Here is a 1,153,433-nt window from a genome sequence, read left to right on the forward strand (position 1 = left end):
AATGACTGCCACACTGGTGGTAGTGATGGTTTTTGATGCACATGGCCATGATGTGGTTACCAGACTGAATCACTCGCGTGGTTTTTTAATGGTTTTATAGCCTAGCAGAGAGCTCTGAGAAATGGTATTGGTTGCAAAATATGGAATAGCTTTTAACTTTCAGGTAGATTTTTTCACAAGAGGGATAATACATACAACGTAACTTATAGAACTTCTTTCCTTGTGTGTATCCACCATCTTGAAAACCCCACCGTAAGAGGCGACTAAAAGGAGTCCCACCCCCTCAAGGGGGTCGTTAGCGCCTGCGTCTGGAGACGGACGGTTCCACGACCTCTATTTGCGGTCATTTTGCATTTTCACTTCTCGTTCCTTCCTTCCTTTGGTTGGTTCCTTTCTTTGCTCTTCTCCACCTCACTGTCTTCCTTACTCTTTCCCTTGTCTTCTTCTCCTTGCCTTCTTCTCATTGCCTTCTCATTGCCTTCTTCTCCTTGCCTTCTCTGGTCTCCTCCTCGGCGTTTGAGACAGTCTGTCCTCTCTCTCCCTCTCCCCCTCTCTCTCTCTCTTCTTCTTCTTCTTCTTCTTCTTCTTCCTTCCTCCCTGTGCGTGCCTGAAGGCCAACCCACGCGTTCGCACGCGTAGCCGGTGACGGGGTAACGCGTAATTCCCCGCCCTGGGTACACATGTAAGGCACGCACGTACCCCCTGGTAAAGGCCAGGCCCAGGGAGGGGTGATTGCCTGAGCTGATACCTTCTGACCATGCCGATTGGTCCCTCCGTCTGTTTCTTGGGAGGTGTGACCTGAGGTGTAAAAATTCACCTAAGGCGGGAGTGCCGTCTGAGAGGGTCCCCATAAGGAAGGAGCGCGCCATCGGAGACGCTGGCAATCATGGGGGATTCCTCCGCAATGGATTTCACTCCATCTGTCTCGACTTCTGCCCAAAAACGGAAACGTGACCAGCCATCAGTGACGAAAGTACTACCGCCTGCCCCACAGTTCCTCGTCGTTTATCGATCTGAGGACGGAAAGGATTTTTCCTATGCAAACCCTTTCGTTATCCAGAAGGGTGTAGATGCCATAGCCGGATCTGTCATATCTTGTACCAGGTTGCGTAACGGTACCATATTACTATAAACTGAGAGCGCCTTTCAGGCACAAAAACTGCTTCGGGCCACACTCCTGTACACATTCCCTGTGCGGGTGGAGGCTCACCGAACTTTAAATTCGTCTCGTGGTGTGGTCTATACTAGCTCCCTCGACGGATTGACTGACGAGGAGATTCAATCTTTCCTCGCTGAGCAGGGCGTGACGGCTGTCCATAGGGTCATGAAAAAGGTCAACAATGACCTTGTACCGACCCGGACACTTTTCTTGACCTTCGATAGTGTTAAGCTGCCATCGCGCATCAAGGCGGGCTACGAGGTTATTTCTGTTCGCCCCTATGTCCCGACACCTACGCGCTGTTACCAGTGTCAGCGTTTCAATCACACTCAACAGTCTTGTTCCAATGCGGCTAAATGTGTCACTTGTGGCAGGGATGCCCATGAGGGTGACTGTCCACCTCCGTCTCCTCGTTGTGTGAACTGTCAGGGTGACCATGCCGCATCCTCCCGCGACTGTCCTGTCTACAAGGACGAACGATGTATCCAAGAAATTCGGGTCAAAGAGAAAGTGTCTACCTCGGCTGCTCGCAAGCTATTGGCTAGTAGGAAGCCCACGCTGCTCCCAGCGAGGAAATACAGTACTGTCCTCGCCTCTCCTCGGACTACCAGGGAGGTGGCAACCCAGACGTGCTATCTGACCTTCAGCACCACGGTCGTCCGTTCGGCCAGTGCTAAGATCGCGCGGTCGACGTCTCCTCTTCCTCCCATCACCCCACAGACACCAGCCCCTTCATCAGCTTCTGCTAAGACGAAGACCCAGAAGTCAGATGCACGCCAATAATGCGCTCTCTTTCAAACTCACCGATTTGACAGTACGGTTTGTGCATACGTCAGAGAGGCATTCTACACGTTTAGTCAAGTGACAGTGATCCATTACCTTCAGTTTACAGCGACAACGAGAGCCGTAGACATATTCTACTAGTAGGTGGTGTTGCGCCGCGATATCGATGTTGTCCTCGAACCCGCGGGCCGACGTGGGTCAAATGCCAATCAGTTCTGCACAACATACTAATGTACATGTCCGGTGAATATGAACATCCCGTCCATAGTTGTTGAAGGCGTTCCGTTTTTTCTGAACACGAGTGTCTTTTATATAATATTTGTACATAATTACGTACGAGCTTAGTTTTATGCATTAATCTATCTTACGAGGCCTATTTCCTGCAGTGATTTGATGATAGCGTAGTAACCCACGCTCCATTACCCCATTCATTACCAAGGGGAGGGTCGTACTTCGTGCCCAACTTTTGTAAATATTGTAATTTAAATTGGTATTTCGTATTTTAAAATTCTGATAAAATATTTATGGTTTTTTATTATTTTCTCTGCCAGATTTCATAAATATATAAAATTTTTCAGCTAAACTTAATCCGTTAATTTAAGTGTAATGGCGACTGTCATAAGGTCTACCTCCTTAGTGGTAGCTGTGACTTGACAACGTATGTCTTTTCCCATAAATTGTAACATTTCGGGAGTGTAGACCCTCAGAGCATTGGGTTTCTCAGTGTGGGTAACAACAATGATCTCAACAATGAATCTCTTCTCTTAGGTTTCTGACCGTTTCTTGTTCCTTCTCATTCAGTACAGATTTGTCCAGTGTTAGAGACAACTGTGACTGAAAATATACCGTCGCTGTCTTGTTACTGAGAGAAATATTTCACGTTTTAGAAGAATGTAGAGATTCTGAAATTGATTTTGGTGTTAGTGATGAAGAATGGGTGAAGTAGAAGAAGAATGGGTAGCTTAGAGAAGTGAAATAGTGAAGGCAGCAAAGGATCAACTAGGTAAAAAGAAGAGGGATAGTAGAAATCCTTGGGTGACAGAGGAGATATTGAATGTAATTGATGAAAGGAGAAAATATAAAAATGCATTAAATAAAGCAGGCAAAAAGGAATACAAATGTCTCAAAAATGAGGTCCACAGGAAGTGCAAAATGGCTAAGCAGGTTTGGCTAGAGGACAAAGGTTAGGATGTACGGGAATATATCACTAGGCATAAGATATGCACGGCCTACAGAAAATTAGACACCTTTGCAGAAAAGAGAACCACTTGCATGAATATCAAGAGATCATATGCAAAACCAGTTCTAAGCAAAGAAGAGAAGGCAGAAAAGCGGAAGGACAATATGGAGGGTCTATACAAGGGCGATGTACTAGAGGGCAGTATTATAGAAATGGAAGAGGACGTAGATCAAGATGAAATGGGAGATATGATACTAAGTGTAGTGTTTGACAGAGAACAGAAAGACCTAAGTCGAAACAAAGACCCGGCAGTAGACAACATTCCATTAGAATTGCTGATACCCATGGGAAAGCCAGCCCTGACAAAACTTAAGCATCTAGTGAGTAAGATGTATGAGACAGGCGAGATACGCTCAGGCTTAAAGAAGAATACACTATTGGCTATTAAAATTGCTACACCAAGAATAAATGCAGATGATAAACGGGTATTCATTGGACAATTATATTACACCAGAACTGATATATCATTACATTTTCACGCAATTTGGGTGCATTGATCCTGAGAAATCAGTACCCAGAACAACCACCTCTGACCGTAATAACGGCCTTGATACGCCTGGGCATTGAGTCAAACAGAGCTTAGATGGCGTGTAAAAGTACAGCTGCCCATGCAGCTTCAACACGATACCACAGTTCATCAAGAGTAGTGACTGGCGTATTGTGACGAGCCAGTTGCTCGGCCACCATTGACCAGACGTTTTAAATTAGTGAGAGATGTGGATAATGTGCTGGCCAGGGCAGCAGTCGAACATTTTCTGTCTCCAGAAAGGCCCGTACAGGACCTGCAAAATGCGGTCGTGCATTATCCTACTGAAATGTAGGGTTCCGCAGGGATCGAATGAAGGGTAGAGCCACGGGTCGTTACACATCTGAAATGTAACGTCCACTGTTCAAAGTGCCGTCAATGCGAACAAGAGGTGACCGAGACGTGTAACCAATGGCACCCTATACCAGCACGCCGGGTGATACGCCAGTATGACGATGACGAATACACCCTTCCAATGTGCGTTCACCGCGATGTCGCCAAACACGGATGCGACCATCATGATGCTGTAAACAGATCCTGGATTCATCCGAAAAACTAACGTTTTGCCATTCGTGCACTCAGGTTCGTCGCTGAGTACACCATCGTAGGAGCCCCTGTCTGTGATGCAGCGTCAAGGGTAACCGCAGCCATGGTCTCCGAGCTGATAGTCCATGCTACTGCAATCGTCGTCGAACTATTCGTGCAGATGGTTGTTGTCTGGCAAACGTCCCCATCTGTTGAAGCAGGGATCGAGACGTGGCTGCACGATCCGTTACAGCCATGCGGATAAGATGCCTGTCATCTCGACTGCTAGTGATAGGAGGCTGTTGGGATCCAGCACGGCGTTCCGTATTACACTCCTGACACCACCGATTCCATATTCTGATAACAGTTATTGGATCTCGACCAAAGCGAGCAGCAATGTCGCGATACGATAAACCGCAATCGCGATAGGCTACAATCCGACCTTTATCAAAGTTGGAAACGCGATGGTACGCATTTCTGCTCCTTACACGAGGCATCACAACGTTTCACCAGGCAACACCGGTCAACTTCTGTTTGTGTATGAGAAATCGGTTGGAAACTTTCCGCATGTCAGTAGGTTGTAGGTATCGCCACCGGCGCCAACCTTGTGTGAATGCTCTGAAAAGCTAATCATTTGCATATCACAGCATCTTCTTCCTGTTGGTTAAATTTCCAGTCTGTAGCACGTCATCTTCGTGGTGTAGCAATTTTAATGGCCAGTAGTCTATAATAATTCCAATACCAAAGAAAACAGGCGCTGAAAGCTGTGAAAATTACCGGACTATCAGTTTAATAAGTGACTGCTGCAGCTCCGTGCTGCGGCGCAGCTGGACCCCAGTAGCGCTTATCGCACCACAACTTCCGGTCGCCACGCGCTAGCACAGCGCCAGCGCGCCTTATCAGTCCCGACTGCCGCGACCGGAAGTTAATTATTCTGCAACAGGGGGCTAGTAATACTAGAGCCCGTGTTGACCGGCAGCCACAGCAATGCCTCTGCGACGTGCATGGGTAGATAAGGTAACTAATGAGGAGGTACTGAATAGAATTGGGAGAAGAGGAATTTGTGGCACAGCCTGACTAGAAGAAGGGATAGGCTGGTAGGACACGTTCTGAGGCATCAAAGGATCTTCAGTTTAGTATTGGAGGGAGCACAGAGGGTAAAAATCGTAGAGTGAGAACAAGTCTTGAATAAACTAAACGGATTCAGAAGGCTGGAGGTTGCAGTTACTCGGAGATGAAGACGTTTGTGCAGGATAGAGTTGCATGGTGAGCTGCATCAAACCAGTCTCTGGACTGAAGACCACAACATCAGCAAGTGGTCCCAGAAACTATGTAATGAAAACGGCTGTATTTACGTTTATTTAGTCTTATTTTATTCAGCAGTATTTCTTTGCCTTGGTAGTTCATCAAGTTGTTGGATCCGTTAGGTTTTTTTTTTTTTTTTTTTTTTTTTTTTTTTTTTTTTTTTTTTTTTTTTTTAACCTTCGACCCAAACAGGAATTAACGCCTGTACCTGTGTTTCTGTCTGCGCCATCCTAGCTCCCAAACTGAAGGAGCAATTTGAATACAGTTTTTTTCTTAACTATGTTGGGTGAAAGTCTCTTCAGCCGTTTAAACTTCATCAGCTAAATTAAGTAAAAATGTTTTCAGCCAGGGCGCTTTCTTGATATACCATACGTAATACACACGAGGTACATCGAGTTACATAGTATTATTTTGTAGAGCTCAAAAAGATCTAACTGAAAGTTCGGGAGAATCTGTCTTTATCTTTAACGGTTGACTAAAAAAGATGATTTTTGTCCTCTGAAGTCGCCCGTTTGAGCACCTGCAAAACAGAAAAACAAGGAACCGAGCGAGGTGGCTCAGTGGTCAGCACACTGGACTCGCATTCGGGAGGACGACGGTTCAATCCCACGTCCGGCCATCAAATGGTTCAAATGGCTCTGAGCACTATGGGACTTAACATCTTAGGTCATCAGTCCCCTAGAACTTAGAACTACTTAAACCTAACTAACCTAAGGACATCACACAACACCCAGCCATCACGAGGCAGAGAAAATCCCTGACCCCGCCGGGAATCGAACCTGGGAACCCGGGCGTGGGAAGCGAGAACGCTACCGCACGACCACGAGATGCGGGCTCCGGCCATCCTGATTTAGGTTTTCCGTGATTTCCTTAAATCGCTTCAAGTTAGTGCCGGGATGGTTCCTTTGAAAGGGCACTACCAGCTTCCTTTCCCGTCCTTCCCTAATCCGATGAGACCGATGACCTCGCTGTCTGGTCTCCTCCCCCAAACAACTCAACCCAGAAACAGAATGATCGTGACTCACAAGTAAGAGATAGAGATGTGCTCTTGCAGACATTTCTATGGTTCTTTCTGAGGTCTATAATTCAGTACTAATCAAATTATTTTGCCCTAAAAGTGTAGACAGTCTATTGCAAGAGAGCGCATGGCAACCCACTTTTCACCGACTTGATTCAGAATTATCGCCATTGCTTATTGCTTACGTTACCTAAATTAGCTAAGTATATTCCGAAACATATTCAATGGATATATGAGTTAATTACAAAAGAAGAACATAAATCGCACAAGTGAAAAAGATCTCATGTCGCAGTTTCGTGTTTCGCCCCGTAAAGAATTTGTGTCTGTGTGATGGCAGAGTGTCAATCATACCGTGTCTACTAGAAAAATGCTAATTTTAAAAAGCATGACCTAAAACTTAAATTTAAAATTTAAAAAGACCCAAAAAGCCTCTAAAAAGTGATAAATAATATTTATTGCCCTTTTTAGTTTAATATAAGGAGTACTATTTTGGTCGAACGGTCATCGCGCTGGGGGACTGCTAAGTAAATACATTAAAATCAAAATACATCTAAAAATGACAAAATATGAAATTTAAATACAAGTATGTTACTTAGACAACGTAGGTAAATATCAAAACAACATTATCAAGTAGTTGAGATAAGTCTTAATTAAATCGCAATATTTTCCAACGACGCCCGCCCTCACGGAACTGCCCGTTTGGGTCGCCGCATCTTTGCCCACCTCACGCCGCGCGTGACGCGAAGCGCCCACCGCGCGACTCGCGGTCGCGGCTGAACCCTTACCATACCGACGTAATTTTCATAACGGGCAGTACCAAGAGGTGGGAGGGTTTATAATTAAAATTCCTTTAATTTTTATTGATCTTTATTTTCAAGATATTGTGTAAAGAGCTATGCATGTCTAATGAGGGTCCAGAAACTATAAACTTCCTCTAGCACACTTCACGGAAAATACATTACATTTTACGAAATCCACAAACATTGACTAACATTGTACGGACTTGTGGTATTCACCACCATTAAATCTCCGCACCGAGCAACGCCGCGCTTCGTTACGCGCGGTCTAGAAACTCATCGTTGGTCGAACTTATCCGTGCGCTTCCCGCTATTAGCATGCCTTTCAAACCACAGCGATTCGCCACCCGAACGCCGCCGCCGACGTCTACAAGCCAGTTCCCATCGTGCTACGCTGCAGTGGAGAGCTTCACCTCTTGGAGTGGTGGACCTGCTGCTCGATGTTGACTTGCCTGCGCTCTGAACTTAGTATCTGGCTGCCGTATTGCAACTTGGGGTTCAACGTTCTTTACTAGCCTTAGTATGTCAACGGACTTGTGATTTTCGCTGGAATTCCGTGCTCTGCTTGTACTTCTTGGACATTAGTATAACACAATCAGTTTCTATTATTTTCTTGAAGAGTTTGCCTACCACTTAGCGCTTGGTGGCATAGTTGTTAGTATCGGTGTTAATAAACTATAGAACTGTGATATATTTATTGTATTATTCCTACTTATAACAGCAGTGTGGCAGACTTTTTTAATACGTTGACTTGTCTGCAAATGCGTTATTATGTGCATAGTGCCTCCTGCATTTAACTACGTTCCATATCCATGCAGCTGCACCGCATTCTCGACACTGAACTCAACCCCATTTCTAATTTTGTTTGAAATTGCCTCCCTTCCTCAAAATTACTTTTCAGTAAGCCACACTTAACCTTGGAGCTGCAGGGTACTTTTCCCCCTCGTAATACTCACAAACAGACACGTTTAGATTATTCCACTTTGCGTTTGACTTCCTGCTTTACGACTAATGTGACATCCATTCCATCTTCAATCTACACTTACGTTCAGAAAGAAAAGAAAACACGTCCAACGACGAAACGTAGGACGTTCATATTCACAGAACATGTACACTAAGATGTTCGGCAGAAATGATTAGCACTTCAGTCATCTCGGTTCAGCATATGTTTTGTTGCCTAGTAGGCACAGGGTCCGCCATGGGCCCTGATAACTTGTTCCATGCGTGATGACATAGACGCTTATAAGGCGCTAACGGCGTCCTGTGGTATAGTCATCCATGCTGCATTCACCTCGTTCCAAGGTTGCCTGTGGTTGTTAACATTAAGTCGCAGTACTGCACCTGACGTCCTACCGTATCCCACACATATTCGATTGGCGACAAGCCTCGAGATCTGGCAAGCAGGGGCAAAAATCTGACATACTTTTACACCAACAACGCACGTCTTCCAACAGCAACATGTGGTCATGCACTGCCTTGGTGAAGAGTGGCGTCTGGAGTGTTCTGCAGAAAGGGTGTGGCTGTGTGTCGCAGGACGTCAGTGACGTAGGCCACACTTGTCAAGTGACCTGGATACCTACCAACTGCGATTTGTGGCTGTACCCAATAGAAGCCCACACCATAAGGTCTTGAGCTGGTGCTGTATGTCTTGTGCTAAAGTAGTCACTTCGATGCTGCTGCCCATGGCTGCGACGAACCAAAATGCGGCCACCATTCTCAAACAAATAGAATTTGGATTCGTCGCGCATCACTATCTGATGCCATTCCTGTCCCCAGACATGTCGTTCCGTACACTATTGCCGTCTAGCATGTTTACGCACTTGCGTAAAAGGTAGAGATTTGGGTGCAAGTCGTCGGTCACTTAAGTTCTTATGCTTATTGCGTCGCTCTGTCCAGAGGAGCTTCTTAATTTTTCGTTCCTCGTTAAATTTGCACCTGCCTTCCTTCCCCTCCCGGAATCAAGCCTCAATATCGCGAAAATAGGAAGGTTTCAACTATAAAACATTTACTACATTTTACCAATTTAAACTCTATTGCAAGTTTAGTTCACCCCAGACATATTACAGCGCAGTTTGAAGGTACGCCCTTTGAGATTGTCGGGGTTAGTTTCCATAAGATGAAAGGCTTCAATGTTTGGGAAATTGGCAACAACTCCAAATATATAATATCATGAAAGGAACGCCTCCACTGCTCTAAAAAGGCCATGATGCGAAGCACGGTAGGACGTAGGTGGGAGGACAGTTTGCTGCGAAAGACACAATACCGAAAACTTCGAGTACTCTCCTCTGAACCAGTGTCAAGTGTAGAACAGGGAGCATCACGCCCTGCACGACGCCAAAAGAGGAATTTTGTGTGAACACTGCGTTCACTTTGTCTGACATTCCACTAGAAATTAGCCGAGGAGTCATTGAGCTCCTACAGCGGAGAAACGAAACAGCCACGTGTTTAATTGTCCTTGCGAGAACTGAGAGGGCGTTGAAGTATACACGCTGCTCCATCTATACACGTGTATATCGCCATATTTTCCAGACTTGGGATGAGTGCATGTTTTCTCGCGTAACGAGAAAGATAGGGCAGATTTTAATTAGCTCTTTATATGATTTTCACAGAGCGAGAGCAGCCATGCAGCCGACAACACGTCGCTACTAAAGGTAAATGCCGCTGGAAGAGGCGTAAAGTTATTTGAACGCCATCTCGCACCCACTGTGAACACGAGCAACCTCGAGTAATCTTTTGCGTATCTTGTCACAAAAACTAACCATCCTCTGTAGACTTGGTTATCATCCTAAATGTACCGAACTTAGAACCAGAATCGGATGATTTGACGTAAGACTGGCCAACCCAGACAGTGCTTCACTGCCTAGATGTAAGAAAAAGTTTGTAGATAACGTTCTATTTAAAATTGATGTTGTTGTGTTCAGTGCTATTTCTGCTAATCAGGACGTATTATGTTATCTTGACAATTGTCCTTAAATTGTCATTTCACCGTCTATGTAAACCAGTGTTCTTCATTGACAACAATACAGAAATTGAACCAGTTTTTTATAGCTACACAGCTATGTGCTCTGTCATAGAATAAGGGTCCACTCCTATCCCCAGTAATTTATTCTAGTGATGATAATGCACTCACAGGGTGTTTTTCCTGATGTCTGATGAAGATGAAAAGGAGTGGAGTGTCAGAAAATGGTGAACCTGCCAGGATGCCAATTAGTCAAACTGGAGGGAGTAATTAAAATTGGTATTAAGAACTCAAAAAAAATATGTTTTGGAAAATAATGTATGTGTCTGCATAGTGGTCAGATTACCGTAAATGTATGATCCACAGAGGAGAAAACGTTGTATTAACGAACAAAGAAAAAATTTTTGTGTTTTTGATTAAAAGTAGCTTATGCATGAGCTTTCTGGCAGGCGCGAAGTTATTTACGGCGTTGTTGAGTTGGTTTGATTTCCCACAAACTGTGAACGTCGTTGATAATTATGTGCTAATGTCACAAGAGACATTCTATGATATTTTGGAAACGTGTCAGGTCGTATAACTTCATGCTGCACACGCAAATCGTGAACGACAGATGTCAGTTACACGGTCTGAGATGGCAGACGGACGTAGATCATCGCGTTAGGGCAAACTCAATATCTTGAAAGGATAGAAAATGACATATAACAAAATGTATCGAACGCGGGTCTCGAAACCGAACGAAGTAACAATGCAGAGGGAATGGAGACAGTTTCGCAATCGGCATCTCAGGCTGAGACCGTACAAAACCGGGCAGATAACAGATCTAGTGGTTCAGATGCAGAATCAGAGGACGTACAACTTCGATACGTTGAACCAAATGTTGTAATTCTGTATCGAACAGGACAGTTTCCTACGGAAGTAATGAGTGTATGTGCGTCAGCACTGTGCACAGAAGTCTGTGAAACGTCACGTGAGAGACTCGAGCGGCAAAATGTACACCAAATGGTGTCAGGTGACGATGGCGAAGCGTCTGATAGTTTGTTCGCAGTGGAGAACCAACTCACTATTGTTGTCCAGCAAACAAGTGAGGCAATGACCGCAGGGTTAGTAGACTTAAAAACAGGAACAAATGCGGGTTTAGCGGCCACAAATGCTGCTTCAAATGGTCTCAAAACTAAAACCAGTGCTGGGTTCGATAAAGCTCGCGAAGATCAGCAAAAGATGCCAACGGAAGTTAATGAACAGTTTATTGGAGTCCGGAAAGAGGCGAGAGACTCGCGCTAAATAATTGAATCGCTTATGGCCGATCAGTAAAAGATCCGTACTGACATTGACCAGGTGCAGGATGCAGTGTCTAACGTCAACCAAAGAGCTGATGATTTAGCACGTAAGGCAACTGGTAAGAAGCAACAAATCGTGGAAGAATTTAATGTCAGGAAACGTGACACGTGATCCGCCTTAAGAAGATGCGATACACGCACTGTAAATATCACCTCGGAAAGTAAGCAGCAGCATGAAGAGTTTCGTACAGAACTGAAGCAGTGAATTGAGTACCTCACAGAAAGTAGTGGAGCGACGGAATCGGAAGTATCATCTGACGTAGTGGTGGAAAAAAGTCCATAAGTAACCAAACCCGCTGTGCAACATCCGTGTCAGTTGCGGAAACGCAAAGAAGTCATGAGATTCCATTTATATGTCCACAAGATGTCAGTATTTTCCGATCCGAAAAAGAAACAAATGGCAAAAGTACCCATGAGACAGGCGAGCGAAGCAGATAATGTGCGTTCACAGCAGACAATGGTGTGAGAAGCGGTAACTGCGCGCATTCTAACAGAGCGGCAGCCGACCCTCCGAACGTACTCGAATGACACGATAACATAGCAATTTAGGACGACACATGCACCAAATTCTCAATTTGTGTGTTACAGTACAACAGGCCAGATACCGCAGGTCAGAATGAAACAAGTACAAAGACAAAACACTGATCCAGTAACGGTAAATTTGAACGTATCTTTCAGTCCGATACACGAGGAACGGTACGGTGTAGATAACTTCAGACCATTGCGTAGATGCGGTGCTAGATGGGGCTCAAATACGAGGGAAAGTCAATTATTATCCGCAATTTAGTTACATATTTGTTTGTTTTGGTAGTATTGTCGTTTTACGTTGATGACGCATGCTTTGTTTATTTGTTGTTATACCTTTGCAATTTTCAGGCTGCTAGATTAGTTTCGTTATCGCTGGCATGCTTTTAATCATGGCTGCTCCGCTGTCTATTTGCACCAAAGAAGAGCAACGTTCAGTGATCCGTTTTTTGTGGTCGGAAGGCTTATCAGGGGCCGAAATTCATCGAAGACTTTCGGTACAGTACGGGAACAGTGTTGTGCCACAACGGAGTGTCTACGAATGGATTGAAAAACTCCGAAATGGTCACACATGAAGGAGCTGAACGATCTTTCACCGCCACAAATGAAGAAACCATTGAGCGTCCACGTGAAATGATTCTCTTAGACACACGATTAACTATTGATTAAGTGGCACATCGTCTGCAAATTAGTCACGGATCTGCCTACGAAATCATCCACAACAGACTTGGGTTTCATAAAGTTTCTGCTATATGGGTCCCAAAACAACTCACGCAGTTGCATAAACAAATGCCTTTCGACATCTGCGAAAAACATTTGGATCGCTATGGTAACGAAGGGGACAACTTCTTAGACAGGATCATTACCGGTGACGAAACATGGATCCATCAATAGGAGCCGGAGAGTATACGGCAGAGTATGGAATGGAAACATCCAAATTCGCCGTGCAAGGAAAAGTTCAAGACCCAGGAAAACTGATGTTTACGGTTTTTTGGAACGCACAAGGTCCAGTAGTGGGACATTGTGAGGAAAAGGGCACAACAATAAACAGCGTACGTTACAGTGAGATGCCTACTGCCAGGCTAAAGCCTGCAATTCGAAGCAAGCGCTGACGATGTCACAAGGTGCATACTGCTGCCCACACTGCTGAAACGCTCCAGAAACTCTAATTTGAAGCACTGGATCATCCTCCATATAGTCCCGATCTTGCCTCTTCTATCACTTGTTTGGTCCTCTCAAACAGGCATTAAGGGGCCGTCGATTTGCCTCGGACGAACCAGCGAAGGAAGCGGTGCATTCCTAGCTCGCAGCTCAACCGAGAACCTTCTTTTATGAGGGCATCAGGAAGCTTGTACAACGATGGACCAAGTGCGTTGAAACGCAAGGAGACTATGTCGAAAAATATTGTTCTTGTAAGTTTCCTATTTGATTACAATAAAATTTTATAATTACGTTGAGGATAATAATTGACTTTCCCTCGAATGTCGTCTCAGGATCCAAATGTGGTAGTACGAATAAAGGAAAGTGTGACCCAAATTAAGGGAAAAGAAAATGTTGCGAAAACACAAATGTCATATGGTGCAACAGCAAAATTTGACAATTATCATTTTTTTACAGTCAGAAAATTCCAACATTACAAAGAACACGGAAACGGCCTACACCCCCGTACATTTATCCATCAATTCCATATCGGTTTACCAGAACATTGGCCACTTAGAATAAACTTGATTTCATTTGTTGTCATATGGAAGGCGCAGTAGCGGAAACGATGCAATGAGTCGCTGCAAACTGTCAGTTCTATGAACAATTAGTGTGTGCATTCTTGGAGCAATACTGGTTCACGGAAACCCAAAATAGGATAAAATATGTTACAAAAGTGGTCATTTAAAATTTGGAAGTAAAGAAGCCAGTTAGATTTTCTGAAGAAATGGCGAAAAACAGTGTTTAGAAAATCCATACAGTGATGGAGAACTATACGTATGAGCACAATGAAGTTACCCTTGCGTTATCAGTAGTCGTCGGTTGGCAGAACATTTAACGGGATGTTAAGAGAACTTGCATTTATCTTCAGGGAATATGACGCGAAAAAACGACGTGCAGTGAGAGAAACTAATGGTATGGGGAATAATAGCAACCGAGTGGCCTTTAATAATGCTTACAGTGGCAAGTAGTGTTGGGAAAGGTAATCATTTTGGGAACAATAGTAATCGCCCATGGAATTGGCAACTCACAGAGGTCAAAAAATAGTTATGGTTTTGGTGAGCCGCGGAATTACAATAATGGGTTTGGTTCTAGAAATTAGGGTGGTAACTATAAAACGCGATATGATCACGGTGCAAATGAAGCAGGGAGGTTTAGAAGTTCTCCAACACAAAGCCCAAATTATTCGGGTGGAACTAAAATACCTAGAATACAGAAAGGTTGGGAGAATCAGACTTCAGCAGGACAATGCACACCATATGAAAAGGTACAGTAAGTCGAGTTGAGGCCATCAAACCCTGGTAAGAAACAGAACTGACGAGATGAACGGTATGAAGACCAGTCGCAAGAGATTCAATCGCCAAATGAAGTTGATTTTTTAATTAAATGTGTTAGTAGACTTAACTTTGATCAATTAGATTATGAACTACGTTTATAAGTTGATCAGATACAAATGCCACCGTGGTGAGAAACAAATGGCTGGGGATCGTCCGATGCTGAGGAATAAGAGTTGTCAACAGTTAATGTATGCAGGTGTACAAAAACTAATGATGACCGAATTGTTGAGGATTTAGTTCATTTATACGAAACGAGAGAGAAAGGAGATGCTAAGGAGATAATGCACCATTGGCAACACCAGTATTGATACACAAATCTGATGATGTATATAGGACAGGGGATCATAGATGCTTATAATAAAAAATATGGGCATATAACCCCAACCCAGAACATTCAGATCATCAACGTCTAGTAAAATTGGCGCTGAGCAATTTGAAGGCTGCAGCTTTAAATAGAAAGAACCAGGCAGACAAACGGCAAATTCAGGAGGGTTTTCAATAGGACAAAAAGTACTTGTGAAAACCCACCATCTCTCTAGCAAGAAGAAACATCAAAGCCATAAATTCTTTTCGGCATATAAAACCCCTATGGAATTAGGTAAGGTGGTTCATAATAATGGAGTCGAATTGGTTAACTCAAAAACAGGAAAACCATTGGGTTTGCACCATGTTAGTCACTTGAAAGTTTGCAAAGGATAAAAAAGTAAATACTAACTCCCCAAGAAAAATTAGATGTATCAGATATCCAAATTCCAATGAGAGTAAAATTTACAAGTCAAAGACTATGGAAGTTAAGAAAATGCATACAAATAATAAAAATTAATTTGTACTTATCTCATTACTAGTGTATCAAAAAGATATTTGTGAAGGAAGAACAATAAAGTAAGCATGTTATGGAGAATGATGAGAAAGAAAGGAAAAAGTCAGAGATTAGCATGTGGATAATTTGATGAAGTAGTAGTATATTCTCTCTTATAATGTAGTTTAAAGTAGGAAGAAGTTGATTTTTGTTTTTTTTGGGGGGTGGGGGGAGAAGGGAAGCCAAGACTTATGTGTATAATGAATTGTGTATGATGGAATTATTTATTTGTGGTTTGTTCCATCGTGGACGATGAACATTTTCTTGAGGAGACATTTTTGGGAATATGAGAAGCTTTATGATTTTTGGAAGTTACCACAAGTTGAAACTAAAAGGAGATGACAGGGAAATGGATGTAAAAAGTTTTTAAGAGATAAGAATTAGGAGAGAGAATTGAATTATTAAGGAAAGCAAGAATCACGTTATTTCTTTGAAATATATAGATAGAGGGATATGAGTATACACAGGGATGACTTCAGTAAGGAAGAGTAAGATAGAGGGAGAAATAATATAAAAGTTTATCGTTCATAAGAAGGATATAGGGATAACTATAACTAATAAAAGTACCAACACTAGAACATTGGATTTGAACAGTGGAGAAAGTTTTTAAAAGGGAGACGAGAAGTAGAGATATAATGAAATTTGAAGTTCTGTTACAACTTATGTCGAAAATAAGAGATTGCAGAGAAAAAGACTCCGGAGTTGGAGTCAAAGTGTGGAGTTTTTATATGATGAACCTGTAGCCAGAAAAAAAAGGGACATACTACTACACTAACCTTCATCACCATCAATTTTCCTCTTACTATTCTTCGTGATGAAGATGAGGTAACTATTATTTTTATACTAATAGTGGAAATAAAAAAGGAAGTGTACATATAGAATGAGGATAAAAGATTTTGATCTGTTAAAATAGAAGCAAAGTTATGAAGAGTTTTACTAAAGACATTCTTATGTATAGTTTTTAATACAGAATTTTTGTAAAGTCTCTTAGTAATTAAGTATTTGTAAAGTTTGTAATCTATCTTATGGGAGATGGGTTTCTGATAATCATTTTTGCTTTGATAAAGATTGGCAAAGCATTCCAAAAACTACGATAGGTGGTAATAACATGTAAATCAGATAAACTTGCGGATGTAAGATGGACAAAGGTGTGCACAGTGTTGTATTATACACGAAGTCATCAAGAACAATTCAGCATCATCACGGTCAGATCGACATCACAACTGAGTATAGTGGTTAGGTATGAGAGGAAAGAATACTGACTGTGGGTGCCTGTTATGTCAGCTTTCGAGATGACGAAAGGAAATGTCTTCGTGGTTCAAGACGATAACACCTCTGTGGAAAAGTATAAGGATCTACGATGAAATCTGGGTAGAGTCGACATGTGACATGAGGCACTCTTTATTCATGTGGTAGTCACATGCAATCTTCATAACAACAGTTTTGCTAAAGTGATAGATACTTAGCACTTCTGTTGCAAGCCATTTAGAGCAGCATAAAGAGATATGATGGATGTCCACCAAAGCAGAATGGAGGTGGACTTGTTACATCAATGACGAACAAATATTTGAAGTCATTGGAAGAAGAAGAGGCGCGTTTCTGTAACCCATCAGTTGAAATTAAAGTCATACCATATGGAATCCAGCAATTGTGGAACATTACCTGAAACTCATGGGAGTAAGGAAGAGAACGATGGAAGGATGTCCCATCTACCCTGAAGAACAACCTGGTACAGTAAAGGAAATACAACGGTTTGAAAGAAAATACTATAAGAATGGACTGTATAATAACAAGGTTAAGCAGATCTTAAGTCCCAATTTCCAGTCCAGAGAAGAGTGAAGACACAAGTGAGAAGATAGCAGGATGCAACCATAAAAGAAGATTTAATGCAGAAGATTAGGAAGAAGAAAACCTGGACCAGAATAAATCAAGGGACCTTTCTAAATCCCTTCCTATACAAGACCATTACTGTATCTCCCTACCAACATAAAATCCATTTTAACTAGCCGACCAGTGTGGCCCAAGTGTTCTAGACGCTTCAGTCTGGAACCGCGTGACTGCTACGGTCGCAGGTTCGAATCCTGTCTCAGGCATGGTTGTGTGTGATGTCCTTAGGTTAGTTAGATTTAAGTAGTTCTATGTTCTAGGGGACTGATGACCTCAGATGTTAAGTCCCATAGTGACTAATGTGAATATCAGTGGAGCGCCGCCAATGCATAACTTTGAAAATGATTCCTTCAGTAACCACACAAAGTGGAACAGCAAAATACAGTACTACTTAAGCTACGACCTAATCAATGGAAGTAAACAAGGAATAATTATATTCTATTCACAATTCAGTGAACTACATCCCAACATCACATTCATAATAGTGCTTAAGGAGAACAACGAAACAAATTTTGAAGACCTATGAACAGGGAAGAAAACTAAGCACATACCTTCAGAATTTTTCAGAAAACTTACAACTAGGAATACAATGATCAACAACAACTCTTGCCATAGAAGATGCTACTCAGAAGCCTATTTCGTTCTGGAATTAGCAGAATCTACAAATATCCGCTAAGTCATTATTAACTTAGAAATTGCTACACTTATAGTGCAGAACAATGAATATAACACTACGACAAAATTCTTTCCAAAATGAACAAAAAGATCAAGATTGATCAAAAGAATTAATTTCACTTAAACGAATTCAAGACATAGAGGGCCAAATCAATAGTTTCATCACAATGGCGAGAAATAGCAGAGAAAATGCAGTACGATCTCCAGGAAACAAATCTGAAAAACTGATTCAGATCAGAGAACGAACTAAGAATATGAACATACCAGTCTCTAGGAAACCAAACAATATTTCCCAGATCTGGAGTTTATAAAAATTGAGATGTAAAGACTGTATATGTCAAACCAGGAGATATTTTAAAACGAGTTTTCAAGAATAGCAGTGAAAATAATTAATCACCATTCAGTACACATTTGAGAGAGCAAAGTCTAAAAGTGACAGACATAATAAAATGAGTGTCAGTTATAGAAACTGCTGATAAAGGTGCCGTATGGAGAAGCTGCATGGTTTGAGGCGCCATGTCACGGATTGGGCGGCCCCTCCCACCGGAGGCTCGAGTCCCCCCTCAGGCATGGGCGTGTGTGCTGTTCTTAGCATAAGTTAGTTTAAGTAGTGTGTAAGTATAGGGACCGACGACCTTAGCAGTTTGGTCCCTTAGGACTTCACACACGTTTGAACACTTTTTGCTGATAAAGTTAATTATTGAAACACTCTGGAAGAACTAGAAATTTTTTCTCTTATGAAAATAGATGGGAGAAGTATTCTTAACACACTAACAGACCTAAAAGGCAAACATTTTGCCGAAAATTATACAAATATCCTGGTAAAAAGATGAATCAAACCTTTTTAACGAAATTCAACAGATTTTAAGCTGTTAATACTTACACATCTTCCTTCTGCATTAATTATGTGTTTGCATACATTTTTAATAACGTACAAAAGAAATATACAGCTAGCTCACATTACCAAAGCTAAAAAAAATTACACGAGAAGCGATATCTTTGATTCTTTGGCATCTTTCACAGCAAAATATGTCACTGACATTGGAAAGCATGATTTGCCCCATTTATAATCATATGAAAATGTTAGAAAGTATATAAAATTAATACAATAATTGAAAAATTTCTATGAAACCATAAACGTAAAATATAAGTGCTGAATAATGCAACACATAGTACAGGTATTATAAACAAATTTAAAATTTTATAGCGCATAACCTACAGTATTTATTATGTACCGTATTACTGTTATTGTTATGTATCTCCCATAGGACTGCTGGTGATATTCGCGTGTTCGGTACTGCTCAAGTAGATTAAGAAACATAAAACCAAGCATCATTGCGATTATACATAGAAATAGAAAGTTGTGTCGTCAGTACTTAGAGCAGTCTATTTGTTCCAGTTTTAGTGCATCGATTTCATTGATGGACTTTTGTGGTATTCTTTAGTTATGTTTAGTTATGGCATATTGTTTTATGTATAAAGTATAAAACCTTCTTTTTATGTGTTTGAAACGACACGGCGCTTCTGCCTCCAATAATGAATAACATTAAATCTGTGTACCTTCGTGGTAGTTCCGTGGAAGCGTTTCACGCTTTGGAACTCGATTGAAGAAATTGGGGTCCGCGACCACTCGTTAGCATTTTTGTCATTGTATTGTTTGTTGATGTATTGCAAGCCTCACACGAATTATGCGGAGGTATACCGAGTATGATAACACACTGTGTGACAGACGGGTGTATGAGAGTTATTTACTCTCACAATGTATCAGCATATGCAAACCACATGAGATAATGTCCTGGCACTCGTCCAGTGTGATGGTTTCATAGAATGTGAAGTAGCAGCCTGTTTCATCCTTGCTGTGTACAGAAGTAGATGACGTGGTGGTGCGAGACAGGGCTAACTGGCCAAGTTCGAGAATCAGGCTGAGGAAAGGTGTCAACGTCTCGGCAAGACATCGTGTTAATTGAGAGTTGTATGGAACATCCATTTTTAAACGCCGTCCAGCTGAAGAATGGGACCAGTTTCCCTGGATGATCACAAAACGTTCACAGCTACTTACGGGATGCTTGCCTTAGAACGCACAGCGCTGCTAATAAAGAGGCCCTCTTTGATAACACAAACTTCATAGGCTTGCCATTGCTGCACTGAATATAGAACGTGATTGGCACTACCTGACCTTTCCGGAATTAGCTCAGTGAATGAGAATCTGGTGGTGACCTACAGGCCTTGGAGAGCATGCTGCAGTCCACAGTTAATGGTACAACATTTGCATATTGGCGAAATTATAGTCTCGTGTTGGTGGTGGTGGCGCTATCAATGGGTCACTGATACTTTATCGAATATGTGCTCATCTGGTCGCACATTGGTGTATCAGCAATGGTTTTCACAACATGTTGACGTCAGCCTCATCGACTGGTGTCTTCAAGCGCCGGACCTGAACACCTTTAAAAAGTTGTAATCTGAAATGAAGGGTCACGTGAACTACCACTGACTCATACAAGCCCCATGCGCACCGACGAAGTGTGGGACCTGATGTTGAATACATGGGAGTCTCTTGGATGACGAGACAAATTTCCAAAGGCTGACCCACCTCCATGTCTCACCGGATAAGACTGTTGATTGATGCCAATGGTGGGTGGACCATTGACTAGCCTCATCCCTCATGTGAATCATTTATCGTCTGACATTACTCCAGTTTATGCTACAGATTTTGATACGAATGTGTGTTTGTTGGTTGGAAATCTAAATTAAATTAATTTCCTTTAAATTTTATTGATAGAATTCGTGCTGCTCAACGCAAACTAAATGTAAATTTGAAGAGAGTACAAACAAGTCAGTGTGAATCGAATAACTGTGGCAACCTAATGTGAGACAGACAGAGAAAACACTTAATATCAACTACTATAAGAACAAGTAACCACTGAAACAGAAATATTCTTTTCTTATTGTCTGTACAAGATTTCCTGCGTTTATTGGGCAAAATAATTGCAGCCAGGCCACACAAAAGCCATTTTTGAAGCTAAAGTTATTTTGGAACCCAAGGACTGGATTGCATTCACTATGCCCTTTTCTCTATGTTAACCTTCACAGAAATGATCACTGTAGCAGAGGTATTATGTGTCTTCTTTGCAGACTGTACATCTGAAGCACTGTCCTTAATTAAATTTGTATCAGACTCCAAATGACTGTGTTTATCCCGATTTCTTTTCCAAGAATAAAACTTCCGATTCTGTCTCCTTTGTCCCACTAAAGCTCATTCCATTTGAATTGTTTCAAACTTTGTCACTATCGAGATGATGTTAGTTAATTAACAGATTCAGTACATGTTGATTTTACAGGGAATGATGGGTCTTGATATGAACGCTTATTTTGAGATCTTTTTGTTTTCGTATTGTATATTAAACGTTTTGTGAATTGCAAGCTCATTGCCTCCAAGTATATGCCTGTTACATGAGAAAAGTCCCGTTTTCCAGAGGCCTTTTAATATCTTTTCCACTGGCACTCCTTCCACGTAGGTGTTTTCTTGACCTGGGTCATATGCCCACCAAGTTCCTATTCCATGGAGATAATACGTTTTTAGCAGTTCGACGAAGTCTATACGAGAGACTGCACTTTATGAGTAGGCAAGGTTTTCACCTGCTTCGTTAATCACAGAAATGTCATAAGGTGCCCATCAACTATCAGCATAATATGATCTTCATCAGATGGATTCAAAAACTTCAAAAAATTGCCAAACCACTTACTAAATTTATGTGTCTGAAGCCAGCTACCAGGGTTGCCAGTTATTCTAATAGGGGATAGCGTGATAGAGTGTGTGATTACTTCGCCTGTTAAGATATGTATGGTATCGCTTATTAGGAATAAGAAACATTGCGCCAGAAACCTAGCCTCATAGTTATACCGAATGAATGAATGATTTTGTGAGGAACGTAATCATATGAACTCTTTTGCGGCTGCTACCTAACTTCAGATAAAATGATTTACAACTTGAAATAAAACGTTTTTAAACACAAAGACCTAGTATTTTTCTCAGTACTTTTCTTTCTTCTTTCTCTAGTTGTTCTGCCCCATATCTTCCTAGTGTCATCGTCTCAGCGGCATATAATACTGCATTCCTCACCTTTGCCTTGTAGTGACTTATCTTTGCCCCTGTGGATATATTATTTTTATTGTATATCTCTCTCGTCATACAGAAGGCTGACCTCATCTTCTTTATCCTCTCTGTTGTTCTCTACTTCTTCCTGTTCCTTCCTGTTAAAAATTCTCCCAGTTACTTAAATATGTCCACCATTTGCACAGTGCCTTCCGGTGTTTCCCAGTCTGGAGTGGTATTTAATGTCTTTGTCTTGTTATAGGCGATTCTCAGTCCCACCTTTTTGGCTGCCTTACTTAAGTTGTCGAGTTGTCTTTGCGTCTTCTTCCGTCTCACTATTGCTATGTCGTCTGCAAAGGCTAGGCAGTCCACTTGAGCTCTGTTGGTGTTCCCATTTCCTCGTTTATCACTCTCCACTGCCTGATCACTTCGTCCAGTGCTATATTAAACAACAATGGTGCAATCCATATCCCTGTTTAACACCATTGTTGATCTCAAATTACGACTGGCAGTGCACCTCTGAATCTCACCCTTGCTTTTATGTCTGTCAGAATTTCTTTTATGAGCTCTTGTATAGTTCCGTCTAGTCCTCTGTTCTTCAGGATCCAGACAAGAGTGTCTGTCGATGGAGTCATATGCCTTTGTGAAGTCCACGAAGGTTATTACTGTCTTAATGTTTTTAAGGCCCTATATTCTATCAGTTGCTTTAGGATAAATATCTGTTCTATACATCCCCTTCCCTTCCTGAATCCCGCTTGGTAGTCGCCAACTGCACTTTCTACCTGTTCTTCTACTGTCTTGAGCAAGAGTTTTGGTAGCATCTAGTATCCGACCTCTTGTAGAATATTTCTCTGTAGCTGTTTGCATCTCTGTTGTTCCCCTTCTTATATGTCGGTCCTACAATTGCATTCTTATATTCTTCTGCCAACTTCTTTGTTCTCCAAATCTGGTGGATTATGTTGGTCATGTTGTCTATTGTTTTGTTGCATCCCCACTTTTATCATCTCGGCTGCTATGCCATCTTCTCCGCCGCGCGGGATAGCCGCGCGGTCTATGGGTGTCTTGTCACTGTCCATGCGGCTGCCCCCGTCGGAGGTTCGAGTCTTCCCTCGTGCATCGGTGTGTGTGTTGTCCATAGCGTAAGTCAGTTTAAGTAAGATTAAGTATTTTGTAGGGTTAGGGACCGATGACCTCAGCAGTTTGGTCCCATAAGACCATACCACAATTTTTTTTCTATCTTCTCCAGTTGCCTTATTATTCTTTAGATCGCTTATGGGATGTGCGACTTCATCCCTGGTTGGAGGGCGTGGCTCTCTCTCTTCTGTGTCAGTCCCCAGTTCCAGCTCGTCTTCAGGTGGTTCACAGTTCAGCAGATCGTAAAACTAATCTGCAAAAATCCTACAGTTCTCCTTCACACTAACAGCCAGCTCCCCTTTCTTATCTCTTATAAACAGTTCTCTACGCTTGTATACAACCCGACTCTTTTTGAATTGCACGAAAAAGTGTCTGCTGTTGTTTTTCCTGAAGTAGGTCTCAATCTCGTCCAGTTCCTGCTTCATCTTGTCTTCTAGTCCATCTTATTGTTCGGGCCGCTTCCTTTCTCGCTCCTAAGAAAATTTCCCATTTTTCCGGGTCCTTCTTGCTGCTCCAGTCTCTCCAGGCTTTCCTGCTACTCTCTACCTCTTCCTCACATTCCTTGTTCCACCACCAATGCTTCCGTTCCTTTTCTTCCTTTCCCCATAGTTCAGCCTGTTTCGCCATATTTCACTTCATGTCATTCACTGAATGATTCAATTCCTTCCTCATATCTGGATCGATTGTGTCTTAATTTGTCTCTATCTTCATGTTTCCGGTTCTTCTATTCATCTCTCCTAAACACAACTAAATTTTTTGCGCATGGCTTTATCAACCACAAATGCTGCGATGCGTTGACGTATACCAATATCCTTTCTTCTCCGTAGCGCCTTAGACTTATCAGATAAAATCCTATCAGCAATGTGAGAGATCTTTATTTGCAGCGTATGCAATGACATGTTCCATACACGCTTCGTCGAGCAGGTTAACCTCCTTATCACCTCGTGCCAAGCGTTTCTGAAGCTTTCTTCTAGTTCCACAGTAGTTATATGCCGGAATGTGTAATTCCACTGTCAGTTTGTCTATAATACCACCACCTCCTCTAACGCGTCTCCTAGCACGCATGTTATGCTACTGCGATGGTTGTGGACTGTGTGGCCCCATTATATAGCAAATCGTTTGCATCAATCCAACTGTTTTGTGCTGCAGGAAAACCCAGACATTTGACTAGCGCTCTGTTTCCCCTACGACTCCCTCCACGAGAAACACATCCGGTACTGAGTTTTTCTGCAACTCCTCGGTGTAGAAGCAGCCTGAAATTTCTTCGCCTTTACTATCAATGGTTCAAATGGCTCTGAGCGCTATGGGACTTAACATCTGAGGTCATCAGTCCCCTAGAACGTTGAACTACTTAAACCGAACTAACCTAAGGACATCACACACACCCATGCCCGAGGCAGGATTTGAACCTGCGACCGTAGCGGTCGTGCTGTTCCAGACTGTAGCACCTAGAACCGCTAGGCCACTCCGGCCGGCGCCTTTACTATCCTTCAATATATAACTTCTAGGATTCGTACTTTGCATCTTTGAAACCGTAAATACCTCCGTTGGCCAGTTTGGTAGGTTGATTTCTCAACTGCTGTCTTGTGCTTTGAGATACGTACCAAATCACCTACATTAAATTTCTGTCTGCGTGGGTCCAGCATTTTAATGCGATAATACACGGTATCCACGAGTCCGTTAATACGAACGTCGATTGATCTCATTTTTATTGTGCTATGTTTTGTTCGATTATACTGAGCAATTATTTTTGGGAGGATATCTCTCCATTTGCATGGGTCGCGAAGGTTAAAACGCATCCTCGTTCGACCTTTTATTGTTCTGTTCAGACGCTACACGATACTTGCCTCCAGGTGAGTGAATGTTGAGTAGTGATGTATCCCGTACCGCTGCATCACGGTCTTGAAAAACCCACTGTAAAACTCTCCATCGCGATTGCACCACCATATACACTAGTGTAATTACAGTCGCTACAACACAAGTCACCTCATAGAAGTAGATAACGAAACCAACTTCCGCGAATCTACTCTATGCAAAGGACATACAAAGAGAAATCTGCTACTCTGTACAATCATCGGTAGTCTCACCCTCACCAGCAATATTTTAGTAGGAAACAAAAAGAACTAAACAAGAAATTAAGGCCAAATCCATACGACCAGTCAACACTAGTTTTAGCTGAGGTATCTGACTGCTTTACTACAACTGCCATGAACTTTGAAATCGAAGTTGAAGGAAAAATTGTCCCTAAAATGAATGCGATAAACTAGTGGAACATGAATGTCTTCGGGCACAGACAATATAAGAAAAGGTCTTGGCACAGGAGTATACCTAAACTCGTGATTGCGAAAAATGTTTTTAACTGGATGCAAAGAATCTCAAAATCCGTTTAACAAACCTCTCGAGGACACGTCTCTTATACATATACTTTTGTGCATATAGTGTGTTATAGGTCTCATTTCCTATCTGCCCCTTGGGTCGAATACCAACTGACAATGACATGACTTCTGCAGAGTAATGAAAGACTGCCATTACTGAAAAGATCTGCAGCATGAACGCACGATGCAGATTGCAGATTGGCTGCTTTGACAATAACACCTGTTTTGTGCAGTAAGGAATAGTGATTTCGCATTAAAATTACTCTAAAGCAAAAATAATCAACATGAAACGCAGAGAAGTTTGTACAACGGGTTTTGTCAAATTAGTAGTTTAAAAAGTAAATGACTGGGAACAAAGTAATGCGAAAACAACGTGCTACGTTGTGTTCATCAGTTACCCTCTTATCATCTTGTTCGATTTCACATTCTAATCGCATACAGTAAGGCATCAGCTTGACCAATAATGAATACTACTGTATTTTATACGATTTCCGGCAGTTACCGGAGGACTATACCATCCTTATGTACTGAACACTGACACACTGTCATCTGTGGTCCACTGTTTTCCTTTTTTTGGGGCCACGCTTTATACTTACAATTATTCATTTCTTTTTTTGTAATTATCTTGAATCCACAACCTCGAACTAACTCAAAACGACTACGTAAAGAAGCAGTGATAAAAACTCGCTTGTATCTGTCTCTGTCTAGCCTTGCACGAAGGGAAACCTGGACTATAAGCAGTTGAGACAAGAACAACACTGAAGCTCAGATGCGTAAATCGAATAATAAACAGGAGGTACTGAATACAATTGGGGAAAAATGAAATTCATAGCGCAACATGACTAAAAGAAGATTCGTAGGACATATTCTAGGGCATCAAGAAATTGTTAGTTAGTTAATGAAAGGAAATGTGAGGCGTAAATATTGTAGTGGGAGAGAAAGGCTTGAATATAGTAAGCAGATTCAGAAGGGTGTTGGTTGCGATAGCTATGCAAAGAGAAAGAAGTTTGCGCAATATAGGGTCAAACAGGTCTTCGGACTGGAAAAGCAATTCGAAGTGCAAAGTGCTTTTACGACCCTGTTTGTGTAAATACCTGTTATATTTACCTGTTCATCACAATACCTCACCATGATGCTGAGAATAAAAGGGCTTGCCACGCAAAAACATGACAAGCTACCTGTAATAAATAATACACAAGTCGTTCTGAAAAAGCCATGCAAACCGAGTGTAAAGATTAAATAAAACACAGACGCTTGATGATGGCACAGGGGTGCCGAACCGTGTTTGGGAACTTGAAAAAAAAACGGTGTTTTGCGTAATTGGCGGATCTCACATCCAACAATTTTAATTGCAAACACGGTAAACACAAGGAGCTGCAAATCCAAATGAAATTTAACATGCTTTCATTCTTTTTGGTCCAACTGAAGCATTGTTATGTAATGTAATATTGATGCTGATCAAAATTTAAGCCAAGAAATGTAGAAAACTTTCTTTTAAACACAAAGATACTTCCAATATCGGTGTATTCTTGTCTTTATTGCATGGTTCAAAATACAATAAGATGATACTGGATACATTTATTCTCACCAAAGAATATCAAAATATAAATAAAGAACAGCATATCTATTTCTTTTGATCGTAAAACATTGGCAAAAATGCAAGAAAGTGACAATGCGTAAGCTTGTTTTCAACGCAAACAGTGAACTAAGTGATAGTGGGTAGTTTTGAGTACAGAGAACTGTTCAGTACACACTGTGTGTGTGTGTGTGTGTGTGTGTGTGTGTGTGTGTACATGTCTTTTTTGTACATCTTGCACGTAACGGTTTTCTTCAGTGCAAATCGTTCATCAAAATACACGTAAACAACAGTGGACATACTAGTTTTGGACACAGAATTGTGATAACACATTACTTTTTACAGATTGTGCAATAATATGCAACATGACCTTTACAGACATTTTTTCTCGCATTTTGAACACACAATAGTGATGTTATTGTCACAGCTATGACTATAGTGAGCCAACCATTACCGTGACCAAAAGTATCATTAATGTCAATACTAAAATTGAGTCTACAACCACAGAAAACACAAGGTCCGTCGACAAGTGCAGTAGCAGCAACACTCTTGACTGGTATGCGCTTCTTCTTGTCTCCAGCTGTTGTGGCGAACTCGACGTTCTCGATCGTTTTATAGACTGTCTGTTTAGAACGGCGACAAAATCTCCATATGGCAGAACTTGCAAATAAAGACTTTCGTAAATCAGCTTGTAGGTCGCCTTCTGCATTGTCTTTGTATACTCGTAATAAGAGAAAAATATCTGTAAATGAGTCTGTATTCATTTGGGTTAAAGGTAAAGGAGTATGTGAATATGTGAAGTTTGTTGGTGACTGTACTTTATATTTTAGTATTGACATTAATGATACTTTTGGTCACGGTAATGGTTGGCTCACTGTAGCCATTGTACGTGGAGGTACAGCAGTACCTAGTGTTCCTGGACTTGAAAGTTTTGTTGATAGAGACATTATCGCCTATCGTACCTACCATATGGCAGAACTTGCAAATAAAGACTTTGGTAAATCAGCTTATATGTCGCCTTCTGCATTATCTTTGCATACTCGTAATAAGAGAAAAATATCTGTAAATGAGTCTGTATTCATTTGGGTAAAAGGTAAAGGAGTATGTGAATATGTGAAGTTTGTTGGTGACTGTACTTTATATTTTCATAAATAAATTCATCTGTATTAAAACTGATCTGTAGCGTCAGCCATTAATCGGACATGGGTACATCACGAACAAAAGGACAAAATTTACATAATTTACATCTGGCGCGGTTGTAGTTTTGCTTAGCATAGAGCCTGATGTAGACTGACCCGTTGTTTACGTGTTTCTCAGAATTGCAGTGGACAAAGGCTTCCTACCTTCAATCTACTGAATAACAAGAAGTTTTTCTAGTTCCTCAAAGAATATTCTTCTTTTGTGAAGAATATTTCTTTCCACTCTGGACTGATTTCTTTACACAGTACGAAAGCATTGTAGGCAGCAGTGTCAAGCATATCGCAAAATAAAATTATAGGCCAATCATTGGTTTTCCTCTTGCGCGTGTATGTAGCAATAAGCGGGTCGGGCTTGTCAACTGCACCTTTCGTGATATTGTAGCCTAATATCATTTTTAGCTCGGTACTTACTGTCTTGTTTATTTCATTATCATTACGCATTTTGCTCATTAACACAACATTTTTATTTATATTTGCATTGTAGGAATCTACTGTAGTACCTTCCATGTAACATAATTCTGAATCGTGGACGACATTGCGTGATAACTTAGGCTGCTCTGTCTTGTTTTTCCTAACTGTACCCTACATCGTTAACTTTGAGACCTAACATATAGGATACAAAAAAAGTATCGCACTTAATACTCAGTCGTCTTAGGTCATGTGTCAGATCCATGACAATAACACAAGTGGCTTTGTTGTAGAGATTTGTGTTTTCAGAGCGTACGAGCGAGTACTGTAGCAAAGTGTCCCTATCTTTATCCCATACTTGATGGGGTTCCTTGGAATACAGTGTATGAATGGACAGCGACACACCAGTTGCTCATTAACAACTACATTTGATCCAGGATTGAGTAATTTTACAAGTAATATCATCCACTGTTCGCATACGTACGTTACAGATGTCATTTGCTCTTTTCACCCGTCGATCAGACCTGTCATGAAAACATATCACTCGAGAGATATGAAAGAACATCTTTAATGACGCCATAGCACGAAAAATTGCTCGACCTGATTTTAGATCCCATAAACTGCTTGTTGACTTACAATACGATTTATAAACGCCAGTAAGCTATAATACATCAATATTTGCTTCTAATCTAATTTCATCTAAATCTTCCTAATTGTCACCATACACTTGAGTATTTCAACATTAGTCATTTGCAACACAATGTTGTAGACAGTTATGTTCATAATTTCTTGAAAATCAGAATTGATCACTCTGGACGTAGCATATCTTGTTGAACTAGGAGTTCATTTCGTTTCCACTGGATGCCCCACTATGATGTGGGAAGGATACGGAACGCCAGCTGATGCTTTTGTCTTTCGAATGAACTACTTGCACAGTCTGCAAATTCTCACTACTAACCTCATTGTCTGAAGCAGAGTCTTCCTGTTCTGATGGAGGAATATCTTCTCCATTACCATTTCCATTGCCGTTGCTTCTAATTCATTTTCAGTTTGGCGATATTTTGCCATGATAATAATACGTAACTGTTTACTGCAAGTGTTAAAAATATAACCTCTTTCTTCAACAGTTACTCGGACGTATTTGATTTCTTACTCTCCATTTAAATCTTCAACAAGATAGTTGTAACCTCCCCCCTGACTTATCGACCTCAATTAGAGTAAAAATTAAACCGCGTGTACCTAATGGAAATTTGGGAAAAGCAATCGTCACCGAAGTTAATGTGTCGGTAAAGAAGGAGGAAAGGGCTACATCTAAATGAAAGGAAAAATGCAAAAGAAACTGGTGGAAATTAATTTTGAAAAGGGGTAAAGTTAATAAAGAAAGTAAATGTGTGGTCGTTACGTTAACAATTAACTGGCGTTAATTAGATATTTGAGATTTGGAGAAAATTACGATCGCCAGTCCAATGGACAACTACTATAATAACTGAAAAAGAAAGGTTATTGCACATATAATTAGCACTAAAAGCGTGGCAACTGAAGGTTGACATGTGCTGTGTGAAAACTGAATGTTTGTCAGAAGTAATAAATTTCGCCACACTCTGACTTAATTTAGCAAAATAATTAATAAAACTGGAAAATTGAAAGTTAATTTAGTGACTGAAATTAATAGTGAACTTTGTTTCTGAAGCACTGCGAAATTCAATAAATCATCAACAATCATTTCAAAAGCCACTTGAATCTACGCAATTTAGAAATAACAGATTTAACTTTGAACTTGAATTAAATGATTCTGAACAATTAACAATAGTAAAATTTAGTACGTACCAAGCTGAGCTGCACTCACAGGTAAGCTAAAATATGGTAACAAAACTCGCACTCTTGATTTGTGCTTGTGTAATCTAAATATTGTAGCCAGCTGTGAATACTTTAACTGAACTTTGAAATTAAAGCAGTGAAATGGAATTACATTGCTTTAATGCTGGCGTTTGAATATCAATGACACACGGGTTCATTTCGGAAAAGGAAGGGACCCTGCTTGGTAATGCAATTGGGACAATGAGCAACAAAGGCTCATGCTAAGTTGCTATAATTTTGTAAGGCAAATAGAACAGTTTGAAAAACTGAGGTCTGCCATACAGTTCTAAAACTTTACGTGCTTTCAGTCTTCCTTGTTGGTTGATTGAAGGTTTGAAGTCGTCGATCGAGGAGGTGGCGACAGTCGCTCATTGTCGGCCGTCGCTGTTGCAGAAGCTGGATGTTGGCGCGCCTTCTTCTCGACACGGTCACCAGGCGAAACGGGCTCTCGATGTGCGCCAGCTAATGCTTCGCGTCTTCGACACCGTGTCAGAAACTATCATAGCAAGTCGAGTGCAATTACACGCTGCCAAACCCCGAAAGCGCGGCAACTCACGGGAGCGTCATACAACACACCCGCTCCACCGCCCTAATCCAACCAGACTCTGCTCTGCCTGCGCTCCACGCGGCAGAGTTAACACTACCATTGCAATATATAAAGACACAGAAATGTCATATCTTCAGGTAACAAAATAAGGAAAAAATTTATAGTACAATAGATGCAAATAAGAGGATATGCATTTCCGTCGTTACATAGTGTCTATTGCAAAAACATGCAGTGATCTCCGTTGTTGTGCACATTGATATGCACATGGATTTGGATCTACTGGAACGTGAAATTCAACAAAATAAGCGTAGAAATAAGTATTAAAAGCAATTGGGTCATTAGGACTCAATGAACATAAATGTAACAGTTTCAGTTATAAAAAAACAGAATAAAGTTTTTTCAATAATTCAAGGCTTTATGGTAAGTAGTCATGAATAGAAACAAATACAATCTCCAAACGTTACGTTTAAATCATTAATAGAAAGATAAAATTATTAGCGGAGTCATAATGAGCCAAACAGAAAAACATGGTAAACGTCCAAACAACAAAACCTGGCCTTCAGCACTTAATATGCTGTCGCCTTGCACTACACCGTAACTAATTCATTATGCAAAGTAACTTTGTCCCTGTCTATTGTTCGATAATCACTGAAGGAAGCGACACGCAGTTCAAGGTTGGAGACAGCTGCACGCTTTAAGTTCCGGTGTCGCAGCGCCCGCGCACGCAGAATACGTTAACGCTGTGACGTCACACACTGCGCTCATACCGCCGCATTCCAGGGTCTGCCCACACTTATTGTCTTGACACTGTAATGGTTTCTTTCTAACGGGTGATGCTACAGTCAGATTGGTTCCTTAAAACAGAAGCTCTGCCAATTTCTTTTGGTATATTTGTCAAGGAAGTGTACATGATGAATTATTTACAATACGAAATTCGCAATATCCTGCTTCTACACCGGTATCCAATAGCCTACCCGAGACCGCTACTGCTGAACATCTACACCTACATGACTACTCTGCAATTCACACGTAAGTGTTTGGCAGGATATTCATCGAATCACCTTCCTTCAGCCAGTGCAGCAGCGCGTATTGATGCGACCGCTTTCAGGAGGGGGAAAAGTTAATGGCCCTCGATCGAATCTACCTACAGGATTAACGATGAGGTTTGACGGAAAGCCTCGATGTGGCTTTTTGACGGTTTTCCATATTTCATATTCAAACATTCCGAACTCTTTCTCACACATTAACACAGAACTTACTCTGTAGACAGCAGACTGTGTTTACTGCTTCTGTCCTGAGAGGTGAATAGGAGACTGATGACTTTTGCTGTTTGGTCTCCTTCAACACCTGCTCAGCATCAGCAACGAAAAGCGCGCGGTTAAAACAAACACTTAAAAGAAGGCATGCACGAATCGCCGTCCGCCGGCTACATGTCGCCCCTATTCATCTGATGGCAGTCCACCCTTCGTTCTTACAAATACTTTTTTAAACTTATTTTTTTTTTCCTTCTCGGATAGGAGAGGAAGGTTTCTTGTAGAAATTTGTTCTCTTGAGAATACATTGTAGAGCCGACAAGTGTGAGAATTATCGCACAATCAGCTTAACAGCTCATGCATCCAAGTTGCTGAGAAGAGTGATAGATGATCAACAGTTTGGCTTTAGGAAAGAAAGACACCAGGGGAGCAATTCTGATGTTGTGGTTGATAATGGAAGCAAGGCTAAAGAAAAATCAACACACATTCATTGGATTTGTTGACTTGGAAAAGCGTTGGACAATATAATATGGTGCAAGATGTTCGAAATTCTGAGAAATATAAGGATAAGCTACATGGGAAGAAGGGTAATATTCATTACGTACAAGACCCAAGAGGAACAATACGAATGGAAGACCAAAGAACGAAGTGCTCGGATTAAAAAGAGTGAAAGACAGGGATGTATTCTGTCGCTTCTACAGTTAAATCTATACATCTTAGAAGAAATACAAGAAAGGTCGAGAGTGGAATTAAAATTCAAGGTTAAAGGATATCGATGTCAAGATTCGCTGATGACCTCACTATCCTGAGTGAAAATGTAGAAGAATTACACGATGTGCTGAATGGAATGAGCAGTGTAATGAGTACAGAATATGGTCAGAGTAAATCGAAGAAAGAGGAAAATACTGAGAAATAGCGGAAATGAGAACAGCGAGAAACTTTACATCAGGACTGGTGATTACCAAGCTGATGAAGTTAAGGATTTCTGCTACCTAGGCAGCAAACTAACTCATGACGGACGGAGCGAGGACGACATAAAAGGCAGACTACCATTGGCAAGCACTGGCCAAGAGAAGTAAACTAGTTTCAGACACAAGCTTCAATTTGAGGAAGAAATTTCTGAGAACGTACGTTTGGAGCACATCATTCTATGGTAGTGAAACATGGACTTTGGGAAAATCGGAATAAAAGAGGATCGAGGCATTTGAGATGTGGTGCTACCGTAGATTGTTCAAAATTAGGTGGACTGATAAGGTTAGGAATGAAGAGGTTCTGTGCAGAATCGGACATCTGTTAAGCGGCTGGTTCCGGCGGAGGTTCGAGTCCTCCCTCGGACATGGGTGTGTGTGTTTGTCCTTAGGATAATTTAGGTTAAGTAGTGTGTAAGCTTAGGGACTGATGGCCTTAGCAGTTAAGTCCCATAAGATTTCACACACATTTGAACATTTTTGAACATGTTAAGGGAATAACTTCCGTGGCACTAGAGGGAGCTGGAGAGGGTAAAAACTACAGAGGAAGTCAGAGATTGGAATTCATCCAGCAAATAACTATGGATGTAGGTTGCATGTGGTACTCTGCGATTGAGTGGCTGGCACAGAACAGGAATTCGCGGCGGTGCCGCTTCAGACCAGTCAAAAGATAGATTAGAAAAAAATTTAAACAAGATACTTGTGAAACAAATGATGAGAAATTATTATGTAGTTCTTTTCTTTATCCTTCTTGCGAACCTTACGTTGCCACAGTGAGGGGTTTGCGGCCCGCAATACTGCCAAGTTGGTACAATCCTGATTTAAATCATTCCTTGCGAGCTCTGATTAGGGATGGTGGGTATCGCTGAACGAACCAGTTTTCGGATATACTAATATTTCTTGTCTCTGGTGTAACCCACCTGTTAACAGCGCTCAAAATAACCGGTTTCTGAAATAACCGGCTTTCGGTTTTGTGTTGCTATTATTTTCAACTTCGTATAAGGACTGAAATTTTCTGGTGAAGACAAAGGAGTAGGGGCTTCTGGATCGATAGGGAATTGAGGCTGTGCCAGAAATCGGTGTCAGTGTCTCTGACAAAGATGGCATGGCGTGAAGGAGACAGGCGCGGCGACGGCGTGGTGGAATGGGCACAAGTTGATGTCTTCCCGTCACTTTTGGGTGGTGTCCATTTTTCACCCTCAAGTAACCGAAAACTTAAACTATCACTTGCTATCACACGTTTATAGCGTGTCAATAGAATTATAAGTGTAGCAATCAAATTTACCTTCTCTTACAAGAAATGGTGTCGATGTTTCCTCTCTATATTACTTTGCAAGTTCGTTGTACCTCCTCCCGTTTTTAATATCTTAAAGCGAATGGATTACTGTAATTCACAGCTACCGCACTTCGTAAAATACTTTCATATTAGACGGCGCCATTCTTAAAATATTGCTGGAGACGCAATATAGTAACGGCTACAGTATTTCTCAGCAATGCTGTACCAATTCTTGTGTCACATGTTTCTTCCTCGTTTCTAGCTGTCGGCGGTTTAATTAAAATAGCACTCATCGCTTTTTCCACTGGCTGTAAAAGCACAATACTTCAAAGCAACGTAAATTTCGCAAAAATAGATCACTCGTTTTTTAAACAGAAATGTTTTATTTATAAACCATAAATTTTGGGCCCTGCTGCTGTAGCAAATTGATATGTCGGTTTTTTTACCCGGTTATTAGTGAAACATGTAAAAGAAGACTGTAAGATTAGAGACCGAACAAATACCACAAAACGTTGGTTCCTCAGAACTAAAATAACGGTATCGGTTTAAACCGGCCGCTTTTTCCCATCCCTAGCTCTGATTCCCATTATTTTGTTATGATGTCATCTCTTCCTATATAGGTGGACACGAACAAAACGTTTTCGCATTAGGAGGAGAGAGTTGGTTATTGAAATTTCGTGTAAACATCTCATCATAATGAAAAGCACCTTTGTTTTAATTATTGATACGCCAATTCCATCACTCTGTCGCCCCTGTGTCACGATAAAACAATCAATTTAATTGTAATCGCCAGGCATGTTGAATTTATACCCTTCTTCGTCCTCTGTGAATACTATCCGGTAAAGACCCCATACCGCGCAGCAGTACTGCAGTGTAGACAGCCTCTTTAGCAGACGTGTTGTATCTCCTAAGTATTCAGCCAACAAAACGCTGTCCTTCGTACCAGTTTAATTATAATTGCCAGGTAAGTTGAATTTATAGCCTTTAGATTTGTGTGTCTTACCTTTGACGGAAATTCAACGGATTACCTTTAGTTGGACAGTGTCCTACCTCGGTACACGTTTCACCTTCACCTCTAGCTAATTAGTTAGCTTTGTAGCAGAAGTTAAACATATTTGCTTACTCCGTTTGTAAATGATTGCATTAACTCTTTATGTGCTGCAGTCTTTTTCTGAAATTACAATAATTACTACGGAAAACAATCTTTTTTTTAAATTGTCGCGTCCAGCTAGCGGTCTAGAAGCAGAAAGGGAATGGTGGTCCGTCCAGTTAAAAACATGGAGAAGGCTAGCAGGACATTTTGAAGGAGTTATGACACTCCGTCGGAAGTATACGAACAATTAGGCAAGACTTGGATAACTACATTCCTTAATTGCTCGTTGGAGTAAAACTAAATAAGTGACCTCTACGAATGTACACTGTTCCTGATTGTCCTAACCCATGGAGGGAGGTAATTCAGAGACGCAAACAGAGCCAGAGCAAAGTTACACAAGTCCAAGCCTCGGGACTGACCTGCACGGAGGTCCCTCCTGGACCGCTTTCTGAACTGAACTCCCCTCCGGGCATATAGAGATGGGGCCCCTCCACGCCCGCACCAACGTGGTGACCAAACCAAAAGTTCTACTGTCACCTCCGTCAACAAGTTAGTTATCTAATCAGTGGATCACAGGATGCTGGGCTGTGATGTTATCCGTGCGTCTGGGTAAGATTACGCATTAACACGGTCCATCAGGTGGCAGATTGTGGGCGAAACGCGAATGAGGGTAGCGATTTGAAGAGCAGAGGGGAAAAAAGTGCCAAGGCTCGTGCCGAGGGAAAAAAACCTCTGCGACAGTGGGATGGGTAGTAAGAGCAGTAGTGGCTTACTAGTTGCGATAGTTCATGTAGGGTTGGGTTTGTTAGTGTGGGTATCACGCATCATTACCGTGACAGGCGATGGCGATGTATCCCGGTTTGGTGCAGCCGCTGCATTCCTGGAAAAGTTAAGATCGTTATATATTAGTGTGAGATCGGCCATATATCATCTCACTGTGTGTGTGTGGGGGGGGGGGGGGGGGGAAGGGGGTGTATGACTTGTCTGCAGGTAATGTATGGTACGGCTTTCCTGTGTGGTGCCGGTTTTTCGGCAGGTGTGTTCCAACTGGCTATCCAGTAATGGTGGCTGATAAACACGGGCTCACCTGTACCGTTGTGTTTGCGTGTACTTGACCATAGATGTTACGTCCTTGCAAGTTTATTGGTCTATTATGTTTCCATCTATGGTTGTGGTCGTAGTTCCCCAGATTCAGAATGAAAAAGTTCTGCGAATGTCTGGAGTTTCTGTATAGTCTTGTGGTGAGTTTGTGGATTACATGGGACTTAACTGCTAAGCTTACACACTACTTAACCTAAATCATCCTAAGGACAAACACACACACCCATGCCCGAAAGAGGACTCGAACTTCCGCCGGGACCAGCCGTACAGTCCACGACTGACGGCTAATCCCGCGCGGCTGTGATTTTGAGTACTTCGTTTTGTATAATCTGCAGACGGCGCAGGCGTGTGGGCGCGGGGTATCCCCAGACAGGGGCTGCGTACGTCATCAGGGGTCGAATAAGTGTCATGTACATGGACCTCGACACCCGTCTGTTCAGTGTGCTATGTCTGTTGAGCATAAGGTAGAGCTGTTTGAGCCTCGCGCTTGCTCTGTTGGTCATGTGTTGTATGTGGTCCCCCCAGAGTAATTTCCGGTCCAGCCAGACACCAAGGTATCTGACTTTCTCACCGAAACGTATTGGGAGTGCATGTAGTGTTATTGGTCTGCAGTCTCGATGTTTGCGGAGTTTCTTTGGTCTTCGAGTGAAGAGAACGGCTTCGCACTTGTCGACGTTTACTCTAACACGCCATTTCTCTAACTAAGGCTCAGCCACTCTGAGTGCGGTCTGTAATCCTGACGTAATTTTAGATGGTTTCCAAACTTGTGCGAGAATGGCGGTGTCATCCGCGTAGATCGCCATCGTTGTGTTGTGTGTGGTTGGGGGATCATTTGTGTAGAGGTTAAACAGTAGGGGCTGTAGGATATTTCGTTGGCGTACTCCAGCATGTATACCGTGTCGTATTGGCACCAGCCCGTCGGGGAACCCTGCGTCGCTGAGTTTGCGAATGAGGCCGTTATGGCATAGACGGTCGAAAGCTTTTTCTATGTCCAGGAACACCGCCCCTGTTGCTTTGTTTGTGTTGAAGCCATGTGTTATATGTTTAACGACCCGTAAGAGTTGTTGTGTTGTGGAGTGGAGATTCCTGAAGCTGAATTGCTCCGGTCTCAGGATGTCATTTGTTATGCAATTCCTAGTGATGCGTTTGAGGATCATCTTCTCAACAATCTTGCTGAGCGAACTCAGAAGACTGATGGGTCTGTAATTTTGTGGGAGGGTGTGGTCTTTCTCCGGCTTCCTGAACATCAGGACCTTGGCCGTCTTTGACCAGGGGCTTTCCTAGCAGCGGGTGCCGCTTCTATTCTCCCTCCTGTTAGACGTTGCATATTTTAAATATGCGACACATTCCCCCCCCCCCCCCCCCCCCCCCTTGAGGGAAAAATTTGTAATCGCTGTCCTCAGCGACCAAAAATTTTTATACAATGTTCTTACATGTTTTATTCATTCCTTATAAGGGGAAGCATACACATTTGTTTTAATATTACTCCGACATACATAAATGTTTACAATCTTCCACAGTGGGAAATGTAAGTCAATCTTCTCCTGTAAACGACCACATTTATATTTCACATTTTACACCTTACATATACATTTCACTTTACAATAGGGGACATCGTATATCATGATTACATCTTTCTTCTCTCATACTATAAGTATACATTTTCATTTTACAACTTACTTTTCTGGTTGGATGAGTACACATTATTATTTTAATATCACATTTACACTCAACTTCATCAACAATTACACTTTACGCTTTGTTGCACACTTTGTAATATGATTACAATTTCATTTCATGACAAAGGAAACACTTAAAATTTTTTTCTAACTTCCTTCCGGTTTAACGCTATGACAGACACTATGTCAACACTTTCAGCACTTGTCCGTTTTAGCACTCTGAGAGATACTTCATCTAACATCACTTCGCACATGTCTAGCAAGCACTACAGGGCTACCAAAAATTATCTCTTCACTGTCTACATATGTTCTCCTTGTAGGGGGATACCTTCCTACATCTCTGTCCGGGCACTGATTGACGATAGAGTTTTTAACACATTTTTCCGTAACAGTCATTACCCATTATTTGGAACACAACTTTAAAACCGTCGTTGCAACATTTACAGTACTTGCATAGACAACAAATAATTACTATTATCACCACGCTAGAGGCCATGAAACTCAAGAAAGAAAACTGACTTAACGTGAAATTTGTGAGTGCCCTTCTCCCCTGATACTCAATTTCACTTTGCAACTCATGCAACTATCCTGCAGCAGTTGGTCATCTAACTGCCTAACTACAGATTGTGTCGAAAAATCTAACTTAAGCTCACTTATATTTTTTCTGTTATTTACTACGCTGCAATCCATTCGCATACTCAGGTTTGTCACATTGTCACTACTAGGTACATTTGTTCGTATCGTATGTTCAGATTGTATCACCATTTGAGATGTATTCCGCGACATTTACCTAAAAATTTCAATTTACCTGTACCTTGAAGCACGATTTCTGTGGATCTTCCTTCGTGACAGATGACATTAATGCCCTCATCCGCCGGGACAACAAACAGCCATTCATTATTACTCAGTGGTGTCCACAGACTTGCGTTCAATACTATTAACTTTTGCACGCAGTCCGTTGGAACTTCTCGCACTGCTCGCAGCATCTTCGCCTCACATCTTTCATAGTCACACGTAAACAAGAGAATGACAACATGTTCGCATATTCTCAGGCACTGATCTACTGTTTTACACTGTAATTGCTTGTTACTTAACTTCGCATACTGCCGTTTCGCGTCATCAGTTGAGAGTAGCTCTTTCTCAGGGGCAATATACATAAATAAACGCCACTTCTGACGGTTACGGTAGTATTCAATAGAGGTTGTACAAATTGTCCTCTACTAGTAGGATATTCAGCAAGTAACTTAAGATGTTTCCTTCTATGAAAACATCCAGATCAATAATTCTGATCAATTGATAACCACTGTTGCCCATAAATTGTATTAACTGTTCATTAACAGTGATCTAAATGAGTACTTTCTGCAACCGTTTGACTGTACTGTTCTGAAATTCTATGTGCCGGCTTAATTGTTTCGTTCTGTGCATGATATCTCTTCATTACTTGCTACGGAGTTGGTTAAAAGTAGTCATAGTAGCTTTAACTGTAGTCATTTGCTCCTTCGAAAGCCTGAGCAGCTGTTTCTGTTCTTCTAAGACGTCTATCTTAGTCCTGACGTACGTAGCGTCATCCTCGACTAGGACTACGAACAAAATTTTACTGACCTCGCCCACAAAATTTAAGATCCCTCGTTTCTTTATACGGGTTTCATGCCGTGCTAATTGTCCAATTAGCCCTTATACCTTTTTCCTATGTGCCAATTTAATGCAAATTCTGCTTGTTTACACTCTGCTGCACTCTTGTTCCGCTCTGCTGCCACGGTCGCAGGTTCGAATCCTGCCTCGGGCATGGATATGTGTGATAGGTTAGTTAGGTTTAAGTAGTTCTAAGTTTAGGGGACTGATGACCTCAGACGTTGTCCCATAGTGCTTAGAGCCATTTGAACCATTTGCACTCTCGCTCAGTGGCGCTAATCTATCCTTACAATAAGAAATTTGTCCGCAGCTCATGGTCGTGCGGTAGCGTTCTCGCTAACCCGCGCCCGGGTTCGATTCCCGGCGGGGTCAGGGATTTTCTCTGCCTCGTGATGACTGGATGTTGTGTGATGTCTTTAGGTTAGTTAGGTTTAAGTAGTTCTAAGTTCTAGGGGACTGATGTCCATAGATGTTAATTCCCATAGTGCTCAGAGCCATTTGAACCATTTGAGCCAATACGAAATTTCCGGCCTTGCGAGGACCTCGATATGCGCAAATGTTTCTTTCAGTTCCATCGAGTTGAAGTAATTCACAATTTTCCAACTTACACTATAAATTTTCACTTACGCCATGTTATCGTAATACAGTCCGAGTGACGTCTGGAACTTCGTTACTTGCGTATACGGTTCTTATCCGCTGTGCTCAATCCCTTTGACTACGAGGATAACGGCGGCGATGCAGTACGAAGCCGTCATCTGGAATTAGAAAAAGTCCTTCAATCTATTGGCCTCAGCCGTAAGATATTTGTTTTGTTTCAGGCAGATTACCACACTCGGCCCCTTTGCTCGTACGACTGCGTGCAGACCTCGCCATTGCGTATCTGATGTATGTGATCTGCCTCTTCGTACGCTCTCATCAAACAACAGAACCTTATCCCCACAACGAAATTTCTTGGGATTTTGCCTTCTGTCATAGTATTCCTTATTCTTTATTTTACATTGCGCATTTACGCTCTCTCGCACACCGGTGCATTTCTTGCATGCGCTCCTTTAGCTCTGTCACATATTCGTCAAAATTATACCTCATTCCAGTCGGATCTTACCGCAGTATCCCTGGAATATTACATGTTGTTACAAAGAACAACTCATACGTCGTATATCATACAGTATTATACACAAAAACTGCAAATGGAACCCAGCTATCCTATTCCGTCTGCGCTTTTTTCACATACTATCGCAACATGTCCCTAACTGTTCCTGTGCGACCTTCTAACGCTCCATTTGTTTGGGGGTGGTAGGTGGCAATCTGTATCTTTTTGATACGCAGCAAAATGGTTAAAATGGTTCTGAGCACTATGGGACTTAACATCTGAAGTCATCAGTCCCCTAGAACAATTAGAACTACTTGAACCTAACTAACCTAAGACATCACTCACATCCATGCCCGAGGCAGGATTCGAACCTGCGACCGTAGCAATCGCGCGGTTCCAGACTGTAGCACCTAGAACCGCTCGGCCAACCCCGTCGGCAATACGCAGCAGTTTACGCACTCTTTTCATTGTTTTACTCACGAAATTACTTCCCATATCACTTAACAATACTGACGTTATCCCGTACTTTACTATAAACTTCTCAACTAGCACGAGCGCTACTGTATCGGCATCTTGCTTGTCAATCAGTTCAGCTACCATAAACTTTGTCACCGCATCTTGAAACGTTATAATCTACTCGTTTCCGCTGTCCGTCTGATTTATGGACCTACGCTTTCAATAACACAGCCTTCAGGTGTTTCCGTGATTTTTAGAGGCATCTTTATGTTTTTCCGAGTGAACTTGTTCTTTGGACCACTCTCGCACTTTCATATGAATTCCTCTATATCTTTATTCATACCGTTCCACACACGGTATTATTTTTATTAACTCACAGGTTCTTCTTATGCCCTGGTGTCCTCCATAGGAGAATCGTGAAACTGTTTTAATATCGCAGATTTTTCGTCTTCACTTATTTATTCCGCCTGTATCGGCTCAGCTGTCTCTCGTTTCCTGATACACTTTTCTACATCACTGATACAGTTTTCACACTTCCAAATATAGCCTTCCACAGCCCTCGGCTCAGCTGTTTCGTGTCCTGTGTCCCTGTCGGCCGCGCCTGCTGCCTGTTCACCGCCGGCCTGGGTGGCCGAGCTGTTCTAGGCGCTACAGTCTGGAACCGCGCGACCGCTACGGTCGCAGGTTCGAATCGTGGCTCGGGCACGGATGTGTGTGATGTCCTTAGCTTAGTTAGGTTTAATTAGTTCTAAGTTCCAGGGGACTGATGACCTCAGCAGTTAAGTCCCATAGTACTCAGAGCCATTTTTGAACCAGCCTGTTCGACCCGCCGCGTTCGCCTGCCTGTGCGTGCCTGACACGCACTACGGCTTCCGCGCCTGCCGCATCCTGACCTAGGCTACTGCTCTGCTGCCTTCCGGTCACGCACCCACCGCCCTGACCTCTCCCATTCACAAGAGCGCGCCGGCGACTTGGTTCCGTTTGCCACTCTTGTACACGATTTCATAATCATAATCCTCCAGCTTCAAACTAAGCTTCATCAATCTGGATGAAGGATCTGATATACTACCTATCCATGTTAGAGGTTGACGGTCAGTACATATCAAGAACTTCCTGCTAAATACGTACTTTCTAAAATATTTCACTACACAACAAATGGACAACATCTCCCTTTCAATAGTACTGTACCCTCTCTCCGCCTTAGTTAGTGTCATCGAGGTGTTCGCAACAGGTAAATCACTTCCAATATTTCCCTGACTCAACAGTGCTCCGGTGCTTGATTGGCTAGCGCCAGGCGTAATTATGGAGTTCTTTTCATAGTCCGGATACTGCAGTATAGGCGGACTTATCAGCTTCTCCTTCAAATACTGAAAAGCATTGCCTTGCTCAACGTCTCGTGTGAGGCACATCTTTCTTTAATAATTCGTGTAGCGGATTAGCCATTTTGCTGAAACTGCTTATAAAACGTCGGTAGTATCCCACAAGGCCCAGAAACGCCTTTAATTGCTTTGTTGTTCTGAGTGAAGTCACTTCACAGTATCAATTCCACTCAGCAGAATTCAAAATAAGTAATGACTTCAGGACAAATATTTTTAAGAACAGTTTATAAGAGATGACCTGAGACGAACTTTATTGTGAACAAAATGCTAAGAAAAAACTAATCTGCTCTGTGACAGATTCATATCATAATTTGGACATCTTTAGAAACGAAAAGAGAATCGTATCTGTTAGCAAAAAGCAACGTTCTTGCAGTAACTGCACGCTACAAAAGCCACCCAAATTAACTAAGAAAATTATTAAAAAGTAAATTAGTGTATGCATTATGTCAGAAATGCTCTAGTCTATAAGATACTTAGTGAAATGAGAGACAGGAAAGGATAAGGGATCATTATTTATTTATATGGAAGATCAAAAGTAGCAGGTGTTTTTAATAATAATTTCTCAAATGACGTAGAAATTATAGGGAAACCATTTCAAGAGATAAAGCATTACATTGAAAAAACAAGTCAGACAAATTCAAATCCTATGGATGTCACCCACTTCTCCTGAAATAAAGATAATTATTTACGGTCTGGAAAACAGAAGCTCCTTGGGATTTCATGGTGTTTCCCACAGAGTACTAAAGACTTGTTTCCATATGATAAGTTCTGCCTTGTCTAAAATATTGATTTCATCACTAACTCAGTGTATTTTTCCAGAGATTTTCAGATACAACATTATAAAATTCCTCTGCAAGAAATGTTGATGAAGTGTTGCCAATAACTATTGCTGACATCATTTTCCAAAATGTTTGTGATAGTGATTTACTCTACACTAATTTGCACAAAAACAACAGTCACATCTTTCATAAATCTTGTTTTGGATATCAGTAAAGTTGCTCAGCTGAGTACACCATTCACATGTTCAGTCACAAAATTTTACAGGCATTAACTAACAAAACAGCACCAAATGGTATTTTCTGAGACTTGTCTAACACATTTTAATGTAGAAATTACCATATCATCATAGAGAAACTGAGGTCTTACGGAAATGATGCTATAGCGAACCAGTAGGTAATGTCATAAATAACCAAAAGAATGTAGAAATTTGTATTTAATAATTCAACCAACATAAGTAGGATAGATGCTTCTGAAGAAATCACTTATGGGGTTCCCCAAGTTCCATTATTGTTCCTCAGATATGTAAAACACATTCCATCTAATATACAACAAGCACAGGTACTTATTGTTGCAGATAAGACTAGTATTGTAAAGAACCCAAATATACACACAGCAAGAGAGAAAATGGCAAATGGTCTCTCTCTCTCTCACAGATACATCATCTTCAGTTCTGCAAAAATGATAAATGTAACACATGGTCAAGTAAAAATAACTATGGTGAAAAAAAACGAATTGTAGGTGACCATTTGGTGAAAATTTAAACAGTAAAGAACATACTTTTGAACCATATAACAACTTTGTTGAGCTACATCTGCACATCAAATCATTGAATTCCTAAGGAAGAAATCAGTAAGTTCACTTATTTTGCATATTTTTATTCGGTACTGTTTTAGATAACGTTCTGTCATCGCTGTTCAAGTATGTGCTTTAAGAATAGTAACTGAAGCTAACCTAGGATCAAGTTGTAAACATCTGTTTAAGGAATTAGTCATTTAGACTGCTGCTTTACGGTGTATATTTTCCTTCGTGAAGTTTAGTGATAATAATAAGTTACAATTTTCGTGATGGATTGAGAATGTTATATGAGGACTGTAAACTTTTGCTAAGATGCCTTTCCGACTAGCGAGTCCAAACATCAGAAAGTAAAACATTATTTATGTTTGAAGGTATCTGGACAAATAACAACTCTGCAGTGTGCATAAATAAAAATAGTAAATTCAACTCTGTTTAAGGAGAGGAACTGTGTTGCCTGTTATTTGGCGCAAACACTTCTGTTGACACAGTTTCGTCCTTCTCTGCTTTGCTTGTCATTTATTGTAGTCATTCTTCCGTACTGTCAGCAGATATCCAGGACGTTGTAGTTTCAGGGTAACTGCCATTCGTTGAATATCAGTAAGGAATGTTCTAATGTTGTACACTGGACTTCAGAAGCTCTCATTCTCTCCTTTTTAAGATGTGTAATCTTCCTATTGACAGTGACTCTACACGGACTCGAACTTTTCTTCCATTTACAGTTAGAATAAATTAGGTTGAAGTTAGTATCTGGTCAGCGACAAAGCTATGAAGAAGGGTAAATGAATATGGATCAACGGATATATCAAAGTAGGAACCTGGCATGTCAGAGTATTTTTCTCAAAAAGAAAGAGAACTAGGAAAATATACTAAAAGACATGAATATCGATGTTGTAGTAATCATAGAAACAAAAATGAAAGTGAGAAGCAATAAATATGAAGGCGACTACATTAAGTTCTATAGTGCAGACGACCAAAATGAAAGAGGAAGCAAAAGTGTGGTATAACACCTGCATAAGAGATGGAAAAAGAGATCAAAGATCGCACGCACATAAGCGGAAGAATAATCACAGCCAGAATGAATGTCAGAAAAGGTAACGCCACCATTACAGGTGTAAATGCGTCAGAAGAAGGAAAAAGGATGTGACTAGAACATTCTATGGAGAATTACAGAAGACTCTGAATAAATAAAGAGCTACTGATCACATTATTATGGTGGGTGATTTCCAGACCAGAATAATAAATATCCCTGTAACGAATATTATAGGGCCTTTTGGAGAACTGGTATATACTGAAAATTGAAAAATACTAAGAGATTTTGCCACCTACATTAATCTGAATATATAAAACTCACTTTCTCCAAAAAAAAAAAAAAAAAAAAAAAAAAGCACAAAAGCGTACATGCCGACCTCGTCTGTTGACTAACAGACAACGCCAACAGTTGAACAGGGTCGTAATGTGTAAGAGGAAGACATCTATCCAGATCATCAGACAGGAATTCCAAACTGCATCAGGATCCACTGCAAGAACTAATGACAATTAGGCGAGAGATGAGAAAACTTGGATTTCATGGTGGAGCGGCTGCTCATAAGACACAAATCACTCCGGAATAAACCAAACGACGCCTCGCTTGGTGTAAGGAGCGTAAACATTGGACAATTTAAGAGTGGAAAAACGTTGTGTGGAGTGACGAATCACGGCACACAATATGGCGATCCGATGGCAGGGTGAGGGTATGGCGAACGTCCAGTGAACGTCATCTGCCAGAATGTGTAGTGTCAACAGTAAAATTTGGAGGCGGTGGTGTTATGGTGTGGTGGTGTTTTTCAAGGAGGGGGCTTGCACCCCTTGTTTTGTGTGGCACTATCACAGCTCAGCCCTAGAGTGATGTTTTAATCACCTTCTTGCTTCCCACTGTTGACGAGCAGTTCGACGATGGCGATTGTATCTTTCAGCACGATGGAGCACCTGTTCATAATGCACAGCCTTTGTCGGAGTGGTTACATGACAATAACATCGCTATAATGGACTGACCTGCACAGAGTCCTGACTTGAATCCTATAGAACACCTTTGGAATGTTTTGGAACGCCGACTTCGTGCCAGGCCTCACCGACCGACATCGATACCTCTCCTCAGTGCAGCTCCCGTGAAGAACGGGCTGCCATCCCCCAAGAAACCTTCCAGCACCTCACTGAACGTATGCCTGCGAGAGTAGAAGCTGTCGTCAAAGCTAAGGATGGTCCAATACCATACTGAATTCCAGCATTAACGATGGAGTTTGCCACAAACTTGGAAGTCATTTTCAGCCAGGTGTCCGGATACTTTTGATCACATAGTGTTTACATAAGTGTACCTGGGCCAGTAGAGGTTTTTGTATTGATAACTGACTACATTTTGGTAGATGATAAGTCCGTTTCTCAAGTAAGGAATACAAGAGTTTATAGAGAACAAGGTATAGGATCAGATCGTCTTCTACTAATCTCCAGAATAGATCTATTTGCAAAATAGAAGTGACAAAATAAATAACCAAGAATATCAAAGTTTTCGTCAAGTACACTCGCTTGACGAAGATAGACTCAAACATCTTTATCAAAGCAGATTAAATAACTTACAAACTAAAGATGATCTAGAAGAAAAATTGTAAAATCTAAAGAATGTGATGTATATAATAACATGACAAGCTCTTGGTAAAACGAAAAAATAAGGAAAAGAAATAGCCGAAACACTTACAATCAGGACATAAGAAAAGCTGTTAAAGAAAAACAGAAGGCATGTATAAAATACTTCAGCAACCAGACAGCTGAAAAGTGCAATCCTATAAGGAGAGAAAAAATACTGCCAAATTTGTAGTAAGAAAGGTAAACTGAGAACGTTGGGATGCATTTATTTCTAATGTCGTGAATGTTGTTCACAGGAGACAACGAACAACCTATAAGGTTTTAAAAACTTTTAACACAACAAGGAAAGGAAGATACAAATAAACAATATTTAAGATCAGTGGATGATAGAGCACAAGAAACTGAAATTGAAACAATATATGACCATGGATTGCATGAAATACAGTCTGACGAAATAAAATCTCCCTCAACGTCACTTAAGAATAGAGAAGTGGCAAGAAGAAATGGTATTAATGCTGGATTGTTAAAATGTGGAGGAATGATGCTACATCTCTTAACTGAATGTTGGAAGATCAAGAGTATCCTCCAAAGATTGGAAGATTGCTAGAGTGATATAAATCTTTTAAAAATGAGACAAAACTCTATGCAGCAACTACAGATGAATAAACGTAGTAGACTCAGCACACATATGCTAAAACCTTAAACACAAGACTTATGTTACAACAGATAATTTAAAAAATGCAGAGACTATAATGAGGAAACACTCATTGTTTTTATCTCTTTTTAAAAACGGCCTCTGACAATGTAAATGGAGAGAAAGTTGGGAACGTAATGACGGATCGTGGATATCGAAACATCTAATAAATATGATAAAAAGTTTATATTAGAACACAACTATCACTTTAGATCTCAATGGAAAGATTTCTAATGAGATACTAATTAATAAAGAAGTATGACAAGGCTGCTGTACTCCTCAATTTTGTTAAGATTTACGTACATGAAATAATGCATATATGGAAAACAGAATTTTCGGAAAGCATTTACCAAGACAGGAAGACTCTTTTAAATAATTTACTATACTCTGGTGAAGCAATGATACCAGCAGATAAACAAACTTCAGAAAGGAATTTACTTACTGAAACGAGTAAGTGCGAAATTTGACACGGGGGTCTCAACAGAAAAAACTAAGACACACATTATATCATACTAGAACCAAAATAGTGGTAAACCAAAAGGATTTAGAGCAAATAACCCACTTCTGAAGCATCAAGGGATCACCAATTTAGTATTGGAGGGCAGCGTGGAGGGTAAAAATCATAGAGGGAGACCAAGAGATGAATACACTAAGCAGATTCAGAAGGATGTAGGTTGCAGTAGTTACTGGGAGATGAAGAAGCTTGCACAGGGTAGAGTAGCATGGAGAGCTGCATCAAACCAGTCTCAGGACTGAAGACCACAACAACAACAACCCACTTCAGTTACCTGGGATGTGAGGTGACATATGACTACGGCAAAGATATAGAAATTAAGTTTAGTAAATGTAGCCATGTTTATGGAACAGTTAACAGAAACCTTAAAAAGAAAACTAGGAAATTTAATTAAATTAAACTTTACGAGACACTTGCAGCCCCCACACTGCTGTATGGAAGCGAGACCTGGAAGAAAGAAAGCCGTATTCAGGCACAAAAAATAAAATTCGTAAGACGAGTTAAAGGTTGCACAATAGAAGACCAACTAAGGAATCAACACATTAGAGAAAAACAAAAAAAATTAGTCAAAGTAATAAAATTCTTGAATACAGCATAAAATGGAACGGACACCTAGAAAAAATGGAGAGTGACAGACTCCCCTAGAAGGCTGGAAATTATAATTCTCAAGGAAGAAGAGAGAGAGGCAACGATGGGTGCCATAACAGGTAATTTTGCCTAATACCTGAAAATAAGAAGACGACTCAGTATCTGACAGTGACTGCTGCTCTTTTGGGGTGGCATTATGTGGGGTATCACGGTATAACTATATATGTGGGGCCACTTATCACAAGATAATTATGTATTTTTCTTTTTATAAGTATATTTTTTGATTTTGGTTGGGGGGTCTTCAAATATTGTGGGATAGCATGAGACTTTTAATTAACTTATACCGCGATAATACTCGCACGGACATCGGCTGCCACGAAGTAAGCACGATATAATATTTTTTTAAACACAACGCGTGACTCAGCGCATTCTAATAAATAGTTTGCGTGAGCGCTGCTATTTAGAAATGAAAATACGCGTATTCTTACGCAAACTCTGATTATTGATATGGGTCTCAGGGGCTACTGATTATTTATGTACCAAATTTCACAAAGATTAACTGAGATATAGCGGAGCTTATTGAATGGAATGATTTTCAGTATTTCTCGTTCGTTACTTGCAAGGCAAAACTAGAGAGAATCTCATCTGCCGTTAGGTGGCCAAACTCAAAACATACTGAACTCATTCAGTATTCTAAATATTAATAAACGAAATCTATTTTTACTGTGTTAACTCTGAAACTATTGTGAGATCAAGGTACAGAAACCTCTCACATTTACATTTAATATTATGACATGAAATTTTAATTAAATAATACAGTCAGAGATGAACTCCCTGCACTAAGAATTCTGTAAAAACTTGGTTAACGAGAATTAATGGTTGTGATCATGAGAGGTGACGACTAAGTCAATAATACACACATTATAAAAACAGGTATAAGTATATCTTACTAAATTACATCCAAACTTACATTAAATACCGTCCTGCTATACAAAGACGAAACAAAAACATGAGAGAACTTTCAATAAAGCAATAGTCTCTGGTCGTGTACATTTTCATTACACAGGTAAAAAGAATGATCTTTTTCATATATCACATCGCTGTTTGTGATTTTTGGTGGTATTATTTAACTTTTTAGTCTTTATTATACATCGCGCACACGTACAGTCTTGAAATATTTTATAATTCACACGCGACACAAGCAAAAACCATTTTTCTTTTACTAAAATTTACGTGACGTATCGTCACAGGGGCCGACGTACGCCGCTGATGGTTATGGAAGGCTCCTTAACTGCTGTACGATACGTGAATGCCATCCCCCGACCGATAGTTCATCATATCGCAGCATATTGGCGAGCCATTCGTCTTCATCTTCATGGACAACAACTGCCCCCCCCCCCCCCGGTACATCTTGTGAAAAACTCTCTTCAGGATAACGACATCGCTCGACTGGAGTCGCCAGTATGTTCTCCATTTATGGACGACGTGGCCCACCGTCCACTCTGAAGGATCCACGCTGAGTCGCTGTTGAGGAATGGAACAATCTGGACCAACAGTGCCTTGAAGTTGTGGGTAGTATGCCACAACGAATACAGGCATGCATACGTGAAAGAGAACGTGCTATTGGGTATTAGAGGTACTGGCGCGTACAGCAATCTGGACCACCACCTCTGAAGGTCTCGCTCTATGGCGGTACAACATGCAATGTGTGATTTTAATGAGCAATAATAAGAGCAGAATTGATGTTTATGTTGATCTGTATTCCAATTTTCTGTACAGGTTCTGGAACTCTCGGAACCATGGTGATGAAAAACTTATTTTGGTGTATGTACATTTACTGAGGCGACCATGCAGATCATAGGCTTGAAGCTACTCAAACAAAATGATTCTGTAGGAGCAGTTCCTGTGTGGTCCCGGTTTTCTGAATAATAAAAGTAACTGGGGATTCCTTGGATTTGTTGTTCAAAATACCTCCGAAATATTGCGATTCCAAATGAAAATATGTAATAACGATACATGCCGAATAGCACAATAATTACTAAAATCTGTTTTGTCTGACCAACTATGAGAAATTCAAAATAGGACTTCAGAGAGGTCTATCTTCGAATAAAAAGGCTTTCAGCCAATTTTGCCGACGATTCTTCTGGTCTAGAAATGGGATAAAGATGTCCATTAGCTTGAGCATTAGTGGAGAACTTAAAATCACTATAAATTCTCATTTACCATGGACATTGCCCACTAGCTTGCAATACTACGGATATTATTTCCGTAGTTTGCAATGTTCTGTTTCCCCTTTATAGCGCATGGCGAAAGGCACTAGGAGTCCTCTGCAAAGCTTAGGCACTGTTGATCGCTTTAAGGGTAAGTCCACTTGTAACGCGCGCGCGTGGCACACAATACTCATTAAAGCCTGTACTATGGTAAGTGAGTGGGGTTTACCTTACGAGACAGGATTTTTGTATAGATACTGACCGCGTGTACGTGAATGGTGGCAAATCAGACTTACACCCACTCTGTAATAACAATGATACGTCAAATAAGTCCGAAATACGACTACACGTCAGGACGGACAAAAAGCAACACAGCGGATGCTACCAATTTGTTAATAATACGGTCGCCAGCCTAATTAGGCATTAACTGAGTTTCTTCTCTGTACAAGTTGATGTACATTCATGCAAAACAACACGTAGTAACACTGCATAATATAGTAAATTTTAGAACTAGGAAATCTATTGAACTGATAGTTTCACTTTCTGTACTGATATGGAAAAACCATGAATACATAACACTACACTATAATGTATACTACCAAACTTCGTACTGTCTATTGATCTGATTAAAATCGGGCATAGGTTACCCTAGAAACAGTAATTCCGAGCCACAAACAAAATGTCAATTTTAATAAAGATAAAATACTGATAAATTTTGGCTTTTATATTAACTTCAACTTTTGCTGGTCAAATCAATTTAGAACACTTCAGAATTCAAATGAATAAAAAAAAGGGGGGTGGACCTTGAAACTGTTATGATCACTGTATTAAAAAAATTAATTACTGACACCATTATGCGCTCAAGATATCCAATATATGAGATACTACTCTCTTTATCTTATTTCCTACTCATTTAAATACCTTTATATCTGTCTCGAAATAATTGAACTTCATTACTAAATCAATATTAAAGTTATCTTCCAACCTTGTCAGACCTTCGTTATTCATTTACTGGTTCATTAACAAAACAGTTCTTTAAACACCATTCTAACATAGTTAGGTCTGCAGGTAATTATTATCAACACAAACTTTAATTTTTCATCTCGGGACACTCGGATTGCACAACATTTGGAAAGGACCCTGTCTAGGTTAGTTGTGAGGATAATTAAATGATAGGAAAGTTCTGGTAAAATTTAAGTTGTTATTAAGTTGTTATTGAACAGTGTGGAACAAAAGTAATACTGGTCCATACAGTACTAACAGTTTCAACCTGTTTGTATCGATGCGGCGGTTGGCAGCCGGCGAGATGGCGAGGCACAGGGCACACATACAACCACAGCTATGACTCTTGACGTACCGGCACTTTATTTCTTCATAGCGTCGCAATACTTTTCCGTTTAGTGCCTATGGAATTTGGCCATGCTGTATGGGCGTTGGAACGGCATACCCGAGGCTCAATGAAACTACGTCTTCCAGGAGAGCCTCCTCGATCCAGAACGTGTTGCTCAGACCAATGCCAAACTCCAACTACTACTGCTGAGCCCGTTGTGCCGTGCAGCGCCCGTGCGCATTTTCCCGCGCTCGCCTGCCATCCACCTTCTACCGCTCCCTTACAGACAGGGTATTCACCCGAGGTTTTGCATTCTACATATCTTAACACATTGCCTACGTATGGACCAGACGCACATTTACAATTTTAAACATCTTACAATAGTTTCAACATTTGTTACATTTCAATTCTATTACAATATTACTTGACATTTGACATACACATTAATATTCACATTGAAACCTGTTTACAGTCTTCTTAACACAATGACATAAAACAAGAAAGAAATGAAATCAGAACATCAATTACACTAATTTATCGAAAAATCAGATGGAAAAAAATTTACTTATATGTACAATAGTACATCGTTGTTGTTGTTACACACATCGAAAACTTTTTGCACAATATAATGTGGGTTCAGACAGTTGCTTATATTGCGCATATAATGCATAAAATTCATTGAATGGAATCGCAGTTAGGACTAGATTCACTCGGCCTTGAATATGGAAACCAAGAAGCGCAAAAGCATCTACGTCCAGTATGCTAGTTGTCGGCCAAGTGTTTACTACCAACAAGATTAGTTGCCAAGCTAACTTTTTATATTAAGCTTGGACAATGATGTCGTCCCACACTGGCGTCGACTGTCCATTGTACTTAAGAACTCTGCACTGAGCGTATGATAGCTGTAGGGAGCCAATGCGCCTGTACACGTCGAAACTAATCAGAAATATAGCCGCGACTGTGTGCAAGTGAAGTTCTGGCCGTTGGTGCATTAATTTCCAGCTACAGCATGAGGCTCCGACCCAGTCCGCTGCTGCTGTTGTCAACGACAAGATAGCGTGCAGCGCTCTGGCAGATACGTTATTGATGCGTTGCACTGCAGTCTGGAGACGCTCTGGTCGCTCTAACTTCTTTGCATCTCTTTGACAATGATGCGGAAGAACTTTCGTATGAGCTTCCACTTGCTTTGAGGTTCACAGGCTGTGAACGAACCCCTTATTTTTGTGTGCGTCTATCCACGATGAGGGGGGTGGCCACTGACTACTCATGTAACCACTGTTCTCCCACTTTGCCGGACTACCGGACGATCGAGTGCGTAGTAAATCGGATGATGATGCCACCATCCGTTAACCGTAGACTACAACGATGACTACTAATAATAAGGCTGTCAACATTTGCGTTGACGCTGTCACTTCGTGACCTTTGTCACTTTTAGCACTTCGCTCTAACCTGGATCACATGCCTCTGAAGCCTTTGCATCAACTTCACTATCAGGAGCTAGACGTATAATCGATGTGTAACACTGTTTAAGGAGAAAATCAGACTTGTTCAAATGGTTCAAATGGCTCTGAGCACTATGGGACTCAACTGCTGAGGTCATTAGTCCCCTAGAACTTAGAACTAGTTAAACCTAACTAACCTAAGGACATCACAAACATCCATGCCCGAGGCAGGATTCGAACCTGCGACCGTAGTGGTCTTGCGGTTCCAGACTGCAGCGCCTTTAACCGCACGGCCACTTCGGCCGGCTTAAATCAGACTTGTATGCTAACCCTTGCACGGTAGGAGCTAATACTGCTAATTCCTGCTTACGTTGCTTTAAACATAGATCATATTCTAGTCTACGTGCAAGTCTGTGCATTTGGTTACCGTATATGCAGTCAGCGAAGCTCAAACAACTGGAGCGTGAGTGTGCGCATAGTTTTTGCATCACTGAGCACCGTTCATTACTAGAAGATAGTAAAAGTGCGCTCTGATGTACTGCGTCAGTTATTCGACTTGCTTTACATCGAAGAATAAAACAACGTAGATAAGCCCGTCAAAACTAGTTTTCCCCACCAAAGCAAAAAAATCGGTAATGGGAAGATTCTGATGTTGCACTTCCTACTGTTGTTGGTTTTGCGGTAGTTGTAACTGCAAACCCATCCGTTGCAGTTCTTTTCGTTGCAGTTACTATTCTCACAGCTTGTTTATCTGTAGATGCTGCTCTAGCTGCAACTGCCGTTGTCATAACTGTAGGAATTCACAGTGAATAGCTGCACGGTGGGCAATTACTCGTCTCCACTTTTATGTCCTGCTTGGCCGTGTGGAACACGGTTTACGATGACTCTCACTGTCTTTGATGCAGAGCAGTGGGAGCAACAGGTCGTTTCTGTCATCGATGAGGGCAGAGATCAGGACGTGAACAACTAGCCAGAGCGTAGAAAAAGTAGTTCTAAGCATGCACAAATCCGAATCGAAAAACTAAAACACAGGCAAAAGTTAAATACTATAGTATCATTGGTACTTATCGGAGGCTTCAGAGAATAAACGGAAGGTGACGGACAAGTGCAGGGCTACGACATTTACTACAACCCTCGCGTCAGGGGACGGGGCCCTTCTGCCATGCATACTGCTGCAGCAGCGCACTCTGTGGGAGCGAGCTGCAACCGACGTATGAAGTCTGTGTGTCTCAGGCCTTCCCTCCATATCGATATTCGGGGTTTGCCGATATTATGCAGCATGGAACCATCTTGCTGCACTCGCTGGACAGTGCGTCTGAGGCGTTCAGCCTGACCGGGTTGCCTCCAAAACACGTCTCCGACATTTGTCTGGTTGAAAGCATATGCGACACTCATCGGTGAAGAGAACGTGATGCCAATCCTGAGCGGTCCATTCGGCATGTTGTTGAGACATCTTTTCCGCACTGCCTGATGTCGTGGTTGCAAAGATGGTCTTTGCCATGGACGTCAGGAGTGAAGTTGCGCACCATGCAGCCTATTGGGCACAGTTTGAGTCAGAAAGCGACGTCCTGTGGCTGCACGAAAAGCATTCTTCAACATGGGGGCTTTGCTGTCGTTTCTCCGAGCCAGAATCCGTAGGTAGTGGTCATCCACTGCAGTACTAGCCCTTGTGCTGCCTGAGCGAGGCATGTCATCGACAGTTCCTGTCTGACTGTATCTCCTCCATGTCCGAACAACATTGCTTTGGTTCACTCCGAGACGCCTAGACACTTCCCTTGTTGAGAGCCATTTCTGTCACAAAGTAACAATGCGGACGCGATCGAATCGCGGTATTGACCGTCTAGGCATGGTTGAACTACAGACAACACGAGCCGTGTACCTCCTTCCTGGCGAAATTACTGGAACTGATCGACTGTCGGAGCCCCTCCTTCTAATAGGTTCTCCTCATGTATCGTCGTTTACATCCTTGGGTGGGTTTAGTGACACCTCTGAACAGATATAAGAACTGTGTCTATCATACAATATCCACGGTCAACGTCTCTCTTCAGGAGTTCTGGGAACCGGAGTGATGCAAAACTTTTTTTGACGTGTGTAGTCTCCTGGAGCCAAGTGATAAGCACCTAGGACATATCAGCTCACAGGACTAAAAGTTGGTCACCGCAATGCGCGCACACAGATGAATCGCTAAATCTTTACAGATGGCGCAGCGATCGAGTCACGTGCTCAAATACACACGCATTACCTCTTTGTGAGAATAAGACAATAGTAATCACTGAGAAATTTATGTTCACGCAGACATCATGTGTAAATGTGGGTAAATGTGACGACATGGCACAGAATGGCTAGAAAAGGGCATCGTGTTTGGCCATACCCATGGCCATACGATGAACGAAATTGTTGGATCTGTTTCGCGGCGGACTGTTCAACGAGTCTTCAAGCAGGACCCAAGAAGAACGACGTCATAACTGTCTCTGTCAGGGTCTCTTTCCTATCACAGTGAGTGGAGATCCATCCCATCCTACTACAAAGGGAAAACTGAGACGGGAACTACTTGCAATGGACGTTTGGATTCGGACCCCTCTTGCAAGGGGTCTTTGGTCACACAGGCACGTAAAGACAACGGCTAAGTCCATAGGCTGGAAGAATACGAGACTGATTTTCTGAACACTTCTTCACCCTATTACATCTCGATTGGCCCGCAAATTCACCTGATTCGAACCCCACAGAAAATCTATGGTACATGTTTGAACAGGGCGTAAAACGCTGACGTCAGCATCTCCGCAATTTGGTGGAACTGCGAGATCAGATTCTCAGCGAGTGGGTTTAACCTGGACGCGACGTACCTGCGCAACCACGCGGACTCACTTCCCAACCTAATCCAGGTGGCCCCCTTGTCCAGGGACAGAATTACGTGCTGTTAAATGGTACTTGCAATGATTTAAAATGGTTCAAATGGCTCTGAGCACTATGGGACTTAACATCTGTGGTCATCAGACCCCTAGAACTTAGAACTACTTAAACCTAACTAACCTAAGGACATCACACACATCCATGCCCGAGGCAGGATTCGAACCTGCGACCGTAGCAGTCGCGCGCAATGATTTAAGTAGGTGTGGTTAATTTCTGAGCTTGTAACACTGTAAACAAGGAGGTAAACATATTTAGGTCTGATTGGGGGATGTAGTGAAACTAACCTGACAAAACTTATGACTGGGTCACACACATGTTGGCTGAATACGTAGTATGCTAAGCAGGGAATAGCACGAACAAATAGGCAATCGGAATAACTGCCAGCTAGTAGAAGAATGTAACTTATTACATGTTTTAGGCCCACTTGTTTTATGATGCTTCTCAAATGTTACAATGTTGTCTCTACGTGTAAAATACATAAAGGGTGCTGGTACTTCAGTCTGAAGATATGTTTCTGCTGATCTACAGAACGATCTGACATAACCCAGCGTTTCTACAACTTTTTCTCGATCACCATTATGCGGTGGGAAGGGGGGGGGGCGGAAGATGATGCATTATATTCTACACTAGACAATACAAGCGATGTTGTTAACACCCTAATATTGATCTCTGTTTGCATTTAAACTATGCCTAGTAGAGATACTTTACAAAACGAAATTTCAAGAAACCCTGCAATATTTACCAAGCAGAACTGTGGTGTCAAGGTTCTCTAAAACATTTACAGACTGAGTTTTCCGTAGTCAACCACAAAATAAAGCCAAAATATAGTTATCATACATGATACAAAAAACACAGACACAACCTGGCCAAAGACAAACGAACTGACCAAACATGATTTTAGGAACGAAGAAAGAAAGTGATTTTTGAAGAATTTTTCTTTATTGGTATGTATCACTTAAAGTGTGTGTTGCCGTTACACAAGGAGAAGCTCTGCTGCGATTACGTTCAACAGAATACGATCAATGCCAGTGCTGGGTCAAGATGATGGGGCAGTAAGCCGTACATGAAAAGTCGATATCTTGAAGGTAAAAGCTTTGACACCGAAAGGAAGTTATTTATCGTAATAAGTAACGATTCGTTTCATGTGCTGTGGTTTTCCTGTCGATTCTGAGAGAGAATATCTCTTTAAAATGATGAAGCACTTATGTCAATGCTAGATGTCATTCAAGATTTTATGGCTGTCGAACTGGAATGTTGGTATTCTTCAATATTACGATTTCATCTCCAAATGACAGACTATTGATACTATAAGTTGCCCAAACTCTCGCAGATGCAATGGATGATACAATGCTCTACGTTCATATAACATATATTTTTTAAAATCACCAAATAGAACACACCACATTTTTGCTCTAGGAAATCTATGGTGTTTTTTGATAAAATCTGAAATTTGACCACAGCTTTCACCAATGGCAGTCGGATTTTTGTCATTTTTTTATATCTATCGTACTTGTAGTTCAGAACTCAGATACCAGCTTTCCAAAGCAGTTCCATGCAAATCACAGAAATGAGGAATAAAAGAGAAAATAGATTTTGAAGTTTTCAACCGTCTATAACACCCTAAAAGAGTCCATGCTTTTCCACAGGCAGTGTTGCTTTGTGGTAGAATGTTCACCTGCCATGTAAGAGTTCTGGTTTCGTTTCCCCATCAACACAAGTTTTTAAACAGAGGTGCATATTAAACTTGCGTTTCTGCGAAGCGTAAAATACATGAATATGGTTAAAATCAGTAGCACTGCAATCTGGTAATCGTTACTTCGTGTCTTGTTTCGGTTGTTACTTTCTTCTTTTTTCCGAAGAATTTCTAATCACATATTGCACTCCAAAATTGAGTTTTCAGTGCAAATTTTAATTCCTGATTATCGCTCTTTTATAAAATATTGTGATCAAAGATCGTTTAAATTTTAAAAAAAAAAAGATACATGGAATAAAAACAGCCACTAATTGCAAAACTTAGCAGTCGAAAGCTCTTGACATAGTTTTCAACCCATATAAATGGACGTATTTCGGAAGTCTTGTTACCTAGAAATAAGTACATACTGATAAATGTAACGTTAGAAAAATTAGAACGTAAGGAAGGTCCATTTTCACTTTCGGATGTTTATAAGATAAAATGTAATGAATGCCCACGTTTTTATACAGGTCAAACGGGGCGGGCTATTAAAACTAGGTGCAAGAACCATTTATCACAGTTCATGGTTCCACATATGCTGCACAGCTCGTTCAAAGTGGACGTTCCCCAAGTAATTTGGATGGCACTGTTATTTTGCGTAGAGAGGAGAAGGGATATAGGTTGCACTTATTGGAAGAACATATTTTTAATCACAGTTTCAGCAATAAGGGTTCTATATTGAAAAACCAGCTGCACCTGAAAAATAAAAATTTCTCCGATGGTTTTGGCCCGTGCTCGAATTAGCATAATTCTTAAATCTGTACTGTTTCCTGAATGCCAAATTCTTAACAATAAAATGTTGTACTTGTGTGTATAATCACGTCACTACTTATGCAATTTTCATAAGCTTACTTGTCCTATTGCAACAATTTTTGATTCTTTCTGTCACTCACTGTCTCCAGGTTTTCTGTTGCAAAAATGTGGTGTACAGTTACTTCAGCTGTTAGCTGCGGCTATAGACCGCAGAGTCCATCATAACGCCATCTAGGCGCAGTTTTCTCGATTCTTGTTCACACACGGATGTTGCTCCGTCAGCTGCATGTTTATCCACTGCTGGTTACACACGGCACATCTGATATGTCTATTATTTCCTGTACTAGCTAGGTCCAGAGCTTTTGACTATTACCTTCCGCAACCGGTGGCTCTTTTTATTCCGTCTATTACATTTACACTGTTGCTGCACATTAAAAATGACGTTTTTTTCACCCTATTGTATTTTATGCTTCGCGGAAATGCTCACGGAATTCCTCATGGAAATGTTACCACAGCGAGGAAGACAACCCAGGACACGTACCTCGGGAACGAGCTTTCGACCCTAGAGCGATGCTCCTGTCGTGAAAAATCAATATTACTTAAGAGTATTAAAGGAGATCAGAAAACTACGAGGTCGAATTCCTGGAGAGTTTTTGAGATTTGTGTCTTGTATCACGTAGCTGTGGCTGATTGATAGTTTAGTTCTGATCTTCACGTAAACAAATACAAAAAAGAGAAAAATCCCATTGCTGTGTGATCTCCTTGTTAGATCGTGACCTGGACATTAAACCTTTGTGACCTTGAACTGTGAACTCAAGGAGAATGACGTCATTGCATCTCAGTCTCACACATATTAACTAACCGAATACTGAATAGAATACGTTATAAGAGTGAAGTGTAATGAATGATGCTTGAGGTGTGATCTCAAGTTGTGAATGAAATGAGGGAGAGAAGTATTTGATCCTGAACGTTTGTGGTCACTTGAAATTCTATTCGCGTCATGTGACCAATCAACCCGTGCAAACCTTCACTTGCACTTAATCTGCTGTATGTGACAGTGTTATTCTATATTTTTTAATGCACGGCGATTATTAAGAGCATAAATGGCGTTACAGCTTAGTGGACCAGTCGGTTACCTACACACAGGTTACTTGGTCCATACATATAATGTTCGAGTACTTAGATTATAGTGGATGCAATGAAAAAACAGTGGGATATTTATTAAGGGTGATTTCCAAAAATAGCTGCAAGTGATATAATGTATATGTCGAGCGCACGGCAAGTATTTTGATGTACCGTTGACAATAACGAGAACGAAAAATTATAAGAGAAGTTTAACTTCCCTTACCTGTCGATCGGATTTTCACTATCGACAGCTCCGTATGCTGTGTACGCAGCCGGGAGCAATCCTTTTTTTCTGTGGTTACAGTTACTGAAATATCTATGAATTCCTCACAATCACTTAACACACCTCACGGCAAAAACCATAGTAACCTCATCAGTATTTGTTCTCAATCGAGTTTCTGAAGCTGTTGACTTCTAACTTATATTCTTCAGCTCATAAAGAGACTAAAATAAAACTATGCTGTATCGTCAAATGTTCAAATGTGTGTGAAATCTTATGGGACTTAACTGCTAAGGTCATCAGTCCCTAAGCTTACACACTACTTGTGGTGTCACCGCCAGACACCACACTTGCTAGGTGGTAGCCTTTAAATCGGCCGCGGTCCGTTAGTATACGTCGGACCCGCGTGTCGCCACTGTCAGTGATAGCAGACCGAGCGCCACCACACGGCAGGTCTAGAGAGACGTACTGGCACTCGCCCCAGTTGTACAGCCGACGTTCATAGCAATGGTTCACTGACAAATACGCTCTCATTTGCCGAGACGATAGTTGGCATAGCCTTCAGCTACATTTGCTACGACCTAGCAAGGCACCGTATTCAATTGATATTTATTATGTGAAGCATGTATCATCAAGAGAGATGTTCTACAATTATGGATTAAAGTTAAGTATTCCAGAAGCTACGTACTTTTCTTTATAGCATTCATTACGTATCCTGTTTCAGACCTCACGCCAGCCTGCGTGAGTTTAAGCGCGTGTCTTTCTGTTTCCTCTCATTGTGTCTAGGCTGTCTTGTCTAGACAGAACACTACTTAACCTAAATAATCCTAAGGACAAACACACACATTCATGCCCGAGGGAGGACTCGAACCTCCGCCGGGATCAGCGGCACAGTCCATGACTGCAGCGCCTGAGATCGCTCGGCTAATCCCGAGCGGCTCTGCACCGTCAGTTTACTTCCATCGAACCACGTGTTTTTCCTGATCGTAGGTCTTTTCTGACTTTTCGTACAATAATGTAATCGAAAGGGGAAATCAACGTCGGTCGTCTTTTCTTTTTTATTTTTTTTTACCAAGTTTCATACTTGTCTCCAAATAAGAATTCCCCCAATTACTAAAATCTCGAAGGCCGTAAATGATATTCCTAACAAAAGTCTAAACCACTTTACACAGTACTCAATCTCGGAATTAACCTCCGCCGGGTAAGAGTAGTTAAATTCGGCACTGCACCGGCTCCAGATCTCTCACTTGCTCTCACTGCTGACAGATTCACTGTTACAAGATGTTCTGTTATGAATGCTATAAACAAAAGCAATAACTAATCCACACCTGCCGCCATGACAGTCGCGTGCTTGATATTTATCGCTTGCAAGTGATCTTGGAAATTACCTCGTTGAGTAGCAATAAATTTTTTCTTGCGATGCTTCACGATGCATAAATCATAATTTCGCTGAAGATTTGATCGCCACCGCTTTCTTCCTGCACGCTTCTAAGTATTAAATATTAGAGTTAACTACGTTTATTTCCCTGGTGCTAACGAAACTCATGAAGGAAGTACGTGACGTGTGTCCGGCACACAGTTACAAGCAGTAACCACACCAGCGGAACCCGGGTGTTACCTTAGTTAGCGTGGTCTTCAAAGTTGAGAGCAGCTGTAGCCAGCTAACAAAGTAGTATTACAGGATTCTACTAGCATCTACACTCCTGGAAATTGAAATAAGAACACCGTGAATTCATTGTCCCAGGAAGGGGAAACTTTGACACATTCCTGGGGTCAGATACATCACATGATCACACTGACAGAACCACAGGCACATAGACACAGGCAACAGAGCATGCACAATGTCGGCACTAGTACAGTGTATATCCACCTTTCGCAGCAATGCAGGCTGCTATTCTCCCATGGAGACGATCGTAGAGATGCTGGATGTAGTCCTGTGGAACGGCTTGCCATGCCATTTCCACCTGGCGCCTCAGTTGGACCAGCGTTCGTGCTGGACGTGCAGACCGCGTGAGACGACGCTTCATCCAGTCCCAAACATGCTCAATGGGGGACAGATCCGGAGATCTTGCTGGCCAGGGTAGTTGACTTACACCTTCTAGAGCACGTTGGGTGGCACGGGATACATGCGGACGTGCATTGTCCTGTTGGAACAGCAAGTTCCCTTGCCGGTCTAGGAATGGTAGAACGATGGGTTCGATGACGGTTTGGATGTACCGTGCACTATTCAGTGTCCCCTCGACGATCACCAGTGGTGTACGGCCAGTGTAGCAGATCGCTCCCCACACCATGATGCCGGGTGTTGGCCCTGTGTGCCTCGGTCGTATGCAGTCCTGATTGTGGCGCCCACCTGCACGGCGCCAAACACGCATACGACCATCATTGGCACCAAGGCAGAAGCGACTCTCATCGCTGAAGACGACACGTCTCCATTCGTCCCTCCATTCACGCCTGTCGCGACACCACTGGAGGCGGGCTGCACGATGTTGGGGCGTGAGCGGAAGACGGCCTAACGGTGTGCGGGACCGTAGCCCAGCTTCATGGAGACGGTTGCGAATGGTCCTCGCCGATACCCCAGGAGCAACAGTGTCCCTAATTTGCTGGGAAGTGGCGGTGCGGTCCCCTACGGCACTGCGTAGGATCCTACGGTCTTGGCGTGCATCCGTGCGTCGCTGCGGTCCGGTCCCAGGTCGACGGGCACGTGCACCTTCCGCCGACCACTGGCGACAACATCGATGTACTGTGGAGACCTCACGCCCCACGTGTTGAGCAATTCGGCGGTACGTCCACCCGGCCTCCCGCATGCCCACTATACGCCCTCGCTCAAAGTCCGTCAACTGCACATACGGTTCACGTCCACGCTGTCGCGGCATGCTACCAGTGTTAAAGACAGCGATGGAGCTCCGTATGCCACGGCAAACTGGCTGACACTGACGGCGGCGGTGCACAAATGCTGCGCAGCTAGCGCCATTCGACGGCCAACACCGCGGTTCCTGGTGTGTCCGCTGTGCCGTGCGTGTGATCATTGCTTGTACAGCCCTCTCGCAGTGTCCGGAGCAAGTATGGTGGGTCTGACACACCGGTGTCAATGTGTTCTTTTTTCCATTTCCAGGAGTGTATATACGGCTGAGCTGAGTTCCGTAACACAGAGTTAACCTGCCAGACACTTCAACCTACCGTGCACTTCGTTGCACAGGGAAAGATTAGTCTAACAGTAACACGTAACTCTTTTCATCAGTTCTTTATCCACTATTTAACTAAACAGTAATTTGGATTAATCATTGATGAAAGGAGCATCTGAGCTTATCATAAATTCAAATGTGAGTAGTTTTATACCGTTTGAGTTTGTAGCTCACATTGTTGAACGCCACATAACAATTTAGACAGCACATAGGCTGTGCACCAAAGTTATTCATTAACTAAGCATATAAATGTCCCTTATCATGTAGCGGGGCCTTCTACAGTGAGCGAAGGGAAAGATAATAGCATACGCAGAGCAACGTTGACGACCGTGATAAGCAGCTATTTGACAAAATTGGACCCCAAACTAATTCCATTAGCATGGACATACAAATTATGATAAAAGTCTTGTGACGATGTAAACAGTTAACAAGTAGCCTAACCGTAATATCTTTGTGTCTCCATGAGTGACGAGTTAACAGCATTTTTGTATGTTCACCTTGCTTTTGTGAGTTCTCTTTCACCGTGTTTACAAGTGCTCCCAAAGCCGAATTTCGTAAACCAGTTAAAGGACGGCCATTTAAACACTCCAAAATCGATTCTGGAAATCCAAAATCGATTTTCGTTCCCATGTAAACACACAACAGTTTTGAAACGTCCCTGGGCTGTCAGATTATGTCTTGTGTTCAAAATAGGCGACTAATACGGACGGAGTAATTTATTGTGCAACGAAAAAGAAGTAGATATATCAGACTGAGCATGATGTATACCTTTAATATTTAAATGAAGAGGTACAGTAACTGTGATGACTAAATCAGAAACTTGAAAAGCTGTCTTCCAGACGCCGTATTTAACTGGGCTAGCAAATCCGCTTCAGACCTCAAGAAGTAAACACGACAGCGAAAAATGGTTTCCGAAATTCGGTTTTCGTCTTTCAGAAGATGTGTCGCATGTGAATGTAGTGTTTGTTTTCGCTCCAGAGTATTTTGTTCCTTGAGTTTCAGTGTTCATTAAAATAATAAAATGATAACATTCAGGACGTCGGCATTCAGTCTACGGAACACACGGGGTCAGTCTCTTGTTGCACTGAGGAAGGATGGCCTTTGGCTCGTTATGGATTCTGACCGGATATTCGACAGCGCAACCCCTCTTCAAATGCGTCACGCATTTTTCCCATGATCAGCCACTACTTGAAAAGAGAACAACTTCAGCAGTCACAAATGTGACGCATATTTTAACGTATCAGGCAACCGGTAAGGTGGCTTATACATGCATTGGGTAGGAAATTACAAAGGTAGCGAGCAGCACTGGATATTTAGTGACACTTCCAGAAGCAAATGGCAGATAATTAAAAGCGGTTGGGTGCCATCTTACGACGAGTTTACGTGGCCTTCAGAGATGCAGGGCAGTTAAAGCTGCCCAGTTAAGTTTATTACAGAAGACTAAATACATGTACCAGATGGTTATAATTAAAGTGCAGCCATGGCAGTGAAATTTGGTAAATTTCTAATACATCAGTGAGGGACGAGTTTTGGCCACCATGCGCAAATCTGGCGCTGTCTGTGCAAGAAAGACGTATCGAAATGTTTCCATACGCGATGGATCAGGAACGAGACGTGGGTAGAAAAGGTCAAACAAGCGAGAAAGGTGCAATGTTGACATTATTAACTGCCGATTACACAATTTGTTCAATATAAGCACTGGAGACATCACCGAGAAGCTGTATAACTTTTTTTTGTTTATTTATAGACACAGTCGCATGTTTATGACACTGTCATAACCATACAATGACCATCTTCAGATGCTAAAGGCGGCATACACTGACCACAGGCTCATGCGTTGGCAGCACATTAGCCTATGTTCAGCGTATGCCGCATTTAACATCTGAAGATGGTCATTGTATGGCCAAAACCGGTTACGACCGTGTCATAAACATGTGATTGTGTCTATAAATAAACAAAAAAAAACATTTTACAAAAGAATCAATCACGCACTCCATAGACAAAATGTTGTTCTTTCAAAAAGCTGTATAACGCCAGATTTGCACCTGGTGGCCAAAATTGGAAGTAATTTTTTTCAGCGTAATTACCGAGCGAGGTGGCGCAATGGTTAGCACACTGGACGCATTCAGGAGGAAGACGGTTCAGACCAGCGTCCGGCCATTGTGATTTCCATAAATCGCTTCAGGCAAATTCTGGAATGGTTCCTTTGACAGGCACGGCTGATTTCCTTCCCCATCCTACCCTAATCCGATGGGGCTAATGACCTTATTGTTTGGACCCCTGTCCTCAGTCAACTAACGAGCGAAAATCGGTTCTGTGTTAATGCATTTGAATGTCTAGCAAGTTTCGCTACCACGTGATAATTACATTCCATACAAGACCTCTGAGAGTGACACCACTTTAATTATGACCACTTGGTATATACTGCTGAGCTGTGTTCCACCACACAATTTTAATCTCTCTGCAAGTTCACAACATCGCAGTTTTCGCTACTGACAATAATACGTAATGTTTTTCATAATTACTTTCTCCGCTCAGTTACAACATGAAATAGTAAGGGGTTGAAAACTAGAAAATTTTATTAAAACTCACTCTTCTTGCTACAAGCAAAATGTAGTCACGTCAGAGGCAGAGACAGAACCAGAACCAGGAAATGAGCAGTGTGTCGCAGGTGCGCCAGGCCTCAGCATTTTGCAACACCTTGAAGAGAGAGAGAGAGAGAGAGAGAGAGAGAGAGAGAGAGAGGACGAGCTCAGCAGAAAATAGCATGGGACAGAAAACCAACAGAAATGCGACACGCAAATTCGTTACTCACATGCATATTGGTCGCTTAGGTGGCGCGACCGTAACGGACACCTGGTCGAACGATGGGTTGCTCCCCTCTCCCTCCCCGCCACAGCCCAGTTCCCGTTACTCTTGGCCCCCCCCCCCCCCTCGTTCTTGGCACTGTGAAGGTCTTATCTACAAGTCGTAGTTTGCAACAGTGGTATCTATTTTCCTATAGCAAAATGTTCTGTTATAGAGATTAGGGGTGAGAGTGAATGAAGTTTATGGACAGCTTCATCTCTAGTAACATAAAATTTCAATGTGTATAAACTGAGGTAAGTTAGATGACAAAGTGACGGTTGTTGATGCTGTGTCCACAAGCTCAATATTCTGCTATCAGCCTTAGTCAACCGGTTACCACAGACAGATACGTCAGAGGAATAAATTTAAGATATAAATATAGTCTCTGCGGTTCAATTGAATGTTCACGTTCCACGATAAAAGCTACGCTCCTCCATGTTCTGTTTCCAAAATATCTGGAGGCTATCTCCAATATTATGCCCATTCACACCCGGAAATGTCACCCTCCGTCACCAGAGCACTTCTTGATGATTACAACTCGTGAATGTTCTAGGTTTGTCACAGCAATGGACGTAGCAGTGCCTGGGCACATTCATTTTACTCTAATATCATTGAACAGCGACGGTATGTTTGCTGTGAAAAACGTAAACGTATTATTGCATGTAAGGAACACAGACCCTTTAATTACGTTTTAGGCACTTCACAGAAAGTCATAGTTCGAAAAATCTAGTTGAGAGACTGCTTACATTACGCTTCTTCGTTCTCTTCTGGAGCTTTTTTGGGCGCAATTGGACCCCTACGAGATAGGATTGACGGAGGACACCGAAAAAGTAAAAAGTTCGAGTTACGACAGCTCATTTTGTATTATCGCGAAATTATGGAGAGAGTATAAGGGAAATGATATGCTTGTTGAAGAGTCATTTAGTAAAACAGACGTTTTTCGTTGCGGCTAGACGTTTCAAGAAATTTTAATCACCAACTTTATCCTCCAAAGGTGAAAATATTTTGTTGAGTCCAACATACAGAGGTAGAAATGACGGTCGTAATAAAATAAGAGAACTCAGACCTCGCAAGTAAGCTGTTTTCTCTGTCAAGTGCTATTCTAGAGTGGAATAGTTGAAAAAAGTCTGAAAGTGATTTTATGAAGCATCTGCCAAACACTTAAACGTGTATCGCAGAGTAATCGTCTATATGTGGGTGAGCACTATGGACAGTGGGAAAGCTGGGTGAGACATACTTGAGGTACTTATACTACAGAAGTGTGTCGAAAATGACGTACATAACGAGGGGTAGGAATAAGGTTTGGTGCAGATATTGGAAATGTGCCACCAGCTCAGTTGGAGAACCAAGGGAGTGGAACATGCAATGGTAGAACCGCATCGTGTTCACCAAACGTCATTTTTGTAACCCACTCGGAAACTACGATCAGAACAGCCGGATGGTGAACTGCATCCCGTTGCTACCGGAAACAAAACCTGTTCCTGAAGCGCAGCTAAGTACAAGTGTTCGATCTAGCAGACGCACATGACGTCTGTGAAAAAGCGTCAGCTGAAATGAGACTGGTTCAGAACATCGATTCTGCGATGTACAGCTCGTTATCATAACAATGGAGCTGGCAAGTGAGAGTTAAAAACTTGCGTGTGCTGGTAGAAGCTAGATGTGCATGACCATTCAGTAGAAAGATATGCTAAAGCCGTAGTACTGTTAAGTTCACATACATAAAAAATGAGAGCTCTAGCACAATATACTCGTAAGCGATAATGATTCAGCTCTAACTGTTGGCGGTAATTAGCATACAAAGCGGCAGCACGGCCGCATTGTCTCACGGTGAGCTGCAATAAAAGTAAAATTGATTCGTTGACGTTAGAAGATTGTATACCTCCAGCTGCCAAGATGACACTGCAGAGGTCATCTGTTTCCCGCCAACTGCCGTCAACCGTATTTCTGTCAGGTAAGTCAGATGCAGTAGCCAGGTCACCCAGCTGTACAGTGTTTTGGTTCAGTTCAAGAATGCTGTTAAGATACGACTACCACAGTCCAATATAAATTTGTCTTCCTTTTTTCTTCCTCCTCATCCAAGATAAAATTGCAATAGCGTACGTGAGGTTTGTGTTTGCTATGTACGAGGGCAGTTCAGAAAGTAATATCCGATTGGTCACAGTGCGGGTTGTGGGGAGAGTAGCGACGTCATCTGTGCGTTCACGCACTCAACAGGTCAGTCGGCATCAAGCCGTGGTCGAGTGAACGTCGTACCTGCGCTAGTTTAGTTTTTGTGGCAGTTTGAAATGTGTGCTGCAATAGAAAACCCCGCCAACTGTGAAGTGCGTGCTGTCATAAGGTTTTTTACAGCCAAAGGATATTCTGGAGCAGCTATTCATCGTGAGCTTTGTGCCGTGTACGGACCAAGAGTTATGAGTGAAGGAGTTGTCCGTGAATGGGTACGTTTATTTAAAAGTGGACGAGAAAACGTTCATGATGAAGAGAGGAGTGGTACACCATCATTGGTGACTGACGAACTCGTTCAGACAGTTGATGCAAAAGTTCGTGAAAATCGACGTTTCTCAATGTCGGAGTTGTCTACTGGTTTTCCACAGATTTCTAAGACTCTCTTGTACGAGATAGTGACAGCAAGATTGGGTTACCGTAAGTTCTGTGCACGATGGGTGCCCAAAATTCTTACCGACCACCACAAAACTCAAAGAATGGCCTCTGCATTAGACTTTCTGTCACGTTATGAGGACGAAGGAGAACCATTGTTAAACAGAATCTTGACCGGTGACGAAACCTGGATTAAGTACGTGAACCCTGAGACAAAAGAACAATCAAAGATGTGGGCACATTCAAATTCGCCTGCCAAACCAAGAAAAGCCTCGCAAGATTTTTCTGCCAGAAAACTGATGGCAACGGTGTTTTGGGATGCCAAAGGGGTGTTGTTGGTTGAATTCATGGAACGTGGTACGACCATTAATCAAGACGTGTACTGTGAAACAATAAAAAAGTTACGACGGGCTATACAGAACAAACGCCGTGGTATGCTGACTGCCGGTATCGTTTTTTTGCACGATAACGCCCGTCCTCACTCTGCTCGCAGAACAACGGCCCTTCTTGAGTCCTTCAAGCGGGACGTTATCAACCATCCGCCTTACAGCCCAGACCTGGCGCCAAGTGACTATCACCTCTTCATGCATTTGAAGAAATGGCTCGGGTCACAGCGGTTTGATGACTACGAAGCGCTCAAAGATGCGGTCACAGGCTGGCTCCAGGCACAAGCGGGTGATTTTTATGCAGAAGGAATTTCAAAGCTTGTGAAGAGATACGATAAGTGCCTCAATCGCTATGGAGACTATGTAGAAAAATAGTGCAAAGATGTAGTTGTAAGATGTATATATTAAAATATTTTTATTTAAGTTGGTGTATTTTTTTTTAAATCAACCGGAGGTTACTTTCTGAACGGCCCTCGTACGTTCTGTAGTTGTCATCTAAGGAGTAACCATTTTTCATTTTGTGCTGTTGTGGGATTACAAAGTTAATAACAAGTTATTACTTTTGCGTCCATAAATTGCTGTATTCGAGAGATAAATTTGAAGGAAGTAATAATTCTCGTGAGAGACGGGCTTCGTAATACTTCCTTAACTAGCTATGAATCTACATATTCATAATTGTCTGAAATATGCGAGGCATGGCCTCTGTGTCGTAAATGTATAAATGAATGTGCTAGTTTTTGGGTGTACAACAAAGTGTGTTTACGCGTTCATTGTCATAAGTAAATCTTTCTTGAATTATTGTGTGAAATCTTTTAAAAAGCCTGTGAGACTCGATGGTCTCCGGCGATGCAAAGAAATGTGGTCTGAAAATTTACACTTTACTTGTGCTGTTATTTTAGGGCATGGGTTCCCATTCAAAATATTGTGTACTCGTTCTCCTTTACATGTCCTAGAAGTCTCAAATGGGAATTTCCGAACACCCTGTATGCATTTTGTAAGCTGTTTATTATCTGGCAATCGCTGCTTACTGACCTCATGTAGACTGCGAAATAAGACGACGTATTATGCAAACTGTTTTCCTATTTAATGTGGCACATAGAACACAAAGTAAGTGTATAACAGAACAAAGTGTCTAACAGTGAATTTAACGTTTGATGATTTTGGCATACCATTTCATCATTAGCGCCGAGCACATTAATTCCTCGTCGTAAAGAGCGATGACTCTAATCTGCGAGAAAACGACAAGAACTTTTGCCGTATCCTGATATGTTAATTTCCAGGAGTGTCGCTAAGTTTACAGTGTCGAGTATGGATTGTGATAATCAGATCGCAGACAGGAGACAACATCACGATGCCTACAACAGTAAAGTAATTTGCGTTAAATATTCCGGCTACCAAAAGGCGTTTTCGCCACAAACAGTTTAACTTGTTTGAACGTTCTCTCTCTATTTATTTAATTCGTTTGAGCACAGATTTAATTAATGAATGTATGACTGTTAGGCAGAAGTTTTGTGACTGACGATTGTTCCACTACTTTTTAAATCTCTTCTGTTAACTTTAACCAACTCTTCTGTCGTCGAAACTAATTCTGTAGGTAAATTATTTTAACTGCGATAACTGATTCGATTTGTCTACGTGCTTTATAACATCATTTAGTTCCCGAAAATTTCTTGCTAATCCGCGTAAAATTTCAGCTTCTTGCTATCCTCGTCTTTTCCTATGTTTAATTGTATATTATCCAATACTTCTTAAGTTCTACTCTTATATTTGTGCGTACATTCCCAAATGTGAGGCATTTGTGGCATTTACGTTAGGAACACGCGTGGCTGTTGAACTCGCCAATACTGCAGAACTGGTGAATCAGGTTTCGTCGTTGTTACGACGGCTTCTCATGCCATTTTACTGATTTTTGCCATATCTGAATGATCGCTTCAACAAAATTATTCCACATTCACAGCCATTTTAAGGCAAGAAATTTCATTAGATTAGTAACCCGTTTCGTCACAAGACTTAAGATAAATGAATTGGCTCCGTTACGCAATGACGCTATTACATGTCGTTCCACAGAAATTATTCTCATCTTAACAATGGGACTGCATTTTAAAAATATTGAAAAAGATGAAACCTTAGATATACTTCAGTTACAAAATAAACATATCTATCATCCTGTAAAAGAATTCATATCACGTGTGACAACTAATGATGAGAATGAGATATTTAACTACTAAAATGTCTGTACATTGTTATGTAATACCAAAATCTCGTTTTTGGTTTGCCCATTTACTACACAGTACTGTCTCGAACAGTGCACTGAGCGATCACACAGTTATATGTTCATAAAGTGCATTGAGAATGGCCTCGGAAGCTACTTCACAAAGAAATATATAATAAATATTATTGTGGATCAACAGCAGGCCTACTGCGTATATCAAATTTTAATGTCAGTGTTCCTCCACGTGTCCACAGAACATTGCATAAATGCCATTTAGCCGGCCGTAGTGGCCGTGCGGTTCTAGGCGCGTCAGTCTGGAACCGCGTGACCGCTACGGTCGCAGGTTCGAATCCTGCCTCGGGCATGGATGTGTGTGATGTCCTTAGGTTAGTTAGGTTTAAGTAGTTCTAAGTTCTAGGGGACTGATGACCTCAGAAGTTAAGTCCCATAGTGCTCAGAGCCATTTGAACCATTTGAAATGCCATTTATGAATACTTCATGAACTTGCAGTGCCGTCTACATCTACATGATTGCTCTTTAAGTGACATTTAAGGCTATTTCTCTACCGTTCAACTTTCTAACAGCGAGCAGGAAAAACGAACACTTAAATCATTCAGTGCGGCCTCTGATTTCACTTACTTTATTATGACGATAATCTCTCCAAATTGGAACCAACCAACTGTTCTTGCACCCTGAGGAGAAATTTCATGAGAAGGTACTTCCACAACGAAAAACCCCTTCGTTTTCATGATTGTCACCCAATTTGCGTATCATATCAGTGGACCTCTCTCCCCTATTTTGCGATGATATGAGACGAACTGCCCGTCTTCGAAATTTTTCGATGTCCTCCGTCAGTGCTGTGTGATGTGGATCCCACACCACACAGCAGTACGCCAGCAGAGGGCCGCCCGGCTAGCCGATCGGTCTAACGCGCTGCTTCCCGAGCGTGAATGCGTGCCGGTCCCCGGCACGGATCCGCCAGGCTGATTAGTGTCGAGGTCCGGTGTGCCCGCCAGCCAGTGGATGGTTTCTAAGGCGGTTTTCCATCTGCCTCGGCAAATGAGGGTAGGTTACACTTATTCCGCCTCAATTATACTGCGCAAACACTGTCTCCACGTATGCGTATACCATCATTACTCTACAACGCAAACATTTGGGGTTACACTCGTCCGGTATGAGACGTTCCCGGGGGAGTCCACTGGGGCCCAAACCGGACAATAACGTTGGGTGAGGTGTGGTGCTGCGGTGGGGTGAGTGGACTGCTGCAACCCGTTGTGTGGTTGTGAACCACTGATGGCAATGATGGGGACGAATCCTCTTCGTCATTTCTAGGTACCTGGTTCAATACACAAATACACATACACACACCCCAGCAGAGGGCGGACAAGTGCAGTCTCTGGTTTGCTTTCCCCACAATATTATCAATGTCATCGTTCCAATTTATGTTATTCGTAATTGCAATTCCTAAGTATTAAGCTGAATTTACAGCCTTTAGATTTGTATGATTTATCGCGTAAGCGGAATTTAGCAGATTCCTTAATTATTCATGTGGATGACTTCACACTTTTCATTATTTAGAGTCAATTGCCACTTTTCTCGTCACACAGGTATCTTGTGTAACTTATTTTGCAATTGGATGTGATAATCTGATGATTTTACAACACAGTAAATGACAGTATCACTGCAAACACTCAAAGACGGCAGCTCAGAGTATCTCCTGAATCGTTTATGAAAATCAGGAACAGCAGAGGTCCTATAACACTTACTTCGGGAACTCGTGATATTACTTCTGCTTTACTAGATAACTTTTCGTCAGTTACTACGAATTGACACATTTCTGACAGTAAATCACAAATCTAATAATACAACCGAGACGACAGTACGTAGGCACACAATCTGATTAGAAGTCACTTCTGGGGAACGGTATCGAAAGCCTTCTATCCCCTGTCGGAAGCACTCAGTACTTCGTGAGAATAAACACTGTTTCACTGGAACGATCTTTTCTGAATCCTTACTGGCTATTTGTCAATAAATCATTTTCATCAAGGTAATCCGTAACGTTCGAACACAGTACATGTTCCAGGATACTACAGTAAAACGACATTAGTGGTATAGTTCTGTAATTCAGTGAATTACTCTTATTTCCTTCCTTGGTTATTGATGCGACTTCTACAGCTTTCCAGCCTTTACCCAGGGATTTTTCGACGAGCGAGCGGCTGTATATGATTGCTAAGTATGGACCTATTGTATCAGCATGCTCTGAAAGGAATCTCACTGGCACACAATCTGGCCGGAAGCCCCTCCTTTATTAAGTGACTTATGCTGTTCCGCTACACAGTGGATATCTTCTTCTAAGTTATTCATGTCGACAGTGGTTCTTCATTCGAATTCTGGAATATTTACTTCGTCTTCCTTCGTGATGGAATTCGGAAAACCGTCTCCAGTAATTCTGCTTTTGTGGTAATGTTGTCAGTAAGACCGCCATTTTTATCGTGCAGTGAAGGTATCGATTGCGCTTTGCTGCTGCTGTACCCTACACACGACATGAATCTCTTTGGGTTTTCACCAGATTTTGAGACAGAGTTAAGTTGTGGGAACTATTATAAGCATTTCGAAGTTAAGTTCGCGCTAAATTTGAAGTTTCTGTTCAACTTTGACAGTGTAAGGGAGTCTGCACTCTATTAAATTTGGAATTTTTTTTTCCTTTTCATCTGCAACAGGTTTCTGATATATCTTGCGTACAAAAATAGTTCAAATGGCTCTGAGCACTATGGGACTCAACTGCTGAGGTCATTAGTCCCCTAGAACTTAGAACTAGTTAAACCTAACTAACCTAAGGACATCACAAACATCCATGCCCGGGGCAGGATTCGAACCTGCGACCGTAGCGGTCTTGCGGTTCCAGACTGCAGCGCCTTTAACCGCACGGCCACTTTTCTTTTTTTTTTTTTTTTTTTTTTTTTTTTTTTTTTTTTTTAAACCTCATTTTGTTCGGTTTTGATCGTTGTGTCTGCTCGGGGTGGACGCCGTAAGACATCCATTTATGTTCGTTGTTGATCGATTGACTCAGTTTTTTTATTACAGAGGGCACGTAGCCCTCCGACCGAACACGCTGAGCTACCGTGCCGGCTGTCACTTCGGACGGCTGTGTACCAAAGGGCATCAGCACCATCTGTCTTTGCGTATTTGGCTATATGCATGCATACTTTACTGGGTTTAGTTGTTCATGGAATATGACTATCTGTGGAAAATAGAATTATTATGTTCTATTGAGCTACGTGAGATGGGTTGTGTGTGGGGACGTAAATGCTTGGACGCAATATAAGAAGAACAAATTCTGTGAAAGTATGTGTTCAAGGAATGGATGAATGGATGACGCGACTCATCTACCACTGTATCATTAGGACATCTACGAGCATGTAGGATAACTGAAATTGAAGGAATTTTTCTCTTCTGTATCACTTTGCTTGGAATTATGTTTGTCTGTTTGTTCTAAACGCACACCCATCTATGCTTAGACAGGGAGAATGCTTTTTTATGATTAAGTGTGTTTTCGCACTTAATCTGTGTGACTGTTTAACGTTTGTGAGTGGTAAATTGTTAGCAGAATGAGCAATTCGGTGCGAAGCGTGAATGACATCAGGTTTGCTGGCTGGGAAAGACACAGTTTACATGCCCCGTTGGAGGTGCAGGGGAACAAAGAGACCTGGGCTATTCAGGAATCCATTTGCACAGTGTATCTAATTAGGCATTCGCTGGAGAGCAGATATAGAGAGAGTCAACATCAGCAGGCTGGTCCGGGGGATGACTGGACGGCTATTTAGATGTACAGATATCTGACTTTGACATGCCGGCGACAGCTCTCCGACGCTAGATTTGTAAGGTGTGATGGAATATGTGATAGTTGCGTTAGATGGTAGTTCGCAACCTTTTTGTTTATGCAAAGAGTGTTTATGTATTGATTTTTTTTCGCCACGAGCTGTTTAAGGGCAGTGAGCATTAGAGATTAAATATGGTTTGACGATTTAGTAGTTGTTTTGGTGGTTATTGCATTCAGAACTGTAATATTTAAGCTCATGTGCTCGGCGGGAACGCCGTGTAATTGAGTAAGAGTATTTAGGTATTGATATGTATGGCAATTGGCGATGTTTAGTTGCCGGTGCAATATAGCGATCAGTGTAAAATAGTTGTTTGCTGTTGAAAGTCACGTCTGCAGAAAGAATCAAAAGGTGGACCTTGCTTCCACACCATATGCATGAGTAATTACATAAGAGGAAATGATAATGGTTGATTGATGCTCTGTGTTCGGGTATAGGAGTCTCTAAACAGCGGCGTGAACGAATGCGTATGTTGAAAGCATGAAATGTAATGCGTGATGGAAACAGTGCCGCATTGGAACAACGAGGACGAGCCAATTGCGTTTTCCTTGTTGTTCTGTCGATTGTGATGATGATTACAGTACACAAGCGCACGTCGGTGAGGTCTTCACAAGCATTACGTCCGCTGGTCGGGTATTCATTATCACGGATAGCACTTGACCATGTGCATGATAAAACTTGACTGGCTTACGTTGTGTAACGACTAGAGAAAATGAGTGTGTGTGCAATCGTGAGGGACGTATAGATTCAGCACATAGATAATGACGCGAGATTTTTTATGTGGAAAATTATGCGCTCTATAGATACTTATATTCGACCACGAACGACAACAGTCAAGAGTAGAAATTACGTGTAAATCGACCGCTGACAGAGCGTTGCGTCAATGGTAATAATATTTAATTGTAGCTGGAAGTGGTAAATATGGTCCTGGCTTACAATATTCTTGTGAGTGTGGCATGTATTTGATGATCTGTATACAAGTTTGCGGGTTTAACTGTCGTTGAGATTTAGCGATCTGTGTAAAAATAATTTTACCGCTGAAAGTCTGAGAAAGGAAAGGTGAATGGTGTTTGGATAGAGGCGGCATTTGTAATTTAATGTGTAAATTCGATAAGAGCGAATGAGAATGCTAGCTTGATTGATTGACATTGTTTTTGGTGGGATATATGAGCGTCAAGGTAGGGTTGAGGACGTTTGCATATCTTGAGAGTAGGAAGGGCGCGGTGGGACAATAGAATTGGATCTTATTTTGGTAAAGAGGTTCTGTTAGGAGAAGAATTTCCGTTCATGAAAGTGAAAGACTAAGAAAGCGAGCGTTAACTATTTCTGGGGACTATAGAATGAGGTGGAGGTAGTGTTGTGAAGTAAGAATAATACTGAGAACGTTTTAGATGGCGAGTCGCGATGCATACGTTTCGCAACGTGGCGAGAACAAGGCTGTGTTGTTATGGATAGTTAAAGGGGTGTGAGATGTCGCGCTAAGAGCAGTTCGCGGTGTGCTATTGTGTCATAGGCGGTATAGATGTCTGCTGCTAGGAAGTTTCTCGCGTATGTGTCTGCGCATCGGAATTCTGTGACGCCGGTATAACGGTGCTCGTTCTAGCGTTTGCGATCTGTAAATATGTCTTCGCTCCCAACCGATCACCTCATCATAGGCGTCTAGGTGAACACGTATTAGGATAGTAATTTCTCAAAAATGAAGTATGTATGAGATGTCGGCGCTTGCAGGACCCGGGCGGGTGCCTGTGCGTGGTTTGGCAGCTGACGGCCGCGCCACGTCGTTGGGGTTTTCTGTGCACTCTACTGGACAGGGGTTGCTGGAGGGTGCTTGCGGGCATTGACTGCATTATGTTGCGAGCAGGTGTGTAGGTTGCGCTATGAGTTATTTGGACAGTTTACGCGTACTGAGCGTGTCTAGACATACCTGTGCTGAATTATTTAGGAGGAGTATGAACGTGTGTAATTAAATTATTTGCGTAAATTAGGAGTTGTTTGCGTGTCTGCAGATTGTGTATTGTGAGCACAAGCATAAGATGGAGAGTGTTTTGCCTCAGTGTGATAAATATATTCGATCTCTAAATAAAATGATCGAAAGTAAATAGAGTGGACTCCTTCCTTACTCTCCCCAGCAGTCGAACGCAGCCTGAGTAATTATAGCATAATTCTCGCCCCTACAGACCACCATCTGGGATTAGATAATAGTAGGGATGACAGTATGATCTGATGGCAGTAATGTGTACTATGTCAGTTGGACAGTAAACCTCGTGGTGGAGACACCGCCTACAAAATAAAGACTTGTGTTCTAACCTGTTTTCGTGTCATTTCGCCCCACCATCTTGGATGATGTAATGCGCTATGCACGTTAATACAGGTTAGTGCAGGTTAGTGTCCATTAATGCACATTATCATACGTTAGCCTCCCAACATGGGTCGGTAAGGGGGCATGGTGCTGGGGTGAGGATCGTGGTGCAGACTTTAACTATTTGATTCCAAGTCCAGGTGGGTGTGCCATTGCTGAAAATTTATTCCAAGTCCTAGATTCAATGAAGCTCAAACAAGTGACTAATGCAGCAGCCAATAGGAGTGCAGCATTCTAGGGGCGGGGGTGCTAGGTCATGAATGAACACCGCGCTGATAGTGGGAAAATGTGAAACTTCTCATTTGATCATTGAATATTGAAATTATAAATTGACTTATTGAACATGGTTAAAATTGAAATGGAATTCAGTACTTAGGTAATTGATAGGTTAGGTGAACGGTGTTGGTGTCACTTGTGTTCAGTTGAATTCGTTAGCATATTTACAGAAGACTATGTCTGGCGCAAGTATAAAGGTGCCGGCTTCAGGCTGTGATGTAAGCGGTCGCTCGCGGGCCGCTGACGCGGCGTGTGTCCGGTTATAACTCATGTGCGCGAGACAGCAGACGATCTTGTGTCATCACGCGACTTCACAGTAGTGCCCTCTGGTGGCCACAATATGAACTAAGTAATTTGGGTTCTGGAGCTCGCGGTGAACATAGTGGGTGCTGTCATCTTGAATACTGATACTTGGGTCATGATCTGACACCATGACAGAGCCCTCTCGTGGCGGCTATAGGAATTACATCAAATCCATGTGGTGGGTACATTGGGTGCAGCCATCTTGAACGACGGTACTTGTGTCATGATCTGATGTCATGGTGGATCCCTCTGCTGGCACCGATATGAACTAAGCCAGTTGCAGTCCAGACCCAGTAGCGAACACGTGTGCTAGAAATTGGTTAAATAATAAAGACAAGTACTTTTTCCCCGCCATTTTCTTAGGTGTGACGCATTATCATGTTGGAATTTGAACTTTGCACCTTTTTTATGGGCAATGGGGGCATGGCACTTTCCCATCAAAATTCAAACTTCCTGCCAAAATCCGCCATCTTGATTGACGTCATCGCCACCATCTTGGATGACGTCATCGCCTCCATCTAGGATAATGGTACTTTAGAATAGAACCAGACTAGCCCCAATGTGGATATGCTACAGTCCGCCATGTTGTGTTTTGTATATAACATCGAAGCAATTTGTGCAGTGGCAATCAGTGACAAAATATAATGTGCAATAGTGTAATGTCATTCAACAGCTCCGCCATTACACCAGTTATGCAAGTGAAGCAGCAAGATGATGTAACTGCTGTGATATACATAGTCAACAACAAAGAAGAAAACCAGCAGAAGACATCACTGACTTCGATTTCTAGATATACACTGCCCCTCTTCTTCCCCCCAAATGCCACACCAGCAGCTACAGTAAAAAACAGTGTTCTAGATTAATCTAGTTTAAGACTGTATATTATTAAGTAACATTTCTCGATGTATGTATGTACGAACAAACGCTTGAAGATGAACAAAACATGTTCGAAAAGCATTGCATTATGCTAGATTAAGCATAAAATAAAAAGTGACTGATAGCAGAAACTTCAAATAGATAATTTTTCCACACAATAACGGCTTATAAATATAGCCGTTATGGCTGAAAATAATTGAGTGTTTCTGTCACTGGTTTCGACTGGTGTATATATATACAATTTTTTTCCCAGCAGGATAAGTCTAGTTTTCAGTTTTGCAGAGTATTGTCATTCTTGTACAGTGCTATGCATATAGTTCTGTAATTAAGGCGGATCTTTGTGATTGTTTACGTAATCTGCAGTGCTTGTGGCGTCCAGATTACTGTCCACCACATTTTACTTGACTTTTATTCTCTGACAAGAGGGCGGTGGTTTCCTTGCCACCGGATTTGCCCTCTATTTTGCAAGACGACGCAACGACTGTGGTTAAGGTCTTACGGTTTTGTGTCCTGTCCAGTTTGTTGCCTCGGATTTTGGGGAGAGGATTTTAATGTGGTGCTGGGTGACTGGCTCACCCAGGTTTTAGGTAAGAGGTCCGCCAGTCACGATTACTTACTTGTTTCACTTCGATTTCTGTTCTCTTTTCCTTGTGTTTCCTTTCCTTTTTTAGTGCTTTTCTTCTCCTCTTGTTTTGCCTCTGTATGTGAGGATTTGGAACTGCGTCAGGTCTGTGTCTTTTAGCCGTTCTCCTTGTTCGCTGTCCGTCTTCGTCCCTTCACACGTATTTCTGTTCATATGCGTCTGGGCGCTGATGACCATGCTGTTTAGCGGCCGAAAACCTCAAACCACACATACACACACACGTAATTAGGATATACATCTGCGTACGTTTGGTGTGGTATTCCTAAATATTTTTTCCCAGCAGGATAACGCGAGTTGTATGGTATAGTTAGTTTTTGCGATTTTAAGCCATTCTTGTGCAGCGCTATGCATATAGTTGTGAAATTAGGACCGATCTTTGTGATTAATTACGTAATTAGGATAGATAATGATGTGTTGGCAAATGTGCCAACACCTTGTAGATAGAGGCGGCCGAAATGCACGCTATCTAACGCAGACGAGGAGCGTGAATTCTGGAACAAGATAAGTAGTGAATGCTAATACAAAAAGTATGCAGCTCCTCGAATACTTAACTTTATTCGATCCTTGTGGTACATCGCTCTTGATAATACAAATAAGACTATCTTCAGATACGGTTAATGGCGCCTTGCTAGGTCGTAGTCACGGACTTAGCTGAAGGCTATTCTAACTGTATCTCGGCAAATGAGAGAAAGGCTTCGTCAGTGTAGTCGCTAGCAAAGCCGTCGTACAACTGGGGCGAGTGCTATTCCGTATCTCGAGACCTGCCTTGTGGTGGCGCTCGGTCTGCGATCACACAGTGGCGACACGCGGGTCCGACATGTACTAAATGGACCGCGGCCGATTTAAGCTACCACCTAGCAAGTGTGGTGTCTGGCGGTGACACCACAGATAATTGCGTCAGTTTCCCGAGCAAAATAAATAAGATACACTAACTTCACCTACCTCTACCGCATGTGGACAGTTTCCATGTGTTAGTGGGCGGACTTAGGCTTTCCATTCAGTAGAATCAGGGTTCAAGTGGCTGATAAGTGCGTTTTCTTACTTGCACTGTGCGTTTGTGGACTGAATTATTTTCACGTGTTTAATCGTAGTGAGCGAGAATGAGATTTTCACTCTGCAGCGGAGTGTGCGCTGATATGAAACTTCCTGGCAGATTAAAACTGTGTGCCCGACCGAGACTCGAACTCGGGACCTTTGCCTTTCGCGGGCAAGTGCTCTACTATCTGAGCTACCGAAGCACGACTCACGCCCGGTCCTCACAGCTTTACTTCTGCCAGTATCTCGTCTCCTACCTTCCAAACTTCACGGAAGCTCTCCTGCGAACCTTGCAGAACTAGCACTCCTGAAAGAAAGGCACTTGCCCGCGAAAGGCAAAGGTCCCGAGTTCGAGTCTCGGTCGGGCACACAGTTTTAATCTGACACGAAGTTTCATATCAGCGCACACTCCGCTGCAGAGTAAAAATCTCATTCTGGAAACATCCCCCAGGCTGTGGCTAAGCCATGTCTCCGCAGTATCCTTTCTTTCAGGAGTGCTAGTTCTGCAAGGTTCGCAGGAGAGCTTCTGTAAAGTTTGGAAGGTAGGACACGAGATGCTGGCAGAAGTAAAGCTGTGAGGACCGGGCGTGAGTCGTGCTTCGGTAGCTCAGATAGTAGAGCACTTGCCCGCGAAAGGCAAAGGTCCCCAGTTCGAGTCTCCGTTGTGAGCGAGTTTGAATGCATTATTTCTGTTATCTACGAGTAGTTTGCACATCCTCATGGAGTGTACTGGATTATTTGAGCAATTTGCGAGTTGTTTGCGTTTCTGCACATCAGTTTAATGCATTATTTAGGAGTAGTTTCAGGTCTGTAAACTGTATATTGTGACTCCAAGCATGTCAGGGTGTGTGTTTTGCATCAGAATAATAAATAAAATAGGTGCAATCTGTAGGTAAATAAATTGTTCAGAAAATAAATAAAGTACACTCCTTCCTCTCTTTAACAACCCAGAACAGAATGATTCCTTTCTCACACCAATTTTCCTCCTCCAGACTGCTGGCAGGATGAGCGTTTTGTATCAGCGTAATAAATAAACTGGGTGACATCCGTCTCTTGATGTATGTAGGACATATGTTTGGGTGACCTTGAAAAGTTGTTGAAGGTATTTGAAAGTGCAGCGAACCCCTTTTCTTACCTATATGAACGCCGACAGCTCAATAAGCACTGATACCTCAGCCTCTTTTGGTAACATTGAACTAAGTCTCTATTGCTGTAGGTGGATAATAAATGTAAACGAATTTAAACAAATTATATTCGAACAGCCTATAGTGGGGGCGACACCATACTAACTCGCCTTATCTGCAGGCATAAGGTCTAAGAGCAAAATTCATGCCCATTTTCCAAGAGGATGGTGAACACACTTGATGGTGGTACTGGTTCTAATTGTTTAAATAAAGACTTATGTCTAGTTCCTGGGAAGAGGAGACTTAGATTAGTGGAAGTAGCCCAAAAGCCCTTTCTTCCCACCATTTTCTTAGGTTAGTAGAGGTAGCCCAAGTGCCCTTTCCTTTCCCACCAAAATTCAGACTTCCCGCCAGTTCCGAGGAACTGCCCGTCATCTTGGATGACGTCAATCGCGTCACCACCTGACGTCACGTGACGTCACGTACTTGCGTCACGGCCGCCATATTGGATAACAGTACTTGGGAGTAGTGGGACAACCTACGTGTCATCCCATGTACAAGAACTGTTCTGCGCCAACCAAAAAACACGCAAGTACTTCCTCAATTTCCCCACATTTCAGCGTAATTTCTCTCAATTTATATGTATTTTCCATCATTTTTCGCAATTCTATCGATGGTTTTTATGTCACTTTTACCCAAGCAATCATGACATAACCTCTCATTCTGTGTTCTAAAACTGCTTGTAAATGTAGTACAGCTGACAACACCTAGCGCAAATTCACTATTTTTATGATCGGGAGGCGTAGTATAGCACTGTACTCGATTGCATCCAGTCGCCTCCATCCTCATATTCCAATTCTGCAGTGTGTTTGCTCTGTTTTTTGTATATCTGTGTTTCTGCATGTGTCACAGATGGCTTCCAGGACCCGCAGTAGACCCGAGTTAGCGTTCGAGTGTGGATCTGCCATGCTTGCACGTAATATACTTTTTAAAATGCTCTCTGCCCAACACCAGCATCTAATCAGTTGAAAGTATTTCCCACTAAAAAGAATAAAGATAGTACCTTACACCCCAGCCTTTTTCCCCCTAGCTTGTAGATGTAGGGTAGAGTCTGAGTGTTTCTGTCGCTGATTTCGAGTGGTATTGCGAAATTTTTTCCCAGTAGGATAATAGAATTTGTATGGTATAGTTAGTTTTTTTACGCTATATTGCGATTTTATGCTGCCCTTGTGCAGCGCTGTACATGAAGTTGTGTAATTATGACTCATCTTTGTGATTAATTACGTAATTAGGATCGATTTTTGCGTCGGTTTCCCAACGAAAATAAATAAAGTACACTAACCTAACCTACCTCTCTGGCATCTGGACAGTTTCCATATGTTAGGGGGTGCACTTGGAGTTCGAGTGGTTGATACATTGCGTTTTTTATGTGTAATGAGTATTTGTGCACTGCATTAATTTATGGTGTTTAAGCACTGGGAGCATGTTTGCATTATGTTACACATGCATTATTTCGGTGATCTATAAGTAGTTTGCACGTCTGTATGCTGTGTACTGGATTATTTCGGTAATTTACGAGTTGTTTGCGTCTCTGCACATCAGTGTACTGCATTATTTACGAGACGTTTCAGGTTCATAAACTGTATATTGTGACCCCAAGCATGTCAGGGTGAATGTTTTGTATCAGCATAATAAATAAACTAATTGAAGTCCATCCCCAAATAAACTGTTGCAAAAATAAATAAAGTACACTCCTTCCTCTCTCCAGCAGCCCAGAACAGGCTGAATACCTTTCCTGCCAATTTTCCCCTCTAGACCACTACCGAGGGAGGGAGGGGGGGGGGAGGAGGCTGGGGTACATGTGCAGCTAAGAAAAATACGTGACACTTGACTGTCATAATCATGATGTTGTGCTCCCATTGAATGAACTGCATGATCATGAGACCTAACACAGTGCACTCAAACGGCGAACTCACGAACTAGCTCTGTTTTTGATATGGTGGATTGGAGGCAGTTGTCTCTTGTGGGGTGGGAGTTTATGTGTAGGTTTTAGAAATGAAAGACAGTTCCAGCAGTGACAGATGTTTCCATACATTGTGTAATGCATCTTTAATGCAAAGCATTTATTTGCGTGACGGTATTCTTCCTCTTCATATGTTCAAGCATTAATGCTCGTATCCATTCTTCATGCAGTGAGCTGTGGTAATGCATCTTTAATGAAAAGCATTTATTTGCATGATGGTATTCTTCCTCTTCATATGTTCAAACACGAGTCATGAAATGATCAAATTTTTCTTAAATACTTTGCTTCACTCTACGCACTGTTTCTGAGCTATACTGAGTAGCCTACACTTCCGAGTTCAACAAGGTTGAATAACATATGAGACATTACTAACCAGTCCAGAAATTGCGCGGGTTGAGATCCAGTGAACGAGCAGGCTACGCAACTCATCTGATCCATCGACCAGGGAAGACACGATTAAGATGCGTCCAGACGTTAACGGCAAAGCAAATTACTCGACATATCTATGGCTGCTATATGGTCCGAAGGTGTTTGTATTTGATGCCGATACCAGTTTCTTGGGCGCTTTTGTGTACAAGGAGCAACATCCACCTCGTTGTCACGCCAAAGATACGTAGACAGGTAAAATATGGCGCTGCGGTCGGCAACGCCTATATAAACAACAAGTGTCTGGTGCAGTTGTTAGATCGGTTACTGCTGCTACAGTGGTAGGTTATGAAGATTTAAGTGAGTTTGAACGTGGTGTTATAGTCCGCGCACGAGCAATGGGACACAGCGTCTTCAAGGTAGCGATGACGCGGGGATCTTCCCGTACAACCATTTCACGAGTACCTTGAATATCAGGAATCCGGTAAAACATCAAATCTCCGACATAGCTGCGGCTGGAGAAAGATCCTGCAAGAACGGAACCAACGACGACTGAACAGAATCGTTTAACGTGACAGAAGTGTAACGCTTCTGCATATTGCTGCAGATTTCAATGCTGGGCTATCAACAAGTGTCAGTATGCGAAACATTCAACGAAACATCATCGATATGGGGTTTCGGAGCCAAAGGCTCACTTGTGTAACCTTGATGGGCCCACAACATAAAGCTTTACTCCTCGCCTGAGACCGTCGACACGGACATTCGACTGTTAATGACTGGAAACTTGTTGCCTGGTCAGACGAGTCTCGTTTCAAATTGCGTCGAGCGGATGGACGTGTATGGGTATGGAGACAACGTCATGAATCCATGGGCCCTGCATGTCAGCAGGTGACACGTACGTAATCATCCTGTCTGATCATCTGCATCCATACATGTCCATTATGCATTCCGACGGACTGCAGAATTGCTACAGAGTGGTTCTAGGAACACTCTTCTGAGTTTAAACTCTTCCGCTGGCCACCAAACTAACCAGACATGAACATTATTGAGCACATCTGGGATACTTTGCAACGTGCTATTCACTTCTCGTAATCTTATGGATTTATGGACAGCCTTGCAGAATTCATAGCGTCAATTCCCTCCAGCACTTCTTCAGACTTTAATCGAGTCCATGCCACGCCATGTTGCGGAGCTTCCGCGTGCTCGCTGGGTTCCTACGCGATATAAAGCAGGTGTACCAGTTTCTTTGGCTTTTCAGCGTCTCTGCTCCAACTGTGTAATCCTGTTAAGGATACATGGTGCTCATAAATGGTGGAAAAATGGAATTTTTTGTGACTTTATTAAATTCTATAGTCTTTCCTGATTACGCTGATATATACATTATAGGGTTTCAAATGAAAAATGACCTATACAGGCCAAATTTTAAAGTTACGATCATGTATGCTGCCAATCCCCATTTATTTCGGTTAAAGAAAGCAGTATTATTTCGAAAAGAACTGTGAACTTTCAGTTTCCAGCGATTATACGTACGATACATTGTATATGTTGGTAACAGTGCAGGTTTCTAGTGTCTGTAAATGATTATCTTTGCTAGTATTTGCTTTGTTCACGTGTTACTGAATGTTGGTTGCACAAGTGATACATATATTTGTGGAAGAACATATCCTTTAGTGTGCAAGAAATACGAACTATGCCACGCATCAAGAAATTCAATAAAAGGAAATTCCGTGGTAATCAGTTCAGAAACAAAGCAAGCCACACTGCTGAAAGTAACCTATGTATCAGTTCTTGAGGGAAGAAACTCCCACATGGCACGCCTCCTGGTGATTCACATTTTTGTGGTAACAGTGACACTGTTTGTAGTGGATTTGTTGTTGTTGATGTGGGCATCTTATCTTCTTTGATAAAGGAAGTGGCGAAATGTTAACAATGTGATGGTGTAGGTTGTCTGAACAACAAAGTAGCAGAAAGGGTTTAGCGTCAAAATTTGTTGTTCTGTGTAGATCCTGCAATAAATCTACCTCGAAAATAACTTCGAACATTGTGCATAATTCATATGATATGAATTTGAAGTTAGTGGATGCAGTGCATGCAATAGCAAAAGGAAAAGAAGGCTGCTCAAACGTTTTGTGGCTTGATGGACCTTCCCCCCCCCCCCCCCCCCCTTCCAGTAGCTTCAGCAAGAAAATACTTTTACGTGCCTTGACGATTGTGTCTGTGAATGAAACGTGCAGTAGAAGAAACTGTAAATATTAGTGGAATCAGGGAATTGCTGTTGCACTTGATGGGACATGGCAACGTGGAGGACATCGTTCCTTGAATGGTGTTGTTAAGTGCTACTTCTCTGGAGAATTGAAAAGTTGTTGATATTGAGTGCTTATCTAAGTACAGCCATACCTTCCATGGTAACACTGAAGGACATACTGAATATCAGTGTTCTAAATTATGATGGTTACAGTCGAGGTATGAAGTGTGATGGAGCTCTAAAAATATTTCAGAGGTCGGTGCCGATTTATAACGTTAGATATACGAAGTATTTAGGTGATGGGGACTCTAAACCTTTCAATAAAACTAATGAGTTCAATGAAACTTCCTGGCAGATTAAAACTATGTGCCCGACCGAGACTCGAACTAGGGACCTTTGCCTTTCGCGGGCAAGTGCTCTACCATCTGAGCTACCGAAGCACGACTCACGCCCGGTACTCACAGCTTTACTTCTGCCAGTATCTCGTCTCCTACCTTCCAGACTTTACACAAGCTCTCCTGCAAACCTTGCAGGACTAGCACTCCTGAAAGGATACTGCGGAGACATGGCTTAGCCACAGCCTGGGGGAGTGCTTTCTGGAGTGCTAGTTCTGCAAGGTTCGCAGGAGAGCTTCTGTAAAGTTTGGAAGGTAGGAGACGAGATACTGCCAGAAGTAATGCTGAGAGTACCGGGCGTGAGTCGTGCTTCGGTAGCTCAGATGGTAGAGCACTTGCCCGCGAAAGGCAAAGGTTCCGAGTTCGAGTCTCGGTCGGGCACACAGTTTTAATCTGCCAGAAAGTTTCATATCAGCGCACACTCCGCTGCAGAGTGAAAATCTCATTCTGGTAATGAGTTCAATGTTTATGGTGGTGGAGTGTTGTGGACATGTGCAAAAGAGGATGGGTGCTAGATTGAGGAAGGTACAAAGAGAAATGAAAATTGCTATCTGATGGAAAATCTCTGTCTGACTGAGGCAGATTGATAGATACTGAAATAGATGCTCTTCAGAGTTCTTATCGACTGGCCATTAGACGAACTGCACCTCTGAATGATGTTACACCAATGAGAAAAGCTGTATGGGCCACCTACTTTCATCAGTTGTCCACAGATGACCACCCTGTTCACGGACTTTGCCTTAAATGAGCAGATTCTTGGTATGGTTGCCAAAAAGCAAAAGAAAATATAGCAACATAGTCTCTTCCTGAGCCTGTTATGAATGAAATAAAACCTATTTTTAGAGATCTGAGTGACCATGTTTTGCTTAGTAAATGTCTTTGTGGGGGCACTCTGAATACAACTGAAAGTTTCAACCATTCCATATGGGAAATATTACCCAAGAATGTTTTTGTAGGACTAAATACATTAAACGTTTGTGTAGTAGATGCAGTGATATGTATCAATGATGGAATGATAGGAATGTTGGAAATCCTGAGAAATTTAGGCATAAAATGTTGCTCTACTATGGAAGATCAATTGCTTGCATGTGATAGACAACGTGTGCAAGAAGCTGAAAGATTCGCTCTTCAAGTTACCAAACAAGTAAGAAGTGCTAAAAGGAATGCCAAGATAAAGAAATGCTGCAGGACGAAGACTGTGCTTCAGGAATGTTCTGAGGCACAGTTTAATTGGACTCATATCTTCATTCCCAATTTCCGGCAAGCTGTGTTTTTCAGACTTCGGGTACAAATATTACCTAAAGTTTATAAAGCATTGCTCTAATTTTGTTCTGTAACTCGCAATAGTCAATACTTATGTAGTAGACCTAAGCTTTATTGCAGAATCAACTAAATTATATAAAAGCTTACATTTTTATAACGAAAAATTTATAAAAAATTAAAATGAAAGATGTGATATTTTTATCCTTCTAATATACATAATAAGTGGAATTAAATAGGTGTAGTATCTCAACCATCATGTCATGCATATCTGGTAAACATTTGGTCTCCTTCAAATGTATAACATTGGATTAAAATGTGTACCTGAATCTGAGTAAGCATTTTGGAAAAATCCATTAATTTGTAATTTTTTTAATAACTCTAAGCAGGTTAAAAAATATTCAAAATACTTCTAATTTGTTAAGAAAGTGTGCTGCATTACCTGGCATGGACAAAAAATCTGTAAAACATATACATTGTAAACAGTGTCTGAAAGAAGTAGGTGTTGATTTTTACACAATATTGAGCCAGAAAAGTACCCTATAACCTTATGACATTGCTCGCATCACCATAAGATTGACGCCGACAGTATTTTATGTTGAGGGATAAACGTCTTATGACGTTCTGGACAAGTTCGAACAATATCCTACTTCATAGAGAACCAAAATAACTTCAACTTCCTTCACTGAATACATTGTGCAACAACGAAAAAGGCATTGGCTATTTTCATTCAATTTACAATCAATTCTAATGTGCTGATCGCGAGTATCACAAAAACAACTCAAAATTAGTTCTAGTTTTCATTTTACAATCTTTTACTGTGGTGAGATAATTATATACAGATTTTTATGTAAAGTTTCAAATAAAATATTATAATCCTTTGTCAGAGTCATAACAACTAGTAACAATGGATTATATTATTGTCCCTGGTCTTACTCGTGTGCATCTCATTACAGTAAACATGAATGGCCCACCAGAAAATCTCTTCAATCAAATATAAAGAACATTAATAGTGAACCTCTAGTAGGCCCTAAAAAATTCTGCTCCCGCCGTAGCACATCAAGTTGTGTCTCATGAAAAACTTTGTTAAGAGAATGAACAAAGATGGCGATGCGTTTATGTAGTCAAGGCAAAAATTCCATTACTTAAGTGATGCCAAAGTAAAGGAGGGACTCTTTGTAAACAGACTGTCTTAAAACATTCCCATGCATACTTCTCATCACCTTGTATGATTCCATCAAAAGTATGGTCTCCAAAAAGCCCTTGAATGTGTGGGAATTCAGTTCTTAGGGAACATACAAGCAATAAATTACAAGGAGATTGTAGGTAACATGTTGTCATATTATGAAGAACTTGGTTGCAACATGTCATTGAAAATGCATTTCTTACATAGTCATCTTCCCCAAAGACTGTTGTGCAGTAAGTGTTGAATATGGGGAGCGATTTAATCCAAATGTTGCCATATTTGAGAAGAGGTATGCCGGAAAGGGGACCCTTACTATTTTAGCAGATTGCTGCTGGACTGTCATAAGGGATGTTCATGAGAATGTGTATAAACGTCAAGCCAAGCGAAAATGGAGTTATTATTCACTTAAAATTTGTTATGCTGAATCTCGGAACACGAATGCATATTTAGTTAGTGAGTTATTTATACAAACATATATATTACGTACTTTTTCAAAAAAAACTAGAGCTAAATATTTATGAAGATGATGATTTTGTATCATTTTATACTGAAATAAACATAACTAACTCAAAATCACACAATTTACACACTTTCACTTCAGATTTGTTGTTCAGTGATATCGGAAGTCTTATCTACAACAAAAGAAAAATATAGTGCCTCCTTAATAGATTTCACAATGTTTTACTGTACATCGCTGGATAATAACGAGGCAATTTCATTCAATATATCGTGAAAAACCCATTGAATACGAAATTCGCTGCAGCCAAAATGTCAAGTCAGAAGCATCTTCTTCGCTAAGCAGCAGTAACCGACGAGAATTTGATGCTACATCGGTATGTGACCGCGAATTCCTATTCCTTGCTAAAAACTGGAGGGACGTTTAAAATCGTCTTGCGTGTCTTTTTCATATGTTCTAATTTCTGTGTTGGTATAACGGATGACACATTGGTACCTTGTTTCGTAGTTTCCAAAGCAGTCACGGACGAATGCTAAAGTGTACATTTTTCATGAACTTGGAAACGTTCAGTTGTCTTTTGTCAGTGGGAAAATCCATTTCTAACAAATGCATTTCACAAATCCCTGCCTGCAGAAATAGCAGTTGCCGACGGAAGCACTATACTGGAATCAAAAGTGTTTTTACATTCACCACAGAAAACTTTGTCCAATTCTTTGTCGTAATAAATTCAAGGAAACGTTTTTCTATCCTTGGTAGGACCTGCCTGACGGTTTCTTGATACTTCTTCCTGATGTAATACAGGAACAGGCAGAAGACACATTCTCGGGTTCCTTATTTTCTGCTGAACATGTTTTCACTATCGTCGGCGGTAGTAATATCCATCTTGGATGATGACAAACGCGCAAAGTTAGAAAGCTGCGAAAATTTTTGCCAGGCGAAATGCTTCTGCTTCATGCATCCCGTCAGTATACCCTCTTCTTTGTACTAGCTATTAATACACTCCTGGAAATTGAAAAAATAACACATTGACACCGGTGTGTCAGACCCACCATACTTGGTCCGGACACTGCGAGAGGGCTGTACAAGCAATGATCACACGCACGGCACAGCGGACGCACCAGGAACCGCGGTGTTGGCCGTCGAATGGCGCTAGCTGCGCAGCATTTGTGCACCGCCGCCGTCAGTGTCAGCCAGTTTGCCGTGGCATACGGAGCTCCATCGCTGTCTTTAACACTGGTAGCATGCCGCGACAGCGTGGACGTGAACCGTATGTGCAGTTGACGGACTTTGAGCGAGGGCGTATAGTGGGCATGCGGGAGGCCGGGTGGACGTACCGCCGAATTGCTCAACACGTGGGGCGTGAGGTCTCCACAGTACATCGATGTTGTCGCCAGCGGTCGGCGGAAGGTGCACGTGCCCGTCGACCTGGGACCGGACCGCAGCGACGCACGGATGCACGCCAAGACCGTAGGATCCTACGCAGTGCCGTAGGGGACCGCACCGCCACTTCCCAGCAAATTAGGGACACTGTTGCTCCTGGGGTATCGGCGAGGACCATTCGCAACCGTCTCCATGAAGCTGGGCTACGGTCCCGCACACCGTTAGGCCGTCTTCCGCTCACGCCCCAACATCGTGCAGCCCGCCTCCAGTGGTGTCGCGACAGGCGTGAATGGAGGGACGAATGGAGACGTGTCGTCTTCAGCGATGAGAGTCGCTACTGCCTTGGTGCCAATGATGGTCGTATGCGTGTTTGGCGCCGTGCAGGTGAGCGCCACAATCAGGACTGCATACGACCGAGGCACACAGGGCCAACACCCGGCATCATGGTGTGGGGAGCGATCTCCTACACTGGCCGTACACCACTGGTGATCGTCGAGGGGACACTGAATAGTGCACGGTACATCCAAACCGTCATCGAACCCATCGTTCTACCATTCCTAGACCGGCAAGGGAACTTGCTGTTCCAACAGGACAATGCACGTCCGCATGTATCCCGTGCCACCCAACGTGCTCTAGAAGGTGTAAGTCAACTACCCTGGCCAGCAAGATCTCCGGATCTGTCCCCCATTGAGCATGTTTGGGACTGGATGAAGCGTCATCTCACGCGGTCTGCACGTCCAGCACGAACGCTGGTCCAACTGAGGCGCCAGGTGGAAATGGCATGGCAAGCCGTTCCACAGGACTACATCCAGCATCTCTACGATCGTCTCCATGGGAGAATAGCAGCCTGCATTGCTGCGAAAGGTGGATATACACTGTACTAGTGCCGACGTTGTGAATGCTCTGTTGCCTGTGTCTATGTGCCTGTGGTTCTGTCAGTGTGATCATGTGATGTATCTGACCCCAGGAATGTGTCAATAAAGTTTCCCCTTCCTGGGACAATGAATTCACGGTGTTCTTATTTCAATTTCCAGGAGTGTATCTATATAACCTCCCGCGTCCTTCAAAGGCATTGTCTCTACAAACAAAACGGTACTAACAATTCAGATTACCTGAAAACAATTTCACTGAAATCTTAAACCACACCGCTGTTACGTTACAAAAAAACTATTGATGTAGTCTGTAACAATCGGCATCCTTGTATCTCGTGCTACTTTTACGAATGAAGTGGGCGTATTGTAGAGTGACAGGTGTAAGAAAACATGAAAGCAATCCTTAAAGATGGGATTCCCTTGATGGCATTGTGGAACTGTTATTCTGGGGAGCGCCTTTGACTTGGCCAGAGAAAGACAAGGACTGGAGGAATGTGTTGCACAAAGACATATGAAACAAACAGATGTGTCTCAGAGGTCAGAAATTATAGCTTCCATCTCAGTGTTTTAGTAGTTCATTACTTTTTGACTAAGTCAAGTGAGAAATATTTATTTTATTTTGTTTTATCAGACCAAAAACTGCAGTGCACCTGCAAGATTATGTATGTGGGTGCTCGAGATCTGGTGCACCCATCTAGTCGTACGCATGGTGTTAATCGTATCGAGCTTTTGCACAAGGGGGAAAGAGTAAACTATCCCTGGAAATGCTGTAGAGGAAGAAAACTTAGTGAAGGGCAAATATTTTATTAGAAATGAGTTGTCCTCTAGACTGAAGAAAGGTTGACGCAGCAGTAATAAGGGAATCATGAGACTTACCTGTTTAGACTTATCGATGAGACTTGCCTGTTTCTGAGGTTCACTGTGCTGGCCGTACCATGTTCTGTGGTTTGGTCCTAAAAAGGAGGCTGAAGCGCAGACACATCTGAATCCGCCGTATTTGAGTTACAAAGCAAATTTTACCCAAACAGGTTATTTTTACATGATAAATATAAATACTATTTGGAACATTACTGGTTTTGGAGTGGAGAGTTCCCTTTGGTCAATAGATTGTACTTTAATGAAAAATTGTAATTAAAAATAAAAGAAAGAAAGTGGATATGATGAATTTTCATCTTAAATAAATATGAAAACGTTAAGGAGATACAAAAAAAAAACCAAACGCGTAGTATTATTAAGGATTAGAGAAAATAATCAATAATGAATCTGTATTAGTATCTAAGACTAAAGGATCATTAATGCAACATCCTCCATATGTTGAAGTAGGGGGGGGAGTATGTGGTGTCTCATACCATTTCTGTGGGAAAGACCATGGCACACATTTGGCTATTCAAGGAATGGAGGATAACTGCATGAATGAGAAACAAAAATTATATATAGCTCAGATGGACTTTGTACAAATAGTTTACTGACGAGAGGTGTCTCTTTGTACAGAGTCAAAGGAGGTAAGGTGCTAACTGTGTGTGCTGTCTGAGTGGTGGGCAGGCAACTAGACTTGCTGATGAAGTATTCCATAATGCTATTAGTTGAAGGGGCCACCATACAATACAGAAGCAGACTACTTCAAGAATGTCAATACTAATACAGCCACGAAAGAGATTGGTTGATTATGGTTAAAGGTCCAGATTGAAAATTATTGTTAAATAGCTGTACGCTGTAATTGTGTAAGAAGTTACAGTGTTTAAAGCGAAGTCGCTGTTGAAAATAATTTACGTAGCTAAAGATAGCAAAAACCTCACTCTCTTCCAGTGAAGCACTCGTACTTCGGAAAAGATGATACCAAGCACGGTAAGAAGTAAAGTTGGAGCTGCCTAACAGCATAACTCATAACTATTATTAAAGGCTAAGCAGCTAAAGAGCAGGAGGCGCTACACCTGGTGTCAAGTACAGGGAAGCACAGGAACACCATGGAGCACAATAAATGCCACAACAGATTTAATTTAATTCACAATCCCATGCGTGAATTAAATAAATCCTCAAGGAAATGTTCAGTTGATGCAAAATATTAATAAGAATATTATTCTTCTTCCTATGATACCTAAGTGCATAAGTTCAATTTTTATTTTCACTGGCTGTCGTCTTCGAAATACACCTTCATCACATGTATCAATCAGTGCAAGGTCGAGGATGGAATAACAACAACATTATCAATAAGATAGATTGCTACTTACCATAAAGAGGAGACAGTCGCAGACAGGCATAACTAAAAAATTTCTATACATTTTAGCTTTCAGCCAAAAGGCCTCCTTCTGAAGACACACACACATTCACACAAGCACATGAACACTGTCTTTCCATGACACACATATGCTATACCTTGTCTTTAACTGGTGTTATAATTTGTGGTATCCTCACGATTACTTGTATTTCAATTCAAAGTCTAGCGTGTTTCCCACAGAATTATGTGAATAATCTGTTACAATGTGCACATATAGAGATGAAGAGTAATACAATTTTTATTTGAAATCTGTAATAAAATGGTATATATGTAGAATTTTTAAACAACATTTATGCAAAAATTTGGTCTGCTTTAAATCTATTGTTTTTCGTGATAAGTATCAGTTATATAAGACAAAAAATGTTATTCAACATGCTGTAGCAACTCAGATTAAAAATTTGCATCCACAAGTGCTGCTAGAATTTACTTTATGTCTAAAATGTTTTTAAAGTAAGAAGAAGAGAAAATGCATGTGTTTTCAGGAACTGTTTACATTAAGTGTTATTTTTAACTGATTTGTTATAAGAGTGATCATAATGGATCATGACATTCAATTTTGGAACAGCAATTGTTTACGCACAGCTTGGATTAACACCTAAAAATAATTATCTTACTCGTGTTAATTTTTAACTTTTGTAGACCATCTTTCTGCTTGAACAAAGGTTGTTAAACAACATGCTATTCTAACACTGCTTAGTGACAGTTTGTTGATGGAAAAATGACAATTTATGCCTTTCAGGTTAATAACACTCTTATTACTTTCAGCTGCCTCTGCCTACTTGTCATAACAACACTTAACAAAACACGTAAATTTTTCATATATATTTACTAAGCTATAACACTAGCACTGAAGTACCTTACGAGGATACATTAGGCAACGAAATGAAGAGCAGACAGCTATGTAAAAAAGATCAGATACTAGTTCTCTCTCTCTCTCCCTCTAGGTCGTAAACTTCTGTAGTGGTTTCGGACAGACTGTCTTGGTGCAAAATGTTTAGGTGACCATGGAGTATCGGTGTGGCCCCTACATAGATAGGCAGGAAGTGTGATATTGGATCACTGTGAAAAGTGTTAAAAATACTACAGGGTAAACTGACAGGGGACCTGACAACCCAAAGTGGAAGGACGAGTTGTATGGGTCAACTAAGGTGGGCTAAGGAGTACCAGATGTTTTGCATCCCGCCTGGAAGGCAGCGCGTGGATCTGCCCCTGCAAACTGAAGAGTAGGCCCAATGAAGAAAGCGAGTAGGAGCAGGAGGGGACAAGCACTTCGGTACTGCAATTAAAATCTTTGATGTTTACTGTAGGCAAAAACAAGTTAATAAATGGTTACGTAACTTTGCGTACATCCCGTCGTGAGTAGTACAACGTCTCAATGGCAAGTCAATACACACTGTAGTTTAAGCGATGTTCCAGACCGTCTGCTCTCGATGAAATGGACAGAATCTGCAGCGGAGCTCGTAGATCTGCACAGCGCCTGCTAGAGGGCGCTATCGTCGGTGTCGGTCTTAGTGCCAACTTGGGTACTTACACCTACGCCGTGGCTATCGATACAAGAGGAGTGTGAAACTGACGTAACTGGGAGAAAAGCCAAGGGCTAGCCAAGATTGAGGACAGTGGAATCTGTGGAAAATCGGAGAATGTTGGGAAATGAGTTCCTGCATAAGCACCTGAAAAGGCAGGTGTTTGGTGGAAGTTGGGTGGGTTCAGAGATCATTGGCTGCCAGTTAACTGTAAAGGCTGCTGTTTATTCCACAACTAACTGTAGCCACTCGATGTAATGTTTACTCAAACTAAGGCAGAATGCTGTAGAGTGGTTGCAGCTATTACTAGAAAAATGTGGTTGCATTTACCAGCACCTGTATTCCTGATGTGTTAGGAAATTTCCATGAAAGAGCTGGAATAACAGGCGATGATCAGATCTATGGCACAGGTATTCACTGGATATTTCAAAGAAATGTGACCCAAGGGACAAGGGATTTGAAGCAGGAGTGGCACGGAGGTGGTGGGCAACATAATACTTGGAAGATGTGGGGTGGATAGTGGCAAGGCTACAATACATTTCAGGACAGTGTTAGTCAAATATACCCAAAGGTTCCTTTTTCACTTCTTGTCATGGGTGACACTGTGATAAGTGGGAAATTCATGTGTCAACATATATATGTGAGGATAAATCATTGAAGGTGGGTTTCTGGGCAAACCAGGGAGGATAATGTAGACCCACGGAGGCTTTGGCAGCAGTGTCAGTATAAACCCTCAGCAAGATTGTTCTTATAGTTGAGAAGGACTCCTTATCACTGCAGATGCACCATCAAACTGCACAGAAGGAAATTTTCCATATTGAACAGTGGCAGCTGTCAACATGATGTTTTAAAGCTACCTGGAAGAAAGCCTTCGCCTGAAAGCCTAACCAATAATCTTACCGATAGATATTTGTATTCCGCCTTATATTTTCTATTGACATATTGAGAAAAAACAATTTACAGTTTTAGTAACAGAAATCCCCAATGGATTACATATAATGATTGAAGCCTCACTTCTCACAGTTACATACGCCAGTAGTAGTGATAATTAATAGCCTTTTCAATTAGAAGTACAGTAAAACTCTCCTTTTACACTTTCCAGTGGACTGATCTGCAAAAGCGTAAACTACAGGAAACCATAGGAAATATAACCAGTAAAAATGAGTTAATTACTCTCCCTTTCTCTTCATATTGTTCACAATACGAAATTAAAACAATTTAAGTTCTGCTATTTAAAAAATCTGAAATAATTAACTGCTTTTGTTTCCTTCTAACAGCAATTAGCTCTACTTGTCTCTCCACAGTATACAAAGCAGCCGTTACCACAGCCATGGATGACAGGACAGCAACTGCAGACGACACAGCCAACAGGCTGACATTCGCCCGCACATGCCCCTATGCAGAAGTACCATTAGACCAAAGCTCGGCAATGATGCGGAGCCCACGGGTGTGCAGGACCCAAAGAGAGAGCTAGCAGCTGATACCGCATGGACGCCTACACCATTCTTCTATCTCATGGACTGAGACACCAGGCAATCCAACTGCGGTGTATGCAGACAGGACAGCCGCCACTCGTTCGTTAAGTTTCTCACATCTGCGAATTAAACAGTATATGCAGGATGGGAGACAATTCACATGCTCGGTTGGTCACACACCAATTGTCCTGCTGCAGCCATGAGACTGCACTGCATGCTTGATCACTGAGGAGCGTGCACTCGAGGATCAGTGGTGAAGCCATCCTCTACAGCCCATGCGATCACCCTAGTGGGTATTTAGAGTGTGACTATTAAGAGATTTTTGGTTTGCATACATTGCTGTCAATAAATAATTTGTTGTGTTACCTGTCCCTACAGCTCGGACTTGGTGCGTGGGCGCAGCTGTAAGCCAGCTCACAGCACGACAGTTTTGAAGGCAGCAAGAAGGGAAGGGGGGATCAGATAGTGGTACAATAAGTACCCTCCGCCACACACCGTAAGGTGGCTCGCGGAGTATAGATGTAGATGTAGATGTAGATGTAGATTGCTCGCTTCAGTGGCGACCTTGACGTGATCATTGGTATGCAAAAACACCTGTGACGGACTCGATTAGCGCGAGTCACCATGAATCGCTAGTGGATTCACTTTAGAATGTTTCTATTCTCACCTGTAGCCTCGTGTAGACAACATTTGGTCTCTGAATGTTTAATTCCTTTTGTGTGTATTTTCCTTGTGTGTGTCTTTGTACTGTTAGTGTGTCCGCTTTTGCATGAGAACTTAATGCAATAGGACAATGGCGACTATTGAGGATCTCCAAAGCCATTTGTCATCACCTGTCCCTACAGCCCAGACTGGTATGTAATCAGTTCTTGGAAAGCAAGCTCCAGGCACGGCCCATGCGCACAGACTCTGCTCACCTATGGCCAACCCACAAAAATTTGAGGATGCAAAACTGCACCACACTGAAGCCCCTGGAGAGGCAACAAGCGCCGGATGTGTGTTGATTAGTCTAATCCCCTTTAGGTCCCACAACCTGTTCATAGTATCCAACCAAGTGGAGGCAGTTTTCCTGAGTGATACCACATGCAACCTAGCAAAACGTTAACATGCCATGAGCCAGCTCCACCAGAATTCCGTGGCCGAAGTTTGGGACATAATAACCACCCCAGCAACGCAATTCGCCTAAAATCTGCTTAAGAAAGAGTTGAAACACTGTATTTCGTCATCTGAGGAGCAACGACGACAGTAGCAGCTGCATCAGGAAGCATGCAGCAACAGCAGAATTTCGCAGTTCCTGTGCCACATGCAAGGCCTCGGACAGAAGCAGCACCAGATTCACTGTTGTGTGCTATCTGGGTGTACACCCTCGCCACTCTGGTGCAAGTAGTCATAGCCTCAAAGATCGACATGTTACTAGACACCACAGTGGACCTAGCAGACAGGGTGCACGATACGCTGACAATGGCACCAAACACGGCAACCACAGCTGCCTACGACCCCTTACCCACACCAGCCACCTTCACTCTGTGGTGATGCTAACATCCCGCAGCCCCAGCTATGGACACCAACCTGAAGTACTTCTTGCAGAACTTGGCCGTCTATGTGGCACCACTCAGCACACAGGTCAACCACTTGCCGCGCCCATGGCAAAAGGCAGCAGGCCATCGGAGCAGCAGTAAACCAGATGACGGGTGGCATGGCTCGTGCAGCCAGTGGCAAAGCAGCAGCCACTTTCACACTATCCCACTGATACTGGAGAACGTTTCGGAAATGAAGTGACAAAGGTCTACACCCCATGCTTGCACCCAAACCCCAACTGTGACTGGGCTTAAATGCATCAAGCTGCGGTACTATGTTGAAGCATCTGTTTGTGGCAGAACACGGTGGGAGTGTGCAGTACCTCATAGAAACTGGGTTGGATTTATCAATTTTTCCTAGAACCATGCCAAGAGATGACAGGAAAGCTGAAACACTGCCTTGCAGCGGCAAACAATTCCGACATAAAGATCTATGGCACAAATTGGAATGTGGATTTTTGACTGAACCACACATTCACATGGGGGTTCACCACAGACAATGTCAATGAGCTGATACTGGGTGCAGATTTCCTTGGACACTGCAAGTTGCTGATGGATATCTCAAACACCCAGTTGATTGACTCTACAGTAGGCCGTCTTCTCCATCATCAAACCTATGGGGTGCTCTAGACCATCCAGACATACTAAGCAAATTTCTGGAGCTAACTTACCCGTTTAGTGTGCTGCACTCTGGTAATCAATGCTCCACCGTATTATCATCTCTCCATGTCGTCGCATCTCGCGCCACCCACGTTGCCTCCCAACTAACACGCTCATGATAATGTTGTGTGTGCTGGCATAAGCTGTTGCCAGCAAACAGGCTGTGAGAAGATCGATAGTAGCCACTGAAGCAAGCGAGCCTATCAGGAGAGAGGCCAAAGACAAACTCGCAAGAAATGTGCCACCAACGCCCTCTCGACTGCCAGTATTTAGATCGTCGCTGTGGACGGGAGGGCCCAGTCAGTCATGCAGTGAGTCACCGAGTCATCAATCGCAGGCCAGTCACCTGCAGTCGCAGGCACAATTGGAGCCTCAGTCTCCGCCAACACATAGCGACCAGAGTAGTGTGCATAGCGGAAGTGTACTTCAGCAGCAGTGAGGGTAGCTTGGACTATTACGGAAGAGCTTGTACCACAACAGCTTGCTTTACGATAAGTAGCTCTCTGTTTATGTTAGTAAAGAACCCAGTTAAAACATGCATGCAGTTGTGTTATAGAAAGAGGATACTGGCCATCAGACATCATCTCTTTGCTTCCAATGGTACAAGCCTACATTGACGAGACGACACAAAACTGGCGACGAGTATAATACAGAGCAGATTTTGCTTCCTTCTCTTGTGTTTTAGCTTGCAGGAGTGCTCATTTCTCACTGCTAAATTGTTGTTGTTTTCTTGCATGTATTTCAGGAGGGGAGTCGCAGAACTAATCAAATTTGTCTTTTTAGAGGCTTTGCTTGCTTTTTTGCTATAGCATATTGGTGTAAACTTTGGCTACCCAACCCTCTCCACGGCCTACCCCGCACCTCAGCCGCAGATGGCCAATATGGTGGTTCTAAGACAATCTTTTCAGTTTCAGAAGCAATAAACTGCTGCCCTGTTAGCATCTGTACAACTACTACTGGCTGCACAAGCTGAACAGACAACCCGACCAGCCGAACAAGTGCCGCCGACCAGCGTACCACCGTTCTGGTAATATAACGACACTGAAGAGGGATGACTCGAATATCTGACACAGTTCCATGCAGATTGTGAAGTTCGGGTTCAAGGTACCGTAAAGCTACAATACTTTCTTTCGATTGTGGAATCCCCAGTGTTCAGATTAATACAAAACTATTCAGCCGGCCGTTGTGGCTGAGCCGTTCTAGGCGCTTCAGTCCGGAACCGCGCTGCTGCTACGGTCGCAGGTTCGAATCCTGCCTCGGGCATGGATGTGTGTGATGTCCTTAGGTTAGTTAGGTTTAAGTAGATCTAAGTCTAGGGGACTGATGACCTCAGATGTTAAGTCCCATAGTGCCTAGAGCCATTTGAACCATTTTTGAAAAACTATTCCCAGCTGCGTCTCCTGACGAAATGTTATGACCAAGTAATCGCTACATTAACTCAGTAGTATGACCAGAAAGTTCAAGTAGCTGCAGCCAGATATCAGTTTTTTTTTTCACTTGCAGAAAAAGCCGGAACAGATGTACCGTCACTGGTACACACATTTAACGGGAAGATTAGGAAGGGCAAATTTCAGTGTAGTCGTGGCAACTTTGACAGTGGTTTAATGATAAAGGAAGCAATAACATTCAATGTCTCAGAGAGGAGACTAAAGGAACACATCATAAAGTACTCTGATCCAGAACTTCCTAAAGTGTTGCAAATCTTTAAGCAATATGATTCGGCTTGCCTTAGCGGCCGATAAGTCTGACCAAGCTGCGATTTGTTGGGTCGAGTCGCCCCTTGTTCGCGACTGCCCCTAGCAGTCACAATACGCGTGCACACAGCCATGTGGACAGCCACGTAGACATGTAAACAGGCCTGTGACCTTAGTATAGCCTTACCCTAGATGTTTTGCTCGCCGCAAGAAGGGGTTGCCCACCACGTAACGCAACGTCTTACACGTTTGGGGAGAAAAGGCCTTGTCCAAGTAGTTTGTTTACAACGGCACGAACGCGACTATTTTGCTCGCTCCCAGAAAAAAAAAAAAAACACGCTCTTGCACATGCAGTGAACGTTGTGTTTTCCAAACCTACAACAGGGTTTGACAAAAGTAAGATTAAGGTTGCGCCTCAGTCTCGCCCTAGTGCTTGTCAACGACGTTCTAACAAACTATTTGTCATTACTAATTGCTGGCTGTCGTGTGAACATTCAATTAGATACAGGTGCCTCAGTAACTTTGTTTAATCGTGCCACTTACTAACAGTTAGGCTCACCACGCCTTTCTAAATCTAGCAACCACCTCACTGCATACAACGGACAGGAAACTCCAGTGCTTGGACAGTGTAGTTTGCCTGCCACTTACAAATCTCACACTAGGCCAGTGAATCTTACTGAGATGAAATCCATATACAGTGAGAACATTTTCGGTTTAGATGCCTTCGGTTTGTTTGGACTTAGCATCCATGAAAATTTACTTTACATATCAGCTTTTGCACCAAAAGATAATGTAGATAGCTTGCTTAAAGAATTTCCTGATCTATTTTCAGAAGGAATGGGAAAAGCTAATAACTTTGTAGAGCATGTTACGTTGAAAGACAATCCACACCCTAAGTTTTTTCGGGCTGGCCCCATTCAAAATGTTTTAAGCAAATGAATTGAAAGAACTGCAGCATAATGGTGTAACTGCTCTCATTCAAGCGAGTCAGTGGGCAAGCCCACTAGTTCTGTTGCCTAAGCCTTCTGGTCACATCCGCATTTGTGTTGGCTTGAAACCTATAGTCAACCCAGAGGCAGTAGTTGACTCCTATCCGTTACCTCGCCCTGAGGAACATATGGACAGGCTTCGTGAAGGACGTTACTTTTCTAACATAGATTTACGTGATGCCTACTTGCAAATACCATTGGATGAAGAATCACAGAAAGTGCTGGTTGTAAATACACACTTAGGACTGTTGAAATATTTGCGTCTGCCCTTCGGCAGTGCTTCCGTACCCGCCATTTTTCAACGTTAACTGACTGCGAAAGCGCCGTTATGTTCAAACTACCTTGACGAAATTGTCATCTCAGGACTTACGCCAGAGGCACACATTGCCAGTTTGGGTACTCTTTTTCGAGTGTTATCAGGAAGACTCAATTGCCACCTCGGAAAGTGTGAGTTTTTCCAAACTGAACGACAGTACTTAGGTCACGTGATAACAGTCACGGTGTGCGACCCCTCCAATCTCAAATGTGCAATCCGTGACCTGCCAGATCCTCGCAATGTGTCTGAACTGCAGTCAGTACCAGGCAAGATAAGTTACTACATTCGGTTCATACCGAATGCCGCTCAGATCGCGGCTCCATTGCATCGCTTGCGTTGCAGAAATGTGCCTTTTGCGTAGACTAAAGACTGTCAAGACACATTTCAGAAACTCCAAAATGATTTGCTTGGTGACAGATGTTTAGTGCATTTTGACCCTGCCAAGCCGACGCTTCTTCCTACGGGATCAGCGCTGTGCTTTCACACAGAATTAGTGTTCAAGACAGGCCTATTGCTTTTGCCTCAGTTTTTCTCAAACTCGGTGCAATTATTCTCAAACTGAAGAAGCTTTCGCTAATGTGTATGGTTTGACAAAATTCCATCACTATTTGTATGATCACAAGTTCTATTTAGTGACAGATCGCAAGCCTTCGCAGTCCTTCAGTCCTTGTTTCATTCCCTGTCAGAGGTTCGAATCCTCCAGCGGGCATGGGTGTGTGTGTTGTCCTTAGCGTAAGTTAGTTTACGTTAGATTAAGTAGTGTGTAAGCTTAGGGAACGATGACCTCAGCGGTTTGGTCCCATAAGATCTTACCACAAATTTACAAATTTCCTTGTTTCATCCGTCAAAGCTGGTTCCTACACGCACTGCTCAAAAATTGCAACGATGCACTTTGTTGCTTTCGAAGTATCAGTATGTAGTTGTGTACGGGCATATGGCTAAGCGTGGCAATGCAGACGCCCTATGTCGCCTTCCTATTGGCCCCGACTCTGGATGTGATGCATCTGCCGCATGTTGTTGCCAAATCGATGCACAGTACTCTGAATTGCTGTAATCTTATCCCTTGCACTACAAATAAATTGCACAGGCCACGGAAGCAGACCCAGACCTCAAGATTTTGTTGCATTACGTTCGCACGTCTTGGTCTTGTTCATTGAACAGTATCCAGAACTCAGTTGTGCGCCGATATTTTGCACGTCGGCATAGCCTTCCAGTTCTACAGGGTGTCATTCTAGTTCAGAATGACAGTGGACAATCGCGTGTACATATTCCCAAAGTGCTGCGATTGCTCCACGACCGACATTGGGGAATTGTTCACACTAAACAGTTAGCGTGACTGCACTGTACTTTGCACGACATGGACGCTCACATTTAACACATGACATCACAGTGTCGCTCATGCGCTGAAAACCAGTCCGCTCTGCCACAAACATTCTCAGCTTGGCCTAAGACTCAATCGCCATGGCAACTAGTGCACACAAACTTTGCAAGACCAAAATTTTGTACGTGGCTGCACGTTCAGAGACCGTGAATAGTTACAATTAAAAGAAAACAGCCTGCAAAAGGAGATCCGCAGGTTGCTGAAATGTTCTTTTCCTTCTAAGGTAGTCCTATGTTTTCTAATTATCAGATGTTTCTTAGCTGTATTTCACGCCAATATTGTTTTCTAAGCGTTGTCATTCAGTCCTATCTACATTTTCATAATGATACTTTCATGTTTTACCTTACTGTTAGAAGCTTTGATGTAGACAAAATGTTATGTTGTACGCTACTATCAAACAAACATTACTTTCAATTATGTACCAAATACTGTTTATTTATAATCTTTTCTGCCTACATTTCAATGTGAAGTAGCCTAATTGTATCTACGGCTACTAGATGGCGCGCTCATTGCAGTGCCATGTTCACCTGGCCGCATTTGTTACCGTGGGCACCTCAGTCCATTTACAACCTGCACCACGCAAGTAACGAGCAGCCCTTAGTGGCTCGCCATCACAGTTTTTTTCTTAAATGTCTTTGTGACTAATGCCCTTTTGGTATATTTATTATTTTATAAATGACATATAAGTACTGCCAGTCTTTCACGATAATTTCGTACTTATAATCTGTATCATACGTTTTTAGTCATAATTCTGTGACCATGTTACAGACCATTCTTTGGTGTAAATTCTGAGGAAGACACTCCTAGCAGTGTCGAAACCCGGTTAATTCGTTAAAAATTAGTGACCGAGGGTTGTTTTCTTTTAATTGTATGCAAGACCACTTTGGAACACTCGTTAGCTCATAGTGGTAGATTCTTGCCGTCCTCCACAGCTACGGCTCCTGTCTCATCTCTACATGCAGCATACCGCCTCCCTCCCCACTGTCATTCACAGCCTCACTACATGACAACGGTGCAGCATTTCAAGGCAGAGGAAGGTGCTGCCTTACGCTGTCACTGGAACTACTGTTGGCAAAGAGGCTGCGAGTAGGTAGATAGTAGGCACTGCTGCAAGAGAGCCTATCAGAAGAGAGGCCAAAAACACACTCACAAGGAATGCGCCGCCGACGCCCTCTTGACTGCCAGTATTTAGATCGCTGCCGTGGACTGGAGGGCTCAGTCAATCATCCAGTGAGCCACCAAGTCATCATTCACAGCCCAAGTCATCATTCACAGCCCAGTCAGTTGCAGTCGCAGTCGCAGTTGCAATCGAAGTATGTCTCAGGCAGCTCATCCAGACTAGAGCAGTGAGGCTAATGTGGACTATTACGGAAGAGCTTGTACCACAACAACTTTCTTTACGATAAGTGTCTCTCTGTTTATTTTAATAAAGAAGCCAGTTAATACAAACTGGCTACCAATCACTATCCTCTCCTTTCTTCCCATGGTACAAGCCTAGTGATAACGAGACGACACAAAATTGTGGCCAGGCATCCGTGCCAGATTAGCCACGTAGCAGGAGTTAACAAATGCTACGGGCCCCAGGCATGGGGGGAAGGGAGGGGGGGCACGAAAACTCTTGTCAAGTTAAGGGATTTTTTTTTCTTTTCTTCACGGTCATTTAAGTATAGCATTTATTTGTTGTAGGTAGATTAGTGAAAAAGGTGAATTACCTCACCATTTGGTTAAGTTCGCAACATTCTGCCAACTGATTACTAATGATTCTGGCGCCACAATGAAGAACAAAGTAATCGGTGCGTCGGAGCTAACCTCGGTGACCAGCAATAGCTTCTTAGTGACTTTAAGTTCATACGACCAATGCCACACAGCACAATTAGAAATGTAAAAGTGCGTGAGTGTTGACATTTGCAACAGTGATTCAAAAAGAGCAGTCGACAAAAGTCCCGAGAGGTACATACATCTAACAGTCGGTGCTTGGAGGCCAATCGTCAACTTATTTTACAGAGTAGAAGATTATTAAGTGGGTGACATCGATTTTATAGAGTGATTTCAAAGCTGCTGACTTAAAAGAGGGAACCACTGAAGCATAAGGTATGGTCCTTGTTTGTTCAAATACATCCCGAAGTTTAAACAATAAAAAAGTATGTTGGTTCTCGGTATGTAACTATTTAGGAATCAGCTATTTCTGTTTGATATCATCATAAAAAACTGTAGTTCTTATTTGGATGATTTAGAATACAGTAGACATTTATTTAGTGCTCAGAATTTGTTCACCCTTGGGACGCGTCCTATGTAAGCGACAGGTTCAAGCGACAAACACCAGTGGCGTAGCGTGGTTGTAAAGGTTGGGGAGACTCTACATTTATTATATGGAGACAAAATAGTACAATAAACAATAAATTAAACAAATGAAACAAAACGCATCAAATAAACCAACAAAACTAATATAGTGCGCATCATTTACGATGGCGGCCGACTTTAGGTTCGTTCTGCGCATCTGACGTCACAAAACACAGTCAGCCAATGAACAGAGAACGACATTGCCTGAGCTCGACTGCAGTGCAGAGCACAGTCGAGTCTCTTCAGTTTTAGAAAAGTTCAGTCATAAATAAACTAACTGAAAAAAGCAATGTCTTGATAGCAGACTTTCTTTTATAGAAAATTTGGAAAAAGCATTCTTTATCCCAGTTGCTTCATATTCTTTTAATTAATTAAACGAAACAAGCAATAAGCCTCCTAATTCAGGCGATAGCAAGGAAAGGTGTTTGTATCATTCTTATGAACCGCTTTCTCGCAGTAAAGAACAGTGGTAATTGTTTATTTCCTATTGTACTTCGACGAAACGTGAGTAATTCATAGTCATACCAACAGTGTTTGTCGGTATTTTGTATGTATTTTAGAGTCCTCCAGAAATTCTGTTGAAAGAGAAGCTGCGTTATTGGCTGTTCTGATTTCTAACCTTGTTTGATGATTAATATTTTCTTTATTTAAAAACAATATTGAAGTGTCTTACTTCATAAATTTTATTTGTTTGAATGTAATTTTTTGAAATTTCTAGTGCTTTGTCTGTTCATTATAATCATAAGTTTTCAGTTTTTCTAATTTTGTCCTCCAATATTTCGTTTCACAGCAATTAAAAACAAAGAAATGGCACATGTACAATATTCATGTTATCTGTTTTGTTTGCATATCTTCTCTTCCGCAGTCGCTGTTTTACTATTCATATTGAGATATATTCTTTTGCGACAGTATTAAAAGTACTATTTAGATCAGAATTTCGGCTCGTACGTTGCCGAGCTACTTGATTGTCTGACGCGAATCTTTGCTTCGCTGCTTTGGCAAGATCATCATATTCAATGTTTACGTCGACTGATCTATGTTTTGTCAAGTATTTGCTGTCCGTTGTGACAAACAAATTGTTTGCACACTGCGCCTCACACAATATACAGGGTGTTACAAAAAGGTACTGTTAAACTTTTAGGAAACATTCCTCACACACAAATAAAGAAAAGATGTTATGTGGGCATGTGTCCGGAAACGCTTAATTTCCATGTTAGAGCTCATTTTAGTTTCGTCAGTATGTACTGTACTTCCTCGATTCACCGCCAGTTGGCCCAATTGAAGGAAGGTAATGTTGACTTCGGTGCTTGTGTTGACATGCGACTCATTGCTCTACAGTACTAGCATCAAGCACAGCAGTACGTAGCATCAACAGGTTAGTGTTCATCACGAACGTGGTTTTGCAGTCAGTGCAATGTTTACAAATGCGGAGTTGGCAGATGCCCATTTGATGAATGGATTAGCACGGGGCAATAGCCGTGGCGCGGTACGTTTGTATCGAGACAGATTTCCAGAACGAAGGTGTCTCGACAGGAAGACGTTCGAAGCAATTGATCGGCGTCTTATGGAGCACGGAACATTCCAGCCTATGACTCGCGACTGGGGAAGACCTAGAATGACGAGGACACCTGCAATGGACGAGGCAACTCTTCGTCCAGTTGACGATAACCGTAATGTCAGCATCAGAGAAGTTGCTGCTGTACAAGGTAACGTTGACCACGTCACTGTATGGAGAGTGCTACGGGAGAACCAGTTGTTTCCGTACCATGTACAGCGTGTGCAGGTACTATCAGCAGCTGACTGGCCTCCACGGGTACACTTCTGCGAATGGTTCATTCAACAATGTGTCAATCCTCATTTGAGTGCAAATGTTCTCTTTACGGAGGAGGCTTCATTCCAACGTGATCAGATTGTAAATTTTCACAATCAACATGTGTGGGCTCACGAGAATCCGCACGCAACCGTGCAATCACGTCATCAACACAGATTTTCTGCGAACGTTTGGGCAGGCACTGTTGGTGATGTCTTGATTGGGCCCCATGTTCTTCCACCTACGCTCAATGGAGCACGATGTCAAGATTTCATACGGGATACTCTACCTGTGCTACTAGAACATGTGCCTTTACAAGTACGGCACAACATGTGGTTCATGCACGATGGAGCTCCTGCACATTTCAGTCGAAGTGTTCGTACACTTCTCAACAACAGATTCGGTGACCGATGGATTGGTAGAGACGGACCAATTCCATGGCCTCCACGCTCTCCTGACCTCAACCCTCTTGACTTTCATTTATGCGGGCATTTGAAAGCTCTTGTCTACGCAACCCCGGTACCAAATGTAGAGACTCTTCGTGCTCGTATTGTGGACGGCTGTGATACAATACGCCATTCTCAAGGGCTGCATCAGCGCATCAGGGATTCCATGCGACGGAGGGTGGATGCATGTATCCTCGCTAACGGAGGACATTTTGAATATATCCTGTAACAAAGTGTTTGAAGTCACGCTGGTACGTTTTGTTGCTGTGTGTTTCCATTCCATGATTAATGTGATTTGAAGAGAAGTAATAAAGTGAGCTCTAACATGGAAAGTAAGCGTTTCCGGACACATGTCCCCCATAACATATTTTCTTTCTTTATGTGTGAGAAATGTTTCCTGAAAGTTTGGCCGTACCTTTTTGTAACACCCTGTATTTTACATTCTGTGTTTTATTACGTCCACAATTCAGTTTTGTGTACTTCTCCAACTTTGTTTTAATCAGAACTTTTTAGAAAAAAGCGAAATGACTCGGGTATAAATAAAACTTTTATTACAGTCGCGAAAGATGGAATATTTCTCAATACTACATACGACACCTATCTGGCACTTAAATTAAATGAGATATTGTTATACAGTAAACTTTATATGAAATTTAGGTATCTTGTCCACATTCCATTCTCAGCATTGTGGCAACTAAAATCGACTATACGGAAAGTATACGCTATGGACTTTTACCTCTGCAAACTCTTCAAAATTTCGTTTAATGGTTTACTACATTTAATGCTGCAAAATAACTGCGTTGAACACCGAAACAAAATTAAGTCATTTATGGCGGGAAGGTATCAGTAAGAAGATGTGTAAAAATCAAATTTTTTAGCCAAATAGTTTTTGTGAAACCGAATAAGTGTGTCAAAGCAGCCGGAACACCATGTGTCTGTGCAGGCGTGCAGTGAAGTGATGATAAAACCGCGCACAGCGCGGAATGCGGGGAGCACGTCTCTGTAGCAGCGAAAGGTTTAATGTGGCAGTGGTGGCTTTACTTTATAAACTGCGCGCTCCTCCCTAAACATAAGTTTGCGAACTATACTATACTATGGCGCTGCTTCTCTTGGCGCGTGCGTCGTTTGCAACTGGCAACGCAGCAATCTCCCGCGTCTGGGCGGTCATGCGCGAGCCGCCAAGATAAAAGAATTGAACTATTCTACTACTACTGCTGCTACTACTACTACCACCATTACTACCACTACCACCGCCACTAGCAACTAGTTCAAGAAACGATGAAAAATTTGTAGAACTCCAGCAGCAAGAGAACAAGCACTTAAATTTTCTTGTACGCAAGTGCAATGCGCCTATCTTTTCTTTCCACAAATGAGTCTATAACTCAGTCTATAAAGATGTGATCACTGGATGGCTCTCCAAGTAGTGTCTTTTCTATTACTAACGTGCTCAAACACGACAGCCGGGTGTTGGACATTGAATTCCTTAAATAATTCTTCACTCGTTTAAGAGTACTCATGCTTTGTTCACTGCTTGTTGTAGTTGCATGTAGGGTCGAAACCAAACGCAGGAACTTCGTTGTTTCTTCATAAACAGAGTCTAAATAGTTGTTGACAATGTATTTTAAGAGGATTCTAGGAGATAAGTGTTTTCTCTCATCAGCGTATCTGTTACACAGCTCATTTTCAAGTTGTTGTTGTTTGAAAAAAGGGTATTGTTCTAATAACTGAAGCAGTTTCAACTTTGAGAATTCTTTTTGATAGTTCGGGAAACACTTTTCGTTCAAAAGTTCGACAAACTGAATTTGGGGAAAGTCTTGAAATCTTTTTTCCATCTGAACAATTTGCAAATCTAGTATCTCGTAAGTTAGTGCCCTGAGAAATGTCTTTTGACTGTCACAGAATGATAAGTTGCCATTCAAACACAAGCTGCATTTAATGTATTCGTCAACGAATGCTTCCGTTCTTAATCGTCGTACGTTTCTCAAAACAGTTCTTATTTCATCGTGGCAAGCAGTTATACTGACAGATTTTGACTGAAGAACATTAAAGAAACGAACGAAATAAACAAAGCACCCTCGGTAGGAACAAAGCAAGTAGACAAACTTAGGATCATCCATCCGTCGTTTCATTCGCACAGCACAGTTCAAAGATTCTGGGTCGCACTGAGAGTCCGTATCATGAATTATATTATTAAAAACACTATATAGCTCCGAGAAATGACTAGATATTGTTGAATTTACCCCGGATCGAAAGTTCCAGCGAGTGTTGCTTGCATATGGCAGTTTAAATCCTTTCTCAGTTAGCAATACAGTTCGCTTTGTCGATTTGCTGAAAAGCGAATGGAATGCAGTAAGATCACTTACAAACATGCGTACTTGTCGTATGATTTTGGAGGCATGTAACAGTACCAAATTCAGTTGGTGTGCGTAACAATGAATGAACAGCGCATAGGGACAGAACTGCTTCACCAGTTGTTGTAGTCCTCTTTCTCTGCCCGCTATTACTGAAGTGCCATCATACACTACTGGCCATTAAAATTGCTACACCAAGAATAAATGCAGATGATAAATGGGTATTCATTGGACAAATATATTACACTAGAACTGACAGGTGATTACATTTTTACGAAATTTGGGTGCATAGATCCTGAGAAATCAGTACCCAGAACAACCACCTCTGGCAGTAATAACGGCCTTGATACGCCTGGGCATTGAGTCAAACAGAGCTTGGATGGCGTGTACAGGTACAGCTGCCCATGCAGCTTCAACACGATACCACAGTTCATCAAGAGTAGTGACTGGCGTATTGTGACGAGCCACTTGCTCGGCCACCAATGACCAGGCCTTTTCAATTGGTGAGAGATCTGGAGAATGTGCTGGCCAGGGCAGCAGTCGAACATTTTCTGTATCCAGAAGGCCCGTACAGGGCCTGCAACATGCGGTCGTGCATTATCCTGCTGAAACGTAGGGTTTCGCAGTGATCAAATGAAGGGTAGAGCCACGGGTCGTAACACATCTGAAATGTAACGTCCACTGTTCAAAGTGCCGTCAATGCCAACAAGAGGTGACCGAGACGTGTAACCAATGGCACCCCATACCATCACGGCGGGTAACATGCCAGTACGGCGATGAGGAATACACGCTTTCAATGTGTGTTCACCGCGATGTCGCCAAACACGGATGCGACCATAATAATGCTGTAAACAGAAACTGGATTCATCCTAAGAACTGACGTTTTGCCATTCGTGCCCCCAGATTCGTTGTTAAGTGCACCACCGAAGGATCTCCTGTCTGTGATGCAGCGTCAAGGGTAACTGCAGCCATGGTCTCCGAGTTGATAGTCCACACTGCTGCAAACGTCGTCGAACTGTTCGTGCGGATGGTTATCGTCTTGCAAACGTCCCCATCTGTTGACTCAGGGATCGAGACGTGGCTCCACTATCCGTTACAGCCATGGGGATAAGATGCATGTCATCTCGACTGCTAGTGACACGAGGTCGTTTGGATCAAGCACGGCGTTCCGTATTACCCTTTTTAACCCACCGATTCCATATTCTGCTAACAGTCATTGGATCTCGAACAACGCGAGCAGCTATGTCGCGATACGATAAACCGCAATCGCGATAGGCTACAAGCCGACCTTTATCAAAATCGGAAACGTGATGGTACGCATTTCTCCTCCTTGCACGAGGCATCACAACAACGTTTCACCAGACAACCCCGGTCAACTGCTGTTTGTGTATGAGAAATCGGTTAAACTTTCCTCGTGTCAGCACGTTGTACGTGTCACCAACGGCTCCAACCTTGTGTGAATGCTCTGAAAAGCAAATCATTTGCATATCACAGCATCTTCTTCTTGTCGGTCAAATTTCGTGTCTGTAGCACGTCATCTTCGTGGTGTAGCAGTTTTAATGGCTAGTAGCGTATGTTTGACTAACCACTTTTCTTTCCACATTCCATTCTTTCAATACTGCATGAATAATGTTTGACAAATCTTCAGCACTTTTCATCACCAGAAACATCGTAAAATCCAACGAATGTTTCCTCAATTTTCTCTGCGATACAGTATCTGAATGTTATACTCATTTGACTCTTGCATGACACGTCTAATGTTTCATCAGCCTGAATCGAAATGAAATTGCAGTTCTGAATTTCAGATTTTATTTTCTCATTAACTGCCAGAGTTATCATTTCTATTACATCATTCTGTATATCTGGAGAAGTTCCTTTAAAGGTTGGAGATGATGACAGATGGTTTCGGATTAACTGCTCTCCTTGAGCTAGTAAATCCAGCAATTCCAGATAGTAGTTACCTTTGTAGCTGGAGGATTCTCGATGGCCGCGAATGGCTGATTCCTGTTTACAAAGAAATACATTTTCCTGAATAAGACGAGCCAATACTCTCCTGTTGCATGCAACTTGTTCGTTGTATTTTATTGCTGTCAGACGAGCGGCTTCAGAAAGGGTGAGCTCATTTCTACTTTTGCCCAATAACTGAAATGATTCTTGTTCTGCAGGTGACGTTTTGATGTCTGATGCTTTGGTGCTTTCCTGTCGAAGTTCTTTATTGTACAAATGCCCTCATTGCACCATTCCTTTTCACCACCAAGCAGAAGACATATATAACAATATAATCTGTTATTAACTGCATTCGCAGTCAGCCAAATATACTTTTCGTACCAGGCCGTCTGAAAAGTGCGTTTTTGTTTGGCTTCACTTAGAAGTACACTGAGTATAGGAGTAGGTCGTTTGTCCTTCAATTCGCACATTCTTCGTACGTTAATGTAGAAAAAGGCGTTTTTAATAAAAATTCTGTAAGCTGTTCAGTTGCTGGCTCTCTTATGTTGGCGACACAACGAAAATATGCACTAAAATCACACAAGAATGACTATGAACACAAACCGTGCGACTGTTCACTTCCTTGTTGAAAGCCAGCATAGAAGCGGCAGAGGCTAGTCTCGATACCTTCTAGTAAGTGCAGCGCACCAGCCTTCGTGGAAGAGCGGAAGTGGAGGGGAGCCGAGACTACCACTAATGCCCAGGCGCACACAGCCAGGTAAGGGAAGGGAGGCAAAGGCTAAGAGAAGTCGAGTCTCAAGCAGGCTAATACACCAATACTCAGGGTGCGGCGCGGGTTACAAAACTGATGTCTTTCCACATTTAGAGCTCTTACCAGAAAGTTGTTTATAATTTTGTTATGAATTACTATTGCATCTTTTTTAAACACGAATATTCGGTGAAAAAATTTCATTCTTCCTCAACTTATAGCTTGATTTCTTTGCTCGATAAAGATCTGAATTTATTTTCGTTATTTATGATAGTTACTGTGCTGCACGAAATTGAGAAAATGGCTGCACGAATTTTTTAAGAATTTGTAGAGGTAAAATCACATTGCATAGACTTTCTGTGTAGTCCATTTAAGGTCATATACGAGTATTATTGCGTATGAAATGCAACCAATATAATTATCTAAATTGTATTTAAAGCTGAGACCGGAATGACATCTCTTTTCGTTTAACAGATATTGATTGTTTTATCCGGGGACGGGTCGCTCGTGGTTCGTCCAAACCTTTCCTGCACTTCGGGAATCAAGTGGTCGTAAAAATCGTCGTATTTCATAAACGGTTCAACATATCGAAACGACGATTTTTGGAAATGACATTGTATGATTAACACTCGATACGTTTTTGTAAACGCGTGAACGGAAACAAGACTCCTTATAAATAACACCAGGTTTTGTCCGAATTTTCATAACCAAACAAAGAAAGAGAGAGAGACAGGTAAACGGGGTGTCAAATTGACCAGCGTGAGGGCTAGTTTTGCACGAAAATATTTAACTGCTTAAAGGTATTCAGGTATTTAACGAAAACTTAATTAATGAGTTGAGAAGAAATTGAAATATTTCACGGAAAGCTACTGCCAGCTACGTAAATGAAGTGTCAAAAATTTCATATATTTAAGGCCTAGCTATTTTGCACATAAAATGGTACATTGATGCAGTATTTAAATGTCAAAACGACTTCCTTCGAATCAAGTACCAAAGTTAGGATTTTCGAGTAGAGAAAACGTTAGGAAGCAAATGAGGAGTCAGTGAGAACATGCTTTCTGAATAAAACTTGAAAATAAAAAATGAATGAAATCGGTCAAATGTTTTATGAAATGATTTGTGTAAAAGAAATAAGTAGATCAGAGTAACGTTCTATGTGCCTCTGAATGATGCTCGAATTCATGAACAGAAAATGAGGCGTACCATTCGTTTCCCTAATATTATTTATGTCATACTTTTAGGCAAATCATTTCACAAAGCATTTGACTTTCTTTTCAAAAATTTTTTATGATTCACTTTTACAGACTATTTAGATTAATTGAAACCCTTGGTCTTAACATTGACTGCTGATGAATTACCTGTACGTTCGAAATATCAAATATCTGCAAAATGTCACAGTTAATTGCAACTTATTAGGAATTAAACGTCTGTGATATACTGGGATAGGTGTATATATACACATAAACAGATCTGGTTCTTTGGCAATACCTTAAAAATACACTTAGCGATACAGTGTAAACTGTATACATAAAACGTAGTATACAGAATTTTAACTGAGTCAATTAAAACATAAAAAGCACATGGGATCAAACCGAACACCTTTCCGTGGTCGTATCCACAGTCTATAACGCTACCGTTACACCACAGCTAACAGTTTTAAAATGTTGTCAACCTATGTGTTTATATCTGTACTTAAGGTAGTCAGTCATTCTTCCGCATTTATTGGCTGTTAAAAGTTCTTGATCATGTAAAAAACATACGTCCTTAATTTACTGATTAGGTAATCGAATGCTCCTCTGCTCATTCAAGTGTATTCGAAGAATTTGTCTGGTGATCTTCGTGGTTGATGATATTTATGAAATTCTCCATGGAGATTCCAACCTTTATAAATTTCATGCACAGCATTCCTTTTCGCTTTATTTTCTTAAGTAAATCTAATTTTGTAGCCTTAAACTTCAGCTACAGTATTCTACAGTTCAGTGGCACCGTTTTATAGAAACAGGTGGTTGGCTCTGAGCAGCTATCTTGTAGCGCGACGTGGTCGCTCGCACGCAGGACACCCGAGCTTTTCGCCCCTTCCTGCTGCTTCTCGCTGGAGTCTCGCGAATCCGGAAGTCGCTAGCTATCGGTCGCTTGTGTCGCTCAAGTAGAACACGGCCTTAGTACTGGTATATACTCCAGAGTTTTTAATACCACAATGAAAAGTCATCGACTTGAAGTCATATTTTAAAGAGGAAAACAGAATACTGGTGAAATAACAACCTTGCAATTGATTTTGCTTTTTGCAGATTGCAAAAAGAGCAATTGATATTGCTCTTGCCTCAGAGTTGTTAATTCAAACTCGGTGCATTTATTCTCAAACTGAAGAAGCTTCCGCTAATGTGTGTGGTGTGACAAAATTGCATCACTATTTGTATGGTCACAAGTTCTATTTAGTGACAGATCGCAAGCCTTTGTAGTCCTTCAGTCCTTGTTTCATTTCCCAAATTTGACCAATAATTTTGATAGTGCGCACCTATGACCATCTGTGATCTACATGTTAAGCATTAGCACGTTACAATACCCCACCCTACTGTATCCTCTTAATAGTAAAGCGTGAAGTACGAACACAGCTAATTGGTTAAACAACTATTTTAGTAACAGGTTAATAATTTACAAATCTGTAGCGTTGAATCCGTAGCTCTTGAATCTGTATTTTACATTAATATTGTCAGCTTTGCAATTCAGAGGAAGTGTTCCCTTAATTTTTCAAAGGATGGTGATTTGGAGTGACGTCCACACAGCAACCCAAGACATTGGCAGCGAAAACCATTCAACATTTGACATTCCGAAAGCGGCAGGCTCTTTAGTTCCATGTTCCTCATTCGCTAGCAAGGTTTTGTGACCTGAAAACTATTACAGAATGAAAACTCTCGCGACATCCGTCGGTATTCCTTGTCTATAAAATTACCTGACCGCTAAAATATGATCCCCATATAACAAACTTTGCTTATCTCGTGCCCCTAGTATGCACGTCGCTTCTTTTAAAAGTACAAACAAGCGGCAGCAAGTGTCGATCTGCAGACGCCGTTGGCATGTTGTGTAGCTTTATATAGTATTACTTATCCACAGACTTTTGTCCCTTCTTGATAGAAGGACGACCATACGTGACTTCTAAAATGGAAATACGCTTATACATATTCTGTCTATCGAAAATTCACATAGGCATAGTTGCTATGGTAGTGTTGAAAAATTCTTCACACACAATAAATATGACTTTCGTAACGATGCTCCGTTGTTTTGTTGTAGTAAGGTGGGTTACTTTTCGCACCACAATAGAGCTCTTATTGAATACGTAAACCCAGCTAACTGTTTAAAAAAATTGGGCCCACTTGTTTTATGGCTATAGCGTCCTAACGCTCAATATGTTAACGTCGCGTACCGTCACGTTATTGTAGCACACTAAAAGGGGCGTTCAAAATGAAACGAGCCGGAGGCATAATTACAGAAACCAGTAGCTGTATTTTAGAAGTATTGACACTGGCTATTGAGACACTTGTCCTACTGTGACTCAAGGCGGTGAATGACTGTCTCATAAAATTCCCAGGGCTGCGATGTTAACCAGTTCCGTAAGTACAACTGGACATCGTCGTTCGAGGTGGATCGTTTGCCTCTCAGAGTCTTTTTAAGGGAACCAAAAATGGCGTAATCACAGGGAGGGAGGTCCGGACCGTATGGAGGATGGCCGAGAACCCCCAATCTGAATTTATGCAGGAGTGCCACCACTCTGTTGGCCGTATGAGGCTTTGCACTGCCGTGGAGCAGAATGACCCTCCGGGTGAGATTGCCTGGTCTTTTTGATTTGATTGCTTGGCGAAGGGTGGTCAAGGTTTGCGAGTAACGCTGTTAATTCACTGTTGTCCCGTGCTGCAGGAAGTGAATCAAAAGAGGTCCATCTTGGTCAAAGAAGACCATCAGCTTAACCTTTCCTGCACTCGTGTGGATGGTCTTGGCTTTGTCGTTTTAATTCTGATTTGAAGTGATGACACCACGACTCGTCTCCAGCCACCACTCGTGCCCGGAACACATTCCCTTCCCGAGCATAGCACAGCAGATGAGCAAGATATGCTTCCTGGTGGGGTTGAAGACTGTGGTGCACCTACTGGGCACACACTTTGCGCATGTGGAATCGTTCCTTCATGATGGTATGAACGCTTCCGACGTTCAATCCGACCACGGCTATGGCTTTCACTGCACTCGGCGGCCCTGGGTAATGAGTGCATCCACCAGGTGGACGGTGTAATCGGTAATGCAGTGTGGTAATCCAGACCGTGCATCTTCGTCTAACGACACTTGTCCTTCTCTGAAGTGCTTTTGCCACGCCTTGACCCTTGCAAGGGACATGCAGTGTTCGCCGTAAACTTGCGACATTCGCCAGTGTCCGTTTCTTCTACTCCTTCTGCTGTCAGGAAACGAATAACACCTCTTTGCTCTTCTGTTGGCGCCTCCATGTGACTGTTTACAATGCGATTGGTAGCGTTGGACGACTGATGCATGTTGCTGCTAGAGCTCTGTATAGTCACATGACGTGCACGCGTGCTCTCTAGCGACGGGCTGTGAACGAACCACACATGGTTACACACCCCAAGGTATCCACCGGTTTGGGTATTCCAGACTCCAGCTCGTTTCTTTTTGAACGCCCCTTATATATTAAATTCATATAGATTAATTATGTTGACCTTTGAAAACATTTGCACACGCGTACATCCCTTTCTACTCTATTTACTGTAAATTAACATATCGTTTTTGTTATAACAATTAAAAAATCTTCGTAACAGCCCTGAAAGATTCTCTTCTTTTCAGTCTTCCAGAAAGTGAGAGACTGTTTCTCATACTCCTTCGCTATCATCTCGAGCAATTACTTACGATTTTAAATCTCCAGAACAGTCTTCATCATCGCTTACTTCCTCACTTTAGCGCCACTGCCCTTACCACCATTGGAGGTTGTAAAGAACCATCGAACGTCAGCTCATTATTCGCATCTTCGTTTGGAGAGTTGTCTATGATATCTGCAACGAAACTGAAACGTATAAAGCGCAAAGAAAAGCCCATACACTTCCATTTGTATGTGAAATAGCCAGAAAATAATGACATTAGTTATGTCTTTACTGGCTCTCGCTATTTTACGTTCAACCGTTTCGATTTGACCGTCTTCCCATTCAAATCCAGGAAATGCCGCAATGTAGCTCTGGGGTAGCCGGTAAGTCGAAGTTACGTATGTACTTCGCGCTGAGGCTTAAAATGGCTGCAGTACAACCAGTGCGTACGAGAATATAGTTACGTCTTAACTGCATACTTTCACTATATGGCCCACATTCTCAAGCTAAGTCGTTTGTCGGAGCCGACATTTTACCAGCGTGCTTCCCGTGTTAAATACAAAACATGAAGCCAAGTGGCTGATGTTCTGTTGAGAGCGCTAATTGCGAATAGTTTAAAGACGTTGCTGAGTTTGTGCTGATGGGTAGATAATAGCTGAGAGCTCACTCTCAACTCGTTTTTTTCTTCTTCCTGCATAATTTTAATGGGCAGAAATTCAATATATCTCGATAGGCGGGAAGCTGTAGTTTATCATATATATCAGCATTTGCGCAGTCAGCTGGCACTGGCTTCAATAGAAAATGGACGTATATTATTTATGATACTTACGCATTAAGTAATAGTGTTCCATTTTATTTTGTAATTTATTTTCCCTTCTACACAGATCGAGCCAACCACCATGAGAAGCAGACAGAGATACTGGACGCCACTACGCTTCTGTAGTGCAAAGCGTAAAGCAAGAGAAGAAAAGGAGAGAAAGACACTTGCTGTTATATCTAAAACACGTAAACTGTTTGAGTTTTTTAATGTTCAGAATGATTTTGCCGAATATACAGAAAATGAAGTACACAATACAAAAGATGTAGTTGATTGTAAGGATATTAGTTTTACTACACAAGATTCATCAGAATATGCAACTTTTTCCAATGTAGTTACGTTTTTCACTAGTGATACAGCAACAGAACAGACGGAATGTCTTCCCAAATGGTTCAGATGGCTCTGAGCACTATGAGACTTCAACATCAGACGTCATCAGTCCCCTAGAACTTAGAACTATTTAAACCTAACTAACGTAAGGACTTCATATACATCCATGCCCGAGGCAGGATTCGAACCTACGGAAAGTCTTCAGTTCGATTTGGCTTGGAGACGATATCGCTGAACTGGGAAAAGCATAGGAAGTTCTATCGGGCCAGAGACCTCGTCTTCAAAGACAATGAGGAGTCCAAAAAATGTTACAGGCTTCTGATGTTACTGCATCTTGTACAAGTGGAGCACAAAGCGAAAGCAAAATATATTCTAAAGATATTGGTGAGTGACCAGACAACTTTGACAGAGATTATTGGATTATGAAAGAAAGTAGCGAAGTTTAGCATATGAACAGTAGCTCTTTGTCTTCAGTGAAAATATATGAGAATGAAAATCAGCCAAGATTCTGTAGAAAGCCGTTTTTCACATGTAAACATGCATTAACGAATAAAACTTACATGAGAGATTGTTTGTGCTATTCAGAAAGCAAAGGGAGACTGTTCTGTTTTGTTTGCAAAGTGGCACATTCTGACGGCTCGCCACGGTTTACGAAGGATGGAGACTGGCGAACACTCTTAGAACGACTGTTGCAGTTATGGCTGAGTGAGCGCTAGCATTTCGAGGTAGTAATGAAATTGTTGGTTCACCCCATAATGGAAATGATTTAAGGTTATTAGAATTACTTGCAAAATGTGTTTCTGGCCCAACATATACGTATTCATGCAAATACAGAAATGGCGCATAATGTCCTGTAACAACGTGCAAGGAATTTATCCATGTAATTGCATCAGCCATACTGGATCATATTATTTGCGAAATTAAGAGATTCAAATACTATTCCGTCTCGTTGGATTCCACTCCTGATATATTTCACGTAGATAAACTCTCTGGTAGTGCGCTATGTCCTACCGTCTGGACCAGTGTAAAGATTTAGGAAGTTTTTGGATATGGAAGGCCATACTGCTGAACAACTCTCCCAAAGCTTACTATCTTTTTTAACAGAGAATGGCACTAATATCAAAGATTGTCGTGGGCAACGCTATGACAGTACCAGTAACATGAGTGGCAAGTACACCGGCTTAAAAGCACGAATTAAAGATACAAATAAGTAAGCTGAATATATTCCCTGTTTTTAACATTCGTTAAATTTGGTCGCCAAGTGTGCTGCAGAATGTTATGTATAGAAGCAGCCATTTTCTTTGATTTCCTTGAAAACTTCTATCCATTTTTTGCCGCTGCTACCTATCGATGGGGTCTTCTTTTAAAAACACAGAAAAATGGTAGTACTAAAATTCCAAATTTGAAAAGGTTATCGGATACTGGGTGGCCGGCCAGAGCTAATGCTACAAAAGCGCTTTTATTTGGTTTTCACACGATCAAACAAGTTTTGAATGACGTATCTACCAATATGCATTAAAAGGTAGAGTGCCGCAGTCAGGCTTACGGACTTGTTTTGAAAATGAGTTAGTGGGAACGAGAATAATGTGTGTCGCATGGAACAGAATCCTAGAACGCTTGCAAGCCACTAGCTTTTCGCTGCTGTCGTCTGATCAACATCTGCGCATCGGAAATGCACCACTTTATACGTCCATACACGAATGCATCCAAGCAATGAGGTTCACATTTTCAGAAATTGAGGCAGAAGTCAAATACCTGACTAACTGTGAAGAATATCTGTAACAAACTTCAAGATGACGCAAGCGAAATACAGAGTAAAGACCATTTTAGTGGGTCAACTACACTCGACGAAGTTGTAGAAAATCAAACACCTGAAGAACATTTTGAATTTCAGGTGTTTATTGTGTGACACTGTGCTGGCTGCATTAGCTAAACTCAATGAAAAATACAATCACCTGACTAATGTTTTTGGAATATTATGGATTTTAAATCTCTTACAGCAGAAGAGATATTGAAAAGAAGTCCTAATATAGTGAATGCTTACCCAGATGATTTAGAAGAGCCGCTAGGCGACGAACTGCTACAGTTCGCCGCGTTGCTGAAAACGGATAATCGCTGCTCCTTTTGACAGAAAAAAGAACGAAGCTTGGGAGCTACAGATTTTTATTGGAAAATTCGTTAAGATCGTGTTTTCCAAAGGTAGAAATAGCCTTACGCATTTACTTATCTTTAATGATCATCAACTGCAGTGGAGAACATTCTTTTTCAGCGTTAAAGCATATTAAAAATGAATTAAGAAATACGATGGGACAGGAATGTCTAAATGACCTCAGGATAATGAACATTGAATACGATTTGCTCAGAGAAATTGATCTAACTTTTATTATTTCTAAATTTGCCGAAGTTTAATCTAGAAAAGTTTATTTGTAACAATCTTGTTTTACAAACTTTCGTGGCCACTTATTGACAAACTGTTTTATTTGCCTCTTTCTCGGGTTCTTCGGCCGATGTTTGTCTGATGATTTTACTGACGTTTCGCCAGCACTAGTGGCTGGCATTGTCAAAGCTTCACCCACCATTGCCGGTGGTGAATCTTGTTTTATTTTATATCCAAAACCATATGACCTACACAAACCAAAGGCCTGTTGTCAGAATTTGCTACAGGCCCCACGCTTGCTTAATCTGACACTGCAAGGCGTTGTTCAACCATCAGGCATCCTGTGGTCTTCTGCTTTGTATTTGGTGCCTCAGGAAGACAATCCGTGTCGCCCATAAGGAGACCACAGTACGCTAAATTCAAGGGCAGTGCCAGGCAGGTATCTGTTGCCACATCTGCTAAACTTTATTTAGCCAGTTCTTGGCAGCTGCAACTATAATTAGCAAAACTGACTGTGCGAAGGCATACACTGTTTGTCCCGTGACTGTGCAGTCATCTTCACCCTGGTGAACTTTGAATACATTGCATAAGAACAGGAGGGCGATGGAAAACTGGACAATATCTTCCACGATACCTCCAGCGGCCTAAGTCTAGAACTGGTGCCCATCCCTGGTTGCTTCTTGAAGGTTTGTTGCTAAGAAAGGCACACATCGCCCTTTCCTCCTGGAGAAATTTGGCACAGTGCTTCTGACTATATCCGCGGGTTATCACATTCTGGTGCAAACACCATGGTGTTGCTTGTGGCTGCACATTTCACCTGGCTCTGACTCCAAAAAGACTGCCACCAGTTAGCATGCACCTTCCTGGCCTGCTAAAGTCAGGAGACACAGCCATGCACCCATCGGCACCTTCCCCAACACGACACGCCACTTCACACATCTCCACACGGACACTATAGGTCCACTTCTTTACACTGGTGGACCGCTTCTCCCACTGGCTGGAGGCGACCCTGTAGCCTATATCACCAATGTGACTGTTCCTACTGCTTTTGTTGACACCCAGATGATGCACTTCATCTGTCCGAGCCACGTAAGTACAGACTGCGGCCCCCAGTTCAAATGTGCACTGTTCAAACATGTGTACTGTCTGTGTAGAGAACAGCTGTACTGCTTAACAGGCTAACACCCACACCTAACAGCATTATTGAGTGGCTCCATTGGACGTACAAGGAATCAATGATGTGCCATGAAACTGCCTGGACAAAGACACTCCCGCTCATACTCCTCGGCCCGCGAGTGACCCTATAGGAAGAGATCAGCATTTCATCCGCAGACTTCATCTACAGCCAGTCGCTCTCCATTCCCAGAGAATTCATGGAGGAAGTGCCACTGCCTCACGATTCATAGGCGCTGCCACTAGCAGAATGCCTGCACAGTAACATAGCCGGCCTCTAACCGCATCCACCGACGTGGCATTGCACTGTCAAAGCCTTCATCCACATGGACAGTGCTGCGTGCATGCCTATGTATTGCCTCAAAACATTCCATACATGTCCAATGGTGTAAATAAAATGCAGTAGCCACCAGAAAGATCGTGGAAGGTGCACATCGGCACGACGCGTCACGGACGGTAGTTGCCACAAGTAGAGTCCCGTCCACCAGAGGGCACGCGAGAATTCGGCCGCGACCTCTGCCGGCGGAACAACAAGAACAACTCAGGCAGCATGGGCAGTGCCCAGTCAGTTCACTTCGGGCGTGCCTAGGAGACAGTTCCTGGTCTACGCTATGTGAAGTGCGGCGGAAAACGTGAACTGTGTTACTACATAAAACATGGAAGCAAAAGTCTTTCCTGAAACCACATTAAAAAAAAATAGTTGTGTTGTAATGTCAGTCTTATTATTGCTAATCATTATAAGATACAGTAAATAAAACATGTAACGCAGTATTAGTTAAAGCACTAAAATTGGTAATCTTCATAAAAAGAGAACAATGGGCACAAAATTTACAGCGTGTTGCCGACAAGGAGGTCACTCAGTTCAGGGACATCCTGGGTGAGACAGAGGGAAGATTCATGCCTTGTACGGATTAGCATATTTGCTGCACAAGTAACGATTTGTGAAAGTCTATTATAGAGAACGCTGTCTTCAAAAGTGGTGTTTATTTGTGAAATGACTGTGAAATGAAATGGAAGCTATTCTAATACAATGCAATGAGCAGAAGGAAAGTTGCTACTAGGATCACTATTATCAAATCATGATTATCATTAAGGCAGTATACTTTCCCATCCTTCCAAACACTGTGAACCTATAACACAGGCAGCCATGACCAGACATGCCAAAAACAAAAATATTGCTTACACGCTGCAGCTACATTACATGATCAGTAACTCTGCATACTGTCTGCATTTTCTGCTTTGTTCAAAGGCTAACTTTCAGCAGGTGTAAGATGCACTTTTTGCAGAAATCTGTATGAAAGTCCATGTTAAAGGTCATGATAACATCAAAGAAAACTTAAAATGGGGGAGATATTGTAATATCGAATCGTTAAGGATACGTAAGCATTGTATTGAGAGAATAGGGCTTCTGTTGGGCCTGAAAAAAATGAATGTAAAAAGCAGGAAAATGTTAAATGCGGGAACGTAAAAGTGAGGTTCTATTGTATTCAAGTGAGGTATGCACCCACCCATAATAATTCTTCATTCACATTTATGCTACCCTCTACCTATGTACCAGATGACTTGTTTCTAATTTTTCGCACTACTTGTCATTTAAGGCCTTTAAACAGGCCCGGTTTCTACTAATATATCATGTGCGTGAGAGTCCTATACACTTTCATTTGATGTACTTTCAACTGAGTAAGTTGAGATCAAGATGTTAAAATTGCAGTGAAACGATAATCACCACAGGACTCCTTTCTTTACCTTAGTAGTGTCATAGTTTATTACATTCTTATATGAGATAATTTAATTTCACCTTCTTGTCAAGCGACTGCAATGTGATTTTGGAATTTGCTATGAAGTAATATATATTATTAACAAAAAGTATGTGCAAGTTATATTCTATTAAACGTGTACTAATGTTTCATTCAGGAATTGAAACTTGTTATCTGTATTAGATTCAGTGCCCACAAGTAGCCATTTAGCACCTTTATCCGAGACATATCACAGATTTGGTAAGAGAATACACTGGTTTCCTTTGTTTACATTAAGCAGCAACCAATGTTAAAGGATAAATCAGGTTCATGACGAAAACCGTCCGCTACCTGTGCATGTTCCAGTAACCCCAGGGTTGAGATCCAGAAGGAATTTCCTTAAGACTCCTTCAAGCTACAGCAAGAAAACAACTGTGGATCTCTCAACTTGAGAATCCTCTACCTGGCTTCCAACATTGGAAACATTCACATTTGGGCCTGAAGAGAATTGGCTTGTGTGGAGGTCACTCATCTTTCTTTGTTCTGGAGTTGGAAGCTCCAGGAATAGCCTTCAGAAATAGCACTTCCCTGTGGGCACAATTATGACCTGCCCGGTAAGAGTAAGTGATTTCATCAATCAAATACTATAAGTGATGACCTGCCCGGTAAGAGTAAGTGATTTCATCAATCAAATACTATAAGTGATATCAAACAGGACCCAAAAAAGTTGGTGAGGCTATATTATCTGTAAAACTACACAAAAAAAGTTATAAAATGACCAACACTGAGTAAGGTACAAAAACTGAGTCATATCTGAAATAAAATGTTTCTGGAAGATTTTAAACAGACTTGACTGATGAAAACACTGTATACATCTCCTTCAGAATGTGAAATCACAAACATCAAAATGGTTTTGTTTGTTGACTGATTGTTGCTCTTGATATGTCAGATATTTTGTGAATTACAGTACCCTCATAGAAGTCATACAGATAACGAGTCATAACTCAATTCATTTTTTTTTTCCATGTGAATGCATTGCTTCACCACCATACTGACTGACCACTGGGTATTCATCCGCTTCATTTGGGCAGCAGCTACAATGCAATATGGTTGATTACTGATCAGCTGAGCAACGTTAAAAAGTGTGATAAAACTGACGATCCTCCAAGTGTGAGATGTACAGTGTCATCTGCTTTTTATATGCACAGTAAGTCCAACTCTTGAAATTTGTACACAGATGACTAATGTTTACAGTAAGCTGATGAATGAAGTGTCAGTTCGGAAGCAGTGTATCGTGTTTAATGGTGGACAGAAGAATGTTCATGACGAAGATTGCTTGGGCTGGCCTTTAGGACTGAAACAAAAATCCAAGAAGATGGGTGTTTCACAATTAGTGGACTGCAGTGGCCTACTTTTAAGATGCTTCAATGACTTTGCTGTGCAATTAAAAACAAGCAATGCAGAATGCTAACCAGTGGAGTCATCCTGCTTCATGATAATGTAGTCTGCATGCAGCAGGAGTGACAAAGAACTTATTTCAATGGTTTCAGTGGGAAATGTTTCAAATCAGCCATACAGACTGTACTCAGCCCCAAGTGATTATCATCCATCCCCCAAACTGAAAGATGTTTTGAGTGGGTAACACTACAGAAGTGGTGATGAACTTATAGAAGCTGTTAATCAGTGATTCAACAACTTCTCAGCTACTGAGTATGCAGACAAACTAGAAATGCTGTTAAAATTGTAAAAGTACTTAAATCAGAACAGTGACAGTGCAGGAAAGTAGCTTGGGTATCAAATTGTATGTAAAATACAGTTTCGTTTAATTACACAAAATAAAAAATTTTGTAGAAAAACTTGTTCTTTACTTTCCAAAAGACCCTTGTAAAGGGACATTGTCCTCTAGCATTACTTTTCCTCAACAGTAGTACTTGATATCAGAAATATTTTTCAAATTTTGGACAGGTCAGTATTATCTCAGCTGTTTTTCTGAAAAAATTCATGTAATTTTATACACAATATGTTATCTCACAAGTTAAAATTTATGAAAAGGAATTACTTTATTTTCCTCATTACAATCAATACTTAGTGTCTGTGAATGTACAGTTAAAATTGGTTTTCTTAGAAACATTTGAAATTACAAAATATTTGGCACACTTAAGATTTCTATTATTGATTATGCAATCCAGTACTGTTTATTATGTTTATTTCTTGATTCATTTATAAAATAATAGGAATTCATTTATCAAGATGAACTGTAATCCCTTCACAATATTTTTACCACAGAATGAAGTAGTAGTAAGCATGCCTCTGATGTGATCGGATATATTTTTGTATTTTGAACAAACAATGTAATTTTGGCTTTGTCTTGAATTTGTACATTAACAATGTGATATAGTAAACTGTGACAGAATAAATTATAGTGAAAACAAAAAGTCTGCAAAGACAATCTTCAATATTATTTAGATCAATTGAACCACAAGAACCTAAAATGTGAGAATTTGAACTTTAAGAATCAGACTCCTAGACATGAAGAACTGGAGCCAACTGTGCAAGAAAAAGTAAGTAAAAAGTTTATTGTAAATCTTACTCCTCTCGAATCTTCTGAAAAGACTTCACCTTTGTGGACATTAACAACAACAAGAAAGGGAGGGCTAGATAACACCCTCATATCGGTTTTTTTTTTTTTTTTTTTTTTTTTTTTTTTTTTTTTTTTTTTTTTTTTTTTTGCCTAGTGAATTGAAAACCAGGAAAAACACACTTGGAAAAAAACTGTACAATCTATTACAGCAGGCAAGCCCGAGTGTATGCAGACAAAAATAAATATAAGAAAATGTGATGTACATGCTTTGATCAAAGACGACAGAATGAAACCAGATGTTGATTTGAGTAATTGCAGTTTCGGCTGAGTGTCCTTTGTTTACATAATAAATAAGTAAATAAAAAAGCTAAACACGAGTAGTTACAACATACAGCATAACTAAACATTAATATCCAACTACATATATGGGACAAAACTGCTAATGTGGAGAAAAAAAAAAGAAAAAGCTTTGGGGTTGCTACAGATTTATGTTAAAAACAATATTCATCCTCTTGGAAAGCGGGCTCAATATATAGAACAGAAGGAACTTCATTGAGACAGCATGACTAACTTGATAAATACAAGAATCCAAATAAATATTTATTAATAATGTCTTAAATAACAGAGGACTGACATACTGAAGTTTTCATACTTCTGATGCTGCTGTATAAATTACACAAACAGTGACCTAGGATGATGGGGGCAAGTCAGGGGAAGTTGATGGAGGGCCACACAGAATATGGATAGAGGAGGTGGCAACATTGTAGGGAATGGGAATATATGTCACACCCCACTGTCACTTAAAATAATTTTATTTTGTCTGACATAATGCTCAACTTTGTTGTTTTTACCTAAGAAGCGAAAAAACTAAACAATTACACTGCAGATTAATTTTTCTCGCCACTCTTTTGGTTTGAACCTGATACATTTTTAAAATATGTATACAACCTGAGCTGCTTTAACACATATACTGACACCAATAGGATGTAAGTAACTACAGAGGGCACTACACAATATCCTATGAGTCATGTTCATTGTTTTATGTTGAAGACGGACACAAATATTATTGTCAGACGTAAATATTCATAATACAGTATTAGTTTCAAAAAATATTTTAATCAGTTACCTGAGGACAGGGAGAAACATCAAAAATATTTTTTTTTAACTTGTGAACAATCACTGGTTCAAAGGCACTTAAGTTGTAAAGTTCATTAAAAATGTTCTTTTAACATTGTTCTTCAACTGGTTACAATCCTGCAAATAATTTTCCAAGTAACTGTGGATTCAGCTTTGTACACATAAGCTTCTGGAAGTCAATACCTGTGAGCCTGATACAGGTTGTGTAATGGAATCCAATCACATGTTTCATTCTCATAATGAGGTTTCTTGTGTATCTTTGGATATGGTGATTCAGGACAGCTTCCAAACTGTAACATGTTTAAATAAGAGTTTAAAATCAGGACACATTTTACTAGTACTGAGTAAGCTTAACTATTTAATTATTTGCATGTATATAACTCAAAATTAACTGAAATATTTATTTTATGAGACAGTACCAATATGCACTTGGCATAAAGTGCTTTGGTGGGAAAAGATGGTGAAATTCAGTCTGTTACTGTTAGTATGGAACTTTCCTTTTCTACCGTTTTAATATGTTAGAAGATCCTAGTTGCTCACCAGTGCTGCTTGGCTTCAATGAAGCACTGACTGTCACTGCATTAACAGCCTTAAAAAAGTGCAGTATTCCTTAAACATGTGAGTTATTGGAAAATTAAGTTAGGTGAATATAGACTGTGATCTGCATTTATTTTATTATGAAACTTTATGTATTACACCAACAGTGTGGCCCCACTGGGGTGCTGATTTATCCATAGCACATCTTCAATCCAACAGGAACAAGGTAGACAATCTGTCTCATATTTAAGTATGCAAAACAACATTACAAGAAGGGGACAAGTGGACTGGAATGGGCAATGGCACTGGCTACTGGGGGCATTGACAGACCATTTGCTGGGTTGTAAAACGAACTGCACATTCAGTGGTTTATAGCCCCCTCTTTAGATGAATTTATGTGAAGTAATAAGACACACCTGGTGTTTGTACAATTTTGGGGTATCCTATGGCACTATCTAGTATCAAAAGGAAACAAAAAATGAATTTTATTCCATGGCACAAAGTTTCATGAAGCTCTTTTGTTGTAAACATGAACAAATAAATAAATGTAAAAACTTTCAGAGGTCATAGATTCCTTTTTCCACTATGGTTACAAAATGTATGTGATACAGACACTGAAGTAAGAAAAGGTGGTGTCTAGATATAACATATAAAATAACTAGTAAGCATGGAAACACTTTGCAATTTTTAAATAAGTACGGGACTTGGATCTACATCCTAATCTCTCCCCCTCACCCCTCTTTGTCTATCTCCTTCTCTCCCCTCCCTCTCTTCATCACATCCTCACCCCCATCTCTTACCACATCCTCACCCCCCCCCCCTCTCTCATCACATCCTCAACCCCCCCCCTCTCTCATCACATCCTCACCCCTCTCTCTGTCGATCTCCACTTCCCCCTCTCTATTCATTCTCCCCTCCCCTGCCCTGTCTTACCCTTTCTCTGACCCTGAGTCTCATTTTTTATTGTTGTAAAAAAAAAAAAACCTTGATTGAGAATTGAAACTGCTTCAAATGAGTTTGTATATCAGTTGGAACCATTGGTATAAGTGGTATGAGAGACCCTCCAACTGCTGGATCTATGCAGAAAGTATCTTAAATCACAGTGTTTTGCATTGTTTTCATCTGTTAATATGTAGGATTACTAAGTGTCAACTGATTCAGATTCCATAGTATTCTAGTTATAGGTTGACAAGCCATTAAATCAACTTTCATATTTTCTGTACAACTGACAGTGAGGAAGAAAATGAAACAGCTCATTGTTCTGCATATTAGTTTTGTTTGAAAATATATTTAAGAAAATAGAATTTATGTGAGTAACAAATTTGTGTAATGGTTTACATGGCCTCCCATCATAAGTGAAACAGACAGCGAGAAGGAAATAGAAACCACAAGTTTTCACAATACACCATGTCATTTTCTTTCCTGTTGTTGGTTTCAACAGAAACCTGTACATTGTTGTAAAAAAAAAAAAAAAAAAAAGGGGGGGGGGGGGGGGGGGGGGGAAATGAAGAGAAAAGAAAGGAAACCACAAGGAAACCACCACTATGTATCCTGTGTTCACCTGAATGTTTATTTGAGTATTGTGTAAAAGTGTCCAATAAACTACTGCATAAAAATTTAAAGTAAATCAATCAACGACTTTTTGAGATTTTTCTATGTAAGTGTGTATATATATATATATCCTACACCTGTATGTGTGTATATATATATATATATATATATATATATATATATATATATATATATATATATATATAATGGAAGGAAACTTCCACGTGGGAAAAATTATATATGGGAAAAATTATCTATCGACCTGCCAGCGCTTTTGTTCGGTAAGTCACCTCATCTTTGTTTTTTTATATATATATATATATATATATATATATATATATATATATATATATATATATATATTAAAAAAATCACACACACAAAGGGTGGCACATGAAAAACTGGCTCAGAGTAGCAGATTGCTCATTGTCACCTAGCAACTCTTATCTATTATTTTGAAGATATTGTATCTGTTCTGTAGTGTCAGTACAGAAACCATTGCGACTTGGTTAAGCAGATATCCCAGGGAGATGTATCCTCTTCAAGAAAGAATCAGAATAGTGAATGTGCATGTGTCTACCAGTTTCTGGTGCTTCCATACCAAGAGAGGGCAGTACACAGGATTTAGTGATGAAGTGACATAATACAGGGTCACTTGCAAATGCAAGCTCTGTGTATTTGTACACCTGCAATGATTGCAGATATTCAAGCACGAACAGCTTGTACAATGGTGCAACAAGTTAATGTTTCCCGTAGGTCTTGTCAAGGTGTTTTACACCATATAGGGATGAAGCCCTAGAAAATTACATATGTCCAAGAACTCAATGAGGAAGGTAAGCAAAATGTGTGTATTACTATATATGGCTATGACAAACAATTGAGAGTGGAATGTTGGATCTGCCGCTGTCTTTCATGAGTGAGGAAGCATAGTTCAGTCTGACAGGACACGTGAGCTCCTAGAACACCAGATACTGGTCAACAAAAAATTCCCATATGAATAATGAGGAACCTCGTCACAGAGAAAAAAACAGTTTGTGGCGTGCCGTGACAGCAAGTCAGATTGTGGGTCTCATATTTTTTGAAACAATAATGAAACCCGCTGTGTGTATGAGAATCTTTGAGGAATTCTACACGTGGTTGACTTCCTGTGAGTGTAGGTATGCTGTCTTTCAGCAGGTTGGGGAGACCTGCCACACTTAACATGAGTTGATTGCATGAATTCATGAAAGATTCATAGAAGAAAGAACTGTCAACAAAGGATTGTGGCTGCTGCATTCATCAGACAAAGCCATTTCTGCCTGTCATCTGTGGAGCAGTCTAAAGGGAAAATTGTACGCAAGTAACCCAGTAACATTAGAAAACTTGAAGGATAATATTTACAATGAAATTTTGAGAACTCATGTGCCACAGTTGTGCCAAGTGTACATTAACATGTTAGGGTTTGCACAAAAGTGCAGCAAAGCACAAGAAGGTTATTTTCAGCACCTAATGTCATTTAATGTAAAAGACGAGGTCAATCCACTTTGCATTAGCATATTTCTTTAGTATACAATTATTATACATTTATTTACTTTTTGTATCTGCTCATAGCGTACAACTAGTTTTGTGTACTTGGTGAACAGACTGTACTCGGAGCCAGTTCTTAGCATGCCAGTCTGTGTTATATACACTGGAAAAACATATAGCCTATGTCTGTCCAAATGTTCATTAGGGTATCATGTAAAAGCTTTATGTAAGAGTTATGTAACTATTCAAGATTTTTGATAAGAATGTTTACCCTTTACATGTTACGTATAGATGTTTATGTACGAAAAATATATTTCCCATATATTTCCTACTGTTCATTAGAGTATCATGCAAAAATTTGAAGCAAATTGGTCAACAACTTATTGAGATTTTTAGTAACAATGTTTCTCCTTTATATATTTTAAATAAATGTACTGTATGTCTGTCCAAATGTTCATTAAGTAAAGTGTAAAAATTTGAAATAAATCAGTCAAAAACTTTTTGAGATTTTTGGTAACAAAACTTTCCTTTATATATTATATATAAAGTTACATATTGAGTATATTTGATGACTACTTGAATGTTCATTAGAGTATCGCGTAAAAATCTGAAATACAGCTGTCGAGTAAGTTTTGAGATTTTAGATAACAATTTTAAATGACCACTTGTCTTTATACAGAGAGATTCAGAACGAATGTCACATAATTTGTGAGTTGACTCTACATGTGAAAATAAACCAAAAAAGTCACACAAACATGTGTCTGATTTTCGATTGTTACAGAACTGGAGCAGGTTGAAGACTACACACATCCATGAATGAATATAATGACAAATGTGAACATTGTTTACTGAAATCATGTGTAGGCACTATGGTTGACCAAATGATAGTGGGACAGATGATCAATCCATCCTAAAAGAGGTGTGGGGATTCTCCAACAGATGGTACCACTGTGATGTCACACAAAGGCAACAGCTGTTGTGTACCCAGTGCTGAATTGTGTTGACTTGGTGAAAAGTCCTGAAGCCATGTGCATGTTGTGCTCGGGTATTGCAAGTTCCAGTGCATGTGAATACCAACATGCCGCACACATTCACCCACGCAATATATGCAGACATGTGGTTTGTGTATGGATACTGTAATAATAGTGCCTGTGCAGCTCTGACAGGGTACCAGAGATGTTTTTCCTGATTGACAAACCCCCTGTCCCATTGTATTTCTCAGAGTTTTTCATATGTTATTTGAATCCTGAACACTGCCCAGCATACATGTAACATCAGAACATGAGGCCATCCAGTTATTTGAGGAAAAGGAAGACATTAATTTAAGTATTAGCCGTCATCTCGATATTCCACAACTGCATGTGTGGCATATATTATATTCTGAAGGCTTCCATCCATTCCATTAGCAGTCTGTACACCTGCATCCAGGTATTCCATTTGCAGTCTGTACACCTGCATCTAGGTGAGTCAGTATGCAGACAACAATTTTGTGAATGGTTGGCTGTACATAGAGATGTCGTGCAATACACTTTATTTATAGATGAGGCTATGTTTACTCATAATGCTATCATGAACACCTGCAGTTCTCATAGATGGCCGATGGAGAATCCACATGACACTAGGGAACAAGATTCTAAGTTAGGTTCTCAGTGAACGTCTGATGTGGTCTGTGTTCCTGCCAAATAGCGTAAGAGCTGCAGCATACACACATTTCCTGACAGGAGACCTACCTGCCATTTTGGAGGATGTGAAATTAGGGGACGACAGAAAATGAAGCTGATATGTGATGGATCAGTGATTCACTGTACTAGACAAATATCTCAGTATCTGAATAACACATTTCCTACATGTTGGATTGGCCATGATGGACACATTAAATGGCCTGCAAGAGCACCTAATCTAATCCCATTAGACTTCTGTTTATGTGGATGTGTACACTACACAGATGAATACATGTGAAGAACTTGTTGCTCACATCATCAATGCTGTTGCCCACATTAAAGTCTGCCAAGATGGTGTTCAATGTCTAACACAACATACCCTCCAACGCATTTGAAAGTGCACTGAGATGGGTGGGGAACTTTTTGAACACCTCTTGTAGGATGGATCAGTCATCTGTCCCACCATTATTCTGTCCACCACAACACCTACACAGCATTTCGGTAATAATATTCAGACTTGTCTTTGTAATCAATCATGGATGTGTTCAACACACTACAGTTCTGTAATGATGGAGAATTGGACACATGTTCACAAGAGTTTTCAATTTGTCACATGTAAAATCATCTCATAAATTACGTGAAGTTCCTCTTGAATCACCCAGTTTAGTAGCATAGATAATATCACAGAAATGGCACACAAAAAAATTGTTTTAGTACAAGTCACAAAGTATGTAAGCGGTTTCAAAAATGGAAAGAAATATCAATATAAATGTATTGTTTGAGGCTCTCCTGGTGGACTAGTTGTATAAATGGTTCACAGGGGTGATGTCAGATGTTGTAGTGAAATACCCACAATATTGTTTTGGGACACCTGACTGACATTTTCAGGTGCGGCAAACACTCTGCTGAACTGTGAAAATTGGAAATTTGTGGTAAGGTCTTATGAGACCAAACTGCTGAGGTCATGGGTCCCTAAGCCTACACATTATTTAATCTAACTTACTCTAAGGACAACACACATACCCATGGCTGAACTGTGACTGAAGCCTATTTATGACAGGCTATGTAGGAAACACAAAGGTGTCAAATTTGGTGGCCAACAGTGAAGGTATCCTGATTGGTAGTGGGAAGGATGGCTAAGCCACCTATCAGATGACAAAACGGAGACTTCGGTACATGAGCAGAGGCTGTTGTTCCTGCTGTGTGCTGCTGACAGCTGCCTCGGTGCTCTCTGTCATAAGCCGCATGATGGAATATGTGTCCATGCTGACACGTGACCATCATCACCATTGTCTTCTGACAATGTAAGTGTAATCCCTTATATGACCAATGCTTTCCCTTAGTGTCCAATGCTTTCCCATAGTGATCAATGTCACTTTAATACTGACAGCAATGGGTCCCATGCTGTGGTGTGCATTTCACAAGATTTGAGTGGTATGAATTTCCACCACTTCTTTATAAACACTGGACCTTCTCAAATTGAGACTGTCCTTCACTGGACCTAGATGAACTTGTGAGTTCTGTTGGTGGAGGGAAGACTCATTTAATTTTTTTTTTTGGTTAATTTTCCTTTCTCAAAGGACTAGCACTGAAGTATGACAAAATGACCACTCCTCTGTGTCTTCACTTTCTTCTAACTCTTTAGGTTGTCTAACATGTATCTGTGGAGGGTGCAGCAAATCTTCTATTCGGAATGTCCATTTTGCAGGAATACAGTACTGAGGTAGCACAGTTTATTGGATGAAGTATGCCTCTTTGTTACAACGGGTGGTGACAGCTGGTGGCCTGCCACAGTAACTCTGTGTATGTTGGTTTATGAAATGCAGTCCAGCCCAAATTGCCAATCCTCTTTTTTTCTGCACCAACATATCCATTACCAATAGTCTGCCTTCTTTATATAAATTTAATGTTTTAAAAAAGAGAAATTAGATGTTACAAAAAGTGCACCCAGTGATGTGGTGCCCTGGGGCCAGGTTTTAATCCACCAACTAGAGTGCTCTTTCTCCAATATCTTTCATAAAAACATTAGCTACAATAAGTGACAAGTGACTTTATTATCCTTCCAGCTTCTCACCATTGAACAATGGCACTTGACCACATCAAAAGCCACGAGCATATAAGATGGTGTGAGTTGCAAGTAATTCAGTCCATGAAAGAAGTCTTCCAGGTTGCAGACATAGTGCTCATATTCTCTTACTAAAAATCTCAAACAAATTGCCAGATGTTTTGCCAACTTGTATGTTGGCACCCCGGTATTACTTACAACTGATTACATTGGTATGCTGTTCTTCTGAATTTTAAGCAGTCCATATAGCCTGGGAGGGACAGGTGCTTGTGGATGTGGTCTCCTGGCCTCAACAGAAGAGATCATGCTGTTCCTGAGGTACCCTAAAGTTCTTTACTGTAGTTTGGCAGTGGGGACCTTATTCCGTAAATGTACATGAATGTATCTAATATTGTAGGCAGCTGTTACACATATTACAGAACTAATGGACCTTTTAGAATTCACACTTTCACACAACTATTGTTAAATTCTACAATAATTTATGCAAGCAAACAAATAGTCTGTCAAATGGATCAAAACCATACAGGTTGCTAGTTAAAATTTTTATAAACAATTTAGAAGAAAAGATTCTGGATTCTGAGCACCATAACATCAAAAACATTATTTTCTATTATAGATGTATAAATGATATCATTTTAATCAGTAATAGAAAAGACCGTATCAGTGAGTTAAACTAACTGCTCCACAGCTCCCTTGAAAATACAACGTTCACAGTAGAGAACCAAGTAGATGACAGCATAAATTTCTTGCACCTGGTCTTAGAATAACAAATACCAATATCCAAGTTATTGGAAACTTATCACAACAATAACTACTACCTACAATACTTTTTGTCATCTCACAGTCCACAAAATGAGAGCACTCCTGTATTGGTCTATGCATGACAGTGCACATATCACTATGTTCCAATAAGCTGCACATGAAAACGTGATTTTTCACAGAGTCATACCTTGTTTTCTATTGATTGCATAGATAAGGCGTCAAGTGTTTTGGATAGACCTTGATCTAGAGACCAATTGTATACCTGTCAGAAGAATGACAGTAGCTATCCTACAGAACAGGTTAAAAATTTAAATATTGCACACATCCTTCAGCCCAGCAAAGACCATGATTTTTGGATATGAAACATGCCAATTGCAAGGATGGAAACATCTGTAATTTCCATCCATGGCAAATTGTCAAACTTTTTACCATATCTTCTTAAGTTAATGATCTACAGAATCTTTGAAACTTTTTACAATATCATAATCCATTACTGGGATCCAAAGTGATAATACTTATGCAAATAAAACATGTAACATCCAGTCTGAGGCATAAATGCAGTTTTAATTGACATAGTGAACACATGGCAAGAGTTATATTATTAGCACAAGGGTCCTGAGACCATCAAACTATGTTTATAGCCAGCATTTTTTTACCAAAAAACTCTGACATATGTCTCTGTATAATGTGCACTTCACACTTATACATATACACCCATAGTGATACTGCAGTGAGAAAAAATTGGCCAAAAAGGTCTTTACAGGCATGAAAATGACTTAAAAGACAGCCAAAAATTATGTAAAACTGAAAAGACTGAAAATCCAATAAAATATTTCTAATAAGTGTATGTGCAAAAAATCTCTCTGCAGTGGCAAGCTCCACATGTCTCACCTAGTGGGGCACTGTAAGGTGACAGCACATTCATGTTGCTGGATTCACTGTTAGTGGCTGCATTTGTGTTGGGAGAATCATTTTGCAATTTGTTCTGATCCCCTGATGACTTTATTAGGCATTAAATGACAGTGTCATCTGCAAACAAAATGTTTACATTTATTTGCAAATACCTTTACCAATGTTTCACATGTAACTGAATGCAGATGATAATCTATCATCATTGTCCTGAGTTCACTGTCGTCCTTGTATTACTTTAATACACTTGTTTTAGCTCCACCACAAAGGAAATAGTTGGGTGGAGTCAGATCTGGTGGGTCTCCAAAGATTTCATCTGAAAGTTGGAGGAACTAATGTGCCATATGAGCAGTAATGTTGAAAAAATTGGAAAAATGAATGGCTGATCTCATTTTCCCCCCCATGAACCATGGACCTTGCCGATGGTGGGGAGGCTTGCGTGCCTCAGCGATACAGATAGCCGTACCGTAGGTGCAACCACAACGGAGGGGTATCTGTTGAGAGGCCAGACAAACGTGTGGTTCCTGAAGAGGGGCAGCAGCCTTTTCAGTAGTTGCAAGGGCAACAGTCTGGATGATTGACTGATCTGGCCTTGTAACAATAACCAAAACGGCCTTGCTGTGCTGGTACTGCGAACGGCTGAAAGCAAGGGGAAACTACAGCCGTAATTTTTCCCGAGGGCATGCAGCTTTACTGTAGAGAGCTGCATCAAACCAGTCTCAGGACTGAAGACCACAACAACAACAACGATCTCATTTTCATTCAGCAGCGCAATAAATGGATAAATGATCTGGGAACAATAGACATCGGAAGTTATGGTAGTATCAAAAGAGCTTGGCCATATAATTTGCGCTCCCATTATGGCAACCCACACTTCAATTTTCTTTGTGTGCAATTGTGTTTCTCTTAAGGCATGTAGATTTTCTAATGACCAAATTTGTAAATTTTGGGAATTAATGTAGCCATATACATGAAACCAAGCCTTGTCAGTGGAAAAGGTACAATCTAAAAACCAACTCCATGTCAGTTAACAAATCACGGAAATCATTCACAATACACTATTCATTTTCCATGGTCCTTACAATACAGTTGTAATTTTACATGGGTACATCCCCAGTTCTTTGGTTATGGCCTTATGTGCTGTCAAACAAGAGACTTTAGCCTCTTGCAATAATCTCCTCACTGATTTTGTTGAACTCTGCAACATGATGTCTGAAATGTTGTCAAGCATCCGTTCTGTTAAAATTGTTGGCCTACCAGTTCATGGTGCATCATGAACTAAAACTGTTGTCTGGAATTTGCCAATTAAATCATGTATAGATGTACAGCATCACAATGTGGACATCTCAAACCTCCATAAACTTTCCTCTGCATGGAAAATAAATTTTCCTCTGCACGGAAAATATCTTCCACTAAAAACGCTCTGCCTGCAATAGTAAGCATTCTCATTACACTAAGCTTATATAAGAACTGGACAATAACACAACAGCTACAATGTAAATACAACACTACTACGTCTACCTTCCCACTGCACGTCCACAGAACACATGGCAGAACAGCCATGAGGAAAGACTTTGCAGACACATGATATATATATGTATCGAAGTATATAAATAAACTGTCCAAACTTTACTGACCCATATAATTCATTTTATATAAGAAATATACTCTGCTGCATCAGGGAAAAGAAGGAAACCACAGGAAACATGCTCCTATTGCAGCACAAAACAGGCAAATATTTTCCTCTTTAAAAGACTCTGACAGAAAAGGGGAAAATCAGCTGCCTCAATACTCGTATCTTCCTCACCAAAAATGTTTGCTTGCAAACATATTTGCACTAGTTTGTGCTTAAAGATATTAGCAGAGAGTCAGAGACAGTAAAAGAGAGAGGAGACTGTGAAGGTGGGGGAGCGGCAGTGGCTGTGAAAGAGAAAGAGAGATGGATGAATGAAGACAATAGCAGTGGGAACAAAAGGGAGAGGAGGGAGTAAAAATGAAATGTAGAGATGAGTGGTGACAATGCAGAGACATGGGGGGAGGGGGGGGGGGGGGGGGGAGAGGGGCTTGGACCCCACACAGACAAGCGAATTTTAAAATGTCGGTACAGCGGAGGGCCCATTTTGGACCAAAACTTTGAACATGTGGATGTACAGGAAAAGATAATTGGACCTGTGAGCTGCTAAGTCATGGTGGAAACAGTAGCAGTGGGAAAGAGAGACAAAAGGAGACAGTGTATGTGAGAGAGTAAACAGTGGCAATGAGATATGCTGTAAATCAATGGGAGGAAAAGGAGATGGAGGGACAGAAACTGTGTGGCAGTAAGGAGAAGATGCTGCATTTGAAAGCTTAACTACAAAGAGAGACTGTGTAAATGGATTAGAATGTTCTGTGTTAAAAGAGCATGAATATGTTTACATGCCAAAACTTTTGATGGGGAAGGTAGAATGAGGATTGAGGCTGCTGTCTTCCCACTTTTCTGTCAGAGTCTTTTAAAGAGGAACATTTTTACCTTTTCTGCACTCCAAGAGGATCTTTTTTCCACTGGAACTCTTAATGTAATACTCCAACTATCACCCTTGGGAGTTAAATTCAAAAAGAAATGGAAATAATAAAACAAACAGCCATAGAAAATGGCTACAGCAGCTCCAAACAAGATTTACTGAGAAATGACACAAAGAAAGCATACAGAACAATATCTAACCCCTCCCCCAATCATTTTAATACTGCCTTTTCCTTCTTCCAAGGAAAAGCCATTTGTTTTATGTTAGGCATTCAGACTAAAGTTCAATATGACAGCTAAAAGGGGGATCTTACTCCCAAGGAATGTGTGCGTACCTAATTAGGCCTGACTGTTTACTTAGTGGCATATGCCTTTTCACTCCTTTCCACCTCCTGAACAAAAATCTTTAGTTTATTATCATTAATGTGAAAGGGTGGCTAAGGTAATGACTGTATACTAAAGTACCAAAAATGGCTTTGAGCACTATGCGACTTAACTTCTGAGGTCATCAATCACTGAAGCACCACCTTTTTATTATTCAAGCAAATAATATCACACTTACATTCCTACCTGCCCTAGTTCTTTCATACTAACAAGCACTTTCTATTTATCTCACAGAGGTAGCCACTGTCCCTATGACGCACATACCTGGGCTCTAGCTCCTCCGTTTCTTCTTATCACTTTCCTTGCTAACGTTAGAGTGCCTCCCTGTGCTCCACTTAACTGCTGCACTCCTAGAATAATGGGAATTCCGCGAATCAGCAGTGCTCCCTTAAAGAGGCAGAGGCATGTAAGGGTAAAGTTGACACTGAAACAGTGTTGTTGATAACCATACAAGGATCAACTATAAATAAACCCATGATACGGCAATGGGCACTTGCATGACACCATCCTAAGTAAACCTATTTGTGGACTATCTAGAGAAATCCTACCTAGCCGCACAGAATATTAACCTCTCATTAGGTGCAGATTCACTGATGACACCATCATGATTTGAATCAAATTATGCTGCCCTTCCCCATTTTTTTTCACCTGGTCCTCCTCAGATGTGCACACAACTACCTCCATCCACATAAAAACCTACCAACCATGAACAACACCTCCACGCTGACAATGCCAGAAGCCTAACCACTCACTGTCACCACATCTCTAGTGATGAATAGCCCCTCTCCAAATATGTCAAGAGTCTTACTAAGACTTTTGCAGTCTGAAGCTACACTCCCCACCTTGTCCCGAAACAGCTCTCCTCAACCTTGCATTCCCTGACACCTTTCATTCCCCACATACCCACTGAACAACTGAGTCATGTTCTTCACCAGAGTTTAACTACCCCTTGTGCCCTGAAATAAAAAATATCCTCCTCAGCCATGCCACAGTGGTGTTCTGCCAAAACAACCAATCTATGCAACATTCTCAGCTGTCTTTATGCCACTCCTGCTCCCAGTTCCTTGTCGCATGGCTCACTGCCTTGTAATAGACCTAGGCGCAAGACCTGTCTGATATACACTCCCAGTACCACTCCACTGCAGTCCAGTCATAGGCATTTCCTACCCCATCACAGGCAGGACCACCTGTGGAAACTGCCACATGGTCTACCAGCTTAGCTGCAACCACTGTGTGTCATTTTACTTACATGAGCATGACAGCTAAAAGCTGGTCAGCTGCAAAAGTGGCTACCACCAAACTGTGGTCAAATACAAATAAATGTACCACTGGCAGAAACAGTATTATTTCATATGTTCTACACAGTTTATTATCTCCAATCTACTGCCTTTTTCTTACTTCAAGTATATATTATGTAAACATGAAAGAAAAAGAATATGTGATTACTTGAGAGAATTTGTAGACAGTGATATGTATAGTACTTGGGTGTCAAAATCCAGCTGGCTGAGCATGCCAATCAAAGGTCCCCTCATATTTCATTTCCTTGCAAACTACAACAAGGCTGCCATTATGTATTATTAGAACTAAAAAGAAAATACTACCTGATTATGCTCCTACATGACGCTATTACAACATATGATCTGTATTTCTGGTGAAGACTAACATGAACTGTTTCAAAACTACTGCACAAAATGCCAATAGTTCAGCTGCAACATTTCAAAACTGGGCACTGAGAGGAGGATCATAAAATTGATTTATCTCTATTCTCACTGCTGCTTTACTCATTCATTCCATTGTAATTCATAACAATAGCATGAGATACAGTAGAACTCAATCATTTAAATACTTGTTAGGCACATCAAGAGTAATTTGTGAAATCAAATTCCCTAAAAAATGCAGACATCTTTTGAACAAATCTGACATCACTTGCTCATCCTGCCTGTCCTGTTTAATAGACTGGATATGTATCACAGCTAATTTTATAGACACCTGAGTTCTTAAAGGGGGGAATGCACTGGTTTCAGATTATGAATAAGATTATTTTTTGGACTATTGTTAGTAGAAAATGCTTGTTTTCAACTGTACTTGTTTAGGAGGAGATGCTGAATCCTAAAACTGGTGTCAACATTTTTTTCTTTCCATTAAATTTGTTATTAGAAGTGTCAAGAGTGGGGATTCTGTTATTGGTTTTATTTCTGAAAATACGTCTGCCTGCTTAGCTGGGTGGTAACGTGCTTGCCTCTTAGGCAAGTAGGTCTGGGTTCGATTCCCGGCCAGGTTGGAAATTTTCTCCGCTCGTGGACTGGGTGTTGTGCTATCCTCATCATCATTTCATCCTCATCACCAGCACGCAAGTCGCCCAATGTGGCGTCGACCGGACTAACACTTGCACTCAGTGGCCGAACTTCCACACATGGGGCCTCCCGGCCAACAATGCCATATGTTTGTTTCCATTTTTTTTTCTGAAAATATTATCCATTATGGTTGGTTTGTATCCATTATTGACTGCAATAGTTTTAATCATATTAATGTCAGCACTGAGTCTTTCATTAGATAAAGGAGTGGATGGTAGAATGGAAAAAGGCTTTTTTGTGAAAACAAGGGTGTGTTGCACAGGACGGTACTATTTGAGCAGTGCAGATTTTTTTCTTTTTCTTTTTGCAAAAGATGCTGAATGAAAATTTATTATCAACTATTATTAATGTTAGAACCAAATAATTTATCTGATGTTATTCGTTTTCAAACTCATATGTGAAAGTAATGTTTTCCTGAAGTTCATTAAAGATTTTGAAGAGATGATTAATGCTGTTACTAGGCTCTCTGTATATAATCAAAATGTCATCTACATATCTTGAATATGAAAGAATACCTAGACTGAAACATTTTTCTTCTCTGGAGTTTATGGGTATTTATGCAACAACAACCACTAATGGATTACCCATTGCAAGACCATAGGATTGCTGATACAATTGTTCATTGAACTCAAAATATATTTGTATACAGTTTGAATTAAATAAAGAAGTCAGTAATCTGCTCATCAGAAATTTCTTTCTTGCGAAGATGTAAAATTATTTTCTACTGTATCTATAGCTGTTTGCCACATAAGTTTGTGTAAAGGTTTTTAATACCAAATGACACCAGCTTGGTATTTTGATAACAATGTAAGTCTTTAACTTCACTAATGAGATTCTGAGTGTTGGAAAATGAATAATTATTTTGAAAGTCTACTCACCAAGCAGCGGCAGAACATACACAAAAAAGATGGTTGTAATTAGGCAGGCTTTTGAAGCTAGTGGCTTCTTCTTCAGGCAGAAGGATTGAAGGGGAAGGACTGGAGAGATCTACAAAATGGGGTAGATTTCGAAAAAGCCACCCAGAACGTTTAATTACAAGCTTCTTTGATGTGTGTGTCCTATCACTGCTTGGAGAGTAGATTTCTTTTATCTATCCAATTAAATTATTTTGTCAACATTTTCGTTGTAATATTATGAAAAGGATAGATTTCTACTCATCAAATTGAGGAGGTGTTGAGTTGCAGATAGGCACTCGAGAGGCTGTTATACATTTAAGTGTTCAGCCAAAAGGCCTACTTCAGAAATAAAAGAGGCACACATGCTCACAAAAGTATGACTCATGTACACATGACCACTGTCTCCTCCCACTTTGCCTCAACTGCAACTGTGTCTGAGGTGAGCAGTAACCTGGGATGGGGAGAGGGAAGTATAGGAGGATAGGGGTGGGAACTGGTGTTGTGCTGTGTGTGAGAGGGTACAGGACAGGGGCTTTTAGAGAAGCAGAAAAGGAAGAGGGGTGAAGGAAAAAAGTAGAGAAGAGGAAAAGATTAGTGGCTGCACTAGCAGAACAGAAGGCATTGTAGTGCTGGATTGGGAACAGGTAAGGAGCTGGTAGGTGGAGGGCAGGTACTAGCAAACCCCCCCCCCCCAGTGGTGGGAATGAAGGGCATGCTGTAGGGAGAGTTCCCACGTGCAGTTAGAAATATGGTGTTGGTAGAAAGAATCCAGATGGTGCAGGCAGCGAAGCAGTCATTGAAGTAAAGCACATCGTATTGGGCAGCATGTCCAGAAACTGGGTGATCCAGTTGTCTCTCGGCCACAATTTGGCGGTGGCTGTTCATGTGCACAGACAGCTTGTTCCTGTAGAAAGCAGCACAGTGGTTGCAGCTTAATTTGTAGATTATATGCCTGCTATCAAGGGAAGCCCTACCTCTGATGGGATAGGAGATGCCTGTTACAGGACTGGAGTAGGTGGTGGTGGTGGTGGTTAGCTGTATGGGACAAGTCCTGTACCTAGGTCTATTGCAAGGATATGAGCCATGAGGCAAGGGGTTTGGAGCAGGGATGGTGTAGGAACAGACAAGGATATTGGGTAGGTTGATTGGCAGTGGAATATTACTAGAGAATAAGCGGGAAATGTAGAGGGTAGGATATTCCTCATTTCAGGGCACCCTGATTTCAAGGCACCCTGGAAGAGAATGTGATACAACTGCTCCAGTCCTGGGCGGCATTGAGTCGTGAAGGGAGTGCTCCTTTGGGGCCAGATGGTGGGAATGTGGTAGCTGACTGGAGAGACAGTTCACAGGATACATGTTTCCATTGGGTGGGTAATTACAGTCTATGAAGGCCTCACTGAGACCCTTGGCATATTTATATAAGTCTCTTCATCACTACAGATGCAATGACCATAGGTGAGTGGGCTGTACAGAAAGGAATTATTGGTATGGAATGTGTGACAGCTGTCGATGTTGAGGTGTTGCTGGTGGTTGGTAGGTCTGATGTGGACAGAGGTACTGATGTAGCTATCCTTGAAGCAGAGGTCAACATCCAAGTAAGTGTATTACAAAAATCATAATTAATTTCTGAGTCAATTTTGGAACCCACATATTTCATTAAAGCTATTTCTTGTATTCCCTTACCAAGATCTTATTCAGTGATTTTACGTTCATACGCAAGGAAAATTTTTCTGACATCTTTATGGCCATGATGTTGTGTCTCTTGTTTCTTGACCATGTCACTTAGAATTATAAATAACGAACTTTCCTTTTCAGCACTGCTTAATGAGGAGGACCAGACTTAATTCTCTTTCATTTGCAACTGTATTCTTGCAATACATATGTTGCAATACTTTACAGCTGACACTTTACCATTTCCATAATACAGTCACTTTTGTTTATCATTCAAAAATGACTTTTGGTGTAGCAACTTCACTTCTGCTCACGAAAATAGCTCAAACGTTGTAATATAAAATTCATAAGGCTTCACCTAAAAATATGTCCGCTCCCGGTAGCCGAGAGGTCTGTGCAACAGAATGTCAATCCTATGGGCCCGGGTTCAATTCCTGGCTTGTTCGGAGATTTTCTCCGCTCAGGACTGGGTGTTGTGTTGTACTAATCATCATCATTTCATCCCCAATAACGCACAAGTCACCGAAGTGGCATCAAATCAAAAGACTTGCACCCAGCAAATGGTCTACCAAACGGGAGGCCCAAGTCACATGACCTTTTTTTTTTTATCTAGTAATATGTCTCCAATTTATAAGCCTCTACAATTAAACATATATTACCTCTCAATAATTATTCTTAGAGACGAATTGTTAATGCTCAAGGCACAGCAAATTTGGGATCTTCTAGCATTTGTTAGGACGAATTTCCTAATTTTAAACATCAGCATATGTCAGGTGTCACACACTTAACACAATACATTATGTTCATCACCCTGTCTGCTATAAGAAATATTAGCTCTCTAATGGACTATCACAAACAGAAGCTATGGCTGTTGTGTATGTATGCTTCACAGAGATTTTGAACAGTTACATTTATGAGATTCTTTTACATATTTTAAAATTTTACTTACATCTAAAATTTTCCTTTACCATTTGGTCCAGGGATAGGAAAATCATTACTATGGCCCATTTCTTTTAAGGTACAGGTCTGTTCAATTATTTCATGTAACCTAACTTACATACTAGAAACAAAGTGAAAGAAAAATATAGGAAATACAATAGTAAGTCCGGATGTAAGTTCCTGCTTCTAAGTTTAAATACTCGCATGATACAGTTTGCACAGTGGATAGATAAAAAAATCTACTCACCAAGCAGTGGCAGAACACACACATAAAAGAAGGGTACAGTAAGGCAAGCTTTCGGTGCCAGTGGCTTCTTCTTCACGCAGATGGGTTGAAGGTATGGAAGATGGGTGAAGGAAAAGGAGTGAAGAGGTCTAGGAAACTGAGTAGATTTCGGGAAAGTCACCCAGAACCACGAGTCAAGGGAGACTTATCAGACAGGATGAACAGGAAAGACTGATTTCTGGGGCCTGCACTGGATGAGATTTAAAAACCTGAGAGCTTAAAGGTGGAAGACAGGAAAATATGCAAGACAGAGATAACCGCTAAAACATCATGTACAAGTTAATAAGAGCGAAAAGCTAAGAGCATTGTATGTAACAGAGGTGGGAGGAGGCAAAAAATTGACAGGCAAGAAAATGAAAGATGTAGAAAACTAAAATAGAGTGAAGAAAGGAGTAGTTACTGTGAAAAATTGTTGAGATGGAAGAAATTAACGTAGATTAAGGCTAGGCAGGTGCCAAGGACAAAGGACATGTTACAGCATTAGTTCCCACCTGTGGAGTTCCGAGAACTGGTGTCTGGGGGAAGAATCCGAATGGTGGGTGTTGTGAAACGGGCACCGAGGTCACAATTGTCATGTTGTAGAGCATGCTATGCAACTAGATAATGTTTGTTACCAGTACACACCCTCTACCTATGCCCATTCATCCTAACCGATAATTTGGTGGTAGTCATGACAATGTAAAAGGCCAAACAGTGTTTACATAACAGCTGGTATGTGACGTGTCGCTTCACAGGTGATACTCCCTTTGACAGTATACATATTGTCAGTTACAGGGCTGGTGTAGGTGGTTGTAGGACAGTGTATAGGGCCAGTTTTGCAGTGGGGACTATCACAGGAGTAGGAGCGACAGAGTAGGGAGATGGATGCAGAAGGAGAGTAGAGCCTGACAAGAACATTGGAGAGATTGGGAGGGTGACAAAAAGCTATCCCAGATGCGGTGGGCAAAATCTCAGGCAGAATGGATCTCATTTTAGGGCATGATTTTAGGAAGTCATGGCCTTGTTGAAGTAGCCAACTAATACATTACAGACCAGGATAATAATGGGGACCAGGCGTGTGCTCTGAAGTTGTTTTTTTGAAGGAACAGCAGTACCACCACTGGATGTGATGGTGTGGGAAATCTGCTATTGAACTAGACTGTTGGGGTACTTATGTCCAGTGAAAGCAGATGTCAGAATCATGGTGTATTGCTGTAAAGAGTCTGCATGGGGGAGGGGGGAAATGGAAAGGATAGTAACTTTCAAAATGTAAGTACTGCATTGACATGGAAAGGATAGCGACTTTCAAAATGTAAGTACTGCATTTTAGTATGTTTAATGTAAGTGTCTAGCTGGCCTTCTGTGAGAACAAGATCAACACCAAGGAAAGTGGCATGGGATTTGGAATACAGCCATGTGAAATTTAATTGGGAGAAGGTATTCAGAGATTCCAGAGTTTTAACAGGTCAGCATTGCAATGAATCCACATGGTAAAGATGTCATCAATGTATCTAAACCAAGCCAGGAACTGAATACCTATGGATTCCAGGAAAGCCCCCTCCACGTGACCCACGAAAGCGATGGCATAGGAAGGAGCCATCTTGGTTCCCATGGCTGTATTCCTGGTGTGTTCGCATTTCTGCCCCTCAAAGGTGCAGTAGTTGTTGGTAAGTATAAAGTTGATTAAGGTAAGTATGAAGGATGTCAGAGGTTTCAAAAGAGGTAGGCACTGATTGAAGAAATGTTCAGCAGCAGACAGGCCTTGTACATGGGGGATGTTGGTACAGAGGGAGGAGGTATCAACTGAGAGAAGCATACCATTGGTCATTCAGTATTATCCTGGTCTGGAACATATTAATCAGCTACTTTGACAAAGCCATGATGTCCTAAAATCATGCCCTAAAATGAGGTCCATTCTGTCTGCGATTTTGCCCACCACACCTAGAATAGTTCTCAACAACCTCCCAATCTCTGTAATATTCTTGTCAGACCCTATGCTCCTTCTGCACCTATCTCCCTACACTATGGCTCCTACCCCTGTAAACATCCCCACTGCAAGACTTGCCCTATGCACCCTCCTACAACCAACTATAGCAGCACTGTAACTGGCAAAATATGTACTATCAAAGGGAGAGCCACCAACGAAACGACATGTCATATACCAGCTGTTATGTAGACACTGTTTGGCCTTTTACATCTGCATGACTACTACCATATTATCAATTAGAATGAATGGGCATAGGCAGAAGGTGTATACTGGCAACACACAATACCCTGTTGCAGAGCATGCTCTACAACATAACAGTCATGATCTTGGTGCCTGTTTCACCATGCACACCATCTGGATTCTTCCCCAGACAGCAGTTTCTCAGTACTTCACAGGTGGGAAATAGCGCTATGTCATGTCCTTGGTCCTTACCACCCACATGGTCTTAATCTACATTAATTTCTTCCAGCTCAACAATTCTTCAGAGTAACTACTCCTTTCTTCACTCCATTTTAGTTTTCTACATATTTCATTTTCTTACCTGTCTATTTTTTGCCATCCCCCTCCCACCTCTGTTGCATACAATGCACATAGCTTTTTACTCTTATTACCTCATACACATTGCTTTAGCAGTAATCTCTGTCTTGCATATTAACCTGTCTTCTAACTTTAAGCTCTTAGGTTTTCTAATCTTGTCCACTCAGTCCCCAACAATCATTCTTTCCTTCTCATCCTGTCCAGTATGTCTCCCCTAACCTGCACTTGTTGGTGACTTTTCCAAGATCTACCCATTTTCCTAGACCTATCCAGTCCGTTTCCTTCACACCTCTTCCTTCCCCTTCATCCCTTCAGCATGAAGAAGGAGCCAATGGCCCCGAAAGCTTGCCTAATTATAACCTTCTTTTATGTATGTTTTCTGCAGCTGCTTGGCTAGTAGATTTTTTATCCATCCAATTACATTATATTTTCAAAAATTGATCATTTTCATTGTTATAGTTACACAGTGTGTTCAATCCAGTGTTTATCTGCTACAAGTCTCTTTACCTTCATTCTCAAAAGCACTTTTCGGATTATTGTCGTTCATGGTGCTTTCTCAACTCTCATTGTTGAGTGTAGTCTCTCCATTCTTAGTGTTGGTTGCCTCATCAATCTGAATGGATATTATCTGTTGAATAGGTTGGTGCCTTGTCAGCATCAGGAGAAACTATTCCATCCTAAGACGTATGACAGCTTGTGTGGAGTTACAAAGCTGAAGAGTAACCAAGCACAGAACACCAGCTGCAGAATTCCGTCTGGTAAGTAACCAGATCGTTCTCTGTTTTTTTTATTTTTATTTTATTATTCATTATCTTCTGTGCTCAGAAAGTTCCTTAAAATGAGCATTCATGTGTCGTTTAGCGTGGACCAGCAGTTTTTTTTCTAATGACACTGAACCGTGTGCACCTTCCACACATTGAAGTACTACGTAACTTATTTGGTGCCTGTCTCAAAACTTCTGGCATAAGGTGGTGCACGTGTGTCCTGCTGAGCTGGCCTAAGGTCTCTCTAAGTTGGTTGAGAGCGATCCGGTGTTTACGTCTAGCAAATAACAGTTCCTCAAAGGACAACAGCTTGGTGGGGAGGTGTGGCTGTGAGTCACTAATACCTTCTGGGAGATTACTGATCCAGAGTGCATGTCCAGGTCTCAGAGCTTGACTGATAAAGGTGTTGGCAGCAGCAGAAGGCAGTTTTCCTTGCCCATGCAATTGATTACCTGCAGCAACAGCGGCACGGTAGAGCGGCGCAAAAATGAGGACTTATCTGGTGACAATTGCATTCAATGCTGCAGAGCTGATAGTAACCTGCAGTGCAAGTCCCCTATGATAAGACAGGTTTTTTCCCCCTTGGCTACATTTGTGAATTTGAATTCAGGCTGTGGTTGAAGATGTGTTCCCTGTGTGTTCTGCACAAATCATTATTATTAATGAGAGAGAGTATAGTGTATTCTTGGGAAAGAATTGATTCCCTTTAACTGTATTAAGTGAGCCCACTGGGGCGTTTTGTTTAGTTAAGATCACACACACAGAGTTCAGAGACTATTTTCTCTTAGGCTATTGACTGGGAAATTAAGACACAGCACAGGACTGGTTGTTGAAGCATGCACATGTGAAATTTAAAGCCTTTTAATCACTAGGAGAAGATTATTTGTTGTTAAATCATTACTGCCCATTATATGAGTAGTTTAATGAAGAGGGCATCATTGCTTGACTGCGAATCATATGTGTTGGTCTTTTGTCCACTGTTCTCATGATCTATAATTACCTGGCCTGAACTAATTGTTAAGTTTCCATCTACATTGGTTGGGTTCTTACCAATTTGTTACTTATCCTTTTCCACTTTTTTGAATTACATATTGTGTATATTGTGCTTGTATAATTCAAAGTGTAAGATGCCTTTTGAGATTGCTGTAATCTGGTATCACTGAAATTCTTGAAACTGTTCAAGGCATTGTTAATAACATAATTTGGTATCTGGGCCTTCAAAAAATAAATAAATGTCTTCTCTGGTACACAAATTAAATTCATTTTCTAGGATCTAACCTCTTCCAGCTCTTTGCAAGCTGTCCCAATTCCCTCCACATAGCACTATGGCATTTACTCATGTGCCTTTTGACATAGCCTTTGCTTATTGCTTTAGATCACTCACACTTTTCTTGATTCTTGAACATTAATTTCCCATGAGTACATTACAATACAGTACAAGAATTACAATCAAAATACTATTTTCAACATAATTACATACAGGTTTACATTTAAGAACAGACACACAAAAATAATAATACAATTCTACCTTGCAGGCAAGGGCAGGTTTCCCTATCCCAATGGCCACATCTGCGTGCCATGAGTCAGGATCCTGTACCTTCACAGACAAATTAGCAGACTCATTTGAATCCATTGTATTTCACTACAGAGTATACAACTTTTCATGAGGTTCAGTATAAGAGACTGTATAGACTGTATACTACAGAGATCAGATGGAATACAAGAGAGACAAAACTATTTCAACATGAAGTTACTTTGTACCATCAACCAGGGCTTACCTGATTGTCAACACCCATGTGGCAATTCAATAGTGCATTTTGTTATTACCTGTCCTCGTGTGTAGCACTATACTGTGTGACATAAGTACTTTCTTGTATCTTTCAAAGGTGAGCTTCTATAATGAGGCTGTTGATATTTTTTCTTTTCTTTTCTTTTTTTCTTTTCTTTTCCTTTTTTTTCAATATATCTGTCTGTTGAGTGGCAGTACTATTATTAATCCATATGGGGAAATTTCTCATACGCAAATGTATTTTCCTGGTACAACTAACTATTTCTCTTTAAGGTATCGATTCGTCTATCAACCAAATGTTCACTAATTCATGTAATCATTGATGTGTTCATTGTTTTCAGCAATTGTAGATAAGACAACTTTGTATACTCACTTCTCTTTATAGCTTCTCATCATAACATTGTATAAGAGTAATGTACATGGGGATACTTGCATTTGCACATACATGGAGGTATGAAAGTTTAGAGAACATTAGTAACTGGAATGGTATTTTGTATTTCTTCAAGACTAAGTAAAATATTCTTTCTGCCTCTAATAGCAGTCACATTTCTTTTTCTACAGAGAGGTAAATATACTGATATAGTAACGTTTCTTAATTGTTATTTTCCCATTCATAAAACAGTTTCACACAAAATACTTACAACTACACTGCAAGAGGGTCCCACAACTGATTCCTCTACCTTAATCATATACTTACTTCATAGAAAGTGGAACATGCAAAACATCATTTTCATCATCTTTATCAAACAAAATTTATTTAACTAACTAGTTAGATTCTGGTTTCCTTCAGGTGAACCAGCTGTTCATACGGTCATACTCATTCATACAAAGGGTTCCTAGGCAAAGAAAATCTGCCAATAAAATACTGTTTATATGTGTATCCATTCAGATTACAAGTATTTCAATTCAGTTTGTACTTCTTGCCTGTTGTCCATTGACCATCATCTTGTTCTCTGACATATTTCATAATTCATACCATTTTTCCTCCACACAGTACACCTTTTCCTTTGAAGTAGCTCGTTTTCAAATTATATTATATAATAGATTAAGGTTCTAAGTACAGTATGTACCTTAGGTTTAGTGTAGTTGTTAACTTAGACTTCATGTACATATTGTGTATGCTTAGATGCAGTTGCATTGTAGCTCACTGTGTTGTCCACAGCTGTATGTATTTGTAGATTGTTGTTGTATACAGCTGTATACACGCATATACTTTCATATATTTTTTAGTTAAACTTAATGCTATCCGCTGAATAATACCCTAGAAATATGCCATACAATTTATGTGCATCGACTGCCTCTCATAAAATACACTTGACTCCCATTGTGCCATAACATAGTAGTTTACTCTATGTGTATCTCTTATTCAGCACTTGCACTGCACAGTGAAAGGTCATAGTAAAGTTATAAACTACATTCACAGCTTTTAAGTATGTTCCCTGGTAGTGATGATGCAAAATGGATCTTTATCCACATGTCTTCCTCAAGACAATGCTCATAATTATTACTAACTATTTACAATTCCCTACTTTCAATCCCAGGCTTCATGTTTCCGTATGTTCACTGAACAAACTTCATTTCTTTGTGAGCATACAGTTCTTTGATCTTTCTGATTTTGCCTATGCTAGCAAATAGGTTCCTGGATGTGGAATTTCCATCATCAAGCAAGGTACTGAATATATTTCCCACTTCTTGTTAACCATTTTAACTCTTCTAGATTTTGGATGTTCTCATAACACCACCTGACCATGTATCTGGAAGGTGCAAGTCCAGTCTAAATTATTGTCATACTTGGCTTTCCTTTATTGTGCTTGTTCACTCAGAATAGTTGCAGCTTGTCTTATTTTCTCTTACAGTGAAGATTCATGCACTGGTATACCTAGCAAACGTTTTGACCACCCATTAAGTTCACTTTTCCCTGGAATAGGCATGTGTATTCAAATACAGAGATATGCAAAAAGGCAGAATATGATGCTGCGGTTGGCAATGCCTATATACAACAACAACTGTCTGGCGCAGTTATTAGATCATTACTGCTGCTACAACAGCAGGTTATCAAGAGTTAAGCGAGTTTGAATGTGGTGTTATAGTCAGCACTCGAGCGATGGGACACAGCATCTCCTAGGTAGCAATGAAGTGGGGATTTTACTGTATGACCATTTCACAAGTGGACCGTGAATATCAGGAATCATGTATAGCATCAAATTTCTGACATTGCTGTGGCTGGGAAAAGATCTTGCAAGAATGGGACCAATGATGACTGAAGAGAATCGTTCAATATGACAGAAGTGCAACCCTTCCGCAAATTGCTGCAGATTTCAATGCTGGGCCATCAACAAGTGTCAGTGTGCGAACCATTCAATGAAACATCATCAATATGGGCTTTCAGAGTCGAAGGCCCATTAGTGAACCCTCGGTGACTGCATGACACAAAGCTTTACGCCTCGTCTGGGCCTGTCAACACCGACATTGGACTGTTGATGACTGGAAACATGTTGCCTGGTCGGACGAGTCTTGTTTCAAATTGTATTGAGCGGATGGACATGTACGGGTAAGGAGACAATCTCATGAATCCATGGACCCTGAATGTAGGCAGGGGAACGTTCAAGCGACACATATGTAAGCATCCTGTCTGGTCACCTGCATTTATTCATGTCTGCTGTGCATTCCAATGGACTTGGGCGATTCCAGCAGTACAATGCAACACCCCAAATGTCCAGAATTGCTACAGAGTGGCTCCAGGAATACTCTTCTGAGTTTAAACACTTCCGCTCGCCACCAATCTCCCCAGACATGAACATTTCTGAGCATATCTGGAATGCCTTGCAATGTGTTGTTCAAAGGAGATCTCCACCCGTCGTACTCTTACAGATTTATGTACAGCCATGCAGGATTCATGCTGTCAATTCCCACCAGCACTACTTCAGACATTAGCCGAGTCCATGCCACATCGTGTTGCAACACTTCAGCGTGCTCATGGGGACCCTACACGATATTAGGCAGGTGTACCAGTTTCTTTGGCTCTTCAGTGTACTAACTATGTGTTAAAAAGGAGCAATGTGCTGTACACATTTTGTTTGCTAGTTTGGTATAAGTGCTAGTAAAGTGTTTAACCTCTTTGAATATAGGTTCAACTGGATTTGCTTCTGTATGAAAATGGGCAAATAAAATGTCTTTTACTTGTTGTCCTTTTAAGAAAAGTTTTCCATTTAGGGTTTGTAGAATGTGACGCATTGTCAGTTAAATGGCCTTAGGTATACCTATTCTTGGAAATAGACCTCTACTATCATCCTAATAACTGTAATAGTTAAAATGGTTCTCATAGCATACATACATATGCACTTCATGTAGACATTGTACATTCCAATGAAATATTTGACACCTTCCCTCCCTCGACAAAATGGTTTAGTTGTGTGAAGTGATACTAATTGTAGTAGTTTCTTTGTAATAATAGGACGTAATTCATTCAGTCAAGACTGATTCGATTGTTGTGACCTTCTGATATGTGAAACACACTTGTTTTACTCTTTGTACCTTGCAGCACAAATTTGTAGAGTAACAATATGAGATAATTTTGTCACTACATTTCATTACTCCATAATGACCACATGTGTGGTGTTTAAATCCAATAAAATTAATTACATAATCTTCAGGTATACTGACACACCAACAGTTTGGTTCTGGCGTTCACTTATGAAATAGCAAGCCTTTGTATATTGTGTCATACTCAGCTAGATTTCTGTCTTCTTTGTTATTCAGTTTCTCTTTTACCATCCTCTGATGAGGATAATTTTCTTGCAAATTGCCCATTTGTTGACAAAGTTTTAGGTAATAGGGTCTATAATCTTCATCTTGCATTAATAAGACTCTAAGATCTGACATCTGTTCATTTAGTTCTGTAAACTCATTTAATCCTTGTGGGAGTCTAGAAAGTACATCAGCTATAATATTTTGTTCCCTTTTTATATATATATTATTTCAAAACTGAATTCCTGTAAGAATAAGGACCAATGAGCAATTTGCTTGTGTAACAACTTGCAAGTCAGCAAAAGAGATGAAGCCTGGTGGTTACAACAAACTTTCATGTGCTTTCACTACCAACAGTGTTCAAACTTCTAAAAGGCCTACACTACAGAGAATGCTTTGAATTCAGTAATCAAATATGATCTTTGACACTCAGATGGAAAGAGCATGAGTTGTATAATTAGTTTTGCTAGCCAACAATCACTATCTCTCGAATTTGGAACAGACATGCACCAAATCCTTGAAACAATGCATAAGTGCTTAAGCAAAAATCTTGTGTCATTTCTGGATGGTGTAAAATATTAGCATTTATTAAAGTTTAGTTTATGATCTGGACTTCTCTTTGGAATTCTTCAGTCCATAACCAAGCTTTATTCCCTTAATATCTTCTGGATGCTATTTAATGATTGTTTAGGTATGAACTTCCTACAGAATGAAGTTTTTTCTAGAAAAGCCTTCAATTGTTTTCTGTTCGTAGTGTAGACAAGCGTTTGACAGCTGCAATATTTTTGGGCTAGGAAAAACACTTGTGGGTGAGCTTATATGGCCCAAAGACTTTATTTTTTTCTCTTCCAAATTTCGACTTTTCTAAATTAACTGTAACACCATATTCAAGAAATTTATTAAGGAGCTCCTCTAACAAATGTAAATGTTCCCTCCATGAACTCGTTACAATCAATATGCTATTGATATACAGGGTGATTCTCTTGTGCAGAGCTGCTCCTGATACATTGTCCAATGCGGCTAAAAGACACCTGGGCTAAGATCAAGTCCAAAAGGTAATACACAAAAATGGTGACTGTGACCAGAATAGGCACATGCTTGGTATTTCCTTCTTTCCAGATGCAATGATATCTGCCAGTACAAAGAGAGCACAACCAGTGATGTTAAATACTTAACACCATGAAATTTTAATAGTTGTTTGGCAATATTTTCAGGTTTGTTCTTGCAGGAACAATGATTTTGCTAATGGAACGTGCATAAAGTACTAATCGAATATTACTATTTCCCTTATTGACAACTAACAAAAGGGCTGCAATACACAGAATTCAAAGGTGCTATTACTTGACAATTTAACATTCTTTCTATTTCTTTATTTGCTGTCTCTTTCTTAGCACAAGAGATTGGGTAAGAATTATGACAATGCCCATTTTGTAACTGTAATCTTTCATAATACCTGGTTTTTTATCGAACCAAGTGTTCTTACTGTGTGAGTAATTTAAATAACCACTTTCTTCATGTATCACCTAAATAATCACACTCACCAACCTTTCCATTGACAACATGACATGGTGCCAGGATATCCAACACCACCTCACCGCATTACTCATTTATTAAAAGTATTTCAGAATACATAAGATGAAAATTTACTTTATTGCTAAATGATAAAACTGCTTTATCAACCTGCAAGCAGCATTTACCAGTAACCACATCAAGGTTTGCATTAAACTGTTTGAAAAACTCCATCCCTTGAATACAATTTACTATTAATTTCTCAATCACAATAAAATTGCATTTGATTGTAATATTTCCAAAGATAATAGAAGGCATTCTTGCAGCTTGATATGCTGTGCCTCGTTTCCAATGGCTGTTAATATTTTGCAGTTTTGTGTAGGAAAAGTGGGTACTGCTTGTCCTTTGCTATCATGTCAAACAAACTCTTGGACAAAATGTTTGCAGATGCACTTGTACCCAGATTTATTTGCACTGGTATAGTGCTTACATTTGCATGTATTATTGCTTGTACCACTTCCTCTTCATTCTTCCTTGTATTATTGGAACATAATCCCTCTCCCAAGTTGATTTCCTCATTGTACCTCAAAACAAGAACAGTTGCTGAAGGCATCCCCCTAAATCCAGGATCTGGTGGGCCAGCTATTCCAGTGCTGGCATTACAATACTCTCAAGATGATTCCTCTTGTCTAAAGTTATTACTTGACACAGGGTTTGTGTGACCATTTTAATTTCTGTGATAACCATTGCCATCATTTAGATTCCCACTAGAGGATGCAGCATTCCAGTTTTGTCTATTCCAATTATTAAAATTATCTTACATGTTGAGAAAATCAGGGTTATATCTATTACATCCCCTTTCTGTGCATTTAGATTTGCTTCACAATTACAGCTATCATGTCTGATATCTAATGTTACTGGCTGCACAAAAAAGAAAGGTCAAGTACGACAAGAATTTAGATTGGACTTGCACCTTCCAGACAGGAGGTCACATGTTGTTATGAACACATCCAAAATCTAGAAGAGTTAAAAAGGTAAACAAAAAGTGGAAAATACATTCAGTGCCTTTCTTGACCATGGAAATTGCACTTCCAGGATTTAGAAAACATTGTTCTTGTGAAACATAACTAGATCTTTATTCACACGATGTGTTGAGTGCTATCAACAAGGGATTTCAAATTGATTCTGTATTTCTAGATTTCCAGAAGGCTTTTGGCACAATACCTCAAAAGTGACTTGTAATCCAACTGTGTCCTTATGGAATGTCATCTCAGTTAAGCGACTGGATTTGTGATTTCCTGTCAGAGTGGTCACAGTTTATACTAACTGATAGAAAGTCATTGAGCAAATCAGAAGTGATTTCTGGCATTTCTGAAGATAGTATTATAGGTCCTCTGCTGTTCTTTATCTATATAAATGATTTAGAAGACAATCTGAGCAGCAGTGTAAGAGTGTTTGCAGACGACGCAGTCGTGTACCACCAGTAAAGATCAAAACAAATTGAAAATTGAGTTAGAAAAGATATCTGTATCAAATTGACTTAGAAAAGATATCTGTATGGGGCAAAATTAGCAATTTACCCTAAATAATAAAAAGTCTGAGGTCATCCACATGAGTGCTAAAAGGAATCTAATTAAACTTTGGTTACACAACAAACCATTCAAAAGTAAAGGCCATAATTTCAACCAAATACCTAGGAATTACAAAAATGAACACCTTAAAGTGGAAAGAACACACAGATCATGTTCTGGGGAAGGGGAGCCAAAGGTTGTATTTTATTGGCAGAACAATTAGAAGGTGCAATAAATCTACTAGAGAGACTGCCTACACTACACTTTTCCATTCTCTTTTGGAGTACATCAAGAAAGTCCAAAGAGGGGCAACACATTTCGTATTATCGAGAAATAGGGAAGAGAGTGTCATGGACATAATGCAGGATTTGGGGTCAACATCATTAAAATAAAGATGTTCTTCATTGAGGTGGGATCTTCCCACAAAATTTCAATCACCAACTTTCTCCATCAAATGCGGAAATATTTTTTTGACACCAACCTGCACAAAGAGAAATGATCATCATAATAAAATGAGGGAAATCAGAACTCACACAGAAGGATATAGGTGTTCATTTTTTCTGCACTGTTCGAGAGTGGAATAACAGAGTATTGTGGTGAACGTGGTTCGACAAACCCTCCGCCACACACTGAACTGTGATTTGCAGAGTATCCATGTGGATGAGGTCAATGGTATCAACTATGGATCGAAAATATTCTAAATTATTTTCTGGTATAGTGAATAGCTTCTTCTTAATATGTGCAAGTAGTCTACCCTTTAAAATTATAAGAACATCTACATGTAACATAGGTTTACTTCAAAACATGTTTATTTAGATAGTTTTCAAAATATTATCTTTGTCTGTTTTGTCTATTATTAAATGGTTTTTGGTCAAAAACTCCTCATCTGAGTCATTCTTGTACTCCTGGTGACTAAAACTTAGAAAGAAAAGCCTTTTCAAATTGATTGTAGGTTTTATAATACTCAGCATGTCCACAGCCCATAGCAAGGCGTCCATTTGTGTATATCCTACTATGTAACGAATCTTTTGCTGTATAACACAGTATAATATCTCAAAAACACCTAATGAATATTATGGAATATTCCTTCTTTGTTCCCACAGAAAATATCTGGAACAATCATGTTTTAATATCCTTCCATCAGTCAAGATCATCGACAAGGAAGATGTATTACCATGTGTATACAGTACAGTTACTTGTGCTACACATGGATAGTTTCTTTGCTGTACGTATGTTACTGATAACTGTTCACATTCCCCACATTCTCCTTCATTTGCATTGCGTATAACAATAGGCGAAAAAGTGTGGATCTGCTTGTTTACTGTTTTACCATTTGCCTTTTTGTTATTAACACCAAATGGTTCACTTGAACCCATACATATTTGTTGAATAGCATTCTTCAAATTGTAATCAAGTTTGATAATAATCGTATCCTCCCTTTCAGTAACTATCCTTTCCATTTCCTCAAGGTGAGTGTGATGTTGCTCAGTCACCTTTTCTGCAAGTGTATTATCACTGTCAAATAACCCAACATCTGCACAGTTGTTTAATTTTTGTACATAATTACTGTTACATTTCTGTTTTAATGCAAGAAATTACATATCCTCTGATAATTTCTGTACTTGATCCAGGAAATCACCATAGTATGTAAATCTAATGTGCTAGCTTGCACCACGGATATCACCTTTGCTAAGCTGTCTGTAAAATATTTTGTTTTTGAGTAAGCTCATCAATCTAGTGAGTGTTTTTCTTCTGTTCATTCACAAGCACAGAAACTTTTTCATTAAACTTGTGTTCTAACTTTTGCTCAAAACTAGAAAATTCTGTTTTAAAGTTACCTGCCATTGGTTTAAACTGCTTAAATGGTATTTGTTCCAACTGTTTATGCATCTGCTCAATGTATTATAGGAAAAAACTATCCCCCCCCCAGATATTAGTAAGACACGATTTCCTACTCTTTGCTGTTGTTTCTTTTCAGTGGGTATTTCCTGTTCCACTATTTGTGGACTAGGAGAGATATGTGATTCACATAAATCATTATGATAAAAATTATCACAACACCAGAACATGCTCGTGGGCATCAATCCACATATCATAAATTATGATTATATCATCTAATTTCAACAAACCATTGTTTGTTATTTGTACTGAGTTTAAAATCATGTTATCACGAGTCCTACTTTCAGTGCTTTCTTGTGTTGCCACAATTTCCGTTGGCGATTCATTATCAACTGGCAGTACATTCATTTTGTTCGACTGAATTATTTCATCCAGTTTTTCAATAATATTGTTCACTTAAATAGGAAAATTTTATCAGAATGCCAATATTTAGTACAAAATGCTATTATTACTGTGGATATGAGTAGGAATCTTTCTGACATCTTTTTACAGCCACGATGTTGTATCTCTTCTTTGCTGGCCATGTCACCTATAATTTGAAATAATGAACTTCCCTTCTCAGCATTGTTTATTGAGAAGAACCAAACTTAGTTTTCTTTCATTTGCAACGCTATTCTTACTGTAAGTAAAGCTGCAATATATTACAGTTGATGTCTTTATCATTTCTGTGACACAATTGCTTTTGTTTATCATTCAGAAATGACTTCTGGTGTGGCAACTTCACTTTTGCTCACAAAAGTAGCTCAAATACTGTAATATAGAATTCATAAGACTGCACCTAATGACACATATCTTTAATGTACAGGCCTCCACAATATAATACAAACATTCTCTGAATAATTATTCTTAGACATGGAACATTAACACTCAAGACAAAGCAAATTTTATATTCTATAAAAGAAAAGGTTAAAATATTCTTATTTGTTTTTGTTTATCATCTGAGATCTTTTAGCATTTGTTAGGATGAATGTCATGATTTTAAACATCAGCTTACATCAGGCATCATACACTTGAATGATACATTATAGTAGGTGGGGTCCAGAAAGACTAGGGAAGTGAATAAGGGAGGTGTTGAGGTTATGGAGGAACGTGGATAGAGCGTCTTCACCCTCAGTGGGTGAGGTGTTGAGGTCCTTAAGGCTTTGACAGAAAGTTCGATAAGTAACAGCCTCACCCTCAGTCCAGATCATGAAGATGTCATCAATAAACCTGGACCATATCAGGTGTTTGATATCCTGGGTGATTAGAAAGAATCACTCTATATGGCCCATGAATAGGTTGGAATATGATAGTGTGCTGCAGGTTCCCATCGCTGTACCATGGATTTGTTTGTAGGTGATGCCTTCAAAGGAGAACTAATTGTGGGTGAGGGTATAGTTGGCCATTTCTAACAGAGTGGATAGAGACTACAGTCATGTGTGGGTGAGATGTGCCTGCTTGTGTGAGTGTGTCATGTTTACATTTCTGAAGAAGGCTTTGACAGAAAGTTCGATAAGTAACAGCCTTTTTGTTGCGCCTGTCGGCAACTCAATGTCTCATCTTTACAGTGAGTAGCACTCTGTCCTTTGCTTTATATTACTGATACTCCAATGTGGACTTTCCATTATTTGAAATAATCTTCAGCATTCTTCTCAAGCTTCATTCTAATAAGCTTCTATTCTCTTCTTGTCTGAACTGTTCATCGTCTACGTCTCACTTCCATTAAAGGTCACACTCCAGGCTACACTCCCTCAGAGAAAATGTCGTAACAATAATCTATATTTGATGTTAATGAATTTGTCTTGTTCTTGTTATTACCAGCCTACATTTTATATCCTCTCTGGTTCCACCTTCATCAATTATTTTACTACCCAAATAGCAAAACTCGTCTGCTACTTTCAGTGCCTTGTTACTTGATCTGATTCCCTGATCACCACCTGATTTTTAATTCAACTACATTCATTCCATTACCTTTGTTTTGCTTTTGTTGATGTTCCTCTTATATCCTGGTTTCAAGACACTGTCCATTCTGTTAAGCTGCTATTTTAACTACTTTGAAGTCTATGACAGAATTATAATATCATCAGCAAACCTCAAAGTTTTTATTTCTTCTCACTGACCTTTAATTCCTTCTCCACATTTTTCTTTGGTTTCCTTTATTGCTCGTTCAATGTACAATTTGAATAATATCAGGATGAGGCTACAATTCCGTCTCACTCATTTCTCAACCACCGCTTCTCTTGTATGCCACTTGACTCTTATAACTGCTGTCTGGATTATATACAAGTTGTAAATAACTTTTGTTCCTTGTATTTTACCCCTGCTACCCTCATAATTTCAAAGAGTGTATTCCAGTTGGCAATATCAAAAGCTTTTTTCAAATTTGTGAAAGCTGTAAACAAAGGTTTGCCTTTCCTTCACCTGTCTTAATTAAAAAAGGAAAAAACTTTTTCCTTCTCATCCCATGCACTAAGTCTCCCCTGAACTGCACTTCTGGATGTCTTTCCATAGATCTAACCCATTTCCTAGACCTCTCCAGCCCTCATCCTTCACACATCTTCCTTCCCTTCAACCTTTCTGCCTGAGGAAGGAGGCACGGCTCCAATAGCTTGCCTAATTACAATCTTCTTTTATGTGTGTGTGCTGCCGCCGCTTGGTGTGCAGATTTTTGACTTGTCAAATTAAATTATTCTGTCAAAAATTGATTGTTTTCATTGTTATATCCTATTTGTATGGCCCTACATTTGTCCTCTAGCCATTCCTACTTAGCCGTTTTGATTTCCTGTCAATCTCACTTTTTAGACATTTTATTCCTTTTTGCTTCATTTCATGCATGTTTATATTTTCTCCTTTCATTAATTAAATTCTGTATCTCCTTTGGTATCCAAGGATTTCTACTAGGCCCTGCCTTTTTTACCTATTTGATCCTCTTTTGCATTCCATGTTTCATCTCTCAAAGCTACTCATTCTTCTTCTACTGTACTTCTTTCCCCTTTTTTCGTCAATTGTTGCTAAGTCTCCTCTGACAGTCTTAACAACCTCTGGATCTTTCAATTTATCCATGTCCCATGTCCTTAACTTTCTACCTTTTTGTAGTTCCTTCAGTTTTAATCTTCAGATCATAGCTAATCAATTGTGGTCAGAATCCACATCTGTCCCTGGAAACTCTTAATTAAAAAACTGGTTCTGAAATCTCTCTCTTACCATTATGTAATCAATCTGAACCTTTCCAGTGTCTCCATATCTCTTCCATACATACAACCTTCTTTCATGATTCTTAAATGAAGTGTTAGTGTTGATTAAATTATGCTCTGTGGAAAATTAAACCAGGTGGCTGTTTCTTTCACTCTTTTCTCTCAGCCGAAATTCACCTACAATTTTTCTTCTCTCTCTTCTTTTTCCTACAATCGACATCCATTCCCCTATGAAAAATAATTTTCATTTCCCTTAACTATCTGAATAACTTCTTTGGTCTCGTCATACATTTCTTCAATCCCTTTGTCAGCATAGGCAGGAACTATTAGTCCCAAAACCTCAGAAGTGTATTGCATTATATCAATGTGTGTGTGTGTGTGTGTGTGTGTGTGTGTGTGTGTGTGTTGAGAGTCCCACACATTTCACACACTTTGTCTACTGAAGGTAATTCATACCCAGCAGTTCTGTCTCACAGATTATTAGTATTCATCCAAGATTTGTCTTTCAATGTGCAGTAAAGTGTGTGTTATAAATGAATCTTTTGGCAAATTAACAGCTTGTGCTGTTCTGGGAACTATATTTTTGTCTTTCTTGGGCCTGCTTCATGGCGTACAATAATCCACAAACAAATGACTAGTATACTTATAGTAAGGAAAGTTCTGGCAGAATGAAAATAATTTAGGAGTAAGGCAGACCACTCACTGAACAGCAGAAGTGTTGAGTTGTCGACAGGTATACATAAAAGAGAATGAAAACTTCGGCTTTCAGAAGAAATAATTTTACAAGCCAGAGTACACACACACACACACACACACACACACACACACACACACACACACACACAACACATGCACACACAACTATGCACCTACACAGTGCCTGTTGGACACAGATTGCTGAGACTCCAATGCATCAGGGGGACTGGGGTGGCAGTTGTCAGATGAGGTGGGTAGGGGGAAAAAAGAGGCAGGAAGCAGGAGGAGTGGGTGGGAACGAGTAACTAGTGGCTCGGAGGGAGGCAGCAAGTATGCAGACTAAGAATGCAGGAGGGAAGGGTGGCAGGTGCAATGGCTAGGCCTGCCCCACACAGGTGCTGGAATCACTGAGGTGCTGTGCATGATGGAGGCAATGTGAAGGTATGCTTGGGAGGGGACACCAACCAGCTGACAACCTGAGTGAAAGGCCATCACTAAAAGTTTGCTGAGAACCAAGTTTAGTGCCCGGTAGCACAAAACACTACTGAGCACGACATGCTCAAATGGCTGATTCACAAACCTTGCCATCTGGATCCTCCATCACAGCAGCAGTTTTTCTGAAATACGCAGTTGGGAATTATCCTTAAAACACATCCTTTGATTCTGTAATTCTCTCAATCTTAATCCCTGCCAATCCGTCGACCCCACACCCTCTACCTGACGGTTTCCCCTTCCTCCATCATGAAACCTCTTCCCACATCATCCTCCCTGTGCGCTACATCTCACCAAATCTGGTACCTGTGTGCCATGTGAATAGCCAGTGCACTTCCCTCCCCTCCCTTCTGCATCCCTAGCCTGTGCACCTGTGATCGCCCTCTGAACCCTCCTCCTGCTTCACGCCCCTCTACATACTTCACCTGTTACGACCTCCATCCCAGTCCACCTGCCTAACAGCAATTTTGACATTGTGTGAGCAGCTGACACAGTATAGGTGCACTGGTGGGTGTGTATTTGTACTTTATCTCATCAAAGGATATCTTCCAATAGCTAGAAAAGTTCCATTCTCTTTCCCGTGTGCCCCTCTCTGACTCAACATTTCTGCTATTTGGTGAGTAGTCTCCTTTCTTCCTAAATTATTCCTGACTAGCATATTTGTTCAAACAACTTGTCTTGCCAGTTTCAAGCTGGGATAATGGAGAAGGCTTGGTTACAACCCAATAGCATAAAAAACTCTTTGTTACTGTCATGTATGGCTTAGTATATAATGGTAATGAGTGGTGGGTTACAGACTGGTGCGGTAACTGTCATCATAGGAAGCTGGACTGGAGCAGAAATGATTCGCATACAAGTAGACAAAGCAAACAGAAAATTTACTTGACTTGTATTTCTCCCAGGAAACATAGACTCATTACAAGTGAAGCATCAAGAAAGAGAATCCAGCTATCACAGCGTCAACAAGGATAAAGCTCACTGTATTAGGCACACTATGGTATCGGTGCGATGAAGCTCCGAGAATGAGTGAGATGAGTCACTGCCATCAGCCATCCTATATCATGGTGGCAGAAGACACTCTAGTCCAGAGCCACTGGAGGCATGGCTCAGTGGGTGTGCTCCATTGGGTCTGTTGGTTCCTGCATGACTGCTATCAGTGTCAGACAGTGACATGCCGGTAGGGTGGTATTGATATGTGATACCACAGTTACGAAACATAAACTTACCTAGGACCTGAATGGATACAATGGAAATCTAAAAATACAAAGGAAATATGATCTATGATTTCAAAATTTTAATTTTGGATCTTGTTATGTTCAAACCCTATACAGACAAGGAGCGATCCAGACCACGAACTCAGAAAGCGATATGAATTGTACCTGAGAGAGTAAGTTCGACTTATTTCAAACCCCAGAGAATTCATACGAGACATCTTGCTCACCAGATGGAAGAACTACGAACTGAAACATCACATATTGGTGGAACAGCATTATGACCATATATCCACGGCTGTCAGGTCTTACAGTGGAGCTCACTGCACATCACATCACTCTCTTGTTGTGTGTGGACCTAAAATGATGTTCATCCACATGCTGAAGATGAAGAAGGTGACACTAGAACCTTCTCTGAATGTTGAGGAACTGTGAGAAAGCGCAATTACAGAACATGCTATAACAATCAAAAACTGTTTTGAGGCCCCAAAAATCCTGGAAGCAAGAGAGAACATGGAGGAAATGTGGAAAGGAATAAAGACCATGGTACCAAATGCAGTAGAGGATAAATTGAGAAGAAAGAAAAGAATGAAGAACAGAAAATTGTTCAATGAGACATACCAGAAAGCTATGGAAAAGAGAAGGAAGGTGAGGGAGAAGTGGTTGGCTGACAAGGAAAATGAACACAACAGTGAACATCAGAAGAAAAACAAAGCAAATCCTGAGAACAGTTTGGTTTGATAACCAGTTTGTTAGAACAAGAAGTCAAGACAATTTTTCCAATGGATCAAAAATCCAAAATATGGATTTCAGACCCAAACTTTTTTTAGAGAAAAGAACAGTAACTTGATAAATGACATCTACATCTACATCTACATGGATACTCTGCAAATCACATTTAAGTGCCTGGCATAGGGTCCATTGAACTACCTTCACAATTCTCTATTATTCCAATCTCATATAGCGTGTGGAAAGAATTAACACATATTTCTTTCCGTACGAGCTCTGATTTCCCTTATTTTATCATGGTGGTCTTTCCTCCCTACATAGGTTGCTTCAACAAAATATTTTCACATTCGGAGGAGGAAGCTGGTGATTGGAATTTCATGAGAAGATTCCGTCGCAACAAAAAATGCCTTTTTTTAAATGGTGTCCAGCCCAAATCCTGTATTATTTCTGTGACACTCTTTCCCATATTTCGCGATAATACAAAATGTGCTGCATTTCTTTGAACTTTTTCGATGTACTCCGTCAGTCCAATCTCGTAAGGATCCCACACCACGCAGCAGTATTCTAAAAGAGGATGGACAAGCATAGTGTAGACTGTCTCCTTTAGTAGGTCTGTTACATTTTCTAAGTGTCCTGCCAATAAAACGCAGTCTTTGGTTAGCCTTCCCCACAACATTTTCTATGTGTTCCATCCAATTTAAGTTGTTCATAATTGTAATACCTACATATTTAGTTGAATTTACGACTTTTAGATTAGACTGATTTATCGTGTAACTGAAGTTTAATGAGTTCCTTTTAGCACTCATGTGGATGACCTCACACTTTTCGTTATTTAGGGTCAACTGCCACTTTTCGCACCATTCAGATATCTTTTCTAAATCATTTTGCAGTTTGTTTTGATCTTCTGATAACTTTATTAGTCGATAAACAACAGTGTCATCTGCAAACAACCGAAGACAGCTGCTCAGATTGTCTCCGAAATTGTTTATATAGATCAGGAACAGCAAAGGGCCTATAACACTACCTTGAAGAACACCAGAAATCACTTGTGCTTTATTCAATGACTTTCCATCAATTACTATGAACTGTGACTTCTAGGACAGGAAATCACAAATCTAGTCACATAACTGAGACGATATTCCATAAGCACGCAATTTCACAACGAACCTTTTGTGTGGTACATTGTCCAAAGCCTTCCGGAAATCGAGAAATATGGAATTGATCTGAAATCCCTCGTCAATAGCACTCAACACTTCATGTGAATAAAGAGCTAGTTGTGTTTCACAGGAACGATGTTTTCTAAACCCACATTGACTGAGTCAATAGACCATTTTCTTTGAGGTAATTCATAATGTTCGAACACAATATATGTTCCAAAATCCTGCTGCATATTGACATTAACAATATGGGCCTGTAATTTAGTGGATTACTCCTACTACCTTTCTTGAATATTGATGTGACCTGTGCAACTTTTCAGTCTTTGGGTATGGATCTTTCGTCGAGCGAACGGTTGTATATGGTTGTTAAGTATGGAGCAAATGCATCAGCATACTCCAAAAGGAACCTAATTGGTATATAGTCTGGACCAGAAGACTTGCTTCTGTTAAGTGATTTAAGTTGCTTCACTACTCTGAGGATATTTACTTCTATGTTACTCATGTTGACAGCTGTTCTCGATTTGAATTCTGGAATATTTAATTTGTCTTCTTTTGTTAAAGAATTTCGGAAGGCTGTGTTTAGTGACTCTGCTTTGGCAGCATTGTCTTCGATAGTATCTCCATTGCTATCACACAGAGAAGGCATTGATTGTTTCTTGCCACTAACATACTTCACATATGACCGGAATCTCTTTGGATTTTCTGCCAGGTTTTGAGACAAAGTTTTGTTGTGGAAACTGTTATAAGCACCTCGCATTGAAGTCCACACTAAATTTTGAACTTGTGTAAAAGATCGCCAATCTTGGGGGTATTGCGTCTTTTTGAATTTGGCATGTTTGTTTCATTGTTTCTGCAACAGTGTTCTAACCCATTTTGTGTATCAAGGAGGATCAGCTCCATTGTTTGTTAATTTATTTGGTATAAATCTCTCAATTTCTGCCAATACTATTTCTTTGAATTTAAGCCACATCTGATCTACACCTGTATTATTAATTTGGAATGAGTGGAGATTGTCTCTCAGGGAGGCATCAAGTGAATTTTTATCTGCTTTTTTGAATAGGTATATTTTTCGCTTATTTTTTGAGGATTTGGGGATTACTATAATCAATCTCGCTATGACAACCCTGTGTTCACTAATACCTGAATCGGTTTTGATGCTCGTTATTAACTCAGGATTATTTGTTGCTAATAGGTTAAGTGTGTTTTCACACCCATTTACTATTTGCATGGGCTCATGAAGTAACTGCTCGAAATAATTTTCAGAGAATGCATTTAGCACAATTTCAAATGATATTTTATGCGTACCTTCATAATTAAACATATATTTTTGCCAACACATCAAGGGCAAATTAAAGTCGCCACCAACTATCATTGTATGAGTAGGGTATGTGTTTGAAATCAAATTTAGGTTTTCTTTGAACCTTTCAGCAACTGTATCATCTGAATTGAGAGGTCAGTAAAAGGATCCCATTATTATTTTATTCCAGTTGCCAACAATGACCTCTGCCCATACTAACTCACAGGAAGTATCTACTTCAATTTCGCAACAAGTTAAACTACTTCTAACAACAACAAATACACCACCACCTTTCGGAACACCGTTAGGTTCTTCGCAAAAATTTTGGCTGAGCTTTAGCCAGTTTTCAGTGCCTATAATGATTTGAGCATCAGTGCTTTTTATTACTGCTTGGAGCTCTGGGACTTTCCCAACACAGCTACGACAATTTACAGCTGTTATACTGATGGTTCCTGTATCTACTATCTTCCTGTGTTCAGCCTGCACCCTTCAAGACTGAAGCCCTTCTTGTGTTTTCCTGAGACCCTCTGACCTAAGAATCCGCCCAGTCCACGCCACACAGCCCCTGCTACCCGTGTAGCTGCCTCCCATGTATAGTGGACACCTGACCTATTCAGCGGAACCTGAAACCCAACCACCCTTTGGCACAAGTCGAGGAATCTGCAGCCTACACGGTCACAGAACCATCTGAAACTTTGATTCAGACCCTCCACTCAGCTCTGTACCTGAGGTCCGCAATCAGTCCTGTCGAATATGCTGCAAATGGTCAGCTCTCCTTTCATCTTGCAAGCAGGACTAGCAGCCTTTACCACTTCTGTTAGCTCCTTGAAACCAGAGAGAATCTTATCTGATCCAAAGTGACACACATCATTAGTACCGATGTGAGCAACCACCTGCAGTTGGCTGCACCCTGTGCTCTTCATGACATCTGGGAGGACCCTTTCCACATCTGGAATGTCTCCACCCGGTATGCACACGAAGTGCACATAGGATTTCTTACCCTTCTTCTCAGCCAAGTCCCAAAGGGGCTCCATAACTTGCCTAATGTTGGAGCTCCTAACTACCAATAATCCCACCCTCTGTGATTGCCGAGATCTTGCAGGCTGAGTGGTTTCCTCCGAAACAGGACAGGCGACAGCATCAGGCTCAGTATATCAGGCTCGTATATGTCACAAAAGTGGTTACTTCCTTGTTACTGTGTCTATCTCAGTTGGCTACTACTGCCTGACTGACAAGAAAAGAATTGGAGGAAGATGGAAAGAATACTTCTCAGAAGCCTTGTTCACCCAGAACAAAGTGAGGTGTTACCTGCAGACACCATGGAGGAAAGGAAAGATGATGAAGAATGGGAAGTGGCTGAAGAAGATGCCAAAACTGGAATCCAAACACTCAAAAAAACTGAAGCCTCAGGGGAGGATAGAGTAAAACAAGAATTAATCAAAGAGGGAGATGAGAGCTTGCACTTACAGATATATAACCTGACCCAGTTGATAAGACACTGCCAGATGAAAGGAAATTGCCCATAATATGCCTGAGATACAACTAGAGAGAAAATTGGAATGTGATAATTATAGGGGTTTAAGCTTGCTGAATGTAAACTACAATGTACTGTCTATCATCATCCTCAGAAAATTATAACCATTTCTAGAGACCAACATACAGGAATGCCAAGCTACCTTTCAACCAAACCGATCAACAACAGAACACATTTTCACTCTAAGACAAATGTTTGAAGAACACTGGCAATATGATAAAAGTATGTACAGTCTGTTCATCGATTTTCAATCTCCTTATGACAGCATCCACAGGAATAAACTATACAATGCACTGCATGACTTCAGAATCCCTTAGATGCTAGTGAAAATGTTGCAAACTTGTATGGATGAGTCGAGGTCTACAGTGCATTTCAAAGGTGAGACAGCAGAGACATTGGAGACTGAGACAGATCTCATAAAAGAGGACGCTCTCTCATGTGTTCAGTTCTGTATCATCATGGAGAAAGTAATAAAGGATTGTAGGCAACAGGAATGGGCTGGAGTATAAATGAATGGTTATTTCAGTTATCTCACATATGCAGATTACATAGTCCTTTTAAGTGAATCAAACAATGAGATGAAAGAAATGTATCAGGAAATGAGCAAGAGCAGGAACAATTTCTTGAGATAGATGGTTTGAGGTTCAAGAGATGGGAGCCTATCTTAGATAAAGAAGTATGGAGGAGAAAGAGCAAGAATGAGGAAATCTACCTCTTGATGTGACAACCAAAAATTCTACAAGTGCTGAAGAGCAGAAGAATCCAATGGGTGAACCATGTAGCCCATATGCCAGAAGAAAGACAGGTCAAGAAGGCACCTGGAGTGAAACCAAACACCAGGTGCCCCATAGTAGCATGTTTCCAGGATCTACTGCAACACTGCTAACCCACAATGTAGCACTGCTACGCATGTTTTCATTCAAGCTCTGCAGGTGCATTGGTCGAAGTCAGCTAACTTCACCTGGCCGAGGCTAGTTCAGAGGGTACACACAAGAGCAGTAGAGGCCGCCACATCTACAGACCTTTTGGTGCATCCGTCATGCCATTTTCCTCAACCAGTCTGAGCCCAGTCACTACACCAATAGCTACCTGGTAGTCTACCACGACATAGATACAACTGCCCTTGCCTGGCAAGCAGCAGGTAGCTCTTTCTCTTTCAGCAGAAGCAGAAGTTTGCCAGCACCACGCTGCCACCCAAACTCGAGGTCATCCTTGCCATCCAGAGCTACTGCGCATGGTGACCTGTTGCTTTAGCTGTGGACTCTGAGGCTGGAAATCCTTGTATTGCTCATGAGATGGGACTTCAAAAAATGGTTCAAATGGCTCTGAGCACTATGGGACTCAACTGCTGTGGTCATCAGTCCCCTAGAACTTAGAACTAATTAAACCTAACTAACCTAAGGACATCACACACATCCATGCCCGAGGCAGGATTCGAACCTGCGACCGTAGCAGCAGCGCGGCTCCGGACTGGAGCGCCTAGAACCGCACAACCACCGCGGCCGGCGAGAGATGGGACTTCAATTTTCTATCTACTGTGCATGTGTAAGAAGACAGTCATTTTCATTTGCAAGAGAACTTTTCAGAAGATAGTCTCATACATTATATTGTTTTGCAAGAACTTTAAATTGTCAAAAAGTTACTCCTTCACTTTCAAAAAGGAATCATCTGATTTGTTTTGAACTGCTTTAACTGACATTCTCAATAACCTGATTTATGGAACTGATTGTGTCAATAAATTGATTTGTGAGTGTAATCACTGATTTATTGTGAAAGTGCCCCAAGCCATGACACTTCACATAGCTTGACCAAGGTAACACTGGATGGACAAACCGGACTGGATGGACAAACTGGCAAAGGAACCTGCAGCCCTGGGGACTGAAGACACTGAGGAACCGAACACAAAACCAAAAGGAATGGAGGTAGTTTGGAGAAGCAGCACATGGTCTGCAGAGCCTGTGATTGCCATGTATGTATCTATGGCAATGGCCTTGCTGCAGTGGATACACCAGTTCCCGTCAGATTACCGAAGTTAAGCGCTGTCAGGCATGGCCGGCTCTCGGATGGGTGACTGCCTGGGCCGTCATGTGCTGTTGTCATTTTTTGGGGTGCGCTCAGCCTCGTGATGCCAATCGAGGAGCTACTACACCGAAAAGTAGCGGTTCTGGTCAAAGAAAACCATAATAATGACCGGGACAGCAGTGTGCTGACCACACGCTCCTCCTATCCGCATCCTCAGATGAGGATGACATGGCAGTTGGATGGTCCCAATGGGCCACTTGTAGCCAGAAAATGGAGTGCTTTATGTATGTATATTTTCATGAGCAAATGCTCCCCCTAGCATGCATGGCTACACTCTAACTGTAAGCATAGGAAAAACTTCGGATAAAAATGTTGAAAACAAAACAGGGAGGCAACTACTGCATTCTTCACTGAGTGAACTATACAGCCTTGGCATTTAGTTTATAGAACCAAAAGAAGCAACTGGTATACAATACTAAATCTATCAATACACAGTATAAGCAGAAAGAAAAACCATGTTTGTAGACTCATGTTAAAGTTCCAATATCTGAGAAAAAGAATGATGTACTAATTGTTTTCATTGCATTAATTTAAAAAAATCATTATTTATGTTTCGTTACCTGCAGTTTACACTAAATGTGTACCTGACTCAAAATTGTACTGAAAAATCCTGAACAGAATACAATGAGAAGAGATGTAGTGTTGAGTAACAGGCCATATAAATAATAAGTGTAACATAGTACGAGGGCAGTTCAATAAGTAATGCAAGACATTTTTTTTCTCGTCCAATTTTGGTATGAAAAACCGGAAATTTCTTGTGGGATATTTTCAAACATTCCCGCTTCGTCTCATATAGTTTCATTGACTTCCGACAGTTGGCAGCGCTGTACGGAGCTGTTAAAATGGCGTCTGTAACGGATGTGCGTTGCAAACAACGGGCAGTGATCGAGTTTCTTTTGGCGGAAAACCAGGGCATCTCAGATATTCATAGGCGCTTGCAGAATGTCTACGGTGATCTGGCAGTGGACAAAAACACGGTGAGTCGTTGGGCAAAGCGTGTGTCATCATCGGCACAAGGTCAAGCAAGACTGTCTGATCTCCCGCGTGTGGGCCGGCCGTGCACAGCTGTGACTCCTGCAATGGCGGAGCGTGCGAACACACTCGTTCGAGATGATCGACGGATCACCATCAAACAACTCAGTGCTCAACTTGACATCTCTGTTGGTAGTGCTGTCACAATTGTTCACCAGTTGGGATATTCAAAGGTTTGTTCCTGCTGGGTCCCTTGTTGTCTAACCGAACACCATAAAGAGCAAAGGAGAACCATCTGTGCGGAATTGCTTGCTCGTCATGTGGCTGAGGGTGACAATTTCTTGTCAAAGATTGTTACAGGCAATGAAACATGGGTTCATCACTTCGAACCTGAAACAAAACGGCAATCAATGGAGTGGCACCACACCCACTCCCCTACCAAGAAAAAGTTTAAAGCCATACCCTCAGTCAGTAAAGTCATGGTTACAGTCTTCTGGGATGCTGAAGGGGTTATTCTGTTCGATGTCCTTCCCCATGGTCAAACGATCAACTCTGAAATGTATTGTGCTACTCTTCAGAAATTGAAGAAACGACTTCAGCGTGTTCGTAGGCACAAAAATCAGAACGAACTTCTCCTTCTTCATGACAACGCAAGACCTCACACAAGTCTTCGCACCCGAGAGGAACTCACAAAACTTCAGTGGACTGTTCTTCCTCATGCACCCTACAGCCCCGATCTCGCACCGTCGGATTTCCATATATTTGGCCCAATGAAGGACGCAATCCGTGGGACGCACTACGCGGATGATGAAGAAGTTATTGATGCAGTACGACGTTGGCTCTGACATCGACCAGTGGAATGGTACCGTGCAAGCATACAGGCCCCCATTTCAAGGTGGCGTAAGGCCGTAGCATTGAATGGAGATTACGTTGAAAAATAGTGTTGTGTAGCTAAAAGATTGGGGAATAACCTGGTGTATTTCAATGCTGAATAAAACAACCCCTGCTTCAGAAAAAAATGTGTTGCATTACTTATTGAACTGCCCTCGTAATTTAGCCTATGAACTTCTTCAGATAGTTACAGATCCATAACTGACCCTTGTACGCATGTAGAAATACTGACCCAGCTCTGTGGCCTCATGCCCAGCACCTGTTTATATGTCTGTGTACCCTGTAAGGTTTGTGTACTGGATTAATAAGTCCCAATTATTGCTTCTGTGCCTATCCTCTGTTCAGTGCTTCCAGTCCATGGTAAGTAGTTATGTTCTTGTTTCCGACAAATATCAAGAGATTCAGTGAAATTTTAGGTACTTGTAGGTATAAAATAAATACTGAGAAAACCAAAATGTGCAGTTGCATCCTAAAATCCATAATGCATAATTGACGGGTAAGGCACATTCTCCAAGTAAATGTTAGAAGTAGTTAACAGTTACTGACTAAAAAGAAAATCTTTGAGGAAACTTAATACCTGAAATAGCATTGAGGGAAGGCTAACTGACAAACTGAGTTGTGCCTGAATGACTCAAAGTTCTGTACATTTCAACCCCATGCAGCACACAGTTTTACTCTGCCACCATGTTTCATAAGAGTGCACACTCCACTGTGGAGTTTAGGACATCCTTAGGCTGTGGCTGAGACATTTCTTCACAATATATTACCTCATAGGAGTGCTGTTCCAGCAAGCTATCAATGAGAGCTTCTATGAAATTTGGAAAGCAGTTAAGAAGAACAGACAACATTGAAGCTACTTCTGTAGTCTTTAAAAGAATTACCCAGGAAGGTCAAGGTTACGAGTTGAAGTTCTGGCTGGCACACTGTTCTAATCTGTCAATCCTGATTTATATTTTATTAACAATATTCTGGGGTAACAGCAGAGATATCAGATTTAATTGATGAAAGGAGAAAATATAAAAATGCAGTAAATAAAGCAGGCAAAAAGGAATACAAAAATGAGATAGACAGGAAGTGCAAAATAGCTAAGCAGGAATGAGTAGAGGACAAATGTAAGGATGCAGAGGCATATATCACTAGGGGTAAGATAGATACTGCCTACAGGAAAATTAAAGAGACCTTTGGAAAAAAGAGAACCACCTGTATGAATATCAAGAGCTGAGATAGAAAATCAGGTCCAAGCAAAGAAGGGAAACAGAAAGGTGGAAGGAGTATACAGGGAGTCTGCACAAGGGTGATACACTTGAGGCCGATTTTACGGTAATGGAAGAGGACGTAGATGAAGATGAAATTGGAGATATGATACTGTGTGAAGAAATTGACAGAGCACTGAAAGACTTAAGCCAAGAAAAGGCCCTGGGAGTAGACAACATTCCATTAGAACTACTGATAGCCTTGGGAGAGCCAGCACTGACAAAACTCTACCATCAGATGAGCAGGATGTATGAGACAGATGAAATACCTTCAGACTTCAAGAAGAATAATAATTCCAATCCCAAAGAAAGCAGGTGTTGATAGGTGTGAAAATTACAAAACTGTCAGTTTAATAACTCATGGCTGCAAAATACTAACAAGAATTCTTTACAAATGAATGGAAAAACTGGCAGAATCTGACTTTGGGGAGGATCAGTTTGGATTCTGTAGAAATGCTGGAACACGTGAGGCAATACTGACCCAACGACTTATCTTAGAAGACAGATTCAGGAAAAACAAACCTACATTTCTAGCATGTGTAGACTTAGAGAAGGCTTTTAAAAATGTTGACTGGAATACTCTCTTTCAAATGCTGAAAGTGGCAGGGGTCAAATACAGGGAGCAAAAGGATATTTACAATTTGTACAGAAACCAGATAGCAGTTACAAGAGTCAATGAGCATAAAAGGGAAGCAGTGGTTGAGAAGGTAGTGAGACAGGGCTGTAGCTTATCCCCAAGTTATTCAATCTGTATATTGAGCAAGCAGTAAAGGAACAAAAGAAAAATTTGGAGTAGGAATTAAAACCCATGAAGAAGAAATAGAAATTTTGAGTTTTGCCGATTACACTGTAATTGTCAGAGACAGCAAAGGACCTGGAAGAGCAGTTGAACAGAATGGGCGGTGTCTTAAAGGAGGATATGAGATGAACATCAACAATAGCAAATGAGGATAATGGAGTGTAGTTGAATTAAAGCAGGTGATGCTGAGGGAATTAGATTAGAAAATGAGACACTTAAAGTAGGAGATGATTTTTTTCTATTTGGGGCAAAATAACTGATGATGGTCAAATTAGAGAGGATATAAAATGCAGACTGGCAATAGCAAGGAAAGTGTTTCTGAAGAAGAAAAATTTATTAACATTGAGTACAGATTTAAGTATTTGTATGGAGTGTAGCCATGTATGGAAGTGAAACATGGACAATAACAAGAAGAGAAGAGAAGCTTTCGACATGAGGTGTTACAGAAGAGTGTTGAAGATTAGATGGGTAGATCACATAACTAATGAGGAGGTACTGAATAGAATTGGGGAGAAGAGGAATTTGTGGCACTACTTGGCTAGAAGAAGGGATTGGTTGGTGGGACATGTTCTGAGGCATCAAAGGATCACCAATTTAGTGTTGGAGGGCAGTGTGGAGGGTAAAAATCTCTTAAAAATGAAATCAACATGAAGTGCAAAATGGCTAAGCAGAAGTGGCTAGAGGGGAAAATGTCAGCATGTAGAAGCATATATCACTACAGGTAAGACAAAAAGTCGCCTACAGGAGACCTTTGGAAAAAAGAGAACCACCTGTGTGAATATCAAGAGATCAGATGGAAAACAAGACCTAAGCAAAGAAGGGAAAGTGGAAAGGTGGAAGGAGTATATAGAGGGTCTATGCAAGGGAGATTAACTTGAGAGAAATATTATGGAAGAGCAGTTGAACAGAATGGACAGTGTCTTAAAAGGAGGATATAAAATGAACATCAACAAAAGCAAAACAATGGTAATGGAATGTGATCAAATTAAATTAGGTGATGCTGAGGGAATTAGATTAGGAAATACGACATTCAAAATAGTAGGTACTATTTGGGAGCAAAATAACTAATGGTGCTTGAAGTAAGGAGGATATATTAGTAGACTGATGATAGGGAGAAAAGCATTTCTGAATAAGAGAAATTTGTTAATGTAAAGTATAGATGTAAGTGTAAGGAAGTCATTTCTGAAAGTATTTGTATGGATTGTACTCCTCTATGGAAGTGAAGCGTGGATGATAAACAGTTTAGACAAGAAGAGAGTAGAAGCTTTTGAAATGTGGTGTTACAGAAGAATCCTGAAGATTAGATGGGGAGATCACATACCTAATGAGGAGGTACTGCATAGGATTGGAGAAGAGGAATTTGTGGCACTACTTGACTAGAAGAAGGGATTGGTTGGTAGGACATGTTCTGAGGCATCACCAATTTAGTACTGGAGGGAAACATGGAGGGTAAAAATCATAGAGGAAGACTAAGAGGTGAATACAGTAAGCAGATTCAAAAGGATGTAGGTTGCAGTAGTTATTAGGAGATGAAGAGGCTTGCACAGGATAGAGTAGCATGGAGAACTGCATCAAACCAGTCTTTGGACTGAGGCCCAAACCACCACCACCACCAGCAGCAGCAGCACCACCACCACCACCACCACCAACAACAACAACAACAACATGAGCATTTCAGAGCTGAAGTTGTGATAACTATGTCTGATTATGATGAAATAATGTGAAGGAAAGCCACTGTTGACAAATGGTGAAACAGACTTCCAAAAAATACAGTTATGACTGTATGGCTGCTTTACCAGGCAATGATGAAAATCTCCATTTAAAATCTGTGAATAATGGAGATTGGGCTTTCATCCTTGGTACAACAAGATAGATACAGACATAAAATATAACTCTTATTTATATCATACAGATACACTGTTCCCTTTCTCTCCCACTTCTCAGGTGTTAAAATTTCTCCTGTTTAGTGTCTTTATCTGATACTTCGCTCCTCGTCCTGTCTTTGACTCAAGGTTATTGGGGGTTTCTTACCAATATCTGTGTAGGAATGTGAGAATAATCAACTACTGGAATCATTGGTTCCCAAAGCTAATGTTTGTGTTGCCGTTTGTTACTATGAATTTTGACCAATTGCATTCAAGTGTAAATTTACTTTATCTTCAGTTGATGGAAGTTTTACTGTAATGCCACTGAGTGATGTGGCAACATGATTAATATTAGATCAGAATCTATAATTACTTTTAGTCATTTATGCACAACTTGATACGTGTAACTTAACAACAATTTTACACTTACTGTTGATGAATGATGCGGCTTTTCACTGTACTGGAGGCAGCTGGAAGTCCTGTGTGATTCAACATTGTCTATAGCATCCAAATGATCTGCATCTCCCAGAACAGGGACACGGAATGTTGCGTAAGGACTGATATCTTGTCTCTGTCCCAGAGAAACACGCATTGGAGTGGCAATATAGACTGCTTCTTGGAGATTTGCTGAGGCAATGCCACTTTCAATGTTGTCATATTTCATAGGAACTGCTCCCCGATCCAAATCTTCTATTTTTCCTGTTTCTGACGTTTTCTCTGCAAAATAAACAAAGAACATGTTAAGATACAATATTTGCAAAACTTTATGTGATTATATGTATACCAATAAAACAATTAAAAATTCATACTACAATAATAGAAATTTTGAGCTGGGAACAATAAACAAAAATGAGGAAGATAACATTACTGCTGTCTGATGCATGGCACGCAGACACACAGCACAGAAATTAACCCTAAACCAAGTAAGAGAACCATATGAAGGCTACAGTGTTTCAATGGTTGCAGTGGTTTACAGTATGGCGAGTACAAGAAAAGAAAGCAAAGAGTCAATACTGATTTTATAATTATTTTGTAATGGGGTTATTCACATTTCATCTAGACACTAACAAAAATGAACTGAATCTCAGTGAGTACTATACCCTCAGATTCACTTTTGATGTCAATCTTACAGCCAGATGTTATATGCTATTCTACAAGAGAGGCCCTTAGGGCCAGCACAGTACCAGTCAATGATGACGATGGCAAGGTGGTACGGAACAAGTGACTGGAAGTCAGGCAAAGTTAGTATTGCGTCACTCTCTATGGTGATGCCCCGTGTCATGCCATCTGTGTGGGTGACGGTATCATCTGGATACTCTGACCAGTGCATATGGTGTGCACTGTCCTGGTTAAAGTGAGGCCTCTTGTTTCTCACCCTGTGTGTCACGTTTTGGCACTGAGACCCGCTGTTTCTGAGGTGCACATTGGTGGGTCTGCTGCAGATGATGCTGGCTGTGGAGGTGTCAGGTAACCATTGTGTCTGAGCCAATTTTGCTGGCACCAAAGTGTGCCATCTTCTTATGTCCTTATATTGTACTTTCCTTTTTCTGACCCAGTTGTAGGATCCACTAAAAATAATGTCTTGGGATGGATAACCATTTGAACTCAGTATGGTCCTTCATACTCTTGGAAAAACTTGTTTCTCTCTTTCTTCAGGGCAGAGCTCTGAAGATGCTGTTTTACAAGGACTAGGTCATCAACCTTGTACTGCAGTTCTACAGCTTTCTCATTATGCTTACTCACTCTTTGTTGTGCCTTTTCAACTAAATTTCTAGAAACTATTTTCTGATTCAGTTCGTAGTAGAGAGTAAGATGTCCAGGTAGATCCAAAGGTGTTAATTCAGTTGATAAATGTGGTAACTCATTTAAAAAAACTTCAAAGTTTTTAATTTTTGTTGCCCATAAAGTATGTTTTTCATGGCAGTAGGTGCGGCATAATTTCCCAATTTCTTTCACAGCTCTTTCACATGGATTAGAGGCCGGGCTATAGTTGGATATTAATACTTGACGAATATCTTCCCAAGCTAGAAATTCTTTACATTCATTACTGACAAATTGTGGTCCATTGTCTGTGAGAAATTGATTTGGTTTTCCCAACTCCAAAAAGTACTGTTACAAACAGTGTATAACCATTTGTGCATTTGCTTTTTTGATAGGATTTAACTTAACATATTTTGACCAGCACTATATGATGACCAAAATGTATGACACTCCTCCCTTTCATTTAGGAATCGGTCCAAAAAAATCTGCTGCTGTAAGATCGAGTAACGATTTAGGAATAATTGGATACATTTTGTATTTAACATGAGTGTTACTCTCTTTCACCTTCAGACAGATTTTACAGGTCCTAATTAAAGATGTCCAAGCTTCTTAAAATAACAGAACTTATTCATATGAGCTATACACTTTTTTACTCCGCATATCCATATCCCTTACGAATAAACCACACAATTTTGTCTTTCATTAACTTCAAAACGTAAATGTGGCAACGTTGCAATGTTATACTGTCTAACCAAAACAAATTATGCCCTATAATTTTCCACTTTCCTGCTTGATTAGGAGGTAAGGAATTCCTGATACACACAGCAAACATTCCTGTGAAATAGGGATCATGATGGATGTTTTCTGTTATCCTTTGGGCCAGCTACAGTACCCTGGTGTGTGGATAGTATACTGTCATAAAATTAATTGCAAAAATTATGTCAGTTCCCTCCGTATGATTTAACTCTTCTGTGCCTATTGGTAACCTAGACAAAGCATTCAGTACAGTATTCTCAGAACCTTTTGCATACTGTATCCTAATGTCATATTTCTGTAGGAACAACATCCATCACATTAATCTCCTATGTAACAACCAACTACTCATTTAAAAAGATAGAGCTTGATGATCTGTACAGACATGGATTTCTGACTCCCATACTAGTGTTTGGAATTTTTGGATACTCCATGCTATTGCCAGTAGTTCTTTTTGAGTAGCTGCATAGTTTAATTCACGTTTATTAAGACTATGGTTAGCAAAAGCTATGGATCTATGATTTACATTATCTAGACCCCACTATCCTCGAAAAAGTTCTTCTGCAATACCACAATCAGATGCATTGGTTGAAATTTTAAATGGCGCACCCATACTCAGATGATGTAATATGGGTGATTCTACCAGTGCTCTTTTTACATTTTCAAATGCATCATTTGCCTCTTGATCCCAAAGCCACGGTATTCCCTTTCTTAATAAATGTAAAATTCTTGGGTCATTCACTTCTTGACCTCATATATACTGTCTATAGTATCCAGCCATTCCTATAAATCCCTTCAACTGTCTTATGTTTCTAAGGGGTGGACATTCTTTAATAGCTTTTATGCGCTCAGGATCTGGTCTAATGCCTTGCACCCCTACAATATATCCTAGAAACTTAAGCTCTTGTCGCACAAAGTGTGCTTTAGACAATTTCACTGTGATGCCTTTTTCTTTAAATTTTTTCAGGGTCTTACTCAAGGTTAGACAGTGTTCACATGATGTTCAGAGAAGCATATTGTTTCAGCTGGGTTCAAGGACTCTAATTCATCTATGCAGATAATTAATTCATTAATTTTATTTCTCAGTCCTTGAATATTTTGATGCAATAAAGATAGCTGAGTTAAAATTGGGTAGAGCTGAAATATCTGCTGATTGTTCAAAATTCTTAACCAATAGCTTTTTGTGCTCATGTAACAAGCTAGAATTATGTTTGTTGGTTCCTTTCTCAAACTGAAGGATTGTCTCAGTCCTAACCTCTCTTAAAACTTGGTTTCTTTCTGTCCTCCCTACCCTAAAAATTGGTCGTTTCTGAACCCTATAACCACTGGTATTTTATCACTCGTGACAGTGCCTCCCCCATTTAACTTTCCTGCTATTTTCCCAGCCAGTTTACCCTTCCCTTTCCTGTTGAGGTGAAGGCCATGCCTAGTATAATCCCACCTACTGAGAGACACAACAGGAACCACACCAATGTGTGATCCTGCACCCAACATAAGCAGCCGTTCCAACTCCAAATTAACTCTCTGGACAGAAGAGTTCAAATGGGGTCAGTCATGGTGCCCAAGAAGAGATACAAACTCAACACTAGTATGCTTCGATGCTGATGGAATCTTTGCCAGGTCACACTGTGTACTGTACCCAGGATCTCTGTCAGTACTATTAATTAGCCCACCCACCATAACCATGGTGTCTTACTTAGTGAAATCTTTGCACAGTGATCCTAAGTCCTCTGTCACCTGCTCCAGACCAGCTCTAGGTTTACAAAAATTGGTAAACTGGTATTCTGATCATAGTTAATAATGCAAAAGTTGGCCAACACCTCTTCCATGGGAACTACCTAACAACACCACTTTCTTTCTCTTTACTGATTTCCCTACATTCTTACTTTTCAATTTGCTGCTGAAAGTTTGTTGTGCCCTGTTTACACCTGCAACTGCTTGAGGCTCATCAGCTTCTAACTGAAGCAACAGGTCAAATCTATTTTCCACATTCACCATGAAGCTTCTTCCTCCTGTTGCCATTTCCCACCTCTCTTTACCCTTCTCCCTCCTTAACCTGTCAATGTCTCACATGGCCTTGCCTAACTCAGCCTGAAGGGCGGCAATTTTCCCCTCCTGTTCTAGTATCTTCCTATCTCTACTACACATCCTACAAAACCACTGATGAGTCTCATTTACTTCCCCTATTCCCGCACCACTACAGTCACCCACATGGAAAAAACTACAGCATCCATCACACTGAAGCCCCGACGTAATCATTCTATGGCAAGTCAAGCACATTTCACTCACAATAAATGTAACAGTTTATTAAGAATAGGTCAGTTAAATTATAGATAAACATGAAAGTATGATTCCACAAATTTGGCCTATATGCAACTGTATGTAAACAAAAGCACAAAAACAAGAGTGCACAGTTTCTGAAACAACAGCTAAAACTTTATGCTACATTCCAGAAATGTGAGTTAAAGAATGAAGAAGTATGCTGCAGTTAAATTTCTGGAGAGAGCAAACAACAATTAAACGAAATTCTAAAGATTTGCTGTGGCAAAATGTAAACAGAAAATACGACTTTAACCTGACTGTATGATCTGTACCTGCAATGTATCCACTGAGCCACTGTTCAGGTATGATCCTCACTGGTGGCTTGTAAAATTGTGTATGTAGTTTCTCAAAAATCATTTATAACCATGATAACATCAAAACAAGAAACCTCATTCTTATCAAATTTTACGCTCTGTCCAGCCAACAGACCATCATTGGGCTTTGTCATAGCTCTTTCAACATGATTCTGCTATGGCAGTTATTGAAAGCATTACACAGAGCTCCTTTGAAAGCCACATGTGTTTCATTTAGCATCTTTCTATCTATACTCACACAATTTGATTCACACTTGTGGTGCAGTGGTCACCCTTTATGTAGAAGTTTCTTTATGGATACTGAAACTGATACCGATGGAGAATCCCTCCAATGATAAATTGTATGTATGTATGTAGGTATGTATACATCTCAGGCTCGGTCAGCTAGTCTTTGAAACTTCAGCCACAGTTCTGCTACAAGCTCCTGCCCAGAGCTGAATGTTTCAAGCTACTTATCGTAACAAGACACTATTACTTCTGTAACTGGTCTACTGAACAGTTAATTTGTTGCCATTAGGTCCAATATATTTCCAACATGAGAAGGCTTCCATGTTATCTGTTCTAGATAGTTTTCAGAGAAGGTATCTGATATTACTTCACAGGATGTCTTGTCACACTCACCACTTACAAAACTGTAATCATCCCAGTTCCTTTTTGGATGATTTATGTCTCTTTCAATTATGACAGTCTGAGTGATGAACATAAGTAATAACGAGTAAGGGTTTTCTCTAAACTTTCCAGTTACATCCGTGGATGAGTCTGGTGTCAGATAGAAAGATCGAATCACAAGTTTATGCCCACCCTTGATATTGAATCTTGCCCAAACGCTATCATATGCAGCTTCAATTTCTGTCTCAGAGGAGTACAGATTCTTATATACTGTGATAAATACACCACTGCCAGTTCCTATTAACCTATCTTTTTGATAGACACTTTGATTTACTGCAAAAATCTCACTAGCGTCTATTTCATGAATTAGCCAGATTTCTACACCTTGTATTCTGTGAACTCAACTACCTTTTATGAGTGCCTCAAATTGTAGCACTTTGTTGTGAATGTTTTGCCAGCTTATCACAAGGATTTTTATAAGCTATTGTTTTAGTGCCCGAAAACCTCAAACCACACACACACTAAGCTATTGTTTAAATCTTACATTATTATTTCAAGTTCTCCTACAGCTCTACTGGGCAGAGCCGATTAACTTAAAAACCCTTTGTGCACTCCACACAGTGTCATCTCTCCAGAAGTACCATCTGGTATGTGGTACATCTCTGACCTATTTAGGGACACCCTACAATTGTCAACCCTCTGGTGCAAGTCTAGGAAATGTGACAGCTTAGCTTGTCACAAAACCTACAAAGTCACCAGTTTGAGCCTTTATTCTTTGGCTCAGAATCAGAGGACCATGATCAATTCTGGGGCATACAACAAACTGTGAATTAACTATGCTGCAATTCTGTGAGCAAGGCTTGTCCTCCTAACCTCTGGCAGTCTGGAATGATGCAAGTATGATTTCATAATCCAGGTGAAAGGCACTGACTGATTCAACGTGTGCCACAATTTGTTGTTGGTTGCACCCTGCTTCCTCTGTGACTGTTTTTAACAGCTTCATCAACGTGCTCAATTCGAAACCCTAGGTATGCGCAATTAGTCCACAGGATGATCCTTCTAATTCCCTGCTGCCATTTCTCTTATGCATACCATTTTTTGCTGTACCTTCAGACCGTCACTCCCTTTGCAGTTGCTACCTCTCAACAGGGGAAACAGCAAGCTTCCCAACAGCTGAAGTGTTCCTCACCACCTCAGTTTCAGTTCCAGTGGGAGGTAACTCTTTTCGTGATTATGTGGTTGAGTGTAGTAACCCGAGATCTCCCTGGTGATGGCCTTCCCTTTACAGGGCCTCTACACCTATATTGTGTTCATCATAACAATAAACCTGATACAAACATTACAACAAGTATTCTTCCACATTTGCTTGTGTAATAAAGTCAAGTTGAACAAATACATTTCAAGGAAGATGCAATACATGAAAGTCACAGATCAAGTAAACAGAGTAAGACGTGTGTACACTTTAACAGTCAAATCATAACTTAGTCCAAGTCTAGCGGCCGCTGGCTGACTGGCCACTTAGGTGGCGCTGCTGCTGCACGGCTGGCAGACAGCGCCGCATGTAGAGGACGCGCATGACTGCGTGGCGGCACTTTGAAAGATCGGCGAGTCACAACACTTTTCCGTCCTTTGAAGTTCTTGCACAGGTCTTGATGGAAGTGGCCTGTAGATTGCTAACGTCCGTAGATGTTGTCTGACTGGCCGTAAAGTCTCGAGGAGGAGGCTTCCCGTATGGACGAAAGTATCCCCGATGATAACGGGTCGAGATGACAGGAGACGTGGGGGTTGAATCTCCTGGGGACCCATGCACCAACCTGCCCGTTGCGGCAAGTCCAGTTGTTATAACAGGAGACATGGGCGATGTGTATGCGTCCGTAGGAGATGGAGGAGAGTAGAGTTGCTCCAACAGATGATGGCCCTTTGGTTCCTGCATGGGCATGTCTCCTGGTGGCGTCAGTTCTTGTGCTGGCACTGATATGATGGTGAGAGGACTGCATTGTGAGTAATGAGAGATTCCAGTATCCCGAGAATCAGGTAGAGCCGAAGGTGGTGTAGCGGCATCCGGAATAGGTGTTGCCACCACACGAGGGCAAAGCTGGTTTGAATGACGCACTGTAACACCCATGCCCGTCTGGATTTCATACAGGCGTTGGCCACGGTGTCGTAAGATGAGGCCAGGACTCCATTTTGGCCGCCTGCCATATCCCCGTACCCACACAAGGTCATCAGCGGTGAACTGGCCGGCCAAGCGATGGCACCCGTGGCCATGGGGGTGAAACGGTAAGAAGCCAGAAATTGGGGAAGCGCATCATCAGCAGCAGAAGAAGCCAGAAGTTTCCGCATCTGAGCCTTAAATGTGTGGATCAATCGTTCAGCCTCACTGTTTGACTGTGGATAGAACGGAGGGGCCGTGACATGCATGACGCCGTGACGGGCACAAAAATCCGCAAAATCTGAAGACGTAAATTGTGGACCATTATCAGTAACAAGACTAGAGGGAAGGCCTTCCAAAGAGAAAATGCGAGCTAGAGCATTGGTGGTTGCTGCAGTGGTAGGCGACGTGCAACGGACAATGAAAGGGAAGTTAGAGTAGGTGTCAATAACGAGAAGCCAATAAGTACCTAAAAAAGGTCCTGCGAAGTCAGCATGAACACGCTCCCAGGGCTTCTCAGGTGAAGGCCACGGTGACAAAGATGACTTCGGGGTGACGGCCTGTGACACACAAGGGCCGCAGGCAGCGACCATGTGTGCGATTTCAGAGTCGATGCCGGGCCAGTACATGACGGCGTGCCAGAGATTTTGTGCGAGCAACACCACAGTGCCCTTGGTGAAGGAGGTGCAAGATCGAAGCATACAAAGACACAGGTACCACAACAAGTGGCCAAGCGTTTTCGGTGGAAAGGAGGATAACACCATCCCTAACCGTGAGGCGGTAACGCAAAGCATAGTAGTCCCGCAACGGATCAGATGTCTTAGCGAATGGCCGATCTGGCCGACCCTTCTGAATACAGCGTAAAACAAGGGAGAGGGCAGGGTCAGAGCCCGTAGCAGCTGCCAGTCGGTCCCCAGTGATGGGGAACCCGTCCACAACCCGCTGCTCAGCAACATCCAGGTGGAAACACAAAAGTTCGTCCCTATCAAATGTCAGATCAGGACCCATGGGAAGGTGAGGTAGTACATCAGCATTCACATGTTGAAACGAGACATGTAAAGAGTCCAACACTGGAGGCGGTGTGCAGCCTTGTCAGGAAATGACGTTGATGGATGAAACAAAGAAACAAGTGGTTTGTGATCCATAACAAGATGAAATTTGGATTCATAGAGAAAAACACCAAACTTATGAAGAGCATAAATTATGGCCAAAGCTTCTTTTCAATTTGAGAATACTTTTGGTGGGCATCCGTGAGTGTTTCAGAGGCATAAGCAATGGGTTGTTCAGAACCGTCAGAAAAACAGTGTGCAAGGACTGCACCGACCCCGTATTGAGAGGCTTCTGTGGCAAGAACAAGATATTGGCCAGGTCGATAAGTAGCCAAACATGGGGCCTGTTTCAGCATAGTCTTCAATTTCTGGAAAGCCACATTGCATGATGCGGACCAGTGAAAAGGCATGTTTTTATGCAACAGGCGATGCAACAGCTGAGCCACCGAAGCAGCAGACGGTAAAAACTTGTGATAGTATGCTATTTTCCCCACGAAGGCCTGCAGTTCCTTAACAGATGTACGGCGAGGAAGGGCATCGATCACAGCGACAGTTTGCCGAAGCGGACGAATACCATCCTGAGAGAGTTGAAACCCCAAGTATGCGATGAATGCCTGAAAAAAATTTTGATTTCTGAAAATTACACTTAAGACCAGCAGTCTGTAAGACATGAAAAAGCGTGCGGAGATTTTGAACATGTTCGTCAGTGGTGGAGCCAGTGACAACAATGTCGTCCTGGTAATTTATACACCCAGGGACAGTGAGCAATAATTGTTCCAAGAATTGCTGAAAGAGAGGAGGGGTGCTGGCAACCCCGAATGGCAATCGTTGGTACTGATAGAGGCCGAAAGGCGTGTTAAGGACCAGAAACTGTCGGGAAGCAGCGTCAAGAGGAAGTTGATGATAAGCTTCTGACAGGTCAAGTTTAGAAAAATACTGGCCTCCAGCAAGTTTAGTGAACACTCTTCAAGTCGAGGTATAGGGTTAAGTGTCGATAAGGCATTGAGCATTTACAGTGGCTTTGAAGTCACCACAGAGATGAATATCACCTTTTGGCTTTGCAACAACAACGGCAGGAGAGGACCACTCACTGGAAGTGACAGGAAGCAAGACCCCTAAAGCAGTGAGACGATCCAGCTCCCATTTTACCTAATCACGAAGGGCCACAGGAATGGGCCGAGCCTGAAAAAACTTAGGCTAAGCAGTGGGTCTGAGTGTGATATGAGCTTCAAAGTTGTTTGCATGGCCTAACCCAGGAGAAAAAGGGGACGAAAATGTCACCGACAAGGAATCCAATTGAGCATAAGGAATAGCATCAGAGACAATACTGACAGAGTCATCTATGGAGAACCCAAAAACACGAAAGGCATTGAAACCAAAAAGATTCTCCGCATTACTATGGTCAACCACAAATATGGGAACAGTGTGAATGACAGATTTGTAAGATACCTCAGCATAAAATTGTCCCAAGATAGAAATCTTCTGTTTATTGTAAATCCGTAATTGCCTAGTGACAGGTGACAGGATTGGAGAACCCTACTGAAGATACGTCTGAGAGTTGATGATAGTGGCAGCAGAACCAGTATCCACCTGCACGCGAACATCGCGACCAAGTATTTGGATGGTGAGGAATAACTTCACTGAAAGGGAAGAAGTACAAATGACAGACAACACAAAATCAGAATCAGCATCATGTTCATGAACATCATGTATGCAGTCGGATTTGCAAACGGATGACACATGACTCTTTTTTTTGCATTTGTGACACACAGTCCAACGTTGTGGACAATCTTCTCGTGAATGTTTCATAAAACACCGCGGACATGAAGGAAGTTGCTGTGGGTTTTGCTGCAGTTACTTAGAGGTTTCCTTACGGTTAGGCCTAGGCTGCTGTCGGGAGCGTACTGCGGCCACGTCGGCCGGCAGGAACATGCCACACGCTTCGTCAACATCGCACAGAGGTTGTATTTCCCCGGCATCGCCCCATGGCTCTATTTGCGCTCCAGTAGCGCGAGAAATTTCAAAAGACTGAGCGATGGATAGAACTTCACCTAGAATCGGATTTGCCAACTGAAGGGCACGTTGCCTAACTTCTTTGTCGGACGCTGATAAGATAATAGCATCCCGTATCATGGAATTGGTGTAGGATTCTTTGTAAACTTCAGTAACAAATTGACACTTTCTACTGAGGCCATGAAGTTCAGCAGCCCAAGCGCGATAGAATTGATTTGGTTGTTTTTGACAACGATAAAAGGCAACACGAGAGGCTACCACATGCATTTCCTTTTGAAAATAGACGGACAGAAGTGAGCACATTTCAGCAAAGGACAAAGACGCAGGATCATTCAAAGGAGCCAATTGTGACAACAACTGATACATTTGAGGTGAAATCCAGAGACTTACATGTTTGTTCATCCGTGACATGAAATTCCAAGAAGTGCTGTCGAAGACGTTTTTTGTAATCAGACTAGTCTTCCACCGTCTCGTCTTAAGGAGGAAAAGTAGGTAGAGACAACAACGAGAGACGCCCTGCATTTGATGCCGTGACAAAATCACAAATCGCATTTGTGAGAAGTGTTTGCTGCTCTATGATACCTTGCAATAGTTGCTCTAAAGTAGCCATGAAAGAAAAATCCCATCCTCGTCGCCAATTGTAATAACGTCAAGTTGAACAAATATATTTCAAGGAGGATGCAATACATGAAAGTCACAGAGCAAGTAAACAGAGTAAGACGTGTGTACACTTTAACGGTCAAATCATAACTGAGTCCAAGTCTAGCGGCCGCTGGCTGGCTGGCTGCGGCGGCACTTTGAAAGATCAGCGAGTCATAACAGCTTGAATCTCATTGGATATTGTTTCACATGGAGCGGAAGCCAAACTGAATCCAGTACAGTCAAGTACGATCATGAGGATACATTTTATGCTGTCTTACATGCACATATACTGAACAATAATGTGAGACAACAGCTTTCCCAGTGCATTTAACTTGGACGGCACTGGCCTGCCAGCTGGTCCGACTTACCCGCAATGATGTGAGCAATTGCAGTTCGGATGTAAAAAGAGATGAGCAGAGAAACAATATAGCTTTGAACATAATTTAATTTTCAAAGAGAATGAAGTAATATTTGGAAAAACACCAGCACTAGCACACGCTACTTAGGTGACAAGACGGAAAGCATAAAATGTACTCATTCTTACCTAACATAGTATTCTAATTACAAACAAGAGTAATGAAAATTCAAGTAATGGAATATCCAGATGGAATTTAACAATATTATGAAAAGGATAGTTACTACTCACCATATAGCAGAGAGGCTGAGCCACAGATAGGCATGACAAAAAGACTGTCACGTAATAAGCTTTTGGTCAACAGGGCCATTGTCAAAATAGATGACAGACACACACACAGACGCAACTCACACACACGACTTCAGTCTCTGGCAGCTGAAGCCATGGCCTGAGACTGCAGTCGTGTGTTCATGTGTTTGTGTGTGTGTGTCACTATACAGTGAGTAGCAACTATCCTTTTCATAATATTGTTGAGAGATGAAAATTCCTAACTTAAGCACAGGGTAATTTTTCTTAGCAAGCTATGTGTGATGCAGAAGTATGCTGCAGTGATTTCACCATATTGTTGAACACTGAAGCCACTGAAGGTATTAATTACAGTCAGTCATCTGGTAATCTCTTAGCTCCTTCCTTATCCATATCTGAGAAATACATTTTAGTTTTGGAACTGTCATCAGATACGTTGACCCGGTTCTAGGTGCTTCTGTCCAGAACTGTGCTGCTGCTACGGTTGCAGGTTCGAATCCTGCCTCAGGCATGGATGTGTGTGATGTCCTTATGTTAGTTAGATTTAAGTAGTTCTGAGCCATTTGAACCATTTTATGATACGTTGATAACAAGTCAACCAACAACAGGATACATAAAGCCACCCATGTGCTACATTTTCTCCTCTTCTTGTATGACATGTTGTTCTATATCCCACCAGCATATGGCAGTGACATGTGAAAGAGCTGAATGCATTAGTACGAGTACATCTGGCAGCTTAACACTCTTGTTATTTCTCATGAGAAACCCTTTTACTTGGCCCCAGATCATTTCTGTTAGGTTCATATTGTAATGGTCGAATGGCATATGCTAAACTGCAACATTTTTATGGTGTGCTCAATGCTGTGAAAATATTGTTTTTCATATTTCTACAACATTTATCACTCTGCTTTGTGTCAGACTACATCTGTGGTGTAAAACAATGAACATAGTCGAAAAAAGTGTATTCAGTTTTTCACTTTTGCCCTAAAATTTAAATTCCTACGTATTCCTAATTTAAGCAGCCTTCATTAACAATATTTCATAAAATATCAATAATTAAGAATTTATATTTGAAATAAAAACAGGAATTGTGCATGCAATATGTAATTAGAAACAAGAAGACGTGTATTATTCATGAAAAATGATGGTGAATTTTAGTTATGTGATGTAGGAATTTCACATTGGAAAAGAAAGGATGGCCAAGACAAGACTCGAACCAGCAATCTACAAACTCCATCAGATTATCAATTTACTATGCCACTGAGTCTACTATACTTCCAGTGTGTATTCGTAGGTCCAGTACCTCAAATACAGTCCACTGGAAAACTACATAACAGATTTTTTCCTGTAAATTTATGAAAAACTTATAGAACACAACCTATTTCTCAGCCCTTTTTAACCATGTTCTGCACTCATGTTTCTGTTTCACTATGGAGCAGGAAGCAGTCTTGGCCATTTCCTTACTGCATATTAACAGTACGACAATCAGAGCACAACAGTACAGAGACTGTGACTGTACATGATTACTGAAATAAAAATTACATAGTTAAAGCACAATTTAAGAGAAACGTTCATGGCTGTTAATACATTAGGATGTCTTAAAGTTCCATTTAATGTAGCTTAGTAATAACGTATTTAACACATACATAGGACCTACTTCCAAGAGCGTAACAATACCAGTGCACATGTGCTACGCTTCTGACCAATCATCACATTTGTGTTTGCTGAAATCAGGTTTATTCTTGATGAACAAAGTGTACCACTGACATACCACACACAGCCAAGTGATGTATAGTGACAGATCCAATTACTTCCTTTAATAGAGGGGGTGTCCAGAGGAGAGGAAAGTATTTACGATACCTTCTGTATCTCTAGTAAGACTCTCACTAGCCCTTCCAATACTCCCATTCACAACAGCTTCCAATTGCTTGACAGCAGTCTGAGCTTTTCCAGCTGCTTATGAACAGGAGCTGACTAACCCAGTGCTGGAGAACAGCATTCACAGTGTGACTGCATTGTGGTTGGTGAAATATTGTACATAAGTTTAAAATAAACTTTCTGTGTCTCTTCTAGTTTATCAGGGTGTATACGCGGACAAGGATAAAACATTCCTGGAAACTGAGGAGCAAAAAAAAAAAGTTTCGGAAAGATCTTCGGTATGCAGCAAAAAGTATGCTGCATATTTTCGTATTGCGAAAGTATAAATCCAAATTTCACCAAACACCCCCTGTTTCTTTCCAAAGTATTGAAATCAAGATTGTGAAGTGCTTTTGTAGGCCAGTCGCAGTTCATGTCATGTGATCTCGCCAGCCGATGACAGCGGATATTCAGAGCATATGACATGTAATGTAGTCAGCCAATAGCAATATCACTGTTAAGTTTAAATGAATATCCATAGTGTTGCAACAAGAAAAGCAAGGCTTTCACATATAATATTGGTCTCGAACATTTGTGAGGATGTAGAACCACTGCCTCTTCCTCCCAGAAATATAGATGCCCTACCACAGCAAGATCAGTTCTCTGCAGTACGCGCTCTATGCCACGCACATTGCGTATACGCTGCGAGAATAAAAGCATTCATAATAAATGACAGGAGTGCGAGTGATTATTTATCGTCATAATTACCACGCCTGCTCTCCTCTACCTATAGATCAATAAGCAGCAAGAGAAGCTAATCTTTCACATATAATGTTAATCTTTTTTGCGCGTGTTACAATTTAAGATACTACATCACACAAATGTGCCAGTAAATTTTTTAAGAATGACATAAATGTCTGATCTTCAGGGCTTGAAATTCTTATAACTGACTCATGCTCAAAGAGCTGATTTTTAAATGAGAGTCAAATGCTCTGTAATTTAAGAAATTCATCGTACATTTTCACACGTAGTTCACTTTGTGTAAAACGAAATTTACTTCAAAAGTAACGCTTCCCAAACTATCATTCGCAATATTTTCCCACAACCTGTTAGAGATTCGTTCATTTCAGCAGTTGCCAGAGAGCACCAGATAACAGGTATCACCACGCTTGCACAGCTATATTGACGTAGGAAGCCCGTATGCTCACATGTGTAAAACATTAAAAAATCTTACATTAGGTCATAAAAGAAGCAACACATCCGAGGATACTCCATGAATGTCGGAATATCGTGAACCATACTGAAAGGCACTAAAATGCATAGTTCGGCCACACTTCTCAGTGTGTTTTTTCAGGACGTAAAGTTTCTTGGAGTACCAGTACTGTATTATCTCATGTTTGGTTCTTTATTATGCCATATAAAAGAAGATAAAAATGTGCACTTGAAATGCAAAATAAAACTTACAGTTAGTACTGGATGGGATTGTTTGTAACCAGGAGAACAAGGACTCTTCAGAATATTTACACTCTTTATTGCCTACTGCTGTTTTATGTGACATAAAATTAAATACAGGATACATAAAAACAGAAAAGACAAGAGACAAGCACGACAGTACACATTTCTTCAATCCTTAGGTCCTAGCACTGTTTTCTCTGTAATCTTGCAGCAGCTTTAGATGCCGTGCTTTTCTGTCTGTGGAAGAATCTATTACCTCATCAAAATTCATCAAACATTTTGCTACATGAAAAATCGAAATGCCGTCTAGTACTGAAAAAGTTATAATACAAATACTACCCAAGACTGGTGTGATTTCTCAATCTGATTATGTCTATTTTGTCACTGTCCACTAGATGAAACAAAATAGGCCCATCTAATACTGCGGCAATTGTAACACACACCAAATAAATGAGACTGTTTGGCACAAATGGTCATTTTTTTAGCATGATAGAATATAATTCATGAAGCACCAATATCAAATGCCTATTAGACCTACTACAAGCAACAAGTTTTATGTTATGAAATAGTTTCAAATTTTATTCATACACTCGAGCTTCTCAAGCATGAGATCAAAAAGTAGTAGTACGAAATTTTTGTATAAATTTGGGATCTTTATATTCTTCCATGATTTGTGTCATGTCCCCATTCTTCTTCTTGACATCACAAATTCTGTAACTATTTCTGCCAGTGTCAAAACTTATTCTCTGGTTAAAGTCACTCATCCTGCCAGAATCACTGGTTTCATTATCCCATGTTTATTCTCCGGTTAGGTATTATTAAGTGTTCGTACCACACGTTTTCTGCGCTACTCCCAGAATAGAACTTACGCGGCTGCTAGCTGAGGACTGTACAAATGGTCCTTACTAGCTTAGCAATGTGGCCAAAAATTTTTGGGCAAAATTTTATTTGCTTGGGTACACCGAGAAGATAATAGGTAATCTTTCTTACCTGTTATTCCTGTTTGTCGTTTATTTCTACTCTGGTAGTCAGAATATATGGATTTCGCTAGTAAATATAACAAAGCTGATCATTCACAGCTGGCCGGTGTGGCCGAGCGGTTCTAGGCGCTTCAGTCAGGAACTGTCCGCCCCGGTAGCTGAGTGGTCAGCGTGACAGACTGTCAATCCTAAGGGCCCGGGTTCGATTCCCGGCTGGGTCGGAGATTTTCTCCGCTCAGGGACTGGGTGTTGTGTTGTCCTAATCATCATCATTTCATCCCCATCGACGCGCAGGTCGCTGAAGTGGCGTCAAATCGAAAGACCTGCACCAGGCGAACGGTCTACCCGATGGGAGGCCCTAGCCACACGACATTTCCATTTTAGTCAGGAACTGCGTGACAGCTACGGTCACAGGTTCGAATCCTGCTTCAGGCATGGATGTGTGTGATGTCTTTAGGTTGGTTAGGTTTAAATAGTTCTAAGTTCTAGGGGACTGATGACCTCAGATGTTAAGTCCCATAGTGCTCAGAGCCATTTGAATCATTCACAAACACAGTCAACCATATAAACAAATAGCGATTGGCATGGACCTGGTCGGGTTTATTCTGCTCAGATCATGTAGCCCATCTCCTTTTGTCTGCAGGAAAGTTTATTATCAGATACAACCATGATTCCCCTGGCAGAGACATCATGTACACTATGAGCACATTCAAAAATAAACTTATAATTCATTCAGAAATCAACTTAGAATGTGTTCAAAAACCAACAGGTATGTGTTTCAAAATAATATGAATAATCGATAGACCATCACGCACTGATGCTAGGCGCTTTATGAAACAAGGCTTTTTTCCTCAAGAATATGAATTTGGCGTCCCCACTAAAATTGCCGCCCAGGGCGGATACCCTAGTTTGCCATCCCCCTCCCAACCCCTAGATCACGCCCTGCTGCGCATGTGTGTATCTGGCAGCTTGGGCGCACCAGTAAAATTTTTCTGCGTAGCATCTGGCTGCTTGCTGCTATTGCTTGCACAACTAACATCCACACTTATGTAGCCAAAAGTGGGAAAAGGCACTATCCATACGTGCATGCGCATGAGCCCGCTCACAACTACTCAAACGAATCTAATGTAAACTTGTGACGTCCAGCTCATCGGAGGCAATTTGTTGTTATGAAGCACTGCATTGTCTTCCTAAAGCCTTTAACACATTTTGCTGTTGGCAGAGGCTTGTATGAGCACTGTGTTTTGTTGTTGTGCATGGCATGTTTCCTTTGCAACTTAAGCTTTATTTACATTTTTTTCTCTTGTTCATGTTTTGTTGCTGCAGTATTATTCTGCAGTAGCGGTATATAGAAATATACTTTGTCAGAGTATCGGTTCTTACCAGTCAAAATTACAAAAATTTAACTGAAAACTAAAACAATGAAAAATTCCTGTAATTGTAAAAAATTCCCTGGGTTTTCCCGGTTTTTTCCCGGATGAAAAAATTCCGGGGTTTTTCTCGGCTCTCCTCGGTCATATACATCCTGTTTATAGGTTTATTATGCTACAAGGATTCAAAGATCCTTATAAGAACTCAAGCAAAGAAGTGATTTCTGTTCCAACAACAGAAAAACCTCTACGGGCTATGATCAGCATCACTCTAAAAAATAGCAGAAATTTACAGCAAATGCAAACAAGATACACTGCTGTTGAAAGGGGAATGAAATGTAACCCAATATGACAGTTACTGAAGGAGCAACACACAGTGTTATGCTGCAGCAGTCAACTTTATTGCAGTTGAATTTTGTTATTACAATTTACAACAAGAGTTGTGGGAATGATTACATTAGACACTGAAGTTTAAAATTCATAGCAAAGTCATTAGATCATTAAAATGCACTTAAATTCAAAAAAGTAAGGTCCCCCAGTAAAAAAATAAGAAAGTTTTGGAACACAGAAAAAACAAGATAAGGAAAAGTTAATCAGGAAAAATAGTAAATATATGGAACAATCTGATAAAACACAGTCCCGAAATTGTAGATACTTCTATCTTTTTTCTGTCAGTAACAGATAATTAAAGCTTGAACAATTCTTTAGCTCATAGCCTACAGTTTGTAATAAATGCTTTCCAAAAGAAGTTTGATACAATTCATCTTCATCTTACATATCCAAAAGAAGTTCCCAGAGTTACAAATTTCCTTAAAGATAAATGTTCAGATGGTTGTGACAATATCAGTAGTAAAATAATGATATGTTGTTCACCAAAACACTGTAATATACTGACTTATTCTGGCGTTGAATCTTTTGGAAGTGGCACTTTCCCAGAGAGACTTTGACACAGTTGTCACTCTACTTCCAAAAAGAAGGCAAAATATCAGTAAAGAATTACCAACCTATTTCATTACTTATAACTTCCAAGTGATAAAACAAGGATCCCAACACACTTCCCTAGGGAAAGCCTGAAGTTACATCTACTTCTGCCAATGATGATCCGTCTAAGATAACATGCTGTATCTTCCTACGAAGAAATCCTCAGTCCTGTAACAAATTTTGTTTGATACCCCATATAATTATTCTTTTGTTAATAACTGCTGTTATGGTACCAAGTAAAACGCTTTTTCAAAGTAAAAAAAAGAAAAATACTGCGACACTCTAATGATCTTTTACAGAAAAGAATTATTTGTCTTTCGCATTTCAATCAAGTCGTGGCAGGTGTCTGTGTAACTCTTGTTTGGGAGTCAAGCTGTGCAGGACAAACTTTGCACACATTTCTTTCATCTTCAAAACGTTCTTGAGAATGTCTTAATAATGGTTAGTGACATTAGTCAATTGTGATTTGTGACACAACAACATAGACACAATATCGTCACATGTCCACTCGTTAAGACTGCCTGCTGACAACTGACTGGTCGAAAGCATATCTGTTGTTTACATCTGCTAGTTCAACCTGTCACTGTAGTTATTGTGCTGATATTACTTACATGCCAGGAATGAAATCACTCTCGCAGCTTTCTGGGCAACAACGTATATGTTTGGAGGTCCAGGTGGCAAGCAGTGACACACTATGAAACTGTTATTAATACAGGGTGTTTATAAATAAATTTCGGAGCTTTAACGCTTTATGCCTTGTGACAAATGGTGCTCACATTGAACATTTATAAGGTTCTTCGTAAAACTGTTTGAGTTGCTCTTTCATTTGACATATCATTTATAACTATAAGTTTAATGTAATAAATATTATAAAGTGTAAAACCCCAACATTCATTTGTAAACACACTGTATATTCAAAGATAAATGGTGGCTCTTGTGGCTACGGAGACTTAATTTTTAAGCATAAGTATAGGCCTTCTAGCAGATTTGTAATTTATAGTGTGAGTATTCACAATGTAGTCTATGAAAGTACACATCTCAAAATTCCACAACTTCACCAACGCTTTAATTATCTCACATCGTGCCCTAAAGTGATGAACATACTACCCAAGATACTTCCTATCCCTCTTAAAGTGGTGTTCCATTGCCCACGCACATCGTTCTAGTCTATCCCTATGCCACACTCACTCCCAACCTTTTGCCACAGGGATAGGTATAAAATCCCTGCAATAAACCAAGGTGAAAGATCAGCCCAATAACCCAGCACCTCCGCTCCAGTCCTATCACAGGCTTATCCTACCCCATCAGAGACCATGTCACTGGTGAAAGCAGCCATCTCACATATCAACTTGGCTGCACCAACACTGCACAGTTTTATGTTGGGATGAGAACAACCCAGCTGTCCACTATCATAATGAATGCCCACTTCAAAACTGTTGCCACAAACAATGTTGACCACTGGGTCACACAACATGCAGCTGAGCACAACACACTCAATGTCAATGGCTGTTTCACAGCCCCGGCCATTTGGATCCAGCCCTCCACAACCAGTTTCTCTGAACTAAGCAGATGGGAGTTAGCCTTACAACAAATCTTTTGCTCCCATAATCTTCCTGGCCTCAACCTCAGGTAATCCAATGTCCCCTCACCCTCCACCCACCACCAGCTTCCCCTTCCTCCATCCTGTCACACCCTTCCAGTTCACTTCACCATGTCACCTTCAGCATGTGCCACTACCGACTAGCTCCTAGAATCATGCATGACGTGCCTGGTCTATATACCTGCCATGCCTCCCTCCCACATTTCCAGCAAGCAAACCAGTTGCCTCCCTCTGAGTTGATAGCCACCCACCGTCAACCTCTCTCCCTGCCTGCTGCTTCTCGCTCCCTTCACCCACCCAACCTGACACTACCCTCACTACAACCAGTCTACCAGCTGAAATGCACCACTGGCACTGTGGAATGTTACTGCTGGTATTTGCTGCTGGAGTACTCATCCATGGTGTCAATTCTGTGAAAGTGAGAATGTGATCTGTCAGTTGTATGTTCATAAATGCCTTCACCTTTAAACCTTCTCTTTCCATACTTGCATCACTCCTTGAAGTTGTGGTTCTGTTATGCAGTGCCACGCACAGCTATATTAAACTTCTTTATTGCCAGATGGAAAGTGCTGTGATAATGGAAGACTATGTTTGCTACCCATTAGCTACAAAATCACCTAGCCACTTCTTTTCAAAATTGTTCTGCATTTAACAGTTTCCAACATTTTCTACATGTAAATTAAATATTCACATTTAAGCCTTTAATAACCAAACTTGTCGACAGACAGATCATTAGTATCCCACAGTTAAGAAGTAATTAAGTAATTCCATACAATCTTAATTTGTTTTTCTTTCTGGAACAATAGCCATTGTTGTCCAGACCTCCTATTCTTGACATCCGTAACACACATCAAGGTGTAAATGGTTCCTTCCCACCAGTAAAACACCTGCCCTCTGTCGTGCCTTGTGGCCGTAATGTGCTCAGATTTGTGTTCCATATCTGTGCATGAATAAAAATGAACGCGCAGTATGTGGTCTTTCCTCTGCCAATAATACCATAAATTATGGTTTCTAAATGGCCATCTTTCATCGGAAGTGGGATGTGTTGCTACCTTGAGTAGCAAAATGCATCACCACCTATTCCCCAACTAGGATGAAAGATGCCATGTAGAATAATTTAAATAATTAAACACAATATTGTATAGCTTTGACTTCCCATAAATTACAATTAGTTTCACATCAAGGGTCTCTTGAGATAAAGTGTTATTCCCATTCTTTTCACAACAAACGATACACATTCAGATATTTTCAACTTAGCACTTTTTCCATTTGTGATTCCTTGGTTCATCAGATAAAAGTGTTAATCTCTTTATATCAAAGTATGATAATTATTATTTCATAATTAATGTTCATTCCTAATGAGATATGCCCTCCTTGGTACCTTTGTTCTTTCACAATATGTGACACTCTACGTGTTAGTGAACATTGTTTTAAACAGAATATTACCACAGATTAATGAACAACTTTCAAAGAAAATCCTTGAGACAGTTGATCACTTTGCTTCAAAATATGTTCATAACTGCAAAAACCAATGAGAACCATTTTCCTGTTACATATCTATTGATTATGGGCACTCATATGTAACTGCTTTGCAGCGACATAGTTCCCTTAATTTGTTTGATACACAATGTTCCAACATTTTAGTTACCATAAGGAGGTACATTTTTGCATTATCATTTACTCTACTTCTTCTACCTTCAATTCTTAGATTTGCTTTCATACATCATATACAGAAAAATGAAGATTCGAAAGAATGAACATTGACCAGGTAAATCCATATGCTTTAACTATTTTTGGAGAACACTTCTTTAAATTTCTTTACTCTTACTTTACAGTTTCCTACTTTCATAATCAATTTACTCTCATCTACTCTCATACGAGGGCTATCCACAAAGTACATTACGTTTTGGAATTAAAAATAAAGTACTGGAAATTTTTTTATTATATACAGATGAAAGCCACACTTAAATACTACTTTTCTACATAGTTGCCATTTAAATTAAGGCACTTATCGTAGCGATGGACGAGCTTGGAAATTCCTTCATCATAAAATTCGGCTGCCTGCGCCTAATAGTTAGATCTTAACATTGCCATTACTAAAATTTTTCTTACCTCCTACCTAACTAAATCACTACGTTTCTAGATTTCAGTTTCAACTCCTTAGGTAAGTTTGCTAAGGTTGTGTCAATTTGAGAAATTCTACTTACTGTAGTTTTAAGTGTTGTTTTATTATTAGATATGACTTTTATCCTATCCAGCTGTTTCAACTTGTTTACTTGAATTTTACTCTGTTTTGAGTGTTGTCACATCATTTGACATTCTTGTTATATTGTGAGACGAACCGTCTATCCGATAGAGCTTATTTAAAACCTTACCTAACATTTTTGTAACCATGCCCCTAGTTACAGGTATACTAAAGTGTGAAGGGTGTACACTCAACAACACTTAATTATTTTGAATAAATGTTTTATCCCCTTGAAACCATTATATAGTACTGCTGATAAAATTAGTCTCAATCTCAAACACTACACACAAATGCTTACAGTCCACATCACAGCTCACCCAGTTTGTTATACAGGGAGAAAAGTATTTAAACCAACGAACTCTGGGAGGTTTTAGGGGACGTCAAAACAAACATTTTTACCTAATGTCATTTTTTCCTATGAGGAGTATTTAAACCGATGGAGGCCATATTACGCTCTTCAGTTGTTAGAGGCTGTATTACAATCTTCAGTTGTTAGAGGTCGTATTATGCTCTTCGGTTGTAAGCAACTGCTGTCCACCAGTGTAGTAGTGCATTGTTTCTGTTTACTAATGGAGCGATACACCTGGAGTGAATACACTGATATGATTGGTGCGTACTACGTAGCGCACCACAATGAGCTGCACAGCGGTTTTATCAACAATATCCTAATCACCGTATCCTGCATCGTACAACCTTTGCTGCTGTGTACCAATGTCTGCGTGAGACCAGGTCATTTTAGCAGATTACCTGGACAGGGACAGCATCACACAGTAAGAACACTGCAATTTGAGGAAGCTGTCTTGCAGCATGTGGAGTGGGATCCTTCAATGATGTGGAAAGCCCACATCAGGATCTTGTTCAAAGACTTAATCCTGCCACTTTTACTATTCGAATGGTATCTGAAGTGAGTGATCGTTTGACACAAAAATTTGTCTACTTTGCTTATTTTCATTTGCTTATGTCATATGGTATTATATTGTGGAGCAACTCTTCCCATTCTAAAAGGATAATTTTGGCTCAGAAATGGGCAGTTTGGGCAATAAATGGTGTAAGTTCACAAACCTCTTGTCGACCCTTGTTCACGAGTCTGGGAATTTTGACATAGGCCTCTCAATATACCGGGTGATCAAAAACTCAGTATAAATTTGAAAACTTGTTGTTGTTGTTGTTGTTGTGGTCTTCAGTCCTGAGACTGGTTTGATGCAGCTCTCCATGTTACTCTATCCTGTGCAAGCTTCTTCATCTCCCAGTACCTACTGCAGCCTACATCCTTCTGAATCTGCTTAGTGTACTCACCTCTTGATCTCCCTCTATGATTTTTACCCTCCATGCTGAACTCCAATACTAAATTGGTGATCCCTTGATGCCTCATAACATGTCCTACCAACCGATCCCTTCTTCTAGTCAAGTTGTCCACAAACTCTTTTTCTCCCCAATTCTATTCAGTACCTCCTCATTAGTTATGTGACCTACCCATCTAATCTTCAGCATTCTTCTGTAGCACCACATTTCGAAAGCTTCTATTCTCTTCTTGTCTAAACTATTTATCGTCCACGTTTCACTTCCATACATGGCTACACTCCATACAAATACTTTCAGAAACGACTATCTAACACTTAAATCAATACTTGATGTTAACAAATTTCTCTTCTTCAGAAATGCTTTCCTTGCCATTGCCAGTCTACATTTTATATCCTCTCTACTTCGACCATCATCAGTTATTTTGCTCCCCAAATGGCAAAGCTCCTTTACTACTTTAAGTGTCTTATTTCCTAATCTAATTCCCTCAGCGTCACCCAACGTAATTCGACTACATTCAATTTTTCCTTGTTTTGCTTTTGTTGATGTTCATCTTATACCCTCCTTTCAAGACACTGTCCATTCCATTCAACTGCTCTTCCAAGTCCTTTGCTGTTTCTGACAGAATTACAATGTCATCGGCAAACCTCAAAGTTTTTATTTCCTCTCCACAGGTTTTAATACCCACTCCGAACTTTTCTTTTGTTTCCTTTACTGCTTGCTCAATATACAGATTGAATAGCATCGGGGAGAGGCTACAACCCTGTCTCACTCCCTTCCCAACCACTGCTTCCCTTTCATGTCCCTCGACTCTTATGACTGTACAAATTGTAAATAGCCTTTCACTCCCTGTATTTTACCCCTGCCACCTTCAGAATTTGAAAGAGAGTATTCTAGTCAACATTGTCAAAAGCTTTCTCTAAGTCTACAAATGCTAGAAACGTAGGTTTGCCTTTCCTTAATCTTTCTTCTAAGATAAGTCGTAGAGTCAGTATTGCCTCACGTTTTCCAACATTTCTACGGAATCCAAACTGATCTTCCCCGAAGTCAGCTTCTACCAGTTTTTCCATACATCTGTAAGGAATTCGCATTAGTATTTTGCAGCTGGAATTTATTAAACTGATAGTTTGGTAATTTTCAGATCTGTCAACACCTGCTTTCTTTGGGATTGGAATTATTATATTCTTCTTCAAGTCTGAGGGTATTTCGCCTGTCTCATACATCTTGCTCACCAGATGGTAGAGTTTTGTCACTATTGGCTCTCCCAAGGCCGTCAGTAGTTCCAATGAAATGTTGTCTACTGCCGGGGCCTTGTTTTGACTTAGATGTAGATAGAGAGGTAAAAATTGACACACATCCTTGGAATGACATGAGGTTTTATTAGAACAAAACAAAACACTCCATATTGCTAGACGCGTGAAAGATCACTTGTCCGCGTCGTTTGGTGACGATCGTGTGCTCAGATGCCACTTTCGTCATGCTTGGCCTCCCACGTCCGCAGACCTCAGTCCGTGCGATTATTGGCTTTGTCGTTACCTGAAGTCGACAGTGTATCGTGATCGACCGACATCTCTAGGGATGCTGAAAGACAACATCCAATGCCTATGCCTCACCGTAACTCCGGACAACAGTGCTGTTCACAACAATATTCCTCGACTACAGCTATTGTTGAGGAATGATGGTGGACATATTGAGCATTTCCTGTAAAGAACATCATCTTTGCTTTGTCTTACTTTGTTATGCTAATTATTGCTATTCTGATCAGATGATGCACCATCTGTCGGACATTTTTTGAACGTTTACATTTTTTTGGTTCTAATAAAACCCCATGTCATTCCAAGCATGTGTGTCAATTTGTACTTCTCTATCTACATAATTCCATGATTTATTCAGTTTTCAAATGTATACTGACTTTTTGATCACCCGGTATATATTCCTTACTGTCATTTCTTGTCAACAGTATTAGATTATTCTCAAGAATAAGCAGGTTTCACTCAGTTAATATTCAGTAGAAATCAAACCTGCATTTGCATTGGACTTCCTTAACTCTTGCGCAGAAAGGTGTGCAGTATACTGGTGCATCCATTTTCAATAAGCAACCACTCAAATTGAAAAGTCTTAGCAGTAATCCATGCGCTTTCAAATCAAAACTGAAGAATTTCCTCATGGGTCACTCCTTCTATTCTGTCAAGGAGTTCCTCGAAACATTAAGCTGATTCTTGTTGTTTTGTTGATTGACTTATTTTGGGTCCATAAATATTTTATTTTTATCTATTATTATTTTTATGTTGTAATTTCATGTACTGACACATTCCATGACCTTGGAGATTTGCTCCTCAATTTGGTCCCACAGAATTTGACGTGTAAGTAAAAAAAAAAAAAAAAAAAAAAAAAATCATATGTAAGCTCTTAATAACCAAAGTTGTTGGTTGTTGACTAAAGGATTGTTGGTATCCCAAACTCAAGAAGTAAGTATGTAAATAAGTAATTCCATTGAATCTTCTTTCGTTTTTCTTTTCACAACAACAGCCACTGTCACGCCGAACTCTTCTTCTGTGGCGCACATAGCACCCCAAAGTCACGATGTCAGGGCATAAATGCCTCCTTCCCACCAGTAACGCACTTGCCCTCTGTCATGTCTTGTGGCTGTACTGTGCTTATGTTTGCATTTCATATCTGAATATAAATAAAAAATGTGTGTGTGTGTTTTCTGTGTGCATTTTACTCTAGCTCAGAAAGGATTATCCCAAAAGCTAGCAAGTTTTCTTTCCTTTCCTTTCCTGTGTGCCTATCGACAACTCAATGCTTCTGCTTTTTGGTGAGCGATCTATGTTGTGACAGTGCCACGACATTCAAAAGTGCCGCTACGTTAGTACGCGAACACGGCGATAGAGGCGCTCCGCAGCTCGGCCGAGCGCGGGAGCGCCACCTGGTTATGAACGGCGCCGGCCGCATGTCACGGCCCGGCAGTCGAATGGCAGATACGGAGTTAGTAACATGTAACCCGCTAGTGTTTCTACTTTTGTATCTCCACGCACGTTAGTAGTGATTAAAGGTTATAACACTTTTTGGCGACGAGGTCGGATATTTTTTTTCCTGCGTTGTGGACTTGTGTGTTCGTGTCGGGGCAGACATGGAACAGCTTATGCAAGCGCTTATTGAACAACAAACACAGCTGACGGCTGCTATTCAGGCGTTGTCGACGTCGCTTACTCATCGTCTGTCTTCCTCTTCTCCGCCTCCGTTCCCTCCTTATGACGAGGCCGCTGAAGACTGGGAGGATTATGAGAAGCGTTTGCGGCAACACTTCTTGGCTTTCGGCGTTGTCGACGCTCCTATGTGTAAGTCGTTATTTCTATCTTGGATTTCCCCACGGATCTATCAGCTGCTATCTCAGTTAGCCCCTCTGCGGGAACCTGCCTCTCTGTCCTTCCAAGAAATGTGTGACTTATTGTCTAACTATTACCGAAAAAACACCCATGTCGTTGCCGCCCGCGTGGCTTTTTACCGGTGTCGTAAACAGCCCCATCAATCTTACCGGGCTTGGGCGGCGGAACTCCACGGTCTGAGTCGGAAATGTCAGTTTGTCACGGACACTCATCATAAGTCTTACGCTGATTCAATGGTTCGGGACGCTATTTTACGGCTTGCTCCTGATAAGGAAGTTCGGCAACGTGCCTTACAATTGCCAAACCCGTCGTTGTCGGAAGTTCTCAGCATCGCTCAATCCTTTGAAGTGTCTCACGCTGCTGGTGCGCAAATAGACGCGTGGTGTGATGTAGGCGCTGTCCAGACCACTTTCGACTCAGACAATGTGCCTGTTTCACAGGGAAACGACGATGTGGCGGCGGTGCACTCGCGTCAACAACGTCGCGTTGGGCCGCCACGCTCGCAGCGGAAACAGCAACCACAGAAGCAGGTTCGTTCCGCCCTTCCTTCTTGTCCACGTTGTTTCGTACAGCATGACAGAGCCGCGTGTCCAAAACGTTGGGCTACTGCGCGGGATCCGGTCCTGCGTCAGGTGATCAGTTTTGTTCAGCGTGGTTGGCCGGACAGGACCAAGGGCCGGGCGTCGGATCCCCTTCGCAACTACCATGCCTTGCGCCTTCGTCTGTCTGTCTGTTCGTGAGGGTGTTGTTCTTCTGGCCACGGATGGCGCATCTCCACGAGTTGTGGTGCCCGCCTCTCTTCGCAAAGCTGTTCTCAAATTATTGCATGGGGGCCATTGGGGGATTTCTCGGACTAAGTCCCTGGCCCGCAGGCACGTTTATTGGCCCGGTATCGATTCGGACATCCCCCACATGGTCGCTGCGTGTGATCAGTGTGTTCAACAACTGGCTGCGCCTCGTACTCTGCCCTCTCCGTGGCCTGATCCGGCGCAGCCGTGGGAACGGGTGCACGCTGATTTTGCCGGCGCCTTCCTCGGCACTTATTGGCTACTGTTGATTGACGCCTTCTCGAAGTTTCCGTTTGTTGTTCGCTGTCCGTCGCCCACCGCTGCGGCGACGACGCTGGCTTTGTCAAAAATCTTTGCGCTAGAAGGTCTTCCATCCACGATTGTCACGGACAATGGCCCTCAGTTCTCTTCGCAGGCCTTCCGTGATTTTTGTACTGGACAAGGGATTCATCATGTTACAGCACCGCCCTTCCATCCGCAATCGAATGGGGAGGTCGAGCGCCTTGTCCGCACTTTCAAAAGCCAAATGAAAAAATTCCTTAGTGATTTTTCCACAGATGACGCTCTGTTGCAATTTGAGTTCTTATCGCTTCACGCCTCTGGGTGATCGCAGCCCTGCTGAACTCTTGCATGGCCGCCAACCGCGCACCCTACTGCATCTGCTTCACCCTGTCAGGCCTTGTACTGTGTCCCCTAGTGCGGGAAAATACCGGGTGGGCGCTGACGTGTGGGCACGGGGGTATGGATCTCGCCCTAAATGGATTCCAGGGGTGGTCCAGGCTCTTCGCGGCCGCCGGCTTTGTGAAATACGTACGGACGACGGCATGGTTGTTCGCCATTACGACCAGATGCGCCCACGAGTGGTGGCCACGCCGGTACCACCGCCCTTTTTTTCGTCTCCACCAGCCCGAGAAGCCAGTCCTGTCGCTGCTGCCGACCTTCCGGGCGTGTTGCTGCCGCCGCCGTCGCTACCGCTTCCGAGTACGCCGGAACCGGCCCCAGTCGCGACGCCGCCTTCTCCGGGACCCATCTCGCTGGAGCACACCCCCAGGTCCACGACACCTATGGATGCTGCTCCGGAGTTTTCACCCATCATCTCGTCCAGGAGGCACGTTCCACGCGCCAGCTTCCGTCCCGGACATTTTCGACCATACTCTCGTGTTTCTCCGCGGGATCTTCTCGGGACCTCCCAAGAGGCCATGGATGTCTCCGCACTGTCCGTGTCTCCACGAAAGTGAGCGTTTTTTTTCAAGGGGGGAAAAGTGTTGTGACAGTGCCACGACATTCAAAAGTGCCGCTACGTTAGTACGCGAACACGGCGATAGAGGCGCTCCGCAGCTCGGCCGAGCGCGGGAGCGCCACCTGGTTATGAACGGCGCCGGCCGCATGTCACGGCCCGGCAGTCGAATGACAGATACGGAGTTAGTAACATGTAACCCGCTAGTGTTTCTACTTTTGTATCTCCACGCACGTTAGTAGTGATTAAAGGTTATAACAATCTACTTTAACTCAAAGTATTTACTTTCATATTACATTAATAAATAATGAGGAAAATTAAAATGTAAAAGCAGTTTTGAAACAATTTATGTATACCACAGTCAAGAAATTACATTCCAAAATATTTAAAATGTAGTGAACTGGAATCAGTGTGTTGGCATAGAATTATGTGACTGGTGAAATATATCATAAACTGAAGAAAGAACTAATAAAGAAAGGATGAAGGGGAAGGAGTGTGAATAAGAGGAAGAGGAGAAATGTAAAATAAACGTTGTGTTTTTGAGGATATGAGAAAGTACACTGAAGGATTACGAAGATAAGGAAAGTGCAAAATGGTGACAATAATTGTGAAGATTCTTTAGTGTCAAGAGATATGTAAATTGTGTCCTAGGGATATGACACAAAAAGTGTAATGCAGCAAGTGAAACCTAAGTCTTGTCAGTCAGTTAGTGATAAGGCAGAAAAAGTGGTACAACTGGCTAATAATATGAGAATTCTGAAACATCACATCACAAATAATTATAATAAACAAAGGTGACTTCCAGAAACAGAGAGATCAGCTAGAATGTTATTGTTTTCACTAGTTATACTTTGCATAATTAACTGAGTTTTAACTTGGAATGAAAAGCACTCTCATGGCCTTTGGACTGTGCACTTAAACTGTAATGAATGTAGTGATAAATGAAAATTTGTTCCAGACTGTAATCTGAGTCTAGTTGACCTTAAATTTGCTGAAATTGATAATTATATACGTTGAAATTACCGTCACATTTGTGTGAAGAGAAGATCTCCTGGCATTTCTTCAGATAAATCAAGAGTCCCAGAATAGCCACAACGAGTAGTGTAGTTCCAGCAACAATAAATGCTATTAGGGTCGTATCACCAAAAAACCGTTGACTTCCATAATTTGAATACACTATTAAGTCAGGAGCAATTGTAGCTGAAAATAAAATAGATATAGAGTCATTCTATTATAATTCTAAACCATATTATATGGTTAACAAAGAGTTGAGTTTTATAACACTGTACAGGTCATTATTTGCATTAGATAAGATTAGAGGAACTCCTCATTCCATGCATCCATATTGTGGAGATCCTCATGTATTTGGTACATGTCATACATTCTTACATCATGTGATATTAATAAAAAAAGTACAGGAATAATAATGATACACTTATACATACATCAGCTGAATCTGTTTTAGAAATTATTCAATGGAGTAGGAGGAGTTGGCCACAAGGACGCCTTTCAGACTCCTCTTAAACTGAACTTTATTTGTAGCTATACTTTCTATAATTGCTGGCAAGTTACTAAAAATGTGTGTCCCTGGAAAGTGGATCCTTCTTTGGACTATAGTTAAGTGCCTTCTCCTCCTATTGTCGATTTCAAAACTGAGTTCTTTTCTAGGGAAGGGATATTTTATTTACAAGAAACTTCATTGAAATAATAAACATACTGAGAAGCAATAGTTGATATACGTAGTGTCTTGAACAGGCTTCTGAAGGATGTTCATGAATTACTGATGTTAAGTTTAAGGCAGAAAGGTGAGATACAATATAGTGATGAGCTGAAAAAGTAATGGCCACCACAGAACTGTACACAGACACCTAATATTGTCTTCCTTTCTCAACACTGTACTTTTATGCACAATAGAAGAAGCAAAATTTATACTTTGCATGGGCTTCCCTATAGTTCTGTCCATCAGTTTTTTTCACCTGTGCACGTTGTTTTATGGACAGCGTTTCTGCTGCTAACACAACAGTCATTTTTGTTCTAAATGTTGCACTTTGTTTGTACCTGTTACATCTCATCTGTGTAGTATAAAATAAAACCATTTCCCTTTCTTCTTTTAAATTTTAAAGTGTAAATTTTAATTTACCTTTACACACAATATGATAATTATTGATGCTTTTCATTAAACTTTTTTTTTACTCATTCTAGATTAGTTTCTGTTGTACAGGATGGCCAGACCGTCTGGGAATATCAAGGATTTTTATGCAATTTTTTTTCCCTCAATTCTTTCAAGCACTCTCCCAGTGTATCTTCACAGAGACCTATGTACCAAGCAAGTCCATCTTTGAACAGAAACAGTTCATTCCGGTAAGGGTTGCTAGCTGTATGAACTAGCTACCCACACCACCATGTTAACCAACTGAAGGCATGAGAAAGGGGTCACATGGTTGCTGCTCACCACAGGTTGAGGAGCAGAGCAAAGCTGCCTCTCTCTCTCTCTCTCTCTCTCTCTCTCTCTCTCTGGTAATCTAGCCTTCCAACAGAGTGAACAGTTCCCTACCCTACACCTCCGGCTTTGCACTCCACATCCAGTCACCAGCAGAACTTGAACTGATCCAACCTCTCTTCCTCTTCCTTGGCCTTCATTTCATGGTCACTTAGACTGGCAATCACTCATTACTTCTGCCTCAAGGAGCCAAACTGCACCCCGAGTACTGAGAATATAGCCACAGTTTACTTTATTCAACTGTTTTATTTAACTGTGTGACTTCTGATGCCCACCCACTCTGGATTTTTCTGTGCATGCTAACAGATTCTTTACTGTCGATTATCACAATTTAAGTTTATAATCGCTGTGGAATGGAAAGGAAATGTATGAGCTGGAAGTTCTGTCAGCTACAACCAACCAACTTTAGGCCACCACTTGGATACTACAAACACACTGGTGTACCACTTAAGCTGTCATAAGGTCTGTAAGTCCCTGAAGTTGAGCTACCTTCTGATTTCATTATATCATTGCCAAGAAAAAGTGAGTGATGATCATTTTCTAGGCTTCCATATGCACTGGACAGGGGTATCAGGCTCTGTCAATCCTAATATATCAACTAAATCACTTAAGTTTTCTTTTTGTGTTCATATTATGCACCTATACAGACATTTGAGAGAAGAGGTTTGTTACTAACAGAGATACTTCAGTAATATAAAAGTATTGCTGCCTTTGAGGAAAATATTGGCTAGAAACAAAGGAAAACAATGAAACTCCCCCTTAGCAGTAATCAGCTGTTGTATATTCTAAGATCAACTGACATCAGAAAAAGTGTTTTGTTCATAAAATGCTGCCAAGATAATGATTGACTGTTGCTTTGATTATACCGGACATGCTGTGGTTATTGCTTTAGTGCAGGTTGTTCCAATGCTGATCCCTGGGGAACAGGTGACCACACAGCTCATTTGCGGACAAGTGGTAGCAGTACAGGCTGCTCGCCAGGCATTCCTATTGCACATATGCTGCGCACGTATGGTGACTTGGCCACCCTGACCACTGGTACCTGACCAGGGCAGTACGGTCATGTGGACTTGGCCCAGCTGCCTAGCTATGTTTCAGCTGCATGCCCATCCCTGCAGGACAGTAAGTCTCCCCTGACCTGGGGTTCTGGGTGACTTTTACGAACTCTACACCTTTTCCTAAACCTCATCGGTCCTTTTCCTTCACCCCTCTTCCCTCCCGTTCAACCCTTCTGCCAGAAGAAGGGGCCATTGGCTCTGAAAGTTTGCACACATAATACCTTATATATGTGAGTTCTCCTGACACCAATTGGTGAGTAGATTTTTTATCTATCTAATATATTATGTTTTCAAAAAATGATTATTTTTGTTTTAGAGATATTTTCAGCCATAATGTTAATTCCACTGTGTTGTAGTTATTGCATCTAGGTAATCAACAATTACACTTAAGTTTGTGTGATTTTCACTAATGACACTCATTTTGAAAAGAATCATCTATCTGGATCACAGTAACTAACAATTCAGGATGGTTAAACATGGGAAGAGCTGACATTGTAAGTTTGACCTTTCCTGGGTATGTAACAGGGCTGCAACAGCAAAAGCAGTGTGATCTCTTATGGATACATTCATTTTCTCCTTGCTGATGTGCAGTAGGCTACTTACTAAGTTCAACAGGATCGTAATTGCATTACTGCTTTTCCTCTGGCTTCAGAAAACTTGTTTTAGTAAATACACTATAATATAGAGTAATAAAGCGCAAAATAAATCCCCTGCTCCTGAGATTTCTGAGTGATATGGCAATGGATTACAGAAAAACTGTGTGCCCGACAGAGACTCGAACTCGGGACCTTTGCCTTTCGCGGGCAAGTGCTCTACCAACTGAGCTACCAAAGCACAACTCACGCCCGGTACTCACAGCTTTACTCCTGCCAGTACCTCGTCTCCTAACTTCCAAACTTTACAGAAGCTCTCCTGCGAACCTTGCAGTTGGTAGAGCACTTGCCCGCGAAAGGCAAAGGTCCCGAGTTCGAGTCTCGGTCGGGCACACAGTTTTAATCTGCCAGGAAGTTTCACATCAGCGCACACTCCGTTACAGAGTGAAAAGCTCATTCTGGAAACATCCCCCAGGCTGTGGCTAAGCCATGTCTCCGCAATATCCTTTCTTTCAGGAGTGCTAGTTCTGCAAGGTTCGCAGGAGAGCTTCTGTAAAGTTTGGAAGGTAGGAGATGAGGTACTGGCAGAAGTAAAGCTGTGAGTACTGGGCGTGAGTCGTGCTTTGGTAGCTCAGTTGGTAGAGCACTTGCCCGCGAAAGGCAAAGGTCCCGAGTTCGAGTCTCTGTCGGGCACACAGTTTTAATCTGCCAGGTAGTTTCATATCAGCGCACACTCCACTGCAGAGTGAAAATCTCATTCTGGAGACAACCCCCAGGCTGTGGCTAAGCCATGTCTCCGCAATATCCTTTCTTTCAGGAGTGCTAGTTCTGCAAGGTTCGCAGGAGAGCTTCTGTAAAGTTTGGAAGGTAGGAGACGAGGTACTGGCAGAAGTAAAGCTGTGAGTACTGGGCGTGAGTCGTGCTTCGGTAGCTCAGTTGGTAGAGCACTTGCCCGCGAAAGGCAAAGGTCCCGAGTTCGAATCTCAGTAGGGCACACAGTTTTAATGTGCCAGGAAGTTTCATATCAGCGCACACTCCGCTGCAGAGTGAAAATCTCATTCTGGATTACAGAAAAGGTGGTAAGACCAAGCAAATACTCAACTTGTTGCTGAAATGGTAGCTGTCCCATATTCAACTTACATAGTTATTCTGACTCAGAATTAAAAGTTAACTCTCTCTCTCTCTCTCTCTCTCTCTCTCTCTCTCTCTCTCTCTCTCTCTCTCTCTCTCTCTCTCTCTCTCTCTCTCTCTCTCTCTCTGTGTGTGTGTGTGTGTGTGTGTGTGTGTGTGTGTGTGTGTGTGTGTGTGTGTGTGTGTGTGTGTGTGTGTGTGTGTGTGTGTACAGTCAGATTAGCAGGCAAATAATAACAATAAAATAAAATTCTACACAGGAAGTTAGAACAATAAAAAAAAAAATGCATCAGTGCCTACTCATAGAAGAAGATACACAAAATTTACAGAAAATGAAAGGAAATATGCATGAATAAAAAATCTGTAATGATATTGAAATTTATGTGACTTAAAATTTTTGTGACTTACCTCCTGTGTGTGTCAGAGTGACAAAATTATAGTTGGCAATAGTAGAGCCAGCACTGTTGTGAGCAGTGACGCGCAAAGCATACCAGGTTTCTGGTTCAAGATCCAATACCATGAATTCAGTTTGTTCTATTTTAATGTTATTTGATACAAGAGTCCACGAAAATCCTTTCTTCAGCTTGTACTCCACCACAACAGATGTTATTGGACATCCACCATCATTCCATGATGTTAAGTTCAGCAAAATGGAAGTAGAATTTACTCGTATTAAGTCAGTGTTTCTAGGTGAAACAGGAGCTGCATAAAAAAAAAAAGAGGTTACGTTACTTCAACAAAAACTAATATACCGTTAAGTTACAAGGGGTATGCATATCAAAATTTAAAACATTATAAGTAATTTGACCTTAATTTTGTCTCTGAAAAACATTTACACACTGCCATATAGACTCATAGATTTGTTTATAAATAAACCAACAAGTTGGTAACTAAAATGTTGTTACACTGGGTACCTGAGTCTTACTGTTCCTCCTGAGATCTGCTTGCTAGGTGTGTGTGTGGGGGGGGGGGGGGGGGGGGGACACTGATATTCTGGAAACTAATAACATATCCCATGGTTTGAAATGAGCAAAAACCATAGCTATCTTAAAACCTGGTAAACCAAATAACAAACCACAAAGCTACCGATCCATTGCTTTACCTATAACAGCACATAAACTTTTGAGTAGAATACTGTATAACGGAATCAACCACAAAATTTTCCAAAACCTGCCTGGGGAACAAGCATTGTTTTACCTGAAATTCAGCTGCACCAGCATGATTCTCTCCTGTTAACTTTCTTTGAAACAAGATTTCAAAACAAAAAACCTGAACTGTGTTAATGCCAAATACTTCCTGGGGATGCGGGATTCAGTATATTCATCAGTTGTATGTGTGCGCCTGTGATCTCTGTGCTTTATAAATCCTGTAAATTTAATAAACTTACAATTACACAATAAGTAATGCAACCATTCACCTAGAGTGGATCGATACATGGAGCTAAGAAACACAAAACAGAAACTAGTATTTCCAATAGCTTTCAAGCCCAAAATTTTTTCTACCATTTGTACACAAAGTCAGGGGCAGATAAAGAATTTTTTTCTGGAAGGGGGGGGGGGGGGGGGGCACACAAGGATCAGAATGGTGAATGTGTCCTTATAGACTCTGTGAGACCAATTTTAAAATAAACACACACACACACACACTAATATATTAATTTTATTATAATAATTATCACATGACACACATTAAAAACGTAACTTGATTACACTCATAACTTTATCACAATCATTGCAAGTTCCCTCTTGTGTTTCCTACACAAGCTATCCAATACCTCCTCAGCATTCATTGGTGATGCAACATCTCGATGGATATGCATCGGTGCCAGTCCATTGAAATGACCTTCTGGTCAACCTACTGCGAAGATATGTCTTTTAGCAGCAGAAAGTTGAGAGAGATCTCTCCACAGTGCTGCTTCTTACAGGAAATGCCACCTGCAAGCATTTACAGATGTTCCCCATCGATTAGTAATAGTGACTAATTATTTATATATTCAACTAGCTTTTACCTGCAGCTTTGTTCAGATATCAGTAGTACTGTTATGATGAATAAGTATCAGAGAAGCACAGGTCACGATGTGCACTGTCCCCTCTGCTGCCGATCACACACAGTCAGGTGTTATCTGTTGAATATCTTTCTACGTATATGACATCACAAATCTGACCATAAATGCATCAATTTTGCATGTTTGCTGAAAGTTTGTTCAGCCATTTAAAGACAATCTGCTACATAAAGTAAACAGTTTGACAGCAGCAACAGACTGTTTAATGAATATGTGGTACATAATTTGATGTCATACTAAAACACAATCTGAAAAATATCCAGAAAAAATGTTTTCAAAAACTTACACTTATCTTTTATGGTTCATTCATGATCAACACTTTTGTCTTTTGGATTCCCTACAGGAGGCACAATCAAAAGACAAAAGTGGTTATTATGGGTGTGCTGCAAAAGATAAGCATATGCTTTCATCAACTTTTACGTAGATCTTTTTGAGATCTCCACTCCAGTACTTTCCAATTTGACATAGCATTACAAACAAACTTTTTGTTGCTGCTTTGATTCCCTATTATCACTTCTGTCTCCTGATTCAATTTTTTTAAGTAGCCTATATTCCCGTCCAGGATTCAAGCTATCTCCATGACAAATTTTATCAAATTCTGTTTGGTGGTTCAGCTGTGGAAATGTGACAGATAGACAAAATTACTTTCACATTTATAATATTAGTATATTACAGATTACTCACAGAGTCTTCCAGACAGAAATAAAGTGCTCTATGAAGTTTGAAGTATGATGGTTCCTGATAAAAATGTTAAACAAGACATGAAATAGTATTTGTTAACAAGAGGACCTGGGTGAAATGTCAAGGCACATAGCACAACAGAGACTTTAAGAAGCCTGATGATGATGAAAAATTGAAATTTTAGCTTCAAATAAAGCTGGTGGCATTACTAAGTGGGAAAAGAATACACAGAGATCACTGAAAATATCTGAATGCAAAATTTTAACGTTTTTTGCAGTGTGATTCAAACCTACACAATGGCCCATTTACCTACTGCGCTGTCACAAAAGATAAACAAAGTTATGTTTTATCATACTTTTATCATAAATTCTGAGAAACATGAAACAAGAAGCAATGAAACTAAGGCTGAAATTTTTAAACTCACAATTATAAGCTGCTTGTAAGTAAAAATTGTGATTATGCCAAGATTCACTCACTCTCTCCATGTGTCCCCCTGCCACCCTCACCCAGAATTCACCCTTGCGTGCATTCACACAGACACCCAAATGCACATTCCTGTGGCCATGGCAAGACTAATTCTTGATATTCAATTTCTGAAAGCAGTTTCCTGAGCTGATGGAGATCCAGAGGAATAGGAATTGTCACAAGGAGGGGTAGTGGGGAGTGAAAAAAGAGGGGTGGAACAGGGGGAAAAGAAAAGGAGAATTCCCACATTGGGTGGGTGGGGGGTGGGAGGTTGGAGGGACAACAAATGTTTGCAGAAGGCAGTGCATGATCTGGATGGAATAGGGTTGGTGTGAATAGGGGTGTAGGGAAAAGGCAAGGTGAGGCAGTGGGAACAGGTTAGAAGAGGTTTAGATCAGGGGATTGCGAGAGTGCAGGATGTGTTGGAGAGACAATTCCCATTTGCATAGCTCAGAGAAACTTGTATTGGAAGTAAGTATCTAAATTGCCTGTGTAGTAAGGTAGCTGTTAAAGTCATTTGTGGTTTGCCACAGTTTGACAGTGGCCATTCATATGAGAAGACAGCTGGTTACTTGTTATACCCACATAGAATGCTATACAGTAATTGAAACACAGCTGATATACAACATGGCTGCTTTTGCATGTGGCCCTGCTTTTTATTGGATGGGAAAGGCCTGTGGATCGACTGCAGTAGGAGGTGGTGGGTGGTTCTATTGGGCAGGTCTAGCAACTGGGATGACCACAAGAGAACAAACCCTATGTTGGGGACATAGGTAGGATACACCTCATGTCAGGGCATGATGAGAGGTAGTCGAAGACCTGGTGGAGGCTCCGGTAGAGCTTTTAAATGGCCAGGGTTATACTGAGTGATCAGAGGAGAGCTGGTCAGTGGCTAGTTAACTGGTTTACTGGTGTCAGAGGAGCTGCTGGCATGGGAGACTTGTTTATGGGTGAGCTGGATAGGAAATTGTCTGGTACTAAAGACTCATCCAAGAGGCCCGGAACAAATTTCTCTGAACTATGCAGACGGGAAATGTCTCTCCAACACATCCTGTGCTCTCGCAATCCCCCTGCTCTATACCTCTGCTAACCTGTTGCCACTGTATCACTTTGCCTTTCCCGTGCTCCCTTCTGTCCACACCACTACTCCTCCGTACAAATCCTGCACTACCTTCTCACAACACAATTCAGGCATTCTTCTCTTCCTCTCCTTCTTTCCCTTTTTCAACCCCTCCCCTTTTCTTCAAGTTTGCCTCTCACCCCTTTCCCCAAGTCCGTTTCCCCCTCTCCCTCTTCCTACATCACATTTTGTTGTACCCTCTGTACTCTTTTCCCGAGGACATGCAGCTTTACTGTATGATTAAATGATGATGGCGTCCTCTTGGGTAAAATATTCCAGAGGTAAAATAGTCCCCCATTCGGATCTCCGGGCGGGGACTACTCAGGAGGACGTCGTTATCAGGAGAAAGAAAACTGGCGTTCTACGGATCGGAGCGTGGAATGTCAGTTCCCTTAATCGGGTAGGTAGGTTAGAAAATTTAAAAAGGGAAATGGATAGGTTAAAGTTAGATATAGTGGGAATTAGTGAAGTTCGGTGGCAGGAGGAACAAGACTTTTGGTCAGGTGATTACAGGGTTATAAATACAAAATCAAATAGGGGTAATGCAGGAGTAGGTTTAATAATGAATAAAAAATAGGAGTGTGGGTTAGTTACTACAAACAGCATAGTGAACGCATTATTGTGGCCAAGATAGACACAAAGCCCATGCCTACTACAGTAGTACAAGTTTATATGCCAACTAGCTCTGCAGATGATGAAGAAATAGATGAAATGTATGACGAGCTGCATCAAACCAGTCTCAGGACTGAAGACCACAACAACAACAACTCTGTACTCTCTTCAGGTTGTTGTGCAGCTATGAAGTCATCTGATATCTGACTGCTGCCGATGGCTTTAAGCATACCGAGTCAGGTACCTGTGTGCCCTAGCAATGTTAACATACAGAGCTGAATCTCCTCTCAATTCTTCCAGTAGCTGCTCCAGCTACATACTTAAAGGGTACATATAAATTTGCCATTGTGGTCACTCATTGCAGATTTTGATTTCACCATGCATGTTACCATCAGATTTAACGTTATGTTCTTTTCTATGTCATGTCACCACAGTTGCATGGATACAAAGGTCTTCAAGATATCCGCAACTAGTGATGGTGAGTGTGGAAAGTTTTATGAAGGTAGCAGTGATTAGTCTTCAATGGCAGCTTGAAGCAATAGTCCTCTGCCCTATACATCAGCTGGTACACCACACCAGTATGGTGTTTCTACAAGAGATGCTATCATCAATTGTTCAGAATCTGAAGAATTAGAAACTGATAGCAAAATGCTTCAGAAAAGTGTGAGTCTTAATAACACTTCTGATTGGAAAAAACTGATTTCCAGCCATTGAAACATGTGTTTGTGATTTGGCTTCAGGACACAAACATCCACTAGTTAATACCTGTTGCAGTTTATAGAAGATAGAACAAACTGATCTTATGTATACACCAGGGTGAATACTCCAGAAGGTGTGCATTCTTGACTATCTATGTGGGAAGATAATGCTCTTGAAGAAGTTCATTATTCTGCTGCTATTTATTTTCTAATGGTACAAATTAACAAGGTGAAAGTAAGTGATTACTGGCCCTGAGATACACTTTTAAACTCATCAATTTTAAGTAACATTCTGTCCTGAGACCATTTTATTTATTTTTCACTTTAGTTATGACATTTTACAGTACATTTAATCCATATCAGAAGTTTGCACTGACGAAAGTCTCGTGTTGTGCAAAGACTGATTATCTTCTAAACAGATCCAAACAAAATACATTTAGAATGAAAACATCCATGCTGTGTGACTATCAGACTGGGTTCATTTTGGCTTTCATTTATATAAAGGCACAATAACAGAAATTAGATTTCACAGTTTACATAAAAGTTGCACTGTAGTAGTAACATTTATGGGACCATATTTGGAAAAAGGGCATACACTATATGTTAACAACTGGTATTCCAGACCAGAACTGTTCCTCTGGCTTCACAACCACAGAACAAATGCATGGAGCACTGTTTGTAAGAATAGGAACAACATGCCAAAACACAGAGGACACAAACAAGGAGAAACTGAGTTTAATTCATCTAACAAGATCCTTGCTTTCAAGTGGCATGACAAAATAAATGTGAAGATGTTGCCCATATGCAACACAACAGAAATAGTTGAAACGGGGAAGACTGACAGAAATACTGGCAAAAATCTCAAGACCCCACAGTCTAATGAAAATTACAAAGCAATTGTAGGTGCAGTTGACTGTTGTGACATGTTGCTAAGCTCAGTGTCAGACTGGGAAATGTTTTAGGGAACTAACCCCCCCACCCAAATCCGGATTCATGCATTTTAAACACTCATGCTCCCCACAGGCTGGATACAGTGTGAAAAATAGCTCTCACAGTGTTGAGCTATCTCTTGTTAGGGAAATTGTAGGAAAATATGCAACAGAATCTAGAAAAGCTGGCTGAGGAATGTGCTCCAAAGATGAGAATCCTCTATGATTTATTGAACCTTTTTCTGGATGTTCTTGTGAGTAGGTACTCAAAAGAGAAGTATGTTAGTGTGCTTATGTGTGGTCTGTATAAAACAGAAAATGCACTGGGAAACCTGATACTAATGCAATGCAAAACTTGCAATGAATCATAACATGTTGTACCACGTTCTGAGACTTATCACAGAATGTATGGTTGGAATTAATTAATACTGAATTAAAAAACAGCCACAAATAATTAAAAAAAGACAATATAATATAGATCTTTCTAACTTCGCTAATGCTGATCCCAGGCCAAGATCAAAATGAAGGATGGAAAGTACACTACTGGCCATTAAAATTGCTACACCACGAAGATGATGTGCTACAAACGTGAAATTTAACCGACAGGAAGAACATGCTGTGATATGCAAATGATTAGCTTTTCAGAGCATTCACACAAGGCTGGAGCTGCTGGCGACACCTACAACGGTGCTGACATGAGGAAAGTTTCCAACCAATTCCTCATACACAAACAGCAGTTGGCCAGCATTCCCTGGTGAAATGTTGTTGAGATGCCTCATGTAAGGAGGAGAAATGAGTACCATCACGTTTCCAATGTTGATAAAGGTCGGATTGTAGCCTATAGCGATTGTGGTTTATTGTGACATTGCTGCTCGCGTTGGTCGACATCCAATGACTGTTAGCAGAATATGGAATCGGTGGGTTCAGAAGGGCAATATGGAATGCCGTGCTGGATCCCAACAGCCTCGTATCACTAGCAGTCGAGATGACAGGCATCTTATCCTCGTGGCTGTAACAGATTGTGCAGCCATGTCTCGATCCCTGAGTCAACAGATGGGGATGTTTGCAAGACAACAACCATCTACACGAACAGTTCAATGACGTCTGCAGCAGCGGGACTATCAGCTTGGTGACCATGGTTGCGGTTACCCTTGACACTGCATCACAGACAGCAGCGCATGTGACGGTGTACTCAATGATGAGCATGGGTGCACGAATGGCAAAACGTCACTTTTTCGGATGGATACAGGTTCTGTTTACAGCATCATGATGGTTGCATCCGTGTCTGGCGACATCGCGGTGAACGCACATTGGAAGTGTGTACTCGTCATCGCCATACTGGCGTATCACCCGGTGTGATGGTATGGGGTGCCATTAGTTACATGTCTCGCTCACCTCTTGTTAGCATTGACAGAACTTTGAACAGTGGACATTACATTTCAGATGTGTTGCGACCCGTGGCTCTACCTTTCATTCGATCCCTGCGAAACCCTACATTTCAGCAGGATAATGCACAACCACATGTTGCAGGTCCTGTACGGGCCCTTCTGGACACAGAAAATGGTTGATTGCTGCCCTGGTCAGCACATTCTCCAGATCTCTCACCAACTGAAAACGTCTGGTCAATGGTGGCCGAGCAACTGGCTCGTCACAATATGCCAGTCACTACTCTTGATGAACTGTGGTATCGTGTTGAAGCTGCATGGGCAACTGTACATGTACACACCATCCAAACTCTGTTTGACTCAATGCCCAGGTGTATCAAGTCCATTGTTATGGCCAGAGGTGGTTGTTCTTGGTACTGATTTCTCACGATCTATGCGTCCAAATTTTGTGAAAATGTAATCACATGTTAGTTCTAGTATAATTTGTCCAACATGATGTAAACACACAAGGTTAATTTTGAAAGTTAAACAAAAGCTATACATATTCATCACTTTGCAATGTGATTTTTTATTCCAAAATATCAAGAGCAATTATATTCTAGTATCTTGATTTTTTTGCCGTGAAAGTTGCCTAAGGATGTAAACAAAGACTGAAAATGGATACTGAGTTTTGTAAAAGTGTTTGGAGCAACTCTTCAAATGAAGAATTATGCTGTCAAGAAAGAAATATGGTGTTTTATATGATGCTACATGTCTTTTGTACAGCAATATTCTTCTTCTTCTTCTTCTTCTTCTTCTTCTCAGATTTGTTGAAAAACATTGTAAAGTTTCCACCTTGGCTACATCTTATGTGAATTTACTTTGCTGAAACTTATACAATTAGGCAACTTTGGCCTTACGGGCTATTTTTAAGTGTTGCAGTTCCTAACATGCAATTATTATCTGATTATTTCACAACAGTCACAACACTTCTGAAAGTGACAATATAATGAACAGGCATTAAATATAAAAACAGAATGTTTACTGAGAGCAGTTACAGCCATTCTTGAAACTATTGTCATGTAATAAGTCACAGTATGTGCTCACTTGAGTTGTTATACACCAACTACATTATGTAACTATATAGCACACATAAGACCAATAAAACAGAAATTATATATATTCACCTACTTACAGTAGACTAAAATTATCCCACATAATGCAGACAATCACATTGTGTATCATAATTTTTGTTCATGAAAGTTGCCTAGGAGTTTAAAAAAAGGTTTAAAATACATATCACATATTGTAAAAATATTCAAATGCTTAAAGAATCAAAGTCTGAAGCATCTCTCCAGATGAATTAGGATGCTGGCATAAGACAGATTTGATTTTTCATCTGCAACAATATATGTTCCATGTATAACGCAAACAGACTGCACAGAAAACATCTGTTCATAAAAAATTACACAGATTCATCTCCATTAAGATGTGATAATATTATTTTGATGTAAGGGAAAGATTCTGTACTTGAAAACATTGATTTATTGCCTTGTAGTTTCCCTGAGGACAATTTATTTTATTTATTTATTCAAAACATGTCCAGGTGAATCAAAAGTGTCCTCCAGTGAGCACTTCATTTCCCTTGTACTCTGTTTGTGAATGAATTACTATTCAAACATGCACCAAGAGCAGAGACAAATTGGAGAGACTGGATGCAAGGATTGTACAGCGTGCAACTCGCAAGATCAATTGAGATATTCAGAATGGTGCCAGGAGACCTGTGCATGTAATTCAGCAGGCAGAAAGCCGTCCCCAGCAGAGTGTCCATACACAGGCTTACATGATAATGACACATCAAAGGGTACTGCATGAGGCAAACATATCTGTGACAGTGAAATGGTTTATGAGCACTGCATGACTTTTGTATATGGTTCTTAACCTCCTGTTCCACGTAACATGGAACAGTGGTTATGAAGGAATATTTAGTGCTGTCAACAGACACTTATAAAAAGTAAAACTGATGGCACCAAACTAGCTTTCAAAACTATTACTTCATTCCTCAGGAAGGAGAGATGCATGGGTTGGCGAAGGTTGCAAAGGAAGAGCATGTCACTCAGACAATTGGCAACCTGTACTGAGGATGAGGGTACAAGATAAACATTGTGTTCCTTGAAATTAAAGTTGTAATTTGTGAGTATATTACATTTCTGTGTTTATTTTACAATAGATGATCATGCAGATGAGGGCAGATACCATGGAAATAACTATGACAAGCTATACAATAATGTAAAGAACCTAACATTCTAGAAAATAAGAAAGTTTGGCACAAAGGTGCTGAAATGTGTGGTGGTTTATATGAAAAAGGACAGCTGTTTGCACAAGGGGCATGTCTTCAAATGCAGTGAGGTCCAGTATCTCCATCTGCTACCATTACACTCCTCAAATAACATTTCTTTCTTTTCTGTTAACTATTATACATGTAATGCTATTACTATGAGCATACGAAATCATTAAATTCTTATTTGTGTGGTATTTCACTAAACTTTATTATTCAATGTCTAGTTTTCTAACCACTACAAAATTGTTAAAGCTTTCGTGGCCACTTGTTGAAAACTGCCTATTGGCTTCTATCTCGAGTTCTTTTTCTGACATTTTGCCTGCACGAGTGGCTGGCATTGTCACAGTTTCACCCTCCATTGCTGGTGGTGGACTGGAGCCAAGCTTACAGCCGCAGATTACATGATCCTGGTGTGCCAATGTCCAAGGGCTTCTCCACAGTCTTTTCTTGCATGGGTAGTTGGAGAAATCAGCTGCAGCAGAGCAAGCACACTGCGAGACTGACCATGTAGTAAAATTTGATGACATGGAAGTTCTGGCTGTACCGAAGAACTATCACACCCACTTGTTCACAGAAGCTATAGAAATACACAAACACAAGAATGGCTTCAACAAGAAAGAAAAAAGCTTCAAGGTAAACAGATCCTGGCTTCCCAAGCTGCAGCGAACAACTGCTGCAGGTAGCAAGAGAACCACACCGGAAATGACCACGGAGAAGCCCTCAGACATTGGTGCATCAGGTACATACAGGCTGCTGTTGTGAGCTAGCTTCAGTCCACCACCAGCAATGGAGGGTGACACTTGGACAATGCCAGCAACTTGTTCTGGTGAAACGTCAGAAAAATCATTAGACAAATGTCGGCCGAATAACCTGAGACAAGCCAGGAGGCACTTTTTCTAACCACTGATGACAACAACAGAATTAGTTTTTGAAGAAAAATTTTCTCTGATGAAATATTCTAAATTTATGCTCCACTAAAATTGTGTGCTCTTCAAAAATTGACCTTGCTAAGAACTAACTGTTTTAAGAGTGACATATGTTAACTAAAATCCCTCATTCTCTACTTAAAAACAAACATTTTACTCTTTCCAGAAACTGTAATTAAGGAGTGCTAGTATTCAAAATTATTGTATATTTAAATGTTCAAATCTTAAAATGTAATCTTGTCAAAATTCCACTGCTACAGTTTTGTAGCTCTGATTTTTATGATTACAAAAATGTATAACTTTCCTAGAATAACATGTTAGTTTGTGAAACATTCAAATTAGAAAATTTAAGTATCCAGAAAATTCTTGGCGGTCTCTGGAATTCCAAGAGCACATTAAAACTTCTCTCTCATAAAATAGTACCTATCTCTTTCACCATTTTTTTTATTATGGAGCTTATAATTAAAACAAAATTACTTCATTGTCTAATGACAATGTAATTACTGTGCTTTTTATGTTACACACAAATTGACAGTAAGCTGATGGTGAACATTCAGTCAGCACAGACATTTGTTATTACTATGTATGTGGCGAGCATTCAGTCACTACAAAACTACGTCATCCAGTTTGTTAGTCAGTTGGGCTTGAACATGTGAAATGTTATTATCTGTGTTGCCACTTGTGAATTGTTGTTGACCACTAACACACTATGTGAGTTGCTGACCCGTGTTATAGCACCTGTCATAATGACTACTTAAAAAGCTGATACTCATGCAGAGTGCATACACGGGCAAGAAGGAAGGGGTCCTGGATTTTTCTCCAATGTCCCAGTTAAAAATACACTTTACCCATGTTAAGTGACAAAGAACTTCCTGCTTAGAGCTGTAAACTGGTCAATCCTTCAAAGGACAAAGGTTTTATGCACTGCTGTAGAACTTCCTGGCACTTTAGGAAACAAAACACAACAAAAAACAATGCATTTTGCAAAGATCTATGGTACACAGCACATTGAACACTACTTGTTTTTGTATTATGAAAGTATAAATATGAATTCCACCAAATACAGCAAGGCAGCTTCTAAAGCACTGAAATCGACATTGCACCGCATGTTTCGCTTTTGTCAGCCAGTCGTAGCTCATGTAATGTGATCTCACCAGACAATGACGGCAGATATTCAGAGCTTAGGACAAGTGATGCAGTCAGTCAATAGCAACACCAATGCTAGGTAATGTGAACACACAAACAGGAAGAGTTAATGGTTTAAATTAATATAGATACAGTACAGCTTGAAAAAAGCTACACTTCCACATATGATATTGGGCATCAAAAAATTTTTGCTGTTTGGGTGTGGTTCAGCAGGCTCCCAAGAGCACAGCTTAAATTGCAGTAGCTGAATATTTCTGACAAGCACGATTGTAAATTTCACTGCTGTGCTCAGAACATTTCAAGTGTTCCCTGGCTGAATAAATATTGTGTCGAGAACTTTGGCTTTTCCATAGAAAAGGCAGTTACACTAAAATTGCTGGAGAACCCAACTTGAACTTTTCTTTTGTTTTGATGGATGATTATGCTTCCTGCCATTGTTATTGCATAATTTGTAATCTATGAATGAACTAAAATAAACACGAAAAATTAACCTTGAACCTTGGTCTTTTTTGGCGTGTGCTACCCTTTAAGACACATCAAATGCAAATGTGCCAGTAAAATTCTAAATAATGACATAAGTGACTGGTCTTCTGGGCCTATGAAGTGGCTGAATTAAAGACAAACACATTGCGATTTAAAAAATTCATTGCACATTCTCACACATAACGTAATTCATCTTCTGTAAAAGGAAAGTTTCTTTGAAAATATCACTTTTCAAACCACCATTCACAATATTTTCCCACAACCTGTAAGATAAGTAAACTGTTATGTCACACTCATCAAAAGCAGTTTCTTGTTACAAAGCATTGCATAGTCTTTGTCCTAAAGCCTTTGAAACATGTTGCTGTCATCTCACACTTGGGTGTGCACTGTGTTTTGTTGTCTGTATGGTCAATTTTCTTTGCAATTGTAGTTTTATTTTGGTGTTATTCTCTTGTTTATGTTTTATTGTTGCTGTGTTATTTTGCAGTAGCAGGCTAAAGTAAAATTCTTTGTTAGGGTGTCACTTCTTACCAGTCAAAATTACATAACTTTAACTGAAAACTAAAACAATGAAAAATTCCCTCCTTTTTTCCCAGATTTCCCATTTCTCCTAGAGCGATACACCCTGTTATGTGTTTAACCCTTTCACAACCCTTGACTGCAACTGTGTATATTAAATTTTACTGTGCCTTAGCTGTAACAGAAGTATTTTTTGTCAATGGAAACCTAGGGTACTCATTTGCAACTTTTTAACCTTTTCATCATGCACAAGAACTGCCAACTGTTGGGTGTCACTATGAAAATATCAGCAAATCAATGTTGGAGTGTGTACCAGCTATGACCACCAGAATACACTGGTGTGGTTGGTTCACTACGTTCCACTATATAATGGAATATTGTTATTGTTATTTTGTGTGGTAATTATTCAATGACCATTTTACTATTTATTGCAATAGAGAATATTTCATAAATAGTTGTTTTAGACCATAAAACAAAGCAAACTGTACAAAGAATGTTTTGAAAAGGCGTACTTACTTTTGTATAAATCTTGCATCTAAAATTATTAAAAGATCATCTAAGAACATTACCACATACGGTAAAGGAAGATTTTCCTTCATCCAGAAAAAGTTCAGGTCTTAAACAGTTAAAGCAATAAACATAAATGAAATAGAAATTAAACATGTCAATGTTGTGATGAATCATTACTAACTGTTTAATTCATCCAATTATCATCAGAGGAAGATTCTTGAAAATTAACATCTATGAGGCTGAAACAGACAACATCAAACATGTCAGTAACTTTACAGTCTAAATCCCCCATAAACAAAAGCTAAGGTTGCAAGCCAGTATAAAACAAGGCACCTTTACTGGATGACACTTCTTAACAATTATTAAGTTCCTTACATGAATAAATCATTACAAAACAGCTCCACTCATATTCAAGATAATGAGACAGGTGAAATACCTTCAGATATCAAGAAGAATTTACAATTCCCAATGCCAAACAAGGGAGGTGCCAACAGGTATATTACTGAGCCTAACTCTAGGACTTTTTTAAATGCCTGTTTATTCATTAACTCTTATTAAGCTTTTTTTCATAGCTACCTAACCTATGCATTACCATGATGATGCAATTCCTCAGAGCAAAAAGTAATTGTATTTGCAAAAAATAGATGTAATGTGTCTCTCTAATAGTCAGAAATCAAGAAACTTGCAGGGGGAAAAACACACACACACACACACACACACACACACACACACACACACACACAGAAAGAAAGAAAAACCTGCAGCAGTCATCACAGCAACAGTTTATATGCAACCATAATAAACATAATTGGCAATTGACTGACATCTCATTTACATGACTTAGGAAGACAGAAATATACAGATACAGAGTATACAGATACAATTATTTAACATTCTAGTAATCCAAGCACGTACTTTGTCACTGAATGCCTTCCGAAGCAATACGATAAAGATAGCTTCTGCATAGGGACAGATCAGTGTTATTTTATGGCAAAAATTGGTGTTATTTCTGCAATTGTTGGTATTATTTATCAGTGATATTTTCTGGCAAGTTTTTTCTATTATCAGTTATCAATTTTAGTCATATTTAACCATTTTTCAATACTGTGTTGAAAATGGAACTATTCCTAAGACAGGGTTGATCAAACACAAGACAAACCTAGAGAAAAATTATTTTAACAAAAAATTTTGACACAAATAATTATTTAAAAACAAATACCAAAGGTAAAAATGAAAATAACAGTATGTTGCAGATATGTTATTGGTAATATGTTTTGCATTTCTTCATGTTGTTCTTGAGCTGTGGGGACCACAGAAGCTGGTCTCTGTGGCTCAAGAATGAGCTGAAGATGCGCTAGAAGTGTGAAATGTGTCATCAATAAAATATCTGCAACAGAGACTATTATTTCAACTTTTAATATTTGTATACTGTTGTTGCACTTGGCCAGAATGGCGGTGAGTGATGCACATATTTTAAATACAGCAAAACAAATTATTTATCAATGATGTATCCAGCAGATTAAAAAACTATACAGAACTCCCCCTTTTGGAGGTCCACAATCTATTTTTGACAATTGACAATTTTTCTCACCAACGTAAATATTTATGTTAAATGGTTGAAATTTCTTACGGAATAGCAATAATGAAACTTAGAAAAAAATCTTTTAATGGGAAGAAAAATCTTTGCCTTTGCAGTGCTATTGTTAGTAAATAAAATGTCTTGGCTGCATCCCCAAGAGATTTTTCTGTATGAATATCCCCAAGAAAGCTTGAAGGTTATTTTTTAAGTATTCCTAAGTAACAAAATATTTATAACATTTACAAAAACTTGGGTTAAAAGTAAGAATTTTTTATTTTTTTATTTTTTTAAATGTTCACTCACATGTTGCTTGGAAACAAAGTTTATATTATGTTTCAGTACAAGTTTTAAGTTTTAAATTCTATTTCCCATCAGTAACACAGTCTTTTAAAATAAAAATACTTTCTTTTAATTTAGTCTACTATTATTATTTTTTACTAGTCTCTTACTATTATTATTGTTATTTTTTACACATAAATACAACTGGTAGTACTGATGTACTGCATTTTCTGCTGTTTTTACCAAGATCTGCGGTAGAAACAGATAAAACAGAAACCCATCCTTAAAGAAAAGAAGCATACTTCAGAGAAGTAAAGACTACTAAACATTTGAGGAAGTGAGATAACGCAAACTTAGAATAAGGCAACAAGCTAACAAAGATAGGGCTGCAGTAGCACTAAGGGACGTACACACTCTGTAGACAGTTTTTCGAATGACAGCATTGTCATTATTTCAATGTTGTCTTCAGACACATTGTGCATTCCTATCTGTCAATACTTTGTTATAGATTGAAAACAGCCTCTTGCTGTCATCATTGGAATATGGGAACCAAACAGATTTTAATGCTGCAGCTGCAAATTCCTGATTGTCGACTGCAGTTTCAAAGAAATTTGAAAACAATCATATCGATATTAATTAAAATTTTCACAAGTTAATCATTTCACATAGAAAAATATGCACTCATCCTTGAATACCACAGTGCTATTGGTATTGTACACAATATTGTTTATTCACAGTGATTGGCAGTGAACATACGCAAAACAGTTGTCCTGCCAATGAATAGTCTCTGTAAACTTGACTAATGGCTGTGTTGTATAAAATATATATACATATAATACAATTGAATTGTGTTTTCAGAAGTTTTCTGTGCTTGTACAAATTTTTAGGCTATCTGACTACTTTTCTTACATTCCAATTGTAGATGCAGGCAGTGGACTCCAAGTACATCAGTGCGTGTCATAATTAAGAAAATCCTCCTTACTTGGTTTCACTTCATTTGAATAAAAAATACTTAATACTGGTACCAGATTTTTTTTTTCTTATTTCAAAACATGTATGATAAAAAACACTCGTAGCCCGTAATAATCTGAACAGCACTTCTTAACGTAACCTCTACATACAAAATAGTGAGAAACAAAATCATGTACAAAAAAAATGAATGCTGGTTTTTTCATTTGTCTCCACCTTACTGTGCATTCATAATTAACGTCTTTGCCAACACTTATGGTTGATCAGTGTTTCAATTTTTGTTTTTAATAAATTTTAACTTTACAATATCCTGGGGGTCTCTCATCAAGTACATACGCAACTGCCTCCACACTGTACGTTGACATGGTATGGAGATGTACAGTGTTTTTTTCTTGTACATGTTTACATTTGCTGATAGGGGTCAATGCCCTTTATTTGTCGGCTTGTCTTCTATTTAATGGAATGGGTATGTCAGCTTATCCTAAGTATGACAAAGTTCTATAAGAAATTAAAAGATTATATACATAATATAACAGTCCACTGCATATTTGAATTTAGGATGCTAACAATAATGTTCAATTTGCTTCATTCTCGCTGCCATGTTTTGCGTTTGCGCACCGGCAGATTTGGCAGCAAAGAACTAGTTGCCAATGATCAACCTGTCAGCTGCTACCGTCACTTGTGTAGGCACTTATTTTCTTAGTGTTGATTTCACATTGAGTGTCACACTCTCACCTGAGTGTCACATATTGAAAAATTGCCGTGGCATTTGTCTTCATTTTTGGTGCAGTGAGTGTGTGCTTATTGTTCAAATCCGACATTGTGGCAGAAGATCTCCATTTTTATGGTCCGGGCGTCATTATTACTCATCGTTCTTGCACTTTCAACAGAGAGAACCCTGACTAATAGCATCCGTCGATGAGTTAAGTATTGGCTCGAACAACTATAGTTCACTTATTAATGTGTCAAGTGTTGTGAGTCATGATACTCAGAAACTATTTCATTGCACATGCATGTTCATGTCACCCCACCTGACCATTACCTGTTGAAAGACACATATAGCCATCCAAAAAAAAGAAGTATAAATTGTTTGCCATTACGGTTCATCTCCTCAAATGGAGTTAGGTTTCCAATGAAAATTCATACAAATATTGAATTATGGCCATATACATAACATGACAGCTTATACCTATGGCTGACATTCCATCCATCGTTTATCCTACGAACATAAATTTCTTAACTTTTAAAATGTCATAAAATTTTCATTCACTGTTACTACAGTTTGTTTGTTACCTTCAACTTATCTTCATTCACTTCACATATACAAATTAATTACACAAAGATTATCATGATACAATACAAGCATATGATACGTTTATGCTTCGTTTTATAAATAGGCTTTTATCACTTATGGGAGGTCATTTCTTCCTTAGGTACAGGAGAGAGAAAAACGTTGGAAATAGGACTAAAACATTAGGCATTGCTGGCCTAACTACACTTAGTGCCACCTCCTTCTGTTTGGGAGGGAAGAACGGAAATACTCATCTACTGGTTCAAGGATTTATGAGGAAATGTTACTTGTACAGTCATGGACTAGTTGCCAAGGAACTTTTGTCTCATGGAAATAATGTGTACTGACTAATCATTTATGTATTATCATGTTGTTTCTTCATGTGCTAGTGCTATTTACTTCAATTCATGTCTAGCTCAGTGTGAAATAGTTCCATCATAGACTTATCTTCCTCAAATACCTGGAAATGTCATTATTCAAGCTTTCACGTGGCACGATAAAAATTAACTGGCTTTTATAAAATCTCATGCTGAGATGTTTATATGTACTCTGAAGTGAATAAGTACTGATGATTGTCACAGAGATACACTAGGACGATGCATATTTCATTTTTCATTTGCTTAATGACATTTGTGTAAATATCCTTATAACTAAATTGTTTACTCGAGGTGCTGCCCATTTCGTCATTTGGTATCTGCTACTCTCAACATAATTCTCTTCTTCTGTGCCATGACTATGCACTGGTCGCTGAAAGAAAAAAAACTTAAAACTAACTTAAAATTAATTGGATTATGTAGCTAGGTGGCCACTGATACACTTGGTCATTGCATCTGTCGGCAGATATTTCCATACTTCATTTACATTCATAGACATTCCTTTACTGTTACCCATTATGATCATTTACTCTGCAACGAAAATTATTTGAAATTCCTTATGGGATTTTGTCGTTTGTCCTTAGCTTACATGTCTCATATAATTTTTTATAAAGCTTCCTTTTGCTTGTAAATATTTTGTATGTAGCTTAGTATTTAATTAAATCTCTGTGTACATATATCAATAGGTTCCTTAATTCTTAGGCAGTAAATGTATTTGCATAGTATTTCTGTTTACTTTGTATTTAAGTTAAGTACTTGTACATATTGCATTCCTATTTGGTTGCGCTTTCTGCCAGTCTGTCGTGCATGTGCACAGGTCAATGCCTCCTCTCATTGCTGTTAATTTTATGCCTATGTGTACAAATCAAAAGAATTACTTATGGCTATACACATTACTTTATCTTAAAATACACTCCAGGAGGAAAATTGCACTCTTGGTCGAAAGAAAAATTGCTACCTAGCTTCATCATTCTATAAAAGCTTTTATATCTTTGTGAGGGTGGACACCCTTCTATCTCCCTGTTAACTCATCGACTAATCTGTACGTGCCAGGGTATGGTATTTTTGGAAATTACATATGGTGCTGAATAGAGTAATTGCCACTTCTTATTCATTTTGCCAGTTATTTTTGATTTAGGGTGTGTCTGTTAAGAGGACTCATTGCCCTTCAAAAAATTGTGTAACACATTTCAGTTTCTTATTATAAATTTTCTTTCTATATTTGACCCTGTTTTCTAGTGTAACCATAGCTTGTTTGATTTTGTCTTGTAGTGTCATTTCTGTAGAGGTACCTTTGGTATGGGTGACTCCCACTCATTCGTTTGTTTTGTCTGGAACATCAATTAGTTAGGTGTGAAACCTGTTGAAGAATGTGGAAGGATATTGACAATTTGCATGAAAGGAATTACATATGCTACCCATCGGGTGTGTTTATGAGGGGTGTATATCCTATTAAACTGGTTAAATTCTTTAAAGACTCGTTCTACTGGGCTTGCTTCTGGGTAAAAAAAGTTTACTAATACGTGCTTTATGTCCTGTGAGGTCATAAATTGTTCCCACTTTTGCCCAGTGAAATATAAAGCATTATCTGTTAGTAGTACCTTGGGTTTACCTACTCTTCTCAAATAGTTTCCCTCAATTCTTTCTCAGATATTTCTGGCTGTTGCCTTTTTGATGTCATACATTTTGATATGTTTTGAGAAAATGTCATATAGTGCTACTGTGTATCTTACTCCTCCTTTACTTCTTGGCTATGGACCAGCTATGTCCAGGAGTAGTACATCTAGGGTTTTTTTTGTGAGTATTGGGTGTAGCTCAGTATATTTGGACACATTGGACTGTTTTGATTTTCAACATATTTTCTTAACACCTGTAGGACTCACCTTCTCAAATTTGGAAAATAATAAAATGCTGCAATTTTTTCAGTACATCTGCCTACTCCAAATGACCCCACGCTCCATGTGTGTGCCTCATAAATTCGTCGATATAATCTTTGGGAATACACGCACACCATTGATCAGATTTTTCATGTTTCCTATGAAACAAAACACCCTTGTACTCCTTATACCATTTACTTACCTTTCCACCTTCATCCTGCTTAAGATTTTTGCATGACTTTCCTCCATCTGTGATCTTACTGTTGTATAATTTTCATTTGCTTATAAGACTTAGGGTAACCAGACAGTTGTGTTGTACCTTGCATTAATAATGTTCTGAGTTCTGCATCCTGCTCTGTTAATTCACCAAATTCCTCTAAACCTTGTGGTAACCTAGACAATGCATCTGCAATAACATTCTGACTTCCTTTAATATAAACTATCTTTTAATTATAGACACCATCTAACTAATCTATGGTGCAATAGTTTACATGTTAAAAGAAATGAAAGTGACTGATGGTCACAGTAAACTTTGGTATTCTTGCTCCACAAAAAAATATTCAAACTTTATAAATGCCCATATTACAGCTAAACTTTCCAATTCTCACACAGAGTAAGATTTTTCCGCTTTTGATAATGTGCAACTAGCAAAATTGATGACCTAGGGTACTTCCTTACCTCCTCCTTCTCGCATCTGGAACAAGCATGTACCTAGCACCTGAGATGAGTCATCTGTGCAAAGACCAAAATCCTTGAACGTATCAGAGTGGCTACGAAAATTTGCATTGATTGATTAATGCCTGCTTAATGTTACTGAAGTTGTCTTGACACTTATCAACCCATAACCAAGGCCTATTTTTTTCGTAACAAGTTGAGCAATGCATCACTGTTAATCAGTTGCTGTGGTACGAATTTATGGAGGAGAGGGGAAAAAAAAAAATGCTAGTCCCAAAAAAGCTTTTAGTTGGTTTTTATTCCTTCGAGCTGGACAATTGCGTATAGTATCAATTTCTTTTGGGTCAGGTAATATACCTTGTTTGCACAACATGTCCTAAAAATTTGACTTGCTCCCTATCAAAACTAGACTTTTGTTAAATTGGTTGGAACTCCATAATCTGCAAATCGTTGAAGCACCTGTTCAATGAGCCTGATATGTTCTAACAAAGTGGATGTGGCTTTTAGCAGGTCGTTTACATGAACTGTAACTCCGGTTGGTAATTGGTCAGGTGTTGTGGGTATTTTTACATTTTGCACTCTACAACTGACATTGGTACCTGTTTCAACTCGACTAATGATATCACTCAGATTTTCACTGATCTTCTCTCTCTCCTTCTTAGCCATTCTGAGTCAACTTCTAATGTCACTACTCTTAAAGTAAGCTCTTCTCCAGCTTGAGGTACACTTTCATAGTTTTTATTCAGTTTATTAACTACAGTGGTTACCTTTTTTTACTGTCGAACACAGCTGGTTTTGTGTGGCTTCTGTGGTGTCACCGCCAGACACCACACTTGCTAGGTGGTAGCCTTTAAATCGGCCGCGGTCCATTAGTATACATCAGACCCGTGTGTCGCCACTGTCAGTGATAGCAGACCGAGCGCCACCACACGGCAGGTCTAGAGAGACATACTGGCACTCGCCCCAGTTGTACAGCCGACGTTCATAGCAAAGGTTCACTGACAACTATGCTCTCATTTGCCAAGACGATAGTAGCATAGCCTTCAGCTACATTTGCTACGACCTAGCAAGGCGCCGTATTCAATTGATAATTAATATTATGAAGCATGTACCGAAACGAGAGATGTTCTACAATTGTGGATTAAAGTTAAGTATTACATCATCTATGTACTTTATTTACAATTCTCAAGATATTGTCCTGTTCCAGACCTCACGCCAGTCAGCGTGTAATTAAACGTGTGCATTTTGGCCTCCTCTAGAAACACAGTGTTGGCTCTTCTGCCAACACTACAGCTTCAATATTTATGTTTGTGTCTGCGATTTTCTTTATCTGTTGCTCTACTAGATCATGATGGTTGTTAAAATAATCTACCTTCTGTCTTAACTCTGTAATATTATCATTAATTTCAGAAAATACTTCATGCTTTACTTGTTTTTCATATCATTTAATTTTCTGCAATTTCAGTGAGAAAATTTTTGGCTAAGTCATCAAACTTCTGTGAGACCGTGTCTGGCAAATCCTTAAATACTTGCTTTTTTTCTTGTTTCATTGTATTTAGATCTCGCGTAACAGCGTTTTGTTGCTGTTTTACTATGTTCATATCTTATTTCATATGACTGAAATTTCTATTGATACTATCTAATTTCGTGCTTATGTTAGATAATAACTGCCATAGCAGTGCACCAGTTGTACTAATGTGGTTGCTATCAGCTGTACTTTCTGAATTAATGTTTGAGTTGTGACCAAGTGGTGTTTGTAAAGTGTTGTGAAAATTCATATTCGAATCGCTCTCCAATGTTTTATGCATGAGCAGTATGTCGCTCTGGGAGATGCGTGATATTGTCTCCTCAGTTGCAAACATTGTGTCATCATGGTTATTCTGCTGTGGAGCATTGCTATCATTTGTCACACCTGCGACACTCACCTCTGACCTTACTTGGTTTCACTTCCCTTGAATAAAAATACTTAATTCTGGCATAAAAATTTTTTCTTATTTCAAAACATGTACGATACAAAACTCTCATAGCCCATAATCTTCTGAGTGCCACTTCTTAACAAACTTCAACATACAAGAGAGTGAGAAACAAAATCATGTATAAAAAAAGAATGCTGTTATTTTCATTTGAGTAGGCCTTACTGCGCATTCATACTTATGGTTGTTCTGTGTTTTATTTTTTGTTTCTAATAAATTTTAACTTTACAATATCATGGGCGTCTTTCATCATGTACCTACACAAGGCTAAAAACACAAGCATGCACTATATTAACATGGTTTGTGTGCTATTATGAAGTACACCTTTTTCCTTGTTTGGATGATTTGAGAATGGGTTCTGAATAGTGAGAATGGTCTTCAATTAAAGAAAAGTAACTGAATTTTGCAACTTTGGCTGTTTTCTACACCAAACTGGTTGCTGTCCTGTTATTAATCCAGCTTGCTGGAAAACCAAGAAGATGAATTTTATAACTGCTTGTTTCCATTGCAGACATTAAAGCTGTTCTGTAAGATACTTGCCTCACCAATCATCAATCATTCGGAACTCTCATCACATATTCGGAAATAAACCTACAAATATTTATTTCATTCTTCAATCTCTAATGAGACGGAAATGTTAACATCATTTATTGCAGAACATACTTGTGTTATGCTTTCCGATTTTTTCCTTTACTTTTACTGTAAAAAGTGGTAGAGTCATAAGTTCAATGATTGATGATGGAGTTGGCAGTTTTCACACTCGCCTCCTTCCGAATACTTGCATTACATTCATAACAAAAGAGCCAGACTGTGTTGACAACACTACGATGGAGAAAAATGTATATTAGCATGCAGTGGGACACAAACCTACATCCATTCATATAGTAATCCATGAAACTATTCGTTACGTTATGGCTTACTCATTTGGCTACTGTCGCAAGTCTCAATGATCAAATTTCTTCAAGCCATATATCATTACTTCATTATTAACTGCATTTAATGGGCAGGGTGATGTGTTAGTGATAGGTTTTAATTGCACCAGTGCTTTGAAACAGCATACTGCAGCACATACATTACAATAGAAATAAATAATCGAAATTCACCCAATGGTTGTTTGTACATGCTCGTGAAAGTCGATAGTCTAAAGGCCATGAGTACCATGACGATTGCAAAAAGTAGTGCGACAGCTGAACACAGAACATTTCAACATTAAATGTCACCGACATCATTATATTTACAAAACTTCTTATGAGGACACAGAGAAATTTTGTTGAAAAATGCCAATTTTACATTACTTCCTTAAAAACTGCCAAATTCACATTACTTCCTTAAAAACTGCTGAATTCACATTGTTTCCTTAAAAACCACCAAATTCATCTTATTTGTCAAGTATTTTCCTGTCCCTAGTTATGCAAAAGTCATTCCACATTATAGCATAATTTAAAACACATGATACAAGTGATGTTTTCTATTAGAGCTGCTGTAACCCCATTTCTTAATATTATCAATTCATTTTCTTTCTGTTAATTTTCTAGTGCTGTGCTACAAACCATAACTTTACTCTTAATGTGTGTGTTGTCTACCAGTGAACTGAGCCATGCAAATATGTTTCATGGTTATTGCATATGTTGCACATAGATCTTAAATTAATATGTTGTCCACATAGATAACTTATCAAGCAGATAAGCTTTCTACATTTGTGTATACATATAATGAAGGCTTCTTTTACTATGTGCAACCAATGTGAACATCAACAGAAGGTACAATGCTCAAAGATGGATAAATAAAATAAATAGATCTTTGTACAATTAATGTTCAACCTGTTTCCTATGAACAATTTGGAAGTTTATTCCATAATAACGCAGTCAGTGATGACTGAAGCTATCTGTTTATTTTCCATACAGTGTGTTAATAATTCAGTGAATAGAGATATAAGTCGCTAATAATACAACAACAAGAAAATCATACAGATTGAGTCTACATAACTTTCTGTACAATATTCTACACAGCTAGAGGGAAACTGATTCTTAGTCATCCTGTACATGAAACACACATCTAAATATTTCTTCAATTGGTGAGGTGCGAATGTTTATACCACAATAAATGAAATTCTGGAGACAATGTGGGAATGTTGTAAACTGTACAGCAAATACACAGTGATTCTCAAGTCATGTAAACTTTAACCAAAATGTGTTACATAATGGACAACCTCTGATTTGTGACTACAAGAGAGAAGCTATTCACTCATGATGTGCAGTGTTTCTCTCTGGACTTTGCAAATAAGCTACAAATGAAATAAAGTAATTCATCATGCTGTTAATTATCTGACTAGATGGATGTGTATTGAATTCTGTATGACGCTGATGGGGAATTGATTTTTAAAAAAGTCAGCCATTTCATGTATTTTGGAAATTCTAAAAGTTTGTGAATGGAAAAAGTCAAAATAAGTTAAATACAAATGCTAATTACTGCTGCATAAGAAGAGTATGGAAAATTACATAATTATTTAATTCGAAAAGGTTTTACTTGGACTGGTAATTCTACCGAACTCCAATCTTGTGTTGTGTCATTGCATAGACAACTTCCGAATGTTCTGTTGCACAGCAAAAGAACAATTTTGCTGAGTTTCAGAGGGAAATTACTGGAAGGAAGTGCCATTTAATAAGTGCACTGATAATTACACAGACATTACCTGAATACTTAGAACATTATCTTTGATGTTGCCAGAAAATTCCAGATAACATTAAACAAATAACTTCAATTAAATTATAAAGAACAAATTAAACATAGCAATTTGTATATAAGAAGTGTTGACTTCTTTGGACAGGACTTAGCAAGACCTAATTGTGTGTGTGTGTGTGTGTGTGTGTGTGTGTGTGTGTGTGTGTGTGTGTGTGTGTTTTCACCTACTACACCCCTGTGCCAGTTCAGTCAAGCAGACGTCTAATTTTAGCTGTAGAAAGTTGAACATAGTTCAAACAATATTTAGTGTAGTGGTATTCTACGTCTTATGTTAATTCATTTTAGGAATTTTTAATGTGTCAAGTGTTAGATTAAGAGTGAATCTGTACTTGAGTGTCATTACTTGGTGGGATTAACAGTTCTAAACTTAATTTTTGATGTGTTATGGTTTAGAATTGGAGCAATGTTTAATATGCAGTATGAAAAGCAATTATGTTCCACCCATAACTGAACATTCAGAAGGAGAAGAGGCAACAGCATATACACAAGTAGACATGGATCTGCTTGCAGATATTTTGAATTAGTTAAAACTTGTAACAGATCAACAGAAGGAATTTTCTGTAAAAGTAGAGTGTGTACAACTGTAGCAAATGCCTGTTCAAAAATCCCAATTGTCTACAATAGTAGACTTTATATCTACAATTGCAGCAAATTTCTCAGCTGAACAAAATGAAATGTTTACAAAAGAAGAGAGTATGTCTACAAAGGTTTCTGAAATTCTAATTAAGCAGTCCAAGATCTCCAATGAGATACTTCAGTTCTAACAAGCTCAGGAAAATTTTCATGAGGAGTCACAGGAAGTGACAAACAAAGTTAAGGATTTAAGAGCTCAGGAAGATGTTGAAACCCATGTTGGCCAGATAACCAAGAATTAACATCATGTCTCCTGGTTATGTAGAATTCATTGTAACTAAGTCTGAAGAACATCTAACCCGTTTTAATAGTAAATTAGAAGACTGGGCTCAAGTTAAGCAAAAACAAGTGCTGGGCTGATTCTCCATGGATGAACTGCCCGCTTACGAGCTGTTCAACTGTCTCTGATGCAGAATTGTCTGCGATCTTGCGGGCACTGGAGCAGATGAGACATTCTTCCTCTCCTAAATTTCTTGTCTGTTCCGATTCACTCAGTGCCCTTCACTCATTGCAACATTTGTATCCGGCAGACAAAATGGTCCAGACCATCCAGGATGCCCTCCTCCGACTACAGCGACTGGGGAAGGTTGTAGCTTTCTGCTGGGTTCCGGGGCATATCGGCATTGCTGGGAATGAAAGGGCAGATCTCGCAGCCAAGAAGGTGTCTCGATCCACAAGTATCTCAGTGTGCTATCCCCTTGCACGCACTCACCTCGCTGTTGAGCTCACGGATCATGCGTCGGTGGGAGGGTGAGTGGCTGGAAGTGACTGACAATAAGCTCCCTATACTCAAGCCCACAACGCGTGTGTGGTGTACTTCCTTTCAGCCCCATCGACGGGATGAGGTTCTCCTCACTCGGCTTCGAATATGCCACAGCCCTATGACGCATAGCTTCCTGCTCCGGCGAGAGGACCCTCCAATGTGGTGCTTACGGCTTCCAGGTCACTGTGCGTGACGTTTTATTGGATTGCGTTTTATTTTCTGACCAGCGGGCCGTGGCTGACTTGCCAGCGGACCTGCCATCTCTTTTAGGCAACACTCGGACTAATGTGGCTAAAGTTTTAAAGTTCTGTGCCATGTCAAATGTTTTTAAACAGATTTTAGGGAGAGGATTTTAATTTGCTCACTGTGTGACAAGCTCGCCCATATTTTATGTAAGTGGCCAGCCAATCAAAATTTCCTGTGACATTCTTGTTGCTATGCTTCCCCTTTCCTTAGGTTTTACATTGTTATGTAGCATTGTCCTTCTTTTCCTGCTTTCTTTGAGTGTGTGCTTTAGTTTTATTAGGCCTGTCCACATTCGTTCCTTTTAATGTGTGTCAGGGCGCTGATGACCTCAATTATGAGCACCCATAAGCCCCAACACACACACATTCAACTTTGCTGCAGGCTACTTGTGCCAGCATTCCTGGGGAACACAAGTACCACCTCAAGGATTGTATGCTATGAGCCCCTCTTGGGGTGTCTTTCACATCACTGTCCAATCCACCACTGACACTTCATCTCAATAAATGACAACAGGGGCACGCAAATTTCTGGGGTCAAGCCTAAGCACAGCTTCATGCGGTGAGAATGCTGTGGCTCTGACACGAGTCCACAGCCATGCCAAGCTGTAGCGACATGCTGGCCAATGTACCCTCCTGCAACAGGGGAACTGCCCGCAGGTGGTGCCAGTGCCTGCACAGGCAGATTCCTCACTGAGCACTGTCATGCTACCCTGCACTTTCATGCAATATGGGCTCAACACAGCACTGGGAAGAAGACAAAGTGATTGTAAAACTTTGAAAATAAATGTCTGCTAATTGAATGCTGTTTCATTAGTGCACCAACACAGCACTTGGAATCCCCCCCCTCCTGTACAACCGCTCAACTTCGACTATCCTACACTCACATAGGAGGCCACATCTGGCGGGCTCCTGCACAACCGTGCAGTTGTTGCTGGTGAGAATCCAGACGACACGGGCTCCAAAGCAATCACTGAAGTCAAGCACTGCACTGTATGCTGAGCAGTTGGGTAACCCAGTTACGCATCAAGTGCAACTAAGCTGTGTTTGACTTCAATGACCGCTTTACAGCCTGGGCCATCTATATTCTTCCTAGTAACACTAGGTTTTCAGAACTGCATGGGTGTTGAACTCTCCCTGAAATCTGCAGCACATCATCACGTCACTGGCACATTCTCGCACAACCTCACAGACAAGACTCCAGCGTCTCCTCACAATCTTAGCCTGTTACCCATCTCCCTTTCAGCCCCATACCCCTTCTGCATCTCCATCAATCATCCCAGCCAAGATCGCTTCTCACTTCAGTCAGGCCTCAGCACCCAGATATATTGTGGTCACAGCTGTGTGTGTGTATGTGTGTGTGTGTGTGTGTGTGTGAGAGAGAGAGGGAGAGAGAGAGAGAGAGAGGTAGATAGAGAGAGAGAGAGGTGTGTGGGCGTATGGCTGTTTATGTGTTTCTGTATCTGATGGAGGACACTGTCCAACACTTTATCCAGCAGTCTACATTAAATGTGCCAGTCCTCTGCTCAGTGTTTCCACTACATGGTGAGCAGCATTTTACCCTAATTCATATTTCTTTTGATTCACTATTTTCAAACTTATAGAATTTTAATAATAATTTCCTGGTGGATTCTCACCTGAGCCTTGTGTGCGAGTTGTGACTGTTAATGTAGGTGTGCTCTGACCCAATTGATTGAAGGCCTGCATGTAAAAGTGGTACTTGGTGCCACACTGCAGATTGTTAAGAGTGTAACTTGAGCAGTTAGACAGAATCCTCACTTTCTCCCATTCACCGAATTCTCGCTTGAAATACAAGTAATAACCTGAAACAACAAAATTGTTTAGTTAAAATGATCTGCATTACACTCTTCAAGGTGAGTAGTTAACAATTTTATTTCAGAATTACTTCTGATTGTGGAATATTAAACTGTAATAATTTACTGGCTTTTAGACAGAAAGAAATCTATTTTTGTTAATCATGTGACTCTTTGAGACACGGTCTTTCATATGTTGCTCCATGTTGCATCAAGCAGAGTCATATTAGTTCAATAAGTTAAATTAACAGCAAACCATGACACCATTAAACACAAGAAATGGAAAGGAAAGAGGTAGAAGACACAAACAGAAAATATATAAAGTCTTTTTTTCAGACGCTTGTGGAGCAAAATAAAATTTTATGGTACTACGAGTTTATCTGGTAACTAGTTTTAGTGTTTTCTATTTGAAAGACTAAGTATACAAAGTGAAAGAATTCAGTGATCTTGAAAGCAAAATAACAAGTGACAGATGAAGCAAGGAGGACATAAGAAGCAGACTATCACAGGCAAAGATGGGATTTCTGACGGAATCTGTGTAATCAAAAGTCAGTTTTAGTTTAATTTTGTGTTATGCACTTTAAAAACTGGGTCTTACTGTGATTTAGCATCAATTTATTGACTACAAGTCATGACCTTATGCCCTGAATTCCATTATTTTATACGATTCCAATGTTACACTTACCATCCTTCACTCTCAAGCTAGTGTCACAAGCAAACAGAAATTTTCTAGAATCATATTAGAAGGCATATTCATTGTAAAACTATAAATGTGAAAGTAACTCTCTCTCTTATGCGTTCATGACTGACTGCTGAACCAGTTTTCATGAAATTTTTCATGCTGAAGATGGTTACTTTAGAAAGTGTGTCATATAACACAATTATTGATTTGAAGAATATAACACAAAATATGGAACAATAATTACCCTTTGAAAAAGCTATTTACTCTTTGACGTTGATACATTCTACATAATAGTATTCGACATGCTGAATACAAAGCTTGTACAATCCGCTATATGTTTAATCCATACTAATATCAGTAACAACGCTGTTGATTATAGCTGCTGAACGTCACACAACTCTTATAGCTTCTGAGATGCATACGATTCATGTTAACAGCTCACAGTCATGTGGTTAGCACTGCAACTCTGGATTACGGGATCTCGGGTTTGATTCCCAATGGGATCAGATTTTATTCCAGTTGTCACTGTGTGTGTGTGTGTGTGTGTGTGTGTGTGTGTTTGTGTTGCCCTCATCATCATTTTATCATTATCAACACACAAGTCAGCACTGTTCTGTCAAGTAAAAAGAACTTGTATCAAGTGGCCGAACATCCTGACTGGGGTCTCCTGACCAATAAAGCCATACCCGTGTTTCATTTAATTTTAGTGATATACAAGTGCTGCCTTGGATAACAGCTAAAATACAATGCTTACACAATTCTCAATGTGTTTAATTCATACTCTGATACTAATACCAATATTATCAAATGTGAATGTAACTGTTATGTTTTCATGTCTCTACCACTGAACTGATTCCTATAACATTTGCTATGGAAATAGCTTCAGCCCCAAGGAAGATCATAGGCTACTTTAGAAAGTTGTGTTATGTTTTTGAATGTTACTGACATTTTTAAATATGGTGTACATTAGTGGGAAGCAGACAATCTTGCTCGATTGTTGGCGAACTATGATGTTAACACACACAAATTCAGAAAAAACAGAGTACCTTGAACAACTAGAGATAGGGCTTTCATATCCACAGAACATGGACCTCAGTATGTTCAGCTGAAATAATTAGCATTTGAAACACATTGGCCTGCAGTTCAAGGTCAATATTGATATTGGGGGGAGCAACACCACCTACCAGAAAAGTGAGCCTGGGGCTTTAGTTTGCACTATAAACAGAAAGTGAGTGTGATTTGAGCAGACACTTAGGATGCCTTGCCAGCTTGAAAGAGGAAGCATTAATGGCGAATGGAGAATGTGATGAATCCATCTGAGAAATTGCTGCTCGTGTGGGACGTTTCAGCAGTGCAACAGGTGTGTACAGAATGGTTTATCGAAGTCCACGGAACATGACAGAATGGGTCAAGTTGCAGCACCCAGACAACCCCACAAGAAGATCAACACCTCCTACAAATGGGATTGGGGACAGACCCATGTGCTCCTCAGCTCAGGCACAATGTAACACATCATACACTATCAGTAGTGACAGTAGGACGTTGTTTATTACAGCGTGAGTTACGTATGCGTTGTCCACTTCTCTGTCTGCCTTTGACAAATGTGCAGAAACATGCTAGATGGCAATGGTGTATGGAACAACATCACTGGGGACAGGAATGGCATCAGATAGTGTTGTTGGATGAATACAGGTTCTGTTAGTTTGAAAATGATGGCTGTATTTTTGTTCACCACAAATAGGGGGAATGGCATCACAGTACATGGACTTTTATGCATATCATATGAGAAAATGATTTTAATATGATATCAACATCCAAACAATGGGCTAATCATTTTAATATTGATATATATATTAAGGTGTACAATGAACGTCTGCAATTTCATATAGTTAAATCGAGCTAAGTTGAGAGTAGAGAAATATATTCATCTTAAAGGTACTTTTGAAGGTGATGCAAATGTAAATCCTATTAATATGGCAAGATGGCAACTCTACGCTCTTCATTTGTGAACAGTCCATGACACATGCAAGATTATACTCAAGATGCATTCACCTACATGCACATGTATGGTTGTCCCAATTTATTCATAACCTTTACATGTAACCCGGTCTGACAGGAAGTAGTCAATGAACTCTTACCAGAAGACACTGCTTTTGATAGACATGATATGATTGTAAGAGTTTTTAGGTTGAAAGTAAAGATGCTAATGTCATTTATAGCTAAGGGAAAAAGATATAGAGGAATGTTATATTTTATGTATTCCACTGGATGGCAAAAGTGCATGTTTTACTATGGTTACAAGACCAATTGAGACCCAATCAAACTGATAATATCATCAGTGCATAAATGCTTGGTTTAGCCACTGATAAGACAAAATAATTCAGAGTGTGTTATAAAACATATTTGTAAATACATTAACAAAGACAGTGGTCAAGATATTTTCAACTTCAGAAACAAAGATCTCACAAGTCGCATAAGTGAAGTACACGTATACCAGTCTGACCGTTACGTCAACAGGAACAAAGCTGTGTGGCTGCTTTTAGGCTTTCCATTGCACAGAAAGACAGTCCACCATAACACACTTGTGTGTTTACATAGGAAAGGGAAAAAGGGTGTATTTTAATCAAAATAATTTTTATGGTCGCCTATCAAGCATTTCGAAAACAGCACTGACTGAATTTTTTTTTTCTTTTTGTGCAAGAAATGATTTCACAATAACTCCTCTATACATTGGTAAAACAAGATATTATACCCAGATTAAATCAAGAGAAGAATGGAAACTTTGAGTTGAAGGAATCCCTGTTCACAACTGTCAGGGTATCAAACCTGGAGATGCTTTAGGTAAAGTCAGGAAAGTGCATGCAAGCAACATGGAATGGTTTTGCTTGAGAATAATGCTACACCATGTACGAGGGTAACATTTTTCAAAGACCTTAAAAAACACAATGGTCAGGAATTATTAACATTCACACAGGTGTGTGAGACAAAAAGGTCACTAGAAAATGAATATATTGGGATCTACCCTTAGAGGAGGCTGTACATGCAGATGAACAGGCAAAGTGACACAGCTTTTGTAATATTAATAGGAACCTATGGGCTTCCAAAACCACAACAAAATGGGGGAAAAGAAAGAAAAGAAAGAAAAAAAGAAAGAGGAAAAGGCACAACAGAAGATTTAGTGCAGACACTTAAATCCTTACAATGATTTTATCTACAATTAAGCTCACATGAAGGTGGAAGACCACAAATAATGATAACTGGAAAAGATTTACCTGACTTTGGATCAGGTAGACCAACTACAACTGAGGAAGTTAGTTGTAATTTATTACGACAAATGATATATGACACTATTTCACTGTAAAAGTGGCTCAGCAAATATGTTTCCACAACTGAGACCAGAACAGACATTAGTTTTCAACAACATTATGCAACAAACTGAGTGATGAAGCACATTCATTCGTTTTAGATGCTCTGGAAGCAACTGGTAAGACTTTTCTTTCAAATTTGCTCTTAGTCCAAATCTTGAATAGCTGCTGAGCTACTCAGTAATGGCTGAGTGGTGCATTCAGTACTTATGCTGCTGCTGAAATTAGCTCATAAAGAAACAACTACTTGTAACACCAATAAAAATAGTTAATATGGACAGATGTTGCAGCAGCTTATGCTGTTGGTCTGGGAAGAACGTACAATGTCCCACAAAAAAACCACTGAAACACTAAATCATACCATGCAAGATATTAGAAGCAACCAACCTATCTTAGGAGGGGTGGTCAATTTATTGGCTGGTGGCTTTAGACAGAGTCTACCTGTAATAACTGAAGGCACACTAGCAGATGAAGTAAATCCATGTTTAAAGGCATCAACCTTATGTCAGCACATTACAAAATTTAGTTTAACACCAAAAATGCATGTACAACTGTACAATGACACAGACAATATGTGGATGCTCTTTCGAAAATTTGTGAAGATGGTATTGTTGCAAATATCAATGGCATGATTACATTAAATCATGACTTCTGTAACTCTGTTCACAGTACAGAACAGTTGGTGAACGAAGTTTATCCTGAACTCCAAGCAAATGATGTGTTGTGACTTGCCGATTTTTCAAAGTGCCGACGCGCAGTTACGCACGTCCTCTACATGCGGTGCTGTCTGCCAGCCATGCAGCAGCAACGCCACCTAAACGGCCAGCCGGCGAGTGGCCACTAGACTCGGACTCAGTTATGATTCGACTGTTAAAGTGACACACGTCTCACTCTGTTTACTTGATCTGTGACTTTCATGTATTCTGTCGTCGTTGAAATATATTTGAACAACTTGAAGTTATAAAAATTGGTGACGAGGTAGTGAATTTTTCTTTTTCATCATTGTCCCACGCGTTTCCAAGGCTACTTCACAGCAACTATTGCAAGGTCTCATAGAACAGCAAACACTTCTCACAAATGCGATTCGTGATTTCGTCACGGCATCAAATGTGGGGCATCTCTCGTTGTCGTCTCTACTCCCTTTTCCTCCTTACGACGAGACGGCGGAAGACTGGTCTGATTACGAAAAACGTCTTCGACAGCACTTCTTGGCATTTCATGTCATGGACGACCAAACAAGTAAATCTCTGTTCCTTTTACGGATTTCACTTCAAATGTAATGGTTGTTGTCGCAATTGGCTCCTTTGAAAGATCCTGCATCTTTGTCCTTTGCTGATATGTGCTCACTTCTGTCTGTTTATTTTCAAAAGCATACGCATGTGGAAGCCTCTCGTGTTGCCTTTTATCGTTGTCAAAAACAACAGAATCAATCCTATCGCGCTTGGGCTGCTGAATTTCACAGCCTCAGTAGAAAGTGTCAATTTGTTACTGAAGTTCACAAAGAATCCTACGCTGATTTCATGGTGTGGTATGCTATTATCCGGTCGGTGCCTGACAAAGAAGTTAGGCAACGTGACCTCCAGTTGGCAAATCCTACTCTAGATGAAGTCCTATCCATCGTTTAGTCTTTTGAAATTTCTCGCACTGCTGGAGCACAAATAGAGGCATGGGGTGACGTTGGGGAAATACAACATCTGTGCGATGTTGACGAAGCGTGTGGCATGTCCCCGCTGTCCGACGTGCCCGCAGTACACTCCCAAGTGCAGCCTCGGCCTAACCGTAAACAAACCTCTAAGAAACTGCAGCAAAACATACAGCAATTTCATTCATGTCTGTGGTGTTTTACAAAACATTCACAGAGAGGATTGTCCACAACGTTGGGCCGTGTGTCACAAATGCAAAAAAAGGGGTCATGTGTCATCTGTTTGCAAATCCGGCCGCATACATGATGTTCATGAACATGGGGCTGATTCTGATTCTGTGTTGTCTGTCAATTGTACTTCTTCCCTTTCAGGGAAGTTATTCCCCACTGTCCAAATACTTGGTTGAGATGTACGCATGCAGGTGGATACTGGGTCTGTTGCCACTATCATCAGTTCTCAGACATATCTTCAGTTGGGTTCTCCAATCCTGTCACCTGTCACTAGGCAATTACGGACTTACAATAAACAGAAGATTTCTCCCTTGGGACAATTCGATGCTGAGGTATCTTGCAAATCTGTCGTTCACACTGTTCACATACTTGTGGTCGACCATAGTAACGCGGACAATCTTTTTGGTTTCGATGCCTTCTACGTTTTTGGGTTCTCCATAGACGACACTGTCAATATCATCTCTGATGCTATTCCTTCTGCTCAATTGGATTCCTTCTCGATGACATTTTCGTCCCTTTTTTCTCATGGTTAGGCCATGGAAACGACTTTGAAGGTCATATCTTGCTCAAACCCACTGCTCGGCCTAAGTTTTTTCGGGCTCAGCCCATTCCTATGGCCCAGCATGATCAGGTCAAAAAGGGGCTGGATCATCTCATTGCTTCAGAGGTCTCGCTTCCTGTCACTTCCAGTGCGTGGTCCTCTCCTGTCATTGTCGTTGCTAAGCCAAATGGTGCTATTCGTCTCTGTGACAATTTCAAGTCCACTGTAAATGCTCAATGCCTTATCGACACTTACCCTATGACTCGACCTGAAGAATTGTTCACTAAACTTGCTGGAGGCCAGTATTTTTCTAAACTTGATCTGTCAGAAGCTTATCATCAACTTCCTCTTGATGCTGCTTCCCGGCAGTTTCTGGTCCTTAAAAAGCCTTTCGGCCTCTATCAATACCAACGATTGCCATTCAGGGTTGCCAGTGCCCCTGCTCTCTTTCAGCAAATTCTTGGAACAATTATTGCTCACTGTCCCTGGGTGTATACATTACACGGACGACATTGTTGTCACTGACTCCACCACTGACGAACATCTTCAGAATCCCCGCACGCTTTTTCATGTCTTACAGACTGCCGGTCTTAAGTGTAATCTTCAGAAATCAAAATTTTTTCAGGCTGCTATCACTTACTTGGGGTTTCAACTCTCTCGGGATGGTATTCGTCCGCATCAGCAAACTGTTGCTGCGATTGATGCCCTTCCTTGCCCTACATCTGTTAAGGAACTGCAGGGCTACTTGGGGAAAATAGCATACTAAAACAAGTAAGCAAGGGCGAGCAAAATGGAACAGTTGAAAAGAATGGCGGAAATAAACACAGTAAAATAAGAATGGGTAGCTTTGAGGGATGAAGTAGTGAAGGCAGCAGAGAATCAAACAGGTAAAAAGACGAGGGCTAGTAGAAACCCTAGGGTAACAGAAGAAATATTGAATTTAATTGATGAAAGGAGAAAATATAAAAATGCAGTAAATAAAACAGGCAAAAAGGAATACAAACGTCTCAAAAATGATATCGACAGGAAGTGCAAAATGGCTAAGCAGGGGTGGCTAGAGGACAAATGTAAGGATGTAGAGGCTTATCTCACTAGCGGTAAGATAGATACTGCCTACAGGAAAATTAAAGAAACCTTTGGAGAAAGGAGAACCACTTGCATGAATATCAAGAGCTTTGATGGAAACCCAGTTCTAAGCAAATAAGGGAAAGCAGATAGGTGGAAGGAGTATATAGAGGGTCTATACAAGGGCGATGTACTTGAGGACAATATTATGGAAATAGAAGAGGATGTAGATGAAGATGAAATGGGAGATATGATACTGCGTGAAGAGTTTGACAGAGCACTGAAAGACCTGAGTCGAAACAAGGCCCCCGGAGTAGACAACATTCCATTGGAACTACTGACGGCCTTGGGAGAGCCAGTCCTGACAAAACTCTACCATCTGGTGAGCAACATATATGAGACAGGCAAAATTCCGTCAGACTTCACGAAGAATATAGTAATTCCAATCCCAAAGAAAGCGGATGTTGACAGATGTGAAAATTACCAAACTATCAGTTTAATAAGTCACAGCTGCAAAATATTAATGCGAATTCTTTACAGACGAATGGAAAAACTGGTAGAAGCTGACCTCGGGGATGATCAGTTTGGATTTCGTAGAAAAGTTGGAATACGTGAGTCAATACTGACACTACAACTTATCTTAGAAGAAAGATTAAAGAAAGGCCAACCTACTTTTCTAGCACTTGTAGACTTAGAGAAAGCTTTTGACAATGTTGATTGGAATATTCTCTTTCAAATTCTGAAGGTGGCAGGGGGAAAATACAGAGAGCAAAAGGTTATTTACAATTTGTACAGAAAACAGATGGCAGTTATAAGAGTCGAGGGGTATGAAATGGATGCAGTGGTTGGGAAGGGAGTGAGCTCGGGTTGTAGCCTATCCCTGATGTTATTCAATCTGTATATTGAGCAAGCAATAAAGGAAACAAAAGAAAAATTTGGAGCAGGTATTAAAATCCATGGAGAAGAAATAAAAACTTTGAGGTTCACCGATGACATTGTAATTCTGTCAGAGACAGTAAAGGACTTGGAAGAGCAGTTGAATGGAATGGACAGTGTCTTGAAAGGAGGGTATAAGATGAACATCAACAAAAGCAAAACAAGGATAATGGAATGTAGTCAAATTAAGTCGGGTGATGCTGAGGGAATTAGATTAGGAAATGAGACTCTTAAAGTGGTAAAGGAATTTTTGCTATTTGGGAAGCAAAATAACTGATGATGGTCGAAGTAGAGAGGATATAAAATGTAGACTGGCAATGGCAAGGAAAGCGTTTCTCTAGAACAGGAATTTGTTAACATCAAGTATAGATTTAAATGTTAGGAAGTTGTTTCTGAAAGTATTTGTATGGAGTGTAGCCATGTATGGATGTGAAACGTGGATGATAAATAGCTTAGACAAGAAGAGAATAGAAGCTTTCGAAATGTGGTGCTACAGAAGAATGCTGAAGATTAGATGGGTAGATCACATAACTAATGAGGAGGTATTGAATAGAATTGGGGAGAAAAGGAGCTTGTGGCACAACTTGACTAGAAGAAGGGATTGGTTGGTAGGACATGTTCTGAGACATCAAGGGATCACCAATTTAGTATTGGAGGGCAGTGTGGAGGGTAAAAACCATAGAGGGAGACCAAGAGACGAATACACTAAGCAGATTCAGAAGGATGTAGGCTGCAGTAGGTACTGGGAAATGATGACGCTTGCACAGGATAGAGTAGCATGGAGAGTTGCATTAAACCAGTCTCAGGATTGAAGACCACAACAACAACAACATCACAGGTTTTTACCATCTGCTACATCTGTGACTCAGCCGTTGTATCGCCTGTTGCATAAAAATGTGCCTTTTCACTGGACCGCGTCATGCGATGTGGCTTTCCAAAAATTGGAGACTATGCTGAAACAGGCTGCTTGCTTGGCTACTTATCGACCTGGCCAACATCTTTTCCTTGCCACGGACGCCTCTCAACATGGGGTTGGTGCAGTCCTTGTGCACTGTTCTCACGGATGCCCAACAAAAGTATTCTCAAATTGAAAAAGAAGCTTTGGCCATTATCTATGCTCATCATAATTTTGGTGTTTTCCTCTATGGATCCAAATTTCATCTTGTTACAGATCACAGACCACTTGTGTCCTTGTTTTATCCATCAATGTCACTTCCCGACAAGGCTGCACACCGCCTCCAGCGTTGGGCTCTTTACTTGTCTCGATCCAATTATGAGATTCATTTCTGGCTGACAGCTCAACATGTGAATGCTGATGCACTGTCTCACCTTCCCATGGTTCCTCATCTGGCATTCGACAGGGACAAACTCTTGTGTTTCCAGCTGGATGTTGTCAAGCAGCGTGTTGTCGACGGGTTCCCCATCACCAGGGACCGGCTGGCGGCTGCTATGGGTTCTGATCTTACCCTCTCCCGGATTTTACGCTGTATTCAGAAGGGTTGGTCAGATTGTCAGTTCGCTAAGACTTCTGATCCGTTGCGGACCTATTACGCTTTGCATTACCGCCTCATGGCTAGGGATGGTGTTATCCTCCTTTCCACCGAAAATGCTTCACCACGTGTTGTGGTACCTGCATCTTTGCGTGCTTCGGTCTTGCGCCTCCTTCACCAAGGGCACTGGGCTATCTCTCGCACAAAATCTCTGGTGCGCCGTCATGTACTGGCCCGGCATCGACTCTGAAATCACACACATGGTCCCTGCCTGCGGCCCTTGTGCATCACAGGCCGCCGCCCTGAAGTCATCTTTGTCACCGTGGCCTTCGCCTGAGAATCACTGGGAGTTAATTCATGCTGACTACGCGGAATCTTTTTTAGGTACTTATTGGGTTCTCATTATTGACACCTACTCTAACTTTCCTTTCATTGTCCGTTGCACATCACCTACCACCGCAGCAACCACCAATGCTCTAGCTCGCATTTTCTCTTTGGAAGGCCTTCCCTCTACTCTTGTTACTGATAATGGTTCACAATTTGTCTCTTCCGATTTCGTGGATTTTTGTGCCTGTCACGGCGTCATGCATGTCATGGCCCCTCCGTTCCATCCACAGTCAAACGGTGAGGCTGAATGACTGGTCCGCACATTTAAGGCTCAGATGAGGAAACTCCTGACTTCTTCTGCGGCTGATGATGCGCTTCTCCAATTTCTGGCTTCTTACTGTTTCACCCCCATGGGCGACCACAGCCTGGCTGAGCTCTTGCATGGCCGACAGCCCTGCACGCTACTTCATCTTCTGCGGCCTTCCACCTCACGGCCGCAGGTGTCTTCGCTTGGCCGGTTCACCGCCAGCGACCTTGTATGGGTACAGGGATATGGCAGGCGGCCCAAATGGAGCCCTGGCCGCACCTTACGGCAACGTGGCTGGCACCTGTATGAAATCCAGATGGACATGGGTGTTGTAGTGTGGCATTCGGACCAGCTTCGGCCTCGTGTGCCGGCAACGGCTGTTCCGGATGCTGCTACACCACCTTCCGCTCTACCTGACGCTCGGGATCCTGGAATCTCTCATTACTCACAATGCAGTCCTCTCACCATCATATCGGTGCCAGCACAAGAACTGACGCCACCAGGAGACATGCCCATGCAGGAACCAGATGGCCATCATCTGTTGGAGCAACTCTACTAGTCTCCTTCTCCTATGGACGCGGACACATCGCCCATTTCTCCTGTTATAACAACCATACTTGCTGAAATGGGCAGATTGGTGCACAGGGCTCCAGCAGATTGGACTCTCACGTCTCCTGTCATCTTGACCCGTTATCATCAGGGACACTTCCGTCCATACGGAAAGCCTCCTCCTCAAGACTTTACGGCCAGTCAAACAACACCTATGGACGTTAGCAATCTACAGGCCACCTTCATCAAGACCTGTGCAAAAACTTCAAAAGGAGAAAAGTGTTATGACTCATCGATCTTTCAATGTGCTGCCGCACAGTTACGAGCGTTCTCTACATGTGGCGCTGTCTGCCAGCCATGCAGTAGCAGCGCCACCTAAGTGGCCAGCCAGCGAGCGCCCGCTAGACTCGGACTCAGCTATGATTTGACTGTTAAAGTGAAACATGTCTTACTCCGTTTACTTGCTCTGTGACTTTCATGTACTGTTTCGTCCTTGAAATATATTTGAACAACTTGAAGTTATAACATGGGGGAAATAAAAAATGGTTGTGTGTAAGGACAATTTTGGTGCCAGATAATGACTTTTTAGGGCAGGTAAATTAAATAATTATGTCGCAAATGGATGGAGATATTGGAGTAGCTCCTGTTAGTAACATTGTAAACACTGAACAAGTCATTTCTTATAGTGTTTCTTATCTCTTTGGAATTGTTAGGAATGTCTTCTTATAAACTGAGGTTAAGAGTTGGTGTTCCACACCTCTTAATAAGAAACATTGGTGCAACTAGATTGTGTAATAGTATGTGCTTCCAAATTACACATTTGGGCCAAAATAATGTTAGTATTACTATAGTTATTCAGCTAAAGGAGAAAGTGTTCCGATTCCATGAAATCCAATTATATCAACAGATTTGCCTTTTCAATTTAAGACATTGAATCCGCCCAAAACTTGTTTTTGGAATGAACATAAAGTTCACGCGCAAACATTCAAAGCTGCTGGTATGCACTTAGAAAAAATGTGTTTTTCCCACAGACAACTCTGTGTGGTGCGCTCACATGCATCAAACCCATAAAATCTGTTTATGTCCTTCCAAAAGAAAGCAAGGGCAAAAACATAGTTTATACAATTGTGTTAAGATCTTACGGCATATAACTGATCAGAAAGAAAAAGAATATTAGTTTTTATTTTTAAATTAAGATTTGACATACAACAAAAAATAAATAAATAAAAACACATTTATTATGCACTTATGTATGAGTCATTCTAATTACTGTGGAGAATGACCTTCTGCTGTCTGTCAAAGTATGAAAGGAACCAATCGTAACCTACTCCTTTTATTCCATAACCGTCCAACTTCTGCAGTAATAATTTACAAACACATGCTTTAGTTAAATCAAAGAAGAATCCTTGTGTTCACATCTTTTTGTTCAATCTGTCCAGTGCCTCACAGAGAAATGACAATATTGCATTTTCAGTTGTTAAGCCACATCTAAAATCAAACTTTACATTTGAAGCAAATTATATGAACTAAACAATCAATTACCTTTAGTCTTTTCAGTAACTTCAGGAACTACTGATTGCACAGAAATACTTCTAAATTGTCTACATGATCCCTCTCTCCTTTACTATAAAGTGGTTTTGCTACTAAGTATTTTAATTGTTCAGGAAACACACCCCTCCTAACTGAAAACAAAAAATTTGGCTAATTACTGGGAAAACATATGCAGCACATTGCATTAGTATTCTACACTGAAATTCATACTCTGGAAGCCACTATATGATGTATGGCAGAGGGAACCTTGTACCACTACTAGTCAGTCACCTTGTACCCTCCTACAGTCACTCAGTGATGACACCTTCCTGTACACCACAGTGTCATCAGCAACAGCTGCAGATTGCCACTCACCCTGTGCATCAGATCATTCATGTGTATACAGAATAAGAGTGGTTCTATCACACTTCGCTGAGGTACTCCTGATGATAACCTTGTCTCCGGCAGACATTTGCCAGTGAGAACTGCGTATGTCTTCCAGCATCTCAGATATCTGGGAACCTATTTCATATGCTCATACATTTGTTAACAGTCTGTAATGGGGCAGTGTGTCACAGAAATTTAGTAATATGGACTCTGTCCATTCTCTTCGTCCATAGCTTGCAGGATATCATGTGAGAAAAGAGAAAACTGAGTTTCTTTCTAAACCTGTGCTGGGTTGTGAAAAGAAGCTGTTTCCCGTCTCAAGGAAATTTATTAAATTTGAATGGAGTATATGTTCAAGAAATATGTAGCAAACCAATGTTAAGTACATTGGTCTGTAATATTGTGGTTCAGTTTGTTAACACTTCTTATATAAAGGTGTCACTTGTCTTTTTTCCAGTTGCTTGGGACTTTCCATTGGGTGGGATATTCACAATAAATGCAAACTATGTAAGACACCATTGCTGCACAGTACTCTTTGTGAAACCAAACTGGGATTCCATCCAGATCTGGTGACTTCTTTCAGGGTGTATACGTGGACAAGGAAAAAAAATTCCCGAATTTTTCCCAGATTTCCCAGTTAAAAATACATTTTCTCCCAGGTGAAACTACACTTTTTCCATGTTAAGTGTCAGTATACTCTTCTTCGGCACTAAAAAACTCATCAAGCCTTTGAATGTTTATGCTTTTATACACCAACGTAGAATTTCCCAGTACTTCAGAAAATGAAACTCAGGGGGTAAAAACACGTTTTGAAAGACCTTTGATGTGCAGCAACATGTACGCTGCACATTTTCGTATTAAGAAGGTATAAATTTGAGTTCCACCAAACACCGCATCTCACTTTCAGAAGCATTGAAATCATGATTGCGATGCTCTTTTGTAAGCCAGTCATAGCTCATGTCATGTGATCTCGCCAGGTGATGACAGCATAAGATCATTCTTAAGTAGCGTGAACACACAAATAAGGAAATTTAATGGTTTGAATTAATAGACGTAGCATTCACATATAATATTGGTCTCGAAGATTAATAAGCTGGAAGAGAAGTTAAGCTTCCACATATAATGTTAATCTTTTTTGCGTGTGCTACACTTTAAGATACATCAAACAAATGTGCCAGTAAAATTTTTAATAATGACGTAAATGTCTGATCTTCTGTGCTCGAAATTCTTCTAAATGGTCATCTTCAAAGAGTTGATTTTTAAATGAGAGTCAAACGCTTTGTGATTTAAGAAATTTATCGTTCCATTCTTGCACATAGTTCATCTTGTGTAAAAGGAAATCTGCTTTGAATGTAACGCTTTTCAAACCGCCATTCACAATTGTTATATCCTAGCCAGTAATGCCACCCGAGCCCGCTGCCAAAAGGTTGGCAGCATCAAAGTCCGGACACCGTCCGCATAAGCAGCGCCAGCGATACAGGAAATCGCCACAAGTCTGCGCGCGCCACCACTGGCTTCTGGCTTCTTAAGCGCTGGAGTCGCGAGCGCTAGGACAGTTCTGGATTCGCCGCTCAGTTGTATACTCGCCACCGAATTGTGTACTTGCTAGTCAGTTGTGTGTTCATCGCAGCAGAGTTGTTGTTTGTCGTCAGCCGACGCTGACCTAGCCGCTCCGACTCGAACTAGACAGATTTCCGTAGACACGGAGTTCACGACCTTGCTTCTGTATCTTCGTTAATAAAGATAAGTACCGACTTTTATTTAATCTAAGTGTTTGGGCTTTCATCTTTCTGTTCACTGTTCCAGCGGACCAGTCGGCCCGCTATTAAAAGTGTGGCGGTGACTTCGTAAGCCGTTTCTACGGCGAATTGCTTGTCGCTACGAACACCGCCACAAAAATGGCGACGAGGACTTCCGAACTCGTGTGCAGGGCTGGTTCAACTTGTTTCTTGTTATACTAGTTATAGAGATAAAATTTTGGGGGCTGGTTTACTTTGTGTTCACTATGTCTGCCGAATTACAACAGTTGATCTTGTTACAGAGTCAGCAAATACAAAGTCTGGTGGAAGCAATCGCCAAACAAGCGGCTAATCCACCAACACAAAAGGAACAAGCACAGGCAGCGCCACCTTTCCGTGCTTTTGATGCATCACGAGAAGAATGGCGAGAATATTTCGCGCAGTTGCAGGCGCACATGACAGACTACAAAATCACAGGTACTGAGCGGCAGCTTTATTTAATTTCCATTGCAGGCGTGGAAGTCTATCGACTACTTTGTAAGTTGTTCCCGGAATCCCAGCCAGAAGCTTTAGACTATGACGTTGTTGTTAACAAGCTTGCTGAGTATTTCGAGTCGCGAGTTCATGTAGCAGCAGCCAGATTCAAGTTCTTCAGATTGAAGAAACTGCCACATCAATCTAATAAGCAGTGGTTAACAGATTTACGGGGCCTCACCCGTCAGTGCCGATTTAATTGTGTGTGTGGAGCTTCCTACAGTAATGTCATGTTACGAGACGCTATTACTCAAAACATTACAGATTCTCGTATTCGTGCTGCTATCTTAAAGTTGCCTGACCCGTCATTAGAGACTGTGATGAACATCATTGAAGCCCAAGATACTTTTGACTATGATGAGTGTGAGTTAGATCAGCCATGTATTTCTCAAATTGCCTGTGCTAAGCAAGTTATGTCACGCCCGCGGCCCCACCGGCAGCGTCAGACTGTAAACACTAGCCGGCCACGTCATGTTAAACACATTCGTCAGCCGCGTGTGCAAAATGATAGAGTTAAGTCTTGCCCTAAGTGTGTTCTTGCTCATCCTCGTGAACGTTGCCCGTTAAGAAACGCGGTTTGTCACTTTTGTCAAAGGAAAGGACACATCCAGACTGTTTGTTTGCGTAAACGCAAGAACAATTCTAGTGCTGCCCAGGGCATGGATATTCATGTTCTTCAAAGCCAGCCCGCCCAGAAGGTCACGTTTAAAGACTCTTCCACGGTTCGTGAGGGTAATAAACTTGTTCGCAATAAGCCACCCACCCAGCCCTCTGCTATGCGACCCAAGCGTAATTCTAAGTAATGTTAAGACTGCAAGTGAAGCGGAAGTTATTGTTCCACCCGCCCAACCCACGAGTTGTCGTAAGCAGCGAACACGCGCTAAACGCGCTGATTTTGTGTCTTCCGCCTCCACTGCACCGATCCAGAGACAGTGTAATAAACTATTTGTGAAGCTACGCATCCAGGATAAGACCTTCAATTTTCAATTAGACACTGGTGCGTCTGTGACTCTCATAGATAGTGCTACGTATGCGGCTATCGGCCGCCCTAAACTTTCAGCGGTAAAACATTCTTTGGCTACTTATAGTGGAGAACAAATTCCTGTGTTAGGTGTATGTAGCGTGCCAGCCACATTCCGTGGCAATACAAAAACAGTTTCATTCACAGTGCTCCGCGCTACAGACAGTGTAAACATTTTCGGATTAGACTGTTTTGACTTGTTTGGCCTGTCCATCCAAGACAATGTGTTGCAAATTAATTCTGTTGTTGTTCCTCAAGACAGCATAACCGATTTGTGTAAACGATACAGTGACATATTTAAAGATGAACTAGGTTGTGCTGCGAACTTTGCCGCTCATATTACGTTAAAAGATAATGCTCAGCCTCGATTTTGTCGTGCTCGGCCAGTGCCTCACGCCCTCCGGGCACCTGTAGAAGATGAACTTCGTCGTTGGCAAAACAACGGTGTTATTCAACCCGTTTCAGCGAGCCAGTGGGCTTCTCCCTTAGTTATTATAAAGAAACCGTCTGGCAAGTTACGTTTGTGTGCTGATTTTAAGTTGACAGTTAATCCTCAGACTGTCATTGATTCTTTTCCTTTGCCTAGACCGGACGAGCTGATGACTAAGTTAGGGGAAGCTCGTTTCTTTTCCAAAATTGATCTCCGTGAAGCATATTTGCAATTGCCCCTCGACGAGCAATCACAACAGTATTTTGTCATAAACACGTCGTTGGCGTTCTCTGGTCCATTACGACCCTAACAAGCCTCTGGTGTTAGCTTGTGATGCCTCTTCTTTCGGCCTCGGTGCTGTGTTGTCTCACCGAGTCGGTAACACCGAACGTCCTATTGCGTTCGCATCTAAATTGCTAAACAAAGCTCAGTGAAATTATAGCCAATTGGACAAGGAAGCGTTGGCTATTGTGTTCAGTGTCACAAAATTCCATCACTACCTCTATGGTAGACCATTCTATTTAGTAACAGATCACAAGCCCCTGACGTCACTGTTTCATCTGTCTAAACCAGTTCCTCAGCGGACAGCTCAGAGACTACAACGTTGGGCTCTTTTGTTATCACAATACCAGTATGAGATACTGTATCGCCCTACAGCTCAGCATGCAAACGCTGACGCGCTTTCTAGATTGCTGATTGCTGCGGATGATGTCTTCGATTCCTCTGATGACTCTTGCCATCAGATTGACGCCAATGAGCATCAATCCCTCCGGGATTTTCCGATTGATTATCGTCAGGTGGCACGTGAGACAGCTACGGATCCTCATCTGAGTTTACTATTACGTTTTGTTCAACGTGGTTGACCGTCCAAGGCAAAGGACATATCGGATCCTGTGGTTCGTCGCTATTATCCGCAACATCATCTGTTGTCTGTTTCGCACGGAGTTTTGCTGTTACGCACCGAGAATGACCAGCTTTGTGTAGTGGTTCCCCAAGTGCTCCAATCCAAGGTCCTCGACTTGTTGCATCAAGGTCATTGGGGAGTGGTCCGCACCAAGCAGCTTGCCCGCCGTCATTGTACATGGATCGGCATTGATAAGCAGATTACGCAGCTGTCTACAGATTGTTCGACGTGTGCCAAACACCAAGCTGCTCCGCCTCAACGCTATTTTGAGTGGGCACGCCCTGCCGGTCCCTGGCAGCGAGTGCATATTGATTTCGCTGGTCCATATTGGAATTCTCGTTGGCTCATCGTGATAGATGCATTTAGTAATTTTCCGTTTGTTGTGCCCATGCAGTCTACAACGGCTGCACAAACTATACAGGCGTTGACTTCAATTTTTTGTATTGAGGGTCTTCCAGAAGTTTTAGTGTCTGACAATGGTCCACAATTTACCTCTGCTGAATTTGAAAGTTTTTGTTCTGCCAATGGCATTCGCCATGTTCTTACTCCGCCGTTCCACCCTCAATCGAATGGTGCAGCGGAACGTTTTGTACGCACATTCAAGGATCATATGGACCGCCTTCGTGCTAGGCACTCTCGTCAGCAGGCCCTCATCATGTTCCTGTCGTCGTACCGGACCACGCCACGCGACGGCCCTTCGCCTGCGGAGCTTGTCCACGGCCGTCGTCATCGCACCCTACTACGGTTGTTACACCCCCCGGATCGACCCGCCGCTTCTGAGCATCGCACACGTTTTCAGCGCAACGACGCCGTTTTTTTCAGAGTTTATCACGGTCGCCGTCCTTGGGAACGTGGTACCGTGATAAGTGTCCAGGGTCGCGGTTTTTATACTGTTCAAGGTGCTACTGGGGTGCACAGGAGGCATCAGAACTAGTTGCGCCGCGCTGGCCGCTCGGATTCTGCCGCTCGTTCTTTGTCCACAGATTTGGTCCGCGGCGGGTTCCAGCCGCGCTTTCCGACTTCACTGCCGCCCCCAGGGCAGCAGCAGCAGCCGTCGCCGCTACCACGCCGACAGCCCATCCCGTTGATGCCTCCCGCGCAGCTTCATTCGGGAGCGCCCCAGGTGGTCGCTCCGGCGCCTGCGGTCCCTCTTCAGTCGCCACCGCCTTCGGAGCTGATGGATGTCGACCCCTCAGCCGGACCGCCTTCCCAAGCGGTGGCTGTGCAGCCTGTCCTGCAGCCACTTTCCTTGGGTACCCCCAGGGAGTATGACACCGCAGCGCCTTGTCCGGCGCCCACTCAGCAGCCGTCGACGCAGCGTCCGGAGACGCTGCCTCTCTTCGTGGGTCCCGACGCCCCGTCGCGTCCAGTACCAGAAGCTGCGCCCGTGGTCACAGGCGTGCACCCTGACCTCGGTTTTCAGTCGGTGTTTCCCGAGGCACCACGCAGCCAATGCTGGGGTGCGGACCGGGGACTGCCACCGACAACAGTCTCCGCCCCGGTCTCTTCTGCTACGCCTGCGGCCAGACCCCTCCCCCGCCGTCGACGCTCGCCACGTCATTATTTAACAACGGTGCGGCGATTTGGGGGGGAGGAGTGTTATATCCTAGCCAGTAATGCCACCCGAGCCCGCTGCCAAAAGGTTGGCAGCATCAAAGTCCGGACGCCGTCCGCATAAGCAGCGCCAGCGATACAGGAAATCGCCGCTAGTCTGCGCGCGCCACCGCTGGCTTCTGGCTTCTTAAGCACTGGAGTCGCGAGCACTAGGACAGTTCTGGATTCGCCGCTCAGTTGTATACTCACCACCGAATTGTGTACTTGCTAGTCAGTTGTGTGTTCATCGCAGCAGAGTTGTTGTTTGTCGTCAGCCGACGCTGACCTAGCCGCTCCGACTCGAGCTAGACAGATTTCCGTAGACACAGAGTTCACGACCTTGCTTCTGTATCTTCGTTAATAAAGATAAGTACCGACTTTTATTTAATCTGAGTGTTTGGGCTTTCATCTTTCTGTTCACTGTTCCAGCGGACCGGTCGGCCCGCTATTAAAAGTGTGGCGGTGACTTCGTAAGCCGTTTCTACGGCGAATTGCTTGTCGCTACGAACACCGCCACAAAAACAATAATTTCCTGCTACCTGTCAGAAATAGGTTTGTTTCAGCAGTTGCAAGAGAGCGCCAGATAACAGGTGTCACCGCACTTGCGCAGCTATGATTCGCACGTGTAAAACATTAAAAGATCTTACATTATGTCATAAAAGAAACACGACAAAAGAGAATACTTCAAGAGCGTCAGAATTTAATGAACCATACTAAAATGCATAATTCGGCTTAAAATGCACATTCGTACATAAATTTTCTTGGAGTACCAGTAGGGTATTATATCATATTTGGTTCCTTATTATGGCATAATGCCATAACACACACTTGAAATGCAACGAACTGTTGAAACTAGCCAATAGTGCGAAATTAAACACTTCGTTTCAATTAAATTGAGTGCCTCAGCAGAAAAGATTAATAAAAGCCTAATCTCTTTAGCAAACCAGTAAAAATAACTTCATACTTCTGTAAGGTGATTAATACTTGACTGTCAGAAAGGTGGAAATAAAATCTCAAACTAATAACATATTTTAGCCCTCCGTAATTATGCGAATGTATTTTAATTCATTTGATAGCTACCAGCCACAATAATCCATTTTGTTATCATTTAACGTGAGAGCAATAAACAAAGAGGAAACAACAAAATCACAGAACGTAAACAGAGGTCACGTGGAGACAAACAACCTCCCCACCACAACTCTGACTGCTCTGTGCATCAGCCCCAGATTTACTATATTTCTGAACTGGGGCAATATTACGTAGTGGTGCCCAGCCACACTTCTGCAACCAGAAGCGGGAAAAGGTGCTACCCATACGCGACTCAACTACGCATGTGCAAGAGGATCCCCCCCCCCCCCCCCAAACTGCTCAAACGAATCTAATTTAAACAGTTGTCACGTCACACTTATCGGAGGCAATGCATAGTCTTCCTAAAGCCTTTGGCACTTTGCTGTTGGCAGATGCTTGCATGAGCACTGTTTTGTTGTTGTATAAGGCACATTTCCTTATGCTCCTCCCGTGTGAACGATTTCTTAAATACGAACTTCAAAGTTTGAGCTTTCCTTTCACTGCCTTCCATATCACATGAGACTGATCAATAAGTGACTGAACAGAAGCCCTCTGCCCACTTATTAATGTGACATAGTAGCTGAGTTGTTTTTGGTTTTCTGCAATACCTTTTGTTACAGTAACGATGGAGCTTATTGTATGTTACACACATTGACATTTTTACAGACACATGAATTTCTATGCATTTTTGCCTCTTACTATTTGCACATTCTTTTTTTAACTCTGCTTCTTCAGCATTTTCCATATTTAGTTATTAAACCATTGTGGGTCTTTTCTGGCCTTAATCCAATTACTTGGCGCATACTTCTCCAGAGTCCATTAGGCAGTCCATTTAAACTTTGGCGATAGTTCTTCTTTGTTCATAATACTGGAACAAAATGATGATTATCCATTGTCTAAGTGGGATGCTAACAGCTGCTTATTTATTCTTTCTAGCAAAAATACTCTTCTAACCTTCTTGGTGGATTTATTAACTTTAGTAACCATTGTTGCTATGATGACATCATGATCACTAATTTGTATCTCTATACTGACACAGATGATAAGGCCTGTTTGTAACAACAAGATCCACTTCCATTGAGCATGGGCTGTCAAACCTGCTGCTCAAGAAACATTTGGTTTCAAAAAATGTGTTCAAAAGTACCTTGCAAGACTGCCTGTCCATACCACCTACAATGAATCTGTAGACGTCCCAGGATATACTTTGTAGATTTAGATTAAAGTCCCTTCCAAATATCAGTTGGTTTGGTATTTCCATGCTACTGAGTGTAAACATTCCTTAAATGATTCTAAAACTGGCATGGTGGGATCAAATGGCTGGTAAAATCTTCCAAGAAATTTAATTTCAGTTCACCTAACCCTGTTACACATGTCCAGATAAATTCACAGTCACACTCAATTATGACCTGGTAGATATCCCATCATATCCATGCGAGTCCTCAGCCTTCAGCAATTTAATTATTGACTCAACATCCCCCTTGTCAATATCACTGAGGTAAATTTCAGGGAGCTGCCCTGGAAAGCCATTTTTCAAGAGAGTTAAATGATTCCTTGTAGAATCTAAGTTTTTATTTGATTTACCCGCTCTTCATATTCATGCAACTGTTGCTCTTTTCTCGGAAGGCCTCTTTAATTTTCCTGCAGGTGGTATTTATTTTTTCCCTGGTAAAATAGTCTTCTAATTGCTTACATCTGCTCTCAAGCCATTCCTGCTTGGCCGTATTGCACTTTGTGTCAGTCTCATTTCTTAGACATTTCTAAACCTTTTCGCCTGCTTCATTTTTATATTTTCTCCTTTCATCAGTTACATTCAATATCTTCTGCACTGTACAAGGATTTCTATTTGCTTTGTACTTTTACCAATTTGATCCTCTGCTGCCTTCACTATTTTATCCCTGAAAACATCCCACCCATTCTCTACTGTATTCCTTTTCCCAGTTCAGGTCAACATCTGCGTACTGCTTCCTCTGAAACCCTCAGCAACCTCTGGTTCTTTCAATTTATCTAGTTCCCATCTCATTAATTTGCTACCTTTTTGCAATTTCTTCAGTTTTTATCTACAGTTCATGACCAATAAATTGTGGTCAAGTGTCCACATCTGCCCCTGGACGTGTCTTATAATTTAATATCTATTTCTGAAATCTCTGTCTTAAAATTATATAATCAATCTGAAACCTTCCAGTGTATCCACGTTCTGTCCATGTATACAACCTTCTTTCGTGATTTTTAAACCAAGTGTTAGCAATGATTAAATTACGCTCTGCGCAAACTGTAGCAGGCGGCTTCCTTTCTCATACCTTTCCCCCAGTCCATATTCACCAAGAAGATTTCCTTCCACATCTACAATTTGCAAACCACCGTGAAGTGGATGGTAGAGAGTACATCCCATTGTATCAGTTAGTAGGGTTTCTTCCTGCTCCAATTACATATAGAGTGCAGGAAGAATGATTGTCCGAATCCCTCTTTATGTGCATTAATTATTCTAATCTTATCCTCATGATCTCTATGTGAGCAATATATAGGGGGTTGTAGCATATCCCTACAGTAACCATTTAAAGCAAGTTCTTGAAACTCTGTCAATAAAGTTTCTTGGGATAGTTTACATGTGTCTTCAAGGGTCTGCCAGTTCATATCCTTCAGTATCTCTGTGACGCACTCCCATAGGGTAAACAAAATTTTCACCAATCATTCTGCCCTTCTCTGCACATGTTCAGTGTCCCCCATTGCTCCTATCTGGTATGGATCCCACACACTTGAGAAATATTCTAGAATTGGTCACATGAGTCTTCCTTGTCCTATTATCGAATACTATCCAGTCCCCCTTTATAATTAAATTTGCTTCTCCCTTAACTATCTGAATAACTTCTTTTACCTCATCATACATTTCTTCAGTCTCGTCATCATCTGCAGCACTAGGTGGCGTATAAACTTGTACTACTATGGTAGGTGTGAGCTTCATACCTGTTTTGGCCATGATAATGTGTTCAGTATACTACTCGTACATTACATTTTTTGACTTTGTATTTAGAGTTCTATATTCATCTGATCAGAAGTCCTGCTCGTCCTGCCACCAAACTTCACTAATTCCCACTAGATATAACTTCAACATATCTGTTCCCATTTTTAAATTTCCTAACCAACTTGGCCAATTAAGGGATCTAAAATTCCAAACTCCCATGCAATGCCACTTTTGTTTCTCCTGGTGATGGCATCCTCCTGAATAGTCTCCACCCAGATATCTGAATGGGGGACTATTTTACCTCCCACAATATTTTACCAAAGAGTGCCCCATCGTCATTTAACAATATAGTAGAGCTGCATGCCCTCAGAAAAAATTACAGCTCTAGTTTCCCCTTGCTTTCATCTGTTTGCAGTACCAGCACAGCAAGGCCATTTTTGATGATGTTACAAGGCCAGATCAGTCAATCATCCAGACTGTTGCCCCTGTAACTACTGAAATGGCTACTGCCCCTTTTCAAGATCCACATGTTAGTCTGGCCTCTGAACAGGTACCCCTCTATTGTGACTGCACCTATGGTGCAGCTATCTGCATCACTGAGGCGTGCAAGCCACCTCACCAATGACATGGTTTATGGTTCATGTAATATAGACAAATACTGATTAAAGGACAGCACCTGTTGTGGACATTGGGGGAATTGGCAATGGTCCGTAAACACTGGAAGTTGTATTGGCCATGATTGACAGGCTTCTAGAAGGCTGTCCTGGGCTGTAGTGTCACTGGATCATCTACAATGAATGCTTTGAGAGCTGTGGAGCCTACAGCAATTTCTGGAATCACTGCGACCCCTGTGACTTCCAATTCACACATCCCACCTGGTTCACATTTACCTGACAGTGATTGGCAAACAGTGGAGTGGTTGTGAATCTCTGGGCAGGCACTGGCCACACAGCTGTCCCCGTAAGTGTCTAAAACAGGTCTAGGGTTTGTCCACTGCTGAAAGTACACCTGAGCCTACCCAGGATGCCTCCTCCATTGGAACAGTGGCTGATCTTCCTGAAAGGTCTGGACAAGTCCAGAGGGTGAGACTGTTTGCCTCTGGAAGCTCCAATGTTAGGCAGCTGGTGGAGCTCCTCAGGGAAACAGAGTGCAAATTGGGAAAGAAATCTAGTGTGGAGGAGGGTCTGTCAGTAGCCACTGAGTGCACCCAGTTACAAATTGTGCCTCGTGTCAGTACGACAGATGCCTGCCCCCATAGTTCAGGGGCCATCCTCAGCTCCTATAACTGGCTAGCTAATTTTGTGAAGACAGCTAGCCTTGTTCATGGGTTGGAAGTAGAGACATGATTTTGCTGCATCATTCCTGCAACTGATCATGGTCCTCTGGTTTGGAGTCGAGTAAAACACTTAAACTGGAGGCTAAGATGATTCTGTTGCTCTGGTGTTGGCACCTGATGCTTAACTTCCTGCTCCTAATTCCAACCATGCGCTCCCATAGGATGCATAGCTGTTGTCATGGAGAACATGTCATGGGCAACAGCTGTAACGCAGACCAGTGTGTCTCCACAGCACATGCCAGCTCCTGCCAGCAGTGGTGCTTCAGGTGAGCCATGCTTCCACACACCAGTCAACACATGCCATTATGTGCACTAGCTGATGATTGAACTGGGAGCTCTTAAAGACACTTGCAGTCTTGTGTGTATCAGCATCAAGTGAGCACTAAGACGAACATGGCAAATGTTACTTGGTTCTCTCTCTAGCTCATGGACTGAATTGTCTGTGTTCAACTGTTATATGTCTTGAACTGTCTACGGCTCATTATTTATATTTCTGTGTATGGTATAGTGTATTGGAACATACCAGGTTCACTGTGCCCTGCTCCTTAACTTCAGATGCTGGTTTAATTATTCCTCTTGAAATCTTGATTGATATATTTTACTGGCAATGAGGAAAATAGGACAATGATTTACTGCTAATCAGCAGCTATCTACCGATTCAAGGCATTTATAGTGCTACAATTTACAAGGTCTGACCAGCTTGAACAACTACTCACTTTGCAGACTCAGTTTGTGCAGCTGTTAACTTCTTAAAGACTGACTCGGTCCACCACAAGGGACCCTCTGCTGCCTCCTTTTGTCCCATTTAATTCTGATTTGGAGGACAGGGACAAATGTATATCCAGGTTACACCAGCACTCCATGGTGTATGGAGTTTGTGAGTCGCAATGCCGCACCTGCCTCTTTGTGTGGGCTGGTCCTGATACTTACAAATTAGCTTTGAAATTGTGCCCCCTTCAGAACCCTACTACATCTGGTTATGATGAATTGCTCCAGAACATTTCATGATTACTATGCACTTTCATCACACATCAGGATGGTTCAAATGGGTCTGAGCACTATGGGACATAACTTCTGAGGTCATCAGTCCCCTAGAACTTAGAACTACTTAAACCTAACCAACCCAAGGACATCACACACAGCCATGCCCGAGGCAGGATTCAAACCTGCGACCGTAGCAGTCACGCGGTTCCAGACTGTAGCACCTAGAACAGCTTGACCACCCCAGCCGGCCATCAGAATGGTGTGCTTTCAATTCTTCTGAGCTTCTGAGACCCCTGTGCAAATTTTTAAGCAGTGGTTCATGGAACTAGAAGGGTTATCACTGCAATGCAAATTTAAGTGTGTCCAGTCACAGTATCATGTTACATATGGATAAAATGAGTTGGTATATGGTTATTCAGCACTTTCCTGACCAGACGCTATGTAATCGGGTTCTGGGCATCAGTAACGCGTTTTTTAAACTTCATCATAGAGACTGCAAATTTCAGAATACTATAAGTGATTACTGGAACAAGCTCTACATCTACATCTATGTGGTTGCCCTGCAATTCACACTTAAGTGCCTGGCAGAGGGTTCATCGAACCATTTTCATACTACTTCTCTACCATTCCACTCTCGAATGATGCGTGGCAAAAAGGAACACCTAAATCTTTGCGTTCGAGCTCTTATTTCTATAATTTTATTATGATGATCATTTCTCCCTATGTAGGTGGGTGCCAACAAAATATTTTTACATTTGGAAGAGAAAGCTGGTGATTGAAGTTTCGTAAATAGATCTCGCCGAAAAGAAAACCACCTTCATTGCAGTGACTGCCACCCCAACTCGTGTATCATATCAGTGACACTCTCACCCCTATTGCACGATAACATGAAACGAGCTGCCTTTCTTAGCACTTTTTCGATGTCCTCCGTCAATCCTACCTGGTAAGGATCCCATACCGTGCAGCAATATTCCAGCAGAAGACGGAGAATTGTAATGTAAGCTGTCTCTTTAGTGGGTTTGTCACATCACCTAAGTGTTCTGCCAACAAAGCGCAGTCTTTGTTTTGCCTCCCCCACAACATTATCTATGTGGTCTTTCCAATTTAAGTTGCTTGTAATTGTAATTCCTAGGTATTTAATCGAATTGACAGCCCCTAGATTTGTGTGAATCATTGTATACCCAAGTCTGTGTGTTTGCAAGCTAAGAAGCATATATTGTTGTCTGAGGAAATTATAGATATTTATGTTTTTCTGGAGCAAGTGCTGGCAAATGACCCAATAAATTCGATTACCAAGTGAACCAGGGTCACAATGGCAAGCTCAGCAATCACTCAGGCAAAGCTCAGGCTACTTCCATGCGATGCACAAAATGTGTAGCTTGTTCCAGCAGCCGTCGAATGTTGGCATGTCACAAGGCTGTCAGTCCTGTCAATTCCATGCAGCCAAACCCATTACTGCAACAACAATCACAGAAAATCAGAAGAAATTGTTCATCATGCAAATTAATGACAAGGACATTGCCTTTCAGCTAAACATTGGAGCTGCAGCTAGCTCATAGACGCACAATTTTTGCAACCTAGGCAGGGTGATTTGGTTGAATATAACAATACAGTCATTCCCACAAAAGGATTCTGTACTGTTTCTTCTCCTTATAATTAGTTGCAGCAAGACCCAGAAGTGACAGTGCTCAATCAATTTGCCTGTTTGTTACAGGTGTGGTGCACCTTGTGTCAACGGCCATTCCAAATGATGACAGGTTTTCAAGCACACATCACGGTGAAAGGAAATGCTCAGTCTAAGTTCTGCAAAGCATGTAATGTGCCTTTCACTTTTCTGGACACTGTCAAAATTGTATTGATTATGAGCTTTAGGGTCATTGAAACAGTGACATAAAGTGAGTGGTCCCCCCTGCCCCCAGTGATTGGCCGCAAGACTTTCAAGTCACAATCAAGATGCAAGCTATTCTGGATACCTATCCGATACCAAAGCCCAAGAAATTAGCAGCCAGGCTGAGTAGGAGAAAATATTTTTTATCAATCGATCTGAAATATGAATACCTCCAATGGAGGTGGACAATGAGATAAAGCAGAAGCTGGTGATTAACACATCATAGGTTTATACAGATATAATAGTTGCCTTCGGGAATTTCCCCTGCCCCAGCAAAATTTCAACAATATCTTGAATAAGTCAGCAAAAAGGCTCATGATGTTCCAGAAACTTGGATGACAGTATTGTGTGTGGCAAGGACCAACAGAACCACATCACCAATCTTCAGAAACTGTTTCTGCTATTGCAAGACTTATGTTTTTGATCTAACTGCCTCAAGTGTCAGACTTTAACCATACATTGGATAATTGGGCCACATCATTGACATTTACAGCATGTGGGCACTCAACATGCATCTTTGAGCAATCACAGATCTACCAGTCCCAAAGAACTTACAATAACTTCAGGCTTTTTTGGGCGAAATCACTTATTATATGAGTTTATTCCTAATGCAGCACAAATTGCTACACCTATTAACAAATTACAGAGACAAAGCAAAAGAACACAGCACACTGGACTGAAGGGAGTGCTTCTGCAACAATGTTGCTCAGTTCGCTTTGATCCGACAAGTGCTAGCAACCTACACTTCCCAGTACGGCATTGGTGCCATCTAATCACACAAAGTTGACAGTCACAATAGGCTGACAACATTCATCCCTGAGATGTTGAACTAAGCCCAGATCAGATACAGTCAGGTGGATGAAAATGCCCTAGCCATCATGTGTGCCGTCCGTCATTTTACGAATATTTTAATGGCTGCAAGTTCACCGTGATTACAGACCATAAGCCATTTGTCATGTTGTTTGGCCCTGACTGAATGATATCAGAAAGAATGGCACACAGATTGCAATGATTAGGCTTGATTTTAAATGAGTATAACTGTGACAACATGTATCACCCATCGACAAAGCATGCCAATGTAGATGCTGTGTTGTGAGTGGGATGTGATGATGAGTTTGACCACACTGAACACAAATGTCTTCAAATTGATGACCATATCCATGATCAGTTGGTTGATTTTCCACTGGATACTTCCCTGGCGGCTTGGGATACATGTGCTGATGAGACACTTCTGCATGTCCATCACTATGTTTTCACAGAATGACCAGCCAGAAAAATCAATATTCCAGTTGCCACTGCCAGAAGATACTTTGCTTTTCAGCATTCTTTATTGATTCACAATTCTGCTGCACACCTCACAGGACAGGCCTTGCATACTCATCCCTGTTTGGCAGCAACACCAAGTTTCAAAAGTCCTTCACTCATGCCATAGTGGGGTGGTACACACTAAGCTACTAGCTAGAAAGCATGGGTCACAGATGCGCACGGACAGTCTGGCTAAAGCAATAACAATTAGCTGCAATGTTTATCAACAGACTCAGGCTATGCTGTAGCAGCAGTTGTCAGGTGCATCATGGCAGAGGATATATAATGATTATGCAAGACCCTTTCTACGTTCATGCTGGTTGGTACTTGTCAATGCATATACAGAATTTCCAATTGCTGTAGCAATGCAGTTGACAACATCCTCTGCTACTGCCAGAATTGTAGCTCAAGTCTTGGCCGTTGAAGGACTGCCCACCATCGTCATATCAGACAATGGTCAACAATTTATGTTGAAGGAATTTTCATATTTTTATAATGGTCAACAATTTATGTTGAAGGAATTTTCAGATTTTTGCAACCACAACAGCATTTTTCATGTGTGTACCGCACACTTCCATCCTCAGTCGAACAGCGAGGCAGAGCGATTCATTCACATGTTCAACCAGCGAAAGCTCAAGGTTAAGGAATGCCACACTAAAGAAGATGCTTTGTTGATTTGTCTAGGTTTCTAGCATTACATTCCCATCAGACAGCATTCAGCAGCTGAATTACTGCACGGATGGCAACAATGGACATTGCTAATCTCTTGCACCATTTGTCTAGCAAAGAGCACCTGGTAACCAATCTGAAGTTTACAGTTTCTCTGTCGAAAAGTGGGACCTTGGGGCTACAGTAGACATTTGATGTATGTCATATTAGGCCCTTCTAGCAGGATGCTGCGGGACCAGAATCACATTCATAGGTCTTCCTTCTGCTCCAATACTGCTGCCAAATTGACTTTGCCTATAGTATTATCTCAACAAGAACCAGCTGCTGCAGCACTGTCAGACTTTGGGTCTGTAAACCTTAGGAGCTGGGACTACCACATAACCTAGGCAGCTGCCCACTTTACTCCCATTGCGGTAACAGTTGCCATCACCAATGCAGCTGCCACACCTGCAGCTTGGGGTCACGACTGCATGATGTCGTGATGATGTCACCACCAGAGTCCTCCAACATCGCAGCTTCAGTGACAGTCACATTTTGGAGGCATCATTGCACCTCATGTTTTTGGTAGCACCATCTCTATCTCCACTAGCGGTTCACCTTCTGTCATTGCCACTGCTGTCACATGTGTTATACACTCCTGATGTCTTCATGGGTTCCCTGCCCAAGGCTAGCACACTAGTTCAACACGAGCTGCCTGAGTCACTGCAGCCTGACAGTGCAGCTGCATCTCATGCCACTGCCACTGGCATCCCTGGATATGTCAGTTTTGGCAGCTTTCCCAGTGTACTGGGGTTTGACCTGTGCTGGATGAGGACCCTCTTTCCTCCAAGTTGGCCTCATCATTCAAGCAACAGCAGCTTGCCAGCAGACAATCTATGCAACTAAGCTCTCTTCTCCACTCAGCTGCAGGGGTGGGATGTCGTGTCAGCTCCTGATGCATAATTTGCTGGCCCCTATTCTGGCTGCAGATTCACATAGCGTGCACAGCCCTTGCTGTGAATACAGCATGGGCAAAGGCTGTAATGAAGAATAGTGAGCCTCTACAGCACACGCCAGATCCCACAGGCAGTGGCATGATATCCGAGCCGTGCCTCCAGAAACCAGCCAACCACATGCCATCACATGTGCTAACCGGCATTTGAACCGGGAGCTCTTCAAGACACCTGCATTCTTCTGTGTATCAGCATCAAGTGATCTGCTCCAGTGCTCTACACATCATCAAACACTAAGATGAACTATGCAAACATTATTTGATGCTCTCTCTGGCTCACTGATTGGATTGTGTGTGTTCAAGTGTTATATGACCTGAACTGTTTATGGCTCAATATTGTTATTTATATTTCCATATGTGGTGTTGCATATTGAAATATATCTGGTTCACTGTGCCGTTTCTTGACTGTAGATGATTCCTTGTGAAGTCTGGATTAATATCCTTTGTGACAATCTAGGGCACAGGCATAGGTCTGCCTAAATAGGTCAGGCATGCACTACATGCAGGAAGTGGCTACTAGGATAGTGGAGTACATATGGTGAGGACATGTGGTTTTTTTAGACTAGAGAAATATCTCCACAGGCCCCATAAGATGCGTTATGAGCCTGACAGAGTAGTAGTCCGCAAAGCAGACTGCACAAAGAAAATGTTAATATGTTGTTGTTGTTGTGGTCTTCAGTCCTGAGACTGGTTTGATGCAGCTCTCCATGCTACTCTATCCTGTGCAAGCTTTTTCATCTCCCAGTACCTACTGCAACCTACATCCTTCTGAATCTGCTTAGTGTATTCATCTCTTGGCCTCCCTCTACGATTTTTACCCTCCACGCTGCCCTCCAATTCTAAATTGGTGATCCCTTGATGCCTCAGAACATGTTCTACCAACCAATCCCTTCTTCTGGTCAAGTTGTGCCACAAACTTCTCTTCTCCCCAATCCTATTCAATACTTCCTCATTAGTTATGTGATCTACCCATCTAATCTTCAGTATTCTTCTGTAGCACCACATTTCAAAAGCTTCTATTCTCTTCTTGTCCAAACTAGTTGTCGTCCATGTTTCACTTCCATACATGGCTACACTCCATACAAATACTTTCAGAAATGACTTCCTGACACTTAAATCTATACTCGATGTTAACAAATTTCTCTTCTTCAGAAACGATTTCCTTGCCATTGCCAGCCTACATTTTATATCCTCTCTACTTCGACCATCATCAGTTATTTTGCTCCCCAAATAGCAAAACTCCTTTACTACTTTAAGTGCCTCATTTCCTAATCTAATTCCCTCAGCATCACCCGACTTAATTAGACTACATTCCATTATCCTTGTTTTGCTTTTGTTGATGTTCATCTTATATCCTCCTTTCAAGATACTGTCCATTCCATTCAACTGCTCTTCCAAGTCCTTTGCTGTCTCTGACAGAATTACAATGTCACTGGTGAACCTCAAAGTTTTTATTTCTTCTCCATGAATTTTAATACCTACTCCGAATTTTTCTTTTGTTTCCTTTACTGCTTGCTCAATATACAGATTGAACAACATCGGGGAGAGGCTACAACCCTGTCTTACTCCCTTCCCAACCACTGCTTCCCTTACATGTCCCTCGACTCTTATAACTGCCATCTGGTTTCTGTACAAATTGTAAATAGCCTTTCGCTCCCTGAATTTTACCCCTGCCACCTTTAGAATTTGAAAGAGAGTATTTCAGTCAACATTGTCAAAAGCTTTCTCTAAGTCTACAAATGCTAGAAATGTAGGTTTGCCTTTCCTTAATCTTTCTTCTAAGGTAAGTCGTAAGGTCAGTATTGCCTCACGTGTTCCAACATTTCTACGGAATCCAAACTGATCTTCCCCGAGGTTGGCTTCTACTAGTTTTTCCATTCGTCTGTAAAGAATTTGTGTTAGTATTTTGCAGCTGTGACTTATTAAACCGATAGTTCGGTAATTTTCACATCTGTCAACACCTGCTTTCTTTGGGATTGGAATTATTATATTCTTCTTGAAGTCTGAGGGTATTTCGCCTGTTTCATACATCTTGCTCACCAGATGGTAGAGTTTTGTCAGGACTGGCTCTCCCAAGGCCGTCAGTAGTTCCAATGGAATGTTGTCTACTTCGGGGGCCTTGTTTCGACTCAGGTCTTTCAGTGCTCTGTCAAACTCTTCACGCAGTATCATATCTCCCATTTCATCTTCATCTACATCCTCTTCTATTTCCATAATATTGTCCTCAAGTACATCGCCCTTGTATAGACCCTCTATATACTCCTTCCACCTATCTGCTTTCCCTTCTTTGCTTAGAACTGGGTTTCCATCTGAGCTCTTGATATTCATACAAGTCAATGTTAATATAGTATTAGTTAACTGCAGGGATGTGGGAAGCCCCAGTAAAAGCACTCCGTCTTCAGGCCAAGTGATCCATCGGGACCATCCAACTGCTGTATCATCCTCAGCTGAGGATGTGGATAGGAGGGGCGTGTGGTCAGCACACCACTCTCCTGGTCGTTATGATGGTTTTCTTTGACTGGAGCTGCTACTATTCGGTCGAGTAGCTCCTCAATTGGCATCACGAGCTGAGTGCACCCCGAAAAATGGCAACAGCACATGGCGGGCCGGATGGTCACCCATCCAAATGCCGGCCACGACCGACAGCGCCTAACTTTGGTGATCTGACAAGAACCGGTGTATCCACTGCGGCAAGGGCATTGCCAAGACCCCAATAGTAGTTGTACTTATATATGCAAACAACACCCTTACAGTACTAGAGACAAAAAGCAGACTGAAACTATATGTAAATAGTACTGGAACTCTAAACTCTAGCTGTATTGTATATTGTTAAGATAGGTTGAATGTGAAATTGTTATGAATGCCTTGTCCAAAAATTACCTTGAGCAGCTAATCAGAGAATTAACTACAGAAAGTACCATCTTGGGCCTGCTGTGGCAAACAGACAAAAACTTTTTGACTCAGTGTCAAACAGGGAATCAGTGATGTAAGGCCATTACAGCATCACTCAATACAGTTGTAAATACAAAAACAAAGAAAGGCAAAAAGCTCTTTCTATTTTGCAAGAGCCATAAGAAAACGTTTTCAGATTACTGACAGGTCAATAAGAAGATCTCATCTAAAGCACTGACAAAGTTCAAGAGCACTACCGTATTTACTCGAATCTAAGCCGCACTCGAATCTAAGCCGCACATGAAAAATGAGGCTCGAAATCAAGGAAAAAAAATTTTCCCGAATCTAAGCCGCACCTGAAGTTTGAGACTCGAAATTCAAGAGGAGAGAAAAGTTTTAGGCCACACCTCCAAATCGAAACAAAGTTGGTCCATTGTAATATGAGACACAATTTAGGCCGAATAAATGACGGTACACTACAGTAGTTTGGTTCGAGTCATAAGCTTAGCAGTTAAGCTGTACCAGGTAGCCGTTGCTACGCGTCAGTCGCTCCGTCCGTATTTATACGGGTACCCTTCCATTTTCACGTGCTTCGTCTGGTTTGAATCGATTGCTTATTTTTCTTTGATCTGATAAGTGCCGTTCTCTTTGTTATAGGTGTTTACGGCACTCTAAGCTGAAAATGCATTACTGTACTGTCATACATTATTTATCGCATCCTGATAATGAGTTTACGGCCTGTCACCGCTCGCGGCATGGCTTGCTTTTGTGCGCGCTGCCGCCGCTTACAATTTTAAAAAGAGAGGAATCGTCTCATTATGGAAACAATGGCAAGAGACTGCTATTTGTTGTTACTACGCTGCTGCTTTCTTTGATAATGATCAACAAGAGCCAAATAATAGACTGCGTATGATAGAAGATGTTCTGAACGAGAGTTTAGCGAAAATTTTTCTCCGTTTGAAAATCTTTGCAGACGCCTCTTTAGTACATTATATTCTGCACAGAAATTACTCATCTTAGATTTAAAAATCTAGTCAACTGCCGTGCTTCAATTCTGACTGTATCACTATTAGGCATAAGAATACGAATATAAACATGACATGATATGTGTATTCTTCCGCGTTTGTTGTTGTCTCACACTAGTTTCGTAGTTTATTAGGCAGACAGGATTTAAATGAGATAGCAGCAAATACGAAAGAATGCATGGTAAAATGTTTATATTCGTATTATTCTTATGATGAAGAGAATACTGCGTGTGATTCACAATTCATAGAAGTTCCTATTAGCAACCATCTCTTCTCACAGGTAGGAAAAAATTCAGAACATAGAGATGGCCATATTGAGAAACATCCCAGTCTTGCCAGTCGGATTTTCGTAGCACATTGAAATGCTGCTACATTCAAAGATGAACAATACGGAATTTGTATTTGCTTCGTTGGATAATGTATGAAAATGAAGTGGTTGAAACTCGGGGCGGAGAAAAAAGCTTGTCTTCCACCTTTTTTTAAAATTTTTTTACTGACGCAGAGGTTTTGGCGCCAGTATTTATCTTTCTGCCTGCAAAGCATGCCTGTGCAGCGCTACACATATTCGAAGGCAGAAGTTAGTTGTGGCAGCACCTACCAACATTTTTCAGAGCTTCCGCTTGCTTTGCACTCGATTCTAAGCTGCGGGCGGTTTTTTGGATTACAAAAACCGGAAAAAAAGTGCGGCTTAGATTCGAGTAAATACAGTATACATTATGCTTCGGACTGGCATGTATCAAGCAAAGTTGTGAGGGACACAAAATATATGCTTTAAACTGGCATGTGTCTAGTTAAGTTGTGAGGGCCAGAAAAGACACACTGTGGTTTGACAACTATTTTAGAAAACTGATAATAATGCAAAGAGAGCTGGACTCCAAATTTAAATGTAACCAAAGCCACATAAACAAACAAAAATAAAATGAAGCCAAAATTGGCATAATGAGGCCCAGGCATGACACATTCAACGAATTTGCATGTAAAATTTTATCTGTCAACCTGATAGAAAATCCTAAAGAGTTTTAGTCTTATGTCAATTCAGTAAATAGATCGAAGCCATGTGTCCAGATATTCTGTGATCACAGAGCCTTTGAAATGGAAGACAATAAAGAAAAGGCCAAAATCTGAACGCCTTTTTTTTTAAAAACTATTTCATTGCAGTTTCCTCCGTAAATCATCACAGAAATAATAAAATGACAGATACCAAACTGAGTGACTAAAGGATAAAAATGCAACTGAAATCACCCAACAGACGAAAGGTCACTGGACCTGATGGAATACCAATTCAGTTCTACATAGAATATGTGAAAGAAATTTCCCCTTTTCTAGCAGTAGTGAAGGAATGCCAATTCTTGTCTGAGCTGCCAGAGGGGTTGGCGATGCGCATGCGAGGTGTGCTCACTTGTGTGTATGAATGCTGTGCCTTTCTTTTACTGATAAAGACTGAGGTCGAAAAGTAATGTGTAACTGTCTTTTAGTTGTACCTGTCTGCAACTTAAGTGTCAAGTGTCATCTGTATAGTAAGTAGTAATCTATCTTTTCCTTAGATTGTTCATATTCCAACCTGGAGTTTCCCTTGTTTAATTCCACTTTGGGCAAACCCATTGCTTAGGTGCTACTTTTCCTTACATCTCCATCTTGTTGCTCTCTGAAGAAATTCTTTTTCATTCACAGAGTTTGATTCTCTTACATTTTGACAGTTGAGAAGTTAATCTCATGAAAACTATGAAAGCACTGGTTTGGCAGAATGGATAGTTGGGCCATTGCTGCATGGACTGCATTTCCAACCAGGCTGTGTCAGTGGAAGTTATCCACCCCTGACTCACACCTACTAAACTGTGAGAGAACATCATTTGATCCATGGGCACCTTGTTGAATCGCATATAGCTTAACATTATTTATCATATTTTTGTTTTCCATGCCTAACATAGGATCGGTGTTGCAACCTCAGGGACAGCAATTCTGCCACTTTTCAATGTTTTCACCATCAGAGGCCTTCCCAAACTTTTGGGTTGAGCACCATACATACACCAACCAATCACTACCATACTTTTTGTGATGGACAACTGTCTGCAATTTATCTCAGATATTCATCGTATCTTTACGGAACAGGATGGGATCACCCAACTTTTCATGGCACTTTTACACCCCAAATCTAATTAGAGAGATTGAGAACATGGAATGCACCTGTAAAACTTATAGTATCCACCTGGAACTATGCCGCTCCACATAACAAATATTCTGCTGTTACTGCTTCACTACTGAGCACAATAGCCCCCACCTCTTTTATAATGGTAGGTCTGCATCTTATGATATCTAGTGGTCAAATGTGTGTTCAGTTTCTTTTAATAAGATAGTGTACATTCTTAACACAAAAAGGAAAATTATTTCCCATCTGTTATGATCATAGTTTTTATTAAATGGGTTAACACATTTTGAGCCCTTTGTAACACAAGGTGGGCTGCTACCTCTCCTAGAGGATGCACATAAACGGTTCTCACGAATTTAATTCACCAGACTGTTTACAAGTCTAGCCTCACACAGCTGTTTACTTCGCAGCTTCACACAGCCTCCATGCGATCTGGCCACACTGACTTCACCAATAGTCAGTGTGTCTGTCACAGCAGAGACCACTGTAGTCTAGGATCCACTTTACTACACTGTGTTGTGTGTGCAAACAGCACCACAAGGATATCCTTATGCAGGACCTATTTAGGCTGCCACTTGAGCATGTTGCAGGCAGTTCGGGCTTCACACCAACCACACCAGCAGCTCACCAAACACAGTCATCACCCTCACTGGAAGCACCTGTCACTGATGCTATGCCAGAGTATCATCCACCACTCCCTGGTGACATGTCACACCGCACATCATCCCGCTGGCAGCCAGTGTCATCGAGCCACACCTCCGGCGTGTGCCAACATCTGACATCCCAGAAGTGCTGTTGTCCCATCAGCTGCTATTATCACTGTGCCAACACCTCTGCAAATTGCTGATGTGCAAGAAGTGCTGTCATCCTCAAGGACATATTCTTAGTTCCGGGTTGGAGGCTGCCATCGACCACTCTCAACTCCTGGTTTGCTGCTTAGCACAACTTGTGGACTTCATATTGTAGGCACATTTCAGCCAATGTCTAAGAGAGACATTTCTGTTTGTATTTCAGTTGTGCGATATTCATCCAGAGACACTGCGTTTGAGTACTGTTCTTATGTCAAATGATTATTATTGTGAAATGTGTATCTCAGTCCTACCAGTCACACCATTTGGCTGAAGAGTACAGTAAAAAAATTATGCAGAAGTTTTTATGGTATTCTGTGACATTTCCTGAAGAATGGCTCACCACAACTAAGATTTTACAGAACTATGCCTTTTAGACGTGAATTTGACAGAAATGTTATATGGATGCCAAGTCTGCATAATGCTGTTCCAGCTGGTGTGTGTGTGTTCAAAAACTGCTGTTTCTGTCCTGGTGGGTTCCCACCTTCACCACAGCATCTCATGCTACTTCTTTTTCAAAGTCTTCTTTAAACTCACCTGGCCACCTCTTTCCTGGATGGTGTTTGTCCTGGCGCATTCCTCTCCAAGTAGTAATGGGGAATTCAGGCTGCGTCCATTACACAGACCAAACCACTTCGGTCTCTCTGCACTTAGCCTTTCCTCCGTGGTCACTTCCACTTGCAGATCTCTTATTATGTGCTTGATTGTGATCTTGTCTCTTTTTGTCTTTTGTAGAGCAGACCTAATGCATTTAATTTCACATACCTGTAAGTGACTTACACATGTTTGGTTATGACACTCCTCAACAGACTTTAGATTGTGATGAGCAGAAAGAAAGCCTTGAACAAGGTCTGTTTTGTTCTTAGAGGAACTGCCTATCCCAGAGATGTCTTTGTGCTAGGATGAAGAATTGGGATCCTTTGGTTAACATGTTAAGAACCTCAAGATTGGCTCTTCCATCGCTTGCCACAAAATTACAAGTACTGATATTCTTCACATTCTCTATATCTTCTCCTCTCCAAAAATAGGTTACATGGAGAGAGTGTTCTACTTATTCACATTGCCACCATTTTCTTCCACTCCCACCCCTCCACATCACCATACAGTTAATCCAAATTCAACATGCTGTCCCACAGATCCAATTTTCTCTGTACCTTCATGTTGGTTTCATCCCGAATAGCAACTTCATTTGCGAATACAAGATGATTTCTTTGATGTCCTTCACTAAGGTATCCAAGAGGGTGACGATGAGTAATGGGGAGAATCTCTCTCTTTGCTCTAAAAAACTTTGACCTTCTATCCCTCACAGTTATTACAAAGCACCTCAATTTTTGCTTAGAGCCTATGGGGCATTTAATTTTTCTAAGCCCTCCCAGCACACTGTCATATGTCTTCTGAAAATCAAGAACACTATTATCACATCCTTTCTTTTCTCCAAATATTTTTCCTTTACTGATCTGAATGCAAACATAAAATCAGTTGCTCTTCTAGGAAACAAAAATACACATTGTTCTTCTTCAAATTCAGATCCAGAATACCTCTCATCATCTTTCCCAGGGAATTTACCAAGACCTTTAGACAGTGTGATAGTAAAGTGATCCCTGCATATTTAGTACAATTAAGAAAAATTCCCTTGATAAAACTATAAAATCATGATACACAATTGCTTGCTCACCTTTGGGAGAGATCTGAGGGCAGATCTTCAACCTTGCAATGGAAGTGTTGTCTTAATCCTGGGCCAGAGTGAGCTGCTCTTCCTTTTTACCCTCCCAAATTCGTCACTCTCTCCTCCCTGAGAAAGGAATTATTTGTTCCAAAATCTAGGATGGTGTATGTCTATCGACAGTACTGACATTTCTCCTTGACAATAAGTCCTGGCAACCAATACTGTCTCATAATTTTATACAGTTGGTGTCCTGTGCATTGGAAAGTAAGGGCACAACATCAAAAGAATGTAATAACCTATTTGTTCCATTGTACCCAAAATCAGCTGGTTTTACAAAAAGCAGATGCATTGGGATAAAGTCCTGAAGAAAGAAGGCATTCAGGTGAAGAAGTGGTACTGTGTTGAGATGGAACAGGTGCCCTCAAGGTGGAAATTTTAAAGTAAGACAAGAACTGTTTCTCCACATAACTTTACTTTATGATTGCTTCTTTGCATGTTAAAGTACTTCTGACCGATAATTTAAACAATGACAGCTCATGATGAGACAGTGACTCTTGAAATGTTTGCTATGTGTTAAAATTACTTTTGTGTGTGTGTTGCATCTTAAATGAATTTGCAAGTCCACAATTGGTGCTTTTGACATGGAAAGATTCTATTACGGAACCATAATAGTGATGGTGGTCAACGTCAAAGCAAGGTACCTTGTAGAATTGGGAAGAGTCAGTTGTAGCCTATTAAGAGAGTAGGTTTTCGGGTTCTGGAGGAAAGATCACAGGTTATCTTTGGCATGGATACTCATTATGGAGATTTAATCAATGAATCTGAACAAACAAAAGATTCAAGGAGAGCAGGAAGGGTTGCTCAAGGTGGCCCATACCTCTCTGGCATAGGGAGATGGCATGGAAGTAACCTTGAAGTTCTATGGATTTGTAATTAAAAGCAGAAATAATTGTGTGTCAGGATTTAATTGGGCAAAAGATTTAGGGGGAAGGTGGTGGGGCAGGTGCCAGTAGGATACTGAGACAGGTAATGTTCCATAGCAGAAAAGGCCATGGAAATGGGAGATATTTGTGTACACGAAGGTGGCATCCACAATGGGAAGCAAGGACACCACCTGTAAGGAGACAGGAATTGTGGAATAGTAAAGGAAAAAATAATTAGAGTCTTAGCTGTGGGAAGGGGAAAAGTGAGGCAGATTAGTATTTAATTTTATCTTTATTGGTTACTGTTGGAGCAACAGCAGATGTACATTATCTGATCAAAAATATCAGAACACCTATTACTAGATGTTGATATGAGGTGTGTCCACCCTTTGCCTTTAAGATGGCTTGAACTCTGCTGGGGACACTTTCAGTGAGATGTCTCAACATCTGTGGAGGAATGGCACCCTATTTTAGCTCCAGAGCAGAAACCAGGCAAAGTAGTGATGATGTTAGACACAAGCATTTGGAGCCAAGTCAATGTTCTGACTCATCCCAAAGGTGTTCCAATTGGTTTAAGTTGAAGCATTGGGCAGGTTATTCCTTCCAGATATGAGGAGCATGTTTTGAAAACTTGATAAATGCAAAAAAGCAAATTTTTTGGAAAATGCATTTTTAAAATATCATACTGAAATATTAATTACATAAAGAAGATAATTTAAGATCTACAGAGCTTTTGCAGGCATAATTCCAACTGAGTGTTTGCCTTTTCCAAAATTTTCACTGTTTATTTCAGAACAGATTCACAAAGTTCCCAATTTTTTTTCAAAAGTTGGTAAAAAATGTAAAGACGAAAGTTTTGCTAACATACACATTTGAATTGATTTTTTCCATTTCTTTTTTATCTATTACATTTAATTAGAAAGCTACTTTGTTCTTCATTTTGCATATAAATACATTATTGTACTACAATATAGTACTTTAGTATCCAACTCTTAAGCACAAGTGCACAGTAGCAACAAACGCTATTGAAATACAACACAATATATCGGCTACAACAATACTAAACTGACAATCTATATTTTACTTTTACCAGTGTCCTTATAAAACTCTTCTGTTCATTCTGGTATTTTAAAATGCCTCATACCATAAGTTTTATGGGACACTTTTTCTTTTCCTTTCTGAGCACATTCTTCCTTTCCAGGGTGGCAGCTTTCATCACTTCCTGGCTGTATTTTTTTTTTTATTTCTGTATTTCAACCTCTCCAGGACTTCCATTTTAAGTGGCTGATACTGAATACAATACATCCTTATTAGACTTTCTACAGACCATCACTCACTGAGCAGTTACTTTGAAACGTGTCTTAGATTGGACTGCTTTTGGTGCAATGGAATTGAGATCCTGTGCATGCCAATCTTTATTTTATTGTTCTGATGATGTCATATTGATCTAAAACTTTATAATATTCAATTGGTGAAAGACTATCTTCCTTTTTCTGGCAGTCTTTATCTACTCTACCATACACTCTTTCAGGATTATAGCTGTAACCACAAATAGGGAATCAATGTACCAGCTCGTTAAACTTTCTGCTTTCTTCCGTAAAGGCCATCAGTGTGCTCTTCAATACTGTAGTTTTATTTTGAGTCAGAAATAAATTAATTTCACGTAGACAGGCTGAAAAGGAAATTATTGACCAGTTCTATGGAGATTTACAAGAATTACTACTGTCAACACCAAAAAAGGATATCGTCTTCATAGTTGGAGATTGGAATGCAAAAGTGGGAAATGAAGCTGTAGAAGGTATAACAGGGAAATATGGTCTTGGTACAACAAATGAAGCTGGACAGAGACTCCTAGAATTCTGCCAAGAAAATTCATTGATAATTACTAATACACTGTTTCAACTACCAAAACGACGCCTATATACCTGGACTTCGCCAGATGGCCAACACCGGAACCAAATTGACTACATACTTTGTAATCAGAGGTGGAAGAGCGCGGTTCAGTCAGCTACAACAAGACCTGGGGCTGACTGCGGATCAGATCATGAGCTCCTCATTGCAAAATTTCGGCTAAAACTTCAGAATGTACCAAAAAGTATCCCAACTTGCAGATACGACCTTAACTCTATACCCTCCGACTATGCTGCAGAGGTACAAAACAGATTTAATGTATTACAGCTGGAGGACAAAAGCTCGCAAGAGATGTGGACAGAAGTAGCTAATACTGTCAAGGAGGCAGCAGAGAAACACATTCCCAAGAAAAGGAACAGTAAGAAGGCTAGATGGCTATCAGTTGAGGCACTGCAAGTTGCAGAAGAACGAAGGAAAGCAAAAATCAAGGGAGATAGATCAGCTATGTTTGAATTAAATAAAGATTTTCAGAAATTAGCTAGAAGAGATAAAAATATATTCTTTAATGAACAGTGCAAGGAAGTTGAAGATAGTAACGTAATGGGGAAGACAAGAGATCTTTATAAGAAAATTAGAGAAATTAAAGGAAAATTCCAGGCAAAAATTGGAATGATAAAAGATAGAAACGGGAAAGATCTGAGTGAAGCGGAGGATGTTAAGGAAAGATGGGCAGAATATGTAGAAGACCTATACAAGAGAGAACTGCATCATGACAGGGCTCCTACTGCTGATGTTAATGTTAATTTAGAACTAGAGCCAGATATTTTGGAGAGCGAAATCCAGTGGGCCCTTGAAAATATGGCTGATAACAAAACTAGTGGACATGATGAAATACCAGCAGAATTGTTTAAAGTCACTGGAAAGGATGCAGTGAAAGTGCTGCACTCAATATGTCAAAAAATATGGATCACGCAGCAGTGGCCAGAAGACTGGAAAAGATCAGTATTCATCCCCATTCCAAAGAAGAAAAGTTCTAAAGAATGCTCAGATTATCGAACAATCGCACTTATTTCACATGCTAGCAAAGTTATGTTGAAAATCTTACAAAATAGACTTCGCCAATATCTAGATCGAGAGCTGCCAGAAGAACAAGCTGGATTTAGGAAAGGAAGAGGAACTAGAGATCAAATTGCTAACATTCGGTGGATTATGGAAAAAGCGAGAGAATTCCAGAAAGATGTGTACCTCTGCTTTATTGACTACGCCAAAGCCTTTGACTGCGTCGATCACAACAAATTATGGAACGTACTGAAAAACATGGGTGTACCAGATCACCTCATTCATCTGATACGGAGTTTATACCTTGACCAAGAAGCCACGGTGAGAACTATGTATGGAACAACGAAATGGATAAAGATTCAGAAAGGGGTCCGGCAAGGCTGCATACTGTCACCGTACTTATTCAATCTGTATGCAGAACATGTCATGAGGAATGCAAGGCTAGATGAAGGAGAAACAGGAATTAAAATAGCTGGAATAAATGTAAACAACCTCAGGTACGCGGATGATACGATCCTATTGGCAGAAAGTGAAGAAGATTTGAGAACACTCTTACTGAAGGTGAAAGACGAAAGTGAAAAGGCTGGTCTTACGCTGAATGTGAAGAAAACGAAAATTATGGCAACTACACCTACCAATTCGTGGGATATAACAGGAGAAACCATGGAAGTAGTGACCACATTCAGTTATCTCGGTTCCCAGATCTCTGCTGACGGTGACTGCAGCCATGAAATCCGGAGACGCCTGTTGCTCGGTAGACAGGCGATGTCAAACCTTGACAAGGTTATAAGGTCCAGAGATATAACACTAGCAACAAAGATCCGTATTGTGAGGGCTATGGTCTTTCCAGTTGTGATGTATGGATGTGAGACCTGGACCATTAGAAAGGCTGAACGGCGAAGAATTGACTCCTTCGAATTGTGGTGTTGGAGGAAACTTCTTAGAGTTGCATGGACTGCAAAGAGAACCAACAGATCAATATTGGAGCAAATAAAACCAGATTTCTCCCTGGAAGGTCTAATCTTAAAACAAAAGCTGACCTACTTTGGACACACAATGCGAAGGCATGCCTCGCTGGAAAAAACATTAATGCTGGGGAAGATTGAAGGAACTAGAAGAAGAGGACGTCAGAGGATGAGATGGATCGATGGCATCACAGAAGCAATGTGTTCCAATCTGGAAGGTCTACGGGAGAAAGTGCAAGACAGGAAAAAGTGGCGTGATTTGGTTCATGGGGTCACGAAGAGTCGGAACCGACTAAACGAATAGAGAGAGAGAGAGACCATTTTGTGGCTGGAACACTTCCAGGTTTCTGAAAAAATCTAACAGGGGAGACGCTATTCTGTTGCAGCCTTTCGGTCATTTTGTTTTAAGCCAAGTATAAAAAGCAATCCTTTTAATTTTTCTGTGGTCTGCAATAAAACATAATGCACACATTGTATAGCCAAACCTGCTCTGAACAGAATACTTCACCTACAGAGAGCTCTGGTACTGGCCAGTTCTGTTTTATATATAAAAAAATATTTTAATCATATTTGGATTTTCCTCTGTTACTGCAAAAAGCTTTTTTTGCATAAAATTTGTGCAACATATGGTGTGTTCTTTAACTGGCTATTTTTATCCATATCTTGTTTCTTTTGAGAGTCTGCCTTTGAACATCCTTGATGTTGCTTGAAACATTGCTGCACTGACAGGTACTGTCTGGCCACCTTTTCTCCCTACACTGTACTTAATCAAAATAATATTCTCCATTTTAATTTCTTTCTTCATGTTCCTTCTCCCTGATAAAGCCAGCTCAAACTGAGCAATAATCTGGAGTTAATGTTGTTGTGTAAACCACTAATTTATTTCTATTGTTGGTTCTGGTGGCTAGTGCTTGGCTACAGTTCATGTTCTTCTTCTTCATCCTCTTCTTCTTCTTAAACTTTTTTTTTCCTTTTTTGCTGAAAAATACTCTCACATTATCACTGATAATGCCATCCTGTATTGTTATTCTCCATTCATGTCTCTAAGCAAGAAAGCAAATTTGTGTTCATTGACTTCTGCCTAACTGGCTGAGGGCAAATATCAAGTTTTGCAAGAACTTGTAGTTTACAACACCCAGTAACAACAGCAAATATTGGCTTTTAACAAAACTGTTTCAACAGGTCATGTGTGGCAAGAAGCTTAATCTGTAACTGCAAAAATTTGAATTTTGAGCATTTATCAATTTTTCAAAAAACACTCCTCAAATGTTATTGCCCACAAATCACTGGCACACAGAATGACAAAGTGCATTGTAATATTGATATGAACAATTACTGTTTATAAACTGTTCTTCTACTACACACAGTATATAATGATGTTAGAATTCGGTCATGTCCTTCCATGTTTAGTGTTTTCTTAAGTGCAACAATGGGATAAAACCCTAACCACAAAAACAAGCCCATACTGTAACATGATCCCCTTCATCAGAACTTCACTGTTGGCACTATACATGATGGTGGGTAATGTTCTCCAGGCATTTGCCAAACTTAACCCTTACATCAGATGCCACATGATATAGCACAGTTCCCACTTCAAATCACTCATTTCCAGTCATCCACGGCCCAGTGACATCTCTCTTTATGCCACCTCAAGCATCACTTAGCACTGAGTACAGAAATATGTAGCTTACAGGGAGCTGCTCGACTGCTGTACCCCATTCTTTCTAACTTCCACACACAGTCATTGTGCCAACGAGACTATTGGTAACTAACTCAGAAGTGTTTGCTTTTGCTCATTTAATGTAATTTTTTACAACCATGTTCTGCATCTGACAGTCCCTGTTTGTCAGCACATGAAATCTACCTGATCTTGGTTTAGCTGTGGTAGTTCCTTCACATTTTCACTTCACAATCACATAAACAACAGTTGAATTGGGAAGTTTCAGAAGAGTTTGAATGTCCAATTGATGTGTTACTCAGGTGACATTCAATGACTAGCCCACTTTCAAAATTACTGAGATCTTCTGGCCAACACATTCTGCTGTTACTGTTTCAATACCACCTTTTATACTGGTGGGTCTGATTCTCGTGATATCTATTCGTAAATTCTCCATTACATAAGTGTCTCCAGATTCTTTTGATGAGATAATGTATATTCTTAACACATAAAAGGAAAGATGAAAACAATAGATTTACTGGTTCTGTTGTCAGTTGTACAACAGGTTTTCCACAACTGGTAACAGAACCAGTAAATTGATTATTTTCATCATCAAACTAAACTTTATTTGTGCAATTGAGCCAGTAGGAACTGCCATGTGCCGGTACGAGACTTAGTGGCTAGAAATTGATAATATTTATTATTAAAAGCTATGAAGGGAGGCATTTCTCGTTTATAGATTAGGATTTAATGTCTTACAGATGATGAGAGTTTTCTGGATGGATCACATGCTTGGATTATAGAGAGATAGGCAACAAAATTAACTGTGTTCTTTTCAATGGAACCATCCTACCATTTGCCTCAATGATTTTTGGGAAGCTAGGAAAAATCTAAATTTGGATTGCTGGATAAGAATCTGAACTTCACAACACAAATGCACTGTCTCATTACTGACCACTGCCATAGTCAATGTGTATGACTGGGACAAGTGGTGGGTTGAAGATATGCTGATAAACAAAGAGAGAGAATGCCTTCTCTGGACATGTGGATACAATGAAGTGGCCGGTAGGGAGAACAGTGGGGTAGGGTTTGTAGAGTTTTTGGAGTAGTCCAGGATAGCAGACACAGACAGTGGTCATGTGTGTCTGGGTCATGCTTGTGTGAATGTATGTGTGTTTTCTACTTCCGAAGAACGCCTTTCGGCCAAAACCTTAAATGTATATCGGTCTTTTCTTTGTGCCTGTCTGTAACTAAAAGTCTCATCTGAATGCTGAGTAGCAATCTATCCTTTTCACAATACTATTGTTTTCCATCCTTGACTTTCCATTGGTTCACTGATAAATATATCATTTCTGCTTCATTAACAGCTTCTGCATGACTGCCATAAATTTCTTGGCCATTACATGCAAGTGTGCTATAACCAAAATGTGGTTTATACAACATCTCAAAGAGCTAGGCAAATAAGACTTGCTGTAATACAACTTGGAAATACCAGAATGACAACTGTCAATGCAAACATTACTATCCTACATAGCACATCATTTCCCTCCTTGGTATCACTTCCAACATCAGTGAAAAACAGACACTCCCACTCTTGTTTCCGTTCATCTCTACCGCGATATATGATTTCTTTGCATATTACAACTCCATTGATATAATTTAGTCTGTTGTATGACTCGGTAATCATCAGATATCTCCAATGAAAGTAATGTTTCAGTCCTGATATTTTCTACAACTACTATCCCATTCTTAAGACCTAAGTTCAGTTTCCATCAAAACCATGAAGTATCTTTAGTATGTACAAACATGTATCTTTCCCAAGCTTTCTAAATCCTTTCTCAGACATGACATGTTGTACTGCTACAGGTTTTTGCCTTCTTAGATAGTTCATCTTCAGGCTGACAGTTCATATGAATATGTTTAATCAGTTTGGTTTTAGTACTACCCAACAGCCTTTCCAAGCCGCTGGCATGGAGATTTCCTGGTAACTCATAACAGACATTTGGTTCACATAAGACTACATACATATATCTACATGACTACTGAGCAATTCATAATTAAGTGCCTAAAATTCATAATTAAGTGCCTAGCAGTGGGTTCAGCAAACCACCTTCATCATATCGTTTCTCTATTGCTCCACTCTCAAACAGTGTGCATGAAAAACAAACACTTAAATCTTTCCGTGTAAGCTCTGATTTCTCTTATTTTATAGCGATGATCATTTCTCCCTATGTAGGTGAGGACCAAAAAAATATTTTCATTGTCTCAGGAGAAAGTTGGTGACTAATATTTCATGAAGGATACCGCCACAAAACAGCTTTGTTTTAACAACTGTCACCCCAATTCCATTATCACATCTGTTGCACACTCTCCACTAGTTTGCAATAGTACAAAGTATGCTGCCCCGATGTCCTCCATCAATCCTATATGATGTGGATTCCACACAGCACAGCTATACTCCAGAAGAGGGTGGACAAGTGTAGGATATGCAGTCTCTTTAGTTGACCTGTTGCATTTTCTACGTGTTCTGCAAATAAATCACAGCCTTCGGTTTGCTTTCTCAAAACATTATTTATGTGATCACTCCAGTTTAAGTTATTCATAATTGTAATCTTTAAGTATTTAGTTGAATTTACAGGCTTTAGATTTTTGTGATTTATTGTGTAACCAAAATTTAGCAGGTTCGTTTTATTATTCATATGGATGACTTCAAACATGTTTAGAGCCAATTGCCATTTTTTGCACCACTGAGATAACTTGTCTAAATAATTTTGCAACTGATTTTGACCATATAATGACTTTACTAGATGGTATATGACAGCACTATCTGCAAAGAATCTGAGAGGGCTGCTCAGATTGTCACCTAAATCGTTTATGTAGAGCAAAAACAGCAGAGGGCCTATGACACTTCCTTGGGGAATGCCATGTATTACTTCTGTTTTACAAGGTGACTTTCTGTCAATTAACTACAAACTGCGACCTTTTTGACAGGAAATCACTAATCTAGTCATGCAACTGAGTTAACAGTCCATATGCACACAATTTGGTTAGAAGTTCCTTGTGAGCAATGGTATCATAAACCTTCTGGAAATCCAAAAATATGGAATAAGATATGAATGCCTGCTGATAGCGCTCATTACTTAATGAGAATTAAGAGCTAGTTTTGTTTCACAGGAACAATATTTTCAAAATCCGTATTGGCTGTATGACAATACATCATTTTCTTCAAGGTAATTCATAGTGCTCAACACATTAAATCTTCCAAAATCCTACTGCAAATCAAAGTGAGTGATATGGGTCTGTAATTCAGTGAATTGCTCATATTTATTTTTGTGGTATCGATAGCAATGATGGCACGTCAAGTTCATAAGTTGGCACTATGACGACACCGATGACAGCGCCCTCTACTGCTGTGCTCTACAAGCTCGGCTGCAGATACTGCCCATTTTGATCAAGAGCAGACGGCCGGGACACTTAGCTTCAGCTTGAAACTGTGCTCATTTGTACAAGTTATGTATGCCTCCGTATATATATTCAGGCTCCAGTAAACCACTTTTACTTACGTGAAGTACCGACGTATTTTTCCTGCACCCGTTAGTACCCACGCGCCGCCTTCCACGTGGGATACAAAAGTTGGCGACGAGGTTTTCCCTACCATTTCCTTTTTTTGCTTCGCCACAGGAACATGCTTCACTATCTGATCTTGTACGTTTTCAGTCTCAGCAAAAGACGCAGCTGCCATAAATGGACTGGTCATGCTACAAACTGCAGCTGTTTCGGCGCCGCCAACAGTGCTGCCAGTTCGTGCCTTCAATCCTGACGCTGAACGCTGCCCAGAATACATAGCCCAGCTCGAGGCAAACTTCACAGCATACAACATACAAGGTACAGAGCAGCTTGCCTTTTTCATTGCCAAGGTGGGTGTTGTGTTATACCGTGTGCTCATCAAATTGTTTCCCACCACCCGCCCAGAAACTAAAACTTACGACTAAGTGATTGATGCTTTGAACACCCACTTCCGTGATAGTGTCAATGTGGTAGCTGCACGCTACAAATTCTTTCGCCTCTGGCGTGGCCCTACCCAGTTGAATAAATCTTGGTTAGCAGACCTTCAGGGACTAACATCTGATTGTGACTTTAATTGCTCATGTCGACGCTCATATGTGGATATAATGATTAGAGATGCTACTGTGCAGAATGTGGCGAATCACCGCATCTGTGAACAAATCCTCAAATTTAAAAACCCATCTTTGCAGGAAGTAGTAGACTTGCTAGACAGACAAGATACTTTAGACATGACTACTTCCACGTTCGATGTGACCCCAGGTGTGTGTACTGTTAGTGCAGCACAATACGTGCTCTTCCGCCCAGCCCAGCCAGCCACACTACACTGCTCGCACGCAAGTAAACACGTTTCATATCAGGCACCCACTAAGAAACTGAAATCTTGCCCGGACAGCTTTCGTGCCCACCCACGGGACAGTTGCCCATCCCATCAAGCAAAGTGTTATTTTTGTAATAAGAAAGGACATGCACAAGCTGTGTGCAGTAAGAGAAACAAGAATTACGAATTTGTCTCCCATTCGCGTGACTCGCATGGGTGTCACCGAAATGGCAACCGCCATGATCATGATTTACATCAGCTTATGGACATTAATGCCATTTATTGAAAGCCTTCTGCTTCATATGCTTCGACAGTTCGTTGTATGAATCAAGCATTGCCAGACACTTCCTCTTGCATTCAGCGCGATGTGAGGAAACTTTTTGTGACTTTGAACATTTCTGGACATTCTGTTGGCATGCATCTGGACACTGATGTGTCAGTTTCTTTACTGAACAAATCAACGTATGACTTGCTTGGTTCGCTCCCGCTTTGTTATTCGCATTCCATGCTGACTGTATTTACTGGACAGGAATTCTCAGTGCTCGGCATGTGTAGTTTGCAAGTCATATATGGTGTGACGACCCGCACAGTGTCTTTCCATGTGCTCCGCTCTAGTGATGCTACGAACTTACGCATTTGCAAGAGCCTGTTTCAGCTTTGCCATGGGCTTTGCCTATAGTGTGTGCCAAGAAACCAAACTGCCGTCTCCGTATTTGTGCTCACTTTAAGTCTACAGTAAATCCCCAAACAGTGGTAGCTACGTTTCCCTTACCGCATCCTGAAGACATTTTTGATACGCTTGGTGTGGCAAAATTCTTTTCCAAGAATGACTTGCAGGATGCATACTTTCAGATTCCGCTCGACGAACAGTCGCAGCACTATTCTGTGATCACCACCCACCTTGGATTTTTCAAGTTTTGCCGTGTTCCATTCGGTTCTGCTTTGGCTCATGCTATTTTTCAGTCTTATTTGCAGCAGTTGTGTGCCACTTTCCCTGGTTGTTCCAATTATCTGGACGATATAGTTGTATCAGGTCGAACCCCTGACGAACATTTGTGCAATTTGCATGCCTTATTTACTGTACTTTTGCAGGTAGGACTAAAGTGTAACAGAGACAAATGCAATTTTTTTCAAACTGAGATTCAGTATTTAGGACATATGATTAATGGACAGGATATCTACCCCTCACCGTCACATCTCAGTGCAATTAGAGAGTTGCCAGCACCCAGGAACTTGAAAGAACTTCAGTCTGTGTTGGGCAAAATTACATATTATATTCGGTTTATACCAAATACAGCGCAGATTTCAGCACCTTTGCATCACCTTCGGCATAAGAACATTCCCTTTGTTTGGTCTTCGGAATGTGATGCTGCTTTCCACAAGCTCAAATCTGCTTTGTTGAGTGATCGCTGTTTGATTCCTTTCAATCCCTCCAAACCAGTTGTTTTGGCTGTCGATGCATCTTCTCTCAGCATTGGAACCGTTCTCTCACACTGCATTAAATGCTGTCGATCGCCCGATCGCTTTTGCGTCTAAGTTGCTCAGTTCTGCCCAGCAAAACTATTCTCAAATCAAGAAAGAAGCCTTAGCTATTGTCTATGTAGTGACAAAGTTTCACAATTTTTTGTACGGTCGCAAGTTCTATTTTGTCACCGACCATAAGCCATTGACATCGTTGTTCCACCCGTCAAAGCCGGTTCCGGCCCGTACTGCACAAAAATTGCAATGTTGGTCTTTGTTTTTGTCTAACTACAATTACGAAATTTTGTTTTGGCCTATGGCTCGGCATGGCAATGCTGATGCTTTGTCTTGTCTCCTTATCAGTCCTGACGAAGTGTTTGATTCTTCCAAACTGTCCTGCATGTTTATTGATTCACAAGATAAGGAATTAGCGGATGGTTTTCCGGTGGATTTTCATTGCTTTGCTGCTGCGACAGCTGCCGATGCTTCTTTGCAGATTCTTTTGCAGTATATTCGTACTCAATTGCCTCCATCTGCTATGCAGATTCGGGATCCACTCGTTCAACATTACTTTGCACAACGTCACAACTTGTCTGAACACCACGGTGTTATCTTGTTACAAACTGACAATGATCAGTCTCGTCTGGTTGTACCTTGTTCGTTGCAGTCGGAAATTCTCTGTTTACTGCACACTGGTCAGTGGGGTATAGTGCAGATGAAGCAATTAGCCCATCGTCACTACACTTAGGTCGGCATTGATAAAAATATTGAGAATTTGCTTGCAAACTGTCGCTCTTGCACGGAGCATCAATCTGCTCCCCACCTGCGCTTCTTTGTGTGGCCGACTCCTACTGTGCCTTGGCAGCACATTCATATTGGTTTTGCGGGTCCATTCTGGGACACCCGCTGGTTATAGTTATTGATGCGTACAGCAACTTTCCTTTTGTTCTATCTATGTCTTCTACAACATCTGTCAGTACTATTCGGGCTTTGACGTCTATTTTTTGCATTGAGGGGCTTCCTGAAGTTATTGTCTCCGACAATGGCCCCAATTCGTGGCATTCGCCATCTGACCTCAACCTCATTGCACCCCCAGCCGAACAGCAAGGCTTAACACTTTGTGAATACGTTTAAATCACAAATGAGCAAGTTGCGCACCACGCACTCTTGCGAGTGTGTGCTCTGAACTTCCCTTGTTACCTATTGCTCTCAGCCACACAGCACACATTCTCCAGCAGAATTGCTACATGGCCGCGCCCATTGGTCGCTCCTGCAGCTATTGCACCCGCCGTCGCAAGCTCCCGCTGCTTTGCCTTGTTCTGGCTTGGCACCGCATGATTTGGTGTTGTTTCACATTTTCTCTGGCAGGCAGCACTGGGAGCAGGGTTGCATTCTTTGCCATATTAGCTGCAACTTATTTCTCATTTCTTGTCCCTCCAGCACTGTCAAGCAACACTGGAACCAGATACATTTGTGCCGTCCTTTTCTGCTGCTGGCTGTTTCCTGGCAGAATTGGAGGCTTCGCAGCTTCTGCCACCTCAGTCCATGACTCTACTGACGCCGCGTCCGCCACTCACATCTCAACACGCATGCCTGCCATTGTTGCCGCCACCAGTCTGGTCATCTGCACCAGACGGGTGCCTCTTGCTACCATGGCCCCACCTCTGGCAGCGGCGGCCGCCACCGCCGCTGCTGTGTTCCTCTGCGGTGCTAGAAACAATGGACGCTGAGGTTGCCGTCATGCCACCGCCATTGCCCAAGGACGTCATTGCTCCACCTCCTCATCTGAGCATAACCAGTAGCGGTGCATGGCCTGGGCATGCTTTCCACGTGGCGTTTTCCTCACCCCCTCGCGAGCAATTCGGGGTTGCGGGTGGACATCGCACGCCGGCAGTTCTGCTGTCTGCCCCCTCAGCTGCACCGCCCCTGAGTCCCCCCACCCACCCTCGGAAGCCATACTCAACGATGGTGCATCATTTCAGGGGGGAGGGATGTGGTATCAATAGCAACGATGCCATGGCAAGTTCATAAGTTGGCACTACGACGAAACCAACGACAGCGCCCTCTACCTGGCGCTGTTCTCTACAAGCTCGGCTGCAGATTCTGCCCATTTTGATCAAGAGCAGACGGCCAAGACACTTAGCTTCAGCTTGAGACTGTGCTCATCTGTACAAGTTATGTATGCCTGTGTGTGTGTCTATATATATATACACTCCTGGAAATTGAAATAAGAACACCGTGAATTCATTGTCCCAGGAAGGGGAAACATTATTGACACATTCCTGGGGTCAGATACATCACATGATCACACTGACAGAACCACAGGCACATAGACACAGGCAACAGAGCATGCACAATGTCGGCACTAGTACAGTGTATATCCACCTTTCGCAGCAATGCAGGCTGCTATTCTCCCATGGAGACGATCGTAGAGATGCTGGATGTAGTCCTGTGGAACGGCTTGCCATGCCATTTCCACCTGGCACCTCAGTTGGACCAGCGTTCGTGCTGGACGTGCAGACCGCGTGAGACGACGCTTCATCCAGTCCCAAACATGCTCAATGGGGGACAGATCCGGAGATCTTGCTGGCCAGGGTAGTTGACTTACACCTTCTAGAGCACGTTGGGTGGCACGGGATACATGCGGACGTGCATTGTCCTGTTGGAACAGCAAGTTCTCTTGCCGGTCTAGGAATGGTAGAACGATGGGTTCGATGACGGTTTGGATGTACCGTGCACTATTCAGTGTCCCCTCGACGATCACCAGTGGTGTACGGCCAGTGTAGGAGATCGCTCCCCACACCATGATGCCGGGTGTTGGCCCTGTGTGCCTCGGTCGTATGCAGTCCTGATTGTGGCGCTCACCTGCACGGCGCCAAACACGCATACGACCATCATTGGCACCAAGGCAGAAGCGACTCTCATCGCTGAAGACGACACGTCTCCATTCGTCCCTCCATTCACGCCTGTCGCGACACCACTGGAGGCGGGCTGCACGATGTTGGGGCATGAGCGGAAGACGGCCTAACGGTGTGCGGGACCGTAGCCCAGCTTCATGGAGACGGTTGCGAATGGTCCTCGCCGATACCCCAGGAGCAACAGTGCCCCTAATTTGCTGGGAAGTGGTGGTGCGGTCCCCTACGGCACTGCGTAGGATCCTACGGTCTTGGCGTGCATCCGTGCGTCGCTGCGGTCCGGTCCCAGGTTGACGGGCACATACACCTTCCGCCGACCACTGGCGACAACATCGATGTACTGTGGAGACCTCACGCCCCACGTGTTGAGCAATTCGGCGGTACGTCCACCCGGCCTCCCGCATGCCCACTATACACCCTCGCTCAAAGTCCGTCAACTGCACATACGGTTCACGTCCACGCTGTCGCGGCATGCTACCAGTGTTAAAGACTACGATGGAGCTCCGTATGCCACGGCAAACTGGCTGACACTAACGGCGGCGGTGCACAAATGCTGCGCAGCTAGCGCCATTCGACGGCCAACACCGCGGTTCCTGGTGTGTCCGCTGTGCCGTGCGTGTGATCATTGCTTGTACAGCCCTCTCGCAGTGTCCGGAGCAAGTATGGTGGGTCTGACACACCGGTGTCAATGTGTTCTTTTTTCCATTTCCAGGAGTGTATATATATGGTTATAATAGAGGGAAACATTCCACGTAGGAAATATATATCTAAAAACATAGATGATGTGACTTACCAAATGAAAGTGCTGGCAGGTCGACAGACACACAAACAAACACAAACATACACACACAATTCAAGCTTTCGCAACAAACTGTTGCCTCATCAGGAAAGAGGGAAGGAGAGGGAAAGACGAAAGGAAGTGGGTTTTAAGGGAGAGGATAAGGAGTCATTCCAATCCTGGGAGCGGGAAGACTTACCTTAGGGGGAAAAAAGGACGGGTATACACTCGCACACACACACATATCTCCATCCACACATATACAGACACAAGCAGACATATTTAAAGACAAAGAGTTTGGGCAGAGATGTCAGTCGAGGCGGAAGTGCAGAGGCAAAGATGATGTTGAATGACAGGTGAGGTATGAGTGGCGGTAACTTGAAATTAGCGGAGATTGAGGCCTGGTGGGTAATGGGAAGAGTGGATATATTGAAGAGCAAGTTCCCATCTCCTGAGTTCGGATAGGTTGGTGTTGGTGGGAAGTATCCAGATAACCCGGACGGTGTAACACTGTGCCAAGATGTGCTGGCCATGCACCAAGGCATGTTTAGCCACAGGGTGATCCTCATTACCAACAAACACTGTCTGCCTGTGTCCATTCATGCGAATGGACAGTTTGTTGCTGGTCATTCCCACATAGAATGCGTCACAGTGTAGGCAGGTCAGTTGGTAGATCACGTGGGTGCTTTCACTCGTGGCTCTGCCTTTGATCATGTACACCCTCCGGGTTACAGGACTGGAGTAGGTGGTGGTGGGAGGGTGCATGGGAGAGGTTTTACACCGGGGGCGGTTACAAGGGTAGGAGCCAGAGGGTAGGGAAGGTGGTTTGGGGATTTCATAGGGATGAACTAAGAGGTTACAAAGGTTAGGTGGATGGCGGAAAGACACTCTTGGTGGAGTGGGGAGGATTTCATGAAGGATGGATCTCATTTCAGGGCAGGATTTGAGGAAGTCGTATCCCTGCTGGAGAGCCACATTCAGAGTCTGATCCAGTCCCGGAAAGTATCCTGTCACAAGTGGGGCACTTTTGTGGTTCTTCTGTGGGAGGTTCTGGGTTTGAGAGGATGAGGAAGTGGCTCTGGTTATTTGCTTCTGTACCAGGTCGGGAGGGTAGTTACGGGATGCGAAAGCTGTTGTCAGGTTGTTGGTGTAATGCTTCAGGGATTCCAGACTGGAGCAGATTCGTTTGCCACAAAGACCTAGGCTGTAGGGAAGGGACCGTTTGATGTGGAATGGGTGGCAGCTGTCGTAGTGGAGGTACTGTTGCTTGTCAGTGGGTTTGATGTGGACGGACGTGTGAAGCTGGCCATTGGGCAGGTGGAGGTCAACATCAAGGAAAGTGGCATGGGATTTGGAGTAGGACCAGGTGAATCTGATGGAACCAAAGGAGTTGAGGTTGGAGAGGAAATTCTGGAGTTCTTCTTCACTGTGAGTCCAGATCATGAAGATGTCATCAATAAATCTGTACCAAACTTTGGGTTGGCAGGCGTGGGTAACCAAGAAGGCTTCCTCTAAGCGACCCATGAATAGGTTGGCGTACGAAGGGGCCATCCTGGTACCCATGGCTGTTCCCTTTAATTGTTGGTATGTCTGGCCTTCAAAAGTGAAGAAGTTGTGGGTCAGGATGAAGCTGGCTAAGGTAATGAGGAAAGAAAATATATATATATATATATATATAAAAACAAAGATGAGGTGACTTACCGAACGAAAGCGCTGGCAGGTATATATTTATTATTGGTGTTTTGCCCTTAAAGAGCGCATTTGGACTAAACTACATGGCCAGTTCCTTTTGCTGCCTTCCTTGCTGCCCAAACTTCCCTCATTCGCTCGCTGTGTTTCTGTTTCCGGTCCTTTGTCCATGCTTCTTGTCGGCTTCGTGTCTTCGGCTTCATCTTGATTGCCGTTTTGGTTGTCCATATTTCTTTCATCTTCTGGCTGTGATCTTGCTTGCGTTCTTCGGTCCATTTTATGCCTGTTCGTTTGTCGCATTGTATCTCATGTAGTTTACTTTTCTTAATGATGTTTCTGAACTTTATTCTGTCGTTTATTGTGTCTGCTGTTATGTTGAGCTGGTTCAGGTCGTTTTCTACCTCTGCCACCCATTTGTTGTTTCTAGTGGTTACCCAGTCAAAGATCTGTTTGGTCAGCCTGTGTGATGGCATTCTGTATAGGTGTCCATAGAATTGTAGTCTGCATTTTCTAATCTTTTCTGTGATTGTCTCCGTATGTTTGAACAGTTCCTCTGTAGGTTTCTTGATCCATATTCCATTGTTGTTAGTTGCGCCAAATATTTTCCTAAGTATTTTCCGTTCTACTTTTTCTAATTTCTAATTGTCTGATACGTGTATGCCCTCGGATTAGTGTGGTCTCTGCTGCATATAGTGCCTCGGGAAGCACCACCATGTCGTAATGGCGTAATTTGGCTTTTTGTGAGATAGACTTCTTGTTGTAATGATTCCACACCACTTTGTATGCCTTGTCCAGTTTAGTCTTTCTTTCTTCATTTGAGTCTCTGTTATGTCCACTCATTTGTAGTGTTTCACCGAGGTATTTGAAGTTTGCTGTTTTGTAAATCGTGCCATACTTTGTGTTCAGAGATGAGAGTTTCTTTGTGCTCATAAACTGTGTCTTTTCGTAAGAGATCTGTAGTCCAGTTTTGGAAGCGAATTCGTGCAGTTTTTCAATAGCGTCTTTTGTTTCCTTTATACCTTTCGTGACAATCGCCAAATCGTCTGCAAAAGCCAGGCATTTAATCTGTAGGTTTCCTAAGGTTATCCCCTGTTGTGATGTTTCCCATTCTTTTATGACCTTATCTAACACCAGATTGAAAAGGAGAGGTGAGAGGCCATCGCCTTGTCGGACACCTGTGCGAATTTCAAAGGGCTCTGATAGTTCCCCACAGAACTTTACTTTGGAGGTCGTGTTGGTTAAAGTTTGCTCTATGATAGCCCGTGTTTTGTTGTCTACTTTGTATTCTGCTAGAATTTTGAAGAGAGTTTTCCGGTCGATAGAGTCGTACGCCCTTTTGAAGTCAACAAAGGTAATGATCAGGTTCTGTTTGTGTTGTAAAATCATTTTCAGGTTCCAAATTTGTTCCGCACAAGACCGCCCTTTACGGAAGCCTGCTTGGTATTCCCCAATCAAGTGGTCGGTTTGGCATTCTACTCTGTTCAGTAAAGCTTTAGAGAGGATCTTGTATGTGACCGGTAGTAGGGATATTCCTCTGTAGTTGTTCGGGTTAGTCTTGTCACCTTTTTCGTGTAGTGGGTGTATCAGGGCAGTTTTCCAGTCGTCAGGAATTTTCATGGTCTTCCAGATGTCTTCCAAGATCCTGTGGATGTCTTTGGTGAGTTCTGGGTCTTGTAACTTCCAGATTTCCGCGATGATGCCATCTTCTCCTGGTGCTCTACGATTCTTGAGTGACTTTATTATTTCTTTAACTTCTTCTAGAGTTGGAGGTTCACTATCTGGATTGTATGTGCTCGTTTCTGTTATCATTTCTTCCATGGGGGGGTCCGTGTTGAGCAGTTTTTTAAAGTAATTTGCCAGAATGTCACAATTGTTTTTGGTATTGGTTTCTAGGGTTCCATCTGGTCTTCTGAAGCACAAGTTGGGTGGTTGATATCCAGTCATATTTTCTCTGAACGTTCTGTAGAAGTTTCTTGTATTGTTCTTCATGAAGTCCGATTCGATCTCTGTCAGTCGCCGTTTGTCATACCGTCGTTTTTCACTGCGAATGATTTTGCTTGATTGCTTCTGTGTTTTCAAGAAGTTCATCCAATTCTCTTGGGATTTATGGCAACTAAATTTTTTCCATGCACTGATTCGTTGGTCAATAGCTTGGTCACATGTGTGGTTCCACCAACGGTGTTTCCGTGTTCGTGGTGCTTGTGCTAGTTTCATGGCCTCTCGGATTCTTCGTGAAAGTTGTGTCCAGTCTGTCGTTTTCTCCATTTTAATTTTGTGTAATATTTGTGTCTGGTTTAAAGTAACGTATTCTGGGTCTGGTCTAACAATTTTGTTCTTCTGGAGCTTTTTCTTGGGCAAAAGACGAATCCTAATCTGTAGTAGGTGGTGGTCTGAGTCGAAGTAGCCTTTACGGGTGTCTATGTTCAAAATTTCTTTTTGTGAGTCTTTCTGCACTATTACGTGGTCGATTTGTAGTTCTTGCTTTCCGCTGGGGAATTTCCATGTGGTAAGTTTTCGTGTTGGTTTCTTGAATTTTGTTGACATAATGGCGAGGTCGTGGCTTTTGCAAAAGTCTGTCAGATGTTTTCCGCTTTTGTTGGTGTCCTTGTGTGGAGTATGTTTTCCTGTGATATGTCTGTATATCTTTTCTTTTCCGAGTTTGGCGTTGAAGTCTCCCAGTATTATTTTGACTCTATGTGCAGGAATTTTTCTGATAGTTTCTTCCATTGTCGTCCAGAAGTCATCAATTTCGTCCGGGTTTTTTCTGTTGTAGTCATTAGTCGGTACATGTGCGTTGATTATTGTGTAGGATTTATTGGCTGATTTCACTGTGATGGTGCTGATTCTTTCGTTTGGTGACGAAAAGTCGATTATGCTGTCCGTGATGAACCTGTGTACTGCAAATCCTGTGCCAAAAAGCCTTAGGTTTTTCAGTTGTCTCGATGGTTTTCCTTTGTATATTCTGAAATTCTCCGTGTTGAAATGGTCTTCGTCTGTGAATCGTGTTTCTTGCAGTGCACATATTTTGATTTGAAATTTTTCGAGAGTGTCTGTCAGTTGTTTCATCTTTCCTGTCTTCATCAGTGTGTTCACATTGAGTGTGCCGATGTAGTGTTTGCAGTTGGTCTTGAGGGAGTTTGAGAAGCTCCGATTCTTCTCATGATGTCCGTGAGCCCCCGGAATCCGATGCTCACGACAATCCCAGTCTATTGACTGGGGCCCGGGGTAATGAGATTTTTCTCGTTGTACCATCATGATGTTTAGTAGTTGGATGTATGGCATGCTGCCGAGTACAACCTGACTTTCCAGATCAGGAGGTTGGTTGAGGCCGCCACTGACATGTGGAGCAGACGCCTCTTGTAGCCGCCCACTGTGGGAACAGATGCTACTAGTAGTTTTGGTCCGCCCCGAGTATTTCATTTCCTCGGTACCACCTATATCTAGGAGGCATTCCCCTATCCGCCACCTGGGGAGGCGCTCGGTTGCAGGTCTCTCTCTCTCTCTCTCTCTCTCTCTCTCTCTCTATATATATATATATATATATATATATATATATATATCTAAAAACAAAGATGATGTGACTTACCAAATGAAAGTGCTGGCAGGTCGACAGACACACAAACAAACACAAACATACACACAAAATTCAAGCTTTCGCAACAAACTGTTGCCTCATCAGGAAAGAGGGAAGGAGAGGGGAAGACGAAAGGAAGTGGGTTTTAAAGGAGAGGGTAAGGAGTCATTCCAATCCCGGGAGCGGAAAGACTTACCTTAGGGGGAAAAAAGGACAGGTATACACTCGCACACACGCACATATCCATCCACACATACAGACACAAGCAGACATATAACTATATATATATATATATATATATATATATGATGTGACTTACCATACGAAAGTGCTGGCGGGTCGATAGAAACACAAACAGACACATATATACACACAAAACTCTAGCTTTCGCAACCAATGGTTGCTTCGTCAGGAAAGAGGGAAGGAGAGGGAAAGACGAAAGGTAAGTCTTTCCGCTCCCGGGATTGGAATGACTCCTTACCCTCTCCTTTAAAACTCACTTCCTTTCGTCTTCCCCTCTCCTTCCCTCTTTCCTGATGAGGCAACAGTTCGTTGCGAAAGCTTGAATTTTGTGTGTATGTTTGTGTTTGTTTGTGTGTCTATCGACCTGCCAGCGCTTTTGTTCGGTAAGTCACCTCATCTTTGTTTTTATATATAATTTTTCCCACGTGGAATGTTTACTTCCATTATATTGATATATATATATATATATATATTTTTTTTTTTTTTTTTCAGGCTCCAGTAAACCACTTTTACTTACTTGCAGTACCGAGGTATTTTTCCTGCTCCTGTTTGTACCCACGCACCACCTTCCAGGCGGGATACAAAAACTTTCTTGAGTATTGGTGTGACTTGTGCAAGTTTCCAATCTTTAGGTACAGACCTTTCCATGAGCGAGAGGTTGTATTTGATTGCTAAGTATGGCACTATTATCACAGTGTTCTCTGAAAGGACAAGTCAACACAGTCACAGCCTCACATACCTTAGCAAGCATAATACCGAGAAGATGTGACAGATATCCCTGAGGTGCCCTACTAATGACAATGTTTCAACTCAGTATCCATACAATCTGTTGTCACATAGGACATCTTGAAATTAAATCCATTATTTTAGAGGGTCAGTCCATCTTCGTAATCTGGATTATAAAGCCAAGCTCTCTACAATGTAGATGACTTGCTGATGCTGTCAATACGATAGGCAGAAAGGAAGGAAGGAAGGAATTCACCATTAGGGACATTGATTTGATTGTGCCCTCTATTGAGATATATTATGCTGGTTATCTGTTTTGTACATGATTTATCCGATTTATCACTGAGGGGCAAGACAATACTTTTCAGTTCTGCAATTGATATCAATTAAACTGAGAACTTTAAATAAAGCTGAAGAATTCAGACTTAAAAAAGAAATTCAGATCTAGTGGCCTCTCCCCAGTCAATCTGAAGATGATATACAGAGAAAGCAGTAACTGAAAGCTAGGCAGTGTTCCCCTTTTTACTTTTGTCAGCAGTACTACACATGTTGCTTCCTGTAGCTAGGTGCTTGTCAACAATTCTGACAATTTATTTGTTTTCTTAACTGAATTTTCCTTCAACACAATAAAAATTACTGACGAATGTTACTAACAATATTTTGAAAAGGCTGGATTGCTACTTGTGTTAAGGATGATTTGTCGAGTTGCAGGTAGGTATGATGGAAGGACTGTTACACATTTGAGCTTCTGGCAAAAAAAAAAAAAAAAAAAAAAAAAAAAAATACCACACACACACACACACAATTCCTACAAACAAGCACACCTCATGCATACTTCTCTTGCCAGAATGCCACTGTGTCACATCAAACGGAAACAGCAATTTAGATTGGAACAGAGAAGAAAGAGGAACAGCAGGGTTTGGGTGGGAGCAGAGAGGTCAGCTGCCTGGCAGAGCGTGCAGGGATTAGATGGTGGCAGGAAAAGGCTTCCTCATGCAACATCAGGGGGCTGTGGGAGAGGTAAGAGGGATAGGAGGAATGTAGAGCAGAGAAGCAGAGGCGCAGAGAAGCGGAAAAGTTCACTCGATTCACTGGCACACCATTCTTCCTTTTAGCGACACTGTGAGGTTCCTGGGCCTCACTTTTGATTCCAAGTTGTCGTGGTTGCCGCACCTTAAATACCTCAAGGTGTGGACCCTGAAGGCACTGAATATTTTGAAGTATCTGAGCCATCGGTCCTGGGGAGCAGATCAGGCGTATCTGCTGCAGTTTTATAGGGCTTTCGTCCAGTCGTGTCTTGACTATGGATGCACCGTGTATGGGTCAGTGAAGCCTTCATATCTGAAGATTCTTGACGCAGTACACCATGAGGGCATCAGGCTGGCCACTGGTACCTTCCATACCAGTCCCATCCCCAGCCTGTGTGCTGAGGCAAGGGAACCGCCGCTCGCCATCCGGCGGAAACTCCTCATGGTGCGACGGGTGTGTCAATTCCTTGCCTGTCCTACCTCCCCTGCGTACCCTACCGTTGCCCGACTGCCTATGGAACGTCTCTTTTCCAGTCGTCCCAGGGCAACGAGACCATTTGGGATTTGTGCCAAATATTTGCTAGAGTCCCTTGGTGTGGAGCGTGTGTCACCTCAACTCCAGGGTTTTACCCGCCTGCCTCCCTGGTTGCTCCAGAGGCCCAGCGTCCTTTTAGACTTGTCAGAGAACCAGTGGAGCTGCACTCTTGCGTTTGATTTTACCTCCTTATTTTACAATATTTTAAACCAGCATCCCGACCATGTACCAGTATTTACGGATGGCTCTAAACAGGAACACTCTGTTGGTTGTGCTGTTGTTTTCCCTGATCGAGTCATCAAGTTACGGCTTCCACGGCATTTACCATCTTTGATGCCAAATTGTTTGCGATCTTGCGGGCACTGGAGCAGATGAGATGTGTTCCCAGTCTTAAGTTTCTCATCTGTTCTGACTCCCTGAGTGCCCTTCAGACCATGCACCACTTGTACCCAGCGGATACAGTCGTCCAGAACATTCACGATGACCTACTCCACCTGTAACGGCAGGGGAAGGAGGTTTCTTTCTGCTGGGTGCTGGGGCACGTGGGTATTAGGGGAAATGAACTGGCGGATGCGGCTGCCAAAGATGCATGTTCCCTCCCTCACGTTGTTGAATGTGCCGTCCCCCTCTATGCTGTTACCTCCCTTTTGCGTTTTCGTGTTATTCGTCAATGGGAAGAGGAGTGGCTGGCAGTCGGTGAAAATAAGCTGCATCTGATCAAGGCCACCACGCGGCCGTGGCGTCGTCCTACCAGTCATGCAGGCGGGATGAGGTTCTCTTCACTTGCCTCTGCATCGAGCACAGTCCCTTAACGCTGTTTTTTTACTCTGGCGGGAGGACCCCTCAATCTGCGGTGCTTGTGGTGTCCAGATTACTGTCCGCCACATTTTACTTGACTGTCTTTTATTCTCTGACCAGAGGGCGGTGGTTTCCTTGCCACCGGATTTGCTCACTATTTTGCAAGACGACGCAACGACTGTGGTTAAGGTCTTACAGTTTTGTGTCCTGTCCAATTTGTTTCCTCGGATTTTAGGGAGAGGATTTTAATGTGCTGCTGGGTGACTGGCTCACCCAGGTTTTAGGTAAGAGGTCCGCCAGTCACGATTACTTACTTGTTTCACTTCGATTTCTGTTCTCTTTTACTTGTGTTTCCTTTCCTTTTTAGTGCATTTCTTCTCCTCTTGTTTTGCCTCTGTGTGTGAGGATTTGGAACTGTGTCAGGTCTGTGTCTTTTAGCCATTCTCCTTGTTTGCTGTCGTCTTCGTCCCTTCACCGCATGTGTTCCTGTTTCTATGCGTTTGGGCGCTGATGACTATGCTGTTTAGCACCCAAAAACCTCAAACCACACACACACACACACACACACACACACACACACACAGTAGTGCTGTCTTCTCTCCTCTCCAACCATACCCTGCCATCCCTCCACCTCCCCCACCCCACTCTAGACTGCAGATTCCGTTTGATGAAACACAGTTGCATTCAGTTGGAGGTAGCAGTAATTAGTGCATAAGGAGTGCTTGCTTGTGCATGAGTGCATGTGTGTATTTGTTTGTTTGTTTTCCCTATGAAGAAGACTTCGGCTGCAAACTCAAATATGTGACAGTCCTTTCGTCATACCTGTCCGCAACTCAGTGTGCCATCTTTACAGTAAGTTGCAATTTATCCTTCCCACAATATTGTTGATATTCCATCCTGGACATTTGACTGTTAGATGTATATTATTGTATTACCTAAGCAGAACTGTAGCTAATGGCAGTTCCCAATGCTTCATACAAAAAGAGCTCTGATATTTGTTTTACTAAGCCACAATTTTTTGGTGTGTTAATTGGAATTGCTTATGGCTTTCCTCTGTACTGGAACCTTCAGGTAAGTGTGCAAGCAACTGGATGGTACATTTGAACTCCACAGCTGATTCTTGTTCATATTGACGAGAACCATTGTAAAAGTATTAATGTATATTTATTATCTCACGACTTGTTTTGTTCAATGAACATCACCAGGCTGCTCACACTGCCAACAGTCTTCATAACAAATCCTCAGAGTCAGGCCAATATCAAGATGCAAGAAGTCTAGCTATCTGCCGAGCGTAAATTCTGGAATGTGATGAGCATACAAACACTCCACTCACAATCTGACAGAGGCACAGTACGTAGTAAGTGCATGCAAAATAGTTTTCTGTTGGACAAATTACTCTTACTTCCCTTGCTTAACTACCGGTTGGCACCTCTTTCCGCCCCACCCACATCCCCACCCATAACTAAATAAATCCTCTTTAAACAAAGCTTCATAATACTCATGTCTTTCTACAATCTTGTTGTCATTAACTCCCAAATGGGTGGGCTCTTTACAATATAACAAATAGTAAGACACAATGCCTTTCACTGCCACTTCATGTCAGTTCATATTACAGGTCAAGTTTTGACAGATGTAGGTGTCTTACTAATGTTCCTATTGCATTCAGCTTGTATAGGTTTGAATGATTCTGAACTGATATGGCTTACACACAATTCCAGCTACAACAAGATTCGTACCTTGGATGAGGTTCACATGTGCAGAAGGTGACTGCCACTGCAGTGTTATACTCGAAACAGTTGTCGATGAAACATGTAATGCCACTGGTGATGAAAGAACTGAAACAGAGATTATATGTTATCCTTCCATTGTTAATTCACAATAATACATAAAGTGCCTTGATTCGTTATAGAGGTAAACTTTATATAATAAAATCTAAAATGAATGATGAAATACACTTATTATGGACATCAATAAGGCTAAAGTACAAATCCTAAATAAACGTACATCATGCAAGGGAAAAAAATTTGCACCATATGACTTTCAGATTCAATAATAAAAAAGAGAAAAGAAAAACAGATATAGACAAGGAAAGATAGTAATCAAATAATATATTATTCAAAATCCAACACCATGAAATAAATAAATAGTGAAAAACAGCAATCTCATAAAGGATTTTATGATTGTTAGATAAAGCGAATATCCAATTGTTGATATCTAATGTACAATTTTCAAGTTATTTATAATTAATGATAACAACAAATTTCTCACAAATTGCTGTCAAATTATAATAAAATGTAATATTAAAAATGAATGGAAGGAAGAGAGCACAGACTAAATTGATATGTCTTCTAAAAATGTACAGGACATAACTGCTGGGAAGTACTTACTTTAAAGAGGTGGAACATATAGTAACGCTGACAGACGCACACAAAAGTGCACACAATATTCAACTTTTCAGATCTATTGTTTCTTCCTTTGGGAAGGAGATAGGAATAGGTTGGTGAAGGTGAAAAAGGAAGTGCAGTCACTCACGCCCACCTTTCATCCTCACAACAGATAGGATATAGTGTGTAATACATTTTTATGTATGCCATTTGATAGTATTATGCCTTTCACCTGCAGTCGGCATGTGTTGAGTCAATTTTCCTTTTAATAGCTTTTTTTGGCCAGTGACCTAGTAAACACAACCAAGGTAGCAGTGGACTCAAACATATCAATTTGGACAAATGGTTAACTAAAAAGTGCTATGCAAAGTCATATATAAACTGTTTGATTCATGTCTACACACATGGATACAAACAATGGGTACGACTAGCATGGGATGGAGTATTTCCATCTGTCAGCAAAGGCATCTCTTTTCCTCATGAAAAACACAGCTGTCTTCCAACACCAACTGCATAATCTCCAATGCTGGAAGTGCTTGGGAATCAGTATCTGATGCCAAGTGCAGTAAGAGGACAAAAAAATACACATAGAAAATATGTGCAGCCTACTATGCACAGGCTGGCACTGTAGTCTATGTGCAGTGCCAGAGCAAAGTAACTGGCTGTAACAATGTAGGTGTGCAGGTGTTTTCTGTTAGCTCCTCAGAAGGATTGTCCAAACTATCAACCACTTGGTCAGACTTATTTACATGATTGCCTCAGCTATACTCCTGTTTTTCGAATCTACATTTAAATATCACCATGAAAGTTTTAAGCTACGACAAAATCATAGCAACTGAACTTTTCAGGTCTTCACAAGTAATGGAAGGTGTTGTGACTCGCCAATCTTTCGAAGTGCCAACGTGCAGTTACGCGCGTCCTCTACATATAGCGCTGTCTGCCAACCATGCAGTAGCAGTGCCACCTAAGCGGCCAGCCAGCCAGCGGCCGCTAGACTTGGACTGAGTTATGATTTCACTGTTAAAGTGTACACACGTCTTACTCTGTTTAGTTGATCTGTGACTTTCATGTATTGTGTCATCCTTGAATTAGATTTGTTCAACTTGACGTTATTACAATTGGCGACGAGGTAGTGATTTTTCTTTTCCATCATTGACCCACATGTTTCCATGGCTACTTTAGAGCAAATATTGCAAGGTCCCATAGAACAGCAAACACTTCTCACAAATGCAATTCGTGATTTTGTTGCGGCATCAAATGCGGGGCGTCTCTCGTTGTCGTCTCTACCTATTTTTCCTCCTTACGACGAGACGGTGGAAGACTGGTCTGATTACGAAAAATGTCTTCGACAGAACTTCTTGTCATTTCATGTCATGGACAAACAAACATGTAAGTCTCTATTCCTTTCATGGATTTCACCTCAAGTGTATCGGTTGTCGTAACAATTGGCTCCTTTGAAAGATCCTGCGTCTTTGTCCTTTGCTGATATGTCCTCACGTCTGTCCGCCTATTTTCAAAAGCAAATGCATGTGGTAGTCTCTTGTGTTGCCTTTTATCATTGTCAAAAGCAACCGCATCAATCCTATCACGCTTGGGCTGCTGAACTTCACGGCCTCAGTAGAAATTGCCAATTTGTTACTGAAGTTCACAAAGAATCCTACACCGATTCCATGGTACGGGATGCTATTATCCGATCGGCGCCCGACAAAGAAGTTAGGCAATGTGCCCTTCAGTTGGCAAATCCGACTCTAGATGAAGTCCTATCCATCGCTCAGTCTTTTGAAATTTCTCGCGCCGCTGGAGTGCAAATAGAGGCATGGGGCGACGTCGGGGAAATACAACCTCTGTGTGATGTTGACAAAGCGTGTGGCATGTCCTCGCCGGCCGCTGTGGCCGCAGTACGCTCCCAAGCACAACCTTGGCCTAACCGTATGCAAACCTCTAAGAAACTGCAGCAAAACCCAAGGCAACTCCCTTCATGTCCGCGGTGTTTTACGAAACATTCAAGAGAAGATTGTCCACAATGTTGGGCCGTGTGTCACAAATGCAAACAAAGGGGTCATGTGTCATCCTTTTGCAAATCCAGCCGCATACATGATGTTCATGAACATGACGCTGATTCTGATTCTGTATTGTCTGTCAATTGTACTTCTTCCCTTTCAGGGAAGTTATTCCTCACTGTCCAAATACTTGGTAGAGATATTCGCATGCAGGTGGATACTGGGTCTATTGCCACTATCATCAATTCTCAGACGTATCTTTAGTTGGGTTCTCCAAACCTGTCACCTGTCACTAGGCAATTACAGACTTACAATAAACAGAAGATTTCTCTCTTGGCACAATTTGATGCTGAGGTATCTTACAAATCTGTCGTTCGCACTGTTACCATATTTGTGGTCGACCATAGTAACGTGGAGAATCTTTTTGGTTTTGATGCCTTCCGTGTTTTTGGGTTCTCCATAGATGACTCTGTCAATATCGTCTCTGATGCAATTCCTTCTGCTCAATTGGATTCCTTGTCGATGACATTTTCGTCCCTTTTTTCTCTTGGGTTAGGCTGTGCAACCGACTTTGAAGCTCATATCACGCTCAAACCCACAGCTCAGCCTAATTTTTTTTGGGATCGGCCCATTCCTGTGGCCCTTCATGATCACGGCAAACGAGAGCTGGATCATCTCACTGCTCTAGGGGTCTTCCTTCCTGTCACTTCCAGTGAGTGGTCCTCTCCTGTCATTGTCGTTGCTAAGCCAAATGGTGATATTCATCTCTGTGGCGATTTCAAAGTCACTGTAAATGCTCAATGCCTTCTCGACACTTACCCTATGCCTCGACCTCAAGAATTGTTCACTAAACTTGCTGGAGGCCAGTATTTTTCTAAACTTGATCTGTCAGAAGCTTATCATCAACTTCCTCTTGACACTACTGCCCACCAATTTATGGTCCTTAACATGCCTTTCGGCCTCTATCAATACCAACAATTGCCATTCGGGGTTGCCAGCGCCCCTGCTCTCTTTCAGCGATTCTTGGAACAATTATTGCTCACTTGGGTGTATAAATTACCAGGACGACATTGTTGTCACTGGCTCCACTACTGACGAACATCTTCAAAATCTCTGCACACTTTTACATGTCTTACAGACGGCCGGTCTTAAGTGTAATCTTCAGAAATCAAAATTTTTTCAGACATCTGTCACATACTTGGGGTTTCAACTCTCTCGGGATGGTATTCGTCTGCTTCACCAAACTGTCGCTGCGATCGATGCTCTTCCTCGCCCTACATCTCTTAAGGAACTACAGCCCTACTTGGGGAAAATAGCATACTATCACAAGTTTTTACCGACTGCTGCTTCGGTGGCTCAGCGGCTGCATTGCCTGTTGCATAAAAACGTGCCTTTTCACTGGTCCGCGTCATGCGATGCGGCTCTCCAGAAATTGAAGACTATGCTGAAACAGGCCCCGTGCCTGGCTACTTATCGACCTGGCCAACATCTTGTTCTTGCCACGGATGCCTCTCAATACGGGGTCAGTGCAGTCCTTGCGCACCGTTTTTCTGATGGTATTGAACAACCCAATGCTTATGCCTCCAAAACACTCACAGATGCCCAGCAAAAGTATTCTCAAATTGAAAAAGAAGCTTTGCCCATTATTTATGCTCTTCATAAGTTTGGTGTTTTTCTCTATGGATCCAAATTTCATCTTGTTACGGATCACAAACCACTTGTTTCCTTGTTTCATCCATCAACGTCACTTCCCGACAAGACTGCACACCGCCTCCAGTATTGGGCTCTTTATTTGTCTCGTTTCAATTATGAGATTCATTTCCGGCCGACGGCTAAACATGCAAATGCTGATGCACTGCCTTGCCTTCCCATCGTTCCTGATCTGGCATTCGATAGGGATGAACTTTTGTGTTTCCAACTGGGTGTTGCTGAGCAGTGGGTTGTGGATGGGTTCCCCATCACCGGGGACCGGCTGGCGGCTGCTACGGGTTCTGACCCTACCCTCTCCTGGGTTTTATACTTTATTCAGAAGGGTTGGCCAGATTGTCCGTCCGCTAAGACTTCTGATCCGTTGCGGAGCTATTACGCTTTGCGTTACCGCCTCACGGCTAGGGATGGTGTTATCCTCCTTTCCACCGAAAATGCTTCGCCATGTGTTGTGGTACCTGCGTCTTTGCATGCTTGGGCCTTGCGCCTCCTTCACCAGGGGCACTGGGGTGTCTCTCGCACAAAATCTCTGGTGTGCCGTCATGTGTACTGGCCTGGCATCGACTCTGAAATCGCATACATGGTTGCTGCCTGCGGCCCTTGTGCGTCACAGGGCGCTGCCCCGAAGTCACCTTTGGCACCGGTGCCTTCGCCTGAGAAGCCCTGGAGCGTGTTCATGCTGACTTTGCGGGACCTTTTTTAGGTACTTATTGGCTTCTCGTTATTGATGCCTACACTAACTTTCCTTTCATTGTCCGTTGCACGTTGCCTACCGCTGTGGCAACCACCAATACTCTCGCTCGCATTTTCTCTTTGGAAGGCCTTCCTCTACTCTTGTTACTGATAATGGTCCACAATTTGCCTCTTCCGATTTTGCGGATTTTTGTGCCCGTCACGGCGTCATGCATGTCATGGCCCCTCCGTTCCATCCACAGTGAAACGGTGATTGTTCCTGTAATATGATTCCGCGCAGGATTAGCCGAGCGGTCTAAGGCACTGCAGTCATGGACTGTGCGGCTGGTCCCGGCGGAGGTTCGAGTCCTCCCTCGGGCATGGGTGTGTGTGTTTGTCCTTAGGATTATTTAAGCTTAGGGACTGATGACCTTAGCAGTTAAGTCCAATAAGATTTCACACATATTTGAAAATTTTTTTGTAATATGATTTCATTCATACACCTTCTATATGTTACACCAGACTGATTATAAAAATGTGCAGTTTCCTTCCTATCCAACATGCTGCCTGTTGTGGTATCAGAAATGAGCCAATCTTCATAAAACTGTAAAGATGCCATAAGACAAAAATTAGCCAACAATTTTCTAGATTGTTTCAATCTTTCCCAGATTTTAATGAAACATATTCCGCATTCCATGTTAATGCTGTGTTTGGCTATCCTCCACAGTGTTGGTATCTTGATGAATTAGGCACAGTTTTCTGGTGAGTTTAAACCAGATGTAAAATTTTTCAGGGTGGACAGACACCCATGCATAGGCACTCTCTCTCTCTATGATTAATGAGGAATGTTTGGCTATATAATTTATCAAAATTTTGTGGAAATTTGCTGAACCGTGACAAAAAAAAAAAGGCACTGTCAATGTGAGAAAAATGACACTACCATCCAGTGCAAATGTCACAGCAACTCCAGAGAGCAGGGAAGCTTGACCAGAATCAGGCTCAGGCCCAGTGGTCTAGCGGTAAAGCACGTCCCTGAAAACCAAAAGGTCACAGGATCGAATTTTTCTTAGACCATAGATTTTTTCTCTCTTGTCTTTTTACGAGGCATTTACCTCTCCACAGTTGGACATTCATCAGAAGTGAAGTTGGCTCAGATTCCATGTTAAAAATTTTTGTCTCCTTTCTTGAAGCAGCATCTGTGGCAAGCTTGGTGGTCTAGCTGTAAGGCACGTGTCCAGTAACTGGAAGATCATGGAATCGAATCCTGGCTGGAACACGTACCTTTATCTTTATCAACTCTCAATGGTGTGGAGATTCACCCGAAATGAAACATATTCCGCATTCCATGTTAAATTGTGGATCACCTTTTACTGGTTGGATAACTGGCAAAGGAGATGCAACTCACTTAAGTGACATCCAACTGAATGGCTTGCACCTGGACACTGAGCCATGTGAAATTATTATTACCAGGACTTACATAAATATTCTTCTTATATACATATTTCAAATTTAATTTCCCCGCCGCCTTCTTCCACTTATATTTGAAGGCTGTTCTTAGGAACCACTGCATAGAATTTGATAAGGTCCTCACTAATAGACACACTGATCCACAAGGAAGGTTTCTGTACATAATTTATAAATATTTGGTCGAACTGGTTGAGCTAAGATACGTCACAGTCCCCCACATGTTTTTCTGTCTGTATGTAAAGGCTATTGTCAGGAATTGCTGCACAGGTTTTGATACTCGCAGCAGAAGACACTTAGAAACCTGGGCCAGGCACATGTCTAGTGGGCAGGACATTTGTAAGTGGTCATTTGCCTGGGAATTTGATTAAAGTATTTTAAAATGCCCAAATTCTGGGCATTTATAAAAAAAAGTACTTTTTAAAGTTTTTACTGCTAGACTGTATAATTTATGAATTGCAGTAAGGGATGGGATGATGCACCTGATATTAACAGTTAGTAAATGTTTACACTTGCTTTCCAACTTTCTGTACCAAAGAAAGGCACATGTTGCTGACAGATGTTTATGATATATAATGCCCATTTACTTTTTAACAGTTCTACTCTTCACTCTCTCTCTCTCATATCTCACAGTCCACAACCCCCCCTCCCCCCCACCCCCCACACACACCACATACACTAAATAAATATTATTGAAGATTGATTATTGATGACACAATTATCGGTGAATGCATTCAAAGGCTAGCATGCATTGTTTGATAATAAATCATTCTTAAATGTTAAACTGTTTTCAGTGGAAAATAAGTGTTTTATTGTCAGATATAGTGACATTTGAGACAGACTATAGCTTTCTACTCTGCTCCTTTCTTTACCTACTTTTGTATGACTACACTACTGTGAAGATAAAATAAGAACACTAACATAAAAAATATTTAAGAACTAAAAATAAAGTCACAAAATACCTTTTCAAACACAAAATATCAGCTTAATATATTTTTATGAGCACTGTTTATCAGTTAATCTTTAAAATGTATAAATGCCCGATAATTTATGAATTTTGGGTATTTCCCCAGGCATTTATCCTGGGCATTTTCCCCAACTTATAGATGCCCAGGAATTTCACATCACTGCAAGCACTACAGTCATTAAGTTCTCAGGAGGTACGAATGTTATCTGTTCTTTATTTAATTGGTGTTCAGAGTGACATTTCATGGCAATGATGCAAGCCGTAAGCTACCGCACCACCTGCAATGGCAGGAGGAGGCCAGGTGGTGATTGCCAGCTAATAGCTGGTGGTCATAGCCAGTGCTGACCATGAAGCAGCAGTAGTGCCATCAATGCATGGCTCACATGGTTAGCAGGTTGTAGTTGGACAGTTCAGTGATGCCTTCAGGCACAGCAGTACACTGGCAAGTGCTGTGTGCTGCTTAAATTGATTAAATTACACATAAGTGATGAGATTCAGTTACCTAAAATTGTTCTCTGATTTTTTTAACATAGTTATATGCAGTACCCATAAACAAAATAACTGCTGCATCAGACAAATCGTCCACCCATAGATTCTTAGAGCTGCCCTTGCAAAGTCAGGTTGGGTTACTAGTACTGACTATTGCTGACTACCAACAAAATAAAAATTTGGCAATTCATCTACACAAAAAGCAACAAAGCTCTGAAAACTGTATAACTATAAGAGTACTTAACTTACCATACACAAGGATCTATTTTACTTACTTCCTCTGTTTCTGTTGTCTGTTGAGCATGTAAGAAACAGAAAAGTAAGGACTGTAACGAATATCATAAATTTATAAAAATTATGATTAATAATAATAAACTTCTGAGTTAAAACTTAAACCATTACTGTCAACTTTAATGTTTTTGTTGCTCAACAACAGATCAAAGCATGATAGCTACCCTGAACTTTTACCGAGTATGTTATTTCATCCTTCCCAAACATGTTTTCGGCTGAGCATGTGTAGTTCCCAGAGTCCATTGTTTGTACTGAGCTAACAAACAGTGAGTACTCATCATTAATTTTTACGTGGGAGTCCTCTGTTACAGCTTTCCCACTGGAAAAACAAAATTGTATAAAGAACAAAATACAATAAGAGTGAACATCATTTAGTAAGTAGTACATCAAAATTGAAAAATTTGAAAGATATTAGATATCTGTTTCACATCAAATGAGATTTCTTAAAAATCATGTTTGTAGGAACAAAAATTGAAAGAAAGATGTATAGGTTGTTGAATGATAAAACAATTGTTTATCAGATGTCAATTATCAAATAGTTACTGTGAAAAAATACATGTGAAGTCACAGACAGGGGCAATGAAAAGACATTACAGATTTAGCTTTCGACAAAAGACTTCTTCTTCACAAAAGAAAACACACATGTTCACACAAGCAAGCACACCTCAAGAACACATGGCTAACATCTTCTGCAGCTTGGATTGGTCCAGTCCGAGCAGCCAAAGGTGGCGTTCACCTGTGCTTGAGGTGTGCTTGCTTATGTGAATATGTGTGTGTGTGTTTGTGTGTGTGTTTGTGTGTTTTATTTCCTGAAGAAGGCTACTCAAAATCTGTAACAATATTTTTGTTGTGCCTGTTTGCAACTTGATTTGCCATCTTTACCATGAGTAGCAGTCTATCCTTTTCATTCCATTGCTGACATTCCAACCAGGAGTTTCCACTGTTTGATTTTACTGTAAAATATCATGACCAGTTATGTTTGGTTAGTAAAGGGATGATACTGTATATAACCCCCCATGAACCATGGACCTTGCCGTTGGTGGGGAGGCTTGCGTGCCTCAGCGATACAGATGGCCGTACCGTAGGTGCAACCACAACGGAGGGGTATCTGTTGAGAGGCCAGACAAACATGTGGTTCCTGAAGAGGGGCAGCAGCCTTTTCAGTAGTTGCAGGGGCAACAGTCTGGATGATTGACTGATCTGACCTTGTAACATTAACCAAAACGGCCTTGCTGTGCTGCTACTGCAAACGGCTGAAAGCAAGGGGAAACTACAGCCGTAATTTTTCCCGAGGACATGCAGCTTTACTGTATGATTAAATGATGATGGCGTCCTCTTGGGTAAAATATTCCGGAGGTAAAATAGTCTTCCATTCGGATCTCCGGGCGGGGACTACTCAGGAGGACGTCGTTATCAAGAGAAAGAAAACTGGCATTCTACAGATCGGAGCGTGGAATGTCAGATCCCTTAATCGGGCAGGTAGGTTAGAATATTTAAAAAGGGAAATGGATAGGTTAAAGTTAGATATAGTGGGAATTAGTGAAGTTCGGCGGCAGGAGGAACAAGACTTTTGGTCTGGTGATTACAGGGTTATAAATACAAAATCAAATAGGTGTAATGCAGGAGTAAGTTTAATAATGAATAAAAAAATAGGAGTGCGGGTTAGCTACTACAAACAGCATAGTGAATGCATTATTGTGGCCAAGATGGACACAAAGCCCATGCCTACTACAGTAGTACAAGTTTATATGCCAACTAGCTCTGCAGATGATGAAGAAATAGATGAAATGTATGACGAGATAAAAGAAATTATTCAGGTAGTGAAGGGAGATGAAAACTTAATAGTCATGGGTGACTGGAATTCGTCAGTAGGAAAAGGGAGAGAAGGAAACATAGTAGGTGAATATGGATTGGGGGGGAAGAAATGAAAGAGGAAGCCGCCTTGTAGAATTTTGCACAGAGCATAACTTAATCATAACTAACACTTGGTTCAAGAATCATAAAAGAAGGTTGTATACCTGGAAGAATCCTGGAGATACTAAAAGGTATCAGATAAATTATATAATGGTAAGACAGAGATTTAGGTACCAGGTTTTAAATTGTAAGACATTTCCAGGGGCAGATGTGGATTCTGACCACAATCTATTGGTTATGAACTGCAGATTGAAACTAAAGAAACTGCAAAAATGTGGGAATTTAAGGAGATGGGACCTGGATAAACTGAAAGAACCAGAGGTTGTAGAGAGTTTCAGGGAGAGCATAAGGGAACAATTGACAGGAACGGGAGAAAGAAATACAGTAGAAGAAGAATGGGTAGCTCTGAGGGATAAAGTAGTGAAGGCAGCAGACGATCAAGTAGGTAAAATAACGAGGGCTAATGGAAATCCTTGGGTAACAGAATAAATATTGAATTTAATTGATGAAAGGAGAAAATATAAAAATGCAGTAAATGAAGCGGGCAAAAAGGAATACAAACGTCTCAAAAATGAGATCGACAGGAAGTGCAAAATGGCTAAGCAGGGATGGCTAGAGGACAAATGTAAGGATGTAGAGGCTTGTCTCACTAGGGGTAAGATAGATAGTGCCTACAGGATAATTAAAGAGACCTTTGGAGAGAAGAGAACCACTTGTATGAATATCAAGAGCTCAGATGGCAACCCAGTTCTAAGCAAAGAAGGGAAGGCAGAAAGGCGGAAGGAGTATATAGAGGGTTTATACAAGGGCGTTGTACTTGAGGACAATATTATTGAAATGGAAGAGGATGCAGATGAAGACGAAATGGGAGATAAGATACTGCGTGAAGAGTTTGACAGAGCACTGAAAGACCTGAGTCGAAACAAGGCCCCGGGAGTAGACAACATTCCATTAGAACTACTGATAGCCTTGGGAGAGCCAGTCATGATAAAACTCTACCATCTGGTGAGCAAGATGTATGAGACAGGCAAAATGCCCTCAGACTTCAAGAAGAATATGATAATTCCAATCCCAAAGAAAGCAGGTGTTGACAGATGTGAAAATTACCGAACTATCAGTTTAATAAGTCACAGCTGCACAATACTAATGTGAATTCTTTATAGACGAATGGATAAACTGGTAGAAGCGGACCTTGGGGAAGATCAGTTTGGATTTCATAGAAATGTTGGAACACGTGAGGCAATACTAACCTTACGACTTATCTTAGAAGAAAGATTAAGAAAAGGCAAACCTACGTTTCTAGCATTTGTAGACTTAGAGAAAGCTTTTGACAATGTTGACTGGAGTACTCTCTTTCAAATTCTGAAGGTGGCAGGGGTAAAATACAGGGACCAAAAGGCTATTTACAATTTGTACAGAAACCAGATGGCAGTTATAAGAGTCGAGGGGTATGAAAGGGAAGCAGTGGTTGGGAAAGGAGTGAGACAGGGTTGTAGCCTCTCCCTGATGTTATTCAATCTGTATATTGAGCAGGCAGTAAAAGAAACGAAAGATAAATTTGGAGTAGGTATTAAAATTCATGGAGAAGAAGTAAAAACTTTGAGGTTCGCCAATGACATTGTAATTCTGTCAGAGACAGCAAAGGACTTGGAAGAGCTGTTGAACAGAATGGACAATGTCTTGAAAGGAGGATATAAGATGAACATCAACAAAAGCAAAACGAGGATAATGGAATATAGTCCAATTAAATCGGGTGATGCTGAGGGAATTAGATTAGGAAATGAGACACTTAAAGTAGTAAAGGAGTTTTGCTATTTGGGGAGTAAAATAACTGATGATGGTCGAAGTAGAGAGGATATAAAATGTAGACTGGCAATGGGAAGAAAAGCGTTTCTGAAGAAGAGAAATTTGTTAACTTCAAGTATAGATTTAAGTGTCAGGAAATCGTTTCTGAAAGTATTTGTATGGAGTGTAGCCACGTATGGAAGTGAAACATGGACGATAAATAGTTTAGACAAGAAGAGAATAGAAGCTTTCGAAATGTGGTGCTACAGAAGAATGCTGAAGATTAAATGGGTAGATCACGTAACTAATGAGGAGGTATTGAATAGGATTGGGGAGAAGAGAAGTTTGTGGCACAACTTGAGTAGAAGAAGGGATCGGTTGGTAGGACATGTTTTGAGGCATCAAGGAATCACAAATTTAGCATTGGAGGGCAGCGTGGAGGGTAAAAATCGTAGAGGGAGACCAAGAGATGAATACACTAAGTAGATTCAGAAGGATGTAGGTTGCAGTAAGTACTGGGAGATGAAGAAGCTTGCACAGGATAGAGTAGCATGGAGAGCTGCATCAAACCAGTCTCAGGACTGAAGACCACAACAACAACAACTGTATATAACAATTATAATGTGATTAACAATCACTTGATGGATTGTAGTACAACTCTTGCTGCCAGTTAACATTACTTCCACTTCCCGTAATGGACTGTTGACAGTGGATGTGAAAAATTGAGGCGTGTACCATGGTTCTCAGTTCCCATTACAGTATATGTACTCTTGCGGCAAAGAAGTGCAATATATTTGTCAGCTTCTCTATTAATCCTGAGTCTTGGTAAGTATACTCTCTACTTATAATTTTCTTTTCAAAACTAATTCTTTTCTGCTGCTGACACTTTCTTGCCTGCCTACATGCTTCTCTGTTGTTATGCTCAGCTGTCCTCTCCTTACATATTTATCAACTATGGTTATATTGTTACTCACTCAGAACTTGTATTGCCTCAACCTAGGATACAAAAATCTGAGAAATATTTATGAACTTCAGAGCAAAGCTGCAAGTTAACAACCAGAATACAGCTCACAGTTGGTGAGTTCTGAGAGTGGTGATGTTATTTCCACTTTCTCCTAATTCTGAGATGTTCTCATGTTACAGACATAAAACCTCGCTCATGCCCTCACGAGATCATGCGGAACCGTACAACATAGCGATAATCAAATGTGGTTTTTTAATCTAACAAGCTGAACATAACGTCTAAGTAAATTTCTTATCAGTTAATAAGGTCTCGGTTTACAGTTAATGCCCATTGGGATTCTATCTACTTAGTGCCTTGTTCTCTCACAAATTATGGTTTAACATTATAGGTAATTTCCCAGTACATAACATAAAGACAGCCAATGCCAGGCACCCTTGACTTTCTGCACACACATCTGTGTGATCCGCCATCTTGTTTGGTACATATCCACGTGCCAAAGCCTGTTCGAACGTACCATCCGTGGCTAACCAACTGCTTTCCACAAAGTGGGGTGGCCGGGGCTATTTCTCAGCTAAATAATGTAGCTTGACATGGTACCACAGTACTTTAGCTTTTTATGTTTGACCATGCCTTATTCTGGCATGTCTTAGTTTATTTTATGCTTCTGTAGAAGGCTAGATTACTCTAGCTGAAACCTGGGTAAAGACCAGTAATGTTTCAATTTTAGTTTGTGCACAGTTCTGTGACACGTTAGTCTGAAATACCAAACAGTGCAGAGATTTTCTTGCACTTCTTTCCAAGGCCTCACCTATCTCTTCTAGTTTATTTTTGGTTAAAACACTAGGTTCTCTACTCCGTTGTTTGTGTAACGCAGACCCAGTCTCTTGAAATTTTGTCCTTAACTTAGGAACATGCATACTGGGAAATTTCCGTATGAATTCAAGCCGACATTCCGCATATGGTTCTGTTTTTGCATAGTTCAACACAAGAAAGTTCATTGATCCCTTCTGGTATACCATACCAAATGGAAACTCGACTTGAAAGTCAAAAACAAAACACCCAAACACTCGATAGCATAGTATAGAAGTAACGTGCATGGTGTTTTTGTTTGAGGCCCAGGCCCAGCGACATAGGGGCAGGGAAAGCACTGGATTTTGCAGAGCTGCAATAATGGCATCTAGCAACAATATCTGAAGTGATTAAACTTGACTAAAACTCAAAGGAAGACACCAGCACAATCAGTACAGTGTACGGGGCATGTGCAAAGTATGTCTGAGAACTACACATAGTGACAACTGGCAGACGCAGTGGCAACTGTTGGCAAATGCACTGCGTGATCCATGGACCCCTCCTGGATGTCTTTCATGAGACACCCTGTTTATCGACTTACAGGGTTACTAGATTAGAAATAAGTAGCTTAATGAATCAAAAAATACACTTTTTACTGCCAGGATGAAAATTTTTTGCCTTTCTCTTGTATGGTAGACATATTTTGACCCATTCCAAACCCCTGGGGATTTTTTCCTTCTTGGTGAGACATGAAACACTGTATGTCAGTGAATTAATTAACTAAAACTCAAATGTCTTTGGTGTCTGAGATCCTTGTTTTCTAACATTCATAAAATACCACAGGTAAAATTTTATTTTATAAAAACTTGATGTTCTACTCGGGAACACACTAATATGCCTTGATATCTGAGCTACAGAGTAAAACTTACTTCTTTGTCCATATTCTTTTTGGACTTGGCTGTCCGACAACAATGCAGTGCAACTGTAAATCTTCTTGCAATGCTACAGTGATATGGTTACCGAAGGAGGCCACACGAGCAGGTACATGGCTTGCTGGTACTTGTACGACACGTCTAGAAGCTGCTCCTTCACCAACCAATGTGGATGCTGTTACCCAAAATTCGTATCGATGATGCAGCTCCAGGTGAGATATTGTGTAATATGTTTGCTCCGCAGGAATGTCAAATTGATCCTTGTCCTGTACACAGAAATAAATAATTGTTGAAGATGGTAATACAAACCTGTGGAAGCATAAGGTGTTTTGACAAAATGCGTTACAGATACCTTTCCAAATGTAAATCAGTTCCATCATCCATAACAAGATGGCATGGGAGACAAAGTACAGAGAAAAAATCATAAAATGTATCATGTTGTATAGTGCGACTTTCACCAAATCGTAACTGCACAATGGTTTCTTTATAAATTATATACATATTTTTTTTTAATTTGAAGAACTAATAGTTATATTTAAATTTAACTGGTGTAACTTCTACCCATATTTTACATATGAACTATGGTACATCTGTCTGCTGTCTATTTAAGAAAATAGTGTGGTTCACATAGTGATCTCTCTGCTCTTGACTTTCAAGACTTCGTACTGGTAAATGTATAAATAAAAGTCACTTAATAATACTGAGGCTGAGAGAATGGTTAGCAAAATAATAATTATTATTATTTATTAATAAAACCAACATATTCTACAGTTGATACTAAAAGCCAACTACTTAACTCTGCCCGAAAGAGGCCTCAAAGGCCCAACGGTACTGACTGGGGCCCTGTGATCCTCAGCCCACAGGCATCACAGGATGTGGATATGGAGAGGCATGTGGTCAGCACACCACTCTCGCAGCCATAAGTAAGTCTTTAAATACCAAATAAGACATTACATGTGATTGATGATCATGATGTCTTACTCTGGTCTTGCAATTTCTAATTCTTCCACTGCAGTGTTTGGAGTGCCTTTATCTTCTTACAGCATAAATTTTATGTGTAATCTCCCAAACCAGCAGTTTGCTTGTTTTCTTGATAAAGAAACTTCATAAAACATTTTTCTGCACACATTCCCAGTCTATGGCCCTGTTTTAATATCTGTCAAGCCTACTTCACCTTTTCTCTTTAAGCTGTTGGCAATGAGATTGTCTTGCATTTCAAATATTACCTTCCTTCAGATTTTCTTGTTCAGAATCTGTGAACAAATTTCTTTTTCACAGATGCTAAGAACTTTTTTGAAGATTAAAACCATGGTCCTTGCCATAAGCAAATATGCCTGTGAAGACTAACTTCTGTAACAAGCTATAAGGAACAAAGGTTTCTGACAATCTGTGTGTGTCTTTCTTTAGGCTTGTTTGGCTAGTGTTTCTTGATATATTAGATCATTATTAGAACTGCTGTACACAGACCAATTGCTCAATACATTTTGTGCTACATTCATGGAGAGTAACTTAATATTACTAGTAAATGCTTGCTCATCCCTGCTGTTTCACTGCATTACTTTCTAGAGCAAATATTACATTATGTAGATGTTTATCATTGACACCCTGCAAGAGATGGTATAAAAGTTTCAGCTTATGTGTACTACTGAGAAGGAGAAGAGAAACATTTTGTGACCAGTTACTAAACATTTAAATGTAAGGGCTATTTGTAAAATAACTTCAGTTTTCATACAGCATGTATAACTATTGAGATAGTGGCACCACTCTTGCGACAGGAAGCACCTTGAACCTTTACATTGTGAGCACCGGAGAATCAAGGTCACATATTTGTTCCTGCCCAAGCCATGTGTTTTCAAAATGTGTGTTGCAATCACACAAGCCCCTTGAACTGTATGGTACATTCTGTAATACACAGATGGAAAAAAGTCTCAACACCAAGACGTAATTAATGTAGCATAATGAAATTTTGGAAATACGTTTGTCTAGGTAACATATGTAACATGTCATAAGTTAATGTAAGCATGAGAAAATCCATTGAAAATGTGGAATGTTGGTACACTAACAGGTGTATTAGCCACAATGTTGAATGCAAGCATGCAAACGAGCCTGCATTGTGTTGTACAGGTGCCAGATGTCAGTTTGTTGGATGGAGTTCCATGCCTGTTGCACTTGGTCAGTCAATACAGGGATGGATAATGCTGGTTGTGGATGATGCTGCAGTTCTTGTCCAACGACATCCCGTATATGATTGATAGCAGACAGATCTGGTGATTGAGAGGCCAAGACAACATATCGACACACTGTAGATCATATTGGGTTACAATGGTGGTATGTGGGCAAGTGTTACCCTGTTGGAAAACACCCCCTGGAATACGGTTCATGAATGTCAGCCCAAATGGCTGAATCACCAGACTACTGTACAAATTAGTGGGCATGGTGCATGGGATAACCATGAGAGTGTTCCTGCTGTCACACAAAATCAGACCCCAGACTGTAATTCCACGTGTAGGTCCAGTGTGTTTAAGCTGTAGGCAGGTTGGTTGAAAGCTGTCACTTAGTCACCTCCTAACCAAGGCACAGCCATCACTGGCACTGAGGCAAAGCTCCCTTCTGTCAGAAAACACAACAAACTTCCACTCTGCCCTTCAATAAGCTCTCGTTGTACACCACTGAAGTCACAAACAGTGACGGTTTGTGGTCAGTGGAGTGCGTGCTACAGAGAGCCTGTTTCAGAGCTGTCCTTAAATTAACCAATTTGTAACAGTTCATGATGCCCCTGCGCTGCTGCACATGCAGTAAGATGTGCCACAGCCGTATACTGAAAATTACTGTCTTTCGTCTTGGTTGTACCACAAGGCCATCAGGAGCCTGGTCTTCTTGCAACCACACCTTCCCATAATCACCACTGCCAGCAATCATGTACAGCAGGTACATTTCTGGCAAGTATTTCTGCAATGTTGCCAAAGGAGCATCCAGCTTCTGATAGCCCTATTACGCTAGATTGTTAAAAGTAAGTGATCTATTCATAACAATACCTTTGTAGTTTTAAAGGCATTCTTGACTAACATCCATTGACTACATCCAATCTCAAAGGTAACTAATGCTCATGAGCATTGCAACATGTGTTTGAAGCAAACCTGATCTGCGTCCTCATAGTGGTGCCACTAGTACCACTCTTATGCAACTGGCATAATATGTGGAAAAAATGCCTACCCATGTTCGTTTGTCTCTCACATCTCCTTCTTGGTGAATGGATTTTTTTCTGTCAGTGTAAGATCTCTTGTGGCAAAAAACTGTAAAATTAGTGACATCCATCACAATCTCCATGAAGTTTATGAAACAAAAGTGAAGGTGGTATACTACAACAGTGCCCTACGTTCAAAAATGAACAATGGCTGACCGAGTATTGTGAATGCAAATCCGATACATTTGGTTGACAAAAGGTTTAGAGAAAACTGTAGATTCACCATGTCAGAGCTTTGTATTTGTTTTCCACAGATTAGCTGTACTCCTCTGTACAAATGATTATCAAAGACTTGGGCTAACAGAAATTTAATTCACAATGGGTACCTAAATGTTTTCTGAAGGACAAAAGGCTCAGCAGCACTGTCCTTTATAGTGCATTACAAAAGGGAAGGTGAAGCTTTTCTTGACCAGAATGTGACAGGAGATGCTATGTGAGTGCAGTGCATGAATGTAGAAATGAAACTTCAATCAATGCAATGGGGCCATACTGGATCACTGAAAAAGCCACAAAGAGTTGACAAACATTTTCCTGCAGGAAACTTGTGGCAACTGCAATCTGGGACAGAATAGGATTTCTTGGAGAGAATTACCACAATTAATGCTGGAAGTTACTGCAACACATTAACAAACTTGAGAAGGGCCATTCAACAAATGTCACGGTGCGTTGAGCTCTGGCTTGATTTTCCCACACGTCAACACCCGCCAGTACTTCACACTGTGACTAAATTGTGAAAGTTCCAATGGGAAATATTGGATAACCTCCCTCTAAACCCTGACTTGGCGTCTAGGGATTAAGATAATGCACATGAAGGAGTGGCTCAGTTTAAACCGCTCTGGCGATGACACAGAATATCAAAGTGCATCAAATCCTACAACGAGTATTTCTCTGTGGCTGTAAACTGTGTGGAAAAATAAATTAAGAGTGTGTACTTTCACAGTATTGTAAAACACATTCTGTAACTTCATTCAGTCACCCCCCCCCCCCCCCTTGTAACATGACAATGTATCAGAACTTAAGTAATCCATTACATAAGAATTTTGCTAATTTCTTCTTATATGCAAATTTAAATCTATGATGTAGTGTACAGGCTAACAGGGACAAACAGTGATCTGTGTAATGTGATCTGCAACATATGGGACAGAAATATAACACAATTAGACAACTAAACCTACATCCACATGGATACTCTGCAAATCACATCAAAGTGTCTGGCAGAGGGTTCATTGGACCATCTTCACAGGAATTCTCTATTACTCCACTCTTGAAATGTGTACAAGAAAAACAAACACCTATATCTTTTTGTGTGAGCTCTATTTCCATTATTTCATTATGATGATCATTTCTCTGACGTAGGTGAGCATTAACAAAATATTCTTGCTTTCAGAGGAGAAAGTTGGCAACTGAAATTTCATGAGAAGATCTTGCTCGAACGAGAAACCCCTTTGTTTTAATGATGTCCACCCCCAAATCCTGTATCACATCTGTGATGCCCTCTTCCCTATTACTCGATAATACAAAATGTGCTGCCCTTCTTTGAACTTTCTCAATGCACTCCATTAACCGTATATGGTAAAGATCCCACACCATGAAGCAGTACTCCAAAACAGGATGGACAAGCATAGTGTAGGTAAAACTACTACACTATGCATGTCCATCTTCTTTGGAACAAGCATAGTGTAGGTAGTTTTACCTAAACTATGTTTGTCCATCCTATTTTGGAGTACTGAGGATCCTTACCAGATCTGTTGCATCCTCTCAGTGTTCTGCCAATAAAAACACAGTCTTTGATTCACCTTCCCCACATCACTTTCTACATGTTCTTTCCATTTTAAGTTGTTTGTAAATGTAACTCTCAGGTATTTAGTTGAATTTAAGGCCTTTACATTTGAAACACTAAATTAAGTTTAATTTATTAGAATCACCCAGACAGAGGAATTAGCATTTTAAGCACTTTTCCTTCTTGAGTAGCAGCATTTCTGCACGAAGGAAAAAAGCAGCATTAACATCTTATTGTGGGAATTTCATTCTCTTAATTTACTATATATTTCCGTGTTCACATATTGTGGTATTTGTGGATAGCATTTTAATCTGTGATATGAAAAATGAAATTTTCTTCCTTTTTGTTATGGTACACACTTTGAAACCAGTTTGCTCCACACAAATGTAGATTACTGAACAATGAATAAACATTTCATACATATAAACTGAAGAAATAGTTTGTTAATGGAAGACTGTTAAAAGCTATCAGACAAAATCCTTCTTCAGATGTAGAAAAGCACTCACGTCTACATCTACATCCATACTCTGCAATCCACCATACGGTGCGTGGCAGAGAGTATTTCATACCACAACTAGCATCTTCTCTTCCTGTTCCACTCCCAAACAGAACAAGGGAAAAATGACTGCCTATATGACTCTGTACGAGCCCTAATCTCTCTTATCTTATCTTTGTGGTCTTTCCGTGAAATATAAGTTGGCGACAGTAAAATTGTACTGCAGTCAGCCTCAAATGCTGGTTCTCTAAATTTCCTCAGTAGCGATTCATGAAAAGAATGCCTCCTTTCCTCCAGAGACTCCCACCCGAGTTCCTGAAGCATTTCACACTCGCGTGATGATCAAACCTACCAGTAACAAATCTAGCAGCCGGCCTCTGAATTGCTTCTATGTCCTCTCTCAATCCGACCTGATAGGGATCCCAAATGCTCAAGCAGTACCCAAGAATGGCTCTGAGCACTATGGGACTCAACTGCTGAGTACCCAAGAATACATCATAATAGTGTTTTATAAGCGGTCTCCTTTACAGATGAACCACATCTTCCCAAAATTCTACCAATGAACTGAAGACGACTATCCACCTTCCCCACAACTGCCATTACATGCTTGTCCCACTTCATATCGCTCAGCAATGTTACGCCCAAATATTTAATCGATGTTACTGTGTCAAGAGCTACACTACTAATGGAGTATTCAAACATTATGGGGTTCTTTTTCCAATTCATCTGCATTAATTTACATTTATCTATATGTAGAGTTAGCTTCCATTCTTTACAGCAATTACAAATCCTGTCCAAGTCATCTTGTATCCTCCTACAGTCACTCAACGATGACACCTTCCCATACACCACAGCATCATCAGCAAACAGCCACACATTGCTATCTACCCTATCCAAAAGATCATTTACCGTATTTACTCGAACCTAAGCCACACTTTTTTTCTGGTTTTTGTAATCCAAAAAACTGCTTGCGGCTTAGAATTGAGTGCAAAGTAAGCGGATGTTCTGAAGAAGGTTGGAAGGTGCCGCCACAACTAACTTCTGCCGTCGAATATATGTAGCGCTACACAGGCATACTTTGCAGGCACAAAGATAAATAATGGCGCCAAAAACTCTGTGTCAGTAAATAAATTAAAAGAAAATGTAGAAGAATGTGAACATTATGCCATGTATTCTTTCGTGTTTGCTGCTATCTCATTTAAATGCTGTCTGCCCAATAAACTAAGAAACTAGAGTGAGACAACAGCAAACCCGGAAGAATATAAATATCTTGTTTGTATTAGTATTATTCTTATGCTGAATAGTGATACAGTCAGGAATGAAGCAAGGCAACTGACTAGATTTTTAAATCTAAGATGACTCTAATTTCTGCGCAGAACGTAATGTACTAAAGAGGTGTCTGCAAAGATTTTAAACAGAGGAAAATTTTCACTAAACTCTTGTTCAGAACATCATACGCAGTCTATTATTTGGTTCTTGTTGATCATTATCAAAGAAAGCAGCAGTGTAAGTAACAACAAATAGCAGTCACTTGCCATTGTTTTCCTTATGAGACAATTCCTCTCTCTCTCTCTCTCTCTCTCTCTCTCTCTCTCTCTCGCGGTTGCACGCACAAAAGCAAGCCATGCCGTGAGCAGCGACAGGTCGTAAATACTCATTACCATAATGCGACAAACAATGCATGACACAGCACACTAATGCAGAGTGACGTAAACACCTATTACAAAGAGAATGGCACTTATCAGATCAAAGTAAAATAAGCAACTGATTCAAACCAGACGAAGCACATGGAAAAGGAAGGGTACCCGTACAAATACGGGCAATGGTTACTTGGTAAAGTTTAACTGTTAAGCTTACGACTCAAACTAAACTGCTGTAGCTGTATCTTCATCCATTCAACCTAAATTGTGTCTCATGTTACAACGGACCAACTTTATTTTGATTTGGATGTGCGGTCTAAAACTTTTCTCTCCCCTTGAATTTCGAATGTCAAATTTCAGGTGTGGCTTAGATTCGAGTGCGGCTTATATTCGAGTAAATATGGTATGTAGATAGAAAACAACAGCGGACCTACCACATTTCCCTGGGGCTCTCCAGATGATACCCTCACTTCCGATGAACACTCACCATTGAGAACAACGTACTGGGTTCTATTACTTAAGAGGTCTTCGAGCCACTCACATATTTGGGAACCAATCCCATATGCTTGTACCTTATCATCCATGGTTTGCAAGATATCATGTGAAAAAAGGGCAAGTTGCGTTTTGCAGGAACAATGCTTTCTAAAGCCGTACCGATGCATGGACAGCAACTTCTCTGTCTCAAGGAAATTCATTACATTCAAACTGAGAATATGTTTGAGAATCCTTCAACAAACTAATGTTAAGGATATTGGTCTGTAATTTTGAGGATCCGTCCTTCTACCCTTCTTATACACAGGCGTCACCTGCGCTTTTTTCCAGTCACTCAGGACTTTACGTTGGACAAGAGAAACACGATAAATGCAAGCTAAGTAAGGAGCCAATGCAGTAGAGTACTCTCTGTAAAACCGAATTGGAATCCCATCAGGACCTGGCGATTCATTTATTTTCAACCCATTCAGCTGCTTCACAATCCCAGGGATGTGTATCACTATGTCCTCCATATGAGAATCTGTACAAGACCCAAACGGCGGTATGTTTGTATGATCCTCCTGCATGAAAGATATCTCAAATGCTAAATTTAAAATTTCAGCTTTTGTTTTGCTGTCTTCCGTTGCCAGGCCAGACTGACCAGTGAGTGACTGGATGAAAGCCATCAACCTGCTTATCGATATTACGTAAGACCAGAATTGCCTTGGGTTTTCAGCAAGATCTTTTGTTAAGGTATGATGGTGGTAGTGGTTGTATGCTTTGCGCATCGCTCTTTTTACAGCAGCACGAATCTCTACTAACTTCTGCCTGTCCTCATTTTCCCGGTCTTTCTTGCACCGCAAGTGCAACTGTCTATGCTTCCTAAACATTCTCTAAGTTGCGCTGTTAAACCACGGTGGGTCTTTTCCATCCGTAACCCACTTTTTCTGCACATACTTCTCCAATGCGTGATTTACAATGTGTTTAAAATTCGGCATCCACCATACCTGAAGTAAATGAAGTCGATTCATTTACTAAGTGGGATGCTAACAACTGCTTATCTGCTCTTTCTAGTAAGAATACTCTCCTAGCCTTCTTGACTGCCTTTTTAACTTTCGTAACCATAGTCGTAATGGCAACATCATGATCACTAATCCCTGTCTCAACACTGACACTGTCGATGAGGTCTGGTCTGTTCATGGCTACCAGATCTAAAATACTTCCATTATGCATTGGCTGTCGATTTAGCTGCTCAAGACAGTTTTTGGATAATGTGTTCAAAAGTAATTCACACAATGGCTTGTCTGTACCACCTGTAATGAATCCATAGACATCCCAGTCTATACTAGGTAGGTTGAAGTCGCCTCCGACTAATATAGCATGATCCGGGTACTTCTGCGATACAGAGTTAGACTCCCTTTGAATGATTCTAGAACTGTCACAGTGGAACCTGGTGGCCAGTAATAACACCCAACAATTAATTTTATTTCTCCTACCCCTGTTAAACGTGTCCAGATAACTTCACAATCACACTCTACTTCAACCTCAGTTGACACAATACTTTTGTCAACTGCAATGAAGACACCACCTCCTACGGTGTCTAATCTGTCTTTCCAATACACGTTCCAACCCTCACTAAATATTTCAGAAATTCCTATCTCAGGGTTCAGCCAGGTCTCAGTCCCGAGAATAATTTGCGCACCACACGCTTCCTGGAGGGCAGTAAATTTAGGAACTTTATTCCGAACACTCTGAAAATTTACTGCTAATATCTTGATAGCTGAAGTGTCTTTATACTGAGCACGTCCTGATTTCCCTGCCTGCACGATGACTGGTGAGTGTTCATCAGGACACCTCGCACTACTGCCTAGCCTAAAAAACCCCATGTGCATGCCACAAGTACTCTGCTGCCCGAGTAGCCGCTTCCTTTGTGTAGTGCACCCCTGACCTATCTAGGGGCATCCTACAATTCCCCACCCAATAGCACAAGTCTAGAAATCTGCAGCCAAGACCATCACAAAGTCGACGAAGCTTCTGGTTGAGACCTTCCACTCGGCTCCGAACCGAAGGACCCCGATCCACTCTGGGAACGATGCTGCAAATATAGAGCTCTGCTTGCACCCCACATGTGAGGCCAGCAGTCTTCACCAAATCTGCCAGCGGCCTGTACGAACTGAGAATCGCCTCACACACATGCACACAAGCACAGTTCACACACTGATACAAGGCTGCTGTTGTGCATGGGCTCTAAGGCCAACGGTGGTTCCCAGCAGTCTCAGCTGGGGTGAATAGTGGGGGTACACAAGAGTTGTGATGAGAAGAGTGTGAGGGAGAGCAGGGTTAAATGTGAAGGATGATGCTGTAGTGCTGCCTTTGCGAGTGTGCAGGGGCATGGTGGGGACAGTATAGTGGGCTGCTAGATGCAGCACTGGAAGCCTGAGCCGGGGAGTGAGAAAGCGAGAGGAGAGGAGCAGGAGGGAGGGGGGGGATTACAAAGGTGTGCTCAGGAGACACAAGATGTATTTGACGCTCAAGAGGGGGCAGAGAAGGGGACAGAGACTGGGGGCTCTGACTAGTGATATTTGAGCACTGGGGAGTTGCTGGAAGAAATGATATGTTGTTGGGAGATTCTCACCTACACAATTCACAAAAGCCGTTGTTCCTGGGAATAATCCTGATGGCACAGGCTGTAGAGCTGTCACACATGAGATTGGATGTCATGCTTGGCAACTGGGTGGCTTAGCTGTATCTTTGCTACAGTTTGATGGTGGACATTTGTGCAGACATACAGCTTGTCAGTGGTCATGCCCATGTAAAGACTGGGGTAAGTGGCAGTGGGAGGATATATGGGACAAATCTTCCACATTTGTCAATAACAGTGGTTTAACAATGAAATTTGGAAAATTCTGAGGAAGCAAAGGCTGTTGCACTCTCTGTCCTAAAGAGAACATGCAAATGATGACAGGCATAGATTAGTAGAGATTTGTGTGTCTGTGAAAATACCTATGCACGAAGTATACGACAACTACCAGTCAGACTTTAGCAGAAGATCTGTCTGAGAACCAGAGAAAATTATAGTCCTCTGTAAAGTCACCAAGTGGATCATTTGACCATCACATACAGTCCTGTATGCATAAAATTTCAGTGACCATCCCTGGCATAGAGAAGCAACTGAAAGAGTTGACAACAAACAAATCACAAGGTCCGAATGGAATCTCAATTTGGTTTTGCAAAGAATACTCTACAGCACTGGTTCCTTACTTAGCTTGTATTTATTGTGAACCTGTCACCAGCACAATGTTCCAAGTAAGTGACTCGAAAAAAGTGCAAGTGACTCCTGCTCCTGTTTATCAGAATGGTAAAGGAACAGATCAACACAATTACAAATCAATATTCTTAACATCAGTATGCTGCGAAATTCTAGAACATGTTCAGAGCTTGAATGTAATAAATTTGCTAGAGACTTAAAAGCCTATGTCCATGAATTAGTATGGTTTTAGAAAGCATCACTCATGCAAAACCAAACTTGCGCTTATCTCACGACATCCTGCAAACTATGGATGAATGGGTAACAGGCAGATTGCATATTTCTAGATTTCCACAAAGCATTTGACACAATGCCCCACTGCAGGCTGTTAACTAAGGTCCAAACATGTGGAATAGGTTTGCAGATACACTATGCAATCAAAAGTATCCCATTCTTCACAGAGTGCTGCACTGAGGTGAGGTATCGATGTCGGTCGGTGAGGCCTGACAGCTAGTCTGCATTCCCAAACATCCCAAAGGTGTTCTATAGAATTCTTGTCAGGACTCTGTGCAGGTCAGTCCATTACAGGGATGTTATTGTTGTGTAACCACTCCATCACAGGTCATGCATTATGAACAGGTGCTTGATCATGTTGAAAGATGCAATCGCCATCCTCGAATTGCTTTTCAACAGTGGGAAGCAAGAAGGTGCTTAAAACATCAATGTACGCCTGTGCTGTGATAGTGCCATGCAAAATAACAGGGGGTGCATGCCCCCTCCCTGAAAAATACTGCCACACCATAACACCACCACCTCTGAGTTTTACTGTTGGCACTACACACACTGGCAGATGAAGTTCAATGGGCATTCGCCATACTCACATCCTGCCATTGGATTGCCACGTCGTGTACCACGATTCGTCACTCCACAAAATGTTTTTCCACTGTTCAATCATCCAATGTTTATGCTCCTTTCACCAAGCGAGGTGTTGTTTGGCAATCACCAGCATGATGTGTGGCTTATGAGCAGCCGCTCGACCATGAAATTCAAGTTTTCTTATCTTCCGCCTAACTGTCATAGCACTTACAGGGGATCCTGATGCAGTATGGAATTCCTGTTTGATGGTCTGGATAGATGTCTGCCTATTACACATAATGACCCTCTTCAACTGTCGGTAGACTCTGTCAGTCAACAGACAAAATCAGCCTGTACGCTTTTGTGCTGTGTGTGTCCCTTCATGTTTCGACTTAACTATCACACTGGAAATGGTGGACCTAGGGATGTTTAGGAGTGTGGAAATCTTGTGTACAGATATATGACTCAAGTGACACCCAATCACCTGACCACATTTGAAGTCTGTGAGTTCCGTGGAGTGCCCCATTTTGCTCTCTCACAATGTCTAATGACTACTGAGGTCACTGCTATGGAATACCTGGCAGTAGGTGGCAGCACAATGCTGCCTAATATGAAAAACATATGTTTTTAGGGGGGGGTCTGGATACTTTTGATAACATAGTGCATGTGTGGGGCTCAAATACTTCTTAAGTAATAGAATCCAGTGTATTATTGCTGGTGAGTTCTCGTCAGAGACAAGAGTATCATCAAGAATGGCCCAGAGAAGTGAGACAGGGACACTATTAACTTCTACATACATAAACAATGTGGTGGACAGGGTGAGCAGCAATCTGCAGCTGTTTGCTGATAATGCTGTGGTGTATGGGAAGGTGTCAGACTTGAGTGACTGTAGGCAGATACAAGATGACGTAAGACAAATTTTCTAGTTTGGTTTGATGAATAGAAGCTAGTTCTAAGTACAGATAAATGTAGGTGAATGTGGATGAGTATGAGAAAAAAACCATGAGGTTCATGTACAACATTATTAATATCCTGCTTGACACTGTTGAGTTGTTTAAACGTAAGAGCACAGTGTTTCAAACCATTATGAAATGGTATGAGCATGTCAGGATTGTAGCAAGGGAAGGTGAATGACTGACTTCAGTTTATTGGGAGAATTTTAGTAAAGTGTGGTCCAAGTGTAAAGAAGTCACATATAGGACACTAGTGGGACCTGTTATTGAGTACTGCTCGAGCATTTGGGAACCACACCAGGTTGGATTAAAGGAAGACGTCAAACAAATTCAGAGGCAAGTTGCTATATTTGTTACTGTTAAGTTTGAGAACACACAAGTATTATGGAGATTCTTTCGGAACTCAAATGGGAATCTCTGGAGTGAAGGTGACATTTTTTTCAAGGAGTGCTACTGGGAACATTTAGAGAAATCGCATTTGACCTTCGCTGCAGAATGATTCTACTGTCATATACGTACATTTTGCGTAAGAACTATAAGGGCACATGTATGTAGAAATACATCACATTTACGTTCAGTTAAGAGCCCCCCCCCCCCCCCCTCACCCCACACACACATAGTGCAGGGGGTTGGGAGCAGAGGTTGAAAAGAGGGCTACACAATACCTGGCTTCCTGGAAAGAAGCTCTGATGATGAGTGCAGAGTAGTTCAAAGACTCAAATGTCTGTTTATGGTAATAGATGTTTCCTCTACCACTGAGGCCTTTGGTATGGACAATTTTTTATAAATCTGTTGATGTAACAGAGTGAGGTCTTGCCTTGAAAGAAATGTTTAATCTTCTTTTTGTTTTGTCTTAAGAAGCTTGAGAAAAAAAGAAAGAGATATTAGTTGGTAGTCTCCTACATCTTTTCAGGGTCTTGAGCCATTACCCCCTTTTTGTATAACTTATTTGTATGGTAACATCTTAGAGCATCTGATAAATATCTTTTCAAATGGTTAATTAATTATTGAGGACAAAGATTTCAACATGATATTATATTAGAAGTTGCTTTCATAACTCTGTGGGGTACTCCAACACAACTCTCAGTTTATTCAATTTAGTGTTTATCCATTTGATCCATTCAATTTACACTGAAAGTTATTAAAATTTTACAAACACACACATTGGATGCGACAAATGACAAATGCGCAAACAATGTAGTACATGGTTGGGTATGCAAATGATTATAATTATAGTGCAGCTGCAGAAAGCAGGTAGGAGCAACATATGTATGTAAGGCAAGATGAAGATGATACAGCAGGCTTTTCACTTGAGCATCAGCTGTTCATGAGAACAGCCTTTTCTGTCTTGTGTAGGAAGGAGAAATATCTAATAGGAGATTGCCAGCAATAAGACCATAGCATATCGAGAACGCAGTTTACAGGTCTTCAATACTGCTGCATGTGTTGAATGGAATCCCATGATAACTACATGAATAAGGAATGGTGGGTTCCATGCTGTATCTTGGCAGCCCTGTATCACTAGCACTCTAGGGTACAGATGTACAGTACAGTTGGCCACGTCTCATACCTAGGGTCATGAAATAAAAACCTTCATATGGAAAAAGAATAATAAAAATAATGAAGAGTGTACCTACCCCCATAAACCATGGACCTTGCTGTTGGTGGGGAGAGTTGTGTGCCTCAGCGATACAGATGGCCGTACCGTAGGTGCAACCACAACGGAGGGGTATCTGTTGAGAGGCCAGACAAACATGTGGTTCCTGAAGAGGGGCAGCAGCCTTTTCAGTAGTTGCAGGGGCAACAGTCTGAATGATTGACTGATATGGCCTTGCAACACTAACCAAAACGGCCTTGCTGTGCTGGTACTGCGAACGGCTGAAAGCAAGGGGAAACTACAGCCGTAATTTTTCCCGAGGGCATGCAGCTTTACTGTATGGTTAAATGATGATGGCATCCTCTTGGGTAAAATATTCCAGAGGTAAAATAGTCCCCCATTCGGATCTCCGGGCGGGGACTACTCAAGAGGACGTCGTTATCAAGAGAAAGAAAACTGGCATTCTACAGATCGGAGCGTGGAATGTCAGATCCCTTAATCGGGCAGGTAGGTTAGAAAATTTAAAAAGGGAAATGGATAGGTTAAAGTTAGATATAGTGGGAATTAGTGAAGTTCGGTGGCAGGAGGAACAAGACTTTTGGTCAAATGAATACAGGGTTATAAATACAAAATCAAACAGGGGTAATGCAGGAGTAGGTTTAATAATGAATAAAAAAATAGGAGTGTGGGTAAGCTACTACCAACAGGATAGTGAACACATTATCGTGGCCAAGATAGACATGAAGCCCATGCCTACTACAGTAGTACAAGTTTATATGCCAACTAGCTCTGCAGATGACGAAGAAATTGATAAAATGTATGATGAGATAAAAGAAATTATTCAACTAGTGAAGGGAGACGAAAATTTAATAGTCATGGGTGACTGGAATTTGAGAGCAGAAAAAGGGAGAGAAGGAAACATAGTGGGTGAATATGGATTGGGGGAGAGAAGTGAAAGAGGAAGCCGTCTGGTAGAATTTTGCACAGAGCGTAACTTAATCGTAGCTAACATTTGGTTCAAGAATCATAAAAGAAGGTTGTATACATGGAAGAATCCTGGAGATACTAGAAGGTATCAGATAGATTATATAATGGTAAGACAGAGATTTAGGAACCAGGTTTTAAATTGTAAGACATTTCCAGGGGCAGGTATGGACTCTGACCACAATCTATTGGTTATGAACTGTAGATTTAAACTGAAGAAACTGCAAAAATGTGGGAATTTAAGGAAATGGAACCTGGATAAACTGACTAAACCAGAGGTTGTACAGAGTTTCAGGGAGAGCATAAGGGAACAAATGACAGGAACGGGGGAAAGAAATACAGTAGAAGAAGAATGGGTAGCTCTGAGGGATGAAGTAGTGAAGGCAGCAGAGGATCAAGTAGGTAAAAAGACGAGGGCTAGTAGAAATTCTTGGGTAACAGAAAAAATATTGAATTTAATTGATGAAAGGAGAAAATATAAAAACACAGTAAATGAAGCAGGCAAAAGGGAATACAAACATCTCAAAAATGAGATTGATAGGAAGTGCAAAATGGCTAAGCAGGGATGGCTAGAGGACAAATGTAAGGATGTAGAGGCTTATCTCACTAGGGGTAGGATAGATACTGCCTACAGGAAAATTAAAGAGACCTTTGGAGAAAAGGGAGCCACTTGTATGAATATCAAGAGCTCAGATGGAAACACAGTTCTTAGCAGAGAAGGGAAAGCAGAAAGGTGGAAGGAGTATATAGAGGGTCTATACAAGGGCAATGTACTTGAGGACAACATCATGGAAATGGAAGAGAATGTAGATAAAGATGAAATGGGAGATACGATACTGCGTGAAGAGTTTGACAGAGCACTGGAAGATCTGAGTCGAAACAAGGCCCCAGGAGTAGAAAACATTCCATTGAGACTACTGACGGCCTTGGGAGAGCCAGTCCTGACAAAACTCTACCATCTGGTGAGCAAGATGTATGAAACAGGCGAAATACCCTCAGACTTCAAGAAGAATATAATAATTCCAATCCCAAAGAAAGCAGGTGTTGACAGATGTGAAAATTACCGAACTATCAATTTAATAAGTCACAGCAGCAAAATACTAATGCAAATTCTTTACAGATGAATGGAAGATCAGTTTGGATTCCGCAGAAATGTTGGAACACGTGAGGCAATACTTACCCTACGACTTATCTTAGAAAATAGATTAAGGAAAGGCAAACATATGTTTCTAGCATTTGTAGACCTAGAGAAAGCTTTTGACAATGTTAACTGGAATACTCTCTTTCAAATTCTGAAGGTAGCAGGGGTAAAATACAGGTAGTGAAAGGCTATTTACAATTTGTACAGAAACCAGATGGCAGTTATAACAGTCGAGGGGCATGAAAGGGAAGCAGTGGTTGGGAAGGGAGTGAGACAAGGTTGTAGCCTGTCCCCGATGTTATTCAATCTGTATATTGAGCAAGCAGTAAAGGAAACAAAAGAAAAATTTGGAGTAGGTATTAAAGTCCACGGAGAAGAAATAAAAACGTTGAGGTTGCCGATGACATTGTAATTCTGTCAGAGACAGCAAAGGACTTGGAATTGCAGTTGAACAGAATGGACAGTGTCTTTAAAGGAGGATATAAGATGAACATCAACAAAAGCAAAATGGAATGTAGTGGAATTAAGTCGGGTGATGCTGAGGGAATTAGATTAGGAAATGAGACACTTAAAGTAGTAAAGGAGTTTTGCTATTTGGGGAGCAAAATAACTGATGATGGTTGAAGTAGAGAGCATATAAAATGTAGACTGGCAATGGCATGGAAAGTGTTTCTGAAGAAGAGAAATTTGTTAACATCGAGTATAAATTTAAGTGTCAGGAAGTCGTTTCTGAAAGTATTTGTAAGGAGTGTAGCCATGTATGGAAGTGAAACGGGGACGATAAATAGTTTGGACAAGAAGAGAATAGAAGTTTTCGAAATGTGGTGCTACAGAAGAATGCTGAATATTAGATGGGTAGATCACGTAACTAATGAGGAGGTATTGAATAGAATTGGGGAGAAGAGGAGTTTGTGGCACAACTTGACAAGAAGAACGGACCGGTTGGTAGGACATGTTCTGAGGCATCAAGGGATCACAAATTTAGCATTGGAGGGCAGCGTGGAGGGTAAAAATCATAGAGGGAGATCAAGAGATGAATACACTAAGCAGATTCAGAAGGATGTAGGTTGCAGTAAGTACTGGGAGATGAAGAAGCTTGCACAGGATAGAGTAGCATGGAGAGCTGCATCAAACCAGTCTCAGGACTGAAGACAACAACAACGACAACAACCAATATGATCTACCACCAAGCCCATTTCCAAAGAGCTTAATACATGCATCAAAAAAAGTTTTGCGTCACCTCGCATCCAAGAGTTTCGGAATCCGTACAGAAAACTGGAACAGAGATCAAGATAAACATCATTTTCACCCTCTTTTTTGCTCATGAAAACCACACACTTCATGTTGTACCACCATACACCGAGACCTTCAGAGGTGGTGTTCCAGATTGCTGAACACACCGGTACCTCTGATACCCAGCAGCACATCGTCTTGCACTGATGCATACCTGTATTTGTCATGGCATACTATCCACAAGTTCCTCAAGGCACTGTTGGTCCAGACTGTCCCACTCCTCAATGGCAGTTTGGCATAGATCTCTCAGAGTGGTTGGTGGGACACATCATCCACAAACAGCCCTTTTCAATCTATCCCAGGCATGTTCGATAGGGTTCACGTCTGGAGAAAATGCTGCCCACTCTAGTCGAGCGATGTTGTTATCCTTAAGGAAGTCATTCATAAGATGTGCACAATGGGTGTGTGAATTGTCATCCATGAAGACAAATGTCTCGCCTATATACTGCCGATATGGTTGCACTATTAGCCAGAGGATGGCATTCACGTGTAGTACAGCCATTATGGCGCTTCCTACAACCACAAGTGGCATATGTCGGCCCCACTTAATGCCACCTCAAAACAGCAGGGAACCTCTACCTTGCTGCACTTGCTGGATAGTGTGTCTACGATATCCAACAAGGGAAGTGTCCAGGCATCTTAAAGTGAACCAAAAGCGATGTTGTTCGGACATGGAGGAGATACAGAGTGACAGGAACTGTCAATGACATGCCTCGCTCAGGCCGCCCAAGGGCTACTTATAACTGCAGTGGATGGGCACTGCCTATGGATTACGGCTCGGAGGAACCCTGACAGCAATGCCACCATGTTGAATAATGTTTTTCGTGCAGCCACAGGATGTTATGTTATGACTTAAATTGTCGCAATAGGCTACATGATACGCAGCTTCACTCCAAAGATCCATCTTTGCAACCACAATACTATGCAGCACTGTACAAATGGGCTCAACAATAAGCCAAATGGACTGCTCAGCATTGGCATCATGATCTCTTCACCAATGAGTGTCGCATATACCTTCCACCAGACAATCGTTGGGGGGCAACCCGGTCAGGCTGAACGCCTTAGACACACTGTCCAGTCAGGGCAGTAAGGTGGAGGTTCCCTGCTGTTTTGGGGTGGCATTATGTGGGACCGACGTACCCAGTCAGGGTTGCCTCCAAACACGTCTATGACGATTGTCTGGTTGAAGAGACACTCATTGGTGAAGAGAACATGATGCCAATCCTGAGCGGTCCATTTGGAATGTTGTTGGACCCATCTGTACCATGCTGCACGGTGTCATGGTTGCAAAGATGGATCTCGCCATGGATGTTGGGAGTGAAGTTTCGCTACATACAGCCTATTGCGCACAGTTTGAGTCATAACACGATGACCTGTAGCTGCACCAAAAGCATTATTCAACATGGTGGCTTTGCTGTCAGGGTTTTTCTGAGCCATAATCTGTAGGTAGCGGTCATCCACTGCAGTAGTAGCCCTTGGGCGGCCTGAGCGAGGCATGTCATCGACAGTTCCTGTCTCTCTGTATCTCCTCCATGTCTGAACAACATCTCTTTGGTTCACTCAAAGATGGCTGGACACTTCCCTTGTTGAGAGCCCTTCCTGACACAATGTGGATGTGTAGCCACAGTACTGGTCGTCTAGGCATGGTTGAACTACAGACAACACAAGTCATGTACCTCCTGCCTGGTGGAATGATTGGAACTGATCAGCTGTAGGGCACCCTCCATCTAATAGGCGCTGCTCATGCAGGGTTGTTTACATCTTTGGGAGGATTTAGTGACATCTGTGAACAGTCAAAGGGACTGTGTCTGTGATACAATATCCACAGTCAATGTCTATCTTCAGGAGTTCCGGGAACTGGGATGCTGCAAAACTTTTTTTGATGTGTGTATACTGCCAATCCCCTGAATTTACATTCTAGAGACAGTTTGTTTTGTCAAAAAATATTGATTTGCTAACAACATATGGAGAAATCCACAGCCTTGACACAAGAACAGAAACAAACAAGCATCTGGTAGTACAAAGATTAAACTGAAATCACAATGGGGTGAAAAATATGGGCAGTCAACTACCCAACAAACAACCCCTACCAATTAAAAACAAAAGAATACCTTCAGGAAGAAAGTTAAGGATTTATTAATGAAACATGCTTTTTATTCTGTTGATGAGAACCTGAAGGCAAACATGCACAAACTATTTGACCTTGATCTCTCCCTCACAGTGCTCAACAGTAAAATTTCTATTTCTCACTGTTTCATAGAGTTATATAGAAATAATATGCTTCCATTTACATGTAACAAGATCTATTAAGATATTACCAAGTATTTTCTATATTTTAGTATGATAAAATGGACATTGATCGTTTGGCACTCAAGCTATTCTAACCATTATTGTGTTTTGTACAAATCTAATTTGCCTGTTCGGTTATTGCTGTTATTACTTATGATGTGCTGTTGTTTGCAAATATAATGTGTAAAAATGTACTAAACATTAGCCCCACATCTTTGTGATTATACGGTATAGGATGTCTAGGCTTGAAATAAACAAAAAATTTCTGCCATAAGAGCCTGCAATATCGGTTACTGCATGACAAAAAGGGTAGGAGAGCAACTCCAGCATACTTTTTGGGTACTGATGCTTCTCCACACAAACAGCATTCAATTCATGATCTACAGAACCCAATGATATGACCACAGGTGTCCTTGTGTAAACTAAACATGCTCCATTCTGTTGCCTTCCCTGCCAATAGTTTGCCAAATACCACACTGTATATTTATGAAGATAGTAACTGTTCTCGAAAGAACAGATACCATTGATGACTGTGCAGCTTCTCTAGAATAAATGATAATTAGTTGAAACCCTCAGCTGCCAGCAGGTATTGTTGATATACCTTGATGGGGACAGCTGAAAATGTGTGCCCCAACTGGGGCAACCCGACACGTTGCCCGAACTCTTACGGGAATTCTCACCTTAGTGTGCATGAGTTATGAGTGAATGGGTAAACACCTATTAGCTACATTACATATGTAGATTGTGGACAGTTGGGAATATGGGGCTCACGGGAAGCATGCAAGGGATAAGTCCCTGCAGTTGCACTATTCATCTATGTCCTCAGTGGCTCAGATGGATAGAGTGTCTGCCATGTAAGCAGGAGATCCCGGGTTTGAGTCCCGGTCGGGGCACACATTTTCAGGTATATCATCGATGTATATCAATAACCCCTGTCAGCAGCTTAGGGTTTCAATTAATTATCACTTGCATTCTATATTTACTGAAATGTGTCTGTGTTTCTAGAATGTATACATGACAGAAGAACATGACTGTCTCCCTTGCACTGTTGTTGTGGTCTTCAGTCTGTAGACTGCATTGATGCAGCTCTCCATGCTACTCTATCCTGTGCAAGTTTCTTCATCTCCAAGTAACTACTACACCCTACACTTTTCTGAATCTGCTTAGTGTATTCATCTCGTCGTCTCCCTCCATGATTTTTATCCTCCATGTTGCTCTCCAATACTAATTTGGTGACACCTTGATCCCTAAGCACATGTCCTACCAACCTATCCCTTCTTCTAGTCAAGTTGTGCCACAAACTTCTCTTCTCCCTCATTTTGTTCAGTATCTCCTCATTAGTTATGTGATCTACCCATCTAATCTTTAGCATCCTTCTGTAGCACCACACCTCAAAATCTTCTATTCTCTTCCTGTCTAAATTTCTATTGTCCATGATTCACATCCATACATGACTACACTCCACACAAATACTTTTGGAAAAGACTTCCTGACACTTAAATCTATACCCAATGTTAACAAATTTCTCTTCTCTAGAAACACTTTCCTTGTCATTGCCAGTCTACATTTTATATCCTCTCTACTTCAACCATCATGAGTTATTTTGCTCCCTAAATAGCAAATATCATCTACTACTTTAAGTGTCTCATTTCCTAATCTAATTCCCTCAGCATCACCTGGTTTAATTAGACTACATTTCATTATCCTCATTTTGCTTTTGTTCATTTTCATCTTATGTCTTCCTTTGAAAATGCTGTCCATTCCATTCAACTGCTCTTGCATGTCCTTTGCTGTCTCTGACAGAATTACAACGTCACTGGCAAACCTCAAAGTTTTTACTTCTTCTCCATGGATTTTAATTCCTTATCCAATTTTTTTCTTTTGTTTCCGTCACTGCTTGCTCAATATATAGATTGAGTAGCATTGGGGATAGGCTACAACCCTATCTCACACCCTTCCACTCACTGCTTCCCTTTCATACCCCTCAACTCTTGTAACTACCCTCTGTTTTCTGTACAAAATGTAAATAGCTTTTTGCTCACTAGATTTGACCCCCGCCACCATAAGAATTTGAAAGAGAGTATTCAAGTAAATGATGTCAAAAGCTTTCTCTAGGTCTACAAATGCTAGAAACATATGTTTGCCTTTCCTTAATGTATCTTCTAAGATAAGTCATAGGGTCAGTACTGCCTCACGTGTTCCAACACTTTTATGGAAACCAAACTGATCTTCCCGAAGGTCAACATCTGCCAGTTTTTCCATTCATCTGTAAAGAATTCATGTCAGTATTTTGAAACTGTGACTTACAAAACTGATAATTCGATAATTTTCACACCTGTCAATACCTGCTATCTTTGGGATTGGAATTATTATATTTTTCTTGAAGTCTGAGGGTATTTCACCGGTCTCACTCATCTTGTTCACCAGATGGTAGAGATTTCTCAGGATTGGCTCTCCCAAGTTTATCAGTAGTTCTAGTGGAATGTTGTCTACTCTCAGGGCCTTGTTTCAACTTAGGTCTTTCAATGCTCTGTCAAATTCTTCATGCAGTATCGTATCTCCGATTTCATCTTCCCCTATGTCCTCTTCCATTTCCATAATATTGCCTCGAGAACATTGCCCTTGTACAGACCCTCCACATACTCCTTCCACCTTCCTGCTTTCCCTTCTTTGCTTAGAACTGCTTTTTCATCTGAGCTTTTGATATTCATAAAGTGGCTATCTTTTCTCCAAAGGTCTCTTTAATTTTCCCGTAGGCAGCACCTATCTTACCCCTAGTGATACATGCCTCTACATCCTTACATTTGTCATCTAGCCATCTCTGCTTAGCCATTTTGCACTTCCTGTTGATCTATTTTTGAGAAGTTTGTATTCCTTTTTGCCAGCTTAATTTACTGCATTTTTATATTTTCTCCTTTCATCAATTATTTCAATATCTCCTCTGTTACCCAAGGATTTCTACTAGCCCTCATCATAATTGATCCTCTGCTGCCTTCACTATTTCATCTCTCAAAGCTACCCATTCTTCTTCTACTGTATTTCTTTCCCTTGTTTTTGTCAATCACTCCCTAATGCTCTCTCTGAAACTCTACACAACCTGCAGTTCTTTCAGTTTATCCACATCCCATCTCCTTAAATTCCCACCTTTTTGCAGTTTATTCAGTTTTAATCTATAGTTCATAACCAACAAATTGTGGTCAGAGTCCACATCTGCCCCTGGAAATGACTTACAATTTAAAACCTGGCTCCTAAATCTCTGTCTTATCATTGTATAATCTATCTGAAACCTTCCAGTGCCTCCAGGCCTCTTCCATGTACACAGCCTTTCTTCATGGTTCTTAAGCCAAGTGTTAGCTGTGATTAAAATTCTACCATGCAGCTTCCTCTTTCATTCCTTATTCCCATTCCATATTCACCTACTACTTTTCCTTCTCTTCCTTTTTCTACTAGCAAATTCCAGTCCTCCATGACTATTAAATTTTCGTCTCCTTCACTATCTGAATAATTTCTTTTATCTCGTCATACTTTTCTTCAATCTCTTCATCATCTGTGGAGTTAGTTGGCATATAAACTTGTACTACTGTGGTAGGCGTGGGCTTTGTGTCTACCTTGGCTACAGTAATGTGTTCATTATGCTGTTCATAGTAGCATATTCACATTCCTATTTTTTTATTCATTAATAAGCCTACTCCTGCATTACCCCTAATTGATTTTGTATTTGCAACCCTATATTTGCCTGACCAGAAGTCTTATTCCTCCTGCCACCAAACTTCACTAGTTCCCAATATATCTAACTTCAAACCTACCCATTTCCCTTTCTAAATTTTCTAATCTACCTGCCTGATTAAGGGATCTTACACTCCGCACCCTGATCTGTAGAGTGCCAGTTTTGTTTCTCCTCATAACGACATCCTCCTGAATATTCTCTGCCTGGAGATCCAAATGTGGGACTATTTTACCTCTGGAATATTTTACCCGAGAGGACACAATCATAATTTAACCATACACTAAAGCTGCACAGCCTCAAGAAGAATTATGGCCGTAGTTTTCCCATTACTTTCAGCTGTTTGCAATACCATCACAGCAAGATTGTTTTACTTAATGTTACAAGGCCAGATCAGTCAATTATCCAGGCTGTTGCTCCTGCAGCTAGTGAAAAGGCTGCTGCCCCTCTTCAGAAACCGCGCATTTCTCTGGCCTCTTAACATATACCCCTCCATTGTGGTTGTACCTAAAGTAGGGCTATCTGTAATGCCGAGACTCACAAGCCTTCCCATTAACAGCAAGGTCCATGGGGGGAGGGGGGGGTGCTTCCCTTTCACTATCAGGCAATATCTGTTCTAACATTGAATGCAATAAATTGAGTTCTCAGGGTGTGTATGGAACAAGGAAAAAAAATTCCAGATTTTTCGCAGATTTCTTGTTTAAAAATACACTTTTTTGTGGGTGAAGATGCACTTTTTCCTTTGTGAAAATACACTGGTTCCTGGGTGCAAATACAATTATTCCCATGTGAAAACATACTTTTTCCTTGTTAAGTGGCAGTATACTTTCCCTCAGAACTGTAAAACTAATCAAATCCTTTGAATGGTAAGTGTTTTCATACACTGGCATAGAACTTCCTGGCACTTTGAGAAACAAAACCCAGCAACAACACAATGAATTTTTGCATGTGATGTCAGCCAACAGCAACATCACTATTAAGTAGCGTGAACCCAAAAACAGGAAAAGTTAATGGTTTAAATTAATATACATATAGTATAGCTACAAGAAAACCTAAGCTTCTACATATAATACTCATCTTTTTTACCTGTGTTACTCTTTAAGATACATCAAACACAAATGACCAGTAAAATTTTAGATAATAACATAAATGTCTGGTCTTCTTGGTCAGAAAGTTTTTAGGTGACTGGTTCTCAAAGTGTTAACTTCAGAATGAGAGTAAAAAACTCTGTGCTTCAAGAAATTCATTGCATAACATAATTCATCTTCTGTAAAAGGAAATTTAATTTGAAAGTAGAACTTCTCAAACCACCATTCACCATATTTTACCATGACCTGTTAGAAATAGATTCATTTAAACTGTTTCCAGTGAGTGTCGGACAACAGGTGTTACTGAGCATATGCTCTATGTTTTATACTTGGCCAAATATCTGTTTAGAATTTCGTATGTAGTGGGGCATCACGTGACGATGAGTATAACTGCGGCATGTTGTGCGACAGGTTGTTCGGAGGGCATATACAGAGTTATTATAGTTGGGGCAATTATTTTATCATATCCTATCCAGATAAGGAATTTAATATTAGACTCAACAACTCAAAGTAGCCTAATATTTTGCTATGTGGTGATTTGATCCTTTATTCATACTCTGCAGTACTGTTATGTTGCATTTTCAGTCAAGTTTACACCCACACAGCGCTGCTAAAAGCTAGCAAGGAAGAATTTTCTTGCAAAAATAAAAAAAATAAAGAAACAGTTCTTTGTATACAGTAGAACTAAGAACAATAAATTTTGCATGACATTTTCAAACTGTATAAAAAATTAACAATGTTATTTGCGTATACTTGGCGGTTTACATTCTACTCCAGGAGTAAATGTAAGGCCCTGTGGGGAATCACAAAGATAAAACACAGTGCACTGCCAGATTATAATTTACCACAGAATGTTCTGTAAATTTAAGTTGTAAACAACACAAATTAAGAAATAACACCTTGCCTGGAAGACGTATGAGACAAGTGTTGGAAACGTGTGTTACCATTGAAAATCATTGTTTCTCATGGGAGGCATGTGTAAAAATTCTGCTAAAGCTGTCAATATATTTGAAACAAAACATTTTATTCAATATTACTGACCAAATTTGCCAGCTTATTCATCTCTAAAGAACATTAATATATGGTCGTACACATATAACATAAAGAGAACTTACATTATGTTAAAAGAAACAAGACATCAAAAATACTTCAAGAGCATCAGAATTTTGTAAACCATGCAAAGATTAATATTAGTCTTAAACTGCACATTCCTACATCCAAATTCACAATGAAGTAGGGCTCTACCTGATATTAAGTTTTCCGGTGTGGTTTTCAGTATGCTAATTTTCTTGGAGTACCAGTATTGTATTATCTTATGTTTTGTTCTTTGTTACAGCATAATGCCATACATGCCTGAAGAGGAAACTGTGCATTTGAAATTCAGTAACCAATTAAAACTAGCCAACAGTGTGAAATGAAAGACTTCATTTCATATAAATTTATTGCCTCTGTGGGAAACAATAATATAAGCCAAGTTTCTTTAGCCAACTGACAAAAATAATTCCATTGTTCTGCTCAGTAATTAATGCTTGATTACAAATAAAGTGGAAATAAAATAAAATCAGAAAACTGAAAATAATAAAATATTTTAGTCTTCCAAATTTATGTTATATCTCAAAGCCACAGAAATCCATTGGGTTTTCATTTGACGTGAGAGCTGTACGTGAAGAGAAAAGAGCAAAATCATGAAACTTATACATTTGTCATGTGGAGACTACCCTCACACCCTTCACTTTCAGCTAAGATTGCTCTGCACACGCGCGAATCTGGCATCTTGGACATGCCAGAAAAATTTTTCCTGGTAGCATCTGGCTGCTTGCAGCTAATGCTTAAACAGCTAACAGCCATGTATCAAATTCCTCGAAGCAGGAGAAGGAGCACATTGTACGTGATTTCAGCTGTGGACATACACATGAGCCCTAACTGCTCAAACAAACCTTATTTAAACAGGTATGAGATCATGTTCATTGAAAGCATTTGTTGTCACAAAGTATCGCATAACTGGTAGTGGATGGCAGGATCCAGATGGCCTGGGTTGTGAAGCAGCCACTGAAGTCAAGCACATTATGTTCTGCTGTATGTTCTGCCACAGGGTGGTCCACTTTGCTTTTGGCCACAGACTGACAATGGCCATTATTCCTGGTGGATAGCTGGTTGGTAGTCATACTGATATAAAAGGCTGAGCACTGATTGCAGAAGAGCTGGTACACAACATGGCTGCTTTCACAAGTGGACCGGCCTCTGATGGGGTAGGACAGCCTGTGACAGGACTGGAACAGGAAGAGCTGTGTTGGCGGACATCCACTCCGGGGTCTTGTATCTGGGTCTTCCACAGGAATATGATCCCTGTGACAAGAAGTTGGAATTGGGAGTAGCACATGGATGGACTAAGATGTTGTGGAGGTTGGGTGTGTGACAGCACCTCTTCAGAGGTGTCGGAAGGATCTTCGGTAGGATATCCCTCATATTAGGACACGATGATGGGTAATGAAAGCCATGAAGGAGGGTGTGATTCAGTTCTTCCAGCCCAGTGTGGTATTGGGCAATGAGCTCTTTTGCAGCTTGTTCTTGGATGTGTAGTGGAAGGATTTGGGGTGTGTGGGGATATAGCAATGAAATCAGCTTGCAGACTAGAAACAGAAACTACAAGTATTAATTTGGTGACATCTTGTCTGTTACAGCATTTACCGCACTATATCTAATATTCATTCTGTGGCCATTATTTACCTCTAAATCTCAATTACATCAGTAATAAATGCAAAACAACCACTAGGACTGCCACCACCCATGAAGACAATTACAAGAACAATCTGTAACAATATATATTTCATTTTGATCAAATTGTATGAGCAGTTGCCATGCCTTGGGTTAGCAAGAAATACAACCCCATTAAGAAATTTAAAAAAATACTTTGGCTATCACTATGTTTTTAATAATACTATAACATTCAGGAGAATATACTCACCAGACTAAAACCATCAAATGATCGGACATAAACCTTATATTTTCGTATTCTTCCATTCGGATGCAGCGGTGGCTTCCAAGAAATCAACACAGTCTTAGAATCCATTACAAGAGCTTTTATGTCAGCTGGTGCTCCTGGAACTATATTTGTATTATGAGTAAATTAGAAAATAATAATCAACAACTGGTGCATCATTTCAAAACTTCCACCAGTGACAAGCAAAAGTATCCAAGGCAGACAGAGTAGACAGAGCAGAAACTACTGAAAATGTGGTCTCAAAATGATTCATAAGTTATTAGCTGAATGCACCATTCCAGGTAGATGGTTGCATAAATGTTTCTGTGACATACACTGGGAACCAAAATACAACCAAACATAATATAGGCACCTCTTCAACAATATTAACACAAACACTACTCTTTCACATCAGAACAGCTTAAAAATTAAAGGAACATAAAAACATGAACTGTAATTGGATATTAAGACTTTTAGTACCTGTCTCAAATTCAGAAAGTAGTTTGATATTCTGACAGTAAAATCTCTAACAAGCTCCCAGCATATGTGTAGGAGAAAGTTAGAAACCTATGATCAAATGTAAATAAATTTGCTTAGTTTTCTACTCTACACATCAAGGTCTCTACAAACCATCACGGAGGCATCATTCAAGGATATGTGATGTGTCACAAAGTATGATTGTTGGAGATACAGCAATTATAATAGGCATGGCCATGGAACAGACCATTTTGAAACCTCCACCCGTGATACAAATTTATTCACAGTGATATAGAAACAAACAACATGAATTTACAATGTTTGCAATTTGAAATGCCAATCACTTGAAAATGACCTCATGTAGCTGCCCACCATTTTCCTTCAAACTCATTTCCGGTCTTTTACAGAAGTTAGACATCACATTTCAGGATTGGCACTGGAATTGAATCAGCTTCCTCCTAAATTGGATCCTTTGGTTGCTGGATGTTGTGTGATTGGTCACACTAAAAGATGTGGGATCTAAAATGACCCCAAAGAAAAAAATCACATGCTGAAAGGTCAGGGGATTGGAGGCCAGGAAATGTCCCCTCTCTTGGAGATGACATGACCAGGAAAAACGTTTTCTAGCACATTAATGGAATGCTGTGAGATATGGCACATGGCCCCCTCTTGTTGGGAGGTGTGTTTTCAGTTGCAGGAAGATCAGAAAGCTTTTGCACTACGAAACAGATCAACCTGTGAAGATAACATTCTGTATTCACAGTTACAGAACTGCTGTAATCATCTTAAAAAAGTAAGGCCCTATTATTACAAACAATATGCCATACCACACTGCCAGTGTCTGACTGAGAAGTGGTGTTTTATGAAGCATATCAGGATTTTCACATGATCGGTGCCTAAGTTTTGCTTGTTAACAAAGTCTGATGCATAAAAAATAGCCTCATCGCTCATGATCAGATTGTTGCACAGGCCTGGGTTGCCATCGACGAGTTCCAAAAATTCTCAGAAACAGAAGTAATCCCCATTCAGGTTTTGCACTACCTGAATGTTTTAAGTGTGGTACTGCAGTTCCTTGTGCAATAATTACCATTCACTGTGATCTGATATGTCAAGTTGCAGTGCATGTCTGCATGCAGAACACTTGGCACTTCGGATGAAGATTTCTTCGGGGGAAGATTTCTTCCACTATTGCAATATTATATTGTGTGCAGCCATGTTTTGTACTAGAGAACCATCTCACTTACTTGTCAAAGATCTGTTCTAACACTTTGAGAGCATGTGCCAGTAGGAATGGGGCATGATGTGCAAGACTGTAATGAGCATGAAATACAAGACTGCAGTCTGACCTCGGCAGCTAGAGACAGCGGTCATGTGTGTGAGTTGTGTTTGTGCCATTATGTGCATGTATAAGCTGTTTAATTCAGAAGAAGGCATTTTGGCTGGACACTTACTTGTTCAAAGTCTTTTTGTTGTGCCTGTCTGCAACTCAACATCTATTTGGTGAGTAGCAATCTTTCCTTTTCATAATAATGTTGTAAATATTTGACATTAAGCATGTAAGCGTTAAGCAAGGGTTGAAATTGCATGTAAGGTTGGTTGCAAGTCACAAAGTGCTCTCACTCTCAAATACTGGATGAATACAATATGGGTAGTATGTGCGTCATAAGTTATTCTATGTTCAAACGCATACACCTATAATACTTTGTACCTGCAATACTTTTACTTTTTGTAATAAACGTTTTCAAGGTGATTTTTCCTGGATTTACTGGTTAAAAATACATTTTTTTTTTCCAAGTGAAAATACACTATACCCTACGTGAATATACATTTTTTCCACGTTAAGCGACGATATATTTTCCCTCAGAGCTGTAAAACTCATCAATCCATTGAAGGTATTATACACCAGCATAGACCTTCCGGAAATTTTAGGAGATGAAACTAAACAAAAAAAAGAACATGTTTCGGAAAGATCTTTAATTTGTGGCACCATGTACGCTGCATAGTTTGATATTATGAAAGTGTAAACATGAATTTCACCACAGACAGCATAGTAGCTTCTGAACAACTGAAATAAAGATTGCGAAGTGCTTTTGGCAGCCAATCATAGCTCATGTCAAATGACAAATGCTCTCACCAGCCAATGACAGCAGATATTCAGAGCATAGGACATATGATGTAGTCAGCCAATAGCAACCTCACTGATAAGTAGTGCAAACACACAAATAGCAAAAGTTAATGGTTTAGATTAATATACATATGGTATAGTCACAACAAAAACTAAGCTTTAACAAATAATAATGGTTGTCAATATTCCCCCCCCCCCCCAAGTGTGCAGTTAGGCGGGATAGTAAGAGCACAGCTTAAATCACAGCACCTGAATATTTCTGAGAAACACAATTATAAATTTCACTGCTATGTGCTGAACATTTCATGGATTACCTGGTTGAATATATGTTACATCAAGCACTGCGTCTTTCCCATAGACAAGCCATTTACGAGTGAAATTGTTCACTTGTTTTTGGGAGGATAATTATACGTTTTGTCATTCTTACTGCATAATTTGTAATATACAAAAGAACTAAAACAAGTATGAAAACTAAGATTGAAACTTAGTCCTTTCTAGTGCAGGGTGTATATGTGGACAAGGAAAAAAAATTCCTGGATTTCCCGGTAAAAAATACACTTTCTCCCAGGTGAAAACACACTTTTTCCATGTTAAGTGACAGTTTATTTTTCCTGCAAAACTTATTAATCCTTTGAATGGTTATGGGTTTATACACAGACGTTGAATTCCACGGCTGGAAAACATCTTTCACGTGCAGCAACATGCATGCTGCGTATTTTCGTATTACGGAAGTATACATTGGAATTCCACCAAACACCAGATGTTTCTTCCTGAATCATTGAAATCGAGATTGCAATGCGGTTTTGTAAGCCAGTTATTACTCATGTCATGTGATCTCACCAGCCGATGACAGCAGATATTCAGAGCATAGGACACATGATGTAGGCAGCCAACAGCAACGTCACTGTTAAGTAGCACGAACACACAAACAGGGAAAGTTAACAGTTAAAATTAATATACATAGTGTTGCTACAAGAAAAGAAAAGCGTTCACATATAATATTGGTCTCTGAGGTTAATAGGCTACAACAGAAGCTAAGCTTTAGCATGAGTGTGTTACAGTTTAAGATACATCACACAAATGTGCCAGTAAAATTTTTAATAATGACATGAATGTCTGATCTACCTGGTTCGAAATTCTTCTAAATGGCTCTTCATCATAGAGTTGATTTTTAAATGAGACTCAAACATTCTGTGATTTAAGAAACTCATGGTACATTCCCGCACATAGTTCAACTTACGTTAAAGGATATTTATGTTGAAAGTAACGCTTTTCAAACCACCATTAGCAATATTTTCCTGCGACCTGCTAGAAATAGGTTCGTTTCAGCAGTTGCCAGAGAGTACAGATAACAGGCAACACCGCACTTGTGTAACTACCATGACATAGGAAAAGTCTGAAACATAAAACATATGTGTTCGAGGAAATGTAAGACATGTTGTTTGGCCTTAAGTGTGCCAAAGTGCAGTGCCACACCTCTTTAGACAGCATTCTTCTATCGCATCTCACTGTATTTCGTTCTGTGGAATTTAAACGTGTATATTTAGTAATGGATGCCATCAAGCTATATTCAGGACATTTGAAATTGAAATGTCCTGTGGTGCCTCTCCTGCTCCCATTCGACTGGTTTGACAGCCTGGCCCTCTTTCTTTAAAAAAAAAAAAAAAAAAAAAAAAAAAAAACACCTCACGATTAATAGTGGATGGGATTATTTGTAGTCAGGAGAGCAAGAACTCTTCAGAAATAACTGCCGTTTTTTGTGACATACAATTAAATATAGGATACATAAAACCAATAAAGACAAGAGACAAGGAATGAAGTACACATTTCTTCAATTCTTAGCTCCCAGCCTTTTTTCTCTCTAATCTTGCTACAGCTTTACATGTTGTGGTTTCCTTTCTGCAAAAGAATCTATCACCTCAGCAAAGTTCATCAAACATTTTGCTACATAATCGAAATGTCGTTATCTAATATTTAAAAAGCTGTTTACACAAATATTACCCAAGACTGGTGTGGTTTCTCGATCTGATTATGTCTATTTTGTCACTGTCTGCTAGATAAAACAAAATAGGTCTTTCTAATATTGCAGCAATTTTGTAACACACACCAAATAAACAAGAACTGTTTTGGCACAAATGGCAATTTTTATAACAAGACAGAATATAATTCACGAAGTACCAATATTAAATGCCTGTTAGGCCTACTACAAGCAAAAAGCTTCATGTTAGGAAACAGTTTCACATTTCATTCACATTCACCAGTTTCTCAAGCATGAGATTGAAAAGTAGTATTATGAAATTGTTATATAAATTTGGAATCGTCTTATTCTTCCATAATTTGTATTATGTCCCATTTCTTCTCCTTCCCCATCCTAACAAACAATCTTGTCATCACCAATTGTGTAGCTATTCCTGTCACGGTCAAAATTTGTTCGCCGATTAACTTCACTAACCCTGCTAGAATCACAAGTTTAGTTAACCCACAATTATTCTTCGGTTAGGCGCTGTTATGTATTCGTACAACACGTTTTCTGCATTACTTCCAGAATAGAACTTACGCGGCTGCTAGCCGGGGATTGTACAACTGGTCCTTACTACTGCAGCAATCTGGCCAAAAATTTTCTGTCAAAATTTCATTTTCTTGGATACACCGAGAAGACAATATGTAATCTTTCTCACCTGTTATTCCTGTTAGTCGTTTATTTCCATCCTGGTAATCTGAATCTAAGGATTTTGCTAGTAATTATAACAATGCTGATCATTCACAAACCCAATCAACCACATAATCGGATGGCAAATGGCATTCATCCGTTTGGCTTTACTACGCTCAGCTTGTATAGCCCCGCATCCTTTTGCCTGAGGAAAGTTTATTTCTAGATGCAACAACAATGTGTTCAAAGATGTTCAAAAACCAACAGGGATGCATTTCAGAATCATATCAATAGTCGATAGACCAATGTGCGGTGGATACTAAGCGCTTTGTGAAACAAGCTTTTTTTCGTCATGAATATGAATTTGGTGCCCCCTTTTCCTGGTAGCATCTAGCTGCTTGCTGCGACTGATTGCACACCCAACAACCACATTCCTGTTGCCAGAAGCGCGACAATCTACTGCTCAAACGTGACTCAACTGCGTATGTGCATGAGTCCGCTCATAAACTGCTAAAACGAATCTCATGTAAACCATTGTGATTTCATGCACATAGGAGGCAATTTGTTGTTATGAAGCATTGCATAGTCTTCGTAAGTCCTTTCACACATTTTGCTGTTGGTACATGCTTGCATGAGCCCTGTGTGTCGTTGTTGTATATGGCACATTTCCTTTGCAATTTAAGTTATTTTCGTTTTTCTCTCTCGTTTCTGTTTTATTGTTGAAGAGTTATTCTGCAGTAGCGGGATACAGTAATATCCTTTGTCAGAGTACTGGTTCTTACCAGTGAATGTTACAAAAATTTAACTGAAAACTAAAACAAGGAAAAATTCCCAGAATTCTAAAAAATTCCCGGGTTTTTCCCGGTTTTCTCCCAGATGAAAAAATTCCAGGATTTTTCCCAGATCTCCTAGTTGTCCCGGGTTGTATACACCCTGTAGTGTGCTGCCCTTTATCTATGAAACACAAATGTGCCAGAAAATTTTTAAATAATGACATAAATGGATGGTCTTCTGGGCTCAAAATTTTTCTAACTGGCTGGACCATAAAGTGTTAAATTTTGAATGAGAGTCAAATTATCAGTGAGTTAAGAAACTGATAGCACATTCTCACAGAACATAATTGATCTTCAGTAAAAGGAAAATTAATTTGAAAGTAACACTTCTTAAACCACCATTCACAATACTTGCCTATGGTCCATTAGAGATGCAAACAATTGTGACATCACCTTCATTGAAAAGATAACCTACAGTTCACAAGACTTTGTGCAAACATGACATCATTTTGACACACATGGAGTTATCGAAAACTGCAGGATATACCACTGACTTTCATTAACATTCAATGTGGGGCACTTGGAAAACACCATATTGCATTCTGTAATTCTGTATCATAATTTGTCTGTTATGAAAGTATGCTGTTTAAGGGCAATGGCACAATGATTATTTATAAAAACACATAATTCTTAGTATGATCTGTTATACTTAAACTTCATATAATGATGTATCCTCATATAATGACGTATCAGCTCTTAAAGCTTCCCGGTTATTCCAAGTCAAAACACGCAATAATTCAAGGATTGTAATGCGCTATCTTGGATTTTCACAAAACTTTGCACATTTCCTTATACTTATAACAGAGGAACTTCTTTACAATATTTTTGATCCCGGACAACAACTTCATTTTATGTCACATTTTAAATGTAGTGGTATTCTGATATCTTGGCTCTGCAAGAATGTCAATGCAAAATGATACTTATCTTCATGAATGTCCGTAACTCTTCATGAATGTCGATAACTCAGGTGTTTATGAAGGTTTTGATTTGGAAATTTTGACAGAAGTTAAGTAAGGTACACAGTTAACAGATATCCAGTTATTAAAGCATTAAAGTTACAAACAAAATTTAAAAAAAAAAATTAATATATGTCAATTTTTGACTTCAGTAAAATTGTGAGGATGTGAAAAAGTGCTTGTATCACCTTTTTACAACCTGCTGGGAACCTGATTTTGTTCTTAAATAATCCCCTAGATTGTAAGTTTTCTAGTAAAATAAAAATTTTAATGGGGCTTCTGCTAACTGACACACACAGCTGAAATCAAAATAATTTTTGATGTGATGGAAAAGTGTCTTTTTAATAAAATTCAGCCACTCACCATCTCACTGCCTCACATGCAACGGTATCAAATCACCATATTTAAGTATAACTCGTTCTAGGCAGGCAAGTTAACTTTTTGTGAGGATTTTTTTTTTTCCTTTCATATGTGTTCAGCCAGTCACCTGCTCACAGTCATAAAAAAGTGTTCTGAGATAGCAGTACTTTGTCTAAAACCTTTATAGGCATGAAAAAATGCAACAATTGCTGAAATTCACAGTTGAGAATAACTAGCATCAAACTATTAGTCTCTTTGTCATTTGATAACCTACACCTTAGTAAACGCTCTACAAAAAAATAGAAGTGCTGCGATCCAATATAAACTTTCCACAAGACCAAGAAAGTGTTACTGCATGTGGACATTACAGATACTATTATTTGAAAGTTTTTGAAAGTCATCAAAGAACTTGTTGTAATCCCCTTAAAAACACAAATTAAGTGCTAAAAGAATCTATGTAAAACAAGGCCAAAACCTGTGCACATTTGTGAACAGAAAACTGACATTAGTGATATAAATGAAAGTGACGCAAATGACCCAGACGTGACAGTTCACGAATCAGTACTAAACAGTCAAGGTATTGAGGCTGCAAATAAAACTTCACATGGTTTGAGGTGCTCTCCCTTAAAACATTGCTCCATTCCAAATTACAAAAAGACTTCATATGGCAAAAAGAAGCTAGAAAAAGTGAAGCATGTTTTGAAAAGAAAAGTGTGCCAGACATCAGATTTCAGTACTGAAGATTCTGACCACAGAGAAGAAATATTTGATGAAATTGCTAAGAGAGCCAAAGATTTTTATGCTATGATATTGTTAATGAAAGAAAAAGTGGCTAGTGTAAGAGTACCCAAAAAAATTCAAATTTTAACTTTCGGTCCATGCTCTCGGTCAAAAGAAAAGATAAATCAGAATTACATGTTAGTGAATATGTGGTTAGACGAACAAGGAAACTGAAAACAAAAATGGGTATTTTATCAATTCCTAAACCAAAAAGGGGAAGTTATTGCTGATGATGTGGTACAGACTGTCACTGGTTTCTATCAAAATGATGAATCTACTGGAATGTTACCAGGAGTAAAAGATAAAGTTAGCATTGAGAAGAATGTGTATATGCAAACAAGACTCATCCTTTGCAACTTAACAGAACTGCACTTGTATTTTAAATGGCAGAATCCAAACATTACCATTGGTCTTTCTAAATTTTGTTCATTAAGACCGAAGTGGTGTATTTTAGCTGCTGCTGCCAGCACTCATTCAGTGTGTGTGTGTGTGTGTGTGTGTGTGTGTGATACCCACCAAAATGTAAAACTGCTTTTGGATATGGAACACTTTGAAGAAACACACAAAAACTTATAAAATTTCTTGTATGTGACTCTGGAAACTACGACTGCATGCTTAATAACTGTGATAATTGTCCCAGTGATGACACTTTCAGAATTATTAAAACAGAAATTAGCTTATGAAGATGCTAATGATGAAACTGAATTCAGCCAGTGGTAGACACAGATCATCGCGCAGAATTGGTAAAGCAGTCTGCAACTAATGGCCAATACATAGACTTATTTGTAACAAAATTACAGGCACTTAAACCACACTCATTTCTGTCTCAGTATTAGTCCAAATCACTGAAAAAATTGAAAGAAAATCTAACCATGGAAAAAGCAATTCTGTTAATGGGCTTTGCTGAAAACAAAATTTTTGTAATTCGGAATGAAATTCAGAGTTACCACTGGACAAGAAGCAGCTGTACCATCCATCCTGTGTATGTTTATGTGGTACACGAAGGAAAAAAAAAAAAAATTGGTAATACTGAACCACTGCTTTACAATTGATGATATGGAACATGATGTCAGATTTGTAAATGATGTCCAGAAAGAAATGGTTAAGTGGCTGGCAGAGTATTACCCACAAGTGAAGAAAGCACTTTATTTCAATGATGGATGTGCTGCTCAACGTAAGAATAGGAAAAGCTTTAAAAACTTGTGTGAGCACAAAAACGACTTTTCTAATGATGTTGAGCAGTCTTTTACTTTGCTACTAGCCAAAGTAAATCTGTATGCAATGGTTTGGGAGAAACTATGAAACGTAGAAGAGCTGATCTTCAACTAGCAGATGATGCACAAATAACAAATGCATCTGGTGTTCACGATTTCTGCAAAGCAAATTTTGGCAAATATTTTTTTCACCTGTTAGAGAAAGTCAATGCAGATTTCCTACTAAAGAACCTTGAGAAGAGATTTTCAACATCCTACACAATACCTGGTACCAGGAATTTTCGCCATTACAAACCACTTTCTTGTGATTCTTTAGAGGTTAGAATAATAACTTCTTCTGAAATGCCTTCCTTGATTTTTTCATTCAATGAAAATGCTCCACAATGGACGTGCAATTGTCCTCAACAAAATTCTTTTGTAGCAGCTGTATATGATGACAGATGGCACTTTACCTTCATCGGAAATGTCTGCGATGAAGAGGGAGACACTGAACTAGTTTTTCTCCTCTCACCTGGACCATCAGTGTCATTCTTTTGGCCTGAGAAGGAAGACTCTTGTTTTGTGCTTTTGGAAAACATTTTATGTGCTGCTGGTGTACCTAAATCAACAGCATTAGGCAGAATGTATTACTTTAATAAAAAAGAAATTAAGTTAACAGAATATAATTTGTCACAATGGATTAAAAACAGAGATGCTCTTAAGAAGTTTCACCGACAGTTTCAGGGATCTTCACTACTGAACACGCACATTTTAAATTAATGTTAGTGTGGCTAGAATAATTGTTGTTTAAGATGCTTATTTCACACCCTAAATACGATTAACCCATGTAACTAAAATGTTTCAATTAACTTTATATCTTTTGGCTCTGCACTTTCATGAGGCAGCCTTACTATAGGTTATCAGTTTACATAACCTAATTTGAATGATCTTCTGAGCAATGATGTGATATATGTTAAATGAGCATCCTATATCTATCAAAACTCAGGGTGCTGCTTCTTTTTTTCTTTTTTAAATAATACCAGAGTTTCAATAAAAATAAATCTTATATCAGCTGTCAGAAATTGTTTTACGTATTTAAAAATCATTGTTTGGACCACAACAGCTTAAGTTGATTTTCTATATTCCCATATCTCAAGGATAGTTATCAATTTTTTTTTTCAAATGAAGATACAGCCCCTTCGTAACATCTGGGGAAATATGACAGTGATATGTTGAAAATAAGATACTTTCTGTTATTATTATTGTTATAATTATTTTTGTCTGAAGTAATGCAATCCAAATGACAAACTTCAGTTGGGGCATTTATGTTTGTAAAAAAAGTTCTATTTCTTCCCCTCAAACTACACGTAGTATGTGGAGAAATTTTGCATTGAGTATCATCATGCAAAAAGTAACAAGCAGAAAAAGTTTCATGAAAATTTGAAGCATTGGGTGTCGGGTATGGATGATCTTATTTAGATCTTATTTACATTGATCATCTAGTAAAGCAAACTATCATTTAGAACAAAAAGCTTAGAAAAGACTAACACATTTGCAACAGATTTAAAAGGTAACTTTGTCTCTGCTAGTTGTGAAGTGTATAAAAGACAGTTTATGAGCTAGTTCTTTTAGGACACTTCATTTCCAAACAAATGTCTTCAATTCAAGTATATCTTTAACCATCAATATCACACATTTCATCAGTTTATTACAACAAATTTTACCAATAGCAACGTGTTTTTGAGAGCTCATCAATGTATTGATTTTTTGAAACTGCATTTATTCAATGGACATGAGATAAATGTGTTGCAGCTGTAATTCGTCTGCTAGAATGGCTATTCACCCTTTCAATTGCAGACCAACTTTTGAAACTAGTTTTCATTCTCTTAAAACAAGCTTATTTTGCTGCCATACCTTAATGACCACTGTTTAATATATAGTATATGTTATTGGTTTCAACACTGATTGGCCTTAGGTCACCTCACTTTTAGGGTTGATGGAGGCATTTTGGGAAAAGTAGTCAATACAACTGTTCCATTAACTTTCTGAGTTATCTCTTGTCAACACTTTAATCTCTCCCTTATCCACAGCCCAGTCAAAATGAAAGCAAAACTTTACACGTTTATAAATGGTGTAACTTTGAAGTTAACATACCCTGCAGTAAAGAGAAATCATAATCTCCAGTTCTCCCTCCTTGAGATGAATTTTATCTTTTTGAATGTCATGTTTGCCTCATATGTTGTGGATCAAACAATTCCAAAAGTTAATAGACAGCTCTTTTCATCATTGATACAGCATGTGAAGTCAAAATGATGCCATGTTTGGACAAAGTCTTGTGAACTGCAAGTTACACTGATTAAAAGCAGTTTGTTGTTACAAAGTATTTTTTAGTCTTCATCCAAAAGTCTTTGACACTTTTTTTTGCAACTAAAGTTCTATTTTGGTGTTATTCTCTCATTTATGTTTTATTGCTGCATATTATTCCGCAGCCACATCTAAAGTGAAAGTCTTTCTTAGAGTATCAGCTCTTACCAGCCAAAATTATAAAAATTTAACTGTAAAGAAGAACAATGAAAAATTGCCAGAATTATGAAAAATTCCTACATTTTTCCAAGATTTCCTGGTTGTTCCGGGATGTATACACTCTGCTTTAACAAAAGATTATACTTATTAACCCCTTCTGTGCTATGGGCATGTATACACGTCATTCTACGACATTTCTAAGATGTTCTGGACATCTACACGTGTCACTTGGGTTTTCCTACAGTGCTATGGACATATGAATGCACTGTGGGCCATCAGCCTCACTGCTGCAGACGAGATACTTCCATATCTCATTGCAAAAATAGTTTCAAGTATTTATCATACAACATATGTGCCTCATTAGGTGTGATCATTTCCAAAAAAAAAAAAAAAAAAAAAGAAAAAAAAAAAAAAAAAAAAAAAAAAAAAAAAGAAAAAAATGACTTTCTTTTGTACCTTGAATCGTTTATGAGATGTGATGATTGTTATGATCACAGGATTCAGTATGCACAAGATCCGTACCAGATAGGGTTGATAGAAGAGATAGAGAAGATCCAATGGAGAGCAGCGCGCTTCGTTACAGGGTCATTTAGTAATCGCGAAAGCATTACGGAGATGATAGATAAACTCCAGTGGAAGACTCTGCAGGAGAGACGCTCAGTAGCTCGGTACAGGCTTTTGTTGAAGTTTCGAGAACATACCTTCACCGAGGAGTCAAGCAGTATATTGCTCCCTCCTACGTATATCATGCTAAGAGACCATGAGGATAAAATCAGAGAGATTAGAGCCCACACAGAGGCATACCGACAATCCTTCTTTCCACGAACAATACGAGACTGGAATAGAAGGGAGAACCGATAGAGGTACTCAAGGTACCCTCCGCCGCACACCGTCAGGTGGCTTGCGGAGTATGGATGTAGATGTAGATGTAGATGTAGGACAAGAATGGGCAAGTCACACACAACTGTTCTTTAGATACAAAACTCAATAACAAAATGAGATAACCTTCTGCTCTCAATTTTAAATACAGGGTGTATACATGGACAATGAAATAAATTCACAGTTAAAAATACACATATACCCGGGTGAAAATAAAACTTTCCCATATGAAAACACACATTTTTCTGGGTGAAAATACACTTTATCCATGTTAACTGACAGTATATATACTTTACCTTGGAACTGTCAGAAAAACGGTTTTATACATAGGCATAGAACTTCTCGGCACTTTAGGAAACAAAACGCAGCAAGAAAATAACACATTTTGGAAAGACCTTTTAAGTGCAACAACATATACAATGCATATGTTCGTATTACGAAAGTATAAATATCAATTCCACCAAACATTGCATATTAGTTTACAAAGCACTGAATTTGATATTGTGATGCCCTTTCATCAGCCAAGCATAGCTCACATCATGTTATCTCACCAGAAAATGACAGCAGATATTCAAAGCATAGGACACTTCTTGTGATGTACCCAGCCAATAGCAACCCCCCCCTCCCTCCCCCCCCCCCCCCCCACACACACACACATACATCCACATGTATCCCTTCAAGTCAGATCAAACACAAATGTGTCAGCAACATTTTGAATCATGGCAAATGTCTGGTCTTCTGGGCCCGAAATTCTTCTGAATGGCTGGTCCTCAAGATGATTTAAGAAATTCATTGCACATTCTCATTGTTAACATAACTCACCTTGCATAAACCAAAATCTACTTGGAAAGTAATGCTTCGCAAACCACCATTTGCAATATTTTCCACAATCTGTTAGAAATAGGTTCATTTGAACAATTGCTAGAGTGCCAGAAGACAGGCATTACTGTGCATGCACAGCTATGATGATGTAGCAAGCCCATGCTCGGTATTTGCTCTGCTCATACACCTTTCATCAAATTTCTGTTTGGAATTCCATCACATGACCATTGCAGCACATTGTTCGGAGGGGACATATGGAATTACTGTACTTAGGGCACGTAAGGAATGCAAAATTAGAAAGCAGTCCTTGACACAATATTTGTTTCAAAACTACACTCTAGAACACAGAGTACCCTAATATTTTGCTATGTGATGACTTAAAATAGTTTTTTTTTTTTTTTTTTTTTTTTTTTTTTTTTTTTTTTTTTTTTAAATTCATTGTAGCAATACTGTTATTTCCCATCAAGTTTACATCCATGCGGCACTGCAGAAAGATAGTATGAAGAAATACAAATTTCTTGAAAAAATAAAGGGGAACAGTTCTTTGTACACACCAGAACTAAGAACAATAAGCTTTTTGTGATTTTATCAAACTATATAAGAATTAATGAGCTTACTTTTGAAACTGTGTAACCGTCAGTTTATACTGAACTCCAGAATAAACATAAAGCCTTGTGGGGGATTACAAGGATGAAACACGATGTACTTCCAGCCTAAAATTTACTGAAGAATAGCATTCTGTAAATTTAAGACATAAACAACACAAATTAAGAAATAACATCAGGCGAAGAGGAGGAATCAGACAAGTGCCGAAACATGAATTGTGATAAAAAAAGACACGTACCACAGAAGGCAGATACGTATAATTCTGCTAAGGCTTCTCACTGTGGTTTTTAAGATGCCAGTTTTCTTGGAGTACCATTACTGTATTATCTTAGTTCCATTCTTTATTATGGCATAATGCCATATGTGCCTGAAGATGAAAATGTGCACTTCAAATTGAGCGAATAATTGAAACTAGGTAAAAGTGTGAATGAAATGCTTTCTTTCAAATAAATTGCCTGCTTGTGTAGAAAAGATTAATAAAAACCAAAGTTCCTTGGTAAACCAACAAAAATAAATTCATTGTTCTGTAAAGTGATTAATGCTACAGTGTCAATAACATGGAAATATAATTAAAATAAGAAAACTGGAACTAATAACATATTTTAGTCTTCCATAATTATGTGAATGTACTTCAATTTATTTGATAGCTCCCAGCCATGGAAATCCATTTTGTTCTTATCTGACATGAGAGCTGTAAACAAAGACAGAAAAGCAAATTTACAAAACATAACGGCAGGTCACATGGAGGCTACTCCTCACTAAAATTATGACTGCTCTGCGCATGCAAAAATCTGACACCTTGTGCGCACCAATAAAATTTTTCCAGGTAGTTCCGCGCTTGTGCATGAGCCAACAGGCATCTGCTCAAATGAATCTAATTCAAACAGTTGTGGCACCGCACTGTTCTAAAGCCTTTGACACATTTTGCTTTCAGTGGATGCTGTGTGTGCACTGTGTTTTGTTGTAGCAAATTGGACACTTTCTTTGCAGTTTTATACTGGCGTTTTCTTCATTTGTGTTTTATTGCTGCCATATTATTCTGCAGCAGTGTGCTACAGTAAAATTCTTTGTTAGAATATCAGTTCTTACCAGTCAAAATTACAAGAATTTAACTCAAAACTAAAACAGTGAAAAATTCCCAGAATTCTAAAAAGTTCCTGAGTTTTTCCCAGTTTTCTCCTGTCTGCAGAAAATCCACATTTTTCCAGGATTTTCCAGTTGTCCCAGGGTGTATACACCCTGTAAATAAAATTTCAGTATTTTATCTGTATTTTGCTCAAGGCAATGTATGTCCTACAATCAACCATACACAAAGTTTATGCAATGTGCATTTACCTCTGTAAACTCTTTAATATTTTGTGCAATTCTTTACTTAATTTGATCCAGGGCAGTAAGTATAATGGATAACAAAAAGAAATTCAGATCTTTATTGTAAGACGTGCAAAAATCAAGTTCTTGAAAAATTCATGGTTGCCAAAACACCATCTCTCAGCACAGGCACCAGCATTTGGCAAGCAGTGCAGCCACAACAAAAGCTGCATCAGCATGGAATACAAATAGTACATCTGTAACAGTGAAAACGTTAATGAGTGGAATACGACAGCATTTTAAATTTGGTCAGTAACTATAAGAAATACTGAAAACAAAATTTTGTTGCTCCAGAAGCCATTAGATGGGCAACCTTCAACTGGGATTGGTGACCATGCCCCAGGATAGCCATGTGGTAATGTAGGTGCTATGAGAGGAAATGGCCAGTGACCTTGCCACATTGATAACACCAGTTACCATCACACTGCCTAAGCTAAGCACTATCAGGGTTGGCTAGCACTCAGATGGGTGATAATTCCTGTCCACTGAGTGCTGTCAGCAAGTAGGGTGCACTCCATGCTTGTGAAGCCAATTGAGGAGTAGCGGCTCTGGTCACAAAAACTGACAATGACTGGGAGAGTGGTGTGCTCACCACGTGCCCCCTCCATATCCACATCTAATAATGTCAATAGACTGAGCATGACACAGTGGTTGGTCTGTTCCACTGGGCCTTTTACGGTTTGTTCAGATGGAGTTTAGCTTGTGGGAAGACACACTGAGGTGCAAGTAGGCACATAGACAATGATAGTAATAGCTAACATGTTGAATTTGTTGGCCGCTTCTACTAACAGGTAGTGAACTGATGATCATTGGCATGCTGACAGTTTGGGTGCAGAAGGAGAGGAGACAAATAAGAAAGCAGTGTAAAAGAGAATAGAAGACAAATATTCTAGGATAAGCCAGAAGGGTTTGTGAATTGTGTAAACAGACATATAAATGTGCCTAACTAGTTTCATAGATTTTGTGGAAGTGAACCTGTTAGCTGCTGGTGAAGTGGCATAATACATTAGCTGATATGAACTAACATGTGGCGTACCATCCTCCTGTGTTCTACAGAAGATCGGTTGGCTGGACACACCATCACCTTTGGCTGTGTATGCTCTTACTTCTATACTGTAGTTGCAGAAACTTTCCAAGTTTCTGAGTGTAAACTTCTGATCTTGTGTGACTTGTTCTGTAGGGGGTGATATTTCTGAAAAATAAATAAGACATTACAAGCTTTTTGGTACACTATACAGATAAATGCATTTGCATACATTATGTCCACATTCTGCCAAATTGTATAGAAATTAAACCTTTTGTTGCCACGGGCACACATGTACGCCCTGCAGTTCATATACCTAGATGACTATGGGAGTATATGTATGCCTGGCAAATAAAATAATGAAACCGATATGGACATTCTTTTACACCCAACAGGTAGGGAGGCCTGCCGGCTAAGGGCATTTGTGTACATCTGAGTGTGGGAGCAGGTACACGTGCACAATGGATTGGCAACTCGCTGTTGTCAATGTTTTTCTTTTTTTTTAAACATTCCTGCCAAGGTGTATTTATCAGCTTTCCTTTGTAATGTTGGAAAGCAATACAGCTTTCACCTGCTCCTTGGCCCTTTATGCTTATGAGTTGATCTAATAGATGCAATTTGATTTCCTAACTGACACACAACAAAAATGCAAACATATATAATCTGCAACGCATCAGTTATTCTAGTGAATTGACATCTCAGACGTTACAAAAGTGAAAAGCACAGCAGATGTCAACCAGAACAGAAAACCACACACTGCCAAACAAATTAAATTTGATTTCGTAATCTACACAGTACTCATGAAACAAACACATTAAAGCTGAAACGGCAATGATATATTAGATGCAAAAAATGAACAGCACAGCAAAAGCATGAACAATTTCTCAGCAACACTCACTGCTGCATGGAACAGAAAATGGTGTGTACAGCCAAGTACATGTAATTTGATTTCCTAAACTATGAAGTACACATGATACAAACATACTTGTACACAATCTGAAAGGGCATGAATTATCCTACTGAACTGATGTATCAGATGTTGCAAACGGTGAACAGTGCAGCAAAATATGTGCAGTTTGACAGCAACACTCATTGCCAAGCAGAACAGAAAATGATCTGGGTTTTGGGTGCCTTCACTAGGAACTGCTCACTTTAAAATTGTATGTCTTGAAAGGTTTTTGTCTGATGGTAATGAGATTTTAATGGTTAAAGGCACAGACAGATCTCAAGCAACACGATTTTCCAATCTCAAATAAAGAAAAATTCTTATCATTTTTCTAAAATTACCTTTACTCAGACTTAGTTAAACTTATAACAGAAAGCTTGGATCAGTTTTGAATAAGTCTTTCATGGTTATCAGAAACTGCAGCTATGAAAACTATCATTGAAGAATGACTCTACATGTATTGAAACATGTGAACAGACTAGAGTGACCATAGCCTACAGCAGTTGTGAGCTGTGCCGGCTGCCCACTGGCCAGGTGCATGGTAAGCTCGATCCAGTCAGCTGGCTGGGCACGCAGCACTCTCAGCCCTTGCATACGCGAAAGTGTTAAGGATGGATTTTAAAATAATTTAAATGTATTTCCTGTTACCCAATATCATTATAAACTTCTATCTTTGTGGGAAAAAAGAATAATCAGAAAGCAAAACTATCATTACACAAACATAGCTACCCAACACAGATGGGAATTGGTAATTCATACCCATCGCTTTTTACACGTTACAAAAATACAATTTTTTCTATAGAATAGAAGTAGTTGTTAAGGAGAGACTATTTCAGTTTGTTTTCAAATTTAACTTTGCTCATTGCCAGATGTTTTACATCCATAACTAAGGGATCAAATATTTTGGTGGCAGCATTGTGCACCCCTGTTTGTGCTAAAGACAACCTTAATGTGGGATAATGAATGCCATTTTTTCATTTTAGGCCTCTCTTTTGCTGTCACAGTTTTATTCATAAGTTGCACAGGAAGAACATATATTTACTTATTGCCAGTTTTGGACTGTTTGTCCATCATCAAATCAGTCATAAATCTAAGTCTAGCATTACACCAGTCATACTAGTAGAAAATTGGCCATGAAATCAATAAATGTGATAGTAGATAATGTGTGCTCATTGCTAACTGTCAGAGCAAGAAGAGTTGATTTCGTGGGCAATTTTCCACTCATATGACTAGCGCAATACACGGTTTACATCTGTGGCTGATTTGATAGTGGACAAACAGTCCAAATCTGGTCATCAATAAATAAATGTTCTTCCTGTGCAACTTAAGATGGTATTCATAATGGTTACTGTTATCACAAAAAAATGTTTTCGATCCATCCTAATCTAACAATGAAATAAATAATAAAGTATTATTAGTATAATTTTGTATGATGTTTTATGCTTACCGCTGTCTTCAAACAAGTATTTTCACCGACATATTGAGAGTAGATTACCACTAACTATAATTGTTTGAGTCTGGTACCTATTTTGAACAAGACTCAAATTTTCCTTGAACATTTTAGCACAATATCATTTGTCTTGAGTGTCAGTAAAGGGACTCAATTAATCGATCTGGTTATCAGGTATAACCCCTGCGTCGACCGGCTTACAGCAACTATCTGCTTCAGTTTATACTTCTCAACACTGTGGGGTCATTGGAAAAATCTTCAGCTGAATTTATCTCTGGCTTTAGCCAGCTTCCAATACCTATAATAATTTCTGCTTCAATTCCCTTTGATAAGCAGTTGGAGACCTGTTTCTTTCTCAATACCACTACAATAATTTGCAACTACCTAGGTCTACCATTATCCTGTGTTAGACTGTTACACCTGTTTGTATTTTCTCGAGATGCTCAAACCTAAAAAACCATCCAGTCCACTCTGCACAGCACCTGCAACCCATATAGCTGCCTCCTGTGTGTAGTGGACCCCTAATTTATTAAGCAGATCCTGATGGCTCTCCACCTAATGCAATTTAAGGAGTTTGCAGCTGATATGGTTGCAGAACTGTCTGAGCCTCTGATTCAGACCAGCCAATGGCCTCTGTAGCAAAGTAATGCAGCCAGTCTGCTGCAAATGGTGAGCTCTGCCTTTATGTAGCAAGTCAGGTTGGCCATCTTTACTAATTCACATAGCTGCCGGAAACCACGGAGAATCTCCTCTGATCCAAAGTGACATACAATGTTAATACCAACATGAGCCATCACCACCTGCAGTTGGCTTCACCCTGTGGTCTATATGTCATCTGAGGGTCCCATTCCACATCCTCAATGACTCCCCCCTGGTATGCACATAGAGTTTACATTGGATTTCTTCCTGTCCTTGGTAGCCATATTCCTAAGAAGCTCCATCACATGCCTAAAATTGGAGCCCCCAATGATCTGCGAGTACCTTGATCTTGCAGGTCTGTGTTAATTTAGATAAGGCATTGTATTAAGCAAAATATATAGTTGGATGTATATATGTCTGAGGATAAGTGTAACATACTTGAAATGTGCATTGTGTTAAGTAAACGGAAAAATGTGACTGGCAGCAGTATGACACACATAATTATCCCATACAAACACAGTCGATACACTGAGCCACAATTAATTACTATGGTGGTTATGGCAGAAATAACAATTAGGCCCGGAAGCGCACTATTAACGAAGTGTGTCAAGAAAACCTAAGAGGTCACAATGTACACCTAAGCAAGGAATATGGTAATATGCATACAGTGATTTCAGTTTTACACTCAACATGTTCAAGTTCGATATATTCCTCTCCCTCTCTTAAAAACACACGCACGCACACGCACACACACACACACACACACACACACACACACACACACATATATTCCTCTCCCTCTCTTAAAAACACACGCACACACACACACACACACACACACACACACACACACACACACACACACACACACAGAGAGAGAGAGAGAGAGAGAGAGAGAGAGAGAGAGAGAGAGAGCAGATATGATTTCAGTTTTGAGTTTTTAAAGTTAATTTTATTATTCTGTAAATTCTTCACATCACTTGGTAGGCGGTCAAAGATTTTTATGGCTGTATATCTCACTCCTTTCTGCACAACACTAAGGATGAGTGATGGACAGGGTAAATCATTTCTCCTTCTAGCATTGTGCTTATGCATGCTACTATTATTATCAAACTGTGATTGATGTCAACAATGAACATCATAAGGTAGCATGTGTGCTGTGAGGCTAGAGTCAGTATGTCCAACAGTTCAAAGAGGTGTCTACAGGACGCTCTAGAGTGGAGACCGAACATTATCCTTATAACATGCTTACTGCAACAAGAGCTGTTTTCTGCAATGATGAATTATCCCAGAATATGATGTCACAAGAGATTAGTGAGGGAAAATAGGAAAAGGAAGTCAACATTTCATTTTTCATCTCCAAAAGCTAACATTATACATAACACAAAAGTTTCCGAGCCTAGATGTTTAAGAAGACCTGAAAATTGACTTCCACTGCAGGTTCTTGTGAAAATAAACACAAAGAGTTTAGATTATTCTGTTTTATTTATTGATGTATTATTATGCATTATTTATAGTGCTGTGTTCATGTCTTGGACAGCACTGAATTGCTTGTGCAGTGTTTTACCTAAATTCAGGAACAGTGAAGAAACTTCATTCAATGAAAATATAATGCCATGCAGCAGTAAAAATTTGAGTTTAGAATAAACAGAAGTAAAAAGAGGAACTCAAACTGTTTTGTCAGTTGATAGCAGGTATGTTCAATAATAACATAGGTGCAACAAATAAGGGCACCTTAAAAATTAACAAGTTTTCATCGCCGAACACCTAAGACAATTAACTTGAAACACCGTGTGCCTTTAGAATAGCTCTTGAGCTACTAAGAACAAACAAACATATCTGCTCATTCAAAACAGTTCAAATATGTTCTAAACTGAAATTTCACAAACATAGTAAATAGCTTTTTCAGGGTACACGGAGCACCCAATAATGCCACCCCATGTACCCAATAAGGCCATGTCTAGCAAAGGTGGGTTGGAGATGATGAAATACTGAACAAACTCGTGGTCTTGTGGTAGCGTTCCCGCTTCCCGCGCACGAGGTCCCGGGTTCGATTCCCGGTGGGGACAAGGATTTTCTCTGCCTCGTGATGACTGGGTGTTGTGTGTCTTTCATCATCATTTAATCCCCATCGACAGGCAAGTTGCCGAAGTGGCGTCAGCTCAAAAGACTTGCACCAGGCGAACGGCCTACCCGACGGGAGGCCCTAGCCACACGGCATTTCCATTTACTGAACAAACAGTCGAAAAAATGTATTACACATTAAACGAAAAGCAATAAGAAAAATTCACATTTTCAGACTGAGATTTGAACAGTTCTATTTCACAGCAGGGGCACAAATAGTTCTCAGTAGTATCTCTTTTGATAATCCTGGCACACAACTTGTGAACACATAGCCTCAGAGAGAACAGTGAATCATTTCAGGTACCAGGTTCTCATTGGAAACAATAAAATACCAGGATGTAGATGCATCAGGTTTCGAAGTGCTGAGACCTGCTCCAGAGGTTTTCCACATTGTCTTCCGTTTTCTTCATGCTGATGTTCAAGGTTTTCCTCGGAACAAACTTTGGGTTAGTTTGTTTCCCACATAATTCAAACTTTTTCTCCTCTGAATGTGACTCTTCTTCATTTTAGGGTTTTTTAAAGTTTGGTGAAGTACCTCCTGCCATATAATGAAAGGCAGACAGAGGGGTTTGGTTCAGGAGAGGTTTCATATTTATCTTGTGAAGTTGGTTCATTGATTGTCATTCTGTCAGCAAGATTGGCTTCATCAGATTACATTGGAGGCATAGCGTGCATCTCAGAACCATAAAGACAGATTGAAAGTGTTTTCATTATCTGGGAAGTCACCATCCTCCATAACTCTTGTCATGAAGTCTTCCATGCCTACAGTTGGTGTTAGTTTATGTGCAGTGGTTTCATTCAGAGCAAGAAATTCATGAGGGATGATATTGGTGTGAAAGAGGTAAATCACTGTGCTCTGGCACTTAGTATTCACATTGCTTTGCTGACAAATCTCTTGACCACACTTTTGAGAAAAGATTCCTGAATCCTACTTTTGTTATTCTGCTGAAAGGGCTGTTTTCTCCTAATAAGGCAAACGGTGGCCTTGTTAGTCTACACAATGTTTCATCTTTCTTGTGCATGTTTCTGCCATTCTTAACAAACCCATCTTAAAATAACTGAGAAGTCTCATATTTACTATGAAAATGTTTCAAATAATCACTATTTCATTAAACAGCCACAAAAAATAATTATTCCAGATGTTAGGAAAAACTTATCTTAGTAGCTTGGCAGAAACCTCCAAAACCAAAGATTCAAATCTGCCACTGAATAACATAAAACACTGCATCTCTTCTTTTCCCTTGTCACTAGGACACTATGCTACCAAATATTTGAAAAACAACAAATCCTCAGATACAGACGGTATTTTCAGAGAAATGCTGACTGAGGAAGACATGCGTGCCTTACATTTAATTTTTAATATGGTATGGAAAACTGTAGAGTGGCCTAAAGGCATCCTCTTCACAAAAAAGGATCAGGGGCTGCCCCAATTATAGGACTATAGCACTGATATTGTATGCTAGCAAAGTCTTCCTGCACATAATGAATCAACGCATAAAGAAACTCCTGCAATCCCAAATTTCTGCAGAACAAACATGTTTTGTGACAGATAATGGTACTTGGGTGGCAATCTCAAATTTGAGGCAGATAGTTGAAAAATGTTGTGATATTTTGTTTCTGCTTTCATTTATTTCCTAGATTATAAAAAGGGCTCTGATTGTGCCATGTAACACAAGCAGTGTCATGTGCTCAACGGTTCAAAATGGTTCAAATGGTTCTGAGCACTATGGGACTTAACAGCTATGGTCATCAGTCCCCTTGGGCTCAACGGATTTGGGGTTCAAAACCAGTAGTATCATTACTATAAGGTCATATAACAGTCACACTGCAACCAAGAAGGTGGCTGGTGAATACTTGGGGAGTTTTTAAGATGCGAAAAACTGAGTCAGACTATTTCTATACTGTCACCACAGACACCACACCTCTATCACATACAAACAGAGTACGCCATCAGGGAGCATGGATGGCTGGCATAGTGAAATTTCAATTGTCGCCTGGAAATCAGCAATCTACACTTTGTAGATCTGAGATATGAGTACTGTCAGGAGTGGACCCAGGAGAAGTGTATGGGACTGTTGTTATTTTTTGTGTACATAAATGATTTGCTGGATAGGGTGAGCAGCAGTCTGTGGTCGATGATGCTGTGGTGTACAGAAAAGTGTCATCGTTAAGCGACAGTAGGAGGATGCAAGATGAATGAGACAAAATTCTAGTCGGTGCGATGAAAGACAGCTACATAGAAAAATGTAAGTTAATGCAGATCAGTAGGGAAAACAAACCCACAATGTTCAAATAAAGCATTTTTAGTGTGCCGTTTGACAGAGTCACACTGATTAAATATCTAGGCGTTATGTTACAAACCAGTATGAAATGTAACGAGCATATAAGAATTGTAGTAGGGAAGGCAAATGGTCAACTTCAGTTTATAGGTGAAATTTTAGTGAAGTGTGGTTCATTTGTAAAGGAGACCACATAAATGATATTAGCATAGCTCATCCTTGAGTACTGCTCCAGTTTTTGGGATCTGCACCAGGATGAATTAAGGAAAGACATCAAAGCAATTAGGAGGGGTGGGGGTCTGCCATTTGTTGATGGTAGGTTCAAGCAACATGCAAGTATTATGGAGATGGGACTCCCTAGAGAATAGGTGACATCCTTTTCAAGAAACACTACTGAGAAAATTTAGAGTACCAACATTTGAAGCTGGCGGAGTGATTCTACTGCTGCCAATGTGCATTTCACAGAAGAACCATGAAGATAAGATAAGAGATATTAGGCCCGTACAGAGGCATACAGACAGTCCTTTCTCTCTCACACTATTTGTGAGTGGGAAGGGAAGGGAAATGGCAAGTGGTGATACAGGGTACCCTCCACAACAAATGGTTCGGCACCTTGTAGGGTATGAATGTAAATGTAGATGTAGACGTTCTACACTCGTTGCATGAAGTGAGGGAGAACTTAGTGATTGGTCTCCAGAGTGAAAACTAACTAATGGATATTAATCATCATGGCTTAGATTGAATTCAGCAAACAAGGTGCTTAAGTGATCTGTAGGCAGTACATGGCTGTGTATATTCAGGATCTCTCATCAATGATCCAGGAAAATGTGATAAAGAAATAGTGTAAAATCAAGAATCATCCTTGGCCAAGCCGTAATGGTTCAACTAAGATCTGGCAGAATATATATAAAGAAACATCAGTGTTGCCTGTGTTCTTGTATGGCTGTGAGATATGGACCAAGAAAGCAATTGACAGGAGCCAAATTGATGCCTGAGAGATGTGGTATGAGTGTACTGTCGCAGCATGTGTGCGCTTACATCAACCACCACTTTATCAATGCGGGTCAGCAGCTAATGCCAAAGCGTGCCTATAAATGTCCACCTGCATAGCTGGCTGGTTATGTGCTTGCCTCCCGTGCAAGTGGACACAGGTTCGATTCCCAGCCGGGTTTGAGACTTCCTCCACTCATGGACTGGGCGCTCTGTTGTCCTCATCATCATTTCATCCTCATCATCGACATGCAAGTCACCCAATGTGACGTCCACTGAAATAAGACTTGCACTTGGCGACCGGACTTCTCCGAATCGGGCCTCTCGGCCAACAATGCCATATGCTCTTTTCCATTTCCATGCCTATAAATGCATGGAGCTGCACTGACTCACTCTAGGTTCTTCTAGTTTTAACCACTCACATCAGGTGTACTGTGTATTGTTTATGTTGCACGTTCTGTGCGCTTCTTTTGTCTTGTTACACAGAGTCACAAGAGGCTTATTTCTGTTACTGTCCAGAGGTTTATGAATAAAGCCATATTTATGTTACTTGGATCCGTTTCATGTACTATGTGGTTACTACATGACTGGTGACTAGTTTGGGACAGTTTCCACATGTACAGTCTTTAAGTGCAGTGTCATTAGATTTAGTCATAATGGACGCCATGCTACTGGCCCTGACTGATCAGCTTACTTCGGCAGTGACCACTTTGTCAGCTTCCATTAACAGATGAGGTACTGTTCCACCAATCTATGCACCCACTTCTCCCACATACGATATTCAGCCAAGGAAGCTTACGAAAAAAGACTCAGACAAAATTTTTTTGGCTTTTGGCATGATGGACTCAAATTTGTGAAAAGCCTTATTTCGATCACGGATTTCACCTAAGGTGTATAAAGTACTGTGTGTGCTCGCCCTTTTACAAGAACCATCAGCTCTTAGTTTTGCCACATGTGTAGTTTACTGTCCAACTACCATCGCAAATGAACGTATGTTGTAGTGGCGTGAGTTGGATTCTGACGATGCTACAAGAAACCTGGCTAGCTGAATTTCACAGCCTTAGCGGCAAGTGTCAATTTGTTACTGATGCCCGTAATGACTCTTACGCAGACTCTACTGTGCACAACGCAATTATCTGTTTGGCTCTGGACGAGGATGTGCTGCAGAAGGCTTTACTTTGTGCAAACCCCCTGTTGGCAATCTTTCGAAGTCTCTCAGGCAGCAAATGACCAAACTGAATCATGGAGTGATGTGGCAGCAGTGTCACAACATGTGGCCACTAAGATGACAGATAGCTTGCAAGAAGAAGTGGCAGTGGTGGCAGTAAACATATGAGTCCACCACTGAGCAGATTGAGGCTGGCCCAAGCACCCATGACTGCCACAGCACCAGCATTAGCATTTTCTGTGCCTCTTGTCTTTTCTGTTTTGTTCAGCATGAATGTTTAGCATGTATTAAGTGCCGGGGTACTTGTAATGCTTGACAGAAGGAAGCTACATTGTCTCCATGTGCTGTTCACCAAAGATTGCCCAGGATATGGACATGGACATAAACTGTGTGATCCCAATGCTGGTGACCTCTCTAAAGTTGTTTATCAATCTACATGTTTTTTGCCAAAGCTACAAGTCAACACAGGTGCTGCATTGAAATTATTGAATTCTCAAACCTATGTGAGTTTAGGCTCACGACCACTGACACTGGTCATGCGGAAGCTGGTCAGTTATAACAAACAGAACATTGCACTGTTGGGAGAATTTAAGCCAACTGTCTCTTACAAGTCAATGGTTTGTTCCATTACATTTTTGATGGTTGCTGATACTGGTGTTGAGAACTTGTTCAGGATGAACACATTTCAGGCATTTGGATTTTCTATCAATGGTGGAGTTCACCTTGTGTCCAATCATGTACCTTATTCTCAATTGGAATCACAGTGTGAGGGATATTCAGAAATGTTTTCAGGAAGCGCAGGGGTGCTACAGGTTTTTCCACTCATATTTCTTTGAAATCCATAGCTCGGCCTTGTTTTTGTTGTGTGCATCCTATTCCTGTTGACCTAAAATATCAAGTGAAAGCAGAATTAAACAGACTTCTTTCTCTAGGGATGGCACGACCTATTATGACTAGTGAATGGTTATCTCTGCTAGTAATTGTTCTGAAGCGATTGAGGAAACTTCACCTCTGTGGTAACTACAGTACTACTGTCAACATGCAGTTGATTTTACATACATATCCTCTACCACATACATATCCTCTGCCACACCTGGGGAACTGTTGGCAAAAATATACAGCTTCCATGTGACAAAGAGTCTCAGCGAGTTCCGGTTTTGATGCTCCTTTTCGTCTCTATCAATAATTATGTCTTCCATTTGGTGTGGCTAGCACGCATCCTATTTTCCAACGATTTTAGAGTAACTGACTATGCCTGTTCTTGGTTGCATTAATTATCTGCATGATATTGTGGACACAGGCTCCTCCATGGTCAATAACTTGAAAAACTTACGCACTTTGTTTTCTGTCTTACAGTTCACATTCTTATGGTGTAACCTCACCAAATCTCAATTTTTTCAACCTTCTCATTAATTTGTGGTTCGACATCTTGAGGGATTGTGTTCACCCTCTGCCAGACCACATCTCTGCTGTTATGTCTATGCCTCGCCCCTCGTCCATGAAGGAGTTTCAGGCCTTCCTAGAGAAGATAGCCTACTACCAGAAATCCCTGCTAGGGACAGCCACACTGGCCTATCTGTTGCATGCCTTGTGAAGGCATGCACCTTTTTGCTGGAGCCCAGATTGTGAATGTGTTTTTCAAATGTTAAAATTCAAACTACTCCCAGTCCCTTGTATATCTATGTTCTCTCTGGACCAGCACAGTTTTGGTGACTGACACCTCATGGTATGGCCTCAAAGAGGTCCTAGTGCACTGATATGCCTAGGGCTCTGAACTACCCTATTGCTTTCCCTCTAAATCTCTCACTCCAGCCCAGAAGCATTACTCGTAAGTGCAAAACAAGGCTCCTGCCATAGTCTATGCTCTCCAGAAATTTCCTGTTTTTTTGTATGGCTCCAAGTTTTAACTTATTACTGACATAAACCCTTGGTTCCCTTGTTTATCTCTCACATTTCCTTGCCTGACAAGGTAGCATGGCGCCTACAATGTTGGACGCTGTTCTTGTCTCACTACAATTACAAAATCCATTTTTGACTGACATCTAAACAAGCCAATGCAAACAACTTGTCCCACCTTCCTGTGGGTCCTGATCCTGACTTTGATCATGAACAATTGCTTTGCTTCCATCTTGATACTGAAATGCAGACTGCACTCAAGGGTTTCCCAATTCCAAACTCACACTTGGCAGTTGCCACTACTGCTTACCCATTCCTCCACTAGGTGGTTCGGTTTGTTCAACAGGACTGATAACTATATTTCCTTATGGTATCGTCTTTCTGTTTTTGACAGTGATTTGCTGTTGTCCATGGAAGACCTCTCTCCCAGAGAGGTTATTCCTTCCATGTTATGGAGTGAAGTTCTACGCCTTCTTCACCAGGGCCACTAGTTAGCTTTGTGCACGAAACTGTTACCTAGGAGATATATTTTTTGGCCAGGACTTGATGACCAAAGAGTTAATTTTGTCATGGCTCACGACCAGTGTGCCCGACGACAGCCCCTAGGGCATCTCTGCCCCTGGCCTGTACAATGCCAGTTGTGGGAATGTATTTATGTAGACTTTGTGGGGTCCCTTCTTGAATTCCTATTGGCTCTGGGTTGTGGATGCATTTTTGGTTTCCTTACATTCTCTGGTGTGCATTATCATCAGCTGAGGTCACAATTCATATGCATTTTGAGGGGTTTTCCTAATGAGGGGCTGCCTTGTACCTTAGTTTAGGATAATGGGTCCCAGTTTTTTTCTCTCACCTTTCAATGGTTTTTTTTCCCATCACAGCATTCATCATGTTATGGCTCTGCCATTTCACCCTCAACCAAATCGTGAGGCGGAATAACTAGTGTGTACATCCAAGTCCCAAATGGAAAAGTTTCTTGTGTATTCCTTCACAGATTATGCCCTTCTCTGTTTTCTGAGAATCTATTGCTTCACACATATATGGGAGCAGAGCCCAGTTGAAATTCTTCATGGCTGGCAGTCAAACACTTTCCACCATCTTCTTTGGGCTGCGCCACACCTGCTGCTGTTGGGTCCAGCCAGCATCTGCTGCAGTCAGATTTGTCCAGCTGCTTTGCATCTGGACCACCAGTGTGGGCATAAGGGTTTGGTTGCTGGCTCAAGTGGACCTGGCCACTGTTGTCTACCACCAGCGATGCTGTTCTTTGTGACGTCTGCATGACTGATGGGTTGGCTGTGTGCCACTTTCATCAGATCCACCTCTGCTCACTGTTGGAAGCTATCAGTTTGCAGGTGTGGCACCAAACGCCACAACCTGCCTTGCCAGCCTCTGTCTCAAGTTTTCCTTTGCCTGCTGCAGAGGTGCCCCCATCCCACTGGCTGCCTCCTCTGCATGTTATGCACTGCCATTCCAGCTTCCTAGTGCTGATCCATTTCAATCTCGGATCTATTGCTGCAACTTGTTGTCCCAGTTGAGCTGCATTCACCGGCCTCCTTGCCACCACCTCATAAGCCATCATCATCGATGGGTTCAACCACATCTCCTCTACACTGGGACCTGCCTGCTGATGATGCCACAGAGATGACGATGAGACCCTATTCCCTGCTGTTGTTGTAGGGTTCCGTGCAGGTTCGAGTCTCGGTCTGGCGCACAGTTTTAATCTGCCAGGAAGTTTCATATCAGCGCACACTCCGCTGCAGAGTGACAATCCCATTCAGGAACCCCCATTTATTATTACATATTCATATAGCATGTAAAGAAATATGAATGTTATAGTTGGTCCACTTTTTTCACTTTGTGATGGATGGCTCTGTAATAGTCATAAACATATGGCTCACAATTTTAGATGAACAGTTGGTAACAGGTAGATTATTTAATTTAAAATACAGAACGTAGGTACGTTTGAACATTTTATTTCAGTTGTTCAAATGTGATACATGTACCTTTGTGAACTTATCATTTCTGAGGACGCATGCTGTTACAGTGTGATTACCTGCAAATACCACATTAATGCAATAAATGCTCAAAATGACGTCCGTCAACCTCAATATATTTGGCAATACATGTAACAACATTCCTCTCAAGAGTGAGTAGTTCGCCTTCCGTAATGTTCGCAAATGCATTGACAATGCGCTGACGCATGTTGTCAGGTGTTGTCGGTGGATCACGACAGCAAATATCCTTCAACTTTCCCCACAGAAACAAGTCCGGGGACATCAGATCCAGTGAACGTGCAGGCCATGGTATGATGCTTCGATGAGCAATCCACCTGACATGAAATATGCTATTCAATACTGCTTCAACCGCATGCGAGCTATGTGCTGGACATCCATCATGTTGGAAGTACATCGTCAATCTGTCATGCAGTAAAACATCTTGTAGCAACATCGGTAGAACATTACATAGGAAATCAGCATACATTGCACCATTCAGATTGCCATCAATAAAATGGGGGCCAATTATCCTTCCTCCCATAATGCCGCACCGTACATTAACCCTCCACGGTCGATGATGTTCCACTTGTTGCAGCAATCGTGGATTTTCCATTGCCAAATAGTGCATATTATGCCGGTTTACATAACCCTGTTGGTGAATGATGCTTCGTCGCTAAATAGAACGCGTGCAAAAAAATCTGTCATCGTCCCATAATTTCTCTTGTGCCCAGTGGCAGAACTGTACACGACATTCAAAGTTGTCGCCATGTAATTACTGGTGCATAGAAATATGGTACGGGTGCAATCGATGTTGATGTAGCATTCTCAACAATGACGTTTTTGAGATTCCTGATTCTCATGCAATTTGTCTGCTGCTGATGTGCGAATTAGCCGCGACAGCAGCTAAAACACCTACTTCGGCATTATCAGTTGTTGCAGGTCATGATTGACATTTCACATGTGGCTGAACACTTCCTGTTTCCTTAAATAATGTAACTAACCGACAAACGGTCTGGACACTTGGATGGTTTCATCCAGGGTACTGAGCAGCATACACAGCACATGCCCGTTGGGCAGTTTGATCACAACAGCCATACATCAACACGATATCGACCTTTTCCGCAGTTGATAAACAGTCTATTTTAACACAGGTAGTGTATCACAAAGCAAATACTGTCTGCACTGGTGGAATGTTATGTGATACCAATTACTTATACATTTGTGACTATTACAGTGCCACATATCAAAAAGCAAAAAAAGTGGTCCAACTAAAACATTCATATTTCTTTATGTACTACACGAATATGTAATAAAAAATGGGGGTTCCTATTTTTAAAAAAACACAGTTGATATCCGTTTGAGCTATGGTAGTGCCATGTAGGGGGCCAACCATAGTGCCATCTGCTTTCCCCCTTCAAGCTAGACGAGTTTCGTTCTTTGTAGTTTTTTCGTTTGATGCTTATTTCATGAGATATTTGGCCTGGTCACTATCAATGGACCACCCTGTATATATCACGGACAACATTTGATTTATGAACATTAGACTGCATCAAAAGTTATGTTTCTGTGCCTAACATTTCATCCTCTACTGCAGGAGATGTCCTTCAAATGTAAATTTGTTCAGCTATCAAGTATAGTTGAAACTCAGAACACTCTTCATCTAAAAGAGACAGAAATGGGTTCAAGTACCAGGAACAAGAGGAGTCAGCTGGGATACAGCCTGAGAGAAGAATGGTAGACGGACAGAAACAAGTGGGGAGCAGTCACAAACCACGCCTGGGCAACTGGTGTGGGGTGGGGTGGGGTGGGGGTGCGGTGTGGGGGTGGGGGGAACCTAATGATAAAGATTAGTTGATCACAAAACAAGATATTTTCATTGCTACTAGTTAGTCTTGCCATTCATATTCAGCACCTCGCTTTTCATTGCATATTTATAAGTTACGTTTTACATGGTAATTGTACATTTCTTCTGTATAATGCTACTGCTCATTTTCATGATATTCAAATAATAATCATAAATAATTTAGTCTCAGTAATGAGTTTTTACTACAAATCATATATAATCTATATGTTTATTATTCTTAAAGAATCAAGTCTGCCAAGATCAATTCAATTCTTATCATTACTATCAGTGGTTTCCATAGATCTATGCTGTCATCATCAGACCTTGTAATATTATTAGTTACACATGCTTGTTACCATAATGAAAATTGCATAGTGATGTTGTGTCAAATAAGAAAGATCTGATGATGACAGTGTAGGTCTGTCAAAATGGTTCTAGTAATAAATAGAATTGCTAGCAATCTTGCTAAACTTGATTCTTCAAGAATAATATGAATTTCAGATCATCCCCAAACTGACACAATTTCAAGCATATATATGTTTATTGTTACTTACCATTCCAGTCTGCTAATGAACGGTAAACGACCTTATAGCCTTTCAAAATTCCATTTATTTCTGTGGCTGGTGGAGAGGACCACATAACCAAGATACTTTGTGAAGTAAGTGCTGTACATTGTACATCAAGAGGTGCTGCATCGGGAACTGGAAAAGCAATTAACAACATCTAAGAGTAGAAATGTCTGTTTATGCTACGAAATCCTGACATCACTTTAAACAACCAGTCATCCCTTAACTTCAGAAACATAGACTAACCAAACATTGATCCTAATGTCCAGCAACAGTACTCATCATTAACAAGAGGAGTCAGCTGGGATACAGCCTGAGAGAAGAAACAATGATTTCATTATCATGTGTGCAACAATACAGAAAGTGATCAGAAGCATTTACAATCACTACTTTGCTGTTTCAATGCTCAAGTTCACTAATTCTCCTCTTTAAATTTCTATATGGAACACATCACACAGATAATATGTTCCGGTGTAAAAGTCAAGTGCCAGCATGGCGGTCAGGAACAGTAGAGCAGAGAGGGCAGTGAAGAAGACGTCAGCCAATAGTATGCTGACCGACCCTCTCTAGGATGCCACCGAGACAGCAGCGGCCTCTAGGTGAAGAAGAACATAAACATCGCGCCGCCTGGCTGTGACCCAGTTGAAGATTAGTCGTTCTACGAGCTCGACAGCAACGAGTTAGGACCTGTACTGTTTCACTCATATTAGGAGTTGTGTACTGAGGAGATTCTCTTATTTTGCAACACACTATTGTAAATTCTTAAAGGTAAGTATTGTCATTTATCTTGTAATAAAAATTCATTAAAACAATTAGCATGAATTTTTGTCTAGGAAGCTGAGAAAATAGGTTTCCTAGGCTCCCCATATTTGGCGAGAAGGCAGGACACATCATAGATTTCAGTATAGCTTCATGAATCACACGTTTTGTTAATAGAATGTTGTTCTACTTTTCATTACAAGAAATATTAGCACACCACAATAATCAAATCTATGTAGGGAATTTGTCCAATCATCTGAGACCTCTTGACTTACAGAATTATGCTGTTATTACATAGATGGTATTTGTTACAACCAGTTTGAACCTTATCTTTATGGCATGCAACAGAAAGCAATCCATATTAATGAGCTTGTGGATGAAGCTGATTCCTGTTGTTACCCTTGGTAGCCCTGTTGTGCACTAGAAAGTTGGTATGGTTACAGGTGATGTGGTTGTGGAGAAATGAGTGTTGGAAGCAGTTGCCATCACATCATGGTGGTCAACATCTATCTCTTTCACATCAACGTATTTTTCAGGTTAGGGGAGATGAGATATAGAAGTTCTCTAATGTTCTTGAGCTTTTAATAATAGTCTCTAATGTTTACGAATTCTCAAATGTTCTATGAAACAACTTGGAAACAGCACATATGGCATAGATCCACACTCCAGTGAAATAGGCTTAACTGATGAATTGTGCAATACAATAAAAGGTATAGGAACAACTCAGCAAAAAAAAAAGAGTATCCTCTTACAGAGAGACACTAAGTAAACAAATAATGGTTACGTGAGTGAACAATTTTAGCAACAATGACATAGTTAAACAAAAAAATCAGAAAATATAGAATATGACACCAATGCAAGACAATATTTAAATCCATTGATGCAACTGCAAACTAAGACAAAAGTGTACCCTTCGCAACAGAACTTGTAAATTCGCTCAGTGCTCCCTGAATGCCCTTGCAAAATTTTTCTAAACCAAATCACAGAACCGTAAATATTAACTGGAAAAGAAAAGTCAAATCATTATTCATACCATGAATTCAACTCACTTGAAATAACTTAAAATTCAGCTTTAAAAGGCAACAAATTCTTGTGAGATCAGTGTACAAAATTGCTATCAATATAGGACAAGGGTAAACATTCCAATGTTGTGCAGTAAATTTAAAATAACTGCATTTCTCACATGAAAACTGTATGTCGTGTTGTGTTTCTTTAAGATTTCTAGTGGATCAAATATTTCATCATTTTTTGGGCATGCATTCGGGATATTATTAATGCTTGTTCCAATACTCTGGCTGACCACCTTTCAGCAATAGCAGTCTTCTCTTTGAAGCATGATCATTTATGTCAGTTCATTGTGTAAAGTCTTTTAAAAACCTTACAACTGACTCACCTTGTGAATGGCTGAAAGGCTGTCAGTTGAAATATTGAAATGGCAATTAATCATATCCCACATGCATGCCCAAAAGATGATGAAATATGTGTAGCGTATTTGTGTGTTGGACAACTATAAATCTTATTTATCTTTGCACCCAAATGCAGCAAATGTAGTTTACATAAATATTCTTTGAATATCTTTTATGGTACACACATGAGAGGATTCATAAGGGAAATAAGAAAATAGACGAAGCAAAGCAGATTCTTTTCAGCATAGTACACAGAATATGTTCCTTTACATAAAAATATTAGTTACTGAGTTTTCTAAGACTCCAGATTATGCCCATTCCTATTCTTAGTATTACTAAATATTGTCTCGTATCAGAAGAGACAGTGCATTTTTTTTAAGTCACATTAGCTCTTTTACTAAAGGGTATAGTGATGCTGTTTTTGAATTCTGGTCCTATGTAAAATCACTAAGCAGGGCTAAGGCTTCAATCAGTCCCTCATTGATGAGACCGGTGTGGTAGCTGAAGGTAGCAAAATGAAAGCCCAAGTTTTGAATTTCACGTTCAAGAAATCATTCACACAGGAGAATCGTGAAAACATATCCTCATTTGACCATCAGACACACACTTGCATGGAGGGCGTAGTAATAAGCAAACCCTTGCATAGAGAAACAACTGAAGGATTTAAAAGCAAATAAATCCCTAGGTCCAGATGGAATCCCAATTTGATTTCATAAAGAGTACTCTACGGCACTGACCCCTTATCTAACTTACAGCACAAAGTCCCAAGTGACTGGAAAAACACGCTGATGACTCCTGCGTATAAGAGAGGAAAAAGAACAGACCCACAAAATTAGAGACCAATATTCTCAGTTAGAAAATAATAAACTTTCTTGAGCCTAAGAAGCTTATGTCCATGAGTCAGCACGATTTTAGAAGGCTGCCACTTGTGGGAAACTCAGCTTGCCCTTTTGTCACATGATACACTGTGAACTATGGATGAAGGGTAACAGACAGAGCCTATATTTCTAGATTTCCATGAAGCTTTTGACATGGGCACCATTGCAGGCTATTTACAGAGGTATGAGCATATGGAATAGATTCACAGATATGTGATTGGCTCGAAAACTTCTTAAATAATAGAACCCAGTATGTTGTCCTGGACAGTGAATGCTCATCAGAGACTAAGGTACTGTCAGAAATGCCCCAGAAAAGTATGATAGGACAGCTATTATTCTCTATATATATAAAAGATTTGGTGGACAGGGTGGGCACCAATATGCGATTGTTTCCTAATAATGCTTTGGTACACGGTAATGTTTCGAAGTTGAGTGACTGTAGGAAGATACAAGACAATTTAAACAAAACTTCTAATTGGCGTGATGAATGGCAGCTGGCTCTAAATGTGGAAAAATGTAAGTTAAAGTGAATTAGTAAGAGGGACAAACCTGTAATGTTTGGATTCAGTATTAGTAGTGTCCAGCTTGCTACAGTCATACCAATTCAATAGCTAGGCATAATGTTGCAAAGTGATATGAAATGTAACTAGCATGTGAGAACTGTGGTAAGGAAGGTAAATGGTTGACTTTGGTTTATTGGGAGAATTTTAGGAAAGTGTAGTTCACCTGTAAAGGAGACCGCATATGCAGCACTGGTGCAACCTATCCTTTAGTACTGCTCGAGTGTTTGGGATCTATACTAGGTTGGACTGAAGGAAGACATCAAAGCAGTTCAGAGATGAACTGCTAGATTTTTTAGCAGTAGGCTTGAACAACATGTAAGTGTTACAGAGACACTTTGGGAACTTAAGTCGGAATCCTTGGAGGGAATGTGATGTTCTGTTTGAGAAACACTACTGAGAAAATTCAGAGAACCAACATTTGAAGCTGACTGACATCTGATTCTACTGCCGCCAACATATATCACATGTAAGGACCACAAAGACAATATACAAAAAATTAGAGCTCATATGGAAGCATGCAGACAGTCATTTTCTCCTCACTCTACTTGCTAGTGGAACAGGAAAGGAAATGATTAATGGTACAAGGTACCCTTCACCACACATGTCTTATGGTGGTTTGTGGAGTACCTATGCAGATGTAGATGTAGATTTTCAACAGTTCAGTGACAATGTAAAAAGCAGGAAGTTTGTTTAAGAATATATATTTGAACATAATTGAAAAGAATCAGGAAGTGTTGGGTTTAATGTCCTGTCAACAATGAGGTTATTGGAGATGCAGCACAAGCTCAAATTTGGGAAGGAAATCAGTTGAAACAGTCTGGCATTCACGACGAGCAATTTATGGAGAGCATAAAAACCTAAATCTGGATGACTGTTTGCTCTCCTGAAAATGAGTCCAACGTCTTACCACTGTATCGTCTTGCTCAGTATAAGTAAAACCTAAAAGTCATCTTCATATACATGGTACAAACATGAGAAGCAGTAAAATAAGAATTATAGCACAGATCAAACATTCTTGTAAACAACTTCCAAGGGTATTGTCTGGCTCCATAGCTGAGAAGTCAGCGAGTCTGTACAACAACTGTAGACTCATGTTCAGTTCCTGGTAGTGTCATGGACCATTCCTTGGTGGGAGCACAGAAGCAGGGTGCACTCATCTTCATTATGACAGCTGATGATATGTAATGGAAAGCTGACAGTGGCTGAGATGGCAGTGGTGCTGACACCACATGCTTCACACGGCATTCGAATGAGACATATGGCAGAGGATGACACAGCAGCCGGTCAGGATTGCATGGTTCTTAGGGCCAGAGTGCAGAATTGTTAAAATGGTTAAATGGGTCATTTGAGATGGAGAAAATATATGGGCCTTCAGAACAAAGGAATAATTATTTTTTAACACTATTTGAAAATTCTTAAGGGCTTCCCTGAAAATTCTTCAGAGCGTTCCTAATGTGTAGGCAGTAACACATATTGACAATTTTTTTAATGGCTCAACAGCAAAAATCATCATAAAAGGAAAGCAGAATGTCAGTGTTTAGCCAAAAGTGGGATTATAAGAAATTTAGATCTCTTTCAGTTGGTGAAACACAGAGAAAGGAATAAGCTGAAACCTTACTGAAGCAACTGTTTCGGCATCTGCTTTAAATTATTAAGGAGAATCACAATAAACAAGCCTGAAAGGTCAAACAGGAATATGAAATCCAGTGCTCTCAAATGTAAATCACTGTCTTAACTGCAATACACCTAATTTGGTTATTTCACCAGTCTCCTTACAAAAGTAGCCTGACTCATACTGAGTGTGCCAGGAGGAATGATCAATATTCAGGAATATGGAAGGAATGACCATTTGAAGCAAAATGGTCTAGTAAACAAAGGCTTTAAAATGCATACATTAAGAGCTATGCACTCTAGTTCATCTTTGGTACTGTGATACAAATCTCTTGTACTGCATGCTCTTTGATTTCCATGTTTTGGAAGCAGATAGTATGGACCAAATCAAGAAAATATTATCTAGTAAAAATGGACTATAAAATGCATACCTTAAGAGCTATGAGCACTTGTTCAGTAGAAGAGACGTGTTTCAGAGTAGTGAAGATGAACAACTGCCCATTGCTCTTATGGCACACACTTTAGATCCCTTGTTTTCCGGACATTTTTTTCTTGTTTGGCTCCATACTTCCAACTCTCAAATATGGAAAGCAATGACCTTGCAGTGGAAGACATTTGTTTCACAGTATCAGAGAAGAAATAGTGTTCATAGCTCTTAAGGTGTGCATTTTAAAGCTCATGTTTAGCTGACTTTTTGCTTCAAATGATCATTCCTGACATATCCATTAATATTAGGCCTTCCTACTGGGACACCCTGTATACAATTAGAAGGATTAAAATCCATACAGAAATAGGCAAGTAGCATAGCACATCTGCATATAAAAGTCTTAAATGAAATTGTACTTGGTAACAACTAACTGAATACTCAAATATCCTCTCTAATAATTTACGAAAGTAAGATGAGAAAAGGAGAAGAGGATAAAATGGTGTGTATTAAATTTTTACATTAAGTACTGTATAATGGTAAGTGCTCTCACAGGAGAAGGTGTAAGTTTTTAATATTCTCAAAATTTGTCCTCCTGCTAATACATTATCTTATGCCACAAATCTTCATGTCTGAGGCTAATGCAACACTTTATGCCACACTGTGTGAACAGCAAACAATATTAATTGTGGTAACCACAGATTCACTGCTCTAAATTTCCATCTTCCATTGCAAATGGAGTATTAAATATGTCACAGCATTTATTTTACTGCAAAGTACACTCATGATCAGAAAAAAACAGAACACCTTGAATGACTTGAGGTAGGATATTCATATTCGCAGGACATGTACATCAGTATGTTCCACAGAAATGATTAGTACTTGAACCATGTCAGCCTGCAGGTTCACATTCAACATCGATATTGCAGTGTGACATCAGCTACTGGTAAAATGTCCCTGTGGTTCTCATTTTCTCTATAAATTGAAGATAAATGGATCAGTGTCACTTGAGGAGATGTGCTGGTTGCCCCATAGAGTTTGAAAGAGGATGCATTTTGGAATGAGAGAATGTGATGTACCCATCCAGGAAATGGCTGCCCATGTAGGCGGATGTGTTTCACCAGTGCAACAGGTGCGAGCAGAATGGTTCATGGAAGGCCATAGAACATGATGACATGGGTCACGCCACACTGCCCAGACACCCTTACCTCTTCCAGAGATGAGCAACACCTCATTTGAATATCATTGCAGGACAGATCTGCATCCTCCTCAGCTCTGGAACACCAGTGGAACAGTGTAACACGTTGTACACTATCAGTGGTCACAGCCTGGCACTGTTTATTATGGTATGGGTTACATGAGTGCCATCCAGTTCTCTGACTACCTTTGATGAATGTGCAAAAACATGCTAGACAGAACAGTGTACGAAACATCATCACTGGAGACAGCAATGGCATTATATAGCATTTTTGGACGAATCCAGGTTCTGTTTGTTTGAAAATAATGGCTGCATTTTGGTTTGCCACAGACAGGGGAGTGGTATCACAGAAACTGCATTCGCATACAACTTACAGTACCAACTCAAGGCCTTATGGTGTGAGCTGCTATTGGGTACAACCATAAATCACAATTGGTGCATGTCCAGGATACTATGACCAGTGTGACCTACGTGAATGACAACCTGCGACCCGCAGCCATACCCTTTCTGCACAACTCAGACACCATTTTTCAGCAAGACAATGCACAACTACATGTTTCAGCATGAACACATGCCTTCTTGGTATCACAGGATGCTAGCCTTTTGCTCTGGCCCATCAGATCACCAGACTTGTTGTCAATCAAAGATGTGTGGGATACTGTGAGCCAATGGGTCCAGCACTGTGATCCAAAGGCAACTACCACAGATGAACTTTAGAACCAGGTAAATACAGCACGGATGGCTATACCACAGGACACCATTCATGCACTATATGTGTCGATGCCATCAACGCATGGAATAAGTTATCGGGGCCCATGGCAAAATCTATGCCTAATAGGCAACAGGACACATGTTGAACTGAGCTGACTGAAAAGCTAATCATTTCTGCAAAACATACTAATGTACATGTCTTATGAATATGAACATCCTATCTCTAGTCGTTTAAGGTGTTCTGTTTTTATTTCTGAACATGAGTGTACAATCAACACATACAGAACAATATTTGGCTGCATAGGTAAATGGATATTTCCATGCAGTATTGTAACATATATTTTCATATCAACTATAGTATGGCCATTTTATCTACCATGTGTAACAAGTTTGAAGGTGTTATTTTCAGTTTTTCTGACATGTTCTTCGTATCTTGCAATAAAAACTTTCTCTGTCCAGCAGAAAACATTAAAATTGTCACAATTGATTTTATATCAAATAATACAGAAGATTATTATTATTATGACAGTTTTTCTATTGCAACTGACTGTGAGAAAGAAATTTTATTTGTACTGTGCAAAAGGTACAGTTTCATTTATTTCCTCACTGTCAGTTTTAACTGAATAGATTTATTCAATGCCAAATCTTGAGTTTCAAGCTTTTTAATACTCACAAGTATATGGGAAAAATGAGTGTTAATACCAGCATTGTTTCTTTTAAATACTGCAACCACTAAATTATTCCTTGCACTGTCAAATTCCCAAAACCTCTGCATCTTTGAAGTCATTTACTATGCCTCTAATGACCTCACAATGTTCCCTGTAAAACAACATAGCTTCAATCCACGTACTCCAATGAGTTACCACTGGATCAGGAAGTCAAGGAACATTTAGTAGTTTTTCTTTATAGATCTTGATGCAAGCATGTACGTGAAGAAACATTTTCTTTGTGGATTAAATCAGTTTATTTACATTTCCAAATGTGGACCGTACTTCTTCGGCAAGGCGATGTACTATGTGAGCAAAGCACGTCACATGAATAAAACAGGGATAAATTATTTGGATGCCTTTTCCTGGTTTGATCATGTAGGGACCAGCATCTGTGAGAAGCACAAACAGTAGTTTTGTCAAGTGAAATCCAAATAATACTGTCCTGGAGTTCATTGCGTATTTCTTCCAGAACATTTAGGCAACCATTTGGTATGTAATTTTCATGCAATGTTGATTCATCTGGTATATTTTGATTTAAGCAATATTCGTGCAGGAAACCTCAGAGAACAGGATTTGTAAGTTTGTGAAGAGCAATATTACTTGCAGTGAATGCCTCACATAGAGCATGTTAAAACAATTCTTTGGTAATCTTTGGAAGTTAAATTTCTCTTACAGCTACTTGTCACTGTCAAAAGTTATTGTCGTGTGGCTTTCTTTTGCATTGCTGCAAATATGAAGACTTGTCTTGACATGCTGCTCTATTTGAAACTTTTTTTTGTATGAAACCTTTTCCTCACAAACATGGCAATATAAAACATTTTCTGTCATACGTAAATGATCCAGTATGGTCACCTTCCACAAAATGACATTTCATTTTTTGGACTGCATGTGCACAAGACGTTAACACACTACATGTGAACACGATAAACTATGTATAAATGAAATGAAAACTTACTTACAGTGGGCGTGTGGTTAATTAAATTGTTGCTGATGCATATGGTATGACAGGGGAGGGAAATTAGTGCACTGACTGTTCATGGTTAGTAATCAGTTCATGAGATCAAGCTGAAGCCTGTACACCTAGGTCTTTAAAATATTGCACAGATAGAGCATCATCACTAGTTTGTAGTTAAAATAAGCAATAACCAGTAAAGAAGCACCAAATATGCAATTATATATGCAACATGCAAATGCTTATAATTCAGTCTCTAGCAATAAAACACAAACGCATTTTCCACTGAAACATACAACATGAAGTTATTTGTATGGTCTGCCTTCATCCACACACTCCAAAAAGAGAAGTGAATGTACTTGAAGAGACAGCATAATAAATGTACCCAACAACCCTTAGTATAGGTACTTGGTACTTCTTAGATCATGGAGACAACTTAAATATCAACAAGATATACTGTGATGGCTTGAGTGCACATCTGATGCTTAGTGAGCATCAAGTAGCAGAATTCACTTAAGTATGTGCCCCAAAACTGTGTATATGTAATTGCTATGGCACATAACATAACTTTACGAGTTTAAAATACACTGATTTCTTTCGCTGATTTAATGACAGTATCATATAAAGGTAACTGTGACTGAAATTATTGGTAAATGCACTGACATTAACACTAACAAACTGAAGGATTTGTTCACAATTTAGTCTTGTCTGACAAAAGTGATTAAATTACGAAAATAGAGCTGAATAGGGGAAAGTTATAAAATGACAAAAATAAATATAAATAAAAATAAAAATGCAGCATTCAAAAGAAATTTTACAAAAGACAACTACAATAAATTTTGGGAAACTCAAAAATATCAATCATGGATCATAATTTTTTACAGGAGTGGTGGGTATCATTATTATTCTGAGCATATTCCTCACCAAATTTTTTTTGTTTTTTCCAAAGCAAATTTCAAAAGTCCACAAAATTATCCATATACATACATCACAGAAGGCATAAGAATTTCATTCTAGAATTCCAAACTATTACATTGGTGCATAAGTTCGTAGCATTTTTCTTTTGCATGTTGATTTGGGATTATCTATCGATTGTCATTTTTTATATGTGGTTCACTGTTGCTATTTGAGTATACATATGGTCACTTTGTCATTTTCAGATAGTGAGTGGAGCTGTAGTTGCTAAAAAGTGGAGTGCTAAGTGGAGAAATTGGTACATTTCTGACTATTCTTCTCGTTGAGTTCAATAGAGAGGTGACAGCAGTGGAGACAGCCACAAACATTTGCGACATGTATGAGGATAACGCCACTGGACAGAGCATGGCAAGATAATGGTTTTTTCATTTCAAGAAGACGCAACAGCAACAGCTATAAATAATTGATTGATCAATACATATAGTATAACAGGTATTTACATACAGGTGTTAAAGTTATTGAAATATAAAACTGAATGGAAAGTCCAACAGTCTGCTCTCGCTATATTTGCCTAAGTTAATTAGAGACCCACATAACCAGTTTTGCAACTTTTAAGTTGCATCTTCTGGTGTAAATAAATGCTATATCATGTGGTATAGAGTGTTGTAACAAAATGTCACAGAGTAACAGTTGGAGTTGCTAGATAAAGTTCTCAGCTTTACTCAACTGATAAAAAACAATCATCAATGATGAATGTCCAGTCTGCACTAAACTAACCAACTATCTTCACTTAACTGATTGAAATATGTTCCTGGGGGCCTATGTCGAACAACAGACGATGCCCCCTCATAAATTTTATCTTGAACCCAAAATTCCTTGAACAACTTTGACAAGGGGCATCATCTGTTGTTTGACGTAGATCCCCCCCAGGAACAAATTTTAATCAGTAAAGTGATGATAGTTTGTGATGTTAATGTAGACTGGAAATTCATCATTGAGAATGGTTTTTCATGAATTGAAGAAGGCTCAGAACTTAGCCTAGCCATTCCAACTATTATGCTGCGGCAATCTGTAACAATTCCCTATACCATGAGATACAGCACTTATACATGCAAGAAGAGGTAACTTACAAGTTGAGAAAACCATTGTGTGGGTCTTTAATCGACTTAAATAAGTACAGCTACAGTGAACTATCAGACTTTTGATTCAGTTTTATATTTTAATAGTTGTAACACCTGTACGTAAATACCTGTTATACTGGATGAACTGGTGAATAAATTATATATTGATGAAGATCATTAGACACATTAATCCATAGTTATCCATGTCAGAATACTCAAGAATTGGCAGATGTGAAGAACTGTGATCATTTGACCATCATACAATGTTTGCATCCAATGGGAAAGGTTTGAAAATCGGGAGTAATAGTACGCTATGCCAAAATCACAAAAATCAGCAGATGGCCATACATATATCTCTGCAGACTTGTCATTGGTCAGCTCATGAACAAAAGTAACCATTCCTGTTCTGCAGAGTTACTGGTGACAAGAAATGATGTCTTTATGCTAACACAAGAAAATGAAAGGAATCATTGAGCCAAAACAAAACAGCAACTCTCCATGGAAAGACCTGTGCTCTTCCACAAAAGATAATGTTATGCATCTGGTGGAAGAACAATGGTGTGGTGTAGTACAAATTGCTTCCCCAAGGTGTAACCATCATTGCTGACTTTATTGTCAACAACTGACATGTCTTGTAGACATTATCGAAGAACAATGACCAGGAAGACTGCGTGAAGTGATGTTACTCCACAATAATGGCTGCCCGCATTCTGCTAGATTGACAAAAAGCACAAAACAGGAGTTAAGCTGGGAAGTTATTCTGCACCTACCTTATTCATCTCAGATTATCACCTTTTCTGCTCTCCATACAACCTTCAAGGAACTTCCTTTCTAAATGAAAATGAACTCCAAACATGGCTCAAGGAGTTTTTTGCCTCAAAATCACTATTTCTACAGTCACAGACTCGAAAAGCATTGGCAGACTACCATAAATTGTGAAGGAGAATATATTATTGGTGACTGAAGACTCTGTTATGTGTATCTGTTGTTTTGAAGATAAGACCATTTCAGCTGTAAGTACTTTATTTACAAGTGTGACCAGTTTCACATAATTTTGGCTGCAACATCTGGCAAAATCTGTACAAAGCAATACACAAAAATGCATGTAAGGCAAGAAGACATACGGTAACTAAAATGAAAAGATGTATGGGACGAACTCACTCAGAAATAAAGTCATGTTTGGATTGAGAAAAGAGAATGGGGTAACCCAGCATTTATATTTAGCAATTTTTTACTAAGTAACAGACATTAATTATAAAATTATTAAACTATTTTATACGTAAAATTCTTCTAAATCCTACTCACCATAGACACTAGTATGTTGTGAGCTAATTGCTCCTCATATATCGAAAAAGTGATCAAAACATGACTGTATATGACCATCTATGGGATTGTGTAAAATTAAGCAGCATTTACCTAAAATGGATTCAAATTGATACTGCTAAAAACTTCAGTTATTCAGTCTTAAAATCTGGTTCATTCCCCAAAAAAATCCAATACAAAGCTATTTTAATGCTTAGCAAAAAACTGACTTGAAGTGAAATGAAACTGAATATAATGTCATACCTGAACAGCTCAATTGTCAGAAAGGAACACAATGCAAAGCCAGACAGCAAGAGGCTGCACTTACCACCACAAGCGTGTGAGTGTGCACAAGTACAAGTGCCATGTAGTGACAAGGAGAGAAGGTTCATATGGAGCACGCATGCAAAATCCATGGATAACTAGACATGTAGAAGGATGGCTGGGCTGACAGGAAAGCTGGGTGGTCCCTTAAAATGTGTCAAAGCTGATGTAAAGTCTTAAAAATGTTGTCCATAGGAAGGCGTATACAATGGATTTTGATCATTTCTTCTATACATGGGGACCTGTTAGCTCACCAGATACTGGTACTCATAGTGAGTAGTATTTAGTAGTATTTTACCTACCACATGTTTGATATTAAGAAGTTTTTACTTTATCTTTCATCATTTCTATGTATCACAGAAGTGCTCTATGTTGTTTTTTATTTTATAACTTTACGTTTTCTTGCCTTACATGAGTTTTTGTGTATTAATTTGTACAGTTCACACCTGGTGATGTAGCTAAAATGCTGTGAAACTGGACATGCTTATAAATAAAGTACTTACAGCTGAAACTGTCTTCTCTTCAAAATGATATATCCAGGATGCGGGTGCCCTGACTACAATGTTTTCTGCAGTTATCTGTTGAGTTTATTTAATGCTTGGAAAAATCCTATGAACTTATGCATCAACCCAAATACAGTTGGCAGAATAATTATACAAGTTTTTTCACGTGTGTCAGAGATCAGAGAAAAGTATACACAGAAATATAAGTGAAGTAAAAAATAGTGCATAATAATAAGGTGCTATAATGTACAAAGACATCATTTCTCCAATTAGCCTGAATTTATTTAGACCTCTAAGTGATGCCTGTTTTCTCCAAACCCTTAAGAATGTATATAATCTACAACACACTGCCTAATTTGGATTCAGGCCTGAAACGAGCAACTAATCGATCATAACAATACATGCAAACAACAGTAAAGGGCATTTGAAACAGTGACCTGACATATCACAAGGCATCTCCAGAGAGTAATGAAACTGTATGCATAAACAAAAATTTTAAGTATTAGAAACTTCAAAACTCTTTAAACTAGTCCTCTCCACCATCTATACACTTTTTCCAGTGACTCCGCCATGCACTACAAATATTCTGTAATGCACTAGCAAAAATCTCACTCAATCACATAGAGCTCATGTAACTGATAAGAAAGCTAAACATGAGCTTGCCTCAGGGATCTCATTAGGGACAATTCTATACCACACATAAATGACTTTTACAGTTAAGAGAATTACTACCCTATGCAGAAAATATGAATTTCATTATTGATAAGGCCAACCTAGAACTGTCTTTGAAGACAGTCAATATTGGTTCAATGTACATAGATTACTATGAATAAAACACTGTGCATGAAAACTGAAACACCAGGTGATACAGTAAAATCATGTGTGGTTTGAATATAGTTTTAAATGAACAAGGGACACTAGTACTGCACAGCAAAGATTCTTGGAAACAATGGAAATGACATGTTCCTCTATGACAGACAAAATTCCAATTGTAAGAAAAGTCTTAAATCATGCATATTTTTCCCTGATAGCTCTCAACCACCATCTGTAGTGAAAAATGTGTAACAACTGACTAGAGCACATACTCCTGTTCAGCCACAAATTGTGGAATATCTGGAGGAGATGGAAGATGAAGTGAAGACATGTTTGGACTTTGGCAAAAAAAGTGACACACTAAAACATTGCAAACTGTCTGTTAACAGTTACAAGAATACTTTTCCTTCCAAGTATTCACATCTTTGAATACACAAAGGGAATCGTTACCACTTGTATCTGATAGTATTTTAATTCATTGCCAAGCCACAGAATCCACATAGAGTCTAGCATACTGTGGCAGGCAAGTAGACACAATTTCTCATCACTCTGCAGGTGGCACACACAGAGGGCACGATGGGTGTGCTCTCCGGTGGTCTTCAATGTTTAAACATAAATGTGTGGTCATGTACCACCTCTTGCTATAATCACTTGAAGTCCTCAGGCTGAACCATTTAATAAAATGCCCTACTATTGCTTATTTTAAGGTTTTCTCTCTTTTGGTATTCACTCTGAACTGATGTGTGCTTACAATGACCCTGCTGTGGTTCCAGCTGTCCAGTCACTGTGAGAATTTAATCACTACCAACACCACAGAACTCTCATTTGTTCCAGTGGTCACCGAGTCTTCGTGTGCTGAGCAATACTGAACTTTTGCAACCTGTGCAGTAGGACAGTAAAGTGGAGACAAGGACATTATTCACTGTGCAGTCATGGCTTATGGTGCATCAGTTTTTAAAATGGTGGCAACAGCGATTGGAAGTACAGCAGCAGCAGGGGATGGAACTGAAAAACTAGCTTATACACATGATACACCAACAACAAAGACAAGAGGAATAGTTGTATTGCTTCTCCCTCAGCCATTCACTTGTTCTAATGAAACAGGTGAGAGTTGGGAGGTTTATTTTCTATCCTACTCTGTGTAGGTAGAAACACACTTTAAGATTACTTGCCGGTGGTAATGAGGAGACAGGTGGAATGAAACAGGCAGTTCCAAAGGTGACTGACAACAGAGATCAGGAGGTGAACAACCAACACATTTCCAGAGTGTAGCCGATTTGTCTAAGCATACACCACAATCCAGAAAAAAGAACATTAATCAGTCAAGATCAAAACACACTGCTATCCAATGGCACATATGTAAGACTTCAGTGATTAGCGAGATATTAGATGTGATTGCTGGGCTGCAGTATATTGGTAAACGCTAGTCAAAGGGCCATGCCACCTCATGTGCTTGCCACAGCAGCTCTGCCACTCTCGCTTGGAACCCGGATATCTCTGTTGTGTTCTCCCTATTGATACTCGGGCTCGTGGGGAGTCGAATTACCCTCACATACTAAAATTTAACTACATCGTTATGCTCTCCATTGCACGACAAGTCAGATACCTGACCCTAGCTGTCTGAGAGCTCTTTTACTGTCTTCCTGGTAGTAAACATACACCACCATATGACTGACACTTGAAGGTAAGGTTGCTGGGAAAAGATCAATAGTAAAAATATGAACACTGTAGCTACAGAATCTGAGGGAACGGTGCAGAAGCACTTCCCTAGAACTGTTTAGATCTGCAAAGTCACAAACAAGATTAGCCATAATGACAATCAACTTCCAAATCAGATGTAAAAGTAGCAAACTGTATGGATTGGTTCAGGAACTATGGCCAGTCTCTGATCCTGAGTTTGATCTTTACCGAAGTTTGTGATTTGCTGAAGGATTACTACAGTCAACAATCCCACACTGTATCAGCTACACTGAAATTTAAACAGTATATTCAGCAAAATAAGCATCTTGTGCTGCAGACATACTAATTTAGCACACAAGGGTTCAAACAGTGTGATAAATCTTACAGTGGTTCTCTACTCTGTGACACCTTTATTTATCCAGACATGTCAGCACAATGGCTGTAATATTATTTGATTGAACATTGTGTTAAGTGTTTAAAATTGCCGAAGCTCATTACGTTACTGCTTTAGAACAAGCTTTGTTTGATGTTAGTGGACAAAATTTTTCTGGTAATTGACTGTATGTTCTTTAATCAACTTATGACAATTAATTAACATTTAATCATCTGTTTCACAGACCACTTGGCCCTTTCGTAGTCTGTTTGGTGCTGAATACAATACTTAATAAGTGATTAACTCTCCTCATCATTGGCAGACACAGACATAAAAAAGTGTTTAGTTTACCATGGTTTCATCCCAAAGCTCATGCAGATATTTCCCCCACGTCATTGCCAATGATTCGAAAAGGACAACCCAAATTAATTGTGTGCAGATTACGGCATCCCAAGACACCGGCTGTTTTGGCTGTGACAAGCACTTTCCACAGTTGTAGATCAACACCAAGGGCTACTGCATTGCTGTTCTCAGCACAGAGTGATGATGTATGACAACCACTGAATCCCATTGCAGGGCCAAACAATGTTCTCAGTTCAGTATGGGAAACTTAAACTTCTTTAATGGTAAATTTCTACACAGTTACTGACATTCTTGGGCTGGATGAAATCACTCTTTTGGGATCTAGATTGAGTACCAAGTTAACCTAGTTTCTAGCAAAATCCCATTGAGGGAACAAACAGGTTTCTGAACTTTGGGTGAGTAGTGAATTTTGAGATGCAAAAATCATTAAAAGAGACAGAGGTACCAAAGCTCTGTGGGGCAGGTCTAGTGTGATTTGCTATGTGTGAACAATTTGTGGCAAAACTGGACAGGTTGCAAAGTTTAGAGGTCATCTTATCTGTATCTTCAAGTCAATAGGGAGCAAGATTGAGAGTCATTCAGAAAATAAATAGGGAAATTAGATTATGTGGTGATTTAAAAGTTATTACTGATTCTCAGTTGTGTTTAGGCCTGTATGTAATTCCAAGGCTAGAAAAATTGCTAGCCAAGTTGATTTGAAATGCTATTCCAGCCCAAGGTGCCAGAGTTGGCAGTCACATGGGCACGAGGTGTCCTTGCTCGAACTTGTGAATTGTGTGTGTTCCTCTTTTGCTGATGAAGGCTGTAGCCAAAAGTTTTATGTAAGTGTCTGTCTGGTACCACTCTTAAGAGAGTGACCCGCATCCCTCTGTAGTTCTTACCAAAGGATGATGCTAGAAGCAGAAATAGAATAAATATAATTCACAGATATTTTCAGTCTTTTTATTTTTATGTGCATGTGAAGTATTTGGAGAAGACATACATCTTAAGTGTGGGATGGAATTTGTAGCGATTTAAATAGATGAGCTGAGAAGAAATACCTGCTTGAGTGCAGCAGTAGTGTGTCTTTGGAGTATGACATGCTGCCCTGGAAGTATGCCAACAGCCCTGAAGTGTACATACGAGAATATTAAGAGGACTGATATGCTAAAAGGAGGTAAGTTTTGTCAGTTGGTCTGGAAGAAGTTCTGCTGTGACTTTGTCACAGGTTGTTTTTGTCTACTGGGTGATTAATATATGTAGCATTAAACAGATGCATCGGTCTCAGATGCTTATTTAGAAAGAAGTATGGGAGAGCATACTAAATGTAGTGTATATTGGTCAGTGTTAGTGTTTTCCTGGAGAATAAGTTCAAGTATTCATCTTGGGAAGTGATTTGGCCTCTGCATGTTATTCACTGTTATTTGTTTTTGTTTAATATCTTTTTTTCCTTATAAATATTTAACTATGACACTACTTTCATTATATATCAAACTCAAAAACTTCACATACCCCCAATAACATGTAAATAATAAAATGGGAATTTGGATGTCAACCTAATGATACTCTGCTAGTGTGTGAACAAACTTCAAAGAATATAAATAAACTTCAATTTTAAATAATGAAGAATTTGATTCACACATAACATTTTGTTTGAATGTGATATATAAAAATAGGAAACAATTGTGCAATGGCAAAATCATTATTAAGACAAAAAAGGAAGACATGCTAAGAAAGTATGTTAAATGATATGAGTATAAATAACTACACTGCTAATATTTCAATGAAAATAATCAATTTTGAAAATATAAAGGGATAGATAAAAAGTCTATTCACCAAGTGGCAGGAAGAGAAAAACGTAAAAAAAATTTTTTAATGGTTAAGTAAATGTGCAAGCTTTTGGAGCCAGTGGCTTCTCCTTCTGCAGAAGGGTTGAAGGTGAACAATAAGGGATGAAGGAAAAGGAATAGCAAGCTTTAGGCAATGAGGAGAGTTCAGAAAATTCGTCCAGAACCCTAGATCATGGGAGACTTACCAGACAAGATGAGAAGGGGATTGCACCGGATGAGATTTGAAAATCTGAGACCATAAAGGTGGAAGATAGTGTATAAACAAGACAGAGATTACTGAAAAAATACTGAGCAAGAGCTAATTAAGTCAAAAGATCACTCTAGCATATATATGCTGTATAGGCAGAGGAAGGATAAAACTTTGAATGTCAGAAAATAAAATAAATGGCACAGGAAACAAAGAGGGGGCAAAGGAAGGAATAAGGAAAAAGATAACTGCTACTTGTTGAGTTGCAGACAGGCATAATGTAAAGGCTGTTACACATTTAACTTTCGGCCAAAGCCTTCTTCAGAATAGGAAACACACTCACACATTCCTTCACAGCAAGCACACCTCGCACACACGACTGCCTTCTCCAGCGGCTTGGAGCAGAAAGGAAATGCGCGCGCGCGCGCGCACGCACGCACGCACACACACACACACACACACACACACACACACACTCACATTCATTCATTCACATAAGCAAGCACATATCCCACACACATGACTGCCATCTCTGGCAGCTCCAGTTTGAGCTGCTGGTCATATGTGTGCGAAGTGTTCTTGCTTGTGTGAATGAACAGCCTTTATGTTGTCCCTGTCTGAAACTCAATGTGCCATCTTTACTGTGAATAGCAATCTATTTTTTTCCTTATACTGTTGATATTCCAGCCTAGAGTTCTCATTGTTTGAAGAAAGGAATAGTTATTAACAGACATGAAATGAGGTCCATTTTGTGACATTTTGTCCATCACATCCACAACAGCCCAGTCTTCGCAATATACTGGTGAGACCCTATGCTCTTTCTGCACCCATCTGCCTATGCTATGGCTCCTACCTCTTTGCCAATCCCACTGTAGGACTTGTCCTATGCACCCTCTCAGCACACCTATGTAAGTCCTTTAACTAGCAAAACATATACTATCAAAGGGAGAGACACCTGTGACATTACACATATAGTGTACCACCTGTTCCATGTACACTGTCTGACCTTCTACATTAGTTGGCCCACCACCAAGTTACCAGTTAGGATGAATGGGCATCACCACAATGTGTGTAATGGTGAAACACAATATCTTGTTGCAGAGTATGCTGTACATGACAGTCGTGACCTCAGCATCTGTTTCAGCACATGTGCCATTTCGCTTCTTCTGCCTGACACCAGTTTCTCAGAACTCTGCAGATGAGGGAATTGGTGTTACAAGATGTCCTCGTTTCTGGCCACCCATCTAACTGTTTTTGTTCTCAGTAACTGTTCCTTTCTTCAATCTCTTTTAGTTTTCCATAGCTTTTATTTTATTTTCTGACCTGTGTATCCTCCGCTGCATACCTAGGGACCACTGTTGTAAGTAAATAAGATCAAACAGCAATCTGCTTTTCATGAGAAAAGGAGATTGCTTGGCACACAAACTTCCTTCAGGTTACACGTCCTGCTACATCAAAGTTGGTCAGTGGAGTTCAGCACCATACTATTATACAAGAACATAATCCAATTACTGTAGTTAAGAAATTATGAGAGGTTGTAACGTATTGAATGAAAACTATAGAGAATGCATTTCCTTTCCTGTATTTTAGGGAATTTTGTACACTTACAATTCAGTCAACTGATATTCGGTGATGACAATGAAGTTCACCTCCTTTTTCAAAAATAAGATATTTCTATTCTTCACTTCCAGAAAATTTGTATTCATAAATGTTTGGCAACTCTTACATATACTTTACTCGGTTTTATCACTAAAGTAGAAATTTTCATTAAATGCAACTGTGCTTCACTTGGTATTTACATACATTACTGAGCTTCTCAGAATAAAATTAGTTAAGAAAAGGGCAGTGAGGCTCACATAACATTACATGCCCAAATCTACATAGAAGGAAAAATTCAAGAAAAATGCAAGATTCTCTAACATATTACAGCACACTCTACTTTCTAAATACAAAACAGTCACAGAAATGTGGAAGAGAATGGCATACAGAAACAAATTAATTCCACAACTGAAATCAAGTGTGAATTTTTTGTAAGATGATTATACAGTTAATTTCTGTAAATGTGAGCATAATTTACAAAACTAACAATTAAATTTTTTTCAGGATTTTGACTTCTTTCCACATTCTGGAGTTCCCTCTCTGTGGGATCCATGTGATATGTATTGCAGTGTAACAGTAGCATAAGTAAATAGTCACCCTTCACACCATAGTAATTATCTCCTGTCTAGGCATCTGAGTGTTTGAATACACACACACATCAAAAAAAAGTTTTGCATCAGCCCACTTCCCAGAACTCCTGAAGATAGATGTTGACTGTGGATTTGTATCACAGACACAGTCTCTTTTACTGTTTAGAGATGTCACTAAACCCACCCAAAGATGCAAACAACCATGGATCAGCAGCGCCTATTAGACAGAGGGGGTCCAACAGCCCATCAGTTCCAGTCATTCCACCACAAAGGAGGTACACGGCTCGTGTTGTCTGTAGTTCAACCATGCCTAGACAGTCAATACTGCGGTTCGATTGCATCCACATTGTTACTTTGGGCCGGGAAGGGCTCTCAGCAAGGAGAAATGTCCAGGTGTCTTGGAGTGAACCAAAGCAATGTTGTTCAGACATGGAGGAGATACAGAGTGACAGCAACTGTTGATGACATGTCTCGCTCAGGCTGTCCAAGGGCTACTACTGCAGTGGAGGTCCACTGCCTACGGATTATGGATCGGAGGAACCCTGACAGCAATGCCACCATGTTGAACAATGCTTTTCGTGCAGCCAAAGGGCATCGTGTTACTACTTAAACTGTGTGCAATAGGCTGCATGATGTGCAACTTCAGTCCCAGCATCCATGGTGAGGTCCATCTTTGCAACGACGACACCATGCAGCGCAGTACAGATGGGCCCAACAACATGCCAAATGGACCGCTCAGGTTTGGCATCACGTTCTCTTCACTGACGAGTGTCGCATATGCCTTCAACCATACAATCGTCAGAGACGTGTTTGGAGGCAACCCGTTTAGGCTGAACGCCTTAGACACACTGTCCGGCGAGTGCAGCAAGGTGGAGGTTCCCTGCTGTTTTGGAGTGACATTGTGTGGGGCCAATGTACACTGATAGTGGTCATGGAAGGCATCATAACAGCTGTACAATACATGAATGCCATCCTCTGACCGATAGTGCAACCATATTGGCAGCATATTGGTGACACATTTGTCTTCATTGACAACAATTCGTGCCCCCATTGTGCTCATCTTGAGAATGACTTCCTTGAGGATAGCCAAATCGCTCAACTAGAGTGGCCACCATGTTCTCCAGTCATGAACCCTATCAAACATGCCTGAGATAGATTGAAAAGGGCTGTTTATGGATGACATGACCCACCGACCACTCTGATGGATCTATGCTGAATTGCCGCTGAGGAGTGGGACAATCTGTACCAACAGTGCATTGATGAACCTGTGGATAGTATGCCACGATGAATACAGGCATGCATCAAAGCAAGAGGACGTGCCACTGAATATTAGAGGTACCAGTGTGTACAGCAATCTGGACCACCACCTCTGAAGGTCTTGCTGTATGGTGGCACAAGATGCAATGCCTGGTTTTCATGAGCAATAAAAAGGGCAGAAATGATGTTTATGTTGACCTCTATTCCAATTTTCTGTATAGGTTCCGGAACTCTCGGAACCAAGGTGATGGAAATCTTTTTTTGATGTGTGTATAATGATTATATATTTGTTAAAATGTTGGATAAAATTGACTACCTAATTCTTACGATAATCTACTAATCAAAATGCAAATTCAGAGCAAAAAGCAATGAGAGAAAGGTCCACTAGCTGACATAATACGTCCAAATGCTGTTTAGGCAAATAGATATGAATTATGAGTAAAGTGTTAATAGACAGGACTCTCTCACATATGTAACACAGGTGAAAGTACAGAAAAACAAAATTTGTAAACTTCTGTAAGCAGCTAATGGCTGTCTCTCTCAGGATCCTTGGCCAAATATGTTAACACAATATACTATCAACAGTGGAGACATTCTATGCTTGATACGTAACAGTGAAATTTCCTCATGCACAGCATCACTTGGAAATAACTGTATACTTTTACCCCCTTTACAGAACATACATGTGTGTTATAAGGATTTTGAATGTATTGGGCTACACTTACCATCCTCATCTGTGGTTGCCACTACTTCCTTACTCCGAGGACCTGCCCCTACTCTGTTATATGCTTGCACTAGAATAGTGTACTCGGTAAACTTCTGAAGATTGGTTAGTGTATTCTGCAGCTCTATACCTGGGATCACTTCAAACGTCTTGTAATGAAATGGTTCACTTGAATTTGCTAGTCTGTATCCAATGTAATATCCCATAATTTCCCCATGCTGAAGATGCTTGTCTGGAGGCTAGAAGAAATTTATTTCACATTAATAATTGCCTACGTGTGACTTGTATGCATATTTCTTCCTAATTTGTAAACACACACACACACACACACACACACACACACACACACACACAAACAAAATCAACTTACAACAATTAAACTTTTATACATATCTCTCTGTCAGTACCATATAATTTTGCTGCATGCAATTTATCATCTTTTGAGGATGTAGGCTATTAGAACAATCACTCACAAAAGCCATCTGCAATCTGAAGAATGAAGAAAGGTAGGTAGTTAAACTAAAAGGCTGATCTATTTCTCAAAACATTAGGCATTGATGCATACAGATACTTCTTGAGTATTGCATTTCCTACATCAAGGAACTATTATGCTTTAGGTAAAAATAAAAGTGAAGAAAGAATGTTATGGTAGTATGAGGCACTGCAAAGGAGCAGTACGTGACTTTTCTGTCTCTGTATTATCTTCATAATAATAATAATAATCTTTATTTGTCCTTAATAACTTAACTGTCTTGTTCTTAGACTTCTACATTTAAAACAAATGATATCACGCCACCGTACATATAATGATCATATACAATAAGTAGCACATGACATACTATTGTATAAACATGTATCACCACTCATATCTTGCACTCTTCAAAAGTAGAACTACTGACAATGTAGCTCAGAAATCTTTGAGGGAGTACAAACATATTTTCATAAACAATATTTTCAACTTGCACCTAAAAAGATTTCTATGGAGTTGCTTTATATTATTTGGTAACCTATCAGAGAATTACCTTTCAGCTTTAAGGGGACTGTGATTGTAGTTCATTTATTAGTCAGTATTTTATGATAATCACATCTGATTCACTGATGGTAATTACAAATGTCTCTACTCATTATGCTTATTTCATCATTCTTAAAAAAATTTGCCTGAAAGGCATACAACGAATATACAGTCAGTAAATTATAATTTTTTCTAAATTAATTCCTATAGGACTAGTATTTGCTTGTATTAACAAGTGCCTTAACTGTTCTCACCTGAAGCTTGAATGTACTATCCTTGTAGACTGTTGGTGCCCCATCCCAGATTTTAGTCCCAGATTACAAATGCAAGTGGATTAATCAATAGTACACTCTTTAAAGACAAGCTATATTAATATTTGAGAGGCTTTTCGAAAATAAAGAATGCTGCTAATCTTTTTACAGATGTAGCTAATATGCTCTTTCCATTTAAGATGTTCATCAATCACAATGCCTAAACATTTATGTTTACGTGAAGTTTCAACTGCAGCCAGTGATTCAATATGAGGTTGGTTATAATTAGACAATGTAAGTTTATTCATTGTTAGACACTATTTGATCAGTTCAAAGTTATCTTTATTACTTTGGAATGCTAGCTGCGTAGTATGGCCTCAGATAATAAATGATGTATCATCAGCTGTGAGTTTTGCAGCTGTCTTATGTCATTACCACACAGAAGAAACAAAGCTGGCCCAAGAATACTTCTCCAGTTGAAAGTTTTGTATGCTGATTTGAGTATCAGTATCTTGCTTTAATTCTCATAACATAACATACACTGTCTTCTATCATGGACATAAGAACTTCAAGAAATTTAGTGTTTCTCCTCTTATAACGTAAATGTCTAATTTGGATAATAGTGCTTCATGATTTACAGAATCAAAGGCCTAAGATAAATCCAGAAAGCCCCAGTGACTTTGTTTCCTTCATCCAGTCTGTTTAGCAGTTCATTGGAAAAAAATTACTATTGCTGTGATTGTGGATCTATTTGGAATCCACACATTGTGAATTGCTTAATATGTTGTGTTTCCAGAAGAAAGATCCATTTGTACTAGAATTAATCTTTCAAGCAACTTACCCGTAATTATTTATGCCAATGGTTGCTCCATTTTTTTAAAGAACCATATCTCAGTAATTTTTACGAGTTCAGGTAAGGTCCCTGGCTAACTGAACTGTATATTAAATGTGTTTTCTGTCATAAAGATGATATGTCACTGGAGCCACTAGACGTTCTTACAGAGTGACAATTATTGAAATATATGAAATAAAATCATCATAACTTCTGAATGGTTTGCATCTGAATGTTCAATCTGCATCATTGGCCATGGGTCATGATGGGAATTAGTACGCTCATGCGATCCGGCCTTGTTGTTATTGGCTATTTGCACATGAAAATGTACGGTACAGCGTACCTGAGCATATAGCCCTTGTGAAGGCTTTCTATGTGCGTGATAACAGCCAAACTGTAGGTCAAAGGAAGTTTGTCACTGAGTTCATGCTGAAGACAATCAGTCCAAGTGTGCTAACAATCAAGAATTTTATTCACAAGTTTGAGGGAATGGGTAGTTTCACGATGACAGTTTTGGCAGTGTCAGTCATCCAAACAATGAAAGCACCTGAAAACATGGAGAAGACATGCTGTATTGAAAACCACCCTAGGAAATAGATCAGATGAGCTGCACAAGTGGGAACCAACCGGGAGACATTGCGACAAATTGTTCTTCAAGACCCGCATCTCTTCTCATACAATATTCAACCCGTCAGCTATTAAGCCCCAGGGCCATGGAACACTATTGTCATCAGAATCGATGAACAGGACTTTGATGTGAATATGGTTTTCTTTAGCAACTAAGCCCACTTTCATTTGGATGGGTTCATTAATAAGCAGAATTGGTGCATTTTTGGGACTGAGCATGCTCATTTCATGATCGAGATGTCTCTTCACCCTCAATGGATGATTGTGCGGTGTGCAGTGTCCAATCAGGGAATAATTGGTGCAATATTCCTTGACAGCATGGTAAATGCTGAATGGTACATGAAGGTTTTGGAAGATGATTTCATCCCCATTGTCCAAAGTGACCCTGATTTTGATAAAATTTGATTCATTCAAGATGGAGCTCTCCCCCATCGAAGCAGGAGAGTGTTTGATGTCCTGGAGGAGCACTCTGGGGACCACATTCTGGCTCTGGGATACCCAGAGGAAACTGGCATGGGCCCCAACTGGCCACCATATGCTATAAATCTGAACACATGTGACACCTTTGTGAACTGTATTAAAGACAAGCTGTACAGCAATAACCCTAAAACAGTAGCTGAGCCGATACCAGCCTTTCAGGAGGTTATCGACAGCATCAATGTTCTGACACTTCAGTGGGTCATGCAGACTCTTGCAATTCGTCTGTGCCACATGACCAGGGATGTCAGGGATATTGTTGAACATATCATAACCTAAATCCAAATATCTGTAGTGACGTTTACATGCTGAATGTGTGCATGCCCTAATAATTTTCATCCCCCCCCCCCCATATAACTCAATAATTGTCACCCTGTATTTTGAGTTCTAAGATTATTTTCATTATCTCACATTCTGCTGCACTCCCTAGGAAAGATGAATTACTCATTTTAACTGCGTTTTTGTAGTACTAGTTCCACAATTTCTTCTCTGCATGCCTCCCTACAATGTTTTAAGAAGGCCTCACAAACTATCTTTGGCTCACTCATCAATTTTCTACTGGTGTTCTGCTGCTATTACACTTTCTTAGGAAGTATCGAAAATTCATATCTCTTTATATTTTCAATTTGTAAATTTCTAGAGGAATTTTATGATTCTTTGTGTAATCTGATTTCCTTAGTGTCTTTACTATTGGACATTACCACTATAGTTAAGTAGTTCACGCCAATGACCCCATTTTCCATTAATATCATCTGGTGTGTATATCTTTTGCCATTCTTTGTGCAAAGGTCCTCCTTAAATTTATTATGGTCAATTTTTATTTTATAAGTGAGTAAGCCACTATTTGGAACTGCTTTGTGATTCATGTTAATCTCCATGACTTAATTAGCTCTTGCTCAATATTTTGTCCATGAGAAACTTCTTAACAGCTCTCACCATTAATTCTTCGCATTTATGTTTGCACTGATATGGTGAATTGAAGACTGTGAGTTATGAGTTATTCTGATAGTAAAAAATTTATGTGTACATGGTTACAGCAGTGTTACACACCAGAATCCCTCAGATAATTGACATTGTAGCTTAAAGAGTGTATGTTCACAAATCCAATTATTATAGCCTGTTTTTTGTTTGTTGGTAGTTTATGTGAATTTAATTCTAAATGGTGGATGACTTAATTTACATCACTATTGGGTGATCCATAAAGGCCAACAATTATCATGCTGTTTTCTGTCTAGTTTCATTTTTACTGCTGCTCATACAAAGACCATCTCCATAGCATGTTCACCAACCCAATCAATGTTTTCACACTGAACATTATTTCTAACTTGCAAGCCTATACCACCACCTTTGTGTATCTTTCTACAATGTGCACTAACAGATTTGTAATTATTTAGATTAAAACTACACATCTCGTGGATCTTACATTGAAGTTCATTAACAATGTTCAAGTGGACTTTGCTCCCTCCTAAAAATTCTGGAACTTGCTCTATTTTATTAGTGATATACTGGACGTTCTGGAGCTTTATTTTACATTTTCTGTCCCCTTTGGTTCTGTCGGCAAGTGTTTTGCCTTATCTACGAATATAATTTTATTTGCAAAGTTGTCTTTCTCTCTCAGATGTGCTGCATATTAATACAGAAAGTAGACTAAGTTCAACAAAACATGCTTACCAGAGAATATTTTGCAATTTGTAATTTATTTGCATGAAACAAAAAGGCACAGCAATTGGTATTACTATTCAACAGTATACTATCTAAATTTACTTTATAATAGGAACTTAAGAATGTAGTACAAATTATTTGACATAATAATACTTTAGATTTTAGTTTCTACAGTAGGCTATAGAAGCACTGCTCAATGAGCCATGATTTTAAATGTTTTTTGAATGTCTCTCCTGTTATTACCTTCAATTCATTTGGCAGTGCATTGAAGTATTTTTCTCCATTAATATATGGACTGTTTGCTGCTTTATTCAGTCTTCTGTTTATCATATGGAAATTTTGTACTTGTCTAGTATTGTGATCATGAACTTCTGCATTACGACATGTAAATTTCTGATCTTCTACAGTTAATACTATTGTTTCAAACATATGTATACAATAGATAGTCAGTATTTTAAAATCTATAAACAATCCCTTACAAATATAGATTTGCATATATTAAAATAAGCTGCTGAGGTGTCAGCAAGGCAAGATCATTCTATGTAAATGAATTACATTATCTTACTGTATCAAAGGAAAATTCAATCACGTAAACTACTAAACAATATTGTAATAACTTCAAGTTGAACAAATATATTTAAAGGAAGACACAATATATGAAAGTCACAGACCAAGTAAACGAACTAAGACATGTGTACACTTTAACAGTCAAATCATAACTGAGTCCAAGTCTAGCGGCCGCTGGGGGGCTGGCTGCTTAGGTGGCGCTGCTGCTGCATGGCTGGCAGACAGTGCCGCATGTAGGGGATGCACGTAACTGCGCAGCGTCACTTTGAAAGATTGGCGAGTCACACAAATTTCAGAAACAAAATTTGTAGTACTGCTGATGGACACACATAAAAGTAAAATGGGCACACTATCCTTGCTTTTGTATGAACAGTTCATTCTTCAGGGAAGAGAGAGTGATAAGGTTGAGTGAGAGATAAGGTCAAACAAGGTTAAAAAGAAAGAGCTGGTCACTTAGACCCTGTATCCACCCCATGAAGGAACTAGTATTTCCAAACGCTAGGACTAATCAACATTTTTCCTTTATATGTGCTTCCAAGATGTACTAAACATTTTGCCTCCTCAGGTTAAGTACTAGCTTGCAATTGTGTCTCATAATTTATAACCTTAGCTTATGCTATTTAACCCTTACATGGTTAAAATTTATTTTGCTTTTATTTGAAGAATAAAATGTGAAAAATTGTCTTTCTTTGTGGAAAATAATTCACTTTCACTAACAAAGCTTTTTTAAGCTGACTTTGAAAACTGGTAAGGTGGGACAGATGTGTCCCATGAACGTAGCTAGATTCATGCCTTCATGTGAACCTAGGATTCTCTGGGTGAAATTTTTGATTTTGAAATGGTTTTGAAATTTTTGATTTTGAAATGGTTTTATCAGGATGGCAATTATAGAAAAAATATAGTAAATCAGTACCAAAACAAATTTATTCTCTTAACAATGTAAAACTTGAAATACTGAACACACGTTTATGACATAACATTTGAAAATGACTTTGACATGCCAATATTTTCAACAATTGGTGACATTTTGTGGGGTATAACATCCCTCTACATTCAAATTATGCACAAACCAGTTGAATTACTGAGGTGTGTAGTAACATTTCAAAACAATGTCTATGTGTAAAAGAAAACACAATTGGTTAGTTCAGACTTTCTTGGAATGGAGAAGAAGATGATACGATCAGATTTTCATGAAACAGATGGATTGTGGCACCGAAAAACACTTACTATCCTGTCTCATCACTCACTTCCTTCTATATAACCATGCTGTAGACTGTAGTATTTTTCTCCAAGTGCCAAAAACATTTCACTACATCATCACACTAGACAGATACTAGATACAGATGTACCAATGCTTAAAACTATGTACTACTTTAGTGGGATGTACGTGTCCCATCAACCACAAGAGGGTTAAGAAACATTCAGTCAAACACTCAGGTCTAATTAACAGGAATGCATATAAAATCTCTCAGGGCATCCACTTGGGCAATTAGTCCAATATCAGATCATTGTGCCACCACAGTCCTCATTGTACCTGAGTGTTGCAAAAACTGACATCCTTTCCGGGTTTCACATGTTCTTGCACTGGATTGGAGCATCAGTTAGTATCATTTTTCCAGAAGTTTAATGAAAATAACAGCTAAATGTAACGTAGACTTCATTCATTAAGAATACAGTCTCCTTCACTATTTACAACAGCCTGCCAACGTTAGGGTAACTTTCAATTCCATGACTTGTGTCAACTCTTTTCTTAAGTCAAGAGTTTTTATGTACTTTCTATGGTTTCTTAATTATGTACACGAACCAACAGTTATTGTTCAAGTGCAGTGGTTAAGACTTTTTAATAGCAAGGAGAAACTAAATTGTAGAGACATAATGCAAACTACATCATAACACGATGTCTCCTGAGTGGATTTACTGTCTCCATCTTGTTCGATCATGGGCCATGACTGAATGGATACATATAGCCTTTGAATCACTGTGTAGTGTCGGTTCATCACTGTCTAGGTCATCCCGTGGGTCTCTTTCCCGTGACTTCCACTATGTATGCTGCCTTTGCGATGATATCGTCCCCTGCGTGCAGCACACAACCACACTGTCATAGTCGGCTTTTTCACATTTTCTTCTGGCCTGGTGTGACTAGAAAACGTTTCTTGGTAGTACCATTTGAAATTTGATTGTCCATCCATGCATAGCAATCTCTGTGACCCCAATCATTGTTCTGCCTCTTTTGTAGCTGTTGTTAGCATAAAGACACCATTTCTCATTACCAGTAATGATACAGAATAGGAATGGTCAGTGTTGTTCAAAAGCCAGTTGACAGGCAAGCACGGATTAACATATGGCCACCCATTGATTTTTGTGATTCTGGCTTGGAGTATGTGGTACCCATATACCCAATTTTTGAACCTTCCCATCACAGGTAAAAAGTGCACAATGATGGGATGACCACAGTTCATCGCATTTGCCAGTTCTTGAGAACACTGATGTCGATCACTTTACATTCAAGTGTTTAAATGATCTTCTTCAAACCCTTAACATCTTCCTGGACGTGGAGAGTACACTAAAGTCAAAACAATCCTCACTAAAGTGATAAACAACTTTCTTGCTCTGTTGCCATCATTAAGTGTGTCAGTCTGCATTTACACTGAGGATATCTATTTTTAAGTTACTCATGTTGGCAGTTGTTTTTTATCCAAATGCTGGATAATTTAGTTCATCTTCTTTGGTAAAGGAATTTTGAAAAACTGTGTTTAATAACTCTGCTTTAGTGATTCAGTCATCAGTACTGTGCAGTGAAGGTCCAATGGCAGTCCAATGGCATTATCCTCATACACAACACAAATATTTCTGGCTGCTGTTGCTGTCACCTGTCTACTGAACTCAAACAGAGGAATACATTTGAAATGTTCTGATATCTACACTTGGCATTCCATTTTCTAGCATCCACAGCTCCACTCACTATCTCAAAATGACAATATGTACATTCAAATAGCAACAGTAAACTACAAATAAAAAATTACAATCTATAAATACACCAATAGTAAAAAAGAATAACAACACGCAAAACAAAAATGCTACGCACTTATGCACCGATCTAATATCATTACACAGTAAGTCTAATCAGTAGTCACAGACTGCGTTTGTCATAATACCAAAAAGTATATTAGTGACAACCATACCCTAGCTCACGGTAATACAAAACAAGATGGCTTTCTTTGAACTTTTTAAATGTCCTTGATCCTCAGGATGGCAACAGTTAAAAAATAAGTGCTCTGACAATGAAATGTGTTTCTGTAATCATTGCAATTTAAGCTGTTTGTAACTGTAATTCCTAGATATTTAGTTGAATTGACAGCCTTTAAATGGGTGTGATTTATCATCAAACCAAAGTTTAATGGATTTTTTTTTCTTTTTTTTTTTTTCCTTATTGAGAGGCAACTGCCACTTTTCGCACCATACACATGTTATGTCTACGTCATTTTGCAATTGGTTTTGGTCTTCTGATGACTCTACTATATAGTAAATGACAGAAACAACCAAAAACAATCTAAGAGGGCTGTTCATATGGTCTCCTATATCATTTATGTAGATTAGCAAAAGCAGAGGGTCTACAATAGTTCCTTAGGGAATGCCAGATATTGCTTCTGTTTTATTCAATGATTTTCCATTGATGGCTACGTTCTATGATCCTTCTGAAAAGAAATAATGAATAGCTGCACAACTGAAGCAATACTCCAGAGGCACACAATTTGATTAGCAGTCTCTTGTGAGGAATGGTGTACAAAGACTTCTGGAAATCTAGAAATACTGAATCAATTTGAGATTCCCTGTCGATAGCACTTTTTACTTTGTGCGAATAAAGAGCTAAATGTGTTTCACAAGAACAATATTTTCTGAATCCATGCAGACTGTGTCAATATGCCATTAACATCAAGTTAACTGATAATGTTTGAAGACACTACATGATTTCTACTGCAAACTGACGTTAGTGACATGGGTCTGTAATTCAGCAAATTCCTTTCTTGAGTATGGTGTAACTTTCCAGTCTTTTGGTACAAATCTTTTGTCAAGTGAGTGGTTGTATATGATTTATAAGTATGGAGCTATTGTATTAGCATACTGTGTGGGCAACATTACTGTTATACTATCTAGACCAGGAAATTTGCCTTTATGAAGTGCTTCAAGCTACCTCATTTGGCGAGGATATCTACTACTAAGCAACCCACGTTGGCAGTTGTACTTGACCTGAATTCTGGAGTATTTACTCTGTCTTCTTTGGTGAAGTTATTATGAAAAGCTGTGATTAACAACTCCTTTTCAGTGGTGTGTCATTGGAAATATTGCCATTGGTACCGCGCAAGTGAAGGTATTGACTTTTGTCTTATTGGGGGTGTACTCTACGTAAGACAAGAATCTCTATCAATTTTCTGTCTGATTTGAGACAGAGCTTCATCACAGTAGCTAAACATCACCAATCTCGGAGATTTTTTGGTCTTTCAAATTTGGCGAGCTTTTTTTATTGCTTCTGTGACAGTGCTCTGACCTATTTTGTGCGCCATGAGTGAATAGCAACAGCTTTTATTAATTTATTTGTTATAAATCTCTTAATTACCTCATACAGAATTTCTTTGAACTGAAGCCACATTTGTTTTACACTTACATAGTTAGTTGGGAAGGAGTGGAGACTGCCTCTTACATTTTTATCTGCTTTTTTAAATAGCTGTATTGTTTGTTTGCTTTCATGGATTTTGATGTTGCAATGGTCAGTCTCACTACGATGAACCTTGTGATCACTAATCCCTGTATCCATCATGATGCTCCCTCTCTGCTCAGAATTACTTGTTGTTAAGAGGTCAAGTATGTTTTTGCAACCATTTACACTCTTCAGTGGGCTCCTGAGCAACTTGCTCAAAATAAGTTTCGGAGAATATAGTATCATAAATGCAATGCAATGTCCACGTCACGTAGGATGGCAGCCCAATTTTCAGCCATTCTGCGTACCCTCATCCACTAGCCAATGGCAGGCAATAATATTCATTCTCTATCCAAGCGACTAGCAGCGAGTCGCAGCTAGACATGCTGCATTGTTGCCATACTTCACCACAACCAAATTATTTATTCAACTGTCAGTTTTTGTTTGTTTGTTTGTTTTCTTTTGTTTTTCTTGTAGCAGTACAGCTGTTAATGTGTATCTGTAAATGTTTAAGTGTGATTAAAGAAAAATGTCAGGTGACGGCAATAAATATGAAGTGCTTCAAAATCAGGAGAGGGGGATTATTTACCGCATTTATAACTTCTTCAAACGTGAATCTGAAAGCACGTCTCCTACTGTTGACATTTGAAGACACAAGAACGGACTGCAGAATAACATGGTGTCAGCAAGAGAACTGTAAAGAGAATTGTAAACGAAAGAATCAGAGCTGTAGGAACTGTAGAAAAAGTGGTTTTGTGTTGCCTGGAAAGCATCGAAATCGCAAGGAACAAGTGGATGGTTTTAACAATGATGTTTTAAAGTGTTCCGTGTGAAGGATGAATGTCCAACATCACTAAAACGTGTTGCAGTTATGCAAGAGAAAATTGGTTTCAATGGTAAGTACTTCGTCAATATAGAGAATTTTAAAAGACATTCATTCCAGATATGTTAAGAACAAAGTTTTTAGTTCAAAGAAGTGACATAGGTGCAGCACAAACAACATACCACACAAAAAGATTCACAATACAAGAGGAGGCAGTTCAACAGTGTATTACCTTTATGGAACATGGGTCAATTAGAATCATTCCAGGAAGATCTGCTGGAAGATGGTACTGGGGGTTCCAAAGTTTTCATAGGAATAGGTTCTCGGATAATTATTCTGCATGCTGAATCTTCTTCTGGTTTTATTTCTGAGAATGAACTTGTATTTATGTGTAGGAAAAACAGAAGTGACTACCATTCAGAAACGAACATTGTCAGTTTCATGATGTGATTCACAATTCTTGTCATACCTTGTTTTGAAGTCAGTCATTGCTAGTTATAATTCAACTGTTACAGAAGAAACAACATTCACAAACACCAGGAAAGTGGATAATTTTCCCTGGTTTAAGTCCGCAGCTCGTGGTCTAGTGGCTGGCATTGCCACCTCGCGATCATGCGGTCCTGGGTTCGATTCCCGGCTAGGTTGGGGATTTTCTCTGCCCAGGGATTAGGTTTTTTATTGTCCTCATCATTTCATCATCAACATCCTCATCATCACCGGTGACAGTGGCTAAATTGGACTGTGTCAAAATTAGACTGTGTAAAAACTGGAACTTCGTACGGGCGCAGTTGAGTGCCCCACAAAACAAACATCATCATTCCTGGATTAAACATTAAAATATTAAGCACATTATAAACCAGACTCGTGCTGATCTCCTGCATCTTGTTAATTACTACCAGTCACACGACAGAACATACAAACTTGACTTCCTTGTATATGAAAGGTGTCACACAGTTTTGTGTTTAGCCACATGTCACTGTCAGTGTAGCTCCATGGAATTAATTCCAGCAAAAGGTCAAAGCTATGTGGGAGAAAAAACTAAACATTCAAGATAACATTGAATTGCTTGTGTATGAGGCAATACACAATGAGGCAACAGACAACATACCACCTGTAGCATGGGCACAGTCTGTGCGGCATGCTGAAAAGCTTAAAAAGAAGAATGTGATAGGGAAGTGATGATGGATATAAGCCCTCAAGCTATCATCGTCAATTTAGGATCAGGTTGTTCAGAAACAGACTCAGACAGAATGATGATGGTATTATGATGTAGACTTTGGAACAAAGTAATAATATTTATTAGTTGTAAAGACTCATAGTTTAAAAAATGTGTTTGTCAACATATCAGTCACATACACAACAATGAGGACTTCCTAGCCTTTTTCATTAGTACATCCTACCTTTTGAATTATGCAAGCTGTAATATTCAACATATTGCCCATGGAGAACATAAGCTTGTCTCACCATGTTGTATGCTCTAACAACACATGAGAATGCAGCTGGATAAATTCGTCAAAAGTCCGATATTTCCACATGTAAACCCAAGTAATTTTCAAGGCATGGCCTGGATAAGGCCCTAAAGTGACAGTAACTGTTACTTAATGACATACCTGTGGTTTCTGAAGTTACCGGCCAGCATTCCCTTGAATTATTCGCAAATGATGGTGAATTGTTTGCTTGTTCAATTGATTATAAATGTAGCCTCTCACTGTAATGTCTAACAAGTTAGTTTACACTCATAATATCTGTTAACAGTGAAAATTATGACAACTTACTGACGACTTTCACGACAGTACTTCACATTAGTCATTTCTACCACTAATTCTTTTTTATGGGCAATGATTACATTTAACTACAGCCAGACACACACACACACACACACACACACACACACACACACACACACACACACACACCTTATACATATTTTTAAAAATTCTATTGAGTAGAAGCAGTTGTCAAGCAAATATAATGGTTTCGTTTTGCACTTGAAGTTAATTTTGTTGTGTATTAGGTTTTTACTTATACTACAGTTCAGTGATAATTACTGCAAACAGTTTCAATGATCTTGTCATTAGACAACCACCATTTTGAGAAAAATTGTTCTTCAAATCTTCACAAAGCTGTTTCCGCTATTCTTGCCTCCCGCCTCATGCAGAGTAAATCTGTGGAACAGTGGACACAACATTGTCAGGACATGAATTAATATTTCTTTCATAATGACTGATGGAAATTGGTTACTATTCCCTTCATTCCTGGTAGATTACCTGGAGGAGTCTCTGCTACAACCTTGTGACTCTGGCTAAAAATGGGGGTGAGATGCGAATACAAGAACTCAACGAGAGAGTTCTATTAGCTGTTGTTGATAATTCTTCCGGGTTATGTGACTCAGCAGGACCAGCCATACCTCTGAGGATGTCCAACGTAGTATTGGATGAAATGTTAGGAACAGAAGAATTCCATGGACCACAGCCATATAACCCGGAAGAATTATCAACAACAGTACCATCTGGTCGTGAAAGCCTTCATTGTATAGTTCTATTAGCCTCTCTCACTTCAATTCTCCACAATCCTACCTACACGTGGTGCCCCTGTTAAGCTGAGCAACCCAGCAGGAGGTTGGGTAACCAATGCCAGTAGGAAACTGGGTCAGCGAGCCGACAGGATGTGGAGGACAGTGGAAGACAATGGGAAAGCACCACTGGAATTATTTTCCTAGATGTTCATGGGATGGAACTCTTTGTACAATATTCCAGAGGTAAAGCTTCCCCTAAATCAAATCTCTGGGAGGGGAATCCAATGGGGACTCCAGAAATTAGGGCAAATAGAAAAGAAAGGTGAGGAGTTTGTATAGAGGGTCGGAGACTAGAATGTATAAGGTATACAGACAACAAGGTCATGATGGCTGAGAGTGCAACAGAGATGGAACAAATGTTAAGTGATCTAAACACAAAATTAGGAGAATATGGAATGAGGATTAACAAGAAGAAAACGAAAAGCACGGTCATTGGAGAAAAGGGGAGAAAATGCCATATGAAAATAGGGGGAGAGAAAATAGAGCAAGTGAATAACTTCAATTACTTGGGAAGTGTAATAATTGATGATATGTATTGTTCAACAGAAATTAGGGAAAGAACTGCCACAGCAGAAGAAGGATTCAAGAAGAAAGAAGATTGGAGGCACTAGAGATGTGGATATGGAGAAGAACAGTAAAAGTGAAATGGGAAGACCGAGTAAGGAATGAAGAAGTATTAAGAAGAGTTGGAGAAGACAGAAACATGCTCAAAGTCATCAGAAAGAGAGAACAGAACTGGATTGGACGTTATTTGAGGAGGGACTGTTCATTGAAGGAAGGAATAGAACAAATGGTGGAGGGAAAAATGGGAAGGGGAAGAAGAAGATATCAAATGCTGGACAATGTCAAAGGAAGCAAAGATTCAGAAATGAATAGACTGGCTATGGACAGATAAAAGTGGAAGAGGCTTAACCCATGACAAGACGTGCCATAAGGCAGAATACCATACTACTACTATTCATACATTTGAACGTATAATACAATGTACTGTAGGAAAATGAGCCTGACTGTTGTCCATAGCAATGCGGAAGGGGAAGGAGGGAGGGGGGGGGGGGGGGGAGAGAGAGAGAGAGAGAGAGAGAGAGAGAGAGAATGTGTTTTGGAAAGATCTTTGATGTGCATTTTCATATTACAATACCTGCATATTTTTGCTCCCCAAATAGCAAAACTCCTTTACTACTTTAAGTGTCTCATTCCGTAATCTAATTCCCTCAGCATCACCCAAGTTAGCTCGACTACATTCCATTATCCTCGTTTTGCTTTTGTTGATGTTCATCATATATCCTTCTTTCAAGACACTGTCCATTCCGTTCACCCACTCTTCCAAGTCCATTGCTGTGTCTGACAGAATTACAATGTCACTGGCGAACCTCAAAGTTTTTATTTCTTCTGCATGGATTTTAATACCTATTCCAAAGTTTTCTTTTGTTTCATTTATTGCTGGCTTAATATACAGACTGAATAACATCGGGGAGAGGCTACAACCCTGTCTCACTCCCTTCCCAACCACTGCTTCCCTTTCATGTCCCTCGACTCTTGTAACTGCCACCTGGTTTCTGTAAAAATTGTAAATAACTTTTCGCTCCCTGTATTTCTCCCTTGCCACCTTCAGAATTTGAAAGAGAGTATTCCAGTCAACATTGTCAAAAGCCTTCTCTAAGTCTACAAATGCTAGAAACATAGGTTTGCCTTTTCTTAATCTAGCTTCTCAGATAAGTCGTAGGGTCAGTATTGCCTCACATGTTCCAATATTTCTACAGAATCCACACTGATCATCCCAAAGGTTGGCTTCTACCAGTTCCTCAATTTGTCTGTACAGAATTCACATTAGTATTTTGCAGCCATGACTTATTAAACTGATAGTTCGGTAACTTTCACATCTGTCAACACCTGCTTTCTTTCGGACTGGAATTATTATATTCTTCTTGAAGTCTGAGGGTATTTCGCCTGTCTCATACATTTTGATGGTAGAGTTTTGTCATGACTGGCTCTCCGAAGGCCATCAGTAGTTCCAATGGAATGTTGTCTACTCCCAGGGCCTTGTTTTGACTAAGGTCTTTCAGTGCTCTCTCAAACTCTTCACGCAGTATCATACCTCCCATTTCATTTTCATCTACACCCTCTTCCATTTCCATAATGTTGCCCTCAAGTACCTCACTCTTGTATAGACCCTCCATATACTCCTTCCACCTTTCTGCTTTACCTTCTTTGCTTAGAACTGGGTTTCCATCTGAGCTCTTGATATTCATACAAGTGGTTCTTTTTTCTCCAAAGATCTCTTTAATTTTCCTGTAGGAAGTATCCATCTTACCCCTAGTGAGATAAGCCTCTACATCCTTACATTTGTCCTCTACCCATGCCTGCTTAGCCATTTTGCACTTCCTCATTTTTGACACGTTTGTATTCCTTTTTGCCTGCTTCATTTACTGCATTTTTATATTTTCTCCTTTCATCAATTAAACTCAATATTTCTTCTGTCACCCAAGGATTTCTACTAGCCCTCGTCTTTTTACCTACTTGATCCTCTTCTGCCTTCACTACTTCATCCCTCAAAGCTACCCATTGTTCTTTTACTGTATTTATTTTCCACATTCTTCTCAACTGTTCCATTTTTCTCACCCTGAAACTCTGTACAACCTCCGGTTTAGTCAGTTTATCCAAGTCCCATCTCCTTAATTTCCCACCTTTTTGCAGTTTCTTCAGTTTAAATCTACAGTTCATAACCAATAGATTGTGGTCAGAGTCCACATCTGCCCCTGGAAATGTCTTACACTTTAAAACCTGGTTCCTAAATCTCTGTCTTACCATTATGTAATCTATCTGAAACCTGTCAGTATCTCCAGGTTTCTTCCATGTATACAACCTTCTTTTATGATTCTTTAACCAAGTGTTAGCTATGATTACGTTGCGCTTTGTGCAAAATTCTACCAGGCAGCTTCCTCTTTCATTCCTTGCACCCATTCCATATTCACCTACTACATTTCCTTCTCTTCCTTTTTGTGCTACCGAATTCCAGTCACCCATTACTATTAAATTTTCGTCTCCCTTCACTATCTGAATAATTTCTTTTATCTCATCATACATTTCTTCAATTTCTTCGTCATCTGCAGAGCTATTTGGCATATAAACTTGTACTACTGTAGTAGGTGTGGACTTCATGTCTATCTTGGCCACAATAATGCGTTCACTATGCTGTTTGTAGTAGCTTACCCACACTCCTATTTTTTTATTCATTATTAAACCTACTCCTGCATAGCCCCTATTTGATTTTGTATTTATAACCTTGTATTCACCAGACCAAAAGTCTTGTTCCTCCTGCCACTGAACTTCCTGCCCGATTAAGGGATCTGACATTCCACGCTCCGATCCATAGAACGCCAGTTTTCTTTCTCCTGATAATGACGTCCTCTTGCGTAGTCTCCGCCCGGAGATCTGAATAGGAAACTATTTTACCTCCGGAATATTTTACCCAAGAGGATGCCATCATCATTCAACCATACAGTTAGGCTGCATGCCCTCGGGAAAAATTGTGGCTGTAGTTTCCCCTTGGTTTCAGCCGTTCACTGTACCAGCACAACAAGGCCATTTTGGTTAGTGTTACAAGGCCAGATCAGTCAATCATCCAGACTGTTGCCCCTGCAACTACTGAAAATTCTGCTGCCCCTCTTCAGGAACCACACATTTGTCTGGCCTCTCAACAAATAACCCTCCGTTTTGGTTGCGCCTACGGTACGGCTGTCTGTATCGCTGAGGCACACAAGCCTTCCCACCAACGGCAAGGTCTATGGTTCATGGGGGGATTTTTGTATTATGGAAATATAAATTCGAATTCCACCGAACACAGCACATTAATTTCCGAAGCATTGAAATAAAAATTGAAATATGCTTTTGCAAGCCAATCATAGCTTATGTCACATGATCTCTCCAGCCAATGACAGCAGATATTCAGAGTATAGGACCAATAATGTAGTCAGCCAATACCAACATCACTGTTAAGTAGCATGAATACATAGGAGAAGTTAATGTCACAGCTTAAAATCAGCGCTGGCATGTCAGTTGTGAACTAAAGAGAAGGGATGGCTGTGAGAAGAAGTCAGCCAATCACATGCTGACCGACTTCCCTCCAGGATGACAATGCGACAGCAGCGACCCCTCGGTGAAGAGGACATAAACACCACACCCGACTGGTGGCAGCCCACTTTGATAGCAAATTCAATGTCTGCCACTTCTTTAGCTATCTCTATGTAGCACAGACTTGCCTTCGTCTATCCTGAAGAAGAATGATTATTTTGCATGTCGCCCTTTGCTTGTGATACATATCAAAGTTAAGTAATTGTAATTGTCTCTTGTAATAAAACTCATTAATACGAATTGTCTGATAGTGTGTCTAACTAACCGAGTATGCAGAATTTCTAGATACAACATTGGCAACGAGGTGAATGAATACCATAATGACAACCTGTTAACAGAGCCACCTGTCTCTGTTTTTTGTCATGGGCTTTTTTTGTTTTGCTGGCACCTTAATTCTACCTTGTCTTTTCTTTGCAGGGGTGTGTTTACGTACAGTGTCTCTTATAGTGTTTTTTTTTCTATTCAGTGTTTTCAGGTGGGTGTTTCAGAAATTTTCTTTCCTTGTGTGCTTTTTTTATTGCTTGCATTGTTTGTTTACTGTATTTGCCTATTCCAAAATAAGCACACCACCACTCCCACTGCCTGCTCAGGCACCTTAGCTGCAAGTAATAGATTCAATGCAGCTAACACATGTTTCAGTTACAGATGCAGCAGATTGCATCCCATCTAAACGCAGTACAGCAGTTACTGGCCAATCTAGTGACCAATGCAGCGCACCCCATGGACCAACCTGCAAAAACTCTAGCTCCGAGTGCCATGCCACCTTTTCGCCAGTTTAACGAGAAAGAAGAGGAATGACTCAAGTGGTTGCAACAGTATGAAGCCCACTTCATTGTTCACAAAGTATCAGGTACTGGCCTCTCAACAAATAACCCTCCGTTGTCAATGGTAGGAAGTGCAGTATTTTGCTTCATTCAGAAATTGTTCCCTAGCGACACTCTGAGTGAACTTTCCTATGGTCAGTATGTAGGATCTCTAAATATTATGACCAGCAAGTAAATGTGGTGGTAGTTGGGTACCAATTCTTTCATTGTAAGAAAAGGTCAGACCAAACTTATTGCAAGTGGGTAACAGATTTGCAGGGTACGACAAGGAAATTCAAATTCAAATGTGCTTGTGTTTCATTATACACTCCTGGAAATTGAAATAAGAACACCGTGAATTCATTGTCCCAGGAAGGGGAAACTTTATTGACACATTCCTGGGGTCAGATACATCACATGATCACACTGACAGAACCACAGGCACATAGACACAGGCAACAGAGCATGCACAATGTCGGCGCTAGTACAGTGTATATCCACCTTTCGCAGCAATGCAGGCTGCTATTCTCCCATGGAGACGATCGTAGAGATGCTGGATGTAGTCCTGTGGAACGGCTTGCCATGCTATTTCCACCTGGCGCCTCAGTTGGACCAGCGTTCGTGCTGGACGTGCAGACCGCGTGAGACAACGCTTCATCCAGTCCCAAACATGCTCAATGGGGGACAGATCCGGAGATCTTGCTGGCCAGGGTAGTTGACTTACACCTTCTAGAGCACGTTGGGTGGCACGGGATACATGCGGACGTGCATTGTCCTGTTGGAACAGCAAGTTCCCTTGCCGGTCTAGGAATGGTAGAACGATGGGTTCGATGACGGTTTGGATGTACCGTGCACTATTCAGTGTCCCCTCGACGATCACCAGTGGTGTACGGCCAGTGTAGGAAATCGCTCCCCACACCATGATGCCGGGTGTTGGCCCTGTGTGCCTCGGTCGTATGCAGTCCTGATTGTGGCGCTCACTTGCACGGCGCCAAACACGCGTACGACCATCATTGGCACCAAGGCAGAAGCGACTCTCATCGCTGAAGACGACACGTCTCCATTCGTCCCTCCATTCACGCCTGTCGCGACACCACTGGAGGCGGGCTGCACGATGTTGGGGCGTGAGCGGAAGACGGCCTAACGGTGTGCGGGACCGTAGCCCAGCTTCATGGAGACGGTTGTGAATGGTCCTCGCCGATACCCCAGGAGCAACAGTGTCCCTAATTTGCTGGGAAGTGGCGGTGCGGTCCCCTACGGCACTGCGTAGGATCCTACGGTCTTGGCGTGCATCTGTTCGTCGCTGCGGTCCGGTCCCAGGTCGACGGGCACGTGCACCTTCCGCCGACCACTGGCGACAACATCGTTGTACTGTGGAGACCTCACGCCCCACGTGTTGAGCAATTCGGCGGTACGTCCACCCGGCCTCCCGCATGCCCACTATACGCCCTCGCTCAAAGTCCGTCAACTGCACATACGGTTCACGTCCACGCTGTCGCGGCATGCTACCAGTGTTAAAGGCTGCGATGGAGCTCCGTATGCCACGGCAAACTGGCTGACACTGACGGCGGCGGTGCACAAATGCTGCGCAGCTAGCGCCATTCGACGGCCAACACCGCGGTTCCTGGTGCGTCCACTGTGCCGTGCGTGTGATCATTGCTTGTACAGCCCTCTCGCAGTGTCCGGAGCAAGTATGGTGGGTCTGACACACCGGTGTCAATGTGTTCTTTTTTCCATTTCCAGGAGTGTATTCACATGTTATGTTGTGTGTTGTGATCGTGTACAATGTAGCTGATGTCAAACTTAAAGAACAGATTTTGAAACAATCAGATCCATCATTTCCACATGTCATGCAAATTATAGATCAGTATGATTCAGGTGCAGTAGCGGGTGATAAATTTGAGCACCCACCAATTTGTCGGGCTGAGTTGTCCCTTGCTCATGACTGGCCCAGTAGGCAACAACAGCATGCATGTGCCAAGCCATGCAAACAGTTCTCTAAACAAGCAGCTACATCAGTGAATAAAATTAAGTCAAGCTCTCAGTGCTATTCATGGTACAAATGCCAAGATTTCCCATCCTGACAAGCACAGTTTTACGCTTGTGGTAAGAAAGGTCACATACAATCCATATGTTTGCAATGGAACAAACATAGGAATTCTACCCACTCACAAAAATCTAGTCGCAAGACCCATGTAATCATTGCGGTGTACTGAAAGCCTGCTGCAGGCTTTATCAAAACTTGCAAGCAAAGTCTGTCCAGAGCTACGCCAGTCCAACAAACTTTTTGTTCATTTGTATCTTAGTGGAAAACGTCTGAAATTTCAGTTGGACACAGGTGACTGTTACATTGCTGAATCATAACATATATGAACTATTAGGCTCCCCACACCTGTCCAAAACTAGCATGCACCTGAAAGCTTATAATGGGCAAAACATTCCCATTCTCAAAAAATGTACTTTGCCTATCATGTATCGCTTACATACATAAACTGTAACTTTCACTGTGCTACGATCATGTGATTGTGTGAACATGTTTGAGTGTAATTTGTTTAGATTTGTTTGGCTTTCAGGTTCAGGACAATGTGTTGTCAGTGGCTGTATTCAATGCCACAGACAGTGTAGCTCGCATGCTGAAAGAATTCTCTAAGTCTTTACTGAAGATTTAGGTGTATCTAACAATGTTCCTACACAGATTACTATGAATGACAATGCTCAGCTGAAATTTTGGCAGGACAGAACAGTTCCCATTGCATATGCAACAAAGTGACTGCTGAACTTAAAGAAATGCAAGATAGCAGACCTATTGCGCGCAGACAGGCTAGTCAATGGGCAAGTCCACTGGTTTTGCTCCCCATACCCTCAGGTCACATTCACCTCTCTGTTGTCTACAGTAAACCCACAAAGTGTGATTGATGCTTGTTCATTGCCATGCCCAGTGGAGCTCATGGACATATTAGACGCAGGTCACTACTTTTCAAAAACTGATGTGCGCGACACGTATCTTCAAAGACCACTAGATGAAGAATCTCAAATTGTGTGTACTGTGAACACTCATTTGGGCTTTTTTAAACATTTGCGTTTGCCTTTTGGGAGTGCTTCTGCATCAACCATTTTCCAACATTATTTGGAACAGCTGACTGCTCGAATACCAAACTGTTCAAACTATTTGGATGATATCGTTGTAGCAGGTCATACACCTGAAGAACACATTGCAAATTTGTGTGCTTTGTTTTGTGTGTTATCTGATACAGGACTCTGGACTGGACAAGTTTGATTTTTTTTAAACCTGAGTTGCATTATCTAGATTTGGTGATAAAGACAGGCCTATTGCTTTCCCAACAAAAATGTTGTCAAAAGCTCAGTGTAACTATTCACAAGTAGAGAAAGAGGCAACGGTTACTGTGTATGGTGTCACCCAATTCCACCACTATTTGCATTGCAGTTCTTCTATCATCCGATGAAGCCAGTTCCTGTACGAACTGCCCAAAAATGGCAAAGGTGGGCTTTGTTATTGTCTTAATACCAGTACTAGATTGTGTGTCATCCAACAGCTCAACCTGGTAATGCAGATGCTCTTTCACGTCTTCCAATTAGCCCTGACATAGACTTTGATGCTTCTGCTTTATCTTGTTGTCACATTGATGCTCAGGATTCTGAATTGCTTCAATCCTTTCCTCTGAGCTATAGGATAATTGCACAGGCTATGGAAGCTGATCCAGATTTGAACATTTTGATATACTACATTCGCTCATTGCATAGCATAGCACAAAGAACTCTGTAGTGCACTGATACTTTGCATGTCAGCATAGCCTCGCTGTACAGCAAGGATATGATTCTTGTTCAAAATGACAGAGGGCGCTCACATGTGTTGCTCCCCAAAGCTTTGCAAAAAGAAGTGTTGCAGTTACTTCACCAAGAAGACTGGGGGACTGCTTGTACAAAACAGTTAGCATGTTGAAACTGTACTTGTCAGGGTACAGACACCGAAATAGAAAACATATGACATTGCAGTGAACCATGGACCTTGCCGTTGGTGGGGAGGCTTGCGTGCCTCAGCGATACAGATGGCCGTACCGTAGGTGCAACCACAACGGAGGGGTATCTGTTGAGAGGCCAGACAAACTCCTGAAGAGGGGCAGCAGCCTTTTCAGTAGTTGCAGGGGCAACAGTCTGGATGATTGACTGATCTGGCCTTGTAACATTAACCAAAACGGCCTTGCTGTGCTGGTACTGCGAACGGCTGAAAGCAAGGGGAAACTACAGCCGTAATTTCTCCCGAGGACATGTAGCTTTACTGTATGATTAAATGATGATGGCGTCCTCTTGGGTAAAATATTCCGGAGGTAAAATAGTCCCCCATTCGGATCTCCGGGCGGGGACTACTCAAGAGGACGTCGTTATCAGGAGAAAGAAAACTCGCATTCTACGGATTGGAGCGTGGAATGTCAGATCCCTTAATCGGGCAGGTAGGTTAGAAAATTTAAAATGGGAAATGGATAGGTTAAAGTTAGATATAGTGGGAATTAGTGAAGTTCGGTGGCAGGAGGAACAAGACTTTTGGTCAGGTGATTACAGGGATATAAATACAAAATCAAATAGGGGTAATGCAGGAGTAGGTTTAATAATGAATAAAAAAATAGGAGTGCGGGTAAGCTACTACAAACAGCATAGTGAACGCATTATTGTGGCCAAGATAGACACAAAGCCCATGCCTATTACAGTAGTACAAGTTTATATGCCAACTAGCTCTGCAGATGATGAAGAAATTGATGAAATGTATGATGAGATAAAAGAAATTATTCAGGTAGTGAAGGGAGACAAAAATTTAATAGTCATGGGTGACTGGAATTCGTCAGTAGGAAAAGGGAGAGAAGGAAACATAGTAGGTGAATATGGATTGGGGGGAAGAAATGAAAGAGGAAGCCGCCTTGTAGAATTTTGCACAGAGCATAACTTAATCATAGCTAACACTTGCTTCAAGAATCATGAAATAAGATTGTATACCTGGAAGAATCCTGGAGATACTAAAAGGTATCAGATAGATTACATAATGGTAAGACAGAGAATTAGGAACCAGGTTTTAAATTGTAAGACATTTCCAGTGGCAGATGTGGATTCTGACCACAATCTATTGGTTATGAACTGCAGATTGAAACTGAAGAAACTGCAAAAAGGCAGGAATTTAAGGAGATGGGACCTGGATAAACTGAAAGAACCAGAGGTTGTACAGAGTTTCAGGGAGAGCATAAGGGAACAATTGACAGGAATGGGGGAAAGAAATACAGTAGAAGAAGAATGGGTAGCTCTGAGGGATGAAGTAGTGAAGGCAGCAGAGGATCAAATAGGTAAAAAGACGAGGGCTAATAGAAATCCTTGGGTAACAGAAGAAATATTGAATTTAATTTACGAAAGGAGAAAATATAAAAATGCAGTAAATGAAGCAGGCAAAAAGGAATACAAACGTCTCAAAAATGAGATCGACAGGAAGTGCAAAATGGCTAAGCAGGGATGGCTAGAGGACAAATGTAAGGATGTAGAGGCTTGTCTCACTAGGGGTAAGATAGATACTGCCTACAGGAAAATTAAAGAGACCTTTGGAGAGAAGAGAACCACTTGTATGAGTATCAAGAGCTCAGATGGCAACCCAGTTCTAAGCAAAGAAGGGAAGGCAGAAAGGTGGAAGGAGTATATAGAGGGTTTATACAAGGGCGATGTACTTGAGGACAATATTATGGAAATGGAAGAGGATGTAATGAAGATGAAATGGGAGATAAGATACTGCATGAAGAGTTTGACAGAGCACTGAAAGACCTGAGTCGAAACAAGGCCCCGGGAGTAGATAACATTCCATTAGAACTACTGATGGCCTTGGAAGAGCCAGTGATGACAAAACTCTACCATCTGGTGAGCAAGATGTATGAGATAGGCGAAATACCCACAGACTTCAAGAAGAATATAATAATTCCAGTCCCAAAGAAAGCAGGTGTTGACAGATGTGAAAATTACCGTACTATCAGTTTAATAAGTCACAGCTGCAAAATACTAACGCGAATTCTTTACAGACGAATGGAAAAACTGGTAGAAGCGGACCTCGGGGAAGATCAGTTTGGATTCTGTAGAAATGTTGGAACACGTGAGGCAATACTAACCTTACGACTTATCTTAGAAGAAAGATTAAGAAAAGGCAAACCTACATTTCTAGCATTTGTAGACTTAGAGAAAGCTTTTGACAACGTTAACTGGAATACTCTCTTTCAAATTCTGAAAGTGGCAGGGGTAAAATACAGGGAGCGAAAGGCTATTTACAATTCGTACAGAAACCAGATGGCAGTTATAAGAGTCGAGGGGCATGAAAGGGAAGCAGTGGTTGGGAAAGGAGTGAGACAGGGTTGTAGCCTCTCCCCAATGTTATTCAATCTGTATATTGAGCAAGCAGTAAAGGAAACAAAAGAAAAATTCGGAGTAGGTATTAAAATTCATGGAGAAGAAGTAAAAACTTTGAGGTTAGCCGATGACATTGTAATTCTGTCAGAGACAGCAAAGGACTTGGAAGAGCAGTTGAACGGAATGGACAGTGTCTTGAAAGGAGGATATAAGATGAACATCAACAAAAGCAAAACGAGGATAATGGAATGTAGTCAAATTAAATCGGGTGATGCTGATGGTATTAGATTAGGAAATGAGACACTTAAAGTAGTAAAGGAGTTTTGCTATTTAGGGAGTAAAATAACTTATGATGGTCGAAGTAGAGAGGATATAAAATGTAGACTGGCAATGGCAAGGAAATCGTTTCTGAAGAAGAGAAATTTGTTAACTTCGAGTATAGATTTAAGTATCAGGAAGTCGTTTCTGAAAGTATTTGTATGGAGTGTAGCCTTGTATGGAAGTGAAACATGGACGATAACCAGTTTGGACAAGAAGAGAATAGAAGCTTTCGAAATGTGGTGCTACAGAAGAATGCTGAAGATAAGGTGGGTAGATCACGTAACTAATGAGGAGGTATTGAATAGGATTGGGGAGAAGAGAAGTTTGTGGCACAACTTGACTAGCAGAAGGGATCAGTTGGTAGGACATGTTTTGAGGCATCAAGGGATCACAAATTTAATGGAGGGCAGCGTGGAGGGTAAAAATCGTAGAGGGAGACCAAGAGATCAATACACTAAGCAGATTCAGAAGGATGTAAGTTGCAGTAGGTACTGGGAGATGAAGATGCTTGCACAGGATAGAGTAGAATGGAGAGCTGCATCAAACCAGTCTCAGAACTGAAGACAACAACAACAACAACAACAACAACAACAACAACAACATGACATTGCAGTGTTGCACATGTGCAGAAAATCAGCCTGCTCCACCACAAAAATTCCCTGGTTGGCCTATTGCAAACAACATGACAACATGTGCACATAGACTTTGTGGGACCTTCTTGGAACATTCGTTGGTTGATTGTGGTAGACTCTTATTGCAAGTTTCCTTTTGCTGTGCCAATGAACTCGACAGCGTCACATAGCATGGTTCAGGCGTTGTCCTCAATGTTTTGCCTCGAAGGTTTGACTGAAATCATAGTGTTGGGGAATAGCCCTCAGTTCACATCAAATGAATCTGAAACATTCTGTGAATGCAATGGCATATAACATCCAACTAGTGCACTGTTCCGTCCACAGTCAAACAGCAAAGTGGAACGTTTTGTCAGAACCTTCAAGCAGCGGACGGACCTGCACACACCAGGGATCAAACATTGCAACTGTTTCTCGCCTCCTATTATTTGCATCAAAGAGATGGACCATCACCGGCGGAACTGCTTCATGGCTGCCACCATTGGCCACTGTTCTGCGCTCCTCAGCATTTGGTGACAAGTATCGCTTCATGCCACGTGATACTGTGTTTTTAGGGTTTTTAGTGGCAGCAGACAGTGGGTGCAAGACAAGATCCTTCGTTGAGTTGGCACATGTATGTATCTCATTTCAGGCCCAGATGGACTGCTGCGCTGAAGTCACAATTAAATTCACCACTGCCATGTGCACGGTGACCCTTCTGCATCTCTTCCCCCAGATTCATGGATCCTGAAGACAGCGCGGCCACAGCAGTCACCAGAAGGTGTTATCACGACACTGTGGGATGACACCATGGAGACGGAGCCTTCACCACCTCCGTCCTACTGATGGAGCTGGACCCGCCTACGCCTCAGCAACCGACACCTTCTACATCTTATTATGAGCCTCAGGATGTGGACGTGGTCCTAGCGATGGAGCTGGACCCACCCACACCACAGCAGCTGATCCCTTCTACATCTTGTTATGGGCCTTAGGAGGTGGATGCATACCCTTCTGAGCACCTTATGGCAGACATTTCCACCAGAGCGATGGCCGGATGGCAGGGTACAACCGGAAGTCTGACGTCCTCTACAGTCACAGCTTCCAGTCCATCACAGCGTCCATGCTGCTGCCTCACCCCCCCCCCCCCCTCCTCTCCCCCCATCCACTCGTTGTTGTGCTCCATATACAATGACTGTCCCTCACTTTGGGGGGCAGGAGGAATGTCAGGGAGTAAACTATGCGGCAGCACACCAGTTGGAAACAAAAGATAAGAGACAGCTGTGAGAAGTCAACGAATCATATGCTGACCTCCTCCCTCCAGGATGACAATGCAACAGCAGCAGCTCCTAGGTTAAGAGGACATAAGCACCGTGCCCGACTGGTGGCAGCCCTCTTTGATAGCAGTTTTAATATTAGTCACTTCGTTAGCTATCCCTATGTAGCACAGACCTGTGTTTGTCTATTCTAAAGAAGACTGACTGATTACTTTGCATGTTGCCCTTTGCTTGCAAAACATTTGAAAGTTAAAAATTGTAATTGTCTTTTGTAATGAAACTCATTAATCAGGGTGTATACATGGACAAGGAAAAAAAATTCCCGAATTTTTCCCAGATTTCCCGGTTGAAAATATACTTTTCCGTGGTAAGTGACTGTATACTTTTCCTTGGCACTGTAAAACTTATCAATCCTTAGAATGTTTATGGTTTTCTACACAGATGTAGAATTTACCGGCACTTTAGAAAACGAAACCGGGGGGGGGGGGGGGGGGGGGGCGGGGGGGGGGGGGGCACAAGTTTTGGAAATATCTTTGATGTGCAGCAGCGTGTACGCTGCATTTTTTCGTGTTACGGAGGTATAAATTCGAATTCCACCAAACACTGCATGTTACTTTCCGAAGCAATGAAATCAAGATTGCGAAGTGCTTTTGTAAGCCAGTCATAGCTCATGTCACGTGATCTCACCAGCTGATGACAGCATAGGACACGTGATGTAGTCAACCAATAGCAAGATCACTCTTAAGTAGCACGAACACACAAAAAAGAAAAGTTAATGGTGGAACTTAATAGACATTGTGTTGCTACAAGAAAAACAAAGCTTTCACAAATAATATTCATCTCGAAGATTAATAAGCTGCAAGAGATGAAAAGCTTCCACATATAATGCTGACATTTTTGCCTGTGTTACACTTTAAGAAACATCACACAAATGTGCCAGTAAAATTTTTAATAATGACATAAATGTCTGATCTTCTGGGCTCAAAATTCTTCTAGATGGTCATCCTCAAAGAGTTGATTTTTGGATGGGAGTTAAACGCTCTGTGATCTAAGAAATTCATCGTACAGTCTCGCACATAGTTCATCTTGCATAAAAGGAAATTTACTTCGAAAGTAACATTTTTCCAGCCATCATTCGCAATATTTTCCCATGACCTGCTAGAAATTGGTTCGTTTCAGCATTTGCCAGAGAGCGCCAGATAACAGGCGTCACTGCGCCTGCGCAGCTACAATGACGCAGGAAGCCCGCATGTTCGTATGTGTAAAACATTAAAAGATCTTGCATTATGTCATAAAATAAACAAGACATCAAAGAATACTTCAAGAGCATCGGAATTTCGTGAGGCATACTAAAATGCGTAATTCAGCTTAAAGTGCACAATCGTATGTCCGGATTTACAATGAAGTAGGCCCCAACCTGATATTAAGCTTTTCAGTGCACTTTCAGGATGCAAATTTTCTTGTAGTACCAGTACTGTATTGTCTCATGTTTGGTTCTTTATTATATAGTATAATGCCATATGTGTCAGAAGATAAAAATGTGCACTTGAAATTCAGCGAACAATTGACACTAACCAACAGTGTGTAATGAAGCACTTTGTACTGTTATATTGACTGTATCTGTGGAACAGATTAATAAAAGCAACATTTATTTAGCAAACTGAAAAAAATAACTTCATTGTTGTGCAAGGCGATTAATGCTTGACTGTCAAAAATGTGGAAATAAAATAAAATCAGAAGAAATCCCTTAATGTCTTAGAATATATTCTGTCAACCAATCCCTTCTTTTAGTAAATTTATGCCACAAATTTCTTTTCTTCCCAATTTAGTATCTAAGAGAATTTTCAAAAATGAAATGTGATATGTGCCATTTAATGTAAAACAGACTCCAGTTGCTTAAGGTTTCATGGTCTTCTTCTTCTTCTTCTATTTCTTCACTACACTTAGCAGGTTTGCGGCCTGTTTTGTCTTCATTGAGGTGATCTGTTGCTTAGTTGTCCTACATCTCTCTTTTCAATTTGTCTATAATTGATTCCAGTTCTTCTCCTATAGTATTGTTCATGTTTCATTTCTAAGGATACATCCTATAACTTTCCTCAAGAATTTCATTTCAGTCAATCGTATTCTTCTTGTGTCTTTAATGACTAAGTTTCACTTTCATATGTTAAGAGTAAGAGTTGCCATATTTTGTAAAATAGCTATGTATCCTTTCTTGTCTCATCACTCAGTGGTCTGTGTACTGCTCCATTATATCATTTGAAATGTATTTAATTTATTAGTAATGCCATTTTTGTATTCAGTTAATATGACAGCTTAACAGCTGAAACTGTGGCTCCTGTGTTGAAGGCCATTATTGTAATTTTTGCTGACTTTTTAGGTGGTGAGTCTTAATTTTTAATTTAGGTAATATACTGCAAACAGAAGGTCATTTCCTGTCTTCTGACTAATTAGTTGGTCATTGACAAAGAGCATAGTGTTTGTTTGTTTGTGTGTGTGTGTGTGTGTGTGTGTGTGTGTGTGTGTGTGTGTGTGTGTGTGTAGGATTGCGCACACGCCCTGATATTAATCTAAGAGTTCCACGAGGTTTTAGGCTTGCAGCCAGATGATGTCAATATCTTGCCACAATATCTTGGTTGACAAGTGTTGTGCCATCATCAGGCATCACTGAATGCCTGTCAACCGAAATATTGTGCCGAGATGTCGACATCATCCAGCTGCAAGGACAAAACCTCGTTGAACACTCATTAGCTGGATCAACTTCAAGGATAACATTAATTGGATAACTTGATTAACTTCCAACATTTAGAAGATATATTCCCTTACAATAGCCACAGATTTTTCTGTGTCCTTTTTTGAGAAGCTGTGTCACCTGCACCATCTTCCTCGGTTCAGGTACCATCCATCTCCCAACATTCATTTAAGGAAAATAAGTGTGTCAGTTGTAGCTTTACTCCTATGCATTGAAGTAGTTCTATGCTCACTCCTGTAGGTCCTACAGCTTTATAAATGCATATGTTTTGGTGGTGACAGCCCATAAAATGTTCTCAGATATCCTACCATATTGGATAATATCCTACCATATTCGATAATTAAACTCACAAGACACAGATGGTACACTGCTCTGAACATTTTTTCTCCCACAGAGCTCTTGTTATTTTTCTATGAGTTTCATATTAAAATTTGAAATCTGTGAATACACCTCTTCTCACAAAATGAATGAAAGATAGCTTTTCAAACAGAAATAAAGTGATGAGTGCTTACTTTTAGCGAGTGTACTTCAGGGGCTGACAGTGACTTGATAATAACCAGCGAACAGGATGCGGTGAGAAGAAACAAAACTCATCATGTGAGTCAATCTACATGAAGTGGGAAGTCCAAAACCATAAAGACATGCCTGGAAATAAATTCTGTAAATTCTGCATGCAGCTGGTGCAGGAGGTTAATAACTTAGCACTTGGCAACAACAACTGGCATGAAGTGCAAGGTGACATCCACAGCAGTTAACCTCAGTGTAAGCATCAGCCTGCTCAGCTTACTGCCACTCACAGGTAAGCATTTCTGTCAGTGGGTTTGCCCATCCTGTGTAGTATCCACAGCAGGTTTTCACACTAAGCCACTGCACTATCTACACCAGCTTATATGGGTCCATCGCAATGTCTGCTGGCACGGACACTAAAGGAATTTCATTGATACTTCACTTAATATAATGTTATTAATGCCTACTCATCACAGCTCAGAGCTTGACAAAAAATACACCTTCCTTTCACAGCTCAGAGCTTGACAAAAAATCTACTTCAGGAGTTACAGAAAAATATCCAAACCTACTTTTGAAAAGTTTGAGCTTAGTTTAACATAATGGATATTGTAAATACAAATCTATTCATTAGAGAAAATAGTGACACACTTCGCTAAATACAAGTTGCACAGTTCTGCAATGGGTTTACTACCATACATAAATACAAGTGATTTGTATGTTTATCAGGGTGTATACACGGACAAGAAAAAAAGTTCTCTGATTTCCCAGTTAAAAATGCGCTTTTTCAGGATGAAAATACACTTTTCAGGTGTTAAGTAAAAATATACTTTACCTCAGAGCTGTAAAATTTATCAATCCTATGGTAAAGGTTTTCAAGGGTGTATACACAGACAAGGAAAAAAATTCCCGGATTTTTCCCCGGATAAAAATACAGTTTCTCCCAGGTGAAAATACATTTTGCCATGTTAAATGACATTAGATTTTCCATTGGAATTGTAAATCTTATCAATCCCTTGATTGGTTGTGTTTTTATACACCAGTGTATAATTTCCTGGCATTTTAGAAAACAAAACTCAGGGGAAAAAACATGTTTTGGAAAGATCTTTGATGGGCAGCAATGTACACTGCATATTTTATTATGAAAGTATAAATTCGAATTCCACCAAACACCGCATGCTATTTTCCGAACCATTGAAATCGAGATCGCGATGCGCAGCCAGTCATAGATCATGTCACGTGATCTCGCCAGTCGATGACAGGGGATATTCAGACCACAGGGCACGTGATGTACTCAGCCAATAGCAACATCATTGTTAAGTAGTGTGAATACATAAACTGCTACTAGAAAAGCAAAGCTTTTAAATACTACAAGGAAAGCTAAGCTTTCAAATATAATGTTGATCTTTTTGTGCGTGTTACACTTTAGGATATATCACACAAATGTGCCAGCAAAATTTTGAGCCGAGTCCAGTGACTTGTCCTTGAAGTTTTCCACGAATAAATTAGTTACCAGAGAGGAGAGAGGGCTTCCCATAGTACTACATCAATTTGCTCACAATAGCGACATAGACGTCTGATCTTCTGGGCTCGAAATTCTTCTAAATGGCTTGTCACCAAAGAGTTGATTTAAAATGAGAGTCAAATGCTCTGTGATTTAAGAAATTCATACTTTCTTGCACATAGTCCAACTTCCATATAAGGAAATTTACTTTGAAAGTAACGCTTTTCAAACCACCATCTGCAATATTTCCCCGCGCCATGTTCGAAACAGGTTCGTTTCAGTAGTTGCCAGAGAGCATCAGGTAACAGGTGCCACAGCGCTAGCACAGCTACGATGATGCAGGTCCAGATTCCCAATTTAGTAGGCCTTGACCTGATATTAAGCTTTTCAGTTTGGTTTTCGGGATGAAAATTTTCTTGGCGTACAAGTACTGTATTGCCTCATATTTGGTTCTTTATTATTGCATAATGCGATACGTGCAAGAAGATGAAAATGTGCACTTCAAAAGCAGCGAGCGGTTGAAACTAGTGTGGAATTAAATACTTCTTCGTTTCAAATACATTGACTGCCTCAGTGAGAAAGATTAATAAAATCCAAATTTCTTTAGCAAACCGACAAAAATTACTTCATTGTTCTGCAAGGTGATCAACGCTCGACTGTTGAAAAGGTGGAAATAAAATAAAATCTGGAAACTAATAAAGTATTTTTGCCTTCTATAATTATGTGAATGTATTTTAATTCACTTGACACCTTCCAGCCACAGAAATCCATTTTGTTTTCATGTTTTCATGACACAGGTCATGTGGAGATTACACACTTCCCTACTATAATTCAGACTGCTCTGTGCATCAGCTCTGGATCTACGATATTTCCCAATAGTAGATAGTGTCCCCGCCCTGTCATCACCCATGGAGCGTTTGAGATAGGAAGTCAAAAATTTAAAAAATCGAATTTTCTAAAATATATTCATTTTGTAGCACAAATCTTTTTGAAGAGTATGATACATAAAACATACGTGCTTGAGGAAATGTAGGACATGTTATTTGGTCTAATGTGTGCTAAAGTGCACTGCCACGCCTCTTCACACAGCATTCTTCTATCGAGCATCACTGTATTTCGCACTGTGGAATTGAAACACGTTTATTTTGTAATGGGTGCCATCAAACAATATTCAGGACAGTGGAAATTAAAATGTCCTGTGGTGCCTCTCCAGCTCCCAGTCGGCCGGTTTGATATTCTGCACCTCTTAAAAAACCTCGCAATTAGTACTTGAGGGGATTATTTGTAATCGGGAGAACAAGAGCTCAGAAAAAAAAGCGCTCTTTATTGACTACTAGGCAATAACTTTCTCTTTTGCTTGACATAAAACTCAACATAGGACACACAAAACCAGTAAAGACAAGATACTTTTCTTCAATCCTTAGCTCCTAGCATTTTTTTCTCTCTAATCTTGCTACAGCTTTACAGGGCATGCTTTCCTTTCTGCGTAAGAATGTATTACCTCAACGAAATTCGTCAAATGTTTTGCTACATGAAAAAGCGAAATGTTGTTGTCTAATATTGCAAAAGCTGTTAATACAAATATCACCCAAGACCGGTGTGGTTTCTCGATCTAATTACGTCTATTTTGTCACTGTCTGCTAGATAAAACAAACTAGGCCTTTCTAATATTGCAGCAATTGTAACACACACAAAAAAACCAAGCTGTTTTGGAACAAATGATCATTTTCATAACACGACTGAATATAATTCACAAGGTACCAATATCAAATGCCTATTAGGCCTACTACAAGCAAAAAGTTTTATGTAAATTTCACATTTCATTCATACGCTCCAGTTTCTCAAGCATGAGATCAAAACGTTTTAAAATCATATAAGTAATTGATAGACCAATGTGCACTAGATGCTAGGCACTTTGTAAAACAAGGTTTTTTTCCCTCAAGAATATAAGTTGCCCCCCCACCATATAGATATATAGATCCGTGCCTGATACGCATGCATGAATCTGGCAGGTTGAGGGTGGGAGTAAAATTTTTTCCGGTTGCATCTATCTGCTTGATGTGAGCATCTATCTGCTTGATGTGACTGCTTACACAGCCAACAACCAAATTTCTGTAGCCAGAAGTGGGAGAAGGTACTAGTCATCAGCGACTCAACTGTGCATGCGTATGAGCCCGCTCGTAACTGCTAAAACAAATCAAAATGTAAACAGTTGTGACGTCACGCTCATTGGAGGCAATTTGTTGTTATGAAGCATTGCATAGTCTCCCTAAAGACTTTGACACATTTTGCTGTCGGCAGATGCTTGTATGAGCACTGTGTTTTGTTGTCGTGTAAGGCGCATTTCCTTTGCAATATAAGTTTTATTTTCATTTTTTTTCTCTAGTTCATGTTTTATTGCCGCAATATTATTCTGTAGTAGCGGGATAAAATAATATCTTTTTTTAGAGTATCAGTTCTTACCAGTCAAAATAACAAAAAATTAACTGAAAACAAACAATGAAAAATTCCCGGAAGTTAAAAAATTCCTGGATTTTTCCCAGTTTTCTCCCGGATGGAAAAATTCCCGGGTTTTTCCTGGATCTCGGGTCGTATACACTCTGGTTTTACACACTAGCGCAGAACTTCCCGGCACTGTACAAAGTGAAACTCACCACAGAGTGTTCTGGAACGATCTTCGATAGTGTGAACACTGCATATTTTTGGACCATAAAAGTAAAAATATGAATTCCATCATATAGAGCACAGTAGACTCCCAAGCAATGAAACCAAGATTTTACTGTGTGATGCACTTATTTCAGCCAATCATAGCACATATCATGCTATCTCACCAGCCAATGTCAACAGACATGCAGACTGTAGGACACATGATGTAATCAGCCAATAGCAACACCACTGCCAAGCAGTGCATGCACACAAACAGGAAATGTAAATGGTTTAAATTAATAAACAAACAGTATAGCTACAAGGCAAATTAAGCTGTAACATATAATATTGGTTGTCAAGAACATTTTGACGTGTCCCCCCCTCCTAAGGGTGTGGTTAGGCAGGATCCTAAGAGCACAGCTTAATACTTCCAACAAGAATGATTATAAATTTCACTGCTGTGAACCCAATATTTTGAGGGTTTCCAGGCTGAATTCATGTTCCATCAAGCATTTTGACTCATCAATAGAAAAGTCAATTATGTACAAATTTGCTCAAGAACTCACCTTGCACTTTTTTGAACATTCATTGTACTTTTTGCCACTTATTGTATAAATTGTAATCAATGAAAGAACTAAAATAAATATCAAAAACTAACCTGGAAGCCTGGTCTTTTTCTTGTGTGTGTTAACCTACAAGACACATCAAACACAAACAAGCCAGTAAAATTTTAAATAATGGTATAAATTGCTTGTATTCTGGGCTCACTAAGTTGCTAGTCCTCAAAATGTTGTGTTTTGAATGAAACACTCCACAGTTTAAGAAATTCATCGCACATCATTCTCACACAAACTGGATTCATTTCGCTTAAAAGAAAATATACTTCAAAAGTACACTTCTCAAACCATTTGCAATATTTTACTGCTATTTGTTAGAAATGTAAACAGTTGTGGCATCACACTCATCAAAAGCAATTTGTTGTTATGAAGTACTGCATAATCTTTATCCTAGAGCCTATGACACATTATGCAATCAGAAGATACTTGTGTGTATAATGTGTTTTGTTGTGAATGGCACATTTTATTTGGAGTGATTCTCTTGTTTATGTTTTCTTGCTGCAGTATTATTCTGTCATTATGGGCAAAAGTAAAATTATTTGTTAGGGTATTTGTCCTTACCAGTCAAACTCACAAAAATGTAACTGAAAATGGAACAATGAAAAATCTCCACATATTTTTCTGGAATTTCTGGTTGTCCTGGAGCATATACACCCTGGTTTATGAACTGTGTAGGATATGAAATTAAAGAAAGGAGACCTGGATAAAATGAGAGAAACAAGTTATTGGGAGTTCAACAGGGAGAACTAGGTAAAGACTGACTGAAATAGGGGAAAGAGACACAATAGAAGACATATGTGTAGCTTTGAGAGATAAAGTGTGAAGGAAGGAAGATTAGTGTTCAATGTCCTGTCAACAATGATGTTATTAGAGACAGTGCATAAGCTCAGATTCAGGAAGGATGGGGAAGGAAATCAACTATGCAGTTTCAAAGCAACCATCCTGGAATTTACCTTAAACAGTCATAGGTGAATCATGGAAAACCTAAATTAGGATGGACAAATGCTTATTTCAACCCCTGCCCCCTCATATGTGAATCCAATAAGCTAACCAATTTGCTATCTTGCTCAGTATGGAAATAAGGCAGCAGAGAATCGAACAGTTAAAAAGACAAAGGCCAATAAATCCTCAGATAACATCGTCCATCCATTATAACTGATGAAACTATAAAAATGCTGGAAATGAAGCAGGCAAAAGGGAATAAAGACAGCTAAACCATGAGACTGACAGGAAGTGAAAACTGGCAAAGTAGGAATGACTTGATGAGAAATGCAAGGCTGTAATAGAAGTGGGCATGACTAGTGGAAAGATAAATGCAGCATAGGAAAATTAATGAAACCTGTGGAGAAAACAGGAGTACCCAGGTGAATATTAAAAGCTCATGGCAGATTTATAAAATATCGTTGTTGTGAAACACGACCACAGTAGAACTTCGGTTTTATGTTCTCCGATTTTACATTTTTCACGATCCTACACTGTAAATTCATAGCCCCTGTGAAAAGCCCATAAGATCAATGCTAAAATTTCCGATTTTACATTTATTCCTAATAAGGTTTACCTCGATTCTAAGCTCTTGCTTGGTGTCTTGCTTGACTTCGTCTTGTTTTCTTCCTACTGACATTTAATGTGACTGAACACATTATAAGTGGCACAATGAAACAAATGGTTTGCAACATGGGTGGTGGCAGAGTTAAGGGGATATTTTAGGCCATTGTGGAGAGGGGAGATGTGAGAGAGGAAGTGCTGACGTGTTGCCAACACGACTTACAACATTTAGCTTCACTGCGCTATTATGACAGAACTGCTGCTAGGTTGCAGCAGTAATGGAAAAACATGACAGTCGATTCAAAGTATGCTAAACCGAGCCAATACGTGACAAAAGGGCCCAGCCACCACCTCTTCTTATGCCACTTATAACCCAGTCTCATCTTTTTGCATGTATTTCCAGTGTACTGTATTCAGCAACAATGTCAATCGTGAGCCTCTTAAATTCGAACACTGTGTCTCAAAAAATATGCTTGGTCATAATTGTTGCCCACTTCTACCTAGTGAACCCTTATTGGCAGGTGACCCATTAAGTCACCCAATAGCCTGTGCACCCATGACACCACACTAACACAAGTAAAATGAGCTCACCTATTAGAAATGTGGAGAGGAGGAGTGGCCCTTCAGTGACCGAGTGCAGGTAAGGATGAAACAATTTTGTGAAGTGCTGAAAATTTGCTATGACAAGAGATGTCACATGGAAAAAGAATAAAGGTTTTGTGATAGCACATTTTGAAGACTTTCGTGTTCAAATCTGACATGATACAGTTGGAACAACTACATACACTACTCTTGTATATACTTTGCACCATACATTGTAGATCGTAAAGATTGGCAGCAGTGATGTAGGGCATGAAGCAAAACCATAGCACCCGAGTTTTGTTTCACATTTACATTTTACAGAGTGTACAAAAATTCAATGAGCCAACTTCCAATAAGCTTGTAACGTCAATTGGGGAAGTAAACTATTTTTTTTTTTTTCACGTCTCTGCTTCCCTCATCAAACCTGAAATAACACTTTAACAGTGGTGAGCAAATGAAGTTCAGCTTGTAAGAAAAGCATTAAACAGTAACAGTAATGATGACAAGATTTGTCACTAAGCACATTTCCACATTTAAGCTTATGGTTTAACCACTTAGCTGCTCTTATGTTTTTGGTTTAATTGAACATGTTCATCAAGTTTTGCTTTTTCTGTGTGAGCACAATGGATGATCTCTCCAGAATGTTATTTTGAACGTAAATTTGTGGATGTAGCATGTAGGAAAATAGCTCAATTAACATGTATCCAGATACCAATCTCAATTTCTTATTACTTGTTAGTTCACATATGTGATTTTTTAAGAACTGGTAAAATCCATTACCACAAACTATTGTATAAGCATTATACTGAACATTTAACTTCCTTCACTTCAACGGATTTTATACAAAGTATTGGAGAGGATTGCATTTTTTAATCATATATGCTGAGTACATGTGTTTTTGCTTGTATTTAGGGGAGTTTTAAAATTCCGTCAATTTTGCGTTTTTAACTCTGGACTGCACGAAAACTGTAGTTCTTTATTCTCATGAGGTAAGAAGTGTTATCGAGAGGGGACATCAAATTGATTGCTTATTTTTGGAATTCCAGAAGGCTTTTTACACTGTTCCTCACAAGCAATTTATAATCAAATTGCATGCTTATGGAGTATCATCTCAGTTGTGCAATTGGATTTGTGACTTCCTGTCAGAAATGTCACAGAGTGTAGAAACTGATAGAAGGTCGTCAACATGGGGGCATGTCTGAAGGCATTGCAAAGTACGTTAGAGCAACACATAACACTGTAATATAGTATTTCACACCTAATAACTGGGCTTTGACTTTAATCGTACATCTCTTCCTGTGTGGGACTCAGTATCTGTGCGGGTACAGAATGTAGATGAAAGTGGTAACATGTGGAAGTTTGGTTTGGTACAGGGAGCATGTTTAGGTAGCTGAGGTGGTCAAAGCAGTAGATTCAGGTTCAAGTCTTGGTGCGAGCACAAATTTCAATTGTAACCAATGCATAGTGCAGCCAATGTTCAACAATATTCACAAATTTGCCTATAATTCTCATACCTTACAGGTTGTCTGCAGAAGATGCTGTCATTTACCTTCTTGTAAAGTCATCAGATGATCAAAACCAATTGCAAAATAATTTAGATGAGATACCTGTTTGATGTGAAAAATGGCGTTAAGTATCTACATGAGCAATAAAATGCATCTGCTAAATTTCAGTTACATAATAAATCACACAAATCTAAAGGCTGTAAATTCAGTGAATTACTTTGAGATTATAATTAATAATAACTTATGACATAGATAATGCTGTGGGGAAGCTAAACAAAGACTGCAATTTATTGGCAGAACACTTAGAAAATCCAACAGGCCTACTAAAGAAACTGCCCACACGACATTTGTCCACCCTCTTCTAGAGTACCACTGTGTGGTGTGGGATCAGCATGAGATAGGACTGATAGAGAGCATCAAAAAGTTAAAAACATGGCTGCTCATTTTGTATCATCATGAAATTGGGGAGAACTGGGGTGGCAAACATGAAAACAAAGACATTTTTCTATGCAGCAGGACCTTCTCATGAAATTTCATTACCAACTTTCTTCCCAGAGTATGAAAATATCTTACTGGTGCTCACAGTGAGAATTATCATTACAATAAAATAAGATAAATCAGATCTCGCATGGAAAGATTCAAGTCTTTCTTTCTCCCACATACTGGTTGAGAATGGAACGGCAGAGTAATAGCTTGTAGGTAGTTCCAGGAACTTTCTGCCAAGCATTTAATTGTGAACTGCAGAGTAATTGCATAGATACAAGTGTAGATGGCAAGCCCCTACAACGCACAGAAGGGAATTCTGAAAGGTGGAAGGAATACATGGACGGTCTATATAAGGAAAAGAAACTGAAAACAATATTATGGAAAGAGAAGAGGAAGTAAATGAAGGTGAAATGGGGAATATGAAAATGCAAGAAGAATTTTGCACAGCTCTAAAAGATCCAATTCAAAACAAATTGCCTAGATTCTCTCATTGCTATTGAAGTGCTTCCAACAACTTTGTTTCAGCTTGTATGCAAGATACATCAGATGAGCGAAATAGCCTCAGACTTGTAGTATGAACAATGTAGTAATTCCAATTCCAAAGAAGGCAGATACTGACAGGAGAGGATATTAATGAGCCACAAATTTAACGAATCATAACTCCAAAATACAGAAATGAAGGTAGCAACATTAAAATAAAGGAAGCACAAGCTTCATTTTATGATTAAAAACTGCATTTTTCTTTCTGCAATGTATCTTATTTGTTCCAAAACATGTTTCCCTTTAAATTTAAGGCATCTTCAGTAGAATCTAGAATGATACTTTTTTTTTCTGCATGACTTATTGGTTATAAAACAATTGAGGCCTTGTTTTTTCATGTAAATAGGTGATTACCTACAGTTTTTCAATTTTTTACCAGACATCTGTGTTTCCTCTCATCTGGTCACATGCTGGACATAGCATTATAATTCCATTTATGAAACATAAGCTCTTATTCAGGTTACATCTTTTTCTTCTTCACAACTGTCATGTTCTTTGTGCTAATTGCTGTGGAGTAATGTTATTCTTCTGTCACTAGTTGCTGATATTTCACCAAAAACTGTTACTTACATTCATAACTACTGTGTGTTCACTTTATGTCTCCTTCCATTTGGTTTGTTTGCAGACATCTCATGAATGTCATGAAATATATGCTGAAAACTAGTGTCTGTTCATTTCTGTTCTCCTTGTACCCATGTCCCGTGTGTGTGTGTGTGTGTGTGTGTGTGTGATGGGTGTGGTTAGTCAGGAGAATTGTTGAAAGTTTTGGAGTTCAGCTGATTAGAGTTTTGGTTTAAATGTTTTGTTGGGGCGTTCATGGAAGAGTTAGTGGAAAGGGGCTGGGTGGTATTATTACGATAATAATCCTCCGTTGGCGTGTTACTTATTATTTTATCCATTAATGTAAAAAGTGAGTAGTTTGTCATGTGTACTTCATTGTTCAACATGGTTTTATTTTCTGCTTTGGTTTATTTGTATGTGGTATTTTCGTGCAGGGTTAGGTGGTGTTTTTTATTGTTGATTCTGATTATTTTCATGCCCTCTCCTACAGGGATCAGCTAGTGATTGTGCTCTCTCAGGAGTTCTGCAAATGTGGAGTGGTTTGCCCATACTTCCAGGCTCTCATCTGTTGTTTGGTATTTGATACACCGAGCATATGAGATCCTGGAACTATTGGACAAAACACTCCACATCTGCAGAATGCCCGAGAGAATACACGTCACCAACCTGCCTATGTAGAATATATTAAAATAATTAGAATCAACAATAAAAACCTCCTAACCCTGCAACAAAATTATCAGATACAGAAAACCAAAGCAAGTACACATGACAAACAGCTGACTGTTTGTATTAACTTATAAAATAATAAAGTAACACTCCAACAGAGGATTATTATCATAAGACCACCCAACCCCTTCCCAGTCGCTGTTCTTCGAACCTGTCCACAAAACATTTAAACCAAAACTCATATCAAATGAACATCAAAACTTTCAGCCACTCTCCAACAGGCAATACATACACATACAACTTTCTACAACTCTCATGACTAACCCCCCTTCCTCACACCCCACACACAAATGGGTATGACCTGCTGAGAGCCAAAGTGGTATAACCCAATTTTCCCAATTCTCAGAAATGAGAGGTTTTGCATTTCATTTAATGTACATTCATGCTTCACAATAATTTATAATTCATTTGATGAAATGTACCAATGCAATATTATAATTACCTTTTCTATAGACATTTTTTAATTTCCTTTTTATAGTTCCCGAAAGTTGGAGTATCAGTTTTCCTCACAGCAATTTACCTATACTGAAAGATAAAGAAATGCAAATCAAGAGTTGTACCACTCCTCTTATAAATGTCTAGGTGACGTTGAATACCTAAGAAGGAATACACTATCTTTTTAATCTCCATAATTGGAATTTATTTATAAAACATAATGTGATGCAGGAAATATATGTCTGCACTTATTGCTCCCATTATGCACTTTTCTCTCACAAACTGAGTTAAAATAATTGCATTATTGTTGTTAATTACTAGATGCTACCTGCTGGGTCTGTCTAATTGTTCAGCAGTGCTTTCACCTGCAAAATACAAATAAATTGTTGTTTCTAAATGTTGAAATATCTTTAAGTGTAATTCTTGTCATGCTGATATTTCAAGAGTCTTTACAATGGAGCATGTCTGTTTACTCGATTTCACCATCTACATCATCTTCCTCTGCTGAAGGGGCAACATGTCCAAGTCCAGATTCCTGAGCCAAACTTGCAGTTGTTAGTTGATTGAAGAAAGTTGGAGGGATGTATGGGAGAAGTGTCATCATGTCTCTCCTTTTTGATTTGGTGACAGGTCGTAAAGCATTTTTGAGAGGGATGAGTTGAACACTAGACAAACGAGGGTGGCCTCGAGCACAATGTGAAGTTGTAATATCCAAAATTTTGAAAGGGACTGCATCAAGAGATTCTTTGTATAAAAGGAGACGTGAGCATTCATTCTGGAAATCAAGCTATTGAATGTGAAGCCAACTGATCTTTTCATTTTGTGTTATTCTTTCTAAATGTTACATTTTTCTCTAGATAGTTCGTTGAGAAAAAAAATCATTCTACAAATGGTAAAGGGTTGTTTCCTCCTTGCCTTTTGAATGACATTATACCAATCATCCAGACAATATCTAAATTAATGCAAGTTTTGTACTCTGATTTTTCCCAGTTGCTGCTTCACTGTATGTCATTACATGATGAGCATTATGGGCATGGAGTTCTACATGCCCTAGAAGGCAGAAACCTGCTTCTTGGGATCCTTTCTATGAGAAAGGATCATCCCAAATGTACATAAACACATTGTCCATTTTGAAATCATGAATGCCACAGCTGTATACATGCAAGTTCCTCAAATAATAAGCTTTAGATGTTGAAACCTTAGGGAAAGAGAGTGCTTTCTGAAGATCAAAAATTACGGTTATGATATTCACATTTCCTTGAACTAAGTTAAGTGTCCTCAGGCAAACACTCCCCTGCTATTTCTGCTGTTCTTTAATGTTCATTTTGTTTGTGCACTAATAGTGATTTAAGTGGTTCTTGTGCTGTCACAGGTCTCAACTTTAAGGACACACATGTAGCATAGGTATCTTTCCCCAGGGCATGGAATGATAAGTTGGATCCCTTACTGAGAATACATCTATAGAAAGTTTCCTTCACTATACTTCTTTCTGGAACTTGTTTCTCAATGTAGTCTTCTTTGTAAAGATCTTACATGGTCTTAACATTGAGATCAGGGCTGAGATATTTTCTTTTAGCAATGTGTACGCTAGTGTAGTGACTTTTGTATGATGGGAAACATTTAATGTGGTCCACTACTATGTTGACAACATCCTTGGGAATTTTGTTTTTTGGAATATTCTTCCCTCCCAAATCCTCCCCAGGTGTTTGTCCTCCTTCTTTCTTTAGTGCTAAAGTTATTCGATCATTAGAAATGGAAGAGGTATTGAAGAAAAAATGTTTGCATACAAGAATGCTTTCTGTTTTTACAGTCACAAAGCATTTGTACATAACTGATTTTGGTCCCTTGCACTTGCCTTCATAACGAACATGTTTCACCAGTCTACAGAGGTAAGCATTCTGTTTGCTGAAGCTTCCCAAAGCCCAAAATGCTTCAAACAAAGCATACCCCTCACCAGTGCTTAACAGACACACATTTCTTACATCAACCACAATCTTTCCCACTGAATTTCTTTGCTTCAACATGTTTCCTTTTGGTTAATACATAAGATTCCCCTTGGGTTTTCTTTGTAGTTACCAAATGTTTCTGTTGATTTTGAGGTTGACATTTACATTTTTTACTGATTCCAGAGTATCCTTTATCCTTGGTTTTGTTTCTAGGCAGTGGATCTCGTGTTGTGTTGCAGTATGTTTAAGTGTCAGGAACATCACATTGATACCCTAGTTCAGCGGTTGGTGAGGATGGTCCTGTGGCCTCTTCAGGAGGCTGACATCGATTTTGTAGCTAAGTGATCTGTGCTAATTCTGATGCCTGAAATGGAGGATATTCAGGACTGGTGTCAGTCTCCAAAGATGAAGCCATAGTATTAATAATATTTCTTCTGTAGTACTTCACAGTTGTTTGTCCAACAACAAACATTGTCCTAAATAGTCCACTGATCTGTTATCAAAATCTTCATGGCCGGAACCTTCACTACCATTGGAAAGCTAGTAGTCTGGATCATTCATGTTCAGTCCTGGAAATAAGGCTAAATGTTCACTACTAGATTCATATACATTTTGACCTAAAACACTTGCAACTACTGCGATTTTACCCTGCTTAATGTACTGTGAACTGTGCTCTCCTGTCTCAAAATTATTATTTATTTTTTATAATTTATCTCAACCTCTGCCATAAATTTTAAGGAAACAAGAACAGCATTTGCAAAACTTCCATAGACATGGAATAAATAAATAAATAAATAAATAAAAACAAAAAAGGAATCGAAAATAAATATCTGACATCATAAACTTGAAGTCCAGTAATTAAAATTCCTCATTTGGCATGTGAATATTCTGTTCTGATTCTTTTGTGAATAGATCAAACAAAGCACAATGTGTTAATATAACAACAAAAACAATCAATTATTTAATTAGATAGATAAAAGATAGACTCACCAGGTGACAGCAGAACATGCACATAAAAGATTGTTATAATTGGAAAGCTTTTGGTGCCAGTAGCTCCTTCTTCAGGCAGAAGGGTTAAGGTGAGTGAAGGAAAAGGACTGGAGAGTCTGCATCCAAACAAATACATTTGCCTTGGATGCCAAGGCTGTATGGGAGGAAATGTTGGATATGGAAAGGACGGCAACTGTCAGAATGTAAGTACTGTTGTTTGTTGTTAGGTTTAAATTGGACAGAAGTGTGTAGCTGACCTTCAGTGAGGACGAGTTCAACATCAAGGAAAGTGGCATGGGATACAGAATAGGACCATGTGAAATTTAACTGGGAGAAGGTATTCAGAGATTCTGGGAATTTTAGCTCGTCAGCTTCACCAGTGCCTTATAAAGACAATTTCTGTTTAAATAACATCTGGGAAATACAAATCTGAAGAAAGAAAATGATGCTAATATTTACTAGCACTGTTTCAATGCCTTTTTGATTTTAGAGTGTAAACAAACATGCAAAACGACACGGAACAACACGACCACATGGTCTTGCCTCTTCACTTACACAACTGCCCACTGACCCACAAATGCGCTCTTCATTCTGGCGTGAGAACAAGAATGCATTTGTTGCGCTCAAGTGGCCCGGTGGGAGTTATCATTATACAACTTCTCCACAACAAATTCCGGTGCATTGAGAATAAACTGAGCGGTATAACTCAGACACTAAATTTTTTTGACTTAGACCACTTTGGTTCTCAGCAGCTCATATAAAGAGAACAGAAATGAACAGATGTTAGTTTTCAACATATATTTTGTTATGACTGCAACATGTACATACACAAACCAAACAGGAAGAGATATAAAATGAACACATGGTAATTATGACTTTACATCACATTTTTTGGTAAAATATCTTCAAAGTGGTGTCAGAAGAACAATAGAGCTCCACAGCAATTAGTGCAAGAAACATGAAAATCATGACGAAAATATTTCGTACAGTGAATATGTGCTTATGCTTCGTTAAGTGAAGTTATAGTGTGACTTTCAGCATGTGACAAGATGAGAGGAAATTCACATGTAAGTCAAAACCTCAAAAAACTGTAAGAAATCACTTGTTTACGTAAAAACAAGAGGTGAATTGTTTTGTAATCTATAAATAGTGCATATCAAGACAAAACTAGAATCTACTGAAGGTGTCTTAAAGTACAAGTGAGAACATACCTGGAACAAATAATGTACATTGTTACATTGTAGCAAGTGAAATGCTGTTTTTATTTACAAAATGAGTATCTCTATGCTTGCTGCAAATTATGACAATGCAAACAAACATGTTATAGTAAAAAACGTTTTTACTAACTGGAATCTGTACTGAAATACCATGTACATATCTGTTACTAAGTGTAACAAGCCAGTATTAAAAAGTTGGAGAAAGGGTGGCTGTTAACATTTAAAACAATCAGAAGATCAATCTCTGTGCATGCTTGTGGTGGATATGTACAAGCACATTCAGAATTTAGTCTTCTATTATGGTCGATGAGAACAAACACATAAAGAGCAAAGCTTAGTGATGGTTTTAATCACTGAGAGTCATGCTTTGCCCAATGTTTTACTACTGACATGTTACGCTTAGCAACAATGGTGGCCAGCATTGAACTTACGCACAGATTTCTTTTTTATTATTTTTGTGTTTTAATATTTTTATAAATAGTGTATGTTCCAGTTCATTTCCAGAGATCTGAGTTACACTTTGTAACAATGATGCTGTGGACAGCATGGTTCACAGATCTACATCTACATCTACTACATCTACATGACTTCTCTGTAATTCACATTTAAGTTCTTGGCAGAGGGTTCATCGAACCACAATCATACTATCTCTCTACCATTCCACTCCCGAACAGCGCGCGGGAAAAACGAACATCTAAACCTTTCTGTTCGAGCTCTAATTTCTCTTATTTTATTTTGATGATCATTCCTATCTATGTAGGTTGGGCTCAACAAAATATTTTCGCATTCGGAAGAGAAAGTTGGTGACTGAAATTTCGTAAATAGATCTCGTCATGACATAAAAGGTCTTTGCTCTAATGACTTCCATCCCAACTCGCGTATCATATCTGCCACACTCTCTCCCCTATTACGTGATAATACAAAACGAGCTGCCCTTTTTTGCACCCTTTCGATGTCCTCCATCAATCCCACCTGGTAAGGATCCCACACCGCGCAGGAATATTCTAACAGAGGACGAACAATCGTAGTGTAAGCTGTCTCTTTAGTAGACTTGTTGCATCTTCTAAGTGTCCTGCTGATGAAACGCAACCTTTGGCTTGCCTTCCCCACAATATTATCTATGTGGTCTTTCCAACTGAAGTTGTTCGTGATATTAACACCCAGGTACTTAGTTGAATTCACAGCCTTGAGAATTGTACTTTTTATCGAGTAATTGAATTCCTACGAATTTCTTTTGGATCTCATGTGGATCACCTCACACTTTTCGTTATTTAGCGTCAACTGCCACCTGCCACACCATATAGCAATCTTTTCTAAATCACTTTGCAGCTGATACTGGTCTTTGGATGACCTTACTAGACGGTAAATTACACCATCATCTGCGAACAACCTAAGAGAACTGCTCAGATTGTCACCCAGGTCATTTATATAGATCAGGAACAGCAGAGGTCCCAGGACGCTTCCCTGGGGAACACCTGATATCACTTCAATTTTACTCGATGATTTGCCGTCTACTACTATGAACTGCGACCTTCCTGACAGGAAATCATGAATCCACTCGGACAACAGAGACAATACCCCATAGGCTCGCAGCTTGATTAGAAGTCGCTTGTGAGGAATGGTGTCAAAAGCTTTCCGGAAATCCAGAAATACGGAATCGACCTGAGATCCCCTGTCGATAGAGGCCATTACTTCGTGCGAATAAAGAGCTAGCTGCGTTGCACAAGAACAATGTTTTCTGAAACCATGCTGATTACATATCAATAGATTGTTCCCTTCGAGAGTATATGCTCCAAAACCCTACTGCAAACCGATGTCAATGATATAGGTCTGTAGTTCGATGGATTACTCCTACTACCCTTCTTAAACACTGGTGCGACCTGCACAATTTTCCAATCTGTAGGTACAGATCTATCGGTGAGCGAGCGGTTGTATATGATTGCTAAGTAGGGAGCTATTGTATCAGCGTAATCTGAAAGGAACCTAATTGGTATACAATCTGGACCTGAAGACTTGCCCGTATCAAGCGATTTGAGTTGCTTCGCAACCCCTAAGGTATCTACTTCTAAGAAACTCATCTAGCAGCTGTTCGTGTTTCAAATTCTGGAATATTCCATTGGTCTTCCCTGGTGAAGGAATTTCGGAAAACTGCGTTCAATAACTCCGCTTTAGCGGCACAGTCGTCGGTAACAGTACCATTGGCACTGCGCAGCGAAGGTATTGACTGCGTCTTGCCGCTTGTGTACTTTACATACGACCAGAATTTCTTCGGATTTTCTACCTAATTTCGAGACAATGTTTCGTTGTGGAACCTATTAAAGGCATCTCGCATTGAAGTCCGTGCCAAATTTCGCGCGTCTGTAAATTTTAGCCCATCTTCGGGATTTCGCGTTCTTCTGATCCTTTAGTAAGCATGGTACAATTCTTATTAATTTATGTTGTAATACTCTTTAAATAATGTTTTTTTTTTCCCCTTTTTTTCCCGAGATTTTTAAGTTCACAATAACTTTACGGAAATTTTCTGTTTATTTTCATATATCTAAAGATGGATGTTAATAAACAAAAACCTGTAGCCAGCAATTTTTTAACGAATAATACAAATCAATATATTTCCTTCACCTGACAGCATCAGGCATTACAAACTAATTTGTCTCACTCATTATTAAAGCCCTTACACTAAATTCATATTTTATACCACCAAAAGCTGCCATTAAAAAGTAGTTCATTCTACTCTAACTAGTCTGAAATCACCTTACAACTCAAGGTCTCATAAAAAACATGTCTGTCATTGCCATTGTACATCAAATACATAACTGGGCTTGGAAAAAAGGTGTTCTGTCCATCATGATTAAGCGATCAATTGGATATGTTCTTTAATTACATCTCTCTGAGCATACACTGAAGAGCCAAAGAAACTGGCACACCTGCCTAATATACATGTATGGCCCCAGCAAGCATGCAGAAGTGCTGCAACACAACGTGGCATGAACACGACTAATGTCTGAAGTAGTGCTGGAGGGAACTGACACCACAAATCTGTAAGAATACAAGGCATGTTACAAAGCATCCAAGATATGCTCAACAATGTTCATCTCTGGGGATTCTGGTGGCCAGCGAAGTGTTTTAACTCAGGAGAGTGTTCTTGGAGCCACTCTGCATCAATTCTGGAATTTCCCAAGTCTGTCAGAATACACAATGGACATGAATGGGCACAGGTGATCAGATAGGATAGTTATGCACATGTCACCTGCCAGAGTAAGATCTAGATATATCAGGAGTCCCATAACACTCGCAACTGCACACGCCCCACACCATTACAGAGCCTCCACCAGCTTGAACAGTCCCCTGCTGACGTGCAGGGTCCATGGATTTATGAGATTGTTTCCATACCTGTACATGTCTATCTGCTCAATACAATTTGAAACAAAACTTGTCTGACCAGTAAACATGTTTCCAGTCATCAACAGACCAATGTCAGTGTTCATGGGCCAAGAGAGGGCTTAAAGCTCTGTGTCATGCGGTCATCAAGGGTATACGAGTGGGCCTTCGGCTCCAAAAGCCCATATCAATGATGTTTCACTGAATGGTTTGCACGCTGACGTTTGTTGATGGCCCAGCACTGAAAATCACATAAATTTGAGGAAGGGTTTCACTTCTGTCATGCTGAACGATTCTCTTCAATTGTCGTTGGTCCTGTTCTTGTAGGATCTTTTACCAGCAGAAGCGATGTTAGAGATTTGACATTTTACCGGATTCCTGATATCCATGGTAACCTCGTGAAATGGTCGTATGGGAACCCCCCCCCCCCCCCCCCCCCCCCCCTCCCCATCATCGCTACCTCGGAGACGTGTACAGTCCGCGCCAGGTATCTGAGAGGTTCATGATCGTTACTCTGAAACAGCTGGATAACCACCGCACATGCACTAAAGTTTTCAGCTCTGACCAAATACATTCAGCTGCTCCGAGTGTGCCACATGTGTCCGTTGTGAGTACAGCAAACTTTCCACCTTTGTGTTCATTTTCGGTATTTGTATTACTAGTGCACAGTGACTTCATACTGAATATGACATCTATTAGTATTTCATAATTAAAAGCAGAAAACTGAATGTTTATGGAGGCTGAGTCCTCTCAGGGGATGAATATTCCAGTGGAGCAAGCTCAGCTGAGAGTTGAAGTGGCCATAAGCGTTTCATGTAGCACTATCCAGAAAATTAAATGGGAAGGCAAGCTACTGAAATATCGCAGGAAAAATAAAAAACATAAATGCAAAAGAATTAGAGATGTTGACAGTTTTGATGCGGCTGCTGTTAGGAGAATTGTTTACAACATTTATGTGACTGAAAAACGTTGGTCTACAGTGGAAGGATTTAAACAGAAGTTGAAAGAAGTTGTAGATTTTCAAGATAGTGACACTAGTGTAAGGTGGCTACTAAAGAAATTCGATTTCTGCTGGAAAAAAACAAAATCAAGTAGGCTGATACTGTTAGAGAGAAGCGATATTACAGAAAAAAGAATATCATATTTGAAGCAAATTAAAAAATGTAGGGATGAAAACAAAGACATTGTTTATGTTGATGAAACTTTTATTTTATTGTCACAGATCACTGGGAAATCATGGAATGATAATACTGTTCACAGTCTCCTCAAACCGGTATCAAAGGGACAATGCCTAATAATAACTTATGCAGGCGGCAAAATGGCTTTATTCCTAATGCGCTTGTTATGTAGAAGTCAAATCAAGCAATGGGAAATTACCACAACCAACCCAACCACCCAAATTATGAGAAGTGGTTGACAGAAAAGCTGATTCCCAATTTAAAATCTAACTATGTAATGGTTCTTGACAATGCGCCCTATCACAACGTTAAAATAAACAAAGCTCCAACATCTCACTCGACTAATGATGATATCAGACTGTGGCTAACAAAGGAATGTATTCCATTCTTGGATGACATGTTGAAGCCCGTTTTCTATGAGCTCGTTCGAAGAACCAAAGCAACAACCACTGAGTATTCCATCCTTGAAACTGCTTGTCATGTTGCCTTACGCCTTCCTCCTTATCATCCAGAATTAAATTCAATAGAAAATATTTGGTTGCTTGTAAAAGGTTGGGTAGATTCTAGGAACATTCTCTGCAATGTAACGTCTGTGAAAAATTTGTGTGAGGAGAAATTTAAATCCATGAGTAAAGAAGACTGGATTCCACTGTGTCAACACATTAAAAAGATTTTTCTTGCCAGGTACGATGATATTTTGAAGCTGATAATAGACCCATGATGATGCTACACTTGAAGAACTCAAAACAATTTGTGAATTGGGATGGGGAATGTGTCTCCCATAAGTCCAACCCCTCGTCCAAGTCGTGGGAGATGGGCAACGGCACAAAGTAGGGGACTCCTATAGGGGCGATGTACAGCGGGGACTTCGTGTGCCCCAGGACCACTACAGTAGCTGGGAAGGCCCTATGGGAACACTGAAACGTGATGGCTAACGGGGCTCTGGTGAAGCTGCGATAGGCCTAGCAAGCCAGTAGTGGATAAATCAACTGCTTTTAAAAAGGGAACATGCCTCGGATCACGGAACGGATTTAAAGGAAACCGACCAAGCAATGGAAAAGGATTACGAGATGGTTTACGACTGGGCACCTTAAACGTAAGGACTCTAACTGGGAAGTTAGAAGAAATTGTAGAAATGATGGAAAGGAGGAAATTGGACATCTTGGGACTTGCTGAGACTAGGTGGAGAGGAGTTGGTGAAAAACCACTAAGTAAAGGATGTAAACTGTACTGGATAGGGAATGAGAGGGGAAGAAATGGAGTGGCAATAGTGGTCAGAGAGGGTCTGCAGGAGGAGGTGGAAGGTATCAATGATCGAATGATAAAAGCCAGAGTACGAGTGAAAGGAAAAAGCATTGAAATCATCCAAGCATATGCCCCACAGGTGGGGTGTACAAAAAAGGAGAAGGAGGAATTTGAAGATGACATGCAAAAGCAGCTAAATGGAGGTAATCAGATTATAATAGGGGACCTCAATGCACATGTTGGCACAGACAGGAAAGGATTCGAGGAGATAATGGGACCAGAGGGCTGGGGGAACTGAAATAGAGAAGGAAAATTGTTGCTGGAATTCTGCAAGAGGAATGGGCTGGCGATCGCAAATTCCTGGTACAAGAAGAGAAGTAGCCACAAAATAACTTGGTACAGTGGAGACTGGTCCCAAACTTCAGTAGTTGACTATGTACTAGTGGATAGGCAGATGATGAGCAGCCTCACAGATGTTAAGGTCATTCCATCTGAGGCCTTAGACAGTGACCATCGGCTGTTGGTAGCCACCCTGAGAGAGAAAAAAGATAGGAGGGCAACAGATATACAGGAGAAAAGGTTGAAGACATGGATGCTGAAAGAGGATGAACGGAAGACCCAGTACCAGACACTGATCAGGAAGAAGCTGCCAAAGGAAGATCAGAGAACAGTGGAAGAAGAATGGGGAGATTTTAAGAGGGCTCTAGTTGAGGCAGCTGAGACTGTGTGCGGAAGAACTAGCACAAAGAGAAGAAGTAAGGAAACCCCATGGTGGAACAACATATGTAAAGAGGCAGTACTTCGAAAGAACAAAGCCTTCAGAGAATGGTTCCAGACCCGAACAGAGGAAGCTAGGGTAAAATATAAGGAAAGCAAGAAAGCGGCACAGACCATAGTAAGGGCGGAGAAGAAGAAGTGGATGGAAAAATGGACAAGAATGTTAGAAGAGGACAGTGAAGGGAACAAAAAAGTACTTTGCACCATGGTAAGAAATAAGAGGAACGACAGAAGCGAGTGCCTGAGGATCATGGATAATAATGGAAGAGTTCTGGAGGAAATGCATGAGCTCAAAAAGATTTGGAAGGAGTACTTTGAAGATCTGTTGAATGCCGCCAAGTGGGTAACTAACAGCGATGGAGAGCCTACGGCAGCAGACGATTATAATAGTGGGGAAATTGATGATCTAACTTGGAATGAAGTGGAAGAAGCCATAAAGAGGATGAAAGGGGGCAAGGCACCAGGTTGGGATGAAGTAACAGTGGATATGATACGAGCAGCAGGAGAAGTAGGAACCCAGTGGCTATACAGAGTGCTGAGGGTGGTGTGGAAGGAGAACAGAATTCCTGAGGATTGGAAGAAAGCAATTATAGTCCCGATCTTCAAGAAAGGGGATAAAAGGAGATGTGAGAACTACAGAGGAATCACCCTGCTATGCCACTGTGGAAAAATCTATGAAAAGATCCTGGAGAAGAGAATAAGAAGCAGTATTGAAAGTAGACTGCAAGAGGAGCAGTACGGTTTCAGACCGGGAAGATCAACAACTGACCTCATATTTGCGGTAAGGCAACTGCAGGAAAGGCACTATGAGTATGGGAAGGATTTAATCATGGCCTTTTTAGATATTGAGAAGGCGTATGACAGTATCTTTAGGGACAAGCTCTGGGATGTGCTGAACGCAAAAGGGATAGATGAAGAGATAACACGAAAAGTCAGAAAAATGTATGAGGGAAGTGAGAGTTGTGTGAAAGTGGGGAGGGAACGTACTGCATGGTTCAAGCTGGAAAATGGGCTGCGACAGGGAAGTGCACTTTCGCCTTTATAGTTTATTATTGTTATGGATGAAATCCTACAGCAAGTATCAGATGCAATTGGAGATCATAAAATGAAAGCAGTGCTTTTTGCCGATGACCTGATGTTATGGGGAAATTGCGAGAAGGAGGTGCAAGAGCAGTTAGATGTATGGGAGGCAACGGTAGCACAATATGGAATGCATTTCTCTGCAAAGAAAAGTGAAATAATTGTCACAACAACATTTGTGTGGATATAACTTGTGGAGGGGAAAAACTACAAGTGGTAGAGAACTTCAAGTACCTGGGAAGCATGATTGAAAGTAAGGGGGGAAACACAATGGAAATAAATGAAAGGTGCAGAAAAGCAGGGCAGTTCTACAAATGCATTAGGAGGCTTATTTGGAGCAAGGAGGTACCACAGAAATCCAAGGGAATTATATACCGAACCTACTTTGTCCCCATATTGGCATACGGAAGTGAGACATGGGTAATGCACAAAAGCGACAAAAGTAGAATACAGGCTAGTGAAATGAAGTTCCAGAGGAGCAGGTTGAGTGTAACAAGACGAGACAGATTGCGAAATGTGTATGTGAGGGAAAGACTAAAGGAGGAACCAGTACAGGACAGGACAGAAAAATCAAGACTGCAGTGGTATGGACACATGAAGAGAATGGATGAGGGAAGAATTCCAAAGAGGATGTTTGATCTGCAACTGAAGGGGAAGAGGCCCAGAGGAAGACCAAGAGATGGATGGGTGAAGGGAGTGAAGGAATGCGTGACGAGAAGAGGGAGAAGAGGAGAGAACTGGACGAAGGTGGAAGAGGGGGAATGGTGGAAAGACAGAACACGATGGAGAGGCTTGTGTTCCTGACAGACCCAGCCAGTGGCTGGAAACTGTCCAAGAAGAAGATGGGAAATGTAAATATTAATAATCTGTAATAAGACACAAAGTAAATAATTTATCCTAAGATTTACCTTAGTAGTATTTATCAGACAAATGAATGGATTGATTTTAGTGGTTCTTCATCAGAAAGAAGGTATTCTATTATTAATACAGTAAATATTGTGAAATACATTTCTCTAACGTCCTACTACTAGGTAATTTAATCCTCATAATTTTTGATTAAGTAAGAAATGTTAAGGCACACATTTTGTTTCTCGATTAAAACTGGGAAAATTAAATGTCCAAGTGATTATCTCGAGACACCGGGACATTTATGTGAAAGCTGAGACGTCTGGTCAGCCTAGTGCAGTCAATGTCCTCAGCTCCGCGTGTATACGCTTGCTCCGAGGTCTACAGCAGTCCCTGCTGTGATGTCATCAATGCTTTCAGATATCTGGTGCGGAGTGTACCACTGTTCGTATGCTGACTACAACACCACGTTCAAACTCACTTAAATCTTGATAATATGTCATTGAAGAAGCAGTAATTGATCTAACAACTGCACCAGACATTTGTTGTCTTATGTAGGCACTGCCGACTGCATTGCCGTATTCTGCCTGTTTACATGTTTCTGCATTTTAATTTGCATGCCTATACCAGTTTCTTTGGCACTTCAGTGTATACTGGAGTGATGGTGTGCTAGGCAATGTATTGTCATACTCCAAGTCCAATAGATACTACAGTGTTACAGCAGCTTTTGGTGGTATAAAAATGACTTCCATACAACAAACTGAACCTGTGGAGCACAGTTTAAAGGATATAATTTCCTTATAATTTTAAAGTACTATGCTTACTGTCTTTACCTTCCAACTTACAAGCAGAGTCTCTGAATCTTTCATTTTAACTCTGACATCTCTTGGTGGGGCCTCAGGAACTTCCTCCTTTGTCGTTACTGTGAGAATATTACTGTAGTTAGATGCCCCAACATCATTTACAGCGAGAACTCTTATGTTATATACATGTGCTGGCATGAGGTCACTCAACGAGGCTACTTGCTGGAGTCCATCCACCTCTATCTGCGGTACGTCGAGGCTCCATGGCACTGTCAACATGTGTAGACACTGCTAGGAATTACGCTGTTTCTGAGATAAGTACATATCAATGAAGATACATTTGTAACAAACTATGGAGAATTACTACAGAACAAACATACCTGACATATTTTTATACTGGATGATGTATGATGTAATGGCACTGTTTCCATCATATGGCTCTTTCCAACTCAGTTTTAGTGAGCGACTGGTAAAATTATTTACATGGGCATTTATTGGTGGTTCTGGTGGCTCTTGTACTATCAATTTTACTTCCAGCCGGTCACTTCCATACTCGTTTGAAGCCACACATTCAAAAGTAGTAGTATCTTTCCTTTGAAGATCGTGGACAATCAGTTTTGAAGATGTTCCATTTTCTGATTCCTCTTCCTTCAATATGATATGTGAGTATAGTTTTCTGTCAAACTGGTGCCCATTACTAAACCAGGTAATTGAAACTGGCTTATCTCCTTCAGCTGTGCAATCAAGAACTGCTGTGTCACCTTTCAAAGCTGTCACATTCTGGTGTGCCATACTAAATCTTGCTGGTACTGAAACAGTAATTTGATAAATATTTCCTAGTAGTCAACAGAGACAATTCCAGTTAATTGCACATCGTTTGCTACTGAAAAACTTGCCAAATATTTTCATGAGAATAACGATAGAAGAATGTAATTGTTAACATTGCAAATGAATCCAGGATACTTTCACAAATTAGTATTGCCTGTGGTCAAAATTTGGCCAACGACCAGCTGAGTCAGTGGACCTGATCTACAATAAAAAAACTGCACTGAAAATTCATCAAACCACAATTATAGCTCTCAAAATTATTTGGAATCATGTTCAGTGCACATTTAAATGTATGCATCAGGATAACAATAGAATTAGCAACACCTGCATTATTCCTATTACTTTGTCTATGCAAAAACTGTGTCTCTCTAGCTCTTTGTCTTTCTTTTGACCCATTAGTGTCCTTCTTTGAGGAATAACCCAAAGGAAATTTATTTTCTTTATAATACCGGAAGTTTCAGGTATTGAAAAAGAACTGAAATTGAAAATTAAAAACACTTCAACGAAAGTAAATGAAAAAATGATGTTAATAAACAATCAATGGAAATTTGCAATCTATCAGCTGTACTGAGCTGAGGTAAGTACTGGCCAGCCCCTCTATCTCTTTGTTAGTATTTGTTAATAAACAATGTTTGTTGCCCCTGACTGCTTTTTTACTGACAACATCAGTCGCATAGCAGTTGTGACATTGTAGCTACCCTGTGTGCGTGTGTTATTGCATATGAATTATTTGCAATATTTAAACATGAATGTCCCTAGAAAGCAATTTCATGAAATATTTACTTAATAATCACAATACTTATACCGAATGTATGTAGTTCTTTTCAACCACAGAAGGCTTAACAAAACTTTTCAGCAATAATTACATTAAAATAAGAGATCACAGTTGCTGTTATTCACTGTGGTGTACAACACAATCATCAGCAGCCACTACCTGCACAGCAGCAACCTGGTTCCAGTGATAGATGTCAGATCTCATCTAAATATTTTACTAAGTGTTCTTTAAAATTATCTATGGTTGCAGCTTGGTTGTCAGACTTTCATAAGAATCTTGATACTTTTTGTGCCATCCCTCAAAACTGAGTGAAAGGCATGATCCAAGTCAGGAGAAAAACATATATTTTAAATAAAATGCTGCACTCTCCCAATAGGTGGCAGCTTTCTAGCCTTTGTTTCTAGCCTCTCCTTTCCCAAATGATGAGCAAGGGCTGTATAAACAAGGGGCACTTTACACCATGCTACGGTAAGTAATGTGCAAGCCTGATTGGCTGCTGCAGCACCAGTTGGTTGCCCCAACTTCCCACATACTCTGTTGCAAATCTTCTTCCTTTCAACCGAGCTTTCAATTTTGTAAATTAAAAAAAGTTCACAGGGGCCTGGTCTGGAGTGTACAGAGGATGAGGCAGCACAATGATTTCACTTTTTGTGCAAAAGTCAGCCACCAACAGGGATGGATGTGGGGGTGTGTTATTGGGGTCCAAGAGCCACGAATTGTCTTGCCCCATTTCAGACCATTTCCTCCTCACTAAGAGCATCATCAGAAATAATGATGATCTTCTGTGTCCCTGTTTGCAGTTAAAAAATTTTGCACATTGCTAGCAAAGTATATGCTGAGTCATGTCCTGTGTCATCACTTAAAACTGCACCACTTGTGGGCTTAGTTTTGAAAATGTGTCACTCCTGTGAAAATTGAAACCTGGTCATTACTCCAATGATACCCTTGTACTTCTTGTGGGAGAATTACACACCAGTCTCAGCAAAATCGCAGTGAAGCTCTAAACATAGTTCTTCAGCCTGTACACACCCTTTCACTTCTGCAAGTGTAGTTGTTGTAATTTCTTCAGATGCTGGTGTGTTACTGCTTTCACTGTCCATTTACCAAGTTCATCAATGAAACTGTCAAAGGTAACAGTTTTCTTAATTAGTTTATTTTCCTCCCATGTCACATATGTAATTTCAACAGAGTAATCTACTACGTCTTCCAGGCCAAGTCCCTGAAAAGACAGTCCTCCCTTTCCAGGCAGTCACCACCTACTTCAAACAAAGAAATCTCTCAGTTTACATCACAGACTACCAATGACTTCACTCGCCCAACCAAGATGTCATATGTCACTTGCTCTAGTAATTTCTTCAATGTTACCACACAAAGTTCAAAATTCGTGCAGTACACACATAAACAGACATCTCTAGGTGGGTGTGGAACAACCCACTTAGATCGTAGTGAATAAAATTTTGATCTTCCAATATGTGAAGATGTATACTTGCTCTTATAAACTGCAAAAGTTTCTTTAATGCTGTAAGTCATTCACTTTCACAATTTTTTGATCTTCAACTGTTACAGTTATAGTGTCCTTTTTGTTGGCACTTAGGCGAGAACAGTCCTATTTATCTTCCAGATAAAATGACTGCACTATTTGAACTTGAGCTGCTTCTATGGGATGACCATAATAAGGATATGGCCTTCAAAAGACTCCTTTTACAGGCCTCACATTTCTTGATTTGTCTACCATGTACTTTGATACTGATGGAACTTGGTTCAAAATTGTTTTCTTTGAAAATGTCTCTGGAATAATAGTTAAAACTTGCACTTTTTCACTGTAGGATGCACAATATTCAACAGCTGAATTGATATTTGTGAAAAATTCCTGGTAAGAGGTGCAGGAGTACCTTGGTTCATTTTCTTCTGAAGATGGAATTTCTACTTTGAGGAGTGTGGTCAATTTTGCCGTAGCTTCAGTAATTTCTCTGCACTTTCTTGATGCATAGAGCTTATGACTCGACTTCACTGACCACGGTTTCTTAACAGGACTAACACCTACCTCTGTAGTTGACTGATTCATGGTATTTAATTCTTCCTCTACTGATGCAATATCAGCATCATCTGCACCACGGGAGGCTTCACCTTGTTCAGATACTCTCATTGTTGTTATTCTGTCAAAAGATTTAGAACACAAAAAGTCATCACTGGAAACATCTTCACTTTGAAACAGAGTCTTCAAATGAGAACATTTATTCCCAACCTGAACAAAGTCAGATTTTTTGTTTGTCTTATATATCACTCATTTATGGGTATGCAAATAGTCAGCACACTTCACTTTCCTGTGGTCCCCATCAGAAGGCATTTCAAACAGTCCTTTTCATAAAACACACTGCAGCTGTGTCCATTGGCAGATTCCTCGCGAAAACACAAAACTCACTGGATAGTCTCAGATTTATTACAAGCCTCTTCAGTAAACAAATTAGCAATGAACAACTACAATACAGAAACCTGCAATGAACAACCATGACAAAGAAACTGATAAAAAACTACAACAAAGTTTAAGAAATATCTGCAACAATGAAAGTGAAAAGAAATAACTGCAACAAAGACAATAGAAATAAACATTGTAACAAAGAAATTAGTAAGGAACAACTTCAGTGAAGACATACATTACCCTTGAAAGTAAAAAAAAATGATTTTTTAAAATAAAACTGGTCTAACTTAAAACTACAAGGTACTAATCAACAGAAAAAAAATCCAACTTTTCTGGATTGGCATTTTTGGGGGAAAAAAAATTGTAAATTCAAAAGGTGACAGTAAAAGAACTTTGGCAGATATGTCTAAATGGAGGATACCATTGTAATTATAAAGCAATTATCTTTTAAATAAAAAGAGCTCTAACAATATATCTAGAACTGTTACAGACATACAGCATTTAAAAATTTTTACTGAAATTCGCATCTTCAGAATGGTGTTCACAATGTCATCTTGGGAGGCCTGTATCTCGAGGCTTCTTCTTCTTACTTACTCCATATGCTACATTCAATAACATTCGAAACTATGAAGGTAACACCCCAGCCTGAAGTGATACAGATTGTGCCAGCTTCTTTTGGTCTGGGAGAACCTTTCCCGAGCCATTGTGAACAATGGACCTCAGTCTCAACATCGTAACCACAGAGACACGACTCATCACCAGTTATGATTCTCTTAATAAACATCTTGTTCTCATTTGTACAATCTGAAAGTTCTTCGCAGATTGCAGCTCATGAGCTGTGGGACGAACTTGGTGGCTACATGACGCATTCCAAGATGCTGTGTCAGGATTTCATGAGACGATCCAAATAAAAAGTTACATTCTTCTGCAATCTCTCAGCCAGTCAGTCTTCAATTGCCACAATTTTGTTGATGTTCCTAACATAAGTGTCATTGGCACACGTTGAAGGGTGCCCTGAACGATGGTAAAATTTAACTTCTGTCCAGCCATTTTTAATGTGTGAACCATTAACACCAAGTACAGCTTAAGGACTCATTACTGTAAGCATCCTGCATCATTTGGTGTGCCTTTGTAAAGGTTTTCTTGCATTTCACACAAAATTTAATAGAGACGCATTGCTCTTCTAACTAAACCATCTCAAATTTTGTAAACTGTGTGGCACAATGTTCTACAGCACTGAACAATTACTAATAGACATACAACAATGCAACTTCTGGCAGCTACACATTAAACACAGGTGTGCGCAGGGATGCCAATCGCATTTTGCTCCAACGTACCACTGGTGCTAAATTACTAATGTTCTGGGGTTTTTTGAACAGACATAATATATTCTGTACTGTTTCAATCTCTTAATGGTTAAGTGCAGCTGCCTTGTTGGTGTTGCAGTGTTGGAAGAAGAGCAAAACATCATAAGCTCATCAAAGGGTAAGTAAGCTGGAATTGGGCTCCTAGTCAAAGATAGCATGCGTTAACAATGGCAGTATAGGTGGTAACACACAAAACATTTCCCTCAGGTGCCATTTCTCTTGCTTTTTAATATGTGTGACAGTACTTTCTGAAAATAGTATCTGGAGAACCAATATGACAGGAAGGGCCTATATCAAGGTTGGAGGTCATGGAAGTGGGTGGGGGTGGGGGGAATTCCTGAGAGTCTCCTTGACGGACCTGATGTCTCCATGTGGGATCATAGGTGTTTTTATGATTAAAAACAACTACTAAGTGTTATTTGTATAGGAATACCTGTGTAAAGCTGCCTCCATCTGGGTCAGGTTATCAATGGTGGAATGAAAGCTCTGAAACCCCAGTAAATACAGCCAAAGAGCTACCTCGATTCAAAGAACTGGGCCAAGAAAGAGTTCACCATTTGCACCATGGTCCTTTCTACGCAGCTACGGGCAGCAGTTCTACAAAAACCATTGGGGTTTTATATAGTCCTTCCCTTGTTTTGAGAGGCATATTAGGGTTGTTTTGTGCAACACTAAGAAAGTTGCCAGTCTCCTTTATGTGGCTGAACAGGATGAGGAGGGTTTCTTCGCCAGAGGTTACCTCACTGATGGAACATAAGTTCCAACATTTTATGCAAGCCACGAGTGGGCAACCAGCATGACTGATTTCAAACCAGCCCACAGAAGAATTTTGCAGGCTCGAAAATCGCATTGTAGTCTGTCCAGGGCACATGTTCGCATATTTGCACACTCAGTCACAAAAATTGGTTTTTTGATAAATATTTAAAAAATGTCTGTTAACAGCGTTTATGGATATTAACACACTCAACTGCAAACATTTGAATGACTGCCCTATGGCCAAAAATTGCAAAATTACACATAACTGCTTGTTGACAGGAATTGTATATCTCATCCCAATATTTTATGTTCTGTTCATTCTAGTATTAACAGCAAGTAGTCCTTGTGTGTTTTGGACATATTACAAAACTCCAACCATTGACACTGAAAGTAATTTGTAATGAACCATTGACACTGAAAGTAATTTGTAATGAATTACAGTGTGTATACGTTGACAAGAGAAAAAAAATTCCCAGATTTTTCCCGGACTTCCTGGTTAAAAATACACTTTTTCTCCAGTGAAAATACACTTTTTCCATGTTAAGTGACAGCATACTTTCCATCAGAACTGTAAAACAAATTGATCCCTTGAAAGTTTAAGGTTTCATACACTGGTGTAGAACTTTTGAGCACTTTAGAAAGTGAAACTTGAAAAAGAAAAAGATGTTCTGGAAATATCTTTGATGTGAAGCAACATTTACACTGCATATTTTCATATTACAAAAATGTAACTTCAAATTCCACCAAATGCAGCATGTTAGTTTCCAAAGCACTGAAGTTGAGATTGTAATGTGCATTTGTGAGCCAAACATAGCTCATGTTATGTGATCTCATCAGCCAGTAGCAATATCACTGTTAGGTAGCAAAAAATACACAAATAGGAAAAGTTAATTGTTTAAATTAATGCACATAGTGTAGCTACAGCAAAAGCTAAACTTTCCCAAAGTATAGTGCTTGTTTTTTGTGTGTGTTACACTTTTAAGATTACATCACACAAATGTGCAAGTAAAATTTTAAATAATGACATAAATGTCTAGTCTTCTGGGCTTCAAATTCTTCTAATTGGTTGGTCCTCAAAGTGTTACATTTTAAGTGAGAGTCAAATGCTCTGTGATTCAAGAAATCCTTCTAACCTTGTCACAAGTAACAGAATTCTTTTTGCGTGGGGGAAAAAAAAAACCTCTGAAAGTATCACTTTTCTAACCACCATTCACAATATTTCCGCATGACCTGTTAGAAATAGGTTGGTTTCAGCAGTTGCCAGAGAGCACCAGAAAACAGGCATTACTGCACATGGGTAACTACGATGACATAGGAAGCCTGTTTGTTCATACATACAAAGCATTAAGAGATCTTACACTACATCATAAAAGAAACAGGATGTCACAGACTATTCCAAGAGCATTGGAATTTCATTAATCATACTAAAATCCATAATTCCTCTTAAAGTGCACATTCTTATGTCAGATCCACACTGAAGCGGCCCCCAACCTGATATTAAGTTTTTCAGTGTGGTCCTCAGGATGTAAATTATCTCATGTTTGGTTCTTTATTGTGGCATAACACCATACATGCCAGAAGATGAAAATGTGCTCTTGAAATTCAACAAACAATTGAAACTTGCCAATAGTAGAGAATGAAACACTTTTTTTCAAATAAAAGCTTCAGTAGAAAAGATTAATAAAAGTCAAATTTCCATAGCAAACCGACAAAAATGATTTCATTGCTCTGCAAGGCGATTAATGCTTGAATGCCAAAACAATGGAAATAAAATAAAATCAGAAATCAGAAACCAATAACATATTTCAGCCTTCCATAATTATGTCAATGTATTTTGATTCACTTAATAGCTCCGGGCCACAGAAATCCGTTTTGTTTTCATTTGACATGAGAGCTTGAAATGAAGAGGAAACAACAAAATCATGTAACGTAAACACAGCTCACTTAGTGACTACCCCCTCCCCACTACAACCCAGACTGCTCTGCACAAGTGCAAGTTGACATCTTGGGTACCAGAAAAAATTTTCTGGATAAGCACCAGTAATGTAAACTATTGTGACGTGACCTCATTGGAAGCGGTTTGTTGTTATTAAGTACTGCATAGTCTTTGTCGTAAAGCCTTTGACACAGTTCTCTGTTTGTGCACTGTGTTTTGTGGTTGTAAATGGAGCATTTCCTTTGCAACTTATGTTTTTTTTCGCCTTGGTTATGTTTTATTGCTGCAGTATTATTCTGCAATACTGGGAAACAGTTCTAACCAATTAAAAAAACACTTAACCAAAAACTAAAATACTGAAAAATTTCAGAAATTCTACAAGATTCCCAATTATTTTTCCAGTTTTCGCCCAAATGAAAAAATTCCCAGGTTCTTCTCCAATCTCCTGAGGCATATACACCCTGAATTAGCTGCAACCTGTTGTTTTTAAAGAAGTTTATTTTTTCAATATGAATCTTCCTGGCAGATTAAAACTACGTGCCAGACCAAGACTCGAACTTGGGACCGTTGCATTTCACGGGCAAGTGCTCCACCAACTGAGCCACCCAAGCATGCCCTGTCCTCACAGCTTTATTTCTGCCAGTGCCCCACGTCTTCTACTTTCCAAACTTTACAGAAGCTCTTCTCAGGGTGTATACGTGGACAAGGAAAAAAAATTCCCAGATTTTTTCCAGATTTCCTGGTTAAAAATACACTTTCTCCCGGGTGAAAATACGGCTTTTCCGTGTTAAGTGACAGTATACTTTTCCTCATCAATCCTTTGAATGTTCATGGTTTTATATACCAGAGTAGAATTTCCCGGCACTTTAGAAAATGAAACTCAGAGGGGGGAAAACACGTTTTGAAAGACCTTTGATGTGCAGCAACATGTACGCTGCATATTTTCATTTTACGAAGGTATAAATTTGAATTCCACCAAACACCGCATGTTACTTTCCGAAACATTGAAATCGAGATTGCGATGCGTTTTTGCAAGACAGTCATAGCTCCTGTCACATGATCTCGCCAGCTGATGGCAACATACGACACGTGATGTAGTGAGCCAATGGCAAGATCACTCTTAAATAGCGTGAACACACAAATAAGAAAAGTTAATGGTTTAAATTAATATACACAGCACTCACATATAATATTGGTCTTGAAGATTAATAAGCTGGAAAAGAAGCTAAGCTTCCACATATAATGTTGATCTTTTTTGCGTGTTACACTTTAAGATACATCACACAAATGTGCCAGTAAAATGACAGAAATGTCTGATCTTTTGGGCTCGAAATTCTTCTAAATGGTCGTCCTCAAAGAGTTGATTTTCAAATGAGAGCCAAACACTTTGTGATTTAAGAAATTCATCGTACATTCTCGCACATAGTTCATCTTGCGTAAAAGGAAATCTGCTTTGACTCTAAAGCTTTTCAAACCACCATTTGCAATATTTTCCCACGACCTGTTAGAAATAGGTTTGTTTCAGCAGTTGCAAGAGAACACCAAATAACAGGTGTCACCACGCTTGCACAGCTACGATGACGCAGGAAGCCCATATGTTCATACGTGTAAAACATTAAAAGATCTTACATATGGCATAAAAGAAACAAGACATCAGATGATACTTCAAGAGTGTCGAAATTTCGTGAACCATACTAAAACGCATAATTCGGCTTAAAATGCACATTCGTATGTAAATTTTCTAGGAGTACCAGTACTTTATTATCTCATGTTTGGTTCTTTATTACAACATAATGCCATACATGCACTTGAAATGCAGCAAACAGTTGAAACTAGCCAATAGTGTGAAATTAAACACTTTGTTTCAAATAAATTGACTGCCTCAGCAGAAAAGATTAACTTTAAGCCAAATCTCTTCATCAAACTGGCAAAAATAACTTCATTGTTCTGACAGAAAGGTGGAAATAAAATCTGAAACTAATAACATATTTTAGCCTTCCATAATTATGTGAATGTATTTTAATTCATTTGATAGCTCCCGGCCACAAAAAACTGTTTTGTTATCATTTAATGTGAGAGCAATAAATGAAGAGGCGAGAACAGAATCACAGAACTTACACACAGGTCACGTGGACACTCCCCACCTCAACTCAGACTGCTCTGTGCATCAGCCCCAGATTTACTATATTTCCGAACCCAGGCAGTATTAAGCATTGGTGCCCAGCCACACTTCTGTAACCAGAAGCAGGAGAAGGTACTACTCATATGCGACTCAACTGCGCATGCTCAATAGCCCGCTCGCAACAGCTCAAATGAATCTAATTTAAACAGTTGTCACGTCACGCTCATCAGAGGCAGTTTGTTGTTATAAAGCATTGCACAGTCTTCCTAAAGCCTTTGACACACTTTGCTGTTGGCAGACACTTGTATGAGCACTGTTCTGTTGTTGTATATGGTGTATTTCCTTTGCAACTTAAGTTTTATTTTCGTTTTCTTTTTTCTCTGGTTCATGTTTTGTTGCTGCAGTATTATTCTGCAGTAGTGGGATACAGTAATATCCTTTGTTAGAGTATTGGTTCTTACCAGTCAAAATCACAAAAATTTAACTGAAAGCTAAAACAATAAACAATTCCTGGAATTCTAAACAATTCCAGGGTTTTGCCCGGTTTTCTCTCGGATGAAAAAATTCCCAGGTTTTTCCAAAATCTCCCGGTTGTCCCGGATCGTATGCACCCTGTCAACTGTGCAATATGACATTTCAAGATACCTGACAGAAAATCAGAAGTTTACTTTTATTTATGTGTCATGAACATTTTACTTTAGTAATAGTATGGCAGTGCACCCATGCAGTCCACCACCGAAGTGTTTTGTCTCCCCTCAGCTTTCCAAGAGACAAAGGAAAATTGGGACACATATGTGTGACACCTGCTGTAGTATTTTAGGTAAAGGATCGGAACATTGTAAAAGATTTTTTCTAGTCACAGACTGCATCTGAAACATTTCATCTGCTTCAAAAACTTGCCCCAAGCAAACCCACCTATATGATAGTTTCCCATATGGAGTTCCACCAGCGGGAAAAGAAACATGGACAATTCTATCCAGCATGGGTAGCCAAGCTCCAAGGGCTACGTAGGAAGTGTAAATTTGTGTGTGCTCACTATCGACACTCCCAAGACCCTAATTCGTGATGTCATTGTTCGTTCTGTCCTCAACAGAGAGGTCCATCGTGAGGCACTGTGTTTAGAAGATCCAACAGTTGTGGAGATTTTAGCTATCATTATGGCTCTTGCACTGTCACAAACTATGTCTGAATGGTTTGCAGGTATCATGGATGTTGTGTCAGTGTGTTCATTCACACAACATCGGCAGCATTATCCTCGATTTGTTCCCCTAAATCATTCAGTTTGCAACCGGACGTTACTGTTTCCTGCTGTCATTTGCCATTGTGTCCTGACTGTTCCTGTGAATACTAGCAGCACCGTCGCCCACACAGGTATGCTGTGTGTGCCATTTACTGTAAACATGGCCATGTGGCCACGGGCCGTTGTAGCTCCCTGCGGGGGCTGAGCCTCAGACAAGGCTGTAGAGTTCACGGAATTGCATAGTGTTGCACCAGTCTATGGCCATGAGCTCAGTGTCACCAGTGGTATTTACATTATGCTGTTGATTTAGCAACAACTGCTCCATTTACCAGTCAACACTGGGGCCTCTGTGTCCCTCATGAACCTAAAAAAATATCATCTGGGCTGACCTGCTCTCTCCTATACAAATCGTCATTCGGTCAGTTATGGGAATCAGACCATTCCTGTTCATGGGCAGTTCATGATCAACATTGAGTATCAACATGTAACGAGGGTGGTCACATTTCTGGCATTACACTGTGTGACGTCAAATAACATTTTTAGTCCTAATGCATTCATGGTCTTTGGTTACAAATTCAACACATGGTACATCTTGTTACAAACTCAGTTCTGATCCAGGAAGTGGATTATCTCTGCTGTGAGCTGGGTCTCCTGTTTTTGTTAGGTTTGGGGGTGGTAAAGGGTTTCGAAGCACACATCACCCTCACACCAGTAGCCGTACCTAAATTTTGTCATGCTGTGCCTCTCCCCTTCACCCACAGATCAGCAGTAAAGGAAGAACTTGATAGGTTGCAGGGCCTGAGTATCATTGAACCATTTGCCTCTAGCCAACAGGCTACAACATTGGTTGTCATTTTAAAACCTTCAGGGGCACTTCTTTGTGTGGAGATTTCAAATCCAGCATTAACACTCAGTCAGGAGCGGATTTTTATCCAATTCCACAGACCAACTAAATCCTCATGAAAATGGCAGGAGGCAAACGTTTTTAAAAAATTGTTTTGGTAAAGGTATACAGCATTGTCGGTATTCTGTTTCCCAAAAGATTATGGTTATCAACACAGTGTTTGGGTTATAATGTTACATGTGCTTGCCTTTTGGCATTCTGAGTGTCCCTGTTATTCTTCAGTGAGTTTTAGGACAGTTAATACATGACAACCCTGCTGTGCAAAATATCTAGATGACATTATAATCACAGGGTCCTCAGGGCAGGAATATCCTGACAACTTTTGGACTCTGGTGAACTGCAATAAGCAGGTCACACGTGCAACCTGCAGAAGTTGAAGTTTTTCCAGGCAGATGTACAAAATGTGGACAATCTTCTTTCAAAGGATGGCATCTGTCCTATGCAGCATAATCTTACTGCTATTGCCAGCCTTCCTAAGCTGTGAAACTTGAAAGAAATTTAAGAATATTTGAGAAAGTCAGTTACTATTCAACTATCACTAACAAATCTTAAAGTTCTTGTTACCTTAAATATTTGTTGATTTGGATACTCTGTCTGCAACTCAATAAAAGCAATATTTAATTTTGCAGATATGTGTAGTTTATTAGGGCATTATCAGTGGCTATGTGTAGTGGTAATGTTTAGAACAACATTATGAGAAGGATAGATTGCTACTCAGCACATAGAGGAGCGGTTGAGTTACAGACAGGCACAGTGAAAAAGCTATTAAACATACAAGCTTTTGGCCAAAAGGCATTTTTGGAAGTAGAAGGACATATTTTCTGTAAGTATTTGACTGGAGTGTAACCTTGTGCAGAAGAAAAATTTGGACAATAAACAGTTTGTAACAGAGAGGTAATAAAAGTTTTTGAAATGTGGTGCTGCAGAAGAACACTAAAGATTAACTGAGTAGCTTAGATAAATTGATCGATGGGGGAAAAAATTGCAACACCAAAAAACAACAAAGGTAGAGTAATGAAATTACGAGACTACATTTGCCTAGAAAACATATTTAAATCACTAACACTGGATGAACCTAGGTTAATGTAAGCATGAGATAAGCCATTGCAAATGTGAAATGCTGGTACATTAATAACCAGTGTAACTGCCAGAATGTTGACTGCAAGCATGCACGCACACATGCATTGTGTTGTAAAGGTGCCATATGTCAGTTTGTGAGATGGAGTTCCGCATGAGTCACACTTGGTCGGTCAATGCAGGGAAAATTAATGCTGTTTGTGGAAGATACTGGAGTTATCGTTTGATGGTGTCCCATATCTGCTCAACTGGGGTCTGATCTGGTGATCAAGCAGACGAGGGCAACATATTGACAGTCTGTTGAGCATGTTGGGTTACAAAAATGGTATGTGAGCAAGTGTTATCCTGTTGGAAAACACCCACTGGATGCTGTTCATGAGTGGCAGCACAACAGGTTGAATCACCAGTTTTATGTACAAATTTGCTGCCAGGGTGCTCCTGTGGTCATACACAGTTGCACCCCAGCCATAGCTCCAGGTGCAGGTTCAGTATGTCAAGCACGCAGACAGTTTGGTTGCAGGCCCTCATCTGGCTTCCTCCTAACCAACACACAGCCATCACTGGCACTGAGGCAGAATCAGCTTTCATCAGAAAAAACAACAGACCTCCACCCTGCCCTCCAGTGAACTCTTACTTGACACCATTGAAGCTGAAAATGGTGATGGATTGAGGTGAGTGGAATGCATGTTACAGGGCATTTGTCTCAGAGCTATCATTGAAGTAACCAATTTGTAACAGTTTGTTGTATCACTGTGGTGCCAACTGCTGTTCAGATTACTGCTGCAGATGCAATATAATGCACCAGAGCCATATGTAAAATGCGATGGTCTTCCCTCTTGGTAGTGCCATGTGGCCATCCAGAACTTGGTGTTCTTGCAACCATACATTCTTGTGATCACCACTCCCAGCTATCATGTACAGTGGCTACATACCTGCCAAGCATTTCTGAAACATCATAGAAGGAACATCCAGCTTCTCGTAATCCTTTTAGATGACCTTGTTCAAAATCAGTGAGCTTCTTACAATGGCATCTTTATCACCTTAAAAGCATTCTTGACTAACATCAACTCACCACATCAAATCTCAAAGGTGAGTAATGCCCACAGCCATTGCAGCATGTATTTGAAGCAAACCTGATTTGTATCCTCACAGTGGTACTACTAATGCCAAGCTAAGCTTGTTGACACAGGTGCCTACCAATTTTAATTGTATATTACAGCACTGAGGTTGGTCACCAAGTGACCAAAAATCGATTTTGCGGAAAAAAAAGACCAATGCTGATTCTCCTTCCAATTCTACCCATTATTTGGTCGTGGTACACAGAACACTCCATGGAGTCGTCAATCATCTTGAATTTGGTAATAGAGTGAAGTGTGGGGTGTAAAAGTTGTATGGGGAGGGCAAGGCTGGACTATGTTAAGCTAGTTCATACAGATTATGTGGACCTGTTGATATTTGCACTAGACAGACTAGCACGAAGAGCAGTATCAAACCAGTCTTCCATCTGAAGAAGCAAGGAAGAAAGAAAGGAAGGAAGGAAGACTGGAGTTTGACATACTCTTGACAAAGAGGTTATTAGAGATGGAGTACAAGCTGGGAACAGGGAAGGACGGGGAAGGAAATCAGCCCCGCCCTTTCAAAAGAATCCGACATTTGCACTAAGTGAGTTTGGGAAACCATGGCAAACCTAAATCCTGAGAAGAAGGTATCTAAACTATCATCCTCCATTTGAGGAATATGAAGACAATAATGATAAGCACAACCACCACAAATTAATCTACCAAGCATCCATATCAGAAGCTTCTTTTTTGTGATGGATTTCTTTATTATGTTCCCAGATTGTGAAGTGGTCACTGGAGTTGAAAATCATTAACAATATCTCTCTGAAAACAGTCTGCAAACCTTGACGTCAATGGCAGAGAATGATCCCCTTAATGGTGCTAAGTTGGGTGTACTGTCCCCCATTCAGAAGGCATTATTTCGTCTCTCTTTCTCTCTTATATAAAGCTCCCAAAAACTCCACCCAGCAGTGAAGTTGTTTTCAAAAGAAATCCACAAAAAGGAAATGGTCAGGGGAGTAATGTGGTAATTTCCTGATGGTTACAGCAACATCACCTACAAACCTTTCCCCACTAAGATGAACCTTGTTATGGAGAGTATGCAATCCAGACAAAGGGACTTCAGTGTTCTTGGGATGAATTTCTTGGAGAAATGAAAACATGATAATCCATCTGCAGTAAGAGTGTGAGTCCCTCCACATGCCACTTTAGTATGAATGAAACAATGGAATTTGAAGCAACTTAACTAGTTTGGTACATAGAACCTCTGTTAATACAGAACCTCTCTGCTGATTCAAAGAGGATTGGTATTTCAAATGTTAGCAAAACCACTGGCACCTTCTGCCACTTACTGCTTACTTTTCTAGATATAGTCATGATGTTGGTGACACAAACTGTTTCCTATCATTTCAATTTAGTTTCTTCATGAGTATTACACCCTTACACAGCACATCATCTTTCTTGCATTTAATAAATTAGGAAAGTGCATCATAACTGGATACTGACCTTCGCAATTGTCATGTGAACATAATGAGTGTTGATGAAGATCACAATTACTCGCAGGAGTGTTCCACTTCACAACCTCTCCATTGGTTTAAGAGTTCCCATAACCTCACGTAATAGTGTTTAAATACAGGACTACAATTAATAATTTATTTGCTTTCAGAGCTCTCTATAAATTTTCCAAAATATTACATGCATAAATATAATTGATGCATGAATAGAACTATAAACTCGTCATGTTTGCATTTGCACTCTACGAGTGTTTTATGAGGTCCTCTCTGGTCACACAACACATGCCCAATCAATGGTCAAGTTCGTTCCATACCTTATGTGGCAAAGTCCTGTCAACGGTCATCACAGCAGCACTGATGTGTTCTCTGAGCTGTTCCAGTGTTCTTGGCAGTGATGGTACGTCCTCATGAACCCACAAATGAAAAATTTTTGAGGCACTACATCAGGCAACCTGGGTGACCAAGGGAACAGACTATGTCATTTTCACCACTATGCTCAATAAAGTGATGCAAAAGTTCATCATTTAGGTAGCAGCGAACATTGATGCTCCAATGTCGCTGTTGCCCCATCTTGTTGGAAGATGAAATTCTCAGAATTGACAATCAGTTGTGGAAACAACCACAACTGCAATATCTCAAGGTAAGAGGTACTTGTCACAGCCTCCTTACGAAAGAAAAACGGCCCCTACAACTTCATATGTGACACTGTACAGCAAACATTAGCCTTCAGCAAATCTTGTTCATGTGGCACAATTCATGAGGATTTTGAGTACCCCATACTCGCACATTACATTGATCAATCTTTCGAGATAAATGGAAGGCTGCTTCATAGGCGAATATCAGCTTGGAGCCAAAAATGTTCGTCCTCAAGTGTTTTCTTCTTTGTGATTCAAAATTGAAGTCATTGGCCACAATCTTACAGTTCTAATTGTTGCACAAGCTGTAGGCAGTATGGTTTGAAATGAAACTGCTGTCACAAACTCTTCCACAAAGTTTGCTGCAGTGTCCCAAGTTTTAGGCTTGTGCAGAGAATTCATTTTTTGAACTGCATAGAAACTTTACCTCGCCCTCTCCCCAACTACACTTGGTACACTTCATCGAACAGTATTTTTCTGTTTACAGGTATAGCCTGTCTCCCTAAATTGTCAATACAAACAAACAATGATCTGTTTAAATGGCAGTTCATTTCAATATATCTTCCTCAATGCATATTGCACTGTCACAACAGATAAACACCTCACATATTCCAGCATACAAAAACTTTTTTCTTGCTTTGTTTCCATTTTGTCACGGCTTGCATTCATAATGCCAACTGGTGATCAAAGTGCAAACTTGGTGAATAACAGCTCTACTCAAGCATCAATCATATTTGCACATGCAATACTTTGGAAAAGTCAGACTTTGAAAATGGACAACCATTTAAGGCAGTTCTGTATAAATCAGTGATACTGTCTCAAACATAAATTCTTCACACTTCTAAAATAAGAAGATATTTTCACAAGTGATGAATGTTGTGTTAAAATTTGTCTATGGCCTTTTAGATTATGCACCTATAGTTAGAATTACTACTGAATCCGAGGAAGGGCTGTTCACTCCAAATAACGGTTTGCCTAAGTCATTCCCCACATCAAAATGCAGCTTGCTTTGGTGTCAAGTATTTTTAGAGACATTTGCGTGGTGTATGCACAGCTACATGCTGCATGTTTCAGCTACCACAATTATGTATATCTTTTGCTGGCCAGGTATGGCCCCTGCCTCACTGTGGCATTTGTCTGTATACGGAAGAGGCAATACTGAGTATAGCCACTACCAAGTGCCACTGTATCAGGTGGCACAGCTTTGACACTGTGTTGTGCAAGTCGCAGCACACAGTGCTGCAGTCACAGGTACTAATTTACGTCAGCACGGTCACATGTTCATGTGATAATGTGCACTGCATCCTTGGGTCAGCACTGCTGCTCCTGCTGACAGCGAGGTGCTGCACTGCCCTCATCTTGATCCATGTCTGATGTTGCACTCCCAGTCAGCCACTCTGAGGACACTGCTTCACAGTATAAGCTGTGAATGTCCACAAGCTCATTGCAATGCGAGACAGTGTCATTACACCATCTTTCTCCTCACCAGTTGACTTCTTATGAGTCCGCAGCCTTGTAGGACCCTGTATTCACTGCACCTGCTGCTCATCTGGACAGTGTCTACGGGTTCATAGTCTCATGGGACTGTGTCATTATTAATATTCCCTGCTCCTCAAGGTACTGTTCTTCTTAATTTGTGTAGATGTTCATTCCCAGAAGATGTACTAAGCTTGGTTCTTGTAATAAACAGCTGTTATTGAAAAGTTTATGTCTTTCTTCAGCAAGGCTCACTCCTCAGTAAGAGGATATTTCAATTGGTACTATCCATGTGATCTGAGCTGTCAAGACAAGATGCCTGCCACACAAAATACATAATGCAACACTGTGACAGTGGTCACTGAAGGTTACATAGAACATGCAATATTTGTGATGTAGATCAGCTCCAGCTCCAAGGACAAGTTTTGCCACACTTGTATCAGGCTATTACTGGCATAGGTCTTGGTCTGCTGAATTCTTCTGTTCTGAGAGAGATGTTCCAATGGAAGAAAGTATTGAATTTCAGCCATTACTTAGTCAGTAAAATTACGGGTACATTCCTCAGATTTAAGTTCATTAGATTTCTGTCTGTGCAGACATGTAAAGGTAACTTTGCATATGGTGAGCATCAGAAATTTTGCATGTTTAGGGTCTGGATTGTTGACGCTCATGCTCACATTCTGGTACATGTGTTCATTGTGGTATACGTGTTCATTGAAGTACATGATGGAAGGATGAAGCCGATACTAACAACATTATCATGTACTGGACAACACACTAAGCTCACTCTCTGGTGCATGTGTTCATTTAAGTACATGAGGAATGGATGAAACACATAACAACATTACAATGTGTTGGACAGCACACTGAGCACATGGTATAACTTTTGTGTGTTATCACCAGAATTTGCTCTGATCCATACAAAATGCGATAAACGTGAGAATGAATAAGCTATTTTCAAATAAAAAGAAACATTTTTTCATGTATTTCTGCTTGATATTCCTCATGAAGCTTCCTCCACTTGAAAATTATGAGTTTCATCCAGGATGGTAGTTTCCAAAATGTCAGCCCTGTTGGTAACACAACCTTACAAGTTTCTCCTACCTAATACTACTTGAATTTAAATTTCTGTAATCCATCTGTTCTGGTTTAGAGGGGTGCTTCTACACCTATGAAACAACTTGTAAAATTGTGTCATCAACAGATAAATACACATTACTACTGAGGAACAGTCAATTTTTTCTTAGAATTAAATGTTCTTTTCTTTATGCAAATTTGTTTACTTGGTAAAGGTGCAACTAATACATAAATTAAATGAAAAGCATGAAAAATTTTTGTACAGTTCCCAATAAATGGTCTCTATACTTTAGAAAACTGATATATACATTTAACACAGAAAATAGAGTACATGCATTGATCAAATGATAACAATTCTGTATCTACACACAGTAGTGTTCAATTGGGCACAGGACAGCTAACACATGCCATGAACAAACATATTTCATGCAGACATAATGTCATGTCAAAATAAATTCTGGAGTGTCTGTTTCATAACACAGAATTGAAGAAAAGATCCATACTAACCATGGACAGTGAGGAAGACTAGTTTGCTAAGTCCAACACCAATGCCGTTTGTAGCTTGGCATAAGTAAAATCCTTTGTTGCTTGCCTGGGTATTATATATCACAAGACTACCATTTCGCAGTAACCTGGAAATTATTTACTTACATTATGATCAACAAATAAGTCCCCTGTCTACTATATCTTTACCATAGAATTAGGTTTGGTTCTGTCCATGCACATTCAACACATTTAGGTGTACAGCAGAAACATGGAAACTAACATAGCTTGGAAGAGAATAAAAAATGTATCTTATGTTACTTTATAACTTCACTCAGTTCATATCCCTTTATGATGGAATACTCTTAATATAATAAATAAATTAATTGTCACATTGAAAAGCTAGTTTTACTGTATGCCACTTGTGTTATAATTCTGTTGAATTCACTTCTCTTCAATGATTTAAGATGGGTTGCAAGCATTCAGTCTACATATATATGAATGATCCAACTAACATCTCTTTAACCCTTTAACTTAAATTTCCACGTATTAAAAGAAGGTTCTGACGTATGTGTCATCCTTTATGAGTAAAAATATGGCACATCAGTGCTCTATGTAGAGATCCATATCCCAGATGTGGCTCTGAGCACTATGGGACTTAACTGCTGAGGTCATCAGTCCCCTGCAACTTAAGGACTACTTAAACCTAACTAACCTAAGGACATCACACACATCCATGCCCAAGGCAGGATTCGAACCAGCGACCTCAGAGTTCGCACGGTTCCGGACTGTAGCATCTAGAACCGCTTGGCCACCCCGTCCGGCTATATTCCAGATGTCTTTCCATTGTTGTTCCCATGTAGTGATATAAGAAGATGGGAAAAAATTGATATATGAGCACTGATTAAGTATTTCATTAAGATCACATATGAACCCACAGGGAATTCATGCCAGTTTTGGAAACACACTGGGGGACTCTGGTCTTCACATTCAACTGTTGCTGCCAAGTGGACACACGATTTAAATTTGGTTAGGGTAGCTTAGATGATGATACACAGTGGTCGATCACAATGTAAGACAACTCCAGAAATTACTGCAAAAGGGCATAAAATGGTCATCGAGGATTGCCAGCTGAAAGTGCTAGAAATTGCTGAAGCTGTAGGGATGTCATGTGAGCAGACATATCGCATTTTAACAGTGGAACTTGATATGAGAAAATTAGCTGCCAGAAGGGTGCAGCAACTCGTAACACAGAATTGGAACGTATCAGAATTGACATGTCTGAAAAATATTTGACCTGCTTTCAGAGCAATCAACAAGATTTTTTGCACCAGTTTGTGACTACAGATGAAACTTGGGTCTACTATTGAATCACAGACACAAAACAACAGTCAAATCAGTGGAAACATCATGTTGATTCACTACCACCACAGGAAGAAAAGAAAATACAGTCAGATAGAAGGTCACAGCATCAGTTTACTGGGATGTGAAAGGGATTTTGCTGATAGATTTTATCTTCCCACTGGTCATACAATTATGGAACAATACTACACTAACCTCTGGGACCAACTACAGCAAAAGATCTGTAAAAAAAAGTTCTGGTTTGACAAGGAAGAAAGTCACCTTTTATCAACATAAAGCGCACCCACACGTAAGTGTTGTTTCCATGGCTAAAGTATATCAACTAAGATACAAATTGTTGCCACACTCACCTTATTCACCTGATTTGGCTCCATTAGACTTCCATCTCTTCCCTAAGCTCAAAATATTCCTCAGTGAACAGACAATCTCTTCAGACAAAGAACTGATAGTTGAAATTCAAGGTCGGGGAAATCAAATTTTTGAGATGGAATCAAGGCACTAGAACACTGCTAGTGCACTATTGTACAGGGAGACTACCTTGAAAAATAAAAGAGCTTCACTGAGGTAAGTTGTTTCTTTCTATTCCATTCCGAGAACTTTTCAGACTACCCTCATTACATAATATACACTTATAGCCATGACATGAAATCACTTCAAATTATCTGTCTCCCTTTATACCAATCATTTTACTTAAATTTGTGTCTCCCTTTATACCAACCATTTTACTTAAATTTACTCTATCAGTTACCTTCAAGTGATTCAAGTTTTCACTTTTGCTTCCCTTTTTAGAAATTATGATAATGTCAGTAACATTTATTGAAAGTAAGAACCACTTTTTAATTGTAGTGAGATGATAGGTTTAGTGATCTACAGATTTGATGAGTTAATGCTACAAAGCTTGAAATTAATGCAATGCCTATTTGACAGTTTCTAGCAGATTGAAACTGTGTGCTGGACTAGGACTGGAACCTTGACCTTGTGAAACCCATTCCGTTTGCAATTTCTCCACTTTTTCCAACAGGCATTTCACCTTAGCTTCCTAACACTGGATTGCTAGTTCATTATACAACACCATAGACATCTGGTGCACATAAACAGGATATGCTTGGTGTGGTATATCACATTGATCACAGAATTTAAGTGCCTGAAGATGAATCTACAGTTGCTTTGAAACTAATAGCAAATAAATGAGTGGAGCAAAAACAGTAAGAGAACAGTGTTCAATTCCTTCTTTTCTGCCCTATTTGATTCAGTACTAGTTATCTGATGTAGCCATCTTATGAAAGGATAGATGCAGCCAAAGCCCTTCTTCAGAATTAGACAAAACACACACACACACACACACACACACACACACACACACACACACACACACACACACAGTAGTCTCTGGCTGCCAAGGAGAGGCCTCAACAGCCAGAGATTGTTATCATTTATGTGTGAGTTGTATTTTTGTGTGTGTGTGTGTGTGTGTGTGTGTGTGTGTGTGTGTGTAATTCTGAAGAAGGCCTTTTTGGCCAAAAGCTTACTTGTTTGACAGTCTTTTTGTTGTGCCTATCTGCAACTCAGCACATCTGTTATATGGTGAGTAGAAATCTATCCTTTTCATAATATTATCATTTTTCAATCCATATTCCATTGTTTCAACTTATGAAAAGGATAGATTGCTACTCACCATAAAGATTATGGATTTAGTCACAGACTTGCACAACCAAAAGATTGTTACACATTGACTATTCGGCCAAAGCTCAATGTGCAACAGCCTTTCCGCTGAGCCTGTCTGCAACTCAACGCACAATCTTTACAGTGAGTAGCAATCCATCCTTTGATAATATTGTTGGTGCTTCAGGCTGGACTTTCCATTGTTTGAGCTACCCATCTCATTGCCTCAGCAGTTTATTGTCGAAGTTTCACTTCTGTAAAAGGCAGTCTGGCTTTTCCACAGATTGTACATTATTTTTCAATCACTGTATTTTGTCCCTGCCACCTTCTGAATTTCAAACAGTGTATGCTAGTCAACACTGTCAAAAGCTTTCTCTAAACCAATAAATGTAGACTTGTCTTTCTTTAACTTATCTTCTAAAGTAACTCATAGGACCAGCATTGGTTGTCAATATTCTGGAGCCATGATCTATTCAACTAATGGCTTGGTAAGATTCCTACCAGTCAGCACCTGTCTTTTATGGAATTAAGATTATTAAATTAGTTTTGAAGTCTGAGGCTATTTCAGTTGTCTTATAGGTCTTGCATACCAGCTACAATTGTTTTCTTATGTTGAATTCTTCCACAGATCCAAGCAATTTTGAGGGTATGTCATCTCCTGGCAGTGCCTTGCCTCAACTTACATCTTTCCATGCTCTGTCTTCCCACAGTACAGTCCCTACAATCACATCTTCATCTACTTCTGCTTCCCATTCCACAATATTTACTTCATCTTGTTTCCTTTGTCTGGTCCTGCTACATATTGCTTCCACATATATATCTTCCCTTCTTGGCTAAATACAGACTTTCTGTCTGAGCTCTTAAAGAAAGGTGACCATAATTAAGTTCCAGTTTCAAAATGCTGTAGAAAGAGAACCACTGCTCAGAGTATGTCAAATTTGAACAGCATATTATTGATTCAGAGTGAAATGTCATGGAACAAAAAAGAAAATTTGTTTAAACTTTGAGCAACAGATGGTGCTGTAAAAGTCAGAACATTAAAACTTTGAACAATAGATGGCACTGCAAAAGTCAGAATACACACCCACAGATGTGCAGGACATGGCTGTTCCTCAGTTTGCATCCGAGATGCCCAACGTGACTGTTTACATGAAGGATTATGTGCTACTTGTAAAGCTCTTTCTTTTTAACAGTGTCTGTGTGCCATTAGCCCTGCAGAAGTTCCCAACATGCAAGTGTATGAGAAAAAGTACTGGTCCAATTTCTGCTACGAGTCTGGAGAAAATAATCACAAAACTCAAAAAGGCTGGTTCTTTTGAAGTGCAATATGGCCGAGGCAGAAAAGCAGCAGATACAATGTCTGTCAAACATGTGACACCGCATTGGGAGGGGTCAAGAGGTAATGTGCAAACATGCAGTGGACAAGGAATTGACTGAATGCTGGACATGGTTGCAAGCACGGTGTACAAAATTCCACTAAACAGCCTTCAATGTTATCCATACACCATCTACCCATGTTCAGGTGTTGCTTCCTGCTGACATGCCAACAATACAAACATTGTAACCTGCCAGCATGACAAATGTTACCTACGAACTTTCTTGCTCGCATGAACATGCAAAATGAATTGCCATAGAACATTCTGCGGACAGACAAAACCCATTCTGTCTCCAAGGACATGTCAATACACACAGTTGCAGAACATGGGCAACAGAAAATCTGCACGCACATCAACCAGTACCACTTCGTATTGCAAAGGTGACTGTGTGGTGCACGTATGACAACATCGTTCATCATAGTGCCTTATTTTTTCGAGATGAGTCCTGTGGGTCCTGTTACCTTCACAGTCACTAGTAAATGCTATAGCTTACTGCACACTAATGTCATTCTAACCCTTCAGGAGCATGGATGTCTGTGAGTACGATCATGATCACAGAAGACGCTACTCTGCACATTGCACAGACAGTGAAGCAGATGCTGCATTTTGGAAAGGTTAGAATTATCAACTGTCGCTTCCCTTCCAGGTTACCTGATCTTAATACCCATCACTTCTGACTGTGGGGTTACCTGAAAGATGTTGTGTTCAATGCTGCAGTTACGAACATAGCTTAATTGATTGCTTGCATTGTGCAACACATTCTGAACATGACTCCCAAGACATTCTGATCTGTATTGGAACATGTTTTTCCCCGATTTCAGCTTATGGCAGAAAATGGTGAACAGCATATTGAACATGTCTTGTGCCAGTCTCATAACTCCTATAACTGCTAAGCTAGTGCAGTCATGCACACCGAATACTTTGGCTGGTGTAATATGCAACTCAAACCATAGCCATCCTATTGCAATTCATCTGTCATTTGTAGCTAACTCCATTTACATTAAGATGATTACAGTGTAATCTACTGGTAAAATTTTTGTACCTCCCCCCTCCTCCCCCCGACATTTCCTCCTGTGTAAATAATACTAATTTTATATTTAATGTTATACTGAGATTCTGAGCAATGGTTCTCTTTCTACAGTTTTGAAACTGGAACTTAGAATAATGGACACCCCGTATTCATGAAGGTGTTTATCTATTCTCAAAAGGTTTCTTTGATTCACCTATGGGTGGCATCTATCTCTCCCATAGTATTTCATGCTTTTACAGCTTTCCAATTATCCCCTAGCCATTCCAGCTTTGCCATTTAACATTATTTGTCACTATCATTTTTTAGACATCTGTAATTCCTTTTGCCTGTTTCATTTAATATTTTTTATGTTTTCTCTTTTATTGAGTTAAATTTAATATTTATATTTTGTCTTCTCTTTTGTCTGTTACTCTGCTGCCTTCACTATTTCATCTCTATCCATTTGTCCCCTACAGTATTACTGACTACAAACGCCCCCTCTGAAACTGTACACAACCTGTGGTACCTTCAATTTATCTAGGTCACAGCCACTTAATTCCCCACGTTTCTGTAATTTCTTCAGTTTTAGCCTACAACAGCAATTAATTGCATTATTTCACTGCAGAACTAATAGGCAAATAAACTTGTAGTACTGTGGTGGGTGTTGGCTTTAGATCTACTGTGGCTGTAATAATGCATTCACTATGCCGTACGTAGTAGCTTAGTCACATTCTCTCTCTCTTATTCATTATTAAACCTACTCTTGCATTACCCCCATTTTGCATTATCTACTCTGTACTGACTTCTTCTTTTACAACCGGCAACCAAATTAATGGTGATAACAGACCACACTTCAACCTGTGAATGGCAGATGTGTTTCTCCTAATGACAACATATTCCCACATAGGCCCCACTGGACATCCAAATGGAGACTATTTTATCTCCAAAATATTTTACTTAAGTGGCTTCCATCACCATTAAACCATACAGTAGAACTGCATGTCCTCAGGAAACTTAATGGCTGTAGTTTCCTGTTTATTTCTGATGTTCACAGAACCCATATATACCATGACCACTCCAGTTAATTTTATAAGGACAATTAGCCAATCATCATTGTCTTTGCAGATACTGAAAATGATGCTGCCCCTTTCAGGAATCATGATACTCTAGCCCTTTCACAGATAGCTCTCCAATGTGGCTGCATCTAAGCCTATTTGTATTGTTGAAGCATGGAAAAACACTTCACCACAGCAAGATCCATGATTCACGGGGAGAAACAAAATTTAGATCTACTTAGTTGTGTTCTACAAATAATCCCTAATTTAGGTCCACTTAACCATATTTGTCAGATAATTATCAGTGAATGAATAGAATATTAGATGTAATTATTCAGATATGAATAATTTAGATATGATTCACGGTGTTGTTAAAATTACAAATCAGGAAATAACAATAATTTGAAGTACTGTTAGAATGATCCAGCCAATGTAAATTTGGTTTCCCATACAAGAGTAGTTAATTCGAGTGACTTCACAAGCCAGTTGAGGAATTAGTCAGTCTCAAAAATTCACAGTACACTAATCTACAGATTGGCGCACATAAAACCTGCCCGAACTGGAATGCGAACGCGCGTGAGTAGCATTACTACACTACTGGCCATTAAAATTGCTACACCATGAAGATAACATGCTACACACAAAATTTAACCGACAGGAAGAAGATGCTGTGATATGCAAATTATTAGTTTTTCATAGCATTCACACAAGGTTGGCGCTGATGGCGACACCTGCAACGTGCTGACGATGAGGAAAGTTTCCAACAGATTTCTCATACACAAACAGCAGATGAAATGTTGTTGTGATGCCTCGTGTAAGGAGGAGAAATGCATACGATCACATTTCCAACTTTGATAAAGGTCTTATTGTAGCCTATCGCGATTGCGGTTTATCGTATCGCGACATTGCTGCTCGTGTTGGCCGAGATCTAATGACTGTTTGCAGAATATGGAATCAGTGGGTTCAGGAAGGTAATATAGAACGCCGTGCTGGATCCCAATGGCCTCGTATCACTAGCAGTCAAGATGACAGGCGTCTTATCCACATGGCTGTAACGAATCATGCAGCCACATCTCTATCCCTGAGTCAACAGATGGGGACGTTTGCAAGACAACATTCATCTGCACGAACAGTTCAACGACGTTTGCAGCAGCATGAACTATCAACTCGGAGACCATGGCTGCAATTACCCTTGATGCTGCATCACTGACAGGAGCGCCTCCGATGGTACTCAGTGACAAACCTGGGTGCACAAATGGCAAAACGTAATTTTTTCAGATGAATCCAGGTTCTGTTTACAGCATCATGGTGGTCGCAACCGTGTTTGGTGACATCGCAGTGAAAGCACATTGGAAGTGTGTATTCGTCATCGCCGTACTGGCGTATCACCCGGCGTGATGGTATGGGGTGCCATTGGTTACGGGTCACGGTCACCTCTTGTTCGCACTGAGGGCACTTTGAACAGTGGACATTACATTTCAGATGTGTTATGACCCGTGGATCTACCCTTCATTCGATCCCTGCAAAACCCTACATTTCAGCAGGATAATGCACAACCGCATATTGCAGGTCCTGTACAGGCCTTTCTGGGTACAGAAAATGTTCGACTGCTGTCCTGGCCAGCACATTCTCCAGATCTCTCACCAACTGAAAACGTCTGGTCAATGGTGGCCGAGCAACTGGCTCGGCGCAATATGCCAGTTGCTACTCTTGATGAACTGTGGTATCGTGTTGAAGGTGCATGGGCAGCTGTACCTGTACACGCCATCCAAGCTCTGTTTGGCTCAATGCCCAGGTGTATCAAGGTCGTTATTACGGCCAGAGGTGGTTGTTTTGGGTACTGATTTCTCAGGATCTATGCACCCAAATTGCGTGAAAATGTAATCACGCGTCAGTTCTAGTGTAATATATTTGTCCAATGAATACCCGTTTATCATCTGCATTTCTTCTTGGTGTAGCAATTTTAATGGCCAGTAGTGTCACTTTTCAGTTTCTTTGCTATCTTACAACAGCAGTAGTGTGTAAGTAGTTCATACGGAAAGTAATTGTTATAAACCGTGTACTTCATTGTCATGCCTTACTGCACTGAAGAACATGCATTCATTGTTGAAGAATATGTGCAGCTTGAATTCATTAAAGTTGTTCGTGACATTTTTCATGAGAGGTTTCCTGAAAGTAATATTCCTGCAAAACCAATGATTCAGGATCTAGTGAGAAAGTGGCGTTCAACAGGCAGTGTTGTTAATTCAAAGAGAAATAAGGCACTGACTGTACGTACACCTGGAGTTGTGGCAAACGTGACAGCACACACTGAAAGAAGTCCCTACAAGTCAACACTACGATTATCACAGCAATGTGGAATATCTCGCAGGTCCTGTCAATGCATCCTTCATGGCTTAAAAATGAAACATTACCGTGTGAGTGTTGTTCAGCAAATAAAATAAGTAGATATGGGTAAAGTGTACATATTACTAGAACAGGTTGCTGGAAAATGTCGCTGGGGGACATTTTGATCCATTCCTCCTTTTTCCAATGGATGAATCTTGGTTTCATCTGTCGGGTTACATTAATTCACAAAACACAAGACACTGGGCTACAGAGAATCCCCATGGCATACTGCAAAAGCCATTACACGATTTAAAAATTGGTGAATGGTGTGCTGTATCTGGTAACAGAATTATCGGGCCATTGTTCTTCATTGATACTGTCAATACACATGTTTACTTGCAACTTTACAATGAATTATCGACTCTGTTTACTCCAAATGAAAAATGTTGTGCAAATTTCCAGCAAGATGGAGCAACTTTTCATGCGTCAGATTTGTTCTTAGTTGATATACATACTGATTTTACAGAAGAAAGGACCATTAGTATGGGCTTGTGGCCACCCGCTCTCCCGACTTGTCACCATGTGACTTTTACCTCTGAGGATTTCTAAAGGCTAGAGTCTACTGCAGCAATATCAGAACACTTGACACATTAAAAAACAACATGTGTGAAGAAATTTTGAACATTCCTCAAAGAGTACTGAAAAGTGGTTTCCTTAACATGCTTCGACGTGCACGACTTTGCTTGGATGTTGGCAGAGAACATGTTGAACACAGACTTTAAATTCCTTTCTAAAATATGCTTATTAAACTAATAAAAGTAAATCTGCTACTTAAACTATTAATTACATAGTTAATAATGGAACTGTACAATAAAAATGTAAGACAGTGAGTACATTGACTTTCTTCATTCATATTCCTTGAGCGCATAGTCCGGTTTTATGTGCGCCACTCTGTACAAACCACAAGTGAGAACCCTCTTTTAAGTATGACAAATGACAGGAGAGAACTAAACATCTCTACTGTAGACAGGTGATGCAGTTATGTGATCAGAATCTACTTGGGTACTTGATGGTTTGAACTGAAAGTTCTCTTCATCAGGAGTAAATGGCAGAGCTTTACATTTATGAAATATAGTGATGGTGCAGAAAACAAAAAATTTTCACATGATCGGTAGTAAATGAGAGAGGTTTGCATTTATGAAATATAGTGAAGGTACAGTAAACAAAAGATTACTTCATGTGATTTTCATAATGTACTGGCAAGAAACAAGACACAAAGTATCATATATCCTTAAGACTCTAGAACAGTGATGGACAGACTTGCTCATACAGTGAGCTGTGGTCCATCACAGCAAGTCAATTTATTTAACAAATCTAATACAAAACTGTATTCTCAAAAGAACTAGATTGTACAAGGGCCCACTCTCTCCTTTCCAAAAGGAAATGAAGGATGATTCAAAAAGGAAATTACAAGAATGAAAGGTGAGGAGTAATTGTAAGTGAGACAGTATGCAACTCCTGACTACAATAATATACAAGGGAACAAAAGAACAGAAGAAATAGGTGCTAAGTGAAGTTGAGTTTGTATTCATAGAATGTTTATTCATTCTAGGCAATGAGAAGAAAACTGAAGCACATAAATTAATTCCAGGATGTTCAATGAATTTGTGGGCGTACAGAATTTTCTTGCCAATGTAACAGGGAGTAAATGATGTTCAAAATATGTGTAAAATATCAATAATAATAATAATAAATAACAGAGAGGGAAAAGGAGGCCAACAAGCAACATAAGTCAATTTTGTATGATGAAAGTGCAAAATTAAGAAAGATGTCTCAACTTAAAAATATACTATGAATTTCAACCTGCTTTCTGCAATGACATGGAAGTATATAGAATGAATTATTATGTCCAATAAATGCAGTAGCCAAATGAATAAAATTGACTAAAGCCAAGAGGGAGATTGAGTTTAATACAGATGACATTTTCAATGCAGGTGTCTGCAAAGGAGAACTATCATGCAGTTAACATTTGTAACTATTCATCCTCACTTGTTAGTTCAATACTATTTAACTTGTAGATAAGAATAATTACTAGTGTCCTCTGCAACAAACATTTAATTCAGTTGCAAAAGATGAGTTACATTTATTCTTATTTAGCAGATAAACAGCAGTGAATCTTCAAATTTGAGCATGAGATGTGTTCCTGAATTGTACAGTCAACTAGCACAAATTATACAACTGTATCAAAAGGAAAATTCACCCGGAAAAACTATAAAATTAGGAGGCAGAACTGATGGCCAGGAGGTGATATTTTTAATACTGTTGACAGTGACAAACAAAATTACATGAAATTATCCTGTCTTTCACAAGTATTATTCCCTTCCTTGGGGAGGGAACAGTTGTTGGTTAATGAAGGTTAAGAAAAAGAAAGGTGAGCTACTCCAATCCCAGGGTGAGACAGACTAACTTTTTGTTTATTTAAACAAAAGGGTTTCTGTACATCGGCAAACTGGAAAACAAAAGAATGTGCAGAAAACAGACAAAAGAGAGTCATTATACACTCTGTAATGCCAACTGGAAAGCAGATAAGACTGCAACAAAATTAAAGGTTTAATACTGTTGACAGTGACAACAAAATTACATGAAATTATCCTGTCTTTCACAAGTATTATTCCCTTCCTTGGGGAGGGAATAGTTGTTGGTTGATGAAGGTTAAGAAAAAGAAAGGTGAGCTACTCCAATCCCAGGGTGAGACAGACTAACTTTTTGTTTATTTAAACAAAAGGGTTTCTGACATTGGCAAACTAGAAAACAAAAGAATGTGCAAAAAACAGACAAGAGAGAGTCATTATACACACTGTAATGACAACTGGAAAGCAGATAAGACTGCAACAAAATTAAAGGAGGTTACTAAATGCAGCCTCCCCCCTACAATGGAGGGGTATCTGTTGAGAGAGCAGACAAACGTGTGGTTCCTGAAGAGGGCCAGCAGCCATTTTCAGTAGCTGCACACGCAACAATCTGGATGATTGACTTATCTGGCCCTGTAACATTAACCAAAAGAAGGAAAAGTAATATGTGAATATGGACTGGTGGTAAGGAATGAAAGAGGAAGTCACCTGGTAGAATTTTGCACAGAGCTTAACTTGACCATAGCTAACACTTGGTTTAAGAATCATAAAAGAAGGTTGTATATGTGGAAGAGATCTGGAGACACTGGAAGGTTTCAGAAAGATTATATAATGGTAAGACAGAGGTTTAGGAACCAGGTTTTAAATTGTAAGACATTTCCAGGGCAGACGCAGATTCTGACCACAATCTATTGGTTATGAACTGCAGAGTAAAACTGAAGAAACTGCAAAAACGTAAGAATTTAAGGAGATAGAACCTGGATAAACTGAAAGAACCAGAGGTTATATAGAGTTTCAGAGAGAGCATTAGGGAATGACTAACAAGAACAGAGGAAATAAATACAGTTCAAGAAGAATGGATAGCTTCGAAAGATGAAATACTGAAGGCAGCAGAGGATCAAGCAGGTAAAAAGAGAAGGACTAGTAAAAATCCTTGGGTAACAGAAGAATTGGTGAAAGGAGAAAATATAAAAATTCAATAAATGAAGCAGGCAAAATGAAATACAAATGTCTCAAAAATTAGATCAACAGGAAGTGCAAAATGGATAAGCAGAGATGGCTAGAGGACAAATGTAAGGATGTGGAGGCATACGAGGTCTGTCTAAAAAGCATCCCGCGCAAAATAGAGATGATAGCATGACACCACATTACTCAGTAAAGTTGGTTGTTTTGGGGAAGGAGACCAGACAGCGAGGTCATCGGTCTCATCGGATTAGGGAAGGACAGGGAAGGAAGCCGGCCGTGCCCTTTCAAAGGAACCATCCTGGCATTTGCCTGGAGCGATTTAGGGAAATCACAGAAAACCTAAATGAGGATGGCCGGATGCGGGATTGAACCGTCGTCCTCCCGAATGCAAGTCCAGTGTCTAACCATTGCGCCACCTCGCTCGGTTTACTCAGTAAAGGAAGAGACATTTATGTGCATGCGTGAATTTTGTCCCCACCTTCCAGCACATCAGTCACTGCCTGGCGTTCACGGAGTGAGGTGCTACACAACGTGTTCATCGGATTACCGATCTTCCAAGATGACTAAATGTGTTGAGCCCCAATACTGCATCAAATTTTGTCAAAAGCTTGATGATTCTCAAAGCAAAACAATTTGTAAGATTCAGCAGGTGTTTGGAGAAGATGCGATGGGTGTAACGCCAATTAATGAGTGGTTCAACTGATTCAAAAAATGACCGCACATTAATGGAGAGCGTCCAGCATTCCGGCAGAACCGAAACTGCTCGGCGTGCTGCTGTAGTTGAGAGGGTGTAAAATTTGGTGATGGCAGATTGTCGTTTGACCATGCGGGAGATTGTCCAAGAAGTTTGAGTGAGTTAAGATTCTGCACATGCAATTTTGCGTGATTATTTGAACATGCACTGAGTGGCTGCGAAATTTGTGCCAAGTTGTTGTCCTCGGAACAAGAAGACCTCCATTTGGACATTGCATAGGACCTTCTGGACACCACCAACACTGTTCCTGGGTTTCTGAACACCATGATAACTGGAGATGAGTCATAGGAGTACAGGTACGACCCAGAAACAAAGATACGGTCATTCCAATGGAAGTATTTCGAGTGTCCAAGACCGAAAAAAAGTGTGACAGGTGTGAAGCAAAATCAAGGTGATGCTGACTGTCTTCTTTGATGTCAGTGGAACCGTACATCACAAATACACACTGAAGGGCAAGCAGTGACAAAGGTGTTATATCAAGATATTCTCCGGCGACTCCGTGATACAGTTCGGTGCAAAATACCAGACATGTGGACGGCGAAAAACTGACAACTGCATCACGACATCGCCCCCACACATTCATCCCACTTGATCCAAAATTTATTGGCCAAACATGGAATTACAGCCGTTCGCCAACCTCCCTACTCTCCAGACATGGCTCCTTGCAACTTCTGGTTGTTTCCTAAATTGAAGACGCCAATGAAAGGATCCCGTTTTGAGAGTAGAAAAGAGATAATGCAGAACACGATGACTGAGCTAAACTCCATGCCAAAAGAAGACTTCGAGAGGTGTTTCCAGTAATGGAAGGATCAGTGGGCTAAGTGTGTGCAAGCACAAGGAATGTACTTTGAAGAGGGTTGTGGTCCCAATCCCGTCAGGTATTCAAAATATTTTTCCTGGCCAAAGGTCAGATACTTTTTAGACAGGCCTCGTATATCTCTGAGGGTAAGATAGATACTGCCTACAGGAAAATTAAAGAGACCTTTGGAGACAAGAAAACCACTTGTATGAATATCAAGAGCTCAGATGGAAAACCAGTTCTAAGCAAAGAAGGGGAAGCAGAAAGGTGAAAGGAGTATATAGAGGATCTATATAAGGGTGATGTACTTGAGGGCAATATAATGGAAATGGAAGAGGATGTAGGTGAAGATGAAATAAGAGGTATGATACTGTGTGTAGAATTTGACAGAGCACGGGAAAACTTAAGTCAAAACAAGTTCCTCGGGAGTAGACAACATTCCATTAGAGCTACTGATAGCCTTGGGAGAGCCGGTCCTGAGAAAACTCTACCATTTGGTGAGCAAGAGGTATGAGACAGACAAAATACACTCAGATTTCAAGAAGAATATAATAATTCCAGTCCCAAAGAAAGCAGGTGTTGACAGGTGTGAAAATTACCTATCTATCAGTTTAATGAGTCACAAATGCAAAATACTGACATGAATTCTTTACAGACAATTGGAAAAACTGGTAGAAGCTGACCTTGGGGAAGATCAGTTTGGATTTTGTAGAAATGTTGGAACACACGAGGCACACGAGGATTGTAGTATATTCTGAGAACCATCACTTAAAGCCAGTTCTTGAAACTTTGTTAACAGACTTTCTTGGGATAGTTTACCTCTATCTTCAAGTCATTCAGTTCAGTTCCTTTAGTATTTCCGTAACACCCTTTAGTGGATCAAACAAACCTATCATTATTCGTGCTGTCCTTCTCTGTACACATTCAGTATCCCATTAGTCCTATTTGGCAACATGTGAGCAATATTCTAGAACCGATCACATGATTGATTTGTAGCCAGCCTCCTTTGTAGACTGATCACACTTCCCAAAAGTTCTACCAATAAATTGAAGTCTACCACCTGATTTACTCATGACTGAGCCTATGTGATCATTCCAGTTCACACCTCTACAAAGTGTTACACCCAGATATTTGTATGAGTTCACCAATTCCAACTGTGACACATTGACATTATAGTCATAGGATACTATGATTTTTCATTTTATTAAGTGCACCATTTTACATTTCTAAACATTTATAAAAGTTGCCAATCTTTGCACCACTTTGAAATCTTATAAAGATCTGACTGAATATTTATGCAACTTCTTACAGACAGCATTACAGATGAATGCATCATCTGCAGAAAGCCTGATGTTACTATTAATATTGTCTACAAGGTCCAAATACACTTCCCTGGGGCACACCTGAAGTTCTACATCTGACAATGTCCCTCCATCTGAGATAACATGCCACATCCTCCCTACCAAAAAGGCCTCAGTACAGTCAAACATTTCACTTGATACACCCTATGCTTGTACTTTTTGACAATAAGCACAGGTGTGGTAGTGAGTCAAATGCTTTTTGGAAATCAAGAAATGCTGTATCTATCTGATTGCATTGATCCAAAGCCATCAGTATGTCACACGAGAAAAGTGTGAGTTGTGTTTCCCATGTTCAATGCTTGTTGGCGTTGAGGGAGTCATACTGTTCAAGGAATCTCACTTTGTTTGAGCTCAAAATATATTCTACAACAAACCAGTGTGGAGGATATTGCATGGTAGTTTCGAGGATCACCTCTGCTACCCTTCTTGTAGACACGGTGTGAGCTGTGCTTTTTTCTAGGAACTGGGAACACTTTTTTGTTTGAGGGATCTACGATAGGGTATAGTTAAAAGATGGTCTAAGCTCAGCCACAAATTCAGTATAGAATCAGACAGGGGTTCCATCAGGCTCTGGAGCTTTGTTCAATTTTAACACTTTCAGCTGTTTCTCAACACCACTGACACTAATTCTGATATCATCATCTTTTCAGTGATACAAGGTTTAAATTGGGACAATTCACCAGCATTTTCATTTGTAAGGGAACCTTTCAGATTGGAGTTAAACATTTCAGCTTTTGCTTTGTTCCCCTCAGTTTCAGTTCCTGTCTCATTTGCTAGGGACTGGACACTAACTTTAGTGCCACTAAGAGCCTTTACATACTACCAGAATTTCTTTTGGTTTTGTGAAATATCATTTGACAAAATTCTGCTATAGTAGTCACTGAAGACATCAAGCATTGCTCTCTTGGCAGCCAAGCATGTTTCATTCAGCATATCTCTAACTACATCCTTTGTTTTGTTTTAAAACTACTCTGGAATAATCTCTGTTTCCTTAGAAGTTTCTTTACAGTGGCTGCAGACCATTAAGAACTGTTCTACTAGATCCATATCCATCCAGTGTATGGTCAACTATTTTTTTTAAACTTGAGGGAATATGGTATAGTTGTAGGTAAACAACTAGAATTCTCTCATATACAGATTTATTCACACTTAGCGTCTACACAGATACAAGTCCGGAGGCTAACTGCCGTTAGCGTCCAACATGCTCTCCCAAGGCCCTCTCCTCGAAGATAGCACACTTACGCTCAGAACAAATATCCATTATTATGGTGCTCTACGCCACATAGCCCCCCCCCCCCCCCCCTGCGCAGCATGGAGTACGTCCCTGTGAATGGGGGGGTGAGAAGTTAGGAAGGTAACGCACAGTTCTTCTGCGTCAGGCGGAAGCGGTCGACTGGTAGGAGACCGGGTGATGAAGCCCGGTATGTCAACAGTGAAGTCAGCAAGCGACGCCGGCGGCTGAAGACGACGTCCCGTCCTGGAGTGAAGGTGTAGCACTTCGTCAGCCGGCAGGCAGAGGATCACCTTGCCAGAAGGCCTAACAAAGGCACGCAAATTGCCACACACAGCACTTCTGCTCAATTTAAAGCGGCGCACCACACGAGATTCTGCACTTCCTCCCTCAATATTGTCACACGCGAGTACCACACACACTGTATCGCCATCTACGACAACAGATAATTTATGTATGTCATCAGGGTGCACATGTGTTGTGAATTCTTGGATGGCACCTGTACGAGCAATGATAGGGAGGCAGGGAGGTGTGGGAAAGCCATGGCAGGGGGAAGCATTTGCCAAGATGGGGGTGGCAGGTGCACTAGACTGTGCAGGAGACAACCTCGGGCGATCAGCTGACAGATGAGGGAGCGTGACCGAAGGCAACGAGGAGCCAGCGTGGGTTGAACGGCGTGACAAAGAGCTGTCGGGGTCACCAGTGAGGGAATATGGTATAGTTGTAGGAAAACAACTAGAATTCTCTCATATACAGATTTATTCACACTTAGTGTCTACACAGATTCAAGTCCGGAGGCTAACTGCCGTTAGCGTCCAACATGCTCTCCCAAAGCCCTCTCCTCGAAGATAGCACACTTACGCACAGAACAAATATCGATATTTATGGCGCTCTACGCCACAAACTTAAGCCATAGTTCATCAACATTCTCCTGCCCTGTGTGAAAGTTTCAAGTTCCTCAATGAGATATGATTCTACTGATTTTTTGATCTAGTTTACTGAACATATACATTGTTCTACTTGTTCTTGTCGTCCTTTGTATTTTGGTGACCAATGTTGCCACAGATGTGTCATGGTCACTGATACCAGTTTCAATGTAGACATCCTCAAAGAGGTCAGGTCTTTTTGTTGCCATCAGATCCAATACATTTCCATCATGAGTGGGATTACTTACTATCTGTTCCAAGCAGTTTTCAGCTAAGGCATTTAGTAATGTTTCTCTGCCTGTCTTATCATGAACAAAACTGTAATTTTCTCAATTAATTGTTGTATGATTAAAGTCTCCAGCAATGATTACGGTATGAATGGGGAACCTACAAACAAGTGAACTGAGATTTAATTCTTGGATACACTGGTAGATGGGTCTGGTCGTCAACAGAAGAATCCGGTTATCATTTTATTTCCACCCCTGATAGTGAGTCTTGCCCAAACAATCACACTTGTAGCTTCAGTTTCTATATGGGCAGATATGAGCTTCTTGTCTAATGTGACTAATACATCACCTCCATTTCTCATTTGCATATCCTTTTAATATACTCTTAAATTTCTCCCAAATCTCTTACAGCTATCAGTTACAGGTTTCAATCAGCTTTCTGTACCTAGTATTATGTGAGCATCATTGCTTTTCAGGAGTACTTGAAACCCCAGAAATTTGTTGGATATGCCTCAGCACTTAATCTTTAGGATTTTAGTTTTTGCCAGCTGTGGGAGGCAATTCTTTCAGTCTTACGCTGATACTTCTGAGATTTCTACAGCTGTCTGGATTGGAAGGAGAGGCACAAAACTCTTGTGTGCATCTGACACCTGGTCAGCTACCTGAGTAGTATCCTCTGATGTCTAGTGCACAGAACCTTCGAGGACTCTGATTCAGTCCTTCCATTCAACTCAGAACCAAATGGCCCCAACCAGTTCTTGGAACAATGCTGCAAATTTTAAGCTTTGTTGAAACTACACGCAGAAGCCTGGTCGTCTCAACCTTCTCTGCAACTCGCTGAGATGACCCAAGTATGACCTTGGAGCCCAGACAACAGCTATAATTTGTTCCAATGTGCACCAGAATCTGCAGCTGTTCCCTCAATGGCTGCTGGAATAGCCTCTCCAACATGTTGAACGAGGCTCCCAGGCATACACACTGAGTGCACTTGGTGTCCTTTCCTGTCCCTTGCCACTCTCTCCCTAAGCAGTGTCATTGTTCACCACACATTTGAACTGCAGACGATTAACAAATCCCTACCCTTTTGCATTTACCTCCAGTTGACACCAGAGAAAACATATTTCCCCAAAACTGGTGAAGTGAGACCCACTGACTCAGTTTCAGATTCAGTGAAAGACAACACCTAAAACTTGTTGGTTGTGGGGACCAGTACAAGTCCCTAAATTCTCCCTGGTTCCCAGCCACTCTGTACAGGACACTTAGATCTACCAATGACGTATCACTTGCAGATACATGTCCCACAGGAGAGAATAGTACTTGGGGTACCTCTGGTACTGGTATCACAAGTACACGACCCTTAAGAGCACTTCCAACATACTGATTCACAGCAGCTGCCACGTGTCTGACAGTAGTCAGGGCAACTTCCAGCTGCTTACAAAGAACAATCAACTAATCCTGTGTTTGACAACAGCATTCACAGTGGGGCTGCATTTTGACAGAGAAATGTATTACAGGACAGTGAACAAACAACATAAAATTTACAATGAAATGCAGATAATCCATAGGGCTATTTCTCTTTAAAGGAAAACTAGATGTAACACAATATGTTAGGATATGTGCTACAGCAACTAAATCACAAATGCCGGTTTACTACCAACTGCTCATAGATTATGTGAAGTACAATGGCAGCTTCTGAAAATTCTCAAAAGCACATATTTACTTGTGTTCATATAAAATTAAATTCAGGGGTGATGTATTCTCTGGCAGAACTGTGAACTACAAATGCTAATTTGCTATGAAATAAGTTATGTACACAAAACATTCCTACTGGTAACTTATGAAAATAGAGTTTTATAAGTGTATCAAAATTTTTAAACTAAGCTATTTCTCACATAACTGTACAATGAAATTAGAGAACGACTGTTTTGAATAAGGATAGGCCCATTATTTTCAAAAAGTTTAAATAGCACAATTAAGTTTAAGCCTATGACTGACATTAACAGTACGAGTTTATCGTGGCACTCACAAACGTTTAAAATTTCACAATGTATCACAATACAAATGGTTATTGATATAGTAAGTGAAAAAGTATGCAGAAGCAATGCAAACAGTAAAATATATAAATCTAGAACTTCAAATCCACACATGACTCTTATACATGTGATCTCAAACAGAGGAAAACTCTGAATTGACTTTTACATATAAATAAATGTGCATATTGCATGAATTTTTCACTTAGCTTTCTTAATAAGTGTTTCAAAAAACAGTTTTCTTTCTTCTCTTTTATTAGATTTCAATATTGTTTTTGAGAGAGATACAAGTACATTGACATAAACATAACGAAAGGCTTTAACAGGCTAGCATCTTGGAGAAAAATGTCTTGGTAAAGCTTTTTTTTAGGTACAAGAAGATACCAAAAGTTCCCATCTATTACATGTTCCAATCACATTAATGTGGTCACTGCCTATTTTCAACATCAACATCCAATAATCACTCACAGACAGCAGGTGCCAGCAGTAGCAGTGAAGGTATATAAAGCGTGTTAGTGGGATGCAGGAAACAGTGCAGACATTGGCGTGATGCTGAAGCGGAGCAACTTATCTGACATTCAAAACGGCACAATCATCAGCTTTTAGGCCAAGGGTGGAAGCACTTCCAAAACAGCTAAGTTTGTGAACTGTGTACGTGCTGTTGCAATTAAAGTATACTTTGCACAGCAAAATGAGATGACAGGGTTGAATAACGGATGTGGAGGTGTGTACGGGCGAACAGATGGGCACCTGTTGAGCAACTGACTGCCCAGATGAACAAAGAGGCTACTAACAGCGTCTCCTAAATAACTGTTCAGCAATAATTGCTGCATACAGGCTTCCGTGGAAGGTGCCTGATTCATGCACCCACACTGACTGCTGTTCATTGGCAACAAAGGCTCGAATTTTCATGCTAATTCTGCAACTGGATATCTGCTGATAGGTCGCATTTTCAGATGAATCCCGTTTTATGTCCCATCAGAGAGTTGGCCACTGGCATGTACGGCATGAAACATCTGAAAGCAGACACCCTGCCACAACTGAGCCAACATTACAGTTTTGGGGAATATTTTCATGGTACTCCTTGGGTGATTCCATCTTTCTAGAAGGCACAGATGATCAACACAGGTATGCATCGATCTGTGCTGTGTTATGAAAGGATCTGACATATTGAATTCCATATGCAGCATCACATAAGACGAGATGTAAATTATGTTCTGCACAATGCACACATTTTGTAGTTATTTTTATTTGCTGAGTTCTCAGTTTAACACCTTTGTAGATGCCCGTCATTCTGCATAACCATCTTAATCCAGACCATGGCATTTGGTTAAAGTGAATCCTTTTTCATCTATTGCACTTAGTATTTCCTCTTCTGTACCTAATGTATGTTGATCTTTTATTTCATGAAAACCTCAAAAGGTTCCCTTTACCTCATATCACAAGGCTTTCCAGTGATACCATGTGAAACCGTAACATTTCTGCATGTCTGATTTAACTGATGACTTTTTATAATGTCCTGTATTGTATCTGTAATAATATAAAATAATGGGGAAGCTTTAAAATGTCATTAATAATTTCTTTTCCAACTGCACAGACTAGGACACTTATTAACTCCTTTTGAATTGAAGGCCTATGGTGCTTTTGTGTATATTTTGGTTTATTTATGAGCTTGCATAATACCGGTTTGTATTTGGAGAGAAGTCCGATAATCAATAAATAGTTCCCATTGTTTCGTTTTCTAGTTTCCTTCCTGTGTTGCTGAACAGCTACATTACTGGATGCTATTGCTAATGTCACATTCACAGTATGCTTGAGGACCTGTTTCCATATCTTCTCACTTTTCTTTAGTTCTGAATTCATTATGTACATCAACTATGTTTTTCTTACACTATGAATTGAAAACAATGCACATGCTTAAACGTACTAGCTAGTTTCATGTCATATTGCACTTTTGCTTAGCCACCTTCTATTTCAAACAAACCCCTTCCCTCAGAGCTGATGACGGTTTCAGTCCTCCGAAGAGACAACATCGTTTACAGTAATCGGAGTTATTTTTAAAAGAATAACACAACTATACCCTTCAAATTCTACGTTCTGTCAATATAAACTTTTCATAATGTTTAGTGGATAAGGACCTGTTTTCCTGCTTAGCATCTTTGGGGAATGGATCCACTGGTTGGTGACGATTTTTTCTAACAAAGAATTTTTTAGTTTCATCATCTATGTCCTACTGATAATCTGTGAGACTATTGAACAGTCTGTGATATTAATAGGCCAAATAATATTTGTGGAGATTTTGTTACCATCTTCTTTTTCGATTTCACAATTGCTGTTATCACTTTTTGCTTCAAACACTCACCTGTGACTCTGCAAATTTTTGTAACCATTGACCTTGCACTAGCTGCGAAAGAGAAAAAATTACTTGTTTTCATGAATTTGTTTGTTTCTTTTTCTAATTCTTGCTTCTTCTTTCCTTTTTGTGCATCACTTAACTTTAAAAGGTTTCATTTTCCTACAAAAATATACTGGTAAATACAAAAAAATGTAAATGTCAAATTAAAAAAAAAATCACTGTGCTTCAGTAGCATGTGTTCCAGTGTTTGCTGATGGTGACATTAATATGGGGGCCTTAGGGCATTATTTTGCTCCAAAGAGTCACTTTCTTGAATTAAGTTTCAGTCGAACTTGTTGGAGACACTTAAGAACTGCCCTCAGTCTTTTTATATGTTCATCAAATGTCTCTGAGAACACTATAATGTCGTCTAAATAACAAACACACATTGTTCACTTCAGGTGACTAAGAAGATTATCCATTATCCATTCAAAAGTTGCTGGGGCATTAGACAAACCAATCGGCATTACCTTAAACTCATACAGGCCTTCATGGGAAATGAATCCAATTTTCTCACGATCAGCCTCATCTACTTCAGTTTGCCAGTATCCAGAGTACATGTCCATGGTTGAGAAATAGTGAATTGTCAATTCTTGGCAGAGGGTAAACATCCTTTTTAGTTATCTTATTAAGCTTCCTGTAACCAACACAAAAGTGCCAACTGCCATCCTTCTTCCTGATGAGGACCACTGATGACGACCATGGGCTCTGCAAAGGCTGAATGATGTCATTCTCCATCATTTTCTCTATCTCATCACGAATTATTTGACGTTCCGTAGCTGTCACACGGTATGCTCTCTGGCTAATTGGTTGATGGTCTCCAGGGCTAATCCAGTACTTCATCGTTGATTTGTCTAATTTGCTCCTCACCTGTGGATTGAAGCATTCAGACAACTCTTGAAGAATGGCATGTAGCTTCTTCTGTTGTTCCTTAGTGATATTTGGTGATAGTCGAGCTAGATCTTTTCTCGTAATGGTAGCACTAATTTCTCCCACAGACAGCGCTTGCTATGCATATGCGTCTTGGAAGGCTCAGCAGTTCTCGGCGACAATTAACTATCCACAATTCACTGAATCTGTTCTTAAATGAGATGACAAAGGCTGGATGACCAAGTTATTCTTCAGTGGTATGCTTCTCTTACATTGCACTACAAGATCCACGGATTGATGCATGGCACAACACATGACAGTACCTTTCCAGCACTGACTGCAGGAATGATCACTTCATCCAGTACACAGTCTCCACACACTCAGATGCGCATCTTCCTCTCCACAGTATCTCATCTTGTCTAGCATAATCTTCAAGCGACCACAATCTATAATTGCCTGAGAAGCTTTCAAAAAGTTCCATCCGAGAATGACATCATGACTACACTCTTCTAAGATGATGAATTCTAAGGGCTGTGTATGCCCACTTACACCCACACGAATAGTACATCGTCCTGTAGGTTTTACATATTTCCCATTAGCCACCTTCAGCAGAGATGTTTTGTTGTTGACGAATACGGTTTTCTGCAACTGGCGATGTTACTGCTCCAAAATGACTGAATATGATGCTCCAGAGTCCACAAGAGCTTGGGCTGGTCGGCCGTCCATGAGGATATCGATGTAGTTTCCTATCATTTTTGTAGTGATTGACGAGGGAGGGTTTTTCTCTTCGGCAGCCTCACCACCAAGAAAGGTCGCACCCTTTAGTTTTCCCGGTTGCGGTGGCTAGGTGATTGGCTGGAGCTTCTAAATGGCGATGGAGACCTTGATTGGCATGTTGAGGAGCATCCTCTCCAGCAGCTAGTTTGCGGCGATGGTGACCTACGTCATCCTGCACCCACATCTTGTTCATATTCGTCGTCCCAGAGTTGGCGTCAGCTAAGATCAGTCTGCTGTCTTCTGGTGCGAGCATCATCAAATATCCACCAACTTTCTCAAAAATAGTGCACCACATGTCCCGGTCGTCCACAATGGAAACATAATGCTTGGTTATCTTGGGTCTTCCAGATGCCAGTCTTCCTTGGTGCCCAAACAGGTTCCCTATGCGGCATTGTAAAAACTTAACTCCACCTGGGTCTCAACTTTTTTACCATTTTAAAGGGAAATGGAGGACAAGAGATTGGGTTCAATGTCTTTTCCACTTCCTCCTTTATGACCCCTTGAAGCATCTCAGTTTTTTGCTTGCCGTGCAATCCAAGTGCCTTCTGAACTTCCTCTCTCACTATCGGATGAAGAACACTTGTGAAATCAGTTGCTTCCTCCATCATAGACATCGATACCATGTTTGGAAGCTGTTCAAACTTCATGCGTGTAATTCTTTTTTGATGCATTGTCTCGATATACTGGCACCATTTTCTGAAGTCGTATGCTGTCGAAACCACCTTCAGGAGTAGGGCTTGATACATGTCCTCAGCAACACCCTTCATGAGATGTGCAACCTTATCTTCCACCTTCATTCTAGGATCCACTATTTTACACAGCTCCAAGACATCTTGAATGTAGGATGCTGTAGTTTGTCCTGGACGCTGTGCCCTGCACTTTAATTTTTCTTCAGCCTTGCACTTCTGCCATCTTGTGTCACCGAAATACTTGCGCAGCTCCACCTGGAATACTTCCCAGCTTGTGAACTTCTCCTTGTTGTTCTCATACCATTGCTTGGTAGTGACCTCCAAGTAGAAAAATACGTTAGCCAAACACACCGTGTCAACCCATTTGTTAAATCTGGCTGTACACCCATATACCTACAGCCACTTGCTTGGATCTTGGCCATTGTCACCAGAGAAACCAGAAGGCACTTAACGAAGGTTTAGTCAGCACTTGCACATACAAGAGCGCGGAGCGAACTGCCTCTGGCCAGAACACATACAGAACATTCCAGTACAATGATTCTTCACATTTGTGGATACTTCTAGAATGTACTTGAACTGAATACAGTTTCGAACTCACAACCCTCCATGCAACAGTTTAGTATCATAACCACTAACCACCACACCACAGTGCTACTCAGATTCTTCTGCAACAATATATATGTGGTACAATCTAACTTCCATACCATATCAGTGCAGTAATGTGTTCATTGTAAATAAGTATTGTCGTAGTTCTATTATATGTTTATTACCTTACAAATAAAAAATACATTTTCTTTTAAATTTTAAATTCAGTGCATTAATGTGATCTCAGTAAATGAGAGTTGTAAAATGATACTTTCATAATTCATAAAAAAGAGACAATGATCATTCCACTTGGGAGCTGTGGAAGGAACATTAGCTTATATGTTTTAGTTGTAATATTTGGCATGTATTATTGTTTTTCTGACATATTCTCGATCCTGGAGGACCTCCTCACTACTGATCAATTGGAATGAAAGTAAATATAATCTAATCTAAAATGTAAAAGAACCAAGAGGGAACACATGTCAGGAACGTCAACAAAATTGTGTGTGCCAATCAAAGACAGGCTGTCTGACAGATTGCAGAAGAATGTAACATTTCAGTTGGATCATGTCATCAAATCCTGACACAGGGTCTTGGAATGCATAACATTGCCACCAAGTTTGTCCCACGGCTCATGAGTCACTCATGACTGTACTGCCTCATCCTCCATACTGTCTAGAACTGGCTCCCGCAGACATATTTTTCTTTCTAAAGTTGAAAACCCTGTTTAAAGGACAAAGGTTTGCAATGGTAGATGAGATAAAAGAAACTTCACACACGGCGCTTCATGCGAAACATCAAGAGGCATACAAATGACTGCTCTGGGAAGTGGAAACGGAGTTGGGAGTGGTGTATCAATTGTGGTGAAGAGTAGTTTGAAGGAGACCTTGCACAATAAGTGAAAGGTAAGCACAGAAAAAAATAGGTGGACAAAGTTCCAGATTTTTTTGAGTATACCTCTTAGTTACATTACATGAAACAGCTAAGCATTGTGCTATTGCCTCTATGAATGCTGCTGTCAATGAGGCAACTGAAATTAATGATAATTCTATAGATTTGCTGTGGCTTCAATGGGACATGGCAGCATAGAGGGGATACAAGTCTGAATGATTTAGTAACTGTAACAAACATGGATAACGGCACAGTGCTAGATGTAGAGCTACTGAGTAAGTACTGTCATAAATGTACATTTACAAAGGGTAAAGAAAAGCTTAAATATAAAAGAAAGTTCTGAATGTATTGTGCATTTTGAAGGGTCCAGTGCAAACATGGAAGCTTCAGGTGCAGTAAACGTTTTTTCCAGTTCAGGTGATATGTCTGGGGTAAGGTATGTAAAATATGTAGGGGATGGAGATAAAAAAGAGCTTCAAGAGCATGGTAGAAGCGAAGCCATATAGAGATATCAGTATGGAAAAGTTGGAATGTATTGGGCATACCCAGAAAAGAATGGAAACCCACCTTCACAAGGTGAGGAAAGATATGAAAGGCATACAACTGCCAGATGGAAAACCACTGTTTCAGACAGTTAGGCTCACAGGCAAGGTTTTAGACAATTTACGGAACAATTATGGCATGGCAATTACAAGGGATTGTGACAGTTATATGAAAATGTAGCAGGGTATCTGGACAATTTATTTTCATAAAGTATCAAATGACAAGGAGCCTTGTCATGCCTTGTGCCCAAAAGGACCAATGGTACAAATGCAACCACGCACTATCAGCTGATGAACAGTGTAGTCATAGGCACTCACTACCTGTTGAAGTATGCAATGAAATTAAGCCCATTTTTAGGAGTTTGACAGATCAAAACCTGTCACAGAAGAGTTTGCATGGAAAAAAAAATGAATCATTTAACAGTGTCATATGGTCTACAATTCCTAAAGCAGTATTTGTATGTAAGGACATGCTGAATTTGTGTGTTTATGATTCAGTTCTTTCATTTAATGATGGCAATGTGGGGATAGTTAGACTTCTTCAAAAGTAAGGCACACAACCTGGAGAAAATATGGCAATGCCATGTTCTGAGTTGGATGCTGTTTGTGTGAAGAAAGCAGATTATGAAGTGACTGTGATAGCTTGGAATGCAAGACTGCACACAAGGAATACTAGGAGGACGAGGGAGGATGAAGAAAATGCAGATGACCCATGATATGGTGTTGGGAAACATTTAGGTACATTTTTCTCAGGAACTTACTATTATAGAACAGTAAAACTTCAACATTTAACAGAAACTGTGCTGGGCATCATTGATGAATTTTTTAAAGAAAGTAACTTTAATATTTCAGAAATTATGAATTAATAAAACTGAAATATTTGGAAACTTTTTACAACTTGCAAAACGTTTTCTAAAAATGAATTATGAAAGATACTTATGTACAAAAATAGGTCAAGGGAGGGAAAACCTTCCTCTGCCAGGTATTTTATAACATTATCATGAACAGTTTTTGAGAAAAATGGATCTAAAATTGACAAATTTAACATTATGGTTATACAAGGTACAATCTACCCTTAAGGAAGGTTTGGGAGCAAGGATGACATAAAAGGTGGACTAGATCATGCAAAGAGGGCACTCCTGGCTGAGAGAAGTCCACTGGTATCAAACACAGGCCTTAATTTCAGGAAGAAATTTCTGAGAATGTATTTTTGGAGCACAGCTTTGTATAGTAGTGAATCATGGATGGAGGAAAAAAAACAGCACAAAAGAGAATTAAAGAGTTTGAGATGTGGTGCTATAGAAGAATGTTGAAAATTAGATAGGCTCATAAGATAAGGAATTAGGAGGTTTTCTATGGAATTGGCAATGAAAGGAACATATGGGAAACAATGGCAAGAAGAAGAGACAGAATGATACAACACATGAAGGAAGAATACCAATGGTACTAGAGGAGAATATAGGAGCTTCTCTGAAATGACAAAGTTAACGCAGGCAGGTTGCATATATATGGGTCCTTACCAAGTAGGATGAGAGAGAATGTCAAAAAAGTTCAAAGAAGGGCATCTTGTTTTGTATTATTGCAATGTAGGGGAGAGAGTGTCATGGATATGATAAACTAACTGGGCTGGCAGGGATAAAGAAAAGGTGTTTTTCTTGAGGTAAGACCTTTCCATGAAATTTCAAACACTAACTTCTCCTCTAAACACAAAAATTAATTGTTGATACCCACCTACATAGTAAGAAATGATCACTGTTAATTAATAACAGAAATCAGAGCTCACACATCAAGAGTCGAGTGTTAGTTTCTCCCACACTCTGCTTAAGAGTGGAACAGTAGAGAAATAGTCTGAATGTGGTCTGATGAACCCTCTGCCAGGCTCTTAAAGTCATCATCTGTCATACGGTACACACATGCAATACATTTATAATATGCTATGGGCATCACTGCATAAAAAAAATAAATAGCCTAAATATTAATATCAGCTTTTTAATCTACTCCACCACTGTGGCATTAGCATTCATAAAATCATTCCATGTGCCCTTGTAGCATCATAGGAGGCATTCCTCTCTTATATATCAATCAATGTTCTCTTATATGTCTGATAGATTGTTTCAGTCTACCACAGTCACAACTCAAGAGACGCCACAATACACCATTTATAGAGAGTGTCAGGGCACTTTATTTGACCCATACTTTCCTGTCCAGTTCGACACCCACAGTATCACACTTATATTTCTCGAAACTATTTCCGTTCTTGGTAATTTCCAATGCGCTGGCAGTTCTTGTTCCAGAGATCTCTTACTTTCGTGTTACTTGGAGACAGCTTTTCAGCATATAATACTGGCAGGTGTCTTGAACAAAGTCTACTTCTTCGCAAGAAAGTTGTGTCATGACGAATGGTTCTATATTCTGTATATCCCCCCAATGAACCATGGAACTTGCCGTTGGTGGGGAGGCTTGCATGCCTCAGCGATACAGATAGCTGTATAGTACGTGCAACCACAACGGAGGGGTATCTGTTGAGAGGCCAGACAAATGCGTGGTTCCTGAAGAGGGGCAGCAGCCTTTTCAGTAGTTGCAGGGGCAACAATTTGGATGATTGACTGATCTGGCCTTGTAAAATTAACCAAAACAGCCTTCCAGTGCTGGTACTATGAATGGCTGAAAGCAAGGGGAAAGACAGCTGTAATTTCTTTCAAGGGCATGCAGCTTTACTGTACAATTAAATGACGATAGCAGTATTCTGAGTATAATATTCCAGAGGTAAAATAGTCCCCCACTCAGATCTCTGGGTGGGGACTACTCAGGAGGATGTCATTATCACTAGAAACAAAACTGGTGTTCTACAGATCGGACTGTGGAATATCAGGTCCCTTAATCGGCAGGTAGGTTAGAAAATTTAAAAAGGGAAATGGATACATTAAAGTTAGACATAGTGGGAGTTAGTGAAGATTGGCAGCAGGAGGAACAAGACCCCTGGTCACATGAATACTGGGATATAAATACAAAATCAGATACCGTATTCACTCGAATCTAAGTCGCACTTTTTTTCTGGTTTTTGTAATGCAAAAAACCACCTGCGGCTTAGAATTGAGTGCAAAGTAAGCGAAAGTTCTGAGAAATGTCGGTAGGTGCCGTCACAACTAAGTTCCGCCGTCGAATAAATGTAGCGCTACACAGGCATGCTTTGTAGGCACAAAGATAAATACTGGCGCCAAAACCTCTGCGTCAGTAAATAAATTTAAAAAAAAGGTGGAAATTGAGCTTTTTTCTCCACCCTGAGTTTCGACCACTGCATTTTCATACATTACCCAACGAAGTAAATACACGTTCCGTATTGTTCATCTTCAAATGTAGCAGCATTTCAATGTACTACGAAAATCCAACTGGAAAGACTGTTTGGGATGTTTGTCAATATGGCCAACTGTACGTTCTGAATTTTTTTCTACCTGTGAGAAGAGATGGCTGCTATTAGGGACTTGTATGTATTGTGAATCACATGCAGTATTCTCTGCACCATAAGAATAATACAAATATAAACATTTTGCCATGTACTGTTTCGTGTTTGCTTCTATCTCATTTAAATCTTGTCTGCCTAATAAACTACAAAACTTGAGTGAGACAACAGCAAACGCGGAAGAATATACATAACATGTAATGTTTATATTCGTATTATTCTTATGCCTAATGGTGGTACAGTCAGAAATGAAGCACGGCAATTGACTAGATTTTTAAATCTAAGGTGACTCTAATTTCTGTGCAGAATGTAATGTACTAAAGAGGTGTCTGCAAAGATTTTCAAACGGAGAAAAATTTTCGCTAAACTCTCGTTCAGAACATCTTCTATCATATGCAGTCTATTATTTGGTTAATGTTGATCATTATCGAAGAAAGCAGCAGTGTAAGTAACAACAAATAGCAGTATCTTGCCATTGTTTCGCTAATGAGACGATTCCTCTCTTTTGTTTTTTTAATTGTAAGCGGCGGTAGAGTGCACAAAAGCAAGCCATGCCGCGAGTGGTGACAGGTCATAAACACACGTTATCAGAGTGCGACAAACAATGCATGAGACAGTACAGTAATGCATTTCAGCTTAGAGTGACATATACACCTAAAACAAAGAGAACGGCACTTATCAGGTCAAAGAAAAATAAGCAATCAATTCAAACCAGACGAAGCACGTGAAAAAGGATGGGTACCCGTATAAATACGGACGGAGCGCCTGACGCATAGCAATGGCTACCTGGTAAAGCTTAACTGCTAAGCTTACGACTCGAACCAAACTACTGTGGCTGTATCGTCATTCATTCGACCTAAATTGTGTCTCATATTACAACGGACCAACTTTGTTTCGATTTGGAGGTGCGGCCTAAAACTTTTCTCTCCCCTTGAATTTTGAGTCTCAAATTTCAGGTGTGGCTTAGATTCGGGAAGATTTGTTTTCCTTGATTTCAAGTCTCATTTTTCAAGTGCGGCTTAGATTTGAGTGCGGCTTAGATTCGAGTAAATACGGTAACGGTAATGCAGGAGTAGGTTTAATAATGAATAAAAAAAATAAGAATGCAGATAAGTTACTACAAACAGCATAGTGAATGCATTATTGTGGCCAAGATAAACATGAAGCCCTTGCCTACCACAGTAGTACAAGTTTATATGCCAAACAGCCCCGCAGATGATGATGAGCTTGAAGAAATGTATGATGCAATAAAAGAAATTATTCAGATAGTGAAGGGAGATGAAAATTTAATAGTCATGGGGGACTGGAAGGGAGAACTAAAAGGTAAATATGGACTCGGGATAAAGAATGAAAGAGGAAGCCGCCTGGTATTTTGCACAGAGAATAAGTTTATCACGGCTAACAATTGGTTTAAGGATCATGAAAGAAGGTTGTACATGTGTAAGAGGCCTGGAGACATTGGAAGGTTTCAGATAGATGGTAAGACAATAGATTTAGGAACCAGGTTTTAAATTGTAAGACATTTCCAGGAGCAGATGTGGACACTGACCACAATTTATTGGTTATGAACTGTAAATTAAAACTGAAGAAATAGAAGAAAGGTAGAAATGTAAGGATATGGGACCTGAATAAACTGAAAGAACTGCATGCAGGTTGTAGAGAGTTTCAGAGAGAGCATTAGGGAACGGTTGACAAGAACAGGTGAAAGAAATACAGTAGAAGAAGAATGGGTAGCTTTTAAAGATGAAATAGTAAGCGCAGCAGAGGAACAAGCAAAAAAGACAACAGCTAGTAGAAATACTTGGGTAACACAAGAGATAATGCAATTAATTGATGAAAGAAGAAAATATAAGAATGCAGTAAATGAAGTTGGAAAAAAGGAATACAAATGTCTCGAAACTGAGATCAACAGGAAGTGCAAAATGGCTATGCAGGGATGGCTAGAAGACAAATGTAAGGATGTAGAGGTATGTATCACTAGGGGTAAGAAAGATACTGCCTACAGCAAAATTAAAGAGACCTTTGGAAAAAAGAGAACCACCTGCATGAATATCAAGAACTCAGATGGAAAACCAGTACCGAGCAAAGAAGGGAAGCAGAAAGGTGCAAGGAGTATATAGAGGGTCTATACAAGGGCGATGTACTTGAGGACAATATTATGGAAATGGAAGAGGACGTAGGTGAAGATGAAATGGGAGATAGGAAACTGCGTGAAGAATTTGACAGAGCACTGAAAATTGAAACAAGGTCCCAGGAGTAGACAACATTCCATTAAAACTACTGATAGCCTTGGTAGAGCCAGTCATGACAAAACGCTTGCATCTGGTGAGCAAGACGTATGAGACAGGTTTCATACCATCAGACTTCAAAAAGAATATAATAATTACAATCCCAAAGAAAGCAGATGTTTGACAGGTGTGAAAATTACCAAACTATCAGTTTGATAAGTTATGGTTGCAAAATATGAACACTAATTCTTGAAAAATGAATAGAAATACTGGTAGAAACTGATCTTGGGGAAGATCAGCTTGGATTCCGTAGAAATATTGGAACACACGAGGCTATACTGACCCTACGACTTATCTCATAAAATTGGTTGAGGAAAGGCAAACCTTCGTTTTTAGCATTTGTAGACTTAGAGAAAGTTTTAACAATGTTGACTGGAATATTCTCTTTCAAATTCTGGAGGTGGCAGTGGTAAAATATAGGGAACGAAAGGCTATTTACAATTTGTACAGGAACCAGATGGCAGTTATAAGAGTTGAGGGGCATGAAAGGGAAGCAGTGGTTGGGAATGGAGTGAGACAGGGTTGCAGCCTGTCCCCGATGTTAGTCAATCTGTATATTGAGCAAGCAGTAAAGGAAAAAAAAGAAAAATTTGGAATAGGATTTAAAATCGATGGAGAAGAAAGAAAAACTTTGAGCTTTGCCGACGATATTGTAATTCTGCCAGAGATAGCAAAGGACCTGGAAGAGCAGCTTAACGGAATGGACGGCATCTTGAAGGTAGGATATAAGATGGACAATAACAAAATCAAAACGAGGATTATGGAATGTCATCAAATTAAATCAGGTGATGCTGTGGGAATTAGATACGGAAATGTGACACTTGAGGTAGTAAATGAGTTTTGCTGTTTGGGGAGCAAAATAACTGATACTGGTCAAAGTAGAGAGGATTATAAAAAATAGGCTGGCTATAGCAAGGGAAGCGTTTCTGAAGAAGAGAAATCTGGGAACATTTGAGTACAGATTTAAATGCCAGGAAGTCTTTTCTGAAAGTATTCGTATGGAGTGCAGCCATGTATGAAAGTGAAACATGGACAATAAACAGTGAAGACGAAAAGAGAAATGTGGTGCTACAGATGAATGGGGAAGATTGGATGGGTAGATCTACATCTACATCTACATCTATACTCTGCAAGCCACCCAATGGTGTGTGGTGGAGGGCACTTTACGTGCCACTGTCATTACCTCACTTTCCTGTTCAACTCGCGTATGGTTCGCGAGAAGAACAACTGCCGGAAAGCCTCCATGCATGCTCAAATCTCTCTAATTTTACATTCCTGATCTCCTACGGAGATATAAGTAGGGGGAAGCAATATATTCGATACCCCATCCAGAAACACACCCTCTCGAGACCTGGACAGCAAGCTACACCGCGATGCAGAGCGCCTCTCTTGAAGAGTCTGCCACTTGAGTTTGCTAAACATTTCCGTAACACTATCACGCTTACCAAATAAACCTGTGATGAAATGCGCCACTCTTCTTTGGATCTTCTCTATCTCCTCTGTCAACCTGACCTTGTACGGATCCCACACTAATGAGCAATACTCAAGTATAGGTCGAATGAGTGTTTTGCAAGCCATCTCCTTTGTTGATGGACTACATTTTCTAAGGACTCTCCCAATGAATCTCAACCTGGCACCCGCATTACCAACAATTAATTTTATATGCTCATTCCACTTCAAATCGTTCCGTACGCATACTCCCAGATATTTTACAGAAGTAACTGCTACCAGTGTTTGTTCCGCTATCATATAATCAAACAATAAAGGATCCTTATTTCTACGAATTCACAATACATTACATTTGTCTATGTTAAGGGTCAGTTGCCACTCCCTGCACCAAGTGCCTATCCGGTGCAGATCTTCCTGCATTTCGCTGCAATTTTCTAATGCTGCAACTTCTCTGTATACTACAGCATCATCCACGAAAAGCCGCATGGAACTTCCGACACTATCTACTGGGTCATTTATATGTATTGTGAAAACAATGGTCCCATAACACTCCCCTGTGGTATGCCAGAGGTTACATTAACGTCTGTAGACGTCTCTCCATTGAGAACAAGATTCTGTGTTCTGTTTGCTAAAAACTCTTCAATCCAGCCACACAGCTGGTCTGATATTCCGTAGGCTCTTACTTTGTTTATCAGGCGACAATGCGGAACTGTATTGAACGCCTTCCGGAAGTCAAGGAAAATGGCATCTACCTGGGAGCCTGTATCTAATATTTTCTGGGTCTCATGAACAAATAAAGCCACACAAATTACATTTTAAAATGATGATATGGGTAATCACTGTCTTAAGCTGCCTTTTGCCAAGCATTCTGCAATATTCTGGTGCAGAAAATTGATCGTAAATCTTGAGGGTGAAGTTTGGTAATTAAATAATAATTATGTATCTTCACTTGTAGTTTCGTACACTGTAGTGTTACAAAATCATTGCATTGTTAGCTGCAACAGCAGAAGATGTACTTTGTTGGTGCTGCACATTTTAGCGATTTTCACTGAGATACACTCATGCTGCCGTGGTCTTTGTCAGCATGCCAGTGTAGAAGTGGGCACAGAATCAGCTAAGTGAAAAATTTGTGCAATACACACATTTGTTTGTGTATGAAACACCATGTCAGAATTTTGCTTTATGTGAGACTGATTGTACAAGAACCATGGGCCAATTTGAATTTCTAGATTTACGTATTTTACTGATCATGTAGCTTCTGCATAATCTTTCACTGATTTTATCAATATCAGTTTGTATGGTGATACACTGTGAAATTTCATATAATCATGATTGCTACAATAAACTCGTATTGATATTGTAAATTATAGGCTTAAACTTAATTGTGCTCTTTTAAAATTTTTGAGAATTTTACTAAAAGTTATTTTTTCACTGTCTTGTAATATGTTGCACCAGCCAAAATGCAGCCCCACTGTGAATGCTATTCTCAAACATGGAATGAATTGGTTGAAGTTATTATGCAGCTGAAAATCGTCATGACCACTGTCAAACTTTTGACAGCTGCTGTGATCAGTGTGCTAGAAGAGCTCCTGTGAGTGATGAACAATACCACATAACAAACCTGACATCATACTCACCAATAAAAAGAAGAAATTAACACAACTGATCGAAATATCCATACCCAATACAACAAATATACAGAAGAAAACAAGAGAGAAAATTGAAAAATACATCCAACTGGCTGAGGAAGTCAAGGACATGTGACATCAGGATAAAGTTGACATCATACCAATTATACTATCTACTACAGGAGTCATACCACACAACATCCACCAGTACATCAATGCAATACAGCTACATCCAAACTTATATATACAACTACAGAAATCTGTAATTATTGATACATGTACAATTACCTGAAAGTTCATAAATGCAATGTAACATATACCGGACAGTTAAAAGGAAGTCACGCTTGATCAAGGTCCGCATCACTTTCCATTTTTAACCAGAAATAACGTCTGAGAAAGGAAGGAAATAATAATGATAATATGTGACAAAATATACTATTGTAAAAACAAAAATTCAGATCAATTCAACCTCAAGGACCCAAAATGTGAGAATTTCAACTTCAAGACTTAGACCCCTAGACAAGAAAAACTGGAGCCAACACTACAAGAAAATCTAAGTAAACTAAAAAGTTTATTGTAAGCTTACTCCTCTCAAATCTTCAGAAAAGACTTTGCTTGTTGTGGACAATAGCTACAAGTAGGAAGATGGGGGAGATTACACATGGCAAGCTATGGTTCAAATGGAATATGACAACTCATAATAATTTCTTATGTTATAAGTTGAAGATAGCAAAATAAAAGCTGGAGTTTTAAATATAATGTGCAAGAAATTGTTCACACGGGAGGACTGTACAAACATACCATCATTTGACTCCCAAAGAACAGCCACTGAGGGAAGGGGTGCAACCAGCTGCAGATTGTGGCACTTGTTGGAACAAATGATGCCTGTCATCTGAGCTCTGAGGTCATAGTTGAGTCATTCCATGGACTTGAAACAAATACTAACAAAGAGATAGAAGGGTGGCCAGTACTTACCTCAGCCCAGTACAGCCGATAGATACACAAAAAACAGAACCGAAAATTTATGTTCCTAGCTTTCGGAGCAAATGTTCCTTCATTAGGGAGGAGAGAGGGGAAAGAAGGGAAGAAGGGAAAGTAGATTCAGTTACTCACAACCCAGGTTATGAAGCAACAGGGAAAGGAAAACAGGGAGGGTAGCAAGGATGAAGGCATGGTTGCCAGAGGGAAGCCAAAGATATTCTACTGTAAGTACTGTGCCAGCTTCAAACCAAAGAGTATAGTATAAAGACAAACACAACTATGTAGGATGAAAAGATGCATGAATGGCTAAAGAGTAAAGGGAAAGAGGAGAAGACTGAAGAGTAAATGGGAGTGAGGTTGTTTAACGTAGGTTCAGTCCAGGGGAATGGCGGGATGAAAGGATGTGTTGGAGTGCAAGTTCCCATCTCTGTACTTCGGAGGGACTGGTGTTGGGTGGGAGAAGCCAAATGGCACATACGGTGTAGCAGGTTCCTAGGTCCCTAGGATTATGCTGGAGGGCATGCTCCGCTACTGGGTATTGGGCATCTCCTAGGCGGACAGTTCGTCTGTGTCCGTTCATGCGCTCAGCCAGTTTAGTTGTTGTCATACCGATGTAAAAGGCTGTGCAGTGCAGGCATGCCTTTGGTATTGAACATTACCAACACAATTTCTTTCTTTCTCGTCCTTCTCTCCGTGTTTTATTCCTTCTTATGATTACTATTTCAACTTTAGTTATTTAATTTCCCTATCCACCAGTTACCCACTATGTACCCTAATCCTATACCACATTATTTACATTCATTCCGGAAACATGCATTCACCGTAGCCAAACTGCAATCCCACATACTTTTCCTCCGGTCCTGCTTAACCTTTGGAATTACCCCTAAAGGACTTACCTTAAAAGTTCCCATGTCTGGGTGCAATTCCTCCTTCCACCAGTCTCTCCTGGACTTCCAGAACCTTCAATCCTTAGCCATTACCCAACTTGTCCTGAATCTCTACATTACTTCATGTAACCACCACTCCCAACAGCTCCTATCTCTCTTCAAAGTCCTCCACCTCTCAAATCCTTGCTTGGAGAACACACTCAGGAACATCATCCTAGAAGCCAGCTGCAAACTTGAGTTCTATGCCACACACCACCTGAAAAAACTATCCACAGTGCTAGTGCAACACCTAAGAAGTGGGGTCCCTCTCCCTATCCCTCACTAACACCAACCACAACAGAACCATCAACAAACCCCCCTCATAGCCAACAAACCTAGTCTAGCCACCCTACTCAATCTCCCCATCCCAGCACATACCCCACACAGACCAAATCTCAACTATAACCACAGTCAAATGCCACATATCACCAGTCCCAATTCCGTTCTAAACCTCTCATCCAGATCCCTCTCTCCTCCAGAGACATCTGTTCTATCAAAAGGCTTAACCTTTAGCCCCACGCCTAAATTCAACCACACTGCCCTGGTTAAAGATCTCCTCTCATTCACCCGGAACCTCAATTGGAAATATCACTTCACTACCCAAACACAGCCCCCAAATACTAGACCCAGTGTTGAACCCTGTCTAGAACAGTTCCGACCGCCTTCTCAAAGGGATCCTCCTCCCCTCCCCCAAAACCATCCCTTGCAGATATTTCAGGAATTCCTCACATCCAGTGTTGCCTCCCAGTCCTTATTGAAGAACATCCCCACAGCCCCAAACATCACCCCAGCTGAATCCCATGCCATTAAGGAGCTGAAAATAGACCGCTCTATTGTCATCCTCCCGGTGGATAAAAGCTCCACAACTGTCGTACTTGACCATGTGGAGTATGTGGCAGAAAGACTGCGTCAACTCTCCGACACCTCAACCTACAAAGCTGTTACCCAGGATCCCATTCCCTCCATCCAGACTGAGCTGCAGAAAATCCTAAAAATCCAAGGTCCCTCACAAGGCCTCACAACGGCTTCCATAGACTTACTCACTCCACCTGAGCCACGTACCCCTACCATCTACCTATTACCAAAAATCCACAAAGAGAACCATCCTGGCCGTCCCATTGTAGCAGGCTTCAAAGCCCCAACAGAACGTATCTCAGCTCTGGCAGACCAGCACCTCCAACCAATCACCCGCAGCCTCCCATCCTACATCAAAGACACAAACCACTTCCTAGAACGCCTCAAATCCATTCCCACTCCTCTCCCACCTGAAACCTTTCTTGTCACCATAGATGCTACATCCCTTTACACAAACATCGCACATACCCATGGTCTCTCTGCCCTTGAGCACTACCTCTCCCAAAGTCCACCCGAAGATCTTCCAAAAACTTCGTTCCTTATCACACTTACCAACTTCATCCTCACCCATAATCAGGGGAACGGCCATGGGAACCAGGGTGGCTCCGTCCTACGCCAACCTCTTCATGGGCCGCATGGAGGGGGCTTTCCTGAAGACCCAACAGCTGCTTCCCCTGGCCTGGTATAGGTTTATAGATGACATCTTTGTGGTCTGGACTCATGGTGAAGAAACACTCCTTAATTTCCTCCATAACCTCAACTCCTTTTCGAATCTGAATTTCACCTGGTCCTTCTCCAAAACCCAAGCCACCTTCCTGGATGTTGACCTTCATCTTGTTGAAGCTCACATCCACACTTCTGTCCATATCAAACCCACAAACAAACAACAGTAGCTGCCATCCATTCCACATCTAACGCTCCCTTCCCTACAGCCTAGGTATTCGTGGCAAACGTATTTACTCCAGTGATGAATCCCTCAACAATTATACCAATAACCTGACCAGTGTTTTCCTCTCCCGCAACTATCCTGCAGACCTTGTCCACAAACAGATCTCCCGAGCAATACATTCCTCCCCATCCAACAACAATGTTCCTAACCCCAGACCGCACAGAAGCATCCCCCTTGTCACCAAATATTATCCTGGCCTCGAAAACATCAACAAATTACTCCGCCAGGGATATGACTTTCTCAAGTCAACCCCTGAAATGAGATCATCCCTTGACAAAATTCTCCCCACACCACCCAGAGTTGCCTTTCGTCGCCCCTCTAACCTCTATAACATCCTTGTTAAACCCTACAATATTCCCAGACTACCTTCTCTACCCAGCGGTTCCTACCCCCGTAACCGACACCGCTGCAAAAGCTGCCCCATGCATCCCCCCACAACCACCTACTCCAGCCCCGCTACTGGTAAAGCATACACAATTCAAGGCAGGGCCACGTGTGAAACTACACGTCATTTATCAACTGACATGCCTGCACTGCACAGTCTTTTACATCGGTATGACAACAACTAAACTGGCTGAGCGCATGAACGGACACAGACGAACTGTCCGCCTAGGAGATGCCCAATACCCAGTAGCGGAGCATGCCCTCCAGCATAATTCTAGGGACCTTGGAACCTGCTACACCATATGTGCCACTTGGCTTCTCCCACCCAACACCAGTCCCTCCGAACTGCGGAGATGGGAACTTGCACTCCAACACATCCTTTCATCCCGCCATCCCCCTGGACTGAACCTACGTTAAATAACCTCACTCCCATTTACTCTTCAGTCTTCTCCTCTTTTCCCTTTCTTCTTTACCCATTCATGCATCTTTTCATCCTACATAGTTGTGTTTATCTTTATACTATATACCTCTTTACTTCTGTATGCATCCTCTTTGGTTTGAAGCTGGCACAGTACTTACAGTAGGATATCTTTGGCATCCCTCTAACAACCATGCCTAAATCCTTGCTACCCTCCCGGTTTTCCTTTCGCTGTTGCTTCATAACCTGGGTTGTGAGTAACTGAATCTACTTTCCCTTCTTCCCTTCTTTCCCCTCTCCCCTCCCTGATGAAGGAACATTTGTTTCGAAAGCTAGGAACGTAAATTTTCGGTTCTGTTTTTTGTTTATCTATCGGCTGTACTGGGCTGAGGTAAGTACTGGCCAGCCCCTCTATCTCTTTGTTACTATTTGTTTCACATCTTTATATTAGATTTTCTATTAATCATTTAGATCGTTCCATGGACTGGCAGAGAAGGTTGATAAGAGCAGCAATGCACACTGAGTTTCGAGGAAGCTCACAATCTGCAGCATTGTCCCCACAACTGATAGTGGTCCTTTGCTTCTGAGTCAAGAAGAACTGAACCAGAGAATTCGAAGGTTCTGTGACAAGCTCGGCTGTGACTTCCTGGACTTACACCATAGGGTTGAGAACTATAGGATCCCCGTAAATGAATCAGGTGCAGGAAAATATAAGTGTAAGATTGAAAGAAATGCCTCCCACAGGTATTAAAATCTTAATGGTAAACTGCCGAAGCATTCACAACAAAGTGCCAGTTTGAAGTACTAATGAAAAGCACCAAAATTTAGATGTACATCTAAAGGAGAGACAAATAGAAAATGGAGGTGATGTATTTGTCACAGTAGACAAGAAACTCAACTCCACCGATATATAAATTGAAGCTGCATGTGAGATTGTTTGGGAAAGACTCAGTATCAGGGATGTGCACAAAATGGTAATTGGATTCTTCTATCACTCATCAGGCTCATCTCCTGATGTAACTAAAATCTTCATAAAAAACCATAGTTCACTTGTATGTACATTCCCCCATCTTACTGTAATCAATGGTGGGGACTTTAATCATCCAACAATTAATTGACAAAATTACAGTTTTGCTAGTGGTGGGCATGATAAAACATCCTGTGAAACAGTGCTAAATGCCTTCTCTGAAAACTATCTAAAACAGATAGTTAGGAACCCCACTCATGATGAAAACATACTGGATCTAATACCAATTTAAAGACCTGACCTCTCTAAGGACATCCACATAGAAACTGGTTTCAGTGACCACAATGCAAATGGGAATGATTACCAAGGAACAAAGGACAACTAAACCAAGCACAAAGTTATGTATGTCCAGTGAACTAGATAAAAAATCAGTGGTGTCATATCTTGATGGCGAACTCAAAACTTTCAGCACAGGGCAGGAGCATGGAGAGGAGCTATGGCTCAAGTTTAAAAGAATAGTTGACCATGCACTGGAAAGATATGTACACAGTAGAGCAGTAAATAATGGGAGGGAATGTAATGCCTTCAATGACTACTGTACCAGAACATTGTCAAATGATATTTAACAAAACCCAAAGAAATTCTGGTCACATGTAAAGGCTGTTAGCAGCACCAACATTAGTTTCCAGTCCCTAGCACATGAGACGGGAACTGAAACTGAGAGTAGCAGAGTAAAAGCTGAAATGCTTAACTCCATTTTGAAATGTTCCCAGACAAAGGAAAACGCTGGAGAATTGCCCCAATTTAACCCTCATACCACTGAAAAGATGAATGATATAAGTATTTGTGTCAGTGGTGTTGATAAACAGGTGAAATGGTTAAAGTTGAACAAAGTTTTAGGGCCTAATGGAATCCCATCAGATTCTATGCTGAATTTGCAGCTGAGTTATTTCCTCTTCTAACTATAATCTATCATAGATCCCTTAAAAAAACCTGCCCAGTTCTTGGAAAAAAGTACAGGTCACACCCATCTACAAGAATGGTAGTAGAAGTGACCCAAAAAAATTACCACCCAACATTACACCTGATATTAATTTGCTGTAGAATATTAGAGCATATTCTGATCTCGAACATGATGAGGTATCTGAAACAGATTGATCTCCTCAAAGGCAACCAGCATGGATTCCAAAAAAATGGATTATGTGAAACCCAACTTGCACTTTTCTCACATGACATAACAAAAGCTTTATATCAAGGCATTCAGGTAGATGCAGTGCTTCATTATTTCCAAAAAGCATTTGACTTAATACCACATCTACATTTATTGTCAAAAGTTCGATCATATGGGGTATCAAGTGAACTTTGTGACTAGAATGAGGACTTGTTGATAGGCAGGTCACAGCATGTTATTTCAGATGGAAAGTCATCATCATCAGATGTAGAAGTAACTACGGGTGACCCCAGGGAAGTGTGTTGGGATTCTTGTCATTCATGTTGTATATTAATGACCTTTCACAGGTGATGCAGTTATCCATAATGAAGTGCTATCTGAAAAGAGCTACATAAATATTGAGTAAGATCTTGATAAGGTTTCAAAGTGGTGAAATGATTGGCAACTTGCTTTAAATGTTCAGAAATGTAAAATTGTGCATTTCATAAAATGAAAAAAACATAGTACCATATGACAATAATTTCAATGAATCACTGCTGTAATCAGCCAACTCGTATTAATACCTGACTGTAACAATCTGTAGGGATATGAAATGGAAGATCACATAGGCTCAGTCATGAGTAAAGCAGGTGGTACACTTCAGTTTATTGGCAGAACATTGGGGTAGTGCAATCAGTCTACAAAGGAGATTGCTTACAAATCACTTGTGGGACCAATTCTAGAACATTGCTCAAGTTTGTGTGATCTGCGCCACATAGGACTAACAGGGGATATTGAATTTATACAGAGAAGGGAAGCAAAAATGTTCGCTGTCACAGAAATACTGAAGAAATTGAACTGGAAGACTTTTGAAGATAGATGTAAGCTATCCCAAGAAAGTCTACTAATGAAGTTAACAAGAACTGGCTTTCAATGGTGACTCTATGAATATACTACAATCCCCTACATATCACTCACATAGGGATCACGAGAATAAGATTAGAATACTTACTCCATGCAGTCATTCAAACAATCATTCTTCTCATGTTCCATATGTGAATGGAAAGGAAAGAAACCCTAATAGCTGGTACAATGGGACATACCCTCTGTCATGCACCTCACGGTGGTTTGCAGAGTATAGCTTTTGTGTTGGCAGAAGAGCCAACACCATGTTATGAATGGAGGCTGAAATGCACGCTTTTTAGCTAAGCAGGCTAGCGTGAGGAGGGAATAACTATACTGGCGTGAGGTCTGGAACATGACAAGGAATGAGAATTCAGAAAGCGGACGTAATTAGTTTGATACTTAACTTTAATCCATTAATGATGAATGTTGCTCTTGACGGTACATGATTCACAATATTATCTGTTCAGAATACATTCTTGAAGTGATTATAGTAACTGAACATGGCGCCTTGCTAGGCCGTAGCAAATGATGTAGCTGAAGGCTATTCTAAACTGTTGTCTCTGCAAATGAGAGCGTATGTAGACAGTGAACCATCGCTAGCAAAGTCAGCTGTACAACTGGGGTGAGTGCTAGGGATTCTCTCTAGACTAGACCTGCCGTGTGGCGGCGCTTGGTCTGCAATCACTGATAGTGGCGACACGCGGGTCCGACGTATACTAACGGACCGCGTCCAATTTAAAGGCTACCAACTAGCAAGTGTGGTGCCTGGTGGTGACACCACAATAGCTGTGGATGTAGATGTAGACAACAGCAATATTTCTGATGTAGAGCTTATATTGCCAAAATGAGTTGGGGTTGACAATATTTTGTTGTTTACAATGACAATATCTTCAGCATTACATCCTTGTTTGCAAAATACGCATTTACAAGGGTACGATCTGTGTTATGTGGCATTTATCTGACGAGAATCACAAGGCAACAGGCTTGTTATTATAGTTGCCAAGGACTGAAGTCAGAAAACATTTCATGTGTTTTTGAGTCTAGCGCCCCTATTTGCAAATTATGATATTAAATGTTCTTTCATAGTTTGTAATTGTAACAGTCTGTTTCCTTTGAAATGAGTTCCTGCTCGCTTTTTTGCTAGACACATAATTTAGAATTAATCTGCAATTTGATGTACTTTTATAGCCCGCATCACATAGTGTGGCACCTCCGCGCACAGAGGTGAAGCGTCAGGGAAGTGTGGAGGGGACCAGAAGCACCAATGCATGACAGCAGAGAACAGACAAAAAAGTCCATGTTGCTGAACTGTGTTGTTTTAAAACAGATTTTGATCAAACATTATGAGAAAAATCTTACTTCACTTCTTGACGATGTTGTGTCCACTACTCCACAGCTTTAGCCCGTGTGCCGTCGGAAGGCAAGAATGGCTGATACAGCTTCAAGAAATACAATTTTTTTCAAAATGAAAATTGTCTAATGACAACATCATTGAGACTGCTTGCAATAATTATCATTTATTGCAATCTGGACTGTGTAATAAATTAGATTTTAATAAACAACAAAATTAACTTCATGCACAAACCAAAATCATTATATTTGCTTGACAACTGCTTCTACTCCACAGAATTTTTAAATATTTGTGTTAGGTGTAAGTGTGTCTGACTGTAGGTAAGTGTAATCACCCTTCGTGTGAAAGAATTATTGATGGAAAAGACTAATGCACAAAACTATTGTAAAAATGGTCAGTATGCTCTCATTTTTCACTGTCAATGAGTGTTATGAGAATAAACTAGCTTATTTGACATTACAGTGGGAGGCCGCATTTATAATCCATTGAAAAAGCAATCAATTAACCACCTTCCGTGAAAAACTCAAATGTTGACTATAACATCGAAAACCATTGATATCTTGACAGGTAACTGTCCTTGTCACTTCAAAGCATTTTTGAATTTGTGTCTTGAAACTGGAAATATCAAAACTTTTAACAAACGTATCCGGCCACATTCTCACTAGATTTTAGGGCATAGAACACGCTGCATTTGCTATGTATGTAACTGCAATGCTGACAAACGTTTTACACCATGAATCTTTAAATGTAATAAATATTCTTCTTTACTTTGTTCCAAAGTCAACATCATAGTACCATTGTCACTGCTATCTGAATCTTGTCTCCGAACCATCTGATTGTAAATTTATGATAGGTTCAAGGCTTATTTCTGTCTTCTTCCTGGAGCTTTTCAGCATGACATGCAGACAGTGCCCTCACTGAAAGGGGGGATGTAGTCTATTTCTTCATGCAACAAGCAATTCAGTGTCTGTTATCTCGAATGCCCCCCCCCCCCTACCACTTAGCCTTTCACCTCGCCAAAATTAATTCCATCGGAGTATACTGACAGTGATCTGTGGGTAAATACAAAACTGTGTGACCACATTCACATGCAAGAAAGTCAAGTTTGTACATTTTGTCGTGTGACTTCTATAAATTAATGAGCTGCAGGAGTTCAGAGTGAATGAATAATATGGTTGTCGCAAGGTACAGTAAGAGTGCAGCATGCAGGGGAGAGATTCTTGCTGTATAGCTGTAACTCACGGCATGCTGTATAGCTGTAACTCACGGCAAGCCGCTCAGTAAGAGAATGAATCTTACTGGCTTTCAGTAGTTAATGGAGGGGGATGCATAAAATGGCTGAAAATTGGGCCGCCTTCCTACACGACACACACTTTAATACACTTATGCTGCCTCATTATTTTGCTGTTGGAACTGAAACCACGACAAACCATGATCTTCATAAATGTTCTCTATTACACTGTCATCCATATCTTGTAATACAATGGACTTCAACTTTTTTGGTGGAGATAGTTCATACTCACTTGGACTGGACTGTTCCTGTTGCTCTGGAGATGAATATCATGTACTGCTCAAACAGCCATATTCAGGTTCAGGCTCTTCCTGTCCTTCAAAATCAATATATCTGCCTACTGCAACGTCACAGTTTTGTGTCATCCACTTTATATTTCTGAATTATTATGTTATATATCCATTAACAGTCTATCCTCGACCCAAATTTCATTCTATATTTGGCAGGTCACAACTTTGTCCCTCATATTGGTATGATTAACTGTCTCCATGATATCACTGTACACATTTTAAACAATGACATGTGGACATTCTAAGAGACACATTCATACTGCAGCTATATCATTCATGCAATTCAAGCACTTATTAATGCCACTACAAAATGCTACCGTCTGATGGCACCAGCAGACAAGTGTGGGGTTTTGCATGGCAATGGCACGGATCACCATTATTTTTACTACTGAGTATTAGTCTAAGTACAAGGTGTGAATGGAAAGTTTTAAGAATGGATCTGCTACGGCTTACTGGTTTGGCGGGCAGGTACACGGAGAACGGGGAGTGGGCCATTGCCTTGTCGTTGAATGCCCTCTGACAGGGAACTGTGTTTCCTTTATTCAGTTCATTGTGGGAGCTGGTTGAGTGCCGGTCTGTTAGAGCTTGTTGCCGGATTCTATCTACGTGAAAATGGATGTAAAAATGAAGCAACGAGTTTGTTTGAAATTTTGTTTTAAACATGGAAAATCACTTTCTGAGACTTACAAACTATTAAAAACAGCTTTTGGAGATAACTGTATGAGCCTGTCAAATGTTTTTGTCTGGTTAAACAGATTTCAAAATGGCCATGAATCATGTGAAGATGAACCACGGTCCGGCCATCCTTCCACCTCAAAAACAAATTAAAATGTTGTGGAAGTTCGTGACTTAGTGCACTCTCATCATAGACTTACAATTAGGGAGATGGCTGATGAACTTAATTTACGTTTCTATGCAGTTCAGTCAATTTTAACTGACAATCCAAACAGGCATCGAATGTCCGCAAAATTCATTAAAAAATGCTCTCAAGTGACCAGAGACAATACCAACTTGAAGTGTGCCAAGAATTGATTAATCGGGCTAAAAATGACCCAGATTTGTTAAAAAGGGTACATGATCCTAAACCAAAATGCAGTCTGCACAGTGGAAGACTCCAGGTTCACCACGACTGAAAAAAGCACGGCAAAGTCGGTCAAAGGTGAAGACAATGTTGGTGATTTTCTTCAATTCTATCAGTATTGTGCATAATGAATTTACCTCTGGACGACAGACAATTAACCAGGAATACTAAAAATGTGTCCTCGAGCATTTGCATGGAAAGATGCAGACGAAAAGGCCTGCATTGTGGAAAGACAGAAGTTGGGTGCTACATCATGACAATGCTCTGGCTCATTGTGCCTTCTCCATCATTGAATTTTTGACCAAATTCAAAATTCCTGTGCTTCCACAACTGCCATATTCCCCTGATTTGGCCCCTGTGGATTTCTGCCTGTTTCCTAAACTGAAATTTTCACTGAAAGGGAAGCAATTTGACTCGATTGACGACATCCACGCAAATACAGAGAGCATCCCTAACACACTCCAGGAAAAAAATTTTCAAGAATGTATCCAAAAGTGGAAACACTGCTGGAGTCAGTGTGTTCAGTCAGAAGGGGACTATTTTAAAGGAGATGTGTCACAGTAGCACGTAAGTACCACCATTGTACAATTACAAGCTCAGTCTTAAAACTTTCCAATCACACCTCGTATGGTTTCATGTGGTTATTTGAGGTCAAAGATGTTCCTTGTAAGAAGGAAAATTGGAAGAAATTTCTGGAAGAGATCCAGTGATTTGTTAGGTTTTATGATTGCCACAATTTCTGTACTTTTCAGTTCCTTGGGAAGTGTTCAATCTTCAGCGAAATACAGAAGAAGCAAGTCAGCCAGTGTTTGGCTTTTTCCACAAGATTGGGCAAAAATTCTGGTTGTGTTATATCAGGTCCCAGCTCTGCTAAAGCTACCTCTGTTTCATCTAGGGCAAATGGGGAAGAAAATTTTGAATCACTTGGGGTCTGAGCTTTTAGATTTGTTAGCTCTTTTTTTTACCCTGGAAGTACACTGTTTATCCCAGGATGATCTTGACTGACATTTTTACTATATGGTTAGCAATATGACTGGCTGAAATACAAGGTCACACTTATTAAAGAGCCACCCAGAGCAAGGATCAAGCCTTCCTACTTGAATGTTTGAAATTCAAGTTTTCTACCATCTCAGACCAGCACATTTTCCTTGCATTATCAACACTAGGAAGAAGTTCATATGCAATGTCACTGTCTTCACTTCTGTTAAATTGTTCATACAGATTTTCATGTCTCTCATCTCACCCTGGAATACATCCTTATCCTATATCCACGAGGAATATGTTTCTTAGCAGATGCAAGAACAATTCCAATGAAGCTCTGGAGTTCTGGTGGGATGAACAAGTATATTTTTATATATTTTTCCATGTGGTCCAAGAAACCCTGCCAGTTTTCCCTTCTTAAATTCTGCCTAGGTCTTGGCACTGATGTAACCAATGGGATGGATAAGCCAATACTGAGAATAACAGGTCTGTCTTGTCTATGTGTGAAATCTGACAAGATTTTCTTGTTGTAGGAACTAATTGGTCTTTATGATCGTGGGAGGTCTGGATTATAGCCTCTCTACCAGCAGCTGATCTAAATTTACGCAAATCCTTGATGTCAAAAATTAGATAAAGGTTGTTATTTTCAGCACAGCCAACAAGTGCATTACCACAGTTGTTGTTCTGTGCATACTTCCCCTGCTTGTGGCAGATTTTATGAAGATCTTCTTTGTTTGATGCATAGGTTTCCTGGATTAAAGCCATGTAAATATTATTCTGTAAATGAAATTCTGACAAGTAATGACTTTAGCTCAGATAATTCATTCCCTATTTAGTTGGCAAATGCTGACTGAAAGTCCCAGTTTTTTAGTCATTTGGTCTTGAGAAGGGCCATTTGTTAGTGTTTAGTTGCCTGCATGCTTGTAGCCAGGAAGCCGGTCCAGCTGCCAAGACACACTTGCACATTTAGCATTACCCAGGATGCACATGCAGTATTTTACTGGGGAAGCATGCTTGATTTACACCTCAGCACTTGGATTGCTGAGTAGTCATGTATAACAATGAAAACAATCAATTATTGATGAAATTATTTAATTGGATAGAAAAAAAAATCCACTCACCAAGCGGCGGCAGAACACACACACACAAACATAGAAGACTGTTGTGATTTTCAAGCTTTCGGAGCCAATGGCTCCTCCTTCAGGTAGAGGGGTTGAAGGGGAAGGAAGAAGTGTGATGGAAAAGGACTGGCGAGGTCTAGGAAAAGGTGTAGATTTTGGGAAAGTCACTCAGAACTCCAGGTCGGAGGAGACTTACCGATTGGGATCAGAAGTACGGTAAGTCTGCTGTGACCTGCAGTTCTGGTTGACTTTCCCCAAAACCTACCCCTTTAGCTAGACCTTTCCAGTCCTTTTCCTTTGCACTTCTTCCTTCCCCTTCAACCCTTCTGCCTGAAGAAGGAGCCACTGGCTCCAAAAGCTTGCAATCACAACAGTTACATGGGTGTGTTCTGCCACCACTTGCTGAATAGATATTTTACCCAACCAAGTAAATGAGTAGTCATGCAGATGTGGATACCATAGAAGGCGGTTCAACTGAAGAGGACAGTCACAGAAGCTGGACAAGACATATATATGTAGAAGGATATAACTGTAAAGAAATAATTCCACTGCTCAATAAAAGAAAGAAATACAAAAATGTTCAGGGAAAGAAAGGTACACAGAAATATAAGCCACTTAGGAATGAAATCAGTTGAATGTACAAGGAAGCTAAGGAGAAATGACTGCAAGAAAATTGTGAAGAACAAGGAAGGAAACAGGTGTCAGGAAGACTGCTTCCAGCATATATAAAAGTCTCCATAACGTTTCATGAAACTGAAATCAAATCCATTTCCATTCAGAATGCAGACAGTATTCCACTATTAAAAGCACATTAAAGGATGTACAGATGGAAAGAGTACCCTGTTCTCTCAATGAGGGGGAGAAACTGTCTGCAGACATTACACATGAAGAACTGGATGACACTGGGTATACTTTATTAGAGTCAGAGTTTGATGGAGCTTTGGGAAACTTGTGATCAAATAAGGTAGAAGACATAGATAAAATTCCTCCAAAGTTTCTAAAATCACTGGGGGGAACTGCCAACCAAATCATTATACAAGTTAGTTTGTATAATCAACACAACTAGTTATATTACAATGGACTATCAGAAGGATATCATCCACATAATCTCAATTATAGAGAATTCAATTCAATTCAATTTATTAGCGTCCTTGTAGTACATCATCGAAATGATATAGGCACATATACATAACTTATGTGAGAACTGTCGCACAATCACCTTAGTTATTTCTTTCTACATGTACTCTGCAGTTAACAATTATGTACCTGGCAGAGTTTTCATCTACATCAACAACTACGTGGATAGCCCACAAGCCACCATAAGGCGCCTAGTGGAAGGTACCATGTATTTTTCATTTCCCCTCCTGTTCTACTCGCAAATAGAGCAAGGGGAAAATCTACTGTCTGCACACCTCCGTGTGAGCCCTAATTTCTCATATCTTACCTTCGTGGTCCCTATACGCGATTATGTTGGTGGGAGCAGAATCATTCATCAGTCAGTTTCAAATACTGGTTCTATAAATTTTCTCAAGAGTGTTTCCCGAAAAGAACACCACCTTCCCTCCCGGGATTCCCATTTGAGTTACCGAAGCATCTCTATAACACTTTAGCTTTCTTCGAACCTACCGGTAACAAATCTAGCAGGCCTCCTCTGAATTGCTTCAATGTCTTCCTTCATCCGACATGGTACAGATCCCAAACACCCGAGTAGTACTCAAGAATAGGTTGAACCAACATCCAATATATGGTCTCCTTTACAGGTGAACCACTCTTTCCTAAAATTCTTCCAGTAAACCAAAGTTGACCATTTGCCTTCCATACCACCGTTTTCACATGCTCGTTCCACATCATATCTCTTTGCAATGTTACACCAAGATATTTAAACAACCTGTGTCAAGCTGCACAATAGTATTATTGTATCCCACTCATTCACATTAACTTACATTTTTCCACATTTAGGGCTAGCAGTCATTCATCAGACCAACCGGAAATTCTGTCTTAGTCGTCTTGTATCTTCGTACAGTCACTCAACTTTGACACCTTGCCATACATCATGGCATCATCAGCAAATAACTCCAGACTTCTGCCCACCCTTACTGCCAAATCATTTATGTATACAGAAAACAACAGCGGTCCTACCACACATCCCTGGGGCACTTCTCACAATAGCCTTGTTTCTGTTGAACACTCATCCTTGAGGACAACATACTGGATTCTATTAGTTAAGAAGTCTTTGAGCCACTCATATATCTGTGAGCCTATTCCATATGCTCATATCTTTGTTAACAGCCAGCAATGGGGCACCATTTCAAATGCTTTACAGATACCTAGAAATATGGAATCTACCTGTTGCCCTTCATTCATAGTTCTCAGTACATCATGTGAGAAAAGGGCAAGCTGAGTTTTGCACAAGTGATGCTTTCTAAAACCATGCTGATTCGTGGACATAAGCTCCTCAGCATCAAGAAAGTTTATTATATTTGAACTGAGAATGTGTTCAAGGATTCTGCAGCAAACAGAAGTTAGGGATATTGGTCTGAAATTTCGCGGATCTGTTCCTTCACTTTTCTTATATAAGGAGTCACCTGTGCTACTTTCACCTGCACTAGGTGAAAGATTCACGATAAATGCAAGCTAGGTAAGGGGCTAGTGCCATAGATCACCCTCTGTAAAATCAGACTGGAATTCCATCCAGACCTAGTGTTTATTTTTTCAAATCTTTCGGTTGCTTCTCTACACCAGGTATGCTTATTTCCATGTCGTCCATAAGGGAGTCTGTGTATCTGTCAAATAACGGTATGTTTGTTAGGTTCTTCTGCATGAACAATTTCTTGAACATGAAATTTAAAACTTCAGCTTTCGTTTTGGTATCTTCCAACTGCCACACCAGGCTGGTCAACAAGGGACTGAATGGAAGCCGTTAGACCTGCTTAGCAATTTTACATATGACCAGAATATTCTTGGGTTCTCTGCCAGATCTTTTGCTAAGGTGTGATGGTGGTAGTTGTTGTATGCTTTGTGCATACATTGTTTCACAGATGCATGAATCTCTACTAACCTTTGTTTGTCATTGTTTGTGGGTCCCCTATTGAACCCAGAGTGCAACAGCCTCTGCTTCCTCAGCATCTTACAAATTTCATTATTAAACCACGGAGGGTCTTTTCTATCCTTTAGGCACTTACTAGGCACGTAACTCTCCAGACCACAATTTATAGTCTGTTTAAACTTTGTCCATAATTCCTCTACATCCATCTTACTGGAACAATTCACTGTCTAAGTGAGGTCGTGATAACTGCTTATCTGCTCTATTTAGCAGAAACACTCTGCTAGCTTTCTTGACTGATTTATTAACTTTTGTAATCATAATTCCCATAATGGCATCATGATCGCTAAACCCTGTTTCTAAACTGACATTGTCGGTAAGGTCCAGCCTATTTGTAGCTACAGGTCTAAGATATTTCCACTGCGTGTAGGCTGCTGAGCTAGCTGCTCAGGACACTTTTCAGAAAAGATGTTCAAAAGTATTTCACCTGACTGTCTGTCTGTACAGCCCACAATAAATCCATAGACATCCCAGTCTATTCTCAGTAGATTAAAGTTGCTAGTATTGCCGGATTCGTGTACTTATGCACTACTGACTGTAGACTTTCTTTGAATGTTTCTGGAACTGCCAGGGCATAATTGGGTGGCTGGTAAAAACATCCAACAATTAGCTTATTTTCACCTACACCTGTTATACGTGACAAGATGACTTTATTGTCACACTCAACTTTGACCTCAATAGAGACAATATTTCTGTTAACTGAAATAAAAGCTTGCCCTCCTATGGCCTCTAATCTGTCTTTCCGATGTATGTTCCATGACTCACTAAATATCTCAGAGCTTTCCACTTCAAGTTTCAGCAAGCTCCCAGTCCCAAGAATGATTTGAGTGCAAGAACTTTCCTGGAGGGCAGTAAATTTGGGAGTTTTATTATGAATTCTTCAACAGTTTACTGATAAAATTGTGACAGTCGAAGTATCTTTATTCTGAACAGCTCATGCATCCAATTGCTCACAAGAATAATGAGGCCACAGGTTGAAAATCTGTTACATGACAATCAGTTTGACTTTAGGAAACGTAAAAGCTGCAATGAGGCAGTTTTGATTTTGTGCTTGATAATGGAGGCAAGACTTTAGAAAAATCAAAAGACTTTCATAAGATTCGTTCATGTATAAAAAGCTTTCAATAATCTAAAATGGTGAAGGATGTCCAGAATTCTCAGATAAACAGATACAAGCTTAAGGCAAAGAGTGGTAATACATATTATACATGAACCAAGAGGGAACAATAAGAATGCAACATCATGAGAGAAGTACTCAGACTGAAAAGGGTACACAATGGTGTACGTGTGGTCCACAATGAACCAGTCAGAAATACATTGGAGATATTCAGACAGTTGTACTTTGTGTATATTGCTCAAGTGCCTGGAGATGAAGTCCTAGTTTCTTTGAAATTGATTGCAAATAAATGTAAACAATAAACACAGATTAAGTGGACGAAAATAGTAAGACGCCAGCATTTATCATCCATAAAATAAAGACTGAAATATTTCCAAGAAAGGACATACTATGGTGTTAAGTGCAGCCCACCAAGCTAGCCACATGGTCTAATGCCCTGCTTCCCAAGCAGGAAGACATGTCAGTCCCTGGCATGAATCCGCCTGGCGGATTAGTGTTGAGGTCTGATATGCCGCCCAGCCTGTAGATGGTTTTTACGGCGGTTTCCCATCCAACTCAGTGAATGAAGGCTTGTTCCCCTTATTCCACCTTAGTTACACTATGTCAGCAATTGCTGCGGAAACACTGTCTCCATGTATGCATACACCATAATTACTCTATCACACAAACATTTGGGGTTACACTCGTCTGGTATTAGACGTTCCCCATGGGGTCCACTGTGGGCCGAATCACACAATAACTCTGGGTTCAGTGTGGGGTGGCGGTGGGGTAGGATGGGGTGGGTGGACTGCTGTGGGGTTGTGAACCACTGAGGGCTACAGTGGGATGAAGCCTCTCCATCGTTTCTCAGTCCCCGGTTTAATACACAATGGTGTACGTGAGGTCCACAATGAACCAGTCAGAAATACATTGGAGATATTCAGACAGTTGGTCTTTGCATATAACCAGCAGATATGACCAACTGTTAAAGAGTTGGGTGGAGAGGAGCCTCTTATAGCTGAAGGTGTAGGAAACATGGCAGCAGTCCTCAGCAGTTAGGGGGCCTAATTCACCTGCAAACTGTGACAGAAGGAAGGAGGTTCTGCTGCTAGGTAGTTCACATGGCAGAGGTGTGGGATAGCAGGAAGTGTTGAGGAGTGAGTACCAAGTCACCAGCATTGTGAAGCCTAGTGCAGGGTTGGCTCATATGACTGTTAACATAGGGGAGTTATGTAAGAACTTTATGAGAGGATCAGGTAGTGATTGTGGGTGGAGCAGGGAACAGTCTTCATAGGGATGCAGAATACAATGTAGGTGATGACCTGGTAAAGACAGCTACTTAAAACTGGTGGCACAGATATGTATTTTGTGCAACTGTTTCAGCATCTTGATCGGCCTCATCTGAATTCTGCTGTTAGGCTTGTTAACATGGGGCTGGAGAAGGCACTGATGGCAGAGGGCATGGCTCATATTGTAGTGGTGCTGGCTGAGTCTATCAACAGTTTGGGTTTCACTAGGCATGGCCCGCATGTCAGCAGGTATGGGAAAGGAAGGCTGGCAAAGCCTATAGATGATAGTGTAGTGGGTGGTGGAGGGATCACTCATAGAAAAATTCAAATAGTAGTTGGTGTTAGAGCTGCACCTTCTTTAGAATGAAGTCAGCTGACACTTACCCCAGCTTAAAGGAAGTACCTCTAACAAAGGAATCATCTTCAGAGGTCATGTATCCAAGTAGAAAAGGAATTAGCATATTTCATCAAAATATAAGAGGTACTACAGAATACGTTAGTGAGCTGCTTATAGATGTCGACTCTGACATTATTGGTATATCAGAGCACCACTTAAATAATTTGACATTCAGAGGCTTCCTTTACCAGGATACACATTAACTGGCTATTTTTCAAGGAGTTCTTCGGGGAGTGGGGGAGTGGCCACTAATGTAAAAAAACAGTATTCCATTTGCATCTGTAGACATATCTCGGTACTGCACTGAACAGGTATTTGAATGTTGTGCAGGGGCAGTTGAATTTAGTGAAACTTAATTTCTAATTGTTGTTGTTTATAGGTCCCCTAACTCTGACTTCAGAACATTTCTGCTCAAGCTAGAGAGGGTTCTTGATTCACTGATACTCACTGTACAAAAACCTACACAGAATATTGTCTTTGGTATCACCCCAAAACCTAGTGGATACAATTGTTTCAGCAACTGGGAATTCTAACAATAGTTTGCTTCCTTATAAAGTTTTGTCATTAACACCTGTTCAAAACTTGAAAACAGTAGCATTCATAGATGTAACAGCACAAACAACAAAAGCTTTCACTAACCTGGCTATAGGACAGAAAGAGGTGAATTATTCTGCCATAAAAGTATGCAACCATTTCACCTGTGAACTAAAGGTGCTGATGGACAACATGAGCAAACACAACAAAAAACTGAAACATTCTTAACTGATAAGTATTTTCAGTTCATGAGTTTATCTAAATACAGTTTAATGTCATTAAAATAAATTTTCACAGAAAGCAGACTTTCATGGACGGGATTTCAGTAATTGCTGATAGTTGTTTTATGAGCATAAGGCATAATTTCCTGCCTAACATTTCATCTTGCAATGCTTGAGACATCATCAGAGGCTCTAACAACTCAAGATCCAGTTATAGATCCGAACAAGCTCAGCAAGCCAAACTGTTTATATGTATCCATGCAACGGTCTCTTCAAGCATCATCAGAGCACTGCCTATTTCAATCCTCCTCCTTTTCTTTTCAAATTGGTTTTGTGCTTTTGAAGTTCTATGGCCTTTCTGTACATTCTAGCATAGTAACTATTGGTTGTTACTAAAGCCACAGTCCCAGGGAAATGAATGTGGTGGTTTCCTGGTCTTATTGCATGATCTGCTACTGCAGATTTATCCATCTCACTCAGGCGACATCTGCTCGTGTTCCTTAAGACGCGTATCAATGCTTCTTCTTGTAGTTCCTATGCACACTTGGTTGCAAGTGCAAAGTATTTTATGTACTCCTGCTATGGCAAGTGGCTGGTATAGATCTTTTGCAGTGTTCAAATATTCATTCATATTTCTTGCTGGTTTTAGCACTGTATCAATACCATGTTTACTGAGTATTATGCTAATTCAATGTGTGACTGTTTTTACAAACGGAAGGAAAACATTACATTTAGTTGGGTCTTTTTCATTGGAAGTTCTAGACCTTTTAGGATGTAGTGCCCTATCTATGAAAAAGAACCAACTAAGTGGAATATCTTCCTTACATTTGTCAAAACTGTCACAGATTGCATTACCAAAGCACTCAGAAAACATGTTAGAGTATTGATACAATATTTAAACCAAATAAAATTGTTTGTACTTGGTCCAAGTATAAATAGAAACTACAAAAACAAGCATTAGCACCTGGCCTAAGGAATACAAGAGCAACTGTCACCTGGGCAAGATGGATAAATCAGCAGTAGCGCATCATGCACTAGGACTGAGAAACCACCAAATTCATTCCTCTAATGTACCCAAAAACTACTATGCTAGGATGTACAGAGAGGCCATAGCAATTCAAAAGCACAAAAACAATTTTCAAAGAAAAGAAGGACTGCAATTAGTTAGAAAGCTGAGATCTTATTGCTAAATAAAATAATGCCAACCTTTACCACTACAAGCTCCATAGCAGATGTCAGTATGACTCCACTATCTTAGGCATTGGTCTGATGACATCACATTGACACCATTGTGTGGATACATTGAGTCTGTTCGAATCTGTGAAGATAGTGAGTGAGTGAGTGAGTGAGTGAGTGTGTGTGTGTGTGTGTGTGTGTGTGTGTGTGTGGTGTGCGTGGGGGGGGGGGGGGGGGGGGGCACGTGCATGCGCTCACGTGCACATGTTTATACATTCCTGCAGACATTCTCTGAAGAACCATGAAATTTGTAAGGTGAGTGTATATTTATTGCTCGATGCCTCTGTTATTAGTAAATGGTCATCTTGGTCATGTCACCATACAGAATTAAACCAAATGCATTTTACAGTAAAAATCATAATGATGCTGAATCATAGAATTTCCTGTTGCTTCACACACCTGTAATTGCTCATCACAACATCAAGCTCTTCATACACAGGTGGCTGGGAGCCGCTGTCTTTCTTCCACTGTATTCTAGGGACAGGGTAGCCCTCAGCAGCACATGACAATGATACTGTTCTTCCAACTGTGGTTTCTGTGTCAGCAGGCTCTGCTCTCCATGAAGGGGGAACTGTACACAAGAAAGTTTGTTTCCTATTACAGACATCTGCAAGTATTTACAATATCATTCTAAATGTCAGAAAAGCACATGTAAAGAATTCAGTATGCAACAACACAAATAAACTCAACTGAAAAGAGGTTATTATAAAGTGTATTGTGATTAAAATTAAACTGGCCTACAATCATTTTGACAATATAATCTAAGCAGAACAGTTAACTACAGACTGCCAACAGTGGCTGTTTCTGTCATCTTCTGTAAGAAGAGTACTCCATTTCATTGACTAGGGCAATTTATTTTATGTCAGACTTACAACCATTCACTGGGACTTTTTAATTTGCAAAATGTTATTTTTCCTTGGGTGCTGAAACTGTTATGTGCTTGAAAACCAAAGAAAGAATAATGCTGAAATCATGATCAAGTTGCTTAAATAATATAGCTGCATTCTACAATCAGATGTCACAAACAGCACAATAAATGAAATCAACACAAAAAACATTTACCAACACTAAACCAATTTCAGAATTCAGTCTCATTTTTTTCTCAAGTTAAGACCTACATCTTCACCTAGCTACATACTGCACAAGGCAACCTAAGGAAGAGGACACCTTGTATCGCTACTAATCATTTTCTTTCCTGCTCCAATCACAAAAGGAGTATTGTGCATCACAATGAGGTTTACTACTGAAATTTTTGGAGCACACTTTCTGGGAAGAGTGGACTAGACATTTCTTCCTCCCACACATATCTTGCAAAATGATCACAATGACAAAATGCAAGAAATCAGAGCTAATACAAAGGTTTACCAAGAATATTTCTTCCCACACACCATTTGCGAGTGGAACAGGGAAGGGGGAATGGAATTAGTGGTACCAGGAGACCCTCCGCCACACACTGTTAGGTATGTTGTGATGTATGTTGTAGAGGTAGATGTAGAAAAACTGCTGTCCGCGTGCCTCCATATGAGCCATAATTTCTGTTACCTTGTCTTAATAGTCCTTATGGTAAATGTATGTTAACGGGAGTAGAAATGTTCTGCAGACAGCCACAAATGCTGATTATGTAAATTGTCTCAATAGTGTTTTGTGAAGACAACGTCGTCTTCCCTCCAAGAAGTACCATTTTAGTTCACAAAGCATCTCCGTAATACTTGCTTACTGACTGAACCTACCTGTAACAAATATAGAAGCACACCTCTGAATTGCTTCAATGTCATCCTTTAACTTGTTAGGAATCTCAAACACTTCAACAGTACTAAAGAATGGATCATACCAGTGTTCTATACACAGTCTCCTTCATAGATGAGCTACATTTTCCTAGAATTCTCCCAATAAACCGAAGTCTACCATTCAACTTCTCTACTACCAAGTGTATGTGCTCATTCCATTTTATACCGCTTTCCAATTATTTGCCTAGTACACTTAATTGGCATGACAGTATCAAGCAGCATAGCTCTAGTTCTGTATTTGAGCAATACAGGATTGGTTTTTCTATTCACAAGCATTAACTTATATATTTCTGTATTTAGACCAAGCTGCCATTCATCATGCTAAAGTAATATTCTGTGTAAGTCATCCACATCCTCCTACAGTCACTCAATGATGACACGTTCCCCCACACTACGGCATCATAACAAAACAGTTCCATATTGCTGCTCACTCTCTACATCAGATCATTTATGTACACAGAGAAAAAGAGTGGTCATATCACACTTCAATGGGACCCTCCCGACTATACACTTGTCTCTGATGAATACTTGCCATCCAGAAAAATGCAATGGGTTCAAATACTTAAAAAGTTTTCAAGCCACTCACGTATCCAGGAACCTATTCTACATGCTCTTGAAGTGCATTAACAGTCTGTAACAGGACACCATGTTGAGTGCTTTCTAGAAATCTCAGAAAATGGATTCTGCCTGTTGCCCTTCATCCATGTTTCACAGGATATTGTGCATGGAAAGGCAAGCAGGGTTTCGCACAAGTGAAGCTTTCTAAATCCATCCTGATATATGGACAGCAGCTCTTCTGTCTCAATGAAATTTATTGTATGCTCAAGAATTCTGCAGCAAACCGATGTTAAGGATATTGACTGTAGTTTCGCAGGTTCATTCTTTTACCATTATTATATGCAGGACTTACCAGTGTTTTTTCCAGTCACTTGGGACTTTGCAGTGGGTGACACATTCATGATCAATGCAAGCTAAGTAAGAGGGCATTGCAAAATCAGTAAAACCAAATTAGGATTACATATGGACATCATGACTTACTTGTTTCAACTCTTTTGCTGCTCTTCAATGCCAGGGATGCCTAGTTCTACATCATCGCTATGAGAGTCTGTGCAATGTTCAAATCATTTATGCCTGTATGATGTTCCTGTGTGAATTATTTTTTGAAACATGAAATTTGAAACATCCTTCCTTTTGCTGTCTTCTATTGGCACACCAGACTAGTCTATGAATAACTGAACGGAAGCTTTCAACTAATTTACTGATTGCACCCAAGACCAGACTTTTCTCATGTTCTTGGAAAAATCCTTCACTACGGTATGACGGTGAAAGTTATACGATTTGCACATCACTCTTAGATTGATGAATTTCTACAAACTTTTTCCTGTCAATATTTCTATATACTTTTTTAACCACGAGTGCAACAGTATCTGCTTCCATAGCAATTTCCAAATTTTGTTATGGTCGGTCTTTTCAGCCCTTAATCCATTTACTGGCACATGCATCTTCCCAAGCAAGAATTTCAATCAGTTTAAACTTTGCCCATAATTCTTGACATCCATCATATTGAAAATAAATTATGTCTATTCTTCATCTAAGTACAAGGCTAACAACTTCTTATCTGCTCTGTTCAGTATTAAAACTCTCCTAGCCAACTTGTGGGTTTAACTTGGGTAACAATCATCACTCCAATAACTAATCTCTGTCTCTATACTGACACTGCCAGTAATACCAGACCTGTTTGTAACTACAGTATCAAAAATATTTCCACCGTGTGTGTGTTATTAAACTAGCTGTTCAAGAAAGTTTACGGAAAGACTGCTTGCCCATACCATCTGCAATGAAACCATAAATGTCCCCATCTACACTCAAGCAGGTCAAAATTACCTCCAACTAATACTGTATGATCAGGGTATTTCTGCACAATTGAGTGTACACTTTCTTTGAATGATTAACTTGATCTCACCTACATAGTTAATTATGTCCAGATAAATGTGAAGTCAGAATCGATTTTGGCCTCCATACACATAATATTTTTGTCGACTGCAATGAACAACTCCCTCCTTCCCCATGGTGTCTAACCTGTCTTTTCAATATATATTCCATGCTCCACTTCATACTTTGGAGCATTCTACTTTGGGTTTCATTCACTTCTTAGTTCAAAGTATAATTTGAGCACAACAGATATTCTGGAGGGCAGTTAATTCTGAAACACTGTTACAAATGTTTCAACTATTTACTGTTAAACTTTGACATTCAAAGTACCTTTACTTTATATGTGACCTGATTTAATTATCTGTGTACTGACTGAGGACCTCAAACCTATCACTTATTTTCTCGTACTGGCTGGTGAACTTCCATCATGAGACCTCAAACTATCACCTAGCCCAAAAAAGCCACATGTGCATTCTACAAGTGCTCCACTACCTGAGTAGCTGCTTCTTCTTTGTAAAGCACCCCGGACACACCACTCCATAATCCAGGTCCAGAAATCTGCAGTCAAGGCTGCCACAGAATTGATGGAGCTTCTGGTTGAGACCCTTCACTCGGTTACAAACCAGCAGGCCCTGATCAACTCACTGAAAACTGTGACCTATGCTTACACCCCATGAACGAAGTATTCTTCACCATTTCTGCTAGCCATCCGTAAAAACAAAGGATAGCCTCAGAACCTAAGTGACAGGCATTATTGGCACTGACATGAGTCACAACTTGCAGATTACTGTACGCTGGACAGCTGTTGGCAGAGCTTCCTCCACATCTCAGATGAGGTTACCCAGCAGGTTTACCGAGTGCACAATAGACTTCTTTCCAGCCATGAACACTGTTTCCTTCAGGTGGTCCATAACACATCTTACAGTGTAGCTCCCGATAACTAGCAAATGCCTCCCTCTGCATGGCACTTTGGACCCTACTGAAGGAGCAGCCACTTGTCCACTCACAGTATGAGGGGCCCCAGCCGATTTTCCAAGTGCACATTTGACTCTAAGATGGTGCATAATACACCTTACATTAGAGTTCTCAATAGCTAGCTAACACATCCCCCATGCGCCTGCTTTGACTCTGCTGAAGGAACAGCTTCTTGTCCACTCACAGGGTGAATGGGTGTGGCCAGATGACCAATCCCCACACTAACTCTCCACATCGAGTGATGCACACACATTACAATCTGGCAGATGCTGTGCACCTTGTAAATTGCAAGGTGACTCAGCAGCCGAGCCCCTGGATGAAACGTTCAACACCTGAGCTGTTCCATGTGATGCCCTAGTTGCTCTGCTAACCTTACACCCCAGGCAGCAGCCTGAATATGTCTGACCACAGTCAACAGCATCTTCAGCTCCTCACAAATTGCAGTCATCATCTCCTGTGTCTGCACACAGAATTTACTCACTCTATTCATCCTACTACTAAGATGAGGAGGTGGAGGTAAAAGACAGAGAAGGGTCCAGATCGAAATAATCAATTCACATGGAGCGAGTTTAGAAAGATCTTTACATATACACACACGCACACACACACACACACACACACACACACACACACACACACACACACACACACACTCTTTATGGCCTACCAGTGTGAGCACAGAATTTTGACAAATTCAACAGCATTCAAGTGCATCTGAACTAGTTTTCTAATGAAACTCGTGTAGCTGAGTACCCAGTGATCTCTGGATATGAACTTATTCAAATCTTGTATTAGTCCTTCTCCTCCTTTCCACTCTCTCTCCATCTCTTCTTTCCCTCTCACTGTCAATCTCCCTCTCTTCTCTTTCTCTGTCCACATCCATTTCGCCGGCCGCAGTGGCCAAGCGGTTCTAAACTCTTCAGTTTGGAACCGCGCGACCGCTACGGTTGCAGGTTCGAATCCTGCTTTGGGCATGGATGTGTGTGATGTCCTTAGGTTAGTTAGGTTTAAGTAGTTCTAAGTTCTAGGGGACTGATGACCTCAGATGTTAAGTCCCATAGTGCTCAGAGCCATATGTCCATTTCACCCTCCCCACCTCTCTGTCCATTTACTCTTCCCCCTCCTCCTGCCCGTTTCTTCTTCCACCTGTGTTGTCCATCTCCTCCTCTTTCCTTTCCCTGTTCACATGCTCCTCCCACCTCTGTCTTATCTTCTCCACCCCATCTGTCAACATCCCCCTCTACATCTACATTTATACTCCACACGCCACCCAATGGTGTGTGGTGGAGGGCACTTTACGTGCCACTGTCATTACCTCCCTTTTCTGTTCCAGTCACGTATGGTTCGCAGGAAGAACGACTGTCTGAAAGCCTCTGTGCATGCTCGAATCTCTCTAATTTTACATTAGTGATCTCCTTGGGAGGTATAAGTAAGGGGAAGCAATATATTCGATACCTCATCCAGAAACGCGACCTCTTGAAACCTGGCGAGCAAGCTACACTGCGATGCAGAGCACCTCTCTTGCAGAGCCTGCCACTTGAGTTTGCTAAACATTTCCGTAACGCTATCACGGTTACCAAATAACCCTCTGAAGAAACGCGCCACTCTTCTTTGGATCTTCTCTATTTCCTCCGTCAACCTTATCTGGTATGGATCCCACACTGGCGAGCAATACTCAAGTATAGGTCGAACGAGTGTTTTGTAAGCCGCCTCCTTTGTTGATGGACTACATTTTCTAAGGACTCTCCCAATGAATCTCCACCTGGTACCCGCCTTACCAATCATTCCACTTCAAATCATTCTGCACGCATACTCCCAGATATTTTATAGAAGTAACTGCTACCAGTTTTTGTTCCGCTATCATATAATCATACAATAAAGGATCCTTCTTTCTATGTATTCGCAATACATTACATTTGTCTATGTTAAGGGTCAGTTGCCACTCCCTGCACCAAGTGCCTATCCACTGCAGATCTTCCTGCATTTCGCTACAATTTTCTAATGCTGCAACTTCTCTGTATACTACAGCATCATCCGTGAAAAGCCGCATGGAACTTGCGACACTATCTACTAGGTCATTTACATAAATTGTGAAAAGCAATGCTCTCATAACACTCCCCTGTCGCACGCCAGAGGTTACTTTAACGTCTGTAGACGTCTCTCCATTGATAACAACATGCTGTGTTCTGTTTGCTAAAAACTCTTCAATCCAGCCACACAGCTGGTCTGATATTCTGTAGGCTCTTACTTTGTTTATCAGGCGACAGTGCAGAACTGTATTGAATGCCTTCAGGAAGTCAAGGAAAATAGCATCTACCTGGGAGCCTGTACCTAATATTTTCTGGGTCTCATAAAGAAATAAAGTGAGTTGGGTCTCACACGGTCACTGTTTCCGGAATCCATGTTGATTCCTACAGAGTAGATTCTGGGTTTCCAAAAATGACATGATACTCGAGCAAAAAACATGTTCAAAAATTCTACAACAGATCGACATCAGATATATAGGTCTATAGTTTTGCGCATCTGCTCGATGACCCTTCTTGAAGACTGGGACTACCTGTGCCCTTTTCCAATCATTTGGAACCTTCCGTTCCTCTAGAGACTTGCGGTACACGGCTGTTAGAAGGGGGGGCAAGTTCTTTCGCGTACTCTGTGTATAATCGAACTGGTATCCCATCAGGTCCAGTGGACTTTCCTCTATTGAGTGATTCCAGTTGTTTTTCTATTCCTTGGACACTTATTTCGATGTCAGCCATTTTTTCGTTTGTGCGAGGATTTAGAGAAGGAACTGCAGTGCGGTCTTCCTCTGTGAAACAGCTTTGGAAAAAGGTGTTTAGTATTTCAGCTTTACGTGTGTCATCCTCTGTTTCAATGCTATCATCATCCCGGAGTGTCTGGATATGCTGTTTCGAGCCACTTACTGATTTAACGTAAGACCAGAACTTCCTAGGATTTTCTGCGAAGTCGGTACATAGAATTTTACTTTCGAATTCACTGAACGCTTCACGCATAGCCCTCCTTACGCTAACTTTGACATCGTTTAGCTTCTGTTTGTCTGAGAGGTTTCAGCTGCGTTTAAACTTGGAGTGAAGCTCTCTTTGCTTTCGCAGTTGTTTCCTAACTTTGTTGTTGAACCACGGTGGGTTTTTCCCGTTCCTCACAGTTTTATTCGGCACGTACCTGTCTAAAACACATTTTACGATTGCCTTGAACTTTTTCCATAAACACTCAACATTGTCAGTGTCAGAACAGAAATTTTTGTTTTGATCTGTTAGGTAGTCTGAAATCTGCCTTCTATTACTCTTGCTAAACAGATAACCTTCCTTCCTTTTTTTACATTCCTATTTACTTCCATATTCAGGGATGCTGCAACGGCCTTATGATTACTGATTCCCTGTTCTGCACTTACAGAGTCGAAAAGTTCGGGTCTGTTTGTTATCAGTAGGTCCAAGATGTTATCTCCACGAGTCGGTTCTCTGTTTAATTGCTCGAGGTAATTTTCGGATAGTGCACTCAGTATAATGTCACTCGATGCTCTGTCCCTACCACCCATCTTAAACATCTGAGTGTCCCAGTCTATTTCTGGTAAATTTAAATCTCCACCTAAGACTATAACATTCTGAGAAAATTTATGTGAAATGTATTCCAAATTTTCTCTCAGTTGTTCTGCCACTAATGCTGCTGAGTCGGGAGGTCGGTAAAAGGAGCCAATTATTAACCTAGGTCGGTTGTTGAGTGTAACCTCCACCCATAATAATTCACAGGAACTATCCACTTCTACTTCACTACAGGATAAACTACTACTAACAGCGACAAACACGCCACCACCGGTTGCATGCAATCTATCCTTTCTAAACACAGTCTGTGCCTTTGTAAAAATTTCGGCAGAATTTATCTCTGGCTTCAGCCAGCTTTCTGTACCTATAACGATTTCAGCTTCGGTGCTTTCTATCAGTGCTTGAAGTTCCGGAACTTTACCAATGCAGCTTCGACAGTTTAGAATTACAATACCAATTGCTGCTTGGTCCCCGCATGTCCTGACTTTGCCCCGCACCCTTTGAGGCTGCTGCCCTTTCTGTACTTGCCGCGCAGTCCACGCCACACAACCCCTGATACCCGTGTAGCCACTTGCTGCGTGTAGTGGACTCCTGACCTATCCAGTGGAACCCAAAACCCCACCACCCTATGGCGCAAGTCAAGGAATCTGCAGCCCGCACGGTCGCAGAACCGTCTCAGCCTCTGATTCAGACCCTCCACTCGGCTCTGTACCAAAGGTCCGCAGTCAGTCCTGTCGATGATGCTGCAGATGGTGAGCTCTGCTTTCATCCCGCTAGCGAGACTGGCAGTCTTCATCAAATCAGACAGCCGCCAGAAGCCAGAGAGGATTTCCTCCGATCCATAGCGACACACATCACTGGTGCCGACATGAGCGACCAACTGCAGATGGGTGCACCCTGTACCCTTCATGGCATCTGGAAGGACCCTTTCCACATCTGGAATGACTCCCCCCGGTATGCACACGGAGTGCACATTGGTTTTCTTCCCCTCTCTTGCTGCCATATCCCTAAGGGGCCCCATTACGCGCCTGACGTTGGAGCTCCCAACTACCAGTAAGCCCACCCTCTGCGACCGCCCGGATCTTGCAGACTGATGGGCAACCTCCGGAACAGGACAAGCAGCCATGTCCGGCCGAAGATCAGTATCAGCCTGAGACAGAGCCTGAAACCGGTTCGTCAGACAAACTGGAGAGGCCTTCCGTTCAGCCCTCCAGAATGTCTTTTGCCCCCTGCCACACCTCGAGATGACCTCCCACTCTACCACAGGTGAGGGATCAGCCTCAATGTGGGCAGTATCCCAGGCAGCCACAGTCATAGTCCAATCGGGGGATGCGTGGGACGAGCTGGCCATCCCCGACAAACCCCCATCCGTACCCCCCCACAGTGATGCCCATTGGCAACAGCCTCAAGCTGTGTGACCGAAGCCAACACTGCCTGAAGCTGGGAGCAAAGGGATGCAAACTCAGCCTGCATCCGAACACAGCAGTTGCAGTCCCTATCCACGCTAAAAACTGTTGTGCAAAGAACGTCTGAACTAATGTACAGAGAGCACAAAGAAATCGACACAAAATTTAAACGGTTATTAAAATACAAGATTGCCTAGTAAATGCAGTAATGCTGACTACGGGATTTTACACTATTCAGGTACTAAAACACGATTCTACAACTCTCAAATACTATAATACACCCCAAATTTACGAATGAAACAATGCAAGTACCAAAAACACACAAAGAAATTAAGAATTAAACTATGTAACAAATAAGTGAGCTAGGAGTATACACTTTCTGCTGGCAGCTGCTTATCCAATGGCTCCATTAAGTCTATCTGCTCCTCATTCCGTCTCTCTGCCCATCTCCTAGCATCTCACTCTGTGTCCGTATATATCTTCCTATCCCCTTTCTGACCATTTCTATCTCCTCTTCTCTCTGCCCACCATCCCCCCCCCCCCCCTTTTCTGTCTGTCCACCTCCTCCTCCAGAGTTTTCTCCTCACATCATAAACCCCACCACACTGAAGGTTGCTCATTCTTACCCCATTATATTTCTACCCAAAAAGTATGTAATATGTGTACCAAGTTTCGTTGAAATCAAACCAGGAGTTTGGGAACAGCTTATTACCTGTGACTTTGCTCACTTACATAAATGCCACATATATTTAACATATTTCACATGTATTTGTATAAATATTTCTCCTTAATCTCTAGCAAATTTCACAATTCAGTTTCGTTTTCATGGATCTCAATGTTTATGACGTTGTACCTCCTGAACTGTATATTGTACAATGATATAATTTTGCTGGTACATCCAGCAAATAGAATTAGTAGTCAATAAGTAATAAATTAAAACATCATGCATGATTCGGCAGTTTCTCATGCATCTCAGTGTTTATGATGTCATATTTCCTGAACTGTGTGTCATACAATGATAAATTTTTCTAGGTACATTCAACGGAATATGTGGATACCATCTGTGGAATGTGTTGTGAATAGAGTTAGAAGTAAAGCCATACTGCCCATCCTTATGCAACAGTCGTACTTCTCAAACTGTGAAAATGAGCAAGTTATAAAATGTTTTTGCTTAAATCAATTAGTGGAGGGGTGTCAGCTGGAAACAAATATAAAATTTTGAAAGTATGTGTAAATCTGTTTGTAAGTCACTGAGGGCTTTCATTCTCAAATACCAGATGAAGATAGTCTGGCTATTTGAGTCGAAAGTTACACTTCTTTTTCAGCCCCACTCTTTTGTGAGATGTGTGGTTCTTACCACCACTGTGGTTCATGTAAGACAGTGATATGTGTACCAATTTTGGTTGAAATCAGTTCAATGGATTAGGAGATGTGGAACTTACGTACACTTTTATAATAGCATAGATATATAAATCATTTAATAATGGGAATAACATGGTATCTAGAAAAAAATTAATAAAAAAGAAGAAGGGAGACAAATTTACCACCTATTAACATTAAAACAAGCGTTCAGTGCATAGTGCTGTGGAATGCGGAAAAAACAGCAAATTGGCGCTCATAGGAAGAAGAACAACACCAAAAATGCAACAGGAGCGTAATATGTAAGAAACTGTCAACGCAACCTGCCACTGATGATGCCTTGCAGAAAATAAAGGCGAAATGCGTATGGCACTAAAATTGTGTTTTATTCAGTTGCTGTCAGACGGTCCATAAGTGAAAATTATCAATATACTGTGCTATAACAAAACTTCAGCAGATTTAATATTTTGACCTCAACACAACGGTTTTTGGAATTACCTGACATAATTTTAAAGTGAGATAATTTTAAAGAGAAATTAGTTGCAGACTATAAACTGCTACTAAACATGATACCATTAACAACCACTTCCACTGTGTAGTTCCTTGAAGCAGCAGCATTTGATGCCTGACAAGTGTAATTTCCGGTATGTTTCATCATAAGGCTGTTGAAACTGAGGGTGCTCGAATACTCATCAAAACTCTTCTCAGACACTCCTTGTTCATAATTTATTGCTACTCCATCTTTTAGCCACTGTATAGCAATTGGGAAGTCCCCTTTGCTGACGACACACATCAGATTCATCCGCATGCCTTCTTGGAGGTCTGGTTTTACTATTATTGGATCAATTTCTGGCGCCTCTGGAAGAAATATGAAAATAAGAATTAATTGTGTTGCTAATATGTGCAGAAATTCTACCACAGTTGACACTTCAATTACATTTATTATGTAGATGAGAATAGATATTATCTGTCTATTGCAACAGAACATTTACTACCCGTGTTGTTTTCAGCCAAACACTGTTCATCTAATTGTACTAGACTTCATCTGTTGCTTTTTATATCTTCTATACTTTTTGTGTGCTTACTGGTCCTTGTGCAATGTTTGAGCACAAGATGGACACAAAAATTTTAAATTAATTACATGTCACAGTTTTGAATTTCACTTGCTTGCTTGCGTGTAGTGCTTGACCTCACTCAAAACAATGGGAGACATAAAAACTACTGTTGCTTTCTAATATGATTAGGGGAAACATTTTTTTTGAAATAATAATACATGTTTTTTGAACCAATAATAAAATTTTAGCTGCAAAAGATAGGTAATATGTATTCTAATCTACATAATAAACATAATAGGATTAATAGTGTTTTTTTTTCATTTGAAACAACATTAACTACTACATTCAATACATATTAACAATCTTACTAGTGATGCTTAGTGAAGAATATGCTTGACTCCACAGTTAGGAGTACCGAAGGTGTTCTTCTTGGAAGAATAGAATGTATGTTGTATTTAACTAGAAATATTCACAATGGTGTCAGTGCGATGTATTGTTCACAGTATCACCCGTTATCTAAATCTACAAACCTGTATGTCTTTACTTGCTTATGTAATCCAATAATCAAATAAGCAAACACATTATGATGTGGATCATGTTGTTCAAGGAACATAGTACCAGTACCTGCATTAATTTACTAAAAATATATTTATTCACGTATCATTATACTGGTCATTTACACATAAGAGGGTTGCCCATAAAGTAATGCTCAACAGTTTTTTCTTCAACAATTATTTATTTCTCGCAATGAAAATTATATGAAAGAATGATGTTTTAACTAGACACCCTATTTTTCCATATAATCTCCTTCCAAGTCTTACGGAACTCCTCCAGTGAGATCCAAGTGCAGTATTCCTTGTTGGCAAGAGTCCTTCTGGTCACAAAGCCACTTCTCCAATGCATGAGAATGATGTTATCATAACCTTTTTTTCCTTTCATTTACTCAGTATGGTTTCATTACCTGTAAATTTAGTTCGCCTCCATGTGGTGCACCCTGGGTAATGCTAAATGAACTAACACAACTGGCGGCACACCGAACGAAGAATTCCTGCCCCACATCACAGTGAAACAGAACGACAGACAAAGTGCTATGCAAGATACATACAACGGTCCTTTTAGGGACCAACTGACAAAGGATCTCAGACCATGCATCCGAATCTGCCATTTCAACATTGAGGGCATAAGCAGAGCAAAATGTCAAGTATTGCAGAGAATTTTACACGATAACGACATTGACCTGGTAGCCATACAGGAAACTCATGCTGAAAATAGAGTCCAACTTGAAGCTAGAGGAAGGATACTGGGATATGATCTACTTGGAGCCACGTATGACAGACACTATGGCATTGCGACATATGTGCGTGGGGACATAGAGGACGCCTTTCTAGTTGAAGCCTCCATTGCAAATGATATCCATGAAGTTGTCATCAAAATAGGAGAAGTTACAGTAACTAACATCTATAAACCTCCTGCTACTACATGGCCGGCTGAAGTGATAAAGATCCACCCACACCCAAGCGTATACCTTGGGGACTATAATAGTCACCACAAAATGTGGAAATATAGTACGAATGATAGCAATGGAGCCATGCTGGTCGATTGGTCTGAGGAACAAAGTACATATCTGGTCTTTGATGCCAAGGACCGAGGGACATTCAGATCAGCCGCATGGAACTGCGACTATAACCCGGATCTGTGCTTTGTTTTGACGGATACAAATGATAAACCACTGGCAGCCTCTAGAAGGGTCCTGACGGACTTCCCTCATAGCCAGCACCGCCCTGTGCTTATTAATATCGGTATATCCATCCCGATAATAAGGTCTTACCCTCGACCAAGGTGGAATTTTACAAAAGCTGACTGGACAAAATTCTCTGAACAACTTGATTATACCTTGAGCTGGATCCCTCCAACCAGCAAGAGCTATGAGAGATTTGTGGGAGCGGTCATTAGCCCTGCGAAAACAGGGATCCCCAGAGGGTACTGCAAAAAATACATTCCTGGTTGGACAGGGATATGCATTGACCTGTATGCGGAGTTCCTCAAGAATGGGGACCGGGAAATAGCAGATGAACTATTACATAACATCGACTTTATTAGATGGCATAAACGGGAGAATACTGTTGAAAATCTAGACTTTTCAAAGTCAAGCCAACAAGCCTGGTCCATACTGCGTAAACTTGGAGGCACAAATCCACCTGAACATAGAAAGGATGAAATATCTCCCAACAAAGTTGCATCCCACATAGTTTCTGCATCTAGAACCCCACGAGATAGAAAGCACACAACATAAGTGAAGAAGGACTTAGAAACATTAAAAAGGACCCGTGCAATGGACTCAGAATATTCATCAGATATTCGTATTGAGGAGGTTACCAATGCCCTGAAGAAGGTTAAATCAGGCAAAGCTCCGGGTTTCGATGGTATCCACCCTGAGTTCCTCATACATGTCAGAGCCTACAGAAAACAATAGCTGGCTAAGTTCTTTACGGACATTCTCCAAGTGGGTAACATTCCTCCCTCACTTAAATGAGCAAAGATCATCACAGTCCTGAAACCTGGTAAACCAGGCGATAGACCAGAGAGTTACTGCCCCATTGCCCTTCTTAGTGTGGTCTATAAATTACTAGAAAGACTGCTCCTCAACAGAATAGGCCAAACTACACACAAAAAAATCCCTATCGAACAAGCAGGATTCCGTCCCTATCGCTGCTGTACAGATCAAGTCCTATCACTGACAACATACATAGAGGCGGGGTTCCAGAAGGAACATAAAGTAGCTGCAGCATTCATACACCTAATGGCAGCCTATGATACAGTTTGGAAACAGGGGCTCATGTACAAATTAATCTGTGCCGTCCCCTGCAAGAAGATAACCAACCTCATTGAGGATATGTTGTCAAATAGAACCTTCCAAGTAGTAATGGGGAATGAGAGAAGTAAACAGATGAAACTCAATAATGGACTCCCACAAGGCTCTGTCCTTGCGCCCCTTCTTTTCAGCCTTTACATCACTGACATGCCTGCAACCAGATCGTGCAAATTTGGTTATGCTGACGACTGGGCTCTAGCAACAGCCCACAGAAATATCGAAACTGCCGAAGATATCCTTACGAGTGACCTAGGGATTCTCAGCGAGTACTTTAGAAAATAGAGGCTACAACCTAGTGCTACAAAGATGGAAGTAACTGCCTTCCATTTGAACAACAAAATGGCCAACAGAGTACTACATGTACATCTAGACGGGAAATTACAAAATTACAACAAACACCCGAAGTACCTTTGGGGTTACCCTACATAGGACACTAACATTCAAAGAACACCAGACGAAAACTGCAGCGAAACTTAAAACAAGTAACAACATATTGCAGAAGCTCTGTGACACCACTTGGGGCTCCACAGCATCTACCTTAAGAACATCCACACTTGGCTTGGTGTATCCAGTGGCAGAATAATGTGCCCCAGTGTGGCTCAACAGAAAACACACACACATGGTAGATAGCCAACTTAATGCAACAATGCGTATTATATCAGGCACAATCAGGCCAACTCCTACAGTGTGGCTGCCCATTCTCAGTAACATAGCCCCTCCTAACCTGCGCAGAGAACATGCTCTGGTTAGAGAATTTCAAAAAATCATGACCAACCCTCAATTACAAATCCATGAAGATACTCATGACATCCAAGGAAACCGACTCCGTTCTAGGCATCCTCCACTAAAGACCGCACAGGCTCTGCACCAAACCAACTTTAAAATAAATGACCGATGGAAAGAGGAATGGGAGAGCAGAACAGCAGTGAACTGCCACAGTATGCCATGCATCTTTAGTAAACCAAATGGATTTGATTGCCCTCGTAAAGTTTGGTCAACTCTTAATCGCATCAGAACCAACTGTGGGAGATGCGCCGACTCCTTACACAGATAAGGTAAACTTCTTTCAGCCGCTTGCGACTGTGGCGCTGAGAGACAGACGGTCAAACACATCATGCAGGAATGCCCACTAAGGGCATATGAGGGTGACCCACAGGATTTCCTAATGGTGACCCAAGAGGCAATCGACTATATATTAGCTAAGCTGGATGTCTGCTTGTGATTGCTCTTCTGTGAGTGTAAATTTACAATTGGTGGTGTCCTTATATACAAACTGTTATTTATTGTTCTGTTTATACATATGCGATTTTTTTTTTATCGTGTTGCTTCTGTAATTTTTACTGTGATGTTATGAGCCATACACTAAATAAATAAAAATAACCTGTCACAATCTGCAATAAAAAGACCTCGCCCAATGTTTCAAAGTTTTGCAACATCTCAGAACAAATGTTTTTCTGTGAGATTTGCATTCCACTGTAAGGTAGCTTGGAAACCATCATGAAAGCACTCCCAAGTTCTCAAGATCATAGATAGCTGCATTTACAGTTCCTTTGCAGCAGCAATGGTCTCCCTGCTCTCTGCAGTCACGAGGTGCTGCTGAACCCTTTCTGATATTCCCTGCAACCAACCGTACTCCAGTTGACTACAGGTGTTTTATAGACTTCACATACATTTGCAAATATTCCCCACAGTTTCTTTCTATGAAATCAGGAAGTTGATAACGACTTGATGCTTGTAGGGTACATCACTTGGAGATGCGATTTTGAAACATCACTACAGCTATGCTATCTACTGGAGGAAACAGAAATTTTGTCCATGCACACAGGAAACTTGAAAGAATTTGTACTTAGCAGGTCCTACACAATTACCAATTCATCAGCTGACTAACAGATAAATTGTACATGTGTAAGGTTGTTGGCCAGCCAACTGACAAATTTTATTATTATTATTATTATTATTATTATTGCTGTTGTTGTGTGGTTGCTTGCATGTGACCACCTGACAGCCAATCTGCACTCCACTTCAGCCCGACAAATTGTGCAGTGTGTAGCAATAATGTGCCAAGCACCTGACAAAGGTTCCACTTCTTCTCAATGCGCATGCCATTACACGCTGTTCAAATACAGCTACGATGACACAGAGTGAGGCCGCAAAAACATTGATGACAGAGTTTCCAGAGAAGTTTAAAGACTGGAGATGTCTGTGGGACACATCATACAAGGAGTATAGTTAATGGAGATGCAAGAAATGAAGAGCTTGTCACATTTTTAACAGATCCATGATGTATTTATGCGGTGTACAAGAAACAGTGCAAGATATACAAGTTGGTCAGAAACAGTTTGCAAAAGCTTGTAAGGCTGTTGCAGAATAGGTTCTGCTGAAGAATAATTGTTAAGAAAAAAATCTGATACATTGCACCATTTCCAAGTTGATTAGCATTGAAGTTAGCCAATGCTGAAGAATAATTGTTAAGAAAAAATTTGATACATTGCACCATTTTCGAGTTGATCAGCATCGAAGTTAGCCAATCAGGCTATTGTGCACACAAGTTCATGGAGCCCAGCAGATACAGTTAGTGGCAGTTGTTCTCATAGCATAGATGATAGTGCACGAGACGGCTCAGACTTTGGCTTGGGCTTGATCCTTACTACCAACCCATGTCCAATTTATGAAACACTGTCTTGTTCGGTTTGAGGAAAACACACAAAGAAAAAGTTTGGCACCACTGTCCCTCATGTGCCACTAATTTGCATGCACAACAGCCTGATTGGCTAATTTCAATGCTAATTAACTCAGAAACAGCAAAAGGTACTGAATTTCTACTTAAAAACTATTTCTCAGCACAACCTATCCTGAAAAACCCTTACAAGTTTCTCAGACTGTACATTTTTGCACATAAAAGTCCATAGACTGTATGTATATCACTTTTGTTTCCAATCATTGGAAATGAAACCTAAAAATAGCTGTAGAGAGATTAGATTTTAGATTCATTTTCCATACTAATAGGGGAAAAAGTGAAATATACACAGCCGACATGCTGTCTTTCATAAAATATACCTGATTTTTTGTTAGAAATGTTTAAAAAGTCCATCCTGTCACCTTGTCTTCTGCAATGAAGAGCAAAATATAGGACTTTTTTTAACGGTGTTGACAGTTCGACATGCATTTCTTACGTATCTGTTGATGCATTAAAAAGCTTAGTCAGACTAGTTATCAGAATGCACAAAATTGGGGAGACAGGCTGAAGAGTAAACTGATTGTATCATTAAAAGTGATTCACTATCACAGAATATTGCAGTGTGTTAATACACATCTCATACGAAGGTGAATGCGCAAAACAGGCACTGTTTTTCTCTTATTTTGTTTTTGGTTAGATTAAACATTTCAGCAGATAGGAGTGCAATACCAGATAATATAAAATGATGATTTACTTGAATATAACAGAGAAGATTAAGAAAAAGTTATGTAATTTGTCTCACAAATGTAGCCTTCTTCCTGTTTGTGCCCAACTTTCTTGTAGATGTCATTAGTCATCAGATGTAGATGTTATGTGCTAATAGGTGAAACATAGCAATATACAAATATCCCATTTATTTTTCATTCCTGAAATTCCTGTAATTATTCTCAAGCTGAATCTGTTTTTTAGCTTGATTTTTATACCGTTTATCACTGAAAACAGTCTCTCCACACTAGCTGATAAGTGGGATATGCACAAATGCATCATCATGCCTGATAACTTAGGGAATTTGGGTATACCACAAATGCATCATCATGCTTGATAACTTGGAAGATATAGGTGTGCCACCTCCCTGGTTTGACTTAGGGACTGCATTCCAGGATCCAGCCCCATAATTACTGTTCATTTCTGTCTATGAATATTCCAATAGCTTCCATCTAGTGTCAATTTCTTGAATGTCATTTTTAATTAAACTTAGAAACTCTGAGGGAAGTCTGAAAACTGATGGAATTCTCTTTGTCCTAATGCAAATTGGGTCAAATGTCTGCAAGTACATGCAATTAACCAAGAGATTTGTAATGAGAGGGATTTCGATACTGGTTATGAATAACTTTCAGGGGTGTTGGTTTTACACGATTTTTCTTCATGTAACATTATAATACAGTTACCACCGTTTCCTTAATGTCACAATACACCCTGTGGGTTTGAGGGGATTCTGACTGCATCTTGAAGGGAAAGTATGTTGCCTATAAGCAACACAAAATCCAGAAAGATAAGAAAGAGCATCACAGTACTGTAATTTAATTTCTACAATACTGTCTCATTTTCTAGAAGTGTGTCATTAGTCACAACATCAATAAAAAAATTTCAGGGCATAATACTGCACAAGAAGCCTGGCCTGAAAGAGGGGAGGGAGGGAGGGAGAGGGAGGGGGAGAGGGAGAGGGGGGAGAGAGGGAGAGAGGGTAGAGAAGGGGAGGGGGAGAGAGGGGGAGGGGGAGAGAGGGAGAGGGGATTTCTAGCTGGCATGAAGTAATTTGTACGGTTTCACTGTTACAGCATTCTGTAACTCAGTTCACAGAGACATTTTGCACTGCAAAATATTTACATGCATTCCTACCTATGACTTCCATATCTCTAGTAAGAGTTAAGCAAGCATGAGAAGTGCATACTGCACATGAATGGCATCTACGTCTCATCAAGAACAGTCCTGAGCTATGTTACCTAAGGAAAGCAATACAAGGAATGACCTAACTGTTCTGTACCACAGAACAGAGGACCTGTGGTCACAGCCAAACAAGCAAAGAGTGCCCGGCATTCGCGGCCCATGAATGTTAACTTACTGTTACAATATATTTTGGGAACAGTGCGAGGCGCAGCGGCTTGCACAAGACAAGGCAGCCAGTGCAATCTGGACAAGGCAGTGTGACACACACCTTCTGCCTCTCTCACTGTGGACCACGTGAGTCATTTTAACACAACTCCCTAGAAATAAGTACACAAAGTTTCATTCGTTTGTTTCGCGGTGTCTTTCATCTGTCTACAAAAGACAGAACACTGCATGGGTTGCACCGGAAACCGAACATTTGAAGATGCAACCTTTGTTCCAAGCAGTTCACACAGTCACGCAACATGCTTATCATCGGTGTGTGTACCCTCCAGGATCAGTGATTAAGCTGTTTCACCAGTGCAATGCATCAGCACGGACATTAAAGATAAGAGTTTGCTTAGAACATGTAGCAAAGTATGGAAAAATAATTGTATGTCACTGACCAAGCAACTCTCATTGATTGCCATCACATTACCATCACCAAGCCTCTTCCATGGGCACAGTGCATGGGTGTGGCAGCGAAACGACTTCACTGCATGTGATAGGACCTTACACAGCGATAACAGCATGTCCCCTCTTCAGTGGTGACCCCTATGTGATTTGAGGCTAAAATGTAGCAGTATTCTGTAGACAAACTTTTGACATTTTTGGTCGCACACACATATTGTTTTTTTTTCCTTTTTTGTATGCCTGATTTGCACAAGGAACTTCTAGCATCTTTTTTTTTCCTGTTTTTTTTGTGGTCAGAATTGTGGTATGTCCACTGTGTGTTTTCCCCTCGTATGAGAACTTGGCCCTGAGCTAAGATGATTCAAGACTATAGAACACCTGCTTGTGCGCAGAAGCTAGAGAGTGAGTCACAGGTGCACTCTGGATGCGTGGACTCCGTAAATCCACTGACAGCTTGCGAGAATTTCAACATGCAAAACCTCACCACACCTGTGTCTCCTACTATTGCTGGAGTGGCAGCAAGCACTGGATGATTGTTGGTCAGGCTGCCTCCCTTTTGGCTCTGTGAGCCACTCATGTGGTTCACCTATGTGGAGGTGGCCTTTGTGAGTGATACATATCCCGTGACCCGGCAAAATTCAGGCATGTAGTGAGCCAGCTTGACCAAAACTATGTGACCGAAGTACGAGATATAATCACTGCCCCACTGATGCAATCCTCTGATAAATGACTGAAGGAAGAACTGATTTGTCAGACTTCATAGTACGAGGAACAACAGGCACACCAACTAATGTGCCAATAGAAATGCAGTGACCGGAGAGCTTCCCAGTTCCTCCACCACTTGCAGAACCTCGTGCAATATGACATGGTAGCAGACTCACTGCTATGCACTATTTGGGTGTGCAGCCTTCCCGCTCAGAAGCTGGTGGTAATAGCAGCACAGACAGAGCAGCAGCTTGTTGCCACTGTAAATATAATGACCTGGGTGCATGACATGCTGGCCACGGCACCTAGCACCTCTGCCGCGGCAGCTTACGAAACTGTTCTCCTACTCCTCACAGTGGCACGCACATCCTGCAGCCCCTCTCAGGGACGATGACCTGCATCAGCTAGTTCACAAGCTGGCCTCACAACTGGCAGCTTTCACAGACACAGGGCCGGCTCACACAACCAACAATGCAGCTGCAGCCATTCTAACAGTAATGCACTCATAGCAGAACAGTCACCGAGTGACTTCTGCTGCCACCACGCATACTTCAACGATGAAGCTATAAAGTGCCATCCTCCCTCGGTGCAGCTGGACACCAGCTGCAACCAGGCTAGTATGTACCCTGCTGCAGTTCAGTATCTAGGCATCCCTTCACAGCACAACAGGTGGAGGGCATGAGGTACCTCGCGCCAGGGGTTCGGATCTCTCGATATTCCCCAATTCTGTGCTGAGACCACAGGTGGGTTGAGGCACTCTCACTGCAGTGAACAATTCGGGCATTAAAATGTATGGCACACGAACTGCAATTTAGATCTCGGACTATGCCACACATTCTCATGGAAATTTATGGTGGCCGATGTTAGTGAGCCAATCGTGGTGGCCAACTTTCTCAGCCACTACATGCTGCTAACTGACATCTCAAATCCCCAGCTCACTGATGCAAGACCTAATTTAAAGATAACAGGACAGTGCCAGCAAGCCACATTATATAGTGTAAAACCTGTGAAGTGCTCTGGACCTTAAGCATTCAGTGGTGGATGACACAATGACTATGCCTGGTCCACCTACATCGACTTGTGTTTGATAGACTCGTGGTAGCAAAGACAGAGTTCGAGGCCACACTGTGACAAGCCATTGATTGGCCATCAAGTAGCCCATCGCCATCTGCATTACATTTAGTTCCAAAAACACACAATTTGTGGTGGCCCTCAGAGGACTATCACACCCATAATTCACAAACAGTGCCAGATCAATATCTGGTACCAAACCTTCAAGATTTTAGCCATGCCTTGACTAGACTGCACAAAGCCATACACACAAATTCTATTAACACCCAAAGACATTCAGAAAATGGCTATCGTAAAGACCTTTGGTCTTTTTGAGAGTCTGTTTATGACCTTTGGTGGACATACTGGAGCAGAACCTTACGGAGTCGAAACTGAATCTCCCATAAGTGACATTGCTCTTGCACCTGCTACACAACATGGACACAACCGTAGAGGTGGATGCTAGCCAGACTGCCATTGGTGTGGCACTACAACAACATGTCAATAGGAGCTGGCAGCCGCTTCACTTTTTCTTGTAGAAACTATTGGAATCATAATGCAGTTCGAGTGCTTATGACTGAAAGTTTCTTGCAGTATATGTGGCAGTTAAATACTTCCACCCACGAGTTGAAGGCCAACAAGTGCTTGCTAGTGCGCCAAAGTCGGGAGGCACACCCGTGCACACCTTCCTGACATCACATCCCAATTTGGATGTTTCCATGTGGGTCTTGTTCGCCTGCTCCCTCTCTCCCAAGGCAAGTGGTATTTACTAACTACAGTGGACTGTGTCACTTTGCTGGCTGGAGGCAATTCCCATTGTGGACATAACCACCGAGACAATCTCCACCACCTTCATTGACACTTGGATGGTACGCTTCAAATGTCCCAGTCACAAGATAACAGATCGCAGCTTTCAGTTTGACTACACACAGTTCACGAACATCGCCGGACTGTGTGATGTCCAATTACACATGACCACAACCTAGCAGCTGGCGTCAAATGGCATGGTCAAACAGCTCCACAGGACTATGAATGCCAGCCTCTTATGCGACGACACTGCTTGGATGGAGGCACTACCATTGGTGCTGCTGGGCCTGCAAGTAATGCCGGAGGAGATATAAGTGACTTGCGCCAATCTTGTTTACAGACAACCTCTCGCAGTCCCAGATTTATTTGTAGAGGAAGTACCATTCACACACAACACTGCCGCCTCCACCCTGGCAGAGTGTCTGCGCACCTTATGTGACTGGCCTCTGAGCACATGCGCTGACACGAACTGGCACCAGGAAAGTCTTCACGCGTGCCGACCTGCAGCGCTACATGCATGTCACGTTGTGCACCTCTCTGGTTGCCCTACTCCAGACTGCATCATAGATCACCCATGGAGAGAAATGCTGGACACTGAGTGCAATGGAAAGCCGTCTAGAGTCAACTGACTGCGTCAATGTGGCTTATGCTTTCCCCAATGTAGCAGCCATCCACTTCTTTGACCCAGCGGAAGATCTGACAAAATACAACATTCCCTCTGCCAGAAGTCAAGCAGGTCCCACACCCTTAGCCAACGATGATGCACAGCTGCAGTCATCACATGACCGGCCGCCACATCTGCTCCAAAAGTCTATACTGCATCATCAAAATGCTACACTGTGTGACACAGTAAGCATGCACCCAAGCCACCATATCTTGTTAGAATTTGGCACCCTCCAGTCACCGTCTGCTGTACAGATCCTGTCTCCAACTGACCATGCTTGCAGCCGGTATCTCTGGTCACTGGTTAGATACTGGACTCGCATTCGGGAGGACAACGGTTCAATCCCGGGTCCGGCAATCCGATTTAGGTTTCCCATGATTTCCCTAAATCACTCCAGGCAAATGCCGGGATGGTTCCTCTCAAAGGGCACGGCCAACTACCTTCCCCATCCTTCCCTAATCCGATGAGACCGATGACCTAGCTGTCTGGTCTCCTTCCCCAAACAACCCAACCCAACCTCTCTGGTCACGCTTTGGAAAGCTCCAGACAATGCCTCCATGCTGCTGGGCTCGTCCATCACAGCTCTAGAACCCACATTCGAGTCCTGGAGACACAGTACTCACTCAAGTTTACATTTAGAATGCAATCTCCATAATGCCGCTGATTCGAAGGTTGAGGTCAGATCGAGTGCCACACTGCACTTCTGCGACTGAGTCCATTGGCAAACTTGTGAGACAATGTAACTCAGGAACCTTTGATCTGTCATTCTGAACAATTCAAATAGCGAACTTCATTTTTTTTTTGTTTTTTTTTTTTAGTGTGTTAACTATATCACTATTGAACACACTGTATTATTATTAAGTTATCAGTGCATCAGCCTTCAACACGCCCTTCCAAGTGACTCACGGCCGTGTGCCTACATTGCATGTGGCTATGGACAAATCGTAACTAGCACTGGTTGCCGCTGCTGTCACTAGCCGATCATGCGAGGACACGCCCATCACACACTCGACTGACCACACGCTGACCTTACAGGTTGGCACCATTCAACCGCTGACTGACCCACCACCATCCCACTCACACTGACATCACCACACAGCGTGCGAACTCTAACACACATGCACCACAGACCAATTGCCACACTTTCTTGCAGCTATGGAGCTCTGCTCTCTGAGGGGGATGTGTGTGACGGCTGTGCTACAGAAACATGTGAATGATGGATCGTGGTAACAGCCAACACAAGCAAGCAGTGCCCAGCATTCGCTGGCCCGCACAATGAATTTACCATTATGCCAAATTTTGACAACTGTTAGGCGGGCACTGGGCCACATGAGAGAAAGCACATGGCCAGTGCAAGCTGGACAAGGCAACCCCAACACACACCTAGGTTACTATCTTTTTCGCCACGGACCTCATGGGTTGGGTTAACACAACTCCCCCACAGACATGTACGAAAAGTTTTTGTTCATTCGTTCATTTCTTGGTGCTCTCTCATCCGTCTCATCCATCCACGAAAGACACTACACTCCACAGGTTACACTGGTAACTGTCAGGAGGTGAGACCTTCTTGTTTCACACAGTTCACATGGTTGCGCAATTTGCTTATCACCAGAGTGTGTATCCTTCAGGGTTGGAGATCAAGCTGCACCACGAGTGCAATACACTGGCACGAACATTAAAGATAAAAGAGTTTGTTTGTAGCATTTAGTGAGGTATAGCAAAATAAATGCAAGTCACCGACAATACAACTCTTATCAGTTCCTATCACCAAGCCTCTTCCTTGGACATAGTGAATAGGTGTGGCAGTAAAGCTGGTTCACTGCACGTCTAGGACCAAAAGTGGAGATAACATCACATCTCTGCTTCAAACCTAGCATATGCTCCATCCACTGTGAAACTTATTATACCCTATTTTGTAAGGAATTGCTTGATATAATGTCCCACGTAGCGTCAGGAGGCAAAACCAGTTCTACAAAAGCATCACGTATTTTGGTGCCTTCTTTCTGAACACGTACTGTCACAAACAAATAGTTTATGCACCCCTTATCTGTTAGTACAACAATGAGGCTAAATTTGTTTTTTCAGTTAGATACATGTAACTTGTCTTGCCTATAACATTATTTATGATTCAAGCTGCTTTTGTTCAGCCACAATGAACATGTTTTCTGATCTGTGAGTTAAGAAACATGGCACATGTGAGTTTCAAAAATGCTTTGTAAATGAAATCTCAGTATGCATATGTTTACGGTCACAAAATTTGAAAAGGTGACTGCTTTGAAATTTAGGCACAACACTGCACGTGAATGGGCACTTGTTTTTACATACATATTTTTCAAACATAGAGAAAATATTACCAAGAACCTCGATACAATCTTGAGAGTTTTAATTAAAATTTTTCACAACATTCCGATGAATATTCATTTTTTAAAGTAAATCTGTTACTATCATATCGAGATCTTAAGTAATAAATACAGGGTAAACACTGTTGCCAAATACTTGAGTAATATAGTTCCAATTTTTACACATTACTCTAATGAACATTTGGACGATTGTAGGATATATATTTTTAAATGTAAACAACATGTAAATAGACAGATGTACATAATGTGTAATATCGAAATGTTAGTAATAATATCTGCCAGCCGGTGTGGCCGTGCGGTTCTAGGCGCTTCAGTTTGGAACCACGTGACCGCTACAGTCGCAGGTTCGAATCCTGCCTCGGGCACGGATGTGTGTGATGTCCTTAGGTTAGTTAGGTTTAAGTAGTTCTAAGTTCTAGGGGACTGATGACCTAAGAAGTTAAGTCCCGTAGTGTTCAGAGCTGAGCCAATAATGTCTGAAATTGCTTGACTGATTTAGTTCTAATTTTAAACAATACCATATAAAATATTCAGATGGATGTAGACTACTTACTGTATATATATTGCTTCCTTGGTCACAGGCAGTCTTAACTATGATAAAAAACTAAACTCTGCCCAAACAGGCCATGAAGGCCCAAATGCCTCTGGTCTGAGGATAACACGGTGGCTGGCTGGTACCACTGGGCCTTTAACTATGATAGAAGGGCATTTAAGCTATTAGACAAGATTGTTTCTCCCCTACAGATGCACTATATTCTTTCCCACTATGTATATTTTTCAACATAATTTGTATAAACAACAACGTACTGTTTTGTTTTCTTCACCACAGACATTTTTACAGAAAACAGGAAAGCTGTATTTCTGGTTTACTGGTGTATGATTAGAATACTACTACATAACGTGAACTTACAGTAACAATGAACAAGGTTCAATGTGAGGGGGAGGGGGTGCGATATACAAAGGGGTGGGAGGAAATGGACACAGAGAGCAGGAAGGAGGTGATGGCTGGAGAGAGGGAGCAAGGGAGTTGGAGAGAGAGGAGGGAGAACATTGACAGAGTGAGGGGAGGAAATGATGGGCAGAGAGAGGTAGGAGGAGGAGATAGGCAAAGAGAGGGGAGGAGGAGATAGGCAAAGGGAGGGAGGAGGAGATTGGACAGAGACAGGGTGCGATGTTTGGAGGATGTGTACCCAATTCCCATACATATTATAAATGTGTGGTTTCTCTTTTCCTCCTTTTTCATTTACGCAGATTGACAGTGAGACACGTAATGTCTGACCAGGTACAGCTAGAGTTAAATAACATGAAGAGATAAATCATGCTCTGCAGCAAAATATGTAAGCCAAATTTCACTGGCCTTGTCTTGTAACCTTCGGTTGTTACTAACTGACGTGATATTAGTAAGTTGAGATTGCCCTTGCTGGGCACCTAATTCAATGAGTGCTCTATCCACTAGAATACTATATCACTTGCAGGAACGTCACTTGTATGTCACAAGTACAAGCACAGCAGTACACAAAATAAGGACCTTCCTTTCTGTTTCCAACCCAACCATGATGCAATTATTTTCCCTCCATTTGAGATTATATTTTGTAATGGACCCTATCTTTTTGGGTGTTGTCACTACAGATCCAGAATCTTAATACAGACTCATAACTATGAGACTTGTACATATGCAGAACACTCATATATTTTGCACAAGCCCATGTCATAATCCACAGCCACTTCCTTTCAGGCACTACAATATTTTAAGGAAACTATGAGAAACATAAATCAGGAAGGGTGAAGTAACTGTTGAACTCTTTTTCTGCCACATATGAATCCAGTTCTCAAGTACTAGATAAACTTGATGTATTTCTTTTTTCTTTCTTTAAAACCATCCTAAGAAATATAAAAGATTGTAAAAGACCATTGCATTTATTGTGACAGGAAGCTGCGATCACCAGGCAATGTACTGCAACTTAGTAGTGGTGCAATGTCGTACAGTCCCAAGTATGTAGATTGCAATAGCATACCTTTAGTCCAATAGGTATGTAGCTGCAGTTCAGACCAAAAGAGATTCTGTTTTACAATAGATAAGATAAAAATAAAATGGGTTCTACCACTGTCAACCAGGAAAGGAAAGCAAACAGCAGCTGCTTGTTTCTTACCAGTAACTTGGACATTAAGTTTGCTCCTGGCAGTGCTTCCATCGGGATCTGTCGCTATACATACGTAACCACCTTCGTCTATGACTTTTTGTATGTCTTTCACAATCAGGGTCCCATTCGGGAAGACCTGTTGCCGATGGTGTTCCGGAAGCGGCTTCCCTGCAATGAAATAAACTTTTAGACATGCATCATCTTTCTATTTATATCAAAATCCTATTTTTTTCTCAATTTTGGAGTAAAACTGGAAGACATGGGGATGGTTCACGTTGAACATAATCATTATATATATATTGAATGTGAGTACCAAACTGTATAATATTATTGAAATTGTTCCATGCGTCAATGTTAAGAGCTACGGAAATAAATTATAGTCATATACAGGCAGATTTTAATATACATTTCGAGAAGGCGCTGCTTTTTTTTGGTATGCAATGATGTCATAGCGTCGTCTGTACACTTCTGTATTTGGTGTTGAAGTAATGTGAAGTTTCCTGACATAAATGGTAAGGTGGGATTGGATCAGACCCCACCCTCCAAATATTGATTTTTCGGGGCAAAATAAAAAATGAATACTGGGAAAAAGTTTTTTTATCAATTAAACACATATAATATTTGTTATAACAACAAGTTTTTTCATTTTTATATTCAATAAGTAAGAATATAAAGTACTTTGGAAAAAAATAGGAACTTGATAACAAAAAATACCTTAATAGAAATATTCTCTATAAAATTTTTGAAAACATAGTAAAAATCAACAGATTCAGTCATCAACTAGGAACATGAGTGCTTTAGAAATTCTAAAGATAGGAACTGAATGAAAAACATCTCTTACTAATTGTAGAAAATAATTATAGTGTCAGCAATTTCGAAATATAAAGTTCTCAATAATAAATGTCTTTGTACACATAATGTAATAGGAAAAAATAATAAATGTATAATGTTATCCTGGGAACGATCACATACAGCCCTGAAAATACATATTTGGCACCAATTATCACATCTGTTTCTTTACAGCCAGGGCATATAATAACTTTATGCTCCCCACATATAGAATGATTACACTTACTACAAAAAGCATTCCCCTTCCTATCTTTTGGTCTGTCACAAAAATCACATCTTCTCTTCTTTAGTGGCTGTGCTTGGGTAGGCTTGTCTAATTCGATTGGTTCTTTTTCTAAAAGTTTTTTAATAGACGAACGGAGCTCACGGGGAAGATGTGTGTTATTCAACCTCTTTTCCATAGGAGGTTTTGTCAAAGCGAGCGCAAGAATTTTGAGAAATGATATTCTTGCGTCATTTTGCTATTGCTTTTGTAAATGATAAAACTATTTATAGCAAGGATGTCTAAAATAGCATAAAAGTACTGCATGGGCAATCTTCTCGATTTTCTTTTTGTGGTCCTGCTGTGGCAAAGCATATCTAATACATCGACCCCTCCTTTAGTTAAGATTGTGGAACTCCACAATTTCAGGCTTCAGTAAAACTTTTTTATTTTTCTTAGTTGTAAATAACACCAAAGTTTTGTCGTCCTGATACATAAATGTTGAAGAGCCTACTGAAGTGGAAAGCAGCATTGATGGTGGTATTTGCGGTTTGTTCCTCCTCAGTGTATCTACAAATATGAGTTTCTTTTGGAAGTGGGCGTCAGTCATCTCCAGTGAGGAGAACCAATTGTCCGCGGTAATGTTTCTATTAGAACCCCTGATATATTCTGTCAGGCGCAAAACATACTGGGCAGGTAAAGGCAAGTGTCCAGGTCTCCTCTTTATTCTGTTGTCCTTGCCAGTGTATGGAATGCCACGCAAAAAATAGAATGTTCTTGCATCGCATAGTGACATTATTTTCAACCCGTATTTGTCGGGTTTCGATGGGATATACGTTCTGTATGGACAGGCACCCCGAAAACTCAGTAGAGTCTCATCTACTGTGACATATTCAAATGGGACTATAATTTTTTTTACTTTTAGATTCAAACATGTCCCACACTTCTCTGAAAACCGCAAATTTGTCGTTGATTTTTCTGGCCTCTCTGGTGGCTTTATCATTGAAGCGGAGGTTTTCTAGAAGAAATGCAAACCTTTTCTTGCACATAGTGCAACGGAATACTGGAGGTCCATAGGTTGCTGAGAACATCTCATCTACACTGAGCATAGAATTTTTTAGGACACCACTCATGAAGAGAAGGCCCATCAACCCTTTTATTTCAACGCTCTCTGTTGGTGAATGAAACCACTGGACCGTATTGTACTTTTGCCTAGATTTCTCTATTTCAAGATTTGTGTACAGAACAATTTTTCCTATAATTTTCGAATCTATAAATAATAAAAATATTTCCAATTCACTAGTGACACCCCCCCCCCCCCCCCCTTGATTCCCCACATGGACCAGGGAGATGAGTAATAATATTTGATGCTGGTGTCCTAGAAAATTTTGAATGGATGGGTTTGTTGGTCCATATTGTCTCTAAGTCTTTACCTAGCTCAAAATTTCTATCATCTACATCTGACTGAGAATTATCAAACTCGACTACTCCTGCCGCACAATGAAATATATCATCCTCATCATCAGTATTAGATAATACATCATCCTCGGTTTCTGAACAGTTTTCTGCATAGATGTTGTCGCCATCCCCTGACTCAGCCTCCTGTTGGAGAAACTTGTATATCTCCTCAGGAGTTCTAAGGAGTTTATGCGCCATTTTAGTAAGATACTAGAAGAGAAAACAAAACTTAGATGTAACATAAAAATCAATATGGGGTTGAATCCTCCCCACAAAAGAAACTAATAAGTGTGTCGTAAACAGTAAGGTGGGGTCGGATCCAACCCTAGAGCGGGTAATGTTGGTTTCGGTTAGAGAGGATAGCTGCAGGTCACTCACCAGACTGACGTGGCCTCCTCGGCGTTCTCGGGATGACTGGCTGGTAGGGTAGCTGGAACCTCAGCGCTCTCAGAAAAGGGAGTGGGGAGTTATAAACAAAATAGACTCTCGGGGGTCGCATCCAACCCCAACCTTACCATTAGAGAGTTAAGAGTTTCAGAGTCTAAGTGAATAGTAAGATTACCCAGTAATTTCATCTCCAGCGAATAAAAAGATTAAGTTGTTTAAGGGTGATGAAGAAAATGGTAGAGGTAAGGAAGGTAAAGAAAAAAGTGGAAATGAACTCGCTTGTGCTACAAATGTGTCACTTGCGTGCAAGACTACTTCTTTAAACACTGTCTATTGCGATCTTCCTGACTATTAGACAATGAAACAAAAAAAAGATTTATGTAAGAAGAATGAGAGGATGATAGTAAAAACATGCAACTGGGGTGCAATAGTTGTAAGAATGTTGAGACAGTGAGGCCAGAAAGAAATAATAGGGAATGAATATGTGGCAACATTGGTCAACAGTTTCACTGTCAACGCTTTAGAGAAACCAAAGCAGACCAGATGACATCTCTTCGAAAGAAATACCTTTAATGAGAAAGGAAGTCCAGCCCATGGAGCTTTGGATATATTGTCTGGTGAAAGCTGTGCGGATCAGAGGTTATCAGAAAATGTATTGTCAGAAACAACACTTATCGAACCATTGACTGAGCTACAACCGGCCGTGATCATTTCTCGAACTAAGAGTACTCCGATCCGTCTCCCCTAAATTTACTGCACCCAGAAATTTTGAGTTAAATGGAACCAGGAAAAATCTATTTTTCTCAAATTTAGCTGGACACTACATTCACACATATGGGCAATTCCATGTCAAATAAACAAGTGCTACAACCTTACCCTCTTGGATTTAAATGAAATTAAGTGTGCCTGTAGTACTCATAAATAGTACTACAAATTAATTTTTTCACATTTTTCTGATAAAAAGTTACCGAGTAATGGACTTTCAAAAATTGAAAAAATGATAAATTTTTGACTCGCGGAACAATGTTGTTTTCTTTATAACTCGTGTTCTAATTAAGCTAGAACAAAAAAAATTACTTCATTGGAAAGCTCTCTAAAGAGCTTTTATATGATACCAAACATCATTAGTTTAATACATATAAACACATTGTTTATAAAAACAACATTGTTGAATTTATCAAATTTTGAAAAACTGTATTTTTAAAATTCTCAAAAAAATATATGGGAAAGATACACTTTACATCATATTCTGAAAGTTTCAACTTGGGATGAGCATGGGATCACTATCAAAAGCAATTTCACGTAAAGGGTGGTGCTTTAAAAACTTGTAAAAACTAATTTATTTTAGATATTAGGCCTACTTCTCACCAGCTGTATGTTGTTGTAAAATTTGGAAATTAAAAATAACTTATAATTGACAAAAGAACATATGTTTTATGCTTCTGTAATTAATAAACATAAAATGAAAACTTTAAAAAAATATATAAATAAATAAACACAGAAAGATGAATACCTGAGATCAGACCTAAATTCAGTTAGTAATTACTATTATTTACAAATAGGCATCCTATTAGTCCACTTCTTCATACTTCAAACTAATCAGTCTGTTGCACATCAACATTTATGCACTGTATGACTTATATGTTCGATCTGTAGCAGTTTGAGGGTTCACAATTGCCACTACTTCCCTACTGCTTGTGGAAGGAACGTCTGGATGACTCAGAAATGTAAAAGATGGTGACGGTCCATGTGGACCTAAGAAACTAACTGTGATTTCATCCTTCTGATTTTTTTCAAGTACACAGGTTAACCACCAGTGTCCATTATAATCACAAGCAACATATCCTTTTATGTATGGGAACGGTATTGTATCACTGTCAGAAACTGTCACCAGTTCAATTTTACTATCATCAGAGTTTGAATACACTTTTGTTATTATTTTGTCCCTGGTAACAGGAATAAAAGTGTGAAGTTTTTGTGTCCCTACAATTTTGGAGCATTTCTCAAATCTCTCCATAAGTTTCATTTGTTCACTTTTGTGATCTTTAGTAGCATATTTGAAGTTCATTCCTTCTATGTTATCCTTGGCAAACATTGTTTTGGTGTCATTATTTGATCACTGTATGGCCGTTGCAGGCTTGCTCGAGCTGCAAGTCGTTTAACTGTTCCACCAATACCATCACTAGCTCCCTTCCCATGCGAGGTGGCTGTAAAATGACATTCAGCTTCAATTTGGAAATAATCTTCATGTTGGCACAGGTTGATAAAGTTCTTCCTATTTTTATAATGAGCTGCTGCTCCATCAGAGAAATAATATATTTTTCTTGGTTTTCTACCGAATTTAACAGTCAGGAAGTCCAAGTACGACTGGAACAAATGCACAGCAACAGTGTCATGTGTTAGGCATTCTGATATGATTATAAGACTTGTGTGCTCAAGTTTGTTTCCATCCTTGTAATAAGCAACAATGGGATGAATCATTGCTTGCATGTTTGTCCAGTGATAGCCTTGAACTTCGTCCTGGATGACAAAGAAGTAATTCTCAGAAAAGTCACAGATCGCTAAGACCTCGTCTTCTTTAAGTTCATTTCTCTGTCTCTTTTGGAAGGTTGATTGTTGACTAGTAACAAATGAATGTCGTGTAAGCAATTTTAATTCAACAAAAAAACAATCAATAAAGTTGTCAGATGATTTTATGATTGTTTCTAGAGATGTGTGATCAACAGAAACCCATTGCTGATAAGTTATATTATCAACACATTAGTATTCAACAAATCTTGTAAATATGTCTTAAATGTTTCTGGGCCAGGGCAGAATTTACATTCACCAAAATGACAAGCAGGTAATAATGGATTATATACAACTCTTGCAATGCAGTCTTTGTAAGTTTTTATTGGCAATGCAGTCTTTGTAAGTTTTTATTGGATTATCTTCATCCTTTGTCAGCCGAGGAATGTTACATCCAGTCAGCATGAGTTCGAAATTTTGATGGGTAGTACACACACAGACACTATGTGTGCCACTACTTCCAGCTAAAACACAATTTTTGGGACGTAGGTCTGCAAACTTCGAAAATCCAATGTGGAGCTCTGGATGGTTGTCTTTAAAGTTCGCGAAAATTTCTTTCAAATTACTTAAAACTATCCGTTTTTGTACTTGCAGCTTTTCTCCATTATCTCTCACAAGCACAAAATCTTTTTTCCCAGGCATTGCCCTGCTTATCTCATCAGAACAATAAAAGTTTCTAACAAAATCAGCAGTTGATTGATCAAGAGTCTTGCCAGGATTTTGGTTTGGTGAAGGCAAAATTCCCTTGGCCTTCACCAAATCTTTGACTCTTCGAGCCATGTAATTTGTTACGTTAAATTCATCATGAAGCTTCTTAACACTCCAGCTTTTGGGTAAAATGGTAAGAATTTCCATCTGTTTACTTCGAGATATACACGTACGAAATTTGTCTTTTAGCTGACTGATCATCTCAGATTCTGCATGATCATGTACCTCCTCTTCTTTTTCGGAAGGAAGCAATAATACCTTTGATTGAATTGTTGAAGTTAATTTGTTTTTCCTTAGGATATTTTGCTTCGCACAGTCATTTCTTCTTAATTGGCGATTCAACAATGGACTGCAAAGAAGCATTCAGCCTTTCTAAGGCCTCACTTGCTGCAATGTCTTGTAAGTCACTATCACATAAAACCTTTTCACTTTCTTGTTTCACCACAGAATACAGTAGATCATCATCATTTTCTGTGCTAGATATATCACAAATTTGTACTCGGGCAATTTTTTTTACAGCAGTTGTCATACACTTTTTGATTTAAAGTTAAGAAAGGTTTTCTTGCTATCATCCATTGTGAAACAGGCCGAAAGTTTTTCTTGTGGTTATTGTGGCCCTTTTCATTAAATAGATTACAGCACAAAGCTGAAATTTTAGGCATTTTATATTTCTCAAGTGAATGAACTAATTTAAAAAAATGTTTTTGAAGTTGAATGCCCCAGCTTTCTATATTCAATACTACACAATATTACTCCTCTATTCTTTCACTTCCTGTAAAAAAATATTTCATTATGTTAATAGTATGCAAACATTAACTGGTTGTAGGCATACAAACTTACAGACTCTTGTGAGGTTTGTACAAAAGTACCTTTAAGCTAGATTCAAAACACATTTCAGAGTTAATCACATAATTTCACTACAGCTGCCTCACAACAAAAGAATGTGTGTGTCACTTTCAACAATAGGTGAAAAATGCTGACAATATTAACCAGAGATAAAATACTGAATAGATTGCAGATAGTAACACCAAAGAATCATTTTATATAAAATCTTTAAAATGAGAGATAGCTTCCTTATTTTCTTTTTTTTTCCCGAGGTTTTACAGCTATTAATAAATAGTTAGCACTAAAGTTTAATAATCAGTTATTCGTTTCAAAAGTACAATTTTTTGGACCATGTAACAATATCTAACACTGTAATATTTTCATGTGTAGCAACATAATAGAAATTCACCTATCTGACTGATTTTGGAGAATCGTGGTAAACATAAAATTGCTTTTGATAGTGATCCCATGCTCATCCCAACTTGAAACTTTCAGAATATGTAGATGTAAAGCGTACCTTTCACATATATTTTTTTGAGAATTTTAAAAATACAGTTTTTCAAAATTCGATAAATTTAACAACGTTGTTTTTATGAACAATGTGTATATATGTATTAAACTATTGATGTTTGGTATCATATAAAAGCTCTTTGAAAGAGCTTTCCAATGAAGTAAATTTTATTGTTCTAGCTTCATTAGAACACGAATTATAACGAAAACAACATTGTTCTGCGAGTCAAAATTTGTCATTTTTTTTTCAATTTTTAAAAGTTCATTACTCGGTAACTTTTTATCAGAAAAATGTGAAAAAATTAATTTGTTGTACTATTTATGAGTACTACAGGCATACTTAATCTCATTTAAATCCAAGAGGGTAAGGTTGAAAACGAAGGTTTCATTTGTTGATTTGACGTGGAATGACCCATACTAGTAATCACCCAATAACTATAACATTACAAATCAAGCAGTTACCAGTGATAAAATATTTTCCTAAACAAACTTAACAGATCATGACGCGTTTCTATAATCCGTTCACCATAAGAATAAACCTAATATAAACATTGCACCATGTATTCTTTCGCGTTTGCTGGAGCCTCATTGGATTTCCGTTTCACGTGCGACTGTAGCCAAGCTGTCTCGAGTACTGTCAAGTACGATAATAAGGGTTCGTTTTGTGTTGTGTGTTACGCGCACATCGACTTAGCGATAATACGGAACAACAGCTTTACCAGCGCATATAACTTGGACAGCACTGGCTGGTCAGCTCGTACAGCTAGCCTGCAGTGACGTGGCCAGCTGCAGCTCACACGTAAAAAGAGTGTCATTTAATTTTTAAGCAGAATGAAATCATACACTGCAAATCTCCCACAATACGCTCTTTAGACGACTAGACGAAAACCACAACACTTTATCGTTTTTAGCTAATGTACTGTTGTAATTAAAAACAAGAATGATGAAAATTCCTGACTTAACCACAGGGTAATTTTCCTGCATAAGCTGTGTGTTACGTAAGAAGTATTGAAGGATTTCACCGTATAGTTAAATATTGAAGCCACTGAAGGTATTGTATTGTATGGAACCGGGGATCTAGAAACGACAGAGAGGTTTCGTCCCCGCCGTAGCCTTCGGTGCCTCTGATCTGCACAGCTTCCTCCAGACAATATACCCAAAGCTCCATGGGCTGGACTTCCGTTCTCATTAAGGGTATTTCTTTCGAAGACATGTCATCTGGTCTGCTTTGCTTTCTCCAAAGCGTTGACAGTGAAACTGTTGACCAATGTTGCGACATATTCATTCCCAATTTACTTCTTTCTGGCCTCACTGTTCCAACATTCTTACAACTTTTGCACCCCAGTTGCATGTTTTTACTATCAACCACTCATTCTTCTTACATAAATCTTTTTCCTGTTCACAACCGCACAACAGGCCACAGCAGTACACTCACCCTATCGCCGCCCCACACTGAACCAGGTGTTTCACTGCGGGACAGAAAAGAAGGCTCAGCCACTTTTATACTGCACATTAACAGTGCGACAATCAGAGCACAACGCAGCAGAGGCTGTGACCGTAAACGATTTTTGAAATAAAAACTACGTAGCTAAAGCGTGATTAAGAAAAACGTTGATGGGTGTTAATGCACTTGAACATCTTAACCCTCGAGTGTATAAGTGCGCCAACCGCAAATAACGTTGTCGTGCACAGGTCCAGTGTTGTTTTACAATAGCAAGCTCATACCTATTCCTGCATTATTATTTCAGCTAGCACAGTGAGAAGTTGTGTTGTCAAAGGTTCATGTGAGCTACAGTAATTTAAAATAAACTGCGAGTGTGTCATCTTAGTGTACAAAGTACGCCACGCGCCCGGTCATGTACGTAATTTTTAATTCATTCTTTTTTAACCGAATGAAAAGATGACACGTAACAAGCAGTTATATCACTGTCCAGGGAGAGATCAAAGCTGACAGACGGCGAGCCTCAATGCGGAATCGACTTCAACCCTGTACCAGACAACGAAAACGATGACGACTGTGAAGAAGAAGAGGAATTTATCACACAAAGTGACCACGGTTCAGATTCTGGTCAAGCCCACAATTCAGATGATGACTGTGAAGAGCCATTCTTCACTGGCGGTATTTTTATTGGGAGGGGCAAAATATGTAATTTGAATAAAATATGTTCTAATGTGACTTCGAAAACAAAAAGAAAGACTATTGTGAAAATACTCGAGCCCACACGTGTTGCCAGAAAGACTATCGTGAAAATATTCCCTGGGATCACACCTGTTGCCAGGGGGGGGGGGGGGGGTGGTCACAAGTGAAACAGAGTCTTTATGGACAATACTTAGCCTGGAAACGGTTGATGAAATCGTAAATTAAAGAACATATACATTCAATCTAGGAAAGAATGTGTATAATATTCCAGAGAAAGGGACGCTACGGAAACTACAAGGCGTAAAATATGGCATTGTTGAGATTGCTGTCTCATCAGGACTAAGAAACCAAACCACACAAATGTCATTGAACTGTGGACAGCAAGCAGGTGGTACTAGTATAGAGATCATGAGAGCTGTGAAGAGCTACGGAAGATTTCTGATCCTTTTACGATGTACGACAAGAGTAAAAGGTAAGTTACAGAAGTAACTGATAAACTTGCTGCAATAAGGCAATGCCTTTGCGGTGACAGAAAAAAAACCCTTATAGTATAGGACAATTTGTCACAGTAGACGAAAAGTTACATGCTTTCCGGGGTTTCTGTTCTTTTGTTCAGTATATCCCGAACAAACCGACAAAGTACGGGATACAGATTTTTCTTTTAGCACATGCTAAAACATTCTACACTAGTAATATTGGAAGTATATTGTTGAAAACGACCTAAAGGACCATACGATGTTTGTAATTCTTCCTGTGATATTGTAGGAATGCTAGTTACACTGAAGACTCCGGAAGAAACGTTACAATGGATAATTGGTACACTAGCTATTCCTTAGCCAACTCCACTTTGTAAAAGCTACTCACATGCATCGGCACGTTGGGAAAAAAAAGCGAGATCCCACAAGAATTTTTACCTGGGAAATGTAGGGCTATCCACTCCTCTTTATTTGGTTTTCAGAATGATATGACGCTTGTTTCGTATGTGTCGAAACAAAACAAGGCAGTTATATTATTTCCAACTACGCTCGATTTTGGAACCATTGACGAAGTTACAAAATCAGAGATAGTTTTGAATCACAATATAACAAAGGGAGGAGTCGACACAATCGATCAACTGCCAGGTGCGTATTCCGTCGCACGGGTGACAAGAAGATGGCCATCGGTTGTATTCTATGCTCTAATGGATATAGTAGCAATCAATGCTCAAATAATTTTTCATGCAAATGAGGCACCTTCAGAAAAGGAGAGAAGAATTTTCTTGAAATATTTAGCACTGTCTCTTATGAATCCTCAACTAGTGGAAAGAGCTAATATTTCTTCACTTCCTGCCGCCATTGCAACTTCCCTCGTGAAATACAAAGATCAACATGTTAAAAAAGCTGAGGAGCCTACCACCCAGGGTTGTGATATGTACGAGAATTCTCGTACGCATACGAGAATTTCGTCATTTGTACGATGTACGAGGCAAAAGTGAATATCGTACACGAAAATACGAGAATTTTGCCTAAAACTTTTTAGTCGTTATAGACGACTTACTCTACCGTATCCTATCCTAATTTATTCTACAGGCATCACAGAAACATGCATGCCCAAGGGGGAACTCGAACCTTAGTAGTTGCGGGCTCGTGACACCACACCAAGTCGTGTGCTATGGAGGCGGGTCCAAATTTTTTACCAAATATACATTATACACATTTGTTTGGAAAATAATCAATTCATCTGCTATATTTTAAAAATGATTAGAAACTGTTATGAATCCATGCAATCTCTGTCAATCAACAAATTTCAAGCAGGAGAGAGAGCGCCAAACTACGGACATGACAAAACGATTAAGTCGAGAATGAGGCTTAGTTCAAAGCCTGGCTCTGGAAAATAAATTAAATAAGCTAACAATAACGAATTACTTTGCTTTGCATGGCATATTTCACTCAGTTCGAATTGTTAAGTTTCAGAAATAGAGCGGCCAACGAATCTCAAAGCACTATATCGAACTTTAATACCCTTAACAATGCGTATTTCGCGTATAGTCATTACGAGTACGTTTAGCTGAATTCATTTACTGTGTAGTTTCTTTTTGTAAGTGTTTCGGGTTACTGTGTGTTACTGTGAGTGGAGGAATGGGAAGTGACAGTGAATATGAAAACACAAGCACGAAACTTTCGTGCACGCCGGAGAAAAAACGTCTAAAAAGAGATGAAATCTGTAAGACAGAACGGCCTGTCCACCGACAACAAAAATTTCGTGATGAGTGGCTACATATGCCAGGTTTACGTAATTGGCTGGTGCGATCCGCTCAGGGCGCGATGCAGATATTGCAGCAATACCAGCATGGTTTCCGAAATCCAGAATATTAAAAACCATTCCAGAAGTAAGAAGCACCTAAACATGGTGCAGTCTGCTACCGTGCGACAGCCTTCAGTTGCTCAATTTGTCACAAACGCACAACCAGTTAAGAGGAAGGTTGCTAAAGTTACATACTGTCTACATACCGAGACCTCAAACGCATAAATTTGCCTGAACTCGAAACTGAGGCACAAGAAATAGTTTGGGGGATGACCTCTACTCCCCTCATGGGCATAAACGACAAACTCCACGATTTCACTAACAAAATTACTCAACTATATGACAAATAAGCTCCAATAAAGACCAGAAAAGCAAAAAGGCAACCTGCACCTTGGCTGACTGATGAACTAAAACAGCTCATGAATCTCAGAGATGCTGCACATCGAGCATACAAGATACACCCTACACCTGAAAATCACGCTGTATACAAGCAGAAACGAAACAAAGTCAGTCAAGCGGTGAGAAACGCTAAGCTCAGACATGCCCGTACATTAGCTGACAATAGATGTAGACCAGCTATCCTGTGGAAAAATCTCCGTAGTCTCGGTTTAGGCAAAATAAAAGTTGCAGAAAATCCCATGGTCCCAGCTGAAGAACTAAACCGATTCTTCACATTACCTGCAACCAAAATTGATCCGCAAAAAAAACAGAGAATCATTGATTACTTCATTGGGATGAACGACTGTAGTAAAGAAAAATTCTATCTACAGCACGTCACTTGCAGTACTGTCAAGAAAGCCATAATGCGGATTAGATCAGCATCTACTGGACATGATGGTATCACTATCCAGATGGTAAAACTTATTATTGACCAACTACTGCCCTCTATAACAGACATTTTCAACGATTCATTAATCACAAGTGTTTTCCCTGAGGCCTGGAAACTGGGACAAATTAAGCCACTGCCTAAAAAGGACATCGCCACAGCAGCCTCTGACTACTGCCCCATCTGCCTTCTTCCTGCACTATCTAAGGCCTTAGAATATATAGTTCATGACCAGCTCACCAACTACCTAACTACTAACAACCTATTAGACGAACACCAATCAGGTTTCCGTAAACATCGAAGCACAACATCCGCTCTGATAAAGGTGACAGATGACCTGAAACTTGCCATGGACAGACAAGAAGCGACTATCATTTGCTTCTTAGATTTCAGCAAAGCATTTGATACTGTCGACTTCGACATCTTACTAGCCAAACTTAGCGGTCTAAATTTCTCACCAAGCGCAGTGCAATGGTTTCGCTCATACATGACGTCTCGTCAGCAACGCGTCCTGTCTGGGGATATAAAATCACAATGGCGGCAGGTAGTGTCAGGCGTTCCCCAAGGCTCAGTATTAGGTCCTATACTCTTCTCTCTTTATGTCAATGATGTGTCATCGGTCCTGACCTATTGCAAATACCATATGTATGCTGATGACCTTCAGTTGTATCTAAGTGCGAAACCAAGCAATCTCAAGAAAGCTATTGAAAATTTCAATACTGACCTCGACGCACTGTCAAAATGGGCACAGGACATAGGTCTAAAATTAAACCCATCTAAAACCCAAGCGGTACTTGTTGGTCACTCTAAGCTCATTAGCCCAAAACATCGGGAATCCGTACCACCTCTTATCCTAAATGGAACAATTATTAACTTCTCGCCCTCAGCAAAGAGTTTGGGAGTAATAATAGACGAAAATCTAAATTGGACAGAGCACGTAACTGCAGTGTGCAAAAAAGCATCAGCATCCCTTCATGTCCTACAAAAATATAAAAAACTCTTCCCTTTCGATCTGAAAAAGAAATTAGTACAAACGCTTATACTCCCAATCATTGACTACAGTGATATTATCCTACAAGGCCCCTCTCAGGAAAATTCCCGACGTCTAGAACTGGTCACGAATGCCTGCGTCCGATATATCTGTGACGTTCGACTTTTTGATCACATTTCACCAGTATATGCAAAATTGTCCTGGCTGCGTGCAGACAAACGCAGAGATTTCCATACACTCTGTCTCATCTACTGCCTTATAAATGTACACTGTCCCACATATCTCTCCTCGTCCCTAACACTCATGTCGGAACAACATGACAGAAACACACGTTCCCATCATAATAAAATCCTCTCCGTTCCACTGCATCGCTCAGTCACCTTCTCCAAGTCCTTTACAGTAGCGGGAACCCGACTCTGGAATAACCTCCCTCGTTATGTTAGAGAACTTAAAAACATGACGGCTTCAAAAAACAGTTAATGACGTATCTACTTAAGCAACAGTAATGCCTTCCTCTGTACATGAATGCACTTCACCTCATTACTTCCCTCTCTCCCCCTCCTTAAACCTCCCTTACCCAAAACTCGCTATACTAGTAAACATCTACTTTACACACCAAAATATTAATGTACATCTGCACAAACCTTCATTACTATTGCGAATCTTTCTCATGTTTGTCACTATTATTTGATTTTTTTTTACTGTTATTATTATTGCTTTCACCATAATCTGTATATATAGCACCTGATGTAAAAATACTGCCAGCATTTACTTTATTAGGTCTTAGTCATGTTTATCATTATTATTTGATTTTTTGTTTTACTGTTATTATTATTGCTTTTATCATAATCTGTATGTATAGCAACTGTTGTAAAAATACTTCCGCATTTACTTTATTAGGTCTTAGTCACTAGTCTTTATTCATATCGTCATTAGAGTAAGCTAATTTTCTCATTTAAACTATGTTCATGATGTTACTCTGATGTGTGAAATGCTGCATGTGTGGAACACTGGTCTGATGTAAGAGAGGGCCTGATGGCCCTAATCTGATCAGGTTAAATAAATAAATAAATAAAGCTGAAATCAAATTATCAGCATTCTTAGCAGAACATAATGTGGCATTTTTAGCTGCTGACCATTTATCCGGTTTGTTAAAAGACATTTTTCCAGACTCGGATATTGCAAGGGCACAAAGCACGTGCCATTGTTTCTAACGTTTTTGGGGCGTCACACAAAGAAGTGTTGGCGAAAAAACTACAACACGCCAAATTTAGCATAATGACGGACGAGTCCACCGATATCGGAACTGTGAAAAATTCCTGCGTGGCGATCCGCTTTTATGACAAAGATTCAGGTGAGTAATAATAAGGGCTAGTTTTGAAATAATAACCAAATTAATTCTAAAATAAAGTTTCCTGTTAAGTTACCACTTTGTATCACTTCTCCTTTTACAGGTTGTGTAGAAGGTAAGTTTTATGAAGATGGAGACTTAAACGTTGAGAAAGCTTCTACTGCAGAAAATCTCTATAATGGTGTAGTAAAAACGTTTCAACAGCATAACATTCCATTTGCCAATATTATTGGCTTTGGAGCAGATGGTTGCAATACTATAAGGGGAGTTCGTAATTCTGTAGCAAGCAGATTCCGAGATAGGTGCCCGGGAATTTTTGTAATGAAGTGTGTTTGTCATTTGGTGTATATATTAGCAAGCGAGGCGTGCAAGAACCTTCCAAGAGCTTGTGAGGACCTCGCGAGGAATATTTATGGTTTTTTCAAACTCAGTGCGAAGAGGCAGGCAGAGTTCAAAGAATTTCAGGTATTGTAGCATTTTATATGTCATAGACTTTATTTTACGTCCCATCGTGTGGAAATAGGCTTAACATTGTGTTTTATTCCAGGTATTTTTGAACTTGGAACCACACAAATTACTACATCCTTCTCAGACACGTTGGCTGTCAATGATCGCGGTTGTCAGGACAGTGCTGGAAAACTGGGATGCTCTAATGCTGTTTTTTTTTTTTTAACCAAAAATGGCTTTCTGAGCGAGTTCTAAGTGCTGAACAAGTTTTTAACTGTTTACATGACTCCTTTGCAAAAATTTATTATATGTTCTTAGAGTGGATTCTACCAAAATTAACTACTTTCAACGAGTACTTCCAGTCTAGAGCAGTAGTAATTGTTGACCTTCATGGCAAGATTAGAGCTCTCTATACAGAAATACTTCTGTATTTCACGAAACGCACTTATGTCATGGGAAAAAATCTCAGTATTGTTGACCCAAAAAATGCAGCTCATCATGTGGAAGATTCACAACTGTATTTGGGTGTGAAAATTCTGAAGAACGTTGGCACACCGGAGATAAAGAATCACCCACATCTTATCACGGATTTTTATCATCGATGCAGGAACTTTCTAGTGGTGAGTACACCTCGTTTGCCTGAAATCATATATAATTTGTGCTTTATTGTTTTCTATACATTTGTGTGTTTATGTGTGGCATACCTAATGAGAGCTATTAATTCTTAAATATTACAGACACCTTCGTGCCAGATCAAATTACTGTATGATATGGAAGATAAAGTGCTGTCCAAACTAGCGGCACTCAAACCTACAAATGCCCTTCACAAAGTTTCCGAGATACAACACCTTCACTCATGCCTTTAATGGAACTGTTGTCACGTATAATTACTCCTCAGATCTCGATTTAGCACAAAGTACAGATGACCAGTGGAGGCGTCTCCCTCTGGTTTTGGCTTGTCTCCCAGACTCACTACAAAAGGAACAATCACCGGATAAAATGTGGAATATAGTAAATAAGGAATCTGAAGAATTTAAGGAATTGAGCGTTTTCGCTCTCACAATTTTGAGTTTACCTCATTCAAATGCAGACTGCGAAAGAGTTTTTTCTAAGGTATGCAAAGCAATGAAGCTACTAACTAGTTAATAATATGATTTCATACTTGTCAGGTTATTGAAGTTTCATGTTCAACTTCAGGTAAACCTCATGAAAACCAAAATTAGGAACAGACTCCAAACCAGTACACTGAATGGAGCGCTTCTTGCCTCTGAATGCATTAAAGAACGACCAGGAAACAACGGAACATATGTAACTTTTGAGCCAACACACGAAATGTACGAGAAAATGACGTCGGACACTCTTTATAGAACGAAACAGGAAGAAGAAGATGTAGACATAGAATTTGTTTCATAATTACAAATTCTTGTTCATAGTTTTATTCGTTTGTAAATAAGGTTTTGTAAACTAAGGACTAAGGCTGTGTGGCAGAGTTCTACTGCAGCCGTTAACACACAGGAGATAACGCTTTAACACAGGCCTGCAGACTCCGCCACAGCGTCTTAACGACTCTGTACAGGCGACCAAGCAGCGTGCGCTTGTATCTTGAGCTATAAATAGCTGCTGATGCAACTTCGCGCATTCATTATATGAATAGCATTATTCAACAATGGGTCGCCGTTTTGGATATCGCCGTCGCAGACGAATGCTGGTCTACAAACAATTGATCAATATTGCTGGCACCTATGGTAGTATATATATATATATATATATATATATATATATACTACGAATAAAAAATTTTCAAAACGTACGAGAATTTTTACTAAAATTCGAGAATTTCATGAGGTTGGTACGAGAATCGCGCTGTCTGGATATCACAACCCTGCTACCACCAAGAAAAAGAGGTCGGTGTGTGACTTGTGGACGAGCAACAAACACATCTACTACCGTAAGGTGCAACTCATGTCATAGCTTTGTTTGCAAAAGACATGTAAAACAGTGCATACACGTGAGAAGTGTAAAGCATTTCAGAAAATGCGAACAACAATTAACTATGTCGATGGAAGGAACCTTGTGATAACTGATACTTCTTCAATATATAAAGGCGTTTTCCTTTAGTATTGCAATGAAAGAGTGTTTTTGTTCAGTATGTGCTTAAAAAAGTGTTGGAATAAATTGATATGTGAGCTATGGCAATAGAATGATATGAAAATTTCTTATTTGTTTAATCAAATAGTAAATTGACAATGTAATGTAAGTTTCTTGCATTGTTATTTAAATAAACTAAAATTAAAACGTGATTTAGCATATACATGATTCCCTTGGTAGTATAATGACAGCTTTTGACTACATGCGCACAAAGTGCGCCGCGCGCCCCCTCGTGTTACGAAAATCGGCGCGCCTGCTCGGGGGTTAAAAGTTTCATTTACGTAACTTAGTAATAAGATATCTAATACATAAGTGGGGCCTACTTCCAAGAGCGTAACATCACCCATGTACGTGTGCTACCTCTTCTGCCCAATCATCGCGTTTGTGTTGTTTATATCAGGTTTATTCTTATGATGAACGAATTATACCTAACAATGCAATGGCGGATGATGCACTGGTCGCTTAACCCATTAGTACAGCACAATAATTCGCATGAGAAGAAATGTGAAACAGTAAAACATGAAAGTAAGCACTTAAACAAAAAAAAGAAGCACTAGCAATTAAAAGCGGGAATAAAACTGATTAACCAATTTTATCTGTAATGACAATTGTTTGCAATAATACGGAACAAGTCGTACGTTAACGAGTTTGCAAAATTATTATGGTTATGGAAAAAGGTATGTTATTCTAAATGTTATTACTGAAAAGACAACAAAATAGCATTGCAATATGACAGTTTACAATTACGTTACGTTAAATAACCATGAGAAGTTACTCTTGCTTCTGCGTACTGAGCTTTTACATCACTGATTAGAGCAATAGAGTCCCTGGGGTCTCTTAGTCAATACAATCAAAATAGTTTCCACTTAGCTGATGCTGCTGACGAGTTGTCGACGTCCGCCTTGCTATATGTGCCTTCAGAAGTACTTTAGGATTGACAGGAAGTAGCACAGGTGAGCGCGGAACGGAGTTCCCGCATGGAACTCGCGCGTAATCTCATGTTTCATTCAACACGCTCACACACGCTAACTATTAGATCTTTAAATGTGGAGCCCACTGTAATTTGTTGCGAAATAGTTTCACTATGTGATGGTTTCAGTTTTAAACGGCCAATGTATAGCAGACATTATTTTGTATACTGTAATATGTATGCACAGATTGAATTCTAGAAATCAACTTTCTTTGGAATTAATATTTGATAATGCCGCCATATTAAAATTTCAAAACTTAGTGTGAATTAATTTTGTTATGCCAGTACTTACAAGTGCAAACTGCGCACTCCAAACCTGTAGCTGAATCCGTTTGTGCTGCATCTCTATTTGGATAATGGTAAAACGCTGACATCACTCTCGTCGCTATTACAGACATTTGAAGTTTCACTGTCACTATTGTCATTTAAAGAGATAACCATCACTTCCACTGAAGTCTCCAAAGCATCTTCATTCTGCCATTCTGTTTCCATAATGTTGTGTGTGTGTGTTTGACGGCTTTCCTCCAGTCTTCAGAGGTAATGTGAGTAGTAGCTTGTTTAGAGCGTGCTTCTACTGCGGAGATCGTAAATTTTTGGTTGTTCCTGGCAACGTAACCTTTAATTTGGGCCCATATCAACTCTATAGGGTTGAAATGGCAGTGGTACAGGGGCAGCCTGACGATTGTATGCTCATATTGTTTTGCCAATTCGTCGATTTCATATTTTGGAAATTGCGGTTTATGGAAATTTATTTTTCCCATAAGCTCGACCCTCGTAAGGTCATCAGATACATTTACGTTACGACGCTCAAGCCTATTAATCAATTCCTCCTTTCGCTTTGCCATGATAGGTGCTTTGTCAACAACAAGTGAATGATATGGAGCATTGTCTAAAACAATTGTTGACGGCTTATCTAGATTGGGTATTAGTGCTTCTACGAACCACTTTGTGAATGTAATGTGGTTCATATCTTCATGATAATCTCCTGTCTTCTTCGATTTAAAGAGGAGACAGTTTGGTACGAAACCTTGCGAGGTGCCTGCATGCATCTGCATTGTGCCTTTAATCGTGTTGTCTGTCCACCCCTGATAACTAAGTGACCAGAATTAACCCACGTTTCATCGAGCCAAACCACTTCATTAATATTATAAACAGTCATATCGCCATGCAGCAATATCCTCCCTTTCCGTCAATAGCTTACGGCCGAAAAATTTTCCGTAGCGAAATCCTACGTTGTGCAAAACTGTGAATAACGATGTTCGACTGCCCTGATTCTTTAAGTGTCACCAATGACTTTGAAAGTGAGGGATGTTCCTTTCTGCGATAATAATCGTAAACATGTCGACGAATTGCATATTCTGCAAATGAATCTAAATTCGTAACGCGTTTATCCGTAGAACGTTTCTTCCCGGGAGTACGAAGTTTGGATGGTTCTCCAACTTCCTTTTCTGTCTCAAACAGTTCCTTCCCAATTTTTAAGACAGTGTTTTTGTTACTATTCACGGCTGCTGCCGGTCTACCTTGCGAAGGCAGAGTAGTGGGCCACCATAAAGTTTTTCACTCTCAAAGTAAGCTCTTAACAAACAAACCGTTTCACTACCTGTCCTCGCAAAGCAATCCCCTGTCCACGAGAACGACGCCGAACTTTTCGACTTCTAACTTTCGATGTACTTTCTTCTGACATGTTAAATAATACACAACAAATAACGGTCACAGAAACAATATGGCAACTTCTAAACTGCAACGAAACAAACACAGCCCGCAGCGATCACACACACTCACTCAATGCAACTAAATCGTGGCATAAGCGGAAGTGTTGTGGACTGAGATTTGGCAACTCAGGATCCACGTACCCGCTACGCTGCTGCTACAGCCATCACGGGATTAGCTGATTCAGAGCTGTGCCTCCGGCGCGGCCTTCTCCCTACCACTTCCGTCGCAGCTGTCAGTACTAACTATGAATAGACTAATTATGAATAGACTAGTCCACGATCCTCGAGGGGGTAATCCAAGAACTGACATTGTCTTGCTGAGCTCCTTGATCGTGAGTGAATGCAACGACGAACATAAGATACCCTTCTTGCCATCATCGCGTGGCGTAACCTGACGTCATTATGTTTGTTGCACATATTAGCCACAGTTCTCATATTTATGGTTTAGGATCACGTCGCGGCACTTTTCACATTATATCACTCCGCACTGCGAAAGTAAATCAGTTGTACTGTAAATCATTCGTCCGTTGCTTAAGAATAACAATAAGTACCGCAAGCACGTGTCAACACAATCACCTAAATTACGCGGTAATCAGCACATCATACATTCAAAGTTCTTCGTAATTCGTATCAATACACGACACGAAAATGTGTAACCATATTATGTTTCATTTTACAGCCCGTGGTATGCACAAAAGATTTTATGCTGCCTACAATCGAAAACAGTATCTTAAAGGCGTACACATAGCCTACCGATCAACATATCAAAGTGTTTTGCATTTAATGAGTCAGACCACAGTTCCGGCAAATGAGCAACACGACACGTGAAGCTACTAGATCTTACCCCGGTAAACACTGAGATCATAAATCTAGCACTTTCCAAACATTGACGTTTTTCACCGACCAGAGATACTACGTTTCTCACCACTCACCAACACTCCGTCACGACAATGACCTCCACTCTCTTTCTTCCCACTCCTGACTCCTTGTTGATGTTTTCTCTTTCGACCTATCGAAATGATTCTACATCGCTCATACACCTCGTTTCACGTAACATGTTCGAAGATTCTAAGTAAACAGAAACATAAAAATACCAAGAATGAACTTTACAAAACTCATTCTGAAACAACCTTTTCAATGAATGATGAAGATAAAGCGGGAAAAGAGGAAAAAGATTTTATATCAGCCTGTAGTGTTTTCTTCAAGGTGAAAAATCTGTGCAATCTGTCTGCGTTAAAGCACTGTAGAATCACAAGTCAGTAACAGCTATTGTTTTTAGAAATACCTACAAAGTTGAAAAAAAGGAATCAACCATTACAGGATTTTGAGTCAGAAGTTAAAAGGAGTGGATATGAGCCGTATTCTTCTTTCCAGGTTTGCATGTGTCAACGTATTAAGTCATATTGTTGCAGAAATGAAAGCCAGAGTAATCAAAAATATAGCTGAATCTCAAAGCAAAATGTTCTTGATACTTGATGAAAGTTCAACAATCAGGCAACTGCGTTCATTTATTTGGATTCAAGAAATGCTACCTAAAATGACGGGACCAACTAATATATTCCTGGATTTGACTGAAACAGAATGCATGACAGCTGAAGTATATTCAAGGCTGCAATGAGTAATTTAAAAACCTCGTGTTTTCGTCAAGAGTTTCCACATGAAAATCTAATTTCTACTGTCACTGATGGCGTGGGAGTTACATTGTGGTTTTCCACAAATTTTAAGTTGTCACTGTGACACACTTAAGATTGGGTCATATGTTAGTGATGTTATTAGGAATACCGGCTTGTAACATTGTCGCCTTCAGGCCCCTACGTTTGTGTCCTACCTCAAATATGACGTTGGAGATTAAAAGAACCCTGAATTCGTAAGCAGAAACAAATTTTGCGATAATGTCAAATCGCTTTAGACGAGGTTTGAAATCTAGACGTGGAAATGCGAAAGAGATAGTCATGTTGTTAGGAAGCAGACTGGCAGTGAATGGTATTGTGTGGTGTTACGGAGAAAATATATTTTAGTTTACTACAGACTGCAGAAGATTATTCCAATTCAATAATTTGTTAAAGGTGAAGAAAATTCTCGGTGACCAAGTTCGACACAACAGAGGTGACATAGAATCGACGTAAGCAAGAAGATATTCTTGTAAGTGAGTACATTCAAAATGAAACAGCTATGGCACCATAATATTTAAAGATCTGTTGCACTACAAGCCAAGCATGACCAAAGGAGGATCACTAGCAGTGTGAGCCACATGTGCTGGAGAAACTTGAAATGCAATCAAATTAATAACACAAGAAGAAATGTACTGTTCCCTTGAGTATTGATATACCCAGCCGGATACAAATAGCTTTGTAGAGAGCCATTTATGAAAGTTAGTTGTTTCACATTTAAATATTCATGTTGTGTATGTTTGAATTAGCGTTTCGGAATTTTATTGAAATTTCTGTAAGTTCATTCTTATTAATTGTTTCAAATATGTACCAGTCATTATTATCGGGGTAATGCTCATTTCACAAGACCTCCCACAAACGTGACGTCATTTGGAGTCACGTGCAATATCAACGACAGCTTGTGCGGTTATCGTCTTTGTGACAAGGAAGAACATTGAATGTTATTGCTCTTCGATTCACTCGCAGCAATGCAAACAGTCCTCTTGTGTTAATGGCTAACCACATACTCAGAAATCGCCACATATTCGGAAATAAAGAACCAAAAATTTATGAAAAGGCAGAATATGAATTTTATTGCTTCTCGTTTCAGTCGCAGCAATTAAAGCTGTACTCCTAAGCTCCTGCCTAACCACTCACTCGGAAATCGGTTTTGGTTGGAGAACACCGCAGCTGCTTGCGTAAATTAAACTATAGGAAATTCTGTGATCAGCCACAAGTTTTCTTGGAGTTATGCTATTATACCATTACTAGTTTCAGGCCTGATGTTATATTTTAGGACACAAATGTAAAAGAGGTCAACGCTGCCATCTGACGATGGGTTCAGGCCTGAAGAGTAAGAATGTTATTGCTACTCGTTTCAGTCAGAGTAATTTAAGCTGTCCTAGGTTCGTTCCTAACCACACACACAGAAGTTGCTACACATTTCTAAATAAACAGCAAAATATCTGTTACAAGGAAGAATGTTAATGTTATTACTTCTCGGTTTGTCGTCTTTGAGCCCAGCAGCATAATGCAAGTCAGATAAAGGCGCGAGTATTGGAAAAATGCTCAGAATAGTTGCTTATAATAATTAATCTTTATTAACGACAGACGTTTTGGCATTAATCTCCATTGTAAAGCATGTCTAGAATGATGTGACGACCACTGGTAAATGTACAACGTCTTAAGAGCAGAACTGTCGAACTACTGTCAAACCATACTTAACGTATTATTTTTTAATATCCGTGGTGGATGAGACGTCGCTTCCTAGATTTGAATGTCTACTAGTTTTGTGATTGTTGATATTTATTTATGAACGTCGTTCCGTTTTGTTACAGTGTTCCTAACAATATCTTGACCCTCTGTAACATCTTGTTGAATGACGAGATGTCAGGGAAGCTGCCTTTGCAAGAGCGTGCCCAGGTCGCTTAGTGATTTGAAGTGTGGCGATCTGTAGCCTATGTTCAGTGATGGCGGCTGTGTGTTCATGGCCCTCCAGCCACACTCGATGCTAAAACCACTAGGAATTGTCACACCTAGCCAATGACAACTGGATCACTTACGGATAAACCACACGGAGTGCGATCTACGGTGACGCGGTCTCCAGAAAATGTAGCGGCAGTGAGGGACATTTTAACGTGTAGTCCTGCTAAATCAACATGCCCGGCAGCTCGTGAGAGTGGAATCGGCAGGCACACAGTGCGTGTTGTGTTACAGAAGGACCTGATCTGGAAACCACAATATGTTCACGTGTTATCGTTGGGGGATTGTGACAGGAAGATGGAATGTGGGTAAATTATGCTGCCATGGCATAATGATTGGCCATATTCATTCATTGTTTGAAGCGATGAGGTGGTGTTTGCCATAGGGGAATTCGTCAGACGACACAATTGCCATTATTGGACAGAAGCAAATCCAGGAATGACAACTGAAAAATCACAAAGTCGACCAAAATTGCAGTCTCGTGTGGTATGACTGCAGATGGTCTCATTGGTCCATTCAAATTGCGAGACACCGTGAATAGCGAGCGGTATGGCCATATGTTGAATGAATATGTGTAGCCACTGATGTCACAATGGGACAATGTTCAGACATCCTTCTCCAGCAAGACGGAGTACTACATCATTTTGGCTACACTGTTCGTGACTGGCTGCACGAGCACTTTCGTGGACATTGCCAGGAATGCAAAGACCTCATGAATGACCTCTGAGAGTCCTGGCCTCATCCCTTCTGAGTTCTTTTAGAATGGACATAAGACTTTTTTTGTATGCATTGCTCTCATCCTATCCCCTACCACATCAGGAAATTGGCCGGAAAAGGACTCTGTGCTGGGCTGCCGTATAGGATGGACATAAATATGCATTGTTTATTTAAACAGCTTGAGTTGTCGTAGGCAGCAGCTCCATCCAGAGTGTTCATCATGAGGTTTGGAGTCCAACTGACCAAGTTCACAACACCGCCACCAGAGAGTGCTGTTGTCCCTTCCCCTCCCCTCCCATGATGTAATCCAAAATGGAGGTCTGGGAAAATGGCGGAAAAATGACACTATCTCTGTCTAGCTACTCGACTAGGACGACAGACATAATTGTGTATTATGTTCAATGAGCGAGATGTCTTTGCTGTAGAAGGAGGAGTATATTAGACTGCGTTGATAGCAATGCTATTTGGTGAAGATGCGTACTCTTCATGAAATAATGAATATGGTGCTAAGTTACGCTTTGCAACTCACGCTGATAAATGCGTGTGCTGTAAATGTAGATCATTTGATGAAAATCCAGTCAGTCAGTCTTCTGAATCGCAAGAGGCAAGACGTTCACCAATGAGTCTCCGCGCCCCACTTTAAGAAAAGCAACGTGCTGGCTTACGGCATCGCCAGGAAGCGCGCCGGCTTACGCCACAGTCACACAATAGCCGCTAAGCATTTCCTGTCACATTGGGACTACCCCCTACCTTCCTCTTCCCCATCTCTTGCACGTTGATACCCTTTCTCGTTGAACACGAATTGCTTCAGGAGTTATTACACAGGCCACCACCGCCACATACTGCCCGCACAGCAGGCAGAATCGTCCTAGGAAACCTGCCCCATATATTTTATCACTGTACTTACAATGGCCGGCCGCTGTGGCCGAGTGGTTCTAGGCGCTTCAGTCCGGAACCGCGCGACTGCTACGGTCGCAGGTTCGAATCCTGTCTCGGGCATGGATATGTGTGATGTCCTTAGGTTAGTTATGTTTAAGTGGTTCTAAGTTCTAGGGGCTGATGACCTAAGATGATCAGTCCCATAGTGCTCGGAGAAATTTGAACCATTTTTTGTACTTACAATGTTGCGGAATACTGTCACATACATAACTTGAAGATGTCACAGGAACCGCCCAAAGAGAGACAGAGAGAGAGAGAGAGACAGACAGACAGACAGACAGAGACAGGGGAGGGGGGAGGGAGGGAGGGAAAGAGCCTTGCAGATGATGCGAGAATATTTAAGCAGTTCCATGTCTTGTTTTGAGGAATATCGCTGCCGCCACACTTGAACACTGATTCTAGAAGAAAAATATCGCGACACAATTGTGAAATAGTCCCAAAAACGCTTCGGGCGCTTTTGTGGGGAGCACCCTTGTCTTCGAGCACGAGATGCTTCAGGAGTTCCTAAATCCAACTGAATATGTTTCTAAATATACCTTCAAAACAGATGGCTGCACAGTAGTTTGCGTCAATTTTGCGATGTATACCGCCACATTCGAATATGGATCTAAATAGATCGCCGCAAGCTTGTGAGACCTTTCTGAGACACTTCATACGCTTTTGTGGGAAGTAGATCTCGAAACCTATATCAGCTGCAACATCAGATTTTACACACCAAAATGACGCTATGAGAAAGTCGCAATAAATATATCTGTAACTCTAAAAACAGGACTCTCGCCGCTTTGAGAGTTTTAGCTGCTTGTTTGAAGGCACTCCCATGGAAAGAGAAAAAAATTTCTGAATGCTATAGCTGCTGTAGTGTTCATCAGTTTTCTGAAACCGTGAGCGGGCTTAGTTTGTATTTGCTGCTGCTGGAATCAGGGACGTTATTTTCCTTACTTCTCGAAGCATAAAATGGTGTCTAAAACGGACGGGAAAATCAGAACAATTACACAAACGGAATTCGAAGCATTGTTCTACAGACCAGAAAAAAAGCTGGAATTTACGGTGAGTTTTCGGTGTCCTACAGCTCATGGTCTGGAGATGCTCTAAAGCCACAATGGCGTATGTGGGACAGCATTCTGTCAGAGATGGATGGTCTGCTTGGACGTGTCTCTGATCACTCAAACAAAGAAGACATCGCATTACTCTCAGATGTCACAGAAATTTCTGTGGATACCTACGACCCTCCCAGAGCATCCCTTGTGAATTAATGGCGCAGTCTGATTGGCTCTTACTGAATTTACCCACCAAACTGCTGCTGCTGCTGCCAGAATGGGAGCACTGTCCGCCATTTCTTTTCTGACATAAATTACAAGACTTTCAGCTGCAAAACTGTTTTGTACAGATCGAAAACAACATACAGAAGCCGTATTGCACTGACAGTTAAAACCAGAAAAAGTGGGCTTCAGAACATGAATACAGAAAGACACTTCTTCAGTCACACTGGCCTGCTACTATCGAGGAAGGCTTGAATTTTTCGACGTGAAACTGGTCTCCAGCTGGGCTATGTCACCACATACCATACCGATGTAGTAAACACAATTCTTACCCTGCACCTTACAAAATCATCACTTCCATTCACCTCCATACACTCGTACACATACTGTGAAGGCACACAGATAAAAAAAAAATACATAGGCACTTGCACCGTATATAGTCCTTGCAGCACTGGCTATTTCCTGCGAGGTCGGTCGGTCATCGACTGCAGCCAACATCCACGAGTCAACTGCCCCCCCCCCCCTCCCCATATGCTTCCCTGACTTCCCTGATACGTGATCCGAGTGCCCTCAATAGACAGTGGTCACTCCCCAAACCATTGTACAAACTCTGAGCTGGTTACCCATGGCACAAATATGTTACTGTTTCTGGGCCTTACCTGCTTGCTTGCTTGCCCATCTCCAGACTCAGGGATTACAAGAACATATGTATTTTCACATGGCGCGATAGTCTCGATATCAAGCACGAGGCAGAATGCTATCAATCGCTTGCACAGTTAATTACGAAGATAAAGACAGAAAATTATTTCTCTAGAAACACGAAAGTTTAGCGAGGTTCAGCGATGTGGAACATACTGCAAACCACTGAGTAACTAGAAACTTCTCTCATCTGCAAAGATCTTTATGTGAAAACATGAAACAGTAGAGGAATCTGATAGTTCCACTCGCGAATACTGGAGTCTATGATATCAGATTCCAAATCATCCTTCTACTTTACAAAGTCAACCAAGATTTTTCTCGTGGCTAGAGAATCAGCAAACGCATCTTCACTGTCTAGATGCACACAACACACACCACAATCGACGTTCTCTCAACCAAATAAAGATGGGAAATGTGCGGAAGCAGCCAATGGGACAATTTGCATGATAGGGAACAATGGTCCAATGCAAACACACGTCCATATTGAATCTTCTCAATTTTCCACAGAGAGACACACTTGATCACGATGCCCGCCAACACATACTGAGTATTAGTTCGCTATTCAGCCATCAGGAAGGCGACATGGTTAGGTCAGCTACATTCCTGTACCCCAGCTGGACTCTCCATTCATATGGCTCCCACCATAAGCCAGCAACGTCAATCGTTCCCGCCACAGGCCATCACCGCCACGTACTCCCCACACACCAGACAGAATCATCCTAGGAAACCTGCCCCACATATTTTATCACTGTACTTCCGAATAAATATTACGATTGCAACCGTAGTCGGACGACATTCGATAATGTTGGGAATACTTCCTCCTACGGATTGCGGCTCTGGAAGTAGAAATATCTGTACCATTTATCAGTAAACTCTTCCGGGCTGTACCATTCTTATGACTGGCCATAATTTTGCAAGTAACAACGTCTTTCATTCCCCTTACGGCTATTGCAGTTATCCACGAAAAATCCATACCTTCCTTGCGACAGGACATGACATTTTCCTTGCACATGTGGGAACACACACATACTTCAGAAGGCTGCTGTTCACAGCGAATCTATCACGCATCTTCTACTACAACGAAGTATAATACTTCATCAACAACTGAATCCTGGAGATACGAAACAGTACTGAGCAAAAATCCATAAAAGGTGGAAATGTCTCATTTGTTTTTCTTGGGAGTGGTACCAGTGTATGTTAGGAAGAGAGACATAATCATCTTATAAGTGACCAGCTATTAAAAAAAAACCTGATGCAATGATACTGTCACAAGCAGTCTCAGTTCCACATGTGCACACAAGTATCACTAAAAATATCCGTGCTAAAAACTAAACAAGCTTTATTAATCGAAGTATGATATTGCTTCCGAATGGTGTGGTTTTCCACACAAATATGACGATAGCTGGGTGTTTATAAACACACCGAAAGTTGCCGGCAGTGTAAGCTCGTAATAAAGTCAATTTACAATGTGAATCGGCTAAGGAGCGTGGTATGAAACTGGTATTTGTAACTCCCTCACGCCGCCGCTAAATATTTCTTCTGTATATGTAACGCATTCTGTCATGTTGCCATGTAAAACAAGTTGTGTGATATATCCACTACTTTATAGGTGATGGCTGATTCTGAATGATCACATACAGTAGATGGTATGCTATGCGGCAAATCACTTAAAAAAGCAATGCTAGATTGAGGTCATAAGAAATGTACACTGGCTTTTCAGGTCTATAGAGTTACGCTTTCTGGTAGAAATGTTGTCTCCATTTTGGAATCAAATACGTGTGTTGGGCCCTATGGCGATGTCTTTTAATGATTACAGCCACTAGTGAATCATAATCGTGGCGCTCTCACATCTCGAAACAAGTCATCTTTTTTTGAACCTATCTGCTACAATAAACTCCAACTTGGTTTTAGACAGTCCCTGTGCTTCTCGTAACTGTTCCCCAGTCCCTGCCTCACTCTCCCTGCAGATTTTTGCATGTGACCATTCTAATTTAAGCCGGCACTGAACACAAATTGGGAGCGCTATACCTGCCATCTTCTGCTCCGTGTGGAGAAACATATTGTGCACAGCTAAAGCGACAGGACCGTCTTTTTTGAACACTCGGTGGAAATGGGGACAATTTGTGGTAGTTGCGCCAGTGGATGTATGACGTGTAAGGCCATGCCAAAATGAAGCTTTCTCTGCAACTCAAGAAATTACAATAGACAGTACAGTAACTGAAAGAAGGACGAGGATTTTGCTATTGCATTGCTGTGCGTCTCCAAACTACTTACAGGTACTACAGTCCAAGGAGTTCTGCATCCCTCAAGGTGCATTGACGTTTGTCACCAAAACATTCTCCCTATCGTCGTTATTTTGTACCATTCAACTGAAAAATACTACGAACTATGGGAAAAAAGCTCTGCTAATGTCATCTGGCAGAGAACTCTAAAAGATTTTACTCCATCTTCCGTTCTATATATCGGGAACAAATGCCATCTGCTTGGTGTATCGATAACGAAGTGATTTTCCACACAAATGCGGCGACATTGAATATAGATGGTGATCATGGGGTGTGTATCAACGCACCGAAAGTGCCGTCGCACGTTGCTGGTGGTGTAAGCTTGTAATAAAATCATCGAATTTAGAAAGTGATTCGGCTAAGAAACGTGTTATGAAACCAGTATTTGCAACTGCCTGACACCGCAGCCACATACTTCTCCAGTATTTGTAACGCATTCTGTCTTGATGCCATGTAACAAGTTGTGCGATATATCCACTGGTTTATAGGAGATTGGTTCATTGAGAATGATCACATACAGTGGATGGTGTGCTATGTGACAGAACACTTCAAAAATGCAACTCTACTTTAAGGCCGTAAGATATGTACATTGGCTTTTCAGATATACAGTGTTACGCTTTGTGGTAGAAATGCTGTCTCCGATTTGGAATCAAGTCTTACCATTCAACTACATATGTGTGTTGGGTTCTATGGTGATATCCTTTAATTATTACAGCAACTAGTGAATCAAATTCCTGGCACTCTCACATCTCGAAACAAGTCATCTTTTTTCGAAACTTTCTGCTACAATAAAACTGCAATGCGGTTTTAGACAGTCCCTATGCATCTTGTAACTGTTCTCCAGTCTCTACCCCGCCCTCCCTGCAGCTTAGTGCATGTGGTCATCCCTATTTAAGTCAGAACTGACACAAGCCGGCAGCGCTAAATCTGCCACCCTCTGCACCCCGTGGAGAACTATGTGGATCTGAGTTAAACCGACAGGACCGTCTTTTTTAACCATTCAGTGAAAATGGGGTCATTTCGTCGTAGCTGTGCCAATGGTGTATGATGTATAAGGCCAGCGCAAAAACGCAGCTTTTTCTGCAACACGAGGTAGTATAAAAGACAATACAGGGCCTGAAAGAACAAGGATTTTGCTACTGCATTGCTGTATGTCTCCAAACTACTTACAGGTACTATAGTCCGAAGTAGATCGGGGCCCCTTGAGGCGCATTCACGTCTGTCACTCAAGCATTCTCTCTATCATCGTTTTGTATCACCAACAGAGGAAAACTATGAACTATAAAAAACGCCTCCTCTAACATGTCATCCAGAAGAGTACTCAATAAGATTTTATCGCGTTTTACGATGTATATAAAGTTTTGCATTACCTCGCTTCCGAGAGTTCCGGAACCTGTACAGAAAATTGGGATAGAGATTAACATGAACATTCATTTCCGCCCTTTTTATTGCTCATGAAAATCACACACTGCATGTTGTACCACCATATAGTGAGACTTTCAGACGTGTTGGTCCAGATTGCTGTACACACTGGTACCTCTTATACCTTTCATCAAGGCACTGTTGGTCCAGTTTGTCCCACTCTTCAACGGTGACTCGACGTAGATCCCTCAGAGTGGTTGGTGGGTCACCTTGTCGATAAACAGCCCTTTTCAGTCTATCCCAAGCATGTCCGATAGGGATCATGTCTGGAGATCATGCCGGCCACTCTAGTCGAGTGATGTCGTTATCGTGAAGGAAGTCATTGTAAGACGTGCACGATGTGGGTGCGAATTGTCATCCATGAAGACGAATGCCTCGCCAATATGCTACCGATATGGTTGCACTATCGGTCAGAGGACTGCATTCACGTATCGTACAGCCATTACGGCGCCTTCCATGATCACCAGCGGTGTACGTCGGCCCCACGTAATGCCACCCCAAAACAGCAGGGAATCTCTACCTTACTGTACTTGCTGGACAGTGTGTCTAAGGCGTTCACCCTGACCGGATTGCCTCCAATCACGCCTCCCACTATTGTCTGATTGAAGGCATATGATGCCAATGTTGAGCGGTCCATAAGGCATATTTTTGGGCCTATCTGTACTGCGCTGCATAGTGCCGTGGTTGCAAAGATAGACCTCACCATGGACGCCGGGAGTGGAGTTGCGCATCATGTAGCCTATTGTGCACAGTTTCAGTTGTAACAAGAAGTCCTTTGGCTGTACAGAAGGCATTATTCAACGTGGTGGCGTTGGTGTCAGGGTTCCTCCAAGCCATATTCCGTAGGTAGCGGTCATCCACTGCAGTAGTAGCTCTTTGGCGGCCTGAGCAAGGCATGTCATCGACCATTCCTGTCTCTCGGTATCTCCTCCATGTCTGAACGACTTCGCTTTGTTCACTCCGAGATGCCTGGACACATTCCTTGTTGTGAGCCCTTCCTGGCATAAAGCAACAATGTGGACGTGATCGAACCGTGGTATTGACCGTCTAGGCATGGTGAACTACAGACAACACGAGCTGTGTACCTCCTACCTGGTGGAATGACTGGAGTTGATCGGCTGTCGGACCCTTACGTCTAATAGGCTCTGCTCATGCATGGTTGTTTACATCTTTCAGCAGGTTTAGTGACATATCTGAACAGTCAAAGAGTCTGTGTCTGCGATACAATATCCACAGTCAACGTCTATCTTCAAGAGTTCTGGGAACTGGGGTGGTGCAAAACTGTTTTTGATGTGTGTATGTATATCTAAAATAAATACCATCTGCTCGCAGGCATCGACCATATGCGCTGATCCCCAGTAAATATACAGGTGTTGATCTGCTCAGACGCCTGTACAATCCAATGTAAAGAGTCATTGTCTTTAATGTAGGAGAATGACCATATCCCACAGACTACACTGTAAGTCGAAAGAGAGGGTGGTGTGTTGTTTGGTAAATTGGTATTTTCTGCTGTAAGACATCAAAGCACCATATGACACATCTTTGGACACCACCATATACTTTGTTTTCTCTACCACGACTTGTGGGTCTGTGTCCAGTTCTAAACTGACATTAACACATTTTGATCCATTCACTCTCGCAGAAAACTAGACAGTGCACAGTGTAAATTATCCTGCTGTTGCTCCCACAACACACAATATGTATGATTTTAAATAAAAGGCAGTCACAACATATGGAAACTGGAATAGTTTTGGGGCATTGTGGAGCGTTTCTGAATATCTTTCCGAAGCTGATTGATAGCCTCTACATTTAAACTCATGTTTCACAGTGTCGGGATAGCTGATGGCTCAGTGTTCCCTTTCGACTTATTCCTCGTATTGTAGTCATGTACGCGATCACTGTTTTGGTGCTAGCCATCACTGAAAGGTGTTGCCCTCCACCAAAACACTTTCTCCAACCCAATCAAGTGATGTCAGTCAGTCATTAAGTCATAATCAACAGAATATCAGTGAACAAATGGGATGTAAAAGACACCGTCGATGTACTGTAATAATAAGCATCACAGTTGATAGTGCCATCAATTTTAGCAATTTTACCATAATTTCAACACTGACCAATGACGTGGCGGCATGCTTCCCAATTTTTATATCTCTGTATCATCGCTAAACCGCCGCTCCGGTACTTTGCGAGTACCATACACTTGATTACGAATGTAGGTAGATGACGTCCATTCATTCCTAATTCTCGAACATATACGCCGAAGTATACCAGACAGCGTCCTACCTATTTCTAGCACTTCGATAACAGCGCGTAATTTACGATCTTCCTCTATGCGGCTGGGAGTCACAAAGCATTCTCGCATTCGCAGGATAATGTTAGAGACTGGAAGATCTCCTGGCATTGTCTTTGACCAACCCTCCCTGCAACACTACCATTGATTAAATTTGCAGCTGACTGGAAGTAGACGATATATTCCCTGTCTCGTGAGAAGCAGAGCGAGCCGTCCACATATGCTGTTCCGCACCAATCTTATTCACGCCATCCATCCAAGAGCACAAGATTTCTCCAGATGAGTGCACGTCGAGGTGTTTAGCATCCCTAATCGGCGTATACTAGATATGAAAGTGTTGTGATGATTTAACAGAAGGCTAAGAAAAAGAAACTGGTAGTTTTTATGCATGATTGAGCACCAGACAGACGGAGTTTGAAGCATTTTACGTAAATCAACTGCGCTATCAATTCTAAAGTAGTGTTCTAGCGTCTGTGGTCAGTACCAGGAAGGTATTGGTAACGGAGAACATAAACACATGCCCTCCTAAGACTACATGGTTCTGGACTTAAAACATACTGTAATGTTAGATCGTTGCGGTTTCGGACCTATTAGTCATCTGGAATGCAACGCTGTTAATGATCCATTGTAGAAAATATATTTCCAGCGGATGATACACATTCTCCTTGCAAGTTTCTCTACGACAGACTACTGTGACAAACTGTAAAATGAAAAAAAATACTTTCTTAAAACACAGAGTCTTTATGATACATGTACAATACAGCTTTGCAAAGATGTGTAGCACCCACTGTTCACATCTGATCACTGTTCAGAAATTGTACTCGTACTATGCTTGCATCACTCCTATAAAATGACCGTTAGTAACGGATAGTACCTCTCAGAAGGAAACATGCAAACACATAGGAGCAGTCTTACCACCACTAGCTCTGTAGAAAGGACATCTGTCTAGCAGATGTATACATGAGCATAGTAGTATCTCACAAACACTTGTCGCTAGTTTATAATGAGCGTAGTTATGAAACTGGAGATTCGATTTCATCTCCTAGATGCGCCAGGAGAATGGAGTACGTCGCTTGGATCTTCGTTCGTCTAGAGGAAAGTGTCGATACAGGATAGACGTGTTTCATCATCATCACACATGAGATGGAAGTCCTCTGATGACTGAGAGATTTGCTGTTAACGATCGCAAGTAGATAGTGTTCTAAGTCACATACAGAACACAGTTGTATACGGGTGGAACCCAGGTTATGCCACACAACTGATGCACGCGACAGAACAACGGAAAAAATAGTTAAATGAGCTGCAAAAACATCTGTTTTCGGACTGCATCATCAGTCTATGATTAAATCATACCTCATTAGAAATCCATCTCAACCCATCACTCCATCCACTTTCTGTCATCCTTCAACGCAGATGCAAATAAGTTTAGAGGCAGACGGTTTGTCCGGAAAAGCATCAAAGATAGCAGTCAACTCGTGCGTAGCACTATTACTTCAATAGAAATCCAGTAGACTGTTGCCATATAGCAACTGCTTGTTAGCTGACAGCACAAGGTTGTAATTGGCGGACAGTACAGAGAACCACACTGTAAGTACTACTTGCTAGAGTTTAAAACACGTAATCTGTCCTGCACAGGGTCAAACACGTGATCCATTCTGCAGTTGTATGAGATTTTTTTCTTCAACAATTCTTTATTGAACATAATGCGAATTGCACACACGAAAGAATCGTGTTTCATCTACACACCCTATTTATCCACGTAATCTCCATCCCGTCCTATGGCCTGTCTGCAGCGCGAAACAAGGGTGTGTATGCCCTGTCGGCACCAATGCTTGTCTTGGTGGCAGAGCCAGTGCTTCAGAGGGGGCTACGTCAGGTGTGTCAGGTGTTACAGCCGTGGATGGCCACCCCGACCGCAGTTAAGCGCGGAGCTCCGCCGAACCGCCTTCTGATGACCTCACCCTCCGTGCTCAGCAACTAACTACGTTTCTGTCGGACAGCACATGCTCTATAGACTTTGCACAAGCTTTTGTGAATATTCTCCGCAGTGTCTTTCTCTGCAGTGAGAAATCCAATGACGGCCTGTTTCTTGTAACTTACATTACCGACTGAAGCCATTTTGAAACTGTCCTGCGGCTACGCTATCTGTCGGAAGGGACGGAAACGTGGCGCACTCACTTCAGATACTACATACGTAACGTTTGTCATTCGTAGCATTGTTTTTGCATGAGAAAAAAAAGCAGTGTATTACTTTCTGGGCAACCCTCGTATACTGCAGTCACCGAATATATGAATTCTCCACCCTGCGAACTATCCGCCCCACCAGAAATCTGTGAACTCTCCGCCGCGTACCCGCGTCAATTGTGTCCCGTCCTACCTGCAGCCGGACCGTCCTAATCACCTCGCTCTACCTGTTCCCTGGACTCTGCCGAACTCCGCCCCGCCGGCAGCTGTGGCCGAGAGCGCACGGGAGGAAAAAACGTCTATTTCCAAAATCTATTCAGAGGAGCTAGGTAGCTTGCATAATCGAGGGTACGACTTTGTGACAGAAATGCCAGAGCAGTGAACGACGAAGAAGACGTTATACGAACAAAGGGCAAAGTCGCAGGGAAGTGAGAGGGGTCCAGAGACAAGAGTAGAGATTGAACTTAAAGCAGAGCTATTAACTATGAATGATGGCAGCAGTTTCCTGTTAAGCGACGATAAATCAGGAGACAGGATAATAGTTTTCTGTGGAAGAGTAGGGTGGGAGGCTCTAAGAAGTAAATGAGACTTTTTTATGGATGGTACGTTCAAGTGCTGTAGCAAACAGTTTTCACAGAGATATATATATATATATATATATATATATATATATATATATATATATATATATATATATATATATGGTAATATTAGTATCATTTTTATTTATTTTTATTTTTAATAAAAATGATACTAATATTACCAAATAATAGGAAAGGGACATACATCCGACTTTTCAGAAATGTGCTGGAAAATATTCCAGAATGGAACCCTGCAAGTGTAACTGTAGATTTTGAGTCAGCAGCGATTTCTGCAATTATACATATGTTACCAACTTCCTCGGTGCATGGATGCTATTTCCACATGAGAAAGTCTCTCTGGCAGAAAGTACAGGAACTTGGACTCACTCGCGAATATAAAGAAAATGAAGAAGTGAGACAACAAATTCGCATGTGTGCTGCGCTGGCGTTTCTACGGCCTGAAGATGTATGTGATGGGTGGTTGGAGGTACATTCATAGACACCGGATGTTCCTAGGCTTTCTGACTTTTTCGACTATTTTGTAGAGAGATGGTTGGAAAATGAAGAAAACCCTATCAGCCTTTGGAACTGCTACAAATGGCTCCATCGAAAAACTAACTCCGTAGAGGACTGGCATAACAAAATTAATAATACTCTTTCCAAACCAAATCCTAAAATCAGTGATGTAATCACTTGCATGAAAACAGAAGCAGAAAATACAGCGTGCGCATTAATGAGAACAGAGCTGAGTAAGGAAGGTAAAAGAAAGAAAACAGTGTACATGAAACGGGATGAAAGGCTGGATAAAATGCCGAAAAAGTACGAGGAGGATGGTGACATAAGGGCTTGCTTGAAGGCTATCTCCTACCTTCAAAAACTAGTCTAAATAATGTATCAGAATATGTATATAAATAAAAAATATATGAAATGTAAATTGCAATCTTAAAAAATACAAAAAAAATAAATAAAAAAATTGACGAAGCTTATAAACTGATTTTAAACACGCCTAAATGACAATAAAATTACTTTTGTCATTTAGCCAGTCCAAAGGTTGGATAAAGTGCAATGGGAATCAGATTATTTTAAAAAATTTAGGTATGTGATTTCTAACACATATAAACCCAAAGCGCCACTAGTCCCATGCCTCAGTAGTGTTTACAAATTAACAGTTTAAATTAAGCTACACTACACATGTGTGAACATAATCCCACTTAATATTTCCGTGTATTTAATAAGTGCACTTTTATGAAAATATGTCTATTGACAATGACTGCTCAAAAATGGTTCAAATGGCTCTGAGCACTATGGGACTTAACATCTGTGGTCATCAGTCCCCTAGAACTTAGAACTAATTAAACCTAACCAACCTAAGGACATCACACACATCCATGCCCGAGGCAGGATTCAAACCTGCGACCGTAGCAGTCGCGCGGTTCCGGACTGGGCGCCTAGAACCGCTAGACCACCGCGGCCGGCGACAATGACTGCTGTCTGGTGCTGGAAAAGAACCGAATCTTCTTTCTATACTGAAATATTCTATAATCTCTGTGAAGTCTTATTTCGTTGTATCTACTGTCTATTTGTTGTTTATCGTACCAAACGAGGTTAGCGCAGTGGCTAACCAGCGCTCAGTCATCTGGCCGTCCACAGTCTGCTGTATTTCATTTTCCTTGTTTAAGCAAATGCTGTGAAGGTTCCTTAAAGAGGTCGTGGTAGCTTCCCACCCCCCAACCCCACCTCTCCCGTAACCAACAATCCGAGCGAAAGCTAAGTCTCCAATGACCACAACTGTGGACGTTAGATGAATCACCAAACGCAAAACTGGTTTTCTCTAGGTTGTAATGATGAATAATCATTTACTGAGCTAAAATTAAGCATATCTTTGGAATGTAAACTTGCTTTTTGTGAGTTCCCATTCACTTTAGAAAGACGCGCACTAATGATGCAAAGATGAGATTCTTGAGGTATTTAAATGTTAAGTTATTGAATGACTTGGCGATATTTGCCGTGATCAGTTTCGAGCTCACACAGAATTGTATTAATTTCCTATTTTGATCCTTACCCGTCGAATATTTTGTTCCACTGCAGACTGACATTTACGCAGTGGTTTAGCCATGTATTTTGGAACTCAACGCGGACTTCTGTCATCCTTACCAATTACCATCCTCACAAAATCATTTATTTGTTTACTAATTCCCATAGGACCATTCTTCCGTTTGAGGTACTGTCTAGGTAAGGTAGTTCTGTTTACGGTTAGACTTGTTCCACGCTTGAAAACATTTAACAAATTTATATGTGTTGTTCAAACTCATGCCTGTGGTAAAGAGACTACAACAAAATAGTACAAATTGTGATTTTTAGTTGAATGTGCCATCCAAGTTCTAAAAACATTCGCACGCTGTGGCTGATATAGAAGGAGTGAGACCTTAACTGTTAGTTAACGCTCTTCTTTAACTCATTGTGTATTAAACAGGAACGAATGAGTAATGTTCGTTTTTAAATTTTTGTCACTATTTTGATGATTCAACTGTTAGATTTCCAAGACAGTCAAAGGTCACTAACAGATGTCAGAAAAGAAACAATTACTACTACTTTCATTGGATTCTTCTTCATCTGCTCTTTCTTCAGCTAATACACTGTCTTCTTTTGCATTACAGTTATGTGCATAATTTTCTACGTTTTCTTTAAGTCCTTCAGTTTTATCAAGAACGGCCTCCTTAATAGGTTCTTCATTTTTGTTGGTCTCGTTAATTTTTTGATCATCTACAAATGCACTCTTGAACTATAATATTTTTGCGCCTTCTTTCATATCATTTGGGTCGAGTGCTTCTCTGACGTAATAAGTTTAACAAATTTCAGCATTGAACCAACCACCAAATGGCCCTTCAAAAACTTGACCGTAATTTACTTGTTTATTTATTGATTTACTTATTTTGTGCTCCACTTGGGCAACGTCACTGCGTATTTGTTCTAAACCAGATTTCTGCATAAATTAATAGAATCATTTTTTTTTACTTTTAATCAGTAAGAACTCTCTACGTAAAAACATATAAATATCAGAACTAGTAACACTGAAATTGTTACATGCAACATATAGAACGGCTTGTACCGTACGGCTTGTGCATGCTAGCTCGCGTCCCCAGGGGATTAGTGGACCCTTGCTCGACCTTTTTTGGGCGGAAAATTCACAGGGCGGAGAACACACGGGGGATTAGTGGACCCTTCCTCGACGTTTTCTGGGTGGAAATTTAACAGGGCGGAAAATTCACAGGGCGAAAAATGCACGACGCCCGGTCACCCCCGGTCGTAATACAACGCTCTTTAGCTAAGGACACATAGCGTGCCGAATTGCGGGCCTGCAACTCGCGTCTTTTGTCGGGCCGCGCGACACTGGTGAGGGCGCGCACTCGGTCAGGTGCCAATCCTAGGCACACTTCCTGTCTCTCGAGAAATGCCTCAGCCTTCCCTCTTTGTGGTGCAGGACAATTCTTGTATGTGGCAACAAGAAGAAAACATGCAATTACTTCCTCATCCCAGGGTATTTCTACCCTCAATTTATACGTATTTTTTTCGTCAATTTTTTCGTAATTTATGTCACTTCTACCCACGCCATCATGACATCACTTCTCGCCACGTATTCCAAAACTGACTGTAAATATTAACAGTCGTCAACACTTAGAGCAAATGAACTATTTTTTCTGGTCAGGCATTGCACTGAGCTCTAATGCAGCTGCAGTGTATTTTCTCTGTTTTCTGTGCGACTCTATATCACCCCCCCCCCCCCCCCCCCCAAGAACCATGGACCTTGCCGTTGGTGGGGAGGCTTGCTTGCGTGCCTCAGCGATACAGATGGCCATACCGTAGGTGCAACCACAACGGAGGGGTATCTGTTTGAGAGGTTAGACAAACGTGTGGTTCCTGAAGAGGGGCAGCAGCCTTTTCAGTAGTTGCAGGGGCAACAGTCTGCATGATTGACTGATCTGGCCTTGTAACACTAACCGAAACGGCCTTGCTGTGCTGGTACTGCTAACGGCTGAAAGCTAGGGGAAACTACAGCCGTAATTTTTCCCGAGGGCATGCAGCTTTACTATACGGTTAATGATGGTGGCGTCCTCTTGGGTAAAATATTCCGGAGCTAAAATAGTCCCCCATTCGGATCTCCGGGCGGGGACTACTCAGGAGGACGTCGTTATCAGGACAAAGAATACTGGCGTTCTACGGATCGGAGCGCGGAATATCAGATCCCTTAACTGGGCAGGTAGGTTAGAAAATTTAAAAAGGGAAATAAGTAGGTTAAAGTTAGATATAGTGGGAATTAGTGACGTTCGGCGGCAGGAGGAACAAGATTTTTATTCAGGCGAATACAGGATTATAAATACAAAGTCAAATAGGGGTAATGCAGGAGTAGGTTTAATAATTAATAATGAATAAAAAAATAGGAATGCGGGTAAGCTACTACAAACAGCACAGTGAACGCATTATTTTGGCCAAGATAGACACGAAGCCCATGCCTACTACAGTAGTACAAGTTTATATGCCAACTAGCTCTGCAGATGATGAAGAAATTGATGAAATATATGAGGAGATAAAAGAAATTATTCAGGTAGTGAAGGGAGACGAAAATTTAATAGTCATGGATGACTGGAATTCGACAGTAGGAAAAAGAATAGAAGGAAACGTAGTAGGTAAATATGGATTGGGGCTAAGAAATGAAAGAGGAAGCCGTCTGGTAGAACTTTGCACAGAGCATAATTTAAACATAGCTAACACTTGGTTCAAGAATCATAAAAGAAGAATTTGTATACATGGAAGAATCCTGGAGATACTAGAAGGTATCAGATTGATTATATAATGGTAAGACAGAGATTTAGGAACCAGGTTTTAAATTGTAGGACATTTCCAGGGGCAGATGTGGACTCTGACCACAATCTATTGGTTATGAACTGTAGATTAAAACTGAAGAAACTGCAAAAAGAAGATGGAACCTGGATAAACTGACTAAACCAGAGGTTGTACAGAGTTTCAGGGAGAGAATAAGGGGAAAAAATGACAGGCGTGGGGGAAAGAAATACAGTAGAAGAAGAATGGGTATCTCTCAGGGATGAAGTAGTGAAGGCAGCAGAGGTTCAAGTAGGTAAAAAGACGAGGGCTAGTAGAAATTCTTGGGTAACAGAAGAAATATTGAATTTAATTGATGAAAGGAGAAAATATAAAAATGCAGTAAATGAAGCAGGCAGAAAGAAATACAAACGTCTCAAAAATGAGATCGACAGGAGGTGCAAAAGGGCTAAGCAGGGGTGGCTAGAGGACAAGTGTAAGGATGTAGAGGCTTATCTCACTATGGGTAAGATAGATACTGCCTACAGGAAAATTAAAGAGACCTTTGGAGAAAAGAGAGCCACTTGTATGAATATCAATTAAAGAGACCTTTGGAGAAAAGAGAGCCACTTGTATGAATATCAAGAAGGGAAAGCAGAAAGGTGGAAGGATTATGTAGGGGGCATATACAAGGTCGATCAACTTGAGGACAATATTATGGAAATGGAAGAAGATGTACATGAAGATGAAATGGGAGATTTGATACTGCGTGAAGAGTTTGACAGAGCACTGAAAGACATGAGTCGAAACAAGGCCCCGGGAGTAGACAATATTCCACTGGAACTACTGATAGCCTTGGGAGAACCAGCCTTGACAAAACTCTACCACCTGGTGAGCAAGATGTATGGGACCGGCGAAATACCCTTAGACTTCAAGAAGAATATAATAATTCCAATCCCAAAGAAAGCAGGTGTTAACAGATGTGAAAATTACCGAACTATCTGTTTAATAAGTCACAGCTGCAAAATACTAACGTGAATTCTTTACAGACGAATGGAAAACTGGTAGAAGCCGACCTCGGGGAAGATCAGTTTGGATTCCGTAGAAATGTCGGAACACGTGAGGCAATACTGACCTTACGACTTATCTTAGAAGAAAGATTAAGGAAAGGCAAACCTACGTTTCTAGCATTTGTAGACTTAGAGAAAGCTTTTGACAATGTTATCTGGGTAAAATACACCGAGCGAAAGGTTATTTACAATTTGTACAGAAACCAGATGGCTGTTTTAAGAGTCGAGGGGCACGAAAGGGAATCAGTGGTTGGGAAGGTGGTGAGACAGGGTTGTAGCCTATCCCTGATGCAATCTGTATATTGAGCAAGCAGTAAAGAAAACAAAAGAAAAATTTGGAGTAGGAATTAAAATCCATGGAGAAGAAATAAAAACTTTGAGGTTTGCCGATGACACTGTAATTCTGTCAGAGACAGCGAAGGACTTGGAAGAGCAGTTGAACGGAATAGACAGTGTCTTGAAAGGAGGATATAAGATGAACATCAACCAAAGCAAAACGAGGATAATGGAATGCAGTCAAATTAAGTCGGGTGATGCTGAGGGAATTAGATTAGGAAATGAGACACTTAAAGTAGTAAAGGAGTTTTGCTATTTAGGGAGAAAAATAACTGATGATGGTCGAAGTAGAGAGGATATAAAATGTAGGCTGGCAATGGCAAGGAAAGCGTTTCTGAAGAAGAGAAATTTGTTAACATCGAGTATAGATTTAAGTGTCAGGAAATTCGTTTCTGAAAGTATTTGTACGGAGTGTAGCCATGTATGGAAGTGAAACATGGACGATAAATAGTTTGGACAAGAAGAGAATTGAAGCTTTTGAAATGTGGTGCTACAGGAGAATGCTGAAGATTAGATGGGTAGATCACATAACTAATGAAGAGGTATTGAATAGAATTGGGGAAAGAGGAGTTTGTGGTACAACTTGACAAGAAGAAGGGACCGGTTGGTAGGGCATGTTCTGAGACATCAGGGGATAACAAATTTAGCATTGCAGCGCAGCGTGGAGGGTAAAAATCGTAGAGGGAGACCAAGATATGAATACACTAAGCAGGTTCAGAAGGATGTAGGTTGCAGTCAGTACTGGGAGATGAAGAAGCTTGCACAGGGTAGAGTAGCATAGAGAGCTGCATCAAACCAGTCTCAGGACTGAAGACCACAACAACAACATATCACGGAGTTCAGGGAAGAAGGCAGTGTGGCTTCCGGTCTGCTGCTGGATTCATATGGTCGCAAAGAAGGAAGGCTGAGGTATTTCCCGAGAGACAGGAAGTATGCCTAGGATTAGTGCCTTCCTGAGCACGCGTCCTGACCGTTGTGGAGTGCCCCGGCAAAAGACGCGTGTTGCAAGCCGGCAGATCGCTGGATGCTGTGTCTCCTTCGCTAAAGACTGTTGTGTTACGAGCTGGGGTGACTGCAATATACAGCTACAGAATGGATCGTATATTTGAACTTGTGCAGGACAGATTAAGTGATTTAAACCCTAACAAACAGTGTTTACAATGTGGTTCTCTGTACTCTCCGCAAATCACAAACTTGTGGTGTCAGTTAACAAAAAGTTGCTGTATGGTAACATTCTACTGTATTTCTATTGAGGTAACAGTGATACACACGAGTTGACTGCTGTCTTTGATATTTTTGTGGTCAAAAGAGAACCATCTGTCTCTAAACTTATCTGCACTTACATTGAAGGCTGGCAGAAAATGGATGCAGCGATCGGTTGAAATGGAGTTGTAACGAGGTATGATTTAATGATAGAATGATGATGAATTCTAGAGAGAGAGGGAGAGAGATGTTTCTGCAGATCATTTAACCATTTTTTCCGTTGTTCTGTCGGAGTGCATCAGTTGTGTGGCATAACCTGGATTCCACTCATATACAGCTCAGTGTTCTGCACGTGACTTAGAGCACTATGTACTTGCGATCGTTAACAGCCAACCTGTCAGTCATCAGAGGACTTCCATCTTTTGTGTTATGATGATGAAACATGTCAATCCTGTTTCGACACTTTCCTCTAGACCAGGGGTTCCCAACAAAATTTGGTCGAGGACCCCCTCATCGAGCATGATTGATACCTTCTCATATCACTGTATTAAGTACCTGAAAAAGCCAAATTAAGTGTCTTTTTATACGTTTTCTATTTTTGGTACTTAGAAAAAACATTGACATATTCATTATTGAAAAAATATTGAGCTTAAAACTTTTTCAATTTAGCCATCATTGTTATTAACTATTTGCCTCTATCTGATTCTAGTTTTGCGCTAGAGTGCGCTAGTGTCAATTGGCTGTGGGAAGACGCTAGACGCAGAAGTTAGCGTTCGCTAAAGCTCTGCTCATGCAGGAAGCGGCCAAAACAAAAAAAATCTATTATCATACGAAATATATTTAATATATTTTTTGTTCTAATAGCATCTTGCGGACTCCGCTGGCGTAGCTCGCGGACCCCTGGGGGTCCGCGGACCATCTGTTGGGAACCACTGGTCTAGACAAACGAAGATTTGTACGACGTACATCTTGGGCATAAAATAAAGTCTTCAGTTTCATAGCTACAGCGACTCTAATTTAGCGACAGGTGTCTGTGAGGTACTGCAATCCTCATGCATACACCTGATAGACAGATGTCCTTTTGAAAGAGTTAAAGTTAGCGTCATGTAAGAAGTAGGCCCAATTTTCAGCCGTTCTGCGCATCCCCCTCCACTATTGGCCAATAATATTCATTCTGGGTATTGTGTTGTCCTCATCACCGGCGCGCAAGTCGCCCAATGTGGCGTCGACTGAAATAAGACTGCAGTTGGCGGCCGAACTTCTCCAGATGGGGCCTCCCGGCCAACGATGCCATACACTCACTTCACTTCATTTCATTCTGTCCGAGCTGCTAGCAGAGAGTTACATCTACAGATAGAGAATCTCGCTCCTATATGCTGCACTGTTGCTCTACTTCGCGACAGCCGAATTATTCATTCAACTATCAATTTTTTTTCCTTTTTTTTCTTGCAGCAGTATAGCTGTGAATGTATATCTTGTAAATTGCTTAAGTGCGACTAAAAGAAAAGTCAGGTGACGGCAATAAATGCGAAGTGCTTCACAAGCAGGAGAGGCGGATTATTTACCACATTTTTACTTTTTCAAACGTGAATTTAAAAGCAGGTCTCCTACTGTTGACATTGGGAAACACAAGAACAGACTTCAGAACCATATGGTGTTGGCAAGAGAACTGTAAAGCGAATCGTAAACGAAAGTTTCAGAGCTGTAGGAAGCGTAGAAACAAGTGGTTTCGTGTCGCCTGGAAAGCATCGAAATCGCAAGGAACCTGTAACACAAATGGATGGTTTAACAACGATGTTTTAAAGTGCTCCATGTGAATGATGAAAGCCCGACATAACAACAATGTATTACAGTTACGCAGGCTTCGATGGTAAGCACATTGTCAAGGTAAAAATTTTTAAAAGACGTTGATTCCAAAGTTGTTAAGAAGAGAGCTTTTAGTTCACAAAAGTGACATAGGTGCAACATAAACTATATCCCGTATAAAGATTCGTGATACTAGAGAAGGAGGTAATTCAACAGGTATTACCTTGACGAAACATGGGTCAATTAGAATCATTCCAAGAAGATCTGCTGGAAAATGAGTAATAGTACTGGCGGTTTTAAATTTCTCACTGGGATAGGTTCTCGGATAATCATTCTGCATGGTGACTCTTCTTCTGGTTTTACTTGTGAGAATAAACTTGTATTTACGTGTAAGAAAAAAGCACTGGTTAGCGTTCGGCAATGAACGCTGTCAGTTTCGTGACGTGATTCACAATTCCTGTCACACCTTGCTTCGACATCGGTCATTGCCAGTTATAATTCAACTGTTATAGAGAAAACATCAAGTACAAACACCAGAAAAGCGGATATTTTTCCCCGGCTTAAAAATAAAAATAAATAAAAAGCACCGTATAAACCAGACTCGTGCCGGCTTCCTGCAGTCCGTTAATTTATACAAGTCACGTAACAGAATGCACGTGAATGGGATCACACAGTTTTGCGTTTACCCACGTGTCACTGTCATTGTATCTCCACGGAATTAATTTGGGCAAAGTGTTTTAAGGCTATGTGAAAAAAAAAAAGCATTCAAGGTAACACACAGCGAATCGCTTGTTCATGGGGCAATGCACAATGAGGTAACAGACAACATCTCACCTGTTGCGTGGGCACATTCTGTGTGGCATGCTGAAAAGCTTCAGAAAGGAGAATTTGACAGTGAATTGATGATGGCTATAAGCCTTGAAACTATCATCGTAAATTTACAATCAGATTATTCGGAACCAGACTCAGATAGAAGTGACAATGGTATTAGGATGTAGACTTTGGAACAAAGTAATAATATTTCTTAGTTTTAAAGACTCATGGTTTAAAAAATGTGTTTGTCAACATATCAGTTGCATACATAATAATGAGAAAATGGCTCTGAGTACTATGGGACTTAACTTCTGAGGGCATCAGTCCCCTAGAACTTAGAACTACTTAAACCTAACTGACCTAAGGACATCAAAGATATCCATGCCCGAGACAGGATTCGAACCTGCGACCGTAGCGGTGGCGCGGTTCCAAACTGTAGCTCCTACAACCGCTTGGCCACTCCGGCCGGCAATAATGAGAACTTCCTAGCCTTTTTGATTAGGACTTTGTAACCTTTTGATTATGCAGACCACGATGTTCAATGTATTGCCTATGGAGAAGTTAAGCTTCTCCCACCATGTTGTAAACTTCCGTCATTTTCATGGCACGAACTGGATAAGGCCGTAAAATGACAGTAACTGTTACTTGTCGAGATATCAGTGGTTTTCGATGTAATCGGTCAAATTCCCTGGAGTTATTCGCACATGATGGTTAATTGTTTGCTTGTTCAGTGGATTAGAAATGCGGTCTCTCTCTGTAATAACGAACGTGTTAGTTTACACTCATAATGTCTGTTAACAACGAAAAATATGAAACTTACTGACCATTTTTACGATAGTCTTACATTAATCTTTTCTACCACTAATTCTTTTTTACATGTAGTGATTACACTTAACTGTAGTCAAATACATCAAAACACACACACACACACACACACACAAACACACACACACACACACACACACACACACACACACACACACACACACACGTTACACATTTTTAAGAATACTATTGAGCAGAAGCAGTTGTCAAGCAAATATAATTATTTCGGTTTGTGCTTGAAGTTAATTTTGTTGTGTGTTAAATTTTTACTTTTAATGCAGTTCAAATCGCAATAAATGGTCATTATTGCAAGCAGTTACAATTACCTTGTCGTTAGACAATTGCCGTTTTGACAAAAATTCTACTTCAAGTCTTCTCAAAGCTGTGTCATCTGTTCTCGCCTCCCGACCTCACTCAGAGTAAATCTGTGGAGCAGTGGACGCAATGTCGTCAAGACGTGAATTAATATTTCTCTCATGACCACTGATCGAAATTGGTATTAACAATTATTATTCCCCCTCATAGATTTTAACATATAATACAATGTACGGTAGACAAATGATCCTGACTTGTCCGCAGCAATGCGGTTCGGCAACGTTGACTTTGTTTGTCCACTCTCTGCTGCCGCACATACACTGTTCTCATCTCCCCACGCTTTGTTTCCGCTCCGCCTCTATGTGCGGAAACGCCGTGCTAGGTGGCGCAGGCTATGTGGCGGTAAGAACTGCTGCTGTGTGTTTGCCTGTTCCTTCTAAAAGGTATTATCCATTACTAATGATCATTTTATAGGAGTGATGCAAGCATTGTATGATTTCTGAAAAGTGATCAGATGTGAACAGTGTGTGCTATACACCTCTGCAAAGCTGTATTGTGTATGTATCACAAAGACTCTGTGTTTTAAGGAAGTAGTTTCGTCATTTTACTGTTTGTCGTAGAGAAACTTGCAAGGAGAATCTGTATTATGCGCTGGAAATATATTTCCTACATTGGAGTATTAATAGTGTTGCATTACACATGACTAATAGGTCAGAAACCGCTGCAATTTAACAGTATAGCCTTAGGAGTGCATGTGCTTATGTCCTATCTTACCAGTACCTTCTTGGTACTGACCACAGACACTAGAACAATACTATAGAATTGATAGCACAATAGATTTACGTAAATTTCTTCAGACTCCATCCGTCTCATGCTCCATGTCGCAGCTTGTGAAACTAGTGCCATGTCTGGCTTACGGCAGAGTCAAAAGGCTCTGTAAACTGAAGCAGCAAATCAGTACCGAGATCTGATGATGGTCATTAAAGACAGAAACCGGTAATCTGTCAAACAGAACAAAATTGTGACCATAGACGGAAATTAAAGGAAACTTATTACATGTACGGGTCACTGTGTTTTTTCACGACGATGTCGCAGCTTGTGAAAGTTTCGTGTTTCTAGAGAAATAATTTCCAGTCTTTGTCTTTGTAATTATACTGTGCAAACGATTGGTAGCATTGTGCCTCGTGCTTGATATCGAGAATTATCACGTAAATGGTATGATATCCTAGCAAGCTATGTGACAATACGTGTGTTCTTGCAATCTCTGAAGCTGGAGATGGGCAAGCAAGCAGGTCGGGGCCAGAAACAGTAACATCTCTGTGCCATGGGTAACCAGCTCAGGCTTTTTACATGGTTTGGAGAGTGACCACTGTCCGTGGAGGGCGCTCTGATAACATATCAGGGATGTATGTGTGGGGGATGGGGAAGGGGGACAGTTGACCTATGACTGTTGGCTGAAGTGGATGACCGACCGACCTCGTGGGAAATTTCTAGTGCTGCAAGGACTATATGTGTTGCATGTGCCTTTCTTTCTTGATCTGTCTGTTTTTGCAATATATGTGCGAGTATCTGATGATCGATAGCTATACACAGGATGCAGAAGTGATGATTCTGTATGGCGCAGGATATTAATTGTGTTTACTACATCGGCATGGTATGTGGTGACACAGCCCAGTTGGAGATCAGTGTCACACTGATAAATTCAAGCCTGCCTCGACGGTAGCAGACCAGTGTAATTGAGGAAGTGTCTTTCTGTATTCATGATCTGTCTACCACTTTTTCTGGGTTTAGCTGTCAGTGCAATATGGCTGCTGTATGTTGTTTTCGAATTGTACAAAATAGTTTTGCCGCTGAAAGTCTCGTAATTTGTCTGTCTGCAGAAACAAAATGGCGGACAGTGCTCTCACGCCGGCAGCAGCAGTTTGGCAGGTAAATTCAGTAAGAGCCAATCAGAATGCTCCATTCATTCTAAAGGTACCCTCTATGCGGGTCATAGAAGCTTCTACAGACTGGTTCAAACAAGACAGGGGAAAGTTCTGTGACATCTAAGAGCAACGTCGTGTCTTCTTTGAGTGATCAGAGACACATCCAAGCAGAACATCCATCTCTGGTTCGACGCGCAAGTCGGCGAAGTGGCGTCAACTCGAAAGACTTGCACCAGGCGAGCGGTCTACTCGACCGGAGGCCCTCGTCACACGACATTATTATTATATCCATCTCTGGTGGGGTGCTGTCCGTCATCCGCCGTTGTGGCTTTAGAGAATCTCCAGACCATGAGCTGTAGCACAACGAAAGGTCACCGAAAATTCCAACCACTTTTCTCGTCTGTAGGGCAGTGCTTCGAATTCTATTTGTGTAATTGTTCTGATTTTCCCATCTATTCTTAGACACCAGTGTACGCTTTGAGAATTGGGGAAAATAACGTCCCTGACTCCATTAGCAGCAAATAAAAACTAAGCCCACTAACCGTTTCAGAAAAGTGAACACCACAGCAGCTGTAGGACTCAGAAATTTTTCTCTCTGTGACTGGGAGTGCCTTCAAACAAGCAGCTAAAACTTGAAAAGCGGTGAGCTTCCTGTTTTTAGAGTTACAGAGGTATTTGTTTCGACTTCCCGATATCGTTGTTTTGGCGTGTTAAATCCGATATTGTAGCTGATATTGGTTTCTAGATCTGTTTCCCACAAAAGCGTGTGAAGTGTCTCAGGGAGGTCTCACTAGAGTGCTGCAATCTATTTAGATCAATGTTAGAGTGTGGCGGTTGGATTTAGTAACTCCTGAAGTACCTCTCGCTCGAAGACAAGGTTGCTCCACGCAAAAGTGCGCGGCGCGTCTTTGGGACGGTTTCACAACTATGTCGCGAGATTTTTCTTTTAGACACTTTGTTCAAGTGCGGCGGTGGCGGTATTCTTCGGAATAAAATGTGTAATTGTTTAAATATTCTCACGTACTTGCAAATCTCTGTTTCTCTCACTCTCTCTTTGCGCAGTGGTACATTTAGTTCCTGTGATATCTTCAAGTTATGTATGTGACAGTATTCTGCTACATCAGATGTACGAGGGTAATCTCAAAAGTAAGGTCTCGTATTTCTTTATAAGTACAGAACTCTGTCTGTATGGCAGTTGGTCATACTGTTATGAAGAGTGCTTCACGCGCTGTGTGTAAACATGCGCACGCCGCGCTCAGGCACTCATTCTTGGCTTGGCAGCCGTTGAGAATGGAGTTCCCGTTAGATGTTACCGCCAAGTACGAATTGCGCGCAGTTATTCGGTTTTTGAACGCAAAGGGCATTGCGCCGATTGAAATCCATCGCCAATTGACGGAAGTGTATGGTGAGTCGTGCACGGATGTTAAAAATGTTCGTAAGTGGTGTAGAGAGTTTGCAGCTGGTCGCACCGAAATTCACGATGAACAAAGGAGAGGGAGACCGTCAACTTCTGAGGAGACAGTGTTGAAGGTTGAGCAAAGAATGCGTGAAGATCGGCGGATCACCCTGGATGATCTCTGCACGTTGGTTCCTGAGGTTTCCCGAAGCACCGCTCACATAATTTTAACGGAAACATTGAACTACCGGAAGGTTTGTGCAAGATAGGTGCCACGCATGCTGACTGAGGACCACGTGCGGCAGCGAGTTGATGCTTCCCGCTCATTTCTTCATCGCCTTGCAGCCGAACAGGACAACTTTCTGAACTCAATTGTCATGGGTGACGAAACCTGGGCATACCACTTTACACCTGAGACCAAGCAACAATCACGGCAGTGGCGGCATCCTTCTTCGCAGCATGGCAGTGAGCTGATATGACATGGGCATACAATAACTGCCACAGTGTATACAAAAATCCATCGGCAGAAATGGTGATTATGTCGAAAAATAGCTAAATGTTCAAACTGTAAACTGATGTAAGCCATTGCAGAAATAAAGAGGTCTATGTACTGATAAAAAAAAGTAGGGGACCTTACTTTTGGGATTACCCTCGTAGTAACTCCTAAAGCAATTCGTGTTCAATGGAAAAGGGGATGGGAAGGAATAAGACTGCAGGTATTTCTAACGTGACAGGAAATGTTTAGCAGCTAACGCGTGACCGTGCTGTAAACCGGGATGCTCCCTGGCAATGCTGTGAGCCAGTGCATTGTCTGCCTTAAAGTGTGGCATGAAGACTGGTGTGAATGTCTTGCCTCTTGTGCTTTGTAAAACTGACTGATTGGACTTTTATCGAATGACCTACATTTACAGCAGGATCATTTATCATTATGAGTTACAAAGTCTAACTGAGACCCATATTTATTATTTCATGAAGCATATTCATCTTCACCAAATACCGTTGCTATCAACACAGTCCTCAGATGCTAAAACACTCCCCCTACTCCAGTACACATTGAACAAAGTACACAATTACGCCCGTCCTCCCAATTTCAGTAGCTAGACACAGATCGAGTCCTTTGCCAGCCTTTTTTCCCAGACTGCCATCTAGGATTATGTCATGGGAGGGGTGAGGGGGAGGCACCACAGCGCCCTCTGTTGTGTTGTTAACTAGGTCAGTTGGATTCCAGATCTCATGGTGAACACTATGGATGGAGTTAATGCCAATGACAACTCGAATTGTTTAAGTAACAATGCATACTTACATCTGTCCTATCTGGCAGCCCAGCACAGACTGGGTCCTTTTGCTGCCAATTTCCTGATGGGTGAGTGGAGCCCAGCACTGACTGAGTCCACTTCCAGCCAATTTCCAGATACGGAATAGGAGGGTTGGGGAAAGGGGGAAAGGTCAGTGGTGAGGAGGGGGTTAGGTTAGTGGAGGTAGCCCAATTGACCTATTTTCCCGCCAAAATTTCAACTTCATGTCATGATGTCACTGTGATGTTGCCACATCTATGGCTGCCATCTTGGATCTGTCATCTTGAATCAATTTGGCAACAGTGCAATGTGGGGCCATACATACTTTGCCCTACTACTGTCGAAAACAAAGGAACATATGTGGGGTTATAGTACAGTACACATATTGGCAGGCACTTAGAAACGACTACAACTTGTATATTCAATAATAAAAAATTGATTTGACATTTAAAACTAGGGAACGACTTCTCACCTGTATTTACGTCATTCACCGTCTAATCAAGACACTGACAGATATAAAACAGTCCACTAACGACGTAATATGGACGTAACATCATTTTAGAAGTACTTGATAACAAGTTTAAATGCCGAAACAGTCCATCGTTGATAAACATTAATTATTAGAAGAAGCTAATCTGACCTGCATGGAGGATGCCTTCCGAACGAATGGAGCATTCTGATTGGCTCTTACTGAATTTTCGTGCCAAGCTGCTGCTGCCGGCGTGGGAGCAATGTCCGCCATTTTGTTTCTGCAGACAGACAAATTACGAGACCTTCCTAATAATGATTAATTTTGGTTCCACTCGCAAGAATTAAAGCTGTCCTCTTAGGTTCATGCGTAACCATGCACTCGGAAATCGCCACATACACGGAAATAAACAGCGAAGTATCATTTCATCCTTTTGTCTTTAATCACTTGGAAATGTTAAATAACGTCGAATATTACAGAAAATACTTGTATTAGCTTCATAAGTTAATCCCAGAATATTTAACAACGCCAAGAAAAATAAATATTAAGGATATAGCGGGATTCGAAGCTAAGGCCTTGAAATCTGTAAATTAAGACATTATCCCTACGCTAGGTCTTAGTCATTGTCTAATGTCTCGTTATTATCGCATGTATTGAAGATTTGTATCGGTAATGCGTTAGTAACTTTCTCCTGGCACATCGATTGCCGATACTGCGTGTGACGTCAGAATGTCGTCACGTTTGTAGGAAATCTCGTAAGATGAGTGTTACCCTTCTTCATGCAGTCTTGACGGGAATGTAATGTGAAATGAACTGTCTTGGAGGTAGAGCTTTTGTAAATAGAGCTAATATGTTACTGTAATACTGCTCTTGGCTGGAGTAACTTTTTAGTAGTTCAGTATTTGCAAATATTAGTGAATATAGTTGCTTTAAAGTTCAGAAACTTCATTTCATCGAATAATGGTTGGAAGCTGCCTCAGTAACACAGTACTTTCATCAGTTAATACAGGGTGAGTCAAAAAGGACTTTACAACTTTGGAATGATATAGAGATTTACTGAGGTAACTTACAGAATCTGTAGATGTGCCATTTAGTGGCAAACAACCTCTAGTTTCACACAAAAGTGTCAAGTGTAATTTTGGTTTGATGTGACTACCATTTGTGATGCAGCAAACACACTACGGCATCCAATTTCTTCCCACACTCGTTGCAGTAAATCGGGCGTAACTTGTGCAACGGCTGCGTAGATTCGATTTTTCAGGTCGGCTAAATTGCTTGGCAGGGGAGGAAAATACAAACTGGCTTCAATAAAACCACAGAGAAAGAAATCCAGTAGCGTCAAGTCTGGGGAGCGAGGTGGCCTTCAATACGTGGGCCACCTGGTAATTTATCATGTCGCAGTGGACAACCCGTCTCAACGAAGTTCTTGTGTGAAGAGTAAATTATACTCTTTAAAGTACTCGGTGCGGAATTTACTCCAAACTGTTGTTGGAGAATTAATAAAATGTTCCGGACTATTATGCCGTGGTAGAATGGACTTCACCCTAAAACCCGACGTTTCGTCCCTATTCGACCACGTCATAAGAGCCCAGAGCATTTGATTAATTATGACATTTCCGGCCGTGAATTAGACCCCTCTACTGGGAGGAAATGTCAAGAATTTGCGACGCGTGAAAGTTCTCCAGAAGAAGAGAGCGCAGCTTTTGTCTTCCCTCACATTTCTGTCTCGTGGCAGCGCTACCAGTGTTGCTCCGAAGTTTTTGAGGATTAAGCGACTACGCAGTTCGGCAAAGCAAAGGCGCAGGGAATTTTCAAACAGACAGAAGAGGCTTATTTAAAGAGCGGATCCACCAGACCCACTGGGACCTGGCAAGCACAGACTGTTAGTTAATGTCTCTCCATATTACCATCAGCAATAAATTGTGTAGTGGTGACTGGGATAGAACTGACATACTGCACAGTATTATTAGGAAGCGAATGTTGACAGCGTCTAACAGACAGAAGAAGAAATTTGACAATTTGCAACCTAATAAGAGGATCTAATATTTAGACGCTTCCCGCACGGTTATCAATTTGTCCGGACATTCTTTATCAGATGATTAGAGATATGTGCTTGCCAAGGGCGGAAATTTTGCCATTAGCCCGCGAGTTGTGACCACGGAAGAAATAATAGCCAGCGTAGAAGCAGGCATTTATCTTGTGGACAAGGTTACGGCTGCAGAAATCCGTTTAGAAGCTGTAACAGTATCGTCTCGAGCAAAGCCTCCAAAAAGTAATTTAACTGTGGATAAGAGGAATGCCATAAAACGCCTTAATAAGGACAATAGTGTTATCATTCTCCCCGCTGACAAAGGAAATGGAAAAGTTATTTTGAATGCGACCAACTATTATAGTACGATTTACGACTTATTAGTTCCACAAACAGAGAGGAAACTAAGTAATGACCCCATTTACAAAGTTCTTAGAACTGTTACGCGGCCGATAAATAAATCCTCTGTCGAACAGAGCGTTCAGAAAAATCTGTTCAATTCTGTTGCGCTAGCACGAAGACTTTATGGATTGCGGAAGGTGCACAGAGAACATGTTCCTCTAATGCCTATAGTGAGCGCAATTGGTTCTCCTACCTATTCGATTGCCAAGTTCTTGACAATATTATTACGACCACATGTGGGGCGATTTGATTCGTATATCAAGAATTCGGCACATTTTATCAGCAAATTAAACAGCATAATGGTACAGCCCTGGGATATATTAGTTTGTTTGATGTGATGTCGCTATTCCCTATGGTTCCACTCAATGAAATGTTGCAACAGCTGAACCGGATTTTTCCTCCCGATGTTGCAGAACTGTTTAAATATTGCTCACAAGCAAGTATTTCAAATGGAACGAAGACTTCTATGAACATACAGATGATGTGGCTACGCGGAACCGCTTAAGCCCGGTTAAAGCAAACTTCTTTATAGAACAATTTGAGGAGGAGGCATTGGAAATTGCGAACAAGAAACCGAATGTTTGGTTCCGTTATGTGGCTGATACATTTGTTTTGTGGGACCTGGATCGGTATCACAAACATCTGAACGGGATAAGTCTGAAGATTCAGTTTACCAAGGAGGACGAGGCAGGCGGAGAGTTAGATTTTCTTGATGTGCTAGTTTTCAAGAAAGAAGATGGTAGCTTGGACCACACGGTTTACCAAAAACCCACTTACACAGACCGTTACTTACACCAGAATTCGAACCATCACCCGCAACAAAAGCGAGGCATCATAGAAACGTTGGCGGATAGAGCAAGGAAAATCTGCGAACCAGAGCTACTTGACGTAGAATTAAAACATTTCACCAATGCATTGGTCAAGAATGGTTATTCGTTCGCTGAGGTGAAAAGAGCTTTAAGCTCACCGCGTAGAAATTAAAAGTGATGTTCAAGCGCCGGTAAAATCTAAAGTTTTCCTGCCATTCATTAAGGATGTGTCTTACCGGATAGAAAAAATCTTGGAAAAGCGGAACATCGCGGTTATCTACGGACATCACCTAAAATCAGCCAAGGATTCTTGCCAACCGCTGGCAAAAACTGGAATTTATACGATTGCGTGTAGTTGTGTGGAGGTATACGTGGGTACTACAAAAAGAGTAACTACTCTATGAACACAGGGGCAATTACAGAGGAGGGGAGACTGACAGAGCAGCTGTAGTGGAACATGCTTTACAGCCAGAATACCACCACATTCACTTCAGTAGGACTCTAAGTAGGAGTTACTATCCGGAGCGATCTGAAGTGGAATGATCACATAAAACAAATAGTGGGAAAAGCAGGCGCCAGGTTGAGATTCATAGGAAGAATTCTAAGAAAATGTGACTCATCGACGAAAGAAGTAGCTTACAAAACGCTTGTTTGTCCGATTCTTGAGTATTGCTCATCAGTATGGGACCCTTACCAGGTTGGATTAATAGAAGAGATAGACATGATCCAGCGAAAAGTAGCGCGATTCGTCATGGCGACATTTAGTCAGCGCGAGAGCGTTACGGAGATGCTGAACAAGCTCCAGTGGCGGACACTTCAAGAAAGGCGTTACGCAATACGGAGAGGTTTATTATCGAAATTACGAGAGAGCACATTCCGGGAAGAGATGGGCAACATATTACTACCGCCCACATATATCTCGTGTAATGATCACAACGAAAAGATCCGAGAAATTAGAGCAAATACGGAGACTTACAAGCAGTCGTTCTTCCCACGCACAATTCGTGAATGGAACAGGGAAGTGGGGATCAGATAGTGGTACAATAAGTACCCTCCGCCACACACCGTAAGGTGGCTCGCGGAGTATAGATGTAGATGTAGATGTAAGTACTAGCAGCCACAAGCGGATACCTCGAAAGGCCATAGAGGGAGGCTACAGAAATTGCGAAATATCCCAGGAAGTTCATTAGGATGGAGGAGGGCGTGAAATTGAATGAAATTTGGGTTCCGGTGCTGAAGAAGACGTGTACCAGTCTTCCATCGTGGGATGATAGCGACAGCGGACGACGACAATCGACAACGGCTGACTGCGCTCGCGTATTCAAAACAAGTGACGTCACGACAACTGCGCGGGAGCTCGCGGAAGCGGAATTTTGCTGTAACCAGTAGCGAGCCAGGGTGTGAATCGGACATTCGACAAAAGCTACGATCCCCCTTAAAATGTCCGTCGCAGATAGGGACGAAACGTCAGGTTTTAAGGTGAAATCCATTGGACCACGCTGAAAATTTACATTTTACAATTAGTTGTTGCAGAGTTAGTTTCATGAAACCAAAGCACATAGCGAGCACCAGTGAAAGAAGCCATTTTGATTTTGCACGACGCTGGTGCTTCTGGTGGCAGAATAGTCTACTGATGCACTCGTGAATCAAACTTGAGGTTGTGTGCTACAAAATGACAAATCTACCGATTTTGTAAGTTGATAAGTTATCTCAATAAATTCATATGAGGGGCATTTGAAAAGTCCGTGCGAAGTCCGAGAGATGACACCACCGGCGCGTATCGAGGTCATGTTTAGTTAGTAGCATCTTTGGAAAGAACGCACACCAAGTTTCAGCCATATTGGTCTATTTCTTTGTGTTGGGCACTCGTGTGAATCAAGGAAGTCGAGTGATTGTCAGAAAATGGACGAAAAAGAATTTCGGGTGGTGATTAAACATTACTTTATGAAAGGCAAAGCACCTCAGGATACTAAAGAGAAGCTTGATAAACATTATAGTGACTCTGCACTTTCGATTAAAACAGTTTATAAGTGGTTTAAAAATTTTTGGAGTGGCCATATGGGCACACGTGATGCTGAACGTTCTGGACGCCCTGTGGAGGTTACGACTCCATAAATCATTGATAAAATCCATGATATGGTGATGGATGACAGAATAGTTAATGTGCATGAGATTTCTAGTGCTGTGGGCATCTCGAATGAACGGGTACATATTATTTTGCATAAACATTTGGACATGAGAAAGCTATCCGCAAGACGGGTTCCGCGACTGCTCACGCTTGACCAAAAACGGAATCATGTGGAGTGTTGCAAGGATGATTTGCAGCTGTTCAGGAAGAATCCGCAGGACTTTAAGCATCGTTTCGTCACTGTGGATGAATCATGGATACAGTACTATACTCCTGAGACCAAACAACAATCTAAACAATGGGTTACCAAGGGAGAATCTGCACCAAAAAAGGCGAAGACCATTCCTTCGGCCGGCCGCTGTGGCCGAGCGGTTCTAGGCTTCAATCTCGAACCGCGCGACCTCTAACGTCGCAAGTTCGAATCCTGCCTCAGGCATGGATGTGTGTGATGTCCTTAGGTTAGTTAGGTTTAAGTGGTTCTAAGTTCTAGGGGACTGATGACCTCAGATGTTAAGTCCCATAGTGCTCAGAGCCATTTGAATCATTCCTTCGGCCAAAGGTTATGGCGACTGTCTTTTGAGATTCGCAAGGGATAATCCTCATTGATTATCTGGGAAAGGGTAAAACTAATACAGGTGCATATTATTCATCGTTATTGGACTGTTTGAAAACTTAGCTGCAAGAAAAACGCCGGCGATTGGACCGCAAAAAAATACTTTTCCATCACGACAATGCACCAGCACACACCTCAGCAGTTGTGGTCACAAAATTAATGGAAATAGGATTCCAACTCGTTTCACATTCCCCCTATTCTCCAGACTTGGCTTCCTCGGACTGCTGTTTGTTCCCCAATTTGAAGAAATGGCTGGTGGGACAAAGATTTTATTCAAACGAGGAGGTGACTGCAGCAACTAATAGCTATTTTGCAGACTTGGACAATTCCTGTTATTTGGAAGTGATCACAAATTAGAACAACGTTGGACGAAGTGTGTATGTCGAAAAATAAAAAAGGTTTACTCCAAACACGTAAGTAGTTTTTGTTTTTGCACGGACTTTTCAAACACCCCTCGTATATCATTCCAAAGCTGTAAAGTCCTTTTTGACTCACCACGTATTTCTTCTCCTCAGAAGTAGGACGTGAGACTAGAGGTAGCATCGTATCCCACAGAAGAGAATGGTCCCACCGACGAAATAACAAAATACTTTATAACTCTACATTTGGACGGAGTATTCGATGGAACTTACTTTACACAGCTGATCATCGAACATTAAGTATCAACGATCCCATTACAAACTTGAGATTATCAATCGACCAGTCGTCGGCCGTCGGAGGAGGTAACCAAAATGGTGAGTGGAGAAGAGGCAGCGAAGCTGAGAGTAGCCTACTCGTAAGCGCAGCGTGGGCACTGACCTGCCTTCTGCCAGCGGATCTCGCTGACGGGGTAGCCGGTGACGCGGCAGTGGAAGGCGGCGTCGGTGCGGGCGACGACGCGCCGGTCGGCCATGGGCCGCACGCGCGGCGGTCCCCGCACGTGGAGGGGCGCGGCGTGGCGCGCGACGCCGCCGGCGGAGCTGGCCACGCACTCGTAGACGCCCGCGTCCTCGGGCGCCGCCGCTGCCAGCCGCACGCGGCCCGACACCGCCGCGCTGCCCGCCTCCACGCTCACCTGCGCTCAGTGCCGACGCGCACACTCTCATATTATTATATTTTCCTTTATTGGATTTCAGTTCCCCCAACTCCCCCAGAGAGGGCGGCGGACTGGCCGCAGCGTAATATGCCGCTCTACAGCCTAGAGAAAAGTTAAGAAACATAATGAGAAGATAAACAAACAAGAAAAACAGGTGATAAAAACGGTGACACTGTAAAAAACTGTAAAATGGCGGAAAGTTGTGGAATTTTAAATATATAAACACTGCGGCGACGATGCGGATGAAGATACACAAGAAGGAGACAGGCACAATTAAAAAACACGCACAAGAGAAAAAACACAACTAACGACAGTATGGTGGCTGTTCGCAAGACTGACAGGGGATGCATAACACTGAACACTCACTTATAACAGCACTATACAGGTGACAGATGGGGAGGGGGGGGGGGGTACCCGAACCTATGAGGGGGAAAAGGAGGGAGGAGAGAAAAGAAAAAAAAGGGGGAGCTGAGGGATGGATGGGGCATAGAAAAAGGGGGGCTGGGCAGAGGCGAGAAGGAGTGGGAATGGCAGGGGAGGGGAGAGCAAAATTGACTTAGGGGGAGAGAAGGGAGGCAGAGAGAGGGTAGACGGGGAAAAAACAGGATGGAATGGTAAGGAAGAGGGAGCCCGGGGAAAGGACACAGGAAGGGAGGGGGAAGTGAGGATCAGAGTTGATAGGAGGTATAAATGGAGGGAGAGAGGGCATCATCCGAGAGGGGCAGTTGATGGAAGCCATCATGGGAAAGGAGAAGGGTCTAGAGGTGAAGGATAGGGTGGACACAACGGTAAAGGCGCGGCAGAGTGGGGGGGGGGGGGGGGCGGGCGCGGGGGGAAGGTTGGAGAGGACATGAGCAACCAGACGAAGGGGGATCAAGGTGGTGGGAGGTGTAGAGGACATGGGTATGTTCGAGGAAATAGAGAAAATTGGGGAAAGGAATCAGGTCATAGAGGATTCGCGTGGGGGTGGGAGGCGTATACAGAAGGCGAGGCAGAGTGCATGGCGCTCGAAGATCTGGAGGGACTTGTAGAATTTGGGGGGGGGGGGGGGGAGTGGATATCCAGGTGGGACTGGCATAGCAGAGGATGGGATGGATTAAGGATTTGTAGGTGTGGAGGATGGTAGAGGGGTTCAACCCCCATAACCAGCCAGAGAGGAGTTTGAGGAGTCAGAGGCGGTTGTGGGCTTTAGATTGGATAGAGCAGAGATGAGGGATCCAGGTGAGGTGACAGTGAATGGTGAGGCCAAGGTAGTTGAGGATGGCGGGGGGGGGGGGGGGGGAGGGGGGCGGACAGGACGGGTGCGATGGTAAGGGAGAAATCAAGGAGCCGGAAGGAGCGAGTGGTACGACCTACAATGATTGCCTGGGTCTTGAAAGGATTGAGATTCAGCAGCCACTGGTTGCACCAGGTCTGATATTAGAGGCCGAAATGTTTTCTGTCTTCGACGACTTATTCTGCATACAAGGAAAGCGGAAAAACATCATCTTCCAAGTCTCGACACGACGAAACTTGTAACGTTTAATATTATTTTTGGTTTTCGATGAATGTGACGCGAACTCTGTAGTTTCATTTTCACATCTGTACGCTGGATATTTTTCAAACAATGTCTTCGATGGTCGATATGTCACGCCACAGAGATTCTCAGTACAAACTAGGTGATCTTTGGTTGTCAGCAGGTAGTGGCGGCTCGTTCTCACTTACGTTGGTTAGTAAACTGTGTATCGGCATTGTTAAGAAGTGTTCATTTATGTCTGACTGCTTAAATATGTTCTTAAGATAGTCAATATGATTAAATTAAAAAATTTAAATATAATTCACGAAATAATAATATAGATATAGGATGATTCACGAAGATATGCAAATTTTTTTAAAATTTTATTCTACAAGTAAAACTGAAGAAAAAGGTTCATATAAACATAGGTCCGCAAATGTTTAGTTATGGAGTTACGGCTAATAAAAGACTTTGCCTGAAATTTAGCAACTTCGCTAATATGAAGCCATCACAAAACTGTACGAGGTTAAAGTAAAGCACGATTTCCCTTTTTTTTTTTTTTTTTTGTTATTGGTCTGATGAATCTAATAAAACATGCCCCAGACATTATCTGCAGTAGTTTTCCAGAACATACAGAGACGCAAACATTATTATACAAGTAAATTTGTTTACTTTCCATTCAGAATGTAGAAACGTTTATGCCGTTGTTGGCAACCGTTAGTGAGTTATTTCAGCCGTTTCCTAATCTTGGAACTTCTACTGAAAACTTTCTGCAATTGTCTCGAATTTGAAAAAAAAAAAAAAATTGGGCCAAGTAGTTAATAAATTAAAAATTTTACGAAATTACTCTTTTGTTCCTCTGGACGTTCTGGAAAACTACTGCAGATACACGTCTCGGGAATGTTTTATTTGATTCACCAGATAATTAACAACACAATAAATGGCAATCGTGCTTTACTCAAACCTCGATCGCTTCATATTAGCGAAGTTGCTAAATTTCAGGCAAAATATTTTATTAACCGTAAGTCGCTAACTAAACATTTGTGGACTTACGTTTATATGAGCTTTTTTCTTTAGTTTTACTTGTAGAATAACACATCAAAATATAGCATATCTTCGTGAATCATCCAGTATACAGATGTTACCTGACCATTTTTTTCCCTTTTGGGGTGCGTGTATGATTGTATGTGTGTGTGTGTGTGTGTGTGTCGCCAACTCTCCCTTTGCTCATGTTCATAATTATTCCAGTTGTGTTTCTGTAATCTGATTGTAGTGTAATAAGAAAAATGATGTAATTGAGGGAGAAAGCTTGGAACTTCTTCCCCATTGGAAATGCACCAGAGACCAAATATAGGGACCCTCCTGGCTTTTGCCTTATGGACAAGGGCAAATACTCTGGGAGAAACCTTGGCTAGGAATGGTTTCACGAGTGTTTTATCCATCTCGCACGCTAACTAACGAACTCTACTATAGCAAAGTACTTATACAGTAATTACAATGAAATGAATACCCCTAGCTGTATACAGACGTTGATATAAACCAACGGGGACAGTTGAAAATGTGTGCCCCGACCGGGACTCGAACCCGGGATATCCTGCTTACATGGCAGACGCTCTATTAATTTTTTATTTTTTTTATCTCATTTTGTTCTACATTGTTCGTTGAATTGGTTCGGGGCAGACGTCCGATGACACTCGTTCAGGTTGTTCGTTGATCAGTTTACTCAGTTTTTTATTACATAGGGTAGCTAAACCCTCTGGCCAAACACGCTAAGCTACCGTGCCGGCATCCATCTGAGCCACCGAGGACACAGAGGATAGTGCGACTGCAAGGACTTATCTCTGGCACACCTCCTGTGAGACCCACATTCCCAGATTATTGTCCCGCACTATATTCATAGTGCCCCTGCCCATTATTACTCGCGGCTTGCTGCCGATTCCCGTAAGAGTTCAGGCACTGTCTGTGCATCCGCACAGAAGAAGATAGTCAAATGGCCGGTGAGACTTAACTAGATACTATCTTCATATTTCAAGATTTGTTTTGGCTGTCATCGTTTACCGTTAACTATCTTCATATACTTATACAATAGTTGTGCACCCCTATTCTTCTGACCGGCAAACATATCAATTACTCCGTTGTTTGGAATTTCACTGATCCCCTCTTATGAATGGAACAAACAGCCAGCGAGGTCAGCCTTTTCTGATCCATACCGCTCCTGAGGAAGGTTTTAATTCTTTTTAAAGTGCTGAAACTGCGTTCTGCTTCTGCTGTTGAAACAGATGTATTTAGTGCAATTTGCAACGTTTTGTGCAGTTCAGCGAACGATTCTTCAAAGAAATGTTCACAAGAAAGGTGAACAGCTGAGAAACTGATGTAATGCCTTTAAATGTAGCATTGTGATATCTCACTGAAAATTCACTTTTAAATTCATCATGTAAAATAAAGGGACTGTAACGTAATGAAAAAGTATTGACTAAAGTGGTTTGGAAATCTTCTTTGAAAGAAGCAAAGTTCTTTGGATCAATAATTTCGACGCTACTGGATGCATGAGAGTTTAGGAATCTTCCTTTCAGCTGGGTGGTCACAAGTCGCACACTTCCTTAGCATCTACTGTCAGATTAAATTCTGTGATATATTTGGAACGTTTTCTTGAAAAAAGCAAGACATTCATCTTTATAAACTCGAAAATTATCAATGTTCTCTCGTGTTTCCGAAATAGCTGACTCAAAATATAATTCATTGGATATGGTAATGGCATCTGTACTGTGCATTTCCATTGTATTATACAAAATATAAATATGTTTCATAATCTCGTAGAAAAAATTTAGAAGGAACAAAAAATCTCGATTGTGAAGTAAATTTCTTAAAGAAAATGCTGCTCTTATTGTAATGTCATCCCAAGAATCTTCTTCCTCAGTCTTATCAAAACATTCCAATGGGTGTAATTTGTTTTTTTGAACATTAGTTACTGCACGAGACTGGAAGTCCCATCTAGTTGAAGAGACGGAAGGAATTCTCTTGTTGCAGAGTGTCCCCAACAAACCACTTGACTTAGGCGATGAAGAGAAAACGTTCTAAATCCAGAAAAATTTGCGAGGAACAACCTAACAGACTTTATTTTTTACTACAAGCATTGTGAATAACCAAATTCATTTGGTGCTCATAGCAATGAACATGCTTGTTATGTAGGAGTGTACTCTGCATCAGAGTCTTTAAACCACAATGACTGCCTCTTATTACTGGGGCGCCATTGTATGCCTAAGTAGTGTGTTTTTCTTTAATGTTGAAGGGTTCCAGACTTCTGTTTAAAACCTCACTAAGCCCACATGCTGTCCTATTACTAACATTTTCTAAGGAAAGGAATCTTTCAACAGGTTTCTTCCCCTTAAATTGACTTCTGCAGGTAATATCTACAGCTGCATCTACATGGATACTCAGCAACTCACATTTAAGTGCCTGGCAGAGGGTTCAATGAATCACCTTCACAATTCTCTATTATTCCAATCTCGTATAGCGCACGGAAAGAGTTAACACCTATATCTTTCCGTGTATCTGTTGTTTCATCTGCCTGCACTGAAATAAAAGTGGCAGAATTATTATCTTTAATCATTTCTTCAATGCAAACTTGATACGTATAGCGCCGAAGTTCATTTGTGTCGTATGTGATGTTCGTATATTTAGATATAGAAGTGCTAGAACTGCTCAGGTGTTTATCTAACAGTCTGTAATATTTTCCTAAAAGAGATGTAAGAAATTGCCACTGTTTGCTGACTCCCGTTTTTCATAGTGAGCGCTTAGTGTGAAGTCGTGAGTTGCATACAACATTAAACTCTCTACTGTTCTGTTTAATATGTGTTTATTCTTTGTAACTAATTTATTATGTTTATTATACACGCCGAATCAATCCGAACAGCAATGTCAAGTGTGCTAGCCTTTTTGTATTTACGTTCATTTTCTAAATGTTGTCCACTTTCTTCGTGTTTCTTAATGCACACTCTAAAATTCTTTAGATTCTTACAGCCCCCTGTTGTCCACAGTCCTTCACCATTAAATACGGCACAATAGAAACAAAATATGTTTCACTCGCTGTTATCCAAGACATTTTAGAGAACCATGTGTTGCAGAAAGTTCTATTCTTCTTTCCGTCGAGTGGAGACACCGAGAAATCCTTGGGTCGAAGTGCTCCTAACCGATTGGTTGCTAGCTCTCTTCCATACTTAATAAACGAAAGGGCGTTTTAAACAAACAATGTAGTTTATTCATTTTAAAATCACTGTACGAACACTCAAGTTTCAGCCACACAGCTCCAGAATATCGGACACTACTGAGAGGTTGCGTCGTTCTCTGTTTTCCACGTCTCCCATTGATGAATGACGGTAGGAAGGGGGGGGGGGGGGTGGAGTGCAGTAAGGCACGTGGCAGCAACTGCAGTTAAGTGCTGCGGGCCCAAAGTGGCTGGCTCCAAACATCACGAAGACTTGTGAACAGGTGGTCGACGGTAGGAGAGTGGAAAAGCAGCAGGAAGGGAGGTATCTGCTGGGTTGCAGAAAAAGAGGGGTATGGGTGAAGTGGCGTGTCCACCGGGCCCACTCCAGCTGGCCCTAAGCTGCACCAGGGCGACGGCCGAGGTGGAGAAAGGGAAACGGCTCGGCCACGTCACTGCGACTGCAGGTTTAGAAGTCGGGGGTGTGGTGGGGAGCAAGGGTCGTCTGCCTCCTGCTCCTCGGAATGGCTGCGGTGCGGGAAAAGAGTGGTAGACGTGAGGCGGTACGCGCATCGGTGCCGTGAGCTGTGTTGTGCCGAGGGGCGAGCAGGAGAGGGGGAAATGTTACAAAGAACTTGGCAAGAAATTGCTACAAATAGTTCACATGTAGATGTGTATTGATGATAAGTAAATAAATTCTTTGAGATACTTTGCAATGTGGTGCATTTCTCATTGTCTTATCTACTGTGGTTTTTTCCTCCTGGGTCCTTGAAATCAAGGAGGTTTGAGTGTGACACCCTGTATAATAGGAATAGTATAATTTTGTTACTAGCACAGTACTTGGCATTGCGCAGGTATGAATTTATTTCATACTTATATCAGTTCATCTCTTCATTCCCCTGCACTCTGTCCAACTCCTTTTCCTCTCCTCTCGCTGCCCACCTACTCCACTTTGCACTCTCTGTCAATCTCCTCCTGCCTCTCCGCTCCTTCCCCCTCTATTCATCCTCTCATCCCCCTTCTAAGTTCATCTCCTCCTCCCATTCTTCTACTACCCTTCTCATTGTCTATTTGCTTCTCTCACCTCTCTCTGTCCATCTCCACCTCCTTCCTCTCTCATTCCATCTCCTCCCTTTCTTTCTCTGTCTAAATCTTCTTCTCCCCTTTCTATGTTCATCTCCTTCTCTTATCATTATGTCCATTTCCCCCTCTCCCCTCTCTCTGTACATCTCCTCCTTCGCAATCTTATTCCACATCCTCCTTGTACCTTTTTGCTTTCTGTCCACCTCATCCTCCCCCTTCTCTCCAAACATTATCAGCCCCCTCCCCCACCCAGTAGGAGGGTGATGGCTCTTACTCCCTACAGTATTTCTTTTCAGATAGCAAATAATATTTGTACCAAGTTTGGTTGATACCACTCTAGGGGTTTAGAAGGAGCTCTTTACCTGTGACTTTCCCCATGTACATGCACATCACATGTATTTCACCTATTTAACACATGTTTGTATACATATTCCACTTGAATCTCTGACGAATTTCACCCTACTGTTTCATTTTCACGTCACTCAGTGGTTGTGTTGTCATATCTCTAGAAATACGTGTGGCTCAATGATACAATTTTGGAGGTACATCCAGTGATATATGTGTATACTATCTGCAAAATGTGTTGTGAGTAATAGTAATGAAGAAACAAATTAAAACGCAGTGGTGTGCCATGACCATTCAGACAGCCGAAGCATTTAATATTATAATTGCATTATTAATTACATGATATATTAATTATAAATATATAATTAATTAATTAAGTATGTTAATCTTACAATTTTAAGAAAAATAGAAGACAAACACATCACAGAGTTAGAACGAGGTCGTGTAATAGGGCTATGAGGAACTGGATGTTCCTTCTGCGATACTGCAGAAAGACTTGGCAGGATGGAGCCAATGTACGAGTAAATGATTGCTGGCAGCGGTGGTCACGAGAATGTACGCTCTCAAGAAGACCAGACTCCTGACGGTCACACGACACAACTGAGAGGGAAGACCATCTTGTCAGCGTTTGGTTATGGCGCATCGTAATGCACCTGGAGCAGCAATTGGGACATTGGTTGGCACCACAGTGACACAACAAACTGTTACAAATTAGTTACTTCAAGAACAACTTCGAGTCAGACGCCCTGTAGCGAGCGTTCCACTGACCCCAAACCACCGCCATTTGCGGTATCAGTAGTGTCAATTTGGAGCTCTTCGGAGGGCAAGGTGTAGACCTGTTGTGTTTTCTGATGGAAGCTGGTTCTGCCTCGGTGCCAATGATGGCCGTGGGTTGGTTAGGAGGTGGCCAGTTGAGGGCCAGCAACCAACCTGTCTGCGTGCTAGACACTCTGGTGCTACACCCATGTTACGGTTTGGGGTGCGATTTCGTAAAACAGCGCGAGTATTCTCGTGATTATCCCACGTTCTCTGACTGCAAGAAAATTTGTAGGTTAATCTGGTGATTCGAAATATTGTGCTGCTATTCAAGAACAACATTGCAGGCGGTATTTTCCAACAGGAGAACGCTCGCTCACATACCGATGTTATAACCCAACATGCTCTACAGAGTGTCGACATGCCGTGTTGACATGTTGCCTTGGCCTACGCGATCACTAGATCCGTCTCCAGTCGAGCACGTATGGGACACCATCGAACGACAACTCCAGCGGCATCCACAAACAGCGTTTTGTCCCTTCTTTGACCGAGCAAGTGCAACATGCATGGAGCTCCACGCCACGAACTCACATCCGGCAGCTGTACAGCACAATGCATGCACGCCTGCATGCTTGCTTACAACATTCTGATTGTTACACCGGTTTTTAATGTACCAGCATTTCATATTTGTAATGGCCTATCTCGCTCTTACATTAAGCTGTGATCTTGAAATGTTAATCACTTGCATATGTTACCTAGAAAAATGCATTCCCTATGTTGTGATTTTTTGCTGCCGGTGTCTAATATAGACCTATGTCTACATGTATTATAGAGAGCTTTTGTCTAAGCCTTTTTCTGCCCATTCTTTATCAGAAAAGTGTAAGGTAATTAAAAACGGACGGCCAATGCCAGGACTACTGAAGTTGATTATAAAGACCTTTAAAGTCACTAGACATTTTAAGTGTAATATTACACCAAATCTGTCTGGCTAGCCGGTAACGTTGGTCTAAATGTGGTGTTTTGCTAATATTGTCTGGTGTTTCGAAATGATAGAAATACTAGGTATAAGAAAACTTAATCCACGCACATGGGAAATTTGCTGAAGTCGATAACCGAGCACGTACTATCTATTAACCATCTGCGATCGTCTGTAGCTATAGCTGCTTTTGGGGAAACTAGAATAGAAAAACGAGCGAGGTGGCATTAGCACATTGGACATGCATTCGGGAGGACGACGGTTGAAACCCGCGTCCGGCCATCCTGATGTAGATTTTCCTAAATCGCTTCAGGCAAATGCCGCTCTGGTTCCTTTGACAGGGCACGGCCGATTTCCTTCACCATCCCTCCCTAATCCGAGCTTGTGCTCCATGACCTCGCTGTCGACGGAACGTTAGACGCTAATCTCCTCCTCCTCTTCCTAGAATAGAAACTGCGTTTGATGAGCAGCTTAAAAATAAAATATCTCTACCTAATAAAAAGTAAGGCGGAACAGGAACATCATTAAAAGGCTTATTAATCCAAAGTCTTTTTTGGAAAACAGGAATTGGCCTTTCGGAGATATGACGAAACAACAAATTCTATTAATCAGGGAAATTACGTGGAATTGTTGAAGTACGTTGCACAGTATGACCCTTTCTTGGCGGAGCAGATAGAAACCTCTACTGCGATTAAAGAAATTCCTAATCGAGTTCAACATTCTCTAGTGTAAGCCTTAGGTTGGCTGTGCTTTTCGTAGCCGTCATGGACGACGAAACATCAGATGTGGCAAATGAAGCACAGTTTTCTATTGTCCTCGGTTATTAATACGAAGAAGAGATAAAGATTCTTGAGGTTCTGTACCATGCTCAGACAATAGGAGAACTTATCCGACACTTCTTATTAGAATTCGGATGTAATGAAAAATTGACTTCTCAACGATTGAGGTGCGGCGACTATGGCGGGAGATCTGAAAGGAGTTCACGCAATAACAAAAGACACAAGCTCTGAAGCCATATCTTTTCACTGTTATGTCCATGTACTAAACCTTGTTTTCTCTCAAAGCACCAGCCCAATAACGGAGCATAAAATAGTTTTTAATTCACTTGACAGACTGGCAGCTTTTTTAAAAAATATCTCCTAAAAGTGTTAAATCTTTGGATAAACTTTTGCAACGTCGTCTTCTACACGTCTGTCCAATGCCATCGATTTACTCATCAAGATTGGTGATCGCTGTGTTGACGAAAGTAACTAAACTATGTGTTTGGTATAGTATCATGCTAGAACAAACTCAAGAAACTGACTCTGATATTTTAGCAACATGTAACAATTTTTTGGCATTTTTAGAAGATTTCAAATTTGTTTTTCTCTTGAACAGATCCGACCAAATGTTTACCTGTACTGATGTGTTGTACAGCCTTCTGCAGGAACAAGTAAGAGACATTTTGTATTACGAACAAAAAATGCAAGAAACTCGCCACTCCATAGCCGCGCTGTGAACAAGTTTTCCACGAAACCGTGTCTCAAATAGGACGAATAGCAACTACAAACACATCTATTGCGAAGTATTTGATAACATTGGTAGCTGCTTGCATTTAGAATTTCAAGATTATTCTAAATTAAATTTTTTCAATGAACTGCCTCATGAAAACTGTGGACAATAATCTAACTAGGTCTCCGAAAGCAGCTTCAAAAGTTCCTTAAAGATATATGAAAGTTCTCTGACGCCATTCGACTGAAAAACGAGCTCACTAGTTTACAGTACCGAAGAGTTTTTCAATAAAAACGTGCGTGAACTTGCAGAACTACTGAGCACTAATTCAGAGCTAAACAAAAATTTTCACCAGTTTATTAGGTCAGGGTCACTACTGTATACAACTCCTTTGAATATGTCTTCAGTAGAAAGGTTGCTTTTAGCGGTGAAGAAAAACATGAGATAATATCGAAATTCTACTGGAGAAGTGAGACTGTCTCATCTTGGAATTACACGCATCAAAAATAGTTTTGCATCACCCCAGTTGCTACAACTCCTGAAGATAGACGTTGACTGTGGATATTGTATCACAGACACAGTCCCTTTGACTGTTCAGAGAAGTCACTAAAGATGTAAACAACCATGCATGAGCAGCCCCTATTAGACGCAGGGAATCATTCCACCAGGAATGAGGTACACGGCTCGTGTTGTCTGTAGTTCATCCATGCCTAGACGGTCAATACCGCGGTTCGATCGCGTCCGCATTGTTACTTCGTGCCAGAAAGGGCTCTCAACAAGGGAAGTGTCCAGACATCTCGGAGTGAACAAAAGCGATGTCGTTCTGACATACAGGAGATACAGAGAGACAGAAACTGTCAATGACAGGCCTCGCTCAGGCACCGAAGGGCTACTACTGCAGTGCATGACCGCTACCTACGGATTATAGCTCGGAGGAACCCTGACAGCAACGCCACCATGTTGAATAATGCTTTTCGTCCAGCCACAGGATGTCGTGTTACGACTCAAACTGTGTGCAATAGACTGCGTGATGCGCAACTTCAGTCCCGATGTCCATGGTGAGGTCCATCTCTGCAACCACGACACCATGCAGCGCGGTACAGATGGGCCCAACAACATGCCGAATGTACCGTTCAGGATTGGCATCCCGTTCTCTTCACCGACGAGTGTCGCATATACCTTCAACCAGACAATCGTCGGAGACATGTTTGGAAGCAACCCGGTCGAGCTGAACGCCTTAGACACACTGTCCAGCGAGTGCAGCTAGGTGGAGGTTCCCTGCTGTTTTGGGGTGGCGTTATGTGGGGCGGAAGTACGCCGCTGGTGGTCATGGAAGGCGCCATAACGGCTGTCCGATACGTGAATGCCATCCTCCAACCGATAGTGCAACTATAGCGGCAGCATGTTGGTGAGACATTCGTCTTCATCTACGACAATTCGCGCCCCCGTCGTGCACATCTTGTAAATGACTTCCTTCAGAATAACGACATCACTCGACTAGAGTGGCCAGCATGTTCTCCAGACATGAACCCTACCGAACATGCTTGGGATGGATTGTAAAGGACTGTTTATGGACGACGTGACCCACCAACCACTGAGGGATCTACGCCGAATCGCTGTTGAGGAGTAGGACACTCTGGATCAACAGTGCCTTGATGAACATGTGGATAGTATGCTACGTTGAATACAGGCATGCATCAGTGCAAGAGGACGTGCTAATGGGTATTACAGGTACAGGTGTGTACAGCTATCTGGACCACCACCTCTGAAGGTCTCACTGTATGGCTGTATAGCATGCCATGTGTGGTTTTCATGAGCAATAAAAATGGCGGAAATGATTTTTATGTTGATCTCTATTACAATTTTCTGTACTGGTTCCGGAACACTCGGAACCTAGATGATGCAAAACTTTTTTTGGTGTGTGTATTTCAATTGAAGGTTGCCTACTAGGAGAACTCAGAAAGAAGGAGTACTTCTTTGAGAAAGCGGTTACCAAATTTGCTTCCCTGGAGAGAAGAATGGAATTTCACTTCCATAGATCTTGCAGATGTGACCTACCAAAGTGTCAAGAGTCAGGTTAAAGCTAGAAACTAGTTATTTTCTATAAAGGTTTGCTCGTAGTAATATAAACTGATATTAAGTCTAATCATTTCAGTACTTGTTCTTTCAATGTAATCTAATACCAGTGGTGATTTCAGTCTTTAATAGGGGTGTTTAAATGTAAAATATTACCAGTTGTCGGTGTTTTCTTGCAAATAAATAAATAAATAAATAAATAGTTGCCTATAGTACCAATAAAACTGTCTAACGGCTTCCGAGGGAAGCAGAAATTAGATTTTGAGGATTTATATAATTATTTACCAAATTTAAAAAGCTGTAGTGCTGACCTGATCCGCTCGGTAAGAGGTATAATGTTACGTGGAAGGTTTACATGATTAGCCAAGCATTAAAGTTAGAGACTCTCTATATATCTTCATGCACCGTAACACATGGCGCGCAGGTCACCCAGACTGTATTCATACAGTATTTGTGAATGAGAGCAGTTAGCGTCAAGCCTTTAGGAAACTTCCTCTCGTTGACACCCTCACAAAATAAAGAAAGAAAAAAAGTACATCGCTTACTAAATGCATACACTTCAGTATCGAGCTGTTTTACACATGGCTGTTCGATTCTTTAAGTAGTCGGCTGGTCGGAACGGGGTTACCGGTTATAACATAATCTATTTACTCGTACATTCTTGCAGCTGGCACACTTAATCCATTCATCCACTATTATCACGCAAAAGCCACACTCAAACGCAATTGTACGATTTCTAACAAGTTAGAAATCTGTCGCTATGGAAATAACGTCCAGACTTTCCTTGACCAAAATTCCCCCACTGCATGACTGGTGTGCCTAGGCTCATGTTGGAAGAAGTAGTATGTATCTTGAACTCGTTTTGGAACGTGGGTTCACGGAATTTAGTTATAAGGCTATCCGTGGCAGAAAATGTGACATCTGTCGCTTCAAACCTTTTGTGTGACGCCCTTACGCTGACCAAACAAATTTTTGGCGGCTGGTGCAACTATACTTACAGGGGAAACTCCACATCGAACCCCACTCAGATTTTGTGGTAAGATGGCCTAGTGGATATCCCGTCAAAAACTGAACACAGATCAAACATGAAAACGTGAGGAAGGTGTACTGTACTGTGAAAAAAATGCAAAATAGAAACAGTAAATGGTCCAAGTCTGACAAGTGCAATGTTAAGCGAAATTTGAATACCTGCGGCATCGTGGCTTCCGCCGGCACAGTAGCTCAGCGTTTTCGGCCAGAGGGACAGCTGCCCTCTGTAACAAAAAATCGAGTGAATGAATCAACGTTGAACTTGAAAAAGGGTCATTGGACGTCCGCCCTCAACAAATATAACGGCCAATAACGAACAAAATGAGGTAAAAAAGAAGTGGTTAAGGTGGTGGACTCCCTCGTGCAATTTATTGGTTTCTTTTTCTGTCTGTCCGTTCACTGAAATGTTTATTCTCTTAGCGCAGTCTTGGCAGTTGTCATTCTATACGTTGGTTGTAGAATATGAGTCGTGCGGTAGAATACGTTACCGTCGCAAGTAAATATGACTAACAATATGAGCAGGCAAGATACCGCATAGACGTCTCACAGAAATGAAAACAACAAATAAGCGGGTGTAAAATATGATACAACAACGAATTCAAGAGTCAAAACTTCCGAATCGGAACGCAACTTCAGAAACGTTAAAAACGTATGTTTCGACAGAGCACAAAGAAACTATGTGATAGTGAAACTGTTGCATTCATTTGTTGCAGCTTATGTGACAAACTATTAGATTTTCGTTATTTCCTTAGGAGTGATCACATTCATATTCATACGAGCACCTAAATCGGGCAAGGGGGCATATCTCACTCACTCACCAGGCGTACAAATTAGGTGCATCGATTTCTATCATATGACAGACGTACTGTCACTAATGCCATGTATGACACATGAGAAGTGTTTTCCAGTGGATGATTCGGTTGACATGTCGCGTTGTCATCAAACGTTTGTGGTTCCCATTTGAAAACCAGTTGCTTCAGGCGCACGCACGCGCGCTGTTGTGTACCTATCTGGCGCACTCGCAGGTTTTGAAAACATCGATGTAGAATGGCACATGTATACCGGAAGTCGACTTTCAAAATTTGTTTTTCCAATGAATATGCGCGATCGAAAGTCTATGAAACTGAAAGGTTGATAAGAGACGAAGTTAAACTTGATTACCACGAACTTATTGAAATACATCTCTCCATAGTGGGCAGTGTCCAACCTGATTAATTATGCATTATGTGACAGAATCATTCGAGATACTAAACATGGACCCAAATTTCGTCGCTCCGATGGACATGTTGAAGAGGTAACTATTGATCATGTGGGACTAGGATTACGAAGTATACTCATCTTCGAACTTCCCTTCGAGGTTTCGTCTGACTTGTTGATTAATGCCCTATGCGCATATGGAACAATGCTTAACCACGTGGAGGAAAAATGGTCCAACTTCCACGACCTACCCCGTTCTCAATGGGGTGCGACAGATCAGAATAGAACTGAAACAACATGTACTCTTATACTTATTCATCGGCGGATGCAGAGCAATAGTCATCTACGATTAACAACCCAAAACATGTTCTGGACGCGGAAAAGAAGGCCACGCCCGTTCCGAATGCGTGCAGCGGAGGACTGTGCGAGTTCCATCCGGCAAAACCGTGCCTTCGCCAACGCCGACGTCGCGGCGCTAACGTATGTGGACACGTTTCGAGCAGATCCCACCCTGAATGATGACGAGTCCACAATCGTCACAGTTTACGGCAGCCACCTGCTACAGAGACAGCCACCTGCGAAGAAACGACTTCCAATTCTGCCACTCCGGAGTCGGCGACGCAGTCGACCAATGGGTAAGAATCGGTAGAGGGATGGAAATTGATCCTACGGTTGATCCGACAGCTGCTTTCGCCCCTGAGCGCCGGGAGTCACTTCCGCGCTTCGACACGACCGCCTAAGCGACACAAGAAATGACGGCTAGCGCCGTCTGACACCTGCCTAATGCACTCCACGGCAGATTGAGTTGCGTGTGACGACGACAAAGTGAATCTGGATGCAAATCGAGAGGTCCTTCTTCCCCCACAGCAATACGACGTGAATCACACGAAACAGGGGCAAAATACAGACCCACTAGACGGAGATCCGCCGGTAAATGTCTCTCCAGCCAGTGCAGCAACAGCTTTGCCTTCGATCAGCCCGACGGGAGAAACACGTCGGAAGATGGACCTTCAGCATAGGAACTGGGCCGCTGAATCGGATACTGATCCACAGATCGACGACGCAGCCGCAGTGACCGGTGTGGTGTCCACCGGATGTTAACCACGTAGAAGATGCAGACGGTCGCACAGACACCATGTCGCCGGGCAGCAGCACACAAGTCGACATAAGCGTTAATGTGCGCTTTACGCCCTGAGGAACAGCGGCGTGTGTATCTAACGGCCCCTGTCAACATTAATACAGTTCGAACACCGGCCAAATTGCAATTATAACGAGACATGCTGCGGGCGTCAGACGCCGACATTGTCCTTCTACAGGAAGTACAGGGCTATTACAAATGATTGAAGCGATTTCATAAATTCACTGTAGCTCCATTCATTGACATATGGTCACGACACACTACAGATACGTAGAAAAACTCGTAAAGTTTTGTTCGGCTGAAGCCGCACTTCAGGTTTCTGCCGCCAGAGCGCTCGAGAGCGCAGTGAGACAAAATGGCGACAGGAGCCGAGAAAGCGTATGTCGTGCTTGAAATGCACTCACATCAGTCAGTCATAACAATGCAACGACACTTCAGGACGAAGTTCAACAAAGATCCACCAACTGCTAACTCCATTCGGCGATGGTATGCGCAGTTTAAAGCTTCTGGATGCCTCTGAATTTTCGGCGCGGTTGCAACAGCTCATGGAAGAGGATGCGTTCAGTGCGAAACTTGTTTTCAGTGATGAAGCAACATTTTTTCTTAATGGTGAAGTGAACAGAGACGATGTGCGAATCTGGGTGGTAGAGAATCCTCACGCATTCGTGCAGCAAATTCGCAATTCACCTAAAGTTAACGTGTTTTGTGCAATCTCACAGTTTAAAGTTTACGGCCCCTTTTTCTTCTGCGAAAAAAACGTTACAGGACACGTGTATCTGGACATGCTGGAAAATTGGCTCATGCCACAACTGGAGACCGACAGCGCCGACTTCATCTTTCAACAGGATGGTGCTCCACCGCACTTCCATCATGATGTTTGGCATTTCTTAAACAGGAGATTGGAAAACCGATGGATCGGTCGTGGTGCAGATCATGATCAGCAATTCATGTCATGGCCTCCACGCTCTCCCGACTTAACCCCATTCGATTTCTTTCTGTGGGGTTATGTGAAAGATTCATTGTTTAAACCTCCTCTACCAAGAAACGTGCCAGAACTGCGAGCTCGCATCAACGATGCTTTCCAACTCATTGATGGGGACATGCTGCGCCGAGTGTGGGAGGAACTTGATTATCAGCTTGATGTCTGCCGAATCACTAAAGGGGCACATATCGAACGTTTGTGAATGCCTAAAAAAACTTTTTGAGTTTTTGTATGTGTGTGCAAAGCATTGTGAAAATATCTCAAATAACAAAGTTATTGTAGAGCTGTGAAATCGCTTCAATCATTTGTAATAACCCTGTACGTACCGAGAGCTTCCTCGATCTCTATGGGTACGATACAGACATTGCACCCAATACAGACGGGCTGCAGCAGGACAGCGATACTCCTACGTGAAGGCATGGTAGCAGAGGATGTGGAGTACCTGCCGTCACCGCGAGGAATGGTGCTTACAGAGCTAGAAGTACGGATTGTCAACATCTACGCACAGTCGGGGTCCGACAGAAGGCGCTATCGATCCCGATTTTACGCAGAGGAGATTGCGCCACTATTCTTAGGCCGTTATGAACATATCTTATTTGGAGGCGACCCCACCTGCGTGCACGCACTAAAGGATCAGCACCCACGCCATAAATGATTCCAGGAGCTGCGGTAACTGATACAGGACATGAGTCTAATTGACACATGGGAGGCTATACATGGAGACAGACGCGGTTATACATATGTCAAAAGTCACTCTGCAAGTCACCTCGATCGAATATACGTAACATGTCTTCTCGAACCTGCGATCCATATGCACGGTCTCCCGTAAGCCGTCAACGAGTGTGAACGAGATGTCTGGAAATTGAATACAGTGCACCTCAGAGAACCTGAGGGCAGCTACTTAATCGAGGACACTTGGCACATATGTGAACGACGCCTCCCGCCGTATCCGACGACGTTGCAATAGTGGCTGGAATGCGTTAAGCATGTATTGTGCCGAGCGTTGATTGGATACGGAAGGGAGCAGATGATGTGGAGGCGCCACACGACGGAATTTTATTTCACGGTGCTCCGCGAACTTTCAGAATACGCACCATTACAGGATCGCAGTGTTGCTATAAAACGAGCACAGGCCCAAATCATTTCCATAACGCGACGCCGTCTGGAGCTCGCAGTCCGCGCAACGGCCTTTGAACGAGTCTGCGGCGAATCCCCGTCGATGTATCACGTTATCAGAGAAAAACAACGTAGCCGCAGAGCTTTAATACAGACGGTCACCGTACGACAAAGCAAAAAGACATTGCCAACGCCTTCGTGGAGCAATACGGTCACCTCTGTGAAGAGCGGAACACGATGAGGCAGCCTTCCATGATATCCCACGAATGCTATCCGCGACGGTCGAGCGAGAGTTAACGGGAGAAGTCACAAACGACAACGTAATAGAATCGCTCGATAAGGAGCGTCGAAAAAGTCGCCGGAGCCCGACGGGTTTCCGTTACAGTTTCATCGGAAATTTAAAGCTCTCATGAGTCCGCGATGGACCACCAACTACAGCGAATTGATGTCTCCCAATGTGCTACTTTCGCCCGCCTTTGTGGAAGGAATGGTCATCCCTATCCACAAACCATCTGGCGCCACAATGATAAATGCCTACCGACCACTGACCCTTCTTAATTGCAACTACAAGATCTACACCAGGACTCTTGCAGCACGTTTCAAACGCGTACTGCGCCAAGTGATATCACTCGACCAAAGCCAGCTAGCAAGGGACAGCAACATACAAACGGCACTCAGCGAATAACCGCGACGTGATCACGCTGGCAACCACATGTCGACTCCGGGATGCACTGGTATCGATAGATTTCGATCGTGCCTATGACAGGGTGAGCCACTCCTATCGTGTGGAAGTGATGATGCAAATGAAGTTTCCACAGAGTTTAGTCACCGTCATGATGCAACAATTCCACGGCGCCTCATCCGTAGTGCTCATCAATGGACGCATGGCGGGACCCATCACCATCTCACGATCGGCCAGACAAGTGTGCCCACTGTCGACGACACTTTATGCCATCACTATAGAGCCGCTGCTCTGCGGGCTCCGGACCCTACTCCAGGGAATGACGGTAAGGCACCATTACTTTACATGCACAACATAACGCGAATGACCCTGTGCTTTTAGCAAGGTCGAGCGACGAGGCAAGAGTGGCTTCACATTGGATAAATTTTTATGGTTTGGCTACGGAAAGTCGTATGAACATGGCAAAGTCGAGAACGATGAACATCTGGAGAGGACTCCCGGCGAGAAGTGTGGCACCATTAGAGCCGACAGACAAGATGAAGTGCTTGGGAATTATCTTCACTACAGATGATCGACACATGGCGGCACACAGATACAGACATCTTCCGCAAACAATTCGTGCGGGTGTTCGAAGTCACAGATTAAGGGCTCTAGACATGAGACAAAGGTCGCCTTTGCCAACAGTTGTCTAGCTTCTCGCATCCTCCATCTGACCTAAGTTCTTCCTATGCTGGTGATGTTCGCGCCGAATCCTCGTGGCATTAGGATATTTTGCGAACAGAGGGCTGCTTTTTGAAGTCGGATATGGAACTCTCACCCTCTCTAATAGTCGTGGAGGTGTGCGCCTCGATTCTAGCCAACCGACGCGCCGGAAGTGGGCAAAGAATGTCTCGTACATTCTGGCTTTCCGGTAGGCGCCAGGCCACACCAATCGGCGCCGCTACCCTGGCACCCCATTAGATGACAGGGGGGCCTCTTGTGTGCTGGGTCGCGCCCCCCTGCACACCTCCGCATCCAACCTCAGCATAAGCTGCCGCAGCGCCGCTGTGTTCGGCACGCGCACGCACACGCACCTGCACGTGGCCCTCTGAGGTGAGTGGGTGGCCGTCGAGCAGCCACGACACGGAGGGCAGTGGGGAGCCCGACGCCTCGCACTGCGCCGACCACGCGTCGCCGGGCCGCACCACGGCGCTGCGGAACGTCGACAACAGGACGGGCGCCGCGTCTGCAACACAGTTTAGGCGCTCAGCTGAGTGACCGCCTCGCCAACTCAACCTCCTCGACTTTCCTTTCTGCTTACAGCATTTGAAGGTCACTACCTGGACATCAGTTCAATTTCCTAAAGCAGTACAACACAATTCTTTAAAAAAATCAAAGGATTGCCAGCAGCTGAGTCTGTAGCATCTGATTATTTTATTTGGAGGTCTTTGGCTCTAGTAGCAATTACTTTCTACTTTTATTTTTTAATTTAGGTTTTATGCAATCCTCAACCTGTCCAATATCCACGCAGGAGATTTTCATATTCTCTCATTCCACATGCGCAAAACTATAAGGCCTACAGGAAAAATGAACAGCACCTTTTTGTAGGAATTTTAATGTAGCTGAATTTTGGACTGTGCTGTGTTTCCGCTGGGGTCACAGTTTTCGATTCATCGAAGAAAAACGCGTTTGAAGGTCATTTTTGCACTTGTTTTTTGAATAGTTTGAAAGCTATGACCTTTAGCGAAAACGTATCGCAGCACAAAATTTAACTACATTATATTTCCTACGAAAATGATCTGTTGATCTTTTCTATAGGACTCACAGTTAGTATGTAGTAGCTAAATGAATATGAAAATTCTGCACGTGGTATTTGAAGGCGTTGTAAGTTCCACAAAACTCTTGGCTAGGGGCGGCTCAGTCACCCTATATAGTATTATACAGTGGGAGTGGTAAATGACAAATATTAAATCGTATATGTAAAACATTCTCGGCGTTCTTGCCGCGTCAGTTCTGGATAAAAACGCCAACGCCATATTAAAAACAAAGAACTGGAGAAATCGGCAATTGCGGAGCACAGCCTCACGAACAAACATAAAATTTTGTTCGATGAAACAAAAATTCTGTCCCATGCCTCCACGTACCGGGATTCTGTTATTAAGGAGGCTGTTGAAATAAGAATGAGCCAGAAGAACTTTAACCGCGATAGCGGATACCATCTGAGCTGTGCATGGAAACGAGCGCTTGATGCAGACAAGCAGCAGAGACGTTGCTTCCAAGGTTTACATTCCAACGGAGCCGGTGGCGCCACTGGCGCACACAGTGACACCATCTGCGACAGCAGTACGTAATCGCCCGACCAATCACAAGCCGACCAAGCAAAAGCCGTCCACGGGCTATAAAAAGGCCATCACAGCAGCAGTGAAGACAGTCAGTTGCTCCTTGCGAAGAAGATGGAGGATATCGTCGAAAGCTTGAGATTTTATCCCGAATTGACGCGGCAAGAAAACCGAGAATGTTTTATATATAAGTCCCGTCGCGAAAAACTTCATTCCAATTAAATCGTACAGTGGAGATGCTGAGTCGCAGCTACGCACAATGGAAAGACTGTCAGCAAGTAAGCTTTTGGCCAAAATCGTCTTCGTCGTACACACACACACGCACACACACACACACACACACACACACACACACACACACACACACACTTACACACACTCCTGCAAACGCAGCGCACACACACATGACCACAGTCTCTGGCTGCTGAGGCCAGCTGGCCTTGGCAGCCCAGAGACTGTGTCCATGTGTGTGTGAGTTGCGATTGCAGGAGCGAGTTCGTGTATGTTGTCTAATTCAAATGAAGGCTTTTGTGGCTGAAATCTTACTTACTGGCAATATTTTGTTCTGCCTATCTGTCACTCAGCATCTCAGCTATATAGTGAGTAGCAATTATCCTTTTTGTATTAAGTCTTTATTCCACCCTGGATTTTCCAGTGTTTAAATAATAAATCGCAACTTTTTAATAGAAATTTAATCTTTCTAACTTAAACAAATTATTACACGAAAGAGTGAGTAATAAAAGAAAATAAAAATTTGGTACAAAAATGTGAAACAGAGAGACTGAACAATATTATTTATTTACATAATTCAACGATGTAATAACTGTTACTTAACTTCTCACAGAGTGATAAAATAGTTACACACTGACTGAAGGAGCCCATGGAGAAATCGAAATACAACAACTTTGGAATAGGAACTTACGGTCTTTCAAGTAATCGTGAGCCAGTGAAGGCTTTGGAACGTCAGCAACAAGGATAATCAGTGTACACGCTACTTTCATTACATCAAAGGTACTATGCTGTTCACTCAACAATGTTGTACATTGCAGAAGGTGTTGAAGATGACGACCACCATGGCATGACACCTTTGTTGAAAATTCTGCTGCATTCCACCAAGTACCGTACAACAGATATGGGGCGAACCTCGTCAGTTGCTGCTTGTGTCCAGCCAACAAATGCTTCTGCTGTCACGTACACGGGATGTTTAACATGAGCTCACACTGAGACAGGAAAAAGAAAGCGTCAAATGAAGGGACTGTACTGGCCATGCATTTGGACCTCCTCTCCGATCCACCACCTGGGATATGTGGCACTGAGTATGTTATGTACTCGAACAGAAAATGATCCATCTACTCCATCCACATCTGACGACACATGTTAAGCACTACACCTACTACCAGTTCAGTCCACAATACTTGCAGCGCCTGATGATGTTCGTGCAATGCCTTGTGCACTTGTTAGAGTGCATCCGAATGTTCTATGAAGATATTATGCCTGTATTAAATGTGGTGGTCGCCATTTTGAAGACCTTCTGCATTGTACAACATTGCTGAATAAACAGTATACTATCTTTCCTGACTCAGACCGTGTGTGCATTCATAGTTCTTCTTCTTGTTGACAATGCAAAGCTTTCACTTCCAAGACCATAAATTCCTATTCCAATGTTGCACTTCGTCTCTTTATCAGCTGCTTCAATTAGCGTGCAATCTTATAGTTCGCCTGGTGAAATCATAATTAATAGTTATTAAACAGTGATTTTAGTAAAAATAACATATTTTCGCTTTTAATCACAAATAGTGAGAAAACAAACAGCAGTTTCAAACAGATATACGAAAGGCCTTACTCTTGTGTCAAAAATTTATGTTTATCGACAATATTGTTCAGTCGATAGAGAAATATTTTATTTTCTATTGGATGTTTCGCATCTCTGTAGCCAATTTTTATTTATTTTAAGTATTCGTGCTTTCATGTAATTAGTAATTAAAATTAAAAAGATAAAATTTCTATTAAAATATGACTCAATATTTGTTTTTTTAACAATTCCAGTTCATAATAAATTTATCATTGCTAAATAGATGAAAAAAAAGTCTGACAGAGAGAATCGAAACTAAGTCATCCAAATACAAGACGTACATGCTACACATTCAGCTACCGGCTTTGCTTTTAATATTTTGCAAATGGTTTCACTGAATACTCTCAGAGACCTAATTTACAAAGACATTTTTTCGACTTTTTTGAGAATTTCCTTGTATTGACTTATCATCCTTTAAGTAAGACAAAGATTGAAGAGTGTATAGCAGTCCATAAGGTATCATTGTAGGTTGATAAATTGTGAACTGTGATATTTTAAAGCAGTGCATGTTGGGACTGTTTTCATAATCTATTATACTATGTCTAAAATACACATTTAATAATTAAAACAAATTCATGAAAAATTACATGCAGCAATTTCACAAAACGCAAACAAAAACTTCCTTGAATAGTGAACAAAGCAATGTTTGCAATTGGTCAACTACAAGTACAGAGCATTATGGAATGCATCACAAGTATTGTACTGTATTCTAACGACGCAGCCATATCTAACAGAGCGGAAACGCCAGTATTCCATATGACTCGACTACTCCATAATACCGAAATCTCCTCTACGTATAATCGATGTATTAGTATGTAATCTTCGTGATAAAAGTTGATCGTGTGTCGAGATGAACTATCGATAATGGGGAGCTGGTGTCGGTGCACTTGTGTGGCCGTAGCATAGTGTGCCGGGTCATGGATTTATTATGTGTGGCGCTATCCTGCCGAGATGTGGAGAACTTCAGCGTGAATTGAACTAATGCGGCCGGCCGAAGTGGCCGTGCGGTTCTAGGCGCTGCAGTCTAGAACCGCTACGGTCGCAGGTTCGAATCCTGTCTCGGGCATGGATGTGTGTGATGTCCTTAGGTTAGTTAGGTTTAACTGGTTCTAAGTTCTAGGGGACTAATCACCTCAGAAGTTGAGTCCCATAGTGCTCAAAGCCATTTGAACCATTTTTTCAACTAATGCGGACAATGGGTTTACGCCGACCGAGAGTAAACTGTGAATGTACCGCGATATTTAAAGGGATGAGCATTTCTGACCAGTGCTATAGACACGAAATGATTACTTGCAGTTGAAAAACGCAAGAGCGATATTAACACGAGTAGTTTCAGTACCCGGTGCTAGGGCCGGCATTCTGTGCACATGTTGAACAAGTAATCTAGCATTTTCATGTTGTATGACTTGTTCAACATGTACACAGATACACATATATATACAGCAAGCCAATACACCTTTATGTGAGGCATATTTGGTGCACACATATTGAACAAGTCATCCACTATGCTCGCGGTACACGCAACATAAATATAGTAGGCTGATACAGCGGTAGCCGCCGAGCCGAGAGGACGCGTAGCAGAGCAGCAGCAGCACTTGTGCGATAAACTGTAAATTATTTTAGTCTTTGTTTTTGTTCACGTGCTTCTGCAAAGAAGTGAATTGTACGTGTGTATTTTACTGCTGGAGTTTCACAAGTCCATGGAATTCACAATGGACATGAATGGAAGCAAATGATCAGACAGGATGCTTAAGTTACCTGTTACCTGTCAGAGTGGTATGTAGATGTATCATGGATCCCATACCACTCAAACTGCACAAGCGCCACAGCATTACAAAGCCTCCACCAGCTTGCACAGTCCGTTGCTGATATGCAGGGTCCATGGATTCATGAGGTTGTCTCCATACCCGTACACGTCCATCCGCTCGATACAATTTGAAACGAGACCCGTCCGAGCAGGCAACATGTTTCCAGTCATCAAAAGTTCAACGTCGGTGTTGAAGGGCCCAGGTGAGGCGTAAAGCTTTGTGTCGTGCAGTCATTAAGGGAACACGAGTGTGCCTTGGGCTCCGAAAGCCCATATCGATGATGTTTCTTTTAACGGTTCACACGCTGGCACTTGTTGATGACCCAGCATTGAAATCTGCAGCAATTTGTAGAAGGGTTGCTACTCTGTCATGTTGAACGATTCTGTTCAGTCATCGTTGCTTCCGATCTTGCAGAATCTTTTTCCGGCCACAGCGACATCGGAGATTTGATGTTTTACCAGATTGCTGATATTCACGGTACACTCGTGAATTGGTTGTACGGGAAAATCTCCACTTCATGGCTACCTCGGAGATGCTGCGTCCCATTGCTCGTGCGCCAACTATAACACTACGTTCAAACTCACTTAAATCTTGATAACCTGCCATTGTAGCAGCTGTAACCGATCTAACAACTGCGGCAGATACTTCTTGTCTTACACAGGCGTTGCCGACAGCAGCGCCGTATTCTGCCTGTGTACATACATCTGTATTGGAATACGCGTGCATATACCAGTTTCTTTGACGCTTCATTGTAGTATAAACTGTGTACGATAGCGTGTAATAGTGTACATGGCCCTGTTTGTATAGCTTTTGTGACTTCAACGGCTTGTTCAGGAATTTTATGGTTAGAATGATTGGGTATATTATATAGCATGTCTATTTTTATTGTATTTCATAGCGAGTTTCAGGATTACTCTATTTATTCCTGTGGCCTAGTCGTACGTGTTTTTCACACCAAGACCTCGAACACTATGTTAAAACGTAAAGGTCGAGCTACATGATGATAGCGTAAATATTGTGATTTCGTTGTATGGCTACTGTACTGGTAATGACGTGTTGGTGGTAGTTACAGGTGGAACACCTGATGTTCTGTTTGCAGTTCCCTCATGTTTACTTAACTACAGCGAGGTACCGAACAACTGTGCTGCCTGCATATTGTATTTATTTTTATGATACGCGTATGCCATATGACTGGCTTCATTGCTTGCGTATTAATATACTGAAGGTAAAGTGCTTCCTGTTACATTTTTAAAGTGGTTTTAAATTTTATATAAATTAATTTAAAATTATTACAACGAAGTAAGTGTAATGTACTCTGATTTGGATTATTTATTGTAAGTCTGCACTGTAACATCCTTGGATCGTTGGCTTGTCTTTATGCTTTATATGAGACGACATATTTTTGTTTGTAACTGCTACTACAGTGCAACCTGTTGGCTGGTTGTAACATGTATGATGTTAACTTGGGAATCTCAGTCTTCTTTCTGCTAATGTACGAACATGAGCTTGTACATTCAATACAGTATGTACATTGTTTTGTGTAATGGTTATTTTATGCTTGAATTGCTGATATGCTACCGTCTTCTTGTTCATGAAGTATCGTTCTATGATATGACATGGTACAATATGCATTTGATGAAGATTCAGTAAAATGTATGTTATATTCGATGCTATATTCTTCGTTTGTGTAAAATTGTATTACGACCCTTTACATCTGATTGCGGTGTGCTTGAATATGTTGATCCATGAATTACAGATCTGAACTCGGTCATCCAAAATAAATACTGCACACACAATAGCGATCTTGGCTGTTTGGAGTTTAACTTCTGTTTTTTCATTATTTTCATAACTAAGTAATTTGGAGCATTATGTCTACCGGAAAGTGGACGCACTTTACGGTTCGTAGGAACCAAACTTGAACTATTTTGATAGTAATGTTTAACAATATGGACGTGTTGTTTCGTGGACCGCTCCGTGTTACTAACTCCTCAGCGCCACCGACCTGTCAAGATTATCGACTTATCGAATCGTGCGTGACAGCCAGAATGGCGCGCAGCTCAGACCCTCGTTGTGCCACCCTCGACTAGGACATGTCACTCACCGCCCAGACTGATTTCGGCGGTGCCCTGGGCCGTCTCGTCGTTGTTGGACACGATGCACTGGTACATGCCCAGGTCCGACCGCTCCACCTGCTCTATGCGCAGCGTCTGCAACAAGCACAGCGTCAAAAGTTCACAGGCACCAAAAAAGATCTTAGTACTACTAAATTTCTATCGTAACTCACTAATATTTTCCATTACATCATTTACTTTTGCATAAATAGGAAGGCAAGAAGCTTATGTGCTAAGTCGAAAGCTTACTTTAGTTGCCACCGACAAAGACAATGTGAAGGACAATTAGTTTTCCCCTGTCCAGACGACCAGACTAATGTCTGAAAGAGAAGCTGATCTGTAAAGATCTGCATACAAACTTCAAAAATTCTCACTAAGTGCAATGTGAAAATATCAGAAACTAAAACAAAGGCAGAAACTGGAAATTTAAATTTCAAGAATAAAACTTTCAAACAGTAATAAAATAAAGGGACAGGTAATAAATTTTATGTACACTGCCTGACAAAAAGAAGTGAAACACCTAGAATTTCAGGAGGAAACTAAATGAAATCTAACTGGTTTTTGGAGAATTCCACTTTATTTCAGTAACAACAATGTCGAGTCAAATTTAGAAAGAACTTAGCAGTGTGGATGTAGTCGTCAGTGTGACGCTGGACTCCTCTCTGGACTGTATGGATGCTCTGATTCGATTGGGAAGAGTGTCACAAAGCCGTTGTATCCTCTTTTTGAGGCTTTCTGGCGAACACTTGTTGGAACTGGTTCTAGACATCCTGGGTGCTGGCACCGAGGCGGAGTTGACGTCCGAGCTGGTCCCCCACGTGACCCATCGGGGACCGGTCCGGGGACCTTCCTGGCCACAGGACTACCTCAGAGTCACACAGACAGTACACAGAGGAGCGCGCCATGTCTGGACGAGCACGGTCCTGTTGGAGAATGGAACCACAATACTGTCGCATGAGAGGTAACACACGAGGACGCAGCATTCTGGTGACGCACCATTGTGTGAACAAAGTTCCCAGCAGTTGTCACCGTAAGTCACAGCTCACTGCTCCCCACACCGTGACACACAGCTGTCCCTTACTAAAACGTTGGAACAATGGGATCTCTCACCCCCTCCCCCCCCCCCCCCCCCCAGGACGCCGCCAGATCATCCGCAGTAGTGCACAGCCGCGGAACACGATGCAACGCCCTTCATCAGGTGTCCACGCTTCCGTGCCACGCCACCACTGCAAACGCGGCCGTTTCTGTTGAGCTGTTAACGGAAACGTACGCATGGGACGGTAATTCGCTAGTCCGGCTGCTGCTAGTCTCTGAGCAATGGTGCAGGATGACAGAATGTTGCAGGAACTCCGTCAGGTCTTTTCAGATGGCAGCCGCAGATGTCAATGGATTTAGGATTTGCCCCTGTGCAAACAACACGACGATCCTCCATTTTGGTGGTCAGATGTGGTTGACTGCAACATTGACAACGATTATGTCTGATCTGCATCAGGCCTATGTCACATCCGAATGCTCTGTTAATCGATTCGACTGACGAACCAAATAGAGACCAACAATGAGTCCCCTTTCAAACAGTCAGGTACTGATAATGCTGTCTCACACGAGTACGCTGCATCTTCGTTTCTTTCACAGTGATCACGGAAAATCTGACGCTGTTCACGCCCCCTATATACACTACTAGACTATAAAATGTATCCACAGATTGCGAATACATTTTACTGGACACAAATGGAAATTTGTGCTGCACCAGGAGTCGAACCCGGATTTCCTGTTTATCGTGAGCGATCGCCTTAACCACTTCGGCTACCCGAGAATGCTCCCGTGCCCATAGTGATGGCACATTATGGGATTCCCTCAACAGGGAGAGACAATGTTTAGCTCGTCAGTTTGCCTTGATTTGGCATGAAACACAGCTATTGCAGTGTCTGTGTTGTTGGATGCAAATGTCCTCGACAAGCTGAAGGACATTTGGACCGAACTATACAGACAGCGTAAAATACAGACAGTGCAATAACTACAGTAATGTACTCTGGTGGCCATTCTGCCTGCCACAGAGAATTGTAACTCCTACCATTTACACACCCGCCAATGGTGTTTGCGTGAATGAAGGTACATTGACATTCGAAAATCTCTTCTGGATGCTTTCCTTTTTTGTCAGAGAGTCTAGATTGTTGTCTGAGCTGTTGCCGTAAACTAGTGAAACGTTTCATTTTTCATGAGATTTCCACAGAGGCATTGTTATAAAATTACGAAAGAAGGCAGACGTGGAGACATTTGGAATCTATCGTACTATTAGTCGGGCTTGAACACTGTCGTCCAGAATAATAGAAAAGGAAACAGAAGACGTATCAGTTCCTGGTCATGTCCGTCAGCTAGTGGTGGTCGCTATTGTGGACTCTAGTATCTGTTTCCTGGTTTATGGAGGATGAAGACTGTTTTCCAGCCTGGAGGGGACGGATCTCTCTTAGCTTAACCACAGTCGAGAGAGTATACAGAATGGAAACTCGGCTGCAGCCCATGCGCCAAATTTTAGTGCGCATACACGAAGTCTACCATACTGAAACCGAGTAAACAACTGTTTCTGACACCAAAAGCGAACGCATACGTTTTGTTAACTATCAGTTGCGTGTTTTAGCTGCTGGACTTAACTAAAAGTAACGGTTGTTTCATGTACTGTTAAAGTTAGAAGTATATAATGAAAAGTAGCAAGAGAAAGGACCACATAGGAAAGTAAACGAGCAGTTTTCGAAAAGCAGCTGATACCAGTACTTGAGAACAACGAATTTTCCGATTTTCTTTGTGGAAACAATAAAATATCGTTACACTGTAAAAATACTGCATGTAAATGAAACAAAATTAGATCAAATATTGGAGTTAGTTTTTCTGTTGAAGTTCTCTTTTTCCTTTAAAAATTTAAAATAGGCTTGTTTATAATTTGCGCTGTTTCTCACTACTGTATGTAATATCTCGGTTCCCATTGTGAGGAAACTAATTGGCGAACAAAACTGAGTCCTTTCGTATCTTATAGTTTCATATCACAGCTCGATGACGAAGTATTTATTTTTTCGGTATTGATCATAGTTACTGTGCATAAAATTTGAAAGGTTTGCGGTGAAAAATGTGGTCACTGGCTACTTTACATTTGGTTCATTTTAAGTGATACGTTGCTGTGTACTAAATGTAGCCAACATATCGAATTTTCTTTTTTTTTTTTTTTTTTTTTTTTTTTTTTTTTTTTTTTTTTTTTTTTTAAATTTGAAGGAAAGCCACATTTCACAACAGCATGAAGAAAATAGAAGTCAGAGGAATTTATTTGAGCGCACTACCTGTGGCTCCAGGTGAATGTAGCCTGCAGTTCAGTGGTGAATAATTCCTGCAAGTAAATCAACGTTTCTCAAATTAATGAACGCAATTTATTTTCTGCTTACTGCTGGAAGAGAATGAAGGAGGAGACATTCCACAGCAACACTTTACATGACGGAAAGCTGAAACACATCTCATATTTAGGACAAAGCTTGACAAAAACTATTTTGCAACACATATTAGTCATCATTTATCATACAAATATTTTTGATATTACATAACATGTTAGAGGTCTGGGCTTAATTCAAACCATTCGTACAAATTAAATTTCAATGCCGCCTACTGTCTTTATTTAAAGTAATATCAGTGTCAATTCGAAACAAATTCGTTGACTGCGAATGCCATCAGCTGTGTTAGCTACAAATATGCTACCCATTAGTGACGTGCGAAAATTTGTTCCGAGCTGGGACCTGAACACGGGTCTCTCGTTTATCGCGAGGAGTCGCCTTAACCACCTCTGCTACCCGTGAACACCAGTTTATTTCAAATAAATTTCGGACGGCTGTCAATCGTCATTAATGACTGTCCATCCGGACGTGCTAGTAAATAATTCCCATGTGGTACTTTCAGGTTGAAAACATGAATGAAAAATCCAGCACTGATATAAACACTAAAACTCTTCAAGAGCGTCCCATAACAGTTGGTTGTGTTGGAAGTGAAGTTGATTTATCAGCTCAAAGTCCCAGAAAAGAAGTCTTAAGAAGCAAAATAAAATTTCTGCAAGGAAAAAACCGATATTTAACGAGAAAAGTAGTTACATTGTCGTCTGAAGCTAAAAGCAGAGATAAGTCACAGCTTTCCAATACGAATAGTAATGAATTGGAAACCTTATGTGACAAGTTTTTAACTAAAGATTTACAGCAGCTTGTTTTACTAGCGCTTCATTTCACAGAAGTTTTCGTTTATTCGGTTAACTTCTTCCGTTTCGTAAGTGTGCCCATTTCGAGCCGTAGTAGTAAGGAGCTATCGTTTCGCGTTTACTCGGTTCATTATGTCGTTGAGCGCAACGCTCGACTTCATAAAAATCAAAGGAGCCGCCTTTACTTTCCTTTCTTTAAACTGTCTGTTCTGTGGCTTAATCCTGATAAATTGTGGTAGTCTAGACGGACCCTGCAAGATGGCTTGTATTTGGTAATGCCCTTTGGAAAAGAAACTTCTCCGAGGGGTGGCAGAAAGCAACGCCTTACAGCAAGTACTATGTGCGTTGCCAAAAAATGGCCAATTGAGATACATACATTCTGCTCTGAAGGGTGATTTGCTGGAAATCTGCTGGCAATTCTCGACCGGGTGGGACAGGAGTCGTGGGCACTGTGGGGCGGAACTCGAGTGTTTATGAAGTGGGCAGTGAGGGAGTCTCGGTTGTGAAAAGGGGAGCGAACCCGTGCCAGATCGGCTGATGTCTTAGAACGTGGGATATCAGGTAGCGTCTGAAGGCAACAAGGCGGATCTGGTGAGAACTTATGGAAGACAATAAATTCCATATGTTCCTCTGGAAACCTATGCTGTTTTTGTGTGTGTCCTCCCTTTTTTACTCTACACTCTTCTCCTATTTTGCTTGTAGAGGAGATATAACAAACCAGTGGAAACGGTGTTGTGAGTTTTTATTGTGCCAGTTTACCAGTCCAGTGGTTGGGTCTGAGAGCTTTTCAAAGGTAGATGGATTGCTTCACGCCAGTGATTAGTGGTATGGAAGAAGTGAGTATCTGAACCCTGTCTCGCGGTTTAGAGCGACACTGGCGACCATGTTTAGCACGATAGTATACGTGCAGCGGTGCTGCGATTTAAGGAGGGTGAGACAGCGGACGTTTCCGAGCAAGTCTGCCGGGCGATGCATCGCGCCATTTCACCTCGCGCTCCGTAAGCCGGTAGGGTCCCTTTCACACGAGCGACTTCCTTGCTTAGTTGACTGCCCGTGGCTAAGTGCAATGTGAGTCTACAGCAACACTCCTGGCTATTTGTTCCTGCACTGAGTCATGCCTATCACGAGCACTCGTCAGCGCCAAAACTGGATGTGTTAGGAGAGCTGTCTGTTGTGCGGTTTGTCACCGGAACTGTGAGAGTGACGTCCTCAGACAACATGCGTTTCACTAAAATGCCGAAATATAGTAACAGAATCCAGGAACAAGCAATGTTAATAGCGTTTGTTAATGACACAAGCAAAATTCATGGCGAATGTTCTTGACAGAGGTGATATAGTAAATTCTTCACGCTCTTGGCAACTGAAAGAATAAGAATTGTCGTCCAAACGTTTCAAAACATCTACATTTAATCGCTCGAGGAAATATATACTTACGATAGGCTGCCGAAAATGACACCTTCGAATTCTTTATGAGAACACTCTTAAAATATTCAAATAAAACAAACTTTTTTAGCATTCTACGTCTTTATTCTTTATGTCTACATATTTATTTCTGAACATAGTCACCGTAAACCACAACCACATTTATATGAAGATGGTATCTGTTCTTTCGGACATGTCCCAAAGAACAGATACCATCTTCATATAGTTAAGGCTAACCGGCCATTGACTTTCTTCTTCTGTGCTGGATGCACACGCATTGCCCGAACTCTTACGGGACTCGGTAAAAAAAATAAAAAAAAAAATGGCTCTGAGCACTATGGGACTTAATATCTTAGGTCATCAGTCCCCTAGAACTTAGAACTACTTAAACCTAACTAACCTAAGCACATCACACACATTCATGCCTGAGGCGGGATTCGAACCTGCGACCGTAGCAGTCACACGGTTCCGGACTGAAGCGCCTAGAACCGCACGGCCACCGCGGCCGGCTGGACTTGTTAAGATTGTCTGCCGCTTGTAATGAGTGTAATGGGCAGGGGCACTATGAATGTAGTGTGTGGAAATTAAATTGGGAATGTGGGTCGCACGGGGAGCGTGTAAGGGATGACTGCCTGCAGTCGCAGTATTGTCTGTGCCCTCGGCGGCTCAGATGGATAGAGCGTTTGCCATGTAAGCAGTGGATGTGTTCGAGGCCCGGTCGGGGCACACATTTTCAAACTGTCCCCGTTGATGTACATCAACGCCTTTCGACAGGGTTTTGATTTAATTATCATTACAACCACATTTCTCCAAACGAGAGACCAGTTTGATGATACCGTCGCTGTAGAACGTTTGACTTTGTTGACAGAGTTACAACCTCACCTCTGCTTGCGCCGCTTTATCACTACCAAATCGAAGTCGTCGAAGGTTCCGTAAGTTTCGGAAACAGATAAAAATGGGATACGCCAAGTCGGGTCGGTACGGAAGATGTTTGATGAAGTAAATCAAAGGAGTCGGATGTCGCAGCGCTCGCGTGTGGTCTGGCACAGTAATGCTCAAGGAGAGGGTGTTCCATCAGAAACTCGATTACAGCTCGCTGTTTCACACGAACCGACATAGTCAACTTACACACCGCCAAGTCACACGCTACAATGCGGAACCCTCCAGCGAGAAACTGTCAGTGAAGTGGGAAAGTCGACCGAGTAATATGGATGCCGTGTAATACCTTAACCGACACTGAGACCATAATAAAAATTCGGAGGCATTACTTTGTTCACGCCTTCCTTCAAACACATGAAACAATATGCAGAAGACAGCAAATAGCGCGAAATTTAACTTTACGGCCGGCCGAAGTGGCCGTGCGGTTAAAGGCGCTGCAGTCTGGAACCGCAAGACCGCTACGGTCGCAGGTTCGAATCCTGCCTCGGGCATGGATGTTTGTGATGTCCTTAGGTTAGTTAGGTTTAACTAGTTCTAAGTTCTAGGGGACTAATGACCTCAGCAGTTGAGTCCCATAGTGCTCAGAGCCATTTAACTTTACGCTCGTGTCTTATTTTCTTAGTGAGCTTCAAATAACGTCGAGAATTATATTCACATTTAAATACAATTGACTGTTTCACTTTGTTGAAGCAATTTTTGATAGGCATTGTAGTTCAGCGTCCCGTCCGCGACCGTGTGTCGCTAGTGTCGCCATAGGAGCGAGAGAGGGAGGGAGAGAGAGAGAGAGAGAGAGAGAGAGAGAGAGAGAGAGAGAGCACCAGAGCGAGTGAGACCGCACAGCACTGCTCTGGACTGTCCCGCGGTCAAATCTAACGTAAACAAAATATTCTATTTTAGAATTAATTTTATGTAAGGGATATAAAGTCTCATTCTTACTGTTAGTAGTTACAAGTAAGTATATTTTGTTATACTTCGTGCAACATTTTTTTGTATCCCTTTACGGAGTTTAGAATTCGGATCCGTAGTTTGATGTTTTGTTCGTAATAATTTTAACTGACAAATTTGGAAAACTTATTAAAATAGAATTAAGGTTATAAAGCTCTTTAATTCTTACAGTCAACATTGTTAAAGAAGACAATTAACATTTTACACGTTTTTCTTTTTCGAGGAAACGATTTTTTCTAGACTTGGAACAATAATCCGTGAGACTGCTAACCTCAAAGAATTGGTCAAATTTTTATCGCCAAGGAATGAACGGTTCTTAGTTTTAGCAAGCTTTAAAAGAGAGAAAAAGCGCTCACAAATATACGTGGAACCAAACATTGAGAGAACTTTGACGGCGTGCTTGTGCAAGACAGCTGCAAAAGTCATCCAAAGTTTTACACATAAGAAAGCGGTCCTTCAGGCGGATATGGTACTGTAGGTCAATCAGCTCTAGTTGAAGCACTTGTGGGACGTCCTCTGCCCGAAGGGAAAACGGACGAACAAATACACTCCTGGAAATGGAAAAAAGAACACATTGACACCGGTGTGTCAGACCCACCATACTTGCTCCGGACACTGCGAGAGGGCTGTACAAGCAATGATCACACGCACGGCACAGCGGACACACCAGGAACCGCGGTGTTGGCCGTCGAATGGCGCTAGCTGCGCAGCATTTGTGCACCGCCGCCGTCAGTGTCAGCCAGTTTGCCGTGGCATACGGAGCTCCATCGCAGTCTTTAACACTGGTAGCATGCCGCGACAGCGTGGACGTGAACCGTATGTGCAGTTGACGGACTTTGAGCGAGGGCGTATAGTGGGCATGCGGGAGGCCGGGTGGGCGTACCGCCGAATTGCTCAACACGTGGGGCGTGAGGTCTCCACAGTACATCGATGTTGTCGCCAGTGGTCGGCGGAAGGTGCACGTGCCCGTCGACCTGGGACCGGACCGCAGCGACGCACGGATGCACGCCAAGACCGTAGGATCCTACGCAGTGCCGTAGGGGACCGCACCGCCACTTCCCAGCAAATTAGGGACACTGTTGCTCCTGGGGTATCGGCGAGGACCATTCGCAACCGTCTCCATGAAGCTGGGCTACGGCCCCGCACACCGTTAGGCCGTCTTCCGCTCACGCCCCAACATCGTGCAGCCCGCCTCCAGTGGTGTCGCGACAGGCGTGAATGGAGGGACGAATGGAGACGTGTCGTCTTCAGCGATGAGAGTCGCTTCTGCCTTGGTGCCAATGATGGTCGTATGCGTGTTTGGCGCCGTGCAGGTGAGCGCCACAATCAGGACTGCATACGACCGAGGCACACAGGGCCAACACCCGGCATCATGGTGTGGGGAGCGATCTCCTACACTGGCCGTACACCACTGGTGATCGTCGAGGGGACACTGAATAGTGGACGGTACATCCAAACCGTCATCGAACCCATCGTTCTACCATTCCTAGACCGGCAAGGGAATTTGCTGTTCCAACAGGACAATGCACGTCCGCATGTATCCCGTGCCACCCAACGTGCTCTAGAAGGTGTAAGTCAACTACCCTGGCCAGCAAGATCTCCGGATCTGTCCCCCATTGAGCATGTTAGGGACTGGATGAAGCGTCGTCTCACGCGGTCTGCACGTCCAGCACGAACGCTGGTCCAACTGAGGCGCCAGGTGGAAATGGCATGGCAAGCCGTTCCACAGGACTACATCCAGCATCTCTACGATCGTCTCCATGGGAGAATAGCAGCCTGCATTGCTGCGAAAGGTGGATATACACTGTACTAGTGCCGACATTGTGCATGCTCTGTTGCCTGTGTCTATGTGCCTGTGGTTCTGTCAGTGTGATCATGTGATGTATCTGACCCCAGGAATGTGTCAATAAAGTTTCCCCTTCCTGGGACAATGAATTCACGGTGTTCTTATTTCAATTTCCAGGAGTGTATATCCATCGGCTGGCGTTCGGGCGGTCCGCACGGCCAGCTAAGCGGCGCGGCTCGGCCACCGCAGCAAGATACGAATTCGCCCGGGGCGCTGGCCGCGGGCGATCGCGGGCGCTAGCGCCCCAGGGGCACAGTCTGGACCAGCCTGGTCTAAACGTTTTTTTGTCCAAGTATTACAAAACGCAAATACCTTTTTGCTTTCAAATATTTCGTTTTTTTTTTTTTTTTTTGTGAGACTTCTAGCAAAAATAGGCCATTGTGCAACCTCGTACGACGAAAACAGTGAAAAATAGCAAGATAAAGACTAAAATGTAAACGTAGTGTGACTAGGGCCTCCCATCGTGTAGACCGTTCGCCGGTGCAAGTCTTTCGATTTGACGCCACTTCGGCGACTTGCGCGTCGATGGGAATGAAATGATGATGATTAGGACAACACAACAACCAGTCCCTGAGCAGAGAAAATCTGCGACGCAGCCGGGAATCGAACCCGGGCCCTTAGGATTGACGTTCTGTCGCGCTGACCACTTTTTCATTTTGCTCGATATTGTTCGTTACGTATGATCTGGGCGGTCATCACATGACATCCGTTCAAGTTGATCGTTGATTCCTTTATTCACTTTTTTTTTATTACAGAAACCTACCGGCTCTCTGACCAAACACGCTGAGCTACCGTACCGGCAGCACTCAGTTACCAGTGGCGGACGATAAAGACACAAAACCTATTACTGTAATAGAAGTGGTGTAGGTGAGACCAGGTTAACTTCCGATGTTAGCAGTGCTCCGTTTCTTTGCGCGCGCAGTGGGCCTAAGTAGCGTGATCGGGATTTAATGTCTTCACACTCGGCACTGCCAGATGATCTACCTGCCACGTGGTCAGTGGCTGATTCGCATGAGGCACGCAGGTACAGTGAGTAACATTATTCGTATTCGCAGGAAATAACTGAGAGTAATATGCTGGAAGTAATATGCCATCGGTGTTATTGGTTTCTTTCACAGTTCGCGGGAATGTAAAGTAACTGTGAATCGAAGTATCCCACTAGCTGTTCGGAAAGTGGTTATCTATTTCGGAAAAGCAGGAATACCAGTGCAAAAAATTATCGATTCTTACAGTGCACACATTAAGTACACGAAACCATTTGCAGAAAGAACTGCTGTTTGTGATATTCGTAGTTTCCTTGCGCGAGTGTCAAAGCGTGTTTCTGTGTGCTTTCTGTACACAAAGTAACTCAGGGGCTTTTCTCTGACGTATACGAGCCGTAGAGAAGTCACAGCAGGAAGAGCTGCTGATTAAACTGCATCGCTAATTAAATTACATTTCCGATCGCAGATCCGGATTGCTTGTACAATTACGAATCAAATGACACTAATCAGGGATTGACTGAGTTATTAATTCGATGGTCAACGAAAAAATGAATGAATACATTATACTGAATCAATTTTCCCAGCAATCTGAGACCACTGGTGGCCAACCCGAATAAAAATTGGCGGGGCCGGAGAAATTTTCACAGCCATAGATTAATTATTATTAATTACGGACAAGATGGAGAAATTTTGCGGTTTCGGGGCATAGATTAATTATTGTTAATTATGGATAAGATGGCGAAATTCTGTAGTGGTTCCGAGCCGTTACATTAAATTTCAAGCCACAGCAACCTCTCTCGATGTGCAAGGATACAATCCCTGCCATTTTTCGCAGAATTGGTGCCACTTCAGTCCTCCCAGCAGCTGAACTGGCCTAAGCGGACTGTAAGCGTGACGCGCCGCTAGGTTGGCTGCTCTGGCTGGGGGAAGTCCTTTCTGCCGGCGGATGCATTGGCCATCAGCACTGACAACAATGCGCAGAGCCGCTCTCAGGATCCAACTTCCGGGTTGAACTTATTTAGTGATAGCAGTAGAGCGCGTGAAGCCATCCTTTTCGGTATTCATGAGCTTGATTCTGTTACTTGGTAACAGCCTTGAACGGTACAGAATAAAAGTTAAACCGTTGCTGAAGTTATGTTCACAGTACGATAAAGACCCATAAATTCGGATGTGAGGATAAATGTAAAAGTTTCTAAAGAGTAAGACCAGAAAGGAAACAACGCTAAAATTATACAGCACAATGGCTGTTTCAACTCTGCAATACACAAGTGAAAGATAGATACGAAAAGAACGCACTTCACTGAAATGACTTTCTTTATCTTTTTCTTAAATGCTACAGTATACTGAATGGATCAAGGGTCGACGTGATTTGTGTGTAACTCTGTTGACTCCCTGTGGAAAACTGAAGAGGTCCAGGAAGACGAAAGGAACGATGCGCACTGGAGGAGGCAACGTCTGAATGAAGGCGATGCTTGTCCTACGCTATCTACTCAGAGCTGAACGGTATGGCATGTTGCTAACGTCATCTGCTTTACAGGAGTACCAACGGGCTACTCAAAGACTTGTGACTTATCATGTCTAGATGCCTTTGTGCAGGCCAAGGGCCAATGTATAAAAGAAAAAAAAAATTGCAGCTCTTATAATAGTTGAGTCTGAAGTCCACATCAGCTATTTCTCCCACACACCATCTGCGAACGGAACAGGAAAAAAGCGCGATATGTGGTGCAATGAAACGGTTCCTCAGCTAGTCAGCTTGTAGTATTTCTTTTCTTTATTGGTGTTTCATTCCCCCAAAGTGGAATGGCCTAGCAACAGTAGGTAACTGCCCTTACGCCATCAGGTTTTTAAGATACAATATGGCTAAAAGCAAATATTAAAAGGTAAAAAAGTGCAGATGATATAGATTATAACAGGTAATCCTAATGTGATAACAGTTATTTCCAGGTGAGCAGTGTGGTGTGCTGGATGGGGACACTGATGAACCTTTGGGTCAGCTGGATGGCGACGTTTGGAGGCTCAATGACCAGTTCCAGGTCGATGAATGAATGGAACGCAAGGAATTGGGTAACAAGGGCATAAGGGCTTTTTGTCAGTTTGGGTTGCTTATATGGGGGGCAAGTATGCACTCAGGGAGAAACCTATTGTTTTCTTTTGATTGACAGGTTATAACCCCATGGGGACAATCATTCCTTTTGATTGACAGGTCCTTAACCTATTGTTCCCCATCCCTCCCCCTCATCGTTCCCCTGCTCCTCCTCCCAAACCCTAAGGAACTCTCCAACCCTCCCCCATACCCTCCCCCACCCCACACTGGTACAGGTACACTTTCAGGCGTTAGTTATTTGGATAGCCACCTTCCACTCTATCAATTTGAGTGACTACATAATTAAATTGATCAATTAACTCCTCCCTCTTTGGAAATCACCCCCTCCCCTCCGCACCCCACCCTTCGCTACCTGTAAATTGACGGCTCTGTGCTGGAGAGGAAGGACCTCTTGACAGGAAATGCAATTACATAGCGAAGGGTATATTGTTTGTTTATAAAAAAAATCAGTTTGCAGGGATTGGATTTCTCTTGCTCAACATTGTCTGCTGCTTGGGAAGTTACAAGTATTGTAAAGAAGTAATTAAATCGATCGCTTTATTTTACTCCGATTGCGCAAACCACTGAATCGCGAAGCGTGCGCCATCCACTGGACGGCACAGAATGCCACCCCCGTATTCCTCCCAGAGTCAGGATGCACCGTTGAGAGCCTGAGAAGCTCCCACATCACACGCAAGTGTCCGCGTGAGACCTGTGACTGACAGACCGAATGAGGCACCAATCCTTGATCAAAAGCATCTGAGAAATTCCTGTCTTTCTCTGATTCTCCTCGTGTCCTGCCGGGCCGGCACGCGCTGTCGGTCATGATCGCAACGACCCGCAAACAAAATAGCATTTACCCCATAAACGCCTGTGGAATACGGACACACGCTAGAATACCGTCATTACAAGGCATATGCCTGTTTGAGAATCGATCCACCATGAACTCTGAACTGCCCCAGCTGTTCAGGCGCACTTTCTTGTGTTGCATTTCACAAACTGCTTTGAGAGTTATTAGATATGGTGTTGCGGAATATCGTCACATACATAACCTGAAGATATCCCGGGAATTAGATGTACCACTGCACAAAGAGAGAGAGAGAGAGAGAGAGAGAGAGAGAGAGAGAGAGAAAGAGAGATTGGCAGACGACGCGAAAATATTTAAATAATTCCGAAGAATATCTCCACCGCCACATTTGAACACATACTCTTTGAAAGATCGCGATACACTTGTGAAACAGTCCCTGAGACGCTTTGCGCCCTTTTGTGGGAAATGCCCTTGTCTCTGAGCACAAGCTACCTCTGGAGCTACTAAATCCAACTGAATATGGCTCTAATTGCCCTTTCAAAAAGATCGCTGCATAGCAGTCAGCGTCAGATTTGCGATGTATACCGCCATTGGTTGCGGCACACTTATGGCTCTGTCTTCCTCCACTACTCCGAAAAATTTGCGTGCACAAACAAATAAGGGATAGTATTTAATGCGTCAATTCATTTGCAAATGTTGCTTTAAACAGTTTGCTTCAAATACACTTGCACACAAAACACTGCACTGTCTTCCCAGATGCACGTGGAACGGAGATACATTACGGCAAAAAGTAAATACATCGCTAAAATAAAAGAGCGCAAATACACTGCTTCGAAACTCTGAAGACGATGCTGAAAATTACCGTCACGGTAATTTGCTACACGAGACATCGTTGTAACTGCAAAGTGGCGGCAGGTCCGCCCCAGCCGCAGCCCACCACAGACTGTTGTGTGGACCGGAAGCAGGGTTTTCCCGACCAAATCCAAGAGCGCGGGAAAACCGCAACCGGCCAGACCAGCACCAACTTGTCATGCGAGCTGAGACCAGCACTCATCTGCAGAGGGGTTAGAATGTTGCACTCCTGTGGGCTCCCTGGGTAAAATGGCGGGTGGAGGAGGTGGAGGTCATACAGTCAAGACCCTATGAAACTGGTACAACTGCCTAATATCGTGTAGGGCCCCTGTGAACACGCAGAAGTGCCACAACGCGAAGCGCTATGGGCTCGACTAATGTTTGTAGGAGTGCTGGAGGGAACTGACGTCATAAATCCATAAATCTGAAAGAATACGAGGGGGTGGAGATTTCTTCTGATCAGCATATTGGAAAGCATCCCAGATATGCTCAATAATGTTCATGTCTGGAAAGCTTGGTGGTCAGCGGAAGTGTTTGAACTCAGAAGAGAGTTCCTGGAGCCACACTGTAGCAATTCTGAACGTGTGGGGTGTTGCGTTGTCCTGCTGGAGTTTCCAAAGTCCGTCGGAATGCACAATGGACTTCAATGGATTCAGGTGAACAGACAGGATTGTTGCGTACATCTCACCTTTCAGACTCGTACCTAGATGTAACAGGGGTCCACTCAAACTGTACATACCCCACACCATTGCAAAGCCTCCACAAGCTTGAACAGTCCCCTGCTGACATGCAGGGTCCATGGACTTTTTGTCTTATAAAGGCGTAGCCGACCGCAGTGCCGTATTCTGCCTGTTTGTATATCTCTGTATTTGAATACTCATGCCTATACCAGTTTCTTTGACGCTACAGTGTATAAGCCCACGTCATGGTGCACTCGCTCTCATTTTGCTATCGACCGCTAAGGGATCAGATCGACTGCGTTGTTCTCACTCGTGTGTGTGTGTGTGTGTGTGTGTGTGTGTGTGTGTGTGTGTGTGTGTGCGCGCGCGCGCGCTCTACCGGTTTATTTGAAAAAAAAAAAAAAAGCGGCAGGTGCAATGCTGCTGGCGGTAAACGTCCGAGGCAATGGGAATTACCAGGTAAGCATATATTTAATTTCATAGCATGAGGTCGGATTTCGCAGTGTGTATTTTCGTAAAACGTTTCACTGTACCAAGCTAAGATTTAGCTCTTAATGTTTTCCTTGTTGTTTCAGCATACATACACCAAACAGTGGATGAGCTGGAGGCGGAGGTCCAACAGCGGCACCAGGATCATCGTAAGTAGTATATGTATTTTTCATCGTTTACGTAACATGATGTTGTTGCTATAGATGATTTCGAGGATCAAAATCGATAAACGTTACTTCTTTTTTCATTTCACCAAAAATTTCGTATTGTTTGGGTATATATAGCCATTAATTTTATTTCATATCCATAGCACTGTGTACACGTAATTAAACTTTATCAGATATTTAATATAGTGTATATTCTTTGTTGTTGTAGGTGATTTCCTGGAAGACGAAGAAGGGGGGCAGGGAGGGTTATGTGCTGGAGCCATCGCAGATCTAATGTGAGTGTATATTCTAAGAAAACATAATTTGTTTCCTGTAGTTTTTGCGTGTGCATGTTTATTTACTATTAGATCATTATTTTGCAAGGGATATACGGGAGATGAATCGATGGGTGCTCCCCAATTCAGGCGAGGATGAAATGCCGCCGTGTGTGGAGGGCCGCGAAGACCGAGGTGGGTGTCCAACACGCCTTGCGCCCGTACTCGCGGGCCCACACGGCCGTGCCAGGGGCATACTGCTGCGAGGGCTGGGAGTGGGGGCAGGAGGAGGATGGCATGAGCAAATGGAGCAGGGTCCGCGGGTGTCACCCATGAAGGAGCTCTGCCCGACTGTGTCCGTCAATTGGCGCAGTGCAATAGGAGCTCAAAAAAGGGTGAGGACCGACATGGTTGGAGATGTGTCGACCATCTTAGTCAACTGTTGTTTAAAAGTGCGAACAAGCCTCTCCGCCGCGCCATTGGATGAAGGGTGGAAAGGGGGGCTACGCATATGTTTGATACCGTTGGCCTGACAGAAGTCGCGGAAGGAGGACGCCGTGAATTGGGGACCATTGTCGGAGACCAATGTGTGTGGCGGACCCTCTATGGCAAGAAGCTGGGCCAGGGGCGTGAGTGTAGCCTCCATGGTGGTGGATGCCATTGGGACAACATATGGGTATTTGAAGTAGGCATCAACGATGAGTACCACATGGACCCCAAAAATGGGCCTTCAAATTCAATATGGATGCGGTCCCTGGGCCAGCGAGCCACAGGCCATGGTGCAAATGACTGAGGGGGACTCGCCTGGTTACACGCACAGACACTGCGCCCACAGATCAGGCGCTCACTATCGCCATCGATGCCAGGCCAATACACATGCCGGCGAGCCAAAACTTTCATACAGGACATACCCCAGTGCCCATGGTGTAACAACCCGAGCACTTGAAGCCGCAGTTCCGGAGGGATGACCACCTGATGGGCATCCGACTCCATGGCCAACAGAAGGACATCATCAATCACGGAGAGCCTGTGGGACTGGTGGCGCCAGGGGTTGAAATCGGACTGCATATGACGAGTAACGCAGGACGGCCACTCGTGGACCATGTAGTTGAGACCCTGCCACAAGACAGGGTCGCGGCGGGTAGCCGCAGCAATGTGAGCAGCCATAAGAGGCAGACCGTCCAGCGCATCCCGGCGGGCGGAATCAATGTGAAAGCAGAGGACCTCCTGTTGGTCAAAGGCAGGTCGGGGCCTGCTGGGAGACGTGACAAAGAGTCCGCATTAGCATGGTGGGCGGTGGGCTAATACCGGATGGTGTAAGCGTAATTACATGAAAACTATGCACAGCGCTGGAGATGTTGAGCCACCCACTCTGGAAGGTGAGAGTGGGGTCCAAAAAGTGTAACCAAGGGCTTATGGTCCATCAGTAGGGTGAACGTTGCCCCAGAGACACAAGTGTGGAATTTTTGGACAGCGAACACGATCGCCAGAGCCTGCTTTTCAATCTGGGAGTAGTTCCGTTGTGCTGGGGTCAATGTCTTAGAGGCATAAGCGATGGGCTGTTCGGAGCCATCGGCATCCTCGTGCACAAGGATGGCCCCAATGCTGTGTGCTGATGCATCAACCGCCACAACCAAGGGGTAGTCCAGAGAAAAGGGAGTAAGGCAAGGGGCGGGCTTCAGCATCACCTTTAAATGGAGAAAAGCATGGTTACAGGCAGGAGTACAATCAAAAGGTACCCCTTTGCGATGCAAGTGATTGAGGGATTGAGCAACGGAGGTAACCTGGGGCAAGAACTTTAAGTAATAAGTAACCTTGCCGAAAACACCTGGAGTTCATGTAAGTCCTTGGGACGAGGAAGGGCCGCAATAGCCGCGACATTACGACTTGAAGGGCGAATGCCACCTTTGCTAAGCCAGTGGCCTAAGTATTCCATTTCTGGTTGAAAAAAACAACACTTGTCCAGCCTACAGCGTAAAGCAGCAGATTGCAGAGCGAGAAATAAGGTGCTGATGTTTGGCATATGTTCCTGGTGGGAACACCCGGTGACCAAGGTGTCATCCAGATAATTTACGCAGGCAGGGATAGGCTGCGTAAGCTGTTCCAGGAATCGCTGGAAAATAGCCATCGCCGAAGAGACACCAAAGGGAAGGCGCTTGTACTTATACAATCCGAAAGGCGAGTTGATAACCATGATGTTCTGAGATTAAATACTCTCCCCCGGCAAGCTTGGCACGAAGGTCTTCCTGTCGGGGAATGGGGTAAGTGTCAACGAGGGACTGAGCATTGACTGTAGTGCCGAAGTCCCCACACAGCCAAGGAACCCGTTGGGTTTCCGTATGACCACCAGTGGTGTCGCCCATGCACTGTAAGTTACAGGCTCCAGCACGCCAGCGGCCTGGAGCCAATCAAGTTCATGCTGGACCGTTGGCTGTAAGGCCACCGGAAGGGGCTGAGCCCGGAAAAAGCGAGGCTGTGCATCCGGCCGTTGGGTGATGTGCGCCTGAAAGCCAGAAGCACATCCAAGATCCGGTGCAAACAACGACGCAAAAGCGGAGCACAGATCGTCCAAGTCATGAAAGGGAACAGCCGTGGAAATGACCTTAACTTCGTCGGAAATTGAAAAGCCAGACCGTTGAAACGCATCCAGGCCAAAAATATTCGAAGCTGACGGATGGTCGACGACAAAGAGGGTAAGGAGCCGGGGAACACGCTTGTACGTCGCCTGGACGACGTTCTGCCCACGAAGGGGAATGTAACCGTCTCCGCAGGCGACCAAATTGGCGAAAGGGAGGTGACAACGCAGGAGAGCCCAGCCGGGTATATGTCGCCATATTAATCAGGGAGACAGTGGCCCCAGTGTCGACATCCTCAGCGAAAATGCGGAGCACGAGGAAAAGCTTCCACGCTGATGGGTCATAGTGTGGGACGACCGATTGCAGAGCATGGACTGTATCTTGAGACCCAGGAGGGGCAGGACAGGAGCGAGTCGAGCGACTACGACAAACCAATCGGATGTGGCCCTCCTTGTTACACAGCGTGCACGTTTTCCAGCGGTGGGGACAATCAGCCCGCAAATGGGCAGTAAAGAACTGTGGGCAAGAGGGAAGCGGTCCGCGCGACCGGCGACGAGGGGCGACCGAAGGCGCCGATGCCATAGAAACGTCGGACAACGAGGAGTCCCGACGGCGCTGGCCTCTGTCGGCCGGGCCACGTCGATGTCGCGAGAGCGGAACCCGCCGTGATGCTGCGATCGCTGCCACCTGTGGTCGCGCCATTTTTGCTCGTTAGCCTCTTGAGCAATTTCAAAGGAGTGGGTAATGCGGAGAATCTCTTCCAAGGAGGGGATGTCGAGTTTCAGCGCCGCAGTACGGACCTTAGGATCGGGAGCCAGCTGAACCACCGCATCCCGGATCAGGGAGTCCGCATACGAAGCCTTACTCTGCTGATTGGTGCACGTAAAATCGCATCGATGGCTTAGACCCTGCAAGTCCGTGACCCAGGAACGATACGATTGGCCAGGCTATTTATGGTACTGGTGGAACTCCAGCCGAGAGGCGCTGGGAATAATAGTTTTTGTCAACAAAAGGCAGATCTGCTGGAAAAAGAGAGCGACAGGATCGTACAACGGTGCCAACTTGCGGAGAAGAAAGAACGTGTCTGGGGAGGCCCAAGACAAAAACAATGACCGCTGCAAGGAGTCGTTCATGACTTGAAAAGCCGTGAAATGTTGTTTCAGCCAATGTAAGTAGGTTTCCCGTCCTCGTTAGCGTCATTAAAGGATGGAAACGATGGCGGACGTGGGAAAGCACCGGACACCTGAGGACTCTGGAGCTGTTGTGGTAATGCGTTCCGGGCATCGACTTTGTCCGTTAGCAACTGCAGCGACTTTTGTAAGAGGTCTAACTGGAGCTGCTGCTGCTGCATGAGCTGCTGCTGTTGCTCCAGCAGACAGACCATCTTTGCCACCATATCAACAACGACCACCGTTTACTTCGTCACCAAAATGTAACGGCGACAGGAGCAGTCGGGAGGTTGAAATGACGGAAAACGCGGCGGGACCCGCGGAGCTGCCCGCGAACAACAACACAACGGGAGAGGACGGACACGACCAACGAAGGACCTTCCGACAACAACAAGAACGAAACAACAGAGTCAAGAAAACCTAACTAGACAACCACGTCCACTCATTAAAAAAACATGAAAGTAAATACGCTGTCTAAGGCGAGGCTATATGTCCTGAGACGTACGCAAGGTTAGACTGGCAAGCTGAGCGAGAGCAGGTGCTTAAGTACGCTATCGGGGACATTGACCACTGCAACCACGAGTTCCACTGTGGCGCCCTCACTCTAAATGCGGGCCAGGAGGCGCGCGCCGCAACAGCGATGGTGCAGAGAGCTCTAGGGGTCTTCGACGTCCATCACACCTGGCGGGGATTCAAATTCCGCGGTGCGCGGTATCAGATACACGGCACCGGTGTTGCCGTGGGACGCAATGCTCAAGGAAACGAAGTGCAGCATCGAATTTTTGACCGACGCTGGCATGCTTCTTTCTTTGAGCGAGGGAGCCGTGACGGAATTTGCCAAAGTATCAATAAGCACATGAAGGCAAATAATCCACGGATGTGTGACAGTTTCAATGCAACCATTGATTCGAGCTACATAATGTATCTGGATGTAAATAACATATACAGGACCGCCATGCAGCAATTACTGCCGGTTGGTGAGATTCGATGGGTACCCAAAGACGAATACAAGGGATTACATGGAAAAATTATGTTGTGTATGGCAGCTGATTCCGATGTAAGGTATGTGGTAGAGGCAGAACACACATATCCTATTAGTTTGTATGACGCACACGCTGATTTGCCGTTGTGTCCAGAGCAACTAGTTCTGCGAGGAAGCTCCACCCAAAAACTGATGACAATGCTGGGGAATGAGATACGTTATTTATTAGCTCAGCTTAAGTATGGAGCTGGTTATAATCATCTGGGCTATCTCCTTCAAGCAGTTCCCCTGTTTGAAGGAGTATATTGATTTGAATACGAGACAGAGAGCTTCCACGATGTGTGACTTTGAGAAAGATTTTTACAAATCAATAAATAATTCAATTTTTGGTAAAAACAATGGAGAATTTGAGGAAACGATGTGAAATTTTGATTAGAACCGACTGGAATGGGCGCTATGGCGTAAGAAAACGCATTGCCAGATATAATTTTAAGCAGGTCACCATGTTCAATAACTTCGTTGCTGTAGAGATGGCGAAGACTGCAGCAGAGTTTACGAAATCTATGTATTTATATGGGGATGTGCATACCAGACCTATCCAAACTCCACATGTACCACTTCCATTATAAGTTTGCGAAAACTCATTTTGCCGATCCTAAATTGTTTTATGTGGGTACAGACAGCTTCATATACTGGGTGAAGAACTGCGATCCATATGAAGAAATGAGGCACCATGGTAATGAATTCGACATGTTCTCATACACGGCCGATAATCCTTACGGTATTGTTCTACAGAACAAGTAGGTTATCGGCTTTATAACGGACGAGTCGAATGGATTGTCGATTGTGGAGTTTGTAGGTCTACGATCAAAAATATATGAGTATTTCACAATGGAAGGTGCCACCCAGAGGCAGGCTAAGGATCTGCGTCGTATGGCATCGAGAGCCCTCTTTATCTTAGACTATTTGCGCTGCGTGTCAGCAGTGTTGACGGTGCTGCACCGCAGCCGCTGCATATGGTACGGCAGACCAGTATTCGATCTAGAGGACACGAGGTGTTCACCGTGCTGCAGTCTAAAATCGGACTGTCACCTCATGGCAATGAAAGGGTCATTTGTGATGACGGGATTAAAAGTCTCCTGTACTCACACTATTCACTTGTACCGAGAGAAGGGGTGGGGGACTATGAGTGAGAGGGAGAGAAAGCGTGTGAGAGATAGAAATTTTGTCTGCAGAATATTAGTATGACCCTTTTATCATAGCGTAAGTAATTTTGTGTGTGTGTGCGTGTGTGTCGTGTAAATATTTATGTGTCCTATTTACATTGTATATACATACATAGATAATGTGTGGAAAAAAGATAGAGAAAAAGAAAAACATGTTTATATATGCGCACCATGTCTGTGAAAGTGAAAAGTTTTTAAAAAACTTAAAAAGCATAAAAAATTAACAAAGCATAAACCGGAAAAAATGTATTTGTTTGTTTATTTATTCATACATAGCGCATGTGCAACCTGTAAATATATATCTACTCACAATGTGCATCTTGTAAATACAGTAATTTTTAAGTTTTTCACTTGCCCCTAGTCAGTGAAGTCAGGTTAGTTTTTGAGTGTATACAGTCCATCAGAATTATTATTATTACTGTAAAGACCTTTGCTATTGGGTCTGTTCAAATTAGATTCTAAGCGTACATAGTCCATCAGAATTATTATTACTGTAAAAACCTTTGCTATTGGGGCTGTTGAAATTAGATTCTAAGCGTACATAGTCCATCAGCATTATTGTTAAAGGTATGTACTAAGACAGTGGAATTTAGTTGTAGTAAAGAAAGCCTCTCTGCATTAGTTTTTAGCGGAGATTTGTAAAAAGAAACCAGTGCTACTGGAAGAAAAATTGAAAAAATACTATCGACCAGTGTAACTGGTGTTGCGTATAAGTTAAGAGTATCTCTGTATTGGAATAGCAGAGTCAAATTGTACCTCGAGAATACTATATTGTAATCTTAAGAATTGAATTGTATTTATGTGAACTGAATAAACGATAAGATTCGTTACCATACGCCTTTGTTTTTATTACTTACAAAAATATATATAAAGGCTGTGCAGGTCTCAAATGACATTAGTTTTCCTGAAGACGTGTGCTGTTATGGAGGTGACGTTTAAGATGGAAGATCATGAAATATATAGAATCCCTGCACGGAATTACGTCTACCGTGCAGCACGAATTGGGTTATGGGAGCAGGAGGCACGTGACCGCGTCCGCTTCCAAAGACACACAGCAAACACATCTACAATTATATCTCCTGTGCGTGAAGAAAACCATAGACATAGTATGTGTATAAAACAGTACACTGTCAAAGTGGGAACAGGGTTGAAAAAGATCACAGCAGTTATGAGGTACAAATTCATTTATTTCTCATCCAACTTAAAAGTAATTTTACATTTTCTTAAGCTGATACATCAACACTACTTTCACATGTCTTCTCCTTCCTAGGTCGATGGAGAGCAGGACACCCGCAGAATTCCGACTTGAACAGCAGCAGACTTGAAAAATGGACGCATCTATGAGATCTTCTCCTTCCCCTTCACGTGGATGATGGTATCCGCGTGGAAGAATAGTCGAGGCGAAGTCATCATATCGTTATAGGGTATACCAGGATTATCCCAGTGAATTCTGTGGAAGAAATGGGTCAACCACTTTGCACTCAACTGCGTTTTAGCACACTTTACGTCCTTGAAAGACCTCGGTGATGAAATGTTTGCTGAGAATGTCTCTATTATTCCGCCATCTCCTGTGTACGCTACGAATGCAGCACCTTTAAATATAAACTGTCTATACCCACCGTTATAGAAGCCCTGAGCGTCTGCAATGATGTTCTCACCTTGAGATGCCATTGCTGAATGCTCTGGGTATGGCGCAGCACCTGTTCATTTATACACCTCGATGCACAACACTGGTGAGCGGGCAGCAGCTGATCACACGGTCATGTAGAACTAGAGCATACGCTGCAGTGTGTTCCAGGAAATTTGTCGAACATTAAAATTCAATTCGTACATCTATAGGTCCATAATTAATTATCTAGTTCTGCTTCGAGCAGTCTGTTACAATGATAGTTGATAGCTCCTTGTATTTCCATGGACTGAGTACACACCCTTCTCCTTCTTCTTCAGCATTTTCATAGTGAGAAGCATGAAACCACGCGTACATGTCATACGCTACACTGTTTACATTTTCATCCCACTACAGGTGTAAACTGGCATATGGGTAGAATTCTGAATTCAGGTAGACTCTGGCATTAGTCATCTTGCAGTTGTCGAGTACAGTGGAATCATTTGCTGTAGTCACTCTTCTATCAGTCTGAAACGCAAGTATGATGAAATCTAGGCCTCTCTAGATGCGAAGAGGTTTTAATAGCCCACGTTTGTCTGCTTGCAGTCGGTAGCACTGGGTACTCGAACACCTCCCAAGAGTGAAATGTTAGAATAGATACCAGAATTCAGAACTTTTAAAAGCTTCCAACGCTCCTTGTCTGATACACTGATGTGAGGCATTTTTAATATTGTCTTGCTGATTGCGATGATCTTCCCCTCTTGAGCTCCTTGAAGGTATGATTTATTATTCGTCGCAATCCGTACCAAAATGAGCTCCTGTTTAGCATTTATAATAATCTGCCTCATGCCCTCAAAGTAGCCCATAAGCATTTTTAGAGGTATGCATGCAGTAAATCGTTTGTATTCTGCTACTGTTCTATCCGTCGGATCGTCTATGAACCATCCCGTACTTTCCAAATCATTCAAATCTGTGGGTGATACAGAGACTATGTTTTAATGGTTGATGTTATGCCGACATTGGGTGTACGGTCTATCTTAGACCCATTGATTTAATAGCGTATCTCTTGAACCAGGAAGACTACAGCGTTACGAGGAAGCTTGGATCCCACTGTGGCGCTGCCTTCGGTTTTATTGAATGATCACTCCAAATTATGCAACTCTTGCATGGAAGCGTCAACGCATCTTGATGCCAGATGATAATCCTAATTTCATCATTCTTGTTAATGGTGGTTGAAGCGTAAGGCTTATGTGAGAAGTATTCCTGACGTATAATTCGCTCATCATACGCTACTGGACTGGTTATATTGAGCGAGGAAGTCATTGTGAGGTTTCAAGTCAACTGATTTAACTCGTAGTTCGCTAGTGTTATCACTTTCAGGTTCGGCAGCGAAGTGACGTGCTGTGGATTGCTGTGCACTGGTTTTATACAGTACGGCGATCCTGCCTTAGATGTAATCATACAATGATTTCCTAGCAATGAAAATCAAGTCCACAATACGCAACTCCAAGTAGTCCCATGTCTATACTGCCACTGAAAGGTATATTGCACTGGTGGGAATCTCAACAACTTTACACCCCCTTGCAGCTGAGGGGAAAAATCCGTAAATAATATGAATCAGACTGTCGCTGAGATAGGAGTTCGTTGCGATGTTACACTCGACTCGCACTTTGCTGACGGGCAATACGTATGTCTACAGTCTGATCTGACTTGTAAAATTTATTAGGATCCTTCTACAAAACCTGTCCTTTTCTGAAAACCAGTAGGTGCCCTATTGAACCTTTCTGGTTAAATTCAATCGTTGCATTCACAGTCCTTATTTCAGATTTAAGTATATTAATACTTGCAAGTAGCTCAATACCTTTTCCAGGCTGTTTTAAGACATCGTTTGAATTGTCGATATCGTATGCACAAGATTCTATTTCCACAATGTATTTTTCACCATTAATAAGGAGATCCAGTTTGTTTTTAGTCTCGCTGATATTTTGGATGATGATGTACGTCTCCAGTCCAATCAATGCAATACTACATTCACCAATGCTCAAATCGATTGGTGGGAAGTAATTTGCATCTGAACGTCAACTGATGAAGGAATGTTTAAAGCTCTTCCTCATATATCCTTCTTGTTTTTTGTAAACGTTAAGAGAAACATGATGCATAGACGTCCGCAGAGGTATGTCTTAAAGTCCTAATAGCTCCAAAAATTGTAGAACACACGTCTTCTGCGAGTGAAGTATCGTACAAATTCTTCTGGCGCTTACAGGTCACCAAATGAGTCGAAATAGTATACGGTATCTGAATTTTTCACAACATATGAACCCTGTTGGTCCCAGGATCTCCAGCGACATCTAAATTCACAATACCACGTTCACCAGTTTTCCACATAGTCTTCGATAACGTATCCTGCATGAACACACCATGCAATCTTGGAATGCTGATTTTTTTTTTAACAAACTTAAGAAGATCAGTGTTTGTGAGTGGTCGATCTGGTAGGACTGCTAATGGGTATTCTTTTTATTTATGAATACACTAAGCCCTTTCCCTATGGTTTCAAGTATAGTCCTTTTCCGGTGGCTGCTTCTATCGTGTGGTTATGTCTTCTTGCTTCTTCTAACTGCGCTTGGAAGTTGTAGCGTCCTTGACTATTCGAGCAACAGAGCAACAGCCGCAGCACCAGAAGCGTGGGACTCGACCGCCGAGAGAGCAGAGAGGGCTGGGATGAGGAATGGAAGAAAACCACCTGATGTCTGTTGTACTGGTAGAACTCGAGTTGCTTTAACCGATCCTCTTCTTCTTCTTCTCGCACCTTTCTACTTCATAGCACATTAGCTGCATACACCACTGTCAGGAAACAGTTCTTCAAACACCCCCTCTTCTTCTTCATCGTTGTCTTCTTCTTCTTCAGTGCGCGACCTGCAACATTAATAACTCGCTTGAGATTCATCACTCCTAATCCCAGCTTAATTTTTCCACGCATGGTTTTATCAATTAGAAATGCTGCAATTGGCATCTACCAATGTCCTTTCTTCTGGGTATCAAATAAAAAAAAAGAATGGTTCAAATGGCTCTGAGCACTATGGGACTTAACATCTGAGGTCATCAGCCCCCTAGAACTTAGAACTACTTAAACCTAACTAACCTAAGGACATCACACTCATCCATGCCTGAGGCAGGATTCGAACCTGTGACCTTAGTGGTCGCGCGATTCCAGACTGTAGCGCCTAGAACCGCTCGGCCACCCCGGCCTGCTTCTAGGTACCGCCTTACCCTTATCAGCTAAAATCCTATCTGAAATGTGACAATTTGGGAGATCTTTATTTGTAGCGTATGGAATGTCGTGTTCCCTACACGCTTCGTCGAACAGATTAATCTCCTTATCACCCAGCGCCAAAGGTTTTTGAAGCTTTGTTCCAGATCCACAGTAGTTATATCCCGGAATGTGAGTTATATCCCGTTATGTGTAATTCCACTGGCAGTTTGTCTAAAATACCACCTCTAATGCGTCTCCCAGCACGCATGTTATGCTACTGTGCAACTCCTGGTCTATGTACCCTATTATACAGCAAATCATCAGCGTCAGTCTAGCTGTTTATTGCTGCACGAAAACCAAGCCATTTAACTAGTGCTCTATTGACTTGAAGGCAGGTGGGAGGACTATCTCCACGAGAAACACATCCGGTTCAGAGCCCTTCTTCATTTCGTTGGTGAGAAACGATCTGCAGTTTCTTCACCTTTACTATCATTCAAGACGTAAGTTCTAGGATTTGTTCTTTCCACTTTGGAAACTGTAAACATCTCTGTTGGCTGGTTCGCTAAGTATGATTTCTGAAATACCGTCTTGTGTTTTCAGATACGTACCACATCGCCTGCATTAAAGTTCTGTTTACGCGGATCCAACATTTTAATGCGATAGTACTCCGTATCCATGAGCCCATTCTCACGGACATCGATTGGTCTCATTTTTATTGTACTATGCTTGGTTCTATTATACTGAGCAGTTATTTACGGGAGGATATCTGTCCATTTGTGTGAGCCGCGAAGATTAAAACGCATTCACATTGAGCTTTCATTGTTGTATTCAGACGTTCCACGATACTCGCCTTAAGGTGGGTGAATTTTGAGTAGTGGTGTATTCCATACCGCTGCATCACGGTCTTCAAATACCTATTGTAAAAATCTCCACCGTGATCAGTTTGGAAATTGCCCTGGCATCGTTTCGTTTCTGTCTACAGCAAACGCTGATACACATCGGGACATTTCTCACTGTTTTGATTTAACAGGTAACGCTCAGGAAAATTTAGAGTATGTACCAATAGCCATTAAAATATATTTGATTCCATTATTCTCATGTGAATATTCTCTCATATCTACAAGATCAGTCTGCCATAAGTTATCGAAACATTTAATCGTAACATGCCTACGAGGGTATGTTTTGCATGCTGCTTTGTGCAGATCTCGAACTAGTGTCTCCATACTTATTCGATGATACCTCTCTCTCTCTAAGGCCAGAGATTACTGGAACAACCTTATTCGAATGAGCTGTACTACCAGCAGCAGCTAATGCCATGAGCAAAAGTGATCGATCAATTAGCTCGTTTGGGTCGTCATAATATATACACTGCGGGATTCGATTGTTCACTGCTTTATGCTCAATGTCAATACCATCGCACTGCTGCTGTTGTTTTCGCGTTCAAGTATTTGTTTTCTAATGGTTCTGTATTTCTTGCTGCTCAGGCTTTTCGCGATCTTATGTACTGCAGCCAAATACAGTATTTCACGGTACATTTCTCCATCATTAACTGAGTAATTTTTGGGTTTTTTCACGGATCTTAGGAAAACAAGATTTATTAAGCTAGATGTTCTCTCAAACCGTCTATCACCAATCTGTATTCAGTTTTTTACCTTGCATACCGAACATCTACAGTCTTCCCCTGTTAGTCCCGTATGTCCTATCTATCTGTCCAGGGGCGTGACGGATAATGAATTCATCAATGCCAGCACCATCGTTATCGTATGGTTTCGTTTTTGCTGAGAGCTGCCTGAGAGATTCAGCAACCGGCTTAAGGGCCTCTCTCAATATTTGCTGTCTATTCATATGCCCTAACAGTAATTTCTTTCGAACTGTTTTCCGCGCCTCAATGACTTTCTGCTTCGTCGACTCCTCGGTGTATACTAATCAGACGTCTCTGCAGCGTGATGCTTTATATGTCCGCTCTTCCTCCTCTTATTATGTGCCTGGTCCCCCTACTCAACAATAAGGGCCTCTACATCTATTTTCCCCTTAATAGGCTCGACCTTTTCAGTTGTCGGTTACTTTATTTACGATTTCATTAGCTAGTTCATTTAATGGATTGATCATTCTCAGAAGAGTCCGGTAATACGTCTCTAGCTCCCTCCGCATACCTCCAACTTTATGCACGATAACCTGAGCTTCCGCATCCATGTACAAGCGAGTGTTCTGTCTATGCACTCGTACATCCATTCTCTTGGGTTAAGAGCTAGACGTGCGCGCTAATTTGTCCATGGTGCAGCGTATACTGATGTATTCACCTCTCTTACCGGACTACATATACGGAAACTCTTGGAACTTTCGCCTGTACCCACCATCATTCAGTTGTCTTGTTCTACCAATAACGAGAAATCCATACTGTGAATGATTCCACAATCGGCACATATCTTTACAAAGTCATTGATCTACATGTCAGTTCCTAAATGTGCGTGGTACGTAGGTTTTAAATTCAGATTCTCCTATTTGAAGGCTATAATGAGGCTTGCATTATCCCTGATCAACTGTTTCGGTATTCTGGAATGGCTTAGATAAAATATATCAGCACCCATATGACAACCGAAACTGAAATGTTTTCGAATTTGGTCTTGGTTTTCCATAGCAACATTGTCAAATATAAATACAGTGTTCGACTTTACTTTTTCGAAAAAATGGCTCTGAGCACTATGGGACTCAACTGCTGAGGTCATTAGTCCCCTAGAACTTAGAATGAGTTAAACCTTACTAACCTAAGGACATCACAAACATCCATGCCCGAGGCAGGATTCGAACCTACGACCGTAGCGGTCTTGCGGTTCCAAACTGCAGCGCCTTTAACCGCACGGCCACGTCGGCCGGCTAACTTTTTCGGTGGGGGGATATCAACGGTTCCAGTGAATGGCGTGTATGTAATGCCTTTTACACCGTGCAATATCTCCTGTAATAGCTGATACTTGGGTTGAAACAGTGGTTTTGAAAATGCGCAAACATGTTCAAACCGGACTCCATCGAAGCATGTTAGCAGCGTCACGAGGACATTAATTTTGTCACGACTGGATGGACCTACAATAATTGTTCGTGGTGTAGGGCCTCCTGCAGAGTTCTTCTGAGAGTCAGGGAATTTCTGGGTGTCTAAATTAATGAGTAGGACGGACAACAGCAGCTCGTCGTCTTGTTACAGGAGGTGGGCTATGTGGGCTACTGGAGGCCACAGTGCTATTACCACTGCTAATCCACACAGGCCAGAGTTCGCTGCAAGTCCTGACGAGGCGATGGTGGCTGCTGGTGATCCAGACACCCTAGAAGTCGCTGATCAAAGAAAAAGAAGAAAAAACAATAAGAATCCACAAACAATGACAGAAATGACCAAAGAAAGGGAACTGCTATATGCAGTAATAGTAGCAATGACAAGCAATGATTACTTACGTTTACTCATCTTCTGTAATGAAGAGGCAGATGAGGATTTCGACTTCTGGCGATGCTTCATGGTTCTTCGTCTTCCAGAGACTGGCTGGGACTGGAAGCTGTGAGCTATTGCACTCGCCTCACATCCCCTACATCACGATGGTGTCATCAGAAATTAACTATTTATTGACTTAAGCAGTATTTCTGCAACGATTCCCAATCAGCCATTTGCCTTGGAAGGACAGAGTTCTCGCATGCGTCGGCATTCCACAGGCGTTTACCGGGTAAATCTGCTTTCTTTGTGATTCGGTCCGACTGCGACTGAAGGCATGTGCAGGCCCGGAAGGACACAAAGAGAAATAGAGAAAGAGCACATGTTACGACAAGAATTTCTCGGATGCTTTTGTTCGAGGATTTATGTGACATCTGGTCTGTCAGTTGCGGGGCCCTAGTTGACACCTGTATGTGGCGGCCGCGTCTGAGGCTCTCGCTGGTCTACCCCGACACTGGGAGGCCTGCACAGGTGGCATTCTGTGCTGTCTAGTGGACGGCGCATGCTTCACGAGCGAACGGTTTTTAACAGCATAATTACGTCTGGTGGGTGTTTCATAACATTATTCTTTGCACAATCGGAATAAAAAAAAGTGATTGATTTAATTACTTCTTTACAAGACCTGCATCTTTCCAAACAGCAGAAAATTATGAGCAAGAGAAATCCATCTCCTGTAAACTGAATTTTTTATAAATAAACAGTATACCCTCTGCTATGTAATTGAATTTCCTGTCATGAGATCCCTCTTCTCCACCACACAGCCCCCCATGTCCAGGTTGGGGAGAGGGAGAGGGGAGGGTTGTTGGGGGGGCTACGATAGGGGGAGAGGTTAATTAATTGATCAGTTTAATTAAGTAGTCAATCAAACTGATAGAGTGAGAGGAGGCTATTCGAATAACTCAGGCCTGAAAGTATACTTGTATCACTGAGGGGTAGGCGAGAGGGTTGGAGGTTTCCTGAGGGGTTGGGAAGGGAAGAGGGAGAGGTGGGGGAACAATAGGTTAAGGATCTGTCAATCAGAAGGATGTATTATCCCCAAGGGGTCTTCATCCTATTAGCAAAACAATAGGTTAAGGACCTGTCAATCAGAAGGGGACAATGGGTTTGCCCCTTAGTGCTTACTTGCTCATGATGAAGGCAACATGCACTAACAAAACGCCCTGATGCTCCTGCTGTCCCACTACTAATGCAGTCAAAAACAGAAGAATAGAAGACAAACATACACTAGTGACGAAAAGTATTAGGACACCCATATGTAACTCAGAAATGATGACTGTGTGTTATGAGAGATGGATCCACCAGTATAAACACAGCTGGGAAGTACTATTTTGTCAGTAGAGAAGCGATAACAGTAGAAGGCTTCTTCAGGATAGCTCATGGCCTCAAACATCCACTAGCCACTGTCCATCAGAGAAATTTCAAGTGTTCTATAGCTGCCCGCGCTGAATGCTGGTGATGTGATTGTGAATTAGGAATGAGAAGCAAAACCAAAATCAAGCAGACCTCATGTACTGAGGGTTGGGGGACATCGAGCATTGTGGTGGATGGTGTAAAAATCGCATGTGATCAGGAGAAGGAATCTCTCGTGAATCCCAAGTACCACCAGCAGCCCAGCTAGAACCAAGACTATGTGTAGGAAATATGGGCTGCAATGGTTGAGCAGCTCCTCATATGCCACACATTCCTGTAGCCAATGTTAGCTTACACTTGGAGTGGTGTAAACAGACTGGGCACTAGACGTCGATGATTGGAAACGAGTGATGTAGAATGATGAACCACACTGTACCCTGCCACATTCCAATGCAAGGGTTTGATTTTGGGGAATGCCTCGGGAACGTTAGCTGTCATCATGCGTAGTACCAATAGTGAAGTATGGGGGAGGTGTTATTATGGTATGGCGGTGTTTTTCGTGGTTATAATATGGTGTGCTTAAGAAGACAGTAAATGGGAAGGATACGAACACATTTTACAGCATAGTGTTCAACATATAAAAGAATTATAGTTCTGAGACGACGGTTGTTTGTATCAGTATGATAGTGCACCCTGGTATAAAGCAGCATCTGCGAGACAACTCTAGTGGACAATAACATTCTTGGAATGGACTGGCCTGCCCACAGTCCCGACCTGAACCTAATGGAAAACATTTGGTACGAGTTAGAAAGTGGAGTTCACTCCACACCCCAGCGTCCAACGCTATTACCTGCTATTCAGGAGAAACTTATTGCCATTTCTCTTCAGATTTTCATTCGCCTTATTGAACGTGTTTCCAGCACGATTCAAGCCACGATGAAGATGATGGATGGCTCCTGCTAGGTGTCCAGATATTTTTGATGAGATTATCTAAGTGAGGAGTTAATGTGTGTGGTTGGTGTTGAGTATCTGTCATATTGCATTCTTAGGGTTTAGGTATTGCAGCAGGATGTGGTTGAGACTGTGATGGAGATACGGTTCACGAGGACTGGATATAAGATCCACATTAGAGCAACTTGCAGAGTGGAGGTGTTGGCTGGGAGGCAGGTGGGAGGGTCGTGACAGAGGTCCACTTGTCCTTACCTGTGGGGTGACCAGCTTGATCCTGCCAGAGGTGTGTAGCGGCTGGCCATCCTTGAGCCAAGAGATGGCCAGCTGAGGATGACCCTCAGTGGAGCAGTTGAGCTGTGCTGTCCGGCCCACGTCCACCGTCTGCTGCTGTGGCACCATGTATGCTGATAGCGGCGCTGCAACCACGGAGAAAGCACATGTGCTACACCAACAGGCCTCTGCACTTTACGCATTGCTGAAGAGAATAACTCTCACTCTATGTCCACTGCTAAAAATCCTAAAACAGGAAACTATCAAATGAAATGCACCAATCATTGTCTACAGCAAGAGTCTAAGAATTACCAGTATCGCTCCACTCGGCCAACAGCTGAGTCATTATAATGGTGCTTTAAGAATATGACCTTTTGAATTCAGTAATCTGTGGAAAATAATTAACTTCTGATTAAATATTTGTGCAGGACATGATCTGGGCTTGACAAAACCACTTTGATATTCACCCAAAGTACTCACTACTTTTTGTTTCTACTCTGTTTCGTACAAACTTGGAAAATATGTTGCATGCAGGTGGTTGCAAAGAAATTCCTCTCTTGCTGTTAACGTGTCGTGTATTGTCTTGCTTATATAGTGGATGTATCGAGGTCACCTTCCATACTCCTGGGACTTTTTCTGTTTTGAAAGTTATCCAAAGATTCATTTTAGATCATTTCATTAGATTTGGTAGAGAGCAATACAGTCGTCCCCACTAGGTTTATAAGGTTTGAATAACTTCTGCAATTATTTTACAGAAGCTCTCCTGCGAACCTTCCAGAACTAGCACTCCTGAAAAAAAGGATATTGGGGAGACGAGGCTTAGCCACAGCCTGGGGGATGTTTCCAGGTACTGGCATAAGTAAAGTTGTAAGGACGGGGCATGAGTCGTGCTTGGGTAGCTCAGTTGGTAGAGCACTTGCCCGCGAAATGCAAAGGTCCCGAGTTCGAGTCTCGGTTCGGTACACAGTTTTAATCTGCCTGGAAGTTTCAACTTCTTTGTAAATTTGACTCGATTTTATAATGACTGATATAACATGGTATACCTTCCCAATGCACGAAATTTCATTTCATATCCCCTTCCCTTTCTGGGTGCTTCACTTTTCTCTTGTCAGTCAGTGTAATTAACCCGCGAGCAGTCGTGCTATGAGCATTTTTCTCACAGAAATTTTAAAACATTCGGCATTTTGTCAACAGTGCCTGCAAGGTTCTCGTTCGGTCAGTAGCTAGGTTTCATATGTCCCCTGACGTGCACAAACTGTTGTCATTGTGTCAGTATGCGTGAGTCGCTCGCAGAGGTCAGTTGCTTGGGCATTTAGCTCATCTCACGAGTGTCGACGTAAGTGTATATTTCGCTTTTCAAATTTTCAAAATGTCATTTTATGTGTATTGATCTTAGTTTATTTCGTTTTTTTATTATTTACGGTGGCTACGTATATATGATATGAGTAAAATAATGTTATTTTGTATTTTTATAGGTGGATACAGAAGAAAGAACTTTCGCATGGCTGGAAGATGTACCTAGGAGTAGAATCCAAAATCTTGTCTTAGGCTCTACACCAAGTTTTAAATTGATTTACCAATGAAAGTGAAGTCCCAGACGCTGAAGAACCCAGTGGCATATGTGACAATTCCGTGCAAGACAAAAAAATCTTAATACAAAAAATGCATGTTTTTATTGTCAAACATTTTTGTGTAATGATGTAACGTTATGAGATATTTTGCAAATCTCAGATATATGGCAAAGATTAAGTCACAAAAATTAAGTAATAAGAAACAATTGTTTTTTATAATTATTTTTATTAGTGGCTGTCTGGCGATTTTATTTGTCCCACGATTATTACCAGCTATATAGTTATACGGATTTACTTTTAAAGGCTCGAGTTCTCGTGGCTTAAGTATGTAGCTATTTTACACAAAGTAATTACCTTGGCTGCGAGTGGGCATTCATTGAAATCAATGCGGAAAGTTGAAAGTTTGTGCCAGACTAGTGTTCTAACCCATGTATCCTGGTTACTAGGCTGATGTTCTGACTACTGAGCCAGCCAGACACACTGAAACTGCACGGACTACTCTTGCAAGCCTACTGTCGGACCCAAATTCTCAACTTATTCGCACACTACAAGTGTAGTGTCCCTTACCCACTTATCTCATTACTCGTGGTATCTCGCCGATTCCTGTACTAGTTCGAGCCTGATGTGTATGTGGTTTGAAGAGATCATTGGCTGCCTCGTCTTTACATATTATGTCTGTCTGTGTGTGTGTGTTGTCAGAACAGACACCACACCATAACATATATGTTGGCATTTTAGTTCTGTAGTGTCGTCAGTACAGTTTTAGATGGAGAGGTTGGCACAGGACAAGTAATCGCGGAGGGCTACATCAGACTGCCGAAACGGCTGGTAACACTAAAGAGAGAAACTGGCAACCCGTGGCGCAGCAGGTCTACTCGCAGCGCGGCGGCGAGTGGGCTGTGGTACTCACTGGTGACGAGCAGCGCGGTGGAGGCGCGCTCGGCGCCCACCGAGTTGTTGACGACGCAGACGTAGCGGCCAGAGTCCCTCAGCAGCGCGCCGTCCACGTAGAGGCTGCCGCCCACCTGGCGCACGCGGTTCTGTCCCGGCAGCGGCACGGGCGCGCTCCGGCCGTCCACGCTGTGGAACCACCTGCACGCACGAGCACGACGGGGACTCAGCCCACTGGCGTCGTAGGCCACAGCTCCATCCAGCACAGTAGCACAGTACTAGAAACGCCTTACTGGAATGCAGGTAATGCGAACAGTAACGGTAAGCCACTCACCAGACATGTGACGCGTAAACCTGTCGTCAGGATGAGTCACCTAAAACTTGCACCACAAATATTACAGAATTGGAAACTCCTGTTGACGTGCGGTTTTCACAGAGTGGATCCGTAGCCAGGGGCTCGTATTGTTAACCAATAAACTGATTGTAATAATACTTAGAAAGGGTAAGTTTGTGCACTAAACAGAACAATTCCTATCGACATTAACAAACTAAAAGTAGGATAAATTAGAAGGTCAGTGGTGTTTGTTGCTGGATACTAGTGCAAGTTGTTTACGAGGCATCTTATTTTGAGAACTTTCCATACCGATGCTTGTAAAGTACCTGCGGTAGCACACATAAAGAACAACACAATTGCTGGCCGCGGTGGTCGTGCGGTTTTAGGCGCTCCAGTCCGGAGCCGCGTTGCTGCTACGGTCGCAGGTTCGAATCCTGCCTCGGGCATGGATGTGTGTGATGTCCTTAGGTTAGTTAGGTTTAATTAGTTCTAAGTTCTAGGGGACTGATGACCACAGCAGTTGAGTCCCATAGTGCTCAGAGCCATTTGAACCATTTGAACAACACAATTACATACACTAGTTAAGTGGGTTTTTACTGGTAAGAAGACAACTGACCATCACAGGTTCTGTCCAAAATGATCATCGGCAGCGGCAACACACGGTTCCGGTCTGGTGTGGAACGACTGCTGCAAACATACTAGTATTTCAGCGGAGATATCGGAGCAGACTGCAAACTGCAGATCATTGGTGGAAAAGTCGGGTTTCCACCAATGAAAAGAAATAATAAAAACACCAATAAAGACTTCTAACCTCCCTCCCCTTCATCTTAAACAACCTATCAGAGACGGCCGGGGTGGTCGAGCTGTTCTAGGCGCTACAGTCTGGAACCGCGCGACCGCTACGGTCGCAGGCTCGAGTCCTGCCTCGTGCATGGATGTGTGTGATGTCCTTAGGTCAGTTTGGTTTAAGTAGCTCTAAGTTATTGGGGACTGATGAACTCAGCAGTTAAGTCCCATAGTGCTCAGAGCCATTTGAACCAACCTATCAGAATTAGATAGCAGCCATTTCTGCAGGTATATATGAAACAAAGTTTTCTCATTCAGCAGTAAACAAAAACACAGGGACCGAAACGTTGGTAGTTTTATATATATTGACAATGCGGTCACAAACCCAGAAAAATTTTAATGAATGGGACAATGGCCGCGGAAGTCTAAGTTTACACTGAACTATGTATCTTGTTTAGTGATGGAGCCGAATTTACCAATCATGGCCAAGTAAACCGCTGAAACACGCCCTATTGGTTTGTTGACAATCCCTGTTGGCTTTGTCAGCTGGACCATCAGCGACCGTAAGTGTGAATGTGTGGTGTGGGATAGTAGACTATCAGCTCACAGGACCATTTTTCATAGATGGAACACTGAATGCTCACAAGTATTGCAGCCTCCTAACATATCAGCTCCCCGAAGACGTTCCTTTGCAGATAAGGAAGGACCTGTAGTACCAACAGACGGCTGTCCAGTACATAGCACGAAGTACAATGGCATATCTTCACGAATTGTTTCCAAATGGCTGGATTGGACGCAGAGGACCCGTACCTTGGATTTGACGCCTGTAAATATTTTCTGAGGAGTCAAGGACACACCAATTATACCCGACGATAGCAACGACATGTTACTGCAGCCTGCTTTGACATCTCTGTTAAAATGCTAGAATGTGTGCAGCAGTCGTTCCATACCAGACTGGAAGCGTATATTGCTCTGCCTGTGGTAATTTTGTACGAAGCTTGTGATGGTTCAAATGGCTCTGAGCACTATGGGACTTAACATCTGAGGTCATCAGTCCCCTAGAACTTAGAACTACTTAAACCTAACTAACCTAAGGACATCACACACATTCATGCCCGAGGCAGGATTCGAACCTGCGACCGTAGCGGTCGCGCGGTTCCAGACTGAAGCGCCTAGAACCTCTCGGGCACACTACCCAGCAGCTTGTGATGGTCAGTTGTCTTGTTATTCATAAGAATCCACATAAATAGAGTATGCAGCTGTGTCGTTATTTAATGTGTTGTACAACAGATATTGTTCAAGTATTGATGTGGCAATCTTTCAAAATGAGATGTCTCATAAACGACTCCCAATACGAGTTTGCAGCAAACACCACTGACATTCTCATTTACCCTACATTTAGTTTATTAACGGCATTAGACATTGTTTCATTTAAATGAATGAATGTTTGCATAAACTTAAACTTTCTAAGTATTAATACAATCTGTTTACTGGGTATCAATATGAACCACTGACCGCCAACTCATTCTGAGAAACCCATACATCAATAGCATTGTCCATTTTCTCAAAATTTGAGGTGAGAGTTTTAGGTGATTCACCCTGTAAACACTGATGAGCCAAAGCATTATGGCTACAGCCTACCACACACTTGAATGTCGTCTGGTGGAACTGTCGGTAAAAGATGGGGCAAGGAAAGTATACAGGAGGAGCAGAGGCAATTGGGGCATGACTCCAGCGGACCTATGGGCAAATCAAATTACACAACTGAATTTCCAAAGGACAGATTGATACAACTGCTATTGCCCAGTGTCTGGTGATCAGCATCTCGAAGGCTGGTCGTCTTTTCATGTGCTACTATCATGAGCACCTATGAAAAGTGGCTGCTTAATGGCGAAAACACCAGCAGGTGAGAAACTTCTGGACGTCCACCCCTTATAGTACAACATTCAGTTTGTAGGCTTGCCTGCTCTGTAAAGCAAGATAGCATATAATAGCATATAATACAGTGCACTCATAATTGAACATGGTTCTCTACAACAGATGGCACCTAAGTGTGTCATGTTGACCCAACGAAATCATCAGTTACGATTACACTGGACAGAACGATCACCTGCTCAGATTAACCACATCTTTTACTGTCGTGTCCAGATATGCTCTCATCCAGGCAAATATCTACTTGAAACAGGCATCATGCCATGGATGAAATTCAGTTTGGCTATCAATGGTCCTATCATTGTTATTAAAGGAACTGTAACAGTTGTGACTAGTATATCTGTGCCAGTTCTGGACTAAAGAGCATGTTTTTTCGAAATTCCGTAATATAATCCAAAATTTAGCTTTGTTGCATCCCCCAAGCAAAATTTATGTATACCTACAAATGAAATTCTCAGTTTTTAAAAATCTAATAATTTTTTTTTTTATAAATAAGATCCGCCAAACCTCATCTATGTGTAAATACAAACGAAAATTTCATGTAATTAAAAATTAAAAACTCTAAAAATTTGTTTCTTTATGAAGAAGTTCTCCAACATAGCGTTTATTTATAATGTTGACCCAAATTTTATTTATTAAAAATATTAAAATATAATAAACTTTTCTCTTTATAAATAAACTCCGTCGAACCTCGCCTATCTACAGGGTGTTACAAAAAGGTACAGCCAAACTTTCAGGAAACATTCCTCACACACAAATAAAGAAAATACGTTATGTGGACATGTATCCGGAAACGCTTAATTTCCATGTTAGAGCTCATTTTAGTTTCGTCAGTATGTACTGTACTTCCTCGATTCACCGCCAGTTGGCCCAATTGAAAGAAGGTAATGTTGACTTCGGTGCTTGTGTTGACATGCGACTCATTGCTCTACAGTACTAGCATCAAGCACATCAGTATGTAGCATCAACAGGTTAGTGTTCATCACGAACGTGGTTTTGCAGTCAGTGCATTGTTTACAAATGCGGAGTTGGCAGATGCCCATTTGATGTATGTATTAGCACGGGGCAATAGCAGTGGCGCGGTATGTTTGTATCGAGACAGATTTCCAGAATGAAGGTGTCCCGACAGGAAGACGTTCGAAGCAATTGATCGGCGTCTTAGGGAGCACGGAACATTCTAGCCTATGACTCGCGACTGGGGAAGACCTAGAACGACGAGAATACCTGCAATGGACGAGGTAATTCTTCGTGCAGTTGACGATAACCCTAATGTCAGCGTCAGAGAAGTTGCTGCTGCACAAGGTAACGTTGACCACGTCACTCTATGGAGAGTGCTACAGGAGAACCAGTTGTTTCCGTAACATGTACAGCGTGTGCAGGCACTATAAGCAGCTGATTGGCCTCCACGGGTACACTTCTGTGAATGGTTCATCCAACAATATGTCAATCCTCATATCAGTGCAAATGTTCTCTTTACGGATGAGGCTTCGTTCCAACGTGATCAAATTGTAAATTTTGACAATCAACATATGTGGGCTTACGAGAATCTGCACGCAATTGTGCAATCACGTCATCAACACAGATTTTCTGTGAACGTTTGGGCAGACATTGTTGGTGATGTCTTGATTGGGCACCATGTTCTTCCACTTACGCACAATGCCGCACGTTATCACGATTTCATACGGGATACTCTACCTGTGCTGCTAGAACATGTGCCTTTACAAGTATGACACAACATGTGGTTCATGCACGATGGAGCTCCTGCACATTTCAGTTGAAGTGTTCGTACGCTTCTCAACAACAAATTCGGTGACTGATGGATTGGTAGAGGCAGACCAATTCCATTGCCTCCACCCTCTCCTGACCTCAACACTCTTGACTTTCATTTATGGGGGCATTTGAAAGCTCTTGTCTACGCAACCCCGGTACCAAATGTAGAGACTCTTTGTGCTCGTATTGTGGATGGCTGTGATACAATACGCCATTTTGCAGGGCTGCATCAGCGCATCAGGGATTCCATGCAATGGAGGGTGGATGCATGTATCCTTGCTAACAGAGGACATTTTGAACATTTCCTGTAACAAAGTGTTTGAAGTCACGCTGGTACGTTCTGTTGCTGTGTGTTTCTATTCCGTGATTAATGTGATTTGAAGAGAAGTAATAAAATGAGCTCTAATATGAAAAGTAAGCGTTTCCGGACACATCTCCACATAACATAATTTCTTTCTTTGTGTGTGAGGAATGTTTCCTGAAAGTTTGGCCGTACCTTTTTGTAACACCCTGTGTATCATCGATTGAAATTTAAATAAAAAACTTAAAGACACATTGAATTTTTAGAAACCTACATTTTTCCACATAAATAAAAGCAAAACAAAACGTACTCCACAGTTGAGCTACTTCAAAACTTAGAAAATTATTGTGCAGAAAAACATGATTTATGTTATAATGATTTAGAAAATTATTGCTAAGAATATGGCTATTCAATTTAACTAGGCAAGATCTATTGGGATTTATTGATTATTTTAATATGAAAGAAATTAAGAAGTGATAATTTATATACGAAACTATAAAAGAACTTCGATCAATTTGCAAAACAAAAAATTTAAAGAACTACTCCAAATTTAGCAAAGAACAATTAATCGATCTCATTCTAAATAGTATTGTCAATAATAATAACAACATTAACGATAGTGAATTGAATGTAATAGCCTTAAAAGAACTTCATGAAATCTGTTAAATGAAAAAATTAAAATATAAATCTGATCTTATAACAATTAATAGCTTTTATGAAAAGAACAGAAGATAAAATTACTAACAGCTCTAACAATTTCAGTATAAAATCTTCAAATGGTATTTGTAAAATCTGTAAAACAAAATATTTAAAATATTTTTCAAATCTTAAAAACCAACAGTTAATCGATCTTATGCATATTGTCGATAATGAGAATTATTTTCAAAAGCTTCTAGAAGGCAAATATGAAGAAATTAAACAAAAAACTATTCATACGTTCTTCAGGCTACACTTTACTAGGTGAAGATGACTTTTTTAAATCACCTAAAGGATTTTATAGAAAAACGTATGCTTTTATATCAAGAATAATAACTTATGTAATCAATAATAATGATTATAATACTGAGCAACAAGATTTTTCAATCAAATTAAGGAATACATTAAAGAATATACAAGGAAGAGGGATTAAAGCTAATATGAAATTTTGTTGATATTAAAAAAAGACGAGGTGGAACGTAACTTTAAAGCAAATAATATTCTTGAGAACAAATGATTTTGAATAGTATTATGAAAGATCAGTGAAAAACTATTAACTGAAATAGAATAAAGGTAAAGGAAAAATCTGGATGGCCTTTACTTTATATAAATAGGTTACAAAGGAGTGTTAATAGACACAAACCAATTACTGATTCTTCTTATATCGATTTACCAAAATGAATGAAAAATAAAAAGTGGTAATTAATGTAAAAACAGAAATAAAAAATATTTTTTTAAAAATAAAATCAGCTTTACATCCAGCAAATAATCATGTATATAGAGTTCATAATTACAAAAATGTTGAATTAATATTAGATGAAATGTTTGAAACAGAGAAAATCAATTTTCCAGTTCAATTAACTGATATTCAAAAATTTGAAAGGAGATTAAATACTTCATTTAATGTTTACAAATGAAAGTGATGATGAAGAAGAAACATTTATCGTACATCCTCTGCACCATACAATAAATAAACAAGAAAAATATGTTAATCTTCTTTTAATTACAGCTTAAAAAATTCACATTATTGTTGGATAAAAGATCTATGTAGATTAATTAGTTCATTATAAACTAAAAATGGTCATAAAATTTATCCTTGTGATAGATGTCTAAGAAATTTTTAATCATATAAAAAATTAGACAACCATGAGAACAACTGCAAAAAACATAAAGAAGTAAAACTAAGTAAGCGTTTTAAAGGAAGAAATTTAATTTGAAAGTTATAATTATTCATGAAAGCTAACTTCCGTACTTTATGCAGATTTGAAAGATGTTAACACTTGTCAGCCAAATCATGAAAGCTTATATTAACAAATACCAAACACATCTACCAATTTCATTTAGTTACTACGTTAAATATTCTAATGGTTATTATAAAAGATCTGCTGTGTGTGCTGGTAAAGATTCAGCAAAAAATTTCCTTGAAATGTTAAAGCAAGAATCTAGAGATAGTAGTAAAATATATGGACAAAATATTCCAATTATAATGACTAAAGACGATGAAATGAGTTTTATAAATTTACAAACTTGTTTCATTGTGAAAAAGAATTTTCTAATGCGAAAAAAGCAAGAGATCATGATCACCTAACAGGAAAATAAAAAGGAGCTGCACAGCAAGATTGCAATCTTAATTATCAAAATCCTAAATATGTTCCAGTTTGTATTATAATGTTCATTTGTTTATTAAAGAATTAGCAATAGATACATGAGGTATTCATTCTATTCAAAATAATTGACAAAAATATATTTCTTTTAGTAAACTAGTTCTGAACAGTTCACAGGAGAGTTTCTGTAGAGCTTGGAAGGTAGGAGATGAGGTACTGGCAGAAGTAAAGCTGTGAGGACGCGGTGTGAGTCGTGCTTGGGTAGCTCAGTTGGTAGAGCACTTGCCTGTGAAAGGCAAAGGTCCCGAGTTCGAGTCTCGGTCCAGCACACAGTTTTAATCTGCCAGGAAGTTTCATATCAGCGCACACTCCGCTGCAGAGTGAAAATGTCATTCTGGAAACATCCCCTAGGCTGTGGCTAAGCCATGTCTCCACAGTATCCTTTCTGTCAGGAGTGCTAGTTCTGCACGGTTCGCAGGAGAGCTTCTGTAATGTTTGGAAGGTAGGAGACGAGGTACTGGCAGAAGTAAAGCTGTGAGGACGGGGCGTGAGTCGTGCTTGGGTAGCTCAGTTGGTAAAGCACTTGCCCACGAAAGGCAAAAGTTCCGAGTTCGAGTCTCGGTCCAGCACACAGTGGTTTATATGCTTTAGTTAAGAGGTCACAAATACCATTTGCAAAAAATTTTCAAGAGTGGTTTTATGAAGAAGTTTTACCATCCATTCGAAAACACGAAGAATATAAAATTAGAAAAGAAGTAATAACCTTATATAAAGAGCAGACAAATAACAAAAATTACTGTATAGAGCAATTAGGAAAAATATGTACAAGAAATTAAGAAATCACTAAATTGCATGGGAAACAAATACAAAATTTAACAGAAACAGCTAATATTGTTTTGGAAGTAGTAAACAAAAGAAATACAAAAATAAATAGGCTCTTACTTCATGTTGCTCCTCAATTACATGACAAAATTTACCACCTGTTTTTGTTATTTTAAGATTGTATGATTATAATTATGATTATTATGTCATTCGAGCACAATTTAACAATTTACAACCATGATTAAATGTTATCAGAAATGGAAATACGAATTGTGAAGAATTTTTGGAAATTTTAAAGAATCATTTATGTCCAAAATTCAGTACATTTACATCAATGAATGAAAGAAACTCTAAGAAGTATTTGTCATTGAAATTATTGCAATAGTTTGAATATATATTTACGAGAGCAACCATAGGATGATATAACTAATAAAACAAACATTTCTTAGAATTAAAAAAACTAAATTTCCAAGTACTTTTTTAATAAATTTCAAATAACATTTATAACAATTTTTATACAAATCGAATAAAACATTTTCTTTTAAATCTATCGATTTCCATTAATTATAATTTTCAATTAATTCCAATATTAAATCATTTTTTGTTGACCATCATTTCAATATCTAAATATCTTCAATAATAAAAGACTATGCATAATGAAAATTATATTCAATATCAAACATGTTTAAATCTTCTGTAACTAACTTCATTAATATATAAAATTTTATTTAAATTTAAAAAAGTACATTTATTTACAGAACTATTGTATGAATTATCAAACATTTACCATGTATTTTAATACCTTTCTTACCTGAAACCTTTTCAACACTATAAACATCAGGAAAATTCGTTTTGAGTAGTTTTTGTTCATGAAAATTGCTTTTTGTTTGTTCACCTTTCTGATTTTCCAATTAATATGTAATTGTATTAGAATGAATAACATCATCATTTTCAAAAATTTCTGTTAACCAGTTGGCAGTATGTCGTTTTTCAAAAACAGCTTTTCGTTTACTTATTCTTGCTCTATTGTCAATTTTATAGTTACCGTTAGTATCTACCAAATTTCTTATGCAAGTATTTTTAATTTTCTTTGTTTTTATTTTTCAGCTTCATTTTTATTGTTGAATGTTTTGTGTTGTTATATTAATCAATTCATTTAGAAACTAAGTCCACCCATTTGTAAGTTCCTTGAAGAGCAAATTTTTTCCACACTTTTTCTTCTAATGTTCTATTAAATCGTTCAACAGATGATTTTGTTTGAATAAAAGTTGAATAATGATTATTGTTACATTTTCATTAATTCTTGAAATTCTGTATTATACAATTCTTTACCATTATCTGTTTTAAATTTTTTTATATTTTCTGTATCTAAATACTTCTTCAAAGGCGTTTTTACCTGTTTTACCTGTAGGTGGAATAGCCATACCAAATTCTCAAGAAACGTCTATAACAGTTAATAAGTATTTAATCCCTTATTTATTTTTGAAATTCCTTTTAATTTTCCAGAATTCATGTCAGGTAAATCAGCTAGCCATAAAGTCAGTATTTCCAAAAGAATCTAAATTTTTCCTTTTCAATTTATTTTCCCATTGGTTTATGTAATTAATTAATAATTCCTCCACAAATATGTCCTTTAGGACTTAGCTCTTTTCTATGAATGTATTTAATTCATTAAATACAATGTTTTTTTAACAAATTTACTTTTTTTAGTTTTATAAATTTAGCAAATACCTTCAGTTCTTTGTAATCCATTTTTGTTGTTAATGTAAGATGATAACGTCTTTCAGTAAAATTTTTACACTTCAAAGAGTAAATATGATTATGAATCTTTATTGACATAAAATAATTAAATTACTGTACCAATTACAATTACTTTTAAATCAACTGAAACAGTTTTAAGAGACTCTATCTTACAGTTACAAAATTGATTCACTGTATTCAGGAATTATTTTGTAAAGTTTGTCAAAACACTCATCAAAAAAACAAAATCATTAATTTTTAGACCTCTGTTGATATTCTTACCAGAAACAACAACTTTTCTTAGAATAAAATCATACTCAGTGAAATTGTGCAGTTTTATTCACCACCAGTCATAAAAGGAAATTCAGTTATCTGTTTTATCATATACTTTATCTTTAATATTACTTAACCCACTTAGAAATGGAGTTAAGCCTGGTTTTGAGAGGTAATCTGAAAAAGCTTTTTCTATTTCTCTTCTTGTAATGTAATTAGTTAGATTAGTTGTATTAAGTTGATTGAAATCCATTTTGCTGACATAGTTATTCAACTGCATTAAAATATTTGTATAATCAGGTTTTGTAACATATTCTTTTTCTGTGTACTGTTTAGTAACAGCATCATAACCATTTACTGATCTTTTATATCTACTATTCTTCTACCTTTAAAATCAATGTAGGCTTTAGTTGCTTTAAAAATGATACATGATTACTTTTAAATTGTTTAATTAAACTTTCTATTTGTGGATCAACTTCTGCTTCTGGCTCATTTTTTATTTTGCCATTGAAATGAAGTAAAATAGCGGGAAAACATTCGCAAAGGCAGTAAAGTAATGAGAATAGAGAAGGAAAGTGATTTAGACTCAAAACCATACGGCAATGGTTTATTGATCAAAACAGTATTGCATTAAGTACAGAATTTTTCATGAGGTTGAGCTGAAATGTCAACAGGTGGACTTACGATTATAAGTAGTGCTTGTAGACTGTTTTCAAGTGATCCTCAGACCATTATTGCGAGGTTGTAAGCAAGAACTGTTAACACCACAAAACCAGAAGTGTAACATAATGTTCTGCCCTAGCACTCATTTCATTACCGTCGCCATCCTACAGTGAGTCGAGCATAGAAATTTTACCATGCCATTCATACAGTTTTCAATAAGCAAATAGATGTTTAGGAGCCTCCTCAATCTCAGTTTTGGACGGGACTTCGTAAGTTACAGCGTTAGTAGAGTAACTGTCTACTTTCTTCGTGTAACATTCCTGAAGCAGTGCCGAAAGCTCACCAGATGTACGCTGTGGAGCCAAAACATTACGGCCATCTGCTTAACAGCTTGTTTGTCCGTCTTTGGAACAAAATGCATCATTGATTCTGCTCATGGCGGTTGCGATGGTTTGTTGGTGGGTTTCTGAAGGCGTATGGGATTTGATATCTACGCGCAGGTCATGTAATTTGCGTAAATAAGGGGCCGCCGATTTCCTTACGCGGTGATGGCGCCCAATAGCGATCCACATGGGTTCCATAGGATTTACATCAGGCAAATTTGGTTTCCGAGACATCAACGTGAGTTCAATTTAATGCTCCTCAAACAACTGTAGTTACGCTCCTGAAAAATGACTTCGCCGTCATATTAAGCATGAAATGAAGCAGGTGGTTAGCAGCTGTCCGCGTGTTTTCGAATGCTGTCACAGGTCCTATGAAAGCGCAGGAGAACGTCTCCCGTAGCGTAATACTACTCCAGCTACTCCGCGTCCGTGGCACGCTGCACATTTTGAGACGCCGTTCACTTCGATGACGACGTTTGTGGAGACGACCATCAACGTAATGCAAAAATAATGTGATTCGTCTAAAGAGCCGATACGTTTCCATTGATCGGCGGTCGAATCCCGATGGTCCCATGGCCGCAGCAGTCATAACTGACGACATCGTTGGGTCAACGTGTGAACATATAGCTCTGTGTTCAACAGTGTTCGATGCACAGTGTACTCGAGACACTTGTGCGTGCACCCGCAGAGGTGCCACAGATCACCATCCATCCTACGTTACAGAGCAGACAAGCCTCCGAACCCCACGTTCTGTGGAGAGTCGTGAACGTCCAACCATTATCCCCCAGTGGTAGTTTCACTGTCCTTCTACCTCTTTCGATAGGTGCTCATGACACATGAACATTCTACCAGCTTCGCCGTTTCCGGGATACTCGTTCACAAGCTTTGCATAATAATAATCTGTTCTTTGACGAGGTCACTTCCCCATCTGTAGCCCATATCTTCACTAGGGTGATCCCCCATCCACCTCTGCTGCAGTTACATACTTTTCATAGCGCGTCACGTGCCTGAAACGTCAGAAAGCTGCATCCGACCTCGCGGTGGGAAGTGGTCATAATGTTTCTGCTTATCGGTGTACAACTTTCGTTGTGTTATATTCTGATTACCTGGAACGTTGACTGAATTAAAAGTAGTGCATATTATTTTCTGCCCATTACGTGATCTTGGAGGTAAGATCGCGAATTGGACAGAAAATAATATGTCAATCACCGTCTTATCCTTTCAGCCTTCCCGAAGAATTATTAGCCAGGAAAACTCAAAGACATACCAGTGATGCGATGTTTTTTTTCATGTTTTACGTCAAGAAATACATAGCCCACGAACATACGTGCCAAGCTGGAATACCTGGAAAATGTAAGTGAACAACACTTCCAGATGTAAGCGGAAGTCACACAAAAATCATACCACTGACAGTTAAATGAAGTAAACGAAACGCATGTTGTAAAACAAGTACACATTATTAAACCTAGATAAACGGATTTAGATACCTTAAACAGCATTATGTTGATAATTTTCACGTCAAATCCGTCTATATAATACCCGTAGCAAACCCGTTTCGCCTGAATTTTTTGAAAGGAATCATCAGTGACCTTAAATACACTAAATATAAAATCAAGTGTACCGAAGAAATTATTCGAACGCAACAGAAATCAGTAGGTACCATGTGCGTGCACAGACAAACAAATTGTTGCAATTTAAGAAAAATTGGATGATTAATTCAAGAGAAAAAACTTCACAAATTGAGGAAGTCATTAACGTGTTGGTCCACCTCTGGATCTTACGCAAACAGTTATTCGTGTTTGACACGATTGATAGAGTTGTATGATGTCCTCCTGACGGATATTGTGCCAAATTCTGTGCAGTTGACCCTGTCAAAATCCGGAGATGGCTATAGGACCTTGGTCATTATTCCCCAGACGTTCTCATTTGGGGAGAGGTCCGAGAATCTTGCTCGTCAAGAAAGGATTTATCCAGCACGAAGACAAGCACTGGAAATTCTCGCCCCTGTGGGCGGGCATTGTCTTGCTGAAATGTCAACGATGGCTTGCTATGAAGGTAAGAAAAACGGGGCACAGAATATCGTCGACGTACCGCTGTGCTGTAAGGGCGCCGCGGATGACAACCAAAGGTGTTCAGCTATGAAAGAAAACGGCACCCCAGACCATCACTCCTGGCTGTAGGGCTGTATGATGGGTGACAGTCAGGCTGACGCCTCACAACTGTCTGGGGTGTCTCCAGACACGTCTTCGCTGGTTATCAGAGCTCAGTCCGAAGCGTAACTCATCACTCATGACAATACTACTCCAGTGAATAAGATTCCAGGTCGAAGACTTTTCTGGAGACGCCACGGACAGCAGCGGGATACCAACCTGGCTGTCGCCCGCCGTGCGGCCTTCATCCAGGAGTGGTGGTCTGGGGTGGCGTTTCCTTTCATAGCAGGACTCCTTTGGTTGTCATCCGCACCTCCCTTACAGCACAGCGGTACGTCGACGATACTCCACGACACGTTATGTTGACCTTCATGGCAAACCATCCTGCGTTTACATTTCAACAAGGTAATGCCCGTCCGCATGCTGCCAGAGTTTCTACTATTTGTGTTCATGCTTCCAAATCCTACCTTGGCCAGCAAGGTCATTGTATCTCTCGCTATTTGCGTACGTCTGTAGGGAAATGGGCAGGTACGATAATAGTTGGTGGTGACTTTAATTTGCCCTCGATATGCTGGCGGAAATGCATGTTTAATTCCGGAGGTAAGCATAAAATATCATCCGAAATTGTGCTAAATTCATTCTCTGGAAATTATTTTCGTGCAGTTAGTTCATGAGCCCACGCGAATAGTAAACGGTTGTGAAAACGCACGTGACCTCTTAGCAAGAAATAATCCTGAATTAATAACGAGCGTCAAAGCCGATTCAGGGATTAGTGAACACAGAGTTTTCGTAGAGAGACTGAATGTTGTAATCCCCAAACCCTCGAAAAATAAGCGAAAAATTTACCTATTCAGAAAAGCAGATAAATATTCACTTGACGCTTTCCTGAGAGACAATCTCCACTCATTCCCAATTAATAATATACGTGTAGACCAGATGTGGCTTGAATTCAAAGAAATAGCATCGGCAGCAATTGAGAGATTTATACCAAATAAATTAACAAACGACGGAGCTGATCCTCCTTGGTACACAAAACAGGTTAGAACACTGTTGCACAAACAACGAGCAAGCATGCTAAATTTAAACAGACGCAAAATCCCCAAGATTGACGATCTTTTACAGAAGCTTGAAATTTAGCGCGGACTTCAATGCGAGATGCTTATAACAGTTTCCACAACGAAATTTTGTCTCGAAACCTTACAGAAAATCCAAAGAGATACTAGTCGTGTGTGAAGTATGTAAGCGGCAAGAAACAATCAATGCCTTCTCTGTGCGATAGCAATGGAGATACTTTCGACGACAGTGCTGCCAAAGCAGATTCACTAAACACAGCCTTCCGAAATGCCTTCACAAAAGAAGACTAAGTAAATATTCCAGAATTCGAATCGAGAACAGCTGCCAACATGAGTAACGTAGAAGTGAACATCCTGATAGTGAAGCAACTCAAATCACTTAATGAAAGCAAGTCTTCTGGTCCAGACTGTATACCAATTAGGTTCCTTTCGGAGTATACTGATGCATTAGCTCCATACTTAACAATCATATACAACCGTTCGCTCGACGAAAGATCCGTACTCAAAGACTGGAAAGCTGCACAGGTCTCACCAATATTCAAGAAAGGTAGTAGGAGTAATCCACTATATTACATGCCCATATCAATAACGTCGAAATGCAGCAGGATTTTAGAACATATATTGTGTTCGAACATTATGAATTACCTCGAAGAAAACGGTCTATTGACACACAGTCAGCATGAGTTTAGAAAACATCGTTCCTGTGAAACACAACTAACTCTTTATCCACATGAACTGTTGAGTGCTATTGACAAGGGATTTCAGATCGATTCCGCATTTCTGGATGGCTTTTGATACTGTACCAAACAAGCGGCTCGTAGTGAAATTGAGTGCTTATGGAATATCGACTCAGTTATGTGACTAGGTTTGTGATTTCCCGTCAGAGATGTCACAGTTCGTAATAACTGACGGAAAGTCATCGAGTAAAACAGAAGTGATTTCTGGGATTCCCCAAGGTAGTGTTACAGGCCCTTTGCTGTTCCTTATCTACATGAACGATTTGGGAGACAATCTGAGCAGCCGTCTTCGGTTGTTTGCAGACGACGCTGTCATTTACGACTAATAAAGTCATCAAAGGTCAAAACAAACTGCAAAACGATTTAGAAGAAATATAGAAATGGTGCGAAATTGGCAGTTGACCCTAAATAACGAAAAGTGTGAGGACATCCACATGAGTGCTAAAAGGAACTCGTTAAACTTCGGTTACACGATAAATCAGTCTAATCTAAAAGCCGTAAATTCAGCTAAATACCTAGGTATAATTACGAACAACTTAAATAGGAAGGAACACATAGAAAATGTTGTGGAGAAAGCTACCCAAAGACTGCGTTTTATTGCCAGGACACTTAGAAAATGTAACAGACCTACTAAGGAGGCTGCCTACACTACGCTTGTCCGTTCTCTTTTAGAATACTGCTGCACGGTGTGGGATGCTTACCAGATAGGACTGACGGAGTACATCGAAAAAGTTCAAAGAAAGGCAGCACGTTTTGTATTATCACGAAATATGGGAGAGAGTGTCACAGAAATGACACAGGATTTGGGCTGGAAATCATTAAAAGAAAGGTGTTTTTCGTTGCGACGGAATCTTCTCACGAAATCCCAACCACCAACTTTCTCCTCCGAATGCGAAAATATTTTGTTGACACCGACCTACGTAGGGAGGAACGATCACCACGATAAAATTAGGGAAACCAGAGCTCGTACGGAAAGATATAGGTGTTCATTCTTTCCGGGCGCTAACGGAATTGGAATAATAGAGAATTGTGAAGGTGTTTTGATGAACCCTCTGCCAGTCACTTAAATGTGATTTCCAGAGTATCCATGTTGATGTAAACGTAGGTCTCTCCAACCAGATCGAGATTTTGAGGATATAACGCGCCTATTGGATAGAATTTGGCATGATATCCCGGTTTGCTCCCATTCGGATAACTCTTTCGTGGTGCGTGTTTTTTTATTTTTTTATACATGTTTGGGTTCACGCTAGTTACCTTTCGATAATAGACCCTGTACATTGAGATTATAAACAGTTACGGCACCTTCCTGATTTTATATAACATAACAATAATTCAAATTTCTGCTGACAAATTTTGTTTATGCTGCTCTAAATGTGTTTTTGTTCGTTATTTTGGCTTTAGATCTGTCCTTCTGCTTTGTGCAATCTGCTTTTATCACTGCACTAAGAATATGAATACTTGTTTATTTCATGTTATGTTTAGAATGTTGTTTACAATTACGGAACAATATTGCCTGTTGTGAAATGTGCGTGGTCGTGCGGTAGCGTTCTCGCTTCCCGCGCCCGGGTTCCCGGGTTCGATTCCCGGCGGGGTCAGGGATTTTCTCTGCCTCGTGATGACTGGCTGTTGTGTGACGTCCTTAGGTTAGTTAGGTTTAAGTAGTTCTAAGTTCTAGGGGACTGATGACCATAGATGTTAAGTCCAATAGTGCTCAGAGCCATTTTTTTGTGAAATGTGTGTGCAATACCTTTCTCTCTCTCCTTGTATGTGTGTGTGTGTGTGTGTGTGTGTGTGAGAGAGAGAGAGAGAGAGAGAGAGAGAGAGAGAGAGAGAGAGAGAGAGAGAGAGAGAGAGAGCTCTCCTGGTTATCATACGCATGTATCAGAACCATCAGACAAGAGACATCGGACTCTGTCTTCGCATTTGTCAGTTAAGTGTAGTGGATCAAAACGTGACCAGGTATCAAATATCCTTCTAGGCAACAAGACTGACATAGTCGCCATTCAAGAGACTCATATGAACATCGATGGCAAACTCAAGTCAAGAGGGAGAATACCGGGATATAAACTACTAGGAGCCAAACTTCATCATGTTTATGAACGTGTGACATACTATTTGCAATGACATACAGGACGTCTGTTTGTGAATACCTGTACCGAAAGCGAACCCGTAGTATCACCACAAACGTTGAAAGGCTGTCAATAACAGTGATGTGGGTAAACCTTCTTAAGTGGTCAGAAGAAGTCCTAACAATACAGTGATCAAAACGGAGATAAACTTGTATAATGGGCTGAAGAGAGAAATCTAAAACTTATATCTGATGCAAGAAACAAGAGCACTTTCACAAAATGCAGAAAAATTGGAGCACAACCCCGACTTGTGTTTTGTACCCCAAAATAAAATCAACGTTTCCACATGTCTAGAAAGGTGCTCAGAGGCTTCCCACGTGGTCAACACCTGTATGAAACAGGAATACGAATGGTAGTAGTTAGGTCCATTCGAAGATCGAGATGATGTTTCCGGAAAGCAAAAACTAACATTTGTGTCATTCAATTTTATGGGCAGTACTCTACACACTGTGATATGACTGAATCCTGTGTAACATGGCGGGAAAATCAAATTTCAGTCATTGCCACTTTTTGTGTTAAGTATACATTCTGTCATGACTTATTTTGGAGGGGGGGGGGGGGAGGGGGTTAATTTCTTGTAGAATATGTACCTGTAGGCAACAAATTAAACCCACATACAGCCTTGCAAAAAATACTTTATTTTCCAAACTCGGAAAAGAAGTCAAAGAGTAAAAACGTATATCTAACGTCCGCTGCACTTGCGTGGAGTAAACGAAGCACGCACTACTCGCTACTCCCATGTTCCCACATACCTTTCAATGAACGCCGCAAGCTATTCAATAGAGTAAAAACTAGATACTGATCCTCGGATTCGGTGTCACTCAATCTGCAACAGCAACCACAGGAATTTTTGTATTTAGTGCCACAGATGAATGACCAGCCCACTCCAATGAAGTGTACTGCCGCCAAACCGTTGCTGCACTACCTCAGTAAAGGCTTTGATGGAAGAATCTATCGAAAAGTCCCAATAAACAGAGCTAAATCTCCGGTGACAAATTTAGCGACGAAACATACCTCCTTCACGAGACTATTGAAGCGTTTAATCAGCTACGGACTACAAAAATTTCAATTGACGAACCCAGAGTGCCGCAAAATCTTCTTCGGGAAATTGTCTGGATTTCAGAGCTGTGGTAACAAAAGCCAGTTCTGTTCCAACGGAAATAAAACAAAAATGATATCCCATTTAGAGAGCAATAAAAGCCATATTGAAAACATTTGCGTTGATATTGCAAATAGAGTGGTCGAAGCGACATCTCTCTCTCGGTTTGGCTGTCTAAATCGTTTTGTCGAATGCGCTGCGCGTTACTTTTGTTTTTCCGCGGTGACGTCAACAAGGAGCCAAATGAAAAGTCGATCATTCCGACCAACGAGCTGTATATGGTACTTTTAAACCGGAACGCGCAGCGAAATTACTGTTTTCATTTGATATTTGCTTCTCGTTTTACCCACTGGAAATTGATACGTCGCGAATTTTGCTCGCTTTAGTGAGGAAAATAACGCGTTACGATTGCGAGGGTGTCTGTAGAGCCGCAGCAGTGAGTTATCCCGCTGGCTTTGTGATATGGCCAGTGGACAGAAACATAAGCAGTCACATGAAACGGGCGTTAGGAAGGCATGGAAACAGGCGTCGAAGCTTCGACACAACGTGGCAGCGCTGTTTGCAGAAAGGAATTGTGACGAAAGCTGCTGCACTTCCCGATCATTGTTGCAGGACGCTGGGGTCTGGAGCTAAGTAGACTTCCTTACTCATCCGAAAGGTGTTACGCTGGACGGTAGGTTCAGGTCGCGGCTCAAATTAACCCAGTCCAACAATGTTACTTTACAGAAAGCATTGCCGCGAAGATGCTGCTTTATGACTTGGTGACACGATGATACAATCATCGTCTCCAATCTATTCGTCTATTGTAAACAGTACAAAATGCTCTGAAACGTGTTCAAATCACTCCGATTTTAGCGTTGTCTTAAGCTCAATAAGGGGACCCAATACGGTAACATCAGCTCATAAGTATCTCGCTGGTGGCACTACACACGATGGGAGTCAACGTTCTGCAGCCATTTGCCAAGCCCAAAATCTTCCATCGGACTGCCGCAGGTTATAGCCTGATTCGTCACTTCAAACCACTCGCTTCCACTTCTCCAGTGACCATTGACGTTTCTCTTTACACCAACTCAAGTGTCGTTTAGTACTGACGACAGAAATGTGTGGCTCTCGAGGAGACGCTCGATCATTGTACGCCGTTCTTCTTAATGTTCAAAGCACAGTCACTGCTCCAAAAGCGATTCCTTCCGCTGATTTTAAGCGTTCTTTTTTGCAAACACTCTCCGAAATACTCGACGGTCTCTGTTAGGTCACGTGGTCCGCCTGGTTTTCGTTTAGACATGACTGTTCCTTCATATTCCCACTTCACAATCACATTACTAACAGGGGAGTTGCTGAGCTGTAGAAAGGTTGAAGTTTGTGTGATGGAATTGTTATTCGGGTGACATCCAGTGACCAGTCCATGTTCGAAGTCATTGAGCTCTCCGTCTGCAGCTCGTGGTCTAGTTGCTACATCTGGATCACGGGGTCCCAGATTCGATTTCCGGTCGAGCTGGGGATTTTCTCTTCCCGAGGGTTGGATTTTTGTGTTGTCCTCGTAATTTCATCATCATCCCTATTATTTGTGACAGTGGCTAGATTGGACTGTGAAAACAATTGGACTGTCAAGAAACTGGGACCTTGTACGGGCGCTAATGATCGCGCAGTTGGGCACCCCACAAACGAAACATGACTGAGCGCTCTTGACCGAGGCAGTTTGGTCTTACCACTTCTCTACTGACCTCCTAATACCCCCCTCCTTTTATGCTGCCAGATCCTCCGCTCATGACATCTAGTGATGTAGTCTGCATTATACGAGGCCTCTCTGTGATGATGCTAAAAACTTTGAGGGATGATGACGAACATGAGGTCCTATACTCCTTGACAGAGCTTAGGGGACGATGCGGGAGACCCGCGCCGCCGCACTAGGCATGGTCCCAGCGGAGGTGGTTTGCCATTCCCTTCCATCGACCGCAATGGGGATGAATGATGATGATGATGAGGAGGAGGAGGACGACACAACAACACCCAGTCATTTCGAGGCAGGAGAAAATCCCTGACCCCGCTGGGAATCGAACCCGGGACCCCGTGCTCCGGAAGCGAGAGACGTCGCTACCGCGAGACCACGAGCTGCGGACTGGGGGATGATGGGGAAGAGCAAATGGATCAATTTAGGGTAAGTGACTCTGGTCCGGAAACCAACGAGTCGAAAGTTAAGTTACAAGCGAAGACTGTTCTGATTCCTCTGACAGTGGACCTTTTATACTGCAAGGTCTTTGCTCTCCATATTTTGGGAGAAGGTAGTACGTGCCTAAACAAGCAAAAATTGTATAATAAGTAGGGGATCTAAGATGTAAATCTTAACCTAGAGGTGGCCAAGAACTTATCTAGAGAGCCGCGCCATAGCGCTCCGTCTAACTGCATACCTCCCCCACTGCCACGCCAAGCTGTTTGAGCCGGAGGAGGGGGAAGAGGGCTAAAAGGTGAACGGACCGTATTTAGACGACAATGCTGCCGCACTGAAGATGACTTGCTTTCATTTCTCAAATCAGAAACGAAACAAAGTTTCAGTATTATTCATTTTTGGCGCGCGGAAGACGTAAGTATTATAGTTTTGTCTGGTACAAATTGTCCGAATAAGGACAAACGGCGACAGTAAAACAAATACTTACTCTCAGGTTACCACATAATTGTAGCTCATTTAGTTCCATAATCGAAAAACGTCTCTCACACACCTACGTTGATCGAAATACACTCCTGGAAATTGAAATAAGAACACCGTGAATTCATTGTCCCAGGAAGGGGAAACTTTATTGACACATTCCTGGGGTCAGATACATCACATGACCACACTGACAGAACCACAGGCACATAGACACAGGCAACAGAGCATGCACAATGTCGGCACTAGTACAGTGTATATCCACCTTTCGCAGCAATGCAGGCTGCTATTCTCCCATGGAGATGATCGTAGAGATGCTGGATGTAGTCCTGTGGAACGGCTTGCCATGCCATTTCCACCTGGCGCCTCAGTTGGACCAGCGTTCGTGCTGGACGTGCAGACCGCGTGAGACGACGCTTCATCCAGTCCCAAACATGCTCAATGGGGGACAGATCCGGAGATCTTGCTGGCCAGGGTAGTTGACTTACACCTTCTAGAGCACGTTGGGTGGCACGGGATACATGCGGACGTGCATTGTCCTGTTGGAAAAGCAAGTTCCCTTGCCGGTCTAGGAATGGTAGAACGATGGGTTCGATGACGGTTTGGATGTACCGTGCACTATTCAGTGTCCCCTCGACGATCACCAGTGGTGTACGGCCAGTGTAGGAGATCGCTCCCCACACCATGATGCCGGGTGTTGGCCCTGTGTGCCTCGGTCGTATGCAGTCCTGATTGTGGCGCTCACCTGCACGGCGCCAAACACGCATACGACCATCATTGGCACCAAGGCAGAAGCGACTCTCATCGCTGAAGACGACACGTCTCCATTCGTCCCTCCATTCACGCCTGTCGCGACACCACTGGAGGCGGGCTGCACGATGTTGGGGCGTGAGCGGAAGACGGCCTAACGGTGTGCGGGACCGTAGCCCAGCTTCATGGAGACGGTTGCGAATGGTCCTCGCCGATACCCCAGGAGCAACAGTGTCCCTAATTTGCTGGGAAGTGGCGGTGCGGTCCCCTACGGCACTGCGTAGGATCCTATGGTCTTGGCGTGCATCCGTGCGTCGCTGCGGTCCGGTCCCAGGTCGACGGGCACGTGCACCTTCCGCCGACCACTGGCGACAACATCGATGTACTGTGGAGACCTCACGCCCCACGTGTTGAGCAATTCGGCGGTACGTCCACCGGGCCTCCCTCATGCCCACTATACGCCCTCGCTCAAAGTCCGTCAACTGCACATGCGGTTCACGTCCACGCTGTCGCGGCATGCTACCAGTGTTAAAGACTGCGATGGAGCTCCGTATACCACGGCAAACTGGCTGACACTGACGGCGGCGGTGCACAAATGCTGCGCAGCTAGTGCCATTCGACGGCCAACACCGCGATTCCTGGTGTGTCCGCTGTGCCGTGCGTGTGATCATTGCTTGTACAGCCCTCTAGCAGTGTCCGGAGCAAGTATGGTGGGTCTGACACACCGGTGTCAATGTGTTCTTTTTTCCATTTCCAGGAGTGTATTTTATCATGTTTGCAGGCTCATTACGGTGACGTTGAAACTTTCCCTCAGAAAAATAATGTCCTGCACAGTTTTCACGAAACAAAGTTTGTCTTTAAGGCGGGGATTACATACCAGATCAGTCAATTCCATTTGCACATTAACAGCACGGCTCTCAGCTGAAACGACGAACAATCTCTTAAATGGCCCGAAAACAGATGTAAGGTTGGCAACGTCCCCGAAATGTTAAGAAAGCTGTTCTTTTAAGGCCACAATGAATTCTTGAGTTTTCTTTAACGGCAGTGAGATTAGGGAAATAGACTGTATTTGTCAGAAGGTGCCCCTTCACATAATGCGAATTTATTTTTAAATTAATTTTCATCACATCAGAATGAAGTTGTTTGTCGCTTTTCAAAATCTTAGAGTGGGCAGGGTGCAGTCAAGTGGACTTAAAACGCGACATCTGAAATCCATTCCGGATCTTCTAATTTTCGTTTCTGCACTCTTTTTCCTTCAGAAATTCAGCAACAACGGGCTCCCCCTTAACGTAACTAACGTACTTTGGAAAAATGGTTCAAACTGCTCTAAGCACTATGGGACTTAACTTCTGAGGTCATCAGTCCTCTAGAACTTAGAACTACTTAAACCTAACTAACCTAAGGACATCACACACATCCATGCCCGAGGCAGGAATTGAACCTGCGGCCGTAGCAGCATCGCGGTTCTGGACTGAAGCGCCTAGAACCGCTCGGCCACAGCGGCCAGGCTTACTTTGCACTAATATGTAAAGTCTTCATATTCTTCGTTGAGTTCCATCGAAAACTGTTTGCAACAGACAGTGGAATAGTGTGTCGACTTCAAAAATCCAGTTTAATTTCCTTACGTGCTCCATGCCTGCAGATCAGCACAAAGTTGGTGTACAGAGGAATGAATACCGTCTGTCGATCGTAGTAGTTGGTTGCTCTTACATTGTCAAATAAGTATTTAAATTCATTCTGCATGATATTGTAATGTCGTTTCACAGCAAAGTTGCAGTGCGAGTCGATCATGCAACTGTACAATAGATATTGATAATTCTTATCCCTTTCTTCTGTCATTCGCATACATTTTTAAAGACTTGTGCAGATAGATCGCTAGACTGCCTCTTTTTGTGCAGACAGCCACTGGGCCACTGAACGTCCGTCATACCACGGGCAAATAGCGAAGGGACATCAGCATTCTGCAGATCAGAAGAGACGACCGAAAAATGCCACTCCGGAATACTAAATAGAATGTCGCGCTGTAGCGGGTAATTTCGAGAAGGACCGAGCAAAGTTGAGACAGCACACAGGCCGGCCCGCACGCGGCTTGCACAGCGTGGCACGGCGTGGTCGGACTGCCTCAGCCGCTATAAGTACTTGTTCAGCAAAAGAAATGTATTTCACTATAGCAAAGATGAAGACGTGCTCGTAATCTCTCAAGGTATGCAATTTAGACCCCATGTTTAGCAGACAATTTTTTCTTGTTTTGGTCCATACTGACACTTCTCCAAGTATGGAAAGCTTTAGAAGAGGTCCATGCCAGAGGTGTCAAGACATTTTAGCTTGTAACTTCTGACCCGGTCCCTTAGCTTAAACTGACACCCTTAACCCTCCCCATCATCCCTGTTAGTTTGTAATGTCATCACGGAATCACTTATTCACCTTGAAGGGTCGTATCAGACAAACGTCACGTCGCACACTCTTAATGAACGGGGAGGTGTGGTGGCGAGCAGAGTGAGGGTACGCCTGTCTCTAGGCGACAGCAGCGCCTGTGAGACTGAGCGGGCCCACAAGGTACTGTTTCGAGCACCGCCTCGATCAATGGCAGTCATTATCGAACACCACGTGGTAGATTTAGGGAAGTGCGACGCAGGAAAATCGAATGAAGAGGGGGAAGGAAATGAGTAAGCCTAACTTAACCATTGTTATAACATCGACGCTCCCTCCATTAACGAAACGAAACGCTGACGAGGCAGAGCATTCTGGCCACCACCCAACGCGACACTGAGTGAGTACTGGTGGGGTTGCGGGCATACGACATATGAAGACGATACACTGATGTGACAGAAGTTAATGGATACCTCCTGTCGGGCCAGCCTTTTGCCCGCTGACGTGCAGCAACTCGAGGTGGCATGGACTCAACAAGTAGTTGAAAGTCCTCTGCAGAAATATTAAGCCATGCATCGCCTACAGCCGTCGAAAATGTCGCCGGTGCAGGATTTTGTGCACGAGATGATCTCTCGATTGTCTCCGATAAACGCTCGATGGGATTCGTTTCGGGTGATCTAAGTGGCCATATCATTCGCTTGAACTGCCAAACGTTCTTCAAACCATTCACGATCAGCTGTAACCCAGCGACATGGCGCACTGTCATCCATAAAAATTTCGCCCTTTTCTTGCAACATGAAGTCTATGAAATGGTCTTCAAGTAACCGAACAAAAAAAAAAAAATGTTGGAATGTATGTGAAATCTTATAGGACTTAGCAGCTAAGGTCATCAGCCCCTAAGCTTACACACTACTTAACCTGAATAATCCTAAGGACAAACACACACCCATGCCCGAGGGAGGACTCGAACCTCCGATGGGACCAGCCGCACAGTCCGTGACTGCAGCGCCTTAGACCGCTTGGCTTAACCAAACACAACCATTTACAGCCGAAGATCGGTTCAGATGAACTAGAGACCCAATCCGTTCCATGTAAACACAAACTACACCATTACAGAGCCACCACCACCTTGCAAGGTGTCTCGTTGACAACTTGGGTCCACGGTTCCGTGGGATCTGCGCCACACTCGAATCCTACCATCACCTCTTACCAACTGAGTGGCCGACAAACTATTGGATTCATACGCTTCTTCACAGAGCGTAAAGGTAGGAGACTTACCGCTCTGTGAAGCAGAATAGGCAGCGACCTGCGGCAGGTATGACTACAGGCCGCAGTGGTAGTTCAGGTACAAGTGTTTCGTAGCTCACCGTGCAGAACACAGTGTTCAACAATGGATCTGCGGCAGACGATCTGTACGTGTTCCTATGTTGACCAAACGACAGCATCATCAATTATAAGGGGCAGTAAAATAAAAACCGAACACCCGCTGAGCCGTGCGTGGCTCGTGTTCCCGCCATGATGTATTTTACACCTTGTTTTTAACGTACTTCCATCTCACTACGTTAATTTGAATTACTACTGTCACTGAGTTGCTGATTTGCCAGACGGTGAGCGGCGTTAGCAGCGAGTATCGATATATCCACTCTCGTAGTATCTTTGCTCGACTGCTATTACTTCCCACTGGTTGTCTGTCGTAAGCAGTTCAGATCGGGAGTTCGCGTCCCGAGTTCAGGTATGCCAGTCAATTGGAACGTGTCCGGAGCGCAGTGCGGACCTGCCAGTCGGGGAGTTGCAATGCGGCACTACTGCAATAGGTTTGGAGCAGCAGAGAGGTCTGTGTCGACATGGTTCGCCCGACCATTGCCGCCACGCATCACTTGAGCCGGGCCACGGTCTTGGTGGATCCTCGGTCGGTCGTCCTACCGGATGACGCGTTTTGGCTCACCGATCGTTGATGAGTCGGCTGGGTGTGTGTGCATCGACTCCCGACTTGTCTTCGTGTGAGTTTAGTTACTGCTGGGTGTCGTTCAGGTCTTCGTGCAGTGTTTATCGGGTTGTGTGTAGTTGGCGTTATTTCCTGGCAACTATTTTAGATGTTGTCGGCATTCTGAGGGAGTCGGTCGGTTGCTGCGGAGCAGGCAAATTCAAGTGCACCAGCGGAATTTTCTGCCTTGTGGCCGTTAGTGTTCCGATTACTTGCCCTGCCCACTAACGTAATTTCAGGCAGCGTCCTTTCCTCACCTGTTGCCGCTGTTGTGTCGGTCGGTCCGCGACTGTCCCCTGGTTGGTTTCCGACGGATCAAGTATAGTTGGGTTCACCACCTGTCTCACCTAAGTGAACGAGGGTAGACCGACCTCCCTGGAGGCTTTCTGAATGCCACCGATGTTTAATTATCTGTAGTCAACTATTGTAAAATTTAGACTTATGGTTATTTCTTTGGTTTTCTTAAAATTTTGCTAAATTAATTTTCAAGCTTAAACACTGCGGCCTTCTGCCTTTAAAGATTATGGTAATATATTTTAAGCATTTTGAAGTTTAATTGTGGCCCTCATTCAATGGTATTGGACCTTGTATATGTTGCTTCTTTAAATTATTTTATTACTATCTTAATTGGTTTTTTATCTTGTTGATTTTAAGATTTCTTGTTGTTAAACATGCTGGCCTTCTGCCTTTGAATCTCTATAATATATTCTGATATTTTGGAATTTAATTTAGGTCTTCAGCCATTTGTATTGCACCTTGCGTATGTTGCTTTTTTGAATTATTTTATTGCTATCTTAATTGGATTTTTATCTTGTTAAGATTTCTTGTTGGAGGCCTTCAGCCGTGAAAGAGTTGCACTCTGTAAAGATCCGGCTATGTGCCGCTTTGGTTGTAAAGGTTATTAAATTACAATAGCGCGACTGCTACGGTCGCAGGTTCGAATCCTGCCTCGGGCATGGATGTGTGTGATGTCCCTAGGTTAGTTAGGTTTCAGTAGTTCTAAGTTCTAGAGGACTGATAACCTCAGATGTTGAGTCCCATAGTGCTCAGAGCCATTTGAACCATTTTTTGAAATTACAATAAATGACAATTATAAGCAGAAACTGACCTGAACCCTTGGCTCTTTCCACAATACTATTACCTGTTCTGCCCAGCGGGTTTAGCGGTCGTATCAGCCGCCACAACGGGACCATGGAAACTTTCCATTCAAAAGTAACCACCACAAAGATTTACATCCCACTGGGAGACGAGACTATCAATTCCTGTTTCGTAGAGCGCCATCGGCCGCTTACGGATCCACAACCGTATCCACTCTTGCAGTTCCTCGTCCGATTGAAACGGACGTTGACGCACGTCTTTCTTCAGGTGAGCAATGATACGAAAACCACACGGTGAAAGATGCGGGCTATACGGCGGACGTTGTAGTGATTCATCAGGTAACTATAACACTAAACGACAGCAGTGATGACGGATAAAATGAAAAGTCACACAACAGCGATACAGAGACAGAATATGAAGCGGGCACGCACTAAGACAAGGTAACACGTAAGACAAACGTACATACGTAGATACTAGAGAAAGAAATACCTACGAACAGAGCTACACAGAATTTTACAAATAATGGAAATGCTGGTCATGAATGCATAACTCGATGGCCCCATTCGGAGATGCATCTTCCTGACAGACCTCATAAGCACTGACAGTGCTAACTACTACAATAATTGTCCTTGAATTGAGTGTCGCTATAATCTGTAAGCACTGACCCCCTACTATTGCCTAAGGGTCGCTTACAGAGTGTAATTAGTTTAGGAAATTTGCATACGAAGCTAATTAATTCATTTTGGAAACCGACCCATACACTACAAAGTAAAAATATTACTTGTAGAGTCAAATCGAAAGAAAAAGGCCTCTTCCTCCTCCTTTTACTCTCTTATAAATTATTAAATTTTTGCTTAATGCATTCGGCTTCTTTAAACTAATGTGCAGTTATTATTTCGTTCAACTTTATTTTGACTTATTGATATTATCTATATACACTCCTGGAAATGGAAAAAAGAACACATTGACACCGGTGTGTCAGACCCACCATACTTGCTCTGGACACTGCGAGAGGGCTGTACAAGCAATGATCACACGCACGGCACAGCGGACACACCAGGAACCGCGGTGTTGGCCGTCGAATGGCGCTAGCTGCGCAGCATTTGTGTACCGCCGCCGTCAGTGTCAGCCAGTTTGCCGTGGCATACGGAGCTCCATCGCAGTCTTTAACACTGGTAGCATGCCGCGACAGCGTGGACGTGAACCGTATGTGCAGTTGACGGACTTTGAGCGAGGGCGTATAGTGGGCGTGCGGGAGGCCGGGTGGACGTACCGCCGAATTGCTCAACACGTGGGGCGTGAGGTCTCCACAGTACATCGATGTTGTCGCCAGTGGTCGGCGGAAGGTGCACGTGCCCGTCGACCTGGGACCGGACCGCAGCGACGCACGGATGCACGCCAAGACCGTAGGATCCTACGCAGTGCCGTAGGGGACCGCACCGCCACTTCCCAGCAAATTAGGGACACTGTTGCTCCTGGGGTATCGGCGAGGACCATTCGCAACCGTCTCCATGAAGCTGGGCTACGGTTCCGCACACCGTTAGGCTGTCTTCCGCTCACGCCCCAACATCGTGCAGCCCGCCTCCAGTGGTGTCGCGACAGGTGTGAATCGAGGGACGAATGGAGACGTGTCGTCTTCAGCGATGAGAGTCACTTCTGCCTTGGTGCCAATGATGGTCGTATGCGTGTTTGGCGCCGTGCAGGTGAGCGCCACAATCAGGACTGCATACGACCGAGGCACACAGGGCCAACACCCGGCATCATGGTGTGGGGAGCGATCTCCTACACTGGCCGTACACCACTGGTGATCGTCGAGGGGACTCTGAATAGTGCACGGTACATCCAAACCGTCATCGAACCCATCGTTCTACCATTCCTAGACCGGCAAGGGAACTTGCTGTTCCAACAGGACAATGCACGTCCGCATGTATCCCGTGCCACCCAACGTGCTCTAGAAGGTGTAAGTCAACTACCCTGGCCAGCAAGATCTCCGGATCTGTCCCCCATTGAGCATGTTTGGGACTGGATGAAGCGTCGTCTCACGCGGTCTGCACGTCCAGCACGAACGCTGGTCCAACTGAGGCGCCAGGTGGAAATGGCATGGCAAGCCGTTCCACAGGACTACATCCAGCATCTCTACGATCGTCTCCATGGGAGAATAGCAGCCTGCATTGCTGCGAAAGGTGGATATACACTGTACTAGTGCCGACATTGTGCATGCTCTGTTGCCTGTGTCTATGTGCCTGTGGTTCTGTCAGTGTGATCATGTGATGTATCTGACCCCAGGAATGTGTCAATAAAGTTTCCACTTCCTGGGACAATGAATTCACGGTGTTCTTATTTCAATTTCCAGGAGTGTATTTCTTTCGCTGAAAACGAAATTTGCTTCTATAACGGAAAAATTATGCAGTTATATGATTAGAACTGTAAAATATACGGACTGTTTTAAAATACTATAAGGGGTAGTCAACTGAAAACGAGAGTGATGGAAAAAAGTACCTGACACAAGACGGTCAATAACTTCATGGAAAAATGTTTAGTTGCCTACGAAGCCATGATGACACCCAGGCATCCATCTTTTCGTCCAAAGCAAATCGACGGTAACAAATGCCTTTCTTCAGGGCTCCAATAGTATGGAAATCGCATGGGAAGAGATCGGGAATGAGTGGAGGATTTGTAAGAGCTTCCCTGCGAAATTCGTGCAGCGTAGACGAAACAATCTTGGCAACACGTGCGCTTACCGGAATGTTCCATATATTTCGAGCCCTGAAGAAAGACTTCAGGTATAGTTACAGTCATGGTTCCATAGGTAACCGCAAACTTTTTTTTTTTTTTTTTTTTTTTTTTTTTATGAAGGCACTGACCGTCTAGTGTCACAGTGGGACAAATGAATTAACAGTTATGACGATTAGTTTTGAAATAATAGTTTACTTACCTTTATCCATCTGTCTTGTTTTAATCTGACGGCACCTTATAGGTAACGCATCTTTAAAAAAATGCAGTAAATGAAATGAAAAAAAATGAAACCCTTATCAAAAACTGGAGACGCTGTTACTGTGCGGCTTCACGTAAGAGGCAAGTGTACCGTTGCCTTCAGTGAATCTCTCTGTCTCTCTCTCTCTCTCTCTCTCTCTCTCTCTCTCTCTCTCACACACACACACACACACACTCACTCTCGCTCTCCTCCTCCATGCTGAGCGAATTATCACAGCGGCGATAAAGGAAAGCGATGCGGGTGGGTTCCCCACCTAATTTTCCGGGTCACGTTCGCCGTGATTCGCCCCGTCACTCACAGCTTCCTCGCCACGGGAGCGCCCAATTTTCTGCCTCCTTTCACCGAAAAGAGTCAGAACTCATTCGTAGACACCAATCAGCCTTTGTCGGATTACTTCCTACCTTTAAGACCAATTAACTGCGATACTTTTTCTGGTAACCGTACCACTTACCAGTTACGGTTACACACGGTCGCCATAGTCAGGCTCACTTTAATTCCTTTACCATGCAGTGACATCAAATGTACGGCTTATACTTTCATTTTATAGGAAGTAGTATGAAACTTAACGCTCACATTATCTTGGAATAGAAATATTTTACGGACGTACCGCTTTTTTCTCAATAGTAACTGGGAATATTTTTATCAGTCACTTTATCGGTAGCCGATTATTAAAGTTTAGTTTGGATAAAATTTCCCACTACCTCCCTCCTGAACTTCAAATCTATTTCTTTGTCGACGTTGCTGCGTTCTTCAGTATTCCATTTGTAGGAAACAGAAACATTGTTACATCTAGATCTATATGATTAGTCTGCTAATGAAACTTAAGTTCCTGTAAAAAGTTTCAAGAGACAATTTTTAAACTACTCGTGTTGAGTAGTGCGTGGGAAAATGTACGCGTAAATATAGTGTTCTTAAAGTTCCTTGCCATTTCTGCCTTAACCTTAAAATTTTTGACTTTATTTCAGGTAATCTAGAAGGAACAACAGCTGTGGAAGAACAGCGAAGAGGCGTGGAACAATTTGGAGCTTAAATTTCACAAACCGTTTCCGAATGGAGGTGAGATTAAGAACATGGTCAAGAAATTCATGCGAACTGGTCAGCATTCAGGAAGCCCAGGTGGGGCAGAAGAAACTTACTCGCAGCCACGCAGCAACAACCAGAAGACTAAACAAAGAACTAGCTAAGTAATAGCCCCCCCCTTCCCCCTCCCCCCCCCCCCCCCCACACACACAATGAAATCTTCCATAAACTTAAAGATGATGGCTATGCCGTCAGACGGGATGGTTCAAATGGCCCTGAGCACTATGGGACTCAACTGCTGTGGTCATAAGTCCCCTAGAACTTAGAACTACTTAAACCTAACCGACCTAAGGGCAGCACACAACACCCAGCCATCACGAGGCAGAGAAAATCCCTGACCCCGCCGGGAATCGAACCCGGGAACCCGGGCGTGGGAAGCGAGAACACTACCGCACGACCACGAGATGCGGGCGCAAATTTAATGCTGCACATTCTGTTCAGTGATGAGCAACATTTCACGTCTGTGGACGGAAATAACTGTAGGATTAGGTCGGACGAATGCGGATTTTCTCATCTGGGAACTTATCAAATCTAGGTGAATCAAGTGATAATCAGTAAACTTCAAGAACTAAAGAAACTGCATTTTGGCAGCTGTGGGATAAATAACGCCGGCTATGCTACAAGGATGTTGCTGGTTACGTAGGAATAATGGAAATGTGCTTACTTTTGAAATGTCATCGCAATGAAATCCACTGAATTTGTAGTAAGAAATGTTTGAATGTATGTTAATCTTGTTTATAGTCCTTAATCAACTCTTCATGGAAAATGGTACGTGACTTTAAAGACACACTGTATTTGTGTGTGAGGTCTGACTGCTCTTATTTTCTCGTCACTCCCATTCCTCCCTTTCTACTCTTTTGTTTTAGTGACCATTATCTCAACTCGCCTGTGTGTTCGCGAATCACTTTCCCATACTTCGAGAGGATGGCAGTTCAAATGCTCGTTCGGCCGTCATCCAAATTCATGTTTTTCGTGTTTTCGATAAATCGATTAGCGCTCCTCTGTCGACCTCGCCGTCGACTGAATCGGAAACCCTAATCTTTCTTACTGTTTCCTATCCACAAAAATTATAGAAATGGGTGCAAGTATATTTGTATGTATGTTCCATATCTCCTCCTAAACCACTGGACCGATTTCAACCACACTTGGTACACATAGCATTTTCTGTCTTGGGAAGAATCGTTGTTGGGGTGAGAATCCATATCTGTCAAAGTAGTGGGGGTGGCAGTGGGATGATGGAGCAGTGTAATCCACGACGCACGAATACTCATACTTCAGTTATCCAATATATGCAAATGAGAGCACTAAAACTGAGACTTGAAAAATCTTTACACATATTTTCAAACCTTTATGAAACTTTTTCTCGCTGACGATCGCCTCAGAACGATGAAAGAAAAAAAAACAACATTGCTTAATGTTAAGGTGAGAGAGGTAGGCTGTTTGGTTGTGGACTGTGGTCTCTGTCGAAGACGGGGATGTAGGCAGCAGCGGAGGCGGGTCCTGGTGAAGATACAACAACTCTTAATTAGTTCTTTACTAATTCATACAGTTCAGATATTCCTCTGATTGCGCTCAATTCTCTGGAGCGATCTGTAGTTCCCTTGCAATATTCTGCGTTCGTAGCTCAGACGTTGACTACGGCGGGCGGCGTTAGCACGCTGTTGTGGAGACAGAACGCTGCGCTGGCGTCTCCGGTATGCGTGGGGAGCTGAGACGGCAGGATGTGGTCGCGCTGTGGTCACTGCGGGTCACCAGGTCTTCTCTAATACCACGGCGATGGCGTTGCCCGGAGTCGAAGTCTGGACAGAGGGTGAGGAGCAGGGACGGGCAGGTGGCGCCGTGTTGTCCGCCGGGGCAGGCAGGCAGGCAAAGGTCCCTCGTTCGCGTCCGGTGGCGCCAGAGTCCACAGCGAGGATTCCCGGCTGACACACGGCAGGCACCGGGCGTGGCCCTGCTGTGCCGGAACATAGCGTACTCGGCTGAGCCAGCGCTTAAATGTTGGGTCATGGCGCTGCGTTTGTGGGCCACGGTGAACCATCTGGAATATGACAATGACGGGGTCTGGGTCGACGACGCGGAAGTCAGTCGAGCCGGAGTGGCTTCTCGAAGGCTGGCCCCAGGGCACTGTCACCCGGGACGGTGTCACGGAAGTCTTGCTGCTGCTGAGGGACGCTGATCAAGCAGGGGCAACGGCCTTAGCCGATGTCCGTGGCTTGTGGGCTGATTTCGGCGCTCGTGGTCCGACGACAGGGGAGCCGGTCGCGTAGCTCAGTCACCAGCGTCTGATGTCTGGCTGTGGCCTCGATGAAGTTCTGGTCTCTGACTTCTGATCCAAGTTCTCCTGTGGTTTTGTTCCGTTACATCTTCGCTGTTCAAGCAGTAAGACTACCACACGTAGCATGACGTTTTAATTTATTACATCATTTCAAGTAACTGTGTTCGCTATACATTATGCAAACAGTATTCACATATACTACTGAATGCACCAGAAAAATTATTTCAATGTGCGACACATATTTCTGGTTATATGACGCCAAATACTGATATGGGTAATAAACTGCCGCATGATGGCTGACGTTTTAATTTATTACTTATTTTTTACTAACTATATTCACAGAACAGTATCCACATATATTGCTGAATGTACCTACAAAAATATATGATTGTACAGTACATAATTCACTGGATATGACGTCACGCACAACGAGATGCGTGAAAAACTGCCTCATCATGCATAACATTTTAATTTATTACTTCGTTACTACTAACTCTATTCATAACACATTTCGCAGACAGTAGCCACATATATCACTGGACGTACCTGCACAATTGTATCATTGCTCAGCACATAGTTCAGGACGTACGACGTCATAAACTTTGAGCTGCGAGAAAATGAAACAGCAAGGCAAAATTCGCTGGAGATACGGCTCCAATATGTGTAGGAATACGTGCGAAATTTGTTAAATGTGTGTAAAATACAGGGTGATTATAATTTAAGTTAAACTTTAAAAACGCTGCAGAAATAACACCACTGGTTAGAACGACGTCTAGTCGCAATGGAATATTATCGGAGAGGGGGAAAAACGTAGAAAAATAAACAGTGTGAAAACTGACTAGTAGCTGGCGCTGTATGTGTCAGAAAACACCTGTCATGCGCACGACCCATTGAAGTTGGTATAAAAACGCAGGGTACACGGCTTTTTCCCGTTTCGCGTCTGTCGCCTTCGCCATGACTGTCTCAATGCAAGATAGCCCTCTGCTTGTAAAACTGTATTACAAGAATGTCTACTTTGCACACGTCGTTCTGCAGAAGTTCCGAAGACTGAACTGTTTGAAAAAACGCATTGGTCCGATGACTGCTTTGGGTCTGGAGAGAATGATTCGGAAATTCGAAAAGACAAGTTCTTTTGGCGTGCACCTTGGTAGAGGAAGGAAACGAATTGATTCGACGTCGGTGGAAGCAGTGGCTACAGCAATGCAGGAGGAGACGAGTGGTGGCGGGCAAACGTGTAGTGCACGGAGAATTGCCCGAACATTGGACATACTCGTGAACACGGTGCGTAAAATCGACATCCTTCTTTGGTATCCATTCAAAATTACGCCTGTGCACGAGTTGCTTCCAGTTGACCTGCGAGCAAGATAGACCTTTGCCTTGCAATTTCTTGCTCGTATGGAAGTGAGCAATGATTAACCGTGTAAAATTTTGTGGACAGACGAAGCCCACTTCCATCTGACAGGATATGTCAGTACACAGTATTGTCGAATATGAGCAACTGAAAATCCACACGCAAATCAACCAGTACCACTTCACCCCGAATAGATCACTGTGTGGCGAGGGTTTACGGCACCATTTATCATAAGGCAATATTTTTTTCGAAGAGACAGGTGCCTCCGGTCCAGTTAGTGACCTGTACCGTCACTGGTCAGCGCTATGAGTGTCTTTTGCGCATCAACGTCATTCTAACTCTCCAACAGCGTGGATGTGTGGATGGGGACATTTTTATGCAAGATGGTGCACCTCCGCAAATTGCAAATCCAGCTAAGCAGCTGCTGAAGCGCCATTTCCGAAATGCTAGATTTATCAGCCGCCATTTCTCTACACCCTGGCCGCCCCAATCACATGATCTTAACCTGTGTGGCTTCTGGGTGTGGGGCTATCTGAAAGATGTTGTGTTCAGTCTTCCAGTTGCAAATTTAGCTGCATTGAAGTCACTCATTGCGCAACACATTCAGAACGTCACCCCGGAAATACTTCCATCAGTTGTGGAATATGTTGTTTCTCGATTTCAATTTGTTGCAGTAAACGGTGGACAGCACATAGCATATTGAAAATATTTTGCGCCAGTCACACGGAAATTAATAATTCGATTTGATTTCGATTCATGCTTTTTACGCGCTTTTTGGCCTCAGGACAATTAAAAACCGATTTTTCCAATCCGATGTGATATGACCTTGCCGTGGTGGATGGGCTTACGTGACTAACAGTATCACACCTTTACGCCCATGCACACTGAGTAGTACAGTCTGTTTAACGTCAAACGTACACCTTTGGCATTGATGTATGATTCGTTTGTCATTTGTAGGCGATCACTATTACATTATGATGCTTACAGCGACATCTATCGCTACAGTTTGTAACTTTTTATTCTTCTTCTACCATACTTTTTACCCCTTCTCCGATAATGTTCAAATATGTTTGAATTCCTAAGGGATCAAACTGCTGAGATCATCGGTCCCTAGACTTACACACACTTAAACTAACTTAAACTAATGTATGCTAAGAACAACACACACAGCAATGCCCGAGGGAGGACTCGAACCACCAGCGGAAGGGGCCACGCACTCCGTGACATGGCGCTCCTCTGACTGCGCGGTTCTCCGGTAATGTTCCGTTTCAATTTGACGTCATTCTGACCAGTGGTGATATTTGTACAGCGGTTTGAAAGTTTAACTTTAATTATAATCATCCTGTATATTTGACACGTGCGTATGCAGGCAAGATCTAAAGTAAAATGCTCAGCCTAAATACTTGGAACGATTTCAACCAAAGTTGATATACATATTACGAGGGTTGCCCAGAAAGTAATGCATCGTAGTTTTTTCTCAACCGAAAACAGTGCTACTGATGCGAAACGTTACGTGTGTATTATTTGAAGTCTTCTGAGTGAGCGCGCCATGTTTCCGTCACTTCCGACCGATAGCGTAGCTGCAGGACAGTTCAAAATGGCATCTGTAGATGATGTACGTTACAATCAAGGTGGCGTCATTGAATTTCTCCCTACAGAGAAAGACACTGTGAGGAATATTCACAAACTCTTGTGCAATGTCTATGGAGCATCTGCTGTCGACAGAAGTACTGTTAGTCGGTGGGCACCGAGGATGGCGGAGCTCCGCGCCCCTCACACCTGACATGTGGCAGCGAGCTGATGTTGTCATTCGCGAGGACAGACGCATTACCAATCGGCAGTGGCGCTGCATCTGTCAGTCAGCAAAGGAAGTGTGGATACAATTATCCGCACACTTGCATATTCAAAAGTGTCGGGTAGCATCCCTTAGAGGGAAAGTTGGAAAATTGATAGCAAAGGGATGCCCCCAGGGTTCTGTGTTAGGCCCCCTGTTCTGGGACATCCACAAGGAGCCATTATTAGATAGCCTAGGACAGAGCGAAGTGGTGCTAGAGGTGATTGCCTACGCAGATGACTTCCTCCTGCTGGTTGGAGGCCGTAGCCGCGAAGATATTGAGCCTCAGACAGACAGGGCTATGGGAAAACTACAACTGTGGTGTCGAAATACAAAAATGACAATTTCACCAAATAAGTCGACATATCTTTTACTAAAAGGCCAACTCGTAAGGAACCCTACAGTGAGAATTGAGGGCTCACCAGTTCTTCGGCGACGTGAGGCTCGCTACTTGGGAGACGTCATTGATGAAAGGTGGATCTCTGCAAAGCACATCGAAAGCGTAACCAAAATAGCCGTACAAGTACTCAATAACCTCATTTCCATTGGTCATAAGAGATTCCATCTTCCCTCTCATTTAATAAAATTATACCACAACAGTATATTAACATGAATGGTGGGTTATGGCTAGGGAGTCTGGGCGCACAGGCTCATGAGGGTGGTGCCGGCCATGACGGTGAAATGGGTGCAGAGGAACACGATATACGACATCTCCAGGTGAGGCCCTGTTAGTAGTAATGTGGCTCTGTCCTCTTGACATCAAAATCAGAGAGCAAGCAGCATGGCTCTGGGCCCAGGAAGGGGACATCGGGAAAACAGGGGACATTCTGGGTTTTTGGGTTGGGGATAAGACTACGATTAGGACAAGAGGCGAAGAGCTATGGCAGGAGTCATGGGAAGCTGATGACACTAGCCGAAGAACATTCCAACTTTTACCAGATGTGAAAGAACGGTTAGGAATGAAATGCTTTGAGCAAACTCGGGGACTGTTCCATTTTCTCACTGGTCATGTGCCCTATCCGACATATCTATGTCGGTTTCGGAGAAGGGCTACGCCTGCGTGTGACTGTGGAGCATCGGAGGGTCTCCTGAGCATTTGGTTTACGAATGACACCTTTAAAATGATGTAGCAGCCGCGTTAGAACATCAACTACCGAACAACGACACGTAGATACTACTAAGACGAGGGGATACGTTTCGAACATTAAATAACCTAGCAAACGAGGTATCACGAAAATTTCTATCGGAATATCTGAGGGACTATCGTGAGTAGTAACAAATAACCATATGTGTCCCAGACCCCGATCCCGTACCGCCTGTGCGTGGATAGGTCAACTACCACCACAGTTGCAATCCGCCACGTGCAGGACTAGGGGGAGTGGGGTACAACAATACCGAACTAAGACAAGTACCGGAATTGACGTAGAGTAGAATCTTAATAAGTAGGACTTAGAATTAGGAAACAAGAAACAGGAACCTGCAGCGATATTCAAGTCATCCTTGGTTTGCCTATTGTCACGGGCACGCTCATCGGCTCAAATGACTCTGAGCACTATGGGACTGAGAACATCAGTCTCCTAGAACTTAGAACTACTTAAACCTAACCAACCTAAGGACATCACACACCTCCACGCCCGAGGCAGGATCCGAACCTGCGACCGTAGCGGTCGCGCGGTTCCAGAACGCTCTCTGGATTAGCTCGGTGGGCAAGGCCGTGCAGTAGGTTTATACACTTCACTGACACCTGTGATGCTGCTGGCAATGTAGAGGATTAGCTATTAAGTACACCATTGGAAAAAGTAGAGTAATAATAATAGCAACTAAATTGCCCATTGTAACACTACAGTAGCTCAACTGCAAACATTGTAAATTAGCTGCTAATAATATTGCAATATTTAAGGACCCACTAATTATGTAAGGTTGTGGGTTGTATATGTACAATAGAAAGAGGAAGAATATTCAAAAGTGTGAGCAAGATGGGTCCCGCGGTGTCTAATGGTGGATCACAAATCGCACAGAAAAAAACATTTGTCTTGATTTGTTGCATCGTTTTGAAAGTGAGGGTGACGCCTTATTGTTCCGGATTATGACAGGTGATGAAACCTGGGTTCACCATTTTGAGCCAAAAACAAAACGACAGTCGATGGCATGGCACCATTCTCACTCCCCACAGAAGAAAAATTTCAAAGCAACTGCTTCCGCCGGTAAGGTCATGATCACCGTGTTCTGGACTGTGAAGATGTTATTCTCATTTATGTGATGCCAAGAGGTAGTACCATTAATTCAGAAGCATATGTCAACACATTAACAAAACTCAACACGCGCTTCTGGCTACTTCGGCACCACAGCAATCCAGGAGACGTTTTGTTGCAACACAATAGCGCTCGGCCCCACACAAGTCTGAGGGCTGCTGATCACATCGCAAAACAGGGTTGGACAGTGTTGCCCCATGCATCGTACAGCCCTGAGCTACCCCCTCGGACTTCCACTTATTTGCGCCATTAAAGGATACCATTCGTGGAAGACATTTTGAGGACTACGAGGAGGTGATTCACACAGTGAAGCACTAGCTCCGCCACCAGGACAAGGGTTGTTACCGACAGGGCATACACGTCCTTGCCTCGCGCTGGAGAAAGGCCATAGAACGGATTGGGGATTACGTGGAAAAATAGGGTGTGTAGGTAAAACACCATTCTTTCATATGTGTAATTCTCATTGTATTGTTGAAGAAAAAAATGCGGTGCATTACTCTCTGGGTCACCCTCGTAGTGACGATCTGGAAAGAAATACTGTGGGGGTAAGAACAAGCAGCCTCCTATTTCCGTGATTGTGATAGTGTGGTGAGAGAAGGGGAGAGCAGGAGATGGACAGACAGAGAGGGGCAAGGAGCATATGGACACAAAAAGGCGGGTGGAGGAGATGGACTGAGAAAGGAGAGGAAGAAATGGACTGAGACAGAGTAGAGGAGGAGATGGGGCAGAGGTAGAAAAGATGGGAGGGGAGGAAGAGATCGGCAGAGAGAGGTGGGACATGCAGACGAACACAAGGAGGGGGAGGAGGGAATGGACAGAGAAAGCGAAGAGGAGGAGATGGACAGAGAGAGGAGTGGGAAGAAGATGGGCAGAGAAAAGAAGTAAGAACACATGACCATGGTGAGGAGGGAGGGAGAGAAGGAGGAGACGGACAGAGAGGATGTAAAGGAGGAGATCTCTAATGGAATACTGGAATAAATACATACCCGGGCCACGCTGGGAACTCAGATAGTTTCATGATAACATTAAATGAGCTACCCGTCTGTGAATTTCTTCCATGTCTTGTGTCAGTCTGGTAAGGGCCCAACAGTGCGCAGTTATACTGTAAATGAGGTCGAGCAAACGTAGTGTAACCAGTTACATTGGTGAATTTCTTGCACATTCTAAAATAGTATCTTCTGTATGACGAATCCAATTTCCTTCCTAACTGTAATGCCAAACAATTATTATTATTAATCACGTTTACGCCCTACTCAACCGTGCCAAGTACAACAAAGAACATCTCTGCCTTTTCTTTATTCCTTTTCTTCATTCTCTCATGAGATCTCTCCTCCTACGCTAAGTGCTTCCTGGCTTCCTAAATTTTTCTGCTTGGCCTAGAGTCCAGTTGTGAATTTTCTACCTACATTTTTTTGTGGTCTCTGTTGCATTGTTCCTGTTTCTATCAAGTCTTCTGTTATTGCTGCAGACTATTTTATTATCTCAGTTTTAGGTTTACTGCTTTTTGCGCAAATTATCATGTTAAAGTGATTGTTCTATTCTTTTAATATGCCTAATAAGCGTCCACCTAAGTTTTTCATGTTTGAAGAAATATCGATAAACTTCTCAATTTAAGTTTTTGCTCTTGGTCGGTATGTTCCTTCCTCTGAGTATTTTGGACACAAAACCTTTCTGATTGCTTTCCGTTCACTGTGTTTTAGACTACGTCAATGTTTCTCTTCCCATCTAAACTGCGTGTTTCAACCTCATTAAGAGATTATGAAATGACGACCGTGTAGTAATGGTCCAATTATTTGTGTAGTGTGGTAGTCGTTTTTTGTTGCAGATGTCTTCTGAAAGCCAGTAGGCTTTGTAATCAATGTTTCAAGTGCTTGACTCCTGAATGATATCGTCTGAATATGTGAAATGAAAAACTCTGTCGAATTTTCTATATATAGTTTCAAGAATATTGGGTGCAAAGGTTCTTATGATGTTTTGAGACCTACTCTTTCTATTGTTTCCTTAAGAATTTATAGCATCTTCTTGCTGTTCAGCGTCATAACAGAGAATCGCCATGTAGTCTCCAAGAATATAAGCATATTATCGTAACATTAATTCTATTTAGTGATTAAAGGGCTAATTTTAAGGTCTGAAAACAGTTTTCACCACGTTTGGAGTACTTTTCCATGACACATTCGAGAAGTCGAGGCGTCAGATCTAATTTCATACGGCTTAGGCGGTGGTCCTCGTCAATATTTCCTCCTTTGTGAGCTTCAATATCCAATAAGTCCTGGAGAATCAGTTACGAGATTGCTATACGATCAGTTTGTTAGATAATTGCATGTTTCTAGTTTCGGAAGATTTTTCTTAACATGAGATGAAATAGTGTTGAGACAAAAATTTCTTATCGGTTTTGTCTGTCTCTTTCCACTAGTCTATTTGTGCGAAGGATATTCACCATTCCGTTTATTGAATCGTCTCTCTTTACCTACCTGTGCTGATTAAAATTTTCAGACAATTTCGGGGAATTTCGGACATTACATTTCATACAACTTTTCACGACTTATTTAGTTTTTCTGGATGTCAGTACTTATTGGTTTATTGGCCTATATGCGTTATTTTCTGCGTACATTTTATTTTCACGTTGCAAGGAGGGTGTACCACGGTAATGGAGCCAACAATACCTTGCGAAATTGCATTGAAACAGCCTTACGGGATGTGGTTCAAAGGATTATTTTGTCTGGTTTACTGCTGACCAATCAGCAGTTTCCAAAATGTACAGTATTCTCAAAATGTTAAGTGTTCGTTCTAAGTCGCAGATTTTCTCTTCTTTAAAGAACGATTGTGACAAAGAAAGTTTCGAGTTTCGGCTCGACGTCCATTCTCTAGGCTTCCACTTCTGTTGAGGTCGTCACTCTCACCTTAGAAACAAGCTCTGTCCTGGGCCAGCTGGAGAGATTTTTATTACGTTTTTACTCCTCCACTGCTTCCTCATCACTAGAGTCTCCGGCTTGGGAACGATATAGCGTAGTTTCCTAAATAATTTGAGAATAAATTTGTGTCACTTCTTCTGTAACAGAAAGTCAGTAAAATTCGCTCAGTACTCATGTCAATGATCTCACCCTTCTCATTGTTCAATGTTACCACTTTTCGCATCATTCAGATTTCTTATCTAAATCACATTGCAATTAGTTTTTACCTTTTGTTTACTTCACTGGACGGTAAAGAATGCTGTCATCGGCAAACAGTCCGATTGATCTCTGAATTGCCGGAAAGTGGGGCCGAGCTGTTCTAGGCGCTTGTCTGGAACCGCGTGACCGCTACGGCGCAGGTTCGAATCCTTCCTAGGGCATGGATGTGTTTGATTTCCATAGGTTAGTTAGTTTAAGTGGTTCTAAGTTCTAAGGGACTGATGACCTCAGCTGTTAAGTCCCATAGTGCTCAGACCCATTTGAACCATTTTATTTCTGAATTGTACCCTTGATGACTGCACAACACAAAGTTTTACGCCTTGCCTGGATCCGTTAACACCGACATTGACTGCTGATGACTATAAACATGTTGCCTGCTCGGACGGGTCTCGTTTCATATTGTATTGAGCGGATGGACGTGTACGGGTATGGAGACAACCTTATGAATCCATGGACCCTGCATATCAGCAGCGGACTGTGCAAGCTGGTGGAGGCTCTTTAATGGTATGGAGCGTGTGCAGTTGGCGTGATATGGGACTGTTGATACATCTAGATACGACTCTGACAAGTCACACATACGTAACCATCCTGTCTGATCAAATGGATCCATTGATGTCCATTGTGCATTCCGACAGACTTGGGCAATTCCAGGAGGACAATGCGACACCCCACACGTCCAGAATTGCTCCAGGAACAGTCTCCTGAGTTTAAACACTTCCGCTGGCCACCACACTCTCCAGAAATAAACATTATTGACCATATCTGGGCTGCCTTGCACCGTGCTGTTCTGAAGAGATCTCCACCTCTCGTACTCTTACGGATTTATGGACAGCCTTGTAGGATTCATGGTGTCAGTTCCCTCCAGCACTACTTCAGAAGTTAGTCGAGTCCATGCCACGTTGTGTGCTCACGGAAGCTTTGCACGACGTTATGCAGGTATGCCAATTTCTGTGGCTCTTCAGTGTAATTCATGTTAGTTTGGTAATATAGTATCTATCTGCACCTGCTTTCTTTGGAATTGGAATCACTATATTCATCTTGAAGTGTGAGGGTGTTTCCTCCGTCCCGTAATCTTGCACACCAAGTGGAATAGTTTCGTAACGGCTTGCTCTTCCAAAGGTATCAGCAATTCTGAGTCAATTTCGTGTACTTCAAAAATGGTTCAAATGGCTCTGAGCACTATGGGACTTAACTTCTAAGGTCATCAGTCCCCTAGAACTTAGAACTACTTAAACCTAACTAACCTAAGGACGTCACACACATCCATGCCCGAGGCAGGATTCGAACCTGCGACCGTAGCGGTCACGCGGTTCCAGACTGTAGCGCCTTTAACCGCTTGGCCACACCGGCCGGCGAATTTCGTGTAGTCCACGGGTCTTTTATCGGCTTAGGTCTTTCTGTAATCTGTCTAATTCTTCTCGCAGTACCATTTTCCGAGTTCATTTTCATCTATGTCCTCCTCCATTTCTATAATATTGCCTTACAAGTTCATCTTCCTTGTACAGCCCTCTATATACTTCTTCCACCTTTCAGCTTTCACTTCTTTAGTCAGGAACGGTTTCCCAACCGAGTTCTTTATATTCATACAGCTGCTTCTCTTTGCTTCAAAGTCCTCCAAAGGCCCCGTTGATGTCCTTGTAGGCCACGAGGGATTAGCCGAGCGGTTTAAGGCGCTGCAGTCATGGACTGTGCGGTTGTTCCCGGCGGAGGCTCGAGTCCTCCCTCAGGCATGGGTGTGCGTGTTTGTTCTTAGGATAATTTAGGTTAAGTAATGTGTAAGCTTACGGACTGATGACCTTAGCAGTTAAGTCCCATAAGATTTCACACGCATTTGAACATTTTTTGATGTCCTTGTAGGCGATATCTTATCTGTTACCTAGTGAAATATGCTTCTAAATCCTTACATTAGTCCTCTAGCCATTCCTACCCAGACACATTGCACTTCCTGTCAGTGTCATTTTTAGACGGTTGTTTTTGCTTTCGTCTACTTCAAGATCAGCATTTTTTTTATTTCCTCCTCTCGTCAGTTAAATTCGACATCTCCTGTGATATCCAAGAATTTACAGTAGGCCATGTCTTTTTACTTGTTTGATTCTCTGCTGCCTTCACTATTTCATCCGTCAAAGTTATCCATTTGTCTTCTATTGTATTCCATTCTCCTGTTTCATTCCACAGTTGCTGATGCTTCCATTGAAACTCATACAGCTCCCATCTTCTTAACTTATTACCTTTTCGCAAATTCCTCGATCACCGTCTACAGTTCATAATCAGAAAATTATGCTTAGAAGAGGATGTAAATTTAATATCAACAAATGCAAAACAAGTGTAATGGAGAGTACTCGAAATAAATCAGGCGATTCTGAGGTTATTGGATTAATAAGTGAGATGATAAAATAGTCGATGAGTTTTGGTATTTGGGCAGCAAAATAACAGAGTCCCCTGTCGGTCCCTCCTTTCCCCTGTCTATCTCAGCCTCTCCCCCTCCCACATCCTAGCAGATACATAAAATTTTCAGTGACTATTCCAGTTGTCTCATCTAACAAAATGACGTCCTTCCATTGCTCTGTAGCTCAGGCTGCATGGCTTCGGCAGCGGGTTTTCTTGCAACAGGCATTTGCATCACTGATGACCTGTTTTGGAATTCCAGCTTGCCCTGAGATTGCCTGCTTACGGAGCTCCCTTGGTGCTGTTCTGGTGCTGGCAGGGTTCGCGGGTGCGACATTCAGTTCTGCAGCTGCCGTCCTCTCTTTTCTTGTCACAACCTATTCTAGACCGTCTGCGACGATCACTCAACACACAATTTCGTCAGTATTACGATTTAGCGGGTGTTTTTCCGGTTTCTCTGTGTATGGTATAAATCCTCGATATGGCGCCTCGGTTATGGAGGCACCGACCATACGCGCACAAACAGTTTGCCCACGTTGTGTTTCACTTAGCTCCGATGTAATTCAGTTACGGCTAAACAGAATACTGTTCTGATCACAACTGACACTTGGAATATACTGATGACACTGCACACGTGGTGTTCGTGGTCTAATACAATGTCGGAACTTGCAGGCTTGATTAACATCCATGTTTATGTACAAGCACGAATTTATCGCGGAATTTCCATATTTTGGTCCAAACCCTGTTATAAGTTAGGCTGCTTCATTATTTATCGAGCCTGCTACGTTTGTAAACTCTTTGAATACCCACTGCATCGTTCCTTCAAACACGGCTCCTGTACCGCTGCTAGTACCGGAAAGGCAGTTCCAACCAAATTTATTGCGCCGAATTCTGGACGACTTTGTATCCTTCCACGCAACAGATCTCACGACCGCTTATTTATATGAAATGGTGTAGGTTAAGGGGCTGTGAATTATCAAATATTGAGAGACTGGTTGCCGCATTATTTTTGAACTTTATATCATTTATTTGGTGTTCAATTCTTATGCGCTAAGTTATACGACCAAGAGAAGGTTGACTTTGTACGAGACGTAGGATTGTGCTTCCGATGATATAAAGTTGAGTACGAGCTCAATTTTTACAGTGAAACTGTAATCTTGTGGTTTCATTTCGCTGAAGGTCAATATACTCATTCCAGCTACACGTCTTGAACAGTCACTTCCAGCTACATCATTTGCTCTATTCATGTTTCGCGTAAGTACACGGCATGTAGGATACCACGACCTTACAGAACTGAGGTAGGTGAATAGTGGCAGAAGTGAACTGAGTTTGACGATCAGCGTAACGTGCCACGAGACAAGGATGGAAAGAGAGAAAACAATGTGGCATAAGCTACTAGCATGGTGTTATTTTCAGCCAACAGATAAGGTAAGGCTATAGTGCCTGATGTTGGTGGAGGTCAGGATGCAACGTTTGGTAGCACTGCATCTCAGATTTACATTCATTTCATGTACGAGAAATGTGGAAAGGTTATTAAATACTGGTCTACAAATAAAGTAAATATTAATATAATGTTGTCCAGTATACTTTCCTCAGTCACTAATAAAAATATTAATGTTTACACCCCTGGATGAAAGGAAAAAAATGGGTACAATTTCGCCCCGAAATCGTTAGTAGTAGTGTGTTTGCAAACGTGTGCTCCATATTGATGTGAATAATAATTTAAGAGCCTATTCCATGACACGATGTTAGGACCTCGAGTGCACAATTCCTGCGACTAATCTACAACCCACCCCAGACGTGGCAGGCTCGGATCGCACATCTGTAAGCGAAACTAAAACAAGTAGTAAATGTTCTCTCTGCGCTGGCACATACAGGGTGGGGCACCCAACCCACTGTGCTGATCACTCGGGCGAAGTCCTATCAGAGCGTCATCGTGTTATAATAGTGCAAAAATAAGACAGTTTTGTATTTCGCTGTGTATTCTGAGATCATTTGCTCCTACGCTCCTGGAAATGGAAAAAAGAACACATTGATACCGGTGTGTCAGACCCACCATACTTGCTCCGGACACTGCGAGAGGACTGTACAAGCAATGATCACACGCACGGCACAGCGGACACACCAGGAACCGCGGTGTTGGCCGTCGAATGGCGCTAGCTGCGCAGCATTTGTGCACCGCCGCCGTCAGTGTCAGCCAGTTTGCTGTGGCATACGGAGCTCCATCGCAGTCTTTAACACTGGTAGCATGCCGCGACAGCGTGGACGTGAACAGTATGTGCAGTTGACGGACTTTGAGCGAGGGCGTATAGTGGGCATGCGGGAGGCCGGGTGGACGTACCGCCGAATTGCTCAACACGTGGGGCGTGAGGTCTCCACAGTACATCGATGTTGTCGCCAGTGGTTGGCGGAAGGTGCACGTGCCCGTCGACCTGGGACCGGACCGCAGCGACGCACGGATGCACGCCAAGACCGTAGGATTCTACGCAGTGCCGTAGGGGACCGCACCGCCACTTCCCAGCAAATTAGGGACACTGTTGCTCCTGGGGTATCGGCGAGGACCATTCGCAACCGTCTCCATGAAGCTGGGCTACGGTCCCGCACACCGTTAGGCCGTCTTCCGCTCACGCCCCAACATCGTGCAGCCCGCCTCCAGTGGTGTCGCGACAGGCGTGAATGGAGGGACGAATGGAGACGTGTCGTCTTCAGCGATGAGAGTCGCTTCTGCCTTGGTGCCAATGATGGTCGTATGCGTGTTTGGCGCCGTGCAGGTGAGCGCCACAATCAGGACTGCATACGACCCAGGCACACAGGGCCAACACCCGGCATCATGGTGTGGGGAGCGATCTCCTACACTGGCCGTACACCACTGGTGATCGTCGAGGGGACACTGAATAGTGCAAGGTACATCCAAACCGTCATCGAACCCATCGTTCTACCATTCCTAGACCGGCAAGGGAACTTGGTGTTCCAACAGGACAATGCACGTCCGCATGTATCCCGTGCCACCCAACGTGCTCTAGAAGGTGTAAGTCAACTACCCTGGCCAGCAAGATCTCCGGATCTGTCCCCCATTGAGCATGTTTGGGACTGGATGAAGCGTCGTCTCACGCGGTCTGCACGTCCAGCACGAACACTGGTCCAACTGAGGCGCCAGGTGGAAATGGCATGGCAAGCCGTTCCACAGGACTACGTCCAGCATCTCTACGATCGTCTCCATGGGAGAATAGCAGCCTGCATTGCTGCGAAAGGTGGATATACACTGTACTAGTGCCGACATTGTGCATGCTCTGTTGCCTGTGTCTATGTGCCTGTGGTTCTGTCAGTGTGATAATGTGATGTATCTGACCCCAGGAATGTGTCAATAAAGTTTCCCCTTCCTGGGGCAATGAATTCACGGTGTTCTTATTTCAATTTCCAGGAGTGTATTTGCTTCGCTAGTACCTGCCTATGGTCATTGGTCTTACTGTAGTGGTTGAGGTCTCTGGCATTAACTACACATTTTGTTGGATGGTTTTTATACAGGTTAACTGTAGCACCTAGGTCACTAATATAAGGGCTGGCTTCAGAGCAACCAATGTACATCGCAATGCGTTGAGCAGAGTGGATTTAACAGCATGTCCTACCTTCTTTGTAGTGCAGATGGCGTATGTTATCGCATCTCTTGATGTCCACTTTCGTAATGGTAGGAGAAGTGGCAAACGTGGTACTCACGTGTAGGAGGGCAGAGGGAAGCCCTGGGCGGCGCACGGCAGCTCCACGGGCTGCCTGTAGCGGGCCTGCACGTGGCTGCGAGAATCCGTGATGCGCGGCGGCACCGAGCTCTGCGGTGACGTCACCAGCAGTCTGGAACACGACGAGGCACACTCAGCTGCAATGTTCTCTTGTCCAGGGTGCGCAGATTCAAAGTGGGTCCGAAAATATTTCGTGCCCCTCAAGATAGGCAACCCAACATGTAAGTTGATTGGTTGGTTGGTTTGGGGTATAAAGGGACCAAACTACAGGGTCATCTGTCCCCTTTGTAAGTTGGAGTATCTATCTTGAAAGAAACTTTGTCTACCCTGTACCATCGAAAATATTTAATATCAAAACTTCCGAAGAGAGACCGTTCCCCTGCAGTCGATATGTGTCCAAAATCTAGAGCAAGTGGCAACACAAAAGTTACGGTCTAGTGCCCCACTGGGATTCTGACGATTCCAGCGACGCACTCCTGGAGCCTTTGCAGACATAAACTAACCTGTAGCCGGGACAGCATGAGAAGATCGCCGACAGCTCGCAGTGACGTTGCCAGCATTCAACTGTGAAACGCAAATGGCTGCAGGCGAAAATAACAATCGTCAGCAGAGCTGAGACAACACTGGGGCATTGCCTTAGAGAGGTTGACAAAATCACGTTACGCTGTTGACTGAGGGAAGCGCTCGAAGCTGCTGCACCCAGCCCACTGCAACTGTCAGGGATCGACTTAGGCCAACTCAGCGATAGACGGTGACGACAACGCCGCCACTGTCCTTACTGAATGGAACCTGCGGTACTGCTCAGCTTTTGTGCCAAAGCACTGCCTAGTACAACTGTACATCCCAGTGATAAGGGTCCTTCCTTCACTCTAGGAGTGAATGAACATCTTAGGATCATGTTCATGTTTGACTGAAACTACGTCATCCATTTTAATCAATATACTCGTCATCATTTGCTCCTTTGCCACAGCTATCGATCACCACCATTGCCTGTCTTCTGTGCCACCAACTCCACCACCGCCTGTGGTCTGTGACGTCACTTATCTGTGTTGCTGAGTACTTCATCAACCTTCATTTGTGTCTGGTCTCAAGGCCGCCAAAGTCTCTGTGTTTGGTTCGTCATAACAAGCCTCGCCTCCTGAAACCTTTGTAGCTCATTATACTATGTGTTTAACGCTCTCACTACATCCGCCTCTCGTCCTGATCATCCTTCCTATCAACCTCTACTCCATATCTTCAAACACATATAAACCTACACAGAAAAGTATCTGTCAAAGATATGACAGTGATATCACATAAAAAAGCACATAGTGACACCTGGATTCCATTTCCATCAGCTTCCAAATTTCTTTTCCGTCTCACATATTTCCCTCAATCTCAGCAGCCCAAAAATGTTGGTTATCGAAACCCTATCCATTTAAATAAAACACAATGTATTTGACAACTCCAGTCACAGGCTTCTGAGGTTTACAGAGAGTAGATAAAATTTTCATATGGTTCACATGTCCAGAAATGTACCAGTTGCGTATAAAATTAGTTTTGAAGAGCATATCACTATCAAATCTTCCATTTCACGGTATGTACATAAATTGAGAACGGGGTGCCACAGTCAGTTCCTGCTGTAATTATTACATCACATAGAACGTTCGTCCGACTACAACAACGATGGGAGAAACTAGCACACTATGTGTTCGAAAGTACCCGGACACGCCCAAAAACATACGTTTTTTATATTGGGTGCAGTGTACTGCCACCTAATGCCAATTCCACCGCATCAGCGACCTCATTAGTCATTAGACATTGTGAGAGAGCGGAATGGGGCTTCGAACGGGGTCAGGTGTTTGGGTGCCACTTGTGTCATACGTCCGTACCGAGATTTCCACTCTCCTAAACATCCCTAGGTCCACTGTTTCCGATGTGGTAGTGAAGTGGAAACGTGAAGGGACACGTACAGCACAAAATCGTACAGGCCAACCTCGTCTGTTGATTGACAGAGACCGCTGACGGTGGAAGAGGGTCTACCGTCTACTACGCAAGAGGGCCGGGGTTCGATTCCCGACAGGGGACTGGGTGATGTGTGTCCTTCATCATCATCGACACGCAAGTCGCCGAAGTGACGGCCGAACCCCGAAGGGAATATCCCGGCCAATAAATGCCAGACGATCATTTCATTTTTCATCACACAGGAGTTCCAAACTGCATCAAAATCCACTGCAAGTACTATGACAGTTAGAGAGGTGGTGAGAAAAATTGGATTTCATAGTCGAGGGACTGCACATAAGCCACACATCACGCTGGTAAATGCCAAACCACGCGTCGCTTGGTGTAAGGAGCGTAAACATTGGCCGACTGAACAGTGGTTCAAATGGTTCAAATGGCTCTGAGCACTATGGGACTTAACATCTATGGTCATGAGTCCCCTAGAACTTAGAACTACTTAAACCTAACTAACCTAAGGACAGCACAGAACACCCAGTCATCACGAGGCAGAGAAAATCCCTGACCCCGTCGGGAATCGAACCCGGGAAGCCGGGCGTGGGAAGCGAGAACGCTACCGCACGACCACGAGCTGCGGACCGACTGAACAGTGGAAAGACATTGTGTGGACTGACAAACAACGGTACACAATGTTGCAATTCGATGGCGGGGTGTGGGTATTGCGAATGCCCGGTGAACGTCATCTGCCAACGTGTGTAGCGCCAACAGTAAAATTCGGAGGCGGTGGTGTTCTGCTGTGCTCGTGTTTTTCATGGAGGAAGCTTGTACCCCTTGTTGTTTTGCGTGGCAGTATCATCACAGCACAGGCCTACATTGATGTTTTCAGCACCTCCTTGCTTCCCACTGTTAAAGAGCAATGCGGGGGTGGCGATTTCTTCTTTCAATATGCCCGAGCACCTGTTCATAATGCACGACCTGTGGCGGAGTGGTGACACAACAGCGACATCCCTGTAATGGACTGGCCTGCCGCCGGTCGCTGTGGCAGAGCGGATCTAGGCGCTTCAGTCCGGAACCGCGCTGCTGCTACCGTTACATCTTCGAATCCTGCCTCGGGCATGGCTGTGTGTGATGCCCTTAGGTTAGTTAGGTTTAAGTAGTTCTAGGTCTAGGGGACTGCTGACCTCAGATGTTAAGTCTCATAGTGCTAAGAGCCATATGAACCATTTGAACTGTCCTGCACGGGGTCCTGACCTGAATCCTACATAACACCTTAGGAAAGTTTTGAAACGCCGACTTTGTGCGAGGCCTTACCGACCGACATCGATACCTCTACTCAGCGCAGCACTCAGTGAAGAACGGGATGCAATTCCTCTAGAAACCTTCCAGCACGTGACTGAACATATGCCTTCGAGAGTGGAAGCTGTCATCAAGGCTAAGGGGAGGTCAACACCTTATTGAATTCCAGCATTACCGATGGAGAGCGCCACGAAGTAATTTTCAGCCATGTGCCCGGATACCTTTGAACACATCATATCCACGACTAGAATGTTTGACTGTGTTATGCCATGGACACGACAAACTCTCAACTTTGACGAGGATGTACTTTATTATGTAGAAGAGAAGCTGACTACGAGTATTCTAAACATTGCCCATACACAGGTAAGAACTCATCGTCTACAGTGTCTGTGTGCCCTAACGTGGAAGATCTGAATGTCATCCGAACTCCAAAATTACTTTACATCAAAACTCATTTCCAGAGATGTTTTCCCTATCAAAACTTCATCCACTAAGTCTCCTGTACACCCTATAAACCCTACTCATACCCCTACAAGACCATCTGATTAAGGTCTGTAAAGCTCACTCTCTGTCTACACTGTAGAGCTAAAACTCCCAAAACTTGCTACAAGATGTCATGTCGTATGACATAACATATGTCGTCATGTCATCCAACATGATATTTGGCACGTAATGTAATATGTTATAAAATATCATTAATGTTTAGGATGTATGCATCCCTCCTCTGGGATTCTTGCTATTATAAATGCACCCCACTCCCAGGTACTTCCTACTGTAGATACAACCCATCCTATAGAAGCACATAAATTTGTGTGCGTTTGGTCTTACACCCCTCAACAGGGGGTGGGTCCAAGAGAAGCCACTGTGCTGGAGGAGTAGGGTTAACTCGTAAAAAAGCGCTAATATGTCAAGATGTTTTGATTTAAATGTCTTTGAAGCTGCCAGATACGTCTCATTTTACATCCCGTCTCTGCCCAGGACATATTCACCTTTTTTGTGCTACGAAAGGAGCGTTATTCATTCTGGTTTCCAGATTTCACTCTACCATAATTTGGATATTAGACCGCCATGGCTTGGCAACCGATATAGATTTTTGATGACTCGGATGACGATTGAGCTGGCAGAGCTACCTTGACTGTCTTTCGAACTATGTTGCTCATATCGTGGCGAAGTGTAAGGCTTTCATGAAATAACCCATTATATATATATATATATATATATATATATATATATATATATATATATATGTCTTCTTACAAAAATTGAACCGTCTCACAAGCTTGGAAAATAGAAGCAAAAATCACAAAAAACGTGTTTTTTTGGTAGATTACTGAAAGTTAGCTGTCAATTTTACCCTAAAAGTGCATTTTTTATTTGTTTGATTGACATTAAACCGTTTCCGTACTTTCAGTTGACATACCAACAAATTTTACGTGCTAAATTTAGCTCCAGTTTAAACCATCGTATCTTGAAACAGATAAAGATTATTGTGGTGTGTGTACTGTAACACGCTTGGTACACACACCATCAGATTATTTGACTTGTCGCTCTAACAAAGTAGGCGAGTGTCAGGAATATGTCTCGTAGTCTTATCGTGGAGTGTTTATCTTCTGCCGTTAGGTCAGACGATAGAAATGCCACTTGCATTCTTAGAGTAACAGATGGACGGTGACCAACTTTAAACAGAACTTGATTAATTTTCACACACATCTATTAAAATAATAAAAATCATAGAAATTACTTAACTTGATTCTGGATGCTGTTTACAATTGACAATCTGAAATTCCATTGGTCTTGGTACGTTAATCTTATTCTCACATATCTCTGATACTTGACAAAGTGTCTATACATTTCTCTTCATGGCTATGTACAGGAATATGATAATCTTATTAGGCGCAGACTGAAACTTGACTATAGACTAATGCAGACTAATGCAAACTGACTAATTGGAGGTCTGTACACTCGTTATAATACCTCGCGCGTTCATGTATAATTGCGCGAGTGTGATCCGCGAGGAGGAAATGTTCTACGGCAGCAGCAATCTCATTGGCTGCGTTACATATTAATACGCGGATCGGCCGAAGCAGAATTTGGTCAGTCTCTAAGACAGCGCCATGTCGTAGTGCGGAGATGGACGAGCGCTGCGCCTGCGCTGCTGTGCTTACTGGGGCGCACTCTATTGGGAAAGTTGTGTATGCGCTGACTGCACGGAACTATGTACACAACAATTATTCTATAAAAAAATCGTTTTGTCTGACTTATCTAACTTCGTGCAAAGCTTGAACCAATTTGTACAAATTTAAAGTATAGAAGAGGCGCGCTTCAAAAACTTCCCAAAAAAAGTTAAAACATCCCACCTTGACAGCGGATAAAGGTTCCTGGAGAACTAATATTTCGTTTTGAATTTATCTGTTTATCTACAAACTTGCAAAGTTTGAACCAATTCGTACAAGTTTAGTGGCACGCTTCAAAAACCTCCCAGAAAAGCTTGTTTTTTGCTTTTAAAATATAAACGAAGAGCAAGAGTTATTTTCAGACAGTTAAAACTTTCATTAGACCAAGGCCCAATACACCGTTGAACCAAATTGGAGCCATCAGTCTCGCTCCAGTCCTAAACTACTTCATGGTGACAATTTTGCGCATTAAATTCGAACGAATGACTGTTTATGCATGTAAAATCTGCATATAAAGTGCGTATAAAAATGGTGCCATTAACTGAGCATTAACTTCAGCCAAATTAAAACCTCTGTCGAGAGGAATTAATCCTTTCCCCCAATTTGCCTGGTCGCCAGCTCCGGTTCATCCTTCAAACCTTGAAACCTTGCTTTATACTGGAGTATACTGTCACATAGCTATAGTACGACGGATGGCAATAAAAATGGCTGCTGGCCTCGGATAAATCAAAAAACTTTTGCCCCACGTTCCTAGCTCAAATAGGAACCGAGCACCAAGAACCCCGAAAACGCGATTCCGCGGCCTTTTCAGGCATATTTGTTAGAGCGCTTCGGCGCTGTAACGATATTGTGCCAGGCCAATATTATGTTTTGTTTGTGGTTAATTTCAACTAAATAATCAATGATAGTCAGGGAATACACAGCGCAATGCAGGCATTATGGAAAGTTTTAGAATATAATTGGATCTGTATTACAGCAGTTCTTTTGCTGATGATTTGTAGTTTGAAGATGTTTCAGCGGCAATGTTGTAGTGTGCTTTCTAAAGTTCATCATCGAACAGTTTTATTTTAATGTGGGCATTTGTTTTTTTGGACGTGACAAATATTCGGAGTGAAGTGCGACCTCAAGACTTGGCGTGCAGGGAAAAACGTAAACTACAATGCAGTCCATGTTATTTGGGGCCACTTTGGGGATTTAATATTAGGCCACTACCGCAGGTGGTCTCACCTGGAACGGGACTGATATGCTTTGAGCATCCGGAACCGGAAATGTGTTAGGAAACAGTCTGTACAAGAACATCACTTAATCACACTTCGTGATAGGTAGAACGCAACACTGACAACTACAAGCATCTCGACAGGAGAAGCGGCACAATACATTATTTATAATAAATAACATCGAGTATTGCAGATCATACGCATTTACAGGGTGGTCCATTGATAGTGACCGGGCCAAATATCTCACGAAATAAGCGTCAAACGAAAAAACTACGAAGAACGAAACTCGTCTAGCTTGAAGGGGGAAACCAGATTGGCCCGCTACATCGCGCTGCGATAGGTCAAATGGATATCAACTGCATTTTTTTAAAAATAGGAACCCCCATTTTTTATTACATATTCGTGTGGTACGTAAAGAAATATGACTGTTTTAGTTGGACCACTTTTCTCGCTTTGTGATAGATGGCGCTGTAATAGTCACAAACATATAAGCATGTGGTATCACGTAACATTCCGCCAGTGCGAACGATATTTGCTTCGTGATACATTACCCGTGTTAAAGTGAAACGTTTACCAACTACGGAAAAGGTCGATATCGTGTTGATGTATCGCTACTGTGATCAAAATACCCAACGGGTGTGTGCTATGTATGCTGCTCGGTGTCCTGAACGACGACATCCAAGTGTCCGGACCGTTCGCCGGATAGTAACGTTATTTAAGTAAACAGGAAGTGTTCAGCCACATGTGAAACGTCAACCACGACCTGCCACAAATGATGCTGCCCAAGTAGGTGTTTTAGATGGTGTCGCGGCTAATCCGCACATCAGTAGAAGGCAAATTGCGCGAAAATCGGGAATCTCAAAAACGTCGGTGTTGAGAATGCTACATTAACATCGATTGCACCCTTACCATATTTCTATGCACCAGGAATTGCATGGCGACGACTTTGAGCGTCGTGTACAGTTCTGCCACTGGGCACAAGAGAAATTACGGGACGATGGCAGATTTTTTGCACGCGTTCTATTTAGCGACGAAGCGTCATTCACCATCAGCGGTAACGTAAACCGGCATAGTATGTACTATTAGGCACCGGAAAAATGGCTGCGACAAATTGAACGTGTATGGTACGACACTATGGGAGGAAGCATAATTGGCCCCCATTTTATCGATGGGAATCAAAATGGTGCAATGTATGTTGATTTCCTACGTAATGTTCTACCGATGTTACTACAAGATGTTTCGCTGCATGACAGAATGGCGATGTACTTCAACGTGATGGATGTCCGGCACATAGCTCGCGTGCGGTTGAACGGTACTGAATAGTGTGGTGTCACCGCCAGACACCGCACTTGCTAGGTGGTAGCCTTTAAATCGGCCGCGGTCCGTTAGTATACGTCGGACCTGCGTGTCGCCACTATCAGTGATTGCAGACCGAGCGCCGCGACACGGCAGGTCTAGAGAGACTTCCTAGCACTCGTCCCAGTTGTACAACCGACTTTGCTAGCGATGGTTCAATGACAAAATACGCTCTCACTTGCCGAGACGATAGTTAGCATAACCATCAGCAACGTCATTTGCTACGGCCTAGCAAGGCGCCATTATCAGTTGCTATTGATCTTGTGATGCATGTACCGTCAGACCGACGTTCACCATTATGGATTAAAGTTAAGTATTCCACCAGCTACGCCCGTTTTTTCTAAGTTCTAATTTCCTTGTCCTGTTCCAGACCTCATGCCAGTCTGCGTGAGCTAAAACGCGTGCCTTTCGGCTTCCTCTTGTAACCCGGTGTTGGCTCTCTTCCCAACCCACAACAAATAGCATATTTCATGACAGCTTCATCGCCTGCACGTTCACCAGATCTGACATCCCCGGATTTCTTTCTGTGGGGAAAGTTGAAAGATATTTGCCATCGTGATCCACCGACAACGCCTGACAACATGCGTCAGCACACAGTCAATGCATGTGCGAACATTACGGAAGGCGAACTACTCGCTGTTGAGAGGAATGTCGTTACACGTATTGCCAAATACATTGAGGTTGACGGACATCATTTTGAGCATTTATTGCATTAATGTGGTATTTACAAGTAATCACGCTGTAACAGCATGCATTCTCAGAAATGATAAGTTCACAAAGGTACATGTATCACATTGGAACTACCGAAATAAAATATTCAAACGTACCTACGTTCTGTATTTCAATTTAAAAAACTTATCTGTTACCAACTGTTCGTCTAAAATTGTGAGCCATCTATCACAAAGCGAAAAAATTGGTCCAACTAAAACATTCATATTTCTTTACGTACTACACGAATGTGTAATAAAAAATGGGAGTTCCTACTTAAAAAAACGCAGTTTATATCCGTTTAACCTATGGCAGCACGATGTAGCGGGCCAACCATAGCGCCATCTGGTTTCCCCCTTGAAGCTAGACGTGTTTCGTTCTTTGTAGCTTTTCGTTTGACGCTTATTTCGTGAGATATTTGGCCCGGTCACGTTCAATGGACTACCCTGTATACGAGCACGGCGCTATCTATTACGCTACAGTTTAATTAAAACAGCGGTGTATTTACATGGACACATACAACTTGCACAAATGTTTGATGGCTGTAACTACAGATATTATTTAATGTGTAAGTGCCACAGACTGTAACAAAAAAAGACGCGCTTTTGATGTATCATCAATACGCCATAGCATTGAAACAGGAGACAATTACAGCACGAACTTTATAATACTAAAAGCATCGAATACGAGAAACTTTTGACGTACTTAGTTTTCTGTCACTATATTGAAACAAATCGTACCAAAAAACGGCGCGTTTTCGAGAGTGCCAGTGCTCTGGAACAGCATAGATTGATAGCGCATACGTTATAATTTAAAAATCGCCAAGTACACAGTTCAGCTTCATATTATTTCATCCAATATTGCAGCTCCTAAGTTCTACTTTGACGTGAAGCAAATGTGGCATCTCACTGGCCGCGTTTCTCTCAGTAGGCATATTGTTCCTTCTATGCTTAGTATAGTGTGACGTGGAATTCGTCGCTGCGACGTCACAAGGCTGTACTAGCCCGCGAACGCTGCCATGTCCTGTGAGAGCACGCCCCTAGGAGCAGCTCTCCACCAGCCGGCTACAGCAGACGAAGACATTGATCAGCTTCAGCCGGAAGTGTGGAACGCAGCCATCGTCTGTGAGCAGGTCACGTGTCCTGGACTGGCGATGTCCTGTTACCACTGAGAAAGCACCAGCCACACAATAAATACAGGGTGATTTTGTTAAATGGGGAACAACTTCAGAAACAATCCCTGACAGGATACGGACATAAGACCAGAAATACCTGCTCTCTTTACTGTAAGGTATTTATTAATTCTCCGTGCCTATAAAGTAAAATGCAGTGCTCGGCATGCTGTGCTGAGTCGACTGTAAAATGTGTACAAAGAGGCCACAATGGGACTCCGAGCCTCTAATAACGTAATAACATGACCAAAGGGCCACTGACACACACGATTAAATGTGGTATCCTGCAGCCGAATGGAGTAAGAGACAGGATGAATGCACTGTTACAGTCTCTTCACGTCCAAGGTGGGATCCATATACCCGAAATCTTTCAGGTGTAGGCCGGCCGGTGTGGCCAAGCGGTTCTGGGCGCTTCAGTCTTGAACCGCGCGACCGCTACGGTCGCAGGTTCGAATCCTGCCTCGGGCATGGATGTGTGTCATGTCCTTAGGTTAGTTAGGTTTAAATAGTTGTAAGTCCCATAGTGCTCAGAGCCATTTGAACCATTTTTCAGGTGCTCCCACAGGTAGAAACCTAAATGGGGCGAGGTAGGCTATGCAACTGAATTACTCGTCTGATGCATCAGCCAGGTAAGATATCGTCGAGATGTCTCCACCAAGAAATGTGGAAGTGAGCTGCAGCACCTTTATGTAGTTGCCACATTACCTTTTATACCAACAGAAGCATATCTTCCAGTTGGGGAGGCAGGCTTACCTGCAGGAAGTGCAGACATGTCCAGTCTGAGAGCTGTTGTGGAAGGATACTGGCCCCACGACGAAGTTGCCAATAAACCCTCCTCCCCCCACCACACACACAGTGAAGCTGAGCCAATGCTGATGGTTTGCTGGCAGCAAACCATTGATAGTCTCTGTAGCACACAAGCTGGTGTTGTTGTCGATACCATCCTTTGAAAAATAGCCTAATCTGTGAATAGGAGCCGGCCGCGGTGGCCATGCGATTCTAGGCGCTTCAGTCCGGAACCGCGCTGCTGCTACGGTCGCAGGTTCGAATCCTGCCTCGGGCATCGATGTGTGTGATATCCTTAGGTTAGTTAGGTTTAAGTAGTTCTAAGTTCTAGAGGACTGATGACCTCAGATGTTAAGTCCCATAGTGCTCAGAGCCATAAGAACCATTTTTTTGTGAATAGGATGTCTGACAGAAATCGAAGTACCGTGGTGGAATATGCGACGAACCAGCAAGAAAATCGTCGCTGTAGAAGCAAGTCCGTAGACAATGAGGTCTGCGCACGATAACTGCTAAGGATAGTGGTATTTGAGAAGAATGTTTCATATGTCCGCCTGGCTTCCCCAACGCTGGCGGGCCACACAACATATTCCGGCAGAGGGAAAATAGAGAAAAAGAGAGAGATGTAGCGAGGGGGATTTATGTGTGCATGCGATAAATTCCTTCCCTCGAATATTTTCTTCTTTAATACCTCCTCTGCGTTGCCACGGATGCAGTGGCTCTGATCTCATTTGTATTAAGATTGCAGTACGCGCGAGGTGTCTAGTTGCTTCCACCGCTCTGAGTGGAATGCATAAGTTCTAAATGATGTTCACCAACCTGCAGTCTTCCATAGTAGTTCTCCCCTGCGCAGAAAACAGCACGTATGTTATCTTGAGGCTTAACGAACATTAAGCGAGGAACTGATATCGTATAAATAATAAAATTTGAATTGATTCGTTTAAATGTGATTCCACTCGCCTTTTATTAGCAGCATACGAGGTACTGCACAATTATAGTCCATTTTACGAATCACAAATAATTTACAGTCTTCTCACTTTCACAGAGAATAAACAAAATGATTGGCTGTGTTTTTGCGTTATTGCTATCAAACTAGTTCTCAATTACGTGTCGAGAACACCAGAAGTTGATAATTAAGCTCTTCACCACTACCGACCGCGGCAGACAACATGTCTGTCCTCTGAGACTACCGATCGAGCTCTTACATTTACAAACTAAAGACTGCAACTGAAGTCTTAACTGATACCAACGGCGGCAGACAACGTGTATGTCCTCCAAGACTGCTGATCGCGCCGTGATATGACAGCCTAGCCACCTCGCCCGCCATCGAAGTTGGGTGCGACCCAAAGACCTCCGAAGTGCACAGTCTACCTTCTCGTCTAGCATCTGTTTCTTATTCTGCTCGTAATTAACACTTTTGAAATAATGAGAGGATAGTCTGCTATTGGGAGATACCTTTATATGAAATGCAAGTGAATTGACTGTTTAGTTTTTCTAGTGTTAATAACAGATGTTTATCATTTTGCGCGCTGCTTCCGAACGCAGCAGCCAGTCGCTGAGAAGGACCACAACTTAGGTGGTCTTCCTCACGATACACGTACCAAATAAACCATCTGTCACCGATACTTCACTCATTACATCATCTTCCCACTGCAGTCTTCTCAACAGGTCTAAGAAGAGCTTCTTGTAGCTGAATATTTTGGCTGTGAAACTGGAAGTATTACAACATGCTGACAGCGGGGTCATATGTCATATTCTGTACTGTTCAAGACCTGTTCCTCCGACTTTGTATGTACCAGGTGCACCCGCTATTCTTGGTTACCCATTCCCGTAAGTGAGCCTGTCTCACGCAGATGACGGAACACTGCTGGAAGCTGTTTGTGGTTGGACTCCTAATGGCGGGTGAACTATTCTCCGTAAAGTCATGCTGCCGCCCGCCCACTGTCATTTGCCAGGCTCTGTGTAAAGATGATATCACCCTGTTCTCCGTTGATATACCGGGACATTATCTCTCAGCTCTGTAATAAACAACACACTTCCATACCAGGGTCGGCAACAGAAGTGAAGCGGATGCGTGAAGGCGCTGCCATCGTGGACAGCATTGCTGCCTTCTTCAGAGTGGAGCTAGAACACTAGTACAGACGAAACATTCCCACTCGCGCTCTGCGTTCTCGCGTCTTCTTTCATCCATTGAAACCTACACTGTCAAAGATGTTTCATCTGTCTTCAAGTGAGTGTACCTCCCTTGTATTTCTGGCCGTATGTCGTTAGGATCTTTTTATGTCTGCTTATCATTTCCCGCTGTTTATTTCCCCCGTGTAGCGGCGCACACGAGCGTCTGATCGGCAGGTTGAGGCGGCTACCTCTGACACAGTGGTGGGCAGACAGACAGAATGAGCCAGATAGGAAGTGTGGTGGTGCTCTGCTCCAGCCAGTCACCGTCCTCAAGCGGACCCAGTCACACAACACGGACATACTAACCCACAAAGTTACGCGATACTCTTATTTAAATCTCGAAGAGACGTAAGGAATGAGATAATTACAGCTAGTGACAGCACTATTTGTTCAAGATTTATAGAGCAACTTAGTTACTAGGTTGCTCACACAAACCGTACTCGGTTTTTGCCCTCACTGATCAGCCTCCTTCATCTTCCTCAGTCCATGTAGTCCTCTCCAGCTAGTCCCATCTTACACATATCCTCTCTGATGTCGTCAGTCCATCTCAGCCGTGGTCTCCCCCTCGATCTATTACCTCTGATATCTTCTTCCACCACCTACCTCGTGAGTTGGCCTTCTCGCCGCATTAAGTGCCCGTACGACTTCAGTCTTTTCCAATCGTAGCCACTATGTTGAGCGACTTGCAAAATTCTAGAAGTTCACGGTTTTTCCTTTTTCTCCAGTCGTATCCATACTTCATTGCCCCATAAATTTGTCTCAGAACAGCATCCTTAAATGTCATGAGTTTTCTTTCGATCTTGTCAAAGTCAGTGTCTCTGCTCTGTATAGGGCAAGTTGTATTACAGTCCTGTAGTTCGTATTCTTTGTATACATCGATAGAAGCCACTATGTCGAGCGACTTGCACAATTCCAGCAGTTCGTGTTTTTTGCTTTTTCTCCAGTCGTATCCATACGGCATTGCCCCATAAATTTGTCTCAGAAGAGCATCCTTAAGTGTCATGAGTTTTCTTTCGATCTTGTCAAAGTCGATGTCTCTGCTCTGTATAGGGCAAGTTGTATTACAGTCCTGTAGTTCCTAATCTTTGTGGATATCGATAGAAGCAGGGACTTCAACAACTTTTGGAATGTAAACCTTTGCCGGCCGAAGTGGCCGTGCGGTTAAAGGCGCTGCAGTCTGGAACCGCAAGACCGCTACGGTCGCAGGTTCGAATCCTGCCTCGGGCATGGATGTTTGTGATGTCCTTAGGTTAGTTAGGTTTAACCAGTTCTAAGTTCTAGGGGACTAATGACCTCAGCAGTTGAGTCCCATAGTGCTCAGAGCCATTTGAACCATTTTTTTTGTAAACCTTTCACTGAGTACTGTCCCAAGACATTTCAGCTCTCTTACCCTTCCAAAGAGTTTACCATCTACATTTAAAGGGTTGACATCGTGCTCTCTGCTCACAACAGGGTATCTGGTCTTATCTATCTTTAGGCTTGCTCTCATTGCCTCTTCCATTAACACTCTTGCCATCTGAACCAAATCTTGTTGATTCTGTGTTGTTAAAACTACATCATCTGCATAATAGAGCGTGTTGATTCTTCTATCGAGCCGAATTCTTGTCTCCAGGCTTGTTACTTTTGCCAGTACTCTTTCCAGAACCAGATTAAAAGGAGGGGGAGGGATGGAGAGGCAGGCCCTTGTCGCACTCCAGTCTTCATCTTGAACTTCTCTGACATCTTTCTTTTCACTTTCTCCATGCATGTTCTCTCTTGTACACATGCTTGTGCTATTTTTATTAGTTTTCTAGAAACCTGCGCCCTTTCCAGTTTTTGCCATATTACTTGCCTGTTCACACTATCGTGCGCGTTTTAGAAGTTCATAAAAAGACAGTGCACATCTCTGCCAAATTCCCATCTCTTTGGTAGCATTTGCCTTATTACATGTAGTTGGTCTATGGCTGATCTTTCCTTTCTCAACCCTACTTGTTGGAGCTAGCCGCTTCAGCAACAACATGCTCAGTATAAGCTGTGTATAGTAAGGTAATTCCTGTATTGTTGCTGCAACTCATTGGGTGTACTTTCTTTAGTATTGGATAGATGACAAACTGCTTCCATTCTGCTGGGATCCTTTGTCTCCTCAAAATTAAGCTGATTACGTGGTATTATCTCTCTTGAAGGATATCTCTTCCCTCCATCAGCATCTCTGCAGGCATGCCATCTATTCTAGGTGCCTTTCCTCTCTTCAGAATTTTTATGGCTTCTCCTACGTCTTCCACGCTCGGCAGTTCAGTCTCCAGTGTTGGTATCGCTATTCTATCTTCTCGGTCCAATTCTTGTTCTTCTGATGCTGCTGTCACAACGCTGTTGATCGTGTCGTCCACATTAAAGAGATTTTCGAAATAGTTTTTCCATTCCTCCACAGCTTTCATTTAATTTATTACCATTCGTCCTTCTTGGTCTTTGATCACGTCAATCCTAGCGTTGAGTCCTTTCTTGAAGAACCTGACAGTCCTGTAAAAGTCTCTTGTATTGCCTGCTGTTTGATTCTTTTCTGTCAGTGTTATCTTGCTGTATATATAATCTCGCTTTTCCATTCGGACGACTTTTCTTGCTTCTCCAGCTACCTCCATGTACACTACTGGCCATTAAAATTGCTACACCAGAAAGTAATGTAAATGATGAACGGGTATTCATTGGACAAATATATTATACTAGGACTGACATGTGCTTACATTTTTACGCAATTTGGGTGCATAGATCCTGAGAAATCAGTAGCCCGAACAACCACCCCTGGCCGTAATAAGCCTTGATACGCGTGGGCATTGAGTAAAACAGAGCTTCGATGGCGTGTACAGGTACAGCTGCCCATGCAGCTTCAACACGATACCACAGTTCATCAAGAGTAGTGACTGGCGTATTGTGACGAGCCAGTTGCTCGGCCACCATTGACCAGACATTTTAAATTGGTGAGAGATCTGGAGAATGTGCTGGCCAGGGCAGCAGTCGAACATTTTCTGTATCCAGAAAGGCCCGTACAGGACCTGCAACATACAGTAGTGCATTATCCTGCTGAAATGTGGGGTTTCGCAGAGATCGAATGAAGGGTAGAGCGACGGGTCGTAACACATCTGAAATGTAACCTCCACTGTTCAAAGTGCCGTCAATGCGAACAAGAGGTGACCGAGACGTGTAACCAATGGCACCCCATACCATTACACCGGGTGATACGCCAGTATGGCGATGACGAATACACGCTTCCAATGTGCGCCCACCGAGATGTCGCCAAACACGGATGCGACCATCATTTCTTTTCACTTTCTCCATGCATGTTCTCTCTTGTACACATGCTTGTGCTATTTTTATTAGTTTTCTAGAAACCTGCGCCCTTTCCAGTTTTTGCCAGAACCTGGATTCATCCGAAAAAATGACGTTTTGCCATTCGTGCACCCATGTTCGTCGTTGGGTACACCATCGCCAGCCCTCCTGTCTGTGATGCAGCGTCAAGGGTAACCGCAGCCATGGTCTCCGAGCTGATAGTCCATGCTGCTGCAAACGTCGTCGAACTGTTCGTGCAAATGGTTGTTGTCTTGCTAACGTCCCCATCTGTTGACTCAAGGTTCGAGACGTGGCTGCATGATCCGTTACAGCCACGCAGATAAGATGCCTGTCATCTCGACTGCTAGTGATACGAGGCCGTTGGGATCCAGCACAGCGTTTCGTATAACCCTCCTGAACCCACCGATTCCCTATTGTGCTAACAGTCATTGTACCTCGACCAACGCGAACAGCAATGTCGCGATACGATAAACCGCAATCGCGATAGGCTACAATCCGACCTTTATCAAAGTCAGAAACGTGATGGTACGAATTTCTCCTCCTTACACGAGGCATCACAACAACGTTTCACCAGGCAACGCCGGTCAACTGCAGTATGTGTATGAGAAATCGGTTGGAAACTTTCCTCATGTCAGCATGTTGTAGGTGTCGCTACAGGCGCCAACTTTGTGTGAATCCTCTGACAAGCTAATCATTTGCATATCACAGCATCTTCTTCTTGTCGGATAAATTTCGCGTCTGTAGCACGTCATCTTTGTGGTGTAGCAATTTTAATGGCCAGTAGTGTATCTCAGCCTTAGTCATTCACACTGTCCATTTGTCAGCCATAACATTTTAGCCGATTTTCTCCTCTTGACTGCATGTCTACACTTATCGTTCAACCATCCTCTGCTCCTCCTCTTCCTCTCAAATTGTTGCAGCACTTCATCTTTTGCGTGTTTGACTTCGATCTCGAACGTGGACCATAACTTATCTACATCATCTCGCTCTTATACCAGAGCAGCAAACTTGTTTGAAATTTCATTTGCATATCCACCCTAAATGTGGTACTGTTTCAGTAGGTATGTCTTTATTTTCCTGTCAGCATTTCTTCTCCTGCAGTTTCTGCATTCTATTCTTTCACGAACAGTTGTCAGCAGAAGATAGTGGTATGATCGTATTGCTGTATCTCTTTAAGATTTTACATTTTCAATAATACTTCCGTATCGTTCATGCACTAATATCTGGTCTGTTTGGTTCTGTGTGTTTTTTCTGGTGATTTCCACCTTATAAATAAATTTGCAAGGAAAGTAGGTACTCATAGCCCCTACGTCTTTGAAGATAGTCGCATTCTGTTGTTGTTGGAGGAATCGTGTTGACTTTGGGGGCCAATGGAGGGTCTCAGAAAGCCTTCTTTTCCTACTTCCACATTGGCATCACCTAGGAACTCTTTCACAACCTACGATCATATATTGATTCTATGTGTTCGTAGAAACTGTTTTTTTCCTTATCGTCTTTATCTTCTGTAAGTGCATGATATGGGACCATTGTTCCTTCAAAAGTGGACTACCGTAAAAATTAACTGAGGTATGTCAAGGCTAATAGTGTGTAAACTTTAGGCAACAGGTACTTCGTAGGTACCATAACTTATTCGTATTTCTATACATAATTTTTTAATAAAAATAACTACAGTATTGCAATCAGGAGACTGAATAATAAAGTTTAAAATGTAACATCTTCAATAAAATTTTGAGAATATCTGGAATATATTGACTGCAGATAATTGTGTACTTAATAGACACTATAAAGAGACTATAAAGTGTTTCGATATTTAGTAATCTCTTTTGTTTTTATTTGCTTCCATTATTTTAAAATAAAGCAGTAGGGTAAAATTACAGGTTTCGGCTCAACTCTTTTAAAATCTTTCATTTTTAATTTGTAAAAAAGTTTGTGTACTTCTGAAAAAATTTAGGCTGAGCCAACAATTTTATCCTACTTTCCCAAATTTTTATATCTGGCTCACTTTTTCATACGGAAATTGTAAAAAATATAAATTTTACTATAAAATGTGCATAAAATTGTAAGAGAAAAATGAGGAGGATGTTTTTTTCTTAATTCCCTTTTTCACATAGGTAAGATTAGCACAGTGCTATGCATTCAACTACCCAGTTTCGACCACTTTTTGAAAACAAATTTTATGAATTTTAGTAAGAATTTTGCATTTCTAATTCTAACTACTTTTACACAAATTTAATAAAAATTTTTATATGTAAATGGAAGTTGGAAACAAAATCTGCACTACAAATAAAGTGAAATAATCTATTACATATCTTCTTGGAAATAAAACAGAGTCAAATAATGAAAGATTTGCGTTGTTGCTACGTCAAGAAAATTTAAATAATAATAATAATGTTACAAATATTGGAGATTTTGTACACACAAAAGGAGAAAAATTATAGGAGAATTAATTCCAATTACAGGACCATTTTGAGACAACATTACGATGGTAAAAATAAAAGATTTTATAGATTGTGAAAGAAGAATGAAAAATAGACAGATTCCTGTAAAACAAGCTTGTGACAGCTTTAACAGTTTAACATCTAGATTTTCTAAATTTAATTTGGCAAGACATGGAGTTAAAGCAAAAATTTCTTATTTTTTAGATTCCAATACACAAACAATAAAAAGTGTTGGACAAATTACTAGCAAATTATAAAACAGAAATAAGAGATTACTAGTCCTTACAAAGCAGAATTAGCTGATGTTAAATTGGATATTCTTTTAAGAGAATTTAAAGAAAGTTTAGAAGAACTTAAAAAGGAACATTATCATTTACCAGATTTAGACGCAACTTAAGATTTGTAGCTATTTTTAATAAAGAAAAAATGCGCAAATGTATGACAAATAATTATAATTTTCTTGTGAATGGAGAGTATAAAAAAACATTGTAATGTAATAGTAAACAACGATAATTCTGTAGGAAAAAATTGTTTAACATGGATGAATTCTAATTACAGAGTAAAAAATTTAGAATTTGTGTACATATATTTCTTCTGAGCATATCCACGAATAATAACTAAGAATTTAGGCAACAGTTCCGTACCAACTTAGCCAGTACGATTACAGATGTAGCAACACACTTCTGAGTTTAAGAACAAGCAAAGAAACGCTTTCAGCATGAGAAACGGTTCCCATTAACTGTAAAAATTTGTAAGCGTTGCTGTGCACAGAATTATTCTGCCCATTAAATACGGGGTGAATCAAAAAGGACTTCACAATTTTGGATTTGTTGATATAATTTACAGGATCGGTAGATGTGTCAGTTTGTAGAAAACAAACTCAAGTTTGATTCAAGTAGTGCGTCAGTACCCCATTCCACCACCAAATGCGCCAACGTAGTGTACAGTTAAAATTGCTACGTTCTCTAGAAAGAGCGTGCTCCTAAGTGTTTTGGTTTCATGGAACTAAATCTACAACAAGTGCTCGGTGTAAGTTTCGAACCGAATACGCTATAAAACCTCCAAGCATGTCTACAATTTACCCTTGCCACAAGAGCTTTGTTGAGATGGGCTGTTCGTGATAAATCACTAAGTCGCCCGCGTGTTGATGATTGTCGAACTGATTAGGGAGAGCTTCGCCCGCAGTCCACAAAAATCAACGCGTCGTTCATCTTGCAAGACTGACAGTCCACAAATGACTGTTTGGCGAGTACTGCGTAGACATTTATACTTGAAACAATACGGGTTCACAATGGCACAGCACATTGGGGATGCAGGCAAGTTTGCTCGTTTGGAAGTCTGAGCGGCAATGTTGCATATGATAGAGGACGACGAGACATTCCTTAACACAATAATCTTCAGTGTTGAGTCAACATTTCAACTGTAATATATGTGGTAACGAAAATCCGCATGCAACCCTGAAACACATCCGTGACAGGTCCTAACTTACAGTATTTTGTACCTTTAGGAAACTGAAAGTATATGGCCCTTTCTTCTTTACGGGGAAAAATGCCACTGGTATTGCGTATATGGATATGCTTGAAAAAATTTTAATTTCACAGTCGATGGAGATGACCGTGATGGGATGGTTTGCTACCAGAAAGCCGGCCGCGGTGGTCTAGCGGTTCTGTGCGCTCAGTCCGGAGCCGCGAGACTGCTACGGTCGCAGGTTCGAATCCTGCCTCGAGCATGGATGTGTGTGATGTCCTTAGGTTAGTTAGGTTTAAGTAGTTCTAAGTCCTAGGGGACTGATGACCACAGATGTTAAGTCCCATAGTGCTCGGAGCCATTTGAACCTTTTTTTTTTTTTTTGCTACCAGAAAGACGGTGCACCACCTCATTTCCTCGAGTAAGTTCGAGGTTTTGTCGATAATCGCTCCAGAGATCGGTGGATTGGTAGTGAAGGGCCAATAGTATGGTCATCTAGCTTCCAAGATTTGACACTACTGTATTTCTTTCTCTGGGGTTTGATTAAAGACCATATGTATGTTCCTCCTTTAGCCGACCTGAAAAATCGAATCTACGCTGCCGTTTCACAATTTACGCCCGACCTGCCGCATCTGTGGGATGATGATGATGATGTTTGATTTAGGGGGCGCTCAACTGCGCGGTTTCCGGCGCCCGTACAAATTCTCAACCTTTGCTCAGCCCGATCTCGCCACTTTCATAAATGAGGATGAAATGATGAGGACAACACAAACACCCAGTCGTCTCGAGGCAGGTGAAAATGCCTGACCCTGCCGGGAATCGTACCCGGGACCCCGCGCTGAGGAATCGAGAACGCGACCACGAGCTGCGGACTGTGGCAAAAAATGGATTACCGATGAGATGTTTGCCATACCACAAATGGTAGTCACATCGAACCAAAATTACACTTGACACTTTTATGTGAAACTTGAGGCTGTTTGCTGCAAAACGACACATCTACCGATTCTGCAACTTATTTTAGTAAATTTCTACAGCATTCCAAAGCTGTAAAGTCCTTTTTGGCTTACCCTGTACTTCTTCCAACCATGTCCAAGAATAATAACTGAGCATTTAGGCAACAGCCTTGCATCAACATAGCCAGCCAGATTTCATATGTAGCAGCAAACGTTTGAATTTAAGAGCGAACAAACAAACGCTTGCAGCGAGAAAAACGATTCCCATTAAATCTGAAAATTTGTAAGCGTCGCTGCGAGCAGAATTGCCCCTGAGCGTTAAATATGAGGCAGGGAAACGGCCGCGCAGGTTATGTTGATCGTAAAGTGTGCAGTGTATACACGCGGCCCACTGTTCGCACCCCACTACGCCATAGTGTGCTGTGCTGTTGCACTGCAGCCACGTCCCAGAGTTCGCCGCCGTGCTAATGGGTTGCGCATCCGCCGGCTCGTGCCGCGCTGTATCGTCCCGTATCGACGATCGGCGCCTGTCAGATAACGGCGGCGACGTCAGCGTTGACGTGGCGCGCTGCGCCGCTGCAGAGGACGCCGTGCAGACAGAATGAGTACCATACCAGCGCGCAGCCAGCGGCAGCCATACCGCGCCGTGTTCGGCAGGGAGGTGGGGAAACGTGGCCAGGAAGCTAGAATTCCTGTGAGCACAGGCCTGTCTGCACAGACAATGTTGACCCCCGCCCCTGTTTAGCTAATGCCTTTACTTCGGTTACAGTTCTCACCCTCGCTGCACATTTCCCTCACCGCCACACCACGCTGTCTGATCGCGAGAAAGGGGAGGAGGGGAAACCAAACGTGCCGCATTTAAGTGGCAGCGCAACAGTGTTCGATACCACTTGGCTTTATATTTCACGTTTCTGAATGACATAGATCGCAAACAAAACAAATGTTTTGTGTTATTTAATTATTACTGGCGCGCTGAAGACATAATGTAATTTTTATTTGGCACAAACTGTCGTTATACAGAAAGACGCCGACAATTTCGCAGAGTTTTGCACTAAAATTACCACTTAACTGTGACTTATTTACTTTTATAATGGAAAAGACGTCTGCCGGACGTTGTGGCCGAGCGGTTCTAGGCGCTTCAGTCTGGTACCGCGCGACCGCTACGGTCGCAGGTTCGAATCCTGCCTCGGGCAGGATGTCCTTAGGTTAGTTAGGTTTAAGTAGTTTCAAGTTCTAGGGGACTGATGCCCTCAGATGTTGTCCCATAGTGCTCAGAGCCATTTGAACCATTTGAAAAGAGGTCTTAGACACAAATAAGTCCATCGAAATATTGGTGCACATTTGCAGTCTCATTGTAGAGACTTGGAAACTCAACCTGAGGAAAGCAGTTTCAACGTTGAAAGATTTCCCACAAGAACTGAAATCATCCTGTATGTCAGTCAGTTACGTCTGAACATGCATCTGCATCTACATCTACATCTACATGGATACTCCACAAATCACAATTAAGACCCTGGCAGAGGGTTTATCAAACCACGTTCACAATACTTTTCTATTGTTCCAGTCTCGAACAGCGCACAGAAAAAACTAACACCTATATATTTCCGAGAGACCTCTGGTTTTCCTTATTTTATTAATATGATCGTTTCTTCCTATGTAGGTCGGGGTCAAAAAAGTATTGTCGCATTCGGAGCAGAAGGTTGGTGACTGAAATTTCGTGGGAAGATTCCTCCACAGTCCGAAGCTCGTGCTCTTGCGGTAGCGTTCTCGATTCCCGCGCACGGGGTCCTGGCTTAGATTCCCAGCGGGCAGGGATTTTCCCTGCCTCGAGATGATTGGGTGTTATTGTGTTGTCTTCATCATTCATCCCCCTTACGGTCGGAGGAATACAATGGCATACGACCTCCGCTACGACCTTGCCTAGTTGGCGGTGCGGGTCTCCAGCATCGTTCCCTAGGCTCCTCGGAGTATGGAATCTCATCATTATCATTCCTCCACAGCGAAAAATGCCTTCGTTTTATGTCCACCGCAAAATCCTGTATCATGACAGTGACACTCTCTCCCTTATTTCGCGATAATATAAAACGTGCTGCTCTTCTTTGAACTTCCTCGATGTACTCTGCTAATTTTATCTGGGAAGGATCCAGTACCCAAGTACCCCAAAATAGGACAGACAAGCGTAGTGTACACAGTCTCTTTAGTAGATCTGTCACATTTTCTAAGTGTTCTATCAATAAAACGCAGTCTTTCGTTCATCTTCCTCACAACATTTTCTATGTGTTCTTTCCAATTAAAGTTGGTCGTAATTGTAAGTGTTAGGTATTTATTTGAATTTACGGCATTTAGATTTGACTCATTCATTTATCGTGTAACCGAAGTTGAATGATTCCCTTTTAGCATTCATGTGGATGACCTCACACTTCTCATTGTTTAGGTCAGATCCCAAATTTCGCACCATACAGATATCTTTTATAAATATATTTGTAATCTGTTTTGATCCTATGATGACTTTACTAACGATAAGCGACAGCATCATCTGCAAAGAACCTAAGAGAGCTGTTCAGATTGTCTCTTAAACCGTTTGTATAGGTAAGAAACAGCAGAGACCCTATACCTTGATGAACGCCAGAAAGCACCTCTGTTTCACTCGACGTCTTTCCGTCAGTTACTATTAACTGTGAACTCTCTGACAGGAATCATGAATCCAGTCATATAACTTGAGACGATATTCTGTAAGCATGCAATTTCACTACAAGCCGATTGTGTGGTACAGTGTCAAAAGCCTTCTGGATATCTACAAATACAGAATCAATTTGAAATCCCTTGGCAATAGCACTCAATTCTTCCTGGGTTTCACAAGAAAGATGTTTTCTAAATCCGCGTCGACTGTGTGTCAATACACCGCTCTCTTCGAGGTAATTGATAATGCTCGAACACAGTGTTTTCGTTGTTGTTGTGGTCTTCGGTCCAAAGACTGGTTTGATGCAGCTCTCTATGCTACTCTATCCTGTACAAGCTTCTTCACCTCGGAGTACCAACTGCAATACATACTCCTGTATCAGCTTAATGTATCCATTTCTTGGCCTCCATCTACGACTTTTACCCACCACGCTACACTCCAGTACTAAACTGGTCACCCCTTGATGACTCAGAATTTGTCCTGCCAACCGATGCCCTCTTCTAGTCAGGTTGTGCCACAAATTTCTCTGCTCCGCAGTTCTATTCAGTACCTCCTCATTAGTTAAGTGCTCTACCTACCTAATACTCAGCATTCTTCAGTAACACATTTCGAAAGCTTCTATTCTCTTCTTGTGTTCTCTTTACTTCGATGCATGGCTGCACTGCATACAAGTACTTTCAGAAAGTACTTCCAGTCACTTAAATCTTTACTCGATGTTAATAAATTAGTCTTTTCCAGAAACGCTTTTCTTGCTATTGCCAGTTTATATATTATATCCTACCTACTTCGACCATCATCAGTTATTTTGCTTCCCAAATAGCAAATTTCACCTTCTATTTTAGGTGTCTCATTTCATAATCTAATTCTCTCAGCATGATCTGATTTAATTCTACTGTATTCCATTATCCTTGTTTTGCTTTTGTTTATGTTCACGTTATATCCTCATTTCAAAACACTGTCCATTCCGTTCAACTGCTCTTCCAAGTCCCTTGTTACCTCTGACAGAACTACAATGTCATCGGCAAACCTCAAGGTTTTTATTTCTTCTCCCTGGACTTTAACTCCTACTCCAAATTTTTCTTTTGTTTCCTATACTGCTTGTTCAAATTAGAGATTGAATAACATAGGGGACAATGTCTCACTCCCTTCTCAACCACTGGTTTCCTTTCGTGCCCCTCGACTCTTACAACTGCCATCTGGCTTCTGTAGAAATTGTAGAAAGGCTTTTGCTCCCTGTAGTTTACCCCTGGAACCTTTAGAATTTGAAAGAGAGTTTTTCAGTCAACATTGTCTAAAGCTTTCACTAAGTCTACAAATACTATAAACGTATATTTGCCTTTCCTTAACCTATCTTTTTTGAGCAGTCATAGTGTCAGTATTGCCTCGCGTGTTTCTACATTTCTCCGGAACCTTAACTGACCTTCCCCGAGGTCGGCTTCTACAAGTTTTTCCATTCCTCTGTAAATAATTCGTGTCAGTATTTTGCAACCGTGATTTATTAAACTGATAGTTCGGTTATTTTCACACCTGTCAGCAAGTGATTTCTTCAGAATTGGTATTATTACAATCTTCTTGAAGTCTGAGGGAACTTCTCCTGTCTCATACATCTTGCTCACCAGATGGAGGATTTTTGTCATGCCTGGCTTTCTCAGGGCTATCAGTAGCTCTAACGGAATGTTGTCTGCTCCTGGAGCCTTGTTTCGAATGTGTGAATTTCTAAGGGGCCAAACTGCTGAGGTCACGGACCCTAAACTTATGCGCTACTTAAACTAACGCTAAGAACAACATATACACCCATGCCCCAGGCAGGACTCGAACCTCTGGCGGGAGTGAGCACGCCGTCCGTGACATGCTGCCTCAAACCGCGCGGCCACTCCGCGAGGCCCTCCTTTCGACTCAAGTCTTTCAGTGCTTTCTCAAATTCTTCAAGCAGTATCATATCTCCCTTCTCATCTTCATCTACGTCATCTTCAATTTTCATAATATCGCCCACAAGTACATTTCCCTTGTATAGAATCACTATGTAGTCCTTCGACCTTTCTGCTGTCCCTTCTTTGCTTAGTACTAGTTTTCTATCTGCGTTGTTGATATTCTCAAAAGGTCTCTTTTAATTTTCCTGTAAGCAGCATCTATCTTTCCCATAGCGATATATGCTTCTACATCCCTACACTTGTCCTCTAGTCGTTCCTGCTTAGCCATTTTGGAGTTCCTGTTGTTTTATTTTTTAGACGTTTGTATTCCCTTTCGCCTGCTTCATTTATTGCATTTTATGTTTTCTCCTTTCATCAATTAAGTTCAACATCTCTTCTCTTACCCAAGGATTTCTACTCTTCCTCGTCCTTTCAGCAGCTTGATCTGTGAAGTTTGGAAGGTAGGAGAGGAGGTACTGGCAGATTTGAAGCTGTGAGGACGGGCCGTAAATCGTGCTTGCGTACCTCAGTAGCTCAGCGAGTTCGGTCGGAGGGCTGCTCACCCTCTGTAATAAAGAAACTGAGTTAAAGGAATCAACGATCAACGTGAACGGATGTCTTGAAACGTCCGCCAAGCCCAAACGCAACGAACAATACCGAAAAAAAGTTGATACAGCACTTGTCTCCGAAAGGCAAAGTTCCCGAGTTCGAGTCTCGGTCCGGCACACTGTTTTAATCTGCCACGAAGTTTTAGAAGCTGGCGTGTAAGCACGATTTTTACCATCGAAACAACGTAAAAGATGGCCTGAAATCTTTACTATAAGAGACAATGTCCCATCTGCCTGACTCACTCATTGACTCATCATCGCCCAGGGATCGTTAGAAATTCCACTGCTAAAGGGGGTGGATCAGGAGACAAAAGGCGTTTTGAAAATTTGATTACAAATATCGTATATTTATATTACTGACATAATTTAAAATTTTAAAATGCTGCCGTGGTCTGCTGATTAACAGGTATAATATTACGTTACAGGTTTGAAACTAGATTCCAAGTATTGAAGGTAGAAACTGTGTACACGTATTGAGGCAGCGCACCTCGCCGTGCACAAATTACCCAAACCGGTATTTGACAATTAGAGAACTGTACACATAATTTCAAATAATAATCAGACCTTTTCCTCGCTGTCACTCCCCAAAAAATAATAAAGGCCCTTACTAAATTTTCACTTCTCAATTAGGAAAACTTCAACATCAGACCTGACGCTTTAATTTATTACTGCTTTACTATTAACTCTATTCGCACCATATTTTGCAGAAAGTATTCGCAAATATCACTGTATTTGTGTGCAAAATTATATCTTTGTACGTCACACAATTCAGGAGGTACATCATAAACGTTGATATCTGTGAAAAGTTAGCTTTCCTTAAAACGGAGCACAAATAACCCAGACTGTACTCACCCACTGAATGATCCGAATCTAGTAAAACCAACACAAATGTGGTTTTTCGCCTTCACCTATAAAGTTTTTGTATCCTTATCGTCAAATAATTAACATATTAACACATTTGTAAAGTAATCAGACGTTTGAGTCTGTTTTGTACACGGGAATCCGACGCTTTTAAAAAATCTAGGGTACTAGTGTTAAGTAACATAATGCTAAAGAATTAGTTCTCATATGTATACGTCTATTAAAGGAAATGTCCTGACTGACTCACCATTGCCCAGTCTATACCGCTAAGGACAGGAACTTGAAGTTTGAAGAGGGTATTGATCGTCTACTATAGGCGTCGTTTAAGAAGGGATTTTTCGGAATTCCACCCCTAAGAGGATGAAAGGTTTGTTTGAAAATATGTCGCTATTAATTCCTTAGTGCCTGAATTAATTTCTACTGATAGAAAAAAAAAGAAACAAAAATCATATTTTTTGCTCAGTATTGAGATGTCAGACCATTTATAATATCAAATGTAAGAAATGTTATACAAAATTGGTATAATTAGGTATCTGTAAAATTTGCGCCAACTGACGTGTGAGAAATAAAAGACTTACAACTCTTCATTGAGAGAAATTGTTTAACTGAATTTTCTCATAAGACTCAAAAGAAAAAAATAATTTACATGCGTTTGAATTACATTTGTGTTTATGTCTAAAGCCAATGCATGACATTAAGGTTACTTACGAAAATGCCGAAAACAATTTGAATTTTTATTTAGACAAAGGCGAAGCTTGGATTTTGTACACATTATGATTGTCTGCCCTTTACAGATGGGTCATTTGCATCTTTGTCTTTCTGTTACACAGGGCCAATGACCTACTCCATCAGTAGGGGTAGACATATCTGGTACTGGTTTTGGTCCACCCCGACGCTTCTTATATTGAATTTCCGTTTACGTGCCCAGTGAGGGCCCGCCTCCATTTGCTCGTGTGTTGTCTTTCCCTTGCTTGCAGAGAACATCTGTTATTCTCGATTTGAATTCCAAAAGATCATTTTGCATTTTGTTTGTGACGAAGAATTCCCAAATTATCAAAGTCCTTTCTATTCAACAACCGACGGTTCACTACAAGAAGCCGGTGACTGAAAAAAACAAGGTTTGATAATATTTTCTTGGTTTTATGAAAATTCTCTAATATGAAACTAGAGCATCAAGCAATTCCACTCCTGCCATGGATTTATTGTAGTTTGTAACAATGCTAGTGCATGATATCCGAGTGTGTTCTTTCTATTGTGCTAACTGGATGAGCAGATGGAAATATTCTGGCAAGAATCACACATCTGTTGTCAAACCAGTTTACTGCTCTGACCTCTATACCTTAAACCGCAACCTCCTTTTGTCCGAAAGGCTCCTTCTTCGCTTCTTCAGGTTGCTATCAGTTGAAAACGTACCACCTTGAAGACAGTTTGAGCGGAATATTCCCATTGAATAAATCCACCTTTTCATCAATGCAACATGGAAATTTGTAGATGAAAACCACATGTCAAAAAACAAAAGATTATTCTGGCCATCTTCAATAACTTGTGCTAGGTGCAACACAATATTTCCACGTGCCCCTGTGTTCGGACAACCTGCCACTGACATAATTTTGCCTATACAAATCTCAAAAGTTTGCACCATTCCTTTTGAGTCACACAAAATAAATGTTTTAGCCCCATTTATTGGTCTTTTTCGGGCAAATGTTGCTTCAATGCAGACTGCCCTTTGAATGGAAACACCTACTCATCAACAAACAACATCTGAGTTTGAGGTTTAGCTTCAAATTTTGGAAGCAGTTAGTCAATTACTGGTTGCATTTTGAACAGTCGATCCCTGTTTGACTCATCAGTGTTCGTCATTTCGTCATTATCGCTGAAATGAAAATTTCTCTTGATGTCTTTCCACAAATTACGTGACATAACATCAGCAACATGGCCCAGTCGACTTGCCATTGTCCAGTACATACGGGTGCGAGGGAGACGATACATTGACATACATAAAACTGTGTCAAGAAACTGCTCAAGTTCATCTTTCGTGAGTTCTAGTGGCCCATTTATGTCAGTCGGAACATCAAGAGAGCTTCTGTAAAGTTTGGAAGGTAGGAGTCGATACTGGCAGAAGTAAACCTGTGAGGACGGGGCGTGAGTTGTGCTTGGGTAGCTCAGTTGGTAGAGCACTTGCCCGCGAAAGGCAAAGTCCCGAGTTCGAGTTTGGGTCCGGCACACAGTTTTAATCTGCCAGGAAGTTTCATCAAATATATTAGTCTCTTCAACTACATGCTAAAAAAGCGAGTCATCAAAAAAGCCGCGAAAAGACTCTGTGGGAGTTTTACACAGCATGTGCTTCTTTATTCCAAGCAGATGTAACTCTTTCGCTCCGAGTAGCTCGTACTGTCTTCCACAGCAGCCGTCTCTTCACTGCACTGTTAGCACTTGCATTTCTGGGAACAGCTCTCTGATCTGAAAAAATGATGGTGTCCATGTTCTGGGACAGCGAGGGCATAATCCTTACCCATTGCGTTCCAAAGGGCACTACGGTAACAGGTGCATCCTACGAAAATGTTTTGAAGAACAAATTCCTTCCTGCACTGCAACAAAAACGTCCGGGAAGGGCTGCGCGTGTGCTGTTTCACCAAGACAACGCTCCCGCACATCGAGCTAACGTTACGCAACAGTTTCTTCGTGATAACAACTTTGAAGTGATTCCTCACGCTCCCTACTCACCTGACCTGGCTCCTAGTGACTTTTGGCTTTTTCCAACAATGAAAGACACTCTCCGTGGCCGCACATTCACCAGCCGTGCTGCTATTGCCTCAGCGATTTTCCAGTGGTCGAAACAGACTCCTAAAGAAGCCTTCGCCGCTGCCATGGAATCATGGCGTCAGCGTTGTGAAAAATGTGTACGTCTGCAGGGCGATTACTTCGAGAAGTAACGCCAGTTTCATCGATTTCGGGTGAGTAGTTAATTAGAAAAAAAATCGGAGGCCTTAGAACTTGAATGCACCTCGTATTACAGCACCTAATAGATATTATCAAAACAGCATGTATTTTCCAGAGTGAAACTTACCTCTGTATTTAGCTATATGTCACGAAGGAGTGAACACAATCTTGGGACTCTGTTCGCAACATGCACATGATAAATGAAGGTCGTTGTGCTAGTACAACCAACGCTGAGTACGTAACAATATGTATCACACGCACTGGGATGAATCGTGTTGAATCTGCTTCAACAGGTACTGGTGCTCGAAATCGTTTATTCTTCCAATAAAAGTGTCACAATGGTATGGTACGAATTTGCAACAATCGGCATTAAGGGGTTAAGGCATTTTTGAAGCTAGAACTACGAAAATTAGTATTTCGTTTCCAGATCAGAAATAAAGAAACACATTTTTGAACGTTTTTTGAAATTTAATCCCTATTGTGGTGTCACCGCCAGCCACCACACTTGCTAGGTGGTAGCTTTAAATCGGCCGCGGTCCATTAGTACATGTCGGACCCGCGTGTCGCCACTGTCAGTGATCTGCCACACGGCAGGTCTCGAGAGACGGACTAGCACTCGCCCCAGTTGTACGGACGACTTAGATAGCGATGCACACTGACGAAGCCTCGCTCATTTGCAGAGCAGATAGTTAGAATAGCCTTCAGCTAAGTCAATGGCTGCAACCTAGCAAGGCGCCATTAGCATTATATTGCATTTATCTAGAGAGTCTCACTTGTATCATCAAGAACGCTGTATACAAATGATGGATTAAAGTTAAGTATTCCAGCAGCTACGTACTTTTCTTTACAGCATTCATTTCGTATCCTGTTTCAGACCTAACGCCCGCATGCGTGAGTTAGCGCGTGCATCTTGGCCTCCTCTTTCAATTAGTGTGCGTAGTGTTGGCAAGTCTGCCGACACTACACCTATGTAGGTGAAATACTGGGTGAATTTTTTTTTAAAATAAATCATTATTAAATAACTACTAAAGAATTTTCAAAGCTACTTCTACGAAAATTGTAGTTTGACTTCTAGGTTACAGACAAAAATATACGTGTTTCAGTGTTTTTGGAAATTCAGAACTGTTGTGGACTGACAAGACAGCCAATCCACTGTGACGGGTAGCCGAAAGGCACGCGTTTAAGCTCACGCAGGCTGGCGTGAGGTCTGGAACAGTTAAAGGAATTGAGTCTAGGAAAAAAGGTACATAGCTGCTGGAATACTTAACTTTAATCCATAATTGGTGAACATCGGTCTGCGGCACATGCATCACAAGATAAATAGCAAATGATAATGGCGCCTTGCTAGGTCGTAGCAAATGACGTAGCTCAAGGCTATGCTAACTATCGTCTCGGCAAATGAGAGCGTAATTTGTCAGTGAACCATCGCTAGCAAAGTCGGCTGTACAACTGGGGCGAGTGCTAGGAAGTCTCTCTAGACCTGCCGTGTGGCGGCGCTCGGTCTGCAATCACTGACAGTGGCGACACACGTGTCCGCGGCCGACTTAAAGGCTACCACCTAGCAGGTGTGGTGTCTGGCTGTGACACCACAAGACCTTAATGGGGTGAAATAGAGGATGAAATATTTTATGAAATGTTTGATTTTGAAGCGATTTTAAAACCTAAATCTACGAAACTTCGTTTTTGGCTTCTTTGTTACAAATAGTTTTTGGAAATTCAACACCTAAGGGGGCTGAAATAGGACATGTAAATTTTTAAGAAAATATTTCGATATATTAAAAAGATTTTGGACAAGAAGAGAATAGAAGCTTTCGAAATGTGGTGCTACAGAAGAATGCTGAAGATAAGGTGGGTAGATCACGTAGCTAATGAGGAGGTATTGAATAGGATTGGGGAGAAGAGAAGTTTGTGGCACAATTTGACTAGAAGAAGGGATCGGTTGGTAGGACATGTTTTGAGGCATCAAGGGATCACAAATATAGCATTGGGGGGCAGTGTGGAGGGTAAAAATCGTAGAGGGAGACCAAGAGATCAATATACTAAGCAGATTCAGAAGGATGTAGGTTGCAGTAAGTACTGGGAGATGAAGAAGCTTGCACAGGATAGAGTAGCATGGAGAGCTGCATCAGACCAGTCTCAGGACTGAAGACCACAATAACAACAACAACAACAACAAAAAGATTTTAAAGGAAGATCTATGAAAACTCTTATTTCACCTCTAGAAGAGATATAAAATATGTGCTAGGGTATGATAGTTTCTATGGAAATATCAGCACAAGAACTGCCCGCCCCGATGGCTGAATGGTGAGCGTGACGGACTGCCATCCTAAAGGGTCCGGGTTCGATTCCCGGCTATGTCGGGGAATTTCTCCGCTCAGGGACTGGGTGTTGTGTTGTCTGTATCATCATTTCATCCGGCGCGCAGGTCGCCCAATGTGGTGTCGAATGTAATAAGACCTGCACCAAGGCGGCCAGAGCTGCCCCATAAGGGACCTTGCAGCCAATGACGCGAAACGCTCATCTTCATTACCACAAGAACTCAAAAGCCATGATTAACAAAAACCTTGACTATAGGCACGACAATCGCTTTTTGGTCAATAGTACATTCGCGAAAGGCCAGGATTTTAAGGCCTTAACTATCGTGAAAAGTTTAGGTATTGCAAACAGCGAACATCGTAAAAATTCGATTAAAGACAAACAAAAAAAAAAAAAAAAATCTGTGCAGACCATACAGTCTATGCGAGTGAAGCAGTCGACGCTAATGAAGTACTCGAATATTCCTGTTCGCCGCTGGAGCTGACGAGACGTTGCTGTTGAAAACATCTATGTAACTGGAAACATTGGCCATCAGAAGATGGGCATGAATATCTGAAACTGGTTATGGCTCAAAAATAAAAGTACTTTTAAAAGCACGTATGGGTGGCCGCGCTATTCACGAAATTTCTTTAACGGCGGCGGAGTTCACAAGTTCTGACACGAATCAAATAGCATTTAAATACTAATGTAATTGGTTGGTATATTTTCATTTTCAACTTAAAACTGTAAAACTATAAGACAAAAATAAAGAATTTGCGGTTCTTCTAAAATGAGTCGTCAGAAATTAGTATTAAAATTAGCTACAAATAATATGGAAGTTGGCAAAGGAGCAACACCGAATTTGGCAAATGAATAACAACGAGATTGGCATACGAGTAACACCAAAGCTGACTTAAGAATAACACCGAGGTTTGCAAAAGAATAACGACAAAGGAATAGCACAAAATTGGGAAAAAGGTAACATCTAAATTGACAAACGACTGCCTCCGAAATTGGCAAAAAAAAAGGTAACTGACAGGAGATCAGCGGTGAACTTGAGAAAGGAAAACACCGAAACGGGCCGTAAAGAAACATTGAAATTGACCATAAAATAAAACGATTGACGGTGCTGGCAGGATGGTGTGAACAATAAGACGAAGTGACAGCGTACCCACCTGCCGGCTACGGCGCTGAGCCGCGTCTCCCCGCTGAGCAGGTGCCTGGTCTCGCAGCGGTAGGGCAGCGCGCCGTCGGCCTGCGTCACGTGCCGGATGTGCAGCTCTCCGGACGGGAACACCGAGTACCGACCGCCTGCAGGCAGACACCACCAGTAAGGCCACTACAGGGGAGGACTTCGAGGAACTGAAAAAACACCGACAGAAAATGTGCGAGAGCAAACAAAATCACATCACACTAAAAGTGTGGTTCATCTACATATGTAGAAGAGATTCAGGTGAGCGGCTGACTTCATTCTTCGGATGCTGATTATCTTCTCAGCACGCCCGTCCATCTTTTTCTGGCACTACTGTGCTGCCCTCGACGGCGAATGTTCATCAGAGAGAGCTGTATCGTCCAAAAATGGTTCAAATGGCTCTGAGCACTATGGGACTCAACTGCTGAGGTTATTAGTCCCCTAGAACTTAGAACTAGTTAAACCTAACTAACCTAAGGACATCACAAACATCCATGCCCGAGGCAGGATTCGAACCTGCGACCGTAGCGGTCTTGCGGTTCCAGACTGCAGCGCCTTTAACCGCACGGCCACTTCGGCCGGCCGTGCTGTATCGTCAAGAGGGCCCCAGGGAATTGAGATAGTACCGCTATTGCTCTCTACACGCATAGACGATCTGGTGGACAGCGTGGGCAGCAGTCTGCGTTTGTTTGCTGATGACGCTGTGGTGTACGGTAAGGTGTCGAAGTTCAGTGACTATAGACGGATGAAAGTTGATTCCGTGAATGACAACACTAAATGTTGAAAAATGTAATTTAATGTGGATGAGTATGGAAAAAAAAAAAAAGTGTAATGTTCGGATACAGCATTTGTAGCGTTGTAGCGTCCTGCTCGACACAGTCACATCTTTTAAATATCTGAGCGTAACGTTGCAAAGCGATATCATAGGGTACGAACATGTGAAGACTGGTAGGAAAGGCGAGTGGTCGACTTAGGTTCATTGGGGGAATTTTAACAAATTGTGGTTATAAGTGAAGGAAACCGCATACAGGACGTTGGTGCGACCTATTCTTGAGTAGCGCTCGAGTGTTTGGGATTAAAAGAAGACATCAAAGCGATTCATAAGGGGAGGCTAAATTTGTTACCGGTAGGTTCGAAGAACACTTAAGTATTACGGAGATGCTTCGGGAAATCAGATGGGGATCCCTGGAGGGTTTAAAAATGGCTCTGAGCACTATGGGACTTAACATCACAGGTCATCAGTCCCCTAGAACTTAGAACTACTTAAACCTAACTAATCTAAGAACATCACACACATCCATGCCCGAGGCAGGATTCGAACCGGCGACCGTAGCGGCCGCGCGGTTCCAAACTGAAGCGCCTAGAACCGCTCGGCCACAACGCCCGGCGATCCCTGGAGGGAAGGCGACGTTCTTTTCTAGGTTCACTATTGAGAAAATTTAGAGAACGGTCATTTGAAGCGGACTGCTGCAAACATACATTGCACTTAAGGACCACGAAAGTGAGATACGAGACATTAGGGCGACGTACGGAGGCATATAGACAATCGTTTTTCCCTCGCTCTGTTTGGGAGTGGAAGAGGAAATTACCAGTAGTGGTACGGGGTACCCTCCGCCACGCGCCGTACGGTGGGTTGGGGAGTATCTAGGTATAGGTGTAGATGTAGATTTTGTATCCGAGTTCCCGATTATAGCTGATAGTTTCATCTTTTACGTGTATTGCGAATATTTCTCCTTATAATGAAAAATTGTTACTAACTCATATATACGTACGTATTTTTTATGCAGTATGTCTGGTGATGACTGGTAAACTACGCAGATCTAGTAATAAAGTAATAATAATAAAATAATAACTAGCCAATATGAAACTTCCTGGCAGATTAAAACTGTGTTCCGGACCGACACTCGAACTCGGGACCTTTGCCTTTCGCAGGCAAGTCCTCTACCAACTGAGCCACCAAAGCCCGACTCAGTACACGTTCTCACAGCGTCAATTCTGACAGTATCTCGTCTCCTACCTTCCAGACTTCACAGAAGCTCTTCTGCTCTACTAACAACTAGCCATTCTACGTATTTTACGTTACATTCGTTACGACACACATGTGAGAAGGTCTTACATTTAATATAGGGTGTTCCGACGGTATTCATTCTTGATTAACACACGCACATCCTAGTCCGTCGATTGATTTGTAAACGGTCTTCATTCACTGCATCACTGGAGAGTGTGAAGCCAGTTCCTCATTACCAAAGACTATCATCGAGCAGGTGAAGACGAAAATGGTCCGTGATCACGGAGAGCCCTACAAAAATGAACTCAGTGCATCTTCCCGGTGGGTTAAAAAACTTGTTGAAGCGCTCCGGGTCTCGATGATAAAAGAGGTTCAGCAGAGTGTGAAGACGTGTAAGGCAAACAGCTTTCCTGAAGACTAGAATGAAATACATTGTCTTCTTTGCAAAGAGACCCACTTGTCAACAAGAAAAGGAGATGACTGGGTAAAGTACTTTAAGTGTGAGAAGTGGGCCTATGCGGCTTCTACAGGATGGACTGAAGATGATTTGCCTAAGCATCGGTGTGTCCCATGCCTCAGACGGAAAATATAGCACTGTCCATTTGTACCCCACAGAGTACCTGCTCTTAGATCAAGGCATGGGGTGTAACCGTACACTGCATAGTGCTGCGTTATGTTAAATATACTTTCAACCATGAAAAATAAATACTCACGGCTCTAAGCACTATGGGACTCAACATCTGAGATCATCAGCCCCCTGGAACTTAGAACTACTTAAACCTAACTAACCTACGTACATCACACACATCCATGCCCGAGGCAGGATTCGAACCTGCGGCCGTAGCGGTCGCGAGGTTCCAGACTGTAGCGCCTAGAACCGCACGGCCACACCGGCCGGCTACTCACAGTTCACATAATATATTGTTCATGCCTTGTTTGTCTTTCGCTGAAATAAATATGAAGTCCCGACAGTGAAAATTGTCATTGTTACCTAACTTCCTCCGTGGTTACCCGATTGTAGCCCAACTTCCCCTGCATTAAAACCTACACGTTGACTATTCAGCTATAGTGGCGACCAGCAAACATTTTCCTGTTAAGGTCCTATGTGCTGTATGCATAGCTAATAACCGTATACTTTATTTGTTGAAAATAGCTGCCGAATACGGAAAGAAAAATTTTTGCCTAACATTTCAACAAATAATTCGTCTTCCGCGTGTTCGTGATGTAATACGGAAAAACTGCACGTTGAATTTCAGTCGCATCAGTGATGTACCGGACTTTGGCTGCGATTTTCCGCCCATACTTGTTTTGCTGTCAAGCACACGTCTACATCCTCATCGACATGAACATCAACAAACATGTCGCATGAGTCACTATTGTCCCATGAGGAATGGCCTATATTCAGGGACATGAGAGGAACGATCATTCGAAGCATGAAACATGGACTCTGAAATGCATACCTTAAGTGCTTTGAGAACTTTTTCTTCTTCTTCGCTGTTGTGAAACACATCTCTTCTGCTCATTGTTGTTTAGAGCCCTAGTTTGCTGGTTAATTTTTTCATTTTTCTGTTCCATTGTACTGCCACACAAAATACAGAGAGCGATGAGGGCGCAGTATAAGCGATGTGTTTCACAGTATCGAAAATAAAGGAATGTCAGAGTCACGAGCACTTTAGAGCCGATGTTTCCCACATTTTTTTGCTTCCAAATTTACCGAATTCGGTAGATAAAAGTCCGTGATATTAATGAGCACACACTAACGGGCTTCTTGTTTTTAATAAAAACATATTTGAAACAATTTATACTAAATTATTTTACGGATGTAGTTTAGAGACTTTCACTTTTTCGTATTATTTACTTACCCATATTATTGCTCTAGCTTGCCGTCTCTTTCTTTTGTTAGAAATCTGTGATTATTGTAGAGGGCAGACTTTTCGTGGACTGGCGACAACGCCCACCACCAGTTGATACCATGGTTCAGCTCAGGAACGAAGTGAGAGCCCACAGGTTAAGTTAATCAATAATTTTGACTTTAGATTCGGGTTATTCGTTAACCTACCATTCATTCGATATGTCACTCGAGCTGATAAAAGTAATTTTCTCAAAAATCGTTACACTTAATCTACGATGTAAAATTAATTTCCCCCGACGATTTGAGACCATCGTCAGATTGCCTAACCATCGGTCTAGGGGCTCGTTTGGGCAGACGAATTTTCACGGTCGAAATTCAATTAGTTCTACAATACCGGAAGATGGCGAAAATCGGCAGAGGCTAACAAGCTGTTAGCTCCAAATTCAGGCACGACGGCCCGACGTTTCCGCGGAATTTCCGAAACAGTAAGAGCATCAACCTCTGAGCCACGGTCTCTGATCCATACATAGAGTTGCTAACGGTAACAGCCACGATGGATAGGTTGGCTATACGCCCTTCTTCTCGTGGGTGGATACATTCTGTGTTGAGGGCTCATAAAACAACAAGAGAGACTGCAAGAAAAGGCAGTTGCTACTAGTGGACTGAGTGGAACGCAAGTGAACGGCTACGACCACCATCTTGGCATCGGTGATCAAGTTCAGTAGACCAATTTAAGCCGTGGTCGTTCCTCTTGCGAGATGATAGAGAGTAAGTTCTATCAGTACCTACATTCAGCGGCATTCTCGGCTACACTGGTTATCGTTCGGAACTCCATAGACTGGGCGTTATTTAAGGTGATTACTGAATAACTGTATGAATTGCTCGTCCCCTTTTCCGTTACCTCTCTTGTCGATAATCAACGTACTCCATGATTTCTCTCCTGCAGTCTCGCATGGCTTAGGAGCTGGACCAAGCTAATTCGAAGTTTGTATTGTATTGTTTGTTAAACAGGGACCTAGAAACGACGGAGAGGCTTCGTCCACGCCACAGCCGCATTGGTCCACAACCCCACGACGAGTACCGCTGTTCACTTCACCCCTCCGCCGCCCCACACCGAACCCAGAACCCAGGGTTATTGTGCGGTTCGGCCCCCTTTGAACCCCCCCTCCCTCCCTCCCAGGAAGCGCCTCACACAAGACGAGTGTAACCCCTATGTTTGCGTCGTAGAGTATGCGAATACAGAGAACTTGTTTGCGCAGCAATCGCCGACATAGTGTAGCAAGGCGAAATAAGGGGAACCAGCCCGCATTCGCCGAGGCAGATGGTAAACCGCCCAAAAACCATCCACAGACTGGCCGGCTTACCGGACCTCGACACAAGTCGGCCGGTTGGATTCGTGCCGGGGACCAGGCGCTCCTTCCCACTCCGGAAAGCCGTGCGTTAGACCGCTCGGCTAACCAGGCGGGCTGCAATTCGACGTTTACTATCGATATAATGTTTTCTGCGTAGTATTACTGATTGGCAGCAAGATGAGACAGGTACGATTTTTTATATTTTTTATTTCTTTTAACATACCGTCATGCTTGTAACTGAGGCTACTTCACCTCTGCTACTGGAAGTATAGGCCGTGCGGTTCTAGGCGCTACAGTCTGGAGCCGGGCGACCGCTACGGTCGCAGGTTCGAATCCTGCCTCGGGCATGGATGTGTGTGATGTCCTTAGGTTAGTTAGGTTTAATTAGTTCTAAGTTCTAGGCGACTGATGACCTCAGAAGTTAAGTCGCATAGTGCTCAGAGCCATACTCCATACTGGAAGTACAACACACTATGATTTTACCAGAACAGATTCATTTTCTCCGATGAATAGTTTTCCTTGTTGTCCTTTTCATTATTTTAACTAACCGATAAATGAACCCCTGCTAGAAGAAAAGAAGTTCGTACAAGCCACAGGCTGGGCAGCAGCCGACCCGTAGGGTAGATGACAGATCGCATCGCTTGCAGGGAACGGAGAATTTGTCTGCTCGAGTAATAACTTTGATTAAAGTTCATTAGCCATCATGCCATCGTCTCTAACAGACCACTAACGGCTACATTATGATCGTGAGGAACGTCAGAAAATAAGTAGCACCAGAGAACTGCCGTGCGAGGTCGGCAAGCGCAAGTAATTGAAAGAGAGGAAACGAGTAACTCGATTTCAGACGAAGATTCACTGTCTGGCTGGTAGGGAAAGGTAAAACAGGAGAAGTAGGATGTCAGCGCGGAAGCTATGTCGTCGAAACAGTTGGCTGTTTTCTTTTGTCGGAGCGCAGCCGAGGGCAGGCAGCCAGCACGGCCGGTGCTGTACTAATATTTGCTTATCAAGGCGCTCCAGCACTCTCAGCGAGCGCTCGTATTCCTCTCTGAGACGAACTGTCTGCTGATTCCGCTGGTCTCCGACACACTTCTCTGTCAAAGGTCTCTGGAGGAAGGAAAGTTCGCGCGGCAGTGCGCTAATTCTAAATTAAAATCACCGCTGCCCTCTGCCAGACCTAATGTCGGCTGTTGGCGCTCCTGCCGGGTGAGGTGCTAAGGAAAGGACGAGGCTAAGTTAAAAATTACCCGGACATTTCATAGAACATTTTATTTACTTCAAAAATGCAGTTTTATTTACACACAATTTTTCAGTATAGTCTCCTTTCTTTGAAATGCACTTGGTCCAGCGGTTCACAAGCTTGTGCATACCTGCCGAAAAGACGGTTTTTTTGTTGGATGCAAAGCCACCGATGCACCGTTTCTTGCACGTCTACGTCTGAGGAAAACTGATGATGACCTCACACAGCGTCTTTCAGCGGCCTAAACAAACGGAAGTCTGACGGAGCAGAATGTGGACTGTAAGGTGGGCGGTTCAGCAGCTTGAAACCCATTTGCTGGATGGTCTCAACGGTGAGGCGAGCCGTGTAAGGACGTTCAAAATGGCTCTGAGCACTATGGGACTCAACTTCTGAGGTCATAAGTGTGGTGTCACCGCCAGACACCACACTTGCTAGGTGGTAGCCTTTAAATCGGCCGCGGTCCGTTAGTATACGTCGGACCCACGTGTCGTCACTGTCAGTGATTGCAGACACAGCGCCGCCACACGGCAGGTCTAGAGACACTTCCTAGCACTCGCCCCAGTTGTACAGCCGACTTTGCTAGCGATGGTTCACTGACAACTTACGCTCTCATTTGCCGAGACGATAGTTAGCATAGCCTTCAGCTACGTCATTTGCTACGACCTAGCAAGGCGCCGTTATCATTTACTATTTATCTTGTGATGCATGTACCGTCAGACCGATGTTCACCAATTATGGATTAAAGTTAAGTATTCCAGAAGCTACGTACCTTTTTTGCTAGTATAATTACTTTAACTGTTCCAGACCTCACGCCAGCCTGCGTGAGCTTAAACGCGTGCCTTTCGGCTATCTCATAGTGGCTTGGCTGTCTTGCCAAGTCACAACAATAAGTCCCCTAGAACTTAGAACTACTTAAATCTAACTAACCTAAGGGCATCACACACATCCATGCCCGAGACAGGATTCGAACCTGCGACCGTAGCGGTCGCCCGGTTCCAGACTGTAGCGCCTAGAACCGCTCGGCCACTCCGGCCCGCTTGTGAGGACGTGCATTATAAAAGCAACTTTCCTTGACAGAAGACCTCGTAATTTCCTGCGAATTGTTAGTAACAACGTACAATTATAGTATTTGTTGATGGTTTTTCCCTTCCCCATGCACTTTTCCAGTATAGGCTCTTTTGCGTCCCAAAGCACGGTTAGCATAATTTTTAACGCCGATGCCTGAGACCTGAATTTCTTGTACACTGGTGATTCGGCGTGCTTCCACTCTATACTCTAGCGTTTTCATTCTGGCTCATTGTGATGACCCCACTATTTCTTCACATTTTCTCCAAAAAACACACACCTTCCCTGTTGTAACAGTCGAGTAAGCGTTGGCAGATCTCAAGGCGTTTGAGTTTGCGCTCTCCGGCGAGTTGTCGTGGCCCCCCTTCGCGTGCAAACTTTATGGAACCCAAGTTCGTCATGGATGATGGTATAGGCAAATCACGACTGACGTTCGATGCAGACGCTACGCCATCGATAGTAACACGCCTAATCGTCAAAGCCGTCAACTGAGATTGCTCCATTTTGTCGGCCATTGTGGACGTTGATAGCGCCATGCTTCCTGTTTGAGCCCCAAGTTTGTTCGGTCACTTTTGAACTTTTAGATCCATTCGAAAACACTTGACAGTGAGAATGTACTGCTCCTGCACTATGCTAACAATCTACGATGAATGTCAGCCCCGTTCACTCCTTCTGACCAAAGAAGTCGTATCACTGTCCTTTGTTCTTCCTTCGCGCAAACTGCTAGCGGAGCGGGCATGTTTACCCTGCACTGCTGGCTCACTTTTGTTGCGAACGTCTAATGAGGCGCACGCCATCACAGTAGTACCAACTGTAATTTCGTGTCATCCCCGGATCTAAGGGGTGACGGGGGGACGGGGGGAGGGGCCAAGGTATCTGCCCCCGACGGCAATTTAAAAGGGCGCCTAATTCATATTATTGATGAAAGAAACATTGTTTCACAAAGAGCCGAGCACCTAGCACACGCTGGTCTGTCGATTATTCGCATGATTTTGAAACTCATCCTTGTTGGTTTTGGAACATTTTTTAATACATCATAAATTGATTTCCGAACGAATCATTAGTTGATTTTTGGATGTGTACATAGTGTAGGCATATGTGATATATCTGCCAGGGGAATCCCCGGCGCATCTAGAAATAATAAACTTTACTGCAGACAAAAGGGGATGGGTCTATACGAGCTGAGCCGAATAAACCCAAACGGTGAATGCCAATTGCTGATATCTATGTGGTTGATTGAGTGTGCGAATGATTAGCTTTGTTATAATTACTAGTGAAATTCATAGTTCTACATTACCAAAGTGGAAATAAACGACCAACAGGAATAACAGGTAAGAATGATTACGTATTAATCTCCTCGGTTATCCAAGAAAATGAAATTTTGATGCCTAAGTTTTTCCACATCACTACACTACTAAGGGCCATTTGTACAGTCCCCAGTTAGCAGTCGCTTCACGCTCTATTCTCAGAACCGGTCGGCAAACACGTTGTACGAATTGGAGAATAAACGCGGGTTAACTGGTGATTCTGGCAGCTAGTAAGCCACTACTGCTCTTACTACCCATCCCACTGTCGCAGAGGTTTTTTTCCCACGGCACGAGCCATGGCACTTTTTTCCCTCTGCTCTTCAAATCGCTACCCTCACTCGCGTTTCGTCCACTATCTATCACCTGATGGACCGTGTTAATGCGTAGTCTTACCCAGACGCACGGACAACATCACAGCCCAGCATCCTGTGATCCACTTACTAGATAACTACCATGTTTACGGAGGTGACAGTAAAACTTTTGGTTTGGTCACAACGTTGGTGCGGGCGTGGAGGGCCCCCATCTCTTTTTGAAGCAATCTTGCTAGCACTAATTCTGTAGCTATTCCTGCCATTGTAAAAACTAATTCTCCGGTTAACAGGCAGCCGTTTGGAGAGTTGAGAAGGCAATTAATTTTGCAGCCGAAAGTGTGTAAGCGACCGTAAATGAGCCATCACTGCTATATATTAAACAAACAGACTGAAAACGCAATGTGCCACATCATTTCATTCTTACGCAGATATGTATTTCTCATATTTCTTAGTCATATATCGATTTTTAATCAACTCTCGCACTCTGAGTTTTCTTGCTCTTTTTTCCATTTTACAAGAGAGTTCGTATGAGTTGTAGATGTAGCATGTAGTTTACGTTACGTTCTGAAAATGAGTATCACAAGACAGTGTTATTGTCTTCGTTGTTAAAACAGTTTTTCACATCTGTAGGTGGAATGCAGCATCGATATTAAGCCTGCAGCCACCTTGTTTAATCGATCAAATCGATACCGAGAGCAATGCTTATAGAAATCTAGAACGATTCTCTTGTCATCGATTTTGTCACTATATTCTCTGTCGCAGTACCGATCAGTTACAGATCAAAGCGAATGTGATCACGTTCACCGAATATGAAGAGAAAAACAGATGAAAATCGCTTTGTAGGGCTGCCACATTGTGAAATCAAAACTGGAAATCTTCCTTAAGATTACGTAAGATAGGTGGAAAGCGTTCTATATCTGTTAGAATCAGTTTTGGAAAATGCCCTGCATTTCCTTTGTCCAATTAATTTCATTTTGAATGCTTGTATACGGCAGATGAAATAAATTATCTACCGATCCTTTCTCTGAAGTTATTCGTTTGGTTGGTTGTATCGGTGAGGACTGCAAGATTACTCTCCCATGAAGACTGTTTCAGGTCAGGGACACACACGTTATTCGTTTCACAAACGTATCTATTTCAACCAAAAGAAAAAAAAATATCGTTTTAGCAATTACGTCATATTAAGACAGTGTGCGTTACTGTAATACGACAGAGTTCTTTGCTAGCTGTCAGATCCGTTAAGAAAGTTGTCTTATTCGCGTTGTCCAAGTTTTTGCTCTCGTATATCGGTCCGTAAACTTTTTAGGAAGTCATATCTCGGGTTCTGTTGGTCACACAGATAACTGATCAAATATTTTGTGCAGGTTTTGGTCTAGTGAGCGTCAGTGTACCAAGGAGAAGAACAGGCATACTGTAGCTATCCAACAGTGCCAAGTCAAAGATTAAACATCACATACTTCCTTCAGCTCAAGAAAATTGAGCAAATCGGCTAGTCCTTTCGCATTAGGTGTGGTCCAGGGTGGACATTAGGTAGCTTACAAACGCACCAATCGTTCATGGGTGGTTCATGAGAAAAACCCCGTGAAACCATAATTTTTGGGTACGAAAAGTATAAATTGTGGAGTGGCCATTTCTATAATTTCTCACATGGCAGATCTCGGAAATTTTTGGTGGTATGTTCCTATGGGACCAAACTGCTGAGGTCATCTGTACCTAGGTTTACACACTACTTAGTCTAACTTAAACTAAATTACGCTATGGACAACATAGACGGCCATACCAGAAGGTGGACTCGAACTTCCGCCGGGGGAAGCCGTGCGCACTTTGGCAAGGCGCTACAGACCACGCGGCTACCTCGCGTGACTCGCGGAAATTTTTATAAAATTTTCTTCGTTGATGTTCTCGAGGAACTCTTAAACATTTTTGGTACCATTATCCTTTACCGTCACCCACAGATTCAAAGTTATCTTAAATATACACGTAAAATATGCATGTAATAACCGGTCTGAGATTGAAACGTAGTTTAAATGACATAGTGAACAGGCAACAAGGGTTGTAGCGCCATCGCAAGGATTCCCAGGTTACCAGACAATATTTTCAGTCAGCATTTTTTTCAACACGAAACTTTATGACGTGCTGTCTTTGTATAATGAAATGGCTGCAAAAAATTCTGTAGAATTGGAAAATTCACAGAAATATTTGCAGTAACATATTAATCTTTCACGATACAAATCGCAGGCCGAGCATTTTCGATGAACTGCAATCGACAAGCAAAGTATCCGGAAAAAATGTAAAGCAAACGATTTTGTGTTCACCTTGTACTATACGTACTCATTTGTTGTTTACATGTGCCAGACTACATAAGAGTATCGAAATATATAAATAAAATGCCAAAACTTTACTGGTCTATAGAAGTCGTTTCATATAAGCAGCACACCGTACTGTAGCAGGGAAAGAATGAAACCAGCGGAAAAATGCTCCTGCCAGAGCCCAAAAAAGGCGAATGTGTTCCTCTTGAAAAGGCTCTGACGGGAAAGCGGGGAACCAGCTGCGGTGGTCCTCGTTCCACCTTTCTCGGCAAAAATATTGGCGTGCAAAAATATTCGCGCTTTCTTGTGCTGAAAGAGAGTAGCAGAGAGACAGTGACGGTGGAAGAAATTGGAGACAGAGCCAATGGCAGATAAAGAGAGAGAGAAGAAAGTAATGGTGGGAGAGAGAAAGTGGCCATGAAAGAGAAAGAGAGACAAATGAAGACAATATCAGTGGGAGCCAGACAGAGAGAGAGAACATATTGATGGTCAGTGAGGGCAGTGGCAGAAAAGAGAAAGACAGATCGATGGAGATAGAAACAGTGGGAGCAATAGAGAGAGCAGACAGCGTAAATGAAAAATACGGATGAACGGAGATCATACATCGGCTTGGGGAGTCTCAAGACTCCCAGAATGGCGAATTTTAACAAGTAGGTTATAAATTATGCGTCCCTTTGGAAGACAGGTCTGGAAGCTGGAGAGATTGAATAAGAGTCTCCATTCTTTCGACCAACCTGTCGTCTTCTAAAGTTGTGTCCACAGCGCAGAAGATAATTCGTCGGTCGTGGGATCTTCTTCGGCGGAGGCTGATATGCTCTCTGCTCGTATCTGTGATTGTGCTTTTTATGGGATACTACTAGCCCAGGTTAGTCTCTGTATCTGCAGAGGCGAAGGTGTCCGAAGCATTTTGGTTGCAATGTCGTTTCTCTTATGTCTCTCAAAACTCGTTGGGTAACCATGAGAGACTATCATACTAAAAACTGGGTTAAATCCAATGAAAATTATATAAATAATTAATAAGAGAAGTTAGGCGTTTTGACGTCTACCACCCGAATGTGACGACCAGTCAGAAGCAAGTTCAGTACAACTGGCGGAGTCTCACATGGGAATAGTACATACTGTACCATCTGCTGCTTGTGTCTCACTCCATTTTTGTACCATATGTTACTTCACGTGTATCAAGCTGCATCAAGGTAAGCTTTTAGCAAAATAAAATACTGACTGCCAAAGCCTGGAATATCACAACGTGCAATAGCGGAAACGAAATTTTGAACATGTGGGTGGAAGGGAAAAATATATTGCACGCCCAGAATTTTTTAGCTGCTGCCAGTGAGACAGTAGCAGCGGGAAAGAAAGACGAAAGGGGAGAGTGTAAGTGAGCGAGCAGACAGTGGCGGTGGGGTGTACTGTAAACCAGTGGGGGAAAAAAGGAGACAGGGGGAAAGAGACTTACACAGACAGTGGCAGTGAGAGGGAAAAATGGCTCTGAGCACTATGGGACTCAACTGCTGAGGTCATTAGTCCCCTAGAACTTAGAACTAGTTAAACCTAACTAACCTAAGGACATCACAAACATCCATGCCCGAGGCAGGATTCGAACCTGCGACCGTAGCGGTCCTGCGGTTCCAGACTGCAGCGCCTTTAACCGCACGGCCACTTCGGCCGGCAGTGAGAGGGAGATGCCGAGTATGAAGGCTTACTTACAAAGAGACTAGGTAATTGAATTTAGAGTATTCTGAGTTAAAACAGGACGAATATAATCGCGCAGTAGGAAGGCGATTGAGAACCGACGCAGCTGCTTCCCTACTTTTCTGTTAGAGTCTTTTAAGGAAGAACATATTCGCCTTTTTTGTGCTCCGCTGGTTATTAATTATACAACTACACTTTTCGAAGTAGCATTGCTTGAACATACGTTCTCCTAATTAGTCATGCAGAGAGCACAATCGATTGCTGTTTTTTTTCTGTGTTCTGATTCAGTTGCGCTGAGTCCTGATTTATTCACAATGTGGCTGGTGCTCCGGCTCTACAAGCGGAAACTAATAAATTCTATAATAAATCTGTATTTTCTATGCTTTCTTCAGTGCCACTAAGAACGTTCTTCTTAATCATAAACAAGTCCGGGTGCTCTTCTCTCCTGTCGGAGTGGCCGAGCGATAGTAGGCGCTTCAGTATGGAACCGCGCGACCGTTACGGTCGCAGGTTCGAATCCTGCCTCGGGCATGGATGTGTGTGATGTCCTTAGGTTAATCAGGTTTAAGTAGTGCTAAGTTCTAGGGGACTGATGACCTGAGATGTTAAGTTCCATAGTGTTCAGAGCCATTTGAACCATTTGCTCTTCTCGACTTGAAGTTTACTGTTTACGCGTCTGATAACAATACCTATCTGCCTGTAAAGATTTAAGAACAGACGTCTGATAAACATGCCTAGCTGCTTGCAAAGATTTAAAAGCAGACTATGACCGTCGTCTGCCATATTAAGGTATGCGATGCATGATTGTCATGTTTGATGATGGCTTCTCGCGAAACTGAAGATTCCTCGTATTGGAAATTCAAATGCGAAGACGTCGGCTGTGTTCTCACAACGCTAGGTAGCCATTGCCGCCTAGTCTGCACCCTAACCCTCCCACACTTCGTAGTTGGCTTTGGCGCGCACATTTCCGCTCACGCCGCAGCAGCACCGTTCGCGAGCAGGCGGTAGTGCTGATGAGCAAAACGGACGAGTTGTTAAGCCCTGCTTTAAGTGGTACAACTGCTTTCGCTTTGTGTGGTCACAACACAAAATTCGTTTTTCGACGCACTGTATCAGTAATTCACTTCAGATGATCGCCCTTTCGAACCACTAAAAATCAGCACGGTGTTAAGGTAAGAACCAAGAATCTGCATATGAACAAATTTCAGTTTATTGTATAAAACGATTTGACTTCTACTACTTTATAAACTAAATTGTTTGAATATCACCCACAGGCGATATTAGTTTCAATAAACAAATTAAAAAAACATCTGGCTCTCCCGAAATAAGATATAGGGATAGTATGTTTGAAAAAGGTCACGAATAGAATGCTCGCCACAACCTGGGTGGTCGCCGGCGTATGCTCTCACCAGAGTCGATGTCGGTGACGATGCGGTCCGTACTCCCTCGCAGCCACGAGGTTACGATGACGTAGTCCCTGACGAAGGACGGCACGTGGCAGCGGAGAACTGCAGTGTTGCCAACCATCACGAACTCGTCGTACACCTGCACCTCGTAGTACTGCCTCACCACCGCTGCAACAGAAAGGCGACATATGAACACTTCTCGTACAACTATATGCTGTCACTATCTTCTGGATCAGCAATGGTGAATCACAGACCATCTAAGTGAAATCACAAGTACAAAAATGAAGTACAATCTTTACGATATTTTTGAAGTCATGACGAACTTCATTATCTGTATCACAAAGTTATCGTACGTGCAGTGGCAGCCGATTATCAGGTGCTACAGGACACTGTAAGTGTCACACTGAAGTTATACCAGTTCGTTTCAGATGTGTTCTGATCTGTGAATAAAACAGTGCTCTCTCAACCACAAGTGGAAACTGGTGCTGAGTGGTGATATGACGGCCAGCCTCATTACTATCAACTCAGAGAACCGACACAGCAGTCTGTTTTCTACTCTACGTGCATTCATGTGACGTCATCCCTCCCGACACTATTAGTGCTGTATTGCTCATAGCACTAGGTCAATATTTTTCTTAGAATGTGCAAGCATACAGTAGTAAGACTTTTTTTTTAATAAAAAGTTGTCGTAATGGCACTGTGGGTGAGTAATCTGAAGCACATACTGACAGTTTTGTTCGATTCCCACTGATACCATAATTTTTTTCATTTTATTTTATTCTGTGCACTGTTAAGCTATTAATTATAAAATTTAAAAATATCATTTCATTTTATATGCATAAAATTAATCCATTATATCTAGGCTCGTCCGTGGTAAAACAAGTGAGTATATGAGGAAATTTGGTATGAGAGTGTTTTCTGTAGATAATTTGCTAGAGAGTCTCTCTTCAAGTAGATCTTTGGGGGATACAGTGAGATTTAATGGGTTGGGTAGATGTTCTTCAGATGTACGGAGTGAGGCTCACCGATTAAGCTAACGTAACACTTAAATTTTGAAATACTTCCGTCAGCTTCTTAACTGTACAGAACCAATCCATAAACTCGAATAGTTGAACACTCATGAAAAAATAAGAGAAGATATACCTCAAACTACCAGATAAATTAAAGAAGCTACTAAAATCTAATAAAGCTTGAGAAGACTCTATTACAGTAGAACTTTTGAAATGGTCTCTAATAAAAAAAAAGAGATAAAATTGATCTCTGAGAAAACTTAGAAAAACTTCCAGGAAAGTGGAAGATGGCCTTCACACATTCACTAAATAAGGAAGGCAATAAACAATATTTTAACAACAGACGAATTTCTTTGCAACCAGCTGCATATAACATATTTTCGAAGTTTATACTAAGCAGAGTAGAAACAACGCAGAAGAGTAATTGAGTGAATATGAGAGTGGTTTTATGAAGGGCAGATCATGTTCTGAACAAATATTTAATCTGAAATCAATTATTTACCTCAGGTTACTGAGCCGAAAAGGTAAGTATCGTTCTTTGAAACTTCATGCAGTGTAGTGTGCAAGCGGAGATGATGAAGAGTTTTTAAAGCATCATCGAAATGACTCCTTTGTGTGTGTGTGGTGGGAGGGGGGCTTGGGTGGGGGTGTCTAAGGCAGAGACTTCCATTTCGTGGGCTTGGGTTCGATTCCCACAGGTAATGAGATCCTTCTTTCCATTTTGTTTCATTTCTCACAATGTTAAAATATTAACTATGAGATTTAAATATATTAAAACAGTTCAATTTATAGACATAAAATTAATATATTAAATTTAATTATGATTACTACAGTTGTAAGTAAAAAGCCTGGTGTTCACCACACTGTGGCACACTGGTATAATTTTGCACAAGCCGCAAATTGGCCGAGAAAGAAGTGTGTCGCACCACTTATTGAACGCCCTTCCTATTTTTACAAGCAACATCATCTGGATAGGTCTGACGAAGACAAAATTGTATGCATTCAATTGGTTCTACCCCTAAAATTCTTCGTGAAAGACGCTGTGGCGATTTTAATTAATGTTGCATACATAAAATTTGCTAGGCCTTATCATACCTCCGATGTGCAAAAATATTTTATACGTATTCTCGTATTAGTTAGAACAATTGTGAAACAGTTTCTGTTTGAGTTCGAATATAGAGCTCGCTATATTAAAAACTGTAAATAATTCAGTCTTTCTATGTGAACACAGCATTGAAGTGGTTATTTCACACCAACGATAATCATGGTGTACGTGTCTTTCTCTTATTATGCGGTAGGTGTTTTTTTTCCTAGTGAGTACCTTATTGGGTTCAATTATTTTTAGTAAGTTCATTTGACTGCATTGATTGACTGTTCCATCAGTTCTTGGTAGAATATTATATACATTATGAATGAAACACACACAAAACAGTGGTGTAATATTCTGCTGTTACGCCATCATTAGGTATAAAGTCAAGTATGTGGTGCAGTGAAATTTTGTTGCATTAAAGATTTTAAACTAGTGCGTCTACAGAGAACTTCCATTTGCAGAAATGAAGAATGTTAATGTTAGAATTAGGAATAAAAAAAAAGAGGGATTATTTCAGTGGAAATGCGATGTAAGATTATTGAACTAAGATGAAGTATGTGACACGTCAACTAATGAACTGTAGACAAATTACAACACCTGTACACAGTAGAAAATAATTCAATAATAAACTCAGGTGACATATTGAAAAGATGTGGTTAAACCAAATAATCTCGTCTTCAGTAGGTACATAGTACAAACAGATAAGATATAATAGTGATATTAAGCAGCAGAGTCAAGGTGCTCAGATTATACAAAGTAATTTTTAATTTTTTTTATTTAACAAAACGAGAGATATTACAGTAACGGAAATAAAGGAAATTGGGGCATGTGGGTAAGAGGGGCAATTTACAACATGGCCTGGATGGGATCATGAGTGGTACCTGTAGCTAGAAATGGCGAGTAAGGGAACTGTGTCTCTTCATTAAGTACTAAGCTTGGATTGATGGAGATGTGTTTATTAATTTGTATGATTGCAGAATACTTCATTTTCCTTCATTTATGTACGTGATGTAATACTTCCTGATTCACCTTATAACTATGGTCTTATTTAAGAGGATTGTCTGCAGAAATGGAGTCTCCTTTCCTAAGTTTCCAACTTCTGTGGTGTTCCTTCAAGTGGGTACATATTGCTCTGACAGACTGACCGACATAGAGTTAGCCACTATTACAAGTAATTTTGTGTGTTCCACTCTTTTCCAAAGCTGGAGCGCAATCTTTACCACTGGGAAAAAAGTGTCCAACAATGTTGTGCACATAAAATGACGTTTCTAAATTCATAGCCTTAAGCTTTCTGGCTACATCCAGTGAAACTTTTCCTATGTATTGAATTGTGTATCGTTTGTTGCGTTCTTGACGCATCATAACAGCTGAAAACCCGTTCATGTAACAAGTACTAAATTTTGTAGGTTATTACATCAGTGTTGTGTGTGTGGTGTGTGCATAGTTCCACGTAGTCAGCGCGTACACAACTTTCCCACTAGAGCGCAGCCCGCTAAGCACAAGAGCGCAGGCGCAGCGCTCGTCCGTCTCCGCACTACGAGATGGCGCTGCCATAGAGACGGACCAAATTCTGCTTCCGCCGATCCGCGTATTAATATGTATCGCAGCGAAAGAGATTGATGCTAACGTAGAACCTTCTCTCCTCGCGGATCACACTCGCGCAGTGATACATGAACACACGAGGTATTATAACGAGTGTACAGTCTGTATTGGTCTGGACCAGTCTGTACGAGTTCTACATTTGCCTGTACCAGTCTATAGTCAAGTTTCAGTCTGCGCCTAATAAGGTTACCACATTCCTGTACATAGCCATGAAGATAAATGTATAGACACTTTTGTCAAGTATCAGAGATATGTGAGAATAAGATTAACGTACCAAGGCCAAAGGAACTTCAGATTGTCAATTGTAAATAGCATCCAGAACCAAGTTAAGTAATTTTTGAGCTTGTTATTATTTTAATAAATGTGTGTGAAAATTAATCAAGTTCTGTTTAAATTTGGTCACCGTCAGTCTGCTACTCTAAGCGTGCAAGTGGCATTTCTATCGTCTGACCTAACGGCAGAAGATAAACACGCCACGATAAGACCACGAGACATATTGCTGACACTCGCCTACTTCGTTAGAGCGACAAATCAAATAATCTGATGGTGTGTGTACCGAGGGTCTTACAGTACGCACACCACAGTGTGTCTCATTCAAAAATTCATCGGCGCTATCGGTACCTGGCAGTAGTTATAAATAACAAAAGAAATGCAAGATGTCCTTGAATGAAACATCGATACAGCGGTGTTCGGAATACTCCGTATTTTAATTACTGTCTCAAATTTCGCTACCAAATGCGGAGCGAGCTGACACGAGTAGGTCGCAGCGATGAATTCCTCTGAAGACCGACTGGCTTCAACTGATTTGGGGAATTCTGTGAGATGAAGGGTGGGTGAGGGAGGGATGGGAAGGGGGTGAGGTTTGTGCCCTGCTCGCGGCGCGGCGCAGTGGGGAGTTCAGACGACGTGCGACATGTCGGAGCAGGGCTCAGGCAGAGAGTGGGCGGCTTTTATAGGGAAGGTGGCGAAATTAAAATGGCTGCTGTGCGGTGGGCTTATTAAGGGCGTGTCTGCGCGGAATCTGCGGCGTAAGCGTTCTGGCAGCCGCCGGCGAAATTGCAGCTCTCGGCGGCGGCGGCAGCGGCGAAATTGAATTAAAGCGCAGCCGCCAACCGGCAGGAATTGAATAAAGCCCGTGACACCGCGAGGCTCGCGTGACGAATCGCTCTGCGGCGCAGTATTCCAGCCAGCTTTGCACCGGTTAAATATTCCACCCACACCCCCCCGCCTCCATCCATAACACGTCACCTAAAACGTTACACGAGCTGCGCTGCTGCACGATGTTAGAAACACATTTCTGGCATTTACTTTCTGCTTTCCTGCACTAACATCCCACAATTAACAAGTGCATTGAAACCAGTTTTTTTGAGGTAGCTTGTTATCGAGTTTTTTGCAGCAGAGTCTCTGTGTCGCTACTGGCAGTGAAAACTGAGATAGCGCTTTCACGCCATACTGTGTCCTAGGCGCGGCTAGTAATTAATGGCTATTCCCAACACGGATTTAAATACCGGCGGTCAATATTTTTGGAACTGCTGATAAGTGATATCAAAAATGGTTCAAATGGCTCTGAGCACTATGGGACTTAACATCTGAGCTGATCAGTCCCCTAGAACTTAGAACTACTTAAACCTAACTAACCTAAGGACATCACACACATCCATGCCCGAGGCAGGATTCGAACCTGCGACCGTAGCAGTCGCGTGGTTCTGGACTGAAGCCCCTAGAACCGCTCGGCCACCGCAGCCGCCCTAAGTAATATCAAGCATTGTTTTTCGAACACGTGCTAGCCAGTCTTAAAGCTGCGCTTTGAAATGCCGCTTAGTTCTGATGTAGCAAAGGTTTGGTCGCGTGGCTTCCTCCGAGTACAGCTCTTTTGGGCTTCAGGGAGGCTCTGGTGTTTCAGCCTGAAGCCGTCAGCACACGGACCGTGTTTCCGAACGTTGAGCGTGCCGAGAATCTGACGTCACAGCGTGGAATAGCACGTCGAGGAGTCTTTCTGAACGTGCAGAGTAATATCTAGCTTATCCATTATAATTATCCGGGCTGTTACGCGGTGGTCGGTTGATGAATTCTGTGTCAATTCTCAACGTTTCGTCCCCGTCTGCGGGGGACATCTTCAAGGGAGTCTGTAGCTCGATGGAAGGTCCAACACAATCACTGGCTCGCTACTAGAGTTGGCCACTGTTTCTATGTTTCGATACAGTGTATCGATACGTGGAACTGTTTCAGTGTTTCGGAACGGCTGTGGTTCACTGTTTAGGAACAGTGGTGTTTCATTCCGCCCCTGCCTCGGTTAACCGGAGCAGATTCGATCTCGTTTCAGGGGTCATGTCCGCCCCGAATAAATGCAACGAGCAATAGCGAACAAATTGAGAACAAAAAAATCTAACATTCGCATTTTTGATAGTTTCTGATACTTTATTATTACATTATAGAATTATATTTAAAGAAACTGTAACGTTGTTTCAAAATAAGGCTGTTTCAGTCCACCTGTGCTTGGAACGGACTGATTGTATCGAAACAGTGATGTTTCATTCCGCTCTGTGTCGGACGATATTTGGACTCGCCACAGGTACTGAAACACAACATACCACTTCATGAAACACTTTCAAGAGTGTCGGAATCTTTTTGACAAGCAATAGCATGAAGCTTAAGATATCCGAAAATAAAGCTTCTTTTCTAGCTGACTGTCTTATTCCGAAATGGCGTAACATATACTTCATAAACACTAACCAAACAATAAAACAACGCATACTATTCACATTCATAATAATAAATATGTGAAAATCATTCAGTTAAATTACACTTTTTTTATAACATACGCTTCTCTGTTCATGTACAGTAATCATACTAAAAAACGCAAGTAAGCCTACAACATTTTGAATAAAAAAAGGCGTAGAGTGACAGTTATTAGACATATACATAAATCTGATGTAGGTATAATTGCAAGCAATCTGTTTGACATATCACTGATAGTGTAATGGTGTATGGGAAGGGCTGGGAAGCATGGTCAATTTATAGTAACGGTTCGAAACACCTTGAAAGACAAAATTTTTTTCTGTTATATATTGTTATTTATTCGACTTATTTGGCGTTATTTGTGAACCTATAGTCACTGTGCCCATTATCCACAATGATTCCCTTTGTGTGCATGGAAATTAGCAGGATGGGTGTATTACCCATACTAACGAAATATGTGAATCCCAGTAGCATATCCGTTGTTTCTGCAGTTTTATCCCACCAGTTCCGTTCGTGGTGGTTGTTCTGTCTTCAGCTATGGCTGTCCTCAGCCAATTGAATAGTATGAAAGTCACACGACACGAAAGAAGCGCATTTGCTGCAGGAAATACGAAACTGCCAAGACGTCTAAGTGATAGTTCCATACTTTCGGCGACATGATTAGCGCTCTCGCACCTCATTTGTGTTTATATGGACATACTTATACAGTAGACACTCAAGATGATAAAATGTGTAGGTTTATTAGATTACAAAACACGAAGTGTTTCACTGTTTCGAAACAGCGTATCGAAACATTACATTGTACTGTTTCATTTGTTTCGAAACAGTTACGTGTTTTAGTTTGCCCCTCTCTACTCGCTACTGACTGCCGCTAAATTCCGTGTCCGCGCGCTCCCGCGCCGAGGCGTGACGTCACGTGTTTTGAAAACGTCAGTGCCAATTGGCCGCTGTCCGCTGCCGTCGATCGCCGTTGCCATCACCCAGTGGTGGACGGGTGGTACACTTCTTCAAAACCGGCATCCATATACCGTTTAATTTCACGCCCTCCTCCTTTCGATTGAAATTATTAGGGTGTTTGGCGATTTCGATTGCCTCCCTGTAGAGCCTTTCGTAATATCCGCTTGTGGCCGCTATACTTGCGTCTCCTGAAAATAAATATGGTGGTTACCTGGTTGGAAAGCATGCTCCGCAACAGCTGATCCGTTTCTCGTCTTTTACAATTGCCTTTGTACTTTTCCAAACGTTTTGAAACAGTTCTTTTAGTGGTACCCACATAAACATCTCCACAGCTGCATGGGATCCTATGCACTCCAGCTTTTTCCAGCGGTTTGCGGGCGTCCTTGGCAGGCTTAAGGTATTTCTGTATCTTCTTGGTGGGCTTGTGAATTACGGTAATATTCAGCTTCGTCAAGATCCTTCCTATTCTTTCTGTTACACTTTTAACAAATGCAGGAAAACAGAATGTGCAGTAGCCTGTACGCCACTATGGTTTCTGCGAGGCTGTCTCAGTGCACGTTTTATTTCGGCGGACGAATATCCGTTCTTCATTAGTGCGTTGTGGAGAAGTTCCATTTCAGCGTCGAGCTCTGTCTAGCTCGGTCTAACTCTGTCCGCTAACGTCTTGATAACACCCCGCTTCTGTTGTAGGTGGTGGTTAGAATCCCGGTGCAAATAACGGTCCGTGTGCGTGGGTTTGCGGTATACTGAGTGGCCCAAACTATCATTTTCGTCTCTTTTTTAATATCTAGCCTGTCATATACTCTTAACGAGCAATTGAATGTTGACCTATGAGCTGCCAGAGCGCCACGTACGTCACGTGTATGCCATCTCCTTTCGTTGCAGGGTTGTCAGGCGGCATGTTGGCTGCCCGTACGTATATATGCCGTTTCTGAGCACCACCAAACTGAGGAGCTCTCGAAAAGCCGCCGTTTATTGTATGATTCGTTGTAATAAAATGACGAGAAACGTCATAGTCGTGCTGAAATAATTATTGTAATTTGCGTATTATGGGCATATGCCATTTGGAGGAGACGGCATGTTGAGGATCCATCAAAAACGCAATGTTCTTTGTACAGTTTGTTATAATTATATTTCAGTTAGTAATACAGCTGGGATTAACGCTTACAGGACATGTTAACAAGCTGGATATGGAGAGATTTGAATCGTCGTCGCTTTAGCGCCGGCACGGTGGCCCAGCGTGTTCGGTCAGAGGGTTAGGGGCCTTCTGTAATTAATTAGCTGCCCTCTGTAATTAAATAACTCAGTGAAGGGATCAACGACGAATTGAAGTGCCGGCACGGTAGCTCAGGGTGTTCGGTCAGAGAGCTGGCTGGTTTCTGTAATAAAACATTTGAGTGAGGGACTCATCGACGAATTTCAATGGATGTCATGTGACGTCCGCTACGACAAAATATAACAAAAAATGCGATAAAAGTGAGTTTCAAGGGTCATGTCCGCCCCGAATAAATGCAACGAGCAATAACGAACAAATTGAGATCAACCGAAACAGAACTGCAATCAGTCGAATCACACGTTCACATTAACATTTAAGTTGTGGGAGTGGTTTGTGTCCCGCTACATCCAAATAATTTTTTTCTAACATTCGCATTTTTAATAGTTTCTGATACTTTATTATTAGTTTATAGAATTATATTAAAAGAATTTTAACATGTTGCAGCCTTGTCAGCAACTCTGATAAATTAATATGTCAAAAATCCGCCTCAGTTGCGAAAAGTTACTGGCCTTTACCCATGTTTTAGCTAGAGTAATGTAGCCTTCTTCAGAAGTTTAAAATAAACTAAAACATGCCAGAATAAGGCACGGTGAAACATAAAAAGCTAAAGTACCGTGGTACCGTGTCATGCCACGTTACTTAGTTTAGGAACAGCCCCGGCCCCACTTCATGGAAATCGGTCGCTTAGCCGCGGAGGCTGCGTTGGAACTGCCACGGTACTTTAGCTTTTTATGTTTGACCGTGTCTTACTATGGCATGCATTAGTTTATTTTATGCTTCTGAAGAAGGCTAGATTACTGTAGCTGAAACCTGGGTAAAGACCAGTAACTTTTCGCAACTGAGGTGGACCTTCGACGTATTAATTATATTCAATGATATGTAAATAAAAGTGCGCTCTTTTTGAGGAGTGAGTCTGTTCGATTGGGTTAATTCACAGGACACCTTGAACTACTTGCGGTAAGATATTTTGCCTTTTTCTTTTTTTAAGCTTCATAATTCGCATGTTGTAGAGATTCTGTTACTGAGTGCGAAAAGTGATCAAGTATGAATCGGCATAGGGTTTTAATAAAAAGTGAGAATGATGAAATAATTTTTGTCTTACGTGGAGAACTAGACTTGTGTCGCACTATTTGTAATGGAGCTTACATAAGCCAATGTCCTTATTGGGCGGACATGGGTCTTTCGTTTTTTCCTTATAACATTTTGACGGGTATCGAAATTTTTATTTATGTATACCACAGACGAAAGAGCTTGACTAGCGTATGGAAAAGAGTGGAAAGTACGTTTTAATAGAGCTAACATGGAAATTTTACTTCCGTCCATTTCGTAAACAGATTTACGAGCCAGATACAGCCTACGACTGCCGCTGGAGCACGTTGCAATAGCGTACACCACGTTGGGTCCCACGTACCGTGTGCACTAGCCGCGTCGTTTATGAGCGATCAGCAGCACGTCGAACTCGGGACGCTCAACGTTGACGTTCGACAGCACGGTCCGTCAGCCGACGGCTTAAAGGTGTCCAACCAACCCGGACACAATTTTCACATACCACTGCTTACATCAAAAGGGAATGAAAAAGTTGCTGAAACTTCGTTATCGATTTTCTGTCTCTTTACGTCTCTCTTATGCTTTGGTGTGTCTTTAATCTTCGTTTAGTATTATTGTTCGGATAGTGTTTCAGACAGTCTTTGTTTCCGCCATTGGCTATTCCATCCACCGTTGGATAACGCATAATTTTGCTAATGTCTCGCCATAGTGCACAAAGTACGGTAACGTAAGTTTCACCACCAAGCTAGAGTTCCACAAATGACTAGAAGAAAAAGCGAGCGAAATATACCCCTAGCACGAAATATGTCCCGTCACTTTAATTTCCTTGTTTTCTGACTGTGGATAACGTGCATTACTAACAAGTTTGTTTGTCTGAGTGTATTATGCATGTGTTTAGCGAGTTTTACGTTCTTGCGAATAACAGCGGCATATCACGAGTTCGAAAGCAACACAATATGCAACCAGTGTGCAATTTATAAAGTCAAATTGTGGAACACGCTGTTACGATGAAAGTGAAGGAACTTGGTGCGCCCAAACCAGATGTAAACATGAATCAAGAACAAAAACATATAAATCCAGGCAAGAGTAGCCACGTTCAACAGAGAAACGTACAACGAAACTTGATACCTGTGTGAGCTATACCACTTACAAATGCTTATTTTTATAATACACAAGTGTAAATACGACAAATTCGGTATGTAAATTACCATGGCGGTTGTTCGGGTTGGTCATGTCAGCCAATCACAGCACAATATCGGTGACGTAATGGAAACATCACTGTTTCGAACTCATAACACCGAAAACTGAACGCACAAAACATTAAACGTCTGAAGTTTGGAAATGAAAATAACAAAATCATAAAGAATGCGGCACCACATTAAAGATCGCTCCAAAACGAGTCCTTCAGTATGATGTGCTGTAGTAAACAATTGCAAGTTGTGGCGTTGTGGGATAAATAAGCTACCTACAGATTTTATCTTTGAATCAGCTTTTTGTGTTATTTAGTAGTTGATTAGGAAACGGCAAGAAGGTACAGCATGTAAACGTTTGGCTAGAGTGGAAATTACACCGCCCCTCCCTTCCCCTGAAATCTTGGTTGTGGTCCAGACTGATTTGTAGCGTAGCCCGAAGTCTAAGTTAGTTCCGATCGGAAAATATCGCAACCTTTCCCAGCGTGGAGACCACGAGCCACCCCTGCTCCGCCCTGACATAACTAGATCCAACTATTTTTCCTTAAATTCTTTTTTCTTACCTCCGCCTCATTTTACAACGTATTGGAAATGAGTTACCAACGAACATCCCAAAATGTTATAAGATTCTATCATTCTTAATGGTTACGTACCTCAGTCGGTGAAAATGGAAAGCTTATGTAAAATCTCTGTTGTCCGTCTGTCTGTCTGTCTGTCTGTGTGACTGTATGAAGCACTTCTTCTCTAGAACGGATAAACGTTTCAAGTTGAAGTTTATGTCACATACTATGGTCTACGGTCCCTTGGAGGTATAAGAAATTGAAGATTCCTAGTTATTGCATTCAAAAGATACGACCATTTATGTTATAAATTTTGATATTCCCAAACTCTCTCATCAAAACCTTTAGAGTATTTCCGTTGACCTAGTGTTGTGACTTGGCAAGACAGCCAAGCCACTAGGAGAGGAAGCCGAAAGGCACGAGTTAAAGCTCACGCAGGCTGGCGTGAGGTCTGGAACTGGACAAGGTAATTAATATAGCCAATAACGTACGTAGCTGCTGGAATACTTAACTTTAATCCACAATTGGTGAACATCGGTCTGACGGTACATGCATCACAAGATAAATAGCAAATGATAATGGCGCCTTGCTAGGTCGTAGCAAATGACGTAGCTTAAGGCTATGCTAACTATCGTCTCGGCAAATGAGACCGTAATTTGTCAGTGAACCATCGCTAGCAAAGTCGGCTGTACAACTGGGCCGAGTGCTGGGAAGTCTCTCTAGACCTGCCGTGTGGCGGCGCTCGGTCTGCAATCACTGACAGTCGCGACACGCGGGTCCGACGTATACTAGCGGACCGCGGCCGATTTAAAGGCTACCACCTAGCAAGTGTGGTGTCTGGTGGTGACACCACACCTAGAATGATGAAATTTAGCGAGAAGCAAGGTTTCGCAGTACAACGGAAGGGAAAAATTCGAAAATTGAGAATTTGTAATTATATTACACGAGAAAAAATGTTTTTATCATCTCTGGTCCGATTGTCCTTCTGTCCGTATGTTAAAACCCAGATTTCTCAGAAACAGATGGATCTATCATTTTGAAATTCATCTCACATACTGATGTCTATGGTGCTTTGGTGGCGTAAAAAACTTAAGCTTCTAAGTCAATGCTATCAGCAGATATGGCCCTTTATGTTGCATATTTTGGGTCTTGCAGACACATTTATCAAACCCTATAGGGTACTTTCCGATAATACAGAATCAAGAAATTTTGCAAGAAGTAAGGTTTCACAATAAAATTCAAGGGAAAAGTCCGGAAATTGGTATTTTGTAATTATATCACACGACAAAAATATTTGTTTTGTAATTTGTTATTCGGCTTGAAATTTAAATTTAAAACATTATTGAAAGTCTTGGAGCTCCCGGGAACGATAGCTTGCCAGATTCAATGTCGATAACAGGCAAAAATCGTAGAGATTCTCTTTTCCCGGGATTGATGGACCGTCTGTTCACGTAATAAAGTTTACACCGGACTGTGAGTGTGAATTCTACTCGCCCTTTGTCATTGTTCTTTATTTGTTATGTAAGTGCGTGGACATGAATTGGCGAAAGGAGCTCTGATCGAACGGTGCAAGAGCACTATGTGAAAAAGCGCTGGCGAGAAGAAGGAAAGCATGTTATAGGAACAGAAAAACAACAGGTAATGTAAAAACTGTATTACAGCTTAATATCATTTTCAGACATATGAAAAACCGAAATAATCTCTGTTTCTACCTAGTAATAAATGTTAAATGTTATCAAACACTTTGGTTTTAACATGGCGTCATCTAGTAATTAATCTATCAAGTAAACTGAAATTTTATATTTTATGTTTTTACGTCTGGGAACTTAGATACGTTTTTCATACTAGCGAAGTTTAGTCTTAATCAATAAGCATAAATACGGTCGAAGAACAGTTCCAGTATATAAGGTGTCTTTTTGACGTAGTACAGATGGGTTACGCATGAAGTACAATCACACTGCAGTTTTTTGATCGTAAATTTGAAGCAGATTCGAGTGCAGACGTGATTTCATACATCGCACGCGCGATGAGTGACAGTGATTTTGGGTTTCAGCGTAACTGTGAAGGACCAGAGTTCAGAGAAGGTCGGCAAGCATGTTGTCAAGTTATTTAAACACTGTTTTCCCATGCCGTTATTGAGGACCGCATTGTGTAAGAGGTAAATGATGTGTTGGCAGAAGAGCCAACACCGTGTTGCTAGAGGAGGCCCAAAATGCACGCGTTTAAGCTCACGCAGACTGGCGTGAGGTCTGGAACAGTTACAGGAGTTGAGTCTAATAAATAAAGTATGAAGCTCTTGGAATACTTAACTTTAATCCACAATTGGAGAACATCGCTCTTGTTGATACATGAATTATAATCTCAATATAAACTGGTAATGGCGCCTTGCTAGGTCGTAGCAAATGACGTAGGTGAAGGCTATGCTAACTATCGTCTCGGCAAATGAGAGCGTATTTGTCAGTGTAGCATCGCTAGCAAAGTCGGCTGTACAACTGGGGCGAGTGCTAGGAAGTCTCTCTAGACCTGCCGTGTGGTGGCGCTCGGTCTGCAATCACTGACAGTGGCGATACGCGGGTCCGACGTATACTAATGGACCGCGGCCGATTTAAAGGCTACCACCTAGCAAGTGTGGTGTCTGGCGGTGACACCACAGTAAATATGTTACGTCAGTGACTTGATGTAACGTTGGCTACCGTTACGCTGGTAAGAAAGAACCGACGTACTTATGTAGTAAGACTGCGAACGAAGCTAGCTACTGTGAGCCGCCAGTTGGCCACAGGCTGATAATTAGCGGGAAGGGGGAGGGGGGGGGGGGTGATAAAGTCGTAGTTCATGCATGTATGTCGATGTGCGCGGGTCCAATGACCGCCGCAGAAACGGTGCTTCAGCAAACAAAGGGTTGGTTAAGTCGAACGCTGCGGCTGTCTGTACCTAGAAATGAGTCTAGTTAATTTTATTCCCTTCATTTCGCACATTTTTATAGCACGTGGTCGTAACTGTGTGCTAATGTTCGATGGACTGTCCCCAAGCTAAGCTATGCGGCAAATACGGTACATTGATGTGTGCTGTACTGCAGGGGGGTAAACCTGTATCACTTGGGTAACCTGCTCATCAGGCGTTAAGAGGAGAGACGACGTACGGCTAAGGGGTGCACACACATCCACCAATTTAGCTGTTGACAGACTAACCGACCGACCGACCAATTTCGTGGCAGGGTACTCGTGTCCCGATTACATCGCCGCCCTTTACCTAACGATAGTTGCGATTTGTTTATCTTACGTTCATTGAGAATATGTTCTATGAAATTGGTATTGCACAGATAAAACACACTTGGTACTATCTTTGTCCGTTTTAGAGTTAACAATACCAAAGAAAGCCGAGAGAAAGCTCTGGGCAAAGAAAAGGCTAATGCAAAGGAAGGAATTCAGTGTTAATTTTTAATTTATTTTTTATTTATTAGTAGATACGCTGGACAATTACTTCCTAAAGTTTCATTGATGAAATCCATCCGAAGTGCCCGAAAAATAATTAAATGTTTGATACGATCTTCCTGCCACACACATGTTTTGAAGCAGCAATTCAACACTAGTTCGGTGAACAGCGACTCCGGGGATTAATTTCAAGCAAACTTGCATGGGATGCATCTACGAGGATGCATTGGTCACCTCCGCAAGAGAATGTGCTGTGGATTGAGGAAACTTGTCGGTGGTATAAAGGGAAACAAGCTGGAAGATGGAAAGGGCACTGGTGAACACAACAGATTTACAAAGAAGGGGATAGACACTATTCAAGTGTATTTTGGCAATGGTATCAAACAAAACGTACCCAGAAAAAGTGACATGAAAAGTTCAGTATGGGCTACATATTTCCAAATGGTGTGGACAGATGAACATCCCATTCAACACCAGTGCCACATTAGCTGACGTAAGTATCTACAGGCTCATAGGGATAAAAAAAACCCACCGTCACAAGGAGAGATATCCAAATTGCATCCTGGAAGTTGTCAAGCCCACTTACAGGGTTCTGTCAGATCCTGAATTTCTAAAAAGCGTGTCCATGGCAAACTCTAGAATCGAAACGTGTCTCTAATTTCACTCATATGGAAACGATGCCCCAAAACCATATTTTCAATTGCTACAGTTGTCAAAATTGCAACTTGCGATGCCGTTCTTGTATTTAATCATGAGAATGTAGGAAGGATGAAGACATTAGAGATAATGAGATTTAACATATAAAATCACTCAAGAAATTTCGACGAAAATAGATTTACAGCCCCTTACGCAGCAGAAACGTAGGTTGCAGATATAGTAAAGGAAAGAAGCCAGAAAACAAGAGACAGTAAGAGATGCCTTGAAGGGAAGGAGGATGCTGACTACAAATCTGGAGGCTTTTGAAGAAGTGAAAAGAGAAAAAACGTTAGTTCAACTTCAAATTGCATGTGCTGAAAATGATGTTATTTAACGTTTATGCATCTTTTCTCGAAATCTACAAAGGCTAGAACTATCAAATTTTCTGCACTTACTTATATAAACTCAATTAATGTTCTCGCAAGAGCAAATTCAGAAGTTCTGAGTGTAAGCTGAGATATAGGGCAAAGTGTTTGGAATTTTGCATGAATTTTATATTACACTTACAGAATTATTATTAAAAATTATAGCATTCCTTTATTCGATATATACAAAAAACCTCATGAAAGAAGTTTACAATATGCAGCGAGATTAAACAAAGAAAATTTTGTTGAAACTTCTTTAACAGATTCTGACAAAAAGGTATAAATATAATGTTTCAAAATACAATTTTTAAATTCCATAGAAAGTTAAAAATATATACAGTCCAAGCAACGTAACAGAAAATTTCTTAATTTCAAGTAAAACATGATAAAAATTTCATTGCTGTGTCCTCAAAATTGTGGATTGGGTCCATCATTTATGTAGTGTGTGTTCTTTATGAGCATCATCCCTTAAGGAGCTGATATGGGTTCGTTAGAAAGTGTAACACATGCTTTATTTGTTGCACGTCCGTTGCTGTACTCCTTGCATGACATGTGTCACGAACATCTGCATTCTTAAACTTCTCCAGAAACTCAGTCACCGAATTTTGTCCGTTTCGCGTCCTTGCCAGAGTTCCGCTCTAGCAAGCCTACAGTTCGGTAATCTTGGTACAGTACATAAACGAAGCAGTAATGGTGGGATTACCGGAAATGTTGGTAGCATTGATAGGAACAGAAACATAATGTGTGGGACGAACTGGAGCGGACGACTAATCTCTTTTCTTTGTTTGTTCGTTTTGCACATAATTAGAGCCGCACATCGTTCAGTGTTAGTCCATTGTGTATTCTATGGCCTTAATAAACGTAAACAGCATTTAGTAAGTAATGAAAATTAGCTGATCCCACACATTCTTTGTTTTTATGCAACCAAAGCAATTACTTTCGATGTAAATACAATTTACACGAATAAATATAAAAAAAATCTATATAATCACTGTTGTTATTTTGAACCCAACAGAACGTTCTAGACCATGATGAAAGACAAGAGTTTACTGTTATTACTGATAAGTACGAAAGTTGATTATGAGTAACAGAAATATGTTTTTCATAAGCTCGACGAAGTGTGGAAGCGAAGTCTGATTTTTAAATTTTGTCTTTTCAAGAGCGCTTTTTTGGCGCTATTTTTTAAATCTGTTTATTCCTTTTTTTTTGCTGCGACAGACCTCTGTTTCACGTTACAAACCAACATTTTCGAATAATATCTGCACTAAGCACTGAAAATTTCAATTTTGATTTAAATACTGTTTATTTTTAATAGACACAATGATAAAATGTGGAACAAAAATGCTCCTTAGGTTATGCTGTCCTTGATAGTTCTCACTCACTTTCTAGACGATTTGTAGTTTTCAGTTTCTAAGGGAATCTAGTAAGACACTGATCGCTAACGGAAACAAAGCAATCGGAATGGGGTAACGCCCGATAGGTATGCAACACACGTGACATACTGGTAACGCGGTTTCGATCTTAACTGACCAAGGCTGTTAGGAAAACTACCGTAGTGTGTGCTTACCTCTGGCAGCCTACGGTAGTCTACATGTTAGACGCATCTGAACAACGATCATTGCTGCGTGGAGTGACAGAAGAAGTACGTTTGTCGCTTGGTTGGCACGACAGTGCTACACACAGTACAGTTTATAGGGTGGAGTGATCTGGTGGTAGGTCGGTTGGCCAACTCGAATGTACACGTCCAATTTGTCAGTCGGCTGGTCTGTTGTTTGGACCCTTAGAGACAGTAGCTGTGGTTTGACCCACAATACGGATCACAAGGTGTATGCACAGTAGCAAGCCGTGCCACTGACGTTAGAGTGAATCCTACAAGCGTTCAGCAGCCTGCAATTACCATAACGTACTGTGTTTTAATTACGTTTACAAGCGAAAACAAGGTTATTTACGGCTGTGTACTTTTATTAGTGACTGGCGATTGAGTAGAGAGTTAGGTCGTAATTATGAATGTATTGAGGGATTTTTCAGAGAAAATTTTTAAGTAATAATAATTTTTTTCTACACGATTATCAGTTGTAGTAACCAGAGCAGACAACTAAGTAAGTTAGGAATTGAGTTTCACACATTTCATAAAAACAATGAGACGAAACGAAAATGCATAAATGCAAGTGTGTAAACTCGTTTTCAGTTGAAAAAAAAAGAAAAAAACTGCTGTGAATGCGACAATGCGTGCTTACACCAACAATTAGCAACTATGGAAACAGAAATGGAAATGGAAATGTCGTGTGGCTAGGGCCTCCCGTCGGGTAGACCGTTCGCCTGGTGCAGGTCTTTCGATTTGACGCCACTTCGGCGACTTGCGCGTCGATGGGGATGAAATGATGATGATTAGGACAACACAACACCCAGTCCCTGAGCGGAGAAAATTTCCGACCCAGCCGGGAATCGAACCCGGGCCCTTAGGATTGACAGTCTGTCACGCTGACCACTCAGCTACCGGGGCGGACTGAAACAGAAATAAGAGACCTTATACAAGAGAATGCAGATTAACTGGATGTAGCACTGACTTACTGAAATTAAAACATGTTCAGAAAATGGTCCAGGACTCTTTCTGACAGTCCAGAACAAGTGGTTATGAAAGGACGGAGTACAAACTGGTCATCTGAAGACATTACAAAGGCTGCTACTTTACATTGCTGATATTACAAAGCGTTACACATTCTCATGACTTTGGCTTAACTATTTTCGTAATGACGCGAACTTTCATCAGAATGAAAGCCATCAACAAGGGGGAAAATGCAGAGGTAGTGAGCGACCTCAGACTGAACGAATACAAAAAATGAAAACAATAAAAAAATTGTAACATAACTTTCCGGAATAGTAAAAGAATCCAGTTAAATAGTTTAAAATGACATTATAGGAGGCTTCTATGTGGTCTACGCCTGTGTGCACCTTTTCCTCCAGGAAAAAAGTGTCCTCCGAAATGGTTGTCATTCGGAGGCTTTACACCATCGTTTCACCGACCGTAGATAAAATAGCATAACTAATATACAGCTTAATAATAAAAATACTCTAAAACATGGAAAATCTCTATTACATTCATACCTGCGTATGAGTTAAACAGGTGTGTGCCATGTGCCGTGTGCCTATAAGCTTCAGTGTAGTGTGGCGAGGCGAAAGGGTTCACGGAGACGTCGCTGCTTACAGCCCGCCTACGCGTGACCCCTACCCTGTATTCTAACACCCGTGGTCTGGCCTACAGAGGGCGAAATTTTCGCCACCCTACTGTGCCTCGCCTGTCATGTGCTCAGTATCATTATGCCCGCCGGATATTTACGTGGCCTACACAGCCCGACAAGCAGAGCCGACTGGATAGCCAATCGGCTGCTCTACTTGAGGAACCGACAGACAGCCTTCTGGTTACGACCGGTGCCAGAGGACAACAGCCAGCCGATCGCCCACCAACTCGTCACTTAGCGACTGGACCTAGAAGAATTTTCTGGAACTGTCTAGCAACCGCATTAAGGCTTTAAACTGTTGTGCATTGTACCTTACCTCGGAAGGCTCCCAGACGAGAGTTGAGTATTGTACATTGATAAACCAAGACACTATGGCCACTGCCCACCGCGATGTTGGATGCCTCTGTTGGCGTTGCGGTAATGTATGTATGTACGTAAGCGGAGCAGACATGGACGGTAGATCACCCCACCGAAGAAATGTTCTGCAAATGGGGAAATCCACTGAGATAAGCTACTTTGACCAAAGGCAGGTTAGTATTACACAGAGCCTGTGAACGAGTATCTCGTAAACAAGCAAGCTGGTCGAATTTTCACGTGCCACTAACGGAAGCACCTACGGAAAGAGATAGAGGGACACTGAAACTACTACTAGGCGCTAAATGATTGGACGTCCACGACTCTTCACAGAATGTGGGTTCGGAGGCTTGTCTGTTCTGTAAAGTAAGATAGATGGTGACCTGTGGCATCTCTGGTGAAAGAGCACAATGCTGGTACATGCGCAAGTGTTTCGGAACACACTGACTATCATACATTGTTGAACATACAGCTACATAGCAGACCATCCCTAGGCAATCAATTGCGATTGTAATGGGCACGGGATCATTGGAATTTGACCGTCGATCATTGTAAACGTGGCGAATTTTCGGGTTAATCACATTTGTGCTACATTAGGTCGATGGTAGTTTCCAGAAACGCCATCATAAAGATGACCAGCGGCTCGAAACGTTCAGCGCGCCACGCATGCAGGCTTGTGGGAGCAGCATTATACATTCCCTTGTACGGAACCTGTGGTACTAATCGAAGACAAGCAGTCAGAAGAGCCAAAACAGTGGTACAGTGGTTTGAGGAGCATTATAGTGAACTCACGTTGATGTCTTGGCGACCAAATTCGTTGGATACAAATCTTATGGAACCCATCTGGGTCGCTATCGAGCACCATCACACTGTACACAAATCAGTGGCCCGTTATTTACGTGAATTACATAATCTGAGTGGTAGGGAAATGACACGGCATCCCAGTCTGCACTGTTGCCAGATTTATTCAAAATGGCAGATCCAATATGGCGGCCATAGGCATGGCAACGTCACAGTGACGTAATGACGGGATTTTCAAATTTTGTCAGCAAAACAGATCAATTGGGCAACCTCCACTAACGTCACCCCACCACTCTCCTCTCTCCCTTCCTTCCCCCTCCCCTTCCCATCCCTCCCCCATCTTAAAATTGGCAGGGAAAGGTCTGTGCTCAGCTACTGGATAGAATTGATGTAAGTCTTTATTTTGTATGCATTGTTTCTTTAAACAATGACAGTTGTCATAGACAGTAGCTCCATTCAGTGTGCTCACCTTGGGGCATCCAGAATCCAAGTGACCTAGTTCATAACACCACCACCAGAGGGCGCTGTTGGATCCGCACCCTTCCCCTTCTGTGACATAATTCAAGGTGGCGGTCTGAGGAAAAAATGGCAGCAATTCACTCTGTGTCTAGCTGCTGGACTGGAAGGATAGACATCATTGTTTACTGGGTGTACTACGTGTTTAATCGATAAGATGTCTGTGCTGGAGAACGAGTAGATCAATGGGTATATTACCCGTTATCATGCAGCAGAAGGCTGTGTCCATAGCCCCCTGCACGATGTTTGCAAAGCAATTATATTTGGTGCAATGTATGAAGAAGACGCTTCATCAGATAATGAAGATGCAGCAGGATGGGGCTAAGTTACACTTCCCTACTCATGCTGATAAATGGGTGCGTTGTAACTGTGGATCATTTGATAAAAGTCCAGTCAGTGTTCCAAAGCGCAAGAGGCAAGACGTTCATCCCAGAGTCTCCAGGTCTGCTGAAGAGAGGCCGTGCACCGGGATCATGGCACTGCCACATAGTAGATGCAGGGGCGGCTGCGGGCTAACGTCTCCCTGTCGCGTTTGAAATACCCGCAGCCTCCCTACTTCCCATTCTCGGCACACAGATATCCTTTGTCATCGAACACGAACTGCCGCAGGAGGTATAACATCTGCTGTTTAAGCAATGCACAGCATACTGTCACGTACATAACTTGAAGATGTCACAGAAATTAAATGTACCACTGCACAAAGAGAGACAGAGAGAACTTTGCAGATAACGTAAGAGTATTTGACAATTTTCGATGTAAATACACGTTTTTTTTTCTGAGGAATACCACCACAATCACGCTTGAACATAGAGTCTAAAAAAAGAATCGCAGCACACTTGTGAAACTATCCCTGAGACACTTCGCACGGTTTTGTGGGAAATACCACAGCCTTCCCTTGTCTTTGAACATGAGCTGCTTCAGGATTTACTAAATCTAACTGAATATGTCTCTAAATATACTTTCAAAAAGATCGCTGCAAAGTAGTTCGCCTCCGTTATGTGGTTTATACCACCACACTTGAACACAGACTTTAAAATGATCACGGCACACTTGTGAAACGTCTCTAACACACTTCCCACGCTTTTGTGGGAAACAGATTCTAAAACGGATATCAGCTGTAATATCTGATTTTTACACACCAAAACAACGATATTTGGAAGTCGAAATAAATATCTCTGTAATTCTAAGCTGTTGCTCACCACCTTTCGAGTTTTAGCTTCTTGTTTGAAGACACCTCCAGAGAGAGAGAGAGAGAGAGAGAGAGAGAGAGAGAAGAGAGAGAGAGAGAAATTTCTGAGTCCTACAGTTGCTGTGGCGTTCATCGCTTCTGTGAAGCGGTGAGTGGGTTTAGTTTATATATTCTGCTGGAGCCAGGGACGTTATTTTCCTCACCTCTCCAAGCACACACTGGTGTCGAAACACAGACGAGAAAATCAAAACAATTACACAAATAGAATTCGAAGCACTGTCCTACAGCCGAGAAAAATGGCTGGAATATTCGGTGAATTTTCGATGTCCTACACCTGATGGTCTCGAGATGATGTAAAGCCACAACGGTGGGTGAGGGACAGCATCCGTCTGTCCAAACCAGAGGAGGATGGTTTGCTTGGATTTGTCTCTGAACACTTGAAGAAGAAGACACCATGTGACGTCACAGATCTTTCCGTAGACACCTTGCCCTCGCCTTGTTTCAACCAGTCTGTAATGGCTCCTATGCCAGACACAAAGGCTGTCTTGTGACTCTCTGACATCATGGAACTTCTTGTGAATGGAGCATTCTGATTGATTCTTACTGATTTTAGCGACCAAGGTGCTGCTGCTGTTGATGGTGTGGGAGAACTGTCCTCTATTTTCTGCAGACAGAGAAATTACGAGACTTTTAGCGGCAAAACTATTTTGTACAGAAAAAAAAGTACAACAGTCATACTACACTGACAGTTAAGCCCTGCAAAAGTGGTCTACTGATCATGAAATATGGAAACTACCTCCAAAGACACTTCTTTAATTGCACTGCTCTGCTGATGTCGAGGGAAGCTTCAATTTTTCAGCGTGAAACCATTCTCCAACCAGGTTACATCACCACATACCGTATTGATGCAGTAAACACAATTCGTATCCTGCACCATACAAAATCATCTCTTCTGCATCCTGTGTGTAGTTATCAGTCACTAGACACTCGTACTTATACTGCAAAGCACCAGACTCTCGCACATATACTGCAAAGACAGACAGATCCTATAAAATATAAGCACATTCACCGTATACAGTCCTGACAGCAGTAGATATTTCCGTTGAGTTCGGTCGGTTACCCACTGCGGTGGTCACGAGTCAACTGCCACCGCACAAGCTTGCCTGTTAAGCGATCAGAGAGCCCTCAGCAGACCGCAGTCATTCTCAGAACTGGCGTACAAAGGCTGGGCTGGTTCTTCCTGGCACAAAGGTGTTACTGTTTCCGGCCACGACCTGCTTGCTTCCTTGCTGCCATTCCCTCTACAACCATCTCCAGACGTTTGGGATTACAATAACATATGTATTTTGATATGGTTTTCCAGAATATCACTCTATTTACGCGATGGTCCTTGATGTCAGCCACACAGCAGTTAGTCATCGATCGCTTGCAAGGTATAATTCCGAAGACAAAGAGTGGAATTAGTATCTACAGAAACCCGAAACTTTAGAGAGGTCCAGTGAGCTGGAACGTGCTGCATACCACTGAGTAACTAGAAATTTATCTTGTCTGTGAAGATCTTTATTTGAAAACTCGAAAAAATAAAGGAAACTGGTAGCTCCACTCATGTTTTTTGCAACAAATCCTGATGTCGAAAGTATAATAGAATCCAAATCATTCTTCTATTTTACAAAGCCAACTATAGCGTTTCTCAGATCTAGAGAACCAGCAAAAGGCTATTCCACCTGTCATTCTCCATCTAGATGCACACAATGCACAGAGAACCAGCAAACGTCCCCTCCACCAATCTTTGACCACCTAGATGCACAAAACACACACAACCACCCCAACCAAGTAAAGATGGGAAATGTGTAGAAGCTGTCAACTGGACAGTTTACATGGGAGGAAATAATTGCTCAGCACTAACACACACCTGTATTGAGTCTTCTTAAACTGTCATGGAGAACACATGCCATCACAAAGGCTGTCCAACACATATTGAGTATTAGTTCGCTATTCAGCCGTCTAGAGAGCGACAAAGTTAGTTGAACTACATTTCTGTACCCCAGCAAGCCTCTCTAATTCAGAAGGCTGCCGCCATAAGCCTGAAATGTCAATCGTTTTGGCCACAGGCCACCCCCCCCCCCCCCAACCGCAGGCAGAATCGTCCCAGGAAACCAACAACATATATTTTATCACCGTAATTACAGTTGAATATTAAGATTTCAGCCTCAATCTAATGACATTATGACATTCGGCAATTAGCGGAAATACCCCCTCCTGATGGCCGTGGCTCTGGAAATGTGGTTCAAAAATGGTTCAAATGGCTCTGAGCACTATGGGACTTACCATTTGAGGTCATCAGTCCGCTAGAACTTAGAACTACTTAAACCTAACTAACCTATGGGCATCACACACATCCATGCCCGAGGTAGGGTTCGAACCTGCGATCGTAGCAGTCGCGGGGTTTCAGACTGAAGGGCCTAGAACCGCACGGCCACCGCGGGCGGTCTGGAAATGTGAACATATATATCATTCTTATGATGGCACACAATTTTCCACATAAAAGAGTCTTTAACCTTCATTTACGGCCATCACAATTTTCCACATCAAATCCATACCTTCCTTACGACAGGACATAAATATTTTCTTTGTACATGTAGGAACAATGACCTCAGTACACATACTTCTTAAGTCGCCTGATCACAGCGAACCTATCACACATCCTCTACAAAGGATAATCCTTCGCCAACTACAGAATGCTGGTGATAGCAAACAATATTGAGCGAACATCGGTAATCGGTGAACATGTCTCTCTTGTTTTTCTTGCGAGTGGTACCAGCATGTCTTGCGAAGAGAGAAGTAATCGTCTCATAAGCGACGAGCTATATACATAAACATGATCGCTATGACTATGTTATTTTTGCCTTGCATAAAAGCTGTCTTGTTTCTACTGGCACACGCAAGTATGGCTAACGATATCCATGACACAAACTACACAATCCTTCTAAATCGAGATGTGGTACTTCTTGTGAGTGAAGTGATTTCCACACAAATACTATGACACTGAATATAGATGGCGATCGCTGGAGTATTTATTAACAGACTGAAAGCGTGGGTACACATCGCTGGCAATGTAATCTCGTAATGAAATCAAGAAACTTAGAATGTGATACGGCTAAGGAACGTAGTATGAAGCAAGTCTCTTATACCTCTGCCATGTATTTGTAACACCCACAAACAATATTTGTGACGCATTCTATACTGATGCCATATCAGGGGTCCTGTGATATATCCACTGGGTTATAGATGGGGCAAGATGATGGTTGATTGAGAATGACCACATACAAGAGATGGTGTGCTATGCGACGAATCATTAAAAGAAATGCAATGCCTTATTGAGGTCATAAGAAATGTACAAAGTCCTATGACCAATACACTGGCCTTTCACAGCTACAGTGTTACGCTTTCTGCTAGAGACGCTGTCTGTGATTAGGAATCAAGTCTTTCCATTCAACCACATACCAGCAATGGATCCCATGGAAACGTCTTTTAATGATTACAGTCACAAGTAAATCATATTTGTGGCACTCTCATATCTTGAAAGAGTCACCATATTCGAACCTATCTTCAATAGTAAAACTCCAATGTGACTTTTTCTAGACAGTCTCTCTGCATCTTGTAACTGTTCCTCAGTCTATGCTCCGCCCTCCCTGTAGCTTTGTCCATGTGATCGTCTCATCTTAAGACAGAACTGAGCAGAGGTTAGAGAGCGCTATGTCTACCACCTTCTGCTACCCTTGGAGAAACAGGGATGGAAAAGACACTGTCGAAGCATCGAAGTTGATAGAGCGGTCAATTTTAACAATTTAACCAACTTTTTCCGTAATTTCAACGCCGACAAATGACACGCCTGCATGCTACCCAGTTTCTGTATCACCTCTATACCATCCCTTTTCTACTTTACCAGTAATATATACTAGATTGTGAATGTAGATAGGTGACTCAAGGGTACTCAAGGTACCCTCCGCCACACACCGTCAGGTGGCTTGCGGAGTATGGATGTAGATGTAGATGTAGACTGTGCAGTAAGTCCACTCATTGTTAGTTATCAATAAAAATAAATAAACCAGACAGCGATACTTCTAGCACTTCGATCATAGTGCATAATTTACGATTATGTTTGCTCATCTTTCCATATATCGATGGGAGCCACAGAGCATGCTCGCATTCTCAGGATAAAGCTAGAGATTGGAAGATGTCCTCGTGTTGTTTTTGATGAACTCTCCCTGAAACACTGTCTGAGTTTATCTGTGCTGATCAGAAATAGACCACTGCATTGCACGTCTCACGAAGGAGCCGAGGGAGTCGAGTCCGTAACTGCTGTTCTGCACCAAGCTTACTCACAGCACCCATCCAAGTGTTTCCTCCAGATGCGTACATGTCGAGGAGGTTAGCATCACTCATCAGTGTATAGTAGATATGAAAGTTTTGTGATGATATAACAGACAGTTAAGAAGAAGAGAGAGGGATATGTTGCTGTAGGCCATTTATGATGTATTCATCTATTTTTTTGTTTCATTGTTCTCTCCGGGTGTATCAGTTCTGTGATATAACCTGCGATCGACCCGTGTTCGGTGTGTGACTTTCAGCACTAGCTACGTGCGATCGATAACGGCAAACCTTTCGATACCGCAGTTATCAGAGGACTTCCAACTCCTGTGTGATGATGATGTTGAAACACGTCCATCCTGTTTTGACGTCCTCCTCTAGACAAATGAAGATTTATGCGACGTACTACCTTTCCCTGCCATATGTTGCACATATAATCGAGTCTTCTGTTTCATTACTATGGTGATTCTAAGTTAGTGGAAGGTGAAACTTCCTGGCAGATTAAAACTGTGTGCCCGACCGAGACTCGAACTCGGGACCTTTGCCTTTCGCGGGCAAGTGCTCTACCATCTGAGCTACCGAAGCACGACTCACGCGCGGTACTCACAGCTTTACTTCTGCCAGTATCTCGTCTCCTACCTTCCAAACTTTACAGAAGCTCTTCTGCGAACCTTGCAGAACTAGCACTCCTGAAAGAAAGGATATTGCGGAGACATGGCTTAGCCACAGCCTGGGGGATGTTTCCAGAATGAGATTTTCACTCTGCAGCGGAGTGTGCGCTGATATGAGTGGAAGGTGTTTGTGTGGTACTTCATTCCCCATGTATATATCTACTTGACAGATACCCTGTTTACGGAGTTAGAAGCAGCATGATGTGTAATTTCACATGTAAAACGCCGCTGCTAAGTGTTTGTTTCCTTGTAAGAGGCATTTTCAATTATTAACGATATTTTTATAGGGCTGATGCAAGTCTAATGTAATTTCTGAACAGTGGGTGATACACATCTCTGGAAAGCTATATTGTGCATGTATCATAAAGACTCTATGTTCTATGGAAGTAGGTGTATCTTCTTAAAGTTTGTCACCGTAGTTGGTGGGGTAGAAAACTTGCAGGGTGTATACATGTCAGATATTGGACATTTATATACTGCATTAGAGTGCATGTGTTTATGTTCTATGATTAATTCTCCTTTACCAGTACCTTCTTGGTACTGAACCCAGACACTTGAGCAATGTTTTAGACTAGATAGCGCAGCTGATTTTCGTAAAATGCTTCAAACTCCGTCCATCTAGAGCTCCATCATGCATAAGAACCACACGTTTCTTCTTTTTAATCGTCTGTTATATTATCACAACACTTTCATGTCTACTATACACTGACAAGGGGTGGCAACCTTCTCAACATGCACGCATGTGAAGAAATTTTGTGGGCTTGGATGGGTGCTGTGGGTAAGAATGGTGCAGAAAAACAGTTATGGACTCAGCTCCCTATGTTTCTTCATGAGACATAGAATGTAGCGGTCTACTTCTAGTCAGCTGCAGATTAAATCAGAGTTGTAGGGAGAGTTGGTGAAAGACAATGTGAGGAGCTCGTTCCATCTCTAACTTTATCCTAAGAATGTGAAAATGCACTGTAACTCCAATCCATATAGAAAAAGACGGGCAATCCTAATCGTAAATTATACACTATGACTGAAGCACTAGAAATATAAAGATTTCTGTCTGGTTTATATACACTGCTCTCCACAAGTCTGGAAACACCATGCTGCGTATTACAACAGAGCAAGATGGAAGTGATCTATGCGAGTTATTGGTTAGAATACGGAATAGCAAGGTCAAATAACGGTTAATAATGACACGAACAGTATTGTACACTTAATTATTGTACATGTACATACACATTGGAACATAATAGTATTGCTCCGCTTTATGTAAACCGACGTTACCTGTCCAAACAGTTCTACTAAACACGCTAGGTGGCACGAGTAGACCGCATGGCTATGTAGAGGTATGATGTTTACATTTCTATAGACTTGTAGTTGCGTTTGCATAAAGGTATAACACGCCGCGAAAGTAATTGAAAATGGCCCCGAAGTGCCAGATTCCTTATGAATGACGGGTAATGATAATCACTTTGCACCAAGAAGGCAATAGTGTCCGACAAATAGCAGAGAAACTGATGATTTCCATCAGCGGAGTTGTCAAAACCATACACCGGCATCGAGAAACAGGCTCCTACGGAGATCGTCCTTTCTCAGGAGCATCTAGGAGATCAGAATGGCAGGAAAAGTATTTGGTAGTGACCAATAAACGTAATAAATTATAAACTGTCCGTGAATTGACTGCTGAACTAAACGCAACGAGGGAGACAACGGTGAGTGAGTCAACAGTGAGACGACGCCTGGCAGACAACAACCTCCGAGGTTATGTAGCAACAAGGAAACCACTGTTGCGCCCTGTTAACAAGAAGAAAAGGCTTGAGTGGGCTAAGACACACAAACATTGGACAGCGGTGGCTTGGGAAAGAGTTTTATTCACTGATGAATCCAAGTTCGAAATATCTGGAAGTAAACGCCGTCAATTTGTACGCCGTTTACCCCACGAATGCGTGAATCCTCAGTGCATAATTCCAACTGTAAAGCATGGAGGGGGTTCTGTGATGGTATGGGGATTCTTTGGAGGGAATAAAGTAGAAGATTAGGTGAAAATAGATGAAAACCAAGAGGATTATCATGCCATTCTCCAGCGACATGCTAAGACATCTGGTTTGCGTCTGATTGGGAAAGGGTTTGTCTTGCAGCAAGACAACGTCCCGAAGCATACGTTTCGCTTGTGTCAGAACTATGTGAAGTCTTTAGAGGTTCATGGAATGGTCGCCCCAATCCCCTGATTGTAACCCAATCGAGCTGCTATGGGATGAATTGGACAGGAGGATCCGAAAACGGGAAATCATGAGTCGGTCACAATTGAAGGAGGTCCTACAGCGAGAATTGAGATAAATTCCGACTGAAACCTTGGAAAAACTGACGCAGCGCATGACGAGAGTGTGCAAGGCAATTATAAAAGCAAAGGGTGGCTACTTTGAGGAATCGAAAATTTAATTGTTGCATCTTCTTGTGTATTATTTGAGCTTAATAAACATTTGGAAAACAACTAAATGCATTTTTATATTGTATTTCCTTTCCATTGTCTATAATTATTAGGTGTTTCCAAACCTATGGAGGGTAGTATATATATATATATATATATATATATATATATATATATATATATATATTCGAGAATTAACAACAAATGGACATACTGCACAGTCATCTATCTACATTCGCAATGGTGCTCACGAAGCCAAGGTGGGGTGGTTCAGTGATGATGCAGAGACTGGGAAGCATGCTGCCGTGTCGCTTTTAGGCGTTTTTATTACGGAAAAAGCTGGTAAAATTTCTAAAAATAGTCACACTATCAACTGTTATGCTTATTACAATACATCGATAGTGTTTTTCCCATCCATCTGTCCAGTGGTACTCTGTTGATTTCCACATATTCATTGACTGACATCACTTGTTTCAGATGGAGAAAGTGTCTTGATGGAGGGGCAACGCATTCCAGAGATGGCTAGCACCAAAAGAGTGATCGCATACATGACCCCAATATGAGGAATAAGTTGAAATGTAACACCAAGACATCAGCTACCCGTCACCATGAAAGATGAGTTTAAATGTAGAGGTCATCAATAACTTTCAGGAAGCTGGAAATTCTCCACAATGCCTCAAAACTCTTGCAGATTCCATGCGTTGTGAAGTCATCCGCATTTTTGTCAATAAGAAACACTCCCCATGTCTTTTATTTTAATCATCCTGTGTGTGTGTGTGTGTGTGTGTTGTAGGAGCAGCAGCATAATTTACACCGTGCGATGTCGAGCTTTCAGTCAGAGCCGAGTAATTGAAAAGTGTTAACGTAAGTTTAGAATCTGACGCAAACCTTGCAAGTCATGGTGGAGAAAACAAAATGTATAGTGGTGTACAAAACTGTACACATACACTACTTGGACGTGTTACAGCAGAAAAAACAATGTATCAAACAACAAAACAGGGACCCTCTCTTGCGACTGATAGCCTGTGGGATATGGTCCTACAGTACACGTGATGAAACTTCACACTGGTCTGTGTAGGTGCCTTCGATCACTGGTCACATGCTCCAATGAATCAGTCCCTGTATATTTAATAGCATCGCCACATATGGTGGATACCAGCGCTCTGACGGTATTTGTTTTCGATATGTATCAGAAGACAGGGGCTCGGTAAAATTTTATCCAGTTCTCTACTGGGTGACATTAGCAGGGTTTTTATAGTTTATACTGTTATTTCTGTTGAATGGTACAAAATAACGATGACAGAAAGAATGTTTGGGTGACAGACATGAATGTATCTTGAGGGATGCAAATCTCCTTTGGGCTGCAGTATCTGTATATAGTTTGGAAACGCATCGCAAAGCAGCAGCAAAATCCTTCTCGTTCTTCCAGTTTCTGTAACTGGTTTTAGTGTATTTCTCTACTACTATCCCATATTGCTGGAGAAAGCTTAGTTTGGCGTTTGCTCTACACGTCGTACACAGTTGGCGGAGCTACAACAACATGTTCCCATTTTACACTGAGTGGTCAAACCGTGGTTCTGCCACATTAACTCAGCTCACTCGGTTTCTGCATGGGTTCAGAAGGTGTTAGATATAGCGCTGTCTGACTTCTGCTCAGTTGCGACTTTAACTGGAACGATCACATGGAGAAAGCTGCAGGGAGGGTGGGGCAGAGACTGAGGAACAGTCAGAGGATGCAGAGGAAGTGTCTATAAAAACCCACATTGGAGTTTTACTGTAATCGATAGGTTCAAAAAAGTTGACTCGTTTCGAGGTATGAGAGTGCCAAAAATATGATTAAATAGTGACTGTAATCATTTAAAGACATATCCGTAGGATCATACAATGGTATGTGGTTGAATAGAAAGAATTGATTCCAAATCACAGACACCATTTCTACCAGAAAGTGTAACACTGTAGATCTAAAAAGCCAGTGTATTGGTAATAGGATTTTGTACATTTTTTTCGACATCAATAAGGCGTTGCATTTTTTAAAGGGATTCATCGCATAGTGTACCATCTACTGGACATGATCATTCTCAATCAACCACCATCCTCCCCCACCTACAACCCAGTGGATATATCACAGAACGTCTGGAATGACATCGAGATAGGATGTGTTACAAGTACTGTTTGTCAGCGTGACAAATATCTAGCTGCAACGTGAGGGATTTGGAAATATCTGCTTCATACTACGTTCCTTAGCTGAATCACTACCTAAATTCGTTTATTTCATTATGAGCTTACATCACCAGCAATGTATACCCGTGCTTTCGTTTTGTTAATAAACTGTCCATCATGACCATCTATATTCAGTGTCACAGTATTTGCGAGGAAACCACATCACTCGGAGGCAATACTGTATCTCGTATTAGAAAGAATGTATAGTTTTTAACATGGATATCGTTAGCCAGCCGCACTGGGGTACGCCAGTGGAAACAAGACCGCTTTGTTTTTGCAGGGCGAGAGTAACATAGTCGTTGTCTCAGTTACGGAATGATTCGGGCCACATAAAGTGAAGGGGCCATCAATGCATGCTAGGTTCGAAGCTGCTCCCACGTCGGTCTGATGTTCTGTTAACGAACAGCAGAACTGTCCATCGCAGAAAACGCTGGAAATCATGACAGATAAACCAGTCGGTTGCTACCGTACGCCTGCGCCTGAGCGGCAGTTGCATAAGCCTTTCCCGAGTTTGTCGCTGTCTCGCTGGGAGCAGACGTTTCTGGTGATCAGTTGAATGCAACACAAGATGATGCTCGCGATGTAACAGCGCGTCTTTACCGTCGAACGGCAGGCAAGGCACAAATCGTGGGACCCGTGTGCAGAATTGTTTGTGCGCAAGATTTTAAGGTTCGAGGTGTTTTGATGAAACTTTAAGAAAATTCTGCAACGCAAAATTTTGTGTGAAAATGGGTTGATACGGGCTCTGTGGCGAATTAAAAGCGTAACTATACGTAAAGACCTCAAACGTCGGAAATCATTGCACTCGTCTGAACTCTGAGAATTCCAGCAACCTTACACAAGCTGCTTTCGTGAAAATTTAAAAACTTATACTTTGACAGAGTGTTGTGAAATATGTAGTTCCTACACTCTTTGCCAGTTACTCGTTGTAACAGGGTGAACCGTATATCTAACTGAAAGAAAATCCAATAAAAATTTCTATAATATTTTTGCTAATTTACATTACGCTTTTTGTCCACTGTCATTCCTACAAGAGTCAAATCTAGAGAGCCAAGTAATTAGTTAACTTGGCGCAGTATAGTGTTAAGACGATTACCAAAACTGTACAAGGTAGATATGTACAAGGATATGTTTCAACCTGTCACCTTCTGCAGACGGAAAACGTCATATATAGCTTCTAAAATTAATGCAAGTGGCGACGTTTTAACTCTGTTACTGAACATGCGATGATGATGATATTTGTAATAAAATGGAATACTCTTGCACACGAACTTACAGGCCGTTACACAGGCGACGAGAGAACAGTGGCTATGGAAATGGAAATTTTCATTTAGCTGTTTTGTGTTACAAGAATGTCAAACGAGTTGTATAGTAGAGATGTGTTTTGTTGCATAATAAAAAAGAACGTTATTTTTCTCTGTAATCTGAGTCAGTACTCAGAAGTAGACAACCACTCTCAGGAATGCAATAATTTTTTCTCGGTGCTTCTTCTGGGAACGTAGATTGGCCACAATTTTTATTTATTAATTTTCTTCTTTCACCCTAGATTGCTAAGCCCTCGTAAAATTTATGATTGCAGTTGGTACCAAGTCGCAGTTCCCACCAATCTGGTATTCTCGGTATAGGGCGTAAAACAGGACGTTTTCTACTTATTTTTATGTGGCATATGTTTGCAGACCTTGTAATTGTAATTAACTGGTGCATAAACTATAGATTCAGACTTCCCTTGGATTAAATATGGGGTAGCAACACTTACGATCGTTTAGTAACAGTGTAACAACGATAGTTTAATAAGAACTTAATGTTTTGCCACCTTTAGTGTACTAGGGTTAAGTACAGAGAGAGGCTAAATCCTGATAGAGAAACATAAGTGAAATTTGCATAGCGGCAACGTCCGATATGAGATCTCTGTCATCCTCCAGTAACTCATGCACTACCTTCATCAGCTCCATCTTCGTGATTTTCCGGTGCACTTGTAACGTAATAGCTTTAACAAATAGCTATTTCCCTATCCGTGGCATAACAAATTTCAAAGCTGTGAATCCCTCAGCGGCTCGCTTCAGACAAGATACCACGTTGCAGACTGCGCACTTTGCGGTTGCTCTCTCATAAAGTTGCCAGGTCCAGAAATAGAAGATGTCAGCTTTACGTGAGGCAAAAGTTGTTTAAACGTAAGGTCGGCTTCTTCTTTTCCTTTTCCTTTTGTTCAGTCAATTTCGCGCAACTCTGTTACTGGTGAAAGAATTAACCGTCGGTCGACATGGCGTTTCTTGTAGAACAGCACTGGTAGACTTATATGCGTCTCTACTGCATCACTGGAATGACTCACACAAGTCGGAAAGTTCGGACTTGTTTGAATTTGGCCGGACACGGCCGTAAAACGCCGAACATGTCTGGATACAACCGGATGCCTGGCAGCCCTACTCACGCTCATCCTCAGAGTTGTAAAACTATCGTAGGCTACCGTAGACTATCAGAAGTAACCGTAGACTAGGTAGTATTCCTACTAGCCTTATTTGTACGTTAGGTGTGTTGCACACCTACCGGGCATTACCGCATTCCATCATTTTGTTTGCGTACGCGATGAGCGTCTTAATATATTCCCCTAGAAACGGGAAGGGATGAATGTTCTGAATGAGAATGTACGGAGTGTTCGGAAATTCCCGTTACAAACTTCCAGGACTTGCAGAGGGGAGTGAGTAGATAAGATTTTGAATAGGGACCCAAATCCAGAAACGTACTATTTCCTTGCTGCAGTCGTTTGAAAACATGTTTGTAAGGGAGGTTAGCAACAGGGTAGTGACGATGGGGTGTCCTTACGTCGGACTCCCTGATGTGATCTGACGTCTATACTACCTCTTTCACATGGTTCGAGCCCCATTCACGTGTTGTGAGTGTTGGAGGTGGTATGGAGTGTTGGATGTAGTATGGATGTAGTTGTTGGTCGTCCACAGCATACCAAATGGGAACAACATCAATTACACTTGCAATTATTCGTTTTCTTGAACATGACGCAGTACAGCCTTTTCCAGTTCGTGTGTGCAGCGTTTCTTCGGAACACTACAGTCAAGCCTGCTAAGGGTGAATGTACTCATTTCTCGAACCGTTGCGTAATTGTAGCGAAAATAGTATGTGATGGAGTCGGGCGTTGTGCATAACGAGCAGCTCTTCCATTACCGTGTGCTTCACCATATAGAAAGCTCATGACCGTGTTTTCCGCAAACGTGCACTCCAACATAAGCAGCCACCACCATGACTACCCTGTTGCAAACCTATCTAATAAACATGTTTTCAAAGGGTTGTAGCACGGAAATGGTACGTTTCCGGACGTGGGTTCCTATTTCAAATTTTACTTACTCACTCCCCTCTAGAAGATTAATGGGAATTTCCGAATACATTATGTGAAGGGCCACGTAACACACGCAATATTTTTGTTCTGTATAGTCGTCTTCCTGTCTGATACTTAAAATAAACGGTATTAAGAGCAAAACTGATGTTTTCAATGCTTAATTCGAGTCTTATTCGAAAACCGTTGATTTCTAACGTGAAAGGAAGGGGTGCATTATAGAAAAAGTAAAAAAGGGCAATACAGATTTATGATGTGGCAACAAAAAGGACAGGTTCCTTGGAAAAGGCAAAATTAAAGAAAAGGAAAACAAGAGCATTTCATACATCACTGAATACTTCCTCGTGCTTGCATAAAACATATGTCTGTTATTCATACTCAACATTCGGAATTATTAACTATTAGAGGAAACTCTTGCATTTGATGAAAAACTTTCCATTCCGTACATATACATTCACATATACATGGCTACTTTGCATATCACACTTAAGTGTTTAGCAGAGGGTTCATCGAACCACTTCACTCACGAACAGCGCGCGGAAAAAACGAACACCTGTATCTTTCCGTGCGAGCTCTGATTTCTCTTATTAGATTATGATGATTGTTTCTCCCTATGTAAGTCGGTGTCAACAAAATATTTTCACATTCGCAGGAGAAATTTGGTGATTGAAACTTCGTGGGAAGATTCCGTAGCAACGAAAAACGTATTTGTTTTAATTATGTCCACCCCAAATCCTGTATCATATCCGTGACGTTGTCTCCAATATTTCTCGACAGCAAAAAACGTGCTGCTCTTCTTTGAAATTTTTCGATGTACTCCGTCAATCCTATGTGGTCAGGATGTCTTACCAGCAGCAGTATTCAAAAGAGGACGCAGAAGCGTGTTGTAGGCAGTCACTTTAGTGGATATGTTGCATTTTCCGTGTTCTGCCAATAACACGCAGTCTTTGCTTCGCCTTCCCCAGAACATTATCTAGGGGTTCTTCCCAATACATTGCATTATTTGGGGTCATCTGCCAATTTTGCACCATACACATATCTTTTTATGGAGTGTAGCCATGTATGGAAGTGAAACATGGACGATAAATAATTTGGACAAGAAGAGAATAGAAGATTTCGAAATGTGGTACTACAGAATAATGCTGAATATTAGATGGGTAGATTACATAACTAATGCGGAGGTATTGAATAGGATTGGGGAGAAGAGAAGTTTGTGGCACAACTTGACTAGAAGAAGGGATCGGTTGGTAGGACATGTTCGGAGGCGTCAAGGGATCACCAATTTAGTATTGGAGGGCAGGGTGGAGGGTAGAAATCGTAGATGGATTTACTAGAAGGTAAATGACAGCATCATCTGCAAACAACGTAAGATGGCTGCTCAGATTCTCCTAAATCGTTTATATAGATAAGGAACAGTAGAGGGCCGGTAACACCTCTTTGGGAAACGACAGAAATTACTTCTGTTTTGACTTTCCGTCAACTACTACGAACTGTCACTTTTCTGACACGAAATCACGAAACCAGTCGCATAACACAGACGATATTCCATAAGCACGCAATTTGCTTACAAGCCGCTTGTGACATTCCCTGTCAAGAGCCTGCTGCAAATCCAGACACTCGGAATCAATTTGAAATAACTTGTCCGTAGCACTCAACAGCTTTTAAAGTTTCGAACACAGCGATATCTGTCATTTTCTCCTCCCCACTGCCGCCACTCGAGTACGAAGTATCGTACAGTGTTCCACAAGAACAGCGTTTTCTAAATCCGAGTTGATTGTGTGTCAGTTGCCCGTTGTCTTCGAGATAATTGGTAATGTTCAAATGGTTCAAATGGCTCTGAGCACTATGGGACTTAACTGCTGAGGTCATCAGTCCCCTAGAACTTAGAACTACTTATACCTAACTAACCTAAGGACATCACACACATCCGTGCCCGAAGCAGGATTCGAACCTGCGACCGTAGCGGTCGCGCGGTTCCAGACTGTAGCGTCTAGAACCGCTTGGCCATCTCGGCCGGCTCATAATGTTCCAACGCAATATATGTTCCAAAATCCTGTTGCATATCGACGTTAATAATATGGACCTATATTTTAGTCGATTACTCCTATTGCCGTTCTTGAATACTGGTGTGACCTGTGGAACTTTCCGGTCTTTGGGTACTCAATAACAACGATAATAACACAGATTGTTGTTGCATGAAAAGTAATTGCTTCGGTTACATACAGGTGCAGATGGTATGCAATCAACTAATTTTTATTAACTCTAAACCGCAATTCATATTTTGTAAGGAAAGAAAACGCAAGTGCACAAACACTGAGCGATGCGTGGTTCTAATTATGCGAAAAAAAATTACTCAAAGGGAAGTCGTCGGCTCCAAGTTCCTTTCGTATACTTCCATTTATGTTTCTTTCTGTACAAATGCTATCGATGCTACCGGTAATCCTACCATTTAGTACATCATTTACGTAACGTACTAAAGTACCAAATCGTAGTTTTGGCAGAGCGCATCTCTACTCGTACCACATGTATCGCAGTGTAGGGAAAGGCGAAAGCTTTGTTCCATGGAGATCGCTGCGAGTCCAGTGGGAGCTGGTCGCGCGCCCCTTCCCTGCAGTCGCGGACTTGGCCCCCTGCCCCCTGCTCGCTAACCCCTGCGGCGCCACGCGCCGTTAGACTTGGTTTATTCGCGGCGCCTTGTGTCCCAGGGGTGGAAGGAGTTGTAGTCCCCAGTCGTCCATAGGGCTCTCACAACTGAAGAACGCGACCCTACGCGGGAAATCACCCGGCGCCCACACTTCTCTTACGAAGAAAGTACGCCAGTTCCAAAAACCGAATCCGAATGGAGGTGATTCTCAAGCACGCAAATGGTCATGCCCTGCGATCGATAGTGGTCGTTCATCTGTGAAACTCTTCCTTTGTGTACACTCTCTACATCTGAAGGTTAACGAATTTAGCATTTAAACAGAAACATACAGAACTGTATGAAAAAAAAGTACGTTAGTTACAAAATACGGCGCGCAAACACTTCATTCACCGTGTAAACGTCACTACAGATATTCAGATTTACGTTTTGACATGTTTGATATGCCCGCCGTCATTGGCGATGGTGTGGCGCAGACAAATAGCGAAACTCCGCGTGACCCGCTGAAGTGTCGGAAAATCGATGCTGTCGATGACCTCCTGAACGGCTGTTTTCAGCTCAGCTATGGTTTTGGGGTTATTACTGTACACGTTGCCTTCAATACAGCCCCACAAAAAGGAGCAGCATGCGTTCAGATCCGGAGAATGTGGCGGCTAATCGAGGCCCATAGTACCCCAGAGCCACAATGCGGTCCCCTAAGCGCAAGGACATCAAACATTCTCCTGCTTCGATGGGGTCGAGCTCCATCTTGTATGAACCAAATCTGTTTGAAATCAGTGTCACTTTGGGTAATGGAGAGAAATCGTCTTCCAAATCCTTCACGTACCTTTGGGTAGTCACCGTGCCATCTAGGAATATCGCATCGATTATTCTGTGACTGAACATAACACACCAACAGTCCCCTGTTGAGGGTGAAGAGACTTCTCGATCGCGAAATGCTGATTCTCAGTCCCCCAAATGCGCCAATTTTGCTTATTGGTGAACCCATCCAAATGAAGTGGGATTCGTCGCTAAACCAAACCATACAGCGCATGCTAATTCCCGTCATGCCCTGCGGCCTATCAAGCAGTTTAAATGCCCTAATGCAAACCGTGCGGAAGATATGACGATTTTATTTGATATAGTTCAATAACATTCAGCTTCTAGGTAGACAGTACACAATTAGGAACATCCATTCTTAGACAGTTGATGTTTCCTGCATCATATTATTTCGCTGATTTATCGATTTCGTAATTTGTTTATGTGTTTAGAATAATATTTTTTTTCTTTTTGTATGAAATATAAAATTGAGTGTTGTGTAAGTTTCTTTATTCCAGATTTTCTGCAGCTATTACACAAACATTGTGCTTCATTTTCACTGAAGACTATTACGGTAACTGCTTATGAAAACCAGCGTTTATTCATTTCTCATTGCACATGGTGTGCACACTTACCTACTAGAGTCCACTTTGAAAGATGAACACTTACAACAATTCTTCTACATCTCAAGTTTATCGTTTGAAACTTGATCATTTCCTACAGCAATAGATTCCTCTTCATGGATATCTTGTGGTATGAGGTCCATGACATTTCGGATCAGATGGTGATCCGTCGTCTGATGTGTGGTTCTGTCAGAGAGTATGCCAATGTTTTGATGAATCCCACCCTTTTGACATTTGGATTTTGTCGGTAGCACTAGTAGAGTCTGAAAGTGTTTACACAACTTATATGTACAGGGTGATTCATAAATGAGGAAAAATATGACGAGGGCCGCATGCTGCTATGCGCAACACGTGACGCACCGTTGTTAATTTCGCTCTCCTCGGTGTACTGTGTACGTAAAACAAAAACACCTGTTAACCGTTGAACGGGATACCGGCCAGCCTCACGATCGCGATGTGTCGTTCACCCATAGATGCAACACTTGACACACCAGTGAGCTGATGTGTATCTGCAAGCGTTTGAAACATACGAGAAAGAACAAATTCCATCGTAATGTATGTGAAATTGTATCAGAACTTGTGAATCACACGTTGCCGGCGGTAACGGAGTGTACAGTCCAATGTTAGGGAATGTGTGTCTTGTAAGCGGAAAGAGTGGTCAACGGCGGAAGTAAAACCGCGGCGTGCATGACATATTTACAACACCTCTGCGCTGCTCACTCTGCCCGATACTCGCCGTGTCGACAGCTGCTAACGGCTACGTCGCAGTGTTACTACAGTACCATGGCAAGTTTCACAAAGGGGGAATACGCCGACATCCACCTACGGGCTTGCGGATGGAAGAGCTGATGTTGCAAGGCAACTGTATCACGAGAGGTTTCCTAGACGGTGCCTTCCATCCACAAAAATGTTTTAATCTGTGGACAGATGCTTGAGGGAGTATGGGGCACGTGTAGCGCCTCCAGAATTTAGTGGTCGTGGATGACCGTCTACGTACAGTGCAGATGACGAAGAAAAAGCGGGAAGACCGAAGAATAAGCACCAGGTCTCTCGCCACTGCGGTCGGAATGTCACAATCTACTGTTATGCGAGTACTCCATAGAAACCATTACCATCCCTTTCGCATGCAGAACGTACAGGCATTATTATCGGAAGACTACCAGAGGAGGCTGGACTTATGAAACTTTATCCTACGGCGTCAGATCCACGACCAGCATTTTTCACGAACAATACTGTTCACCGAAGGAGGTTATAGTGAATTTCCATAATTGGCACGAGTGGGCGGAAGAAAACCCACACAGCACAGTGATACGAGGGTGCCAACAACGATGCGGTGTCTATATCTGGTGTGATATTATTGATCACCATCTCATAGAGCCACATGTGCTACTACAAAGGCTTACAGGAGACCGGTATCTGCTTTTCCTCGATGCTACATTGCCGGAATTGTTGGAAGACGTTAGTTTGGCCTCTCGTATGAATCTGTGGTACATTCATGATGGTGCCCCCTCTCACTTCAGCGGCACAGTGCGACGCCACCTGGATAGTTCCTCCCTTCGAAATGGATCGGTCGTGGAGGCCCTGTAGCAAGATTGCCAGACCTGAATCCACTGGATTTCTTTTTGTGGTTCAAATGGCTCTGAGCACTATGGGACTTAACTACTGTGGTCATCAGTCCCCTAGAACTTAGAACTACTTAAACCTAACTAACCTAAGGACATCACACACATCCATGCCCGAGGCAGGATTCGAACCTGCGACCGTAGCAGTCGCGCGGTTCCGGACTGAGCGCCTTAACCGTGAGACCACCGCGGCCGGCGTTTCTTTTTGTGGGGCCATCTGAAATCTGTGATTTATGAAGGAGAGGTTGTTGGTGTCAACACCTTTCAATACAACATGCCTGTGATATAACGCAAAGAGATACAGACATGTTGGATCGTGTTCAGCAATCTTTCCTGGGAAGAGTTCAACTTTGCCACACACATCGTGGCCGTTATTTCGAACAGTACTTATAAACCGCCGCTACAGCTCCTGGTCATGTGTTTTTATGTTAGTTTCGATTTGTACAGCTGTATTGTATTCGTTTGTATTAACTGCCGCACACCTGTGTAGTTATATTTTGTATTCTGCATCTATGTACCCGTTTCTTAAAACTAAGTCTGGGACAAAAAACCAAATTATAAAACATGCATGTACAGTAGTGCAGCCCCTCCTCATGTTCCTTTCCCTTTGCCAACTAGCCATGATACACTATACCGTCCAGCGTAACCGGTACGAGATAGATGTGGGCGCTGTCATTGCTCGCAGTGCCATGCAGACCGTCGCCTGACGCCGCAAGCCTCGCCTTCTCGTGTGCAGCCACACTACCAACAACACTCGCATGTTGTGCCCTGTTGCCCATATGTCCCCTTGGCCAACGTCGGCGCACAATAACACCCGTAAGTCCACTTCATAATCCCAGATTTTTACCATTCAACTGCATTGTCATTTATTGACATGGGAACATGCGGAAAGGGAATTTATGTTTGCAGCTCAGTGTGTGACAATTCGCATAACATGTTTTTCCTCATATATATACACCTTTGAGTAGCGGTACAATCTGGATCAACAGTGTCTTGATGAACTTGTGGATAGTATACAACGACGAATACAGGCACGCATCAATGCAAGAGGACGTACTACTGGTACTAGAGGTACCGGTGTGTGCAGCAATCTGGACCACCACCTCTGAAGGTCTCGCTGTATGGTGGTATAACACGCAATGTGTGGTTTTTATGAGCAAAAAAATGATGTTTATGTTGATCTCTATTCCAATTTTCTGTACAGGTTTCGGAACTCTCGGAACCAAGGTGTGCTCGCGGAGACGCTACACGATATTAGGCAGGTGTACCAGTTTCTTTGGCTCTTCAGTGTGTGTGTCTGAAGACCAAAAGAAACTACACCTGCCTAATATCGTGTAGGGCCTCCGCGGGCACTCAGAAGTGCTGCAATACGACGTGGCATGGACTCGAATAATGTCCGAAGTAGTTCTGGAGTAAATTGGCACCTTGAATCCTGCAGAAAACCAGCGGAAGAGCGCGAGGGGGTGGAGATATCTTCTGAACAGCACGTTGCAAAGCATCCCAGCTACTTCAATAATGTTCATGTCTGGGGAGTCTGGTGGCCAGCGAAAGTGCCTAAACTCAGAAGAGTGTTTCTGGAGCCACTGTTTAAGAATTATGAACGTGTGAGGTGTTGCATTGGCCTGCTAGAACTGGTAAAGTCCGTCGGAATGCACAATGGACTTGAATGGGTGCAGATTATGAGACAGGATGCTTACGTACGTGTTACCTGTCAGAGTCGCATCTAGACGTATCAGGAGTCCCATATCACTCCACCTAACACGCCCCACAACATTACAGAGCCTCCACTAGCTTGAACAGTCCCCTGGGCCATCAACAAGTGTCAGCGTGTAAGCCATTCAACGAAACGTCATCGCTAATGGCCTTCGGAGCCGAAGGCTGTTACAGCGTGATTACCTGTAAAGACCACATTAATGCAATAAATGCTCAAAATGATGTCCATCAACCTCAGTGCATTTGGCAATACGTGTAAAGACATTCCTCTGAACAGCGAGTAGTTCGCCTTCCGTAATGTTCGCGCATGCACTGACAATGCGCGGACGCATGTTGTCAGGCGTTGTCGGTGGATCGCGATGGCAAATATCCTTCAACTTTCCCCACAGAAAGGAATCCAGTGACGTCAGATCCGGTGAACTTGCGGGCCATGGTATGGTGCTTTGACGACCAACCCACCTGTCATGAAATATGCTATTCAATACCGCTTCAACCGCACGCGAGCTATGTGCCGGAAATCCATCATGTTGGAAGTACATCGCCATTCTGTCATGCAGAGAAACATCTTGTAGTAACATCGGTAGAACATTACGTACGAAATCAGCATACACTGCACCATTTAGATTGCCATCGATAAAATGGGGGCCAATTATCAAAATAATGGTTCAAATGGCTCTGAGCACTACGGGACTTAACATCTTACGTCATCAGTCCTCTAGAACTTGGAACTACTTAAACCTAACTAACCTAAGGACATCACACACATCCATGCCCGAGGCAGGATTCGAACCTGCGACCGTAGCAGTCCCGCGGTTGCGGACTGTCGAGCCTAGAACCGCACGGCCACCGCGGCCGCCGGGGGCCAATTATCTTTCGTCCCACAATGCCGCACAATACATTAACCCGCCAATGTCGCTGATGTTCCACTTGTCGCAGCCATCGTGGATTTTCCGTTGCCCAATAGTGCATATTACGCCGGTTTACGTTACCGCTGTTGGTGAATGACGCTTCGTCGCTAAATAGAACGCGTGCAAAAAATCTGTCATCGTCCCGTAATTTCTCTTGTACCCAGTGGAAGAACTGTACACGACGTTCAGAGTCGTCGCCATGCAATTCCTGGTGCATAGAAATATGGTACGGGTGCAATCGATGTTGATGTAGCTTTGTCAACACCGACGTTTTTGAGATTCCTGATTCTCGTGCAATTTGTCTGCTACTGATGTGCGGATTAGCCGCGACAGCAGCTAAAACACCTACATGGGCATCATCATTTGTTGCAGGTCGTGGTTGACGCTTCACATGTGGCTGAACACTTTATGTTTCCTTAAATAACGTAACTATCCGGCGAACGGTCCGGACACTTGGATGATGTCGTCCAGGGTACCGAGCAGCATACATAGCACACGCCCGTCTGGCATTTTGATCACAATAGCCATACATCAACACGATATCGACCTTTTCCGCAATTGGTAAACGGTCCATTTTAACACGGGTAAAGTATTACGAAGCAAATACCGTCCGCACTGGCAGAATGTTAGGTGATACCACGTACTTATACGTTTGTGACTATTATAGCGCCATCTATCACAAAGCGAAGAATGTGATCCAGCTAAAACATTCATATTTCTTTACGTACTACACGAATTTGTAATAAAAAATGGGGGTTACTATTTAAAAAAGCGCAGTTGATATCCGTTTGACCTATGGCAGCGCCATCTAGCGTCCCAACCATAGCGCCATTTGGTTTCCCCCTTCAAGCTAGACGAGTTTCGTTCTTCGTAGTGTTTTCGTTTGATGCCTATTTCGGGAGATATTTGCGCTGGTTAACATTGGCTCTGAGCACTATGGGACTTAACATCTATGGTCATCAGTCCCCTAGTACTTAGAACTACTTAAACCTAACTAACCTAAGGACAGCACACAACACCCAGCCATCACGAGGCAGAGAAAATCCCTGACCCCGCCGGGAATCGAACCCGGGAACTTTGCCCTGGTCACCATCAATGGAGCGCCCTGTATATATATAAGTGAATGAAATGAAAAAGAGTTATTGGCCAATTCTTAACTCTTGTTGAAGTATAAATAAAATTAAATTACGTTTAATACGAAACATCCGGTATAAAAGACCGAGCCATTTCTTATCTAACATGAAATCTCCTGTAGGAATTATGAAATTAATACATATCTGACAACAAGAAGCCGCAAAATGAACAGCAATACTTCTGCTACATAAATGATCTGCCAGTGAGAAGGTACTATGGAGGGGACAGCGGCAAACAGAACAGAGCTGCCACACGACACATTTAAAAAGTCCTAAAGGTCTCTCAGACAGATGTTTCGGTTTAGACATTAAACACTTCACCAGCACAGGTTGCTGAAGAAACGATACCATATAACGAAAGGATGGCACCGCTAGGAATGGGATAACCAAACGGTTAAAATCGATACGGATATTATAGTTCTGAATAACTCGATGTTTTCGGTATTTGTTTGGTCTCGGTTGTAACAGGTGTTTTTATTTTTTACTAATAACCGGGTAAAGAACTTGAATATCAAGTAACCATAGCAGCAGTGCTAATATTTTTCATTAATTAAGTAAGCCTTCTTTAAACATTTTGATAACAATTCTACAGAAACGAGCAACAAACAAAGGACATACCAATTGGTACACCATTGCTGAGACAATAATGTACCCGTTACCATGTGACGTGACCTATTGTATAGTATGCTTGTAAATGCAGTGAGCAAGATTTGCCCCATCTGGTCTGTATGGCATTTTGTAACTGTCATCGTCTGACATGAGTTCTATGACATAATGGCCCATCCATAGTCAGGAAGTATTTTAGAAGTGCAGTACCAGTGAAGTACAACGCTCCATTTACTGTAAAAGAGTAAAAATAGAAGGAGCCACAGCAAACTTGTGACATAATATAAAATGAAAACTTAAAAGGTTAATAGTTCATTTACAGTTTACAACTAAACTACAAAGCAGGTGATCTGCTGCCTGTGTCCACATAACATGCCCTTATCTAGCGGTAGCCCTTGAAAGCAGGCAAATTAACACGAAAAATAGAGTTCTGCAATCTCAGTTTTCACCTTTTACCACCGACTGTTCGTAATGTCCGAATAGTGGTATGTCCCGATTAAAATGTGATTTTTGAGCAGAGTTTCAAAAAATTAGAATCGGTATGAGAGTACTGGTGATTTTTTGTACCAGTCAACCACTTATCACTTTTCGAGAAAAGCAGCGAACTTTCGACAGACAAAGTTTTTTTTCTTTTTTTTTTGCCTATTAGTTTGCTATTTTGGTCCTATGCATCATAAACATAGGGAGTCAAAATTTTTCAATCTTTATTTCACTTCTACGTTTACTACGGGAAATAAAGAAATAAAAAACCTAAAATCGGATATTTCAGAAACTGGTTGTTTTGAGTGGGTTTAACAGTAGTCCGGTTAAACGGGCGCTGAAAATATCGGTATAACCGAAAATCGATTGTTTCAGCGATAACCGCCACCCCAAATGTCCAGCAGATTACTAATGAGGTATTGTTTGAACAACAAACACACTTTGGTAGAAGAAATGAATGCTGATATCTTCAGTAGCCACCTATAAGATAAATATCCCAAGTGTAAATAAATGACCTTCATTAAATTTATGGAGTGTGTAGAGGGGGCAAAGTAATCCAATATGTAGTTTTTTAATTGCTCCCAATTTAACAATTAAGCCTAGTTATACCAATGTTTTTCTGTAATGTGGTGGGGTGGTGGGCTGAGGGGTGGGAGGTACATATGCCCATCTTAAAAAAAAAAATAAAAAAAAGGAAAATTCCTTAATGTTGTTGAATTACATTAATAACACATTTTTAAAGGCATACTACAGTGTTAGTAGGGTCCTGAACATGAAAATATCTTACCAGACTCTTATTAGCATTAACACATTTCCAATAACATGTACCACCAAGGGGTGAGGGGTGGTGGGTGGATCGGTGCTTTACACCCATGCTAAAAAAATTAAAAATGCAAAACTCGTTAATTGTTGTTGACATTTTCCCATAGAATACATTTTAAAAAGTTATTGCTCTGCAAGTAATGAAAATACTGAATATGTCATTCATTGAGGAGAGTGACTTCTACTACTAAGACGTAAATATTTGGGTAAAGTTTAATTGAAAAATTTAAAACATTAATGGAACCTTGTAGAAGAATTGATTAAAAATTAACATTTTTCAAACTTTTAAAATGTAAAGTAACAGGCTAGAGTACAATATTTTGAGAAGGTGGGCATAAAGTACCGATCCTCCTTGGTATTCCGAGGGTGAAGAGGTAAAGCATATTCTGAAAGGTAATATATATAGAAACATTATCATTATCACTCTGCTTTTGGTTTATAATAATGAGTTACTTATTACTTACAATTAACAGAATATACATACACGAAACGTTAAACCAAAAAACAAACAAGTAAGAACAAAACGTGATGTAGAACGTGAAATATATTTGTACAATAAATAATTAGCATGATTACCACATTGCGTACAGCTTATTTTCGGGAAATGGTACTTTAGTTGTATGTGGCTTGGAAAGGTTCTTTAATTTACGTTGTAACAGAAAGTTTCATTTTTCAAAATTTAGTAATGGCAATTGAGTAGCTTGTAAAATTTCGTTTATTACAAAAATTGATCATACAGTTTTCAAGAACGTTAAATACATACCATCGTTTTGAAGATATTCACCCTAACATAATACGCCAAATTATCCTTTGGGATGTGTTTTACATCCAGAAAAATGAAACTGGGCGCAAACAAAAAGAAAAGTTAATTGAGTACAAAAAAAAAAAAAAAAATGCTCTCTCTACAAACCTACCAAATTTCATCAAGATCGTTTATTTGCAGTTGGGAATGTTCCCTTGTTAGTCATATTTCTCAAAATAGAAGCTGCTGCATTTTTACCTTATTCGTCTTGGAGTCTGAAATAAGTTATTAAGCCATGGCGGAACAATCGGTTCACTGAAGCTTTTGGTACTGGAGTAATGCATTGCGATATCAGCGGTAGTGGAACAATGTTCGACCTGAAGTACTCTCCATTGTCGCCAAATTTATTCAAGCTGGTGGCTCTTCTTGAGTGCCCCTTCCCCCGCTCCCACTTCCCACCCTGTGGTATGGTATGGATATCGAAACATCACAATTGAATTGATATGCAAATTAATTAATTCCAAAAATGGCTGGAAATTAAGAAATGGCAGGAATTTCAAAAAATGACAGGAAATTCAAACTGACAGGAATTTCAAATTTTGGATCCCTAATTCACAAGGCCATCAGCAGAAGGCGCTGTCTAACTCCCCCTCTCCCACTCCCTCCTCTCCTACTGCCTCCTCTCCCACCCCCCACCCCCCTCTCCCAAACCTGTGAATCGGTAGGAATAAGACTCAGTTTGTGCTAAGCTGTTGAAGAGGAATTTACCGTATTTATTTATTTAGGCGTGAAATGTGTTCTTGGTGGTGTTATACTGATCCTGGATTGTGTTACGGCTGTGTCCACACTCCGCAGCACCTCGGCTCCACATTCTGCCACCTCTATCTCCACTTTCCATCACCCAAACCCCTTCTAAAAACCGATTACTCGTGTGTATATTCACCTAAAAGTCTGAAGACCGACTGCTCTAGTCCACAACATCACCACCAGAGGATGCTTGAAACTATCCAACAATTGGATCCCCCAACATACTTAAGAATTGGTGGGAAAAAGATTCAGTCTATGCCGAGATGCTGGAGAAGAAGGTACAGTCTTTATTGTATTATGAGGGAAAATCTCTGCTGTTGGTGTTGACGGTGCATCTATTAGCGACTATATATCCGAATTACATATCGTTATATGATTCAAAACATTGCTAATTGACATTTAAAACAAATGGCTAAGTTCACCTATCACACGTATCACAGTTGAATAATACATGCACCCTCCGCTACCAACTCCAAGCAAATGCGCGGCGCTAGAAAAAACTCAATCACTGCAGCGCGCCAGCGCTCCTGCTAAATACTGCCTTCACGACGACAATTGTGTGTGCGAGGTGTCTGCAGGACACCGGGAGCACGTAACCCTTAGCTGTGTAGTACCTGGCCTCGGAGTGCCCTGCGACCAGTTGTCTTTGGAGCTTGCACCGGCGTGGGGGTGGTGCAATCTTAAGTCCCGCTAGCGGTGACTCCAAGTACCAGCAGCGTGGGTTGTGTCTACGCACTCGTTTGGGGCGCCCCTAATGTTCTGCAAGGGTGGGGACTGCTTTGTGGGCTAATGAGGCGGCTTCCCTTGATGTAAAATACTGAGAAGCTAAATGGTTGTAAGTGAATACCGGAATCCTTTATGATGTAGGTCTTCGGAACCGCCCCACTCTAACTCGATGGCGGCTTTAAATGCCCTCCTAGAAAGACCAGCGAACACAGAGAAAGAATGCTAGCCACCAGGATCGCCTCATCATTCAGCAGGTGCTTCAAACCCATTGTTGCAGTTAGGGGTTCGTTGTAGGAGGATGTGAGCACGAACCGCCTCGATCTGAGGCGGCAGTTTCACGGGTCTTCCTAGAAAAATAATGGTGAACATCTGCTCTCACCAACAAAGAACGAAGCTTCCAGGAACTGCCCCATTCTTGAAAGACATCCATGAAACTGAGGAAAACTGTAAAGCTGGTTGCTTTGATGTAGACGACATAACTCTCTGCTGGGAGGAATGCAGAATGCCAACAAAATCCTTCCTAGAATTCATGGGTTAAAACAGCCGGTGGTTTTGATGTAGATGGCAAGAGACTCTCCTCGGAGGGATACAAAATGCCTTCCCTGGAGCTCTTCAATTTATCTCATTGTCAGACTACTTCTGTGAAGTCTAAAAGTATGAAGTTACCCTCTGTATGTGTGGGAACCTGCAAATTTGGCTGAAACACAACAACTTATCTCAAAAAAAGAGGTATGCTCACAAAAGGTTTCCCAGTAGAAGACAGTGGGTCTATGATCATCAAAGACGAAGGGGATAGCCAAAACAGCTCCGCCAAATATAACTCAATGTTGCTGCCGCACACCACTGCCGCAAGAGAGATGGGTCCGCTGGAAAACATTTGTACACCAGCTGCTTGCGAAGCGTAACTCCCGAGAATGCAGCCGCTCACCCACGAGCTCTGCAAGCCGTGACGGCATCTCACAGGGAGTCAGGTACACCACTAGCTTGCCTAGCTGGTCACTCTGTCGATCTTGCGCAGGTCCACTAGTATGTCTATCGTCAAGTGTGCTCGTATTTTATGCCAGTGTCGATGACCATCATCCCACGTCGAACATCATCTGCCACACACCATCTTCCATTGCCGACCGTCATTCAGTTTTCACTCCACCACTCTGACGTCTGGCCTAACACACCGTGTACCCATCTAAGATGCTGGAGCAAGCATTGCAGGCAATGTAACCTAGAACGAAAGATCTGTATGCTTGACAGTTCAGCTGATGCTATGTCAGAGAGTGAGACACAGCTATTCATTTAAAAAGTATTAGAATGAAGAATGAAATAATAGTAATAATGTTAAACTTGACCGCACATTTGCTGTTAGAAGTATCACTACCTTGAATGTACGTACAAGTAGTCATGAATACGTATATAGCTTCATCTAATAAACAGAAAGCGATTTATCAGAAAAGAATATGTGTCAGTTAGGTGGAATTCTTAAAGCTTTTTGAATGAAACAAGCTTTATTAAATTCAGCATATTCCTCATATGAATATATTAATTTATTTTTCTCGGCATACTTACACTGATTATGAATGCATTTCTCCTAAGGAGAGAGCTATTTGCTGATGCCATCACTGCAGAATATCTGACCTCGCCTCTGTTTTTCTGTGTTCAGGTAGCTCAACCCTATTAAAATCGATTACCTAGTAACTAATTTTACTCATAGGTAAAGTCACATAACTATCAACTGTTATCCACTCTGGAAATTCAAATGAATCTGTAGCTGCTAACACTGCGATTTTGGTACTCTGTATCGACATCACCTCTGTTCACAAAATGAAGAATTCAAGTTATAATATCTTGTAACCATTTTACTGTCATCTTGTAATCTACTTTAAAAGCCAGCAGCAATCTAGAGGACTTTGATGTTGGAAGAATCACTACCTTTAACGTACTTATAAGTAGTCATGAATACCTATTTAGCTTCATCTAATAAACAAAAAGTATCTAGCCACATCCTCACCCGATAAACGAATAGTCTCTGCTAATGACACGCTCCTCTATATACCAAGCATTTGCACACAGGACATTCTCGAACTGAACAACCAATAGAGTACAAACATAAGTATTGTGGGCGGAGGGGGGGGGGGAGGCTAGACGCTTCTGGCTACAGTCTTATTAACAAAAAAGTCGTTAGTTAGTAGCAAAAACATTCCATACTTGTTCTCTTTCCAATATTACAGGGTGGGTCAAATAAAAGTGGCCTAGACAAGTGGATACAAGTGGACATAAATGTATCCAGATAGCCACACCAAGTGACGTGCTCACCAGATGTACTTTCAACAGGATGGACCAACTGCCCACACAGCCTGCCGAGCCTTAGAGAAAATTAACACAATTTTCACTCCTGACAGAATTCTTAGCAGAAGTTAGTCAGGTCACGGCCCTAGCTGGCCACCCAGGTCACTAGACTGTCAGTTTACAATTACTGTCTGAGGAGCCCTCAAGTCTAAGGTGTATCGCAACAACCCTCGGTCTTCAAGAACTACAGCAGAACATTTCGGATGAGACTGCAGAAATTTGAGCAGTCCAGCTTCGAGCCGCTTTCATAAAGTTGCTGACCATAGCCCCAAAGAGCCTTGAGATGAATTGTGGTCACTTTCAACAGCTACTATACTCAGGTTAGTCCTGTATTTCTCTTCCTCTGCGGTTTCTATTTGTGCCCTGGAACTCTGTTCTCCGGGCCACTTTTATTTGCTTCATCGCAGACGTTGGACATTAAGATCCTACCACGAATCCGCCTCTCACGCACCGTTAGAGCTCCAACAACGCAACGTTATCGACGAAAAATTACGAATCAGATAGTATCGGAGTCTAATAGCTCTGAGAGGGACTGTTGCACAGTCCATAGACGCAGCGATATTTTATAAAGTCGATTGTACTAGGAGAAAAAATGTTCTGAGGCAGATATGCAGAAACTTGGGTCATGTCTGCCACCATGTTGGGACTCGTTGAGAAACAAGCGTTCTGACAACGTACGTAATGTTCCATAATGATCAATGTATCGTAAGACATACTGGTACACTGTTTCTTTGTTGCTGACCAACTTCCTACAAATAACACGTTTGTCGCTGTAACGATTGATAGGAATTGGGGAAAGAAATACAGTAGATGATGAATGGGTAACTTTGAGAGATGAAATAGTGAAAGCAGCAGAAGATAAAGTAGGTAATAAGACGAGGGCTAGTAGAAATCCTTGGGTAACAGAAGAAATACTGAATTAAATAGAATTTAATTGATGAAAGGAGAACATATTAAAAATGCAGTAAATGAAGCAGGTAAAAAGAAATACAAACGTCTCAAAAATGATATCGATTGGAAGTGCAAAATGGCTAAGCAGGGATGGCTAGAGGACAAATGTAAGCATTTAGAGGTGTATATCACTAGGGGTAAGATAGATACTGCCTACAGGAAAATGGAAGAGACATTCGGAAAAAAGAGAACCACTTGCATGAATATCAAGAGCTCAGATGGAAACCCAGTTCTAAGCAAAGAAGGGAAAGCAGAAAGGTGGAAGGAGTATATAGAGGGTCTTTACAAGGGCGATGTTCTTGAGGACAATACTATGGAAATGGAAGAGGATGTAGATGAAGATGAAATGGGAGATATGATACTGCGTGAAGAGTTTCACAGAGCACTGAAAGACCTAAGTCGAAACAAGGCCCTGGGAGTAGACAACATTCTATGAGAACTGCTGATAGCCTTGGGAGAGCCAGCCCTGACAAAACTCTACCATCTGGTGAGAAAGACGTATGAGACAGGCGCAATACCTTCAGATTTCAAGAAGAATATAACAATTCAAATCCCAAAGAAAGCACGTGTTGACAGATGTGAAAATTACCGAACTATCGGTTTAGTAAGCCACGGCTGCAAAATACTAACACAAAGTCTTTACAGACGAATGGATAGGCTGGTAGAAGTCGACCTCGGAGAAGATCAGTTTGGATTCCGTAGAAATGTTGGAACACGTGGGGCAATACTGACCCTACGATTTATCTTAGAAAATAGATTAAGGAAAGTCAAACTACGTTTCTAGCATTTGTAGACTTAGAGAAAGCTTTTAACAATGTTAACGCGAATACTTACTTTCAAATTCTGAAGGTGGCAGGGGTAAATAACAGGGAGCGAAAAGCTATTTACAATTTGTACAGAAACCGGATGGAAGTTATAAGAGTCGAGGGGCATGAAACGGAAGCAGTGGTTGGGAAGGGAGTGAGACAGGTTTGCAGCCTATCCTTGATGTCATTCAATCTGTATATTCAGCAAGCAATAAAGGAAACAAAAGAAAAATTCGAAGTAAGAATTAAAATCCATGGAGAAGAAATAAAATCTTTGAGGTTCGCCGATGACATTGTAATTCAGTCAGAGACAGCAAAGGTCTTGGAAGAGCAGTTGAACGAAATGGACAGTGTCTTGAAAGGAGGATATAAGGTGAACAGCAACAAAAGAGAAACGAGGATAATGGAATGTAGTCGAATTAAATCGAGTGATGCTGAGGGTATTAGATTAGGAAATGAGACGCTTGAAGTAGTAAATGAGTTTTGCTATTTGGGGAGAAAAATAACTGATGATGATCGAAGTAGAGAGGATATAAAATGTAGACTGGCAATGGCAAGGAAAGCGTTTCTGAAGAAGCGAAATTTGTTGACATCAAGTATAGATTTAACTGTCAGGAAGCCGTTTCTGAAAGTATTTGTATGGAGTGTAGCCATCTATGGAAGTGAAACGTGGACGATAAATAGTTTAGACAAGAAGATAACAGGAGCTTTCGAAATATGGTGCTAGAGAAGAATGCTGAAGATTAGATGGATAGATCACGTAACTAAGGAGGAGGTATTGAATAGAATTGGGGAGAAGAGAAATTTGTGGCACGACTAGAAGAAGGGATAGGTTGATAGGTCATATTCTGAGGCATCAAGGGATCACCAATTTAGTACTGGAGGGTAAAAATCGTAGAGGAAGACCAAGAGATGACTACACTAAACAGATTCAGAAGGATGTAGGTTGCAGTAGGTACTGCGAGATGAAGAAGCTTGCACAGGATAGAGTAACATGGAGAGCTGCATCGAACCAGTCTCTGGACGGAAGCCAACAACAACATTGTTCCTCATACTAAATTGTCAGTGGCAGTATAATCCATCTTACCAATATTTCCATCGCCCCTTAAAGACCAGTGAGAAAGTTTATCAGATCCAGCTTGAAAGAGAATAAAGTTTTTATTTTCATGTAATGCAAGTGACGTCTACATGAGTTTGGACCAGATCAGAGGAAGTATTTCCATTGCCTAATTTTTGCATCAGATTTTCTTATAACTGTATCCCAGTTAACCGAGATGTGGATGTGACGAAAGTTAATTAACCTGCCAGCTACTCCCAGCCGGGACAAGTCCTTGGTATATGACAGCACGTATGTGCACCCACGATTTCAGATGCAATGGCAGTAAGCTGAGCCTACCTCAGGACATATGAAGACGGAAAGTGTTGGTGAAGTTGTTGTAGTGTGGGTTGACCATGCAGACTACGGTGGCCTTGAAGCTTTCCCTGATGCAAATATTCTTGCCTGGAACACGTGGAGTATAACAGATGCCGTACGGTGATGTGGGTCCAGAAGGAAGAAGAAGTTGAATGCTGACGAGTACTTGTTTATTTGGCCCAAAGTATTCAATGGGGATTGTAAAATAAAAGTAGTTGATGACTGAATGTTATATTATATACAGTAAATGTATATTCCTTATCTCTCTTTCCAAATTCCTTATCTCTAAAAAAATTAAAAACACAGAAGCATTTATAAATCCTCTTCGCGCACGCGTCCAATTGAGAAAGCGGTTGTGATGGTGTTTGGTCGTGCCAGACCGCTCGCGAATTTTTTTTTTAATAAGATGGTAACACTGGTTGCTGCTCTAGGCGGTGGTGGCGTGATCTTGAACCTTATATATATATATATATATATATATATATATATATATATATATACTTTGTATCAGTGTCGCTTCCCCTTTTCCTTCGCCTTTTCCTGTTCCAGTCGCATGTGGTTTGCAGGAAGAGTTCTGTGTATACACACTACGTGATCAAAAGTATCCGGACAACCCCAAAAACACACACACACACACACACACACACACACACATATATATATATATATATATATATATATATATATATATATATATATATATATTGTGTCAGTGTCACTTACCCTTTTCCTGTTGCACTCGCATGTGGTTTGCAGGAAGAACGATTGCTGGTAAGCATCCGTTTGGATTCGAATCCCTCTAATATTATTGTAGCAGTCTTTTCGTGAGATGTATGTAGGAGGATCTAACATATTGGTTGACTCTTCTAGGAATGTGAGCACTCGTCACTTTAACAGTAAACCATACGGCAATACACAACACCTCTCTCGCTGCGTCTGCCACTAGAGCTCTGTGAAGCTTTTGCCTTCATTAATGGGCCTGTAACGAAACGTGCTGCTCTTCTTTGGATCTTGTTTGTCTTCTCTATCAGTCTTATCTGGTACGGATCACATCCTGATGAGCAGTATTCAAGTATTGGTCGAACGAGTATTTTGTAAGCCATTTCCTCTGCTGATGTACTACGTTTCCTGACGATTCTTCCAATGAATTTCAGTCCAGTTATCTGTTTTACTCACGATTAATTTTATGTGGTCATTACACATCAGATCTCTCCTACAGAGTTTAGTGGAAACAACTGCATCCAGTGATTGTTCTATAATTTTGTAATCACACAATAAAGTATCTTTCTGTCCGTGTGTTCGCAATACATTACCTTTGTTTACGTTGAAGGTTAATTATCGCTTCCGCACAAAGCGTCGATCCTCCACATATCATCCTGCATTTGGCTAAAATTTCTAGTGTCACGAGTTCTCTGTATACACACTATGTGATCAAAAGTATCCGGACACCCCCAAAAACATACGTTTTTCATATTAGGTGCATTGTGCTGCCACCTTCTGGCAGGTACTCCATATCAGCGACCTCAGAAGTCATTAGGCATCGTGAGAGAGCGGAATTCACGGACTTCGAACATTGTCAGATGATTTGGTGGCACTTGAGTAATACGTCTGTATGCGAGATTTCCCCGCTCCTAATCATTCCTAGGTCCACTTTTTCCGATGTGATAGTGAAGTGAAAACGTGAAGGAACACGTACAGCACTAAAGCGTACAGGCCGACCCCGTCTGTTGACTGACAGAGACCACTGAGAATTGAAAATTGTCGTAATGTGTAATAGGCAGACATCTCTGCAGACCGTCCCACAGGAATTCCAAATTGCAACAGGATCCACTGCAGGTACTGTGACAAGTTAGGCGGGAGGTGAGAAAACTTGGATTTCATGGTTGAGAGGCTCCTCATAAGCCACACATCACGCCGGTAAATGCCAAACGACGCCTCGCTTGGTGTACGGAGCGTAAACATTGGACGATTGGAAAAACATGTGTGGAGTGATGAATACGGTACACAATGTGACGATCCGATGGCAGGGGGTGGGTGTGGCGAACGGGCAGTGAACGTCATCTGCCAGCGTGTGTAGTGCCAACAGCAAAACTGGGAGGCGGTGGTGTTACGGTGTGGTCGTGTTTTTCATGGACGGGGCTTGCACCCCTTGTCGTTTTGCGTGGCCTACACTGATGTTTTAACCACCTTCTTGCGTCTCACTGTTGAGCAATTCGGGGATGGCGACTCCATCTTTCAACACGATCGAGCTCCTGTTCATAATGCACGGCCTGTGGCAGAGTGGTTACCCGGCAATAACATCCCTGTAATGGACTGGTCTGCACAGAGCTCTTACCTGAATACTACAGAACACTTTTGGGATGTTTTGGAACGCCGACTTCGTGCCAGGCCTCACAGAACGACATCGATACCTCTCCTCAGTGCAGCACTCCGTGAAGAATGGGCTGCCATTCCCAAGAAATCTTCCAGCACCTGAAAGAACGTATGCCTGCGAGAATGGAAGCTGCCATCAAGGCTAAGGGTGTGCCGTTGGAAGGCGCCACGAACTTGCGATTTTCAGCCAGGTGTCCGGATACGTTTGATCACATAGTGTAACTGCATCATCCGCGAAAAGCCTCGTGGAATTTCTAACGTTATCTACTAGGTCAATTATATATATTGCGAAAATAAATGGTGTTGTAATATTCCCGTGGGGACCGGCGGAAGTTATTTCTTCGTATGAAGGCTCCACTTTGTTCACAATGACATGCTGTGTTCTGTTTGCTAGAAACTCTTCAATCCAGTCACATAGTTGGTCTGACTTTCCATACGCCCGTATTTTGTTCGTTAGGGGGCCCTGCAGGCACCGTGAAGAACGCTTTGGGAAGTCGAGGAACACGGCATCTACCTGGGTGCCTGTATCTAGTGCTTTGTGTATCTCTTGGGTGAGTAGAGCGAGCTGACTTTCACACGACTGTGGTCTTTGGAACCTATGTTGGCAAGGGAAGCAGGTAGCAAAATGAAACTTCACGTGTTGAGAGGGTGTGTAATGTTACTCGGTGATTACAAAGTAGAGTCAAATTCATAATTAACTTGCTGACGTTCGTCCACTTGCCAGTGTGATGCCTGCAAACATGCACTGATTGGGCTAGGAGGAGTGCAATAAAGGAGTTGCATCCTCTTCTGAGGCAAGCTGCCACTAAAGTTTTAATTGGTCGTTGACATCCTGGATACTGAGACGGAGTTACGAAAAGACTGCGTGCAGTCAGACCGTGACACGGGGCATGGAAGAAGGAAACGTTTCAAATAGATGAAATGCTGGTGGCAGGATGTGTGAGACATAAATTATAGTGAATGATCTTAATAGTTTGTTAGCAGTGCGTAAACCATAGGTGTAACAAGAAACTTCCTGGAAGATTAAAACTGTGTGCCGGACCGAGACTCGAACTCAGGACGTTTGCCTTTCGCGGGCAAGTGCTCTACTTTCTGCATAGGTGTAACACTTTGTAGGAGTATGAAACGGAATGACCACGTAGGTTTAGTCATGGGTAAAGCAGGTGGTACACTTCAGTTTATTGTTAGAGTACTGGGGAAGTGCTATCAGTCTGCAAAAGAGATTGCTTACAAATTACTCGTGTGACCCATCTTAGAATATTGTTCAATTGTGTGGGACCCGTACCAGATAGGTCTAACAGGTGATATTGAACGTATACAGAGAAGGGCAGCACGAATGGTTTTTTTTAATCCATGGGAGAGTATCAAAGAGATACTGAAGGAACTGAAATGGCAGACTACTGAACAGAGCCGGCCGGAGTGGCCGAGCGGTTCTAGGCGCTTCAGTCTGGAACCGCGCGACCGATACAGTCGCAGGTTCGATTACTTCCTCGGGCATGGATGTGCGTGATGTCCTTAGGTTAGTTAGGTTTAAGTAGTTCTAAGTTCTAGGGGACTGATGAGCTCAGAGGTTGAGTCCCATAGTGCTCAGAGCCATTTGAACCTCCTGAAGAGAGATCTAAACTATACCGAGAAAGTCTACTAACAAAGAACAGGCTTTAAATAATTACTCTAGGGATATACTACAACCACCTACGTACCGTTCACGCAGGGATCATGAGGATAAGGTCAGGGTAATTACTGCATGCACAGAGGCATTCGAACTGCACTCCATAAGCGAATGGAACAGGAAGAAACCTTAATAACCGGTACAATGGGACATAACCTGTGCCATGCACCTTACGGTGGTTTGCAGAATATAGATGTAGATGTAGGTTTCTAACAAGTTGCCCCATGTCACTCGGTGCCGTACTATCTTCGTGTTGACGTGCTCGTTATGTTTCACAGAGTTCAGGAACTTTGCATTGTGAGAGGCTTACCGCGAATTTCAGACAGTGAAAGCACGGTCTCGCTGGAGGAACACCACTCTGGACTGAGGTTTGGTGACCTACAGATGCTGATTTGCCATTTCATAGTGCTGCAGCACATACTTGGGGGGGGGGGGGGGGGAATGTGAAGTGACTAAGTTAGTCTCGTCCCCCGTCCTGTCGGGATTGAGCATGGATTCTGAGGCACAAGTCAAAAGAATGAGAGAACGCAATCACGGAGAGGAATATTGTATTAGACTCAACTTTGGTTCAGAGCATCCTTGTCGATATCCATTTACAAGTCCTTGGCAAAACTGGGCTATGTTAAGCATTTTAACATTTCACTATATAGATAACAACGTAGGTCCTGAGGCTAGTTCTAATGTGCTACTTTCGTAGAGAAAGTTGCAACTGCACTACGGCGATCCTCGACTGCCGCTAACTGAAGCTGCTCGACACCTGGCCTAGAGCTGCGGCCGGGCAGCCTCTTACCCACGAGACACTCCGCGCCGGTGTCGCCACAGCTCGCAGCTCAGGGGGCGTGGCACTCGTGCGGCGTCGGTCGCTGTCGGACTACAGCGGAATCTCTAAGCCTCTGGTGCCAACATCTGTACACGGAACGACTGCCCTTGATGTGGTTGTCGACTGCCTACGAAACCACAGGATCGCTGTAAGTTGCTGGAATAAACCACGTTTCTACATGCGTTTTACTTACATTTCTTGTAGGACGTATTATAAACCATTTCAACATATACGTCATTGCCTCTTTAATATGCAAACTAAATATCAGAGGTGACAGTGTGCAACTCTAGTGACATTGTACCTTTAAACTTTATTAATGATGAAACCATAATTAATTTACAATGTGGACATAATAAAGAATCTGAAAAAATCATGTCGCCCATTGCTATTAACTGCTTGAATGTTCGCCTATTGGTAACTCTTCAGTTTCGCCGATAATAGACGCCTCTGCAGATGCGACTTTGCATAACGACGAGAATGATTTCACGATCCCAGTAAACAAGCTATTTCATATTATTTGTGTTTACTATCTTCAATAGTGTCTTCATTCTGTTTTAGTTTTCCAGGCATGATTAACTATGACTGTTCGCGCATAGATATCTATATAAATAAAAAAAGTTAAAAAATAATAAGGCACAATAAAAAAATAAAAAATACCTTCCGCACCCTACTAGAAATACCCTTTCCCTCTTCCTTCATCGTGTTTTTGTGGGTTGGTGCACTCACGCTAGTCCCGTTTATTGTGTAGTTTCTTCACATTTTAGATGGGGGGGGGGGGGGGGTGGTTATGTATAGTTAGGAAGGCAACGCCTGAAGAGGTAAGAGTTCATTTTTGTTTGTCAGGGACACAAGTGGCGGTGCCCTGTAAGGATGGCTACGATTTTGTTTTATTTCTTATGTTATGTCAAAAAAAAAAAAATGAAAAACAAAAAATAATAAAAAAACAAAAAATAAAAAAAAGCGGTTCTAGGCCCTGCAGTCTGGAACCGAGCGACCACTACGGTCGCAGATTCTAATCCTGCCTCGGGCATGGATGTGTGTGATGTCCTTTGGTTAGTTAGGTTTAAGTAGTTCTAAGTTCTAGGGGACTAATGACCTCAGAAGTTGAGTCCCATAGTGCTCAGAACCATTTGAACCATTTTTTTTGTCACTTCCCCAGCACTCGCGATACAATGAAAGTAAAACAGTTTTGTTTCGTTTGTACCAGTGTTATTAATTTCACGAAAAAATGAATAAAAAACTAACTGTAAATTACCTAAGAAATAGCCATAGATTGTACTGCACAAGGCATGGGCAGCTAATAGCTGTCGCAGAGAGATGAACTGAATCGCATTATTAAGAATTAGAGAAAATTCCTCTTCTTGCGCTATTGTGAAGTAAATAAATTTAAAAAAAATCGTAAACACACAGCAGACAGCTATACAACGATTCAAGATACCATCCTGAATCGTTTCGTCGTCTGTGCTCACAGCAGATAACACAAATGCCTAAGAGCATAAAATATTTTATTCCATTCCACATTATCAAAAGCCATCTCCGAATCTACAAATTCAGTGAGTGATTCTTTATTTTCCTAAATCTGCCATGTATCATTGACCATAGTGCTAAAATTAACTCTGGAGGGGTCCTTCTAACAGAAGTGAGATTAGAGATATATTTTACAATAACATTGAAGCTCCTTAGATAGACGAAGTTTAGGCATTCTGATTCCTCGGAAGAAACACGATGCATGCCGGCGGAGCAAGGGGGGCACAGAAAGCAGATTAGAGCAGACAAACAGGGTGTTGCTGTCCAAAAGAATTTGCTAGAATGAAACATCGGCTTTAACCTTTAACCTGAGGAAGAAATTTCTCGAATGTATTTTTGTTTGTTGGTGAATCACGGAGTGTGGGATAACCGCAAAAGAAGAGAACTGAAGCGTTCGAGATGTGAAATTAGGCGCAATGATACGGTGAGGAGTGAGGAGAGTTGGTGAGAAAAGGAGTACATCGAAGACACTGGCAAGAAGAAGGGGCAGAATGATGGGACGTGTGTTAATACGTCGGGGAGTAACCGCCATGGTACTAGAGGGAGTTGTAGGGCGGGATAACTGTAGGGGGAGATCGTGAGTCGAATACATCCAACAAATAATAGAGGACACAGGGCACAAATGCTAGTTGATACAAGATGAGGATTACTGGCGACCTTTCGAAAAAAGGCTTTGGCGAATGTGGTTAAACTAAAATGCAGCCGGCCGGGGTGGCCGAGAGGTTCTAGGCGCTACAGTCTGGAACCGCGCGACCTCTACGGTCGCAGGTTCGAACCCTGCCTCGGGCATGGATGTGTGATGTCCTTAGGTTAGTTAGGTTTAAGTAGTTCTAAGTTCTGGGGAACTGATGACCTCAGAAGTCAAGTTCCTAAGTGCTCAGAGCCATTTGAACCATTTTAACTAAAATGCATACTCTTGTGGACCATACGTTATCGCTGCGCTGGTCTGACGGTTCTTTAGTTTCCGTGTGATCGACTTTCATCAATATTTGATGACTCATTTTGTTACAATGCTTACAGAGGTTGCCATGGATGAGGTCGCAAAATAAATCATATTAGTTTCTCTTTTAGATTCTCGCTTATTAAAATATTCCTAGCTCCTGCGCTGTGATCTGATAAATCTGGTTTTGAAGTCCAACGCTTCGTCAACATAAGAGGAGGACGTCTAGAAGTTAGGTTGTAGCTGTTTCGAAGTTCCCACACAATAAGTGTGGCGTTTCCGATTTCTACATTTACACTCTGCAGTCTATCTTCCAGTGTGTGGCAGAGGGCATATATTATGGGTCATTTTTCAGCCCTGTTCTGTTCCAGTGATAAATGGCGAGAGCGGCTTTCTTTAAGTCTCAGTAAAAGCCAAAATTTATTACATTTTATCGTCGCGGACATTTCCTGGAATATATATCACAGGAGTTACATGCCGCCCGGACCTTATTCGAACTTACACTCTCATAATTTCAGCGTTAAGCCTGTCAGTGGTGCGTAATACCTCTCTTCTGTCACTGAAGTTGGTAGAAAATTTCCATGCCACTCACACACTCTTTCCTTCTTTGGCTCTTTTATTAATCCTACCTTGTCAGCGTCCTGAACCTGTGAGCAATACTTAAAAATTTATCGGACGAGATTTATGTTAGCTACTCTGTTGCACTCCATCATGAATCTCGGTCTTCTCGCCTGAGAAATGACATTGATGATAAGGACACAGCGCGGTCAGTAATGATCAAAACATTTTTATTACGACACAATTCGATTTTTGCTAAAGTCTACAAAACCGACGAAGTAAAACTAAGGCCGTAGAAGTGATCATGTATTTCAGTTACTGTTACGATTTAATATAGGCAAGAGGTGATGAACAATCACGACACTCGGAGAATAAACACGCAAGTAACTTCGCTTTCTCGGTGCTCCATAACAAATGAAAGTCATACAGTATAGCACAACAGCGACGCAGTGTAGTCTGGTGCCCACTTAAAAGTATTTTTGTGGCCCAGAAAATGCCACGAGAACGTTTTTTGTCCACCTCAGCGGGTGAGTGCTCAGCGCGGCTGACTGCCTTGAGGAAGACTCAAGTTTGATTACCGGTGCTGCCGGAGTTTTCCCATGGTGTAAGGACTGGAAGGGGTGCACTCAGGCTCCTAATGTCAACTGAGGAGCTACTAGACCGAACAACAGCGGCTCCAGGTCACGAAACCCGACACATGAGCTCACCACCCTCAATACCGCTTCAAATGACGCCACTGGCGGAGGACGACACGGCGGTCGGCCGCTACCGATGGACGGATTTTACGTATGGGAGCATATTTAAGTTATTTCTATTTTTCAACCTTTTTCACTACTACTGGTTATTAATTTTCAATTTCCAGTACTTAGTTTCCAGCTTGCTCTTTGGTTCGAAGACTTGTTTCATGCAGGTCTTCGTGTTAATCCACTCTGTGCAAGCCTCTTTATTTCGCATATTTACATAATCAGGCTCACACGCGGTTTCTTATTCCGTTTCAAAATCTTTGACCGTGTGTGAAAGGTGCCGGAGTTGTATTAGGGCAGTGAGAAAAGAGGTTTACCGTGCATCTTCTCGTAAATTGTATCATGGGGGACGCGGATTTCGGACACAGCGCAGTGGTTAGTACACTCGAAAAAATGGTTCAAATGGCTCTGAGCACTATGGGGCTCAACTTCTGAGGTCATTAGTCCCCTAGAACTTAGAACTAGTTAAACCTAACTAACCTAAGGACATCACACACATCCATGCCCGAGGCAGGATTCGAACCTGCGACCGTAGCGGTCACGCGGCTCCAGACTGCAGCGCCTAGAACCCCACGGCCACTTCGGCCGGCCTAGCACACTCGACTCGCATTCTGGAGGACGACGGTTCAAACCTGCATCCAGCCATCCTGACATAGGCTTTTACTGATTTCACTAAATCGCTTAAGGGAAATGCGGGATAGTTCCTTAGAAAGGGCAAGGTGGCTTTCCTTATCCATCGTTCCTTAATCAGAGCTCGCGCTTAGTGTCTAATAACCTCGTTGTCGACGAGTCCTGGACACTAATCTCCTGCTCTACGACGGATTCAGTAGGAGGTCAGTGGGAATGTCAGAGAGGTCCCTGGAACTGCGTAGTATGCACTATAAATAATTTAAGGTACACCAAGGGAGAATCAGCGCCCTTCAGGCACGAATGGTTGAAATGGCTCTAAGCACTGTGGGACTTAACATCTGTCGTCAGTCCCCTAGACTTAGAACTACTTAAACCAACTAACCGAAGGACATCACACACATTCATGCCCGAGGCAGGATTCGAACCTGCGACCGTAGCAGCAGCGCCATTCAGGACTGAAGCGCCTAGAGCCGCTTGGCCATAGCGTACGGCCCCTTCAGGCACTTTTGGAGGAAGCAAAGTGTAGAACTGATAAGGATTAGGAGGTATAGCGGTTGTAGGATGATTAGGAACTGACAGCTGGAAGAAAGGAAGGGAAAAAGAGGACAAGATCTGAAAGTTTCGTTCTGTACACAAAAAACAGGTAACAACAGCTGCCAAAGTGAAGAGGGCCATGAAGGAGAAGTAGATGTAGGAAATATACAACAGTGATCGGGAAGGTTATGCGTGTAAAATGTGTGAGAAAGAAGGAAGTACAGCTGCTAGGGAATAGCCTTGGGCGAGGTGTAGACCTTCAGCGGCAGGAAATGCTATGGCCAGAGTAAGAGGTCATTAATAAATTCTTAACCGAGCACAGGGCTTAGTCAGCAACGCCATGCTCTACCATGCCTACATAGTGCAGTAAGCTTATTAATGCAGGGCTGGGGATGGCGCTGATGACGGCTAAACTCGGACATACTGGAGTGGTACCAGTGGGACTACTGACAGAGCGAGCTCCACAAGGCAGAAAGGCAGGGCGTACACCTGAAGAGGGGCTGGCAGAGCAAATTCCTGAAATCACTGTGGATCGATCTTGGGCCAAACCTGCTGTCATTGACAGTAGAATTAGCGGTAGGCCTTTGTTCCTCGGCAATATACAGAAATTCAAAGCTGAACTTCAATCTTCAAACTGTGCAGAGCACTGATGTAGGAATACAGAAATCGAACATTGCTGTGATATGAGAGCGCAAGCGATCATCATATGACTTTCTTAAATGGGGTAATCTCATATATATATGTCAAAAAAGGAATGCAGTGTAAACTCAGGCATGACCTTAGCGTAGTTATTGATAAAAACCTTTGGAAAAACCAGGTACTGAACTAACTTACAAGACAAAAAAAGGATAGGCATTCTTTGCATGTAGTGATCACCTAGTGGAATCATTTCTTGTCGGTTCCATATACACAACCCACGTTCACACATCAAAAAAAGTTTTGCATCACCCTGATTCCCAGAACTCCTGAGGATCGACGTTGGATATTGTATCACAGACACGGTCCCTTTGACTGTTCAGAGATATCACTAAACCTGCCCCAAGATGTAAAAACAACCATGCATGAGCAGCGCCTATTAGACGGAGGGGTCCGACAGCCGATCAGTTTCAGTCATTCCATCAGGAAGGAGATACACGGCTCGAGTAGTCTGTATTTAAATCATGCCTAGACTGTCAATACCGCGGTTCGAACGCGTCCGCATTTGTGCCAGGAAGGGCTCTCAACAAGGAAAGTGTCCAGGCGTCTCGGAGTGAACAAAAGCGATGTTGTTCGGACATGGAGGAGATACAGACAGGAACTGTCGATGCCATGCCTCGCTTAGGCCGCCCAAGGGCAACTACTGCAGTGGATGACCGCTACCTACGGATTATGGCTCGGAGGAAGCCTGATAGCAAAGCCGCCATGTTGAATAATGCTTTTCAAGCAGCCACAGGACGTCGTGTTGCGACTCAAACTGTGCGCAATAGGCTGCATGATGGGCAACTTCACTCCCGACGTTCATGGCGAGATACATCTTTGCAACCACGACACCATTTAGCGAGGTACAGGAGGACCCAGCATCATGCCGAATGGACCGCTTAGGATTGGCACCACCTTCTCTTCACCGATGAGTGTCGTATATGCCTTCAACCAGGCAACCATCGGAGACGTGTTTGGAGGCAACCCGGTCAGACTGAACGCCTTAGACGCACTGTCCAACGAGTGCAGCAAGGTGGAGGTTCCCTCCTGTTTTGGGGCGGCATTATGTGGGGCCGACGTACTCAGCTAGTAGTCATGGAAGGTGCTATAACGGCTGTACGAGACGTGAATGCCACACTACGACCGATAGTGCGACCATATCGGCAGAATATTGATGAGGCATTCGTCTTCATGGACGTCAATTCGCGCTTCCATTGTGCACATCTTGTGAGTGACTTCCTTCAGGATAACGACGACGGTCGACTAGAGTGGCCAGCATGTTCTCCAGACATGAACAATATCGAACAAGACTCCGCTGCAGAGTGAAAGTCTCATTCTGAAGACTGGGATGGATTGAAAAGGGCTGTTTATGGACGACGTGACCCACTAACCACTCTGAGGGATCTACGACGAATTACCGTTGAGGAATGGGACAATCTGAACCAACAGTGCCTTGATGAACTTGTGGATAGTATGCCACGATGAATACAGACAGGCATCAATGCAAGAGGACGTGGTGCTGGGTGTTAGAAGTACCGGTGTGTACAGCAATCTGGACCCCCACCTCTGAAGGTCTCGCTGTATGGTGGTACAACATGCAATGTGTGGTTTTCATGAGCAATAAAAAGGGCGGAAATGATGTTTATGGTTATCTCTATTCCAATGTCCTGTATAGGTTTCGGAACTCTCGGAACCGAGGTGATGGAAAACATTTTTTGATGTGTGTATGTACACAGTATTCAAAGCACAAAAAAAAGAATAGCAACTAAAACTAGTAACCGAGCTCAGTGTATAGATCAGTTTAAACAGTTCGGGATTCTGGCTGCACATAATGAATACATTTACCTATCAGTTATGCGCGTCGAGAGGAACATCAGTAACTATCTCACAAAAAGATGCATTCGTCACCATGCGAAAAGAGCCAGGCTTAGGTCGCATTTGCCACGAGTAATCAAACAAAAACCACAAAGCAATATTTTCTGCAAGGGAATGAAATTGTACAATAAATTGCACAAGGAGATTAACCAGTAAAGTAAAATTTCGAATATTTAAAAAGTCGGTTAGAACATGCCTCTTTAATAAATCACACTGCAAAGTCAGGGATTTTTTCGTAACACAGAGAAGGGAATGAAACAAAATTAGCATAAAATTATAGTAAGTGTCATTCTGCAGTAAAGCGTTAAAATTTTGTAATTCTTACTGTAAAATACTATGTCCAGGATCTGTTACGGAAAATTCTAACGTGCTCTGATTTTATTGAGCTCATGTCATACAGTGTGGTGAGGGGACAACTTAAAGAGTTCGACAGAGTGACGGAAGTATCCTTAAGATCCCGATGCCACCCATAAGTGTGGGTGTGTGTAGTGTGGGCAGTGTCCAGTGATGTGATAATAATGTACAGTGCGTAAGTATAGATTATATTACCAAATGACTGAATCAATTAATGAAAAAAAAATTGTTTCCACTATCAATAAAGATGACATGGTCAACAGCGTTTTGTGTATGAAGTATGGATGAATAAACAGCTAACTATGCAGCCTAGGCCATTTGAATATGCTTACTATATTCAGCTTTGGTGTTTCTCTATGTTTTTACACCCTACGTTTCCTTCCATTAGCAAAATGATGATTCCTTGATCACTCAGAATGTGTCCTACGGATAGTTGTCTTCTTTTCATCAGATTGTACCATAAATTCGTTTTCCTGTAACTCAGAGCAGTACGTTCTGTTTAGTTTTTCAAATTTATTCTGTAGCAGCACATTCCAGAGGCTTCTGTTCTCCATCGTCCACGTTTCACTTCGGTGCAAAGCTACACTTCAAATATATTTACAAAAGATTACCTGAAAAACTTACATTTGATACAAAATATCTATGCTTTGTTTAGAAATAGTTTTCCTTCTGTCACCTGTCTACATTTTATACCCTCTCTACATCGGCCATCATCAGTTATTTTGCCTTCCAAATAGTTTCTCGCTCACTAATATAATCCCCACAGCGTCCCCTGATCTAATTCCAATACATTCCCTTACTCCTGTTTCACTTTTGTTGGTTTTCATCTTATTACCTCTTCTCAAGACACTATGTATTCCGTGCAACTGCTCTTCCATGTCCTTTGATGTCTCTGACAGAATTATAGATCATCGAGAAACCTCAAATATTCATTTTTTCTCCATTAATTTTAATTTCTTCTCCATAATTTTCTTTCGTTTCATTTACTGTTTCTGAGTTTATAGACTGAGTAACATCCTGGGTAGACTAAAATCATATTTAATTCCGTTCTCATTTAGTCCCGCACTTTTATGCTCTTCGAATCTTGTAACGCAGACTGGTTTCTGTATAAGTTGTCACGTTTCGCTCCTTGGATTTTATTATGCCTGCTACTTTCAGAATTTCAAAGAGTATAGTCCTTTAAACACTGTCAAACACCTTCTCTAAACATATTCTCTGTATTCTCTAAATATACGAATCCCTCAGTTCATCAACGTCTACTTCATATTGCCTTTGTATAACACTGTCTTGAAGTTCATTTCCATTGTATAGCTCTTCTATACAGGGCTATTCAAAAAGAGAAAACAGATTTCAAACATTTGTTTCTTCTTAACTACAAAAGATAGAAAAGCAATTCCAACCTTCCTGGAAAGAGTAAATTCATATTTCTACGCATTCAATATGGGCACCACGTGTTACACGACAAATATCAAAACGGTGGCTCATTTCTTGTTACACGCAAAGCAGCTGGTACTTCAATGTCGAAATCACAGCTCTAGCAATGCGATGTCGCAGTCTTTCAAGAATATGAGGATTTGGGGGGGTGGGGGGATAAAAGCGCGGACTTTTACATAACCCCACCGATAAAAGTCGCAAGTGTGAGGTCTGGAGACCTGGGAGGCCAACGGCGATGAAGCTCATTTTCTGCTCTGCTCCTGCGAGGAAATGAGCCACCGTTTTAATATTTGTCTTGTAACACATGACACTCGCATTGAATGCATAAAACGAACGTTGCAATTGTGTTTGTGTCTTTTGTAGTTCGGAAGCAATAAGTGCTTGAAAACTCTTCCTTCTTTTTGAATAGTCTTGCACATTGGTTTTTCCATTCAGCTTTCCTTTTTATTTTTATTTTTTTTTGCTTAGTAATGGCTTCCCATGTAAGCTCTTTATATTCATAGAGCTGCTTCTCCTTCCTTCAACGGTCTGTTTAATTTTGCTAGAGGTGGTACCTGTATTTCGCCCCGTCATAGATGCTTCTATAGCGTTGCATGTTTCCTCTAGCCGTCCCCGTTTAGCAATTTTGCACATTCTGCCACTCTCATTGCTTCATTCAGTCAATACATGAATGTAACTAGAAAATATTTATTACCGATACGAAGTACCCACCGCTACGCACAGTGGCTTGCGGAGAAATATTCTGGTGTAGACAAGAATACTTTGATGACGGGACTCGAAATTAACTATGGCTCATTGCACGATAGGGTGGCGGGGTCAAGGTGCAGCAAATGAGACGGCACTTGGATGCTAGACAACAGCTCATGAGCAGCCATCGCGTTCCGAAGCGAACCTCCGCCAACCAAAGGGGTGACGATGCCGCATGTGTGTCTCTGCTCACGGCGGAGCGCGATGCACAGGAATTATGGTGGTGTGCTGGTAAGTGGACGGGTGGGGGGAAAGAGGGAGGCGATCTGCAGAGACAAGGGGAAGTCTATCACGTGACGATCCACCCACTAGAGTCATTCTGCCGCGGCTGCCCCTGAAAGAGCTTCTGGGTGCACATACAACATTTAGCTTTGATTTTTATCTTACTTTATTAATGGCGAGTGTACTTCACTATTAGATTGGTGAATAAGTTCGTAGCGTTTTGGTTTTGAACGTTGGTATTACGGTACCTATGGGTTTATTTATCGACCACCATTTTTTTAGTTCACTGTTGCTCTTTCAGTTTACATATTGTCATTTTGTCATTTGGAGATAGTAAGTGGCGCTGTGGACGCTAGAAAATGGAGTACCAAGTGGAGGAGTCGGAGCGTTTCCGACATATTCTTCTGTTCGAATTCAATAGAGAGCTGACAGCAGTGGAGGCAGCCAGAAACATTTGCATCCTGTATGGTAACGAATAATGCCATTGGACAGACAGCGGCAAAAAACGGTTTCCACTTTTTAAGGAGCATCGTTTTGACATTAGTGCCTCCCCACGTCCAGGAAGCCGTTTGGGTTTTGATGAAGATTATGTGACTGCGTAACGTCTCTTCTTTCGGTCATATCCGGAAGATCAGACACCGCGTGGAATCCACAGCTGCGATTGATACATATAATGTAAATTGTAGGTGGAGGGGGCTAAGACAAAGTGAAAGGGAAGGAATTACTGATGTCAGCTGCTTCTAGACTTTATGCGGAATCACCGGCGACGAGTTAAAATTTCTTCCGAACCGGGACTGCAACCTGGGAGCTCCTGCTTGCTAGGTAGCTGCGTCAACCTCTGCGCCACACGGAGGCAGTGTTTCCCACACCTGCGCGGATTGCCTCGGCGCGCCTCCCAGCAGACGTACACTCCCACCGAGCAGTCCCCATCCATTTCCTGCATGCTTGCTTTTTTGAGATTGCCACAGGTCGAACGTAACTGTGCATCCGCACTGTAGGCGGTGAATTCATGGGCCATTGAGGCGAATCAGTTACAAGAATGCGCGGTGTCTGTACCTTCATTTCCACTCGTCGCCGATTATTCCGCATAAACTGATATAAATAACTCCTTCCCTTTCATTCCCTCTCCCCATCCTCACCCCCCTCCACTTTCAAATTTGGTTGATGAAGACTGTTTAAACGTATTAATCCACGATAGTACTATGAAACTGGCAAATGTGATGCATTGTGATCATTCCACCATCGAGCGACATTTGCACGTTTTGGAAAGGTCCAAAAATCGGATGTATGGGTACCACATGGTCCAAGCCAAAATCACAAAAACCAGTCGGTGACCAGCCTGTCATCAATTGGCCAGTGACAACACCGACCTATATCCTTACCGGGACGAGAAATAGTGTCTTTATGCTAAGGAAAAGAAAAGAATGGTTGAGTCCAAAAAAAGAGCAACTGCTCTAAAAAGACCTGAACGCATCCACGAAAGATAATGTTATTCATATGGTGGAGCAGCGACGGTATGATGTACTATGAATGGTTTCCCCGAGATGTAACCATCATTGCTAACATTTATTGTCAACAGCTGAGACTCCTTGCAGACGAAATCCAAGAACAACGACCAGGAATACTGCGGAAATTGATGTTACTTCAAGATAACGCCTGCCCGCCCTCCGCTAAACTGACAAAAAGCACTATAGAGGAGTTGGATTGGAAGTCATTGCTCACCCACCTAATTCACCTGATTGTGCGCTCTCAGATTTTCACCTTTCCCACTCTATCGATAAACCTTCAAGGAACTTACTTTCCGCATCAAAATGCGCTCCAAACTTGGCTCGACGAGTCCTTTACTTCAAAATAGCGTTATTTCTACAGTCGCGGAATCGAAAAGTTACCCCATTGTTGGCAGACTGTTGTAAATAGTGAAGGAAACTAGAGTAATGATGAGTCAGTGCTACGTGCATCCGTTGTGTTTATTAAACTAATGGAAAAACGCTACGAACTTATACATCAACTCAGTACTACATTACGCCTAACACGACGCTAACGCGAGAACAATATTATGTCAAAAAGCGACAGCGAGATTTTTCCAAGGATATAAATTTTTCTGTAGTTAGCCAGAAACAGAAACAGTGTCCCAACGTAGCGCTCACCGCAGCGGTGCCAGTTAGCTGGGTCAACGGCGACTGGAGTGCGAGGCGTGGGACGGAGAAACGGAGCATCACCACCATAGCACCGCTACAGGATCACCGCCACTGGAACCTCAGAGCGTGGTAAACTTTCTCCTGGACTGACGCACCACCGTACGCATAGTTTCACCATTATGTAAAGTTTCACCATTATGTATGCCACGTACCTAGAAGGCAGCGTGTAGGCAGGTGCAGCTGTGCTCGAGAGCAGGACGTTTGAGTGGGATGTAGTGGGTTGTACGGCACCGTTTCTGACTAGTGAACGATGCAGGGAAACCACTGCCAGACCGTGAGCATCTGTGAGCACACCTACAGCATCTCTCAAGCGATTCACTCACGGACATGAATGCAGGTATCCCCATAACCGAAAAACATACTGCCTCCCCACTACAGTGCGAGCATGTTCTCAAAAGAGCAAATGTTGGTTGCGGCGCATCAGTGCACGAGTGTCATCACATGTAAGTTACCACATTTTGTAAACAAAGATGGTGTCACCAGAATGAGATTTTCACTCTGCAGCGGAGTGTGCGCTGATATGAAACTTCCTGGCGGATTAAAACTGTGTGACCGACCGAGACTCGAAATCGGGACCATTGCCTTTCGCGGGCAAGTGCTCTACCATCTGAGCTACCGAAGCACGACTCACGCCCGGTCTCGCAGCCTTGCTTCTGCCAGTATCTCGTCTCCTACCTTCCAAACTTTACAGAAGCCTTCCTGCGAACCTTGCAGAACTAGCACTCCTGAAAGAAAGGATATTGCGGAGACATGCCTTAGCCACAGCCTGGGGGATGTTTCCAGAATGAGATTTTCACTCTGCAGCGGTACTCACAGCTTTACTTCTGCCAGTATCTCGTCTCCTACCTTCCAAACTTTACAGAGGCTCTCCTGCGAACCTTACAGAGAGAGCTTCTGTAAAGTTTGGAAGGTAGGAGACGAGATACTGGCAGAAGTAAGGCTGTGAGACCGGGCGTGAGTCGTGCTTCGGTAGCTCAGATGGTACAGCACTTGCCCGCGAAAGGCAAAGGTCCCGAGTTCGAGTCTCGGTCGGGAACACAGTTTTAATCTGCCAGGAAGTTTCAAAGATGTTGTCTTTTGCTCTGTGACAGCCACAGTGGCGGGCGTAAGACAGACTGGCATCAGCCGACCACTCCATTCTTGATGCCATCAAGTGAGAGGTGCGCACGCTGGACACATTCCGAGTCAGTTTCTGTGAGTGTTAACGGTGAGTGCGCCATGAACTACAGAATATGGCTATCGTCATTGCAGTTTGGAGAATAAAAATATTATCTTGCTAATAGTTAGCTATAGACGCAAGGATCAGGCACTGCGAGGCAACAGTGGGGAATGCGATACCACAAGCGACTGAGTCGATAAAGCTAGCAATAAATGATGCAGAACAACCAGAGAAAAGAAGAGAGAAAAATATTGAGGAAAATACTAGGCCGTAAAAGAGGTGGCCAGAGATAGATGGGAGCACCTATCGCAGACATTATTTATTTATATCCACAACGCGTTTCGAAGGTTTAAAACTATCATCAGATGGATTTAAATGTGTTCCTATGACAGACGTGTGTGTTGTGGTACGATTTTGGGGTAACTTGTGAGACTGTCTCCAATGGCCACACGCTCGTTTCCTTATCGTAAGAGCCAGCCGGAGTGGCAGAGCGGTTCTAGGCGCTACTGTCTGGAACCGTGCGACCGGTACGGTCGCAGGTTCGAATCCTGCCTCGGGCATGGATGTGTGTGATGTCCTTAGGTTAGTTAGGTTTAAGTAGTTCTAAGTTCTAGGAGACTGATGACCTCAGAAGTTAAGTCCCATAGTGCACGGAGCCATTTTGAACCTTATCTTAAGACATCACATGTAAGTTACCACATTTTGTAAACAAAAATGGTTCAAATGGCTCTGAGCACTATGGGACTTAACATCTGTGGTCATCAGTCCCCTAGAACTTAGAACTACTTAAACCTAACTAACCTAAGAACATCACACACATCCATGCCCGAGGCAGGATTCGAACCTGCGACCGTAGCAGTCGCGCGGTTCCGGACTGCGCGCCTAGAACCGCTAGACCACCGTGGCCGGCTGTAAACAAAGATGGTGTCTTTGGTTCTGTGACAGCCACCCAAAACATGTTCAGCTCACGTCAACAAACTGAACTAAGCTGTTAAACCACGATGTGAATTCCTCCTGCACTCTGCCTGCATTTTTTATTTCAACAGACCGTCGACCCATGCGATGCTCATAATATTTGTCAACGTGACGATGATTTAAGATTGAAACTAGTCGGAAGCAATAAAAATTGTTAAAGTAAGATATTTTGGCAGTTTTAGCATGTCTTTCCTGTAACATGTAAGAGCGATGGAACACTACCTGGAGGAAGTAGGTGGTAATCTACATTCCTCAAAGGATAACTGACTGTCAGGTTGATGGTAAACCAACAACGAGCAGATTTATAGAACTGGTACCAAATTAATGAAAGAAACGTGGTTGCTGAGGAACCATACATATTAAAACTTATAAATTGCTTATTTATAATTTCAATTAATCAATGCGAGAAGAATGATGACAATTACGTCTCAGAGTCACTTGCCAGTGTGTAAATGTATTACATATTAAATATTTCATGTGGTACCCTGAAGGCAGCTGCACGATACATTTTTGATGTTTGGCTATCAGCTGAGAGTGACCGCTCATCAAATGCGAGACTTTCGCCTTGGCTGTGATGCTGGCAGGTAGACTTGATTCCCAACACTAGAGCTGGTCGTCCTACAGCTGCTAGGTAGTCAGCCGGCTGCTTGTCGTCTCGATGACACCAAGTTTGCTAGAGAATACCTCTCAGTGCGAGAATGATTCACGGAGCCATCTTATCAGGAACCCCTTGAGACGCAAAAGGCCAATGACGTTTATGGCAATCGTCGCACCACATGTTGTCTTGCATGTAACCACAACATTGGCTGCTAATGTCAGCGGGGGAGGGGGGGGGGGGGGGGAACGGGACTCGAGTTATCCAATGGTGAGCACAGCACCAGGTTACAGAGCGTAGTTGAACTGTTTAGTGGATGAGTGGTTCACAACAGTGCTACAGTGCTAGTGGTGTTGATACACGGCAGAGCAATGGCAGCGATAAACAAAGGAAACACTGCTGTATATCTACGACAACAGTCGCCCAAGTTGACATTTCGTCGGAAAGGAACCCAAGGAATTTCGCAGAGTGAGAAAGATGTAGCAGATGAAATATTAAGATTTATACAAAATAAGCCAGTGGAACGCCTATACGTTCAGCTGTACATGAGGAGTACAATGATGACGATGCGTGCTTAACAAATGAAAGTGATACTGGAACAAGTGTTGAGCCATGTAGTTCAACATCCTTGGCGGACGGCGAGCCATAAATACCGTCTCCAGTGGAACGTACAAAGGGACAATCGTCCAGGGAGCGGGTACCAAACATAATTACATAAATCGAAGATCATCTGCAGATTAGTAAAAATAATTATGAACAGATTTCGAATAAATCCGCAGCAATACGACCGTGCGATGCATAAGAAAAATTACAGATATTCAAGGGAGGAGAAGGCGCACTTGTTACGAAAAATGAAGTTTGCTCGTTTCAAAGATGCTCGACACAATACACAGGATGTGGCGATGGTTACCTACCACGTTATGCACATCACATTGCACCCCACGTAGGTTTTAGTGATTTCAAGAGAAGCAATGGCTGGTTGCACTTCTTCAAACAATGCTATAGAATTAGAAGACGTAAGATATCTAAATTTCAAACAAAGTGTCAACTTGACGATGAACAGAAAACTGCGAAATCGTCCCGAAAAGTTGTAGGTGTGATAAATAAACTTATCCAAACGTTCAGTAGGAATTTGTTTACGGCTCCGACCAACCGGGATTTGAAGAGGAAGAGCACATGAAAGGAACCCTGGAAATTACAAGTATCAAGAGAGTTTTATTGAGATCAACTAAAATCAGTGACTTAATGCATTCGTATACAATTACGGCGACTGTTAATCTGGATGGTAAATTGACTGGAAAGTTATTTATTGTGCTGCGACAAGTTGGAGCTGCTCTGACCCCTACGATTTTTTCTCGTGCACGTGATCTTGCCTGGCAGGAGGGAAAATTTAGGTCACAGCGAGCAAGAGTGCGAAAATGGGCATAAGAGAACTTTAACTATGGTATGAGCACTGCTTCTGGCCAATAGCTGCTCAGAATAACTTGGTTTTTTCCCGATTTGTGGTCTGCTTATAAAATCATATTCCTTTAGAGGAAACAATGTCTCCTATAAAGAGTGTGACATTGTAACATTGACCACCTGAAACCATCGGCCATATTCAGACTCTGGATATTTGCTTTTTCGGTGCCTTTTTTTTCTGGGTCATCAGTCTACTGACTGGTTTGATGCGGCACGCCACGAATTCCTTTCCTGAGCTAACCTCTTCATCTCAGAGTTGCACTTGCAACCTACGTCCTCAGTTATTTGCTTGACGTATTCCAATCTCTGTCTTCTTCTACAGTTTTTGCTCTCTACAGCTCCCTCTAGTACCATGGAAGTCATTCCCTCATGTCTTAGCAGATGTCCTATCATCCTGTCCCTTCTCCTTATCAGTGTTTTCCACGTATTCCTTTCCTCTCCGATTCTGCGTAGAACCTCCTCATTCCTTACCTTATCAGTCCACCTAATTTTCAAATTCGTCTATAACACCACATCTCAAATTCTTCGATTCTCTTCTGTTCTGGTTTACCCACAGTCCATGTTTCACTACCATACAATGCTGTACTCCAGACGTACATCCTCAGAAATTTCTTCCTCAAATTAAGGCCGGTATTTGTTATTGGTAGACTTCTCTTGGCCAGAAATGCCTTTTTTGCCACAGCGAGTCTGCTTTTGATGTCCTCCTTACTCCGTCCGTCGTTGGTTATTTTACTGCCTAGGTAGCAGAATTCCTTAACTTCATTGACTTCGTGACCATCAATCCTGATGTTAAGTTTCTCGCTGTTCTCATCTCTACTACTTCTCATTACCTTTGTCTTTCTCCGATTTACTCTCAAACCATACTGTGTACTCATTAGACTGTTCATTCCGTTCAGCAGATCATTTAATTCTTCTTCACTTTCACTCAGGATAGCAATGTCATCAGCGAATCGTATCATTGATATCCTTTCACCTTGTATTTTAATTCCACTCCTGAACCTTTCTTTTATATCCATCATTGCTTCCTCGATGTACAGATTGAAGAGTAGGGGCGAAAGGCTACAGCCTTGTCTTACACCCTTCTTGATACGAGCACTTCGTTCTTGATCGACCACTCTTATTATTCCCTCTTGGTTGTTGTACATATTGTATATGACCCGTCTCTCCCTATAGCTTACCCCTACTTTTTTCAGAATCTCGAACAGATTGCACCATTTTATATTGTGGAACGCTTTTTCCAGGTCGACAAATCCTATGAAAGTTTCTTGATTTTTCTTTAGCCTTGCTTCCATTGTTAGCCGTAACATCAGAATTGCCTCTCTCGTCCCTTTACTTTTCCTAAAGCCAAACTGATCGTCACCTAGCGCATTCTCAGTTTTCTTTTCCATTCTTCTGTATATTGTTCTTGTAAGCAGCTTCGATGCATGAGCTGTTAAGCTGATTGTGCGATAATTCTCGCACTTGTCAGCTCTTGCCGTCTTCGGAATTGTGTGGATGATGCTTTTCCGAAAGTCAGATGGTATATCGCCAGACTCATATATTCTACACACCAACGTGAATAGTCGTTTTGTTGCCACTTCCCCCAATGATTTTAGAAATTCTGATGGAATTTTATCTATCCCTTCTGTCTTATTTGACCGTAAGTCCTCCAAAGCTCTTTTAAATTGCGATTCTAATACTGGATCCCCTATCTCTTCTAAATCGACTCCTGTTTCTTCTTCTATCACATCAGACAAATCTTCACACTCATAGAGGCTTTCAATGTATTCTTTCCACCTATCTGCTCTCTCCTCTGCATTTAACAGTGGAATTCCCGTTGCATTCTTAATGTTACAACAGTTGCTTTTAATGTCACCAAAGGTTGTTTTGACTTTCCTGTATGCTGAGTCTGTCCTTCCGACAATCATATCTTTTTCGATGTCTTCACATCTTTCCTGCAGCCATTTCGTCTTAGCTTCCCTGCACTTCCTATTTATTTCATTCCTCAGCGACTTGTATTTCTGTATTCCTGATTTTCCCGGAACATGTTTGTACTTCCTCCTTTCATCAATCAACTGAAGTATTTCTTCTGTTACCCATGGTTTCTTCGCAGCTACCTTCTTTGTACCTATGTTTTCCTTCCCAACTTTTGTGATGGCCCTTTTTAGAGATGTCCATTCCTCTTCAACTGTACTGCCTACTGCGCTATTCCTTATTGCTGTATCTATAGCGTTAGAGAACTTCAAACGTATCTCGTCATTCCTTAATACTTCCGTATCCCACTTCTTTGCGTATTGATTCTTCCTGACTAATGTCTTGAACTTCGGTCTACTCTTCATCACTACTATATTGTGATCTGAGTCTATATCTGCTCCTGGGTACGCCTTACAATCCAGTATCTGATTTCGGAATCTCCGTCTGACCATGATGTAATCTAATTGAAATCTTCCCGTATCTCCCGGCCTTTTCCAAGTATACCTCCTCCTCTGGTGATTCTTGAACAGGGTATTCGCTATTACTAGCTGAAACTTGTCACAGAACTCAATTAGTCTTTCTCCTCTTTCATTCCTTGTCCCAAGCCCATATTCTCCTGTAACCTTTTCTTCTACTCCTTCCCCTACAACTGCATTCCAGTCGCCCATGACTCCTAGATTTTCGTCCCCCTTTACATATTGCATTACCCTTTCAATATCCTCATACACTTTCTCTATCTGTTCATCTTCAGCTTGAGACGTCGGCATGTATACCTGAACTATCGTAGTCGGTGTTGGTCTGCTGTCGATTCTGATTAGAACAACCCGGTCACTGAACTGTTCACAGTAACACACCCTCTGCCCTACCTTCCTATTCATAACGAATCCTACACCTGTTATACCATTTTCTGCTGCTGTTGATATTACCCGATACTTATCTGACCAGAAATCCTTGTCTTCCTTCCACTTCACTTCACTGAACCCTACTATATCTAGATGGAGCCTTTGCATTTCCCTTTTCAGATTTTCTAGTTTCCCTACCACGATCAAGCTTCTGACATTCCATGACCCGACTCGTAGAACGTTATCCTGTCGTAGATTATTCAATCTTTTTCTCATGGTAACCTCCCCCTTGGCAGTCCCCTCCCGGAGATCCGAATGGGGGACTATTCCGGAATCTTTTGCCAAGGGAGAGATCATCATGACACTTCTTCAGTTATAGGCCACATGTCCTGTGGATACACGTTACGTGTCTTTAATGCAGTGGTTTCCATTGCCTTCTGCATCCTCATGTCGTTGATCATTGCTGATTCTTCCGCCTTTAGGGGCAATTTCCCACCCCTACGACAAGAGAGTGCCCTGAACCTCTATCTGCTCCTCCGCCCTCTTTGACAAGGCCGTTGGCAGAATAAGACTGACTTCTTATGCCGGAAGTCTTTGGCCGCCAATGCTGATTATTTATCAAAATTTAGGCAGTGGCGGGGATCGAACCCGGGACCGAATACGTTTTAATTCTGAATCAAAGACGCTACCCCTATCTTCTGTGACACTACAAACTGTGAATATGAGATAAGAAGATAGATCACGCTAAGGCGAGCGGCTAGGAAGCAGCTCATCGACAACTGGCAGAACAGAACGATAAAGAACAGCACAAAGGTTTGGCTTGATGAAACGTTCGTCTTTTCGGGCCTTCATTTATGGTTGCGAAACGTGGACACGGATAAGCAGCGTATTGATGCATCTTATCTTCGGTGCTGGCGCGGGACGCTGCGAAAGAAGAACAAATGTACCCGTTACTGAGCAAATCGGTATCTCCAAGCGCCTTTCTTCTCGTGTAAGCCAAAAAATTCTCCAGTTCTTTGGCCACATCGTGAGAAGAGATGGAGGAAATCTATAAAAAAAATAATCACGGGAGCGAAGGTTGAAGGTAAGAGATCGAGAGGTAGAGCAGCGATCAAATGGATAGGTCAAATCAAGAACATCTGCAGTCTACATCTTCAGCACGCTCCAAGAGAAGCCGGTAATCGCCCAAGGTGGAGACATTCTGTACATGGGTTCATGACACTCAGCAAGGAGCATAACGACTTGTGATGATGCGATCACCTTTCAAAATATTCACTTTTCATCCTGAAACGTCCTATATTGAGACTTTTAACTGTTAGGTCTCACCTCTTCCGTACCTTCTACGACACCTGATTATTCCAAAATTGTGCCAATGATAAGAAGTAAAATCTCGATCTACCCCTGATGAAGGTTGTTGCTCGTACCTACCAGACTCGTCACTTTTTCTCAGTTTCTCGGCAAATCTCTTCTGCTCTCAGAGATCATTAGATTACACTAGAATGTTTGAAAACATTCTAGGTCTCAGCATTTCCCAAGCGCAGTTTTACTTCTCATACACTGAACGTGATCTGCGACAAGTGTAATTTGCAGCTCGGTTTTCACTATGCTGAGCAGCATCTGGTGTATATACGTCTACTCAGCCTGAAAGCAGAAGTAAGAGACTGAACGACGAAGCAAATGCTTGCGACCTTCCTCTGCTCCAGCTAGAAAGTTAAGGAATTCGACAGTCATCTAGAATGCAACATGAGTGGACGGTTATTTTACGGCTACCTTGTTGAAGTATTGTTGAGGCGTTATTTATGGACGACTTTCTGAAAAGCGGCCTTATACAGCGAGAGAGACATCACAAGGGGCAGCTGAGTAATAAGAAATGATATACGTGTCCTTCTCATAAAGATAGGGCGGTTATTATTGAAGATACGAGGGTTTCACAAAAAGTAATTTCCGATCGGTCGCGAAATGGACGCTACTGTGAAAACCCGATGAATCTTTGTACATATGTGTTGGCTTAGTGTCCCTAGTATGGCCATCAACCGCATCAAGACGTTCTTTTCAGTTGTAAGCACAGTGTGAGCGAGTAAAGGTGCCTAGAACAACGATCTCTCCCGCCAAGTAGGAGGGCCTGCTGAGAGGCTTCGCCTTAATGAATGCAGCCCACCAAACACAACTGCCACGCACTTCCTTCTTCATGGCAATCCTCAGCCGCAGGGGCAGTGAAGACGCTCCTGCAGCCTTTTCGATGGGAAGTGTTCGATCACCCACAACACAGCCCTAATTGGCTCGTCCTGAGTATCATCTCTGTTCACATGGAGCGCTGGATACGATGACAACACTTGGGCGCAGGCTACGCGCTATGGACCAGCGTAGAGAATTATCAGAAAGCACAGGTGGCTGCTTTCTGTGACGATGGTGTTGGAAATTTGGTATAACGCTTCGACAAATGTCTAAGGAGCGGCGACTATGTAGAGGACTATCTGGAAAGTGTAGCTAACTTTTTCAAACAAAATGTTTCTGATTTTCACTGTGGTTTCCATTCAGCGAGCGATCGGAACTTACTTTCTGGACAACCCTCGTACTTGAAATTACATACCAAAATTAACGCACGAGGCTAGGAGTGCGGGTACGATGCTAGGGTGGACTCACCGGCCCTGACGTGCACGCGCCGGCTGACGATGGTGCCCACCGAGTTGTGGGCGGCGCAGCGGTAGGCGGCGCTGTGCACCTCTGGCCGGTATTGGTCTGCCGAGAAGGGCGCCAGCACCAGCGTGCCGTTGTCCAGCACCTGCCTCAGCCCAGGCACCTCGGAGGCCTCGCTGCCGTCAGACACCAGCCACGAGATCCTCTGCAAGACACCAGACAGGGTGGCTGTTAGTGAAATAGTCTGGGTGGGACTTGTCTGCAAAAAAAAAAAAAAAAAAAAAAAAAATGCATCAGCTTCAGCTTGCTGTTTCAAGCATATGCTTCAAGCTGGGCAACATCGAAGCCACGCTGCCGTCAGGTACCAACCACGAGGTACTCTGAAGGACACCAGGAAGGAAGGTCGTTAGTGCGACAGTTTGGTTGGGAATGGTTTGCATATAACGGGTAATGCACTTCCAGTACGTACAACAGCACGACATGAGACACGTAAACTGAAAGTTGGAGGTGAAGAGAGAATTAACGGGTTAAATTTGTTTTGAAAATGTATAGACCGCGAGTAAAAAAAAAAGGAAACCCTACGATCAGAATCTGAAAACGTGCGTTAATCCACCGATTGCCGTGCAAATGATCGACTGCAATACGTCAATACCAGATACCCGATGCTGTACTACCTAATCGAATTACATACTAGTTGATCGATACAGGAGCCACATTAGTCGTGAAAGATAAAATTTGCAAAATGTTAAAGTTTGGAAACTTCTGACAATAATCGTCTGCAGTAATTTACTTTTATAACATATACGTTACATTTCCTTTTAATTGTCATTCATTATTCCATTGCGTAAGTTAAAACAATTTGTTTAGAGGATAATGCTACCTTTTTTATTAAATCAGCTGATGGAGATTGGATCATGTTGAAGTCTTCATATTTCTTCATAACTAGGTTGACTGTCCTCTAATACAAGTAACTGTTTTTTTTTGTACTTTTTGACATCTTGTCCTGTAACAATCATATTCGCAGCCTTAAACAAAAAATCTTAAAATAAGAAACGTATTCGCAACTGAGTATTTCCAGTTCAATTATAGCATTCATCAAAAAATCTTAAAATACGAAACACGTTCTCAACTGAGAATTTCCAGTTGCTGGAACACTTGGTATTAGTGCTCTAATTTCTTAATTTCTTAAACGAAGAACATCAATTTCTTATTTAGCAGTTCTGTTACACATTCAATATATTTATCTTTAACTTTGGTTATATTTTCCAAATCATTTATTCTATCCCATTTATTAATTTAAAGCCTGTCATAGTATCGTTTTTCAATCGATATTTCGGCGTTGCTGCGGGAACACGCGCCTGGCAGTAACACACTGCAGAACACAATACAAAATTACGACTAGATGATCGGTGCAAACATTTTATCTTTCTGGAAATGTAAACGAGCGCCTGCACGTTATATGTCCTACAAGAGAAAGAGCAGAGGGGTCAAAATGACGCAAGTTGGTCACAAGCCTAGGTTTGCCGACCTCTGGCATAGCTGAATACCCGGCTGGTATCCACGTCCCACCTCAGTTACACGATTTGCAGATGTTTTGATAATCATCTTACATTTTCTCATAGTAGCCCTCTCAATAAATATCAAAAAAGTTTTCTCTGGGGAAAAAATCTTGTAGGAGGAAATTTCTGCACAGTGGTAGCCAAGACAACACGTGTTTGTTTCTCCAAGCCCGTCTGTTATACTAAGAATACCTGTCTCAGGCTGTTGGATGCACAAACACGCTACATGTATTTACCAGTCTGAACTTACCTGCTGGCGTACCTTCAGTTCAGTTCCGTTTCAATTCAATTCGAACTCAATTAAATTAGATGCAGTTCAGTTCCGATTCGAATTCAAATTCGGATTCAGTTTAATTTCAATTCAGTTCAGTTAGAATTCAATTTAAATTCTATTAAAATCTATTCAAAATCGGTGCCCACTTTCACGAAGTTTAAAAACGATGCTAGCCCAGCAGCCCAAAGTATTAACAGTTCCCATCTGATATCATCGTACGTTTAGGTCTGTCCACTTGTTCTGTGCTGGGAGAGGGATCAGGTCGCTCTCTTTTTTCTATTTTCGTATTGACCAATTAGTATCACGCGACAACTTCAGTTCCTCTTACTTCCTTGTAGTTTTCTATTTTTCCAGTTCTCCTTCTACTTCTCCCTATGTTGTCTTTTCCTTTCTTCTGGCCATGTTGTTCCAGTTTTCTTATTTCCTCTGCTTTGAAAGCCATCTAAATTTAATATTTTATTCTTGAAAATATATCTGTTTGTTATTTCCGATTCTCTACCGTTTCTGTAGTCGATACTACTGTCGATTCTTCTTCCAGAAATAACAGGAATGTTTGTTTTGCGAGCTTGTTATCATTCATTTGGTGGAGGTGTCCAAAAGCATTAACCTGCTTTTAGCCATTACTTCTGATGTTGTTGTTGTGGTCTTCAGTCCGAAGACTGGTTTGATGCAGCTCTTCATGCTGCTCTATCCTGTGCAATCCTCTTCATCTCTGATTAACTACTGCAACCTACATACTTCTGAATGTGCTTACTGTATTCATTTCTTGGTCTCCCTCTACGATTTTTACCACGCACACTTCCCTGCAGTACTAAATTGGTTATCTCTTTACGTCTCAGAATGTGTCCTATCATCCGATCCCTTCTTTTGGTCAAGTTGTGACACACATTTCTCTTCTCCTCAATTCTACTCAGTACCTCCTCAATAGTTACATGATCGACCCATCTAATCTTCAGCATTCTTCTGCAGCACCACATTTCGAAAGCTTCTGTTGTCTTCTTGTCTAAACTGTTCATCGTCCATGTTTCACTTCCACATGGCTTCATTCCAGACAAATACCTTCAGATAAAACTTCCTATCAAATATATATTCGATGATAACATAGTTCTCTTCTTCAGGAAATTTTTTTTTGCCATTGCCAGTCTACATTTTATATCCTCTCTACTTCGTCTATCATCAGTTATTTTGTTGAACAAATAGCAAATCTCAACTACTACTTTAAGTATCTCGTTCCCTAATCTAATACCATTAGCATCACCTGATTTCATTCGACTACATTCCATTATCCTTATTTTGCTTTTGTTGATGTTCATCTCATATCTTCCTTTCAAGACACTGTTCTTTCCGTTCAACAGCTCTTCCAAGACCTTTGCTGTCTCTGGCAGAAGTACAATGTCATCGGCAAATCTCAACGTTTATGTATCTTCTCCCTGAACTTCAATTCCTACTCTAAATTTTTCTTTGGTTTCCTTTACTGCTTGTTCAGTGTATACATTAAATAACATCGGGGATAGGCTACAACCCTGTTTCACTCCCTTCTCAACCAATGCTTCCCTTTCATGCCCCTCAACTCTTAAAACTCCCATCTGGTGTCTGTGGAAGTTGTAAATAGCCTTTCGCTCCCTGTATTTTAGCCCTGTTACCTTCAGAATTTCAAAAAGAGTATTCCAATGAACACTGTCAAAAGTTTGCTCTAAGTCTACAAGTGCTATAAGCATAGGATTTCCTTTCCTTAACGGCCGGCCGGAGTGGGCATGCGGTTCTAGGCGCTACAGTCTGGAGCCGAGCGACCCCTACGGTCGCAGGTTCGAATCCTGGCTCGGGCATGGATGTGTGGGATGTCCTTAGGTTAGTCAGGTTTAAGTAGTTCTAAGTTCCAGGCGACTGATGACCTCAGAAGTTAAGTCGCATAGTGCTCAGAGCCATTTGAACCATTTGAACCTTTCTTTAACGTATCTTGTAAAATAGGTTTTCCATTGTTCTCTAAACAAATTGTGTTAGTATTTTGGAACCATGACTTACTAAATTGAGAGTCCGGTAATTTTCATACCTATCAGCAACTGCTTTCTTTGAATTACTACAGTTGTCTTGAAGTCTGAGACTATTCCACTCTGAACACCAGAGAGAAGAGTTTTGTCAGGCTCTCTCAAGGCTCTTAGTAGATCTGACGATATGTCGCCTATTTGGAAGACCTTGTTTCGACTTAGATCTTTCAGAGCTGTATAAAACTCTTCTCGCAGTATCATATCTTCCAATCATCTTTATCTATATCCGCTTCCCTCTTTACAATATTGCTTTTAAATTCATCGCCCTTGTATAGACCCTCTATATACTCCTTCCACTTTTCACCGTTCCCTTCTTCACTTAGGACTGATTTCCATCTAAACTCTTGATGTTCATACAGCTGATTCTCTGTTTCCCAAAGGTCTATTTAACCCTTAACTCACGAGGTGATTTTTCTGTAACATATACTACAAGTTGGGATCTCCGGGACCTCTGAGTTTAACCCGAGATTATGACACAAATCATCTGAAATTTTTAATTTAAGTTATATAATAATTATTTCTACAATTATTTAAGTGCTCATAAAATACTCTTTGTTAATTTAATTTCACTAAACAATGCCCGAAGTATTTTACTTTGTCACACAAAATCTAAAACTTTCGTGAGGCTCTTTTTAAATCGTTCGTATAAACAATCTGTTAGAGAACTGAACTTTACCCTCTGAAAAATTGTAGTATATCTGTAGCAAGTAACTGTTCACATAAAACTAAGTTCCAGGGTTTAAACTTGCACATAAAAATTATACTCGATTGGTATGAAAAGAAACTGCAAAACCTGCATTCAGTGCGGTGATCTACATCTTTCTTTATCGTCACTCAGGACACATTTGATTTTAATTATCACTCCAACTACTTTATTGAAGAAACAGAAAGATCTTTATCACAGTTGTTCTTAAGTTCTTCCTCTGAGAGAACGTCTTATTCGCTAGCATAACTGTGATCACTGGCTGTTGTAAAATCTTCGTCTTTTCCGTCAGTTATTTGATTTACTGACATCTCCCTCCATTCTCCAAATAACATGTCATCAAACTTAGAATTGTTAAAAGTGACATGTTACTGCCAACACATTCTGTACTATACTGAAGAAACCAGGTACGTAGCTCACGAGGTACGGTCTAAGAGATCACCTCACATGTCAACAGCGAACAAAGAATGCAATAATACAAGTAACAGCAAAACATTACAGGATTGGTGACTTAAGGAGGTAGGGGAGGTTTAAAAGCATTCCGCTAGAACTGAACTTGCAGACGGAGATCGAAAACTATGGGAGGTCATCAGTCACCTAGAACTTAGAACCACTTAAACCTAACTAACCTAAGGACATCACACACATCCATGCCCGAGGCAGGATTCGAACCTGCGACCTAAGCGGTCGTGAGGTTCCAGACTGTAGTGCCTAGAACCGCTCGGCCACACCGGCCAGCTTGCACTTCCTCTCAATCTCATTCTTTAAACATTTGTATTCCCCTTCGCCTTCTTCATTTGCTGGATTTTTAAAGTTTCTCCACTGATCAGTGAAAATCAGTATCTCTTGTGTTATCGAAGGATTTCCACTCGGCCTTTTCTTTTCACCTATTTGATCCTATGCTGCCTTCACTATTTCATCTCTTAAAGCTACCCATTCGTCTTCTGCTGTGTTTCTTTCCCTTGTTTCAGTCAACTGATGGCTAATGCTAGCTCTAAAATACTAAAAAACCTGTGGTTCTTTCAACTGATCCAGATACCACCTCCTTAATTTCCTTTTTCCAATTTCTTCAGTGTTAATCTACACTTCATAACTAATAAATTGTGGTCAGAGTCCACATATGTTCCAGGAACTGTTTTATAATTCAAAATCTGGTTCCTAGATCTCTGTCTAACCATTATGTAATCAATCTGAAACATCAGATTTTTTTTCAGTCCTCAGTCTCCTGACTTTGATGCACCCCCGCACGAATTCCTGTCCTGAGCTAACCTATTCATCTCAGAGTAGCACTTATATCCTACGTCCTCAGTTATTTAATAGATGCTTTCCCTACAGTTTTTACTCTCCACAGTTCCCTCTAGTACGAAGCAGATTAATCCCTGACGTCTTAATGCATGTCCAATCGTCCTGTCGCTTATTCTTGTCAGTGTTTTTCATATGGTCCTTCCTTCGCCGATTCTGGGCTAATAGTCCACGTGATTTTCGACAGTCTTCAGTAGCATCGCATCTCAAACCCTTCGATTCTCTTCTGTTGCAGTCTTCCCACTGTCCATCATTCCCCACCGTACAGTGCTGTGTTCCTTACGTTCATTCCTCTAATTATGAGTTATCTTTGACACTAGTAGCCTTGTCTTGCCCAGTAATGCCCTCTATGCCTGTGCTAGTCTGCTCATTTCTGTTACCTCTTATTTCTTTTTCCAGTTTACTCTCAATCCGTATTCTGTACTCATTATTCTGTTCATTCCATTCAACAGGTTCTGTAATTCTTCTTCACTTTCACCGAGGATAGCAGTGCGTCAACAAATGTTATCATCGATATCCTTTTACTTTCAGTTTTAATCCCACTATGGAGACTTTCTTTTATTTCCATCGTTGCGGCTTCGATGTATAGATTGAACAGTAGGGGCCAATGACTGCATCCCTGTCTTACATCTTTTTTAATACGAACACTTCTAATCTGATTGTTCCCTCTCGATTTTTGTATATACTGCATATCATCAATCTTTCCCCGTAGCGTACTCCTATTTTTTTCCATAATTTTGAACATATTGCACCATTTAAAATTCTCGAACCTTTTTGTAGATCGACAAATGGCATGAGCGTACCTTGATTTCTCTTCAGTCTTGCTTCCGTTATCAAGCGTAAAGTCAGAACTGCTTCTCTGGTGACTTTACCTGTCCTAAAGCCAAACTAATCGCCATTCAACAGACCCACAATTTTCTTTCCATTCTTCTGTATTTTATTAGTGTCAGCAGCTTGGTGGCATGAGATGTTAAGCTGTCGGTTTGAGAGTTTTCGCACCTGTCTGCCATTGCTACTTTCGGAATTGTGTGGATGATATTTTTCCGGAAGTCTGATGATACGTCGCCAGTCTCAATAGTTGCTTGGTTGCGTGGCTACAGGGTTGTAGCCTATCTCCAATGTTATTCAACCTGTACATTGAGCAAGCAGTAAAGTAAACGAAAGAAATATTTGGAGAAGGAATTAAAGTTAAAAAAGAAGAAATAAAAACGTTGATATTTTTTGATAATATTGTAACTCTGCAGAGACGACAGAGGACTTGGAAGAGCAATTGAAAGGAATGGACAGTGTCTTGAAAGATGGGTTTAAGATGAACATCAACAATAGTAAAACGAAGATAATGGAATGTAGTCGAATTAAATCAGGTGACACTGAGGGAATTAGCGTGCGAAACAAGGCACTTGAAGTAAGAAATGATTTTTGCCATTTGGGCAGCAAAATAACTAACAGATGATGGTCGAAGTAGAGAGGATATAAAATGTAGACTGGCAATGGTATAAAAAGCATTTTTCAAGAAGGTTTAAGTGTTAGGAAGAGTTTTTTGAAGGTATTTGTCTGGAGTGTAGCTATGTATGGAAGTAAAACATGAACGATGAATAGTCTGGACATGAAGAGATAGAAGCTGTCGAAATGTGGTGCTACAGAACAATGCTGAAGATTATATGGGTCAATCAAGTGACAAGTGAGGAGGTACTGAATAAAAGCGAGGGGAAATCTGTGGCCCAACTTAACCAAAAGAAGGGATCGGTTTATGGATCTCAAGTATGGGATCAGCAATTCAGTTTTGGAGGGAAGGATGAGTGTGTGTGTGTGTGTGTGTGTGGGCGGGGGGGGGGGGGGGGGAGGTAAAAATCGTAGAGGGAGACCAAAAGATGTATAGAGTAAGCAGATTCAGAGGGATGTAGCTTGCAGTAGTTATTGAGATATGAAGAGGCATGCACAGGATAGACTAGCATGCAGAGCTGCATCAAACCAGTCTTCATACTGAGGACCGCAACAACAACGTCATCAGCTTTTGCAGGAAAGTTAATGTAGTTTAATTTGGTACTGCGTAAGATTTTTGCTATAACCCCAGGTTTTCGACATTGTTCAGAAAAACGTAAAAAGAAACACCCCCTCCATCTCACCGGTTAGCATTTTTAAAATATTATTCACACACCCCTACCAACCACTGTACAAAAATGTGCGACTACACGAATTTTTCCCCTAACGTTACTTCGTTAACTAGACTATAAGATACCACTAGACGCAAGAAGATGGGGAAAAGGGTGGCGACAGGCCACTCTCTACCACTAAGGGTGCCAAATACAGATTAATCTGCCGACCTCATGACGGTACGCGATAAGGCTAAGAAAAAGAAGCAAAGAAGATTCCTATTTTCTTACTCATTATTAGACCTACTCTTGCATTATCCATCCTTAATTTCGTGCTGATGAGCCTGTACTGACGTGACCCGCGATATAGACTCACAAAACGAATAGTTAACACCCTGTCAATGCTATCGATATCGAACCTGCGTACTATTGACGTCCTCGTATTTTGTAAGTACACGTTGAAACTAGGAGCAGGAAAAATCGAACGGTTTAAACCGCTACCGGTATTTTAGTTCTGAATGACAGGTATTTTTCGGTATTTGTTTGCTCTCGGCTATAACAGGTGTTTTTATTCTTTACTAAAAAGCAGGTAAAAACACCGAAATATCAATTAGTGATAGCAGCAGTGCTATTTTTTTTGTTTTAAATAAACTTTTTTTGAAGAACGAATAATTTTTATTTGTTGAATTTTCATTGCTTTGAAATATTGCGTTAGTATAGGAAGTTGGGCTGTGTTAATAACAGTGCCGACAGAAGCGAGCAGCTAACATATGGCATAAGAACTGGTACATCATTGCTGAGACAATAACGTATCCGTTACTATGTGCCGTGGCCTATTGGATGGTACGCGTGTACACGCAGTGAGCAGGACTTGCCGCGTCTGGTCTACAGGGTAGCTTCTCAGTGTCGCCGTCGGACACCAGCAGTATAAAGATGGCGCCGTCCCTAGTTTACAAGTGTTTTAGGAAATGCGGTGTGAATGATGTACAGTGCTCCATTTGCTTTAAAACATTAAGAATGGGAGAAGTCATTATAAACTTGTGACATAACGTAAGGAGAAAACTTGAAATTTAGCAATTCATTCATAGATACAATAAAAATAGAACGCAGGTAATCTGCTGCGTGTGTCTACACAATACGCGTCTGCTTGTAGCCCTTGAAACCGGACAAATTAACACGAAAAATAAAGTTCTTCTACCTCAATTTCCTCTCTTTAGCACTGACTATTCGTAATGTCCAGATGATGGTACGATCCCCAATTACAATATGATTTTTGAGCAGAGTATCAAAAAATTGGAATCAGTAGAATACTGGTAGATTTTTGTAGTAGTCAACCAATCAGTTTTCGTGAAACGTGGACGGATTAAGTTTGCTTTTATCTGCCTCACTAATTTACTATTTCGATTCGATGTACCTTGAAAGTCAGGAAATCAAAAATTTTTTAATCTTTTATAATTGCGTATGCTTCCGTGGCCAGAGTCAATCGACATAAGAGTTTTCTGAGTATGGTACGACGTCATAATGTATAAAACTACTGCTGCTGGAGAAAAATCAACGTTTCGGCCACGGTTGCAGTGATCTTCTTCTGGGTCTAATGGCCGCTTCAACCTTGGCCGAAACGTTGGTTTTTCTCCAGCAGCAGTAGTTTTATACTTTATGACACGGCGCCATTCCCAGAAATTTTTTTAATCTATATTCGATTTCTACGTTTATTACAAGAAATAACAGGATTAAAAAACTAAGCCCGCATCTCGTGGTCGTGCGGTAGCGTTCTCGCTTCCCACGCCCGGGTTCCCGGGTTCGATTCCCGGCGGGGTCAGGGATTTTCTCTGCCTCGTGATGGCTGGGTGTCGTGTGCTGTCCTTAGGTTAGTTAGGTTTAAGTAGTTCTAAGTTCTAGGGGACTGATGACCATAGATGTTAAGTCCCATAGTGCTCAGTGCCATTTGAACCATTTTTTTTTTCTAAAAAACTAAAATCGGTTATTTCAGAAACCGTTTATTTTTAATAGTCCAGTTAAACAGGCTTTGAAAAAAAAAGATATATCGGAAAACCGGTTGTCTCGGCGATAATAGACATCTCTACTCGAAACCAATCAGCAGGTGGAAGTTAGGAACAGCAGCGGAGAGAAGTCCACAGCAACGATGTGGGCCAAGCTCAACCGGCAACACTTGCGGGCCGCGGTCCTTGCACCTTCGCTCTCCTTCCACTACAGAACGGGATGACTCAGTGGTTTCTACAGGGCGGCCACAAACTCCAGTTGTCTCCTATAATAACCAATACAAAGCCCTAAATTTAATCAAATAACATAACAACAGTATTTTTGGCACACAAATTGTAACTTATCCCTCCCCCGCCAGGTACTATGCGGTATTTTTTTTGAGCACTGCTGGTGTAACTCGAGTGAAAGCTTGTCTCACAGTATCTACCAGGCTGTCAATGGTATCGTAACAACAGTTTCGTAAAACGATACGCCTTATGAACTACCTTAGCGAATATCGTCTATGGTGAGGTCCGGGCTTCGTGGTGGCCAGGCAAGGGGGTTCACAGAGGGTATCGCTTCACGAAACTGACGACCTGAAAGATGCTGTAAGACAAGTTTTCACTAGAGCTAGACCAGCAATGTTCCAAAAAATGTCGCACAGTACTTGGCGGGGCAATATCGTTTGCTACGACAATCACGGTGAGCATACTAATCTTTTGGATAAGTAATGGTTCACATCTCAAGAAAATTTCTCTAAAAACTATAGTTGATGTTATTTATTTAAGTTTAGAGGTTCGCGTTGGTTATTATAGGGGGTAACGGAACTTGGTGGCCACGTTCTACACCGGAATTTCATTCTGGAGAAAGGGTGTCGAGATCCCCGTCCGACCATTCAGATTTAGCGTTTCCATTGTTCCTGTTAATAGATGAAGGCGAGATTCCGGGATGGCTTGTCTGCTAGGACACTACCGATTTCCTTCCCCGTCTTTTGGCCGTTCCGGGCATGTGTTCCTTCTATAAGGATACTGTTCGGCTGGAAGTCTCTGTAGAGGTCTGCGACAATAGTGCGCTTGAAAGGTGGCTGTCGGATTTTCTATGATAATTATGAGTGTGTCATGGGTTACAAATATGAGTTAATTTGTAAATTTGATAGTGCTATGAAGTCTTGTAATATCGCTTAGACATTGCCTTTATAATTATACGTTTTGGAACTACACTAAGTGATCAAAAGTATCCGGACACCACCAAAAACCTAATATTTTTCATATTAGGTGCATTGTGCTGCCACTTATTGCCAGGTACTCCATATCAGCGACGTCATTAGTCATTAGACATCGTGAGGGAGCAGAATGGGGCGCTCCGCGAAACTCACGGACTTCGAACATGGACAGGTGATAGGCTGTCACTTCTGTCATACGTCCATAGGCGAAATTTTCACACTTCTAAACATCCCTTGCTCCACTGTTTCCGGTGTGACAGTGAAGTGGAAACGTGATGGGACCCGTACAGCACAAGAGCGTACAGGCCGACCTTTCCTGTTGACTGACAGAGACCGTCGTTGAAGAGGGCCGTAATGTGTAATAAGCAGACATCTATCCAGACCATCACACAGGAATTCCAAACTGCATCAGGATCCACCGCAGGTACAAAGACAGTTAGGCGGGAGGTGAGAAAACGTGGATTTCATGGTCGAGCGGCTGCTCATAAGCCACACATCAAGCCGGTAAATGCCGAACGCCGCTTTGCTTTGTGTAACGAGCGTAAGCATTGGACGATTGAACAGTGGAAAAACGTTGTGTGGAGTGACGAATTACGGTACACAATGTGACGATCCGATGGCAGAGTGTGGGCATGTCTAATGCCCTGTGAACGTCATCTGCAAGTGTGTGTAGAGCCGACAGTAAAATTCGGAGGCGGTGGTGTTATGGCGTAGTCGTGTTATTCATGGACGGGGTTTGCACCCCTTGTCGTTTTGCATGATACTATCACAGCACAGGTCTACATTGATGTTTTAAGCACCTTCTTGGTTCCCACTGTTGAAGAGCAGTCCGGGAAGGGCGATTGCTCCTTTCAAGGCGATCGACCACCCGTTCATAATGCACGGCCTGTGGAGGAGCGGTTACACGACAACAACATCCCTGTAATAGACTGGTCTGCACAGAGTCCTGCACTGAACCCTGTAGAACATCAATGGAAGGTTTTGGAACGCAGACTTCGTGCCAGGCCTCACGAACCGAGATCGATACCTCTTCTCAATGCAGCACGCCGTGAAGAATGGGCTGCCATTCCCCAAGAAACCTTTCAGCACCTGATTGAACGTATGCCTGAGAGAGTGTAATCTGTCATCAAGACTAAGGTTGGGCCAACAACATTCTGAATTCCAGCATTATCGATGGAGAGCGCAACGAACTTGTACGTCATTTTGAGCCAGACGTCCGAATACTTTTGATCGCATAGTGTATGTTCGAGACCAGAGATGTTGGTCAGAGAAGTTAGCTTTACTTTGTCTGAGTAGAGCCACAGTGTGCAAGTAGCAACTGTGTGATAACGTACTTGGTTTGAAATGGACGAAAGATAGCCTGGACCGGAGGCAGCACTATTTGGAGCAATTTTTGTAATTCGAGGTTTCAAAACAGATGTTAAGCAGAAGGATTATAGTACTGGATCAATCAGAAAAGGTTACATGTAAAGGTAACATCGTTTATTTTATTTCTAGTGATTTAGTATGCTGATTGTTATAACAGTGCTGATGGTTTAGATTTTCTGGAAGGTTTTTGTAACGAAGTTATATGGTTCTGTCTTTCACTGGAGTGATAAACACTAAAGAGACGTTTTACCAAATTAGTTCATGTGTGAGAAGTGTGGAAAATTGTTTTGTTGCTATGATTTAATGAAGCTCAGTTAAAACTTAAAGTGTCGGTTTTTTTTTTTTTACCGGACTTTTCATTTGCATTCATGGTTTTACTGGACCGCACACTCGCATTGCATATTGCGAGTTGTGTCCTGAGTAACATTTTTGGGTATTCGTGAAATCCCCGTGGCCGAGCTGTTCTAGGCGCTTCAGTCCGGAACCGCACTGCTGCTACGGTCGCATATTCGAATCCTGCGTCGAGCATGGATGTGTGTGATGTTCTTACGTTAGTCATGTTTGAGTAGTTCTAAGTCTAGGTGACTGATGACCTCAGATGTTGAGTCCCATAGTGCTTAGAGTCATTTGAACCATTTGATGAAATCCCATCCCTCACTGAACAGCGCGGTACCGTGAGTGAAACTTAATTTCGACATTCTGATCATCAACATTTGAGAAACAAGGTTGCAGAGCAGAGGAACGGTTCATTGGTCACAGGTAACCCATGAACTTCATTATAATTGTTGATCATATTCAGAGCTATTCACAATGATTATCACAGTACATTTACGAGAATAACATCAGTATAAGTTCAGAGGTTTAATGCGAGTGAAACGTTTTGTGAAAGTGGAACATTGTGTTTTGAAACAGATCTAACAGATAAAGTCAGAAGCGTTTTATTCAGTGATTATTTGTTGTGTAATTACGGCAATAGTTCTGGTACAAAACTGTTTTCTAAACTAACAAGGATTCGCAACATTCAGGCCCACATTTTAACACAAAGTAATTTTGTCACAGAGTCAGCTAGTGTTCGTAAATTACATTGAGAACAAATTTCTTTCTCGCAGTCGTACTGTTTTTTCGACCGGTTTCTCTGTGTTTCACATTGTGCAGCGTGAACTTCATGATTTCCATCTCAAATTGAGCTTCAGAAATCATTAGTAATCATTTCTCAGTTTCCCAGCTTTGCATATTTTACTGTCTGACTTCATAATAAAATAGGAATATTAAACCATTTTAAAGGATACTTTCACACTTATAGTTATTACGTCAAATAGTACATGGCTGTCATGTACTATATGATATATTGATTCCTAAGGTATTTGAACGCGTAATAAGACGAATCAACGTGCGATCTAGACAGAGAGAAGATGCCGTTTTTAATGACCAGTTTGTCGAATGGACGCAGATGCTTAATCTTCCTTCGCTTCTCCCGCGGAGCTCACATATACGAATGAGATCTCGCCTGTCGTGAAGAAATCTGACTGCAGCCAGCGCCGACGACACAGACTTGCGCACGCCCACCCCCTCCCCCTCCTCCATTCCTCTTCCCCTTTATTGTCTGGAGGACGTCCTAATGGCTCGCACTTGGAAGCTGTAATGGCCTTCGTAGCGTTTGCCTGCTCGTCTTCAACCCTTTAAGACAGAGTACTGCCTAATGGTTCCAAGTGCTTTCAGGATTCCCGGGATGTTGGCCGTGGTTATGGCAAAGTTTCGCAATACTTTTCGAAACTGAAGAAGCGGGATGAGTGAGAAAATCTGGAACAGAAAGGTACCGCAAGACCAACGCAAACATTCCGAGTTATGCTAATACTCATCTGAAGATAATGTTTCCTGCACTTTTCACTCGACTTTTTTTATTACCCGTCCACTTACGAAGATTACAGTCAGATTTTATGCAGATGTTTTTCGTGTACTAAGCGTTCCAAAGGGAAACTAGTGAAAGCCCCGCGTACTTTGTAAATTGTTCGCAGCAAAGGCGTTTTCCAACAATGGACTAACGACAACGACTTCTGCAATATCATTTTCCTGGCGCTTAGATAAAGGGCGCCGTGGCGGACATTCATCTTCAATCAAATTTATCAGGAGCAATTGTCTTTATCAAAGAAACAAGCTAAAAGAATGTTTTATTCCACGCTCGAGCTTTGCATTATACCTTTGCTGTGTCACACAAAGCTTATTTGTTACTACATTGTGTGTAAATTTTGGAAATCTGTGGTAAGTTCCTATGGGACACAAACTGCTGAGGTCATCCGCCCCTAGGTTTACACACTATCTCTTCTCAGTTAAACTAACTTAGGCTAAGGACAACACACACACCTATGCCCGAGGGAGGACTCGAACCTTCGACGGGGACAGCCGTGCGAACCGTGGCAAGGCGTCTCATAGTGCGTATCTCATTATTTTTTCATTATGCAAGTAGACCACTCATGATTTTTTACTTTTTATATGCAGCATGGGCAGACAAATGTGAGGATTTACAAGCATATATCACTAGGGGAAAGATAGATACTGCTTACAGGAAAATGAAAGAGGCCTTTGGGGAAAAGAGAAACAGTGGGATGAATATCAAGAGCTCAGATAAATACCAGTCCTAAGCAGGGAAGGGGAATCTGAAAGGTGGCAGGAGTATATAGTGCTTCCATAGAAGGGAGGTGAACTCTTAGGCAGTATTATAAAAATGGAAGAGAATGTAGATGAAAATAAGATGGGAGAAATGATACTGAGAGAAGAATTTGACAGAGTACTGAAAGACCTAAGTCGAAAGAAGGCCCCAGGAGTAGACGACATTCCATCAGAACTACTGGTAACCTTGGGAGAGCGAGCCATGCCAAAGCCTTCCATTTGGTTCAAAATGGTTCAAATGGCTCTGAGCACTATGGGGCTTAACATCTGAGGTCATTAGTCCCCTAGAACTTAACTAAACCTAACTAACCTAATGACATCACACACATCCATGCTCGAGGAAGGATTCGAACCTGCGACCGTAGCGGTCACGCGGTTTCAGACTGAAGTGCCTAGAACCGCTCGGCCACACCGGCCGGCCTTCCATTTGGTGTGCAAGATGTATGAGACAGGCGAAATACCTTCAGTTTTCAAAAACAATACAATTACTCCAATTGCAATGAAAATAGTTGCTCATGGTTGCAAAATCCTAATCCGAATTCTTTACAGTAGAATGGAAAAACTGGTAGAAACCGACGTCGGGGAAGCTAAGTCTGCATTCCGGAGAAATATAACTCACTAGGCAATACTGACCGTACGATTTATCTTAAGAAGATAGGTTACGGAAAGGCAAACGTACGTTTATAGTATTTGTAGACTTAGGGAAAGTTTTGACAACGTTGACTGGCATACACTCTTTGAAATTCTGAAGGTAGCAGGTGTAAAATAGAGAGAGCGAAAGGCTATTTACAACTTGTATAGAAACCAGACGCAATTACAAGAGTCGAGGGGCGTGAAAAGGAAGCAATGATTGAGAATGGAGACAGAGTTGTAGCTTATACCCGATGTTGTTCAGTCTGTACATTGAAGAAGCACAAAAAAAAAAAATGAAAAAAGGTTTAGAGGAAGGAGTTAAAATTTAAGGAGATGTATTAAAACCTTTTGGATTGCCGATCGTATAAATTTACCCTGACATCAACAGCAAAGTATGCTAACTCCACGTTATGTTTTAACAACAACAGTTGGATGACTGCTAGCAGGGCATTCTCCAACGTTTCCGATAGTATTTATAGAGAAACATGTGGTTATTCCCTCCATCGAGGGCGTTGGGCTGAAGACACGGCCGAATCAGATGGCTGTGATGAAAGCTGGTCCACACTTTTATTATAAATCTTTGTTCATTGAGTTTCAAACGATTTTACAACTCCAAGACATGCGTGTTGTATGTGTCGAATATTGCTTCCCCTGCGAAGGCAGCCTCTTCAGTAGACAAAACAAATGTTCGGATGTGAGGGATTTTTACAGTTTTGTACAGGTACCATTACAGAATTCCGTGAGTTGTAGATACTCATCAGCTCATAGTTCTGGAACCTTCTGGTACTTCAATGAATGTTTGCCCGTCCGGTGCAAGACGTTCTACAAATGGGCGTTGAAGCTATTTAATGGTGGAATTCTCAGTTGGCTGTAACACGGCTTTCTGGTTCAAACGGTTCAAATGGCTCTGAGCACTATGCGACTTAACCTCTGAGGTCATCAGTCGCCTAGAACTTAGAACTAATTGAACCTAACTAACCTAAGGACATCACACACATCCATGCCCGAGGCAGGATTCGAACCTGCGACCGTAGCGGTCGCTCGGTTCCAGACTATAGCGCCTAGAACCGCACGGCCACTCCGGCCGGCAAGCCTTTCTGAAACTGAACAGTTCGCACAGTGCGAAGTCTACCAGTTTCACTTCGATCTGGTCTAAGAGATCCCATTTGACGAAGAAGGTCATCGAGTCTTTGAAATGTGACATCGATTTGTAACCTCCTCTCTGGAAGTCGTTTTCTCTACAGGCGGACTTGCTTCTCGATAGAGCCGTACTGCCTCTGCATAATCACATGCATGTGTGCTGACTCAGAGAGTAATCAACAGCGCCCGGATTTGAACGGTGTTATCTTACAGAACTTAAAAAGGGCTAAGTCGTACTTAATGGCTTAAATTGGGCTAAATAGGATTTTCAAAGAAAAAGTAGGGGCTAAAGAGGACTTTTGCAGAAAAACACAGTTTCTAATAGACTTTCTGAATTAGTATTATGGAAAATTAATAATGTGAATTTCCACATTTTAAGAAAAGACGTAATAAATAAAGTCGTATACTGCACTGAAACCAGAAATGTGTATGGTGCAATGTCGCTTGTCTTTATAGCACGATAATGTTTCAGTGCGCTGCTGCATCGGGGACATTTGATATCTCGTAGTTCAGTAGGTATAAGAAATGCAGAATGAGTCACAAATGACTTTACCACTTTGGAATGATATAGAAATTTATTGAGATAGCTTACAAAATCGGTAGATGTGTCATTTTGTGCCAAGAAGAAATGAACTGGTTAACTTCACTGGTGTGGAGGGTGAGTTCTGTGTATATTCGTTTCATGAAACGAACTCTGCAACAGTTGTTCGGCGTAAATTTCGTACCGAATGTGCTGAAGAACCCCCAAGCAGGCCCACAATTTACTCCTGGCACAGAACTTTGTTTAGATGGATTGTTCAATGCGACATGATATATCACAAGGTCGCTCGAGCATTGATGATTATGTCAAACATGTTAGGGAGAGCTTTGGCAACGACGAGACAGTCCTGAAGACAATAATCCTAAGCGATGAGTCAATATTTCGTGTAAGTGGCATGGTGGTCACTCACAACTGCAGAACATGAGGCAGCGAATATCCACATGCTACCCTGGAGCACGTCCGTGACAGTCCCAAATTTAATGCGTTTTGTGCCTTTAGCAAATTGAAAGGGTACGGTCCTTTCTTCTGGCACTGGTATTGTGTATCTGGATATGCTCGAAAACTTTTTAATTCCACAGATCGATGAAGATGATCGATATGGAATGGTTTACTACCACCAAGACAGTGCCTCATTTCCTCATGCCAGTTCGAGATTACCATGATAATCGTTTCCCAATAATGTGGATTGGCCGTGAAGGATCAATCGTATAGCTACCTTGCGCCCCAGTCGTAATACCACTGGATTTCTTTCTCTGAGGTTTCATTAAAGACCGTGTTTATGTTCCTTTCCTACCAAACAGTTTAGCCGACTTGTGAAATTGAATCTACGCTGCCAGTGCACAAGTTACGCCCGATTTGCTGCGACGAATGTGGGAAGGAATTGATTACCGGTGGGATGTTTGCCACTTCACAGATGTTAGTAACATCGAACCAAAATGACACTCGACATCTATTCAGTAAGTTATCTCACTGAATTTCTATACCACTCCAAACTCGTAAAGTCATTTTGTCTCACACTGTACAGTCAACACTCACATAAATACTGCGTATGCTGCATTGTCGCTTTGAGAACCCTGGGAGGAACCTACTCAGCCTTTACTTAAATAGAGTGGTCAGATTAAAGGAACGAAGAGTGACACTTGACTAAGTAAAGTTGCTTGGTATGTTGACTCGCACTGAGTATTGCGCTGTAAGTGTAATTTTTTCATAACCAAGCAGAAATCGTCGGAAGACTCCAATTTCACAACTGATCCAAGACGACTTAGATAAGATTTCTAGTTGTTGTGATTAACGGCACGTAGCTGTAAATATGGAAAAACGTAAGTTAATGTGGACGGGTAGGAACAAAATATCTGTAATGTTCGGGTACAGTATTAGTAGTGTCCTGCTTGACAGAATCAAGTTGTTTAAGCATCTGGGAATAACGTTGCAAAGAGATATGAAATGGAACGAATATGTGAGAAGTGTGGTAGGGAAGGGGAATGGTCGACTTCGATTTATAGGGAGGATTTTAGGAAAGCGTGGTTCACATGTAAAGGAGACAGCATATAGGACGACCTATTCTTGAGTATTTCTCGACTGTTTAGGACCCGTAACAGGTCGGATTGAAGGAAGACATCGAAGCAACTCAGAGGCGGTCTCGTAGATTTGCTACCGGCAGGTTCGAAAAACACATAAGTGTTACGGAGATGCTCCGGGAACTCAAATGGGAATCTTTGGAGGGAAGACGACGTTCTTTTCGAGGAACACTAATGATAAAATTGAAGCTGACTGACGAACGAGTCTACTGCCGCCAACATACAATGCGCATCATGAGGACCACGAAGATAAGATACGAGAAATCAGGGTTCCTACGGAAGCATGTAGATAGTCATTTCCCCCTCGCCCCATTTTCGAGTGGAGCAGGGTAGGGAATGACTAGTAATAGTACATAGTACCCTCCGCCACGCACCGTACTGTGGCTTGCGGGGTATCTATATAGATGTAGATATGTCCACAAATCACCACCTGCCGAGTTATTTTTTGGCAAGCCCATCAAAAACAACGTTAATTTCATTATTCATTTTATCTACCAGTCTTCTTGCTAGTTCTCCTTCCTCGGATTTTCAAATCGAAATTTAAAATTAAAGCGATTCAGTTAAGTTGACATAAAAACAAGATCATATCCTTACTTATAGTTACTGCCTTCTTCTTGCTGTTTGTCTGTTTCAATTTTAGTTAATCTATGATAAAAAGTCAAATTTTCTTCAACACAATGTTTCACCAGGCCACATTACATGTGTTGTTAGGAAGAAGAACAAACAACAGCTTCAACCATTTATTTGTTCTGTAGCAAGTAGTGGAATGGACATCTTTGATCTAGACTTGCGTGACGCTTCAAAACTAAAGTAAACTCCGACCGAACAGGCCTCGGAAGGCCCAGCGGCGTCGACTTGCCGCCGTGTCATCCTCAGATTACAGGCGTGACTGGATGCGGATATTGAGGGGCATGTGGTCAGCACACCGCTCTCCCGTCCGTATGTCAGTTTACGAGAGCGGAGGCGCTACTTCTCAATCAAGTAGCTCCTCAGTTTGCCTCACAAGGGCTGAGTGCACCCCGCTTGGGAGAAGCGCTCGGCAGACCGGGTGGACAAAATTTCACAGGTCTTTTCAACCCTTGTATTACGTTCATTGATTGAAAGTCTGTATGCCTCACTAACTTTCTCCCTAACACAAACTGTTCCTAAAAGTTACAGTGAAACTATGCTATGTAAGTGCTTCTGTGACTTCTCAGGCTTTTCAGTTTTTATTCTATCTATAATGCTAAAACTATCTCTTCTACATGTTACATCACTTCCAAGCAGCAAACATCGTAAGCAAAATTTTTGTACACTTCTACATATGCTACAAATTTCAGAAAGGTAGGCCGACAAATTCACAATGTGCAATGCATATCCAGTACTCCACGAGCGACTCGTGTGCTGCCCTGGCTCATGGTGACTGCTATCACCATGCAGCAACTCCGCTCAGTCGCTGCTGATGAATTGGATATTCTTCGTGTTTCGCTGCCCCTGTCATGCATATCGACAAAACGAATATCGGCGCTAGACTATTATGGGGCCGCTTTATCAAAATTGCATGTAAAATTCCAATTTAAAAGTCACCTGTTCTAATTAGGGCCACCAGGCTATCTTTTATATCAGTCCTGGTTTTCACACATACTGTACCTTTGTTTACGGCATAGTTACCTAAGAAATAACAAATTTTATATGACAAATAGTATTAAAATGATTTAAGTGTTTATAATGACAATTAGAGTAACTAATACTGACTATAAACTAATAAAATTAATATTGCAGTACTATTGCTACTACTGCTGTTACCACTAATAGTGATAATAATAATAATAATAATAATAGCATAATAGTGATAGTGGCAGAGATACAAAAGAATTTGTAGGTGTACAAAATAGATGTTTTCTGATGTAGCGAGTTTCGGAGAAAGAAAGTGTAATGGAACTGCACCAGCTAGGAATACTGGGAAAGAAGAAGATCTGATTGGAAATGTTGGATGCACAAGCGCAACGAGTAAGTACAGTGACAACGGCACTCATTATTTTTGCCTTATTAGATATGTCATTAACTGTCTTCTGAAGCTGCAGATGTTATTCAGCTCTCTAATATAACGCCGGTGATTATTTCAGATTCCTGCTGCTGAGGACTCCGAGAACGTGACTGAGCGGTGTAATGGGGGAGAAAGGATTTTGCTCTGGTGGGAATCAATGTTTCTGCCACGTTGTTCAGACAAAAGCGCTAAGGTCGAAGAGAGATATGGGAGACAGTGTACGTTCATAAGCAGTAGAGAAGACAGAGGATACAGAAATTTCTACTCTTGTCTGCACGCAGCCAAGATAGTTGTGCATACGATAGATAGATATTTCGAACATAGTCATTCATAACTATTTCCAGGCCCTGCGAGCTTTCCTGAAAAGGGCGTTGCAGGATAACGTCACTGTACTCAATAACTGGAATTATAAGTATTTATACAAGTTTGTTTTTCAGGTCAAGAGGGGAGACTTTTTCATATTTATGTAGGACATGTAGAGATGCTGATGCGTTCTTACACATTGCAGGTATGTGCTCAGTCCAATTTAGATTTTCACCATTATAATCCTAGACTTTTCGCTGAAGGAGAGAAGTTGTCTCATTTAGGGTTGGTAGAGATTCCAGATAATTGGTGCTAAGAAGCCTAGAATGACCAACTAATACCACTTGGGTTTTGTATAGGTTCATTTTCACAGAGCACACAGGTTGATATTGAGATTCTCGTTAGCTGTGTTCCGGTTTATCGATGTTGGACTTGGACACAACTGCAGGACATCAGCGAACTGCAGTAGGATAAGACTCATGACACGTCATTGACATACAATGAAAAGAATATGGGACCTAATTTCGAACCCTGGTACTACCCGCCTCCATTGTTACTTTATGGTACTTGATATGACGCTTGCAGGCGTGACGTCAGGTATGAGGGAAACCATTGTGCTGCACTTGGCGCGAAGTTTAGGCTGCTACATCTGGCAAGCAAACTGTCTAAGTTGACAGCGTCAAAGGCTTTCTTGAAGACTAAGAAGCATCTGATAGTCGCCTCTTGTGCAACCATGCCAAGCTTCAGGTTGCCTGTTACCTTTATTAAGGCAGAAGTTGTCCTGCGATGTTTATGAAAACCTGATTGTTTCACGTTAGGTAGTTTGCTATCTGGTCGTGGACTATGTAATCGAAGGCGTTGGATAGCGCATGCAGCATGAAAGTTAGTCGGTAATCAGAGTGTGCTGTGGCAACGCCCATTTTACGAAGTGATTTAACCAGTCCCGCTTCAGGGCCTCAGGGGAAACACTTGTTGTAAAGGATTGGTTGAAGATATCTGTTATAGTGGGCAGTAGTGGATGAGTTATTTATTACGAGAAGCAAATCAACACTTTCCGTTGACACTGACATGTGCCGAGCAGCATTGGTTTGGGTTGACTGCAGCTACATATTGCAAAATCTAAATTGAAAATATGTGCCGAACACCGAAGAGAAAGGACCCGATGTTTCTTACGAGAGACGCAATGTTTATGTGTATTTATGTACATATACATTCGTACACGTGCATGTTTGTGCATAAATACACACGAGATAGTTTTATAGTCTTACTCACTATACTGAAAGATTTTTGTATGAGTAAATACTGAACATCGAGCAAATCAGGCTGTGAGAGAGGTGGCAGTCTTGCTATTCATTGGTCCATGTTCTCTAGCACGTTACCAAAATTAAACAAATTCATTGATGAAAAGATGGTTACAATGAAAGTGCAGCTACTCCCGAGAGTCTACTTTGAGCCGTAATTATCGGATGGTAGCGAATGGTATGCTAATCCGCTAACGCGGAACAGATTTGTGAGGAAAAAAAAAATAGTTCAAATTTTGGCCACCGCATACATCTCGTCGACGTGTTCGGTTCTCTCATTAAAAAGAATTGTCTAAACGGTGGTTAACAATAAAATCAACACTATCTTTCTCACTAATTTGATCTTTCCTGCCCACATCCCATTGTTAATGCATTACATACACAGACATTTCTATATGTCTTTCTTGCATTCATAGCGCCAGATTTTCACCTGGTGGACAAACTTGAAACTAACTTGTTTCCATTGTTAATCGGTTCCACATACACACGTTAGGATATTTTGAGAGTTTCATCGCCCTACGACAATTACAGACTACCCTGGACCTCTGTAACTGCACTTCAACTATAACTACTGAAATGTTCCCAATACCTTGGAAAGCATTACAATTACTGTCGATGCGATGAGGGGATCTTCACACGTTGAGCATTACACCGAATAGTAATGTTTGCATTTAGAGAATTAGGCACATATTTCTTTGTTTCCTGGGCCACCAGATAAACATCCGGAAAAACTAAAAGACTTGTATTTGTAGAGTCAGTTCTCTGTTGTTGGTAAAAGCAATACTTAACGTAAAATCCTTGGGATGTAGGTTGCTCGCCAGGAAAGAGAATGCTAGGTCTTACTGCAACTGCTCTTCCTATATGTGTATGTTGCAATAATAATCTGCAGAATTTTTGAGTCATCGTCGTTTATTCACGAAAAATACAAACTGCCCTATTGTTCCATCACCACCAGCCACGTGCATTCAACTGCCGCTAAAACTTCCCTCCAAAACTCATCTCCTCCAAACAGCAAATAATTGACTAAATATTTATTTGGAAATGGAAGATTAATTAATTAACAATTAACAGTAAAATCAAGAATTATGTCACACCAGATAATGCGCAATTAAGATTTGCATATTATATGAAAGTTGTTTGGAAAAACAAAGTAGACATGAAGATTTACACATAGTATGGGACAGATACAAATGGGAAAGTGGTTCCATTTCAATACCCCCAAAGAGCTTTTACTAACGTCAGTTAGTGGAAAACTCTTCTACAAGCAGCAGGTGGATTGTATGTGAAATTTAGAAGAGTAAGCAAAATTCCAGTACCAGTGGTAGGCGAACGAGAGTCAATGAAATGATCTATTTGTGGGTTATAAAACATGCATAAAAAACTTTCAAAATGCAGATTCAATCATGTGCAGCACATTGTCAAACATAAATCACAAAACCAATTTTAAAATGATGTTAAGCACCTGTTAATGTAGAAATACAAATGTGTAAGGTGAAAACCATACATAAAACTTTTGAATGGTGTGAAACACCAATTAAATTAGTGAATAGAGTAGATGAGGGTCATGTTGTGTGCAGCAAAATTACCAACATAAATTACAAAAAATATTTTAAATGGTGATAAGCACCTGAATAAAAGAAACCAAAATGCAAAAGTTACGTACCATACAACTAGTAATGTGGCATGAAAAAGTTTGTTCTACTATTCTATAAGGAAACTGGCATAAGACAACGCCATTAAATTTTCCTTACATTGGTGTGAGGCAATGAAAGATTTTATCAAATATGATAAACAGTTAAAATTTACTAAAATTAATGTAACAGTAGATAATAAGTATGAACTACATAATAAATTATTTACAGATGTTTTCTTTCTACATGAATTCAATTTTGCCAAAGTCTGTTGCAGAGAGGTGCCTGCTCTCAAAATTTGGTCCTTTATGTTAGCTAGTGTCAGATATATCACTGACTTTTCAGTTCCTGAAACTAGGTTTGTCAGGTCCCATTCTATTTGAATATACTGCATGCACAATTACTTAAATCAGTGACCTTTCACCTTAAACATTACATGTTCTCCATTTATCAGGTATTATCTCTCTTGGTATAATGAATGTTTGTTTGTATTTATATAACGTCTTTAATTCTGACACGAATTCGGTCACATTACTGCCATTTTTGTTTAGCCAAATCCAGGTGTACATATACAGAATGTAGAAAGTACACCAAACAAAATAAATGAAAAAGGCATAAAACATAAAAAAAGAAAAATCATCATAGCACAGTTTTCATTCTGTCATGTCCTCCTCAGTAACAATAGAAAAGTCAAATCCAGGTATGGTATGAAATAGCTAAGTAAAGATAACCTCAACGCTCCAAATTTAAGTAGCTTGCTCAACTCATCTCGACATACATTTCATGTAAACGGTACTGATAGCGTAAATGTGAGTTAACTACAATCAATGTAGTTTGTATGAGTGTGTATTTAGAATCAATAACCACAACATTGTTCCCATCATATGTTAAAATCGTTAATATCATGGCATGTTCGTGGTAATTACACAGTGCCAAATAAGGATTTGTTATCTTCTTTCAGCAACTCAGGATTCATAGCGTCATATTGAGGTTTCATGAAGAATAAGTTGAACATAGACGCAATAGGTGTGTTAACTTTATGACACAGCGACAATCAGTCAGTTATGAATTCTGATGTTTGTTAGCCAGAAATTATTCCATCTTCAAAGATCAAAAAAGCTTACCCTGTACAATGTAAGCGAAGTTTATGCAAAATAGTAAGACAAAATCATCAAAATAACGTAAACTAAGTGTTTTTAAATTCATTGGAACAACCCAAGTTATGTCACTGAGTTTGTATAGTCTGAGTACAAGTGTAAATTTTTACTTTCAGTCTCAGTAGTAGTGAACTTGTTCCTCTAAGGAAATCATCTACTCCATCTCATATCATCTCTCGTACATACTAAAATCATCTAACCCAAACACATCATGAATCCTTAAGTTAAAATTACCCCCTCCCCCAGCCTGTTGATAAGGGTGAAACAAGATGCAATATGTTGTCATACCATGACAAACAAAATTCAAAAGACTATATATATACACACACAAATGAACCAATCCTAACAAGTAAAAAAACTCAAGTGATATCAACAAATACATTATGTTCATTCAAGAATATACAGCGCAAATATTAAAAAGGCTGGTCATTCACTGACCAAATCATCGAAAAATCCTAAAGCTCTACAAGACACCCACCAGAGTGATGGTATCAAGCAAAGGTCACCAATTTGAAGCCACAAGGGATTAGCTGAGTGGTCTAAGGCGCTGCAGTCATGGACTGTGCAGCTGATCCCGGCGGAGGTTCAAGTCCTCCCACGGGCATGGGTGTGTGTTTGACATTAGAATAATTTAGGTTAAGTATTGTGTAAGCTTAGGGACTGATGACCTTATCAGTTAAGTCCCATAAGATTTCACACACATTTGAAGATTTTTTGAACCAATTCGAATCATCACAAAGTCACCTCAGTCTCCCCTATCTGCTGTTGTCACCCCTGGATGAAGCATGAAAAGCATCTTCAGACTCAAAATTCCTGATAGCTTTGTAAAATATCATAAGCTGATGTATAAGTGCAAAACAATTTCTTCATCAATCTACGTTCTCAAATTCTCAATCCAATTCATCTCAGTACCAATAAGTACTTTTCAAATGTATCACTCACAGGTTTTCAAAAGACAAAATTCGGCACTTTCAAATGTATGCAAATCAACAACAACAAAAAATCAAAAGCGTGAGTCTGTAAATGAGTGATGTGGTACTGAAGTATAACATTATGATACCTATGGGTTGAGCTGCAGTATGTTTCTCAATCCCAACACTTTCCTGGATCTAGGGTAGATGAGTCTGTACATGTTGAGATGTGACATTTCACAAATTTCAAAACGACCTATATAAATATCAAAAAACTTTTTGATCTCCTTATTTATAGCTTTTGATTTCTCATAAATTTTAGTTAACACCAGATCACCAACTTTGTACTGAATCACCTTTACATTTTTGTCATGCCTTAACTTATTCTTGCTGCGATACATCTCCATATTTCTCCTTACAATGTTGCCTCTCTCATCAGGAGACAACTCAGGACACTTTGGAAACTTTACTAGTTCAATAAATTAGTTGGTTTACTATTGTAATGTATCTCGTAAGGAGAAAATCCAGCAGTTGTGTGTTGCAGATGTTTGAGAATGTCCTCAAATTGTGTTACATATGAGTACCAATTTGAATTATCTTTGGAACAGTACGTCCTACGAAGTCGACCAATCTCACGCATGTATCTTTCAGTAGGATTGCAAGATGGTGAGTAAACGGAAATGTAAATATGTTTGATGTACTGATCTATCATAAACAGTTTCTATACACTACAGATGAACTGTCTTCCATTGCCAGATAATATAGCTTTAGGTTTGCCAGCATTGGTGAAATAATCATTTTCAAAACACTGTATAGTTTTCATACTGGTAGCGTTTTCCAATGGGTACAACGTAACTACTTTACTAAACAAATCAACCACAAAAAAGATGTAACTGTATCCTTCTTTGGAACGACGTAATTGTCCAAAGAAGTCAATCCCAAGCAAATCAGATTTTCATTTGGGTATAGTGATATTTAAAAAAACCTTTATAGCACCTGATTTGTTATCTTTACTCTATGCCATTTATCGCAAGAAGCTAGCCACCATTTTACTGTCCTGGATATATTATCAAAATAAACATTTTGTGGTAGCTTTTGAGTGCATTTCCTACTACCACAGTGGCCAAACTCTCATATATAAACTTAATGAGTAAGTCTATGTGTAGCTTCCAGTTATCAGAGTCTGGTCTGTGTTTCCTGAACAAAATACCTACATGCACTTGGTAATACTGTCCAACTTTATCAACACCTTTCTCACCGAGTAAGCTTTTCACTAATTTCAAGTCCTCATCTTGGTTTTGGTGTCTCTGTAAATGTTCACAAATTTTTCTAATTTTTCTCTCACACTTTACTCCCTCAATAAACATAATTCTAAAGTTCGTTTCCTCCTGAATCTCAACGTTTTCCTGATCATTTCCAACTGGCAACCTAGATAAGGCATCAGCAAGACAATTTTGCTCACCTTTGATATGGGAAATAGTGTAATCGAACTGCTGAAGAAATAATGCCCAGGGAGTGATTCGATAATGGTACAGCTTACATTCCTGTAAATAGCTGAGATAGAGATAGAGAATACGAGGACTTTATGCCAAGTGAGATAATTCCAAGTTTGTGAACCGCCACACAATTGCGAGCAACTCTTTCTCAGTGACTGTGTATTTCCTTTCGTGTTTAAGTAAACTCCTGGTTGCAAAACTTACTGCACATTGTTCTGTCTGACCATCAACCCTTTTCTGCTGAAACCCATAATCACAGCTATCTGTGATAAAGGCAAAACGGTAAGGAAACGTCAGGCCTACATAGACTCAGACTATTCCAAAGCTGTGTTTTGCTCACATCAAAAACTGTTTGACATATTATGGACCGTTCCCATAATGTGTTCGTTTTCAATAAATGATGTAAACATGGTTCATTTAGGTCTTGTGATCTTATGTATTTATGCTAGAAGTTACATAATCCATAGAAGGATCTCAATTCCTTTTTTATCCTGGGTCTGGGGAAATCGGCAGCAGCTTTAATTTCATTTGCATCAGGCAGAATTCCTTCCTCACTGGTGGTGTGACAGAAGAAGTTCAAAGTTTTAACCCCAAATCTATATTTAGCCAATTTGAGGGTCAAACCACCATTACGGAATTTCGTGGCTACCTCCTTAATAGTCATGATTTGCTTCTTCCATGAATTACGCGTTATGACAATTTCATCAGCATAAATAACCAGCTTTTATAGTATCTCATTACGTAACACTAAATGCAAGGCTCTTATTAATTCTGCAACTGACACATTGAGATCAAAAGGAACTACACAGTACTGGTTACTTTTTACAGAGCATAAAAAGGCAGTGTATTTTCTGGAGCTAACATCAAGAGCGATCTGATGGAAGCCTGACATCAGATCCAAACAAGTGAAGTACCTGACACTGAGGAACTTGATTAATAGTTCTTCCATTGACTCTGGGTGATCTGTTTCCCTTTCCAAATGTTTGTTTAGATGTCTGGAGCCAAGTAGAAGCCTGCCTCCACCAAATTATTTGGATACAACAACCAGAGGATTGTTGTTCTGGCTTATGCTTCTTTCGATAGTTCCCGGTTCTTGCAACTTTTGGAGTTCCCTCTCCACAATCTGCTTCTCACATATAGGTACAGAGTATGGTCTTACGAAGAAGGGCTGATGCTGCCTCAGCCGAAGCTTACAAGAATAATTCTTAACCCTGCCTGGCTTTTCGCTGAAAATATCTTCAAACACTCTCAATACACTTTCAAGTTCAGATTTTTCATACTCAGTAAGCCTATCAGCCTCGTTGACCTTATCACTAACCAAATGAGTAGAGTCTTTAACAGTAACATCAACACCCATAAGATCATCATCTAAATCTTCTTTCTTTACTTCTACCTCATCGCCACAAACTTTGTTAGTTGTAGACTCACCAGTTCTAAGATATGGCTTAGTATGACCAGAAAACTGAACTTCATTCTCACAAGAGTCAGTTCTGTACCAAACCTTTGAATTAACCCAGTCACAAGATATATTAATCTTTTAGATTCAACCCATTCCCAAGAGTATCTCCTTGTTGAGATCACTGACGATGAGGCAACCTTGCTCAAACACAGTTTTTACCACCTCTAAGCTAATTAATACTTGTTTATTAGTCACTTTGCTGTACTTACCAGTTGCACCTTTGACTTTAACTCCTGAGATAGGAAACTCAGTGTAGTCGGGATTATTCTTTACTCTATCTCAAAATTTCTCAGAAACAATTGAAATTGCACTGTCAGTGTCAATTAGATATAAACCTGTCCAATTACCAACCGAAATCTCTATGTATCGACTACTCACAAAATTATGTTGTTATGTAACATTTTATTCTATCAATAAATCATTTTCAATCCCCTTAAAGTCTAAATCACATAAGGGGTTTACACTATTGTTGAACAGTTGTAAAGGATGAATGGGTATAGTAACATCTTCACTTAACTCATTAGATTCACAATTAAAGATAGGATAGGTGTGAGCATTTAACTATTGTTTACATCTAGTTGAGGTTCATTTATATTATCTGTTGCAACCTCACTACAGTTTCTAAGGTGTTCCTTAATTCTACTGTCAATTTCAGTACATTTACTACTTATGTCCTGGTTTGCTACAATGTCACTTACATCAACTGGGATTAGTTGGCTTTCCTGCATTGAATGACTGGTACAGTTATTATTGAATACTTCTAAGTATACCATTCCGTCCAGCTCACTCAAATCTATTGTTTCAATTACCGCATTTTCTACAGGATCATTTATGTTGTCATCATTTTCTTGATTGTCACACACTTCCAACAAAACAGAGTCAGGACAAGCTTCCCTCTCTTCTTTACCATAAGCTTCATAATTTGTGTGTTTACAACAAACAAGATTAGCAGTCCCATAGAAATCATAGTCTTCATCATAATTATAAATAGAACAATCAGAAAATAAATTTGTTAAGACACACTCCTCCAATTCGTATTCTGGTAGAACACTTTTCTTTCCACCAAAAATTCCCTATAGTGCATGTTCCAAAACTTACTTTCAATAACAGTTGAATTTACCGGGTACTCATACTTACAATTATTTGATACATCTTCATATGTGTATAGACTCGCCTGGTCATAAAATCTATTAGTTTCCTCCACTTGATAGGCCTCAGGTAAAGGAATTATTGGTTTTCCTGGTTGTGAGAGTTGTGGTTACCATTCCAATTATTGTGATTGGTGTTGTTAGTATTGTTAAGGTGGTTCCTACTGTGTCTGCTGTGAAAACTTTGCTGTTTATGATTATCAGAACCAACATCTGGTTACCGTTTGTTTTATGTGAATTTTTGTATCTGTCTTCCTGATCTAAAGCTTTTCCTAATTTATCAACATGCCCAAAGAAATTATCAGTTGAGTCATTGGGACCAGAGACTAGGCTCCACTGAGGTCTTCTGGGCAAACGTCTTCTTAAAAGATATATAAGTATTAAATTATCTAGCGGTTTGTCAAGATGAGCACGCTTACACAGCTGTCTTTCACAGAAATCCCTCACCAAAATATTACCAGACCTGTGATGGCTACATTTTAAAAATACACTTTTAATGCCTGCCTGTTTGTCTGCTGACCTGAATTTGTTCAAGAATAACTACTCAAATTCTTTAAACGTAATTTCAGCTTTAATATGCTGAAGCTTCGCCATCAAGAAATCGGTTTGCTAATTTTATTTTAGCCGAGTCGGGCATGCCAGCAGGAAAGCTATTCCTACATCGATAGATAAAATCAACTGGGTGCATTTTAAAATTCCCGGGAAAATATTTAAGGAATAAGTTGCAGGATTGTGGAAATCTACCGTTAACTTGTGGGTCCACCATAGTCGATTCTACATTGTTCAGACGAGATTCGAAAGTTTGAATATTTTCAGAGACAACAGTTATTTTGTGGTTAACGTTTGAAAAATGTTTCTGCATTTTATTATCGTTCAGTTTTGGTCTTTCCTCAATAAAGGTGCTTTCTTGCTCGATGTATTGATTTATAACCTTAAACACCACATTGTGTCTCTTGAGTTCTTTTTAAATGGTATCCTCAGTATTCTTAACACGGGCTTCTACATTTTCCAATCTATCATTAACTGTTTGAAAATCTAAGGCCGTAGATTCGAGTAGCTGATTGATTTCTAACAGGGTGCCTGCTACACATTAATTAGTATCTTTAATATCTTGCTTAATTGTCCTAACAAATTCACTCAGTTTATCAATAGTATGATTTAAACCTTCAAATTTGCTATCAATATCCTCTTTCACTTCTTTTATGTCTTTTTGTAAACCCTTTTGCAGATCCTTGTTATTTTGCTTTAACACTTTTGCTGTTTGCAAGTAAACAAGATGCTCGCTCTCTTGGTCCGAATCTCACAAATAGTGGGCTTTCCGACGACTGCTGCCGATTTGGTGTCGACGGGTGGGTTTGCTGTGATGGAATAGTTGTTTCTCCTGTAATGTCTGTATTCTCGGAACTAGACATGGTGATGGTTATGAGAGGGCATAGTATACACAACAGTTAATCCCAACCCCAAACTTTGTCACACGCATTTCACACCTTAGCCTGCCTACAATAAAGTCACTCGCAAACACTATGAAAAGAAAGTTAGTTACTGGAAAATATCGTACTCATCTTTTGCGTGGCAGTCCAGCGATGATTTGGTCACCCTTCACTTATGACGTTCTTTTGTACTTTTATCTGTAAATCATTGTGCGAATTTTGTACTTTGCAACACACTATTATCTGCAAACATACAAACATATTAAAGACCAGCTTTGTGCAATCCCAGCTCCTCCACCACAATGAAATGTTCCCGATACCTTGGGAAGCACTACAATTACTATCGATGTGATGAGAGGGTCTTCACACGTTAAGGATTACAACGAACAGAAATGTTTGCGCTTAGAGAATTGAGCACATATTTGTTTGTTTCCTCCACCACCAGATAAACATCCGGAAAAAACTAAAAGACTTGTATTTGTAGAGCCAGCTCTCTGTTGCTGGTAAAAGCAATACTTAACGTAAAATCCTTGGGATGTAGGTTGATCCTTTAGGAAAGAGAATCCTAGGTCTTACTGCAGTTGGTCTTCCTATATGTGTATGTTGCAATAATAATCTGCAGAGTTTTTGAGTCATCGTCGTTTAGTCACGAAAAATACAAACTATCCAATTGTTCCATCAACACCAGCCACGTGCGTTCAACTGCCGTTAAAACTTCCCTCCAAAACCCATGTCCTCCAAAGATCAAACAATTGACAAAACATTAACATCCTTGGAAATGGAAGATTAATGAATTAACATTTAACATTAATATGAATAATTATGTCACACCAGAAAATGGGTGATCATGATCTGCATGTTGTATGAAAGTTGTTTGTAAAAACAAAGTAGACACGAAGATCTGTACATAGTAACGGGAAGGATAGAGCTGGGAAAGTGGTTGCATTTCACCACACGGTACGTAGCATCTTCGGACACTATGTTAGACATAGAGGGATGGGTTGTTCCGGATTTCCTACCACATAGTTCTGCTGTACTGAGGACGCAAAGGTGCACCACAGTGTGTGACTTAAATAGCGCAGGAACTGGGAACGTACACCAAAGTTGAAGTACGCGGAACATCGCGATTCTTGTGTGCAAAATGTCTAAATTGCGGACAGATTCCACGTGAAATGTTGGCGGTATATGGGCCAAATGCAAATCACACTATAAAGGAAGTTTTTTTTTTCATTAAGTCTTTGACGTGTTTGTGCCTTGAAGCAGTACATTTTCAGAGCAAACAAGTTGTAATTTTTAACCATCAACACATCTTTCCCTCTAATATTATAAAAAAATCATAGCATAAACGATGCGTTTTCGAACGATCCTCTGTTGCCACTGCTTTGAAACAGCATACACCAGAACGAAAAATGTTTCTGTCACAGAACAACAAAAACGGCGAATATGTCCTGGGCAGAATTAAGGATGTAAAAGAAAGTAACTAGCTTTTCGACTTAGGCTGGTGTGGCAGCTTCAAATATATTTAAATCTAAGCATCTTGACGTATTAAACTTTTGTTCTTGTTAGTATTAACACCAATGTGATTTAATATAATGCATCATGTTAAGTAAAGTAGCATTATATAGGATATTATGACGTTAACATGACACACGCCAGCACGTCATCAAGCACGACAACAGTCATGTCATACAATATGACACAACATCTCACTAAAGTTAAGGATGCATGCTCTCCACTCTGGTATACTTCCACCTTCCCTCTCTGGTACTTCCTATTGTAGCTGCATCCCACTCTCTAGAAGCACATAAAATTGTACATATTTGTCATTACACATTTCAACAGGAGGTGGCTTTAAGAGAGCTCACTGCGCTGTCGAAGTAGAGTTTACTCGTAAAAAAGCAAGATAAATCCAGATGTATTGTTTGAAATGTCTTTGAAGCTGGTAAATACGTCTTTACATTCCAAATTCTGCCCAGGACATATTCGCCTTTTTTGTTTCGATAGGAACATTTTTCACTCGGGTTCCCAACTTTTACTATACCATAATACTGACATTAGGCCGTCATAGCTTGGCAGCCGATATACACTCCTGGAAATTGAAATAAGAACACCGTGAATTCATTGTCCCAGGAAGGGGAAACTTTATTGACACATTCCTGGGGTCAGATACATCACATGATCACACTGACAGAACCACAGGCTCATAGACACAGGCAACAGAGCATGCACAATGTCGGCACTAGTACAGTGTATATCCACCTTTCGCAGCAATGCAGGCTGCTATTCTCCCATGGAGACGATCGTAGAGATGCTGGATGTAGTCCTGTGGAACGGTTTGCCATGCCATTTCCACCTGGCGCCTCAGTTGGACCAGCGTTCGTGCTGGACGTGCAGACCGCGTGAGACAACGCTTCATCCAGTCCCAAACATGCTCAATGGGGGACAGATCCGGAGATCTTGCTGGCCAGGGTAGTTGACTTACACCTTCTAGAGCACGTTGGGTGGCACGGGATACATGTGGACGTGCATTGTCCTGTTGGAACAGCAAGTTCCCTTGCCGGTCTAGGAATGGTAGAACGATGGGTTCGATGACGGTTTGGATGTACCGTGCACTATTCAGTGTCCCCTCGACAATCACCAGTGGTGTATGGCCAGTGTAGGAGATCGCTCCCCACACCATGATGCCGGGTGTTGGCCCTGTGTGCCTCGGTCGTATGCAGTCCTGATTGTGGCGCTCACCTGCACGGCGCCAAACACGCATACGACCATCATTGGCACCAAGGCAGAAGCGACTCTCATCGCTGAAGACGACACGTCTCCATTCGTCCCTCCATTCACGCCTGTCGCGACACCACTGGAGGCGGGCTGCACGATGTTGGGGCGTGAGCGGAAGACGGCCTAACGGTGTGCGGGACCGTAGCCCAGCTTCATGGAGACGGTTGCGAATGGTCCTCGCCGATACCCCAGGAGCAACAGTGTCCCTAATTTGCTGGGAAGTGGCGGTGCGGTCCCCTATGGCACTGCGTAGGATCCTACGGTCTTGGCGTGCATCCGTGCGTCGCTGCGGTCCGGTACCAGGTCGACGGGCACGTGCACCTTCCGCCGACCACTGGCGACAACATCGATGTACTGTGGAGACCTCACGCCCCACGTGTTGAGCAATTCGGCGGTACGTCCACCCGGCCTCCCGCATGCCCACTATACGGCCTCGCTCAAAGTCCGTCAGCTGCACATATGGTTCGCGTCCACGCTGTCGCGGCATGCTACCAGTGTTAAAGACTGCGATGGAGCTCCGTATGCCACGGCAAACTGGCTGACACTGACGGCGGCGGTGCACAAATGCTGCGCAGCTAGCGCCATTCGACGGCCAACACCGCGGTTCCTGGTGTGTCCGCTGTGCCGTGCGTGTGATCATTGCTTGTACAGCCCTCTCGCAGTGCCCGGAGCAAGTATGGTGGGTCTGACACACCGGTGTCAATGTGTTCTTTTTTCCATTTCCAGGAGTGTAGATTTTTGTTGACTCGGATGACGACGGACCCAGCATAGTTCATTTTCATTGTGTTTCGAACCATGTTGCTTATGTCGTGGCAACGGATAACGCTTTTGCAAAACTATAAGACGACATTGAATTACGTGTATTTGTCTACCTACTTTCAAAATTTGAACAGATTCGTACAAGTCGGAAACACAGAAGAGGCGCGCGTAAAACAGTTCACAAAGAACTAGTTTTTTTGCTGAATTCCGAATGAAGCTACATTTTTCAAAGCAAGTCATAAGTTTTATCGTAAGAAAGCATTTTTTTAATGAGATTGTCACTCTGCAGCGGAGTGTGCGCTGATGTGAAACTTCCTCGCCGATTAAAAGTGTGTGCCCGACCGAGACTCGAACTCGGGACCTTTGCCTTTCGCGGGCAAGTGCTCTACCATCTGAGCTACCGAAGCACGACTCACGCCCGGTCCTCACAGCTTTACTTCTGCCAGTATCCCGTCTCCTACCTTCCAAACTTCACAGAAGCTCTCCTGCGAAACTTGCAGAACTAGCACTCCTGAAAGAAAGGATACTGCGGAGACATGGCTTAGCCACAGCCTGGGGGATGTGTCCAGAATGAGACTGTCACTCTGCAGCGGAGTGTGCGCTGATATGAAACTCGGGCACACAGTTTTAATCGGCCAGGAAGTTTCACATCAGCGCACACTTCGCTGCAGAGTGACAATCTCATTCTGGAAACATCCCCCAGGTATTTTGTGTATGGTAAATTGATTAATAGTAGATAGCAATGTTTCATTCTGACAGCGTAATAATTATGTAAATGTTACCTGTTCCTGTCTACCGTATTGTATTCACCTAGTCTGACAATCTTCTGACAAATGATAAGGGGAGTGAGTATCATATTCAATTGTTTTATGTTCTTTATGTTATACTTTCTGACTTGTTCCACACAAGAGTCATCTCAGTTTTTGGGTCTATGGAACGGAAACTGGATCTAATCTAATCTAACTCTTTAAGCACAATTATTTTCCCCGTGCGGCCTGGAAATAGAAACTAGTAAAGCCACTACCTAAAAAGAAAGTTGCCACAGCACGCTCTGATTACCTACTTATTTACATTCCTCACGCACTGTCCAAGGCATTAAAATATAAGTTATAACGAAAAAACGACCAAATACGGATTTCAGCTGTCAATGGCAATCGAAATGGCATCTCCTAAATAGTGCCTGTGACGTAAAAGCGATTTGCCATCTTATTGGGCGCGTTTCTTGTTGGTGAACAAAAATCTGACAAGTCTGCTTCCGCCTTTCGCAGTTGGATGTTAGGGATAGGAAAAACCTATATTGATATTTTAGCTCTGAATAACCGGTATTTTTCGGTTTTTGTTTGGTATTGATTATAACAATGTTTTTTTCCTTATTTTTAGTGATAACCAAGTAAAAAGCAGAAAGTGAATTATATTTTTAAATAAACCTTTTTTTAAAACAAGGAGTAATTTATATTCGTAAAATTTTAATTTTTTTGAAACATTGTCTTGTTACTGAAAATGGCAAAAGCGATTGTGCTGTTTTAATGACAATGCCAACAGAAATGAGCAACATACACATGGCATATGCACTAGTACAGCGTTGAAGAGACAATAATATCCCTGTTGCCCTGTGTCCTGGCTTAAGCTTCGCGTTTTCGTGCAGCGTGCAAGACTCGCCCCCACCTGGTCTATAGGCTAGCTTCTCGCTGTCACCGGACATCCTTTTCATTGGAGAATGGCACCAACCCGGAAATAATTTTACGAAGTGACGTAGCAATGAAGTACAATGTTTCATTCGCTTTAAAAAGTTAAAGATTTGTCCTCCATACCTATGAAATAATAAAAGAGGAAGGGAGCTTTGTAATATTAACCAATTAAAAACGTAACTACAATTCAATAATAGGATACAATGTAAACTGAAACTAGCTGATGTGCTGCCGGTGTCTACCTGATATGCCCTTATCTGCTTGTAACCCTCGAAACCGGACAAATTAACACGAAAAATATTCTTCATCCTCTGTTGTCACCCTTTAGCAGTAGATGGAGTTAAGGACTTCTGCTACCTAGGCAGTAAAGTAATCCATGACGGACGGAGCAAGGAGGACATCAAAAGTAGACTAGTAATGGCAAAAAGGGCATTCTTAGCCAAGAGAAGTCTACTTATATCAAACATAGGCCTCAATTTGAGGAAGAAATTTCTGAGAATGTACCTCTGCAGTACAGCATTATGTGGAGTGAAACATGGACTGTTCGAAAACCGGAACAGAAGAGAATCGAAGCATTTGAGAACGTTCACAAATTAGGTGGACTGATAGGGTAAGGAATGAGGAGGTTCTGCGCTGACTCAGAGAGGAAAAGAATATGTGGGAAACATAAAGAGAAGGGATAGGATGATAGGACATTTGTGAAGGCATGAGGGAATGATTTCCATGTTATTAGATGGAGCTGTAGAGTGCAAAAACTGTAGAGGAAGACAGAGGTTGGAATACATTCAGCAAATAATTGAGGACGTAGGTTGTAAGTGCTATGCTGAGATGAAGAGGAATTCGTGGCGGGCCGCATCAAACCAGTCAGAAGACTGATGCAGCCCCCCCCTCCCTCCGCCCCCCCCCGACCCCCACAGAATGCTGTGACTAGTCGTAATGCTCAAATGGAGGTATAATCGAACCATGATTTCAGAGCAAAGTTTCAAAAATTAGAATCAGTAGGAGCATACTGGTTATTCTTTTGCAGTGGTCAGCCGTTCATCACTTGTCGAGAACAGCAGTGGGATGCTGGACAGACTAAATTTTCTTTTGTTTGCCTTTCTGATTTAATATTTTCGTTTTATGTATCTTGAAACTAAGAGACAGAGAATTTTTTTTCAGTCTTTGTTCGATTTCCATGTCTATTACAGGAAACAACAGGAATAAACAACCGCGAATAGGTTATTTCAGAAATGGGTTATTTTTAACGGTTTTGACTGTCAGATTGAACTGAGATAAACGAAAAGTCGGTTGTTTCAGCGATAACCGCCATTTCTACTGGGAATGTTCCCGAAAGTGAAATTCGGCGTTCTGGTATCACAAATATTTCCATGTGACTTTACTTGTGTATACATCACGAGAGGCACTATACCGACAGTATATCCTGGCGTTCGGCCACGATCGTAAACAAACGAGAACTTGGACTGTCTGAGAGGGGAGCGGTGAGGCGGAATAAGCCACGCCTCTCTCTCGAAGGACTGCTGTCCTACGTTTGCGTTCCGTGCTTCCACGAAAGAACAAACATAAGTGTCGTAGGAGTCGCTGATTCCTTTTCTTGTGATGAGAGCCCCATTGAAATCCCTGTATGCACCAGCAATAGTCTCTTCACTGAATTCAAAATTAGAAAAAAAACAAGCACTCCTAAATGCAAAGCAAATTGAAGTACGTATAGCATTTAGTAGCGGCTACAGTGCAATATTTTTGCTGCGGTTGGCAGTGACAGTTCAGGTTCGAACACTACTTACGCACACAGAGTTCAAAACACTCCCCTCCTAAAACTGCCACCATATAGTGTTCGCATAATATTGTGGCTGTGCACCTTTCAAGATATACTTTGGCTGAAGCACCTGGATGAGGTCATATTGAATTTCGTCAACGTCGTATTTGGTGTATTTTATATTATAACCAACTTATAACTTACGTCCTGTAAATAAATGCTGCTCCCAAATCCTTGCACATTGAGGATCTCTGGAATAGGTACAGTTTATTGATATTGAATATGAAGTATTGAGTTATTGGCGTTTAAAGGTTTCACTAGGCATCTGACACAGCACAAAGATTAAGCTGCTAATACGACTGTGGTGCAGTGGGTAGTGCTACCTGCAATGGCTGAGGCGGTGGAGCCACAAGTATGGTGTTTTTTGTTCGCATCCTGCCATCCACAGAAATTTTATTAGCCATCTTCACGTTTCTGACAGCTTCTGTGACTTGTCATTGTGAATTATTGTATTTAAAAACTGAGCATTAAACACGGAAGTGAGACTGACTATTCAAAACACGATGATTATATGCTAAAAACAATCTACCACTCATTGTCAGAACAAAAAACATAAACAAGTATGCTATATGTGAGAAAGAATTAAAAGGTAACTTAGTCTGACTGTCAGTCGACTATAACGTATAAAAGAAAATTTACGCTCTAGTTGTTTTAGTAGACTTGTTTTGCAAACAAGAACGTCTTCAAATGAAGCACATTTGAGGACGAAATATGTTCTGGTAATGGTGCAAGCATATTTCTGCTGGTGTTGTTTCTATTTGTTTCAGGTACTGTCAAGAGCAAAGGGGGAAGGCAAATTAGAACTTTCTTCATACAACCAGCACATTTATTTAGCAGTGGGGGAGCTTCTCCTTAAGTACTCTTGTAATCACTACGTAAATAACTAATGTGTAGTTGACAGGTTCTCACTTTCAAAGAAAGATAATACAGCAATACTTACACTTTTTGCACAAATTAGAAACAGGCACTTGGGGAAGCTCCTTAAGTACTATTTGCACTAAATACTGCTATGTGGGCAGTTTGCCGCTTTCAAAGAAAGAAGAGACGGCTGAGCCGTGGCGGCTGGCGCTAAGGTGTTCCACTTGCATCGCTGATATCGGTATTCGGCTGTCCAGCTATCTTTGACTGCTCACCCCGGCAGCTTTCCGGCTGAACGTGTGACGAGGGGGTCTCCGGTGAGCGTTCAACGAGCCAACCTGTGTCGAGAACAGGCCCGAGTCCCTAACTGTGGTGCATGGGCCTCGCCGTGCTCACCGCCCTTGTCTTTCGGCGCGCGCCGGATGTATGGTGCCGATCATTGGGCGCCTTGACGTGCAAAATTGCCGTGGGTTTGTCGTCTCACGCTGAGCAGCTCCTTAGCTCGTAATTTGCAAGCTCCAAATAACGTGTGACTTTTATTCAGTGTTTAACTACGATGATTGTTGAAACTTATTGTGGCATGGATAGCTGCCGGTGATGGTTCTGAACTTGGTTCCACAGTCGCTATTTTAAGGAGGCTGATGATCCTCATTCCGTTTCTGATCACCCGTGGAGTGTGTGTTTTAAGTGGTTTTCATGCAAATTTTAATTTGTTTTAGGACATATTGTCTGAATGGCAGAAAAAAAATGGAAATATGAAGTGGGTGTTACTGTGCGCCGACATTGGCCAAGGGGACATAACGGCAATACGGCACAACATACGAGTGTTGCAGGTAAACTAGCCGCTCACGAGAAGGCGAGGCTTGCGGCGTCAGGCGACGGTCTGCGTGACACTGCGAGCGATGACAGCGCCCACATCCCTCTCGTACCGGTTACGCTGGCCGGCTGGTTGGCATAGGGAAAGGAACGTGAGGAGGGGCTGCACTACTGTACATGCATGTTTTATAATTTGGTTTTTGTGTACCAGACATAGTTTTAAGAAATGAGTACATAGATGTTGTTGTTGTTGTTGAGGTCTTCAGTCCTGAGACTGGTTTGATGCAGCTCTCCATGCTGCTCTATCCTGTGCAAGCTTCTTCATCTCCCAGTACCTACTGCAATCTACATACTTCTGAATCTGCTTAGTGTATTCATCTCTTGGTCTCCCTCTACGATTTTTAACCTCCACGCTGCCCTCCAATACTAAATTGGTGATCCCTTGATGCCTCAGAACATGTCCTACCAACCGATCCCGTCTTCTGGTCAAGTTGTGCCACAAACTTCTCTTCTCCCCAATCCTATTCAATACTTCCTCATTAGTTATGTGATCTACCCATCTAATCTTCAGCATTCTTCTGTAGCACCACATTTCCAATGCTTCTATTCTCTTCTTGTCCAAACTATTTATCGTCCATGTTTCACTTCCATACATGGCTACACTCCATACAAATACTTTCAGAAATGACTTCCTGACACTTAAATCTATACTCGATGTTAACAAATTTCTCTTCTTCACAAAAGCTTTCCTTGCCATTGCCAGTCTACATTTTATATCCTCTCTACTTCGACCATCATCAATTATTTTGCTCCCCAAATAGCAAAACTCCTTTACTACTTTAGGTGTCTCATTTCCTAATCGAATTCCCTCTGCATCACCCGACTTAATTCGACTACATTCCATTATCTTCGTTTTGCTTTTGTTGATGTTCATCTTATATCCTCCTTTCAAGACACTGTCCATTCCATTCAACTGCTCTTCCAAGTCCTTTGCTGTCTCTGACAGAATTACAATGTCATCAGCGAACCTCAAAGTTTTTATTTCTTCTCCATGGATTTTAATACCTACTCCGAATTTTTCTTTTGTTCCCTTTACTGCTTGCTCAATACACAGATTGAACAACATCGGGGAGAGGCTACAACCCTGTCTTACTCCCTTCCCAACCACTGCTTCCCTTTCATGTCCCTTGATTCTTATAACCGCCATCTGGTTTCTGTACAAATTGTAAATAGCCTTTCGCTCCCTGTATTTTACCCCTGCCACCTTTAGAATTTGAAAGAGAGTATTCCAGTCAACATTGTCAAAAGCTTTCTCTAAGTCTACAAATGCTAGAAACGTAGGTTTGCCTTTCCTTAATCTTTCTTCTAAGATAAGTCGTAAGGTCAGTATTGCCTCACGTGTTCCAGTGTTTCTACGGAATCCAAACTGATCTTCCCCGAGGTTGGCTGCTACTAGTTTTTCCATTCGTCTGTAAAGAATTCGTGTTAGTATTTTGCAGCTGTGACTTATTAAACTGATAGTTCGGTAATCTTCACATCTGTCAACACCTGCTTTCTTTGGGATTGGAATTATTATATTCTTCTTGAAATCTGAGGGTATTTCGCCTGTTTCATACATCTTGCTCACCAGATGGTAGAGTTTTGTCAGGACTGGCTCTCCGAAGGCCGCCAGTAGTTCCAATGGAATGTTGTCTACTCCGGGGGCCTTGTTTCGACCCGGGTCTTTCAGTGCTCTGTCAAACTCTTCGCGAAGTATCGTATCTCCCATTTCATCTTCATTTATATCCTCTTCCATTTCCATAATGTTGTCCTCAAGCACATCGCCCTTGTATAGACCGTCTATGCATAGATGCAGAATACAAAATAGAACTACACAGGTATGCGGCAGTTAATACAAACGAATACAATACAACTGTACAAATCTAAACTGACCTAGAAACACATGACCAGAAGCTTCAGTGTCGGTTTATAAGTACTGTTCGAAATAACGGCCACGATGTGTGTGGCAAAGTTGAACTTTTCGCAGGAAGGATTGCTGAACACAATCCAACATGTCCGTATCTCTTTGCGTTATATCACAGGCATGTTGTATTCTGCGTTGAAAGGTGTTGATACCAACAACCTCCATAAATCACAGATTTCAGATGGCCCCACAAAAAGAAATCCAGTGAATTCAGGTCTGGCGATCTTTCTGGCCATGCTACAGAGTATCCACGACCGATCCATTTCGAAGGGTAGGCATTGTCCAAGTGGCGTTGCACTGTGCCACTTAAGTGAGCCGGGGCACCATCATGCATGTACCACAGGTTCATACGAGAGATCAAACTAACGTCTTCCAACAATTCCGGTAATGTAGCATCCAGGAAACGCATATACCACTCTCCTGTAAGCCTTTGGCCGGCCGGGGTGGCCGAGCGGTTCTAGGCACTACAGTCTGGAACCGCGCGACTGCTACGGTCGCCGGTTCGAATCGTGCCTCGGGCATGGATGTGTGTGACGTCCTTAGGTTAGTTAGGTTTAAGAAGTTCTAAGTTCTAGGGAACTGATGACCTCAGAAGTTAAGTCCCATAGGGCTCAGAGCCAATTGAACCATTTTTGTAAGCCTTTGTGGTAGCACATGTGGCCCTACGAGATGGTGATCAATAATACGATACCAGATATTGACACCGCATCGTTGTTGATACCCTCGTATCACTGTTCTGTGAGGGTCTTCTTCCGCCCACTCGTGCCAATTATGAGAGTACACTATACCCTCCTTCGTGAAATAGGCTTCGTCGGTGAACAGTATTGTTCGTGAAAAATGCTAGTCGTGGGTCTGACGCCGTAGGATAAAGTTGCAGAACTCCAGCCTCCTCTGGTAGTCTTCCCGTAATAATGCCTGTACCTTCTGCATGCGAAAGGGATAGTAATGGTTTCTATGGAGTACTCCCATAACAGTAGATTGTGACATTCGGACCGCAGTGGCGAGAGACCTGTTGCTTATTGTTCGGTCCTCCGCAACAGTTTGTAACATTTTTTCTTAGCCATCCGCACTGTACGTCGACGGTCGACCACGACCAATAAATCCTGGAGGGGCTACACATGCACCATAATCCCTCAAGCGCCTGTCTACAGAGTAAAACGTTTATGCGGATGGAAGGCGGCTTCTAGGGAACCTCTCGTCATACAGTTGCCTTGCAACGTCAGCTCTTCCACTTGCAAGCCCGTAGGTGAGCTGGATGTCGGCGTATTCCTCGTTTGTGAAACTTGCCACGGTACTGTGGTAACTCTGCGACGCGGCCGTTAGCTGCTGTCGAAACGGCAAGTATCGGGCAGAGTGAGCAGCGCAGAGGTGTTGTAAACACGTCACGCACGCCGCGGTTTTACTTCCGCCGTTGACCACTCTTTCCGCTTACAGGACACACATTCACTAATATGGGACTGTGCACTCCGTTACCGCCGGCAACGTATGATTCACAGGTCCTGATACAATTTCACATACATTACGATGAAATTTGTTCTTTCTCGTATCTTTCAAACACTGGCAGATACACATCAGCTCATTGGTGTGTCACGTGTTGTATCTATGGGTGGATGACATGTAGTGATCGTGAGGTTCGTCGGCATCTCGTTCAATGATTAACAGGTGTCTTTGTTTTACGGATACAGTATACCGAGGAGAACGAAATTAACAACGGTGCGTCACGTGTTACGCATAGCAGCATGCGGTCCTCGACATATTTTTCCTCATTTATGACTCATTCTGTATATTCCAGTGTGGCTGTGATTTGACCTTGTCTTCATTGCAATCTATTTGTGCTGCAGGCCATTTGTTAAGACTGCTCGTTCCCTGGCGCCGGCGCGGTTATGGATTCTTGTCAGGAGCGCTCATTGTCGGGCCGGTCGGATTATATATAAATATATACCGCCTGCTATGTGACCATGTGCACAATCTGTGGGGAGTGAAGGCTCGTATTGCCTGCCGGCCGTAGCGTTATTGCTTGTAAATACTGCTATGGGCCTTAACGCCGTTCTCTAAAGTTAAGTGCGGTTTGGGAATTATTCTGTCATTATGTACGTTAGTTAAGTGACGCCACTTTGTTAATATTAGCATTTCTGTAAGTCATTTTACTGGTTGAGTTATTACTAGCTGTTCCTATTTAACACGTATGTTAATCATTTGTGTATCTTTAATGAAGGTGCAACTTGTTATTATTCCTCTGTGCAAGTTTTGCGACCCTGGTTGGCCCACTTCGTATTTTTAGTATAAGCATGTTTCACTGTGGACCTTACGTGGGCAGTTCAGTTTTATTAAGCCTTAAGATCTATTTGTTCTTTATGAAGTTGTATTATTATGTGATTGTGTAACTTTGGTTAGAAATGTATAGTGTTATTAGTCTCTTTAGATATGGTTAAACAAGAATGATTATTTGTGATTGATTATTCACCATGCCTACTATCAATGATTTTGGTTGCAAACGCAAAATAATATGATTCTTATTCGTATTTATGTAATTCAATAAAAGTGAAGTTTTGTATATTGCATCAGTAAGAGGGCAAATATCCGAACTAAAGTTAATAATAAAGCCTGTTTTGCGTCAAATTAAAATTGTAAAACAGTGACAAGCTTGTCCATCACCAGTGATCCCGGGCTTCCTATTTCCTTTAAATAACTGTGGTGAGATTGTAGTTTTGATTTTCTGAAGAACTGAGTAGTACCACGGTTCAGTGGCAATAGTTCCCACATTTGTAATGAGTGAACTAGCTGAACATCTGAATACATAAAGAGCTTCTGCTTTAATTAGTTTAGTAGAGCAGCTGCCACTATTACGACGATACCCAGAGAAATCAAACTATATCTTTGAAAAGAGCGCAGCACAGTACCTCTCCTGACAACATTTCCAACCGCCGCGGCTGTCCTCTTGTCAATTAAATTTAATATATCACGTTTTATCCAACGATTTCCACTGTACCTTTTTCACGTTCACATACTCTGCTGCATTCACCACTTCTTCTCTGAAAGGTATCCATTCGTATTCTAGCGGATTCCTTCCTCTGTTTCAGTCAATCGTTGCATTAAGGTAACTTTAAGGTTATCGAAAAACTGTGGGACTTGACTTATTCAATTTCCATCTCCTTAACTTGCTACCGTTTACTGTCTCTTTAGTTGTAAACTGCAGCTCGTAACCAATAAATTATTGTCGGTTTGCGTCTGCACCGGGAAATGTCTTACAATTTAAAATCTGGTTTCGAAAACTCTGTTCCAGATATGTATTACTCTTTCATGATTCTTAAGCAAGGTGTTGGCAATGCTCTGTGCCAAATTCTATCAGATGGCTTCCACTTTCATCCCTTCTCCCAAGCCTTTGTGTTCTTACTATTTTCCTGTACCTGCTACAGTATCGCATTTCAAATTTTTGTCTCCATCGTACATTGTCTCAATGTGTTAGGAGATAGTGAACAGTCATGAACCGTAATCATGAAATCTGTTTATGATGAAATGAGAAAACATGAATGATGAAATATGTGAAAGAGTACATTGTACAGCAAACGAAAAACTGGTATGTCTTCACCCAACTTCGTCTTTCCTTCATGTAGGTGTAAGGTGTAGTTAATCGAACGCACCGGGCGTTTCAGTGGGTCCCGCCCCCTTTTTTTATGTGTGTGTGGTGGTAGTACTGAAGTCTGATCAACTTCGTTGATTTTTATTTCTGTAGGGAATGGAAAGGGCAAAAATTTTCTCTTTATTTATTTATTCATCTTTCAGCTTTAGTTTGAGCACACAGAAGGGTCCTTTAACTCGCTGCTTTTGTTGTGTGTTTGAAAACATGTGTGTAGAAGTGCTAAAGGACTTTATGTCCTTAAATTATGGAGGATTACGTAGGGATAACAGTTACGGAGGCTCAAATACTATCGCCTTCGGTACTTTATATTTGTGGTTGCGTAAGGGTTCTACCGTACCTACTGTGGTGAGTTGTTGTGTACTGTTGCGTATCATGTCCAACTTCTGAAATAAGTCTCCTTGACCTTGTCTGAGAGGTAAGATTCGCTTAAGGCTCGATGAATATCCCGATTCCGGATCCACCATTGGGCTCCAGTGATCCATCGTCGGCATCTGCTTTCTATAACCTGTAACTTCTTGTAGTTAGTGGCACACGTAGTTCCCCAAGAGGTCGATCCATACAAAATAGATGGTTCGACTGTGGCGTGGTACAACTGGAGTTTCGTGCGTTGGCTGAGGTACGAGCTCTTCAGAAATGGGAGGGGGTCCCGCCCCGTACCTCTGTGACTGTCCGTCGTTGGTTACCGCTAGCGTCTGCAGCTTCCAGATGGGAATGCCAATTCCACTTGCCGCCGCGTCAAAGCGGAAGACGTTTGCCGCTGCCGTTGCCGCGTGCCGCCCTGTAGTGGGAATCGGGCTGTCGCTAGGTCTTAACGCTGACGCTAGCTAGTTGTCGCCTCGCCCGCTACGCGGCGTCACTCACCGGCGGCGGGTCGCCGTGCGCCGAGCAGTGAAGGGCGGCGCCCGTCGAGTTGGAGAAGTGGGCGCGCTGCGGCGGCTCCTGCAGGAACACCGGGCCCTGCCGGCACAGGCAGAGTCGCAGCTGCTGGCACCCTGCAACAATACACCGGCTGCAGTCACTCGCTGAGTCTGCAAGTGCATCACTTACCTGTGAGGGGCGTTCAGTTTGTAATGCAACACATTTTTTTCGGCTTAAAAAATGCGGAATTTGTTGTGCGGCATCATGGAATATTACCACTTCAACCCTTTTACTTTCATGAAGTTTTATTATGTGCTGGAGCTGCACGTAGCCTCTATCATGACGTCTGTAACCGAAGGACATTTCAAGCAGAGAGCCGTCATTGAGTTTGTTTGGGCGGGAAACCAGAGCATCACAGATATTACTCGGAGCTTTCAGAATGTCTACAGAGACCTGGCAGCGAACAAAAGCGCAATGAGTCGTCGGGCGAGGCATCTACGGTCACCGCAAGAAGCTCCCACAGTCCTGTCCCATCTACCACGTGCCGGCCTCTCGTACAAACTGTTACTCCTGCAGTGGACGTCCTTGTTGGCGGCGCTGACACGCTCACAAAACTTCACTGAACTACTGTTCCTCGTCCACCCCACAACCCAGATCTCGAGTCTTTCGATCTGATCCGACTGCCTCAGCGAAGGATGCTCTACATGGGAAGAAGTACGTGGATGATTGGAAGGTTGCTGACGCAGCAACACGTTGGCTCTGACGTCGACCAGTAGAGCTGTACCATGTGGGCATACAGCCTTTCCCCGTAAGGTGGTGAAAGGTCGTTGTAATGAAAGGAGATTATGTTCACGAACTGGGTTTTGTAATCAAAAGAGCGGGTATTAATATGGCGTATTGGAACCCTGAACTAAAGCAGTCTGCTCTCACAAGAAAATGTTGAATTACTTATTGAATGCCCCTCGCACATCTGTACTTCGCATGCCATCTTGCAGTGTGTGGTGAAGGGTACTTCTGGTACTACTACAAGCATTAAATACTAAAATGTCTCCAATTGTTATGTTTTGCGATCTTTCCAAAGTGTTTTATTCTGTAGATCATGTTCCTCCTTTACAAGGGAAGATTCGCAAGTATAAATAAACGACCTTGATGATACCTGGCGGGCGTGTGGAAGCGGAAAACTAATACAATCCATTTTTTTGGTACCCTATTTAACTTTTAAGTGGTAAAACACAACCCAAAAGTTATTTGGACATTCTAGGTTCAGTGTGAATAAAACAATTTTGCACTTTCTGCCCGAGGACAAGAAACATGTTCATCAGGTGGCTCCAGAGGGCTCGACGGGACAGGTACACTCTTCGGACATACGCGGCTTTCGATGTGACATAATTTTCAGATTTAGTTCTGTTGAATGAGTATGATGTAAATCTCACTTTATGAACAATGTAATGGAGTCACTAGTACATAATCAGCTCTCTTCGTCAAGGGTTACCAATGTACTGAAATATGCCTGATATAAATCAGAATATTCACAGGGTGACACGTGACAATTTGAAATCCTGTTGAATTTTGTTTTATTTGTATGATGTAAGAAAACGTTATGTTTCAAGCATTTCTTTACAAATTATCATTATTGTGATCATTTGTATCATAATAATGAATTAGTTACTATTATTTTAAATTAATAAAATACACGCATGTGAAATGGTAAACTAAAAAAATATTAATGTAAAACGTAAAATCACAAATGAAAACATAAAACAAATATAAGCAAAGAACATAATTAGAATAACAATGCCGGCGGGATGGGGGATTTTCTCCGCCCAGGGACTGTGTGTTTGCCTTGTCCTCATCATTTCATCGTCATCATCATTCGCCACAGGGGCTAGATTGGATTTTGTAAAGATAGACTGTGTAAAAATTGGGACTTTGTGCGGGCGCTGATGACCACGCAGTTGGGCGAACCACCACAAAAAAAAGAATAACAATGAATGTTTATATATTTTAATCATGTATGCTGAAAGTACTGTGGCAGCATATTGTGTACAGCTTATTTTCCAAAAACGTTATATCAGCAGCCAGTTTTATTACCCATGGATGTATGAAGCTTGTTTAATTTATATCGCAGCAAAAGTTCTCATTTTTCACAAATAATTAATGGTGTTGGGGTATTTTGCAAAATTTCAAATTATTACAAAAGCTAAGAATGCAGTTTTCAGATTCCTTAGTTGCATATGTACCTTTATATGTTCATTTATACATATACGTATCAATATTTCAAAGATATTCCCGGTTATCATCTAAATCGTTTTTTTTTACACTTGGGAAGGTTACTTTATTAGAATATCTTATATTTTATGGAATAAATAGTTTTCTCATAACAGGTCTGAATTATACTTAAAAAAAGAACCCAAAAATCATTCAGATATAGTCAGAAGAAGAGAAAATTTTAGTGCCTGGGGTGAATTCAAGAACGGAGTCCCACTAAGATTCAGTTTTGCACTCACTCCTATTCGTTATATGTGTGCATGACCTTACACTTCACATATATCAAGTAGCATTGGTACTTTCTGCAGACGATACAAGTGTTAGAATAAATACCATGAGAGAGAAAGCAAAAGAAGAGATAGTTAATCATGTTTTCCAAAGAATTACTCAATGGGTCTCGGAAAACACTCTCCCCAAATTTTCAGGAACCGTTCTGTACAACGAATACAGTCGTACCAGCAATTCAGGTAGCACATGAGCAGAAGTCAATAATAAGAGCAGAATCCTCCAAATGTTTGAGTCTGCACACTGATGAAAATCTGAAGCACATTACTGAGCTGCTCAAACAATTTAAGTTTATCTACTTTTGCTCTTTGAATAATTGGTGATATTGGTATCAGACGAATCTGCCTTCTCATGTATCTCGCATTTTTACAGTCAATAATTTCTTATGAAATAAATTAAAGGGTATATCATCACATAGAAAGAAACTTCTGATTGAATAAAAGCGAGCACTAAGAACGGAAATATCTCATCAAGGGATCAGGCATATTAAGTACACCACTACAACAGATATATTCGCTATTCGTCATAAATAATCCATCACTATTTGAGAAGGGTAGTGATGTCCACACCTACAACACTAGACAAAAAATTTATCTTTATTAGCCATTATGAAAGCTGACTGTTGCTCAGAAAGGAGTTAAGCATGCAGGAATAAAATTGGTTGATCATTTCCCCAGTAACAGTGTCCAACTGGTAGCAGAGCAAGTTTTAAATGTAACCTAAAATCATTTCGCCTTCGCAACACCGTGTATTCCACAGACGAATTTTTATTTAAAAATTTCAATCCCGAAGAAACGTTTTTTTAAAAGTGTAGTTGCATCAGTAGGATTACACCATAGTACGTTTGTTAATGTTAACATTAATCATCTATACCCACCCAGTAAAGTGGCTCGTTCCATGTAATTTCGACAACAGATATCATTCAAGTGACCCGTGGAACACGTAGCTACCCATTTAATTAACTTTTTCGGTTGCGTCCGTTCCATTCGCGAATGACGCGTGTGAGGAATGATTATCGCTAATCCTCTGTATGAGGTCTAGTGTTCGTGATTTTCCCCTTACGGTCATTTTACGACACGTATGTGGGAGGAAGTAATATGTTACTCGTCTCTTCCCGTAACGCACTGTCTAAGAATTTCAACAGCAAAACTCTCTGTAAAACAAAATGCCTCTCGTGTACTGTAGAGTCTACCACTGGAGCTTGTTGGGCATTTCCTAACGCTCTCAAGTCGTGTAGACGATCCCGTGTCGAAACGCTCCGCTCTTCGACGGATCTTCTCTCTCCCTTGTATTAATCCGGTAACCGTTCGAACGACTGCTTCCTAGGTTACTTCTTTCGAGGATGAATTACATTTTCTTAAGTTTTTTTTCCAATTAACCTTAGTCAGACATCCGTTTCACCTATAATTCATTTTTATGTTGCCATTCCACTTTAGATCTCTCTTGATGTCTGTGCCTGGATATTGTACGGTAATCACTTTGATTTGTAGCCAACAGCGTAATTACACAATACGTAATACGCTACATGCAGCCCCACCGGGAACTATCGATCGCCTACAGCCTTTCCTGCATTTCGCTCGTCTGCTGGTGTCACCGCCTTCTCAGAGACAAAAGCATCATCTGCAGAGAGCTTCACAGAGCTTACGATGTCGTCCGCTACATCATTTACACACAGTGGTGGAAACTGGTACAAAGACACGTGGTTATTTGTGGAAAAGTGTTTATTTAAGCATTTGATATTGCACGCATTTTTCTCGTACATTCTACAACGAAGCAAAACAAAATACATTCTCGTTTCACAATCAGGATGAGGTCGAGTACTTAAAAATTTAAACAACAACCGGTCTTTCTGGTAGGAAAGTATAAATTCAAGTCCCCTAGATGACGCGCACGGTGCTGGATGTCAACATTTCGCTATAATTACAGTCTGGAGGCGTGTCCGCTAACGTCATGCGGCAGTTATTGTGATAATACCGCGTGGGAAGCCGCTGTTGGGTGACGAGCAAGCAAGTATTAAGGTGTACAAGGAAATCTCCAGATCGCTAAGAAACAAGGGCGTTGCAGCTGTGTTTTTGTGTGCACAGTACGGCAAAAATGGCAAATATGACCGAACACGAAAATTGTCAGCATCAGACACGCGTTTGATTCTGCGAAAAACAAAAGTCAATGGTATTCAAGAAACGGCTCCATAAGCCAACCGCATAAGGAGGCTCGACTGAAGTTTGCGGAAGAACGTACGTCGTGGACTGTTGAAAGGAACAAAGTACAGTTTTGAGAAGTACTTCAATTTGGATGGGCCACATGGTTTTCAGTATTACTGGCACCATCTCCATAGTACGTTCGGATCAGTAGAATCTTTGGCGGCGGCGCCATTATGATTTCTGCAGCTGCTTGAGCTAAAGGTACGTCCAACATAGCAAGCTGCACCACAAAATGAAGGTCAATGATTACACAGGAATGCCAGAAATTGAACTGGTTCATTACACTAATACGATAACGCTGGGATTCACAGGTGTCCCACGACAAAGTCATGATTTCAATATAAAGGAATTCCACTTCTGAGCTGGCCATCGTGATTTAAATCGTAAGGACAATGTACGGGGGACACTAAAACGACGTGTTTATCGTAGTGGACGACTGTTTGAGACCGTGGTCAAGGTGAAAACTGCAATTTGAATGGTGTGGACCTCATTCTCGTAATAAGAGATCATTTCCCTTATACAACCAATGGCTAAGAGAATTTTCGCAGTTATTAATAACAATGTAGGTTTCACTAAGTACTAGGTCTTATTTGTGATATATTTACTGATACGTCAGGTTATGCTGACAACAGTTCTTAAACGTCTTTATATCAATTTCCACCCCTAAGGTTGTTTTGTTTCTTTAGATGTCTGACGTACCAATTTTAATATTTTGTTTTGCTTTGTTGTAAACTGTTCGCGAAAAATGCGTGCAGTACCAAATACATAAATAAACATGTTTTCCTATAAATAACCACGTGTCATTGTACTAATCTGCACAAACAGTAACGCTCCTACCTACTTCCTTAAAGTACTCCTGATTTACCTTTACAACTGCCCGTTTCGTTCCGGTAAAAACGACGTACTGTGTTCTATCTGCATGGAGGTACTACATTGAGTCGCAAATACGTGGCGATCCTGCTACATACGATAAAATACTGCTATAAGTTTATTATCTGTGGTTATAGTGTCTAAGCTATCGGACATAGAGATGACCATGGAAGAGTAATGTTTAGAAATTGGGCAGTTTCGGGATCGAATTCCTGAATTTCCCACCAGATATGCCAGTCCTTATATCCACCAATACAAAGCAAAGGAAAACTGTCCTACACAGAGGGTATCGATTTAATTAATTAGACAATCAATTTGAACGACCAGGGGTAGTACAAGTGGCATATTTCCAAGACATGCACGGCCAGGGATTTTGGGGAAGGTTAGGAATTTACGAGATATCCATTACTTTGTACACGAGAAAATACGGTTAGTGTGGTTTCTGGTGGTATGCAAGAGACGGTCGCTAGTCAGGAAGTAGCCACTTGAAAGAGAGGGAAAGAGATAGATAGATAAATAGAAATAGAGAGAGAGATAAATGGAGGGAGAGAGCAAATGTTTCAACTGGAATCTCTCAGGTATCAGTATCAAAGAGTTATCAGCAACTGATGCTTTGTCCAACAGAAAGTAACCACAGGTGTGATGGAATGGGTTGCAGGGGATTGGAGGGAGAAGGAGTGGCGAGGTTGCTTCTGCCAGTACGCTCTGCCAGTATCTGCACAGCAGGGTGAGCGCATAGAGCAGCTGCTTCCACTGACCTGGTATAGAATGTGTGTGTTTGGAAGCAAAATAGGGAGTGAATTTGGTACGAAAGGGAAGTGGGCACCAAGTGCTTTGTTTAGCGATTAAATAGCAGGCGAGTGGGGGTTGCTACTGATGGTGGCCTGGAAGTCTCAGCATTGCTGCCCAGTGTTAAATGCGTGTGCAGTCGCAATCCTATCGTCATTAGTCTGCAGTCGGCGTGTGCGGAGAAGAAAATGTGTGCAACCGGAAAGCTGTTTTTTCAGCAGTGATGTTTAGTGCAATCTGTAACACATTAATTACGTGCAATGAGTTATGTTGACATCGATTTCATGATGGTATTCCTTCTGCGATCAGAGAAAAAGCGATCTATTTACGCATTTACTTAGTTATTTTCGATTTATTTTTCTAAAAACACCTGCATCACCCAAAATTAAATAAACAGCAAATCATAATGAGCTTTCCCCGCCAAATAAAGATACCCAACGTCTGAAAACTGAATTTTATAAATCAACAATATATTATTATGCACTCTGTATTGTAGGTGAATTTTCTGTAATGGGAGCCTTCCAGTTGACTAGCCCAGCGCAAACTCAGCGATTATTTTATGGAGTGGTGGGGAGGGAGGATTGGGGGTTAGGGGTGTGGGACATCCTCTGGTGATGGCATTGTGCAATAGTTCAGTCGATGCCTGTACTTAAAGGTGAGCATAGAAGCAAACATTTTCCAACAAGATGACACCTGCAATGTGCAGCAGTGTAATTATGTTATTAGGACATGTAATTGCTGGATGTGAGCCTTTCCCAACACATAAAGAGATCCAACCCCTGAAAATTGAATTTTATATATAAACAGTATAATCCTCTGCTATGTAATTGGCATTAATTTCAATTTTGTATTGTGAGATCTTTCCTCTCCAGCACATACTGAATATTTATCCAGTTAGTTTCCAAATCGGGAGAGTAGGGGGAAGTGGGGGAGGGAAAGGAATAGGAGAAGTATTTCTGAGGAGGGGAGGTAGTAATTAAGAGATCAATTTAAATAATTTGTCAATTAATTTTATGTCAAATGTGTGCTTGTAACAGTGAGGGCGAGGTGCGAGGGGTAAGGGAGAGGAGGGGAAGGGAAAAGGTTGGGTGGTTTCTCAGAAGGATGGATTATGTACAATGGGTCATAAATCAACCCCCAGTGGGTCATAAATGAAGAGAACAATAGGGTTGACTTTGAGTGTATGCTCGGCTTTGAATGTATGCAACCTACACAAAATTATTGGTGTAGAATAGCCATTACCCTCTTACTGACGCTATACATAATGATGAGGTAACATTTCCTTTTGATCTGCGCACTTGAGCAGCAGCTAACTGCAAGTGGTAACCAGTTGCGTCTCTTGCAGTGGGTGCCCGATGCGAGTAAATGCTGCCAGCTATCAACGTATGGTGATGGAGCGTTGGCGACCACCTGTCACGTGATCTCATGGTTCCTTGTGTCACTGCACAGAGGAAGCGTGAGAGATTGCAGGGCACTCTCACTTCTGATTCGGTGTATGGAATACGATCTACTGCAATTTGACTTCATACATTGTGGTGAAATGGTGGGAAGCAGTTTATGGTCTTGTTTGCATGCTCTAGGGAAAGAAATAAGGTAAGCTTTACCTGCGTTCAGAGGAACAGGTTATCTACTTAAACGACTGCAGTAGTAGCACGGCGTTGGTGGGCAGACAAAGCGCGTTTTTTCTAGGGAATGATGAGGAGACATTTCCGGACAGCCACGTGCAGTGGTCGCATTATCCAAAACACATTAGCTTGGCACCAGACAGGGGGCAGACGTCCAGGTATATGGCCTAGCGCCGAAAAGTCGCTGACAGCGCATTGTAGGCCGGAAATAAAGCAGAGGATGGACTCTTGTTAGCGAGCAAGCCGCCAAAAGAAATGTAAACGTTCTCCAAATGTCCGTGGGGCAGGGAAACTGGCGCCCAGACATCCAGACTCTGTTTAAAAACATGTTTTGTCAATGCACGAAGTTGTTTGTGTGCTTGTGGCCATTCTTTGCAAACTTTGAAATGGACGCAACAGAGGAGATAACAAGCTGTTTATGGAGGGCTGTGCTTCTTCCCTGTATTGTGTTAGCAAAAGGCATGGCAAACGTGTGTGAGATAAGCCACGAAGCTGAATTTTTTCCGTTTTCTGCCACTTAACTTTAACTTCTCTGATTGCTCAAATCGGTTTGCAGTGCAAAGACCATTCTCTGAGCTTAGAATGCCAGGCTCCACCTCGTGATTGGCTTGTGTGAAAGGGGGAAGTCAAAAAAGAGAAATGTGCTTTTGGAACTTAGCTGGGAAGGAAACGTGGAGAAAGGAAGAAAGATCACTCTAGTACAAGTCTCCTGTACTGCTTCTTCGCGAGTAAAGAACTGAAGGTCTCTATCTAAACGGTGAGACTTGTGTCCTTTGCTAGTGTGCGACTTAGAGCCTGTGCCAGTCACCTTCTGAACCGTCAGAGGTACTGCTTATATCATCACGGTCACAACGAGTGATGCGTGGAAGTACTTATTTGTCTTGAGTCGGCCGTCAAAACATTTGACGTATTCCAACACCCACAGTCGTGGCACGGAGTCAAATTGGTTTGGCCGACCGGCAAACGGGTCCACCTGCACACTGGAATCCATCGGGGTTTCAGAGGCTCATAGGGAAGTACCTGCATTCTGAATTAACTGGACACGAGACCGAATACTTGCATTTTTCGGGAACGCGCATTTAACAACAGATTGCCGCCATCCATGACTTCAGTCACCGAACGCATATTGGTGTGCCGCCTTGACCAGCAGGATGGTAAAGTATTCGCTGCTGCGACGTAGGGCAATAATATATTTTTCTCAGCACCCTGTTCTTTCGAACAATATTTTTCTTTTTTGTTTTTGTATGGTGGAATATAGATGCTTGGTGGTGGTGTAGTTTGATGCCATAACCTGGATTCACGTGTATGAAGTCAGACAGAGCGAGTAGTGTTCTGGTTAGTGTCATGTGTCATTCCCGAGCAGATCACCTTGCCCACCATAGATCCCACATTAGTAAGGCATCTGTTAAATAAAATTTTTTGTGTGTTGTTTCTTTAATAATTTTGTTGTCTTGTCATGTTTAAGACCAAGAAATCGATTGTCAATTAGACTACAACTTCCTCCTGAGTTCTAATTAGCAGTTCCTTCCCATTTTTTTATGGCAGTATAGATCTGAAATATAAGGAGTCGTTTTTTCACTTGGTGCGTGGTTCCTTTACTTCATTAACAATAATCATCTTTCAAGCACAGGTCGCTGAATCTTGGAGGGCTATAGTGGATGAATGTCAGGTTGTGGCAGTGGTTTAATGCTATTATTGAGAGGGATCAGTACTTTGCCATACCACATGTATTAAACAAATAAGCACCAGAATCAGAATATCGTTTGCAGTATACTTCCACAAAGTGATTTAAGTTGCCCTTCGGGGAGTGATAAAGCTAACCTTAACACGCTAAAGCTGGGGTGTTCAAGAATTCTGCCTGCAAGCTGTGCCCATGGACGAGTGCGATAGTGCTCAGCCTCGCTGTCATGTTTACCCTACTGCCACGCCACACTGTCTGAACGTGAGAAGTGGAAACTGAGAATGCGTCGCATGCGTAGGATGGCAATTATTGAACTATATGACAATAACGTAAATTAGATACAAACTATGAAGTGCACATACTTTATTCAACATGCAAACATCACTACAGATCCTCGGATTTAGGTTATGAGATGTTCGATATGCTTGCCATCATTGGCTATAATGTGGTGCAGACAAATATCGAAATTTTGCATGTCCCGCTGAAGTGTCAGAACGTCGATTCTGTCGATGAGCTCCTTAATGGCTGTTTTCAGCTCAGCAATGGTTTTGGGGTTTTTGCTGTACACTTTGTCTTCAACATAGCCCCACAAAAAGGATTCACATGTGTTCATATCCGGAGCGTCCGGCGGCCAATCGAGGCCCGTACCAGTGGGCATTGGGTACCCCAGAGCCAGAATGCGGTCCCCATGGTGCTGCTGCTCCAGGACTTCAAACACTCTCCTGCTTGGATGGGACCGAGCTCCGACTTGCATGAACCACATCTTGTTGAAATGAGGGTCATTTTGGGTAGCGGGGAGAAAATATCTTCCGAAACCTTCAAGTACCGTTCAGTACTCACCGTGCCATCAAGGAATATCGCACCGATTATTCCGTGACTGGACACTGCACACCAAACAGCCACCCGTTGAGGGTGAAGAGACTTCTCGATCGCGAAACGCGGATTCTCAGTCCCCCCTCCCCCAAATGCGCCAAATTTGCTTACTGAGGCCGGCCGCTGTTGCCGAGCGGTTCTAGGTGCTTCAGTCCGGAACCGCGCGACTGCTACGGTCGCAGGTTTGAAACCTGCCTCGGGCATGAATGTGTGTGACGTCCTTAGGTTAGTAAGGTTTAAGTGGTTCTAAGTTCTAGGGGATTGATGACCACAGATGTTAAGTCCCATAGTGCTCAGAGCTATTTTTTGCTTACTGACGAACCCATCCAAATAAAACTCGACTTCGCCTCTAAACCAAACGATACATGCGCATACTAATTTCCTTCACGCCCCGCAGCCAACCGTATAGTTTGAACGTCCTAACGCAAACCGTTCAGAAGTTATGACGATTGTATTTTATGCAGTTCAGTAACTATCACCCTGTAAATGACAATGCAGTCGTGCTGCGTCAGAATCGGTTTTGTGATTCATATTTCTCATAGACAAAAATGAAAATAAAGCGAATTTTCAGTATTACTTACTTATTTTTGACGCGTTCATGACGTATAATTTTTATGTAATACAGACTGCCTCAGATTATCGCACTCGGGTTGCATGTAATTGGGACTTATTTAGTATTATAATCGCAAAGACGTCTATCACACATACATGTTGATTGTAATATTGTAACACTTTTGCAAACCTCATTATGGAGACATGCAAACTGTACCTGAGGAAAGCGATGTAGACGTCCTGGTTACTGTTAGCGTGAAAGGGATTTGTCTTTGCAAAGGGAATTACCTTGTAGATCAGTCAGTTACATCTGTACATGCACAGCTCTTTCAACTGAAACGGCGAACGGTCTCGAAAACAGCTCGTAAACGGATGTAAGATTGGCAACGGCCTCAAAGCGTGTTGGAAACTATTCTGTCCCTTCCACAACTCAATTTTCTCTTTACATCACCTGCAACTAATCACGAATAATTTGTTTCCCTCCTCTGAGTCTTATACTGTAGGCAGTGTGCAATCACGTACCCTTAAAATGCGAAGTCTGCAATTCATTCTAGATGTTCAAATTATAGTTCCAGCACTCTATTTTCCTTCATAAATTCAAAAGTAGAGAGTTTGAATCCAAAAGCCGTTCCAGGCATGCCCTTGACTTTACCAACGTACTTTGCGGTAATATGTCAAGTCTCCATACTCTCCGTTCAGTTCCGTCGGAAGAAACTGTTGCAACTGACAGCGGGATAGTGCGAGCGACTATAGAAATTGTACCATTCCTATCACCAAATTCATCATGTGCTCCATGCCTGCAAATTTACCACGAAGTGCTTCTTGATGTAAGGAATAATAAATCTCAGTTGTCGATCATTGTTGCCTATTCTATTGCCAGCTAAATCTTTAAATTATTTCTTCATGGTATTTTAGTGTCGTTTCATTGCAAATCTACAGTACTCATCGCTTATGCGACTGCATAATGTATATTGAGAATTCTCATTCCTTTCCTCTGCTATTCCCCATAATTTTTAAAGGCTTCTGATGATATATCGCTAGAGTATAGATTTTCCAGACATCCACTGGACCTCTGAACATCTTTCATACCATGAACAGATGTGTAAATAGCGCTGACGCCACGATTCTGCCTATTGAAGAGTTAACTGAAATGTCGCTGTGTTCGGGCTACTTCTGAGAAGGACCGAGCAAAGTCGAGACAAGTCAGCACTCGGCTCACCCGAAGCATGCCCACCCTGTATACGTGAAGTTTGGTACACCATAGCCGGCCTTGCTCTAAGGTAACAGTGAAACATTCTGTTTGTGTAATACAGCAGTACGTGAAGAACACTGTTTACACCGTCCCGTGGTCTATATTGCAGTGTCCTCTGATCGACGTCATTGGTACCTGTGTCAAACAGACTTCCCACAAACACGTCACATAATTTACTGCCGGATGTTTTCTGCATTGTAATAATTGTACCACCAAGACAGCTGCCAGTACAGACTTACCGTTTTGCATCCACGCATCTACACTTCAACACCTGCCCTGCGGCCCAGGGAAAATAATAGGTAGTGGTTTGCAATGCCACATGTATTTGCGTGTACTAACCAACCTAAAATATACTATGCATAATAGCTAAATAAAGTAAATCCTGACTTAATGTTGTTCAGCACACTTTCCTCAGTCACCAATAAAATATATACCCACTTTTACCATTAACACTCTGTATGTTGCCTCAGTATGATTCGCACATTTCGTACTGTCTTCCCCTCTACTTCTCTGCCGTTGGTCTTCATATCTGCGTGGCTTTCCATGTTGCTACCTCACGTCTGGCTTGAAATATGTATACTTTGTGAGCGACGATGTTATTGGGCGATCGAAAAATTACATAAATCAAAAAAATAGAATAAAACAGGCTGATCTAATGAGCAATCTGTGAGCAACATTGCTCAGGAACGACTGGCCTCTCACGAGCAGGCACAGTTGCCGTTCCAACGAGCATTGCGCTCAAAAGTGTATCTGCATCTCTCTCCATCGTCATCTCTTGTTTAGACTTTCGTCTGTCTAGGAACGCTTTGCCAACAGTGTCTAGCTGCTTCTCTGAATCCAACTCGGTTTGCTGTCGGTTGTAGCACACTATAAAAATTTCTAAGAGTTATTTCAGTGGTTTGAGCAGTACAGAAGTTTTTTTTTTTTTTTTTTTTTTTTTTTTTTTTTTTTTTTTTTTTTTTTTTTCATCATGCTACTGACTGGTTTGATGCGGCCCGCCACGAATTCCTTTCCTGTGCTAACCTCTTCATCTCAGAGTAGCACTTGCAACCTAAGTCCTCAATTATTTGCTTGACGTATTCCAATCTCTGTCTTGCTCTACAGTTTTTGCCCTCTACAGCTCCCTCTAGTACCATGGAAGTCATTTCCTCATGTCTTAGCAGATGTCCTATCATCCTGTCCCTTCTCCTTATCAGTGTTTTCCACATATTCCTTTCCTCTCCGATTCTGCGTACAACCTACTCATTCCTTACCTTATCAGTCCACCTACTACACTATAAATATTACTGAATTACGCTATTATTCGTAAGTACCTCCAGTGTTCAGAAGACGAGTGTACAAAAACTACAGGACACAGAGAGAAATCAGGTACATGTTAACGGATAGAGCACCTCTTCAAGCTTAGAGTCGTAATACGCGCCGTGGTGCAATCGCACTGGAGCGCGGGCCTGCAGAAATGCATCAGATGTAGCGCGAGCCCGTGTTTTGCCGATTTAAAGACAATGTGCTGATTCTATTAATTTTCACTCATCGCAGCTTGTCTGTGAATTCATTACATTATTATCATTTCCTTTTCTCTCGTGTGTTGACGAATTTGAGGTTGGAGGATAACGCATAAACATCTTTATTAATTAATAATCATGCTATGGATATAGAGTGTATTTGAGTTAACGAGACAATACTACCACCATTTTTTTCCTTCCGTTTTCAATGATGTATAAGGCGCATATCTGGCACAGTAAAGTCAAACTACTTGTACCACATTTAGCAACAGCATAAATATGTGACTATATAAAAAATATATGACCACTGTATGAAGAATAAAACTATACAGATTTCGTACTTGTAAACTTATCTATTACAGCCAGCAGCCTGCATTATCTGTAAGAATGGCGAGTATTGTAGTTTTGAGGATGACTGTATTATCTACGCAATTCTTTTCTTCTGTTGTAACTGATGTACAAGATAATATGTATCACGTAAAATATGACGATTTATATGTACTGGAGCTCTCAATCTTCGATAATCTGCTTTCTCTTGTAAAGAACATTGTTAACAGTTTTTCTGCAGTTCTCATGGATAATCACGCTGATTAGCGTTGTGTGTGTATGTGTGTGTGTGTGTGTGTGTGTGTGTGTGTGTGTGTGCGTGTGTGTGTCAACGAACTGCGAGTAAATAATCATTTCTTTTCCTGATAGAGAAAAAATGTAACTAATCGAGTAAATTACCATTTCTTTTTCGCATGGAGAAAAAATGAAACTAATTATCGTTCTAATTATTTGAATCAGTAGAGTTATTTAAACAGCACATCAATTAATCGCTTACTTTCCAGCTTTTTTTAAAAACGCATAATAATTTTTTGTCAAATAATTAAAAGAGCGATCAGTCTTCACTAACGCAAATTACTGTGTGACATTACGTAGTAATTTACGAATTGAATTATTTATACAATATTCGTGTGATAAAATGAGCAAAAACGAAGTCTCAAAGTAACAGCTTTAATCTGAATAGTGAAAATGTTTTCTTTTCTTTCTTTTAAGAACATTGCTGACCACAGTTAGGTGGAATTATTTAACTTTAGTTATTTGACTGTTTCTTGGTTTATACTGCAAGCTACTGAACAGGTGGTTAAATTTCTTTCATAGTTATCGGTGCAACAAACGGATTTTCACATCATGGGGTTTCTATCACAAGAATTAATTACTGTAATTATCATTGAACTTGGAATTATTCTGAACCTTGGTGCAGTACTTTCATATGGCAGCTAACGCAATGTCGGTTGGTGAGTGATTATAGGGGAAGTCTCATTGCATCATGAAATTCCAAAAAAAGGTATATGACCAGTTCAACAGTTTTCTTTTCGAATGAAAAGACAATATGACGCACTGAACAAACAACTTTAAGTAACGCCTCAATTTAAAATAATAGTGTGGGCTTACACCCCTTGGCAATTTCATGTTGCCAGCGGTGATTTTAAGTCGCACAAGGCTAGTAAATAAAATCGTAGAGATCACGCCCTAATATTGCCAGGCCAAAATGTAAGTAATTTTGTTTTAAAACGAAATTCATAGCAAAGCAAGAGTAGCTCCTTGCTGTGATTATAACAAAAATTATAAAAATATAAAGAAAAACTGTCTGTCTCATTCTGATGTGTTTCTAAGCAGCGTTTGCTAGTCGCAAGCGAGTCACGACAGTGTCAGAACAAGTAGACAAATCGTCTGCCCTGTAACAACGCATCGAATCAGATAGCGGATAAGACAGAGAACTCCATTAACACCTTTCCAAAATGGGCTGTTGTCACGTCTCGACTTCGATAAACTGCGTGCAGGTACTGAAGTTTGCCACGTCATAAATGGTGTCCGTACTGAGTGCCGGAATTGTGAGTTAAAAACTTGCAGAGAAGCGATTTGTACCTTCTTTCTCTAAGTCTATGTGATTTGTGCCTTCTTTCTCTATGTCTTGTACTGTTCACGCATTCCTCTTCTGAAAGCTTGGAAGTATTTCTAGTAACCCTCTATATTAGTTTTCACAATGAGTGTCCTATGTGAATGACTTCATTCATGAAGGATAATCGACTGGTGTACATAGCCAAGCGTGAAATAGAGATGGGAGACGCCTGCAGCAGCACGATAGCTCCTGCAGCAGTTGTTGGTGGCGAGATTTTGCGGCAGAGGTTTCTTCACACTCGCTTTGCACACTGCAGAGACAGGGCCACGGAAAGCCCGACTGTGCCCGGATCAGGGTGTGTGACTGGATCTCATCTCCAATTTTACTGTTATTATAAAGAGTGTTTTATAGGATTAAAGGATACCACAAGAGCGAAAAATGCCCTTGTCGGAGCACAAGAAAGTCGAATATGTTCTTCTTCATAAGACTCTGACAGAAATGTGGGGAAACTTCTGTCTAAATCCTTGTGCCGCTTTTCTCAACAAAAATATTGCCGTGCTAACATATCCGCGCTGTTTTGTGCTGGAAAAGACAACCAGAGAGGTAGTACAGTGGAAGAGATAGGACACAGTGCCAGTGGGAGAGAAAGAGAGAGGAGACGGTGGTGGTGGGAGAAAGGAAGTATAAGAGATAGACCAAGAGTGATAGATAAATACGGTAGTAACGGCAGCCAAAGAGAGATGACGTGCTGGTGGTCAGTGAGAGAGGCAGTAGAAGGGAAAGAGAGATGAATGGTGGCTGAAGCAGTGGCAGCGAAAGAGATATGAGACAGTGGAAATGAAATTACACATGAGTGAGACCATACGTAGGCTTGGGGGCGGGGTGGGGTGGGGGCTGGATCCTCTCAGATCAGCGAACTTTAACACTTGGGGATGGCAAAGTCTGGATGAAACAGGAGACGAATTCAGTTGGAGCTCACCTCCTCCCCTCCCCTCCCCTCTCGCATGAATTTTTGAGCTACCAAGGTATGGTGGAGACTGTCGCAGTGGGAAAGAAAGACAAAAGGAGACGGTGAGAGAGGAGACAGTGGCCGTGGGGTATGCTGTAAATCAATGGGAGAAAAGAGTCAGTGGGAGACATACATACATAGACAGTGGCAGTGAAAGGGAAGTGGTGGATATGAATGCTTAAGAGAGTCTGGGTAAAAAGATTTACGTTCCGTTTTGAAAGAGTTCGCATATGTTCACATGCAAAAATTTTTGGTGAGGAAATCGGGTAAATACTGAGGTAGCTAGTTCCCCACTTTTCCGTCAGAGTCTTTTAAACAGGAACAGATTCGCCTTTTTTGTGCTGCGACTGGAGATTTTTTCCACTGGTTCCCTTCTTTTACTTGATACAGTGTGAAGTTCAGCATAAATGAAACGAATTCTATAGTTAGTAAGCGTTGACACCCTATTTAGGTACTGTGTTAGGTATATGTATATATTTTGAGACATATAACCAAGAAATTAGGAAGCACAATATAAGACTGACATAAAATCGTTCACTTCTCATTGTTTCTGGATGCTTCACTCATCGATCGCAGTCCATAGAACGCGTCCTGCTTATGATTTATTTCTTAAAAGAATGAAAAGGTTATTAGAAATACTTTACTGAATTTGCAGTCTTTCTATAGGAACATAATTTTCTGCAATGATTTCAAGTTCTTTTCAGGCAAATGAAGGCCCTTTATAGCAAATTTTTGTCACTCTAGCACTACTTTGGTAAATTATATAGGCGAGAACTGGGCATTATACAGTGATAGCGCGTCATAATGGTCCACTGTGAAAATAATGCTGCCTGAAAACATTATTTAGTAACCTCAGAATCCTTCCGATGACCCTAGTGATGCCATTTTCTCACTACGTGAGTTAAAACTACATTTACGCCTGAGACAGGCTACTACTTTCATACTTATCGTGCATAAATATAGTAATTTTGAACCACTGGATCACGGAGACGTATAAAGTCATAGAAAAAATTTTCAATGTTTCCCTAGAACATCATATTAAGAACAAAGGGTAAAAAGTTTGACGACTAACCATGGATAGACGTTATAGAAGTTGAAACATCTTTACAGAATCTTTTCATAAGACCTTCGACCAATTTCAACTTGTATTATTTTCTACACTGCCTATCCGCGGTGTACTTCTTCAAACCCGCCCAGAAGGACTGAGCAGTGGGACAGTATAATTTCATTAATAATCTGACGTTTAGAGGCAAGCAACTTGCGCTCTGCATCAGAATATTTGTACTCTAGGTACTTCCAGTACTCCTGTATAATCCACTCTCACATTTATACAATGAGGTCCTGTATTTTCATGTTTCCTCCTTTACGTTTTGCGTGAAAGGATTAGACGCTATATGTCTCTTCTGGGATTTATAAGGCATGCGGAATTCTAGCCGTTTTCCGTCTGTTGTGGGTACAGAATAACAGACCTACTATTCCTTTTAAGACGGAGCGAAGATGTCTATCCCCACTGTCTGTGTCTCGTTTGTTGTATTGAAGGAGGAAACGACCCTCTGTTATTTCGGTTTCACCTGGAGATTCTCTGGGTGCTATCGCTAGAGAGACACTTTACCGCTGGCTGTTGGTGAATTCTGTCCGTAGTTGCACGGTCCTGCCTGTGTATAGTCTTCGGGCTAGATGAAGTGTTTTATCTCCCTCTCAAGGAAATGTTCACTTAAAAGCATAATGCTTCTCTAATGTAACGGATTTAGATTTATTCTGTAATCTGGGTTTGCTCTGTTCCTTTGGAACATTGTGGTGTGGAATGTTCACCACCACATTAGCCCAAGTTAGGGCGATCTTCACCCTGCATAAATGCGAGAATAATCGTGTCTACGCGTGCGTGTGTTTCTTCCTATTCTAATTTATCCATATTTTCATTTCTCAGCTTTACGTGAGAATAGAAATACTGATTTCCGCATGTGCTTTGGTTCTCCTATTTCAACGTGTTCTCCGTTTACTGAGCCCTCAGTTCGAATTTCTATATTTCAGTGTGCGATCCCGATTACATTAATGATCAAAGTCTATTGTGCTATTTGAGCACCCGTATTTTCATAATTTTTTGGGATTTGACTAATCTCTTTTGTTTAAGGGGACCACGTGTTGGAGGGACCATTGGGGCATTTAGCTTTCCTAGTCTCGTTGATCTATTCGAAGTTTCTTGATGATTAAAATCAAACGCTGGTAGTCGTGTATTCTTTTCTCTGTAATTTCGTGATGTCTGGCTGTTTCGACAAACTGTAGCTCGATGAGTAATTTCTGCATCCCCGTGTTCTTCACGTTCCAACTGGTACCGTGAGCGAAGATTATAGTATCTTATACTTCTTTTAGTTGTTCAGATGGCATAAGTCTCTCCTGTATTTGCATGCTTATGAGTTAATTTCTCCTCATCTTTATTTTAATATGTTGAGTCCAGTTTGAGTGCATGAATCCATACGTTCCTTTTCCTCTCCGCTTCACTTCCCCCATAATTGGTCACATTAGACGAAGCGGTAGTATTTTAAAGTGTTATGGTTTATTTCTTAATGTGCAGACACGAACCAGCTACTGAATTACTGTGATCCCTCTTTTTTATTATTACCATCTCTATTTAAGAATAAATGTTTTCAGTGAAAATTAATACCTCATGTCCCGTTCTTGTCTTTTTCACTTATCGCGCATACACCTTCACTGAAAAATACAGTGTTTCCTTAGAATATTTCAGTGTTGTTTCTCCAGGCTGTAGAAAGCGGCAGTGATGGTTATGAGATATAATATGAGTAAGAGCTTTCACCGCTGGAGTGGATCACCCATACTTTATTAATTTACTGCTTACTTTATTGTGTGATTGCATGTTTCGATGTTGCATGATTTGACAGAGTTAAATTAAATCCAATAGATTTTAACTATCCAATATAGGAAATTTTGCGGTTTCGTTTGATTTGTCACGTAAAGAATCGCTTGGTCTACTGGCGACCGTGTAAATTTACAAAAGATCGTACCTCACGTAAGCGGCCAATCAAGAAAACGCAGCATTTTGATAACAGATACAGATTTCTTAAAACGGGAGAATGGAATTTCTAGATAAATATCTGAAGAATGTACATTTACAGTCTAAGTCATTTTTTGTAGTTAGTTACTTAGATAACGGTAGTCCACGACGCAAGAACGGCTGAAACCAGTAATTGCATTTTTATCCATAATTACGGTAACTTTGAATCTGGACCTTGGATACGGATAATGGTATCAAAAAAAAAAAAAATTCTTAGCTCCGCGAGAATATCGTCTCCAGAACACATGCTAAAAATTTTGACGATTTACCTTGAATAGAAATCATAGGAGTGGCCTCCACAGGATTGATACTTTTCGTGCCCAAAAATCACGGTATTTCGTGTTTTCTCCAGGAAGGAAACTGTCTGTGAACAAATGGTGGCTAAGGTTCATCATAGATTATACCAAATTCTAAAGAACCAATCGCTTTCCTCAACTTTCCGGGGCTGAAGGAAGTGTGCAACGTTTAAATTTTTGCCCTGTACTGTACGACAATTACAGTATGCCCGTTCTTCCGATAGATACATAAACTAACCAAGATGTATACAAAGCTCTTGACTCACTATCCCTGTGATGAACGGAACCCGATATATGACTCCCTGACGTGAACGAACCTATTAGGGGAATGTTGGAGGTGCACAAAAAATTGCCATTGGGATGAAATATAGAGTAAATATAATGTCTTGTTGAACACCAGACGCATGTTCAAAAATGAAGTTTATACAATTATACTGTACGTTGAGCGAGATACTGCTGGCGGAATTCGAGCGATCTACAAGTTGTTCATGGCACAATAGGTTAAACCGGGGTGCGCGGTGGTATACACACGTGTATCACCGAGGCACTGTTAACTTTGCTATGTTCAGTTGCGTGATGGGTACAGTGTTATCCTGTATAGAGCCTTTAAATATTCGAGGGAACTATACAGACTGTTACACGTCATTGTGTTATATTTAGGAAGCAGATGCACCCGAAAAAATTGTGCGAGATTTTCCGACACATAGCAGATAGCTTATATATAGAAATGACAGCGCTCATCTCTCATATTTTAGATGCTTTTGATTCAGCTGTTATTCATTCCTGTCATTATAAGCCACAGTTTATCTTCCATGAAATTTGTTTACTTAGTTTCTGGTATTAAGGTACGTAACATTATTTTTCTACGAAAATTCGGAAAGAGAGGTTTCCTAATTACAGAAGTTACGCTAAAACTATACTTTCTGGCTCCAGCACGGAACTTCTTTTCGAGCACTTTTCTGAATTCGCATTTCTGATTTCCATACATATTTTCAGTCAAGATTACAATATACTGCAGCAGCTTCAAATTAAATAACATTTAAAGTATGTATTTACAATTTGCATTACATTTAATTAGAACATTTTTGTAGAAAGGAAACAGACTTTAACACATTGCAAGATGCACCATTGTTAATACCGTCCTTTAAATTTCACACTGTTTAGCAATGAAGTCTTTCCAGGGCTTTGTCTCGAATTTCCCACTGCGGCTTTGAAAGAAGTGACACACCAATCGCATGAATCATGAATGAGTGCGCAAATACTAAATATATCGAGAAAAATTACCGGCGCCATGACGCCTTCATGCAGTCGGAGACTGACAAAATAGTAATAAATTATGATGAAGGCAGTTATCAGGAACACAAGACTACCACAGCTAGGGAAATGGATAATAGCTCGACCGAGGCCTACATGGCAAGAGAGAAAACGGATTTGACTGACGAACTTACAAGTTATACTTGAGCTGCTACTCAGTAACGAATTATTGTAAAATATATGTACGCTCTACTTACTTTTATTTTTTTAAATTGGTTTAATTTACTTTCACTTCACTTTAAAACAAAACGCAAAGTATTACAATTATTTCTACAATGACGAAATGTCTGTTTCCAGTAACGTTGCGATTTGGAGTGTTTTGTCCACGCTCGTTTCCTACCATGCCCACACATGTGAGTAAATAGACATCGTCCTGCTTGCATGTAAACCGCAATGAGTCGCGACCAAACGTTTGAACAAAATCTAGTGGCCTTGCCAGCTTATATTCAGTTGCCAAAGTCACAAAATTTGTGAACGTTGATTATGCATGGTTGATCTGAGACAATTTTTAACACCAGTCAGACTGCTGAATTACCTTTCCCCTTCAGCTGTAGTCACTAGAAGAGAGTAAAAGACGCGCAAAGTTAGACATACATTCGGAAATAAGCTGGAAATATTAAACTTGTGCATCTTATTCAAGGAGTATAATGATTCCAAAGTAATGTATTCAATGTTTGAAGTTGAATTTCTGTCAGATATTTAATTTATTCGTCTCTATCTGTTGCGAAATAATTGTTGCATTCACTGATTAATAACTTGCATGCTTCAGCAACTTGATCTTTGAGTATTTCCATAAAAAATGAACTGTTCACCACTGTTCAGATCGAGTTTTCAAGGTAGACACTATAATACCAATAGTGACACCAAAACATTTAACCTGTATAAATCTTCTGAATTTACCTATGTCACTTCATTCTAGTGTTCGTGGACGCACGGGGTAGCCACGTGGTCCAGGGCGCCTTGCCACGGTTCGCGCGGCTCCCCCCGTCGGAGGTTCGAGTCCTCCTTCGGGCATGGGTGTGCGTGTTGTCCTTACCATAAGTTAGTTTTAGTTAGATTAAGTAGTGAGCAAGTTAAGGGACCGATGACCTTAGCAGTTTGGTCCCATAGAACTCACCATAAATTCCCAAAAATTTCCTAGGATTCGTCATGAAATTATTTCCTGTTCATCTATATCTACATATACACACATACGCCGCAATCCACCATACGGTGCGTGGTGCAGGGTACTTCGTACCACAACTAGCATCTCCTCTCCCTGTTCCAGTCCCAAACAGAACGAGGGGAAACTGACTGCCTGTATACCTCCGTATGAGCCCTATTCTCTCTTATCTTATCTTTGTGGTATTAGTGCGCATCTCCACAAATTCAGGATCGATATTAATTGCATTGGCGAGAACTTTAGATGCAGGAGAATGGTGTCCCAGTTATGGTATTTGAGTGCTAATTAACTCATAATTGATTCAATGAACGATTTTTTCTTAATAATTATTTGTCAGACAGCCTACCATTCAACATCCTTACAAGCTTTCAGGACGTTTTTGGGCCACCTTATACCCTATGGATGTGTGTGTGTGTGTCTTTATATATGTGTTTTCCACATGTGCTCCTAAGATTCCAGATCCATTTCAAGCAAACTTGAAACATACGGTACTAATTGTCTGGGAAGAAGTACTGTTGGTGCGAGAACCACCTAGCTGTCGTAGGGGTGTGGGTGTAAAAGATTGGTAATGTGTGACATCTAGACTGTCCCGCAACACTAGTGTGCTATGCAAGTAGTATGAGATTGCATTCTGTGTGGTAAATGTGCAGCTGGGCACGGCTGAGCAGAGAGAGCGCGGAGAAGAAGATGGGTAATGAGATGGGCAGACAGATAGGACAGGAAGAGATGGACAGAGACAAGAGGAATGAGATGGACAGAGAGAGGGGAAGATGGAGGTAGACTCAGAGAGGGAGGAGGAAGAGATGGTTTTGGAGATAGGGGAAGGAGGAGGTGGGCAAAGAGAGAGACAGAGAGAGAGGAGGAGGAGAAGATGGACAAAGAGAGGGGGGGATTGACAGAGAGAGGGGGACGAGGAGATGTACAGAGAGAGAGAGAGAGAGAGAGGAGATGGTAAGACTGAGGGGGACGAAGAGATGCAAAGAGAGGGGTGGAGGAAGGGAAGCTGTAGGATGTAGGAGGAAATGTGGAAGATGGAGGGAGAAAGTAGGCAGGTGGAAATGGGAGAGGGGAAAGGGGGAGATGGATTGAATTTGAAACTCAGGATTTGTCTCTCGTGTAGATGAAAACAATTGTTCTCTTATGCGGAAGTTAATGTTGTTATGCGGAACTTTCGTATGAGGCTGATGGGGCGTTCCGGTATGACGCAGCTAATAGAGTGTACTTAAAAAAATTGAAATAGCGGTGAAAAGTTTAATTTTTGAAATGTGTTAATCACACTCGGCTACATGTGTTTGGATCGACACGTTAACTGTAAGACAAAGACGTGGCATTTAAAGATGATTCACTAGCTAACTTCGACGACAGTTACACTCTTCTTACTCTGAGTCTTGAAACGAAGGTCCGTGTCAAAAGGTCACTGCTTTATAAAAACACTTCGTCAACTTAAACTTACAACTTGATTGTTTTTGGATTAAGTTCGGATACGCAGAACTAGAAATCTGTCCGCAACATCTCCTGCTGTTGAAGTCACGTGGTACTGGGACGGCGCATGTTAGTCCGTATAGCCCTTAGCGTATTTTGAGTGTTATTACTTTTCTAGAACAGATAGACCACCTTCAGAAGTATCCTCACACTTTGTATGTGGGCTTTATAGACATCTTAAAAATTTTATACCTGGAACTGTAATAATTTTAAAGCTGTTAGGAGCAAGGGTGTTGTGATTTTTTGCCTCAGTATCATAGCTCAGTTCCACTTTACTTACGTTTTTTAGCGTGCGAAAAAAGAAGTGTGACTAGGGCCTCCCGTCGAGTAGACTGTTCGCCAGGTGCAAGTCTTTCGATTTGACGCCACTTCGGTGACTTGCGTGGTGATGGGGATGAAATGATGATGATGACAACACAACACCCAGTCCCTGAGCGGAGAAAATCTCCGACCCAGCCGAGAATCGAACCCGGGCTCTGAGGATTGACATTCCATCGCGCTGACCACTTTTTCTTTTTTTGTTCGATATAGTTCGTTGCGTTTGGTCTGGGCGGACGTCACAAGACTTCCGTTCAAGTTGATCGTTGATTCCTTGACTCAGTTTTTTTTTTATTACAGAGAGCACGCAGCCCTCTGACCGGACACGCTGAGCTACCGTGCCGGCTCCACTCAGCTACCGAGGACGCACGGAAAAAAAGAAGTGAGAGCCAACAATACCATTCTAGGTTTTCTATTGCACTTACTAATGTTGTCGAATCTCCGATCTATTATGACACTGTATTGGGCTTCATCCTGCCTCGGGCATGGATGTGTGTGATGTCCTTAGGTTAGTTAGGTTTAAGTAGTTCTAAGTTCTAGGGGACTGATGACCACAGATGTTAAGTCCCATAGTGCTCAGAGCCATTTGAACCATTTTTATTGGGCTTCGAGGCATCACAGGAAGGGGGGAAAACCCATTCGCAGCAATGAAACTGTAACTGTAAATTCTTTCTTTTTATTTTGTGGAGCCATATTTTGACTCTCTGTTCATCTGTCGAGGAACTAGAATACAAATATTATATAATGTATGATATCAAACTGTCTCACGCAGAAGTACTTATATGCACACAAGGGTTTGAGGACCTGAATAAACTGGAGGAATTTAGAACACTGTCGCATATCAATTTTATCTGCAGATAAAAATATCACGTATACGTAAACATTGACTGGCAGCTTAAACGCACTTACAAATATACTATCTAAAGAAAAAAAACCGCAGAAGCAGAAATTTGCTATACAATAGAAGACACTATAATACCGCGTCTCGATATTTTTAAATATTTTTTAAACGTGTAAAGCGCCTCACATCAATATGATATTCACTAGTAGAGTTTTGTTGTACGTACGTATGATAAGTAACTGGTCCTTCTTTCACGTGCTTCCCTTAACATCCGTTGCAACAACAATACTGCATCATAGCTGTTATTACTACTAAAACGTGTAGGAACGTATGTAGAAACAGGTCAACACGTGTAATATTGAAGTTACGCTGTTACCATAAAATGCAGACAAGCAGCGACATTCCATTACCACGTGACTAGCCCGGTCTGATGTTGAGAACACGCGCAGTACGCTATGCTGACTCCATAGATATTTATACTTTATGAAAGGGAAGCAGTGGTTGGGAAGGGAGTGAGACAGGGTTGCAGCCTATCCCCGATGTTATTCAATCTGGATATTGAGCAAGCAGTAAAGGAAACAAAAGAAAAGTTCGGAGTAGGTATTAAAATCCATGGAGAAGAAATAAAAACTTTGAGGTTCGCCGATGACATTGTAATTCTGTCAGAGACAGCAAAGGACTTGGGGAAGAGCAGTTGAACGGAATGGACAGTGTCTTGAAAGGAGGGTATAAGATGAAAATCAACAAAAGCCAAACGAGGATAATGGAATGTAGTCGAATTAAGTCGGATGATGCCGAGGGAATTAGATTAGGAAATGAGACACTTAAAGTAGTAAAGGAGTTTTGCTATTTGGGGAGCAAAATAACTGATGATGTTCGAAGTAGAGAGGATATAAAATGTAGACTGGCAATGGAAGGAAAAGCGTTTCTGAAGAAGAAAAATTTTTAACATCGAGTATAGATTTAAATGTCAGGAAGTCGTTTCTGAAAGTATTTGTATGGAGTGTAGCCATATATGGAAGTGAAACATGGACGATAAATAGTTTAGACAAGAAGAGAATAGAAGCTTTCGAAATGTTGCGCATACTGAAGAATGCTGAAGATTAGATGGGTTGATCACATAACCAATGAGGAGGTATTGAAAAGAATTGGGGAGAAGAGGAGCTTGTGGCACAACTTGACTAGGAGAAGGGATCGGTTGGTAGGACATGTTCTGAGGCATCAAGGGATCACCAGTTTTGGAGGCAGCGTGGAGGGTAAAAATCGAAGAGATGAATACACTAAGCAGATTCAGAAGGATGTAGGCTGCAGTAGGTACTGGGACATGAAGGAGCTAGCACAGGATAGAGTAGCATGGAGAGCTGCATGAAACCAGTCTCAGGACTGAAGACCACAACAACAACAACATGTTATAAGCAACAACTGAAAGAACATGTACGCTCACTTCCAAAGAAAGTGAGGCACCGAGAGAAAATGGTATAATGTCTGTATAACTTCGTGCACGAACACGTCATTGGCGGGTATTGCAAATGATTTTAGGAGGACGGCCACCGGAGTGTGTTAGTGCTGTTCGTGTTTAGTGTCGTTATTGGGCCTGGTAGGGTGTACACGGTGAATCACTTGAAACGTTCTCCAGAAACGCTACGGAAACGGAAAGTGCTATTGATGTACGGTTTTCACACAATAGACTGGTACTGAGGGTCTGGTATTGTTAGGCAATCAACAGATTGTAATAATACTTTCAAAATGTGTTCTTTGTGCAAACACACACTTTTTTAATGGAACAATGTCTACTGACATTAACGAACTAAAAGTAGGATAAATTGGAATGTCAGTGGTGTTTGTTGCAGGATTCTAGTGCGAATCGATTACAAGATAGCGTATTTTGGAAACTTCCCACTCCGACTCTTTACAGTATCTGTGGTAGCACGCACTAAAGAACAACACAATTGCATACACTAGTTATATGGATTCTGACCAATAATGAGACAACTGACCATCACAGAATGCGTTCAAGATGATCACCAGCAGAGGCAATACACGCGTCCTGTTCGGTATGGGACGACTGCTGCACACGTGCTAGCCTTTCAGAGGAGATGTCCGAGCAGGATACAGTAATATGTTGTTGCATATCATCAGGGTACAGTTGGCATGTCCTTGTAGACAGCGTCTTTCAGCTATCCCCACAGAAAAAAGCCTACAGCCATCAAATCCGGGGGAATGGGCTGGCCAAGGTACATGTCCAATCCAACGATTTGGAAACCGTGAAGACATGGTGTAGTAACACCACGCGGCTGGCCGCTGCGCTCCATCACATCGCTCTCGTACTGACAGCGCGCGCCACTGCCGCTGCCTGCATACATCTCTGCCAGCTGCAATTTCGAAGCGCGGCGCCGCTGTAATTTAATAACATGCGGCCGTTTCCGGAATCACTGCAAACACGGTCCTCTCATCAAAAAGGGCATAAAAACGGGAAAATGTGCTCTCGTATCTTTCGGCAGTACGTCTGCCAATTCCGGTCGGGTAATCAATCGCTGTCGTATCGGGGAGAGGGGCGTAGTTTACAGGCGGACATGAAATTTTAACAGGAAATCTCATACGCTTCAGCACTAGAGATCGATTTATTAGATAGTTCATGGAAGTAGTGCCGTAAGTGAAATTAATGAACCAGAAAGCTGTTATCAATACATTATAATTCTGGATGACAAGTGCATACGTAGCTAAAGTGAACATCCAACTAAAGGACACAATCCGGATTATCTCTGCAATACTCTGTGCCACCCCATGTGTCAGGCTCCCCGTCCTAGCAAACAGAGCCCTCTGTAACTAAGCGATCACAGTTAGCAACAAGATCATACAAAAAATCCCAGACAACCTAGAACTCTCTATACAGCAAGACTCAACACCAAAACATAGACTTAAATCTAGGTCAACTTTATGAAAAATCGGCGATGAAGTGCAGGGCTTCGACTCGAAGACAGCTTGAAAAGAACTGTGGGCTCTAAGTGATCATCAGTTGTGGAAAACCCCAACACGAAAATCGGTGGAGTCAACCTATCGAAGAAATTGTGGAAAACTTTGAACCGTGTCAAGACGAGTGTTGGTAGGCACAAGCAACTAATGAACAATTGGAACCTGTCGGACAGTTCGAAGTGTGTGTGAGTGGGGGGTGGGGGGTGGGGGTGGGGGAATACAATCAGTGGACCATTTACTTGTGTGTGAAGTGCATGGCTATGAGAGTGATCTGAAAGAGATACACAGCCTCTCCAATTTAGCCACAGAGTGGCTCAGGAATATTTGTTATATTGTTTAGTATTATAAGAATATACGTAAAGAGTTTTATAACTCACTTTAGAGCTATCCCAATATTTTACTTAATATATTACGTGATGAAGGCCTTTGTGAATGCCTAACGACCAAGTAAATAAGGTGGGATCAAAAACTTTCTGTTCAAAGGCCATACAGTCCAGAATGGGTATTTTAGTCAGGAAAATCGCTGTGAGCATTGAGGTAATCATTCCACCGATACATAAAGTTGAAGGTACCCATTTGGTAAAACGCCGTGTCCTTCTGTGTGAAGAAGTCCATAAAAACCTGCTGCACATCCTTGTCCCACAGGAATCGTCGACTTTTCAAGGCCTTTTCTTAAGGGACCAAAGGCTCAATAGTCACAGCTAAGATGTTGAGTCCCATAGTGCTCAGAGCCATTTGAACTCGATAGTCGCATGGGAGAGAGATCAGGACTACAGGGCGATTGGTTGGGTGAATCCCACGTGAGCTGGCTAGCCTCCCAGATCGACTGGCGCCTTGCATCGAATCGCGACCAGCATGGAACTTGGCGCACCATTCCACAACGGTGTTTTCAGACAGACTTGCCGCTCCAAACACAACCTTTATTCTCCAATGGACGTCTACAGATGTTTGTCGTTCGGCAGCCAAGCAAAGAATAACAGCACGTTGGTCCTGTTCGGACGCATTTGGTAATAACGTCTCCGTAATTCACGTTTCTGCGTTTACCGCCTGCACATTGAAGACATAAACGCCTTTGCCAATGTGTCGGTGCTTATATACCCGCATCGGAGTCGCGGTTCTTTTCATATACAGTCAAGCAACGCTGTCAAATGGAAACATGTCGGACGCTTCGACGAGTGTAAATCTTTTGTCCTTTATGTGTGTAGCGTGAAATCAGCTAAGATCAGCGGACGCATTTGACACTAAAACTTGTTTTGAAACAGCTTCTAGTGTGTAAGTCTCTAATGACAGTTGTTAGTTTCTCCCTCCTGAGAGCCCGTTGTATACGGAATTAACGGACAGCCACTGGAGTTGCTAATTTTTTTTTGTCTTGAAATAATTAGTTCGGCGACAGTACCTATAACGATGAGCCAAGACGTTGTGGTCATCTGTTTAGCAGTGTGTTGATCCGTTATCGGGACGCGATTCTGCGTGGTACAGATTCGACTGGTACTCGGTGAGATTCCGGGGGTACAAACCATCAGATGTCTACACGCAGGCCACGCATTTCCCACAAATAACGCGCCTGCGTTCTGATACTTACCACCGGGTTAATAACAACCAGATTTGGTGGCCTGTACATCAACGCGAATTCACTGTCATCCTCCTCAAACAACTGCAGGAAGATCAGGGGCAGCTAGGCTGCTGGATGATGTCACTATTTGCTGAGAAGACATCAATCATGACGGGATGCAGGTGGTCACCAGTAACGTTCATATGGTTCACAGTAGTCACGCTGCCTTCTGTTACTACGACAGGCCCCAGTAAATGTCCCCACAGCTCTGCACTGCCACCCGGAGAACTGCGTGCTTGTTTAGAGCAGCCTGTAGCCTGGGTGACGGGCTACCCAGACAGGGAGACACGTCTCCACTAATCCACGGTGCAATCTCGATGACCTCATTTCCACTTTAAGGACAAATGACGATCTTGAGTGAACTTGGGAGCACGTATGACAACCCACCGATCTACACGTCCCCTGATGAAGTGTTGACAGGCAACACCTTGTCTGTTACTTGTGATTTCACCTCCTTCAACCTTTCCCTGTATCTCCACGACGGAAAAACGCGAATAGCGGAGCAGCTCCGCCGTTGCCGATATGCTTGATTCAGCCGCCAGGTTGTAACAATTTCGCCTCTGTCAAAGTCGCTTACGGCAGTGGTTTTCCCCACTTGTGGCCCGTATTTTCACTAGAATGATTTCGCATTTTTCTCTGCTCTACTTATACAGCGTGATTCAGCTACCCTTACCGATGTCGTTTTATTCAGCCCGCAATGTTGTATCTGGCATTCAAAAACCACGGGCGTGATTTTCAAATCATCTCGCTCTCTATGCACGAACTATTATTCCTGCATCTCCGCACATATACAGGGTGTTACAAAAAGGTACGGCCAAATTTTCAGGAAACATTCCTCATACACAAAGAAAGAAAATATGTTATGTGGACATGTGTCGGGAAACGCTTACTTTCCATGTTAGAGCTCATTTTATTACTTCTCTTCAAATCACATTAATCATGGAATGGAAACACACAGCAACAGAACGTACCAGCGTCACTTCAAACACTTCGTTATAGGAAATGTTCAAAATGTCCTCCGTTAGCGAGGATACATGCATCCACCCTCCGTCGCATAGAATCCCTAATGCGCTGATGCAGCCCTGGAGAATGGCGTATTGTATCACAGCCGTCCACAATACGAGCACGAAGAGTCTCTACATTTGGTACCGGGGTTGCGTAGACAAGAGCTTTCAAATGCCCCCTCATATGAAAGTCAAGAGGGTTGAGGTAAGGAGAGCGTGGAGGCCATGGAACTGGTCCGCCTCTACCAATCCATCGGTCACCGAATCTGTTGTTGAGAAGCGTAGGAACACTTCGACTGAAATGTGCACGAACTCCATCGTGCATGAACCCTATGTTGCGTCGTACTTGTAAAGGCACATGTTCTAGCAGCACAGGTTGAGTATCCCGTATGAAATCGTGATAACGTGCTCTATTGAGCGTAGGTGGAAGAATATGGGGTCCAATCAAGACATCACCAACAATGCCTGCCCAAACGTTCACAGAAAATCTATGTTGATGACGTGATTGCACATTTGCGTGCGGATTCTCGTCAGCCCACACATTTTGATTGTGAAAATTTGCAATTTTCATCACGTTGGAATGAAGCCTCATCCGTAAAGGGAACATTTGCACTGAAATGAGGATTGACACATTGTTGGATGAACCATTCGCAGAAGTGTACCCGTGGAGGCCAATCAGCTGGTTCTCCCATAGCACTCTCCACACAGTGACGTTTTCAACGTTACCTTGTACAGCAGCAACTTCTCTGACGCTGACATTAGGGTTATCGTCAACTGCACGAAGAATTGCCTCGACCATTGCAGGTGTCCTCATCGTTCTACGTCTTCCCCAGTCGCGAGTCATAGGCTGGAATATTCCGTGCTCCCTAAGACGCCGATCAATTGCTTCGAACGTCTTCCTGTCGGGACACCTTCGTTCTGGAAATCTGTCTCGATACAAACGTACCACGCCACAGCTATTGCCCCGTGCTAATCCATACATCAAATGGGCATCTGCCAACTCTCCATTTGTAAACATTGCACTGACTGCAAAACCACGTTCGTCATGAACACTAATCTGTTGATGCTACGTACTGATGTGCCTGATGCTAGTACTGTAGAGCAATGAGTCGCATGTCAACACAAGCACCGAAGTCAACATTACCTTCCTTCAATTGGGCCAACTGGCGGTCAATCGAGGAAGTACAGTACATACTGACGAAACTAAAATGAGCTCTAACATGGAAATTAAGCGTTTCCGGACACATGTCCACATAACGTCTTTTCTTTATTAGTGTGTGAGGAATGTTTCCTGAAAGTTTGGCCGTACCTTTTTGTAACACCTTGTAGAACATAATATTATTAAGGAGCAAGAGGGGTTCTGCCCTCAGAGGTCACGCTGTGGACAAATTTTAAACCTCACATAGCACATAGAAGACAGCTATGAATGGAAACAAATCACGGGAACAGCTTTAATCGACCTTATAGCTGCGTATCACACCGTTAACCATAGTAAGTTAATATCAAAAATACGTAACATCACCAAGATTTACCGACTGGCGCAATTCATCCAGTGCCTACTGTAGAACAGACGCAGCTTTGTTACGATGCGGACAAAGAGGAGCCGAGAGCGAACCTAGATAAACGGACAACGCAAAAGTAGCGTCCTTGCACCGCCGATGTACAACACCTACAACAATGACCAGCCTGTTAGTACAGATGCTCTCTCCTTCATCTACGCATATAATACAGTCATTGCTGGTCAGGCATAGCATTTGAAGAGGTGGAAAGAAAACTAACAAAACTGCTTGAGAACGTAGCTGACTGCTATGACTATAACCATCTCAGGCCAAATCCAGCGAAAACCCAGGTCTGCGCTTTTCACCTGCGTGGTACGGAGGCCAGGAGAGTACTCAACGTAAGCTGGAGGGGACAGTGCCTCTCTCATTGCGACCCATTAAAATATCTTGGAGTCAAACACGACCAAGCTCTCACCTTCAAGGGTCACCGTTTGGACACAAATATGAAAACGAGTACCAGGAACATCATCATCCGCAAGCTTACAAGTAGTACGCAGGTAGGACAGCCCACAGTTCTCCGTACGTCAGCTGTAGCGTTATGTTTCTCCGCTGTGGAGTATTCGGCACCTGCATAGTAAAAGTCCACATATGCAAAACATGTAAATATATCTCTGAATGAGGCAGGGTGCATCTTAACAGGCTGCCTCCACCAAACTCCTACAAACCAGCTGTACCAACTTAGGGGTATAACCCCTCTAGACATCAGAAGCAGAACAGCTGCAGAAATCAAGAGACAAAAACAAGAAACAGATCCCAGGCGCCACTTGTCTCGGCACTACCCCCAACCTAAAAGACTTAAATCAAGGAACAGTTTTCTACAGGCGGCTAATCCAACCCCTTTACCGCCTAAAACGTGACCACAAGATCTGTGGCGAAACTCGGAAACAAGAAGACCAGGGAATAGCTCCAGGGAAGAAACTACAGCCGGCTTCGAACTTGCATAAACGATCTGGAAAGCCTTTAATAGTTTAAGGTCGGGTGTATCACTATGCAAAGTAAACCTGAAGAAACGGGGCTGTATCACTACAGACGAAATCTGCGGGTGTGGAGAACTGCAAGACTCACAACACCTGCTAGTCTGCACGAAACTGGATGAACTTTGCACGACACAGGCCCTACTAACTGACAATGCTGTACAAGCTGCAACGTTCTGGGCTTCGCATGGAATATAATGATAGTCATCACAGACACAATTATACTAGCTCTTTTAAATTGACTTTGTTTCCTGTGTTTTTGTAATTGACTTGATTTAATCTTCACTTCTCTCACTACCATGTACTGTATTGCATTATGTTATATTTTTTTCTCTTTATTGTAATGTTAAACATTTTGTAAAAGTGGTGCCTTGGACTCGATAAACAAACAAACAAGTTCTGCAGAAAAATGAACATGGCCTTTCCGAAGAACATTTCATGTAGTTAAATTTTATACTGGAATACGTCTTCACCAGGGGCCTTACTTTTGGATTATTCAAGAAAGTGACTTTCAAACGCACTCACACTTAGCCCGCAACAGTTGTTCATCAACTCCCTCCTACCACTGAGCAAAATTTTGCGACTGTACGAATGATATTGGTTAGTCAACTCGACCTCTGCGTAAATTTTACTAACAATTTTGCGAATTTTAACAGTATAAAATAAAATTACATCGTTGTCTTCGTTAGGCTTCTGGCCAAGGGTGAAGTTTGGATCGAACTGTCAGCGTAGTTACTTTCAGCGTAACGTTTACAATTATCGTTCTCCTTTCGTTGCCCCCAGGTTTAAAGTAATAATGTTAACGAATACCTGACTGTGCTGTGCTTACTAGCCCTATCAATAGATACCAAAAAGGGTCGAAAATCGGAAATAGTTGGTGTATTCGGAAATTACGGTACAGTGGTCGGAGGGAATGCCGTGAACAACAGACACTATGAAGTATCTGGACACCCCCAAAAACATACGTTTTTATATCAGGTGCGTTGTGCTGTAACCTACTGCCAGGTACTTCATATCAGCGACCTCAGTAGTCATTAGACATCGTGAGAGAGCAGAATGGGACGCTCTTCGGAACTCATGGACTTCGAACGTGGTCAGGTGATTGGGTGCCACTTGTGTCATAGGTCTGTACGAGAGATTTCCACACTCCTAAACATCAGTAGGTCCACTATTTGCGATGTGATAGTGAAGTGGAAATGTGGACAGGTACAGTATAAAAGCGTACAGGCCGGCCTCGTTTGTTGACTGACGGAGACCACCGACAGTTGAAGAGGATCGTAATGTGTAATAGGCAGACATCTATCCAGACCATCACATAGGATTTCCAAACTGCATCGGGATCCACTGCAAGTATTATGACAGCTAGGCGGGCGTGAGAAAACTTGGATTTGATGGTCGAGCGGCTGCTCGTAAGCCACACATCCCGCCGGTAGGTGCCAAACGACGCCTCGCTTGGTGTAGGGAGCGTAAACATTGCACGATTGAACAATGGAAAAACGTTGTGTGGAGTGATGAATTACGGTACACGTGGTGTCACCGCCAGACACCACACTTGCTAGGTGGTAGCCTTTAAATCGGCCGCAGTCCGGTAGTATACGTCGGACCCGGGTGCCGCCACTGACAGTGATTGCAGACCGATCGCCGGCACACGGCAGGTCTAAAGAGACTTCCTAGCACTCGCCCCAGTTGTACAGCAGACTTTGCTAGCGATGGTTCACTGACAAATTACGCTCTCATTTGCCGAGACGATAGTTAGCATAGCCTTCAGCTACGTCATTTGCTACGACCCAGCAAGGCGCCATTATCATTTGCTATTTATCTTGTGATGCATGTACCGTCAGACCGATGTTCACCAATTATGGGTTAAAGTTAAGTATTCCAGAAACTACGTACTTTTTTGCTAGACTCAACTCCTTTAACTGTTCCAGACCTCACGCCAGCCTGCGTGAGCTTAAACGCGTGCCTTTCGGCTACCTCATAGTGGCTTGGCTGTCTGGCCAAGTCACAACAGTACACAATATGGAAATCCGATGGCAGGGTGTGGGTATGGCGAATGCTCGGTGAACGTCATCTGCCAGTGGGTGTAGTGCCAAAAGTGAAATTCTAAGCTGGTGTTATGGTGTGTTCGTGTTTAACATGGAGGGGGCTCTCACCCCTAGTTGTTTTGCGTGGCAGTATCACAGCACAGGTCTACACTGATGTTTTAAGCACCTTCCTGCTTCCCACTGTTGAAGAGCAATTCGGGTATGGCGATTGCATCTTTCAACACGATCGAGCATCTGTTCATAATGCACGGCTTGTGGCAGAGTAGTTACACGACAATAACATCCCTTTAATGGACTGGCCTGCACAGAGTCCTGATCTACAGAACACCTTTGGGATGTTTTGGAACGCCGATTTCGTGTCAGGCGTCACCGACCGACATAGATACCTCTCCTCAATGCATCACTCTGTGAAGAATAGTCTGCCATTCCCCAAGAAACTTCCTAGCACCTGATTGAACGTATGTCTGCGAGAGCGGGAGCTGTCATGAAGGCTAAGGGTGGGCCAAAAATCATATTGAATTTCGGTATTACCGATGGCGCCATGAACTTGTAAGTCATTTTCATTGTCCGGATGCTTTTGATCACCTAGTGTACTAGCGATCCTGACGTGACGGGTAAGTGTGGGGGTGGAGATGCATTTGAAAGTAACTTTTGTACATTCTCCTTGAATAATTAGAAAACCTTAGCCTTCAGCAAAAACGTGTTCCAGCACAAAAATTTAAATACATTAAATTTCCTACATAAAGGTCCTGTTCTTTCCTTCTGCATGACTAGTAGTGTGCACAGATCTATCGAGAGAATATGAAGTGTCGTGGCGTTCGGACTACTCGCTAGTGTACTCCGCTTGGCTGCGACTTGTTTACGTTTTTGCGAGCGAGTGTGGTGCTTCGTACATTTCGCGTTGTTACTAGTATTTCCCTACTCATTCAAGGAAAATCGTTTACATTCAATGTGGCGTACGCCGGATTGTGTATGTTTTCTTCGTCACATGTTCGCGGCGACAGTGCTATATAGTTCACCGTAGAACCGCCGACCTCCTTGATACGGGTCAGGTTACACAGTCTGCACTAGAAATATGCCCTCAACATACACCAACAGATGTTCCATTGTCACCGATGTCCGACAACCATGGTGAGATCGAGCAGGGCGCTGCTCCCGGATACACGTCTTCTCCAGTCCCACCAACAACAAGAGGAGCTACAACATCAACCCGAACAGCAGCTTCTGCATCACCACCAACTGCAGTTTCAGCAGTAACAACTGGCTCAAAGGCAGCAGTTTCAAATATTGCAGCTACAGCAACTGCAAGTCCAGCAATATTACCACCACCAACAACACCTGCATAAGGTTAGTCAAGAAGCTAACTATCCCAATGACCCCACAAGTTTCACGCTTGAAGCCCATCCACCTGCAAGTCAGCAGCAGGAAAGTGGTCTCGTTAGTAAACGGCTGTGTGTCGACTCACCTTCTGTAGATCACTGTGATAAGTGTGAGTTACCGAGTTCGAACCCCCCTTCTGGTAACGGTACAGTGCAGACAAATTCAAAACGCTCTCAGAATCAACCGTTGACTTCAACTACTGCAGTCGTATGGCCAAGTGGCGATCAGATGCAGGCCCTTTTATTGTCTTTGTGGAGAGCTTAGATAAGAATGTTGGCAAACCCCACTCTAGGTTGGTAGGCAAGTTATTATTTACTTGTAACTCACATCACAAGTATGACGTTGTTAACATAGTTCGTCAGGCAGAAAAAAAGGTAAGATAGATCTGAAAACTATTCCGGCTGCCAACGCTTTGACAGAAATCCCTCTTTTCAAAGATCGTAAATTTGATGTTTATATTCTCAGCTTCCTGCTCCATACGCATTGCGTTATTCGTGATGTTGATATCAACCTGACAGAGAAGGAGTTCGTTGAAGCAATTGAGAGAAATATCCTTTCGCAAGTACCAAACGATGCACCAAGGAACATCATTCACATCCTGAACTAACTGTGCCGAATCCAGTCTGTCTGGTAGTGTTTCGTTCCCAAACTCCGCCCTCGCATGTTGGTATTTTTGGGATGCGTTGTCCAGTGGAAACGTACGCCGCTCCCGTCATTAAATAAAGAAATTACTGGCGTTTTGATCATTGGACAAATCAATGCAAACGTCGTACTCGTTGCAGCAAGTGTGGTGGTCCACACCCAGCGCCGGCCGGAGTGGCCGAGCGGTTCTAGGCGCTACAGTCTGGAATCGCGTGACCGCTACGGTCGCAGGTTCGAATCCTGCCTCTGGCATGGATATGTGTGATGTCTTTAGGTTAGTTCTAGGGGACTGATGACCTCAGAAGTTAAGTCCCATAGTGCTCAGAGCCATTTGAACCACACACAGCGGATTCATGAACGGCGCCGTTTCCGAGGTTTTTAAATTGCTCTGGTTCTCAGCCAGTGACGGAAAGTTCATGCGCAGGCTTTCACCATCAACAAGAGCTCCAACGTGCAAAATCGTACGCCACATCGGGGAGGGTAATTGGTTGCCTGCAGTTCTCATGCTCTGCTGCTCTCTGATAGCCTCTTAGTACCCAAAATCCCATGGGTTTTGCCCCATCTCCATACAAGGTATTCCACACAACCAGTAGTCGCTTTAAAGTTTTCTTCTACGCGACCGACGCCACAGCCGGTGTCGTCCCAGTTTGGCTCTCTCCCTCAGTGTGCCGCGTATCGTTAGAACGACTTACAGTCGGCAGACATATTGGGTGCCATCTCTGGCATGGGAGGCCCATCGAAATGGTGTGCTCCTAGGCCAGCCTGTTGACATGGATTCTCAGACTTCCGTCAGGAGTATTCTGTCTCTCGTCATCTGCCCCAAGTCCCGCTTCCACCCAACCCATATCCTCCTCAATACCATCAACGACCTCCGCCACTTTGTAATAACAAGAAGATGTCATCGAAAACATTATCTCGTCTATCACGCACCTCTTGGAAGATGCGAAGACACAGCCATCTGTAACTTCACAGATACAGCCTATACGACAACTACTGACGATCCTGCTTTCGCCTAGCAGCCGTGGCGGGCCTTAGGATCCTCGAATGGAATGCACTGTCTGTGATTGCCATTAAAGGAGTCCTTCAACGTGAACTTTGGATGCGGAAGATAGCAGTGGCGCCCATCTCAGAGACGTGTTATTAACCAGGTTCTGTTGTCTCTTTTCGAGGATACCAGGTTTATCGCCAAGACAGAGTAGATGGTAGAGGAGGTGTCACACTCTAATAACGGACTGTATCACAGACCAGTAAAGGTATCAAATGGTTCAAATGGCTCTGATCACTATGGGACTTAACTTCTGAGGTCTTCAGTCCCCTAGAACGTAGGACTACTTAAACCTAACTAACCTAAGGACATCACACACATCCATGCCCGAGGCAGGATTCGAACCTCCGACCGTAGCGGTCGCGGGGTTCCATACTGTAGTGCCTAGAACCGCTCGGCCACTCCGGTCGGCAGTAAAGGTATCCTACGAGGCTACTGACAGTTTTCAAGCGACAGCGGCCAGGCTTTCTATTTAATGGGTCGCCTAACCATCGTGGCTATTTACAGCCGGCCAAGGTTGTATATTCCCCGTGAAGAGTGGTACACACTGGTTCAGCAGTTGGAACCTAAGTTTTTATTTTGTGGGAGTTTAACGTTCTGTGGGGCTGTGCCGACAATGATACGTTGGGTGACGGGATCTTTGAGACTCTGGATGAGTTCAATCTTACCTTTATCAATGATGGATCCCCCTTACGTTACTTCCATTACTTGGGCGGAGACCATCTGCCGTCGATCTGACTCTGTGTTCGGCGTCACTTTCTTCGTTTTGTACATGAAGAAGTCTTTCCTATGTTATGAGATCTAGCCGATACGCTCTTGTTATATCGACTTTTACTGCAACGGCTGTCACGGCCTATAGTCCATCTCGTTAATTGAACGTTATGCAGGCTGATTGGTCACGGTATGAGCACTAATGGATGCCCAACTATCGTCATTACCCACCGTGGCGTCTCCGCAAGCGAGGTACATTATGTTTAGGAACTAGATAAACGTAGCGGCATCGCATGCTATTCCACAGAAGAGGTTGATGACTGGCACCAACCGATCCACAGTTTCCTGGTAGGAACCCAGAATGTTCGCTTTGGGTGGTGCAAGGGAGACTGGCTTGCAGTCATCTTAAACGGCATACAACGACGAAGAACTATGTTGCCTACAAACGGCTGGATGCGTCCACTAAGGCTTTCTCAAGACCCGCAAGAAAGACCACTGGAGGAAGTTCTATGAACAACTTTCTGTGCACACTGCTGTTGGACGGACGTATTTGATCGATGGTGAACTCGGTCAAACGCAAACCGGTACCTCCCAAGAGTTTGCAGGTCGGTATGGACGAGTTTACCGCCATTGTCGCACCTCCAACAGCCATGCTGTAAGCTATCGATCTCGGGGCAACAGGTGCCGCTGCCGAGGTACGAGACTGTTTAATCACGCCCTTCTCTTGATCCGAAATTCACAGGGTCCTGACGTCCTCACCAGATTCCTCGCCTGGCTATGACCAGATACGCTACTCCATTGTTCTAAATTTATCTGAGGATGCAAAATTTTGTGAATGAATTCCTCTAATGATGTCTGAAGGGATAGGAACGTTCCCTACGGCAGAAGAATCAGATATTGGTGGCCATGCTGAAGCCTGCGAAAAACCCTGGCCAAGCGACATCGTAACGCCCAATTGCACTAACGTCCTGCGTGTGTAAGACTTCCAACGTCCCCTCAATCTTTGGTTTTAGTGGTGGCTGGAACACGAAAACTTGCTCCCGCGGACGCAAGTCTCTTCTGAAAGGGCAGAAGTGCTTATGATAATATTACTTCGCTCGCGATGGACACTGCAAATACGTTCTTGACTAATGAGTATTTAACGGCCTTGTTTTTTGAATTTTCGAGGGTGTACGACAATGTCCAGATCTCTGAACTTATCAATAAAATGCAACTTCAGCACCTCCCAGTGGTTATTTTGCAGATTACATACAGACGAATGGCAAAACTGGTAGAAGCCGAAGTCGGGGAAGATCAGTTTGGATTCCGTAGAAATGTTGGAACACGTGAGGCAATACTGACCTTACGACTTATCTTACAAAATAGATTAAGGAAAGGCAAATCTACGATTCTAGCATTTGTAGACTTAGAGAAAGCTTTTGACAAAGTTGACTGGAATACTCTCTTTCAAATTCTAAAGGTGGCAGGGGTAAAATACAGGGAACGAAAGGCTATTTACAATTTGTACAGAAACCAGATGGCAGCTATAAAAGTCGAGGGACATGAAAGGGAAGCAGTGGTTGGGAAGGGAGTGAGACAGGGTTGTAGCCTCTCCCCAATGTTATTCACTCGGTATATTGAACAAGCAGTAAAGGAAACAAAAGAAAAATTCGGAGTAGGTATTAAAATCCATGGAGAAGAAATAAAAACTTTGAGGTTCGCCGATGACATTGTAATTCTGTCAGAGACAGCAAAGGACTAGGAAGAGCAGTTGAACCGAATGGACAGTATCTTGAAAGGAGGATATAAGATGAAGATCAACAAAATCAAAACGAAGATAATGGAATGTAGTCGAATTAAGTCGGGTGATGCTGAGGGAATTAGATTAGGAAATGAGACACTTAAAGTAGTAAAGGAGTTTTGCTATTTGGGGAGCCAAATAACTGATGATGCTCGAAGTAGGGAAGATATAAAATGTAGACTGGCAATGGCAAGGAAAGCGTTTCTGAAGAAGAGAAATTTGTTAACATCGAGTATAGATTTAAGTGTCAGGAAGTCGTTTCTGAAAGTATCTGTGTCGAGTGTAGCCATGTATGGAAGTGAAACATGGACGATAAATAGTTTGGACAAGAAGAGAATAGAAGCTTTCGAAATGTGGCGCTACAGAAGAATGCTGAAGATGAGATGGATAGATCACATAAGTAATGAGGAGGTATTGAATAGAATGGGGGACAAGAAGAGTTTATGGCACAACTTGACAAGAAGAAGCGACCGGTTGGTTGGACATGTTATGAGGCACCAAGGGATCACAAATTTAGCATTGGAGGGCAGCGTGGAGGGTAAAAATCGTAGAGGGAGATCAAGAGATGAATACACTAAGCCGATTCAGAAGGATGTAGGTTGCAGTAAGTACTGGGAGATGAAGAATCTTGCACAGGATAGAGTGGTATGGAGAGCTGCATCAAACCATTCTCAGGACTGAAGACTACAACAACAACATACAGTTTTCTTGGTCCTCATACCGTATATATCCGCGATCAGGACAATATGTTGTATGGACCGCGCATAGTGTCTCCTGCCCTCCTACAGGGATTCAGCCTCGTCGTCTAAGTTCCTCAGTATGAGGACGACGTCTGCTTATACGCTCACTTGTCCTGCTTTTGTGTGACATACTTATGGCTTATCGATGAATGTGAAATGCTGGCCGGATGTGAGTTCATAAATTGGCTCACTTTGTCAGCTAGAAAATCAGTTGTTTTCATATTAACTAGCAAACGGCACAATAACTTCTCATCTGACCTTCAGCTTGGTCCACACACTTTTCCTGTTCGGTCACATGCCAAGCTCCTTGGTATCTATTTCTTCGACACCAAGCTCACGTGCACACAACATGATGCATACCTCATCGACAAGGTGCATAACACTGAATATCTTGTTGTGCTTGGTCGAGGACTGTAGGAAACGTAACCGATTATGCTCTTGACTCATTATAAAGTTGAGCTTTGTCTTAGGTTATGGTAGCACCGTCCACAGCACTGCAGCACAATCAACGTTGCGCAGCTCGATGTCATACATTATAAAGTGATTCATCTTGTCCTCGGAGATATGAAATCAACGCCCACCAATGCCATGCTAGTGGAAGCTTGCTCATAGGCTATATAAAAGCCACTGGCATCCAAATTTAATTTACGAATCTCCGAGGTCTTCGTTTTCAGATGGTATCAGTCCTGTTCGTAATCGGTGGTTTAATTTTGTATTTTAATTTGCGTACAGATCTTTATTTGTACATTAAGTTTTCATTATTGCTCCCTTGTGCATTTTATATCACTGTTCTACTGGCACTATTGTGCATACAGTTGGTTGTGTTGTGCTTATCATTTTGGGTTTTTCTTTTACATTAAGTACGCCTGTCTGAATGGTACTTTTCTCATAGTGTTATATGATGTTATCCGCAATTTTCTTCTTCAGCTATTGCTGTACTTATGGTATGACGTACGGTATTTGCCCTTTCATGTTTTGTCTTTTATCTTAAGAGCATATGCATGTTTGCCATTATGTTGTTGTATAGTGCTGTTTGTAATTCTGCTCCGATGTCATTGTTATCATTGCCGACAACTATCTAGAGCTTGTCTAATTGCGCTCTTATTTTATTTTAAGAGTGTGTTTGTATGCCAGCTTCGTAATTTTGTTCTATTCTGCTTTTTTGTTATTATGTTCCTTAGGGACTTTATAGCCGTTGTTTGCTGTATGTTTCTTGTAATCCAAAGCCAAAACAAAGAAATAAAAATGCCAACGCTCTCTTTAGATAAAGTGGAGGAAAGTGGGCTTGAAAGAGAACATGATAAGAATTTACTGGCAGATGTATAAATGGTAACGTCAGTTTTAAATCTTTGCAAAGTGTCCACTTGCCTGTCAGGCCCGAACCCCCATGAGTATCGACGAACAGCGTCATTCTATTGCAGGATAATGCCCACTCACATGTTGCAAAGCTTGTTTCGACTATGCTGCAGAAGTCTCGGTGGAAAGCCCTAGAAAAATCGTTCGACTGTTGTAAATGGTTTAGTCCGTTCAAAATTCTGAGAAAGATAAGAGTAAAATATGAAGAGAGGGGTATAAAAATTCTGAGAAAAGTAGGAGTAAGCTATGAGGATAGATGGGTAATATAAAACATTTACAAAATAGGGAATGAATAAGATTGGAAGACCAAGAACGAAGTGCTTGGATGAAAAATAGAGTAAGACACTGTTGCAGTCTTTCACTAATACACTACTGGCCATTAAAATTGCTACACCACGAAGATGACGTGCTACAGACACGAAATTTAACCGACAGGAAGAAGATGCTGTGATATGCAAATGATTAGCTTTTCAAAGCATTCACACAAGGTTGCGCCTGTGGCGACACCTACAACGTGCTGACATGAGGAAAGTTTCCAACCGATTTCTCATACACAAACAGCAGTTGACCGGCGTTGCCTGGTGAAACGTTGTTGTGATGCCTCGTGTAAGGAGGAGAAATGTGTACCATCACGTTTCCGACTTTGATAAAGGTCAGATTGTAGCCTATCGCGATTGCGGCTTATCGTATCGCGACATTGCTTCTCGCGTTGGTCGAGATCCAATGACTGTTAGCAGAATATGGAATCGGTGGGTTCAGGAGGGTAATATGGAACGTCGTGCTGGATCCCAACGGCCTCGTATCACTAGCAGTCGAGATGACATGCATCTTATCCGCATGGCTGTAACTGATAGTGCAACCGCGTCTCGATCGCTGAGTCAACCGATGGGGACGTTTGAAAACAACAACCATCTGCACGAACAGTTCGACGACGTTTGCAGCAGCATGGATTATCAGCTCGGAGACCATGGCTGCGGTTACACTTGACGCTGCATCACAGACAGGAGTGCATGCGATGATGTACTCAACGACGAACCTGGGTGCACGAATGGGAAAACGTCATTTTTTCGGATGAATCCAGGTTCTGTTTACAGCATCATGATGGTCGCATCCGTGTTTGGTGACATCGCGGTGAACTCACATTGGAAGCGTGTATTCGTCATCGCCCTACTGGCGTATCACCCGGCGCGATGGTATGGGGTGCAACTGGTTACACGTCTCGGTCACCTCTTGTTCGCATTGACGGCACTTTGAACAGTGGGCGTTACATTTCAGATGTGTTACGACCCGTAGCTCTACCCTTCATTCGATCCCTGCGAAACCCTACATTTCAGCAGGATAATGCCTTTCTGGATACAGAACATGTTCGAATGCTGCCCTGACCAGCGCATTCTCCAGATCTCTCACCAACTGAAAACGTCTGGTCAATGGTGGCCGAGCAACTGGCTCGTCACAATACGCCAGTCACTACTCTTGATGAGCTGTGGTATTGTGTTGAAGCTGCTTGGGCCCCTGTACCTGTACACGCCATCCAAGCTCTGTTTGACTCAATGCCCAGGCATATCAAGGCCGTTATTACGGCCAGAGGGGGTTGTTCTGGGTGCTGATTTCTCAGGATCTATGCACCCAAATTGCGTGAAAATGTAATCATCATGTTAGTTCTAGTATAATACACTCCTGGAAATGGAAAAAAGAACGCATTGACACCGGTGTGTCAGACCCACCATACCTGCTCCGGACACTGCGAGAGGGCTGTACAACCGATGATCACACGCACGGCACAGCGGACACACCAGGAACCGCGGTGTTGGCCGTCGAATGGCGCTAGCTGCGCAGCATTTGTGCACCGCCGCCGTCAGTGTCAGCCAGTTTGCCGTGGCATACGGAGCTCCATCGCAGTCTTTAACACTGGTAGCATGCCGCGACAGCGTGGACGTGAACCGTATATGCAGTTGACGGACTTTGAGCGAGGGCGTATAGTGGGCATGCGGGAGGCCGGGTGGACGTACCGCCGAATTGCTCAACACGTGGGGCGTGAGGTCTCCACAGTACATCGATGTTGTCGCCAATGGTCGGCGGAAGGTGCACGTGCCCGTCGACCTGGGACCGGACCGCAGCGACGCACGGATGCACGCCAAGACCGTAGGATCCTACGCAGTGCCGTAGGGGACCGCACCGCCACTTCCCAGCAAATTAGGGACACTGTTGCTCCTGGGGTATCGGCGAGGACCATTCGCAACCGTCTCCATGAAGCTGGGCTACGGTCCCGCACACCGTTAGGCCGTCTTCCGCTCACGCCCCAACATCGTGCAGCCCGCCTCCAGTGGTGTCGCGACAGGCGTGAATGGAGGGACGAATGAAGACGTGTCGTCTTCAGCGATGAGAGTCGCTTCTGTCTTGGTGCCAATGATGGTCGTATGCGTGTTTGGCGCCGTGCAGGTGAGTGCCACGATCAGGACTGCATACGACCGAGGCACACAGGGCCAACACCCGGCATCATGGTGTGGGGAGCGATCTCCTACACTGGCCGTACACCACTGGTGATCGTCGAGGGGACACTGAATAGTGCACGGTACATCCAAACCGTCATCGAACCCATCGTTCTACCATTCCTAGACCGGCAAGGGAACTTGCTGTTCCAACAGGACAATGCACCTCCGCATGTATCCCGTGCCACCCAACGTGCTCTAGAAGGTGTAAGTCAACTACCCTGGCCAGCAAGATCTCCGGATCTGTCCCCCATTGAGCATGTTTGGGACTGGATGAAGCGTCGTCTCACGCGGTCTGCACGTCCAGCACGAACGCTGGTCCAACTGAGGCGCCAGGTGGAAATGGCATGGCAAGCCGTTCCACAGGACTACATCCAGCATCTCTACGATCGTCTCCATGGGAGAATAGCAGCCTGCATTGCTGCGAAAGGTGGATATACACTGTACTAGTGGCGACATTGGGCATGCTCTGTTGCCTGTGTCTATGTGCCTGTGGTTCTGTCAGCGTGATCATGTGATGTATCTGACCCCAGGAATGTATCAATAAAGTTTCCCCTTCCTGGGACAATGAATTCACGGTGTTCTTATTTCAATTTCCAGGAGTGTATATTTGTCCTATGAATACCCGTATATCATCTGTATTTCTTCTTGGTGTAGCAATTTTAATGGCCATTACTGTAGTTCCGGAGGAGAGTGCTATTCCCACAAGGGAAGTGCTCTCACTTCAGCATTCAAGCAGTCCCATATCACAAGCTAAGTTTGAAAATGTAGTTGTGTGGTGATTACTACCATTAGAAAATGAGGAAATGTGGGAGCTTAGAAAGAGTCGTATTCAGACTCAAACAATATATATATATTGAAATAACACATATATTGAAATCATGACTTAAAAACACAAAAATATCACTGTTTGGCAAATAGAATAACATTGAAATCGACAGCAAAGGGCTCTTAATTTATTGAAAATGAGAACATAAAATAAACCTGCAAGTTTGTTAGAGAATAAAGATAACAAGGAAGAAAAGAAGATCCTACATAATGAGAGGGCCCAGGAAATGACCTGTGGGGGTCTCTGCAGACACCATGAGACTGTAGCATAAAACGGAGGTGAGACGCGATTACAAGAACTCAGCAAGAGAATTCTCACAGCCTCTGTCTCCTCAATTCTCCAACTTCCCACCTACACGTGGTGCCCCTGTTAAGCCGAACAAGTCAGCGGAACGTTTGGTAATCAACCCCAGCGGGAAACTAAGTCGGTGAGCAGATAGGAGTTGGAGGACAGTGGAAGGCAACGGGAAATCACCACTGAACCGTCGCAAGAAAACCCTATGGCTTCGCTCAGCTGAAAATGTTCCGAAGTTGCCATATCGGATCTCCGGGGGGAACCAGGTTGAGAGGAACTTCACGAAGAGTAAGATGGTGCAAAGAGAAGCATTGCATAGGAACATGGAATGTAAGATCCATGTATCAAATAAAACTAGACATAGTGAAAAGAGAAATGGAGAAAATTAACGTCGACAAATTGGGAGTAAGTGAAATGAGGTGGACTGGCATGGGAGAATTTGCTTCGGATGGCCATATGGTGTATTATTTTGGGCACGATAACAACAGAAGTAATGGAGTGGCCTTCATAGTTAGTGATAAAGTGAGAAAAGTTGTAATGGGATGCAAATATGAAAATGATAGAATGATGTCCATCACACTTCAAGGTCAGCCCCTCAACATCACAGTAATTCAAGTTTATGCGTCAACAACCGATGCTGAAAAGGAAATTATTGGCCATGTCTATGGAGATTTACAGGAATTACTACTGTAAACACCAAAGAAGGATATTGTCTTCATAGTTGGAGATTGGAATGCAAAAGTGGGAAATCAAGCTGTAGAAAGTATAACAGGGAAATATGGACTTGGTACAACAAATGAAGCAGGACAGAGACTCCTAGAATTCTGCCAAGAAAATTCATTGATAATTACTAATACACTGTTTCAGCAACCAAAACGACGCCTATACACCTGGACTTCGCCAGATGCGGATGAGATGATGAGCTCCTGATTGCGAAATTTCGGTTGAAACTTCAGAATGTAGCAAAAAGTATCCCAACTTGCAGATACGACCTTAACTCTATACCCTCCGACTACACTGTAGAGGTGCAAAACAGATTTAATGTATTAGAGCTGGAGGACAAAAGCTCACAAGAGATGTGGACAGAAGTAGCTAATACTGTCAAGGAGCCCGCAGAGAAACACATTCCCAAGAAAAGGAACAGCAAGAAGGCTAGATGGATATCAGTTGAGGCACTGCAAGTTCCAGAAGAACGAAGAAAAGCAAAAATCAAGGGAGATAGATCAGTTATATCTGAATTAAATAAAGATTTTCAGAAATTAGCTAGAAGAGATAAAAATATATTCTTTAATGAACAGTGCTAGGAAGTTGAAGCTACTAACGGAATGGGGAAGACATCTTTATAAGAAAATTAGAGAAATTAAAGGAAAATTCCAGGCAAAAATTGGAATGATAAAAGATAGAAACGGGAAAGTTCTGAGTGAAGCAGAAGATGTTAAGGAAAGATGGGCAGAATATGTAGAAGACCTGTACAAGAAAGAACTGCATAATGACAGGGCTCCTACTGCTGATGTTAATGTTAACTTAGAACTAGAGCCAGATATTTTAGAGAGCGAAATCCAGAGGGCCCTCGTATATATGGCTGATAACAAAACTAGTGGACATGATGAAATACCAGCAGAATTGTTTAAAGTCACTGTAAAGGATGCAGTGAAAGTGCTGCACTCAATATGTGAAAAAATATGGATCACGCAGCAGTGGCCAGAAGACTGGAAAAGATCAGTATTCATCCCCATTCCAAAGAAGAGAAGTTCTAAAGAATGCTCAGATTACCGAACAATCGCACTTATCTCACATGCTAGCAAAGTCATGCTGAAAATCTGACAAAATAGACTTCGCCAATATCTATATCGAGAGCTACCAGAAGAACAAGTTGGATTTAGGAAAGGAAGAGGAACTAGAGATCAAATTGCTAACATTCGGTGGATTATGGAAAAAGCAAGAGAATTCCAGAGAGATGTGTACCTCTGCTTTATTGACTACGCCAAAGCCTTTGACTGCGTCGACCACAACAAATTATGGAACGTACTGAAAAACATGGGTGTACCAGTTCACCTCATTCATCTGATACAGAGTTTATACTTTGACCAAGAAGCCACGGTGAGAACTATGTATGGAACAACGAAATGGATAAAGATTCAGAAAGGGTTCCGGCAAGGCTGCATACTGTCACCGTACTTATTCAATCTGCATCCAGAACATGTTATGAGGAATGCGAGGTTATATGAAGGAGAAACAGGAATTAAAATAGCTGGAGCAAATGTAAACAATCTCAGGTACGCGGATGTTACGATCCTATTAGCAGAAACTGAGGAAGAACTGAGAACACTCTTGCTGAAGGTGAAAGACGAAACTGAAAAGGCCGGTCTTAGAAGACAACGAAAATTATGGCAACTGCACCTACCAATTCGTGGTATATAGCAGGAGAAACCTTGGAGGTAGTGACCACATTCAGTTAGCTCGGTTCCCAGATCTCTGCTGATGGCGACTGCAGCCATGAAATCCGGAGACGCCTGTTGCTCGGTAGACAGGCGATGTCAAACCTTGACAAGGTTATAAGGTCCAGAGATATAACACCAGCGACAAAGATCCGTATTGTGAGGGCTATGGTCTTTCCAGTTGTGATGTATTGATGTGAGACTTGGACCATTAGAAAAGCTGAACGGCGAAGAATTTACTCCTTCGAACTGTGGTGTTGGAGGAAACTTCTTAGAGTTCCATGGACTGCAGAGAGAACCAACAGATCAATAGTGGAGCAAATAAAACCAGATTTCTCCCTGGAAGGTCTAATGTTAAAAGCTGGCCTACTTTGGACACACAATGCGAAGGCATGCCTCGCTGGAAAAAAACGTTAATGCTGGGGAAGATTGAAGGAACTAGAAGAAGACGTCAGAGGATGAGATGGGTCGATGGCAACACAGAAGCAATGTGTTCCAACCTCAAAGGGCTACGGGAGAAAGTGGAAGACAGGAAAAAGTGGCGAGATTTGGTTCATGGGGTCACGAAGAGTCGGATCCGACTAAACGAATAGAGAGAGAGAGAGAGAGAGAGAGAGAGAGAGACATAATGACAACAATGAGAGAGGTATTGGCAAATAATTGTGCACTAAAACATTTAGTGTTACATGAGATAATGGCTTTGTGACAATCGTACTTACGATCTATCATCGTTAATTTACTTGAACGAGTTTCTGGGACTAGCGGGCAACAAGGTGATGAATATGATTCCTCGTTTTAAACGGCTAGCCTCCTCTACGCCTCTGAGTCTTCAGCAGTCCGGTAAACCCCTAACGTTGTGGCTCCTGCCTCAACTGTGGAAGCTGATTATGCCGACAATGGAGGTGAGTGTCTTTCCGTCAGGGACCATGTAAACAGTGAGAGCGACTTCTGTGATCTGGTGCTGGGTAAAATCTATCAGTGAGGAAAACGGTCGACTGAGCAACGTGGATATACTTTTTTATGATCGAACTGGGTCTTTATAGCAAGAAATGAAAACTAGGTATTAGTTGGGTTGCAGGGTTCTAGGACATTTTACCGCAAACATCAACTTTCAGGGGCATTCCGACGTGCAAAGGTAGGCTTTCTTCGCACAGAGACACAGTTTTAACGGAAGTAGCCACGTTGGCGATACTATTTAACTTAGTACAGTTGTTATGTGCCGACTCTCAAAAGTAAGGGAAGAATACACCTACACAAATGGAACATTATTTTATTGTCATAATCTCTCAGTTTCCCTCGAAACACATGTACAATTGATACTCAGAAAGTCGCCCACACTAAGAAAGAATTTTCATTAATTTTTCAGTTTTACAGCTCTCTTGATTAATTTTACATTTCTTTGGAGTATCAAATTGATATTGCTACCACTTGAGGGTGTGGCATCACAAAATTGTGTTCCCCAGGAGGGTACTGTGGATACAGGAAGTGATCATCCGAAGTTGCTTCAGCCGTGAGGTTTCCACAGAGGCCGGCCTCGATAGTTGTGTGTCCTACTCGCTGTTGCATTTGTTGTTGTCAACAAAGTTATTGTTTTCATGGTCTTCAGTCCAGAGACTGGTTTGATGCAGCTCTTCATACCACTCTATCCTGTGCAAGATTCTTCATCTCCCGGTACTTACTGCAACCTACATCCTTCAGAATCTGCTTAGTGTATTCATCTCTTGGTCTCCCTCCACGATTTTTACGATCCACGCTGCCCTCCAATGCTAAATTTGTGATTCCTTGATGTTTCAGAACATGTCCTACCAACCGTTCCCTTCTTCTTGTCAAGTTGCGCCACAAACTCCTCTTCTCCCCAATTCTATTCAATACCTCCTCAGTAGTTATGTGATCTATCCATCTAATCTTCAGCATTCTTCTGTAGCACCACATATCGAAAGCTTCTATTCTCTTCTTGTTCAAGCTATTTGTCGTCCATGTTTCACTTCCATACATGGCTACACTCCATACAAATACTTTCAGAAATTACTTCCTGACACTTAAATCTATACTCGATGTTAACAAATTTCTCTTCCTCGGAAACGCTTTCCTTGCCATTGCCAGTCTACATTTTATATCCTCTCTACTTCGACCATCATCAGTTATTTGGCTCCCCAAATAGCAAAATCCTTTACTACTTTAAGTGTCTCATTTCTTAATCTAATTCCCTCAGCATCACCCGACTTAATTCGACTAGATTCCATTATCCTTTTTTTGATTTTGTTGATGTTCATCTTACATCCTCCTTTCATGACACTGTCCATTCCATTCAACTGCTCTTCCAAGCACTTTGCTGTCTCTGACAGAATTACAATGTCATCGGCGAACCTCAAAGTTTTTATTTCTTCTCCATGGATTTTAATACCTACTCCGAATTTTTCTTTCGTTTCCTTTACTGCTTGGCACCAAATGAGATGCAGCTACCCTCATCTCTTTCTCCGCAGAACGTTTTGATCTCTACATCGTTTACGAAATATCAGTATGTTGGCAAAGTCATTGATGGAAAACTCACTTTTAGTGAAGAACATGATGAAAGTTCTATTAAATCTTCCTGAGGACGAGTTTTAATACAGGTTACCACATTTACGACACTTTGCGGCACTTGACTCAGACAGACACTAAAATCTTGTGAAGCAAGTGATTCTCTATGGATAAGGATATGGACCCACATAATATCATGAGTTTAGGCGCGGAAAAATGCCTGCAGACCACTGTGACGCCACGACAGCGATCGTGCACCGTCAGCACACGAACCAACAGAGTGAGCCCAGTTAATTTGATTTTCCATAATCAAGTTGCCTACTATTTCGAACAAATCTTTGCCTGTCGTATCTGCATTTATTTCCTTACAAAAGAAAAATCTTCCATCGTTTGGTTATTTTTGTTCATCAAGGAACTGCGCATAGGAAATTAAACGAACCTATTGTTGTTAGTGACCTCATTAAGCTGCAAAGAACAATCCCTATCTCTATTTTTTGCTATGAATTGTTAGTTAAAATCTTCTCCTAAATCTTGAATTCGACGACTAACTATAGCATCACATAGAAGAGTTGTTTTTCCATGGATTGTCCAAGCATGAGGGACATCGTGTCAATAGCACGCGCTAGAATTAGATCTTCTGCAGTAGTATGGGCTTCCTTACTTTCGCTACTATGTAAGCGACACTGTAAGACGCTAAAAAGTGCTTCGCTGGAGATTTTCGCCTGGTAAAAAATTATGATATTTGTTCTTTCATTTGATTCAGTTTTCTAAAAGAAAATAATCTCTCGGTTTGACCACATCATTCTTACGAATGCTTTCTAAATGATACTTTAATACGTTAGGCAGCATACGTTACAGGTGAAGTACTTTGAAACACAAAACATATTGTGGACTCTCTTCATTGTCCAGAACAGTGCACGTCAAACCAAAATCTAAGTGGCTATGTTATTTTCTATACTATCTTCGTTACCACTTTCCTTGTTGTCCTCAGTAAGTTCTCGTTTCTTACTTTCACTTGACAAGTTCAAAAACTTTTCCAAAGTTTATCGCCCTCGTCAGATTTGTAACAAAGGCTCAATATAATAAAAACTGGCTGAAAACACAACAGTTGCTGCTGGTGCTACGGTAAGTGTAATGCCCAGATGGTCCAGCTTCGGGCTTAGGGCTGCTTTCACAGGCTGGCCAACATCTAAACTGGAATCCCTCTGGGGCGACACGGCCTGACACCAGAAATGAAATTTCCCGTAACTGTCTTCTTTGCCACTAACTACGAGACAAATCCGCGGCTTTGCAGGGGTCACTCGTGGCGCCCCAGGGCGCCGCTGCGCAGAGCCTAAACACGGCTGCGTGTGATAGGTGTGACTGCCGGAGGCGTGGCGAACAAAGCACGCCCCGCTACGGTGGTATGCAGGAAGGAAGGCGGCAGCGTGACGTGTTCTGCGCACAGCGGGCTGGTCCGCAGAGTGCTGCGGCTCCGTGTGCGTCCCACGCCTCGCCCTCGAGCTGGTGGCCAGTCAGGTTGGGATGGCGATTATCGATAAAAGAACTGGCTTCCCGTTATATCGTTTTTTTCTTCCGCGCCCGTTTAGCCTAGGCAATGGCCCTGCCGCAGGGGATACACCGGATTCCGTGAGATCACCGAAGTTCAGCGCTGTCGGCCGTGTTCGGCACTTGGATGTGTGACCATCCAGGCCGCCATGCGCTGTTGCCATGTTTCGGGGTGCACTCAGCCTCATGATGCCAATTGAGGAGCTACTCCACCGAATAGTAGCGGTTTCGGTCAAGAATACCATCTTACGACCAGGAGAGTGGTGTGCTGACCCCACGCCCCTCCTATCCGTATCCTCCACCGAGGATGACACGGCGGTCGGATGGTCCCGGTAGACCACTCGTGGCCTGACAACGAAGAGTTGGTTCAAATGGCTCTGAGCACTATGGGACTTAACTTCTGAGGTCATCAGTCCCCTAGAACTTAGAACTACTTAAACATAACTAACAGAAGGACATCACACACATCCATGCTGGAGGCAGGATTCGAACCTGCGACCGTAGCGGTCGCGCGGTTCCAGACTGTGGCGCCTAGAACCGCTCGGGCACTCCGGCCGGCGACGGAGAGTGAGTGCCAGTTTAGCCTGACTTTTAAAACCCCTCAAAACAACCTGTTTTTGAAATAACTTATTCTCCGTTTCTTATTCCTAGTAATTCCTGTAACAAATGTAGGAGTCGAACAAAGATTGACAGCGAGAAACTACCGTACAGATCTTATGGGGGCAAGTCTTGCGCTCTGCACGTTCACGTTTACCTTAAGCCACGACGCACACCTGCACAGACATGACTGCCTCAGCAATGCTGTACCAATTCTTATGCAATGTGTTCGTTTCTCGTTTCGGTCGGCGTTGATCGCTTTCCTCAGTCTCTACAGTAATCCAAATTTTATGAATAAAAATTACTCGTTTTTGTAAAGGTGTATTTGAGAAGGGAAAAAAAATTAGCACTGCTGCTTTGCCTAACTGATATTTCTTTTTTTACACGGTTATTAGTAAAGAATATTTAAAAAAGTCCTATTATAATCGCGACAAAAGGAATACCGAATAACCCCGTTTATTCCGAACTAAAATACCAGTATCTGTTTCAACCGGTCGTTTCTTCACACAACTACAGTGAGATGGAGAGGCCGTGTCTCGGTAATTGCACTCCCTGCCGTATCACGCCTTACTATTGGCCGCCATTCTTAAGTTGTTCTCACAGCGAAGAGAGTATTGTTTTGTAGATGAAGGAATGCTAATTTACTTCCGGAATTTTGCTTGCCGTGCGCTCCAGGTATTAATGCACGCACACGCCATGAAAAAAATATTGGGGACTGGTGTACACATTTCTAAGTGTGTTCTGTAACTGTCCTGTATTTTGTGTTCATTGACGTATTTGTTTCATCCAAGTTCTCCTTGCCTTACGCCATTACGCCATGTGATATTCTGGGAATTTTGTGATGGAGAGTCTCGACACAGGCTTGGATTGTACTTTGGAACATGTACAAGCCCGCCCGGTAAGCCGAGCGGTCTAACACACGGCTTTCCGGAGTGGAAACGAGGGCCTGGTCCCCGGCACGAATCCGCCTGACGGGCTTGTGTCGAGGCCCGGTGAGCCGGCCTGCCTGTGGATGGTTTTTAGGCGGTTTTCCATCTGCCTCGGAGAATGCCGGCTGGTTCTCCTTATTCCGCCTCCGCTACACTATGTCGGCGATTGCTGCGCAAACAAGTTCTCCAAGTACACGTACACCACCATTACTCCACCGCGCAAACATAGGGGTTACACTCGTGTGAGACGTTCCCTGTGGGGGCCACCGGGGGCCGAACCGCACAATAACCCTGGGTTCGGTGTGCTGCTGCGGAGGGGTGAAGTGGACTGCGGTAGTCGTCGTGGAGTTGTGGACCACTGCGGCTGCGGCGGGGACGGAGCATCTCCTTCGTTTCTAAGTCCCCGGTTAACATACAACATACATACATACAACATGTACATCAGGAGCATACGATTGTACTTTGCTGGATGGCAGGTATGGAAAATTACGCCTATTTTGTCGGACTAATATAACGTTAATTATTCACCTTCTAACAGTAGCAATAGACATTACTCCAAAAATTGTATTTACTGCTTTTTGGAAGTTGTTAGATGAAATGCTTTCACATCGGAAAAAATGGATTACAAACACAAAAGCCTGTAATTTGTTTTAAATTATAACTTTAAATTACAATAGGAGTCCTTTCTATGAAAAGTAAAATGTACAAAGACACTATTAAACAACAAAGTAAACCGATTTTGTGACGTATTACGAGTTCCTAATCAGGGGAGAATTATTTAGTTTCACCTGAATGCGTCGGTAGTTAGGTTTCTGAATATCTGCTTTTTATTAGACACAGTTTCTGCGTTTTCGTCAGGGTCTACAGTAGAGTTGCGCAGCTCGTGCCGATAGTCAGTTTATCTGCATAGTTGAGTTTTCCACGGTCTTTAGTACGGACAGGAACTGCGATTGTTGTGTGCGGATGCGAGCCGAGTTGATGACAGTTCGCTTTCAGCTTCCGGCTGTGATGTCTTCGGTTACACAGCTTGAGGCTGCAGTAGATGGGCACCACTGTTATGGGCCGGCTGTGGGGATCCAACGGACCTCCAGCACGTCCGAGTCCTCCGATCGGTCCTCGCTGGTAAAGGCTGCCAGTCTTGCTTGCAAGACGAAGGCAGAACTGATCATTTGCAGCATAGTCGACAGGACCGTTTGCGGACCTCTGGTACAGAAACCGAGTGGAGGGTCTGAATCAGAGGTTTAGACTTGCGCCAAAGAGTGGTTGGGCTTCGGGTTCCGCTGAATAGTCAGGTGTCCACTACACGCAGGAGGCGTTTACACGGGTAGCAGGGACCGTGTGGCGCGGACCGGGCGGTTTTTTAGGTTAGAGGGTCTCGGTAAAACACAAGAAGTGCTTCAGTCACGAAGGGTGCAGACTGAACACAGACTGAATACAGGAACCATTGGTATAATAACTGTAAATTGTCGTAGCTGTGTTGGGAAAGTACAGAGCTCCATGCGCTAATAGGATGCACTAATGCCCAAATTGTTATAGACACCGAAATTTGGCTAAAGCTGAATTTAAGCTCAGGCGAAATTTTTGCGAAGAACCTAACGGTGTTCAGAAAGGATGGGCTAAACACGTTTGGCAGTGGTGTGTTTGTTACTGTCAAAAGTAGTTTAACTTGTCGCGAAATTGAAGTAGATACTTCCTGTGAGTTAGTATGGGCAGAGGTCATTGTTGGCAACCGGAATAAAATAATAATAGGATACTTTTACCGAAAAAGGTTCAAAGAGAACTTGATTTGATTTCAAACACGTACCCGACTCATACGATAATAGTTATTGGTGACTTTAATTTACCCTCGATATGTCAGAGAAAATACATGTTTAATCACGAGCCGGTGGAAGTGGCCGTGCGGTTAAAGGCGCTGCAGTCTAGAACCGCAAGACGCTACGGTCGCAGGTTCGAATCATGCCTCGGGCATGGATGTTTGTGATGTCCTTAGGTTAGTTAGGTTTAAGTAGTTCTAAGTTCTAGGGGACTAATGACCTCAGCAGTTGAGTCCCATAGTGCTCAGAACCATTTGAACCATTTTTTTAATCACGAGGTACGCATAAAATATCATCCGAAATTGTGCTAAACGCAGTTCTCTGAAAATTATTTCGAGCAGTTAGTTCATGTGCCCACGCGAATAGAAAACGGCTGTGAAAACACACTTGACCTCTTAGCAACAAATAATCCTGAATTAATAACGAGCATCAAAATCGATATAGGGATTAGTGAACACAGCGTTATCGTAGCGAGATTGAATACTGTAATCCCCAAATCCTCCAAAAATAAGCGAAAATTATACCTATTCAAAACAGCAGACAAAAATTCACTTGACGCGTCCTGAGAGACAATCTCCACTCATTCCAAATGAATAATATAAGTGTAGACCAGATGTGGCTTGAATTCAAAGAAATAGTATCGGCAGCAGTTGGGAGATTTATACCAAATAAATTTAAAAAAAACGACGGTGTTCGTCCTCCTTGGTACACAAAACAGGTTAGAACACTGTTGCAGAAACAACGAAACAAACATGCAAAATTTAAACAGATGCAAAATTCTCAAGATTGGCGATCTTTTACAGAAGCTCGAAATTTAGCGCGGACTTCAATGCGAGACGTCTATAACAGTTTCCACAACGAACCTTTGTCTGCAAACCTGGCAGAAAATCCAGAGAGATTCTGGTCGTATGTGAGTAGGTTAGCGGCAAGAAACAATCAATGCATTCTCTGCGCGATACCAATGGAGATACTATCGAAGACAGTGCTGCCAAAGAAGAGTTACTAAACACAGCCTTCCGAAATGCCTTCACAAAAGAAGACGAAGTAAATACTGTATTTCAGAATTCAAATCGAGAACAGCTGCCAACATGAGTAACGTAGAAGTAAATATCCTCGGAGTAGTGAAGCAACTCAAATCACTTAATAAAAGCAGGCCTTCTGGCCCAGACTGTATACCAATTAGGTTCCTTTCGGAGTATACTGATGCATTAGCTCCATACTTAACAATCATATACAACCGTTCGCTCGACGAAAGATCCGTACTCAAAGACTGGAAAGTTGCACAGGTCACACCAATATTCAAGAAAGGTAGTAGGAGTAATCCACTATATTACAGGCATATATCGTTAACGTCGATTTGCAGCAGGATTTTAGAACATATATTGTGTTCGAACATTATGAATTACCTAGAAGGAAACGGTCTATTGACACACAGTCTACATGGGTTTAGAAATTATCGTTCCTGTGAAACACAACTAGCTCTTTATTCACATGAAGTGCTGAGTGCTATTGACAAGGGATTTCATATCGATTCCGTATTTCTGAATTTCCAGAAGGCTTTTGACACTGTACCACACAAGCGGTTCGTAGTGAAAGTGCGTGTTTATGGATATCGTCTCAATTATGTGACTGGATTTGCGATTTCCTGTCAGTGGTCACAATTCGTAACAATTGACGGGAAGTCATCGAGTAAAACAGAAGTGATTTCTGGCGTTCTCCAAGGTAGTGTTATAGGCCCTTTGCTGTTCCTTATCTAGGTATTACAATTACGAACAACTTAAATTGGAAGGAACATACAGAAAATGTTGTGGGGAAGGATAACCAAAGACTGCGTTTTATTGGCAGGACATTTGGAAAATGTAACAGATCTACTAAGGAGGCTGCCTACTCTACTCTTGTCCGTCCTCTTTTAGAATACTGCTGCTCGGTGTGGAATTCTTACCAGACAGGACTGGCGGAGTACATCGAAAAAGTTCAAAGAAGGGCAGCACGTTTTTTATTATCGCGATATATGGGAGAGACTGTCACAGAAATGATACAGCATTTGGGCTGGACATCATTAAGTGAAAGGCGTTTCTCGTTGCGACGGAATCTTCTTACGAAATTATTATCACCAACTTTCTCCTCCGAATGCGAAAATATTCTTTCGACACCAACCTACATAGGGAGAAACGATCACCACGATAAAATAAGGAAATCAGAGCTCCTATTGAAAGACATAGGTGTTCGTTCTTTCCGCGCCCTATACGAGAACAGAATAATAGAGAATTGTGAAGGTGGTTCGATGAAACCTCTGCCAGGCACTTAAATGTGATTTGCAGAGTATCCATATAGATGTAGAATCTCTCTGAACATGATACTCATTTTCCAATGTTTTCATACTTACAGTCAGCAGATGATACAGTAATTTAGAGGGAAGATAGCTTCGGTAGGTAGTGTCTTAAGTATTGATTCCATATACTTACGGTCAGATGACGACTTAGACTATATTCCTCTGGCTTAGGTCGTAATGTACCTGATTCATGAACCAGAGTTTCTGTATGTGACCCACGTAGCACACACCCTATCAATTACACAATGGATTTTCGTTCGGTTTTCACAACCAAACCAACTCTGAGAAATGGACAAATGGAGAATCGAACTGATCAGCACCGGCCGATGTGGCCGAGCGGTTGTAGGCGCTACAGTCTGGAACCGTGCGACCGCTACGGTCGCAGGTTCGAATCCTGCCTCGGGCATGGATGTGTGTCATGTACTTAGGTTAGCCAGGTTTAAGTAGTTCTAAGTTCTAGGGGACTGATGACCTTAGAAGTTAAGTCCCATAGCGCTCAGAGCCATTTGAACCATTTGACCTGACTATCGTGAGGTCTAGTTTTGGAAAACAAAATATGTTTGATAGCTTGAAAGTAACGAGGGTAGTTAAGAAAAACTGAATTAATAATTCGAGAGAAATTTGAACAGCTGCTGCTAGATACGTAAAAAAATGTCAAAACGTTCATCTTTTCAAGCCGTAGCTACTTTGCAGATTTGGTCTGGTATTTTTAACTGTCAGCAAATGTCTGAGCAGACCGATCACAAGACTCGATATAAATTACACAAAAGGTTTTATTCCTCATTTTCATAGCCAAAGGAACAGAAGGAAATGAACAAATGGGGTAAAAATTTTCCACCGTGACTTCTAGTTTTGCAAGAATTATTTAACTGCTTGAAAATGATGATAGTAATTAAGAAACAGAACTTGAAAAAAAAGTGATCAAATATTTTGTGGAATGAGCCATCTAAAAGTAAGAAATAGAATAGATTAGAGAAAAATTTGACTTGTCTTTGAATGCTGATCGAAACTATGTACAGCAAATGAGGTGCCGAATGAGCATTTAAAATTCCACCAGGAAACTATCCTCCAATACTCTTCAAAATTTTCAGATTCTGAATTAAACATTTTATTTTCGATCGTTATTTCATTCGCTGTACATGGTTTCAAGAATAATTGAAGGCGAGGCAAGAGTTTCTATGTTATATTACTTACTTTTTAGACGAATTATTTCCCAAAAAAATTGACCGTTTGTTTCATTTTTTTTGTCACTTGTTTCAAATTAAAACATAAATTATTATATACGCTACATACAGTTTGTATGGAAGCAGTCTCTTTCTAGAACGTTCCTTACTTAACTCTGTTCTCTGAAACTTGTGAGTTATACATATCTCCGATTAATTTTGCAATTTTTCTGTATTGGATATGTATTATGTTTGGTAAATTGTGTGTTTAACCTCATGAAATTATTCCTAAATTAAATTTTCTAGATAATTTCTTCTAATTGTGAATATCATATCGTCTGGAACTAGAGTAATAGTATATACGTATTACAGTATAATCAAGGGCAATTTTACTTCTGACTGTAACTGCTGAACATTAACAATTGGATGTTAATTCCTAGTTATTTGACACGTTGTCTACCACCAAGCCACACTATGGCTGTTGTTTTGACGGCATAGAACACGGAAGGGGAATTTTCTGTTTATCTCACTGTCGTCGTCCTGTTACCTCTTCGTGGTGTTCTGTCTCTTTGCTGGCAACACTGTGGTGAGCACCACATTGGGCTTCTGTTTCTGTTTCTGAATCTGCCTATATAAACTGTATGCTAAAAAGAGTTACCACATCTGCTTCTTCACATAACACTTGTCTTATTTACTGTGTGCCATTCACAGTGATAAGTATAACGGCCAAGCACCGCCGGCATACCCGAAGTACAGTAGGATCTTGATAATTTGGCGTGCTCGGGAATCTGTCAGTGGCGGATTATCAAGTGCGCCGGATTATCACCGTCATTTTCAAAAACCTGATTTATAAAAGGGGATTTGCTTTTGTTTTTTAATATCGTAATAGTTGAAAATGTCATATTTCATATATTGTTAGTACTGGTTCAGTTCATACCTTTTCCCAATCTTCTTATGGAGTCCAGTGTGTGCTCGACTGTCAGCATCACATGTTTGCCTTTAACCGTTTTAGGCACAGTTTTGCTCTTTTTGCAAAAAGTATTCACTGTACGAACGAACTTTTTACTGTATTCTAGTCCATTTGACAGTCGTACATGTAGCCGAATAGTGGTATAGTAAAATGACTGTATTGAAGTGAATTGATCGTATGGCAATGATGACCGGGAGTCCCCACCTCGGGAAGATAGGCCACCGAGTTGCAAATATTTTCAGGTGACGTCACATTGGGCGACTTGTGTCTCAGTGAAGATAAAACGATGATGAAGACGACACAGCACCCAAATCCCGAGCGGAGAAAATCTCCGAGCCGGTCGGGAATCGAACCAGGGCCCGCTGCATGGCAGTTAGACGCACTGCCCTCTCAGCTAAGGAATCGGCCAATCGCTTTATTTAATAACTATTACATGAAAGTATTCCCAGTTGCGAATACGAATAAGTATCTCCCGTATAAGCGAATGACAACAACAAAAATTTCTGCCAGACCGGGACTGGAACCCGAACTTCTCACTTTATGCCAGCCGTCGTCTTAACCGCTTTGGCTATCCGTGCACAACTCACAGCCAAACCAAAACATCTACATGTCGTCGTTCCATCGTCACAGCCTGTACTCGTACACACGTTGTGTAATTCCAACGCACGGGAGGATATTTTAATTGAATGTAGCTGCCCAGTATCGGCGAATAAGTACGATATTCTAGTGCCTGTGTTGTTAAGAAGAACGATACAGTTTACTAGCACTTAACTATCAATGTAACTGGCTTAAGTCTATTTTACACGAACGTCATTCTGGTCAATATCGACAACTGTGAGTGCGTGCGTATTTCGTGGCAGCGTGTATATCAGGAATCAACCACGACGCTAGTGTGTCTATGACGTCAGTGATCTATAGATTGTGCCAATATGGAGTTCTAAATTTCCGAGTGGGCTACATTTTGCACATGCGCAGAAGCAATGGACTGTGGCAGCTTCTGCTACAATCGCAAGTTAACGTGTTCTGGCCGATCTCATTCCCACTGTTGAAATGGATTTTCTGCTTTTTTTTCTTAATCCTTATTGAATTGCTTACTTTCTGTTCAGGCCACATTGAAAAGGTTGCAGGAGGTACTGATCTTTTTCCCACTAACGATCACCAACAAGAGAGAGGAAATATGTAAAGGCACAAACGTATCTACGTTTTACGAACAAGAGGTCTAATGTACGCTTAATAAAATAAAAATAAAAAAGAACTGGACAAAAGTGTTTCAATGAAAACGATTTAAATAGGGAAAAAGAATGATTTCAGGAGAAAAATAATTTTCGACGTTTATTGGCACAAGAACTTAAGGTACAAAGGATAAGGCGCTATTTACTCCTTTCTAGATATTATTTTGTGTGCATATATTTTCTCGAGCGAATAAACGTCTATGTTGGCATATGCTTGGATGCGACTTTTCCTTATCTTACAGTGTAAAGAGTTTACCACACGACCTTCGACGAGAACTTCCATTATAAATTCTGCTTCGGTTATTGACAAACTCTATTATGATTGATTGCTCCTACATTTTGTTACTACGAGAGGCGTTCAGTGAGTAATGCAACACTTTTTTTCTGAAAGCTGGTTGGTTTTATTCGGGATTCCCATCCATTATATTATTCCCTACACTTTTGGCTACAAAAGCCGATTTCGCAACAACATCTCCTTTCAGTGCGACAGCCTTACGCCACCTTACTGGGAGGCTCTGTGTGGTTCAAATGGCTCTGAGCACTATGGGACTTAACATCAGAGGTCATCAGTCCCCTAGAACTTAGAACTGCTTAAACCTAACTAAACTACGGTCATCACACACATCCATGCCCGAGGCAGGATTCAAACCCGCGACCGTATCGGTCGCGCGGTTCCAGAATGAAGCGCCTAGAACCGCTCGGCCACACCGGCCGGCGCTCTGTATGGAAATTTTGTCGTAAGGTCTTGTGGGACCAATATGCTGAGGTCATCGGTCCCTAAGCTTACGCACTACTTAATCTAACTTACGCTACGGACAACACACACACACTCGTGTCTGAGGGAGGACTCAAACCTCCGACGGGGGGAGCTGCACAAACCGCGACAAGGCGCCTGAGACCGCGCGGCTACCCCGCGCGGCAGGTTTGTAAGCCCGCATGGTTTCACTCTACTGGTCGGAGCTAACGTCTGGCTGCAAAGACAACCTCCCCATCCTCCACGTACTGCTTTACTCGGAGTTCATCCTTCATTGGGCCAAACAGATGGAAGTCTGACGATGTAAGATCCGGGCTGTGGGATGGATGAGGAAGGAAAGTCCAGTGAAGTTTTGTGAGCTCCTCTTGGGTGCGCAGACTTGTGTTAGGCCTTACATTGTCATGGAGAATGCGAGGTTCGTTTGCATTCCTATGGTGACCAACACGTTGCAGTTGTTTCATCAGTTCCTTGAGTGTATCACAGTGCACGTGAGAACTGATCGTTTCACCATGAGGACCCCTTCAGAGTCCCAGAAGACCGCCGCCATGTCTTTAGCGGTTGACGGTTCCACTGCATGAATTGCTGTTTTGTTTCGAAGTGACGAATCCATGTCTCATCGCCTGTGACGATATTCGACAAAAAATTGTCCCGATCTGCCTCGTAAAGTGCAGGCAATTGCGCACAGATGGCCGAGGAACCCAACGGCACTGGTGTACGAATGTATCAGGACTAGCAACTGACATATCAGTTGAGCGGCGACGTGTCTGACTGTGATCCGTTGATGATCTCGACTGACACTGTCCGCACGTTTCAACATTGGTCGCAGTGGGGAAGATGGGTCAGGTTTGCGCTACCTTATTGCGTTGATGACAGACGCCTCGCCCAGTGACTCACCGTCGTTTTGCTGACTGCTACGTATCCGTAAACATTCTGCAAGCTCTATGAATATTTGCGATGCTCTCATAGACAGCTCTCTGCTCGGAATGCGCCTCCGTTGCAGACGCCATTTTGAAGGCTACAAATAGCGCCGCCATCTGTCGGAACTTCGTGAAACCATGGGGGCTGAATCCGAAATATTCCACGTTGTTACGCAACAAACTTCGCATTTTTTAACCGAAACTTGCCAAAAACATATGCTGCATTACTTATTGAACATCCTTCGCATACCCCGATTTTTTCGTGAAAAGGATAATCCCTCATAATCTCCCTTTCACCTTTCAGATGTCAAACAGCAGACAGCTCTCCCAACACACACAATTCTGGCGCTGACATGTAAACGAAAATGACCATCCGAGACTGACATGACCGGAATGAAACGCCAGGGGCGCTGCAATAGATTCACTTGTCTCGAGTAGTCAGTTGAGACAAGAAGTAGACCGTGTAAAAGGGGCTTTACCTTGGCTAGAATATAATCGCCCGGTGAGGCAGACAATTGTTACTGATGGGGAGCCGCTGTGAACAGCTCAACTGTACTGGCAACCATGCTGAACTAAAAACAAGGAGAAATTTCCGGAGCGCGCCGGACTCTGCTATCTGCTAGATTATCTAGTGCTGGATTACCACGTCTTATAACGTGTGAATCAACGCTACGGACAGGCGCAGGTGGCAGAACGGCGGTTCTGGCTACATCGTCACAAGCTGCACCGCCCTTTGGCATAAGGGATGGGAACAGCCGACCGGTTAAAACCCATACCGGTATTGTAGTTCTGAACAACGGATATTTTTCGGTATTTGTTTTTTGTTTCTTAGTTTTTACTAATAATCGAGGTAAAAGGAACGCAATTCCAGTTATCCCTAGCAGCAGTGTCAAAATTTTTCGTTTTTAAATAATACTTCAGTTAAATAAGATTAATTTTTATTTTTAAAATTTGCATTGCGTTGTTACGGAAAATGAGAGAAGCGATCAGTGCTATTTTAATAACAGTGCCAACGGAAAGATCAACAAATATACGTCATAAGAATCGGTATGGCATTGCTGAGACAATTATCTTCGTGTCGCAGTGGCTCGTGGCTTAAGGTACGGCTTGTACATGCAGAATGCCAGACTTGTTTTCCCCTGGCTTATACGATAGTTTCACGCTGTCGCCGCTTAACATAAGTTGTGTTACTGAATGGCACCAATGCCTATTCTACAATAAATTTATGAAGTGACATAACAATGAAGTACAATGCTTAATTTGCTGTAAAAGATTAAAGCCTGGTTTACAATCGCTATAAAGTAATAAAAGGGGAAGGAAATTATAGAAACATTAACAAATAAAAACTTAACAGAAATTCATTCACAGTATATCACATAAATAGAAAGTAGAGGATCTGTTGCCTGTATTTACATGTTGTTGTTGTTGTGGTCTTCAGTCCTGAGACTGGTTTGATGCAGCTCTCCACGCTACTCTATCCTGTGCAAGTTTCATCATCTCCCAGTACGTACTGCAGCCTACATCCCTCTGAATCTGCTTAGTGTATTCATCTCTTGGTCTCCCTCTACGATTTTTACCCTCCACGCTGCCTTCCAATACTAAATTGATGATCCCTTGATGCATCAGAACATGTCCTATCAACCGATCCCTTCTTCTAGTAAAGTTGTGCCACAAACTCCTCTTCTCCCCAATCCTATTCAGTACCGCCACATTAGTTATGTGATCTACTCATTTAATCTTCAGCATTCTTCTGTAGCACCACATCTCGAAAGCTTCTATTCTCTTCTTGTCTAAACTAGTTATCGTCCATGTTACACTTCCACGCATGGCTACACTCCATACGCATACTTCCAGAAACGACTTCCTGACAGTTAAGTCTATACTCGATGTTAACAAATTTCTCTTCTTCAGAGACGCCTTCCTTGCCATTGCCAATCTAGATTTTATGTCCTCTCTACTTAGACCATCATCAGTTATTTTGTTCCCCAAATAGCAAAACTCCTTTACTACTTTAAGTGTCTCATTTCCTGTGGTGTCACCGCCAGACACCACACTTGCTAGGTGGCAGCCTTTAAATCGGCCGCGGTCCGGTAGTATACGTCGGACCCGCGTGTCGCCACTGTCAGTGATTGCAGACCGAGCGCCGCCACGCGGCAGGTCTAGAGAGACTTCCTAGCACTCGCCCCAGTTGTACAGCCGACTTTGCTAGCGATGGTTCACTGACAAATTACCCTCTCATTTGCCGAGACGATAGTTAGCGTAGCCTTCAGCTACGTCATTTGCTACGACCTAGCAAGGCGCCATTATCATTTGCTATTTATCTTGTGATGCATGTACCGTCAAGAGCTATGTTCACCACTTATGGATTAAAGTTAAGTATTCCAGCAGCTACGTACTTTATTTGCTAGTCTCAATTACTTTACCTGTTCCAGACCTCACGCCATCCTGCGTGAGCTTAAACGCGTGCCTTTCGGTACCTCCTAGTGGCTTGGCTGTCTTGCCAAGTCACAACATTTCCTAATCTAATTCCCGCAGCATCACCCGATTTAATTGAATTACATTCCATTATCCGCGTTTTGCTTTTGTTGATGTGCATTTTATATCCTCCTTTCAAGACACTGTCCATGCCGTTCAGCTGCTCTTCGAAGTCCTTTGCTGTCACCGACAGTATTACAATGTCATCGGCGAACCTTCTACATCTACATCTACATTGATACTCCGCAAGCCACCCAACGGTGTGTGGCGGAGGGCACTTTACGTGCCACTGTCATTACCTCCCTTTCCTGTTCCAGTCGCGTATGGTTCGCGGGAAGAACGACTGTCTGAAAGCCTCCGTGCGCGCTCTAATCTCTCTAATTTTACATTCGTGATCTCCTCGGGAAGTATAAGTAGGGGGAAGCAATATATTCGATACCTCATCCAGAAACGCACCCTCTCGAAACCTGGCGAGCAAGCTACACCGCGATGCAGAGCGCCTCTCTTGCAGAGTCTGCCACTTGAGTTTATTAAACATCTCCGTAACGCTATCACGGTTACCAAATAACCCAGTGACGAAACGAAGTTTTTATTTCTTCTCCATGGATTTTAATACCTACTCCGAATTTTTCTTTTGTTTCTTTTACTGCTTGCTCAATATACAGATTGAAGACCATCGGGGAGAGGCTACAACCCTGTCTCACTCCCTTCCCAACTACTTCTTCCCTATCATGTCCCTCGACTCTTATAACCGCCATCTGGTTTCTGTACAATTTGTAAATAGCCTTTCGCTCCCTGTATTTTACCCCTGCCACCTTCAGAATTTGAAAGAGAGTATTCCATTCAACATTGTCAAAAGCTCTCTCTAAGTCTACAAATGCTAGAAACGTAGGTTTGCTTTTCTTAATCTAGCTTCTAAAATAAGTCGTAGGGTCAGTATTGCCTCACGTGCGCCAATATTTCTGCGAAATCCAAACTGATCTTCCCCAAGGTCAGATGGTCAGCTTCTACCAGTTTTTCCATTCGTCTGTAAAGAATTCGCGTTAGTATTTTGCAGCCGTGACTTATTAAACTAATAGTTCGGGAATATTCACATCTGTCAACGCCTGCTTTCTTTGGGATTGGAATTATTATATTCTTCTTGAAGTCTGAGGTTATTTTGCCTGTCTCATAGATCTTGCTCACTAGATGGTAGACTTACTTACTTTTTCGTGTCCGGAAACTACAATTTGTTTGCCCAATATTGGGCAATGTCCAATGCTTCTTCTTTAGCCAGCCTTAGATCGTCGAGGGTGCATCTGTGCGGGCAGGCTGGGCATTGTAGGAGATGTTCCATGTCCTGTCGAGTGCCGCAGTCGCATTTGTCGTCATTTTCGTCCAACAAACCCCATTTGATCAGATTATATTTCACAGGAGCCACCCCAGTTCTGATGCGGTTAAGCATTCTTCAGGTTTTCCAATCACCAGAAACGCCGCTTGGTGGGTCCTCTCTTAGTGGATAGTAGATGGGGGGCTCATCTAAGACGCAACTTAGGAAACGGCGTCTGGATTTGAGTCTGCTGGGGCCACACTCTAGGCCAAATACTGAGTCACGAGCATCAAAGGTTTGTTTTAGCTTCTCGGTATGTTCATGGGCTTTTCTACGTGAGTCAGGGTTTGTGAAACCTGCGACCCTGTAAAGATTTTCTATGGGGGTAGGTTTCATGCAGCCTGTCACTATCCTGCATGTTTCATCCAAGCTAATATCTACCTTTTTTGCGTGGGTGGATCTGCACCATACCGGGCAGGCATATTCGGCAGTTGAGAAGCACAAAGCTTGGGCTGAAGTTCTGACCTCGGTAGGTTTGGCACCCCATTTGCTGTTGGACAGCTTTCTTATTAGGGAATTTCGTGCTTCTACTTTTTTGCGTGTTTGTTCGCAATGATATTTGTATGTCAATGTTCTGTCCAGCACGACGCCAAGGTAGGTGGGAGTATCTGTGTGTTCTAGTAATGTCCCACCTCAGGTAACATTGAGCCTGTACTTTGCCTGCCTCGAGTTCAGATGGAATGCACTCACTTGAGTTTTGGAAGGGTTGGGTTTTAGAGAATTCTGGTGTGTGCTGTCCTTAGGTTAGTTAGGTTTAAGTAGTTCTAAGTTCTAGGGGACTTATGACCACAGCAGTTGAGTCCCATAGTGCTCAGAGCCACTCCTTAGAGAATTCTTTTTGTGGTAGGTTGACATTATAGAAAGGGCGGTTTCTAGTTTCTCCTCGATGGCTTCAAACCTGTTGCCTTGAACTGTTATTGCCAGGTCGTCTGCCTATACCAAAGTTTTGGTTTTGTCTGGAGTTGGTTGGTCATTTGTATATATGTTGAATAGGATTGGCGCCAACACGCTCCCTTGGGCGAGCCCATTTTTCTGATTCCGCCATCGACACTTTTTCCCCTCAAGCATTACGAAGAACTGAAACTTCCTGGCAGATTAAAACTGTGTGCCCGACCGAGACTCGAACTCGGGACCTTTGCCTTTCGCGGGCAGGAGAGCTTCTGTAAAGTTTGGAAGGTAGGAGACGAGATACTGGCAGAAGTAAAGCTGTGAGGCCGGGGGTGAGTCGTGCTTCGGTAGCTCAGATGGTAGAGCACTTGCCCGCGAAAGGCAAAGGTCCCGAGTTCGAGTCTCGGTCGAGCACACAGTTTTAATCTGCCAGGAAGTTTCATATCAGCGCACACTCCGCTGCAGAGTGAAAATCTCATTCTGATTACGAAGAACTGTCTATTTTGGAGCAGGGATTCGATTATCTTGACTGGGTGGTAGTCTTTCAGGGTCTCGTAGATTTTATGCAGTAGTGTCCGGTGATGTACTGTATCATAGGCGGAGCTTAGGCCGACTAGTGCCAGCCCGGTGATTAGTTTATTCTCAAACCCATCCTCGATATGTTCCGTGAATGCTAGAATTTGAATGGTACAGGACTTTCCAGGTCTAAAACCTGCTTGGTGTGGAATTAGCTTTGAGTCAACGATCTTCTCTATTCTGTTGAGGATCAATCTTTCATAGAGCTTAAACAGATGGCAGAGAAGGGTTATGGGTCGATAGCTCTTCGGAGACTCTGGGTCCTTCCCGGGTTTAAGGAGAGCCATCACTTTTGACTTCCTCCACAGTTTCAGGATTTGAAAGGTTTCACGGCACACGTTAAAAAGTCCAAGTATCCAGTCCCTGGCGCCAAGGCCGAAGTTTTTAATCTGTTCCACGCAAATATCATCAAACCCAGCGGCTTTCCCATTCTTCATGGTATTTATGCCATTGTTCAACTCTCTCATGCTAAATGGTTTCTGGAAGTTGGTGTTTTCCGTTGGCAGTAGGCGCGTGATTTTAGTTTTCTGACGTTTGGAGTTGAACTTGCCGTTTAGAAGGAGTTGGTTGGCCATCTGGTTTGGAGTTACGTTGGCCGGGGCCTTGCTTAGCCTTGGGTCACCACCCAGTTTCTTAATCAGGTTCCAGGCTATTTTGCTACTATGGGACATATCCATTCTTTCTAGGGTTGCTATCCACTTCATCTCGCGTGCCTCGCTGAGGGCTGACATTAAAGCTGTGCCACAGGTAATGGTTTCGTTGCTGAATGGGTCTTCCACGAACAATACTTGATACTTCTCCAGGATGTCCTTTGAGGCATTTGAGAGCCCTGGGATATAGTGTTGTCTGCAACCCCTAGGAATATATTGTCTAGATACCTTTCGCAAAGTCTCAACAAAGGTAAGGTAATTATTTGGTGTTGGGGTCAGACTGGCTAATTCCTCATCCAGCGCTTGGGAATATTCTGACCACCTAGCCTTTTTAAAGTTGAATCTCCTACGGAAAGGTATTTTTGTTGTTTTGATTGTTGAGTAGACTTGGATTCCAATAGGTCGATGTTGTGTTTGGGATTGCATCATATACTCTTTTGCAGCAGGTGTCGTAAATGTTCCGACTGACGAAGCAAATATCGGGATTGTAACCTCGCTTCCAAATTTCGCTGTTGAGGAGCAGGGGAGCTTGGGGTCGTGGAGAAGTGAGAGGTTATTTGCCTCAGCCCATTGTTCTAGCAGCTGACCATTGCCATCTGTCTCGTCGTAGACCCAGGTGGTGCTGTGGCTGTTAAAGTCGCCCACAACGAAGTGTGTCCTTTGGTTGCTGAAGCTTTCTGGCGTTGAAGTGTGTAAGTTCTGGTCGGGGGGTTTATTGACGGAGCGTATTGTAAATGATCCACTCTCTATCGCTAACACTTCAATGTTGTTGGTGGTTGTCTTACTCGTGGAAGAGAGCAGCATCTCGGGTCTGGTAAATATTGCGCTCCCATACCTTCTGTGAGGTGCTTCTACTGCCAAGCGCATTCCTTTGATATTGGGTCTGTTTGCTGTTTCATCTCTATGCGTTTCCTGCAGGCACAGTACATCCCACTTTTCTGATCGGCATAGTTGCGATATTACATCCTCCTTATTCTTGGTGATTCCCTCAACGTTCAGGCTGACGATCGTCAGGGTTGGCCCTGAAGAGGACCTGTTTTTGTTTTTTGCTTTTGATTGCATTGGTTTCCGGTGGTGGAAGGTTTGGCCGTTGTCCCATTGGGCAACGTTTCCGGGGAGCGCCGGTAGAGTTTTGTTAGACCTGGCTCTTCCAAGGCTGTCAGTAGTTCTAATGGAATTTTGTCTACTCCCGGGGCCTTGTTTCGATTTAGGTCATTTAGTGCTCTGTCAATCTCTTGACGCAGTATCACATCTGCTATTTCATCTGCGTTCTCTTACACTTCTATAATCTTGTCCTCAAGAACATCGTGCTTGTATAGACCCTCTATATACTCCTTCCACATTTCTGCTTTCCCTTCTTTGCTTAGAACTGGGTTTCCATCTGAGCCCTTGATATTCTTGCAAGTGGTTCTCTTTTCTCCAAAGGTCTCTTTAATTTTCCTGTAGGTAGTATGTATCTTACCCCTAGTGATATGCGCCTCTGCATCCTTACATTTGTCCTCTAGCCATCCCTGCTTAGCCATTTTGCACTTCCTGTCCATTTTTGAGACGTTTGTATTTCTTTTGGCCTGCTTCATTTACTGCATTTTTATATTTTCTCCTTTCATCAATTAATGTCAGTATCTCTTCTGTTACCCATGGATTTCTACTAGCCCTCGTCTTTTTACCTACTTGATCCTCTGCTGCCTTCACTACTTCATCCCTCAAAGCTACCCATTCTTCTTCTACCGTATTTCTTTCCCCAATTCTTGTCAATTGTTCCCTTTGCTCTCCCTGAAACTCTGTACAACCTCTGGTTCTTTCAGTTTATCCAGCTCCTTAAATTCCCACCTTTTTGCAGTTTCTTCAGTTTTAATCTACAGTTCATAACTAATGGATTGTGTTCAGAGTCCACATCTGCCCCTGGAAATGTCTTACAATTTAAAACCTGGTTCCTAAATCTCTGTCTTACCATTATATAATCTATCTGAAACCTGTCAGTATCTCCAGGCTTCTTCCATGTATACAACCTTCTTTTATGATTCTTGAACCAAGTGTTAGCTATGATTAAGTTGTGCTCTGTGCAAAATTCCACAAGGTGGCTTCCTCTTTCATTTCTTATCCCCAATCCATATTCACCTACTACGTTTCCTTCTGTCCCTTATTTTCATAATAGGCCTTTATGTGCTCCTAGTTCTCGAAAACGGACAAATTGACACAAAGAAAAGAGTTGTTCAACCTCAGTGTTTCATCCTCTAGCACTGACTATTCGCAATGCCGAAATAGTGGTATGATGCCCGATTACAACATGATACTTGAGCAGAGTTTAAAAAAATTAGACTCAATAGGAGAACACCTATCACATCTCAAGAAAAGGAGTGAACAATTTGGGGACTAAGTTTTCTTTTATTTACCTTTTCAATTTCATACTTTGATTCTATGTATCTTGAAACTGAGGGATTCAAAATATTTCGATCTTTGCTCGATTTATACGTTTATTCCAGGAAATAATACCAATAAAGAAACTAAAAATTGATAATTTCTGAAATTGGTTGCTTAGAGTGGTTTTGATGGTCAAGCTAAACTGACTCAAGTAAAATCCTGATATAACCGAAAACCGGGTGTTTCAGCGATAACTGCCATTCTTATTTGGCACTGTGCATCGTCTTACCAACCACCACCAGGTGTGCGCACCACTGTGGTAGCCAGAGAAGGCAGGCGGACAGTCTGCCGGCCTGGCTGTGAGTATACTATAGGCGGAGTCACGAAAAACGTCGGTCGGGTTTGGGCTTATTCTGCGCATGTACGTCACGCATATTCCAACAACCAATGAGCGTTCAGTAGTGTTCAAGGCGCTCTGCTCTCAATGCCGTAGCTAATGCGAGCATTAAATATGATCGTAGCGAATTGTTTAGTGAATTCATATTTCATTTCTTGCGATTTGTCATTGATGGTGGTGGGAAGTGATAAATTCCGCATAAACGAGCAAGAGACATAATTTGCAGCATACACGCCTCCTAGCGGAAAGCATTTTCAGGCGCGTACCGCAACTGTCGCTTGGTATCGTCAACAGTGCCGTGCATCTACACGAGCGAACCGCCATCGTTAGTGGGTCGGACTATAGTAACGGCAGCGCCAGGACAGGGTCTCGTGCCTACAGTCCAGCTTACATGCTCTCTCGCGATATTTCGTGGCGCGTCCCTTCGCGGCGCCAGCAAGCGCGGCCGGGAATGTCTACGAGGGGCGAAAACAAGCTCGCGCTCTGGCCGTAAACTGGCGCCCTGGTTTATGCACGACGCGTTATGCGGCTTGCAATTCCGCCAGGGCTTACGACCGCTGCTGACAGCGAGACTTTATGCTTTCGCGGTGTTGCCCCGTCGCTGGGTCCGGGAGAGGCGGCGTCTGCATTCCTGCCTCGTTCCACCCCTGCGTTCGTTCAGTGCCAGTGTGAGTGATGCTCTCTATGCATTGTTGTGTGTCAGAAATAGCGCACACTCAAACGATAGTACTGTCATTTTCTGCAACCTCTCTGGAAGGGCCGTGAGGCACAGTAATTTAGAAAGGCGTTGAAATTAACATGTAAATATGGCAGCCGGGTTCAATACCAATTGACTCGGTTAGAGGACGGGTCGTATCTAGGTGCGGTCCTCACAATGGTTAAATAACCGCACTACGTTGCCAGGACACGACTTGGATCGTATTACGACCGCAGTGCACGATGCAGATCTCCATTTCAAAATGGTTCAAATGGCTCTGAGCACAATGCGACTTAACTTCTGAGGTCATCAGCTGCCTAGAACATAGAACTAATTAAACCTAACTAACCTAATAACATCACACACATCCATACCCGAGGCAGGATTCAAACCTATGACCGTAGCGGTCGCTCGCTTCCAGACTGTAGCGCCTAGAACCGCACGGCCTTTCCGGCCGGCTCTCCATTTCCCCCGAATCAATGTCAGCATCTGGACTTGCACATTTTGTTGGACCCACCGTTAATAGTACGGTACATTTCATGAATTTTGAGTGATGTAAACTGAGTTTCCGAGAGTGATTTTCAGGTATAGGGTGAAGGTAAGTATGCATGATTCAGTTGGTGACTGATAGCCAGCAATGGCTTGAGATAGACACTAAAGGGATCCAATATGCGGGCTATTGTTTTTCGTGAAAATTCTTCATATTAGATGCCCTGAGACTGATTTTTCGTTGCTGTAGCCTGTGAACTTACTTTTTGGTAGACTTGAACTTGTGTAACGCAGGATTCCTTAGTTGCCCCATCGCTAGGGCCGAGAGCTTGAAGACAACGAATGACGAAAAAACTGGCAATCTGATTCACAGTAAGTAGAAAAGAGAACGAACTGATAAGAATACACTGCTGTTGTGGCATCCTGTCCACTCGTCTCTTAGAGGGTGCCTAGGAAGCTTTTTTCTTGGACAGCTAGACAACACACACGCAAATCATATTAATGGAGTTTATTTTGGTAGTTGAATTGACAATACTTAATTTATGTATGTACAAGGTGGTGTCGCAAGCAACTGGCGACGTGCAAATAATCAGTGTCCTTCAAAGTAGACAATTTCCATGCAAGTAAGTCACGGCTCGTCTTCCAGTGCGACTCTTCTAGTGCGGCGGAGGCTAGGCGGCGCTTCGCTTTTATTTTATTCGTGTAGAGGCCGCTCTTGTCGTGGTGACGTCCTGGTCAGCGTGCTATTGGCTGACATCGTCTCACAGCCTTCTCTTCTGTATCGTTCTTGATCTTCTTGCCGGCGCTCTCGTTACATCGGAACAGTTGCAAAATAGGTTAAATTCTGTGTACACAAAAGGGTGGCGAATAGGATTATCGTGCAACGGCGCATAGAGCCCCAAAATTCATGTTTCAAATGCGTTTTCTATAACTTCCAAATAGGAACCCCTTTGCCCCACGTCCATTCTTTTGGGATATAAGTGTGGAAAGAACAAAGTTCTACGACAACTCACCTTACTCTCATGAGTGGCGATAGACACGCGTAACAAAATAATACTATAAAAAGCCTGGGCGTTCTACACTTGCGGTGAACATTTACTGCACCTCATAAATTATCCTGCAGTACTTTCTGTTGATAAAGCATTAAGAATATACATGTTCCAACGGGCATAAGCGCAGACATTTTTAAATTGGTTCCTTAAGATGTACACACATCTCGGTCTTGCTTGTTTCTTCTCTGCGTCGAACAGTCTTTCTACAAACGTGTTACAAGCTTTACGACCTAATGTTTTCTGCTTGGTTGTAACTGCGTCACTTAGTAGAGTACGCCTGTCTGTAAGACTAACCGTTTTGCGTCCCCGCGTCCGCAGTTCGGCAGCTGACTTGCTGTCCAAGTCAACATTAATGGCTTGCTCTGGGCATACAGATTTGGAGATACTAACTAATCTAAAAAGATAGCACTTGTAACAGCTATAATTATTAGTCCGCAAAGGACGTAAATACTGATGTAATGAGCCGGCCGAAGTGGCCGTGCGGTTAAAGGCGCTGCAGTCTGGAACCGCGAGACCGCTACGGTCGCAGGTTCGAATCCTGCCTCGGGCATGGATGTTTGTGATGTCCTTAGGTTAGTTAGGTTTAACTAGTTCTAAGTTCTAGGGGACTAATGACCTCAGCAGTTGAGTCCCATAGTGCTCAGAGCCATTTTTGAACTGATGTAATGTAGTTCAGTACACCTTCCTCAGTCACCGATATAAGTATCTGCACTTATACCCATTACACTTTGTGTGATGGAAAGTTTAATGATAGCCCAGTTTCATTAACATACGATACATCATAGCCGCCTGTCTCTGAACAGTGATATTATATGAGGTATTCGTTAACAGGGAATTTAACAACACACTGAATACACACTGAGGTGACAAGTCATGAGATAGCGATATACATACACACACACACACACACACACACACACACACATATATATATATATATATATATATATATATATATATATATATATATATATAAATGGCGGTAGTATCTCATAAACAAGGTAAGAAAGGGCACTGCACTGGCGGAGCTGTCATTTGCACTCAGGTGATTCACGTGAACAGATATCCGAGGTGGAATGATGAAGTTGGAGCTAGACGCATGGGACATTTCGTTCGGAAATCGTTAGGGAATTCAATATTCTGAGATCCACAGTGTCGAGAGTGTCCCAAGAACAACAGGTTTCAGGCGTTATCTCTCACCACGAGTACCGCAGTGCCCGACGGCATTCACTTAACGACCAATAACAGCGGCATTTGCGTAGCGTTGTCAGTGCTAACAGATAAGCAACACTGCGAGATATAATCATCCGTTAGGACAGTGCTGCAAAATTTGTCGTAAATAGGCTATGGCAACAGACTATCGACGCAGGTGCCTTTGCTAACAGCACGACATCATCTGCTGCGAGTCTCCTCGAATCGTGAGCATACACGCTGGATCCTAGAGGACTGGAAAACCTTGGTCTGGTCACTTGAGTCCCGATTTTAGTTGGTAAGAGCTTATGGTAGATTTTTGTTTTCCTTAAACCCCATGAAGCCATAGACCTGTCTACAAGTCACTGGTGTTTACATGTAATGGACTGGGTCTTTCTGGCCGATGTGGCCAAGTAGTTATTGGCGCTTCCGTCTGGAACCGCGCTGCTGCCACGGTCGCAGGTTCGAATGCTGCCTCGGGCATGGATGCGTGTGATGTCCTTAGGTTAGTTAGGTTTAGGTAGTTCTAAGTCTATGGGACTGATGACCTCAGATGTTAAGTCCCATAGAGCTTAGAGCCATTTGAACCATTTGACTGGGTCTTCTGGTTCAAACGAACCGATTATTTATTGGAAATGGTTATGCTCGGCTCTTTGGAACCATTTGTAGCCATTCATGGACAATGGAATGTTTATAGATTACAACACACCAGCCGAGTCTGAGGCATGTTTACGTGACTTAACATTCCGGCTTCTAATGCCGCAGGCATCATCAGAATCTGTAAAGACTCGAGCACTACCTTCCAACTCTAAGAGGGTCAACAGACCTAACTGAGATTGTTTGCATTTGAAGCTACTGTCTCAGCCCTCATAGCCGGTGATGGTGGCTCCAGCATAATGAGACGCAACGTTAAATACAGAAACATGCTTGAGACTACGCCCTTACGATCATAAAAATAAACATGGATGTTCCTCTGATATGACCTAACACACGTCGCATTGTCGTATCCTTTCTGAGCTTTTTTCCACACATCCCCTCCCCTGCCGATTCTGCAGAATATCTCAAAGGTCATTCTTTACAGTATTGAGAATGGCTATGATGTTGAGTCCGAGTGGGGCATGGTTAAATGGGGGGTACCGAAGGAATCAGTGCTGGAGCCACTCCTGTTCATTATTTATATAAATGATGTGCCTTCTAGTATTACACGTGATTCTAAAAAAATTCTGTTTGTTGATGACTCTTGCTTGGTAGTAAAGTATGGTGTGTGCAACGTTGGCACTCGAATAGTGCAGTTACAAACATAAATTCATGGCTTGTAGAAAATAAACTAACTCTACATCATAGTAAGATTCAGTTTCTATAGTTTGTAACACACAATTCAACAAAACCTCAAGTTTTAATTGCACAGAATGGGGATATCATTAGTGAGACTGAACGGTTCAAATTTCTAGGTATTCAGATGGACAGTAACCTATCGTGGAAAGCCCATGCTCAGGATCTTGTTGAAAGACTTAATGCTGCTATTTATACTATTATAACACTGTCTGAAGTAAATGATAGTTCAACACAAAAGTAGTCTACTTTGCGTATTTTCATTTGCCTATGACTTATGGTATTATATTCTGGGGTAACGTTCCCCATTCTAAAAGGGTATTTTTGGATCTGAAACAGACGATTGGGACAACAAATGGTGTAAGTTTGCGAACATATTTTCGACCCTGTTCATTAGTCTGGGTACTGTGACATTGACCGCTCATTATACATATTCTTCAATGCCGTTTCTTGTTAACAATATCAACTTATTCTCAAGAATTTGCAGTTTTCACTCAATTAATACTAGGCAGATTTACAATCTGCATTCGAACCATACCTCCTTGAATTTTTTGCAAAAAGGCGTGCAGTATTCTGCTGCATCCATTTTCAGTAAGCTACCATAAGAATTCCAAAATCTTAACAGTAATCCGCGTGTTCTCAAATCTAAATTGAAGAGATTCTTCGTGGGTCACTCCTTCTATTCTGTCGAGGAGTTCCGTGAAAAATTAAGCTGTTTCCTATGTTAAGCTGTTGATTGCATTTATATAAACTTATAGGTTGTCATCTTTTGAGGATGCATAAACATTTTACTTTGTCTATTATTACTTTCCTGTTTTAATTGCATTTACTGACACGTTCCACATCTATGGAGATTTGCTCCTCAATTCTGAGCCACGGAACTAGACGTGTAAAATAAATATAAATTAAAATACATGTACCCCACACCTTAAGTTCACGTAAATGTGTACCTCTAACTGAGGACGATGTTTGATATGAGTAGACATATTTTACCCAAGAATTCCTTCTTTGACTGTGGTATTCTGCTTCTTATATCCTTCTAGCTTCATTCATCAATCGTTATTTTGCTTTAAAGGTTCAGAATACTTTTCCTTCGTTTGCTGCGTGGCCTCAGATTTTGACATAAGTTTTATCCATAATCTCATTTGCGCTAAACCTCATTACTTTCGTCTTTCTTCGGTTCACTCGCAATCGCTGGTTCGTGCTCAGTGGACTGTTAATTTCTTTCACTGTATCCTACAATTCTCCCTCATTTTCACAGTGGATGGGCAAGTCACCACTATCTTTCATCCTCGAATTTTTAACTCATTTGTGATACTTTATTTTATTTGCTTTACTGTTTCTACAATGAACAAGTTGGACACTTGAGCAGAAAAACTGAACCGCTGGCTTACGCTCTTTTCATTCCGGATCTTGCGTGCTGATTTTCCATTCTTACTGTTTTCTCTTCGCTCTTGTTCATTATGGTGTCATGCCTCGATTTTGTGATACCGCATAACTATTGTACTGAGGACTGAAGATCTCCCATAAGCATCTTGCATCCCATTAAATTGTCGATCGCTTTTTCTTGGTCGGCAAGTCGTATTAAGTGATTATGTCTTATTCCATTATGAAGTGTAACTCCAGAACTGCCTCTTTGGTTCCGTTACTTTTCTAAAGCCAAACTGATCGTCAACCAACAGAGCTTCAATTATGTTCTACGTTCTTCTGCTAAAATATTCTCGTCAGCAGGCTAGATGCGTGGGCCGTCAAACTGTCACTTGTGACTGCCACGCTCAAGATTGTGTGCACGATATTCATCCAAAAGTCTGAAGGAATGTCAGCATTCTCACAGATTCTAAATACTAGCTTGAAAAATCTATTTTTTTCAATTTCAATGGTTTGAGAAATTTGCAATAATGTTATCTATCTCATGTGACGTGTTTGCTCTCAAGATTTCCGCCATATTATAAGTCTTATACTGGATCCTTAACGTCTTTCAAACCGATATCCATTTCTTCATCTGTGTTGTTATCAGACAGTTCCTCTGCTTCATAGAGGAGTTCATTGTACTCTTCTCACATATCCACTCTCCCCTCGTAAAGGGGATTTCACTTTAGAATCTCTGTTGCGTTCTTAATACTGACGCGTTTGCTTCCAAATTCTCCGAAAGTAGATTTGACTCTTGTACCTGCTGACTCCCTTCATCCGATAACCCTTCCCTTTTTTGCTCGTCAATTTTTCTAAGCCACTTCACTTTACCTGAATTGAATCCCCTTTTGCTTTTATTCTTATCTTCTAGTGCTGGTTCTGTATTTGCATCTTCCTGACTGTCTATGTATTTCCTTTTTTCTCTCGATCAATCTCTGCTGATTGATTCCCGATATATAAACTGTTTTCTAAGGTTCTTCAAAACTGTTCTCTATTTTCGAACATTAATTAAGCTTCTCGCTATCAGTATTTCACATCTTTTGGGTCCTCAGTCTTCTGAAGTTTCACTCGGAGTAACATAATTTCCTTTTCTTGCCTTCGTTGTCTTTCGATGCGTCGTCGATTTCTCACGTCTCATTTCAAGTCTCACCACTCGTACTTCCAAGACATTTATAATGTTCATTTTCTCAACTTGTAACCCCAGCTTTCCTTGAGAGTATTGTTAAATTGTTTATATGCCATCTCAGAAGTAAAATTCCGATAACGAATTTCGATACTAAATTTGTATTCAAAGTTTCCGCTTATTATTCATATTTTCCTTTGCTTTTTACAGAACTCGTTTCACAGTCTTTGTACCCTCCATATTCGAATTTAGGTAATAACGGTTACAAAATATTTTTTGAATCTATGTTATAACGCCAAAGTATAACCTGCCCTCTGTTCTTTTTGTGCTCTGAGAATCGTGTGATATCGTAGCTTCGGCCTACTTTGCAAACTCTTCACTCTTCACGCATCTCCATATCACCTATTTTCCTAATTTAATTCTTCTGTTTGTTTCCTAATTAACATCATTTACATTGCAATAACACTTAGGGCATCAAAGATCAATCAGCCAATGAAGGAAATACTATTTCCGATTCATACTGGATTCGTTTATATCAATTGATTGCGTGAGATTACTCGCTCCATCGTGTCATTATGTAAATATCCTGAATGATTTTTCTGGACTTGGTCGTCGTTTTATTGGTCTGCTCGTTAATAAATGCATTAGCAAAAATAATTATAGAAATTGGTTTCGCTTGTGTTTATATAAAAAAAAGCACGCACACAGGAGCTGCTTGTATGGTGCGCGACACACGAGAAGAAAAAATGAATGTCGACTGTTGTCACAGTGTGTGGTATGAGTAAACGCTGCGTAATTAAAAAGGGCAACACATACTGATCCACATGTGCTACCAATAAAAACAGCTGAACGGTGTTTTCATTATTTAGTTTCCGTAGATGTACACACTAGACTAAATGGCGTCAAGAGGGTAAAGGCATAAACAACGGCAGAACTGTTGCTCTACACAAACAGTATACATCTTTTCTTTATTTTCTTCTAAAATTCAGGAAGAAATGATAACGTTTCACAAATGACCATTTCGGATAACACTCTACCTGAGTCAAAAAAATTTCATAAAATAATCATTTCATGCGAATATCAACTGCTCACCCACAATGAAGAGTTCTTTGGTGATAAGTAGCACTTAGTATAAAGTATGCCATCAGTGTTGTAATAGTAATAGAAAATATGCAGGTTTCATATTATAAAACTATTTGATCATAACTTCTTAATAAAACGAAAATAAGTAAAAGTAAGCGCATTGTACATGTGGAATGCGCACTGTAAGGCCTTCGGTACAGAAACCATTAGATTATTTGACTTGTCCCTCTAACGAAGTAGGCGAGTGTCAGCAATATGTCTCGTAGTCTTATTGTGGCGTGTTTATCTTCTGCCGTTTGGTCAGATGATAGAAATGCCACTTGCACGCTTAGAGTAGCAGATTGACGGTGACCAACTTTAAACAGAACTTGATTAATTTTCAAACACATTTATAAAATAATAACAAGCATAAAAATAACTTAACTTGGTTCTGGATGCTATTTACAATTAACAATCTGAAGTTCCTTTGGTCTTGGGACGTTAACCTCATTCTCACAAATCTCTGATACTTGACAAAGTGTCTATACATTTTTCTGCATGACTATGTACAGGAATATTATAATCTTATTAGGCACAGGCTGAACTTGACTATAGACTGGTACAGACAAATGCAGACTGACTAATGCAGACTGACTAATCGGAGGTCTGTACACTCGTTATAATACCTCGAGCGTTCAGGTATCACTGCGCGAGTGTGATCCGCGAGGAGAAAAGGTTCTACGTTAGCAGCAATCTCATTGGCTTCGTTACATATTAATACGCGGATCGGCGGAAGCAGAATTTGGTCCGTCTTTAATACAGCGCCATCTCGTAGTGCGGAGACGGACGAGCGCTGCGCCTGCGCTGTTGTGTTTAGCGGGGCGCGCTCTAGTGGGAAAGTTGTGTACGCGCTGACTACGCGGAACTATGTGCGCAACAGTACAGAAGCGCAGAAGAATGTGTTGTGCGGTTACATCCACGCCCTCTCTCATTCCTTTGCCACTCACCTTTCAGTGAGGGAATTTGTTTGGCCCTATTACCAAACAACTGGAAAGGCTGAAAATATGGAAACACATTAACTATTGCATAAATGTGTCCCACTAGGCTCTGTTATTGTGGTCTTCAATCTGAAGACAAACTTGATGCAGCTCTCCACGTTGCTCTACTCTGTGCGAGCCTCTTCATCTCCAAATATTTTTCACAACCTACATCCATCTGAATCTGTTTCCTGCATTCCCCTCTTAGTCTCCCTCTACGAGTTTTAGACTCCCTCCCTTCTTCCCAGCCATACATTTTCCTCGAATACTAAGGTGGTGATCCCTTGATGTGTCAGAATGGGTCCTATCAACTGATCCCTTCTTTTGCTCCTGTCTTCACAATCCTATCAGTATCTCCTCATTAGTTACGTGATCTACTCATCTGATCTTCAACATTCTTATGTAGCACCACATTTCAAAAGCTTCTATTCTCTTTTTGTCTAAACTCTTTACCTTCTATATTCCATGTCCAAACGTGGCTACACTCCGGGCAAATACCTTCAGAAAACGGTTCCTAGCACTTAAAGCTACATTAGATATTAACATATTTCTATTCTTCAGAAATGTTATTCTTGCCATTGCCAGTCTGCATTTTATATTTCTCTACTTTGGCCATCATCAGTTATTTTGATGCCCAAATAGAAAATCTTAACTACTACTGTAAGTGCCTCATTTTCTAATCTAATTCCCTTAGAATCACCTGATTTAATTTGACTACATAATATTTTCATCGTTCTGCTTTTCTTTACGTTCATCATGTATCTTTCTTTCAAGACACTGTCCACCCCATTCAACTGCTCTTCCAAATCGTTTGGTATCTTTGACAAAATTACAATGTCATCCGCAAACCTCAGAATTTTTGTTTCTTCTCCCTGAACTTTAATTCTTGATCCAAATTTTTCTTTGGTTTCCTTTACTACTTGTTTAATCTACAGATTGAATAACATCGGGGATAGGCTACAACCCTGTCTCACTCCCTTCTCAACCACTGCTTCCCTTTCATGCTCCTCGACTCTTATAACTGCCGTCTGGTTTCTATATAAGTTGTAAACAGCGTTTCGCTCCTTGTATTTCACCCCTACTACCGTGAGAATTTTAGAGTATTCAGGTCAACATTGCCAAAAGCTTACTCTAAGTCTACAAGTGCTACAAACGTTGGTTTTCCGATCCGTAACCTATCTTCTAAGATAAATCAAAAGGTCAGTATTGCCTTGCATGTTCCAACATTTCTCCAGAACCCAAACTCATCTCCCTAACGTCGGCTTCTACCAGTTTTTCCATTCTTCTGCAAGGAATTTATGTTAGTATTTTGCAACCATGACTTACTAAACTGATAGTTCGGTAATTTCACATCTGGCAGTACCTGCTTTCTTTGTAATGAGACTTACTATATTCTTCTTCAAATATGAGGTTATTCACATGTCACATAAATCTTGCACACCATATGGAAGAGTTTGGTCGTGGTTGGCTCTCCAGTGGTTATCAGTAGTTCTGACGGGATATTGTCTACTCCTTGATTCGACTTAGGTCTCTCAGAGCTCTGTGAAATTTTTCTCGCAGTATCATATATCCTATCTCATCTCCATCTATGTTTTCTTGGATTTCTATAATATTGCCTTCAAGTTCATTCCCCTGTAGATATCATCTATATTTTGCTTCCATCTTTCAGCTTTCCCTCTTTGCGTAGGATTGGTTTACGATCCGAGCTCTTGATATTCACACATCCGCTCCTCTTTTTCCAAAGGGTCTCTTTAATTTTCCTGTAGGCGTTACCTGTCTTTCCCCCGGTGAAATATGCTTGTAAATCCTTACATTTTTCCTCTAGCCATTCCTGCTTACCCATTTTACACTTCCTGTCAATCTCATTCTTTAAACGTGTGTGTTCATTTTCGCCTGACTCACTTGCTGCATTTTTATATTCTCTTCTTTCATCAATTAAATTCAGTATCACTTGTGTAATCCAAAGATTTCTACTAGGACTTGTCTTTTTACCTATTTGATTTTCTGCTTCCTTCGCTATTTCATCTCTTAAAACTTTCCATTGGTATTCAACTGTATTTTTCCCCCTTTTCAAGTCAACTGTTACCTAAGGTTTCCTCTGAAACATTAAAAAATCTCTGGCTCTTGCAACTTATCTAGGTTCCATATCCTTCATTTACTACCTTTCTCCAATTTCTCCAGGTTTAATCTACAATTAATAACCAATAAATTGTTAAAAGTCCCCGTCTGCCTCTGGAAATGTCTTACACTTTGAAATCTGGTTCCTAAATGTGTGTCTCACCATTATATAGTCAATCCGAAACGTTCTGGTGTCTCCAGGTCTCTTCCAGGTATACAATCTTCTTTTATAATTCTTAAATAAAAAATTATGCTCTGTGCAAAATTCTACCAGGTTGCTTCCTCTTTCATTCCTTTCCCCCAGCCCATATTCACCTAATACCTCCTCCTCCTTTTCCCACTACCGAATTCCAGTCCCCCATCACAATTTAATTTTCCTCTTATTTAACTATCTGAATAATTTCTTTTTTCTCATCATAAGTTTCTTCAATCTTTGCTTATGTGGGGCTAGTTGACATATAAATTTGTACTTCTGTGAAAGGCGTGGGCTTCGTGCCTACCCTGGCTAAGATAATGGGTTCACTATTCCCCTGATAGTAGCTTACCTTCGTTCCTAATTTCTTATTCATTATTAATCCCGCTCTTCACTAATTCCCACTATATCTATCTTCAATCTATCCATTTACTTTATCAAATTTTCTAACGTATCTGCTCGGTCCGTAGAACACCAGTTTTGTTTCTTATGACGATGACGTCCTCCTGAGTTGTCCCTGACTGAAGATCCGAATGGGGGACTATTTTACCTTAGGAATATTTCATCTCAAGAGGACGCCATCATCGTTTAACCATACGGTAGAGCTGCATGACCTCGGGAAAAATTACGGTTGTAGTTTCCCATAGCCTTTAGCCGTTCTCAGTACCAGCACACGACGGCCGTTTCGGTTGACGTTACAAGGCCAGATCAGTCAGTCATTCAGACTGCTGCTCCTTTCCAGGAACCAAACGTTTGTCTGGTCCCTCATCAGATACCCCAGTGCTGCGGTTGCAAGCCACCTCACCGACAGAAAGTTCGGTCCATGGTTAGTTAATTGTGGTGGAGGGGGGGGGGGGGCATAGTACCCAGAAAATTCTGACGGAAAGCTTGAATGGCTATCAGGCTTAAACATTGCTTGCTTTGGGGAAATTAAAGATAATTTATGAACAAAAGTGTTATACTTATTCCCATAAAATCAATGCCAATTTAAACACAGCATAAATAACTAAACAGGCAGAAGTTTGTTATAAATAATCTTCATCGTAAAAAATAAATCTTTAGACAGTTAAGTCTAACTGCGTGTGTGGCACCGCACCTGATGGAACCTGGTACTTAGCAGCAGTACCGTCCTCCTCAGGAACGTCAGTGTGCGTTCCACCTCCTCAAATGGTTCAAATGGCTCTGAGCACTATGGGACTTAACATCTGAGGTCATCGGTCCCCTAGAACTACTTAAACCTAACTAACGCAAGGACATCACACACAGCCATGCCCGAGGCAGGATTGGATCCTGCGACCGCAGCAGTAGTGCGGTTCCGGACTGAAGCGCCTAGAACCGCTCGGCCACAGCTGGCGTCACCTCCTCGTAGAGTAATCACCACTGTTTTTGTGCGGGCTGGCGTTCCTATGTCTTTACGCGAAGGCTACAGTGGTGATTTCTTTAACCCAACAATTTTACGGAAGTTAACGTTTTCTGGCTATACCACACGTTAAATAACACAACGTTTCATGCGTTAAATGACGCAGGTTTGGGAGCACGCCGGTTACACGCGGTACAGTTAAAGTAGTTTTCCTTGTGCCATGGTCCACTGTGCAGTGGCTGGCGCACAAGTCAGGCACGAGTGTCTCACAACTATTGCACATTCAGTCATCCATGCATTTTGTTTACTAGAACGATTTTTTAATCAGTGTCACGAACGTCATGTAAACATTTATGATTTTAGACTGCCATTATAAAAACTACACTTTAAGTAGCTTCCACTGTAAGTGTCTGACAAGCCAAACGTATTAAGCTGCATGTAGTGCAACTCCCAAGTTCTATAGCTAGAATCGAGGCCGCCATTAGCGCTCACCCGCTATTTAACGCACGTTCGGAAGGTGCCATTTCCGCCTTTTGGCGGTAAGAAATGGACACAAGACTTTAGTCAGCATTAGGGCATTGAGGACACACCTGTCTTTCAGCAACAAGTGTCAATTTTAGTACCGTTTAGTCATCATCACATAGCACAACGCTGTGCTTACTTTTCTTGCTTTATTTATCACACAAAATTTGCGTTCAAAAACGCCCGTGTCGACTGAATACATCATCATACGGATTTTCTGTTCCGGCGTAATGACAAGCGCCGGCACGAAGATGAAGAGAGCAAGAGAAGAGAAGGCTGTGAGATGACGTCAGACTATAGCACGCTGACTAGGACCGAACCACGACAGGAGCGGCCTCTACAAGAAGAGAATATAAACGCCGGTCCTGGAAGCCCCGGTCGGGGAGAGAAGGCGGCCACCAGTCGACCCGGAGCAGAAGAGAGGACACGAGAAGATCCGTCATCCTAACTGTTATACTGACTTGCGCCTTATACTAATTGCTTGTACTGACACTGAATATAGCGAAGGCCACTGACTTTTTGAATGTCGCCAATCGCTTGTTACACGTTCTTGCAAACCAAAATTAAGTATGAAATTACAATTAAATCAAGACCATTAGTTGCTAACAGGTGTTGGTAAATATCAACGGGGACATTTGAAAATGTGTGCCTCGACTGGGATGATCTGCTTACATGGCAGACGTTCTATCCAACTGAGCCATCCAGGACACAGAGCATAGCGCGACTGCAAGTACTTATCTCTGACACGCTCCCCGTGAGCCCCACACTTCCAACTTACTGTCCACACACTACATTTTTAGTGCCCCTGCCCACTATACTCATTACTCGGGGCAGTTAATCTATCGACTCCCGTAAGAGTTTGAGCTATGTGAGTGCATCCGCACTGAGAAGATCGTTGGCCGGTAAGCCTTATTTATTAGAAGATGGTATCTGTACTTTCGGACAAGTTCGAAAGAACAGTTACCATCTGCATATATTCATATCCATATAAAGTTAAGTGTTGTAAATCTACTTTATTGTAATAAAAACCGTTAATGTGATTTGCTTTAATTGTTTTATAGGTATCCGAGATAGCGGCATCCATTATGCACCCCATAAGAGACGAGACTGCAGGACCCCACACTGTCCATCCGAACGTCAACGATTAGCATGCCGAAGTTGTGACGACATAGAGTGGAAAAAGCACACTGGAGAGTTTCTCTGAACGCGTAGCGCAATATCAAGCGTGACAGATATTGTGACCGTTGGTTTCATTGTAGACCAAGGGGGTGGAAGAACGCCATCTACGTCACATCCAGGCCATCTCTTTTCATTGTGTAGTCAGGACTTGCAATATTGGGTTTTTCTCAAGCCCATATTTGAAGGTTTTTATATTAAAACTTAATCCCTGTAAATGCATGAGGTTTCGAAACACCAGCAAATTTATCTTTCGAAAACTTGTCGCTGATTAATATAAATTGCTCTGATAAAATGACGGGAAAAAAAGAATTTTCGAAATTTAACTCGCATGCTATGAAAGTATAGACTACCTTTTCATTATTAAGAAACTTCGAAGATCCATCAAAACCACACCTTCTCTAGTATGAATCGTTGTAATTAAAAGTCTGTTAAAATATTTGCAATTAAAGATGTCAGAAAATAGTAATATATGAGGTCACATGTTACAGACGTTCAGCATAGTGTAATCAGTAGATGCAGATTTACAAAGTCATACATGATGTGTTGCGAGTTCGGATCTCTGTACATCCAACACAGTTTTATTCTCATTTACGATTTCTGATAGATTTTAATACAAGTATCCATGCAACTGGCAGAAGTAAAGCTGTGAGGACGGGGCGTTATTTGTGCGTGGGTAGCTCAGATGCTAGAGCACTTGTCCGCGAAAGGCATAGGTCCCGAGTTCGAGTCTCGGTCCGCCACACAGTTTTAATCTGCCAGGAAGTTTCATATCACCGCACACTCCGCTGCAGAGTGAAAATCTCAGTCTGGAAGTATCCACACGTGTTTTATTCCACATCTCCTAAACCAATGGACTGCTTTCAGTCAAACTTGGTACACATGTCACTTGGTCTACTGTCTGGAAAGAATCGCTGTCGGTGAAAGAACCATCTGCCTGTCAAATGGGTGGAGGTGATGATGAAAAAGCAGAGTAGCCCACAACGCACAAATACCCTATCTTGGGCTTCCAGTATTTGAGAATGAGAGCACTTAGCGACTTTCAATGATATTTACACGTAATGTCAAATCCTCACTAAAATTTTAGTTGCTGGCCACCTCTACAAAATCATGAAAGGAAAAAAAGTTTATTGCTTACAAAATTTTCGCTGTTCATGCAGTAAAACTACCGCATGTAGCATAACGATTTAATTTACTACTTCTTTACTATTAACTCCATTCACAACATATTTCTCAGACTGTAGCCACACATAAAGTCGGATGTACCTGCAAAATTATACCTCTCTACAACATATAGTTCAGGAGGTACGGCATCACAAACACTGAGCTACGTGGAAATATAAACTTTAGGTCGAAATTCGCTAGAGAGACAAGTGAAAAATGTGCACAAATACGTGTGAAGTATGTTAAATATATATGTTAAATACATTGGAAGAGTGCGTACGTGGGCAAAACCAAGTGTAAAAAGCTCTCCTGAATACCTGGAACGATTTCAACAAAATTCGGTAAATAAGTTATGGCCTGCAAAGAAATACTGTGAAGCTTTCTGTTGGGGCGAGGGTGATAATGTCGAGAGAGAAGGGAGGAGGGGAAGATGGACACACAGAAAGGCAGATGAAGGAGATGAACACAGATAGGGGGAGAAGAGATGTACAAGAGAGAGAGAGAGGAGGAGGGGGGGAAATGGACTGAGTGGGGGAAGAGGACAGTATGGAAAGAGAAAGGGAAGAGAGGGAAACATACAGAGACAGGGAGAGGGAGAAATAGGCAGAGACAAGGGGGAGGAGGAGATGAAAAGGTGGAGAAGGAAATGGATACAGAAAGGGAAGAGAAAGAGAGGGACAGAGAGAGGGGAGAAGAGGAGTTGGGCAGAGAGTAGGGGGCAGGAGGAGATGGACTAATATAAGACTGGAATAAATACTTCCAGGCAGTGCCGGGTACTCAGCTAGTATTCTACTGGGTAGTCATAACTAAACTTTCCCTATTTAAAACGTTATAATAAGGAAACTAATTACTGTATGAGCACCAAACTTGGTAGGATTAATGTCAAGGACATGAGGATGAGAAACAATGCAGTATCAATTAAATTAAAATACTATTAGTGTACTGTTACGGTATATCATACCATTACATACTAGTACCATTACTGCCACAAAACGGGCTCAATATGGCACCAACCAGCGTCCAGAAGAGTCGGAAAGCGCAGGGGTGCAGAAGAATATGTATACACTTAAATATGCTGGCTATATGCTGCGCTTGAGATCAGCACATGTGTGATGTTCCCCTGGTAAACGCTGTCCTTTAGGTAGCCCCACAACCAGAAATCGCAGGGAATGAGATCAGGTGATCGTGCCGGCCAAGCATTTGGAAACGATCGGCTTATAATTAGATCGTTTCCAAATTTGTTTCGGAGGAGCAGGTGAACTACACGTGCGATGTGCGGTGGGGTCCATTCTTGCATGAAAACTATTGAGTTCACAGCGTCTCTCTCCTGTAGGCCGGGTGTAACATGCCGGCGAAGCATATCGCAGTAAATCTGGTCAGTCACACTGCACGTCTTTGGTCCTTGAGCGCCAACCTGTTCATAAAAGAATGGGCCAATGATGAACCTAGTCGTGAAGTCACACCATGTGGTTAGTATTCACCGCACAGAGGAACTTCATGCACAGTGACTGGGGGTGAGGATCCCCACACTAGGCAATTCTGTGTGCTGACCTCACCCGTCTGAGAAATATGGGCTTCGTGAGTCCACAGAATAGCCCAGAGCCAGCTCTCGTCGACTTCAATCGTTGCGAGGAAGTGGAGAGCGAAGTCACACATCGTGCGTCCTGTGGTGCAGACTGCTGTACAACATGGATCTTGTACGGATACCATTTGAGAATAATTCGAAACACCTTCCGTACAGTGGACAGTGGACAACGGGGGGGTTTAACTGTCGTGACACAGCACGCGCACTGCCTGACGATCGAAAACTGCCACAGCAACAGCGATTTCATGAACCACCTGTGGTGCAACCGGTCGTCGGACTCTTCCCGGAGCGACGCCCACTTCTCCAGTTGATTCGAACTTCATCATGCTGCGCACAGCAGGTGGAGAAAGAGGACACTTCCGTAATCCCTTCAGTTGGCGATATTCTCGAAGTGCAGCTGCAGAATTACTGTTGTTTTGATAATAGAGCTTCACCACCCTGCTCCTTTTGTCCAAGCTAATGTTGACACGTCAACAAGTGCACTGCAGCTGGTCAGGTGTGTGAGACTATGAATGGCGGTGACTGATCACGGCAGCTGTTGGTCATCGATGGAACTGGACAGTGGCACTGTGACGCATGGAAATCATGGATACCATGCTCTCGACATTAATGCTATCAAGTTTGGTACTCGTACGGTAATTACACCCCTGGAAATGGAAAAAAGAACACATTGACACCGGTGTGTCAGACCCACCATACTTGCTCCGGACACTGCGAGAGGGCTGTACAAGCAATGATCACACGCACGGCACAGCGGACACACCAGGAACCGCGGTGTTGGCCGTCGAATGGCGCTAGCTGCGCAGCATTTGTGCACCGCCGCCGTCAGTGTCAGCCAGTTTGCCGTGGCATACGGAGCTCCATCGCAGTCTTTAACACTGGTAGCATGCCGCGACAGCGTGGACGTGAACCGTATGTGCAGTTGACGGACTTTGAGCGAGGGCGTATAGTGGGCACGCGGGAGGCCGGGTGGACGTACCGCCGAATTGCTCAACACGTGGGGCGTGAGGTCTCCACAGTACATCGATGTTGTCGCCAGTGGTCGGCGGAAGGTGCACGTGCCCGTCGACCTGGGACCGCACCGCAGCGACGCACGGATGCACGCCAAGACCGTAGGATCCTACGCAGTGCTGTAGGGGACCGCACCGCCACTTCCCAGCAAATTAGGGACACTGTTGCTCCTGGGGTATCGGCGAGGACCATTCGCAACCGTCTCCATGAAGCTGGGCTACGGTCCCGCACACCATTAGGCCGTCTTCCGCTCACGCCCCAACATCGTGCAGCCCGCCTCCAGTGGTGTCGCGACAGGCGTGAATGGAGGGACGAATGGAGACGTGTCGTCTTCAGCGATGAGAGTCGCTTCTGCCTTGGTGCCAATGATGGTCGTATGCGTGTTTGGCGCCATGCAGGTGAGCGCCACAATCAGGACTGCATACGACCGAGGCACACAGGGCCAACACCCGGCATCATGGTGTGGGGAGCGATCTCCTACACTGGCCGTACACCACTGGTGATCGTCGAGGGGACACTGAATAGTGCACGGTACATCCAAACCGTCATCGAACCCATCGTTCTACCATTCCTAGACCGGCAAGGGAACTTGCTGTTCCAACAGGACAATGCACGTCCGCATGTATCCCGTGCCACCCAACGTGCTCTAGAAGGTGTAAGTCAACTACCCTGGCCAGCAAGATCTCCGGATCTGTCCCCCATTGAGCATGTTTGGGACTGGATGAAGCGTCGTCTCACGCGGTCTGCACGTCCAGCACGAACGCTGGTCCAACTGAGGCGCCAGGTGGAAATGGCATGGCAAGCCGTTCCACAGGACTACATCCAGCATCTCTACGATCGTCTCCATGGGAGAATAGCAGCCTGCATTGCTGCGAAAGGTGGATATACACTGTACTAGTGCCGACATTGTGCATGCTCTGTTGCCTGTGTCTATGTGCCTGTGGTTCTGTCAGTGTGATCATGTGATGTATCTGACCCCAGGAATGTGTCAATAAAGTTTCCCCTTCCTGGGACAATGAATTCACGGTGTTCTTATTTCAATTTCCAGGAGTGTACTTTCCGTGTTATAACTTGTTAAAAAGGGAAAGTTTAATTATAACCACCCGGTATAATATTCGATGTTATGTAAATATAAGTGTGCTCCGTCTCGGGAGTGTGTTTGGTCCATTGGCCTTATCTAGAAGAGAGATTGCCGGCCGAAGTGGCCGTGCGGTTAAAGGCGCTGCAGTCTGGAACCGCAAGACCGCTACGGTCGCAGGTTCGAATCCTGCCTCGGGCATGGATGTTTGTGATGTCCTTAGGTTAGTTAGGTTTAACTAGTTCTAAGTTCTAGGGGACTAATGACCTCAGCAGTTGAGTCCCATAGTGCTCAGAGCCATTTGAACCATTTAGAAGAGAGATTGCGCTCCGTGCAGTAAGATAGTTTGGACTTTCTTCTTTAGACTTATTTCATATGTACTAAAGGTTCTGCTACTGAATGGAAACGCCGATAAAATAAGGATGACCTCAGGGTTTTACCAAAAAGTGAAAATTATGAAATAATTTTTATCCTGTGTGGAAGACTATTATAAATTTATATGGCATTATTTGTAATGGAACTTTCATGAGCTACTATTCTTACTGACCATATATAGAAGTTTCCTTTTATCCTGGTGACATGTTCATGGATGCTGAAGTTTGTATGTCTGTATACTACTGACAGAACAACATGCTAGCATATGCACAAGAGCATAAACATGGGCTTTAATAGGGCTAAAGTAGGAATTTTCTGCCCGTCCATTTCGTAAAACAACTGTGTGATTTGCAAGACAGATACAGCCTAGAACTGCCATTGCAACACGCTGCGATCGATTATACCACGTCGAGGCAAACACTTTGTTCGTACAAGCCGCGTAGTTTGTGTGCATTCAGCAGCGCGGCGAATTCATAACGATCGACATTCATGTTCCCGGGCACTGACCGTGGGAAGACAACTTCAGCCTAACTGGTCACCTCTGAAATCCGCCAATAGGCGACAACTTTACCACTCTCCGCGTGCCACGTTTATTTTCCTTACACTATACTTAATACTAATTTAAACTGTATGCATGGGACGAATGCCTCTGTTCCTTATTCATCTGCAGTTACCGTAGCCGGCCGCGGTGGGCGAGCGGTTCTAGGCGCTTCAGTCCGGAACCGCGCGACTGCTACGGTCGCAGGTTCGAATCCTGCCTCGGGCATGGATGTGTGTGATGTCCTTAGGTTAGTTAGGTTTAAGTAGTTCTAAGTTCTAGGGGACTGATGACCTCAGATGTTAAGTCCCATAGTGCTCAGAGCCATTTGAACCATTTTTGCAGTTACCGTTTTGTGTTGTTCGTTAGTGAGTTAGATCGCTCACTGTTTATATGACTTCATTGTTTACTAATGTGCGAGCTTCCCACGAGGGCAGCGTGCGTGCAGCTTCCCACGTTTAAGGAAGACCGTTAACCCCTGCTATGGGGGTGGTGTGGGGCTGTAGGCCCACCCACCGGCCAGCAGTGGCTTCAGCAGAGAAAACACGCAGAGCAAGGCTCCCCATTTGTATGCCGTTCCTGCCGTTCCCCAGAGGTCACGCGCGCCTCTTAGCCTCTTAAAAGCTCTGCTGTAAGTCCTTTTACTGAAACATCGAGCAAACAGGCTGAAAATAGCTAGACAAGGTTTCATAGGAAAAGAAATGGGTAACATTATAGTTGCTATGTTATAGCTACGAGAAATAACATTCATTTTCAGTGATAAAAAAGGAAGGTCTACCATCTACATTAAATGTGGGATATTTGGTATGTTTGATAAGAACGGGAAAGGAAATCGGTGGTGTGCTTGTAGCAGCAGCAGTGTTTACATTCGTGAAGGGGTCAATTTTAGGGAAGTGGACATGTAGCGGTATGACAGTTTAAGTGCAAGAAAAAGTAATTCATGTGTACAGAAATTTATAGTATACTCACAGGTTTGGTCTGACGAAGACGGTAACTGTAGTCGCGCATATGATTATAGCAGCAGCCATCCCGGCATTTGCCTGGGATAACTACGAAAACTAAGAGAAAATGAAAATCACTGCTGCTTGATGAAAATTGGAGCCTGCATTTCTACATCCGTGAGCAAAGAACACACAGAAAGTTCACAGATCAGGAGTAACCGGACGAAGATTGATGATAAAGTTTGTTGCTGCGCGTGTCTGTTTGCGGATGTGAAAACGACACACAGCAACACTCGTCGTGAGGACCTGAGAGATTCATGTCTACAACAACTTAATGTCAATTTTGCGTCGAAAGATGAGCAACGGGAAGTTGAAATTCCTAAACAGTAGAAATTACTACTCTGTTCAGCTGTGTTGACTCGAGTTAAGTCTTTCACTGGACTAAATACATAGATCAACCAGAACATTATGACCACCACATTAACTGATAACAGCGGCTACACGTCGTGGCAAGGAGGCAATGAGGTCTTGGTAGGTAGCTGGAGGGTGTTGGCACCACATCTGCACACATGTCACCTAATTTCAATAAATTTCGGGAGGGGTCTATGAACTCTGACGCCATATTCAATCAAATCCAAGATGTGTTCGATCGGGTTCAGATAAGGCGAGTTGAGGGACCAGTACAACAACTGGAACACGCCATTATGTTCTGCGAATCATTTAATCACACTGCTGGCCCTGTGACATGGCGCATTATCTTGAAAAATGCCACTGCACACATGATCGTCGTGAAGTGGTGAATGGGGTCTGCAGCCAGTGTACGATACTCCTTGATCATCATGGTGCCTTGCAGGAGTTCCGCTTAACCCATGGATGCCCACATGAATGTTCCCCAGAGCATAATGCAGCTACCACCAGCTTATCTCTGTCCCGCAGTACAGGTGTCGAGGAGCTGTTTCCCGGAAGACGACGAATTCGCTCCCTCCCATGGGTATGATGAAGACGATGGGCTTCGTCAGACCATGGAACACTCTGCTACTGCACCAACGTCCAGTGCTGGTGGTCATGTGCCCATTTCCGTTGTTGTTGCCGATGATATTGTGTTAATATTGGCATATATATGAGTCGTCGGTTGCAGAGGTCATCATCGTTAAAGTCTGACGTTACTTCCGATACAGTTCGCTGCCTGTACTGTTTTACCAGTCTGCCCAGCCTGCGACGTCCGACACCTGTAATGTGTGGTGGGCGCCCAACCCACGACGTCTGGACGTGGTTCACCTTGGTTTCACCACGTTTTGAAGACACTCATCACAGCACTCTTCGAACACCCGGCAAGTCGTGCCGTTTCCGAAATGGTAGTGCCAAACCTCTGGGCCATCACAATCTCTCCTTGGTCATAGATAGATCACACGCCTGCCCATTCTACACCTACATGCACAGTGTTAATTTCTGACTGGCACTCACCCCTCTCCAGGTGGCGCTGCTGTCGCCTGGATGGATCTATATCGACGGTAGGTCGGTGGTCATAAAGTTATGGCTGATCAGTGTGTCCCCATGAATGCCGTTATCCGTGAAGATGAGAATTTGAGAAAAAAAAACATTAAATAAATTCGACCATTTCTTGTTGTACTACAAACTCTGTCAACAACTCGAGAAGCGACGCACAAATCAAATTTTGTGAAGTGTTCGCAGAGCCTGTGCTTTTATAGGGCTGAAAGATTGGGCTCCGAAAGAAAGGAGAAGTATGAAAGAAGAATTTATTATTGAAAAAGCTTCACATACCCTTATAGGAAACGAAAAAAATCGGAGAAGAATGTTAATGATTATTGATATATCATGTAAGACAAAAGTGACGCATCGTGAAGGAATTATATCAATCGGATACAAATCCCTGGATATGATGTACATGTACAGAAAACAAATTACTACAATTTCATAAAATTGTAGGCTTCCGCGGCCGTTGTCACAGTCAATAAAATTCTTCTGGGTTTGAGGCCGCATTGTCATCTGTAAAATTTCGACGTTTCGGCGACTGTTGCAAGATGACTTCCTCAGGGTGTAATGCTAACTGCTGAATGAGCACAAGTTTGGAGACCTATATACTTTGGAGGAGTGCTGTCACTCGATGTGAGGGTGAGGAGGGAGGGTATTGGGAGTTAATTTTATTAGTCTTTGCATTGCGTGTTGTCATTGGCGGAAATGGGCGTTTTCCGTTGGAGTTTCCTTTCCTTCTTGCCATTGGTGGAAATCGCCGAATAGGAAGCTGAGCGGCGACTGCAGAGTAGCGTTGTTTACTAACTGCCTAGTATGGAGTAGGGCGCGTCAGCACTGTGTGTACCCTCCGCCGCTGCGGCCTACCGCGCGCCTGTTGCTCTGCGTGAGCTGTCCTTCCGCAAAGCTGTCACTGCTGGCAGCCAAGACGCTGACATGGCATAGTCGATACTAGGCAGTTAGTAAACAACACTACGCTGTTGTCGCCGCTTAGTCTCCTATTCGCCGATTTCCACCAATAGCAAGAAGGGAAGGAAACTCCAACGGAAAACGCCCGCCCGCATCTCGTGGTCGTGCGGTAGCGTTCTCGCTTCCCACGCCCGGGTTCCCGGGTTCGATTCCCGGCGAGCTCAGGGATTTTCTCTGCCTCGTGATGGCTGGGTGTTGTGTGCTGTCCTTAGGTTAGTTAGGTTTAAGTAGTTCTAAGTTCTAGGGGACTGATGACCATAGATGTTAAGTCCCATAGTGCTCAGAGCCATTTGAACCATTTTGAAAACGCCCATTTCCGCCAATGACAGCACGCAATGCAAAGACTAATAAAATTAACTCCCAATACCCTTCCTCCTCACCCTCGCATCCAATGACAGCACTCCTCCAAAGTATATAAGTCTCCAAACTTATGCTCATTCAGCAGTTAGCAATACACCCTGAGGAAGGCATCTTGCAACAGTCGCCGAAACGTCGAAATTTTACAGATGAAAATGCGGCCTCAAACCCAGAAGAATTTTATTGACTGTTCATAAATTTGGAAGATTTATTCAAGATAAAGAGCTTCACAAATTGAGCATGTCAGTAACGCAATGGTGCACCTCAGGTCCTTATGCAAGCTATTATTCGACTTGGTATCGATTGATAGCGTCGTTGCGTCTGCTCCTAAGGGATATAGTGCCGCATTATGTCTGATTGGTACGTTAGATCCTGCGATTCTACAAACCGACTGGACTTCTGCAGAAACAGCTATTGCTCCATAACAGATACAAAGCAAAATTTAGGTTTATGGATAGGGAGACGCTGAATGAAACGTGTTTGTCAGTCAAGTGATAATGTGTGTAGTCTTCAGCGACTAAAGTAGGAGAATCTCATCGAAAGACTCCTCAGAAAACAGAAATAAACCGTAGCAACATGAAAGGCTGTCAGTGGCACCACAGCTAGTATTCAGACACAGGTGACGGAGGAACTGAAATTAAATGTGGTAAATTAAAAGTAGAAATGGTGGCGGCCATTTTCTGTGGGAGATACCGTGGTACTTCCCCTGTTACATTCTCAGACCGGTGCAGAGGTAAGTGATATAGATATTGTGTCACTGGTGTTCAGAAATATGTGAAATTGAACAAGGCTCCGGGGCTAGATGAAATCCATCTTAGATTCTATACAGAACTTGCAGTGACTTGACTCCCATTTTAACCAAAATATACAGTAGATGGAGTAGATTCCTTGAACAAACGCTATGTCCCGTGAGTGGAATAAACGCAGGTCACTCTTATCTACAAGAAGAGTAGCAGAACTACTGTCAAACGTCATTGATATCCATCAGTTGTATAATCCTAGAACATATTCTGTGCTAACCTCTTCATCTCAGAGTAGCACTTGCAACATACGTCCTCAATTATTTGCTTGACGTATTCCAATCTCTGTCTTCCTCTACAGTTTTTGCCCTCTACAGCTCCCTCTAGTACCATGGAAGTCATTCCCTCATGTCTTAGCAGATGTCCTATCATCCTGTCCCTTCTCCTTATCAGTGTTTTCCACATATTCCTTTCCTCTCCGATTCTGCGTAGAACCTCCTCATTCCTTAACTTATCAGTCCACCTAATTTTCAACATTCGTCTATAGCACCACATCTCAAATGCTTCGATTCTCTTCTGTTCCGGTTTTCCCACAGTCCATGTTTCACTACCATACAATGTTGTAAGCCAGACGTACATCCTCAGAAATTTCTTCCTCAAATTAAGGCCGGTATTTGATATTAGTAGACTTCTCTTGGCCAGAAATGCCTTGTTTGCCATAGCGAGTCTGCTATTAATGTCCTCCTTGCTCCGTCCGTCATTGGTTATTTTACTGCCTAGGTAGCAGAATTCCTTAACTTCATTGACTTCGTGACCATCAATCCTGATGTTAAGTTTCTCGCTGTTCTCATTTCTACTACTTTTCATTACCTTCGTCTTTCTCCGATTTACTCTAAAACCATACCGTGTACTCATTAGACAGTTCATTCCGTTCCGCAGATCATTTAATTCTTCTTCACTTTCACTCAGGATAGCAATGTCATCAGCGAATCGTATCATAGATAACCTTTCACCTTGTATTTTAATTCAACTCCTGAACCTTTCTTTTATTTCCATCATTGCTTCCTCGACGTACAGATTGAGGAGTAGGGGCGAAAGGCTACAGCCTTGTCTTACACCCTTCTTAATACGAGCACTTCGTTCTTGATCGTCCACTCTTATTATTCCCTCTTGGTTGTTGTACACATTGTATATGACGCGTCTCTCCCTATAGCTTACCCCTACTTTTTTCAGAATCTCGAACAGCTTGCACCATTTTATATTGTCGAATGCTTTTTTCAAGTCGACAAATCCTATGAAAGTGTCTTGATTTCTCTTTAGCCTTGCTTCCATTATTAGCCGTAACGTCAGAATTGCCTCTCTCGTCCCTTTACTTTTCCTAAAGCCAAACTGATCGTCACCTAGCGCATTCTCAATTTTCTTTTCCATTCTTCTGTATATTATTCTTATAAGCAGCTTCGATGCATGAGCTGTTAAGCTGATTGTGCGATAATTCTCGCACTTGTCAGCTCTTGCCGTCTTCGGAATTGTGTGGATGATGCTTTTACGAAAGTCAGATGGTATATCGCCAGACTCATATATTCTACACTCCAACGTGAATAGTCGTTTTGTTGCCACTTCCCCCAATGATTTTAGAAATTCTGATGGAATGTTATCTATCCTTTCTGCCTTATTTGACCGTAAGTCCTCCAAAGCTCTTTTAAATTCCGATTCTAATACTGGATCCCCTATCTCTTCTAAATCAACTCCTGTTTCTTCGTCTATCACATCAGACAAATCTTCACCCTCATAGAGGCTTTCAATGTATTCTTTCCACCTATCTGCTCTCTCCTCTGCATTTAACAGCGGAATTCCCGTTGCACTCTTAATGTTACCACCGTTGCTTTTAATGTCACCAAAGGTTGTTTTGACTTTCCTGTATGCTGAGTCTGTCCTTCCGACAATCATATCTTTTTCGATGTCTTCACATTTTTCCTGCAGGCATTTCGTCTTAGCTTCCCTGCACTTCCTATTTATTTCATTCCTCAGCGACTTGTATTTCTGTATTCCTGATTTTCCCGTAACATGTTTGTACTTCCTCCTTTCATCAATCAACTGAAGTATTTCTTCTGTTACCCATGGTTTCTTCGCAGCTACCTTCTTTGTACCTATGTTTTCCTTCCCAACTTCTGTGATGGCCCTTTTCAGAGATGTCCATTCCTCTTCAACTGTACTGCCTACTGCACTATTCCTTATTGCTGTATCTATAGCGTTAGAGAACTTCAAACGTATCTCGTCATTCCTTAGTACTTCCGTATCCCACTTCTTTGCGTATTGATTCTTCCTGACTAATGTCTTGAACTTAGTCTACTCTTCATCACTACCTTATTGTGATCTGAGTCTATATCTGCTCCTGGGTACGCCTTACAATCCAGTATCACATTTCGGAATCTCTGTCTGACTATGATGTAATCTAATTGAAATCTTCCCGTATCTCTCGGTCTTTTCCAAGTATACCTCCTCCTTTTGTGATTCTTGAACAGGGTATTCGTTATTACTAGCTGAAACTTGTTGCAGAACTCAATTAGTCTTTCTCCTCTTTCATTCCTTGTCCCAAGCCCATATTCTCCTGTAACCTTTTCTTCTACTCCTTCCCCTACAACTGCATTCCAGTCGCCCATGACTATTAGATTTCGTCCCCCTTTACATACTGCATTACCCTTTCAATATCCTCATACACTTTCTCTATCTGTTCATCTTCAGCTTGCGACGTCGGCATGTATACCTGAACTATCGTTGTCGGTTTTGGTCTGCTGTCGATTCTGATTAGAACAACCCGGTCACTGAACTGTTCACAGTAACACACCCTCTGACCTACCTTCCTATTCATAACGAATCCTACACCTGTTATACAATTTTCTGCTGCTGTTGATATTATCCGATACTCATCTGACCAGAAATCCTTGTCTTCCTTCCACTTCACTTCACTGACCCCAACTATATCTTGATTGAGCCTTTCCATTTCCCTTTTTAGATTTTCTAGTTTCCCTACCACGTTCAAGCTTCTGACATTCTACGCCCCGACTCGTAGAACTTTATCCTTTCGTAGATTATTCAATCTTATTCTCATGGTAACCTCCCCCTTGGCAGTCCCCTCCCGGAGATCCGAATGGGGGACTATTCCGGAATCTTTTGCCAATGGAGGGATCATCATGGCACTTCTTCAATTACAGGCCACATGTCTTGTGGATACACGTTACGTGTCTTTAATGCAGTGGTTTCCATTGCCTTCTGCATCCTCATGTCGTTGATCATTGCTGATTCTTCCGCCTTTAGGGGCAATTTCCCACCCCTAGGACAAGAGAGGGCCCTGAACCTCTATCCGCTCCTCCGCCCTCTTTGACGAGGCCGTTGGCAGAATGAGGCTGACTTCTTATGCCGGAAGTCTTCGGCCGCCAATGCTGATTATTTATGAAAATTTAGGCAGTGACGGGGATCGAACTCGGGACCGAAGACGTTTTGATTATGAATAAGAGACGATACCTCTTTTTTTTTTTTTTTTTTTTTTTTTTTTTTTTTTTTTTTTTTTTAAATCTCATTTTGTTCACTTTCGTTCGTTGCATCTGCTCGGGGCGGACGTCGTAAGACATCCGTTTAAGTTCATTACTGACCCATTAACTCAGTTTTTTACTACAGAGGGCAACTAACCCTCTCACCGAACACGCTGTGCTACCGTGCCGGCGTCCTAGACCACGGGTACGTATACCACGTGAAATCCCACTTATTCTTGTGTCACATGACATCGTGAAAGCCGTGGGTCAATGTAATCAGCTGTGTGTATCATTTCTGGATATTCGGAAACTGATTCCGTAACACGCACACAGAGTGTTTGGTAATTCCTGTTACACACTTCTAGGACTTGAGGGGAGTGAGTAGATACCGTTTTCGAGCTACAAGCATTTGAATACATATAGATAATCCAACCACTTTTACAAGTAATAGATTAGGCCTGATCCTGTCAGTATATGACTTACCTTACAGTTCCACTCATTGTTAGTTAAAGAGATTGCTCGTGTTTCGTTGATGGGTTCTCTTCAAAATGATGCTGTACGGCCTCTTCCAGTTAGGACGTGACGGCGTCTCCTTGGGGCACCACAGTTACGCCTACTAACGGTGAAGATAGTCGCTGCGTAATTGTGGTGAAAATGGTATGCCATGCAATCCAAATTGTGGAGAACGATCATGATGTGCTGGAACCCTTGTGTCCATGTTGCTTATTACTGATATGACACACGATGTTACTAGTAACCTCAGACGTTTTGACGGTGATGCAGTTATCTACAGGGTGTTACAAAAAGGTACGGCCAAACTTTTAGGAAACATTCCTCACACACAAATAAAGAAATGATGTTATGTGGACATGTGTCCGGAAACGCTTAATTTTCATGTTAGAGCTCATTTTAGTTTCGTCAGTATGTACTGTACTTCCTCGATACACCACCAGTTGGCCCAATTGAAGGAAGGTAATGTTGACTTCGGTGCTTGTGTTGACATGCGACTCATTGCTCTACAGTACTAGCATCAAGCACATCAGTACGTAGCACCAACAGGTTAGTGTTCACCACGAACGTGGTTTTGCAGTCTGTGCAATGTTTACAAATGCGGAGTTGGCAGATGCCCATTTGATGTATGGATCAGCACGGGGCAATAGCCGTGGCGCGGTACGTTTGTATCGAGACAGATTTCCAGAACGAAGGTGTCCCGACAGGAAGACGTTCGAAGCAATTGATCGGCGTCTTAGGGAGCACGGAACATTCCAGCCTATGACTCGCGACTGGGAAGACCTAGAACGACGAGGACACCTGAAATGGACGAGGCAACTCTTCGTGCAGTTGACGATAACCCTAATGTCAGCGTCAGAGAAGTTGCTGCCGTACAAGGTAACGTTGACCACGTCACTCTATGGAGAGTGCTACGGGAGAACCAGTTGTTTCCATACCATGTACAGCGTGTGCAGGCACTATCAGCAGCTGATTGGCCTCCACGGGTACACTTCTGGAATGGTTCATCCAACAATGTGTCAATCCTCATTTCAGTGCAAATGTTCTCTTTACGGATGAGGCTTCATTCCAACGTGATCAGATTGTAAATTTCCACAATCAACATGTGTGTGCTGACGAGAATCCGCACGCAATTGTGCAGTCACGTCATCAACACAGATTTTCTGTGAACGTTTTGGCAGGCATTGTTGGTGATGTCTTGATTGGGCCCCATGTTCTTCCACCTACGCTCAATGGAGCACGTTATCATGATTTCATACGGGATACTCCACCTGTGCTGCTAGAACATGTGCCTTTACAAGTACGACACAATATGTGGTTCATGAACGATGGAGCTCCTGCACATTTCAGTCGAAGTGTTCGTACGCTCCTCAACAACAGATTGGGTGACCGATGGATTGGTAGAGGCGGACCAATTCCATGGCCTCCACGCTCTCCTGACTTCAACCCTGCTGGCTTTTATTTGTGGGGGCATTCGAAAGCTCTTGTCTACGCAACCCCGGTACCAAATGTAGAGACTCTTCGTGCTCGTATTGTGGACGGCTGTGATACAATACGCCATTCTCCAGGGCTGCATCAGCGCATCAGGGATTCCATGCGACGGAGGGTGGATGCATATATCCTCGCTAACGAAAGGCATTTTGAACATTTCCTGTAACAAAGTGTTTGAAGTCACGCTGGTACGTTCTGTTGCTGTGTGTGTCCACTCCATGATTAATGTGATTTGAAGAGAAGTAATAAAATGAGCTCTAACATGGAAAGTAAGCGTTTACGGACACATGTCCAAATAACATATTTTCTTTCTTTGTGAGTGAGGAATGTTTCCTGAAAGTTTGGCCGTACCTTTTTGTAACACCCTGTATAATGAAGTTACACAGATATCCAGTCAGACGTTGATGTGATTTGGAAAGCTTGGCAACTTGCTTCATACGCGACGAAATGTAAAAACGTACACTTCACAAGACGGAGAAAGCTATATTACTGTGGCTACAATATCAATGAGTCACCGTTTTGGCATCTGCCAACTCGTATGAACACCTAGATGTAACAGTTTGTAATGATGTGTAATGAGACGATCACATAGGCTCACTGTAGCCTGTGGCTGGTGGTTGGTGGCTGTCACACTAGGAAAACATAGTCAGTCGATAAACCTGACTGCTTACAAGACACTTTAAGATTGCCGAAGTGTGAGTGACCGTATCATATAGTGCTAAACAGGGTACTGAACGTGTACAAAGAAAAATGACACAAATGATGACATGTTTGTTCGACTGATGGGAATTCTGAAAGACCTGAGCTGGTAGAAACTCGAAGATGGACCCCAAGTACACAATGAAAGCTTACAAAGTTTCAGGCGCCGTTATTAAGTGAAGAGTCTGGAGATATTCTTCAGCCCACACGCTTTGTCCCTGTAGGGCCTGAGAGGACAAGGCACGACTGCTCACAGTGCGCACACAGTTGTTTAAGCAATCGTTCTTGCCACGCTCCATACTCGATTGAAAAGGTATTTAACTCAGAAATGTGGTGCAGTGGAAAGTAATCACTGCCAAGCTCTTCGCATTGATTTGCAGAGTGTGTATGGAGGTGTAGATCTTGACAGAGGTATGTCTTGTACCGTGGGGCAGATGGGAGGATGATCTTGGTATTCCTACACTACCGGAAAAAATGCGACATCCTAAAGAACTGTGATTAGTGACACCAGAGCATAATTTGTGCATACTGAGGCGTTATAATGGTAGCGATTTGTTTGTCATCGGCGATCAGATGGCGCTCAGGAAGCCTGTTTTGAATCTGCAGGCAGCGACTATGCTGGGTTTAAATGTGAAGAGTTATTGCGACAATGATTCTAGCGTACAACTATGCCCCACTGGCGAGTACGTACTTCTGTTAAACAGTTTAACCCATTTGAAATGGGTCATATTGTGGGCCTGCGCGAAACTGGATGGAAGCATCGATGGATTGCTGCACATACTGGGCACAATACGTCAAATGCATGTCCCTCCTCTCAACAATGGTTTGTGGAACTTTCTCACAACTACAGTCCAGTTACGGGACGTCCACGTGGTAAACACACACGCCAAGATCGACGCATTGTGTTGGCAGGGGTGGCAGACTGAATACCGTCGAAGAACGAAATCTGGGCACATATTGCACATGCTGTATCATCAGACACCCTTCATAACTGTCTGCCTGCAGCAGAATTAAGATCACATGTGCCTCTGGCTGGGTTACCACTGGCAGCATGACACCGCCAAGCAGGGTTACTCTGGTGGCATCAGTGAGTTGACTGCAACATTGTATGTTGTCTTCAGTGATAAGAGTAGTTTCTGTCTGTATGCGAGTGATGCACATGCAAGTGTATGGCATGGACCTGGTGAGCTGCCTGCTCCAAAGCACATTCGCCCACATCATACAGGCCCCATTCTAGGCTTCATGGTGTGGACTGCCATGAGTTCAGCTTGCGGTCACATTTGATGTTTCTGCAGGCTAAAGTAACCAGTGCCTGCTATACTGCACAGGTTGTTACACCGTGCTATTGTCATTTCTTCAACAGGAAGGTGATGTACTTTTCTTGTGTGGCTCACACGTCCATATAAGCAGAGGTATAGAGCAGGTTCTGGGACGCTTTTGATATCAAACTGATATCAAATTGATTACGCAAATTAATTAAATTGATCAATTAACTACTCCCACCCCGGATGATGTCATGGCTTTTCCGCAGCCAGCTTGTGGGCCTTCATCACGGAGCTCTCAGCACCCTCCTCTCCCCTCTGCTCCTGTGACACAATTTAAGATGGAAACCCATAAAAAAGGAGGGAAATACGCTCAGTCTCTGTCAGGCTGCTGGACTGGGCGGACCTCACGACAGTAGGATAATATGGCGTACGTAGGCCATTGTTTATGTAACTTGTTTCTGAGATCGCAATTCATCTCGAAATTGATGCTGATGTTCAAACAATTTAGATAGTATTAAATAACCGTTGTCCTTTTTTTTAATTCCGATAATGAAAGGAACCGTGTAATCATACTGTCATAGAGCATATTAAACATATTTGAAAACTTTATTACTCTTGCTCCATCCACCAGAGTCGCGCCCACTGGAAGGAGTCGGGCACGCGGCGCCTGCCATTGTCTGAGACTAGGCAGCTGCAGGGATGCGCTAAGCACTCCCTGTTGTGCTGGAAATACACCCAGCCTCCCTCCTCAATGGCGCGCTTTCTCTTTGTGGCACACTGATCACACTACCCTCCTTCCTGGAACACTTTTTTGGCAAATACCCCAACCTTTCTTTGTGGCACACTTCACGTGCTTTTTATGTGTTATACGCCAGCCTTTCTCTGTGGCCCACTTTCTTTGTGGCACACTTGTGGGAAATATTCCAGACTTCCCATTGTTGTCGAACACAAACTGCTTCAGGAGTCATTAAATCTGGTGTTTAAGCAATGTGCGGAATATTGTCACATACATATCTTGAAGATGTCACAAAAGTCTGTAAATATTGCACTTGAACAAAGTCTCTAAAAAGAGCATGGTAGGTTGTGGCGTACCTGTGAAACCTCCCAGTCTTCATCCAGTCTTTCTCCCTCAGACACTTCACGTACTTTAGTGGGAAATACCATAGCCTTTCCTAGTCTTTGAGCACGAGCTGCTTCATGAGTTATTAAAGTAAATGAATATGTCTCTAGATACACATTCAAAAAGATCGCTGCACAATAGTTTGCTTTATGATGTGTCACTATTAATTCGATAAACAATTTGCCGAGATGGATTTCACAAATATGCACTTGCACAGTTAGAAGTACCAATTAAAAATACACATCGACACTACATTGGAATATTTGCGCACATAAACATATTAGGTAAACTGTTTCATGCCTCAATACATATGAAAATGTTCGTTTAGGCAATTTGTTACAAACACAGAATCGTCGTACCAACGAAAGGTACATGTACCTCAGTGCATACCCTTCTCCCCAGTGGGCACCTACTCCCCAACGACGTCATCCCCCAGGTGGACGCAGTTGTCCCCTAGTCGTAGTATTAATGATAATGAATCTGTGGTTAGCGATAGTGTTCTCTCGCGTCCTAGTAGTGAAAGACATCAGATTAGTGGCGTCATGACCCCTCTATAATAGTTAGTGATTGCTAGTGATGTGTTGGCAGAAGATCCAACACCGTGTTGCTAGAGGAGGCCGAAATGCACGCGTTTAAGCTCACGCAAACTGGCGTGAGGTCTGGAACAGGACAATGTAATTAATATAGCCAATAAGGTACGTTGCTGCTGGAATACTTAACTTTAATCCATAATTGGTGTACATCGCTCTTGATGATACATAATTACAAACTCAATATAAACTGGTAATGGCGCCTTGCTAGGTCGTAGCAAATGACGTAGCTGAAGGCTATGCTAACTATCGTCTCGGCAAATGAGAGCGTATTTGTCAGTGAACCCTTCCTAGCAAAGTCGGCTGTACAACTGGGGCGAGTGCTAGGACGTCTCTCTAGACTTGCCGTGTGGTGGCGCTCGGTCTGCAATCACTGACAGTCGCGACACGCGGGTCCGACGTATACTAACGGACCGCGGCCGATTTAAAGGCTACCATCTAGCAAGTGTGGTGTCTGGCGGTGACACCACAGCTAGGGCCTTTGAGGGCCACATCTCTTTCACTCGAATTGAAAACCCGACTGGGGGGTATCACTTACCAGTCAGGTTTCTAGAAGTATGGCTCCCGATGTTGGAGTTGGAGCTCCTCAAAGCCCTAGGTGACCAGTGATATAATGTCATTAACTGAAAGCAGTACTCTGCTGCAGGTTGACGCACTCTCCCAAACAGCAGTGTGTTGATGAAGAGAAAAGCCTGCGCTACATCTAGGGTGATAATGGCATTAAATTTCAGATATATTTCAGAACGTATCATTTGCTGAGTGATATCGTGAATCCTTACATTGGCCCAGTTTTCTGAGATGAAAGTAAGAGGGTCAGCTACAGTACTCAGCCAAATACCATACCTCGACATCCATATTCATGTCTATTCATGTCTATGATCCATTAAAAGGTGTGTCCAGTTACATCAAGCTCGCCGGCCAAAGTGGCCGTGCGGTTTAAGGCGCTGCAGTCTGGAACCGCAAGACCGCTACGGTCACAGGTTCGAATCCTGCCTCGGGCATGGATGTTTGTGATGTCCTTAGGTTAGTTAGGTTTAACTAGTTCTAAGTTCTAGGGGACTAATGACCTCAGCAGTTGAGTCCCATAGTGCTCAGAGCCATTTGAACCATTTGAACATCAAGCTCCCTAAGGATATAGCTAATACAAAGACATGAAATAATGTCCAAATTAAAGAGGACAATGAGCGTTTTGAATGGTCAATCCTAGCTTGCTAGAGAACTGCGTCCTCGTTTTCTCGAGCAGCCGGAACCCCAAATGCTGGCTCCTCTCTCTCTCTCATCGCCAGCTCCTTCCTTGGGGCCTATGTTGATGCCCTCTCCTCAGTTGGTGGATGATCTTCCCGGAGATAACCAGCAGCCGCCGCATACTCCAAACACGGGGCAGCTCCGGGACCATCCCCTGACCCCACTTCCCGGCCCCTCTTTGGCGTCGCTTCGGTTGGACGCCACAGACTTCCCCATGCCGCTTGCCTAGCCCTACGTCGCCTCACAACCGCTACTGCTTCCGCGTTCCAGCCGCATCGTACGGAAGGCGCCGCTCTACTCTCCGGCGGTAGGGTTCCACCGCCTCCTTCAGGAGGACTTAAAAAGCTGCAGATCAGCCTACGGCTGCGGGCTATATACTGGTACTATCTATCCCGCGGCCGCCCGTGACGCACCAGCTTTTCCAAGAGGGGACGGGTGTTATGCTGGAGCCAATGTAGCCCCTCAGGGCCGGCAACCCATATTACACCACAGATGACGCGGTTTTCTATGTCCAAGGCGTATCAAAGGCACTATGATAAACACCGGCTATTTACCTACAAGATAATAGAAACGGACATTCCGAGCACTACTTCAGCCGGCCGCGGTGGTCTAGCGGTTCTAGGCGCTCAGTCCGGAACCACGCGACTGCTACGGTCGCAGGTTCGAATCCTGCCTCGGGCATGGATGTGTGTGATGTCCTTAGGATAGTTAGGTTTAAGTAGTTCTTTCTAGGGGACTGATGACATCAAATGTTAAGTCCCACAGTACTCAGAGCCATTTGAACCAATTTGAGAACTACCTCCTGCAGGGGGAGCTCGAGCCACGGGCTGCAGGAAGTATCACTGCGTCAAAACCTGATTGCCTGGAGACAGCTATTAGGGGGCTAGAACCAGCCCCAAAGTTCAGTTCACTCCGGTTGCCGACCTCGTGGACTTCGACCGCTGAAGACTACGTCTTCGTCTCTGAATTGGACTCTTAGAAGTATGTGTGTGTTACCACGAACCTTTGTGGAAAATTAGAACTTTCGTTTGCCTCAATTAGGAGACTTTTACTGGCATCGTACTGGCATCGTATTTTGTACTTCAGTCATAAACCTAGTCAAGATACATAAATAAAAGTTGCGTTGTGAAAATTGCGAATTGTCAGTCACTACACTACCCATATTACCTTTCCATGTACCTGCAATTATAGCATTCTAAAACAGGAGTTGGATTCTGTAAAGAATCGGGAATGAACAACGGGTTACATGTGATTACTGTTTTGTAAAAAAACCTCCTTTAAAGTCCTTTTTCTAACGACAATACGAACTGAATAGAGTTTTGTTACAACCATTTTTATATTTCCTGTACGAAGAGAATCGCACTTTTAAATCAGAGAGCGCGGCATTTTCTGCACCTCACTGCCTGACTTGGGAAAATCTAGAGCCTAAGTGGGTGTAGGATGGAGGAGAGCGCACCGAAGGGACGAATAGAGATGTAGTTTAGCATGGATACTAAAACACTCTTCGCAACATCTGCAGCGACATCCGCTATGAACACAAAACGCTAGAAAGTCAACGAGGACGGTAGCCGTAATACACAAATTACAGATATACAGTGATTAATTATAGCGCCATTAAATATTCGGCTAGCGCATTGCGTTGCAGTAAAACATACAGTTTATTTTCTGTTAAAGTTCGAGAAGCCTTCCAGTGTCTGGAATGCCTGAAAATCATGTTAATATTGAAGCTGACAGAGAAACTGTCGACACTACATGTAACGAACATTACTTCACAATTAAATCACGCAATCTCTGAAGGCAGTTTTAAAATGATCAATTAGGTGCATTTTTATTTTTTTATTACCTGTACTTTTGGGGAAGGGATACTCTTTTTCTTGTTTCGTCGCCTCCAACATAGTTATGATCCATACCGTCCCTAAACATTTGACTCAAGAATACTTTGTCCACGGAAAAACACAGTAATTGCTACACCAAGAAGAAATGCAGATGATAAACGGGTATTCATTGGACAAATATATTATACTAGAACTGACATGTCATTACATTTTCACGCAAATTGGGTGCACAGATCCTGAGAAATCAGTACCCAGTACAACCACCTCTGGCCGTAATAACGGCCTTGATACGCCTGGGCATTGAGTCAAACAGAGCTTGGAAGGCGTGTATAGGTACAGCTGCCCATGCAGCTTCAACACGATACCACAGTTCATCAAGAGTAGTGACTGGCGTATTGTGACAAGCCAGTTGCTCGGCCACCACTGACCAGACGTTTTCAATCGCTGAGAGATCTGGAGAATGTGCTGGCCAGGGCAGCAGTCGAACATCTGCTCTATCCAGAAAGGCCCGTACAGGACCTGCAACATGCGGTCGTGCATTATCCTGCTGAAATGTAGGGTTTCGCAGGGATCGAATGAAGGGTAGAGGCACGGGTCGTAATGTATCTGAAATGTAACATCCACTGTTCAAAGTGCTGTCAATGCGAACAAGAGGTGACCGAGACGTGTAATAAATGGCACCCCATACCATCACTCTTGGTGGTACGCCAGTATGGCGATGACGAATACACGCTTCCAATGTGCGTTCACCGCGATGTCGCCAAACACGGATGCGACCATCATGATGCTGTAAACAGAACCTGGATTCATCCGAAAAAATGACGTTTCGCCATTCGTGCACCCAAGTTAGTCGTTGAGTACACAATCGCAGGTGCTCCTGTCTGTGATGCAGCGTCAAGGGTAACCATAGCCATGGTCTGCGAGTGATAGTCCATGCTGCTGCAAACGACAAACTGTTCGTGCAGATAGTTGTTGTCTTGCAAACGTCCCCATCTGTTGCCTCAGGGATCGAGACGTGGCTGCACGATCCGTTACAGCCATGCGGATAAGATGCCTGTCATCTCAACTGATAGTGATACGATGCCGTTGGGATCCAGCACGGCGTTCCGTATTACGATAAACCGCAATCGCGATATGCAACAATCCGACCTTTATCAAAGTGGTAAACGTGATGGTACGCATTTCTCCTCCTTACATGAGGCATCACAACAACTTTTCACCAGGCAACGTCGGTCAACTGCTGTTTGTGTATGAGAAATCGGTTGGAAACTTTCCTCGTGTCAGCACGTTGTAAATGTCGCCACCGGCGCCAACCTTATGCTCTGAAAAGCTAATCATTTGCATATCACTGCATCCTCTTCCTGTCGGTTAAATTTCGCGTCTGTAGCACGTCATCTTCGTGGTGTAGTAATTTTAATGGCCAGTAGTGTATATTACCAGGGATAATCATTTTGCTGAGTTACATACACTGCGCATTACGATTGAGGAATCACTTTTAGAAACTCCGTATTTATTTCCCATTGGAACATAGAAGTTTGAAATTTGGTTCTAAGTTGTCTAAAAGGCGTTCCTCTCTAATGGTGTTGAAGCGTGGCGGCTTGAGATGCTTCTACTTGCGAGGTATCGCCCGATACCGAAAAAATGGCCAGAGCTCAGAAATTTATATGAGGTGTCAGATGGGGTAATGATGTCACATTGTCATTAAATTACACCACAGTTATGCTCAACGCCACCGTGGACGTGCTACTCGATAGTAAAGTCGACGCACGCCACCTTACCCACATTTAAACTTTTCTTGGGGAATGGCAGCCCATTCTTAACGGAGTGCTGCACTGAGGGGAGGTATGGCTGTCGGTTGGTGAAGCCTGGCATGAATTCGGCGTTCCAAAACATCCCATTCCGCGATGGAGGTCAGAACCGTGACGCTCAGTGTTGAAATCACGCGATTTTCTTATGGGTATCAGAGGAAAACATTTCAAACGCATCGCCTCTCAGAATCGACACAAAAAGGCGTCAGGCAGTAGCATGAAAGGTGTCGATGAAACCATCCCATTCCTTGGGTCGTTGATACACATTGCGCGCTCGAAAACGTCTGTTCCCAGGACGTTCAACAATCGTACGAACTTCTTGATAATCCATGACAGTGTCGACACCCCCGTACAATTCAACCCTTCCGAAGGACATTGTAGGCCAGTAATCCCACTGACATGATCTCACTCCTTGAAAGTGAAGTGTGACCCCAGTTTTTGCTCTTGTGTACAGGTGCGAACACTAGGAAGAATTCCAAACAATTTGACGGAATTTGTACACAATCCAAACCACAAAAGGGTGCTTATGTTTTATCAACCATACTGCTTCATGCCCCAGCTGACGTGATCACGGAGGGATGTAACATTGACATACGCATTGAAACGTCCCCTTAGAAATTTTATAAATTACTGAGCTGGTAAACTTCTACGTTATTTGATAGAAAGACAGCTGAGTAAAACTGAACGTACTCAGACAGTTTTCTATTTACTTATTCTGATCATCACTAAACTGACACACAATATTTTTTTAGCGCAATGCAATCTGACCTTCAACAATCCCTACAAAAGAATGGCCCTGACTAACAATAATCTATACCTTTCATGAATCACTTACCTCCTTCGTTACTCGAACTACTGCAATACAGCGAGCGCCAATACTGCCAGCTAACTAAAAGATTCTAACCACTGAAGGCACTAACTACTGATGGGCATAGTTAGCAAATGAAAGATTTAATAGAGAACAAACAATGTATTTACCTTAATAGTGTTCAAAAGTTATCCAGTTAAGCAAATTTCCTGTTACTGACGGACACACGTCCAGATCGTCCGCTCAAAACTCTGGCATCTGTCTCTCCATCTCCACCACTAGTGGCGGCTCACCTCCAACTGCACAACGCAATGCGCTGTTCACGTCCAACTGCCCAAAACTACACAAGCGAATATTCCAACAGTGAGTCCAACCAGCCACAGATTGTACACAGCACAGTCAGTGATTTTAATACAGACCACTACGTGGCGTTACCAACATAAAAACTTAAACAGCCTACTTACAACGTGAATAAAACAGCATAGCTTCCGTTTACACCCCCGAGTTTGACAACACCCTCCGTGCCACCCACGTGCTTTTCAGGAGCAGTTTAAAAACGTACCTATACAGAGACAACATGTCACAAAGTCCTACGCACTTCCAGACAATCGAACCCCTTCGACACCCCTCCAATACCACAGGCGCCAGGGCAGCAGCGTAGCCTTCCTCCAGGCACCTTCATCACAGTTTGTCTCTGTACAGGTACATTTTAAAGGTGCTCAACAAAGGTGGGAGTGTGTCACCGAGGGTGTTGCCAATCCTGCCAGTCTTAACAGGACCGTTTACCATTTTAACCATGCATATGTCAATGTCGCAGCTCCTCCTAGTAACATCACAGGAGGGGCGTGAAAGACGAACGCTGAAAAAGTGTAAGCGCCGTTTGCTGGTTCAGGTCATGTTCAAATCTCGTCGAATGGTTTCTAACGGTCCACAGTGGTTTCACACTGTACTCTATAGCGAAAATTGCGGTCTTATTGCACTCCAGCGGTGTATGATCATGTTCAATGGTGTTTCTGTCTCACGATGTCTTAGAGATATGTGCTTGAGAGATTTGTACCAAATAAATTAATAAACAACGCAGCTGATTCCCCATGATACACAAAACAGGTCAGTTAAAAAGCATGCCAAATTTAAACGAATTCTGGAACCGCGCGACCGCTACGGTTGCAGGTTCTAATCGTGCCTCGGGCATGGATGTGTGTGCTGTCCTTAGGTTAGTTAGGTTTAAGTAGTTCTAAGTTCTAGGGGACTGATGACCTCAGATGTTAAGTCCCATAGTGCTCATAGCCATTTGAACCATTTTAAACGAACGCCAAACACTCAAGTTCTTTTACAGAAGCCTGGAATTTAGTTCGGACTTCAGTGCGAGATTATTACAGTAGTTTCCACAGCAAAACTTTGTCTCGAAACCTCTCAGAAAATCCGAAGACATTTTGATCGTATGTAGAGTATGCTAACGACAAGTCACAATAAATGACTTCTCTGCGCGGTGGCAATGGCCTTACTATCGATGACAGTGTTCGTAAAGCAGTATTACTAAACACAGCGTTCCGAAATTTCTTCAACAAAGAAGACGGAGTAAATATTCTAGAATTCGAATCAAGAACAGCTGCTGACACCAGTAACTTAGAAGTAGATAAGGTCGGAGTAATCAAGTAACTCAGAAGTAGATATGATCGGAGCAGTGAAACAACTTGAGTCACTAAATGAAACGAAGTCTTCCGGTCAAGATTGTGTACCAATTACGTTCCTTTCAGCGTATTCTGATGCAATAGCTCCTTACTTAACAATCAGATGCAACTGTTCGCTAGGAGTTACCCACTGAAATACAGGGCCATATCAATAACGTCCATATGCAGCAATATTTTGGAACATATATTGTGTTCAAACATTATGAGTTACTTCGAAGAGAACGGTCTACTGACACACAGTCAACACGGATTTTGAAGACATCGTTCTTGTGAAACACAACTAGCTCCTTACTCTCACGAAATGTTGAGGGGTGTCGACAAAGGATATCAAATTAATTCCGTATTTCTAGATTCCTTGAAGGCTTTTGACACTGTACATCACCAGCGGCTTGTGATCAAATTTCCTGCGTATTGAATGCCGTTTGAATTACGCGACTGGATTCGTGATTTCCTATCAGACCGGTCAAAATTCGTAGCAATCGATGGAAAGTCACCGAGTAAAACAGAAGTGATTACTGGCGTTCCCCAAGTTAGTGTTACCGGCCCTCTGTTGTTTCTTATCTATATAAACGCTTTTGGAGACAAGCTGAGCAGCCATCTTAGGTTTATCGCAGATGATGCATCGTTTATAGTCTGGTAAAGTCATCAGATGATCGAAGCAATTGCAAAGCGATTTTGATAAGAAATCTGTATGGCGCGAAAATTGGCAATTGGCTCTAAACTATAAGAAATTGGAGATCATCCACACGAATGCTAAAAGGACCATTAAACTTCGGTTACACAATAAATAAATCAAATCTAAATGGGTAAGTCCAACTAAATTGTTCCAACGCAACGGCAAGCGCCTGCAAGACAATCAAGAACGGAAGAGCAGAGAGGGTTTTGAGACGACATCAGGCAATAGCACGCTGGTGAGCCCCTCTCCAGGATGACGCCAAGGCAGGAGCGGCCTCTACATGAAGAGAATACAAGCGCCATGCCGCCTAGCCACGTGCGCAGTGGAAGAGGAGCCGTAATACAACTCTACAGCAATGACTTACGACCTGTATTGTTTTGCTGGCATTGCAATTGTACATACCGAAGGACATTGATTATTTGCATGTCGTCATTCGCTTTCCACTCACCTTTGTGATTACGCAGAGTTAAGTATTATCAGTTTAACTTACCGTAGTAAACTCCATCAATACGATTTGCTTGATTTGTGGTCTGGCGATCCGTGAAAACAGCTTCCTAGGCACCCTATATTAGACGAGTGGGCAGAACACAATACAAATATCTAGGAATTACAATTACGAACAACTTCAACTGGAAAGAACACATAGAAAACGTTATGTCGAAGGGGAAGCAAAGACTGTGTTTTATTGGCAGAACACTTAGAAGAAGCAATAGATCTACTAGAGAGACCACATACACTAGGCTTGCTCGTCCTCTCTCAGAGTACTGCTGCGCGGTGTGGGATCCTTACCACGTAGGATTAACGGAGTACATAGAGAAAGTTCAAAGGAATGCAGCACGTGTATTATCGAGAATAGGGGAGAGAGTGTCACGGATATGATCCCGGATTTGGGATGGACATCATTAGAACAAACGCATTCCTCGTTGCGGCGGGATTCTCTCAAGAAATTTCAATCAACAACTTTCTCCCCCGAATGTAAAAATATTTTGTGGGTGCCGACCTACAGAGGCAGAGACGCTCATTAGAATAAAATTACGGAAATAAGAGATCACACGGGAAGATATAGATGTTTGCTTTTCCGCCCGCTGTTTGAGTGTGGAATAGCAAAATTATTGTAAAGGTGCTTAAAAAAAAAAAAAAAAATAAAGAAAGTGGCTCTGTGCACTATGGGACTTAACTTCTGAGGTCATCAGTCACCTAGAACTTAGAACTACTTAAACCTAACTAACCTAAGGACATCACACACATCCATGCCCGAGGCAGGATTCGAACCTGCGACCGTAGCGGTCGCGCGGTTCCAGACTGTAGTGCCTAGAACCGCTCGGCCACCTTGGCCGGCTGAAGGTGGTTCGATGAACCCTCTGCCAGGCAGTTAAGTGTGATTTGCAGAGTAGTCGTGTTGATGTAGAGAAGAGTTGAGTCTCCGGGGTTTTCAGCAGTGTCAAGCGTTATCAAGAACGTCGTGCTGTTGCTCATCTTACTGCGAATTGTTCTTTACGAGCGCCAAACTTGTGATAATTACCACCCCATGGAGAGGAGCGATTTAGTTATCGCCGTTTATGCCACCCCCTGTGGCCTTTTCCTTTCGATTCTGAACGGCGGAGTGTTCAAAATGGTTTCCTCGGCCACCATGAGAAAACCACGTTATTTCAAAGCTCTGCGTCGCGATTCTGACCTCCAGCGCGGTGGGTCACACATGGGTAAGAAGGGGTGCGGCACATCCGCGGTTGCGTTGGGCAGAACACTGGTGAAGCTTGGCGCCAGTGTAACGTCTTTAACCCACCTTGCCAGTCACGTGACCTTTTCAGCTCGGTGTTGGAGGCGTTGCCGAGCCCGAGGGTGACGTCACAGGGCGCCATGCTTTTGCACCAGTACACAGCAATTTTGTAGACACCTTCGAGACAAGCTTCTGCGTCGCATTGGGAATAATTACGAGGTTACCAAAATTGACCCTTTAATTATGTTGCGCTGTGTAATTAAGTATGACCTCTAAAGTGACGTTATTAGAAACTTTAAGAACGGATTCGTACCGTAATTACAAGATGATTCATCCCTCCGTCAGCCGGCAACGACGCTCTAGAAGTAATGGAGATAATAAATCCCGCCTGGAACTGGGCGTCTGTCGCCGCTCGGCGGCCGCGGCGTTATGGATGTGACCGACGACTAACAGCCGTGACCGAGTAAGTGGCACGCGCTAAGAAGCGGCCGACTGAACGCCGCTCGTAACTCAGGGGTCTGCCGCGCTGTCAGGCCGACATTTCTTCCCTCGCCGCTTGCTGAAAGTGGTGCACTCGTGCGGAAACGTCGATGTAGGGCAATCTGCTGTCCAGCCCGCTAAAAAATTTCGATATATTCTTTTGTACGTAGGTCAAATGGCTCTGAGCACTATGGGACTTAACATCTATGGTCATCGGTTCCCTAGAACTTAGAACTACTTAAACCTAACTAACCTAAGGACATCACACAACACCCAGCCATCACGAGGCAGAGAAAATCCCTGACCCCGCCGGGAATCGAACCCGGGAACCCGGGCGTGGGAAGCGAGGACGCTACGGCACGACCACGAGCTGCGGACAAAGTGTACGTAGGTCGTTGAAGCGGAATATAAATTTCAGTGTTGGGAAGCATTTTTTAAGAGTATTTGTTTTATACGTAGCCTAATATGGAAGCGGAAGGTGGGTAATGAACGCGGTTCAGACAAGAAGGAAATAGATTTTCAAATGTGATTCTACAGAAGGATGCTGAAGATCAACTACTTTAGAGCTGCTAAATGGAATTCGGGAGAAAAGAGATATATTGAACAACTTAGAATTATTCAGACGCTTCCCTTAACGGGATAAAGATTTGCTGAAGATTTTTCTAGGAGCTTTTTGTGGAGAAAACGGTATTCCATTTAGTCTAAGATCTCGATTCAAACCGACTTTCCCTCATCCAGTTTCCTAATAAAATGTGTATCTTACACATAATATAGTATATGTACAGTCATGTTCAGAAAAATCAGAAGACCACTAACGTCTAGAGACACGGCGTTCATATTCACAGGACATGTATATTAGTATGTTCTGCATAAATGAGTAGCATTTGAACCATGTCGCCGGCCGCTGTAGTCGAGCGGTTCTAGGCACTTCAGTCCGGAACCACGCGGCTGCTACGGTCGCAAGTTCGAATCCTACCTCGGGCATGGATGTGTGTGATGTCCTTAGGTTAGTTAGGTATAAGTGGTTCTAAGTCTAGGGGACTGATGACCTCAGATGTTAAGTCCCATACTGCTTAGAGCCATTTGAACGATTTGAACCATGTCGGCCCGCGAGTTCAAGGTGAACATCGATATCGCAGGGCAACACAACCTACCGGTGAAGTGTACCTGCGGCTCGCGTTGTCGCTATAAATGGAAGTTAATGGATCAGTGTGACTTGAGCAGACGTATGCGCGAACTGTACCCTCAAATCAGTGAGCCAAAAAGAGAGCACATTATTGACGTGAGAGAATGTGAGGCTTCCATCCAGGAAACTGCAGCTCTAATGGGACGAAGTGTCTCAGTAGTGCAACGAGTGTGTGCAGAATGGTTCACGACAGGCCGTAGAACACGACCAAATAGGGTGAAGTCAGACCCCCCACCCCCCCGAGAAGATTGACATCTCATACATCTGAATGGCATACATCGGCGTTTGTTACCGCATGGGTTACGTGCGTGGCGTCCACTTCTCCCCCTACCATTGACGAATGTCGAGAAACGTGCTAAACGGCAGTGGTGTATGGAACGACGCCCCTGAGGACAGAAATGGTGCCAGATAGTGTTTTCGGACGAAGCAAGGTTCTGTTTATTTGAAAATGATGGCCACAATTTGGTTCGACTCAGACAGGGGGAGCAGCATCACAGAGACTCCATTCGCACAAGGCATACAGGGCCACTTCAGGGGCTTATGGTGTGGGGTGCTACTGTGTACAACTGCAAATCACAGTTGGTGCATGTCTAGGGCACTGTGACAGGTGTGACCTACGTCATTTTGCAGCAAGACAATGCACGACCACATGTTGCTGCACGAACAAGTGCCTTTTGTGTGTCACTGTATGTCAATCTCGTGCCGTGGCCCACCAGATCACCAGACTTGTCACTAATCGAAAATGCTTGAGATGTGGTGTAACTTCGTGTGCAGCGCTGTGACCCATGGCCAACCACCACAGATGAACTTCGGAACCTGGTGAATGCATCATGAACGGCTGTATCATAGGACCCTTATACGCGTCGATGTCCATGGCGGACCGTGTGCCTAGTAGGCAACAGGACACATGCTGAACCGAGGTGACGGAAATGCTTATCATTTCTGCAGAACATATTAATGTACAAGTCCCGTGAATATGAACGTCCTGTCTCTAGTCGTCCAAGGTTTTTGTTTTGTCTTCTGAACAAAGGCAATGTACCGACTGACTGACTCACTGATTCATCATCGCCCAGCCCAAATTGCTAAGGATGGAAACCTGAATTTCGTTTCAGAATTTTTGAAAATTTAATTCTTACGGGTGTGAAATTCTTTTGGAAGAAAAAATCCATTATTAAAGAACTACTAAAGTATATTTAAAGCTACAACTATGAAATTTGGTATTTGATTTCTCGGTTAGAAATTTAAAATATATATGTTTCAATGTTTTTCAAAGTTCAACTGCTAAGGGGGTGAAGTACGCGATGACATGTTTTTTGAAAATATTTCATTACGATAGCATTTTTTGAAGCTGGATCTACCAAAATTTGTATTTGGCTTCTCTGTTAGAGATAAAAAATACGTGTTTCACTGTTTTTCGAAATTCAACGCCTTAGGGGGTGAAATAGAAGATCAATTGTTCTAAGAAAATATTTCTTTGCATTAAAAACTTTTATAGATAAATCTATGAAACTTAGAAATTCACTTATCTGTCGGATATAAAGAAATGGCTTCTATGGAAATGTCAGTACAAGAACGCAAGAGGCATGACCAACAAAAACCATGGACTCCAGCTACTGTAGTGATATTTTGGCCAGGAGTACACTGGGGAAAGACCATGTTTCTACGACCTTAATCAGAGGAAAGCTTAGAAGGTTTACAGTTTGTGAACAACATAAAAATTTAATTATCAGTGCAGGCCATACGCGAGTGAAGCAGCGGGCCCTAAGCTAGTACGCAGTATGTACAAAAAAAAGAAGAACGAGTGTTAAGAATGGAACACCAAGAGAATGGAATGAACAGTCTAATGAGTACAGAGTGTGGATTGAGGAGAAGTAGCAGAAATGAGCCGCAAAAACAGGCAGACTTGGTATTTGTTGAATACAGCGACGTCTATGGCGAATAAAACACAATGGTCTGAATAAACTGTGAGTAGTTGTTTTGTGTAGAAGCCGAATATGCGATAAAGTTGGGGGGGGGGGGGGGGTCGTTTCAAAATACATAGTGGTTACCTCCGACGCAGGAGGCATGATTGGATGATTGGGATGTGGTCAGTTGTAGCACACAGGCAGATGTACCCTTAACTAACATTAACTTTTCAGCTTTAACATTTCTTTTCGTACGATGCATCATTTTCGAGATATGTAGTTGTCTCAAGATAAAACAAAGACCCTATTTAGCCTGGCACAGATGTTGGTAAACGGATGTAGTTATGTGTATAAAAGTGTCCTGTATTCAGAAGGGAACAGCACAAATGTTCACCGCTGCGCCTTTTACCTGCGAGACGTGCTGCACGTGAGATCAGCGAGTCGTTTGTGCGTCCGATTTCACCATCGAAGCAGGGAAAGAGGAACAGCGAGGCTCAGTGTGGTGTTCGACTACGGGGAGGAGTGTCAGGAAGTGAAATTCAAGCCGGGATGTCCGCTCTGTACGACGAACACACTACGTCACGTTCGCGTATGTTTGTGTGGAATAAACGGTTTCGAGAACGTCGGGTGTCACTGAAAGACAGCAATTGGTCAGAAGAGACTCATCGTGTCATTTCCCCCTCTGTCACTGCTGTGCTGGATGCTGCCGTCAGAAATGAGCGACGCCGGATGGTGGCTTTTCTTGCGAATCAGTTACACGTACAATTCGAATATGAAATAAAAATCGGGGGTTCCCATTTGTTCATGCCGTTATGACAGAGCGTCTGAAGTTCGAAAAATTGTGCGCAGTGGGTTCCCCTCAGCCTCAGAAGTTGAAGACAATGTTGACCTTACCGCAGCAGCTGGAACGGTATCACGATGAAGAACAGCATTTCCTGTCCCGTGCTCACGCGGGAGCTCAAACACGGCGTTACGAATTTGAGCCGAAGAGCAAGCGTCGAAGCCAACAGTGGAAGTAAGTGGGTTCATTACCACCAGAAAGATTGAAAGGTGTGGAGGCCAGCTCTAGGAAAGGCTGATAACCTTCTTCTTCGACTGAAGGGGCCTTCTGCTCATTGACGTCGTGGAACACGGCTCCACAATTAATGCGTAGCGGTACCTGGACATTGGAAAATCTGAAGCGCACTATAATGTCGAAACGCCAAGGGGACGGCATCATTCTACTGCAGGACAACGCGCAACAACATGCTGCTATGGATGTTTCCACCACGCTGTACAAGTTTCGAAGCCGATACACATACACATCCTCCATATAGCCCCCAATTCTCCCCATGCGATTTCCATACCTTTGGGGCCCTGAAAAAAGACATTTGTGGCCGTCGATTTGCTTCGGAAGAAAAGGTCCACGCATGGACACATTCGTGGTTCCATAGACTACCGCAAGCATTTTTCACTTGAAGGCATTGACAATCTTGACTCATAGTGGGGTAAATGTATTAACAATCGTGACAATTAATATTGAAATAATAAACAGTTTACCTACATTGTCCATATTTCTCGTTTTCATTTGACTGCACTTTATATACAGGGTGACCAAAAGATAGTATAATTTTGAAATCTGAATAAATCACGGAATAATGTAGATAGAGAGGTACAAATTGACACACATGCTTGGAATGACATTGGGTTTTATTAGAACCAAAAAAATGCAAACGTTCAAAAAATGTTCGACAGATGGCGCTTCATCTGATGAGAATAGCAATAATTAGCATAACAAAGTAAGACATAGCAAAGATGATGTTCTGTACAGGAAATGCTCAATATGTCCACCATCACTCGTCAACAATAGCTGTAGTCAAGGAATAATGTTGTGAACAGCACTGTAAAGCATGTCCGAAGTTATGGTGAGGCATTGCCGTCGGATGATGTCTTTCAGCATCCGTAGAGATGTCGGTCGATCACGACACACTTGCGACTTCAGGTAAGCCTAAAGCCAATAATGGCACGGACTGAGGTCTGGGAACTTGGGAGGCCAAGCATGACGAAAGTGGCGGCTGAGTACACGATCACCACCAAACGACGCGTGCAATATATCTTTCACGCGTCTAGCAATACTTTGCTTTTTGTGGTTCTAATAAAACCCCATGTCATTCCAAGCGTGTGTGTCAAGTTTTACCTCTCTGTCTACATTATTCCGTGGTTTATTAAGTTTTCAAATTTATACTGACTTTCTGATCACCCGGTATAAGCGGTATAGAGACAGACGGGAAATCATCTAAACGTCAAAAGGGACGTAAACTGGGAAATAAATAAGTGAATTTTATGTACGCTCACGGAAAAAAATCACAACACCAAGGAGTTGTCCGTCATAAAGAAAAGTTGGTAGACCTGTTTCTACATATGAAAGATGATCTCTATTCAAATTTCGTGACAGGCGCATAAGAGTGACCATGGAAGCGCCACTATGAGGATGCAAATGAAGTTTATTTGAAATACGCACTGTAACGGTCGTAAGCGTTTGTTACCTTTGGGACTGTATGTAGTGAATTGGTATTAGTCAATAAGGCTTCTGAGACGACAAAGACGCCACTATCAACACCTCGCTGAGTTTGAACGAGATCATGTAATAAGACTACGAGAAACTCTATGTTCATTGTGGGATATTCCAGAAACACTTAGTAGGAAGGTAGGTAACCACTGCTGGCAGTGGTGGTCGAGAGAATGTACGGCCGCAGGAACACCGGGCTCCGGACGGCCACGTGGCACTACCGAGAGGGAAGATGATAGTGTTCGGCGTATGGCTCTGGTGCATCGCACTGCATCTGGAGCAGACATTTCAGCAGCAGTTGGCACCACAGTGACACAACCAACCGTTACAAATCGGTTACTACAAGTACAGCTCCGAGCCAGACACTCAACCCAAACAACCTCCATTTGCGGCTTCAATGGTATCAAGCGGCAGCTCTTTGGAGGGCAAGGTGGAGGCCTGCTGCGTTTCCTGCTGAAAGCTGGTTGTGTCTCGGTGCCAGTGATGACCGTGTGTTGGTTAGGAGGAGGCCAGTTGAGGGCCCGCAAGCAACCTGTGTGCGTGCTGGATACACTACACCTGAACCTGGAGTTGTGATTTAGGGTGCGATTTCGTATGACAGGAGGAGCACTCCCGTAGTTATCCCCGCAGCTTGGCTGTAGACTTGTACGTCATTCTGGTGGTTCGACCTGCTGCGCTGCCTTTCATGAACAGCATTCGAGGCTATGTTTTCCAACGGGATAACGCTCGCCCACACACTGTTGCCTGCTATAGAGTACATATGGGAGATCATCGGACGACTACTCCAGCGTCAGCGACAACCGGCATTCACCGTCCCTGTATTGCCCGACCAAATGTAGCAGACATGGAACTTCATCCCACAAACTGACATCTAGCACCTGTACAACGCATGCACGTTTGCATCCTTGCTTTCAACATTCTGGCGGTTACAGCAGCATTTAACATTTTCGGTGGCTTATCTCGCACTTACATTAACCAGCGATCTACGAGGGCAGTTCAATAAGTAATGCAACACATTTTTTTTCTCGGCCAATTTTGGTTGAAAAAGCCGGAAATTTCTTGTGGAATATTTTCAAACATTCCCGCTTCGTCTCGTATAGTTTCATTGACTTCCGACAGGTGGCAGCGCTGTACGGAGCTGTTAAAATGGCGTCTGTAACGGATGTGCGTTGCAAACAACGGGCAGTGATCGAGTTTCTTTTGGCGGAAAACCAGGCCATCTCAGATATTCATAGGCGCTTGCAGAATGTCTACGGTGATCTGGCAGTGGACAAAAGCACGGTGAGTCGTTGGGCAAAGCGTGTGTCATCATCGCCGCAAGGTCAAGCAAGACTGTCTGATCTCCCGCGTGCGGGCCGGCCGTGCACAGCTGTGACTCCTGCAATGGCGGAGCGTGCGAACACACTCGTTCGAGATGATCGACGGATCACCATCAAACAACTCAGTGCTCAACTTGACATCTCTGTTGGTAGTGCTGTCACAATTGTTCACCAGTTGGGTCCCTCGTTGTCTAACCTAACACCATAAAGAGCAAATGAGAACCATCTGTGCGGAATTGCTTGCTCGTCATGTGGCTGAGGGTGACAATTTCTTGTCAAAGATTGTTACAGGCGATGAAACATGGGTTCATCACTTCGAACCTGAAACAATACGGCAATCAATGGAGTGGCGCCACACCCACTCCCCTACCAAGAAAAAGTGTAAAGCCATACCCTCAGCCGGTAAAGTCATGGTTACAGTCTTCTGGGACGCTGAAGGGGTTATTCTGTTCGATGTCCTTCCCCATGGTCAAACGATCAACTCTGAAGTGTATTGTGCTACTCTTCAGAAATTGAAGAAACGACTTCAGCGTGTTCGTAGGCACAAAAATCTGAACGAACTTCTCCTTCTTCATGGCAACGCAAGACCTCACACAAGTCTTCGCACCCGAGAGGAGCTCACAAAACTTCAGTGGACTGTTCTTCCTCATGCACCCTACAGCCCCGATCTCGCACCGTCGGATTTCCATATGTTTGGCCCAATGAAGGACGCAATCCGTGGGAGGCACTACGCGGATGATGAAGAAGTTATTGATGCAGTACGACGTTGGCTCCGACATCGACCAGTGGAATGGTACCGTGCAGGCATGCAGGCCCTCATTTCAAGGTGGCGTAAGGCCGTAGCATTGAATGGAGATTACGTTGAAAAATAGTGTTGTGTAGCTAAAAGATTGGGGAATAACCTGGTGTATTTCAATGCTGAATAAAACAACCCCTGTTTCAGAAAAAAAAATGTGTTTCATTACTTATTGAACTGCCCTCGTAGCAACGTTAATCACTTAAATATGTCAGCTACACAAATGTATTCCTGAAAATTCGTTAGTCTGCTACATTAACGACAGTGTAAAGAAAGATAGTTTGCTACTTACTGTAAAGATAACAACGCTAAGTTGCTGACTTACCATTGTAGCCCGAGCTGCTGGGGCTGGCAGTCGCGTGCGTGTGAGGTGTGCTTGCTTGTGTGAATGAACGTTGTGTGTTGCTACGACGAAGGCTGTGGCCGAAAGCTTGTGTGTAATTGTCTTTAATTGTGAATGTCTTCTACTTCACGTGTTATCTTTACGGTAAATAGCAACCTATCTCTTCGTACATTGTTGTTATTCCTACCTGGAATTTCCATTATTTGATTGCTCTACATGTATTATTTTTTGGTGTTGCGATTTTTGCCGTCAGTGTATATGGTGTCTGTTCTTTCCACGTTTGTCGGAAATAAGAGCTAACACATATATGGTTAAGTTAAGGACGAGTAGTTTATCATTACAATGCAGAAGCATTGTCAGGAATACGCGAATGGTCAGCAGTAATGAGAATAGCGGTCAGTAGTTGCGGATACATTGAGAAGTTGGGTCTTACAGGATGAATGCTAAGGTAGTCTGTGCTACTGTGATGACCACTGCGTCCAGGTGGTGCAGAGGTCAGCGAATGTGCCTAAAGTCGGCTTTTGACGGTGGTCGCATGCGGACCGGATCCAGAGTTGTTTACTTCCGCGCGCGGTATTTGTGTTGTGTTGCAACCATTAGTTTTCTACCTCATGCCACACTTTTACCGCCGAGTGACACTTACGTTCCAAACCGAACGTGCGCGACCACGCGCTCAACAAATCGAACAATTCATTCGCGATGAGCTACGTCTCGACCCACGAGAAGTGATAGGTATTCACTTCTCCAACACTGGCAGTATCGTCTATATTAACTATTAACATGACGATTGGGGAAGCAAGTGCTAACGTAGTTCCACAGCACGTACACCGACTCAGGTTTAAGCATTCTGACGAGCATATTGGGAAGGTGTCGGTAGACAAAAAAAAAAAAAAAAAAAAAAAAGGTTGTGTGTGAAATCTTATGGGACTTAACTGCTTAGGTCATCAGTCCCTAAGCTTACACACTACGGACAAACATATACACCCATGCCCTAGGGAGGACTCGAATCTCTGCCGGGACCAGCCGCACAGTCCATGACTGCAGCACCTAAGACCGCTCGGCTAATCCCGCGCGGCAGTCGGTAGACCACGATGGTTTCAGTCTTCAAACAATTCGGGTCGCTGAGCTCCCTTTTTAAGCGCCACAAGACGTGGTCGTCGAAGCGTTCCGACTCTGTAGAAATGGTGTGGGCCACATCATGGAAAAATGGCAGACGTTCACGACATACCGTATGCTGAATGGTATCCGCCAGATCAAGATCGAACAGTCCAAACACGCATCATCCTTCTTGCTGATAGACAGTGTGTGAGCTATCGTTATGCGGAATTGTGCCGGATGTGGACAAGAGAACCATGTTCGGTCAGATCGTCTCCGTCACCCTTTGCTACAGATCCCCAGCAGTGATGCAGCTCCCAAAGCGATGGGCACCTATTTACCAGACAGCTGCGCCACAGCCGGGAGCAACCCCAGTGCGTCACTTCAGGAAGCGCCTGTTCTCCTGCCAGCACTCCTCATTGGGAATGATGGTGCGGCCGAGGCCATACTAGCACCACCTCCTTCGACAGCTACGAGACCATCAACTCTCCAGAGTTCAATGACCAGCCTGCCTGCTGCGATGGACACTGATATGAGCGCAGTCCCTACCTCTGATTTTCTTCAGATGTGAGTGACCTCGGACACTGAACTTCCACATTATGACGCAGAACAGCACCTCCGAAAGCAGCGGTCGCCCCGAAAACGGAAGAAACTAAGTCGAACGCCCTCCGACAACACGCTTCTTCATGGTCATCACAGGCAGAGGACTGGATACCAGACAGTGATCTCCATTTGAGCGCCCTGGAAACAGGAGTGGCCACTTCTGACGTCCCACCTGAGGAGCATCCTTTCCACTGTATGTGATCCCATCTGACAATGATGGATCCCGTGGAGGGAAGTTCGCTGGATCCCAATACTGCAGCATCACCACATATACCCCTCGACGAGTGTTACAGTTACCTGCCACCTATTCCGATTTCCTGGTCTGACGATGTTGACAATGGAGCAGGTAAAAATGTTGGTTCACCTGTCAGGCAGTGCCCCCAGTGATTGCGGCCACAGTGGCTGCACCTCATCTGTTATGCCAGTCAGGCATCTCTGCCAGATCCTCTGTGCCAATACTGGGAGCGTGTCCACAACACTATCACACCGCGCTGATGAATCTGGCCACCATTCAGGATACACATAAACTGGCAATGTTCCAAGAGACCATTTACGCTGCTGATGGCGACATTGTCCTCCTCCAAGAAGTGATCGTCGCTGATTTCTATGCCCCACTGGCTACGCGGCACACATCTCCCATGCCTCTCCATGTGGGAATCCCAGCTGAAGATGTAGTGTGCCTTCCTAATGCTAGAGTATGGCCCTCACGCTGTTCAGCGTCCGCATCCTCAATATATGCGCTGTCTGGCTCCAGTCGACGTCGTGAACGACACACCTTCTTTGCAGTGGAGGTAACGCCGCTTTTTAGGGTCCCCTGGATCGAAGTGTCATCAATGTCGGTTTCAACTCCACACAAGGGCCTACTGTCCAACTTCCACGACATTCCCCGCGTGTGTCCCCCTCTGTCATCATCGACTTGCTTCAGCTTGTTGACACCTGGACAAAGGTTCATGGCAGCCGCGCAGGTTGTGCATGCTATACGGCGCACTCGTCCAGTCATCTCGACCATTATATCTTACGTGTTCTCTTGCTGGCGACACTCGACATGCTCAATTCTGCGCTCTGGCTTTCTCCAGTCACGAAGACTACATCTGCGATTTCGTCCTCGCCCGCCAATAGGTGTGGCACAATCGCGGACTGTGGAAATTAAACGTTTCCCACCAGGTTGTCCCTCACTGACGACGGATCGTTGAGGATTCGTGGATCCTCCGTCGTCGACGTTGCCCAGCCTACACATCCACCTTATCCTGGTGACTATTCTGCGCAAAACGAGCCCTCCACAGGCCACTTTTGGGATATGGCAAAGACTTCAAAGCTTGTCAGGCGAGCACCATAGACCTTTGTTAAGCGGTGCTAAATGACTGCACTTCACTGGCATTCTCTCTTTTCCGTCAGACGGCAGTGCATCGCACTAAAGCGCATATCACTTCACTCATCCAACGACGCTTGGAAGGGACCTTTGTCAGGTTCTGCATCTGTGACTATGTACCTCACGAAACGCTATCCATATACCACCTCCTCACAGAAAGCCGACGTTGTCGCCGAGCTTACATACACGACCTCACTGATGCAGAAAGACGGTGATACACTACGCGATGCGCCATTGGTCACACTTTCCATTCTCATTTCAGCTGTACGCTGCCGTCCCACAACACGCGGCCTTAATTGAGGAGGTAGCGGCACTCACTGTCGACACTGTGTCAGAAGACGTGGCTCAAGAACTTCAGGAAAAAGTGACCCCCGATGAATTCCTAGCCACTGTCAAGGTTGGAGCTGCCAATAAGTTCCCTGGACCTGACGCCATCCCCCTCGAATTTTACAAGTGTTTTAGCTATCTGTTCGTACCTACTTGGACGTCTGTTTGTCAGGAACTGATGTCACCCACAACGACGATCCCTAAGCGACATGGGCCATCATGGACCTATGATTACCGGCCCATCACTCTACTCAACAGTGATATGAAATTTTTCACCCATTTGTTGGTCTCACGACTCAAGAAGGCAGCAAGATACGTCACCTCCCGTGATCAGACTTCGCTGGGCAGTGACAACAATATCCAAACGTTGCCTTTACAGGGACATGATCGCGCTCGCGAGGTCGCAACATTTGCCTGGTGCATTGACATCGTTTGACTTTAGTCAGGCATTCAACCGTGTCTACCAGACCCCCCCTTCTGGAAATCGGTCCTCCAGCTCATGGGTTTTCCGGCTCCTATAGTAACAGTGGTAATACGCCTCTTCAGTGGCGCGACTTCAAGAATACTCTGTTATGGTTGCGTCACCACGCGTCTAGCGATCGATTGCTCTGTCCGACAGGGTTGTCCAGTTTCCACGATACTGTATGTTTTGGCATTAGAGCCCCTACTCCAGCGTCTTCGTCAGCTCCTGGTGGGCCTAACATTGCATAGACACCGCTTCTGCTTTGCGGCCTGTGCTGTCGATCTCGTCCTCTACCTACACAATAAAGACGATGTTCTACCTACGCAATGAAGGCTGTGTTCGCACGGCTCTGACTTGGATGGCGACATACTGGGGAGGCATCGGACATATTTCCAAATCGATGGTTCTGCTCATTGGCTTACCTGTAACATACGTCGCTCCGCTAAATTAGTCCACCAGCGTCCTATGTTTGAGCACTGATTTTATGAATGTCTGTCATTCAGCGGCAACAAACACAAGACGTTTCCTCCAAACGATCAGGGCTGACCTTATGGACCACTGGCTTAGATCCCTCGACATTTTACAGTGTCGCAATACGTGAATGTCTACCACACCTATCGCATCCCCCATATTGCACAAGTATTTCAGGTTCCGATTACCCTCGCCTGTCGTTAAGTTGATGGCGATGGGATTCTTTGTCTGTACCAGGATTTTATTTAAAGTTCAATATTCCTCCCTCCCCCTCCCACGCGAGTGTGGTGGAGTGGGCTTATTCCACGTGCCAGACAGAAAGTCAGCTCCCAACTGAAAGTCTGGGGCCGTTACCCGAAAACACCGAATGGACTGCTTTTGCGTGTATATGCGCCAGTCTCCATCTCAGCCCCAGCGCTGTTATCAGACATTCGACCGCCTTTTATCACTTTCGGCATTTCTTTCTGGAATGAAGTTACATCCTCCTCTCCTTGCCCCTTTCACGTACATTCTGGACAAAGGTTGTACACGACACATTACAAATGTGTCGACCCTCCAATCCTATCGGTCACGAGATCATATTGCGTCGTGCGTGGAAAGCGGTGCATGCCCGCTTCGTCGACACCAGCGTGCAGTAAGCCTGATATATCACCGTCAATGGCAAACAGATCATCCAGTTTCGTTTGCACCGCATCCGCCTCGCTGACACACAAATCTGTGTTCACTGCGGTGTAGACGACACAGACGCTCACCAGTTCTCATGTGGTCCGTCGTCTGACGTCTGGAGGCTCGCACAGCGTATCTTGGCTTTTCTTACCCCACAGACACCTGCTCATATCACTTTCCAGACGCTTGTATTCCCAGATGTGATTCATTACCCCACAACGAAAAGTAACGCTGTGAATTGGATACGCGGCCATACTGTCCGCTAACTTTTTGGGCCAGACGAGGAATCAGAACTTGTTCGCAAGCACAGATACAAGCAGTTCTTTTCCAATTTTCTATGGAGCACCTTTCATGATCCGCCTTCCAGCTGAAACGTCCAAGCCCAGAGAAATCAGGGCTCGCATCGAAAAATTTAAGTGCTCGTTTCTCCCGCGCGCCGTCCGAGAGTGGAACGGTGGAGAGACAGCTTGAAGGAGGTTCATTGAACCCTCTGCCAGGCACTTAATTGTGAATAGCAGAGTAATCACGTAGATGTAGATGTACTGATGCTTACTTCTCCGACATGATGCTCTGAACGTAGTACAAATGGAAACTCCATTAAAATTTCGGGAAGACACGTTTGGATGTTCCGCCAATCCGAAGGCGCTAGCGGCTCCTGGGATTCTGGTACATACAATAATTAAAAAATGAAAATAAATAAATAAGAAACGGAAAAATACAAAAAATAATAAAAACAAAAAATGAAATAAGAAAATAAAAAACAAAGCCCCTACACAACTATTTCCATTTTCATCGCTACTCTGTATGTTCTTCTCCTTACTTTCTTCCTTTCCTACACCCTTTTAGCAACAGGTTAGTTGTTTTGGGTTCAAATGGCTCTGAGTACTATGGTACTTAACAGCTGTGGTCATCAGTCCCCTAGAAGTTAGAACTACTTAAACCTAACTAACCTAAGGACATCACACACATCCATGCCCGAGGCAGGATTCGAACCTGCATCCGTAGCAGTCACACGGTTCCGGAATGCGCGCCTAGAACTGCGAGACCACCGCGGCCGGCAGTTGTTTTGGGATAGGCGTAGATATGCGCCAACGTCTGAAGATGTGCAGTGTCTTTTTTTCCTAAGAACGCAAGTGGCAGTGGTAAACAGATCTTTTTTAGTTTCCCTTTCCTCTCCAAGGACGGAAAAAGAGCAGGAGACTCGAGTTCGAACCAAACTTCGGCAAAAATTTTCAAATTTCAGCATGTGCAATAACAGTTAGTGTCATTAATTAATTCTTTGTGTCTTAGTCAGTGTTTGTGTGTGAAGCTTCTATAGGACCAAACTGCTACGGTCATCGGTCCCTAGACTTACACACTACTTAATCCAACTTAAACTAGCTTACGCTAAGGAGAACACACACATCCATGCTCGAGGGAGGACTCGAACCTCCGACGGTGGGAGTCGCACGAACAGTGACAACGCCTCTTAGACCTCGCGGTTTTGATAAGTGAATTTGACAAAGGGAGTCATTTTGAGAGGAATTAATAATTTGCTCAACATGGCGGCGGTCGATAAAAGAATTAAAGTAGAAACGGAGCGTCTTCGTGGTCTTTTGGCCCCGCATGAGTACAGAAAAGCGCGCCCTTCCAATGGCCGAGTGTGCACCAGGTTAGGAAACCCTGGGGCAAAGAGGAAGCGGCTAATTATATGGGCCAGCAGGCGACAGCTAGCCACTGGACCAGACAGCAAGTTGGCACCAGAACTAATTTTTGCAGCTGTAGGCGCACTACTCTGAGGTGCCAACCAGCTAACAAAGCCCCTGAGCACCGACGCAGAGACATTCTGCAACATCTTATTGGATGAACCAACAGCAGCCGTCTCGCATGCGACCGCATCTAGGCTATAGGTACTCACTGCCGTGCTACAGCAACGTTTGCGTATTCGATAATTCGGGCGCAGTTTAGCAATGACGCTCGAATTCGGTCGTTTGGCGATCGCGAGTATTTCGCGATACTACGGGAAAGCAGCAGCGCCAGCCATGCGGTAAGGTTCACCAAAGCCAGTAACGCCTCTTTTTTGTACCTAAACATAGTTCTCGCGGTTCCGTATTCTCTCTCTGAACTGTCCTCAAGCAAAACGTGTGTAGTTGTTGGTGAATGTTATTTCTGTGTGTATTTCTATATACTAATCAGCCATAACGTTATGACCACCTACCTAATAGCCGGTATGTCCACCTTTGGCACGAATAACAGCTGCGACGCGCCGTGGCATGGGTCGCCTAATTCCCGTAAATTCAGTGGAGGGGGGAGATGAGCTCTGATGCCACGTTTAATAACATCCCAAAAAAATGGCTCTGAGCACTATGGGACTTAACATCTGAGGTCATCAGTCCCCTAGAACTTAGAACTACTTAAACCTAACTAATCTAAGGACATCACACACATCCATGCCCGAGGCAGGATTCGAACCTGCGACCGTAGCGGTCGCGCCGTTACAGACTGAAGAGCCTAGAAGAGCTCGGCCACAACGGCCGGCGGAAACATAATCGTCATGTTGGTGTGTGCGTGGGCTGCAACCAGTGTACGATACTCCTTGACCGTGATGGTGCCTTGCGGGATCTCTACTGGTCCCATGGATGGCGACGAGAATGTCCTTCAGAGAACAATGAAGCAGCCGCCAGCTTGTCCCCGTCCACGGTACATGTGAAGGAGCTGCTCCCCTGGAATACGACGGATTCGCTCCCTCCCATGGGCATGATGAAGAAGGTATCGGTATTCAACAGACCCTGCAACGCTCTACCACTGTGCCAACGTCTAGTGCCCAAGGTCACGCGCCCATTTCAGTCGTAGTTGCTGATGTCTTGGTATCAACATTGGCACATGCATGGGTCGTCGGCTGCGGAGGCGCATCTTAAGGTGTGTTCGGTGCACTGTGTGTCTAGACACTCTTGTACTCTGACCAGCATTAAAGTCTGATTTTAGTTCCGCCCCGCCACAGTTTGCTGCCTGTCGTGTTTAACCAGTCTGCCCGGAATACCACGTCCGTCACCTGTAACGAGTGCTGGCCGCCCAACCGCACGACGTCCGGACGTGGTTTCACCTTGTTCTCACCACGTGTTGAAGGTTACATGAACGCTCCCTGTAATCGGTCTGACGGAGGAGATAGAGAAGATCCAAAGAAGAGCGGCGCGTTTCGTCACAGGGTTATTTGGTAACCGTGATAGCGTTACGGAGATGTTTAATAAACTCAAGTGGCAGACTCTGCAAGAGAGGCGCTCTGCATCGCGGTGTAGCTTGCTCGCCAGGTTTCGAGAGGGTGCGTTTCTGGATGAGGTATCGAATATATTGCTTCCCCCTACTTATACAAAACACTCGTTCGACCTATACTTGAGTATGGCTCATCAGTGTGGGATCCGTACCAGATCGGTCTGACGGAGGAGATAGAGAAGATCCAAAGAGGAGCGGCGCGTTTCGTCACAGGGTTATTTGGTAACCGTGATAGCGTTACGGAGATGTTTAATAAACTCAAGTGGCAGACTCTGCAAGAGAGGCGCTCTGCATCGCGGTGTAGCTTGCTCGCCAGGTTTCGAGAGGGTGCGTTTCTGGATGAGGTATCGAATATATTGCTTCCCCCTACTTATACAAAACACTCGTTCGACCTATACTTGAGTATGGCTCATCAGTGTGGGATCCGTACCAGATCGGTCTGACGGAGGAGATAGAGAAGATCCAAAGAGGAGCGGCGCGTTTCGTCACAGGGTTATTTGGTAACCGTGATAGCGTTACGGAAATGTTTAATAAACTCAAGTGGCAGACTCTGCAAGAGAGGCGCTCTGCATCGCGGTGTAGCTTGCTCGCCAGGTTTCGAGAGGGTGCGTTTCTGGATGAGGTATCGAATATATTGCTTCCCCCTACTTATACCTCCCGAGGAGATCACGAATCTAAAATTAGAGAGATTAGAGCGCGCACGGAGGCTTTCAGACAGTCGTTCTTCCCGCGAACCATACGCGACTGGAACAGGAAAGGGAGGTAATGGCAGTGGCACGTAAAGTGCCCTCCGCCACACACCGTTGGGTGGCTTGCGGAGTATCAATGTAGATGTAGATGTAATATAATACTGCACACACTGTCCTGCGTCGATGCTGCAGAGCGATTTTCGAGCAGCCATTCTCATGTATGATGGCGTAACCGGACACGACCAACGACATGGTGTAACAAGAAATGTGTCTCATCCAAATAGGTGACACTGCACTACTACAGCTAAACAGTCTGACACAGCGTTCGTATCCTATCACTCCTTAACACGCGACAAGTCATGCAGTTTGCGAAATGCCCGTGCCGAGTCTCCCCTTCCGCCCCCCTTACCCCACTCCCCGTCCCCCACCACAATCGCGCACCTTTCACATTCTACACACAGACAGCAGGCTCACTGAAGCTACATGCATTGTGCGTCTGTCTGACTAGCAGTCGTTCCTCGCCAGGTGATGCTGCTATCGTCGAGAGCACGTAGCTGGTCATAATGTTCTGACTATTCAGTGTTCGTCGTTTTTCTGAATGTTTTTGTGTCACTGAGGTCTGCCCTCGGTTAAGAGTACCTTGTTCTGAACTAATTTCAGGAAATATCTCTGTATCCTAAACCTCTGATTTATTAGTATCGTGTTTTCCACCACCTTTCCCAGTTTCCATTGAAATCAGCTCTCTGAAAGTATAGTCGTAGTCCACGCCTTCTCACGATCTGATACTGTGCATAATACTAACAGGAGGTTCCTGACAGCTTACAAATATTCACATCGTCCGCTACCTGGGGCAAATTCTTCTCATTGGGATACGTTGTTGGTCGTGTCCGGTCACCTGCTTTTCCATGGGACCTGTGGTAATAATCGAAGCCACCATGAAAAGTGTACACTGCGTGATGATCCCTTCACGGTTGTTGTCTGCCCTGCCGGTGGTGGCATCTTACAGCAGGGTAACTATCAGTCGCACAATGGCAAAATCTTGCAAAAATGTTTTGTCAAGCATAATAGTGAAAGTCTCCCCCCATGAACCATGGACCTTGCCGTTGGTGGGGAGGCTTGCGTGCCTCAGCGATACAGATAGCCGTACCGTAGGTGCAACCACAACGGAGGGGTATCTGTTGAGAGGCCAGACAAACGTGTGCTTCCTGAAGAGGGGCAAGGGCAACAGTCTGAATGATTGACTGATCTGGCCTTGTAACAATAGCCAAAACGGCCTTGCTGTGCTGGTGCAGCGAACGGCTGAAAGCAAGGGGAAACTACGGCCGTAATTTTTCCCGAGGGCATGCAGCTTTACTGTATGATTAAATGATGATGGCGTCCTCTTGGGTAAAATATTTTGGAGGTAAAATAGTCCCCCATTCGGATCTCCGGGCGGGGACTACTCAGGAGGACGTCGTTATCAGGAGAAACAAAACTGGCGTTCTACGAATCGGAGAGTGGAATGTCAGATCCCTTAAACGTGTAGGTAGGTTAGAAAATTTAAAAATGGAAATGGATAGGTTAAAGTTAGATATAGAAGGAATTAGTGAAGTTCGGTGGCAGGAGGAACAAGACTTCTGGTCAGGTGACTGTGTTTATAACCCTGTAAAGTCAAATAGGGGTAATGCAGGAGTGGGTTTAATAAGGAATAGGAAAATAGGAATGCGGGTAAGCTACTACAAACAGCATAGTGAACGCATTATTGTGGCCAAGATAGATACGAAGCCCACACCTACTACAGTAGTACAGGTTTATATGCCAACTAGCTCTGCAGATGACGAAGAAATTGAAGAAATGTAAGATGAAATAAAAGAAATTATTCAGATAGCGAAGGGCGACGAAAATTTAATATTGATGGGTGACTTGAATTCGGTAGTAGGAAAAGGGAGAGAAGGAAACGTAGTAGGTGAATATGGATTGGGGCTAAGAAATGAAAGAGGAAGCCGCCTGGTAGAATTTTGCAAAGAGCACAACTTAATCATAGCTAACACTTGGTTCAAGAATCATAAAAGAAGGCTGTATACATGGAAGGAGCCTGGATATACTGACAGGTTTCAGATAGATTATATAATGTAAGACAGAGATTTAGGAACCAGGTTTTAAATTGTAAGACATTTCCAGGGGCAGATTTGGACTCTGACCACAGTCTATTGGTTATGACCTGTAGATTAAAACTGAAGAAACTGCAAAAAGGTGGGAATTTAAGGAGATGGGGCCTGGATAAACTAAAAGAACCAGAGGTTGTGCAGAGTTTCAGGGGGATGATATGGGAAGAATTGACAGGAATGGGGGAAAGAAATACAGTAGAACATGAATGGGTAGCTTTGAGGGATGAAGTAGTGAAGGCAGCAGAGGATCAAGTAGGTAAAAGGACAAGGGCAAGTAGAAATCCTTGGGCAACAGAAGAGATACTGAATTTAATTGATGAAAGGAGAAAATATAAAAATGCAGTAAATGAAGCAGGCCAAAAGAAATACAAACGTCTCAAAAATGAGATCGACAGGAAGTGCATAATGGCTAAGCAGGGATGGCTAGAGGACAAATGTACGGATGTACAGGCTTATCTCACCAGGGGTAAGATAGATACTGCCTACAGGAAAATTAAAGAGACCTTTAGAGATAAGAGAACCACTTGTACGAACGTCAAGAGCTCAGATGGAAACCCAGTTCTAAGCAAAGAAGGGGAAGCAGAAACGTGGAAGAAGTATATAGAGGGTCTATACAAGGGCGATGTACTTGAGGACAATATTACGGAAATGGAAGAGGATGTAGATGAAGATGAAATGGGAGATACGATACTGCGTGAAGAGTTTAACAGAGCACTGAAAGACCTGAGTCGAAACAAGGCCCCCGGAGTAGACAACATTCCATTGGAACTACTGACGGCCTTGGGCGAACCAGTCCTGACAAACCTCTACCACCTGGTGAGCAAGATGTATGTGACAGGCGAAATACCCTCAGACTTCAAGAAGAATATAATAATTCCAATTCCAAAGAAAGCAGGTGTTGACAGATGTGAAAATTACCGAACTATCAGTTTAATAAGTCACGGCTGCAAAATACTGACGCGAATACTTTACAGACGAATGGAAAAACTAGTAGAAGCCGACCTCGGGGAAGATCAGTTTGGATTCTGTAGAAATGTTGGAACACGGGAGGCAATACTGACCCTACGACATATCTTAGAAGCTAGATTAAAGAAGGGCAAACCTACGTTTCTAGCATTTGTAGACTTAGAGAAAGCTTTTGACAATGTTGACTGGAATACTCTCTTTCAAATTCTGAAGGTGGCAGGGGTAAATTACAGGGAGCGAAAGGCTATTTACAATTTGAACAGAAACCAGATGGCGGTTATAAGAGTCGAGGGACATAAAAGGGAAGCAGATGGTTGGGAAGGGAGTGAGACAGGGTTGTAGTCTCTCCCCGATGTTATTCAATCTGTATATTGAGCAAGCAGTGAAGGAAACAAAAGAAAAATTCGGAGTAGGTATTAAAATCCATGGAGAAGAAATAAAAACTTTGAGGTTCGTCGATGACATTGTACTTCTGTCAGAGACAGCAAAGGACTTGGAAGAGCAGTTTAACGGAATGGATAGTGTCTTGAAAGGAGGATATAAGATGAACATCAACAAAAGCAAAACGAGGATAATGGAATGTAGTCGAATTAAGTCGAGTGATGCTGAGGGAATTAGATTAAGAAATGAGACACTTAAAGTAGTAAAGGAGTTTTGCTATTTGGGGAGCAAAATAACTGATGATGGTCGAAGTAGAGAGGATAAAAAATGTAGACTGCCAATGGCAAGGGAAGGGTTTCTGAGGAAGAGAAATTTGTTAACATCGAGTATAGATTTAAGTGTCAGGAAGTCATTTCTGAAAGTATTTGTATGGAGTGTAGCCATGAACGGAAGTGAAACATGGACGATAAATAGTTTGACAAGAAGAGAATAGAAGCTTTCGAAATGTGGTGCTACAGAAGAATGCTGAAGATTAGGTGGGTAGATCACATAACTAATGAGGAAGTATTGAATAGGATTGGGGAGAAGACGAGTTTGTGGCACAACTTGACCAGAAGAAGGGATCGGTTGGTAGGACATGTTCTGAGGCATCAAGGGATCACCAATTTAGCATTGGAGGGCAGCGTGGAGGCTAAAAATCGTAGAGGGAGACCAAGAGATGAATACACTAATCAGATTCAGAAGGATGTAGGTTGCAGTAGGTACTGGGAGATGAAGAAGCTTGCACAGGTTAGAGTAACATGGAGAGCTGCATCAAACCAGTCTCAGGGCTGAAGTCGACAACAACAATAGTGAAAGCAAGTTGATGACTTGGGCGCTACGTCTTTGCGATTTGGACCAAATGGAACACATCGGGAAACTCGCTGGGCAACTGCTCTGCAATCCCGAACAACAAGACCAACCAAAGACTTGTTAAGCCCAAGCTACGCAGAGTCGATGTTGTATTGTGTTTGAAAGGTGGATCAACACACTTTTAAGAAGGTGGTCAAAATCTGAAAACAGAGTAATCAAATTGTTTGGGTGATACGACTGCCACGCTAAATATACAGGGCTGCAAGGCACAGCAGCAGAAGAGCCTGGTCGGTAAAAGTGCTCTTGGAGTGGCTTCTTCGTTCCCCACGGTCACCACAGAGTTGCCATATTTGTACGCGATGGTTTTCTACACCGTACTTGAAAGGTGGCAACAGTGCTATGAATTGTCTGTGACCTCCTTTCGTCATATGTACCAATGTTCACTTTTAAAACCGAGTTCTCCAGGATCTTTGCATGTCTCTTACGTTGGCATTACCTGGTACTGACCACCAACCACTTCTCGGCAGAGATGTGGTTTCACTCATGGCGTCCTTCTTAATACAGAGAAATATACCCCACTTCCACCGCCATGTCAGTGAAAATTAGTAATTGCAAAATGAAAGCAATTTTATCAAAATTAAAACTGTGTAAAACAACTTCTGTGCCTAATGAATAACACTATCTGATTTTCTCCTCTCAAAATCGTTTAAGGAACACACAAAATTTCACCTTGGAAGCTGGAGGTAACATTAATTAAAATTTTGTCTTTTGAAGAAAATATAACTACCCAGTCGTACTCACCTAACAGAAAGATGAGGGCCAAGAAGCGCATGATCGTTGTCTTCAGACGCGAAGGGCTCGCAGTGGCCACCCTGCGAAAGGAAGATTGGGTCAGTACATGGACTACATTCATGTATGTTATTCTCAATGATTTCTCACGTTACAAAAATTAAAGATAACCCGAAAACTAAGCGCTAACACAAAACGGATGTATAACAATTTTTAAATTAGAATATTTTGACATTTCTGGCAGTGTTTCATAGTAAGTCTAGTCACGTTGGTTTGACAGGAAACAAAGCATAAAGGCAACAGCCCAATACATACTGTAGAGTCTTCATTCTCAGTCCATCTTACGAATTAGCCAGAAAGGCAAATGCCCTGATTATAATTAAAACCAAGTTTAAATCTAGTGATTGTAATCAAAATTAAAAACACGTTTAAACCTTGTCATTCCAAAGTGAACGCCATTGACTTAGTGAACAATCCGAGCCAAACTAGTTTCTTTTGGTATTAGCAGCTTATTAACTAAGATGCGCATTCAGGAGTGATGCAGTAATCTCAGATACTTACTCAGCAATTATAGAGGTAACCCAGTTGTAATTGATGATATAAGGTTAGCAACACGTACTTGTCTAACACAAAATTACTTCTGTTAAGTAATAGCATGCACAGACAGTCAGATGGTCCAAATATGGTTTGCCGCCTCATCCTAGTCCCAATAGAAATCCTCATGGACAATTCTGAAAAACAATTTTTGGAAAATAATCCAATCTTCCATGGTTGGTCACTGGCTTTGGGTATAAAGACGATGTATTCTCCTTATGGACAGGTATCAACAGACAGCGTCAAGGATTTGTTAAACACTTAAATTGTACACATATAAATAAATATCAATTCACAATGAATTTTGTAGGTAACCCTATAAATTATTTGGACTTAACCACGGACATAAGTGATATCCACTATAAGCTTTGGGATTTGGAGGAAGTGTACTACCACTGACCTAGTAGTACTAGCTAATTTTCAAACCCAGCAAACATAAACATGCTGCCCCTCATTCAATAATACATTACCTAATATCCACCCCGATGAATGATGGTAACTTCCAAGCAGAATTACATACAATTAAACATTCAGAGTCAAACAATGGTCACACACAAGCCTTGACGGTCTTACCACTACACTGAAAAAAAGGTTTCTTTTCTTGCATACACTGCGGCCAACACACCAAGTCAAGACCTCAGAAAATTGTTGAGAGTTCCATATTTAGGAAAAACCTCTTAGTATGTGGCTAGAAAGCTTAAATGTATCGACTGTAAGACATTTATTGTGCACAACACTAATGGACATTTTTTGCCAATGGTGAGGACAGCACATCAGCTTTATGAAAGAGTGCAATATATAAAATCACCAATTTTCACTTGATTTCAATAACTGCGATTTCACTTGACACGTAATTTTACTTTGTATACTTAAGTTATTTCATGCACCAGTTTAGTTTCATCAAGTGTGTCACTTGTAATGTTAGACTACATTAAAACAATGTCTACTTCAGTCATAACGTTGAAACATGTCACCAAAGTTATTGTGTCTTGCACAATTTACTTTTTCTACCCTGACCAACTGTAGTCATTTACAACATAGTTCATTAGCTCAGAGTGTCATATTTAATCTAAGCTCAATAGGTTTACTTCACACATGTATCAAAATAATTCTTCTTATTTTAAATTTACATCAGACGTTAATAATTGTCATCTTTGTCCATTCAGATACTGTTAGAAATGTACCTCGTTTAAAATCTTTGTTGTCATTAAATTCACATCACATATATTCAACTTTGTACATTAACATGGGCTGACAGTGGAAAATCCCGTTTATTAAATAATGAATACTGCAGGATTTTACATAAGTGTCATGGATTTGGCTTTCATAATGGGAAGAAAACGTATTCTGCCATGACCGAACATAATAGTCATTTATCAGACTTCCATCACACAGAGCGAATGAAAAAAAGTTTTATATATATATACATATACATATAACAGATGTATGTGTTCATTTCCATGTGCAGAATTTAGATGTGTGTTGTGTAGTCTTCAGTCAAGATATCTGCAGCCTAAAGAGAAAATATCAATGAACATTTTCAACTTGTTCCTCAAAACTAGACGACCTGATAGCATAAAACCTCTTTAACTGAGTAATGGCTAACAGTTTTCTATTTGCACGTCTTTCATTCCTTGTTCCTGAGAGCTGAGAGTGGGCTGCTATAAAACGGACTTCGTTTTTTCTTTTTTCAACCAACTGTCCCATTGGACGTGCTGTGGCAGAGGAGCTCCCAGTTGGTAATGTTTTGGGACCCGCAAAGGACAGTGACAAAATATGTTCCTGTATTGAAACATTCCCTGTTTGTTTTTGTATAACAAATTGTCATCGTAATTTACATTAATATTCCAAAATGAATTTTCATTCTGTGGCACAGTGTACGCTAATTTAAAACTTTCTAGCGGATTAAAACTACGTGCAGCACTAGGACTCGAACCTGAGACCTTTGCCACTCACGGCAGACTGCTCTACCGACTTTTTCTCTTTTTGTTCGTTGTATTTGGTGGTAGCGGACGTCACATGAGATCCACTGAAGTTCGTTGTTGATCCTATCACTTAGTTTTTATTTATTTATTTATTTTTTATTAGAGAGACAAATCAGCTCACTGGCCGAACGTGCTGAGCTACCGTGCCGGTACCGAGCTATCCAAACACGACTCAGCGTCGCCGCTTTACTTTCACCACTGTCTAATGCCCTACCTTCCAGACTTTGCCTAAGTTCTCCTGCATACGTTGTGGAACTGAGACTCCTGGGGGAACTTTCGTGAAGTATGGAAGGTAGGAGATGAGGCAATGGTGACAGTAAAGCTGCGAGAGCGGATCGCGGGTCGTGTTTGGACAGCTCAGTTCCTCCCTCGCTGCGCTGCTATCTGCTTATAAATACACTCCTGGAAATTGAAATAAGAACACCGTGAATTCATTGTCCCAGGAAGGGGAAACTTTATTGACACATTCCTGGGGTCAGATACATCACATGATCACACTGACAGAACCACAGGCACATAGACACAGGCAACAGAGCATGCACAATGTCGGCACTAGTACAGTGTATATCCACCTTTCGCAGCAATGCAGGCTGCTATTCTCCCATGGAGACGATCGTAGAGATGCTGGATGTAGTCCTGTGGAACGGCTTGCCATGCCATTTCCACCTGGCACCTCAGTTGGACCAGCGTTCGTGCTGGACGTGCAGACCGCGTGAGACGACGCTTCATCCAGTCCCAAACATGCTCAATGAGGGACAGATCCGGAGATCTTGCTGGCCAGGGTAGTTGACTTACACCTTCTAGAGCACGTTGGGTGGCACGGGATACATGCGGACGTGCATTGTCCTGTTGGAACAGCAAGTTCCCTTGCCGGTCTAGGAATGGTAGAACGATGGGTTCGATGACGGTTTGGATGTACCGTGCACTATTCAGTGTCCCCTCGACGATCACCAGTGGTGTACGGCCAGTGTAGGAGATCGCTCCCCACACCATGATGCCGGGTGTTGGCCCTGTGTGCCTCGGTCGTATGCAGTCCTGATTGTGGCGCTCACCTGCACGGTGCCAAACACGCATACGACCATCATTGGCACCAAGGCAGAAGCGACTCTCATCGCTGAAGATGATACGTCTCCATTCGTCCCTCCATTCACGCCTGTCGCGACACCACTGGAGGCGGGCTGCACGATGTTGGGGTGTGAGCGGAAGACGGCCTAACGGTGTGCAGGACCGTAGCCCAGCTTCATGTAGACGGTGGCGAATGGTCCTCGCCGATACCCCAGGAGCAACAGTGCCCCTCATTTGCTGGGAAGTGGCGGTGCGGTCCCCTACGGCACTGCGTAGGATCCTACGGTCTTGGCGTGCATCCGTGCGTCGCTGCGGTCCGGTCCCAGGTCGACGGGCACGTGCACCTTCCGCCGACCACTGGCGACAACATCGATGTACTGTGGAGACCTCACGCCCCACGTGTTGAGCAATTCGGCGGTACGTCCACCCGGCCTCCCGCATGCCCACTATACGCCCTCGCTCAAAGTCCGTCAACTGCACATATGGTTCACGTCCACGCTGTCGCAGCATGCTACCAGTGTTAAAGACTGCGATGGAGCTCCGTATGCCACGGCAAACTGGCTTACACTGACGGCGGCGGTGCACAAATGCTGCTCAGCTAGCGCCATTCGACGGCCAACACCGCGGTTCCTGGTGTGTCCGCTGTGCCGTGCGTGTGATCATTGCTTGTACAGCCCTCTCGCAGTGTCCGGAGCAAGTATGGTGGGTCTGACACACCGGTGTTAATGTGTTCTTTTTTCCATTTCCAGGAGTGTATATTCGACCGTTGATGTGCATTCCAACAGTGCAGTTAGCGGTCTTTAGTTCAAATGAGTGAAACCCGCTAATTTTTATTCAGTCTGCAGGCAATTTTGCTGTTGCATAAACAGGCAGAATCACTGTTCACATTGCGGGCGGGAAAGTCATGTACTGACGTTTCTGCTACGTCAGTGGACACTGGAATTTTATAATTCGTATCTGCGAATTTATTTCATAAAAAATCGTGAACTACGCAATCTCTAAATCACAATAATTTAAAATAGTTGCTAAACTCAACGCTTCTTCTTCGTAAGCGAATGTAATTAATTTAGACAACACTTGCCTTTGTGGCACAGCATTGATTTTCATACACAAAATCGCCGTCGAGTCTCTTGCCTCAACTTTTTGATTAATTCCAACGAGTCTACTATTTTAAACTAATTCTAGACACACAAGACATCATGGAGATAAGACGTCTCCTTTTCCTCCCTGACCTCTGTAACCTCAACTGTCTCCCCTCGGTTCCGAATTTGTCTGAGATATTAAAGTGCGTTTAAAATTAGTTGCGGCTTTCGACATTTGTGTCAATGGACGGGACGTTACGTCGTTGCCCAGGCAACACCAGTGGCGAGCCAGCTTTTCCTTCCACTGCCACCAGCGGTCGGATGATAAAGCGCCCCTGTTGCCACGCCGTGGAGAAACATTAACTTGTGGTGTCGCGCAATACATGGATCTACTTTCGTCGTCTCTCGTAGTAAAGTTGTATTTTCTGACGCTGAAGTGCTCTGACGTCGTCAGGTATTGAGAACAGATGTTTTGCGTTGGCGTTGCATTTACGGCAACAGTGCAGCTCGTCTGAACAGACGAAATTCACGACAAAAGTGGACGTTTAGGAACACATTCACAGGGTGTGAATATAATGTCCTGCTGAAAAATATTCCTCAGAATTCGACAATAATAATGGACAATGCGCCATACCACTCTGCTGTGATGGATAAAGCTACAACAATGCATTTGATGAAAGCGAATATGTTGCTCTGGGCACAAAGAAATGTTCCACTAGATACAGTTACCTTATATGTGAATTACAGGTGAAGTGGGGACAAATGAAAGGGACAATTGATGTCAGCTGCATCTGGACTTAACACGGAATGAACGGGTATGAGTGAAAATGTGGAGAGGACTGAGATTCGAACCTGGGATCTCCTGCTTACTAGGCTGTTTATCACGAATTGGGAGAGTATGTCTGCGCTCCTCTCGGCCAACCCACATTCCCACCAACTGCCCCATATCCGAAGTCTATGTCCACGTCCATGCCCTCCATGCTTGCTTCTCCGAGATTCCAGCAGGAGGTCGGACGTGATTGTGCATCCACACTACAGAAGGTGGATTCTCTCCTATCGAGGCGAAATCAAGTATATGAATACATGGTGACACCACGCAGAAACCGCAGCTGTGATACATTATATGTAAATTGTAGGTTTAGGAGGCACAAAGGAAAGAAAAGGACATGGACAAGAACTGCGGAAAGATGGCGCTCGGTGGGAGTATGGGTTGGCCAAGAGGCATCCGAGATAGTCCACGCAGTTCCGATCCACATCGTGTTCCAGTAGGCGCAGTGGTTAATGAAAGCACCTAGTGGGAAGTCAGCATTAGGCAGTGGCCCTGCTCCGACCTGCTGTCCCAGCCGCGGACGCGCTTGGAAGAAGAAGTGTTTACGCGGTTGATACTCGTGTGTGGTGTTGTCTGAATATATCGACATGGAACACAATTATAGATAGACTATGCCCCAATAGACGTTCGGCAACAGCTACGCCAGACCAAAAGCTTTCGAAATAGAGCGTTTTTTGAGGGAGGATGTTGGTTTATCTGCTACAAACATAACTGGGATACACCTCTCCATTGTAAGTTCAAATGGCACTAATCACTACGGGACTTAACATCTGAGGTCCAGTCCTCTAGACTTAGAACTACTCAAACCTCACAAACCTAAGGACATCACACACCTCCATGCCCGAGGCAGGATTCGAATCTGCGACGGTAGCGGTCGCGCGGTTCCAGACTGAAGGGCCTAGAATCGCTCGGCCACAGCGGCCGGCGTTAAGATGCAACGGCATGAACCTGCGTATGGTGCTACATTCAATCAGTCACAAAACGAACGATATCGCCACGGTATAAGAATGCACTTTTATTTCATAATTCCCTGTCAGACACACTGTATTTTATCCTGTCGGGACTTGGTGACTAAGAAGATACCAAAATCAAGCCGAAGCGTAAAATCACACTTTTGTCTTCTAATATGCATTCAGATGTGTAACATCAAACAGTGAAGGCGCATTCGGTTGCGCATTGCTCAGCACCCGTGCAGCGCTAAGAAAGTGATTTTGAGAAAAAAGTAGATTATGGCAGTTTTGGACCACGAATATTGTCAGTATAAACTGAAGCTGTGTCTTTTGTCATCAGAAGTGAATAGGAAATACGTGTTAGAGCGTGGTACGAAATACTCTGTTCGTTAAATGAGTGTAGGCTGTAGACAACATCGGTGGAAATCAGAAACAAAGAAAAACTCTGCGTTCGTAGTGCTACCGAGAAAAATATGTCATTGAGTCCTAAAAGAGAAGGGATGCGAGTAAGGATCTCTAAGTATAAAAGGAGCGTTTTTTGACAGACTTCAAACCACTATTGGTATGGAATCTTACATTAGCTGATAAGTTCTCAGAGAAAAGAAATCGTTTTCCTCATCACAGTGTAAGGCTTGGTTAATTTCTTTTACACGAGGCCTAGTTTTTGTTTTTGATCACAGATCTCCTGACTGGTGTGACGTCGCTCGCTGCGAATCCCGCCCTTGTGCCAGCCTCACCTCAGAACAGCACTCGCACCCCATCTCCTCACTTGTTTGCTGCATGCAATCCAATATTAGTCTTCCCCAACAGGTTTCACCATTTCTCTAGGACCATAAAATATGGCTGTTATTCCCTGATGTAACACATTACATATCGTCTATGCCCGTCTCCTTGTTAGGTTTCTCATATACTCGCTTCTTCACCGAATCTACAGAGAACATTTTCATTTCTTAGCGGTCCCCCTCATTTTCAACACCCTTTATAGCATTTCGAACACATTGATTTTCTTCTTTTCCTGTTTTCCCATTTCCATGGCTCACTACGATACAGTGAACCCTCTTAGCTGAGTTGTCAGCGCGTCTGACTGCCGTGCAAAGAGCTCGGGTTCGATTCTCAGACCGATCGGAAATTTCTTCCCGCTCCGAGACTGGATGTTGCGTTGACCTCACCATCGTTTCATCATCACCGACACGCAAGTCGCCCAGAGTGGCGTCAACTGAAAAGACTTCCAACTAGGCGGCCGAACTTCCCAAGGTGGGGACTACCAACTATCAATGCCATACTACCATACAGTACTCTGCTCCAAATGTATATTGTTGGAAATTTATTCGTCAGATTAAGGCACATGTTTGATTCTAGCAGTCTTCTTTTACCCATGAACGCCCTCTTTGCTTGTGCTAGTCTGCTGTTTACATCCTAGCTTTCTCCATCATGGGCTAATTTGCTACCATGTTAGCAGAATTTCTTTACTTCTTTTACTTCGTGGTTCTCACTAATCTCCTACTTCTAACTTTCGTCTTTCTTCGGTTCACTTCAGACTATGTGCTGAATTATTAGATTGTTCATTCCATCCAACATGTCCTATAATTGTTCTTCTCTTTCACTAATGAACAGTAATGTCATTAGCGAACCTAATCATTGATATACTTTCACCCTAATTTTTGATCCCACTTTCAACCGTGTAACACGAATCAATAACCAAAATGAACACTTATCCTCAATTTCAAAAGGAGTTTTAGTCCTCTAAAGTAAGTTATTTTCGTAGCAGCGTCTAGCTGCATTTCTCCTCCCGGCTGATTATCCATTTTTCACGCATAATAGCGGTTTTCTTCTGTTCAAGTTGTTCATTGCCACAGAAAACAACGCAATTGCTGCTGAGAAAGCGAGATCTGCTAATCTCCGTTTAGCACTCGACCTCGGATAGTTCTTTGGGAGTGGAGTACTGGGGCGCTCTTTTAAACGCGTTTAATCACAGGCAACGTCAGCGTGCGCTTTGTTGTGTACCTTATGGAACGAGCAAGTGGTCACTGATGTGACGTTTCGGCTATTGACCCATCTTCAGTGTTGTGTGCGAACGGGACACATGTTTGGGGCCGGACAGGCTACCGCCATTAGTATCGGCGCGGCAGTAATGTGGGCCAGCAGAGCGCAGCCGGCACGCTCATTTGTGGCGTAAGCAATGTGAGGTGAGATTTATGCATCGCACGCGGCGGCCGCAGGACCCGCCGTTAGCCAATGGCGGTTGCACCAGCAGCGCCTCTTGCCCTGCTCACAGCGATCAACAGCTGCGGGGCGACACGAATCCAGTGTCGGCTGTAGTGGTCGATACTGCTCATGACGGCTACTGTGGCAGTTACCAGTCTTTGTCGTGTCTTCTTCGTACTGGAGCCTTCACCTCGATCTACAGCCTGGCTGAGATAAAAATTTCCCTACACCTCAAGGTAGACCGAGCGAGGTAGCGGAGTGGTAGCACACTGGACTCTCATTCGGGAGGATAACGGTTCAATTCCGCGTCCGGCCATCCTGATTTAGGTTTTCCGTGATTTCCCTAAATCGCTCCTTTGAAAGGGCACGGCTGACTTCCTTCCCCATCCTTCCCGAGACCGATGACCTCGCTCATTGGTATCTTCCCCCAAACTACCCAACCCCGTAAGGTAGACAATGCAACTCGCAACATCCGTCCCAGGTGCGGATGATGTAAGTTGCGTTGCCTGACTGGAGATGGATGAAATTTGTTCGAATAACTTTCATTTTGCCACACTGCAAGTGTCAATAACGTGCTTGCTGGAGGGTACCATACAGCACTTCCACTCGCAACAGAAGAGAGGGAAAACGACTGTCTATAACTTTCGTACGAGTCACCTTGTCTTTGTGCTACTTACGTGAGACGTATGTTGGTGACAGTAGGATCGTTATACAGCCCGTCCCAAATGCCAGTTATCTGTTTTTCTCAAGATTGCTCCACGAAAAGAATACTTCTTCCCATACTCGGGTGTAGAGAAACTGCGGGTAAGAAATTCAGTAGTATGCCTCTGATTTTATCGACGTCTTCCTTTGATCGGAGATAGTGGTGATCCAAACACTCAAGCACTGCTCAAAATCACACAAGTGCTGTGCACGTAGTGGCATTTATAGCTGAGCTACACCTCCCTAAAATTCCCCAATAAACCCAAGTCGACATTCGCCTACCCTGCAACTGCCTCTATGACCTCGTTCCATTTCATATCCCTCCGCAACGCTACGTCCGGATATTAACTCGATGTGACTGTCAGACACCACACTGTTGTTTGTTGTTGTGGTCTTCACTCCTGAGACTGGTTTGATGCAGCTCTCCATGCTACTCTATCCTGTGCAAGCTTCATCTCACAGTACATACTGCATCAAATGGTTGAAATGGCTTAGCACTATGCGACTTAACTTCTGAGGTCATCAGTCGCCTAGAACTTAGAACTAATTAAACCTAACTAACCTAAGGACATCACACACATCCATGCCCGAGGCAGGATTCGAACCTGCGACCATAGCGGTCGTTCGGCTCAAGACAGAACCGCACGGCCACTCCGACCGGCCGTACTGCATCCTACATCCTTCTGAATCTGCTAAGTGCATTCATCTCTTGGTCTCCCTCTACGATTTTTACCATCCACGCTGCCCTCCCATGCCAAATTTGTGATCCCTCGATGCCTTAGAACATGTCCTACCAACTGGTCCCTTCTTCTTGTCAAGTTGTGCCACAAACTCCTCTTCTCCCCAGTTCTATTCAATACCTCCTCATTAGTTATTTGATCTACCCATCTAATCTTCAGCATTCTTCTGTAGCACAACATTTCGACAGCTTCTATTCTTTTCCTGTTAAAACTATTTATCGTCCATGTTTCACTTCCATACATAGCTACACTCCATAGAAATACTTTCAGAAACGACTTCCTGACACTTAAATCTATACTCGATGTTAACAAATTTCTTTTCATCAGAAACGTTTTCCTTGCCATTGCCAGTCTACGGTTTATGTCTTCTCTACTTCGACCATCAACAGTTATTTCGCTTCCCAAATAGCAAAACTCCTTTACTACTTTTTTTTTTTTTTTTGGTCATCAGTCTACTGACTGGTTTGATTCGGCCCGCCACGAATTCCTTTCCTGTGCTAACCTCTTCATCTCAGAGTAGCACTTGCAACCTACGTCAATTATTTGCTTGACGTATTCCAATCTCTGCTTCCTCTACAGTTTTTGCCCTCTACAGCTCCCGCTAGTACCATGGAAGTCATTCCCTCATGTCTTAGCAGATGTCCTATCATCCTGTCCCTTCTCCTTAGCAGTGTTTTCCACATATTCCTTTCCTCTCCGATTCTGCATAGAACCTCATCATTCCTTACCTTATCAGTCCACCTAATTTTCAACATTCGTCTATAGCACCATATCTCAAATGCTTCGATTCTCTTCTGTTCCGGTTTTCCCACAGTCCATGTTTCACTACCATACAATGCTGTACTCCAGACGTACATCCTCAGAAATTTCTTCCTCAAATTAAGGCCGGTATTTGATATTAGTAGACTTCTGTTGGCCAGAAATGCCTTTTTTCTCATTGCGAGTCTGCTTTTGATGTCCTCTTTGCTCCGTCCGTCATTGGTTATTTTACTGCCTAGGTAGCAGAATTCCTTAACTTGAAACTTCCTGGCAGATTAAAACTGTGTGCCCGACCGAGACTCGAACTCGGGACCTTTGCCTTTCGCGGGCAAGTGCTCTACCAACTGAGCTACCGAAGCGCGACTCACGCCCGGTACTCACAGCTTTACTTCTGCCAGTACCTCGTCTCCTACCTTCCAAACTTTACAGAAGCTCTCCTGCGAACCTCGCAGGAGAGCTTCTGTAAAGTTTGGAAGGTAGGAGACGAGGTACTGGCAGAAGTAAAGCTGTGAGTACCGGGCGTGAGTCGCGCTTCGGTAGCTCAGTTGGTAGAGCACTTGCCCGCGAAAGGCAAAGGTCCCGAGTTCGAGTCTCGGTCGGGCACACAGTTTTAATCTGCCAGGAAGTTTCATATCAGCGCACACTCCGCTGCAGAGTGAAAATCTCATTCTGGATTCCTTAACTTCATTGACTTCGTGACCATCAATCCTGATGTTAAGTTTCTCGCTGTTCTCATTTCTACTACTTCTCATTACCTTCGTCTTTCTCCGATTTACTCTCAAATCATACTGTGTACTCATTAGACTGTTCATTCCGTTCAGCAGATCGTTTAATTCTTCTTCACTTTCACTCAGGATAGCAATGTCATCAGCGAATCATATCATAGATATCCTTTCACCTTGTATTTTAATTCCACTCCTGAACCTATCTTTTATTTCCATCATTCCTTCCTCGATGTATAGATTGAAGAGTAGGGGCGAAAGGCTACAGCCTTGTCTTACACCCTTCTTAACACGAGCACTTCGTTCTTGATCGTCCACTCTTATTATTCCCTCTTGGTTGTTGTATATATTGTATATGACCCGTCTCTCCCTATAGCTTACCCCTACTTTCTTCAGAATCTCGAACAGCTTGCACCATTTTATATTGTCAAACGCTTTTTCCAGGTCGACAAATCCTATGAAAGTGTCTGGATTTTTCTTTAGCCTTGCTTCCATTATTAGCCGTAACGTCAGAATTGCCTCTCTCGTCCCTTTACTTTTCCTAAAGCCAAACTGATGGTCACCTAGCGCGTTCTCAATTTTCTTTTCCATTCTTCTGTATATTATTCTTGTGAGCAGCTTCGATGCATGAGCTGTTAAGCTGATTGTGCGATAATTCTCGCACTTGTCAGCTCTTGCCGTCTTCGGAATTGTGTGGATGATGCTTTTCCGAAAGTCAGATGGTATATCGCCAGACTCATATATTCTACACACCAACGTGAATAGTCGTTTTGTTGCCACTTCCAACAATCATTTTAGAAATTCTGATGGAATGATATCTATCCCTTCTGCCTTATTTGACCGTAAGTCCTCCAAGCTCTTTTAAATTCCGATTCTAATACTGGATCCCCTATCTCTTCTAAATCGACTCCTGTTTCTTCTTCTACCACATCAGACAAATCTCCACCCTCATAGAGGCTTTCAATGTATTCTTTCCACCTATCTGCTCTCTCCTCTGCATTTAACAGTGGAATTCCCGTTGCACTCTTAATGTTACCACAGTTGCTTTTAATGTCACCGAAGGTTGCATTAACTTTCCTGTATGCTGAGTCTGTCCTTCTGACAATCATATCTATTTCGATGTCTTCACATTTTTCCTGCAGCTATTTCGTCTTAGCTTCCCTGCACTTCCTATTTATTTCATTCCTCAGCGACTTGTATTTCTGTATTCCTGATTTTCCCGGAACATGTTTGTACTTCCTCCTTTCATCAATCAACTGAAGTATTTCTTCTGTTACCCATGGTTTCTTCGCAACTACCTTCTTAGTAATCATGTTTTCCTTCCCAACTTCTGTGATGGCCCTTTTTAGAGATGTCCATTCCTCTTCAACTGTACTGCCTACTGCGCTATTCCTTATTGCTGTATCTATAGCTTTAGAGAACTTCAAACGTATCTCGTCATTCCTTAGTACTTCCGTATCCCACTTCTTTGCGCATTGATTCTTCCTGACTAATGTCTTGAACTTCAGCCTACTCTTCATCTCTACTATATTGTGATCTGAGTCTATATCTGCTCCTGGATACGCCTTACAATCCAGTATCTGATTTCGGAATCTCCGTCTGACCATGATGTAATCTAATTGAAATCTTCCCGTATCTCTCGGCCCTTTCCAAGTATACCTCATCCTCTTGTGATTCTTGAACATGGTATTCGCTATTACTAGCTGAAACTTGTTGCAGAACTCAATTAGTCTTTCTCCTCTTTCATTCCTAGTCCCAAGCCCATATTCTCCTGTAACATTTTCTTCTACTCCTTCCCCTACAACTGCATTCCAGTCGCCCATGACTATTAGATTTTCGTCCCCCTTTACATACTGCATTACCCTTTTAATATCCTCTTACACTTTCTCTATCTGTCAGCTTGTGACGTCGGCATGTATACCTGAACTATCGTTGTCGCTGTTGGTCTGCTGTCGATTCTGATTAGAGCAACCCGGTCACTGAACTGTTCACAGTAACACACCCTCTGCCCTACCTTCCAATTCATAACGAATCCTACACCTGTTATACCATTTTCTGCTGGTGTTGATATTACCTGATACTCATCTGACCAGAAATCCTTGTCTTCCTTCCACTTCACTTCACTGTCCCCTACTATATCTAGATTGAGCCTTTGCATTTCCCTTCTCAGATTTTCTAGTTTCCCTACCACGTTCAAGCTTCTCAGATTCCACGCCCCGAGTCGTAGAACGTTCTCCTTTCGTTGATTATTCAATCTTTTTCTGATGGTAACCTCCCCCTTTGCAGTCCCCTCCCGGAGATCCGAATGGGGGACTATTCCGGAATCTTTTGCCAATGGAGAGATCATCATGACACCTCTTCAATTACAGGCCACATGTCCTGTGGATATACGTTACGTGTCTTTAATGCAGTGGTTTCCATTGCCTTCTGCATCCTCATGTCGTTGATCATTGCTGATTCTTCCGCCTTTAGGGGCAGTTTCCCACCCCTAGCACAAGAGAGTGCCCTGAACCTCTATCCGCTCCTCCGCCCTCTTTGACAAGGCCGTTGGCAGAATGAGGCTGACTTCTTATGCCGGAAGTCTTCGGCCGCCAATGCTGATTATTTATCAATATTTAGACGGTGGCGGGGATCGAACCCGGGACCGAAGACGTTCTTGATTATGAATCAAAGACGCTACCCCTAGACCACAATGTTGTTTGCAACTTATAGTGTCTCATTTCCTAATCTAATTCCCTCAGCATCACCCGTCTTAACTCGGCTACATTCCATTATCCTCGTTTTGCTTTGGTTGATGTTCATGTTATATCCTCCTTTCAAGACACTGTCCATTCCGTTCAGCTGCTCTTCCAAGTCCTTTGCTGTCTCTGACAATTGCAATATCATCGGCGAATCTCAAAGTTTCTATTTCTTCTCTATGGATTTTAATACCCACTCCGAATTTTTGTTTTGTTTCCTTTACTGCTTGCTCAATATACAGATTCAATAACATCGGGGAGAGGCTAAAACCCTGTCTGACGCCCTTCCCAACCACAGCTTCCCTTTCATGCCCCTCGACTCTTATAACTGCAATCTGGTTTCTGTACAAATTGTAAATAGTCTTTCGCCCCCTGTATTTTACCCCTGCCACCTTTAGAATTTGAAAGAGAGTATTCCAGTCAACATTGTGAAAAGCTTTCTCTAAGTCTGCAAATGCTAGAAACGTAGGTTTGCCTTTCCTTAATCTTTCTTCTAAGATAAGTCGTAAGGTCAGTATTGCCTCACGTGTTCCAAAATTTCTATGGAATCCAAACTGAATATACCCGAGGTCGGCTTATATCAGTTTTTCCATTCGTCTGTAAGGAATTCGTGTTAGTATTTAGTAGCTGTGACTTATTAAACTGATAGTTCGGTAATTTTCAGAAATATCAACACCTGCTTTCTTTGCGATTGGAATTGTTATATTCTCCTTGAAGTCTGAGGGTATTTCGCCTGTCTCATACATCTTGCTCAGTAGATGGTAGAGTTTTGTCAGTACTGGCTCTCCCAAGGCCGTCAGTAGTTCTAATGGAATGTTGTCTACTCCCGGGGCCTTGTTTCGACTTAGGTCTTTCAGTGCTGTGTCAAACTGTTTACGCAGAATCGTATCTCCCATTTCATCTTCATCTACATCCTCCTCGATTTCCATAATATTGTCCTCAACTACATCGCCCTTTTATAGACCCAACCCTAGACAGCACGCTACTGGTACGGTATTCGAAATTTATTCAGTCGTTTTTGCAATTCATCTGCATTTACTTACATTTTTACTACAATTAGAGCAAGCTGAAATTCATCACACTAAAATTCTATTCAAGTCATCATGTACTCTCCAACTGTCACTCAAAGACAATATTTTCCCACACACTAAAGTATCATCAGTGGAAAGCCACCGTAACTACCTTCGAACGCCTTCAACAGTCACCCACGTGTCATGAGAGTCATCGCTTGGGTTTCATTGTGGTAATGCAATGTCACCGTCTTCCTGGCACGCTGCCTCCACAAACGCCGTGACCAGCGCCGGGATCTGGGACCTTGGCCCGCCGACACCAGGCAGCCACAGCCGTGGATCGTCGCTGAGACCTGGCAGCGACCTGTCCTGATGGGGCGCCTCCCAGCCACCCCGCAACAAAGGCCCGCGGCGGGTGGTTCCAGCCACCGCAGTGCGAGTCTGCAGTGCCGTAGCGTCGGCGCCACGCCAGCGGATTCCAGTTAACGCCAGTGCAGCTACAGTCGCCGAAATGCCTAACCACACCAATGGTCATTAAAATTGCTACACCAAGAAGAAATGCAGATAATAAACGGGTATTCATTGCACAAATATATTATACTAGAACTGACATGCGATTACATTTTCACCCAATTTGGGTGCATAGATCCTGAGAAATCAGTACCCAGAACAACCACCCCTGGCCGTAATAACGGCCTTGATACGCCTGGGCATTGATAAAACAGAGCTTGGATAGCGTGTATAGGTACAGCTGACAATGCAGCTTCAACACGATACCACAGTTCATCAGGAGTAAGGGACTGGCGTATTGTGACGAGCCAGTTGTTCGACCACCATTGACCAGACGTTTTCAGTTGGTGAGAGATCTGGAGAATGTGCTGGCCAGGGCAGCAGTCGAACATTTTCTGTATCCAGAAAGGACCGTACAGGACCTGCAACGTGCGGTCGTGCATTATCCTGCTGAAATATAGGGTTTCGCAGGGCTCGAATGAAGGTTAGAGCCACGAGTCGTAAAACATCTGAAATGTAACTTCCACTGTTCAAAGTGCAGTAAATGCGAACAAGAGGTGACCGAGACGTGTAACCAATGGCACCCCATACCACCACGCCGGGTGATACACCAGTATGGTGATGACAAATACACGCTTCCAATGTGCGTTCACCGTGATGTCGCCGAACACGGATGCCACCATCATGATGGTGTAAACAGAACCTGGATTCATCCGAAAATATGACGTTTTGCCATTCGTGCACCTAGGTTGGTCCTTGAGTACACCATCCCAGGCGCTCCTGTCTGTGATGCAGCATCAAGGGTAACTGCAGCCATGGTCTCCGAGTTGATAGTCCATGCTGCTGCAAGCGTCGTCGAACTGTTCGTGCAGATGGTTGTTGTCTTGCAAAGTATCCCCATCTGTTGACTCAAGGATCGAGACGTGGCTGCACGATCTGTTACAGCCATGCGGATAAGATGCCTGTCATCTCGAGTGCTAGTGATACGAGGCCGTTGGAAACCAGCATGGCGTTCCGTATTACCCTCCTAAACCCACCGATTCCATATTCTGCTAAAAGTCATTGGATCTCGACCAACGGGAGTAGCAATGTCACGATACGATAAACCGCAATCGCGATAGGCTACAATCCTACCTTTATCAAAGTCGGAAACGTCATGGTACGCATATCTCCTCCTTACACGAGGCATCACAACAACGTTTCACCAGGCAGCGTCGGTCAACTGCTGTTTGTGTATGAGAAATCGGTTGGAAACTTTCCTCATGTCAACACGTTGTAGGTGTCACCACCGGCGCCAACCTTGTGTGAATGCTCTGAAAAGCTAATCATTTGCATGTCACAGCATCTTCTTCCCGTCGGTTAAATTTCGCGTCTCTAGCACGTCATCTTCGTGGTGTACCAATTTTAATGGCCAGTAGTGTATCATACAGTATTGGTACAGGGTTCAAAGTGATGTAAATACAGTTGGGTGTAGAGGTAGAATGCAGGGACGCACTCTTTCTGTAGAAGGATGGAGCGTAGAGGGTCGAAAAAGAAGAGTAATTAAATTAGTTAAAGGTAGGAATTCTACAGTAATGAAATTAGCTAAAATGTTAAGGGATACTGGGGAGACACATTTCAACAAGCTCCTCAGCACCCCCCCCCCTCCCCCTCTTCCGTCCCTATCGTGTAAATCACCGAAGTGCAGCAGTGGTGAAACCTCCGATCAAGTTAATGTCAGTGTGAGAAGAGTCATTGCGAAATGGAGCAACGACTTAATGTGAAGTTTTGCTTCAAATGATTGACCAGAATGCGCTGTTTTTGGAAACTATCATTACAGGAGATCAGACCCAGTGGTATCAATATGAAGCGGAGAAGAATGGTTCAAATGGCTCTGAGCCCTATGGGACATAAATTCTGAGGTCATCAGTTCGCTAGAACTTAGAACTACTTAAACCTAACTAACCTAAGGACATCACACACATCCATTCCCGAGGCAGGATTCGAAGCTGCGACCGCAGCGGTCGTGTGGTTCCAGACTGTAGCGCCTAGAACCGCTCTGCCACCCCGGCCGGCACGAAGCGGAGACGACGTTACAGTCTATGGCATTGTCTTCATCGTCTTCCCAGTTTCCCCTGCTCCCCCCTTCCCCTGCCCCCCCCCCTTAAAAAAATCGACTGACAAAAGCCGAGATGATGACGATGTTGGTAGCTTTTTTCGATAGCAGGGACGTCATCCATTATGAATTTCTACCCAAGGGTCAGTCTTTCAACGGGAGTTTTAGAAATGGGTGCTACAATGCATCCGGCGGATTCGGTCGGAGGTGTGACCCAGTGGACAGTAGGATTTTCTCCACGACAACGCCCGTCCGCACACTGCGATCCATGTGCCCAATTTTTTCGCTCAACACAAGGTGACTGTTCTTCAAAACTTCCCTTATTCTCCAGATTTAGAGACGCAGGCTTGCTTTTTCATCCCCATCTTAAATTAGCCCTGAACCGCTTACGATTCGCAGACATTGCGGATAATCAACGACACGTGAATGTCAGGAGTGTATTGTAGCGATCGGTGATTATTTTAAAGGCCAGTAAGGGTATTTTGTTGGTAACACTCTATCTTCCTCTATTTTCGAGTCCATCCAACCAACTTTAGACGCACCTTCAACACAAGCAAAAAGAAGTAGTTGGTGGTACGGAGGTTTACAGGCCCTTTCACTTCTCGCAGTCAGGCACGCACGCAACATGTACGTTGGTCGTTTCTTTCCTCGGAAGCGCCAGGCCTTGTTGGTGCACCTTGTGAGTGACAAGGTCTGATAGAAACCCACGCAGCCCCTCTTGTAGGGATATTCCATTAGCGAATGTTAATATCTGGCACACTAATGGGGAGTGTTATGAAATTGGTGACGCAACGTTGGAAGTTATCAAATGCGCCAAGTTGCTCACAATGGGGTGCATTTTCGTCGCTCAGGTCCTGGGCCTCGGCTTACAAGGGCGTTAATTCTAACTTCCTTGAGCGGATCAGGGCCAACGGAAAATCCTGTTAGGAAGAAGTTACCCGAGACAAACGACAGTAGATATTATTATATCAGAGCGATGCGAGAAGGCGTTCTGGAAATATATAGTTTGCTCCTAACGAAGCGCTTGTTTGTATTGTTGACAACAGAGAAAGTTACGACAGTCAGCAGCAGATTGGTGGCGTTAACAATAGTTAGCATCTTCTCTCTTTGGTACAATAGACCTCTGCACCTCGTCAGTATCGAAGAATTGTTGCTCACACACATCGTTATCTTATGGAAATATTTTGGTTTATTACTTGGTAATATTATACAATCTCCATTTTAGAACCGAAGACGAAAGTCCACGTTGAACACTAGATCCACCCAAATAAAATGAAACTGCAGTGTTGATATAAACACGATAAAGAATTTACAGAGGTACAAACACACACAACCTGCTAAAGAAAGAGGAGCACCCTGAACTGGTGGACGGGGAGGGGGGGGATGAAATGAAACCACGTGGATGGGGAGGGTATGTGATATTTCAGTGATTGAAAAATACATTCAAATACACAAAGATCCCTGTCACATTCGAATGCCACACAAGTCGGAATAAGGCACGATTCGCCCAGCCAGCCAAATGGAAACACCGCGATGAGGCTCGTTTAAAGCGCCGTATGATGCTGAGATGTACTCAGACAAGTACGTGGAATTGCTATGTCCTTCACTGGGAACACGAAATTCTTGTTCTCGCCCCTTTTGTGACCTACCGCGCACGTAGCAACAGTAAACACGCACGATACTAATGCGCTGTTGTGGCCGCACTAAGTTGCGCATACCCTCTGATGATATCTGCGCGTACAAAGTTTGACTGACATCTGACCATTACTTCTTCATGCTTCACTACTTTTTCTGTCAGTTTCTCTATCACGTTAAACTTCAATGAATTTCTCTCGCTGTCAACCCGTTATATGTCTTATGTCTTATATTTTTAGCGTTCTATGTCTCAGTTGGTAAAAACGGAACCCTTATAGGATCGCTTTGTTGTCTGTCTATCTGTCTGTCCGACTTAAAAGCCCTAAACATAACAAGTTGAAATTAATGTCACATACCTAGGTCTATGTCCCCTTGGCAGTGTAAAACACTGAAGCTTGTAAGTCATACAATCAAAAGATGAGGTGATTTATGTCACGTATTTTGATACAAACTCACCCATCAAAACCCGCACAGTACTTCCCGTTGACCTACAGTAATGAAGTTTGACGAGGAGCGAGGTTTCACAGCACATGTAAAGGAAAAAAAATCCGAAAGTTGTTAATTTGTAATTATATGACACGAATAAAATACCTTTTTCTCATTTGTTATCCGACGTCCAACTTGAAATAAAATCACTCATTAGTTCTGCACTCAGGCTGACTGGGTCGTAAAATCAAACATCAGGCGTGGAATGACTTTATTGCATACATGAAACGTTTCGGAATTAATTCACCAGTAAATATCCAAGTGCGGTTACTGCATGTTTCAAGTCGTATTTGTAACTAACATTCGCAGATGTCGCTCTTGGATGTCTAATGGTGGATGAATTCCGAGCATTGTCATATGAGCAGTAAAGTCATCTCTTGCTTGCTGAACGCAGAACTGCTGATTGTTATAATAACAGTCGCCTGCCTCCTACGTAAGTTTACTTCACATTTATATTATTCAAATTAAAACATTCTCGAAAATCTTGGAATCCCTGGGATCGATATCTTGCCACCATCATTGTCTGTAACAGGGAAAAATGGTCGGGATTCTCGATTTCCGGAATTGATGAACTATCTATACACATAATTAAGTTTGCTTACCACTGGGATATGTGAACCCGAGGAACAACCTAACGCTAGTGTTGTGATTCACTTCATAAGTTGCATCAGAAGCAGCACAGTGTCCAGTTAGTGGAGTTCGGCTGATTGGGCTGATCTTTCTTCACCAGACAATAACTTACGACAGTTATGTGACGTCTAACCTGTATTAAGAAGTCTAACAAATGATAAAAAAGACCTACGGCTATGCTATGTAGGACACTGAAAGAGATCTTGTCCACTTGTGACAGTATTAAAAGCCTTTTTTTTATTATAGTAACTGCCCTCGCAATACTATCATAGACACTGATTGTCTTACATTACAGGATCAACATCTTCATCCAAAAATACTCAGTTCCAGTTTTAACTTCCAGCAACGGTATTTGAGTTGGTCAGCCGATCCTCTGCGTTACTTTGTAAGGTTTCACCTCAATTTGTTAACTGCTCTGGCAATACACTACTGACATGTTCGTTTCAAGGGTTAAAGAACGTAACGAATTACTGGTACTTCTCTCCAATTCCTCTCCTAAAGCATCTGTTTCGGCTGAAATAGGTAATCGTGTCATGAAAAGGGGGGGCCTAACTTGCATCAACTGAAGTTAGTATGTTTCGATGTTCTTTCCTATACGGAATGCGATTGAGATACAAAGTTCTAGGTTTCGAGGGAGGCAGCTTCCCAGATGACTCATGGATATACCAAAAACTACTTAATTTTCGCAGTTTTATCGTTTTTCTCATTTTTACCATGAAGGAGCACCTTTCTGACAAAGACCATTCCATACATTTCTGCGCTAGATTGAAGTTTCTACAATTTGAGACTAAAATGGGCTTGGAAGGCCTAATGGTTTCTGAGATACAGCTTTTCAAACCTTGGAAAATGTTTCAAACTTGACACACTTCTGGACACTACCCATGTTGAGAGCCCTTCCTGGCACAAAGTAACAATGCGGACGCGATCGAACCGCGGTAGTGACTGTCTAGGCATGGTTAAACTACAGACAGTCGTGTACCTCCTTCCTGGTAAAATGACTAGAACTAATCGGCTATCGGACCACCTCCGTCTACTCGGCGCTGCTCATGCATGGGTGTTTACGTCTTTGAGCGGGTTTAGCGACATCTCTCAACAGTCGAAGAACTGTGTCTGTGATACAGTATCCACAGTATGTCTTCAGGAGTAATGTGAACAGGGGTGATGTAAAACTTTTTTTAATGTGTGTAGTAATTAGATCCTATTACCGATCTCCATGCAGAAAGTCTGAAAGAAGACTTGAGTTTGATTTCAAAAACGTATCCGACTCATCCAATTGTAGTTGGTGTTGACTAATTTACCCTCGATGTGTTGGCGAAAATACATATTTAATTCCGGAGGCACGCATAAAACATCATCTGAAATTGTGCTAAACGCATTCTCTGAAAATTATTTCGAGCAGTTGGTTCATAAAAATGTCGTATGGCTAGTGTCCCTAGTCGGGTAGACCACTCGCCGGGTGCAGGTCTTTCGAGTTGAGGCCACTTCGGCAACCTGCGCATCGTTGGGGATGAAATGATGATGAGCAGGTCAACACAACACCCAGTCTCTGAGCGGAGAAAATCTCCGACCCTGCCGGGAATCGAACCCGGGCCCTTAGGATTGACATTTTAATGCCTTTTTTATTTTTTTTATTTTTTACTTTTTCTGTTCTTTGTTTATCGTTATGTTAGGTCGTTGTGGACGTTGATCCTTCTACTCAGGTTTTTTTACTACAGAGACCGACGAGCTCTCTGACCGAACAAGCTGAGCTACCGTGCCGGCTGTCCATCAAAACTGATACAGGGATTAGTGAACGCAGGGTTGTCGTAGCGAGACTGAGTACTGGAAACGCCAAATCCTCCAAAAGTAAACGATAAATATACCCACTCAAGAAAGTAGATAATAATTCGCTTGACGCATTCCTGTGAGAAAATCTCCACTCCATCCAAATTAACAACGTAAGTGTAGCTTAGAAGTGGTCTGAATTCAAAGAAATAGCATCGGCAGCAATTGATTCATACCAAATAAATTAACAAACGACGTTGCTGATCCTCCCCTTGGTACACAAAATAGGTCAGAACACTGTTGCAGAAACAACGAAAAAAACGCCAAATTTAGACAGACGTAAATCTCCAAACTACAGAATCTCGAAATTTAGCGTGGACTTCAATGCGAGATGATACTAATAGTTTACATAACGAAACTTTGTCTAGAAACATAGCAGAAAATCCAAAGAGATTCTAGTCGTATGTGAAGTATGTTGGCTGGAAGACACAATCAATGCCTTCTCTGCACGATAAGCAATGGAGATACTATCGAAGTCAGTGTTGACAAAACAGATTTACTAAACACAGCCTTCCAAACTGCCTTCACAAAAGAAGATGAAGCAAATACTCCAGAATTCGAATCAAGAACAGCTGCCAGCATGAGTAACGTAGAAGAAGATATCCTCAGAGTAGGGAAGCAACTTCAATTACTTAATAAAAGTAAGTCTTCTGGCCCACATTGTATACCAATTAGGTACGTTTCCGAGTATGCTGATGCAATAGCTCCATGCTTAACAACCACATACAACCGTTTGCTCGACGAAAGATCCGTTCCCAAAGAATGGAGAGTTGCACCGATCACACCAATATTCACAAAAACGTTGTAGGAGTTAATCCACTAAATTAAAGGCCCATATCATTTACGTCGATATGCAGCAGGATTTTGGAAGGTATGTTATGTTAGAAAATTATGAATTACCTCGAAGAAAAAGGTCTATTGACACACAGTTAACACAGATTAGAAAACATCGTTCTTGTGAAGCACAACTAGCTCTTTACTCGCATGAAGTGTTGAGTGCTGTTAAGAAGGGATTTCAAAGTGATTCCGTATTTCCTGATTTCCAGAAGGCTTTTGACACTATACCACACAAGCGACTTGTAGTAAAATTGCGTGCTTATAGAATATCGGCTCAGTTATGTGAGTGGATTCGTGATTTTCTGTCCGAGAGGTCACAATTCGTATAAGGGACGTTCATAGAGAAACGAGCCGGAGGTATAATTACAGAAACAAGTACCTGTATGTTGGAAATGTTGACCCTGGCTGTTGAGACACTTGTCCCACTGTGACAGAAGACGGTGAATAGCTGTCTCATAAAATTTCCGGGGCTGTAATGTTGACCGGTTCCGCACGTACAGCTGGACGTCGTCGTCCGAGTTTAATCGTTTTGCCCCTCAGAACCCTTTGAAGGAGACCAAAAATGGCCCCTTTCTGATTCACTTCCTGCAGCGTGGGACAACAATGAATGCCAGAGTTACTCGCAGACCTTGACCACCCTTCGCCAAGCGATCAAATCAAAACGATCAGGCAATCTCACCCGTGGGGTCATTCTGCTCCACAACAATGGAAAGCCTCATACGGCCAACACAGTCGCGGCACTCTCACAGAAATTCAAATTGGAGGTTGTCGACCACCCTCCACACAGCTCGGACCTCTCTGCCTGTGATTACGACATTTTTGGTCTCCTTAAAAAGGTTCTGAGGGGCAAATGATTCACCTCGGACGACGACGTCCAGCTGTACGTGCAGAACTGGTCAACATTGCAGCCTCGGGAATTTTCTTGGACAGCCATACATCGCCTTGTGTCACAGTGGAACAAGTGTCTCAACAGCCAGGGTCAATACTTCTAACATACATTATTAAATTCATTTTTAGTAACAATAAGCTATATCCGCTGCTGCTGCGAATTGCTGTAAGCCACTTGGAAAAAAGGAGTCATCTAAAGAGGTGAGAGCAAAACTTAGGGCCAAGACAGAGATACTGACACACCACAACCTGTCATGTACTCTAATCCAGGAAAGCCCTTTGCACAAGCCAGATTCTGTATCACTTGTAAATTCCTGTTCAAATACGCAGTCAGGTAGCGTATCCAAATGTTGGTTCTAAGTTTTTCACGTAATGATCTGTTGAGGGCTGAAATGACAGTGAAACTGACACTCATACAAGACGCACACAGTGTTTTGCATTTTAAATTCCGATTACTGATAGCTCAGGTTGATTATCGAGTCCATTTTCACAGATAAACATAGCGTGTTTTTGCTGTAGGTACATAACAACTTGTCGACTGAAACTGCCTATCTCATATTCGTATTCTGTTTTTGTCGTATTAACACGAGTAGATAATTATATTAACATAATAATATCATAATTTTCCGTTGTGGGCGTATTATAACACTGAAAACGTTGAAACTGTCTGTAATTTATAATGAATTAGGTGCATCCATTGCCTTCTAAGAGTTTATATTTCCATGATGACATTTATTTACGTGTTGTCAACAGTATTTCTTCACTAACGGCGCTGCAGAATTTTGAACGGGCATTTTTAAGATGGCTACTGTAAAACTTCGGACGCATAGAAACGATGTTTACGTCCCGCCTAACTGTGGGTCTTCATTTCACCGCCGGCCGCAGTGGCCCAGCTGTTCTAGGCGCATCAGTCTGGAACCGCGCGACCGCTACGGTCGCAGGTTCGAATCCTGCCTCGGGCATGGATGTTTGTGATGTCCTTAGGTTAGTTAGGTTTAACTAGTTCTAAGTTCTCGGGGACTAATGACCTCAGCAGTTGAGTCCCATAGTGCTCAGAGCCATTTGAACCATTTGAACCATTTACACCGCACCAGCTGGTCGAATCATGCAAAATCCAGATTATGGGGCATTCGGACGTGAATGGAATGCTGGATTGCATGGGACCATCAGGGCAGGCATATTCGTCTGCATGGTTCCAGTCGCCCACGTCTAATTACCACTAGAGACGATCGTCGTCTTGTATGGAAGTATCTCGCAATCTCTTTACAAGCGAGAAGCAGTAACGTACCCCCTGCAGAATTCCTTTTCATCCCACAATGCTGGTTGCAGACTAGCAGCAGTTGGATTAGGGAATTACCATACCATGTTTAGGCTGCCGTTAATACTAGAGCTCGAACGGCTGCGTTTGGCGCGGTGAGCTGACCGGTAAGCATGGACTGCTGATAAATGGGATCGCATTTTGTATAGCGATAACCGCATTACACGTATTATCCCAGATGACCGTCGTTGACGTGAGTGGAGGTTGCACGGTATGATGTCATCAAAGAGAAGGATGAGATAGAATGAGCTGCCCTGTCCGTTATCACTATGCTGTCAGCAGAACAAACATACCTATCCTGCAGATCTCCTGGTCCACGACTGTGGCGTATCAGAGGTCGACGCATCAGGAGGTGTATCCGCCAGAAGTTGTACAGGGCTATTACAAATGATTGAAGCGATTTCATAAATTCACTGTAGCTCCATTCATTGACATATGGTCACGACACACTACACATACGTAGAAAAACTCATAAAGTTTTGTTTTGCTGAAGCCGCACTTCAGGTTTCTGCCGCCAGAGCGCTCGAGAGCGCAGTGAGACAAAATGGCGACAGGAGCCGATAAAGCGAATGTCGTGCTTGAAATGCACTCACATCAGTCAGTCATAACGGTGCAACGACACTTCAGGACAAAGTTCAACAAAGATCCACCAACTGCTAACTCCATTCGGCGATGGTATGCGCAGTTTAAAGCTTCTGGATGCCTCTGTAAGGGGAAATCAACGGGTCGGCCTGCAGTGAGCGAAGAAACGGTTGAACGCGTGCGGGCAAGTTTCACGCGTAGCCCGCCGAAGTAGACGAATAAAGCAAGCAGGGAGCTAAACGTACCACAGCCGACGGTTTGGAAAATCTTACGGAAAAGGCTAAAGCAGAAGCCTTACCGTTTACAATTGCTACAAGCCCTGACACCCGATGACAAAATCAAACGCTTTGAATTTTCGGCGCGTTTGTAACAGCTCATGGAAGAGGATGCGTTCAGTGCGAAACTTGTTTTCAGTGATGAAGCAACATTTTTTCTTAATGGTGAAGTGAACAGACACAATGTGCGAATCTGGGCGGTAGAGAATCCTCACGCATTCGTGCAGCAAATTCGCAATTCACCAAAAGTTAACGTGTTTTGTGCAATCTCACGGTTTAAAGTTTACGGCCCCTTTTTCTTCTGCGAAAAAAACGTTACACGACACGTGTATCTGGACATGCTGGAAAATTGGCTCATGCCACAACTGGAGACCGACAGCGCCGGCTTCATCTTTCAACAGGATGGTGCTCCACCGCGCTTCCATGATGATGTTTGGCATTTCTTAAACAGGAGATTGGAAAACCGATGGATCAGTCGTGGTGGAGATCATGATCAGCAATTCATGTCATGGCCTCCACGCTCTCCCGACTTAACCCCATGCGATTTCTTTCTGTGGGGTTATGTGAAAGATTCAGTGTTTAAACCTCCTCTACCAAGAAACGTGCCGGAACTGCGAGCTCGCATCAACGATGCTTTCGAACTCATTGATGGGGACATGCTGCGCCGAGTGTTGGATGAACTTGATTATCGGCTTGATGTCTGCCGAATGAGTAAAAGGGCACATATCGAACATTTGTGAATGCCTAAAAAAATGTGTGTGCAAAACATTGTGAAAATATCTCAAATAATAAAGTTATTGTAGAGCTGTGAAATCACTTCAATCATTTGTAATAACCCTGTATAATAAGGGACTGGAGGAAAGCCACGAACACGAAACAGACAAGCAATAAATCGATGGTATAATGATATACCGACCCTTTAAAACAAGTTTGAATGCGAGGTAACTTTGTTGCAGCATGGAACAACATAAATCCACAATTCCAGGTTACTCGCTGGCTAGCCAGTTCTAGGCCGGAATTAAGCTAAGTTAAATGAAAAAACAATCGAACAAGAAATAACTGTTTGTCTAGCCCCTAGAGTATGTTGATAGTGGGATGTGGTAAAACGTCTTAAGGAAAGTACTGGAGATATTGTTCTTGAACGTGTGAGGCGAGAGACTCGATACAAACGGCTGTACTCTAAGCACAGCAGCCTCGGTGAGAGGTGTGCAAGCAGATTGAAAGGTGACCTTATAATAATGGCAGCATTTGAGGTAAGTGCGTGTATACTATTACGGCGTGAGCAGGTTTCTGACCGATTCCGAAGTAGTGGAAGCAAGTTAATGTTAGCTAAAGATGACAACTAGCTCTGCACTAGTGATTGAACAACACAGCTGTGAATCTACATTCGAGTGGGCTCCGTCTGAAATCTGCAAAGTAATGAGCTCGGAGAGCAGGTCTCTGTAACTTTCCTGAGTTACCGCAAACGCGGTGGGGTGGGTACTCTGAAAAAAAAAGAAAAAAAAAAAAAAGAAGTTGCTGTAGCCAACTTCATCAGCGAGCACCACTGGCCGTTCCACTGGTTTTGATGGGAGAGGTGGGGAAAGACACCTTGTTGCTTAGGTTGGTCATTCTGCAACGGTGGCAGGAGGGCGACTTCTGGGAAGAAACCGTCTCCTTCGACGCTGGCGTGTTTGTGTTGCCAGTTTGAAAGCAACAGCCCTGTGCTTTAGATATTTACGTCTTGCAACTAATTCAAACTACTTCTACAGCTGATTTTAGAATTGATTTTCCCCACCGTCTGGTGGCCGAACATCTAGACAACATGTCAGTGGGTCCAGAAGATCGAGAAGATTCATACTACGACTGAAATATGTCTATTTAGTTTTCCAACTTGTTAAATATTCACGCAATAGACCTGAGATTACTGTCAATGGATTTGTCATGTTGTCTCCCGTATGAATCCGTGATTGAAAGTACTGTTGCTCAAAAACGTAAGCACTCTTCGTTTGTAAGCGATTCTATCACCCAGCTGCTGAAGCCTCAATGGGTGTGGTTGATGCATTGTGAAAAAGTCTCAGGTAATGAAGTCCTCACGAGATGGATTTACATAGGTCTTTCTGGTTCTTTCACATATGGACATTAACTATGCTGGATACAAAGGCAGACAGGTGTGGCAGATATTATTTTTGCATTTCTTGCCATCTTGCTTCAGTTGTTCACATATTAAGAACAAGTTAATAGAAGTGTTCCTCTCACCGTTCGCCTCCCACCAGCTCACAGCAGAAGCGCGATGTCAGGGTGGAACGAAGCTTTTCGCTCCATCAGTTGCATGTAATTAAACCGTTTCTCGAGTTACTGTCTGGCACGGAGGAATGCAGGCAGATTAACTTAAAACCGTCGGCATGTTTATTCGCGGTCATTTCATTCAATTGATGAGCCGTAGAGAGCGCCAGTTTAATGCAGAAATATAAGCGAGTGGCAGGGTGGCGGCCGCTTCGCCTCGCCTCGCCTTTCCACCACGGTTTGTCTGGTGTGGGGTGGCTCTGTTCCTGTGTGTGGTGGGAGGAGGGCGTGGCCAGCGCCACCCGCGCGCCTTTCAGCTGCCAGCTTAACGGCCTGCACGATTTGTCCCTCTCTGCACCATTACCTGCACTCTCTCCCTCTCTCTGTCCCTCTCACACTCTGTATCTCACTGTGCAATTTATACCACTCTCGCACTATTTCTGTCTGTCCCCATTGTGCTCAACTCCGACACGCACAATATTTGTACGCATCGTGGCTCTACACATATTCATGCCTCCCTTTCAAGATTCTGATCTGGATTTAGGACATGCGGTACATCCATTAACGTCACACATGCAGAGGCACAGATATAATGCGAGCAACGTAATTAAAGGATCACTTTTTCGAAACCCTGTAATTGTCTCCCATATCGACACACAAGACTGAAATTTGGAAGGTTCCTGCAGATTTAATGTGGAGCGTTAGAAAATCACCGGGCTCTACGGCGCTTCAAACAGCTATGTGTCTACACATACGAAAAAAATGACTGGGCTCAAAAATTCATGTGAAGTTTAAGGTGGGCTGGTGACGTCACATTGGTACTAAATTTCACAGCAATTCTTCCCAACGCCACCGTGAACGTGCCACACGATGGAAAAATAGTCGCACGCCGCTCTTATCCACGATTTTACCCCCTCTTTTAACGTCTCTGCGATGGAGATCACAATCTCGACCCCCAGCGTTGAAATCACGCGTCGGTCCTATGAGTGGCCGAGGAAAACATTTCAGATTCACCAGCGCTCAGAATCGACACGAAAAGACCACAATGGATTTGCATAAAGGGCGACAGTGAAACATCCCCTTTCCTTGGGATGTCGATTTGCACACATTTAGCGGTCGAAAACAAGAGTTTGTAGTGTGGTGAACAACAGGAAAGGTCCTTAACATTCTTCGATATTGCTGACATCCCCCTGATTTTCAACCCTTCTCTAACGACGTTGTGAGCTAGCAACCTGATTCAACGCAATTTCACCCTTTTGGAATGCAGCGCAACCGCAATTTGTGCTCTGTTGTTCGACGAAGTTTGAGCGTGATACGAAACAGCAAAGGGTTCTGATGCTTTTTCAGTGCTTCCGTTGCACTCCCCCCTGTGGCATAATCACAGACGGGTGCGAAATGGACGTTGTAAGTAGGCTGTTTAGGTTTTTTATTGGTAACGCCACCTCTGTATGAAAATCACTGGCTGTGCTGTGTGCAGTCTGTGGCTGCTTTGCATTGTTGTAATACTCGCCATTGTAGTGTTAGGCAGCTGGCTGTGAACAGCACGTAGCATTGGGCAGTTGGAGGTGAGCCGCCAGCAGTGGTGGATGTGGGGAGAGAGATGGCGGAGTTTTGTAATTTGTCATGAACTGCTATATTTATATATGATGATATCAAGGTAAATACATTGTTTGTTCTCTATTAATATCTTTCATTTGCTAACTATCCCTATCAGTAGTTAGTGCCTTCCATAGTTTGAATCTTTTATTTAGCTGGCAGTAGTGGCGCTCGCTGTATTGCAGTAGCTTGAGCAGCGAAGATTTTTGTGAGGTAAGTGATTTGTGAAAGGTATAGTTTAATGTTAGTCAGGGCCATTCTTTTGTAGGGAATTTTGAAAGTCAGATTGCGTTGCGCTAACAAAATATTGTGTGTCAGTTTAAGCACAGTCACGTATAATTGTTGAAAGGGGACGTTTCATATGGCGACCCTGCCAGGATACCTCACTGGAATCTTCTGATTTTTCTTGTAGTTTGTGTAATTAGTGTAGATTTTGTTTATTGCTTGCACGTAACTGTAGAGAGAATCTCCTTTGTAGTTGCAGTCTTTCATTGTTGTACAGTAAAACAGGTGTGGCATGCATGTAGATTTGCACCAAGTATTTCGCAGCTGCAATTAACTAGATATTATTTTCAGTGCTATGTTAATGTGTTCCCCTATTTTTGCTCTTCAAATTGTGTTCTTCTGTGTTGTCGTGTGAAATACTGTGACAATAATGGCGTGTGAAAAACGTAATACTAGGCTCCAATGTAAACTGAGAAATGACAGTGAAAACGAAAGCAGTGTGTTAGCGCCACCGAGTAATGAATTAACTGATGTTCAAAGTAGTAATTTGGTAACTGTGCACAGGGAAATGGAGCGGGCGTCAAACAATGGCGTGGACAGTGAAACAATTAGTGAAGAGGGAAGCATTATCGATCGATCGGTTGGCAATAGCTCGCCTCAGGAAGCCGAAATGACACGACACGATCTCGCAAATACTGTAGATTCAGGTTTTGGATCCTCACCGTTTTCTCAAATAAGTCAAGACATATTTTCTACTGGTCAAAATGTGAATGTTTCCGGTGCAAATTCACCTCCGAAAAGCACTGAGGAACATGTTTCAGACACCAATGCATTGTTATTACAATTAATACAACAAATGGGACAAACACAGCAAAAGCTTCAAAAGTTAGACACAATGGAACAAAATCTTAAAAAGTTAGACTCATTGGAACAAACTCTTGAACAAACACGTGAAGATTTAACTACTGAGTTACATCACATTGAATCGAAATGTCAAAAAGTCTGTAATGACGTAAGAACACAGATTTGTGAGCATTTTCAACCTATTGTTGCATGAAAATTTATTTATTTATTTATTTATTTATGCATTTATTTTACCTGGCAAGATTAGGGCCTTCAGGCCCTCTCTTACACCTAACCAGGCATACTCAGATTCAACAAATTTCAGTGTCTACAGAAAATTAGGACATATAACATGTTATACAGTATTAATGTTACAGAAAAAATAGAGATTATAAAAGTAGTACAATGATAATTATAACAATCAAAAAATAATTATAACAATCAAGAATAATAAAAATAATAATAATAATGATAATAATAATAATAATAATAATGACTATGTATATGAAAGTAAACATATTTTTCTTATATGAGTGTCAGTCCTATTGCTAGTTGGGAATTTTCTCGTTACATTCTTGCAGCTTGTAAGTTATTCTCATCAAGCAGAGACATAAGACAATGGAATGGGGTGAAAGAGATATAGAAGAGGTAGATAGGTTAGAGGAAGAGAAATAGAATGGTAAAATTCGAAGCTATGATGGAGAGGAGAAAGAAAAAGATGAGGGGGGGGGGGGGGGGCACAACAATGGTGGCTATACCGTCCCTAATATGTAAGTCTTAAGTTCCCTCTTGAATGTTGAATGGTTTTGGATAAGACGCAGATCACAGGGGAGCGCGTTCCATAGTCGTATGGCTGAGATGGAGAATGACACGGAGAAAGATTTTGTGTTATGTAAAGGTACAGCCAAGATGCTAGACGTATCCGATCTGGTATTGCGGTTGTGGAATGATGATAGGTGTTTAATGTGAGAAGATAAGTATTGGGGGCACCAGTGGCTAAGAAATCGATGAAGTAAGCACATCGTGTGGAGATCGCGTGCCTTATGTGGGCGTATCCAACCTAGCTGGGAGTATGAAGGACTGATATGATCATACAACCGTATGTTGCATACGTATCTAACACAAGCATTCATCACTAGCTCGAGGCATCTCGAATTTTCATTATTTGTGCCATGTTGAACTACATCACAGTAGTAAAGATTAGGCAAGACTAGTGTTTGGACTAATTTTTGTTTAACATGGGATGGAAATATTTTTCTAAACTTTTGAATTGCATGTAGGGAGGAGAGCGATTTCCGGCAAGCTGTGACTGTTTGTTCTTCCCAGTTTAGGTGTTCATCCAAGATTATTCCAAGGTCTTTTACTGTTTTTTGGTATGGTAGTTGGGTACCATTGAGGAGTATTTGAGGGACTGTTTCGCGAAAGTACCGACTGATTAACTTTGGATGAGATATAAGTATGACCTGGGATTTCTTGGGGTTTAGTTTCAGACCTAGGTTCTGTGCCCATCGAGAAACAGAGCAAAGATCTGCGTTCATACTCGCTACTGCGTCAGCAATGTTCTTGGGGCTTGCACTTATGTACAGTTGGATGTCGTCGGCATATAGATGGTAGTTGCAGGAGTGAATCACTGAAGAAATATCATTGATGTACAGTGAGAAGAGTAATGGACCAAGGACGGAGCCTTGGGGAACTCCAGAGCGCACGTTTTTCCATGATGACTTTTCCGATCCACAAATGACTTGTTGACTTCTGTTTTTGAGGTAGCTGTCGAACCAGTGTATTGCGCTGTTTGAGAAATTCAACTGCTTCATTTTAATTAGTAATATATCAAAGTCAACTGTATCAAAAGCCTTGCTAAAGTCAAGCAGTGTTAGGATGGTAGCTTCACGTCTGTCCATAGCATGTTTAATGTCATCAGTTACTTTGATTAATGCAGTTGCTGTACTATGGTGCTTTCGAAAACCTGACTGATATTTGTCGTGGATGTTATGAGTTTTGAGGTAATCTGTCAGCTGTTCATGGACTATGTGTTCTAGGGCTTTAGATATTGCAGGAAGTATGCTGATCGGCCTGTAGTCACCTGGCGACTTAGGGTTGTCAGTCTTGGGTATAGGTTGAATTAAGCTTTGCTTCCACTCAGTAGGATATGTACTACTGACAAGAGACAGGTTGAAGATGTCTGTGATAACTGGAGTAATAGTGTTTACGACGTTCTTAATCATGCCAATGCTCACTCCATCATTTCCTACTGCCTCGGAAGAGATTCTCATAATTGCCTTGTGTACTGTGCCGGTAGTGACATGTTTTAGGAAAAACTTGTCTCTCGAGAGATTGATATCTTGGGGCTGGTAATTTGTCGCTGCGTGGCAGTTTACGGCTGTTGAGAAGAAATCGTTTAATTCTTCTGCAGACGCTTGATAAACAGCGTCAGATCTTCGCTTCCCTATACCGAAACTGCGCAGCTTTTTCCACAGTGCGGCAGGTTTTGATATGCCGCATACGACAGAGCGGGCATGTCTGATTTTGGCATTCCTCACGCTTTGCTTGGTTCTATTTCGGAGTTTCCTATAAGCTTCGTACGCCTCGGGAGTTGGGTTACGCTTGAAGGCCCTATGTGCAGCATCACGTTCATTCATTAACTGGCGTAATGCAGTGGTGAGCCACGGAGCGGGAGCTCTCTTTACCTTGACAGTGCGTTGAGGAGCATGTTTATCATACAGTGCAATAATTTTGCGACATAATTCCCGAATTTTTCCGTCTAAAGTCGGTTCATTGCTTATATCATGCCAAGTAATGTCTGAGCAATCCTTTTGAAGAGCGTCATGGTTAACATTTTTTAGGTTTCTGTAGGTTACCAGGTAAGATTTTTCTTTGGTAGTATGTACTGAGTAATTTAAGAAAATCACGTCATGAGCAGAGAGTCCTGGAGCGGATGTCTGATTGGCGCGAATTATTTTATCTGGTCGCTTTGTTGCTATTATATCTATGAGTGTATGGCTGTGTGGCGTGTGATGAGTTGGGTCCAGCGGTGCTAAACTCATATCATTGGAGTGGAACAGTCTCCTAAGTTTTTCTGCAGAGGGAGATTTTAACTGTAAGTCGATGTTTGTGTCGCCCATAATGATTATGTGTTCATACAGTGTCACGAGCGAGGACAGGGCAGACTGAAAGGAGGACATAGCACCGACGTTTGGAGGTTTATAGATTACTCCAATTAGCAGTTTCTGATTTGATGTATTTATTTCGAAAAACAAGAACTCTGCTTCTCCTTCGCCCTTTGCATCCGATGTGCATAGTATAGTAGGTCTCAGATCAGAGCGAATATAGGCACCCACACCACCCCCGCGTCGTGTTTCACGATCTGCCCTTAGGAGAGAGTAACCAGTGATTCGGATAGCGTCGGAAGAAATGTTTGGTTTCAACCAAGTTTCAGAGACGAGGATAATATGGAACAGCGATTGGCAGAACAGGTCACGGAACTCGTCGAAGTGAGCCGTTAGCGACTGAGCGTTCGCGTGGGCCACAAAGAGCCCACCGCCGGAACCGGTCCGTCCCATTGTGGCCGCCTGTAGGACCGAGCGCGCTCCGTCTACCTGCTGGCCGGAAGAGGGACAAAAGCTGGATTTCGCGGGGGAAGACATATTTACAGGTGTGTCCAAGGTCGTGACTGACTCAAGCGTCTGTGGGTTAAAGGTGAAAGACAGGCTGGTGGTATCGGAGAAGGGAGCGAAAAGAAAGATGGAAAGTGGCAGTAGTGGTTACGATAAAGATAATAGTAGTAGTAGTGGTAGTGACGAGGATGAAAATAACAGATATAGAAAGGCGGTTTTAAGGAGATTCCTGTTAATGGAGAATGTTAATTCCCATTTGACTGACAATATGAATATAAATGAGCACTTATGATAGGCAACTAAAGAAACAATATTTATGTGAAACAATTGACTGATTTTAAATAGAGTACTTATGGTACATATAGAAATAACGAAGCAATATTTACGTAAAAAAAATGAAAAGAAAGAATAAAAATTAACTTATATTAGACAGAGTAAAATATGAGACTTTGTGTCTCGCGAGATTTCGCTCAGTCTTTCAGTTCGGACATGTTCGTCACCGTTTTCCTCCCTCCTTCCGTCTTGACTACGATCCTGCCATCCTGGGTCCATACATTTTGAAGGCCGAACTGTGTGATCGCAGTGTTCAAAACTTTTAGTCTTTCGCGCGTCAGATCTTCCCTCAGGGTAACCCCACTCTTGGCAAGTTTTCTTTTCTGAGCAAACACTTCAGCTCTTTTCCGGTATGACACAAATTTAATTATTATGGGCCTGGGTTTCATCGCACCTGGTATCCTGCGCCCAACACGGTGGCTTCTGTCAATATCGGCCACGTCGATCTGCACGCCAAGTTTCTCACGCACGAGGCTAATGGCCAGGTCGTCGGTGTTTTCTCGATCGTTTTCAGCTACCCCGAACAAGCGCAAGCTGTTCCTTCGCTGATACTGCTCAATTTCATCGGTGGCCGCAGACAGTTTAGCTTCTAGGTCGGCGGCTTTTTTCTCTTGTGCGGCCAGGGACTTTTTAAGAGACTGGATTTCGGTGCTGTTGCGCCCGACAGACTCTTGCAGTTTGTCCATGACCGCGGCCGTCACAGAGTCCGTGATGGATTGCACTATTACGTCTAGCGTGTCTTTACTGTGCAGCGCCGCACTCACCTGGGACCGGACGAGCTCCCCGATGTCGGGAAGCGAGGCCTCACCTGCCGCCAGAGACCGGGCGCCCGCGCTGCCTGCGCCCCTGTAGCCTCGCCTGCTGCCGCTTACTCGTGCTCTTCCCATTTTTCACTCACTTATCACTTATCACTTGTGGTAATCAACGGAGAGCAACACACCACGGCAAGTAACACTTGTTTAGTCGGATGTACACGTTGTGGACTGCCGCACTTCTCTGTAACACCTTCAATGAGCGGAAAAACTCGCGAGCCAAAGAAACGCGCGTCACTCAGTGGCCGCCATGACACTTATGCATTACAGAATCACGAAGCAGCCATAAAAAAACTGCAAACTATTGTTCATGAAAATCATGAGACCTTGCAAACAAAATTTGACTCAGTTGCATCTATCGATTCGGTTACGCAACTTGCAAAAACTCTGGAAAACTTAAAGGACACAGTAGATACTCTGAAACTTGGTTCAGAAAAACACACTGAGGAAATAAGTACACTATCGGAGAAAGTAGCCGAACTTTCGGATCAGTTCACTAATTTATCTACAAAGGTAGATGATGATCTGAATGACACAACACCTGTAGCCTTCACGGACGCTGAAGAGTATGAACAAATTAGAAAATTCAAACAAAATCAAAATCAAATCAATACACAGTACAAAAGAGAAATCCGGGAAGTGCAAAATCAGTTGGCACAAGTAGTACAAGAATTACGTGTTTCAGAGGACACTCGCGCCCCAATACGGGAAGAGGGACATAGAAATACGGAACAGACACAAAATAACAACACAGGGCACTTCGGAAATTGTGAAAGAAGTTGGCAAGGTACGCCGAATTTTGAGATGGAACCGCCGAAACGACGTAACAATGACCGACATGTGACTTGCCGACATGATGATTTTGACTATAAGCTGTTCATTACTACACGTAAATTCAAAACATTTAAGAATTCTGGCAACGACATTCATCCACAAGCATGGCTCCATCAATTCTCTCATTGTTTTCCTCCCAACTGGTCGTTAGAACACAGATTAGAATTTATGTGTGGCTACTTGGAGAATGAACCAGCTGTAAGAATGCGATCGGTAATTCACGATTGCCACAGTGAAGGAGAGTTTTACCATGCCTTCCTCTCAGCATATTGGTCTCAAGCCACACAAGACCGAGTAAAACATAGCATCATAATGATGAAACGTTTCAAACAATCTGAATTTTCCAGTCTTATGAAATATTTTGAAGACATGTTGCACAAGAATCAGTACCTGTCAAACCCATACAGCCCCTCAGAACTCATCCGCATTTGCTTAATGAAATTGCCTGAACATTTAAGAAATATTATTTTGGCAGGACGTTGCAAAGACGACATTGAAGCTTTTCAGGGACTCCTACAAGAATTGGAAATTGACACAGACAGTCGCCGGATGCGAAAACAGGAAAACAATCACTACAGGTCACATACGTCACAGTTCCGTGAGGACAGAAACAATAACTGGACACGACAAGTCTGTTCTTACAACGCAAATCGTGACCAAAACAGACACCACCCATATGACAACCACTGGCAGAGTAATAATAGTTACAGAGAAAGATCGCATTTCCGTAGTAGTGACTATCACAGAGACAATCAGAGAAACAGACAATTTGGGAACCAAAATAATTATTATCAAGGGAGACAGAATAACTTTAGATGCAATGGTCCAGCGCACAGTTACGATTCAGGGAGAAATTCTCCACCACATGACCGACAAACGAGAAACTATGTAAACTACCGACAAAACGACAGACGTGAATTTCATCGGAACTGGCGGGATTCTAACAGAGCTGGGCCCTCTCGGCAAGGCGAATTTGTAGAAGTTAGGTCTCCTAATCCCAATAACAACGCGCGCCAACAAAGAGACAGACAATGACTCGCGCCGCAGGCACCCACGTGCGCCGGCTGGCTCCAAGAAAAATAACATAAGACGCTAGCCTTGAGAAAAATTTTAGCATTCTTTACCGATGTATACAACATGATAATTGCTTTGAAGTTGAATCTCTGTGCACTAGGAAGAGTAAAGGTTTACACCACGTTTCACATGTAAAACCGTTTATTGAAAGATAATCTGCTTTTTAACTTTGTCATTGCCATAAAACTTTTCACTTTACATTACTAGTATGCATTGTCAGACTTAGAAACTGTTACCATGCAACAATGTTTGAAGTTAAATATCTGATCAAGAACCTAGGGAACATTTTTAAACAGAAATTACGAATGCATTCTTATAGTGAACAGACGACACAGTGATATTGTGTGTGTACATTCTTGCTTGTTAGTTGCACGATTACGTAACGACTATCAGGCTTACATACTTCGAACATGTACTGGTACTGCTAATGAGATTTTAATGCAACATTTTGGTTTACTTGAAAATACATTCTGGGTTTAAAGTACTTTCTGTGAGATACCAGAGGACACAGTGGTTAGTTTATGTGACAGCTACACGATGTTATCACGACGCTACTAATGAGTGACAATTTACAATGTTGCTTTTGCAGTGTATCTGTTTTATATCTGCACAGTTTTCTGAATTCTTCTAGGAAGAAAAACATGTTTTAGTAGTAACTTTTGTGGTATAGCAACAATGAGACAGCCTTTTTTGTGGCATAACAATACGTTACTGTACAGTACTTTCTTCATCACGCCAATAAGCATAATAACTACGATATCTATACGCAAAGCATTTCACTTTTGTTTATCATGTGGTAAGTACATTGACTTCTGCAGAACTTAGCTTTCGGAGGACGATAACTACGACACTTCCACAGAGATTATGTTGCGACAAGATGCACAGTTTAGCGCTACAGTACACGCATTTGAGTGATTAATCTTATACTTAAAACACTTATTTTTAAAGATTTTTTTAATTACAAAGAAAGTTTTCCGTGATACATTTCATTCCATTGCTGTAATCTGTAACACCTGAGGGTATAATTACATTAATCCTCAGGGGGGTACATGCTTACTTTGTGTACCATGTGTGTGGCAACCACAAAGAACATGTTTTTTACTACGTCAGTGACACATGTTTACGTAATTACACCGTTGGATAACTTCACACTTACGAAATTGTATTTTCTCTGTACTGTGTGAACTCTTCATATTTTTTCGGAACCATTGTGATACTATGAGAGCTTTGAATGATGTATTTGGTATGGATTCATGATTTTTAAAGTACGTTTGAGGCAGATGACACTTTTGACATGAGCAGAGAATTTTTTTAATTATTGGAGGAAGCTACGACGATTTTGAGAATTGACTGAGGTGTTATGATGTTATTTTTACGACGACGATGTGTTTTATGCTGCTGAGGTATGTTTATGATTAATAGGCTGAGGCTATATGAGTTATTTGATTATGCTTCATATTTATAATGACGAAATGTTGACGAGTGTCGATGGATACGTATATGTGTAATAAGGTAAGGAGTAATGAATAGTGGGTAGGGACTCTTGACTTGTGAAACAGGATGTTGGAAACCAAGAATCGTACTTTAAGAGTTATGAAATGTGTGTAAATGCGTGAATGTATCACAATGCCGGCGAAAATTTTTTTGGACACTTATATTTATAGGATTTTGTTTCTACAGATTTGCAACGCTAATTCTTGACCTGTGAAATATTTTTATATAAGACTGCCACTGTAGCGGAAACTGCTGTCGTAAATATTTCCATAAGAAAGTTAAGTGACCACCTGCACGAAATGCGTCGCGGGCACCCACCTGGGCGACAGCCGCCCGAAAAAAAAAAAAAGCCATTAGCCTTTCAGCGGCACAGGTAGAGAAAAAAAGGGGAGGCCATTGTCCGTGCTACTGACATTTCCTTGTTGAAAGCATACTGTGGAGCTCGTAATTTATGATATTTACTGAAATGCCTAATAAAATGACAAGAAATATTTTTACATCTGCACACCTGATTATGACAAGCGTCTTTCTATGAGAGTTGAGAGAATTTCTACTAACTTATGAAATGTCACATGACTACGGAATGATATTTTTATGCTTTGCTTTTCATAGTTGCTTATTTCATTTGATATCTGGTTTCCAGCTGTGTTGCAGCATTGCTTTTATAAAATGAAATGCATTTGCTAATGTGAACACTTTCTGTCAACAGATCTATTAAATAATTATTTTATGATCCACATTCTTTAAAAAAGGAGCACTTGGAAAGGAAAGAACAATAAGAAGGAACTAGTAACAGTAACACATAATTTTCTTTTCAAGTACATGGTCATATTTCTTTTTACAATCAGTTGTTGTGGTGCACCACTTTAATTACATAGATATTAAGATGTGAATATACATTTCCCTTATCTGCATTGTTGTTTTTACTGTAATATTTTTTCTGCTTGAGCTATGTCATGTTTAGGTATAAGTTGCTGCTGTTTGCCAGGCATAGTGTTATTGAATTTGACTTTACATTATTCTGTTAAGCCAGTTTTACTAATGATTTAGTTTTATTGTTTGCTGCACATTGCCTTAGATTAGTTGTAATATTACAATTGCTTTGCTAATTTCTTAATGCTGCTTGCTTCGCAAATCTGCGTTTTTTTTTCATTGCTGTTTATATTAATTGTTTTATGTGATGCTGCATTGCCTCGTCCCTTGGTATATATATCTGAGCTCAGTAGATTTAAGTTAGCTTAAGAGGGGGTAGACTATATAAGAAACTGACTATGGAGAATAGGTAAAGAATGCATTGCGAAGTTATATGATAAAGATTTGGGCCCAAATGAGTATTGTACAATCAGAAATAATTATTTTGAAAGAAATATGAACAGAATACAGAAAGCCGGCTTAGATAGGACTTTTTGGGAATAATGATGAACAAAGGGAGATCTCCATGCAAAATACTGCAGTAAAACAAACCCTGTCCTTTCCCTTTTGTGTTATCCCACTATATGTTTGTGTACCCTTGTGTATTTGTTTTCTTCCTGTCTCTGTGTACTGTTTCATAGAACTTTTTTCTCTTCTAATACTAAGTTACATTCACTATGATGAGGAATACTGTTATCCTCAAATACAATTGGCATTAATAATGTGTTATTTACTTTGTAAAGATGTTTAGACATAATATGTTCTGTTTTGTTTTAATGCTTATGTGTGAAGCTGATGTTTCGAAAGTTATTCTGATCTCTTATGTGTGTACTCATGTCATAATTCCTGTAACACTGACGTATATGTCTATTTCTATTCTTTTGTAACGCCTGTTTTACTACAAATGTTATCTGTATTGTTATGTTCTTTAATGATGTATTTTGTACCTTTGTAATTGTATTCTCATGTTATAAAATTGTAATTGACACCAGTTCATCTTATTATTAACTTGTAAGTTACATTTCACTGCACACGTTTCTGTTGGTCATAGTATATGGACAATATGTGAGAAGTAGGGACTGATAGTGTTTGCACGTGTGTTAAAAATACAGCAATGGACTGGATAACAGCATTGGTGGTTCTAAGGACATTTCAAAAAAAAATTTTTTTGTGAGTGCACGAGTGATGGTTTATGGACTTGCTATATTCTCCGCAAGACTCTTCGATGGTGATTGTGCACCTGCACAGTCGCAACAGATGGCTGCTGGCCGTCTCTACAAGGACTCCAGTGGCCCACCAATACCACAATCTCTACCAGGACTACAGTGGGTCTGCACCTCTGGTGGCCCACCAATACCATAATCTCTACCAGGACTACAGTGGGTCTGCTCTGTGATGACCTACCTACCAATAGTCTTCAAAACTTCGAATGACTCTGTTGTGGGTTTGCTCTGTTGTGGCCCATTACCTGTCTGCGTGTCAAGAGTCGGCACTGTCTTTCCGTTTGAAGGACAACACTACTTCTTCAAGACCGTGTGGAAATCCACTACTTCCGTGTGCATTTTCTTTTACTGCTCAGACTTTGAGAAAAACTCTGCACTATTATGAAAAATTTTTTCAAATCTGTATTGGCCACTGCCCAATCCAATTTGTAAATTTTTTTGTGGGGAGCATGGGGGCTATGTAAGCACGCTGTTTAGGTTTTTTATTGGTAACGCCACCTCTGTATGAAAATCACTGGCTGTGCTGTGTGCAGTCTGTGGCTGCTTTGCATTGTTGTAATACTCGCCATTGTAGTGTTAGGCAGCTGGCTGTGAACAGCGCGTAGCGTTGGGCAGTTGGAGGTGAGCCGCCAGCAGTGGTGGATGTAGGGAGAGAGATGGCGGAGTTTTGTAATTTGTCATGAACTGCTATATTTATATATGATGATATCAAGGTAAATACATTGTTTGTTCTCTATTAATAACTTTCATTTGCTAACTATCCCTATCAGTAGTTAGTGCCTTCCATAGTTTGAATCTTTTATTTAGCTGGCAGTAGTGGCGCTCGCTGTATTGCAGTAGCTTGAGCAGCGAAGATTTTTGTGAGGTAAGTGATTTGTGAAAGGTATAGTTTAATGTTAGTCAGGGCCATTCTTTTGTAGGGAATTTTGAAAGTCAGATTGCGTTGCGCTAACAAAATATTGTGTGTCAGTTTAAGCACAGTCATGTATAATTGTTGAAAGGGGCCGTTTCAACGTAAGTGTGAATAAATCGATAAGAATTCTTGTAAAACCCCTCAGTTCGGCAATAACCTCTGTGGCAACCCCTCGAACCCCGATAATTATTGGCAATTTTAACTGGGACTTTTAAAAATCTACCTTTACGGAGAAAACCTTCGAAGTAGTGTTAGGCACCTGGCACTGGAGGTGTATCAAGTGGCTCCTACCTGCAGGCACCTACCACTACTTCGAAGCTTTTCTCTGTAGAGGTACATTATTTAAAATTTTCAGTAAATATGGGGATGGGGTGTCACCGACGTTATTACCGAACTGAGGGATGTAGGACGGACACTATTCACACAGTGTCAATGTCACACTCTTCCGTTGAAGATGACACAGGAGGCGTGAAACAGAAGCACTGAAAAAGCTATAAAACCCTTTGCCGCTTCAGGTCACGATCAGATTTCGCCGAATGGTTTTGAACAGTCACCATTACCTCCAACCTTGCTAAAATCAAATTAAAAAGTATTGGAGACGACGCTTCTCCTTGTTCTGACTTCAGAGTGCTCTGACGTTGCTGTAGTGATCTTTACTTAGCAATAGATTTCGTCTAAACACATCTGCGCTAGCTTTATTAACACATCTGAAAACTGAAGCTCTTTAAAGAGATTGGTGATTGTGTCCATATGTAGGCTGTCATATCCTTTTCTGAAATCTACAGAAATCATACGAATATCAACGTTATGTTCCCAGTCTTTCCCCGTTGTCTGTCTGAGCGTAAAAATGCGATCTGTAGTTTATCTGTTCCTTCTGAAACCACATTAATAGAACCCTATAATTCCTCCTGCATTAGGGATCATTCTCTTTAGCAGCCACAGTGGTAGAACTTTTTAGCTTACACAAAGGAGTGCAATCCCTCTATAATTATCACAAACAGAAAACCGCCACGGAGTTTGCTTTTTGAAATGGATCAATAATTCTGTGTGTTGCTACAATCATTGCGAAATGGAACAATAATTCTGTGTGTTGCTACAATCATTGCTGTCAGCCTAAATTCAACCGACATACTCTCTCCGAAATCCGATAAATAGTTTCGAAAATGTAACTATATCTGTAACTAAGCATATATCCCTTATTTTCTGGTTTTGTGTGTCTATTCATACTTTGACTTTGTCGATGTTTATTGTGTTAGTACGTTTATAACCGCATGACGTGTTCTTGCAAATACTAATGCCTACACTTGTGTGTATATGTATGGTACAACAATACGACGGTTAAGTTAGTGTGCATTCTTGTGTATGTAATAATGAAAAGGTCGTGTCGTGTGACGAGGGCCTCCCGTCGGGTAGACCGCTCGCCTGGTGCAAGTCCTTCGATTTGACGCCACTTCGGCGACTTGCGCGTCGATGGGGATGAAATGATGATGATTAGGACAACACAACACCCAGTCCCTGAGCGGAGAAAATCTCCGACCCAGCCGGGAATCGAACCCGGGCCCTTTGGATTGACAGTCTGTCGCGCTGACCACTCAGCTACCGGGGGCGGACAACGAAAAACGTACAAAATAAATATTTACTATTCAAAAACTGCGACGCAGCAGCTACAGGAGTATGAGGGAAAACAATAATATTTAACTCGTAATTGTGGCTACACTGAAAAACACACGCATGCTTTATTACACGACGTCTCTTTCGAGCATTTCCAGCTGGTATATCCTGCTAACAGTTCTACATCTGGGTGTCACAATTTCACTCAGGTTGTGGGCAATAAATACTACTGAAAAGTGAAAGAACAGAGAAACGATAACCAGAAGCTTCTCTGTAACATAATAACGCCGTGAACTGGCTACAACAGAGTTTTAAAATTTGCTTTTAGCTGTAGGACTGTTCTCTTAAACAACACTAATAGCCACAAGAGATTGTTAGTCGGCAAACAGCGCCGTTGTAAGTAAATAATGTGTTAACCCCCATTTAGGGAAAGTTAGGGTTCCAAGCTCAGGAGGAAAAGTGGAACGTTTCCCGAGAAGTTCATTATGAATCAATTGTGAAGGGAATCGAACAAATAAATTGATGATCATACATACAAAAACTGTCATTAATAACCACTTCTTAGTCATTGACACAGAAAAGAAAGGCACGCCAAGACTTGCAGGAACTATAACCTGTGTTCATAAAACACGTGTCAGACTCATGACACAACATTAAGTACTGCGCTGACTCACTAGGTAGTGCTTCGGGACAGCTAACAATATAATTGGTAGGGCCGCCCGCTCGAGGCGTAGTAATTTAGACAGTATTAACACTCAGAGAGTGCTAAATTTAATCTCTCTCTCCACAATCCACATAATAATTTTTTCCAACACATACTATAAGTCAGATTATGGATTACAACGTGCACTTTCACCGAGGAGGCAAGTTACTTGTTCACTGTAATTAGACAATTAAACGACAAACTACCAACAACAGGAACTTCCATTTACCTACCTAAGTCGCTAAAATATTCATATTGCATCACTATTTTGGAGACACGTCATCTTTACTGTATTCAAAATCCGCTAGTAACCAGATTATTGCATATTTTAGTATTATTTTGAAGCTGCATAATGTACAATGAATCACCTTACGACTAGCGACAAGTCTCCACTAGAGTGCTATAAAGTACGACGTTGGGCTTGTTTGTGGTCCGTTCGTTTTATATGCAAATAGCCTTCCATATAATACTGATAGAGACGGAATAATTCTTTTTGTTGACGATGGAAGCACCATAACCAAATTTATCAGAGGCCTCCGACAGAAGGAATTAAAAATGAATTTTTTTACTGCTCTTATTAATTGGTTTTGAGTAAATGGTCTGCCAGTAACTTTGTCAAAACAGTACGATATCGAAACAAGACAATATCTAGTAAAATATGTAAAAGGTGTACATGTGGTAGCAAAGTTAGACCATAAAACACACAGAGGAAATCAGCTAAGCTGTTTGTTTGTCAACCGTAATTTTGTTTTCAGCAATCTGGTCCTCAGCAGACGACGTACAGCCTCTAGTCCTAGCTACAGGTATTCATTACAGATACATCGCTATCAATTTCGCTTTATCAGGTAGAACTGTACTAATTTTTCTGCTAGTCTCTTTGATCTCAACGACATTTCCATCTTGAAAAGTCTATTAGCAGCTCTTGAGAAATTGAGATACTTAGAATCACTGAATTATCAAGTTTGAGATCAGAGTGTTTGCTATCCTACATGGAAGTACGTGTTAACATAAGGAAGAATTGCAGTCGGTTGGTTTTGCGTAAAAGCTTGACACATTTAAGACAGTCCAACTAAAAATCAGTTTAAAACTGATACTAAAATATTTCAACTTACGTTGTTAAACCAAAACTTCAAAGGGAGCCAAAGAAGTAGCACCTACCGATGATTCACGAACTGACTATGTCAGCTCTTGTTCTACTAGAGCCTTGAAACAAAGGATTTGCAAAACAGAGATTCTAGGTATAAAGACTGTTAAATAATTACTTCGCCCCATGAGTTAAATGTCAACGTACACACTAGTACCTAAGTTGTTTATGTATGAGATCACTTAGAGTAACTTACAACTATACAGGTAATATGCTGTGGAACAATTAACGACGTTGGTAATTGAGATGTATCTAAACAGAGACAACACTGTGTATCGAGCGCCACTGCATAATATTCCTTGTTCAAAAATGGTTCAAATGGCTCTGAGCACTATGGGACTTAACGTCTAAGGTCATCAGTCCCCTAGAACTTAGAACTACTTAAACCTAACTAACCTAAGGACATCACACACATCCATGCCCGAGACAGGATTCGAACCTGCGATCGTAGCGGTCGCGCGGTTCCAGACTGCAGTGCCTAGAACCGCTCGGCCACCCCGGTCGGCTATTCCTTGTAATCAGATCATTTTCAATAACCGTGATGCCGACTTTACATCGTCTTTTATCATCGAGAAGTCAAAGAGCAATCGTGTGTTTCGTTTCCGCATGTTAGCACTGAATTGAATTTTCATTCTACCAATTTTTGCAGTTTTAATAATAATTCAATGTTCATATATTAGAAGATGATTTGGAGTTCATTGAGGCGTTAATAGCGACTCGTTTGTTGGTTTATCAGGCGACGTAGTCATCGAGTAATAGTCGCTCTGTCGCTCTACCCCAAACCAACTTAGTATTAAAATCGAGCCTGCATTTTCTGATAATATTGTCCGCCTTTCATATTAATGCAAACTGTAGATGTTCCTTTGGGACTTGATTTTCATGTTTTTACTCGCCATCACAAATGTCATCTAAAGTAGATCGCGAACAGGAATAATGATTTTACTTTCTGCGTTACAATGACCGTAACTTCAGTAATACTACGTCCAATTTGAAAAAAAATTTAAATACTGACGCCATACTGCAAAAAATTAAAGAGCTTTTTGTTAAAATGTATACCCCTCTCAGTTAATTTCTCTGGTAGTCGTATTACAAAAAAGTAATACACATAAAACAAATCATACAACTTTGAGCATTGTACAAATAACATTACAAAATTACGTCAATAGCATCAGCAGAAAGAATATCACAAAAGAACGTGGTCGTAAACATTTATTTAAAATTCCGTTCATGTCATCAAGTGTTTGAAGTGCCCAACGTCTACTGCATTACATGTCCGCAGTCGCTGGTGAAAAAACTTCTGGACAATCTGAAGAGGTTTCTGCGAAATCACTACACATGCTGCAACAATAGATTGTTGTATATCCCATTGGGCCATCAGAGCTCTTGCAGATACTTCATTTTTGAGCCTACTCCAGAAAATAAAAGTGCAGTATCATCAAACCAGACAAGCGTGCAGACTAAATGGTACCACCTTCATGTTCTGTTCAGCGACTTGCGCAGAGCTGGTTGAGCGCTTTTCTACCCGAGAGCGACTGGTGAACTTGGTTGGTGCCCATCGTACTGGTACCAGATACATGTACGCATTTTAAGTGGTGCTTTCTTCAACAGAGCAGGTAGTAAGAAATGGAACGTATCAGCTACTTATCAAGGCTTTATAAATGAACCGAGGACCTGCTGCATAGTGTCCCATGATTCCATATCAGACGTTCACAATCTGTTGTCTCTGTACTTCAACCTGCGTCTGCCATTGGGCATTCAAAGTGCCGAAAAATGTATAATATTGAGCTTTCAGTGACTATAAACGTTGATTATGGGCAAGGAGAATTCTTTGAAGGAAGAGCCTACGCTTCCTGTCATGAAACTACGGTGCGCAGACGTCCTCATTTTCTGGGGACAGTCCTCAGTTTGCCTGATTTGTCCACAGTTCCTTTAAAACTGACTGGGGACAACAAATGCGCTGAACATTTTAAACTAGAATTCAACTGAATACACTAGTGCAACCGAATTTGCACCAGATACTTCCTTTATTTGATTTCGAGACCATGGACAAATAAAACTGCGGGCCTCTTTTCTAGTGTGAATGAATTTTTCCTTGAACTTGGAAATTATTATACACTGATGGGGGAGCAGAAGCATTAAGTTAGGTCATCTGGATAATCGTGGTATCATTTCGTTTTTGATGGAAATACACTCCTGGAAATTGAAATAAGAACACCGTGAATTCATTGTCCCAGGAAGGGGAACCTTTATTGACACATTCCTGGGGTCAGATACATCACATGATCACACTGACAGAACCACAGGCACATAGAATACAGGCAACAGAGCATGCACAATGTCGGCACTAGTACGGTGTATATCCACCTTTCGCAGCAATGCAGGCTGCTATTCTCCCATGGCGACGATCGTAGAGATGCTGGATGTAGTCCTGTGGAACGGCTTGCCATGCCATTTCCACCTGGCGCCTCAGTTGGACCAGCGTTCGTGCTGGACGTGCAGACCGCGTGAGACGACGCTTCATCCAGTCCCAAACATGCTCAATGGGGGACAGATCCGGAGATCTTGCTGGCCAGGGTAGTTGACTTACACCTTCTAGAGCACGTTGGGTGGCACGGGATACATGCGGACGTGCATTGTCCTGTTGGAACAGCAAGTTCCCTTGCCGGTCTAGGAATGGTAGAGCGATGGGTTCGATGACGGTTTGGATGTACCGTGCACTATTCAGTGTCCCCTCGACGATCACCAGTGGTGTACGGCCAGTGTAGGAGATCGCTCCCCACACCATGATGCCGGGTGTTGGCCCTGTGTGCCTCGGTTGTATGCAGTCCTGATTGTGGCGCTCACCTGCACGGCGCCAAACACGCATACCACCATCATTGGCACCAAGGCAGAAGCGACTCTCATCGCTGAAGACGACACGTCTCCATTCGTCCCTCCATTCACCCCTGTCGCGACACCACTGGAGGCGGGCGGCACGATGTTGGGGCGTGAGCGGAAGACGGCCTAACGGTGTGCGGGACCGTAGCCCAGCTTCATGGAGACGGTTGCGAATGGTCCTCGCCGATACCCCCGGAGCAACAGTGTCCCTAATTTGCTGGGAAGTGGCGGTGCGGTCCCCTACGGCACTGCGTAGGATCCTACGGTCTTGGCGTGCATCCGTGCGTCGCTGCGGTCCGGTCCCAGGTCGACGGGCACGTGCACCTTCCGCCGACCACTGGCGACAACATCGATGTACTGTGGAGACCTCACGCCCCACGTGTTGAGCAATTCGGCGGTACGTCCACCCGGCCTCCCGCATGCCCACTATACGCCCTCGCTCAAAGTCCGTCAACTGCACATACTGTTCACGTCCACGCTGTCGCGGCATGCTACCAGTGTTAAAGACTGCGATGGAGCTCCGTATGCCACGGCAAACTGGCTGACACTGACGGCGGCGGTGCACAAATGCTGCGCAGCTAGCGCCATTCGACGGCCAACACCGCGGTTCCTGGTGTGTCCGCTGTGCCGTGCGTGTGATCATTGCTTGTACAGCCCTCTCGCAGTGTCCGGAGCAAGTATGGTGGGTCTGACACACCGGTGTCAATGTGTTCTTTTTTCCATTTCCAGGAGTGTATTTTTAGAGCGAGGAATAAATCTCATCTTATTCAGCATCCACTTTCATACTATTAAATAAATAAATGTTGCATTGTTTGCATTCTCTATAGAGAGTTCTGCAACTTTTCTTAAGTACTCCGTTGGCGCAATGATTTATTCGTCCAAGATGGATCTGCATTCGAAGCCCAGTGAGGCAGAGATGTTGTGTTCGTCTAAAGGCACTCACTCTTTCCTTCCCCTAGAGTCAGTGCCCTAAATTAGGGACGCACGACTGCTTATAGCGTACTGAGTTTCTCTTGATTAAATCCTGAGTTCCACAAAATGTTAAGTACATTTCTTTCATTGAACTGTTTCTTCAAGGAACGTTACTAGTCTTTGAATATTTCTTCTTCTCTGTAGTAAATTTTTGGAGTGAGATTGCTCACAATGTAATTTCAGTACGACGTCAAAATGCAGCTTTGTTTTTAAGTGCTGCCCTCCTGAGTAATATTTAGAATCTATCAGAAGTTGCAGTCTGAAGAATAATATTTTCATTCTTATTTTATACTTATTTTACATCAATAGTGACACTCACATTCATCGTACGTTTACTGGAAAATCATCATACAGTTCATAAATTCTTTGCTAATCTTCGCCAAGTGAGCGCACGTGACCCGCTCCAGCCTTCCACAGAGATGAACCGAGGTCATGTTTGTCTCCGTTTCGTGCTCAGTAGCGGCTGGTTTAGTTCTCACGTAAGTGGCGGCAATGTGTTCCATTTCGTCAAAGACTGTTTCATACTCTTTCGAAAACAGTTTTAATTTTTCCTCTTTTTCATTTTTCTCCCCGATTGCTCATATTTTTTGCTGTCGAAATTAATTTTTTGTCACTCTTTTCCGCCCCTTTTGTCAAATGGTAGAAATGGATTTGGCAAGAGGTTCCCGAGTACTCATCCTTAAATGTCGGCAACATCCGCGACTGTGATACCACCCTCAGCGGCCCCAAAGTTACGAAACTGTAACTGCCTGGCCAAGTGTTGTGTGTCGTTTGTGTGAGCAAATGTTCAGTTGTTTAACACGTTGACTGCCAGCCACGTAAACCTCACCGTTTCTTAGAATGCCTGCCCCTTTTGTGGTTTCTCAATACTTTTTATCAAGAACACTATCCAACATTTAACTGTGGTATCAACCTTTTATGAAGGTTTGAAACTGCTTCGTTTGGTTTACATACATAAATTGTAAACATTTCTTTCACATAGTATATATTTTTTTTGTGACATTTTGTAACAAGGTTTCTTGCACATGGCTCTTTTACACTCTGTGTAATGGTATGTAGTGTCTCTCTGAAACGTCTGTTAGATTCGCTTCTATTATTTAACTTGTGTTTCGTGATGCCACGCTCAGTTATTTGTAATTGAGGTTTTACTTCGAGTTTGTCCCCATTCAGTGGTACACAATTACACTGAAGTATCAATTTTTCCAGTAAGCAGCTAAATCTATGTACATTACCTACATTTGTGTTCCCAAATTTCCTCTCTCTCTTTATCATCTGTGTGAATGAGTGAGTGAGTAAGTATGTTATATGGACTCCTCTGGTGTCTTCCCTACAAGGAGAGCATGGAGCGTGCTCTCGAAACCCCGGACTGGACCTTTGCTGAGGGAAGACGGTACTCTCAAGAGCGACTTGTTGTTCGTGAGTGTGTTAATGTGTGACGTTTTGTAGCTAACCCACTGATGGACACGTTTGAACTGCTACTTTATTTTTAACTTAGGTAATCGAATTCTCATATTTTTCAGAGTGCAGTGACTAGTATATTTTTCTGTATGTAATGAGTTTTTCCGGTCCTCGCTTTGTGTAAGCAGAACAAGTGGTGCAGGAAGTTTATTACTCCAGGACGGGTTTAAAATTCAGTTGTCTCACTTCCCTTTCGACTGGAATGTATGTGCGAACTTTACTCGTGTGTATGTGTTTTATTTGCTCTTCTCTTCATTCCGTTTCAGAATTAAAATTGGGCAACTTTTTTCATACCGCGTGGTAATGAATTCACTGTGTGGAATTTAGGACCACCTGAAACAAATTTTATTCTTAATTCTGCGTGATATTTTATTGGTATTTGTGTCTATACGGTTTACATCTGTGTTGGTGAAATTACCACGAGACTTCGTCGTTTTGCTTTGTTCATGAATATTCACGGCATTTGCGGGTGTTTCACGCCATCGTACCTTAGTTTCACGTGCAAGGTGATGCAGATTAATTTCTCTGTCGGCGAGTGTTCCATGCTATTCCTATTCACCGTACCCCAATCACACCGATACTGATGAACCTCTGAGATATTGACTTATGTTGATGGGCAAAATTCTTTTTATCTCTATTCTTGTGTGTGTGAGTCGTGTACGTTTGTGTGGACTTTTTCCGTGTGCTACTAAGATTTCCATCTTATTTATCATCGCAATGTACTTCAGCACACAATATAATAATAACACTAGTGAGTTAATTAATGAAGTAACAGGCAACGACAGATCATAGTTAAGAATTACTTTGTGAATTTTTAATATGATGTTTTATTTTAACAAAGCATGTTAAACTGTGATGACTGTCACTCAGGCAAACCCGTCCCCTTTTGTAAGATTATTTTTAATACATCCCATCTGCAGTTTTTGAAGCGCAAAATGTAGGCCTTATATTTGTAGATTTTTGTCTGATTATCTTATTCTTTTTGTTGAGGCTTAAGCTTCTGCATGCTCTGAATTATTTGATTTAACGTTTGTAATTAAATCCTATACGCTCATTCCATATATTCACTTCGATCTGTGCTTACCAGTTCTGTGTTAATTCAGAACTTATATTAAATTTTCCCAATTTTAATTAAATTAGGTGGCGACCCAGAAAAATTCTGTGGCGCGCGAAACTTACAGTAGACTGCACAGTTCCATATTGGGTAACTTCCTCCAGTTTCTGTTTGCAAATCACTCCCCAGATAACCATTCATCCATTAATGACCATATAATTTCTTACAGCCTTTCCTGTGCGCCGATACCAAATAAAAAAATGTTTCATGGCTTACAATATGAGGAAAGATCAGAAAACGACGAAATGTTTCAACGAAATTTTTACGAAATAATACCGAGAAGTTCTCGCTGGACGTTTGACACAGTTCTTCTTAAACAAGCCAGGGTCATCTTCTGAATTGTCGATATAGTCATCCTCACTGTCACTGTGTTTCACACGAAATTTCATCGTCCATAAGACAAGTTGCAGTCAGGTCTTTCGTATCTTCACGCACTGAACGAACAGCTGCCGGCCTATAGCAGTTTGATTTCATACGGAAAACAATTGTTTTAAAAACTTCTCGTCCCTCGAAACATAGTGAAGGCCGATCGAGCCCCTCAATATACTTTACGTTTCTTGTGGAAGCGTGAGGAACTGCACCCAGCCACTTGGCGGGATCGTGGGGCTACCGAAATCTTCTCGTCCTGTCAGTTGAAGATATTGGTAGTGAAAGTGTCTGTAACGGTATTTAACACGATCGTGATTGTTTACTAAATGTTCTGAATTCCGCTTCTTCTACTCATTGCGTTGTTCACATCAACCTTAATTTAATTTCACACATGGTACAAACACTCTGAAGAGTCAAAGAAACTGATACAACTGCCTAACATCGTGTAGAGCCTCGCGAGCACACACAAGTGCCGCACCACGACGTGGTATGGACTCGAATAATGTCTGAAGTAGTGCTGGAGGCAACTGACACCACAAATCCTGCAGGGCTGTTCATAAATGTGTAGGAGTACGACGAAGCAGAGATCTCTTCTGGACAGCATTTTGCAGGACATCCAAGATATGCTCAATAATGTTTATGTCTCGGGAGTTTGATGGCTAGCAGAAGTATTTAGAAGAGTGGACGTGTGGGGGGGTAGCATTGTCCTCCTGGAATTGTCCAAGTCCGTCGAAATGCACAAAGAAGGTGAATGGATTCAGGTGATCAGACAGGATGCTTACGTACGTGTCACTTGTCAGAGTTGTATCTAGACTTATCAGGGGTCCCATATCTCTCTAACTGCAGACGCCCCACACCATTGCAGAGCCTCCACTAGCTTGAACATGCCCTGGCTGGCATAGGAAGTGGATTCATGAGGTTGTCTCCATACCCGTACACGTCTATTCGCTCGATACAATTTGAAACAAGACTCGTCCGACCAGGCATGTTCCCACTCATCAACAGTCCACTGTCGGTGCTGACGGGTCCAGGTGAGGCGTAAAGCTTTGTGTGCTGAAGCCATCAAGGGTACACGAGAGGGCCTTAGGCTCTGAAAGCCCACATCGATGATGCTTAGTTGAATGGCTCGCTCGCTGACACTTGTCGATGCCCCAGCATTGAAATCTGCAGCAATTTGCGGAAGGGTTGCTCTTCTGTCACGTTGAACGATCCTCTTCAGTCGTCGTTGGTCCCGTTCTTGCAGGATCATTTTCCGGCTACAGCGATGTCGAAAACCTGAGGTGTTACCGGATATTCAAATGGTCCTACGGGGAAATCCCAACTTCATCGCTACCTCGGAGACGTTGTGTCCCATCGCTCGTGCTCCCACTATAACACCACGTTCAAAGGCACTTAAATCTTTATAACCTGCCATTGTAGCAGCAGTAACCAATCTAAGAACTCCGCCAGACACTTACTGTATTAAATAGGGGTTGCCGACCGCAGCGCCTTACTCTGCCTGTTTGCATCTACATCTACATTTATACTCCACAAGCCACCCAACGGTGTGTGGCGGAGGGCACTTTACGTGCCACTGTCATTACCTCCCTTTCCTGTTCCAGTCGTGTATGGTTCGCTGGAAGAACGACTGTCGGAAAGCCTTCGTGCGCGCTCGAATCTCTCTAATTTTACCTTCGTGATCTCCTCGGGAGGTATAAGTAGGGGGAACAAATTTATTCGATATCTCATCCAGAAACGCACCCTCTCGAAACCTGGACAGCAAGCTACACCGCGATGCAGAGCACCTCTCTTGCAGAGTCTGCCACTTGAGTTTGCTAAACATCTCCGTGACGCTATCATGCTTACCAAATAACCCTGTGACGAAACGCGCTGCTCTTCTTTGGATCTTCTCTATCTCCTCTGTCTACCCGAGCTGGTACGCATCCCACACTGATGAGAAATACTCGAGTATAGGTCGAACTAGTGTTTTGTAAGCCACCTCCTTTGTTGATGGACTACATTTCCTAAGGACTCTCCCAATGAATCCCAACCTGGCACCCTCCTTACCAACAATTAATTTTATATGATCATTCAACTTCAAATCGTTCCGTACTCATACTCCCAGATATTTTACAGAAGTAACTGCTACCAGTGTTTCTTCTGCTATCATATAATCATACAATATAGGATCCTTCTTTCTACGTATTCGCAATACATTACATTTGTCTATGTTAAGGGTCAGTTGCCACTCCCTCCATCGAGTGCCTATCCGCTGCAGATCTTCCTGCATTTCGCTGCAATTTTCCAATGGTGCAATTTCTCTGTATACTACAGCATGATCCGCGAAAAGTCGCATGGAACTTCCGACACTATCTACTAGGTCATTTATATATATCGTGAAAAGCAATGGTCCCATAACACTCCCCTGTGGCACGCCAGAAGTTACTTTAACGTCTGTAGACGTCTCTCCATTAAGAACAACATGCTGTGTTCTGTTTGCTAAGAACTCTTCAATCCAGCCACACAGTTGGTCTGACATTCCGTAGGCTCTTACTTTGTTTATCAGGCGACAGTGCGGAATGTGGTGTCACCGCCAGACACCACACTTGCTAGGTGGTAGTTTTAAATCGGCCGCGGTCCATTAGTACATGTCGGACCCGCGTGTCGCCACTGTGTGATCGCAGACCGAGCGCCACCACAAGGCAGGTCTCGAGATACGGACTAGCACTCGCCCCAGTTGTACGGACGACGTAGCTAACGACTACACTGACGAAGCCTCGCTCCTTTGCCGAGCCGATAGTTAGAATAGCCTTCAGCTAAGTCAATGGCTACGAACTAGCAAGGCGCCATTAGTAACATTGCATGTATCTAAGGAGTCTCACTTGTATCGCCACAATCTCCAGATGTACCAAAAAGGATGGATTAAAGTTAAGTATTCCTGAAGCTACGTTCTTTTCTTTATAGCATTCATTACGTATCCTGTTTCAGACCTCACGGCCATCTGCGTGAGCGTAGCGCGTGCCTTTCGGCTTCCTCTCATTGTGTCTAGGCTGTTTTGTCTTGACACAACATTTTTTGGCGACGAGGATGGGATATTCTGACCTGAATAACTATGTAACTGAACGTGTGCGGGCTTCCCTCTGGGCCTCACCCTTAGTCATTTTGCCGAAACCTTCCGGAAAATTGAGACTTTGTGTGGACTTCAAGGCCACTGTGAATCCACAACTAGTGACTGCAACTTTTCCTTTCCCCCGCCCGGAAGATCTTTTTGATAAACTGTGCCCGGGCAAATATTTTTCAAAGTTGGACCTAGCAGATGCGTACTTGCAAATACCAGTGGACGAGGAATCCCAGCGCGTCTTGGTGGTTAACACGCATCTTGGTTTGTATCGATTCAAAAGACTGCCATTCGGGTGTGCATCCGCCCCTGCATTGTTTCTGCAATATTTACAAACTGTTTGTGCGTTGGTCCCTACTGCAGCGAACTATCTGGACGATATTGTGATCTCCGGAAAGACAGCAGACGAGCATTTAGCACACCTACGAACATTATTTCAGGTATTGCGACAAAATGGTCTTCGCTTGCGGAAGGACAAATGTGTGTTTTTTGCTCGTGACTTACCATACCTGGGACATGTCATAAATGCACAAGGCATACATCCCAGTCCAGAGCACCTCCGTGTCATACAAGATTTGCCTTCGCCGCAGAATTTGAAGCAGCTACAGAGTGTGTTGGGTAAAATTAACTATTATCATCGCTTTCTGCGCAATGCCTCTTCCATTTCAGCTCCGCTTCATCACTTACGCCGTAAAGGTGTTCCGTTCGTCTGGACGACGGAAGGCGAACGCGCCTTTCGTCAGTTGAAATCGGTGTTGCTTTCAAATACTTGCCTTACGCCATTCGATCCCCAGAAACCCCTTTTGTTGATGGTAGATGCATCGGATTTCGGGATCGGTGCTGTGCTTGCGCACAGAGATGGATCGCATGATCGCCCTATTGCCTTTGCGTCAAAATTGCTCTCATCTGCGCAAAGAAATTATTCGCAGATAGAGAAAGAAGCTTTGGCTCTCATATTTGGTGTTACTAAGTTCCATGATTTCTTGTATGGTCGTCACTTTACCATCATCACAGACCACAAACCTTTGACATCGCTTTTTCATCCGACCAAGCCTGTACCTCCGCGTACAGCGCAGAAATTCATTCGCTGGTCTATTTTCCTCTCGCAGTACCGCTACGATATCTTGTATCGGTCCACTGCTAAGCACGGCAAGGCCGATGCGTTGTCCTGTTTGCCTGTTGCTGAGAATAGAGCATTCGATTCTTCCGAACTTGCTTGCATGTTCATTGATGCGGAATCTGATGACGTGGTCGAATCGTTTCCGATTGATTTTCGTCGTGTAGCTACAGCCACAGCTGCTGACCCTGTCCTTGCTACCGTTTTGCGTTTTGTTGCTACGCAATGGCCTTTGTCAAAGTCTCGGATCGAGGATCCGTTGGTTCGCCGATTTTTTGCTCACAAGGAGAGACTTTTTGTTCGACGTGGTGTTTTGTTGTTGCGTTCTGATAATGATCAGTCCCGAGTCGTGGTCCCACGTTCGTTACAGTCCTCTGTTTTACGGCTTCTTCACCAAGGACATTGGGGTATAGTGCGAACGAAACAACTTGCTCGTCAGCACTGTACTTGGTTCGGAATCGTTGCTGCGATTACGAATATGTGTTCTTCTTGCATGGCGTGTGCCGAACAACAATCCGCACCGCTGCGGAAAGTCTTTGCATGGCCAAAAGCCACTTCCCCTTGGCAACGCTTGCACATCGATTTTGCTGGTCCATTCTGGAATGCTCGATGGTTGGTTCTGGTAGATGCCTTCAGTAATTTTCCTTTTGTTGTCCGGATGTCTTTCACGACGTCAACTGCCACCATCCAAGCGTTGTCTGCTATCTTTTGCATTGAAGGTCTTCCGCAGACTATTGTTTCCGACAATGGCCACCAATTCATGTCCGCTGAATTTCAGTCATTTGCCAGGCAAATGGTATTCAACATCTGACATCCGCGCCGTTTTCGCCTCAGTCAAACGGTGCCGCTGAACGATTGGTCCGGACTTTCAAGTCACAGATGTTGAAGTTGAAAGAGTCGCATTCTCGGGAGGACGCGTTGTTGTTCTTTTTGTCATCGTATCGCTCTCAGCCCCGAGATGGTCGTTCGCCGGCTGAGTTGCTCCACGGTCGTTCTCATCGCACCTTGATGTCTTTGCTGCATCCGCCTCATCAGGTTCCTGTGCAGCGGCAGACTCCTGCTTTTGCTCCAGGCGACGTTGTATTCTATCGCAACTATCGAGGTTCACGGCGTTGGCTCGCAGGGCGCATTCTTCGCTGCCTCGGCCGCGCGATGTATTTGGTTTTGGGGGCCTCTGGTGAGGTGCGTCAGCATCTCAATCAGCTGCGCCTCTGTCGTCGCACGGGTTCTGCCGCTCCCCTTCTGCTTTCAGCGACGGTGCCGTCCGGTCAGCGCCCTGGGGACCCATCTACTGGCTCGCCTCATCCCCAGGTGTTACCGACGCTGCCTTCCATTTTGCCCCGTGGCGACGCGCCGCCGCCGCCGCCGCCGCCGCCGCCTGTTCTCCCGCCGGCGCCGCCCGCAGTGGACGCTTCGCTGCAGCTGCCAAGCGCCTCCCTGGGTCACGCGCCGCCGATCGCTTCCCGTGACCAGCTGTCCTCCGCCATGGAACTCTTGCCCGCTCCGGACCACATGACGTCATCGCGCGTCGGATACCCCGACGCAATGGAGGTCGACCCTTCGGCCCCTCCTGTCTCTTTACGGGCGCATCCACCGCATGTTGACGTGCACCCTGGACTAGGTTTTCAGGCGTTTCCTAGATCCCCTCGGACCGAATGGCCGGGTGCGGGTGGCACAGCCTCGCCTGTTGTTAGGCTCCCCACCTCATCGCATACGTCAACATGGGGTCCTCGCCACGGCGGGCGGAAGCCTTATAACACGACCGTTCGCCGATTTGCGGGGGAGGAATGTGGTGTCACCGCCAGACACCACACTTGCTAGGTGGTAGTTTTAAATCGGCCACGGTCCATTAGTACATGTCGGACCCGCGTGTCGCCACTGTGTGATCGCAGACCGAGCGCCACCACAAGGCAGGTCTCGAGATACGGACTAGCACTCGCCCCAGTTGTACGGACGACGTAGCTAACGACTACACTGACGAAGCCTCGCTCCTTTGCCGAGCCGATAGTTAGAATAGCCTTCAGCTAAGTCAATGGCTACGAACTAGCAAGGCGCCATTAGTAACATTGCATGTATCTAAAGAGTCTCACTTGTATCGCCACAATCTCCAGATGTACCAAAAAGGATGGATTAAAGTTAAGTATTCCTGAAGCTACGTACTTTTCTTTATAGCATTCATTACGTATCCTGTTTCAGACCTCACGCCCATCTGCGTGAGCATAGCGCGTGCCTTTCGGCTTCCTCTCATTGTGTCTAGGCTGTCTTGTCTTGACACAACACGGAACTGTATCGAACGCCTTCCGGAAGTAAAGGAAAATGGCATCTACGTGGGAGCCTTATATCTAATATTTTCTGGGTCTCATGAACAAAGAAAGCGAGTTGGGTCTCACACGATCGCTGTTTCCGGAACCCATGTTGATTCCTACAGAGTAGATTCCGGGTTTTGAGAAATGACATGATACGCGAGCAAAAAACACGTTCAAAAATTCAACATCAGATCGATGTCAGAGATATAGGCCTATAGTTTTGCGCATCTTCTCGACGACCCTTCTTGAAAACTGGGACTACCTGTGCTCTTTCCCAATCATTTGGAACCTTCCGTTTCTCTAGAGACTTGCGGTACGCGGCTGTTAGAAGGGGGGCAAGTTCTTTCGCGTACTCTTTGTTGACTCGAATTGGTATCCCGTCAGTTCCAGTTTTCTTTCCTCTGTTGAGTGATTTAAGTTGCTTTTCTATTCCTTGGACACTAATTTCGATGTCAACCACTTTTTCGTTTGTGCGAGGATTTAGAGAAGGAACTGCAGTGCGGTCCTCCTCTGTGAAACAGCTTTGGAAAAATGTATTTAGTATTTCAGCTTTACGCGTGTCATCCTCTGTTTCAATGCCATTATCATCCCAGAGTGTCCGGATATGCTGTTTCGACCGACATGCTGACTTAACGTAAGACCAGAACTTCCTAGGATTTTCTGTCACGTGGGTACATAGAATTTTACTTTCGAATTCACTGAACGCTTTTCGCATAGCCCTCCTTACGCTAATTTTGACATCGTTTAGCTTCTGTTTGTCTGAGGGGTTTTGGCTGCGTTTAAATTTGCAGTGACGCTCTATTTGCTTTCGCAGTAGTGCCCTAACTTTGTTGTTAAACCACGGTGAGTTTTTCCGTCCCTCACAGTTTTACTCGGCACGTATCTGTCTGAAACGCATTTTAGGATTGCCTTGAACTCTTTCCATAAACGCTCAACATTGCCAGTGTCGGAACAGAAATTTTTGTTTTGATCTGTTAGGTAGTCTGAATCTGCCTCCTATTATTCTTTATAAACAGATAAACCTTCCTCCCTTTTTGTATATTCCTATTTACTTCCATATTCAGGGATGCTGCAACGGCCTTATGATCACTGATTCCCTGTTCTGCGCTTACAGAGTCGAAAAGTTCGGGTCTGTTTGTTATCAGTAGGTCCAAGATACTATCTCCACGAGTCGGTTCTCTGTTTAATTGCTCGAGGTAATTTTCGGATAGCGCACTCAGTATAATGTCACTCGATGCTCTGTCCCTACCACCCGTCCTAAACATCTGAGTGTCCCAGTCTATATCTGGTAAATTGAAATCTACACCTAAGACTATAACATGCTGAGGAACTTTATGTGAAATGTATTCCAGATTTTCTCTCAGTTGTTCTGCCACTAATGCTGCTGAGTCGGGAGGTGGGTAAAAGGAGCCAATTATTAACCTAGCTCGGTTGTTGAGTATAACCTCCACCCATACTAATTCACAGGAACTATCCACTTCTTTTTCACTACAGGATAAACTACGACTAACAGCGACAAACACACCACCACCGGTTGCATGCAATCTTTCCTTTCTAAACACCGTCTGAGCCTTTGAAAACATTTCGGCAGAAGTTATCTCTGGCTTCAGCCAGCTTCCGTACCTATAACGATTTCACCTTCGATGCTTTCTATCAGCGCTTGAAGTTTTGGTACTTTACCAATGCAGCTCCAATAGTTTACAATTACAATACCGAATGGTGCTTGGTCCCCGCATGTCCTGACGTTGCCCCACTCCGTTTAAGGCTGTTGCCTTTTCGCTACTTGCCTGAGGCCATCTAACCTAAAAAAAACCTCCAGTCCACGCCACAAAATCCCTGCTACCCGTGCAGCCGCCTGCTGTGTGTAGTGGACTCCTCACATATCCAGCGGAACCCGAAACCCCACCACCCTATGGCGCAAGTCGAGGAATCTGCAGCCCACACGATCGAAGAACCGTCTCAGCCTCTGATTCAGACCCTCCACTCGGCTATGTACCAAAGGTCCTCAGTCAGTCCTGTCGGCGATGCTGCAGATCGTGAGCTCTGCTTTCATCCCGCTGGCGAGATTGGCAGTCTTCACCAAATCAGATAGCCGCCGGAAGCCAGAGAGGATTTCCTCAGATCCATAGCGGCATACATCATTGGTGCCGACATGAGCGACCACCTGTAGATGGGTGCACCCTGTACCCTTCATGGCATCCCGAAGGACCCTTTCCACATCTGGAATGACTCCCCCCGGTATGCACACGGAGTGCACATTAGATTTCTTCCTCTCCCTTGCTGCCATATCCCTAAGGGGCCAAATTATGCGCCTGACGTTGGAGCTCCCAACTACCAGTAGGCCCACCCTCTGCGACGGCCCGAATCTTGCAGACTGAGGGGCAACCTCTGGAACAGGACAAGCAGCCATGTCCGGCCGAAGATCAGTATCAGCTGGAGACAGAGCCTGAAACAGGTTCATCAGACAAACTGGAGAGGCCTTCCGTTCAGGCCTCCAGGATGTCTTTCGCCCTCTGCCAGACCTCGAGAAGACCTCCCACTCTGCCATGGGTGAGGGGACAGCCTCAATGCAGGCAGTATCCCAGGCAGCCACAGCTGTAGTCCGATGGGGGGATGCATGGGACGAGCTGGCCGTCCCCGACAGACCCCCGTCTGGACCCCCACAGTGATGCCCATTGGGAACAGCCTCAAGCTGTGTGACCGAAGGCAACACTGCCTGAAGCTGGGAGCAAAGGGATGCCAACTGAGCCCGCATCCGAACACAGCAGTCACAGTCCCTATCCATGCTAAATACTGTTGTGCAAACAACGTCTGAACTATCTACAGAGAGCACAAACAATTAGACACAAAATTTAAACGGTTATTAAAATACAAGACTGCCTAGCAAATGCAGTAATGCTGCTACTTGCGCACTGCTGACACACTGCTCGGCGGCAGAAGTCTAACTCTACTGTCAGTAACGTACATATCTCTGTATTTAAATACACATGCCTATACCAGTTTATTTGGCGCTTCAGTTTACATACCGTACTTGAAGAGGACGGTCTCTACAATGTGCATTCATGAATCCATGTTACTTTCGTTTGAAACTTATACCATAACAGCTGATCAGTACCAGGCACTTACGCTAGTGAGTTGCCTGCATAGGACAAGAAACAAGTGAATATTCCCCCTTTCACATCCTGTAACCGCGCAGTGGCCGCACTACTTACCTCTCTGTCCCTGAGTTAAGCTACCAAATTCACTTAGCTCAAAGACGATTTCACCAAAACGACACGCTGTGGCCGAGCGGTTCTAGGCGCTTCGGTCCGGAACCGCGTGACTGCTACGGTCGGGGTTCGAATCCTGCCTGGGGCTTGGATATGTGTGATGTCCTTAGGTTAGTTAGGTTTAAGTAGTTCTAAGTTCTAGCGAACTGATGACCTCAGAATTTAAGTCCCATAGGGCTCAGAGCCATTTGAACCAAAACGACAGTTACACCGAAGCACATCTTAAAATATAACTTTGCTGTAAGTCTTTTTGTTTCTTACTTAACAGAAAAAGTGAACTCTTAGTTGACGGTTCTGGAAGTGGGTGTTACTTTCTAGATCCATGTTATTATAAAACACGGCTCAGAACGGCGTACCAAAGGACTACTTGATTGGGGACGGATCCTAGTTTGACGACCACAGATTTAAATCAGTTTTTTTTGCAATAGTAAATGGCTTTTCTTCCTGCATTTGTAAGTTTTTTCGGTTTTATCCTATCCTTGTTCTGTTAGAAACGTTGCTTAGCATGTCTCCAATTTTTATTTTTTTGTTATCATAACGGGTTTGTTTGAATTATTTAGATCCACATTTAGCTTGAAATCTCTGAAATTGTCTTTATATATATACGAATGGTTGTATCTGTGTGACAGGTTGTCCAGTTATAAAGCGCGTGTAATTACTGCAAATAAGGGTGTGTGGTTTATGTTAGAGTTTTGGCACAGATGGGAAGATTGTAGTCCAGCATGCTGTGATCTTTCCTTTGTGCTAGTGATTTTATTGACAGCCTTATACCAACCTGTTTTAGTTTTTTATTTCTATGTATAGGAAGATTATTATACTGGGCTGTGCATTTGCGTCAGATATTCATCAGCCTGAGACCGATTCTGTTGTGAGTAACGTGCATATTGTGATCTTTACTTTGAATGTTTTCCTTTCCGCAACGATCTGCCTCCCATAGCTGGCTATGTTTATCGTCACTTGCTTTGGAATCAGAAATATTTTACGGTTGTAATGTATTTCAGACATAATACACAAACTTATTAGTCTAGTCCTTTGAACTCGATTCATTTTGCACCATTTATTTTCGATTGTCAGTCCTAATAATTTTCCGTTATGTCCTTCCAGTTTGTGGCTATCTTGTATAGGGTACAATTACTCAGTTCAGCCCTAAGGTCTTACGGCTGGGAATATTCTTACACCAAGTTTCTCTCTAAATGTCCTAAGTTTCTAAGATTTTATATTTTGCTTTTGCCTGCGTTTATACATCGTCACTACTTTTTATCAAGACATGAACATCACCCTATGACTGCAAAGTTTTGACCAAAAATATTTTGAGAGACGAAAATTCACTTTCTCACTTATTTTGATGTTCAAAGATATTCTTTAATTTTGTTATTGGACTCTAGGCATCATTTTTGTGAGACGACAGGAAGTTATGAATATGAGGAGGTACTGATTAATACACGTATATTGTTAATGCATGCAGGATCTTTATGGTAGCTCTCCTTCGTATAGTACTTTCTGGATTCAGGAACAAGCATTCGGTTTGGTTATTGAACGGTAAATCTTGCGGTGGACATTTGGGGCTCGGAAGCCATGTGCAACTGTTAGGGAGAGGAACATCTGCATGAACTTACTGGGGGCTGAATGCTGGTCCCAAGAATTTCTCACACTGGTGTACAGAAAATGCTTTCGGCTTAAGATGCATAAAACTGCCTAGCTGGATCTACCTGTTAGGTGTTTCTTGCCTCAGCTGGGACAGGGGTGCAGGAGTGAAAATGGGTCGCCTGGCCAAAGCGTTTTGACATTGTTGTAAGCATCCTTTGTGTAAAGAGTTGGTGTCCGTAAAACGTATCGACTTTCCACGTTCACCCTTGACGGGGCCCTATAGATACAGCCATCAGGTGGTGTCGTCACTCTGTCTACCGAGCTTTTGTGGGAAGCCTCAGACCTTTGGAACGCAACATTTATGGCGACTCTGAAATGATCTAAGATAGGACACAAAAACATTTCTCTTAGTTTAGCTGAAGCCCCAGATCGGACAAGCTGTAACGTTCAGCCCTTCAAGATAATGATGTCTGTGATAAATGTGTTGTTTGCTTTAGGCCTAAACGAAAGCTCAAAACACGCTGCCTAAAGTGACCGTGGGAAACACAATTCTGGAGCGTAACATCGTCTCCTACCTGCACCGAAATTTATGACAGGGCTGGCTGCTTCTCCAGCAGGGAAAGAAATATTATTAACTTTGGTTAGGACTGTCTGGAAGGTAGAGCAGACGAGCTGGAGTCCATGTTTCGATCTTACCGAGGTTTGATGGAAAGGGACAAGTGGAGAAATGGGGCTTCAGATTCAGACTCTGGTCTGGGTAGGAGTTTCTGGTCTTCACCCTGTGAGGACACACAGTGTAGAAATTGTTCCATTTCCTTTCATAGAAGTTATTTCGTTATTCTCTGTCATAGCTTAAAAAATACATCAGAAGCACAACAGTTGTGAAAACCTGTATAAAGCAAGCAGTGAGGTGATATAGTACAGAGGGCACATGTGCCATCTAACGGCAGAGGGATAAATTATGGCAGCCCGCCGCTAAGGTGCTGCCACCAGCCTGCGAAGTACGCAGCCAATAATCTGTAATTGTGTTTTAAATGTATAGCTGTAAATAATGTTTTTTGCTTTAATCTGTATATATTGTTAAGTAGATCACAGTTTTAAAAGTATTATGAACCTTTGTAATTAAAGCTGTAACGTGTCATTGCTTTAGACTTATATTAAAATCTAAAGGGACTTCCCCGCAGAAGGGTAAGGCGGGAGGAACGTTGCGACAATAAGTTCCGGAACAGTTGTCTTTGTGAGTCAGAAGGGTTGTGAAGGAGACAGACATTATGTTGCAGCATTACACACTCTGCTGACCAAATGTTACGAAGGGAATTACGACCTCGAAGCCACTGCGTAAAAGTTGCTAAACCATCCATCGGCAGCAACTTCTAAACATAGGCTGCAATACGTTTCTCAACACCACTAAGGGCTGAAGTACTTATTTCTATGGTGAAGTTTAGAATATTCTATTTTTCTTGGTGATGGACATATTGTAGAAAGTCGTGATTCGTCACTGTCTTGTACAAGTTAAGTGTTTCAAAGCAACAAGCTTTATCACAGTGTTGCTATTTCAGTAGATGTTTAGTGTGTCCTTCTCATATACTGTGATACATAATCAGCAATATTTTCAGATCATAAGCTGGATATACATTGGCTTATATAAAGTGCTTAAAATTATTATTGCCATATTAAGCAAAGCATAAGATTGCGTACGAAGTACCAGCTATTTTTTTTTTCATTGAAAGCATACCAAAAGCAGTGGAAGAAGACAACAAAAGTTACTGTGCACATTTTCAGCACTACAAAAAAAAAAAAAAAAAATATTACTGTGGTGTTCAAAACATACGATTTTACTGATTCATGGCGTGTGAAAAACTAAATTTCTGTTTCAACAAAAGTGAAGTACTATCAGTTTTGAAGTGGTTCGCATTTAGAATTATCAGAAAACATGAGTGTAAAAACTCATTTTCAGTCAGTGGTCAATTCTGTGTAAAGATAATGTTAAAGAAAGATATTTATTAGTTTCAAAAATTACAAATAACACCACCACAGTTGCTATGCATCTTCAGTGCTTAGCAGGATTTTTCGCTCAAAATTTCAGTGTTATTTTGCATAAAAGTGCCTCAAATTTAAAACAGATTTTGTCTGTACTGATGAAAGTGTCTTTTGCTGTGGTAAAGAAAGTGATACATGTAAAGGATCCATATGGTCCATATGCATTGTATGCTATTTCAATATGGTTATGACTTATATTGTGTGCTCTCTTCCCCCTTGTTTACTTGTCAAGTTACTATATCGGTTCCAATTATTCAAAATTAAAGATTGTTTGGTAATAGCTTCGCACTGCAGTGGATAGAACTATTAGTGAAATCAAAACTGAGGTCTCACTGTACGCGAATGTCCGACCATTATAATTACGAGTCCGATTGCCAACCACGCCACTTATGGACGAAAACTGACCCATATAAGGACAGAAATGGGTGGGGCATCTAAACCCTTGTAATGAGTTAGTTGCCCTTGGGACACTCGTCCAGAGCGTGACTATGCACTGGCAGCAGTCTTGACTGGGGAACGTGTGGTGAAGTCTTAACTGTACCGACAGTTTATACCTCAGTTATCTCGGACAACTCGCTGCATCAACGACAATCTTATTTGTATCAGATCTGCACCTTGACGTTTGATCTCCTTGTTTGCACTGCCATCTACGTGAGTCAAATTGGTCCATTATACGAGGGGCGAATGGGAGTGCCACACGCTGGAATCTGTCGAGATTTCAGGGCTCCATCGGACAGTAATTGCTGTCTGTCTTATTGATCGCCTGCTCTCAACTTTGGATATTTCGTGCCCTCAATAACGAATTACAAGCGGCACACATCGCTGCACTCCAGACACTTGCGCCACGACTGTCGCCTGAGACAGTGCTGTGCATTGAGAAAGGGGTGTAGTTTTGCTACTCCGGCTTCTTAGGGCTAACGGAATCAAAGTCTCGCCACTTGTTCTCAGGTGCACTGATATAGCGTAACTTCTGTGTGGAATAAATCCGTCAAAGTCTATTCGACATTAGATAATATTGGACTGGAGTCTGAATCGCAAGAACCATTCCAGATAGCAGTCCGAATTGAAAGACCCAAGTATCACCTCTCCTCACTTTCCATCAAACATCAGTAAACTCCATAAAATCACTCCAGCAATCACTCTCACAAGGGTTTTGTGCCAATCACAACGCTCCACATGCGACGTGTCTCCCGTCTAACGCGTGTGTTCCACTCAATGGGCAACACTAATAAAAGTTAACAGTATTTATCTCTTTTCAGGGGAAGCAGCCAATTCCTGACTCGCAAATTCCAATGCACAGACACTGTGCTCCTGACTCGTTTTTCTTCCCATGGCCACTTCAGGCAGTGTGTTGAGTTTCCATAAAGCCCTATAGTGAACCACTCATTTATCATGGAGATCATTGTCTGGACGGGCTGAATGTTTCGGTGTCCCTGACCAGGGGCTCCAGCTAAACCAAGAGAAGTACTTTTATGTCTCAACATGAGCACTTCAGAGCCGCCATAAATATTGTGTTCCTTCCAAAATTGTTTTGAAGACCTGAGGTTTCTGCAGGCCGAGAGACAGCACCACCTGACAGTTCCCGCAGTAGTGTTCTGTCCATGGTGAACATGAAAACTCGCGAATTTTTATGGCTACCATCCCTGTTCATAAAGGGCATTTAGGATGGTGTCATACCACATTGGCAGGGTGACCTAAATTTCTCTTATTGCCCTGGCCCCTGCAACAGCCAAGTTCCGGTAGGAAATTTTTCCGCTCCACGGACCGAACACTTTGTCTGCAGACTGTGGGAGAAATTCTTGGGCCCAGGATGTTGTCCCCAGAAAGTGCTTCTAGATGTTCCTTTCCCTAATAGCTGCACTTGGCTTTCAATCCCTAAACGTCCACTGCAAGGTTCAGTGTTAAATGACCGAACTGCTTGCTTATTATCAGTTACAGGAAAATACTATTTGAAGGACAGCCACCATAAAGACCCCACATTAATTAAAAATGTACACACTTTCATAACTCCTGCTCATGCTGATACCTTCGTGTCATCTCACTAGTACGACGTCTTGGTTGAAAATTCAGTATTACATTGTACCGTTGAATGTGGGGAATAGTGAGAGAGTGACTCGTCCTCTCTGAAGGGAAAAGTTCAAAGCTGTGACAATAAAAGGAAAAGGTACAGCAAAGCATCGGAGAAGTTCAGGCCAGTCAAAGCATGGCTGACAAAGGATAAGAGACACATGCAGACCCAGCCAACGAACAGGGCCATCGAGTGACGCCTCTCAAATGGAGGATCATCGCGAAACCAAGTCGAAATCCATGGAATCAGGACAAAACTATAATAGGGCAGATGATGGCTTAGAGACAGATGTCGGTGAGGAAATATGGGAGAGCCAGGACGATGACAATCTGTACACACGTTACTGAAATATTTCAATTACCCATATGGAAATTATGGGAATTATGATTACAGCCTAACTAACAGTTATGCTGCTCGTCTTGTTCTTTTGTTTCTCAATTTTTTCTTCCATGTATTACTTTTTTGTATAATGTGAAATCTCCTAAACCCACCAGTCATGCACTTTTATAAGTGTTTCCTAATTGGTGGATTTTCAACTGCATCATCCATAAAAAAATGCCAAATTGTAATTACTCCAAAGAATGTCGTAATCTAGTCACAAATTTATCGCCAAAGCACACATGGGAGTTACAAAATTATGTAAGAGTCGAATTTGCCTGTCTCACACAACATTCTTGTAGTCGTATGGACAGAATGTATGACCGTCAACATAGGCAATAACAGTCTAGATACTGTTGTCATTCCAGCCCTCTTTTTGGATCATTGGTCTGCTAGCGTTGCGTTGAATCTACCACAACAAGCAACAAAAAGATATGGGAACAAACGGTGTTTAAATGTAGTCTTGTTGAAAAACACAAAACTGAAGGAGGCTATTACGAAGACGTGACACTACCATTTCCGAAATCACAACGTTGCAGTCTGGGTTGGATTAGTGAACTGAGATCGCCAAACGACGCCTACAAACTGCAGGTATAATTTACAGCAAAATAAAATTCAGGGACTCTAAAAGTACAAAGGAATTTTATTACGTGGTCTTAAAGGACTAGTACAGTTATGAAAATAGAGTGGACACATTCTTGAAAGAACTGATACGATCAAAGTTAAAAACTCCCCCAAAAAAGAAAAGACAGTTGTAAGGAAAAAAGATAAAAGCACCACCTCGAACTGCTGTAGAGGAAGAGGTAACATCACTCTAACACATAAGCACAGGAAGACAAAAAAGGAATTCTTATAGAGGAACTAAAATTGGATTGCGGAAATATGCTAATAAAACTATCAGGTAACATACAGGAAGTATTAATACTTCAAAAGGTCCTTTTCTGATAGGTCGAAACAAACGAAAATGCTGTTGAGGGAAAACTGACCAGAGGAATGCAAAGCTAACAGTAGAAGACAGTGCTGCCCTCTTCTCCGACTTCCGTAATAAGGAAGTAATTGCTGACAAACAAATGAACAGGCTCACCAATAGAATTTTGTAGGATGTACTGGGAAATTATGGGTAATACTATATATAAGACAGATGGTGAACGATACACGGAGCAGAATGGGACTACTAAAAATTTCAGGTAAGAGAAAACAGTGTTAATCCCACAACGAAAAGGAAACAGACACATAACAAATATGAGACCTACTACATTATTACGTGGTGATTATAACATAGTGACAAGGGCACTCAAGGAAAGACTGTTAACAACGACCCAAAAGGTTATCGACTAACACATCTTACACACCAGGAACAGGTATACTGAGGTGGCAAAAGTCATCGGATACCTCCTAATATCGTGTAGTGCCTGCTCTCATCCGGCATAGTGCAACAACTCGACGTGGCAAGGGCCCAAAAAATCGTTGGAATTCCCCTGTTGGAGTAGTAAGCCATGCTCTCCCTATAACCATACATAATTGCGAAGATGTTGCTGGTGCAGGATTTTGAACTCTGATCTCCTGATATTGTCCTATTAATTTTCAATGGGATTCATGTCGAGCGATGTGGATGACAAAATCATTCGCTCGAAGTGTCCAGAATGTTGTTCAAACTAATCGCGAACAGTTGTGGCCCAGTTACATGGCACGTCGTCATTCATAAAAAATCCATCGTTGCTTGGGAACATGAAGTACATGGATAGCTGCAGATGCTCTCCAAGTAACCGAACATAACAATTTACAGCCAATGGTCGATTCAGTTTGACCTCAGGACGCACTCGATTCCATGTGAGCACAGCCTACACCATTATGGAGCCACCACCAGCTTGAACAGTGCCTTGTTGACAACTTGGGTCCGCCGCACTCGAACCCTACCATCAGCTCTTACCAACTGGAAGCGGGGCCCGTCTGATCAAGTCACGGTTTTCCAGCCATCTAGGGCCCTACCGACACAGTCACGAGCCCAGGACAGGCAATAAAGGCGATGTGGTGCTGTAAGCACACGCAGCTGCGTCGGTCGTCTGCTGTCATAGCCGATTAACGCCAAATTTCGCCTCACTCTCCTTATGGATAAGTTCGTCGTGCGTCCCACAGTGATTTCTCCGGTTATTTCGCGCAGTGATTCTTGTCTGTTAGTAATGACAACTATACGCAAACGCCGCGGCTCTGGGTCGTTAAGTGATGGCTGTCGGCCACTGTGTTGTCCGTGGTGAGAGGTAATGCCAGAAATGTGGTATTGTTCCACTCCTGACGCTGTGGATCTCGGAATACTGAATTCCATAACGATTTACTTAATGTAATGTACCACGCGTCTAGCTCCAACTAACATTCCACACTGGAAGCCCCTTAATTCCCGTCGTGTGGCCATAATCATGTCGGAAACCTTTTCACGTGAATCACCTGAGCACAGTTCACAGCTACGCCAACACACCGCCCATTTATACTTTGTGTACTCGGTACTACCGCCATCTGTATACGTGCATGTTGCTATCCCATGGCTTTTGTCAGCTCAATTGTATTATCGAAACTATACGAAAATATAAGGATGTAATAGCCATAACAACATTACAGACAGCTTTCGATTTCATAGACTATTGTAGAGATTTTGATCGTGTTAGCCATTACCTCAGTGTGTTACCGAAGGGATGTAATAGCAGTAATATCTATAACAACAGTACTGACAGCTTTCAGTTTCATAGACATTCATAAAGCTTTTGATCATGTCAGACGCCACTATTTACAAAAGGTAATGGAAAGTATGGGTTTCGATGATGCTAACAAAGAATTACTAACAGACTTCGTAATGGAAACAACAACAAAAATATACTGACAGACAAATTCATCACATCAAAAAGTAAATGATTTAGAGTTATGAAATTTCGGGAGTACATTTGTTTAGGTAATATATTTAAGTGATTAACATTGCAAGATCAAAAAAAAAGAGATAAGCTATTGCAGATGTGAAATGCTGGTGCATTAATAAACTCTTTAACGGCCCGAATGTTGAACTCAAACATGGAAACGTTCGTGCATTGTATTGTGAAGGTGCCGCACGTCAGTTTGTGGGATGGAGTTCTACGTCTGTTACCCTTAGCCGGTAGATAAGGGGACAGCTATGCTGTTTCTGGCTGACGCTGGAGTTTTCGTCTGATGGTGTCTGATTTGTGGTCGATTGGGAACATATCTAGTGATCGAGCAGTCCAACGCAACATATGGGCAACCTGTAGAGCATGTTGGATTACAACAGCGATACACGGGCGAGCGTTACTCCGCTGGAAAATACCCCCTGGAAAGGTGTTCGTCAATTGCTGCACAACAGGTCGAATCACCAGACTGACGTAGAAATTTGAAGTCAGGGTGTGTATGGTAACTGCGAGAATGCTCCGACTGTCACACGAAATTGCACCCTATACCATAACTCGAGGAGTAGATGCAGTATGTCTAGTATGCAGACAGGTCATCATTGGCGTCGACGCAGAACTAGCTTACGTCAGAAAACACAACAGACCTCCACCCTAGCCTCCAAAGAGCTATTGCTTGACGTCACTGAAGTCGCGAAGATGGTGTTTTGGAGTCAGTGGAGTGGACTCTACAAGGCATTCGGCTCGGAGCTATCCTTCAAGTATCCGGTTTGTAAGAGTTGGTTGTGTCACTGGGGTGCAAACTGCTACCGAAATTGCTTCTACAGTTGCAGTACGGTGAGCCAAAGTCATACGCTGGTTACAATGGTCTTCTACCTCAGTAGTGCCAACTTGGCTGTCTGGAGCGTGTACTCTGGCCACCACTTTAAGCAATTATGCACAGTGTCCAAATTCTTGCCATATCTTTCTGCAATATCAGAGAAGGAACACCCAGCACCTTGTGTCCACATTTCACGACCTCCTCTAAACTCAGTGAGGTGTTGATAATAGCATCCTTGTCGCCTTGAAGGCATTCTTGACCAACGTCAGCTCACCACGTCCAATCCGAAACTAATGCTTACCTTCGTTATAGCGTGTATCTAAAGCAACATACTCACAGGGTGCAACTAGCGCTCTTCTTATACGACTGGTGCTAAATCTGAATAGACATCTTTCAGATGTAGAAACACGCCTATGAACTTTATTTTAAGTTGCACAAATCATTCCCGGTGGTGGGATTTTTTCCGTCAGTGTAAGTTGTAAGTGTAATCGGACAGTCTTTGAAACAAATCTAAATCGAATATATGTTCACTGGTTGGTGTTTTCTTGGAAAAGAGTAAGATTTATCTGTTTAAGCTGTTTACCTTGGCTGTAAAAATGTTGTAACGGATCATAACTAATCCTGGGAGTAAGTCATATTTAGTAAAAACAGGCTTTTTTACCAAATTAGGCCTGTTTTTACTAAATATAACGTGCCCCCACGATTATTTACTAGTTTGTTAAAACATCGTGATTTTACATGTTGAATTTCGTGGGGAGCCAATGTGTTTCTTAATTTATGGCCAACTTTGAGCCTGACAACATGTTAAGTGTCCTGCAATATACAGAGTTATTACAAATGATTGAAGCGATTTCACAGCTCTACAATAACTTTGTTATTTGAGATATTTTCACAATGCTTTGCACACACATACAAAAACTCAAAAAGTTTTTTTAGGCATTCACAAATCTTCGATATCTGCCCCTTTAGTGATTCGGCAGACATCAAGCCGATAATCAAGTACCTCCCACACTCGGCGCAGCATGTCCCCATCAATGAGTTCGAAAGCATCGTTGATGCGAGCTCGCAGTTCTGGCACGTTTCTTGGTGGAGGAGGTTTAAACACTGAACGTCTGCTCAGGAACTTCAGAACTTGTTTTTAATTTAAAATTTGACATCGGAAACCAAATGAAAAAGTAAATATTTTATTCGTGTGATATACACACATCACGATACGTTTACCATCACTCTGGACTTCCGAACTCCTGAAGACAGAATTTGACTGTGAGTATTGTATCACAGACACAGTCCCTTTGACTGTTCAGAGATGTCACTAAACCTGCCCAAAGACGTAAGCAACCATGTATGAGCAGCGCCTATTAGACGGAGGGGGTCTCACAGTCGATCATTTCCAGTCATACCACCAGGAAGGAGGTGCGCGGCTCGTGTTGTCTGTAGTTCAACAATGCCTGGACGGTCAATACCGCGGTTCGATCGCGTCCGCATTATTACTTTGTGACAGGAAGGGCTCTCAACAAGGGAAGTGTCCAGGCGTCTCGGAGTGAACCAAAGCGATGTTGTTCGGACATGGAGAAGATACAGAGAGACAGGAACTGTCGATGACATGCCTCACTCAGGCCGCCCAACGGCTATTACTGCAGTGCATGACCGCTACCTACGGATTATTTTTTTTATTTATTTATTGATTTATTTAACCTGGCAAGATTAGGGCCATCAGGCCCTCTCTTACATCTAACCAGGCGTTCTACTTATTTTACATTCATATGTTTTAGTAGGCATGTTAAACTACATCTAGTACAAAAAGTGAAATAAACAATTTGAACGGTACACCTGGAAAAATACATACATATAGAGTTTATATTCTTAGGTCACAAGTACTGTTATAATTTGACATTATTGCAGAGACAGATTTTAGATAGGAGTGCTGGCAGCAGGGAGTATGAGGGAGACTCATGGTGAAGGGAGGAGAAGAATAGAGACATGATGAAACATAATTAAGGAAATATAAAGGAAAAGAAGATTGCGTGACTAATAGAGATAGATGAAGAGGAAGGCATCTCAGGAGTAAGATAGGAGACGCTAGCTTTGCTATTTGACAGATGAGGGGATTGTCCTTGTACATCAATTTTGTGGAGAACTTTATGAGGATGATAATAGGAAATGCTTCAACTTCTTCTTAAAAGCAGCAGGAGATCGAATTTTGCGCAAGGTAAGGGGCAGTTTGTTCCAGAGGCGGACAGCGGCAACTGAGAAGGAGTTTGCAAAAGTTTTTGTTTTGTGAGTGGGCACAGCTAGGATACCAAATAAGAGTGACCTCGTGTTTCGATTATGATGACATGACAGGTTTTTAATCTCTGAAGCAAGGTAGTGGGGTGCTTGCGCGACGAGGAGTCGGTAGAGTAGACATAGAGTGTGGTAGTCACGCAATTTGTCCGGCCGCAGCCACCCTAGCTCGGAGTATGAAGCACTAACATGATCATATCGGCGAACGTTGCAGGTGTAACGCACACAGGCATTCATGGTTAGCTCTAGCCGTCTTTTGTTTTCACTACTCATGCCTTGTTGAATCACATCACAATAGTGGAGGTTCGGTAGAACGAGTGCTTGCACGAGCTGGCGTTTCAAGTCCTGTGGAAATATGTTCCGAAACTTATTGAGAGCATAGAGACAAGCAGACGTCTTTCGGCACACTGCGACTGTATTCTCCGCCCAGTTGAGATGCTCATCCAAAGTTACACCCAAGTTCTTCACTGTTTTCTGATGTGGTATTGGAGTACCGTCGAGCAGAATAGGCGGTAGCCGTTCGCGGAAATCTGAACTTATTAATTTCTGATGGGCTATTAAGATTACTTGCGTCTTTTTTGCATTTAGTTTAAGCCCCAGGTTTTTCGCCCATGTCACTACTGAAGACAGATCATCATTCATCTGAGCGATTGCAGTGTTTACATCTTCAGGTCTGGCGCTTAGGTAGAGCTGGAGGTCGTCGGCATAGAAATGATATTTACAGGAGGACAGAACCGACGAAATATCGTTGACATATAAAGAAAACAAAAGTGGTCCTAAGACTGATCCTTGTGGCACTCCCGAGGAAACATGTTTCCAGGAAGATTTTTCATTTACGCAGACAACACATTGCTGTCTGTCTTTTAAGTAGCTTTCAAACCATCTCATTGCACTATCAGAGGAATTAAGCTGTTCCATTTTTCTGAGCAATATGTCAAAGTTAACAGTGTCAAAAGCTTTGCTGAAGTCCAGTAGCGTCAATACAGTTGCCTTTCGATTGTCGATGGCATATTTCAGGTCATCAGTTACTTTAATTAGAGCAGTGTTTGTGCTGTGATGTTTACGGAAACCGGATTGAAATTTGTCATATAGGCTGAATTCATGCAAGTGTTCAGTGATTTGGTCATGAACAATATATTCAAGTGCTTTTGAAACAGCAGGCAGTATGCTAATTGGTCGGTAATCACTAGGCAGTTGCGGGTTTTCGATCTTAGGGATGGGTCGAATTAGGCTTCTTTTCCATGCAGTGGGATATATTCCGTTCACAAGGGAAAAATTAAATATGTCAGTTAAGACAGGTACTAAGATATTGGCAACATTCTTAATCATGGTTATACCGATACTGTCGTTGCCTATTGCATCAGAAGAGATTCTCATTACTGCTTTTCTTGCCGTATTTGTTGTTACATGTTTTAGATGGAAGGTATAGTTGTTAGTTATCCTGTTTGGGGATTCTTGTGGACGGTAATTATCAGCTGTGCTGGTATTCAGAGGTGCAGAGAAGAATTCATTTAATTCGTTAGCTGACACATGAAAAGTAGTTTCCGATTTTGCCTTTCCGACCCCCAAGCTACGGAGATTCTTCCATAGAGTCGTGGGCGTCAGATCGCTGCATACGAGGGAGCGAGCGTGCCCGATTTTAGCATTGCGAATGCATTGTTTCACTCTGTTCCGTAGCTTTCTATATTCTTCGAAACGCTCGGGTTTCGGATCTGCCTTGAAACGCCTGTGGGTAGCATCCCTATTAGTCATCATTTGACGTAATTCAGCTGTCAGCCATGGAGCAGGAGATTTTCTTACACGGATTGTGCGCACAGGTGCATGTTTGTCATAGAGGGCAGTGAGTTTATCACCAAGTTCATTAATTTTGCCGTCGATTGTGGGTTTTCTGATTATTTGATGCCATGAGATTTCTGAGCAATCGGCTGTTAGAGCGTCAGGGTCAATACGTTTCATGTTCCTACAAGTTATGTAACGCGATTTGATCTTTGGGGGCTGCACAGAGTAGGCCAGGAATATTACATAATGTGCTGAGAGGCCAGGGGCCGATGTTTGGCCAACATCTCTTACTTTGTCAGTCTGTTTCGTTGCGATTACGTCTATAAGAGTATGACTGTGCGCCGTATGGTGTGTAGGTTGTAACGGAAGAATGTTCATGCTATTGCAACTAAACAGTCTTCTTAGGTTTATTGCGGAGGGAGTGTCTCTTAGCAGGTCTATGTTCAAGTCACCCATTACGATGACATGTTCGGAGGAGGACGAGATTAGTCTTTAACGTCCCGTCGACAACGAGGTCATTAGAGACGGAGCGCAATCTCGGGTGAGGGAAGGATGGGGAAGGAAATCGGCCGTGCCCTTTCAAAGGAACCATCCCGGCATTTGCCTGAAGCGATTTAGGGAAATCACGGAAAACCTAAATCTGGATGACCGGAGATGGGATTGAACCGTCGTCCTCCCGAATGCGAGTCCAGTGTGCTAACCACTGCGCCACCTCACTCGGTGACATGTTCGTATTGACACTGAAGTGAATGTAATTCCGACTGGAAGGAACTCATTGAGCTTATTTTTGGCGGCTTGTACACGACGCCAGTCAAGAATTTCCGACTTTGTATATTTATTTCAATGAACATGAATTCAGCCTCTTTTTCTTCAGCAGGATTTGACGTACATAAGACTTTCGCTTTGAGCTCTGTTCGTATATACGCGCCGACCCCGCCACCTCGCTTTTTTGATCTGTCTGCCCTAAGAAATGTGTACCCTGGGAGATGAAAAGATGCAGAGGATATGTGTGGTTTCAACCACGTTTCGGATAAGAGGATTACGTGGTAGTTTAGTTGGTTGAAGAGGAGGCTAAGTTCTTCGTAATGCGCAGGTAAAGACTGGATGTTGCAGTGAGCTGCTAAAAGCTCTGACGCATTCCGTTGAGCAGCCTGGAGTAGGGTGGCAGACTGGTTTGTCCCTTTGTTAGGCAATACCTGCCGCGAGGGGCACTGGCCGGTGCTTGCGCCAAGTGACATAACACAGGGGTGTCCGAGATTTTGCGCGCCCTGTATGTGACACCGCGAGTGCCGAAAGAAAGGCGACTGCTAAAGATTTCCTGAGGTTGCGGGAGTATAGAAAATGGATTAGTGGTATTCGGTGCAAGGAGAATATGACCAAAATAGTGACGGCTGTGTGTCACTGTGTATCCTCTGTCGTAAGAGGAGAAATGTAATTAGCGTATTTGAAACAGCTTAGGGTGGAAATAAGGGAGAAGGGAGTGATTTAACGGGCCGATGCTGCCAGCAGAGAGAAGTAAGCTTAATAATTAATAGAGAATTAAATTGAAATTTACTAAAGTGATACTGGTAGTGATTATCGTAGGAAGCTACAATTAGATTGAAATTTGCTAAAGTGATACTGATAGTGATCTTTGTTATGAACAATTTAAACCGAAGAGATGGGTGAATAATGAACTAAAGGAGAGACTAATAATTGCAATAGAACTATTTCAGAACGGAACAGAATAAACTGAGAAAATGAAAAAAGTATTAGCAGTAACTAAAATTAAGTAATGGTTGGAGCTACAGACACAAAAAAAAAAATAGTGAAAAGTTAATACAGTTAAAAAAACAATTAGTTGAAGGTACAAATGTGGGTATAATTAAAAAATTAATAAAATTACAAGACTATATCTGAGTATTAGGGCTGTTACAATTGCAAATGGTGTTAAGTTTGCACTTTTGGCTCGAGTAGCTTCAGTTAATACTATTCAGTTCTGTCATGTTTGTGACTGTCTTCTTTCCAGCTGCTGTCTTAATGATTACTCTGCCATCCTGAGTCCACACATTCTGAAGACCGAAATGGGATATGGCACTGTTTAAAATCTTTAGCCGTTCGTGTGTCAGATCTTCCCTTATTGTAAGCCCTGTCCTTGCTAACTTCTTCTTCTGGGTAAAGATCTCTGCCCTTTTTCGGTACGAGACAAATTTAATTATTATTGGACGAGGTTTGGTGGCACCTGGTAGTTTTCGTCCCACCCGATGGCTCCTGTCAATGTCTGCCTTGGTCACTTCAACGCCTAATTTTTCACGCGCAACCCGTATAAGCAGGTTGTCCGTGTCTTCTTCCTTATTTTCTACTACTCCAAACAGTCGTAGACTATTTCGCCTTTGGTACTGTTCTAGTTCGTCAGTTGCGGCAGATAGTTTCACTTCCAACTCTCGTGCCTTTTTTTCGTATTCAGACACAGACTTTTTTAGTGCTGTAATTTCGGCAGTATTGGCCTCAACAGTTTCACGCATTTTGGCCAATACTGCTGCCGTTACAGTATCTGATATAGTGCCTGCTATCAGATCGAGATTGTTTTTATCGCGAAGCGCAGCGTTTACCTCAGAGTGGACCAGCTCCGCTATACCGGGAGCCGCGGCCACACCTTCCGCCAAGAGCGGGCCCGCCGCACCTGCTGCTTCCCCGCTGCTGGACGCGCTGTTGTTCACTCTTCTGTTTACCATTTTCTCGAAGATATTGGCGGAGCACAGAAAAAAAATAGCACTACAGCACAGAACACTATTGTTTTCACGATTTCCACTTGTACTAGACAACACCACCTGCGAGAACACCTTCGAATTCAACTAAATTTCGCGAGCCCAACTTAACACGTGTTACACTGCAGCCGCCATATACACAATGTGTATATTATGGCTCGGTGGAACCCTGGCACCAACGTCACCGTGTTGAAAATGGTTCAAATGGCTCTGAGCACTATGGGACTTAACATCTGAGGTCATCAGTCCCCTTGACTTAGAACTACTTAAACCTAACTAACCTAAGGACATCACACACATCCATGCCCGAGGCAGGATTCGAACCTGTGATGGTAGCAGCAGCGCGGTTCCGAACTGAAGCGGCTAGAATCGCTCGGCCACAACGGCCGGCGCCACCATGATGAATAATGCTTTTCGAGCAGCCACAGGACGTCGTGTTACGACTCAAACTGTGCGCAATAGGCTGCATGATGCGTAACTTCACTGCCAACGTCCATGGTGCGACCACAACACCATGCAGTGCAGTACAGAAGGGTCCAACAACATGCCGAATGGGTCACACGGGATTGGCACGTTCTCTTCACCGATGAGTATCGCATATGCGTTCAACCAGAAAAACGTCGGAGACGTGTTTGGAGACAACCCAGTCAGGCTGAACGCCTTAGACACACTGATCAGCGAGTGCAGCAAGGTCGAGGTTCCCTGCTGCTTTGGGGTGGCATTGTGTGGGGCCGACGTACGCCGCTGGTGGTCATGGAAGGTGCGGTAAGGACTGTACGGTACGTGAATTCCATCCTCCGACCGATAGTGCAACCATATCGGCAGCATATTGGCGAGGAATTCGTGTTCATGTACGACAATTCGCGCCCCCATCGTGCACATCTTGTGAATGACTTCCTTCAGAATAACGACATCGCTCGACTAGAGTGGCCAGCATGTTCTCTAGACATGAACCCTATCGAACGTGCCTGGAATAGACTGGAAAGGGTGTTTATGGACGACGTGGCCCACCAACAACGCTCAGGGATCTAAGCCGAATCGCTGTTGAGGAGTGGGACTATCTGGACCAACAGTGCCTTGATGAACTTGCAGATAGTATACCACGACGAATACAGGTATGCTTCAATGACAGGGGACGTGCTACTGGATATTAGAGGTACCGGTGTGTACGGCAATCTGGACCACCACCCTGATGGTCTCGCTGTATGGTGGTAGAACATACAATGTGTGGTTTTCATGAACAATAAAAAGGGCGGAAATGATGTTTATGTTGATCTCTATTCCAGTTTTCTGTACAGGTTCCGCAACTCTCCGAACAGAGGTGATGAAAAACTTTTTTTGATGTGTGTATTTACAAATTAAAAATTTTCAGATTCTTTCCTTTACTTGTTCTGTGGATCCTTACTTCTTGCCAAATCTCATCATTGTAATCAGCAGGAAGTACCCTAGAGGTTATGATGAGTGAGTTTATATCTAAGTATTTGACATAAATGGCTGTACCATTTAAGTGCACTTGACTTAGAAGCTAACATTTATCACACCACAAAGGGACCAAGCCTTAGCATGTGACATAAATTTCAACTTTGTGCGTCTACCCGTCCCTGGGAGAAAGTAGTCTTAACAGTGGGATAGACAGGCAGACAGCCGGACAACAGGGCGATCCTGTAAGGGTTGAGTCACGGGACCCTAAAAAAGCAGACTAATTAATTATTACTAAACGTTGAAAACGCCGAACCGACTATTTTTATTTAAAATAGGTAGTAGAACATTGTTTTGCCTCTTCTCGTCCTTCTGGGACGTCTTGAAGAGTCGTAATAGCCTATCCACTAGATGCATGTCCCCTGTTCTCTCCGCTCCAAGTACCTGAAAGCTTTGCGACCACGCCTCATGGCTACTGCGCACGCGCACAGGGGTACAGTACTAATATTGTACATTTGGCTGCCTTCAGTTTGTCATATTTGGGCCTTGTGTGTTTTTCCGTGTTTGTATTACTAGTACGCAGGGACTTCAGATTGCAATTATGACGCCTGTTAGCACTTCAGAATTAAAAGGCAGAAATAGTCCGTCTCGGAAGACTGTACATAACGGTTTAATATTTATTGAAGACCAGCCCACTCAGGGAAGGAACACTCCGCTGCAGCAAGTTCGACTGAGAGCGAAGTAGCCTGCTGGCTTTTCACGTAGCAGTATCCAGAAAACTAGCAGGGAAGCCAGGCTATCGGAATGTAGCGAAGGAAGGAAAGTTGTAATTCCACTCTTTATAAAAAGAAACGCAAACGCAAAACAGCTACAGAAGTTGATGATATTGATGAGGCCGTTGTCGGGAGAACTCTTTCCAACCTTTATCTGACAGAAAAACGAGTGCCTGTAGTGGAAGGAATTAAACAGATATTCAAAGAAGCTATAGACTTCCACGGTAAGGTAAGGCGGTTATTAATGAAACAAGGTTTTCGCTGGAAAAAAGCAGACTCATATTGCTAGAGAGAAGAGACATCCGAGAAAAAAGAACAGCGTATTTGAAGCAATTAAAAAAGTTAGGGAGGGAAACAGACACATTGTTAATGTTGATGTCACTTCGATTTTATCACGACTCGTGAATAGGAAATCCTGAAATCTTAATAAATATCATGGCCGCCTCAACCCGGTATCAAAGGGAAAACGCCTAATAACAATAATCATGCACGCGTTCAAAATGGCTTTATTCCTAATGGGTTTTTCAACTGAAAATCGAATCAGGTAACGAGAGATTACCAAAACCACATGAACCAACTAAATTATGAGCAGATATCTGAGTGGCTCGAAGACTTCTTAAGTAATAGAATCCAGTACGTTGTCGTCGACGGCGAGTTTTTGTGAGAGACAAGGATATCGTCAGGGGTGTCCCAGGGAAGTGTGATACGACCACTGTTGTGCTTTACATACATAATTTGGTGCATAGAGTGGGAGCCGGCCGGGGTGACCGAGCGGTTCTAGGCGCTACAGCCTGGAACCGCGCGACCGCTACTGTTGCAGGTTCGAATCCTGCCTCGGGCATGGATGTGTGTGATGTCCTTAAGTTAGTTAGGTTTAAGTAGTTCTAAGTTCTAGGGTACTGATGACCACAGATGTTAAGTCCCATAGTGCTCAGAGCCATTTGAACCATTTCTTTTTTTTTGATAGAGTGGGCAGCAGGCTGCGGTTGTTTGCTGATGATGTCGTGGTGTACGGTGAGGTGCTGAAGTTGAATGATCGTAGGAAGATACAAAACGACTTAGGCAAAATTTCCAGGTATCCCCATTTAAATTCCCTAAGCATCTCCGTAACACTTACGTGATGTTCGAACCTACCGGTAACAAATCTAGCAGCCCGCCTCTGAATTGCTTCGACGTTTTCCTTCAACCCATGAATCTACGTTAATGCGGATGAGTAGGAAGATCAAACCAGTCATTTTCGGATACAGTATTACTTGTGTCCTGCTTGACACAAAAAAAAATCGTTTAAATATCGGGGCGTAACGTTACAAAGCGATATGAGGTGCGACGAGCATGTGAGAACTGTAGCAGGGAAGGCGAATGGCCGACTTCGATTTATTGAGAGCATTTTAGGAAAGGAGACCGCATTCAGGACACCGGTGCGACCTATTCTTGGGTACTACTCGAGTCCTTGGGATCCGTACCAGCTCGGATTGAAAGAAAACGCCACAGAAATTCAGGGGCGAGCTGCTAGATTTGTTGCTGGTAGGTTCAAACAGAGCACTGAAAGGCCTAGGTCGAAACAACGCCCCGGGAGTAGACAACATTCCATTATAACTACTGGTAGACTTGGGAGAGCCAACACAGACAAAGTACCATCTGGTGAGCAACATGTATGAGACAGGCGTAATACACTCAGACTTCAAGAAGAATATAATAATTCCAATCCCAAAGTAAGCAGGTGTTGGTAGGTGCGAAAATTACCGAACTATCAGTTTAATAAGTCACAGCTGCAAAATACTAACGCGAATTCTCTACAGATGAATGGAGAAACTGGTAGAAGCCGACCTCGGGGAAGATCAGTTTGGATTCCGCAGAAATATTCGAACACGTGAGGCAATACTGACCTTACGACTCACTTTAGAAGAAAGATGAAGGAAAGGAAAACCTACGTTCCTAGCATTTGTAGACTTAGAGAAAGCTTTTGACAATGTTGACTGGAATACTCTCTTTCAAATTCTAAAGATGGCAGGGGTAAAATACAGGGAGCGAGAGGATATTTACAATTTTTACAGAAACCAGATGGCAGTTATAAGAGCCGATGGGCATGAAAGGGAAGCAGTAGTTGGGAAGGGAGTGAGAGAGGGTTGTAGCCTCTCCCCGATGTCATTCAATCTGTATATTGAGCAAGCAGTAAAGGAAACAAAAGAAAAATTCGGAGTTGGTATTAAAAGCCATGGAGAAGAGGTTCGCCGATGACATTGTAATTGTGTCAGAGACAGCGAAGGACATGGAACAGCATTGGAACGGAATGGACAGTGTTTTGAAAGGAGGATATAAGATGAACACCAACAAAACCAAACGAGGATAATGGAATGTAGTCTGATTAAATCAGGTGATGCTGAGGGAATTATATAAGGAAATGAGACACAAAGTAGTATATGAGTTCTACTATTTGGGGAGCAAAATAACTGATGATGTTCGAAGTAGAGAGGATTTAAAATGTAGACTGACAATGGCCAGGAAAGTGTTTTCGAAGAAGACAAGCCGGCCGGAGTGGCCATGCGGTTCTAGGCGCTGCAGCCTGGTACCGAGCAACCGCTACGGTCGCAGGTTCGAATCCTGCCTCGGGAATGGATGTGTGTGATGTCCTTAGGTTAGTTAGGTTTAAGTAGTTCTAAGTTCTAGGCGACTGACCTCAGACGTTAAGTCGCATAGTGCTCAGAGCCATTTGAACCATTTTGGAAGAAGACAAATTCGTTAACATAGATTATAGATTTAAGTGTCAGGAAGTCTTTCCTGAAAGTATTTGTATGACTCTACTGCCGCCATCATACAACGCGCGTAATGACGACGAAGACAAGATACGATAAATTAGGGCTCTGACGGAGGCGTATAGACAGTCCATTTTCCGTCGCTCTGTTTGCGAACGGAACAGGAAAGGAAATGACAAGTAGTGGTGCAGGGTACCTTCCGTCACGAACCGTCCGGTGGCTTGCAGAGTATCTATGTAGATGTAAAAGTGGTTGTAATAATTCTCGATAATGCTCCATATCAAAAGGTCAAAATAAACAAGGCTGCAACGTCTAATTCTACTAAAGACAACATCAGAAAGTGGCTGACAAAGGAACATTTCCCATTCTCGGATGACATGTTGACACCTATCCTAAATGATCTCCTTCGAAGAACGGAGCCGAGGACCGTCGTGTATTCCGTCGATAACATGCTACCAACTGCCAGCCACGTTACTTTAAACCTTCCTCCATACCACCAGGAATTAAATCCAATAGAGAATATTTGATGTGATAAAGGTTTGGTAGGTTGTAGGAACGTTGTGTGCAACCTTTCATCTGTGCAACATTTGTGTGAAGAGAAATTTAATTCATTGACTATAGGATATTCGACTCCGTTGAGCGAACACGTTAAAAAAAGTTGTACGAGAATACATGCATCAAGAAAACTGTTGCGACGATGAAGTAGAAAAAATAATAGTAAGTTTGGGTGAAGTACATATCTATAGCGGAAATGATCACGGTGATTCTCACTCTGAAGGTGATGGAGAACTGGCAGGAATAACTGAGCTGCCTGATAGCGACTGAAAGTGGTTTCTGTTCAGCGCCCACAAGCTTGTGCCGAGCTCCTTTCGGCAGTTCGCTCCGTGGCGTCACCCGTGCTTTAAGATACCTGACGCGGAGTATAGGTCCCGTCTTTTGGTTTTCTTGGACTACATCGTTCGAATTTACGGGATTTTGTGGAACTTCTATTTCCTGTGACGTTGTCTCTTTTCCCTTCTTCTTCTGTCGACGAGGCAGCCAAAGCTTATTCGCCGGTATCAGTTAGTTACGACATCAGTCTGTAGCGCGTGCGGGCCGCTGCCCACTGCGGCTTGTGGGTTCCCGATAGCGGGCGTGAGCCTCCCGTTCGCGATCAAATACGCCGCGGCAAACAGCTGCGTAATAAGAGCCGTGCTTTCTCTTCACATCACAGGCCTGCTGCTGTCAGCCTCTGCCGCTGGGGGCCGCGGCATTCGCCTTTCAGTGCAGGCAGTGCGCATGTCTTTCAGTTACAAACTGCACGTGTTCTCGGCTTGTCATATACCACCAGCGCATTGTTACCAATCCCTCTCACTCTCTCTCTCTCACTCTCACTTTCTCTCTCACACGTTAATGAACGAAGGGATGCGTTGCCATAACTCAATTTTGCCATTCAAAACAGGGAACATATGACGCAAAGACCATTTATCGGCTACATTTGTAAAGTATCATCTATAGCTCATAAGTACAGAATCTCGAGAGGAAGTTGGAAATCTCTAATTGTTCTGATAAGTAACGAGAACTTCCCTAAGGGTACCATCACTGTCATTAAACTTTATTGTACCACCACACGTTTCGGTGACAGAATTACATACCTCCAAGAAAACGGCATTTCTGTCAAAAGGCAGATGTACTCTTCAGCCGCGTACACACTGACAAGGGGAAGGCCTCAGACATGGCTAACCAATTCGGCTCAGATTTGGCAGGTCGCTTGTGTACAACCTAAAATGAAGGACTCTAAGATATTTTGGGTCTCGCGTTCGTCGGGCGTCGTAATTTAATATATTATTATTATTATTTTGATTGTTGCCGACTTACGTGGTGGGCCTTAATAAAAATGATATTTCATTCAATTTTCATTTACGATTAAATGCTTTTGTGAAGTTCTCCTTTTTATCAATATTAATCTTAAATTATTTGCTAAGTTAATGAATGTTAGACTCGCTGAATCTTAAGACATGAGCATAGAAGTTGGACAATGGAATAAACTTTTCATATTAATTTCCTCGGCTAGTCAGTTCACTTTAAAGCAAAAAAACTTTAGTTATTAATTACAATTGCGGCCCACACACACGCGAGAGTATTTTTTCTTACCTCCGTTTACCATTGTATTGTACTCGGAGTCCTGGCTCTGGCTCTCGCCTATGGTACTGAAAATAAGAAACTTAAAGCTACGTATTTTCTGCAACTTCGTGCGGCTGTGGAGAAAAATGTGTATTACGTTAATAGCGGGCGAGTATTTCGCTTCCGCTAAATTTTATAGGTTAATATCGCCACGTAATGGCGCCGTTGGTTGCGTCGGCCGCTGCGATTGTTGAACTGTAAATTATTTGAAAGCAGGTTAATTCAAAGGAAGGCGGACATGAAATCGGGATCACCTCTTACAAATTAAAAGTGAACAATGATATTAAATCAATATATTATCTGCTTAATTCGTACAAATATGCTTACATTTGCTAGCACTCGCAAGATGTCCGTCTACACACAACCAAGACAAGAGAAGAGGTGAAGACGACTAAAATATTAACAAAAGAGCGTATCTTGTCGTCAAAATGGTTCAAATGGCTCTGAGCACTATGGGACTCGACTGCTGAGGTCATTAGTCCCCTAGAACTTAGAACTAGTTAAACCTAACTAACCTAAGGACATCACAAACATCCATGCCCGAGGCAGGATTCGAACATGCGACCGTAGCGGTCTTGCGGTTCCAGACTGCAGCGCCTTTAACCGCACGGCCAACTCGGCCGGCTAGTTTTGAGAAAATCACCCCTAAATGTTAAGACGAGCATTCGATTCAAAATTGGGGGGATCGATACATAATTCTAATTAGAGCATTTTTCATCATCAGGTATGGATCCGGCAAACGCAAACGTTTCGAGAAATCAAGGAAAGAAACTTTTACAACTTCTGCTTCTGTACCCACATGGTAAAAGCTTTTCGCCGACAGCGTCGATAGCGCAACGGCCAAGGTAATTAGCTGGGAATTGGAAAATCCGGGTTCGAATCTCGAAAAAACCTAGCTGATGTTATTCTTTTCTTTTGTATATCTCAATTTATAGGGATTGGAGTGTTAATAAGGTAAGTAAATCAATAAGGAATGATAATAATAAGGCAAGCAAACTAATATCCCTAACGCCGTGAGTTAGTGAAGTAATAAACTTTTAAGCCTTGTCACATGAAAACAATTCCGAGTAAGAGTGCTGCGAATTCCTCACGAGGGATCACAGATAGCCAACCGCGCGACGCTTGTTTACAGCGAGGCACGGGACAAAATCAACGCGGGGAGAGTTATGTTGTCCCGGTTGCCTCTTCGTCATATAGTTGTGAACCTGGAAGAGTGAAGGTGCCTTATAGAAGTCAATCGGAAAGAGTTGTTTTCCGTCATCAGGCTGCCGCGAGCCTCGCGGACACATGTAGTGATTTTTCCATCGTTAACGCACCGAATGAAATACGTTTTGTGAATGAATAGTGTTCTTCCGTAAGTAGCATATGACGAGTGCTGTATGTAGTTTGTAGTAATTGGCTCGTCTGTTTATGCAGTAGTAACTAGTTATTGTTTGTTGTGTCATATTTTTCAGGTGCATAATCTGAATAATGGAGGATGTACACCCTTCGACTAGCACTGTAATATACTGTATAGTTGGGAGCCTGTCACAGACGATGGCAAGCGGAAAGTTACCGACGGTGTGTTTTGGTTTCTAAAAGTTTTGCACGACAGATGCATTATCAGTTCACTACCGGAAGCGGGCAGTTCTGTTTCTCGGCGTTCGAGATTGATAGGAGCGGCTACCGTCGAGCGATTTTTGGAGCTGACGAACGAAATGACTTTGTTGATACTGAAGTACTATACCATGAAGACGAAGTCGAAGGTGATTCAGTGAAAGATAACACTTTGGAAATCTCCATGTCACTGGGAATATGTGCTTCATCTGTTCCCGATGAGTATTACGAACCGGTTACGAAACGATTGAACTACGGCGCTATAAAAAAATGGCTCTGAGCACTATGGGACATAACATCTAAGGTCATCAGTCCCTTAGAACGTAGAACTACTTAAACCTAACTAACCTAAGGACATCACAGCATCCATGCCCGAGCCAGGATTCGAACCTGCGACCGTAGCAGTTACGCGGTTCCGGACTGAAGCGCCTAGAACCGCTCTGCCATCGCGGCCGGCCGGCGCTATAACCCTTGAAGTAAAAGTAGAGGCGGTGGCGGTAGGCAGGAATCATCCAAATTGGAACTTACAAACACTACAAAAGAATGGAGCAACAACAGCCCTGATAAGGAAGAAGGACTTGAAATTGTGAGAAAGTGATATCGTTAAAGGAGGGACGACATACGACAAATACCAGGCGACAAATAAGTGGACATACGACAGATTTGTCGAATCTCGTTGTCATAACGAGAATATAACAACGAGAATGCTTCAGGAGTGGGCTGCAGGTGCAGCGCTTCAGTATACGGCCAACAAGGATTTTACGTTTGCTTCATCATTATCTTGGGCACTAAATTTCAAATCGGAGTATAAAATTCGTCAACGGCACATCACTAAATACGTCTCTCATAAAGAGGTACAAAATATAGAAGATATGCAGAAAGTGGCGGCTCTTTTCAACACGCAAACGGCGTCATTTATAACGGGTTTTAATCGTGATTACGTGATCAACACCGATCAAACAGGATGCGAGTATCGAGTGAACATTCGACGCACGTTATCGCATAAGGGGGAAAAACGAACCCTTGTCGCAGTTGGAAGTAAAAACAAACTAACACATTCGTACTCGGCGCAATATGCCATCACAGCCTCTTGGAAAAGTGTTGCTTAAGGTTTTCCTGTGTTTACAAGAAACGAATGTTACATTTGGTCCTCGGGTTACAGAAGAGGTCAATCGTTTAACCGACTCGTTGAAAAAATGTTTACATTACCAGCTTCAAATCGGAGAAACTGACGAATACGATTTATAGAACATATCTTGAGAATGTTTTAAAACCATACGTTTCTGATAACAAGTTTTTTTCTAATATTGGATTCCTGGAGTGGAGAAATTAATACTACAATGTTTATAGATGGCGAGGGTCAGCTGACGTGCACAGTAAAAGTAATACCGCCAAACTGCACACCTGTATGCCAGCGGTGTGATGTTTATTTCTATCGTCAGGTTATAAACTTTATTTCCAGGCTTCGGAATTGCAGTGTTCTTCTGGAAAGCCAGCGGGAATTGCACAACCGCACGGATGAAATAACTGTTCACAGCATAGTTCATAACCAACTTTCAGCACTGATTTTTCAGGCAATGATATCATATGCGTGGTACGCATCAAAATTAATTCCCGAAAAAGACACTTTTAAATGTAAACCAAGTTTGTTTTCTGCTGACTCTTCGGAAGGAACAGTGTAGCTGTCGAAAGATTGCTTTCATGAGATTTTATTGGTGCCGTGAGTTTATTTGTTTCGAATGTTTATATGACAAGTACCATCCATCTAGTTGTTCGAAGAAAAGTGAGGACACATAACAGTGACTAGAAGAGCAATTGTAAATTGACCTCGAATAACATTTTAGTTCTTTACTATCCAAAGAGGTCAGAAATGTATTTGCCTACCTTATTATCATTCAGATTGGTTCAAATGGCTCTGAGCGCTATGGGACTTAACATCTGTGGTCATCAGTTCCCTACAACTTAGAACTACTTAAACCTAACCAACCTAAGGACATCACACACATCCATGCCCGAGGCAGGATTCGAACCTGCGACCGTAGCAGTCGCGCGGTTCCGGACTGAGAGCCTTAACCGCGAGACCACCGCGGCCGGCTTATTATCATTCATTATTGATTTTTTTACCTTATTAACTCTCCGATCCCAATCAACTGAGATATGGAAAAATACGAACGAACACATGAACATCCGCTAGGTTTCTTCGAGATTCGAACCCGGGTTCTCCGATTCCCAGCAAGTTCCCTTTTCCGTTGCGCAGTCGGTGCTGTCGGTGAAAAGCGTTTACCATGTGGGTACAGGAGGGGCAGTTGTAAACGTTTCTTACCTTGATTTCTGGAAAACTATGCGATTTCGGACCCCACACCATGATGATGAAAAATGCTCTGTTTACAATTATCTATCGATTCCTCCAATTTTGAGTCGATTGCTCGTCATAACATTTAGGGGTGATTTTCTCAAAAACGCGGGGTTTTTGACCCAAAATATCTTAGATTCCTTCGTTTTAGGTTGTACACAAGCGACATGCCAAATTTGAGCTGAATCGGTTGGCCGTGTCTGAGGCCTTCCCCTTGTGAGCCTGAAACATGTTTTCAAAACATGTTTCCGGCTGCTTGATGTGGACACCATTTGCAAACGAGTTTGGAAACATGTTTCGAAACACATAAACATCTATCCGTAGCAGTGCCGGTACAGATCAAAGGAAACAATGTTTCAGGCTAGCTACTACTTGTCACCACTGCACGGCGCTAGCGTGCGTGTGTATGTATCGTTTGCTGTTAAGTGGTGTTGTGTTTACTATAGTGCCGTTTTCGCTTCATTTCTGTAAAACAATGGTCAAGGCAGCAAATTGTTGATTGAATTGCTATGCACCAGGGTGGGAATGCTTATGGAACGTCCAGAGCAAGGAATATAAAAACAGTGTTAAAAAAACACGATGCACTTAGAAACTTGCAGCAGCTTTTGGCACGGACAAGGAAAGTGTAGAGAAAAAGTATCGTGTTGGCGGAAGAGCCAACACCGTGTTACTAGTGGAGGCCGAAATGCACGCGTTTTAGCTCACGCAGGCTGGCGTGAGGAGGGAAGAATTATACTGACGTGAGGTCTGGAACATGACAAGGAATTAGAATTCAGAAAACGGACGTAATTAGTTTGATACTTAACTTTAATCCATTAATGATGAACGTCGCTCTTGATGGTACATGATTCACAATATTATCAGTTCAGAATACATCCTTTACGAATATGGCGCCTTGCTAGGTCCTAGCAAATGACGTAGCTGTAGGCTACGCTAAACTGTCGTCTGTGAAAATGAGAGCATATGTAGTCAGTGAACTATCGGTAGCAAAGTCGGCTGTACAACTGGGGCGAGTGCTAGGGAGTCTCTCTAGACTAGACCTGCCATGTGCCGGCGCTCGGTCTGCAATCATTGATAGTGGCGACACGCGGGTCCGACGTATACTAACGGACCGCGGCCGATTTAGAGGCTACCACCTAGCAAGTGTGGTGTCTGGCGGTGACACAACAGAAAGTACGATCGCTCGTGGTTGCTTACAGGCGTCAGAAAAGGAAATAATTTCCAGCAGACCATCAGGTAGTGGTGCAGACACTGCATGTCTCCAACTGGATCGGCTATCGGCTTTGCAGTTCTTGGACGGTGTTCACGAAGCTAAGGAGACAACAGATACCGTGGAAAATGAGTTACGAAAATTATGCATCTTTGTCTTTATTTGTATTTTATAGTACATAGCCATAATCACCCGTAGTTATTTTGCCACAGTACACTTCCTTGTGGGCTTAAACAATAGTTAGCAAACTCGCCTCGAATTTGTTTATTTGAGGAAACAGCTTCCCTTGGTATAGTCTATGCTGCAATTAAAACTAATGCAGTTTCATCTCGTCTCCATGTGCCTGGAATCATCTCACCTGTTTGTAAGTCGTAGGAATCGAAGATTGCATGTGGGGTGTACTGGTTTCTTGCCTCAGCAGATCGCTTTAAAAAGTTGTAGACACATACAGCTGTAAGTTTGACAGTTTTTGCCTTCTTTGGTTTTCTAAACACACGAAAAACTGAAGCGATAATGCCACAAGTGTTTTCAACACCCATTCTGGACCTAGAAAGTCTGCAGTTAAAAACTCTCTCTTTAGAACCTTACACATGTTTTCCTGGGTAGGTTTCCATAGTATTTTTCTGTAAGGGAAAAGCATCGTCTGCTACAAAGACATATGGTAGGGCCTTTGTGCCACCTGGTGAGCATTCAGCTTGTGGCAAGTTTGTTTCTTTTTGATAATTAACTCACTTACGCTCGCGTTTTTGAACACACCACCATCTGATACTCTGGCTTGGCAGCCGATATCTGTGTACAAAAAGTTATAGCTGGCATCGACGACAGCAAGCAGCACGATGCTGAATGAACCTTTATAATTATGATATTCACTTCCACAACCAACAGAGAGCACTGTGTTACGATATGTTTCCCGTCAACTGCTGCGACACAATGAGGGAACTGAAGAATCTGTGAGAACAAACATGCTGTTTCACGCCAGTCGTTTTCAGTCGCTGGTATCTGAAAGAAATAAATTTTATTTAAGATTTTCGTACATTTGCCAGAGGGCATAAATGAAGATGGAGATGAAGAGGTTGTGGCTGGACCTTCCAGTCCTCCGCCACGAAAAATCAGAAGGGTGGACGAGAAAAAAGATATGCAGCAACCCTACAAGATTGCGTCGCAATCATTAACGAAAGTGCTGCAAAAACAAGAAGATAACAAGAACGATGAATGTAGCACATATGGGCAGTATGACAGAATAATGACTAAAAACATATGATAAGGTATCGTAAAAGACTGATAGTACTTATGTGTCATTTATAAAATAATAAATATGTCAAAAGGACATTAGTCACAAAGCAATTTAAGATAAAGAAAACTGTGATGGCGAGCCAGTAAGGGCTGCTCGTTACTTGCGTGGTGCAGGTTGCAAGTAACGAGCAGCACTTAGTGGCTCGCCATCACAGTTTTCTTTCTCTCAAATAGCTTTGTGACTAATCCCCTTTTGGCATATTTATTATTTTATAAATGACATATAAGTACTATCAGTCTTTTACGATGATTCCGTACTTTAAGGACCCATTTGCATTCGAGCACAGACGACATTTAATTTACCGAAATTAGATTGTATGTATCGATTTTTTAAGACAAGAGAAAGCAAAATAAAGGAATTAACACCGCTCTCTTGTCACAGCCTGTAGGCATCAGCACACTCTTATGTCATTCGTTGTTCTAGAAGGACGTAATATTTTGTGCGGCTCCACAGTTAGCCATATTGATATTTATTTGCAGAAAAGAGGCTCAGAATGAATAAGTCGCTCTCATTTGTGAATTATCTGCAATTATTTACCTATAATTTTACGTAAGTGTCATTTCTATCGTAATGTATATGTTAAAATGAATTTATGTTTTATTTAATCGTATGCTTTTCTTTGTTTTAGTAATTTGAGTCACTCCATCCTCATGATTGAAGCTGAGGTCAGATATCAGATTTTGTCTACAAAAAAATATATAATGACCCCTGGCTACGTTCAGTACATCTTCGGACGTGCGAAGCTCGATAAATTCACGGCGTAAATTTTAATCTTTCAATTACTTACTTATCCAAACAAACAAACAAGTATTATTATTACAAGTTATTATTATACGTTATTATTACTTTATTTTTTATTTGTTAAACTGGCGACTGTGACAGGACTCATTATTGTATCTGTACTACAACTAATTGTTCTTTTTCATGTACATGCTGACCAGCAAGAACCTATGTTACGAAAATATTTAAGAAATGGAATAAAATCTGGAGACAATTTGGACTGGAAATCAATCTTCGCACACAAGACGACATGTACGGTAAGACGCAGCACTCGCACATCCACAATTGATTCCAAGCACATTTTTCATTCCTAATTATTTTTCTCAGCATTAAATTCAATATTCAGTTTCCATTCAGTAATTTTTTCCAAATTCCGCGAAATCTCATTATTCAGACGATTACATTGCGATCCAACAATACGCAGTTACATTGCACAATATGGCCGACATTGTAAAAGATTCAAGCAACATGGCTAGTCACCATTAACACGTATGCTACTTTCGATCTTTAAAGTCATCTCTCAATCATTCTCAGTCATTTAAACAAACACATAGGCAGTACATTTTCACACTACGCGTTTAAACAATTTTTTTTTCTTGCACACAATTTATTGACGATATGGTAAAAACTTGACACCTGTACACAATGGAACAACAATCAAGTAATGCAAACATGGATACACAGACACATTCAGACACAGAAATTAATGCAGACACGCAAACACATCAAAATAACCCGATACACACACACACACACAAACGCTGAAAGAAGCAATTGAGAACCAAACGTGAGAGACCACGTCATGTCTAATGACGCGGCGGGGGCAAGCTCATTTTGCAAACAAAATTATGCCACTATACTGAATTCAATTTTGGAAGGCATATCCAATATTAAGCAAGATAATGACGAAAAATTCACACAATTGATGACAGACATGCAGCTTTCAGAAATGAGATAAAATCAGACTTCGCCACACTGACTCAAAAGGTAGATGAAATTAATACACGACTTTCCAAACAGGTCGACGATCTTACGGAAAAATTTGGAAATTTACAGTTACGACAAAGCGACAATGCCAATCACATCCATGAATTGACAAAAACCTGCGACACTATTAATTGCAAATTAGAATCAAACACGCACGCATGTGACGAAATTAATTTAAAGATGAATACAATAGAAACAAACGTAGCTGACATTCACAAACAAATTCACACAAAAATACAGAGAGAGGCTGAACCCCATTTCTCGCTCATTAATTCACAATTTAAAGAATGGACAGCACACAAAGACCAAATTTTTGAAGAATGTATACAAAACAAATTGCCATATATTGTGCACGATTCTGTAGTGGAATACATGAAGAACAATAGACAAGTAATCGTGGACGATATGCAAACAAAGACAACTCAGTGCCAAGCACAACAGAATAGTACACCCACTACACATTTTTACACACACAGAAGAAAATCTCGATTCGGAAATGAACACATGTACACATACGAATTTCAACGCTCAAATACACAATACACTGACACGCACAGCAACAGATACCCATCACCTGAAATACAATACAATTATCATTTTGATGAAGTACCATGCACACACAGGGAAGAATTCAATGATTACACGGAAAGAGACAGACGAACACCCAACAAAGAAGAAGAAAGTCTATTCAAGCACCGTAAATTCCAACCTTTTATACCAGGCAAAAACACTGTACACCCTGTCATCCTCTTAAAAGCTTTTAGGAACGCATTCCCACGTTCGTGGAGTGACCACAAACGCATTGCACACGTTGTGGATTACATTCAAGGAGATGCTGCTGTCTGGGCTTACCATGAAAGCGACAGATGTGTAACATACGAGCAGTTTGAACGCGCCTTCTTGAATAAGTTTTGGTCACCCACTGTGCAGGAACGTATCCGCAAACAAGTTACTGAACCCGAACAATCCAATCCAAAAAACGGCAATCTGCGCCGATATTTCGAGAAGTACCTAAACATGATACACTTCCTTAATGAACCAGTGAAACCAAAAGATGTGATCCGATCACTGAAAGCAAGACTTCCTTTTAATATTAAAGAGAAATTACTGTACTTACCGGACGACGATCCTAAATATTTTTCGGACAAGTTAGATGCTGTTGATTTACTGTATGAAGAACAAGAACCAACACACAACTCACGCAGTAGGAATCAACATGTCTACATTGCTGCATTACCAAACACGCAGCAAAATTCACAACACACAGTAAACATGCAAAACAATCATCAAAACTCAGAGCTGCACACAAACAACAACTGTAACCACACACAGGGAAATAACCCGTACAAAAATCGAAGAAACGACAATTTTAATTCAAGAAGGAATAACGGAAACAACAAAGGACACAAAGCCAAACAGAAACACTGGCAAAGAAACAACACAGATTTCACAAGAAATGGAACACCTACACCGCACTTTAACCAGAAGAACAACCAGTATTATGTGAGACAGTCGCAAACACAGCATCCGCCCACAAAATCATATTCAGATGCCACAAGGGAAATTTGCACAAACAAGCAACACAAACCAACAAATGACATCAGCCAACCGAAAAGATACAGGCGATTGGCAAATACAACATCTTAATGTGAATATTATTGAGGTAGCTAATGAAACTACAACTACACTTGCGAATAACCAGACAACCGGTAAACTAGAACTAGTCATTACTGAGCCCCAGGTCATGACTGAGGAACATTTGGGGGGCAACTTCAATTTAGAAACTATGTTCGAATATGCACTTGCTAGTGAAGCTTTGAAACAAGAAAAATTAACATTTACGCAATAAGAGTTGCCTACACTATTCTTAAGAAATAATGAAAGTGGAAACTTAGCTGATGATCTGATAAATGACAACATACAATGTCACAATGTAAAGAAAAGATTTGTAATGTCTTCCACCTCAGGCATTGTAGGAGGTATACCTACTAACATAATTATTGATACAGGAGCTGCTGTCAGTGTGATTTCTCACAATTTTTATACTATGATGAAGGAAACTTATAAGATACCAGAGTTCCAAGTTCAAAACTGTCTAATATTAACTGAATTAGGCAATAAGTCAAGTAGGGTTAATAAGCAGGTATTTGTGACTGTTACTGTGGAAATGGAATCGTACAATGGCCTTTCCTAGTTGTCCAAAACCTTGCTGCCAATTGTATGTTGGGCATTGATTTTCTTTGTGAGAAGGACTGCACTATAGACTTCTCCAAAGGCATTTGTTATTTTAAGTATGAAGGCACAGAAACAGTTTTGAACTTGGACACTCGACTAGTAGACCACAACAAGCACTGTTCTGACTACAAGATACAGATTATACATGAGATTGACGTAGATTCCACACAACAACCTGTATCACACAGTGAGGTACTGAATGATGTACTTACACAAATTAATTCTAAGTTATCAGAATGTGATGCTATTAATGAAGAGGAGAGATCCCAGCTTAAACATATTTTACTTAAGAATAAGGATGTTTTCACTAGTAAGCCAGGTAGGATCAACACATATATGTATACGATTGAAGTCAAGCCTCACCAAATCTATTACCATAAGTCATACAATGTACCTCTAGTTCTGCGTCCTGCGGTTTGGGAAGAACTAAAGAAAATGATTACATGGAACATTATAGAACCATCAACATCTCCATATTATAGCCCTTTGCATGTAGTGAAAAGACACAATGGAAGTATCAGGTTAGTATTAGATGCTAGAGCTATCAACCAAATTATCTTACCTGTGAGGACACAACCAGAGAATTTTTAGAAAATTAGACAGATTCATGAGAACTTATACCTCAACACAGCACACAAACTGGATACATTACCTAGGAAATACACAACAATTTAAATATATACAACACACCCTATACTCCCAGAGAAATCATGTTCGACACAAAGGAAACTAATAAATGGGGCAACACACTACCAAAATTTTCTGACACCAAACCCTCACACGAGGAAAAGGTAAGGGAAGTACTCATTGCAATTACTGAACAAGCTGACATTAGAAATAAGAACTATGGTGATAATCTTAAAAGAAGGCAAAACTTTATACTTGGCTTGCAAGTTTTACTTAAGACCCACTACAAATTGTCATCACCTCTAAAACGTAATGTTAAGTGGCGTCCATTATATGAAGGTCCTTACACAATCATTGATATACCACACCCTGGAGCATATCTTCTACAAAACCCCAAGAATAAGAGGATTTTGGGTTTGTACCCTACAAAGATATGAAAACTTTTAGCCCTTAGCAGAGTATGCTGATACAACAACAAGGTAAGTCACATCTGGTACTTCAATCTGGAAGAAGAAGAAGATATAAGCTATAATATTAAGTATCTACATTTTACAGCACCAGCAATAACAGCAGCAGCAAGAAGACAACACAGGAAGAACTAACAATTTTCATGCAAAGCACAGCTACTGACTATATTTATTAATACCCTGCAGACAAGCTGAGACACTAAATGACCGGAGACAATTTCTGCCCTGAAACTGATATATTAATCGGCATGATAGACACTTGATTTGCTATTCACACTCACACCACATTCCACATGAATACAACATGCACAAAAAACACTCTACAAGAAATGACAAATGAGATTAATTGAGCAAGGCTATATACTTTATTTTAATTGTAAATGATACTTTGTGCATGTGCTAATTTGGAAGTGATTGTGGATGTGACGTGTCGTGTCTTATTGTAATCATGACTCTTCAGGAGAGATCATCTCCAAGATGTTTGCTGACCTACTATGAAAGTTTATGTTGCAGGAAACATTTAATGAGGAAGAACACTTATTGTGTAGTACTGATGTAAAGGAAAATATACTTGAAAGGAAAACTTTATTCAAAAAAACACAGAACCTATAAGATAATTTTTTCTGTCTGACCCATATGAATCTGTACATACCTAGTTTAATGCAAATGAAAAATGTAAAATGTGTATATGTATTACCAAACAATGTAATGTAAATGTATAGGTACATGTTTCACAAAAAAAATTATACCTGTGTAAATTTGTAACAGAAAACTGTACTCAATGTGAAGTAATATTTGTTATGTTCTGTGCTCTCTGTTGTGAACGAACATTTTGTTTTTCAACGAACAATGTATGAAAAAGTTGTGTGCAAATTTTTTAAAAAACGGTTCACTGCGCGCATGATGGGACACTATAGGTGACGTGAGTCGCAAAACCACGGCACACTTTTCGACGAAACGACGACACAATATCCAGGAGACGACATACGTCTTTCGGAAGACGAAATATGGAGGTTATTGAGTAGATGTAACACAGGCTGGTCAGTATGAAACCACTGACGCCATGTATTGCTACCAAGACGAAACCACATTTTAACTACGTCTTCCAAAGCACGCTTCATTGCGGGATTGTTGATCTCCAACTTACTTCTTCAAGAACTTTCGTCTCAACGTAAACAGAAAGTGTGACACGTGATATTTGTTTTGAAGTGCAAAGACTTTACCACAGGATAAACCATTTGTAACACGTGACATTCTACACAGAATACGTTCACATATCTCTGAATATGCACAAAACATTAATTAATCTTATTTATTGAAAGAACATGTGTAATAACATTTTGAAATGAAAGAGAACAATGGACTATATGCCCAACAATTTTTTACAAAGTGATTAAGCACAAGTGAATACGAACTGTGAAATGAATGTTACAGTCTATGTATACGTGTTACCGAAAGCTTCATACGCGCAAGCAACAGTAGACACGTAGTAGCACACTGGACTCCGAAACCAAAGTTCGCGGTTACGATTCCGCATAGAATGAAATATTTTTCTTTTTTTTCTTTTCACTTTCATTTAACTTGTATGTAAATATTATTTACGTATTTGTATAGATTTAAGACATTTTATGTATGTTGAATCTGTGGAACATGGTACATAATAACTTATGATCCATGACACGACAGATAAAGAAAAAACGTCAACAAATTGCTCAGCTGCAGGTGGTACACCTTTGCCTTCGCAATTTGGGGGGCAGTTTAAGGACCCAACTGCACTCGAGCACAGACGACATTTAATTTACCGAAATTAGATTGTATGTATCGATTTTTTAAGACAAGAGAAAGCAAAATAAAGGAATTAACACCGCTCTCTTGTCACAGCCTGTAGGCATCAGCACACTCTTATGTCATTCGTTGTCCTAGAAGGACGTAATATTTTGTGCGGCTCCACAGTTAGCCATATTGATATTTATTTGCAGAAAAGAGGCTCAGAATGAATAAGTCGCTCTCATTTGTGAATTATCTGCAATTATTTACCTATAATTTTACGTAAGTGTCATTTCTATCGTAATGTATATGTTAAAATGAATTTATGTTTTATTTAATCGTATGCTTTTCTTTGTTTTAGTAATTTGAGTCACTCCATCCTCATGATTGAAGCTGAGGTCAGATATCAGATTTTGTCTACAAAAAAATATATAATGACCCCTGGCTACGTTCAGTACATCTTCGGACGTGCGAAGCTCGATAAATTCACGGCGTAAATTTTAATCTTTCAATTACTTACTTATCCAAACAAACAAACAAGTATTATTATTACAAGTTATTATTATACGTTATTATTACTTTATTTTTTATTTGTTAAACTGGCGACTGTGACAGAACTCATTATTGTATCTGTACTACAACTAATTGTTCTTTTTCATGTACATGCTGACCAGCAAGAACCTATGTTACGAAAATATTTAAGAAATGGAATAAAATCTGGAGACAATTTGGACTGGAAATCAATCTTCGCACACAAGACGACATGTACGGTAAGACGCAGCACTCGCACATCCACAATTGATTCCAAGCACATTTTTCGTTCCTAATTATTTTTCTCAGCATTAAATTCAATATTCAGTTTCCATTCAGTAATTTTTTCCAAATTCCGCGAAATCTCATTATTCAGACGATTACATTGCGATCCAACAATACGCAGTTACATTGCACAATATGGCCGACATTGTAAAAGATTCAAGCAACATGGCTAGTCACCATTAACACGTATGCTACTTTCGATCTTTAAAGTCATCTCTCAATCATTCTCAGTCATTTAAACAAACACATAGGCAGTACATTTTCACACTACGCGTTTAAACAATTTTTTTTTCTTGCACACAATTTATTGACGATATGGTAAAAACTTGACACCTGTACACAATGGAACAACAATCAAGTAATGCAAACATGGATACACAGACACATTCAGACACAGAAATTAATGCAGACACGCAAACACATCAAAATAACCCGATACACACACACACACACAAACGCTGAAAGAAGCAGTTGAGAACCAAACGTGAGAGACCACGTCATGTCTAATGACGCGGCGGGGGCAAGCTCATTTTGCAAACAAAATTATGCCACTATACTGAATTCAATTTTGGAAGGCATATCCAATATTAAGCAAGATAATGACGAAAAATTCACACAATTGATGACAGACATGCAGCTTTCAGAAATGAGATAAAATCAGACTTCGCCACACTGACTCAAAAGGTAGATGAAATTAATACACGACTTTCCAAACAGGTCGACGATCTTACGGAAAAATTTGGAAATTTACAGTTACGACAAAGCGACAATGCCAATCACATCCATGAATTGACAAAAACCTGCGACACTATTAATTGCAAATTAGAATCAAACACGCACGCATGTGACGAAATTAATTTAAAGATGAATACAATAGAAACAAACGTAGCTGACATTCACAAACAAATTCACACAAAAATACAGAGAGAGGCTGAACCCCATTTCTCGCTCATTAATTCACAATTTAAAGAATGGACAGCACACAAAGACCAAATTTTTGAAGAATGTATACAAAACAAATTGCCATATATTGTGCACGATTCTGTAGTGGAATACATGAAGAACAATAGACAAGTAATCGTGGACGATATGCAAACAAAGACAACTCAGTGCCAAGCACAACAGAATAGTACACCCACTACACATTTTTACACACACAGAAGAAAATCTCGATTCGGAAATGAACACATGTACACATACGAATTTCAACGCTCAAATACACAATACACTGACACGCACAGCAACAGATACCCATCACCTGAAATACAATACAATTATCATTTTGATGAAGTACCATGCACACACAGGGAAGAATTCAATGATTACACGGAAAGAGACAGACGAACACCCAACAAAGAAGAAGAAAGTCTATTCAAGCACCGTAAATTCCAACCTTTTATACCAGGCAAAAACACTGTACACCCTGTCATCCTCTTAAAAGCTTTTAGGAACGCATTCCCACGTTCGTGGAGTGACCACAAACGCATTGCACACGTTGTGGATTACATTCAAGGAGATGCTGCTGTCTGGGCTTACCATGAAAGCGACAGATGTGTAACATACGAGCAGTTTGAACGCGCCTTCTTGAATAAGTTTTGGTCACCCACTGTGCAGGAACGTATCCGCAAACAAGTTACTGAACCCGAACAATCCAATCCAAAAAACGGCAATCTGCGCCGATATTTCGAGAAGTACCTAAACATGATACACTTCCTTAATGAACCAGTGAAACCAAAAGATGTGATCCGATCACTGAAAGCAAGACTTCCTTTTAATATTAAAGAGAAATTACTGTACTTACCGGACGACGATCCTAAATATTTTTCGGACAAGTTAGATGCTGTTGATTTACTGTATGAAGAACAAGAACCAACACACAACTCACGCAGTAGGAATCAACATGTCTACATTGCTGCATTACCAAACACGCAGCAAAATTCACAACACACAGTAAACATGCAAAACAATCATCAAAACTCAGAGCTGCACACAAACAACAACTGTAACCACACACAGGGAAATAACCCGTACAAAAATCGAAGAAACGACAATTTTAATTC

General features: G+C 41.9%; 2 protein-coding genes across 2 annotated transcripts; both read right to left on the reverse strand.

Moving 5' to 3' along the window:
- Positions 1–129,457: 129,457 nt before the first annotated feature.
- On the reverse strand, positions 129,458–538,436 carry LOC126455743 (Down syndrome cell adhesion molecule-like protein Dscam2). Its single transcript, XM_050091511.1, has 17 exons — positions 538,412–538,436; positions 538,025–538,232; positions 480,833–480,957; positions 461,522–461,950; positions 461,172–461,410; positions 406,237–406,474; positions 383,432–383,578; positions 367,564–367,719; positions 350,941–351,080; positions 323,171–323,439; positions 316,954–317,108; positions 308,552–308,650; positions 243,003–243,188; positions 214,521–214,814; positions 209,854–210,030; positions 179,784–180,070; positions 129,458–129,689 (listed from the first exon to the last, which is right to left on the reverse strand). The coding sequence occupies exons 1-17, from the start codon at positions 538,434–538,436 to the stop codon at positions 129,576–129,578; spliced, it is 3,288 nt and encodes a 1,095-aa protein (XP_049947468.1). The 3' UTR covers positions 129,458–129,575.
- Positions 538,437–549,188: 10,752 nt separating this feature from the next.
- LOC126455744 (Down syndrome cell adhesion molecule-like protein Dscam2) lies at positions 549,189–741,976 on the reverse strand. The gene is made up of 8 exons (XM_050091512.1): positions 741,948–741,976; positions 735,293–735,424; positions 686,921–687,102; positions 684,422–684,585; positions 651,888–651,993; positions 644,882–645,033; positions 624,962–625,217; positions 549,189–549,499 (listed from the first exon to the last, which is right to left on the reverse strand). The coding sequence occupies exons 1-8, from the start codon at positions 741,974–741,976 to the stop codon at positions 549,189–549,191; spliced, it is 1,332 nt and encodes a 443-aa protein (XP_049947469.1).
- Between the last annotated feature and the right edge of the window lie 411,457 nt (positions 741,977–1,153,433).

The sequence above is a fragment of the Schistocerca serialis genome, chromosome 2 (genome assembly GCF_023864345.2).
Source record: "Schistocerca serialis cubense isolate TAMUIC-IGC-003099 chromosome 2, iqSchSeri2.2, whole genome shotgun sequence".
Classification (NCBI taxonomy): domain Eukaryota; kingdom Metazoa; phylum Arthropoda; class Insecta; order Orthoptera; family Acrididae; genus Schistocerca; species Schistocerca serialis.

Bases quoted from the DNA above. Each gene is read 5' to 3' on its own strand.
- LOC126455743 (XM_050091511.1), bottom strand. From the start codon at position 538,436: ATGACAGAAACAGCCACTGTTGGCA. The intron at 317,109-323,170 runs GTAAGTTTTACT...TTGTTTTTCCAG, and splicing joins AAAAGAATATGGACAAAGAA to TGGGAAAGCTGTAACAGAGG. The intron at 129,690-179,783 runs GTAAGTGTAAAA...AACATGTTACAG, and splicing joins AGCCGCATCATTCATCAACA to TTTGGAAGCTGTCCTGAATC.
- LOC126455744 (XM_050091512.1), bottom strand. From the start codon at position 741,976: ATGCTCAAAGCATATCAGTCCCGTTCCAG. The intron at 625,218-644,881 runs GTGCGTGTGCGT...CACTGAGCGCAG, and splicing joins CCTCAGAGGGCCACGTGCAG to GTGAGCGTGGAGGCGGGCAG. The intron at 549,500-624,961 runs GTCAGTGCCCAC...TATTTCTTCCAG, and splicing joins GATCCGCTGGCAGAAGGCAG to AGGCGCCAGAAATTGATCCA.